Below are 1,052,615 nucleotides of genomic sequence, written 5' to 3'. Positions count from 1 at the left end.
CCAACGCTATACAGATTCCTCAGGCTTCTGGTTCCACATCCTATTTCTGGTTTTTCTTCAAGCTACATGCTAACCACAACTCTATTCAATTCCCTTCTTTTAATAAATATACCTAACAGTTCTAAAATGCAGTATGAGTTAAAATTATATAAAAGATTTGGCCAATAGTTGTACTTTTTGTCCAATAGAAGATAAGGAAAAGTAGTCGTTTTGTGGAAGAGATGAGAAAACAGGAGGATTTTTCAGTTGTGCATAATGGATATTTCTCTCATTCAGGACAGTAAGGCTGGGACAGCCTTCCATTCAGGACTCCTTAGTGTCCCTGAGTGGTCTCCCTTGTGTTAGGTGTTGAATGGGTTCTCAGTGGGTGTGTCCTACATTTGTTGGGTGTGGGGCATTCATTGGCTCATACGTTGTCCTCACCTCTGGAAATGGAAAGACGAGCGAGGCACCGTCTACTCCTTCAAGGGCCAACAGCCCACTTAATCGCATCACGACACCAGCGCTCTCTGGAGAGGTCATGGGTGAAGACCCACCCTCCCCGCTCTGCCTGCCGTGCGAGCCAGTCCTTCCGGAGGCACCTCCCTTTGCAACTGAAACACAGAAAGCTCAGTTCTAATTTCCAAACAGGCAGTCAAGTGCCAAGTGCTTTAATCAAAAGGTGCCCCTCCTTTTTTATTCCTTTTAAGTGAAAGCTACCACACAAATCGATGCAAACTGGATTGGCCAGTCATTTTGCTCTTTCAAACAATCCACCAGGGAGGCTCCTAACAGGTCTGTTTGATTTTATCAAATACCTTACTAAGGAGTTATTGGGTTGTAACCCTGGAGATTCCGATTTTGCTTAGAAATTGACCCCTGATTACCTCTTCACTTATCATGAAACGGCAATCCTCCTGAAGCTGGACATGGTCCTCACAGTGCCCACAGCAGTGCCCTGGGCGTTCAGAGCCCTGAAGAGCCACAGGCACACCCAATGGGGGCTGACGTTAGGGCTGATGTAAGGTCTCTGGGAGCTACCTGTGCCCGGCCCTGAGCCCTCCTTGTCTCATGTGCAGCTCAGGGGACAGGAGCGCACACTGAGCCACATCTCCAAGGCAAAGGGATCACATACGGACCACTGCTGCATCGTCTGACTCTCAGACCCACGGCCAAGCCTCTCCTCATGCTGTGCCCGTCTCTGTGAAGTAAGAGCAGAGGCGATGAACGAGAAACAACGTTCTCACATCAACTTAATGGCATTATTTTAAAAGCTGAACAAACTTAAATGCTCCTGGCAATGAAAGGAAAATCAAATTCACATTTCTAAGAAAAACAATTCCAAGGGCTTAGAGCATGACAACAGCATAAAAACACTGAAGATGATTTTCCTAAAAATGCATTTTTTATTCTGAAAATGGCAAAATGGATAATACAGAATTTGGTTGGGAAATAGGGTATATATTTTATTGATCCCTAACAGTAAATTCACACCACAGTAAGAGAGAAAAGTACTAAATAATATATATTTTTCCTTAGAACAATTTTTCTCCTGAAATATACTGTTCCTTTACGATTAGAATTCAAAACAAATGCAGAGCAGAAAGAACATCCACAGTGTTTCCTTCAGGCAACCAACATCCCTGCTGTCCTTCAGGTCGACATGTCTGGTAATTCTTCATCTTGACTCACATGGAGAAAAACCTGCCAGCCCTAGAATGCGGTCTTTAATGCATAGATTTTGGGGTGCATTTTGTGAGCCCTACAAGATTAATATGTGGGAACCACTGTTCTTTCTGTGATGAGCTGTTGTGGTTTATGAAAGGCATTCCCAGAAGTCAGCTTCAAGGTGACTCCAGGGATTTCTGTGCCTCTAAGCAAAGCCCTGCTCTTAGGAAGCTCAGAAGCAGAGATGAGAGGTTGGCGGGCGGCATTGTAGGAATGTCACATGGCCCTCTTCTTTATGAATAGGGATTTTCTCTGCCTTTGCAAGAGATCAAAATGACCCCAGACAGATCCAAAAAAGGACACGACTAGGCCACAGGACGGGGCACGGCTCCGCCTTATTGGTTTCAGATCCTGTGTCCTTAGAACGGCTGAAATTAATGTCAACTTAGCCACCAAAGGCTTTCTCCCGCCTAGAGGAAAAGTTCAGAAAGGTAGTACAACTGTGGAAGTGCTCAGAAGATGGAGCTGGACCCACAGCTCAGCATTTCAGGGTGAGAGCTGGGGTCCACTTAAGTACATTTTATTCAGAAAGTAATTTGTCACTCTTGACTCCTACCGTCTAGTTGCAAACTCAGCGTATAAAGAATTTACGTGGTTGTCTACATTTTTGCTAAGTTGGTAAGTGCCTCTAAGTTACTTGAGAGCAGGAGCCAGCACACAGCAGCCTGTGGACCAAATCAGATTCCATGCCTGTTTCTGTAAACACAGTTTTGTTGGAACACGGCTGTGTTCACTGGCTTGTGTGTCATCTCTATCTGCTTTCGCAGCAGCAGAGCTGAGTAGTCCACGGACCCTGTGCCCTGGGAAGGTTTGCCGACTCTCCTTCCAGAGCACCATGCTGGTCAGCCATTGTTATATAACATGTGGCCCCGTGGTTAGCAGCCCACAACACCAGAGTTGTTTATGGTGGGCCAGGTGTTGCAGAGCATTTCTGAACTTGGGGTCTCCATGAGGTTGTGGTCAAGGCATTGTCTAAGCTGCGCCATCTGAAGCTTGACTGGGGCAGGACCCACTTCCAAGGGGGCTTGTTCCTGCGTTGGCTCTCGACTGTGGGACCTCACTTCTTCTCCCTGCCCCGAGTGAAAGATCCACGAGGGGCAGAGTCTCAACACCTTTCAACTCTTGGTCTTGGAGGTTGCAGAAGGCTGTGTTCTTTTGGTCCCACCCACCAAACCTGGGTCAGTGTGGGCAGTGACGACACGGGCAAGAATATGGGAGGCAGCAAGGATCCTTGGAAGCCATCTTGAAGACTGGCTTCTGCATATTTCCTGCTTGTAGTTCAGTTTTACAAATGCATGTGTGCTTCAATGCAAGTCTGAATTTTTGTTTCAATTGGTTTGTTTCCACTCCTTCCAGAATTTCGTTTGTTTGGTTTTAAGTGCTTTGCTATGTCCATGGTGTGAACCATCACATTCAATCTTCACACCAGCTCTGCAAGACAGATGCTGTCCTCCCTTAGCCAGGTTTCAGAGATGTTGGACTTTGGTAAGCTGGTACCATCAACTGAGCTCTTAATCACTCTATCACTTGGTAAGCTGGCTCCATGGACTGAGCTCTTAAACATTCTATCACTTGCCTTCCAGGTGCAGCATGTGGATTCCATTCGTTAGCATTTCCTGAGCATTTGCTGTGTGCAGACATGATGCCAGGGTCTGGGGATTCAGAGGTGCCTAAAATTCAGCTCCTGCCCTCAGGGCCGTCCCATGCTTGTGACGAGGACAGGCACATAGATCATTAGAGGAGATGTGCTCGCGACCCGCACACCTCAGCAGACGACATCGTGGAGCACAGGGGAGTCATGTAGCCCAACAAGGTTGCTGGAGGCTGCTCCTTGCTGGGCTCTGAAGGACAGGAGGGCAGGGCCATGGGTGAGGAGGAAGGGGGAGCACCCTGAGCAGAGCTAACCAGGAGAGCAAAGGTGGAGAGACGAGAAAGGGCAGGACACATGCGGAAGGCTTCATGCAGCTGGGTGCCATTGAGCTGCACATCCCAGACTGGCAGGGAGAGATGTGAGGGCTCCCCTTTGGTGAGGCAGGGAGCTCTGGGAGCCTAGCATGTGGGTGTCACGTTGTCACAAGTTCCCTTTATTCACCTGCCTGTTCATTCAACACACATTTCGGTCACTTTCTGGTTACAAGATACTGAAATACAAGAATTACATCACAAAGTCCTTGCACCAGGAGCTCAGCGTTCAGCCACAGAGACAGTCAGCGAGAAGAGTGGGTGATCCTGCAGGAAGGAGCAGAGCCCTGCCATGGGCCATTGCAGGGCAGAGACCCAGGAGAACAGAGCAGGACCCAGCCGACTCTTCCTAAGGAGTCCTCCAAGACTTTATTAATTGTACTGACCACCACAGACACAAGGAGGAATACAACTCCTCTTTTGAAGTGTGACTTACACATTGGTGACAAGTAGGTAGGAATATATGAAAGTCTGTGCTGAAGCAACAGCATGAGAGTAAGAAGAGGCATTGGAATTCTGCGCCCCCAGCAGGAGGGTTGTAAATCCATGTCTGTTGATGGAGTGAGGAGCACCTTTGTGCGAGGCAGAAGTTTCTGGAAGGTTGCAGAGCTCTTAAAACAGTGTGGCAGATAAGGACTGATGATGTTACCTCTACCTGTTCTGGGAATTTAAATAGGAATCGCTCTCCTCTTGCTGAGGGTGGCACACTGAGATTCAACAAGCTGAGCACTCTTGGCATAAATCACTTCAACCACTTGGCCTTGACATTGGAAGTCTGAAATGTTTGGGACAAGCTAAATAAGGTTAGGTTGATTTGATTTCAAGCAAAGAGTGAAGGCAAGGAGATTAAACACAAGCGTTAGCGAGCTTTGAGCTTGGTAGGCATGAGCCCAGCTCCTTCACACAAGTGAAGTTGACCGAGGGCTTGGCCGGTGCCAGAGCAATTCCAATACAGGTGCTCAATCAACCAGACCGATTGAGACAAATCTGAGCCAGAAAAGAGGGATTTGGAGGCATTTACTGTCTACCACCTATGCCCGGACACTCCAAATGCTTTTCTTAGCTGCTGTGGGTGACGGGCTCCTCCAGCCTCAGGCGTTATTATAAAGTCGAAGGCACAGGGTGGGCTGCAATTTCTACTCCACCTCCCTTTGTTGCTTTTCCTGTGTTTTGTCTAAAGCTCAGTAATTTCTAGGCTTCTTCCTCCTGGCAGGACATGCCTGCCCTTACCTACCCCCAAGCATCTTATTTTTGTAAGATCTCCTGATAATGCCTTAATATTATAATATCTTGTCAAGGAACTTAATTTGATAAAGAGTCTTTGGCCCACAGTCTCTTAAATCAATCTAAAAAAATAACTTTAAAAGTGGAAATTCCAGGTATGACAGAAGTCTTGTAAGGAGCAATTCAGGGGCAGACATACATTCAGCGAACCTGAAGATGCCACATTTTCCAAGGACACATGACCAGAGTCAAGAGTTGTATGAACAGCACGGTTCAGTTTGTTGACAAATGCCAGCAAAATGTCTCATTATGGCATTGATTCTGAACAGATGTCAAATATGACTTTACGAAAGGTCAAGTAGAAAATCTGTTTGTTCTTTATTTTATTTGAGAGCACTGGAAAGCAACTTTTCCAATGAAAGCCTAATTTGTTCCAGGATTTCATTAAGACAGCTGCCTGATATTATACTAAAACCAATAGTCACATTCATCCTTATACTCCAACCACCATCCTGTATTTGTAGGAGTTGTCATTATCAGGATGCCTCTCCGCACACCAGAGCTCATCATTAGAGGAGAACAGAAGGCTGATTGTTCCAGTTTTATACTATCCAATTTTTAGCAATTTACCTAAGATCTCAAGTACCACAACCACCAGTCTGCAACTGGGTTAGGAAAGACTATCCACACTCAATCAGTACACTCAATCAATAGAATAGATGGTTCTACGAGAGTAGGTCTCATCTGGTAAAGAGATAAACATACTAGAAAAGATAATTTCTTTGGTAAGTTAATTATTTGGTATAGAAAACTAAAACCAGAGTTTTATGTACACTAGTAAAATTTTACAGTATACTAATTTCTTTAGACAAATAAGTTTTTGACTCATTAATGTCCATATGATGATACACTATGGGATAAATCAAGGGTCTAGTTTGGAAAAACACATCCTTTGATGAGCTGGCTGACCACGTAGGTAAAATCACCCAAAATATGAGTCCTACTTCCATGACTAACTCGTTGCACAGCCTTGAGTAGATGAGTTCTCTAAGCCTCAATTTCTTCTTTTGCAAAATGGGAGTAACAATAGTTTCTACCCCACAGGATCGTTGGATAGATTATAGAAATTTCACCTGACCCAGCACAAGAGCACAATAAATACAGCTAAAACTTTGGGGTGTTTTCATAGAGATTGGACACCTCATTGTCATTCAAGGCAGAATGATTTCCTGCCTCGGTTTGAAAGAGATCTAGCAGAGAAGAGATCGTCTCCAACCATCATTGACCGGAAGACCTGAGACTCCCACACGTGTCATAGTCAATCTCTGGAAAAGATTTTCAATATGGGTTGTACAGCTTATTAAGGAGGGGCTCACCAACGTTGTACACACAGAAGCAGGATCGCTCCAGTCCCATGCCATTGGAAATTGTACTGTCTTTCAGAAAAACTGTAAGCTGGCTTCTGGGACAAACGGCCCCCAAATGTAAGTGACTCAACACAGATATTCCTGGTGGTGATTCAGGAACATGGGGTCCTTCTATCTTGAGGTGTCAGTTTCTCAACACAGCACTTGCCAGGCCGTTACGGAAGGAGAGAGAAGAGGGGTGTGCATTCCTCATGCCCACCTCCTATTGGCCAGAAACACCCACTTGTCTCCATCTACACATAAGGTTGAGATTAATCACCTCTCTGGGTGCTCCTCAGAAAAACAGAGTACTCTGGAAGGTCAGAGCATTGTGTCTGCCACAGTTTCCAAAAGTGTGGAAGTTGATCACTTGCAGAAAAATGCTCTGAAATGCATAAACGAAACTTATGAGGGTTGGTATGGATAGAAATTCCAGAGAAGCCTGAAATATAGATGTATAAAGGAAAAGAGGCTCATTCGTCTCCTGAGCATCGTTTTGCTGGAAAGGCTGGCAGGCCTAACACATGGCTGTGAGCCTAAAAGAGAGAAGGCGATTCTGTGGCTGTGGAGGAACCTCATTCCCAGCAATTTACCGGCTTCCACTCTGACGACATAGGAAGATCGTACAAAACTGCAATTGCAAACCAAGAGAGACTCTGAAAACATGCAGCAGGCTGTGAATTGGCTCACAAGCGTGAAAAAGAGCAGCAGTGGCTCAATTATTTCCAACCAAGAGGACTTCCAGAGAAATCTGTGATGTTACCAGCAGAAGGCGAAAGATGCCAAACCTGCAGGAGGTGCAGCCACGGCAAGACACCTTGAATCCAAACCCACTGGCGCGCCTGCAATTAACCATGAGCGTATGTTCTCCCCGTGTCTCAGTCTGCTCTTTCCCAGAGCCGGAAGCCAACGCCAGATGGAGAGGAGTCAGACTGTCTGAAATGTGCAGCGACCCGTGGGTAATTTTGCAATACCAGCCCCACGTCAGTCTATCAACTTGAGCAAACGAGTCTTCTCCCAAATGGGACTTGAATGAACCTTCCTGAAAACTAAATAGTTCGCATGCCCTCTGTGGTGTGTTTGCTCTTACAAATAACAGGAAGTGTGTTCTCAGATTCAACCCACTCTTCTTGCTTTAGTGGAAAGGACAGCTATTAAAGAAGTGAAGAGTAAGATCCTCTCAAATTGTAATAGCCAACATTTATAAGATGCTTTCTCCAAGGGGCTCAGAGCGCACATCAATGGGCACAGCTGCCCATTCACAGTGAAGTCGACAAGCTGAGAAGCAGGTGACATTCACATAGTCACGCCCTTCACAGTCCTTCCCACCTGAGATCCGGGTGACCAGACAGACGTCTGGTCAGTGCCTGATACCCTTAGTGGACCAACAAGGCTACCTCCCATCTCCTTTGAATTTTTACAATTTCCAAGCAAACCGTAATACTGTAACTGGCAGGTTCCCTAAGAATTGGACTAAATGTGTGGTAGACACAATCTGTCTTGAAGGGATGGAAGCACACTTTCAAGGCACTGAGAAAACAGACTGCTTGTCCTCTTTGGAGCTGTGACATCTGTGAACACTCCCTCTAACCCCTCCCCTCAGATGACGATCGGTGATGCTGGACCTGTCTCAGCGCAATTCTGAGATGTGAGAGGTGTTTTAAAGAAAGAAAGTTCTTTGTGACAGGTGAGGGGGTAAGCTGATGATGACCCTACAGCAGAGTGTCTTAAATTTTGCCGAGTGTGAGAAGGATGGGGAGCCCATTGAATTGCAGATTCTCAGGCCCCACCCTCAGGTTCCGGGGAACGCCCAGGGAAGTTGCCCATTAAGAAGCCTTCCGTGGGTCCTGATGCACATTTCCCAACAACCATATTAAAAACTGAATTGTGTAAGTTTTCTGGCCCAAGATAATGGAAAAGTAATGGGTTCTTGAGGAGCAGTGAAGTCACGGGGCAGGGGAAGCAGTGTGAGGGGGAAGAAGTTTCCGTCGGTTCAGTTCATACTGTGTTGGCCCTGAGACTATCAAACGGAAGCATCTTCAAGTACAGCTGGTGGTCGGAGCTGGGGAGTAAACGTGGGTCTTTACCAAACTTTACATTTGCAGAATGTGAGAGCAGAACAATCCAGAACAGGGGTGCCCAGCGAGTAAGCGAGTTTACAAAAGCGGAGTGGCATCGGGGCACTCAGAGTTTGGAAGAAGGAAGAGAAGGCAGCGAAGGAGGAAGAAGGCACATGGAAGCAGGCAGTGCGTCCACTCAGCCTGCACGGCCGGGAGAAGACGCGCGGAGAAAGAAGAGGTGGCCACACCACAAAATGAAGCATTGCGGCCGAAAAGAACTGAGAGACAGCTCTCGGTCTGGGACGGCGTTTCCCCGGAGGGAGGCGAGGCAGAGCAGGGCCAGGGCCAGAGCAGAACTCGGGACAGAATCCTGATTACAGGGAACCACCCACGTGCTGGATGGAAGGAGAAATGGATGCAGACGAGAGAGCGGACGAGTTAACTCAGACTCTGGTTCAACATTGGCTGGACTTTCTGAGATGAGCTTATGATAAATGACGTCCTTAGTTCCAGAACTCTGATTGCCTGACTGGTTTTTCTGACAGTGTCTCAGTTACGTGGTCATCTTCATCATCGAAAAGCATTTGTCAGGGGCTCCGTCAGGGCCCTGTGGGGAGAGGACCGCAGTTCCCCGGGTGCATCCATCCACCCAAAGGCAGACATACCGTCATGGGACCCCCGAAGCACCGGGTGATGTTGGGAGGGTGGGATGCGGTCTACGCAGCTTCTCCCCCGTTCAGTCGGGCTCCGGTGGTCGTGTCCTCTCCTGCTTTTCCCTCTCAGAAGATGATGACTCAGTCCCTCCCTCTCACCTGTGCGTTTCCCCAACCAGCCCTCCCCAAACATCCTCACTCAGAGTAGCCATCTGTTGAATACCCGACTGGCTTTGTAGACCCATGAGGATTTTAAAAAATGCAAACCCAAAGACCATAAATAACCAGGAAAATATAACATATCACCGAGGAAGGGCGTGCAGAGGAACCCTGGGTGGGCGGAGAGAGTGAGAGAGGACGTTTGAAGCAGCTGAGCAAACAGCTCCCGACTCTCCATGTATGTCCGGCGGGTGCCGGAGGCCACGAGAAGGGGGAGCGAGCTCAGCCCATAGTCTCCAGGCTGGCTCTGAGGACAGCTGTCTCTCTCCCCAGCTAGGTTTTGTTTCCTGACTGAACAAGTCATTTCAGAAGACAGCACGTTTGAGAAATCAGATCCAGAGCCTGTGACCTCTCCTGGCGGAAATCCAGTCACCTGACCCCATGTGCGAGCGCAGCAGACTGACCGTCCTGACAGAAGAAAAACGAACGGAGAAAAGGCAGGCGTGACAGCCAGTTCCTTAGAGCAAAGAGGACGTGGTGTGTGATGCAGGGTCGGTGAGCCAAGGAGTCGAAAGAAAGATTTCTTAGACTCTTGAGATCTGGCAGTAGTGCTCTTTTATTTAAAGAATAGTATAGAATAGCATGGGGACAGGACCAATGGGCAGTCAGAGCTTCTGCTGCCCCAAGTAGAGGGTTAGATTTAAGGCATAGGTATGTGAGTTATCTCTTTACAAGACAAAGAATATGTAAAAAAGTTATAATGGTATCAGTGCCCGTATGGTCTGGCCATTTGGCGGTCCCACAACTTTTAGATAAGAATCAAACCGGATTGAGTAAATGGCAGAAGTCACCGCTTGAATTTTATCCTTGGCTAAAGACAAAGGAGGATTTGGGGGGGCGGGGGTCAGTAACGTGAGGTTGCCAGACAGTAACCAACTTAAGTTCTTGCCTCTGGCATTGATTAAGAGCTTCTAGAGATATGGCCATCCCCCTTCTTCCTGGCACAGAGAGGGAGGCATCTTCACAGATAGAGGTTTCCCTTAGAAATGTAAATGTTTCCCAACAAAGGGGCAAGCAAATTCCACTCCTCAGAGCCTGCCTCTCATCGGTAGTTTTAAAATTAAACAGCCGAAAAATCCTCGTCATAAGCTGTTTTAAAATTAACCAGCCTAAAAATCCTCATCAGTGTGGATGGGTGGCGGCTGCAGGACCTGGAATCCTCCCAGGGTCCTGGAACCCACCTGCCTGAGACGCAGCAATTTCTCCCTCAGAAGGGCTTTCCAGGGCTGTGTCTGAGTTTAGTAGAGGACTAATGAGGACCATTATGGTGGTAATCGTGCTTCGTATGATGAAAAGAGGCTCATCCCAGTTACCACATGTTCTGCACAATGAGCAGGAAGCCAGCTTTTCGAGGCCCCGAGGAGACGCCTTCCTGTTTAGGAATTCAATTTGCAAACCCAGCTGAAAGGCTCGCGTGACTTTGGAAATATTTATCGAAAGCCTGCAGAGTTCTGAGCAGTATTCTGCATGGACAAGCCTACTGCTGTGCTGGAGAAACTCAGGGAGGTGTGAGCGCGTGTGTGCTTGCAAGTGCACGGGTGCACACGTGGGTGCAGGTGTGTGTGCAGGTGTGTGCATGTATGTCCTCCCATGTGTGTGCCCCATGCATGCATGTATGTCTATGTATGATTGAATTGAGTGTCTGTGTGTGTGCATGTCCCTGCATGCATGTGCTACGTGTGTGTACCATATGCATATGTGCAGGCGTGTGTGTGTGTACATGCATGTGTGTGTGCGGAGCAGGAAGAAGGCAATTTCAGAAATAAATATGGTTTCTGTTTCCAGAACTTAGAGAAAACGATGCTGTGGAGAGAGGTCAGCAGATCCCTACTAGGCGTCCACTGAAAAGACTCCATTTGACTGAGATCTCATTCTAAACCGAAAGACAAAAGCTAGTCTCTCCATCGTGTTTCTTGCTCAGTCTCAGTTCAAATGACTTGGAGGAGCTCAGAGACCGAGGGACTTAGGTCACCAGGCCATCCCTTGATCTCAGACACACAGTGAGAGGCAGACCGGGCCCAGAAGTAGCGGAGTGGTAATGGGGTCCCTGGGCAAAGCGTGAGGTAGGGGAGTGTGCCTGGTGAGGGGAGGGCGGTCCCCACCCTGCCCCAGGTCCAATAAGCAGGGACCCTGAATTGTCCCTTCTCCCCATGAGCTTCCTCATCCCTGACAGTAGGGCAGGGGTTCAACGCCCCCAGGCTCCAAGCCCTAAAATTCTACCTGAGAAGGCAGGACAAGGGACCTTCACCCTTTCCGGGGCAGCAAGCTCAGCGTTTCCTTCCTGGGCTATTATTCCAGCAACAGTGCAGGACCCAGCCTCTTCCAGGTCAGCACACTGCTCAGCAGAACTGAGACGAAAGTCCTAAGGATGGTGATGGGGTCAGGGGGACAGTGAGGGGGGTCAGGGGACAGTGAGGAGGGTCAGGACAGTGAGGGGGGTCAGGACAGTGAGGGGGGTCAGGAGGACAGTGAGGGGGGTCAGGGGACAGTGAGGAGGGTCAGGACAGTGAGGGGGGTCAGGACAGTGAGGGGGGTCAGGGGACAGTGAGGGGGGTCAGGACAGTGAGGGGGGTCAGGGGACAGTGAGGGGGGTCAGGACAGTGAGGAGGGTCAGGGGTCAGTGAGGGGGGTCAGGGGACAGTGAGGAGGGTCGGGGGTCAGTGAGGGGGGTCAGGACAGTGAGGGGGGTCAGGACAGTGAGGGGGGTCAGGGGACAGTGAGCAGGGTCCATGCTGACGACTTGTTGACCTGGTCAGCGTGAGATGCCGGCCCTGTCCTCCTTTCCTGTGTCTCATCTCCGGTGGCCCTACTGGCACCTTTTGTTCCCCCCGTGCCCTCCTGTCCTCCGTTGCAGAGCAGGTGGTCTCGTAGGCCTCCGCCTCACAGCCTGCCGCTCCGCCATGTCAGGGCTATAGAGCATGCTTGCTGAAAACTCTGTGGCCAGCCTGTCACATGCCCCTGTGTAACCAGTGGTTGTGTCCAAGTGAGTGGATTGTTCTGGGTGTCTGGGGCTAGTCCTGTGCCTATCACAAGGATGATAGGGTGACAGGATACCTGCATCAGATGAGCTGTAAGAATTGTGTCCCCATAAGGAATTAGATTCTGTTATGGAGACAGGGCTACAGGACAAAATCAACTTAACAGTTAATGTCAGCAGTTCTCCGGGATCCAGCCTGAGGACAAGCCCCTCCCCTGCCCCCTTGCAGTGTCCCCCCCACACCGGGAAGAAGAGCCGCCCCGTGGGCTGTGAGTACGCGTGAGCCCCTAGGACACTTCCAGCATCTCCCCTGGACCAGGACCAGTCTCACCTAGGGGGAGACCCTGCCCGCCGGCGCCATCTGAATGCACGCCGGACCGGAGGCCAGAGGGTCTGAGGGCCTGAGGAAGCCACCGTGGACAGGAGCAGACGCCAGGACGTGTGAGAGGAATGGGGCGTTTCTCCCCCATCGTGGGCTGGGAGGGCCTGAGCCTGGGTTGGCCATGTCACCCGGATGACCTCTGAGGAGACCCAGCCACCCAGACTAGGGGAGATGGGTCCCAAACCACGCTGTCAGCCCGAGGCCCCCTTGGGAAGGATCGATTTTTGGGAAACGGGTTTCAGGTGAGTTATTGGGCCTCTGGACTCCACTGTGGGGGCAGGAAGCAGGTCCTAGGGTCAAAGCCGTTCCAGAGGGTGGGCCAGATCCTGGGGGTAAAGACAGGAACGGGCGCCAGGCCTGTGATGGAGCGACGTCTCTTTTAACCTCTTCCCTTTACGCAAAGTTTGGTTCACACACTGCTGGATGCTGGTGTGTGTGAGCGCAAATACCAATCAGACTAACAGGCTTGATTCTCCCTGTCGAAACCAGAGAGGAGACCTCTCCCCCGGCCTTTTTCTTAGAGCATTGGTTTTGGAAAATTTGTCACTGAAAAGCCTTTCTCCTCTTTGAAGTGTATGTAGGTGGTGACCCTATAGAGGTTAGTACTCTGTGTTGTGAAATGTATGTCATTGGTTTTTAAAGACAAATATGCTTCTTGCCACTTTTACCACCAGAAATGTCTTTCTGAAGGGCCTGGACACTCTCTCCGAAATGTAACCATCAAGGAAGAGAGATGCCCATCCTCTCTCGTGGGAGGGCAGGAGCCCGACTTCGGAGGACGCCGGCTCCAAGTTGCAAAACACCCTCCTGTCGTCAAGATAGAAGTTTATTTCCGTTGCACGAAGGCCATTGGCCAGCGCAGACGGTCACCGCAGCCACCAGGTGGGCTCGGGCTGAGCTGCGTGAGCAGGGCTGCCGTCCAGTCCCCTTCCTTGAGGACCCGTCACTGCTGCTCTCAGAGCGCGTACGCAGTGGGCACTGTCCGCCTGGTCGTCTAGGACAGAGACGCCTGTCTTGGCGGTCTCCTGGCGGTCTCCTGGGATGGCCATCACATCCTAGTTTAATGCCCATTCAACAAAAGACTGTTTCTTTCTCTCCCACCTTCGTGGAGAGGGTTTCGGATGAGGAGGCGATGTTGTTCTCAATTCTACCTCCCAGCAGTTTCTCACATGTTCGTTGTCCTGAGGTTCTGCCGGCACATCAGTAGGAACAGACCCACAGGTGGGTGGCGCAGAGGCTGAGCATTAAGGGCGGGGTGTGAGAATGAGATTGTCTTCTGCCTTCCCTGACGTGGGGTCAGCCAGCAGGGCTGGGTCCCCAGAGCCAAGAGGGACGGCGGGAGCACATGGGAGACAAACCTCCCCCTCAATTGCTAAGTAAATATGTGGAAACAAGAGGGAAGCTGACATCTGAGTTACAAGTGACTTCCTTTTCTTCCTATATTTCGTGGAGTCCGAGGCAAGGATCTCAAAATATGACCATTTTAACATCTTTCTCGTTCACTGATGTTCCTTGTGCCTGTTTTTAATTCATTTTTATATGTAATTCAAAGTTGACAAAGTGGGGACTTCGGATCATTATATAATTACCTGGTGTTACAGTGACATAAGTGATTGAAGTTTTATTCTGTGGCATGGTGGTGTTTTCTCTGTATAAACGCTGACTCTCCCTATGGAAAGCTCACGGCGACAGACTGACATCGCCTGTGTCTGTCTGCCAATCGAGGCTTGCAAGATTTTTGTAATCTGAGTGAAATGTTTCAACATGTGCCTTCATTGACAGGCTCCAACATTCTCCAAATAAAATTTTAGGGTAAATTCTTGCTCCCAGAAAGTGAACAAAATCACTTTGGGATGTATTCTTGCCCTAAATAAGTGAATAAATCAGAAGTTTATTTATTTTTTCTTTCCGCTGACAGCCAGCTTCCTGGGAAAAACCACTAGAATAACGTGCTGATGAAGCACGGGGGAGGGTGGCTTCTCCAGAAGGGAAGGCACGGCCTGGGGAGGCGCCCTCGTCGAGGCGGCGCAGCCAGAAGCCGCACAGGTGGGACACAGAGCCGGGTGTGTGTAGTGTAGTGTGGGTCTTCATGTGGAGGCCCCACCAGGATTGGCTGCTATTTGGGGACACAGCGGGGCGAGGGCTTGGAGAGGAGCCTTGGAGAGTAGAGCGTTTGAGGAGCCGTTGAGCAATCTGGCCCTCGAGAAGGGCTGAAGAGGTCTGTGGTTCAGGTATACGGATTTCACGACATCATGAAACAAACAAGTGTGTTTGCAGCTTCATCGTCCTGGCATGTTTCCCAGATGGCTTGGGTCTTACTTCTGTGTCATCAGAATCTAAACACTTGATTAAATGTCTTCAGATTGACGCCACCTGCATGTCGCTCACAGATCGCCATGGCAGCGTAATGGGACAAAGGAGGTGGTTTGAATCTGGAGATCAGGCTGCAATGTTTCCTGCAGGAAGCCTGCCAGCCAGTGTGGTCGGGGCTTGGAGGCCTTATGGCGCCTTCCTCCCGGAGCTCACAGGAGGGGAGACCATGCACCTTGTTGGAGGGAAAACGGAGGTGCGGGTAGCTGAGTAACCTGGCCATGCGTGGAACCTAGAACTGTCTGCAACCAGAGCCTTTGCTCGTTCTAATATCACAGATGCCACTGTGATGCATAGGTCTGAAAATAACAACGTCCTTCTCGAATTCAAAACAAGGATGACAAGTAATTTTTCTAAATGCTTGCCAAAACCTTGATGAAAATTATCAAAGATAATGAATTCAAGTAAGAATTTATTAAGCGAATTACGCTTGCCTGGGGCATGGGTGTGGGCGGTCTCTGGCAGGGGAAGATCACAAAGGAGAACAAAGCAGCACTAATTTACACTCAAATAGAAGACACACGGTGCACTCATTGCACCAAGCTCTCGGTCAAGTGCCCTTCCTCAGGTGAGGACACGCAGGACTCTGGGAGGAGGCAGCCTAAACTTGGGGACATCGCACTGGCCACCTCGGGCCCCGCGGCCTCACTGTAAAATGAACCAGCAGCACCATCGTGAGGGATGCGGGAAGAAGCCGAAAAAGTGCTCTTACAAGGAACACCTTGTATAAACCTTCCAATGTTGTTATTTTTTCTCTCTCAGACGTAGGTAATATGCCAATGGAAAGCTCCATGACCTCTGTCTGAGAAGTTTTCTTAGAGGAAACAGAATGTTCTGGAACACAGTGATGGTATGAAAAGTGGTTTGTGTGTGTGTGTCATTCTGCAAGTAGGTCAAACCAGCATTGGGGGTCATGGGGCACTTGGCTTCAGTGAGCCTGTGAGTGGCTCTTGCTGCTTCCAGAAGCTTCCAGCATGTCTGACAGATTGCGTGGATTTGGGTGGTGCTGGCTCCTAGATGGCTCTTAGCTGTGCTGTGGTAAGTCATACCTTCATGGAGTATTGTCACCTGTCCAACATACTGTCTCCCACCCGGGAAGCCGTTGATACCCAGCATCCACTGGGCGGGCTATTCCAGAAGGACATACTTGAAACCAATCTGTGGCAAGTGATGCCTTAAAGAAATTTCCCATGTGCTTCACTTCAACTATAAAGCTTCGGAGTGCAAACTCCACTGGCAGAAAATAGAACATCCACATATTCCACCTGGAAACCTGCGTTTGACTCCTGGGGGCCAGGAGCCCCAGCAAAAAAGGCTCTTAAGTGTGTCAGAGCAAATCTGTTTAAGATTGGGACCAGTGAGGTAACTCTGTTTACTTAGTTCACTAGGCTAATCCTTCCAGCTGTGTCATCTCAACCACACTCACCAGTGTGAGACGAGAATGCTAGTGAAACACGCTTCTCCCTCATACGTTGAAAATTGGGAGTGTATTTTATATGCAAATATTTTTAGCACACAGAAAGTACTGGGTACACTTTCATTAAATTGAATAAAAGGGAATGCAGATTGACTATTTTATTATTCATTTTAAATAATTCATGTACGTTAAAATGGGCTAAGTAATAAGAGGTAAGTAAAGACAATCCTCTACCCCACCTCCAACACTTTGATGAGGGAGCTGTGAAGACCGTGTCGGTTTAAAACACTGAGAGAGACAATCAGAGGAGAAAGAGACACTCAACACGGCAGATGAGGACAATCGCTACGGAGAAAAGCAGGAGCATAGTGAAACCTGATGAGGTGGCAGGGGCTGCTTTTTGCCATGTGGTCAGGCAAGACCATGATGAGGTGTCACTTGGGCCGGGAACAGCCACAGGGACACGAGGACAAACATGCCTTGGGAATGCGAGGGTGGGCGAGCTCGGGCACAGGTGCAGCGCTGAGAACTCCGGGTCTCGCTGACGCCGTCAGGACGTCTGCTGGTGCTCCCAGTGACGTGGGAGCTGCCTGGAGGGCTCCGAGTCAGCGAGGGATTTAGAACATTCAGTCTGGCTGCTGCGATGAGAGTGCACCGTGAGGCAGACAGAAGAGAGACCCATGGGGGCTGTTTCAAAGATGCAGATGAGAGAAGTTCGTGGGGACCAGCATGACGGCTGTGGAGGTGTTGGGAAAGCCTCTGCCGAAGGGTTTGACGTGGGTATGAGAGAAACAGGGGTCCTGGTGGCTCCCAGGATTTGGCTTGAGCTACTGGAAGTGCCGAGCTGCTATGTACAGACATGGGAGAGAGTGGGAGAAGCAGGTTCCGGAAAGCAGATCAGGAATGTAATTTTGACAGTGGCTCCGAGTTGTCCATTAAATGTTCAAGTGGAGATGTCAAGAACACAAGTGGCGAACAAGTCTGAGGATCCCTGGCGAAGTTCAGGCTAGGGGCACAGACGTGGGAGCTACTGGATAGGATTGCTCCCCCAGAGAGTGACTCTAGACAGAAACGATGTCACGTCCACACCCTAGAGCTGCCTGGTATTTAGAAATGAGGAAAAACAACAAGAGAAAGGACACAGGAGACCGGTGAGTGGGAGGAGACTCAAGAGTGCGTGGAAATGAGGGAGGCGGTGGAAAAGCGCTCCAGGAAAGAGAAGGTTGTCCAGGCTGCCAACAGAACAAGTGAAGGCTGAGAGTGAGCTTGACGAAGAACTGATGCGACATTGACGGAGAAGTGCTCACTGGAAGGTGGAGAAGAAATCCGACCGGAGCAAGATGAGGGAGCAGGGGAGGGAGGAAACAAGCCACGATTATTATTTTTTTAGATTGTGGTAAAATACACATGACATAAAATTTTCCATCGTAACCATTTCTAGGGATACAGTCCAGTGAAGTCAAGTGCGTTCCCATCCTTGGGCGCCCGTCACTACCATCCCCCTCCAGACCTTTTCCATCATCTTGGCTGACACTCTGTCCCCATCAGACAACCACTCTCATCCCCGCCAGCCCCTGGCGCCCACGTTCCGCCTTCCGTCCCTGTGAGTTTGACGGCCCTAGGGATCCGTCTGGGAAAAACCCTCAGGCTCACAACACTGCTGACACCAGGCGTGCGGGTTTTCCACACCAAGCAGTTCTGACGTGAACTGCCTGGAGTTAGTGCAGACCCCACAGGTTAAGGCCCACAAGGCGGCCCCCCTTTCAGGCAACACTCCCAAATAGAGGGTCCCCAGGTTGCCCACTCTTCTGTCCAACTTGGTTACAGATCAGAGGTTCCCATGACGCCTCCTCAGGTACAGTGATTTCCTGGAGTGGCTCACAGAACCCAGGAATACAGTGTCCTTAGGACTGCTGATTCATTGCAAAGGGTGTTTTAAAGGATGGAGATGAACAGTGAGATGGAGAGGCACATAGGAGGAGCTCTGGAAGGGCCCGAGTCGGGAGCTTCTGTGGCACGTGAATTCCAGGGGACACAGAACTCTGTCAGGAAGCAGGGTCCACGACTAACTTGGCGGGAGCGGGGGCAGAGACCAATGTGTACATTTCTTATTATTTCACAGTTCCTCATATGAGTGGAATCACACAGGATTCGTCTGTTTGTGACTGGCTTATTTCACTTAGCGTAATGTCTTCAAGGGTGTGTCAGGATTCCCTTTCTTTCTAAGGCTGACTAATATTCCATTGTATGGATACACATTTTGTTTATCCATTCATCTGTTGACGGACACTTGGGCTGCTTCCATCTTTTGGCTTTTGTGAATGATGCTGCTATGAACGTGGGTGTACAAGTATTTCAGTTCTTTTGGGTATATACTCAGAAGTGGCATTGCTGGACCGTATAGTGATTCATTCTATTTTTATTTTTTCGAGGAACTGCCACACTGTTTTCCACAGTGGCTGCACCAGTTTACACTCCCACCAACAGTGCACAAGGGTTCCAACTTCTCTCAACAAATTTTGATTATTTTTTAGACAGTTTGATTGTAAAGGGAATCAGAAAAAGTGAGTAGATTGAGAGATACATACAGTAAAGAGGGTTTTTAAATAATCCAGTACAAGGAGGGAAATTTTTGACGCAAAAGATGGCGGAACAGTTGCTTGATTGAGTAGGCAACAGCAGAGGGATCTGGGGCAGCTACAAGGGGTCAGGCACTGGAATGAACCCCAACTTCAATTAAGGCAAAGCTTTAATAGAGGCAGAGGAGATGGGTCAGAAGGAGGAAGAACACACAGGTTAACACCAGAAACTTCCCAGACGTCCAGGTGTAGCCCCAGGGTCCTCTCCTAGTTGCAGAGGACATGTTTTGTCTTTGGATTTGAATCAGCAAGACATGGAGGAGAGACCTCGGTCTGGGGGGCCCACCAGTCTACTGAGGGGTCTCTTATGCCCCTGTGGGCACATTGCTGAACCGGGCCGTACGACTGGCTCTCCAGGATCAAGCTATGCATGTGTGCATTTCCACTAACAATGCAGACAGCTGGTGCCAGGGCCTCTGGGGCAGTTTTGCACTTGAAAGAACACATTCTAAATGACGAAGTGGTGTATTTCTTACATGTCTTGGCCAGGGGTCAGTACAAGGGTTCAGACATCCCTGAAGAGAAGCTCAGAAGAATCGCAGGCCAGCAATAAGAACCACATCCTTACATGAGACCCAGGGCACAGCTGCAAGCTGGGTCTCCCCATAGGAGCCCAGCCCCTCAGCAACAGCGGTGAGAAGGAAGGAGGAGCTGCAGGTCACCGTGCATGCGCCAGTCTCTCCTCTCTGCTTTTGTTACCAAGTGAAACGGGGGAAGAGACTTGACTGTGCAGAGGATAGGGGAGGAGTGTTAGAAGTTTGGGAAGAGAGGGCAACTCGTAAAGCAAGAGCCGGCAGAGCAGGAGAATTGGTCCACAAGGAAACGTAGGTGGTTGCCGGGCATTGATGGGCCTTCTTGATCAGATGTCTGAATGAAGGGTGCGCTGCGTGGTCGTGGGCTCCTCTGTGGTCCTGTCCACCTGCCTGGGTGCAGAGTGTGCGATGCGCTAGCATTCAAACAGTACTTAGCACTTGGACTTCACAAAAGTCGGGGTTTTGCTAGACGGGAACGACAGAGAGAGGAGAGCAGGAATGGAGAGTGGATATAAAGGAATGGTTACAGCGACGGAACACGGAATTTAAGCTGGGAGTGGAGGAAAGGCGCTCACGAGGGCGTGGGAGAGAACAGAGGTGGATTAGTGTGTGGATGGTCCTAAGAACCGTTCAGGGTAATAGACCAGCAAGCAGAGGACAGGAGAGGAAAACCTCCAGCTGCAGTTCGGGTCAGGGTCCCACAGTCCTGGACCACAGGAGGGGAGCTGGGGGCAGAGGCAGAGGGCTGGGACACCCACGTGCTTGGCAACACCCGGGTGCCAGCTGGTATCAGGCCTCCTTGAAGTCTGTTCAATCTTCTTTTGTGTAAGTGGTGTGAAAACCCTTATGAGGAAACCAAGCAAAAACTATAGAAGTTCAACAAAATAGGTTTATAGGAGATGAGAAAGGAATTCCAAATTTGAAAAACGTCTGTCCATGTGTATTAAAATCCAAATGAACAATGTTTCAAAGTAAACATTAGAATAAATTGAGAAAAAATTAGCTACATTACAGTGATATTTCTAATATTGTACTTACTTTCCTTACTCACTTACAGGTATTAAGAAAATATCTTATAAATGGGGCTGCTTTTGCTTCAATGTTTTAGGCAGACTGTGAAAATCTTAGGTGATGGGAGAGGGTAAACATGGTATGAAGCCTTTCGTTTACATTTTACGTGTCACGGTTGCTTTAGAAAACCTTCAAGTAACGCTTTCAATTTAAGCTTGCTTACCTCTTCCATCAATTTAAAAAAACTTCCAAAGTTGGGGTTTTACCTAAAAAATATTGACAAACACGCCTAATCTGCCCCAAAGTCCTTTACCCTACCCAGGAGCCTCACCTTTCACACTGAAACATTTCTCTCTGCTGGGCAGCTGGCCCAGACCTCAAAATCTATGAATGTGGTGTCATAGTAAAGCTAAAGTTGACAGGACAGCTCCTAGATAATAAAACAAAAATTTCAAGATCTTGTACATTAAAACACTTTTTTCCATAACACATTGTAATGTAAAACATGATATGGGAAATCAACTTGTTTGTCTTTCTCCTTCTGATTTATTTCACTTAACGTAATACTCTCAAAGTCCATCTATGCTGTTGCAAATGGCATGGTTTCATCTTTTTTATGACTGAATAGTATTCCATTGTGTATATATACCATGTCTTCCTTATCCATTTATCCGATGATGGACACTTGGATTGTTTCTACATCTCACCTATTGTGATTAATGTTGTGATGAACCTAGGAGTGCATATATATTTTCAAATTAGTGTTTTCATTTTCTTTGGGTAAATACTCAGAAGTGGAATAAGTGGATCATATGGTAGTTCTATTTTTAATTTTTTGGGAAATCTCCATACTGTTTTCCACAGTGGCTGCACCAGTTTGAATTCCTACCAGCAGTGTATGAGGGTTCCCTTTTCCCCTCCACATCCTCTCCAACACTTGCTATTTCCTGTCTTGTTAATCATAGCCATTCTGATGGGTGTGAGGTGATATCTCCTTGTAGTTTTGATTTGCATTTCCTTAATAATTAGTGACTTGGAACATCATTTCACCTGCCTGCTGACCATCTGTGTACCTTCCTTGGGAAAATGTCTGTTCATATCCTCTGCACCTTTTTAAATCGGCTTGTTTGTTTCTTTGTTGTTGAGTTGTATGAAGCCACAGGAAGACACAAACGTGAAGGCAGGGCTTCTGGCTGGCGAGGCTCTCCAGCCCGACACTCGCTGACTTTTGTTTCCATCCTTCTTAGGGCACCTGACCTTCTCTACTTTGTGTAGAAAACTTCTCACACTTAGAAAACTGATTTTTGAAATGTTATTAAAAATCAGCGGGGGAACTTCTGGGTTATAGAAAACACATGAAGTTGTAACCAGCTATTACTTAAAAACCAAAAATATTTGAGACTTTACTTCGCACGTCTTATAAAAAGAGCCTCTATTATGATGTGTGAAATCACCCAGGAGGAGTAAGTAAAAATGTAAATTTCCTTCACATTTCAGTGAAACTGACACATGCTTTTATCGTAGGCGTGAGTTTATTCAGGATCTTATGAGCAAGACTTGAATAATAACTCCGTATCGAGTCCTCTTCATGTCTTGGCAAGTCAATCATTAATGACTCAGACTAAAGGAGAACTTTTAAAAAAGATTCTTTCTATCTTTTACAAAAATGTAAATAAATTGCTTTCTAATCATGTATCCTTGTGGCAAAAATTTCAAGCAATAGAAGTAAAAAGAAGACCACTTTTAAAAAGTGTTCCTCTCCCTACCCCTCCTCATGCTGGAAAGCAGTGTGGCAGGCTCCTGCGGTGCGCGAGGTGCCTCCTGTCCCTCTGGAGAGACTGTCCTCAGCCTTGTTTGAAGGCTGAGAGCTTCGTCCAGGTGGCCTTGCAGAATGCTGAGGCACATGGTCAGCCGCAGCCTTCAGTGTCTGCACCTCCTGCGGGGCCTCAGCAACGGGCAGTGTGCCCACCTGACTGGGAGCCCGTGGGCGGCCCAGCATCGCCATCTCCTGGGGACATAGGAGGTACCGCTCCCCCAGAAGAGCTGACCTGCATGGCTGTTCACTCTCGCTCTGCCCAGTGCCCCCTCCTCTTCCTGCTGCAACCACGTTGACCCTAAGAACACCGTGCGCCCCAAACCCTGCCTCAGAGTCTTCCACCAGAGAGCAGAGCTGTGACACCTGCATTTGACACTGTCCCACAGACCACCATTCAGATAATAACAGTTTCTGCCTCCACAAAGCCTCTCTGCAATGGGTGTCTTACACACCTCTGAGCACTTGTCTATTAGGATAAATTCCAGATTTGGGATTTCAGGTACAAGGGCATGAGTTTTGGGTTGGAGGGAGTTGGGAGCCCAAAGGCGATCATTTATCCAGAGACTTTGCTGAACAAGCAATGCCACAGACCAAAAACAAACGTAAATCCGGGTTGTGTTAACAGGCGGTGGTGAGGGCCCCAAATGCAGGCATCCCTGATTCCCGACCCGAGTCACAGAGCATTGCGTAGATGTGAGCATGAGTGGGGCCCGTGGTTGCCTCAGGCCAAATCTACATCTGCGGATTCCTGTATCAGCTAAGTGGACATTGAATGCTTTGGCCTCACCAGTTCCCTGGGTGTGGACGACCCAGCCTCGCCCAGAACAAAGACACAGGAATCTCCTGTCAGACAGGCCACTGAGGTCTGTTATAGTCTGGTGCTTGTTTACCTCTCAAGATTCATTTGATACCACTAGTTTCCTGTTCATTCATACAATCCATTTTCATGATGATCTGATCAGTTCTTTAAATGTGTCTTCCTCTCAATCACTTGTTCATCCACACATCCACTCGTTAATTCCACTCATCCCTCCCTCCACCCCTCCCTCCATCCCTCCATCCCTCTGACAAATAAAAATGGCAAGCAATAGGATATATTGGAGTATATGAGGAAGCCATTTGGTTTAAACCTAATTTGGCCTGACCTTGTCTTTCCAAAAGGGCCTGACTGAGGCCGTTGAGCATGCATTGTATATCTGCTTTAGAGATTCCCTATGGCAAGAACAAAGGCCCTTGAGATAAAGGTGCAACTTCCCTGCCCCTCCCAACGTTGGCGGCTCCTTAAGGATTAAGCATCTTTCCTTAGGCTAGGAACTGATTGATGCCACCCAGCTTGAGACATTAGACTTGCTTCCTGCTACACCCTCTGAGAGAGCAGACCCACTACCTGCTGTGTCCATCAAGCGCTGTGCCAACAGGGCAATCTTGTGACTATTGTGGGAGGGACATTTCAATCATATATGAAACGTCCTGTTTGGGGGTATATAACCACTCTGTATACCTCACTTCTTTGGTGCCCTTTCTTCCTTTGGGAAGAAAGCCCTGGGCCATGATCCTCAGATTTTAGCTCAGAATAAACTCTCCCAAATTTTCATTTATAGATTGGTTATGGATTATTTTTGTTGACACCTCCCTCCATCCCTCACTCTATCCCTCCCTCCATTCCTCCCTCCCTCCCTCCTGTCTTCCACCCCTCCCTCCCTCCCTCACTCTATCCCTCTCTCGCTCCACCCCTCCCTCCATCCCTCCATCCCTCCTTCCATCCACCCATCCAACCATCCACCCTGTGATGCTCACTTGTGCCTGGCTTTCTCAGCACCATGGACAGAATAAGACACAAAATCCACTTATCTGGGAGCCATCTGCCTGCTGTCCCTTTAACCAGAGGTCTCTCGTCTCTCCCAGATGGCTTTCCATCACGCTTTCTCACCCACAGAAAGTTTCCCTCACCACACAGGTGGTCAGGTTCCCTCTTCTGTGTTCCTGAGATCCACGTCCAGGATTCTGAGAGGGAGCGTACCACACTGCACAGAGATCATTTACTTATTTGTCTTCCTAACTAGACGGCATCTTCCACGAGTGCAGGGAGCACGTCACTCCTGCTCATATGTGCCAAACGCAGGACGAGGTCCTGAAGGGGCATCCAGCAGGCATTTGTTCAATCTGAGCATAAGTACATGTCACTTATTTTACTGAGTGAATATAAAAAAGTTCAGCTGGATTTATTCCAAATTAGGCCTTGTTTATATAAACCGTCATATATATTTTTTTTACTATCATCATAAAAAAAAGGACCCCAAAACTAGCTAGAAAGAGAAAATCAGCCTTGTTTCAGGATATATGAAATTTGGCCAACAACATTGAACATATACTTCTGTTTTGTTTTGTGGTTTCCCTAAATCGATTGAATTGGTTATTTTGCCCTGCTGTCAGCTGTGCCCCTAACTCAGTAGAATAAATACCTCACCAGTTTCCTGAGAATCTCTACACACTTGCAAGTCAGCAGTGGTTTGGGACACTCACGTCCTCCTCCAGAAATTATTCCAGTGGATTTATTGACCTTTGCCGCTTGGATTAGAGAAATATGCTGGATGAGAGAAGCTGTGCATTTTAGCGTGCATGGGTTCCAGAGCCTTTCATACAAACCAGTAGTTCTGAACTGGGCTGAAATGTTGAGTTTACCCACACAAGATTTCTTTAAAAAATCCAGTATTTTTCGTTTCTTTCTCCAGGCACAGTGTGTTACATTTTATCATCTTTTTGTGACCACGTGTTTGAAGGCTTGTGAAGACTCAACGGGAGATGCCGTCTCCTACTTGCGGCCGTCTCTGCTTTCAGGCACGATTTGGCTTGCGTCCGCCACACCTTACCCACTGCCCTCATCATTCCCCGAAAATAGCAATGTCGGGAACCTCTGATCCGCTCCCGCTGATCATTGCACTGCCATGCATTTCACAGAGTCATCCCCGCGAGGACGTCTTCCATGTGATCTCATCCAGGGTGAGGACGCCACTGTGAAGCAAAGGCCCAATGTCATTTGTGCATCAGCCTCTCAGCAACCGCTGGCAAGGACCAGAGTCATTTTTCTTTCAGAAATAGAAGCACACGTCGCCTTTCTGCTATTAGCAAGTGGGGGAAGCTGAGGCCATCGAGAGCCCTGGAGCCCTGGGATGAGATGAGGCTGCATCTCACATCCAGACAGGACATTTCAAAGGAAGTAGATCATTTTGACCAGATCATCATGTGGGAGATCATGGACCTGGAATCAACATTGGGATGTGTCTTGTTGTCACCACCCCCCATTTCATAAATTCATTGAGTGTATGACAAAGAAAAATGGACTCTGCTATGGGGTAGAGACTGAGACACACACGGCACTGAGGGCAAACGGGTCCTGGAGAGATGGAGCATGAACAGTGCAGTTGTTGATGTAGCGACATGTGTGTGACCTTCAGAAACTCCGGGACGCCCATTTTCACCGGACGTATCACTCCAGGGCTTTAATTTCTGGTGCTCTTAATGTGGACAGAATGTAGGTCAACCATCACTTTCAGAATACCTTTAGAAAGACGCTGCTGTCAACACAGTGCATTTCCAAATTCCAATGGTCCTCACGTAGCCCCAAACTGGCTGGGGTCTGCATCCGGGGAACATGGGGGCGTCGAGTCTCGTGACTTGAAGTTATAGAATCTTTTATGTGAACACAGAAAAGGCACCTGCTCTGGGCTTTCACAGCATCAGAGTGTGAGCTGAACGCCTTTGAGCAGCGCCGCTCCTGCGTTGTTCTCACAGACCCGAGCACGTGGGCTCTTCGTTCTCACAGATGGGAGCACGTGGGTTCCTTCGTGTTCTTGTTACTTTAACAAAGGCCAAAATGTTTTCTTTACTTCTTTTTTAAAATGACACATTTGTTTTTTAAGAATCTCCCAAACAGTTCGCTTTTCTATGCTGTATTTAAGCAGTTGGTCAATGACGCAGGCATTTCAGGAAAATCGTCAGGTTTTTGTTCATAACTCATCAAATATCAGTGTCCTTAATGCACCATATGAAACTGAGTCATCAGAACTTACCACACCAGAAGGGCACGAGACCCTCTTCACATCCGTTAATATCCCTATCATCCCTTGTAGCAATTTAAATTCACTAAAAATAAGAATAATTATGCAAACATCTTATGTCTCTATGTCAACGAAGGTGTTTGAAACCCTCACTCTCAGGATGGGCTGTGAGGATGAATAGCATGAATGGAAAGAGTTAAGGTCCAGGATTCCATTTTATCCTGATGTTTTTTGCTTAATCTGGTGACATTCTGAAACCCCTTATGAGAATGCGACGTGGAGTGACTCCTGAACTGAGAACTACTAGAAGATTCAGTGGAACAAGGGTTCTTCACGCTCCACAGGGCGTCCGTGCAAACTCCTCCAGTCGTCTGACGCCAGAGTCACAGAATGTCCTTTTGCCAAATCATGGAGGGTCACTTGACCACAAGAACCCATTGTCCCCGTGTGCAGAGTGCACTGACACAAGACGCCCTGTGTAAACACAGCATTATTTCAGAGACGGATGCCTGAGCCTGTGTGGTGCACATAACCTGTCGGGGCATTTTCACTAAATTACCAAATCACCCAAATGAGCCTCGAGTCTCTGCTGCGATCATCTCACGTCCAGGGAAGCAACCTGCGGTCGATGGGCCTGACGCCCACTGCGCAGCCAGTGAATTCCGTGTGCTTCTGGGTCATTTGGGGAGGAAGCTGCAAGTGGTGTCAGAACTGATCTGACAGGAGTTATGTCTGGGCTCTTGACCAACCCTTGGTCAGGAAATTTAGCCAGTTAGAGGGGCTAGTGATCAGCGGCACAGGATGCAAATGAGGGTGCGGCAAGTATTTCACGAAGAAACCAAGACTCAAAACGTCCGTGTGGTTCAAGTTGAATCATCCTGGCAGTGGGTGGGAACGCATCCACCTCACCCTACTGTGGACGGCAGGGGCCAGAGAGCCATACCCCCCCCCCCAGCCTCTCAACACCTGAACTCAGGAAAAGTACCAGGAGGCTGGCGTGTCGAGGAGGTGCTTGAAGTCACAGTGATTCAAAAGCGGAAGATTCTTTTCAGAACATAAAAAACTACCAGTGTTTCAATCACTATATTCATACAGTCCTTGCCTTGTATAAGTAGGAGGGACATAAGAAAATGTGAATCTAGCAAAAAGAAACTCCAACGATACATGAACTTCCAATTAAATTCTGTGTTTGTCTCCTTTTCCTTGTTGTGAAGGCTTTGTATCGTCTGACTGCATCTACGTGTCCACTGTTAGAAAAATGTGGTTGAAATGCTAACGGGCAAGTGAGCTGACCCCTGGCGGTGGATGTGGCTCTTTGGTGGATATAAACCCCCCCCCCCCCCCCCCCGATGACGCTGCGTGTGCGGTCTGGCGGCCTGCTGCCTGCCGCTAGCACGTGGAACGGCGCCACACCGCTAGGCAAGCGTCTACCATCAGCCACAAGAGGCGGCTCGCACCCAAATCACAGTCACAGTGGGTTCCCCTTACGTGCTGGTGCCCGCGGTTCCCTGGCCCGGCAGTGCAGCCTCGCATCTGTGTTCAGCCCAAAGGCACCTGCAGGGAGAAGGGCTGAGGTTCCAGGGGTGGTGACCAATGCTCTTCACCGCCCTGACACTTTGAAAACTGGCGACTCTGCCTCCATCAAAGCATTCAGCTCATCAGAACTGCCCCTCTGTGGAGTGGCTTATTGGCACCCAGCTTACGGAACAATCACCCCAGTACAAGTGAACCACCCGGTACACGGTTTTTCCTGAGACATGAGTTCCTTGAAGACTAAATCCACAACTCTTTCTTCTAAGAAGACCATAGTTATTGAGTTTTACTTCGCAGGTGTGTGCACCTCTGGGAAGATGGCCTTGCTGTTGGGCACAATGAGGACAGCTTCAATGGACGGGAGTGGACACAGGCTGTGGGCAAGAGGCCTGGCTGAACAGGGAAGGTCAGGGACCTCACGCAGGATGAGGAGCGTGGGGGATGCTGAGAGAGGGGGTCTGGACAGTTTTCCTCATTTACTGTGTGTGTGCTGTGTCAGGTGCAATGCTGCTTGCTTCGTGTGTGTGTGTGTGTGTGTGCACACAGTGTCCACACAGTGGTCACTGCACTTAGAAGTGAGGACGCTGAGTTTCAACAGCGACCTTGGAGATCCCCAGTAGAAGGACATCAGTCTATGTCTGGAGACCGTCTCTGATCTCAGAGTCACGTGGTCTCCACTCTGACTCTCGAGCCCCAGTGAGAAGCGGAGGCTGAGGAGCAAGGAGTGGATGTGGGCCAGGGAGAGCCTCTGTCAGACGTGACGAAGGAGAGCCTGGCCTCCCGGGAGTGGCAGAGCTGAAGACGGTGCCAGCCTGTGCGCTGGTGGTGGACAGGTGAGGAAAAACAGCCACAAATTCAGAATTGGGAGGTTTCCTCTCCACGTGGTCTGTTCCCGCCCGCCCCCCCACCCAAGCTCCATTTCACCTCCTGACCATTCCAGGTCTGTGTTCCAGTCCCTAGGGCCCCACTGGACCCATCTTAATCCCCCTGCACGATCCTCTTGTAGCTCGACGCCCTCTGGCTGTCACCTGAGGTCCGGAAGCAGTGTCACTCCCCCACTCCCCACAGCTCTCTCTCATTTCCTCTAAGACAAGAGCCCAGACTCCCTTTGAGCACTAACAGCCCCACTCTGGATCACCACCAGGCTGTTCTTCCTGGGAGTGGAGACACACAGGCCCTGGGCTTTGTAGATCCCTGTCTCCGAGACTTTCTGGACCTCAGTTCCCACGTCTTTAACTGGCAGTGATAATAGTATGAATAAACAATAACACTTCTTCATAGAACCCTTGCTGCTTCCTGGATCCACGTCTGCGGGGGTTGTGGATTCTCGGCTTGGTGCCTGCAATGTCCTGCACGAGAGTCTTTCCTTTGTGGTGGAGACACAGCTGTCCCTCTGCACCCCGCCTGGCTGTCATTCGAATTCCGTGCCACCTGCAGCGCAGAGGCGCATGGGGCTCCTCTCCCCGCCTCCTGCGCTCCACGGCTCTGTATCTGTCTCCCGCGGCATTCACGGCCTTCCACTCTGTGTTACAGTGATTTATGCGCACTTCTTATCGTCTTATCTCCACTTTCAGCCTCTTCATTATGTAGCTGTAGCTTCAGAGATGGAGAGAAACCTAAATTTATTTTTTACAGCAGAGTCTTTGAGGAGCATTTCCAGCCTTCTAAGCTAACTGAGGAGAAGGCTCCTCCTCCCAGGCCCTGGTTCTCGTTCTCCAACGGGAAAAGGGTCTTTCTAATGCCAATCACAGCATTCTGATGCTTCAAAATATCTCCTGACTATAGGCTGGTAGTCAGATGACTTTCTTTGCACCGTGTTTTAGAATTTAATCTTAACTTTCCTAGAGGAAGCATCAGCCATGTCTGAATAAGTCCCAAAGGAGAGAGGGAAAAAGATGAGGAGGAAGAGGAAGACGATTTCCATAAAGTCGAAACCCAAAGGTTTAGATGGAAAACGGAGAAGTTCAAAGTCCCGGATTAATATACAACTGGAATGAAAGTCTTTATAATGATGCCATCATTAGCCTGAAAGAATTGTTGAAAACATGTTAGTTTGACCATTTTCATGCTGAGAAATATAGTCTGAAAGGAGATTAACCTTGAAAATGTTCTGTCTCTCGACTTTCAAAAGAGTCATTTCGCCTTTTCTTAGGCATGTCTGGTGCCTCTTTGCATAGACCCATCGTGAGGATGGAGTGGGGGCCTGCCTGGTGAGCTGAGAGTGCCCATAATTCACCCCACAACTGGGAAATGGGCCTTGTTCTCCTTTTGGAGATGGGGAAACCGAGGCTCAAGGATGCCATGTAACTGACCCGGAGCTGCAGGGCCATCAGCCAGGGCCCGTGGAGCAGCCCCCGATCCAGGTGCCTCTGAAGATTAACATCCTGTTTTTCATCAGGTATTTAACTCAGAGAAGTGGGAAAGGAGAAAGCAAGTGTTGCGAGAGGTCAATTTTAGTTGGTTCCCTCCTTCTCAGCACGTACATTTTTTTCCCCCCTTACTTTCCGACCGAGGCCAGAGGCTCGCTCAGGTGCACCAAAACGAGACGGTGCTTTGCTTCTGACCAGCACGCACAACAGCTCCACGTGCACACGCAGCCCGGGCGACAGCTCGGCACCACACGGACGGAAGCCACGCAGGTCCCGACCGCTTGAGCGGGCGTCGGAGCGTGGTGCCGGCTTACACAGCAGGTGGCCAGCTCCGGGAGCAGCTGAGGCTCACATTTCGGAAGAGTTACGGCACTGGCAGAGCTCCCCGTCCATCCTGCTCACCTCCGTGGCAGAGAAGAGGAGAAAGGTCAGGCTGTAAAACTTTGATTTTTCCATTTTCTGAGAGAAGTTCATCACTGAAACTTGTAAAGTGGTCCGGGAACGGCCGTTATTTGGGCTGTGTGGCAAATATGCGTGGTGGCTCTGAGCAAAGCTGATTGATGGATGACCGTAACGTTTTCAATGACCCCGGCTTAAATGTCAGGTCCATTCGTGGGTTGTGAGTTATCAAGATGCACTCCCCTCAGAAGGTACTGGTCAGTGCTATCCCATTTAACAAAATTAGTGGTTCAAAAACAGTGACAGAAAGCCTGAGAGTGGGAAAACAAAGATTTGGAAAGTAGAAATGATTGATTTTGAATTTTCTGCTTTGTCCTAACAACCCTGTAATCTGAAATCATTTTATGAGCAAGGAAAAGAATGCTGTAAGAAATTCCATATGCCTCTAGAAACTTTATTTACCACTTTTAAATTGGCTAAATTCCTAGTACTATTCAGGTATTATGGGAAACACATTTATCTTATTCTCAGAAATTTTACACTGTTTGACATCACCATCTTACTGAGCTATTTTGGTGACTGTAGCTGCCAAACAGGAAGCACCCATTTTCAAATTAGGACTGGTCAAATAATTGACACCATACCTGAGTGACAGTCTCCTTGATTCCCCGGGTAATTCAGAATCTTCAGAGCTTGAGGCCCAAGCTTAAGGGACTACTTCACCTTTGTAGAGACCAGTAAGTGAAGAGTCGGCTGACAGAGATTTAACTAACAAATTCCAAAAAGCGGCTCCCGTCGACCTTGCCCTTGATCGTCTGCACATTCTGTGTCCCTCGTCACTCCAGGATGAGAGCACTCGTGGTCCTGGGGGCCACCCTGGCTGTGGCCTGCGCTGGAGTTCTCTTCCCTTTCATCCTGAGAGGCAAGGACCTCCTTTGGGGTAAGTAACAAGTCAAATACCATCTTTTGACCTTACAAAGTTATTGTTCACAAAACAGAAGCATCAGGTATTTCTCGAGTCAGTTAGGAGCCCTTTGGAGTTTTTTTCTGCTTTTCCCAGAAAGAATAATAATTCTTGAGTTTAGAAGAATTAGAATACAATTCTTTGTGAAAAATAACTGATTTTTCTATGATTACACAATAGGAAATTTCCATTTCACCAGCTCACATGTTTTAAAAAAAATTTCTTCGGGAGTAGTGTTTGCTCATTTGCTACAAAACCATTTTTTATTAAATCACTTCTGTGATATATTTTCTGGAGTCAGGGTGTCTGCACTGCCAAATTCAGTTAAGAAAGCTAAGGAAAGGCAGTGATTAAAATAGTCACAGCTCCAACTCTGCTTTTGTTTTGCTAAGAAAAAAAATTAAAAAGCAGGACAAATCCCCAAGCACCCAGAAGGGAATGTACTCCAGCAGAACATGGAGGGCGTTTCTCGGATGCTCCCTGGCTGCTGGCCTCTGGAGCGTCGCCCCTCACTGGGCAGCCTCCCGCCTCTCTGGAGGTCGTCGGGCGGTCCACGTAGCCTCACTGGAGCTTCTGCTCCGGCTGGCCTCCCCTGGGAACCTCCGGCCTCTCGGTCATCTCCTGGTTGGCCAGCACTCTGGGTCCCTGAAGCCCACACCCACACTCCTGCTGGAAGCCACAGTTTTTCCAATTTTACTAAATTCTGGAGCTGTGCATCTTATGGAAAGCTGCACTAAAGTCCTGCACCTACTCTCATGCTTCTTAGAAAGCACCCGGCCATCCACTGCGTCAGGAACGAGGAGGCGAGCTCTGGGGTGGGAGAAAGCAGGACTGGCTTGCTCCTGCTGTTCACTAACTGGGGAGCCCCTCTGTGTTCCTTCCCTTTCCTCATCTGTAAGCTGGAGGAACCTGGGAATTATCCGTCCTGGTTACTCCGTGTGTCAATGACACACTCCATGTAAAGTATCGTGTGCAGTGTGCCAGGCCAACACTAGAAAAATGAGACCCAATTCACACGTTAGAGGAAAATGCTTCCACCTCCCCACATCGATCACTCATCCTAGTGCCTGGCACACGACAGATGTTCAGCGAACGTTTTGTGAAGTGATTAATCTGTCCTCACATTATTATTTACTAAGGTCCTAGTTCTGCAAAACCATAGTAACAACAGCTGGAAGTCCTGTGGCTAGTTATGACAAAATTGTGCTGCACGAGAGCTAGTCAACAGAATATAAAAATACCTGTGCAGCACAGTTTTTGGTTTTAGAAATCATATTTTTTAAAAATTGGGAAATGTGGTATCTATGGCTTTGCTAGAGCAATTTTTTATTACTTCCCCATCTCTGAGAGATTTGATTTTTTTTTTCCTGCGTAAACTTTCAATAAACATATAAATAATGCCCAACGCAGCATTTAATAATACAGCCTATTTCATTGTTCATCAGGATCTTTTGAAGCTGGTGTATTACTTGTAAATTACTTATTTAGAAAATAATTTATCTCACAGTGTTTCAATTTTACATTCCTTATTAAGAAATTTTTTTTCCCAGTTGATAACAAGCCAACAGTAGCTTTGAAACAAAGTAATTACTCGCTGGGAAACTTTCTCTGAAGCATAATTTCGTCAGTCGCATTGCACCATAGCCAAGATTTAAATGACAGCAACACTTGATTCTCCATGTGAGTCGGTTGCGTCGCTTGTGCTCACAGACTTGGGATGCAGACAGATGCACTGCTCCCTCTCCATTGTTCAGAGCCAGCCTGAGGCTCTGGGCATGAGGACCAGGGTCTTTGCTGGCCCACAGATGATGGTCTGAGGCGGATGTGCTCCCCGCAGCCTTATGCCAGGCGGGCTGCTCATCCCAGTGCGGTCCAGTCACCCATTTCACAGCGCAGAGAACAGAGACCCGGAGGTGGCAGAGCTGCGATCAAACTCACTCTCACTTCCCAGGTCTTTACGCAGAAACGACGGCACACGCATCCGAATCCGGCTGACAAACAGCCAGCAGCAAACATCAGTCCTGGATACGCGTTGTAGCTGGTTCATGAACTGGAGGAATGTTTGAGCAACAAAGCGAGGCCTCACACAGCTGTGCACTTCTGTGAAGCATGAGAGATTCCGGCTCAGTGAACATTCTGGAGTCGGATCCCGAGGCCATCAGATCAAAGAGAAATAAACTTCAGCACCTGAAAATTCTGTAGTAAAAATAATTCAGTGGTGAAAAAGATTTCGTTTTTGCTCAAAAATACATGCATAACCATTGTGGGTCTAAGAAAAAATTCTATATGAGTCCCTTCTCAAAAAACCTGACGGGAGGTTTTCATGGAAACCGTGTGTATTCATCCCCATGAGGATCAGGATGAATTTCCAGGGTTTGCACAAAGCCAAGATTTATGTGCAATTATCTTTACGGCAAATGTCCCAACAAGTTAAAGCTACTGAAAGAAAATAAGATGCAAATAAACAACAGGAAGCAGAGGTGTTGCCTGCAGGTTGAGAAATGTGGGAAGCCAGCCTAATGCGTGAATTGTTTAAAAAGGAGAGTTGGCAAGCTTTGTTCCAGTCCATTGGATTTCAGCAAATCGGGATTATTAAAGGAAGAATCAAGACATAGCTCTGAGCAAAACCAAGTCCTCACAGCCAGTCAGGGGCGGGCGCAGGAGCCAGGCCCAGTTTCTGTGGCAGAGAAGGAAGATTTGGGCCTTCTGGTCCTTTTTCTTTTTTTTAAGATCAATACTCTTTGGAAATAAGTAGCTTCCTTCTTTCTGAAAGAAAGTATTTTCTTGCACAACGGCTTCCTGCCCTCTGACTCTTCCACATAGGAGACGAATATGCACGGAGCGGGACTTGTGGGGGACAGCACACCCTGCCGGGATGGTAACCATCCTTAGAAGGCTGATCAGACAAGTCACGTGAAGCTCTAGAATTTAGTTTTCAGATCTGAAAAGAAGAGGCTAGGTTCGCAATGTCCAAGTCTGTGATCCTACGACTGGACGCCGCCCCGGGACCACCCTCACCCTGCGGCCGGCTCTGGACTGGAAGGAGCTGCTGAGCAAAGACAGTGACACAGAGCCGGGAAGCAAGGATCCTCTTCCGCCCGGCGCTCCCGTGCAGCCTAGAAGAGACCAAGCAGCGCACGTCTGTCGAGCCCCAGCAGAGACCTGAGACTGTCGTGGAGGAGAATTACGTTTTTCTGGGGGAAATACATTTCTTATACAAAAATTTGAAGAGAATAATAATCTGCAAGCCTGTAACACAATTTTTAGAAATTCAGTAAACTATTTTGTAATGAGAAAAGAGACTGGAGAGTAGGCCACAAGTGATCAGTTAAGCTTAAATTATATTAACATCTGTCAATAACAAGAAATGACGTTCTAGCAACTGCTAATTCCAAGGATAGCAGACAAACATTTTCCTTTACACTCAATCAGTTTGTTCTAACACATTGCCAAGTGCCTGTGAAGAACCAGCCATTGATCTTAGTGGAGAAAATCTGGCACCAAATTCAAGTGTGTGGGTGACCCTTGCATTTGGCAAGTGAGGGGCCATGGCTGACTTCAGAAAGGAAAACGTGAGCGCCAAGGTCGCTTTAGAAGGAATGAGAGGAAATGCATGAAAACCACAAGTGTATTGACACCAGGCTGTTGTGGGGGTCCATCCCTGACATCTGAGGGAACTCTCTCCACCCCCTCAAGCACACGGGTCCTTGGATGCCCCTGCCTCTGCCTCCTCTGAGGTTCCCTGGTCCCCCCACACTGTCACCTGTCTGTGCCACAGTGCACTCATGTGAGGCTGGCCTGTGTTCAGATACCACGGCCAGAACTCACAGCCTTTAAGGCCTGGACCTGCGGAGCCCAGCTTGCATGCACCACCCCTGCCCTGGGGACCCTGCCCACTGCAGCTGCCCCCAGGGCTCTCTATTAGACCCTGCAGAGGGAGGGTCACCCTCCGCCCAGCTTCTCCCAGAACCCCAAGGGACGGTCCACGGGGAACTTTTCCTCACTTGGCTGTACTACACTAAGAAATGTGACGGTCAGAAGCACAGACTGGGTCGGGCAGAAACAGGCAGGAGCGGAGGAGTGACAGTATGGAGGGTTTGCTGTGGGCTGGTGGATGCTTTGCAGGCGCTCGAGGCTGGAGCCCTGACAGCCCTTAGATGCTCTGATGGGGTCCCCCATGTGTGGGCGCCACGCCAGCACCCAGGTGGACGGTGGGGACGTGAGATGGTTTCTGCCTCGATGAACCTGCAGCCTAAAGACCCTCAAACTTTTCTAAGGGTTCCCAGTCACTTTGTTTCCTCTTGCAAGGAAATCATTAGTTAAATTTTAGGACAGAGGCCATCAGGCAACTTCATCCTGCTAAGTTTATTCACGAATTTAATACATTTTCTGGAATATGCCATGCCTACTTAGTTCTAAAGATATTGATATTTACCTCTTTAAAAACAATCTTTTTTCTATATAGAGGTGTAATATTTGAAAACATTCTGATATTCTATTTATTTTTAGAAATAAATGTACTTCCTTTGATAAAGAATTGATTATGCAAAAGATAATTTAGAAACAGACTTTTTTGCGTGTATTACGGGAAGGATTTGACTACTTTATGTTGTTCATTTAGAACCTCACTTTTTAACCCAGAAATGGCATCTTAACTGGCTGTCTCAGTGCGTTTGGGCTGCAGTAACAGAATATCATAGACTGGCAAGCTCATAACAACAGACATTTACTTCTCACAGTTCTGGAGGCTGGAGGCCCGAGGTCAGGGCACCGGCAGATCTGGTGTCTGGTGAGGGCCCTTCCTGGTCACAGACGGTGGAGGGGGTGAGGGACCTGTCTGGGACCCCTACTGGAAGGGCATAAGTCTCATTCATGGGGGCCCCACCCTCACGACCTAATCACCTCTCAAAGGTCTCATCTCCTAATACCATCAAATAGGGCATTAGAATTTCAACGTGTGAATTTTGAGAGACACAAACTTTCAGAGCACAGCACTTATTAAATGTTCCAACCACTAAAAAATAAAAAAATAAGATAAAATGGGAGTCTTTTCATTGGAAACTGCCAGTAGATTTGAATAATTTATCTCTTGTAAATGCACAAGTTGAAACAGGCGAATGTTATTATGAACTTTCTATAATTACTGGTATAGATAAAAATATTCGGAAAAAGCTATTCAGAGTCGTGAGAGGTGGTTTGGGCAGGTGAGAAATAAGTGTTGCCAAACTGACCTTGGGCCGAGGTCAGGACAGTGTTGGGTCCTTCCCTCCTCCCAGTCCACAGGTGGCCCTGCGAGGGAGGAACTAATACCCATTTTAAAATGGGGAAACTGAGGCCCACGAGTAAATTTACCCACAGAGCTGACAGCCCCAGAAACCGTGCGCTGATCAGCACATCCAGCTGGACTGAGTGGAGAGAGCTAAAAAGACGGGGAATTGCTGAATCCAATCGAGTTTTGACTGTGTGGTATCTCACTCTACAGGGAAGACGGAGGACTCTCACGTTATCCGAATTTTGGAGGAGAGCAGGCTCGTGGTGGATAACGCCATCTACAACACAATGAAAAGGTAGGACGTTCCAAAGGGTCCAGGAGAGGAGGTGGGGAAAAGACGTGCGTGTCACCCGGATTGTGCCCATCCTGTGTGAGTCCTCACACATTTGCCTGTTTTAATTTCATGATAGTCTCCAAAATTAGTCCCAGCATCTCCACTTTACAAATTAGGAGCTGGAGCTCACATGGGTCAATTCACCTTCCTAGGATCAAGTGCAAGCAACTGAAAGAACCAGCGTTCAGTCTTCAATTCTTTCTCTAGCAAAAGAGAGCAAAGCAAGGTGATCTGGCTGGAATTCACCATATGCTGGTTTAAAAGATGGTAGAGACTGAAGTCTGACAGATTAGGGGGACTCTGTCCTCAAGAATTAGGCACAGACAAAGGAGGACAGGAGCCATCCAGACACCAGGTCCCTGGTGTTGGGTCATCGGGATGTGGCTGTAGCATCACCCAGGACCTGTGATGAGGGACTGAATGTACCCATCATCTGTTCTAAGTAACTGAGAACCTGAATTTTAAATCTGTAACTCACGTCAGTCTTAAATTTTCACCTTAGATGTTTGTAAAACAAACAAAGCAAAAGAGCAGAACTGAGAAGCAGATTCATCCTCACAAGTACATCATTTTGTCAGAAGTTGGCTAATAATTATGTAAGCTCTCAAGATACAGAATATCACCAGGCAGTGGCTGATTTAGTCGAAATTTCTACCCTTCTAGCCAGAAAACACCCTATTGTCCATATTGGCTGAAAACTAACTTTTACCTATTTTCTAAAAACTTGAATCAAAGGGGAAAGAAAGAAAGACTATTTCTCATGACCTCATACATACGTCAGCATGTCTAAGACTGTGACATCAATTATCCGTGAAGAAATGGGAGTGGACAAGTGCACAGTCATAGCTCATGTTCCTCTCTCAGTAAGAGTCGTGTGCTAACAGGATCCTTGATCCCAGAGGTGGCTGATGGTGGTAGGAGCTCGTGGAAGCCAGCTGGGGACATTTTATTGGAAAGATTTGCTTTTTGATAACTCTCAAATAATACTCTACTGCTCAAAATATATTTGTTTCTTCAATAAGTACTGTTTCTATTATATAGCAGGCTCTGTGCTAGATGCTGGGGATACAAAGATAAATTACAAATATCCTCCATTCTCAGGAAGTTCACATTCCTCTGTAAAGACAAACACTTAATATTGCACTGAATTTAGGGGTGGGTATTCTACAGATAATCCAAAAATATTTGGTTGATTAGTTGATAAGCAGCTGTGAGTAAAAATTTTGATAACAAAATACTTTTACACTTAAAAAGAAACCTAGTTATTTTGTAGCTGAAAAATAAAAAAAAGCTTTAGTAATATCCACAGGGAAAGCTGTGACCAGTTCTGCCACACACTCCTGGATGGCAGCACGGCACCACATTTTTGGAAAGCAATGTGGGAACAGACTGAGGCCTGTAGACGTGTCCAGAATGGCAAAGTGTCTGGGATTTCACATTTCTCACAGCCAATGACCAGCCCAGCACGGTTGCACGGTGCCAGAGAAGGCACGAAACTCCTGGCTCAGAGACGAGGAGCTCACTCACAGCAGAACAGCAGCCCTGCTTCAGCAGGTGTGTGGTCCCTGGACCAGCTCCCCTGGGGCAGTGCACATGGGCAGGGCCCAGAGCTTAGGAACCTGCACCTTTTGTGATGGCTCTGGCCCTGGAGGGGACACACCTCTGTTACACGGGGAGATAACAGCGTTCTGTGGAGGCAGATGTACTCGCTATCTAAACAGCTTGGTGAACGTCGACTGGAACAAAGGTGGGCAGCATCTGTGTTTTCACGAGCTGAGGAGAAACAACCAAGACGTATGGAGAATTGTTCCCCAGTGATATCCAGCCCTCTTGTGTGTACCATCTTCACCTTCACGTCCCTGCGGTGACCACCCTAGTGCACCTGATGGGCCTGCATCGGGGCCTCTTTATCCCACAAAGCATTCAGTTCACGCTGCCACTGCACGAGCCCAGGCTGCAGGATGAGGCAAACGCCACATTTACCCGAACCTTCAGCTGGGTTGAACCCTGTGTTCCACCAGCCAAACAAGCCTTAACCCTGTCAGGATCTACCCTAGAAGGTGACTTTCTCCTTAGGTTTCTGAATTGAACTTTGTCCTTGGCCAAGGCATTAATCTGGCACAATGGGACGTCACTGTCCATGGCATAGTCTGCTCCCTGGCCGTGGGAGGAGGTCTCAGGCGGTTCTCACCCGTGACAACTCCACCAGCGAGCTGAGGCTGATGGAGTCTCCAAGGCAGGTTTTACTGCAAGCCACGAGGACAGGAGACCGGGGTGTCTCAGACTTAAATGGCCTTTCAGCGTCACACAGCCGCTGGTCGGTCGCGGGGAGCAGAGGTGGGTAAAGGGAGCCCTCGCATTTCACTCCTGGCCAAGCGCAGAGCACGGAAATCCCATGTTACAAAGTTCCCTCCCCAAACACGAAATGTGGCCCCAGATTGGTTTGACATTTTTGTTTCTGTTGATAATTAAATGGAAACATGAAGATGGGGGGAAACTTATCTAGATGGATAATCAATAAGGTCTTCTGAGGTGGTTTTCAGAAATTTCTTTATAAAGTCATTTATTTACGATTAGCAGGTATGTTTTAGACTAGAAATGCTAAGTTTTTTCCTTACATGGAACTGTTTCTCTCTTAGGGTCAATGAACTAGTAAGTGCTTAATTTGCTTTTTGCTTACTAGTCACAGAATGAATGATTCAATTTTAATAATTAGTATTGACAAAAATCCCCAAATAATTGCATAATTATTTATTATTTGTGAAATAGTAAAACATGAAACCTGAGTTATCTAAATAAGATAATTAGTCAATATATTTTATCCTTAAAAAATTTCTAAAGTAACTTTGTATCCTAAAAACTATGATTCATGTATTATGTGATTTCTGCTTCCTTCATAAATTCTAAAACAAGGGAAAAAGTGCGTCATGTAGGGTCCACAATGACCATTAGGAATATCAAATGGCTTTCATTACTCCATTCTGCAGACATGTGTGTGAAACTGGTAATGGGGATGAAGAGATACAATGCTGGCCATGGCCGGGCCAGAGTCTGCGGGAGAAGACAGCAGCCTTGATCTTCTTTGTCATGAAGTAGAGAGAGACAGACAGATAGAGACAGAGACAGGAAGACAGAGACAGAGATACAGAGAAATAGACAGAGACAGAGATACAGAGAAATCAGAGACAGAGACACAGAGAGATGGAGAAGGAGAGACAAAGACAGAGACCAAGAGACAGAGAGAGAAACAGAGAGAGAGAGGGAGGCACACAGACAGAGAGAGTTAGACACAGGAGCAGGAAGGAGAAAGAGGAGGAGGATCAAGAGGGAAGAAACGGAGAGTGGAGAAGGCTCCTGGAGGCCTTGCGTGGAAGGAGCCAGCCAGCTGCCGGGGGGCATGCAGATGAGTTTCCTTGGACGGGGACACAAAGAACCTAAGACTTTGGGGCAGGACAGAAATTGACATCTCAGGCTGATGGCTGTGTGACAACAGGGCGAGCAGAGGAGGGCTCGGCCCTGACGCCAGACCCTGCCTTCCTCTGACAGGAGGAGACGGGGTCCGGGGAGTCTGGGCCCCTGTGAGGAGAGGCTGGCGGGAAGGGGCCCAAGAGGCACCCATGTCGGGGAGAGGGAGCATCCCAACAGGCCTGCCTCAGGGAACCCGGTGAGAAGGTAGCGCCTCCCGAGGGGCTCCTGCCAAGACCCTCACAATGAGGGAAGGCTCCTGCATGCCTCAGAGGTGCGCTGACTTGCCTTACAGCAAAACCTAGTTCCTGAGCACTCTTGCTAGTTTGTCTTCCTTTCTCTCCAGGACAAGCGTGCGCACAGTTTGCATGTTCAGGTCGGCCCCAGGGTGCCCTTGTCCTCTCTCCATTTCTGCAGAAGATGGGAGCATTCCCATTAAGCAGGCTTTGGGTCTCGGGATTGGGGAACAAGGAACCAAATGTCCTTGTTGGGCTCAATAGCCTCCAGCACGGCCTGAGCTGCGTGTCCATCTGCCGAGACTCACATCCCCCAATGGGTAAATCCGTCCCTTTTAGCATTCAGAGACAGTTTCCAGCATCCACGACTTGCTGGCAGTTCCAGAACACATCCAACCAGGAGCGTCCGCACTTAGGTCAGTGACATCCTTTGAGCCTGTTTACTGTTCACGTTAAAACGTTCCTCACGTTGCCCAGGTGACCGATTGAAAAGCTAAGGAGCATTATTCCTCAATGAAAACGACACCATTGCCCTGTATCCTCCATTTCAGAGAGATCCAGAGTGTTACCGGGGACATAAACTTGACGCATAGCTCTTCTCCCAGGCTCTTCTTACTAAGAATGCTGAGCCAGCTAGAGCTGAAGTTCCCCAAATTTGAGTTCAGAGTCAGATATTTTGCTGCAATAAGAATGTGCATCTCTCACTTCTTCTTCTTCTTTTTTTTTTTTTTTTTGGTGAGGAAGATTGTCCCTGAGCTAACGTCTGTGCCAATCTTCCTCTATTTTGTCTGTGGGAACAGCGCCACACAGCTTGATGAGAAGTGCATAGGTCCACGCCCAGGATCTGAACCCATGAACTAGGGACCACCAAAGCAGACTGCACAAACTTAACCTCTACGCCACCAGGCTGGGCCCTGTGTCAGTTTTTTCTTAATGTCTTATTCTAAAGCTGAGGCCTTCAAACGCGTGCAGCTGTGGCCTCAGGTGTAGATTGTGATCGTATTGTTGACGGGCATGGGGAATGACCCACTGCTAAGCCTCCGTGGGAAACAGCAGAATGGAGCACACTCCAGCCCACTGAACAGTCGTATAAGCTGCCTGGGCAAACTTGCATGACCTGAGAGAGCTGGAGCCCACAAAAGTGGTTGTGGAGGGAAGGGACAGCCAGCAAAGGCCTCTCTCTGTGGGGGCTGCACGGGGGCTGCCAAGATGCCCAGGTGCAGAGAAGGACACGTGCCCAAGGCATAAACCCTCAGTTGTCATCAGCCTGTCCCGGGACAAGAACAGCCAGCTGGCATGTGGGGCCCCAGGACAAGAGGCTGTCCACCTGGAGACCAGGCAGAGAGGTGGGAGGCACGGTGTTTTGAGGTGCAGCCTCCTGTAGCCGGGTGCCAGACAGATGTGTGTGTGTGTGTTTCTCTGGGCTTCCCATGCCTGCTTCTGTCAGAGCTGTTCCACGTTCATGTATTATCTTCCAAGTTACGTTCTGTTGGGAGAAATCCTGTACAACAGTTTTGAAGAATATCTACCCATCTACCTCCCTAGAGGCCAGGGTAACACAGTGGCTGGCAGAATCGGCTAGGGACTCAGGTAGGTGAGGGTGTAAGTCTTATTATTATCCTCTCTCCAGTTCCAAGTGGAGAAGTCTCAAATCCAAGGCAGTCGGCAGGACTGTGCTCTGAGGTTTTAGGAAAAAGTCTGTTTTCTTGCCTTCTCCACGTTCTAGAGCCCACCTGCGTTCCTTGGCTCGTGGCCCCTCCCTCCATCTTCAAGTTGTAACCTTGCATTTCTCTGACACTTCTTCCACAGTTACGTCTCCCTCTCCCGTCCCCCTCTTCCGCTTTTAAGGGCATCTTATGATTGCATTGGGCCCATTTGGATAATCCAAGATAGTATCTCCATTTTACAATCAACTGATTAGCAACCTTAATTCCATCAGCAACTTAATTCCTTTTGCTGTATAGCCAAAGATATTCCCAGGCTCTGGGGACTAGGATGCAGACACCTTTGGGGGCCATTTTCCCGTCTACCACAGAGTCTCGGGGAACTGACACAAATGCCAACACTGGCCTGCTGCTGCTGCGAGTTGTCACTTCGCTTGTCTCTGAGCTGAGAGTCTGTATCCTTGGCCAACACCAATGGAACTGTGGCAGACTCCCATGTTAGCTTGTGAGTTGTGCAAAGTCTCAGTCCTTGGTCAACACCCATGGAACCATGGTGGGCTCGCCAGCTAGCTGGTTAGCTCTGCAAAGTCTCAGTCCCCTCAAAGTTCATGACTTCACAGTATCCTTAGAAACCTGTTGGCCCACATGTATGGGGCTGGATAAAAACGAGACTAGTGGTGGTGAATAGGATGCAGCCTGTGCAGAAGCTGAAATATCATTATGTGCACCTGACATTTACACAATGTTATAAACAAATATGACCTCAATAAGATTTTTAAAAAGTTGGCAGTTCTCGTATACAACTATTTTATGTTTTACGTTATATGCCGTGTGCATTTGTGTGTACACCAGCTTGTTTCTAATGTATACGTTGTGTGCATGTGTAGTTTTTGTATATTAATATTGCCTCCGTCACTCATTGATTGTCAACCTGGTGCAAGATCCTTACTTTTCAATGAATTAAAGTCCTACCTGTAAAATGGGCATAATTGCAGCACCCATCTCTGAGGTTTTACAAGTCATGACTTAGGAAATGAAGTAATATGGGCGAGTGCTCAGCTCAGCCCCTGGCACATTATTGTCACTCAGTAAGGACTGTATATTCTTGGTTAGCATTAACAAACAAAAAATATAAATAACCCACTTAATCACAGCCAGCAGAACAACTGAGACACATGAGATTGTTTCCCCCCAGGGCCCAGCGTTGTGAACCACAAATCTAATCGTCACCGGGATGGGATTTCCTGCCAGTGCCTGGGCTCCACCTGGCCCCTGATGCTTCTGGGGTTCACGTTAGGGTTGAGTTCTCAGACGGGGCTCCTGGAGCCTCCACAATGCCACTCTGCAGGTGCCACCCAGGTGATGGCAGCTTTGTTGCAGAGGCCACCTCAGTCCTGCCCCTCCAGGGGTCCCTGGGACCTGAAATTCCAGTGGGCAGGTGGGCCTTAAAAACCCCTGATTAGTCCCCATGGTTGGAGCTGCTGGAACCTGACAGGCCCAGGCCCCCCCCCGCGTGAGAGGACAGGATGCCGGCTGGGGAGGGTGACTCGGGCGGCAGGCTCCCCAGGTTGCACTTTCCATCGGGGTGTTTTCCGTTCTCACCTCAAGCGGCTTTGTTGCTGTGTTCTGCTGTATGGTGAGTTGGTTCTCTGATTGGAGTGGAAAGAGCAGGGATCTGAGCTGGGTCACAGCCTCTGCACTGGTTGGCTCTGAGCCCTCGACAGGGCTGCACGCTCTCAGAACCCCACCTCATCCGTTGATGTCTCACTGGATTTTGATGAGAAGGCTTATGTTACCCGGTTGTTATGAGAATCAAATGAGTTCAGATACAGAAGTTTACAAAGTGCAGATATTGGCCATTCTCTTCATCGTTCAACATTGGTAGATTATCTATATTCACATCTTGCCCCCTCACTGAGTCCTGCCCTCCTGTGAGCGGGATGTCTACAAGCTCCAGCCTTGAGTTCCCCATGGAGCCTGGGACCTGGTAAGTACTCAATAAATGTCTGCTTAATTGACTAGCAATTAATTACAAAGAAACCGTAAGAGAATAATTGATTTTCTCTCTCCTCTTTGTGCCGTAGAAACCTCAACAAAAGGGAGATCATTTCTCCATCGCAGCTGCTGTCTTTTTCCAAACTCCCTGAGCCAACAAGCCGAGCTGTTTCCCGGGCGGCCGAGATAATGGAAACATCAGTGCAGGTGATGAGAAGGAGGGGCTACTTGAACCTTAAGCAAGCACAGCCTCCAACAGGTAAGGAGGTGGTGTCCCTCCCTGTCTGGGAGCAGCCACTCCACGGGCGGACCAGGTGGACCAGTTGACTGTCGAGGGCCAGGCGGGGGGTGGGCAGGAGTGTTTCTTCCTTGTCACCACATGGGGTGCAATTCTCTGCTCATCACAGGACAAATGCAGTTCTTTAAAATGCAGATCAAACAGTTACAATATTTCATTTTCCGTAGTCTGGGAAACGTTCCTCTGCTATTCAAATCGAATGTGGAAAACCAACTCAATCATCTAAGCATCCTGTTCCAAGATTTGATATAATTTAGGAGTTCTTCCATGGCCTCCCTACCGACCTGGTTAAAACTTGGGGAGCCCATTCGTAGAAGCCCTTTGAGGAAACACATTCACGTGGGAGGCGGCAGGTTACAGGGAGCGAAGGATGGCAACCCCAGCTTCTCACGAGTGGCCATTGCATCAGCAGACTTACTCGAGGCCTTTGAGAACCGATTTGCTCGTCTCTAAAGTGGGGGTGCTAACACTGGCCACTCACTCACGTGGCTGTCGACTGACCAAAATAAAGTCAAGGATCAAGTTGCGTTAGATCTAAAGCACACTGTCGATATAAGATATTGAGATGATAATGATTGCAATCAAAAGGTGTATTTGTAAGTCCTATGATAGGACCAGAAAACAAGATTTCTGTTTTAATGAGCTTAGACAGACTTTTTCAGTGTGGTGCCGTGAGCTACTTGGTCTCTGAGTTCTTTCCTTCTAACCAGCTATAGATTAACTTAGTGCTGATTTACTAAGCCTTTAGAATAAGAGATTCAGCTGAACCAGAATTAACTAGAATTCTCAGATACTAAACTTAACAGTTAAGTTTAATTGATTTTTATAAAAACCAAACATTCACTTGAAACGGTTTTTCTTCCAAATCATACAGTTGAAAATGTTTCTAAGGGTTCTTGGCCCACCGTCCTGCTTGGTGTAAGCTAGGGCTCTGGTAGAGATGACCTCTGCTGTTAGAGAGTGTCGCAGGTCATCTGGTTCGTGCTGTAGAATCACAATGACCATTGCTCAGGCCTGTGGGTGTGGGTATCTAGGGAGATTAGGCTGATGGGTTTGGTGTGGGCCATGATGTAGAACAGAAGAACCCCATAATTTAAGACGTTTTCTGTTATTTCCTTTACCAACATGGCCAATCCAGAAAATTCAGAATGTAAGAAAAGTAAAAGGATCCGAATGATTCCAAGCATGTCATCGCCAAGCAACATCCACCGTTAAATGTCAGTGCCTTTCCTTCCAGGCTGTTTCCTAGCACTGGTTTTGTTTATTAACATGGCTGTGATGGCGCGGTTCTTTTTAATGCACTTTGTTCGTTATATTTTCTCATCTGTTTGAGTATTTGAGAATCTGTACTCATCTATTTAAGGAAAGCATAGTCCTCCTTTACCTGAACGCAAATTGTAGGCTAAGGTTTATTTACCTGTTCATGTGGAGCCATCCAACCAAGATCGTTCAGTGGACAGTAATTATTAAGAGGCTAGTTTTGTTTCTCTCCAATTTGAAAATGGAACTCACTCCTTCCAGTGTTTTTCTAGCAAATGTCTCAGTTTCATTGGTATCTGGTTAATCAGTTTTATGGCCTTATCTTTGAAGATTCACACAAACCATCCTGGAGAAAGAACCAATGATTCCTTCTACTAACCGACAAGAAAGCAGAACTTGCTTTGATTTCTTGAATAAATAGCAGCAGAATTGGCGCACACACACACACACGACTATTTTCTGGGCTCTAATCTAGAAAGATTTACAAGAAGAGAACCAAAAATCAATACGAAGGAAAAAAGAAGGGTTTTGTAGACGGACAGATGAATACTGTTAGTAAACATGACTGAGGCAGGGTTGTGGTGGGGAGAGGTAAATACTACGTATTCACTGTCTTCTGAAACCATGGGCTGTGGCCAGACACACTGCCTCAGCTGTGCGGTTGTGACAAACTGACATTTGGAGACGTCCCTGGGGGACTGTCGTGGCTCAGAGAAATGGCTTATCTCTGGGGGGCTCAGAACTCTTAGAGTTGCTTTTCTGAGAGATCACAGAGCAAAAATAAATTTTAAAAACTCACATTCTTAGCAATAAGGAGGCTCAAGGGAATTAAATGGGAGCGCAACTGACTTAAAGGGGAAGGAAGAGCTGCCTGCGAAGAATGACGTGGGTGACTAGGAATCCCAGCGCAGCCCCGGAGCCCCCTCTGAGACGGGGTTCGAAGGCCTGCTTCATGAGGCGGATTTGTTAGGGCAGAAGAGGGCTCATGCTTTGACGTTTCCCTCAGATGCTCTGTCAGAAGACCTCCTGAACGTGATTGCGAACATGTCCGGATGCCTGCCTCACATGCTGCCCCCCAAGTGTCCGCGCACCTGCCTGGCAGACCGATACAGGCTGATCACTGGCGCGTGCAACAACAGGTACTCTCTCCGGTGGTCTTGATCTCCTCGTGAGAGCTGGATTTGAGTGTGACTGGACGCTGTCAGGGGTGGGGCTCTGTAGACCACGTGTGAATCTTTTCCTGCCTCTGAGCTCCCAATTCCTCGTGCTCTGACTACCTCACTGCATCTGCAGGAGTCCACCGGACACCACGCTGGCCTGGCACTGCCCAGCCCGTTCCACAGCAGTGTGAGCAAGCGACGCAGCCCCGGGACAGAACAGTCCATGGTGAGGGATGGGGAAAGAGTCAAAAAAATAAGAAATTTAAGATGATGCCAAGTGACGTGAAGAAAATATAGCAGAGTAACATGATAGAAAGGATAGGGCGGGACCACAGAGACTCAGTGCTGTAAGGAGCCCCCCCGAGCTGTGGGCAGGAGCCGAGACCAGGATTGCAAGGATGACCATGTAGCGGAGGGCTTCCTTCAGGCCACAGAGGGCACGGCTGGTTTCACAGTGTGAGGATGGGCCGAATGGGAGAGGCCGTGACTCAACTTGGAATGAAGACCAACTCAGGTGCTGAAAATATAGAGAGATATACATAAATATATAAATGAGTGAGTGGCAGCCATTTTTTCCTGAGCCTGCCTCCCCCCAACCCCGGCAAGGGCAACTGACTCAGCTTCCCCCAATGTCTTCTCTGTGCCTCCACTGTGTCTGGATGATGTGGCCAGTGCTGCGGCAAACGCCTTGTGTGGTAGCAAGCGAGGCATCCCCGTTTTACATCAAGACTCTGCTCTTCTGCCACTTTTTCCCAAGGCTTGTCCTCGGGTTCCCGCACAGCCCGTGTTCTCATGCATGAGTGTGTGCGTGCATGCTGCATCTGTCCTTTTAAAAAAATGTGGATCTCTAACCATAAAGATGTTAGAAAAGCACACACATGTGCTGTCAAGTTCTGGCTGTAGATGGAATTGTGACGCCCTCTGTGGGTCACACAGGCATTCTAGGCTCCTGTTTCACATGAATGGGAATAGCACTTACCTGGCAGCGTTGTGTCTTTTTTGAGAGATAATGTTTCTAAAACTCCTAGCACGTAGTCTACAACTCCACTACAGTAAGTGTTGTGACGAAATCACTGGACAAATTCTAGACCTCTTGGGTCTTGGCCCAAGGCATTAGCCACAGAGGGTCAGAAACGTAATTCCGTGTGCCTTTCCTGTGAGCGCACTGGGGAAGGGCTCCTGCAGTCAAGCAGCCATTATTTAATTAAACTTTGGCTGTGATTTCTTCTCGTTATAGCACAATTTTTCATAGGGTAGGCATAATATCAAGTCAGCAACGAGCACTAATACACCTGGCTCCTCACCATCTTATGCCCTCATCAGATGGACGGAGACTACAGAGGATGTTTCCAGCCACACAGTGACACACACAGCCCGTGACTTGAGTCGTCTCTCTGGTACCCAGGCTTGCCAAATGCACATCCTGCGCAGACATACAGGGAAATGGAATCAGCATTGCAAGCTGTAGGGCGAGATCCTACCGAGGGCCAAAATGCCCATTTTCTTTACAAAGTAATTCTGCACTAAACCTCTTACTTGGGGTAAACTTCTGTCCTTCAAAACTCATAAATTCATAGAGAAAATGATCAACTCTGAAAGTAAAATTTCATATATGCATTTAAATTACTGTCAGGAGCCCCAAATCTACCCGGGTTTAGTACCTAATTTGGAGTATATATAATTTGGTGTATAATTCTCCATTATCAATTTGCCCCAAAATGGTCACAAATCCAAAGTAAGTGTTGTCTCTGTCATTCAAATATCTTGTGGGTGTATGTATACCTCACAGTTGATGACTGACCGTACAATTTCCTTTTTCTCTAGAAATTTGCGTTGTAATCATAGTTGCACTTTTTTTCTCATTTGTGTTTTGATCTAATTTGTGAAATTTTCAGTGGAGTGAAACCTTGCAGAGCTTTCCTGGAAGGAAACTCAACATAGTCTAGCTTTTGGAAACATCTGCGTGTTTAAACTTAAACTGCTTGAAACAATAGCTCTTAAACAACAAGTATGTGGCTGGTGAGAGCTGAGGCTGCACTTTAAAATTTAGAGACGGCACCAAGATGTCAGTTAGTAATGTTGACAGTTGAACTGAAAAAAAACCAAAAACAAAACAACGCCCTTGACTGGGGTGGGCAGTCCCTGAGGCCCAAGGATGCTCGGTAGTCTTTAAGGGAAAGTGGGTGGACCTGATGCTGTTTCTAATACTAAATATCTCAGAACATAAAGTGAGTACAAATGACATCAGAATAAATAAGCTTTTCAGAGTTTTTGGAAAATGCTGAGTGCGTACCAGTTCTAGAAGAACACTTCCACCTCCGAGAGGTTTCCGATGTCTCCCTCATTGACGGGCAATGACACGTCCCGCCTCACAGACTGACTGGTTTGAATTGCCTCCAGCCCAGTGGCTCCAGCCAGAGACCCGGTAAACAATGAGTTGAGCTTTCTTGCACTTCAAGGCCACCTGACAGGGCATTAGGCATCTTTGGGAAACCAAATTCATTCCTGGGGGCTATCAGCTGCTGCTGCAGGGTGTCATACTCCTGTGGGGCCGCACATCCTTACTAAGCAGCGCTGTCCTCATTCACATCCTCATCACTTTCAGGGATGCGCGAAAAGGATGCACTCACAGAAGTCAGAAGCTGACTTCAGTTGTTTTCTCCTGGCACATAATTAACTTCAACAATTTTCTCCCAGGATGTAACAACATATGACCTTGTGCTTCTCTTCAGGGGAGGCACAAATTCACGGTTCTAAGTGTTCCCACGTCAGCAGCTGGAAGGACCCATGTTGACTGGAGTCTCCCAGTGTCAGTCCTGAGCTGGACATCCAAGCTGTCTTCAAGCTGGAACTGTAGAGTTGCCATTCTCTCTAGAATTCAGGGCATCCTTAAGTCTGTAGTGACTGGTGCCTAGGAGAGAGGAGCTAGTGTTTGAAACAAATCACAGTAACTTGGAGCCACTGTGGAGGCACAGACATCTGTCTCCCTTGCAAAACTCTCCTCCAGAAATGTTTCTATTCATTTATTTGTGTCAGCTTTATGGCCACTTTTCCAATGCTCTCATTAATCCAGATCTAATAAGGGAATAAGACGGTGCTAAAAGTCCATCCCACTGGGGCCGGGATTCTTCCAACACAAGTGAGCAACGTCGGAGAGCGATGCCTCAGAGCCTGGAGGAGGGCCATGCACGGTGGCCACGAGTCCCCGGCCAGCACTGGACGCAGCTGTGGGCGTTTATCACGCTCTCTCCTGGTCCTGCTGCACTGGCTAGGTCTCTGATCATGCAGGTTAAGAGCACAGACTCGCGGGATGTTGTAGAAACACGTGAGTGCTTCAGGCTGCCATGACATCCTGGCGAGCTGCCGAAACGTGGAAGTCTGCCAGCAAAAAGAGAGACCATCGCCCAAGAAGTGAGGGTGACATTCTATCATCGTTCATGAGGGAAACAGCACCTCCCCCAGGAGCTATGGAGTCTCAGTAAAGACACACCAACTGTAAGGATTCTGGACGCTCCATGAAAGCACAGTCCGGTCCCCCCATGCTGGCTGACTGCAGCTAATTCAATGCATTGCTGTCCCCTGGAGTTTTGCAGATTGAGCTGCTTTGGGGTGCTGGAGATCAACGAGGTGTTATCAGTAGACTTCTTCCCCACGTGCTGTCCCTCCAGACACACGAAGTAACGTCGCTGCCTGCTGCCACGGGTCATCCTTGACCGGTTCCCGGGTGACACAGCAGTGATGTGAGCGACAGCAGCAGAGAGTCCATTTTCTGTGTGCCAGGAAGCCTGTGGTGCATTGGCAGACCTGCAGATGGAAAGGAACTCTCCCTGTCCTGTGTGTCGCCACGGCCAGGACTGAGCCTTTGGACGCGTGGACTCTGTGGCTCGGATCCGACACAGTCCTAGGAGCACACGACCCCTCTCGTTCTCACGCAGAGCACCCGGCCAGTCTCATTTCTTTAAGAGTGATCAGTACACGTTGTGTCTAGGATGGTGATAATAATTTAGGGTCAAAACAAACCAACTAACTTTTAAATACATCTATTTCCAACACTCCAAAAGTTTTTAAAATTACTCAGCTTGCCATGATTCCTGCAGACTTCACTCCCTGCATGTTCTAAGTCTACACATCAGAAGCATGAAGGAATTTTAAAACGTCTGGATCCCCATCTTTTCCAACTCAAATGATTCTGCCACGTGACCTCGCATGCCCCACGCCAGGTGTGCACTGCAGGGCCCACACGCGCAGCCTCGCTCCTTTCTGTTGCGATGACTCTGCAGCCACCACACAGACGGCCAGTTGTCGGTTATTCCCAAATGGATTTGTTCACAAATTCCAATGGAACACGGATACCATAGCAACTTTGTGCCCAAAATAATCCATTCAAAAAAAACAAAACAACTTCTTCTCTAACAGAAAATTCCCCCTATTTTTTTGCTCTGTGAACTGATAGTTCCATTCTAATTTGTCTATCCTTTTTTTCAAATGTAGGGTATTTTAAGATGGAAAGTCTTTTATTTTCTCCTTTTACATATTCCTTTCCTTTTACATACGCCCCATAGATAATTTATTCTTATACAAGTGTTATGTATCCATTTATTTCATACATTTATATATTTTTATCAAATATCTATATATTTACATATTAATATATTTATTTTATATATTTTACATATTTGTATTTTCTAAATTGAAATTTCACATTTAGAAGAATTCCAGAAAGCACAAGGATCCAAGGGTTAACTGTTTTCTTCAAGATTGAGATCGTCTTACAGCTCTTATTAGGACACCATTGATCGAATCAGCATAAATATTACAAATATTGATAATCAGTTATTAATATAGAAGTGAATTTTCATTGGAATTAATGTATTGATGAGATGGATGGACGCGTCGGCTAGCTCACGGGTCAGTTGGGTGCACATTGCCTGTGGCCAAGGGACGGCGCCTCCCGGTTGCCTGAGACAGTCCCTGTGCACGCCTGTTACCCCGACACCGTGATGCGTTGTTAGGAGTGCTCCTTTTTCCACACTGGATGATGAATTACACGGTCAACGGCAATCCCATGCCTGTCATCCACTCTGCAGATGTGCCGGCTCAGAAACACCGCTGGTGTGGACAGGTCTCGGGAACAGAAGGAGTTTTGCTGCAGTAATGGAGCCTGCCTCTCAGGACCCTTCTGAGATACACAAGAGAATGAACACATAACGAGCTATCATTGAAATTACTTCTGTTGATCCATCAGCAAACAACTCAGGCAGGCTGTCCTTCAGTTTTTTTTAACAAAAATTGGAAAGCACTTGATTTACATAAGGATTAGTTACCAACCATTAGTCTTTCATTTTCTCAATTTCTGGAAAATTTTCCGGGACATATCAAATGAGGCTTTATTGTGCCTGTGCCTTTTACTTAGAGGCACATCCTTAACATGACATGCTCAGAAGTAGTTTGTAAAATCAAAATATTATTAAACGCAGCTTTGCTTTGTCATGTACTTTATATTTTTATCAAAATATATTTCGACCAATAGAATAAAACTTCAGCCCAGTCTCTTTATGGAAAACATTCCCATTTACCCTAACTGCCTGGGTCCATTCTCACTGTCAAATCCATCAACCAAATATGACTTTCTAAGAGAAATCTTAGAAAAAGCCTGACATTTTTAATTCAAATAAATGTGTTAATACATGCTCCCTTGAGAGTCAGCTCACGTCTGAATTTAGAACATTCCAGAAAGTCCCAAAGGGCCCTGTTTCTAGCAGGAACTGGTCCTAAAGATAAATATATATGACAGGAAAAGGCACAACCCCTGGATGGTTTATGGTGCCTTGATTAAAGGATGTTAACACAGCACGATTTCAAATTGTCTCTTTGATGGAAGCCCCAGAAGGCTCTGTCCTCCGGGGAAGGGCCCCACTGCACACCCCACAGGAGGCGAGACTGGCCAATGGAAAGGGAAGTTGTGCAGGGGCATTGATGGGCAGGACGCCTCAAATTCAGGTGCATTTTCCGGCAGAGCAGAGAGTGCTCTGGAACGAGGAGCTTTGGAAGTTGATGTTCTTGAGACGCTCCACGTCCATATACCCCTAGGGGAACCTCTGGGTACCCCCGGGTTGTGCACCCCACCTGGAGACCACTCTTGAAGCCCTGGGTCTCTGGGAAGCCAGCTGTCTCTATTTTCCTTGAGAATGGTTTATTACATTGGGACTGCTGCTTCCTTCCTCCCCATCTCATATGTGCCTCCACGTCTGTTTCCACAGAGACCATCCCAGGTGGGGAGCCTCCAACACAGCCCTGGCGAGATGGCTGCCTCCAGCCTATGAAGACGGCATCAGCGAGCCCAGAGGCTGGAACCCCCACTTCCTGTACAACGGGTTTCCTCTGCCCTCGGTCAGTACCTCGGAACGCTGCTTAAACTGGGTCGGAACTAGGTCCCCATGATGCTAACAATCTCCCATCGCCCCGGGGGAGACCAGCCCTTCACTGAGCTCTGGGTCAACCCGGCAGGCTCTGTACCGCGCACTTACATGATGCCTTTGGACCCTCACTCTCCTGTGAACTGGGGAGTCACCATCTTACCTCACAGCTCAGGGACTGAGGCCCTGAATGACTGAGGTCACTGAGCTGGTGAGTGGGACAGTGCAGGTTTAAATTTGGTTTCCTCTAACTCTCTGGTCTTCACAATCACTTCAGTGTTTTCAAATAAATTCCTTTACGAATTCCATAAATTCCTTTGCACAAACTAATGATGCCACTTTACTCCCAGAGGTGAATTATTTGCTAAGCAGACTTATACCCAATCTACTGATCAATTTGGTAAAAACAAATGGGTATTTTCCCCCCAATTTGACTACTTGCTCTAATGAATGGGCCAGTCTCTTTCCTCCTGTCCTACATTTGACAACAGAATTCTTCAGGAATTCCATGCTCTGTTCAGCCAAAAGAATCTCAGGATGAGAAGTCAGGATCTGAGATCAGATAATAGCCCATCCCAAAGTTCCCCCATGGAAACAAACAACTCCACCCGGACAGCTTTTCAGATGGCCGTTTGGTAAGAGGACAAGCATTCCTCAAAGCTGGGAGGACCAGGGTAGCGCTGGGTGCTGTGGGACGGACGTGTGGAAGGCTCAGTGCTCCCCGATGCCCAGCACCAGCTATTTTGGGTTCTCCCTTCACCCCTAACTTGCTGGAAGTCACTTAACCTCTCAGCCTCAATTCCACTGTCCCTAAAACGGGGTAATAGTGCCTTACCTATCCTGTGCTGGATGCTAGACCAGTTCAACTCTAAGTATTACAAGAATATGATTCTATAAACCTCTATTTGCTCAGAATTATATAACTTTTTAGAAAAATCAGAGCTCAAGTATCTTTAAATGTAGACTGTATTAGTTTCTTACTCCTGCTGTAACAAATTACCACGATTTTAGTGGTTTAAAACTACACTAATTTATTATCGTCCAGTTCAGTGGGTCGAAAGTCCGATGTGGGTCTCACTGGGCTGAAGCCCCGGTGTCAGCAGGGCTGGTTCCTCCTGGAGGCTCCTGGGGAGAATCCTTTTCCTTGACTTTTCCAGCTCCTAGAGGCACCCACATTCCTGGGCTCACAGCCTCCTCCTCCAAAGCCAGCAGCATTGCATCTCTCTGTGCCTCCCTTCCAAAACCTCATCTTCCGTGACTACAGTCAAGAAAGTTCTCTGAGGCCAGTCAGGTGGCATAGTGGTTAAGCTCACATGCTCCACTTTGGTGGCCTGGGGTTCACAGATTCAGATCTTGGGTGAGGACCTAGGACTGCTGGCCAAGCCACACTTTGGTGGCATCCCACATAAAACAGAGGAAGATTGGCACAGATGTTAGCTCAGTGCCAATCTTACTCGGCAAAAAAAAAAAAAAAACAAAAAAACTCCGATTTTAAGGACCATGTGATTAGATGGGATCCACTTGGAAGTCCAGGATAATCTCCCTATCTCAAGGTCTTTATAGGAACCACATCTGCAAAGTCCCCTTTGTGTCAAGTAATATGTTCTCGGTTTCCAGTGATTGGTGTATGGACATCTTTGGGGGGGCCATTATTCTGCCTACTGAGACTAAGCAATGGAGTGACTCTGCTCACCGTGATCTGAGCCAATTAATCACAACGAGTTGGAGATGAAGAAAGGAAGTTTAATTAGATTAGCCAGCTAATTGGAAGATGGGTGACTAATATCTCAGAAACCCACCTCCAAGGACTCTAGAATCTTGAGGCAGTTATACAGGGGACATGGGCAATAAGGAGAGGTCCAGGGATGTTGGTCTCCAAGCATCACATTGTTCCGTTCTTCCATCAACTGTGACGGACGCCTTGTAGGTGTGTTTCCCACCTGTGGTCAGCCTGTTCTTGGAGAGAAACTCATAGAACAGAGTTTTAATTTATCAGGTCTTTGGGGAGCACGCACGCAAGTGGAGGCCATAAGTCAGGAGGGCACGTGAATGTTTCAGAGTACGTGCAAAGCAGCGAGTAGTCACACAGACCGCTCGCCTTTTTAGCCATTAACATAACAAGATGGCCTCACTGATGCTCACTTACGCTACCACCGTCCACCCTCTGACCCTGAAAGATTCATATCCATTCCACATGCAAAATGTATTTACCCCATCCCAAGGCCCCCAAAAGTCTCAGCCTATTACAGCATCAATTCAAAGTCCAAAATCTGATCTAAATCTCAGCATGTTAAGAGTCCCAAATCTCATCACCTAAATAATCTACATCAGGTATGGGGGAGGCTCTTAGTAAGACCCCTTTTGGGGCAAAATTCCTCTCCTTTTGGACCTGTGAAACTAGAAAACTGTTGTTTGCTGCCAAAATATGCTGGTAGGACAGGCACAGGACAACAGCTGCAGACATCCTGTTTCAGAAAGGAGGACACGGAAGGAAAGAAGAAATCACTGATCCCAAACAACTTTGAAATCAGGCCAGGCAAACTCCGTTAGGTTTCAGGGCCTGGGAACCACCCTCTGTGACTTGAAGCTCCACCCTCTGAGTCATGGGCTATATGGCACTAATGGCTAGTTGTTTAATCAATGACTCAGAATTTAATCCCCAAAGCACAGCAACATGTTTACATCCATTTACAGATGAGGACACTAAGGCCCAGAGCAGTTAACTGAGAGGGCCTGGATGACCACAAACCAGTGCGGCATTCGGAGCACAGCCTGGGTGTCTGTCTTCCCACCACAACCCCAGGGACTTCACCTTCCACGAGCACCAGCTGTCCTCTGCACCAGCACCTGTTAAAAAGCAAAGCTGCCTGTTATTTTAATCTCAAGACAAGTTTATTCAGGAATAGCCAAAAGAATTGCAATCTGGGACATGCGTGCTTTGGCAAACTGTAGGCAAACCCATAGAACAGAGGGGAACTGCCTTTATATAGAAAAGGGGGAGAGGGCGGGGCTGTTCTAAAGGAAAGACCATTGGGGGAGAGAAACACATCAGGGCTGGAACGCCTTCTCATTGGCTGGGCTGTGGCGTTTCTCATTGGCTGAGCAGCACTGTTTCTCATTGGCTGAGCTGTTGCCAGGTGGGGAGACCAATCTTCCTTCAGTGCTAAAGTAGTTATGCTTCCTGTGGGGATGCAGGCGTCTGCCTTTTCCCGTTTGTTGAAATGGAGGACGTCTGATGGGCTGGGTGCTCCCCTGCAGGCCTCCTGACCCAGTTTAGCTGAGGTCTCTCTTCCTTTTTTTTTTTTTTTAATATATTTTTTTATTGAGTTATTGATAGGTTACAATCTTGTGAAATTTCAGTTGTACATTAATGTTTGTCAGTCATGTTGTAGGTGCACCACTTCACCCTTTGTGCCCACCCCGCACCCCACCTTTCCCCTGGTATCCACTAAACTGTTCTTGGTCCATAATTTTAAATTCTTGAGGTCTCTGTTCTTAACTTGCATGCACCGCACCATGACGTGCAGGCGCCCTGGCCCCTGAGCGAGCCCCACAAATGACCGCACTCCAAGTGCCATGTCTCTCTCAGTGCTCCCCACTCAGACAGGTGGTCTCTGGCACCCAGGTCCGGGAGGTGACCAGACAAGTCATTCAAGTCTCCAACGAGGCCGTTACAGAGGACGACCAGTATTCCGACCTCCTGACAGCGTGGGGCCAGTACATCGACCACGACATCGCCTTCACGCCCCAGAGCACCAGCAGAGCCGCCTTCCGGGGCGGTGCTGACTGCCAGCTGACATGCGAGACCCGAAGCCCCTGCTTCCCCATACAGGTCAGAGGTTAAGCTTCTCAATTTCTACCATGAAACCAATAGATGCATTAAAAAAGTCAAGCAGAAAGGCGTAAGATAAAACGTCCGAGTCCCGGTTTGTCCTGTTGGGGGGAGGGGGGAGGCAACAACCTCCACGAATTTCCTATGCACATATGTGCATGTGACATACATACGTGTGTGCACAGGCTTTATTTATGTACCTGTGTCCTGCATTGCTCTGAACCTGGGTCACTCGGCAATAATTCTTGCGCTTCTCTCCATATCATTAAGTGGACAGAAATTGGATTGTTTTATGATTTCTTAACATCCCATTGAGTATGCATTACAACTCATTTAACCGGTTCACTTATTAATGAGCATTTAAGTTGTTTCCACTTTGTTGTTGTTGTTACACTGTCATAAATGAAGCAAAGAACATATTCCAACCTAAACCTCCGCGCACACGTGCATGCCTAACAGACAAGTCACTGGGGACAGAGTGGCAGCTCTTGAGCAGGTGCAGTAAAATTTGGATAGATACTGCAAAGTTGTTCCACATTAATATGGCTCTGATTGCCCCTCTTACCAGCAGGGAGAGAGACAGTCCAGGCAGGATTTTTAATTACTTCTCTTTGGAAAACACCTTTGAAGCTGACAAGGGCTGCTTTCTACCTACCAGCAAAGACTGTTCCGGGCTCAGGCGCTCACTAGCCTTCGTTCCATAAACCCTCCCCAAGCAGCTGCTCCGCTGGCTGTGCCCTGGCTAGGAAGGCGGCCCCCTGGAAGAGGCGTGCGCTGGGCGAGCCAGACGCACAACCAGCGGTTACCATAGTCCGAGCATCTGCAGAGCAGGCCCCAATAGGTGAGGCACGTAAATAAAGTAGAACGAAAGGAAGAATTTGGGGAAAGGAGAAACGAGCACCCCGACGGTGCATCAGTCATAGCAAGCTGCACCCCAACCCTGTCTAAGCCCCCGACCCGGGGAGGAGCGGGGCGCTGGCTTGAACTGGCGGCAGGTGGCAGGACTGGACACTGGCGGAGACGGTGGAGCTTCTGGTGTCTTTACGAAGGTGCCCCGGCCCCCGGGCTGACCTGTGTCCCCTCTCCCGGCAGCTCCCCGCCGCCGACGCCTCGCTGACCGCGGGCCCTGCCTGTCTGCCCTTCTACCGCTCCTCCGCCGCCTGCGGCACCGGCACCCAGGGCGCCCTCTTCGGCAACGTGTCCTCGGCACACCCGCGGCAGCAGATGAACGGGCTGACCTCCTTCCTTGACGCGTCCACCGTGTACGGCAGCTCGCCGGCCTCGGAGAAGCTGCTGCGAAACTGGACCAGCGCCGAGGGGCTGCTGCGGGTCAACACGCGCCACCAGGACGCGGGCCGCGCGTACCTGCCCTTCGTGCCGCCGCCCACGCCCTCGGCCTGCGCCCCCGAGCCCGGCGCCGACCCCGCGGCCCGTGCGCCCTGTTTCCTGGCCGGGGACGGCCGCGCCAGCGAGATCCCCTCCCTGGCGGCCGTGCACACGCTGTGGCTGCGCGAGCACAACCGCCTGGCCGCGGCGCTCAAGGCCCTCAACGCGCACTGGAGCGCCGACACCGCCTACCAGGAGGCGCGCAAGATCGTGGGCGCCCTGCACCAGGTGCGAGCAAGGGCATCCGGGGCGCACTGCGTGGGCGCCCGCAAAGCCTTCAGGGGTTACGCAGCCCGCTGCGGGAGGACTCGGTGCTAGCTCCTTTGTGGCAGCTGCTCCTCCCCTGTAGGGGGGCGGTGAGGATGATCAACAATGGCCACAGCTACTCAGCGAGTCCCGGCTCATTTCCTCCAGGGCTCTCCAGGCGCCCAGACTGTTCCAAGGGTTTTATGGATTTTAGCCGTTTAATCCTCAAAGCAGCCCTTTGAGCTGGGTGTCCACCAATGGTTTTGATATTTTTATGTTTTAGAAACAATGGAGAAAATGCAGAGGAAAACAATCTGTGTGGGATCTGGGGACTAGCGAGGTAAACTGAGTCTGTGGTGATGAATTTTGACATTGAGTCAGAGGAGCGGGGACGGGGTTTGGGGGTGGCCATTTCTCAGTCGTGTGGTGGTGGAGAAAACGCCTGTGGGGTTGGGTCACCGCCGTCACTGCTCTCTCAGGGCCGTTTGGGGAATGAGGGGGTTGCTTACGCTGATGGTCCCCACGCCTGTGTCGGTGCTCCAGGCCCTGCCTGGGCACTAGGCGTCCCTCTGTCCTCACAAGGACCCTGTTCGTCCCGTGCTAGGAGGAGGAGGTAGGGTCTTGTCCAGGTTCACAGTGACCTGGTGATGGCATGGGCTGTCCTGGGCACAGCCCGGCTTTCCCGCCTTTGGTCCACCATGGCCCAGGCAGCCAGGGTCCGACCCCAGGTCCCAGAGCCCGGCTGTGCCAGGTCACCCTGTAGATGCTGGGGAGCCAGGAGCCCCAGTTCCTCTGCGCTCCAGGCGAGGCTGGTCTGCAGGCCGGTGCTGGCGATTCTTCTCCAGCCACACAAAGATTTCACGTTTTAACACCCGTGTGTGTGAAGAGAGCATCAGCTGAGGCTGAGTATGTGTGTGGGGAAATCGGGGTGATGGATCACTCTCCCTTTCCCGGTTGCTACTCCCCAGTGTGTTGTGTGTTTTTGGGTATTTTGTTAGGATCCGTCTGTGCCCTTCCCCGAATGGGGGCTCCAAGGAGCCAGGGTTTTGTTGGTCTAATTCTTTCCCAGCACCTGGAAAAAGTGGGCCGGGCACAAAGCAGGCGCTGCCGGAATATATGTCGACTTTATGAATGAAGCCGTGATCCCAAGAATAATCCCGGGCCCTGCCCAGCTGTCCCCCGAGAGCCAGGATTTTGTTTCAACGTCATCAGAGGAGGAAGAGTGTCAGCAGCTCAGGGCCTGGGATGCGCTGCTGGATCACAGGTCTGCCGGCCTGTGCCCAGAGAGGGGCCACGGCTTTCAGGTGCCCTGTCTCTGCCCAGCATGGTTCTGGTGGCTGAGGGTGAGCTTCACTTGCTGCATTGCCCTGGACTTGTTAATGGGAGAGGGCGTGGCTCTGGAGGTCCCGGGGTCCTGGCTGCCATGGGAGAGCTGCCGTCCATCTGCTGTCCATCTGCCGTCCATCTGCCGGCTCTTCCCAGTCGGTAAATAACCATGGTCAGTAGGAAAGTGCCCTGGTGCTGCATACCACCAGTTCCGCTGTTTTCTGCTTTTTTAAAGCATTAATACTCTTTTCTTCTTAGTTTTGCATTTCACCTTCAGTTTTCTTTTTGCATTTTTTCCAGCCAATAGCTTCTCCTTAGTGTTTTTTCCAAATATCTTTGAAACCTTAAAATGACGAGCAGCTGTGTGCAACGTGTCTCTAAAACCACAGCCGAGACTTCGAGCTGTGTTTGAAAGAGCCACGGTGGCTGGGAGACTGTTGCTCTCCTTTCCCTGGTTTTACTGACCCACCGTTTGGTAACCTTAGGATCTGAAGCTCTCCTCCTGAAAAGCATTAGGTAATTAAAAAGGATATCAGGGCAAACTTTAAAAAGAGAGAGAGCGTCAACCCACCCAGCCCCTCCTCCTGAGAGCCCGCCGTGGCCAGCGTGACACAGGGCTCGGCTCTCTGCTCCTGGTCCTCCCAACCAGCCAGAAGCAGGAGGCCCAGCCTCAGGACAAGGAAGCCCCTTCTCCGTCTCCTGCCTCTGTCCAGCCTCACAGCTGCCCCACATCTCTGAAGGCCCAACCCCCACCCCACCCTCCATGAAGATCTTTGCTCTGGATTCATTCGTAGAGAACTGACTGAGGTATCCACTTGGCCCCCGGAACGGCGGTCCTCTGCTGGGGTGCCTGCCTGGGGTCTCCCTCTGCGCCTGCTCCTCGAGGCCGGCATCATCTCAGGACGGTTACAGAGGATGTGCTCAGGAAAATATGCCCTTGGTGGCCTCAGGTCCCACAGGTCCCCAATTCCATAAGCCCTACCTCCTGCCACTAAGATGGAAGCTCTCACACTTACACAATCCCTAAGTTAATCTAGTGTGATACACAGAACACAGAATCAGAGGCTCACTTTGACAGGACCCGTGTCCTACAGACCGGCAGAAGGTGAGAGAGGAAAGACGCCAGCACAGGTGTGAGGGCAGAGGAGGGACGGGAGTTCTGGCCCAGTCTGAGTGCGGTCCGGCGATGCCGAGTGGTGGCCTGCAAGGGAGCAGGTGAGGGCCTTCGGTTTGGATGTTGTGTATCCCCAGGTATCAGAGAGCAGAGCCGGCTCCCAGAGAACAGCCTTCATTTCCCCAGAACCACAGGGGCCAGAAGAGGCTTTAACTAGGAGGCCAGGCCAGACCCAGAGGGGCAGACCTCCCTGTGGAGGCCTGTCTGGAGGAGGGCGGGTCCTCAGGGAGGGGAGGACCGTCAGCTGAGCTCAGCTGTGGGTCTTGGCTGCACCTGACGAGCCTGTCTTGAGGTCAATTACTCTTCCCAAAGAGAGAGAGAGACCGATAAAGATGGACGATGGGCTCCTTTGCCGGTGCCGGGAAGATTCGAGAAAGGATATCCTTCGGTAGGAGCTTTTGCCTCCCTGGCCCCTGGTGCCCTGGATGTCCGTGGACAAGGTCTACATGCCTCTATCCAGACGTGAGCTGCGGTGGCTCCAGCCCCCGGGCCCACCTTTCCAGGCAGCCAGGCCCTGCCTCCAGGCAGACCATGTCCAGGTGGTTCCCACTCCAGGGTTGCCTCCAGGACACAGCAAACCTGGACCCCCAGCTCACCCGGAGCAGTCAGCCCACTGAGCAGCCCTCGGTACATGCTGGAGAACGCCCATCTCTGGGGAGCCAACCCTGCACTGGTTATACCAGACCACCCCGGCACTTTGGAGAGAATGTGACTGACTTTTTTGCAGGGAGCAGGCTAGCCCTGCTGAGAAGAGAGGTTCCGAGTGAGGGGCACATTTGGCTGAGTCAGTGCTTCCCAAATACCCATTCACAATGACTGCGGTGCAGGCCTCTGCTCCTGGTCCTCCCGGCCGGCTCCCTCCATCCCCACTCCTTGCCATCCTTCCTCCGTGCTGGCCACGAAGGCGAGCAGAGGTCCAGATGCCCAAGCCCATGGTCTCCGCGAGAACTGGCAGGGAACCAGAAGGTCTGGACGAGGATGGACAAGCCAGACGGAGGTCGCCCTCAGGAGATGGAGATCCAAGAGGCGCCAGGAGAGGAAGGAAACCTCCCCACACACCCAGGAAGACGAGGCAGGAGACACAGGGACTTGATGATGGTGTTCCAGCCTCCTGTGACCAAGCACGGAAACAGCGGAGGGGTTTTCAGAAGAATTGCTGTGGAAATTCCCAAGAGCTGCTCGTGAGTCGAACGTTTAAGGCCCTGTCGATCAGAACAAAGGGCACTGCTGCCCTGCCCTGGGGAGCACTGCGGGCATTCGAGCACCATCGCTCACAGCTGCATCTCAGACCAGACCCCGAGAAAGCAGCGAAGAGGGGATGTCGGGCAAGGTCACACACTGAGGATGCCCGGGATCCGGGAACCGCCGGGTCGTGCTCTGTAGGAGCAGCTGCTTTGGGAGGAGAGGAGCCACCTCAGCCTGTATCAGCAGGTGCCCTCAGGATCCCGCTGCCGCCCTCTGGGACCCCAGGTCAAACGCAGGTCAAGGAGAAGGGAAGAGGTGCCATTGAAACAGTTTACCTGAATCTGAAGTCTCCCGTCCACAGGCCAGAACTCGCTCCCCAGCCCCGAGTTTGTTACTCCCGTGAAGTAACAAATCCTGCGTTCAGAAAACGCATCATCGTTTGGAAGCAATATATTGCTACAAGTACACGAATGCTGTTTGTTCTCTTTTAAACATTCTGAGAAGGTTAACAGCTTACCTTCTTAAACCCATAAGCCAAATATAAGACCCTTCTATTCAAGGATAGAATCCTAGAATCCTATTGGTTTATACCTCATTAAATGCAATTTATTCACCAAAATAATCTCTTTAAATACCAAAACAACTTGACTGATTTTCAGAGCTGAAAGAAATACTGTTAAACCTGAAAGCAGACCCTTGTACGTAATTCTCCTGGGACCACGAGTGACCTAGAAATCACAAGGCACCATCATTTACCGTCGGCACGGTCCTTCGTCTGCGTGCTCCTTTGACCTAATCCTGGCGAAAGCTCTGGAATCACGTGTTATTGCTGACACAGAGGAGCTGCTCGATGTCGATTCCCTGCAGAGGGTCATTCCGTGCCCGGGTCCGAGGCCCCCTTTGTGCCCGCCCCCTGGGTCCTCCCTGCGAGGAGCCACCTGGGCCACCAGCAGCCCATCATCATCCTGGAATTCAGCCCTGAATTAGCCTGTTAATGCACCTCCTGAAGATCCATAAAAAAATGCCCTTTCTGAGAAGCTCAGTTTAAGGCCTTTAATTTGGGGCCAGAAACTGTGTACGCGAGAGCTGGTCAGATCTGCAAGGGGTGCCGAGCCTTTCTCGCTTCACCATCTGATCACAGATGACGTGATCCGCATTCCCTGTACGGTGTCTGTCCTCTCAGGTCAGACGATGCAATGCGTCCTCACAGGGTGGGACAAAAACTGGGAATTCAGACTCACCTGTAAGACCCACGGCGCAAGTTCAGTGCCTGCCGAAACCCCCAATGCCCTTTACCGCCTGTGTCTGTGGCTCCGCCAAAGGACCAAGGAGTGGTTGATGGAGACAATGCAGAAAGGAGCAAGAAGGAACGAGACAGGGGTCTGAGTCCCTGCTTTAATCGTAACCTATGAGAGCCATCAGATTGTTCTGTAACCTTTAGCTTGTGTATTATTTCCCTTAAACCTGGGGGGCAGGAGCGTCGGACCTGCGTGATCTGCTGTATAATATGCACGTTGACTGCATATTCTATCTGTATGTGACGCTGCATAACCTGTCCAACATACAGGAGAACGCATCTTTTTTATTCTCACAAAAACTCTATGAAAGAGGCTTTTCCAGACAAGGACACAGGCTCAGAAAGGGTGAACGACCCTCCCGGAGTCACACAGCTAAGAAGCAGGGTTAGAGGATCAGAGCTCATGTGGGTCTAAATCCTGAGCTCTGGGGCCAGGATTCCCCAAAGCGACTAGATTTCTGACTTTCGCTTCAGGTTCAGGTGTCACCGGAATGTCTCAGATGGAGCGGAATCAAGGGAGGAGATGGTTTGGTTGAGAAGGCTTACATGTTTCTGAAAGGAGACAGCAGCTGGCAGCCCCCGCGTTAGTGCTCTGGGTCCCCCAAGTTTGTCTGCGCTGTCCTGCTCTGGGCTGCCCCGGCAGGCATTTGGGGGCGTCTCTGACATGCCCTGCCCAGCCCCATACATGCGGAGGCCTGCGAGGGCTTTATCAGGAACGGTTGTGCTGCTGTACCTGCTCACCAGCTCACCTGTTCCCTTTCCTGGATGCCACACCCCTCCTGGGACGGCCTTGAACCCCCAGAGATGCGGGGGGAAGCGCCTTCTTCCTGTCACCCCGGCCGTAGCTGAGTCTGGACCCCTTTGCTCAGCAGCCCGCCTGTCTCCTCTCTCCACAGATCATCACCATGCGGGACTACGTGCCCCGAATCCTGGGCCCCGAGGCCTTCGGGCGGCTCGTGGGCCCCTACGAGGGCTACGACCCCGCCGTGGACCCCACGGTGTCCAACGTGTTCTCCACGGCCGCCTTCCGCTTCGGTCACGCTACGGTCCACCCGCTGGTGCGGCGGCTGGACGCGCGCTTCCAGGAGCACCCGGCGCTGCCCAGGCTGCCGCTGCATGACGCCTTCTTCAGGCCCTGGAGGCTCCTCCGGGAAGGTGCGCCCGGCCGGCTTTCCTCCCGCCCTGCCCGGCCCCAGCGCTCTGCCCTGCCCCTGGGGGTGGGTGAGCGCTGCCCAGCCGTCCGTGTCTACAGAGAAAATAGGTGTATTCACAGCTGTTTAAAGGGCTAAGCCATTCCTCAAAGACGCCTTCTCTCAGGTTCCTGAGGTTCTTCAGATTTCCCGGGAGAAGCTGTCCAGGTGCAGGTCCCCCTCCAGCCCTTAGTTCAAACTACTCCGGCGGAGACCGCCTTTGCACCTGCAGGCTGTGTTGGTGCTGTTTTTATCACGGAACGTTCTGTTTGTTCTAACCGTGCATGTCGTGTGCAGCCATGCAGGGCTAGGGTTAACGGCTGGGTTTCCTGGGGGAAGCGTTTGGAAAAGCCACGTGGATTCCCAGGTGACTTCGGAAGGGTTATTTCCACTCCCCTCAGTGCTGTCTCTGGTCCGTCCTGAAGCTTCTAAGCTGCCTCCGAAGGTGCGCTGGCTGCAGGCAGACGTGCGGGGGGGCAGGGGCAGGGGGACAGTGGGAGGAGCCACTGCACATGCAATTGCTCCCACACCGCTTCACGCAGAGCTTGTGGGAGAGAGGCCAGGGGTCAGCCAGGGTCCCCAGAGACCCGGCATGGATGGTGCCCAGGCCGCCCCAGGGCCCAGCACATCGCAGTCTCTGGGCTGTGCAGTTGGGGCACCATGAGACGGAACAGGGCCGAGAAAAGACGCAGACTCCCTGTGAGTGGGGGTGGCAGGGAGCAGGGGGTCTCCTTTCCATATGGGATCTTATGGGCAGGGCTGGGCTTTTGGAGGTGGCAGGAGTGGAGTCCCTGGGCACGCTGACTGCTCCCTCGGCCAGGCCACGTCTGCCTGTGCCTGTTGTAGATTAGAATTCAGCAAATTCTTCCTTTGACCGTGACATTTCTGCTGCTAAAAAACAAAACACAGAACTTCAGGAACTGACGGGGTCCGTCTCTGGGTCCCTTTGACACAGAGGCCCGATCTCCACGCACCATAGGGTTGGTCCTCGGGGGCATCCAGGCGGGTGCTCACCCACCCACAGGGCTCAGCCTAAGAGCGCTTGGAAAACTCTGGAATCACACAGGTGAACTTCTGAACTGAAGACAGGCATTTGTCAGGAGCCAGCATAGTTTATGGTCCGAGCTGCAATTCTGTTTCTCCAGAACTCCTCAGAGAAATCTCGTTCCCTCTCCCATGGTGTTTTGCAGGTGGCTTGGACCCCGTCGTGAGGGGCCTTCTCGCGAGACCAGCCAAGCTGCAGGTGCAGGACCAGCTGATGAACCAGGAGCTGACCGAGAGGCTCTTCGTGCTGGCGAACTCGGGCACCCTGGATCTGGCGTCCCTCAACCTGCAGAGGGGCCGGGACCATGGCCTGCCAGGTCTGCCACCGGCCGGGGCCCCTTTCCAATGATCGCCTCCCGCGTCTGCTGTGGGCCCTGCCAGATGAGCGCCCTGTTCTTTGAGAGGCTGATCTGAAGTAAAACGAGCCTGCAAATCTATTGCAACTTCTAAGAACCGGGCTTTTAAAGACCTGCTCTAGTTTGTGGGACTGAAGAGGCCCTTCAGCTGTCCTTAGACAACAGAAGCATGCAGAGGGCCCGGAGGCTCCCGGCAGGGAGGGAGCCGAGGCGTTTAGAAAGAGCATGTCCCAGAAGAGAGAGGCCGAGTCTCCTGGGCAGATAAGGGCGAGTCTCCTCTGGCTCCCTGGGGCAGGCCTTTGCAGCACAGCACACACGCACGGGGAGGTCGGAATGCCCGCTCTGCTCCCTGTCTCTCCCTCTCATACTGTCCTCGGGCCAGCAGACGTCATTCTGTGGCCTTCAGGCTGTCTCTAACCAGCTGGTCCAATCTCCTGGACACTGGCGTGACCCTATCCTTGGGCCAGGCAGCTGCCCCTGTGTTCTCCCCATCCCCACGTTGTTCATGCCTACTTGGACCCCTAACCTCTGCCACCTGTCTCAATTCATATCGTTCTTCTCTGAGGCAACCCCTGACCCCCTGCCCACCATGGCCTTTCCACTTTGGGCTCCTGTGGTTCAGCTGTCTGGTTGACCTACCTGTCCGAGGCCTTAGCTACTTGCCACCCGGTTTCTGTGCACAGATCTGCTCTCCCTGCGTGCCCTGTGAGCTCCTCCAGGATGGGGACCACACCACAGATGTCTCTTTCTGCTGGCTTGAGTGCTTAGATGTGTGTTGGTGACTCTTCACAGACCTGTTGCCAGGAGCAAGTCCCTCTCTGCTCAGGCCCTCGCAAACCTGCTCTAAGGGCCTGCTCTAAACCTTTTATACGTATTAGCTATTTATATCCCCCCAAAGCCTTAGGAGGTTGAATTGTGATCACTTAAGAAAATTAAGGAGACTGAAGCATAAAGGGTTCAGGCATTGCCCCAATGCTCAGTTCTGGCAAGGGGGGAAAATTGGACACAACACGAAGGCCACAGACATAATGGACACTTAATCAGACCTGATTAGTTAGATCTGAGGCTAAATTAGACAATAAGCTTACTGAGTAATGCTCATTATCATGATGTGGTGATGAGCTCCACCATATTAGGGGGTCTTCTTTTGTTTTACTTTGGATCATAAAATATCCAACTTACATTCCCCAAAAGACGTTTTTTCCATCCCTTGCCCTCCTCTGTCTCGTGTAGACAGGGATGTCTGAAATTTGTATTCTTACCTTCCGCACTCTGGGGTCCTGTGTGCTCCAGCCCTGTTCCCTGATATCTACCACACTCCCAGACACTGCAGGTTTTCCCTCTGGAGTTGGAGAAGGAAGTAAATAGGTTTCTCTTAAAGCAAAAGGAAAGGGAAGTATCTTTCTAATTCCTTTTTTCCTATATAAAACTTAAAGGGCCAATCTCCCCAAGGTGCGGAAAGATTTTATTTTTTACCTTTTACCACTTAAATAAAGATAGTCTATATTACCACAGAAACATCCCCTCCTAACTTTAGAACTTTGGTTCACTTAATATTTTGGGTTTTGACTATCCTGCAGATAAATGCATTCTTTTAGCAGATATTCAGTGAAATCACTGCTGTGTTCCGCAAGCCCTGTGGCAGGCACTGGGAATATGTGTTAAATCAAACTTGGTGCTTCCATGCTATCAGTTACTGGATCATGGGAAATTTGGAGGATATGTTTGTGGTGGTTGGGCCTAAAATAGACTACATCATAGGCTCTGTGATGAAGAAGAAATACCAGTGGCGGTGCCAAGAGTGTCAAGATAAAAGCACCTCTAAGAGGGAGGCAGTGGGCCTCCCCGGTGTCTTTGACAGAGGCCTGGGGTGGCCCATGTGGAAACAGAATCACACGTCATAAGAGCCTGTGCACACGTGGCAGGTGTTGAACTGCAGCACAGCATCTTCTGGGGGAGCTCTGGGTAACCTACACCAGATGCAGCAGCACTCGGCTGGGGTACCAACCAGGCTGGCCATGCTCCAATGCGTGCGCAAAATGCACGCACACACTTGCCCCTCATGAAGTTAAGTCGGGGGTCCTGCCTTTTTAAAACATGACCCAACACATTTGACAGCAGTTTTTTAAAAGCTCAGATTTTAATCCTCACCAGTGTTTTCTTTCTTCAGTTCCTCTCTTCTTTCATCTAATTTATGTTGTTCCAAATTGTCCTCTGTAACTGGAAGGTTTCCCTCCCTTGGCTCAGCAAGTCTCTTTATCATTTACATTCCCCTCTGACTCTAACTGGAAAATATGTGATAATTTCTCCTATTTCGTCTGACCAGAAGCCTCAGCACGAGCCCCCAGGTCTCTGTCCCGTGGATGCCTCAGCATCCCTGAGAGAACCAGTCCGGTCCAGTCATAGATGCATTTCTTTGTGTGCCGTGTGCATGTGGCCTTTTGCTGAGCATCTACTATGCAAGAGGCACTGGGAATAAACCAAGACAGGGTCTCATGAAAGGAGCACAGATGGCGGGTGGATAAGTGAAGAGAAAACAACACAGAACCTTGACAAGCGTTCTGGTTAGACTCAGGACTGGTGCTAGGGACGAAGTTCATGTCACCTCACCTTGAAGAGGAAGGAAGGCTCTGAGGAGGTGACCCTAAGGGAAGATCAGTGGGATGAGGGCGTAGGTGTAAGGAGCTGGGTGGGTCTAAAAGGGCACAAGACGAGGAAAGAGCATCTCAGGGGATGGCAGTGGCTCAGCCCGGCTGGAGACAGGAGCCTCCACTCTGGGGCAGTGGGCACTGCAGGGTCAGAGGGGAAGGGAGGAGGAGAGATAGAAGAAGCCGGAGTTCATCAGGGACCAGATGCTGAGAGCACCCTGAAGCAGCAGGAGACAGGGAGAGACCCTCAATACAGGGTACAGCTGGTTGGACAAATAAAGATGCCCACGTGCGACCCTCTCCTGTGTGTGGGCAAGAGCATGAACAAGTGTGCTGCTTGTGTCCTCTCTGAGCTCTCACTGTCGTTAAGAAGATAAACTCTAAGTGACAGGTGAGGACCTGTCTCAGCTGCTCTGTCGAGACGGGAATTGAGGATGTGGGGTAAGGATGTGAATCCGCTCGGGGTCTTGCATTCGGCATTGCTGCTCTTCCCAGCTTGTTTATGAACAGATGCTCCAATAAGACCCTGAAGCCCCTGCTGAGATGTTCTCAAGTGTTGAACTCTGCGGGGCACAGGGTAATGGAGTGGCTTTCTCTGTGGCTGACGTTATGGGCAGGACTCCATGGCTGCAGCCACAACTTTCAATGGACCACAGGTCCATAATGAGGGAGACGGCATGAAAATCTGACCCCTGTGCAAGGAAGCCTGTCTGCGGCCTCTCTTCCCTCTGCAGGTTACAACGAGTGGAGAGAATTCTGCGGCTTGCCCCGGCTGGAGACCCGGGCCGACCTGAACACCGCCATTGCCAACAGGAGTATTGCTGACAGGATAATGGACTTGTACAAGCACCCTGACAACATTGATGTCTGGCTGGGCGGCTTAGCCGAAAACTTCCTCCCAAAGGCTCGAACAGGCCCCCTGTTTGCGTGCATCATTGGAAAGCAAATGAAGGCCCTGCGGGATGGTGACCGGTAGGTGTCTGTAATGGGTTGCTCCCGTGGGCTACGCAGAAGGCGGCGTTCTGCAGGGTTCACCTGGGCCCAGCCAGACCTGGCTTCCAGTCCTGGCTCCATGGCTCGGTACGCTGTGGCCCTGGGCAGGTTATTTCTCTCACAGTTTTCTCAGCCATAAAACTGGATTGACACAAAAGGAAATAAATTCAAAGCACAGAGCACGTTCTGGGCACTTAATGTGGGAGCCATCATTGGTTTGTCCGTGTCATCTACTCACACAGACAAGCAGGCATCATGTGAAGAGGAAATTGTGTGGCCCCCAAACTCCATCCACCTCTGGAATCCTCTGACCCCATCTGCCGAGACTGGGCAGCGGAGCCTGACTGAGCGGCTGAGACAAAGGCGCTGGAGCGTGCGGAGTGCAGCGGGCGCTTTGATTTGCACGCATGCACGCCGCCCTCCCCTTTCCAGCCCCAGACCTCCGGCCCCAGTGGAGCTTCCTTCGCAGCAGACAGTGGAGGGTCCAGCTCACTCGCGTGTACACAGTTTGCTCCCTTGTCAACGTGAACCTATAGCTTTGAACCTTGCACAGCAGAGCGAGTCGGAAAAGCGCCTGCTCCTGTGTGTGGCTCTGGGCTCCACGAGCTGCAGCCGGTGATGAAACAGGCATCTGGGGACAATGGAGACAGCAACGGGACTATGCCTTCTTTTCCTCCTTTAATATCGTTACACCTCCAGTTCTCTCTTTCTTTGTAATCATGTGCCTGGGTCAGGTGTTTTTCAAGAATATTCACATCCTTTCATTAACCACACCCTAAGCTTCCTGTCCTTCCTCTCTTACAACTTTAACCATCAGTTTCTGAGACGCGGCTTTTCACGTAGTTAAAGATACCTGAGGAGAAAGGACTCGAAGCCATCTCTCTTGGAACTGTATCTTTACCAAACATGTGTGGCGTGAGGTTTTCCGGGATGAGGAAACCACTGACTGAGAAGGTGGCATTTTGCTTGGCGTCTCCTCTGTGAGCATCACCACCACCATGGGCTCAGCTGGGAGGGCGCCTGCAGACACTGCGGACAGGCCCCTGGAGGGACGCGGGCGTTTGTCAGCCTGATTGCTCATAGCTGAGGGTCTGCCCAGGACAGAGACTGACAAGCTGACTGGCCCGTGACGAGGCCTCTTTCTCGCAGGGGAGGAAAGTGCTCCTGTGCAGGGGAGAGAGGAGTTATGTGATAGAGAGACAGGAATGCTCTGTGGCATTCAGGCCAGGAGCTACCCGGGCTTTGGCAATGAGTTTAGTATTTTGAGAGACAGGGATGACTATTTCTTAGTGTCTCAGTTTCCCCAGTGGCCACAGCCTGGAGGAAAAGACCAGGCACAGGGCCTCACCAGGCACAGGGCCTTCAGTGCAGACAGCAGCACTTCCACGAAAGCTGGACTTTGCTGTCATCATTCGCTTGTGAAAAACAGTAGTCCTCCCCAGGGAAAACCAACGCAGCAGGACGGTTGATGCATAATAAAGGGATGGTCTGTGGAGCCGCTCCCACTGGCGCTGGGCCTTCAGCCAGCCGCTGCCCGTCCACGCTGGCACCACCCCGCGCCCCCCCACCCCCGAAGCCTCACCCTGCACCGCGTTGGTGCAAAGCAACCGCAGGACAGGGCTTGGTGGGTGCGTGGCCGTGCTATGCCCACGCCCACCGCTGTCTCCTCTGTGCAGGTTCTGGTGGGAGAACAGCCACGTGTTCACCGAGGCTCAGAGGCGCGAGCTGGCGCGCCACTCCCTGTCTCGGGTCATCTGCGACAACACTGGCCTCACCCGCGTGCCCGCCGAAGCCTTCCGAGTCGGGACATTCCCCCAGGACTTCGAGTCGTGCGAGGACATCCCGGGCATGGACCTGGCCGTGTGGAGGGAGGCCCTTCCTCAAGGTAACTTTAAATAATGCTGAAGCGTGGGGACTTCGTCACGGGAAGGGTGACCTCTCAAGGGGCTGCTTTGAATGAGCACTGTTGGAGAAGACAGCACTGTGCCCTCTGCCTTGGGGACTGCTCACGTTCCGTGGATGCACCCTCCTCCACGGAGGAAGGAGCTGGCAGTCTGACAGAGTCCCCAGCCGGGCCCTCTCTGCAGAAAGACACTGGCCTGTGTGGCTGTGTGGGTGCCAAGCAAATGATTCCATCACAGCCTCAGCCTCGCACCGTGGCATCTGGGGCGCTCACGCTCGGTTGTGAGATCCGTCCTGTGCCCATAGGATGTAGCAGCAGCCCTGGCCACTCCCCGCTAGACTCCAGTAGCACCTGCTGACTTGTGACAACCAAAAATAAATGCAGAATCGCCTGCTGTCCCCTGGCGGGAGGGCAGAATCGCCACGGGTCCAGAAGCAGTGGACTCGGTAACATGTTTTCAACATCAACAGAGTGGCCAACATGTGGCTGTGGGAAGGGGGCTCTGGGAAGACTTAAGACTCACCAGGAACCCGAAGGTTATTCGGGATTTAGTTTAGCAAAGCAGAGATTTCCACGTTAATGTCACATGCAGCAAACTAGTCTTCGAATCAGTGACAGAGCCGAGACTTAACATGATCTCCTGACTTTGCTTTTCATACTACACACACCTTCACACGGGAGAGGTCAAGGTGCCTCTCCAGCCTCAGCCGTACTCGGCACGGATGACTCACTTGTCCTCTGTGGTCACGTGTGACGTCAGCGCTGTGTGCGCAGCAGCTGCTCCAAGCAGCAGCTTCACGTTGACTAACAGCTACGTCCCGTGTGACGGGCACTTTTCCAGTTTACGTGGAGGAGACACGTCCAACCCACCTTTATGGGGACCCCGCCACCTACCCGTTAGGGATGCAGGTGGGTGGGGGAGCAGAACAAACGCAGGAAGAGCCTTGGAGAGGCTGCTGCGTCTTCCCGGGAAGGGAAGAAGGTGACCTGGACCCCGGGGGATAGCAATGCAAGTTGTCAGAAGGCCCCGAGGGCAGAACTATTCTGAAGACAGACAGCCACTGTGGCAGGAGGTTGGCAGCTCCGTTGTGGACCCATGAAGTTTGAGCCGCCTGCTAGATGTTTAAGCAGAGGTGAGCGGAAGTCAGTTGGGTTTGGAAGAGTGGAAATCAAGGAAGAGGGTAAGAATTTGGGACTTATCTGTATACACCATCTGCAGAAATTGTATCTAAAGCCAAAAGAAGGAGGATGCACAGCAGTGAGTGCATCTGGAAAGCAGAAGCCCTCAGACAGTCCAGAGACTCGCTCAGGCTGGAGGGCCGGAGATGAAGACGCTGAGGAGGAGCTCGCGGAGAGACAGGAGGGGTTTCTAGGGCAGCCGGCTGCAGAGCGGCTGCACGGGGGCGTGATCAGCTCTGTAAAGTGCTGCTGGTGGTCTGAGTCAGAGGGGCCGGAAGCTGAGCGTTGCCTTCAGCCACGCAGGAGCCGTGCACGACCTTAGCAGAAGCAGTCACGTTGGAGTGGAGCCGGATCAGAGTTGATTTACGAGCGAATAAGAGGGAATCCGAGAAGGTGGCTTTGCTGGAGGCCGGCAGCTCCGCGGCGTGGGTGGAGGGGTCACACTGAGGGGCAGCGTGCTTTGTCCGTGCGCTCAAGAGAACGGCACGTGCTGAGGCGAAATCCTGGTGAGGCCCAGGAGGGGTGGGTGCCGTCCTCACAGTGGGTGGATGAAGAGCGCACGCGTCTGACCGTGTCTGCCTTCCGCCCTGTGCAGACGGCACGTGTGGCTCCCCAGAGGGAGTGGAGAACGGGGACTTCGTGCTCTGCGAGGAGTCTGGGAAACGTGTGCTGGTGTTTTCCTGTCGCCACGGATTTGAGCTTCAAGGCCAAGAGCAGATCACTTGCACTCCGCAAGGATGGGATTTCCAGCCGCCTGTGTGTAAAGGTTGGTCATTTAACAACTTTACCCCCAAATCCACGTTTTTCCTTTTTTTCTACAGATTTTTACATTTATTATTGTTGTATATCTCTCCCCTCATGCCATCTGCATTTTTCAATTAAGAATAAATGTTACTAGGGCTGGCCCCGTGGCCGAGTGGTTAAGTTGGGGAGCTCCACTGCAGGCGGCCCAGTGTTTCATTGGTTCGAATCCTGGGCGTGGACATGGCACTGCTCATCAAACCACGCTGAGGCAGCGTCCCACATGCCACGACTAGAAGGACCCACAACAAAGAATATACAACTATGTACTGGGGGGCTTTGGGGAGAAAAAGGAAAAAAATAAAATCTTTAAAAAAAGAAAAAGAATAAATGTCATTCACCAAAAGGTACCTCTCAGCAGAACTATTTTCCCAGGAACTGTTTTGGCCTGGAAACAGGTATTCTCTCCTTAGTCAACTGTGTTCCCAAGTGGACATCTTTCTACATAATGAGGCACCAAGACAGTCACATCGAACGTGCCCAGCAGGGTGACAGAGGCAGGGAAGAGAAGGAAAGGAAGTTAGCAACTCACAGAGGAGGTTGTCGCAGAGAGCTGGTAGAGCCAGTTTCCCCAGTGAAACAACACAGAAATGTTTCTACTGGAAGAATCATTGAACAGGAACCACCTCCGTGGCAGCTCCTTTCCAGGCCCATGTCCTCGGCCTCCCCAGGGCTGGGCCCCTTCCCACCTTCCTGGCATCCAGGGGTGGGCCTCTGCGCCTTCTAGCAGGGAGCACGAGAGCAGAAGTTGGGTGGCCTCCTTCGGCCGCGTTGTGAGAAGCTGCCTGAGCCACTGACTCTCCCTTTTCCTGATTGGAGGCGGGGAACAGGTGCTGGGAGCAGAGCTGCAAGGGAAGGGGCTGAGCCCCAGAATCGTGCCAGCAGAGCGGGACGTTCCCCGGGACTGTGCTGTGAAACAGAAGGAACCTCTATGCACAGTCCCCTGCAGCCTGGAGACGCGTTAGAGCAGCTCGTGGTACATGACTCACTCAGAAATGCCCACGATGAAACCTAAATGTGTGACGCCAGCTCTGTGGGCAGCTGGGAGCATGAGCACTCGTGCTACATGACGATGCTCAAACTCTCCAGCAGGCATTTGGAGACAGACGGATTGCCCACCAAGACTGTGCTCCTCAGAGAGGAGGTGGCATCAGGCACGGAGCCTCGTGTGGGCTACTTGCTACCTGCCACATTTGGCAAGCATTAGAGAAGAGAGAGACGAACAGATGAAAAATTTCTGGAGACCAATTGGTGGCAATAATGAATGTACTTAATGCCACTGAAATGTACAGTTAAAAATGGGTAAGAGGATAAATTTACATTATGCATATTTACCATAGCAACAGAAATTTCCATTTCAATTTTGAAAACCCGGAATGTTTTGTGCTGGAGAGGTTGCTGTGCCAGCTGCTCCTAGACCCTAAAGAGAGGAAGAAAAGACTGCAAGGCTGTCAGCACCAAGACCCCTGTGTCTGCTGTCAGATCAAGAGCCACAGCCTCAGCAAGGGTCAGCTCGCTGCCTTTGTGGAGAGAGAAAGGATCAGGAAGCAAAAAAGCAAAGCTGGCTTGAGAGCAACATCTGGGAGATGACTTGAGGACAGCTGACGGCACACGGAGCTGGTTGGAAGCAGATCAGAAGCCTGCTGGGTGTGAGGGAATTTATTGCCAAAAAACGCTAGCCTGGACTGGAAAACCTTTTTTAAGCTGCTAACGCAATCTCACACCCTCAGATTTGCATCCGCAGTTTGAGGGCCAGGGAGCTGAGGCAGGCGTACCCCCACATCTCTTTAGGTTTTGGTCACAAGTGATGGACAAGGAGAGCAACCCAGAGAATCGAGATGACGCCGAGGAGAGCTACAGGCGAGGGCGTTCCTCCCAGAGCGCCCAGACTCATCTTCCAAACACTTCTCGCCATAGGAACCCGCCATTCTGAACCACGGTGACAGCTGCACGCGTTTGTTATTCCCGTTAACTACCTCTTTGATTACTCCCGATAATTGGGTTCTGCAGCTCATCCTTCAGGAGCAAAAAGTACAACAAACCTCGGAGTTTTTAGTGCGGTTTTGGCTTAGTGTCTGGGCAAAACTGAAATGCTCACTTTACCCAGATTCCTGGTTTTCCGGTTGTCAGTACAGTCAAGGAAGATGTGACGTTATGTCAGGGTCTGGCGTGCTGCATGCTCGGGGTCTAGGAAGACCTCACGTGGTGTAACATCATGTGCGTGCCTTACATCCTTTTTGCCTAAATACCTGGACATCTTATATGTTAATTTTGGCTATTTGTTTTAGGTGTTTATGACCCTAAAGTTCTATTCATAGGGATCTGTGAGGCACAAATAAAAGAGGAGCAAAAGCTTAGAAACAGGCGAGTGACAGAGGGCCCCACATATCCCAGCCCCCGAGTGTGCTTGCCTGGCGGTGCTCAGTGAATGTGTTCCTACTTCCAGCCCGAATTGTCTCCTTAACGTGAGAGGGAGTCCCTGCCTCCTCTCGACAATGCTAAGAATGACACCAAAGTCCTGCTGTTCCTGAAGTCCTTTCACAAGCCATCCATCCACTCGATTCTCTCTTGCACCAACCAGTTCCCACCTCAGTGCCTCCTTACTTGGGCCATCTCAGTGGCTCCTTCTTCCATCTCCCCAACCCTTAGCTTCCACGCGCCTCCATGACTTCAAATGTGAACTGAGGGTGGTGCCGAGGGCTACCTGACTGCTTGTCAACTTAAATCGGTTAAGTGCATGGTAAGAATAACACACTCATATTTAATGTCCAATGCTGTTAACAGAGGAAGTCAAAAGCAGATGGTCAAGACTGGGGTAGGCCCACGTCAGGAACTCTTATGCTGCATAAATTAGCAGTGTGTCCGTTGACTTGGAATACTGTCCAAAATATATCACTAAGTAAAAATTCAAGTTCCAGAGTAATGTGCATGAGGAGAATCCAAGAAGATTTTTTTTTGAGGAAGATTAGCCCTGAGCTAACATCTGCCACCAATCCTCCTCTTTTTGCTGAGGAAGACTGGCCCTGAGCTAACATCCATGCCCATCTTCCTCTATCTCATACATGGGACGCCTACCCACAGCATGGCTTGCCAAGCGGTGCCATGTCCACACCCGGGATCTGAACCAGCAAACCCTGGGCTGCTGAAGCAGAACGTGTGAACTTAACCGCTGTGCCACTGGGCCAGGCCCATGCAGATTTTTTCAAAAGCAGTGGAACCTATTTACTTGTAAGCTATTTATGTGTTTTCATGAAGGTCAGATATGATATCAAAAACATAAAATGTGAGGGGCTGGCCCAGTGGCATAGTGGTTAAGTAAGTTTGCACTTTCCGCTTTGGCAGCTCAGGGTTCACAGATTCGGATCCCGGGCACAGACCTAGCATCACTCATCAAGCCATGCTCTGGCGGCATCCCACATAAAATAGAGGAAGATGAGCACAGATGTTAGCTCAGTGACAATCTTCCTCAGCAAAAAGAGGAGGATTGGCAACAGATGTTAGCTCAGGGCTAGTCTTCCTCACAGATAAATAAATAAAATGTGAGAGGAGAGGAGTAAAAGAGTAGAGCTTTTAGCAAGAGGTCAAACTTAAGAGACCATCAACTCAATATAGTCTGTTGTATACATATGATTACATATGGTAATCACAAATCAGAAACCTATAATAAATACACAAATAATTAAGAGAAAGAAACCCAAACATAATACTAAAGAAAGCCATCAAATCACAAGGGAAGAGAGCAAGAGAAGAAGAAAGGAACAGAGAAGAACCACAAAAACACCCAGGAAGGGGGGTGGGGGGTGGGGGGAGGGCACAAAGGGTGAAGTGGTGCACCCACAACATGACTAACAATAATGTAAAACTGAAATCTCACAAGGTTGTAATCTATCATAATCTTAATAATAATAATAAAAAAAACACCCAGGAAAAAAGTAACAAAATGGCAATAAGTACCTACTTATCAATAGCTACTTTAAGTGTCAGTGAACTAAATGCTCCAGTCAAAAGGCACAGGGTGGCTGACTAGATCAAAAAACAAGACCCACATATATGCTGCATACAAGAGACACACTTCAGACCTAAAGACACTCAGAAACTGAAAGTAAAATGATGGTAAAAGATACTCTATGCAAGTGGCAAAGAAAAGAAAGCTGGGGTAGCATTACTTATATCAGACAAAATAGACTTTAAAACAAAAAATGTAACGAGAGACAAAGAAGGGCACTACATAATGATAAAGAGAACAATCCAACAAGAGGATATAACACTTGTAAATATCTATGCATTCAACACAGGAGCACCTAAACATATAAAGCTATTCATTAACAGACATAAAAGGAGAAATAGACAGTAACACCATAATAGTAGGGGATTTTAAGACTCCACTTACACCAATGGATAGATCATCCAAACAGAAAACCAATAAGAGAACATTGACCTTAAATGACACATTAGATCAGATGGACTTAGTAGATATATACATAACATTCCATCCAAAAACCACAGAATATACATTCTTTTCAAATGCACATGGAACATTCTCCAGGATTGATCACATATTAGGCCACAAAACAAAATTTAAGAAGATTAAAATAACACCAACCATCTTTTCTGACCACAACGGTATGAAACTAGAAATCAACTACAGGAAGAAAATTGGAAAAGCCACCAATCTGTGGAGATTAAACAAAATGCTACTGAACAATGATTGGGTCAACAAAGAAACCAAGAGAAATAAAAAAGTAGATAAGAGTATAAGAGATTACTACAAAAAGCTACATGCCAACAAATTGGATAATCTAGAAAAAATGGATAAATAATTAGAATCCTACAACCTTCCAACACTGAATCAAGAAGTAGAGAATCTGAATAGACCAATCACCAGTAAGGATATCAAAACAGTAATAAAAAACCTCCCCCAAAATAAAAGTTCAGCGCCAAATGGCTTCCCTGGTGAATTCTACCAAACATTCAAAGACTTAATACCTATCCTTCTCAAGCTTTTCCAAAAAATTGAAGAGGAGGGAAAGCTTCCCAACTCATTCTATGAAGCCAACTTTAGCCTGATGCCAAAACCAGACAAGGACAACAGAAAAAAAGAAAATTATAGGCCAGTATCACTGATGAACATCAATGCAAAAATCCTCAACAAAAGGGGCTGGCCTGGTGGAGTAGTGGTTAAGTTTGCACATTCTGTTCCAGTGGCCCAGCATTCACAGGTTCAGATCACAGGTGCAGACCTACACACTGCTCATCAAGCCAATCTGTGGCAGCATCTTACATACAAAACAGCGGAAGATTGGCACAGATGTTAGCTCAGAGACAATCTTCCTCACAAAGACAAAAACCCAAAAAAGCCTCAACAAAAGACTAGCAAATCAAATACAATAATGCATTAAAAGATCATACAGCATGATCAAGTGGGATTTATTCCAGGGATGCAGAGATGGTTCAGCATCCACAAATAAATCAATGTGATAGACCACATTAAGGAAATCAAGAATAAAAATCACATTATCATCTCAATAGATGCAGAGAAAGCATTTGACAAGACACAGCATCCATTTATGATAAAAGCTCTCAATAAATTAGTATAGAAGGAAAGTATCTCAACATAATAAAGGCCATATATGATAAACCCACCGATAATATTCTCAATGGAGAAAAACTGAAAGCCATCCCTCTAAGAACAGGAACCAGACAAGGACGCCCACTTTCACCACTCTTAATTAACATAGTATTGGAAGTCCTAGCCAGAGCAATCAGGCAAGAAAAAGAAATAAAAGTGATCCAAATTGGAAAGGAAGAAGTGAAACTGTCACTGTTTGAAGATGACATGATTTTACATATAGAAAACCCAGAGAACCTACCAAAAAACTTTTAGAAATGATAAATTAATAAGGTAAAGTTGCAGGATGCAAAATCAACATACAAAAATCAATTGCATTTCCATATACCAGCAACAAAGTAGCAGAAAGATAAATTAAGATACAATACCGTTTACGATTGCAACAAAAAGAATAAAATACCTAGGAGTAAACTTAACCAAAGAGGTGAAAGATCTGTACACTGAAAACTATAAAACATTGTTGAAAGAAATCGAAGAAAACACAAAGAAATGGAAAGAGATTCCATGCTCTTGGATTGGAAGAATTAGCATAGTTAAAATGTTGATACTTCCTAAAGCAATCTACAGATTCAATGCAATCCCCATCAAAATTCCAACAACATTTTCCACATAAATAGAACAAAGAACCCTAAAATGTATATGGAACAAGAAAAGACCCTGGATAGCCCAGAAATAAACCCACACATCTATGGACAGCTAATTTTCGACAAGGGAGCCAAGAGCATACGGTGGAAGGAGAGTCTCCTCAATAAATGGTGTTGGGAAAACGGGACAGTCACATGCAAAAGAATGAAAGTAGACCCTTATCTTACACCATACACAAAAATAAACTCAAAATGGATTAAAGACTTGAATGTAAGACCTGAAACCATGAAACTTCTAGAAGAAAACATAGGCAACATGCTCTTTGACATCAGTCTTAGCTGCATATTTTCAAGTACCATGTCTGACCAGGCAAGGGAAACAATAGGAAAAATGAACAAATGGGACTACGTCAAACTAAAAAGCTGCTGCACAGCAAAGGAAACCATCGAAAGAATGAAAAGACAACCTAACAATTGGGAGAAGATATTTGCAAACCGTACATCAGATAAGGGGTTAATATCCAAAATGTATAAGGAACTCATACATCTCAGCAACAACAAAGTAACAACCCAATTAAAAAATGGGTAAAAGATCTGAACAGAGATTTCTTCAAAGAAGATGTACAGATGGCCAACAGGCACACGAAAAGATGTTCAACGTCACTAATGATTAGGGAAGTGCAAATCAAAACTATGGTGAGATATCACCTCACACCTGTCAGAATGGCTGTAATTAACAAGACAAGAAATAATAAATGGTGGAGACGATGTGGAGAAAAGGGAACCGCCATACACTCCTGGTGGGAGTGAAAATTGGTGCAGCCACTATGGAAAACGGTATGGAGAGTCCTCAAAAAATGAAGACTAGGGCCAGCCTCATGGCATAGTGGTTAAGTCAGGTGTGAACCACTTCTGCGGCCCGGGTTCCAGGGTTCAGATCCCAGGCACGGACATACACCACTCGCCAGCCACGTTGTGGTAGCGACCCACATATAAATTGGAGGAAGATTGGCACCGATGTTAGCTCGAGAAGAATCTTCCTCACCAAAAAAAAAATTACGACTAGAACTACCATATGATCCAGCTGTAGGTCTTCACCCGGATCGCGTGCCAATGTATCTGTGGTTGCAGGAAGCAAGGTCTCTGGCTCAGCTGGATGTTTAATACCCGCAGTCAAATGAGATTCGCTCCTCTCTTCTCAACCCTGCACATCCACTAAAATCCATCCACACAAAAATCTCATGGAATGGGAAAACTAGCAAATGAATTGTGATGAATTGCTTTCCAGGGCTTTAAAGCCGTGAGTTCAAAATGGACAAAAACCTCTGTCTGCGGCTTTCTGCTGTGGTTATTGCCAGGAGGTCAGGTAATAAATGACTACAGTAAATGCTTCCGTGTCTGTTGCAGAGAATGAGACGGGCAGTCAGCACAATGTGCTCAGGGGACAGGAACGTCTGTGCCGATGTCGGGGCCAGCCGGGGCAGGGCTCGGGGACCCATCTGCAGCTCTTCTTGGAAGCAGAGAAACCTGGGAGAAACCTGGCCAGGCAGGTGGAGCCTCGGCCCTCCTGCAGATTGATGGGGGAACCTGGGGACGCATGGGCCTGAGCCAGCTCCCCCTCCTTTGTGAGGAAATTCTGGCTGAGTCCTAGCCCCCAGCACCTCAGAATGCACCTTCTTAGGAAATAGGGCCTTTGCAGGTGGAATCAAGTTAAAATGAGGGTACAGGATAGGCCCCAATCCGATAGACTGGTGTCCCTATGAGAAGACGAGAGACAAAGAGGGAAGACGGCGCTGTGAAGACAGAGGATGAGGAGATGCATCCACAGGCCAGGGGACACCAGGGACCGCCAGCACCATCAGGGGCTGGAAGAGGCCAGGAAGAGTCCTCCCACAGAGTCCTTGGGGGAGCAAGCGTGGCCTGCCTGGCCTTCTGGCCTCCAAAGCCTTGGGAAGGGAGATCTGTGTTGTTTGAAGCCCCTAGTCTGTGTGCACGGGGAGCTCCACATGGCTAAGTCTGAGCTCAGGGCACTGGGCGAGGCAGAGGAGCAGAGAAAGCAGATGCTGCTCGGAGGGAATTGTGCCAGGAAAGGGCTGCGCTGGGGGACAGGGGAGCCTGAGGCACAGCTGCTCTGCAGGGCCTGCCGGTCCTTCCCTGCCAGTCCATCCCACATTTCACATCCCACATCCCACGTCCCACATCCCACATCTCACATCCCACATCCCACAACCCACGTCTCACTTCCCACATCCCACATCCTACATCTCACATCCCACATCCCACATCCCACATCTCATATCCCACGTCTCATATCCCATATTCCACATCCCACATCTCACATCCCACGTCTCATGTCTCACATCCTACATCTCACGTCCCACATCCCACATCTCACATCCCACATCTCATATCCCACGTCTCACATCCCACATCCCACATCCCACATCCTACATCCCACATCTCACATCCCACATCTCACATCCCATGTCTCACATCCCATATCCCACATCCCACACGCCACATTTCACATCCCATATCCCACATCCCACGTCTCACATCCCACATCTCACATCCCATGTCTCACATCCCATATCCCACATCCCACACGCCACATTTCACATCCCATATCCCACATCCCACATCTCACATCCCATATCCCACATCCCACATCTCACATCCCACATGCCACATCCCACGTCTCCTGACCCACATCCCACATCTCACGTCTGTGGGGTGGTTGCCGTGTTTCGGGGGCAGCGACTTGGATTTTCATGCTGTCGTAACAAAACCAAGCACAGTCGCATATTCCTTCTGCCCCCACCCCATGTCCTGGCTCTGTGTGACAGCATGCACACGTGGCTGCCCGAGGCACGGTGCCACCTTAGACGGACGCTGTGTCCAGAAAGGCCTTGATATGGTCAGCTATAGACAGAACACCTCCTAGTAACTTCTACGATAGACAGACACAGCCACAGCTCCGAGTCACTCTTCCCCGCTGGCTGGGGACTCCACACGGCCCCAACCCCTCGACACTCGGGCCTGCAGGAGGCCGAGGTGGGGGATGCAGGCCCTGTCTCAGATGGGCCTGACCTCTGCCCTGTGTGTGTAGACATCAACGAGTGTGAAGACATGATGGACCCTCCCTGCCACCTGTCAGCCCGCTGCAAGAACACCAAGGGCAGCTTCCAGTGCGAGTGCACAGATCCCTATGTGCTGGGAGAAGACGGAAGGACCTGCGTTGGTGAGATGGCTCTCCTCGTGCATCCTGACGGGGGGTGGGGAGGCGGCGTGTCTGACACGGCACCCTCAGGGACGACTGAAGGTCATCCTTCTAGCTGTGCTGTGGCTGGTGTTTCGTGCATGTCCACTCCACTACCTCTCAGATGCTGGGGGGAGCAGGGGACCAGCCAGTTCATTCCTAAACTTACAAGACTATTGTGAAATACTCAACAGTGCAGCCCTGGTCCAAACTGTCAGCCAGCTTCATCCCCCAGGGAATTACCTCTGGGAAGTAAGCATGACGTTTAATCCCCACATACAGAACAGAGAGGTTAAATGACTTGCTCGGGATCACACAGCCTCTCAGTTGTAGATCTGGGAATTGTAGCTTGGCTTCTAGATCCTGTAGAAGAAAAATGATGCTAATACTTGTTAAAATGGCAAGACATTTTATCCTCACTACTGCAGCAGGGGAGGGAGACCTCCATACAGAACTGAGCTCAACCCCAAACATAGCAAAGGCAGCTGGAGATTTACAGCCAACGGGCGAAGTAAGGGTCCATGGAAGGAACAGTTCCCAGGGGACTGGGTGGGTGTCAGGGTCTCCTTCGGAGTCGCAGCCGAGCCGCTCACTGGCAGCCCGGCCCGGAGCCCCTGCTTTCCCCTTGGCATCTGCATGGCTGCTTCCCCACAGGCCAGGGCTGGGGAGGACCCTGAGGACGTGAGGCTGGAGGCGTGCCTGGGACGCGGGTGCTGCCGTCCGTCACTAACGATGACTGGGCCTTTCTCGGACAAACAAAGGAGGATGTTCCCAGACAGCTAGAAGCACGGGGAGAACCCCGTGTGGCACGAGGCTTGTGTGTCTCCTCTGCCCTCGGCCCTCCCTCAGGGCTGTGCCCGCCGGGGCGTTGTGCGGGCCGGTCCCTTGTATCTGACTAAAGGCAACGAGAGCAGGAGAGGCGTTCAAAGAGACTTGGTATTCATAGATTGCTTCCGAGGAGCGCAGTCCAGGCAGCTGGATGGTTCAGGCGTCAGATCCAGATCCAGGAGGGTTCACGGGTGCGGTTTGAGCACTGTGGGCAGCAGCAGGCAGCCAGGCGGCTGGAACTTGAAGCCGCGTCGGAGAAGGCGCGGTGGGTGGTAGCCCGTCTGGCTCCCACGGGCTCTGACACCACACGGTGGGGACTGCTCCTTCCCTCGACCGCTGCTTCCCTCCTGCTCGCTTCTGCAGAAAGCACGTGTGCCGAGGGCGTGAAGGCACACGCCGCACAGTGATCTTCCTGCCATCTGCCCACCAGTCACTCGCTCTGCACCCACTTTCTGTCCCTCTTGGGTGCTCTCGGGGTCCCCAGGGTCTCTGCAGTGGGCTCAGCGTGCTCCCCGGGGTCGAGAGGAAGAGAGGTTCACTGTTCCTGATCAAAGGCTGGATGCTGAGCAGTGAGGCCTGTTACCTGAGAAGGGCCGAGGTCTCCCCTGCTCCCTGCAGGCCCCCCTCCCACCTGGGGGGCATGTCTGCACACATGGCTGCTTCCAGGCAGGTCCAGGCAGGTCCATGCAGGTGCATGCCGCTTGGTGCGTCCTGCTGTCTGTTGCATGTGGGGGTCAGCCAGACCCGGGATCAGGGTGGGCTGGGGTCAGACAGGGCACGCTGGCCGCTGCTCTGGGCTCGGCACGCTTGCTGACCAGCTCCGTTCTTGCTCCAGACTCTGGAAGGCTCCCGAAGGCATCCTTGGTCTCCCTGGCCCTGGGTGCCCTGCTCGTCGGCTGCCTGGCAGGTCTCGCCTGGATGGCCATCTGCAGATGGTAAGACCCGCTCCTCGGCTCCACAAGGCCTTTTCCTCTCCTGTGGACAAGGCTGGTGATGATGCTGTGGGATTTTCCTGAAGCCAGTGTGAGTTATCCGTACCCCAACTCACCTATCTCCAGAGCCATTTCGTACAAAGCATTGGACTTTCTGGACCTCTCGTCACGTTTAGATCATGACCGTGGCATGATCATCACACACTTTAGCGGCGTGGGTGCCTGTGGGTGGAGAGGCAGCGAGGGTGATTCTTGCTAAGCTTAAATGATGGCATTGAGACTCTCTCGTTAGGAGTCAAGGGTCTTACAAAGGTTTCTCAGAGAAAAAAGATCATCCCTGGACAAAAATCTCATTTCTGAGTCATCCCCTCCCTTAAGGGCAGACTGCTCGGAAATTGGGAACCTGAGAGTTGAACTTTGATGTTAAAAATGGCACTGCCCTCGGGGCCTTCAGAAGCCCATCTGAGCGTTTCTGGCTGGGAGAGCATTCTCTGCGGGGAACCTGGGGCTGCCTCTAAGGGATGCGGGGGCTGCACGAGCTCCATCTCCACCCCTCTCTCTAATTCTTAACTCACAGCTCTTAAGACTCAGACTCTGAATGTCGCTTAATTTTCTAACACAGTTGTTTATTTTAAGTGGAAAATAACTGATAAAAATAACAACAAAACAAGAAGCCATTGCATCGCAAGTCTGGCCGCAGCCCGTGCCCACCACCAGCATCTGCAGAATGCCCGTGCCATGCTCGCCTCTCTTCTAATCCTTCCTCAGCCCGCCAGGCCTACCCGGAAGAGCCTAGTGTTTCTCTCCGGAGCCGGCTGCCGCGCCCCTTCCTGACCCTTTCCCGGGGCGTTCCCGCTTCTGCCAGCCTGCAGAGCCCCTGGCTCTGTGACGCTCGGCACGGCCCACACCACAGCCCCCAGCATTGCGGGCTGTGTCCACTGCTCCCCGTTGCTTTTGGTGCGATATTCCAGTAATGCGATAAGCTCAACATTTCAGCAACCCTTGTCCTTTCCAGGGGCTTCTTGGCACATTCAGAAATGCCTCCATGTTTTTGCACATCTTACAGGAATGAATTTTGTTAAATATTCAAAACTGACCCTTAGCGATCAGATCTCACCACTGTGAGGTCGCTGCCGTGCCCACGTCTCATCAACACTTGCCCGTCACGGCCTTCTTCATTCTGAGAGCATGGGAGGGGAAGCTTCTGCGCCTGTGGGCGCTCTGTGCCACTTCTCCGCCTGCTGGGGCCGCACCCTCAGTCCTGCAGGCTCCCGTCTGCCTGCTGCTGTCGTCTGCCCAGGCCTCATTCCACACATGCGTTCACAGGCTATCGGGTAAATGATATGTACGTGACAGACTTTCTAACACGTTCCTAATTCTGACAGCGCCAACATGTGCCACGGTTCAGATAAAACTGTGAGATGTTCCTTCAAATAAAGAACTAACAGGAAGAGCCAGCAGAGATGGGTCAGATGCTAAGTTTTAGTTGCTATCTCGTTTAATCTTCCTTTTGATGGTATGAGGGGGGCCCTTGTCATGAGCTGGACTGTGTCCGCCTAATTCAGATGCTGAAGTGCTAACCTCTAGTCTCTTGGAATGTGACTGTATTTGGAAATAGCGTTGTTGCTGCAGATGTGTCTGGTTAAGAGGAGGTCGTGCTGGACTAGGTGGGCTCTCAGCTGATACGCTGGTGTCCTTATGATAGGGGATGTTTGGACACAGACACAGGGAGACTCCACATGAACATGAAGGCAGAGATTGGGGCGATGCGTCTACAAGCCAAGGAATGCCGAGGATGGCCGGCAACCAGCAGAAGCCGGAGAGAGGCCTGGAACGGATTCTCACTCAGCCTCGCAAGGACCCAGCCACGCCGACACCCTGACCTTAGATGACTGGGCCCCAGGACTGGGAGACCATAGATTTCTATTGACCCAGCCCCCCAGTTCGTGGCTTACTGCAGCCCTAGAAACTAACACAATACTGGTACTTCATCCATTTTCAGATGTTGTCACTTGCCTGAGGCTGATAAGCAGTGAAATAGTTTCTTAAGCCCAAGGTCTGCCTGATCTGAAGGCCGTGTTCTTGGCCACTGGGCCCTCCTGCCCCTCCTCAAAGGTGACTGGGGCGGGGAGTGTGATGACACCTTCTGGGCTGCGGTTTTGACTAATCGTTGACTGTTAACCCCTACGTCCCTTGAAGGCGCCACTGCTTACTGTTTTTGGGAGAAGGTGACTTTAACACTTAAACAGTGTCTGTAGCTTCACGTGGGGCGGAGGCAGGAAATATTCTCCAGGTGTTAAGAATCACGTGGTCCTAGAAGCCTGGACGTTGCCAATAGTTAACACCCTTAGCTAACCGTGAAATCAACTGAGCAATAAACACCTCAAATTAGCTGGATTCTGTAACCATATGTCCTAAATATTCACATTGTGAAAAACTGATACTGCCGTAATTTGGTATCCATATGCAATTTTGCATTTGTGCACATCTCTGTTAAACATCTGTCACTTTATCATCATGAAAAATGCCACGCCTCTGGCCCACCACAGGGAAAATCACTGTTTCTTTAAGATTGACAGCATAAATTAAATGAAGACCTTTCCAAGGAAATCTGGGAGGGAAGGACTCTGCTTCACTTGATTTTAGACTCTGGAGCCCTGAAAATATACTGCTGAGCACCACTTTGGTCTGCAAAGTATCGCTCACCTGAAGGACACAGGAAGTCGGACGTCAACTCGTGAAAACCACCTGAGGCTGGAGGCGGTTGGCGGGCCTGGGACCAGCCTGGGGAGTCACTCTGCCCCAACCCTCCTGAGTCACCGCAGGCTCCTCACACCCCTGATGGAGTGAGCCTAAGCTGCAGGTCACTCACTCCAGAAAGGTCTTCCCAGCGCCTGCGCCGAGTCACTCTGCACCGCTCCAGTGATCTGAACAGCAAGCAGCCTGCGCTGCCTCTGCATCTCGGCTCCCTGAGCCTCAGCAGCCTGATCTCTGCCCTCGGGGTTGTGAGGTGAGGACCGACGAGAGAGACACACACACACAGAGGGAGAGACAGAGAGATAATCAGGCAGAGACACACACACACACAGAGGGAGAGACAGAGAGAGAACCCAGCACAGTTTCCGGCACGTATCAACCGCTCAATAAACCTTAATTTCCATTCCCAGTAAAACAGAAATGTTCTGGTTCTCTCCCCTTCTCCCATTTTTGCCTACCCTACTATTTTGTATTATTTGGGGTCTAAGGCTATATATTTGGGGGCAATGACATTTAATATAAGCATTCCAACTGGAAATGTAACAACATTGATTATTTTCACTGAAAAACTGATCCAGAGTTAAATCCGTTAAACCAGCTTTTTTTACACTATTAAAACACTCAGTTTTTACACTATTTACTTTGTTGAAATTATATTCACCGAGATGAATTCTTTTCTATGCAATTTGAACCTATTTTAAAAAAAATGGGTTCATTGATCGCTTCCTTGGGACGTTTCCGTTTTGCTAAGTAATCTTCAGCCGAGGAGCGCTTTCCTTTGGGCCGTGTTTCTGCAAGTCCAAACTTCCTAGGTCAACGTTTTCAGTCTAAATTTCATCGAGACTTTATGTACCTGCTGATTCTTAGTCAAAGGAAACTATTGAATGTACAGTGTCGATTTCTTCTGATTTGCTCTCATTTTTATTATTTGACTCGACTTTAATTTTTCGCCCTCATTTTCAGGTCCAGGCGCCCCAAGTGTGATTTTCATTTTTTCTCTGTCTATGGTGAATTTTACCCTGTGCCTTTTGCTGATTGGCACCTGCCTTTTTACTGTTATTTTTACTAGTAGTGTGCATTCTAACAGAGAGGAAAGACGACAATTTGCATTTATTTCCAAGGAATCCAGGAGACTGTGGATCGGTTTCCCCCAGACAACACTGGTTTCTCCTGGTCCCGGACCATTAACCTTCTCTCCGGCTGGCCTCCTGCGACTCTGCACACTGCTTGTCCATTGGTGCCGTCCCTCCAGCCTCGGCTCGGGAGCTCTCTCGCGTCCCTCCTGCTCTTCATTATTAGATGTCTACGTGTCTGGGGACTGGGGCCAGCGGGTTAGCCCGAGGGAGACGTGGGACATCGCTGATCCTGCCACCGGATCCCGGAACCCAGAGCTGGGTGTGGCAAGCATGTGAACCGAGGGTGCCCGAGCACCCTCCCGACCCCTGCCCCCTGTCTCAGTGTCAGCGTGCCCCAGAGAGCCAGCCCGGAACCCGACAGGAGGCGGGGTTCCCAGCCCGGCTGTGCTGAGTGTTATCCCTGAAGTCATCAGGGATATGTTTCCTGTAAGTGCTGGAGGCCGCCGTTGGAGAAATTTATCCCGAGACTTCCCGGCACTTGGGGGTTGAGACCCCTCGGTAACCTCAGGACCCCATCAAGTGTCGATTCCCTTGTGGGGCCCGTGGCTGACACACCGACTTCCTGCTCACTCCTGGCCGGGACCCAACTGGCTGGTGGTTGAGGATCCGAACACCCGCGGAGAGCACCGCAGAGCGTGGAAGTCGGGGGCTCTCGTTGGCTGATTTGGCGAATTAAGAAGTGCTCACTATGCCCAGGCCTTTTGAGAGAAGTTAAGTGACATTGCCGGACCCTGGCTGCTTGGAGGGGAAGTGGCTTGAGGACCGACGCATTCTAGGAGAACGGCGGGACGGGAAGTGAGCCCCCACGTGAAGCCCCCTTGGGCTTTTCTTAGCTTAGATGCATTTTACTGAGAAGTCCCAGCAAACTCTGCTTATGGACAAGATGTTTCTTTCTTTCTTGAAATAAGGGTCACCCTGCTCCTGGGTGTATTGCCGCAGAAGCCGGGGCACGTCCTCTGCCCTCCCCGTCTCCCCTGGAGTCACCCTCCTCGGCTGGATGGAGCCCAGCCCTCCTCTTCCAGGTCTCGGGAGTGGACCTTGGGTTGTTTTCCCGCATGGATCCAATCACACTTATCCAACCAGCGCTGCCGTGAGGGCGCGTGGCTCGGCAGGCGTGGCTGTTCCCACCTGTTCCGAGCCCTGCCCTCCTCGTCTCCCGGCCACCAGCCCAGGACAAGGTGCCCGCTGTCGTCAGTGGAGACAGGCCACGCTGAGCCGAGCTGCACCGCAGGATCCCCAACCCTGCCCAAGCAGAGCGGGTCTTGTCGGTGGGTTGTGATGTCGGGGCAGCTCTGCACCCCGGGGCTCCAGGGACAGAAGCCTCGGCCGTGCACACAGCCACGGCCACGAAGCAACAGTGCAGAAATGGAGCTGCCGGCGATCTTACCATCACAATCGTGATGTGGCAGGAGGGTTTGTGGTTTTAGGAAAAAAGCAATTATTGCAAAGAACAGTATTCCACATTGCTGAAGGCTTTAAAGTGACGGGCCTTTGCTCAACTTCAGGCGTGAGTCTACCTTGTGAGCTATGTTCTTGATAAGCAGTGAGGAACAGGAGTAAACTGATGCCCAAACATTGGAGAACCTGGCGACAAGACACGGGTGTGAGGGCTGAATGCCCGACTCGAAGGAGCAGGCGCAGCTCTGGAGCTCCTCGCCTCACCTCGCGGTGGAGGGTGCGTGGAGAGCTTGCCGCAGAGTCCACCCACCCCCGCCCTGCAACGTGAAATCAAATGGCCAAGGCATGTGCGAGCACTTAGTAAACGGGAAAGCTTTAGGGTTAGTGTGGTTGTTGACTCATCCTGTGATGGTCTTTAACAAGGTGTGAGGATTGCCTTTCTGAAAAGTCGTCCAGTCACAGGCTTGTGGCCAATGTTGACGGTGATCCGTTCCCAGCCCACATCTGCTCCTGGTTTTCCGACACTGCCCTCAGAGAGGTGAGCTGACGGTGGGCTGAGCCTGGCCACGCAGGGTCCACACAGTGAGTTGACCAGTGGTTTCACTGCCCTCTCCACCCCACAAAACCCAGCCTGACACTCCTCAAAGTTTTGTGAGAAGTAATCTTGACAGTCCACTCCTCAGGAGTTCCCTGCAGACACCCCCGCTCAGGAGAAGACCTCAGGGAGCCTCATCGGCCGTAGGGTCATCGTGCTCAGTCACCTCTTCACCCGGTGGAAGGCCAGGACACCAGGCAGCTCTATAATGAGGATAGATCCACTTGCCTCCGGCAATTCTCAGCTGAAAACTGGGTCACTGTCACCTGTCAAGTGCCGTCTGTCACCTCCAATCAAAGACAGAACTTTGGGGCAGAGGCGGGAGGTGGAATGGCATGTCCCCGTTCCCGATTACAGTCCTCGGCTCACGCAGCCATATGCTGCCCCGTGCCCTTCCTTCTGGGTCATTTCAGATACGTCGCTCCGAGGGCTCCATCCAGCCAGTTGCTGTGGCAGGCCCCTCCTCCCATTTACAGACACCAAAGTCTTCCCTTCCCTTTGTTGGAATTGGCAGAGCTGGTTATTTTTACAAACTGAGAAGCCAGCATCACCTTTGTGTGGTCAACAGAGCTGAACACAGATGTGGGCCCCTCCCGCCTGACGGCCCACACGCACTGCCTCTTGGAAGACCCCCGAGTGTCACTGGAGGCCCTCCTCACACGAGTGGCAGTGAGGACGCCTCTGCAGGAATCTGTGTCCTGGGAGACGCTTGGTCTGTGGGAGCTGACTGGTGACCACTGCTGTCCCCATGTCCACTCCCAGTATTCGGAATCTCAGGCAAGAAAAAGGACGTGAGACTCGATTCTCTGCAGCCTGCAGAAGAGACAGAGAAAGCTGTGGGACCCGGCCCTCCTTCCCGCGCCCGTCTGTTCGAATGAAGCTTTCCTGTTGCATGGGGTCGTGAGGGGCCCAGAACTGCCATTTTGAATCTTAAAAACCTTTATTTCCACCAACATTGTGATGGTGGCTGCAGACCAGGCAGTGAATCCATAATATTATTGTTGCTGTTAACTTTCTCTATTTATCAATTTCTTTTTAAGTAAAACAGAGTTGTGTTTATCACACTGAGGGATTAAGTGGGAAGAGTTTCAGCGTAGTTATTTTTTCCTGCCATGCAATATGGTTCCAGGCGAATGCCCCGTCTCCTGCGACGGCCACACAGCCACAGCCGGCACCCGGCTCCGTCCTCCTTCAGGGGTCTCGCCTCGGTCACGGTGCCCCGTGCTCTGCTGTGTCTTCATCGGACTCTGACCAGTCGCTGGCCAGTCCGACTGCACCTTTGTTCTTTGAACATTCATTTCCTTTTGTCCCCCAGCCCTTAGCTCTGTCCATCCGTCCGTCTGTCTATCTCTGTGTCTCTGTCTCTCTCATTCACACACACACACACACACACACACACAGCCTAACAGAGAAGTCCCAATTCCATGGACCTCGTCCTCCCTCCCTCCCTCTCTGCACCTGGGGAAACACACGGAGACCCTGCTCTGCACATGGACAGTCTCAGGGCCCTCCTGCTCTGGCCCACAGTCCGTGAGCAGGGACTCACTCACTTGCGGGGCAGGGTCCAGCGAGAAAGTCGACTCGTCAGGGCCCTGAGGACTGAGAGCGGTGTTCAGAGTCCCCACTCTCCTTCTCCAGAAGAGAATCCGACTTGCCTGAAGCCAAACAAGCTTTTTCCTGGCAGGATGGGCCTGGCAGTCATCCTAGGGGACCCCGCCCCCACGCCACCCTGTCTCCAGCTGGACTGAAAGGCACCACTGTCCAGTCCTCTGGCCTTGTCTCTGATGGCGTCCAGTGCTGCCCTGCTGACCAGAAGCTGCCGGTCCACTTGCCACTTCCTCCTCAAGCGCCCTCTGCCCTCATGTGGACCGCTGAGCCTTCTGCAAACTCTCAAGAGTGTGTTACGACTCGTTTCTGATTCTGCCGGTGCAGCATTCCGGCCCAGCTCCGTCTCAACCCAGGAAATCTCTACGAGCAGAGACTCGAGGGGAGGAGGTGGGGCTGTGGGGAAGGCCAGTGCAATGTGGCAGGTCAGAGGGCCTGGCGGTGCGGGAGAGAACGCCTTTTCTGCCGGGGAGCTGAGCCGTCAATGTCATTTTGACTAATCAGGCTCCATTCCCCTCCCCACCCCTAAAAAGACTTTTCATCTTTTACTGGAAACTGCTTTGGTCGAAAGCTTGAAACTAGACAGATTTAAGTCAACCACAACGGGAGCAGTAGACACAGTGAAAAAAGAGAGTTTGGATTCTCAGGTTAAATTGATGCAAGACTCTGGTCAAAATGAGCTTTGCCCCATTTACGGGCAGTTGCTGAGTAAGTTGCCCCTTCGCTGTGTGTCTCACAGAATGGCTGCGGCAGCCTGTGTTCACTGTGGGCGTCTCAGCTGTCGCAGTGGAGGCTAAAGGCAGCGGATCTCTGAGCCCAGAGCCTGGGCCCGGAGGACCGAGAGGCGACTTGTGTCTGTGCTGCGAATGATGGGAGATGCCCTCGAGGTGCCACATTCCAGTGCGGGTAAGCAGGGCTGCCCACCTCTCAGATCCCCTGTGATTCCGACGGATCCGTTATCCAGCTTCCAGCCGGAGCAGCAGCCCACCACTCACACCCACCAAGGGCCGTCTGTGCTCTCATGGCTGCGTCTCCGTCCCTCTCTCCATCCCTCACTTTCTTCTCAAATGAGGGAGAATGGGGAACGTGCCTGTCTCCTCTCCTTGAGGACAGGGGCCCGGTCTCAAGCGCTCTGTGAGGCCCCTTTCCTGGCCACGTCCCCATCTCCGCTCCGCGCCATCCGTGCTGCTCCTCGTCTCTCCTAACTCTTTCCTGCAGATGCTCAGGATTTCCCAGCATCCGCCTCTGGTTCGTGCCCGGATCTTTCCGTAGAATATCCTGCCCTTAGCATCTCAGCCCCACCCCCATACGTTCGAATCTTCGCCTTAGCCTCGCTTTGCAGGACGTGGTTTCTCCCCACTGTGAATCGTTCCTGTCTCCTTTCCCTCGGGCCCGGGCCGACGGCAACCAGCGAGCGAGCAATAATATTTGTCATATTAATAAATCGTTCCTGTGCTGCACAAAGTAAAGAGAGCTGGGCTCAGAGGGATGGGGGCACCCGTTCCTGTTTGTAAAGTGCTTAAGGAGAAAAGTGAATTCAAATAGTGAAATAACCGTACGTACAAGTGTACAGAAAAGTCAGGAAGATTTGCCAAGCATTGTTTTAAATTTTTGGTAAAGTATCGGAAACATGCCGGTCACTGAAAACAAAAGCATAAGACCACTCTAGATTACAGTGAGAGTGACACACAGTGCGTAACGCTGCTCGGCGTAAGTTTCTATCACATGAGAAATTCTCTAAGCGTGGGAAGTCCTGCCGACTTTTGTCCACGCCAGTCTTCTCTTTCCAACATCTTCAAGACGTGTGGTCTTCCTGCGAGGAGATTTCACTTGGGGTGTGGGTGGGTGAGAAGATGGATCCAGGGTGCTCAGGCGGAGCTTGGGGTGGCGCCAGAGCCCTGCCCCCTGGTCTCTGCCTGCAGGAGGTCCCTGGGGCCGCATAACAAGTACTCTAAAACAACAGCAATGTATCTCTCCCAGTACCGGAGGCCACAAGTCCAGAATCAAGACGTCAGCAGGATCGTGCTCCTTCTGAAGTCTCTGGGGGGGCTTCTTCCTGCCTCTCCAGCCTCTGGGGTCCCCGGCTGTGGCCTCATCGCTCCATCTCTGCCTCCGTCCTCACGTGGGCTCTTCTCCACGTATTGAAGCTGCGTGCTGAGAATGTGTCTGTGTTGGCTGGAGCAGCACTGATGACTCTGTGGTTTGTGATTGACACAAGCCCTGGAAGTGGGATGCTCATTTCCAGCCCAGCCCTCTCCCCGGAAGCTGGCGGCGCCCCCAGCGCCCTCTCCTCCCTGCTGTGCGGTTCTCAGGTGAGTTTCCTGCTTGGCTGCAGCTCCGGGAGGTGAACTTGCTTTTTGGTCCTTGCTTCTCCTCTCCACCAGGCAAGTGCAGGGGCTTCCCCAGGGGGCATCCATGGGAGACGTCCCTGCCTCCGTTGCGGGCTGGCCCCCGCTCTGAAGCCCAGTGGCTCTTTTTCTACTGTGTACTCACCGCGCTCCATGCAGGGCACTGGTCCAGGCGCAGGGACCCAGCAGGGACAAGCACGAATCCTCTGCTCCCTGGAGCTTTCCTCCCACCTGACGGAGCCCCCTGCAGGTTGACATCTGGATCTCATCTGGGCTGTGTTCTGCCCTCACGAGCTTCCGTGCCTCCATCCACTCTGCCTGCCTAGAGCCCTTGCTGTGGCCACATCTCAGGACGGACAATACAGTTGTTCTGTTCCCTGGGGAGCTAAGGAGACGGGGAAGGGTCAGGAAGGCTGAGTGTGCAGAGGAAGCCGGGGCAGGGCTGTGAGGCTGCGCGTGGCTGCCTCCCCATGGGCGTGCACGTTCCATTCCTGTTCCCTTGTGGCCTCTGTATTTAACAAGGACCGGAGCAGACACAGGTGGGGGCTCCCATCTAGGTAGGAGAACAACATGCAGCTGAGAATTCTAAGGACCTCAAGACGTGTGGAAGCAGGTCCCTGATGGCCAAGGACAGCAGAGCTGGAGAGCAACTGAGATACGGGCGACACCCAACCTTGTCCTCATGCAGTTCCAGCCATTTCTGTCCCTCATGGGCTTTCATGTGGTGTGTGATGCTATTTCAGATTAAATAGTCACAGAATTTTGCTGGTAAAAATACGATAATGTCCAGCCCAAATGGAAGAAACAGAGCAGAGGAAGGTCAATGCCCTGCTGTAGACGGCCTGGGATTCCGCACGCTGCTCTGAGAGTGCCAGCCCCTGGACACGTCGCATAGACACGCAGTGTTCCTCCCTTGGAGTGACTTGAGCAGAGCAGTGAAAACTGTCCCATCACCCACCTGAGCGGCACTAGTCAGGGTGCCCCAGCTCTGGGCAGAGGGGAGACCCTGCACCTGCGGGGTGACAAATTTGACCCTGGCCACCCGCAAGGCCTCCGCCTGGGTGAGAAGTGGTGGGCACAGGAACCTGGACGCCAATGCAGAGCAGGTGAGCTAAGGCCTGTGGCCCCTTTCCCCCTTTCTCAGAGTTGCTTCTTCAGGAGCCTCATTGGTAATTGCTCGCCTACAAAGACCTGCCTCCTGAGTATCAGTTTCTAGTAATTTGTATCTGAGCCATTTTCATACACTTACCAAGAAAAAAGGCCTAAACTCCACAGAGGTTTTTGCACTTTCCTCGTGGACCAAATGAAAATTCTTGGGCCTTGCGCCAGGCTCTGGCTACAGAGCTGTCATTCATGATGAACCGTGACGGCCAAGCTCCTTGTCCCAGGTGGGCTGCCGCAGGTCCCCACAGCAAGGGACGGACAAGAGAACATCACAGAGTCCCGATCTTACAACCTACTTAGTCTCCTGAATTCCACATCAATTTTATTAGGCTACTCTCATTCTTCCCCATGAGGAGTACTTTTCAAAAAGTAAATTGTAAAGCTGTATTTGGAAAACCATAATGTCAAACCAAAGCTGTGTCTTCTTAGGAAAACACACCCACAGTCACCGCCGTACGCAGCCTGGACGCAGCCACAAGACGGTCAGAATGTTATTTAAAGTTATTTAACTGGTCACGTGATTAAACGTTAATTAGGTGCTGCATGAAGAAATAGCTACAATAAAAATAGTTTGCATGTAATCCTATTTTGATTTAACATTAAAAATGACAGGAACCTATCTTCTACAAATTCTTGAATTCTTAGACTGTAAAAAGTTAATTTAAAAACTGAAGTTAACCCTTGCTTTGTTAAATTTTAACATTTTGAGCATCTGTATTAGTTTTCCTTGCTAAGTGTTTTCAAAACACCTAAACCCAGGGGCGCCCATTCCGGGGTCAGGGGGAGTGAGGGCTGGGTGTATTTGGAGCTTCGTGCCTGATTTGATCGGGCTTGAGGCGGGGTGGCGAGAGAGAGGCGTTCCAGTGGACTGAGGCCCACGGCCTTTTCGTCTCTTCACAAGGACTTTTTGAAGATGTGGTAAATGCCCGTGCTCCCCACACAGGTGACGCTGTGTCCTCTGGCTGACAGTCTCGCCACCCTGGCCCCGCACGTCTTCCTGTGAGACCCTGGCCCAGCTGCAGGGTGTCGTGAGGGTCCCGCCAGGACCACACTGCCCAGACTCCTTTTTCCCACTTAATGGATAAAAAATAAAGGAAGAGTGCAACACAACAATCACACCAGAAAAGCCAGGCTGGACACCCTCTGCTGCTCCCTGGGTGTCACTTCAGCTCTTTCCCTCCCTTCAGGTGTTGCCCTCTGACCCTGCTCACCGTCCTGCCCCGCAAGAAGGACATCTTTTACCTGGAAAACTCCATCATCCTACAGCTTCCTGCTCCCCGGGTCATTGTCTGTGAGCTGGTGGGCCTGTGGTGAAGGTCTCGTGCTGCAGAAAGCCGCCAGGGGTCACCACGGTGGTCTGCACCTCTTGCCCTGGCTCACCCAGCACCGTGCACACCACGCAGAAGCGGGCCCGTCTGCAGGAGCAGCGTTGGCGGCAAAAGGGAAAGTCGGAGGCCCCCGCCCGCCCGTGACAGCCTCGGTCTCACAGTTCACTGGCTGCTCCTCAGGAGAAACCCACCAGGATCCCCCTTCTGAGGGGAGGGCAGAGCACAGCTGGATCCTCCAAGCGTGAGTGGATCCAGGCGTTTCTGCCCCAAAGCAGCCGGTGCTTCAGCATGTAAGGAGTAAACTCCATCCCAAAAGGCCATTCGAGTGGCCTTTGTCTCCCACAGGCTTTTGGACAGGCCAAGTTTGAGTTCTTATAACATCCAGTGAAGCAGTTCTGGTCAGTACTTGGTGGCCACAAAACCTATATATCCCCAAATCTTGTTTCTAATAAGAGACGGAGGCTTTCCTTGGAGAGTTGAAGGCTCTGATCAGCTCAACAGGTCGGAACAGAGAAACGTGACGTCTCCTGAAAGGCAGGTGCTCTGGGCCCTAAACGGGATTTTACACTCGCTGATGTGGCCTCGGGTCCCCAGCAGGAATGGGACATGAGCGAGGACAAGGCCGGGCTCAGGGTCGGGCTCAGCGTCTGGCCGCTCTCGTTGCCGCTCTGGTCTGGGGAAGCGCAGCTTCGCAGCCAGCGTTGAGGGCTTCCGTTTCCAGGCGGGCGGCGCTTCTGGACTTGGGTGAGGTGTGTCGCTGCGTGAGGCCGGGAGACCTAGGTACTCTGTGAACATGCGCACAGCACACACTCCTGTTTAGAGATGACCGCAGCCAGCTTTAACTGAAACAAGTGTGTGAATTGGTGCAGTTTGCACATCTCGGTCCCCTGTGCAGACACCGTCTGTGTCCTGCTCTAACGCCTGTTTATACGGGCAGCCGATGGCGAGGCGAGTGCCGCGTCCGACGGGGCCGGCCGTGGGGCACTGCAGCAGGAGGGACAGAAAACAGACAAGTAAACGAGAGGAGGGCGGGTGGCCGGGCGCGCTCCACAGGAAGCCTCGGTGGTGACATTGGTAGGGGGCATCTCCCGGTGGGGTAGCCAGAGGAGGCCTCTCTGAGGAGCCCCGTTAGGTGGGGCCTGAGGTTTGGAAAGAGGCTGCCACACGCCCCGGACTGTGCATCCCAGACAGAGGGGGCAGCAAACCCAAAGCCCTGGCCTCCAGGGAGCCCGGCCTCCTCCCGGGAGGGATGCGTGGCGACATGCGCTGTCTTGGAACAAGGAAGGAGAGCACCTACTTCCACCCAAAGATGCCTGAGTGGCACAAGAGATCTGCTGACACCGCACAGGCGGCTGCAGGGCAGGTGTGTCAGTGGAACAAGGGAGGCAGGAGCGCCGGCCGGGAGGGGCTGGGAGCGAGCCACACTCCTTGAAACAGTCTGTGGTCTCTGTCTCATTTTTTCTGCTCTGATCTTTGTTACGTCCTTCCTCCTGCTAACTCTGGGCTTGCTTTGTTCTGTCCTTGTTCCCTGAGTCGTCGTGTCGGGTCGTTTGTTTGAGATCTTCCTTCTGTTCTCACGTGGACGTTTATCGCCGGAAACCTCCCTCCAGCACTGCTTGGCGACGTCCATAGGTTTCCGGGTCTCCTTGTTCGTTAGTCTCAAGATACTTCCTCGTTTCCCTTTTGGTTTCTTCTCTGACATGTTGGTTGTTCAAGAGTGTGTTTAACGCACCATGGCTCTCCCAGTTTTAGGATAAACTACTCAGTGGGGCGTAATGCAGCCACTCAAACACTTAAGGAAAGGAGGGGCCCCACCTGGGATCAGTTCAATGACGATAGGAGCAGACAGCGCGTTTCTGAGACAACTACAGTTCCGTAAAATTACATCCAAATGCAGAAATTTCTGGCGTGAACAGGGAAACAGAATAAAGTAAATCTGAGTAGTGGGCTTGTGTGTCATAATTTAATTTTCCTCACAGTTATTGTGACTTTACAAGTGCATTTCTTTACTAATTAAAAGTATGATTGATGGGGCCAGCCTGGGGTGTGGTGGTTAAGGTCACGCACGCCACTTCAGTGGCCCAGAGTTTGCAGGTATAGACCCCGGGCACGGACCCAGCACTGCTCATCAAGCCACACTGTGGCGGCATCCCACATGAAATGGAGGAAGATGGCACAGAAGTTAGCTCAGCAAGAGTCTTCTTCACACACACTCAAAAAGTACAATTAAGTCAGTGAAGCAAGGAGAGGGTGGACGGTGGTGGTCGTGCCCCCTTCTCTGTGCTGCGCTGGGGGTTCCTAACCACTGACCAGCTCCCACGGCCTCTCTCTGATGCTGTGTCATCTGACAAAGATGAAAACCCCATCAGGCTACAAGTTGACTTGGTGAGGTCATAACCCTTCAAGGGGACGTCCTGAGCGCAGAGCCCCCAGGAAGAGAGTCTCGCGGCCCCGGGGAGGCTGCCCAGACGCAGACCTCCCCTGGGCTTCAGTGTCCTCCCTTAGTCACGCGGTACTGTGAATGTGTTTGATGGCACTCGTGGCTCTTGTAACTAGTGATAGTGACACGGGGTGTGTGTTTATCCACAGGGCGCGTTCCGATGCTCAATCCTCGCTGCCCGTGGTGGACGGAGGTGGGAAAGTCGCTTCCCCGGTGCAGGAAATGAGGACTTCGCAGCACAGCGTCCCGGCACAGGGCGAGGAGCAGGTGGGCTCACAGGGTCCCTCTGAGGCTCCAGCTGGCCCGATGTTTCCATTAAGACCCGGGGGTCACTGAGGAACAGTGCTGTTGTCGGTGGGATCATGCGGGCTGACTTCTGTGTTTCTTTTTGATGCGTGGGCCCCTCTCCCTCTGTACCTTCCTGCTGTGTGTGTTTTTATGCAAACTGTGTTTATAAGAGAATGCCAATTGCTGAGACTTTAACATACTTTTTAAAAAGTACGAGCAAATTAGAATCAGTAAGCCGGAGCAAAATGCTTTTCCTTTGTGCCAACGGGTTTCAAAACCCAGGGCTGACTTCCAGGCACCTGCTTCAACATTATCAATTATCTCAGTTATCTCAAGGCCTGGCTGAAGACAGGCAGGAAATTAACTAGAAGCTGAAGGAAAATGTTGCCTTTTAAAATGTGCTTTTTAAACAAATGAAATAATTATAAACAGTGTGAGAAAATCAGTCTAGACTTTCTTTTTACTACTTTTACCTTATAAACATGACCCCAAGTGATGTTATATTAAAAAGTCAGTTCTGCTCACCCCAGGGGGCTGTCCACCACTCAAGCGACAGGCCATCCTCCTGACGGTCAGTGCTGACTGAGTGACCCTGTCCTGGGAGGCGTTCTGTTGCCCAGCAGGATCAGTGTTCGCGCCTGCCTGCCAAGCGTGAAACAGAAAATACCCCCAGCTGGGGTGGGCAGCACGGAGCCCGTTTACATGCACAAACCCTGCCATTTCCCACGTCCCCACTGGGCCCCTAATCCACCTGACTGAGACCCAGGGCCAAGTGTGGGTTCCTGTCTGTGTGCTCAGTGCGGCCTCTGTCCCGCAGGACCCGGCCTGGGGATCCCAGGTCCTTCTCTGCAAGTAGGAACCAGCCGTCACTCCACTCGGGAAGCCGGCATCGGCAAGTGCGGGTCCCCGCTGATTCGTGGGAACAGAGGGCCCGTCGTGGAGTCCGGAGCGTCCTTCCTAGAACAACGCCTGTTCTAGGCATTTCTGTCCTGTATAAAGCGTGTGCTGCCACTGCAGAGTCAAAGTCAGACACGCTCACAGTTGTCTTGATTTTCACGGGGCGGTGACCAGACTGAGCGACAGGACACCTGCACCTTGTCAAATGCTGGTTAGGACAGATGGACAAGGACCTTAAATACTACAAACAGTTTTGAGTTTCAGAAATCACCACTGAGAATGTTTTCCAAATATGGCAAATCTCGTGTTATGTTCTAGTTATGACCCAGCAGGATGAATAAACCTTCCACCTGACAACCTTCCAGCTCTTTCTTATGAACAGCGTCTGATTTGTTCCTCTTTGGGGGGCAGGGGTTGCCATAAAAAGGTACTCACTATTAAACTTATTTATAAACCTTTTCTTCCAAGAAACAAACGCAGGACGTTATTTTCACCAGGCTCGTATCCCAGTCTCACTTTCAATTCTGCCCCTTCTGCTGTAATTTCTTTTTTCCGTCAAAGTCGCTACCCACCTAGCCAGCCTCCCCGCTGACTTGTGACGGACGGCTCCAGCATTTCGTGGCCCGTGGTCGCCTCATCACACAGGGAGGCCCCGAGGATCCCTTCTCCCCTTCCGCCCCGTCCTGGGAGCAGAACTGAGATTTCCGAAACGCCCTGGAAGGAGGACTATGATTATTGGGACCAAAAGAGCAAGTGCGGGGTCTCGTCCTCCAGGGGTCTGCTGACAAAATCAGACTTGGGCCCGAGGCCTCCACTTCTTAGCACCCACCCCACCACTCTGGGCACATGCCGTCCTTTGCCCTCCTCCTCTCTCCCTCGCTCGGGTATCGCAGCCTGACTGCCCACCGAGGGACCCTCCCCGCCCGGGGGAGCTGTCAGTCACATCAACTCAAAAAGCAGCTGTTACTGTCACTCCTGCTTACACTGTGTAACTGAGGCACAGAGAGGCTGAGTAACCTGCCGAGGCGACACAGCAACACGGGCAGAGCTGGGCTTGCATACAGGCAGCCTTAACCTCTGTGCAATGAATGGTTCCCTCCTGAGGATGTAGTCAACCTTCCTTCTGCGTTGAAACCACACATGGAGAGATGCATCCGCCCTGGAACCTGTCACCCCAGAGAGCAGAGAGGTGAGTGATTTACAGACAGAGACCCACCATCCCAGCAGCTCTAGAGGGTGTGCACCAACACGAGGACAGTGGCCGAGGGCGTCTGTGAATGTGTCTGCTCGGGACTTTCTGCATATAACTGTGGTGCTTTGTAGAGAAAGAGGGTTTACGTTTTGAGCTAAAAATACTGTATTGTTTCCCCCAGGCCCTGAGTCACTCTATTCTGTGTTCTGAAATTCTGATCATTGTCACATAAAGCCCAGTAAAGACTTCACGATGAGACCACTCTCGAAGACCCCCTGGCAGAATCACTCTGCCCTCCTTGCCATCACGGCCCCCAGGAGACGTAGGTTGGTTTCTGGAGAGGAGCAAAGATTTGCCATCAGAAGGCAGGGAAGAGAGAGAATAAACCTTACAACGTGTTCCCACCAGCCTGGGAAGTGAAGTTGACAGCCCCGAGCCTCTGCCAAGAGACAAGGGACGGAGTAACCCTGACCCACGGAGCCTCTCGCTGGCGTCGACAGCCCGTGGACGTCAGTGGGTTCATCTCCTCGCGCCCTCTTTGTCTGGAGGCTCTTGCTCTGGCCTTAGGTGTCTGTGGGACTCCGTGTGCTCGACCCGCGCCTCCCAGCAGGGCTCAGGAACAAATCACAGCCAGGAGGAGTAGTCCTGCTGCGGGAGTCCTGGGACAGCGAGGTCGCACCCCTGACCTTTCCCCACGGCTGACGTGCTGGCCACCCTCCCACTCGCACAGAAGCCCTACTCCGTGAAGCCAGGTTGTTCTGGGGATTAGTCACTTCGTAGTTAACGGTTCCGGTTGGTTTGCTGTCAGGATTTGCAGTACTTTTGCCGAGTTGTGTTCTGTGTAACGGGCTAAATTGGAAGATTTGCACAGGGCTCAGTCTCTGGGGAGCCGACCGGCCCCTGTCCCAGGCCTCTCTGCATCTGCTGCTCCTGGGCGTGTTCTTGTTATTTCTGTGGGATGTGCACGGGGGGAGGACTGTGCAAACTGATAGTAGCTTTGGCTGTTGTTGGGATAATTAGCATGAGGAGATGTTAGCACTGGGGACATCACCCCAAGACCCCTTCGTGCAGCCCCCGGATCTTACAGAGGGAACAGCTGAGTCCCAGGCGTGAGAAGGGAATTGGTCAGCATCACCTAGCGAGTAACAGTTCCAGGGGAGATGAAAACACAATGCACAGTCAACTCTTAACAGTAAGAGCCTACCACTGCCATAGGGGTAACCGCTCTGTCATCACCACCCCAAAACCTAGACATGCTACAGTAGCCTGCACAGGTGGAAGGCATCTTCTTCCTCATTAAACTTCAGCTATTTGTGACGAGCGCTCCTTACAACACCGGGCACCCTGCCACCTCCTGGCCTTAGAATATCCACCTCTTGAGAACGTCCCCTGTGAGCACAGTGACACAGCACAGCCTCAGGATCAGGACATCCTATGAGCACAGTGAGGCAGCGGAGCCCTGGGGCAGGACGTCCCCTGTGAGCACAGTGACGTGGCAGAGCCCTGGGCCAGGACGTCCCCTGTGAGTACAGTGACGTGACAGAGCCCTGGGGCAGGACGTCCCCTGTGAGCACAGTGACGTGGCAGAGCCCTGGGGCAGGACGTCCCCTGTGAGCACAGTGACGTGGCCGAGCTCTGGTCCAGATTTCTGAGGGCCTTGGTCACGATGCTCACTTAGCTGTTTCCATCTGAAGAATGGCAGGTTCCTGCAAGAGCCCCCGATCCCCTGGCGGACACCACCCCCTTCTGGCCTCGGCAGGGAATACAGGAAACCACGCTGTCTTTTCTCGGGGCTCCTCCCTGTTCTGCTGGAAGAGCGTCGGTCTGCGGTTCTGTGCGCCAGATGTGTGCTTTGTACACGCGCAACCTCTCGTTTTACCTGCTTTTTCTTGCAGTTAGAGATCACCACCTTCTCCCTCAGCCGTGAAGTTGAAGAACCCGGTTTGCTGTGGGTTCAGTGGGTTCACGAAACGCTGGCCTGTGGCCGCAGCCCGGCCCGGCTGAAGCAGGAGGGTCGGATGGACTGCGTCGGGCAGCGGCCCATCCCTCTGGGAGGTGATCTGCATCCACTCGGCTGCAGAGCACAGCTCCCTGGGACTCCCGGGGAGCTTGTCAGCAATGCCTGGCAGAAGCCACACACCGTCAGTGGGAGCCGCTTGGCAAGGACAATCCCCGGTCCATGGGACACCGGGAGTTCAGGGCCGTCGCAGTCCCTCAGGCCACGACCTCCCACAGCCAAGGATGCAACCCGCAATTCAGACAGAACACCCGGGGGTGGGGGCGCTGTAGGCAGAGACGGGTCATCGATACCTGTGAAGAGATGAGTTTTCATACGCACATATATGAGAGATTATATACATATATGAAAAGGGTTTATTAGAAGGAATTGGCTCACATGATCTTGGAAGCTAAGACGTCCCACAGTCCGCCGTCCACAAGCTGGAGACCCAGCAGGGCCAGTGTGTCTACTCGGAGTCCAACGGCCTGAGAACCCGCAGCACCAAGTACGGGAGAAGACCGTGTTCCAGCCCGAGGACAGTCAGACAGAGAGTGAGTTCTCCCTTCCGCTTCCTTAGTGTCCTTTTCAGGCTCTCAGCTAATTGGACAAGGCCCACCCTCACTGGGGAGGGCTACCCACTTTACTCAGTCCACTGACTCGACCGCTAGTCTCGTCCAGTAACACCCTCACAGACATCCCCAGAGTAGTATTTGCCGAACACCTGGGCACCCCACGGCCCAGCCAAGTGGAATGTAAAGTTGACCACTACCGATGGTTGACTGGCTTCTTGGTGACCAGGCGTGAGAGCCCAGAGCTCTCACAGTGGGGAGACGCGGGTACAGTTAGGAAACCAGCCTGCGTCCTTGCTTGGGGAGAAGCCCGGGACAACACAGTCAGGACCAGAGGCAAGTCACGCCACGTCGGGGGGCAGGTGGACGGGCCCTGGCCCACCACCTCAGACGGCCTGAGGGGCGGAGCTACAGGGAGGGGCCACTGAAGGCCTCCGGGCGGTGTCTCCCTTCGACAGAGCCAGGACCTTCCAGATGACCCGGCCTTTGTCTCTCACGCAGTCATCCCATTCTGGGCGGAGCTTGAACACTGCTGTTGGGGTGGACGCTGCAGGGGACACAGCGGCCATTGGGTGTGTTGGGGGGGCGGGGCGTGGTTCTCCCCACTTCCTTCCAGGCTTTAGAAGCCATTTGGGAGGTAACTCCCATGGGCTTTGGGCAGCCACAGCCAAGAGGGGACTGAAGCCTGTCGGCCGAGGGAGAGCTCATGTCCCAGGGTCAAGGGTCGGGAGGACGAAACCCCCCGGAGCCACAGTCAGCCCTCCTCCCCAGGAGCAGGAGCGGGGAGCCTGGACACCGCGGGGTATAACAACTGCTCTTCTTAGAGACACTCCGAGGCCAGGAGGCAGCAGCACGTCGGAGCCAAGGGCCCAGCGCAGCAGCTCCCGCGAGCCCTTCCTGGACCTGCAAAGGGGAGAAAGAGCCGGTGCTGCGGCGCGAGCGCACGATGGCCAGAGAGGTCCCTGGACGGAGGGACGCTGCTGCTGTGGAGCCGAGCCACACTTACAAATCCGAAGCGAAACAATGATCGATCGATAGATTGTTCAAACCACGCGGCAAACAGAACGGTCTTTGTCGTGCCAGCTTTAGCAAATAGATTTTACGTCCGCTATCTTTTCAGCTGTCTCTTAGGGCCTAACTGCTCAGTGTTGTCTTAACAGAGTGTTCTTTAAATAGTTTTTAATTTGGAGAAAGAACATTCTGTGTCTGTCAACGCAGTAGCAAAAATTGTCAAAAATAAAGGCCCTCTCCAAAAAATTGTGTGATGTAATTTTTTATCCACAAAGTATGTCTGACAGTTTTTGTTTCTGTTAAATTTCACTCTGTCGTGACTTTTGATAGAGGAAAGGTGCACTGAAACCAGAGCTCACTTCAGAAGAATGGAAATGCTTCCGCGCATTCTCTGTTTCCACAAACAACTTTTTATCTATTTCAATTAATTTGCTTAGAGCAATAAAAAAGTCAAGAAGAGTCATTTCCTCCTGAATCTTGTCTGCCCAGGTCATTCCTGTGCAAAGAGCAGAGTAAAAAAAATAATGGATGATGCATTCTTCACCTGGCCTCAAATTGCTACAGAATTCTAGAGTTTGGCTCTTAATCCATCAGCAGAGCTGAAGAAAATGCAACTATTGTCTGCCCTTGGTGAAATTTTAACAAAAACAGTTTTTTAATGGAAAATGGGATCATTTTAACTTTAGCCCAGAATTAAAGGCAGTGGTGTCGCCACACATGCTGGTACAGAATTGGACAAGAGACCACGATCTGAGGGTCCTCATCAGTCATTGCTGATGCCCACACGGACTTGCGTCTTCTGGGCTGAAAACCCAGAAAACGTCCAGAATGTTCCGAGACAGGCTGGCCCTGCGGGAGATGTGTTTGTGGTCTGATTATCCACCTCAAGCTGGCCCAGCTGTGCTCACGTGGCTCTCTGGTGAAACAGTGAAACAAACCTGTTTATTCTGTCGGCAGGAAGGACATCCTCGCACAGCCGGTCACTTAGCCGGGGGTCTGGAGAACCAGGCTCAAAGGGTGGCGTCTTCCTCAGCAGGTTGTCGGAGAACAGGGAGGATCCTCACAGACAGACACCCCCAGCACCGAGCTGCTCCTGCTCGTCTCCACCGGGACGCAGGCGGCCGGCAGGGGCTGCTCTGAAATCCTGCCACACGCACGCAAGTGGTGGTGCCCACTTTTAGTACCATGTCACAGTTCAGTTTTGGAAAGTGGGGGAAAAAAATGACCTGGACTTTTATCTGTTACCTAGAAGAAAAGTGAAAATACGTTGCGAAGAGACCCGAACATGGTAGGGAGGCATGCGTTGTCTGCTCTGGGTTGTCGGGGGTGGAGGATACAGGAGCCTTAGAGTAAGTCGGCGATCGGTGACATGAACACTGGCTATCGGGAGGGAGCCAGAGCACAATCGAGCAAAAGTAACAAAGCAAAGCTAGGAACTAATAAAATGGAAAAATAGCTTTTGTGTAACATTAACTGAAAATCAGAATGCAATTTTATCTGTGTAACTGCTGCAAACGTGTGAAATTAAATTTTGACATTGAAAAAGATTACAAGATAAAATGGACCAGTGAAAACATTGATGTTTTTTCACAAAATGTGATTGTGGGAAAATTTTGCCTTATCTTTCTGTTTTTATTTTAATGTAGATTTAAAAAAAAAATACAGAAAGAAATTGTCATAATATTATAGGCCTGTCTCTAAAAGTCCAGCCAAAATGAAGTCTTTGTTTCCAGTGACGACAGGCTGGGGGTTCAGTGGCTATTCTGATTTAATTTACGTGGCAGCCGCCTGAGACCCTCCGAGCTGGGAGGTGTCAGGATCTAGGTGGTGACCAATTGAGAGGTGTGGAAACTTCCACCCTCCGAGAACCTGAAAGAGCCGGAACCAGGATGAGAGCAGTCTGCCCTGTCTGACACTGCCTCCCTGAACCCAGACGCTCCCTCTAGTAACAGCCGGGTGGAGCCTGGGGGCAAGAGCCCACTTGGCCCCTGTACTCCTTGGTCTCAGGGACTTTCTTTCCCCTGGTTGAGCTGGAGACGGACCTGAGTGTCCTTCAGGTTCAGAGCCAGCGTCTGTGATCCTGTTTGAGCTGGAGACGGACTCGAGTCTCCTTCAGATTTAGTCGGCGTCTGTGATTCAGTAGCGAGCTGTGTTTTCAAAGCGCTCAGTGAGAGCTACGTTCCAGGAACCCAGCTCCCCTCCAAGAAATGCCTTCCAGGTTGTCAATACCCCAAGAAATGGCTATGCTTAAGGGCACTGCTCCGCCCACCATTGCTGTTCCCTGGACCCCGGGGAAAAGGTTTGAGTCCTTCTGGCACACTGGGAGTTTGAGCTTTAAGTCCTGGAGCCAAGACACTGTCCGGTGGGTGACCTCCACCCCTCCGTCAGTGCACCCCTGGATCTTGAGCCGTTGGAGTCCACAGACGTGCGTATCTGCTCTCCTGCAGCAGAGCCTGGCAGAGGTTGCTCCTGAGAGCGCCCTAGACTTCATGGGAGCCCCAGAGACCCTACGAGCCAGCACGGCAAAGAGAAAAGCAGGCAGATTGAAGCTCAACAGGCGCCTCTGCTCTAACTGTGGTGGTTCCGGGGCAAACGGACTTATACATCAGATTCTTTCTAGACTTTCAGTATTAGCTAGGACTTAGAGACAGAATTTGTCCCTAAACGTCTTTACTTCTGGAGGGAATGACTATTCCTTCAGTCTTACTATTCAAGGAGAACGCCGTCCGGACCAGTTTTCCCCACCTTAACCCTGTTAACTTATTTCTTCCCTTTTTCTTCAATCTTTCTTTCTTCCCCCCTTTCTCCTTCCTTCTTGGAGCCCAGGCACAACCCCTTCTCCATGAAGCCTCTCCAGGAGGAAAGGAAGGCCTGGTCTGGGGTCACTTGGTGACGTGGAGGGGTGAACGTCCCCTTCCCCCGGCCAAGCTTCCTCCCGCGGTCACGTCGGAGCAGAGATGCTTAGAGAGGTTGCATCAGCAGAGAATCACTGCCTGACACACAACAACACTCAGCCAATACCCGGTCCCCGGGTGAGGACCAAGCCCACACCCCTGAGGCCGGAACTGGAGGAGACACGGAGGCATTTGTGCGGAAGGGCAGGTGGGTGGGAGGGGCTTGAGACAGATGTGGGGTCCGTTTCTTCACCCCTACCCACTTGGCCAGGCCCGGAGCAAATGTCTGTTGAGGGTGCTGCCAGCCCAGCACCCCAGCCTCCCGCCATCCTGCACAGCTCCAGGGCTGGAGCTCCCTTGCCACAGCTGACACAGTGGCTGCCCGCTTGGCTCCCCACAACCCCTGTCAGCCCCACCTTGGGGCGCTACCTCACCCTGTCTCACATGCCGCCGCGGTGCAGACGGGCCCCCTCCTCCAGCGGGTGAGCTCTGCCCATGGGGCAGAGCCGGGCTCACCACTGGCCGAGTCGGCCTCACATTCAGGCTGAGACGCCCCTGACCCGCCAGGAGCATCTGAGCAAGTTCTGTTTTCTCACGATGTTACTGTGGGGTCGTGACCCCCAGTGTGAGGACTGGGACCCTGTGCTCAGGATGCCAGTTAATAAATGAAAGATCAGTGCTGGGAGGAAGGAAGGAGGGAGGGAGGGTAGAGGGAGGGAGGGTGAAATTATGGTCATTGGACTCTACGCTTAAACTCACTGGGTCAATTCCGATTTTCTTCATTTACAAGGTGCTGTTTCTCTCAAGCTTGGGATCGGTTCTAAGGGGCAGTGCTATTATTCAGCTGGACTCCTACCCCCTGGTTGACCCCAGCCCCCACATCCCTCTCTTGAGGGATTTGAGAGCAGGATTTGTGTTCTTTGTCCAGAGTGAACCTCCAGGAGTGCGGGCTAAGGAAGCCCCACTTCCCAGGACATCCCCAAGGCTGGAGCGCAGCCACGCAACGCCACCTTGTGGTTTCCTTTGCCGGTTCCCAAAAGGAGGACTGAGCTCAGCCCACCTGTCCCAGCAGTGCTGGACGTCGTCCTGAGGCAGGACAGAGATTCTCGAGCACGCCGTGTGGCCCCAGTGCCCGGAAGCCTGGCCAGAGCATGCTTCCCTGGTGAGGGTGGAAGTGGTGCACGAGGAGAGGGTCGCAGAGGACAGGGTATTCATGGGGAGTCCCATCCTGGACTTCCACAGGAATCTGAAGACACTGAGCAGACGCAGGAAGTCAACTGCGGTTCCCAAGTCACCCTACCGATCATTCCACACTGAGACTGTGCCCACCCCCTCACAGCTTCAGGAGGCACAGCCGCGTCTCCGCCTGCATCCAGTCGTGGAGCCGCTGATGTCACAAAACGGCAGTGCCACGTCCCCTGCAGGCACGACACATGGGCCCTCACGCCCGCGGCGCCCACCCACCGTGGAGAAAGGAGCGGTGCTTGGTCCCCTGCCTTCTCGCCTGGAGAACGGGGCCTCCCCCTTTCTGTGTGTTGGGGTCGTCTGCGCCCCATGGACCTGGTGCCCTCCTCTCCCGTCCCCTTCCTGCCCCACCCCCTCACAGTTTACACTGAGGTAGAAGAAAAGGGACTCCGCCCCCTCGCTGGCCTCAGCCCCGAGCAGCCTCCGGTTAGAGTGAGCGGACTGCGCCGGGGAAGGACCAAGTGCCCTTCCTCACCTGCCGGCCCATCTTTCCAGTCGGGGGGCTGTCACCATAGGTCTGGGTACAGCCCCCTCCAGGGCAGCATGCCAGGGGTAAGAGGGGCACCCGTGTGCCTCCTGGGTAGAGCCGGACCACTGTCTTCAGACAGATGCACTTCTAAAAAACAGAATGTACTTTAGTGACATTAATATCTTTCTTTAAAATAAGAACTAAGGAGGGGCCCACCCTGTGGTCTAGTGGTTAAATTCGGCATGTTCTGCTTCGGCGGCCGAGGTTCAGTTCTCAGGTGCAAACCCATGCCACTCATCAAGCCATGCTGTGGCGGCAACCCACATACAAAAAGAGAAAGATTGGCAATAGATGTTAGCTTAGGGCCAATCTTCTTCAGCAAAAAAAATAAATTAATTAATTAAAAAATAAAAAAAGAACTAATGAGGCTTGGTTTTAATCTCATCTTTGTGAACCAAGATAGCTTTGGAACAACTTCTCAAGTCTCAGCTTAAAAACCATGAGGACGAGAGCAAGGGAGGTTGGTTTGTTGATGCACTTGCAGCTGGTCCCTTGAAGAGGACAGACTGAATGGGGCCTTTGAGAAGGCAGGAGGGTGAGGTCAGTGCCTCTCTGCAGAGAGGATGAGCTGGTACCCAGCTGCCCACCTCTCCCAGGGGCTTGAGGGGTCCCCTCAGCCTCTGAAACCCCCTGCAGAAGGGCTCTGCAGGCCTCCACGTCGGGCAGTGGAAATAGGCAGCCTTGCCCTGGAATCCAGAGATGTCTTTAAAAAACATCTTTTTCAGAGTCAAAAATCTTTATAAAAGCTGATTCCCCCCACCCCCAAAATAATATGTCAAGTAAAAAACAAGCAAACTTCTGAATCCGTTTTATTGCATTACATTGAAAATGGCTTTCTTGGTGCAGACAGATTATAAAAACAGCCTGGACAGATCTTTCCCTGCTGGACGTTCAGCAGCCGTCTACTGAAATGCATTTACACAAGCTTCAGGATGCACAAACACGACACAGGTAACTGTTTGCTCTGCTCAGGGGTGGATCTGTAGGAGACGCCCTAACTCTTGGTTCAGACGTGGGGTCCCTCGGGTCTGGTGTCGGGGGTCACGGCTGCCACCCGCTTGTGTTAGCAGGAGCTGCTGTGGTGGACGCTGATTTCCAGGCCCCTGCTGGTCCAGCAGGAGGGGCACCCGCTTCAACTGGGGAATGCCACGCTTGCCGTCAGCAGGTGTGGTCACACCTGCTCCACAAAGGGCCAGATCCTAAGTGTTCTCGCTTTTCGGGTGACATGGTCTCTGCCATTGGAGACGGCCTTGGACAAATGGGCGTGTGCCAGTCAGACCTCACCGGGGTGGTAGGGGGACATGGCTGCGGCCTGCCGTCCAGGGTCCCCGAGGCACGTGTACTCTGAGCCGCATCTCCACTGCCGGGCGGGCGGGATGTGCTTCCCGCTGCCCGGCTGCCCCTGCAGGCCCTACCCCCACAGGAGGGGAGCTCACACCCCGCTTCGTGACCCACTTGGGGTGCACCCCGTGCCCGCAGCTGTGGGAAGAGCTGCAAACCGTGGTTGAGGGACGCTGGTCCCGGGAACGCAGCAGGAAGCCAGACTCCGCAGACCGTCCCCGGTTGGTTTTTGAATTAACCGATGGTGATCAGCCACAGAGCCGTTCAATGGAACACTCAGGGCTCATGCTCTGGCCAGTCTCGGATGGAGAAGGAAGGGGGGGCGCTGAATACAAGTGTCTGCTCGCTTGGCTGAATCCTGGCAGGTTCGGGGGTTCCCAGAAACGCTCCAGGAGAACGAGTGAGGGACACACTCTGGCCATCGAGGCCCCAGTGTCCTGGCTGGTGCTACTGAGTCAGCGTGCTCTCTGAAGGAGGAGTGCCTGGTTTTGCCTGTGGGCCCCGAGGGAAGGGCGCTGCCCAGGCAGGAGCACAGAGAAGCCCGGCTCCTGGCTCCACCATCCCCCGGACTCAGCTTGGCCCTGGTGAGCACCTCCTCGCTCGTCTCCACAGCCACTCCCATGGTCCTGCTTTGCAGGTGACGGCCAGTGTGCCCGCAGGAGGAGGGAAGAGCTGCCAGACAGCACCACTCTTGTGCCCCACGGCGGCCTGGAAGAGCTGAGGACCCCCAAGGGCACGGCCTCTCTGCCAGATGTTTCCCAGAGTGAAACGTGGGGATGAGGCAAGTCTGCCAGGAACCTTCCAGACTGCTGTGTGACTGTCCCCTCCCAGGTTTCAGAGACGCTCCGCTAGGCCAGCCCCAGGGGCAGGTGGCAACGGGCCACCCTCTGACAGCTGGAGACCCTCAGTCACCCTCGCGTGTCCTTCCTACGCCCAGAGGCCCCTCCCCAGCAACCCTGCCTCAGGAGGGAGGTGGTGCTCAGGGACCCTCACTCAGAACCGCAGGGTCCCAGGGACTGCAGGGGTGCTGAGCACGCGCTGTGTCCCACACACGGGACAGGTCCCCAGGTCCTGGTCCGGGAGGGAGAGGCGGTGAGGGATGCCGGAAGGAGCAGCCTGGGATCCGGTCTCAGGGAGGAAGGGGGGTTAAGCTGAGACCTGAGGACCACTGAACCCAGGTACCAAGACGAGGGGAGAACATTCCAGGAGCAACCAGGAGGACCAGAGACCACTGACAACTCCTGCTCCCGGCCCTCTTCCCACATTTCAGGCCGCCCTCAGCCTCCCCTGCTGCCCCCTGTCCTCCCTTGGCTTCAAACATGGTCTCCGGCCTCCTGCCTCCTCTTCCCTGCCCCTCCTCCACCTCCTCCCTGCCCCTCCTCCACCTCCTCCCTGCTCCTCCCGCACCACCTCCCTGCCCCTCTTGCCTCCTCTTCCCTGCCCCTCCTGCCTCCTCTCCCCTGCCCCTCCCACACCACCTCCCTGCCCCTCCTGCCTCCTCTTCCCTGCCCCTCCTCCACCTCCTCCCTGCCCCTCCCGCACCTCTTCCCTGCCCCTCCTGCACCTCCTCCCTGCTCCTCCCGCACCACCTCCCTGCCCCTCTTGCCTCCTCTCCCCTGCCCCTCCTCCACCTCCTCCCTGCTCCTCCCGCACCACCTCCCTGCCCCTCTTGCCTCCTCTTCCCTGCCCCTCCTGCCTCCTCTTCCCTGCCCCTCCTCCACCTCCTCCCTGCCCCTCCTGCCTCCTCTTCCCTGCCCTTCCTCCACCTCCTCCCTGCCCCTCCTGCCTCCTCTTCTCTGCTCGTCCTGCCACTCCCTGGGCCGTCTGACCCCTGCCCTGCTGTGAGTCTCAACAGCTCTCAGCTCTCAAATCCCTGCTGAAACCTTCTCTCTCCTCCAACTGCTGTCTGGTCGTCCTGCCTACAGGCTCACAGAGGTGACCGGACTGGACGTTTCCTCCTGACGAGGCCCTTCTCTGCGACCATTCACCATCCCGAGGTGGCTCCTCCCTGGGCCCGAGGCTCGGGGCGGGAATCCGGGTGCTCGTCCTCCCCCCCCCCCGCCCCGCCCTCCATTCAGTCCATCCTCCTGGGAGGAAAGCCCCCGCAGGAATCCCAAACCTGGCGTGAGACGGAGGAGCTCTCATCTCCCAAAGCCGCCAGCAGCGCGGATGAGCTGTGTCCACCACCAGGGGGTGCCGTCACTGCACAACGTCCTTTTCCAGGAGGCGCTCACATCCCCAGACATCAGAAAAATCACCCACTTCCCCATGGAAGGAGTGTCTTCCCGTAGAACCTCCTCAAGGAAGTGTCTGAGAATCTACTACTAAACATTTTCAGAATCCTTTTAATCAGGATAAATCTCAGAAGCCATTTTACTTGAAGGTCTGAAGAGAAAATGAGGAGCTGAAATATCCCAAGTGTCACCGCCTCCAGGAAGCCTTTCTGACCCCCACCCCGCCCTCCTCACCCCTACACCTGCCTCCTTAAAATCCCCCCGCACAAGCCAAGGGGACAGAGGCTCTTAATTCCTGGGAGCCACTCGGAAGAGCCACTGCTCTCCTCCTGGTTGGACACAATTAGCTCATGATGAGACTATGTTCAAAAAGGAAAAATAGAGTGGGTGCCCCACTGAGTAGAACAGCAGGTGACCAGCCCCGTGGTAACCTCAAAGCATCAAAGTCCCTCTTTGCCCCTAGATCCTCTCCTGGAGGGCTTCCTCCGTATTGGGGGCATTGAGCACCACCGTCTTCAAAATAAGAAGGAGCACACTGTGCAGCACTGCTTTTTAAAAAGTCTTATTTGCTCTGCCGACGGCTGTGGAAGTGCACAGAATAATCTTTAGGTGGTGGAGGTACTGACAGCTTGCCATGTGCCCAGGGCCGTATGCAGTCCTGGAAACAGGAGTTGGCAGCACACACACAATGATCAGAAGGCACCTTCCGGTCTACCATGCGCCCAGTTTGCTGGGCGCCGTGAAAGGGCTGGGGGCTGGGGGAGGAGCCGCCCCGTCTGCCCCAGAGGAAGCAGGTGGAAAATGGGGCCGGGGTCACTGAGGGAGCCTGCAGAGGACTGAGGTCTCCGTCTGGCGGGCAAAACAAAGCCTCCTGCTGGATGCTGGTGGGAAGCCCGCAGGCCACCGGGACGGACGCAGCAGCCCTCCCTGGCCAGGAACACAGTGAAACTACAAACATTTAATTCTGCTGACATTTGCTGAGGAGCGTCTGAGTGTCAGGGCCTGTGAAGGACGTGAGAAAGTACACTCTGGTGCGGGAGACTCTGGGCACCCTAGTCCGGCCGAGGACCAGCCTTGCCCTCCGGAAGCCAGACCGTGAGCTCCCAGGACATGGCATGTCCATCTCCGATCACCAGTGCCGGGTGGGCCTGCCACACATCGAGCTCAGTAAGGTTTTGCTAAGTGTCAGCTGGGGGGTGAAGGGGACCCCTTATCAGTGGAGACCTCCTCTTTAAACGTAAAGCTCCTTCCAAGAGGGTGACTTCTACTTCATTTGCAGAGCATCTCCCGTGTCCGTTGTGTTTAAAATCATGCTTAGACTACAAAGGCACTTTCAGGCGGCCTATTCTGCTACACGTGCACGATACCCGAAGCTCCCTGTGGTCTCCAAGCTGCATTCAGCCTCCCAGCATCCTTTGGGGCAACTGAGGGCCTCGCTGGGCCACTGGGTCCGTGAGCTCCGTGGAACCATCGAGGCTCAGTAGGCCCTGGTGTCGGGTGAGATGCCCAGCAGCTCACAGGAGACTAGCCTGGCCTCCACCCGCTTGAGAGACGGCTCTCCACGGTGTTTCCAAGCTGGGAGAGGGCGCAGCCGGGGTCAATCCAGCATCCTGAGTGCCTATGGCTCTGCAGCCAGGCAGCTTCCTGGGGCCTCACGCAGTGGCACGGGCGGAGGCAGGATGCAATCGTGACCTAAAAGTTCATCTTTCCTTCATCACGTTGGGCCCAGTCAGGTTTGAGATAACATCCTCAATGCTCTTTTCACATCTGAGCACCCAGCGGAGGCTCGCTTTGCTCCAGCGCTCAGTTAGTGGGAGTGAGCCTGCTGCGTGGCCCCGTCGTCACCATCAGCAAGAAGCTGGCAGCTCAGCCTCTGCCCTGCGCATCCCCATCCGCACAGCCTCCATCCTGCCGCCTGCACACTCTCCATCCGCACAGTCTCCATCCTCCCGCCTGCACACTCTCCATCCGCACAGCCTCCATCCTCGTGCCTGCACACTCTCCATCCGCACACTCTCCATCCTCGTGCCTGCACACTCTCCATCCGCACAGTCTCCATCCTCCCACCTGCACACTCTCCATCCGCACAGCCTCCATCCTCGTGCCTGCACTCTCTCCATCCGCACAGCCTCCATCCTCGTGCCTGCACACTCTCCATCCGCACAGCCTCCATCCTCGTGCCTGCACTCTCTCCATCCGCACAGCCTCCATCCTGCCGCCTGCACTCTCTCCATCCTCACAGCCTCCATCCTGCCGCCTGCACACTCTCCATCCGCACAGCCTCCATCCTCGTGCCTGCACACTCTCCATCCGCACAGCCTCCATCCTCGTGCCTGCACTCTCTCCATCCGCACAGCCTCCATCCTGCCGCCTGCACTCTCTCCATCCGCACAGCCTCCATCCTGCCGCCTGCACTCTCTCCATCCGCACACTCTCCATCCTCGTGCCTGCACACTCTCTCCATCCGCACAGTCTCCATCCTCGTGCCTGCACTCTCTCCATCCGCACAGTCTCCATCCTCGTGCCTGCACACTCTCTCCATCCGCACAGTCTCCATCCTCGTGCCTGCACACTCTCTCCATCCACACAGTCTCCATCCTCGTGCCTGCACACTCTCTCCATCCGCACAGCCTCCATCCTCGTGCCTGCACACTCTCTCCATCCACACAGTCTCCATCCTCGTGCCTGCACACTCTCTCCATCCGCACAGCCTCCATCCTCGTGCCTGCACACTCTCTCCATCCGCACAGCCTCCATCCTCGTGCCTGCACACTCTCTCCTGCAGTTGTCCTGAAGCAGTGTTGACACCTAAGCTCTGCATCCTCTTAGACAGGGCCTGTGTCTTTCCGTGTTCTGGGCACATGGCTTGGACAGCCCGGGCGTCCACGGAAGCTGCTCAGTCCTCAAATGAGTGAGGGTGAGAGCAAGCGAAGGGACGGACCAGCTCTCCGCTGCGTCAGTCACTACCTCCCGCGAGTCAGCCCTGTCTTGCCCATAACACAGGGGGGTCCAGAGGGGGTCAGCTTCACTGGATGGTCCTTTTCAGTGGTACATTTCCACAATTTTTATAACGAAAAGAAAGGGAGCTAGGGCCCAGCCTGGTGGCGCAGTGGTTAAGTTTGCACGTTCCGCTTTGGCGCTCCAGGGTTCGCTGGTTTGGATCCCGGGTAGGGACATGGGTGGTAGGCGTTCCACATATAAAGTAGAGAAAGATGGGCACGGATGTTAGCTCAGTGCCAGTCTTCCTCAGAAAAGAAAGAAAGAAAGGGAGTGACAAAGAGGGGAAGGGATCTTCGCTCCCATGTCCCGTGCCTCAATTCCGTTTCTTCTGGACACTGAAGAACTCTCTGGGACTCGGCCGTCCCTCCAAAGTCCTGGCGTGCTGACCAACATCCCCATGAGAGCTTGCCAGCCCTCTCCTGCCTCGTCGGGTGCCTTGCAAATGGTGAAGGCTGGACATGGGGGTCGTGGAGGCCACGCCATCTGTCTGCTGTGACTTCTGCAGCTCAGCAAGATTCCGTCCTAGTGTTGATGCGGAAGTCGGGGTTGCCCCCTGTAATTAGCACTCTTGTCTGTGGTGCCTTTTCTCAGAGGACCCCATGAGAATCTGACGTCCTGACCAGGGAACGATAGAGAAGCGATGTCTGGTGGGGCCAGAGGAGGTGCCAACATGCTTTGTCCCTCTGGCCCAGCACAGGCCAGCAGGGCCACCTGTCCTGACGGCGCAGGGCCAGACCCGGGAGCGAGCGAGGAGGGCGAGCGCATGGGTTTGGCCGACTCTTCTAGCCACAGACCTGGCAAAGCAGCCAAAAACGCTTTTTCCGTGTTCTCCCAGGCTGGGCGCTGTGTTCTGGAATAAGGGGCGTTTTGCTGTGTATCCACACAGAAGGAGAGAAGGAGGAAGACCAGGCTGACCCAGAAAGATGACTGCACGCTGAGAGTGCACTTCGACTCTCCGATGCAGAGGGAACGCCCGGCCCGCAGCCCTTCACGCTGGGTTGTGAGGGAGTTGATGTTCGGGGCCCCTGTCCCAGGGGAGCATTTAAGCCACAAGCACGAGTCCTCGGGCAGCCCACTCAGGGCCTCCTCGTGAGTGCAGCCGGAGGGCCAGCCCTCTCCTCACTGACCCTGCAACCGGAGGCACCCACAGGACCCTGGGGGGAGGCAGCTGGTCCCTGGGAGGCATAGCTCCCCAACTTCCCACCCCCCCAACACTGTCCCCTCCCACACGGTCTCTGAGAACTCCACAGTAACAACCACCGCAACGGCAAGTGTGGATTGATGTGCTGTGTGCGAGCCCTGCCCGGGTGCTTGGGTGGGTTGAGTCATTTCATTAGGACAATAAGTAAGTGTAAACACAGGCAGGAGCTATTCCATCCCCATTTACAGAGGGAAGTTAAGTAATTTTTCCAAAACCACAAGGCTGAAGGTGGTGAAGACAGAATACAAAGCCCTTGCTCTTGACACTTTGCCCCCGTTCTGGAAGGTTCTGCAATGAACCGTGAGGCCTGCTCACTCTGGGGAGTATATGGGCCAATACAGAGTGGGCCTTTCGTGCAGGTTTACTGGGACCAGAAGCGGGCACTGGAGATAACCCACGTGACACCAGGGGACGAGGGCTCCTGTCAGCACACGATTCAGTCAAACCCAGATGCAGCAAACTGGCCTCCTGGGGGCGGTCATGTGGACACTGAGGGCCGGGTCGCCCTTAGCCATCAGTTGGGGATGCTGGTCGCTGGGACTGCTCCTTGTCGGGGCAGCATGGCGAGCGTCCAGGTTGGCTGATCTTCTTCAGAGCAAGCTGACGTCTTCCATGAGGCTGATCCCTGCTGAGGAGACGGCTCTCCTGCACAAAGCCCCCTGGATGCCGCTCGCCGCTGCTCTGAGCTCATGGGAGACACCAGTTAATGCCTGGACGGCTGCGCTGACACGCAGAACCAAACTGCTGCTGATGCCCTTGCCGTGGCGCCGCGCCTCCCAGGGGCTCTGCCCGCAGCTATGGCCCTGAGCATGTTCCCTGGACCCCCGGGTGGCTGCCACGACCCCACCTGAGCCCTGCGAAGGTCCTGGGCTGCACGGCTTTCGGGAGGAGAAAGAGCCTCCTCTTAGTCAGGGGCAGAAACACGCACACCGAGGTACCTGCCACGCGGCACTGCGGCGACAGCTGGGAGAGCACTGTGGTGCCCAGGATACCACATGATTTGGGTTCCTTACCGTCCCCTGTGTCTGGAGCGGCCTCCTCCCCTTCCATCCTGGAGGACTCTGTCCACCCTCTAAGAATTAGGTCGTGTCCCCCTTTCTTCGCTGGAACTCCCACAGCTGTTGTTCCTCTATTTCCTAAAAATGCTTTGTTTGTGTGTCTCAAATCAGTTATCAAGCCCCACGTGCTGGGTGTTCGCAGGCCTGCCTCCTTCTCCAGACTGTTGACTCTCCAGAACAGGTACTCCCCGACGTGTGCCCTCCAGGACGGTGGTCCCTGACGTGTGCCCTCCATATCCTGTGTCTCAGGCCTGGTTGCAGCCGACACTCAGATTTGCTGTTGGAACAGAGCAGAAAGCACCTGGGTCTGCAAGAGCCCCGCGTGGGTTCATGTTAGCACTGTTGCTCCTTCAGATAGTCTGCTGGACACTCACTCGAGCTTTAGCGTGAAGCTGGCATCGGCTGGAGGCCCTTCTCGTCCCAGTCACCCCTCCCCTCAGCCCGCCACTCCTGTCATCTCCCAACCACCTGGCCACTTAACTATGTGGGACACCGCTGCCTTCAGATTCTATGATTGTGGCTCAAATTACTCCAAAACCTTAGTAGAAAATATCCACTGTGCGTCCATGAGTTCTATGCGTTAGGATTGCCAGGGGCCAGGCTCTCTCTCCACGACATCCGGGCCTCAGGTGGGAGCCCTGAAGGCTGTCCTGGGACTGTGGAAGGCCGTGCTCTCACATTCAGGGTTTGATCCGGCAGGGCTGTGTGGAGCTGGCTATCATGACTCTTCCATTTCCGGGAAACTTGGGAGCTCGTTGATGTCAAATTGAAATCAGCAAATGCCACCAGTCAGGAGCCACCGCCAACCCCACCCCCAGAGAGCCGGTTGTTGACCTTTACCAGCACGCCACTTCTCTGGAGCTGCCGCCCTGGCTCCCTGACCTTGGGCAGGATGTTTTGCTTTTCTGAGTGTGATTCAATCATCTGCCAAATTTAGACAGCAGCCCCAGGCTGCAGGGCCTTTGTGAGGCTGGAAGGAGGTACGTGGAGAATGTAACCTGGTGTGACGGACGGCGTGTGCAGTGAGTGCTAACTAGCGGTGCGGCTGCCATCGCCTTAGTGGCACCGTGTGCTAGTGTGGACGGTAACCAGAAACCTTCCCAAAACATTGTCCCTGCTGATCAAACGAAAACTTAAGCTGGAAACCTGTTTCCTTAGAGGCTGGAGAACTCTCTGAGGGATTTTTCCACAGACCTGAGGAAGCCGGTTCCTTCCAGTTTCTGGAACTCATTTCAGGGCGCGCCAGGAAGCAGACGTGCTCCATCCCCAGCTGGCTCTCTCTCCCTGAACCGGCTCTCTGTGTGCTGCCATCCCGGACATCCAGGTGGGTCCCCGGGTGCCGGACGCGCTGCTGGACCCGTGGCGCTCTCCAGGCGGTGGCTCCCGGCCCCACCCAGAGGTGAGCTGTCACATGCCAGGTCAGCGCCAGGACTCGTGTCCACCGCACATTCCAGTGTCTCTTGACACTGTCCGAGAGGAAGTCGAGCCTCTCCAAGACCAGACGAGATGCTCCAAGTTCCTCCTGAGAGGGACAGGTGTGTCCTACTCCACAGGAGCAGGAGGCCCCGCAGCGCACAGCCCTTCAGAAATCCTGGCCCTTGTGTGGGAGTGCTTTCCCAAGTCCCTTCCCCACCCAGACCTCGCAGGGACCACCTGTCCCAGCTCTCAAATCCCAAACAGTAATCCCCACTCCTGCATGTGCCACAGCTGGACCCCACCCTCTGGCCTGAACCCCCTTCTCTCCCCTTCCTCCAGCCCACGCCCAGCCTGGTGGAGCGAGGCCCCACGTCCACAGTCAAGCTGGCTCTGCCCATGGAGCCCTCACCAACCCAACACTAGCCGTTTCTAGTGCTGGACCGGAACCTGCAACTCGTCATCTGGCCGAGGCACAAATTAAACCAGCACACCTTCGGGCAGTTGATCATTAGGGGGGAAAGTTGTGATTTGTGAAAAACTGTTCCTTAAAAAGACATCAGTTGCTACACTAACAGTAGAAACAAGAGAAAGTGAAGGTGCTCAGTGAGCGATGATTTGCAGCAGGAAAACAAAGGTTTTGGATAAGCACGAGGGTGGAATGTCGAGTTTGGCGGCAGCCTGTATCTGTGACAGAAAGGGGAAGCAATTTGTGAAGCGGTTTTGTCATGTGCTCTGGCTGGAATTAGCCTTTAAAGCTTTATAAATGACTTTAGTCTCATTTTACAGAAACGCCGTGGGTTTGAATGGGTCGCTGAAATTTTTCAGTTGTCTGTTATTGAACTTTGCGAAGAAAATTACATGCTCCGTGGAATTTGTTGGAAGTCTCAGGACGTCTCCCTCAGGCCAGCCGGGAATCCCGTGTCCTCGAGTCACCCGCAAGGCCCCAGCCCGACTTTGGTGGGAGCCTCCTGGGGGAGAGGCGGGCTGCAAGGTGGCTCACGGTGGGCTTCCCGCAGTGGTCGCTGTGCGTACTGGCCCTCCTTTCGAGGCCTCCACGGGCCTCGGGGAGCTGCTTCCCGCCGGGCATCACCAGCCCCTGAAGGACGAGGCTGGTGACGGAGCCGGGCACTGCAAGCCCCAGGTGGAAGGCCAGCTTTGGGGATGTGGAAAAATATCAGAGAAGACCATTTAAATGACGCAAACCACCTTCATTTAACAGTTCATGAAGCGGGCGGGCTCTTTTTGGAGAACTGCAAAACGGGGTGGAGTCCGGAAGCTTTTGTAGGATGAAGAGGGAAGAACATGGGAGACACCTGCTGGGCTGGGCTGGGGCTGGAGCACGCCCTGTCTGGGGCCGGCTGATGCCCTGTGTTTCTGGGCGGGCAGGGCTTTCACAGGGACACTAACATCACCTAAGTTTCCGTTTGTTGACATGGAACCCAGGCAGTGGCATCTCCATGTGGGGCCTAAAAAGCTATCTCCACAGGCAGAACTTGGCATTTCTACCCAAACAGTTCAGAAACTCCTGGCAGATTCTGAGAAGGAAAGTGGAGAAATCTGACGGACGTCTGTACGGGAGCTTTCCGGCTGCTGTCAGGAGGTGGGGGCTGCAGGTGTCTGCAGGATGGTCAGTAGACACAGAGCGATGGTCGTCCCAGAATATATTTGGAAGGTGGGGGACAGAGCGAAGTCACTCACTTGTGCCTCACTGAGGGACGGCTCAGAGCGGGTTTGCCCCGAGCACCCATCTGACTATTGGCCGTTTCTAGTCGAGCTTTGAGACGCCCCCTGTGGGGCTGCAGACACAGCTCCCTCCACCTGCCTGGACACCCAGATTCGCCGCAAGACCACAGGAACAGGGACCACAGCGCTGGGGCGTCCAACGCAGCTTTGCTGACTGCAGACGGAGCCAACATGCTGGGGCGCTTGTCATAATCTCTCATTTCTTAGTGTCACAAAAGCCTCCAATACTAAATACAAACTCATTCAAACCCTCTCTAAAAACGAGCCTGCCCTGTAAAATCCTTCTTGAGAAAACAGAGTTGTCTAAAACTGCCATGTGAAATATTTTTTGTTGGCAGCCTTTAAATCCACTTTCCCCAAACCCCGAACTGGAAAAACAATTTTCACTGGAAATGCTTTGGACACCGTGGGCTGTGAGATGATCTTTCTCGCGGTTGTGGTTTCTGAGGGGAGTACTTCCATATGTGCCCTGAGCTGTGACGGGTTTTCATCTTTTCCAGCCAAAATATGTGCATTTCTCGCTGGGACTCTGAGCACGAGGTGCTGGGAGGTGGGTGTTCCCCTCCGTGTGTAGGAAGCCGCCGTGGCTGAGATCGCAGCTCCCGGCAAGCCCTTACCAGCACGTCTGGCGTCTCTGGAGGAAATGGAAAACATTGGGTGGCTTCCACTGGGAAGTCGGCTCTTGGGTTTCAGAAAAAGCCTTCTGGACCAGTGTTTCCTTCGGGGGTGCGCCAGTTCCATCTGCCCCACCACAGCCGGCAGGGAGCACGTGCCACACCCGGTGTGAAATGTCCCGTCTGCTGAGGCACACCCAGGCCAGGCCAGGCCAGCTGTGAATCCGTGAGATGCCATCAGGGCTTCCGCAGCCCCAGGCCTGAGGCTCCCACTAAAACGAAGCCCAAGTGTGGGAAACGACTTCTACAGGGCAACAAACGTGCTCCTGAGTGTCGGAGGAGACGTGACCCTCGCCTGCCCAGAGACCAGAGAGGTGAGACCCTCAGCCTGGACCAGAGCCACTGCCATGCGCTCCCCGTGGGCACCTCCTTGGACCTCCGCCTCCCGGTCATCATCGCTTGCAGGTTCTGTACTTATGAATTTGCCTGTTTGCTAAAACTGACTTGTAACTTCACGATAGCACTCGCTGCAGTTTCAGCGTCCTTGGTGGTCATGCTGAGAGCAGCGAAGGTGTGAGTGGCCGACCCTGCATGCTTCCAGCTGGTGGGGAGCAAGGCGACCCTCTGCCTTCTCGTTTCTGCCCATCCTGTAAACCAGGGTCTTTTCACAGTGTACCTACGGCATGTTTTTCCAATTCTGTGCTTTTTTGGTGGTAGTTTCTCTGTTTGAAACGGCCCCAAGCACAGAGCTGAGGTGCTGCCTGGAGGTTCTGAGTGCTGTAAGGTGTCCCACGGAGGATATCCGTGCATTCCGCAAGCTTCCTCCAGACACGAGGACTGCTGGCCCTGAGTTCAAGGTGCACAAATCGACAATCTGTATTAAATAAGTTGTCTTTAAACAAACACACACACAACAAGGCTGTGTACGCACCTGTTGATGAAATGCAACCCCGTCTCCAGGAACCTGTCCTGAGCTTCCCAAGGGAGCTGTGGTTCAGTCCGCGGCAACCTCACAGAACCCAAGCATCGCGAATAAGGAAGCTCGGGCACATCGGTCTCCGCCCTGCCGTGGAGTGGGGCGTGGTGCGGCCATGTGGCCCAGAGTCTGCTCGCTCCACCAGCATGCAGTCTCTCTCCAATCTCCAGGAAGAGGCAATGTTCTGCCTAGCACTGTGGGGACACAGGCCAGGTGGCTCTTTGGTGAGATAAGCGCCCCAGCTTCACCCCACATTGTGGGGGGACCCCAAATGTGGGAATTCCAGGACGGGAGCTCAGGAAACTTGGGGGTCAGACAGACAAGGACATGGGAACTAATTAGCCGAAAAGAAAAGGGAATCTCCAACTCTAAACTCAAATAGTCTGAGCAGGGGAACCAGGGCCTTCTGATCCACCATGTGATGCTGGGATCGTCCTTCTCAAAGCACGCAGCCGTCCTCCTCAGAGGGAACACGGCGACACTCGTGACACATTTTCAAAGTTCTCTTAGTTGCTCACTCCTAGAGGTTTTACTTACAAGACCCAGAAAACTTGATTTAATGTTGTGAACTTTGTGTGTATGGAATTAATACTGAGAAAGGAACAATTGGCACCGGTCGTTGGAAATTTTGAAAAGGAACAAATATGATCCCAGCAAGCCTGCGATAGAAATATGCCCCAAACAGGCAGGAAAGGCGTATGCTGTGAGAACAACACAAGGAACTTAAAATGGAAGAAAGATCATAAAACGTAGGATTGCCAGGGGAAGACAAATTTGAAAAGCTCCCCCACAAGGTAGTGGGGAATGGAAGAAAGAAGAGAAGTCCCATGGGCATAGGGAGAGGAGAGTAGTAATTGGACTCGACTCAGGTGAACAGAATCGTTGGTCAGGATTCTGAGGAACCGAGATGTAACTGAACCAAGGAAGACACGACTCTCCACGCCGAGATGCTCACCGTGTGCCAGAGAATCAACCAAACAAAAATTAGACACATTCCAGGGGTCATTTTTAATTTCCATATTCCAGAATCATGGAAGAGCCCGTGATAGGCAATGACACAGCACAGGTTGCTTAAAGGAACCGAGGAAGCTGCCTGTCTCCTTCACCTCCTGCTCCCTAAATGCCAGAGGCAATTTACCATGTCTGTAGAATTTTAGAGGAAAAACACTGTGACGTGACATTCTACACTAGACTTTCTATCATCTGGTGTGAAGATAATTTAAATGACATCCTCAAAATGTGCGTAACCAACATACACTTCCAGGAAAATAAAATACGCAAGGATGTGTTTTAGGTGAATCAAAAAACCAAATTCAAGGTCAGAGGAGCCAAGACACGAAAGGCTGACAATTAGCAGGTAAACCACTTTTGTCTAAAATCGACTCAATTTTCTAATAAATATGATTTAAAATGTGATAAATATAAATAAAATAATGCAAATGTTGTAAATGATCTTTGAAATAGAGACACGTAATGTCTAAGAAACTTTTTAAAGTGCATAAATCTAAACCTCCAGAAAATCCTAGCCCAGCTCCGGTGGGAAGGGAGAGAGGGACGGACACACAACTGTGACGTCTGTGTCGTTTCTTACGCGGCACTTGTAGGGGAAAAGGTTTAGGGTATCTGTTTGAACGTAGGGCAGCCATCAGTAAATGGAAACAGAAAGTCACTGATGGAAACACATTGGATAGAGATGTTCCTGGGATCCCTCTGGAAGGAGAGAGACACTGAATCAGGAAACCAACCACAACACCAGGAAACCGACCTCTACCCCAGGAACCCGACCTCTATACCAGGAAACTGACCTCTACACCAGGAAACCAACCTCTACACCAGGAAACCGACCTCTGTACCAGGAAACCGACCTCTACACCAGGAAACCAACGTCTACATCAGGAAACCGACCTCTACACCAGGAAACCAACCTCTATATCAGTAAATGGATCTCTACACCAGGAACCCGACCTCTATACCAGGAAAATGACCTCTACACCAGGAAACCGACCTCTACACCAGGAAACCGACCTCTACCCCAGGAAACCGACCTCTGGACCAGGAAACTGACCTCTACACCAGGAAACCGACCTCTGTACCAGGAAACCGACCTCTGTACCAGGAAACCCACCTCTACACCAGGAAACTGACCTCTACACCAGGAAACCGACCTCTACATCAGGAAACCGACCTCTACACCAGGAACCCGACCTCTACCTCAGGAAACCGACTTGTACACCACGAAACCAACCTGTACACCAGGAAACGGACCTCTACACCAGGAAACCGACCTCTACACCAGGAAACCGACCTCTGTACCAGTAAATGGATCTCTACACCAGGAACTCAACCTCTACCCCAGGAAACCGACCTCTGTACCAGCAAACCGACCTCTGTACCAGGAAACCCACCTCTACCCCAGGAAACCCACCTCTGGACCAGGAAACCGACCTCTACCCCAGGAAACTGACCTCTGTACCAGGAAACCGAACTCTACACCAGGAAACCAACCTCTGGACCAGGAAACCGACCTCTGTACCAGGAAACCGACCTCTGTACCAGGAAACTGAACTCTACACCAGGAAACCGACCTCTGTACCAGGAAACCGACCTCTACACCAGGAAACCAACCTCTGTACCAGGAAACCGACCTCTACCCCAGGAAACCGACCTTTGTACTGGGAAACCGACCTCTACACCAGTAAACTGAACTGTACCCCAGTAAACGGACCTCTACCCCAGGAAACTGACCCCTACACCAATAAACCACCCACACCACCAGTGTAGTGGCCACTGCAATGAAGAGTAGGCGTCACCCCAGAGGCCGTAGAGGGCAGTGTGGCACCCTGTGTCCAGGCCCCTGGCTGGCTACAGAAGCAGGCCATCAGGAACTGCCCTTGCTGGTCCAGGAGACCCCTCAGAACCCTCGTGAGCAGCCCTGAGGGAGCCACCTGCAGTCACACAGGACACAGAGGATGGGAAGCCAAGTCCCTCCATCTGCAGTGACGCGGAGTCACTGAGGGGTGCTGAGGAGGGAACGTGTCGCCTACGGTCATTGGGGTGCTTAGCAACCTGGGGAGTCCCATATCCTCAACAGAATGAAAGAGCTGTGCTTTCTGTATTTCACCTCCCAGACAGCAGACACGTTTGGAAACGTGCTGATGGAGGTGTGGCAGTTTGAATCACTGTCTTCCAGTCCCACCCAGTTATCTCCTGTTCTTCTCACGTGGTGGGGTTTCAGAGTGGAAACACAGCACAGGGGCACACGGATCGTGCCTGGTGTGGGTTTCCCGCAGCGCTGAGCTCAGTGTGCCTCCATGTCGGGTGGCGGTCCCCGAGATACGCGGGGCACCCAGGCAGGCACAGCGCTGGGGTCTTGGGGCCGTGAGAAGAAGAGCAGAGCTGACCCCGGCTGCCCAGAGTCACAACCAGGGCAGAACAAACAACCCAGGGTATTGGTGTTGTCCAGTCAGCAGAATTCCAGCACAACACTCTCTATTTTTTGAGGCCCTGGGAAAGTTATTTCGTTATTGGTATTTACTCACCCAGCTATGCAGCTGGAAATAAAAATACTGACTAAACATAAATTCCAATGGAAAGAAATCAATTGTGATTTTTAGCCATGACATTTTCCATTAGGTGTGAAGACTTGGGGGACACCAATAAGATTCAGAATAGACGTGTTCTAGAAAGTTCTAGCAAGGAAGATGAGATCCAAAATAAGCATTAAATGAGAGGTGGACCACAAGAGAAGAAAGAGGAGAAAGCTTGAGTTCAAAGGGATGGCTTCCTTCTTGATGCATGAAGACTCAGGCATTCCACGCATGGTGCAGGGAGGGGCCGGGCACTGGGAGGGGTCAGAAATCCAGCATGCAGGGCCGGCCCCACGGAGGAGGGGTGTATGATGGATAGTGTGGGTGTATATGCACAGAAGGGGGTTCTAGGTGAAAGAAGTCAGGGGAGCAGAGGTGAAAACAATGGGAGGATTCAGGACCACAACGGAGGGAAAGCAGTCCATATGGCTGGCTCTCAGGGTGCCCGAGAGGAGGGGTGAAACAAGTTGGAAGGGAAGGTGGGGGCAAACTGGGGAGGCTGGGAGGGTCGGCCTTCTTAAGTTAATGGGGTGGCCCTTTATGAGCAACTTTAGATGCCCAGGACTGCAGGATTTGTGAGACAGGCATGAAATGGACAGAGGTGGACAGAGAGCCCCGCCAGATGGTCCGGGAGTGGGGGTCGGGGCACCACGACACTGAGGGAACGTCTTCCTGCCCCAGCGCCCACACTGAGGGAACGCCTGCGAGGACAAACCTCGGAGGAAACCTCACAACTGCGTGACCTGCTGGAACCCTGACCTGAAGGGACGCAGACCTCACTGCAAACCCAGAGCATCGTCCGTCACCTGCGATCGCGCCCGACTCTGCTGCAGGACGAGCAGTGGGGCTGTGAGGGCGCGTGGGCCCAGGACGGTGCGGTATCTGCCCCACCCCCGGCCGAGGCTGGCACCCGCGTTGTTCAGGAGTATGTGTGCCAGAGGGTGTGGTGACGTCACTAAAAGTAAGGTGTCTGTGTGCACACAGCCTCACAGTGAGACCCACGTCACAGACAATAGAAACCTGCTTCCATGGAGCACAGCAGAGAACAAGTCGGGAAAACTAGAGTGTACACAGTCAGCAGGAGCTGTGGAGCCGTCCTGATGATTCCCCGTGTCAACTTATTCCGGTGCCCGGGGTCGGCTGGGGCAGGAATGGCCACCATTGTGTCAATTATCTTGAGGGGACGTGATCAGTGTTTCTCTAACACTCGGCCTGAGTTGATAAGAAGTTTAGCGTGTTCTGCTGACGGTCTGGCAACTTCTAGCTGGCGTTGTGGCTGTGGCCTGCTCCCCGCAGCTCAGAGAGGCCTTGGCCTTCTGTCCTCCACTGTCAGGGTCCCTTCACAGACTGGGTCCTGCAGAGGATTAAGGTTCTGTCTCAGGTTCCGCAGAGCATGCTGCTCATGCTTTCCTGGCGGTCACTCCATAACTGCTCTTGCAAGGACGAGGAGAAGGAAACAGTGCTTCAGGTGCAAAGATGTCACCCCAGGGAGTGAGCAAGGTCACTCCTCCACGCACCCTGGGCCACGCCCAGCCCTAGCTGATCTCTGTGCAAGGAAAATAGACCCTTGGCAAGTTTTTCCCTGGATACTTAAGATCTACTGAGGACAGTGCACACTTCGTACACCGCTAGATGTCCTTGTTTGGGGCTCCCACAGTGTCTCCAACTGCTGCTCTGCCTCTGCAAGACCAAGAAGTAAGAACCAAATCAACAACAAAACCAAAAACATCTGGTGAGGGCCTGCCAAGACCCAGGGTGAATGCCGGCACCAGCCTCTCTCTCAAGTTGACCCAGGACTTCTGCCTTTCCACGTCCATCCCTGTCCAACCCTGGAGACCAGGGTAGCGAAATACTGACTATTTCAAGATAAAGTCGACCACCGAAGTGAGTGTGGTGGACTGCAGACAAGATTAAGCAAGGTAATGTGTCAAGTCTCCTCCTCAGGGCCTTTGCTCAGGACACACATCCACACCTCATTCTCTTAACTTCACCCCGTTTCCTGAGCCTCGTACTCTGGAAGGAGTTAAATCTAGCAGGTCAGGGCCTTCGTGCACAAAGGTGTCATTAATAAGCACAGGTCACTTTACCGTATAAGAGCATTCACCGTGAAGTGAAGCAGGGCCCTCAAACTAAACATTGGTGTTACAAAGGCGGTTACTATTAACACAGCGAGAGCCGTGCGTATGGTCCAGATTTGTAAGTTCAGCACTAGAAATGCCGAGTTGTTGTTTGTGAACTCGCACTGCTTAGAATCACGAAATTGCTCAAGTGGATAATTTGGTGCAATTACATACTGCAAAGAAAATATTTTTGAAAGGTTCGTAAGAAGGCAGAAAAATAATCTCAAGTTTACTTTAATGTTTAGATTCAAAAATACTCAAATAACAAACTATTATTGAGCACCAACTATATGCAATGAGGACGGGGGGATTACCACCCCAAATCGTCATCCAGGCGAGACCTGCCAGGCGACGGCCGAGCAGGTGCCCAGCGCCAGGGAGGGCCGGAAGGAAACAAATAAAACTGTCATTGTTTACAAAAAAGATGACCGTATACTTAGAAAATCTGAAAGACTATTTCTTAAAAGCTATTAGGAATAATAGCTGAATTTATCAAGATTGTTGGATACAACGTCAATATTCAAAATTCAATTGCATTTCTTTATACAAACAACACACAATTAGAGAGTAAGGTTTTTTTTTAAATAGCACTTACAATAGCATAAAACAGCAAAAACAAGAAATAAATCTAAAAACATGTGCGAAACCTTTTGAAAAGGCTACAAAACATTACTAAAACCTATTAAAGAAGTCATAAATAAATGTAGGAATATTTCATGCTTGTGAATGGGAGGATTAAATGTCGTTTAAAATGTCAGATGAATCCAAGTTGAATTACAGATTCAATGCAACACCAAAAGAAACCCCCGCAGACTTGTTTTCCTTTTGTGGAAAGTGACAAGCTGACACTAAAATCCATCTGGAAAGACACAGGGCCCAGAGCAGCGAGGACAGTCTTGAAGGAGAGGAACACGGCTGGAGCTTCTGCCCTCCCAGATATCCGGAAGATCCTTGCACACCCAGAGCAATCAAACGAGGGTGGTGTCGGGCAGAAGGAACACTGGAGCACAGTGCAAATCCAGGACCAGACAACGGTCTGGGCTGTGGGGAGGGGTGGTCTTCTCAGTATTCACCCCCGGGTCCACTGAATGGGTACGAGGAAAAGCATGACTTTTGATTCCTATGATGTATTCTATTTAAAAATCATTTCTCTGGGGCCGGCCCAGTGGCACAGCTGTTAGGTTCGCACGCTCCACTTCGGCGGCCTGGGATTCACTGGTTCAGATCCCGGGCGTGGACCTATGCACTGCTTGTTAGGCCACACATATCAAGTAGAGGAAGATGGGCACAGATGTTAGCTCAGGGCCAGTCTTCCTCAGCAAAAAGAGGAGGATCGGCGGCAGATGTTAGCTCAGGGTTAATCTTCCTCAAAAAAAAGATGAGAGAGAGAGAGAGGAAAAAAATCATTTCCAAATATACCACAGGACTAAATATGAAAGGGAAAATTATGATGTTTCTAGAAGATTACAAAGGAGAGTATCTTAAGATTTCTTAAACAAGATGCAAGAAGCCCATAAAAGGGAAGAGTGATAAGTAGAACTTGATTAAAATCAAGAAAAAAGATACTATTAACAGAAGAAAAAGACACAGAGAGAAGGTATTGATGAACCATAGATCTGAAAAAGGACTCGTATCCAGAATATATTAAAAGAAAAAAATGACAAAGTGACAGAAACCTATGCCTTTGAATGAGGAGAGACTTGGCAAGTCTTCACAAGAGGCCATTCAAACGACGGGTACACGTGCCGGAAGCCGCTCAGCCTCACTCTGACCGAGCAGGTGCGGTGGAACCCACAGAGGAAGGCCCGGCACGCCCCAGCACGCCCCAGGACGGCTGCCGTCTGAAGCGCCAGGTGATGGAAGTGACCAGGAGACGCTGGGACTCTCATTGGTTGTTGGGGGGCTGTGAACTGGTGAAACGGCTTGGGAACCTTGTGGCCGTTTCTGACGAGCTGAACACGCACATCCTCCACGAAACCCAGCAAGACGGCTTCTGAGTACACACCCAACTGAAGTACACTTCCATCTGCACCAAAGCCTGCCGGTTCCACCCGGTCCACGAGAGCCCCACTCTGGACAAACAGCTGGATAAACTGTGGCACATTCAGTGTAAACTACCGTGAAACAACAGCGAGGAACAAACCGTGATACACGGGCCGTGTGAGTGAACCACAGACGTGATGGTAAGGGGCAGACAGAAAGAGGACATACTGTGTGACTTTATTCGTATAAAGTTCAAAACTAGGCAAAACTAATGTGGTAACAAATGTCGAAGTAGCCGTCGTTTGTCGGAGAAGGTGCAGCTGGAAGGAGCCCCGGGACGCCCCAGTGTCCTGTCCTGACTGGGGTGCTCGCCATGCGGGGTCAGTGACGTCAAGGCCAGTGAGCGGCATCTGAGGCCGTGCATCTTGACGGACTTGCTCTTCGACGGACAGTTTACCCAAAGCCCTTTTCCTTTGCAGTTTGCAGCCCAGGAAACACTTTCTTCTTTTAGAGAGGAGAAACTTTTCTGATAAAAGAAGGCTAAGAGCTCGCTCTCCACCAGGAGTCAAATCATGGCGCCGCAAGAGAAGAAACAGACTGAGCAGAGGTCCATGTTCTCTCCCGTCATTTGTGGCGACCGTTGGCCCCCAGAATTTCAGTGATGCCCTTGTCTTTCTGCATGCTTTCATCTCGGGGTCCTTGGGTGTTTCCTCGGGGTCCCACGCGCCCGCTGGGAGGACTTGCTGCCTCATCTTGGGATCCTTTTCTAAGTGCAGGGTGCTGACTGAGAAGGCCGTCTGTGGCGAGCCAATACACAGCTCGAGTTTAAAAGTTGTTTCAAAGCCCCATATTTATGTGCATCACTGCTTCTCCATGAACCTGGTAGACCATAAAATCATGCTTCCCGCCCCCAATCTTCTTCCCTGTCTCCTTCCCTCCTTCCTTCTTCTTCTCAAAAAAGCTGCCCCACCAATGCCCCTGTGATTGGATTCCCAGCTAGGGGTTAGGGTAGCTCCCCAATTTTCCAAAGGAACAGCCCTCAGCTGTCTCCTCCCCCAAACCCTCCAAGCCAGGAAGATCCTGTAGCCCCAAATCCACTTCGTGAAAAGGAGAGTCGCAGGCACCGGCCCCTAACTCTTCCTGAGAAAAGCCACAACAACGCTCTCGTGGTTCCATCCTGCAGGACCTGGTCTCCCGCTGCAGTTGGCATTTAGGCGTTTTTCTCCTGTTTACCAAGTGCTGAAGACCAGCGAAGACGTCCTAACAAATCTCATAGCTTGTTTCTGTGGCCTTTCTCTCACTCCCAGGAGAATATGGGCCCGGAGGTTAGAAATTTCACACCCAGGAGGACTCTCCGTGGGTTAACCCAAGAGCCCAGGAAATACCATTTTACTATCTATTTTTTGTGATAAAATTGTCTCTCCCGGGCCTGGCAGTTGGAACACAGCTATAAAAAATGGTGCTGTCTTCCAGTGACATCTTTTAGTGAGAACTCGGCTCCCCCTGCTAGGTCACAAACCAGAGCTCCAATTCCCTCCTCTCATGTGGCAAGAGCAGAAGGCAGCCGCGCCCGCTGAACCGCAGGAAACCTCAGACACAGCACCGCCCCGCTCCCAGGAGGCCGGTGGTCACCCTGCCGCTGGGCTGGGTAAACACCATTGGCTGGAATGGAAGTGGACAGAGCCCAGAAGGATCTTCTCAGCTGAGGAGAGAAGGCAGAGAAGGAAACAGAGGACAGTGCCAACAGGGCAGGAGAAATAGTGAAGATGTGAGCTCTTATTCGTGAAGGTAGACCAGACCCACACCCTTGTCAGGGCACTTGCAGGCGAGGGCTCTGGGAGCTGTTCTGAGAAGCCTGTCTGCATGTGCCAGCTAGAAGTTTCCATGATCCTAGACTGTTTGTACAGACAAACCCGTTTGACTCAATTATTACAAATATAGTGGCCTCAGCTCCACTGTAGCTGTCTGATTTTCTCTTCCACGACACTGAACACAAATCTGACCAACTTGTTCCACTTCGAAGTGTGGTTTGCGTCGCACAGACACAGCCTTGACCACACCGTGTTTATCTCACCCTTGTTCTGAGGAAGACTGGAGGCTTCACAGCCATATTCATCTAGGGACAAGCGGAATCCGCAAGGGGAGGAGATGGTCTGTGCGCCAGCCCAGTAAGAGACAAACACCCAGAGGAGGAGGACCCGGTCCAGTAAGAGACAAACACCCAGAGGAGGAGGACCCGGTCCAGTAAGAGACAAACACCCAGAGGAGGAGGACCCGGTCCAGTAAGAGACAAACACCCAGAGGAGGAGGACCCGGTCCAGTAAGAGACAAACACCCAGAGGAGGAGGACCCGGTCCAGTAAGAGACAAACACCCAGAGGAGGAGGACCCGGTCCAGTAAGAGACAAACTCCCAGAGGAGGAGTACCCGGTCCAGTAAGAGACAAACACCCAGAGGAGGAGGACCCGGTCCAGTAAGAGACAAACACCCAGAGGAGGAGGACCCGGTCCAGTAAGAGACAAACTCCCAGAGGAGGAGGACCCGGTCCAGTAAGAGACAAACACCCAGAGGAGGAGGACCCGGTCCAGTAAGAGACAAACACCCAGAGGAGGAGGACCCGGTCCAGTAAGAGACAAACACCCAGAGGAGGAGGACCCGGTCCAGTAAGAGACAAACACCCAGAGGAGGAGGACCCGGTCCAGTAAGAGACAAACACCCAGAGGAGGAGTACCCGGTCCAGTAAGAGACAAACACCCAGAGGAGGAGGACCCGGTCCAGTAAGAGACAAACACCCAGAGGAGGAGGACCCGGTCCAGTAAGAGACAAACACCCAGAGGAGGAGGACCCGGTCCAGACAGGCCCTTCGCTGCACCTATTACATTTTGAAGGTGGCCCACGAGAGCGGACGGTTACTCCCTGATTACGTATCAGGGCTACAATGACGATGACAAGGAGGTCCCACTTGCCCCTTCTGAGCCCACGCGCCTTCCTCTCCGGGTGCCCTCCTTCCAGCTCCTCTTGGTTCACCTTCTGCCCCATCCGTAGCAGCTGCTGCATTGCTGAGGACTGAGAACCAGCAAAGAGCTCATCCCAGACCTGGTGAATTAGATCCGCATCTTCACAAGTTGCCCAGCGGCTGTGTGCGCGGGACGGTGGGAGGAGCGCTGGGTTTCCTGGAGCTGAGGTTTCCTCCCTCCAGCTTCTGCCTCCAGCCTGGCCCCCGCTCTGTGGGCTGCAGCGTGCTCTGTGTCCAGGCACGGAGTGGTCCCTGTGCTGGACCTGCAGGCCACCTCCACCTGCTCTCACCCCTGCCCTCCCGCTGGTCTCAGCAGAGAGTGACTCGTGCTGGCCACAGAGCCTTCACTACCTGCTCCCTTGACCCCCAGGACCATGAACAAAGGTCAAACGTGGATGTAACTGATCCTCCCGAAGGCCCAGGGACCGCTGCTGGGAGCCAGGGTGCAGGAGCATTAGTGTGAGCACAGAACCCAAAACCGGTTCTTGCAGTCCAAGAGGAAGCAAACAGCACGGATTCCTGCTTGGGAGGCTGCTCCAGACCCCCAGGGGTCCAGGCCTCCTTCTCCTCCAACACGGGCATCTTTCCTAACACCCTACAGAGCCACCCCCCCCAACTCCGGGACCCTTCCCCCCTCTGCCCCGGGACTGATCTCACTCTAGAAGCTGCCCCCGCAACAAGGATTCATCACCCAGACTCCGATAGTCAATCCACAGTAACACCAGGGGCATCAGCAGAACAACCACGTGTGCTCTGGCAGCCCCGGCTGTGGCTTCTGGAAGCTCCCCAGCTGGCAGCGGGGCTGGCCCTCCGCCCTCTCCCTCCCTCTCCCCCTCTCTTCCTCTCTCCTCCTCTTCTCCCTCTCTCTCTTTACTCTTCTGTCTTCTGTGTTGGCCATTACACAGATCAGCACATCCCTTTCCCAGGCCCAGTCGTAACTCCCTGAGATCGTCTGCCCACATCTTCACAAGGAATGGGAACATTCTGTAAATTCAACTTGGTCCACAGGGAGTTCCCTGGACCAGAGAGAGATCGCAGCTTCCGGAGCGCCTGCCCTTTGAGCAAGGAGGCGGGCAGCTGCTACTGTGGAGGGACGTGGAGCCAGTGTCCTCGCAGTTACTCCACTCAGGCCCAAATCTGTGTGATTAAGGAGTCTCTTAGAATCCACTTACAGCAACGGGACCTCTTCTCAGAGAAATGTGTGTAACTGAGGACCCATGATCTACAGCCGCATTCCAGATCCTAAAGTGTTTATAAGTATTCTACAAATGAAAGCTCAGGTCACCCCAGGGGTGGAAGTTATAGAGAAACATATTTTGGATCAATATGAAAAAATGAATTTTAAAGTAGTTACAGCCGACATCAGAAGGAATAGAATGTCTCTAGAGGATGAGCTCCCTGTCACTGGAGGCATTCAAGCAGAGGCCAAAGGACTTCTTGAGGGGATGCTTGTCACATCTCTTCATACTCCAAATTCATCTGTACTGCAGCTCACGGGAAGGCTGGACCCTCTGGGCTTGGGGTCCCTGGACGTGCGGCGGTGTTGTGATGAGGGCGAGATGTGGCTGTGCTTGGCCAGTCTTTCAGGTGGAGAGAGGGGCTTCACCTCCCATCCGCAGGGAAAGCCCACAGGTTCCGTGTGAACGTGGGGCTGAGCCTCGTCCTCCCCTCACTCCTCGCTGTGGCTTGTCTGGTGCGTCGGAGCATTTCTTAGGCATCAGCCATCTCCCACCTGGCAGCTGCAGAGACAAAGAGGCCGCCCCTGTCTGGCCCCGGGCCTGGGCGGGCGCAGCACCGAGGGTGGCTGGGGAGGCCTCGATGCCCCAGGAGTGAGGAGCCCCCCACCCCAATCCAGAGGCTTGTTAGAGGCCCATTCTGCCTCCTGGCCTGGACTGAGACGATGCTCCGTCAATGGCGCATTTAGTCATCTTCACCGGCAAGTTCCAGAAGAGGGAGGCCAGGGGCCCTGGCCAGGGGGAGGTGCCGTCTCTTTTCTGAGTGCTGAGCGGCCCCCACTTCTCCTCCATCCCTCTCATTCTCCACAGACGCCTCACATCTCTGGCTGTGCACCAGCATGTCCCTGGCTCCTCGGGCTGCCTTTCTCCCTGGAAAGCCAACACAGCCGAGACCTTAGCCGGCCGACCCACAGCAGCCAGCGGGCTTCAGGGTGAAAACAAAGTGCTGTAAAAGAGGGGCTTGGCGGGGGTGGGGAGCCTGCCCACCCCTGCCTTTCCCATGCGTCCCGACAACACTGCCTGGACCCTGAGACGCTCGGACTCATGCACGCTGAACGGTGGGGTGGTGGGAGAGGAGTCGACATGGATGCCCTACCCTCAAGAGCTGCAGTTACCCTAAAGGCGCCGGCAGCTTCTCTAGGCAATTGCGTCTGCCTGGGGTCCTCACGCCCACCAGTGCACCTGCCTCCTCCCAGGGGGACACCTCACCTGCGGGCCACTCAGCTCACTGGGAGCGTGGGAGCCCTGGCCCCCGGCAGCCAGGCTGGTGTCCCTGTGCACGTGGGTGTTCTCACAGGAATTTTCATTTCCACACGATAGATGGGGCGAGTCCACTCCAGGTCGAGGCAGGGCCCCATGTCCCAAAAAGACCCCTGGGTTTCTTCCCAAGATCTGGGCGGCTACAGCGGGTCTCGGCCCCCAGATCTGGGCCAACTTCTTCTCTGCAGCCCCAGAGAAGGTCCTGGAAAAGCCCCTCCTGCCCTGTGTCCTCGGTGTACCCTGGGCTCCAGCTCAGCTCCTGAGAGCACGAGAGCTCAGCCACGCCTGCCCAGGTGGACCCAGGACACCTTGCCCAGCTCCCTGGTTATGGTGGGGACACCGTGGCAGGAAAAGCCATGTCAGCCCGTTTCCCTCGATCCCTGCCCCGGCCCCTCGCAGCATCTCGTACATGATGGGGGTTGAGGCTGCAAGTCCCAGGGAAGAGCCACCAGTAAATCGATGGGGTCGTCAGACAAGGGCACAGCCCTCTGGTCCCCGTGAAGGCTCCTCTTCCCATGCCAGGCACAGAAGACAAACAGCCTGCCCCCAGATACCTTTGAGCACAGCCACACGTGCTGTTCCAGGCTGGACGGTGCCACAGTGCTGGCCAGAGAGGTGGACACGGAGTCCTTGTGTAGGATTTCTATGGAATGTCTTAAAAAAAGGACACACCCAACTGGCAGGCACTCATTTGCACTTGGCCCTTGTTTCTTCCTGCTGCTTGGAACAAAAAACAATGGCAGGAGCTGAGGCAGCCACCTGGAGAGTGTGAGGACAAGGATGGTGGCGCAGCAGTTAGGGCCTCAAAGTGCCCCCCACTCCAGGGGTCCTGATTTATGACAGAAAAATAAATTCCTGTGTTTTTAAAGTGACACTTACTTGTGTTTTCTGTTGTAATAATCCACTCTTGCTGGGAGTTCAGCCTCTGAACTCAGTCTCCGATGCAACATGAGTAAACCAGTACATCAGGGAGATGGTTTCAGCCGGACACAGTGCTAAAAAGGACAGTAACGGAGAGACACGGCGCAGCGGGGGGAGAGGGCGCTTTGATCCTAAGGTCATGGAAGGTCAAGCTGGGATGCATGCGTGGGGTGCTGGGAAATCGGACACCCAGACCCCGCTTCCAGGAGAGGCAGCGGCCACAGCAAACCCCGAGTTTTAGTCACAGACGCAGCTCATCCGGCCCGGAGAAGTGACAGGAGGCTGTGTGGACCACACTCGGTGAAGGTGTGTGGAGGGCGTCACACACACAGAGCAGGAAGCGAGGCCCCGACAGGGTGGTGGCTTCTGGATCACAGGAGAGACGTCAGAGTTGAATGTCCGGCCTGGACAGGTCTCTGGAGGGCTTTGGGGAAAAGAGGACCAACCACCCCCGGCTCTCCGCCCAGCACCGCGGGCGTCCTGCCGGACACCAGGGGCCGTCCTGTGCAGTGTAGGGGGTTGAGCAGCATCCCCCCAACGTCAGCTGCACCCCGCCAGTCATGAGCACTCCCAACGTGTCCAGGCATCACCCATGTCCCTGAGGGAGAAGTCGCCGGCTGAGAACCACTGCTCTGATATGTCCCGCAGGGAGGGGCAGAGAGTGCGCGGGGCAGAGGGAGGAGGTATGTGAGGGCCCCTGTAAGATGCCAGGGGCCAGGCTGTGGGAATGGGGAGAAGTGGAACTATTCGACACGTAGTTTGGAGACACCCAGGTAGAAAAGGACGGTGTATGAGCCTTGTGTTCCACACCCCGCGCATCCCTCAGGCCCAGGAAGGACCTTTCAGGGGGAGGGGGCCACCTTGCCCTGACACCGGGGCACTGGAGAGGGTCTGGCCATGGGGATGGGGCAGGAACAAGGTCTGCGTTCCAGGCAGCACGGCCCTCCCCGAGCAATCTCCTGCCTTTGCAGGAGGAAGCAAACACAGCGGGATCGCGGCCCACACTGGAAGGGGCCAGGCCCCGAGACCCCCGGGAGAGCTTTCTGTGAGTCAGACAACGGCACCATTGGGGAGTGACCTCCGTGTCACACTGGGCCCTCACACCAGGAAGCTCACCTCTGACCCCATGGCTGTGGCAGGGCCTGGAGGGCGGTGGAGTGGCTGAGACGGGTGGCTGCAGGTCTCGGGGCGCTCCCCGTGGGTAGGCTTCTCAGATTTGCAGGGGGGGCCTCAGGCGGGCCGAGGATCAGAAGCTCAGAGGGTGTCCGAGCTGGAGAAGTGCTTCCGGGGCGTCAGCTTGGCTGTGCTGCCGGGAGGCTTACAGACCTCATCTGAAGCCATCCTGGCCCTCAGACAAGGAAAACGCGGTCCCGCCAGAGCCCGCGCAGCCGAGGCTCCCATCCGGCCCGTGGGCGTTTCCCCCGCACTTGCCGGCAGTCCAGGATGTGCAGACGCTGCATGCGGCGGAGGAGAAGCCAGCGGCACTGCGGGTGCAAACTCGGCCTCTGGATAACAGGCCACTCAGCCAGGGAACAGGGTCTGGTTTGCTTCCCAGGGCCCGGGAGGGATGAGGCCTCAGGGCTGGGAGAGCAAAACTGACCAGGGACTTATCAGAGGAAGGAGACGCCCTCTGACAAGATGAAAAGGCACCGAGAAAGAAACGCCTGAACAGCACCAGCGGCTCCAGCATTGATGTTAAGCAGGAACTGCTCCCACTGCCACCACAGGAAACCCTCCCAAGACCCCCAATGCAAGGCCTCCTGACGGAAACAGCGCCCAGACAGGTCCTACCGCCCTGGCTGGAAGGTTCTAGACGAACTTGATGGGAGCAATGGCATCCACTCCTGGTTTATGGACAATTCAGACCACTGACGTTTTGCTGAGCATAAGTAACACTTGGTAATAATTCCAGGAAATCAGATTTCCATGGAAGACATGGGCAAATCTGGAGGAAATACCTTAAAGTGTTGTAACATTCACTGACTGCCCATGAAAGACTCACTGACTGCCATGTTGTCGTAAAGATGGTAAAATATGGAAAAATAAAAGATGGAGGGTAAATAATTTGATAAATGAGTAAAGTCTAAGTGACGGTTACTCAGCCCTTAACTGACAGATGTTGCGTATCGTCCCGACAGGTTCCCTGTGAAGGGGCTGGACCCAGAGTGGTTAAAATGTGTGTGAGTTACCAATGGAATGGGCCGTGGCACACACCTGTGACACACCAAGCCGGCTTCCTCTGCGCTTCTGCTGGTCCACGTCTGTTGTTGCGTGTGACCAGCCCTCCACCCCTTTTGTGAAGAGCACCCCCGCGCTTCGAGAGAAACTCCCCATCTTGCTCCCAGCAGTGGTTGGCATAAAAACCGCCATATTCTCACAGACACAAAAGTGAGGGACCCAGCTGTGGGCACGGACCCTGGCCGCACAGTCGCTGCTTTCTCCGGGGCTGTGAACAGGTCAGCAACAGGGGCTTCTGGTCTCTTCAGGGTTGAAGCAAATGATGGGACCCCGGATGCCACCAAAACCCACGTTTTCAGCTGGGCAGGAAAGGCTCTGAGGGTTTAAGCCAAGGGTGAGAGAGAAACAGAGTGGAGCTCTGCGGCCACTGGAGGGTCTCCTTCCAGCCATTTCTGAGGCCCAGGCGCACCCCCGAATTCCCACCAGTGGCCAGTGAGCCAAGTTCACTCGCCTCCGCTGGTCTGAGCTAAGCGCTGGTCGTGGCAATGGAGTTCTGACTAACATCTACACTGCGGTCCTGGGACTGATCATGTCATCTTTTAAATCCCAGCTGGGGGGTGTCAGCTCCATCTCAAAAAGTCTCCTAAGAATCTACAGATACTAGTTGTCCATCTTCAAAGATGGAAGAAAAGAAGGAAATCAACACCTAACATTGATCTGTTTCACGAGGAAGGTAATAATTTCCCCATTTCACAGGAAGAGGAAGTGAGCCCAAACAGATAACGCAGCTTGCTGGAAGTCTCACAGTTAGTCAGTTGGTCTCAGAAGAAAAACTCAAAGCAGATATTGGTTTTGCACTACAGCACATTGGCTCTTACGATGCAGAAGAAGAAGGAAAACAGACGTCTCTGAGCTCGGTGCCTCAGAAACGCCCGGAGATGGAGAGGCTCCTGAAACACCTGAGCTGCAGCTCAACGGGAGGATGTGCCGAGAGCCCGGTTGCCGTGGGAACGAGGAGCAGCCTGGGCTGGACCAAGGATGCAGAGTCCAGGGCAGAAGACAGTGAGTCAACGGTCGATCCGAATATACTCACTTTACTCCAAATGATTAGCTTTGAGTTTTCACCATTTTATTTAGAATAGTACACAAGGGGCCGGCCCTGTGACCAAGTGGTGAAGTTCACATGCTCTGATTCGGTGGCCCAGGGTTCACAGGTTCGGATCCTGGGCGCAGACATGGCACCAGTCATCAAGCCACGCTGTGGTGGCGTCTCACATAGAAGAACTAGGACTTACACCTGTGATATACAACTGCGTGCTGGATCTTTGGGGAGATAAAAGAAAAAAGCCTTAAAAAAATAGTAAACTATTTGCAAGTAAACTATTTAACTTAAGGACAACCACATTAAAGTTATTTTAATAGAGAGAAGACCTTTAAAACCTAATCAGAACTTATTAATTGGGACTAGTTTTGGATCTTAGAAGGGAAATCACCTTGTCCCCACGTGACATTCTCTGAGACCTCCTCTGGGGTCCAACCGAGGGCAACAGCATTGCTGACACCAGTACAAGAAACGTAAACACAAGGGATGTGTTCAAAACCAGAACAAGATCTCGAGCAAGGAAGAGTCTTCTCCCACACTCCGGGCACCGTCTCTGATCTGCTTTGATCCTGAGAGTCGTTGCCCGCTGAGCTCAGACGGGTGTCGGTCTGCCCTTCCACACAGTGTCCACCTGACGAACGGCTCTGCCCGGGGAGAGTCACAGACCTTCCAGGAGGCAGACTTGCCAAATTTCTCTCTGGACTTCGTGCCACGATGTCTGACAACTTACAAATGCAAATACGAATGCTCAGCACACCTGGGAAACCGGCCCGGCCTTGGTTCCATGTCTGGTGATTGCTGGTTCCCCACCAGGTGGAGGGGCAGAAGGTGGTAGTGCTGGCAGCCAGCGTGGGTTCCGAAGAGTCCAGACGACCTTGATGGCGCCTGTTCATCGGTCCTGGCACCGCAGAGACGTGCTGCCTGCTCACATGGGGATCATTAAAGTCATGACACTTTTGAGCGTGAATTTATTTCTCTATGGTCTGAACAGGCCACAGAGCCCCTGGTCTAGATTCCCTCCTGAGGGGTGTGTGCTCTTTCTGTGTATTTTCACTCTCAGGAAAGTGAACTGCGGCCAGGCTGGACAACGGGGTAGTCTAATACGTGCAAATTGTCTCCAGATGGTGCTCCAGCCACTTCCACTGTGCCCAAGGCCTCAGCTAGCGAAACGGAATCCGTGCCAGGAGAGAGCCATCTGACAAAGGCGCCGACATCCGGAACGAGCAAAGGACCCGGAGGAATGTCCCTCACAGCCCTCCTCCGCTGACCGCAAACCCAAGACAAGCAAATTCCTCTGGCCCTCGTGGGCTGTGGGGGGGACCACAGACAACGCAATAAAATGTGTGAGGATCCAAGGAGCGCTGGAGGAGTGATCAACCTGGAGTCCCTCGGTCAACATTCATCCTGTGAGACGCCAATCAGGTACGTGCGTGCACACGCGTACACACACACACACACACAAACACATAGACATTGATACAGAGATACACAGACACAAACTGACACACAGACACACAGAAATACACACAGAGGCACAAACATACGCACACAGACACACTGACACACACACACACATAGACATTGATACAGAGATACACAGACACAGACACACTGACACACAGACACACTGACACACACACACACACATAGACATTGATACAGAGATACACAGACACAGACAAAGTGACACACAAACACTTTTTAAAAAAACCCTGTGCCTAGCTCCCTCGAGCCTCAGTTGGAAACTTTACTCCAAAGGATACGATGGAGTCACTCGAGTTTTGACACACTTCAGCTTAAAAGCAGCAAATCAAAGCAGGACTGGCCACTAGTATCTGACACACTCCTGACAGAAGGGATGACAGCTGGTAGGCAGAGGGGAATGACAAATTATTTGGGACAAACATTCTTCAAGGCTGAGCCTCCAGCATCACAGACAGACAGCCCAGAGCTCAGTGCTCCTTGCTGGAAATTACTACATGCCCTTAGCAGGGCATGTCTCTTTAAGAAAGTGAAAAGAGGGGCTGGCCCAGCAGCGTGGTGGTGAAGTTCGGTGCTCCACTTTGGTGGCCCAGGGTTCGAGGCTTCAGATCCGGGGTGTGGACCTACACACAGCTCATCAAGCCATGCTGTGGCAGCGTCCCACATACAAAATAGAGGAAGATGGGCACAGATGTTAGCTCAGGGCCAATCTTCCTCACCAAAAAAAAAAAAAAGTGAAGAGAGAGCAATGCAATTCTTAAATTTAGGGGGAAAAAGGCAAAATCTAGGTGATGTGGAAAATACACTTGAAAAGAGCATCTTCATTTAAGGTGATGCCAGACACAGAAATATTTGTGTGTATTTATTTATTCAAGAGGCACAAGTACATTTTCGTGCCTGCCACCCACCAGACACCACACTGGGTCCCAGGAGCAGCGGCATCTCGGCCTCAGAGTCTCTTGGTCCTCCATCTAGATATGGGAGCACTGCCGTGTCAGGTCGCTGAAACAGGCACTGGACCACGTGCTCTGACTTTCGTCTTTCAGGATCAGGTACCCAGAAGTGGCCCCATAGGAGTACTTCCCAAGCAAAGTGGGCTAAACACACATTTTCCCCAGCAGCTACACGTGTAGAAAAGAGAAATGAGTTCTGGATTCGGCTACGGCTCCTCTTCTGTCTCTTACCAGATGGGCTACCTCAACCCCCCCGAACTCAGTTTCTCCATCTGTTAAATGGGGACAAGTCACCCCACCTTCCCGTCTTTGGGGAGGATTCAGTGAGCGTGCTCCGTGAAATGAACGGCTTGCCGATCTTGCTCAGAGGACCTCACTGTCCATCACCGAGTTGACAGAGTAAGTGCATGTGATTTTAATGAACAACTGGATGGACCATGAGTCTGTGTGGTTCTCCTTGAGGATGCCCACATCGCTGAATTCTAGACCACGCTGAGCCAAGAGGACTCTTAATCCTCGTTCCACTCAGTTCCACCACTCCTCGACTAACACTCCACATCCAGTCTACACCTTGTCTACACCTGTCTCCCTCTAGCCTCTGTCTTGTCACATCTCTGGCCCAGCACAGAGCCTGGTACAGCAGGTGCTCAGAAACATCAGCTGAACAAACAGGTGAGGGAAGAGACGCCAGGTGAGCAGTGAATCCCAGCCTGGGCCAGGCGCACTGACCCAGCCCCAGACAGAGGTCGCTACTTTGTCCACTCAGGCTCACAGGGAACGAGTGGCTGACCCGAGCCTCATCTCCATCTGCACAAGAGCCAAGGGGTATTTATCCACAGGCCCACAGAACGAAAGAATTCCGGGCTGTGGTCTGGAATAGCGGGGCTCCCGAGTTAGCCTCGCAGATAACAGAGCTGTGTGGGGCCCTGAGGGGCTGGGCCACGTTCTCTCTCCAGGAGAGGCGTGCTCAGAACCGAGGGGCTGGGTGGGGCGCAGACTGCTGCAGCTCTGCCCCACTTGCTTCCCTGGCAGCTGGCACACCTCCAGCTATCACCTCCACAGATGTTACCTTGTTGACGCAAGAGTGTTACCCAGATCATTGTAAGGCTCCGGGGTTATGTGGTCTGTCAGAGAGCGGACAGTAAGCAATCACAGGGCTGGAGGCCCCCGACCCTCATGTCTCCAGATGCGTCATTTGCAAAAACACAAAGATTCTGTGACGATCTGCCTACAACTAAAGGTCTTCACCTTGGAAAGTAACGGAGCCGTTGGCAACGGTGAGGGGCGCAGTCAGTGATGATCTTTAAATACGCAGGAGTTCACGGCAATAAAGATAAGGACAGCGTCTGTTAGGAGGCCGTGACCTCGCTGGAGATGGAAGAGCTCTTTGTGGGAGATGACTGGCGATCAGCTGTGGGCAGCCGGGTGCAGGCAGACCCGGGCCCTGTGCTCCACAGGCTCCCAGAGGCCACCACGGACTGAGGGCTGAGCATGGAGAACACAGTAGAAGGACGAGCAGGGCCACACAACAGCAGGCCAGGGGTGCGGGGCCAGGGGACCTCGGTCCTGCCAGGAGGAGGCTGTGCAGGGCGGGGCCGTGGCGTCTGCAGCCTCGTCCCTGGTGCAGGAGCTCAGTCCCTTTCAGACGCGTTCTGGGCCTCTGCGAGACCTGGGCTAGCTGCTTGGCCTCTGCTTTCCAGATGTTCTGGGTCTGAGGGGGAAGTTTCTCATCAAAACTTTCTTGCCTTTAAATTCTGGCCGCATACAAAATAAGGATGCAGTTCAGCATCTTCTCCTCTCCTGTTTGTATGAAACATACGTCACCCTATGCTGTTTTTTGAAGAACTAATTACGGAATCTGGGGGAGCAGTCTCGAGGCCAGGCCTCTCCAGGAGCAAGGATGTGCGCAAGAGGCCGGAAGAAGGGAATTTAACTCACGTGACGGGCTTGTCTGAGCCTGGCTCTGCACCAGGCACTCGATACGAACGTCTCAGGTCACCTGTGCAGCAAACTCACTGGGCAGGTGGTGCAGTCATCTCTGCTTTACAAATGAAATAGACAGATTGATAGGGAGGTAGATACGGACCAGGTTCAGTGGTCTGCCAAGACCACACAGCTTGTGAGTTGTAATCAGGGCTGCAGTTCAGCACAAGCAAGAAATTATATTTCAAGAATTAAGATTCCCAAAGCTACAGAATTTTGTACTTCCCACATGAGGAATAGTCAGTGAACTATGTGTCAACACAAATAATCCATAACCAATCCATAAATCAAAATTAGGGTGAGTTTATTATGAGCCAGATCTGAGGACTAGCCCAGGCCTTCCTTCCCCAAGGAAGGAAGGGCACCAAAGAAGTGGGGTGTACAGAGCGGTTTTATACCATCTTGGAACAAAGAACACACATCATGTGTGACAGGAATGTCCCTTTTACAATCGTCATAAGATTGCTTTGCTGGCACAGCAGGTCGGTGAACACAGCAGGTCAGTGGTCACAAGGTGAGCACAGCAGGTCAGTAATTAATCCGTGGTTTAGGGAGAGAGGCCTATCCTTAAAGAAATGCCAACATGGGGGAAGTACATCCCTATCTTTAACGGCATTATTCTTTTTTTTGGGACACAGTAAATGCTTAAAGCAGATGCACAATGCATGCTCAACAGGTCACGTCAGGCCCTTTTGGAAAAATAAGTTCAGGTCAAATTAATTTTAAACCAAATGGCTTCCGCATATACTCCCATATATCTTTTTGCTTTTCTTTTATTTGTCATTTGCAATTCTATCAGCATCTTGGGTGTAGCACGGAATGAATAAAAGTTTTAATTGAGTGTAGGTTTTCGCTTTCTCTAAGTTTGGTGAAATGAAAAGTACAGACCCCAGTGTCAGAGTAAGTGGGCTTGAGCCTGGGGTCGAGCATGTCCCGATGTCGGAGAGTGATGAGGGGCGGAGGCGAGACCCACAGCCCACGAGCAGGACGTCCCACGGGCACATGGCAGACATCGCATCCTCTTCCCGGCTCCTGTTCCTCTGCTCGCTCTGAATCATAATTACCAGAAATGAGGACAGCAGTCATTCTCTGAGCTAACTTCTGGTGCAGTAATTTTTAAAGAACACAAACATGTTCCTCTCCTGGAACTTCCTTTAAGAACAGCTGCGCACGAAGTCCTGTGGCAGAGATTCCGCGTGTGGACCCTGATTTGTTTTGCTTAATGAGGACACAGGGACAAGAAAATCAGTTTGTATGCTGGGAAGGATGCAGCTGATTTAAAAAGCATATAACGATGACATCATGCAGCTATGTGATTTAGGGCTTTTAATTCGGAGTTAATAACCCATAAAGAGAGACTGGATTTTGGTAAAACACGTTGAAAGTAACATTTTCCCTGATAGTTAAAGATTATGTCCAATGTTGGAAAAGGAAAGAAAGTCTAATGAAATCAGAAGATTCCTGCTCTTTTCCTTGCCCAAACCTCTGTGATGGGGAAGCTGCCCCACTTCACCGTCAGGTATTTGAACAGTCCCTGCACGGTGAAGGGAGCAAGACGTCCCCTCCCTCCTCCGCAGCTCCAAACCCACAACGGCGAGGCTGTGCTTGGAAAACGGGGCTCCTGGGCAGTTCTGTGCTAGACCAGCCATCAGGCTGCCGTTCAGGATCATAACGGAAACTCTAAGATTACTTTGAAGTTGGAGGCTGGTGGGAGGGACGATGGGGGCCGTGAGGAGATCTTCTGGCCTCCCGTCCTTCCTCTGGAGACACTGGAACAGCAGAGAGAGACTGGGTCACTTTTAACAAATCCCACAAACATAAAAACAGCCACACGGGAGTCTCTGGAACCTTCCAGATTCAAACATGGCACCCACTGTCAACGCCTCAAAGTTTGGGGTTTGGGAATATTTGTTACCATAAACACAAATGAGAGGGGATCCCTGGTTTGAAGATTTCAAACAAACCCTGAATGCGCAGAACCGGAAGAAACAAGAAGGGTTTGCTCAGGGCCGCTGTCACAGTCAACGTGATGGGAGACAGGACGGCAGCCGAGGGATGCACCAGTGGAATAGCCTCTCCAGAGGGGCAAGCGGGAACAGACATGGGACCCCAGGACAGCCTGGATGTTGGCCCCCAGGGGCTGCGCTGGGGGGTCCATCTGGACTCTCCCCCAGACCTGCCCCTCACCTGTGGGTGGCCTGTGCCATGTCCCCCAGCCTCGGGGACCACTTTCCTTATCTCTAATTACAGGATAACCCTAAACTGACAAGCTGAGGCCCCAGTGGGTCGCTTGGTGGGGATTCGGATTCCGATGAACTCAAGGCTCTGGCAGCTTTGGGACCAGATGACCCCCTCTCGCCTACGTGCTTGGTCTGCCCACCCATCTGTCCATCCCCATGATCCTAGGGTCTCATGGCTACAGCTGTGGGTAGTGATGAGGCAGTAAAACCAGAAAAAAATGTTACGTAAGACTCAGTTTGTGCAAATCGGATGAATTCCTGAAACTTCATCAGAAAATACATTTTTTTCCAAATATCAAATATCTTTAAAGTTAACTAAACACACGAGACTCTTTTGGTGAATTGTTTGGTGAACAAATACAACTACTGTGTCATTTGGGATAAAATGGTCCACACAGGAAACAGGTGTGAGCATTGAAAAAGGCAACAGGAGGGGCCGGCCCCGTGGCTGAGTGGTTAAGTTTGTGCGCTCTGCTTCAGCTGGTTCGGATCCTGGGCGCAGACCTACACACCGCTCAAGCCGTGCTGAGGTGGCGTCACACAAAGAAGAACCAGAATAACCTACAACTAAGTACTGGGGCTTTGGGGAGAAAAAAAAGAGGAATATTGGCAACAGATGTTAGCTCAGGGCCAATCTTCCTTGCCAAAAAAAAAGAAAGCATACCTAAAGAAAAAAAGGCAACAGGATTATTTCCATACGGTCTCCAAATTTTTTAAAGCAAGACACGTGATCATTTTTGCCACTTTAACATTATCCATTTCATTTAAATTAAAATTGGTAAACAGTACTCATCCCTATATCACCTTGTGTAAAGTGCTGACTAGGAAAGGGCCACTGTATTCACTGACAGAGGCGTGAAAGGCAAGGAGCTGCAGGTGGGCCAGGTGAAGCGCACCTGTGCTGAGGGCCACAGCTCCCGGCCCGAGGCCGCCTCTAGCCCAGTGAAGTGGACTGTGGATCCCACGTCCCCCAGAGGAGGGGAGAGGGCAACACCCCATTGCTGTGTGTGCCCAGAGCCTGGCGGAAGAGGGCTCCTCTCTCCCCACCGCAGACCACTGCTCGTCCTGCCGTCCCGGGGGTGGTCGGCACACGGCACAGGTGCGGCTCCTGGGGGAAGGGAAGGGGAGGGAGCTGGGCTGGCCCTGGTCTCTACCTCCACGCCCCCTGGCACTTCTATCAGCTCTTGGCCGAGACGCTCGGGGCGCTCGGCCCCAGGCTCCAGCTCACGGCAGTCTCGAGGCACTCAGGATTAAGCGAATGGAATTCTATTCATGTCATGCACAGATGTAACATTGGGTTCGTCACGCTAAGAAAAGGCAGCTGTTGGAGTCTTTCAGTAGAATCCTGGGAAGCTGACTGTAAGTTTCTCACCTCCTGTGAGCCAAGCTCCTCACGCAGCATCCGTCCGGGACGGGAGAGCTCACCATGAAAAGCACCAGGGGGTCTGGGCTCATTGCCCCTATAAGCAGGGAGGTTCACTTGTCTCACGACAAATTTCGAAACGATTTGGCAATTTAAAAAATTAAGTATTTAACTTTGCCTAATATTTCCATTTTCTTTTTCTGACAACCGTATGAACAGTAATGATTTCCCCCCCACCCTCTGAAGAAACCCTGAAATCCTTTCCAGTTCCCTTCGAAACCGCATCCTCTCTCCTACCTGGACCCAGAGCACAGGGACTGAAAAGCTGTCACACGTGCCACACAGTTCTGGCCACATAGCCACACGCAGCAGTGTTATGGAGGAAAAGCTTGCTTCCTGTGCCTCTGTTTGGGACAACAGTCCACCCATCATTTATACCTCGGTGTGGTCGGCCGGCACTACATGATTTCTGGCCGACAAATCACTGTCTCTGTCCACACCACAAACGTCACGAGGCTGGGGCAGTGGACGAGGTTTTCCCAAGAGGTCAGCCCCCAGCTGCTCAGATTTACAATAACTAAGCCAGCCCCGTCAGCCCCACGGAAGGTCCTTGCCACCCCAGAGAACTGAGTCCATTTTAACTAACTCTCTCCTTTCCCCCTTTGTCACGTTTTTTGTATAAAACAGCCCATGGCCAGGGCAGCCCTTGGGCTCTCTGCAGTGCCTGCCTCCTGGCGCGTCGTGCTCTGACCTCACGTGTGGAGAGGGCACGGCCTTGAAGACGGCGGAGGGAAAAGACGACGCCAGTCTCCACGTGAAAGCGTGGCCGTTTATTTGGCTGAAGGCATCGCTACACAGTGCAGATGCCTCTTTGGTGATGCGCTGATTACAATGAACATAAGAAAGGCATTTGGTGTCGGAACAGTCAGAAAGGAAACGAGTATGTACACTTGGCCTCAGCCACAGCAGCCCCCCGTGCGGCTGCCGGCAGGGTCCGGAGGCGCGGCCCACGGCTTCCATTTCAGGTCTGGGCTGGAACGGTGCTTCGGCAGACATTTCCACTGCAATTACAGAATCCTCCTGTGCACCACAGGCTGCCTCCCCTTCGGTGTGGAGACCGCGTCCCCCGACCCTCGCCCGGGCCACACGTTCCCCCAGGCGCACGCACCTCTGCGACAAGCCACACTAAGCCGCCAGCGCACCTATGCCACCCAAACACTCGCGGACGGGGACCTGCCATCCTCTCACACCTGAGCAACTTACACCACCATCAAAATTTTGGACAAAGTTACCCATTGCCTAGTTTACAGAAATCAGTTCCAAGATTCGACTACTAGATTTGACTTGATATTTCCAACAAAGTCCCGCGCCCTGGGAGACACTCCCAGGCCTATTCGTCATTTAGTGATGAGAGGCTAAGAAGTCAAGCTGACCGTGATTAACGCCACTGGAAATACCCCTGCAGCTGGAACGTTAGCTCCGTCCTACAGACGGGGGCCTGGGACATAGAGCCAGGGGTCTCCTGCTGCAGGAGGGTGCCTGAGCCGGACTGAACCAGGCTTGAGAGCACCCACTGTGCGCCGGGCACGGCCAGGAGACTTGCCTCCCACTCACTGCCAGGGACGGTCTCAACACAGCGCCACCAACCGTGGCCTCGCCACACCTCACACGGGAACCCCGTGTCCCTGGGGGTCTCCCCATGGGAGAGGCAGGGCGGGTCCCTCATCTGTGCCCCCATGGCGCCTGGCTGCAGCGGGCACTCCAGCAAAGGTCTGCAGAGCAGCGCACCTGTGTTCAGGGACACATTCCTCGGAACATACATCACTTCGTATTTAGAACAAAACAGGAGGTTTTGGTCAATTAAGAGAGACAGACCATGAGGTATGGCAGTTGCTTTTCACTGAATTGTAAGAGAACTTTTGCATAGTGGAAATTATCATTCTTCAGGATCTAACAGCTAAAACATGGGCAAAATTTCATAAAACATCATGCATTTAAAAATACAAATGAGGTATAGGGATTGTCCTTTTTCCGTTAACGCACTCACACAACCCGAACCTAGAAAGTTCCCAACATTCGAATGCCCCGTCAGAAGCAGGATCTGGAGCTGGTAATTCTTCTGTGCCCTCTGGCCGGACAGAGTCCTGTGGACACGAACCGAGCGAGAGCCGGCATGGACCGACTTCAGCAACGCAGGTGTGGTTGGTGGTACCGTCCCGTGGGGGATGGAGGACCTGCATGTTTGGTCCATGACGAGGCGTCTGTACACAGGTCATAACTGAAAACAAACCTGATCCTAGATGTGGCCTAATGACCTCACAGGCGCATGCGGGCGGAGCTGAGCATCGCAGTCGTGGGGTGCACGTGCTGTGAGCAGCGGGAACATCTGTTTCTGTGGTTGCATGATGGGCTGTGGACCGTCACAGAGGACCGGGGGTGTCGCCACTCATCAGGCTGGGACGATGGGGCCCGTGCTTCCTGCCGAGGCCGTCACCCCGGTCCCTCTCGTAAGAGACTCTGCTCTGTCTGCCAAACTCTGATTTCCTTTGTAAACACGGTGGGCCTCCTCCAGCGGCTCTGTTCCACACCCCCACCCTCGGTGACACGCCCGCCGGCTCCAGGTGTCAGAACCAAGCGGGACTGACTTTTACTTGAGAAGAAATGGTGATGTTAGGGGAAATCAATTTAGGAGCCTAAATGATTTAACTGTGCAATTTAATAGTAGCACCAATTTTTCATTAAAAAATTAAATAAAAACCTGAGAAATCTAACGTGAAGTTAGGACACGTTTCTGCCCCCGCAGCGCATCTGCGCCGTGGTCTCCTCACGAAGGCTCGGGTCCCAGCACCCGCGCTGCTTCTGACACAGCCCGGCAGCCGTGGAACGCCCGAGTCCTCGTGGTCCCTTCAGTCTGTCTTCCCCGCACCGGCCCTCGGTCTCCAGAGGACCAGCAGAGAAGCCCCACGGAGGCTGGAAGACCCTACGGCTTATTTCCCGCAGTGTCTCTTAGGCAGACTGGACAACAGGCTCCGTCGAGTCTCACGGGCGCCGGGCACTCGGCAGGCGCGCATGCTTCCACGAAGCAGGTGACCTGCCCGTCCTGGGGGGAGAGAAGGCACAGCAGGTCAGTTCCTGGGACAGGCGGGCTCGTGCATTACTCCCACTTCCCGCTCGCTGGTGGTTTTGACCCTGCGTGCGGGTCTGACCCCTTTGGAGGACTTTGTGACAAAGGAGTGATGCTCTTGGCTGATTCACAGCTACACACACCCCTGCAGCTTCCAGAGGCCCCCCGTCCTCCACTGTCCTTTTCCCACCATCCTCCCACACCGAAGAGACCCCAGGACACAGGTTCAGCACACGCTCCTTGCCCTGCACTTAGGACCCCAGGGGTGGAATCCAGGGACGTCCACCGGAAGGAGGATGGACTAGAGAGGAGCTGGAAGGAGACACAGCTCTCCCTGCTCTGCTCTGTCGTCCCCAAACCAGCAACCACCAAGGACACTGGACCCCCTTCCCCATCCCAGAGCCAGGGGACAAAGCCCCTTCCCAATCTGCACCAAGGCACCCTGGACTGGCCCCCCATGCTCCTGTCCTGTCTCCCCGGGTCTCAGCCCTGAACTCCCCGCCCAGCCTGGGCTGCCTCCAGCCCCCACCCACTGTGGACCCCTCGGCCCCCTCCATCCACTTTCTCCAGAGACCGAATGTCCCCTGGCAGGACCACCCCTTCCTTGCCGGGGTAAACAGCCCCGTGGCTCACTAGGGGCAGCGGTACCCACGGCTCTGGGGGAAGCGCTTCGAGCTCCCTGGAGGAGAGGGAGGAGACCCCACAGGTGAGCGGGGGCCCTGCTCCGCCCGCCCGGTTGCTCAGGGCCCTGCAGGTGGGCCCGTGTGCCCCCGGGTTGCCAAGGCAGAGCCCCAGACTCACACGGCACTCGCAGGCGGTGCACGCGTCCTGCTTCCACTGCGCCCCGTCGGTGCGAGTCTGGCCGGCCGCGTCCGTGCACACCGAGGTGCTGAGCCGGGACTCAAGCTTCTTTATCTGCGGCAAAGCACACGCACACGGTCACTTCGGACCAAGAGTTTAGCACTCGAGGTACACCTGTTCCTTCGCTTGAAATCGCCCTGAGACAAGCAGAATATTTCTGAGGAACTTTTATGGAATCTCAGATTTACTTGTTGGAAAGCTGATGGCTATTTGTCCAAAAGGTCCATGACAACGCTGACCACTGCCCTATCTCAGGTCGGAAGTGCAAACACTGCAAAACGTGGTTACTAAAACAAGAGAAGAGACACCTTGGGAACAGACAACGGTGACATCCTCACAGGACCATGAGCGAGAACCACCCAGATGAGGAAACCGTCTGCACCGAGACTTTCAAAGGAGCGACGCACCGTGACGGGCAACCAGCCCCACAGCGGTCCTGCCAGCTGCCGAGCCTCTCCCCTCCCCTCGCTGGGGTGCTGGCTGGTGGCAGTGGCCAGGAGGTGGGGGGTCTGGCAGCCTCGGCCGTCTCCCTCCAAACTCCACGAGTTAAGAGGAGACTTCGCCTTGTTCAAACTTCCTGTAAGGTGGGCTTTCTGTCCACTCAGCTCAACTAACAGAGAAACGCGGTCTGCACAGGACGGAACTCATCGCACACGACCCAGATCTTCCAGTCAGCCTCCTAGCAAAGCGTCTTCATGTAGGCGAGGCGTCTGTGTTGATAAACGACGCCAGTGGCCACGAGCAGACCCCACAAACAGACCTCCTGCTCGCCCCTGTCAATTAACATGTCTTCCACTCTGTCGTGCCACAGCCCGCCAACAACAGCTCCGTCTCAAACCCACTGAGACCAGATTATCTGACTTATGCAGAATCGCCTACCCAGAGGTGTCCAACCCCTCGTCCCGTGCTGCTGTACGACTCTCTGGCACTGACAGCCCGGCGTCTAAGATTCATGAGGCGACCGGCATTTACTTTGGGAAGTCTCAGGTGCGGCTCCAAATGAAAGCCATCTCTTCTGCATGAACCACTTGATAGCCTACCTGATACTGGGGTTTCCAGACCTCAGACCTGCTCTGAAACATCAAGGAAAGGAGGGTCCCTAAGGCCCCAGGAGTGGACGCCGGAGCCACAGGTCAGGTGGGCACCCTCTGTGGGGCCACTGAGGATGGAGGCACCCTCGGCCCCTGCTGATCGACCCAGTATCAGCATAAAGCCAGAAGCAGCAACAACAAAACCCTGACCCAGAGTTTGCCTTGGAGACAATTAGAATAAACGAGACACATCTGTGTGAACCAGGCGAGGCGACACACGGATTAAGAGAGAAACGCCCGTGAAGTTCCCACACATCCCTCTGAGCTGCAAGCGGTTGTAAAAGTAACGGTGGACATTCCACCTGCATTTCTCAGAACCTAGAGCCACTGCCGAGGCCAGCGGCCAGTGCCCCCAGATCCGGGGTGCGTGGGAGTGAAGGGTGCAGAGCACTGCTCGTGATTCCACCTGAGGGTGGAGGGGAAGTCATGAGGCCACAGAGGGGCTCACAGATATTGGTGGACATAGAGTTGGGGTCACAGACACTGCCAGTGTGGGGTGAGTGGCCCCCTGCGCCCCCATCCTGCCTCCTGCCTTTGCTCACACTGACCCATCTGCAGACTGACCCCCGACCCTCCACTCACCTGTGGACACTCAGCGGTCATTGGTCCAGCCGGCTGGCCCTGACTGACCGGCCTCAGGACTCGCAGCACCCACCTGCCCCAGGCTGGGCCCCAGGACACCCTGTGCCGGCCACGGCCCGCTAATTTCTGCCTGGGTTTGTCCCTCCCGCTCCAGGTGACGGGGGCTCCTTTCCCAGAGCCTGGACTGAACGGTGCCCCCTCCATCTGCTGAGTGACTGCATCCTCTCCACTGTCCACAACTGCAGGCCATCACGTGAAGTCACGCCTGACCCCAGAGGCAGGAGAAGGGCCCTCAGGTCAGGCCCGAGGGTAGATGCAGGTGGAGCTGAGACATCTCTGCCTCCGTGTGGCTGCAACAGAAGGTACCTGAGACTTCCAAGCCTGAGGATTGAGGATCCCATACATAGGGGTGGGGCTGGACCACAAGACCACCCCGATCACAGGCTCATCTCGAGAAACTTCCACAGCAGCATCCTTCCACTAACACTGCTGACTGACCTACGGTCTCAAACTGCACTCCCTTACACAGTCACACCGAGAACCCAACACAGCGGGGAAAGGTGGACATCGGTTCCTGGGCGGGGGAGGGGAGAGCACTCAGGGCCCCCAGCCCTGCAGCCCCAGCGAAGAGCCCACACCAGGAGCTGCCATGCCTGCAGGTCAGCCTCCAGCATCCACCCTCGCACACCCAGTGGGGCTGGCCTCAGAACGCCGCCCGCCCCTCCCTGGGCACAACGATCTGTCATCCCCGGAAAGAGTGCCTTCGGAACAGGACTTGAGGTTTGAATTCTCCTCCATGACCTTGGCAGCTGCTCCAGGCCCACACCCCTCTACAGCCACCGCTGGCAGCCCATGGACAAGGGTCCCCAGTCGATAGGACACTAGAGGGCAGCTCAGTGTGGCCCAGCCTGAGACAAGCCAAGAAAAGAACAAAGCAGAAGAAGTGACATCCCCTGAGAATCCAGGAGCCCGGGGGCGTCAGGGGTTTCGCTCCTTCCCATTGTGGGAGAAACGAACACTGTGTTACACCTGGAGAAAGGCCGGGCTGCTGACAGGGGCGCTGGGCTCGTAGCTGCCCTCACCTGTGCCCTGAGGTCTGTGATGGTCCTCTGCATTTCCAGAACAAAGTCCTTGAACTCGTTCGTCCCTGGAGCTTGCGGGTGCTCGTAGGAGGCGGACGTGGTGTTGCTGGGACGCTGGCTGCGTTTCCCAACACTGCACAAGGGGAGAGAGGAGCAGAAACAAAGACGACCTCAGCACATCACAGCTGGCGTCACTCATGCAAGGTCAAGGTGCAGCTGCGGAGAGCGTGTCCTGTGCGGGGGATGGCGCCATGGGGCGGCCAGACGCGGGGGACACGGCCCAGCCACGGAGACGGATGGCCGTACCTCAGGGTCTTCCCGGGTTGGGCCTTCTTGGCGGGCTCGTCCTCCTCGTAGCTGAATTCGAGAGACCGCCTGCCTCGGAAGTGGTAGGAGAAGGCGTTAAACTGTCCCCTGGTCCTGCAGTCTGAAACGAAAGCGTAAAGGGCGCGTCAGCTGCTGGGCGCTCTAATAACAGGAGGAATTAAGTACAGCTCGGCAGGTATCACAGTCTTTCTGGCACATCTATGACAAGTCACAATACTCCACGGCAGACAGTGGGACAATAGCTGCAGCGCCACCCGCACGTGCCAGCCCATCGTGGGCTTCACCCTCCTGTTCCCAGGAGCCAAGACTTGGCCCCCCTGTGCCTGGAGCCCCCTGACCTTGCCTGGCCTCTGAGGACGGACATCCTCCTCCGGGGACACACTGGACCCCCGTCCTCTCAGCCAGCACAGGTTTCCCGCCACTACAGGGAGGCCCAGCGCCGGCCCGGCCCTGCACATTCATACCCGGGGTGTCACCTTCCTCCCAACCAGGTCACTCTGCGCTCCAGAGCCCCTGATGACACACCTGAGCTCCCACACCCCGGCCGGCTCCTGCTCCTCCTGAGCGCCGGGGCAGAGCAAGGCACCCCTGGGCTGCGGCACACCGCCCCATGGGGCAAAGGATGTCCTGTCTCATCCACTCAGCACAGAGCCCAGGACGGGCCTGGCCAGGGATGCAGCAGAGGCCACACAGGGCCCTTTTCAAATTCTGAGTCTTCGGACACACTGGGGTGGAAACTCCACAAGAGAGAAACACGCGAAGAATAACCTGCAGCCGACAGCTGTGCTCTCTCCTCCCCGTGAGGGGCTGGGGCCACCTTCTGGTCCAGCTTTTCAGTGACTACTGTCTTCCAGACAGAGACCTACAGCCCACCTCTGCCCATGTGACAAGGCCCCCGGACAGCTCCTCCACGTGTCCTGTGATTGACCTCAGCAGCTAATCATTTAGCTTCCGATTCACACCTGGACGCATCTCGTGATGCTCTACTCACGGTTGCACACCTGTGGTGTGAACGCGGGCCCAGGGTGCACCTCGGGGTGATTCTGCGCAAGCAGAGGACACGCGGCCACTTGTGGGTAAAATCCCCTCGGGGCGGGGCCCAGTTACGCTCAGGCCACAGCACTGGTGCTGGCATGCGACACCTTGCAGCCCAGGTGCCTTTCAGGGTTGTAGAAAGAGCCCACTTTGAGAGAGGAAAAATGTCCCACTTTCCAACTCGGGGGACACTTTCGTCTTCACAGCCACTCCCCCCTTTTTGGACAAACATGGACATCACATTCTAGCCACACGGTCCTGGCCAATGTCACCAAGAACGGGACAAGTGGCACCCCTGCCTTCTGAGGATGCTGTGAGAAGAACACAGCCCTGCTCATGGAGCCCAGAGCCCTAGGGCAGGACCTGGACCTGATCTGAGAGAATCGGAAAATCCGCACTGAGGGGGATTCCACAAAAGGGATCGAAATAAAGGCAGATGGAGAGTAATCCACGACCCTGGGCAGTCCCAATTAGGACATAAGATAACACACAAGGACATTCTTGGGACCAATGACAAAATCTGAATGGGGCCTATAAATTAGATAAGAATATATTATCCACACTAAATTACCCAATTTGGATCATGCATACACTTAACTAGATTATCTGCGAGTAAGTGGCATGATGTCTGCAACTTCCTTGACTAATTTAGAAAAAAAATGTATTTTATGCATACACATACGCATATACATACACACACATATACGTGCATACATAGACACACATACAAATATGCATATATATGCACATGTATATGAAAAAGAGAATCTGGATGTTAACTAGACTTATTGTGATCATTTTGCAATACATACAAATATGGAATCATAATGTTGTATGTCCGAAGCTAATGTACTATGTGTCAATTACACCTCAATTAAAAAATAAATATATAAGCAAATTTTAAAGAGAGAGAATGGTGAGTAATATATGCCAGAATGTTAACAACTGATGGATCTGAGTGAAGTACAGGAGTTCTTTTGTACTATTTCAACAATTTCTGCAATAATTTCAGAAGTGTGCGTGTGTGTGTGTCTTCTCTGTTACTCATCAGTCCCTCCAAGGAAGATGAAATTCCTAACTCTGATCAAAAGAAAAGCAGCTGCACCCCAGGAGCTGCTCCCCAGTCTTTCCTGTGCACAGATGCACAATGTGGTTAAGGGAAGACGATGTGGTCGGGAGGCACAGCTCGTGGAAGCCACTCTACGTGAGTCTCCTACAAAAGCTGAACTGAAAAGTGAATAGCAGGGGCCGGCCTGGTGGCACAGCAGTTAAGTGCACACGTTCCGCTTCGGCAGCCAGGGGTTCGCTGGTTTGATCCCGGGTGCGGACCTGGCACCGCTTGACAAGCCATGCTGTGGTAGGCGTCCCACATATAAAGTAGAGGAAGATGGGCATGATGTTAGCTCAGGGCCAGTCTTCCCCAGCAAAAAGAGGGGAACTGCCAGCAGTTAGCTCAGGGCTAATCTTCATCAAAAAAAAAAAAAAAATGAATAGCAATCAACATTTGGACCCGTCAAACCTTAATTCTTTCGTTTTTCTGTTAGTTTTTAGATATGGCTCTTGGGCTAAAATGAAAACCGATAAAGCTTATAAAGCATTCTTTAAGTTTTGTCAGTTTAGGGCTGTGCCTGCTATTTCAAGAGGAAAAATATCCAGAAGAAAGCATGTCAGAAATTGCTTCAAGCAGCCAAATTTCTCCAAGGTCCAACAACAGGCTCGTGACGGGACACGGAGGACAGAGCTGGCTTCAGGAGTCGGTCTCTCTGAGGACCCTGGATTTTCTGAGCAAAAGAACAGGAAACCTGGCCCTGCTCCTTCCCCGGCAGCTACAGGAAACCTGGTAAAGTTGTCAGAAAAGGAGTTTATTTACCTGAGAAGAATAACTGGCTTTTCCCAATGCTTTTCAAGGAGAACAATTTTCTGCAGAATCAAATTCTCTGCCATACTTGTGGAAAAGCATTTTGAGCTATATAAACCAGTCAAAATATATATTTAAAAAGCTAAAGCAAAATGACACGTTTCCAATAGATGTAAGAATGAGGATGCAAGTACTTTGGAAAATTGGGTATGTGGCAAACCCAGTTTTAGTTTTTATGTGCATTCTCACAATATTACAAATCTCACTTTGTTATACATATATATTTAACATATTATATATATTATAGGTATAGTGTATATATCTTATATATATATACACACAAAGAGAGAAGGAAAGGAGGGAGAACACAGACAGATGGAGGCAGACACAAAATGAGACCCCCCCCCGCCACAAACACAGAACAACTGTTAAAAACGGCTCTAATATATCAACCTAGATTTCAATATATACTAATGAAAATAACAGCTAACTAAAAGTAATTGCTAACAAGAACAAGAGCCTGACCAGAACTGTTTCTTCAGGAAGAAAAGGTGGAAGAGAAGACAACTCTAGTTTCCACACTTCTCGGGTCCACCTGCAGGCAAGGTGCGCAGCCGAGTGCCGGGCCAGGGACGTGGGGCCAGGGCTCCGTGGGGCCGTGCGGCTCCTCTGTGCCCGTGGACCCATCTTCCTCGCCACAGAGGAACGCGGTTACACAGGATGGGTCCTAAACGTTCCTCCAGCTTTAATATTCCATGGTCGGTCTCTGATCACAGTGTGAATAAAGCCAAAATTACACTGCAGCCAGAAAGGGGAAATTGAGGTTAACCACGAGCAGGATTCTGGAATGCAGAGAAGGCAGCGCAGAGCGAGGACAGCACCCGTGAGCAGCACCGACTGGGGCACACCCGCGTCACCCCTGTGCCCTCACCCTCGCTGATGGGACGGCCAGCCCCCTCCCCACTTTCACGGGGCTTCCAAACTCCTGACGAGGAGGCCACCTCACACCTGCAGGCATTTCTTACTTCATCAGAGGATAATTTATAAAGCTTTCTCAGTCATGTCAGTTACTGTGAACTTTGAGAACACAGCTATATTTTTAAAAACTGAATTTGATTGGGCCGGCCCGGTGGCACAATGGTTAAGTGCGCACGTTCCGATTCAGCGGCCTGGGGTTCGCTGGTTCAGATCCCGGGTGCAGACATGGCACTGCTTGGAAAGCCATGCTGTGGTAGGTCCCACATATAAAGTAGAGGAAGAATGGGCAGGGATGTTAGCTCAGGGCCAGTCTTCCTCAGCAAAAAGAGGGGAACTGGCAGCAGATGTTAGCTCAGGGCTAATCTTCCTCAAAAAAAAAAATAAAAAAAACACCGAATTTGATGTTTGATACGCTTCCGTGATGTGTTCCTTTTTCACCTTTTGTCTGTGGGTGCAGATACAGGCTACCATCCAAGTATTCATATTTACACATATATTAAATTTTCAAGAAAAGCTAGGAGCATACCTCCTTGTTCTCCATTTCTTTTACTTAGTATTTTAATTGCCATACTAAACACTATCCCCAGGTATTACAAATTCTTTGAGATCGTGACTTGCTTTTTTTTTAGATTCCACAACGTTCCTCAGGGTGGATACACCATAATTTGAAAACTCCCCCACGGCTGTAGAATTTGCTTCTGTTTTCAGTATCACGCGGTACCTGTAAGTGCTTTAGCATGCATTAGCTTTCCCCAGAACCAGCAGTGAACAAGGAAAATAAATCACGAGAAACGGTGGGTCCCCCACATGCGCACCTTCGCAGCAGTCCTGCCACACGCGGAGGTCCACTCTGGGGATCTCGTCACAGCTGCCGTACCCGTGGGGGAACTCCGCCACTCTGAACACGTCCCTCTGCACACGCGTGATGTTGTCCGAATTGTCACACAGAATCCTGGCCAGGGACGTCTGCTTGATCTGTGTCAACTGGGCGGGGGAGAACACCCCCGGGTTTTCATACCACAACCTGCGTTCCCCAGAATGAGAACAAGATCAGAGAAAACACAGATTCGAGAGCCACAGGGAGTGGGATTAAAATATTGCTCTGCTCAGTTTCACCAACAACACACGCATCACTGGTTTCAATTAGGTATCACTTAAAAACGGACTCAAACATTTCTTGTATTTCCTACTCAGAAAACAAAAATCAAAAAAATCTGGATGAAAAATAGTGGAAAATGAGCTCCTCTGACAACCAGCACAGGCTGCTTGTTAGAAACACTGGCAGGGCCCACGGTCACCTGCTGAATTACTCAGTAAGAGGTGGGGACCGCCTTCCAACACGTTAACAGAACTCACAACACTGCCCTAGACTCCGAAGTTCAAACTCCCGTAAACCCCACGGTGGTGTAGCCGTCTGGACTGTCCATTTGCGGGAACAGAGATGTCTTGTTAGGTGAGGGATGTGATGGTGTCTCTGAGCTGGGTCATGGTGACTCTAACGCTATGGTGACAGGCTAGCCCGCAGGCAGGGAGCTGCGCCCGAGCACTGCGGGGTGAAGACAGCTCCTCGTTCCCAGCGTGGACACAGCCACCACCAACGGCTCCTCTCCTCCGAGTCCCCAGACAGACTCTTGTCCAGGGCGTCTGTTTACCTGTCCCCGTCTCTCAGGCGCTTGAACTGGGTGCTCAGCAGGCACATCAAGGTGGGCCCGAGGCGGCTGCCGGGCACCAAGTCCTCCACCATGAGCGCGGGGAACAAGTCGATGTTGAGCGGGGAGCCGTACAACCTGCAACAGACGAGAGGAAACCTTAAATTTACTCAGCAAAGCCGAATCTGGCAAAGGACACGGCAAATACGAAAAGAAGGTCCTCATCTTTTTCTCATTATTTTACATTACTCAGACTGTCTCTCAGCGAAGAAAATTCATCTCTATTTCTTTAAAGCATCTATCTATTGTGTTTTAAAGAATTTTTTCTACTTTCTTTTTATATTTACATGTATAAATACACACACACACACTTGTTATAAGAAGTTTAGAGAGGGGCTGGCCCCACGGCCAAGTGGTTAAGTTCGCACGCTCTGCTCCAGCGGCCTGGGGTTTTGCTGGTTCAAATCCTGGGCACGGACATGGCACCACTCATCAGGCCATGCTGAGGCAGAATTCCACATACCACAACTAGAAGGACTCACAACTAAAAATACACAACTATGTACCAGGGGGCTTTGGGGAGAAAAAGGAAAAATAAAATCTTAAAAAAAAAAACAAATTTAGAGAATCCAAGAAAACTAAAACTGCACCGTTTCTCACTATTCAGAGATAATCACACAACAGCATAATGTATACTTTTCCCATCTTTTTTTTTTTTTTTTAAAGATTTTTATTTTTTCCTTTTTCTCCCCAAAGCCCCCCAGTACATAGTTGTATATTCTTCGTTGTGGGTCCTTCTAGTTGTGGCACGTGGGACGCTGCCTCAGCGTGGTTTGATGAGCAGTGCCATGTCCACGCCCAGGATTCGAACCGACGAAACACTGGGCCGCTTGCAGCGGAGCGCGCGAACTTAACCACTCGGCCACGGGGCCAGCCCCTTTTCCCATCTTTTTTTCATAAATATGCACGAACAATAAACTACATACAGCTAAAGACATGTTTTTAAAAGAATGATATTGGGATTCTACTGGGATTGAAAATGTACTTGCTCCGAACAAAATATATACTAAGCAAAAATAGTACAAGACTAAGATATGGCAAGGTTTCAATGTTCAGGAACAAATATATTCACGAAATCCTCCTGTTTCCTTAGAAATATAAGCTTACAAGCAAAGAGCTGACAACTTCTACAGATAATTCTTATCTAATCTCTCACATTATCCCAAGAAGTCTACTAGACTACAGGATGGCTTGGTTTCCACTGCTATTCAAAGCTCAGCCGGAGGTTTCAAATGCGCCCTGTAACTGAGACAGTCTTTCGCACAAAGCCGGGATCAGTGACACTGACTGAGGGAAGAGGCTGCACGGGGCTGTCCTCGGTGACATCCTTCTTACAACTAGGAGTGCAACGCTGTTGAAACTGGCCCGTAGGCATCAGAGAAGGATAAACTGGGCTCGTTTTCTCCAAGTGCAATGACATTCATGCTGAACTTCAGCTTGGACAGAAACACAGTCAGAAAGAACCTCGCAGGTCGGGGTGGTTCCCCGACAGAGCCAGGCGGGGGCGCGTCTCTCAGAGCACCCTTGGGCTTTTCCTAAAAGAAACGCCGGTCCAGGGTGGGTCCTCCTCTCTTTCTGTCCCTACCCCTCTCCGAGTGATGCACCAGCACAGGCTCGATGACACACTGCTCAGGCACTCGGGGATGGAGACACAAGATTGAAACAACACACTTCTTCCCAGGAGGGGACAGGAAGGGGACAGGACTCATGCGCCTGCTTGCTCAGAGCACACAGCCAGCATGCAGGCCCCCAGCCCGGGTCAGACGCTATTCCCTTCCCCTGACTATGCTTCTTGAAACAAAAAGATTTCGTTGGGTGCCAATAAAATAGATGCCACCACGCGCTTCCTTGAGTCTGTGAAAAAGCCTCTCCCGCCCTTGGGGCTGGCACGGGCCTGGTGAGTCCCCTGTCCCTGTGTCTCATTTCCTCACGTGGTCAGTAACGGCTGACATAGGAGAGTCAGGGAGGCAGCTGGTGGATGGGTTCATAGCGCTGGATTCCTCTTCCAGGGTCTCCAGCACACCGGGCGTGGGACCCTCAACCCGCCAGCAGCGCCAGGAGGGAGCGCCGGCCCCTCTGAACTGCTCTGAACTAAGTCTGGCAAAACAGAATTTCTGGGAAGTCTGGACAAGAACAAAGGAGGGTGTACAAGCACAGGCAGCTCACAGAAATCCTAATTCGGCAAAACCAAACCGCGACACAGCAGTCCTTGTGCCAGTGGAGGAACAGACATCTACGTCCACCAGTAACCACACGCTACTCCTGAAACGAACACCGGAACGCGTTACACTCAGGAGGACACGACGTTCCCTCATTCAGAACTTGCAACAAGTCACGAGCGAAAGTCAATTTTCCCTAGAAGGCAGAGGTCAGGTGCTAATTAGAGGATGTCTGAACTTCCGTGTTGGGTGAGCAACTCCTCGGTGAACTGGAGGGTCCAGGAAACATGCAAAGAGAGTCTTAAGGAGAAAGTTTTCTTCTTTTTAAATCCATTCTTTCGAGTGTGAATGAACAGATCTTAAAATACACAATGAGCTGTGGACTTTAAGTCCAAGGGCTAAGAAGGATCATTAACGAAAAACTTTTAACAAGTGATATTCCCACAAAGACTGCATCTAAGAAATTGGAAAAATGAAGGAAAAGTTAGTGAGTGGATGAGATGCGAGAAGAGATGGGAGCAGCTAGCTCTCTCCACTCTGGAGAGCTTCACGTCGGATCAGGACCCCAGCACAGAGGGTCCCAGGAAGGAGACTGGTGTTGGCTGGAAAACCCGATCCCAACCAGACCCTGATCCTAACTGGATGGAGGCCCCTAACAGGCTGACCAGGCGGTGCTGTGGTCTCTGTCTCCCTGTGGAAGGAAGGGGCTGTCCCAGTGGTCCCCAAGGGCCCTGAGCTGCTGTGCAAGTCGTCTCTCCTGGGCTGCCGGCCTGTCACGTGGCCTCCTCACATTTCCATCACCTCAGGCCAGTGAGATCTGCTCCCCTCAGGGACAGAAGCTGCTGCTCAGAAGCCTGCACAGATGCCTTAAAGTGTCAGCAGTGGTCCCGGGGTCGCGGCCACCGGCCTGGGTCTGAGCATCAGAGAGGCTGTGAGCATCTTCGGAGGGCGTCTTCGGAGCGAAGCTGTGAGCCCCAGCTTTAAGAGCTGGTGGCCCACGGCCGTTCTTCCGGCACCTGGCTCTGACACTCCTTGCTCCTAACTCGAGAGCTGGGTCTCCTCCCGCAAAGCCCCAGAAAGACCCAATCTCAGGCCTGAGGGTTTCCCGTGCAGATCCTTTCCCTTGCCTGCCAGGACTCTCATCTCAACTCAAAACTCACAGCAGACGTGGCTTGGTCACCCACGCCCCTGGCCCTGGCCCTCCCCTGACCCAGCGCAGCCACCGGAGGCATCTCCTGGCCCCACGCCGTCCCAACTCAGACTCCCATGCGACCAGCTTCTATCTGACTCGTGGCTACACAAACAAAAACTGAGACACCAAGAAATAACAACCACAGCACCCACATGCGGGCCACCTTTCTTCGCCCACCTGACGGGTACAGACGTTAAGACGTCAGGTCACGGTTGCCTCAGACTCACCGTCTCAGCTTCTCCCGGATCTCGGGGTTTTTGATCTCGTTCTTCAGGTCCTCGAAGGTGTGGGCGGAGGACAGGTTGCAGTAGACGCGGTAGTCGTGGTAGGGCGGGATGCCGTGGTCCCGGCCCCGCTGGATGTTGATGGCGGCCAGGTCCAGGGCCACCGTGTGCGCCATGGAGAAGAGCCGCTCCGTGAGCTCCGTGTTCAGCAGCTGGGAGGGCACGCGCATCTTCCCTGCCACGCCAAACAGGCCCCGAAGCAGCGGGTCGATGCCGCCCTCGTTCACGATCCGGAAGGGCGAGAAGAAGGCTTTGTGCAGGGGGATGTGTCCCTGTGCGATGGGCTGGAAGTTCTCATCCAGCCGGTACAGCACGGGGTTGACCAGCGTGTGGCCGAACCTGAAGGCGGCCGTGGCGAAGGCGTTGAAGATGCCGGCATTGACGCCCGGCTCGTAGCCCCGGTACTCACCGAGCATCTTCATGCCCACCTCGCCCAGCACCTTGGGGAGCCAGTGCTGGTAGGTGATGTGCTGGACCTGCGCCCCCACGATCTTCCTGGCCTCGTGGTAGATGGTGTCGCCGTCCCAGTGTGGGTTCAGCGAGAGCAGCTCAGCGGCCACGCGGTTGTGCTCCCGGAACCACAGCGTGTGCATGCTGGTCAGGCCCAGCTGCTCGTTGGCACGGTGATCCCCGGCCAGGAAGCAGGGGATGGGGCTCTCGTTCTCGTCCCGCATGCACTCTGTGGGCGGCCCAGTGGCAAAGGGGAGCAGCGGCTTCCCTGAGCGCTGCACGATGCCCTGGCGCAGGAGCCCCCGGTGGCTGGCCAGGTCCCGGATGGCGCGGGCCTCATGGTCCGTGCTCCCGTAGACATTGGAAGCGTCGATGTAGGAGGTGAGCTGGTTGATCTGCTCCCGGGGGTACACGGAGTTCATGAGGAGCGAGGTCATGCCGCTGCCGCACACGGGGCTGGAGCGCACGAAGAACATGCAGCGCGCCCCGCTCCGCACGCGGGGGTCGTTGGGGGGGATGGCGACCGAGAAGCAGGGGGGGTCGTTGCCACACACGCTGCTGCAGTGCTGCCCGTCGGAGAAGCGGGCCTGGCTCAGGGCCACCACCGTGGAGTCCAGGTCGTGGTCCAGAAACTGGCCCCACTGCATCAGCATGTGGGTGAACTGCTCGTCGGGCGTGATGGCCTCCGTCCCGATGAGGGACGTGGACACCAGCCGGGGCATGGGGAGCGGATGCCCGTGATACAGCCGGCCGGGGTTAATGCCTCGAGGGGTGTTGAACCCGTTCTCGTACACGGACTTGAGCAGGCGCTCAAAGGCGGTCAGCGAGGCGCCCCACATGGGGTGCTGCAGGTTGTTGCAGGTGCCGTCCTGGGTCCTGTACTTCTGGTGGAAGCACATGTCCGAGCAGTTGTTGACGCGACGGTGGGCCGTGCAGCCCGAGAGGTTGGCGATGAGGCTCAGGTACTGTGGGGACACGAGGTCGTTGTAGTGGTAACCTGGAACAAAGAGCCGGGAGACGCAGCTTACTCCCACGGACCCCGGTGCGGACCTGCTGGAGCTCGCTCCCCGTCCCAGCATCACGCAGAGGTGCTCCCTCCTCATCCTGGACTCTCACCCATCTCCCTTCACACCTGGCCAGCTCCAACTCTGCTATGGAGAATCCCCCGCTTTGCGCAGTCCCAGCCACGCTCACAGATGCAGGCCCACACATTTTGCGCTTCACCTTAAACTGTCCTGTGTGTCACGTGGTAAAACTCAGCGTGACCGCACAGCCAGCCCTCTCAGCACTGAGACTGCTCCCAGGATCTCCCTTAACCCGCGGCCACTGCGGGGGCTCCTGGTCTGTTGCGCCAACACCCCCTCAATGGCCCCTCCCTTTACTGTGCTTCTAAGCTACTCCTAAGGACAGTGTCCTCCTTGCCACTCCTCTTCCATGAGCCCAGCCAGGAACACGCCCTCCCACTGTCCCCACGCGGCTCTGAGGACCTTACCTTCTGGTCCAGGCTGCAGTCTCTGCCCACTAGCTACAGGAAACACTGTGACCTTGTCAGCCTGGCAGGACACTCCAAACAGACCTTCCTCACTGAAGCCCCCACTCTTCGCCTTCAAGACCCTGCTCCAGCCCAGCCGAGGACCCCACATCCCAGGACGGGCCGTGTCCAGGCCTCTGTGTCTTCCCAAACACTCACACACCAGGGCTGCTCCTCGCTCCATGCTCGTCCTCGACCCGGCGTTCCAGGGCCCGCCGAATAGCTCCATGCTCAGGTGCGCTCATGCAAGGGCACACACTCACCACACGCTCGCTCACACCCTCGCCCACACCAGCATCCTCCTACAGCACCGGAGCCAGTCAAGACCAACTCTGCCCACACTCAAAGGAAACAGCTCCCTTTTGTAGGGGGCAGTGTTCGCAAAACCCAAAAAGGATGCGAAAGGGACCTGGAGGTGCAGAAATGTCACAGGTTGGGGGAGAAGTGATCAGAAATAGGAGCGCCAGAGGACTGCACGAGCAAAGAGCTTTGCTGGAGACACGACACTGGGCTCCCCGAGCCATCCAGAGCTCTCAGGCTCAAACAGACCTGACAGCTTCATCTGTGTGCACTTCCCAAGGACCAGAACAGCACATTGCAATGGCTGGCTCTGTGCTCACAGCTGCTCCCGGGAGGCCTCAGAAAATTCTCAATCTTTAACATCAAAAGAGCCAGGAAGGACAACACTTCTTCCCAGGGTCGATGGCTCCCGGAACAGCCTCTGCCGGCACCTTCATGGTTCCTACAACGCTGGCACAGGCTCGGAAGTGACTCTCGGCCGAGAGGGCACATCAGGGCTCCTCTGGGCAGCTTTCCAGGCTGGGCCCCGTTGCAGAGACCAGGAGAAGCCCGAGCGCCGGCAAACAGCCCCGAGGGTGGACAGCGCCACAACTGCCTTTACTCGATTGGAACCACATGCTGTGCTTTAAGGAACCAGAACCCCCTAAAACTTCACTGAAAAAATGCTACAAAGCCAAACCTACCTACAGAGCCAGTGGGCTGACCAACGCGGGGCGAAAGCAACTCCTGGAAAACGAGGCGTTCACCAGGAGTTGTGCCAACTGCCCTGACGGTTCCAGAGCACGGTAACTCACTCCATCTGCTTTAGAGATAAAAACTACCTCAGAATAGACAACTAACCACAGGCAAGAAGGCTGGAATGTGTGTGGGAAGAAGCGCATAGCCAAGAACAAGGGATGAACCGAACGACTGTCTCACGACAGAAAAACGCCCAGAGGTCCTGTCCGTGCCTTAAGTGCTTTTCTTCCAGGGAGCAGCGACACCCGGGTCTGTGAACAGGGACACGTGGGCCTGGCAATGGCGGTCTCGTGGGTGCCCCTGTGCATGTGTCCACAGGGAGACAGCCCCACGCCCACCCCGCCTGGGCCCTCGCCCGGCCTGCCCTGTCACTAAGTGCCAGCTCCGTCCTTCCAGCCACTGGGGCAAAACCCGGAGTCATCCTGACTCTGCTCTCTCACCACCGGCGTCCAGGCCACGAGTAAACCTCACCCGTGTCTTCAAGAGTTCTAGATACACCTCTCACCAGCCCACCTCGGTCCCAGTGCTGTGGCCTCCCTCCTGGATGGTTCTGCAGACGCCTGCCTGGTCTCCAGCATCTGCTCTCACCACCTCACGGCATTGTCCCCCAATAACCCAATCCACGTAGTCACGTCCTTTCTCTGCAAGGATCCCCCGCGGCTCCCGTCTCACACAGAGCAAAAGACAAAATCTTGTCTCGTCTCCTGGGCGCCCCTGGCCGGGCACCCCGAAACCTCCCCACCTTGTCTCCTCCCCACTCCCTCCACCGGCTCTTCCTCAAATGTCCTGAACCTGGCCCGGGGCCGGTCTCCCCTCTGCTGGGGATGTGAGTGATTTCTCTCTTCCTTCTTGTCTCCCCGGGTTTCCGACAGGGGGTACTGGTAGGAAGTCAGCACGCGGTCCTCAAGGAGCTGTTGTGCCCGGTCTTGATCTCTGTAAGTGGCTGCAGGAGGTTTATGACCCTCCTGCTTGGCCGCCACAGCAACGTTGAAACATCTAAACTACGAGCCAGATGAAGAAAAGTAGCAGCAGCGAGAAACAGCACTGAGCCACCCGAGGGTCCCCTTCATGGGAAAGAAAGTGACCCTTTACTCCAAATCAGGGCTGGGGAAGGCTGGAAGGCACCACAGGGACAATGCACGCATCCCACATGTCCCCAGCACCAGCCCTGTGCCTGACAGGCAGCAAGTGCCAACACAGACGCGTGGACAGAATGAAATGGTCCTGATGTTTCTCCCCGGTGTGCCCGCTGGTGAGGCTGGAGGTCCGTCCAACAAGAGGAGTGGAACATCTTGAGGGCCCACCCCAACACCCTCCCCGAGGCCAGCATCCTCCCGGAATGGGGAGGCAGGAGAGCGTTCTACACAGAGCTGTGGGCTCGCTGGCGCTGAAGCTTAGCCACAAACCGTCCCCAAAGGTGGAAAGACTGAGGACTGGCTCAGGGCAATGTCTCCACTCCAACATGGGGAGAAATGACCCTACAGTTCTCATCTCCACGCCTCCTTCAGCTCACACATTCCTACCTAATATTCAATTCTTGAATAACGTTTGCGTCCTAATGCGAGAAGATGTGCTCATCAAAGACAAGTCAGAAAAAACCGAAAACCATAAAGTGGAGAAACGTTAATTACCCAGTCACCTCATTTCACAGACAGCTACAGTTGGCACCACTCCCAGTGCCGTGTGTGTGTCTGCGTGTGTGCCCACAACTCTGAATAATTAGCTGCTGTTGAAAACGATGCCTTCACACAACAGCAGTCGGGGTCACCTGCCATCTCTAATCGCACTACCGCCCCTCCTGACACGGGGGGGCGTCCCCATTTTCAGCAATGCCATGTACCAGGGGCAGAGCGAGAGGGTGTCAGTCACCCCACACACCCGCTCAGCACCGGGGACAGTCTCATCAGCCACTTTAGAGAAGCCGGAGCTCCAGAAACATCCTTTCTGACAGCTGCAGGACGCCACACCCCGTGGACACAGTGTCATTTATTTAGCTGCTAAACTGCAAAGTCCTCCCTCACACCTTCTTTGTCCCAGAAGCCTGGACAGCCACAGCACCCTGGGCAAGGACAGCCCACGGCCCACCGTGTCGTCTTCTACAAGTACACCCCCCATCACCCACGGGTTTCCCGTCAGACCTGAGGTGAGAACTACAGGGCTGCCCCAGCTCAACGCAGCCTCACTTTAACCACGCCCGTGTCATCACAGACGCCACGGAACAGGGACGCCCGGGGCTCTCCTGGGAGGGCGGAGCAGCCACAGCACGTTCTATACCCGGGACTCGAGAGGGAGGAGGGAGGAAATCACTTGGTACTGACTCGTCCCATTCAGGTCCACCATCAGGCCATGCTGCACGTGCTCCTGGATCAGCTGCAACGTGCGCTCGAAGATCTCCCCAGCGCGGGCCTGCTCCACGGTGTAGGGGTCGCGCGGATACCGGAACAAGGCCAGCAGGTCATTGGGGGAACGCGGACGGCTAACAGCAGTTTAGGAGGAAAAAGGGAAAAACAGAACAAGTTACTGAGGACAAAAATCACTCACATCCAAAAATATAATTATTGCATTTACTATTTCTGCTGCTACTTTTCTACAGACAGGAGGTACTGTACCTTACTCATCCCAAGTGGAAGGCAAGAAGACAAACACACAACCAAAAGACACTAAAAACAAACAGTTAATTCAGTCAATAGAGAAAGCACAGATATTCTGTTTCAACTAAGATGCAGAAAAACACTTTGGAATTGCCAACATGAGCAAATACACTATGGCTCGTGAAACATTTTATTTTTGCCAAGTCATTTAGGAACAAGCCAAAAGAATGAGTTGAAATTTTTAAAAAATGTTTTATTCGCGAATCATAGTTCAGCTTCTCCTTGGAAAGGACTTTCTGTCCTGAGATTCACCCCCAGAAAAGTGGATGCCAACGTTGTTTATGATTTTTAAATCAGATGAGGCAGTCAAAACTCTGCACATGGGAGCTGCATGCATTCTCTAACCCCCCAGAAGCTAACAGAGATGGGGCCAGAATTCTGTCAAAACTTCTCCGTAGTACCTGTCAAACAAGTGTGTCCGGGTTGAGTTTATGGCTCTGTCAACAGTCGCAATCGCTTCGACAATTGATGTGGCTACAAATGGATCCCCGTTTCGACTGACATCAGGAACTAGGAAAACAGTAAGTCGCACGTTACTGGAAAAGATACTGCAGAAATTACTCATGAAGTAACGTCTAGACGCTCCATCGTGCAGAATTGGGGCACACTCGTCTCCAAATGTTATTTCTATTTCTCACACCAAAGCCGAAATTACTTAACACACATTCTACTAGAAGCTGTTTTCAAACAGAATGGAAATGACAGACTTTTAACTTTTCAAATTATGTGAGACCCCATGAAAGGACAGGGACAAAGTAGTTATAATGTGAAACACTGAAGTTCTTCCACCAAAGCGTCACCACACAGGGGAGGTGTTAACTCAGGCCAACCGGGGGGGCCGGCCTGCGGGGCACAGAGCAAGACGTCTTCAATCCCAGTGGGTTCTGTTCAGTCTTCCCAGCAAAGGCCAAACTCTCCATGGATGCCTATCTCAAGCTGCTCACTCCTTGAAGGCCTTTGTTCCCCCATCATTCCATCCCCTCATGGACAGATCTGTGTCACTGCCATCAGTGTCGATGCACTGGCATCGTTACACTTCATATGTATGCACACACAATGCATGCACACACACACGGGCTCATAGGCACACCAGCACACATACACATACACGCACAATGCATGCACTCACACACAAAGCACACATATATACACCTGAACACATACATGCACACGTAGTGTATGGATGCACACATAATGCACACAAAGCACACACATACACACAGGCACACAAACACATGCAAACACACAGAACAGGCTCACAGGCACACTAGCACACATACACATGCATGCACAATGCATGCACACACACAAAGCACACATACATGCACATGCACACATGATGCATGTATGCGCACATACACATAGGCACACATCCACACAAAGCACACACATACACAAAGGCACACATACAAATGCACACACACAGACACGGGCTCACAGGCATACCAGCACACATACACATGCACACACAATGTGTGCACACACATACAAAGTACACACATACACATGTGCACACACGCATGCATATGTGCACACAGTGCATGCACACACAAAGCACACACATATACATGCACACGCTCACGCACATAGGCACACATACACATGTGCGTGCACACACATGAACACAACGCACACAGCACACGAGACTGAAGCTGTAATCCCTGAAGCTACTGCTCTGTCTCAAGCTCCTTCCTCTCACTTCTTTTTCACTTAATATTTCCCAGCACTTACAGTTTGCTAAATAAAATACTCAAACCAAATTTTTATCTTTATCTTTTAAAATGGCTCCTGCCAGGTCATCACAAAACACTGGTTAATAAGCCCAATGGGGATTTATTTCTTCAGGCTCAACCTTTCTGCAGAACTTGACATGGTTGAAAATGCCCTTATTGAAATGTTTCCTTGACTTGGTCCAAGATCTACTCCCTCCTGACTGGATCAACTCCCTCCCGCCTGGGATCTACTCCCTCCTGATTTCTTCCTGCCTCACAAGGACTCCTTTCCAGTCTCAGGCTCATTCTATCGCTTCTTTTGACCAACAGGTGCACAGAGTTTGACTACTTGTCCTTCTTGCTTCCTGATGCTGGCTCGTCCTTGGTCCATTTTGGGGTATCTTTTTCCTGCCCGTTCTCTGCCTGCTGGTGCAGCCAGGGCATGGTGACCAGCCGGCTGTCTATCTAAGGCTCCCCCTAGGCGAGTTCATCTCTTCCCACGGCTTTAATATTCTCAGTGATGGGACCAGCCCTGATCTCTCCTCTGAGCTCCAGACTCACACCTCCAGCGGCTTTTCAGCCTTATCTTCTGCTAACAGAGCAACTGATGCGTCTCTTCCCTGGTCTGACTTCCACCTTGATCATCTCTGAACTCTCAGTAAATGGCGCCCAAATCACCCAGGCGACTGGGGGAGAACCAGCACCTCCTCTCTCCTCCTCTCCACACCTCACCCATGCAGACCTTTAGCACAACAAAGTCACCTTTCAGAGGCGCAGACTGCTTACAGCACTCCCCTGCTTGGAACTGTCCAGCAGCTCCCCATTACATCTGGAACAAAATCCTACTCCATGGCACACCCGACAAGGCCCCTGCGGCCGCCCGTCTCCCCCGCGTTCCTCTCCCAGCACCAGGCACTCGGCTCATCCTGACCTCGGGCATCATCCGCTGTTCTCCTGGGTCAGATGGCTCCGGTCCCAGTCTCCGCCTCTCAGAATTTACAGATCGGGGCGGTCTCCCCTGACCGCCCGTCTGAGGACCCTGCACCTCTCCCTCTCTCCTGCTTTGCAGAGAGCTCACCATTCAAGCCGAACTACTCATTTGCTTATCCACGTGCCCCCCAGCACCTCAGCACTGAGGCCGAGGGCCTCAGCGGTCTCACTCACAGCGGGATCCCTAGGGCCCCAAGCAGAGTCTGAGAGGCACTCTCAGACGTCTCTGCAATGGACAGACAGTCCGCCCTGAGCAGAGAGCCCTGGGCAGGCCGTCTTTCCCCTCCGCTAATCCAACTCGCTGCCCACAACAGAGGCAGAGAGTTGGTGAGCTGCCCGGCCTACTCTGCGTATCTGAGATATTTATACACTTATGGTTCAAACAGCTGAAAAGCAGTTTCTCTAGGCAGAGCCCTATTTTTGTGTATCTTAAACAGAGCCCCAACTCACTAATTTTTGGAACTTAATATTTTTATGCCAAGTGTTACACAAATTAAGCAGACAATTTTATATAATTTTGAGTTTCTAATGCTTCCTTATCTATGATTTAAATTGAACTTGTTTTTCTCTAAGCAATAATTACAGAAAAATAATCCGAAAACACTTATCTATGTATCTTTAAAAAAAAAAAAGCAGAAGAAATTCACTAAAATCTTACGAGTGGTTATTTCTTGGCGGTGGGATTAGGGGTGGGAGACAATGTTTAAATTTCACATATAACTAATTCCTGTTATAGCAATGTTATTCTGCCCCGTGACACTGCGTGTGATGTGCAGGGCCGACTCAAAGGCGGGGTCAGCGTGGCTGAAGGGCTGCCGACTGGACCTGGGGAGGAGACTGCGCGTGATTATCTGGAGGTTTATACTGAAGCCCCTCAGAACCTATTTCACCCCAGGATACGCATGCCACACCCAAAAGAGAGAAAGCAGAGGCAGGAGCACAGACGCCCTTGAAGCAATCATCGCAGCTGTACTTTTGCCAAATGGTGGCTGTAATTACACACTGCCTGGATGGGTGGGATGGGTCGGGTGACCACTAAACCAACCACCAAAGCAACAGCCAGGAAAGCTCCTCCAAGAGAACCGAGCACAGGGGCTTGTGGTCTCAGAGCAGCAGGAAGAAGCGGCTCAGAGGGCCCGCCTGGCCCAGCCACCACTGAGTGTGCGATGCCAGGCAGCCGGCCGTGCCCCTCCGGGCCCCATGTCCTGTCCTGCAAATGAGCATCGAACTGTCTTCTAAAAATCCTAAAACTCCTGAACTAATGAGGCTGGACTTGCACCGGGGGCCTGTGTGCTTTCCTTCTGCGGCCTTTGAGCCCACGCAGGTGGGATGTCTGTGCCGGAGGAAGGTGAGGTGCCGTGTGCCGTCTTACCGTTGACGCTGAGCACCATGCTGACTGAGGCCTGCCCAATGGTGTTCCGGGCCACGCATTCATAGCGGCCTGCGTCCGCGGTCCCAACGTCATGGATGGTCAAGAATCCCTCAGGGCTGATATGAAATTTCCCACTTTCTGTCACCTGAACCCCATCCTGGAGCAAAACAGAACAGAAGTAGCAGTAGGAATAAGATGAAGGAGAAGCTGCTTTCCTTGGCGTGTGGGTTCCACTTGTTAAAGTAACAACAAAAAACCTTGTCCGCTGATTATGGGACAGAGGATCTAACAAGAGGGTTTCCTTTGCTTCTGTCGCCGAGAAGGACGTGAAGAGGGGCTGGAGTTTGTTGGTCCCACTTCGTTTTTGTTAGAAAGGATGCCCTAAGCGTGTTTTCACCCAAGGCTTACAACCTGGACGTTCACTTCTGCTATAAAAGTCTGCAGAAGAGCGAGCAGGTGGCAGCGCCCCGGCGACCCACCCTTCCCATATCAGGCCTGCTACCTTGTTCCAGGTGATGGCGGGCTCCGGCTCCCCCTGGGAGCTGCACGGGAGCTGCACGTTGCTGCCCACCTCCACCGTCATGTCGCTCGGAATGCTGGCAAACACCGGGGTGACTGGAAGGCAAGGGACACCCAGCTGACAAAGGTGGAAAACTCGTAATTCATACCAAAAAGCTTTCCAAGGGCAGTGGCCTCCTTGGCCTCCGTCGGGGCAGACCTGGGGCGCGGCCAGGCCGTCTCTGCCTCCCTCCCAGCTGTGTCTGTGCAGAGTGAAGGCACGGAAGGAACTGGGGGCCGGGCTGCCCGCTGCCCACCCAGGGCTCTGCCGCCAGCCTCTGCTGCCTGGCAGGGGCCTGAGCTGCCGAGTCCAGTGACCCCATGACTGCCCAGGAGAGAGGCAGGGACGTACAGGACCCAAGAGAGGGCAACAGTTGGGGACGGAAACACGTGCTTGAGAGAAGAGCTTCTCACGTGGAGAGTGGGGACCTGGCCAGCAGGGGTGGGCTTTTGGGGACCCTCCCGCACACTGTCCCCCAGCAGGCCACTCAGGGTCCTGCCCAGGCAGGAACTAGAAGGACAAACCCACAAACTCAGAGCCCGTCAAGCCAGTGACAACAAACACCAAGGGCAGCCTCTCCCCAGCCCCAGCCCTCGCGGGAGGGACCCTGCACAGGCCTCGGCCCTCAGCCTGGTGCTGCCCCAGTCCTTCTGGGTGGAGGGAACAGGCAGGGGGCACCTGAGAGGACAAAAGGCAGGGGAACGAATGCCAGGAGGGCAAACAGGAAAAGGGTCGCGCCTCCAGGACATGGCCACGGGTCTGCTCACGGTCAGACCAGGTGCTGCTTCAGCAACTTCTGGAAAAGGCCATGAAGAACAGCCCTCCAAATCGGCACCATGGAGCCAGTGGAAACGATCGACTGTCCTCTGAGGAGTCGGCCTGATCAGAGCTCCATGTGAGCATCATCCAAACAAGTAAGGGTTCTCACAGGGAAAGTGGAAGGGACCTGAGCAGCCACGACGCAAACCCCCGGGAGGACAGCACAAGGACAGCTGTCACCGAGGGGGAGCAAGCTCTGGGCAGCGACAGTCCCGTGAACACTGTGGAAAGCCTGTCTCTCCCCCAGCCGTCCACACAAAGCGACAAACCCACCAGCGAGGACCGCTGTCCACCTACCTCTGGGCTGTACCGTCAGGTGGGCCACCACCCTCTGGGAGCCGATGATGTTGACGGCCTGGCATTCGTACTGGCCCTGGTCATGGAGGGCCACGCCCGAGATCCGGAGTGTCCCGGACGACAGGACCAGATGCCGCCTGTCTACCGACAGCTGGCTCCCTGAAAGGCACAGAGGCACCGGTCAGTCACACGGACACACGGGCGCCAGGCAGAGGAGGGCAGGGAAAACACGGGATCTGCTGAACTTCATCTGAGAAAAGGAAAGGACGGTCTCTGCTCCGGTCAGGGCCCAGCATAACCCGGCCTGACTCCAGTCAGCAAATGCTCCTGCAGCTGCAGACGTGGTGACATGCCTGTGGGGTGTGCCAGTCCAGGGATCAACAGAACACGGTCCTGCCCCCAGGGAACTCCCCAGAACGGGGCGAGACAGACGGACAAGAGCTACATGAGCAGGGCCAGGATGGCAGGGGCTCACACTGGGGTCCCGGGCATGAAAGGACAGAGCTGGGAAGAGGATGGGGGGACTATGGCTACCTAAAGGCAAACCACACTCCAAGTGAGGTCCTAACACACTCCTCTTGGGGAGGAGCCCTCCTGCCTAGGAGAGGCAGGCCCAGGGCACTGGTGCATCCACCCGACTCCACCCAGAGTCCCTGGAAAGGGCCCCCAGGGGACGAGGGGTGGAGCTGCCCTTTGGTTCAAGGCAGGGATCACTCTCAGGTTCTCAAGGTCACCCTGTCTCTACTCTAGGACAGAATCTGAGGTCCCCCAGCGTGGGCACCTGCCCTCACCCCAACCTGCCCAGCCAGGCTGCTATCACCCCAGGGGAACAGGCTGTGCCCTCATCAATCATGTGGCCGGTGGTTTGCCAGTTGGAGAAGACAGCTGGGATTAGACCCAGAGGATTAACGTGACCAACAGTCACAACACTGGATGAAGAAATGACATGAGAAATTGGGGAATTAAAGGACAGCAAAAGTTTAAAAAATATCTTCCACTGATGGTTTCCAGAAAGTTCTATCCCACATATTATTACATTTCATTCAAGACGCTAATTAACTGTACATTAAAGGCAAGACACAGAGACTACCTGGGAGGAGCCAGGCCTCAGAAAGCCACACCCAAGCCCCTTCAATAAGAACGGATCTCTGCGTGTCCCGCCACGCTGGCCGTGACCAGGACACGCAGACACCTCTGTCCCTCCTGTGCCAGGGTCGTGTCAGGTTCCGCCATTGCTCCGCCCGTCCAGAGGATTTGGGGTTTGCCTGGACGAGGGGCAGCCAGACTTGTTTCCTGAGTCTGTCTCCCCAGGGAGGGGCCAGGGCAACGGGGCTGGGACCCCAGGGGCGCCTCTTACCTCCTTTCGTCCAGGCGATGACCGGCTGTGGGTAGCCCTTTGCCTCGCACTGGAAGTCAACCGTCTGACCCTCAATGACAGCTCTGTCCTGAGGGGTCACAGTGAACTGAGGAAGAGCTTCCGGAAGGAAAACATTGGGAACACGACATTTAAAAGACAGCATTGGGTAAAAGGGCAACACAGACAGCACTGCCATGCTCCTTCCCCAGAGGAGGTGCGTCCCGTTAGTAAGGACAGAATGTCGGGGTTCTAAGAGGACACCCTGCTGTTTGGGGCAGGATCCGAGAGCAGGGCATCTAGGAGATGTGTCTAGGAGACGCTTCTGAGTGACAGAAGAACATCCTGTGTTGGGTGTGGCTCGGCATCCCAGGGCAGAAGCGGGCGGGAGCTGTTCACCCAACCACACTGCCAGCTGCAGCGCACGGGGTTCATTCCAGCTGTGGTGGCAGCTGCCAGTGACTTACAGAGACTCATCTCACTCTCAGCCTAAATTAATATCCGCAAATGGTTAAAGAATGTCATCTGGTGCAACTGTGTACAGCAACAGAACTTATTTTATTATTATTGGGTGAAAAAAATAAGCTACAGGATATTTTATATGATCCCAGTTTTATAAAAGTAACAACCACAGCAAAAACGTGAACACAAAGTGACCTGCTGGGCAGTTACGTGTGCAGAGGCCCAGGGCTGGACTCCCAGACTGGGAGTGAAGCAGCCTCCATTGGAGGCAGAAAGAGTTGGTGAAGAGAGGAGTGAGGAAAGAACAAATTTCTCTGTATGTTGCACTTCTGCATTGTCTCAGAGCTTCCCCAAAAAATGTCCCACTTTAATTTATTTAGAAATCAGTAAACTCATTACAGAGTCAATTAAGAAATTTGGAAATGCACAGCACTAAGTCTTAAAAGTATACATACTCTTAGCCTCCTATGTCCAAAAATTGATCCTAGGGAAATTCCAAGGTGTGTGCAAGACTTACTAACACATGTACACACCTGCAAGCACACACTTGTGCATTCAACAGATATTGGGCACCAGGCACCTCGGTGCTATGGATAACACAGCCAAAAAACGAAGCGCTTTGTCCTCCTGATGCTTGCATTCAGAAATAAACCCGTCACCAAGTCTCAGGAAAGGTGTCAGATGGTGGTAAGTGCATCCAGTAAAAGTAAAGCCAGCTGAGAGGCAAGGAGGACCAGGGTGGGGCAGGCGCCAGGTGCCTGGAGAGGCCTCGTGATTCTGGGTACACGAGAGCGCCACGAGGGGAGAAGGGGTCTGCCCACAGAGCACTGTTCTCACCCTGGACGATGATGAAAGCTGTGGCGTGGATGCTCCCGATGCTGTTGGACGCGGTGCAGGCGTACTCCCCGCTGTCCTCCTGCGCCACGTTCTGTATGTACAGGCCGCCCGAAGGCGTGACCCTCACTCGAGGGTCCTCAGGCACGGGCGTCTGGTCCCCTTTTGTCCAGGTGATCCGTGGCACGGGGTGGCCTGTGGCGCTGCACTCCAGGGTGACGCTCTCCCCCACGAGCACCTCCGTGTTCTGCGGCTGGATTACAAAAGCGGGTCGAGCTGTCACAACGAAACACAGATTCTGAGTTAATCTTCAATTTAGCGACAGGCATTTGCTTGAATGTTTGTATTTCCATTCACTCATCCATCTGTTGACCTCTAATCTAAGCAGAACAACAAGTGAACACGTACTTTCTTGCCTTCTCTCTTTTTTAAAGAAATGCGGACACAGTGAGAGTGGTCACTGCCTTAGGTCGAGTGGCCAGCAACTCTGACTGAAGGGTAAGAGCCGTGGACAGAACTCTCCAGAGAATTCTTGCTTTTGTTTATTTAAATACGTTATGTCAACCTTATTAACCCTTGTTAATAGTCCTTACTGGTATGAGACACTGTTTTTAAAGTGTATTTAGAACATATAAAAAAACCAATTTCCCTCACAAAAAGAAAAATTCAAATTAAAACTACACTAATATTTTTCAACTGTAAATCTAGAAAAAAAACAATCCAGACACATACTAATGTGTTTTGCAGGTGAGCTTGTGGGGATACAGACCTCTCTCAGGTTGGTAGTGGGGTGTAAGCTGCCCACCTGCAAGGTAACATGGCCACGTTCACCAAAACTAAAATTCATCCATTTTACCCAAAAATTGCCCAGCCAGGAACATATGCCATAGATATTTTTACAAGCATGTAAAGCAACACATCTACAAATAAGAGGTTTTTTCACTTCTGTGCTGACACCCTTACCTACAATTCTGGAATCCAAAAAGCTCCAAAAACAAAATATATTTTTTGTAACTTATTTGTTCACAGACTGTGTCTGTCTGGCATGAGGCTACTTAGAGTCTTCATTGATTCCACCTCCTGTGATCAGCCACACAGTTGGCTGGAGGATACTGACGTATTCGTTACAGGACGTGTAGGTCAGCATAATGGATTAGGCACCACATGGCCCTTTTGAAAAAATTCCCCAAATTTCTGAATTTCAAACAACTTCTGGCACAAGGGGTTTTGCATAAAGTCATATGGACCTGGGATAACAATGTGGAAAAAATCTAAATGTACTCCAAAAGGGAGCTAAACAGATTATGTCACATCTAGATGACAGAATTCTTTGCAACTGTAAAAAGGAACAGAGTAAGAAGAGCCTCATGTACGGAAATGAAAGCCCTCCAAGATGTGGAAAGTAAGAAAATCACAGGCCTTGCCGATGCTGATGACCTTTCCAGAAGGATGAAGGAGAAACTCCTATTAGTAATTCTGCGAAGTGGGAGTGGAGACAGGAATTCAGTGGATGAAGGAAAGAGACAGGAGAGACTTTCCCACATTTTTTTACGTCTGCCCATGTTCAAGCCCTATTCATCAAACATCTAAGTAATGATATAGGAAACACAGAAATGACATTCAACATTAGCGTTTTTAGCAGAAAGTGAAAGGAGAGACTGTGAAGCTGTTCACAGGGAGAAAAACACCGAAGTCAAAGGCTGCCTTGACGGCATCTGCAGAACCTGTGATTTTAAATTTGGCTTTATGAAATACAAAGACGAGACCAGATTTTAAGGAGCAAGAATCTCAATGAGGAAATACAGACAAACCACTTATATTGCCGTCCGACAGGTATTGTATTGTAACAGCCTGAAATATAAACCGCCAGGGTACACTGACCCAGAGTGACTGACGGACGATGCCGAGGGCGGGGAGGAAGGCTTCAGAGGCAGTGACAGGTGCAACGTGTCCTGGGTAAGAAATGGACTCTGCTGGCCCACCCAAGGAGAGGGACAGCATGGACCCCTGGAGGCGCCACAGCGGCCGTGCTGTTTCCAGCAGCCGTGGTGGCTCAGACCACTCTACTCGACTCCTCCAACAGCCAGTTCCTGTTCTGGCCAAAGCTCGTTCGTAGCCTGAAACACGTCAGCAAGAGCAGGGTTTGCAACCAGGTGGAACTCAGACCGATTCCAGGCCACAGCTGTGATTCCTCTGCTTCAGACAGTCTTTTTAGACCAGATGTGGGAATTTTAGACATGGGAACTTAGATGTGAGAATTTTGCATAAAAATCCATATTTTTGGCCTTTTTTTTTTTTGAGGAAGATTAGCTCTGAGCTAACATCTGCTGTCAAGCCTCCTCTTTTTTGCTGAGGAAGACTGGCCCTGAGCTAACATCCGTGCCCATCTTCCTCTACTTTATATGTGGGACGCCCACCACAGCATGGCTTGCCAAGTGGTGCCATGTCTGCACCCGGGATCTGGACCCGTGAACCCCAGGCCACCAAAGCAGAACGTGCGCACTTAACCGCTGCACCACCGGGCCAGGCCCATGGCTTCTTTTTAAATAACCAGAGCGCTCAGCACAATAGAGACCCCACTGCCAAGTGGCAACAGCTGGTAGAAGCCCCTTCAGACGGGGGTGAGTGGAGAGGCACGCCGCTCCTGCCCTCCCCTCTGACGGCTGCACCCACAGGACCACTGGACCGGCCTCAGCTGTCCACTCTGAGTGGCCGTCCTGGATGAGGGGGTGACCGTGGACTGGAGCACCAGTCAGGAATCGCCTGATTCTCTTGTGGACCGACCCTGCCACTGGAGCTTCCCCTTGAGACATCAGCCTTCGTCCGTGTTTACTGAGCAGGAAAGGGAGGAAGTGGACCATGAAGAAGGACCGTTCTGGAAGGAGCCTGGTGTGAAATGCTCTCCACGTACCTGGAGACCCGAAGTACCTGAGGGTCACTTCCTGCGTTTTCACCTCCCCGGCCACGTTTTTTGCCATGCACTGGTAAATCCCCTGGTCTGTCTCCTGCGTGTTCTGGATCATTAGGGTTCCGTCGTCCAACAAGTTTAGGCGGGAATCTGTCTTCATGCTCAGCTCGTTACTATAAAGACATAAATCTGGTCGCTCAAATTCTTAAAGCACAAGGAAACACCCAACCCCAGCGGAAGGCCTGCATCCCAGTGGGGAGCGCTCCCCGCACCCGGACCGCAGAGGGCGTGCCCGGCCTCCTCAGGAAACTTCTCTTTCCTAAGGCCTCTGACTTAAGTGGCATTTCTGGGAAATGCGCCTACGTATTTGAGTTTCTAATTAATTCAAATATTTACTTTTACTATTTACATGTTCAATCTATAAAAGTTTTAAAGCCGTCTCCATTCCAAAGGGAAAAAATGAGCACAGTGGAAAAAATTCAAAGGAAACACTTTCCTTTGTTTCTGGCAAATTAATTCAAGATAACAGGGTAGAAACATTTATGTTACTAAAAGCAAAAGATTACATGTGCCGACAGAACAAATCATCCTTGTTTGAGGGTATTTCCCAAGTGACATCACTCAGACACCTAAGGGAGTGCCCAGTCTACAGGCCTGTGGGGGGAAAAACCCCCACCTGTCCCACCCCACTTCCCCCAGCGGCACCATCCTCCAAAAGCAAAAGACACCCTTCCAAGACCTGCCTCTCATCCGCAGGGGGTCTGGATGGAGGCAACCATCACCTCATGCCCACGAGTGACTCACACTGGTATGGCCCAGTTCCCCCCTGCAAACACTGAGCCAACAGCTGGGGCGGGCCGTTGGGGGGGGCAGCCCCTTGGGTGGGGCTGAGGCAGCTGGCCCTCAGATTCTGGCAGGCAGAGGGCACAGCCCCGCACTAGACATCAGGCCTGGGAGCTTGGCTGTGCCTCTGCCATGACTGGCTCTGCCACTCGACTTTTACTATCAACTGGATCATTTGGAATACATAGTTGTCAAGGGCCTGAAGCAAGTTTATGCTTCTCTGCCCTTTAAGTGCACACCTCGTAACATTTCAGAAGTCCTCCAGGGTTATCCTCTGGAGCTTCAATCTCATCACCTTCAGAGCTATTCAAGGTAACGAGGGATCTCAAGACTGGGACAGCATCTAACACTCCCCCACACAGTGCTGGGTCCAAGTCCAACGTCAGCTCAGCCATGACAACAAATCCAGGCCCAGCACAAACCTCCGTATCTTCACAAGCTTCTGCACCTGAAAATCCGCCAAGCTCGCTGTTCCCCTATTCGATTTTCTGCAAACACTGCTTGATTCAAGAGCCAACCCCATTTCTGCTGGGAGTCTGGCCCAGGTCTGGAAGGGACGATGACTCAGTCAGTGTCTGGGCTCTGATCTCCGGAGATGTCCTCCTTACTCCATCATGACTAAACATGGCCAGCAAGCTCTAAGAGGAAACGCTGAGAGCCAAGATCCACAGCGAGCATTCTGCTCATAAATGAGTGCATGTCAGAGTCCTTGCACAAATAAACATGGGAAGTGATGACAAGGTGGTCTCACGTTGAGGATTTCTTTCCAAAGATTCGGTTCAAAATGTAAGCTTCAAAGTGCTGCATTTACCACATGACCCTCAGGGGTCTGACCCCAAGGCCACATTGAGCCAACTGACCACAGGTCTGACCTACGCTCTGCTCCCCACACCTTTTGGTTGTGGAAGGAGGGGGGCCTTTGTTTCAGGAGACCAACCTGCTCCACACGGGAGCTAAGCACACTGTGTTCACTTGACGGGGTTGCTTTGCAGACGCTGTCCCCAGCAGGGACGAGCCCCCCATCTGGTGAGGACTGGCCCCAAGGCTCCAGGTGCAAAGCCTCCACTGACCAGACCCCACAGCTTCTGACCAGAGAGAGTGGGCGGGGAGAGAAGAACCGAGTTTCCTTCCATTCCTAACCGTGGGCAAGGGGTGACACGCTGCCCCTTTACTGCTAACCCCCGCAGGCCGACTGGGAGAAGGTGCTGCACCCTTCACAGGACAGGACTGGGACGCGTCTCACGGAGGCCTGGGACAGCCGAGACGTCTCCCTGGCCCCCTGCTACTGCAAAGCAGGAGAGACGCAGAAAAAATGTTTTCTCCTTTATACCTTTTCCTCCGTCGAAGAGGAAGAAAGAGTCAAAGTGGGGTTTGGAAGGGGTGGGGGTGGGCCAGCCAGCAGACAGAGCACCGGACAGACCGTGAGAGTCACGGCACCAGACGCCCCGATGGTACCTGCCCAACACCCAACTTACTTGTTTCGGAGCCAGATGATCTCGGGTTTGGGGTTGCCTTCGGCTCTGCAGGTGAAGAACACTGTGTTCCCCGAGGTGACGTCTGCGTCCTGGGGCTCGGACGTGATCCGGGGCCTTTCTGTGCCAATAAGGACACAGAGACCTTGCTGGTTAAACCATCCAGTAAACCAAACCAAACCCCGCTGAGAACTGAGGACACTGACACTGAGGTGGTCTCAGACAAGCATCAGGTGATGACCTCAGTGGTCTGCTCACCCTACAAGGAAGCATGACACCTGTGCAACTGGACACTCCGTGAATAACAGTTTTTAATGAATAAAAGAACAGAAAAGAATACTTCTTAGCGAAAGCAGTGCTGAGAGCAGAAGCTGTACCGGGCAGGGCAGCAGAGCTGCCCTTCGTCCTTCGTCCTCCTGCGTATGCGTCTCCTCGCCCACAACCCTGGGGACAGAGGAGCTGCCTCCTCGCACCTCCTAAGTGCCAGGTGTCTCACACTCTGGTCCTCCCCACCACCCACAGCTCCCGGTGACCAGCGGGCGTCCCTTCTACACACCAGGCCTTCCACTTAACTCCGTCCACAGAGCCCCCGGCAGCTGAGAGATGCTGGGCGTGACAACTATTCTCTGAGTCCTCACTTACTAACTATGGGACTTTTCGAGAAGCAACTTGACCTCTTGAAGCCTCAATGTATTCATCTACCTAGCATGTACATTTGCTGAGAGAATTACAGAGGGAAAAAAGCGAACTCACATACACAAACGTGTGTGTGTGTGTACGGTATCTGACATCTCACGGGTACAGATGTGGTCGGCATCGTTATCACCGCTCAGTCGTCAAAGAGATTCTGCAAACTCGCCGCCCGCGCACGTCAACTGGCCCTGATCCTGAACTGCTGCCTCCCATCTTCGTGGTGCTCCACAGCCCACGGCAGGAGCCCCCACCCCCGACACTGCCGCCCCTCGATTCCCCCTCCCCCACAGCTCCAGAACCACCCACTGGCCTCCTCGAGGCTCTCCCAGCGCACCCTCAGCCACATTTTAAGGAGCCTCCACCCACTTTCCATCTGTCGCCCCGAGCATTGAATTTGGGGGACTTTGGGAAAGTTTGCTTCTCCACGTGCTCTGGTCAGACAGAGCCGACCAGGTGGTGAAGTAGCTGGAGGAGGGACCTGCCAGCCCCTGGTGACCCCAGGTGGCAGGTCAGCAACTGAGATCGCCCAGGATGGTCGGGGCAGGACGCATGTCCTCGAGGCGCAGCCACTGCCTGGCGGCTGTGGCGCTGGACTAAACAGTGGAGGCGCCGCTCCCGAGCTGGGGCCCTGCTGCTGAAGCTGGAGCTGGCGGGGGCAGGAGGGTGGCCGGGACTCACACCCAAGGACATCTGTGAGCAATCCCTGAGGCCAACGCCAGAAAGAGGAGGAGACCTGGGAGGGGCCAGGGAAAACGACTCCGCCGTGCCCGGCAGGGTCAGCCATCGGAGGCCAGTGGGAGCACACTCATCCATGGCCTCTGGCCTTTGTCCCAGTAAGTGAATCTTGAGGATAGCGCCTTGTCAGCCCGGTGCACACAGCGAGCCCAACCCAGCCCCACTGCGCCCGTGCGCACGGCTCCTGACGGAGGTCCGGACACAGCCGAGGGCCGGGCGGGAACGTGCGGCCAGGGCTCCTCTGGACACCCAGCCTGTTGAAGCAAGCCACCACAGATGGGAAACACGTTCACAAAGGGCACTTTATGGAGGAGCCCAAACGTTGACGGGTGCGGTGCTGTGGTTGCCGGGCTGCTTATGAAATGTACTAATTTTCATTAAGCTTGTTTTTAATATTTACAACAGAATAATGATGCTTTTAAGAAACTAACTGTAGCACCCCCAAAAAAGTCCTCAAATTAAAAGAAAAGAAAAAGCTGAGTAACTCCATAGGCGTTGACAAGGCAGATTCTGCCCTAGGACCTGATTTGATTCTGCCCTTTTCTTGTGCTATTTTGCTCAGGCATCCATCCAGTCAGCACACAGATGCACTCTGCTGGACGAACTCGAGCCACGGATGCCTTGTGTGGCCACCGCCCAGATCAGCATGCAGAACGCTGCCAGCACCCCACCAGCCACCTGTGCCCTCCCCCAGGAGTCACCCCATCCCAGCTGCCAGCTCCCCCAAGGAGCCCTGTGGTCAGGCAGCGACAGCCTTGAGAAACAAAATGAGGGACAGCGAGTGGCAATGTGCTTCATTATGCTAGTTTTTGCAGGGGAACCTGAAACTAAAACCCAAGTTTATTACCAAATAATTAGTTTCTTATAGACACAACAGAGGAGAGTTTTGCAAGGATGGGTCCTTGTCAGGTCCCCCCAGGACTTGATTTTTGAGACTCAGCTAGTGTACGTCCCGGGCCCTCTGGCACACCAACACAGGGGGCAGGGCCCAGGTGCCTGGGGGTTCCACCCCCCATCTGGGGGCCCCGGGGCTCACTCACCACAGTCCAGCTCCTCTGGGGTGATCGTGGCCACTGACCGCCCCTGAATGCGTCTAGGATGTTCACAGGTTGCTGCTGCCTGCGCGTTGCCCGACTTGGCGTAGGTTTTCAGCAGATCCGCCAGCCACAGGATTTCACAGTCGCAGTGAAGCGCGTTCGAGTCCAGTCGCCTTGAGAAGGAAGCAGTAGCCAGTGAGACTCGAGAACAGCAGATGGCACCTGTTCCAGACAGACCTGAATAGACACAGGACAGCAGGGCCGGCCGGGATCAGGGCAGCAGATGAGATCACGCTGCAGACGATGGCATCAGCCCCAGTCCTGCCCAACAGGGAGAACCAAGCAGAGATGCACATGTGGACAGAAAGAGAAAGCCAAGAGTAGGAAAAAACCCAAACAGCACAAATAAAAGATGGTGTGCATCTCACTTAACCCTAACTACCCCATAAGGGAGAGGAGGACGGTAGCCCTGCCACTTGGGGCTGGGTCTGGTCTGACGCCAGCTCACAGGGCACAGATCTCAGAGGATAAAGTCATTCTCAAAGTCTCCGAGGAAAGTGTCCTGTGAAGCAGGAGACCCACGTCTCAAGAAGCGTGACAAGCAGGATCTCCTTCCCCGAGGAAGGGGGCGGAGTCTGCACAAAGCACAAAAGGAGGGAGTAATGGTGACAGGAAGAGGAGCACAGACAGGTATAGGGATGTTGGCATCACGCATGACAAGTGCTGGCAGATGGGCCTGAAGAGTTGCCATCAGACCAGCAGAGACAGGTGCCACGTCCATCTATAGAGAGACGCACTGGGAGCCCAGAGCAGGGTACCCAGTGACCTCGGCAGGCGGTGGGTCACTAAGTTCACACTCTGCAGGCCCAGAGCTCACCCAGGGGAGACGGGCTGTGATGTCACACCTCCCACCCGTGTTTCTCCAGGAGGCCGCTCGGAGAGGAGGGGAGGCAGCACTGAACCCTTGCCTGAACAGTCATTTCTCTGATGAGCACCTACAGGGCGAATCTACTGGGCTGAAGGCAGTCGTGACACACCCCCACTGCACCTTGACTTCTCAGATGAGGGTGCACCTGGCAGAGGTGGACCCAGCACGTGCCCAGCTCCCTGTGACCCGACAGCCCCCTGAAGCTCAAGACGGGCCACAGGGTTCAGGGTTCAGGGGGTGAAGCCACAGGAAGGGAGATTAGCTACGTGACCCTGGCCAGCCCTCCCAAGGCCGAGCAGACCAAGAGAAGGAAGGCCCCCAACTCCACAGGCCTGCTCTGGCATCTGGGTGACAAGAGCGCAATTAAGTGGGGCCTGAAATCCAGGGTTTCACAGAATGAGCAAAGTCAAGGGAGCAAATAGCAGGCAGAAAGGAGGTGCTGAGGTCGAAGGATCAGCCTTTGTCAAAAAGCCGTCAGCGTGTTCATCAGGACGCAGCAGCCCCGCCTGCCTGCCCTGAGCTCATCTTGGTGATCCTGGCAATTTCTCTGCTACTCTCTCTTATCCATCAAATATGGAAGCACTGATCACGTCCTTCCCCTGGAATGAGGTTTTAGTCGGCTGGTGATTGCTTTACCCCAAAGAAACAAATCATGAACAGTGAGGAAAGTCTATGTCTTATTTCACTTTATTTCACTGAAGAGATGAAACAGACAAAAGGCCACTCTGGGTCTGGCTTCTTAATATAAGTTTTCTGTTTCTTTCTCATCTAGTTCATCGTACGCAGTCAGTGATAGAAACTAAAAAACAAGGGCTTTCAAGACCACAAAGGAAAACACAAAAAAGATGTCCAATGACTTCCTCCATCAATACTGAAATGCTTTAATTCCCTTATAAGAAAGCACCCATTACAAGGCAACATTAGTTTTGGAGACCTAAAAATGGGTACACTTCAGTCTACTTAACATGTTCAGTTACATGGGTGCCTAAATAAAAGGAATACAGCACAGAGATTCTGTCTAGACTGATTTTATTTCCAGTAGTAAATACACACCACAGAATTAAAAATTAATTTGAAGAATTTAAAGTTGATTCTTAGAAATGTCTTCCTCGCCTATTAAAGGATGATCCCACTGCCACGTTCCCTGGATCTCCTCAAATCTCGGTTTTACATTCTGATGCTTCCCATCACCCCCCAGCTGTAGAACTCTTTGCTATTGTGCATTCTGATCACAACACACACTTCACAGGACCCAACAGAAAGGGGCACGAATGGAGAAGCTAGGCTTTGCTGGACAGACAGCACAGAAGGGCCCATACTCACAATCTTTTCATGGACTCCAAGTGATTAAATGTTCCTGGAACCAAATGTGTAATTCGGTTGTTATGCAAAAATCTGTTGAAAGAGACAAGACAACAAAGTAACTTTTAAAAATACTTCTTAGATGCATAGAAGAGTGTAAGCCATCAATTAAATCAGCTTTTAAGAAACTATCTCAGTGATTGCATTGACTTAATACAAATGAACCTGAGAACAAAGTTATTAGTCCAGAAAAGAACTAGAAATTTTTTTCTATTTTATCACCATTCCCCAAAAAGAAGAAATTCTAAGTCCTGCTTCTGACTTGTTAGATGAGGAGCACAGATTTCCTGCTGAGGCAGTTTGCAGGTGTGTGAACAGATAGCGACCAGAATTCAGTTACAGCAAATGGGCAGAGCCCAGGGCTCCACAACCCACAAGTGAAGACAGAAGGTCAACTTACAGCCTTTCGAGCTTTGGCAAATGCTGAAACGACTCTGGGTCCAAAGTTTCTATCTGATTAAAATGCAGGTATCTAAAGAAGTAAAAAAAAAAAAAAAAAAAATTTAATGATTTTAATTACTTTTTTTACAGGTTTAGATTTTCTGCTCGAAAGTTTCTTTTCTAAGTCATTTCAAATTCAACGTCAACAGATAACTCTCCAGATGTCCTACACTGTGTGGAAAACAGACGAAGTGATCGAACAGGAAGATTAAACACAACTCTATTTTGGGCCCAGATTTTCATAGAATTGGCTGGACAACGACAACTGTGGGTCAGACACAGCGTGGGCCTTTCCTTCACACCCGGAGGGAAAAACCACGACAGCTCCACCCTGCTGATTCACTTTCAAAATATATGGGCCTTTCTAGAAAAAAAATCAACATGATCTTAATTACGGCACATAGATATGTGAATACCTTCATTCAAATCTTTTAACTTATAAACGAAGTTAGGAGGGGGATCAATTTCCACTTTAAATTGATGTTGAGCATGTTGTCACCTACAGAAACAACAACTACAGAAATAATGAAAGAAAAATCGCCCTGGACTAAGGGAGCTAACGCACTTCCTCAAACGTCCCTTAGTGCAGACCACCTGGAGATTATGCTTCTTTCCATTTAAGACGTCTCCTTGCTTCCCATAATTTACACATTTTTGGCATGACTAATTTCTTCTAATTTTCCTGAATACTGCTTTTCTCACTTGAAAATTGGTGGGCTGTCCCTTACCTAAAACACTCTTTGTCACCTCCTAACTGGGGTGTAGGTGAGCGAGCCCCCCATCCACACAGCAGAAGAGGGGTCTCCACTCACGCACCCACCCCAACAGGCATGCATTTCTAACGTTGGCTTCTCCGTGAGAGGCGGGACCCCCGGGAGTGACAGTCACAGCACCAGGGTTACAGGTCTCAAAAACCCACATCAAAGAGAGCTTTCTCAAAACTCGCCCCTCATCAGTTAGACACTTTCACTAACGTTTGAGATTACTGTAACTTCAAGGTCACTAAACTTCTACTGCCCGCACCCCTGGCCTGTCCGTATGCAGCTCTGTCCCTGGGCAGCTCACCAAGACCACAGGGTGACCCCAAGTCTGAGAAGGGTGCAGGGGTGGGCTGTGAGCTGGCAGAGCTCAGGCCTCCCCACCGAGCTCAGAGCTGCCTCACCCTCTGCCACCCCCTCTCCCGTCGCCTGGAGGGGACAGGTCTGTGCCCAGTGCCGTCCATCCACGAGTGGAAACTATGAGAGCAGGGTGAACTGAAGCAGGAAAAGAAGGAAATGCCCAATCGATGGCGGCCACAGGACAGTGCCCAAAGGAGACAGAAGCAAACAAGAAGCTCCAACAGCCACCCAGGAGCAGCCTGGGGACTGGGCCCACCGAGGACACAGACGCAGAGAGCAGACTCGCTCAGCAGGGCAGGCAGGCAGGGCGGGAGTCCTGGGCGAAGCGGATGAGGAAGAAGAGGCATGACATGCCAGTCCCGATTTAGAGTTTGTTTAAAAATCTACACGCAGCAGCCACAGCGCAGGTTGGCCAGGAAAGAGGCCGCCCAGGCAGGACGCAGGCAGCCTGCTTAAATGGTGCCAAGAAAACTAACCATCAGGGGTTCACGGGCTCCTGGAACAGCTGCGGCTCCGGGCAGCCGGGGGTGCCAGCCACCCATCCCACAGTGGAGGAAGCCACAGACCAAAGATGGGAAGTGAGGCCCAATTCTAATCCACATTCTGACTCTGGCCACGCACGTTCGCTGACACAGGACCACGGCCTCCCACGGAGCCCATGTTAAATTAATCAAACACAGAAATCACGATACTGAGGGGCTCCAATGCCCTGGCGCCCACGTCAGCAAGCCCAGAGCTGAGCCTGGAAATGCCTCAAGGTTACAACATGGAAACCCAAGGACAATCCATCACATGGCCAACCAGGCGTGTGCTGCAGACGACCAGCGATTCCCTCTCTGGCTCCAGCACCTTCTCTCTCGGTCTCCCCGATCCCGTCAGGGAGGCTCCTGACCACTCATGGGTCAGCGCTGCCCAACTCAAATCAATTTTTGCTCAAGTAAACTCTTAAAACCTCTAGATGCCTCAGTTTATCTTTTATCTGAGAGGCTCAGCAGACACTGGCAGGCCTCAAAGCCCAAAGTCTCCCCTCTGGCTGGGAAAGCCCACCTCTTCAGCGGTTGGGTCTGGAGGGGCCTCCACGGGACGGGGATGGAGTTAGTGGAGACCTACAGACTGTGCACACACGTCAGGGACAGCATCCGCCTGAGTTCTCGGGGGACACACTCATCTCCCTATGCAGTGCCCTCCTGGGGGGTGGGGACCTGGTCCTAACTGTGTCCTCACCCCCCTCAGCAACCCAATGATGTTACCCGAGTGCAGGAGGAGTCCCAGCAGCAGAGACCCCAACCACCAATCCTGGGTTCTGAAGACAGCCTGACCCAGGATGCACCCCCACAATCATCAGAATGCTAAGTCAGAAAATTCTACTCGGTGTTCCATACATGCCATTCCTCTGCCCTCCTCGTTTCCCCCTGGACTTCACCTCTTTCTTCCTTAAAAATCGCTCAACCTGCCCCCTCATAAAGCTCGATGAGCAGCACCTAGTTCTCATCTTTTCAGCGTGTGTAAACCACAGCCAGGATTTTACAGCTGTCTGCTACGATTACCTTATCGCCCTCGTGCCATTAAAAGCGTGTCGGATGCAAGAACTTGTTCCCTTGTAAACTCTCCCTCCATCTGGATGTTTTCCAGATTTTCCATGTGTTTCTGGAAAACATAATGGTCTGAAATCCGTTTTTTTCCTTCTCTCTAAAGCAGGGACTATACAAGCTCTTAGATATAACTTCTCCCCAATACACTCTATGCCATGAACCATCAGCTCAGGAAAGCAGCTCAAACTTGAATAAATAAACACTTATTTAGAAACACGAGCACTGGGTGTGCTTCCAAAGCACTGGGTTTGCTTCCAAAGCACTGGGTTTCGGGTGAACACTCTCCCCAGCTCTGCCGTAAGGTCTCTGGAGGTATTTCTGTGCCCAGACAACCAACAAAACATGAAAACACATCAACAGTTGTAGCAGAAGGATGTCATGCTGCGTTACGGGAAACAGCTGCTTTCCATCCATGTAAGTAAAACTATGTGACAACTTGAAGCTCCTCAGGAATTGCTTCAGCTCATTGACTGAAAGGTGAACTGGCCAAGCAAACAAACCAGAAAAAACTGCTTTTACCAAGAATTCTACTTAAAAATTAACACTCTGACTTCATAGCAAAGTAGGACATCATATGTCGCCAAAGAAACATGTCACATACGCTAACTAGAAGCACATGGAAAACAGTTGATTTTCTCCAAAATAATGACATCATGAATGAAGAAAGTAAACTGCACGAGTGCAGATTCACAAACAGGAAACAGTACAATGGGAACCGTCTCCTCGCCCTGCACTGCCCTGGATTCTTCTCCCCGAAAGACCTTTCGTGCTCAAATCTGTCTGCAAGCCTGTCTCTCCTTTGAACTGGGAGCTCCGTGGGGACAGGAGCCACTCGGCCTCACTGTTCTCTGCGTCACGAATGCGGGGCACATGGTCTGGCGTACAGCGGAAGCCAATAAATGTCTCCTACTGGATGGAGGGAGCCGACAGACAGACGAATGACCAGTCAGTGACGGCTCTTCCACCTGCATGCACATGCTCCCTACGCCCCACTTAGTACAGACATGCATCGTGCAAACAGCCACTTAGTCCGCTTTCCCTATGAGAGGCAGAGGGCAGGTGACACCCGAGACCCTGAATACGGAGGACAGGGACACTTACAGTTGCTCTAGGGAGGAGAGTCCCTTAAAGGCTTGCCTGTCAATTGACTGGATCTCATTCTTGTACAAATAGCTGAAACAAGAAACACGGGGGGTTAGTGCCCACGAGAGGCCACGGCTGCAGACGGAAAAGGAGAATTAAGGCGACACATGGAAACAGTTTTAAAATTAACGATCCCATGAGAATACAAACAAAACCTTTACACAGCGAGTGCAGCCCCTCTCACGGGGGCTCCCCTTCCCTTTCTCAAAGGAAAATCCCCAAACTGGAGGTGGTCAGACCTCTGCTGTGTAACGGGTAGATTCTTGGAACATGGCCTATGAGTTGTTGACAGTCCCTCACTCCCCACAAACATGTGATATGCGTCGACTATAAGATTCTATCACACATGCGGTTTCAAAATATCCAGAAGGAATTTGCAGAGTAGACAGTGTGAAGACTACATGTGTCCCGAATGACTCTCACCCGCCCAGAATCCCATTCTTACAAAACAGGAGCAACAAAGGCCTGTCAGAAGAATCACTTTACTGGCCCACCGCCTGTTTTCGTATGACCCGAAAGCTAAGAATGGTTTTTGCATTTTTTAAAAATGTTCAAAAATTTTAAAAGAAAAACAAAATTTGGTGACACATGAAAATTATATGAAATTCAAATTTCGGGGTCCACGAGTACAGCTCTGTTGGTACGCGGCCACGTCCGCTCGTTTAGTATCACCCACGGCCGATTCTGTGCTCCGTGGCAGAGTTGAGTAGTCATGACAGAGAGTGTATGCCTGTAAAGCCTCAACTCTGTCCTTTACAGAAAAGTTAGTCAACTCCTGAACAAATTTATCAAGGATGAAGACTTTCACACCAAACTTTCACAATTCCAACAAGAACCACAAAAGGGTGCACATTGGATCTACCCATCTGTCTGGGACACGACGACTTCTCAGTGCCACGCTTCTCCTCACACATCTCTGCAGCAGCAGATGCCGGCGAACCCCAAGAACGCGGTGGTAAACACGTGACTTCCACGCCCAGACTCGAGATGTGAACCCTGGTGGTTCCCCACCACTGATGTAGGCAGAGGGACGAACCGAAACCCACTGCCCTCCTACAGCTGACCTCAGGCTGAAGCTTCTTTTGTGTTGGTTACCATGGGCTGGGGTTTCACTTAGCTATTCCACCAAATAACCAACACTTTCTGTCTCGTGCTTGTAATACCACGTGCCTCATCTCCAGAAGCACAACGTGTTTTATTCTTTGATTAGCCACGTCTGGTGCAGGCCCAATTTGTCAGGGCCGCTCTGCTGTCTTTGATTGGTGCAGTCCTTCTAAGTGTTTCTCACTTCTCGCTGTACAAATCTGCAGAGACGACCTCACAAAGAACTACAAGCCTAACACAAACCAGCCAGAATGCCCCCAGAAAGCAACAGCCCAGTGCCCGCGACAGGGGCCTGGCGCAGCGGTTACTGCCAGGCTGTGTAGGCTGGAATCCCTGAACTGCCACTCACTATGTCATCTTGAATAAGACAGTAACCTTTCTCTGCCTCAGTTTCTTCCTATGTGAAATGGAGACAATAGCAGCACCGCACAGGGTCATGGAAATTAAATTTGTTGTTGTTAGTGTCACTGAGTCAATCTGACTCCCAAGGACTTGTGTTCTGCAGGGGCCCTGCCTGGTCTTTTCTGCCACCCTCTCCCCTTCCAGCGCTACATCAGACAATGCTCCACTGCTATTCATAGAGTTTTCATGGCCATTTTTTTTGGAAGTGGGTGGGCAGGTCCTTCTTCCTAGTCTGTCAGCTCAGCTGAAACCTGTCCACCACGGGTGACCCTGCTGGTATTTGAAATACCGGTGACATAGCTTTCAGCATCACAGCAACACACAGCTGTCACAGTACGACAACTGACAGAGGGTGGGTGTGGTTCCCTGACCAGGAAACAAACCCGGGCCGTGGCAGTTAGAGTGCTGAATCTTAACCACTAGACCACCAGGGCTGGCTGAGTGAAGTTAAATAAATATACAGAAAGATTTAGAGTAGGGCCCAGCACATGGTAACTACTGTTCAGGTGTGAGTTATTACTGATGATAATATTCCCATAGAAGGTAAATGTGAATAGAGGTTTCTGTGCCTGTTTCCTAAAAACAAAACAGAACAAAAACCAAACAGCGCTAGGAACATGTTTGCATGCACTTTAAAAAAATGAGAGTAAAGGACTCCTTTTAAAGAATATGTAAAACAACTGAACCAAACTAATATGTATGAATGTATGTCTATAAAGACATTGGGACATGATTTGCTTTCATAAGAATAACTGGGTACTGATCATCTTCTAACAGTAAATTACAAATACTTCTCTACCTCATCACAGAGTTGACTCTTTGAATATGAGTTCTATCTCGTGCTAATTCATCATGAGGAAATACTAACTAAGGGGAAGGTTTATGCCTCCCAGAAGTAATTGGGGTTCTGGTGGATAAGGAATATTCAACTTCTAAGAGTATACTTTGGCACTGACCAAATAGATAAGGCTGATAAAATCAATAAATTACAGAAGAGCTCTTAAATATTTAAATGATACTATTGCATTCTCCTACATCAGTGCTTATTAGACTGTACTCACCCAGTGAGGTCTAAGGAGAAGGGAGCTGGGGACCCTGAACACGTGAGTAAGGGGTCCCCGGGGTCTTTCCCGTCACAGCTCCATCCCTACTCCTCAGGGCTTTTTCTCATCACAGTCTATCTCCTCTCTTGACTGCTGACCTCTGCTCAGCCCATCCCCAGTGACCTGTGGTACCCACTGCCAGTCGGTACCCACGGCAAACGTGCATCATGGATGTGTTCGAGTGGGAGAGAGGAAAAAAGGTTGGAGCATGGAAGCCTTGAGAGTAAGCCAGTCAGGAGATGAGGTTTAAAGCATTATTTAAAAGAGATCACCTTAAGTGAAAAACAAAGTATCCCAAACTCCTTAATGTTAAATATATTTACAGAGTAAATAAGTTGATCTTAGGTAATTCATACCAAAAGCAAAATATAAAATAAAAAATAAACTAAACATGTACACACGTAAACACGTACACACGTAAACACACACTGTGAATGCTGGCTATCGGTTAACTGCCTCTGCTTTCCAAGAAATCCAAACCTTTCTTCTGGAACTTGCACTACACTTAAAATTTTAAAAAATAATAAAGCAAACAAAGAAAAGTTCAAAGAATAAACATGCAGCCTGTCTCTCATTTTGAAAATGTGTAACAAGGCTTGGTAACGTTCATACAGAATTAAAAATTAACATACTATCCCAAAAGTGGTGGGAAATCTGTTTACACATGACACTTTCAAATATCTTCATTGAGGAAAATATATTTCAATTAACAGTTAAAGTTAACTCTGTAGTTAAGAAACACTGATGAGTCTAAAATTAAACATTTCAAAACCCACATCAACACTCACAATATGGCTTTGTTTTAAAAATCAACATAATGTAAAGACATTCAGCTTCACGTATAACATAAATTTCCAATAAAAATCACTGATGTAAATCCCTCATTAAAATGGTTCTACTTAAAAAGTTATCTAAGGTCTAAAAGTAAGAATAATTTGCTGAAAGCACATGACACATACTTCTAATCTGTCTGGAACGAGGAATGTAATCGGAGTGTTTTTCTTAACGCTTCCCAATTTTAGAATAAGTGCCGTGAAGATACCAAACCAGCAACCCCCAAGAGGGCGTCTTCTACACTGCAAAACTGACTTCAACGAGCACATCTTTCAAACCCCAATAAGTTAATTAAGTAAATGAAATCACTTGGAGAAAAGTGGAGAAAATTAGCAGGAGTCAGTGACATTCCAAAGAGATCTGTAATTTACACGGTACATTTCACCACAGCTGCAAAGGGAGCTCAACCGTCCTGAGAGCTTTTGTCTCACGAGACACCTGTCAGCTGTTCACACCCAACTGGACCTGAGGGCAACTCCCACCTCAGCAAGTATCACTAGTCCCAGGATGATTGTCAGAGGCTATGGCTTTTAACTTTTTTCAACCTATTTTACTGAAGGCTTAGTAGCTAAACACTAAAAATCCCTTAGGCAGCTCTTTATACCAATGACAACTCACTTTAAAAATCCCAGCTGAAATTTCACTCACCTTCTGAAAATTAAACCTCTTTAAATGGGTGTATTTACAATAATTCATAAGCAAGTAAAAATTTAGCTCCATGATGAAATAGTCAAATACAGATAACACAAGCTTTTGGGATAAAGAACTGATCATTGACTTACAGATATTTCAAATTCTCCAAGTCTTCGAATGATCCCCCAGGTATGCTCTTGATCTGATTATTGTTGAGAAGCCTATGAAAGTAAGTTTCAATCAGAATTAAAACAGCTACAGACCTTAACATCAACATTCACGAAATGCTAAATTAACACAAACACATAGCACCTTCAGAGGCCCGTAACTACAAATTTTCTCAAGAAAGGAGCATCCACGTTACCCCACTGTTTCACCTTTGTATGTAAGAGAGAAACAGGTCCCTCTCTCCTATACAAAGGAGTATCTGTCTTCATCCTGTTAGTAGATTTTCTACTTCAGCCGGGACTATGGCCAACTGGAAGGCCATGGTGGAAGTACAGAGTGTCAAGCCAGATGTGTCACTGAAGGGAGGTCCTTAGCCAATGGGAAGGGACTGGTATGCAGAGCCACAGGTGGTCTGCCCTCCAGGCTCCTGATCCCATTGCCCTGCATATTCCCCAGCACCCAACAGTCACTGTCCAGGTGCAGAAGAGCCAGAGAAACCAGCCTCCCACCGTGCTCAGTACAGCAGATAGCAGAGCAGCCTGGGGTCTGCTGCAGAACCACTCAGCTGTCGGGCCTGTTCTCTTCCTCCACCCTTGAGGTCTAAACCCTGGGGCGCAACTGGGTAGCCCTCCAACCCTTCCTGAGTCTACATCAGTTCAGGAGAAGTGCCGTGCCCTCGACCCCGTGGTGGGAGACCAGCACAGCTGAGCGAACCCGGCCCAACAAGGGGCTGAGTTGCTGACACGAAGAGAAGGGGAGCATGTGTCCTTTGGCCTAGCTCACACTGCCATACAATGGCCAGGTTCACGGCTGTCAGACAGACCGTCAGGGACAATGCCAGAACGGCCACCAAGCATGGGATCCTCAGCGACCCATCCTAGTCTGCACACTCCTCTCAGGCTCCACCTCGGCCTCGACCATCCATACCCATCCACCGTGGGTAATCGGGGTCGACCGCAGTACTTGAGATCCACCCACAGGCGGAGGTGTCACGACTTCTCTATTTTTCTCTCCTGGTTCCCAGCAGAATGTTTGGACTTACAAGGTATTCAAGTTTCTCAGCCTCCTGAATGCTCCAGGCTGGATCTCTCTGATTCTGTTAAAGCGAAGATCCCTGTGAAGAAACAAGAAATGCATTTATAGGGAGATCTGCAGTCATCACTAATCTATGTCATTTTTAAATGTTCCGTTTCAAAATGGCGATAAGGTAGCTAAGAAATTGAATCTCAAAATGTATTCCCTGGATGAACCATCTCTTTGCTGAGGCTAGATTCATCACATGAATATTTATCTGAATGACAGATCGACTATGTCACAGTACACGAATTTGTTTAAACAATAATTATGGGAAGACAAAATATTACTTTAAGTACCTATCCATCCACCTTCTGCCAATCCACTAGAAAACTGAACGTCAGTAAGGCTTCAGATAACACACAGGATCAACTGCATCTACTCAAGAGGCGAGCCCCACGGGCCACGTACTTGTGGAAACACTTCACAGCTCCTGCGTGGAATTTCATGAGCTGGAATTTGGTTGTTTATCAGGTAACCACCAATTACATTTTCCCAGTGAGGAAGTTTAGACCGAATGTGTCAAAACCACTATGCTCATTGAGCAGGTGAACTGGGAAAATGAGGATAACTAATGTATGGATTTTGACCTAACATTTCTAAACAGGTATTTTACATACAGTTAAACATGCACTGGTAGACTAGTTATTTATTTTTTCAAGGACAGAGGGAGGACTTGAACAGCCAGCCCAGCAGAGACCGGGGGCAGGACAGGCTCGATCCAGAGACGGACCCACCAGCTGGCCCAGCGCAGGAGAAGCACGTGGATGGTTGTAGAGCTGACACTGGGGCAGAGCAAGCGTGGGGGGCTCTGACCGGGGGGTCAGGAGTTCAGAAACAGAAGGGATGCAGACAGAGATCTGCCTTTACCCTGACAGCTTGAATTAAAACCCATAAATTTAGCAAGTATGAAAGTCACTGAAAAATAAACAGAAAGACCACTTTCCTTTATCAACGTCTTAGAAAAATTAAAATTCCTCATTCACAGGTCCAACCCCTTCTAACCCAGTCCAGTAGGGACTATTATGGGTGGAACTGTGTCCCTGAAATTCATGTGTTAAAATCCTTCCCCAGCGCCTCAAATGTGACCTTATTGGGAGAGAAGTCTTTATAGGAGCTGATCAAGATAAAATGAGGTCACAGGGTGGGTCCTAATCCAATAGGAGTGGTGTCCTGAGAAAAAGTTGCAATTTGAGGTCAGGCACCCAGGGAGAAACCATGTGGACTCTGGAGTTGTTGTGTCACAAACCAGGAAACGCCCAGGGTTGCCGAAAACCACCACAGATTCTCCCTCACGGCCTCAGGAGGGGCCAACCCGGCCAGCCCCTATCTCCGACTTCCAGCCCCTGGAACTGCGAGACAGCACATCAGTGTTTAAGCCCCCGTGTGTGGTGCTTTGTTAGGGAAACTAACAGGGGATCCTGGGGCAACATTTGCTCCAAATCATGAATGGATGTTTCTGTTACTACCTTCCTTGAGCTCTTTTAATGTTCATAATCTTTTCTGGAATCTGATTACTTTGAGACACTTTAATACCTGTAAATAATTTATAGAATTGGTTCTAGTTTATGATACAATAAGAGGCTTCTCAAAAAGTAATTGTTTGAGTCACTAAAATTAGTCGTGTTTGGTGTCAAGTCAGCAAACGAAATATGGTGCGTTCTGTCATTTGCCTTCTTGCTTTGGGGCAAGGTCTGGGGAAGGGGAGTTCATTTTCCCTTCTGCCCACCCAGGCAACCACAGGCACCATCTGACCCGAGTTTGCACCCTCAAGCCCTCCCCGGGCCACTTTCTTCCCCCAACACGCTCTGCCCAGAACACTCCTCCCGCTGCACTGCAGTGTTTGTTCTAAATAGGCTAGGATTTAACTTCCATTCCTATTCTGAATGCTGCAGGTGGTACTACTTGGAGGCGTGCCGAAAGTCAGGAACAGTGAAGGCGGATGCAGAGTCCTAACGTGTGAAATGTGGATCCGTTATTAATGAGGAAAGAGCTCTGGCTGAGGCTGCAGTGTGAACCCAAGTGACTGGGAGAAGCTCTCTGCCCTCACAGGTAACATGAGGTTTCACCGAATTTGAACAGATGAGCCAGGTGCAAACAGAGAAAACCTCCTCCTGGAACACCGTGACATACTCACACACAGCAGAAACCATCCAGACACTGTGTTCAGGAACCAAGTTTCAAGTCCAGAGTAAAGACCGTGGCTTGAACACCCATAATGTCTGACTCCCATTCTCTGCAAATCCATACTCAAGTGACAGAGGACCGATGATGGCAAAAACAATTTGGAAACTGGAAAGCAAACCAATGAGTGAGGATTTGGCAACTCAGAATTCGACCTGAGCAGGCTACCGGCAAGACTAGGAACCAGCCTCTGCGATGTGGCAAAACGCATCGGCGCCGCCAAACTCGGGTAGTGATGGAGAGGGTGTTGCCGCAGACACAGCAGCCCCGCACACCTGGCCCTGCGCACCTGCAATGTGGCCTAACCAAAACATGGGGTCCGTGGATGACGCACAAGAGATCTCAATGACCTCATATGAAAAATGGAATTTAAAGCTGTCATTACTTGCAATAAGCTTGTATGTTGATTACAAGTTGAAATGAGTATGTCTGATATATAGTTAAAGTCTTAGTAAACTTAACCTGTATCTTTCTAATTTTTAATGAACCTGTTAGAAAATTTAAAATTCCATACGTGGTCGCATCATACTGGTGGTACTGGACAGTGCTGGTCTAGGTTAAAGGGGAATATTTCAATCTTTTTTCAAGCATCGGATCAATTCCCCACTCTCTTAGCCAGAAAGCCAGAAAAAGATGGCACACTTACCATCCTAGAGAGGGTAAAACAGAGAGTCCCCATTCTAACAAAGAAGAATCTTAGCAGAGAAATTAAAAGGATAAAAAAGAAATCAAACTGAAATTCTATAACCAAGACACAATAACCGAAATGAAAAAACTCATTGCATGGAATTAACGACATATCAACTACTCCAGACAAAAAGGGAGTGGACTTGAAAGCAAACATTATAAATTACCCATTCTGAAGGAAAGAGGGGAGAATGTTTACACACTCAGCGTTTACATGCACGTACACACGGGCCTCCTCAGGGACGCTCATCCTCCAGAGCCACGGAAGAGCAGAGAGTAAGAGGCCGGGTGACCCCAACCCAGAGAGACAGACTGAGGGAATGGAGACGCTGTGGACAGGGAGCCAAGAGTCATTTCAAACATGAACCCACATTCTAAGTCCTAACCGCAAAGTGCATGAGCTGCTTTTTACCTGAATTAATTCCCGCTCTGTAGGGAGAATCAGGAGGGATGTGCTAACCTAGGAATGGTGACGATTCTCCCAAGCAGCGTTCTCACTGGGGCCCCCTCAGCAGCAGCAGCAGCTGCACCAGGAACTTGTTAGAAAAGCAAATTCTGGGCCGGCCCCAAATCTAGAGAATCAGAGACTCTGTAGTGGGGCCTGGTGATGTGCATTTTCACAATCTCTCCAGGGGAAGCAAGGTGAAGTGTGAAAACGACTGCTCTCCAGCAGTGTGTACACGTGTGGCTGCATGTATATGTGTAAGCATGTGCACCTGTGTGGATATGCATGCACACGTGCACACTCACACACACACACACACACACTCAGCAGACGTCTGCTTGTCCCCTCTGCGCCTCCTCCACGTCTGACCCTGAGCCCACCTGTCACTGCTGACATAAAGCTTATGTTACATGCGAACTGAACTCTCCAGCTAAAAAGCGGTTAAAACCAAGTATGTAATTTAACTCATCTTCTTTTTTAACTTTTAAATTGCTGTCTACACACGCCTGGGCAGACAATGTGTGTAACCCTACAGAATACGGCCATAGGGTCATTCATTACCTACCTCACACACTTGGGTGTGCTCAGTTATTTCACTAGTAGAATTGTTATTTTCACAATCATAATAACTACTTCCACAAATAATCCTAACATGAAAAAAAACTGTCCTAAACTTTAAAATTAACGAGCATTTCAGAAGCACTCCCTCTGCTCGTCCCCGCCCCCCATACCCCGCAGTGGAGCCCCCTCTGCTCTGGCTGGGGCCCCGGGGCTGGGTGTGCTGGGCAACACGGCCAGGCGGCCCTCATCCACACCTGCTGGCTAGTGCCCAGGCCCTCTGCTCACCTGCCAGCTGCCCTTCAGTGCCACTTCTCCCAACAATGAACTTTCGGAAATTTCTCTGTGAAGTGGGCGTAATGAGGGAGTGGAGGTAGATTCTAGAAAGCTCTGGGAAAGCCACAGCTGAATACACGTGAACACTGACAGCTGACAGCAAGAGGGCAGCTGCAAACTTTCACTGAGGCCAAGAGTAAAGCCCCGAAGACACTGGTACAGCTCGGCACCCCTTCCTGCGTGAGCTGGAAAGTGCCCATCCTTCCTAAACAGAGGCACTCGAACCCTCAAACCCCAAGGACAGTAATAATACGCCACGTGCACAGTAACCGAGTGGTGAGAGACCAGGGACGTGCAAAGTGCTCCACACACCATGAAGCTCTTTGTGAGCATCCACGGTGACCGGCATCCGCACAGGCCCCCGGATCTCGCTGACTCATTCACGGAGTGCATTAAGTACATATTGGGTGACAATCTCTCAAGAAAGCAGTTTCTACACTTAGAGCATCTCAGTGTAGGACAGGAGTTCACTCAAAGGCTCCTAGAAATTATGATTGTAGGCAAGCTCATGGTGAACTTCACAGTCTGCTTCCACCTTACCTGGCTACAGAAGTGACACACAGTGGGGATGTTGGTGGGGACAAGTTAGGGCATGGTAAAGGTGGTTGGTTTTAGGAGGGAGGAGAATTGGAATCAGGTTGGAAGAAATCCCTGAACGTGGCAAACAGGAATTCAGGAACTAAGAAAAATTAGGTAATTTGCCGAAAGTCACCCACTCTGTAAGGAGCAGCACTGAAAATGGAATTAGGACCAGCCCAGGGCTCTTCTCTCAGCACCTGACTGCTCCCAGCGGAGGCCATCAAGGAGCCATTTTCCACCCTTGCTGGAGGAATTCAGCAGATACCCTGCTCCCGGCAGCACTTACATTCAAGAGTTCTTCAGAATGTTGAAGAGCTACTTCCGACCACCTTAAGGGAGCAGGGAGCCAGGACAAGCCATCTGCATACAGAGAACAGACTGGAGCAACCATTACAAACGAAACAGGAATTTCTCAAGTCAGATTCTCAAAGACAGAACCCAGGTCCATTTATATTTTATATTAAAAAGGCTAGCAGAATCTAAGCTCATAAGGCAAGAAGTTTTAGGGTGATTTTTTAGTTTTGTCTCGGTTTAATGTTTCCATAATTGCAACATCTTGATGGAAACAGAAAACTTACCAGAAAAAAACAAGAAGGAAAAACTGGGAAGAATCAAGGTGTTTGGGATAAAGCATCAAAGTACAGGTTTATATCCAAAATCAGAATCACAATTCATTACACACCACAGAAGTGCAGCTTAGAACTAAAAGACGATTTGGAGATGCCAGTTTTCATCTCACCCACTCGAGGGCTCTGTGCCTTAGACCCCGTCACAGTGACAGATGAAGTCCAGACCACGCCATGATGTTTAATTTAATCATCAAGAGTTATTATGAGAAAAAAAGGCACAGTTATTAAAGACTGTCTTATAAAGATCATCTTACCATAATCTTCAGTAACACTCATTTCTAAAATAAGATTATCTTGACTTTTTCCTATTCACCAAAGTGACACGTTTTAATTCATCTTTAAATGAAAAAAAGAATTTAAGAATGATTTGTCAACAAGCCCAAAATTACACGGTATATCCTGTTTGATTTGAGAACCAAAAGTATTTCAGTTACAGGCTGAAAACTCCCACCATATTAGAGCATCAAAACTCAACGGCAGTTACTTTGTGATACAATGATTTTGTTCTTTCTCAAGTCTGTTTCATATTTGGGGGTGAGGTTTCTAACTAATGAGAGCCAGGATGCTACTTTCAAATATTTCTCTACAAATAACACATTTCAGAGGTGAACTGTCTTTATTCTCAATGCATTTTCATTACTAGTGTGGATTTTTTAAAAGTATTTGGGCAATCTTTCATGTTACATAAGAATTCTGATCACATTTGTATCACAGTGTTAAAAGTCATCTTGAGGCTCACTGCAGAATGATCCTCCTTAACTTGTATAATTTCAACATGAACGTTCCTTATATAAGTCAAATAGTGGCAAACACTGACTTTGTGGTTCTTTGGTAAGCACTGGGAGCATCCACAATACAAACCTAAAAGCTCTTAAAGTGTTGTGCCTCAGAGGAGAAAACACAGAAAGAAGTAATTCACTGATTTTAGAAATTAGCACCCCCTCTAAAGGGACAAGTGCTGAAACATCGTCCCCAGCTCTCCAGCCACTGGGAATGCTGAATCTCCATCACGCCTCCCTGTCCATTCCTACGGAAGGGGAAGAGCATTAGAGGTTCATACCATCGTAGACTTTAAAAAACTGCATTCTGGGGCTGGCCCTGTGGCCGAGTGGTTAAGTTGGTGCACTCTGCTTCGGCAGCCCGGGGTTTCGAGGTTCAGATCCCGGGCGCAGACCTAGCACCTTTCATCAAGCCATGATGAGGTGGGGTCACACACACCACAACTAGCAGGACTCACAACTAAAATATACAACTACCTACTGGGGGGCTTTGAGGAGAAGAAAGAAAAATAAAAATAAAATTCTTAAAAGAAAAAGCATTCTAAAACCAAGCCTTATGATTTTTCACTGATATTTGGCTGGAATTAAATTATGTCCATTTTTTGTATGAATGCATGCCTTTCAGATGCCGAATGAATACCCAAAGCTTGTGTTTTTCGTGTTAATGATAGTGGAGGAATGCGTACATAAATCCATCGATTTACTTTTAATATCTACTAAGATGTCTTATGACGTAGTCTTATACGCCCCACTTAATTCTTTACAGCCAATGATTAAGGCCTAATAATTTCATTTGCTTGTGCATTTAGCAAATGCTAACTGAACAGCTCGAAGTCAGTCCCTGTGAAACGGAACACAGTGAGGAGCTCCAGGCATGCACTGGGCAGTGGCTGGAGACAGTGGAGCGGCTGGCGCTGTGTCTTGGGGAAGAAGCACCAGGGCTGCTGGTGGACTGGATGTGCGCCGTGCGGGAAAGAAGGACTCGCGGTGACTGACTGCAGCTCCTGGCGAATGTGTGAGCCAAACACTGAGATGGGAGGGTTGGAAGGCTGCGGGGGGGTCAAGAGTTCAGTTCAGGGCACGCGCCTGAGATGTGGGTGAGACCGCCAAGGGAAGGTGCCGAGTAGGCTCGGAGACCTGGAGTTCAGAGGAAAAGTCCAGCGTGTCACTATAAACGTACAGGCTGTGGGCACAGAGCTGACGCTTACAGCCTCCGACCTGGGAAGCTCTCCACAGAAGCTGTGCAGAGGAGCGGACACGACAGGAGAGGGCAGCCCCAGGGAGGCCCTGAGGAAGGTCAACATTCAGGGCAGAGAGAGAAGCGGAGAGCTGAGGAAGGAGAGGCAGAGGAGCAGCTGGAGTGTGGAGGGAAGCTGGAAGAGCAGGCTTCCGGCAGGAACGCTCAGCTCTGAGGTTCAGCTGGACTCAGCAGGCAGCTCCCACGGACGCCTGCCGTACACTGTTTCACCGGCACCTGTGGGACGCAGCTGACCATCCACGGTCGGCAAGTTAGACACCTCTCAGGTGAGGAACACTGCCAAGGTTGCTTTGAAGAGACAACAAAATCCAAGTGCTCTCTATCTCCTTGAGGCCTAAACAGGGACGCCCAGCACCGCTCCTGTGAACAAATTCACTACGGTGCTGAAGGACGATGCAGTGCATTTTTCTCACTAAAATTACTGGTTTTTAATGTTTGCTGTAGAAAAAAGAAAACAGGGGCTCTGTGGCACAGAAAATCTGACAGAAAGAGTTAAACTGTTTTTTTTCACACTAGAAGACGCCATAATTTCAAAGATGATAAGAAATTACCCAAGTATATAAAAATAATGCAACTCTTAGATAGATGCACAATTCTTTTTTTTTTTTTTTTTTCTGCTTTATCTCCCCAAATCCCCCCTGGTCCATAGTTGTATATCTTAGTTGCAGATCCTTCTAGTTGTGGCATGTGGGACGCCACCTCAACGTGGCCTGACGAGCGGTGCCATGTCCGCGCCCAGGATCCGAACCAGCGAAACCCTGGGCCGCTGCAGCGGAGCACGCAAACTTAACCACTCGGCCACGGGGCCGGCCCCAGTGCACAATTCTTAAACTTAAATCTCATCTTGCAGATTCTCAGAGGAGAAGAAACTATAACCTATTCCTGTTCCAATGGGTAAAAGTTAAACTCAGGTGATTAGCAGTTTATCTAGCTACATCCCTACTTCCATTCAAAACTAAAAATGCTAAATTCCGCTCTGGGACAGGCAACAGCCCCATATGGAGGGGCCCAGCTGGTGGAAGGAGCCGTGTGACCCAGCCCACTGCTTCCTTCTCTGTCCAGAGGACGGGGGTGGAGGGGCCTGACTTACCCAACTCTGCTGGGCAAGTACTGATGGGGGGCAAGGGTCACATCATCCAGTCACTGCCTCTAGTCAACCTAACAGGAGCTATTGTTTCCTGAAAGCCAGCATTTTATGTTAAAAATGTCCATGTATCTCACATTCTGCTCCATCTTACTATGACTGCATTAAAACAAAACATTCTTAAATGCCTGGCAAGGCTCGTGGTGTGAATTTCCCTGTTTGCTGAGCACAAAGAACTGAAAACATCAGATGAGACGCCCAAGGCACCTGGGACCTCACCAGTCTTCAACCAAAACTCAGGACCCTCCCCCACAAATCACATTTTCTTCTCACTTCAACCAGGCTGATGCAGGCACCATCAACCTGGTAGTGTGACCAGGCTTAACCCCCTTGTCCTTCACGTCTCCTCATCTCTCGAATCCAACGCAGCAGGGCCAGGCCTTTCTGTTTTCCATAAACACCCTTCACACCGTGGCTCCTCCATGCCACCACCACTGACACTGGGCCAGGCCCACCTCCTCCGATCTGACCCTCGTGAGGCCTGGCCATGTCTGCAAACCCAACGTCACCCTTGGGTCTAGCGGCAGCCCAGGAATGCCCACTCCTCCCACACAAAGACAAGGCTCTTGATCAAGGGCAAGGGGAGCCTTCCCATGGGCCCCATCTGTCCGTCGTGAAGCGTCAGGCCCACACTCCCACCTGTCCCTCCGGCAGGGGCCCTTGGCACAGGCTGTCCCCTACCCTACAAGGCTCCTGTCTCTACTCCTCACCCAGTTAACTCCTGCTCGCACACGACATTTGCTCAGGACACCAGACCTGTCCTCTGAGACAAGGCCCAAAAGCCGTGTGGGCGGCACACACCGTCTCCCCCGTATCCCTGTGACTGGGCTTACACAGCGGGGAGCCCTGGTTTGCGAACTGCACGCGGACTTGCAGGAAAGCAAGAATGTGCACAGGCTTCACGCCAACATCAGCGCCTGTGGTTTGGGCAAAACCAAGCTCATCTGCTCACATGTTTACTGTGACTACAAAGGAGAACCCTAAAATGCACCTTCATCAATGAGTTTCTTAACAACAAGTGTGTTGAAACAGGTTTGAAATCTTGACTTCACAATCAGCAAAGCAGCTCGGGGCCGCATCCGGCCTGCAAAAGGTGGATGCCCACAGTTTGGGCCCGCACCTCCAAAAGGCACCTTCAAATGACGTCAGCTGTCCCTGAGGAAGGCAGTCCCCACCCGGCACCCTGACTGTCCTTAGGCCAGCCCACTCCTGTCCCTCTGCGGTCCCACTCCAGTCCCTCAGGCTCCCTGAACACCACAGCAGCCATGACTTTACTGACCTCAAAAAATACTACCCAGCACAGGCCTGGCTGTCAGTTTCAAAAACCTGGCAAGTCCATTCAGGCTTAGGGGTCATCACCCGAGGGTCACGGAATGTCGCACACACTGGAAGGCAGAAGAGCATGCAGTCTGGCAGTGGAGCCTCATCGGAGCCATGGACACCCCCCGATTCCCCTGGGTGGGCCTCTCCTCTGAGCACTCGGGGCAGGCCCCTCCCCTCTCGCTGCACAATCCTCCTCTTCTCACAAGCCCATGGACTGGCAGGAGATGCTCAAGAGAGAAGGGGAGGGGCCGCCCTTGGCCCACTGGTTAAGTTCACATGCTCCGCTGCAGCGGCCCAGGGTTTCGCTGGTTTGGATCCTGGCACTGCTGGTCAGGCCACATTGAGGCGGCATCCCACATGCCACGAGTAGAAGGACCCACAACTAAAAACACACAACTATGTACTGGTGTGATGTGGGGAGGAAAAAGGCAGGGGGAAAAAAAAAGGATTGGCAAAAGTTGTTAGCTCGGGTGCCAATCTTAAAAAACAAAAAGAGAGAGAGAAGGGGAGACTGACGCCAACTCTGCACTTGGTCCCAGATGCCTCCATGAGATTTCTTGGAACATCAACCACCACATGATAGAAAAGGCGATTATTCATCAGGCATTCTGAGGATTTAAGGAGCTAACACACCTAGAGAAGAGTAGGTACCAAATAAAAATCAGTGAGAGCTATGGGAAATGCAAGAGCAACTGCCACAACATAACCCAGACGTCCCCTGGCACTGCCCACCAGGTGACACATGGAGCGTCCGCACACATCCTAGGGCCTGGGGCCTGCACTGGATTCCTAATCGGAACATCCCAGTTCACCTGAGGCCGGAGGGGCTCTGAGCCCAAGACAGGCGTACACCTTTCCACGCTTTTCTTTACCTGACTAAGCACACAGAGCCCATCCCAGTCCCACCCCGACAGGCAGACTGGAGTTCGCCCACTGTGAAATACGGTGCCCACGGCACGGTGATCTCCAGGCACGTCTGACCAGCACAGATGGCAGCGGGACCAGACCGCACCTCCGGGAGAGGCCAGCAGTCGGCCTCACCCTGCCTACTGCTGCCAGCAACGCTAAGAAGGCACGGCCCTGACCCCTCTGTCCCGGCCACTCCTCAGCAGAGTTTGCAGGGAGCAGCCTTGAAGGATGAGGTAATGTCTCCTCCAGTCAAAGAGGAGGTCTGCCCACAGCTCCCCAGAAAGCGGAGCTCCCCCAAGCCCAGTGCTCGTCTCCTCCCCGCGGCCGGTGCTCTACAACCCCCACAAGGACGGGGCACATGGGGCACCCACGTGAACAAGAAGCTCATGCCGCTGACGGCGCTGGGAGCAATAACACCCCTGGCCTCGGAGCAGGACTCTCATGCCTTCCACCAGCCTCCAGGAAGGAGAAGCAGATTCCGGCGTCTCCTCCCTCCGTCTGAGCTCTGTGCTCTCAGGACGCAGCAAAATGACTGATCTGGCCTTTCTGGGCACACGGTGCTTTCCTGTCTGGAGTCGGGTTCAAGCTACGCCTGGGAAACGTGACCGAAGAATCGCCCTTGACCAACATCTCCCCCTACACCTGGTACTTATGCAGCCCATTTTTAAAATGTAATTTAACTCAATTCAATATTTACTGAGCAGATTTGAAGAAACAGGGGCCACAGCTAGAAATTACAGAATTTTTATGGCCTTCTGCTGGTGGGGGCAGATGGCCAACAGGATAAGTTTATTTTTATTTGTTTGCATCCCTATCTTCTTCCTCTCACAAGTAATTAGAGGCAGCATCCAAAACAAATGCATAAAAAAGACAGATGAAATCATCTAAGGGATTAGGAAAAAAGAGAAAAGGAAAACAAGGTCAGAAAAAGAACAAGATTACCAAGCAGACGTCAGAGGCAGGATGCAAGTCTGGCTCAGAGCGTCCAGCAGCCAACGCCAAGAGAAAATGTGACCCAGCCTGGGGCTCATTAGCAACGAAACAAGCCTTAGCCCACCCTCTGGGAGATGGAGCTTTTACTGACACTGAGGCACAGGCAGAAGTGCTCACCAGACCCTCGTAAAGATCAGGAACATGGGTGTAGGAAACAGCATCCCAAAAAGAGGTTCGGCGACTGATTTTGTGTGGATGTTCCCTGCCCCTCACTGGAAGCCAACAGCACGATTTTAATGAATGATTCAATAGAAACAGTGACACAAATTTCATCCTGTTTATCTTGGCTCATCCTTCCGGCCTCCAGAGGTCTTTCTGGACCCTGATTTGCATTCCAGGATTCGCTAGTCCTCTCTGGCGTGTGTTGCCTAGGCGTGTAATGGGCATGCACTCCCCCATCTTTATCCAAGGTACTGAAACTTTAAAAACCAGAAACAAAAATGCAGCTCAGGAAAAGAAAAAGCAGCATATGACGATGAAAAGTGTGAGTCTGGGTCCCAGGCCTGGCTGCAAGCCAGGGACCTTCCAAGGGGACCAGGGAAGATTCCGGAACCTCCACTTGCACCCACCAGACAGGGCCAGCAGCCCTGCTGGTCTGCTGCACCGGGTCCTTGACATGATATCTCTACATACGGACAGTGGACAGCACAGGCTTCACTAGTAAGAGAGACCATCCTTCCGGAATGCACAGGGTGACTGCACATCCTTGTCCGTGTGACCCCAGGAGACAGCCCTTAACCACATAATTATTAACAACCGCTTTTACTTTCAAGAATGGAGCCATCAGACCTGAGAGTCCCAGCCGCCCGGTTCTGGCCCTTCGCACCACGGCATGAGGTGGCCCACCGACAACCATGAAGCAGATGAGCGCACGCGGGGTCAGCAGTCCAAATACTGGAGGTCAGCGCCTCTCCAGCCACCTGCAGCAAAGGACCTGTTTGCTGGGTTTGCTTTATCCCCCCAACTCCATCGTGGACTGATGCTTTTGTAAAATACAGTAAAAATGTTCTTGGATGTCACAGCAAGGTCACATTGCTATGAAAGCTCCCTTGTTATCTCACTACTGACCAGTAACAAAGCCGCCTGAACACTGGCACCAAGGCGCAGACCCAACTCTGAGCGTTGCTTCTTCAGGTGACATGCATGGGAACCAGTGAACAGGTGGGTCACTTCCTGGTTAAGGAGCCTCGAGGTGCAAAATGAGGAAGAGCCTCCAGTGGGAACTGTGCTCCCACCTTGGCTCTGCTGGTCATCCCAGGGAGAGAGGAGGAGAGGCGGCGATGAGCCCTTTGCTGAGCATCACCTAGTTGACTTCTCTCATGGGCCCTCTGAGGAGTCAGGGCACTGACAGGGTCCCTACATGATCAAGGGAGGAGTGAGCAGTGAAACCTGGGCCCGTGTGAACCAAGGCTAAAATGAGGCGGTTCTGGATCACAAGAGAGCCTGTTTCCAATGGCACAGCTCGGAGCTCTCCGCTGCGGCCACTTTCATCCAGAATCCCAGACTCCAGAGGCCAAAGGGACTCAAGAGACACAAGGGTGCCTGGGAGACAATTTGCCAAATGTTGTATTTTTTGTCGTCTCTCCCTCTGGAATTTAAGCACCATGACACCTGGGCCCTCTCTGGGCTCACAGGCATGGGGTCTGCGCATAGTGGGGTCTCCATCAATTAGGCTGAATGGAAGGACTGTCGCCCAGAACAACTCAGGAAGGGCCTCGTGCAGGCGCCGGCTGGAAGCTGCTGAGCCTTCTGCACCACCGGCTCCCACTTGTGCAGGATCAAGAACTGAAACTCGGCTCTGAGGTCCTTCCCACAGGGGCTTCAGCTTGTAACCGTTTCTCTGAGCACAGGGCTTGAGAAAGGGGGTGTTACAGGTCGGGGAGACTCAGCTCCATGGCCCTCCCGGTGGCTGCCTCGTCCGAAGTTCTGCTGGACGCTCAACCGGCTCCGTCTAACTCACCGCCCGAAGGCGGGATGCTGAATTGCTGAAGTAAGTCAACTCTTCAAATTTATCTTCTGATAAGGCCTTTAAAATTCACGTCAATGAAAATAGTGAGCAATGGATGTAAATAAAGAGGAGGGCAAAAAAAGCACCATTTTTTTCCTCCAATACACACCTTAAAAACAACTGACAGGATGATACAAAGCACAGGACAGAAAACTTTGCTTCAAAAGGAAATTGAGTTTTGGAAATAAATCGAGGTGTTGACACATTCAAAGGAAGAAGATACATAAATGTTTTTATTTTGGTTTTAGGTCTTGGGTTTTTTTTTATGAACAAGTATAAAAGGGAAGTGGTGGTATTTAAATACTGATATTTAAATACTCTCAGTGACAGACAGGGCCCAGTCCTGCGGCAGGGACCTCTCCCTGAGCCGGATCCACCCTGCTGGCTCCAGGCAGCCCCACCCTGCTGGCTGCCGGCGTCGCCACGCAGGGACATCTCCTGGTGCCCTGCCCTCAGTCGGATAAGCTGCTGCTCTCAGCAGTCTCCGAGCGCATTCTTTATCACAGCTGTCACATAGCTTAGAAAGAGAAGCAAGGAGCTTGGAACGTTGAGACCTGAGCTCAAACCCGCAGAGAGGGGCACGGGCTCCCCAGGGGGCTCAGGAGGTCCTGAGGAAGAGCGAACCTGTCCGCCCCCCAGAAACGTCGCCCATTCCTGACAGCCAGGGTAATTCTGGAGTTGGAGGCTTCAGAAACAGCCCTCAGATGGAAAACGTTCAAGAAGATGGGTTTCTCCCTTCCCAAACTTTCCTGGAGCGTCGGGGACACTGTTCACGTTGGAATGACCCACTGGTCAGCCCTGCGTCTGCGCTCGCTATTCAGGCGCGTACTGAGATCTCTGTGCTGCGTTCACCGGGCCCCCAGGCCCCAGTCCAGAGCACGTTCCTCCCTCCCGGGACCCCCAGGGCAGCCCCCTATAGGAAGGCCCACCCCGTCGGCACTCCACCCTGCCACTGGTGCTGAGCAGCTGCTGTGAGAGGAGAGAAGGCACCTGCGTCCTCCAGAGTGGGACCGTCTGCTACACCTTCCAGAACCTTCCCCGCCTCCCCAGCACCAGCAAACAGTGCCCCTCCTAGAGCAGGTGCAGCCAGCCTGTTCCCCACAAGGCCAGGCGGGAAGACTTCCGGCTCCGACCTACACGGTCACTGTGGTGTCTACGGCTTCTGCTCGTCTGTCATTGTGGTCAAGCATCTACAGACGGTGCTGGAACCACAGGCACGCCGCTCCAGGAAACTCTGTTCATGGCACAAAGTGTGAAATTCAAAAACTTACAATGTCAGGAAATATTACTCTTCTTCTGATTTTTTGGGGAATATTTAAAAATGTAAAACGCACAGCTCACAGTCTAGACAAAACCAGGCGACAGCCGCATCTGGCCTCAGCCCAGAGTCTGGCCTAGGGTGCAGTGAGGGAGCCCCCAGGGGCTGGCCCGGGGCTGTGTCTCACCTGGTCTACCCTAGGAGATCAGCCTATTTCTAGGCTTTATGTTTCAGGAGTATTGTTTTTCAGGCCACATGCAAACGCAATTAATTAACACAAAGCCCTCCTTCTGCCTTACAAAGGAACAATATAAAGCTATTAGTTCATGCATAGTGTCTCCCCTGGGAAGATATCCCAATCTTTTCTATGGGTGTTTAAAAAATGAAATCAGGAGGCTGGCCTGGTGCGTAGTGGTTCAGTTTGCGCACTCCGCTACGGCCGCCCAGGGTTCATCGGCTCGGATCTGGGCATGAACCTACACACTGCTCATCACGCTGTGGAGGCATCCCACATGTAGACTGGAGGAAGATGGGTACAGATGTTAGCTGAGGGCCAGTCTTCCTCAAGCAAAAAGAGGATTGGTGGTGGATTTTAGGTCAGGGCTAATGTTCCTCAAAAAAAATAAAAATAAAATAAATGAAATCAGTATCTTTTCTGCTTCCCAGACAAAAAAGTGGCCAGAATTGTGACTATTGATTTTTCCCAAGGCCATTTTATTCTGTCTCAGAAAGCCCCCAGCGCAGGGTTACACCAAGGACAGCAGTGTCATTAGAGGGAAAAGGCCCCTCTCCCACCTTCTAAGCCAACAAGAGGCAGGCAAGACCCCTGCACGAAAGACATGACATGCATGCTTTCCAACTACGCGTGTCAGTGAAAACATGAGCAGACTGACATCGTTCTCATCAGAAACAGCCAAGAAAACACCGAATGGATGGAAGAACGCTCCCCCCAGGACCATGCCAGCACCATCCCAGGCCTGGACAAAGGAGCTCTCGCTTCTGCTGAACCTTGTGCAAGCCGTCTTCCTGTTATGGAAACAGGACACAGGTGCAGATCAGTGAGTGCACCGTCTGAGGGGAAGAACACGCCGTGGTGGATGGTGGGCGCCTTCTGTGACATCACAGGACTCCCTGGTGGGTCTACCAGTCCCGGGCTGAGGCTGGCTTCCAGCTCCAGCCTGTGGAAGCCAAACAGGCTGAGGTATAAACAGCGGGGGGTGAGGAGACAGGACCTGCCCGGGCACGGAGCCATGCGGGAGAGCAGACACCGGGGCGCTGCACTCAGACCCGAGCAGGCCACGGCGAGCCTCATACCCATTCCAACTGCCGCCTCTCTGCATAACCAACTCCCGTGGCTGAAAGCCTGCCGTCTCAGGACTCATCCACAGAAAGAGAAAGAACCTAAGTATGTGGAGACACACAGACATGTGTCCTCCAGGCAGAGTGGAGCCCTTTTCCAACTGCTCTGAGTAAGTCTGTCAGTTTTCTAGCTCGGCAGCAGGTTGGGGGAATGTTGCCCTGAGGAAGCAGCAGACAGGTCGGGGTTCAAATCCTTCCTCGGCACTTCCCTGGCTGTGTGACCCTGGACAAATGCCGTGACCTCTCTGAGCCTCTGTTCGCTCATCTACAGTGATACAGTGATAACGTCACCTGTCTCACAGGATCGCTGTGAAGACTACAGGAAATTAGATGAGCAGAGCAAGGAACTGACTAGTGACAGAGGGATCAGAGCGTGGAGGCAATGTGCAGGCGGGGGGCATACCCTCTGTCTGGAAGGATCCCTCTACAAGGAAGCGGGGGTCACCCTCTCAAAGAGACAGGCCACCTCCCGCTCACACGGCATGGCGCTCCTTCATCTCACACTCAGTGGAAAGGTTCAGAGAAGTGAGCAGATTGACCTGAAACCACACAGCCCAACAGGGGCAGCTGAGGAGGGGACGTGGGCCTCGTCCCCCAGGCCGGGCCTCTGTCCTCCGCTGGCTGCGTCCCTAAGACTTCTTCCGTGGGCCCCTCACCCAGCGTGATCTGAGAACAGTCAGAGTGGCGCTCAGCGTTCCCAGCTTTAACTTGGCTCAGATGCATGTACTGGTGGGAAGACTAATGTGATCTTAATATAGCCACTTCCCTTGAAACGCTCGTGCCATGCCAGATTTCATGTCCAAAAACACGGCCATGCGAGAGTTCCCCGAGGCCTCACAGCAGCTGAGGCGACGGTGGGGAAGGGAAGGGTGCGTGGCGTGAATTCTTGTCCCCGAACAACAGGTTAATACCCAGCTGGCCAGCGGGAAGTCTGACAGGCGCAGATTCCACGCTGTCTGCCCCTATTCAAGGCCCCTTTGTTCTCAGAGCAGACGCCTGCCTGTGGATCGCTCAAATGCTTCTTGCCCGGGGCAATCTGATTCAACCAGGCTCAGCGGCTTTTCCGACTGGTAACCATATTACCAGGAAACAATGGGTTCTACACACAAACGGGAAAGACACCCTTGAATCTCTGTAAATTCCCACTGGAAATAAACTTGCTGGAATACACTCACCTATTTACTCAATGGGTGAAAGGCTGAGAATCAGGTCGCCAAACTGTTGATGTGGGAAAATTCTTATTTTAGCAGAGTCTTTGCAGAGGGAGTTACAGAATTAGAACTGGACGAACGGGTCAGTGGGGACCAGCAGGCACGCAGAAGCACTTTGACGGCTGGTGGGAAGTCTCAGGGAGCGAGTCAGGCTGACAACGCTGGAAACCAAAGATCCCTCAGTCTGAACATTACAAAAAAAGAGGACGACCAGAGGCCACGTGTGTCCCGACACAGGCAATGGAGCGCAGGACGCCACCTATGCAGCCGACCGGCCAGGAGAGACGCCAGAGCTGACCCTCCTCCAGAGGTCACGACCAGCCACAGGACACACGGGCAGAGAAGAAGTCACTCAAATCCAGAGCATGGAAAATCCTACAAGACGCGCAACCTGTGATCTTTGTTAACAAATAAAATAAAACATGGAGAACAGCAGATTTAAAAGTCCTAAATAACAAGCCAACTAAATGCCGTGTGTAGATGGTCTTTGAATCCTGACTCAAAAAAACCAACTATTTATAGCCCCCCCACATATACATATGTGTGCACACCTACACACACACACACACACACACACACACACACACACACTTGAGAATCGGGGAAGGTGAAACACTGATGGGATATCATATGATAATGTTAAGATGTTAATTTTTTAGATGCAGTATTGTGGTTATTTTTTGAAGGTGTTCTTATCTGTTAGAGATACATCCTGAAGTATTTATGGTTGAAACAAAAAATAAGACTATAAAACTGAACAACAAATATTTAGTTACAAGCAATATATTTCTCTTGTTTAAAGTGAAAAAAAAACCTAGACTACCAGCTTGGCAGCAATATCAACATTCAAAGTTAACACCATGTGTCTGTTTATCCATGTGTTCACCCATTACTTTATTTTCAATCAGATGCCCTTTTATAAAACACTTTTCTCTCTAACTCTCCAGGCGAGCAGACCCCTCTTTCTTCCTCAGTCCCTTCCCTGTACACACGCGTGTGCGCACACAGCTTCTAGGCTCTAACAGTATCACGTCTTGAGCTGCCTCACAATCACCCCTTCTGCGGCTGACACTGCCGCCCACACACAGCGATGCACCTTGCTATCTGCAAATGAACTCCCCGATCTGAAGCTAGCCCGCCATTTCTCTCCTCACAGCATTCAAGGGCTTCCTCCTGCACAGCTTCAGCTCCTCCGCCTGAATTTCAAGGCCCTCCTCCCAATCTCAGAGATCCTTCCAGAACACCCCACAGCCAGCGACATTCCCCACATGCATCCGTGGCTTCCCAATGTGTCTGATTCTGATTATATAACCCCCACAGCTAGTAGGCGGTTCTGGCACACGTGACGAATCAAAATTAACTCATCCTTCAAAGTCCAAATTAAACAGCCACGGTCCTGTTCGTAAACACCTCTCAGATTGCCCTGAATAGAAAAATCCCTTTCTCTCATGTCCTCCCAAACGAAGTGTCTCTCTTCAGAGGAGTAGTCTGTCTAGCAGTCCAGTGACGGTGAAAACACCAACCTCCCCTATTGGACACACGTTCTCCAAAGGCCTAGTCCCACCTGTGACCTCAGAGCCGGACGGCTACCAATCAGTGACCGCCCGAGTGACACGTGGTGCATTAAGCAATGGTATGATGAACAGCTAATCTCGCCCCTGAAATGGTCCAAACCCTTTTCCCTAAAACAAAACACAACTTGGTAAAACAAAAAGATTGACACCTCAAACTTACCCAATGCTATGTGTCAACCATGTCTTCTGTTTGCCGTAGGAAAAAACACACCCTCTAGAGAGGCAAGGGTCTAACTCGCCCATGGTCCACAGGGCAAGCACTGACTCACTCTGCTCCACGATCAGAGATGCCGCCTCAAGGATGTCCGTCACTGTCCTGGCCGTTCTCCTCAGGTTCTTTGTGAGCCCCAGAATTCCACAAACCTTTCTCCAGACTCCCAACCAGCAAGACTCTTAAAATATAGCTGATTGTAAAGATTACACCTCAACATGATCTTTCTTGACATAAGAATCTGAATTATTGGAAACTGCCTGAGATGAGATTTCTGATTTCTGATTTTTTTCAAACTTAAGAAAAGAAAAGTCTAAAACCATAGACTTTCCCCATTGCAGACACACTAAGTAACTAAGACACCTTTCTGCTTTCTCTGAATGGGTCAGAGTGATAAGCAAAGCACCGAGAATGGAGAAACGTGTGACTGTATCACGGAAGTCAGCTTGAGAACAAACGTGAGGTGGTGGACACAGACGCCACGGTAACATTTCACAATCTGAGAGAAGAAATACAACATCATGAGTGAGCATTGTAAGTGCCCACAGCAGCTACGTCACAAAACGAGCAAAGATGACAGAAAAGGCCACGACAAGCGAGTGTGAAGCGTCATCTCGGGTCTCACGGGCTGCCTCCCTGGGGGGGACGTCTTTATTACGGTGGCTGTGAGGACGTCTCACGGTGTACCCGTGCGTCAGAACTGACCAAACGAACACTCTCAGTTAGAGCGGAACATTTTACGTCATTAGCAAAAGTCAACCACAGCACAGAGGCGAACCTACCTTAGGGGTCACGGACCTCAGGCCTGTGGAAGAGAGTGGAAACCTGGCTCGGAAGCGTCTGGAACGGCTGAGCTGGGGCCCGAAGCCCAAGGTCTACTGGACTATCTACAGTGTCATCTACCTGCTGATGGACCGGACTCAGCTAGCAGCTGCTCCACAACTGCTCTCCTACACCTACCCTCCTGACCTCCTCCTCTAGCCCACTGCCCTAACCTGCCACCCGAACCTGCTAACCACGGCCCTAACCTGCCACCCGAACCTGCTAACCACGGCCCTAACCTGCCACCCGAACCTGCTAACCACGGCCCTAACCTGCCACCCGAACCTGCTAACCACGGCCCTAACCTGCCACCCGAACCTGCTAACCACGGCCCTAACCTACCACCCGAACCTGCTAAACACGGCCCTAACCTGCCACCCGAACCTGCTAACCACGGCCCTAACCTGCCACCCGAACCTGCTAACCACGGCCCTAACCTGCCACCCGAACCTGCTAACCACGGCCCTAACCTACCACCCGAACCTGCTAACCACGGCCCTAACCTGCCACCCGAACCTGCTAACCACGGCCCTAACCTGCCACCCGAACCTGCTAACCACGGCCCTAACCTGCCACCAGAACCTGCTAACCACCGCCCTAACCTGCCACCCGAACCTGCTAACCACCGCCCTAATCTACCACCCGAACCTGCTAACCACGGCCCTAACCTACCACCCGAACCTGCTAACCACTGCTACATCACCACCAACCCACTGTGTGAGCAACTACCTAACCTCTTACACTAACCTATGGCACTAACCTTTTCCACTTTATTTTGTTTGCTTTGTTTTTAAATCAGTAGAAGAAACTGGGTCCCAGAAGCTGCAGTGATCCACGCAGCAGCGCGTTTGTGCGTTTGTCTTTTTTCCTCTTTGCTTAAACAGGTTTGTTACCACGCTGCTGATGCACTGTATTTGCATGAAATTCTGCACCATGCATGCTAACTGTAGTCAAGCTCCCCCCTCATCCCAGGGAGAAAAACCTACTCTGGAGGATAATTTTCACTGAAATTGAACCAAATTTCATTAAGTGGACTGTGACAATATTATAAATGACATGAAAAATAACATTTTAACATTGGCCATCAACTTAAGGAAATGGTTTGCCTATAGAGATTTTTGTCATTTTTAATATATTCTACCCTCAGAATTAAAGCATAACGAACAAGAAAAAACCTGAGTCCTAATATTTGAAAACTAACAAAGGTAGAGTAGATGCAAACAGTGCAGAACTTCGTAGGACCAACGAGCTAAGAGTCTATACACGAATCTTCAGCACCACCCAGCCCGGTGCCCACCCTGCCCAGGAGCCCTGGGCCTGCTCCCTTGGGAGTCACTCTAGTTTTGTCCGTAATTCTAACAAACCCAAGGGAAGTGAAAGGCGGGAATTGGGGAAGGTGAGGTCACCCAGGTGACAACTAACCTTGGTGGACGTCTGCCAACACTGGGGACAGCGACAGACATAGAGGCCAAGGGGACCCAGAAGGAGGCGATGCCTGGAGCCCGTGGGAACAGAGGTGAGAACACCACATGCCACGTCTGTGAGGCGAGGCCCATCGTCCTGTGTCCGGGTGACGGACACCAGGACAGACGCCAGGATAGACTTCGAACAGCGCAGGCGGGTGCACGTGTGCCGGCCACTCCCTCTCGAGGCCTCTCCCTGCAGGTTCCCCCTCTCCCTCCCGGCTCTCGGCTCTTCCTCTCCTGTACCAGGTCGGTTAACGCAAGTACACACTGGCTCACTTCCGCAGCATCCGCTCGATCCACAGGAATGTCTGTGATGGATCACAACGCCCCTCGATGAAGCTGCCCTGTGCGTGGCTTGCTGGGGCGCACGTAGGAAACACAACACCGCGAGATGCCCGCGAAGGCACTGCTGTAGCGGTCGAGCTCCACAGCCCGGAGGCATCAGGGCCCCAAGAACCCGGGCAGCAGCTGATGCGGCCTCCGCTCCTCCTGGGCACAGGAGCCCGGCCTCCCTTCTCACCTCAGTGGCCCCAGCTATGCGTGAGCCCAGAGAAGTCAGCGACCTATCTCTATCCCCTGGAGCCCCAAACCTGCGGGAGACCCTCCCAGAGGAAGGGCTAGCACATGGGACATGTGAGGGGTCGCCCGGGGCAAGAGCGGGTTCGCCTTAAAGCAGCAGGCTCGCAGGCCCAGGATGCAGGACCACAGGGCACTCTGAGCTGCACAGGTCCCCGCCTCAGTGAGTGTGCACGGGAGGGGCCATTCGGACAGATGCTGTACCCAGGGGAGTTCTCGCCCCACACTGTATGCGCCCAGAACCACTCTGCCAGCGTGCACCCTTACACAGACCCTTCTTCCTCCAGGGTTGGTGGACCTCGGGCAAAAGGGGTCACTGAGCCCACGCACGCGCAGGCACACGCTCCAGAAGGAAGGGCACCTGGCGGGGGCTGCAGTGCTCCGAGTGTGGCCAGGGCTCCCCGCTGGACGACACGACCCACTTGGGGGGACATGTCCCCAACCTTGCAGCAGGGGCTCGGTTCCCCATCTGGAAAGTGGGGCTAACAGCAGGAGCTCAGTGACTCATGACGATGATCCTGTCCACAGAAAATGACCACCCTGGGGGTGAGCAGGGGAGACACGCCCAGGGACGAGCTGACGGCAGTAACAAGGTCTCCTCAGCCGCCAACCTGATCTCAGATGGAGGAAAACGCACGGAGAAAGAAACAGGTGTGGGGGAGAGACGGCGGGGGGCCTATACACGAGGACATGGAGTGTCTCATTATGGAAAGCAAATCAGTGAGGCAGGAATGGTACACAGACGCACACGAAAAGGCAAAGTTTCTATGCCCCAGGATTACAGCTGCAAAATTAACCATAGTTTGCTTTTTCCTTAAAGCACTTTAAAAATCTTGGAGGGGCCACCCCAGTGGCAATGGTTAAGTCTGCGTGCTCTGCTTGGCAGCCCGGTTCACGGGTTCGATCTGGGTGCAGACCCACACCACCCATCAAGCCACGCTGTGGCGGGACCCACATGTAGAGTGGAAGAAGGCTGGCACAGATGTTACTAGCTCAGGGCGAATCTTCCTCGGCAAGAAAAAAAAATCTCAAATGAACAGTCTTGCTTATGTCATAATAAATCCCTAAAAGACAGGGTTTTTTCTTTCCTTTTTTTATGTTTTAAAATAAACTAATCGAGTTGTTTTCTAAACAATTTCTAGACAAGAAATAAAAACTCATTCAACAACATGCAGTCCTGAAAAGGAGCAGAGGCAGCTGTGGACTCCGGCCCCTCTCGGAGGGTCTCTCTCCCGGGCCAGGCGTGCTTTCACAGGTGTCCAGGTGCCCAGCTCCAACCGCCTTCCCACGCGTGTCTGCTCTCTGCTTCCTCGGAGCTCTGCGCCACTGACGCGGGCTCTGGCTCCTCTCGAAGCCACAGCCTGACGGTTTTAGCCTCCACTGCTGGCTGTTTGTCCCTTAGTATTTTCTAGTTCCAGCGCCCCTGGGAGACATCTGTCCAGGCCAAGTCTGACCACAAGCAACTGGCTAGCACATGGACTGGCTGTCCTTGGTCAGGTGCCCACCCAGATCCAGGCAGCTGACCAGGAGGACTAGGGTCACGTGACACTCAACAAGGACACTGCAACAGTCAGGGTTCTCCCAAGGAACAGAACCACAAGGACATGACATGTATGTGTGTGTGTATATATATAGAGAGAGAGAAAGATTTATTTTAAAGAGACATTTACTGTGGAGGCTTGGCACGTCCAAAATTTGCAGAGAGCTGGTGGGCTGGAGACCCAAGAAAGAGCAGCTATCTGCGTCCAAAGTCCATCTGCTGGCAGAAGTCCTTCCACCTCAGGAGATCCCAGTCTTTTTCTCCTGAGCCCTTCAACTGATTGGATGAGGCCCACCCATGTTGTGGAGGGAAATCTGCTTTTTCTCAAAAGCTACTGACTTAAATGTTAATCTCATCTAAAAAAATGCCTTCACAGAAACCTCTAGAATAATGTTTGACCAAATATCTAGGTACTGTGGCCCAATCAAGTTGACACAAAAAATTGACCATCACAGACACCCAGGCATCCTGGGATATAACCTACTTGTTACAACAATTATAATTTAAACAATTCAACAGGTTAATTATAGTTGTTCCTACAGAGAGAGACAGAACTTGCTCTTTGAGTTCAGCAAAATAAACAGACAAATCATGTTATCCCACTGGGCACTCAGCCAGGACTGAGCCAACTGGCCGGCAGAAGGTCACATACCCTCAGCACAAACCAAGCCCAAGACAGAACCAATTTCAGGCTTTACCAAAATATACTGAGTTTTGCTTGTTGCTTTTCTAAAAGGCTCAAATCAGGCTAACTGTGTTTGAATTGCCTCCACTGAGGAAACGGATCACAAAATGGAATCAACAAATATTGATAACAAATAGTTACTCTCTATCCAGAGGCTCTGAGAGCGTCTAATCTGGGGGGCTTCCTACAGACACAGAACTCAGGAAGTTTTTAGGAAGACAAGAAAAGCAACCCAAGTTAATTACTGAATGAGAAAACATTTTTAGAGTGTTCAGCGAAATAGTTTCATCAATCAGAAAATATCACAGGTCAAAAGCGGTACGGGACAGACGAGAAACCCCGAAAGGAGCTGATAAGAGATGGTTTGAGGTGAAGCGTCAGGATCCTTCTGAGGGAAAAAAACGGAGCCCTGTAAAGAGAATAAAAATAAACCTTAGCCAAGGCAGTTCCTCCTGGCGGTCTACGTGGACCTCTTCATTTTAAATAAGGTTATCCCACGTTACCAGCCTAACCTGCCTACTTGCAACTCCTTGGCCGCGATGCCGGAGCAGTCATCTTACTTTGCACTGAGTTTTTGGTGGTCTCACCGGGCTTCTCCAGTGAGAAAATGAGAAGCCCTAAGGCAACCCCCACGGTATGGAATGAGCTGGTTCATCTCCAGCATCCAGATGCTAGCGAAGCAGGATCTTGGAAGAATTGAAAAAAATAATCACTCAAATCATTTTCTTTTGGGCTTCATTCTCTTAGGAACTGCCTGAAAAGGGCTGCTAGACACAGAACTCAGAGAATCCTCAGAGAAATAAGAAGTTTCTCTGAGACTAACGAAAACAACGAAGAAGTTGGATTTAAAGCCAGTGAATTTTGAACTTAGGAAAAAGGGGGCTTAGGTATACAGACAGAGTTCTTTCCACAGCTATCTCCTTTTCCAGAACCCTCTAGCTAGGCTTCCAACCCCACTCCTAACCCATCAGAGGGTAGGACGGGGCAGGGACAGGGCTGTGTTAGGATAGCGGTGCACTGCCTACACAACTGGGTGTGCCTCACAGCCTGGCCCCTCCTGGACAGTGAGCCCCCAGCAGCAGGGTCTGTGTGTCTTAGCACCAGCACTTGACACCTAACAAGGATTCCAGAAATGAAGGAGGGAGGGAGAGAGTGATGGAGAAAGGGATGTGCAGTTGGGCAGACAGATGGATGAAAGAATGAATAGATGGAGGGGTAGCTGAATGGGTGGGTGGATGCATGGATGGATGAATGGATGGAAAGATGCATGGGTGGGTGGATGGAAGAAAGGACAGATGGATGAATGGGTGGATGGACGGATGGGTGGATGGATGGATGGGGGGGTTGGATGGATGGGTGGGTACATGTGGGGATGGATGGATGGATAGGTGGGTGGATGGATGGATGGGTGGGGGGATGAATGGATGGATAGGTGGGGGAATGGATGGATGGATGGATTAGGTAGATGGATGGGTGATTGCACAGATGGATGGGTGGGTGGTTATGGATTGAAGGGTGGATGGATAGAAAGATAGGTGAGTGAATAGATGCATGAGTGCGTGGTTATGGACCAAAGGGTGAATGGGTGATGGATAGGGTGGCACAGGCACTGACCGAAGAAAATTACACAACAAAAAAACACGCACAAGGAAACAAATGCTCAAGATTAATATTTAGCCACCTGTTGCCATGCCAATACAAACATCCCACATGTCTGAATAAGTAACAATGATGACTAATGGTATCCACTTTTAATCACTATTTTTAAAAGTTAAAGTCCTGCTCAGCTGGTGATAGACTTTTAGAAATATTGTGTGACTCCAGGAAGCGACAAGGCTAATCTAGGTTCTCTTTCCCCAAAGGAAGCTGTGAGGAAGAAGAGAAGCACATGTTTAGCAAGAACTTCAGATAAGTTACAGCCTCATTCCACTGATGGAACCCACTCTCACATCTGTCTGCTATCATGCCTCCTTCCACGACATTTCTGAGTAAAGAAATTCCTGCCTGAGAGCTGTAATAGTCTTATTCTTCCCCAAAAAGGGAGAAAATATTAATCTTACAGCTCCAATCACTGCAAAAGCAAAATTTTCTCATCTCTACCAGTGTCGGCTTTATATTTATTTAGAGTAACTGTGAATTTTCAGTTTTATTGTCCTTAATTCTTAGCAAATAATTAACATTAGATCTATGCCGAACTGGCATCTTAGGAAGTTGAGAAGGGAGGAAGCTCACATTACGGGATATTTCCTGGGTCCTAGGACTGCAGAAGGCCCCCTGCAGGAGCTGTCCTCAGGAGGGAAAATTAGATGCTCCCTGAACATTTGCGTTTGGTCTGTCAGAGAAAAATGCATATTTACAATGCCCTGAAAACCTGCTTAATGGTATTTCCTAGCAGTAGTTCCTGGCATCACTGGTATCTGCCTCCATTAAAACCAGCACACAAAATAACGAAAGTCATACCCAGGAGCTCAGGGCCTGCACTCCACCAAGAGGAACACAGCGCCCATCACAAGCACCCCGTTTCCCCGGGCCTGATAAGGGAGAGCGCCCCCTCCTCTGGCCTCCTCCGGCACAGCCCCTTGTTTGAATTTGCATGGCCCAATAAATCCATTCTTCGAGGATACAATAAAAGCTTCCGTTGTAAAAGCATCTTCCCCACAGGCTCCGGGTCAGAACACTCACATAGATGCCCTTCGTTATTCCTCAGGAGCTGCCCACAGATGGGGAAACTGAGGCCTCGAGGGCTGGAAAAACTTACCCCAGGGTGCTCTAAAATAATCCAAAAAATATACACAATGGCATTTGGAAAGTTATTGTTTATACTAGCAGAAAAGTGGAAACAGAGAAATGACCCATAATAAGAATCCACTTAAACAAATTTGGCAATTCCAAACGAAATTAAATACTATGTGGCTTTAGCAATGATGGTGCAGACAACTATTGCCTAGACACATGGCCGCAACGTGTCACTAGAACTAAAAATGTGCACCATGCGCTACAGAGCAGGACGTAAAGCACGACCCAATGTCTGGAAATAGATGATAGATAGACTGATCCATAGATAAATAGATAATATGTAGATAAATAGATCCTTAGATGGATAGATAGATCCATAGAAAGACAGATAGACAGATAGATAGATAGACGTAGCTAGATAGATGATAGAGATAGACAGGTACATAAATACATAGAGATAGATGACAGATGATCCGTAGAAGCTAGATAAATGCAGACAGATGATAGAGATGGAGATAGAGCTGTAGATGTAGACAGACACATGGACATACAATATTTCTGTGTACATAAGCACTCATTTAAATGTTTGTTCATGTGTGTATCTGAGGGACAAGCCCAACTTGTTAACACTTTCCGCTAATGAAAGGAATGTAATTTTTTTGTGTGTCTATATTTTCACATTTTTCTACCATGACCACGCACAAGTTGCATAAAAATATTTTAAAAATATGTTGTAAAAGAAAACTAAACAAGATGGTGCAATTCAGTGGGTAAGCGGGCAGGTTGCACAACCTCCCTCCAGGGGGGCTCAGGGGGAGTGGCTGACTTCATCCGTCCTGTGCCCACCCAGCTCCACGCCTGCGAGAGGTGAATGACGACAAAGAGCTGAGGGGCCTATGACAGAAGGCAGGGGGGCAAGTTTCCAAAGACCTTCAAAATTATACACAACTTGAGAATTACGGGAAGTAAACAGGAAGAACCGGGATCCTCCGGCCAGCAGGCAGGAGCGCGCACGCTCACAGGACGCGTCCATCCCCGGCATGCAGGCGGCAGGAGATGCACAGTCTACCTCCTGAGCAAGAAACTCAGAAACACAGCTGATTCCTGGCTCCTGGAAGCTAACGATCCAACCTGAGGATTAAGGATTCCTCGTGGTTTTTCTCCTTCCAGCCCCTCACCACTTCTCCCCTTATTTCTGTAATTATCCAGGGCTGACGTCATGTCAAACCCAAATTGGTCTCGTCCCTTGGAGAAAAGTCTTTAGTTGAGCAACCTGCTTACGAGAAATGTGGCTGTGACCTGTGGGTTATAGTCACTGAGGCCACTCGACACTTGCCACAGAAAATCACATCCGGCAACTCTCTACAGAATATAAATAATCCGCCTTTAATCCCCAAATAATAAACAACAAAATTCTTCTTGTTGAAAAGAGAGGAAGTTTTTAACCTGCATTTTTCCGTGATGGAATTTGCTACAGCCCACAGCAGGAGTTAAACTAAACTAAGCAGGGTCGGGTGGTGAAACCCAGTCGGTCACAGACACAGAAACAGTGGGAGCACAGCCTGGTGGCTGCCTAGCCAATCTCTGTGGAAAAGCATGAGAGCACAGAGCTGCTCCCTGCCCATGCCCGGCAGCGCCCTGTGGAGGAGTGCGCAGACACGGAAACAACCTGTGAAGGGAAGCTGAAGACAGAGTCCAGCACGGCATAAACTGACAAGATGCTAACAACTCACTTCCTCTTCCTGGGCACGCACAAATCAACGTTCCCCAGGGCCCCTGCTCCCAGGCTGGGACATGTGGCCAGCGCAACGTGAACAGCAGTGAGGCATCCCATTCACGCTCCCTTGCTCCCCTTGCGTGACAGCTTGGAGGGCCAGGGACTGGCAGCAGAGCCCCCGGATGGACAGATCCTGAGTCCCTGAGTCACTGTGAGAGCAAACATTTTCTTAGGTAGTAAATATTTTGACTTGTCACAATGACCCAGCTCTGCCTTTGTGGTTAGAAGGCGGCCACGGAGAAAAGACAATGAAGGGCTGGCACGTCCCAATGCACTCAGTCCACAAACAGGCAGCTATCCCACTGGCCATGGTCTGCTGACCCCTGGCTGCAAGCAGAGCCTCTGACGACAGCTGCCCAACCGCGGACATCCGCCCAGGGCCCTGTGAGCGAGGGGGACGCGCTGTCTTCATCCACGGAGACTCTGCGACCGCTCCTCACAGCAGCTGAAGCCCGATTACGCTGACGAGCACACAGGCATTCCAAAGGCAGGTGGGGACAGCAGCAGGGTTGCAGAGCTCTTAACTTTTTTTAACTGCAGACTTGGGCATGTGAACTCAGTCATTGTTTTACTCTAATTGTTACTTACTTTTTAACACACCTCTTTGCAGAAGAATTTAAAGGTTTTCTTGAAAAAGTGAATGAGGACTTCCACTTTTGAACACGATAGAATAAGAGTGCCGGACTTACCGTCCTGTCTGGAACAACCAAAAAGCTGATAAAATACACGAAACAACTGTTTTCGAGATGTTGTACATCAGTGAACAATGGACACAATCCCTGAGAGGTGAAAACGAACGAGGTGACCACACGTCCGCCCCATGGCTGCCTAGGAGAGAAGACGACGATGACGCTGCGCATCTGGGGAGACCAAGGCAACGAACTCACAGGACAGAGACAAGACACCCGGATGCTCCAGCGAGAGAGGACGGAGGGAGAGAGAGAGAGAGAACCCCAGGGATCTGCAGAGTGTGGAGGACTCAGCTGAGCACTGAGAAGGGCATGCGTGTGGGCAAACCAGGAGAAGAGCAAATGAAATCTAAGGTAGAAGAAAGGAAACAACAAAGATCAAAGCAGAAATCAAGAGAACGACGAAACAGAAAAATCAATGAATCCAAAAGTGGAGTTTCTGCAAAGATTAATAAAACTGATAAACCTCTAGGCAGACCGATCAGGGGAAAAAAAGAGACCGACAGGCGTTTCTAATTTCAGGAACAAGAGACTCTCACCCCAGATTCTCAGACATTAAGAGGATAATGAGGAACAGCTTTATGATGGCCAGTCCAACTTGTGTGACACGGACAGTCTCCCTGGGAGACACAGTCTTCCAAAGCTCTCAGAAAGAAAGAACCCTGAACGGCCCTTTATTTGTTGAAGAAATTGTAGCTTAAATCCTTCCCACAAAGACAACCAACCCCAAGCCCAGGAGGCTTCCCTGGGAAGTTCCACCCGATGTTTAGGGAAGAACTAAAACCAAGTCTACCCACACTCTCAAAAAACTGAAAAGGAAGGAGTGCTCAACTCATTCCATGAGGCAAGATTTACCCTGATAAGCCAAAGCCAGACAAAGACATTCCAGGAAAGGAGAACAAAGGCCGACAGCCCCCCTGAACACAGCCAGGTCATCTCCAACCAGGCAGAAGGGCGGAGGGAGGGCTGCCAAGGACCAGAGGAGAATTCGTGGGCAGGGAGGTTCATTATCTTGATTGTGGCGATGCTTTCACAGGAACAGACATATGTCAAAACTCACCAAAGCGTGCACGTTATATATGTGCACTTTCTTAACGTCAATTATGTCTCAATAAGGCTTTTTTTAAGTGAAAATTCATCTGGACAAAGGTCAAATGAGGGAATAGTCACTGGTTAAGCTTCTACTTCAGACCTGACTCCAGAACAAAAGACGAGATGATCCTGCAGGCTGCCCCGGGAGCCTCTGAGCTCAGCAGCTCCATTCCCAAGAGTGGGTGCCGAGCGAAGAAACCGCCAGCCGCAGCCACTGTGGGCCCTCCTCCTGGCCGAGCTCTCTGAAGGGCTGGGCGTCCAGCCGGGACCCCTCTCTTCAATGAGCTGAAGATCCCGTGGGCAATCAGATTTGGAACAAAACCGCTTTCTTAAAAAAAAGAAGTCTGAAGTAAACCCTAAAGGAGAAGGAAAGGAGTCCCCTGGGGACCTACAGAGGAGGGTCTGACCACCCTTTATCCAGGATCTTTGGGTAAAGTTCTTGGGGGATCAGCGTCTCCCAGATTTCCATCCCTAAGAAGGCAGAGAAACAGGACAGAGGCAACAGTGTCCAGAACAGAGAAACTGTCACAACAAATTAACAAAGATAACCGACCTCATAGCCAAGCCGGGGAAGGTGGACCCTGAGAACTAACCCACGAAACAACTAGCATATGCTCACTCAACTAGCATATGCTCACTCAACTGGCATATGCTCACTCAGCTTTCTTGCTAGTTTCGATCTCAGGATTTGTCTATCTTGATTGCGGACTTCTGGCATCTGAAGACAAACCACGTGACCAGGGAAGAAAAAGTACAATTTCTATTTTCCAAAATTAACTTCGAGACAAAAAGACTATAAATCATTGGAACTATCCATTTAGAAAGATTTTACGCCACCAACGACATTACTTTAAACACCTGAAAAGCATTCCCTCCCCCACTGAAATCATCAGGCTGTTTCGTCCAGGTGGATACGCAGCACTCAGAGCATAACAATTCTACAGTCCCGTCCAGATCCCAGGGAGCCACTGGCCTCACCGAGAGATGGGAGTAACACAAAATGTCCTGATTGACTATTTAAGCATCAAATACAGTAAACTTTAACTGCTTTTCAATTGAATTCACCAAAAAATGCACTTTTAAATAAATTGCATTTTCTTTGTGCCCCAAAAGCATATGAAACCGTCAAGATTAAAATGCTCAGTAAACCCAGACACTGAAGAGAGCTTATGTGTTGGGTGCTGAAGACGAGCGACCCAAAGAAGCTCTCGCAGTCCACATAGTAAGGAGGAGAGGAGGAGGACCCAGGTCCCCGACTCCCAGCCCTGGGTTCTGACTGTGGAGCTCTGCGGGGGGCCCCCCTGGACCCCACATGGTCACCATTGGCATCTATGTCGTCTCTTCAAGTGCACAAGAAGAAGCCTGGCATCTCCAATCAGAAAGATAAAAAACATACTTTGCCAGTGAGACTCAGCATACTGCATGTTGACTTCCAACTTTTACCTAGTTTTCAAACTGATGAAGAGATCAGCGCTGCAGACTGGAATTTTGTCACTGTTTTTGTTGACATCTTTAACGTTAAACCTTTAATCAGTGCAGTGGACAGTTCTCGTCTAGTCTGCCCAACAGCCACTTTAACAAAAACGCCCTGTTCCTTCCTCTGGGCAAAGGGCGTGGCCTGCTTCCAGCCCACGAGTTGGGCACAGCAGGTTCCATCCACTGCTCCAGAGGTAGGCGGGGCCCAGGCCTTGGGGCAAGACCTCCCACTCCGCCCCCCTCCCTGCCCCACCCCATGTGCTTGAGACCAGGCAGGTGGTCCTTTCAGTCAAGTTCCAGAACTTGTGCTTCTGCACCAAGAAAGAGTCATTCACTCTCTTTCCGTTGCACTGAGCGCCATTAGAAGGGAAGCCGACAGCTGTCAGTCATCACTGTGTAGAGAAACTGAGTCACAGGCTGAGTGGAGAAGGAGCCCAGTGCCTCATGATGGTGGCATTTGGACCGTGGATGAAGCCACGCTCAAGGCAGAAGCTGTCTGATGGGCTTTCCCATGATGACTATTCCCTGGACTCATTAAAACACGAAGGAGGCAGGGAGTTCCTCCAACAGCTGAACTTCAACTCAATTCCCAACAAGAGGAGCGTTTTCCAGGCACAGCTTTCAAATACAAGTTCACATTTTCAAATGGTGACCGGGTTATAACTAAGCCCAGAACCCACTCCTGATGGAGACGTCACACTCAGAGCTCTCCGCTATCCACAAGACAGCTCTCCAGGCTTATTTGGGACACCGAAGTTTCCTCCTCTAAACACAGCACGCGGTGCAGTCAGAGCTCAGGAACAGACCCCCGTCTGCACGGGACCCTGCAGAGCAGCTGTGAGTGGGAGGAAATATCTGGTGCATCACCATTTGGGAAAGATAAATGACCAATACCTAAATATTTAAAAAGTAGCCGGAGCTAGTCCTGACGGCCTAGTGGTTAAAGTTCCGTGCTCACTCACAGCTTCGGTGGCCCAGGTTGGCTTCCTGGTCTCAGAGCCAGACCACCCGTCTGTCAGTTGCCATGCTGTGGTGGTGGCTCACACAAAAGAACTAGAACGTCTGACAACTGGGATATACAACCATGTACTGGGGTTTTGGGGAGGAAAAAAAAAAAGAGGAAGATTGGCAAAAAAAAAAAAATAAAGTTACTTCCCACACACTCCATGTAATTAATAAATATTTTTGAAAAGAAGGCTTCCTATGACAGTTTTCAAATGCATTTGAGCTGCGACAATAAAGATTTCATCGTAACAGGGAATTTACAAATATAGTAATTTGTTTTATGGAAGCCAAAGGCTCCGCCTTGGAGCCTGCTGTCCCCATCGCGGCACGCACTAGTGCTCTGCAGAGCCCAGAGGAGCCAGGATGCAGCCTTCATGTCCACCGACCTTGTGAATCTCCCACCCCAGAAGAGGCCAGCCTTCCCAGGAGCTGAGGGTGTCCCCAGAGGGTCAGGAGGGAGGGAACTTCCTGTGAGCCAGAGGGAGAGTGGGGAAAGTGCCAGGGGAGAGAGCCGGGCCTCCCAGCATGCAGCTGCCCTCCTCAGCCCAACCCCACCTCCTGGCCAGGGGAACGGTTTCTACCTCAATCCACCTTGAACGAGGAGACCTCATCTCTGTGCAAAGGGAAGCTCGTGGGAAATTAGATTCTCCTGATAGCCAAGGCTGGGGAGCTCCAACAGAGGCTGGTGAACAGGCAGAAGCTGTGACTCAGGGCTAGTGTCCCAGGGACCAAAGGAAACAGTGAAATGGCCTGAAGATTCTCCCTCCACCTATGTGTCAGGATCTCAGAGAGGCCTGTGGGGGTCCTGCAGGAAGGCGGGGACCAGATCCATGAAGTGGCAACACTGGGATCTTCTTCCCATGTGGACAGGGGCCGGACAACAGGCATCCACTGGCCCAGACCACCAAAAGTGCATGGTGCCCAGAGCACGCTGTGCCCACACAGCCTGGTGCACAAGACGCTCCCGACTGGACCAGGAACTCCATGAGGCAGGTACCAGACCAGGCACAGACCCAGGCACACAGCGGGTCATCAGAAAGTTGAGGAGTGGGGGAACGGCTGTCTGCCAGGTGGACCCTGTACCTTGGGGAGAATTCAACCAAGTGTGCCCCCTGAGGAGGCTCTCCCTAGCCCCCTGCCTAGTCCACAGGGGCCAGTCCACAGTTCCTCCAGGGTCCCCCCAGGACACATCCCCAGGCTCCCTGCAGAGCCAGGGTTTCCTGTCACGTGGACGGCACTCCGGGGTTAACTCTGGGGCTGTGGAGTGGTCTGGACTGGAAGACGGATGTCAGTGATGAAGAGCTGATGATTCCCATGACCTCACGGCGGAGGCTACAGGGAATGGAAGGTGTCGCAGAGGAGGAGGTGTGGAGGGAGCAGGCCCACAGGCCAGAGCCCAGAGCCCTGGGCCTGTGGCCAAAAGGCTGGGGTTGAGAGGAGGGCAGGAAGGGGGCCAAGGAAAAACGTCAGCCTTCATCTTTTAATACTAGCCTTTCAACTATCACAGTGACAGACGTCTATCATGGCAATGAATAGAGTGTAATGCTCAAAAATTAAACAAGCATTTCTACAAGAACTTCTGAGAGGAACTGAATACTCCACCCAGTGGTGAAGGGGCTTCTACAGGGGCTGCAGAGAAGCTGCAGAGCCGCCAGACCACAGGGCGCCGGCTGCCAGCTGCCGTCTGTTCTAGGACACCACTTTGCACTTTCCAGTTGGTGTGACTCAAGGGTCAAACGGAACCTGAATCACAAGGTGGCCTCAGACGTTATTTTCTGAAGCCCCAACCACGAATCAACACAATCCACTATGAGGCCCAGCTGGCACACACTGCTGGAACGCCGTGCGGCACACACTGCTGGAACGCCGCGCAGCACACACTGCTGGAACGCCGCACGGCACACACTGCTGGAACGCCGCGCGGCACACACTGCTGGAACGCCGGGCGGCACACACTGCTGGAACGCCGTGCGACACACACTGCTGGAACATTGTGCGGAGAAGTCTGACATTTCCCAGTGATTGAGAGTCAATCTTGGGTGGGGGGGGGGTTGCAGTTCTTGAAAGCAAAGGGATGATGCGATGGTTGGATGGCCCAAGTAACTTTGGGGGCCAGGCTCTTTATCTATCTTCATATCTCTTAAGTCCTCAATTTCTACCAAATAATTTCTTAAAAAAAAAAAAAATCATACGCCTGAGGGCAGAGACCTGGGAGAAAAGCTGGAAGCGAAAACTAAGTATTTCTGTGTGAGTGGAATTTGTAATATGACTGCGTCCCACCATGCAACTGCCAGACTGGACCCCAGAGACACATCAACAGGGTGCCCCCAGAACTGGCCCTGTTCCCTCATTCCCTACTCCCTGAAGGATGTACTCCATCCGACTGTCTCTTCTTTGTTTCCAAAAACCTACCCCCTCCCCACGGTCATTAAAAAGTCTCCACTTGTGCCCTCAGCCCCCAACCTCCAGGGGCCAAGCGACTGGTGAACTGTCCCCCAGCTGGAACCTGTCACACCAGGACTCAGTTCTACCCTCTTCCCTGGTGTCCACAGTGGCCATGATGGGAGCTTCCTCTCCCGGAGCCTGGTCTGCACAGATGTAAAATGGGTGGGTGCTCATTTCAACGAAAATCTGCTCAGTTCTCTTAGGGGTTTGCTTATCTCAGCATCTGTTCTGCCTGCCTCAGAGTTGATGAGACCAAGGATGGTCACCTCAAAACATTTTTTAAAACTACAGAGACCCATAAAAGTGTAACATATAAGTGTGTAAGAACGAACAGTTTCTGGAAATCTTGCAAATGCTAACTATCACGTCACTCTCCTTTCCTGTGACCCCCACATCCCGCTCCCCACTTTACAAACGCCCTTGGGTTCTGCAGACAATCTCACCATGTGCAGCAGGCCGGAGGATCCCATTTTTGCTCCACAACACTCATATTTTAAAATACTGTTCTTTTTAAAAAGCAATTAAGATCTGAGGGCAAAGCATAGGACAAGTATTAGACACTGGCCAGATGTGGAAAATGGCTTCAGGGTCCAAGCGTTTTCCACTGACTCACTGAAGAATTAAACTACCCTACGGAGAAACGCCTCCCCCCCCCCACCCCCCGCCTCCCCCGCTTCAGTCCGTTTCTTGAGAGTCTGACGCCCCCTTGGGTCCCTCCTTGGCAGGCCGCTCAGACGCTCTGGAGGGAAAGCCCTATTTATCTCTCTGAGAGGAACAATTTCGCAGGCTGGGAATGACTCCCGACAAAGACCCTGAAGGAAGCTTTCTGCAAACTCAGCGACCACTAGCAGAGGTCTCCGTCCATGCACTCGGTTTTAAAAGTAAGGACACTAACCGCCCACTTCCTGAATAGTTCGCTCAAAATTTTACAACTTTTGCAGGCTCTTCAGCGGTGCCAGAGGAACTTGGCTCAGCCAAGAAAAGTGGAAACTATTTTTGGCATTCAGAAGGGCAGCTGTAGGACGCTGAATTACAGGCGGCGCCTAAAACGCATGCCTGCCTTTACAGATTTTGAAAATTTCTAATCAAAGTCGTATCGGAACACCTCGAGGCCTGCAGCGAACTCTTGCGGCATTTCGGGCCCTCTGGGGACGGGATTCGGCCTTTGGGGACCGACTGGGGCGGAGGCGGGCGGGTTTCCGGGCCTGCGGGGCCGCCGGAGCGGGCGACACTTTGTAACAAGCCGAGCGCCAAGTATCCGCGAAGTTTGGCACACCCGGATCGCGGTGCGCCTGGGCTAGAGCCCAGAGGGACGAGCCCCGAGCGGAAACAGCTCGGACCCCGGCTCCGTCCAGACCCGAGCTGCCTCAGAACTCGGAGGCCCGCACCGGGCCCCTCCCGGAACCTCGCCGCCAGGCTTGCTCCGGGCTCAGGGAAAGCCCCAGAGAACTGTGCGCCCCGCGGGGCCGGGGACATTCCGCGCCGGAGGCTCCCGGCGCCCCAGGCGGACGCGGGGACTGGGAGGGGCGCTGCCGTGAGTCAGTGAGGGTCCGCGAGGGAGGATCCCCAGAGCGGGGCCAGGGGGTGCCGCTCTCCAGGAGGAGAGGGAGGGAGGGAGGGAAGGAGGGGAAAGGAGCGGGAGGCGGAGGGGGAAGATCCCGGCTGAGCCGAGGAGGGGGAGCCGCGCGCTCCGCGAGGAAACTGCCCAGAGGGGGAGAAAGGGGAGCGGAGGAGGGGAGCCAACAGGAGGGATCCCGGCCGCGCGCGGGGAGCGGGCAGGGCCGTCCGGAGGAGAGCAGGATTTTCCCGGGCTGCTCCCGACCACTTCCCAGTCCAGCGGGGCATTCCCTGCGCCGAACAAAGGCGGCTCAGGAGGCCGCGCGAACTGCGCCCAGGTCCGCCCTCTGCGCCCGGACCACCGCGGACAAAGGGCCGCGGGCCCCTGCCCGGCCCCCGACGCCGCGATCCTCCCCCACCTCCCCTCGTCCATCACCCTCCTGCGCCCCCGCCGCACTCACAGGATGGAGGTCTGCGGCGCCACGGCGGGCACGGCCTCCAGCAGCAGATGCATGCAGCGCACCGTGGTGCGGAAGCACAGGCAGCGGCTCGGGCACCCGGCGCCCGGCTTCGGGGCGACAGAGGCCAGCGCCCCCCAGCCGCAGCACAGCACGAGCGCCAGCAGGCAGAGGCGCGCGGGGCCCGCGGAGCGCAAGGCCATGGCCGACGGCGCGCACGGACGCTCGGGCGCACCGACCAACCGCGAAGGGCCCGGCGCGTCCCCGGCCCGCTCCGGACTGCACCCGCCCGCCCGGCCGGCCAAGGCCCAGGTCCCAGCTGTGTGCGGGGGGCGGGGGGCGCCAGCTGTGCACATGCGCGCGGCTCCTCCCTTCCCACCCCCACCTCCCCAGGGGCCGGGGCGGGGCGAGGACCTCCGGCCGCGGCGTCCGGTCACTGCGCCCCCGTCCCTGCGGCGGGGCTCCCGGGTTGCAGGGGGAAGATGGGGGCCTGGGTTTCAACCCCAGATCTGCACTCACGAGCTGGGGTCTCGGCCAAGTTGCTTCGCCTCGCCTGGCCGCCGTTTCCACATATGTGCGATGGGTTTTTTGTTATTTTATAAAACACTTTTAGAGAGCTTATTATGTCCCAGGCGCGGTTCCAAGCGGGCACTCTCTGTCTGTCTCGTCTCTCTCTCTGTCTTTCGGTCTCTCTCTGCCTCTCGCTCTCTTTCTGTCTCTCTCCCCTTCCCTTTTTACTCACACACTGCAGCGGGATTTGAGGCAGGCATGCGGGCTGAGACCCCAGAGCCTGTTAACCACTCGCTCTGCCCACTACTGACCACAGGGCACTTTTAGGAGTACGGAAGATCAGGCTGGCGTTCTACCAGGGGCGTGCTTGAAGGCATGCTGGAATGGGACCAGGGGGTACCCCAGTACTTTCCTATTGCTGTGTCAGCACTCTCCTGTAGCTCACACAGTTTCGAGGGTCCACATCTGGGACCAGCTGAATGAGGGGTCTGGCCCCTCTGGAGGCTAAATGTCTGTTGTTGAATTTACCAGCCCTATTACCACGTGGAACAGCTTTCTAGGGACCCAAAACAAGCCATCCAGCGGTCCTACATACTAACCAGTCACAAATCTCCCCCACAGCACACTCCTGGCCTCCACACTCATTTCCAAGTGCCTTCTAGAGGTCTCCCCTTAATGTCTTACACGAATTTCAAGCTTATCATGTCAGAAACCTAAAACATTACTCTTCCTAAAAAATCTATTTTTTCTTCTGAATCACTGCTTTGATCCTCCAAACCACTCTCTCATAACTTCCAACCTGGAAGTTGTCCCTCCCATTTAAGGAGTTGGGAAATCCTGTTAATTCCAGTTGCTCATGGTTGCTCAATCAACTTCAGTCCTTTCTATCCTCCTGCCTCATAACCACTGAGAGTCCGGCCCTCCCCATCACCCCTGGACCACCACTGAGTACCCTTCCTGGCTAGCCTGCCTCCTGTGTCTGCCTGGTCCACCTTCCCCACAGCCGACAGAGAACATGTCACAGCTTCAACTCTGCCACTTCTCTGTCCAAACATCTCTGGGCCCCTCCAGTTTAACTGGGCAAAGGCCATATTTCACTCAACACTAAGAACTTACTGCCACTCCCAGGAGACAGGGGCATCTCTGAGCAGCTGGCTTCTCTTTTCAGTTCGACAGCTATCTCCTAAGCCAGCCGTGATGTTAATTTTATGTGTCCATTGGGCGGGCTATCAAACCTAGTGATTTAATCAAACACCAATCTAGGTGTTGACTGAAGGTGTTTTGTAGATGAGATTAACATTCTTTGACATCTACAATCAGTTGACTTTAAGTAAAGAAGATTACCCTCCATAATGTGAGTGGGCCTCATCCAATCAGTTTAAGGCCTTACAGGCAAATACCAAAGTTTCTCAGAGAAGAAATTCTGCCTCAAGATTGCAGCATCAGCTCGCACCTGCGTTTCCAGTCTGCTGGACTGCCCCACAGATTTTGGACTTGTCAGCCCACACAATCGCACAAGCCTATTCCTTAAAATCTATCTGTGTTTTTATTCTTCCATCCATCCATCCATCCATCCTTCCTTCCTTCCTTCCATCCTTCTATCCATCTATCCATCCATCCATCCATCCTTCCTTCTTTCCATCCATCTATCCATCCATTCATCCATCCTTCCTTCGATCCATCTGTCCATCTATCCATCCATTCATCCATCCTTCCTTCCTTCCTTCCATCCGTCTATCCATGCATCCATCCATCCTTCCATCCTTCTATCCATCTATCCATCCATCCATCCATCCATCCTTCCTTCCTTCCTTCCTTTCATCCATCTGTCCATCTATCCATCCTTCCATCCATCCATCCTTCCCTCCCTCCTTCCTTCCTTCCATCAATCTGTCTTTCTTTCCATCCATCCATCCATCTGTCCTATTGTGCTGTTTCTCTGAAGACCCCTGACTGACACACACCTGTTTGCAGAGCACTGGATGAGGAAGTGTGGTGGAAGTGGGAGGCCAGGATAATGATTTAGCCTAAAGAATTTACATTTGAGTAATGAAGCTCTTCCTTATTTTAAGCTAAATGTGCTTCCCATATCTTTTGTTCATTATTTCCTGCTTCTGCCCTCAGAGGCCACGGACCCTCACACCTCCAGGATCTCGACCTCCCAGGGGGTGAATTGTTTAAGGATGATCAAAGCCACTGAACTTTTCTACTGCCATGCACCCAGGTGAAATATCCCCATTTCCCTCTGATGACCAATTTCCAGATCTTGTTGTCTGCCCCAAATCTTGTTATATGTCACACAGCAAACATTCCTTTCGGGGGGATTGTGCTAATGGACAATCTTTAGTTGTTTAGGTTTCCATACACAGAAGCAAAGATTAATGAGTGAAAGATGCTCCTTAACTTCCATCCTCTGTGTTTTGTGAATGCTGTCACTGAGTTCTACAGCATACCAGGTGCGACCCTGGACACACATGGAAACAATCTCTACTCCTGGTCGAGTACTGGCCTCTGTGGCAAGGATTCCCCACGACTACCTTTGTACAGACGCCTTAGGATCTGAGCCTCGCAACGTCCCTCACAGAAGGTATTATTATCCCCATTCTTCAGAAGAAAAAACCAGTGTTCAGAGATTTCGGTAATTTGCCCATGCACTTGTAGATAATCAAGGGAAGGATGGAAGAAGGGAGGGAAGCAGGGAGGAGAAAGGAAGATGGTGCTGACTCAGCATTCGCAGTGTGCCAGGCACTGACCTGTGTGCTTCGCCTATTGCAGTGGATACTGGTGGCCACCCTCCCAGACCTCGCTGGGGGGCTGCACCCCATCCCAGTCACTGCTGATGTTCTCTGGAAAACTGCCTAGGGCTCCCAGGAGCCTTGTCCCAGAAATGCTGGGAGCTCTTCCCCTCCTGACGCAGCCCGCAGCCAAAGGCGGACTGAGTTGGGGCTGCCTCACCTGGAGGTTGAACAGCTGGCGAGCTTCCTGGGGCATCAGGTCGATGGCCAGCTTCTCACCCTGTGCAGTCGGCTGCCCTCACTCCCAAGAGCCCCCCTTACTCATCAGGCTCTGCTTTGGGGCCCCAACCTAATAGTGCATCCATGACGTTAGCGCCCACAGTGTCCCCCAAAGCACACAGTCTGTCTTTTCTACAACCTCTTCGCGGTGCAGTGATGTCATCTGTCTGCCTGTCTGTCTCCCCACTAGACTGAACACTCTTCAACGATTTATACAGAAAAGAACAGGGGTTTTGGAACAAGACAAAACTAGGAGGCAGGCTCACCAATTCCGTGACCCTGGGCAACTTTCTTACTCTCTCCCTCGGCCTCAGTTTCCCCATCTGTAAAATGAGGACTCCAGCTCCTACTCACAGGCTGTTGTAAGGATTAAATGAGGAAGTGTATGAGGTGCCCACATAGTTCTCGTCAATAAACTTGAGTGGAATGAAGCTTCCCAGGGCCCAGGGGGGCCCCCCCGGAGTCTAGAAGGCCATGGGGTCATTCCCAGACGATGAGTCAGCCCCTCTCGGAACCTAGCAAGGCCTGAGACAAAGATTTCAGCCTGCAACCTTCACCCTCATCCAACGAACCCTTCTGAGTGCCTCCTGCATGCTCAGCCCCATCCCACAGCGCTGGGCAGCCCACAGGAACAGAGGGCCCGGCACCTGGCCCGGGCAGACAGCTGAGATGGTGAGTGACTCCCCGAGCCAGGCGCCTAGACGGCTGCAACAGAGCACCACAGACTGGGCACCACGAGCAGCAGAAGCCTGTTCCCCCACAGTTCTGGAGGCCCGAGGTCCAAGATCAAGGTGCTGGCAAGAATGGGTCCCTCTGCAGGCTCACAGTGAGAGTCTGTCCCAGGCTCCTCTCCAGCTTCTGGTGACAGTCAGCAACCCCTGGCATTCCCTGGCTCGTAGTCACATCCCTCCAACCCCTGCCTCCATCCTTACATGGCATTCCGCTGCATCTGTCCTCATGTGGTGTCTTCCTTTTGTGACAATCATATTGGCCCAGAGCCCATCCCAATGACCTCATCCTGACTTGACTACATCTGCAACAACCCTATTTCCAGATAAGGTCACATTCTGAGCTCCCAGGAAGACACAGATTCTGGGGACAGAAATAACATGGCAGGGCAGTATTAAGCTCTGAAACTGTGACCTGGAGTCATAGTAAAGGGACTGCCTACCTCATGGGCTGTTGCAAGGCTCGCGTGAGGAAGCGGAGCGTGGTTCCCAGCAAGCTCTGGGTTAGTGTTGGCTCCACGATAAAGAGCTGCAGGCGGTGAACAGCAGGATGGTGTTGGGCTCCACCCCCCGGAGGCAATGGGAGGTGTCTATGGGCCAGAAAACAGCTTGCTGTCCGCACTTTAGCCACATACACTTGGAATTCTACAATTTAATGCTAACTGTGGAGAATCAGTCCTTCTTTATCCATCCGTCTCTCCATCCTTCCCACTCACAGACTTAGGCATCTAATTGTTGCCAACATGGTAAAGAAGAGAGAAATCCTAAAACGCGCCTCTCAGTCAGAGAACCATGTCCCCATTGCTCCTGTGCCTGCAGAATATTTACGTAAATTCCTTTAGTTACACGACGAGCTTAGATTCATGGTTTTCTCAGATCTCAAGGGTTTCCCTGTGCCCGGATGAAAAGTCAGGCAGCAGAAGGCATGTCCGAGAGGGTGGTGGGGCTGAGAAATGCTCTTCCCAGTCACAGGCCCTGGGCACAGCCTGAGGTCCCCCAGCCCACCCACTGATGCTTGTGCGGAGTCCTGGGGCCTGCAGGGAGGCTGCAGGAAGCAGGGAGCCCAAATCCACGAGACAGGTGTTGTGTCTCACTCCCGCTCACGGCCCTGGTGTCAGTCAGGTCCAAGCAGGACTTAGGTGTACACTCGTAGTGTTGAGCAGAGGAGAGGTCAACTGAGTGACAGTCTCAGAGGTGGGTGAGCTGAAGGCACCTGAAAGGACCAGGGGATCCATCCAGGATTCCCCCTGCACATTTGCACCACTCCAAGGCCTGGGAAGGGGGGGGAGGAACGAGTAACCCAGCCTGGCAAGCCCTGTAACTCCACCCCACTGGGGCAGACAGGGGGTCTTGATGACTCCCCATTCAGAGGTGGGTCCCCAGGATGGCGGCGTGAGGGCAGAGACGGATCAAGAGGAGAATGTGAGCACTACATTGGCTCAGCATCGACTCCAGCTGGTGAACGGGCCCCCATGAGAAACCCACAGTCTGGGGAAACACAGGCTTATAAATAAGCCTCCTGGATAGCAGGTGGTCATTAAGCAATGGGTCCACAGCCAGAAGGGAACAGCAAATAACTCAAAATCATGGTAGATCACTTCTCTATATACACCCTGAGTCCCACTGTGGGAATTTCTCCCCACCCCTCTGTCCTGGCGCCCCCTGCCCTCTTTGGGCACCTGAAGCTCCTGTCCCCCCACCCCACCAGGTGAAAACAGAGGATGTTGGTCTATTGGTCACAGGGATGTGTGGAGTGACTGGCTGTTCCACGCTGAGCTGAAGGCTAATGGGTGAGATGCGTCCCTGCCTTGTGGACACCAATGGGAAAAGTAAGCGTGTGCATGTGTGTGCACTCTGCACACACACAAGGAAAATGCCCCTGAGCTAAAGGGAATTCCGGGGAAAGCACCAGGCCGGGAGAGACCACACGCCCCGGCTACACGAGGGATGATGTCCCAGCAAGGCGAGACAGCTGCAGAGGCTTTTGCAGTAAGATTGGAAAAGTGAGCGGCCTGCTGCCATAGAAGGAACAGGCCCCTGAGGAGCCTGTCAAGTAAGGAATACCAGAGCCCCAGCCCCCGGCGCAGCAAAGCTGCTTGCTTAGGAACCCTTTAAGCCGATCTTTTATCCTTACCAATTTTGTGTTTTCTGGGTTTAGTAAACACTCACTCAGACTCCATCCAAGACTTTTAATACTCATCCCTCAACGCGTACATAGAAAGTCACCCAGTCTGGCACTTCTGAGCTTTCCCAGACTTCTGGGACTAAGTCATGGGATCGGCTGTTCAGACGACACAGGACCTCTTCCTGGGAGGAGGGCATCCGCCTTCATGGGCAAGGCAGAAAGCTTAGGTAAACCGAGCCATGAAGAACACGGAAAAGCCCACTTCTCCTCTAGAGTGAATTATTTCTGTAAAATGCAGAAGTCTCTGCCCACAGCTTGGAGGGCACTGCTCTGGCACTCCAGCCCTCCGGGGTAGGCTGGGTCAGGGCGCTGACGAGTGCCCACCTTGAATTTTGGCAAACCTCTTGCTCCCCAGCCAAAAGTGTCCCGTACATGCTAAGCATGCTTGGCTAACGGGTGAAATCATTGTGAGGTGCTGCCAAAAATGCCCTGTAATCCTGTGTAATAAGTTAATCACTTTGGGAACAACACTGTGGGCCCGCTGGCCAGTCCGACTGCAGCCAGAGTGGCTGCGGGCTCAGCCAGCCCAGGTGCAGCCCCCGATGGATGCCTCCTGATCTGTCTGGAGCCTTTGCACAGAGTCGCTGCAGACACGGCTCACGTTACCTGGCAGCGTTTACCCAGCAGCCAAAGAACGTCAACCACAGGACCTGAAACTCAGCCCTTGGATGTGTTTTCCATCCCCGGTTATACAACTAATGAGTTTGTCTTAGGAGCAATTCCAGGACCCTCCTTTGTAAACTCAATACGACTTCAAAGGAGTCTCTGACCAGGTATGGCCGTGTGTCTGAGCTCTGCTTCAAAGGCTCCCCTCCGCCCTGCAGCCAGGCCTCCAAGCTTCTTGCCTGGTGACTGCCAGAAGGGGCCCAGGGCAGGGGCAGAGACGGGAGCCCCTCCCTCCCTCTGACCCCGCCTCAGGGGCTGCCCCGCTCACAGACCGCGGAGCCTGACTCGCTGCTCGGAGCTGTGGAGGCACGCGGCCCAACGGCTGTCTGAGGGTTCCGGGGTAGGGGGGAGCCGCGCTCCGGCAGGATGGGCAGGGCCTGGACCCAGACAGGGGTGGTTCCAAATCCAGCTCCACGTTCATGACTGCCCGAGTTTGGACACACTGACCTCTCAGAGCCTCCGAATCCTGATTCGTGAGGTGGGAGTCACCTCCCCCAGGACTGCCATAGGGCTAAAACGATTACGCGTCTCATTGGGTTGGCACTGCAGACAAGGGTCCTCGGTACGAGTGTTCCACTCTGCCAGCCTGCCCTTTCCTCAGAGATCAAACCCTCCTCCTCAGCTGAGGTCTCACGTGCGCAAAGTGACTTCACCTCCACACTCCAGACTCTCGACCAGAGGGTCACTTAATCGTCTCGATGAACCCGTAAAGGCAGCCACCAGGATTATCAGTGACATTTCCTTCCTCGGTCCACAGTAGTTTTCCTAATATGGAAATTTGTGATTTCTTACCCAAACCACACTCCACACCACAAGGCAATAAAACCGTGGTCGGAGAGACATAAATACTGTTCTTGGACTTAATAATGTCCTTCCCTTCGGCAGGGTCACAGCTGGCAGGACGATCCCCTCGACCTGGGCTTCCCACCTCGCAGGAGCCCCAGACCAGCCTGAGCCAGCACTGGAGCTCACACAGGGCGAGGAGGACCGAAGGCTGTGCCGTGGCTCCCACTTTAGGAAGCAGAGTGGCCAGATCCTGATAGAGACCCTGCAAATGCCAGTCTGTGTGTTAACCAAACAGTTTGTCTTGTTTTTCTTTCTGATAATTTTGTCTTCGGAGCCATGTGGGGTTGGCGGCTGTATTGTGAGAAAATACCACATGAAATACTGGACGGAAAATGGTGGAAACAAGGGCATTCGTTAGAAAGCTTTCTTTGCCAAGGTTCAGCTTTCCTTCTTGGCCTCTGAATCTCTGACTTTGATACTCATGGCACAAATCATGAGTTCAAGCTTTTCTGTTGTTTCTGTTGTTGAGAGAACCAAAGACTCAGAATTGTTGATTTTATTTTGATTTCTCAACTCACTTCTTGTGGATCTCAGCAATGGTTTGTTTAAAACTATTTCTGCGACCATTGTACCCACCGTGTTCAGCTGCTGATTGCAGACTGAACAAATGCTGGGGCTGACCCGGGGTCTTCACTGACTCGACGAGTTTCCCTGGAGAGGTGCTCTCATGGGATTACAGCCTGGCAGCCTGCTATGGGTTGAGTTGTGTCCCCCAGAAAGACACGTTGAAGTCCTACGTCCCAGTATCTGAGAATGTGTCACTATTTGAAACTAGGATTGTTGAGATGTAATTAGTCAGGAGTCAGGTGGGACCTTGATCCAACGTCTCTAGCTTAGGGCAAGTCTTCTCTTGCAAAAAAAAAAAGTAATACAAAAAAGAGGGAAGATGATGTGAACAACGATACACAGAGAATGGCCACGTGATGATGGAGACAGAGATTGGAGTGATGCATCTACAAACTAGAGAACCCCAAAGATTCCTGGCCACACTGGTAGCTGGAAGAGGCCAGAAGGATCCACCTCTAGAGCCTTCAGAGGGAGCACGACCCTACTGACACCTTGACCTTGAATTTCCGTCCTCCAGAACTGAGAGAGAATAAGTTTCTGTTGTGTGGAGTCACCCAGTTTGGGGTACTTTGTCACGGCAGCCACAGGAACTCATACACAGCACATAGGGCTGTTCAAGGTCGGGAGACCCCCCAGGGCCTGGCGGTGTGTCAGGCAGAGAAATAAGTGTGATCAGAGTCTTATTCACAGGCCTTCTCAGGAGGACGGGCCTGGTGGTGTCCCCAAGCCGGGGGACATCTGGCTCGCCTGGGAGATGAGCTAGGACTTCCCGTGGGGTCTCCCCTCAACTTGGCTCTGCACCTTTTCCTGCTGATGATTTAATGATTTAATCTGTGTCCTTTCACTGTAACAAACCTTAACTGTGAACACAGCAGCTTTTCTGCGTTCTGTGAATCATTGAACTTAGAAGTGATCTTGGGGCCCCCGAGCTGCAGGGGCAGGATCTGGGACGTTAGGGAGGCCTACCCCTGGCTTTTGTCAGGCCTAGAGCAAGCACACAAGTGGAGACTCCATCCGGGGCCTGCTTTGTCCACCTGGCTTGTAGTGGGATGTTCCCTCCTGGCCTATCATCCAGGCTTCATCACAGTGCCCCCCACCTGTAACAGCCCCCTTGGGCCTAGGGTGCATGCACGGGCCCTGGAGGTGAGCATGGCATCCTTTGGGAAGGAGATTCCAGAGTTCTTAGAACATGGGTGGGCATGGAATCCAGGCAAGCATGTTCCTTGACCTGTGACCCCGTGCACCTTGGAGGAGGGTGCAGCCTGTGTGGAACCAGGGCACTGCCCTATCGAGGGCAGGAGTCTTGGGGCCGAGGGCCGGGGCAATGCTGACCGGAGGCATAAATGTTCCTAAAGGATCCTGAGGGCACAGACTACATGGACAGCCAGAGCCTGACTTCATGCGCTTCCCAAATGCAGGCCGGTGATGACTTACACCAACCCCGTAGTGGCCAGGGTGGGTGGGGCTCAGCCAGGGTCAGCCCCTTCTTTTTCTAGGGGTCAATTCGTTACTCACCTTGGTTCTAGATCCTGTCATTCATTAGGCATTCCTTCAAAACCTCAAAGCGTTTCCAGCTTGATAAACTAGGGGATTGATAAATTCAGGCTCTTTCACCCTCTGTCTAAAGTATGACCATACACAGTTAGGGGTGGCCATTCCACTTGCATTGTGTTGAATTGTGTCCCCAAAAGATAAGTTGAAGGCCTAACTAGGGAACCTATGAAGGTGACCATTTTAGGAAATAGGGTCTTTACAGACGTGCTCAAGTCAAGATGAGGTCTTTGGGGTGGACCCTGACCCACCGTGACTGGGGTCCTTATAAGAAAAGGAGACACATGGAGATGAGAACACCATGTGAGGACAGACACGGAAGGAGGACGGCATGTGAAGGTGAGGCAGAGACTGGAGTGATGCAGCCACAAGCCAAGGGACCCCTGGGGCACCAGAGGTGGAGGAGGCGGGAAAGTCCTCCCCTGGAAGCGTTGGAGGGGCAGCAGCCCTGCCCACACCTGCATTTCAGGTTTCTGCCTCCAGAACTGTAAGAGAATAAATTTCTGTGGTTTTCAGCTGCCCAGTCTGCGGTTCTTTGTTCTTTGGGAAACCCTTATTCCGCTAATGGTAACTCTGTGCCCTGTTGGAGAAAGTGTTGGGGAACGTACGATTATTCGAGGCCTGCCTCCACTTTGTGCTGGCCGTCGGCTCTGTGACCAGGATTTGATCACGGACGAAGCTGCTGGACAGCCGTCACCTAAAGCAGCATACGCAGACACACAGACTCACACACTTGTCTTCTGTCTCTATCTCCAGAGCAGCACACAGGTATGTGTTTCGTCCCCTTCCTCTTTTGTTTCTTTTTGCTGAGGAAGACTTGCCCTGAGCTAACATCTGTACCAATCTTCCTCTATTTTGCACGTGGGTTGCCGCCACAGGGTGGCTGCCAATGAGTGGTGTAGGTCCACGCCCAGAAACCCAACCAGGCTGCCGAGGCGGAGTATGCCAAACTCAACCACCAGGCCACGGGGCCGGCCTCTGGTCCCCTTCCTCTCTGAAGGACTGTGGGAAACCTCCCACTGCAGAATAAAGCACAACCACAGCACGTGGTGTCATCTCATTGTCACCAGCTAGAAGGCAGCTTCATAGATAAAGGGGATAAGGGGCAGTTCTTCCAAGGTAAAGCCACTCGCTTTGACAAATACGCCCTGGGGTTTAGTCGTAACCCCACGTGGCAGGTTTCCTGCACCCCTTCATCTGGAAGCTTAGATTGGGAAGCTACAATACGTCACAGGAGACGGAGAAAGGCTCTTTTTTTAATTTAAATTTTGAAGATGAAGCAGATGATGAAATACACCACTTACAGCTGTTTTAGACTAAAATTAACATACCTGTATGTGTGGCTTAGCCTTGCAAGGCTTTAATCACCTGTTACCTTGAGTTAGAGTTGATGTAAGTAAGTCTGGAGCTCGGCCCTAGGCAGTTCCTCACGAGGTCTCTGCAGTGTGAGGGTTCCACCGGGCCCACGTCCTCAGGAGGCTCCTCAGTTCTCAGACAGTCCCTTGTCCACACTCAACCTGCCGGCCAGCCAGGTACAGGCCAGGCATTACACCAACAGCACGTCACTGCCCTCCAGGGCCGGGTGAAGGATGCCTGGGGTAGGCACTCGAGTACTGGGCCCCAGTGCCTTTCAGGGTGGGGTGAGGGACGCTGGCACTAGTACCTGGCAAAAGTCAACTGGTCGATCTGAATGGGCTGGGTCTTGGTTGCCTTCAGCTCAAAATAATCCACATGCCAAAGTGGCAAATTTTGGGGGGATGTATTCTACTCCCCTTCATCTGCCTAAAAACAGGTCCTCCAAAAGGATCTCCATTGTCATCAATCCCTTCCTGGGCGTTTCACCAACAGGGAGGATTGACTGTTGACAGGACAGGAGACTAAAGGCACACCACACCCTGACAAGTGTCACAAACTGTCACGCCCCCCCCTTCTGTTCTTCTAAGGGCCCATCATCTTCCTAAAAAACATTGACCCTCTCTACAAGGCCCGCATTCTCTCCTCCCCTCATGAAGAGGATGTATTAACTCTCAAAACTCACCAATTTGGGGGGGCGTCCATATTTTTCCTGTGATGCCCCCCGATGTAATATTAAAAGTTAAGAAATGTGTGTACCTTTTCTCCTGTTAACTTTCCTGTTGTTGGTTTATTTCAAAGCCCCAGCTGTCAACCTGGGAGGATGGGGGACAGTGTTTCCTCCCCCACAGCATTAAGCCAGGACGTGATGGCATCTCAGGAAACCTGCTAAGAGATCACAAAGTCGTGAAATCTCAGTTTTTATAGAGCCAAGTGGATACAACCTACTACAGTTTGGAGACAGGTGACAAGGAAGGCTCATCTCCCAGGAAACCGGAAGGTGGGTGCCATGTCCTTGATGATCACATTTCAAAGATATGCTTTCAGAAGCTTGAGGAAACTTTGCTGAGTCTGAGATGGGCGGAGGCTTATTTTAGACACTAAAAAGATTTACATACATTTGAAAAGGACAGAGAAAGACTTTCTGAGAGAAAAGAGAAATGGGACGTTGCTTCCCCCATCTTCCACAGGGAGAATTAAGCCTCTAGTTTTCAATGTGCATTTGTCCTCCCACTGAGAGCTGTTGAAGTTCATAGATGGGGCTGAGACCCCAGAGTGATCTGCCTGGGTCGTTTACACTTCCAACCAGGCAGATCCAGCCTTGCTCTCCCTTTCACCTGCACCTGGGGAGAACTCTGGTCTTGGGGTGGAATGCACTGTACCCCTCCTTGTTCCACCACCTAAAGAATGTTCCAGAAAGAATGACAAGTGTGGGAAGCACTTATGAGCTGTGGATGGGGAACACCTGAGGGGGGACAGTATCTAGGGTGACCCCAAAGGCCTGAAAGTGGAACCAAGGCCTGTGTATGTAAAGATGGTACCCAGGGTCTGCCACGTCAGTTGGCTTTCATGCCTTGTTGTTTGAGAAAAACCTTAATAGGCTCTCAGTAGATGAGCCCAAGGATCTGTGTCCCAGGGCCACTGTCTGCTGCAAAGAACCAGTGATAAAGTAGAATTTCTCTGGCTTCTCCTTAAATATTACTTTCCTAGGCTCACCTTCAGAGTGAGTATTGACCCTGCTCATTTCAGGATTCCTCCTCCATAGAGTAGGAAAGATAATTTTCCCTCTGCCCTTCTGTGTTCTTGCCTGGGCCCCCATAACAAAAGACAGATGAACAAGAGAAAAACAGAAGTTTATCAACAAGCGTACTTCATGTACAGCCAGCCCCAGTGGTCCAGTGGTTAAGATCCAATGCTCTCATAGCCCGGGCATGGGTGCATTTCCCCGTCAGGGAACTGATGAGGATTATTTTGGGCTGGTTACTTTTAAAAACTGCAGACGGGAAGGAGGCTCTGAGGAGTGGAATTTGCTTGCCCTTTGATGAGAGACATTTGCATTTGTGAAGGAAGTCTCCATCTGTGGGGGTGTCTCCCTCTCTGCACCAGGAGGAAGGAGGGATGACCTTATCTCTAGAAACTCTTAATGGGGAAGCATAGGACATCCTGACTTAATCTGGTCTAATTCACATCTAAAGTTAGAGGACCACCCAATAACCAAACCCCACCTGCACTGATACCATTTTAACGACTTTTTTACATATTCTTTCCTTTGTCTTGTAAAGAGATAACTCACATACCTATGCCTTATAAATTTAGCCCTGCCCTCAACCCATGTTTGCAGCAGCTCTTCTTGCCTGTGGGTCCTATCCCCATGCCTGCAGCAGCTCTTTACTGCCCATGGGTCCGACTGTCCCCATGCTATTCCACACTGTTCTCTAAATAAAAGAGCACTACTGCCAGACCTTGAGAGTCCAAGAAATCTTTCTTTCGACGACTCTGCTCACTGAGCCCACATCAGGAACCACACCACCTATCCATCAGTTGTCATACTGTATGTTGTGACGTTGAAAGCTCTGTCACTGGAATCGACACAAGCGCACTAACAACAAAAATGCTTCATGTGTACGTGCAGGGAAGTGAGTAAGTTTTAAAGTGGCTTAGAATTCAGGCTTAAATATCACCTTCAGGGAAATGGGAGAAAGTAGGGTGCGGTGGGAGGGTGACCGGCTGTGTAAGCAGGGTCCAGTTTTGTGCAGATCTGGGTCGAGCCTTCTCCAGTGATAAGTCTCTGGGGCTTCACCCTCCTCTTCCTGCTCAGAGAGGGAGACCCCTACGTATGGAGGTTCCCTCAGCAGAAAAGCCCCCTTACAAAGAGAAGCATGCTCTGTCTTTAGAGCTTCGCCAGTGTCAAAGCAATCCTTATGCCAAAGAGACATATTTGGGGTGGCATGCTCTGATCTCCTACACCACCCAGAATGATACGCAGCACTCAGTGATGGGTTAACGAAACACGGCTGGGGGCTCGGCCTGCAGTCCCTTAAATTGAGATTTCTCTTAGATTGTGCCAAGCCAAGTTCTAAGTGAACATAGGCCTATGGTCTTCACTCACAGTGTTCTTCCTCAAAAGCAATACTACTTGTCACCCACAGCCACAGCAAGCCAAGCATTCAGCACCCTTTCCCATTGGTCCATGCCAGTCTGCTCTTAAGCTCTTACAAGCCTATCCTAACAAAGAAATCCAATTTGCAAGCCTATTCTGCAGGCAGCCAGGTCTTGGGAAAAGCTTGCTGGAGCTAATAAACCTAGTTTTGTACCAGGAAGGCAGGGTGCATTAAGGATAAGGAATTGAGGACACTCATCTCAAGGAGGACTAAAGATCAGAGGTGAGGCAGCCTCAGTGGGGCTAAGAAACCGAACCATTTCATTTATCAGAGAATGAGACAGGTCAGGATTCAAATCCAGACTGAAGGAAGGCTTTCTAGATGTGGAAAGTGACAGAGGATTCTCCTTGTGTTCTTCAGGAATGAAAGAATTTAAAAAATGTGACCATGGGCTAATCTTTCATACTTTGCATCAGATAAGCCTAGAGTGTTTAAGAGTATTTTTGAATCAACACTTCACTGGGTTCCGGGAAATATTTTTGGCAATGTAGCAAATGGTAGCATGTGATTCACAAAGCAGTGGCAAGTTGGATGTCTCGAGTGAACTGCAGAGACTCTGCAACCCTGAAGATGGGAAGGGAGGAGGAGGAGGCCTGGTTGTCTATACCGTAGTTGGCAAATCTGGTCATAACAATGCTGGAAAAGGATCGCAACAAATGAGTGAGAGAGAAGCTTTACCCGGAGACGCTCAGGGAAGAAAGTCAAGACAACTTTGGAAGCTGGTGCCAACAGACGTAACTCTGAGAGAGCAGGTAACACCTGTGAAAATTGGTCTCCTGTTTTCTAGACCTTTCTGTTGCTAATCTATCATCCTCTTCAGGGCCTTTGGTGCTTCTATGATAAGGAACATATTTCTGTTCGATGGAAAAAAGAATCTGACTGGTTTGTTCCTTATCCCAAATCTCTTCCCGTGCCCCAACTCAACCCAAAAACCAGTGATGAAATTTTGTCATCTGAGCATTTTTGCGCATAAGGAGCTTGTGTGCTGTCTACAGTCAAGTTAAAAGGGAAAATTGCTCATTATTGCAATAAGCCTGTAGTTATTTTAAGACTGGTCTTCTGAGAACTTTGCGTACTTGCCTCACAGACAGTCGGTATGTGAAATCACTATCATCAACTCTCAAAATCTAAGATAAATGGTCACTGTGCAGAGAGAGAGAAAATTCTCTCTTTTTACTTTAACATTAACATTTCTGTCCTGGTCAGTTTGGGCTGCTGTAACAGAATACCATAGACTAAGGGGCTTACACAGCAGAAATTTATCTCTCACAGATCTGGAAGCTGGGAGTCCAAGATCAAGGCGCTGGCTGATCCAGTGTCTAGAGAGAAGCTGCCTCCTGGTTTGCAGGTGGCCCTCTGCACGTTCATATGTTGGAGAGAGAGAGAGAGGATTATAAGGACACTAATCCCATCAGGATGGCTCCACCCTCATGACCTCACCACCTCCCAAAGACCCACCTCCTAACACCCTCACATTGGGGGTTAGGGTTACAACATATGACTTTTGGGGGACACAACCATTTATTTCATAATAATTTCCAATGGAAAATGTAATACCCTACTATAAATAAGTGTAGGGAACGGAGGCAGTCTTCCGAATGCCCGAGTCTATCACCCGAGAGCAAACTTGCCGGATTTTCGAACCCTTCACATCTCTCAAGCTTCCATGTTATGATGGTGGCAGCATCACATAGATCCTTTTATTGATTTGCCCTATTCTATGGGCCATGTTTCTGTGTGAGCCACCTTAATATAACTTAATGAATTTGAAGAATATTATATGAAAAAATAAGATAGAAAGACTGGAAGACCTCATTATTTCCAACAGTCACTAAAATGAAATAGATATAACATGATGAGAAGCAGAGGGTATCAATGGCTTCTTACACATCTTTCACCAACAGCTGCAGCATGAAGACTTCCTTTTTTGCGTGTGGTATTCCAGTCAAGTGTGCAATTCCTACTGCCCCGATCCCACCATGGACCCACTGATGCTCTTTAAGGACTGAGGTCCAGTCTCCTCCACAGACAGAAGTACCTCCAATGCTGAATTTCAAAAATGTACATTTGCTTTCATTTGATATTTGTTCACTCTGGTCCTGTAATCTTTCTTCTTATTCCCTTGTTTTCAATTGTTCCTAAAAGGGGGGACTCATATTTACCAGAAATAGATATTTCCAGACAAATAAACTTGTGTGCATCAGAATTTAATACAGGATAAAATGTAGGACTGCTATATCAAAGTTTGGAAATGATACATATTCCTTTAAATATGATCTAAACAAATTTCCTAAATTCATATATTTTCGTCATCTCTCAGTCAAATTCCTTCCATAAGAATGACTCTCAATTTTGTGCTCAAAATAGCTACAATATTTGTTACGACTTTTTTTAGGAGTGCATCTATTTTAAAAGATGTAAAACCACATGCTGTCACCAGTATTAGCTTTTATTGAGTTTCATTTTAATAACCTTTATCAGGGTGATGGATTCATTTTTTAGCAACTGCAGCTTCAACTAGGTCTCTGGTACTCAATAACTCTCGTGTTTACTGAGGAAATCACTCCACCTTCCGCTTTGTAGACAATTTAACAAAAAAGGTTAAGAATCACACCAATAGCTAACTTTAGACAGATACCTGCCGAAAGGTGTGAATGAGTAACAGCCTTCCAACGGTGTAGTATGTTTGTGTAGCCCTAAGCTAAACCTAGCACTCTTGGGTTACAGCTGAAAGGGTCAGGCTTTCTACCCTGACTACCTGCCTTGGAAACTTGATCCATGTTCTCACCTCAGAACACCTCTTTTCCCGTGGTGCATCCATTCTGCTTCTAGCCACCAATCCATTTGGTCCTGCCTCGGGGACAAAGCACAGCACCTCTGAGCATAAAATGATTGTGGAGTACACCTAACCTGGACCCCTCCCATCACTGGCCCCCCCACACCCTTATCTCTTTGATTTCGCTGAAGACGGTATTCAGCCTGAATTCTAAGCCGCCTGTTTGAGTTACTCATCTCCCTGGGGGTCTCCCATGTGTATGTGAGTATATGTGTTGATAAACTTTAGTTTCTTTTCTCTCGTTAATCTGTCTTTTGTTTCAGGGGCCCCAGCCAAGAGCTTAGAAGGATAGAGGGAAATTATCTTCTGCTCTCCTATGCCAGCGCACCCCCCGCCCTGACTGCTTCGTACCCTGATTAACTTCTGCATTAAGTTGGTTCTCAGGAACTTTAGATTCCTCCTAAAGACCTCTGTCTAGCTCTTACGTTATAGAGGACTTCAAAGTTGAGGAGTTCTGCGTTCTTCTTAATCTTCCTTCCTTTCTTTTTTTTTCTCGTTCTTCTTCTCCCCAAAGCCCCCCCAGGTACATAGTTGTATATTGTAGTCATAGGTCCTTCTGGCTGTGCTATGTGGGACGCCACCTCAGCATGGTTTGATGAGCAGTGCCATGGCCGTGCCCAGGATCCGAACATGTGAACCCTGGGCCGCCGGAGCAGAGCACCCGAACTTAACCACTTGGTCATGGGGCCGGCCTTAACCTTCCTTTCTTGATAGGCCATGTCTTAAGTAGATGTTTAAGATGCATCTATAGTCATGCATTGCTTAACAATGGGGATATGTTCTGAGAAATGCGTCGTTAGGAAATTTCGTCTTTGTGTGAACATCATGAAGTGTACTTACACAAACCTAGAAGGTACAGCTTCCTACACACCAAGGCGCTATGGTACTAATCTATGGGACCACCGTCATATATGCAATCCCTTGTTCATCGAAACGTCATGATGCGGCCCTTGAATTCTAACGTCATAGGGCTGCATCTTTCTTTAATGGAGTCATTCCTAGGAGAGGAGGGAGAGAGCATCATATCAGATCCAGTGACATCATCCCTGATAGGGAGCAGAAATCCTCTCCACTCTGGGAACATGTAAGGAGAGGAAGCAAGAGGGGCCTCCTCTAGCTAGATTTTCCATGACTCTTCCAGTTAGGATGGGATGCTGCCCAGGACGTGTTCCTGCCTCAGATACACCTGATTTCTGGGGTGGACACTGCTCAGGGAGGGACCTACACGGAGGTAAGCACGTAAACAACCTGGCTTGGGGGCCAATACATATCAGACGTTAGTGTTACTTCTCTAACCTGCTCCCCCAAATGGTCTTGGGCATGTTTTTGTCCCCACATATCAAATGAAGAAAATAAGTGTAATACCTCCTGTTTATGCCTCACACATGAGAAAGAAAAATTTGTTTCAAACATGAGAAAAAGAAAAATCATAATTATTAGTAGTTTTTATTAGAAGCTGAATATTTTTTTGTTAGCTGTTCATACTAAAGAGGACAGTTGCTTGCATTTTCTGCCAGCTGGCCAGTCTGGCATGGCAGGGGGGAGGGTTGGAGTGTCATTGCCCAGGGGCCAGAGAGCCATTGCTCCTTATTTGTGATTTAGGGCCAGGTCAGCACCACCCCATTTTATCCTGGCCCCTGATAAAGACACGATGTTTTGCAACCCTGGGAATGAACTCTTAGAACTCACACTCAAGTCTCTGTCCCAGGTGCCTTGTTAATAAGCCAGTAACACCCTGACACATGCTCAGGATCAGTTTTTTAAGAAGTGTTCTTGTGATAAGGTGGTGTTTGAAAAATGCAATGACATCCCTTCACCGCGTTATCTGACGTCTAACCTTAGAGCATCTGCTCCGTTCTGTACATCTGAGAGCAGCGGTGAGGAATACAGCTTCTTTCTTCTCAAAAATGAGGATGAGTGACAAAGCAGCAGCCCTGTGGAAGGTCTGGAGGGCAGACAGGGGACGAGCAAGTGTGAGGTCAGTCTGGCTCAGGACAGGGTGGTGCTGCTCAAGGCCGACCACTTCCTTGGGAAACGAAGCTGAACTCGGCATGACATTCTGCCGTATTAGTCACAGAACACAATTGCACTATGAACCCTGAGAACATCCTTGGACACTTACTAAATTACAGATAGCCATGACTTACCTAATGTTATTTCCCTTTCAGGCTCGAAGAAGTAATGTTTATTTTATGAGTCCATCATCTGCCTTCTTCTCTCTTCCCTTTTCTGTTGAATTAATCTCCCTTCCTTGCATGCCATTCACTCACACACACAAACACCTTTGTTTCTGCACAATGATGGGGTTCAGAACATGCTTTCCCAAAATATGGCACTTTGGCATATTGAATATTTTCAGCTGGAGGGATTTGGGGAAAGGCAGGTGCCAGAAGGACTCTCTGCCCTTCCCTGAAGCGGGTCATAGACCTCACGTGTGAGGTTCCCTGCCCCCCACTACCCCCCCCCCGCCCCCAGGAAAGGCGCATGCTGACCTCCAGATGGCAGGGCGCTGAAGGAGCCCAAGCGAGCAGGCCTTGCTACATCTCCCCAGCTGACCACCCTGAGATCATAGCTCTCCGTCCCGTCACATTTTTCCATGACTGTCCGCTCTTCAGCAAACCTAGCATAAAAATACTCAGGCCTGACCACTTCTCAGGGTCTTCATTTCCTCTTGAAGTCTCCCGTGTCATGTAAAACTAATATTAAGTAAACTTGCATGCTTTTCGCTTTGTGGTCTTTTGTTACAGAGACCCAGCTGAGAACCTAGGAGGGTAGAAGGAAAAAAAACTTTTTTTCCTCCCCTACAAGGCCTATCCTTGTTTATTTTATCTTGCCTTGCTCAAAAAATGATTTGAGACAACTTAAAGGATATATATACTACTACAGGGAGAAAAACCATGCAGACGAAAAAAGAAGAGAGGAGAAAATTTGGAATTAAGGATGGGATTAGACACCAGAGATGACTAATCTGCCAAACAGAGGCTATTCCGGCGTCCTCCCCTAACACAGTTAGGTCTTCTGGGGACTAACTTGGAGGCCTCGGCGTGGCCACTGCGTTAGACACAGAAAGACGGTGAGCCCCAGAGCTGGCTGTGTCTGTCTCACGTGGTAAGGTAGGCTTGCTCCCCCTGCATTTATGATGTGGGATTTGATCTTTATACTGTTTTTCCATTTCATTCACAGTCTGTACAGTGACCAATAACTTTTTTTGGGTGTCATGGTGATTGGAATACAAAGACAAAGTATAAAAGTTTGATGTTTTTCCCCTTAATATATATTTTAAATTGCTTAAGACCCTGGGCTCTCCTGCATTGCTCTGCTGTGTTAAAATGCCACATCGATCCATGGCCACATTGACTGGAGTCAAGAGAGTGGAGGGAGACGTCTTGCTGATGGGGACCCTAACTGCTCCTGAGTCTACCTTGAGCAGAACGAGCCTCACATCAACTGTGCGCACAGAAGAGGGCAGTGGTGGGAGCTGAGAGGAACATACATCAGCCGTGCTGGGGGCTGAGGGCTTCTAAAGTTACCAGAGCAACACGTCCTGAGGAGGAGGGAGTGGGAGACGGGGAGCGTCTTACCTTCCGCAATCGGCAGTGCCGGGAGACTGGGCTCCAGATGGACTTTCCTGATGGAATCACCCGCCGGCCACAGCAGCAGCACTCCACACGCAGCATAGTCTCCTGCCCCGTCTGCTCCAGGTTCTTGTCTCACCTCCGCTTCCGATGCTCAGGCGACCATGTAACGCAGACCACAGGGGATTCCCAGAGCCCTCTTCCCTAAACCCTCTAGAATCCTCGCGAGACCTGAGCATTTTTCTTTTTTAAAAATTCATTCCTTTGTTCTTGGTGAGAAACACGTGATCCCAGCCTTCCATTTTGATACTTTTACGGCAAAATGCACACAGTAGGCCAGCTTTAGACAGAGGGTCCTGGGGAGCTGATCAAGGGCTCAGCTCCTTGTACTATTTCTCTTTGCTCTTCAGTCTTTTCTCATTCTTGCCCTAAACCTGGAGATATTTGCTTTCTAATCTGCCTTGCCAGCTCCTCCCACTCCTCTCTTCTCTTTTTTGGTGATTAACTCAGCTTCTTTGAGGCTGGTCACCTGCCCCTTGCTGGCCTGGGCTTGCTGCACACCTGGTGTCACCTTTCCCACCCCCAACGCACAGCTGGCAGCGTGTGGCTCTCAGCAATCAGCACACGTCAGTTTGACTCAAACCAGCTGGTGAGCTGCTTCTCAACGTGCTCATAATTTTGTTTTCTGTAGTACTCACTAATTTCACTACAAGCACCTTATTAATGAGTCTTTATAACCACCATTTTAACTAACTCCATCATGCTCTATAACGTGCATTTATCATCAATTGCTTAATCATTCCTCCATAATAGGGCTTTGGGTTATTTTTATTTATTTCAGTGCATTTACAATTGTTTTGGTATTTTAGGATAGACGTCTGGAATTATTGGATCAAAAATTTGAATTTTGTAAGATTTTTGACATTATTGCTAAACTGCTTTCCAAAATGCTTATAGTGATTCTCAGCCACATTGCTCCTAAGGGGAAAAAATGGCTTTTAATAATCAAGGTGGCAGACTTCAGTCACTGACGGCAGCTGCTTGGCTGCCATCCGGTTTAGGTTTATCTGTTCCTAAAGACGGGGCCTTTGGCAGAGGCTGCTCCCTACAGCAGAGAGACTGCCACGATGGGATCCTAATGGTGCATCCTCCCACCCTCCCCGCTGTCAGCTCTGGTAAAGCTGACCGGCTGTTGCGTGTAAAATGTCAGACAACAGTAACCGGCAGAGCGGCTCAGTGGCCTTGAGTCTTGGAGCAGTAGGAGTCCAATTGGAATATACGTCGGACTGAACAAAATTATGAGAGTCTCTTCCTCAAAGTCTGTATTTCAGGGGAGTGTGTCTATTATAGGAGAGCATGTTTTGGAACTTTAAAGGGTGACTTTTACTAATGTAGATGATAGGAAAGTGGGTAATTCATCATTAAATCATCGTTGAAGGGTAATTTAAGTTTGATGGGTGGTCTTTGCTGACAGCGTGAAAGTAACAATGGATGATGAAGCATGCAGGGAACAAATCACCTGGTGAGTGGCCTTGTGTGCCCTGGATGTGAGACGCTGAGAAGGGCACATCTCCCATTGAAACAGAACCGCCAGGAGGCAGCCATCAGACTGAGCCCACGTGAGGACGTTCCACAAACCAACTAACGGCCCTGGACGTTGACCAACGTCCGTGTGCTGGGAGGAAGAGGAAGGCTGAGGAGCTGCTCAGGAATGAGGGGCCAAGGACAGCTGGACACAGCGTGTGATCCCTGAGAAAGCCAGGTAAGGGGGAAACCTGTGAAGGGCACTATTGCTTCCACTGGGAACTTTTGGGTATGGATGCACATTAAATAAGGACGATGTCACATCAAGTGTGACGACGGCCCTTGGTCGTGTAGGAGAATGTCCTGTCCTGGGGAGAGACCTGCGCTCAGACATGACAAGACGACAGAGTGAACCTGCTAAACTACTCATGTCGTTTAAAAAGAGTCATTTACTCTTACGTGCTCTGGAGTAGAGAACTAAACCTCTAAAAATCTTAAAACGAAAGCCACAGGCTTGGGGGGGACGCTCCCAGTGGGCCCTGCGGCCAGGATGGCGCGCGCAGACTCCAGTGAAGACGCGGCCCCTCAGACACCCAGCGGGACAATGTGGCAACACCTTTTTTATTGAGAGTAAGATGTGTTAACATCCAGCATGACAAAATTTGTACAAAGTTCACAATTTAAAAATGAAGTTATCACCGCAACTCGTGATTCCACACATTTATAGCAAAATTAAAGTCTCAACAAACCCATGCCGTGTAGTACAAAAATAAATCAAACTTCAGTTCCACAGAGAGCACGATAAATATTTATACAAAATTCTGTCTTCATAAATGATTACTTAAATTAACTTAGAAATGAATATGAACAATAAGTTAGAATAAATAAACTCTGATGACCCACAATAATCCCATACGAAAGGTCAGCATTCTCTATGTGACACTTTGTGATGCCTATATAATAGTCACGGTAACTTCTGATTGGATAGTATGTACCAACGTTAGATGAGCAGCAGATTTGTGCTTAAAACCCCTCTCCATTGTACATAGGTGATGACAAGAAGAATCCAAAACTGATACTACCTATTACTCTACTAAAAGCATTACTATATTGGCAAAGAAGCTGCAGACACAACGCGGCCGGGAAATGCATATGCCGATATGAACAGCGGGCCCCGCAGGGAGGCTGGGGCCCCGGACGATAGATATGGCATCAGGTGACAAGAAGCACCTTGCTTCAGCTCTCAAAAAGGCAATTCTGAGCATGGCAGCTACAACTAGTCGCACAACAGAAAGAGGGCGCCTGCAGAGAAGGCGCTGCAGAGCCCCGGTAATTACATAATCTTTCCCAGCTAGGTATTAAAGTCCTCGTGGAAAACTGTCAGCTTTTGTACAGTGAGCAGTATAAAGTGCCGCTGGGATATACATATATTTATACATATATATATACCGAGGTTGAGTATTGTATCAGAATATTTGCTGTGAGATCCCTGTAATCTCCCTTAGCAACATTATCGGGTCAGCCGTGAGGGCCTCCTCCAATTCTTCCAGGGTCAGCGTCGCAAGGCCACTGACACCAGGAATTGCACACCTCCGTACGGATATAGAGGACAAGGTAAGTGCAAATAATCGACTGGCACGCTGTGGGGACAATGACCCTGTAAGTCCTGTTCTGCTAAAAATATTTTTTTTTTTATTTTTACAAAACCCATCTTTTTTTTTTTTCATAACAAAATTTTAAAGTACTTTTGTACTTCCTGCATAACATCAAGACATGGAAGGAAGAGATGCTATTCCATGTAAATCAAGTCGACATCGGAAAACACAACACGTCGTCCTGGGGACTACTCGGGAGGGGCGCACGCAGCAATCGAAAGTGGTCTTATGCATACATGTAAGTGCAGTCACTGAAGAAAACAACCAAATCTCCAGGTACAACGAGGCTAAGATGATCTAGTGTAAAGCAAAAAAGTGCTGAAGTAGATTTCATTACTCTTAAAATCTGATTGCATTCATGCCTAGGATAGGTCGGGACAAACCAAAGAAGGCTATGCGAGTGCCGGGCGGTCAGTGGTCTCCAGCGGAAGGTAGAGTGTGAAGGTCGCTTTGAGAGTTCTCTGAACAGAACCAAATGCTTATTCAGAGCCAAAGGCGGTGGCGGGGGCGGGGGAGACCCTTTACTGAGCTGCTTTCCCACAATCCAGCAGAAAACTCAGTCCAGTAACTCGAAGACCCACAAATCATTTGCTTTCATCCCCCCAACGTAAAAGAAACGTAAAATAATGATAATGACCACATTTTTAAAAGTGGAAAGGAGAAATAAATATTCTTAAATTATCTTTCAGCTTAAATTAAAACACACGGATTCTGTTGGGTAAACCACATGGCAACAACAGACAGTTCAGTGGGGCACAAAACTCAGGGAGGGAAGAGGAGGTTGTCCCAAAGTTTACTGAAAATGGAAAAAGACATCTTCACGCCGTCCACCTGCATTAAGCCCCTGTCTTAACTGAAGTTCCCATAGTCACGCCATGTAATGCTCAGGAGTTAATTTAAAAGTGCTGTTTAAGCTGCTTGGAATCTTCCGCCAAGTTTCCATGGCTTGATGTGGTCTTACAATAAATTACTTATCTCATTTCTTACAGTTAATCCATATGCCATTTCCTTGGAATGCAAAAAACCTCATTTATTGCCCCCACCATACACCATCCTCCTAAAACAAACAAACAAAAAAATTACATAATATTTCCAAGCATTGTTCAAAAATAAAGCATTTTTTGCAACCAATTCTTGCTATGAAACAATATGCACACAAAATGTATTTCTTAAATTCCATAAAATCCTCCAACATGAGGCAAAATGATAATGTCTAAAAAGTGGCTGCACGGCCACCACATGATCATTCAAAGCTGTATTTTTTTTTGTCCATTTCAGTTCAAAATACTAAAACATTTAATCACTAAAGCATTAAAAAGAATTTACACTCTATTTATTTTGATCGGCTTACCTCTTCAGAAATATATATACCCCCAAATGTGCATACATTAGCAGCTATAAACATTACATGGCATATCACACTATGTCAGCTTATATGAAAACGTACAAAATGTGAATGTATTCAAAAACTATTCTGCAGGTACTATCTTTAAAGCAAGACATAAAATCATTATGAAGTCTTGTAAGCATAACACTGTTTCAAACAGAAATAAATATATAACACTTTCTGGTAAATTACAGCAGCAAAAAACAAGAGGCATCCTTTTTTAAGCAAGATTCCATCACTACAGCAGCTGTTCAGACCTGAATTCCTCTCACAGCCTGCTTTATATTTTCCAGAAGGGCTTTATTTTCTGGGCTCTGATAACGATCTTGATTTGTATACATGTCCGTCAAAGTAGTCACGTATGCATCAAAATTTTGTTCATTGATTGGATCCTACGAGATATTAAATAGTAGTTCATATACAACTTTTATTTTCTTAATAGGACATTCACATCAGCATAAAATAGCATCATAGCCTAGTGCCACTGTCCTTATGATATTTAAAAGGCCTATTCAGAGCATATTAACCATATGGGATACACTGGGTCAGCCCCACCAATGTTGGCTAGCAGTTAACATTATGGTTTTGGGGTGGTAACCACAAACATCCAAAGTCTGAAGAACCATGAAAATAGTAATAGAAACAGACATCTACTTTATGCTGTGCGCGGTGGCAGACCACCAAACGCCTCATCTCGAACTCTCAGTCACTTACCATATGTGGCAGCTGGATATTAGCTAGACTATGAATTAAAGACTGGCTTAAGTTGGCCAGCTCATGAAGAAGAGACTCATTTTGCTGTTCAATTACTTTGTTCTCCTCTTCTATCGTCTTCAGGTTGCTCTCCATTGTGGTAATCTAAAACGCACAAATTTGTGTACATGTAACACAAGGCCAGCCCTGGGAAGCATGCGCTCCTGCCCTGAATGACCACAGTCTGTCGATGCATCAGAGCTCAGAATCTGTCATTGTAAGGGTTTGGTATTTATGCTTTTGATTCATTACACTTGAAAATCTGGTAACTGGACTGTAACGGTTTGTCTTTCTGAGGTGGGATTAATGAATTAATGGAAAGTAGGCTTCTGGGCTGTTCGATCTCTATTCAATTTCTTTAAAGTCCTGCTTGTCATCGTGCACAGATTATCACGCGATGACTGTTTCCTTCTCCTGTCCTGCTCTCGCCACTGGCTCGATGGGCTACGTCAGCTACTTGAGTTTTACTGACTCGCTGCTAACAATTCTTTTTTGGCTTGAACCTAATCCTGCCACAGATGAGTCTTAAGATGCTGACTTGTTGGTGAGGCATGTCCGTGTCTCTCAGTCAGGGGCAGGTGGACACTCTCTGTCCACAGTGGTGGTGTTCCTACATTCCCATGTCAGGGGAAGGCTTCCTGACCCCCTCTTTCTTCCTCTGATGCCCCAGGGAGAACGCAACTGTTGCCATGGTCAAGGGGCTTTAGGTGGTGCCCTGGTGGCCTCTACCTACAGCCAGACAACCAGCACTCACTTATACAACCGGAGTCACACACAGGTAGGGAGGAGAGCCGCCCTGATGGATCCACGTGGGTGGCAAGAACAACAGCAGTGGACCCAAATACGCAACTGGGACCAATGCAGTCAAGGAGCTGGTGGCAGAGAGCCCTGTGCCCTGGAGGCCACAGAGAGGGGGCCACGCCGTGTCCCGCTCAGGAAACTCAGACTCGCAGGACCCAGAGCAGCATGCAGGCCCACGGCAGCGTCAGAGGGGACGTGTGGACACAGACAGGACTGCCAGGGACACACCAAGTCCCGCAGCTCGGCTCCTCCAGTCGTCTCCCCCTTCTGCCCCTGCGTTACCTGAATCTCCAGCTCATACTCTGAACTCCAAGTTTCTCAAACAGGGCTTCCCTGCTCAGAGTCCCTGGCCTGGCGCCTCTCCCAAGGATGCCAAGAAGCTGGGAGTCTAAGGGGAGCTATCGGCTTCAGCTTCATTAGATCAGTCAGGCAAACTTGGGGTTCTTTTCCTGGCAAACGGGAGTGATGATACGTGCCCAATGTGCCCCTCATGTAGAGACGCCCAGTGTTTGCAGTAGGAAAACATGTTAGTCCTGGGCTTCTGGTCCAGTCAAGGGGCCAAGCTGAGGGGAGACACCTGGGAGCCCCCTGGGGTGGATACACGACACGGCGGTAACAGAAACTGGAGAAAGGAGCTCCTCTCCCTCCCCATGCAGCCCCATCGAGGGCTGGCTGGTCCGTGCTGTGGAAGGAGCTACCAAAGGGAGGATGGCGGGCAGAGTGCCCTCCCTGCAAACCCATGCTAGAGCGACCATGGGTCCCAGGTGTTCCCCAGCGCCTGGCTCTTGAAAGCCAGGGTGGCTCTGAGGGAGGGGCTCCACCCCAGGAAAGGCCTGCAGCGTGTGGGGAGCACAAGACAGGGGACAGGCAGCGGCTAGTAGCCTGTCCTGTCCGTCATGAGCCACGTGCTCCTGGCTGTGGGCTCGCTGTCCTCAGCCTCGGGAAGCAGGAGAAGGGCGCCCCCATGTCGACAGCTCATCCTCTGTCTAAACGTCTGAGGAGCGTCTAGTTCCTGTGGCAGAGGGAGGAGCCCCCTCAGGGCGGGGTGTGTGTACAAAATCCAGCTGGGGCCCAAGTTAAAAATAAGATCCATAAGAGAAAGAAATATAGCTAAGAAATCACTGATTTGCTGATATTAAAGATACGTGTAATTCTTCACACTGTTCTGACCGTTTTAAGCGGAGAGACCGTTGAACTCTGTCACTTTTGGTGTCCAGGTTCTGGACCTGGGACGGGAGGGCCCCCGTCTCCCTCAGGTTCTGCGGTTGTGAAAGGAGAGGTTTGGGTCGGACTGGCCATTCATAAGACTTTTTTGAAGCCGTAGAAGCTACTCTTACCCTGAAGACTCACGTGGAGCTGTGGCGCAGAAGGCAGTGAGAGTGGCCCCGACAGTGGGAGCCAGGCGCCTGGACGGGGCCGCGGCCGGAAGGGCTCTGACATCCCTGGGGCCTCGTCTGGGGGAGCGGGCCAGCTGACCCTTTCACCATCTCGCTGGCTGTCCTGCCGGGACGTTTGGGCCCTGCAGGCGAGCCTGTGTGCCCTGTGTGTCACCTGTGGCCGAGTGGCCTGGGAGAGGTTGCCTTCTCCTCCAGTCAGACGGGACAAAACACGTTGGTGTGGGTCTCCCCACTTCCTGGTGGCATGGATGGGAGTGAGGGCGTCAGAGGCACCAGAAAGCCAGCCACAGAACCTCCAACCTTCCAGAGTTTTCTGAGACAAGCAGGGGGCTAACCTCACCCTGGCCAAGGATAAAGAGGCAGAGGCCCCCCCTGGGCTAACATGGCCCCGGGGCTGCCCGGCTGCACCGTGCATGTCCTCAGAGCTAACCGGGCAGTGGAGTGGCATGGGTTGGAAGGGGCTCTTCCAGGTGTCGGCTCAAACGATTTCCTGAGGAGTTTTGCCTGAGGTCTAATCCACTCACTGTGGCTTTATGTGGCCTGTGGCCACTGCCTGTCTCCACATTCAGGGCTGGTGTCCCCTGACCTGCAGCCCATCCCCTGGCCCCGAAAACTAGAGCTCGGGACCTGGCTCAGTGCATCCCTATCAATTTGAAGACACCAGGCTAGCCTCCCAGAGGAGAAGAGCTGCCCGGGTGCACCTGGGAAGTCACCTCTCATCGGCCAGTGAGGACGCACGTTGACCCTTAAGATTTGTCTTTGACGTCCGATGCAAAGAGATGCTGCTGGGAGCAAATAGTCACATTGGACACCAAAAAGGCCCCGAGTGGGCCATGACAGCTAGCAGGGAGCAAGGGACTGCGGAGGCCGAGGCAGGCGGGCGTGTGTGCACAGGGCCTCGATGTGTGTTTCTGGCCCAAGTGTCTGCGGTCCTGAGGGAGCTCAGAGCCAGGGAGCACGGCGCTGATCCCTCAGCCAGGGCAGGGCTCCGGCGTCTGGTCCTATTCACAGCCGGCAAGAGCTCCCCGTCCACGGGTGAACAGGGACACCGGGAGGCAGGGCTTCCCGCGGAGGGTGGGGGTGGGAGGGAAGGGGTGTCTGGACGAGTCCTGCGGAATGGGGCGCCCGGCGAGCTGCGGACTTAACACGCTGGGCAGAGGAGGAAATTCTGAATCCTCACGACTGTCAGAAATGTGCCATTCGGAGGGGGATTAACCATGATTTCCGGGCCGTTCACCCTTACGAGCAAGTCCTGCTGGAGGCGGGATAGCCTCGTCTGCCCGCCGGACGCCTCACTGCTGCTTGGCCGTCTGACGTTCCCTACAGCCAAGGGGCTCGTGGGAGGGTCATGTGCCGTGGCGTCCTCCACAGGGCCAACGCCTCCTCCGGACCTCGGCCTGGCCTGTGGCTGTGAAAAGCCACACGTTTGGATAAACATCAGGGAAAACTCCAGCCCATTCCGGGCGGGCCTTTGGCCAGGCAAACAAGCCTACCGAGCCGACGGTGGTGGCGGTCGGAGCACAGCCTGAGGGCGAGGCTGCCGGCACTAAGTAGGCTGGTATCAAAACAACGGGACAGGACAGGAACGGCCAGGTAGAGACCGTCCACCCTCCACTCATCTTTTGTCCTCACAGGGAGGGGCCCATGGGATCCCTTTCAATTATGCTGGTGGGAACCCAGCCTGAGGGCCCCCGACACAAAGAAGCTGTGCCCACTGTGGACGAGGGCCAGCAGGCAGCAGAGCAGAGCCATGACCTCCACCTGGCCCCACAAGACCCATAAGACCGAGGGCAAGTCCCTCTCAGCTGCTCCCGAGAATCCCAGTAACGCTGTTGAGGGTCCCGCTGGGGAGGGGCTGGTCCAGGCCCACAGGGAGGGTGGGAGTCAGAGCCCTTGTTCCTAACAGGACAGAAACGCCTCGCCTTACCTGTGACAGCAACACAGGGGCCCACTCTGGGCAGTGAGCGTCCACTCCCAGAACCTGCACCAGGCATGGGGGCCCTGCGGCTCTCAGAGAGGCAGCAGGGTGCACGAGGAGCCCCCAGCACCATGGCACGGCCACTGCCAGCTGTGGCCTTCCCGTAGCTGAGGACGGCACCTCTCTGAGTCTCTGATGCGGCGTGTGTGGAATGACGACAAGGATACTCACCTTGTGGGCCACGGGAGCACAGCGGGGCTACGTGACCAGAGCCCTGGGGTCGGGCGCCTAGCAGGTGCTCAATAAAGACCCACTCGTCCCTCCCTGCACCCCAGCTGGTGGGCTGCACGTCACAGGGGGTCTGTGCCGACCACGCCCAAGCCTGGGAATCTGCACAGAGGCCGCCCCCACAGCACTCCTTATCTGGACAGCAGGGAACAGGGGCTGCTCTCTGTTTAAGGTGGCACTCAGTGACGTCGGGGCCCTCAGTGTCTCGGAGCAAGACAGCTCGTCTACTCAGGGACTGGGGGTCCTTGGGGACAACTGTCCACACACAGTGTGTCATCAAAATGCACAAGCGAGACAAAACCAGACCAGCGAGGAGCGCCTGTCCCAGTGAATTTTGCCACTGAAATGATCTCAGCAGAAAACTAAGACGTAAGGCGAAAAAAGGAAGGGAAAGAAGAGCAAAGGAAAGGAGAAGACGCCTCTGTGGACGCTGGCGCTCTGCGTGCTTCTCTGGCGCCAGGCACGCGTGACGGCCACGGTTGAGGGCTTCAAAAACTGTTACCTGAGTCCTGAGCTTGATCATGTCGGCCTCCATCTGTGAGTTGGACTCGTTCAGCTCCTTGATTTCTTCATCCAACTGTTTGATCTCTTCATCGTTCTCGATACCTGCGGCGACAATGCAAGAACGTGAAAACGACTGCGAAGAAAACATTAGTCAGGTAGATCTCTTTGTTCTTTTTATATTCGGAATTGAATGTCCTGGGAAAATAGACTCTTTTTTTTCCACAATATTTCTTAATTGTTTATCTATCAAGAGAGACTAGTTCTTAGCCCAAATATTCATGTTTCCTAGTTCAGGAACACAGGTCAACGGGTGACAAACTTCCATGGCACTCAACCCAGAGAAGTTCCTTACACTCCAAAATCACTCGGGGCTCTGAAAGGTGCCAGCCTTCCTTGTCTGCTCAAAATCGTTCATGGAATCATAGTTTCTGTAGAAGTCCGTGTATGCCTTCTTTCTTGGTTCAGCCACGGCAAACTTACAGAAAGCCGCAGCCCCCGGGACACAATGAATGCTCCAGCAATACAATCGCAGACGCCTGGCCAGAAGGCCCCACCTCCGAGGTATCGTGAAAGCCCTGGAAATTATCCTTCTCAACACCAGCGCCCTTCCTGACTCATATACTCTTGAATTAAAAAACGCATAGTCACAATTGTGTGTCCCTCTGTCTCCTGCCACTGCCCTCCCTACCGTAAAGGCATCTAAACCAGAAGAAACCGACTGAGGGAACGCAGACCACCCGCCCCGAGGCACCGGAAGTGAATCTCCTCAGATAAGTAATCAGAGCCCCAGGGGGCCTCTGCCACAGCTGAAGCACCTTTGCCCCGGATGCGGGTTTACCTGGTTCCGTCCATTAGTCTCTCCTTCACTTAGCCACTCTGTCTCCCTCCCTCTCTGCCTTTCTCTCTGTCTCACCCCCAGACGAGACTGACGGTCCCTGCCCCCACCACGCTGAGATTCAGGTGGGAAAACTATTGACAGACATGTGAGCAAAAACCTGATGCAGCGAGAGCTGAGGACGGCCCACCCCATTGACTAAAAGGAAGCCGTCCAATGTGGAAGAGAATGACGGGGGCAGGGACAGGCTGCAGGTCCATGGTCACAAAAGGGCTCTCTGAATATCTGACTTTTAACTAAGCATCCCCTCATCTTGAATGGTAGAAAGGACATACGAGCTGACATTGAGAAGCTCATCTGGATCGAGTACCTGTGCTTGCCTGAGCCGTGGTCCTGTGCGTGGAGAGGACAGCCCAGGCAGATGACCGCCCACGAGCCTGGGCCCTGAGTGGGCTGCAGGGGTTGGTGCTGGTCTCTCTGGCACAGGGGCCGAATGGTTGCATTACAAGGGGCACTGTCAACACCGGCTGGCTTGGCTGATGTGCTCAGTTGCTTGCAACATTGCACTGCCAGGATCAGAGAGATCCTGACCCTTTCTAGTTTGGGCCATTTGGTCTCACATGGTTGTGTGTCCTTACGGGGAAGAAGAGCAGAAATCTTGCAAATGCAACCACCTTGACGTTCCAGGGTGTGGAATTGCCATTCCCATCAGTCAGCGGCAAAACAAGGGAGCCTTACTCAAACCCAAGGGAGCACACGCTGCCCAGGCCTCTGCAGGGAGCTGGGGTCAGGGCGACATGCTGTGTTCAGCTCTGCAGACCGAGGGGTGCGGTCAACCTGAGACAACCCCGTAGCACTGCAGAGACCGGGTGAACCGGGTCCCTCCCCACCGCGATGGTGAAAAGACAAAGAGGGAAAGTGCTGGGATCAATGGGGTTGGGTCTTAGTTGTGGTTTTTAGTGAAATGGTTTGGAAGAGTCAGCAGTCTTCCTGGTAACAGTCCGATTTCCACCCCAACACCGTTCCTCACAAAAGCAGTGAGGAAGCACATGTGACTGGTTTCCCATTTACCCTTCCTTCTGGATCATTTCTTCCCACGAGTCAGCCTTAGGAGTTAAGGGGGCTTCACAGACGTACTGGTCTGAGCACCCTCAGAGACTTCCCTCCTCCCTCCGGTGCCCCCACCTCACCCAGAGGGACTGGGCATGGACCGCTAACCAGAGCAACGGTCTTGAGACCATGACCTGTGACCTGCCACTTAGCTCTCAGAGTGCATCGCCTGCCAGCGTCTCGCAGGGTCCAGAACACAACAAAGCTTCCCTTCTTATCAAGTGCACCCCAGAGCAATTCAATGGTATCCTAAAAAGTTGCCAGTAATGGAGTTTACCCTTTCTCAGGTGTGGGCTATTATTTTTTCTTCCCCTTTTCATATCTGAACAGCCTTTTACGGCAATATTTCAAAATTAAGAATTAGGATCGGGGCCGGCCCAGTGGTGTTATGGTTAAGTTCACAAGCTCTGCTTTGGCGGCCCAGGATTCGGATCCAGTGCTCAGACCTACAGACTGCTCATCAAGCCATGCTGTGGTGGCATCCAACATGCAAAAAATAGAGGAAGATTGGCAAAGATATTAGCTCAGGGCCAATCTTCCTTACCAGGAAAAAAAATAGGATCAATTGAGATGATGTATATAATACTTGGCACACAGGAATCTCAATCAAGGAGGTGGTCATGTCATTCTTTTTTTATAGTAGAAGTTCAGATACACCCCGAATAGGAAAACCCAGTGCATAACAATCTGGATGGAGAAGCAACTGAATTATGAATCAATTTATCATTTAATAGGGATTCCCCACAGAATTCCTTTAAATTGCGAGCAGTCCAAAGGCACTGAGAACATCTCTCATGTAAGCCGAGGCCTGCGGTGACCTGAATACTCATAAGACGTCGATTCCCCAGGCTGTGACGGGTGGATTTTCTGAGGCCTGGAACCTGCACACGAAGCTGGTGTGCAGCTCTTGCTGCGGAGCCATCCACTGAAGACCCCAGAGCTGTTGGATCAAGATATTTAATTTCAGGTAATTCTCAATAGGAAAGGTGAAAAATGCTCTGCGCATCTGCCGGTTCCAAACATCCAGATGACACATTTCCATTAGAGAGGAGGAGTGGAATTACAAGCAAACTGTCCCTTTAAAGATGGGCAGTGTGAAGACCACCGTGCCCCTGCAGATCTGTGAGACAGCAGAGCTTTCCCCAAAACTCCAGTTAAATCACCTTCATTGGCTGTCAGAGGTGCTCCATCAATGGCAGCTGATACAGAGGGAAGCACGTCAAACACCCCAAAATGTCAATGACTTTGTCTCGGTGCTAGATCCTTGCCACGAAAGCTCGGAGGAATTCTGATAAAGTTATGAGAAGAGAATGCGGGGTTTCTGGAGCATAGGTGAAAACTGGCGGGGCCATTTTACTGGCTTGAATTGTCATGAAAAAGCATCAACAATGATTATTTTCTAGTCAACTTTCATGGAAAACCACATCTAAGCAGGGGATAGAGGTCACACTACCGGGGAGATTTCCTGAGGTCTGGAGGCATTTCTGAGCCACCTGACGAGAGGTTTTAGAAGCTGGGGTTTGAAACAGGACAGACCTGGAGTTTAAATCTATCTCATGCTACTTGAGAATTTTGTGATGAGTAATTTTCTGAATCCCTTTAAACCTCAAATTCTCCCATTGCAAAAATGGTCCCTATCGGACAGAGTGGCTACAAGAAATAAATGAACCATGTACGACACCTGACCCACAGTGAACTCGATAAATGGTGGCTAACGAGGGAAGTTAAACGTCGAGCGCTGCTCAAGATGGCAAACACCAGCGGAGCATCTGTGTGTCTACAAACTTATCTGTGTTTTGACTGAAAAGTAGCACAAACTAATTTTGCTCTGCTGACACATTAGTGTGAGTTGACAAATAATTGAAAGGAAAGGAAAAACATTCTATGCGGTCTAGTGCAGTGAGCTTCCATTTTTGTTGAACTAAAGAATTAAAAACAATGCAAATTTCCTCCTCCTAAGTCTTAAAGTCGACATCTAAAAGTTTTTATTATGAGTTTAAATAGTTACCAAAAAAATATACATATTACCGCAAAATCATAGGTTGCAAAGTGCTTTCAATATATTTCCATCAAAACTTTGGGTCAGAATGTTTAGTTTATAAAATTTATGAGAAATGTCCACTACATAAACTAACTAGCAAATCTGGCTCATTATCAAATCAATACACAGATCAGATCAACTTTCTGACAGATGTCAGTACCATTTTAAACCCAATAAGAGTATGGGCAAGGGTTCCATGATGACCTTTCCATCTCTAGTTCTTATTCTAGGAGCAATGGGTGGACGGGTGGATAGACGGATAGATGGACGGATGGGCGGATGAAGATGCGAGTTTTTGCCTGGATGAAATAGGAAGCACAGTGCCTGCGTATTTCTCCCTGGAGCTCTCTGGCCCTGCCCTCCTGCCCTCTTGCCCTCCTGCCCTCTTGCCCTCCTGGGATGCGCCCTCAGGAGACCAGCATTTGTGAGCCCTCCCTTGTTAGGTGCATGCAAATGTCTTGCTCCAGGACTCAGAAGTAACCTTTCTTTCTGAAGGTGGAGAAGGTAGGTGGTGACACAAGGGGTGGGGAAAGAGCTGGCAGATGACAGGCAGAATCTCGGTCCATTGGATTCTGGAGAGAGTCATGTGGAATTTGAGGTTTGGAAACTAATTTCCTTAAAGCAATCTGTGTCCACTCACCCCCAGGACAACCCCGAGAGCCACGGGCACATGTGCCTCTGTGTGACACCCATTTCTAGAGAGAAGAGCTTGCCAGACCCAGGTGCAAAGACCCCGGTCCCTTAGGCCCACACGGGGGTGGCCCCGGGAAGGCAGCTGCCTCGTGCTTGTTGGTGCCTGTGGCCTGGGCGACACACAGCACCTGGCCCCACTGCCGGGCTGAGCGGGAACTAAACTTTCTGACTAAGTTCTGCAGGCGGGCCTGCTCCCTCTCAGGCAGGGTGCTGCCTGGGTGAAGTAATGGCCTGGACAGGGAGCAGCACCTCCTCGTCCGTAAGGTCAGAGCTCCTCCCCTCAGCTTCCAGTATTCTATGATGATAGAGAAAATGATCTCATTTCCTTCTCTCCTGAAGGTTTGGCCAAAAAGCAGGGAAGCCAGGGGACCCCCGGCAAAGATGCCGACAGGCCAGCAGTGAACTTTAAGTCTCAGTACACGGCTGCCAGGAGGGGGCTGAGTGCTGACTGACTATACGAGATCGTTCAGCGGGATGAGGAGAATAATGACAATCTTGTCGGGAAGAGATGAGCGCAGACTCTTCTCTTAACTTGAGAAAAAGGATTTTAGGGCTGGAAGAGAGCTTCAAGGACATTGAGAACAGCTCCTTCTCATTCATTTAAGTGCTGGAGAGAAAGCGCTGGAATCCCAAGACAGGAAGCGCCTTGCCAGGGTCAGCTACGGAACCTCATGGTTGTCTCCTTGAGACCTCAGCGCTCCTGTGGCTCCAGACAAGGGCACCGAGGGAGGGAAGCTTCTGGGCTCGTGTGTCACACATGACGGCATAAGAGTGAGCTGGGATGAGGTTTTATACCCTCGATGTTCAAGAAGAGAGAGGAAGAGAGATTGTCTCCTCCACACATACAGCTAAGGCAACATCAGAGCCGGATCTTTTGATTTTCAAGGTACAAGTGCAGTGGGAAACGGGATATCCACACTTCTGTGCCCTGAAGAACAGCGGTAAATTCCCCCGTCTCGTCATCGAGTTAGCCACACAGATGCAGATACGATGGCTGGTTATCTGCATCCTGCACCACAGCCTTCTCACAGAGAGAAGTGTGCTCTGCGGTTTAGGAGCAATGTCCGGTCCTGGCACAAAAGGGGCCCCGACAGGTGAGGACCAGGAGGACCGAGGGCCCCAGGCTCCAGCAAGGACTCGGGCTTGGGGAGACCCGGGTCTGACCTGCTGCCACTTATTCTCCGGGCGACCTGGGGCTTCCCAGGGTCCTCGCCTGTGGACACGCGTGTAATAGAGCCTACAGCGGGAAGAGCTGTTTCTGCCCTGACGCCGAGAACCGCGTGAGCTCTGTTCAGATGCAGAGAAATGGGCGATGGCAACCCCAGCCTGGCGACCCCGGCGGACCAGAGCCATGCCCCGCGCCGGGGGCCCAGCCAGGATGAAGCCGGTCGCTGGCTCCTCCAGAGAACAGGAACAGCCCACACTGACTGTCACCTCTTCAAGAGGGCACTAGGCTTTCTCACTAACAGCTGTGTCTGGTGGCTACAGAAAGCGGACTCTGAGTTTGGATGCCCCTGGTAAGGCGACGGTGAATAACACAGAGACGCCAGCCCTGTGGATGCCCTGCCTGCGGCCCAGCCTAGCACAGTGATGGCTCCTCCTCGGGGTTTGCAGATCCACTCTCCCAATGTGCTTTCTTACTTTCCTTCTTGTTCACTTTGCACCAGGCCTCTGTCTAACTACCACTGCCTTCATTAGCAAGTCATACACGGATAGAAACTCAGGTAAACGTGTCTAAGGATTTTCATTCTAACGCCAGAGTTGTTTTGGGGGTGAAATGTCACACTAAATGTTTTGGAAAGAGCTCAGTAATGTTGCTTTCTTCCTGGCAATGAGCACCAGCCTTTGATGGCCGAGAGAGAAGAGACGCTGGTGATCCTAGTGTCTCAAAACAGGCTTCCCCAGGCCGGCGGCTGGGACTGCAGGCGGGCTGAGAACTTGCGGAGGTCGGTGCGCTGTGTGACCAATCTCCACTTCTCTGGCTCCTGACCGTGTGCAGGACAGAAGTGGGAGGCAGAGAGCTGGGCCCGCGGAACCCAAGCCTTCCAGAGATGAATACGGTGACCCCGACTATCTTCCCAGGAAATGAGGGGCCGCACATAAGGAACGTTTCGTGTAGGCAGGTGCACGCTGAGTCTCTCACACCGTCCTCAGGGCCTCAAATGAAGGGTCAAATGTCCTGCGGAAGCCTCCAGACCATGGCCCAGGCCTGTGTACCTACTCACGAGGGAGCTCCTCCCGTTCTGTCTCCTAATCAGTGGGTCCCTGGTGGAGGACAAAGCCCCAGCCTGGGAGGGCTGGGCTCTTGCCCAGGGCCAGAGTTATAGGTCGCGTCTATCTGTGATGGTTGAGGGGACTTCCGGCCAGGAGGGACCCTCATTTCGCCGTGCTGGTTCCTTTGCGGAACACAGAGTCAGGCGAGCGCCTTGCTCCCCAGTTTCACCGTAACTCTCGCTCTGCCCAAGCCCGCTGGTCACGAAGTCCTGAGGGGCTGAGCAGGAGGCCGGCCCCTGCCTTCAGGGCGGCCGGTTTGCTGAGCGGTTACGCACCACACCCAGCTCTCCTTACTCAGGAGTCTGTCCTACAAAGTCACCGCACACATGGGGCGAGCGAACATGGAACCGTTGCTTCTGGGGGACCTGCCGGCCCCTTGCAAGCCTCTGGTCGCAGTGGTTTTGTCAACCGATCCCCACGGAGGCGTGTTTTGCGTGTGTTTTGTCTAAAGACACCTTTTTAATGTACGTTGTCGGTTTGCTAACGTGAACTCATGGCAGCAGCACTAGCTCAGGCCAAAGGCAGCTTCTTCCACACGCGTCCTCTCCCCCAGGCGCCTGGCAGCCTCCCTTAGGGACCTAGACAGCACGAGGCCTGGGGGCTCCTAAACGCAAAAGCACAGAAGTGGGAAACACGCAGCACTGAGGGACCCTTGTTGGCGGATGGGCTGGAACAAGCAGGCGAGTGCCGCCTCGCTCCACCTCTGCTGGGAGCACGCAGCAGGCCAGACTCAAATTTCTCTCGGCTCTGCTCAGTCCGCGAGGGGCCTGTGCTGCGAGTGTGGATTTTGGAGTTACAGATACATTTTAGTGAGCAGGCGAATTCACGGATACGGGGACCGTGAGACGTCCCCAGGGCTGTGTACTGTCCTCGCCCTGCAGGCTTCTCTGCGGCCTCTCATCGGCCCCCTAGAACTTTCTACACAAGATGCGTGCGGGTGGGGCAGAGGGGCAGGCAGAAGGACTCCAGAACATCAGGCCCCGAGAGCCGGGAGGGAAGGGGGAGCAGAGGAAAGCGGGCGGGGGCCGTGTCTGCTTTGTGGCCTGAGGGCCCCTTGATTCTGCCCCTCTATGAGGAGGCCCTGGAGGAGCCACTGGACTCTGGAGAGCACACCCTGGACTTGGGCTTGTGTTGTGGTGGGAGGTAAAGTCAGGGGTTGGCTTTACAGGTGGGGCAAAAACTGACTCCGCCTCCACTGCCTGAGAAAGGCCAGCCATAACTGTTTGGGCTCCAGCTAGGCCGGAGGACACGAGGGTGTGGTTGCTGCCTGCCCCTGAGCAGCGAGGGACGGGGGATGGCGGTTACCGTTGCTGGCCCGCTGTCGGATGGTCAGCATCTGCTCTCCTGACAGCTTCGCCTTCTTCATGGCCGACGTGGCTCTCGGGCATCCCGACAAACTGAGGACAAGAAGACAGGAGACGGTGTGAGTCTCGGCTCTCCAGAGGCCCCAAGCCCTGCACAGAAAGGGTCATGAGCCAGGCATGTCCCGCGTCATTTCATGAGGCCACTCGCCAGAAAAGGGCCGTCGCAAATGGGAAAAACAGCCAGATCGAGGAACACAGCTCAGCCCGCTGTGCACGGGGTGGATGTGCCCATCTGCGGTTCTCAGACATCAGTGCCCGACACCAGGGAGCCCAGGCTGCAGGCGGCCTTGGGTGAGGGCCCAGCTCTGGGGCCCCAGGGCTGGAGGGAGATGTGCCCTTCACTGTGGGTCTTTAGGGCTGTTTGGTATTTTATGGAGTGACTACCTGTTTTAAAAAACTTGTTACTACGTAAAGTGTCAAATTTACACAAGGGTTGAATTCAAAACCTAATTCAAACAAACAAAAGTAAAAGGGTCGGGATAACGAGCTCACATGCAGATTCCATCACTGTCTCGGCACATCCCGGTCCCTCTGTTCCCCTCCCGCCACACGGGAGTTATTCTGCAGTAATCCCAGGCATAAAAAGAGAGGTTTAAAGTCAATATCTCACTGAATGCTCTAAAGCTAGTGCCAGAGGTGCGGCTTCAAGCTGCCCGCTATCTCCTGTCTGTGCCCACAGCTGTCCCTCCGCCCGTGTGCGCTCTGCGCTGGAACTGGGCTGAGGGCTCTGGTGACGTGCACAGGAGGCTCTCCTCTTTCCTTTCTTGCTGTGGACGTGTTGAGGACAACGTTCTCATCCTGAGCACCTTCACGGAGCCCAAGTCTGGGCCCCACCATGCCTGCCTCACCCCTCACCTTTCACCTCTCACCACTCACCCCAGCTATCATCCAAAGGATCCCCACTGGAGGACCCTCTGCACTGGTGGTCAGGGTCCACCTGGCACTTCACATACGGATGAAATGAAAAATTGTTTGTGTAGAGTAATTTATGTATTTATTTCACACATGCATAATTTTGTATTTCATCCGTATATTCAGTGCTCCGTGGGCCCCGTCCATAGCACAGTGACGCCAGGCTAGGGGTTTATCCACCTCGACACCCATCCCATACCCAGTGACGGCGTAGATTATATTGTTACTAGAAACCACTGTTCAATGTTACATTAATATAATGAGGATTTCTAAACATCTCTTCAGACATTTTTCTAAAATACTTTCTGATGGGGATGTTACAGTTGTTTGCAGGGAAAACATATCTTGTACAACAGACGTTTTCACCGTCCTTTACCATTCACACTGCAGTGTCTCTGACGTGACCTTGCTGGGCTGCTGGCATCTGGCTCTGTTCTTGAACATCCCTGCGATGCTCAGTGGCCACTGTGTCTGTTGCTCTTCCCAGAACCTCGCTGGAGTGAGCTGTTTGCTGACAGCGCCTCTAGACTTACGGGGAAAGCGGCACGGGGCTTCAACCCAGTGGGGCGCCACCAGCCCCAGGCCCTGTCTTCTCCCTTCCCTGAGGTCAGCTCCCCAGAAAACCCCAGGAAACAGAGGCTCTGGGATCCTGATGGCACGGTGGGTGGGGTGGGGGCAGGAAGGCCCTGAGGGGCTCCCCAGGAGCAGAGTCATTCTCCTAAGGGGGTTCTACGCTGGTGCCCCAAGGCCAGCCTCCTCGTCATCGCTGTCCACCCTGTGACCAGCCTCACAGCTGTGTTCTGAGCCGAGTGTCCCTCAGAACTCCTTCCTCTTCTCCCTGCCACCAAAGTGACCTGTGATTGCCCTTTGGTGGCCCCGCGGCCTCGGGCTGGCTCCCCTCAGCTCGTCAGCACCGCACACTGGAGGCACCCGGGAAACTCATAGCCGCCACCCGTGCTAGAACACGTGGTTTCTCGGGAGGAGTGCCCCCAGCCCAAGCCATCTCCCGGTGCCCTGAGCCCCGGGGCCCTCTGCAGAGCGCCACCCTCCCTGGGCCCGGCACTGGGCGGCTCCCCCCATGGCTGCGGGGATGCCCGCGGCACAGCTTGCTCCCCCCTCTGCGCGGCCGCCTCCTGATTCCTCTTCACTGCTTGTTACAAATCAGGGCCCGGCGGGGGCCTGGCTGAGCCCCTTCCGCTCTGACCCCAGACGCCCTGGAGCCTCGACCCTCGACCCTCGACCTGGGTTAGTTTCGATCCCCCGTCATCCTTCCCGGTTTCCCCCCATCGCAGGGCTGTTCCTCGAGGCCCCGCCAGGCACGTGCAGGCCTTCCGGGAACACTCGTGGATGGGGTGCTGCCACAGTGGGCGTCTCCCCACCCCGAGTTCCGACCCCGAAAATAAGGCGGCCAGAGGCACGTTGGGGACAGTGATGGAGGGGAGGACGAAGGGGCAGGCTCAGAAAAGCAGAGCCGCGGAGCCGCAGGGGCGTCCCCGGCGCCACCAGACTGCAGGTTCCCGCCCGGGACGGGCAGCGGGAGGACCTGGAGACCGCGTAGACACGGATTCTCGGACCCACGCAGAGGTTCAGAACCGACTCCATCCTGGGGCCGGAGCCCTCGGCCGCAGCCGGGAACCGCATCAGGACGCGAAGGCAGCCGTGGGAGCCGCGCTCTGTGCGGACGCGGACCCGCGCGCTCGGCCTCGGGCCTCGGTCCCCAGCTGCATCGCCGCGGCCGCGGGTCCAGCGCCGTCTGGCGGCGGCTCTCCCAGCCTCACCCTCTGGGGGCGGGGGTCCCGGGGTCCGAGCTGGTCCCCGTCTCAGGGAGAGCGACCCGGGCGGTCTCGCGCGGTGGGAGTGGAGCCTGACGTGCAGACCCCGCGGGCCGCTGCGGACGCTCTTTAGTGGAAACCCGGCTGCTCGGAGCGCACGCGGGAGCCGAGAAGCCTCAGGTCTGGGACGCTCCGGGCAGCAAACAGTCAGCAGGCTCCGCTCCAGCGCGGCGCTGGCCGCCCCGGGCCCCGGCGCCCCGGGAATTCCGGGGAGCGTTCCAGGCAAGCGCTTTAGAAGGAGACCGGAGGCCTGACGTTTTTATAGGACATTGGCCCCAAAGGGACCTCCTGCAGGAGAACATCACAGCTGAAAATACCTAAAGAAGTAAAAATTCCGGGGAGACGTGGTTCAAGAGACGTTGGGAGGAGGAGGGTTCATTGGGAAGGAAAATAAGTAATCTGAGAGCAGGTCGGGGGTGTGTTCAGACTGTTTCTTGCCGAGAGTGGCTGGGAGGCAGAGAATTCAGGACCAAAGAACCCAGACGGGGGCTGGGACCGTCCTGTCTGTGACTCAGGCCCGACCCGGAGACACGTTCATCCAGGTGCCAGCAGCTCCCTTTACACCGGTTTGTGCTATTGAGAGTCCTCATTCATTTTGCTCTTTACTATTCACGGTCGCTATTATGATCCCATTAGCATGAATGACTCCTACGAGGTGTGATGCGCTCCATGCACAGCACACACACAATTCCCTGTTACAGTGCTGTGCACGTGTCATCACTGACTCTTCCCACCAGGATGTCATTCCGTAAGCAGACGTCGATGGCGCAGCAGCGGCCTCCCCGCCTTAGCATCAAAGTGCGCACCATCTGCCCACCAGAGCAGCCGGCTTTGAATTTGCCTCCCGGGACTCCGTGGTTTCACAAGGGACCCCAGGGGCATGTGTCCAGAGGGGGCAGAGGGTGTCCTCTGAGCTCCAGAAACTTCTGCCTCTGGTTATTTATCAGATCTCTGCTGGCTCAGATTTGGAGTTTCTTCCCCGAATGCATTCTGAGTCAACCCCCTCCTCTGTGCGTAGCAGCGCATCCTGGGAGCCACGGACAGAGGGAAGCGTTTGGAGCAGGAGCTGGGCCTCACACGGCCGACAGGCGAGCCTTCGGGGCCTACAGCTCGCGGGGTCCCACCAAGTCAACCAGCGTGCGCGGGTCGAGCCAGGGACCAGCAGGCTGCCCAAGTGCCTGTTTCTCTTTCTTGTTTCCCCCTCAACCTGCGGCATTTTGGAGGCGTTATGGGCAAAGTAGGCTTTTGTGAGTGTCTGGGTCCAGGCCATCAGGTTTCACAGTATTTGGAGGTCTCTTCCCTCAAGGATGGGGGGCGTGGGGGGTCTTTCACGTGCACCTGGTAAGGACCACAGCTGTTCTGTCATGAACCCCTTTTCAGGCCTAACACTCCTTGCTGAACTTGAGGGCACTCAGTAATGTTGCCACGTGAATGAATGAACACAGGCCTGCGGGACTGCGACGTGTCTGCTCTCTGGGTCTTTCCCTCCGCGGTCTCTGCTGGAGAGCAGACGCTTAATACTGTGTCTGCGGCCAGAGGGCAGGGCTCTGCATTGGCTGGGCTGACAGTGACATGTAACTATGGAAACCAGGCTCCGGACCACCCACTGGGCAGGCGCACCGCCCCCCCCCCCCCCCCCCCCCCGCAGGAGGGCCTGGGGCGCTGGAGAATGCTGGTCCATGTGGTCCGCAGGTCCCGTGGCTGCCCCTCCTGCCGCCCCCAGGCTGCTGCTTGGCTGTTTCTCTGGGTCCTTGATTGACATGTGCCTTCTCATCCTCAGTGAGGCGGTCCTCAGAACTCAGGAACGCAAGCTCTCAAGCTGCCGAAACTTCTCAAAACTCTCAAGATCTCCTCAAAAGCTCAAGACCTTTGCTGCCCTGCAATTTTTCTTGTATTTTTCCTTTGACAATTTTCTGTCTTCCATTTTCTCTCTTCTCTTTTTCAGAATCTCCTATTAGTTGGTCACTAAACCTCATGAATTCTCTATTTTATGAAAAATATTTTCATCTTCTTTTCTCTTCTCTGTATAATTTAAAGGAGATTTCCTCAACTTTATATTCTAAACTTCAACTGAATTGTTTATTTCACTTATCCAGTTTTTTGTTTCTTGGATTACGAATATAATAAATTATAATACTCTTTCTTTTCTCCTTTTCTGTCTGATGACAAATCATAGTTTTTTAAAAAAATATTTCTTCTCTTTCCAGAAATGTCTGTTTTTTCTGAGCTTTTCTTCCCTTTTTAAGTGTGTTCACTGTGCTTTCTGTTATGTTACTGCATGCTCTCCTTAAGTGGCTGGTGCTCCTTGGCTGTCTGTTCACACTTCCCAAATATTGGTCGTGACAGGCCTGTCTCTTGGATCCGCTCATTTCCAGAGGAGGCCCCCATCTTGTCTGATGGGCTGGGGTGGAGGAGAATGCAGAGTGCAGAGAGCCAGCAGCCACTTTGAGGTCGTGAGGGGGCTGGGCTTGCCATTCCACCCAAAATTCCTGTGTCAGTGCAGCAGCCCACTCTTGTGTTCTAGGTCCCGGTACTGAGCTCCCCTTTCTGCTGGGTGAAGGGGGCCAGGGCTGGGAATGCAGTACCCATTTCCTCTTCCTCAATGATAAACCACGTGTGAGAGGCCCCAGGAGCCTCGCCGGCCAGGTGTGGTCCATAGTATGGACCACAGGGAATGGCCATAGTATTTGGGGGTCTCTCCCCTCAAGGATGGGGGGTTGTAGGGGGTCTTTCCGTGTGGAGTGTCCTTAACGAGGGAGCCGCTCTGCGTCCGGGACAAAAGGAGAGCCTGAGACGGGAGCTCCCCGTGTCAGGCGTGGAGACGGGCCCTGGCGCCCCGCGTGCTTCTGTGATGAAGAAGGTGGGTCTCGCCAGCCCCCCGTGCGTTTTCTGCTGCTGACCGCTGAGCCCTGTCCTGACAGACAACACAGAAGCTGCTGCTCCTTTTCTCTCCCCTTTCGCTCGGGGAACTCAGAGCTAAATTTAGTGTCAATCATTGCTGCGGGTTGATTGAGCCCCCCAAAAAGATTCGTGGGCGTCCTCACTCACGGAACCGTGAATAGGCCTTATGCGGAAATCAGGTCAAGATGAAGCCACACTGGATCAGAGTGGCCTAATCTGGTGACTGGCGCCCTCAGAAGAGGAGGAAACACAAACACAGGAGGAGGAGCCACGTGGCGATGGAGGCAGAGACGGGGGACGCGCCCACCAGCCCAGGGACCCTGAGGATGCGGCACCAGAAGCTGGGAGAAGCAGGGAGGGGCGTCCCCCCTCGAGCCTTCAGAGGGGGCGCGGCCCTGCCTGGGTCTTGATTTCCGATTCTGGCCTCCAGAACTGGGAGAACAAATCCGTGTTGTCTTACGTCACCCATTCGTGGTCTTTGTCATGGCAGCTCAGGAAACTGACACCATCGTGGTTGTTACTAGTTTGGGTTCCTGGCCCAGACGTTCCCCCATTTCCTATAGGATTTCTGTTGCTTCTGCCATGCGACCATGCTCTTCCGTGGACAGAGATTTACCGCGAGTTTGCTCAAGCTGCAATGACACGTGGGAGGGAAGATGACAGACAATCGAGGAGACCCTGCGGCCGCAGACTCAGGAGGGAGTCCGGGGTGGCCTCCCCACGGGGCTGCAGTGGTGGGAAGGTGGGGACCTGTCTTCACCCGGCTCGCTCCAACGGCCCACTTGTCCTCCCTCGGGGTCCTGCTCCGGAGGAGGCATGGCGGCCGTGTGGCGGGAGTGTGGGTGACCCCAGAGGCGGCTGGGGTGGCCGGCAGACCCGGAGCTCGCGGGTGGGGCCCACAGGATGCCCATGGCTGCAGCTTCAGGAACCGCTCAGACCGTGCGTCCCTGTGGGAGCCGCCCGCATGGCCACTCCAGGTAAGCTCATGTCAACCGAATCAGGCGACGTTATACGACGGCCCCTCTGCCGCAGGGACGGGGCCTCAGCGCCTGTCAGCCTCACGCGTGGCCATGGGGACCATGACCCTGGGCAGGACAGCTCTGGCCTGGGCGTCTGTGGGTGCCGTGGGCTGCCCGCTCGGCTGCATGGGGGTCGGTCCCCCTGAGAGGGGCTGGGCGGATGCAGGGGGAGCGGGGACTCCTCGGGGCTGCAGAACGTGATGGGCAGAGGATCTCAGCTCACTCGTTTGTGTCTTCCTACTTATTTTCCCACCATTTTTGCTGGAACGAGAAGCATCTGCTGCGAAGGAACCTGTTCCTGGGGCTGAAGCCAGAAAAAGGGTTTGCGTTTCACGGTTGAGTGTCGTGGACGCCAGGCCCAGGGTCGGAGAGAAGTCGGTGTCTACACCGCAGATCTGGAGGAATCTGTCCAACGAGGTCAAGGTTCTCGGAGCAGAAGAAGGAGGAGGGAGAGGGAGGAACAAGGAGAGCGGAGACACCGGCGGGTTGAAGGGGAGGCCCCAGGGTCCCCTTGTGTCTCCGCAAGAGGAGGACCCGCAGAAGAGAAAGGGCCACGGGTGCGAGCTCCCCCGCCTCACCCCTCCAGAACAGCATGTCAGGGGGACCCCAGAGGCCCCTCCACCCTGCAGACAGCCCAGAAGCTGAGGAAGCTGGCAGGACACTGGGAGACAAGGGGCTGGCTGGGGGCTGACATCAGACCAGACAGGACAGGAGCCAGGAGCCTCGGGGCTGCCCACTGCCCAGGGAGCAGACAGCAGAGGCGCTGGGCCCCCCGGAGCAAGTCCTTGTCCACGGTGAGCACAGAACAGAAACCAGCTCCATCACAGAAAACAGACTTGTACAATTTATATGTAGTACAGTCACGTTTTAAAAATTGCCACATTGCTGAGAACCATTATTTGCTTACAATCTAGGTGATGTTGTGCTGATCAGAAATGATCAGAGGAGTGAAAAGATCTGGGGTCGGAGCTGCCCCCACTGACCACGAAGCTTCGAAGCCTTTGCACGTGTGTGCACGTGCGTGTGCACGCGTTTTACACCGAGTTTGTAATTCAGATTAGATCACAGACCGGACCTGAAGTCTTTGAAGAGATCAGTTTCCCTCCCTGTTTACTGGAGATAAAAAGGACCTCGTTGTCCGCACGGTTGAGTTTTGGCTTGTCCGTCGGTCTTTCCCGTGGAATTACAACAGGCTCTTTCCTGGGGGAGAGGCGGCGCTGAGGGTTTTGTTTCTCCCGAGACCCCGGCCTGGTGGCCACGACGGCAGCCGTGGGAGGCCGAGCCCAAGGGCGTGCAGGATCCGCCCCCGCCCGTGGAGCGAGGGGCGCGTGCGACGGGCGGTCTCTCGGTGACCAGGGGGCCCTGCGGGAAGCTCAGCCCTGGACGCTGGAGGAGGTGCCCCTGCCGCCTGAGGGAGCGGCTGCCACGCAGGGAGGGGCTGAGGGGCCAGCACCCGAGGGCGACTCTGCCCCCGAGGGCCGCCCGCAGCAAGAAGAAGGGGCCGCAGTCCGCCGACCCCAGGAACTGACTCCTGCCAAGACCCCGAGGGAGCATGGAGGGGCTGCGAGCTCGGGGCGGGACGCGCTGCTCACGCTTGACCTGAACCTTGACCCTAGCGGAGGGCGCCCACCCGTGGGGGCCGAGATGACCAGCGGGCGTTGTCTCAAGCCCCTGCGTCCATGGGACGTTAGAGACCCGGCAGGAGACTCCTCGAAAGCGGTGAAGACGGCGGCACCGCGCCCCCCGCGCCCCCGCGCCCCCGCGTCCGGGCGCTGCTCCTTGGGGCCGAGGCCGCGGACCCTGCATCCCCGCCCTCTGATGCCGCCCCCCCAGCGGAGAGACGAGCTGGAGCCGGCCGTGTGAGGGGCTTCAGGAGGCGACGTGCAGTGACAGGCCCCGGCAGAGGCTGCAGGGGACCCTTGGCTGAGTCGGGCCGGGAAGGCGAACAGAGGGCGGGCTTCCGACTTTTCTCGCGGCCCTTCCGGGTTCGCAGTTTGGGACAGATGTTGGATCTTCAAACATCTTCAAACAGGAAACCACTGAGAATGAAATGGAAGAGGTGGAGCGCAAGGCGCTTTTGGGGGCAGCGGTCAGCACAGGGCGGTGCACAGGGGACCTGTCCCCCGGGGCGTCGGGACCAGGACCCGGAGGAGGCCGGACCCCGAAGGGCGGCGAATGCAAATCCCCAGAGGCTTTCCCTTGTGGCCGCCGGTGCCCAGGGGGCAGCTCGAGGCTGGCGGGCCGGAGGCGGTGAGGACGCAGGAGCTGAGGGCTCGTCGTGGCGCCGGTGGAGGCCTCCTCTCTCCTTCGGGGCGGTGGGTGCCGGTGGACGGACGCGCAACAGGCCGGAGGCCCCCGGGCCCCCAGGCCGGCCGCGCGGAGGCGCAGAGCCAGGTCCTCGGCAGGGTCCCGGCGACCCTCCTTGGGGGGCTGCAGCTCGCACAGAGTGGCTGCTGCCTGCGGCCCCCTCCGGCAACACCCCAGACCTCGGGCCGGAGAAGAGGCTGTGGGCAGACCACAGGGGCACCTTCCCTGTCCCCCGCGGCGGGGCAGCCTGGCCAGACGGCCGAACAGTGTGGACGGCGTGGAAGAGGGCGCGGCCGTTCCCGGGAGTGCCCTCCAAGGAGCCCGCCGAGTCCACTCAGCGCAGGGTCCCATCTCCCTCGGCGCGTCTGCTCCTCCTGGAGGGGGCCACCTGGACCCTCGCTCCTCGCTCCTCCTCTCCGGCAGGTCACAGAGAGGGCTGGAATCTGGGAGGCCTTTCTTCTCGTGTTAGTGTGAAGTAGGATGCTTCGCATATGCTGCCTTAACAGAAAGTCACCGCCGGGTCTGGAGCGCCCGGGCTCTGCCCCGCGGCTCCCTCCGCGCTCTGGGCTGCAGACCAGGACCGGACTCAGAGAGCCGGACGGCGGAGGAGCGTCCGCGTGGGAGGCCGAGGGTCCGAGTGCTCGCAGCGAGGCCCCAGGGCTCGTCCACGGCTCGGATCGCAGGTGCTGGACGGGCGGTATTTCGCTCCCTGACGCTGTGGAATTTGGGTTTATCATCAGAGAAGGTCTTGAGAGAAGAACAACGCGAACCTCCTTTAGTGTCCTCCGTCTGTGCGGGTGTGGTCTTGGCGACAGGGGCCAAGAGCTCAGCCATGGGAGGGAGCGGAAGGCCTCCCCGTCCCGCTCACTGGCAGACATGGACACGGCTGTGCTCGGCCCAGAGCAGTGGGCGTTCCACGGGGTGAGGACGGCTGGGGTGGAGCAGGTCCGCCCCACTTTGCTTCCCGGTCTAGCCCTGGAGAGCAGCTAGTGAGCTATCCTGCGAGACCAAAATGAAACCTAGGAGACAAGGTAGCTGTCTGCCCTCGTTAATGATAGTTTCTCGGGTACCTGCACTGTGAACGCCTGTCCTAGGTCTTGCAGGTGTACCGAGTGAGTGAGGTGAAGGTGACCCACGGATGGAGAACACTGGACAGTCCCAGCTTTCTCCTTACTGGCATGGGAAGGTGAGTGACTGGTCTTCCTTGAGTTAGTTTTCTCAGCTCTAAAATGGGAACCATACAGATCTCAGGGTCGTGTGGTTGACTTTACACGTTTTTGTAAAAAGGACGGCAGCTCGACATCACAGAGAGGCAGGATGCATAAACGTTTCCTCCTCTTCTTGGGCTCACAAAAACTACGTTTCCCAGCACCCCATGGGTGGGCTATATTTCCCAGCATCCCATGGATGGACTGCATTCCCCAGCATTCCACAGGCGGACTACATTTCCCAGCATTCCAAAGATAGACTACATTTCCCAGCATGCCACAGGTAGACTACATCTCCCAGAATCCCATAGATAGACTACAACTCCCAGCATCCCAAAGGCAGAGTCCATTTCCCAGCAGCCCACAGGAAGACTACCTTTCCCAGCATCCCACGGGTGGACCACATTTCCCAGCATCCCACAGGTAGACTACATTTCCCAGCATCCCACGGCGGACTACACTTCCCAGCGGCCCTTGCTTTAGGTGATACAATGGACTGAGTTCTGCCCACAGGAGTTGGAGGAGGTGTGTGCTCCTCCTTCTCTGCCGTGGATCCTCCACGTTCTTGTTCTCCCTCCGGTTGTGGAATGGAGACAGACTCTTGCAAAATGTGCTGAAGATGGCAGAGTACTTCTGTCCTGTTCCCCAGCCAGTTCTGTTATGTGAGCAAGAAGGCAAGATCTGCTCTGTTGGGGCCAGTGTCGGGTGTGTTTGTTATGGCAGTTAGCCTTTCCTAGCTCTTACATTAAATGAGATGATTGATCACAAAAATAACTCACCTGGTAAGTATTCAGTATGGTGACTTATTTTCACTACAATTCTCTTGAGAAGAAGCAAGCAAAATAAACATTCTAAAAAAGACTACCTTCTCATTTATGATAGATAGTGGGGGAACTGAAAATAAATAAACCAGATCATATGGTCCAGGTGGAAAAGGTTTAAGAGTGTCTAGGAGGTGATTTTTTAAAAAAATTATTTTGGTTAAGCCCTATGAGAAAAGATAGGACTTCTAAGATTATTTATTTTTCAGGGTTAGAATCGTGACTTTAATTTTGGAGAATCTTCCTAATCTGCCTTGAAGTGGAGTGGGATTGAGGTGATGGCAGAGATGTACGTTCAGCATCCTTACACACAAAGAAGCAGGTTCAACAGGTAAAGAGGCCCCTCCAGCCGCCTCCCCTCCCCTCGCCCTGCAGCTCTCTCCTGCCTCTGCCGGCCCCACGGTGTGCCTGAGTCCTGACATCCCCACCCAGGCTTGCCGAGGGTCTTTGCAAGGAGGTGGAGTTGGGCCAGTCGCCTCCTGAGTCAGTTCAGACCCAGGCAGAACATTCTGGGGTTCCTCTTTCCCTGTCCTTCCGCCTAAGGCCTCTGACCATGCTCCTGGCATCTCGCGTCTCCAGGCCCTTTCGCACCTGGTGAAGCATTCGTGTCTGATGACATCCAGGTGCTTCAAGCTGCATTTAGTGAACACGGCTGCTCCCTGTTTTAACCACAACTCTGACCAGCCTTTTAAAAACTGTGTTGAGTCAGTGACGCATAAAAGCATTTCTTCAGCGCTGATATGTGCAGGCATGAGCGAGGTGCAGTGGACATGCGGGAACTAAGAAATGGTCCCCATGCATACACACAGGTAGTCACAACAGAGCACAACAGACCCTGCAGTCACTCAGTGGTGGGGCGCAAAGGGACAGACCTCGCTTCCTGGAGAGAGAAGTCAGGGGCGGTTTCAATAAGTTGATAAAAAGGATCAGAGTCGAGAAGAGGCACAGAGGAGAGGGGCCCTGGGTTGGAGCATCAGGCTGCCTGGGGTGGAACCCTGGCTCACTGACAAACCGTACAACCTTGAGCAGTTACTTCACTTCTCTTTGCCTCAATTCCTAATCTTTGAAACGGATGATTAGGGTACCTATTTCCCTGGGTTGTTATGAAGATTAAGAGGGTTAATATACAAAGGTGTTTGGTGCACACCAAATGCTAAATAGCATTAAGCAACATTATTTAGAAGGACCGGAAGGCATTTACGGGGCAGATGGGGAGGTGGAGAAAAGGGTATTCTAGGTAACGGGAAGACGGAGGCGTCAAACACTAGGCTGTGTGTGGGGTCCTGGCAGCTCAGAGAGGCTAGGTGAGGCGGTGGAGGTGGGTAGGGGAGCAAGGGCACAGGGCCAGGTCAAGGAGACCTGTGGGTGCACGTTAGGAATCTGGATGTGGTTTCCCAGCCAGTCACCTCCTCCCAGCTTCTCTGCCCTTCCCTACCCATCCTGCACCCTGCTCTCATCATCCTCTGGACCAGCCACGCCTCATGTCACCTCTGCGCCTGCATTTCCCCGGGGCTGCGTCAGAGCTGCAGGTCTGTTTCCCTTCTCTGCGCCCTGACGGCTGAGTGCTGCGGGAGACAAAGACGACGCCTCCCCCGAGGGTCACGGGTAATGGGTCAGGGTTTCCTGGGAGCCTCGGCATCCCCATTACTCATCTCGCTCAGCTCATGGCCTTTCACTCGCTCCTCAGCAGGGCATTCCCGCCCTCCCCAAGGCGCCTGCCTGAGGTGCCCGCTCACTCGTGGCTGTGTCCTCTGGGGAAGCCCGGTGTGCACAGCATTTCCTCACTGACATCCTCACTCATCTTTCCTGACCTTCTAGTGCTTGGTCTTCTCACCTCCTCTAAGATCTGGCCCCGTCAAGTCCCGAGCCCGCGCTGTGTCATTAATTTCCTTCCATCTCCGGTTTCTTCCCTTCAGATGAATAACATGCCCAGTCTCTCTCTTCCTGTGACACCCTCCTTGCTCCCAAGCCCTTATGGTCACTCTGAGTGCTGTTTGCTTGTCTCCTCTATGGTTCTCTGGTGTCACAACCTCCTGTCACCACTTGACCCCTTTCCTTAGCCCTCTGGCCCATCTCCGTCTTGCTTTGGCATCGGGCGCCTTCTCTGACCTCTCCCTGAGGTGACTGCCATGTTCCTGACGTCTCCGCCCTCCTAAACTTGGAGTCCAGTAATCCCCGGGTCTCTCTCTCTCTGCCACCCCATCCTGTGGCCACCTTCTCCTCTCCCAGATGCCTGGGCCCTCGAAACACTGCCTGTCGCACGCCTGTCTCTGTCATGGCCTCACTCTGGTCCGCCTGTCCGCCTATGCTGGGGTTGCCCACGCGTCCTTGCTGCCGCTCTTCTCATTCTGCTCCTGGTCCCTGGGTGGCTGTGGGGCCGGTCCTGACCCAGCCCCTGCTCATTCTTACAGTGCTCTCTCCAGAGCGCTGTCCTGACTTCCAGCTGCCTGCAGACATTTCTGCTTCAAAATCTCACAAAACCTGAAGCCTATGTATTTCAAATGAAATAATTGTCTTTCCCCCACTGCTGTGGACTGAACGTGTCCCACAGATGCCTGTGCTGAAGCTCTAACCCCCAGTGTGGCTGGTTTTGGAGAAGGGGCCTCTGAGGAAGTGAGTACGATTAAGTGAGGCCGTGAGGGTGGGGCCTCGCTCCAGCAGGATTAACTCATAGGAGTATAAGAAGAGACACTGGAGAGCTGTTTCTCTCTCTGCCAGCTGACGACGCTGGGAAGGTGGCCGTCTCCGAGCCAGGAAGATGGAGCTTCCCACTGACTAGATTTGCCGGAACCTCGATACTGGATTTCCATTCTCCAGAACCGTGAGAAAGTGAATTTCTGTTGCTTAGCCCACCCCGTCTATTGCATGTTGTTGTGGCGGCCTGAACAGTTCAATGTGCCCATTTTTGTGTAAATGTACCTCTTTTCCCATGTTCTTGACTCACAGCATCACCGTCCTTGCAGTTGCTCCCCTGCTTGGCTCCCTGTCCCCTGCAGCCTTCACCCACTGGCCCTGCTGGTTTTACTCCTGAACGTTTCTCTAACCTTCCGTCTTTGCTACCATGGCACGGACCCAGCGCCCGTCCTCTTGCATTTGGGTCCCTAGGGGCTGCTCACCCGTCTCCCTGTGCCGTCAAACCCTCCGCAGCTGCCAGGATGGGGCGTGTGAAACACAGACTCGGCGTTCCATTTAAAGCCCCCTCATACACCGCCCTTCCCCAGGGCGAAGGGCATCTCTTTCTTCAAAATGCAGCCCAAGTCTCCTCCCGGTAGAGCCTGTCTGTCTAGCCTGGTCTGCCCTGGACCCTGCCCCTCTCTTCCTGACCCCATCCTCTGCTGCGTGGTGGCTTCTATCTATGCACAGCCTCCTCCTGCCCAGAGTCTTCCTCTTCTCTTAAGGGCAGAGAAGTGGTACCCAACTCTGTCAACCAGAGCCTGACGTGGTGATCAGGGATGCCGTTGAAGGCGTCTCCATCACTGTTAGCTGAACGAAATGAGTGACTGATGCAGCTCCAGGGACTCAGGAGAGAGGGTTGGGTGCGGGTTGAGGTTTCCTTGGGAATGTACCTAACAGGTCTCAGTTTCCTAAGATGCCTGTCTGATTTCTCTGAGTCGAAGACCTGTCTTTCCCACCGTGTCCTCTTCCTTGATTTGAGCATTCATCCCATTTGATCTGCCCTATGTGTGGGGTCTTGGTGTAAACATTTGTCCTCAATGTGAGGTCCTGGGCTTGGGGAGGGCGAGTGCTGTGTTTTCTCACCATCCCACAGTGGCTGTCCTGAGCCAAACGTAGAATGGAGGGGACAGGCTGCACGCCCCACGCACCGGCCGTGTTGGCCTCCCGGCTGGACTGAGCATTGTCCTCAGTTTGTATGAGCTGGAACTGAGGAGCGTGCTCCTGACCTGTGTCATCTGGCCTTCAGCTCCTCATATATAAAATCGGCATTTTCCACAATGCCTTCTAATTGCTGTACAGAATTACCTGACTCCTCCCCTCTGGGCATTTGGGTCGCCTCTGGTCATGGGCCTCATTTGGGGGAGGGTCGGCCTGAGAGTCTCGACTTTGTTCCTCCTGTGATTTATCCCGCGTCCATCCTAACGGTGACGAGACCACTCAACCACACAGGCCTGGGAGCCTGGCGTGGGCCCTGGTGCGCGGAGGGTCCCCCTGGCCTGCTGCTGAGCCCTGTGGGGCCCCGCGCTCACAGCTGCCTTCACAAGCGATGGGGATGAGCCCGGCGGGAAGACCCTGTCACCCTCAAACGCTCGAGAAACAGCAGAAATGGATTCGCCCTGGGGGGCAGATGTTTTTAAAATGTGCTGTCTATAATTAGAAAAGAAAAGGAATTCAGTTTTTTTTTTTTATCACTGGGTGTCAGGAGCACGTCTCAGTAGAAACGTTTGCCTTAGTTATATGAGGACGCATCTGGTTTTGAAAGACTCGCTTTTCACGTTGAACACTGCTTGTCTAGAAAGATGGGCCTGTCCTAAAGGTAAGACAGAACATTCTCCACGTGCTGCCCGTCAGCTCTGCTCAGGAAACGGGCCGGGAGGAGATCCCCTCACCCTGCCTCTCCCCTGTTGACAGACTCCCTGTGAAATGATGGAAACGATTTCACGACAAATGGGGCCTCGGGGTGCCCAGAGCTCCTGTCGACTCTGAACGTCCTTGTCCCGGAATATCCGGGGTGACCTGTGCGAGAGGAAAGTGGTGTGGGCGTGCTCCGGGGGCCCCGGGAGCCACGGTGTGCGTTCCTGCCTCATCTGCTGTTTACTGCTGCTTTGTTATCTGCTGACACTGTCAGAAGGTGATCCTCTGTCATCTAATGAGTTGTCACAACTTGGGGAAAAAAGAGAATAAAACAGGAAATTTCTGTTTCAGTCTCATCTTTCCTTCCGATTCTAAAAGCCTCTTTGTGTTCACAGCACGTGGGGGTTCGAGGAGCCCTGCATCTCGGCGCCACCCGTGTCCTTGGGACGCTCCTCCTGACCAGGGCCCTAAGGGCTGCCGGTCAGCCCCGGACAGCCACAGGCCCCGGGGAGAGAGAGGTGCAGACCCCGCTGCGCGGCCCCCGCCCAGGGTCACTGCTGTTACACCTTCAGCGAGGAATGCTGCGCCTGCCCAATAAAATACATGGAAAGCTGTGCGACAGATAAAAACTGCAGGTCAATATACAATAGGACGTTATTCAGCCTTAAAAACGAAGGAAATCCTGTCACAGGCTATAACACGGATGGACCACGAGGACATTGTGCTGAGGGAAATAAGGCAGGTGTGAAAGGACACATAGCATGTGGTCCCCGCACATGAGGTCCCAAAGTCATCAGTCCACGGAGACAGAGGGCAGATGGGGGTGCTGGGGGCTGGGGAGGGCGCCCAGTCAGTGTTTACTGGAGGCCGAGTTTCAGTTTGGGAAGATGAGAAGAGGTCCACGGATGGAAGCTGGTGATGCTTGTACTACAGTGTGAGTGTAATTAATGGCACTCATCTGTGCACTTAAAAATGGTTAAGATGGTAAATTTTATGGTATACGTTTCTGACTACCACAAAAATAAGTGCAGGTCTGTTCTGAACGCTGCTCGCGGCCCTGCTCATCCCTTCGACCCACGAGCCCCCTGCCCTGTTCTCCTTCACGCACAGACATTTCAGACCCTGCAGAAGACGCGGTTAGTCACCCCGCACCAGGGGGCTCAGCGCACTTGCCTACGCGGCATCCATTTCCTTTTTGTCCTCGAGAGGACTAAAGGTAGCAGTTCAGACTGTCCTGGTTAAGCTTTTATAGTAAAATAAGGTTTCACAGCCTCTGCACAGTTCTGCAGCCACAGGTGGGCCCTTTGCTGGACCTGGGCCTGAGAGGCTGGAGAGGTCGCAGTCCTGGCTCCAGTTCACGCTGGAAGCGACGCCTGGACCAGAGCCCCAGGGCCCTTCCCGGCACAGCTGGTGGGTGGGAGGCTGGGCCATGTGGTCATTCCCGCGTGCCTGGGCCTCTGTGGCTCCTCCAGGGACCTGGGACCCTGAAAGGAGAGTCTGCCTAGCCCTGGGGGGCTACGGGAGTGGAGGGCAGACCCACAGTGCTCTGGGGGAGGGGTCTGCAGAGCAGAGAGAGCATTGATGGGGGTTCTAGAAGGGAGAGATTCTCGGGGTGCAAACTGTGCGAGTAACACGAATCTGTCAGCTATGACTGTCCTTGCTAAATGTGGCCTGCGTCCCGGGGTTCTGTCCTGTCAGGACGAGGGCACCCCTTTGGACCAACTCCCTTCTCCTCGCCTGAGACCCTGGTAAGACTTGTCCCTGGGGAAAAGAAACAGGGAAGAGGCCCGAAGCCCAGGAGAGGCAGGCATCTTTACGAGATCACCTTGGTTGTGGCAGCTGGGTGTCAGACAGAGGTGTGTGGGGTGAGGCCCAGTGGCATTTGGGGGGGGGGGGGACAGGGCATGACCCTGGCGAGGCCTCCTGGCCCACTGCCCGAGGCTCGGACTCTGGGCTCCGCAGATGCCCCAGAGCCCAGGACACGCAGCCGTTCCCCCGCAGCTGCCCACCTCCTGGTGTGAGAGCTGTGGAACCCAAAGTACTTACATTTGATCAGAGGAATGGAACTTGTCTCTGTGTCAGATTGCAAAACACGTACACCCTTATTCCTATGCCACATGGGCAGGGTTTACACATTTAATCGATAGCCAAAGATCTAAGAAAGTAGGAACTTTTTGGAGGCATTTTGGCACTGCCTGTCAAACTGTAAAAACTAGCGTTTTTGCTTCTAGCCTGCATCCTGAAGATGCGCTCGCCCGAGAACACGCAGACGTCCGCAGCGGGAAGCCTATGCTCGAGTTCCTGGAACGGGACTGAGCCGCGTGCGCTGGAGCCTTCCAGCGGGCAGGTGGCGGCGCTCTGCGCGCAGTGGGAGGTTTGTCCATCCAAGGACAGTGCCCACCTCGGCCAGTCTAGGGCTTCCAGGGGCAGGGAAAAGGCGCTTGTCCTGGGCAGATATCTAAGAAACATCGTGATCTATTTGCATGAAAAGAAGAAAACGCGATGCGCGCACGGGGTTGGCGGTAACCAGGTGCCCTGGACGGGGAACGTCCGCAGGGCGCATGGGCTTCCCTGTTCCCGGGCGCTCTCGGAACGCAGCCGCCGGACCGGACCGCCTGCCAAAATGAACAGCTAAACCCACAGACGTGCGTGTGCTGTGCGTGCGCGTGTGCTGTGCGTGCGTGTGCTGTGCGTGCGTGTGTTGTGCGTGCGCGTGCACGGAAAACGAAAACCTAGTTCTGACCTTGGAGCCTGGTCGACGACGTCTCAGCCCGCTGTGCTAGTGTGTGGATGTGGTGGGATGACTCTGTACTTCTCAAAACGAATGTAAGCCTTTTCTCTTCTTTTCCCAAGCCTCAGACGGTTGTTAGTTTGGTGTCGCAGTTTTCGGTGTTTTCTTTCTCGCGGTGGGTGATGAGTTAGGAGCTGCGCGCGCCGTGACACACCCCTCCCAGGAGAACTGCCCGGGCCGGGAGCCCAGACAGGTACCACTCACCTGCGGTGCGTGAGGAAGCTGCCGCTGACGTGCCCCGACCCGTCGCATCCCGGCGTGGGACACGACATGCCCTCCGTCTTGACCGACTTCCAGGAGAACTGGGAGCCATTGAGGTACCCGTCCTTCTGCCTCTTGGCTGCCAAGGGGCAGCCGGATGCGCTGCGGTGGGAGGCGTACTTCCCGGTTATGTGGCCCTGGCCGTCACACCCGGGAACAGGGCATCTGGGGAGCAGACACATGAGACACACGCTGTTGTCTTGCCGTCTTATACCTGGTGGCCTCTACAACTAAGTCAAAATAACCTGACATGAAGGAAAAAGCACCTCTTCTACTCAAGCAAAAGAAAAAGAAAGGAAGAGGTCACTAAAAGACACCACCTAGTGGGGCCATGAAATAGTTCAGCCTCGCAGAAATACTTGATCTGCAGCTGCTGAAAGGAGGTTTTTCTGGAGCAGAACGCCTGCCCTTTGTGAGGAATGATGGATGCCAGCACGTGGAAAAGATGATCCAGTTTGTTGTATCAAGAGAGATGCAGGTGTCTACTTAGAAGACACCACTTTTGGAGAGAATCACAGCTTTGGTGGAAAAATGCAAAGTCAGTGGGAAATTGGAGAATTATTTTTAAAAGATTATTTTACAAATCTGTGTTCTTCTCAAAAGATAGAGCTAGAAAACACTTATTTGTTTGGCCGTGTTTTCTGGAGACCCTACAACACCCCTGCAGACAGGATGTTAAGCAGGAGAGGCTGTATTTAATGAAAGGTCCCGGGATGGTGTTGGCGCACAGTGCACAATCAGTTCACTTTTGTGAACAAATGGGAAAATCGTTGGCTGGAGCTAAAGGTCAACAGTAGGCTGACCCAGCTTCCGAGACTTCTCTGTCAGGGGTTACGGCAAACGGCAGAGGAAACACAGCCAGCACTGCAAACAAATGTTTAACTAATTTTATTGTGTTTTCATCAAAATTTTTCTCTAAGGATATCCAGTGAGATTGAAACTTTGGGAAGAGAGCACAAGGTCTCTGTTATGGATTTCTGAGACCAGGCCCCCTGGGCATCGTTTGGGCACAGGCCCAGGTGAATTGGGGCTGACGTTCTCACCCCACACATTCAAGGCCAGGGCACCCGTGGGTCTCAGTCCTGCTTTCGGGCGAGGCAGAGTGTAGCTAGAGGGTTTTCATAAGCCAGAATGCCAGCAGAATGTTCACTTTTGGTGCTAGAGCTAACACCTTCCTACGCTTTCATGAATCTGCCTTTCCCAGTACATTCACTGCTCCCCCCCCCCCGGGGTCGAGGATGTTTCTTGTGCATTGGTTACTCAGAACGTCAGAAGGATGGTATTTGCTTGTTACAGCACCCGTAATTTAGAGGACGCTGTGGGCCCATGGGCAGGGACACTCTGGTTTGGTTTTTGGGTTCGACAGTCTGACATTGCAGTCGGCTGACATCTAAGGCCCTGGTGCAGCTGTGGTTCCTCCACGCGCACTCCCTCGTGTCATCTGAGCGCCTGGCCGGCAGCCCTGCCCGTCCCTGTGCTGCGCGTACCTGATGGGCTCCTGGTCCTCCTTGTCTTCTTTGCTCTGTGCTATTCTGATGCCGCTCTTCTTTGCTCTCGGGCACCCTGAAAGGCTGAAGAAGAAACAGGATGTGAGAACAGCCTCACTGTCAGTTCTGCAGACTTCCTTCACCAGGATGGGGCTCAACTCCATCCTCTCCAGAAGCCGCTGCTTCTCGGCATGAAAACAGCATCGGAGGAGGGTCCCCCCACCGTGTGCTCTCACAGCCTGCAGACACCTCAGCCCCTTGCAAGGGCACCGAGGGGCTGGGTGGGCCAGAGAAACTGGCCAGCTGGCAGAAGTGGAAGCAATGGGGAGTCACCAGGAAGGAGCTGGGGAACTCCTTGTTGAGAGAGAGGGAAGATGGACCCACGCACCAGAGAGGGACATTGAGGAGGACGTGCGCCTCCCTGCTTCTCTTTCCTGGAACTGTTTTCACACAGCCAGATTGCCAGCCCTTCCACCCTGGGAGGGAACGATATGCTGGCGATCTGTTCCTGCTTATCAAGTACAGGCTTCTGGGTGTACCTGCAGAAGGCACGGTGGAAGCTGAATGTGCTTATTTTATTTAACTTTGAAATTTTTGGAAATAGAGGCTCATGTTTGTCTAAAGGAAATTTTCTAGCTGGAACACAGATGTATGTGTCTATTTTTCTGTTTGACAATAGGCTAACCACAGGCTTTTAGGCTGTTATATATGAGAATATGTAGAATAAATGGGATTCTTTGCAAAGCACTGAAGAACCAGAAATTAGGCAAGAACCAGAAACTAGACTATTACTGAGATGCCCGGCTGTGTGGAAGTGGAACCCTGACAGGAACGCACGGCTGTGTCCCAGGTGGGATATGCTGGCTCCTCGGTGTCTTGCTGAGTTCACAGATATGTCCTTCTTATCAGTTCTGAATTCTTTCTAGATACACTGATTCTCAGGTGGAGGGCCTTACTCCTAAAGGGAGGCCCGTTCCCCATCACCCCCTCACTACCCACTTTCCTTAGCGTTTTCCCAAGTTGGTGCAGTGGCCTGGCTCCTCTCGGGGGAGGCAGCACCCCACAGGCCGCCTCTGCTCTGCTCCCCGTCTTCTCCCCGTGAACTTGGGAGTGAGGGGCAGCTCTGGGTCCTCAAGAGACCTGGGCTGGGGTGGAAATAAATCAGAAGAAACCAAAACAGAAGAAATAACAGCGAACCTCGGTCTAGACCTGACTGACAGTAACCGGCCTGGAGGCCTCGATCTCGACTCGGGCTGGTCTAGAGTCCTGGAACGCCTCCTAGGGCTAGGAATCCCACAGTCACTTTTCCAGGGTTCTGGGAAGCAGGCGTGTGGGTTAGAAGAGGCACTGTCGTCTCCGTGTGTGGGCGTGGGGTGCTGGCCCCGGCCTGTGAGAGGCCTGGGCACATCTGGGCGGTGGGGCTGCTCTTGACGGTTTTCCTCACCTTCTGGGTCCTCGCCTGGTCCTTTCACCTGCCTGGCTGCTGTTGCCAGTATTCAGCGCCATCCCAGCCCACACCCTGCAGTGGCCGGGCTCTCCTGTCAGCACTGATGTCCCACAGTGCAGGGCCGAGGGGTCTGTTCTCACGGGCAGCATTTGAATGCGTGGGCCGCTGGCTTCATCCCGCTTGCTTCTTGCTGATCTCCATGCTTGATGGAAACAAGAGAGCTTTCCCCACCAACAGCTGAGCACAAGGGACCCCAGGAAAAATGGAACTAAGCATTGATTGCTATCTTAAAACTTGTTTTCTGCTTCAAACCTGGGCAGGAAAACCTGCTGCCTGCTGCCGAGGCCAGCACGGAGCTTCTCTACAGAGCTGCCATCTGGCGGCATTTCCCAGGTGGCCCTGGGTGAGAGAAGCTGACAAGACGTGGCATCAACAGGCACAATGAAATGCCACTTCTGCCCCTAGTCAGCCATGGGGAGCCTCAGCCGCCTCCTCCGTGTTCTGGGGAGAAGATGCCCATGGCGCCGGCTTTGGGTACAAACCGAGCCCAGGCGGGTCTCCAAGGTCCCCACAGGAATGGTGCTTACACTTAGATCCTGTCCTTCTGCCTCCGTCCGTATTTGTGATTCTTCCTTAGGGTCCAGATCTGAACCCAACAAGGTCACTCGGCCCGTGTTCTCCTTCTGGTTTGAGCGACATAGTAGTTCACGCTGCAGGACCACAGACTGTCCAGCGACGTGTGCCCAGAGTGGCGGGAGTGATTCCTCCCTAGGCTGCCAGCTCAGGGCTCCCGGTGGGAGCGAGTCTCTCAGTGTTTGGACGCATCTCTCATTCTAAAATGTGTGATTCTCTGTCCACTCCACGGAGCTTCCAATGAGCCAAATAGCAGGGGACACTCCACACCCTCACTCCTCCTCCAGCCCTGCCTCCTCCGTCGACGTGCACGTACCATAAGACTCTCAAAGGTAATGCATTTAACCAGAAATTGATCCCCTCTGTCTGGGGGCTTCTTGACCTCAGACAGGGACATGGCCCTTCACCCATCTGTCCCCCAGGGAGATCCGGCACTCCCTCGGCCCTTCCGTCCTCACATTCAGCCTGTCCTCCTCTCCCACTTCTTGGCCCACCAGCCTGTCCTCACGCGGGCTGCGCGTAGCTTCCCTGTCGCTGCTTCCGCCCCGCCGCTCCCAGTCTTCTCGCGGACGCTGCCCTCACAGTGCGCTTTTGGAGGCCTCTTGTCTCTCAGCAGCGCCTTCTCTGTGCCGAAAGTCAGCCCTGCCACTCTGTCACTGGGGTGACTTCCTGGATTCTAGAGAATTAAATTTCTCTCAATTCCCCATATGAATATAAAAGGACTCCTAAAACCGAGTTTCATCGGTAACCACTCCCATTACTTACCCCCGAAACTCCAACCAAACTGACTATTCACACTTTGTCAAATGTACATTGATTTTTGTTGCTGTTGCTGCTGCTACAACGCTTTTTCTAATGCTCTTCCTCCTTCGTCATGACCCAGCGACTCTTACCCAGCCGTCCACACGCAGCTCAGAGGTCACCGCCTCTCTCTGGCTTTCTCTGGCCCACCCTCCCTGGTCAGAATTAAGACCTGCCTTCTTTATCATGCTCATGCTTTAATAACTATATCTGATCTCTATCTGTCTCTGTCTTTATCTGTATCTTTAGCCTCTAGCACATTTTGTGTGGTCAATAAATATTTACTGAATTTACTAGGTTTCTAGAATTCCAGGTTGACATTTGCGATTACGCTCTATATGATTAACAGTTTCCTGGGCAGAAACTGTACTTTCCGCGACTCGATATTGTTGATGCAGGAGCTCATCACAGACCTGTATCTTCACATGGAATTTTATAAATTTTGGAGCCATCGTCAACACTTTCGGTCTTGCCTTCTCTGGGTGGGGAAAGGCTCGGCTGGGACATGTGGACAGCTCTCAGACAGGCGAGCGTTTACAGGAGGCCAAGATGTGGAGTGCTCAGCAGGGCTGTGGTGGAGGGAGGTGTGCCTTGTGGTCTCAAGACCAGAAATGGTGCTGGGATGGGCATTGCAGCTGAAGCCCAAGGTCGAAGGAGAAACTGCCACTGCCTCTCTGGCTGAAGAGATCTGCTGCGAGTGTGACAGCCGGTGTCTATGGGATAAGCCAGCGCCACGCCTCGATGGTCCTTGGAGCTCCCCGATGAGGAGTCACATGTCCTGACTTTGTGACTAGGACCCAAGAAGCTGGAAGGGGGACTTATTCACTCCTTGTTGGTGTCTGCGCTTCCTCAGGCCTGGTTTTCATTGCCTTCCTGAGTACCTGGTGACTTGTCCACTTCACAGCTGGAAGGCCTTTGGGCTCCTTGCGTTGACTTCTCAAAGCACTTTGGAACCGAGGAGCAGAGAGTGATATGGTCAGACCACTTGCCTGTCGTGCTGGAGGCTCACACATTTTGCCCATTCTTATAAAAGAGCAAAATGAAGGTGCCCCGGGAGAAACAGGACTTGAAGTGTGGCTGACATAGGATCTCTGTGCCCTGCTTCTTCATATGCAATTGGGTTAAAAATAATATTCTCACTGGATAGTGAGATTGTATATGCAAAATGTTCAGTAATGTTCTGAGTCCGTAGTAAGTGATCGATAAATACTGTTCTTTGTTATTAGAGAACATTCTGGAACCCTAGGGGTACAGCTGCTCTGTAACACTGGGAGGGTTTCCAATGGGAGTCTGATTCATGTAGTATAATCATTTGTGGAAACCATAGACATTACTTCTATGCTAGAGCAACAACTCTGGGCCTGTGGGTCTCTTGCTGCCTGTAGGTGGGATGATGGAATCAGAGAAAACAATGGGCCTCCTAGGAATCCTGTGTGGTTGGAGGCTGAGAGGTCGCTGTACCAGCACATCTGAAAATTGCAGGAAAAAGCCATCCTGGAGAAGGGTCAGGAAAAGGTATAAAGATGCCTGGAAATGGGATCCTTGAGGGAAAGCTGAAGACCTGGATTTTTTTGTTGTTTGAAAGCAAGAAGACCAAGATACAGCCTGACAATGACTGTGAACTTTATGAGCACCTTTGTATGGGCTGGTAAGCAAGTTCTCCGTCTTCACTGGGGACAGAGGGGAGGGCAAAGTATTTGATGATGAGTTTTTTTGATAGAACATCATAGACAGTCAAAAATCATTGATTAGATGAATTTAGGAAAGTTTCAGAGATGAGGTAGAGACTGAAAAACCTCATCTCCGTTAGAACCAAAACCAAAGCCAGCACAAACTAGATCCTATCTAGGGTGGGTTGGGTGGCCTCACTTCCCCACAGGGAGCTGAAACTTCAAGGGCTGTGTGGGGCATGGAAGTCCACAAGGAGACAGGACATTGGAGGCAGACAACATGAACTTGACTTCCATCTTGCTATATAACCTCTCGGAGTCTCAGTTTCTTCTGGTGTGAAAAGAAATGAAACTGCCTAATGCTCAGTGTGGCTCTGCAGATGGCAGATGAAAGCACACTTTCTTAAGTTCCCAAGACTGTGCTCAGGAGGACACTGGCACCGGGCTGCACGTTCCTCTGTGGCAGATGCTCAAGGCGGGTCTACCACCCTCGACGTGTTGAGGGTCCTTGTTCTGACTTCTCTTCTCACTGTAGCCCACGGAGGGGCATGAAGACACCACAAACTCATATAACTGACTTGAACTGTGGTGAAACTTAGAGAGACACCTGAAGAGCCACCCTCTGAGTAAAGTTTTCTCTAGAGTTTGCACAGGTAACATCAGCTCATGTTCCTGGGAAACGGACAACAGAAGATTAACTCTGACAAAAGTTTCTCTACGTGTGTTTTTGGCCATCAGGAATCAAGAGACTGGGGAAGTTTGTTTCTTTCTTTCGTTAGTGGCCAATTTACACAAGAACTGCTAACTGAGGGTAAGACTTTTGCTTAACAAAGTGTTCAGCCCCACTCACACTTTTATGCAATGGAGGTTATTACTAAGATAAATAATATTACAATGTCCTCTACTTTGAATATGCTAACCCTGTATAGGGCTGTATGTTTTACTCAAATTTGCTGAAAACAGAATCAAATTCATTTTCCAACTCTATACGTTAACCCTGTATTACTTACTCCAGGCATAGATCCCAGCTTGAATCTAAGCTTAAATTATATTTCATTCACAGGTTTATGCTATATTAATATCCACCATTCTAAGATGCAAGTTAAGTAAATAAAAATGTTTAAACAAATTATGAATAAATTTACATGATGCCAAACCCTCCAAAAAAAACAATAGAAAAACGACATTTGGACATGAAATGACCGGTAAATATTCACTTTTAGTTGTGCAGACACGATTAAATGCTGGACGTTCTGGTCATGAAGGACTAAGACATTTCTTTTCCAAGATAAATTAAAAGGCGGAGTAGCATAGAATGTGCTTGGCTTTCTATACTTAACTGGAGTTTTAAATTTGACTTTGTTTTATTTGCTCTAGCGCAGTGGTCCTGCTCTGGCGATTCTTCTTGGAGGTGGTTACCCTTGTTCTACGTTCAGAGTACCCTGGCTGGCTCTCGACTGCCTGGTGAAAACAGATGAACATCACAAGTCTCCTCCTGACCCTGTGGTCTGGGGCAGTGGCCCCAGGAATGTTCAACGAAGTCTAGAGACATCTGTGGTTGCCTCTACTGGGTAGTGGTGCTCCTGGCATCCAGTAGGTGGAGGCAGGGATGCTGCTTAGCATCCTACCGCACACAGAGCAGCTCCACAGCAAAGGATGAGCCGACCCTGAATGTCAGCTGTGCCCAGGGGACACCCCTGGTCTAGAGGATGAGACCTTTTCATCAAATGAGTATGAAGAATCCTTCCATAAACGGCATCATTCAGTTCTCCTTGTGGCGTTCGTAATTCTTGCTTTTCACAGACACGTATTGTTTAAACAGTGCTCCATGGGGCCGGCCCTGTGGCTGAGTGATTAACTTCGTGTGCTCCGCTTCGGCGGCCTGGGGTTTTGCAGGTTCAGATCCTGGGCACAGACCTAGCACCGCTTATCAAGCCACGTTGAGGTGGTGTTCCACATAGCAGAGTTAGAAAGACCTATGACTATTATATACAACTATGTACTGGGGGCCTTTGGGGAGAAGAAGATTAAAAAAAAAAGATTGGTAACGGATGTTAGCTCAGGGCCAATCTCTAAAAAAAACACAACGGTGCTCCCAAATGGTTGAAGAGTGAACACAGAAGCACAGGTCTTGGAGTAGGATCTTAGTGAGCACACAACCCCCCATATGAGCTCTGTCCCCAGCTCAGACCCTACCAGCCAACCGTCAGCATCCCCGGCTCTGACCCCTGGGGGCTGGTCACTCTGGCGGCCACATGGTGTAGACCCACAGGATGCACTCTGCTGGATCTGTGCAAACCCCTTTCCTCCAGGGCCAGTGGAGAGGCTGCTGGCACTGCCACTTGCTCTAACTGTCCCAGTTTTCTCTCTTTTTTTTGTGGGGGATGCATTGAAAGCAGGAGCGCTCCTCTACTCTCGGACTCTCGCTTTATAGTAACTTAGCTTCTTTATTCCTGGGATGCAGCACTGCCTTCCATCGCTGGAGACTCTGCCTCCAGTGGGTCTTTGCTCAGACATGGTCTGGTCCTTGGCTTGGCACTGGCTTGTTGTTCTTTTTTTTTTTTTTATTTTTTATTTTTTAAAGATTTTATTTTTTCCTTTTTCTCCCCAAAGCCCCCCGGTACATTGTTGTGTATTCTTCGTTGTGGGTTCTTCTAGTTGTAGCATGTGGGACGCTGCCTCAGCGTGGTCTGATGAGCAGTGCCATGTCCGCGCCCAGGATTCGAACCAACGAAACACTGGGCCGCCTGCAGCGGAGCGCGCGAACTTAACCACTCGGCCACGGGGCCAGCCCCCTGGCTTGTTGTTCTTAACTGAACATGACAAGAAACTACTGCTCCTAACCACTGAGTCTGGATCCACCTTTGTGTAGACATGGTACCAAAAGGTTCTTTCAATTCACTTCTAACATAGGGAGGGCCTGGCATAAAATAGACGTTTGTAGAATATTTACTGAATGTCGACTAGTATAGAATTTTTGTTATCTTAGATGACTGAATCTCTACGCTGTATTTTAGACATTCCCTTCTCCATGGGAGTGACAGGGCCTCGAATTGTAAGGGTAAGCATTTCTTTCTTTCTTTCTTTTTTTTTTTTAAAGATTTTATTTTTCCTTTTTTCTCCCTAAAGCCTCCCGGTACATAGTTGTATATTTTAGTTGTGGGTCCTTGTAGCTGTGGCATGTGGGACGCCGCCTCAACGTGGCCTGATGCGTAGTGCCATGTCCTCGCCCAAGATCCAAACCGGCGGAACCCTGGGCCGCCAAAGTGGAGCATGCGAACTTAACCACTCGGCCACGGGGCTGGCCCAAGGGTAGGCATTTCTGTGTGGTCAGCTCTGCTTAGAGTAACTGCACAGCTTTGTGGCTCAGATCTCAATATTTAAGAGATCAGCTCTCGGTGGTCTTGGACCGCTTGCCTCTCAGTGATGTTCTTGGGGGTCCCGTCGTGTACCAGCGAGCGTTGTGTTTCCTGCACTCTTTCAATTTAGAAAGACGTGCTCCTAGATGAGTTTACCGATATTTCTTGCAGATGGAACCAGTTGCGTGACAGGGGAGATAGCAAAGAGGAGCCTGTGCTTCTGGAGCTTTGAAGTAAGGCCCGATGAGGACAGTGTGCTTGGTGGTCTGTGGGCCTCTAGACCCTTAATTTACCCATGGTGTCAAAGCCCGCCCTTTGCAGTGTTCTCGTGCATGATAGATGGTAAACAGGAAAGAATGGAGAGAAGAAGCACCTCTACTTACCTTCGATGAGAAGCGTAGTTGCCGGTAATGTGCCCAGAGCCGTCACAGCCAGGGGTTGGGCACCTGCAGTCAAAAATGCAAATTGGGCGATTTACTTGAAAGAAATAAAATTCCCTGAGCAATTAACTTTCTTATTTATCCAGAAAGCAAGCTGTCTGTAATGCTTAACCTCCCACGCGGATGAGGCGGCCTGGAGTGGGGAACTCCTTATCAGGGTGCATGGACATGCCCCTTAATCACCACCTCCAGACACGGCCTTGACTACCTTCTCCCTTCCAAGCACAAGGACACTTTCCAGAAGGATCATGAATTTCAGGAACTGCCTAGGATTCAGTAGTCTCTGGAGCTTCCTTGGGCCCTAAGTGTCTCTATTACCCCTAAAGGTCTCTTGGGTCTTTCCCTTTTTGTTCCCTCTAGTCCCATCAAACCCAGGTATAGCAAGACTTGTGGTTACACCGTCCATAGAGGAAGCAAGATTTTCACATAAAAAGATCCACACAGTGGTCTGAGAGATGGGTCTTTGTCTAAACTCCAAACACCAGCACTACAATGGGCTCCCACTCAACTCACTCCTCATGGCCTGGCAACCGGTCAACCCCAGAGTCCGGTGCGGCAGCAACCTGCACCAGAACTGCCGGCAGTAGGTCAACAATCCTTCAGACCATCTCTGAGCTCTCAGGTGGCTTAAAAAATCCTTGTGACTTTCTCTGACTTGAGCAGAGCACAGATCTCTCTTGACTGGCCAGGTCGAGTCAGCTGAGATGCTTAGATGGGCCCCGGCACCCATGCTGCCCCTGTACGCTGTCCAGGCAGCGCCATCCAGGTGCTTAACCACCACGTTGCCATTGTTCCGATGGAGAGAACGTTTTCGGAAAGGGTTTTGTAATTGTTGCCCTCCACATAGCTTCTTAAATGTGCCATCTCAAGAACAATCAGGTTGTCCTACAGAGACAGCTTCCCTTAAATTACTTCAGCTGCATTCGTACCAGCAGGAATGTCAAAATGAAGGACAAAAATTAAGAAAAAATTCTTCTTTCTCTCCATTAAATTTGTAACTCTCAAACAACGACCAGGACCAAGTGATGCAGTCTTGCCACCTGGGAGTAACGCTCAGGTGAGGCCCTGTGCCCGGCCCCCCTCAGCGAGCACCTGAGTTCCTAGCAAGGACAAAACCCACAAATTTTAAATCTGTAATGAATGTACTCTGCTTCTAAGAGATTTCAACTTGCTTTCCCCTGGAAAGTCACCCTGGATGTCTGATGCTGAGACCAGGCCAGCTAATGACTTGCTTAGAGATGGGCTCGCTCCAGGTCAGATGAGTCAGGGGGTGAAATGAAAAGACATGACACTGGGGAAAGTTCAAGTGTGTGAATGCCGTATTTGGATGCTTAGATGTGTAAACAATTTTTGGTATTTAGAAATTGTCTAATTCTCGTTTAGTCCTGAGCAAGGGAACATAATTCTAGCTCTCAGGGTATAGAAAGTGGTATTTGCCATCTCATATTAAAGGTTAAAGTTTAATCTATAGCCTGTGCTTTGGGAAAATTAAGCAGTGAGTGAAAACGTAATAGAGAAAACTCTGGGGTGCATAAGGGGAATAAGGGTTTTTTAAAATACGAGTTTGAGGCAGAACAATGAGCTGCTTAAAACAATATCTATCATTTTCTATCTGTCTATCTATCTATCTACCTACCTACTTACCTACTTATCTATCTACCTATTTATCTATCTTAGAATGACAACCCCAAATCAGATTATTAACTTGATTTTTATTAAAGTAACAGCTGTATGTACACTTAAAGTTTGATCACAAGACTATTCTGTCGATTGCTAAGTAATTATTTTCTAAATAATGACTTAAATAGCTGATTTCCCAAACGAAACCTCCTGTGGAGAGACCCCTGCCCCAGAAAGCTCCCATAGGGAGGAAAACTTGAAAGCAGTACAAATCATTCTATCTAAGAAGCTAATCTTCATGCAAGTTTCTGTTTGAAGATGCATCAAGAAATAGAAATGTTTCCTACCAGCCAATAAGATGCACTTGGCCTTGCTTTTTGCTCAAAAAAAAAAAAAAAAAAAGATCCTTAAACTTTTCCTAATTTAAGCACAGTGCAAATTTATTTAAAATTTATTCGTTTCAACACAAGTAGAAATTTTTTCACATGTCTTTTTTTGGTGGGGGCAGGAGGAGGTTGGCATATTCTGTTCAGATTTAAAATGAGGCATTATAATAAAGCAAATGAAAATCAGATCTTACTGATGGTAAAAAAAAAAAAAAAAGAAAGAGAAAGATTTTAGGAGTATTTTTTTGTGCATTTAAGCTGTTTACAAATGTATCATATGATGAAAAAAGACGTGTTTAAAATGTCCTTTGTCACCATGAGAACAAACAAACAAACAAAATATTGATTTGGCTCATTTTTGGAGATTTCACTGTGTTGGGAAAGAAGAAAACATTCCCAGAAAGAGGGGTTTCTCTCTTAAAAGGTTTTGTTTTTATTTTCGTGGTTTCACATTAGGCAGATGGGGTCAAATCCCGGGTCTGCCACCTGCTGGCTGCCTGAATCTGGGGACACAGTTAAACCTGCCGAGATTCATCCCCCTCATCTGGGGCTAAGACGCCCTGCTCATCTGTGTGATGAGGATGAAAATTAGGTGAGACCCTCGAAGGGCTTGCTCTGCACTTGTCTCGGGGAAGTTCTTTCCCCTTCTGTCCTCCCTGCATTTGGCTGATGCTGAACGAAGTGCCCAGAACTGATGGCAGCCCGTATCCTCAGTTCCCCAGCTCCACTCGGGGGTGAACACGTGCTCAGAGGCACCCGCGGCATTTCCTTGTTAGCGTCCCCTTGAAATCAGCAGCCTCTAGTTTTCAAGGGCGGTAATTCGGCTGGTTCATCTTTAGGTGGTGCTTCTGGACCACAGAAGGCAGCCCAGGGCAGTTTCTCAACTATTCTTTCTTCCAACAGCTCTAAGATTCATTTTTATGTGACTGATTAAGACTTTAAGACTTTTTTAAACTCTTGGATTTACATACAAATTTCCTAGCCTTAAGAAATCTCAACATTCAAAAATACAATTTTCTGAAGTCAGTGAATGAAAAGTGATTATTTATCTAACGAAAGGGGTCTTTGCTTCTCAGATGGAGCCAGCTCCAGGACCCTTGATAAGGGGGCGGGTAAAATTGATTTACAAAAATTCGATTGGGATCTACCCATCTAAGAGCACGTCTTTTCCGTAAAGGGAGGCCCATGTGGGATAATCAAAGTCCCCCGTGGATAAAATCAGACAGTAGCATGTGCTGCACAGCTTGGGTTTTGAAATGGCAGAAGAGATTGACTGGGTTTCCATGGAAACTCCCTCTAAGGCAGGCACAGGTTCTCAGCACGGAAGTTCTCGGGCGGCCACAGGGAAGAAGCCCCAGCTGAAAGGTGCTCCCTGCTTCCTGGCGGTTCTCATGGACAATAACACCAAGTCTATTTTAGGGAGGCAAAGTGGTGTTAAATAAAACCCTTGCTTTGGACGTTTTTTCTCTCTTCCACACCAAAGGTGCTATTAGTAAAAACACCCTGAGAAAGCAAAGGATGAATAAATCATCTTGGATCTACATTTGTCGCCTTACGGATATGGTTGAGACAAAAATATTTGTGATTCCCTTCCTTATCTGCAATCTTGCATTTGCCTTGGGATTCAAGTAATATCAAGGGAAACTAATTTTAGGTAGGACATGTTATTATCTGGCTGGAAAAATGGGTCTTGTATAGACATTTAAGAATGGTGATGGAAAAATCAAAATAAAATGTCTTAAGCAGTGTTTAAGTTTTGCAGAATCCAGACAAAATCTAAAAAAAGAAAATCAGGGCCACTCACCAACTTTTGAATTCCTGATTTCATGGAAATAGCCCTTCTCAAGTAGGAACAAGCGAGGTGTCTGTTGCTTTTGCAGATCTAAGATGGCAAAGAGGTGTCTGGGCGGGAACCTCCCAGAACACCTTCTGTGCCCCTGGCTTTCTCTTAACTATTTACCACCAAAATATTTACTGTGGGTGGACCCATGTAGGAATCGTCACTGACCACTCCTACATACAAGTCATCAGAAATGCACCCTACCATCAAAAAAGAGCTTAATACCTATGCACGGAACGAATAACTGTGAGCATCTTGTGACTTTGCGTTGGCACACATCACAAAAATGGGATGACGGGCAACCTGCTTCTCAAGTTTGACTCCAATTTGTCCTTCAGCAAAGCATATCATGTGTTACCGTGTTTCTCCTGTTTACAAAACCACAATCCTGGAGCAAGGTAGCAAAAATGTAAATTCTTAAATCTACTGACTGGAGCTGTATTGTTGCTTAATTATTTATAAGAATATCTTTAAAGTGCTTCCTCCATATTCTGTCATCCCCTCTCTCTCGAAAATAAATATGAGAATTTGATAAATAGTTACATTAAGTAAGACATTTAAAATATGACATTTTTTTCATGATTGGAGTGTCCTCTAGTTAATGAATGGACACATTAAAGTTACTTTGTCTACACATCAGGGGCTGAAACAGGTGAACCCAGGTGGCATCAGCTCTGTTAGCAGATGTCAGTGAACTCCTTGAGAGGGAGTCCAAGACAGATTCAACAAACACAGACATTTGCTCTTGGGGACCAAATGCACTGCTGATGCTCCCCTGCTGGATACAACGTGGGGAAACACACGAGCCAGTCTGGGTCGGCGTCTGTCTCTCACCATCCGTCTGCACCGGAGGTGGAGCGGCGGTCTAGCCGCCGAGCACACAGGCCCGGGAGCCGTCTCCTCAGTGCCTCACTTGTTCTGAACGGGGCACCCCCGTGGGGCGACTCTGAGCTGGGGCTATGCTGGCCCGCTCCCCAAGGTCAACGTATAGAAAAAATGTTTTGAAGAGACTCATGACCTCTCATCCTGATAGGGTCAATTATTTATTTTTAAAAATCATATAAACAAAGGTTGGAAGCACTGCTGATGTGTTTGAACTATATGTGGAATTCTCCCTGTGGCTGACCTGACCTAGTTGATTTTCAAACATGCCTCATTTTGAGCATAGTAGCTAAAATGTACAGAAAAATACTCACTGAGCATTTGGAATAATAATACAAATGTCAGACTGACACTCGGAGCTCTGTGAAGAATTCTTGGAGACCTCCTTTAGCAGTCTTTTTTGTTCCTTTCCTTCATGGCAACTCTATCAAGGGAACTTAATAAGTAAAACACAAAATAGGAAAAAGTGTAATTTTTTTTCTTAATGTCTTCAATTGTAAAAGAAATCATGAAAATGTAAAATTAGGCCTTGTCTATAGCAGCAAAATGAATTTTTAAATTGGAATGATTCAGGCCACAGATCTAAAAACCTTCGCCCCACTTATATAAAAAGTTTAATTCAAAAATTTTGTCTTTGCCTAAAGAAATATGGTTCTAAAAATACATTTCTTTGTCTTGATTTTTTTTGTCATATACATGGGAAACAATAAAGAAATGTAGCAGAGTGCAAAATAAAGATATTTTTAAATGGAAAAATGGTATATCCTGATTCTTAGGTTACAAGTCTGCAATTTTCTCCCCAAACAGAAAGAAACCAGGTCACTTAAAAGCATTCTGCATCACTTCTGCCCAGTTTCTTAAACATATTACCTGAAACTCAAGGAAAGACAAAATCTTATAAATCGTTTTTTAATTTGTAAGACATTCAATAATCTTCTCTTTTTTTGAAATTCAATAAATTCACTATTGAGTATATGTATCCTGAGCTTCTCCCACTCTGACGCGACCTCGGAGGGTCAGCCCTTGGGTGCGGCACTTTCCAAGCTCCCTTTTAATGTCCTCTCACCTATGGGGCCTCCCCTAGGCCCTCTGCTCAACCTCCCCCCTCTTCCCGCCTCCCCTGAGAAACACAGATGGCCCAGGACTTCTGCGCACACGCTGGAGGTCCTGGGAATAAAGCCCTGTGAGGCCACTGCGGGTTTTGTGCGGTGGGGGCTGGAAGACGGGGCAGGGGTCGTGACCGCCTCGTTATCCCACCTATACTGCACCGTGGCGTGCCGAGGGGGCTGGCTGGGGACCTCCCCCATCCCGAGCCCCTGAGCTCCCACCCCTCCTGGAAGAGTTTCTCCCACTTTCCCTCATCCCTTGAGAGTCGGGCGAGGGGCTTTGACACGTGGTGCTTAGCTATTCCAGTACTAGGAAACCTGCACATTCCAAAATGCAACGTCGACTGGTTAACAATGGTAGAATTTAGTGGAAGACTTGCTTTCTCATGTATGTAACGTATAAATAAAAACCCTTTTTTCTTTAGTTCCAAGCATTTTTCTTTTTAAATTACGCTTAAAAACATTAAATGAAAAAGAATTTTAAAGGGAACCTTGATGTGACTTTTAAACAAATTTCATTTTGATGATTCCGATAACGTTTTGAAATAGGTTGGGCCTCAGGTCGCTAAGAAGTGGGTGTCATAGTGTGGGTGGGGCTCAAAGTTCTGGTCTCTGGAGCCCTGGGCTGGTGGAATGCCCAAGGACCACGTGGTGTGGAGGAGCAGGTGGAGACAGGCAGCGACCCAGTGGGGAGCTTCATCAGGCCCGCGATGCCCAGTGATTGTACTGCACAGAGCACATGGCCTGTAGAGTCCACTGGGATGGTGCACCCGGCATCGACCGCCGATGAACAGGGCGCTTACCTGCAGGTTCAATTTTTGATTTAGGGGCCGGCCTGCCGTCAACCTTGGGTCACCTCTCACTCTAACATGTGCCTGTGAACCACCCCTGTCCCTCCCTGCCCCAGGCCCCCAGCATGGCATTGGATGGTGTATGCTGCCCTGGCTTTGGCTGTCAATGCTGGATGATAGGGCTCCGGGGTATTGGCCCCAAACAGAGCTGAGGCTGGGTCTGGCCTTGCTCCTGGGTCCGTTTTCCACGGGACACTCAAATTGCAAGTTTGGCTGTTTGGGGAGCACCCAGGGGAGGGAGGCTGCCACAGCAGCTCTACTGTTCATGCTGCATGCAATTTTCAATTTTCTTTCAATCATGCAGCCTATAAAATCTTAACGTATAAGTCATCTCTGTAGATCATGCTGCCTCGTTGCCCGGAAGTGGGAGCCTAATGAGACCCCCTCATCGCCACACTGAACTGCTGCCTGCTGAATGGTGTCCCAGGTACATCCAGGAATAGGCTCCTGTCCAGTGCGGCCGAACGTACCTAGCACATCCTGACGTCCCATTCATTTAACGGGATGTGTCCATGGGAAACTGCTGCCAGAGCACATGCACGTCCAGCAGCAGTGGAGCGGCTAGACAAGAGGCTGGGGCAGCCGGAGTCAGAATTGGAATTGGACTCGAAGGACCCATGCAAAAAAAAAAATACAAAAGTTGACTGGTGCAGCTGACTCAAGGCAACAGAAACCCCCATTCTAACCTCCTGTCCTTACGAGGGTGACGCGTTACGCTCGGGGGCCTGTCCGCATTCACTGCGACCCTCATGATGCAAGTGGGGCTTCAGCTTTGGCATGCAGAGTGCTCACATGGGGCTGGGATGCTGGGGACGGGGACCAGAAAAGAAGTACTCACCTTTAGCTGATTAACCTGAGCTCTTAGGCAGTTACCACCATTTGTGTGTACTGAAAACAGGTTTTTAAAGCTCATATGCATGTTGTTGCGGGGAATGTCTTTCTGGCTACGGGAACAGGACTGAGATGTGCAGGAGTGAGCACCTCTACTTTACTAGCAATGTTTTCGCAGACGTTCCTCGCCTCTACGAATGAGAAAGCACTTGCGACCGTATCCAATTGGTCTTCAGCGGTAAGTAGCACACACGGAATGATGAGTCGGCCATGCTGAAGTTTACTGATTAGGTGGGGTGGGGAGGGGCTTCTTTGCAGAGGTGCTGGCTGGACAACACCAATTTTGTCAACACCAGGAACCAATTGGATTGTGCTTGAGACAGACAGAGACGACCTACCACGACCACGATAGCTGTTCCCGCAGCGACCACTACTCACAGGCATGCATGCACAGCCCACGCCCAAGCTCCGAAGGGCAGACAGGGAAAAGCAAGCTGCTGTGAAGTCAACACAGCTCCTACATTGCTTTTTCAAGTCTGAGGACACCGAGGCTCAGAGCCGCCTCTTGGGTCAGACACAGGCTTTTGTGGGGCTACATGGCTGGTGACTTTGAGGCTGTAAAAACCACAATGACTCAGGGACATCAGTTCCATTTCTCTGTCCATTGATGGTTTCAAACCACTTACAAGTTAAATGAAGCAGGAAGTTTATATGTTTTAAAGGCAGTCCAGTTTCCTAAAGCGTGCAGACTGTGGTGAGCACAAGGAGAAGCCCATCCTGCAGGACAGAAGAAAGGGAAGATCCTAGGGCCACGGAGGGGAGGGCGGCCACACCTTTTCTCCTTTTTGGCTAAATTTTGTTCCTACTTTGGATGTCCTTTTTATTTTGGTTCCTCCTGTCTATTTTTTCTGTTTGTCATGTTTGTGGATCTTTTATTTTTTGAAGCCTCTATCTTGTCTCATGGAGAAAGCATTTTTTATTCTAAACAGGAAAAATTAGAAACCTGCTACTTGCATAATCTTGGGATTCTGTGTATTTCCCATGCCTTGTATCTCCTCTCTTCCTGTCCCCTGAGCCTGCCTCCTGCCCTCTCCTCTTGTTTCTAACTATCTAGTTTTAAAATATTTTTTCAGTTTATTTTCTCCTCTTTTAGCCTCACATTTATAAAAGATGGAGTTCTAGCATGTTCTCCCTTCCCATGGAATTCCTCCTATGGAATCTGCCTTTTCCCGTTTCACATCTTGCTTATTTGTCAAATTTACAAATGATTCCACAGACTCTTAGTTTTGTAAAAGATTTTAGAAATAGATTAATCAAAAATCCTTATTTTACAGGCAAGGAGACATCCAAATAGGTGAAGTATATTGTTTAAGGTCACACAGGAGTGACAAGTTGTGGTTAGAAAAAATTCTCTTCTCTTCTGGTGCCTTTTTTCTCTACTAGACTCTTTTTAAATGTCCCCTTATTATCAATAATTCCTACCTTACAGACCTGTCATATGGTCTATCCCTCATATCAGGCAGATTCACTTGTTTTTAAAGACACAAAAGTTCATTTGTTCCCTCACTTGCAATTTTTATTTCTTGATAAGGACTTCTCAATGTCTTATAAAATGAGGAGAGTGAAAGAAATAGTGGGAAAGTGAAATAAAATTTCATAAAGCAAAATAAAATTTCTTTAGACTTCTGTATCAAGGACACAGCCATCAGTGGTTTCTAATAATCACTGGTAGTCATGATTTCCCTCCGGTTATGAGGGGGGCCGACAAGAGAGCAGAGGGGGCGTCAGAACACTGACAACCAGCACAGTTTGGGTGTGCTGACCCCACGCGCAGGCTCTGGGATCAGCAAAGTATGTTCCACTGATAAAAAGACTAGAATCAGCTAGAGTGTTCCAGGGGAAAGCCAGGAAGGAGAGAGTTGAGCACGGTGGGCGGGAGGGGAAGAAGATGAAAGGAGGGGAGAGGAGAAGTGCAGCGTAGGAGGGGCTGCTGCAGGCGCCTTACAGAGACCCCATAGTTCTCACAGACCCCACAGGATGCTCACATGATTGGGCGATCTGAGGGTGGGAGCCCGGAGGCTGGGTGGACGCAACCTCACCTCTGTGCATGACAGCATGTCCAGATGTGTCCTGTGGTGGAGACCCTGTAATGACCCTGCCTGCCCTTGGGCCACATCTCTCTCCAACCTCTTGGAGAGGAAGACAGTGACCTTGCCTCCAATGGCTCACAGCTCTACCCAAAGCCTGAACTGAAGATCAGTAACTTCGGAGAACTAAGTTTGGGATGCGCGGTTGGCCATCTTGGTTTGGGGTGAGAACACCACCGTGGCGGCTTCCACTTTTTCCTGTGGCCATTGAGCTGAGCAAAGGATGCCGCTCAGTCGCCACTGGGCACCTGCAGGAGAAGTGCAGGTTCTCCCCACCTGGACTTTGTTTAAAGAGCAAGTTAGCAGAAACGGACTAAATGGAAAAAGGAAGCTATGCTTCAAAAAAGAAGATGAAAAGCAAACTGATAAACCAAATGGATGCAAAAGGCAGAAGTAAGGTATGACTGCCCCAAGGTCCTGAGACTCATCCGGACAGGTTTCTCTCAGGTGGCCAGGTAGTGGAAGTCCAGCAGCAGGACAAATGGCTGCTTCCCGAATGTCCTATCTGTGCCTGGCTTCCGGAGGGATAGAAACCGTGTATCCAGTTATACGCCAACGGGGACCAAGGCCAAAAGGACTGGAACCACGTCATTCGAGAGAGAATAAATCAAGCATTTGAGGTTTTAGCTTGGAGGAAAGAAGACTCCAGGAGACAGTGCGGCCCTGAACTACGTGGAAGCCTTCCACGAGGAGGAGGGTCGTCTGGCTCTGAATGTCCATAAGGGCTGGGGACCTACTTTCAGTGAGAGCTGTCTCATTGTAGCACCGACCCAGGAAAGCACAGGTGTTCCTGGGAGTGCTGAGCGCGCTGACACTGGGGGCAATCAAGAACAAGTTAGGTGACCACTCAGAAGCATGGGAATCAGCCCAACCAATGGTGGGCTGGGCCAGCTCCTGCTAGGGACCAGTCGAAGGCCCTCCCAGGGCTGGACTCCTGGGGTTTGTCCACAGCCTGGGATGGCCCAGAGGGACAGCAAGCACCCACCCCTCTGGGAAACTGGGACACGGCTTCACGGCACTGCAGGGGCTCCCCCCTCTCCAGGAGATTGGACAACGATGGAGTGTCCTCTCTCCAAAGTGTGGGGAGAACAACTCCCAGCAGGAGAGGCAGGTCCTGGCCTCCTGGGGCCCCTGCCTCAGGGCCCACCCGCTCTCACCTGACCCTTCCCACAAGCGCCTCAATCCCTGCAGCCACCGTCACAGCCACGGTCGCAACCACAGGATCCTGCACTCTCCACACGCCCTCTGCCGTCTTGCTTTCCCCTCCTCCACACTCCAGCGTCCCCGAACTTCCCGTGTGTCCCGTTTGCCCAGCTGCGTTGTCTCTCTCCACCTGTCCATAAGCTCTCCTCCTGCGTTAGGAGGAGCCTCCCGAGAACTGACCCTTTCTCTTTCTGCCTTTCTGCAGAGGCACAGCCTGACCTCCGGCTTAGCACAGGGAGCACCATGCAGCCTTCTGTGTGTGTGCGTGCACGTGTGTGTGGGGGTGCTTGTGTGCGTGTGTGCACGTTTGTGCATGTGCGTGCGTGTGTGTATGTATCTCTTATTCATCGAGACGAGGCTCCTGGAGGACAGGCCCAAGCAGCGATGGAGCCAGTGCTGCACCACTCCTCAGGCTGGGCCCAGGTCTTGTGGCCCAGACGGATGCAGGGGCTGGGTAGTTTCTTCCTGTCGCCTGGACCCGGGCAGCTGGTTCACTGAGTGCTTGTTGAGCTTTTCAGTTTTCTGACTAGCAAACCGGGGGCCGAGAGTCTCAGAGCTGGTGCAGAGGCCTTAGTGCATGGGCATGTGGCCTTGAGTGTGGTCTGTCCTCAGTGTCCTTCCTCGTTCTCGGCTGGATTTCGGTAGCCAGGGTTGCTGTTTAGCTGTGTCCCAGAGAGTGAGCTTTTCCTGCATTTAAGCCGGAGCTTTATTTCCAGCCTCAGGTTGCGAGTGGCATTTTCCTATCACTGCCCTCTGGCCCCAGGGCGCTGCCCTCAACAGCCACTCTCACGGGGGAGGCAGGGCTGAGGACATGTTCTGTGCAGGTGTCGGCATGCTGACCAGCTAGGCTGCTGCATGCCATCTAGATTGTGAGTGTCTTTGTGTAGGGACCTGCTCTGCTTTGAGAAGCTGTGGACCAAGGTGGACCCTGCCCTCCCTGGGAGCCACCCTTGCCACCCCACCAGCAGGTCCGAGGAGGCCAAGGAGCAGAGCGGGCAGTGAAGGGGCATAGGTACCCATGAGCTGGGCCTGGCCTTGAACTGGAGCCCTGCCATCCAATCAGCGAGGCTTGGGACACCTTCCTCAGCCGATCTCAGCCTTGAAATCGGTCAAACAGGGCAGATAGCGCCCACCAGCACCAGGGATCCTTGTTGGGAGTAAAGCACTAGAGTAAAGCAATTCCAGCTCCTTTTTAAAGATGGCCCAGGTTGCGGGGAGTGCGCATTTCCTGAGGGCGTTGACCTTCTCCTCCCCTTTGTGTGGAGGACCGTGACTACGCAGAGCCCAGTTAAATTTCACTGGGGCCGAGCACGCCCGAGAGCTCTGCGGAAGAGCAGCTCTCCCTCAGTGCTTCCTGTCCAAGGTACCTGGGGGTCGAGACAGTCACAGAGTGAGAGCCAATGATCCCCGCAGGCCTCTAAGGCAGCAGTCAACGCTCCAGCTGCTCATCTGCTCTTCACTACAGCCCGTGCGCCAGATGCTGCTACCATCATCCCATCTCATGGGGGAAACAGGCACAGAGATGCTCAGTAATGTGCCCAACGTAGGGACTGGCAAAGCTGGGCTTGAATCCTGGCGGTCACTCTAGAGTCAATGGGTTTAACTGGCGGCATACCCTAGTGCATCTGGTAGGATGTGCTTATGGGAACATTGCACCGGATGCAGCCCGAAGAGCAAGAAAGGAAATATCCGCAGGAAGGAGCAGGGGGATGAGCAACCAGAGGGGCAGATAGCGGTCCCCAGATTGGGGAGAAGGGCTGAGGGGGACAGGTGGAAGGAATTGGAGCAAAGTGAGATGTGAAGAACAATGGGGAGGTCTTTGTTTGTTTTTATATAAGAAGGATCACTTAAAACGAGGAGGGAGGAGGCAGAGGTGGGACAATGGGACACTGCAAAGAGGTAAGGAATGAGAAGGCACCGCAGATGCACGCGGCAGATGACAAGGCCATCCCAGGAGTGGGAGAGGCAGAGTAAAAGCAGCAGAAGGCAGGTGCCCCCATCCCCACGGACACGTCACGGGATGGAGAGAAAGGGAGGTGCAGGAGGAGGTCTGTCTCCTCCAGACCTGGGGCAGACTGATACACAGAGAGCTGGCATTGATGAGAAGAGAAACTCTGCAGCACCCGCTGGAGAGGCCCCACACAGCCCCTCAGCATAGGCGCTGTCCGGAGCCCCTCTGCCTCGCTCACAATGATCTCAGAGCCTGAAGTCTATGTTCTCTTGTTCCTCCCATACCTGGAGGCTTGGTGTGAATGTGTCAGGTTTTCCTGAATTACCAAGTCGAGACAAGCATCCTTGTACTCAAAGGTGTTGTAATTTCCCCGGGGAGAAGGCAGCACTGCCCAAAGCAAGATTGGTAGGAAGTTGAAGTCAGTGAATGACAGATGCTGAAAGAATGACTCTGACAACCAGGGAGGGGTGGGGGGACCCTGGGATGAATCACTGGCTGTCCTGGAGGGCAGGTCTTAGGGTGCACGCTCAGGTCTGCAAAGCCTGCCTTCTCCCCGACGCCCCGTGGGGTCCGAGGCAGCAGCAGTTCGGTGACTGGATGTAGGTCTGCTTGTTAGTGACATGCATAGATTCAGGTCATTGTTGATACACCGCTTTCATTGCATTAGCGTCTCCACTAATATGTGGACAGAAACCTGTTCCAAACAGAAACGTGCTATAGAGGTTGCTGACTGTGGAAAACGTAAATATCAACAATATCCATCTTTATTTAATGGAAAGCAACCTTGAATCTGATTTTTAAGAAAATCGTTTTAAAATGTGACTGTTCCAGAGTGTATTTTAATGGAGACTTCACTTGCCTAACACCAAAAATGTGTTTCTTAGGAAAAGAATCCCGTTTAGAAATGACTTTGACATGTAAACTATAAGAGAAGAATAAGAAGGATTTTCTGGAAAAGAGAAGGAAGGAGATAGAGAAAGGAGGGAAAGAAGAAATCTTCATAATTGGGAAATCCCTCAGAGGGTGAGGCTGACTACGTTTAATTTTCACGTCTCATTAGCAATTGCGTGGGAAGGCCTCTAGGGGGCCCCTCCTTCGGCCCAGAAGGTAGGGCTGGCGTTGCCAACCCTGCAGGGCGCCTCTTTGGAGGTTCACGTGGGGCAGAGAGGGCCTTCTGCGCCCCCTGCAGCGCTGCATCCCCCTGCAGCACCACAGGGATGGCCCTGCCACTAGGAGGGGGTGCGGGAGGCGGGAGCGGGTTGCTATGGCAACCTCCTCCCTCAGTCATCCCCACAGTGCAGCTGGTTCTATAATGTGCAGAAAAATTGTAAAAGCTGCTTCTGCACGATGGGGAGCTGAGTGGGAGCGCTGCCCTGAGAGGGGGATGGGGCCGGGCACCTGGGGAGGACAGGCAAGGGCTCTCAGCAGGTGTGTGGCTTGGCTCAACCCGTCTCTCACGCGGGAAGACAGTGCACAGCCAGAACCCGAACCCTAGGGTACACAGGACCTTCAGGGCTTCCCTGAACCAGGAGAGCCGAGAGGCCACCCTGCAGCCAGGATCCATGGGGCCACCCTGGAAAGTCGGAGTCACACCGATTCAAAGCTCAGTCAGCATTTCCGCGTCCCCAAACAGATCAGAATTGTGTGCTGCTACAATCCTTTTTCTCAGTGCTAGCAAAGACAAAGCATGAACCCCGGTAGTTTTGTGTGTGGACTGCCCTGCCCACGTCATCCTGAAGACAGGGTGCAGGGGAGATGGCGCACGTTGGAAAGGGCACCGTGCTGGGTGTCACTGTGTAACAGAAACATGACTATATGCCTCACATTCACAGGCTCTCACTGATGAGGGAAAAGTGTCTGCTCTGCAGATGCGAGGAGAGGGATGTGGCCGTGGGCACGGAGCACTGTCCCCCCTCTCTGTCTCTGGTCTGTGGCACAGTGGTCACCTGCAATTCACCAGGCACAGCATCAGGCATTTGATGGCTCCTCTACGTTAGTCTTCCCTTAAAACTTAGAAGATGGCTATTATTTTCCCAGTTTTAGAGATAAAAAGATTGAGTTTCAAAACAAGCCAAGTAACTAGTCCAGGCTGACTAGCCCAAGCTTCCCAGCTAGTAAGTGGCCAAACCAAGGTGTGGGCTAATTTGTGTGACTCCAGAGCCTGTGTCTGCCTCATCATGCTACAAGGATTCTCACTTCTTATTTCAGGAAAAGAGCTGTAGACCTAATAAGCTCTTTAAATTTAGGGCACATGAGGGCCAGCCCCAGTGGCCTAGCGGTTAAGTTTGGCACATTCCTCTTCAGCAGCCCTGGTTCAGTTCCTGGGCACAGAACTGCAACTCTCGTCTGTCAGTGGCCATGCTGGGCAGCGGCTCACATACAAAAAGAGGAAGATTGGCAGCAGATGTTAGCTCAGGGCAAATCTTCCTCAGCAAAAAAAAAAAAAAAAAAAAAAAAAAAGGTACATTAAACATAAATAAACTTTATCCTTTGCTTGTAAAATTGACTCTTTGAAGGGTTGATGAGCCCTTGATTCACATTCTTTTCAGGGTAAGAAGCCAAACATGGACCACATTATTATTTTCCACTTGTTGTATGACATCAGTTTTTACAGTGGCTCATGGAAATATTGAATTCCAATAATAAGAATTTCTTCACTGAGGTTGTTCACTGAAATTATTTTCTGGTCCAGAGAAGACTGGCTACTTGGCCAGAAAGTTTCTGTAAACCCTGGGAAGTCACCCGCTCTTGTTATCCTTGCTCACAGGAGGGACAGACCAGGCCCTCTGGTGGGCTTGCCTTGGGGGGACGGGTCTTTCTCTGGCGTGCTCTTCCCTCCACTCCTCTGTTCTTCGTGAGCGATGGACGGGTCATGACAGCTCTGCCTCTCGCTAAGGCCCCCAGAGAGTAACAGCTGCACTGCGTCTCAGGGAGGCCCCTGGACCACACCAGAAGCACGGCTGCCCTGCTCGGGGTGGGGGTGGAGGCTCACCCACACAGAAGCTGATGGAAGGATCCCAAACTCGCCTCCATAAGTGGGTGTCTCTTCAGCTGTCTTAGGACCGAAGCCCACTTTGGAGAAGAAAGTGAAAGCCATTTCTGTCTCCTGGGCTGGGCACTGCACTGCCTCCACGCTGGACAAGACCTGGCCTGGCCAAGCCCATGGTGAGCGCTGACTCGTTCTGCTCTAGGTGGGATCCTGACAGGAGCATTGTATGTGGCTTTGTGTGATTTATGTGTTTTTGTGTATGCAATTTATCAGAGCCTGCTACACACTGGAAATGCTAATAGATATCATTTTCTCCTCTAGCTCTGAAAGATTGGGTTGAAGTCTTGTCTTTGTGAAAAGCAGCTTTGAACTTTTGATTGGGGTGCAATACTCATTTCTAGAAGTCACAGCGCTCTCAGCGATCAGGGATCATCTTGGGATCGTTTCCTGCTTGTGGAGACCCATCCCTCAAGCCCGTCGCCTGGTTTTCAGGTTGTCGTTCTTCTCCACGGGCCTCAGTGCTTTATTCATCCCGCCCTCGGCTATAGCTACTCGCTGGTGAAAGGGACACAGTCAATGTTTGGAATGAATAAGAGTCTTCACAAACGGCGAAGAAAAGGGGCAGGAAATGGATACTAGATAGAAGTAACAGTTGAGGAGTTCTGAGTACAGGACCGTCTACTGGTTAACACCACAGCCCTTCTCGGTTCTGGAATCTCTTAACACGTTTCTCAAAGTGAGTAATTAAACCTCACCAAAAAGTCATTGTTTTGATGAACTAAAAATCAAACAACTTGAATGTCTAAACCGAGTCTTCCTCTATTCTTAGGCAACTTCCTTAAACGGAAAGGCCGACCACTTAAAGTGATTCGGAAATTGAGATGTGCTGGGATTGTGCGCCTGCTCGAGAGCTGAGGAGGGACACTGGCCAGCCGGAAGGGAGATTTGTTCCAGACCCAGTTTGACAGCTAAGTTGCTTTGTGATTCTGGGAAAGTCACGCAGCATCTCTGCCCCTTCGTCTCCTGGTCTGAGGAATGAGGGTCGTGAGCGTCCCTCCTCTGCTGAGCTCCAGTCACAGCACATGACCTCTGCTCCACCATCATCAGCCTCAGCAGAGCATGAGACACAGCATGTTCTTGTGTGACCCCCATGCAAGTCCCGTGAGGTGGGGGGCAGACATTGTCACTTTTTCTAGATAAGAAAACTGCAATTCAGAAGTTTAAATGACTTGCTAAAGGCCATTTAGCTAGAAAGGGTAAAGGATCTGAACTGAGGTTCTCTGACCTCAAACCCTGTGTCCCCCTTCCTTCACCACACTCGGCCCAGCCACAGCACTGGGTCCTGTGCTCTGAAGACAGCTGCCTGTCTTGGTTAAGTCCACCTTCAACATCTCAGGGCCTGGCGCAAAGTAAATCCTTAAATTAGGGCTTCTTGAGGCAATTGGTTGTGTGGGTGACATGCCAGCAGAGTGTCTTGAAAGAACTGAAGGACCAGCGAGTATTAGATGCTACTATTATGTATAAGAGGGTTCTAGATTAAACCAAGATTGTCAATGGTGACAGTAGGAAGTTAGCATCAAAGCCTCCTTCAATGAAACTGACCTGAAGGTCATGCCCGAGACACCCCATCAAAAAGAATCAAACTGGGTTTTGCATGAGATACGGTATTTTTAGAAACAATACAGCACCACAGGCTATACACTGTGTCTGGGAGCCAGTCAAGGTGCTGCTGGTGTAGCCTCCCGCGGGTGTAAACAGCAGGGAACCGGGAAGTTGGAATCTAATCTCTCGTATAACAGACTGCCTACGAAGTCAGGGGTCTGCTCTGGCTTGGAGCTACAAAAGGGGGAAAGAAGGAAGAGAGGATTTTTCAACATCTCCAGCACTGTTCTGACCCACAACAGTGTACTGGGAATAAAAAGGGCCTCTATTTCTATTATGTTCTCATCTTAAAACACATGTCATCCAAAAAAGGCAAGAGAGCTGAAGCAAAAATTCAAGGTAGTTTGAAAAATAAAGAAATGACAGAGAATCAGACGATCAAAATATGCCAGTTGGGAAGATGTTTCAGAATTCAGAAAGTGGGGAGAGGAGACTGCAAGCAATAAATGGGGATTAGATGTGACATGAATTTGATGGGCTGATGGACATTTTTATTTGATAATTTTAAACCTGATTTGCAAGTCTGATATAAGTATTTTAAAATTGTACCATATTAGACAAGACAGAGAAAAAGACATATTAGGAAAATGGAATCCTTTTATCTTTGAAATATTTTGATCTTGGTTGTTGGAGTTTCAGATACAAGAAGTTTTATTTCATTCACTCATTGTTGGAATTGGGTCAGACTTTGGGTGTTGATTATCTTTGTCTTTCTTTTCTGACCTCCTGCCCCCAAGCTAATCAATCTCGCATCTGCTGACCCCTTTGGCCCAGCCCGCCAGGCTGTCATGGGCTGCTTATTGTCTCTTTGTCTTGTCTCAGACCTGGTTCTTTCATTAACAAATGCTTATATCGCTTATTCTGGGTGCCAGGTGCTATTCTGAGCACTTTACAGACGTGAACTCGTTTAATCTTTATAATGAACTACCAAGTGGGTACCAGTATCACCTCATTTTGTAGATGGGAATTGAAGAGGTTGAGCCTGCTCAAATCACCCAGCCGCGTGTGGCTGGGCCAGAGGCTCGAGCCTGGAAGGCTTCCTGGAGGTCTGCACTGTCTCCGCTCCTGAGTCTTGCCTCGACCTTTAGAAGCTTGGACTCTAGAAATCGCCTGGTACCACCAAGAGGTTGGAAGAGATCAACTCTTGATGCTCACCTACTGTCTTTCTTACATCACATTTTTAAAAACCCAAAGATTTTTTTAAATGCTTCTAGGTCTTTGAGGAGTCTTTATTAATGCAATTAAAATATTCTGACTAGATTTTTAAAAGAATTTCTCAAAGAAAACAAACAGTAGATTCCAAATACTTGCAATGAAACAATGAACAAAAATTTAAATTATTTCTACTTGGCCTAAAAACTTGCTCCATTTGATATCCCTGGGAAATTAAAAGCCAGAGACAGGCATTTTCAATGGCAAAAAATTCTCGTCATAACATCAAAGGAGAAAAAAGAAAAAAAAAAGCAGAAATACATTAGAGAGAAGCCAAAGCTTCCAAAATATATATAGAGAGAACGGGATCAAGTCACTGCAGGATTATTCTGACAGTAAGGTGCCATTGAGCCCAAACAGACCTCCCTTTTGAAAGGCCAGAATTAATCAAAATGACTGAAAGTTACGGTTCAATTAAATTCACTAAGGATATGTTCAGCATCTAGTGTGAGTCAGGCACAGTGCTGGGCAAGGAGCAGAGAACAAACACGCACACATCCCAGCCTCACCGAGCCCACCTTCCAGTGGGTTCCAGGGGAACCCTGATCCTACGAGTGTGAGCCTAGCTGAAGTCAGGAGAGCTAAACTGAAAACATCATACACTTAATTTAAAACAAACAAAATGGAAAATTCAGTACTTCCTTGGGAGGCAGCAAACTTTTGAGAAGAACATATACTCCAAGCTATTTGGCCTGAAAAGTATTAACTGAAAAGCTCAGAAGTGTCTAACATCTTCAGCCTAATAAACATCACAGATGCTAGAGAGGGATGGCAAGTGGTTGGAAGACGATATTGGAATCTATTGGATGGGCTCCCAGGAAGAGAAGAAGCGACAAGGAGCTGTAAAGCCAGGAGGGAAAGAAATGGAAGGAGACGGGGGGAGTAGAGCCTGCCAGACAGGAACCGTGGGAGGTTCCCCCAGATTCCCTAAGGCAGAGGTCCATATGCAGAGTAACTGGCTATGCATCTCCCTTCCTCTCACAAACAGCCCAGTCTTGAAAACAGGTAAAGTACATCTGAGATGAGTTTTAAATGTGGGGAAGCTGATATAAATGGAAAAATCCACGTTATTCCTTCCAATAAATCTTAGGATCCTCAACTGTGAAGCGGGGTCATACGATAACTTACTTAATGAAGACTAAATCGGCTAATGTACGGAAAATTAACAATTGTGTTCAAATTGGTTGAGACTCTCAAGCTCTGCTGACCCCTAGCTAACACGGGCTCAGCCCTGGCCCTCTTGTACTCAGTGCTTCTCTCACTGTGCTGTGGAGACAGGGCCATGAATCTGGCACGCAGCTTCAGGGCACAGCTGAAAGGGAGCTGGGCTTTCTTGTTGGACAGTGATGCTGCTTCCACCCCCACTTTTGGTCCAGTAGCCAAGACTGTCTGCCTTTCCGCTGCTATTTGCTCAGTGATCAGACTGTCCTGGCTCAGGCGATGAGGCGTGTGCTGGGCAGTAGAACAAGGCTGGAGCCACGTCATTCTGCATGTGCTGCCGTGTTTTCACCTCTGTGTGACGTTGAAGGACAGACTTCACATGCAACGGACTGGATGTGACCGGGTACCACTCACACAACTACCGCAGTGAGTACCACTCTCCCCTGCACACGGGCGGCACCATCTAGCGCAGCCACCACCATGGCCTCATTTCCATCTAGAGCAATAGAATTTTCAAAGTCACTTAAACATTCCAGATAATCTCACCCAATCTCCTCACTTCACAAGGGAGAGACAGGAACTCAGAGAAGTGGCCTCGTTTGCCCAAAGTCACTTGGCTGGCCTGTCTGGTGACCCCACTGATGCCCTTCAACAATTCTCCCTTCAGAGTTCATGGGTTCCTTACAAGGTTGTGTTGTGCAAATAAATTTATTCTGATTCATTTATTAACTCATTTACTTAATGACTTGGATTCCAGCAACGTGCAAAACGTTCTGATGGGTGCTGTGAGGAGAGGCCAGCACCGCAGCCCTGAGTGACACCCTCAGGGAGCCCACGTTCTAGTGCACGGCACAGGTGACCGAATAGCCACAGACTAAGAGGGAACACAGTCTCTGTAGACAGAAGCCAGTGCACCACGGGTTTGTGGGTGTGAGATGCTGTGCCCAGTTGAGGGAACAAAGCAGCTCAGTGAAGGGCTGACCCTGCTCCATGATTCAGTGGACACGCTGGATTTTGATCAAGGAAAGGGTCAAGGAAGGTCATCACAAGGGAAGGTTCCTGCGTTGCAAGCGATTTGAGGGGAAGGGCATCACGTAATTCTAGTACCATGAAATAAGAATACATTTTTAAATGGTTACTTTAAGAAATACACATTTTAGGATCTCTCAAGCTGTCTTTAAGCCTCAAGGTGAAGTAGTTCTAGAGTGGATATCCTTCCTGTTAAAGGTAAAACCAAAGCATTTCTCCCATGAAAGGCCTCCCAACCTACACCCAGCCTCACTGCCTCCTTCCTGCCCCAGCACACCTAAACCTGGATGCCGTTCACTGTTTGATAATCAGATTGTCACCAGGAACAGTCACAAGTTAAAGACATTCATTTAACCTTTTCTTGACCTTCTACCAAGGATCACCTGAGCCACAACCTGACTTGTCCAAGGAGCCCACGAGGAGTGAGCTCCTGCTCCTGCTCCTGCTCCAGGGAACATCAAGGGTGTAAGTGTGCAAATGATACGCCCACCCTTGGTGGCTGTGTCCTGTCCCTTTGATAAGGTATTCAAGAAAAACACATTATTGGAAATGTATTGAAGTAGTCCCCAAATAGTTATACTATCTTCCCAAGTCAGATGTACAATTTTAGTTTCTGAAATATCATTCTGTCTAAATACACACCCATGGTGAGGTTTGGGGCTGGCTACCACGGTCAATAAGTTGAAAACTTTACACTACCTCATTCTTATGGGCATTTTGTGACAGTATGAAGGAGAAATGCTGAACTGTAGGGTCAGCAGGACACCTGCAGGGAAAACATTTGTGACAGGACTTCAAAATTTTGTAAAGATTTTCATTTCCTGAAAGTAATGAGATTATCTTGGGCCCCTCCCACTGAGTGCTAAACAGACAGAGACCAGAGGCTGAACTATGGTCCAGGTTTTGGCTGGAACAAGAAGGGGCTGTCCTCCTTTGTCCACACTCAATTCTGGTGACTCATTCATCTCATCTTGTAGCTTTAACTGCCATCTGTGTGCTGACGACCCCACACCTAGGCTTCCAGCCCCGCTCTCCCCTGAACTCCACACTGGCTCACACAGCTCTCTCCTGAACCCCCACACTTATCTACCACCCTCGACAGCCCTGCGTGGGTATCCACATGGGTATCCCCACATGTGTATCCACATGGGTATCCACAGCCCCACATGGGTATCCAACAGGCACCTCAAATGTACACATCCAACTAGGCACGCCCCAAATCTCTCCTCCTGCAGCTGGGGTGCTGGGGACACCTGTGGGTGGTTTCCATGCCTGCCTTCTTGCAATCGCACCTCACATGCGTCTGGCAAATCCTGTAAGTTCCACTCACAGAACCCCCAGAATCTGGCCACTCCTCTTCCCCTGCATTGCTCCTGACCTGAATTGCTGCATCTTTCCCAACCTGGACAGTCGTCAAGACCTCTCAACTGGGTTTCCTGTTACTTTCGCCATCCCACACGCTGCTGTCTAATGGCAACTGGAGTGATTTGTGCAAATATGTCGGACGATGTCACCGTTGTGCTGAAAACTCATCTCACTTGGAATAGAACTCAAAGTCCTGCCAGGTCCTATGAGCGCTCATGGGATTTGACTCCTGCCTCTGTGCTCCACAATATAGGACTTTCCCCTGTCACTCCTCCTCTGACCTCCTTGGTGTCCCCTTAAGCATGCAGGCTGTGCTCCTACTGTTTCCTTGGCTATCAGCAAGCAGCAGAGGACAGGGGCTTGGTCTATTCACTGTCTACTGGAGCCTAGATCAGTGGCCCCATACAACAGGGGTTTACACGCAAATCAGGGGGAACAATGTAGGACTTTTGCCTGCTGTCATTTTTTAAAGCTTAGATAAGAATATGTGAGTTATTAATTCTATCAGATAAACTATCTGCATGTAGATGATATCATCACACTTTACAAAGCATTTCTCATCTGTGACCCACTTGTGACCTCAGCTCTCTGGAGTCTGCCTTTGTCCCAGCTCACACAGGCAGAAGGCCCTGCTAGACGGGGTGTGCTTCAATTGCCTGGATTCCTGGTGCTGGGGAATTTTTGTTGTTGCTTTGTTTGTTAGAACCGAAGCCATAGAAATATTTGTCATTCACACATCTGTGTGGGGGACACTGAGCAGGGGTGGGATGCACCTATGACACAAGGTCACATGTCCGTGAGCATGAAAGCTAAGACTGAGCTACTCTCTGTTGTCCCTAGGATTGAAAATTAGCTAAAATAAGTCATCTATTTAAGTCCTGGGTTGTGAAAAGAGCATTATAATGACATCTTCAGAATTCAGACTCCAACAATAATTGGGACAAGGGAATTGCTGAAGTTCACCTCTGGGTAGCAAGTTTTTCTCTATAGGTAGGCTAATTAATGGCATAAGCAAACTTGAAAGAGAAATATTTAAGATACTAATGGAGAACAGGCTTCTAACAACTTTAAAGCCCCAAGTATTAATAATGGATATGCTAATTAGAAGCCAGGTTTATTTAGTCACTAAGGAAAGTGGCCTAAGGATCTCTCTTTGATAACACCTGCTTAACCAGATTTGAGTTTCTGTACAAGTTTGAAAGAAATGAAGATGAATATATTTCAAAAATAACGTAACTCAGACTTTATACTAACTTACATGGAATGCCGCACTAATACCCCAAAGAGTGAGGTTTCCGTGCAACACACAGTATCCTGTTCTCAAAACAGGACATAGTGAAATCTATGTCATAGTCTGTCTACTAATGGCATTAACTTAAAAAAGAGGACAGTGTGTAAATATAAAAGGATTAACCTATTTGTCAATGGCTTAACAATATAACACAAACTTTGAGGATCCAGATGCTATAAAACAATCATAAACTTTTCAGTTGTAGGAATAAAATATTTTTGAACATTTATTAGAATGTGGTAAAAATATATAAAGAACAATATAAATGATGTCTAAGATTCTATGTGTCACTGTGCAATATGGTATCCATGTGATACGTGTGGCTGTTTAATTTGAATTAATAAAATTAAATACAATTAAAAATTCAGTTCCTCAGCCACAGTGGCCTCATTCAAGTGCTCCGTAGCCGCACGTGGCTGTGGCTGCTGTACTGGACAGCGCAGGTCTCGAACATCTCCACGATCCCGGAGAGTTCTGCTGGCAGCCCTGTAGTTGCTCATTTCACAAAGCCAAATCACATTTTCATTTTTATTATTAGAAAGTATTTGCTCTGGATGTTTTTTCTTAAAAGATATCAGGTAAGAGTGGGACTTCTTACCTCTTTATACTAGTACAATATTTTCGATTGTGTTTGAAGGTAGACAGGATGTCTCCATCTCTTAATTGTGGTTAGAGAAAACTATTAAGAACCTGCAGAACCTAGAGACTTCTTAAATGGAGACAATGAATGGAATTCACTAGTGCTGGGGACGTGTGTCTTTCTGTAAACATGCAACAAAAGAAGAGAAGAGATGAGCTGTGCTTTCCTTGAATTGGAAGATCGCAGATTGTTTTGGAATAAATGTATAGACGGGTTAAAGACAGACATAGGGTAGATTGCTGCTCATGAGCCTCTCTGCTCCTTGGCCCTCCCTTGCCCACGAAACAGCCATTTCATCCCTGCAGAGTCTTCCCAATCAAGGAATGATTCTGTCTCCTGAAACTGCCAGGGAAAGATGTCCTCCATAATCCTTGTCAATAATTTCCCAAAGGGAACATCTACTTTATTTCCAATTTCGTTCATTTTGCTCCAGGGACCTATAAATTAGTGAGGTGTTTACTGGAATAAAGCCTCAAATTTACAATTAAAGGCCCCTGTAACCTAGTCCTTGCTGGCCAGACACGTCTACCACCGACGCTCTGGGGCCGGGGGTCTGGCACCAGCGTGAGATACCCGTGAAGTTGAAGGGAGGTCATTTCTCAGAATCGCCCCAGAGGGCCAAGAATGAGATGAAAATGGGACCAGAATTCCCAGTAATTAGGACAGGCCAAATTTAACTAGATGTGATGTATGAAGAAGACTCAGAAATAATTTAACATGTTTTGTGAACAGAAACGTGTCGAGCTTTGATTGCTGGCCTAATGACACAGACAACAGCCACAAAGTATATGCATACACACGTGTGTGTGTACTAATAATATATATATAGTTAATGATATATGTATATATATTTAAAATACTTTTAAAACTGCAGTACTTAAAATTGTAAGGAAAACTATTTTTCCTTTTGTTCACGTGCATCAAATACGCCGTGCGTTTTATAAAGAAAAGTAATGAATCCAGAAGTTAAAAAAATAATATTATTCAAAGAATAATTTTAAAATAGTTTGTAGAGGATGCATTATTTTACATTTGGTTAGGTGACAAATTATTTATTTGTTTAGAAATAGGCGGGATCATTCAGTACTTTCTGATGTCTATAATAAATGTGTCATCATTTCAGAAAGGGGAAATGGAATGCTAAGAAATAGTTCACAAGAAAAATCTTTCTCATGGCCTTATTCTGGATTTAAAATGTTCCCCAAGTTTGCCACAATAAAAATCATAAAAATCCCAAAGCCAGTTGGATGAAGGCAGAAATTCCCCATTCCTTAGGAAGACTCGGGGCTCCGCTCTAAGTTCAGACACACCATGGTCACTGCAAACTCGTTTCAAATGGCTTAATGTGCAAACTGTTAAAGTGGCAAAGCAAACAGCTGAGTCCGAAAGACAGCAAATAAGACAGGTGGGAGGTGAGATGAAAAGTGAGTGTCCACTGAATCCACCCTCCGTTTAGTAAAAGTGTGCTGACATTCCCGGCGTGGAGTCTGCTGAGGGAAAACCCCTTGACCACAATGACTACCGAGGAAGGCCCAGATCTGCAAGCTTTTACGTGACGCTTTAATTATTTTGTTGCTTAGCTGATTGTGGACCCGGGAGTCCTGTCTACACGCATCACGCTTCATTTAGTTTTGATGGAAATGGATGATGAAATGTCAATGAACAACTTAAAATTTCCTTTTCCAGGAGCAAGACGAAGACTGGATTTTCAAGGCGGGCCTCCCAGTGGTCTCACAAATCCCTCATTTCGCCAGGGGAAGGTGCCTAAGCAGGTTCTCAAGAGCACTCATGGGCCACGTGGGCAGCCCATTTGAAAACCACATTCCTGGCAGGTGGTGCCTGATCAGACTTCCTTCGAGGAGCCATTGTTCACATGCCGGCCCCTCAGACTGAACCTGTGACCATTAGCTCTACACAGGTGTGACCTTGTCTGCAGTGACCATGGGGAGTCGAACCCCGTGTCCAGGAAGGGAGCCTAGGAGTCTCGCCTCCAATGGCCGAGCAGAAAGCGAATTTGCCAGTGCCACTCTCCGAATCTCCCTCCGCCCCATGCCCTCAGCTCTGCCTCACTGCAAGTGTTTCCCTGCACTGACACCCTCTCCCAGCCTCCTTTCCCTGTCAGTCTGCTGCCAAACTCTGGTCATCCAGGCCACAGCTGAGCTTCAGGACCCAGTCCAACAGGACGTGTCCCACTCCAGCCCCTGCAGCTCTCACCAGCTGACCCTTTGCCAGGTGCGGGAAGTGGGCTCACAAGGCCCCACACACCTATGGGCTCGCCTCCCCTCTGTGTGAACTCTTTCCTTGCTCATCCATTACCAGGCCAGCTCCAAGCATCCTTCCAGACTGAGCCCAAACCTGCCTGATGACCAGACATCTTTCCCTGACACATGGTCTTAACATGTGTGTCGCCTCTCTGCTCCATGCTGCCCCAGGTTGCTCTGGATATAACCTTTTTTGTTTCTTGTTGGTCTTCCTTAAAAAATTGACCATGAGTTCCTTGTGGGAAGAAACTATGTCTTATCTCTGGGTGCTGATTGTATGTTTTAATTCTAAATAAATGAATGAACAACACAGCTTAGCTTATGGTTTTCCTGCAAATGTCGTCTCATGGTTTATGCTTCCACCTAGAAGCTTAGGGGGTTTCTAGATTGTCCCTCTCTACTGAAGGGCCATTGGGTGTGAGCACAGAGTACAGAAACAACGGCCAGGGAACAGTCAGGGGCCGGGCAGCTGGGATGTGTGTATTGACTACATGGTGCACACATCAGACTGTGACACCTCAATGTAAACAGCCTGCGCTAGGACACACACAGCGCGCACACCGTGTGAACATGTCAGGACACAATCAGGGCACACCTCCACCCCACGTTCTAGAAAAATTTCCCAGACGATCTAACAGATCTGACTGCAGCACTGTCTTTTCTTCTCTGGTGTTTTTCTTTTTTAGTGAAAGGACTTCACGTGAAGTCCTCCAAAGCTGGAGGCTCAAAAGATTCTGGAGAGAATTAGAGTTCTCCTTATTTCTGGACAACCTAACAGGGGGTGGAGACAAAGTCATTCAGTAGATATTAAATTAACCTCTATATTATCCTTCTTTGAAGTCTGCTTGCTGTTTTCACAGTATTAATTTCCCAACAATTTAAAAGGAGCTGTGAGATTTTTGTGGTTGATATTGTTAATAATAATATCTACTGAACGTCTGTTCTGTGCCCGGTACCAGGACAATCCCATTTCACAGACCAGGAAACTGAGGCACAGGGGGTTCAGCAATGTCCTGTGTGACTGGGGACCCCACTGCATTTTATCTTGCACAAATAATCTAGTCATGAAAACCTGTGCCTATTCCATATCTCTTTCTTCCTTTAATGACCTAGGTCTGATTTTTCACTCCGTGAATTTTACCATAACCTTCATCGGAACCTGGAAGATGGTGGGGCATGAACAAGTCCTAAACACATTTCAAATACTGCTGGAGAACTGTACAGTGTTTCTGTAAAGCACAGACCCCTTCATAAAGTGAATCAAATGCTGAAGGTTTGTGCTTTGTTTGTTTTTGGTTGGTTTACGAGTGAATGCCGTTAGTTAAAGGTGATTAAAATATGACCCCAAACCCAAACACTGGAGCTCTTCCTCAGCAACGGTCTGGGTCTGAAGCTGACCATCAGAAGGGGAAGGAAACAGGAGGGAAGATTCTTAGCCGGGATCTGACAACAAACCACCAAGGACCCGTGTCAGCGTCAGCGTCTAGTCTCTATTTTCCCCCCCGACTTGGGGCCCCTGCGGTGACTCAGGGAGGTGCACGCTTAGAGGCAGTATCGGTGCGCTCCAGAAACAGACACAAAAAACGGCTTTTCTCGTTAACTCCCCGAGGAAGGAACTCGGCGAAGCCTGATCTGGGTGGTGTAGCTCTGCTTTGTTTGTTATTTGTTTGTATGCTTATTCGTGTGTGTAACTGGAGTCATTCCCAAACATCCCTATTTTAGAAGTTTTACTATATTGTGTTCAACTTATTGAACTTATTTTAAATTGGCCCTATTTATTACGGTAAAATAGAAGTCTATTTGCAGCAAGCTTTATTTCTTAGGGTATTTAAAAAAAATGCTGTAGTGCACGCTTTATAAAACTTACAGATGTTGAAATATAAACGGTGGGACTAGGCTCTTTCCAGGGCAAGGACAAAACGCGTTTAGCTGATTGTGGGAACTGCCTGTGAACAGTTTTCCACAATTGATTGTGATCAATACCTGGAAGTTAGGTATCCCAGGACCCATCACCTGCTTAGCTCCCTGTGTGGGTTAAACCAATGTGGAGAGCGTCAGACAGAGAAAACTGTGTGTGTGTTTATGGGGTTCTAGCCTGCATGACATATAAACCTTTAATTCTCCGTTGCAAAGCAGCACACCTAATGTGTACTGGTCATGAAGAGGTGGCTGGATGCATGAAAAGATGCTTGCTCCGGGTTTTGCACTGCCACTTGTTGTCTACGGGTCTGGCCTGAGCTGCCTAACCACCCTGGCCTCAGCTTCCACATCCGCGGAATGGGTCTAAGCCTCGCATCTCTTCTCACAGAGGAGACAGTCTGTGCACGGGCACTTTGTGAAGTGTCACGCACCTCATGAGTGTGATGTGTCTGATTGTCGGCAGTGCCATCATCTCTTTGGGGCAGCCTCCTGGGCGCTCGCTAAATCTCAGCAGTCTGAGTGGTGCTCACTCAGTCCCAGGAGATCAAGGGTACGGGCGTGAGAAGCCTGAGTCCAGCACTCGCTTCTCACCCACAGACATTCACACTCACGCACGTGGACGGTCTCACACGCACACAGGCGTTCCCAGGTAGATGTGTCGCTTGCAGAATAAAATGAGCTTTCTCACGGAAAGGAGGGTGTCCCAGGGATACTCTTGGAAGTGAAAGATGGTGTGTTGCCTGCCTTCCCCAAAGTGGAGGCTGGAAGCTTACAATAAGTTCCATCACAAAGGAGCTAAGCGCACACAGCAGGCAGCGCATCCTTCTGATAAGGAAATACGGTCTGTTAAAGAACCCAGCCCCGAGGCCAGGGCAGGGGTCATTCACGAAGTTCTGTGGATTTCCTATTGTGAACCATGAGGCCAAAGATGGTGGAAGTGAGGACTATTTCTAAGGACCTGGGGTGCAGTGAAAGTGGGTGACCTTCCTGCACTCTGAACAATAAAGGCTGGAGGAGGGCGGCTCTGTAAGATCCTGGTAAGCAGTCTTTCTGCCACCTGCATTACGGTTATAGCTGAGAAAATAAGCCCTAGCAAATTCTAGAAATAAGTAGCCTTCGGAGGAAAACAATATCTTGCCATAAGTTCAGAATTTTAATTATTTGATTCATTTATTTTAAAATAAATGTAACCAGGTTAAAAAAAAAGGTTTATGGTCTATACGGTTAAAATTCCTCTGTGTCTACGGTGGATATGTGCTGAGAGACTACAGAACAAACAAGAGCATATTCTAAAGGGCAGAGAACCAAAAAGTAGGACCCCTATCGCTCCCCCATGATGATTAAATCAAAGTTCGAACATCAAGAAGTAAAGATGAACCAGGGATCTACGACTCCTTTTCCTGCAAGGAGTTATACTAATGACATGAATCGTGGTATTATAAGATAAAGATACGAATAATAAGGAGGTATCTAAATTTGGCCAACCAAAGTATAAATGGAAGCCAATCTGGGGGCCCATTTTTAGAGCTAATTGCCTCTGATTGAAATCAGTTTTGATTTGGCTTAAATTGGTTACTGAGATGGCTAAAACACCTACATCATGCCCATGTCTGCAAGTGATCAGGCATCTGGAAGCAGGAAAGAGAACTCCTGGCTGGGAGGATGTGATTTCTCAAAAAAAAAAAAAAAAAAAAAAAAAAAGGCTGATAAGTTCTTTCAATTTGCAAGTTCTTTCAAGTTGCTACTTTCAGGTAATCTTAGCGAGTGAAATTTAAGAGAAGAAACTTCCCTTCTGAATCAGAGCCCACCGTAGGCAGAGTTCTCGCCGAAAAAATCGCTTTACTTTGAGCACTTTTATTCTTTGTTTCTTTTGACCTGAGGTCTCAGCCAGTGCCAGGGCCAGGGATCCTCACAGCATCGCGAGGCAGGCTCTTGGAACATTTATACAACATGATAAGCATCCGCTTCGAAGGATCTGCAAGTCACGGGGCTTTCTGAACTGCGGCTATGCCTGTCTGCCTCCCGGAAGCTTGGTTTGTACCAGTGCTGTTTCCTATCTTACTTCCGAGCCCCCGAACTATGTTTTCTACATCAGATGGACTAGGGACCAGAGAAAGCAGTAGCCGCAGAGTCTGAATGACGTTCACGTACACATTAAATTTTAATAAATTTTCAGTTTACATATTGTACATAATTAGACATAAAATTATCAACTTCTTTTTAAGAAAGTCCCACATGTGTTGGTCTGGATAAGAACCGAGCAAAGTGTTATCTTAGGAAGTTTAAAAGGTTTGAGGATCCAAGACCCAGAATTTATCTGGCAAAACTCATCAGTCTGTGATCAAGGATGTCCTGTTAATGGCCAACTGTCAAAAGTCAGTGTTAGAAGTGACAAGAAGGAACATTTCCAGAAAATTCCATTTCATAGCTGATGCATAATAGAGAACATTTTTTGAGGTAATTGGGACCCACTTTCTAATATGTCTTTATGAAGAAGTAGAGATTGTGCATCGTACAATGAATAATGCGAGTTCACTCTTAATCAGGTAAAAGGCTGCTGCAAGGAGAATTGACCAAAGCTTTCAAAAACATGTGTAAAGAAAAATCTATTGAAAAGGGCAAATGCATGAATTATTCTAGAGAAAGCAGTTGTAAACCTTAAAGGGATTAATCCATGCTCCCATGCATGGGAAAGCCACCTGAGAGACCTTTGTGACTCAGACAAAAAAGTAATAGATGGAGGGGTAGCATCAATTAAGAGGCTAAAGGAAAAACTATTATAATCTATGGTTTCCTCAGTTTAGAAAGACAAACCATCAAATGAACATTGGTCCTTTAAATATTAGACTTTTTATAGTAGACATTTAATTGAAATCCCTAGTTTTGAAGATTCATTAATAAAAATGGACCATTTCAGAAAATTGGTCAAGTTTAGATTTCCTAGAAAAGGTTAACCAAAACGGGTTAACCAAAGACAAGTTTAGAAATGAGTGTGGTTTTTAGATCAGGCAAAATTAGCAAAAAGCCATTGCTCTCTGGAGGATAAGTTCTCCCATCCAGGAAGAGGCTGGAGAGGGGACCGACCACCTGGAACTGCCCTGGAGGACGGGAAGGGCAAATTGCCTCTCCCTGAAGATACTGACGGTGAGGACCAGCACCCCACCTTCCAAGATGAAATAAGAGAAGAAGAAAGTGCTGAAACTGGAGAAGTGGCAGGTCTACTTGGAACTTCAGATCAACATAAACTTCTAAGCCCAGAGTCAAGGGATGCAAACCAGCGGAAACTAGACCTCTCAGAAAACTGTTCTGGTCTCTGGGGCCCTTGACACACTGACCAGTTAGAAGCAATACTAGATACAAGGTGTGCAATGGCTGTTTTCTTGTTTACAGCTTGCCTGGTGGAACTGGAGATATGCCAAACTTTGCAAAGTATTCCTCATCAAGAAATTCAAAGGAAAGTTGCCATGTTCTGATGTGTTGGCCAAGTTCCAAGCGCAGTTAATCATGTTTTCACCATGAGGGAAATATGGTTTCAAGCCATGAAAAAAGATGCCTTAACAAAGTGGATTGAGTTGTTCTTGCTAATTCTGTCCGTTTTGAGGTTCTGAAAGCTATTTGTCCATTACGCACTGCGTGGATGGTGCTACAGACTTTAGAGCTGTTAAGTAAGAGGATGCCCTCCAGGTGTTTACACGCCATGAAGAAAACTCCAAGAGTCTCGTGACGAAAGGGCTAGTTCAGGAGGTCACTGAACATGAGCAGGTGATCTATGGCGCTAGGGCCTTGGACAGGGATCCTGCAAAAAATGACACGGTGTGAAACAGAACCTACGCTCTGTGACAGCCCTGGTCTACTGCTGCGGGATCGGGAGCGGGGTAGGGTCCTGGGAAGGAATCAAAGAGGTCTGGAAACGGCGTTTTCTCCACGTGGGCAATGAAACTGTTTCCAAGCGGTGGAAGCCAAGCGATTTGACATGATGATATTTATAACATGCCAGGTAATTAAAAACAATTATTTTGGGCTCTTGGTTCTCATTATTCTTTGGAACTCTCTTTCAGGTATTGACCCTCTTTCCTTACATACCACTGAATGTCTACTCTGACTAGTAGCAAAGGTTTTACTATGCTTTCCATCACTTGTACTGACTTCTTCCAAAACTTCTCTAGGAAGGGAATATGTTCATTATATATATACCCACACACACACACACACAAAGAAGAAAAACCTTAGACTGGTGGCATAATGTAGGTGACCAGATTTATGTTTAAAACATAGAAGAAATCACAGGCAGAGGGGAGAGGAGATAAACAACCAGAGCGATGTGGGGTCCGTGCCTGGTGAATGCCTGACTACACACATCACTGAGCGGAGTCACTGCTGTCCTAAAGAGTATTAACAGCTATAGCCACAGTGTGCTTAAGGAATTAGCCATTATTGTGGTGGGTTTTTGTCATTAGTGTTATTTAAATGTCCATATTTTAAATACTCATATTAACTACTGACTTTTAAAAAATCAATTTTTGACTTTTTGAATTAAAATCATTTCCTAAAAGTTTGAGTAACTCTTAAAACTTCCCTTCCATGTGCATGCACATCTGGAGAGAAAATACTTATGCTTTAGAAAATTCAAGACAGGAAGGACATGATATGAGAGAGCCAGAGATCAACGAGAGGGAGAAGGCAGAATGGACTGTCCAGAAAAGTGACTGGAGTTCTGAGGAGCCAATCCTGAGGGCCAAACTGAGGCGCTGATGTGCACAGGTGCTCCCTGAAAGACATTTTTTCCTTTCAAATGACACACCCTCTTAGTTACTACTAAGCGAACAGATTTTTAAGAGAATGATTTTCGTTAAGTCTTACTTGAGTTCTTGTGAGCTGGTGGCCAGCATGCTTCGAATGCTTTTGTCAGCCAGTGGGCAGCCCGACAGACTGTAAGACAGGCCAGAAGAGGCAGGTGAGTAGGCCCTCTAGCCGGCTGGAGCTCCCGAACAGACACAACATAACGTCGAAATTAAAAAGTCAATGCAGAAAAGCGATGGGGGCAAGTGCTGTATATTGAATTGTTTTGTATAATTAACTCTGCATATGTTTACATATAAATTTAAGAAAGCAGGTCTGTTAATAAACAATTTTTAGAAAGTAAGATGAGAATATTTGTGCTTTTTGGTTTAAATGTGAAGAATTTTCCAAATTCAGGTAGTTTATTTAAAAATAAAAGACATTATACAACACACAGATCAGCATGCTTTTAAAGGTCAACGTACAGCACTCAAAGGGTTGACACATAATTCAACGTTTTTACTTTGACAGCATTGTTGAGGTAAGCTGAAAACAATAAATTGAAAAGACAGAATCCACCATGAGAAAAATGAAGTCACACCTTCTATGTGAGGCGTAATTACCAGTCACATGACCACTCCCATCACACCTTGGTGTTGGACATCTGCCACCAAACAAAAACAAAAACAGCCAAAATAGTAAGTATGTTTAAAAAAAAAGACTTTTAAAAAAGTTTCATTGTTTCCAGTTTAGCTGCAATGTCTGCAAGGGGACTTAAGCACCCTAAAGAAAAGCTGCAAAATGCACAGAATTAAATGAAAATGACGTCTCCATAGCACAGAGCATCGTTAGGAACAAGCGAGTCCACGGCTGGCTTCTCACTCTACTCAACTGGCAGTTTGAGACATTTATATGCTGCGAATGTCGCATGCTCAAACGGCAAGGCATATGCAGATCCGGTTTTTAATAATAAGCCAGAGAAAGGGAAAGTTAGGAAGAGTAAGAATTTCACCTCCCATTATGCTTACGTTATTAAGTCCTTTTTGCTCTCCTTGCACTGGGGGTACTTGGGTTTGGGGCTCGGGATGGTCACCTCCCCTGGATACCTTCTTTCTTCCAGAGCTTCCTGGAAGGGATCCAGGTCTTCCGGCTGCAGGCAAAAGACAGCTTCAGGGCCACGCAGAGGAGGGTTCAGCACACAGACCACAGACCCGGCCCGGCCCGGAGGTGGCCGCCTCTGCACTGGCCACCTCTCCCGACTACACCTTTAAAATCGTCACCTACCTTGGTCCTGACAGGCCCCTTCTGAAAATGCAGACTGAACTTTGTTCAAAGATTCTCTCTCCCTTCTATGGGGGATCTCAGTTTCTCATCGACTGCTCTAAGCTTCAAAGGTCTAGTAACCTGCAGTGGGCAGGGCCTTATTCGATATTCTGTTGGCTGTACTCACAGATAAAGGTCTGGCAACCAGAGACTGCTTCTAACTCAGTCTTTCTCCTTCAGCGTTCAGTAAATACCTGTTTGTGTATTGCGGCCAATATGACACTTTTCTCAACAGTGACCTGCAAAGTTAGAGCACTATACCTAAAGATATTTTAGAGTGAGGTGTTTACTAATCACTGGTGAGAATTCTACATATGTGCTGTAAGTCCCAGGGCAGGGGAAGGCCAGCTTAGATTAATGCTGTAATTTAAAATTATTGCTTTGCAGCATTTTCTTTTTCATGCAAAGTATTTCCCTTGCTAAGTGGGTTCAATTGCAGTAACCCAGAAATTCCTGCAGATGGCAATGTTCAGCAGACGTGTTTCATGAGTACTGGGACAGTGGTTTTTACTTCTGTCACAATCTCTATGATGAAAATACTTCTGTCGATTTATGAGGGCTTAATTTTAATTAAAATAAATTTGGATATTCAGCTGCCATGCCTTATCTCATAGTAACTATTTAACAATGTAGGAGAGAAAAATAATTTGGAATTTAGCTTGCCACTCAGATTCTATTCTCTATCACAGTGCCTAGACACTGAAGTCAGCTTGAAGAATAAAGATAACAGGCTTTAAGAGGTAATGGCCTTATTAACAGGTGCCTTCCCTGACAATTCCTCCAAGTAGCTAACGTTTCCCTTTTTCTCCACATCCTTGTTTCAGTAAGATGCTGTTGCTTTGATGGTGGTCTCCCCATTGTATTCAAAAAGAATTTCCATTTTTGAGTGAATAAAGAAGGTGTCCTAATTTTCACAACTGAACACTGGAGGAAAAAAGTCAGTCCAATACAGAACAAGTTTTTCTTCTTTTCTTTTCTTAACATAAATGATACTATAATTATTTTAATAATGTGAATTTGAAAATTGTAACTACTTCAAAAATATGTTCTCGACATAGGTGTTTTGGTAATATTATTGTCAACAAAGAGTTGAGTGACTGTACTGGGATGGTTTATCCAAGGCTGAGGGCACTTTTCTGAACATTTTAGGTTTCTTAGCACTGTCCTTAGCTTCAAAGAGCTAGCTGATTAGTAGCTCACAGTTGACCATTTAAGTAGTTAAGACTCTCATTATAATTTCCTACCTGCAAGGAAAATCCTGAATTATATCAAAATGTCACCCAGAAAAACGAACTGGTGTGCTATTAACACATTTTCTCAGAGAAAGGGTAACAAACACACTTGTTAGAAAACACAAATCATCATTTAAAAGAGCCAGTGGTTTGTTTTACCAAATCCGTGTTAGTCACAAGTCTCTCCTGGGTCAACAAAAAACATATTCTAAGCCCTAGTCATCTAAAGGTCTTATTTGAAGAGAAAAGACGTTTTCTCTTATGGTGTGTGCTAAGGGCATTCTCTCCCAGCTGACGCCCAGCCTTAAATTCGGAGTGGACAGAGATAGGTCAATGAAAAGGACATACAGTAATCTCTTTGGGATCATCCTCATCTATCCTCCGGGGTTTCATTTTGGTGTAGTCTACTGGCAAGTCCCAGCAGTCCCCCTCGCTCAGCTGGAAACACCGACTGTTCATCACCGCCTGCTGCTGCGGGGACATGGGCTCCAGGGGGGTCAGAATGGGGCAGCAGCCTTCTCGTGGCCTCTGCTTGTTCATGCTGAGGTCCAGAGTGCCGTTCTCATCCACTTCCATGTCAGGGTTCTGTGGGACAGAGAGACAGGGTGACTGGTCGATGGCATCCCCAAGGCCACAGCCCTGCCTTCAGGCAGAACAGAATCCAGACGCCACACTCTCATTGACACAAGCCCCCGGGGTGAGCAGAAGTCATCCCTCCGTCCATTTCTGCCATCCTGTGCTTAGCTGCGAGACAGGCACTGTCTACTAATCATGTATCATCTGTCTATCATCTGTCGTCTGTCTCTTTTCTATTTACTTATCTATCACTTTTCTATCAGCTATCTGTCCTTTATCTATCATCAATCTTTATCTTCTTTTTTACCCCCAACACATCTATGCTTTTAGAAATAAGCCTGGCCAGAAGAAAATCAAACAAGTGCTGAATTTGAATTCTATTCCAGTTCAAATATGTCTTAAGAGATCAGCAATACATGCATGTGTCTGTGTAAAAAATACATAGATATAGGTTTAAAAAGGTATATATACTTAAAAATTCCCCTTCAGTTTCATTGATGCTAACACTTCAAGGCTTGGAGAGGAGGAAAATAAAAGAAGTAGAGGGATGGAGGGAGGAAGGAGAAGGAACCAGAATTTACTTTCTAATACAAAATCCTGTGATGAAGAGAATTTCCATTTCAAGAGAGACATCTCCATCTGTCTGCCACTGCAGTTCAGAATGCCCTACTGCAGTGGCTGTGGTCTGACCACTCCGCATTTCAGCAAACCTGCAACTTAGTCAACTGGCTTAGAAAAAACAAAGAGGTACAGGGCAAGGCTTTGTTTTGAGTGATGCTTGGAAATAGATCAAGAATTCTTCGGAGCTTCCCTCTCAGGAAGAGGGAGAAAAGGAGGGCCATGTGGAGGACAGAGGAAGAAAAATCAAAACACCCCTAACAAGCCTCCATTTTTTCCCAGAGAGTTACACTCTCTTGAGCAGAAATCTGATTTCCGAGCTGGCCTGTAAGCGGCTGCCTCCTTAAATGTTTAGCAGCTCCTGCCTCTGGATGTAACAACGGAGGGAGGATGCCTGGAATGAAAATCCCATCCTTGGGGCTGTTACCTTGATAAATTATAGAGTATTATTCTGCCTGAACTCTTTTTGTCAAAGTGCCCTCCTGATTTCAAGCTTTCATACTAATTTAGCCTTAATCATGTTGGATTTAATTCTCTCAGTCTTAGTTTAATTTTAATAACGTGAAAAAAATTGGAAGAGGTTACTGTCTTTTTTTTCTTGCCACAGAATCTCTTCCATGCTAGCCTTGCATTTAGCAACCCTGATCACCAGGGAAATCGCATGCCCCTGACGCTTCTCCTAAATCTAGGAATAAAAATATTAATAGAAAAGAAAGCATTTGCAAAATATAAAATTACTGACCTTTCTCCATTCATATAAATTACAATTATTTATAACAACTACTGTCAGGGTTGTGAGCTCATGGTGCATGGCCGAGCAGCTTTAGGTAATGGAGAGAGACCCTTTGTTTTCTGGAGAGGAGGTGACCGACCACGTCTGCCTGCTCACTTGTCCTCTGAGAACACAATGCGCCGCGCGGGCACCGCCTGCGTCTCCAGGCCACCTAGTGGCCTTGCAAGGCAACTCTTGGAGCTCCCTGCTGCAGCCTGAAGGGTTCTCTCTCTCCTGCTCTCAGCACAAGTAGTCAGTCCACTGACAAGAAAATCAAAATGATAAAACCCCCGTAAATATTGCATACGTTTAGCATCTGCGATGTTTCTGAACTAATGAAATCTGGCTGTAACTGCATGACTAAGCAGTCCGTGTGCAAATCGGATTTTTACTTTCTTTGTTTCCTTGTATTCTGGGTGGCCTACTGGGAGCGCTCGTAGGGGGACAGTCCTGCGTTTTACTTGACAACAGAGCTACACAACCCTCCTTATGCTTACTGTTCAAGGCACATTACTTCTTTAGTTCTCTACACTCTGTGCAGCCATTTCAAAATACATGAGGGTCTGTGGTGTGCTTTGTTTACAGAAATGATTCTGGATCCTAAGGAGGAGGGTCCATTTACACACGTCAATCTGAAAGACCTGACCATTTCTCCTGGTTTAGAACACAAGTCCTCTTTGGACCATGTGCTGTTAAGGCTCCTCTAAGAAAAGCTTCAACTAGAAAGACGCTTTGTGAGATGAAGTCTTTGCTGAGGGCAGGTGCAAAGTGAAGCAGCCTTTGGGGCACAGGCTGCTGCTCTGGGCATGTCTCTAGGTGGCCGGCGTGACCTCAGGGGGGACGTACTCCAGCCCCGCCTCCCCCGGCCCGCCAGGTGGGGCCACCTGCCAAGTGTGCGTACCCGCGCAGTGCACAGGTCCTGCGGCTTGGTGGACAGGTTCTGCGGCATCTCGCGGCAGCGGGTAGACAGGTTGAGGATGGCCGTGGCTGCCATGTGGGCTGCCTCCATGTCGTGCGTGTAGTCGAAGCTGCTCTTGCTGCATGTGCTGCTGGCACTGCTGCCGCCGCCGCAGCTGAGGTTGCTGCTGCTGCTGGGCGCGTAGCTGCTCGTGGTGCTGCTGCTGGGGCTGGCGTTCTTGCAGTACCGCTTCGCTGGGGAGACACGGGGACAGGGATGACTCGGGTCCCCGCCGCCCAGGGCAACAGCAGACAGAAGGGCAGCGCCCGGCAGTGCCCCGCCACCCGCGCCCCTCCCGCCAGCCTTGTAGGTAACACACAGTATCAAGGGGGCACAGACTGATTCGTAAGGGAAAAGAAACCATCTGGCTTTTTCCCCTTTTAATGTTGCATGTCATTGAAGGAGTGGTGTTGGGGATGAGCAGGATGAGAATATGCCTCCGTCTCTTGCACAGGCTGCACGTGGCATACATTACGTCATCTGTTTAAAGGCACACACCTGGTTAGGACTCAGCCACCAGGATTTCAGGAAGTGACCAGGCACCAGCCTGGCCAAGGCCCGAGGAGGGATGCTCCCCGTCATGACAGCGCATCACCTCCCTGGGTGACGGGGGCCCCACAGACCCCCCACCCCTCAAGAGACCAGCTGCTCCTTCCAGCCAGAAGGGGCCACAGCGCCAGTGGGGGCTCACTGTCCTGTGTGCACCTGACCCAGTCACCTGCAGGACCTGGGGAACCTGAACTTTGGGAGGTGGCATTTGGGCCGGGGGTGCAGACCAATGTGACTGAAACACCCTTTTCCTCAAGAAAAGTCTTATCCTACGATTCCAGTAAAGAGCCACATGGTAAAGGGTGCCAGCAAAGGGGTGAGAATGGCACCCCACCGTGGATGTGGACAAGCCCAGATAAACACAAACACGGCAGAGTGGCTGCTCAGTGATGTGCAGGCGCACAGGCAGTCACATATGGGCCACACACTGGCCCACCTGTTTTATCGGAATGGCCTCCATGTCCCTTGCATGGACCTTCACTCACAGGATTCCTTTCTGAGCAACCAGTGTCACTAACAGCCAACCAGGTACTTAGGAGCAAGTGTTGTTTCTTAGGGCTGTTTAAAAATGCCCTTTAGCACACACGGATGAGAAGATGATGGATGGACGATTGACTAGCATGGGCCCGATTACCATTGCCAGGGTCATTAAAGTCACAGGATGTCCATTTGCTCAGGGGTCAGATGTCTCACTATGATCCCGTGGAGTGAGGAATTACTCAAAGGTGAACCTAGAGGGCGCCAGGAGATCCACCACCAAACATCTCCCTCCGCGTGTCTTAAACCCTCCGTCACCGGGCCACGGCTTCCAGGAAGCACACACCTCTCTCAGCCTTCTTCCCAAAGCACGGTTCAGCCGACTTCCCCATGTGAGCAGGAGGTGCAGCGGGAGAACTTGGTGATGGGGGCAGATGGGGCTCCAGCTGCGCCTACGGCTACCTGGTCCTCACGGGCAAACCTCATCTAGGTAATTCTGGTGGGAACCAGGGTTGTCCCTTGCTGAACACAGGCAGGGAGGGATCCCGGAGCCTGCTGCTGCTCTCTCAGTGTCTCCAACATTGCCATCAACAGTCTGTAACCAGAGCATCCCCCCTCAGGACTCACATGGCGCTTCCCTCCCAATGGGAAGAAGCAAACCACACTGAACTAAATAACAAACCTCACGGCCGACAGGGTCCGTCACCATGAGAAGCACCAAGAAATCAGCCCCAAGCGCCTTATTCAGATACAAGTGAAAAAAGAACCAACTTTCCTCGTCAGTGACTTTCGACTTTGGACTGAAGACTGAGCTTCCCTGACATTGAAGATGAGGTTCATCGTTGCCACCTTGCCGAGCGGCGATGCTCTGAGAGCACAGGCAGCCTCAGGGGAGCGGTCGAGCGCCCGGCCTTGTCACAGTCCCTGCTGAAAGCCACAAAGCCACTACACAAGCAGGTAACTGTCCAGAGCCAGGTTCCCTCAAATGGACCAGAGGCTCAGTTCCACAAACTCGACCCACCGAACACGAGGAGGGACTTGCAAGTAAGTTACTTCTATTCTGCTGACCCGAGTGAGCTCAGCCATGAGGACCACACACCACACCCGTTAGCGCGTCTGGTGATGTGTCCTTCCCTCCTCTCTCCTCTGCACGTGCCTCGTCTAAACAGCAGAGGGCACGGCGTGGGGGGCAATGGTCTCGTGTCTGAGCACAGAGCTGGTGGGGCTGCTAAGGGAGTAGTCAAAGGGGCCGACAAAGACCTACCTTGGGAGGCAGCCCCTGGGACCTACCCTGTGGGTGCGTAAACCACAGTGAGGCAGGAAAGCCAATTTGCAGGTCATGATACTCCCCATAAGGACTAAAGTTCATGGTTTTACATTGTGTAGAATTTTGTCATAAAAATAGGAATACAAAAATTGTGAAAGAAATGAAATAATACTTATGAGTGTTTTTTCCCCCTCGTAGTGGCTAGCTGCTGGTTCAGGAAAGAAAATAAAAGTTTTGTTTTGAAATGAGTAAATTTCAATTTCTAACAGAAAGTAAGCAGAACGACAAGTGTCTATGCAACAAGTTGCAGCAAACTTTTGGTAAAGTGCATTGACTCTGTCAAATATTTAAACCCTGAGGTGCTCCTTCTCCTGCATCCTGCCACATTGCTAGGACTGGGGCAGAACAGGTGATTGAACTGTGGATGATTTGCTGGTGGGTCTGTCAGCTCACATGATCCAGGAGAAGCAACTAGGACAATACGCATTTCAGATGCATCCTTTCTCTAAATGCAATTAATCATTTTTCGTTTTGTTCAAAACAAAGAGTCCCTCTATTTCAAATTTTCCAGGTAATGAAGGTCTTTGGTCCTCATAATCATTGCCTATTTGTAAAATGCTTGCAAAACCTTCTGTGTCAGTGATCTGTAACCACTCTCAGGGTTTCTCAGACTCACTGAGCCGGCAGCGGGGGTGCCACCGAGCAGGCAGGGCCTCGGGAGGGTGGCTGCCCCTCACTCAAAGGCCACTCTTGTCCCCTCTCCTCCCTCCTGAGGGAGCCCCCACTTTGTCAGGTGGGAGCACTTTAACCACAACAAATGCACTTTCTTTTCCTTTTGGCAAACAAAGCTATTTTCAATCAAATCATTTTCTAATCAACCGGCAGACAAGAACCTGTGAATGTCCTTCTGGTGCCAGCGTATCACGGGAAGTTATGAGATACAATTGCTTTCACTCTGGAGCCCACCAGGGACTTGACAACATCAGCCCACCAGATCTCACACTGTACTAGGAAACACCTCTTCAAGTATTCCACCCTTCTTGCAGGAAACAGAAAAACCACACGGGATTTGTAGTGATTAAACACGACCAACAAAACAAAAACAAAACCAAACTCCTTCCGACCAGAAGCTTTTATTAACCTTCTCCACCCATAAGAGTCTCCCTAAACGTGTTTCTCATCCCCTTAGAAATGTCCACTTTCTTACATATTAGAATTTCCTATAGGGAACAGATGAATGGGTCCTTACAATCTGAATTTCCTTGAAAATCAGACAGAAAGGAATACAGTCCAAAGACAAGCGTCATGAGGAGTTATCCCGCTGCGCAGGCCTGGCACCGTCACGCAGGCCTGTCTGCCTTGATTCAGACCTTCACATGCAGTAATTCACAGCACCGACTCTCACAGTTTTCATGTAGGCTCGTGTTTGTGCTTTATCATAAATAAATTGAAATATAGACTCAGAATCCTAAGAAAAGAAAGGAGCTTTCTTGTAAGGATATCCTGTTAGATGCCACCTGCAATGACAATAGTTTACTCAACGTTTAACATATCAAGTCCAAGTTAAGGATTCCTGGTTTGCCTCTCTCACTCACTCGATCAGCTAGTATTCTTTACATGGCTGCTGTCTGTCTGGCCAGCACTGGCGCTGTGGGGTTTGGATCTGAAGACAAGGCCTCTTGCCCACCAGGAGCTTAGAGTCCAGTGGGACAGAGGACACATGAAATTACCAAGGACGAGACCCAGACCTGCATGTGGGGCAGGGCAGGGGCATCATGTTCTACATGAGCAATACTGTGAGGTCACTTCCCAGGAGGGCCGCCAAATGTAGGCTGGGGATTTGTCAGAGGTGCTTCTGGAAGCAGGTGCCAAATGCAGGAGAGCTCATGGTCAGGTGGAGAGGAGGAGGGTGGGCTTTGCAGGGAGAGGCTGGCAAGAGGGGCAGGGGTGTGCGTGGCTGCGAGACCCTATGCTAAGGAATTAATCCTGGAAGGTGACAGGATGGCAGCCTGGGAAAGGCTTCAGGAGGCAGTGCTGGCAGACTCGCCTGGCGAGGGGCCCGGACAAGGGTAGGGGCAGGGGAAGGAGAGGTTGGGCTTGTCAGGGTGGCATAGCGTTTGAGGACAGAAAAGAGGGAGTTCAAAGACCATCGAAAAGATTTAAGCTCAGGAGAATTCAGAAGTGGGGAGTAACCAAAAGGGAGCCTTGTGAGAGGGAGCCCACTTGGAGGCTGGGAACTTCCAGGTTTTAAACAAACCCTCGGGGTGCTGACAAACTGCCCAGAGACACAAGCAGGGATGTCTCAGACCAGAGGTCAGCAATTTCTGGTCGTTTCGGTGGTCGCTGTCACGCTGCTCAGCTCTGCCATTGTTAAGTGAAAGCAGCCACTAACCATGTGACTGAGGGTGGCCATGTGCCACTTCACCTATGGACACCGAAATTTGAATTTTACATAATTTTGTTTTTCTTTTGTTTTTTTTTTCTAACTATTTAAAAAAGCAAGGGCCATTCTGAGCTCACCATAAAAAACAGGCCATGGGGAGATAGGGGGGAGAGGCAGGCCCAATGCTCCTGGGAGAGCGCAGGGCCAAGACACACGTGGGGTAATCCTCTGCTCTTTCCCACCGTCCCCTCCTTCGTCATCTCCTGCACATGGATATCCACGTCCTACAGGAGAGCGCCCAACTCCTCAGTGTGGCAGATGCTGCAAAGCCGTTTCCTCATCATCTCCATAGATGTGCCCTGTCCTTCCTCTCATGCGTCCCAAGTCCAGCCTCACCAGCCCACTGGCAGCTCCCACGAACCCATGGGTTTCCTGCCATTACATAATTTCTCCTCACGCTTCACGATCAAGTTTAAAATTTGCCGCTTTGGTAGAGCTTGTGCTATTCCCTCCAGGCAGAATGCGTTCCTTCCTTGTGCACAGTAGCTCTCTCACTGTCTTCTATTTATTCGCAATCTCTTCTTTGAAACTTGTTATCAAGAGAGAAAGAATAGATAGATAGATGACAGACAGATGGATGGGTGGATAGACAGATGGGTGGATGGATAGATAGCATGGATACATAGATAGAAGAATGAATAGACAGACAGACAGACAGATAGAAACTAGTATGTCTGGAAGGATGCAGGTGGTTAAATCGATGTTTGATCACAACTATGATCAACCTGATAACAGTTGGTGAGATGTAGGGATGATATCCAGAGACTAGGGAGGTGGGTCCCACTCCTCTCCCCCATTCTGCATCTCCAGGGCCCTGCTCCTTGCTCCCAAGCATTATGCTTCTCCCCAGCAACAGGCTCACTTCACTGTCTTTCTTTAGGAGCAACGATTCAATTCCTTGTGCACCTGAAGCAAGGATGCTCTTGGAGGTGACTGCAGAGTGCAATCACTCTGGTATCTATCACCCAGTACTCAGTCACAGAAATGGCTCCTCTCAGCTTACACCCTATCAAGAAACCTGACCTAGCCAGTCTCATCCTTAGTGGGCACTTTCCATGATGTTTTAAAAATCTGTCAGATGAATATAGTGGAAGAGAAATGGAGTCATCAATTTTCTTCTCAACATATTGTGGTACAAGGCTGCTTTTCTTAGTTTCTTGAAGACCCACTCTTGAAGTTTCGGTTCTATATTCTTATTTTGTCGTGGGTCAGCTGAAGAGCATGGCTCTGCCTAAATTTCCCACAACAGGTATTTTTTCTGGGCGGGTGAGAACTAATGCCAATGATGCCCGTGTGTTTGGTCACCTCCTCACAGCTGTCCACTCACCCTCGCAACAGCCCTCGGAGGCAGCAGGGCAGACACGGCCACTGCTCCTCTGCTCTCGAGGAGACTAACGCACGAAAGATTGATTTGTCCAATATCATACAGCTCCTAAACGGAAGAGCTGAGAAGAGACCCGAGGTGGTTTGATTTCTAATCCACTACAGGGCAATTGTGACCATGAAGACGTGCTCTCCTGGTCACAACGTCACCCAGAGGCTGACCACAACAGCAAGCTTGAGCAAAATCAGGCCTCACAGAACAACAGCAATGAATAGATGTGTGAAAATGAACACCAGTGAAAGTCCTCATCAGATCACTGTGACATGTCATTGAACCGGAAATCATGTGAGCAGAATCCTTAATTACGCAGATTCCATTTCTTTTGATCCTTCATTTGCAATCGGATGAATGAAATTATAACAAAATCTGAAATTGGCAAATTATTATTACAAAATAAACAAAAGGAAAATAATTATTTTCTGTTATACCCTAAGTCACTCCCTTTCTTCCATTTTTCCTGTATATTAAGAATTGATATGCACAAGGATAATCCATATGTGATGCATCCAAGAAATATTAAATTTCATTCACTATACAAATTAATTGTTATTAAGGCAACGAATGACTAACACAACTTAGAAAGATGTGTAGCAACTCACGTTGCGTGGTAAAAAGGTTTCAGAACTCCCCAGGCATTCAATTCAAAACAATTATTTTGAGAGCTGTGATTTTAAGTAAATATCTTTTTCAGACAGGAACTCGAAGATCTTTAAAAACCTGTCCCTTTGCCTGAGCTAGAGAACACCAAGACAAGACTTTCAAATCACCAAAACTTATACAACTCACATCACAACTGGTAAAATTTGCCAACTAAGTCACATCTCCTAGAATTTAAAGCAGAAACGTGGTTAGATAAATAAGTACAATCAGAGACATGCAGGCTTCCCCTCGGTTGTTCAGTGACTTACCAAGTTAGCTGTGTGATGAAATGGAAACTACTTTACACCACTGGCAGTGGGCTCAAACTCATGTGAGTGAAGACGAACTATCCGTTTTCTGTGGAGCACTTAGTGTTTTATTTGTTTCATAGGTTCTGTTTTATTGTGGATGCTGTGGTAGCTATAAGTATAGCCCATAACAAAGTTATGTCACAACAGGTGGCATTCCCAGGGTCCACTCTCCAGGCAGAGAGCAGACCAGGGTCCATGCCCGCTGGAAAGAGCTGGATGACACCAGCAGAAGTTGTCTGCCCTTGGCTACACGTTAGAATCACTGGTAACTTTTAAAAAATGCCACCCACCGCACAAGGAATACCCCCAGGGGTTCTGGTTTAATTGGTCTGGGGAGCAGCCTGGGCATTAGAGCTTTTTAAACCTCCCCAGTTGAATGTAATGTGCATCCAAGGTGGAGAACACTGAGGAAATGCAGAGCTTCTCAAAAAAGCCAAGAACTCTGGCGTGCTACCACTGGCTCTCCTGGTTTTATCTGTGTTGGGGCCATCTGTTAAAGGAAGTTTATAAAGATAAGAACACTGTCTTAGCAACAGCATGAAGAGGATGAGCCAACGGCTGTCTGTCCCCATATTCTGCAAGCGGCCAGAACATGTTGCTTTGGAAGTACTGCGGGAAGAGCATTTCCCTCCCTCCTCAGACTCCTGTTCCCCCGCGCCTGTGTGAACCTGGGGCTTTAAGCAAAAGAGCCTGTGCTCTGGGCTGCTTTTCTTTGGTGCCCATCAAGTGACTGCATGCTCGACCAGTTTGTAGGAAACGGGTATACACAACAACAACATCATTAACGGCAAGCGCGACTCTCATGTATAAGATTGTCACCTCCTACCATCATATCCTTTGGGGGATATGTCCCTGGTTTGCACCTTGGGAGCTATGGCCCGCTTGCCATAAGTATGGCTGTCGTAACTGTTGTATTCAAAGGAAGTCTTGGAATATTTCTCCAGCTCTTTGGCCAAGTTGGAGCGAGGCGTGGTTGTGGGGACGTTGTTTCTGTAGCCGTAGTGAGGGATCTCGAGCTGCTTTACAAAGCACATTGGCCTGGAAGCAAACAAGAAACAGTCGACAGCTTGCTTTCTTGTGGCTGTGGACAAGATATGGTTCACGTTAAAATTAGAGCATCTTGTTCCATAACTGCATTACGGAGTCAGAACCTTGCGCTAAAATCACGAATTCTATTTTCCTGAGAAAAGACCAAGTATGCTGTAATTATATAGCATCAAATATGCTATCTACCTAAATGTCAACTTTGGCAATAAAAAGAACAAAAATAAAATATTCGACTTTTCTCTCTTTTCTCTTTTCCTTTTCAGAGTTTTTGTGGGTTTGATGAAGAATGAGATATGAAGGTGGGAAAGACTCTCACTCCCATGCACTTTCTTTTGCGGAGGTTTTGAAGAGCAGGAATTATACACAATGAAGGGAGCTGATAAGAAATTTCCCTTAAAAATATGAGGAAATGAAAGAAATACTCGTAGGGACACAGACTGAGATGAAACTAGATAAAAATTTATCTGGACAATAAAATGGGACACGGAGCAACATATTTTGACAAATAGCTATACTTTCAATATTTATACTTAATAGCCACTCATTTTTCTAAACTTTGGAATAAAATATTTAAATGGAGGCGCACAATTTTTCATTCATTAATATTCTAGCTTGTTTTGTGTATGTGTGTGCATCTATTTATCTATCTCCTAGGTGGAAATTTTAACCTTTTTTTGGGAATAATTTTAGACTTACGGAAAAGCTGTAACCGAGGGTTTCCTTAAACTCTCACCAACTTCCCTCATGCGAACATCTTTATTGACCAAATCACCCACTCTTATTTTGATTTCATTAGTTTAGCCTATGTATTTCTTGTCAGATCAACAAAGTAATGTAATGATTAGTTAAATGTCTATTATTTGAGGCATTTTACCATATGGAGGGTGCATAAATAAATAACACCCTCGGTCTTGCCTTCAAAGATCATGTGGAATGCGACAATATTTTAAGAGTCCAAATGCAAGTAGAATTCTAGAGAAGAGAGATTCTGGCCATGAGATTCAGTTCAGTTTTCATAGACAAGGTAAAGCTTGAAGTGGGCTTTGCAGAATGGGTAAAACTGTTAAGATTAAGATCCAGAAGCAGGTGGGAAAGCATTCCAGGAAAAGAAACTACAAAGTCAAAAGGCGAGGAGCAAGGAAGCGAGGAGTATCTTTGGGGAACAGCAGGAGACCTGGGTGCTTGGGACCACATTGGGAATCTGTTCATTTGCCCAGTAGGCAAGGCCAAAGGGTTTGGGCCGGGGAAGGCATATTCTCTAAGCCTTCAAAATATTAAGGCCAGCTCAGAAGGAGGCGGACTGGAAAAAGGAATGAGGGAGAAGGCAACGCCTGATGGCAAGACAGAGGTTGTGATGAGATCCTCGAGGCAGGGTGCTGCAAAGGAGATGAAAACTTTGGACAGGACTGGAAGCGCTTACCTAAGTCTTATTCCTGTTGGACATTCTACTTAAAGACTTTTAAAATCTTAATTAGTTAAATGATTGTAGGTTGAAAAAAAGGAAAACTATTTTTCTCTTTCCTTCTTTCCTGTTTCTTTCCTTTCACTGTTGAATGAGCATCCCTTTCATGGGGACATCGTGGGGAGTATGAAGTTGCCCCGGTGGAGACCAGGCCCTCCAGACCTTGCTCATAACATGGACTTTAGTGCCTGAGGTGAGCGCTTGGGATCTGGACAACACAAAGAGCCCTGCAGGAGCGGCCAGTGCACCAGCCAGAGTTCAAGCTCCTCCTCAGAGATCCAGAAGTCCACACGACCTGGCCTGGCTCCTGGGCACTTTCTTCCATTGCAGGAGTGGCTCCTTTCCTTTTGTTAGGGGTCCTGTCCCACCTTACCCCCCCACAACCAGCCAGAGGCACGTAAAGAAAATTGTTTGTAGATGCACAATTATTGGCCCACAGTATTCTGTTTTGTTGTCATTTGATATGGTTTTCCATTACATCCGCCCAAAGAAATTCCAGACTGTGAAACCAGAGAAGCAACATAAAAGGCTGTTGTTTCAGGCTCCATATCAGAATGGAGGCTTGTGTCTAACAAGGTGATTTGCAATGACAGACGCATCTTGTCCATCTCAAGCTCCAGGGGAGCTTCTCGCTGGAATGCAAGCTTGGGACTGACCAGAGGAAGGGAGCACCACCACCCCGGTGGCTTTTCAAGAAGGGGGTGGGCCCAGGGATCTTTCTAGCTTTCTGGTCTGGCCAAAGTAGGCAAAGGAAGTTAACAAAAGCCTTCAGCCTCAATTCCTGACTTTTCTCAAAATCTCCTTTGGTTAAGAATCATCCCTTTGCAAACGTACATAGCCCAAGGGGTTTTTTAGGGAGAGTTCTCATGCTGTCAATAACTAACAGTGGGCTGAGGGAGGGCCCTCAGGGAAGTCCTATCATTACTTCGTGTCAGTCCTGTCTTCTGTGAGACGAATGAGTTACAGGCCCACTGGGGGCATGTTAGATTGGTAACCCACTCATAGAGAAATCTAGAAGAATGCACACCAAACTTTATTGAGGGTTTATCTCTGAATGGTAGGATCATAGATGATTTTTGTTTTCTTATTTTTGTCTATTTAAATATTTCTCATTTTCTATAAAGATTTTAATTTTTCTATTGAGGGATAAAAGAGAGTTTAATGACTGTGGTAAAATCCTTTCAGAAAGCTGTGAAATAATATACAACAAAACCAAAGAGGTATTCATATTGTCTGCCTAGTGATTTTTTCCAAGTGATTTATCCCAAAGAAATGATTTCACAGAAGCAAAATTGTGTGTGTGTTCTGACTGTTCTCTCTTCAATGGTAGAAGTTGGAATTAATCTACTTTCAGAGCTGGTGGCACCTCCCCACAGTAGAACATACGTTGCTATTAAGATGACAATTATGATTCTCATATAGACGTGGAAGTGTGTTTAGGGTATGACATCGACAAAAAGGCAGAAGAAACGATGATTGTCATCGTTTTCACACGGATGAGGGGTTGAAGGGCACGTGCAGAAATGGGGGTTGATGTTAGGGTTACGGGAGCGTGGATTTCTTCCTCCACTTCCTCTCCCAATAATCATTCTTTGCCACACTTAAAAAACAGTGGGTGGAACCAGGTGGTCTTCGAGGTCATTCCTGCTTTAACCTTCAGTGGTTAAGGTTTCAGGTAAGTCATTTAACCTCTCTGCACTCTGGTCTTCTCGCTTGTCAAGTGGGGATAACAACACCTCCTCTTGCCCACCTCTCAGGGTTTCTGAGGATCAAAGGACAGGCAGCTATGAAGGTTTCACACAAGGAGCCTCTGTGTACACGCAAGCTGGTGTTCCCAGCACCCTGACATTTTCAGAAACATTACCACCATCCTGCAGGTGGGTGCTATGCCCGCTCCTCCAGACTAAGATAAAATTACTTTGGGCATCTCATTAATTTTGAAAGCTTCCTTTCATCTAGAATTTGTACAATTATGAAATATCAGAGCCAGAAAGAGAGCCAGAAACAATTTCATCTGCTTCTGTCTTCTAAAAACTTACAATGGGTCAATGAAAACCCAGGGAGGTGAAGTGACCTCCCGCTCCCACATAGCGCCCAGGACGGAGCGAGAGGTGGGCTCGGGTCAGCTACCACCTTCATTCCTGTCACTAAGCATGACCATCCACCTCACCCAGTGTCCCGAGCACTTGGGCGTGCTGGGGCCTGGCTGTAGATGGGGCTCGTGGAATGACACACTGCGTGTTCGGTACCTTAGCACTCGGTCTGAGGCCTGGTTGGACTTGGACACGTCACAGCTCTGGTGTTTCTCTTGGGCCTTTGCCAGTTTCTCTGCTGCAGCAATAGGGCATCCAGAGAGGCTGGAATTACAGAAAGGGAATTTAATTGTCTCCTCAAATGGCTTCGCAGCACACTGACCCAATCCTCCCCTCCCCTCCTCTCCCTGTCAGCACGGAGAGACCCTGAGGCAGGTCCCCAAACCTGTCGCGGGCTTTCCTGATGGAATGAATTGGGAGAGGGAAAAATAACCATGTTTGCAGTTGGCATGTTTTCCTCTTGGTCTCCAGTAGACAGTGCCGATGGCCATAGTATGCATAAAGTGTACTCGGTCCTTTCCAATGACAGCAAGCCAAATTCCGTGACATTCAAGAGAACATGAGCTGGTTAAAATTTTAGACACAGATGCCATTCTGGGATGTTGACTGTTTCTGGAGACGAGGAATTAGCCGCTTGGGCAGCATGAGGTTCTAAACAGCCCAAGAAAGGCAGCTCTCTGGTTGGCACCAGAAGATGGAGCGCTAAGCAGATCCCGTGAGCACTGCTGACCGTCGTGCTTTGGCTTGTGTCTGGCCAGCTCATTTGCGTCCTCCCCAGGAAGAGAAAGGGAAGTGGAAGAGAAGCAGAATAACTTCCCCAAGTACTCTGAAATGTTTTTTTGAAATACAATTTATGGAAGACACAACAGATTGGCTCTTTTGTGTTTGAGCTTATTCTTCACGAAATCATGGTGTCTGTTCTTTGTGTATCTGTATATATATCTGCACATAGGCACAGATGCTTACTCCATGTATGTGTAATGTCTCAAAAATCAATGACTGTGCGAAGGTTTGGGGATGAAGCTGATCCTGTAAACACTGTATCGAAGAGTACCCCGCATGAGCATTCCCAGTTTACTATCATTTTTCCCCTCTGCAGATTAAGCCCAGGAATATCTCTGAAGGGCACTAGGTTGCGATTTGTTTCCATATAAGTTTGACACAAGTAGCTAAATTTACCAGTCAGACAAACAAAAATGAAAGTGAGACTCATAACGGTTTCCTCCATTTAGACATTATTTTACATGAGCTTATGAAGCTCAAACTATAGGCTACAAGACAATTCTTAACAGAATCACTTTTTGGCTACTGAAAAAAAAATCTGACAAACTGAATATTATAGGAAACTTAGTAAAAGTCAGAATACGACAGAGAAAGAGAATTGGAATTTGAAAGTGTGATTCTGAGCATGCTCATTTACAGCAATAGTCCAGGAAAAGCCTCTTTGCCTGGCACACTGTCGCGCCAAATGTTCCCCAGGCAGCACTTTAGGACATCTGCTCGTATTCTGATGATGTCCACACTGCTGACCGGGGCTTTCAGCAGAGTTTCAAGGGGACAGCAGAGTTACATCACGTACTGTGCAGTCTCACTGTGTTCTGATTCCATCCTGTAGGAGGCACATAGGACAACTCCTCCTGACCCCTCAGAGATAATGGAGCCTTTACTGCCTTCCTTTGAGTCGTTGCAAATGGTCATGGTTCCATCTTAGATATTACACCAAGGAAGGCGCCTTCCACTGGACCACTACCCCATCACGTCAAGTGAGGTAGACAGCTAAACAAATTTCATCTGCGAAAACGGGCTCTGAGCCTTTGACTTCCCCGTGCACTATGCGACAGCACTCTCCAGCCTCTGAAAGCCATATACTGAGGCCGTGTGTCTCCTGGGGCGGGAAGGAGGTGTGTGCAGGGGCGTGCACGCCCTCTGGAGGTTGTGGGAACACGGCTGTCAGGGAACTGCCTTCCCTGCAGCGCAGAACACAGGAGCGCTTTGCTTACCTTCTGTGCGAGTTCCTGTTGCTATTTACATGCCCTCGCCCTGTGCAGCCCGGAGTAGGACACTTGAGAACATTTTCATGCATGGCAAGAACTTGACAAGGAGAGGCAGAGAAAACAGCCCAGCATTAAAACATAGAAATGGTCCGAAAACAAGAATATGCAATCATTTTAACAGAGGTTGGGTTAGTTTACAACAGACAGTCCTACAAACATTTGTGATGAGCATGGTCAGGAAAATACAGGTAGGAAGAAAAAGGAGGTTGTCTCAACCTTATTCTAATTGGCATGCAAAGCAGGGTGCGTGGACGGGGAGCCATGGAGGTTGGAGCACATGATAACTGAACTGTTTCAGATGGGATTGGAAAGCAAAGGCCCCTGGTAGGTCTCCCATACATAAGCACCGAGGGTTGATTAGCCATGTAACAGCACGTAGAGTGGTAGTTCTTAAAACATGCCTATGCTTTGGAAACACACAGTGTTATGAAGGCGTGGTCATGGGTGAATAGAGAACCCCAAACCTTATTTTTAAATAAGATGAATTGAATAATGACTTTTCACCTAGGAATTAAATATTTTATTGTCTCGAGTGAGCTACAGTTCATCCTGTGAAAGTAACAAGTGGGAGACAGCACGACATGGTCTTCGTGGTGAAGGAAGATGCAAGCTACTGTCAGGAGACAGCAGTTAAATTTACCCGGCAGTGGCAATGGACTGTTGGCATACCCTCTCTTTCCTGGTCCTCAGTGAACACACCACTGCTCTGGACTGTGGGGGAAGGCTGGCAGGGGTGAGAAGTGCTGTTGGAAAGCCAAGAGAATTGGCCCCGACACTGGCACCAGCACAACTGTCTACAAACTCCATACCTGGGGACTGTTGGAGCTTTCCCTGCCAGCGAGGTTATGCCAGGCGAACATGGAAGGACCATGAAAAACAAAGCCCACCCACATTGGTCACATAATTGTATTTTCTACAATTTTCCTCCTTCTCTAAAACGATCTCTCTCTTTTCCCTGCAATCCACATGCTATTTCCATGTGACGTTATTACTTGAGTCCACTTCTTAGCTCTTCAGTCCTGGTCAGTTCCTTAAAAACTAAGTCCATTTTGGTTTCATCTTTATAGCTCTCATACCTCCTGGCTTGTCCTTACATATAGTTGATGCTCGACAAATGGTGATCAAACAATGGAGAGCCGACCTTTGGCTCGTTTTGTGTTGGGAACTGGCTGGGGAGGGGGGCGGGTTTCAGGAGGTCTCCTTCCTGGGGAATCTAGGCACAGCTCCCTGCAACTTTGCTCTCCTATCTCAGAGGAGGGAGTGTCCCCCCGCTCAGGTGAGCTCTTCAGTATGCTCTCTCACCTGTCCTTTTCTCTTTCTTTCAGGGTGTTCATTTACCTGTGTCCTTCATTCTTTATTCTTTACTATTTTCCTATCATCCTGTTATAACATTACAGAAACCCTTCTGATGACACAGCTTTTCTCTCAAATTACCATACATCTTTCCTTTCCTTTTATGCTAAACTTTTCCAATATAAAGTCCCCCTGGAGCTAACAAACACCTTCCTTGCTTGTCTATGGTATAGATCTCAAATTGATTGTGCCTCTCTCTTCTGCTAAGTGAAGACATGGACTCCTTCTTAACCATTGTCAACTGGGACCCACACATGAGATGGAATTTGTTGGCCATATTTTGTCTACACTTCCCTCTATTTCCTAAACCCCATGCATATTTCTCAAACTTCTGCATCATACATGGCTCCTATTCTTCGCTATAGTTTTCACATTTTTCTCCTAGTTGTTAACAGCAGGCTTTTTCTGCTCAATAAACTCAATGACCTCTTTACTCCCTTCTCTTAGACTTCTTTGTCCAAGATTATCTTGGACTTCTTTCTCAGCCATTCCCTTCATATGTGGGACCTTTTCAGAAGTACCATCCTCTTCTCATTCCCTCTGACTTCTCTCTTTCCGCCTCTCTCCCTCTGCTTCATCTTTCTACACACTCACCTCCAAACCTTCCTTTTTTGGCTTCTGTTTGTTCTTGCTTTATGCCTCTTCTCTGGGCAGTTTCCTTCTCAGTTTCTACCACTGCTCAGAGGGCAGATCCACATAACCACCTTGTTTTCCTGCTGCACCTGACCTTCTCCAGCTCTCCGGACCTCTCCTCCCCAAAGCCTGCTAGGAGTATCATACAGCGCTTCCAATTTAAATTGGAAAAATGCGAGTCATGAGTTCCCCAATTAGATGTGGCTCCATCTCTCAATTCTCTACATCTGTTACTGGCGTCCTCCTCCTTGCCATTGACCAGGCCAAGAATCCTGGTGTTGCCTCAGTCTCCCTCCCTTTCTCCTCTGTCTCACCTACAGTGGTCTTCAAGTCCTGCCAGCCTGTGTCTGGAATGTTTCTTGAATCTGTCCCAGCCTTTCTCTTCCCATTGCCACCGCCTCCTTCATGCCCTGATCTCTTGTGCGATCCAGTGCGGTAGCTTCTCTCTCACACAGAACCAGCTAAAGTGTGACCTCAGTGAAGCCTACGGGTCCTCGGGGGAAGTCACCATCCCTGAACTCTCGGGGGCGTGTCCACAGCGTGCTGCTGAACCACCATCACATGACGGCTGCACTTTGTCCCGTGTGCACGCCCCATTCTAAGCTGGATTGGGAGCTCTTGGAGGAGCAGCCTGGTGTCTAGTTCAGTGTGCGCCCTGTGTTTCTGACACAGTGTGTTTCAAACTGGGGGTGCAAACTCCTTTACTGAATTCAGCTGGACAGAAATAATGATTAGGAGAAGCTAGCCCAGGACAAGCTAAAAAAAAAAAGGCATGCCTTCTATGGAGTCAAATTTTTTTGCATTTTTACAGTATTATAAAAAATTATACCAGGTAAATATTTAGAAAGGATCTTCTACAGATGCCCAGGAAGGCATTTGTGAGAGTGGCGTCAGACCTGAGTCCCCACTTCCCCATGGGCGAAGGTGAGCCGAGGTGTGATCTGACTTGTGGTCTGTATGAGCACAGACAATATGCAGCTCATCAGAACAGGGTCTTATTTCTGCTACATTTAGATTTTTCCTGTCAAAATGTAGTCGGCAGGATGTCTCAGCCATGAAGAGGATCTGATACTCTACTTTGAAGGTGAAAACATATGCCTTAAAAAAATTGCATAAAGCAGCTCTTTCTTCTTAAGACATTAGAGTTGGGTCCTAATGCCTCATTTTGTAGATGAGGAAAATGAAGTACAGACAGTGTGTGACATGCCCAATGTCACACAGCTTGTTAGGGCTGAGACTGGAGTATCACACCCAGGTCTCGGTGGAAACAGGCGTGGGATTCAGACAGATGTGAATTTAGATCTTAGCCCAGTTCTCTACTTAGGCAAGTTAGTACCTGCTCGAGTATCTTTAATTTTCCAGACTCTGTGCCAATCCCCGGAAAGAGAAAAGGATGATAGACTCTGCTCCTCATTTTCCTCATGTGGAAAACAGGGCAATACTGGGGATTAAAGGAGTCAGTGTTTGTCGAATGCGAGCTGAGCGCCCGACACAGAGAGTGTGCTTGGAAACGAAGCTGAGGTAGTTAACCCATGCTGTCTCCTTGCTCATGTAACACACGGGGGCAGAGCCATGCACTCGAGTCTGTGTATTTCCACAACTGTTCACGTCTGTTCACAGGATAGTTACAAGAAACATGGGCTTATTATTTTCAGTAGCCATTTGAAAACCTGGAACCTCTAGCTCCTAAAAATATTTCATCTGAACACGTTCAGCTAACCCTGTTTTCTAAGCCTCAACTACTATTATGAACTTTTCTTTGTTCTGACAGATTTGTTTCCCAAGTATTCCAAAGTTAGCCATTTTAATGGAACAATTCTCAAAAGTTCCTCTAATCAATCAGCTGGTCATCTTGTCATATCTCAAGCCAAACTGTGACATTCCCCCCTAGAAACTATGTCTCAAATAATAAGGAGAATCTTTAACACACCTTAGACTCAAAATCAGGATTTTAACCTCACAGAGTAATTTCTGGAAATATGCCTTTTTCCTAAGCAATCAATTCTAATAGCATTTAAATAGTTGGCACACTGTATATGCTGAGAGAAAGATAAACAAAAAAGGGTGTACATCATTTCAGTTCTAAAAGAAATTTAGTTGTTTTCATTGATTTATTTCATATTCTCAGAAACTAATTTAAAAGAATGCATAACATCAAAACCCACTGACTTAAATCTCCTTATTTAAGATTTTGCTGTGTAGAAATGTTGGGACAACTATGACATAAAACAGACTTCACAAGTAAAATGTAATAAAATATAAGTATTGATTCACAGATATACAGAAGTTCAGATAATTGGGCAAAAGCAGTCTCAAGGTCCTTTTTCTCAGGGATTCCTAGCAGTTTAGTGCTGGGAGTGATGTCTTAGAGACTGTCTAAATTCTGTTCTGTAGTTTGTGAGGACAGAAGGAGAGAAGTGACTTGCCTGAGGTCACAGAGCAGATCAGAGACGAAAAAAGGACTGGAGCTGAGGCCTGTCTGCTCAGCCCGGCTGCAAGGAGAAACACTGCGTGGTGTGCCACTGTCCTAGGGCCGACCTAGTGGGAATGTTACCAAGAAAACGCTGCACGCTGTAGGAGCAGGAAGGCTACACGGGCCCAGGGGTGCTGGGTGAGTTGTCCGTCAGGACAAGAAGGTGCTGGTTAAATAAGGTTTCACTGAGCCGCAGATGGAAATGACAAAGGCAAGAGGGATGATGTAAACAGAGTCACAGGTGTGTGTGCTCCCAAGGGGATTGGAGAAACACAGACTTACTTTCTGGAGGGACCCTATCTTTGTGCGGGCATCCGGACAGACTGCGGTGGTGTGGATAAAGCCCAGTTACGTGACCAGTTCCATCGCACCCTGGGGTTGGACACTTGCTCTCTTTCTTTTCTGCTCTCGAGGGATCTAAAAGCGACAACAGGTGTCAAGAGAATGAATGTTTTACCCATTGAAGACAAATGTGATTATTTAACAATCTGAAGAGACCTCGATAAAGAAAGCAGGTGTCAGGGGGACAGGCTGTGGCATCAGACTTTTGCATAGGTAGTTCTCTGGTTTTGGGTGATTTTTTTGACCTTAAACAGTATAATCATGAATTATAAAATATTTTACTTTCTACACTAAAGAAAAAAAAAGACTATGTCTATCTTAACTCTCGATTAATCATTTTCCCGTGTGTTACATGATAAGCTGTGTTGCTCAAAGAAATCAACATAAATAATGATGAGACAGTGACCTTCTCAGAGAACAAGACACTACCATGATCCTTCAGCAATCGCTCCGTCAAAGCCAATCAGGGAACATCATGCCATTCAAACGAACTTTAGTGGAGTTTCTTTCTTATTGAGTGCTCTGATCATATACATTATAAGCTGCAAAATTTTACTGGTGTTGAAATTTATTCTCTTGCAACATTCTTCCTTAGCATTCCAATTCAGCACTTTTCTGAAAATAAGCTGAACTCTCAGAAGGCACTGTAAGCGAATGACCAAAATGGTGGAAATCCCACCTGACAGAGGTGATGTGCAATCAAAAATGTTTCAGAAGCTGCTGGAGCAACCATTTGTTTGGATTTCTTCATCTGCACTTGGAACCAGAGGAAGGCTCTTTAATGCATTGCATGCATACACGAAATTAAGAGGAAATGGGCTCACAGCCCTGCCTGCTCTCAGCAATACCAGTCGAGGGAGCAGCAGAGTAGAAATTGGGTCAAAACTTGAATGCCAGATGCCAGAAATGCAATGATATTGCTAATAAAATTCTTTCTATGTCCAGAATTGACCACAGTTCATAAAGTTCCAGAAAATATTTCTCAGATAAAGCTCAAACAAAATAGTAATGTAAGGGCACGAAAGACTCTTTTTGAGCCAGTTTTTGAAAACCAGTTGCACAGGTTATCAACAGATAGTGACTACTATGATTTGGTCTAGTGAATGCCATGTTAAAATTTCTTCAGGGGTTTAATATTTTTATATTGTTACCCCATTAATCAGGCCAATCATGGTTGCAAGAAAATACATGTTTCACTTTTGGTTAACAATTCATTTTATAGCAAGAAAAAAAGTTTGGTTTAAAATTTTTTGAACACTTACAGACTTTCTTCTTAAGTCATTCGTGTGAACTTGAAATAGACAAGGGACTCACAGGAATACAGAAAAGCTTTAACGTTATATAAAAAGGCCCCCCTCCTTTATCTTTTTTAGCTAGCATTTTATTCTACACAATGTCTTTCAGGTCTTGGAGTCTCTTAAACCACTGCTGGTGATGAGGGAAATATCTAGATGCAACTGTCAGTTACTTCCTATGATTATTTGTAGGTAATACTCTCTGAAAACAAACCTAAAATTATGTTGCTGTGATTTCAATTCCTCAATATCTTATTGGAGCTTCTCTTAAGCATGCAAACTAAAAGTCTAGCATTTTATTGCCTTTCAAGTAATTTCACAGTAATATTGGTACAAATTAATTAATGCAAATACAAAATAGTAAGTGCACAGTAACAGTTTCAAAGGGAAATATTGATTATTTAAAATCAGAAACTAGAGATACTGTTTAAAATCATAAACTAGATAAAAACGACTTTTAAAGGATAAAAAAATAAATTATTTTTAATCATTAAATGACTTTTTCATTAGGACACTTACAATGATTATTTCACAAATTTTGAAAACGTTCTGAAGTTAAGTACAGATTTGTGTGAAAACAAAGTGGCTCAAACTCTCAGCTTTTGGAAGACGACAAGGGCATAGTCTCCTCTCGATGCATGGGTCCTGGTGGAGGCGGGGCCGCCGGGCGCCTTCACCATCACCTCCCTTGCTATCTTAGTTCTCACAATCCCAGCTCATCCTGAAAACATTCGAGAAAACACAAAGCAGCCAAGCAAACAGGCCAAAAATTCAACTGAAAATCTTGCAACAACATCTATTAGAAAAACTGTGCGCTTGGTTTAGCCTGCTCGCCTTACTCCCTTTCAGGTAGATTCTTAAAGAAGAAAGATAGAGGAGATGCGTGATAAATTTCTTTTGCTTTTGCTCAAGAGTTTGGAAGGGTTACTCATTAATCATTTAAATCATTTTGAGAAGATTGTGTATAAACGAGAAATCATAAGAGTGTTCTCTCCGGCTTTAATAAAACAACAGAGAAGCTGAAAATACAGACTGTTGATCCACTATGTGGTTGTAGGAACTGTCCACTGGCAGTGTTGGTAAGATAGCACATAATTTTTTTTAATAAGGAGGGCATTAATCTCTTTGCCCCACTTTGGTGTCCCTGCTTGGCTTTATTTATTTGGTTCTGAATACAACTACGGACATCTTCAAAGGAAACTTGGGGACGACGTGGAACACATCGATAAGAAACAGAAATGAGCTTTGATCAGAGGAAGAAGCTCTGGAAAAACTGGGGCGAGGCAGAAATGAATGCTTTCCAACTCAGTTGGAGAGTCCAAATCCCCAACCCTTTCCTCATTTCAGGGAAAAAGCACATCTCAGTTTTTACTGTTTGTTCCCACTGCTGCCCCCATTTATTTAGGGGAGGCAAGTGGTTTGAATTCCACTTCTTGCAAAAAACAAAATAAAACAGAAGAACAATAACAAAACAAAATGAGTCAAAATCTACAGAAAGCTGCTGGGTTTAAAGGAACCACAGACACCAAGGAAGCCGCAACACACAGAACCCGCAACGCCAAATGAGCCTGCGGGTGTCCGTGGAAGATCGCTGAGTTTCTCAGTGCTGAGACTCCACCATGAATGCCACTCAACAAAGCCCTGAAACATACGCCTGGCATGTATTTGTCCAACTGAGCAATACTATGAGAAACAATACTGTTGCTTCCTAAAAATGTTTCTATGACTCTCAAATATCCAACTGGAAATTCCTAACAGATTGCACTGTGGTTATAAACATATATGCTATGTTTTGTAGTCTTTACAACATCCAAAGCAGCCTGATGCTCCCTTGAGCTAGCCTCCTTGCCTTGGAGAAACAGCCCCTTCCTCAGATGCCACCCCTCACAGGGTCTAGCCTTCACCTGCATCACTGAGACGACGGTCAGTGCTCAAGCACTTGCCAAATGAAGAGTCCAGAGTGCCTCTGGCTAAGGTTGGTCTCCAACTAATATTTGGTCATCATGGTGCCCAACTTACCATAGGAGTTAGGTGCACACATTGAGAGGAGAATACACACCTATGTCACAACAGAAAAAATAGTTTTTCTGATCGTTTGAAGGTTATACAGCAACTGATTTTCAAACCAAATTCCTGAACCTCATTATCAGATCCGCAGTGAGTAAACTCAGTATTCATCAGGAGTAGAATAACGTGCAAAACAGAAGATCACTTTTGATACTAATATGAAGGGTTTAAGGAATCACCAACTTCATTCTTGAAATTCCTTCTTACTTAGCTTCAAAAGAGTCTTGTAATTGAGATATCCGCAATGGCAAGGTTCTACATGAGGTTAAATTATAATCCACTTTATAGGGAAAGTAGACACTGTTTTTACTACAAACATGAAGCCAATCATCCAGGTTGGAAATATATATATACATATTAGATATATTGACTACAAATGTATATGATTGAATATGTAGACACATGCAAATATGTGCCCACATATTTTATAAGTGAAAATCTGGTTAAAACTATCATATTGGATGGTTTTGAGTGTTTTATAATAAAGTAAGCACCATAACTGTTTCCACAATGGAATGGAATCAGTGTGGGAGAATGAATATACTAAAGAAATTACTATTGATCTCAGCATTGGATACAGCGTGCCTTGCATAGCAAATGGCTCCCATCACTTCCTATCTTAAGATAATTAATGTGCAGTCACTGGCCTTGTCTTATGTTATTGGTCATTCCATTACTGTTCAATTTCTATCAGGGATGTTTTCTGTGGGGGAGGTTTCATCAATAATTGTCCTTTGATGATAATTGTATAAATCATGATGCCACCTACCCATTCCAATTGATAAAAGATGTGCTTCATCCCTGATTGACTAGTTGCTACATACCCCCTTGCCCTCCACATAGATTGTGGTTCATTTATAAGAACACAGGCTCATCCTAATATTGTCTTTTACATGATGTGTTTGTGCTCTAAGTTTATCTTTCCAAGGCATGCAGTTTCCACTGAAATATCATGTTAGTCATCTGCTCTGATAATATGACATGGAGCTGCTTTGTGTATTTCTCAGACAAATATTTTATTTACTGTTCAGAAACATAATCACAAAATATAATTCTGGAATCCATTCTAAGAAATATGCGTTAGGGATATAATTTAGTGTGATGCGTACTTTAATTGTAGACTAAAATTGACATCTTTTAGTCTAATTTTCACAAGGCAACTTACGTTAGGTAGAAATATTACCTTTACCATAGTATGGCTTTTTGACATGGCTGTCACTGGATTTAGGTTTTCTCTCCTCCCCGGGAAGTTGTCGTGGCGACTGCTCCTCATATGATCTCATGTTGTCGCGCCTCCCAGCTTCCATTGCCATCTTCTCCCTCATGGCCTTTGCTCTCTCAGTTTCCAAAGCAATGGCTTTCTCAAGAAGGGTCAAGTTTCCCTTGGTCATGTCAAACACTTCCTCGGACCTGTCCGAGTTCACTGAGGTGGTATCGTCATCTCTTTCATGATACCCATCCTCCTTTGCACAGCTGGAGAAAGTTCTCGATCTGGGACTCAACTGCTCCTCGAGCCTCATCAGGTTCATCATGTCAGAATAGTTCCTGTCAGGTGTTCTTCCTGGGAAGTCATCCTCTTGCCGGACGTGCTGGCGGATGTTCATGTTTTGCTGTTGGTTCCTCTCCTGCGGGTTCGTCTCACTCAGTTTCCTGGCCAGGTCGAAGCACTGATTCCTCAGGCACTCCAAACTGCTCAGACACACCTCCTCATCGCTCTCCTCCACCATTTTTTCCATGAGTCCGTTGTTCATGGGCTTCCCTAACATTACATAATTCATGTTTCTATTATCTTGCTGTGACATAGTGTCTGCATAATTTCTCTCGTTCATGTTTTCGGCGAGAACCACTCCGTGTCCTTGTGCTAATAATTTAAGGGAGTCCACCGTTTCTCTAACGACGTCACTGTCTAAGTCTAGACTTAACTCGCTCTTCCGACCCAGGTTTTCGTTTTTGTCACTATCATCTTCCAGACTATTGGAGGTATTGCTGTTCATTTCTGACTCAGTCCTGGCCCGGTACGCTGCATCCTCGGCAATCTTGCCAAGATTCAACAAGGACTTGGCCACCAGCTCGTCGTAATTGTCATACTCATCATTATTGTTATCATCCTTTTCTGCATCCTGCATTATTCGAGTATTGTGACAATTCATTTGATGGTCTTCTGCAAAGAAAATAAAAAAAGGACAAAAAAGAAAAGAAAAGAAAAAAAATGGCTAGAATTTGAAGTTTAGTTGCAACAGCATGGATAGCAAGTTAACTGTAAGTCAAGCCCTGTTCATTACCTAACGGAACCTTAAGTCCTGCTTGCAGCTCCGCTGACAGTGTCGACATAAAGAAAATGGATTGTGCTAAAAACACAGGAGGCCATTTAAAATGGTTGCTGTAAACTCTTAATTTCTTTAATCTTAAAATAAACCAGTATATAGGGTAAATATATTAATTTTTCATTACTTCCAAATTTTTCTTTATTGGTTTCATTTGTTTACAGCCCAACCAGATGCATAATAATTATATTCATCATATTACTAGGCTTTCTAAGAGTTCATGACCTTTACTCATTGCCAACTCTTAAACAGATGGTCGTAGCAATCGCTTTTAAATTGTTTGTTTTCACAGTGATGCTCAGGCAAGACAGAAGAAAGCCTCAGGTTGTTGAGGAATCACGCAGGGACGCCACCTATGTTGGGCCTTCAGTATCAGAAGCACATATTTGGGCTGAATTAAGAGTTATTTTGAATTTTCTACCTTAGAGACAATTTATCATGATCCACAGTGAAATAACAGGAATGCCATAGTAAAAGTTTAGAAACTAAATCTGATTAACCGTAATTCCTGCATAAGTATCTCAGCAGGTTTGAGAGAGTGGGAGGAAAAAGTACGCAGTGACCAAATGCCTATAACAACCAGTATGGACATGGGCTGTGTGACTGTAACACGTAGAGTACAGCTTTAATTTGCTTTAATTTCCTCCACGTCGAAGCCTAGGGAGATTCTGGTGAGCTAGTGGAAATAATGTGTGAATAAGCATCATATCCAATCTCAAAAAGTATTTAGGAAAACTAGAGCATGTTAAACAAGACCATGTTAAAAATTATGTAGAACCCCTCGGTTTCATCTGAAATGTATCCTATTTGATGCTAAAGGAACATTTGGGATATGCATTTCTCTTCACAATGTTACATAATTGCTACCATATATATTGCAAATATAGATAATAATAAATGGATTCTCAAAGGTATTCTTTCCCCCTCCCTCAGACTGAATTTGGTTAGCTTCATGCCATTTTCACATCTGTGAACCAGAGTAAGAAGAATTTTTAAAGTTTATTAATGAGCTGAAGAAATGAGATATATTAATTAGCAGAAAATACCTGTTGATTAAGAGCTGAGTCAGGATGCCCCCAGTGATTTCTTTATGGATCTCATGCTGTTCCCTCAGAAAAGGCTTTCGTTGGTAAAAAAGGTTTGGACAGCAACATATCAACAGCAGAAAACAACATGCTTGCTAGGTCATACACAGAACCAACAAATTTTTAAAGTCAAACACATCTTTTATTAAAGCAAATCAAATTTGTTATATATTAGTCATAGAGCATCGTTAATTGGAGGAAACAAATGTTGTCCGTCTTCATGATAATCCCTATAGATCAATTTCCTTAGTGCAAGGATACATATATTTCCAAAGAAGGGCAAGAAAAATAGAATCAACGAGTATTGGAAGGGCATCAGAAATACTGTGGAAGCATCCATCTCAAATGTACACCATGCCACTGGCCTAGGGTTTAAGCTTTTAGGAATTGAAGGAATCCTGTTCTAATGAATTTTTGAAAACATAAAAGTTATATTCTCCTCTCAATTTATGCACTTTGATTTTTACATTCCCGGGCTGTGAGAAGCAGCAGCCTCCAGATAACCAGGTTCCATGACCTCCACACAATATCTGGTGACTTTTGACAGCCAGCGCCACTGTCCCTACACATGAGACGGATTTCTAAGTTATGGTTTGAAAATAGGAAAGCACATGCCACATCTTGAAGCATTTTGAAAGTTGAGTCAAAGAAGAAAACACAGTCAGGTAAGATTTATTGTTTTGACGATTTTCTCTTAACTTTCTCTTGTGAAACTCATCTTGTCATCCCAAAGACCTTGGAAAAGGAAGAAATTAGTGAAAGTGGTGAACAAGGAAAGAGAACGTGTGTGTCATCTCCTTGTTCCTTCTAAACCCACAACAAGGCTGCACATGGAATTTGACAGGTATCCACGTTTTATGAAACTCTTTGCCTTTCTACCAGACTTGTTATAGACATGATTCTAGTTAACTCTCCACGTTCTAAACCTTGGGATTATCTTCAGTTCATTTGTTCCAGGTAGGAAATGGTTTTTCCTGTTATTTTTGAGCTTCCCAACAGCTCCTACGTTCGCCTCTGTGTCCCATAATTAAGGAACACGTCTTGCTTTTTGATCACCAGAAACCTATTCATCTTGTCCCTTGATTCATAAGCTACCTTCCTCTAAAAGAGACTAAAACAAAGATGGACATGCTTCTCCACACAGCCTCACTGCCACAGAGGGGGGAGGCTGAGAAGAAGCTGAGGTGGGGTCCCTTTACCATCTGAAAACCGGGAGAGCAAGGCCACTTCCAACATACCCTCCTGCTTTGGATTCTAGTAGCAGTACAGCAAGAGAGGACGTGCACACAGCTTTTGTAGTTATCTCAGAATGCAAATGAAAGTAGAAGTCAGATAACCCAGTCTTGTCACTCTTTTGCTGTTTACCAGTTGCATGATGCTAGTGACCTAGGCCTGGCCCCTTTCAGAGACCTCCTACAGGAATCGTGTGACTAGGATGTGCCATGTAAAGACCGCACATGGTGAAAGCAGTCTGTGCACGTGGGGGCTAGTCCCATCATGGGGGGATTGGCCCATGGAGCAGATGATGGGGGAAATCAGCCTATTTGTAGAAGAAATTTGGAACAGGCAGGGCAAATGTATTAACATTTGACTACATAGTCTCCTGCAAGGGTTGGCTCTCCTTCCAGGTTACCAATGTTCAGTGTTGTCTGAGGCTGCATGACCTTCACAGTAACTGTGGGAACTGCTGGTGAAATGGCATGAGTGGCCAAAATTCCTGGTAGGTTGATGGAATGTCTCAAGTTACCAGTATTTAACTGTTTCAAAACACATGTGAAATAAAAAGTCAATTCTTAGTCATATGGACTGAGGGAAGGGAACAGTCAATCAAGCCGTCAACAAGCAGGTTCTAAATATCCACCGTGCATCAGCCTCCTCCAGAATTCAAAATCACCTACAGTGAGCTTTCAGAACTCCATCTCTGCTTTTGTGTTTTCAGGAAACTTACCCATCTAGTTATGTTTTGCTGAGGCTAATAATAAAATGGACCATATGTGGAATCGGGCCATGGGAAATGGACCAGAATTTTCTGGCCAGTCAGGAATTAACAATGTGGTACCAACAGTCCACAGACTAAATATTCCAGCCACAAGAGATAAAGGAGTCAATTGGACTAGTTCTTGACATGATCAGTGTTCTATCAAATAGGCAGAATGCACTTGTGATGAAATAAAGCATTTTACCAGAAAATTATTTTAAAGTACAGGTTCACATTTTAAATAGAAGAGCACAGCAATTTAGATAGAGGTTTAAAGAGACCAAAGGACCTCAGCTTTCTTTTTGTGGTTTTCTATTCCAAGCCTGTGCTCTGGTAAAGCTGCATGGTGGCAGACATGAGAAGGAGTCACCTCTGGTAGGGGACGGCCCAGGGGTTCACCATCGGGTGAACTCAGAGAAGTTTCATGCCGAATGGAGAATTCCAGATGACCTGGTCCAGGAACTTCCTGATGAGGAAATTGAGCCCAGAAAGCAGAGGTGCCTCAGTGGCTAAGTCCCTGTGCCCTTCTGACATTCCCATCAGCCAACTACTAACCTCATTTTTGCTGCTATTACGTGTGTAGTTTTGATTCTTAGGTGAGCTTTATGAAAAGTTGTAGGTCTCAATTTTATCTCCTTTGAGTCAGATTGTTATGGACAATTTATGCTCAATAGTTACAATTAGAAAACCAAAAGAATTTCTTAAACAAAAAAAAAATGTAGTCAGGGAGGATGTTTTTCCTTTACCTTCAGGACTAAAGCGTGATGTGGTTACAACTCTGTGGCTTATAACTTTATAAATATAAGCACCGGCTTTTTAGTGCTTTGTCTTTAAAAAGTATGTCTGAGACCCAACTTTTGTTTCCTTCACTATCAGTCCTGATTGTGTTCCTACTCTTCTTTCTAGCCACCAAAATAGGCCACGGGCAAGCAAATACACAACTTACTTTTAAAAAACATAGTGGAACAAACAGATAGAGGAGACGCTACTACTTGGAATCACTCTAGACTTTACTGGGTCACAGGAGATGGGGTCTGAGTCCAAGGCTTTCCGAGTAATGAAAGGTCACCACTCAAATGGCATTAGATGGGTGTTTCCTTTTTGATTATAGAGATAAATGAATATCAAAATTCATTTTTGACTTGAAAATACAGAAATGTGATAATATATAAGATTCTAATAAAAAGACGATGGTGTTTTAACAGCCTTTGTAACCATAGGAAAGAAGAAAAAGTGGCAATGATTCCGTATACCATATCGCATGGATAGTGCAGCACATACCCTCCTGTCTTGACTATGCGAAATTAGTGAGCATGGGAAAACAGCCGACACAGTCTCCTGGCACATGGCTGTTTGTCCTCACTTTGTGACCCCAGTGACCCTATGAGAGAGGCGCGAAGCACTTACTGTTCCCTCTTAGAGAAGATGGTACAGAGCCCCAGAGAGGTGAAGGACTTCACCATCTCACACTGGTAAGTGACAGAGCGGGAATGCCCTCCCGGGATTCTGGGCACAGTGCTGCCTCTATTTCAACAGCACCCAGACCTCCATTGTTCTCATGGACAAGGAACCCAGAGGCTCCTTCCAGACTAGTTCCAGCTAGACCTCTAGCTGTTCATTGCTTCCCACCTGATTCACACACGATTCCCACCTGCCTACCATGCAGAAGGTGGTGGCTGTTTTTCACGTTCATCTTGCACCTTGGTTTGTATGATTTGAGGATTTAGTTGTAACATCAGCCATTGAAACTTCTGCTGGGATTGTTAGCTTAGCCCCTCCTTTACTAGGTTCCTGACTAATGGAGTTTAGGTCCACTCTGTGGAAAGGAGATTAGGAAATTGGAAAATCCTGGACTGACATTCAAGAGCGTCAGAGTGGGTTTATAACAGCAGATTCCTGGAAAGCGTGAGGGAATTGAGTAGGTGTGAAGGTTTGAAGGTAGGTGACAACTGGGGATGAGGTTATGCAGAGAAAGGAGTGGGCAGGACCACAAGACAGACTGTGTCCACATCAGTGTTCTGTTGACAATGATCCCGTCATTACTTGTGACACATGCACTCTCTAGACCAGACAGAGCCGTATGAGTTCATTTCCCACTCTTTAGTCCTCCTTCAAACACCCAGACCCACTTTGAGACAAACGCCATACCTTTCCCTCCATGTAGGGAGAGAGTTTTCGGGGATGGGCCCTGGGGAGGGGCTAGTGCTGGTCACAGCTCTTCTTTAGGGATTAGCACCAGGACCCCGGCACCTCTCCCTCCCTCCTGAAGTCTTACTCTCCCCATCTGAACAGTGGGGTGTCTAACAAGAAAACTTCTAAGACCCCTTCACACTCAAAAGCCCCCTCAGTTCAGCAAGAATGAAAGGAGAATCACTCGAGGGTGAGAGTGGAACAGAGCTGCCTGTCATATATGGCAGGAAGATTCCAGATTCCTCACCTCTCTAGGCTTAACTATCACCTTTTCTATTTCCCTCTTACTTTACACTGTGGTTGTTTGTCCTATTTTCAGTTTTGTGAGGAGCTTTCAGACTGTGTCTATCCCTATTCACAATTAAATGGTGGTTTCTGGTTATTAGAGGTTAAAATGATCCTAGCAGAGATTTGTGCTCACGGCCCTTCCAAGCATGAGAACGGAGAGGATGGCCACATTTTCCAACATCAGCCATTGTCATTTTCTTAGGATCCTACAATATTAGTGCTGGAAAGAATTATAGAGATAACGCAGTGAAAATTCTGACATCACATTTGAAGAAACTTAGCTCCAGCGAGTTGAAACAACCTGTTCGCCAATCAACATGCCCTGGAGAGTGGCGGGTCCTGCGTTGTCACTCTGGGCATCTTGTGCCACCTTGAGTCTTTTTCCATCACACGACACTTCCCCTACTTTCCAAAACTTGTAAATACTCTGGGGATTATAAAATGTTCTAATCTCAAAGATAAATTATCCAGAAATACGAAGATCCCAGTTAAGTAAGGCATTTCCCTGCTTCGCGGAGGAGAGGTAACTCTTGGCCCTCACACCCTATGCTGGAGAGATCAGGAGGCAGTGGGGAGCATGCAGAGGCTGTCTCGACCAGAAGGGAGGCTCGACTCACAAAGAACCCTCCCCAGCTCCTGATTCGAAGAGTGCTCAGGAGGAGCACAGAACTTCAGCTGGAGGGGCACTGAGTTCCAAATGACAAATTTCAGATTTTTTCTAAATTTGTGCCTCCTAATGGAACAGCCTACTCCTGGATGTCCCTGATTCTTTAGCTTAAATGGCAAGAATGTAGGGTTATCTCAGGGCAGAGGAGCAAGTCTGTCTCTACACGCCACCCCGGGGGTCCCCACGAGGACTCTCTGCTCTCTGATAATTTATCTGCTTCTCCTTTTGCTCAATAGGTGCAGACATGGTCTGATTCTACTTGGACTGTTTTTTTCTTTCTCTTCCCCACCTCAGGGCATTTCTCTACCACATCCACCCTCTACAATCCCAAAGCTTCAAGTGCTAGTTCTATATTTAAGCAGTGTCATCAGCAACAGCACACATGTCCTGCGCCCTGAATAGCTCACACTGGTAGAGGGGGCACGAGGCACCAGGACACAGACGTGTACCCACAAACTCTGCACTGACTGCCATCAGTGTGGATGAAGAAGGTCTGAATTTTATTTTCACAGACTAAAAAAATGCTCTAAGTCTCTCTTAAATGTTGTTTAAAAATGAATTACTGATATCTGGCATATGATTTCTCTATTGATTGTAAAAAAATATTTAGAATTGGCTGGATTTTTTTTAAATTGAGGAAAGTAGAAATACTGCACGTCAGTAACAATCCCCTGCCCTGTGTAAATTAACTAGAGTGACTCCCACACCTACGTGAGGATCTGTGGTTTACACACTCTGTTGGGCACAGCTATTTCCATTGTGCGGAGATGGCACAGTTCAGTACACCCTCCGCACGTGCTGACATGAGGAGAGAGACTTGTCACGGCCCAGGGGGTCTTCCTCTCCGGAGCCTCCCAGCGGAGAGATGCTCTCCTTCTCAGAGAGGCGGAGGCGAGCTGTGATGACGGCCCCCTCCCGTGCTGGCCTCCTCACTCTTCCTTACCTGCGTGTGTTGTGGTGTGGCAATGACAGAGGAGCTATTTGTAGGTGGAGAACCAAGACAGACACTTGGAGAGATTACTAATGCCAGGCAGGACGCCTCTACCACTCAGATTTAGAATGACAGACAGCCTCCTAAGGAATTTCCTTCACCTTCAATAACGCCCACGCCTTGCGGGGACTTCAGTCTCCGTGTTCCTTCAGATGGTAGTTTTTTTTGTTCTCAATTGTGCTAATCACTGAGGAGATGATTTTGGCATATTATATACAATCACCCAAAATATATTTCCAGCCTTTTTTTCTGAACTCTGTGTTGTTTCTTCTGTGGTTATTTCTGGGCTTCGGTCTCATTACCATAAATGTCTGTACATTAAACAGCTCAACCTACTTATCTGTCAAAGAACTGGTTTAGTGGACTTGAATTTGCTCTGTACCTTTGTATTTGCTGCTGTCTTCTGCTTTCTGTCTTTGCAAATTAATCCACTCTGTGGAGCAGGAGTGACTGCTTCCCCACACCCAGTCAGGTCATGCGTGTTGTCTCCCTGTTGTCACAGTCTCTCCTTTATGAACACGTGAAGGCTTCCTACCACATCATCTATTTCTAAAAAGTTTACTGACTTCGGTGACTGTCATTGTCTTAAAGGCTTACTTATGAGTGAAACGAGGCATGCAGGCCAGGCTTTCCCCGCACTCCCACAGACACCCACTCTCTAAGCAATGAGGAACCTCGGAGATGCCAACCTCGGCTCAGGCTCGGGGGGTCCACCACAGCTGATTAAATGGCAATGACAAATCTCTCCCAAGAATGAGCTCATATAGGAAACTGAGGCACAAAGAAAAATGTCTACCTAAGATATGAGACTGTCATATTCCCTCAGTCTTTCTTTATGAGGGTTAATATCTGCATTTCTAGATACTTTCTTCAAACTGCAAAGTGCAAAATCCTTGGAGAGGGCAACATATGACAACCCTTTATCAGATCTCAGACAAATTTATACTTCATGACATGGCTATTTATCGAGGCCTGTTCAGAGCAGAACAATGAACCAAAGAGACAAGATCCCGGCAGTCACGGAAGTCACGTTGTCGTTGGTGAAAGAGAGAGAAATGAACAGGAAGGAACAGAAAACAGAAAGGGCCGAGTGGTGGGCAGTGAGGGTGACATGTGGCCAGTGCCACAGCACATCAAGACACAAGCCCAGATGCCACTCGGCGATGTCAAGAAAAGGGTGGTCATATCACATGAGCACTGCTCACGAAAACATAGCACTGGCAACCTTACAGAAATTTCCACTGTATTACGCACTCATGGAGCCCGGAGCCTTCCTGGGCGCCTGGCCCGTGATTTCTAGAGGCCACAATGTCCTGCAGGCTACATATTATCACCTCCACCTTACAGGTGAATGAGTAGGAGCCAGGGAGGTCTAGTGTTTTGTTCATGGCTAGGAAATCAATCCAGGACTCCCACTCACCTTAGTCTGAGTCCAGACTTGTCCACTGGACCAGGCTGCTTTCACTGGCTCACGGAAAATACGTATCATTTTTGACATGAGCTGTCACCATGCTCTGAGTCCTAAGTTAATACAGCCTTAATACACATAATATATTTGCTACATGTAAACAAGGACCTAGGGTTCCGAAGTACAGAAAAGTTCGAGTAAATGCACGGAAGGGCAGTGCCATGCGAAAGTCATCCTTAGCTGCAGTTGCTGCATTGTAGTTCTGAACTGCTTACTTTTCTTAAGCATTTCTAAATACTGCAACTTCTGGAAGCTTTGAAACATGGCAGTAGGGTGAATGGAGGGCAAGTATTATCATCCTAATCTTTGGAAGTGCAACTGAGGTCAAGTGAGCATAAGTGACTTACTCAAGGTACGTGGTACGACCAGAGCTGGAGGACACAACCTGTCCCTGGGTTTTATTTTATACTTTGATAAACCAGCATTTGGAATAAAAATTAAATTCACAAGAGAAAGAAAATAAGCTGGTAATTCCTTCAAGTGGGCCTTAACACAAATTGAACCAAAACAAATTAGATCTATTCTCTTACATCTTTTATTTCTCATTATTATATAAAAAAGATTTTTCCCAGTACTTTAAGCATGTTGCTTACATCTCAAAGGTACATGACATCGCACATATGCAGCAAGTTTTCTGGTTTGTGTTGAAGTGAAAATTCATGAAATATAAGATATAATTATATTTTTATAATTATTCAAAACTAGTTTGCATGAAGAAAGTTTAACTTTTATCACAGACTGATAGCTAGAAATGTCTAATTCTGTGTGTACTCATTTCCAAGTGATAGAGCCATCCACATCAACATATCTGCACACCAAACTTCCTAAGATAACACCTTCATGGATATAGGGAAAGATTAATTTTTAAGATGATAAAAAATCATCATATTCTTTCTCCCAACTGTGTGCACAGCCGCTCTCAAGTTGAAACCTTGCATACTAAACACATCATCTTTGTTTCTATGTTGGTCTCAGAACTCATTGCTTTTTCTGCTGACTGCAGTAGAAAACTGGTCGGCTAATTCTGATTTTCACCGTCTGTCTGCATTTCAACTTGATTCCCTCATCAGGGACATTTCCCTGAGAACGATGTAAGAAGATAATTGACTAATCAATATGAGAACAACATCCTAAAGGTGGTTTGGGGATCTCAGAGGCCACAGTACACACTCTCCTCACCTTCATTCTGTCATTGTCTTGGGAAAGTCAAGCTGATCTACTGCAAATTCTCATGATGCTTTAATGACTGGGGGCCCAGGGCATCATCCTGTTTGGAAGAAAAAACACCCTGGAAACTTTGCAATTTTTAGAAAAATTTTGTTTCTGAGAGGAGGGATTCATACAGTGTGGGTTTTGTCTAGAATTCCCTTCAAAGAAAGTTGAGTTAGTGCAGAAGGAAAATGACCTGTTGGAAGCTTGACTTACATAGAGGATGTTTCATGGTGAGGGTGTAGGGAATAGTCCAGGATCAGGATGTCACAGGCACTGACCGCCAGCACATCCGATGATTTCAGTAGATGACAGGGAAGAGGCACATTACATTGTCTAATGAAGGTGCCCACTGACTCCACACCACCCATCTCTACCCTGCCTCTGGTCAGCCTGCTCGGCCTTGCTAGAACAATCACATCTACATTCGAAAAGGTTCTTAAAATAATTATTCACATTTTCCCTCAAATCACCCAATTCTCCCTTACATGCGAACTTCCAAGAATGCCACCACATCTCTTTGGCTAGTTCATATGTGGAACAATGTGCTAAAGAAAGCCAGAAAACGTTGAGAAAAGGTGGGCTTTTGCATTTTATCTAATTTAACCTAACGGTCAAGTGAATTGTCCTTCAAAGTCGAATTGTCCAAGACAGTCCCAAGATTCCATAAAAAGTATTTCAGAAACAGAATATTAAGAAACAGTTATATGTTAAAAGTGGTAGTGAATATGAAAGTTTCCTCTAAGCTGGAAAGTACATTGCTATGTTCTTCTTCATGGAATTTTCTTTCCTGTCAGTGGGCAGATACAATATGTACTCATAAGGAGATATATATATATATATATATTTATTTATTGTATACTCATATATGTGTACATATATACACATACACATTATTTAAAGATTTATTCTTTTTAGTGGACTGAAGTATGAAAATATACCATAACTTCCTAGGCATTACATAACAATTTAATCTATATTTCTCAAGTCACAAGAATCCAAAAAGATATTTATCATAATACGTACAAATCTGCTAATAGAAAAATCTACAACCCCTGAATAACTTTTTTCTTAACTTTAGGATAACAAGGGAATTTTTATTTATTAAATGCAGACTTAGACCATTACAATGTTAAAATAAAATTCTTCATGCAAAAGACCAGCCTCTGATAGTTTAACTGGACAATAAATATCATTTTGATTAATTAAATATGAACTTAATGTAATCTGAAATGAATTACTCAGGTATTCTTCCCTGTTGTTCAAATAAGCAGAAAGTAATAAAAGGAATGTGAGTTCTGTAGAAGGAAAAATACCATCCACAGAGTCTGACCATATATCCACCACTTATTGAGAATAATCTTCTCTTTCTGAGCCTCAGTTTCTAAGGAATTCAATGAGAATGAAGTTGTTTCTACTCTATCTATCTTACACAATCACTGTGAAAAACAAACACAATACTGTACATTAACATAACCATTGTAAATGCACATCAGCAGTAACCTTCCGGTTCATATGTACTACAATGCTGGAGGATCCTTGGAATTAAAGTTAACACCTAATTCCCAAGCTATAAATAACGCTCCTTCCGTAAGTGGGCTCCTATCATTCTAATCTGGTGGTTTGTATACGTTTGTTTTATCTAAAACAAAATCTCTCAATAAACTCCCCATTTCAATTTATAACAGAAGTGGAAAATGGTACATGGGAAAAACGAATAACGGCATCCTATTAGCAGAAATAGTCAGAGACTTTATTTCTACTCCTAAAGCCGATGGCAGCTTAAGTTTTGTCCCTGTGGCTCCGTCTTGAGGCCCTGGTTTCTTCCCGTTAGATGATCGTCTGCTACTTGCGGATGTGCACGTGTGTGCCAGGCTCTCAGCACTGTTTGGGATGTTCTCCTCTCACTGTGTTACGACTGTCTTGCTTCTCTGTTAGGTCTCTTTCTGTGCTTCTATTTGCTAAGAAAAAGGCACAATCCATCTTGGAGAGAATCTACTGATGACCCAGGGATGAACAGTCTCTATGAGTGTAGACCAAGGAACACGAAAGGCCAGCTTCAAGACAGTGACCCAGAACTCTGATCACTGGACACAGAAAGGTAGACCTCCCGGTTTTTCAGAAATGTCCAGTTTCTGCCAGATCCATTCAAGGAGGGGATAAACGCACGTCTCTGCCACGTGCTACATGGAATGTCCTGTAGTTCCCACACTGCGTTTCTCATGTTAAAGGTGTTGCTATGGTGGCAGAAACTCGCATTTATCGATAGCGATTTTGGCACTAAATGTAGCAGTAAGGTAAAAGAGAATGTCTTCGGTAGGTGAGGACAGGAAAGCAGGAGATTGACAGATACGTGCCTTTCAAAGCTGTCTCACTAAATTAAACATAGCTAGGAGTTTGATCCTGTAAAATGAGCGCTCAATCAACAAAGCTATGCACTTCCTTGGATCTGGAATCTTCTTGAAGACTCCTGACCCTGCAGGGTTATGAAATACCTGGAGTACAGTACACCTAGAATATTGTCATGAGATATTGGCTAAGTGGGGTCTTGGAACACCTGTTCATCGGACTCCTCCGGTGGAGACTTCTCTTCTAACAGAGAAGCCTGGTGAAACGGTCTTCAGGAATCAGGCCTCCGAAGTGATTTCTTTCTAGGAGAGGTACTTTCGTTTGACTTAAAAATCAAGCAAGCTTTGGTGCTTCCCTGCAGAGAACTTGTGGCAATCAGAACCACAGTGGAGGGTCCTCCACATGGGCCACTATTGTTTGATCTAAATTACTCCTTGGGAGTTAAGATTCACAGAGAGGTATGACATGAGTGGAGCCATGTTAAAACAGAGCTGGAGCAGCCGTTTCAGAGGAGCTGTCTTGCACGTCTTGTTTCCTTTGTCTTCCAAACTGGACCAAAACGCCAATCTTCCAAGCAGTCAGTAAGGACAAGAATAGCCTGTCCATAAGGACTGGTGAAACTGGACTTTGCTGATGACCAAATCTCAACCAATCAGTGAAGCACAAGTCTAGTCTTTTGCCTGATGACGGAATCTCCAGCCAATCTGTGAAGTACAAACCCAGCCTTACCTCACCTAGCACCCAAGAACTCTTCTTTAATACAACTCACCTCATCTTCCTTCCTTTTCCCGTAAAAATCCTGAGCCCCTCTCCTGTAATCAGGACACTATTTGGGTTTCTACCTGAATCTGCGCTCCCTGAATTGTAATTCTTTGATCTCAAATAAACAGTTTGCCTCTTAAACTGGTTCCTGTTTTTGCAGGTTGACAGAGGCTATCTGAAAGGGAATAAATTATTACACTTTACTGCCAAGGATATTCTGTAAATCAGATATATGTGTCTTACAATGGAAGCAGAAAGTCTACTGATCTCATAATATCTCGTCCTGCCTGAACCCTTCTTTTGTAGTTCCAGCTGATTTCTTTAATGTAACAGATGATTCCAGAAGGTACTTAGCTGGGGTCCAGATGCTGAATATAAATTCTGAACCCAGGAAACTAACAATTGATTATCTATCCTCTAAATGAGTATTTGTTTTCCGGAAGCTGCTTCCTCATGTGCTTCAGATTCAGATGACCTTTGTTGAATCTCCAAGTGTTGGTTGCTGTGCTGGGTGGGTCACGTAATAGTAATGTGAGATTCTGGGGTCTACATTATAATTATGCACTTGTTTGTTTCATGGTACTATCAATATGCCACTTACCTGAATTTTTCCAGAAAATGTCATGCTTTGATTTGCTATTCCACTTTTTAGAAAGTTATGTTATAAGTGTTCCCATCAGAATAAAAAATCCTCTGCAGTCACATTCTAGACTACTTCAATGAGGCTCTGACTACTTTTTCAAAATACGTCCCTTCTACTTTTAAAAGTAAATTATTTAAAATATGACCCTAAGTGAACTAAAACTGAAAGTTTAATTCTAGCAAATGGAGAGCAGAACCTAAAATTTGGGTAAGACCTTTAGTTAAATGGTGCATATTTACAAATCTCTCCTGCCCTAATCCATCAAACACACAAACATCCATAACTTCAAATATTAATTCCATGGCTTTCCAAACATAGAACGAGAATACGAAAGAGCAATATTTTATGCTATCTTTATAGCAAGTTTAAGTTACAAATCATTAATCAGCCTCAACAATTAATGATTGCATCCCAAACTACACACATTTAATAGTGTCAAGAAATAATTTGCTAAATTGCTCTACTCCCCAACTTTGCACAGATTTTATTACCCTGGGCTACTGTTGTGAATTCTCAGCATGGACTCCCCGCCGTCTCATTAATGGTACTGGGGCATTTATTATGCCCACGGTCCACTTAGTAGAACTGGTGGTGCCTTATATTTGTGTGTATCTGATGTTCCTAATTAGACCGTCTCCACACCATGTCTAGAATATCAAAGGAGGAAAAAGAACCTGGGGAGGCTAAATTTTAATCCATGAAATGTACACATGTGTATGTGTGTATACATGTATCTATAGATACGTTTGTATATCTACGTGAACGTGATGGCGAATTGTTTTCATAAGGACCTTAAACCACTGTAACAATCCAGAATTATTTCATAAAATTCAGGTTTCCTGCAACAAACTATTATGACTTCTGAAGGAGGAATGTTAATTTATGTCCGCTGCATGGGATTAACAACTGGCTCACACCTGCCTCATCTCAAAGAGCTCTCCTGGCTGCAACAACTCTCCTCTGTACTGAGAAATTAGCTCTCCCAGAGTTTACATTCTCAAAGAGCTTTGAATCTGAGGAAGAAGGGTAAGAAAAAAAATTCCCTTCAGTTTTAAACATGTTTTCGCATTTCTCTGAGGCAAACCCCAATCCAATAAAGACCATAACTAGACTCTTCAGAAAACACACACTTCTTTCTAGAGAAGAAATGACTTTTATGAAAAGATTAGCTTTGAAGCCATATTTTTGAGTCTGACACTAAAAGAAAACTGGATGTAAAATAAAAAATCATCTTGAATGTATTGCCTATAGGCTGCCCACCACCCTGTGCAGCACGCTGTTCACTCGCACACCTCACTCACAATGCTGCACATCTCAGAGCAGAAACATCGTTCTCGACTATGGAAATCGAGGACGGGCAGACTGATCATTTCCATCTCATCCCAATACATGACAGTTGCTAGAATGAAGCTTTGGAAATTGACAGACAAAACCTACTTCACCAGTTGATGCCCCATGGTCATAACAAAGTTCCCAACTCCTGGGAGGCATGAGCTAAGTCATCCTGACGGCACTATTTCAGCTCATAACAGTATCTCTTAGGTAGAGCATCCCAGAAAATGCAAAAATTAAAGACTAGGTATGATAACTTAACTTTCTGGAAAAAAATTACTAAGCTAACCAAATGTACACAATAAATATTTCAGCAAGTTTCTGTGATGACCAATCTGAATAAAGATTTGGCTGAAATAAAATCTAATAGACAATTTAAAGGAATTTTTTAAAATGAAAGTTAAAGACACATAAATGGTTATTCTTTTCAGCATTGACCAGGCAAACTTATTCATATGGCAATTGTTAATGTGTCATGAGTATTAACACCAGGTAATTCTCGCGGAAACACTGGCCCAAATCACCACTTGATGCTTTGCTAATATTTTAAAGATTACCATTTTCTTCTTCTTCCTCCTCTTCCTCCTCCTCCTCCTCTTCCTCCTCCTCCTCGTCCACATCCTCTCCATCTTCGTCGTCGTCATCATCTTCCTCCTCGATCTCCTCCTCTTCCTCGCGGTCCACCTCTTCCTCCTCGTCATCGTCATCCCTTTGCTCGTCATCGTCTTCAGAGTACTCCTCCTCCTCGTCCTCCTCCTTCTCGTCCATGTCCTCTTCAGTCCCGTCGCTCTCATAGCACTCGTCTACTGAAGAGCTGTCTGCTTTCACTGCAAATGGTTTCCGTTTGGGTGCAGGTTCTTGGGGCTGTTTATCTTGTGTTTTTCTTTTTTTAGCCAAGGGGCAACCATATACACTGTTAAAAAAGAGAGAGAGGGAAGATGTGTGTTACTTTCTTTGAAGATCTGAACAACAAGAGTCCTTGATCAAGAGAGCTGGGTTCAGCACGAGTGCTGACAGCACAGGGATCTAAGCATACACCCATTCTCACACATGTGCCAAAATCTGTTAATGAAATGATAGTACAAAGAAGTTCGGCTTGCGTTTGTCTAGCTACCATTAATGTTTTTTCTGATCTCCTAGTTCCTCATTACTATCATTCTGCATGATAACATGGAGATCCTAATAAAATTCATGAGGACTGTTTATAAAGCACTTGCACAACACCATGTAGCTGACAACACAAATTTATTAAACGTCTCAGATATATACTACGTGTAACATACATTTTAAAAGAAGAATTAGTTCATGCACACTATATTAACATATATACATTTATGTGATATATAAAAATACATATGTTGTGGAAAAGCTTTGGATATATTTGGATTTATATAATTCGTGGATAAAAGTCTATCTTTAGACACAATGACCTACTCAAAGAAGATGAGCCATAAACCCCTGTTGATGAGAGCAACCGTACAATTAAAACTCATGCAGAATGTTGTCAGCCTTGGCTTGCAACAGTCCCACCCCCAACATTACAGAAACACTCAGTGTTACTGGCAGTCATTACCAAATCATGCTGAAATTGGCCCAAACGTGGGTAAGCCCCTTACAGCAGGAGTTCACACCCATTCCTGGAGCAAGGGCAATTTTCCAAAGCTATGTCGCTATTACAGTTCTTTTCTTCCTGAAAACCCTATGTGTATACTATAAAGAAAAAGGGGGAAAAAGACATAGAGGCAAATACACTGTGGGCAAATATCCTATTTGTCTAAAATGCCATATGTGATCTCCATTCCTAACAGACCGCTTTGGTAGGGGTTCCAGCAGACTCTGAATAGCTTGTTTGGGCCCGGGAATGGTGAGAGATTTAGTCAGTCACAAACCCATCCAGTGCATATTTATTTTGGGAGCCTCCTCCGTGCTGGACCCTGTGCTGTGCAGGAGACTCAGAGGAGAAAGGCACAGATCCTCACCACAAGGATCCAACTGGGGACTTAGGGAGGTGAGCAGGACCACTTTAGAACCACCATCACTATTTACCATGGTACACCAAAGACCTGGGAGGGCACAGGCACTCACCAAATGGCTGTTGAACAAATGGGTGAAGTGTGACAAATGCTGTGATAAAAATACATAGAGGACACTAGGTCATGAAAAGAGGGGCCGCCAGTCAAGGGAGCTGAGAGTCCCCCAGGGAGAGGCAACGCTGGAGATTGGCCTTGAAGGAGATGCCCATGTCGTCTGCGAGGGAAAGAGACTATCTCAACACATTTCAAGTGAAGCAGAGAATTTGCAAAGGTGTGAATGTATGAAAGAGCACGATAGGTTCAGGAAACTAAAGAAAACAAAACACAGGAGTTTAGAGTGTGTGGAGGTTGGAGTGGGCATGAGGGTGGGAGGTAAGGGTTGAGAGTTGGCAGGATCAGACCAACCTATGGACTAATTTAGGGATTTGAGACTTTTATGCAGGAAATAGAGAGTTATTTGAGTTTTTTCCACGTGCTCGATGATGCAATCAAATTTGCGTGTTAGAAAGGTGATGACAAGGTGCACTGAGGAGAGCAGACTAGAGGGCACGTGAGACAGGAGCTGGGAGCCACGCGCAGGCAGCACGACTCTCCTGTGAAGCACTGGGATGCTTGGTCACCTGCCCTTTAAAGTTATCATCACTTAAAAACGTAAGAATCAAAACAAGGATAATACTTATCATAACCAGAAAAAACTGAAGAAAACAAATATTAGTCTATATAGCATTTCTAATGTGAAATAAACAGAGATCTGAGGTTTTTTTATGAGAAGTTTTACACGTATTAGCGGGAATCTGAGTCAATAATCTCAGAGAGATATTCTACAGTGCTGATGGATCAGTTCCGCCCCACCTTGCGCTCCACCTCCACTGTGCCGAATTCCTACCTGACAACCAGTCAAGACTAAGTCTTCTCACAAGATGGTCTTGGATCTGAGTGGACTTGTTTAACGTATTCACTCTGCGTTTGTCGAAATAATGAATTAGTAGACGAAACAATAAGTGTTTCTTGCTCTTCTGGAGTCTGCCCGTGATTTTGCAGGTCATTTGACTATTGGCACCTTCGCCTGCCTCTTCTCTCTCTCCTCAGTTCATCAATAAATTGTTTGACGCATCTATTCTGGATCAAAGCTACCTGCACAACAAGCATTCACTAAAACAGATAAGGAGGCCCACCTTTAACCATAAGATTCATCCAGATTGCTAGAAAATGATGTAAAACCAGTTGACTCCAAACTACTCAGTAATGTTATTCAAAATACCCCAGCCTCAACATGGCAATGGGGAACTTTTTTAGATGGTATTGATCCAGCACTAAGATGGGGTCTCCTATTTTATTCTCTCAAACACTTAGTTGCCCCAAATCTCAAGATGGCTCATATTTTGAGATGGTGGGGCTGTAGAGTTTGGAGCAAGTGAATGGAAATTGTCCTATTGTTACCTGGATTGGTTTTACTTCTCTAGCCTACATTTTGTAAACCATTTGTCTTCATCTTTTTCAACTGTTTGGAATTAGCTGGCATCAAACTTTCAGTGTGTTCTGCCAATTCACATGGTTTGATGCTCAAGCTTTTTCTTATGGCCACTAACGTAAACAGTAAATAAAATTGCACTCCAACTACAAACAAATCCTGTTTGTCCCTTCTCTATTTGATCGGTTCTCATTGACTAGCAGCTCTGGTATTCACTTTAAATGTGACAATAGAATTCAAGCCCACAAGACAGATTTCATTCTATCTGTGTCAAACAGCACGTGGCTCAAAAACCTGCTCAAATCAACAGATGTCTCCTGGTCTAGGAGACCTGACGGTTTGGAATATTTCAAAGCAAAGTCATAGAAAGAAATTCTGGAACATTTGGGGAGTGTGGGTCGTCCTAAACCCACGTTCTGTGAACATCACGTCTGCTGATAAAGTGGCTGAGCCCTGGAAGGAGAGAATTTGCACACCTGAAGAAGAGTGGGGTTGCCCCTCCTCCACCTGGCAGGTGCTGTTGATCAGGTGCTGGAAAAGCCAGCCTGCCTCACTGCCACAACCACATCCAGATTCATTAGGACTCGTGTCTGTCACCACACATGAGTCAGATTTCTAAGAAAGCAACAAATCCCCACAATTCTGGAATGTCCCCAGATCGACAGAAACCAAGTGGAATAAATGATGGATTCTTAGGAATAACTGGAAAGCTGGCACCAAGGTGAAATCCAGGTAAATGAACTTGGCAGGTGCCATGATTGGTCCTTCATCTGTATCTCCCACATGCAGGGAGGGTCTAAGCTTGGCTTGTTGGAATTCATGTCACTGCCTCATTCTTCCTTCTTGCTTTTCAATACTCTAGTCAAGCCTCCACTAGTATTTCCCACAGTGGTTGAAGGAACCTTGCGTATGATGCTTGCTCAATGAATATTTATGAATGGACAAACCATAGTGTTCTCTGTTTATTAAAAAAGAAAGCGCTTATCACATTCTGGTGTGATTACAGGTTGACCTACTGTCTTTCTACTTCACAAGATTGAGAAAATGGCTTCTGCTTAATTGATTGTTATATTTTAGAGCTACAGTATCCAATATAGTAGCCACCAGTCATATGTAGTGATTTAATTAAAACGAAAGAAAATTTAAAAATTAATTTCCAGTTGCACTAGTCACATTTCAAGTGTCCAATAGCTGCATGTGGCAAGAGGCTGCATACTGGACACACTAAGTGCTTAATAAATATATGTTGAATGAAAAACCGATAGAGAGGACTGGACACTGCAGGGAAGGAGATGAGAGGGGGACAAGGAGAGAGGATCTGAGCTTCGGGAGGTGGCACACGATTTTAAAAGCATGGCTTTAAGAAAGCCCGGTCTCCTGCCCCAGACGTTCCAGGAATATATCCTGATAACTATAGCAACCCAGACCTGGCTACCTCTGAAGACAAGGGCAGTGGGAGGGTGGACGTCTCCCATGACCCCTGTAGACGCCTCAAAACAGAGACGCTTCCAGCAGCTGCAGCACTGATAGCTGCTGTTTCGCACCTCAGAGGCTGGATGCCAAATCCGCGTCTGCAGTGAACTGACAGACTGTCTCTCACACATCGTCTCCTCCATTCGCATCACTTCATATAATAGCAAACATTCGAAGATTACAATAAATGCATTCTACGTTTTTCACACAGTGAAACTTCAAAGCATTAGTAAATACTGTTACTCATAAGATCATGGTAGTTCGTATGTTTCAACCCTGCTTAAGTTACTTAAAGTTACAAGTGGAAGGACCGCATTCGACTAGCTCCAAGTTCCTCCTACAGGAATGGCTGTGCTCATACGGACACCTCAAAATGCCCTTTTGATATTGTAGCTTTTATACTCTTTTTGACAATGACTTGATTTAAACAAACTTAGTCTTTTTACCTCAGGTTATTCTAGAAAATTGATTCCTTGCTATGGAATTCCCACAGTGAACACACGTATTTACAATACTGTGTGTTACATGCTCTTGAGGCAAGTTTCCATGTTATTTTTAATGGTCTTCTACTTGAGGTTGTCATTTATCCAATTTTACTATGAAGAGCGGGGTGGGTATCAGGAACTGAGAAACGCAATTGGTAGAGCAAGCCCTGTTCCCTGGTCTCATTACAGCTGCTTGCAGGAGACGAAGGGGCGGGAATAAGAACCTTATGAGGTAGAAGCTATTATTCCCATTTTGAGGGACAGAGTTTTGAGTAACTGCTTAAGGTCACATGGCTGAGGAACACTGAACGAGGTCCTTGAAACCCCTTTTTTCCCCGTGTCTTGGCTTTCTGACTTCTAGAGAGGGCTAAAGACTGCCCTGCCTTCTCGTTGGGCTATTGTAAGGAACCATTGAAACAATAACATACTTGTTTCTCTAATGTCTATCATATAGTAAGCAGGTGCTCAAAAAATATTTGTTGAATGATTAGATTGAGCGATTCATTTGTTCAGGAAATGTTTTGCTGAGCAAGGCAGACACATCCCTAACCTCATGGGACAGGAGCAGAGTGGAGACAGTCACCCTAATGGAGAGGATGGGAAAAGCTTCACAGAGGAACCAGTACGGCAGGAGTAGAGTGGGAGAGCAAGAGGGAGAGAGAGCAAGAGATAGAGAAACAGAGAGACAGAGGAAGTGTGAGCAGTGCGACTGCATCAGTGGGATGGCAGGTGAGGACCTGGAGATGGAGATGGGCTTGATAAGGTGGTTAGTGTTTATCCCAGGAGCAGTGGGAAGCCCTGGAACGTTTACTAGTACGATCAGATCCGCACTGTGGTTGCAGGGTGGGGATGGGCTGGAGGAGAGCAAGATCATATCCACCGGTATGGAGAATCCACAGGACTCAAGGATTTTGTTGGTTTTTTTGGTGGGAGTGGGCAGAGATCAGGCTGACTTGGTGTGCTAAATTTTAAGCGTCAGAGTTTAGATGACAGCTACAGGGGCTGGAATCAGGAGGGAGGTCTCGGCTGGAAATGTTGCTTTGGGACTGTCAGTAGCGTCACTCCCTGGTGGGGATGGAGCTGGCTTCCAGGGAAAGAGTGGGTGAGAGGAGAAGGCAGCTCAGGAGAGAACCCTCAGCACCAGGGGGATTTTAGGAAAAGGACTGGAGAGGGGCCGATGGAAGGAGCATTGACTGAGTGCTGGGCGGGCTCACAGGAGGCATGGGCACCGGGGCTCATGCCCCCGCCCTGGGAGCTCCTATCCTGGCTGGGAGGGGCGTGGGGACATAGAAACGTGTAGTCACCAGACAGCTCGCAGAGCACTGGGGCATCCCCAGCAGGTGTGAGAAGAGTGAGCAGGACCAGTAGGGACAGCGCACTCTGGGCAGGCTCTGAACCTGCCTGGAAGGATGGGCCGTCTACAGAGACGGAGCAAGGTTCAGGTCACCAGACATCTGGAGACACCTGTGAGTGGCACCAGAGCTACACAAATATAAAAATTAACTCTACCAGGTGTGCATGTGTAAGTAACTTTGCTCAAGGTTACACAACTACTTAACTTTGGGCAACTTATTTAATTCATATTAGCCTCAATTTCTTTGTGAGAGGGACACAGTAATGTTTATTTCACAGACTTTTGGCAGCAAGTGAAAAACACAATATATGTAAAATACCTAGTGGTTCGTATGTGGGAGATGCTTTGAAAACCGAGTTCTCTTTTTCTTATTTTCTCCCTCTTCTTGTTTTAAGTACAATTGACATCTCTTCTTACCTCGGAATTTTTAAATCATTATTCTTATATGTCTCTAGGATATATAAAAGCATTGAAAAATACTTCAGAAGTAATTTAATTCGCTGAATTATTCAATTATATAGCTAGCATTTCAAACATCCTCCTGATAGAGCTTTTCAACAACATATATATTAATAAAACCACTTGACAGTTTTAACTACATATTGACATATTTTCTTAATTTTGTTCATCCTCTATAGAGTGCTGTAAATAAGAATCTAGCTGATCTGAAAAGTATACATTTTTAACTTAAATGTGACATAAATGTTCCAGGCATTCTAAGACGTTCCGGGAATAATTTTTCAGAATATTTACTTGACCCTTCGGCTTAGAGAACTAAAAAAAGTCTGTTTCTGGAAGGCAGAGACTTGCTTTCTCATCTTTTTTTAAGTCACTTTACATGATGTAGTCTGTTATTAAATATTTATTGCCTTGAATAGCAATTCAAATATTCAAATAAAACATAAAATAAACACTAACTTTAATCTATTTCAACTCAAGAAAAATAGTTCCCCAAGCGAAGGCAACAGTCTGGCTGGTTTGGGCATCTACGCCCGCTGACGTTCTGACGTCCCTTGGAGGTTGGACGCAGCACGTGCGGGAAGCTGGCGCATTTCCCAAATCAGCTTTCCTGGAGGTCTGATTACTGGCTGCTGAGATTATTTCTTGAGTGTTTTAAAAATTCTTGAAATCCTTACAACATCCTCCCCTCTTTCTCTTTTCTCCTGAAATAACCCATGTGTCTCTGTTCCTTTAGGGCTGAAAGAGTTCAACTCATGCAGCCCTTGTGTGCGGGTGCCGCCGCCTGGAACACCCAGCACAGCAAAGTTCCTCCTGCCCCTCCCCTCCTCCTCCCCTTCCCCTCTTTCTCCCTCCCTTCTTCTTTCCTCCTTCCTTCCTCCCTCCCCACTCCCTCCCTCCCTCCCTTCCCTCCTAACCTCCTTCCTCCGTTCCTCCCTTCCCCACTTCCCCCTTTCCACCCTCCCTCTCTCCTTCCTTCCTTTCTGTTGAACTTCTCTATTTCAACCCTGCATCATTACTCTTGAGTTTGCGTCAAAAGCCCACTCTAAGTGGGAGATATTCAGGACTTTCACAATTACACTCCCTTCCAGAAGTATCTATGGCACTGAGATAATTTATTCCGAGTCAGGTCCTTTCTTGAAATGCTACAGGCTCAGCAGACCCAGAAACAGGAGGACATGGGTCTGGTCAAAAGAATACCATGAATAGTCCTTTATATTCAGTCTCTGTCTGATTGACACTTCCTTCGGAAGAGAAGGAAGGCATTGATGAGGGGTGGTGAGGTGTGGCGACGTTTGCTGGGGTGTGGTGAGCTGTGCGGAAGGCAAGGATGTGCCTCAGGAAGGCTGTGAGCCTGGACTACAGGATGCAGATCTGACCAGGTGTTCCTTGCGCTCCCAACTTCTGTTGACCCTCACAGGGTTCTCAACATCCCACACCTGGTTTCCTCCTAGCAGACATTCTAAATCCAGTCTCTTCCCATTGCTGTCATGCTACTTGAAGTCAAACACATTTTCTTGAATTACAACTTTGAGCAGGTCCGTCCTCTACTCAGATTTCATCAGTAGCTTTTCTTCACTGAATCCTATTTACATTCCTCTGCTTGGTTTTTAAATTTGCTTTTATTCGCACATAGTTTGAAGAGGCAACCAGTTTGAAAAGCCCTCCAATTCTCACCCTTAGTGAATTTCCATTCCCCAAAGTAACCATTTTCAAAATTCGAGCTGATTCTTTTGGTCTTCTACTAATTTTCTAAATAAATGCTTATATGTATTACTACTTCTTGATTTCCTACTTTTAGGCTTTCTCTGTTGACTTCACATCGCAGCTCCACCCCCACCTACATCCTCCAGTAAACAAGTGCACTTTTAGTACCCTGAAATTCCTAATCTGACTATTGTATGATTTTGGTTAGATCAACATTCACTTTTGGTATTATGTGAACACAACAGAGCAACAAAACCAGGTAATATACTGTGAGTACTTTTCTTTCCTGCATAACTTTAATTTTCCCTGTATTACTACATTTTTAGTTTTCTGCATACTCTTGATCACTCAATTTCCAAACTTTCCCCCAGGTGTATGAAACTCTGCATAAGTTCAGATCCATTAGCCCTTCCATCAGTCTCTTTGAGTTTTCTCACCAGCTCTAACTAGTCTACCCTAGGCCTCTGTCCATCTTGGAATCCCCATCACCATCTGCATGGGAATGCCCTTCCCTCCTCCCTGTGTTGAATCTCCCGTGTTCTGCACCCAAGGTTTCTCTTCCTCTCTCATCTCTCATTTGAGTGGATTTCATCCTCCAGATGCTTACTGAGGAAGGGTGCATGGAGGGGACATTTTCTGAGACCTTGCATGTCCAAAATGTCTTTGTTCTACCCTTGCACTGAACTGACGGTTTGTCTGGGTGTCTAATTCTAAATCGCAAAGCCTTTTCCCTCAGAACTGAGTTTTCTTCCTTATATTCCAGTTTCCTGCGATCATGTCAAAAAGTCCAATACTATGTTGATTTTGGATCCTTTGTATGAATCCTAGCTTTTTGTCCCTTCTCAATGGAAGCTGTTCGGATCTCCTCTTTGCCTCTGGAGTCTGAGACTCCTTGATGCCATCTCTTGGCGGGGTGATCGTTCATCTCCTGTGCTGGGTACTTGGTGGGCTGTGTTGATCTGGAAAGTCAGTTCAGGGAAATTTTTGAATTGCTTCTTGCACTATTTTATCCTTACTATTTTCTCTGGTCTCTTGTTCCGAATTACTATTATTTGGATGTTGTGTTTTCTGGGCTGGTTTTTCCATTGTCTTATCTTTTCTCTCCTATTTTTCCCCATAGTTTTGTCCTTCTAACTGGGAGATTTCTTCAATTTTATCCTCAAGCATTCTCTTCAATTTTCATTTCTTACTATCTTTCACTTTTCTAAATTTCTTAGAGCTTCTAATTGTTTGCTAAAGAAATTATCTTCCCATTTCTTTGAAAATATTACATTTTTTTTGGAAAGCCTTCTCACTATGTAATCTCTGTTTTCTTCAAGCTATTTCTTCTGTTTTCTTGTCTTCATCTTAGAGGCTTTTCCCCGTCTGATCTTTGACCGGCCACTCACAGTTAGGGCAGGACTATGTGTTGACTGTGAGCTTCGGGTAAAGTGATCTCACGAAGCTGCTTTGCCAAGTAACACAACACAAAGTAATTTTTTTTCCCTCTTGGGTTGGTCAGATTCCCCAGAGAAGGCTCTTCCATGCTCCCAGTGGAGGGTACAATCCTGGTGGACAATATGCTTTAAATCTAGCGTGGGAGACACCCAGGGTCTCAACATTGAGTGCACGGTTGCCCACTAAGCCCTCCTGTTTGCCCTAAACTGTCTGGAGACCCCAGTGATAAGCTCTATGCTTTATTCTCTTGACAGAACAATTCTCTAAGCTCATTAAATCTCTAGGGAGAAAGAGGGTTGGTTCCTTCCTTTCATGGAGCAGGGTGGGAGCTTGGGTGTCTGCTTCTTCCGCAAACATAAAGCTAGTTTCACAGCTTTCAGATCCGTGGTCACCAACACTTCCAGAAGTCCCTGGTCCCACCACTTCTCAGGCTTTAGGGGGTTCCACAGTAACATCAGGCTGCCTCTCAGGTTTCTTCAGTGCTGCCTAGAATTCAGCTTTTGTTGAGGGGCAGGACGTCTGTTAGGTCAACAGTTCACAAGTCTCTGTTTTCTAGCTTCCAAAATTCCGATGCTCTTCCCTCCTCTCCCATTACTTTTCCTACTGTCTTTTTGCCTTTAAGAACTAAACTCTTTGTTGTCATTTTAGTGAGGTCTGAAAGGCAGTACTAGCTAATAAGTGTATTGAACCGTATCTTGAACTTGGACATCATCTACTTAATTTTCCAGAACTTTAAAAATATGACTATATCCTTTCTATACAATTATAGATTCCACTAAATGCCTACCTTCATCCTTCATTGCGGTTACCCATTTTCCATCATTCTCAACCTACACTTCTGTGTTCATTCATGATTCTTCTGGCCTGAAATACCCTCTTATACCGACACTACAAGACCATCTCAAGTTTTGCCTTCTCTGTAAAGTAATTCCTGATTGGTCTAGAATTCAGGATCCTCCACCTTTAAGAATGCTGTGCCATTAGATCTTTAGCATCAATCTTGTAAACTACCTCGTGTTGTTCTTAACTTTTTCATGTGTGCCCATCTTATCATCTCAATTTAACTGTTTCTCTTTGGCTTTAGTGACAGTGTCATGTAATTAATTATTCTAAATTCCTGTTGTGCCAAGGAGTGGGGATTCAGCATTTGTTTCTATTGATTGATATTACGGACACTTCTGGTATGGGCCTGCTAATCTTTGTGTTCCATCAGTATCTGGCCTTCAGTGAAATGGTATCTCCTCTCTCTCTGCAAAACAACATTTACTAATCTTTGCCATTTACAAGACTAGAATGTTGGGAATGTAAGATAAGTTATCTCAACAGCCAATCTACCTCTTGGCAGTAAGATAGGCAAATTAAACTGCTATATAAATATGCTTAGGCCCTTTCTATTTTAGCTAAAAATCTCAGATAGTTAACAGGAGTTCCTGAAGTGGCCAGTTCATTATGAGCTAGTGACTTGTGCTAAGAGACACTACTCACCAAGATGGTACCCTCAGAACGGGAGAGCCTTGAGAAGAGAGGAATTCCAGAAATCACTTAATCCATCCGTTCACTTAGAAAAGGAAGAAACTAAGGCCAGAGAGATTAAGTGATGCACGAAATCAGAATGTGGCTGGACTTCCTGCCTGCTAAGCAAGCACCTCTTCTGCCAGGGCACAATGAAAGTTGAAATGAGCATTGGCCAGAAAAAAATGCTCCTACTGGGGACCTACCTGCACTCTACATTCCTAGTACTAACTGCCCCTCAGGCAGCCTGCTTGATGTTAGCTTCAAGAGACACATCCAGAGAGGAAATCACTGGAAATGAACACGACGCATAGTTAGGCTGTTAACTGCTTATCAGTTTCAGCTTTACCTTTCTGAATATTTACAGGTTGACACCAACACTCTCAGTCAGAAAGGTGCTAAGTGACATTTAACAGTAACAGCAGCACAGACCGTCCAGTCTGTATTTAGTCCAGAAGAAGAAACTCGATGCCTGAGGTGGCAACTGTGACAACATCATTAGCAAGTGATTGTCCCACTTTGTACAACCACAGGTACTTAAGACCTCAGTAACTCTTAGGACCACAGTAATACTCTCAAGCTCCCGAAGTCACACCAGTACTATTACCTTGAATACCAGCAATTACGGAAGAACTGAGAAGCAAGTTATACAAGAATTCATGATTCTACCAATTACTTCTTTGCCTTAGGGGCAAATATATAAGAAAATATGAAAGATTTCCTACTCTTCCTCAAACACATACTAGATTCCTCTTCTTCAGATGCTCTAAGAAACAGTATCTATTTGTCTTTAAATGGTTGGTAAGAAATTCTTCAATTGTGAAATATTTAAAATTCTTGTAGTTGAAGGATTGAGATGTTTACACATTTAGCTTGAGGATAGAGGAGACGCACTTGAACGTTCTTCGTTCAAGGAAATATGATCATTCTGATGATCGTATATGAATACATGACAGAAATGCAACATTTTATATATGCATATAGACACACATGCGTATATATACATACACACAAACACACACATACACACTCCCAGCAAAATATGTCTCTCATAGAAATTGTGAAACTTCTTAAATATGCATTTTCTAGTAAGTTATTGCACACAAAATACAAGCTCTTACTCCACATAAATTTTCAAAGCTTCTCCGTAGTTTACTGGGCACTGGGCTACAATAGTGAGCCTTAAAATCTGGTCATTATAAAGAGGATTAAAATGTTTTCTCCATGGTGTGGCCTTGGTTGTAATTTCAGCGGCACTGGTTAGCTACAAGCTGTTGTGCCTGCACTTTCTTCGTGAGGCGGGACCTTATGAGCAAACCCGTCTGCCTTAGGGCTTCCCATCCAGTGTCTGGGTGACACTTCAGCTGGATACAGCTATTTGGATTCGAGTTATTTACTTTTCTAATAACCATTAGAAATACTTGTCCAAAGAAAGCATGTAATGGGTTTCTTATTACGCTTACTGCCCAGCTCTAAGATACCCCGTCTGTGCAAACACAACTCCGGTCGTGTCTTTAACAGAGCTCCCTGCCACTGCGGGGGCTGCACTTTGTCACAGGCCACATTCAAGGCTACGGATCGCCATCATCCCCGGAACTCCCCACTCTTTTTCCTAAACTCAGATGTTAGATTCTCTTGTGATGGACAGCGCTGGTGTGGCACCTGCGATTCTGCTTTCACACATAACTGATAAAAAGCAATTGAAAGTTCCCTGTTTGCTTCAAATGAGGGAGTAGGATTTCACAGGAAAGGTGCTTTGAAGACAAGTTCAAAACATCCACCGTGCTCCTCCTTTTGAGGTCTCTCTTGGAGTCTCTGACTACAGTGTCTCTGTCTCATCTAGCTCCAGCTTGTTTGTCTCTGTGAGCAGGGAGATGCCCTCAGGGGACACGCCCAGTGAGGTGGTGACAGTGGTCTGGCCTTCTGGGACGTCCAACGAGAAGGGATATGGCACAAGCAGTTGGCTTGGGGTGGGGTGCTGCAGACTGCAGCAATCCTGCTGATTTATTTAGATCTGACGGCACTGGGAGTCTCAGTTGGGTGTGAGGTCACAGTGTGCGTGTGTGTGTGTGTGTGTGTGTAAGCCAGCTCTGTCTATCTTCTTCACACTAACTTTTGAGCTGTAGGTCTTTACTCCTCTGATCTCTGAATTCCTTTGAACTTGCACAGGTCTTTGGGTAACAAGGAGAAAGACTGTCTTAGAATGTGGACCCAGCACATAGTAGGCCCTCAGCGTGGCTTTTATTTATTCATTTATTTTTGTGTTAATGAGTGGATGGCTCACTTACAGTGAGAGGTGAGATGAGATGTCTTGGTGAAAAGGCTCTAACCATTTCCGACAGCACCCCACGCAGCGCTGTCTAGCAAGGCCACCGTCTTCCTCGTAGCCCCCAGCCCCCTTCCCCACCGCCGTCCATGGGAAGAGGACAGTCTTCTGAAGGGGCATCTGCAACTGCAGCCAAACCTGCTTAGTTCACGGCACCCGGGATAAGATCTGGGGTGAAAGTCGCAGAGCTTTTCATCTTTCTATTGAGGTGTGGTATTACTTCTTTCCCATCGTTCAGACAACCTGCTGAGGGGCCTGAGGAAGAGGAGGTGGCTATGGCAGGAGCGCTTTCTCGGCTTCGAAATAAAACCAGTGGACTCCAACTCAGCTGGTTGAACATAAATGATGCTGCTACGTGGAGCCTAAAATCGTTTTATCTGTTTCCACATTTAATAATACTAAACAGCCAAGAATTTTTCTTGTTTTCTATCAGTTTTCTTAGGAACTGCCTACCCCTCCTCCCTGTGAGTAGAAAGATAAATCTTAGTCCCACAAATGCAGAGATTCTCCCACTTCTTACTCGGGGAAAGGACACTGGTTTGGGACCAGAAGAGGTGGATTTGAAGACTCTTCATTTATTGCGTGACTTCGAGTGGGTCACTCCATCACTGTGGGTCTCAGCTTCCTCATCTACAAAAGGAAGGAGCTAATCAGAGGGGTCTTCAAGGGTGTTTTCTGGAACCAGGACTAAAGACCAGCTGTCTTGGGGCCCCTCTTACATCAGGGCCTTCCTGTTCCACGTAAGGCTTTTACTGGGGAGTACGTGCGAGTTTCAGTGGACTTGCCAGATTGCCAACATCCCTTCCTTCTAGGATTCTATGGTGTGTCCTTTCACAATTCCTATTGCAATGGGGTCCCCCACGTGTTTTTTGAAATAGGTCAGTCTCATCAACTAAAAACTATCAGATACTAAAGAGAAATGAGTAAGGACCTGTGTACAGAGTGTGGACCCATTTGGGGATGTCACTTCTCAGTGTGAGAGATACTAACATGGTAATTGATGATGAGAAAGTCAATAGGCGTCATATCATCTTACTGCTGGAAAAAACTCCCCCCAAAACAGAACCTGAAGCTAAAAGGCTAGATCCTACAATGAAGTAAGCATGCCTGTGAGCCATTCAGAGATGTTCCCTCACAATGACATGCACTTGGGCTTCCTGGGGTCTCATGATTTACGATGTGGCCCAGAACGGACCTCAATGCCCCTGGGAGAAGGCTGAACTCAGACTCCCTCTGCTGCCCCTCTCCTGCCCTCTGTGGGTCTGCAGGGAGAAGAGGTGGCTGGCCAACAGTCCTGGCCTCTCTCTCTTTGTCTCAGGAGAACGGTCACTGCAGACACCAAGCTCAGGCCTCGCTGAAGGGTGGGCACCATCTGTGGGCTCTGGCTCAGACTCCAGGACCCACTGGTACCCCAGTTCCAGGGAGGTCACACCCTGGGCGAAGATCTGTATCCCACAGAAGTTTTGTTTCTCCTAAAATGATGCTCACACAGAAACAATTCCTCTCCACGGGCCTAAGCACTCTGCACCAGCCCCAATAGTTTCCATCCTTCCCTGGTGATGTGCTAAGTCTCTGAATATGAAAACATAAGTGGTTAGCGACCAACCAGTGAGCTGTGCGCTGTGCAGACCGGCTGAGATTCTCTTGCTGGTACCCGAGCTGGGTCCTCACAGGTGGAACTGGGTGTCATTATCTGGGGTGAGTTGGTTGTCTGGCCAACTGTGAGGACAGTGGCAGAGCTGCAGTGTGCTGCAGGTAGAAGTGGCCTTGGTCCAGCAGGAAAACGTCCACCTGGAGACACTTGCCCACTTTTCTCCTGAAAAATGCCCATGTGCTGAGGAAGTTATTGCATTTGTAGAAATTGGAAAGATCCTCCATAAAAAGAGGGCTTGACCTCAGGATATGTTGGAACAGCAGTTCTGCAAGTTGGTGGCTGCGCCTGGCCCTCCTTCTCCCGTGTGTCATCAGGTTGCTCTTGGTGGTTTTCAAGGTGGGAGCGGGCCCATAGCCGCTGTGGCATCTTAGCTTCAGTTTACTCAAGAAGGATCCTCATCATATCTCAGATTCCTGGGACTTCATCCAGGTTCCAGGTCCCACCATTGAAATAAAGAACTAGAAGGCAATGGGATTTATGTCAAAGTGGAAACAGGGCCAAAAGGGATGCAGGTGTCGTGAAAAGGAGATGCGATCTGGAATGGAAAGAACTGAATTGTGAGCCAGCTTATGCATTCCTGTCCCTGGGACCTGAGCAAGGTGTTTGACCCCACGGAGCTTCCGTTGTCGCCACATAAAATGAGGATGATAGAATGTTCTTGTGTGTGTAAGAGTACACACAAGCTGCAAACATACTGAGAGTCCGCCTTCTTGCACAAAGGACTTGAGACGAATGTGAATGTGAAAATGTCAGCTGCGGCACATACTATCGCATTGTGTGCCATACTCCCTCTGGTTCCTGGGCTTGCACTGAATTAGGTATCTGAGAAGGCAGTACCCCTCCTCTCTGGCACGCTCGCCCAATCAGCTTCTGAGTCCTGCTGCCACTGCACTCCTCTCTCTGCACCTGCCCCGCCGCAGTCAGGCTGGTTATTGTTCACCTGGGTCAAGGGGAGCTTTCCATTCCTCTCATCTCCTCTGATTCACTGACCACAGGGCTGACAGGTCATCTTTGTACAGCATCATCATTACCTTCCCTCCCTCGTTCCTTCCTTCCATTCTCCTCCTCCTTGTCCTCTTTCCTCTCTCTCTAGTTCTCTCTTTTCCTGAGAGGATAAAATCTAAACACTCAAAGTGCCATCGAAGATCTTCTATGACCACGGTCCCAGCACCTCCTCCCCCCTGAACTGCCACCCCAAGGCTTGGGCTTCCGTATCTCCTTGTCTCGACTTGGGGGACCTTCTGTGATGGGGATCCCTCTTACGGCCACGGCCTCCTTCCTTGCTGCGCTTCCCCCTGATGCACCCATGCACAGCTGTAGGGGCTGCCACAGGCCCACTGAGGACCTGCTTTCTTTTCTCTCCTCACTGCCCCCACCCCGCCCTGATGGGCTGAAGCTTACTTACACGTCAAGTCTCTCCTCGGCCTCAGCAGCCCAGTGGGCTGGTGCTCCTGAGTTCTTGTGTGTCCTCTGCCCTGGGGCCCTGAAAGTGTCTGGGGGCCTGAGACTCATCTGTTACTATGGCGACCTGAGCCCACAGCTGTCACGTTGCAGAGGCTTAGCAAATAGCTTGACAGACTGAGGAAGGAGTGACTGAGTATGGGAAGCTCTCCCATGCGCACACCCCTCACTGGCCAGAGGACAGTCTCCTCCCCCGAGGACTGAGCAGCCCAGGAGAGTGCAGTCCCCTTCCTTCTCTATGCCCTCGTCCCTTGACAGACTCCTCTGCAGCATCTGGGATGTCGTCTCCCACCTGTGATTACCCAGGGAGGCTGCAGCTCCTTTAGAGGAGACGCGGCTTCCTTGCCTCTGGGCCACACTCTTCTGTGCATGGCAGAGTCCCTGACATGTGGGGTGGAGGCAATACATATTAGGCTGTTGATCAAGAAGCCTTTCTCCAAGGAAAAGACATAATATCTTACTATGGCTTATAAATTTGGATAGAACTAAACCTAACCCAATCTGTTTACATGGAGAAATTGTTCTTCTATTTTTTCAATCATTTTCCCTTTTTAGCATCCTTTTGTTCATAGGTGACAGCATTTTCTGGCAAGCATTTAATGCACGGCCACAGTGAGCCAGCAATGAAAAAGATACCACAGTGAGACAGAGAAAGAGGATTCCTCTATCTTCTGAGGAGTCGATGACAATCTATTTGGGAAGGAAATTTTCTCCATGGGCAGAAACAGTGCAGTGATGGAAAGGCAGCTTACAGCCAGTGCTTCACAGAAGTTTGTGTAGATAACATTTCAAATGCAGAAAAGGAAGCTACTCTTTAAAGGAAGTTGGGATGGATCCTGGTGGAAAGTGAAGAATCATATGGCAAGTGAATAACGCAGAATGAAGACCAAACCCTGAAGGAGTCTGGCGTCCATCTGTATTTCACATCCACAGGGAGGTGAGGTAATGGTCCTTGGTCCTACTGCTAGTTAGAACCAAAGCCGAGGACTAAATACGAGTCTTCTAACCTCCATTTTCCAAAATGCCATCAAATTTGGAATTTTTGTGTTCAAGCCATTTCTTAGATAAAGGTCAGCATGCATAGTACCCTTCACATTTATAGTGGTATGAACAAATTAAACATGATATTGCCGGCAATCTTTGGCCATCTTGAATCTTGGTCTCCCGCTTAGTTTTTTGGAGCATGTGGCAGGGGTCTCATGTGAAACCCTCCTGGCAGCTCAAGAAAGCTCCTTGTGCATGCTCACATCTCCAGCGCTGCTCCCACAGTCTTTCCTCCTGCTTCCCTGCACACACCCCTCTCCTGCCAGCCTGTACGTCTAGGTGCATGTGTGCATCTCTGTCACGTTGCACACTTTCCATCATAAATACTTCCAGGGCAGGAGATGTCTCCTTGTTCCTAAACACTCAATAATTAGCACAACAGGACATATTTTAGTAATCTGCAGAGTCATATCATCCTCTACCTGGCCAGGAAACAGGAGACCATTTCACACTTGCCTTGATGCAATTCTCTAACAAGTATAATAATTCCTGAAATAAAGCAATCAGGTGAGTTTCGGCATTGGGTTGGAAGTCCGGCTCTCCTTCTGCTCGCTCCTTCCTAGTCTTGCTGCAAGATCTCCAGGCTTCCAGGATGGCATTCCCTGTGCCATGCTGGAACCTTCCATGCGCACACTGTCAGGCTGAGTTCTTGACAGCCGCAGCCGAGAGTTGGAGAGACTCTAAATGAAGGAGCAGAGGCACCTCGCTGGAGGAAGGCAGGGAGAAAGGAAGAGGGTCCCAGGCCATGCTGCTGAGCCCTGAGGCCTGTTGCCTGAACTTCTATCATTTTAGAATCTATAGACACTTTTATATAATGTTCAGACCTGGAACTTCAGTAACGGCAAAAGCTAATCTAAGAAAATGCTTCCAAAGTACAATAAATTGTTTTTTTTGCTCCAGAAAAAAAGGGTAACATTTTTACAGTTTAAAAAAACTAAACTAACGAGATTTATTTTGTACTATGATACATTTTTAGATGATATCAAGAAAAATATAGCCCACATCAAGGACTTAAAATTAATGATAATTTTCAGGGCATCAGGGATAAAGGCGGACCCACCAAGGCCTTCCTCTACGTCTGCAGCCTGCTGAGCTCACACGTCAGCCAGCCTGCAAGGAACGGGGGCTGTGCTGTGTGAAAGGCTTACACGGTGGGGCTTGTCGGAGGCGACTGAGGCAAGGTCACTGCTCTCAAGGGGCCTGTGGTCGAAGGCCATGAAGACGGACCACTGAGAGAGTGCTCACCTGCCATCAGTGGCATTCGCTAGGCACTCCGTGCTGCACTGGGATGGCCTGCTCATACGATTTACTCCGATAACTAGGACAGAAACAACCACGGGAGCTCGTGAACCATCAGTTTCCAGAACATTAAATTAACCAGGATATTCTGGTCGCTGGTAGCTCTACTTATGCAAAGAGTTGGAGAACTTTCCAAAGCTCGTAGAGAACGGCTAGAGGGAGGAGGAGCAGCCTCAGGCTTTGTGCTACATGCAGAAGATAAACTCAGAAGACTTTAAAGGATTAAATTGGACCAGAGTTTATCCAAGTGCATGGAATAACGGGTAGGTCTCGTCCAGGTTGCAGTGAGCTTCTGAGTGTGTAGCAGTAGGGTGCTGTCAGTATCAAGGGCGGAGGCACTGGGTGGGCAGGGGACCAGGGTCATGCCTGCCTGTTCCATCCCTTCCCAGTACATATGAAGCTGGGGCATTTTAGGTGGCTTCATCTTGCTGTCTTAAGGCATTACAGCTGTGGCTGAAGAAGAAGATTCTTCCATCGTCCTGAAGTTAAATCACGAAGAAACGTGGCAAATCGAGAGGCAAGACAAAGGCATCTGAGCACTACTCACAGTTCCAAGTTAGAATGAAGCAGCACTGATTGAGCTCATGGAGAGCGGGGTCACTTGCTGGCCAATGCGAATGCAAAGAGGACCGGGGCACGGTGCTTGTTTCCAGGGTGGCAGAGGACGCAGCAGAAAGGCACTGCTAGGTGCCCTGGGAGCAGGCTGGCCGGGGAGCCCAGGCTGACCACAGGCACTTGTGGGCACTGTGGTGCATGGGGCACAGTTGCCTTGTATCCTGTGCTCTGTCCCTGCACTGGCATACTCTCACCTGTGGCTTTGGCGGCTGGCCATTCGACTTTCTTCTGCACCCTAAGCTTGAGAGCTTGGAATAAGCTTGGGAGGCTGAGCGGGTGTCGGGGAGGGGTGAGCCAGGTAACTGGGGCAGAGAAGGAACGAGAGTGATGCGTTTCATCCTCTGCCAGGCACCAAGCACCAGTTCCTCAGCTGTGGGAGACAATCACCCTGGGTGCAGTCTAGGGGAAGGGAGCTGGGAGGGGAGTCAGGCAAACCTAACAAATAAAAATGGCAAATGACAAATAAAAATGGCAAGTAATAGGATATATTAGAGTATACGAGGAAGCCATTTGGTGTAAACCTAATTCGGCTTGACCTTGTCTTTCCAAAAGGGAGCCATTGAGCACGCATTGTATATCTGCTTTAGATATTCCCTATGGCAAGAACAAAAGCCTCTGAGATAAAGGTGCAACTTCCCTCCCCCTCCCAACGTTGGCATTTCTTTAAGGATTAAGCATCTTTCCTTAGGCTAGAAACTGATTGCTGTGCTCACCTGTGACGGGCCCAGCTCGAGACAATAGACTTGCCTCCTGCTACGCCCTCTGAGATAGCAGACCCACTACCTGCTGTGTCCATCAAGCGCTGTGCCGACAGGGCAATCTTGTGACTATTGTGGGAGGGACATTTCAATCATATGTGAAACGTCCTGCTTGGGGGTATATAACCACTCTGTACACCTCACTTCTTTGGTGCCCTTTCTTCCTTCGGGAAGAAAGCCCCAGGCCATGGTCCTCAGATTTCAGCTCAGAATAAACTCACCCACATTTTCATTTATAGATTGATTATGGATTATTTTCGTCGACAAACCTAAGTAGGCAAGAACATTCTCCACAAGGTAAAAGGTGTGGCTTAAACTGAGAAACATGCCTTCTTCCAGAATTTTCTGGCAAAGACTGTTGAAAAAAATTATCAATTGATCCTTTAAAAATTGATCCTTTTACAAATAAGAAAATTCTTTTTTGAATAGGAAGGAAGCATTTTTAAAAGAATTGTATTCCGTATTATCTGCGGTAGCATAACAAGCGGGTCCCCCCATCCCGCTGGCGGGAGGTCTGATCGTCCTGGAAACTCTTAACACAGCCCATGTCCTTGTGTCCTTCCACCCAGTACTCCTCCTTATGACAATCTACCCCAAGGAAAGTATCAAAAGGTCATAAAAATTATCTGGAAAGATACTTATCACACATTATTGATAACATGGAAAAGTAAAAAAGAAAAAAGGCCTAAATAATTTCCAACAATAAGAGGAGAGTTGCATAAATTACAATGCAACCACAGGATGGAAGTTAGCCATGAAAACTAAAATTAAAATATGTAATGACATTGGAAACGCCCACGTTATAACGTTAAGTAAAAATAAAAAGAGAAATACAAATTTACATCTATGATATGACAGTGACTTAAAAAGTAGCAAAAAAGGCACTAAAAATCAAAGAAAAAAATGTAATAATGGTTACTGATGTTCTGGGCAAATGCCACATTGCTCTGGGCTGAGCACAGTGACCATAACACAACAGATATTCCTAAGAAGCTGCCCCCATTTCCATTTCTATCTTGTTCATAGCTTTGCTTTTAGTCTTATTCCAGGAAAGGAGCACCTCCCCCGCTTTCATCATAGATCACCTTTGGCCCACGCAGTATTGCTTTTGGCTTCTCTTGCCGATACAATTCCCTGGGAGAATCAGTTAAGAAAATCTGACAAGCAAATGCCCTTTTATCTTTTCAGGTTCTGAAGTGCTTCAAAGCTGGAAGAGCCCACGTCTTTCTCCCTTCCCTGTTTGAGCGGGAGGCCAGGAGCCTGTGCTGTGCTGCGCGCATCGAGTCCCAAGACAGCACCTGCACGTGGTCCTGGGCAGGGAGACCCCAGGTAGGTGCTCTGGATTCCTGGGTGGAGGGCGCTCCAGTGAAAGCCCCAGCCCCCAAAATCTCCTCTCCTCTGCCTCCACCATCTTTTCTTAGAAATCAATTTGAGTTAATTTAAGAAGCTTCTCTGACAAAATCCGTGCTCGCCTCAGGGCAAGTTCAATTCACGTCACTCAAAGCGTTGTGTGCCTCATTGTACGAATCCGATTAGTACTTTCTGGGCCGCACCATGGCAGGGAAGTAGGGAGCTGACCGGAGCTGGGAGAAATCGTCACTGTGGAGTGGAAGAGCAGTCCTAGAGGGGGCTCTGTGCGCCGAGGAAGTACTTGACTCCAGATGGGGCGCTGCAGAGACTGATGACACAGTCCAGGGTCCCAGATTTGTCAACTGCAAAGTGCTTCCCAGAGTCGCTGCTGCTGGGGTTGTTGCTGTTTTGTTACACAGGATTATGAGGGCCGCAGAAGGGGCTCCCAAAGGGAAGGGGGAGGAGCCCAGGGTGCCCTTTGCTGAGTCTCCTTCCCGGCAGCTCCCACACCATCACCGGGTGCCCTGCATATGGCAGGCTGACACAGCCAGCCCAGGCCCCAGTTAGGATGAAAGACAGGTCTGCTGGACGGTAACCGCATGCCCTCTCCTCTGAGCGGCCCCACATCTGCATTCCACACCTTCTCTGCCCCCATCCTTGGAATGGAGTCTCTTTCCTAGACACAAGGCCAAGTAGCTGCTCCATTATCAACTCTACCCGACTTGCAGGAGAACAGTGGGTCACACCGAGTGAAGCACAAGCTACAATTGAGACCCTGGCTCCAGGTCGCTGGGTCTACCACCCGGCCCTCTTAGCTGTCAGTTCCTGCCCGGAGCGGGTAGCCATACGGCTCCCAAAGGATAAGTGGACCTGCAGCTGCCCACTCCTCTCCCCTGTCTTGTCTGCCCCCTCTTCCTGCCCTGGGCTCTCAGGAGAACACAGGCCGTTCATTCAGAAGCACGACAAGCCGTGGGATTGGCTGAGGGGCTAACGAAGCGATCCGAGAGCATCGCTGAATCATGATGCATTATTTATGAACAGAATTTCTTCCAGGATGCTGACTTCCTCCCTACTCTCTCCTCCCTAGAGTTTTAGGAAATGCATCCACTTGTATATGAAGCGTATCTCTGGTGATGTCAAATATAGCATTAGATAGTATTCACAGCCTGCAGAGTGGCTACTAAATTACAATGAGTGGATCTTTTAAAATCTATTGAATTATACAGGTGGAGTTCAGAGCTTTCCCTGAGGAAAGAAAGGTGCGTTTATCTTAATGCTCCATTCTGAGGTCCACAGGGGCTCATGGAGGCTCACAGGGTCCAGGCAATCCTCTGAATGGGGGAAACGCACACCTCCACAGGGTTTCACATGATCCCCAGGACGCATCCAGGGAGTCCTTCAGCTGAGCTGCTATGCCCCTTTAATGCTGGATGCTCCTGGCCACAGGCTCTGTCCAGGCTGAGGCTGCAGGGCAGAAAGGTCAGGTGACTGCAGTGCCTCGCTCTCAGACAGCGCCCTGGCCTAGGGCACATGCACAGGCAGGCGGCTGGCCGGGGGCTCCGAGCAGCCAGAACCTCTGGACCCCACCTGCGTGTGTGACCTGAAGCCCTGTGATTGCTCTGGGGGATCCTAATGCGGAACAAGGCTGGACCTGGAGAAGTTGCCTGGTTCACAGCCCTGACCCCATCCAAAGCAGTCTGCCGCATCCTTCCCCAGACAGACAGCTGCTTCAGCACTCTTAAATATTTCCTTGATTTCCAGGTCATAAATGCATGGTATGAACAGAGTGACATGGAAGATAATGCTGTCCCGATTAGAAGTCATCTTCCCCAGCCACCGGAAGGCCTCTGGAGCGAAGCTGGGTGGCAGCAACATTGGGGTCGTGTCCAGGGGCCGCTAGGAGGGATGTGACGCATGCAGGCTGCAGTCTGTGAGGTGGAGCAGTGGGGTCTGGCTCAGAGTCCGCCCAAGTCTATGTGTTGGTGATTTAGAGGTTCCTGGGCCACAATTGGATCTTAAGGAGGGAGCAGGGACTGGCACAGATTTGTAAGGTAGCTTTGGGGCCCAGTTTTGGTTGTCATTCCAGGCTTGTATGCTTTGGTTTTCAAATTCATATTTGCTCTTGGCTTTGTTTGCTGGTGCCTACCCGGAACAAATTCCCCTCTTCCCCATTTCTGGAAAACTCCGTCTAATCAGGTATCGGTCTTTTGTGCACATTGGCCTGTTCCTTCAGGCAGAGCATCAGAATCCCCAGAGGGGTAGCAAAAACAGAGACTACTGGGCCCCTCTACAACTTCTAATTCAGCAGGTTCGGGGGAGGTGGCAAGAATTTGCCTTTCTAGAAAGTTCCCAGATGACGCTGATGTTCCGGGTCAGGGCACCCCACTTTGAGAACCCCTGCCTTAGGGGAAGCTGATGAAGGCTCCAGCTACAGAGATGGCTTGACAGTCACAAGGGCAATCACGTTTGCTTCTCAGGGACGGCTCAGGAATGGTTACGGACCAGCTGGAGCGCTCGAGCCTGAGGATGGTGTTGGTGGCTTCTCAGAAAGTTCCTCCTCGTTCTTCTGAGAGAGCGTCTAGAAATGACCCCCTCCAGCCTCCTATGGATGTTAGGGGGCAACTGTCCAGCCAGACACAACTTTAGTTTTTTCCCGTGATAAGCTAAGAACACAGGAGCTGAGAGGATTGCAAGAGAGGCGCCGGATGATGGAGCAGAAGGCCCTTGAGTTGAACTTGACACTCACCTCTCCATTTCCAGTTTACATGAGACACTTAATTCCGTGTTATTTAAGCCTGTTTGAGGTGGGTTTTCCATTTATTGCAGCTAGAAACATCCTAAGTTATACAGAAGCTTTTTCAGGTGAAAACACTAAAATCTTATTGCATTAAAGCAATGTTACAGCTAAGGCAGTGTTTCTTTCCTCTGACTTTTTTACTAATTTTGGCAGGAAGAGTATACTGAAGTTTGGGGTTTCAATCATATTTTGGGGTCTAATATCTGCAGCACGATTTTCTCTTCAGGACAGAAGGTCAGAGAAGGAGGAGAAACAACGACTTCCCAAATGAGAATTAGCAAGTGTCATCTTCTCAAAGTGTGAGTAAAAATAATAATAATAACAATGTGAATGTCCTCAAATACGGATTTAAAGAACTAGATCACAGCGCTGCTCACCATGCTGGGCTCTCCAGAGTCCTTAGTTACGAGGGCAGATTCCAGGCACTTAGAGCTGCTGCCTGGAATCGTCACCTGAACTCGCTGAAATCGGCGTGATGGGTTCTCAGTCCCTGTCCCCTTCTCTCCTACCATCCTTACTTCTCTAATTACTGGGGAGCACACACCCCTCAGTGGATGGAGCCCAGTGATCCATCTATCAATCAAGTGACTCAGGGTGTCAGCCTTGTCTCGTCCCTGAGAGTAAGAATCAGGGGAGATTCCACACACATGAGGTCGAGGACAGCTCAGGGTTACAAAGCCAGCCATTTGCAGGTGTGTTGTGGTTGGTGTTGTTCATAATCGCATGGCGGGGTCGACTCCCTCCGACATCCTTCATCACCGCATCAGGACCCCACCCTCTGCCCATCAGATCTGAAAAGCGGCTGCCGTGTATGTGCCATAATTCCAACGCAGATGGTGGTGGTCAGAAGTGAACTGTGGGTTTTCAGTGGGTAAATCCCAGACAATAGCTATATTATACACCAATTTCTGGTGTACATTCTAGTGACATTTCAAACCCATGTTTATATGTCTTTAATCATTAGTCAAGGAATCAGATGGAGGTTGTAATTGCTAAATCCAGACGTGACCAACACGGGCTGTGTACGTTAGCGATTCTCCTCAAGTCTACAGATTGCTTTTAGTTCCCTATCTGAAAATACCTACACTGCTTCTCTTTTAATGTGGAATTATTTAAAAATCATATTGAATTTTATCAGATGTCAAAAATATACCCTGAAATGCATTACATGTTTTCTTTCGCAGTTTTAAGTGACTGAATCAGTCACACTGTATTCTAAAATTTGGAACAAAATAGGCAACGGTCGGAGATCTGCCTGCTTGGGCAGACGTGCTATAGACGAGCAGTAGGTGCGTTGTTTTCTTAGGATAATGGCCAGGAGTCCTTTTCTTTTTAATAGGGGATTTACTGTGACAGTAAAGGTTAACTGCCAACACTGTCCAAGAAGACTGCCTGAATGTGGTGTGTTTGCACACACGTGGTTAATAAAAAGGTATCAGAACAATGAAGATGCTGAAAACCCACTTGCTTTGATTCTCCACTTCATACAAATAAGTTCCCAGATCTCAAAATTTTTGCTCCATGTGCAACTGTGCAAGCCATCATATTAATGTTAAAATATGTGTACCCTAACTTCCGATTTATAATATCAGTGACAAATAATAAAAAGGACAGGCATGCCATAAAGTTTATGGATGGGGTGATGGCATGCACAGTGATGTCTCATAAAGCATGAAGGGAGAGTTATTTGTTCTGTGGATTCATGAAGTAAAACACAGATAGGCTGGCTGGGTGGCTGCGTGCACAGAATTTTTCATAAACATCCCACGGAGCGCCCTGTTGTACAGCAGCCATACATTAATTAGTGCATTCAGCAGACACTGCAATGTGTTCCACGCACCCAAGTGAATCTTCATTTTTCACAGGCAGGGCCTTACTAATTAAAATCAGCTCTGCAATTAAATGTGGAAAATTGTGTTAAACTTTCAAGCGTGGTTAGAAAAAAATGCAATTATTTTAGAGTATTTTATTTTAATGCAAATGAAATTTCTATCAATGTGAAACGGGTGAAAAGGAGGAGTGGGATCCCTATTCCTCTCTCCGTCTTCCTCTCTGTTTCTCCTTTTTTTGTTTTGGATTATAGATGCTCCTCTCAGTTGCACGTTGCCATGCTGCACTATCTTGCTCCCAGTACCTGGCTCTGTGCCAAGGCTTTTAGTGAGCGCTCTCTGTCAAGGCATGAATAATACAGCCCCTAGGCTGTTGGCAGAATCCAAATGAGGCATGCATACATCAGGAAGCAAGCCCTCGACTTCAGCTCCAGAACAAGCTCCTGTGAAGACAGGCAATTATTCACCCGCGGCTGCCGCCATGGCAATCACACCGGTGGGTGCAGAGGTACGTGAAATGGAAAAAAGTCGGAATAAGGAATATGCACAACGGGCCAGAGAGAATCCAATAATTTTCTAATAAAAAAGAAAAACTGCCATTTGGGGCTTTTAATTTTGAAGTTTCCAGATCAATTGATTTGACTCTGAATTTTCTAAATTGGGGAGGGATTAAATATAATACCAATGCCCGTCACCTAGCTTTTGGATGCTTGTTGAGTGTGCAAGACTCTAAAGCTAAATTTCGGGTCAAAGATTTCATCAGAACCCTATGTTCAACAAACAAAAAATTGCAGTGAAGGGTAAATGTAAATGAAATCCATTAAATTCCTGAAATAAACTCACAAAGTTCAGAAAACAGATAGGTGAAGAATGAATCCATGTTAGGGGCTTCCCCTCTCTCTCTCTCTCTTTCTTCTCCTCCATTAAAGGCTTATATAAAAATCACTATTCAGAAAGAAGTAAGTAAATCTAGTTAATTTCAGATGTTCTGGTATGTGTATAACTGTTACAGGGAAGGCTAAAATTCAAGTTCCTCTACATAGTTTAGTATTAATCTTTAATAGATATTAATAAATTCCTATTTCTAATTTGTATTGGGAAAATTAAAAAAAATTCTTAATAACCATAAACTGGCCATTATTTTGGTGATAAATTTAGTCTCTGTAGATATATCCCTTTCTAAACATGAATTTGCACCTCATCTTTAACACAAACAATAATGTGTATCAACATGGCAGAAAAAACATAAACTGTGAATGTAACGCACTAGAATTTTCAACCATAATCAAATGTTCAAAAGCATGTTTTTGCAGAAATGCGTTGACACTCAGCATTTCAGCTCCTATCTTGCTATCAGTTCGTGTAACATTCTAGATTAATAATGACATCTCTTCATCAGGTAGCTGAACCATGCCAGAACAATTATAGACAAAGAGGGATATGTGTGGTTTCTTTCCACCGTGTCCCCACCCTTCCCTGAGACGTCTGTCTTCCTTTTGGGGGCCACTAGAAAGTGCAAGGCCCCGAGGCCCAGCCCTGACGGTCCCATCAGCTCAGGGCTCTGCATTCAGATGCCTGCCCTTGATGGGGTATTGCTCACACCGCCACAGCCTTGGTACTTCATGCCTCGCCTTGGAGCCTTCCTGCCAACAGACGGACAGGCCAGCAACCTCCTACCATTTTGTGTTTGTGGCTTCCAAACATTCCTGTTTTTCTTTTTTTTATTTTTAACCACCCATTCACCATCAAAATGCACTTGTTTTTCACCCCTGGAGTTTTAAATGCTTCCAGGTTACATGTCACATGTCTGCTCACACACAGGGGAGGAGGAAACCGAGGGAGGAGAGTAGAGGGAATCCAGAGCATTCCCTCCCATGAACTTGGGCCTCTAAGAACCAAACTTTGGAAAACTCACTCAGGAGGATTGAAATTAGGTTTTGCATATGCAAAGGAAGCTCTGTGATTGGACCCTCTGTTGGAGAGACATCAATGCCTCTAGCCTCTGTAAGTATCATTAAGAAAAGTTGTGTGCACATGGAGTCGCTGAGCCACGTGCACAGCTATATGCGAATGAGAGTCAAAAGGAAGAGGCTGGGTTTGCTGTGCACAGAAAAGATTGAGTTAGCATTTTGGTTCCTAGTAGGAGAGTTACTTCTGGCCCTGACTGCAAATTCCATGGTGTTTTTGTTATACTTATGTGCTAATAACATAAAGCCTCAGGTGGGAAAAATAAAAGTCAGATTCACGTGTCTGGATTCTACTGATGTCTCTGAAGATAAATGTCTGTTATACTGCTTAGTGGGACGAGAGGTCTGGCCCCGGCGGCCTGTATCCATCAGGAAACAGAAATGTTGACTGAGCTCGGATCCCAGCTGGTTGGTGTATGGGAACTCAAACACTTTCATCTTTGGCACCAAGATCAACTCTGAGGAGCTGATGCCACGCTTGTATCAGATAATGGGAATTCTCTCATTTATCTTTCTCATTTTTGCGTTGGCTGCCAGGAGACTCAGAACTAAATGTGAAACTATAGTAACCCTGATATATCCTGGGTTTCTGGTAAAATTGTTTCTGTTTCTTTTATGTTTTTCCTAATTTATCTCTTTAATTTTTAAGCGTGCAGTTGTCCATGTGTTTATCAGCTCCTCAAATTGTTTACGAACTTTCAGCACACATAAATGACCATGAATAGGTTGTCTCTTGTTCAAGAATACAATTTTTGAAGCAAGGCAGACCATCAAATAAAGTAAGTACGATAACCTCCCCATTTCAACCAAGATCTGAAGTTGTGAATTCCTTTTCAAATTATGGTCTCCTTTCTCAGCTGTGACCGTGGTTGACTCTCCTCTGTCCTCTCTTCTCGTTTTCTTGCAAACCCACACCCCAGCTCTATCATACCGAAAATAATAAAGAAAGAGGCCATTAGTGTCAGCAGCTGCCATGGAAAGCCAAAAGCCACTGAACCAGTACGGCTAGCCATCAAGGGCCACCACCCTGAAATTGTGATTAATATTTGATTTCTCTAGAAATATTCTTATGTTAAAAATAAAGATTAACTGGTAGGTACCCTTTTATCACTTGGTATCAAATTTCCTAAAATTTTTTATTTATTTCTTTACATCATTGATTCCCCACACCTGCCTCAAATTATTTTTTGTATGTTCAGATAAATAGATACTTCAACATACTAAAATAATGCCTTTTTACTTGGTTATGAACTGATGTGGGATGTGAATACAATGCAATTGTAGCCCTATCAGGAATGCATTCATTGAAAAAATTATTGTTAAAAGAACAAAAGGGTGAGTAATTTCATTAAACTCAAACTGAGGCTGTCACTTGGGTCATATTTGAAGAGGCCTGCTGGGCCCTGGGTCTCAGCAGGGACGCAGAGCAGGGCTCCAGGCTCCCGTGTGTGGTGAGGCGTGTGTGGCATTTACGAGCAAGAACAAGTGTTGGAGGGGAGGAGCTTTTATAGCAGGAAATCCTTTAAAACCAGAAAAAAACAAAGCCAGATATAATTGAAATATTACAGATGTGAAATAACAAGAGTCGAAAGATGTTAATGTCTACATGAGTTTTATCTACTACAAAGAGCACTTTTTCAGTTTAAGAAATTCGAAAGTGATTCCTTAGTTAAAAAATCACGGATAATATATGGGCATCAAAACACAAAGCTCCGAAAGCCTGCCTTGCTCCCGGAGTGAGTCCTCCGAGAGGAGGTGGACGCGGAGACGGAAGTTTTGAACGGTAATTTGATTTCCAGAACAAAGTCCAAAACTCTCTCATTTTAAACTGAGGAAACGGAAGTCCACAAATGTGATGTGATTTGTCCGACGCCCCTTGGCTTGTTAGTGGCAAAGGGGAAACTAGAATCTACGTCTCTACGCTGGGCAACAGTTCTTCTCCCACTCCGACACATTAACTATTTATGTTAAAGTGTCGGGAATTCTAATAGTTACATACAACATGACTCATGGTGAAAATCATGACATTATTGGGGCCAGCCCCAGTGGCCTCATGGTTAAGGTTGGCACACTCTGTTTCAGTGGCCCTGGTTCAGTTCCTGGGCGTGGACCTATACCACTTATCTGTCAGTGGCTATGCTGTGGTAGCAGCACACATATAAAAAGAGGAAGATTGGCAACAGATGTTAGCTCAAGACAAATCTTCCCTAGCAAAAAAATAAAAATAAAAATAAAAAAATCATGACATTAAGTTAAATTTAAAAATTTGTTGAAAAAATTTCCAATTTGGATGTTTCTTTGAATCCTTTCTAAAATTCCATCTACTTAGCACCTGTAACACTCAGGGTGCTCTGTGCTAATGTCAGCATCCTGTCTCAGAGGTAGGTGGAGGCTGGCCATCTTCAAACCATTCCCAACCTAAGTCTAAGTACCGTTTTTCAAGCAGAGAAAGAGACCTCAAAGACAGGCATGCCTCCACATTCATGTCAGGACACTTCAGTCCACAGTGTCACGGAATGTACCTTAGGTAAGAATATGAATGTTTGAAATAATTTTTTGGAAACTTCTTGATTTTTCCTGTAAAACTGTGGTTATGAAATTGTATTCAGCTGACACCTAATTAAAACTTTTTAGCCAAATGTAATAATTTCTTTTAGCAATAGTATGATGAAGTTTAACTATTGACTAATCAAGAGATGATTAAGGAAAAAAAATCAGATTTCATATGTGCTTTGCTAACTTGTTTTCCCTTGAAAATGTAAACAACGGAGTTTTTATAAATTTTTAGATCAAGAATTTACATATATATTCCTTCATAAAATAACAAATACTTTAAATAAACTACTTATTTAAATTATATAATTCAATAATTTACTCTTTTATACAATAACAGCAATAATATAATAAATTACATATAACATTTTAAATCACAAAATTCCCTTTAAAAAATGACCCTCCTTTCCTTTGGTGCAGAACCGAAGAAGTCTGATAACCATCTCATCATGGATGCTCATTAAAAATTCCCTGCCTTCTTAACTGCTAGCATAGGGATTTGGGGAGTAATTTGTAATTTTTCCCTTGATTTTACTGAAGGACAATCAAAATAATTGCTTGATTTCACCCATAAATTAAGGTACAGCTGAAAAGGAAATAAAATGAAAGACAGTCCGGGAAGGTCACCCTGAGGTGCTGCGGGCGCACCTGCTGTGGCATCTGAGCATTGATTGCGTGGGCCTGGCTCCTGAGGGTGTGTTAGGTTGAATGGCCTTAGTCCTAGCAACCAATTTGTGAAAAATTAGCTGAAAATTTATTACAGCCTGTAAACATTTCTAACTCATCATAACCGAAATCTTCCATTGAAAAGCAAAGCTGAATTAATATCCCAGAGAAGAGAATCCTTATGGAAAGCAAATCGAAGGGCTGGTCGCTGCATGACTCTCAGCCTTGGGTGTGTGACATTCTGCTGTGATGCATTTTTCGCAATAATTACCTAGCCACCTTATCTTCTGGATGTTCTCCATATCCATCTCTCTTACAGACCTAAATCCCAGTATTTATCCCAGAATAATATAATCATTTAAGGCCTAAAATCTCATTAGCATGTTGTGTCCTTGATGTTCACCTCCCATTGTGACCTCCCCCTGCAGCTGCCCAGGTGCCAGACTTGGACTTCGTTTCCCAGGAAAAACTGTTAAATTATGGAAGCCGAGTTCCTACAGAAAGATCGGGAAGATCACTCTTAAATTACCCTCTGTGATTTACCATCCTGCAGCTCCCAGAATGAGAAAATGGGGAAAGAGAAAGGAGCCTTCTCAATGGGACATGGGAGGTTCTTAGTGAGCTGCAGCGTGCAAGTGGGAAAATGAGTTTAAGGCTGGTCCTAATTTGTGTCATCTTATGTATTATCTTAAATTGTGCCCCATGAGATGGTTAGAATGGCTTCCACTGTGCAACAGACCAAAGACTGAGTTCATGCCAGAAGAGAAAAGGACAGTACCACGCTCACTGTCCCCCAAGAGCACCTACCCACTCATTTCCATCATTTGGTTTGGGTCCCTGTGCGAGTCATGTTAGACAGTACATTGTGAAAAAACGCAGACATTACCTTCTGTGTCTTGCATATTTGCCACTAACATGACCACTGCCATCACAGCCAGGAGTGGGACAGCTGCAACAGGAAAGAATCAGTTACACAGGTGCTGCGTGCTGCAGGAGGGTTAGACCAAAGCTTCTGTGGCGTCAGGGGGAAGGAGGGCAACACAGACAGACGGAGAGAAACCAAAACACTGAAAGGAGGGAAAATTAGGGGATGCTTTTTATTAGCAAGTCTCAGGGGAATTAATTTCATCAGTGCAGCAAGGCATGAGCAGGCTGCCGATGAACTCGAAAGTACAGTCTACCCATTAAGAAGTATGAATTTTCTAAATTGCTAATGGGGATACATTTTACCCGCAGAGCACTAACCTGAACAGCTCTTGTATGGCTGGTTCCACGGGAACTGCAGAGAGATGGGAAATAGATAAAAATTTATCATCTATCTCAAGTACCCCTGTTCCACAGAACATTCCCGAGAGGGAGGTGTCAAGGCAAGGGTCAGAGTGAACCGTGCAAACAGCGTCTGCAGGATGAAGGTGACCCTGAACGGGGCCTCCAGGGACTCAGGGAGGCGTGGACGTACCTCGAACCCCTTTGGACCGTGTGCGATGACGCTTCTCCTCGGCGTCCACCTCCATCTGGGGATAGATTAGCAGGCGGTCAGTGTGCTTCTCCTGCATGCAAAAGCCAGCAGTGCATGAGCAGTGCGCTGGCACTTTAGTGACAGTGTTTTAATCTGGTTTCCCTCTGTGAAGGGAAACCCTCTACAAGGGGGCGTGGGAGGGAAGCGTCAGGCAATCTAAACGTGTGATTTAAAAATAATAAACCAGACCTTGACCTTGCAGGGGACGCTGCACCAGGAGGCCTCTGCCGTCTGCAATGGGACAGACTTGGATGAAGCTTGAGTGCAACCTATTTACTCTCTTTTAAAGGATTGATCAGGACACATCTGGAGTTGCACTTTGCACCAAGAACATAATAGAACACTGCGAAGTTTGCGAGAAGGTAAATATCTACATACAGTCTGGATTCTCCTTGTAACTGAAAGGTTTGATCTGATCAAGCAGTAAGAGGAGAAGAGTTGGTGTCAGAGAAGGACAGCATTTTACCTAGGGGGCCACCCTCACAGTTGTCCAGTTCCTGGGGTGCAGCTGCTGTTCACATTTGTCTACACTGTTAGGGTGCTCTTTAGGGGCACAGGGCCTTTGCTCATGTAACTGACATGTCTTATACTTGGAGATCACAAAGAGTTTTCATATGTTACCTTGTATGATCCTCACCACAACTGCATAGGAAAGGAATTTTTGTTATCTCTCTTTGATAAATGTTACTTGCCCAAGATCATCCAAGTAGAAGTTTTGGTGCAGGGCCCTGAAACCAAGCCACCTGTCTCCACATGATCTTTAAGTCAAAGAACACACTGCCGGATGGGGGACTACGTGCCAGTGCATTTGTGCACCAAATATTTCCACAAGGTATGAATAATTTATACATGGAAAAACTGCACAGTAGGAGAATTCTACTCAACACAACAGAGGGGCTGATAAGAGAGAGGCAGTAAAGATGACAGCTCCTCTGATTACAGGCATTAACTTTCCAACCCCCATCTGTGATTTCTTTGCTCTGTGCAACGTGGCCAGAGCTGCATTCCAGGCAGAAGATGCGGACACCGTAAAAAGCTGTCTATGCACAGTTCACTCCCTCCAAGGTCTATGACAAGAAAGGTCAGAATGGGGTAAAGTAGACTCTAGCTAGATGCTGCATTGGATTCATGTTATAGAAGAGAACAGGGCAGATCTGCCGTTAAAACAAACTTCTAGCAAGGCACGATGCTCATCAGATGTAACATTGAGGCATTGTGGTGTCCCCCTGGCAGCTCCTGATTTAATGTTCATGTTAATCGACCACCAAATATTTATTTATTAACACTGTGTGCTGAGTATGGTATCAAGAGCTGAAAAAATATGTATAATAAAAGCATAGCTATTTAATGAGCTTGATGTCTCTTAATGGAAGGTGTATCTGTGCAGATATAAGACTGTGCCAGATTTAGTAAAATAAGAAGAATTTCAGAAAAGGAGGAGCCAATATGAGGTGGAGCATTGAGGGAAGACCTCTCAGGGAAAGTAGTGATACTTCAGAATCATTTGTCTGGGAGTAGAGAGAAGAACAAGAGCCTGTATCTTAGCTCACATGCAGACACTTGAAATGCAGTTGTTGAACGAATGAGCGAATGAATGAGTTAGGGAATCCATTTGCCGGGAAGATGGCAGGTCAGGGAGGCGGCCCAACCAAGGTGGAATATTGAGAAGACGGGACTGATGGAGCAGACAGGGCCTGGGTGAGGCCACAGGGAGAGTGCAGGGGGCACTCTGGAGGCTGGACAGATCCGGGAGGGGTCACAGCTGACCCAGTGGATGTACAGCTGGTGTTGATTTTCAGCATGGGGTTGGGGGAGGGGAAGATACCTCACAAGCGTATTTTGGAAAAATATTGACTTAGCACAGTTTGAAAGAGTGTGGAGGAAGGCAGGAGTGAATCAAGAGAACTAAGATGAGAGGGAGAGTCCTCTAGGAAGGAAGGGCCGAGAGAGCAGCCTCCACCAGGCCTGTGTCTAACTCCAGGAACGCAACTGTACAAGGAAGGCACAAGTGAGAAGAAAGAGATGAATTCAAGAAACTTTTCAAGAAGAATCAACGTGATGCAGTGGCTTGTTGGGCCTCTTCTGAGGGTCTGCCCTTTTTCTATGATTGAGCACATGCACAGGGTGTGAAGGCCCTGAAGGCAGGCATATTTTGTGGATTTGCAGAACAAGTCAGTAGCACCCCTGGGTAGCACATCAATGTTCCGAAATTGCTATTCCACCTGGAAAAACTTTCCAAACACTGTAAAGGTTTAGCAAAGCATATTGAGTCAGTATGACCCAACGCAAAACTGTGCACCAACATTCAAGAAGGCGATGGAGAAAATACTGTGTCACATTCTGTGGAAAGAGTATATTTCCTGACACGCTGTGCACCTGTTGTAGGACTGAGGGTACAGGCACAATGGGACGAAATCCTTTTCTTTAGGGAATTCAAAACTGAGTAAAAACTTTGTGTTAGGGCAATAAGTTGAGAAACGTTCTTGATGTGGCTTAACAGAACATGGATGAGCTGTGTCTAGCCCATCACGGGGAAGTGGAAAGAGGTTTTCTGGAGGAGGTGACATTTGACCAGAGTTTTAAAGATTAATTGTAGGTTTCAGGTTTAAAAGAAGGGCGGGCAGATGCTCTAGGCAGAGGGAGCAGGATATGCAAAGACACTGAGGCTTGCAGGCACTGTGGTGTGTTCCGGGGACCCAGGAGGGGTTGTGCTCAGCGGTTTGCTAGGGGGCTTCCTGCAATAGGGCGCAGGCTTCTCAAACCTTCTAGGAGGAACAGGGTTGTCGTTCTTTCAGCCGGTGCACCTGCTCTCTTAGACTCCTACAGCATCTGATGAGTAAACCCGTCTTCATGAGACCCCTGGCTGTAGCTTAGGAGACAACTTGTCACCAAAACGGTGGTGAGGCTGGCTTTTCTCTGTGGGTATTAAACTCAGAAACATGGCCTCATTCACTAATTGCTCATAAAGGGGTTTAAGAATTGTTTTACTTTTTACATTTAAATTTTTAATCAATTTTTTTTACATATAGAAGGAGACAACCTTATTTTCTTCTAGATGGATAGTTAATTCCACCCCTTATCACTCACTAAGTAAATAATACCTTCCCCACTGCACTGAAATACCCCTTTTTCTGCATGTTCCCACCATAACTGGGTCTGTTTTTGGACCCCCTCGTGCCGCTCATCTGTCTGTTTATTCCAGTGCGAATCCTGCCTGAATTTCACGTCTCTGTGATATGTTTTGCTCTCTGGTAAGTAAGCCTCCTCTACTGTGAGGATTACATGGGATAGCTTTTTAAAAATATCTGGCACAGCACACAGCAGATAGTTGACACTGAGTCAATGGTGGTGGCCTTCTCTTTCTCCTTCAGCTACTGAAACCAAAAACTGAAGAGCTGAAATTCTCCCTTTACACAGATGTTTCAATATGCACAAACTGCCAGTGAGACTCAGATTAAGCATGAAAAACCATGGTCCAAAATTTGAGGAGAGTTTTCATTTTCTAATTTTCAGGCATAAAGTTTGTGGGCAAAGCCACCTAAGACCTACGAGCTCCTTCACACATTTTACTTCTTCAGGAGTGGCCCCCCTCCTTCCCGCCGGCCCCGTTCCTGCCTGCCATTTTGATCAGAAGGCTTGTTTTCACCTGTGGCTCCGTGACAACTGGCAGCTGTCACCATAGGTATCAGGCGGGCCGTGGCTTTGAACTCCTTCTCCCGGTGGCTCTGAGACCTGAGCTGCAGGAGCCATGAATGGTTGAGTAGCATCTCTCTCACGTCTCAGCTCTGATCTTCCCTGGAACTGGAGAGAGTCTCCCCCTACTGTCATCGCTCGGGTCCCTGAGTCCCTCTCTAGTAATTTACATTTAGAAAAATCATCCTTCAAGTGCTACGTGAGCAGAATTTTATTTTAAGTCCAGTACTTGCTTTTAAATCAAGGATGGTTTTCCTTAGGAACTTTATATGGTTTTATACTTAAAGCAAAGTCTTGAATTTAAGAAATTTACTTTTGAACAAACGAAAGCTATCAGAATGACTTATTGAAGACAGAGCCAGTGAATTATTTTATAAGATGTAAACTTTACATTTGAAATCAGGATTTATTTTATTACTTTGATTTTCCCTCTGTCTTCCATCTCCCACTAAAATGTACACTCTCCTCAGATTAAGCCTTAGTGAAGATAACAGAATATTAATTACATCAAAAACTCATAAATTCAGTAAAGTTCCTACAAGCGCTCAGAGGCTGCTTTCTGATGCTGAACAGCCCTTCAGGCCACAAGCGTGAGGCCCAGGGAGGAGCTGACTTGGGCTCCTAGGTCTGCGAAAACCTACCACATTCTCCTTTAGCATTCTGATCTGCGTCTCTGCACACTGATGACCTGTTCTCCTTCTGGCAGGAGGGGCACTGGTTCATGGTCTCCGTGGTGGACAGCTCTGACTTGACACAGAACCTGAGCTCCGTTGCTCCTCATCTCCCACAGTCACTCCTCAATTATTCAGGAGGCCATTACCCATTTGTCAATTAACCAGACCCTATCTTTCACCTCCTGCTGCTCAACTGTGGGTCGTTTCACTGCTCATTAGCACCATCAAGAAGAGAAGATTGCAGGAAGGGCAGAAGCTGAAGTTCAATTTACTAAGCTGTGACTGCTAAGAAAGTCTGGGAAAGGTATAATGAAGAGACGTTAGAAGCTTCTGGCAAAATGAAGTGTGCAGATCAAACTGCATGCTGATATTTTCCTGGGTACTCTCATTCCCAGGAATTACTGTCTCCTAGGTAACTGAGACCGGCCCTACACACACCTCACACAAGAGAAATTGCTTCCATGTCTCAATTCAGACTCAGGGAAGTTTTGGCTCATAAAGTAATCCACCTGTAAAGATCAGCAGGAATCAGAAAGTGTACATTGTAGTTATCGTTGAAAAGCGTTTAGAAAAAGCTACTGTGACAATTAAAAATTGTTTATGACAAAAATTCTATGCTTTTCAGTGAATTTATTTTTATTTCTTTTTGCTGAGGAAAATTCACCCTGAGCTAACATCCACTGCCAATATTCTTCTTTTTGTGTGTAAGCCGCTGCCATAGCATGGCCACTGACAGCCAGTGGTGTCCATCCATACCTGGGAACCAAACTTAACCGCTGGGCCACCAGGGCTGGCCTTTCAGTGAATTTAATGTAGTGCAAATACATTAAAGTTTAGGATTTCTGTCCAATATTTATATTAAGAGAAAGGATAGCACTATTATTCAGAGGTTGCAAAGTTAGAAGAGATCAGTGGGTTTATAGTTCACGGCATGATGGTTTATAATTTTTCAGTTTTCATACTCCAACCTCATAGGATGGAAATAAGGAAAAATTAGGCAAATAAAACAGGGGGAAAAGACTTGTGTGTCTCCTGCTCATTTTTCCTTTGCCTCCCTCTCTGTGTTTCTTTATCAACGAGGATGGTGATCAGTGAAACCATCCTCGAAGGGAAGAGACCCATCCCTCGGGCCGTTGACCCCGGAGTGAGCTGTGTGTGGATGTTTGGTAAGGGGGGGTTGGTGCCAACAGAGGCAAGAGAGACGGAAATGAGAAAAGCAACATTTTCTTGGCAAAAAGAAAAAGAAGATGCAGCTGAAGTCCGTCCATCTCCCCCCGTGATAGTGAATAGAGAGAGGAATTCGCCATGCTCACCCGGAAGTGAGCCGGCTCCCTCTGGACTCAGGCACAAAGAGGGAAAACGTCACACAATTCTCTCCTGTGGATGATTTTCTGGGTAGCATTTTTTTTTGGAAAATGCAGAATAATATGGAAATTAGTGTATTTGAAGTTCATTCAAATGAGGAGCTTTGAAGACTCGTTATTTTAGGAACCGGTCAGTGAGTATTTAGTAAACTTTAAGTAGGTGGTGTCCACACATTTGGAAAGTCATTACAAAAACACGGCATTTTAAGAGCTGACCGTAACCTAGGCTGGAGCAGGGAAGCGGCTCCCTCTCTTTGCTTATGGACTCCTTATCATCAGATACTGTTTAAAGAGTGAAAGCAAGTTGGATTTTAACCTTAGAATGGCCTCCTCTTCTCAGACTCCCGACTCCAGCGAGGGGCCTGTGCTGGTTTCTCCCCAGATGGAGGTTCTGCAGGACACACAGGACACGGTTCAGCACTGACGCTCAGCTACAGGTCAGGAAAACGGAGCACGTATTTAAATCTCTGTTTGCCTGTATTTCGCTTTGGTCTTGAAGAAACGCTGGAAGACTTCTTCTGGTCCCCGTAATGCTCTGTCCACAGAGGCGGGAAGTGGTTTATGTGCTGCGGGCAGAGCGGCCGTGTTTTCAAAAGAAAAACTGTAGACATATGGTCTGATAAATAATATTTATGCTGTTTCTTTGGGCAAGAAACAGTCTGTGAGACAGAGCTTTAAAGTCAAATCACTAGAACTTCTAGGACACTTGGGAAGTTTTTGGTGCACCTGGACAGGATAGTTGAAATCACAACAGTCTTGGAAAACTTGGGACACACCCTTGCTCCTGTAGCTCAAGGCTGTGGAGCTGAAGTGATGCGATCGTCCAAGGATTACCATGAATCCCTCAGAGTAAACCGTCCCGGCAGCAGCAGTTAACTCTTACTAAACGCTTAAACTTCTGGGCCTACTTTGGAACTTATCGCTTTAAAAATAATGCAATGATTCCTGAGAAAACAGCAATGGATACGATGACAGTCCTGTAACAGGAGCCCTAGAGAGGAGGTCTGCCATCTTGACACAGTCCACTCTGAGAGCGAGATACCTGGGGATCCTTCTAATTGAAACACCTGCATGGGAGGGCACCATGCTGACCCCTCGCTCTGTGGCTGAGCCTCGCCTCTTCAGCCCTGACCTGTGTGTTTGCGTGTGAGGGACATGGGGGGTTGGACCCACAGAGGCAGGAGAACAACCATGAGGAAACTCCCTCAACCTCTAGTCTTCTGAACATAGAAAAGCAAAATTGTCAGAAGAACAGGACCCCTCTTTTAGGCAGGTAGACCCGTGATAGAAAGTGCCAGCACTAGTGGGCACCTGTAAATTCTGGTTAAATGAGCGAGTGAATGAGTGAATGAAAGAATTACAGTGAACTGGTGCTTCTCTTGGTTGCTACATCGTTAATCACAATTTATTAATAGTTTTATTACTGTTTTAAAGCTTTTATGATACAAATAAAGAGCTGCAAAGAGATACCTGTCCCACGAGCAGCCAGGACGTGCTTTATCTCCAAGTGTGATGGGAAGGTCCACGAGGGACTTATCAACGGGAGCTGGAAGGTGCACGCCCTCAGGCTGCACACAATCACTGGGCTCCCTGTTGAGGGGGAACTTACAACTCTGAGAAGTCTTTTGTAACTTCAAAAGAAGGATGGGGAATTTGCTTGTCAGGAAATCCTGGATTTCCTTCGCCCAAGGAAGGGTCCTGTCAACCATGCTGGAGCAGGGGACCGAATGGAACATTTGAAACAAAACCGAAGTTTCACAGGCTTCAAAGATAACTCCGGTGTGATCGAGGCAGTGGTATTTTAATGAAATAATTGGTCTGATTTACTCAAATAAGGGGCGATCTGGCCATTTTATATGCATAACAAATCTGCTTCTCCATTTGTATGGTCTGTCCCAACAATGGAGAGGCAGCTAAAGCACGGTGACATGTAGTTCTGGGAGAGGCGGCACGGGACAGAAGGAGGGAGCCGCACCTTACCATGGGGTCTGCTTTATGGAGCACATGCGTCCCAGGCCAGGGGGGCCCAGCAGCATCTGATGGGGCTCAAGGGACCCGGGGAAAGCGTGGAGCCACTGTCCAGCTGTGCTAGTTCACACTCAGAGTTAACGACTGACAGCTGAGCTTATGTCATATTTACCTGTTGTGTTCACAGTCACAGCGTGATGCTCACTTCCAAAGATGGCTGAGCATTCCAGAACATCAGGTGCAATACCAAGCCAGGTGCCCTTCAAATACTAAATGGCTTTTTGGTAAAATAGCTGTTGCTCTTAGGGCTCTGAGTGAAAAAGTAAGAAAACAAACCAGTATCTGCATTAAAAATCCAATTTTCTGAATATGAGTGTGTTTCTAGTTACTTCTCATTGTTCTATCCTGACAGCAAGCTCTGGCAGAAAATGAAAAGAATCAGAATTTAGGGCCAGGATGGGGGGCATGTAAGTCTCGTGGCCCTCGAGCTACTACCCAGCTGCTCTGTGAGTCTCTCAGCAATTCACACGCTGGACTAACACCTACAAATCTGGAGGCTTTATATCCAAATCTGAATTTCTGATTTTTCTGGAAAAATAGGAGGATCTGGAAATACTGTGCTCAATTTCTCTCAGCCACAGTTGGCTAGAGTGGCAGCCCCACCGCCTGAGGTCCCGTGTGCATCCCATCCCTTGTGTATGACATCTGCCCCTTTGGGTGTTTGACTGTGCTGCTCCCCATCTGGCCCCAGCTAGCTCAGAAGATGGGCTCCAGCGACCCTGACTGCTCGGTCCAAGGCTGCATGGGGCTGTAGCCGGAGTACGCTTCCTGGGTCTCCCTGCATCCCCTGCTCCTGCCCAGTACTCTCTACCCTTGAGGATAATCGAGTCTGAAGAAAACAAAACAGAACATCTAAGTCCCAGGACCTCTGAGGAGTCATGGAGAAGCCAGAGCTAAAACGCATGAATGCTGTAGGATTTTATGTAATCTTATAGGAATGGTATTCCCGTCCTGGCTCTCAAGACCCAGGATCCAGTCAGTTGGGACCTTCGAGGACAGTGGGGTCCCACGGTGTGGGATTCAGAGGGCTGGATGGGGACACGGACTGGGAAGGTTAAAAGTTCAGCACCTGGCACCTTCCCCAGGAGCCACCTGTGTCTCCAGCCTAGGAGCTTTTGCTCCAGGTTTAATCATTTATTTCGATTTCCTCTCTATCCCTCTTCTTGGAGTGATCGGTTCTTTAGTTTTCCTGAAAGTTACTCCAAATAGGTTTGCAGACTTTGTACTGGCCTTCGAAGTAATTATAATCTAGTCTTAAAGCGTTTGTTTAGGCTCCTTCTTCCCCATCAGAGCACCTACATCTGCTCCATCTCCGGGGTGCCAGGAGCATGGCCGGGACCAGCCCACGTGGCTGGACAGAGCATGGATGCACGGTACTACCTGGCTTTCAACATCTCTGGGTTTGCCTCTTAGGGCCTTGCAGACAGCGTACTCCCTCTGACCTGCGGCTCCAGAGAGAAGAGCTTGAGGCCTGCAGACTCCTCTGTGTCAGCCGCGATCCTTCGCCTGATCTCTGTGGATGCGGGCTTCCCTGTGCACAGCGGCGAGAGCACATCTCAGAGGCAGGTGGCTCCGCAGTTACTTTCTGTATGACGTGTATGTGTAACGTCTATGGATCTCAGTTCTCTCATGTGTAAAATTCCCACACATCTCACTGGGTGTTGGAGGGAGGGAATCAAATGAAATGATTTTACTGGAGGACCTAGCATGGTGCCTGGTACATGAGGGGCGCTTAAAAAATGTGCGTTGCTTTCTTCTCATCTCAATTTCCTAGGTGAAGTATTTTTCCCAAAGGGATGGAAAGTAGAAACACTCATCATATCCAAGTTGTGGATGAACATATCACCTGTGATGAGGGGAGATGTTGTCCTCTCTGTATTTTTAATTACCTTTTCATGATACCAAACGTTTTATTGGCCTTTGAGGGTCTGAACCAGTTTAAGGGTGTGTTGCTTCAGAGTGTAGCCTCCACAATGACTCCTAGAGCCAAAAGTTCAGTTATATTTACAAAATCTGAAGAGTGTGTGTGTGAGGTGGGGAACAAAAGTTTCTTTTTTACTGGAGAGTATTTCTCTTGGACTCTTGACAATCTCCCTTAATCCGACTAATTATTTTTAATAGATTGTAGACTTCCAGTTCCCTAGACCAGACAGAAGGGCAGCTGAGAGCGTTTCTCAGAAGCTGTCGTCCTGGAAGCCTGGGGAAATAGGTCATCTCTTAGAAGAGTCGCTCTGCAGCGCTCAGTGCTCCCCAGTCACCGGTGTGAGGCCATCTGAAACAGGAGCGTGCATTGTTCATCTTTGCATCCTTCAGCCTCCAGCATGGTGCCTGGCACAGAGCAGCTGCATGATAAACACTGCTGAGTTGTACTAAATAAAGATAGCATGGTTCCCTTACAGAGCATGTGGACGCTGGGCAACTTTCTTACCAATATGGAAAGATGCTCTACAGAGTAAAGAAAAAGAGTGACAGAAAAGTGAACATTCCCTGGAACTGAATATTCCTTCATTGGAAGGGGACGCTTCAAAAATATTAGGTAAAGAATGAATAGTCAAAAAAGATAGGCTACGGATCAATTTAGTGGCTCATAATTGGTGCTTTTTCAGACAAGAATGGTCTGAAACGAAAATCCTTATTCTCAGCCTGTTGGGCGCCTTTAAAATCAGATTCTTGCAGGGTGGAGGGCATGGTGGCATGGTCAAGGGAATCTAGTCCAGTGGCCTCCTCCTCGGCTTGCCCATTCTCTGAGAGAGCCTGGGGCAGACGCAGCCTCTCTTAGGAGTGCACGCTCGCTCCTCTGCACCACCACAGAGCACACTCACTCTTTCTCCTGCTCACAGCTATTTACAAACTTACAACCACTTGCAGAACACTCGGTGTTATTTGAGTAAGATCTTTTTAAGTTCATTATTGTATTTCCTGGTTCCTCTAAGTATTGCACTGTTTCTTAGAAATAAGAGACCCCGAAACAGGTGGTAAATCACTGAGAAGACAGACGATAAAACAAAAAAAAATGTAATACAAGTCCCTGGGGCCAAATCTGAAGCTACGATGGGGTGTCACGGAAGGCGGTGCAGAGCAGAGGGTACCCACACAGGCCCCGGAGTCAAAACTCCCCAGGGCCAAAGGCTTCCTTTGTCTCTTCTTCGCTGTACAATCATAGGCAAGCAATGTGACCTGTCCGTGTCTCAGTTCTCTTAATTATAAATATGTGGTTAATAGTACCCCTGTGTATCTCAGGGATGTTGGGAGATCAAAGAGGAAAATGACTTTGACAGTGTCCTAGGAGTAGACAATTCTATGTTAACTGAGGGGAGGTGCTAAACATTGCCAGGGCTGGTCCTGTTTTCTTTTTTCGTTTGTTTTCTATTTTTTTTTTAAACATTGGCGCCTGAGCCAACAACTGCTGCCGATCTTCTTTTTTTTTCCTACTTTTTCTCTCCAAATCCCCCAGTACACAGTTGTATATTTTTCAGTTGTGGGTCCTTCTAGTTGTGGCATGTGGGACACTGCCTCAGCATGGCCTGATGAGCAGTGCCATGTCTGCGCCCAGGATCTGAACCAGAGAAACCCTGGGCTGCGGAAACACAGTGTGCAAACTTAACCACTCAGCCACAGGGCCGGCCCCTGGTCCTGTTTTCTAAACATGCCTTGGTACAGACCCACGGGTCCAGAGCTTGGGGCCTTCCGTGCTGCCTCTCACACTATGAGGAAATCGGTCAAAGATGTAAGGCCCACATCTTCCTCTGCACACACTGCACAGGCGTATGTTGGAATGGAGAACACAGCTCTGATGGATAACCATCCAGGTGCCTGGATGAACCTCAGGCCATTGTAGAGTCTAAGTAGTCTCCTCAGGGCCTCTCCCGTCAGAAGTCTCATGTTTCCACTATTCTCCCCTCCGAGTAAGTGCCCGCCTCTTCCCTTTACAATAAGGGGTGGTGGAGCCAGCCAACGGAGTCGCTCACACGTCTCTGATGCATGCCCCTGAGTTGATATTCACTTCTAGTCGGTCTGCAAGCAGGAAGTCTCCCTTCGAAATCCTTCTCATTGTCAGGAATCTGGATCCCCAGATCTTGGCTGTGGATTGGGTTCTTGCCGTTGCTGGGCCCTGTGCCAAGTGCATTCCCTGTGTTCTCTGGCTTCTGCCTCTACATGGTTGATCCATTACTATCTCTGCTTATGGACAAAGTCCAGAAGGTACAGAGGGTCTGTGACTTGGGCAAGGTCAGTCAGCTGGAGAAGACACAGTGCCGGAATTCACGCCCAGGTTCCGCATCCCCATGCCTAACCGTAGCCGTACGCCGCCTCCTTCTCCACCGATGGTCTTGTGAGGTAACTTGCCTGAGAGAGGAGCGTCTGAGGGCTTGTTCCCTGTCTCAGCCTTATCTCCAGCATGTTCAGTCTGCCCCTCTCACTTGGCTTTCTCCTACTCTCTCTTAGGCTCAGTTCTCCTCCACCCCTTGGACCCACTGAACTTTAGCAATTGTCACATCTCTCTCCTTCCTTTGTTGTGACACTTCTCCAACAGCAACCTTCTCACCGATCCCTCTCCCAGGCAGCTTGCACCCTGTCGGATGTTGTTGCTAAAATCCCTGTTTCAGAGGTCCCCAGTGACCCGTTTCCTAAACCCCCAGAGCCTCACCCAGCCTCATCGTCAGTAAAGCATTTGATGCTGTGCTCACTCTCCCTGAACCATCATCTCACGGAGGCCCAGCTCCATCCATGTTCTGTCCCAGGTCCACACACACTCAGAGGAAATGTCTCTACTGCTCTACTGGGATGCGCTCAGACCAGCGTCTATAACCCTAATCTCTCACATAAACCTCGATTCTTCATTTCTAGATGATTTCCAAGTATTGACAACTCACATGAAATTCACATTGACACCACAGCTGTCACAGTTTTTTCCAGCACAGGGCCTTCTGTGAACCACATCGTTTCTTCCTGTCTCACCGTTATTTCCACTCTCACCTCTGTCCTGCCTCGCATTTTAGAAATTTCTTCATTTGACAATTGTTACTCTCTATTACGGCAAGAAGGTTTTCCTCTATCGTTTTATAAGGTCTTGTGGGGAGGGGATCTTGTAATACTCCAGCGTCAGTCCAGTATTTACTGAATAAATGAAGTGATCGTCCTTTTAGTCTGAAACCTTAAAATCATATTTGACCCTTTTCATTTCTCCACTCCTCTATCAAGTCATTTAGCACATTCTGGTTTTTGCTGCCATTTCTTTCAATTCCCCTGGACACGCTCCAGTTCAAACCCTCACCAATCAAGACTGAGTCATTCAATAGTCTTCTCCATGCTCAGCCACTGTATTTCACTTCCTTGTCAATCCACTATAGCTGTGATGTTATCATTCCATTTCCAGCATGGAATTCTCTGGCTTAAGAATCCAGAAGGGGCGGGCAGGCTGGCCCCATAGCTAAGTGGTTAAGTTTCTGAGCTCCACTTCGGTGGCCAAGGTTTTCACAGGTTTGGATCCTGGGTGCAGACCTAGCACCACTCATCAGGCCATGCTGAGACAGCACAACCAGAAGGACCTACAACTAGAAATGTACCACTATGTACTGGAGGGCTTTGGGGAGAAGAAGAAAAAAGAGATTGGCAAAAGATGTTAGCTCAGGGCTAATCTTAAAAAAAAAAAAAAGAAAAAACCAGAAGCATCCCTTGCTGATTACCTCAAGTCTAAGCAGCAATGCCTGCATTTCTTTTCTTCACTTCTTCTACATTACTGGGTTGAAAAAAATCAAAAGAAGTACATACGGTAACATGTCAGTTATGCAGTGGTGAATAAAGCAGCAGTTCTAATCTCTCTTCCTCCAGTCAATTTCCTTATCCAGAGGTAACCAATGTGGTCTCTACTCCTAAAACGTGACGAATAAAAGCACAGTTTTCTCATATGTTTATTGTTTACAAAAGCAGGTGCCATTATACACAAACTTTTCTGTAAGTTGCTGTTTTTCACTTATGAAAAACCACAGCTCTCTCTCCACGTCAATGCCCATGGTTTAAACTTTTTTTTTTTTTAAAGATTGGCACCTGAACTAACATCTTTTGGCCATCTTTTTTCTTCTTCTTCTTCTCCCTACAGTCCCCCTGTACATAGTTGTATATTCTTGTTGTGGGTCCTTCTGGTTGTGCTATGTGGGACACTGCTTCAGCGTGGCCTGATGAGCAGGGCTAGGTCCGCACCCAGGTTATGAAGTGGTGAAACCCTGGGGCGCTGAAGCAGAGCACAGGAACTTAACCACTTAGCCACAGGGCCAGCCCCTAAACTCATTCTTTGAATGAAAGCGTAACATTCCTCTGAATGCATATCCTATAATTTATCCAACCATCCTTGTAAGTTCTCCTACGAAAGGATAAGTAGGTTGTTTTATGTCATTTGGTTGTTTTAGTCCATTATTTTAAAAAGGTGCAATAAATATCATGCACATCTTTGTGCTTATTTGTATAATGTAGTTTTCTAAGAAGACATTGTCAATTTATAGTTGAAAAATATAAAAATCCATGTACTTTTAGTAATGTATGATGAAGCCCATTTTTCTAAATGCTTGTCACCAATGGATCTCACAAGTCTTTTATTTGTACCGAGTGAAACAATGTGTCTCATTATTGCTTACATTTCTCTTTCTCTGACCAAGAATGAGCGCAGGCATTTTTTCATATATTGGCCTCTTGCATTTTCTCTTCTGTAAATTCTTATTCACATCCTTTACCTATTTTTCTTCTTTTTAAAATTTTCACATTGATTTGTAATTTCTTTTTGTATACTTAAGGTGTTAACTCCTTTGCCCATCTTATCTGTTGCAAGTGTTTTCTTCTAGCTTCTTTTATTTATTTTTACTTTGTTTGCGGTACTTTTGCCATGTGTAAGTAAAAATTGTAGGTAATTGCACCAGTCATTTGGAAAGAGCTCCAGTGCACCACGGCCTGGCTGCGATTCCTCACCAAGGCTCATTGCCTGGCCGCTCTGAGCTCTCCTGTCACTGGACCCCGTTCCTCCTGGGCCCTCACCAGGCTCAGTCCCCTCCCGACCTCAGCAGGCATGTCCTCCGTGGCTGGCGAGTCCAGCCTCTCTTCTTTGTCCTGTTCTGCACCCTGGGCTCTGTGTTCGTGAACCAATCAACAGGAGGGCTCCAGTCAACATCTGCCTCAGCTGGACCTGTCCCTCAGGTGCAAGTGAAAAACAGAGAGAGACAACGCATCTTTTTTTGATAGCTATAAAAACCATAAATGGGATGAAAGGACTGCTTTTAATGAGAAGCAGATAATGCTCTGTGTTCATGAGCGGATCTGTAAGGCTACTTCTGACACTACGTCTGGTCTACATGCAACGTTTCCCACCTTCTCCCTAATTTAAATTTTGATGAATTGGTACAAAAAATAAAATTCAAAGATTCAAATGTTTTGACAAATAAAAATATTAATAGAACTGTCCATTTATAAATTTTTAATCCAATTTTTAAAAAAAATTGTTTCACATTTTTTAGGGGGAAGACAATAGTAAAAGAGTCAAGAACAGAAAATTAGAGAAGCTTCTGTTCACAAAGGATAGAATGCATCATCTGGGAACGGCATTTGTGCTCAGGGGAGATGAAATACACTATTCCACAGAGGATTTTCAGACATTAAAATGGTTCAGAAATTATTAAGTGAAAAATATACATGAATTTTAGAGTGACAGGGCTGGGCTTAGAATTTTAAAGATGAAGTTTAGGTTTTTCCACTTTAATTTTGAGCCTCGCTTCATCATCTGCACAAACTCTCCAGTGAGAATAATATTTTCCCCTATGCTTAACATGGAGGTCAGGTGGGTGGGAAAGCTCCTTAAAGTTCCTGGAGCTCGAAGAGCTTATGAAACATTTGGAAGAACACTGTAAAGTGTGAAGTACCCTACATGTGTAAGGAGTGACACTATTAGACCCGAGTAGTCCCAGGACTTATGGCTCTGTGTGGTGGCTGTCATTCACTGAACTGTTGCCACTAGGCTGTCACTTTTGCACATCTATCTGTATGTTGGCGTGTCCTTCTCAACGGGAGAAATACACCACCAAATGAGACACATCCTCATTGCAAGGAACTTTCAGAGGGCAGGAGTTGAAATAAAACACATCCACAGAAGAAGAGTTCTCCAAATGATAGGGAGGCAACCTAAAGAAACAGCATGTAAAGGAAGGCAAGAGAGGAGAAAGTTCTAGAAGGGTGTAGGGAAAGAAGGAGCATTAAGTTGTGATCACAGGGTTTTGAAAGGGGAGAACTGAATGAAATTCATTGGTCTTACCTTGACCCCTACTGGGAAATGGTCAAGAGTAGGTGAAATTGTCTTGCTGGGGTCAATGTACAGAAGTTTCATCTATCTGATGATGAGATGTGGGACTGGATGATACTTAAAACCCCTTCCACCCCTGACATTGTCTGGACTTGGTGCTCAGGAGATTGACGGTGGATTTCCAGAGAGAAGTTTCAGGAGGAAGGCAGGACAACAGCCAGACTTCCATAGACTCCTCAGTGGATAGGTGATGAGGAAGGCATGGCCTAGGAGTGGCCCCAAAAGGACAGAGAAAAGATAAGAGACTGAGCAGGGCTGAAGAAAGCTTCTCTCTCTTCTTTTTTTAAATCCCAGGATAGAGTCGATCTGCCCATCAGAGAGAGAGAGGAGATAGATTTGAAAAGAGGAGAAGGCAAAGATGGAGTCGGTGCCTCGAGCAGGATGGAAGGAAGTCGGAAAGGTGAGGCTGCAGAGAAATCTGGTGGAGGGTGGGGAGTACCGGTGATCAAATGCGTAAGGAATCAGTTTGCTGACAATGGTGGTCCAGACCAGATGCCTAACCCACGTCAGGAAATGTGAGAGCTGGCCAGTCCTTCACACGCTCCCAGGGTATACAACCTTGCCGTGTAGACAGGGCTGCCCCACATCATTGAGGACTGCACATACCCCAGGGGCCGGAGGCCATGCTTTACCTTGCAGGAAGTCTTCTCTCCTAGAAACGGAGGCAGCGTGACTCCGTGGGCAGGACGCAGGCCCAGAGTCAGGGGTTCTCTCTAAGTTCTAATCTTGGTCCTCCCCAGCTTGAGACTGTGGCGAAGTCACTTAATTTCTCTGTGCCTCGATTTCTCCATCTGCAAAATATGAACCGCAATATAAAGCACCTAATGATTTCATTACCAGATTAGGAAGAAATGTAAATAGAGAGCATCCCTTTTACAGCTGGCACCATGGGTCCTTCAGCTTCCTCCAGGGACCAGATGTCTTCTGTCCTATCCAGGGATAATCATTCCCCTTGAGAATGATTATCCTAGATGTAGGGCCTGCTGTTTTGGCTCTGAGAAAGCATCTCCCCTGGGACTTGGTTAGGCGGTCCAGTCTGGGACAAGCTCTGTCTGGGAAGTTTTGTTCCCTGCCAGCTACATCAGCTCTGCAGCCTGTGAGATATTTGGCTCCATCTGAGAAGGTTCTAGAACTCCTGGTTCCCATGGTCCAGTATCCCTCCAGGCAGCCTTATAGAGACTCTCCTTCCTAGACGTGGGATGGAATCAGCCTACACAGCAGCATGGTAGAGCTACAACCCAGAGCTCTCTTGCGATCCTTATTGTCTCTGATTTCTCGAGGGACTTCAGGAGCTGTGGGACTAGGCTGTTCTCCTTAAAGTTCCTGGAGCTCGAAGAGCTTATGAAACATTATTTTCTTATCTATTATGTCATTTAGTTATCAACCAAACTTTATGCTAATTTTATGAATGAAGAAACAGACACTCAGAGAAGCTGAAGTACTTGCTCAAAGCTACCCAGAGAGTCTGAGGGAGAGCCATAACTGAAACTGAACTCTCTTGTTTGCAACTAGGACCCCTCCCAGTGTAATAAGGCCTTTCCAAACACACTCCCAGCAAGAACCTAAAGGGCTGAGCCACAGAGTGAGGCCTTTAAGTCCTGGTGGTCCTGAATGAGCCTTTGGGTGGGTTCCCCCGAAAAGCCTCCATAGATATTCACTCAAAGGGATTTCTTCATTCAAAAGGACTCGGTGTGTCTTGCTCGTGTGGCTTACTGGAACTGAAAATCTCTAGGCTGTTTTAAACCTCCACGGGTCAAGTGAACTAAGAGCCTGGAGATGATTAGAGATGATGCATCAGGAATTCACAAGGTGACGCTGACATTTAAGTTGACCAATTTGACATGGATAACTAGCATAACACCTACAGCAAGAAACTATCATCTCAACTTTCTCTGCAATTCTTCGTTTGAACAACAGACAACTCGATGGTTGAGTTAAACAAGAAACACAGGGAGTGACTGAGGCCCTCGGAACTCAGTATCCCTTCCTGTTACTGGGAACCAGCATCCTCATCTACTTCTGTTGACCCTTGGACACTGAGCTGTAAACCCTTTCCTTGTACACTCAGTTTTCCCCAGGGATGACTTCATCACACAGAGAGTGACTAAGTGTTTGAACACGTGTGTCTTGCCAAGAACATAAAGATATAGATCACAGAAGATTTAAAATCATAAATTCCCAGAAAGAGAAAGGAATTAGACCAGATTTGTCTCTTTTCTTTCCAACTTTGCCATTTAAAATGAAGAAACTTCTCCCCATCTCCTCCTTAGGATTTAATGATTTCCCTTAAACTTGACTCCAGGCTCTTCATCTGACATGGCACAAGGCTCTGTGGTGCATACCTTGGGAGAGGGACAATTCCACTCACCTTTGCGTCTTACCTGTCTCCATATTGACTGGCTGGTCAATATGGGTTTGTTGATTGTATGACAAAAAAAAAAAAAAGAAAAAAGAAAAATGAAAGAAGAAAGAAAGAGAGAGAGAGGGTGGGAGGTGGGAAGGAGGGAGGAAGGGAGGAAAAGACAGCACTTGCATTGACTGGTGCAGCAGGAATTCTAACTCTAATTGATTGGATTATGTTATACAAGTGACACAACCAACCGGTGAAATGTTTAATGGTTAACAGTTTCGAAATCAGACGGAATTATGTTAAGTCACTACCACCTACGGCCTCGTGCACTGAGCTCTTTTTATAAACATTACTTTCCCAGAATTTTTCAATCTCTAAATTAGACAATATACAACAAAGATCTAGCTTTCTGTAAATGCTCAATAAATGGTAGTACATTTATAGATGATCATTCTATACCAATTTACTAATATACCTACATAATATTGCTGCGTTTTAGTTTCTCATTTATAACTGTGACGATGTAAACGGCAGCAAAAGCTATCTGCAGAGAATTCTGGCTCTCTAGATAGGGATGCCTTTGATTAATTCAGCCAGTATTTCCTGAGGACTCGCTCTTCGGCGCTCTGCTAGACTTGAGTGACTTGGAATAGAACAAGATAGACAAGGTATTGCTACATAAATTCAAAGGAAGCATAAAGACGGAATAGAGAGAAGTTAGGATCAACTTAGCTGCAATCTTAAATATGTGGAAAAAGTACTTTATTTTGGATATAAAGAAAAATAGAAATTATGAAGGAATAGAAAGAAAAAAACATAAAACTGTCTGCTTGGGTAAAATAGAAATTCCATGGCCAGCATTAAATTTACCAACCCCCCCCCCAATAATTAAGAAAAATACAACATAATCTGCTAAAACAAAAATTAAAACATGTTAATACAGTGACATATTCAGTTTTAATACTGTGCCACATGCAGATGTTTGCCTTTTTATTTTTTTGAGGAAGATTAGCCCTGAGCTAACTGCTGCCAATCCTCCTCTTTTTGCTGAGGAAGACTGGCCCTGAGCTCACATCCGTGCCCATCTTCCTCTACTTTACATGTGGGACGCCTGCCACAGCATGGCCTGACACCCGGTGCCATGTCCACACCCGGGATCCAAACCAGTGAACCCGGGCTGCCGAAGCGGAACGTGCGCACTTAACTGTGGTGCCACGGGGTCAGCCCCCAATGTTTCCCTTTTTAAAATAAATTCTTTTATAAAACCATAGTTATAAAAAGAAGCATTTTGAAAACAGCTAATATTCAACTGAATGTTAGCAGTATTATCAAAAAATACACATATAAATTGTTCATAAGATTTAAAAATTAAACAATTAAATTATATATTAATGAGTGACAAGCAAATTGTTAATTATGGCTCAACTCATGTTCTCAGCATAAATTAAACCGGATTCAAGATTCCTGTTTACCACGGTTGTCACATAAACCTGAAGCATAGCTGTCTATGAGTTTTGTGTTTTGTTAACAATAAAACCGTGTTAGACAATGTCCCTTCAAAGAACAAATGGAAGAATAAGAATGATGACGCGATAGAGAGAACTTTCCACCTGAAAGTGGCGTGTTCCCATTATTTAATCAGAAGATGGCTTTGTGTGACTCGAAACAGAATATTTATTGCACAAAGCCAAATGTTCCCTCACTGGGCCGGAAGAGGCACGGCTGAGTCCCGCCCCACTCCTCTGCAGCCCCCACGGGGGCTTAGGAGTCCTCCTGGGGCAGCCAGGATTCAGAACCTACCAGAATTCCCCTTCTTGGAAACTAGCGCTTTTTAAAATTTTTTTAACATTAAAAGTCCGTGGCAGAAATTCCCTCTGGGAAATTTCTTTTAGGAAATCAAAGCTTCAGACCTAATTTGTTTCTATTTATTTGCTTTTGAAAAATGTGCCTTCAGCAGTGTCCATATGGAGGGCTTGAAAGGAAAAGAGCCTGACCTGGGTACTTGGCACACACCCCCGTGAGGCAGCGTGGTGGGCATCGAGGGGCGGTACCTGCCTGCTCCTGCTTCTTCATTCCTCTAGCCCTTAAGAGACTTGAGGGCAGGGAAACTTTATTTTTAGCATTGTAACAGTCTTCTTGCTGGATTTCTTCTCCATTTGGTCGATGCTAAGCCCTAGGCATTTTTTCAGAATAAGGACCCACAAGTGAGAGTTCCGTCCGAGGCGTCTTTGCACATGGGGAATGTCCTTATTTCAGTCTCCGGGGTGACATTCTAAGCATAAGTCGTTTCCCCAAGATGAGGGGGGCACTGCTTCTGTCGCAGCACTCTCCCCCGAGGCCAGGCTGATTCTGCTTCTCATCAGAAGCACAACTTTCCTCTGTAAACAGCTCTCAGGACCTTCTCTTCCTCCTGGTTTTCTGGAGTTTACTGGGCTGGGTGAGGGAATCTTTTCTTGATTCTTGTTGCTTAGCCCTCAGCGCACCCATACAGCCTGAAGTCCGCTGATCGGTGAGAACTGTCTTCTTTCTTTGATAATTTCTCCTCTTTATTTTCTATCCTGTTTTAAAAAATTCTTTAAAATTTCTATTAAATGGATTTGGATTCTCTAGATTTATCTTCCATTGACCTTAGCTTTCATATTTTTTTCATCTTTTTGTTCTTCTCTGTCTTCTGGAAGTTTTTCTCAAATTTATCTTTGAGTTCTTCAATTGCATTTAAAATTTTTTTTTCTGCTTTTTCTCCCCAAATCCCCCCGGTACATAGCTGTGTATTTTTAGTTGTAGGTCCTCCTAGTTGTGGCACGTGGAATGCCACCTCAGCATGGCCTAATGAGGTACCATGTCCGTGCCCAGGATACAAACCGGTGAAACCCTGGGCCGCCAGAAGCAGAGAACACAAACTTAACCACTCGGCCACTGCGCTAGCCCCGCATTTTAAAATTTAAGAATGCTATTTTACATGCTAAAATTGGTTTTTGTCACAGAGATATATTTGCATTTATTCTGTCAATTATTTGTCTTTATAAGAAGTTAGAGAGCATGTGTCACCACTGTGTCACTAACATCTCACACTGTGTGACGCAACAAGCACTAAATTATTGTTTGATTGATGATGAAATGGATGAATGAAGGAGCAGGGCTTGTGGCGGGGGGGGAGCAAGCAGGCAGGAATATCTGTGCAGGACCAGTATCAGGCACTTTCCCAGTGTTTCTAATCTTCACAACAACTACATGAAGTGGGTGTTACTGTCCCCATTTTGCAGATTCAAACAGGAGCCGGAAAGACATTAAATAAATAATTTGCTCAGTTTATGAGTAAGTTGGGAAACAAAATACAGGGTGCCCCACAGCAAAACAGTCCAGAACAGCTTGGTGAACAATGTGGGACACCACGAGCTCCCTCTCTTGGGCATTTGACTTGGCCTTGGTGGGTCAGCTATGAAAGTGGCGTGGGGCCAACTTGGTGCTCCCAAGACTCTTGGAGTACACTGCTTCTTTCATGAATGGAGGTCCGGGTACCTTCAGTTCTCCTTGCTCGGGAGCCTGGTTCATCTCTTCTATATGGAATGAGGCTGGTGGCTTTCAAGGTTTTTGACCGTGATCCATAGTGAGAAATATGCTTGATATCTTGATCCAGTGTGCACATACACATTGTGAATATTACAGAGAAAATTGAAACCACAGCAGAAACAAACATTTCACAAAACAGCATTTATTCTTGAGTCATCTTGGAGTTCTGTGTTGCCTATGAGGACACACTTTAGAAGAATGTTTTTCTGGAGAAATATTGGACATGACACATCAGCCTTGGGAATTAGTGAGAACCTGCCTAGGCCTCATGTCATCCCCAAATGAAGCCTACGACTGCTCCAGAATGTGAACTTGTTCTTCCTGAGTGCCTTGTCCTCTGCTTTCCAGTTAGATTTGATTTATTTTTACAACACCGTCTACTTGATGGCAATGCTCACATCTATGCCTCCAGCTTATCTCCATCAACTCAGACTCACCCCTAGTTCCAGCTGCCCTTTTGGGCTTTTCTAATTAGACATTTCAGATAAACCATTAAAAAATCACCAGGTTGAAGGGCAAGTTACTAAATGTCCATGAACACTTTCTCCTTCTCGGTTCCCTTTTTTTGTGAATAGTAATGGAATTCACGTCACCCAGCTCAGAAATGTCCACCACTTCCTTTACCCCAATACCCAGTTGTTTTAGGGTCATTCAAGTCCACCTCTCAAATGTCTGTCCAAGCATTTTTCCTTCCTTTCTGTTTCTTTTGCTTTGATCCATAGTTGCAACCACGGTCCGTGGTCTTATTGCCTCTTCTCTGAATGCCCGCAAGAGCTTCTTTCCTGGGGCCCCTGCCGCAGCTCCCACCTGTCCGTTCTCTACAGCTTTCTAAGATACAGATTTGTGAAATGGGCGCCAGTCAAACTTCCTGCTAACATTTTTTAGTGTTTCTCCGTCACCTTCAAGACCCATCAATGCCCTGTAGTGATTGCCCCCTCCTCCTGAGTCTTCCTACGTGTGGTCCAGCCCACCTGCTGAGCCCATTTGAAGCAATGCCCCTACTGAACCATCACATGATGCTGAACCACCTCGGTTTCCTTCTCCTTCCCACACCTTGTGTCTGTCTACACACATCCATCTGTGTGGACCACCTCTCTCCCTTTGATTCAGTCCCTTGTTGTCTTCCGGGAGGAGCCTAAGTGGCCCCCCAGCCCCAGGCAGGCTCAGGCACCCCTCCTCTGTGCTCCTAAGGCAACTTGTGTGTGTGTGTGTGTGTGTGTGTGTGTGTGTATCATAAATCTTATCACATCATTTCGTCACTCATTCCATTTCTGTCTTCTCTTTTGTACCCTTTCTTATTTTAGACAGAAAGTGGGTTATTACATGGTATTGTAACAGCCTGCTTACTTGTTTATTTGCAGTGGTGCAAAAACTCTCCTGTGTATTTTGAGTATTTATAGGATAAAATGGAGAATGTGACAAGGTCATGCCCATTCTGGCAGAACTCCTGAGTGGATTCCCTTATTTCTCCTATTGCTATAGCTGTTTCTCTGTGTGGAAGGTGCCAGCAGGTGAGGCATGCAGGCAGCAGGAAATCAAGAAGCACCATTTCCCTGTACAACTCTTCAGTCTAAGTGAAAACATTCAGAATAGAATGGGCTGCTGAGGGTGATGCAAGAAGTTGTAAGTCAGGAAGACCCCATGCTGGCTTTCTAGTGGGAATTTCTGCTTGGCTATAAGAAAACTGCCCTGTGGGGGCAGCTGAATGTTCTGTGGTTGCTAGACCATGACCTGTTGCTACTCAAGGCGGCATTTTAGGATGAAAGGGTCTTGCAATTCTGCACATAGATTCATTACTCTGGGTCAATTCTTGGTATCTTCTGGAGTCCTCTGGGAAGGTCAAGATGGAGTTGATCTAATGTTGTAATCATCACTCCTGCAGTAATGCATTCCCCATCACTGGAACTACTCAAAAATGACCCACTCATCCCTTCTAAGAACGTTGTACCATAGAAAACAGGGACTGAATTCTGGCGCTGCTATTTATGAGCTTTGTAACATTTAAGAGTCAGAAGATATATCCACAGCTAACATCATACAGAACAAAGTAGAACTCACATTTCCCAGTTTCAAAACTTACTACAAAGCAACGTTAATGAACACAGTATGGCATGGCATAAAGACAGACATATAGATCAATGGAATAGAATTGAGAGTCTAGAAATAAAGTCATACATCTATAATCAACTGATTTTCCACAAGGGGGCTAAAACCATTTGAAAGGGAAAGGATGGTCTTTTCAACAAATGGTGCTGGGACAATTGGATAACTTCATGCAAAAGAATAGATTTGAATACATATCTCACAAAAATAAACTCAAATTGGATCAAAGACCCAAACGTAGGATATAAAACTATAAAAATCTTAGAAGAAAACGTAAGAGTAAATCTTCATGATCTTGGATTTGGCCAAGAATTCTCAGACATAACACCAAAAATATGAGCAACAACAACAAATAAACTGGTAAATTGGACTTATTCAAAATTATGAAAAACTTTTGTGTTAAAAATACACCATCAGGAAAGTGAAAAAGACAACCCACAGAATGGGAGAACATATTTGCAAATCATATATCTGATAAGAGACTTGTGTTGAGAATATATAAAGAGCTCTTATAGCTCAATAATAAAAAAGACAATCCAATTAAAAATAGGCAAAGGATCTGAACAGACATTTTTCCAAAGAAGATATACAAATTGCTAGTAAGCGCACGAAAAGATACTTGACATTATTAATCATCAAAGAAATGAAAATCAAAACCACAATGGGATACCACTTCATACTCACAAGGATGGCTAGAATGTAAAAGTCAGGTAAGAACAAGTATTGGCAAGAATGTGAAGAAATCAGAGCCTTTATACACTGCTGTTGGGAATGTAAACGGTGCAGCCACCTTAGAAAACAGTCTGGCAGTTCCTCAAATGATTAAACAAAGAGTCAGTGTATGACCTGCAATCTCACATCTAGGTAAGAAATGAAAACACGTCCACACAGAAACTTGTACAAGTATGTTCATAGCAGTATTCTTCATAATATCCAAAATGCGGAATCAACTTAAATTTCCACCAACTGATGAATGGATAAATACAATGTGGTCTATCCATATAACGGAATATTATTCAGCCATAAAAAAGAATGAAGCGTTGATACACACTGCACCATGGATGAACCTTGAAACATTATGCGAAGTGAAAGAAGCCAGTCACAGAGACCACACATTATACGACTGCATTTATATGAAATGTCTGGAATGGGGAAACACTTGGAGACAGAAGGTAGATTACTGGTTGCCTTGGGCCAGAGGGGTAGGTTGGGAAGCAGGCTATGACAGCTAAAGGCTAAAGGCTGTGGGGTTACTTATTGAGGTGATGAAAATGTTCTAAAATTGACTCTGGTGATAATTGCACATCTGTGAATACACCAAAACCCACTGAACTGAGCATTTTAAATGGGTGAATTCCATGCTTTATCAGTTGTATCTCAATAAAAGTGTTAAAGAATATTCATAAGACACATCAGGGGACACTTGGGAGGCACGAGGGAAGCAGCAGAACCTGCTGAGGCTCCAGGGAGCAAATGCCACTGCTGCTTTGACGCAGGGGCCGACTCCCTTGGGGTCCCGGTGGCATTTCCCCTGGATTTTGGGTGTAAGACTTCCCTTGCATGATTCTTGGGAGTCCCCGTCACCAACCCTTCTGCTCCTAGCTGAAATGACTGCTTCTCAGCATTAGCATCGGATGGTACACCTGTGTCTGCCAGCCCTGCTCAGGTGGCAAGCAAATCTGACATCCCCTCGGGCCCAGAAAGATGCCATGCTGCGCCCAAGCCCACAGCTTGCTGTGGCAAAACCAGGCAGGAACCTCAGTCTCATGGCTGCCTGCCACTGGCGCAGTGCTGACGGGGCATGGGATGCTCAGGGCACACTGGGCTCACTGCCTCGCTGGGTCCTGGTCTGTCTGTGAGTGTGGCTGTCCACCAGGGTGCTTCCAGGGCGCCCGGGTTCAGCTCCTGTCAGTGTTCTGTGACCCTTTGGTGGCACACTGCCCTCCCATTCTAGCTCGGTTGAAGTTCTCAGAAATAGGGGACGTTACTCACAAGAAAGGGGAAAGCCAAGCTGGTGGGATGGGCTCCAGGAGAGTAACTGATTTGTGTCACATGAAATGCCCCTGTGGTTTCTGTGAAGTGTTCTTCCCATGCCACTGCACAAGGGCCTTTCCTGACCCCCGATGCTCTGTGTTTTAGGTCGCGTGCAACTGAAGTCATTCCTCCACACAAATGGTTTGGTTGACAAGTACTTGCTAAACGCATCACCATCACATATCTGATCGTGCAGGGACCCAATCCATGTGACCAAGATTTTAGATGCTGCACAGTCCTTCTGTGCACCAAATTTACCTCATAAATAACAACAAACTGCTGAAGGCCCAGATCAATAACAGACAGCCTCATGTGCTTTTTAAATAAGAGGAAACATATTTGAGAGCAAGTACAGTGCATCTTAACTGGTATTATTTCATTTTTCACCCTGAGGCAGGATGTGTAGGAATCCTGTTTTCCTCCCCAGCAATTGGAGAGAGTTGATCTGCCTTCTATCTCGCAGCAAACTGGGGATTTAATACTTTAATAATCAGCCGTGTCCTTCTGAGCCACCTTTCGTGGGAGATCTCCAAGTTTGCTCTTTCCAAACAGTGACTTAATTAATCCTCCCAGCAGCCCTGTGCCCTGGGCAGCCCGATAATCCACTCTCACAGCCGATGGAATTCCAGGAAGACGAATCCTCTTCAAGGGACACATGCACTGCAAAGCTCGATAAACCTGGGACTCAGGGCTGAAGGCGCGGGAAGGCTGTCTCGGGACATGAAGAGGTCCCGGCCTCCCTTCCTCTGGGTCTGCTCCTGCTTCAGGGAGAGCAGGCTTCTCATTGTTGGCTGCATCACAGAGGGGACATCTGTCCCCGGTCGTCCAGGACAGGCATCCTCACTTATTCTTGTTTGTAATGTGGCTGCTGACACAGAGCCCGCAGCTCAACAAAGCTAAGACAGAGAGGATGTATTTAAATCAAAGGGAAATCAGCAGGGGAGCAGTAAATGTGGAAATGAGTGAGAGAGAAGAGGCACACAAGGAGCTCAGGGGAGGGACCGATGCTGCAGGAAATGGAGGCCGAGGGACGAAGACGATTCGCCCAGATCTTGTGTAAGAGGGGGCATGGCAAGAATCAAGGTCAGGACCAGTTGGCCCAGAGGAGAAGCAGTAGATAGAAATGTGCTGCAGAGAAAGGTTTTGGGGGAGTCAGGGTGCAAGGTTTTGAACACTGAATTAGGGAATTTGGACTTTTTCTCCTCAAGTACAAAGGCCTATTGAATGCTTCGGAGCAGGGCAGACTTCAAATCTCAGTCATTTTTCGGATGGTATTGTTGATCCTCACTTAAGACACAAGTTATCTGGTTGGGCTGGCACTTGTGCACCTGGCAATCAGGAAAGGATGTGGGCTCCCAGTGACTGATGGGTCATGAGCACACCCACAAGGATTTTACCAAGGGCGCCAGGGTCCTAAAAACGCTGCACTGTGAAAGGGGTGGACGTAAAGGCCTCATCAGCACACAGCCTCTGAGGAGTCTCTCCGCCTCCAGGACTTGACTCAGGGTTCAGTCACAACGATGCAAAATGAAAAGGTGTGCAGCTTGTGGAGGTCTGCGAAGAGCTTTCACGTTTGCCCCCTGGCCCCTATGAGAAACTCGTGCACTTGGAGGCCGGCTGTCGTCACTGTGTTTTAAACATCGGGTAGCCTTGGCTGGAAGAAGCTGAGCAACCCTCAGCAGCCAGGCGGATGACCTGGGAAAGTTCCGCCCTCTCTGCGCCTGCACTTTCTTGACTGCAAATGGGACCATGGCGGGACCTGCCTCTGGGCCATCCTGTAAAGCTCCCATCGGAGCAGCTAACACAATATGGAGCGCTCAAAACATCGTATGACAACTGTGTTCTCTGCACACTCAGGAGGCTCCTAGCTGCCCTGACCTTGACACTATTTTAGAGAAAGGAAAGACGGCACAGTGAAACAGAGGAGGAAAGAGCGAGGGGAGGAGGAGGACAGGAAGGAGCTTCTCAACTAAGAAGTGTAGCATCTTCTGTGTGCTGGGTCCTAGCCAGGGCTTCCTTACGTTGTAACTGTTCATTCCTTTCAGCAACCCTGTGAAGGGTCATGCTTAGTCTACCTGCAGATGACACATAACCTAGACGAGGTTAGATGCCAGCAAGCAGCCTGACTGGGATCCCAGCATAGTCAGGGCCTTGCCCCTAGAGTCACAAGGGTCAGTGCAATTGGATGACGGCAGAATGAAAGGAAGTATTACAAAAAGTGGACGGGAGGCTGATAACATGGAAGGGATGCACCATATCCTCTAAGGAAATGTCAACTTAGGAAGAAACATCCACATTTATTTCGGTTCAGCTGAAGCCTAGTAAGGATTAAGCGACTCGATCCATTCAGCAATTAGGTGTTGAGACCTGTGTCCACATCCAGTGTAGTGCTGGGGATGCAGCAGGGACCTAACCAGACAGTTACTGCTCTCAGGGACCCCACGGCCAAGGCAGGGAAGGGGTGAGAGGTGCTAAGAAGAAACCACGGGGGTGGAGCAAAGGGCTAGAAGGGGCAGGGAGTGGCTGTCCCAGGTGGCTTGGCCAGGAAGGTTATCCTGGGAACTTGGACACACACCAGAGAAATCCCTCTTCCTGACTTTCGAGCCCTCAACACAGAGCCTGTTGGGGATTTAGGATGAGGAGGCACACGACACTCTACTTTTTGAGTTCTTACAGATGCCATAGTACCGTTTTCTCCCTAAATGGTATCAAATGGGGAGATTCCTCAGAGACACAGGATCTGTAGAAATAAATGGGAATCTGTGGCCTTCTCTAGTTTGGCTCTCTGGAGCTGCCTATGGGTGAGGAAGCTTCCTGGGGAATTGGGGAACATATGTGAAGGTAGAATTTAAAATATAATAAAAGAAAAAATAATATTTAGAATCAAGAGAGAGAAGCTGGCCTGCTAGATAGGAAAAGCAAAATAATAATGTAGCATACATATATACACACATACACATCTACATTCATTTACATGACGTGAAAACATGAAGCCACGTAGGACAACCCTTACAAGCATCCAAAGTGTCTGATTCCCCGTCTTGTCAGTCTCAGCTATGGCATTCTGACATACACCAGCCAGGTTACCTCTAATTAATGCAGACCTTAATTTTCTTGGTGTGGATTTCACTACACAGATGGCAATTAAAAAGCATCTACCTACTTAAATTACAATTTAAAGGAGGTGATATTAAAACCTTGCTATTAATTGAGTCCACAGGCCCACCAACAGCTGCGCTACCTCCCCCTTCAAGCAGCTGGGAGCGGAGGCTGGGTCATCAGAGGTTTGTTGCCAAGCCAGCATCACAGGAGTAAGAATGAACGGTGCAGGTTGTTGTTTTCTTCCCAGGCTCCCGGGACTCAGTGCCGAGTCCCCTTCGGGAGTGCTCACTCCGACCTTCTCATCGCTCCTTGAGTGCACCTGACACAGGCAGTCCTCTTTCTTCCACTCACTCTCCTCCTTCTGAGCTTGGCAAAGGTTATTCAGGAGAGTGGAAAATAGGAAACAACCTAAACACCCAACAGCATGGAAAGCTACATGATTTACAATGTGCCCACTTCCCAGCTTGAATGGGAAGACCATTGAGTTTTTCCAAACACACTTGAGTTCTGCTTGATCAGCTGCCAGCCAGGTCCTTGGTCTGTTGACCTAATGGCTCTGAGTCCCAGGTTCCCTTTATAACGTGGGGAAAATAATTCTCGCCTGTTAGGTTGTTGGGTGTATTAAATGAGTGATACATGAAATACCCAGCACACAACCCGTGCCCAGTCCATGCAAGCCTTTCTTCCCAGGTAAAACATGTAATTATGAACACTTATGGCAATGTGTTAAGTGCTTATGATGTAATTTTGAAACAAATATTAGGTTGAAAAATTATAAGCATTACATGCTTAAAACCAAAAAACACAATGGACATGTACAAATATTGACAAGAAATAAATACAAATGTTGATAATACCTGTGATATGGGGGTGGGATTTTGGAATATGTGCTTTTTAGCTTCCCAACTTTCTCTGCCACTGCACTACCTTCCTAAAACCTATTAGTGCTTAAGACGTTGCTATTATTCTTGAGATGGTTCCAAAACATTAATATAGATTCTGACTAATACTAAATTCTGTGTACAAAAGGAGACTTATCATTAAGTAGGCTAACTGTCTTTAATAATGCTAATTCAATGACGATCTTGGAGATTTTTCTTTTGTTTTATTCAATTTCCTGTTAATGAGAACTTAATTTTGGCAGGAGAGAGAAATGAGGCCTAAATTAGTCCCAGTCATGTAGTGACCGCTGGGCTGGGACAGGGGAAAGTGACACTTTAAGATGGGAGGTCTCCGAGTGGAAAGACTCAAGTTGGGTCATGTACTGAAGTTTTAACTTTATGTACAAGAAAACCTGAACACCTTGGATCAGATTAGGTCTAGCAGAGCAGCTTATCTGATCCACACATTTCTGCCTGGTGCCTTTTATTGCAGCATGCATGTTGTAAAACAACACAAAGTTAATGGGTGATTACTGGTCGTTGGAGCCCTCAAGGAATGGAACGAGGCCAGAGCATGAAATCTTCCCAGAACCTGGACTGCATCATTGCCGATGGCCTTGGTAGATGGGCTCTCCCGTCCACCTACTGTTTCACTCTGAGCTCGCCCCCTCCTACCCCAGTGACGAGCCTGTGGTTTGTACAGGAGGCCAGCAGGAGGCGTGCGGCTTCCCCAGGCTAGCGGCATTTTGTTTTGCACAGGAGGAGTCTGAGTCCCAGAGAGAGGGCACCTCCTGGGGTGGCTCTGCTTTCAACACGTCTACACTTGCTCAGGTGTAGTAACGAGTGTGGGGATGAGCAGCTGATTTGTTAGAAGGGTTTGGCCCTGGGTTAGAAATATCAACTCACTTTAATCCAGTAATACGTGATGACTTCTGTGTGAGCTAAGCTTTGTTATCTCCATTTCTCACACAAAGATATTAATTTTGGGGACTGAGGCAAGGTCAAGTAGCATGCCCAAGGTCGCTCAGACAAGAGAACAGATTTGGTATCCAATCCCAGGGGCTCCAACCCCAAGTCCACTGGTCTAAAATGGCACATGGGTACATCTCAGTGTAAAGAATCCAGACAGCACAGATGACATTCGAGTTCCTGTTGACTGGAGCCCCATCTCATCCCCTTCCTTGCAGGCAGATACTTTTATTAGCTTTGTTTGCGTCTGCTGTAACTTTCACTCTCACCTAAACACATGCACACACACACACCCCTTACCTAAATACCGTTAGCCTTAGCACATACGTAAATACATAGAATTACTTCATTTTTAAACATAAATACTGTTATATTTTACATATCCTTCTACAAACATTTTTTTCTGTTAGAATTGGATAGATTTCCATGTGAGTGCAATAAGCTATACTTTAAAATTTGTAACTGGAGGTTATAATTCTATAATATGGCTACATATAATTTATGAAATATCAAACGTCTTGATATAAATTCAGATTGTTTCCTGCTTTTTGCTAAACAAATGGTACTCTAATGAACATTCTTGGGTGTGTCTCCTCTTCGTGCACATGTACTTCTATTTCTCAACATTTAATATTTTAACAGATACCAACAAGTTGCCCTTTGAAGTGGCGTAATGGGGTTCACAATTAGTTCCTGGGTGAGGGCACACGTCTTCTGGATGCCCTGCCAGCAGGTGGTACCATCTCACTTCGTCTGACGGCCCATTTGTGTCTATAGATTACTTGAGTCTAAACTTCCTGCTTTTTTAGCCGTTTCTCTCCTGTTTTGTCAAGTAGCTGATTGCATCCTATATCTTTCTGATTACATTGTTATATATATTCTGGATAGTCATCCTTTTCATGTTATACTTGCAGCCAATACTTCTCCCCAGCTTATCACTGGTCTTTTAGTTTTGTTTACAAATGTGTCTTGCTCCTAAGTTTTAAACTTTGATAAGGTTATGCTCATCAGTCATTTCTGGTATAACTTCAGTTTTTATACTGCATCTAAGAAGACTTTTCCTATTCTAAGGTAAAAGACACTTGCAGGTTTTCTCCCAAATCCTCTTAAATCACAGACAGCTCACGTTTACTTGTGATGCGTGTATGGTGGGAATCTCACCCAGGTAGTGTCATTCCAGGGACCACAATGCCTCCGAGCAGGCACCCTTCCAGAGGATTCCTCATTCAACGAGCCCCGTGAGCACCCCACCTTGTGCTGATTAGCACCCGCCAGGATGAGTGACGTCCACGTGAGGGAGGACAAACGGGAGCTCAGCACGAGCGCCGGAGCAGAAGTGGCCATAGGACTGACAGTACAGGAGGGGCTTCTCCAGACCATCCGTCGGGATGCTGGCATTTCTAAAGAGGGGATGTTTGGGTTCTGACCAGGAGGAGGAGGCAGATGGCTGAGTGAGAAGCAGAGTAGAAATTTCCAGACCGAGGAAGCAGCAAGAGAACTAACCCAGGAGAGAAAGAGGTTTAGGTAAAGGGGCAGAACGCAGGCAGGGTCAGACCATCACGGGTTTCCAGCGCCACACAACAGGCCTCGGTTTTATTTATTCTGAGTGTGGCAGGAGGTATCAGAGGGTGTTAGGCAGGGGGCAAGTGATCCAATCAGTTTTTGAACAGGCCCCTCGTGCCTGGTCTTATGTGTTCTCTCTGGAAGTCAGAGAGTTGGGGTCAATAGTAGGCAGGAACTCTCTTCTTAGGAAACAGGGCATTCCCTCACTTCCCGGAGACCCTGCTGATGTTAGACATTTGGAGGAACAGGGAACCAAGTTCCTACCTGCAATGATTAAAGTTTAAGTGTGCTGAGGTCTTCCCATGACCAAGACTGCTTGTTTGTGCAGTGGGGCATCACCAGTTAAGCTCCAGCTCCAGCGTGCTCTGAGTGTGAGCAAGAAGCCACTGGCTGCAAACCTCACGGCTGAGCATGTGCAAGGAAGGCAGCCTGGGCAGATGTCTCAACTTCACTCACACGCTTTGGACAGTGTGTGGCTCGTAAACGGAACAAGCTCAGAATGTTGGTTACATAGGGCCTTACTCTGCCGTGGAAACCTCTCAGCACACATCTGCTCGCAACGCATAGGATTCCTTCCAAGTTGGGGAGGCCTTTTGCAGGGTACAAGCTGGGGTTCTCTACTCTCCAAACAGTTAAAAGCGTCTGTCCCACCCAGTAAGCTCTGACACCCACCTCCTGGTGGTCTGATAAACTCTAGTTTAAGCTCTCAGTTGGCTAATATTTTCTCATATAAATTTAAATGCCCTTTGTTTTATGGGATAGTAGTTTTTCTTTGTCAGACTCAGAGTTCTATAACATTATATTAAATAGTTTTTAAATAAAAAGAAACACAAATTCAACCAAGTAAAAGATGATAGAACATGTATTGAGAGATATTTCAATCTTCCCTTTTCCTCTTGTCAATCTATGAGAACTTCTCTGAGGTCAGAATCATATACAATACGTTGATGCATAAGGTCAACCTTTGTCCTTATTCATCCTTCCAAAAATATCATTTTTCACCCCGCAAGATGACATGGTCAAATTGGTCAAATGTGATAGAAGATGGATCATCCACCTACGTGTGACCAAATGGTGACAGGGACATTTCGTCTTGAAGTATTATTATTGCTGAGAATTGACAACAAGTACTCAGGGGTTGCACACGCGATGTCATTCACATTCAGGGTTCACTGACATGACTCAGGACTGGGTAATTTTCTCCACCATCTAGAACAGAAAACAGCTGCCATGATCATTGTTGGATTACCTTCTCATACTACGAAAGGAGTGCTATCAATGTTTCTGTAAATGTTGTGTTTCACCAAATCTAATTGTTATTGGTTGAATTGTGTTTCAAAAATTCATATGTTGAAGTCCTACCCCCCAGGACCTCAGAAAGTGACCTTACTTTGAAATAGGGTCATTGCAGATAAAATAAGTTAAGATGAGGTCATACAAAATAGGGTGGACTCTAATCCAATATTGCTGGTATTCTTATAAAAAGCGGAAATTTGAACACACATACACAGGCAGGGGGATGCCTTGTGACCATTATGCAGGCATCATGGTGATGCTTCTACAAGCCAAGGAACACTGAGGATCGCCGGCACACCACCAGAAGCTTGGAGAAAGGTCTGTGGCAGATTCTCCCTCACCGACGACACCCTGATCTCGGACCTGCATTTCCATCCTCCAGACTGTGAGACAGATAATTGCGGGTGTTTCAGCCCCAGCCTGCAGTGCTTTGTCACAGCAGCCCGAGCAGATGCCCGAATCTCGGCCCTCCACCCTCTCAGAGACTCTGCCCTATGGAGCCCATGGGGTGAAGTGTTTACGTTGGGCTCCCGGGAAGAAGGTTCTTGCCATCGTCTGAGATCCTTCTCACTCCACTCCTGACTCTTACTTCAAAGCCACTGACAACAACATCTTTTTGGTGATATTCATTTGGATGGATTTGAAGGTCAAGGGTCATGGTCACAAGGTGACCATGAGGCTCGTCACCCTGGTTCAGCTTTCCAGGCTGAGAGGCATTTTAGGCAAATTTCAAACTGCCCCTTTCTCCTCAGATGGGACCCCAGTAGCTATCAGTTTTCTGTGTGGAAAATGGGATATACAAATGGGAGCTCAGCACGAGCGCCGGAGCAGAAGTGGCCATAGGACTGACAGTACAGGAGGGGCTTCTCCAGACCATCCGTCGGGATGCTGGCATTTCTAAAGAGGGGATGTTTGGGTTCTGACCAGGAGGAGGAATAGTGCCATCTTGGATATCATTATTTATATTATTCTTCTCCACATTTCCTTTTGTGCCAGTCTGAGCCTTCCCCATGGCCTGAAAGAGAATTAGGATTGCTATAATTGGAATCCAAAATTAAGATAAATCAGTCAATATTCATGTGTTCTGACCTCTGTCATAGGTCCTTGAGGATTAGAACGAAGGACAGAGGAAGCAGGCATGGAGTGCAGTAGGGTCACAGAGCGGAGGGAGAACAGAAAGTGAGCCAGACTGGGTTTTTGGGGGGGTCTTTTTTGGTGACGAAGATTGTCCCTGAACTAACATCTGTGCCAATCTTACTCTTTTTCCTATGTGGGATGCTGCCACAGTGTGGCCTGATGAGCAGTGCATAAGTCCACACTCAGGATCCGAACCCACAAACCCTGGGCCGCCGAAGCAGAGTGCGCTAATTTAACCACTACGCCACTGGGCTGGCCCCAGCCAGACTGTTTTAAAGCTCGCCCAAGGCGGGACAAGGTACAGGTCACCCTGCTGGGAGAGAGGAGGGGAAGAGGGAGAGACCTTGCAGGAAAGCGCAGGGCTGCCAGGGCCGAGGTGGGAGGTGAGGCATCTCTATGGCCTGGGCTGTGCACTCTGTGGTCCAAACCCCTGGACACCAGCTGCCTCCCTCAGAGGGAAGCTGGACAGTGAAGCCCACGTCTGAGGAGGCCCGTTAGCTGTTCACCTTGGCCGTGCACACAGCTACCATTAAGGGGATGGGGGCATTCTGCCAAGGGCTGCCTGGAGATTGCCTATGGCTTCCCCATTCCCAGGGGCCTGTTTGAATTCCATCCAAAACTGTGTGGACACTCTCCTGTTTTTCACCCACTCTGCCACATGTATAAAGCCCTCTCCAACAAGGATGGGGGTGCTGTTGCTTAACACCCTTAAGGCGTGGAGGGGAAATTTTCCCCAGCGCCTGGCTCAAAGGGGCCTGGCAGAGGTGAACCCACCCTGATTCCCTCATGGTCTGGTGAAGACCGGAGCGTGGTCTCCTGCCCTGACTACAAGCTTTGGTTTTGTTTTTTCACATCAAGTAGTTGGATGAGAAGGAGCCTGCACGGGCTGCTCAGTGACTCTTCCTCTCCAGCTGAGTGTGCTCCTTCTCCTCGGTGGTCCCAGTCCTGGACAATCCTGCCTTCAAGAGAGAGAAGTGCCCAGACTCATGTAACTCCCTCTCTCAACCACCAAAGTTAGTGTCAGTGTAGACTGTGCTCCTGGGTGTCCTCCTCTGGGGAGAAGCACGAGGTGGTGATGTTAGAGCAAGCATGACCCACTGCATTAGTCCCCTTTGAAACGACAGCCAAAGCTGGGGGTAAAAGTCTCACCAGCTTGCTTGCTTTATGTCAGCAAAACTTGGACTCTCTTCAGAGAAGATACTTTACATTGATTTTAAAATGGTTCCCTCAAAAAAAGCCAATTTCAGATAATTCTGAAATTTCCATCTTGACTATAATCTAAAAAATTAGCTTATTGATCTACCTTCTGCCGCTGCTCTGACTAAAATTATTTTCTCAGAAGTTGCCCAAACCCACCAATCCGGGAGCACTTCTCATCACAGCATCTGCCTGCTGGGTCGTTTCACTGCTCTTGAAACTCCTTCCTCCTGTGGCTGATCCAGTTCACTTCTTAGTTTTCAAGACACTCTTTCCACCCCCAGCTTAAGATGTTCCCAAGATTCTGTTCTGGAGCCTCCGCTCTCCACTTGGCAGTTTCATTCACTGCATGAATCTAACTTTTACCTCTAATGAAACAACTTACAAAGCTTTACCTCCAAGCCCGTTTTCCCATCAAATCATCTCTCGAATTTCAGCATCTGCCTCTTTTCCCACACAGACGTCCAGGGATGCCTCATACTTAGGTTCTTTCCCTGACGATGGACCGGTTCTGACTCCGCATCCGTCAACACTATCAACACTTCCTCCGTCACCTTCCCAGGACCAGAAAATCACCTTTTCCTCTTCCCTGGCTGCTGCGCAGTTTCACTCAGGTGCTCGGTTTTGAAGCCTTCCCCGTCTTAGCCCTGACATGACTCTGCCCCCTCCTTCGTCTTCTGGCTGTTCTCACAGCAAGAGCCCGAGTCTGGGCAGGGCCCGCTCAGCGCCCGGCTGCCTCAGCAGCTTCTGTCGGTCTATCTTGAGTGTCTCCACCACAGCCCATGCCGTCCTGTGCACTATGGGATTTTTTGTTTTGTAAATCTTAGACAGAAATCCAACATGTAAAATGGACGGAAGCTCAGACACCCTGGACGAAGTGGGGTGAGGGGTGCAGGGTCCTGACAGCTTGGTTTTCACTTGTTCCCTGTGTCAGCTGTTGCACTTTTGAAAATCCTGGGCTTAGCAGAGCACAGCTGAACACAGTTCACTTCTGCTCACAATCCTGAGGTGGTTCCTGCAAACTGCCAGTTAAATGTAACGTTCCCTGTCTGGGGATCTGAATTCCTTCCATGTTGTTCTGCTCACCAAACTGCAAGGTTCCGGAACGTGAGGGCTGCGTCTTATTTACCCAGCACGGTGTTTTACTCAGAAAAGTGCCCAATGCTATTTACTGAGTTGAAAGCAACTTAAAAACCAGCACGTGTAAGAAACATCTAGACTGATTTCTATTAAAAAAGACATGGATAATTTGGAAGATCACCAATGTGATTTTTTTTTTGTCAACTGGAATAGTCTGGGGGATTTTGAGATCATTTGAGAAAAGCCATCATATTATTTGCAACAGGGAAATAAATATGCTCCAGTCGTCCTGAGCGTGTGGCAGAGCGTGGGGCTCCCTGGTGGACCAACCTGTGAGGATGTGACAGCCATCACACTCACCTATGGGCTGCAAGGGGACATTAGCATACATTTACATAAATTTACATATAACATTCCTGTCACCCCAGCTCCCACACCTGCAGACTAGATAAATTTTTTAAAAAGGTAGTGTGACCCATGGCAATTATATTCAAACCCAATATTCAGAACAAGATACATGAAGCAAAACAAAGATCTAAACCAATCAATTACGTGCCTGATTAGGATAAAGACAGGCAGAGCTTCAGTGAAAAGTAGGAAACCAGGCAGCAAGCTCAAGGTCCTCTCGTAACAGAGCTTTAAAGCCTCAGCACCAACGCCGAGTTCCCTGTCCTCACGGGAGTGAAGCAGATGGGAAGGGGGCCCTGTCAGTAATGTGAGCCCATCCCAAGGGATCCTGATGGGTTGATTTCTCATCACCCCTAAAAGCTCAGTGTCTTAGTGAAAAAGCAGCTTCTCAGCCCCATGGGCTTCCTGGAGCTGGTTCGGGAGGTCAGTTTCTCTCCCAGCGTCAGGTGTGTGGCTGAGCCACCACTAACAGGCTATGTCAGCCTTTGCCTGACTCCCGATGCCAGGGACGGGGAGGGTGCAGGGGACCTCTCAGCACCCTTCCGACACACACACACTGCGCTGCCGCTGCTGCTCTGGGGAGGCTGTGGTGTCGACTGCCCCCTGCTCACAGCCACCCCTCACGGTGCTGTCTGATAGAATGTTCTCGAATGCCACCCTAACTCTGCTGATAGCCGAGCCCTCAGTGCCCACAGTGGTGGTTCTGAAGAAACCCGCTCGTCTGTCACCTCTGGAGCAGCAGAATTGGCCGCTGCGAGGTTATTCTGGGCCAGTGAGGTGGCCTCACTGAATGTGAATGGTCAAGGGGTGACCAGCAGAGCAAAGAGAACAAAGAGCCAGGAGGGAGAGGGGGAAGTGAGGACACCTCCACTGTCACGCGTGTGAACTTGTCCTCTCTGTCTCCAGGAAAGGGGTTCAAGCTGCAGGTGGGGTTGGAGGGAGACTGCACGGGAGCTGACCCTGCAATCCTGCCCGAAACCTTTCAGGGACGCCCCCCTCAGCACGAAGCCCACCCTTCCTGGCGCCAGGCAGGGCACCTGAGAGGGGCAGAGTGATGCCCATCTCCACCCGGAGACTGAGAATCAGGGAAAGTTGGGAGGTTGGACAAGCTTGGCTTTAGCCAAGAGGGTTGTTAGCCCCCGGGTGGAGAAGACCCTCCCAGTTAGAGTTAAAACCTGCGAGGTCGCCCAGTTCCGCTTGGCCACACTGTGGATAGGTAACACAATGTCTGTTCTAGCCTAGAAGAGGTTTACACCCACCCTGCCTCATGCATCAGCCGGGGTGGTTCTATATTGTGGTGAACAAATTACGAAAAGGTCATCTAAGGGGAAACAGGGTTGGTTAAAAGTATAGAGGGTGAATGACGACTGGCACAACCTTCTTGCACTTACACAGAGGACACACCAATGTGGTTTCCATGAAATAAGTTGACCTGTAAACTAGCATTGTTAAGATTGCATAACAAAAAGTAGCTGTCAAATCTGAGTTGATTATATTAATATTTTAGAAATACCAATTAAGAAATAATGTAATGTACGAGAAAGATAATGCTATAATGACCAACCAAATCCCTCTCGAGGCTGGCTGAAGGTGGCAAAACCAACAGAGGGTTCAAACTCGCCACCTCAGAGCTGCCATTAGCTGTGTGATGGTGGCCACTGAGGGGACATCTCTGAGTTCTCCCGCCTGAACTATGAAACAGGAGCGGCGAGACCCACCCTGCAGGACATGGTCAGGATTAGAGATGGTGTCAGTGCCCAGAAGGCTCCTACAGGGAAGACTCTCAATACTTGACAGCTAAGGTGATGGTTAATTTAGAGCTTAGCAACTAAGATCAAACATGAGAACTGAAGAACACAATAGTGGCATTATTGGTTTTGCTTGGATAATTCCTCATGGCCAATCTCATCATCTTGTAGAACTGAGTTTCTACTATATTTGGGGTCATAATACGAGGTTATGTAAGAAAGTACTTTTCTTAACAATGTATTGCAATGCTCAGCCAATGAACTTCTTATTTATGTATGTTTCACCATACTCATTTGGTTAACACAGAGCATGCTCTCAAAGAGTAAGGACAGTGAACATCTGTCTACATGGTGGTGAGCCTGGTGCCTTGACTGGCTCCATCGGGGAGTGAGCCCGAGACCCTGCAGAGGAGGCCGGGTCGAGAGGAGCAGGCTGTCCTGAAAGCACCATGGGCTTCACACCACGGTGACCACTGGCAGCTATGCTGAAGCCGCGACGGGATTAAAACTTATGGAGCGAAATTGAAATGACTAAATGATAGATCCAGCAGGTCAGAAAGTGATAAATATAAAGAGAGGTTGTAGATCTATGAGGCCATAAAGAGCAGGAAAAGAAAAGGAAATCAGGCAGGACCACCAAAATGGCAGATTTTTATCCAAGTTCTACATTTTAGAGAATTTTTTTTAATTGAAGAAATATTTTTGTGTAGAATAAAAAAAAGTTAGAATCATGGCTCCAAAATGTGCTCTTGTAAGGCATACAGTACAACATAAAGATTAGACCATTTGGAGACATGGCTGCTAACCTTGAGTTCGTTAATGAAACCTTCTTCCTGTAACACCACAGCTTTTACTGGGAGCCCCCCATGTGTGGCAGGCCCAGGCCAGCTACTAGGGACACAGGACAAGGCTTGCAAATCTTCAGGGATCCTACGGTGTAATGGGAGAGACCAAAAACAAACGTAAATTAACTGGCATTTAAGGGGCACAGAAGAGGGGCACTCGAACCAGGTGGTACATGTGTCAGAGAAGCCTTCTGAGAGGAGGGTGATTAATGGGGGTCTTTCTGAACAACTCTTAAACGGAATACTGGAATGGATGCTTTTTAAATTTCTTTCCAATTCTAATATTCTAGAATTTTTTAAAACGCTTCTAGGTATTCCATAGCTCAGAGCAAAGGATCCTGTTCTAAATGTACCAAAAAGAGAAAGGTGACTTTTGTACTGAACTGTGATCACACGTGGAAACCGTTTCTACTCTGGACGAAAGTGACTGGTAAATTACATTAATGACTGCCTGACGGATACATTACCAGGTCCATGTCTACGTACATATATGTGTGTATACACATAAACACACACGTGTTAGAGCTTGACTAAAATAGTAAATGGTATACATATCATGAATGGTATGATTTGGAGTTGGAATTATGTTTTTGTGCATAAAATAATCTAGGTCCTATTTCATCAAAGAGAAATCTAATGGATTTCTTCAAAACTGCTGAATGAGGAGTTTGCATATAATTTAGAAAGTTGTTGACATTTGACATTGTTTGTGTCAACATATATTGACCAAATACATATTTTTATATCTTAGATTACACAAAAATAAACATATGCAATCTCATCAACTTTATTGTTTCAGCTAACATTTAACCACGTTTATTTGCATTTTTCATAATTTGTTTAAGTTACTCACTTCTTCCCTTGTAGGACAAGAGTTTCCGAGAAGAAATTATCTGGTAGAGTGCCAGTGACAGCAATAACTAGCTAACGTACAATTTAGCATGTCTTAAAGTATACAGATTCATATTTTGTCTCTAACGCATCTGATTCTTACCTATCATTCATTCACTCATTCATTCATGTCTTCTTTTATTCTGTAAACACAAACTGAATGCCTACTATTTGCCAGCTATTGTTCTGGGTGTTGAAGATTCATGGAAATGAATAAGAGAAAGCAATTGACCTAAGCATATTTTAAACAAATGTAAGTCAAATTAAGATATTTTATTTTTAGTTTTATTAGAAAATGTATTTGTAAACTGAATATACATGCTCAGAAATTATGCAGGAGTGACAAATGCAAATTTATTCTACAGTATATTGAGGTAAAAACTGGTTAATTTGGAAAAATGTCCCCGAAAGTACAGTATGAGTTGATGGGAAGCTAGACTCAGTCTGCGCCAGTGTGGTTGTATCAGTTCAGGGATTTTTTTGGGTGGACCTTAAGATGTTCTCTATTGTGACTCCTAACCAGAGTGACTGTACAATTTGGTGCTTATGTGTATTTGGTCCAGTTATTTTCATTTTTCAAAATTAAATCAGATTTATAAAATTCATGTTACATTCTTTTTTTTTTAAAGAAGATTAGCCCTGAGCTAACTACTGCCAATCCTCCTGTTTTTGCTGAGGAAGACTGGCCCTTAGCTAACATACATGCCCATCTTCCTCTATTTTATACGTGGGATGCCTACTACAGCATGGCTTTTGCCAAGCGGTGCCATGTCTGCATCCGGGATCCAAACTGGCGAACCCCGGGCCACGGAGAAGCAGAACGTGTGCACTTAACCGCTGCACCACGGGGCCGGCCTCCATATTACATTCTGATAAAAGCATTAGTTTCTAGAGTCTCACATTGTGAGGACATAGTTATTTCTTAACCTTTTTGCATTTGTTTTAAATATTTTCATGACTTACGTTTTTGAAATTAGGTACTTTTCCTCACCAGCCTCAACAGACAACATGTCTGCTAATTTCCAACAAAACACCCCTTTGCTTTACAAGTTAAGGTTTATTTTTCCCTAAATTTTAGAGGCTTTGCAGGTCAGCATCATTAGCTTTGGGGTCTCTTGGACCTTCAGGAGTATCCACTATCTTCAGGGCTTCACAGCAGCTGTGATGCTGAAATAAAACAAGGAGCAAACAGCATGGAGCAAGGACCCAGGAGAGCACTCGGGACCGAGAGTCGACTTGGACCCAGTTAATCACCACTTTTTAAACTACTGGGAAAGATTGAGGACTCAAGAGATGAAGTGAATTTTCCATGGCCACGTGTGCAGCAGCTGGCGGATGTCCTAGAAGGAAGACCCTGTAACCTCTGCTCAGCGGGACCTCCAATCCCATGGCTGCGAGACAGGACTTCGGGCTGGACTTTGGCCTCTGGTCAGTCTGCTTACAGCGCTCCTGACTGAAAAGGACTTTGATATCAAGAGAAACACAGCCTCATTTCTCAATATTTGAAAGTGACACCAGGAATTAGCATTTGTTAAAAATTCTAGTTTCACCTTGCTAAAGAAATTTGATTTTAAGTCATTATATTCTAATAGAGATGACGTAGAAACAGGAATCTATGAGATAACCCCTCCAGGAGGGTGATTCACCGGCCAGGCACTGTTGTCCCCCATTGACGATGCTCTGAAGGACACGGTGGTCTGAACAGTGCCTGCAGCCGCTGGGGTGAGACTGCGCCCTGGGCATTCCCTCGGCAGGACTTTCAACTGAGGAAGCCTCGATTCCACATAAGGTCCCATTTGCTCCTTACTTCAGGCCTCAGCTTAACAGTCATTTTCCTAGGAGAGGTGTTTCCAAATCATCGTACTTAGAACGGATCTGCAGTCTATTTATCTTTCTCAACCCACTATTTGCTGTCTGCACAACATACTTATTGGAACTTGCAATGGTTTTACGTGTCCATTTGTTTTTTCTGTGAGCCTCTTCTCTAGATGGTGTGCTCCACGGAAACTGGGACTGCACCCGTCTTGTCCTCACTGGCTTCCCGTCACCTAGCACAGAGCATGGCCAGCAGGCCTTCATGATGGTCAGTGTCGCTGTGAGACTTGAAAGTACTTCTTCCTCCGGTTACAATGATGGTTTGCTTGTCCAGAACAAGCAATAATTGGGTTCAGGTGATGAAAAACTACAGCTTTGGTTGAATCCCTAAATTACTCTGCACCTCCTCCCACCCCGAGCACTGATTTTATCCAACCTTGAATAACAATTATTTTGTGCTTATTAGATTATAAACTCATTGAGAGTGAAGGTTATGTCTTAGTTATATCTTAGTGAAGTTTGCGACAGGTTTAGTGAAATCATTCAAACATTCAACATTTACTGAACAACAGGATTAGGAGTATAACGTATGTTTGCTGAATTAAACGGCGTTATTTCAGGACATGTCCATCTCTTATGGGAATGCTACCATGTACACTGTTTAAGAGTCATTTTGTTAGAAAGCATGCCCTTTTTTATCACCTATTGTTTTATTACAACTGAACTCCAAGTGTGGAGTTTTGAGATGTCTTTTTAATTGAAGATTTATCTCTATAACCTCTGAGGGTGTCCTTTGTTGAGTGGAATCTCCCATGTTCAAGAGTGACCTGTTCTTCTTCCCACTCCAGTGAACGAACCACTGTGTGACCTAAGGTCCCACCAAGCACTAGGACCCTCCCTGCACCTCCATCCTGTCCATCACACCCTCCTTCTACTGCTCCACAAAGGCCTGTCGGTGCCGACGCTGGTGTCTCTCCGTTTGCCCATTTCTGTCCATCCTGCCTGCCCCTCGTTGTCAGCCTGCCATATTTATTTGTCTGCATTCCTGTGGTATATCCTAGCTGGTGTTCTTGCCACCAAATACATCTTTTTCAGGTCAAATTTTCACGCTGTGGTCATCAATCACAAGTACAATTGTGTTACTTATCTGCTTAAATGTTTTCCAGTGGGCCTCTGGAGGCTCCAGAACAAAAGCCAAACTCCCCGAAGGGTCCCGCGGGGTCGTTCCTGATGAGGCCCAGCTCTCTCTCGTACAGACTCTTCCCCACGACACACCAACCACACTTAGTCATAGCTCCCTGGCTTCTGCTAGTCACGTGCTCTCTCTGGCCCTTGGCGCTTTCTCCTACCTTTCTCTTAGCTAACCCCTTCTTATCTGGGGAATGATGCTCAGGCATCACTATTCTCACCTTTACACGGATCCATTCCCATGTGTGTTAGATGCATCTTTCACTCTGGCCCCATGGCTCAGTATTGTAATGTTGTGTCATCTACCCTCCACCACTGCCAAGACTGTACTGAAACATGCAAGCTCCTTGCTTTATGTGTCTTTATTCATCCTTATAGTTCCAGAACCTAGAGCAGAAACTAGCACATAGAGGGCAGCCAATAAATATTTGTTGAATGAACAATATTTCACTGAGCGTATCCTTCCTAATGCTAATAAGTAATAATTGTGGAGCGCTTTATGGTTCATAACTCTCTCACACATCATTGTGGCATCTGATCCTCACAATATCACAATAACTATTCTATGAAAATTCTATATGTGACCTGTATATGTTCTATGGAAAAACTCTCAGTTAAATACATTAGTCAATTAGTCAAAATCTCCATTTCCTGCTACAAAATGGAAAGCTTACCATCTGATGGAAGGTTCAAAATTGAATTTATTAGTGGCGGAAAATGTGAATTATTAAGGCTGAACACAAAAAATGTTAGGGAATAAATATGACTTGAACCTAGAGAACTTGAAGTTCTCCAGCTGTGGGATGTCAAAGACTCAGAAAACTCTCCACGGGAAACTGATGCGCTCTGATGGGAATTAAAATGCATTTGGGCTCAGAGGTGAGCTTCTGCGGCATGCCTGGGTTGACCTGTTTACTCTTCATGAATGTGAAAATTACTCAGTAGATGATGACTCGTGTCCTGAGGTTTGAGGAAGAACTAGGAAGTTTGCTCCGGGTGGGACGTTGTAGGTGTAGGAGCATGAGAAGGGCTAACCCAGGCTGTCATTAGTGCCTGGCTGCTGAAAAGGGAAGTGGACGTGAGGACAGAAGACTTGGAAAAGAGGCAAGGAGAGCATGCTGAAAGAACAGCCCAAGGGGTGTGTGTGCTCGTGTGTGTGTGCCTGTGTGTGTGTGCCTGTGTGTGTGTGTGTGCTCGTGTGTGTGTGCTCGTGTGTGTGTGCCTGCGTGTGTGTGCTCATGTGTGTGTGCCTGTGTGTGTGTGTGCTCGTGTGTATGTGCCTGTGTGTGTGTGCTCGTGTGTGTGCCTGTGTGTGTGTGTGCTCGTGTGTATGTGCCTGTGTGTGTGTGCTCGTGTGTGTGCCTGTGTGTGTGTGTGCTCGTGTGTGTGCCTGTGTGTGTGTGTGCTCGTGTGTGTGTGTGCCTGTGTGTGTGTGTCTGTGTGTGTGTGCCTGTGTGTGTGTGTGCTCGTGTGTGTGTGCCTGTGTGTGTGTCTGTGTGTGTGTGCCTGTGTGTGTGCTCGTGTGTGTGTGCCTGTGTGTGTGTGTCTGTGTGTGTATGTGCTCATGTGTGTGTGCCTGTGTGTGTGTGTCAATGAAACAAAGCTATGGATGAACATTTGCACAGCAGCCTCCCTGCGTTTAGAAACCTGCCCGCAGTATAAGCTGACTACATCTGATGACATGTGTCAGTGTTACTATTTCAGTCTCATTTCACTTATCCTGGTTTCCTGGTTTAATCGGCCTCATTGGACTGTAGGTTTAGGGGTCAGGGATCCATCTTCTGCCAACTGTCTATCCTTAGGACTTAAGACCATGTACTCTGGATTCCTGGTGGGTGAGTGAATTTCCACATGTGCCCAGTGCGTTCATGTACACGCCACTTGTCTGTCCAATATGTCCTCAAGGACAAAATATTGCCCTGGAATAGTCCCCTAGGCTATGGGATGGGCAGATGAGAATGACGAAGGCACAGAAATGAAGCCATCCAGAGGATTCCTCAACAGCATAGGTTCTGTGAGCAGTTCGTCTTCCCTTGAGTGAGAGCACAGCCCTGTCTGGTGCAGGTGCTGACCATAAATTCTGGGGTGTCCCCCTGCCCCAGAAGTGACCTGTGTATTTATAATATGCAGCTGTGTGTACTCAGGCAGGAAAATTACTCACAAATGAATTTGTCGTCCACATTTTCAAGTTCCGGAAGAGACTTGAAACACATTTTTATAGTCACTTGGCCTTTTTTCAAAGAGAATTAGAAATGTGTGACAGCTTTTTGGGAAAAAATACTGATACCATTTTATTTTTTGTCAATTCCTAAAGAAGGAATCGTTTTGGGGTGCTGGTCATTTGCGGGTAGTTATTTGCAATTTTGAAGTAAAAGCATTTCTTATTAGGTGTGGATATCTTTTATTTCACCCATCATTATACTAATTTCAGGTCAAAAATCTCTCAATGATTAGCTGATTTCTTTGGCATTTGTGAAATCACCAATGCTGACAGCATTGCCACAGTAACCAGTGTGCTCAGAGAGAGAAAAAATGGGAACAGTCAAATAAGGCAAGAAGAGAGACAGGGTAAGTCATGGTGAAGAATAACACAATTTTGACGGCACTGCCTTCTCTGGAAAGATATGTTTCCTTGTAAAAACATCCTTATCTAAAAACGCAAACTACCTGAGATGTTATCCACCAAAAATTTCACATAGTAGGTGAATATAAAGATACATTACTGTCGCATTAATAATTCTGTGGCTGGTAACTTGATCTCTTTAATTAAACTAAAGCTTTGAAGAAAGGCAGGAATGAAATTAAATTATATGGCATAAATTTACTATTTGTGGAGGTTGATGAAGACTATGAAAGTGCCACATGTGGGTTTTGTCGGGGCCACCTGCAAATCCAACACAGAGTGCGCTCCTGGGGCAGGTGCCCCTGTCCGCCTTCAGGCTCTGAGCGCGAGGACTTGCGGTCTCTGTTAGAGCCTTCCCCAGACCGCTACTCAGCGCACTGCTAGCTGAATTGGAATTAACTGTCAATTGGGTCGTGCTATGATGGCTTTCAGTTTGACAAAGATATACTTTGTCTTTTACCAAACATTTCCTCCACCAAACATGAGAAACCCACATCACAGCTCCTCGCACCCTGGGACACAGCGCTGGGATGTCGCCCTCCCTGCAGCAGAAGCCTGCAGGGCAGCTGCCAGGGCAGTGCTGGCCGCCCCTTCCACCTGCAGCCACCCTGGCCTTCGCCCCTGCTCACCGCGGTGCACTGGGACGTCCCTGTGTCATTCCCGTGGATTCTCTGGGGAGGAGAGTGGGGCTTCTGGTACCTGCATCTTGCAGCCGAAGCAGATGGTTTTTAAGTGAGACATCTGCAGCTGTGTCTAGCCAAAATCTTTTATAACAACCATCTTCTCACTTTAACCATCACATGTGGTAGCTTAGAACTGGAAGATTCTTTGACTGTAGGAAAGTCCTTCCCTTCTAAGGAGATTGCATCATAAACGCATTTAAGTTCTCGTAAGCAAACGGTTTTAGGTAGCTTCTCTCTGTCTTCTAGCTCTCTTATTAAATAACCTTCGATTATGTCAATTTTATATGTAAATTTTGTTTTCAAGATGATAGCACTGCATCTTTGTGTCAACTCTGAAGAACACTTAAAGGGCACACAATTTGAAATAAACTCTGTGATACATTTTACTAAGCACTTAAATGATTTCCGTGCTCAAATTCACAATGTTATGTATGTTTCATTTCGTCACACTGATCCATTTATTTTCTTAGGTACCCTGTTCTAATATGTGACCTACAATTAATGCTAAATTACAATGGGGATCCCACAGAGTTGCTTGTTATTTTCTTATCGATTCTCACCATTGGCAGAAATAAAAAAGGACCTCGGAACTTTACAAAGCATTCCCCTCTGTTCCTGACACTCACACCTCACCACCGCCATGCCTGGGGTTGGCACTTACTTGTGATCTTTTCCCTAAGTGTCTGTGACCATTAAGAGCCCAAGTTCTCGAGTCAACCGTCCCTCAGCTTGGTTTCAAAGCCTTACTCTTTCGGCATTTGTCCCCATTCTGACCCCACTTCTCACTCTTTGTTCTGGAAATCATCCCTGTAGCGGCCTCTGGAGCTCGAGGCCAGTCAGCTGCAAACTCCTGTGTCACTCAGCGTGTTCTCTTCAGGTGTTCTTCCCGTCTCGTCTCCGCTTCCCGGAAGCAGGCTCTCCCCCGCACTGCACCCGTGGAAGCCCCCTCATGTGGCCACCTGATGGGACACACGTCCTCCTGCTCCTCCACCACTCTCCCTCCACTTCCATAAAAACCTCCAGCATTGAGTCTCAGCTCATCCAAGACTCAGAGAGACCCTCTGATGTCGCCAGAAGCCAGGGACCTCGCCTTACTCCTTGAAGATTTTCGCTCCTGGCTCACGGTTGTGATCTCCAAACCAGCCTGCAACACCTCTGATGATTTCTACACCCATGTCATGCATCCCTCCACAACTCTGGCTTCTTGATTCCTCTACCACGTTTTTCTCCTTTGACCATCTACTCCCATGGCTACACCTCTTCTTATCTCAGACTCCAAGACTCCACTCTAGCTTCCACCTCTTGTCTTTCCAACTTCTCCTTCTGGTTCCCTGACTCCAACAATCCTTTGAACAACCACACCATCCAGCACATAATCCATTGATCCTACCATTTCCTCACTCACTCTCACCATCCTCCTGTCCTCACTTCCTCTCTCACGCACTTACACTGGATGGATGATGATGACATTCACTGCTCTGCATGCTCCATAAACTGCCTTGACTGTCTCTCATTAATTCACTCCCCTGCGAAAAGTTGAATCCTCAGTCTGCTTTGCACTGAACTCTCAGCTGAATGTGGCTGGAAGGAAGTACACAGTCTGGTCTGACTTCAAAGCATGACCCTGAGCCTCAAATGGGTCTTCAGTGCCTCGTGGCAATGCGACATCTCCATCCCTTCCTCCCCTCACTCTATCAGATCTCTCTCACCACTGCTCCTGTTAGAAGTCAGGCCCTCCCTGCGGCAGTGATCCCTGCTCCTCTCCCCTACACAGGGAGCTCTCTCCAGCAAGCCTCCTCTCGATCTCCTGCATCATCTCCATCCTCTTCACCTGTCTTCCTGGAAGGGCAGTGTCGCTGTTCTGCTCTCTGTCATGTCACCAGCATCTAGAACAACGCCTGTCACTTCATAGGTACTCAGTCACACATGTTCAAAAATGAATGCATGAATGTGGACACACAAAGATATACCCAATTATCCATAGTAATTGAAATGAATATCAACTTAAAAATAATCTCTATTAAAGATAAGGCCAAAATTCAACTGAAGGAGAATTTGATTGATTAGAGAGAAAGACATAATTTTTATCATTTTAGTTAACAGAAACTGAATCCAACAAATAGATTTTTTTCTAGGAAAAGGATTAATAAAGGAAAAAATTCAGAAAAGTACTTTTCTTCCATTGTTAATTTAACTAACTGAAGTACTGATTTCCTGGATGAAATTTTTAAAATCATTGTTTTCATCTCTTTTGTTGTGTTCATCCACATGTCTTCTATTAATCTATCTGTCTTACTCAGATACAGGTTCTTTTATGCATCACCATGCCATCCATATACATACGAACATACACAATGGTAAGACAACATATAGGGTTAATATGTCCATAAATCATTACACAATTTAAGTTACAATGAAAAGGTCTTTATATCACAATACACCCATTCGTGACTCTCCATCAGAACTAGATGGACCTGAAATTATTAGGGCAAACTTTTATTGGCAGCTATATATGCACATGCTTAAATACAAGTATAGAGTGCCCATATGATGCCAAACTCACCATCAACCATCTCCTAACTCCAAACAGCAGACATCCAAAGCTGTGAGTGTAGTGTAATATGATGGGAAAATGGCATATATTCAAAATAACACAAAAAAGTGTTCAGTAGGCTTTGAAAAGTGCTGGAGTCTCCCATGTAGACATAGGATGAAACTAAGCCTGTGTTTGGCATTTCAGATGCGCTCTTAGTAGCGACTCAGCTCTTCTCTAGATGGCGGCATGGATGTTAGAAATGGACTCCCATTTAATAGACTTGAAGGAAGGGATGGCAATTGAGTGATAGGGACCAGTCTAGCCTTCCTCCCCTCACCCCAATCCCAGCTTCATATACAGGCTAGCACTTTAAAAAGTATCAGTATCTGCAGTCACTTTAAAAATAATTCAGTTCACAACAAGGACTCAGTGTTCCTTTGCCTCTACCCCCTACCTCTATTTTGGGATGCAAGCCCTGTTATCACTGAACGGAATGACATTCACAGCAGGTACAACTGACACATGGAAATTTGTTGGATTGGTTGCACTAATTGGATCTCTGTACTTGCAAGGATGATGGCACAAGTAGGAGGTGTTTAAACATGTGAGTTCAGAACCCTGTTTATGGTCCATTTCCATGTAAATGAAGAGCGCCAGCGGCTTAAGTGCAAGGCGCATGGTAACACCCCAAAGCCAGCCCCCCACTGGAGGAATGAGGCCTTGAGTAAGAAAACCGATAGAGAATAAAAGAAAACTGATTTTTTCTTACCTTCCCGCATGTAAGATTTATGCAAGAAACTCCCATTAGCACTAATGAGAGTTATGCATGTAAATCTCCCATGAAATGACGGGAAGATTAGCCTCATCCATCACTGTGCAGATAGCACAGTTTCTGGGGCAGGGTTCTAGCAGGCAGCCGCTCGCCTGCGATTGATTTTGCCTGGCCTTTCTCAAAGTGCTGAAGCAGCAGGCCTTGGGAGAGGCCCTGGGAGGAGGCCCCGCGGAGCAGCACAGGGGGCAAAACACAGATCTGCAAGTGCTTTGAATAATTCAGAGATCAGCGGCAAGGCCACCCCCCTGCTCGTGATACACAGTTCTAGAAGGAGAAAACGAACAAGCCCACACCATGTGCATGGAATCCTCTTACCCTCACAGTTTCAAGGCTTTTCTCGGGAGAGCAGGCAAAGCATTTTAAATAAGTTCCCAGCAACTAACAGTCCCAATTTGCCTGGGCCCTGCCCATACAGTCGTACCACACATGCACCAGAGATTAGACAAACTGCCTCTTGTCCAGACAGCACCTGTGTTCTTTGCCTCAATGCCCTTGCTCACGCTGTGGACATTCTGTCTCCACAGTTCTCTCAAATTGATTGAATTGTTTGCATCTCCAGGACACCTTTCTTCTTTCAAGAGCCTGGCCTCCCTTGGAATTAGGCACTGATGTGGTTCTACCATTCCTTTCCCGTGAATCAGCCCCGGTCCACGTTGTCAACCTCAGCAGCAGGCCTAACCTGCTGTAGGGTGTCGGCTCCCCCAGAGTCACGCCCTCTTGCGTCTCTTTGGGACCCTTTGTAGGCTCCACACAGTGGCCTGCATATAGTCTCTCCATGAATATTTGGTGAATACAAAGATGAATCGTTTTAAAGAGGAATACCCGTATACATGGACAACATTCTTAAGGTATCAGAAGGTTTGCCATGAAAAGAAACTCTTCCTACCCCAACATCTAATTCATTCTTTTTGAGACGACCTAGTATTTCCTTCCCCCATGTTCTATACACTGACAGACATCAGTGTATAAACACGCTTTTAAAATATACGAATGGGAGCACTACCCACATGGTTTGACACCCTGCAATTTTTCATTTCACAATATACGTGGGGCTAGGTTCATATAAGCTCCCTCATTGTAAAAAACTTAATTCATAGTGTTCTATTGCATGAATATAACGCACGTTACTTAACTAGTCTCCTGTGGATGAATAGTTCTTTCCCAAATCCTTCCTCTTACAGCAAGTCTACAATGCATGGAATAAAAACAGCCGACTCCTCTAAAATGTTCACTGTGTGACAAATGGCATTTAATTCATCCAGTCCTTACCATAACCCACTAGGATAAATATTCTGTGATTGTTCCTGACATATAGAAAAGGAAACTGAGGCACACAGAGATCAAATAGCTTGTCTGAGGATGTCTAACTGGTCAGGGTAAAGCCAGCGTTGGGGTCGTGCTGTGCCTCTGCAGAGGCCACGCTCACTACTGACTGCCCTGCTGCAGCTTTGTAAATACAACAGCTCAAGTGTGTGAGTATTCTTACACTGAGTACCTGGAAGTGGAATCCCTAATACGGAGAAAATATCCTTTCTAAGCTTCACTGATGTTGCTGGTAATTGTCTATCGCTCACACTCCCCAGTGCTGCCACTGTCAACCTGTTGGATTATTGCTGGCTGATAGGCAAACGATGCTATTGATGTGGATTAAGGCTGCCCCAGGTAGAGAAGCCCAAGGTGACCTGGCCTACATGCCGATCTATATGACCTGGTGGATTTTTGTAGTATGAATTAGGGCTGCCCCAGGGAGAGAAGCCCAGGGCATCCTCACCTACATGCCGATCTATATGACCAGATTCATATCTAAAGTTATACGACCACACAATAACAAGACCCCATCTGCACTGAAACCATTTAATGACTTTTTATATCATCTTTTCTTTTTCCAGTAAAACTAAGTCACGTACCCATGCCTTATAAATTTAGCCCTAACCCTCAACTCAGGGCAGCAGCTCTTTACTGCCCATGGGTCCTGTCCCCATGATATTCCGTACTATTCTCTAAATAAAAGAGCACTACTGCCAGACCTTGAGAGTCCAAGAAATCTTTCTTTCGACTCTTTGGCTCGCCGTCCCCGCATCATTTTGACATTGTAACTCTAACATGAATTTATGATGTAGTGAGGTTGAGCATCTTTTCTAATGTAAAAGCTATTTGTATCTTTTCTGAAATATCTTTCTGTGCCCTCTGTCTAATTTTGGTTAATATTTTTTGTTAAATTTAATATGCTAATAAGTTACAGTGTAGCTGTTACTGTTATATTCTAATGGGGCTGATTCCTATTTGTTTGTTTGTACATTAATGTATCACTAAAACAATGCACACACTAAAATTTCTGTCTCTTGAAGGTGATTTTGGTTAGGGGAGATTATTCATTTAACTTCTATATTATCTGAGGGTAATTGCATTTGTCTCCCAAAAAGAGAAAAAATGTGCCTCTGATGGCCATTCTCGAATCTTCTAGGGGATGTGGCTACATGTAAATTCTCCTTGAGAAATGAGAAAAAAGATTACACATCCTAAATATTTTATTTTTGGCAGATATATTGTACAAGTCTTAGGATATTGAATCATGTTATAAGTTTCCATTGTTTGGAAGGAAATTTAAAAGTTCAACACACTACTTTTTTATGATAACAAAAATTTGGCAGGCTGGCCTGGTGGCATATAGTTAAGTTTGCATACTCTCCTTTGGCAGCTCAGGGTTCCCAGATTCGGATCTCAGGCATGGACCTGGTGTCGCTCATCAAGCCGTACTCTGGTGGCATCCCACATAAAATAGAGGAAGATTGGCATGGGTGTTAGCTCACCAACAGTCTTCCCCAAGCAAAAAGAGGAAGATTGGCAGCAGATGTTATCTCAGGGCCAATCTTCCTCACACACACACACACACACACAAAATTGGCTAACTACAAGGAACTGTTGACATTAGCAGACAAAGAATTTGATTATCAAAAGCTTAAGTGGAAGATGTTACTAGTTATTTAAGCAGAATATGCTTCTCCAAACATACTAATAATGGTAGATCTACGAAAAATGGTAGATCTATAAAAATAAGATAGTGCACAATATTTTTTTCAAACAAAAATCAAGACCCAAGGACAGGATGTAAACTGTCACCTGAAAATAGAACGATGGTAAATAAAGTCAGCATTGAGCTTAAACCACCACAACAAAACTTCCTCTCAGCAAGGCTTCAGGATACAGCTTTCTTACCCATCACAGAGTTTTAGCAGATAATCGTGCTTTTAGTCTCCACAGGGACTCTGCAAAGGTCCCTGCTGTGAGGGGCGGGGTTATCCAGAGTAAACTGAGGACTGTGTCAGACCCTGGATGGTAAGCCTGTGGAAGGCACAGACCACAGCACTAAACCAAATACCGTACATACAGCACTCGTTCGAAAAATGGTTCTGCTTTCTGTTTTTTGAGAAATTGATGATACCTAGTCTGATGGTCACAACAGTTGGCACCAGGATTCTCAGGGACAACTTCAGCACACTCCACTTCTGTTTCCCTCCACCCCCAAAGCCTATAAGGCAGCTCTGAGGAGGACAGGAACTGACACAGCTGCCTGAGGTTTCACTGAATCAGAATGTGTAGCTTTAGCAAGTGCTGTGCTCTCTTGGCCTCTTGGATATGAAAGCTTCCCTGCTCCCATCCCCAAGGAAACAGGAGGAAAGGGCATTCAAGCTCCAAAATTCCCGTGTGGAAAATCCCAGTCACCCTGAAGCTTTCCTGGATGCATGGGGCGTGAAGGCACTGCTGGACCTGTCAAGCTCGACGCCACCAGTGATGAGCAAGAAGTGTGCGCACATGGGAGGCGGCTTCTGAGGTCAACCTGCATTCACAGCAGCAGCACCCTCCACAGAGCAAAGAGAAGCTCGGCTCTGGCGACCCCTGACTCCCATTCCCCCAGACGGACCCTGGCTGTCTGAAGCCCTTTATAATATATGGCTGCCCCTAGATCTGAGTGCCTCCAAGTGATCTGTGTCCCACATGACCTCACCTACTTCCCAACTTTGCTTCAGTCAAAACGCCCACTGACCGAAGGTGATTGTTCTCTGTTGGGAGGAAAGAAATTTCATGATTTGCAGTTTCTGTCACACTCCAGAGTAGGAAAGCAGGGATTTGCAATTTGTATTCTACTTTCCAAGAGAGTGGTGGTCCATGACTTTGATATGAGTCAGGAAAGATGCAAATTTCTACTATTTCCTAAACTAAATTCTAGAAAAATCAAAGCTTAAACACTTTCTTACTATTCACATTATTTTATAACATCACATTTAACAGTCATTGTTAAAATGGAGAGAAACAAAAGTCACAAAGATTATTTAAGCAATATGAATGAATCACTGTGAAAACAATTGAAAAGCATTACGTCATGAGTTAGGGATGATCCTGACAAATGTGCCTCCGTTATTTGGCTGTTTTCTGGGAAAGGGTGCAAGGGAGTGGGGAACTGCAACGTCAGATTAACAGCGTGGCACCATCAGGCAGAACAGTGTCATTTAGTAGCAGCCTGGCAGTTTTACAAATTCTTGGTGTGTACACATATAGAGACACACACAGAATACATAATACATGCACACAAAAATTATATATTGTGAGTATATGTGGAACAGACACAAGAGTACTAAGGTGTGATAGCTGCAGAGGGCTTTGGAAACATTGCAGAGGTGGTTCCCAGGAGTGAAGAACATGGGCTGGGAAGTTAAAATGCCAACCCAGGTTTGAATCCCATCTGTGCCCTTTACTAACTGCGTAACACTGAATGAATTATTTAACTTCTCTGTACGTTGGTTTTCTCCAATATAAATGAATATGGATAAGAATAGTGCCAACTTCCTAGGGTGTTTTGAGGACCAAATGGGATGCGTGGAGCAGCACTTTCAGAAAAACACTTGGTACACAGTAGATATTTAATGAATAACTATTATTATTGTCATTGGTAGTTAACTTTATTTTCGTGTATCTACCTCATTTGATCTAGCCCTCTATTCCTATTTTACAGAAAAAGAAAGTAAGGCTTTGAAGGGATTTGCCCAAAGGCATACACGTGGTTACTGGCAGTGCTAGGATGAAACCTAATGGTATTTGTTAGCTGTTTTAAATAAATTCATTTCAAAGGGTCAAAGGGCACAGATTTACAAAGTTGGAGCTATTTCAGCAGATTCTTCCTTCTGGACCCACGATGCACTTTTCTTTAAAATAGTCACCATTCAGAACACAATTCATAAAGTTTTTTGGGAAACAGATATTGATTTTATTTTAAGTCGTCTTTAGCATGGAAATTGGATGCAGAGTGTGATTTTCTCTTTGGGCTCTAGTTCAGAGGAAATTGGATTTCCTAGAGTGCCAGCTGCAGAGACGCCACAGGTGTTCATGGCTCAGCAATCACAGTGGCTAATTGGGACACACTAGGACAAAAAATGCCCTCAATCTAAATCTTGTTCTGTGGCACTTTTATTTCTCCCCTAAGAGCAAGCCCTAAAGTCCTTCTGAACTGGGGATGCTAAAGAAAGCTGCTGCTGTGGACAGGAAACATGACACATGGGGCAGTGAGGAGTCACAGGGTGAGGAAGACCCAGAAGTTGAAGGCCACAGGACTAGGCTGCACTCGACAGCCACTAGTTAGCGACGGTGGCAGGTACTACAGGCCTTCCACTTGAGCATTTCTGATTTTGAGTTGTATTCTAAAGAGTAGGACCAACAAAAGAACAATCCTGGAAATCTATCATTCGAACAACTGCATCACGGAGGCCAAACTAGAATCCAGACAGTTGAGTACAATAACGTTTCATGGGAGGTAGAAAGGGTGGTGGGCAAAGGAGTGAAAGCAGTTTGTAATCAGTTTCTAGAATTGAGAGCAGGTAGACAAGTCCTTACAGTGGACCACTCCATACACTGCATCTGAAAGGGTAATGAGACAGACCACATAACGTTCTCTCTCCTGTGGACCACAGAAGTCATACAGAACCACACTTGTTTTACGAACACCAATCCCAAGCCACGAAGAGTTAAGCCCTTTGTCCTAATATGTAGCTGTATATGCCAAGTGACCGGTATCCATATCTATGCCTTGATCCCATCTCTGGGTTTTGTATTGTTTTACTACATAGTAAGTCATTCCCAGATTTATCCATCTAATCAACTGATCCTTCAAGACCCAGTTCTGGGATCACCTCCTCTGTAAAGTCATCTCTGACCTCTCTAATCAGAGTTAAGACCTCTTCTGCGCCTTCCTAAATCATCTTACTCAGAGTTCTTTTGACTCAATGAGAGGTGACTGAGCACCTCATAGGAACCAGGAAATATGCTCAGCCGTGGAATATAGAAAGAAACAAGGCATAGATTTTGCACTGAAGGAAGCACCTTGCAGTCTCGTCTCTTCAGCGTCCTTTCTGTGTTTTCTGTTTGTTCAACTTGTGACTCTTTGAGGACAAGGGCCATCTCTAACTCATTTTTATACCTCCAGAAACTAGAAGAGTTCCTGGAACAAAATAAGTACTCAACAGTGTTGAGAAAATGAGAAACTAATGAAAAATGATTAATACACATTTATTCCTTGGTACCTGTGACAGAAAAGGGTAGTTGTGAACAAAGCCTTTTCTTTGAGTAGTTTTTTGTTGCATCCATAGTTTAATGATAACTTCTAAATATTTTTATTTGACTTGAAAGTAGACTTGGATTAACCATTGAAATTTGAAGGTTACTTGGAATTAGTGATTTATGTTAAATCTAGATCCTAAACAGAATTTCTTTCTATTCCATTGTAGACCACCCATGCCTGGGTCAGGAACTGTCTTGGCTACTTATTAATTACATCATCTTAGGATAGTTACTTAAGTTCTCTCATCGTCCTTTTAGTGACCTTTAAAGTGGAAAAAATAATCGCTCAGAATCACAGAGTTTGGGAGGAATTCAGTGCTTGCAGAGTGCTGGTGTACATGGCAGGGCTCAATCATTGACAGGTTTCATTACACCAAAGATGACACAGGGGGGTGTCACACACTCATTACACTGTGTCCTCTGCATATTTATGTTGACTGTGGTCTTGGGAGATGTCCCACAATATCTAAGTTTTTATATCTTGTAGTCTCTTATCATGAACAAAGAACTCCTGAATGCCAGATATACTTACCTTTGATGGCAGATATTATGTGAAACATTCCATGACATCAGTGGCTTTCGACTAAGGAATTACTGCTAGAGAATAAAAGCCTTCAAAATGCTGAGTTTTAAGAAATTAAACACAAACTGTATCCTCATCCTCAGTGCAGATTTTGTAAAACTCTATATTTAATATTCATATATAATTGCTTATTGTTCACCAGACCAAGCTCAGGAAAAAACTCATAATAAAATCTGAATATTTTTTCAAACTGAAAAAAAGGAATTTTCTAAGTTAATGGTACGTGGATATGGAAATTCACTACTATAAAGTATGAAAACCTCAATTTCTGTCTGATCAACAAACTTAGCCATGTGATCTACAGATTCAATGCAATCTCTATCAAAATCCCAAAGTCATTTGCTGCATAAATAGATAGATCCATCCTAAAATTCATATGGAATCTCAAGGGACCTCCAAATGGGCAAAACAGTCTGGAAAAAGAAGAACAAACTGGAAGTTTCATACTTCTTGATTTCAAAAATTACTACAAAGCTACGGTAATCAAAACAGTGTGGTACTGGCATAAATTTAGAGATAATAGACCAATGGAATGGAACAGAGAACCCAGAAATAAACCCACACATAGTTGGTCAAATGATTTGACAAGGGTGCCAAGACCTTTCATTGGGAAAAGGACGGTCTTTTCAACAAACGGTGTTGAGAAAACTGAATACCTACATGCAAAAGAATGAAGTTGGACCTTTAACTCACTTCATACACAAAAATTAACTAAAAATGGAACAAAGGCTTAAACATAGAGCTAAAACTGTAAAATTCTCAGAGGAATATATAAAGAAAAAGCTTCATGACATTGGATTCGGCAATTTTTTGAATATGACACCAAAAGCATAGGCAACAAAAGAGGATATACAAATGGCCAATGAGCACATGGAAAGATGTTCAACATCGTTGATCATTACGAAAATGCAAATCAAAACCACAAGGAGATACCACCTCACACCTATCAGGATAGCTATAATAAAACAAAAAGACAGAGAACAACAAGTTTTGGGGAGGATGTGGAGAAATTGGAACCCTTGTACACTCTTGGTAGGAACATAAAGTGATGCAGCCACTATGGAAAACAGTATGGTGGTTCCTTAAAAAATTGAAATTAGAATTACCATATGACCCAGCAACTCCACTTCTGGGTAAATAATAGTAGAATTGAAAGCAGGGACTCAAACGGATATTTGTACACTCATGTTCACAGTCATGTTGTTCACAACAGCCAAAAGACAGAAGTAACCCAAGTGTCCATCTATGGGTAAATGGATAAACAAAATGTGGTACATAGTACAATGGAATATTATTTAGTCTTAAAAAGGACAGAAATTCTGACATACGCTATAACATTATGTTAAGTGAAATAATAAACTAAGTGAATAATAATAACATGCTGATAATACATGCTAAGTGAAATAAGAGGGGTGCAAAAGGACAAATACTGTATGATTCCATTCATAAGAGGTATCTAGAATAGTCCAGTTCAGAGACAGAAAGTGGAATGGTGGTTGCTCGAAGCTGGAGGAAGAGGGTGGAGAGTGACTGCCTTAGTGAGCACAGAGTTTTAGTTTGGGAGATGAAAAAAGTTCTGGAGGTGGATGGTGCTGACGGTTGCACAGATCTGTAAATGTACTTAACGCCACCGAACTATACATTTAAACATGGTTAAAATGACAAATTTTGTGTTATTTGTATTTTACCACAATTAAAAGAAATCTTACAAAGGAAACTTAGCCACAACTTGAAGTTTCGCGAGAGCATGGCCGTCAAGGTCCACAGTGGCATTGAGGGAGGTTTATCAACAGTAATTGACAGCGACCCAAAAAGACCTTGGGCTATGCAAATGAGGCCCTAATTAAAGACCTACTTAATTTCCTTAAAGACAAGATGTCCCTAAATAGAACTAGTAGTGGAAACAGAAATCTGATTTTAAAGGCGCTTTGTACAAAGGAGCTTCTGTACAACTGCCAAAGGGTGAACAGATCCATGAATACGGTTAGGAAATTATTTTTTGGGTAATGTTGTAATTGGATAACAGAAGGCTACTTGAGTCTATGCTGAGCAGTAGATTATAAATTCTGACTTTACATTGAGTTTGTTTATTAAAATTAGAGGATGTCATGCTCTTTATCAAATTAAAAAAGACCCTCCATTCACAAAACCATCTTTATCCTTTCCAAAGTAAGAAATTTTAAGGTAAATATATAAAACATTTGTCTGCATGTAAAGCCTGAAGTCTGACATAGAGTCATTACCTTTATGTGGCTCCCGGGATAGCCATATGTCTGTGGAACCAACCGGAACCTTCCTTGACTGATGTTGTTGAAAATTTCAGAGATGCAAACACTTGACTGGATTCAATAACTACATTTTTTTTCCTCTTCCACCAGATGTGGTCACTCTAGAGAAGAATAAAAAGACAGAGTAATGAGGCTGACGCTCATAATGAAACAGAAATCCTACGTGAGGGATGGGATTATCAGGGAGGTTTGCACCTGGAGAGAGTCGGGTCCTAATACCCAGGCCGAGTGCACAGACACACGGAGACGCCGCAGGAGGGGCGGTCGAGACAACCCGCTAATCTCACAACCAATTAATTTCTGGTAAATAATTTCTTATAGAAAAATGCCTTTAGAAAACTAATTAAATTACTGTTTGTGAAGTAAAAATTACACAAAACTGTAAACATGTTCTTATAAAACTAAGGGTAAGAGTTATTTTTGCAATTAAGTCTAAAAAGTATTAAGGCTATGAAATCTTTAGGGGCTCATGAGAGAAGCGTGCAACGTGTGTTTGTATGTATACACAGCTGATGTCATCAGTAGGTGGTCCTTTGTGTTTCCGTTTTTGTCCTTCTCCACTCAAAGACGGTCAATAAGCTGTAGTCTTTTCCACCTACACGATTTTACAAGAGCATGCTATTTGCTAATTAAAAAATAAAACAAAATACAACTTCTTAAGCAATAATTTAAAAATTTTACTGTTATAATTATAAAGCAAGATCTAAATACAGTGTTTAAAGTGGGCATTATGCATAATCTTCTATGATTAATATTTACAGAGTGGGCACAGTTATTTTGAATATGTTCTGAGACATTACTTAATAAATTGGCTAAGAATGGTTTGGATGGTATTCAATATAATGGCTTTATGAAAATGCATGTTAATTCTCACCATGTGAAGGACATCAAATAGACAAATTTAAATAAATCTTATAAATGAAACAACATAAAGCAAAACCATTAACTGACTGAGAACACATGAATAGGATCGGACATGAATGATGAAAGATACTCCATCTGAGGTATTGCCAACACTTTGTTAAAAAATCACACTTTGGTAAAATAGTATTAAGTTAATTTATACAACATCTGACTCTTCTTGTAATCCTAGAAATTCGCCTCTATCACCTGAAGCCTTTTATAATGTTCTACAGATTCATCACAGGTTCTGTCATCATTTTGGGGAATCCTCAAGGTCCATAGAAGGTTACAAGGAGACAGACCTAGAGATCACCGTGCTCGCCCCTGAGTGGGTAGGCTAGAGTGTCTTGGCAACAGATATGTCTGAAAATAGTCAGGAAAAGGGCAGGTTTTTCATTAAAGTGATAAGCATCTACAAAATAGAATTTTATGGAGGAAATGACAGGTTTTATTTGGTGTGTGCTCTATTCTCCACACACATATTCACAAATCAGGGAGGTGAAAATGCCCGTCTCATTTCCCACATGAACCACTGCCCTGTCTTAGCTTTTCATGGAGGCTATTCCTCCAAATACCCCTGTCTCTGTCCTCCCATCCTCTGGGGATGGGAGCCTTGGCTACTTCCCTGGTTCCCCTGAGCTCACAAGGAGCCAGGCTATGCTCACAAACACGAGAGACCCTGCCCCACTGCCGGAAGAGGTGAAGTTAGGGTCCCTGTTAGCATGCAATACGACCTCTTCTCCAGGCTGTATTTTCATCTGGGAGTCATTTATGAGACATAGATTAGAAAGTCACTGGCAAATGGGTTTTAGGCTAAATGCCCTTGAAGGGTGTTTGATGCTTCTTTTTCTGTTTTCTAAAGATTGGCACCTGAGCTAACAACTGTTGCCAATCTTTTTTTTTTTCTGCTTTATCTCCCCAAGTCCCCCCTGGTCCCTAGTTGTATATCTTAGTTGCAGGTCATTTTAGTTGTGGCATGTGGGACACTGCCTCAACGTGGCCTGACAAGCGGTGCCATGTCCGCACCCAGGATCAGAACCAGAGAAACCCTGGACTGCCACAGCGGAGAGTGCCAACTTAACCACTCAGCCATGGGGCTGGCCTCCAATGCTTCTTATTAAATGTGTATATATTCTGATTTAAGACAATTGGTATGTAAAGTAGAAATTTCTTCAGAAAAGCAGAATTTAAAAAAACAGAATGAAATGAACTGAGATAAACTATTCTTTCAACAAAATACTATTTAAGAATTCACAGAACCATCTACTAATGATTGAACTCCCTTAGTGACATGATCTTATAAGACGTCACCTTTTCCCAATTATTCAGGGACAGTACGAGGGACTATGCAGCCACGGTTCTGGCTGCTTACAGTTTTCTGTCACATATGCTGCTTGTGATAATTTATAATGGAATTCCCAGGATGAGCTCTCAAATGGACTGTTTAGCAGGTAGCTTAGTTGCAAAACACAAACAGCAATTGGCCACGTGGGAGTCCCTTGGGATGTTCAGCCAGACTCCGTCCTCAGCCAAAGCTTTACCGGCCTCTTCCTTTCACCCGCAGTCACTCAGATGAGAACATACGGGGCTTTGTTTATGGCATTCGCATTAACGAAATCATATTACAAATTTTCCTTTGTTTTAAATTGTTTGTTTTGAGATAATTGCAGATTCACATGCAGCTGGAGGAAATTATACAGGAATCCCATGTACCTTTAACCCAGTATCCTCCAATAATAGCATTTTGCAAAACTCTAGGACATTATCACAACCAGGAGATTGACATCAATTTGTTGCATTGATCTTGTTCAGACTTCCCAGTTTCACTTGTTCTCATTTGTGTGCATATGTGTGTGTGTATTTGACTTTACTTGGCTTTATCACTTGGGAGGTCTACGTGCCACCACTGCACCCAAGCCACAGAACATCCATCACCACAGGGTCCCTCATGTTGCCCTTTTATAACCACACTCATTCTCCTTTCTGCAACTCCTAATCTGTTTTCCATTTCTATAATTGAGTCATTTCAAGAATGTTCTGTAACACAGAGAACACATTGGTGGTTGCCAGGTGTTGTTGAATGAAATGGATGAGGGAGTCAAAAGGCACAGAATTCGAGCTACGATATAAGGCAGTCTTGGGGATGGGATGTGCAGCATGGAGACTACAGTCAACAATACTGTGTCATATATTTGAAAATTGCTCGGAGAGTAGTAAGGACAGGCCAGGAGCAAAAGGAAAAGATGACAAAAACAGGGTTGGAATCCTAAATGCTGTTTTCCAGCAACTGTCATGCAGACGTAAGGAGAACTACTATGATGGGCAGTGCAGACAGACAGAAGACAGCAGCAAAAACAGAACAGGGTCTCTTCCAGAAGATTCAGGAAGTCAAAGGGAAGTTCACACCTAGACTAGGAATGCTGGACGACCAACAGGGGAGCACACCGCCTGATCAGGAGAAAGCAGAGGAAGGTGGAGACAGTGCACTAAGGGTCTGCACAGAAGACGCCAAAGGACGACAGACGCCTTTGAAGAAGGCTCCTATGAGGAACAATCCACGGTTAGAAAATGAAGCGGAAGCTGCCCTGAAAGCACAGGGGAGAAACAAGGCACCAGGGAGGATGGGATAGCAATAGAAGTGTTTCAAGCCACAGGGACAGAACCTGCCAAAACCCTACCAACAAATGTGGAAAACAAAACAATGGCCTGCAGACTAGACACACTCAATATAGATTCCAATCCCCCCAAAAGGAAATGCCAAGGAGTGCAGTATAGGGCCATTGCTCTATTTTCCAATGCTAGTAAAGTGATGCTCAAGGAGCTGCAACAAAGGCTTCTGCCTCATACGGAATGAGAAATGCCTGATGTCCAAGCTGGATTTCGAAAAGGGAGAGGCACATGGGATCTAATTGTGATTACACACTGGCTACTGGAGTGCTCCCAACAATTTCAGAAGAAGGCTAGTCTATGTTTTACAGATGACAGTCATGCCTTTGACTGTGTGGACCAGGAAAAGCTATGGGCTGCTGTGAAAGAAATGGGCACCCCTCAGCACTTGACTGTCCTGATGTGTGACCTGTGCTGTGGACAAGAAGCCACATCAGGACAGAATATGGAGAGATGGAATGGTTTCCTTTAGGCCAAAGTTTCAGATGGCATGCGTTTTATCTCCCCATCTATGTAATCTGCATGTAGAAAAACTGGTCTAGACTCAGACAAAGGAGGACTGAAAATTGGTGGAAGAAACATCCACCATCTAAGATACGCAGATGACAACATTTTACTGGCAGAAAGCAGCAATGCCTGGAAAGGACTTCTGACAAAAGTGAAAGAAGAAAGTGCCAAAGCAGGACTGCACTTAATTATCAAGAAGACAAAGATCATGACTACAGAAGAACTACACAGCTTTAACGTAGACAATGAAGACATTGAAATTGTTAAAGATTTTGTTTACCGTGGTTCAGTCATCCATTTAAATGGCGACTGCAGCCAAGAAATCAGGAGAAGACTGAGACTGGGAGGCAGCAGTGAAAGAATTAGGAAAGATCTTCAAGTGTAAGGAAGTGTCGTTAGAGACCAAGGCCAAGTTTATCCACACCGTCGTAGTCCCCATTACTGTGTACCAGTGGGAACTCTGGAGAATGAAGAAGGCTGATGGGGGAAGGCCCAGTGGCATGGGGCTTAAGTTTGTCCAGTCGGCTTCAGCAGCCTGGGGTTGGCAGGTTAAGATCTCGGGTTCAGACCTACACACCACTCATCAAGCCACAATGTGATGGTGTCCCACATACAAAATAGAGGAAGATTGGGAACAGATGTTAGCTGAGGGATAATCTTCCTCACCTGAAAAAAAAAAAAAAGAAGGCTGACAGGAAAAAAATGGATTCATTTGAAATGTGGCATTGGAGGAAAGCTCTACAGATACCCTGGACTGCCAAAAAGACGAACAAGTGGGTCCCGGAGCAAATTAAGCCTGAACTATTGCTGGAGGCAAAAATGATAAAACCAAGGCTGTCCTGCTGCGGGCCCATCGTGAGATGCAGGATTCCTTGGAAAAGACCATAATGCTGGGAAAAGTGGAAGCAGCAGGAAAAGAGGAACAAAATATGAGATGGATTGAGTCCATAAAGGAAGCCACAGGCGTGAGTCTGCAGAGGCTGAGCAGGGCTGTTGAAGACGGGACACTGTGGACGTCACTCATTCATAGGGTCACCAGGAGCTGGAGCAGACTTGATGCACGTAACAACAAAGAGAGTAAATCTTAAAAGTTCTCATGACAAGAAACGAAATTCTAAGTATGCATGGTGACAGATGTGAACTAGACTTATTCTGGTGATCATTTTGCAATGCATACAAATATCAAATCATTATGCTATATACCTGAAACTAATGCAATGCTATATGTCAACTTTACCTCAATAAAAAAATAAGAACGTTCTATAAATGGAACCCTACAGTCTGTACCCTTTGGGGATTGGCTTTTTTCACTCAGCCTAACTCTCTGCAGATCCATCCAGGTTGTCACACGTAGCAATAACTGGTTTCTTCTTGTTGCTGAGTAGGATTCCATAGTGTGGGTGTGGATGGACCACAGTTTGTAACCATTCTTCTGCTGTGGCACATCAGGGTTGTTTGCAGTCTTGGGCTATTATGAATAAAGCTGCCATACACATTTGTTGTCACTATTTTTTATTTTAGTCATTCTGATAGGTGTGTGGTGACATCTCATTGCGGTTTTATTTGCGTTTCCCTAACGGCTGATGATGTGGAATGTCTTTTCATGTGCTCATTTGCTTCTGGACATCCTCTTTGGTGAAATGTCTGCCCATGTCCTAACTGGATTTTTTTTTAACTGTTGAATTTTAAGAGTTCATTGTATATTCTAGATAATAGTCCTTTATTGAATACATTGTTTGCAAATATTTTTACCAACTTGCTGCTTGTCTTTTCATTGTCTTAGGGTATATTATAGAGCAAAACTTTTAATTTTGATGAAGTCCTATTTATCAATTTTTCCTTTATGGATCATATTCTCACTTGTTTATGCATTTATTTTCTGTCTTTCTCCACTGAAAAAGGACACAATTATGGCAGAGACTGTGCTCTCTAACTTATTTTTGAATCCCAAAAGTCTAGAATTGTGCCTGGCAAACAGTATTTTCTCAATGAACGTATGTGAAATGAATAAATAAATGAAAACTGATTAGGTAAAAATTATTTTAAATACGTTCTTTTTCTAACACTGAAGAATAATACCAATGATAGTGAAAAATAGCATATTTCTATTCTGCTTGTGATGCTCATAATCCCCCGTGGAAGAGACAGGCCCCATGTCCTTCTGCTTTTTAGATGAGCCTCAGAGATGGTCCCAGGCACACAGTCAGTGAAGCCTGAGTTTATTTTCGCCCTCGTATGTTGCTGTCCAGTACTCTCGTAACATTTAAGGTGGTTAAAGATGAATAGATGGAGGTACTAATTCATATAGAAGTAACAAAAGAACAGAATTTACAACCTTCAAGTGGAATATGAATTGAAATCATAAATAAGCTTAAACACAGGCTATATAAACTCATGGACGATCGAGTCACATCTGGTGTTTAAAGGTAGTGAGAATTCACCTGACCGTATTGACAGAGCCATCTTGCTCTCCCTTCAAGACAGTGCTGTCGCCAGTACTGGAGTGAACCCCACTGCTCTGAAAAGGCTTCCTGGTCTTTTCAGACCCATGTGTGCACAGGACCCTGGCTTCCTTGTGTGAGTGAGGGGGCCAAAAGGGGATGACATTGCCTTTTGAGTAATTGCTTCGTTATCCCAGTGGCCTTTCAATAAAAGCACACTATATCTTGTCCAGTGCAATACAGAACACTCACGCCACTGGCACCCATAGAAAGCCTCCCCAATGGGCTTACGTTCTAACCAGTGTAAGTGGGTGGAACCTTCTAGCGCCACTGGCTCACGGCTCAGTGCTGGAGGCATTCGATCCCCGCTCAAGGGGGAAAGTATGTCTTGTGGATGCCACGCACGTTCTCGACCAGATGCCTCGCACCAAGGAAAAATAAACCTCAGTCTGCTGCTCATCAGGGGCGCTTAGAAGGTTGCTGACATTTCTATTGAAAAGTCCCTTTCTTGAAATTCTTAATAATGTCTTTCTTCTTAGGCTCTTCACCCTTCAGGATCATTTTGGTTAAAAAAAAAAAAAAAAGAAAAGAAAAAGGAAAACAGCCAATGCACAGAAAATAACGTTGTTCTTTAGGTGACTGTTTAGAAGCTGATGATTCTCACTGAAAATACAGTGAATTTTTCACAACTTTCCAGGAAGTTTTGGAGGCTGCAGTCTATCTCAGGTGGGGTTTCTCTTGATCCTCTCACAGAATCCCCCACGAGCTGTATTGTAGAATTCCCTTGAGCACCCTGACTGTGCTGCCACCGTTATGGGCAGGTCCAGAGTCTGCTGGAACCATATAGACACGGTGCGTGTGCTGAGCAGAGATGCTAAACTGAATGACTAAGCCAGAGACAAGCAAACTAACAAGCTAGCCTTTGCCCATCATCTCAGGCCACCAGCCGGTGCCCAGACACGTGGACGGCGGCGAGGACACACGTCGCTGTGGGCGTAACTCCTGGGCTGGTCTTCAGTTTGGGGTTCTTGGGTCCCCTTTCTCAGGAATCCAAATCATTTCTTCATTTTAACACAGTATATGGTAAAGCAGTGATTTTAAGTAAAAACTAGATCAGTGCATTATTAATGGTTGTAAAATAAAATTCATTTTAACTTTATCTTTATTAATGTTCATGATATAAGAAAAGACCAATTTTGACTTTCCCCATTTAACAAGGGTGTGTCCTATTTAATTTTCTTTAGGTTAGTTATGTAATGAATAAAAAGCATTATTTTTCCCCAAATTCGAGAATGAGTGATTACTTCATAATTGGTTTTTAGACTGATTGTATATTAAGGATAAATTGAAATTTAGCTATGTATCTTTCATGGGAAACAGATATAAGTGACCTCCTGTTTGAAATTTTTGCATTTTGGGCTAAAGAAAACCAGACTTGTTTTCTCCCTCTCTCCATTCCTCTTTTCTTCTGTTCTTTTAAAAATTTGTTTCCAAATGATGAGGTAGGAAAGAATATTCCAGGCTGATATTTGTAAGTACTTTTCCATATATAATATTTTATAACTGGGGCTATCTTTATTCTCATTATGTTAAAAAGCTACTTCTGTGTAACTTTCACTCTATATTGTGTTTTCTTTTTAATATTTAAAAAAATCAGAGAAATAGTGATGTGAATATAAGAAATCTGATCATATGAATGTAACTTACAAAGCTAGTATAGACAATTTTGAGGCAAATTTTCTCCTCGCTAATCTGTGTTTTATTATCAGTGCTCCTTGTGCTTCGTGTTTTAAGTAATGGCCCATTCCGAGCATATGGTATATGGCTCTGCGTCAGATTAATCTCAGCGCCGCAGACTGGCCACGCAAGCCCCGTGGCTGAAGGAAGAACACCTGCCGGCAGAGTCTGGGCACACTCGGCCTCCAGTAACAGCCAGAACCACCAGCAAACCGCAATCCCCTTTGGAGCCCCTCAAAATAGTTCTGTTGGTAACAAATACATATAGTCTACCGGTTTTAAATATAGACTTTGACACAGTGGTGTTTAGCGCCTTTGTTAACTTGGACTCCCTGCAGCAACCTTGAAAACCCCTGGGAACTCATCAACAACTGCGGGAACATGCTGTCATCAGGAGTGTTCGTCAGTCACCAAACGTGCTGGTGGACGGAGGGAAGGAGGAAGAGGGCAGCTGAAGAAGGCTCTGATTCTAGAGAGAAAACACGCAACCGCGGTCTTCTATTTCTCCCTCTGCTTGCTAACCCAGAGGACCCGAGATGTCCGGGCTGCAGGAAGCACTTCTCCATGAGTTCCAGAACCTGAGAGCATTCAGTAGCTGACTCCAGACCTTTTGTGGTCTGGCAGGCTGCAATTATAAGCCATCATGATGACCAACAGAAAGCACAGATTTTTAAAAATTTAATATGTGTTCTCATCAAAGTTATACGTATACATAGCTTAAGAGTCAGACAGTTCTATATGGCTTGTAATGAAAAACAGCATTCCCCAAATACCACCCCATTCTATTTTCAGCTCCCCAGACAAAGATTCTCAACTCTTTTAGCTGTTTCTTCCGGTAATTGCCTCCATGTCCCTATACAAAGGAATGTATCTCTGCCAGGGCACCATGTCCCACCAAGAAGCATTTCTCTGCTGCCTTCCCACTAGGCAGAAGAGGGTATGCTTTCTAACCCACTCACCTTGCTATCTGTTGCACACACTTTCTGCCCCCACCGTAGGTCTATGGGGCGTTCCATTAGATGATCAGTTACTATTTGGTTGTAGTCACTATGAACACACTGTTGGCAGATGGACTCTATGTTCCCCCATGCCCTTATCCACATATGAAGTCTCAGAGAGCCCTTGTGTGCGCTGCTCTGGCCTGGTTCATGCTGGGTCTCCTGAAGAGCTTGAGATGACCCCCTTCGCCACCACCCCAGGGCATCTGGTCATCTGTCTCCTGTTTACTCCATCTTGTGTTTTGTTTGGGTGGCACAAATTATGCTCAGAGATGGAGATTGTCTTTGCCAATAATTTATTTAACACAGGTTCAGTGTGGGAATTAAAATTTATAATAATATTTCACAAGCCAATAGCGTACAGGCTAATGTCTCTTAATAAGCCAATAAAGAAATAACATACTCTAAACCAATGATAGATTAATCACACTTTATTCCAGGCTAAGGGGAGAGGAAAGAAATAAAGTCCAAACTTAGTTTGAGGTGTACCTTTATACCAGTTGGTGCTCAGGAGGGATGGCTTAGCCAAGCGGGAGCTGACACCCCTCTGCCAGGGGAAGTGAAAACCCCCTGTTGCTAGAGCACGTTGCTAGGGAACAGCAGTGCAGGTGTTGGCAGGCAAGATGCTCTCCTTCATGGGCCGTGGCAAGGATTCACCACTGTGGGTTCAGAGATGCCTTACTGTGCAGGAGCTGATGCCCACGGTCTTCAGAGAGCTCGTTAGAAGATCAGCAAAGAGTCACCTGCTCAGTCCGAACACTGCCCATAAGTCCTCACAAACTCTGGGTATTTAAAGCTTAAATGTCTCCCAGCTATAGTTGCTTCTCTATATGTTCTTATCGATAAGCCCCTAAAAGTGCTTGTCGTCAGCTGAGCTATTGAACGATGATTGATGACAACAGGTGTCGATGACAACATCCTGATGCAGCTCCCTCAGCATAACAACTTCACTCTTAGATAAGACAACGTCATTTCAGTCATAAACCAGTGGATCTGAAATTATATCAAACCAATACACAACACGTATCTTCCTCTTTCTTGGATGGAGGCATCATCCCATAGCTTCCTAAGGGAAGGTTCTTGGGAGGTGTTTACTATTTCCATAATATTTGTTTGAGTAAAAAATCCAGGTCAGAATAATTCTCCCTCAGATGGTTGAAGGTTTTACTCCATCATCTTCTTGAGGATTCTTTGCATGAATCCCTTCCCCAAGTCTACCTTCCTCAGCTCTGCCAAGTCATTTCTTACTTGTCTCTGTTTTTCAGTCTTCAAAGTGGTATTGCCAGTGTCTCCTCTCTGTTCTTTGTTTTTTGGGTTCTTTTGGCTTGAGGAAGATTGTCCCTGAGCTAACGTCTGTGCCAGTCTTCCTCTATTTTGTATGTGGGAGGCCGCCACAGCATGGCTTGATGAGTGGTGCATAGGTCCTCACCTGGGATCTGAACTGGCATACCCCCAGCTGCCAAAGGGGAGTGTGTAAACTTAACCACCATGCTACCGGGCTGGCTCCCTTTGTGTGTGTGTGTGTGTGTTTAAAAATAAGCATTACCCTTCTGTCATTTGAGTGGGATTTCAGGAGAAAGCAGAAGCTAATGTGCTTCAATCTATTATCTTTAACTGAATACCCAAAGATTTAACATCTATTAATCTCCTTTACACAAGAACTACATTCTGAGAGGAAGACAGAGACTGTACCGGAGGTTTTTCACTCTTCCCTCCTAAAAAATAGTCATCTAGAACCCCATCTTTATTTTGACTTGACTCTAAATGAGATTTGTGTATTAAATACTAGCATTTATGCCTGAAACCAATTAGCAAAATGAATCTTCTCATTTTGACTTCAATTGCCTGTTTCCTGGATGATTATTCTCGATCAATTTCCACTCTAGTGCTCCTTTTTTCATCACATGCCAGCTTTTTCTAGTTCTGCTTTTCGTCTCTTTTAATATCCTCTTCCCACACCTTTTAGGTCTAAGGTTCCCGAGTTTTTAACATAAATTCTGCCTATTTGGTGTTAGATTCTCTTCTTTCTCTTCTATTCCCTCCTGTTGGAGGTGATATTATAGTGACATGATTAAACACTAGGCTTCCTAAAGGATAGAGACTGTGGCTTATTTATATTTGGATTCTTCGAACGTAATGCAACAAAAAATAGTTTGGCAAAAATGAAGCAGTTGCAAAATGAATAGCTGGTAAATAAAGTGAAAGCATTGAGCTTATTCTCATTGTCCCTCTTGGCCTTCTTTCTTCTGCATTCTTTCTTTTGAGGAAGATTAGCCCTGAGCTAACATCTGCCACCAATCCTCCTCTTTTTGCTGAGGAAGACTGGCCCTGAGTGAACATCCCTGCCCATCTTCCTCTACTTTATATGTGGGATGCCTACCACAGCATGGCTTTGCCAAGTGGTGCCATGTCCGCACCCAGGATCTGAACTGGCAAACCCTGGTTGCCAAAGCGGAACGTGCGTACTTAACGACTGCGCCACTGGGCCAGCCCCCTGCATTCCTTTTTTTGTAACTTAGAAGTTAGTCCCCAATACCATTCATGTCTTTACCTGATTATATTATAATTGCTTATCTGATTCCTGAGCCCAAACTCCTAACCACAGTTCTGTATTCCCTACTGTCTGCAGTGTTTTAGTGTGTACTGGAAGTAATCACTGTGTGTGAGAGATGGCACTCCATGTTGGGAGTCCAAGAAAGCCACAGGCTTAGCCACAATCACTTCATTGTCTTGGCCTTGCTGATATTTAATTTTGAGGTCGAAGGTGGGCTTGTTGCCTTTGCGTGTGGCCATCACATGGAGCATTCCCCCAAGAGCTGGATGGAAAAGCACATCCGTGTGAAGTGACAGATTCCCAGTTCTGCATTTCTGGGAGCCCATTAAAGACAGGCAAAGGTTTGGACAAGAGTCTGAAGCTTGGGTTTAGGAGTCAGATGGACCAGGATTGCACTCTGCTACTGCTACAACCTGGGCAGGTGACAGAGTCCCTTGGAGCCCAGTCTCCTGATCTCCTGGAGTTGGGTGATGGTCAATGAGAGCAGATGGCATGCCCCTGGCACAGTGTCTGCCCTGAGTAGGCACTTATCATTGACCTACGTGAATTTTGAACAGGAATTTTGGATAGAAAGATGGCACGGACATGTAGAGTGACATCTAAGAAATGAAATTTTTCCATGAAATTTGAATTTGAGTTTACGAGGAAGAGAAAGCATTTCAATTTTAGCATAGCTACCAGGAAACAGGGGTCTTCTCAGGCACCTCGCTTAAATTAACTCTCTAGGCCATAGTTTCCTCATTTGTAAATTGAGGGATTTGTACAAGGACCAATGTGTTTTACAACTTACTGATGAAAATTAAGGGCTCTTTGGGGAGCTGTCTCAGGGAGTGTTGAGTGGATGAGGCCACAGTGGAGGCCAAGTTCAGGTGCTCCTGTCCCGCATCCCTGCCCCTCCTGCTCCCGTCTGTTTCCAGTACCAGGACTTGACAGAGCTCCCTTATAAAGTAAAGGTGGAGGGAGGAGAGTGCGAGCGCGCATCTTTAGATCCCTTCATGAATGACAAGAAAAAGAGAGCTAGCAGCAGAAAAGAGGGAGTGAGTGATCTGTTAGCTTCCAGCTTGAATTCCTTCCTTGGCCACATCACGCTTTAGGAATATAAGGCTGGTTATTTTTCTGTTTTTGGTGATTTGCAAAACCTGTTTGTCTTCACTCAGCCACCTCGTACCCTCTGGTTTAGATTTAGTTTATATTTTAGGACACAGACTCCACACGTGTATTTATTACCATAACAATAATCTTCCTTACATCAACTCCCATTGAGTTTTATTTCATTTTTTGATAAAAACCTCCATATATGTATTGATCGCATAATCATAGTTACAGAGGTTCCCAATTTCTGGACCATCAGTTTTAGTTGTGACTGTCTGTGAGTAAACTCAACTTTCAGCTTTTTTAGTTAGAGCACTTGAAATGCTTTTATGCATTTTAATAATAAACATTATTATTATAAGAAAGAACAATGGGGATGTCCAGGAGATCATCATTATCACATTCCTGGGGGTCACAAAAACTGTCCGTGTTCAGAGTGGAGCCTTTAACATATCATTAGGGCAGTTTTTCAACACAATAATCTATGAAATCCTGAATAATAGACGCAAACTTCAGTTTTCGATAACTCTAAAACTCCTCAGGCGAAACCATTGACAAAATTACGGAGCACACAAAATACCTAATAGGATCATGTACACAGAGATACAGATACTTCCTTTGTAGTAAAATAAATATGTTTCATAAAAGCTTGTTGAAAAGTAATTTTTTTCAACTGAGTAACTTTTCCCCATTCTTTTTCATTATAAAATATGAGATGGTTCTAGGTTAAAATATTTGGCTGTTGGACGGTAATAAAATCAAAATTAACAAAAAATATTCTCTTCTAAGACCTCATCGAATGACAGTAATAGCTATAATACTCAAATAAGAAGATTAAGAAAAAATTATTAATTATGATACTCAAAGCTCAGGGCTACATGCAAAGTCACAAATATATTCAAATTTAAAATGTATAGCACTATAAACCCTTAATAGTGATGTCACCTCCCTCACCATGCCGGGTGCATCACTCCTTTCCAAGAGGCAGCTCTTCCTAAAGCAGCTGCCATTTCATCAAATTCATCACCTGCCTCACACTGTCGTGACATCTTAAACAAGCCATCCAGGGTGGCCACTTGAATACCTTTCCCCACCTAGAATTTACGGGGCTCAATAACCTTGCACGGTCTCTTGTACTGTTGCACAATGAGAGAAAAAGTCCATCCTTGGCTTCTCAGTGAGCGTCTTGATTTCTTGAAATGTGCTTACACTCCATGACAGCAGAGCGTCCCTCTGTGGCATTCTGTTCCAGTATGATCATGCATGTATGCACCTAATCAGAGCGGGTGATGCTGGCTCTTAATAAACTTATAAAAGTTCTCCTTCTTTTGGACCTTAATTATTTGGTCTAATTGTAAATCATCTACAAAATTTACCTGTTTAAATTCTACTCATTTAATTAAGCCCAGCTCAATTGCCACTTTCTCCAAAAAGTAATCTATAGTCCTTATATACCAAAACACTTTTTAAACTTTTAATGTAAACCAAAATTATATCTGGTACTAGGGTCAGATGCACATCCTATTTCTATTTTCTTAGATCTTGCAGTAAGAAAAAACTTAAAAAGACACCAAAAGCATTGACCATAAAAGAAAAGATGGATGAATTTGACAATATTAAATTAAGAACTTGCTTATCAAAAGACACCTTAAAGAAAGTGTAAAGTCAAATTATAAACTGGGAGAAGATAGGTTCTTGATTTGCATAAAGAATATATAAAGAGCTAAAAATAAATAAGAAAAGCATATTCAATCCAATAAGAGTTTGGGCAGAAAACATTAAGAAGGATTTCATCAAAGAGGAAACATACACATCATAAATATATGAAGAGATCGTTAGCAATTATTCATCAAAGAAATGCAAAGTAAGCCTACAATGAGACACCATTCTCCTACCACTTGACGGCAAGTTTTTATAAGCCTGATGATGCCAGGTGTTGAGAGAGAACAATTGCCAACTTTCTAGACGTCTAACTTTACATCAAGAAAAGAGTACCGGAAGATGCTAAACCTTGAGAGGACTTAGGAAGCACCTGGTCCAGTGAATGTTACACTGTGATCACTGAGGTCCCAGTGGTATGGTGGGGAGATTTTCAAAGCCACCATAGAGAGGACTGGGAGGTGAGGTGGGCTCCTATGAGGACTCCTATGCCCAACCCAAAGAACGCCACTTCTATCTGTCGTGTACAGAGCTTCCCAAATTAGGCAGAGAATTCCATGGCTAAAATGTCTGAAAGCTCATCTATGAAAGTGTACTCATTGCACAGAGGAGCAAATCAAAGACTTCGGAACTGAACCAAAGTTACACAGCAAGTTAACCATGGATGGAAGGGAACCTGGCTATGCACTCTCTTGACGCCCTCACCACTGCACAATCCAGTTCACTCCTTGGCTTCCAGGGAAGAGTTCACAGAAAGGGAACATGTTATCCTTGCATATCTTTCCTGCATATTTTCATATTGGCTGAAATTCTGAAGTGTCAGCATTTGTGCTTTCAGTAAATATAGATTTAATGTATTACTCACTTTATAAATAAACATATTCCTGACCAATTTACCTTAAGGTAAATATCTGAAAGATAATTATATTCCCTACCACTCATAATGACACAAAATCGGACAAAAGTAATCTGAAGATGAAAAGCATATTTTCATCTTCAAAGTCACTTGGTTAAAATGAATGTACATTTTTGGAAAAAACGTGAATGTGAACTAATAAAATAGTTGCCTAAACAATAATGTAGAGCAGTCAAGATTATTTTCATGTTTGACACACTACAAAAAATATGAAAATTCTTGAGTGGGATACGGTAGACTTGGAATTCTATGTCCCACTTCAATCTCCAACTTCCCTGACACATTGCAACTCCAGAATGGTGGCTTTGTTATTTTTGGCTACTTGGACCTTTTCTCCCCCAACAAAATCTGCAGGCTCCGTAGAAGATGACCTGCATTGAGAGTGGACAACAAGAGGAGAATGTGTGAATAAAAACAATGGGAAACTGGACAAAGAATTTCTTTTATCAAGAAAAATGCCTAAGCCAGAGCATGTTTATAATCTGAGACACATTTTAGGTAGTGATTTCAAATCAATTCTCTGGCCTAGAAACCCTAGAAAAGGGTATGTCTATAAGGTTGCTGGACAAAGCCAGAACTCTGAGCATTTCACTTCCCAAACAAAGTGTAGTTGGTAAGAAAAACCTCAATCAATAAATATATAGGCATAAAACAATATCTGTAGATAGTGGGTGCTTAAGTTTTCTAGGGTTCTGCAGAATTAGTCAACTTAAACGAACAGAGGAAAAAACACCAACGTATTCTGAGGAACCCCCTCTTCTGGGAACCCCCTGACATGTGTTCAAACTTAAATTTCAGCCAATGTTGAAAATTGGGTGGATGATTTTTGGGAAACAATTTCTGACTTTGACACTAGCTCGGAAATGTCTTGCTTTCTTGTCTTCTTTCCTAGTGTTATTTTCGTGTGGGAAGAAGATGCTCCTAAAACGTTACTAAATTGGTCAAAATATCACATCTTGGAGATTGTGATTTGCTTTTTATGGTTCAACACTAAAACTGGTTTTTGTTTTGGAGGCAGATCCTCGTGTTCTTGTCTATTTTGATGTGTGTGTATGTGTGTGTGTGAGAGAGAGAGACAGACAGAGACAGAGAGAACGAGAGAAAATAACAGTCGCTTAACTACGACCACCTCTACTTGGTGCTTAGGAGGGAAAGATTCCCCTCTATGAACGTAAAACCCATCTTATCCTTACTTGCTACTGCTCCATCTCTACTATCTTTCAAGAGAAGCAGAGAAAAGCTAATTCGAGCAAGAGATTGGCCTTAACAGGAAATTTGTCATTCTTATCTACTGCTCCCAGAAGGGAAGTTCATATTCCCCTTCAAGGTAATCCATCTATCTTTTTATTTCTCCATCAGTGTGTCCATTCTCCCCTCCCTCCATCCACTTACTCATCTATCTATCCATCCGTCCATCCATTCATCCACCCATCCATCCATCTATCCACTCCTGCACCCACCCACCCATGTCTCTGTCTAACCATTTCCCGTTTTGGGCTTCCCTTCACGTGCAGAGGCGCTGTGCCTAGCAGGAATACTGAGAACTGACTAGTGCAGTCCTGCTCCTCGCTTAGCTCACTGTCTTATTGGGGATCAACTGCCTGAAGGTCTGAAAGGACACTGAAGAAATTCTAAAGCAAATCAGGCTAGATGTTGAAATGTCTTACTTTTCTGGAAATCTCTTTTTGGGATTTGCTGTTGGTCCAATTCATTTTACACTGGAAAGCAAGGTAAAGAACTGTGACCTGTATTTGTGCTGGACACTTATTCACATCTATTATATCAACTATGCCATGCACTGCACAAATTCTGAAATATCTCTCTCAAATCTAAAATATTAAGACAGCCATACATGAGTTATAATAAGTCATTAGTTTGAAAGTAAGAAATCAATGATATAAATATTCATTTTAAGAAAAAGACAAAAGCAACATGAATGGAATAAGCACTAGCTATGTTGGTTCATCTACCTGATTATTTTTTTGGTGTCCTTGGAAAAGTCATTTAACACCTATTTGAATATCCATGTGAGGTAAGTGTCTATAATTATACTTTATCTGCATTCTCAATGAATTATTTTGAAGACCAAAGAGACAAAAAGTGATGAAAACACTTTAGAAAGTATGAAATGATACTAACACAATGTAAGAATGATTAATACTAACAGCGATGTTAATAATAACATGAGCGGGAAAAGAAGATATGGACTAAACTTTAAAAAAAATAAAAAAGAATGGTACTTTAAAAGGCAATGCACAGATAAATCCTGATTCTCCAGTGGCTTTCTGATTTATTCCAAGGAAATATAAATGTTAATATGTAGTAAAACCCCACAAATCCTGACTAATTGGGGAAAAGCCAATTTGAATTTATGAAAGGTTTTAAAAGAAACGCAGCTCTTTTTCTTTAAAATGCATACAGTAACAGGAGCTACTGCTTAATAAAACTGCTGTGTAGATCTCCGTTAATAATTAGATTAGGATAATATTGAATCATCTTTGATTCACTAATTCAGTCAAATATCCACCAGATATTGGAGTGTTCTATTACAGGACAAGCACGGGGATAAACACGGACAAAGGAGTTGGCCCTGTCCTCAGTAAGTATACCGTCCAGTAGGTGATGCTGACAACTAAATGGGTCATTGCCATACAATATGACAAATATTGTGACAATATGGGGAGGCACAGGTGCCATGGACTCACATTGGAGGGACAGATCTCTCAGTTTTGGGGGTGAGAGAAGACTGCCCATAAAAAGCAGCACCTGGGGGCTGGCCCCGTGGCCGAGTGGTTAAGTTCGCGCGCTCCGCTGCAGGCGGCCCAGTGTTTCATTAGTTCGAATCCTGGGCGCGGACATGGCACTGCTCATCAGACCACGCTGAGGCGGCGTCCCACATGCCACAACTAGAAGAACCCACAACGAAGAATACACAACTATGTACCGGGGGGGCTTTGGGGAGAAAAAGGAAAAAATAAAATAATAAAAAAAAAAAAAAAAAAAAAAAAGCAGCACCTGCACTGAGACTAAGGGGTAAGTTGGAATAAGACAAAAAAGGGGGAGAGGGAAGGCATTTGAATTCTGTCCTAATGACAGTCAGCTCCTGTAAGATTTCCAAGTATGGAATCCTGCATAACAGAATTTGCATTGTTTGAAATTCTCTTTGGCTGGAATGTGAAGACTTCCGAGGGACAGGTAAGTCTAGAGGACGGCAGACGAACTAGAAGGGCCCTGCAGCAACCCTGGCACAAGGTAGCAGCGACCTCCCTCTGGGCGTAGGCAGTGAGGACAGAGTTACAAGGTTCAGAAACGCCCAAAGTTGCAGTTTAGGAGAAGATGATTTCCGTTTTGTACTGTTTGATTTTGAGATCAATCTAGAACTCCCAGGTCGAGACTTGTGCCAGAAGATGGATATATAGGATTGCAAATGTAGACTTTAACATCTGAGTTCCTTACCGTAGCATCAGTTGCCATGTTCCTTAAAAAAAGTTTTCATCAAGCTTCCCTTGGAAGGTTAGCACGATTATCCAAATGACACAATTGTTGAAATCTGCCCTCTGCGGGCTCCTAGGACAGCACTTGGTGATTTCTTCTTTTATGTGTCTTTGGTGGGCTCCGTTTCTTCTACCTGCCCCTTAAAAATTGTTCTTTTCTGAAGTTTTGTTGCCTTTGTTAACTTTTCTTCTCATTCTTCCTTGGCAATAGCATCGCTCCTCAGGGTTTTGCCTACCACCTCTGTGCTGTCAGTTCTCAAGTGTGTCCTGAGCATCTCAATGAATTTCATATTGTGCATCCAAGTACCAAAAATTATCTACTGGGATGTCTCCCAGATTCCTCAAATTCAAAAGGTTCAGACCTGAGCTAATCATTTTCCTATTAGCCTTTCCACTGAGGGTCCTCTTCCTGTCCTTAGTTTTGCAAAAGACAAATCCATGAGACACTATAGAAGGATCTTTCTTCACCTTCACTCTCTTGCTCTACTCAATATCTCTCCAAATCACTCATCATCTCCATTCCCATCACTCCTGCCTGGATCCAGGTTCTCATTTTCTCTCAACTAGATCAGCAAAGGCCACCTAATTGCTCACCCTGCCTTCTGTATTACCCTTCTTAATGTTCTCTTCCAAAAAGCCATCAGAATTATAGTCAAATTTTCCTCTTTTAAATTTCTTCAATGGGTTCCCACTGACTGCAAAAATCAATCCATCAATCCATGTTCCTTGGCTCATCATCCAAACTTCTCCACATGTGACCCTAAGCCACTTCTCTAGCCTCTACCTCCAGCCACTACCTGTCTTGGACAGCACATGCAAGTGATGCTGACCTGGGTGCAGCCCCTGAACCCTCCATGTTGTTGTGCATCTTTGTTCCCATCTGGCGTTTTTCTTCCTTCTGAAATCTCCTTCTTTCTCCCTTTATCTAACTCCTCTTCGACTCCGCTTAGTTAATGCTCCCTCCATTTCCTGGAAAGCCTTCCTTTCACCGTCTCCCCATTCCTCCTGGCCTGAGGGCAGGGCACTCCCTTAGCTCTGTCCGCAGGACTTACCATGTGCACAGCTTCTCTTGGAACTACTCATCTCACCTACAAGGCTCTTAAAGTCCTAACCATGTGGAAGCTCTATAGCCTCCAAGCAAAGCACAAGGCTTAATGAAAAGAAATAATCAGTGAATGTTTATTGAACTAAATTCTGTTGAAAAATCTTAACAGCAAAAGAAATAGAATAAACCAATTGTTTAATAATCTCACTTGTCCTGTGGGTGATTGGAAAACTTTTTTGAGAACCATGATAGAAATCTTTCCTACCTTCTCTAACCTAGGTCAGTTAATAATCCTTGCTAATAGCCAATTTTTTAAAAACATGCCAACTGTTTTATTTTTAGCTTCACACAAATATTCTTTCCTTTGAATTGTACCTATTCGTTTTTATTCAATAGGAAAGACAAAGACTCTACTAAAGTTTTCCATCCAAGACTGTTTAGCTCCTTAAGACGCAGCCACTGCAAGCTTGAGCTTATTGCAACGTACATTGGATGTGCTCATGTCTTCACTAAATAATTGCATTACAAAATGAGTGGTAAAGACTAGGTTATAGATAAATCCAGAGAAAGAGAGAACAACCTAAAATTTCAGTTAAGCCTTGGAGACACTCATACAGTGGATGGAGTATGGTTAGAAGTAAAAGAAAAATATGATGTCAATCCAGTTGGAAGGACTATGGTAAACGAAGGTAGAGAGGTACTTGTGAGCTTAAAAGACCATGAGATTAAACAGTGAAACTGGAGTCCGAAGAAAAATAGAAATTAGTTTAGATGGAATAGACACACTCAGTTAAAGAAAAGCATGAGGAGTCAGTCTGAGAAGTTTCCATGTCATGCAGGAGGCTATGAGAGGCATTTGGAGATCTGAGTACTGAAATGATATAATAATGAGGGATAACGTTTACTGAGAGTTTATTTTGTGACAGGCACAATCTTATTTAATCTTTACAACAACACCATTGAGGTAGCTATGATTGCTATTCCACCCTTACAGATGAACAAGCTAAGGTGCTGAGATTCAGAAACATTCCCACTGTCACAGTAGATCAAACCTGGCTAGTCAGGCCCCACATACTTCTTCACTGTCCAGCACAGGGAGTACTGTGTGGTCGCACTTGTATCAGCGTACAGGAAGGAACGGAGGAAGTAGGGACCAGGGCTGGGAGGCCATTTTTAAGATTGTAAAGTTATTGATCACTTTGGGGCAGAGGAAATACAAAGAAAGAAAAAATATTCTCCTAAGGTAGAAGTTCTATCAGAGGATTTTAACTTTTTGTGGGTCACTCATTCTTCTGAAAATCTGATGAATCTATGGTCTCTCTTGATGGGAGAAAATATAGTATACACATGCGGTATACTAAGTATGTGCAGGTTCTTGAGGAATGTTCTGTCAGATAGGGAGAGTAAAGACTGAAGTCTATCACAACTTGAGAGAAATATAAGACCATGTGGAATGTTAGGTACTAAACTGTGGGATTCACACTGTAAGAACTATCAGAGGGAGAATGAACAAAGCTTTGTTGAATAGGTTTATTATGTTATTCAATCACATATGATTCAAATGGCAGCTGGAAGTATGTTATGAATTATATTGTTAAAAAAAATGAAAACCTGGAGAACTAAAAAACCTATGGGTTGGCAAAACAATAAAATCAACCATTTCAAAACTATGGCCATTAACTAAAGCTAGAGAATAAACTGAAAATTGTCTAACCAAGAGAAATCTGAAATTTTGGTAAAGTAGTGGGTATCGAGGACATTTTAACTTGGGGCTATTCCCACCCCTCCTCCTCCCAGCTCAGGGCACAGTAGCCAAAAGCCCCAGCAGTGAAGATGCAGAGATTTGATGGGTTTTGGAGTTCCTTGAAAAACACCATCCTCAGGGCACAGTAAATGCTTTGAACTCACAGTTCCCTAGGAAATCTATCCTCAGAGTGTAGTGGTTGGGGGAGGCCCACCTTCAGGGCTTACTGAAGCAATAGAAGATGCTGGCAACAACTCAGCTGCCTATGGCTGTGATTTCAGATGGGGCAAACAGAATCTTGGTTGGGAGCTTAAAAGGAGATCCTAGAGAAACCCTAGAGAACTGGACTGTGATAGTGAACTTTGGAAAGGTCAGGCATGGTCCTGGGATCTAAAAGTCTGCTTGCGGGTACAAGGCTGTGTGTGACTGGAAAGACAAGGGAAAGGAAAGGCAGCAGACTTCATCTCTGGGTGACCTTGAGGCCCTGAACAAGCAGGGAGTGAGAATTAAGGCTGTCTGGAAAAGACCTGAAGTTCGAAGGCATGACTTCTCACGTAGATCCCCTTGGGAAAGGGTGGAAGATATTCACACAATGAATTTAGGAAAATCTGAGCCATCTTTGACCAATTTCTACTGACCAGGTGTGACATCTAGGAAGCCAGGCATAAAAACAAACATACGAATAAACAAACAGAAAAACCCCAAGAACTTAAAGGAAAAGATACAAAGAACTCAGTGGCCACATAATGCAGGGCATGAAAAATGTACAGAATTTAACACAAGAAAGGCAAGATACGTACACTAAAAACTACAAAATATTGTTTTAAGAAATTAAATATCTAAGTAAATGGAAAGACATCCCATGTTCATGGATCAGAAGATTTAATATTGTTGAGATAACAACACTCACGAAATTGATCTATAGATTCAGCAGAGACTAACAAAGCTCAACTGTATTTTTTTAATGAAATTATTAAGTTGATCCTAAAATTCATGTGGAAATGCAAGGATCCGGAATAAGCAAGATGATCTTGAAAAGGAAGAACAGAATTGGAGGAATCAAATTACCTGATTTTATAACCTACTACAAAAAATTAAAGCAGCAACCAACACAGTATGCTACTGGCTTAAGGATGTAGATAAGTGAAATAGTGTTAAGAGTCTAGAAATAAACCATCACATTTATGGCTAATTTATTTCTGACAAGGGTGCCAGAATTATTTAATGGGGAAAGGATTCTTTTCAACAAATGGTGTTGGAACAACTGGATATCCATATGCCAAAGAATGAAGCTGGATTCTGACATCACACCATATACAAAAATGAACTCAAAATGGATTATAGATCTAAATGTAGGAGTTTAAACTATAAAACTCCTAGAAGAAAACATATAAGCAAATCTTGGTGACTTGGGTTAGGCAATAATATCTTAAATACAACAGCAAAAACACAAGAAAAAACATACCTAGGTTGAACTTCATCAAAATTAAAAACTTCTGTGTGACAAAGGACACCATCAAGAAAGTGAAAAAGCAACACAAAGAGTTGGAAAAAATATTTGAAAATCATACATCAGACAAGGGACTTGTATCCAGAATATGAAATGCAAAATAAAAATATGCAAAATAAAAATAGTTTTCAGGCAAAAATAACAAGATAACCCAATTTAAAAATGAGCAAAGCATTTTGAACTGACATTTCTCCAAATAAGATAGACAAATGGCCAATAATCACACAAAAAGAAGCTGGACATAATTCATTGTCATAGAAATATAAATCAAAACCATGATGAGATAGTGCCTCACACTCATTAAGACGGCTATTGTTAAAAACAAAAAGGAAAATAACAAATGACGGCAAGGATGAGGCAAAATCAGAACCCTCATACACTGAAGGGGGAGATGGAAAATATTGTAGCTAATTTGATTAAGACTTGGCAGCTCCTAAAACTGCTAAACATAGAACTAACATACGACACAGCAATTTCACTTATACCCAAGAGAAATAAAAACATATCCGTATAAAAACTTGTATATATATGTTCATAGAAGTATTATTTGTAATAGCCAAAATGTGGGAAAAACTTAAATTTCCATCCACTGATGAAAGTACAAATGAATTGTGGTGTATTCATACAATGGAATACTACTCATCCACAAAAAGGAATGAAGTTCTGATATATGTTAGACCATGGATGAACCTTGGAAACTATGCTAAATGAAAAAAGCCAGTCACAAAAAGACTCAGATTTATGTGTTATCCATTTATGCGAAATGTCCAAAACAGGCAAATCCGTAGTGAAAAACAAATGGCAAGCAATAGGATACACTGGAGTATATGAGGAAGCCATTTGGTGTAAACCTAATTCCGCCTGACTTTGTTTTTCCAAAAGGGCCTGACATGGCTGTAGAACATGCACTGTACATCTGCTTTAAGTATTTGCTATGTCCCAAAGACAGGAACAAACGGCCTTAAGGTAAAGATGCAACTTTCCCCACATTGGTATTTCTTGAAGGATAAGCATCTCTCCCAAAGGTAGGAATTGATTGCTGGGCCCCACCCAGATAACAGACCTGCTTCCTGCTGTGTTCACCCAGACAGTAGACCTACTGCCTGCTGTGTCCATCAATCATTGTGCTGACAGAGCAGTCTCATGACTATTGTAAAAGGGACATTTCAATCATATACGGTACATGCTCTTTGAGGGTATATAACCACCCTGTACACCCCACTTCTTTGGTGCCCTTCCTTCCTTGAGGAAAGAAGGCCCCAGGCTAAGCTAGTCCTCAGATCTGGCTTATAATAAACTCATCCCAATTTTGATTTACATATTGGTTATGGATTATTTTCATTGACAGTAGATACAGAAACCAGATTAGTGTTACCACGGGCTGGGGGAAGGAGGTATGGGTAGTGACTGCTGAGTATGGGGTTTCTTTTTGGAGAGTTGAAGAAGTTCTAATATTAGATTATGGTGATAATTGCACAGCTCTGTAGATATGCTAAAAATCATTGAATTATATACCCTTAATGGGTGAACTTTATAATATGTGGAATAATTCTAAATGAAGGCATAAAAAATATGGGTTTCCACTGTAGAGAGAGCAAGGAGTAAAGTGGACTCTTTTTCTTGTCAGTGGCATCTTTGGTTTTAGTTTCTAAAATTCATCAGTGGCCATAAAAATGCTCCAGGAGTGGGGAAGGGTTCTTGACTCCTATTTCCTACTCTGCCAACTGCCCCTCAGAGAAATCTCTGCATGATCCAAGGAGGTCTGACCAAATTGCTTCCTTCATGGTGTTGAAATAACTACCAGTGGACCCAATGGTACCTTAGGGCCAAGTGACTCTTAATGTGTTTTGAATTAAATTAACGTATATGGTTCCATCACTTCCTGCTAGCCATTTGTACACTTACTCATCCATTCACCCAGGCATTCAACTGTTTATAAACATTTATTGAGCTCTGTGCTGCTTCATTTAGAAAGTTCTCTGGAAAAGATTTAGGAAACCAAAAGTCTTGACCCAGATGCTTGGATATCCATCTCAACCTCTTCATTCCTTACTTTCCTCAAATGTAAAATGGGGGTGAGGATCAAAAAGGAAAATGGCATCTATTAATTGGCAAGTTACAAGGATCTAATATTGTCAACATTATCTCTTCCTCTCTCTCTCTGTCTCTCTCTCACACACACACACATGCATGTACAGCACAATATAGCATTACATAAAATGCTAAGTAAATGCCTGGGAGTGTTTTCCAAATGAAGAAACAGATCCCTGGACTTGACTCAGTTGCTCAAGCTGTCAGAGGAAGTGTCAATGCTGGGTTGAACCAAGAATTGTCTGACATTGTGAAGATCTCCAATAGCATAAGAGTTAAGTCAAATTGATTTCTTAATCTTTTAAAGAGTCATTTAAAAAACATTATCATTTTGGGGCTGGCCCCGTGGCCGAGTGGTTAAGTTCGCGCGCCCCGCTGCAGGCGGCCCAGTGTTTCGTTGGTTCGAATCCTGGGCGCGGACATGGCACTGCTCATCAGACCACGCTGAGGCGGCGTCCCACATGCCACAACTAGAAGAACCCACAACGAACAATACACAACTATGTACCGGGGGGCGTTGGGGAGAAAAAGGAAAAAAATAAAATCTTTAAAAAAAAAAAATTATCATTTTTTCAAATTTTACATCAGCAAATAATGATGTTGCAGATAACTATGCCAACCATCACATTTCTTGTTCAAGTAAGACCAGACTTCAGAAATTCTGACCAGTGCTCCACTGCCATTAGTCAAGAATGTTTGTTTCTTTTTAGAAATAGATCAGAAATTATTTTATAATTAATCACAGAAGAAGAATAATTTTCCCCAAATGTAGCATGTAACACCATAACATTTATATTAATAGGATTATCACGTGAAAATGCTTTATTGGAACTTAAAAATCAATAGCTATGTTTGTGAGGGGCCGTAGTTCCAGAAATAATGCACTGTAATTTTATCATAATGCTGTTCACATAGCACAAGTTTACATTGGGGTCAGATTCTTTTAATCTTTCAAGAAAACAAGGCACCTGTCTGAGTTTCCTCCAGATGAAAGAGAAAGTCCATTTCATGATTAGGAATAAAATCAGTGGCTTTCAGACACGCTCTACAGCACAACCTCTGTAGCCCACCTCCCTAAGCAATTTTCTCCTTACCCAAGACCCCATCCTTGCCTGGGGCAGAAAAGCATCAGGAGGAAGCTGCAGCTGGCACCCTGTAAGCCAGCCCTGGCCCCCCTCCAATCAAGATGCAGCTTGGTGGTCTGGTGCTGAGCCATCTCAGAGAGAATGTGATTGCTCAGCATGGCCCGTGAAAAGTGAGTCATCATGAGAATTCAGAGTTCTTGATGGTGCACATGAGCTGTGAGCTTACTTCCTACAGTGACCCTCTTATTGCTTCAGGGATAATGCAGAAGGAGTCTGCTTGCTTTTGTACAGTGCACTCTAAGCTGTTTGGAATACTTCTGCCTTGAAGAAATGTCTGCTGCACCAACTGCTGCAGCTTTCTCAAACCTCCCAGGCTGTGATGCTCGCAGATGCCATTCCTCACTCAGCTTCGCCCTGAGTAGCAGTCGGTTGATTGATGAGTGTCGCCAACCAAATTTCCTGATATGCAATGCAGTTGGCAGCAGGACGTCCTGTACGTGTGGGGGAACTGCAAAGATCGGTGGATCTGACACCTCTGTCATCACCTCTTTCTGGGTGGGACAGACGCAGGCAGCCTCAGCCGAGGGCCTCATGCATGACACAGTCTGAAGTTGTTGAATTAACTCTGTCGCACTGGCTTGGATTCTCCCCATCGCCTGCAACTGCCAGCTGCCTTTCCTGCCAGGCAGCTGGTCTTCATCGTAAATTGGTGCAGCCAGAATTTGGACTCCTAACATTTTGCAAAGTTCAGCAGCAAGGAAAAGGAGTGAAAAATTGGACACTGTGGAGGAGGACAGAATTGATCAGAAAAGAAGCTAGTCAGCATTTGTGCCGGGGTGGGGGGGAACATGAGGAGCAGGAGTGTCTAGGGGGAGGTAGATCGGTCAACAAAGAAGTGAACACGTGGATCCCTCATACACAGGGTCTCGTGTTCGAGACTGAAAGGACCAAGAAGGAGCAGAAGATTCAGGTCCTGCCCTCAAAGAAGGAGGTAGACATCCTTCCTGCCGTTGCTCCCAGCATTCCCCTCCTCCAGGTTTATTGTTCGTGCCACATGGAATGCCATTCTTTTGGTGTAACTGGACCTAATGGTTTGCTTATAAGGAACAGAGTATGGCAAAAAGCTATGGCATGTCCCTTCCCAGATTAGGCTACAAAACACTACAAATGCCCCCTTCTTGGTGATCTCTCTGCCTCTTCTTGGGTGCTCGCGGGCCACTGGGCACAGAACAGAGGCTGGCCTTCAGCCAGCAGACGGCAAGGAGCTGAGGCCTCTGTCCAGTGCCTCTGACACTTTCTGCTGCCTGGGAGAGACCCTGAAGCTGAGGATCCAGCCAAGCCATGCCCGGATTCCAAACCGGCAGACACTGTGAGGTAATAGATGAGTGTGCTCCTTAAGCCACTAAATATTGGTGTAATTTGTTACACAGGAATACACAATGAATACAAAGGCTTGATTGTGAGAGAAGATAATTGGTAAAATAATAATCTACTTTCCACTCTAGTGCAAATGCTGGAGGAGCAGACACTGGTTCTCGACTGTCACTTATGTGTTCTTGGGAGCAGCACTCAAATCCGCTCCCCCTTGCCCTGCCACCTCTCTGAAGACCTCCACTAACACTGTGGTCGCCAGGCCTCTTGTTGGTCAGCAGGCTTCTGCTGGCACCCAGGCCCACCACAGCCACCTTGGGCAGTGTCACATCTCCACAGCTTCTCACATCTCCACCTGCTCCAGGCCCACATTTTGGACTATTGTGATAGAATTGTCCTTCCTGTTCATTCCGTCCTACACCCCATTATCAGATTCAGCCTCATAAACCTGCTCTGATTACGTCACTCTACTGCTCATAAAGGAGCCCCTTCTGTCTAAGGAATTGAGCACAACTTTCTTGGTTTGGTATCGACTTTTCTGTCTTGTGGGTTTGCTCATGTTTTCCCAGCAACTTGAAATGCCCTCTTGCGTTTCTCTAAGTCTTGAACTCCTGTTCATCTTTAAGATCTGCTGCCAGCTACATCAAGTCCACGTGGATCCCCTCCTCCAACTCCCGGCAATTTCTCCTTGCTGTGGATTCATGCGGCTCTGTTCTATGCTTCTCACAGACCAATCATCATGGGCTACCTTTTGTTATGGTTCTGTGTGTTCTTAGTGTTAGCCCCATACATTTCTCAAAGTCCCAAACAGAATAAATCTTATTCCTACCAGTATCCCTAGTGCCTCATTCAGTGCCTGGAACGTAATGAGGCCTCAGTCCGTGTTAGTGGAAGTGAATTTGATCCACAAAGTCCTACTGCTGAATGTCCTAACAGGAGCCCAAATAGCAAGGCGTCCCAGGCGCTCAGCCTCCAGCCCAGGGCGGTGGCCTCGCCCCATGTGCACCTCACTCGGACCTTTGCTCCAGAGGACTCTGCCCCTGTCTCAGAGCTGCTCCTGCACTTGGTCTCCTAAGGCTAATTCATGGTTTCTCTCTTTCTCCTTCAGAATGTGTATGGGTTTTTCTTCTTTCCTGAGCTTCTGCACAGGTAGGCTTGTCCTAGAGAGAAGTGAGTGGAATCCAAACTGACATCTAGTACTTCTGAACATGGAAATTACATAAGTAATTGTTATTGTTTCTGTTTGGCCCTCATTCAGGTTTCTTAGAAAAATGAAGGAATAGGTCACTATGATCTTATTTCTTAGGGTCCTGTTGCTTATAAGACTTCTCTGTCTTGATAATGAAATATTAAAATGAAGAGAAATCGAAATGCCTGGGATGCCAGGCATCACTGTGTGTTGTTGAGGAAGGCAAAATGCTACAATAGTGACACATGCACGGAAAATGTGTAAATAGTATAGCATGAGGGATCACGTGTGTGTGTCTATAGCATGAGGGATCACGTGTGTGTGTCAACAGAGCCCTCGGTCAAATGACTGAGACTTTACAGCAATCTGCGTAGTAAGATATAGCCATCAGACTGGAAACTAAAATGTGTTATTGTATTCTTTCAAGCATTACACTCATACGCTGCATAATGATATTTTGGTCAATGATGGACCATATATATGACGGGGGTCCCGTAAGATAGTACCATCTAGCCTAGGTGTAGAGTAGGCTATACCATCTAGGTCTGTGTAAGTGTACTCTGTGAAGTTCACACAATGATGAAATTGCCTAACGACACATTTCTCAGATGGTGTCCCTGTTGTTAAGCGATGAATGACTGTATTATTTTCAATAACACAAATTTTATACTTGTACATGGTAGTTATTTATGGCAATGGGTGAGGGGGTAAAGCAAATGGCTGAAAAAATATGCAAAATAAATCCAATGACAGAAAGAAGCCAAGAATTGTCACTCCACTCCCTTTTACCTGCATATCTTCCTCTGCCCTTCTGTCTTATCCATTTAACGTACATTCAGGTGGCATTTCACAATTTGTAAAACACAATATTCGTACATACAGTCATTCAACAATCACGACAGCCTTCTAATAGGTGTATGAATCTTCTTTGCTGAGTCAGAGCAGCTCCCTGCCTTCTGCATGGTCCAGAGCTCGGAAGAAACCCAGGCTTCCAGACCCCAGGCCATTGCTTTCTTATGCTTTCCAGGTGAAATCTCAGACAGAGGGCTCACAGATTTTCTCTGAGCTTTCGCTTATAAAGATCCTTGTCTTATTTGTTATAGATCCAGAGTTTTCCTCTCTGCCTCACCATGTTTTTATTCAGAAAATATCAGTGAATATGTATGTCTACTCCTGCCTCCCAGCTCTGATGTTGCCTTGTTCTAAGATGCTCCTGTTTACCTCACACAGGCCACAACATTCTCAAAACAAAATCAGTGTATTATGCTTTAAAAGAAGCCAAGCAGCACTTTTTAGTACAAACTGTCCTTGACTTCACAAGCCCCAGTGCCCTCCTGGGTGCGGGATGAATTATGTCAGCCCTGTGACCCCCACTGTCCTGAGTGACTGGGACTCCTTGAGTCGGAGTCCCACAGTTTATCACATGAGTATACTGCATCCTGTGTCTCTGGTTGTTTCTTGTGCATTACTGGTTTAATCCTATTTGCAGGTGTTAGAGTGCTGAGCATACCAGATTTTTCTTTTTGTTCCTTTTTGTGGAGGTAGGTTTTTGCAATGCCAAGTGAAGCCAAAAGCATTAAAGTAGACTTTTTTTTTAAAAGCTCTTGTGTCGTATTATTCTTCGCTTCTACTTTCTTTGGGAAATTTTCTCACTGCTGGAGAAGGGTCAGGGGCCACACGTAGACAGGGAAGGTGAGGCTCCAGGGTTGGCATCGCCACAGTTGGGCTTCTGAAGTTGGCACCACAGAATCATCTGTGGTGCCTGACAGTGTGACAATAGCTTTTGAGCAAATTGAAAGTCTCCCTTAATTAAAGCAAAAACCTCACACAACTTAGGCAAGGTTGGCCTTTCAAAACTATTTTAAGAATTTGCAAAATAAGTGCTTGATCCTAAATAAGAAAGGACACGTGCTGACTGGTCCTGGTTGTAGCACTGTGGTGTGCCATGCCCACGATTGGGAGGGGGCTTTTGGTCAGCCCATTTTCGTTCCCTTCTACAGACTGGCCTGGATTGCAGACGTGGATGCAGTTGGGAACGACTTCTTCCCCTGGCCAGCATTCGTGAGGACCTGCTGTGTACTCAGCAAGGATCTCCAGTGAGAGTCCACTGGCCTCAGCAGAGGTGCTGATTTGCTTCTGGAACATAGTCTGCACTGTCAATTTTGTTGGGGACTTTCTCCTCTTACAGCCATCTGCCACACACCACCTGGGGCCCCGTAGGACTGGTGCTGGAGCACCAGGATGAAGCGCTGTCTTTGCAGGCCAAGCAGTGGGGATGGCCGCCCTCAGTAGTAGAAAGGACTGCAGATTCACTCTTTCTTCTTGGCCTGGTCTCTTGTCTGCACCTCCCACGTTCACGGCTCTTCACCTCTTGTCCTGCTGCATATCTCATCCCCCTGCACCACGGGGAGCACCGGTCCCGTCATCCCCTCCTTCCCATCGTTGTAAGCCTCGCGTCCTCCAGTTTGCAGCTCCTCTTCTATTTCGTAGGTATTCCCACTGCGGCAAGTTGAGCTGGTGCCACCAACCTGGACTGAAACAAGGTTGGGCTAACTGGGTTTTGTCTTTTCTAACTACTTCTGGGTCATAGCTTACTCCAGAGTTCTTGCTCACCTGCCAGGATCTTCTCTTGTCTCCCGCACTCACCTTTTTCCATTTTGGTGTTATTCCTGACATTGGACATTTCTTCTCTGGAGTCTAGCTAGTTGCACGGTGTTGTCCTGGCAACATCAAGGGAAGACTCCACTTGTGCAGAGCTTCCCATCACTTCACTATCCGTGGTAAATTTGAGGCTGCAGAGTGAGATTCACACAGGGGTCCCCAAAGTAGGAGGCAGCCCACCTCCGGGAATGGGGGCCCCTTAAGGAGACCACACCTGAGGCCAGCTGTCACCCACGTTCCGTGGCACTCCAGGAGGAAGGCCTACTGTGTTCTGAAGCAAAGGTCTGGGAGGGTAGCTCTCTTATGCACAGCAACTCACACATGGCTGGACAACTGGTTGTGAAATTCTTATTTAAATAGATCCTCCAGAGCTCCTGTGTCTCTGACTATACAAAGCCTTCTGCAGCCCCTGGAGCCCACGGCGTCCTTCCATACACCCCGCATGGCCCTCAGTCATGTGTTTAGAATGAGCTTTTCCATTGTCGTCTTGGATCTTTCAGCTCCTATCACTTGCTCTTCACATGAACATCTCATCTTCTCGACTAGATCACAGATCTCTTGAGGATAGGTACGGTGCACATGTGTCTTCTTGTAGGGATCATGCGCAGGTTTAGTAAGAGTAACACAAATGTATGATGACTATTTTTACACAGCCCTAGCATTCACAGGTTTGCGCAACTCACACTCATCCTTACAGTGATCCAAGGAGGTAGGGAGAGCATGCACTGTGGAATTCACATTCACGTACTCATATGACCTGTGTTTGTATAGATTCAGGGGATGTGAACACAGGTATCCTGACCTCACAATAGCATGGTCTCCCTAATGCCTACTGGGTACAGATAATATTCTAATAAATAAATGTACCAATTAAGGATACCTATGAGCCTCCTTTTCTCATGGCCTTTATAAATTACTATCATTCAGGAGATAGACATTGTCTTTTTTAACAATCCCAGTAGTTTATGCTTTTAACAGAGTTTGAACATAAAAGAATGAGATATGGAGATTAAACCCATGTTCAACAGTTTCCAGTCACACAATGTGGGACCTAACATGTGTGTTCTGTGATCAAGGCAGAGTTGAAATAGTTGTACTTGACCATCTTGAGTCATGAGTTTTGCCATATCCTAGACCAGTAGGCAATTGTGCCTCCCAGGGAACATTTGGCAGCATCTAGAGACATTTATGGTGTCACAAGCAGGGGGGAGGGTGGACTGCTTCTGGGATCTAGAGGGTGGAGGTCAGGAATTCTGCTAAACACACTGCAAAGGCCAGGACAGCTCCCACAACAGAGAATTACCTGACCCATCCAATTCCCCAGTGAACATACGGTGGTCTTCATAAAACAAACTAAAAGACCCCAAGCCAAGCCTTGACCTGACAGTCTGCTTTGTTGTAGTTAAGATGCACAATCATGTCGGGAGCACAAGGGTTTGTACACATTCTCTGTCAATGCCTCCACACTGTGGTGAAATGAAGTGGTACCAGTAGCTTCCAAAGAAAGACGCAGGGTCCACAGTGATGGCACCAAGGGCCAGACAACCTGCTGGAAACTTCACTCCAGCACCTCCTGAGAGGTGCGGGGTAGAGACTGAGACAGGCTCTGGATCTGCAGAAAGCAAACACAGCCAGCCGGGGCCGTGGACTCAGCATGAGCCCCACCAGGCAGCCTACGAAAGCATCAGCCATCTGGAAACAAAGACAATGCAGAACAGCTTCCCTGCCTTTCCAGAGTCTAACACCTCCTGGCTTTGCTCACTTAATTTTCAACAACATGGTTCTTTGCCTGAAATGATCGCTCTCGTGTTTAAGGTACTGTTGCTACCTGGCTGACACACCTGCTAGCTTTCTCACATTCTCACGACCTTCCCCATGTGTCATAGATTTGACCTGTTTCTCAGAAAATCATCACTGCTTACACCAAAATAAAACTGAACACTTCACTTTCGGTCCTGCTGGAAGATTTTACCCTTCAATTTTGGACCCTTTTTTCTTTCTCTCATTTTGAAGGAAAAAATAATAGGGATGATAAGAAATTAGGAATCGGTTGACTAAGACAAAAACATCTCAGAAACGTTCGTGGCAAACAGATCTCCAAATGGCATCTCCTTCAGAGAATTAGTTTAATGAAACCTACGCTTCTTGTTTAAAATGTCCAACACTCCCCCTGAGTACTCTCTGCAGTGGAATGTCATTGGAGCCCTTGTTGACATCCAGGCTTCAGAGCTCGTTGGGATTCAGTGTGGTGAGAGGGTGGAGTCCAGATATTTACTCACCCAAAGCCATTTTCTTTCATTTCAAGCACTGATTAAAACATCCCAACAAAGAGTGAAAATGTCATAGCCATTGTCTACAACTAACCCAAGCTGCCAGATTGCCTGTCCATGTCAAAGGCACCTCCACTGCAAGTCACCCACCTACAGGCACACAGCTGAAGTGGCGAGTTTTATTATTTGCACAGAATCTCAGTAAGACTAGGAATCTTCATCTATTTGTTTAAATTATTCCATTTTATTTTCTTCCAGGAACTCTGAGTGGGCAGGTTTGCCTAGTGCATAGATAGGGAATCTTGGAACCTAAGGAAACTGGAAAGACCTAAGATCAATAAGAAACAGCAGTAGCTATTGAGTGGGTCTAGGAGCCAAAGCCCGTCTCCAGCCTGACCTGGACCTGATTTTACCATCACGCCGGAGGCTGGTGATGACCAGAAGACTAGGCCTCTCCATGCTTCTGTCTCGGTGAAGGGACAGAGTAGTAGAAGGTGGGGGAAGTCTCTTCCAGGCTTTGAACTGAAGCAGTTTAGGAGAACAGGGAAGCAATCACTGCAGACCAGTCTGGGAGAAGTCGCCCCAAACAGGGTCTGCCTGGGCCGATAATAGTGGACATTATCCACGGACGACGGGCAGCTCAGGGATTCCTGGGTGTTCCAGCCGCCAACATCAAGGACCAGAGGGATCTCTCTTCCCCCCTCACCCCAACCTGCATACACATCAGTAATACGTGAGCCCCTGAGAACTTAGATAAAAATCTTGAGAAAAAGAATGAGCCCTGTAGGATGGGAGCTCGAAATAAAAATTAAGATAAATTTTAGGGAGAATTGTTAAAATACTTTCATGTACACAAGAGAGACAATTGAATTCACATTTTTGATTTAATTCTCTACTGCCAGATATGGTTGTTTCTGATTATCTCACGTCCACTGGCACCATTTCTGTCTTTGGCATTTTCTCTTGCTTCTTCCCAACCAATCCATACTCATAATCTCTTTAGTTAAGTCTCGGCTCAAAATTCGTACCAGGGGAAGTACAAATAAAATATTGGCTCATTTCTCCACATTGATTCTAAGACTAGATTAGATGTTGACCTAATTTAATAACATATTTGCTATACTTTCGATCACAAAGAAAAGAAACCTAAGTGCAGCAGCACATAAACTTAATATAAAACAATATTCAGCATCCAGGCCACCTGGAGCATGGAGCCCTTCCTGCCCAAGTAAGCAGACGTCTCTAGATCAGATAGAACAAGGAGTCCATGCCTTCAAATTGGGTACCTGGCAGCATTATCTATTGCCTATCGATTGTGTTGGATATGGGATCATTATAATCTTAAAATAACTCCTGATTAAATTTGATTGATATTTTTATGCATTTGTGTATGTTCTGAATAGACCTTGAGAGAAAGTGAGTTCCATATCAAAAGTTAAAAAAAACACGTAGTTGATGTTCTCTCCCATCCATTGGCATCGTAAGAAACGAGTGTGCAATTTCCAAGTGGTTAGGTGTGAAAGCTTTGATGACAAAGACCCAGTCCTCCTCTGCTCTGTGCTAGACATGTGACTGCATGCTGGTTGCTTAGCCCCTCTGAACCCCATTTTTAGTATATGTAAAGTGAAATTTTAATAATAAGATAATTGTGAGATCTCCAGGTACTAATCCATCCATCTACCCTCCCATCCATCCATCCATTCATTGATAGGATTGCTTAAGGATTAAAAGATGTCACGCATTTAAAATACTTCATCTAATGCACTTGGAACCACATCTGTCTGAAGAATTGTAAAATGGCAGCTTTACTGCATTACCTTATGTGAGAGGGATCACCAGCCATAACCTTTCTCGGAAAGCAGGATCTGTGATTAGGTTTCTCCATTCCAAACACTTCAGTGGTTCCTGATAGCCAGACAAATTAAGCACACATTCCTCATCCTGAGGGTATGCCTTTCCTGGATCACGTAGCTGAGAAGTCTCCCTTCTCCCCTACAGTGGCTGTCATTTTATTTCATCTAACCCTACAGGCCCGTACTCACACTACCGTGTGTGAACATGTTTTATAGTTACTGTCATGCTTGTTGTAGCGTCCCAGACCTTCCTTTTGAGAAATCGTACTCGTTTATGCAAGATCTTGGCATAGTGCCATGCGCACAGACAGTGATCAATAAATGCTTGAATAGCACCTCAGAACTGTTATGAGAATTATAATTTACTCATTAGTTTGAGAGCCACTGATGAAACATATCTATATTTTCTTTTTAAATTAAATTTTTATGGGTAGGTTGTTTACATGGTTTAAAACCAGACAATATAGAGGGATCTTTTATGAAAAGTTTTCTTTCCTCTCTAATCTCTCGTCTGCCTGATTCTCAGTCTTCCTACATGTGTGAGTGTTCTTGGTTTCTTACAGATCTTCCCAGAGATTCTCTGCACAAACAAAAAAGATCCTTATTCTCTCCTTTTTGTTACAGAAATGGCAGTCTGCTACACGCTGTTCTGCTGTTTGTACTGTTCACTCAATATATCTTGGGAATATATATATATATTCATATAAACACACTATAGAAATCTAATTAATTCAACCCTATAGCACTGAGTCCTGGTAGGTTAAGCCAATTGTCCAGGGTCACAATAGAGCCCAGATTTTTGCCTCTCAGTATGAGCTCTTGTCCCTGACTGCAGTCCATATCTAGTTATAATATCTAACATGGTTTTCCAGGTGAATATCAGTCAGGATGAAAGTCCTGTGCATGATAAATATAAGCAGTTTAAAAATAATGTTAATATCATATAATCTCGTAAAGTAAAAAATACCTTAAAATCCCTGTAAAAATGAACACCCTCTGCATGGAAATATGATCCCCAGCACCCCAGCATTTAGTGCTAATTGAGAATTCCTTCACAGCTGAGCCTTCTGTTGCTATGGACACCATCCCCAAGAGGAGGTTTAGAAAATTCCTCCGCACGTTCGCATGTGCCAGAGAAAGTCTGCATATTTCCCCTTTAATTCTCAAAGAAATCTCTACGTGTGGTGACTTACATGTGAGGATTTAGATGTTTGGGGTGAAAAAAACTCCCCCACCCCTGCAACAATGCAGCCACGAGATAAATATATTTACAATGGCCTCCACATGGACCCAAATTTGAAAAATTAATCACCTCACACCAGCCCAAACAAACTTATCCCTGTCTGTGCCAGGGCCCCTCTGCACTGTTTAATCCTTGCTTGTTCTCATAGGATGCAGCAGGCTGCTGTGACATTCTAAATCAGTGGTGTGCCCACCCCACGGCAGCACATCCTTCTCTCCCCTAAATATGGAAGTCAGCCCTGAGAGCCACAAGTCATTGCATGGCCACAGACAGTGGGGCTGGCCTCCGAGTGATGGCTTGGCCATTGGCCAGTGAGATGACAAAGGCATCTTCTGATGCGCTGGATGCTTCAATATTACATTAAATGGACCACTAGAATAGGTCACCTTGTGCCCTTACTACAGCCCTCGATGGCCCCCGCTGTGCAGGGAGGTTTGGAGGGTGCAGAAGCATTCCCCAACCTTTCCATCAAGGAGACAGGCCAAGCCCAGGACACACCCCTGCCTGCTGGGCATCTTCCCCCTCCCACCCCTTCCTGTTGCTCTCCTGCTCCTGAGATGGAGCACATGCTCTACAGACACTGCGCTCCTCCTCCGGGAGAAACAAAAGCAAATCCCCCCTTGGTCTGCCAGGCGGGCGTCGTGTTGGGTCCTTCGGATTTGGGTGAAGTACAGGGGCAGTTGAGGGATAGACCGAAACGAAGTTCAACGTAACAGACGCTGTGAATACAGGACGTGGGCTCCCCACACCTCGTCAAAGGCGAGCTCCACTCAGCTCTTGCGGGAGCAGACCCAAAGCTTCAGACGCCGGATCCCTCTGATCAGTCGTTTCAGTTAGGTGCTCTCAGACCCATTTGTGAGAATCGTTTTGAGAGAGTTTAGAATTTTTGATACTAACACAACCTGAAAGTCATTAATGTGGTATAAGACCTTATGAAATTATAAAAATGAAAACAAACTGTGCTATTCATGTTAAAACCACATTATACCCTCAAAATAAACACTGTGCCGCTGAGACAAATAATCGATAAGCTCAAAATGCATGAAATAAGAAGGAAAAAAGGAGGCAGTTAGCAAACAGACAAAATCAACCCAATAGCGCTCTGCACATTTCATAGACGTGTAAGATCCTCGATTAACAATTACAAAATTCTTTGAAGGTAGAGAGGATTCTATTCTGACTAATATCAAAGTACTGCATCCAATCGCCATGTTAGGGATAGAATCAGACACTTAAAATTTCAAATGGTAATTAAGTCATACTTTCAAGGGAGGAAAAACTAGAAGGGAAAATGCAAATACTGGCATTTTAATAAGGGAGAGGACACTGCACACATTTCAAGAGAATGATGCAGTGGTGGTTGATCCCACATCAACAGTGGCACCGGCACTAGAGCTGGCTTGTCGGGGACCCGAGCAGACATCACAGACACTTCAGGTCTTTCTCTGACTTACATATTTGACACCTACTGCTTTTCACGGTTTGTCCAGTTTTCAGCTCACCCTTCTGCAGTCATAGCAATAAAGCCCCTGAGTGCACTTTAAGAAACACCCACCCCGGGACTCTTTCCATGGAGCACCTTTCTCTCAAGCTCAGGAAGACCCCAGATGGAGCCTTTGAGGGTCCTCCATGTCTGGGGGTTGGGTAGTAGAGAAACTGTCCATACCGTGCCTGGAGAAGTTAACAGGGCTCCTTATCCCACCTAGCGTTCTCAATCTTTAGCAGCCTTGTTCTCCTTAAAGGAGAAGCCTGACTGCTCCAGAGGAGACTCTCTGGTCACTCAGCCCAATTATCAAATCCTTCAGCTGGAGACAGCATGATTATTATTGGAAATAATACACTGGATTATAGCTGTAACACTTTTTATTATTGGAAAAATAGCTACTTATTTTGTCATTCTGTAATGTCATCTACTTTTATTTATCGATGATTATATTTTATACTTAATCTTCAGAAAATGTAATTTAATAGTATAGTTTTGCAAAAGCTCCTGTGTGATATCAGAAGTAAATAAGTCTGTTGATGTGGGATGCAGCAGATCTGAAGCTTTGTCTGGCCCTGTGTCTCTGTGCTGTGCCGACACTCAGGGCCTGCCCACCAGGCCAGGGCATCAGAGCCCTCAGGAGGAGGAGGCTGCCCTGTCCACACAGGAAGCTCTGCTGGAGCGTGAGGCCCCAGAAGAGTGCAATAACTAAAACCTCAACTGCGCCGGAGTGCCGTCTGCTCCTCCCTCTTTTGTTGTCCTGAATTTTGGAAAAATAATAAAACTTTGCTAATACGGTGGTTTTCTTCCTCTTCGTTTCTGCCCACAGCACATGAACGCTGGCTTTCTTTTTGGGTTGACTATGCCATTTAAAGATTTTTTTTTTTTTTTCTTTTGACAAGATGGTTCTTTTTTTTTAAGCAAGACTGTGTCAGTAGGGGCTGAGTTAACGGTGATTAGGCAACATTTTCCTTGTAGGGTTTTCAAACCTTTTTAAAAGAAGGCATATATACTTTCAGGAATTTCTTATGGATCACTTTTGTACTTTCACATATTTTGGAAATGAATAGATGCTGAGAGAGATATACTGTTCAGAGACTCTCCAGATCTGAGGGCCCAACAAGTCACCTTATGAAATAACATGAGATAAACATGGAATTTTGTGTGTGCCTTCTGTGGTTCATTTCAGGGGAAAAAACTGCTTAATGAATTTCAATAAAAAGATTAGGCTAAATATGTGTGATGCACTTTTATGTCAATGGGAGGAAGATTCATTAAGATAACTAGGGACTGTGCATTTCTTCAAAGCAATTCTTGGTTGAAACCAAAGTTCAACACCATCAAACTGAGAGCCATCCCTCTGATTTGTGTCATATTTGACTGGCCTAGAGGAATCCAGTGTCCCAGTGCGGAGTTCCATGCAGTTGGTTCATTGAGAGAATGTGGCCTAAACACTTAGAGTGCTGGTGAGAAGTCCTGAGCAAGGACACTGTGCGCACCTGCTTCCTTTGGAAACCTTTGAAGTGTTTTTTTCTTTTGGTAAGGAAGATTCACCCTGAAATAAACTTCCGTTGCCAATCTTCGTCTTTCTTTTGCTTAAGGAAGACTAGGCCTGAGCTAACATCTGTGCCAATCTTCCTCTATTTTGTATGTGGGATGCCTCCACAGTGTGGCTGATGAGCGGAGTAGGTCTGCACCTGGGATCCAAACCCGCAAACCCGTCTGCCGAAGCAGAGCATGCGGAACTTGAATCTCGGCCGCAGGGCCGGCCCCTGTTTTTTTTTTTTTTTTTTTAAATAGGGGAATATGCTAGAGAGAGAGGGAGATAAAGCATTTTTGTAATTGGTTGCATTTTTTTTTCCCTTTAAACTGGACTACATATTCAATTTAGCTTCTATAAATAAGATTCTGATTAAAATAAAATCAATCTCCATGAGTGAAACCTATCATGTTCGTAACTCCATAACTTAAACAGCTACACTCAAGTGTTCAGGATGCGCCCTTTTGGTATCTTGGAAAACAAAGCAAAACAACAAATCATTTGATGGGCCAGATATCTTACAGCCATTTCAAATTCAGTACGTCCATTGCTGGGTTTCTTATGTGCCCCCAAACCTGCCCCCATGCCCTGCAGCCAGTGGTATCTACTGATGTCGGGAGGACCCTTCCATCGCCCAGGGATCAGCGTGGTGGCTGAGACCGTGGCCGTGGGACCAGACAGAGCAAGTGTGGACCTGCTCTGCTTGGATCAGCCCTGGTCTTTGTTAGTTAGTTGACATCACAGAGCCTGAGGTGGGTCATCAATAAAGAGATCATTACGGCGACCTCACACAGCTGTGGTGAGAACTTCATGATGTTAAACAATCCTTAGGAAGCACCAGCCCAGAATCTGGCACATAGTTCAGGAACAGTAAGTGGTGGCAGAGAAGGAAATAAATTGTAAATAAAATTTATGAAGTCTAAGCTGATGATGCAAGTTTTGGCAGGGGCTCCAACCACTATGAAGCCTTACCAGCGATGTCAAACACAATCCACCTCGTGTGTAGTCAGCAGAGTTCTGCAAACAATGGCCTGAGGGTCAAATCTGGCCCACAGCCTACTTTTGTAAATAAAGTTTTATTGGCATACAGCTGTGTCATTCATCTACCTTTGTCTGTGGCCTGTTTATGCCACAACAGCAGAGGTAAGCAGTTACATCAGAGACCATCTGACGGGCAAAGCCTAAGATATTTACCATCTGACCCACCTCTGGTGAGGAGCTAAGCATCCGAACACCCCAGCACAGCTTCTGGGAGCCCTTGATCTTGAATGGCAGGAGCTAAGCCTAAGCAATAGGAAAGGAGACTTTCAAAGAGATCTTTAATCTTTGGTATCTTCTCAACATTTCTTAATTTTTTGTCCCCATTGTAATTGGCAGCAACTACAACAACAAAATATTTTTAAATCAAACAGAATTGTAAACAAGATTTTGGAGAGAGAATAAAAGACTTTATTTAATTTATTGCTAGCTTGAAGGGAAAAGGGATTCTCAGAACAGACTGTAAACCATGGTGGCAAATGTGAAGAGGAAGCTGTGCCCCCAGAATGTGAAAGAATAGAAAACTACAGGGGAAATCAGGCCAGGGCTGACAATGACCGGGGACCTTCACTCTGTGTTTCCCTAAGGTCTCAGCCACTGACCACACACTGAGTCATTTGATCTGAAACGCAGTTCTCAGAACTTTGAAATTGAGTTCCTCTGGAATAAGGTCCTGTAAGTCTAGAAATTTACTGGAGTCTATGATTAATAGTGAGTGTGAATGCAAGCTTCATCAGCTGACAGCAATGAGATCTGTTCTTATCAATAGGACTAGTACATTGGCTTATCATTCTGGGATGCCCAGGATGTGGACAAAGGCCAAGTTTGACAAGATTTCAGCAAGAGACACGGTGGAAGCACAAAGCCACCATATTAGAGGGTCCTTCTGTTTTGAGGCCTTGAGTGTGTGGCCTTCTAAACTAACTCGCTACTAGAGTCCCTGGAAATCCCCCTGCCCCGGCACACTGACACTACCCAAGTTTGGGGTGCGTGGAGGAAGAACAGAGGGACCACACCTGTGCTGCTTAGAGCTGCTTTAGCACCGTCAGAGAGTAAACAGGCTTTTAGGGATGCGCTCAGCAACCAGGTTCTTACCTCAGAAACACGCCCCCAGGTTGGGTCACATTTAACAAAAACACCACTCCATTCTCCTCAGGATTCCCCCCTCTTAGCCTCTTCCTCACCTGTTCCTGCTGGCCTGTTTACTTGGGTTCTCTCTCGGTGGGACTGTCCTCCCCTCCATGACCACGGCGCCCAGAGTGTCCCCTGGAACAGCACAGAGACCTCGGATGTCCTCACTTTCTCCTATCACAATAAATGACATCACAGCCAGTAGAAGCCATTCCTTGGCAAAAACATTAAAAAGTGGGATTGCTTAAAAACTGGCTAAAGCTGGGCATCTGATGATCCAAACTGCAAAGATTGTTATACAAATTCAGTATAGTTTTTCATACCACTTGTCACTTTTTCGTCACATCATCATCATTTTTATTTTGCTTTCTCCAAAAAGATATGCCATCTGATTTCATAATCTTTGCAGTAATTGTTGTTTCTTTTGGATGTTGAATATCTGTTTTTAGATTCATGAATGCATTTGCTACACCTACCCTGCTTCTGGTGATATTGGACACTATACCACAAATGGCTTTGGGTGAGTTTGGATTAAGTGCACCAGTCCTTCAGACCATGGCGTGTGGCAGCCCTTGGCTTCTCCTCCCCTTCTTCCTGTCAGCACTGGGATGGCTCCTGCCTGTACACTGGAGTGATCAGAACAAGGGCAAAGGGTGCAGCTCACATCTGTCAATTCTCAATTGCTAAAAGTCTGTGGATTCCACTTCACTGATGTCAAAACTGTCCCTCAGAGATAATTATAATAATTATGGCTAAGTAGGAAGGCTTGAATGCAAAGTCCTAATTGTGAAGACTGGTTCTCGCTCACTGTGGGTGCTTGTTAGGTGCGGCCCTGCTGACACCCAACGCCTTGGGATGTTTACTACCAAGTCTGTGAAGGATGGCCCAGGAACTATCAACACACACGGAGTCCCCACTCAGCTGCTGGAAGTTTATTCCGACAGCTGATGCAGCTTCACCCAGAGTCCTGTCAGGGGCCTCATAGCTGGGAAATTGGGATGTCTACACTGAAGAGGTGGGCTTGGGAAGCACCCAGAGTCCAGGACAGTCTATGTCCTCTCACCGGGGACCTTACTCAGGATCACGGCTTTGAGAGCCATTTACAGGAAAATGACTCTAAAACACGTACCTCAAGGCCTGCCATTCTCAGGGAGCTCCAGACTTTCACGGACAACTGCTTCCTTGGCATCTCCACCTGACATCCAAGAAGCATCTCATATTGAAGAGGGTGCAACAGGAGCGTTCATTCCACCCTTCCTCACACACGCCCACGCAACACGCTTCTCTCCCAGAGGTGGCAGGAGGGAAGTGGGAATGGTGGTGGAAGAGATTTTAGCATCCAGTGAAGTGAGATGAACAGGGTGAGGAGCGTTACAAGGCATGAAAGGAACTGGGAGCCATTTCCATGTATTAGTTTCGAGAACTTATGGAATAACAAAGGAATTCTTAAATAAAGGCAAAATTAAAGATCCTTCCAACAGAGAGAAACTATGCCTGTAGCGAGCGTGTACTGCAAGTCTTACTATGATCACAGAGACACAGAACAAATGACCATGAGACACTTTTGCCACCACCTAGCACAACCTAGAGACCTGAGTAGAAACTTACTAGAGTAGCTGGATCGTGTGTGACTATTTTCTTTCTTTTTATTATACATTTATGTATAAATATCTCAAAATGTTCAGAGATGAAGACAAAGCTAAGCCAGTGAGTCAGTCAGCCTGGGTGTTGAGAGCCCTGCATATGGATCCCCGTCTGTGTGCATTCTCCACAGTTTGCGACAGTGCTGGGTGTTTTTCCCCTTGGGTCGTGTATAATATGCCTGCTTTTGTCATCATTCATATGAAACGCCACAGTGGAAAATCTCTCCATATCCAACAAAAGTCTGTTCTGGGTCGCTCTCTGAAGCATGTGGACTTAGGATCACTATATTTTGCCAGCTTCCTGAGAAGTGGGAGTGTCGCAGTCAAAAAGAATCTGACAAATAAACTAGAGAGATGGAAGAAGGGAAGTCCACGGAGGACTGAGAATTCCGGCTGGTCTATAGATGGGCAGTGAACTCTGTATGCCCAGATCTGAACATATCTTGCCAAACCTACTGGCATATTTAGCACAGCGTCTGTGCAAGACGGAGTTTTGGGATTGTCTTATACAAACAGATTTATCAGAAAACAAACAAAACATAAACAGCCACTTTCCACTCTGACCCCGCTGCACGTTCACGTGCAGGAATTAGAAATCCCAGAGGGGCATTTTCTGTTTGCTGTTCTCATAGTGTATGCATAAATCAAGGAATTAGAAAAAACCCAGCTTTGCAAGGCATGAGAAAGAAGGAGCGATGAAACGCCCTCTGTTTGTGACCTTGTGCCCCCTAGTACAGTTCATATTTTCAGTGTTCATGTCTGATCCTCTACTCCTCGTACCCACGTTAAAACAAAAATATCACGTACCCACGTTAAAACAAAAGACGTGTGTCTCAAAGCCCAGAGCCAGCTTCCACGTCCACAATTCCGAGTTCAACAAGAGTATGTTCATTCACTTATTCATAAGACCAAGCAACAGCTAAAGGAGTTTACAAACCAACCAGTGCTTAAAGCTGTCACCCAAAATTTACTGGTCAAAGGAAAATATCACATGTTTAAAACACTTTTAAAGCCCTCTTCAATTGTTCATCTAAAATTAAAATCCAAATAAAGAGAGTTAAGACTTTTTTTTTCTTTTTTTGTAAAACAACACAGGGCTTACTGACTCCTTTCTGTAAAAAGCTCACTACACACAATAAAAAGTACCATAAGGTGTTAGACCGGGAGGTATGGTGACCCATTCCCGGGCTGCAGACATCAGAGGAGAGGTCTCTGAAGCCCAGGGGTCTTGTTAAAATGCAGATTCTGGGAGGGACTGGATTTCCACCTTTTTCCCGGCACTCAGGCAACACTGATGCCAATGGCCCCTGGACCACACTAGGGACACTCCTTCTGAGAAGAACTGTCAGTCTGCATGAGCCCATGACTAAGAAAGGTTTTGGTCACTCTGATGACCATCATAACCCACTAACAATAAAAGAGGTAAAGAGTGAAGCCTGCTGAATACGGTGTGGAATACAGCACGCTCAGTGAGTGTTTACTGCTGCTCTGCCATTCCCGTGATTAAGCTCATGGCGAGGATGGCGATGGTGCCCCCGAAGTTGTCTCCTGTTGGGCATTGAGGGAGCCAACAAGGAATGGTCTTGTCTGAGCTCGGAACTGAATGAAAAACAAGAGTGAAACAGATGGATGCAGACCAAACATTTACGTTTCTGATAAAGCAGAATTGGAGAACGACTTGAGACTAGTCAAACAAGTTTCCTAATACTCTAAGAATTAAAACTTGTGCCCCCCCAAGCTGCAGGCCTCCCCCTTGCAGGGGCAAAACCTGCCCAGTAGGCCTGCTGCACGGTCCAGTTGGGGGCAGGGAGGGCTTCTCCAAAAGAGAGAGAGAGGAAGCGCGGACACGCACACACGCTTACTGACTTCACCAGTGGGCCCTTCACGCGGAACAGATTCCTGACAGGAATCCCCTCATGGAAACGGGAAGTGGGAGGGACGCAGGCTCCCCCAGCACCGCCTTGCATGCTCCACCCTATTCCACACTGTGTATGCCGGTAAGAATCGGCCTATTGTCAGTTGCAAATTTGCTCAAAGTTCTGTTTTAACTGCCAGCTACTGGGTCAGGTAACTTCACAGGCATTGTTTTATTTAACCTTCGTAAAAGTTATAAAAATACTATTGCTTCAATTATACAGATGAGGAAAATAAATGTAGAGCTATCACAGGGCAAATCCAGTCGAGGAGGGGGAACTGGGACTCATGGGAACTCTCTACTCAGACAGGTGGGAAATGACGTTTGTCCCTCAAAGTCCCAGCACTGTTTCTCGGTGTAGACCAGAAACAGAAAACCCCTGTTCTGTCTTTCAGCGAAAGTGTTCTTTCTGATAGCATCCTCACCCGACCAGGGAAAATAAGTCCTGAGGTCACTCTGAAGACTGCTCCCATTTTTTCTGGAAGTCTGTCTTATGTTGGGAAATAAAAGACTTTGAATGTCTTTCTCTTCCCCGTTCTTCAGGTTTCAGATGGAAAGCAGTCTCCTTGGAGCGTCCTTTGATGATTGTCCAATTTAAACCAGGTTCCCTGCAGTTGTGTCACAGCACACCTTTCTTTCCCTAGTGCACTTGTCACACTTAGTAATTAGATATTTATTGACTTTTTAGGTGTTTAATGTATATTTATCCCATGAGATCATAAATGATTTTAAAGCAGGAGCCATGCGTTCAGTTCCTATCATATACCCATCCTGAAATATGATAAGCACGAAATAAGTAATTGTTGAATGACTGAATGAATGATGATGATTTAGTGAATGAGCGAATGATGCATGTGTCCAGAGCCAAGATTCTTTGTGTTCTTCACACCCCAGGGCCTTCAAGCTCTCGTCCCCCATGTTCCCTCTGCCTGGCGCACATGTCCTCCACATAGTGTGTGGCTTGCTCCCTCTTCCTCAGAGTTTGCTTAATTGTCACCACAGTTCCACACCAACCCCCCTTATTTAAAATTTTAACTACTCCTCCTGTCGGCGTGCTTTGTTACTCTAACCTTGCTTTATTTTTCTCCATAGCACTGAAACCTTTCTAAAACACAGCGTGATGCGGTTATTGATAGTGCTATTATCTGAGGACTGCCGGCAGGATGTAAATTCCACAAGGGCAGTGTTTTTATCAGTTTGTTCCTGATATGTCTCAAGCACCTAAGACAGACAGCACATAGTAGGTGTCAAATATATTTGTTCTTAAGGAATGAATTTATGGGATCTCCGCAGCAAGATTTTCAGCCACATAAGTCTGTGTCCCCGAGCACCTTCATGAATCCCTAAAAGCACAATGGGCAGAGGACGGTGCTCACTCCTCTGTACTGACTCTATAGGACTCATTTAGAAAACAGCGACAGTGTGTAGGCTGCAACTTCCGCCAAATGTTTAAACTTATACTAAAAAGGCCAATTCAATTTAATTTGCCAAATACTTATTGAGTGTCTTCCAAGTGCCAGGGCCTGGGTGGCAAGTGAATGAACAGCAGTGAAAGGCGATCCTTGCCGCTGTCATTCATGTCCTGTGTGGGATGGTCATGGGAGGACAGACCTTGGTGACGGCCAGGGGACCACTGAAGTGCAGGCTGCACGAGAGCAGCTGCGTGCAGGTAAAGAAGGGACACTGCAGGAGTTGGTGCTTTAGGTCTAGTCAGGGAAAACAGGATAGCCCCAGGGCTCCGACTCAGCGAGAAGAACCACCCAATCCACATTTATTGAATGCCTGCTGTTCTCGTAAGGCTTTGTGCCAGGGTCTGGGGAGAAAACTATGAGGAAGACAGGGACCATCAAGGGACTTGAGGTCTAGGCAAGAGATATTTTGTCCTCTTGAAGCTATTTTCTTGATTCCATCCACTTTTCTGAAGAAAATTCATTCCTTTCATTGACACTCATGCTCATTTCTCAAATATAGGAGTTCCTTAAACCCCTGTCCGCACCCCTCTCCATTCTCTACCCTCGACCCCTCAGAGATCTCAGCCACAGGAATGAATTCTTGAATTCTCCAGGCCAGCAAAACTTGGAGTCATGTGCAACCACCTCTCTTTCCATCTTCCATATTCAACTCTGCACATCATGTAGCTAGACTTTGAGGGTCCCTGGGGAACCTTGTCTCCTGATGTGTTCACCTTTGTGCAGTCCTCTCTCTTGAATCTCTGCCAGTCCCGGGATTCTCTTTTGATCAGTACAATGCAGTGGAATTGATGCTGTGTGACTTCCAGTAGCAGGTTACAAGATGCCTTGCAGCCTCCATAGGGGTCCACATGGAGCATTTTTCCCTACGGAAGCCAAGCCATGCAAAATGTCTGATTACCCTGAGACCACCATGCCTTGAAGAGGTCCAGGATAGCCACGCGGAGAGGCCACCTGGAGAGAGGGGATGCAGCCGCCTCTCATCTGTTTCAGCTCTCCAGCCCAGGGACCAGACATGAGTAAAGGAGCCACCTTGGACACCAAACCAGGCATCTTCAGAAGACCCCAGCCACTTCCACCATTTGTCAGCAGTGGTATGAGCAGCCACAAGTGAGACCCACCCAGCTGGGTGCAGTCAACCCACAGAGAGATGAGAGAACAGGAAATGGTTGTTTGAAGCCACTAAATTTTGGGTGGAGTTTTACTCAGCAGTAGATCCCTGGAAGTCTCTCCCTTGGCAGTGCCTCTCACGTCTATTTGCCTTTTCCATTCCCTCTGCCCTTCATTTTAGCCCCTAGAGTCTCTCCCCTGAACCAGGCCACAATTCCCTAACTGCTTCGCTCATGTCTTCTACCTTTAGTCCAGGTGAAACAGAGCAGTTATCTTCACAAAACCAGATGCGACCATCTCATTACTTTAAAATAAAAAAACTGGATAAAATGCAGTGATGATAAATCATGAACAAATAAACCAGATAAAGGTGGTACAGTAGAGGAGGAACGAGCCCTGAAGCCTATCTGCATGTTGCCCAGCACTTCCCCTGCCTCAGGGACGCGCTGCTCTGCGTACTTCGCTCCAGCAACAGTGGGCTGTGGGATGAAGTGGTGTTGTGGGAACGACAGAACAAGTTGCTGCCCACAAGGAAGCCGGGATATCCAGAGGGCCTGTGACAGGACACATTCCTCATTTGAGTACTGGGAAGGACATAATTACTGCCACAGGACACATAAACACAATTTATGAGTGCTCCCTTTGGATGCAACTTTTCCTTAATCCTTCTTAGTTAATTATTTTAACTGAACTGAACAAGCAAATCACAATCGGAGGAGGATCATCAGGATAAAAAGTAAGAAAATATTAAACACACTGGAATTAAGAGCCAGATGACAATGAGGAGGCTGCTGTGATATGAAGAAACTGGTGACAACTCTCAAAGTGATGGAAGAAGAGTCAGCAACAGCTGCAACATGCATAGTTTGAAAATCCACAAATGCTTTTCGTTACTATTTTGCTTGTGCTTGGAATACGAACTTGACAGAGTGACAAAATATTATGTATACGTACACAAGCATACACACGTGTACCCCTGTAGACACATAAGCTATGATTATCATAATTGTTTATTACTAGGTTTCCGCTGTGTATCTATACTCAGTGAATTATAACAGTTTTTGAGTACCCATCACAAACCAAGGCTATATGAGAATTATAACAGAAATTATGAGATGTAAAAGCATTCACTTACAACAGAATGGAACCAAAAGAAGATGGAGAAGTGACCCAGAATGGAAAAGCTGATGGGGTCAATAGGCAGCATGCTCCAAACTTACTTCAAAATACCTAATGTGAAGAATTGCTTAAAAATTGTCAAGCATAAGTTCATATATATTAATCAATAAAATAACTGAGATAATTACATCCTAATTGAAGGACCAATTGAAGATAAACTAATTGATGCATAACAACTGAAATTAACTATTTCTTCAATATTATTATGAAGGTACAAATAAGGCTGGGTAAAGTCATGAAAATCAGCGATTCTCGAAATTCTGCAAGAAACTCTACTCAGATATCTAGTAGCCATAAAATGATAAGAAGGCCCTAATTTAAATAAAGAATGGTTAAAAATCTGGTTTTATAGTGGGCTGCCATTTGGAACATTAGAAAATTCCTCAGATTGTAAGTACTACAATGAAATAAAAACAAATTCTGTCAACTACAGCCACGTAGGTACTACCAGTCAATATAAAATAGTTCCAATCATCTTTTTTGGAGGTTTTTTTTTTAATTAAACTTGAATTGCTATGACAAAAGGAAAAAAACTCCTAAACTTAGCAATGGTCAATCAGATACCACTGCCTCCCCACCAAAGATAAACCACTCGAGAAAACTTGAAACTCATACTCTACAGTAGTTGAATCAACTTTGGGACACTGGCGTTCCCAAAATAAAACAAAAGAAGGTAAACAGAACAAGAAGCATCTGGCGGGGAAGGACAACTCGGGACTCTGTGCAGCTGGGAGCAGATGTCAGGGTGCTCAGTGACCCCAGTTCTCTTGCCATTATATCCATTAGGTTATATATTCAACCAAGTGGTTAAGATAAAAATTTGAGACTGAGCATAAGAAGATCTACCTATCGGTTGGGTTTGCAGCCTTATCGAAGCCTCACGCCAACGCAGACTCACAGCCTCCTGCTAAGGGAAAATTATCCTGTACCTTTTGCAATGGTAGAGAAAGGATGTTTGACATGGCCAAAGGTAAATCACTAGCAACAGTGAGAGAACAACTTTCTAGGAACAAATAATTGCAATATTTTTACCTAGGTAAATAGGCACTTAAGAATTCATGTTTACCGTAAGTAAATAGTAATCTGTGAAAGATGTAGTGTGAGGTAAAAACTCATAAATATCTCATCTTATTTGGGAGTCATTAACCACTAAACAACTAAGGGAAACTAAAAATCAGTTTTTGTGTAATGGAAATATTAAAAATTTATCTCAATGCAGGACACTGGATTACATCTTTGAATTCTAAACCTTATTTCAGGGATTAAATGATCATTTTTCCACCCCTTCTTCGGTACTGCCCTAGAAGCTGCATGGTGCCCCATCTGAGGTCAAGGCCAGCCTGGTGACAACAGTTAACACTACAATCAGCATTGACACAGGTCACGTTAATGCCAACTTCATCTTGTTGGAAGTAATACTTGAGTATATAAATTTTATGTGTGCATTTTCTTTAATCTAATTATAAATTATTATTTCAAATGCCCAAGCTAAAATACATGAACTTTTATATGTATCGACTGTACAGTGCAAATCTCTTTATCGTGAACTATCTTAGATAATTTATGAGGACATTTAGTTTGCTGAGGAGCCTGCAGACCAAGGGAAGAAGTAGTTATGTGTGTGAGCGCACGTGTGTGTGTAAAAGAGAATAAAGGAAACTCAGATGATGAAAAATATCTAATCTGTACAGATGAGGAAAATGAAGATGAAACTGAGGAGCGGTCCCAGCTCATGACAGATGCGGGTCGGGATGCAGCTCTTTGCATACCGTGGTCAGTGGCTTTCTACTCCAGAAAGCCTGTGTGCCTCACAAAACGTGATCTCGTCAATGACGAAGTTCAGGTCAATCAGCCTTGCTCCCCTGAGGAGCGGACGCTGATCACCATGCTGTCTCCTCTGCACCACCGCCCTGGTGTAAACGCCCTGGGCACCTGCAGACTCGGCTTAGGGAGGATCACGGTCAACCCAGGGAGCAGGTGCAGTCTGAGCCCCACCTCCCCACATACTAGTGGTCACTCCCAGGATGAATCACACGCTGCCCGTAAGGTGGCTAATGCCATGACTATGACTTAACTCGTTTCAAAAGAGTACTCATCTCTCTGCTTTTCTCCTTTTCCCACTACATTAAACTTTCCATTAAGGGCTTCGTTATTTATTTTTATCTTTAAAAATAACTGTAAAGTCACTCAGCTCTTGTTCTCCATCTCATTCTCTTAAACCTAAATCGCCAAGCCCTGGAGGCAGGCTGCTCACACGGTGAAGAATAGGTGTGAAGTTACAGACGTAGTGTCCTCACAAACGCGGAGCCAGCTATCGGGGAACTTCAGCAAAAGAAGCTGAAAATCTAGAATCCAGGAGCTCTGAAACGTCTTACTTGTTCAGATAGAGCAATTTGTAAAGTACAAGGGATTATGCCGTGCCACTCATTCCCTGGTTCTGGAAAAGAGCGTGCGTCTCACACCCACCCACCACATCCACAAACATACGCGAGTGCGCTCGTCCCCTTCTCACCCAGCTCACAGGAAACGCTGGGTACTCACAGTGGCTGACCTTCGCTGTGCGCGCGCTGTCTGCTGGTGTTTGAGTTTCCTTAACCCCGCTCGCAGATTCCACCTGAAGTCAGTTCTCAGCGCTAACTTGCGTTTCAGAGCCTCAGCCACCAGGTGGCGGTGATGGCCACAGCCAACCATGCGGCCCAAAAACGTGGGGACACAGAGAACTGTTTTCTCCCGGAGACGAGGTGCTGCCTCAGATCAAGAGCAACTGATTTAACTGCCAAGTTTCTATCATTTTATCATTTAACTCTTTAAGAATCATTTGACATTAAAAACGATTGTGCTTAACAGTCATTTTTATCGACTCGCCCAGTAAATTACTTAGAGGTAAAAGTACCAAGTTCTAGTTTAGCTATAGTTTGCATTGTGCTACCACAGACGTGGTCCTGGTCACCCACCGAGCTCCTGCACCACGGAGGGGGAGATGGCAGTGTGTTATCTCAATGTCCTTCTGTCTCAGGTTCTTTCCTCCTCCTGGGACTAAACGGAAAAGGAAAGAGCCCCTGAGCGCGCGTGGTGCCAGCTCTAAGGTCCTGGAAGCACTGCTACGTCTGTCAGCCCTAGGTAGGGGAGAGCAATTGTCTCTTTTTAAATTCTCCTCCTTTCCACGGTTTTTGGCATCTTTACCTGGGACCAGCCGCATCTGGATTTGCTAATAGTACTCACGTTATCTTACAGCCTGAAGTTAGCCGGGTGTTTTAACCAGATCGCTCAGCATTAACTGTGGGCATTAAGAGTGTGGGCACCAGCCTCGGACTGCCCGGATTTGAATCACACTGCTCCCTCTTCCCATACACGTCAGCCTGCATAATTTAGTTGGCCTTTCTGTGCCTCAGTGTACTCATCTGTAATATGAGAATAATAATATTACTTCCTTCACAGGGGGCTCTGAAGGGTCAATGGATTACTTTGCCTGGGACACAGTAGACAGTCAGGGCATTGGAGCTGTGATCATCACCGAATGTCTAGATGAGCCGGCATTATGCTAAATGAAGGGATAGAAAAGTAAGTCCACATTCCTCTCCGTAATTGTTGGAGAAAATACATAACATCTGTATAACACGCTACGCTTTACAAAGTAATTCAGGTGCAGGGTCTGTGTTCTTAAAGAACCCAAATGCCCTAAACAAAAGAGAATATTTAAAGCAAAATGCAAATTACTTGCACATCTGCTGTTGTATAATCCTGGGACATGGGCAAAGCTTATCAATGTGTGAGAGTCCAAAGTTGTCCCCTTCTCTTCCCTGCCAAAGAGAATTCTGGCTTTGGATATAACTTTCTGTCCTTCCCTATCAGCTGAGGATTCTCTCTTTGCCAGATGGGTTCCTAGACCTTTATGCAGAACTGTGGGGCTGCGAGGGAAGGGGTGGGGGTGTGAGAGACCCCTAGTAGAAGCAGGGCCAGAGCCACATAGACAGAGCTCTGCGGGCTTTGGGGAAGACCAGAGAGTGACAGAAGGCAGTGAGGGTCTGGGGGTCATCACACGGGGTAAAGAGTGGAAATCAGATGGAGCGGGACAGGGACAGCCTGGAGAGTTTTCAGAGTTCCGTGAAATGTCCCCACCCTGGCTTTCCCTCCAAGACATTCCAGCAAAGTACAGGGGTGGGGGACCCCGTTTCTTTGACTCTAGTATCTCTAGACGGAACCACGAAGTTCTGGCTTATATTGGGTTACACTGGTTTTACTTAATCATAGGATTGGGTGGATTTTACTTGTTTGGAGTTGCTTCATGCATTTTGGAACCTGTGGTAGGAGGCAGACTAATGCTCTCACCTGCCCCAAGGAGGTCCCAGCCCTGCTCTCTGGAAGCTGTGATGAAGGTATGTGGGGAAAAATGGTCAAAGGGACTTTGCAGATGTGATTAAATTAAGGATCTTGAGGTGGAAAGATTATTCTGGCTTCTTGAGTGAGTCCAGTGTAATCACAAAGGACCCTGCATGGGAAAGAGGGAGACGGGAGGGTCGGACAAGGAGATGTGATGATGGAAGCAGATGTCAGAGTGATGTGGCCATGAGCCAAGGAATGTGGGCGCCTCTAGAAGGGGGAAAAGGCCAAGAAGGATTCCCCACCTGGAGCCTCCAGAGGGACACAGCCCTGCCGATACATTTCAGACGTCCGGCCTCCAGCACTGTCCCATAGTGAGTGTGATGTCTGAGCCTCTAAACGAGTGGTAATTCGTTACAGCAGCAGCAGGGGCTTACGCAGAGGGCTGTAACAAAGTTCTGTGAAGAGCCCTTTGCGGGCTCACAGGTGCCAAGCCTGCTCTTTGATTTCTCATTTGCCTCTTAAGATCCTTCCGGACTCAGTGGCTGTGCTGTGCAAGTAACATTCGTCTCCCAGACAATTTGGAAATACAAATACATAAGCCAATTAGCAGGGTTAGGGGAGTATTACAATGAACAACAGTTCAATTCTTTTATGTTTACATAATGCTCTAAGATTTTAATAGCTTTTCTGATCTGCTGAATCTCACTGATTCTTCATCAAAACCATTTGAGGTAGGAATAGAAGGATATTAGTTCCGTTTTTAAATGCAGATACAGACATAGATAGGTTGACTTTTCTGGAAAACCAGTTGTGGTTCCAGGACTAAAGCTGAGGTCTTCTGACGTTTGCTCAGACCTTCCCTGGGTCACGTCACGTGCCGGTAGGGCTGTCTGGAAGCCTCGCGCAGCTTGCCAGATTCTCCTGGCTGCGCAGGTGGTTACATCCTCCACCATTTGTTCAACAAACATAGAAATTGGCTAACTTTCCTTGTGATTGAATTTCCATAGAATTTAAACATTAAAAGGCCCACTTGATGTAGTCAGCTGAGGTTTTCCTAACTGAGTAATCAACCTGTAATACGTAGAGATACACAAAAGGAAGGCCAAAATATCGCATCGAAATTTCACAGAGTCTTGTCCTGGTTGTCTCCCCACCACCATGTGCACCAGCGACAGTCCATAAGTTCACCTCTCCTTCGCTGGTCTGGCCGCCCTCTCCACCCGTGTAATCCCAAACCTTGCTTCCTGCTGGCCGGAGCAGTAGCCTCTTATCTGCTGTCTCTGTGTCTGTGTCCCAGGTTGCATTCCACCACAAACGGGAGCTCTTTAGAATCTTTTTCTGACCCTTTTTCAACAATTCCACACTGTTGTTAAGATAAAAAAACCCCCCAAATTCTTCAGTAAGTTTAGAAAGAACTGAATGACCTGGCTCCTGCCTGCCTCTCCAACTCTGCCCCTCGGTAGTTTCTTCCCTGCCCCCCCTCCCAAGTTAGCGTGACTCATCTTTTAGATCTCAACTAAGGTCCTTTCAGCGCCACAGATTCGACCAACAGTGCGTGCTGCACTCTCCTGTACATCCACCATCTCAGTATGTCTCCAATTATATATTGTGTGGCAGTTCCATTTAGTCTAAATCAGCTATACTATGTACCATTAAGAACACACTTTAATACAAAAATTTTAAATCATCCGTAATCTCCCTGCCTAAGCAACTACGATTTTTTTAAATAAAAGCAATCCGTGTAAAACATTAAGAATTTTAAAAAGTCCTTAGATGTGCAGAGTGAGAAATGTCTTCACCATCTCCCAAGCTCTCTCCTCAATGCAAATCAAGCAAAGATTTCTTGTGACTCTTTTTACTTAAAAAAAAGTGTGTACATACATGACTATTTGATCCAAATCTATGTCCCCTACAAAACTGTAAGCTCCACAGAGCAGGCAACGCATGCATTGTGCTCACTGGGGTGTCCCTGCGGTTAGGTGTTGTGCCCAGCACAGAAAAGGTACTCAATAAATATTTAGTTCTTGAAGGCATGACTATTGAGACATGGGAAAATATACTCCTTGAGTATACGAAGACATACAGACATCTAAGCTTAATAAAAAAGAGGAATGAGGAAGTAATTAGAAATATTATCAAATATTTTAATTTTCAAAAGAAATACTCATGTGTTGTAAAATGACATTTTTTTTCTGGCACACTTTTGTGTTGTAGCTGACTAAAGGAGGAAATCAGAAGGAAAGAGTAGAGAAATAAAGTGCTCAAGACCATTAATATTAGAAATTAACCTAGATAACCTCAAATATGAAGCGAGCCCAGAGCAGGAGCTGACTGTATTTCTGTTGGCTTTCCAAACATACGAACAGATATAGCCGTTCTGGCAGCAATGCTACAAATCAAGAATCAATAATAAGTTGCTTAGGTGCATCTACAAAATATTTTCATTTGGAGCATGTTGTTTAATTCTTATTAAGACCCTGGGACCTGGGAGAGACTTAATACTTCCCGCTGTGGACACTAACTCTCATTCAGTCTGGAAGAGCAGGACCCGAACTCTCTTTTCAATCCTAGCCCCCAGCATCTCCCACCAGCCTCAACATACCCCATATTCACCCGAGAGGAAGGTCACCCGTTTGTCGTTCTGGTCAAGCTGCTCTAAGGCCGTAGGATCTACTTCAGTGGGTTATCTCGAGATCTAGAGCTCAGTAAACAATGATGTACATTATCATACAAAATGAATTTTAATGTTTGCACTAAATTTGTCCTGAATGAAAGGAGTCCTATAGTTCCAGCTGTGAAGAGCGCTTCTGTAGCTCGAAGATCTGCTCTTTGAGTGGACATTCGATGCCCCCATATATGTGATACCTTCCCTAGGTTTTGCAGCCCTAGGGTCTGGGGCCCAGAAGAAGGAGTGGATCCTGATTGGATTGTTTATCAGGATAACCTCGTCACCTTGGCACAGAATTGATGAGGAATAGGAGAGTGTAAGGAAGTCAGCACAAGTGTCATTCTCATTAGAGGTATAATTCAGAAATGGGTTTGTAACCTAAACTGAGCCCACGAGAAACAAAGAGAGATTTGCGGCAGGCTTTTCCACTCTCATGAGCTTCTCTCCAGAAACGACCTTCCCTTCTACTGGACACTGTCATCTGAGAGGCAAGGTGAGTGTTCTAAGTGACGTCTTACTTTATGCCTTTTATAGTCTCGTGTTTGTGCCCTGAGTTTTCTTTTAGGGCGTGGACCACCTACATTTCTTTATGACTACTAAATTTTCTTTCTGCGAGTTTCAGAGCATTCATAACCAATAGGCACTGTTGTCTCCAAACCATACATGTCAAAAATGTTTCCATTTGCCCTGGGCCAGCAGTACCTCATAATGAAAACTTCTAGTGTTTCTCTACACCACATAAGTCTCTGGGCTGAGGCATTTCTAAGGAGCTACGTCACCATGTAACATCAATCAAGCGAGTAAATTCTGGTTTAAATTCTATACGTGTTTTAGCATTAGACTTTGGTGCACACGTGTGTACACATGCACACAAAGGCCACATGAAAATCTTCCACAACTAGCTGAAGGACCCCCTCACGGAAGGCAATGCTGTTCATTTAAATACAAAGCAATGGGTTCTTTAAAGCTTTTTTGCCTGATATAACATCCATATAGTGAAGCACATAAAGGGACCTAATATTAAGTTTTCACCTTATGGAGTTTCACATATGTGCATATCCATATTATCACCAGCTCAGTCCAGAGAGCATTCAACCAAATAGAACATTGTCGTCATTCCAGAATGTTCCATCATACGCCTCCCAGTAAGTTACCACTATGCTGACCTCCATCGACATCCACTGTTTTTTTCTGTCTTTGAGCTTTATATAATGGAAACATACAATCTGCACATCTTTGTATCTGATTTCTTTCTTTCAACATAATCTCTATGAGGTTGAGTTGTGCTGTTCAAATATTGGTAGCTCATTTTTTGTGTTCTTATATAGTATTCCATTGAATGAATATACTACTGAGCAAAGAATAAGATGGAAACAAGCTCACAGGCATGTCTTCTGACCAGAAGGTTGAGAACATAGTTGTGTTTTCCCGCATCCACATGACAACCCATATTTGCTCAGTAATGCACAGTCATGCATTGCTTAATGACTGGGACACATCCTGAGAAATGCATCATTAGGCAATTTGTCATTGTGCAAAAATCATAGAGTGCACTTACATAAACCTAGATGGTACAGCCTGCTACACACCTAGGCTGTATGGTACTAATCTTAGGGGACCCCGTCATCTCTGTGGTCCTTCCTTGACCAAAGCATCATTATGTGGCACGTGACTGTAATGGGAAGATTTTTACTTCTGAATCACAGAACAGAGTTTACATTCAGTTTGCTATTTACTAGTTTCATGAAATTAAGTAAATCACTAATCCTGCCTTAGTCTTTCCAAAATATTGTATTAATAATGTTACCTAACAGATTTGCTGTAATAATTGGATTAAATAATGTATATGAAATTGTTTTTTTATTAATTGAAAGTACCATAAAAATGATAGTTATTAAAAAAAAAACCCATCCTTTCTGGATAGTAAGAAGCAATGATAGAAACCAGAAAAATTACCCAATCTGGGATTTGATCCCAGTTCGCTAGTTGTGAGATTTCAGTAAAATCTCTTTGTTCCTGAAGCTTTAATTTCTAACTGGGAATAGTATTCTCCATGGTGCCTAACTTTATGGGTTGCTGCAGAATCAAGACAGACCTGATCCCTCGAAGCACTGGTTAGGGTCATGTTGATACAGCAGAGATTGTTCTGTGTGAAACATGTGGTCTGATATATCTCACCTGTATATGTCCATTTCTTTTCTACTTATTTAAATAAAATTACCAACATCAGTTGTTATACTGATACATTAAATAAAATATTAATAGATGATGGAAAAGCAACAGATAAAATTCTATAGCAATTTTCAACATAGAGTATACATAAACGCCTACCAAAATTCAGCAGCGTAGGTCAAATTAAATGGTAAAATATTAATCGCACTGCATTAGGATCAGGAAAAAGAGATGTACATTACCACTACTTTTAGTCAGCATTACTTAGGAGGCGCCAGTTAGCATAGTGAGATAATTGCCCAACATTATGTGTGTAAATATTAAAAGAGAGGACACTTTATTCACAGATGAAATGATTTCATAGAAAGGAAACAGGAGATACTCTTCTAATTAACAGAAAAGTTAGTAGGCAACTCAATGAGGTAGTTGGGTTCAAGAAAATATGCAAAATCACCATCTCTTCCTTTACTAGCAGCTACCACATCAACATGGAAATTGCAAGAGACACACATCAACAGGCACAGAGCGCGGCTGGAATGAATGGAAAGACATAGTGCGGGTCTGGAGGAGAGGGGACCTTAGAAAGACAGCTGAATTCATAAGGACGGTTTAGTGCGTCTCTAGTCAGCCTCCAAATAGGTTACTTTGGTGAGGCAGAGGTTTTGACAAATTTATTTTAAAGTTAATTTGGAAAAATAAATATGTGATAATTGTCAAACAACTAGATAAAAGTCATGCCCTACTGATATTTAAAACTCACTGTAAAGCTAATGTTATCAAATCAGTATGGTATTGGCACAGAAATGGAAAAAAACAGATCATCTAAAAGAAATAAGGAACGTAGAAACAGCTCTAAGTATATATGGCAAATAATATGTGATAAAGATGGTACCGCCTCTTGGTGAGGGAAGACAGCCAAACTCATCAAGGATGCCTGCAAAGTTGGCGGTCCACATGAGGAAATAAAGACACACCAATGTTACAGCATACATAAATATAAATTTCATACTCAATAAAGATATGCAAGTTTGAAATAGCTGTAAATACATTGGAAAAGCTCTATATGACTATTATTTTCAAATGGGGGAGAATTTCTTAAATAATATAAAAAATAAGCCACAAAATTAACAGATTTGGCTACATAAAAATTAAAAATTTCTATATGGTAAAAGACAGTATAAATGTAGCAAACAGTCAAATGATAGACTGAGAGAAAATATTTGCAATAGATGAGAGAAAAAGAATTGATATTCCCCCAAATATGAAGAGATTCTGAAATTTGATAAAAAGAAGACAACCCAGTGGGAAAAGGGTCAAGAAAGAGATATCAAGTCCTACAAGTGGAAGAACGAATGGCCAAAAATATACAAAAGATGCTTAGGCTTATTGGCAGTGAGAGAAATGCTTATTAAAATATATAACATTTTCATCAATGAGATTGGCAAAAGTTCCAAAGATTGATAGCATCCACAGCTGCTGGTGAAAGAACAGATTGCTATAACATTGTTTGCAGAAATCTAACATGATTGATTATAATTTTGAATGATATTCCCATTGACCCAACAGCCCAATATAAGGGAGTCTCTGCTGCAAGATGAAAGCACAGATGCTGAGGTACAGATGCATACGGATGTCGACCGCAGTGCTTCTTGGAGTGGCAGAACACTGGGGTCAGCCTCAATGTGTACTGACAGAGAAATGGTGGAATAAACTAAGGCTAAAACATATCGTGGAATATTGTGCTGCTCTTTGGAAGTGAGATAGACCACCATATTTCGGTCAGGAGAGATGTTCGGGATACACAATTAAGCAAGGAAAGGAAGTTGGAGAGAACAGCTTTATAGTATAATCCCATCATTTACAAGAAAAAACTGTTTTGTATTGACAGAGATGCATTTGTAAGTGGATGCAAGTAAACCTGACCTTTTAGACAGAATGAAGAAAATATTAACTTTGTCTTTATGTGCTTTGTTTGCTTGGTTTATAACAATCCTATTTTTGAAAATTCAAAAAGAAATCCAGGTAAGAAAAAGATCTTTCAAACAGCTTTCATAAATATGTTTATTAATCCAATCAGAAATTTCAACGTTAAAAATGCTAAGAAGCAGTCAATATTTAAAGGAAAAATGTATCAACTCTAAATATTTTTTAGTTAAACCCTAAAGAGCTGCAGTTTGTGTTGCAATAGCCTCACATGAGCAGAGAGATGCCTGTAACAGGAACCATCTGTTACCGGGGTAGGGTTGTGCTGGGTTCTCCGCATCCTAACTATGAAAAGCTTTGGGAACCCGAATGGAAGAAGCAGAACCACTGGGTCGGGACAACAGTCACCCACTGACACAGCGGTTCATAGGTGGCTAGGGGACACGCTGTGAAGAAGTCCGTTCACCAATGCTAGGATGCGTGTCATTTAGAAGACTTGCTCAGCTCACAGACCCGCAGAAATCGACAGCCTGTGACATAATAGTTAGGGCAAAATGAGCCCTGTAGCTACCAGCTCACGAAAAGCAAACATAAGCATATTCATAATTTTCAGTGCAGATGTCACCTTATCTCTTTAAAATTGCTTTTTTATGAAAGATGACATTGTATTGGTGCAGGATCTACACAGAGAGTTGACTGACCTACTGATTAGATTTATCGATGTGTATGCCACCGTTAGCCTTTGGGCATATGGATACGAGGTGACAAAGCCTGTTAGTAACTAAATGAGAGGCTAGCAGCTTGGCTAACAGAGACTTTAGCCTCTGACGTGGGGTCAGGTGGGGTAGTGGACAGAACATGTTCGTGACAGGCTGTCCCCTCTGGAACGGGGCGTTGGGCAGGACTTTCAATAGCAAGGATTATCGGATTTAACTGTGAAATAATGGTGCTTCTAACAAGCCAGATGTCTAGGCCCCTCCTAACCCCCTGACTTCCTGGTTTCCTGTATGAGGACTGTTATCGTAGACACTGAGTCCTCTGCAGGAAGCACAGGGCTCTGATTCTGGAATGTGGCTCTGAAGATAGGTTGCCATTTTTTTGCAGAGCCCAAGGGTCTCTTAGGAGCCAACCTCTGTGATATCAAGAGACAAAGTCTACCATTTGGACAAAAAAAGTAAGTCCTTTCAAGCCTTCTTCTGTAATCAGATGTTCACTGTGATCTGCTGGATACATAATGGGGGTCTTGGTAACTCAGCTTAGAAGTCCTCCACTGCCTTGTGCTGAAAAAGGTTCTGCCCGTTCTTAGCCACAAGTTTCTTTCTTCATACCTGCTGACAAATGCTAATTTATGAGAAATGTCACAATAAGGAAGAGAAGCATTCTCCTCTATTCCTCTGTGACTATTGTCTCTTTTGGGGACAGAATGAACACCTTAGGAGATGGTGCTTTCTGAATGTTCAGGATGCCGGCCAGCATGCTAACAAAACCCAAATTGCGCTGATTGCCAAAGATACTTTTGTAAGTTTCAGAAGATCACGCCCATCGTGTAAAGTGATGTCCTAAGTGGGCTCATTAAAGCTTGTAGCGTGATCCTCCTACAGACAATTCATGTTCATCAAGGCCAGCTTCACTCAACATCTGAAAATTAGGGGAAAATGTGGAATGAGGCACATAACAAAATAGAGAATTTTGCAAAAATAGGAGAAAAAATCAATTGAAACAATCTAAGTCACTCCCCTCATAATTTTCAAATGTGCTTATCCTTTATGTTGTTAATTCTAAGTCATTTCTCTTGGTTAAATCCCAAGGAAATTGATTTCTTGGAACCAACCCAATGAAACTCAGAGCGCAGAAATATGCCACAGCACAAACACCTTTTCTTGGGAAGTTGATGTGAAAGCAAAGTCCTTTCATTCATATCTCAGTGTCTGCGATGTTTAATTCTGAAAGGGCATAACTAACCGACTGTTCAGCTAATCTGCAAATCTCAACACACCTCCAGCTGTCTGCGTGATCCCTTGGTGCTAATCCGACCCAGGGAAAGAAGCAGGCAAATGCAGCCTGGTCTGAGAGACGTCCTCACCCCCGCAATGGCTCCCCTGTTGTGAGATCAGTGTCTTCATTTCTCTGGCTGCCTTTCCTGACTCTCCATTATGCACATGTGCTTATGGACAAACTCAAATACCCCAACTGTACAAATACAAAAAAAAATGCTTTAAGAGTTAAAAAAAAGAATAATTTCTTTAAATTTTACATGATGATATTCATTTATTTGCAGCAGAACAAAGGAAAGGAAGGAAGGAAGGGAGGATGAATGGAAGGAAGGAAGAAAGGATGAACAGAGGGATGTGTAGATAAGGATGTTGGGTCCTTTGCTCTATGGAGAAAGCCTCAATTATGTAATGTAGTGGCAGTGGCATGCAATCATCAATAAATTAGCAAAGAACCAGAAAAAGAATGTGATAAGGTGGCCGGAAAAAGTGGAGTGAATCGTCTTTCACTCCACCATCACCCAGCAGTTTCTCTGGCATGGCTGGTTCTCTCTAGCTTCCTTGCTAGCTCTCTTTTTGTGGGCCTCCAATCTGTGATCCTACTGGGAAAAATGGGACTACTGAGCAAAGAAGAGCGACCTGTTCATTTCAGAAGGCAAATTCACTGCCTCACGTCTCTTAGCAATCATTTCAGAAGCTGCATATTCCTGTGTTCATCCCTCTCTGTGGTTTGAAAGAGTTAATGTGCTACCAAACAGGCAAGAATCTGAACTCCTTCCACTTCTCACCAACAAGGTCAGGTCTGATCTCCAGGAAACTGTTCGACTCTTCAAACCCTGGCTGAGAATCCTCCTGACAGGCAAATGCATTTCTCGGCTCTAAGTAACAGTTGCTGAGAGATGTAGATGTGGGAGATACTCCTCTCCTTCCTGCTCCCTCCAGAGGTCCCTGCGAGTCAATCGCGGAGGAGCCCTCTCTGTCGGCAAAACCGATTTCTTTGCTGTTTTAAAATCAATACATGCTCTTTCTCTATTCATTTTTGGTCATGAAACCTTTAATTTTAGTAATCTATGTAATTTTTACTGTTTAGGTTTTCTTTAGTATCCAAAGAAATCACTGATATATCACATATTACTTATGAAGCTGGTTAGAAATAAGGACTGTCTCTTAAAGCCTTCTGCACATTTTCAGCCAAGGCAATGATGGATGTGCATTGTTCTTACTGGACAGGCCATTCGCTCATTCAATTCTGTCCTCCTGAAACTGTGCTATGAACAGCACATACAAAACAATCGCGTTCTTTCTTAGCAAGGAGCTCAAATTCTAGTGGGAGATAATTTCAGTTCCATGTATTAGGTGGACCAACCCGGATGTAGGCCCACAGATGAGCAGCTGGTCTACCTCAAGAGGACGTGGGGATCTGGGAAGGCTTCTGGAGCAGAGTAGGATACAGATGTTTGCTCTTCTCGTACGTGTCCTCCCCATCAGAATGCCATTACCTGGAGGGGGAGATGTGAATTCCACAACCTTAACTTTAGCCCTGAAATTACAGTTTCATTATTCAAATGGTGGCCTACTGAGCCAAAAAGAACACAGGTGAGTTGCAACAGAATATGCACATACAGGACCTTAGCACCTGGGGCCTATCCCCACCTGGGATCCATACTTAACACAAAACAGAGATTTTTGTTTTTGATGTTATGGCTACAGACTCAGCAGACCAGAAGTGTTCATCCTTTCATCATAATGGCAAATGATGTTATCATTTTGTGGGAAAAAAAATGTTTTTTTGATTAAAGTCACTTATATTCTAGAGAAAGAAAAGTATGTTTGGATTGCCTCATGTTTGCTGGTTATTTCTGGTTTTGCTTGGTCTGTTTTTAAGTGCAGGTTTTCAGAACAGGGAGCCAGGATCAGTTAAAACTTTTGTATCATGAAAACAAATTGTAAGGTGCAACATAAAGTATCATATAAACTAAATTAGGAAGGGATTTCTCACAGAAGAAAGAAAATTTCTTGCTTTGTTTCTTCCTAGTATCTAATCATATGCTATAACACATGCCTATCTGCAGATCGAAATTCCTAATTTAAGAGAATCCTGTAAGGCCTTCAAAGCAAAAAAGTGTTTACAGACATCCATGAGCATCACTGATAAACAGCAAATCATCTTCAACTTGGATTAAGTAAAATATTTGAAAATGTGCCCTCAGACATTTTAAAATTTAATCCAGATTAAAAGTCACGAACTGATAAGGATTTTGGAAAAGCAGCTTAATCCAGATGCAAAGAAGCTGTTGAGCTGTTGTGCATTTATTTTCCTTTGTGGGCATTTGCTCTTTTTGCTTAATTCAAGCCAAGATACTAAACTAACCATGTCTCTGAATATCATTTTTGAATGTTCAGAATTAGTCAATTGCATATTGGTATAGATTATCAAATAAATTTTTGAAAATTGACCAAAATGTATAAATTTATAGAACTTTAAAAAATCTTAAAAAATTTATGTTGATTTCAATACTACTTGTTTTCTCTGTAAATGTGATGCATGTTCTTGTAAGATATTAAAACACTGTGGAGAAATGGAGGGAAGAGTATGAAATCAGTGGGAATCTCATCCACCAAGAGAGAATTCCTGTTATGATTTTCTTGGCGTCCTTACATTCACCTCTTTCTACACACACATGCATGCATGTGCATGGAAATACATATTTGTGTATAAATGGGATCACGCATATATGCTCTCTATAACAGGCCTTTACCTTCAAAATCATGTTGTGGATTTTTTCATGTCAATAAATTTAAACTTATCTTAACATTTAATGTCTGTCTAGTAGCCACTGTGTTTGGAACATGCTTCATAAGACTCTTAGGACCCTTCCCTCCCTACCTTTAGAAACCAACAGGGAAAGCATACTCCCTCTTTCATCTTTACATATGTATTCCATTATCTCTGCGGGATACATTTCAGAAGTCAAATTTTGTGTTCTTCTGGGATACTGTTTTTCTCAATGTCGATAGATATTGTGAAACTGCTCACCAGAAGAGGCACACCAATTAAACCCTAACATCAGGAGAAGAGACGGCTGTTTAAAATTATTAGCCCTAGAGGGCTAATATCCTTTGGCATATCATGAACCCTCATTCTTTGAGGATTTTTACATCTTGTTTGATTTTTAGAAATAGCTATAAGTCCCACGGGCCACCAGAGTTGAGAAAATTGAGAGCTAGAACCAAGTAACACGGTTTTCAGTCAAGTGCTGGAAAGAGCACCGTGAACCTGACTGAGACCTTAGTTCAGACACCTCAGTTTGCTCTCGTGAGGCCACAGAAAAACTGGAAAATGCTGCAGAATTCCTACATAGGGAGACTGAGTGACTGACTTTTGGGGACAAAACATTATAATAAAAAACCTAAGCACGTCTTCATTTATTATTTTGAAATTCTATTTTTTTAATTTCCACTGTTTTTTCCCCAATCAATATAGGAAAACAACATCTTCCCTTTAAAAAGAGGATTATTTTTGTCCATTTTTTCTTGAAAGTTCAGAATTAATATCATTTATGCTCTCTTTGCTTAACGCAAAATATGATATGATTGCTGTATCTCTTGGGTATTAAAGTTTTATTTCAGAATGTTGTGAATCTCTTCCTAGATTGAACATTTCATCCTGTCGTTACTCGTAATTCTCTGTTCCAAAGTCACTGACCTTCTGAAATGTTTGTAGACACAGTGGGCGTTTGGAAGACTGTGCCATGCGTTAACATGCTATTCCTTTTCCAACCATCTTTCGATACTGCTCTCTTCTCATAATTTTAATACGTGATATATCTTGCACATATCACTAACTTTGCAGATAATCTAATAGAACACTTTTGCTTAAACCATGGTCAGTTATTTGAACACCACAGGAAACATCACCTCAGTCTATGTATAAGACTAACACGCCAAACGTGAAGCCGGATTCCCCAGGCCGAGTAGGACCTCACGCCACAGCCGGGGGGTGGGTGGGTGGGGGGGAGCCCAGTGCCCACGGATGCCGAGATGTCCAGTGCTACATTTATGTCCAGCAAAATCTTACAAAACAGCCTCAGTGTACAAAAGTCCTGGAGACTCCATTCCTACCGCTTTGCAAACTGATGAACATAAACAAGCAAACCAAAAATCCTGTAACTTTTAGAAAAGCTGCGCATTCTGAAGTTAGAAAACCGGAATTTCCGGGAAGATAGAGCAGGACCCTCTCTGGGACGGACTCTCATACAGGAGGCGCTGGCGAGGCAGGGCGCCTGCTCAGAATGCCTCCTTTACACAGTCCACGTCTGTTTCACATGGTTAGAGTTCCTGCAATTTTACTGTCTAAGGACCCCCTGCAAATGAAAGTTTCTCCTTAGGAATCTCACGTCCTCTCAGATGGCTTGGAGTCCCATTCACTCACATGGGGCAGGAAGAAGCATGAGGGAGCAGCCTGTGTGCATAAGAAGAGGTTATCTAGACAGACTTGATCCAGTTTGAACCTTTTATCAGCTGGACGTGCAGCCTGGAAGGCGTTAGTGTAGGTGACACGTGGGAGGTCTCAGTGAGGCAGCAATCTGTGGGGTTTTGGTCTGCTCCCTCCTGCCCTCCCTCTGCTCCAGGACTTATCCCGGCTCTGCATACAGGGGCATGGCATCCTCACCTCCCTCTTTCAGCATCGCCCCTCCGAGCACCACTGGACAAGACCATCTCAAGGGAGGAGAGGTGGCAAATTGAATTTATCTGTCAGCCTTATGGTCTTGAGTTTCCACCTTAGGGCAAGGGCCAGCTTGCCAGTCAGTCTGGCCGGACAGTTTCAATGCCTTGCATCAGACGAGATACTGTGTACTGTGCAGCAATAAAGAAATTGATCGATTTACCGTCAGTTTGTTGTTCTTTGTATAATCCAATCTGTGGTCATTAATTATTTGGAGAAGTATGAGTGAACAGCAAGATTACCACATAAAAATAAAAGTCTCACGCTGAATCTCTAATACTATGGCTTCTCAACATTGGGAGTAAAGTGGAAAATGAAACTTTGCAGGCTGGTTGGGGCATCTGAAGACAATGTGTATATTCTCTCTAAAGGAAATTCCTCGTGCTCTTCAAAGGCCTGCCTTTCTGATGAGCTCACCGAGTGCAGCCTGGTAGGAGGTTGGAAATGCCGTAAGTTCATATACTTACATTGCAAGGGATAATTTCTCAAGGACAAAGGCAGTGAGGAAATTTATAATTTGCTTTAAAAATCCTAGCTTTTAATTGGCTTTTGCTGCTTAGTCAGTGTCTTGCTGTTGGAGCTAACTAGGTGTAGAATAAATATTCACAACTTCACTGACATACACACTTCCCATGCCCTGAAAACTCTGAAGAATATTTTAATGAATTCTGATTTAAATTATATAATTATTCCCATAAATGTTCTCTAGAAAATATAAGAAAGTATATTGGATAGAAAATACAGTAATTATACTTATAAACTATCTCTGATCATGAGGACTAGTTATCTTGATATAGGCGCACCTCAGAGATACTGCAGGGTCTGTTCCAGACTACCACAATAAAGCTGATATCACAATAAAGTGAGTCACACAAATTTTTTGGTTTTCCAGGGCATATAAAAGTTATATTTACAGTATACTGTACTCTATTGTATGCAATAGCATTATGTCTAAAAAAAACAATGTACATACCTTAATTAAAAACTACTTTATTGCTAGAAAATGCTAACCATCATCTGAGCCTTCAGCGAGTCATAGTCTTCTTGCTGGAGGAGGGTCTTGCCTCGATGTTGATGGCTGCTGACTGATCAGGGTGGTGGTTGCTGAAGGCTGGGATGGCTGTGGTAATTTCTTAAAATAAGACAACAAGGAAGTTTGCTGCATTGATTGACTCTTCCTTTAACAAATGATTTTTCCATAGCATGAGATGCCGTTTGATAGCATTTTACCCACAGTAGAACTTCTTTCAATATTGGAGTCAATCCTCTCAAACTGTGCCACTGCTTTATCAACTGAGTTTATGTAATATTCTAAATCCCTTGTTGTCATTTCAACGATCTTCACAGTGTCTTCACCAGGAATAGACTCCATCTCAAGAAAGCATTTTCTTTGCTCATCCTTAAGAAGCAACTCCTCTGCCATTAAAGTTTGATCATGAGATTGCAACAATTCAGTCACATCTTCAGGCTCCACTTATAATTCTAGTTCTCTTGCTGTTTCCACCACATTTGCAGTTACTTCTTCCACTGAAGACTTGTACCCCTCAATGTCATCCATAAGGATTGGAATCCACTTCTTCCAAAGTCCTGTTAATGTTGATATTTTGACTCCTTCCCATGAATCACACATATTCTTAATGGCATCTGGAATGGTAAATCTTTTTCAGGAGGTTTTCAATTTACTCTGCCCAGATCCATCAGAGGAATCACTACCAATGGCAGCTATAGCCTTACAAAATGTATTTCTTAAGCAATGAGACATGAAAGTCAAAATTGCTCCTTGATCCATGGGCTGCAGAATGGATGCTGTGTTAACAGGCATGAAAACAACAATCTTTTGGAATGCTAAATGAGCATTGACTTCAACTTAAGGTCACCAGCTGCATTAGCCCCTAACAAGAGAATCAGCCTGTCCTCTGAAGCTTTGAAGCCAGGCATTGACTTCTCCTCTCTGGCTATGAAAGTCCTAGACGGCATCTTCTTCCAACATAAGACCCTTTGTCTACACTGAAAATCTGTTCTTTGGCCACCTTCCTGAATTCTCTCAGCTAGATCTTCTGCAGGACTGGCTGCAGCTTCTGCGTCAGCACCTGCTGCTTCCCCTGGTACTTTCATGTTATGGAGACGGCTTCTTTCCTTAACCCTCGTGAACCAACCTCTGCTAGCTTCGGGCTTTTCTTCTGCAGCTTCCTGCCCTCTCTCAGCCTCGTGGAATTGAGGAGAGTTAGGGCCTTGCTCTGGATTAGGCTTTGGCGTAAGGGATGGTTGTGGCTGGTCTGATCTTCTATCCAGACCACTAAAACCTTCTCCATATCAGCAATAAGGCTGTTTTGCTTTCTTTTCATTTGTGTGTTCACTGGAGTAGCACTTTTAATTTCCTTCGAGAGCTTTTCCTGTGCATTCACAACTTGGCTAATCGGCACAACAGGCCTAGCTTTCGTCCTATTTCGGCATTCAACTTGCCTTCCTCACGAAGCTTAATCATTTCCAGCTTTTGTTTTAAAGTGAGAGACATGTGACTCTCCCTTTCACTTGAACACTTAGAGGCCATTGTTGGGTTATTGGTTAGTCTAATTTCAATATTGTTGTGTCTCAGGGAACAGGGAGGCCCAGGAGGGGGAGAGAAATGGGGGAACAGCCGGTTGGTGGAGCAGTCAGAACATACACAACATTTATCCATTAAGCTCATCGTCTTTTATGGGCGTATTTTGTGGTGCCCAAAACAATTACAATAGTAACATCAAAGATCACTGATCACAGATCACCACAACAAATATAAGAATAATGAAAAAGTCTGAAATATTGTTAGAATTACCAGAATGTGACACAGAGACATGAAGTGAGCAAATGCTGTTGCAAAATGGTGCTGATAGACTTGCTTAAAGCAGGGTTACTACAAACCTTCAATTTGTAAAAAACGCAGTATCTGCAAAGCGCAATAAAGTGAAGCACAATAAAATGAAGTATGCCTGTATGTGCTTTCTTTAAAAAATGTATATATATATGTGCTTAACTCGGAAGGTGTGCTCTCATTGGACTCCTAGCTAGTATACAACCTGAATAAATGGCCTTTGGGGAGATAATTATGTAAAAATAAAACTACATCCCAAAATGACCATCCCGGCCATGGAAGCGGCATTGAAGATGTGAAGTGGAATCAGCAACACATTTTCCTCTGAGTGTTTCTGAACAGCCCTTTCCAAGCCCTTTTGTGTATGAAAGAGACCTAAATTGCACTGTAGATAAAAGACGTATTATAAAAATAGTCCTGTCTTCATGGCTTCCTTCCTGTTGTTTCTGAACTTGCTGCATTGCAATATCCTGGTGGGAAAAAAGGGTCTCCCGAGGGCCAGATTTAAATAGAAAAAGTGAGGGAGGCTAGAGCACCATTTTAAAATGAGCGGGGTAGATGATGATATAGAAAAGAAAGCAAGCTTTGTCTCCCAATTAAAAATACGTATATACTGCTAGAAAGGCAGATCTGAAGTGGTCGTTTTCTGCTGACAAAAAAAATACTTAGGTAAATATATAGATATTATTCATGTAACATATAATCTTTATATAGTTATATAATATATAAAATATAATTCTAATTTATGTATTATAAATATATAGAATTTAATATATGATTTTGATAAATATGCATTAATTACATACATAAATTTGGCTTTATTTATTTATTTTTTTTTTTTAAAGATTTTTTATTTTTTCCTTTTTCTCCCCAAAGCCCCCCGGTACATAGTTGTGTATTCTTCGTTGTGGGTTCTTTTAGTTGTGGCATGTGGGACGCCGCCTCAGCGTGGTCTGATGAGCAGTGCCATGTCCGCGCCCAGGATTCGAACCAACGAAACACTGGGCCGCCTGCAGCGGAGCGCGCGAACTTAACCACTCGGCCACGGGGCCAGCCCCACATAAATTTGGCTTTAAACTAAAGCAATTTAGGAGAGTTTAAATAAGGCAGATGATGCCATCCAAGGATTTTATAAAGTGGTCATTTCAAAAAATGAAGCATTTTCCAGATGACTCCTATCCTCTTTGGAAAATAAGGAAACCCTAATAGTATGTACAATCCCGCCACAGGTGAGGACAACCTGCAATATTTATGAGCTTATTTTCGTGTGTTATCAGAAGAAGTTGCTGGCTGGTTCCAATGACCATCGCTCAAGTTACACAGCAGCATGTAAGGCTGTAATACTATGTAAGCACATCTGGAGAGGGTTTTATATTTTTTCAAATAATTTTCATGAAATATTATGAATTTGGCTTAGAGATTAGTACATCTTTTTCCTTTCAACATCAAGGAAATGGATGTGATGGATGTGTTAGCGTCAGGGTGAAATCACGTCCTCTGGAACCAGCCATCCACACACCGTGCTGGAGTGGTGCTGACAGAGGGATGTCCCGGAACACGGGAGTATGGCAACCTCTGCCATCCTCAGTGAGCACACTGATGAGGAGGGGACACCTGATCTGCCACCTCAGTGTTGCACCCACTTCTCAGAAAGCCCACAGATGGCACCATGACCACGGGGGCTAAAAGTCACGTCTGTAAATGCTGTGGGTTGTCCCTATATGCAAAGCAGGCTCCACCTGTCCAGGAGCTACTGTTGGGATTCAGGAAGGAAAAAATGCCAGCGTTAACAAGGGCATCTGAATAGTAAACATTTCCCATTGTTTCTGTGCTTTCTCTTAATTTTCCTGCTGCCTTCCTCCTAGATTAATCAATGAGCTGACATCTACTTACACACGGACTGAGTTAGACACGCCATCACTTTATAATGGTTTCCTTTGGTGCTTCTGCAACAAAGCACTGGGAAGTGCCCAGTGTGACCTTGAACGTCCTCCACAGCCACCGGCACTAAATATAAGGCTCTTGGTCAATTTGATACATAGAGCAGAAAGGAAAGGATCTGTAGTACTATTTACTTCCCATCTGAAACCATCTCAGCCTAGCAATGGCTTCTAGATGGCATTTCTCAGCAATAAAACTCAGTGACAACTGGGTCCTGCAGTTATTAGCATTCAGAAACCATCCGAAGCTGCAGCTGAACCCCAGCTGCTAGCAGGCTTGAAAAGATCCGGTGCCTTGCAAATCTCTCAGACAGAGGCATTTTGGAGACGAGCATTCCATGACCAAATCATGTTCGCGATGTAAACTCTCCTTCTGATGATAATGAATAACACAATCAGACAGCCATTTCAGCCTGGGTGCTTTCAAGTCTGCACCAGTGTCGGTGTCAAACAAAACCCTGGAAGGACTCCCGAATAGTGCACGGTGGCACCTGCATGCTGATGATGAGGGCTCCAGGCCCCTGGGCAGCTACCTTGTGGAGGAGTTAAGGAGGATGGGGAGGGAGGGTGTAATCTCCATCAAGAGCCATTTCAGCTGTGCCCCAGGCAGGGTTTGTCCTTGTGAAATTTGAAGGGTGAATGAGTCACGTGAACCTATAGCTCACTCCGCTGGGGCACAAATGCTTTCCAGCAGAAGCCAACTATTCTTCCATCAAAATTTCAGCTTGTGGCCTTAAAATGACTCCACAGGAGTCTGAGTTCTTTACATCCCAGAGGACAGGAGGGCATGTGGTTCAGAGGTTGACAGCACACCGACAGGCTGCCAACCTCTTATGAGAGGAGAAACAGCAGCCGCAGGCACGAGCAGCCAGGATGCCTGCGTCCCAGACGGGGACAGCTGGGGCACATGGCAGGTAGCTCTGTCCACCTGGGACTGCCCGCGCCAGACAGCAGTTCACTGTCACTTCAACACACAGGTCCATCTGGTGCCGTGTCTCCTGGCTACCAGAAGGATTTCCAATTTTGAATTTTAACACACTTTGCCTCTCACTTTCCCCCTCAAGAAAGAAACCCAGACACCGCAGACTTTCAACTCCAGCTGAAACCGTAGGTTTAAGAGCCAGACAGAGAATTCTGCTAGAAGCAGTTAGTGAGAGGCCACCTGAGCGGAGAGCACACCTCTCATTTAAGAGGATGCAGGACCATACCTCGCGCCTCCTCCAGGGGCTCACCAGTTCCACGTTGCCTGGTGCCTGAATAAATTATCTGGAATATTGAGGAGAGTAGCAGAAATGTCTAACGATGATTTCTTTATTAAAGGCACAAAGGAAAGGCCTGAGTACGATATGTATTTCCCTTTGTTCCCAATGAAACCAGAGAGAGAAGTCAAGGGCCGAGGGGGAGCCAGGTTAGAGAGTGGGTGGCGTTTCCCTGTCTGTATTCTGCAGAGCACTGGGTGTTAGAGGTTCCACAGAGATGTCCTAGAGTCAGACAGGGCTGAAAACACTGGGTAGACAATGTGAAACAGGTCTTTCCACTGCACAATTTCTTAAAACTTGTAATAAGTTAATGCGCAGTGTGAATCTCCAAAAGGCAAACATAGTCTTTGGTGTGTCCAGCTCGTGGCATTATGGAATGCTCTTTGTCTCGTATGTATCCTGCTCAAGGAGCATCATACAGTGTCCTTGTTATTAAGTCACAGACTCGCCCAGGAAGCCGTCTCCTCCTTGGTCCTGCTAGTCCCATCCTGCTGGTACAAGCCTCAGGCTCATTCGATGATTTGATATGTTCTGGTGGCTGTTGTAACAAAGAGAGGACAGTGTCCCACAGAATATCTCCCTTAGTTTTGTTCTGTGCACGCTTACTCTTCCTCCCTCCCTCCTTCCTCCCTTCCTCTTTCTTCCCTTCCTATTTCTCCCAATTGTATTCTTGAAAAGAGAAAATTTAGCAACATATAAAAATCGCATAAAATTACCCCTAGAGATGCTGGTAAGGTCTAAGGTAATTTAAGGGGAAAATGTCTTTACAAAATAGGAGAAAAGAGTAATGAATATAAAAAGAGAAGAGCACCAAATGCGAAGGAAATAATAGACAGCTGACACTGATTATGTACTTTCATTGTGCTAAGCGCTCTGTAAAGAGTATCAACAATTAAATGAGGCACCTGTGAGGAGAGTGGAGGGGATTTACTTGCCCAAAGGCACGTCAGCCCAGTGGCTCAGACGCCATTTGAACTCTGAGTCCACGTTCATTCCTCTGCCGAGCTCTGTACACAGTCAGCTTATCCACTCTCTATTCCCTTATACCGCATTCTGTCAAATTGAAGGGAAGAGGATTAAAACCGCATCTGGTTCAATAGCACGCTCCGCATCGGGCCCTCTGCTGGGCTCTCCACATGAACTACTTCATCCCATCCTTTCAACACTTCTGCAGAGAAGGTAGTATTACTCCCATTCACAGAAGGAGAAACGGAAGACCCTGAGAGTGCGTTACAGATATGGGCACGACCTCGTAGCTATTTGTAAAGAAGCTGAGATTTGAGCGCGAATTGTGCTGCAGCCCCCCGCCTCCAAGCCTGAAGCTCAACCTGTGCTTTTCCATCTCCAATTCACTGCTTGGGTTGGTAGCGTCACGTCTCCCATCTAGACCATTGTGGCCCAATCCCCGCCCGACTGTCAACGACCGTTAACTCGACCGCTGTGTCATCGGAGCAGGGATAAACAGCCGAGTCCGCATCCCGCTATCTCCCTAGAATGTGCTTTTCCTCTCACCTTGCCTTGCTCTCTGACTCTGCCATCTTTCTCTTCCCTTTACGCTGGGTGGGACAGAGGGCCTAAGGAGGAGACAAGGAGCTTCACGCCGAGGGCAGGGAGAGGAAGAGGCAGCAGCCGTGCGGGCGCTAAGTCATCATGACGGAGAGGTCTTTAGAAACCAACTGGGAGAAGGCTACCATTGTAAGGATTCTTTGAAGCGTACTTGCTCCCGGACCAGACTATCCTGTATCTCCAGGAAGCAGAGAAAACATTCAGATATAGATGAACTGACTCTTCAAATGTGCTGACAATTTATGTTTCGTCTTAACTTTTTGACATATTTTAAAACTAAGTAAAGACAGTCATTCCTAATATTAGTAAGAAAATTCAATTCAGATTTTAGCTATCCATCTACCACAGTAAGTGAGGTGATTTGGAAAGAAATAAGCCAGTATTTAACTTGAAAAGTGTAGTTTGGTGGCCAAAGTTGGAGTGCTGTCTGCTTCTCTATCTGAGTTATGTTCGTCTCTTTCCAACAGACCTTAGCCCACCACCAGTTTTATTTTGTTTTTTTGAGGAAGATTAGCCCTGAGCTAACATCTGCTGCCAGTCCTCCTCTTTTTGCTGAGGAAGACTGGCCCTGAGCTAACATCCGTGCCCGTCTTCCTCTACTTTTTATATGTGGGATGCCTGCCACAGCATGGCTTGCCAAGCAGTACCATGTCCACACCCAGGATCCGAACTGGTGAACCCCAGGCTGCTGATGCGGAATGTGCAAACTTAACTGCTGCACCACCTGGCCGGCCCCTCAGCTACCACCAGTTTTGATACAACTGAAATTTTTCCTAGAAATCACATCAGAGATCATGATGATGCTAATTTCTTTTGAGCGTTAACCTAACAATATCAAAATACCTGTTTCTTCTAACACCTTGAATTCCCTACATTATCCTAATGGCTTAGCACTTTCAGTCTTACTTTTCTTCAAAGATGCAAAATATACAACCAGGCTTCTGATGTGGAGGAAGTACCTTCAAGGAATGAAGAAAGGAAGGGAGAAAGGAAGAGGATGGGCAACAAAGGAAGGAGAAAGGAAGGAAGGGAGGAAGGAAAGAAGGGAGGAAGGAAGGAAGGGAGGAAGGAAAGAAGGAGGGAATGGAGAGAGAGAGAAAGCGAAGGAGGGAGGGAAAGGAGACAATTTCAGAAATTTTAAGCACCCTCTCTAAGGGCTAATGTCAGACAGGATGATAAAAGTTTATGAGGGAAGAAAATGCTATACTAAGTACTCATTTACACTCATAAAGTCAGTAAATTGAAAATGAAAACTGTCTCTCTGTCCAAGAAAACTTAGTAGATATCATTCTTTGAAGATGTTCAAAGGAAGAAGGTACAACTTGACCAGCTTGACTGTTTCTCATTGAACGCAGTGCCTAAACCACTTGTGGCTTAAGATCTAAGATTTTTCTGCAGAGCCATAAACCAAAGTGAAAACAGACCATTGCTTTTACAAATATTGGAATCAAAAGATCTTCTCTCCTAAGCAGAAAAAAGGAGGAAATAAAAATCTATGGCCAGCCAGGATATACGTGGTTCATACCTACTTACTCAGGGAAAACAATCAGGGACAGAGTTATTACCACACAGAGCCAATACTCTGAGTACTCTCAACACTGTTGAGTACTGAATCAGTACTCAGTACCAGGTACTGACTATATGGCACACCCCATGGACCTCAGAGGCAAAAGCTGAAAATAGGATTTATTCTTTGCCCTGTAGAAGCTTTTAACCTAGAATTGAAAAGAAACAAGTAAAAAATACTGTAGGAAATGCAGTGTATTATTTGAAATAAGAGCAGTGGAAGTTAAGTTGATTACCAAATCAGTCTGTTGGGGAAGGGGCAGACATGGAGATGGAAGGGGCCTGGAGGAGGTACCTGATGATTAAATGACAAGTAGGAATAGAAGATTAAAAGAAAAAATGTCATTCCAGGCAGAAGTCAGAAAGCAAATGCAGAGGCATGCACGAGCAATGTCAGGCGTCTTTGGAGGCATCCCCAGGTAGCTGAACCATGATATGTCAGGCATATGGTGTGACGTGGCAGCTGGAGAGGTGGGCAGGGGGCAGATAATCATAAACCTCAGACCATATTAAAGATTTAATCCCATAAATGATGAGAAGGCTCTGAGAGACTTTTAGCAGGGGAGTGGCATGGATAAATTTAAATTTTAAGTAGATTATTACAAACGCTGTATGGAGGATGGATTTGAAGGGCACAAAGCCAGAATCAAGGAACATGGGTTAGGAGGCCTTGGAGTGGTCCAGGTGAGAGAGGATGAAATTCTAATCAGGGTGTGAATGTCAGGGATGGAGACAGGTGGGAGAGAGGAAGTGTTTGGAATTGACATCAGAAGGACATGATGTCTATTGAATGAGGAGGAGACACTCCTGTGATTCCAGTTTGTGTAACTGGAAGATGCTGACATCACTGAATCAAAAGGATACAAAAGGAGGAGCCTTCAGGGGAGAGGTGATGGCCTCGTTCAGGCATTGGGTTTGAGGTGGCCAAGAAAGATCAAAGTCAAGATGTTCTTAGATATAAAACCTGGAGCTTAGGTGGAGCAGTCAGAGCTGGGGGTGAAGACTTAAGACTCCTCAGCATGTGGGTGGTACTTTAGGCCATGATAGTGGAAGACATTAATGAGATCCTGCACAGAACTGGGGTGCAGCTGGTTGAGACTGAAGTATAGAGAAGAAGAAGGGAAAAGCAGAGGGTGCAGTGGAAACGGAGGAAGTAGAAAATCTCTTTCAAATGTGATCAATAATGTCAGATGCAGTTTGGAGGCCCATCAAGATAAATGAAAAAATGTCAATTGAATTTGGAAATCAGAACTCAACTAGTGACATTAGTGAGTTCAGTTTAAGTCAGAGAGGTGGGTAAGCCAGTTGGTTAAAGATTGAATGTCAAGTGAGGACATTAAGACTACTTTTTGAAGAGGTTTTGGTGAGAAACCAAGGTGGACTCACTAAGAGCTGGCACCCGGGGTTGGAGGGCGTGGAGAGAAATGGGTCAGAGGGAGATTGGGGGGGGGGGCAACCTGAGAGAATACACAGATGAGCCAAAGGGGTAGTGTATTAAAAAGTGGTGAGAAATGGGATGTGGCAAGATGTGGGGGTTGTCGGTGGGATGATGTTGGTGAGAGAAGACGGAGGGAGAGGCAGGCAGGAGCGGAAGAGACAACAGAGGGGTCTGGGACCAGCTGAGAAGGTGGAATGGGGCATGGACGGGTCTGGGGTGCTCTTTGACTGGATGTTTTACTTTTGTAAGGGACTTAGTGGAGGTATCATTGATCGATAAGCGCCTCCAACTGACAACTATGTTTTCCCTTCTACGTATGTGCTTGCACTGGGAGGGCTGATGCTTAACTAGACTTCAGAGGAAGAAGAACCCTTCCTGACATGTCAGTTTCCTATCACTGGGGTTGGAAACCCAAGCATTCACCACCTGTTGAGTGAGCCACTCTGCCTAAATAATACTGAGATTAATTAAGATTTATTAACTGAATAGCCGAGAAAATTAAAAATAACCTGTGTTGGCACTTGAAATTAATGAGGCATTGATTGATTACCTAAAGAATAAAGTAAATATTATAGTCAAATTCATAACTCTTACCTTAAGACTTCTTTTCTCCAGAAAGTCTTGGGCTGAACTTTTGCAATTGGTAAATTGGAAAAAATCTACCTGCAGCGTAACCACCAAATATTCTAAAGTATCGGAGGAAGGTCACTTCTCTCTTGGAAGTGGCTTAATGTCATTGCTGGATATCAGAAGCTTTGGGTAACGTGACTAGGACTTATTGGCTACAAGAGCAAAGTCTTGGACCTTCAGAACCCTTAGAACTTTGAAGGACATTTGAACCCAAATGTGTCAGACATTGAACCCAGATGCAGTATGTGTCATCTCATTTCTTCTCAGATCACCATGCATTATATATGAAGTCAAACTTGCTCAAACCAATCCATCTGGGAATCAGGATTTGGACCCAGGTCCGTCTGACCCCAAAGTCCTTGATCTTTCTACTGCAATAGATTGCCTTTAACTTCTAAACTTTCTCTCTCATCAAACAAAGTGCACTGAACACAACATAACCTTCCTTGGTGACTACAGATATTTTGTCCATCATGCTACTGAGCGAGGCCATGATACCTTCATGGAGCAATCTAGAGCCATTTGTATCTTTCCTCAATGGCCCTAAACGGCTCACTTTTTGAATCTGATACCAACTTTTTACAGCTTTATTTTCTGTCACTATCCTGACTCACTTCTGTTGACGAGTGTTGGTTTCAGGCATCTGTGGTTCAAATCCTCTCTCCACCATTACTCTCTCTGCGGTAGACAGACCTCACCCTTGTAAGCCTCATTTTTTCCTCCTACACCAAAAGAATATGATATCAATTCTAGACCCTAACTAGTGGTCTAACGAGAATATCTAACAAATCACTTAGAGGTGTCTGGTGCAGAAAAGATAGATAAAGACATTTTAAAATGTTATTATTGTTGCTGTAAATGTGCTGCTTCTTACGAAGTGGATTTGTAAACTGCATAATAAAACCTGTTAATCTGGTAAGAAAATAAAATTTAGACTAACCAGGCTAGAAAGCTTTCCCAGGAGGATATTTACGAACTTCAGCTCATGGATTTGGGGACATCTATTTGGTTGTCTGGAACCTGTCTATGTTTCAGTGACCGCCCATGTTTTCACTTCCAATCTCAAGAGAAGTCTGCCAGGCAGTTCGGCTCCCTCTCGGAGCTACGACCGTATTAAAGAACAAGATGGGTCTAGCATCCACGGTGGGGGCAGAAATAAGTTATTAATCTTAAATTTGATGGAGCTACCACCCTGATCCTCCAATGACAGGAGAACACACAGCGCTGATTCACAGACAGAAATCTGTTTCCTGACGACTTCGCCTCCTCCTGTCCTCTCTCTGCCTCTAACACCCAGGTCCGGAAAGGAATTGTGCTTGGCAGATTAGACCAAAAAAGATGAATCTACTCTCAAAAGTTTACATAAGCACATGTAAATAAACTGAGAATTATGTGTTTTTATGTAAAATATTCATAGTAAAACTCAGTCTATTCAGTTCTCATGAGCTAGTGTGAAAAAAAGTATAATTTAAAAATTAAATGAGGATTAGAGGTTTATTGTGCTCAATTCATTGGAGCCATTAAAGTGATTCCATCCTTCCGACAAGAGCACGGTGCTGGTTTTCTCTTTTTTTGTGTCTGTCCTTCAATTAGCAAAGCTGGGGAGGGATGAGGTGATGCCTTCAGCCCCGATACAGCCTGGGAGATGGGGTGGTCTCTGGGCCGCTGGGAGAGCCTGACGTCAGGGGAGGAACTCCTCCATTTGGGGAAGAGCAGATTATCCTGACGTGTCCACAGAGGCTGGGAGATCCCTGCTGAGATGAGGGAGCTGCAGTAATATGTTGGGGGAGATGGAAAACAAGCACCATCTAATTGGACCTTGTCAAGGTTTCCAGTGAAAACAAACTTTTCTTCTTTGTCGTTTGTTTCTATCAGTTCGGGGGGAAATCTATGATTCCATTCAAGCCCATCTAGACACAATCAAATTTTGATCATGTCACAACTGGTTTGGCAAACATACGTTCCAGTGAAATGCTGGTGAAGTAACAACAGTTCCATTTACACAACTGTGGCTTCTCACTCATTTAGAAACACGGAATTCAGAGACATTTTTATGAAGTAAAAAAATAAAGCAGATAATTGAGTGCCCTAACTTCTAAAATTGGAAGAATAATTATTAGCTTTGTTTTTAGGTTTTATCTCAGCTTTTAAAATTATATAGTGAAATTGAACAGTGTAGGTGAAAGCACTTTAAAAAGGAAAAATGGGATATATAGATATATAGCATTATTATTCTTCATAACTTTGCTTCCTTAGTTTAGCAAGAACATATCAGGTAGTTCCCGATTTTACCAAGCAATTGAGCAAGCTTAATACATGCAAGGATTAGACCTCTGGAAAACAACCATTTAATAACATTAGCTTATTATTCTGAAGAGTTTCCTGTCATTCTAGGGGAAACAGCAGGGATTGTAATTAATAATGTTTAGTGGTACTCTTTCCATTTCACCACAGTTTTCACAAAGAACGCTATTTTTTAAGGTCTTTTTTTGTTGACAAAGTCAGGGGCCAATGAGAAGTTCAGACGACATATGCAGTGGATGTATGAGGAAAGACAGCAGGTGAAAGTTGAGAAAAACATACTAGTTTTGTGAATATCCCAAGAGAGCAAAAATGCCATCATTGCCCTCCTTATCACTGTCTGTTTTTCTTATAGGATGTGGATGCTTTGCTTTGCTTTCATTTAATTTTAAGAGAATATATCTGTTGTGATAGAAGTATTTTTCCATGCTGAGATTGTCATCACAACCAGCTAGTCTTTGGGATTCTGTATGTGGCTGTCAGCACCTTTCTTACAAATAGACTGGGTTTTATTTCCCTAAGCCTTTAACTCCAGCAGACAATGGAGCCACAGCGCAGACTCTTCAGAAGCTCAACGTCATAGAGACTTCAGATTGGGGTCACACACTTATCTCTGGAGGGGACTTTGCACCTGGATCCTTATTCTGTTCCTGGTCCATGGCCCTTTCCTCCCTGATCTCTCGAGTGATCTCCTTGTAGAGACTACGTTTACGTTCTGGGTGGGCCGGCAGCTCTGATGGCTGCATTTAGTTTGGGACACTTGCCGAAGCCCACTTATCCTACATCACATCTGTCCTGCAAGCCGGTGAGCGAGAGGTCCAGACCACACTGTGTCCATGGCCAGTGGGATTTGGAGCTTTATTGGTGAGACCAATCTTGAATAAGCCTTGGCTCTTATCAGACAGATTTAAAAAAAAAAAAAGGCTTCTGATTCCCTGTCGTTGTTTCCTGGAAAAGAATCTACAAGGAACGGTTTGGCAGATTCACAGGGAGCTGTGAAACAGCATGCTTGGCACGAAGTCACCTCACCAGTAATTTGCATGTTCCAGGCTGTCATCCTGGGGCTGCTCCTACAAAACCTGCAGGGGCCTCTCAGGAACGTGCACAACGCACTGTCCTCCTTTACGCTCCCATGCCTGAGAGCAGAGGCCACCAGCCAGGCTCGGGCAGGGTCCTGAGTCACACTGGAATGTATACAAGCACATGAGGCTCTGTATTGGGTCCCCTCTCTGTCCCACTGTCCATGCACACCATGCACGCATGCTTGCACATGCACACATGCAGGCACACATGTGTCTGCCCACATACATATGCATAGGCAAACGTGGACACACAAACACACATGTGCGTGCACCACACACACTTGAAACCAGATATAAAGCATTGACATCAACAGGGAGGGCTGAGCAGATAGCAGCGCTGGCTCGAGACGGCCTGTGTCTCTCTCCGACAGGCGGGTGGGTAGGGGAGCCAGGGCCTCTGCTGCATTGAAGGGCCGTGGGCCAGAGGGAGTAGGTGCTGAAGGCCTGTGGGCACAACCAGACATTTGTACACTTACTGACAGGGCTTTCTATTCCTTACTGCTGTCCTGGGACTGGAGTCAGGGAAAATAAACAGCCTTTTAGAGGAAGAGGTTTAACTCAACATCTGAAAGAGCTTCTTTTACCGTGAAAGGAGGAGTTCGCCTGTTCATGTCTCCAATTAACAAGGACAGACCACCTTAGCCAATGGCCAGCGCAGCGACAGTGAGAGCAGCCTGAGACATCTGCCCCGGAAGCAGGCAACTGGATCTCCAAACGGGGGAACACTCAGGGAGCAGGAGGGCTGTCAGCATGGGGATAACGGACCCGTTTCCAGCCTGGACTGCACACACAGGGAGGAAGGGAAGAAGGCGGTGCTATTGAGTCCTCCTGGGGACTGCGACTCTAAACAGGCTCAGGAGTCTGGGCCTCTGCTTTCTTCAGGCCCCTGCACTCCTGGGGGGTCGTTGTTCATGCTGAGCAGACCCTAGTTTACACTGCAAGTGCGTGCTCTAATTCGGTGCACAGGTGTGCATGAAACGGTGGCAAAAGGGGTTCAACCAGAGGCTGTGGAAGCTCCCTTTAATCATCTGCCCAACAGGCGTGGCGTGGGATCTGAGCTGGCTTCCCTTATCAGATTGCAGAGGCTCTGGGAGCGGCGCAGAGGATGCCACTGAGGAAACGCGCCTGTGTTCAGGCCAGCGCCTGTTGTCCACACGCCCATGGACATGGCCGACCGAGCCAGCAGTGAGGGCCAGAGTGGGATGCTTGAGCAAGTGGGCATTCATGCCCCTGCACATCGCTGTGGGCTTTAAGCCCTTCTCTTGTAAGGATGCAAAAGCCATGAGCAGCTTCTGGACGAAGCCTCTGGCAACCTTCAGCCCCAGGTAACCTATCCGGTGACCTTTAAAAACCCTGATGCTCTTCCTTTGACTGGCTACACTCTTCATCTAGACTTGGTGATAACTGGGGTTTCTTTTGGAATGTGCTGCTTTTCTTCTTTCTCTCCTCACCCTGAGAAACATGCAATAAGCTGCAGTGAACTCAGCATCCGAAGTGCTCAGACACTGGGCTTGGGCTCGGGGCTGGACCACCTGGAGTGGAACCAGGGCTGCCACTTAACAGTCGGATGACCATGAGTAAGAGACAACCCACCCCTCTTCACACCCTGGATTCCTCATCTGCAGACGGGAGTAAACAGAGTGTCAACCTCATGGGTTGTTGAGAAGTTTAAATGAGATAATGCATGTGCCAACCACACCCCACATAATGATCTGTAGGACTCAATAAATATTGTTATTTTTGTCATCATCATTATTAGTGTGTACACAAGAGACACTATGTAAGCTTTGCAAAGAAACCAATAATCCATGAGACATCAAATTTCTGCTCCAATAAGTGCCTTTTCACTTTTTGGAATTTATAGTCCTCATTGAAAGAGAAGGGACGTTGTTTTTCGAGAAAGAAGCATTTATCTTGCTTTCTTATACAAAAGGAGCCAAATAGTTGATGAAGGAATATTTTCTTTATAAAAGTATTCCAGCTAATAAATGAGGAAGGAATGACAGAATGTCATTTTATAAACCTGAGTAAAGGTAGGATTCAAGTAGTGAGCATCATTGGCTGAGCATCCTTTTCAACCATAAGGTGAAACATGGGTGCCTATGGATCAACTGTAACATGACAGACAGGGAGACAACCAGACACTGCGCTCTTGCTCCTCATTGTGATGAAACAGGAAGACGCCCACAAAATCACATGGGAATCTGCTTAGGTCCCCTCTCTAACCACTAGTTTGTAGGAAATACAGGGGTCGGAGGAACATGTCAAATGACAGCATAGGGATTAAATCGGCGAAGTCCAGGACAATGCCCCAGATTTACAACAAGGAGGTTATGAGAGCCCAGAGTGGGAGGGACCCAATGGGGGGTTCAAGTCACAGACCAACAACGTGCTCTGTGGGCCATATTTGGATTCTGAGCCAAAGAAACAAACTGTGAAAATAAATTTGTGAAACAGTCTGGGAACATTGAATCCTGCCTGGAGACTTGATGACAAGACTTTTTTAAAGGTCTGATCGGTGGTCATGCTTTTGCAAAAAGAACCTTTATATTTTAGAAACTTATACTGAAGTGTTTCCAGCTAATGTTCTACGCTAACTTGGATTTGCTTCAGAGTGACCTATGTTTGGGGAGCAAGACTGAGTGCAGTAGAGATGAAACAAGCTTGGCCATTTATGAAGCTCGGAGATGTGTATTCGGGGTTCACAGCCACTGTCTGTGTGTCGAATCTTCCATAATAAAAAGATAAAAAGCAAAAAAAAAGAAGAGTAAAAAATATTTTAAAAAAGAGGAAAGACGAGTAATGATATTTGCCAGTTTACAGGTGATAAAATTAAATATATATATATATATATATATACACACAGTCAGTCGTGTGTTGCTTAATGATGGGGCTATGCTCTGAGAAAGGCATCATTAGGTGATTTCATCATCGTGCGAACATCGTAGAGTACACTGACACAAGCCTAGGTGAGATAGCCTGCTACACACCTAGGCTCTATGGGACTCATCTTATGGGACCACCGTCATCCACGTGGTCTGTTGTTGACCGCAATGTTGTTATGCTGCACGACTTATCAGGCTCACTGGGCCTGCAGTAGTGCTGCAGGATTGAGGTGGGGAGCCGGCTTCCAGGGGGCCTCACTGAAGTGGGACTCGCCAGCCTGGTGAAATGGCTGTGGTTCATGCAGTAGCTCTTCATGAATGTACATAAGAATTGTGGGGTATTTTTTTTGAATTTTGGTATCCAGGCCCTGTTCTTAGAAATTACAGTGTCATAGGTCTTGAATGGAGATCACAGATCTGTATAAAAAATCACCCTAGTGATTCTAATGAGTTGGTTCTGGACTACTCATTGAAAAACCCTGGTTTAGGGCCAGGCACCTCTGCCTGTATTGCAGAAGTAGACCCACGCAGGTGGTTGACTCTCAGGAAGGATGCACATTCACCAGGCCCCAAGTTCACAGACCAAGGTTTAAGGGGAAAATCAGCCTGAACGTGTGTGAGGAAGACAGAAATGACATTAGGTCCTGAAGAGTTGGGTCTGCCAGCTCCATGTCCCTTCCTGGCAGGCAGACCTTGGCGGAAGCCTGATTGTATTAATGACATTTATGCAGACAGAATGGAACCAGGAGAAGGGAAGCTGGTGGGACAAAGATGTTTGTGTTGACAGGTGGTCCACGGCAGCTATGGCCTTGCTGACTTGCCCGTGAGAGGGCGGTGGGCACGGTGCTGCGTCTCTACTTCCCAGCTTCCCAGGAGGCAGGTTTGGAATCTGGCGTTTGATTTATGACTAATGAACATTTTATCCTGGCCCCAAACATCCTGTATGATCCTCAAGGCCCTACTGCTTTCTGGAAGACCACGGAATCCAGACGGCAGAGCCACAAAATGAAGGGGCAGCCCGACCTGCATCAGATTGTGATATGAGCAAGAGATAGACTTTACGGTGTCCTGCTTCCTGAGTTTATTTCCAAGTTCGTCTGTTAAACATCGCAGTCTGTCCTGACTGACTCAGATGACAGTAAGGTTTACAGACACTGGAAACAGTCCACCACTCTCAGGTGGCTTTGCACAGGTCTACTTCGACAGGTGCTTGGAGTAATTTGATTTGCCACCTTTCCAAGTTCTTGGGGTGTGGACCTTGTGATGACCCTCACATTGCTAAGAATGCAGCTGTTATCCTACCTGCTCAGGTTACACTTATTCATATTTCCTTAGGAGCAAATCATCAGTTGCAAATATCTGACAAAGCATTTTAAAGATTTATAACTGAAATAGAATTTATATTCTCTGCTTGTCGTAGTGAAAAGCAAAAAAACAAAACGTTACAAACAAACAAAATGACTCTGACATTCCGTGCTGTCACCCTTTGGCTCAACCTGTCTAGGGATCTTGGGAGGTACCTAACACAGAGAATGGGACCAGGCATAAATATTCTAGTGTGTAGAAGAAAAAAGCAAACCTGTTGCTTATCTTGTTCGTTGAAAGATGTACACTTTTTCCCCCGTGGATTGTCAGATATGGGGTAATATTTAATGTAGTAAACATAATCTCAGTGCCATCCCTATATGATACCCAGTTTTATAATTCAAAGACATACACATACATTTTATGTAAATATAATTTTCTTTTGGATACTGAACAAAGAATAGCAAGCATGATTTGCCTTTCTTAGTTAGTGGTTTCACTTATTACGCTCATGCATGAGTGCTGTTGCAGGTTCCAGGCCAGGCTGGTAAGTAAGTTTTGTTTGTTTGTTTCTTCATAGAATTATGTCCGTATTTTTTATCTTCTATTGTTCTCCCTGCCCCTTCCCTTCTTTCGTTTTTTCCTTCCTGTGGGTTTACTGATTTAGATCCTATGAATAAACTCGTCTCTGGGATGCCACTTCCTGGGACCACTCGAGTTTCATCTTTTCTGATCTAAGGCCATTTACGCCCCTGCCTGGGTGAAGGCTGCCTGTACAACATGGACAGGGCACAGGGCAGCGCTGATCCCGTGCGGCTTACCCGTCTGCTGTGGGGGTCCCAGCTCCCCAAGCCCCAACTCCTGACTTCTGGGTAACGGGGGCATCAGCACTGGTTCTTCTTCTGTTCTGTTTGCTTTCCTATAATCAAGACCTGGCACAGCGCTCACATGCAGTAGCCCCTCAAGAAGCACTGACCGACTACCCTCCCCCTTTGTTTTCTGTGTGAGAATGCACTAAAAGTAATACATTTTCTTTTCATAACAAAATGTTATGTTTTCGACAATTTGCTACGAATTTCAGAGTGTGTAAGAGAAAAAGATGAGCTCTTGATAGAAGGTGGATGACGTGTTCGGAAGAGTGTACATGCTGTTTCCAAAAGGAGAGACGTCCTGGATCACGGGCCTTTACAACTGCATTCCCATGTACCAATGAGCACACTTAGCGTCCGTCATAATAAGGTTTATTTTAACTATTCAGGAGCTCAACAAGCAAATGCAGCGTGATAGAGCGGAAAGTCCACTGGCGGCTCTGCCACCAGTAAGTGCTTTCGGCTTGGAAAGCCTGGCCCTGTGAAGGGGCTGCTTTTCCTCCTCTGTGGATAAGGGAGTGATCAGGGCTCATCAGGTGATGCCACAATGCATCTCGGGTGGAAGGGGTACCACGGGCTCTCCTGGGGTATCGGGCCCGGGGCTCAGAAAATTCCACCCAGAAGACAGCTTATCTTTACTCAAATAGTAGAGGAGATTCTGAGTTCTATTCTCTACCTGTAACATTTTTAACGAATGTTTAAAAAATAAATGTTTAAGAAAAATAGAGGCAGTAGGTTACCTTGTGTTTCACGGACCATATTATATACTCACACACACAACACACACACACCATACACAGAGATACACATGCACACCCCCCCACACACACGCTCACACATTTTTCTGAATCTTTTGAAAGTAGGTTACAGACCACAGCAACTCAAACCTAAATTCTTCAACATTTACTTCCTAAGGAAAAAACTTCTACGTAACTTGTGTAATTCTAACAAAAAAAGAGTTAATAATGTTTCCATCATATCACAAAATATACAGTCCATATTCACATCTCCCTGACTGTCCATAGACATTCTTTGTTACTCTTGTACTGTATAAAACATAATTAAGAGGTAAGAGCACTTTCCCTTTATTATTCTAAAGAATTTTCTCTATGACTGCTGCTATTTTTTCCATTTTCTGTCATCACATGGTTATTTCCTGAATGTTATTTTAGAAAACACTGTCTTTTAATTATTTTGAAACTTTGGCCTTTAAATTATAACTCTCTTAATGAATAAGTGAATAAGCAATGATATAGTTTCTTATTTTATGTTTTGTACAAATCTTAGAGTATATTAGAAAGAAGAGCACACATGAAATATTGTAAGAACTATGGGAAAAACTAAAGTTATTTAAAGGTAATTGTGTTTAGTCCATGTCATTGTTAACTATGGAAGCTGCTGGGAGAATTTCTCTCCCTTCTTTTTTTTGTTCCTCCCTCCTTTCCTGCTCCCTTCCTCAGATTCCCAGGGTCCCTCCCTCCTTCCTGCCTCCCTCCCTTTCCTTCCTTCTTTCCTTCCTTCCTTTACATTTGCAAGGTTCTAAAATAAATAAAAACGGAATAAAAACAATGAACTCCCCTAATCCTGCCTGTTTCTGTATAGTAACTATACGTAAACATTTCTATTAGCTTCTCGTCTGTCTTTCCAGAAATTTATATGCAAATACAAGCAAATATATGTGTGTTCATATTTCTGCTTCTCTTCTGCATCTCACTATTTTCTTTAACAAGATATCCTTGAAATCTTTCTACATCAATTCATGCAGCGCTTTTTCATTTTTTACACAGCTGCGTGGTAAGTGAAGGCACTTTGATTTGAACAGCAGAAAGCGTAACACAGATGTAAATCAGACTCCTTCTGCCTTAATCTTTTATAGCGAAGCGAGTATGTCTTGGTTCTTTATGAATAATAATGATGATAAGTATGACTTAAGGATCTTGAGCTGTGCACTAGCCACTGAGCTCTATGCTTTATATGCGTTATTTTACACCATCCTCAGCAACCCTACGCAGCAGAAACCACGCTCCTATTTGATAAATGAAAACACTGAGGCTCTGAGAGCCTGAGTGTGTAACTCCTTCCTGCTTTCAAGCCCGTGCTCTGAAACACTTTACAATCTCTCCTCCCCGTTGGTCGTGCTCTGAAGTCCTTGTGTTACAGAGTCCACACCGCCTCAATTTGCACACCATGCTTCACGACCTCTGCGGCCACCTCCCCTTCTCCCTCCCCCGGTGCCCTGCCTGGCTGAGACTCTCCACGGCTGCCTGCCCTCCTTCAACAGCCCCATGTGGCCCAGCTCTTCCAGTCCCTCCACCCCATCTTTGTCAGGGGAACAGCGTTGTCTCCCCTGGCTTGCACTCGCCCGGGGACCCTCGCTGTCTACAGAGCTTAGCCTGAGCTCCCAGCACTCATGTCCTCTCCTGCTGCCACTCTCAAACCTCTGGGTCCTTGCAGGTGCTGGGGGGATGTCTGACATATCTATGTCTGTCTGAAAAGCGGGAGGCACCCTTGGAGTGCGGCCCAGGCCTGAAATCTCTAGGACCCTACGTGCCTTCTCCAGGGGCACTTGGCTTCTCCCACTTGTGGGGCTGCATTGCCTGCATTATACTTTATTACTTTATCCATAACACTTTTATAGCTCTTTTCACAGCGTGTGGGTAGTTTTCAGGGTTTTTTTGGGTATGTGTGCCCCCCGCCATGAAATAGTTAAACATGAACAGCTTTGTGGCAGAATTCTGTAATTCCATATTTGTATCTATGCTGTCTGGCATGTAGTAGTTGACTCAAAAATGTGTTACATAAATGCAAAAAATTATACATTTATGTATATGGATGGTATTTGCAATAATTTATTCAGCTATCCATTTTATTTAAAAAATAGGCATTTATTTCCTTTAGATACATTAACTATACTCCCTTCACTTGTACCTGTAAGAAACACTTAAGAAAATAGAAGACCTCAACTCATGGGATTAATGTGTGTAGATTTATGACTATGGACCTTTGCAGAAAAGTAAAGATGGGTGTTCAAGAAGAAGACACGGAAGCAGGTTGTTTGATGGAAAAGGCCAAAGATGGTGTATGAGGGAATGCATTGAACTTCGTTTAAAATAGAAATAGATGCACATGCCAGGAAGTTAAATGGAAAATGATGGCATAAAGTGAAAAGTAAATCTTCCTGCTAACTTTGACCCTCCCAGTAAAGAAAATCCCCATGCTTTGTTACATAAACTTCGGGACACCATACAGACGGCTCTGTACCCTGCTTTCCACACTTAACATTTATCAGAAGTCGTTCCATATGAGCTCCTTATAAATGGCAAACACATAATGACACGTCTTCATGCGGCACAAGCATTTATTCACCCATTGATGAGACCGACATCGGCTGCCCGATGACACAGCCAGCACTGTGCTAAAAGTTGGGCATACAGATTTCTCTATCATCAGAAGCCTCAAGCTCTCTGAATGCCGAGCTGAAACTGAAAAGTTTTGGATAAAGATGCTGAGATGGAGAGGGAAGGACCTCGGAGTGTTTTACTTCAAATCCAGAAGCGATGTTTCTAGATTGTTCAGGGATCTGTGGCCTGCTGGCAACTCTCCCTTTTCCAGGAGCTGCTTCTTCCAAGAAATCAGGGAGGCTGGATCCACCTTAAGCCTTTCTAATGCTGACCCCCAGGGGATCCAGTTGGCAATGTTGCTCCTCAGGAAGCTGCAATCTGGAAGGGAGTCGGGGCACCTGTGTCTGATACTCAAAGGCAATTTACTGCCCACTTCAAAAACAGCACAGCTGATCAACACGTTAAAGTATCTCCTGTGTTTCAAGGACTACATTCATTTAATCCTTATAGCAGTCCTGTTAGAAGAAATTATCGTTCCCATGTAACTGATGTGGAAACTGAGGCTCAGCTTCAAGGAGTCAAATAACTTCTCCAAAGGGACACAGACAGTTTAGAAGAATTAGGATTTGTTCCCTGGTCTGGCTGCCTCCAGCTTTTTACCCAGATTTCTGCTTGACACTAAACTGCTTGTGGGACTGGGGACCTTTCTTTCCTGAACTGATTAGCAGGCACACATGTCTGTAGGTTGTGTTTCTACCATTTTTCTACTCCTCATTTTCTTCTATTCTGAAATAATTTATTAACTGCCAAAGTACTGCTTTAAAGATACATGCATTCTAGCAAATCATTTCAGTGGAAAATATCGATTAATGTTCTGCATTTTAAATAAACGATTTATCCTACTAGCTCACATCCCCAATAAGAGGAAAAGGTTGAGACATTTATAAAATCTCTTTTAAAAAATAATCTATGACATCATAAGTATTTTCCCAGACTAACCCCTTTCTCACGCTTCTCATATATAATCTATTGCAATTTGAAAAAATTCTCTTTTGTATTTGGTGTCTTATTTCCTATATTTTTGTTTTGGAGTTACAGAGTTTTGGGACAACAGACTGAATGGGCCGCGTTTTACCAGATTGTGTGGTTTTGCCCTGTGCTGTCGCTCGGGCCTGCACTGCGACGTGGTTACTCGCACCAGCGTCGCTGACTGCCCTATGGAGTATGTCTCTTTTGGCATTGGGGTTTGACACACATAACTCCTTGTGTGTCCAGGTGGGACCATACCCCTGGGTGTTGGTTTTAATTTGATTTCATATCATGCAGTTTTCCGGATGATTTCAGGAAATTTCTTGGCAGGCAGATTGATATAGGGATGAAAATACTAGAACATTTTCTCCTCTTTAAATCTTACTGGTTTTCTGGGTTCTGCTCTCACTTCCACAATATAACCAATCTCTTCTCTCTGGCCTCTTGCCGGCTCTGTGCAGCTTCTCTCTCAGCTGGATCCTGACCACTCAGCTCGCACACCAGCAAAGGGCTTGTCTGTGGAGCGACCTGCCTATGGACAATGATTTGAGACTCTGTTGTGTGATTTTCCAAGTAATAAAATTTGAGAAGAGAGTGAGAGTTATATTCTATTTTCCTGAAATGACTGCAGTTACTTAGGAACTGCTAATTTAGTTATTTACTGTGGGCTAACAAACTACTGCCCCAGGGCCAAATCCACTTGCTGCTGATTTTGTCAATAAAGTTTTATTGGTACACGGCCATGGCCATATGTTTACATAGTGTCTGTGCCTGCTTTCCCACAACAATGGCAGTGTTGAGTACTTGTTTCTGAGACCAAATGGCCCACAAAGTCCAAAATGTTTACTATCTGACCCTGTACAGAAAAAATTTACCCCCGATGATCTATGCCATCTGATGGTTCGCACATCTTCATTTTGTAGACGATCATGTGAAGATTTATGCTTCGTTCCCAGAAGCTATTGTTATAACTCATCAGGAATCCCATTTTGGTATGCTAATCTGTGTTTTTCAACCTACTGTTTTATTTCATCACCCAGGGACTAAAGTATTTATGACATACATACCACAAATATATATTGATTATTCCCTGAGGGCCAGACACTAGTCTTTAAAGGATGAGAGAATGGATAAAAGATATCCAGAAATCACAGAGGGTACCTGGGAGCCTCCTTTGCCCTTTGTGCAGCCATCTCATGTTGGTCTTCATGAGCATCATCACCACAGCACAGCAAGTGAGGGACAGCGGTGACGCAGTGAAGACCGCGTGAAGTTACACCCATGAAACGTTGCAAGTGAATCATGGTAATATTGGTTGTGCTCTTGCTATTATCACTACCATCTGACTGGTCTGGAGGCCCCCAGGGATTTTCAGGGCCCCGTGAAGCTCTTCTTTCACTCAGAAGAGTGTACCAACTCCAGGGCCAGCTGGGGGTGATCAAGACAGACACACAGCAAGAGAACGGACCGGTTGGTGGCTAAAAGCACGGAACAGGGGATTCGGGTCTGCTGGAACCTTGGAATGTCTATATCCTCTTTGAACAATTTCAACTTGTTCTACCCACCTTGAACCTGGAAACACGTCTCAAAATCAAATGGTATTCTTCTGTTAAGCTGATAAGCCTATTCAAGGCCAAGTTTGTCCAGTGTAAACACAGATTTCTCTTTGAAAACTAGGTTATTCTTTTTCATTTTGTTTATTTCATGGTGAGATTTGTATTTCAATGTTTTGTAGTACGCGACGTCGATAATCATCCTTTCAATGTGGACATTTAACTCCATGCCAGAAATGCGAGTTTGGTAAATTTATATATTCCACTAAACATTCTTTAACTTATGACTAAAACTCGATGAGACCAGATGAAACGAGATAGCCTACATGTATGAAACACCTACAATTCAGAAATTTTAACTGACTTTAAAGTCAAGTATGAGTTTAACACTCAATGTGAATAGTTTTTTTTTCAACTCCGGGGAAATGATAATTAAACATAATGCCTCCCCAAAACCGAACCAATGAGGGAAAGTGAATAGGGTAGAGACGAGAAAATAATTAGAACAACTGTGACCTATTATACCAGTTCATAAAGCTCTTAAAGACAGCAGCACCCACAAGGTCGCGGCACATGGAAGACAATCCCAGCCTTGCGTTTCCACATAGCAGTAAGCAGTTCTATTATCAGACAGGCAGTTGAGGGAGTCAGCAGACAAATAAATTACTGTTGCACAGTGAACCTTAACAGGGAAGCCCGTTTTCCTCACAGAGCATCCTAAGAAATTACTGTTTCACCAGATTCTTCTTATTTTTCTCCAGCAAAGTAACATGTGTGAAATGCAGTCCTGACTGTGGGTCTTGAGACCATCACACTAGAGCCTCTGAGATCAGCTGTGTGCGCACATTCAGAAGCCGAGACTGCAGAGGGGAGGTTTAGTCACATTCCAATCCTGTTGACCTCCAGCCTAGGAGAGTCCCTAAAAACACGAGCTGCCTGGGCAGCAACCACTTGGTTGTGTACCAAGCACTTACCCCATCTCTGAATCACAATGACTAGACCTTACTAATCAGTTACTTCTGCAGCAAGTGTGGATTTTGTTTGCAACAATTCAAAATGAAACATTTGCATTTGAGCATCCTGGTATCATTTCCTCCCCACTGACCATCCTGAGGACACCGCACAGCGCCCACAAGGAGACACCTGTCTTTCCTGCCCTATAGGGTTTTAGTAGCAAAAACAAAATATGCATCATCTAATTTGACTGCAAATGGCTCTTTTTAGCACAAACTGTCTGTTTGGAAACCACGCACAAGCGAACTTTTAACTGCCTCCCAGAAGTCAGGAAGTACCAGGAAGCTGAGAGGAGGGAAGTGACTTTGAGCACAAAGCGGGTGGGGCACAAGGGAGAGGATACATGTCCACAGTCCCTAGAGTAGGGTTGAGGCCGGTACCTGAAGTCAGTCCTCTGACCGCTGCTCTCAGCGTCCGACTTGGCTCCCTCAGTCAGTCAGAGTTCGGAGTCGCCACTGGACGTGATTTCACCACTTCTCCTTCAGGTTCATTTTCTAAAGGACAAAACAACAACAACATGACTAACTGAAGGGAGCAGAGGCCGACAGGAGCCTCTCCTTTGTGCTAGTGTGCTCACATCAGAGTTCCGTTTAAGGACAGGGAGCCATACATTTAGAAAGCTGTGAATGATGGTACTAAGAAACACTGATGGGAAGGCCATTGTGTACAAGTAGAAAATGCTTCTATATATTTAGTTAATTTACCCTGAAATCCAAGATATTGAACAGTTTTAAATACATGTCTAGGTTTGAAGGTAAAACTAAGTGCACTGAATATTTAAATGGACCAATTATTAGCTAATTTGTAAGATTATTGCTTTCCGAAGGAGGGTGTGGGGAGGGCAGGAAGGATAAAGGGGGTCAATTATATGGTGACAGATGGACACTACACTTTTGGTGGTGAGCCTGCTGTAGTATACACAGATGTCCAATTATAACATTGTACACCTGAAATCTATACAATGTTATAAACCAATGTTACCTCAATAAAAAAAAGATTATTGCCTTCTTTAACACTTTGATGCAATTAAGAAACAATTTAGTAAGTGAGAAATATTTTCAATGTGAAACTATTTCTTGGAAATAATGTGATTTCATTCATAACCAAATATAGTCTGTTGGTGACAAGGGTGTTTCTAAATAGCTCAATTTTATTTTAGTAGGAGAACAACAAAAGTCATCTTCTTTAACGTACATTTACAATTTGTGTATTAACTCTCTATCAAGGTTTTCTGCAATATTGTCTCCGGATTAAGAACCATTGACTGTTGTAATTTGAAAAGAGAATACCCAGATTATTTCAAACTATACTGTCAAAGAGAGAATTTATTTTTGTTAAAAAAGATAAACTAGAATATCAAAAAGTGGAGAGAGCTGGGTGCCTCAGTTGTTGAAGCCATTGTTCCTGGTGCAAACCTCCAAATTCAGAGGCGCTCATTAAATTGAGTCTATGGCAGTAACAGAGGAAGTGTTAATGGGCAGCAGTGAAGTGTGTCAGGCAAGTGAAGAGACCCTGAGGGCTCTCCGTGCTGCTTATGAGCAGCCACATGCCGCAGCATTACCGTAAATCCTCTAAAAGACACTGTCCCCCACTTCTGGTGTGTTACCTCGCAATAAAGAAAATATTCAGGGTGCTTAGCAAGTAGGATTGGAAATAAGATAACACGCAATTTCCTATAAAATACACAGGCAGCCTATAAAATGCAACCATAACAAGTTTTATTATTTTCCCTAATAAGAATTTACCAAAACAAACACATAAAGAACGGAATAATTCGGAAATATGCACACGGAGCTAGAAAGGTTTTAAAATTACCCTGAAAAATCATGGTTGGAAAATAGGATGAGAGGGAGTATATTTTTAGTGTGTGTCAAAGTCTAGAATCATCAGTTTGGAGTTATTTTGTAGTATTTTAAATATATTAAACAAAAAATAGCCATATTTTTTATGTCAACCATCTGACAATGATAAGGTTGGGCTAAAAAGGTAAGACATTTCCTTTAGTTCCAAAATACCCAGAGTCCCCAATGCCTCTTGATGGCACTGGGTATGAACTCCTGGCCGGTGAACCATCTGTATAGGAAGGGGGCTCTTCCTGTTTCATGAACTCACTCAGATCTCATCTCTGTGTTTGTTTACGTGGCAGGTGCACCTTTATAGCTTTGAGTGTCCACTAAGTGACACCAGGAATTGCTCTACACATGCCTTCCTGCCCCGAAGTGCTTCTACGGCAGGACATCACTGATGACAGGAACAGGATCAGTCTGCTCCACGCCTCTTGCCCTGTGAGGCGCCCACCCATCCCTCCCCGTTGGCCCCCAAGCAGAAGGAGGGGGCTCCCCGTGACTCTCCCAGCAGTTGTCAGCACATTGAGCTGTGGACATTCGCATCCCTGCAGCTACTGCTTTCCTGAGGTTCCTTATGTCAAAGGGACCTTCTGATTATCTAAGTTGTCCTTAAATGACACATACATGTGCCTTCTTGGCAATCTGAGTCACTGCTGTGGGATTATCTACCAGCAGAAACGTTTCTTGCCTTTTTTTTGCTCTTCCTAAAGTTCTACATGAGATTGGTTAAAAAATGAGGGATGTGTTTTGACAGTGCCTCTTCCTTAGACTTACAACACTGAACAATAGAGCCAGACAACTCCTCATATGGCACGACGAGAAGTAAACCCTTCTCAGTGAATAGAGAGGAGTCTCCAGGAACGAATCCAAAGGACCCTGACCTGATTTTGTTGGCTTTCCTGACCCATGGCTTGATACTGTCTGAACGGGAAAACTGCTCTTTAAAGGGTCTCCCGTGCACTTCAGTGGTCAAACTGGGATGCATAGTGGTCGAAAGAGAACAGTGCGCTGCAGCAGCCAGGGCCGGGTGCAGTCCTGGCCCAGTGTGCCCTCACCACGGTTGCACATGTGCCTGCTGCCATTGTGCTTGTTTTTCTGCCTCATCTATACCTACTAGTAGGATGTGAGGTCCTATTGCCCAGAGACTGAGTTGAGATGAATAAATTGTTTTATATGTAGTAGGTTCTCCATCAGTTTTTCCTGTTTCAGTAGAGGGATTATGTTTCCCTTTGTGCCAAATGAAATATATTTTAGCAAACCCACTCCTTTGCTTACATTCTTTGTTTTAGAATATGCTCATGAGAGGATAATTCAGCTTCTAGTTGGCTATGAAATTTACAACATGTTCACTTCCAGTTTTTCAGAGAAAAGAAAAATGATCATTTCTCCAAAGATATAGATGATAAGGTAGATAGGAGAAAATATATAATAAAAGAAGTAAATGAATGAGGATGTCTTAAGAAGAAAAAATAGCAAATCAGAAGATGAATGTATGCAGATTTTAAAATCACTCTTCTTTTCATTTTTAAATACTTATGCACCTCTTCGCATATGTTTTTAACCTAACCCCTTACATATTTACCCAATGACTTCTGTCACTTATACTGTTGGAACGTGTTTTTGACAATTAAGAAGGTCCAACTCTACCTCCCGTAGACTTCTCAGTCTCGGTATTTCCTGTGGATTGCCTGTGCCACATTGCTCCTCAGAATATGACCTTAATCTCAACCCCTCTGCAAAGACCACTGATTCCAGCACGTTAACAACAATGTAAAAAGACACCAGTAAATGCAAGTTGTAGTTTGGAGCTTTTATAGATAAAAACATCATATGCATGATCTATTCTCCAGCTATCCTCTGATTACCAAGTATTTCCAAGCTTGGACCTGTATCTAAGACCACCGTCTCACTGGTTCTTGAAACTAACACTGGAAAGAAAGCTTGCACTTCCCACTGTGGAGTTTTAGGAAGAGCTAGCAGGAATCCTGATATGGAGCAAAGGGCACTGGAGGTTGCAGCTTGGGTGTGGGTGTGGCGACTGGCCATGGGCAGGACTCTACACAGATTTGTGCAGCCAGCTGTAGAGGGAACAAGCTTGTTGTACAGAATTTGGCAGTGTGGATGACAATTTAAAATGTGCACACTCTAACCTAACAATTCCAGCTCCTGGTATGCACCAAATATGTTCAGTCATGTGTGTGCACAGATACATGTATCAAATCGTTTAATGCAGTATTGTGTATAATCAAACTGAAAAGCCATCAGTGAACTGGTTAGACTATTATTATAAATAAACAATCTAGGATTGCTGTGTATGCCTTGACAGGACAGGGTCAAGAGCAAAGTGATAAAAGATGGTGGGGAGCAGCACGGACTGTTAACCCCGTTTATGAACAACAATGCAAGTCAATGACCCAATGAGATACTTTGTAGTCACATGCATACACATGCAAATGCATGGGAAATGTTTAGAATGGGTCCAGACCCAGTGGGTAACAGAGATTATCTTTGGAAAAAGGTGTGGGATTTTGAAGACTAAGAAAGATTTTTCACTTTTTATCTTAAATACTTTCAATTGTTTATTTTAGTGCCAAAGCAAATTCATGTAACATTTAAGTAACAAAAAGTTCTGAAAAAAATGACAATAATTTCATATATCCATTACTATCTTCAAAAGTTATATATCAATTACTGTAAAGAATGGTTAATACATTCAGGTTGAAAAATTATACTTCTGAAGTCATACAATAATTACAAGTAACTTGAACTCTTCAAAAACTCAAACCATTCATTGCTTCACAGCATAGTTTGTAACTGGTTCTGGGATCTGCTGACTGTTTACACACCAATAAACAATGCTACAAGGAAATCACATTTAAGTTCAATTAGAACATCCTAGCTCATTAAAAAAAAATCCATCCATATCAAGCGAAATGATATAGAAAGCAATTAAACATGGAGGCAATTAAAACAAAGGCCAGTCCGCGCTGTGTCAGGAAGGAGACGGCTGCTTCGACGCCCAGCGCCAGACCTCCAGTGCCTGAGCCGGCAGGCAGCAGGCCAGTCAGCAGTGCTGGCACGCGGGGCTCCTTCTGCCATGTCAGGTCACAGGGTGCCAACGGCCACTCGTGGAGAGTGAGAATTTATCACCAAAGGCCCAACCCCAGTAACAAACCTAGCAAGGCAGAATGGCTTTTGGCATCATTGAATATTAGAACTCAGAGTAACCTTAACAGTCTGTTCACCTGCCCTCCATTTTCAGGCCTGGACGCTCAAGTCTGGAAAAGCTGAGTAACCTGCCCACGGTTACGTGGAAGGTAAGCAGAAGGCTCAGGACAATGTGCCAGGTGGACTGTCCCAGCCCCCTTCCTCATCTATTTGAAAACTATTTTAGAGAAATCTAAGAATTAATTTGAGTTAATTTTATTACTAATTCCACGCTTTAGTCTTCAGGACACATGGATGAGTGAATTTTTATGTGGCATATATAGGGCGAGGATCAGCATCAGACACAAAGCAGTATTTGGGGTTCTACAATTCACATCTTAGAGACACCCCTTGCTTGGGAGCCCTCTGTATGTGAATTTAGGATGTTAGGAATGAATCCTCATGAACACACCGCTGGGGCAGCTCTAGGATTTGGCCCCAGAAGTGGCGACGTCCATCCACTAAGGTTTTCAGGTTCATTCCCTCTGCTCAGTGGTGAAATGAGTGGTTCTTACTGAAATCAAAGCTTTCTGAAAGGCAATGTCCAAATAAACCCAATTGGAGGACTCAGAGACAACAACCTGCCAAGATTTCTTTCCTCAGAAACCCCTTGGTCCAGATGCTAATTACCCCTCAGCCAAGTTTACTTCAGCTTTCCCGCTTGCCTCCCTATTCCTGTTCCTCCTCCTCCCACCCCTGAGAAGAATCTTTAAACTATTGTTTCTTTTGTGTCATGCCACTGCTCAATAATACATCAACGCAAGAGTAATAACTCACTATTATCATTATAATGTCTATACATGTATCACAATTCAAAATTAAAAGAGTTTCACTCACAAACTTATAAATCACACCCATTTTACTGGTGAGGAAACTGAGGTTCAGAGAGCATCACTTTTGTGAGTCAGAGCTGACAAGGGGCAGAGCTTGAACTAAAAACATTCCTTTAGCCTGGCTTCCAAGGTCTTGAAAAGCTTGGTTACAGATTATCTCTGAAGTCTGAAGTCTCAGGACTGTGATGTGACCTTTAGCTCAGGACATGTTATTTTCTCAGTGTCCCTCGAATGTAGAGCTTTCTCTCTCTTTTTGGTTCACTTCTCTCTCTCTATTTAAATATCAAAGATTTTTCAACTCCCATGTCAAATCCCATTTATCTATTCAGAGACTTCCCAGATCATGCCAGCCCTCAGTAGGAGGTCACTGTCTTCTCAATGATGGACATAGCCATCCTCCAGCCGATCGTCGAAGATCGTGGAGCATGAACATTGACGGTGTTTACATTTCACTTGACAGCTAGCTGCCTCTTTGTTGCTTTCTCACTTTGCTGCTGCAATTGTTGCTATTGTTATAAAAGATGACAAATTTCTTGAAGGCAGGGATTGTATCTGTTCATCTTTGTATCATTAGAGGCCAGAAAAGAGGGAATTTGTTAAATGAATAAATTTTAATAGTAATAATTATACAGTCTGTATTGGCAAGACAGAAGATATGTCCTATTCTGTGAATTCCTCAAGGTCCCAGCACAGTACTTAGCATATATTATGTGCTCCCCAATATTTACTGATCAATTGGAAACATACAAGCCGTTTGTCTTAGTCTGTTCCAGCTGCTATAACAAAATACCACAGATTGGGTGGCTCATAAACAACAGATTTATTTCCCAGTTCTGGAGGTTGGTTCTGGAATTCCAAGATCAGGGTGCCAGCACGGTCAGGTGAGGACCCGCTTTCAGGCTGCAGATTTCTCACTGTGTCCTCACATGCTGAAGGGGGAAGGGGGCTCTGTGGAATCTCTTTCATAAGGGCACTATTGTCATCATGAGGGCTCCACCTCCCAAAGGCCCCTCCTCTTATCATCATATTGGGGATTACGGTTCAACCTATGAATTTTGGGGGGCCTCAGATATTCAGACCATAGCATCATCTTTCAAAAGATGAAAGGTCGTATACCAACAGCCTACATCAGGAAAGGCAGGGATGGAGCACAGGTCTGTCTGAGACAGTCGTCTCTCTTAGGAGTGAACGCGTGTGGCCAGGAGATGACTTGCTGGGAGTCTGTGCCCACTCCTGAGAGTGGTTCTCACTCCTGCTGTTTCTGAGATGCAACAGCTCTATGAATTGAATCCTGCTATTAATTGCTGGCTGAACTCCACAGAATTTGCAGGGGATCCTTGGGTAAAAAAACAGAATTGCAGCAGCAAGCCCCTCTCTTAAAATAGATACAAATCACTGTCTGTCACTGGCTGTGATTGTAGAGGTGACTTAAATATGTTATTAGTTCAACTTCAACCAAGGCCGCACGTTCCAACTAGAAACTTCCAACGCTGAGGCGCAGGGGTGCATTTAGCGACCTTCATTTTTGACAGACTGCTGAGTGGAAGCGCTTTGTCTTCCAAGATGAAATGCCAAGGATTGGGTAGCACTCGCTGGCTCCCAAAACTCACAGCCATTTCATGTACAGGGCACTTATAGGAAGGCGCAGACTGAGAAATGAGGCTCCTCTGTGCAAATACGTCCTTCCTCTAACGGCTTTCCGAGTGACAGAACAGGACCGCTCCCGGGGACAGTGTCTTCACGCTGATCTTTTCATTTCATCCTCAGGACAAGCCTGAGAAGAGGGCAAAGGTGATCATCAGCCCTATTTTCAGAGAGAAACTGATTTCCAGAAAGGTAACTTGCCCAAGCTTACACGGCTGGCATTTGACCCTGGCTTCCTGACTGGACATCGAGGGAGTTCCACCCTGTCAGCTGCCTCCAAGAACTAGATGCAGCACGCTTCCAAGTGAGATGGGCCATGCGGTGGAATCTGGCTCTGCTGTGCCTTGTGAACTGAGACCAGGAGAAGAGGAGTCAGGGCCCACTCAGGCAGGGTGGAGAGGACGCTCCCGGACACAACTGCCTGTGGGTGGGCTTCGAGGAGTCTGGGAGGGACTTAAGTCCACATACTGACACTGGTACCAGCCAACCTCTAAACCCTCTTTGGGAATCCATTCCTTTGAGTATCAATGTTTTTTGTTTTTTATTTTTTTGAGGAAGACTAGCCCTGACCTAACCTCTGCTGCCAAGCCTCCTCTTTTTGCTGAGGAAGCCTGGCCCTGAGCTAAGATTCATACCCATCTTCCTCCACTTTATATGTGGGATGCCTACCACAGCATGGCTTGCCACGCAGTGCCACATCCGCACCTGGGATCCGAACCCTCGAACCGCAGGCCTCCGAGAAGCGGAAGTGAACACTTAACCGTTGCGCCACAGGGCCGGCCCCAATTCTTTTTATTTTTAAGATTTTGTCTTTGTAAAATGCAAATGATCCTGGGACAGCTAATACTTTGTCACCACTGATTAAAAAAATGTTTATTTTTCATGCTGCAAGGATAGTTGAGTTAGTGTGGGTCAGCATCTACCTTCTCTCTCTCAGCCCCTCTCTCTGTCACACACACATACACTCACACGCTCCTTCTCATTTTCAGTCTCTCTTTTCCACATGGGAGAACACCACAGGGTAGCAATTGCAAGGATTTGGCTATAAGATTTAGGGAGAGTTGGAGACTTAACAGCGTGTCGTTGCCCAGATTTATCAAAGCACATCGTTGCGGCACATTCAATGCTTTGCAGCTACCCAGAGAGGTGTGCTCTGCTCTCCACTTGGCCACTGTCTGATGTGGAAATCTCCCTTTGGATCTCAGGGAAGGAGAAGTGGTTTGGGAATCCCTGGCTGCCAACCGAAAAACCAGGAAAGGGCAACCGGGAAGTAGCTCAGCCCACAGCGGCAGGAACTGAGACAGGTAACAAGCATAAGATAAAGAGATCGGGACCCACCGCCCCCAGCAGAGAGGCTAGACCCTTGTGGAGTTGGGAAGGAGAGAGAGGCACAGACACAAACCAGTCTGTTCTAATCAGAAATGCCACAGTGGAGGTGTGCGCAGAGCTTTGGGGTCACCGCCGAGGGGAGCCAGCTTTGCCGTGGGAGCTGGAGAGCTTCTGGGAAGAGCGGACGGCTGAGCTTTGAGTGGTTCGTATCATTATGAGATGAGGAACAGAGTAAGTTTCTGGGGAGGAAACAATGGATACAAAAGCACAGAGCAATGAAAGAGAATGGCGTGTTCTGAGAAAGAGATAGCAGGTCCCGAAGGGTCTGTATCCTCTCCTGTAGGACGCAGGGAACCACCATAAGTCTTCAGAGGGGGGATGAGAGGATCAGGCTCATGTTTTAGAAAAGCAGCCCTGGGAACAGAGTGGAGGGGGAGAGACAAGCGAGGCGCATCAGGAGAGAGGTGCAGGGTTGGGGTGTGAGCATGGAGAGGCCAGCTCGCACATCCGTGCAGGGACCCCAAGGTCCGGTGAGAGAGGGAGCCAGCAGCTGAGCCATCTGCCATCCTGCCTCAGAGTGTCCAGGTGGGCAGTGTCCACCCCACCTGCCACACTAGGACAAAAGGCACACTGGATTTCCAGGCATCCCATGTTTCATAAAGCTTGCTTTGTTTTCATGGCTCTAGTAGCAACATGAAAGGAAAATCTCCCTGTTCCCAAAGCTCAAAGGAGAGCAATATTTTGGATTTTTGAAATCGCACTCTACTTGGTGGCCATGTAAGGTTATGAGCATGTGGGAAGGGTGTTAGTGTGATAAGGCAAAGATCAATATTTCCACACACGCTCTTCATAGTTGTAGCTGGTTGTAAAGTTTGTCAACATACGGCAGTTCAAAATTCCAGATGCAGTTTCTTCTAAAACACATACTAGAAAAAATGTTTTGGAAACACAGCTAAAATCTGCAGAGATGTGCAAAGGTAACATTCCTTTTTGACAGATTTTAAAATTTCTATGGATGTTATATCTTTGCCTAATAATTTTAATTCTTGGGGTAGGAAGAAAGAGAGAAAGAGAAGAAGTAAGGAAGGAGGGAGAGCAGGATCATGGAAGGGAGACGATCTGAACAGTGTGGGTCAAGCTAAGGTTGCTCACATTTTGAAAATCTGGAAAACACTGCTAATATCTACCTGTAGGGGAATCATCAACAAATCATAATGTCTTGATATCATCCCAATAGAGAATTACTACCAACGATAAACAAAGTGATAGATCTGTTTTCAGGGTTGATACATCTAAGTGTCCGAAAGAAACAGGGAGTGAGCAGTAGTGCCAAATGGGGACGGCGCGCACAACTGACCTGGATTGCTTGGCGCTGCTGGCAAGGGGCAGAGAGAACACGGGAGGAAGTCCCTCAGGGCCTCCCTTCACTGATGTTTACCTTCATGCAAAGACACATTTTAAACGTATGCATTTTAAAATGGCACATCTCGAAGGCAAAGTAGTGTGTTTTAAAACTTTTAAAGATTTGAGATTGTTTCATAGGATGGTTTTATCAATAAAAAAAATTATCCAGATGGAAGTATCCTGTACTCCAATTTTCCCAGCCTCTTGGGTCTGGACCTGGGCTCCACCCTGTTCTAAGCAGCGAGACACCAGATTCCCGCCTGCACCCCCACACCCACAGCACAGACGTGGTCCAGGCTGTGGACACGCCGTCCTTCCAGCTGGTTGTGCAGGTGTTTTCAGTTGTAGGAGAAAAGCTCGGTTCTCTTTCTGTGATGACACAGCGCCTCCGTGTAGCTGTAATCTACCCTCCCAACCTCATCACCTCCCAAAGGCCCTGTCTCCAAATACCATTGGGGGTTAGGGTTTCAATAGATGAATTTCACGGGGGCACATTCAGTCAAGAGCAGTGCCTAGTAAGCATTTCACTCTTACATTCTACATGCCTCCTTATAAAAGGCATGAAATTTAAAAAATTGTAACAGTAAAGGGATTAAAGGTAAGTGGGGGTGCAGGCATTTTTAACATATAGAGTTTATATAATATCTATGTATTATTTAATTAAAATGTACCAGTGACTCAGTGCTTAATGCATTTTCTTTTGGTTTTACTTCCTTGTATTTTAATGAAAGACTCACGTAATGAAAATGAAAGACTCACGATAAATTGTATTGTGTGCAAACAAATATATTCATCCGATTGGTACCCACATGAGAGAGGGGCAAACCCCAGGCTTCCTGAATCCCACGTTCCTCACTGGGTAGGTGTATTTCATCATCCATCGAAGCCAAGACAGTGTGCACAACACCAAAGAAATACGGATCTTGATAAAGAGATAATGGGGCCAATCCCATGAAGCTGGTTGGAATTAAGTTCACAGCTTATTTCCCATCACACGCATCAGGGACGCAGACAGCCTCTGTGCAACAACCTTCCGGTGAGTCTGGATTGACCCAGCATCAGCCCTGCTGCCCACGCTTTACCCAAGTAAGCGAAGATCCTCAGGTCTTTCCTGGTTCCTAAACTTGTTAATATTTCACGTGGTATTTGTGTAAACATCACAGAATCAAAATCTATAATAAACAGATTATTATAAAATTCTACAATGAACAGTTAAACTCCTACATTCCACTTCTAAGATACTGTAAAATCCACATTACAGATTAGTATCAGTGCTGGTGTAGACTGATGTTCACCTCGCTCTTTATTAGCCGATAAAAAGCTCTATACCTTGAATGAGGCCAAGTCAACCTACGGCAGTGGTCTTTCTACCAAAACAACTTAGCAAAGACGGTGGTTCTGCCCGTGGACATCCTACTGCTGTGTTTGAATGTTTAGTCTGTTTGGTTAAAATAATTAGAAACTACTCTGAGAGCGAAAAAAAGGCAGGTGCTAGAAAAGCGATTCGCTTCATTCTTCTATCAACCCATAGGTGAATCCAATAGAAAAAAAAACGAAGAAAGAAACCCAGCTGTGCAAAAGTAATGAACTTCAATCATTCTCACAAGAAACAAGGAAGAAACATCCCCAAGAGAAAGTCTGTTGGATGGAGAGGTGAACGGGGAGAGTGTAACCAGGCCTGAGAGGCCGCACTTCATCATAGAAGGTGAGCTAACCTGACCCCGGGCAGGTCAAGATCCTGTAACTGGACTGATCGGACCGCATGCCATTCTGGAGCCAGTGAGCCCTGCTGGGCGTTGCGGAGGGCGGGCAAGTGGGAGAAATCAGCCCTGAGGTCACAGGCGCCTCGTAACAACGTTCTAGTCTCTCCTAAAATGAGTGTGTCTGAGCAGGGATCTAGGTGGGTCAGCCGCACACCCTTTTGTACGTATTTCTGTGTCATTGGTGTGTCAGTGAGGATGAATGTGTGCAGTCACACCTATAACATTAGGCTGCATCCTAGTATGTTTATCTTTTGTTGATAAACAAGGCTGTGCAAATTCTTGTCTTGTACTTTCACTTAATTTTTAGAGTCTATTTGTATAATAAAACCCAATGAAAAATGTAGATATTTTGAGTAAATTTGTATGAAATGAAAAAAAATTTAAAAATATCAACCAGTTTGTATCATATACTTAAAATTTCTTTCTATGGTGGAAAACTGGAAAGCAAGGACAGGTAAGCGACCCACCCATGCAAGGCCACAACGCGAGTCTGACCTTCACACATCCTGGTGATGTGTAAACAGCACACATGGGCCATCAGGAGATGAAGCGTTGATTGTCTCTGTCCACGATAACAGCAGTGGTGACAGAGAATAAAGTGAGCAGATATGATGCATGTGTGGGAAAACTCTGTATAAGATCCGAGACAATGGTCTACACGGCTAGAGGATGCAGTGACGTGGGAGCTCACTCAAGCATTTGGAAGATGTGGTCCCGGCTCGGGCTCTGCTCCTTAGAACTTTATGATCCTGGACAAACGTTTCACCTCTGTGGCAGCTTTTCGCGGATTAGCAGCAAGTTCATCCAGATGATCTCTGGGGCCCTTACCTGCTCTGAATTACAGAGGACTGTGCTGAAAGCATTCCTTTAAATAGTGAGCTCTACTATTTTATGCATAGTGGGATCTGATTAAGACAATCTAAAGTTGCAAACAGATTTTAAACAATGCGCTTTACAGACAGAATAGACTACATCATCTCCTAACTGAAGAGAAGTCCCTTTTATTTGTTTTTTATTTGCTTCTGACCCTTTTGAGAAACAGAGAATAACGAATTTTTTTAAAAAGGTGTTGCCCAGACCTGGCCTTAATGAACCGAAAGAACAATTCATAACCGTGAGATCCGGTCTTTTCTTGGATTGCAGACAGAAGGAAGAGCAGGTTGCAGCACTAGTCCTTTCTGTAAATCAAATGTCAAGGGAGCAGCTCTGATATTCAGTCGTGGGCTCCCACTTCCTCACAGGCATTTCCTAAATCCACGTTTGATGAGTTTCCCCAGCTATCAATTCTGTCAGCTCCCTCTGGAGCCGTACAGAGCGTGCTTCATGGAAATGTCATCCGCCAGGGCTGCAATTACTGGCACTGCAGCAATCACCGGCACAATGCAGAATGGGTCGAATTCAGGTGAGAGTGAGAGCCGGCAATCAAGCCTGGGGACGGGAGAACAAAGCCATTTTCTTTCATTTGCCGTCAACACAACCATCAGGGCTTAATTACAAGGCGAGTGTGGGGCTGGCTGCTGAAAGGCTGATTATTATCCAGCTCAGCTCCAAATCAGCTCTGTATTGATGGGCTGCGAGGAGAGGAAGCTGGCTTGGCCCCAGTGAAAGGTAACAGGCGGCAATGAGCAACGGGAGGAGAGGGGACACACTCTTGGGAGTAAAAATAACTTCAGAGGGAGGGAAGGTGAGCTACCTGAGAGCCAGCTAAAAATAAGGCATATAGCGCGACCAGTGCGCCCATCGCTCAATCCAGCACAAATGCACCTGCTCCGGCCGGGCCTGTTCAGTCCCCTGGAACGGGGTGTTCTTCCTCCTGAAATTCCTTCTTTTCAAACAACATTCACCAAGATGCCCCCAGACTCAAAGACATTGAGTGCATTGTGTTTTTATTACTAATTTTTTACAATTGACTTAAAAGCATTCTAAATCAAGTTCCCAAATTATCACCCTACATATTATACGTATATATTTTATATCTATATTTAATATATATTTTGCTATGTCTACATTAAAATATCAAATGTTCAGTTCAACATATCCTCTAGGGACTGGGATATTAACACTTAATTGCAAGTCTTAACTACCTTCAAATAAAGCCTATGCATTGAAAATGAATGTACTATTTATCGCCAAAAATTACACACATACACATACATATCCTTCCGCCATCAAAACACCTGTACTTATGTATGGACGAAATGCAACAATGCATTTTCCTCAGTTTTATTAAAATTTCGTTGTAACATGGACAGCCCCACAACAGAAAAAACCGACTCAGATCTGCTTTATTTAAAGTTCTAAAAACAGCTTCTCCTCCCAGGCAGTGCTGTCCCCTTGCACTCGGGGTTAGGAGGTGCGGTCCTGTGAAGCTGGTGGAATCCACACCGCCGGTCCCGCCAGCCGACCTTGGGATGGAGCAGGAACTTGCTTACCAGCAGGCACACAGTCACACAGAGCGGAGTCGTGCTCAAGTGTTACAGAGCTCAGTGCCAAATTATGCACTTAGGGGACCTCACGTTTCCTAATCTATTTTAAATGGCCTAGAAAGTAAGCCCTCCCTGTGCTTGGACGAGGCACAGACAGGACAGGACATCGAAGCTTTCTGTATCCCTGCCCTATGCCTTTCTGTCCGGGCTTTTGTTCTTCTGGATCTGGGGTGGGCGGGTGCTCGTGTTTTCTTAGCTTATTGCTTATGAGGGACAGCAGGAGTTTATGAAAACTGGAGAGAAGAAGCCATCATCTTGCCACTGAGCGGGCCAAACGCAGGTGGTCAGAGTTCTGAGTGATGCAGTTTTTGTAATCCATCTCCAAGCACAATTAAAATCCAGGAACTTTGTCCTGCCACGTACAGGTGTCTAATTTCCCCCATACACGTGGGTCCTGGAGACCTAGGAAGTGCAAGCTCTCTGCAGATTCCTTCACACCTGCCTGAAAGTGACCTTGTTTACCACCTGAAACTACGAGAGAAAATCCATTTGAGCTGCTGCCACCATCCTCGCAAGCAGAGTCAGGAACAACAGCCCCTAACTGGGTTCTCCAGGTCCGTTCGTTCCTCCAATCCATCCTCACCCAGCAGCAAGACAGTCTTCCTCAAAAGTAGCTCGGACCCTGCTGCTCGCCCTCAGGATCCTTCAGAGGCTCCCAACGGCATCGGGGCTTCCAAACCTGAACTCCTCCTGCCTCTCAGGTGTCCTAAGAACTGACTGCACTTCCCTGTCTGAACTCTTACGTTACTCTCAAAGTTCTGCTAAAGCAGTTCTCAAAGTGTGGCTGAAGGAACCCCGGGCGTCCCTTCAGCCCATTCCAGGAGTTTGTGAGGTCTTGCCTCGTCCAGCTACAGAATCTGTGAGGTTGGATTATGTTCCTATGCTTCAGTCAAACAATTTAATGCAAGATGTTGACAACAGATGTAGATGAGAATTCAGCTGTTTTTTTAAGAAAGGCATTAAAGAGATTTGCTAACTGTGAAATAGTGACTCTCTTTTGATAATTTTTCTGTGTTATGGAAGTATGGCTATTTTAAAAAATTATATTACTTATATTAACATAATGGGTTTTTTAATTGTAATTTAAAAATAAATACATTTTAACAGGTCTCAGTTTTAATTTTTAATATGGTAAATATAACCCTCATAAGCAAAATCTCCACAAAGGACTCAGAAGCTGAAGAGTTTTAAAGCAGCGTTGGAACCCAAACCTTAAAGAAGCCCTGATCTAATGCACTGATTTTGCAGTTTGCTGCACATATGAACATACCAAACTCTTTTTGCCTCAGGGCCTTTGCATATGCTGTTTCCTCTGCCAGGAACACTATTCCATGCTTAAAATTTACCCCTCTCGATGGGAAGAGCTTATGCCTCATTCTCTATATCAGCCCTGCAAAATTCAGGACCTCAATTTTTAATTTTCTTAATTGGTTATTTGTTCTTTCTTTTCTCTTATGGGAAGAAAGTTCACTGAAGCCCATGACTTGTCTGCTTTGTTCCCTGGTGTCCTCACAGGGCCTGACACATGGGAGGTGCTCAGTGAGGATCTGGTAACGAGTGCCTAGGTCAATGAACGAGATAAAGGGTTGTCGCATGTCAGAGAAGATTACCACAGTAAATGTTTTGAAACTTCTTTGTACACATTCAGGTGCATAGCAGATTCTTATATGTCTGGAATGTTTTAGTGAGGTCTTCCCTGGCATCTCAAGGCTGTCATGCTGTGGGGTACTCTTGGAAACACTAGGAGTTGATGGAACGTCACCTCCGGTGGTCCAGGATGGAGGGCGGATGAGAAGGAGCAAGCCTAAGAGCTTGTGCATCTAAGACCCTTTTTTGGTGGCAGATTGTGAAGAACCAGGTCATCGGAAAGGATAAAACCAGTAGGTCAGATCTGAGTTTTTCAAGTAAATACCATCTGCTTCTCCTGCGGGTTAGAGACCCTGGGACACAGCAGGGCCACATCCCTGATGAAGATGATGCGTGACCGTTCTGTGATGTACTTTCTAATCTACGTAGACAAACAAGAGCTGACCCAAGCTGCCCGTGCTTACGGATATAGAGCGGGTTCCTTGACGTACCGCAGAAGGCAGACGCGTTCACTCCCCCGGAGCGAGAGCCCACGGGGCAAAGAGAAAGTGCTGCTGATGTGAACCTGGGGCTGGGGGTGAGCGGGGCCCAGTTACTTCAGCGCAAGAGGGATTGGGTCGCTGCCCTCTATCAGCAGACTTGTGTAAAACCAGCTATATATACAAATAAACAGAGAAATCCAGACCTCTGATTAGGCAGATACGAAAGAACAGAGTCTTACTGGGGCATCCACTTATTATTCTCCCCTAACCCCCGTTTCCCTCTTCTCATCCTTTCAAGCAGAAGATGGTGTGGTGGAAGAGTCTTCAGGACGTACATTAGCCCAGGTTTCATGAAACTGATTATTCAACATCTGTCAAAGGTGGCAGAGTGTTGCAGCACAACCTCCAGTAGAGGCTGTTAATCCGTTTCCTAAATATTTACTGACATCCTTTATACCAGACAGTGTGGCTGTTCCTACAGACGAGATGACAGACAAAGATAGTGTCCCTGCCCAGAGGGAAGTCATAGCCAATGAGTCCGACTCACATAGAGTAAAAATCTGACTCTTTCTGGGGACTTCCATAAGGTGGGATGCATCCTGGTCCAGGAGTTAGAAGGCTTATCTTTAGATACTATTCCACTAGGCACTGTGCCATTATTTTCCCAGAGATTTAAAATTTCTAAAAATGAAGGGCTGAACTCATATTATATTCTACTATAAGAGGAAATTAGATCCATGCAGGTGCACGTGGAGAACATATAATCTAGAATTCAACCCTGCACACATTATTTTATACAGCAGCTGTGAGGAAGAGCAAAGTAACATGTGCAAGGTTTCTAGGAAAACGACTCCAAACCCCAGGTATGGTCTTTTCTTCTTTTTTCTTATCCTTTTACTCAGTGTTACTTGTGAGTCTCAAACCTCCTGCGTGCCCACAGCACAGAGAGGCGTCTGTTGGTACTGGCAGTGGGGGGGGGGCCATCGTTTTATACTTAATCTGGATGCAGCAGGCTGGCACAGCTTTCAGGCTTTCCTCTCGAATGTCTCATTGTTCATCTTACTCTGTCTCACCTGAGTTTGCATCGATCCCAGCAGAGGACAAAGCCACATCTGGGAGGCTCCTTCGTTCCTGTTGTGAAGAAGGAGCCACCTTTGCTGCAGGAGCCGTGAGCCCCAAGATGGGGCGACACTGCTGCAGTCCAGGATCAGAGCAGAGTCGGTGGGTCATCCGCAGTGGGGTCTCTTCCTTGGGGAGCTGAGTGCAGTTGGCCTGGGGATCAGCAAGTCAAGGCTTCAAGACCCGTCTGTTAACACTAACGCACTTGGGAATCCTGCTTTTTTAAAATTAGAACTGCCAGTTCCACACCGAGAAAGACACACTCCCACTATCTTCAGGTACTAATGTCAGTGTCTGGGTTGGAAGATCATTTTATCTCTCTGGACTTTGAAAATGAAGTGCCGAATACTTGTGCCAAAAAGATATGCTAGTTAAGAGTCATGAAAATGCTTAAATGTTTGACAAAGCAGTGAAACAAGATGCCCTTGTGTCAGGATGCTGTCCTTGCATGGTCCATCAAAGCTCAAATATTCCGACTTTTCAACCGCATAAAATGCGGCAGATGCACAGGTTTGTTCTCCATGTTTCCACTTGTGATGCTTTGGGTTATGCTATCAGTCTATTTGGGGTTCAGAACATTACCTATACAATCTATAATCTAATCCTTGGAATGTTATTTATATCTGCCAAGTTCTGAAAAGAGGTCAAAAGAGTAAGAATTAAAAACAACTAATCAGCATTCTGGTGCCACATTACACAATTCTGTGATCATATCAGATATGGAAAATGAAGCTGGGTTGAATAGATCAAGATCTGGACCAGAAAACAATGGGCCCCAGGTTGTGGGAGGTGGTTTAAGAGATTCATGGGTTACACTGCTCCCTCCGGCTTACATGTGAGTTAGTGGAATTTCTCAGAATATAAAGAAGACCAAAGTTACATTTTGTAGTTACAACTTAAACGATTTGAGTGTCACCCATGTATAAAATGATTTGTAATAAAAATTTTATTTTGTTTCTCTGAACCATTATCCTGATGTTAGTTGTTTTTTGCTATTTAATTTATTAATAACGTTTTCCCCAGTGATCTGTAAGATTAACCACCTAATGATTGGCATTTTGTAGTTATTAATTATGTTTTATCTTCCTTTAGGACATTCCAGAAACTTTTTGATGCCAATAGCTTTGCATCACATTGAAAATGAAATTTATGGCTATATTCCTTTGGAATGTTATGCATGGGGTTGGGAGGAAGACGAGCAACCCACAACCAGCAATCCTTGTGATGAAGCTACCTTTGTTGTTTGCAATGTTCAGGATGTAACTCCAATGGCTACTTTCAATAGCTACTTGCTCTGCTCACCTGTCAGAGAGGAAGGGAGAAGCATCAGATGGTCTGTGCTCAAGGATGCTGACACTTGTCTGACTGCTTGAGAGGTGTCCTTGTTGGCTGTGAGGAGGTCTTCCAACCTCAACAGACCTTCTTACTGACTCTGCACTAACAGCTCAAGGAACAAAGTTGTTGGTTTAAAAGTGGGATAAATGTACACTGTAGCATGAAATGTTCTTATTATCACCTTCCTTATGGAATACTTATTACTTATAGAATGCTAGAGTATTAATGTTGGAAGGATCCTGGAAATCATCTACCTAGTGTATAGTCTTCAAACCTAACTGTCTAACACAGTCACTTAGGGTGGACGAAGGAGTGAGTGGTTCTGCTTTTGGAAATGGCACACCATCTTGTTTCAGAACAATCCTCTTGCTGATAACAGTTGGAAAGATTAGACTATATTTATATAATCTGTGTGAAGGCATTGGAGAGTGATCATGATTTGCACAGTCAAGATTCCAGGCAGAAGGAAACTCAGAGAGATGAGCCCTATATTGAGCACGATTTTCTGCTTGAAACATTTATTGATAACGAAGTGACCCATGGAAGGCTCGAGTATCTGAGTGGAGAGTTTGGCAATATTGCATGACACGGGGCATAAGATTAGAGTTCATGGCCCATTGAGAAGAAAGTCCCCTGGCAAATACACAGACTTTCATTTGATTTTTTTAAATAATTTTCATTTATCTCAATTCCTGATTTGATTGAAGTGATTTTCCCTAATCTAGATGCTGGAAAGAAGCAAAAGTAGATATTTTCTGAGGAAGACAACATAACATAGAACCTCAACATGTAACTACAGTTTTTCATCTTAATGTCTGCAATTCAAGTAAAGCAAAATAAGGCATACAACAAGGTAGATTTGACCAAAACTCAGGAAAAAATAACAGCCAATGAAAACAGACACATTGAAATTATCCAGCAGGAATTTAAAGGAATTATGGTGAAAATGCTTAAGGAATTTAAAAAGATGTTGAATTTCAGAAAATAAATAAAAATTGTGATAAAAATCAAACAGAAATTTTAGATTTGAAAACTATAATTGAAATTTGGAACTCAATCAGTGGAATTAATAGAATATGAAGAGAGAATTAGTGAACTGGAAAGTAGGTCAGAAGAAAACATCAAAGTTAAGATACAGAGAGATAAAATGATAGAAAATGCATAAAAGTGTATACAAATTACATGAAGCATAGCAAAAAACCCTCTACCACATGTGCAATAGGAATCCTAGGAAGAGAGGAAAGAGGAGAGGAGCAGAAGCAGTATTTGAAAAATTAAGGATAAGAATTTTCCAAAAGTAACAAAAGATGTAACCCTACAAGTTCAAGAAGCATTAAGAATCCCAAACGGGATAAATACAAAGAAAACTACACCTGGGCACATCACAGTAAAACTGCTGGAAACCACACATCAAGAAAAGAATATCTTAGAAACTGCCAACAATTACTGACAGCTAACTTCTCAATGGAAATAACTAAATTCAGAAGACAAGGGAATTCTATATTAAAAATGCTTAAAGAAAGTAATTTCCAATCTCCAGAAATAATCCTTCAAAAAAGGACATAAAGAAAGGATATTTTCAGACAAATAAAATATGAAAGAACTTGTCATTAGTAGAACCACATTAAGGAAAATACTAAAAGATTCTTTAGTCAGAAAGAAAAGGATCTGATTGTAGCTCAGAGATTCATAAAGAAATAAAGGTCAACCAAAACTGTGATAGGTAGATAAAGATAAAATATCATTGACTGTATAAAATAATAATAATATATTGTAGGATTTAATATATTTGTAAGGAAATAGCTCTGCTTAATAAATATTTATCTGATACAGGCTTCCCTACAATAACACATGAACTGGGGGTATGATGCTGTGAAAGCATTCATAAGATCACTGAAGTTTTGGAAACTGGTGAAAACCTTGATATTAAATGTTAATAACTGAAGAATGCATACCATAATTTCAGATTTATTAGTAAAAGAAAGTATAACTAACAAGTTAATTGAGATAAAAAGGAATAATATAAAATACAAAACAAAAAATTTAAGAAGAGAGTCATAGAAGAGGTAGAAAAAATAGAAAACAACAGTAAATTGGAGGATGCAACCCATAAATAATTGCATTGAGGTGTAATGTACTAAATGGTACCCTTAATCGTCAAAGACTATCAGAATGGACTGAAAACAAAACCTAATGACACGCCACTTTCAAGAGTCACACCTTAAACATAAGGACACGAGGTGGTTAAAGAAAAAGAATGAAGAAACATGTATACAATAAGTGCCAAGTAAAACGATCTCCGATAGAATTACTCAAAGTATGCCTGGGTCTAACTTTGGCTATCATGAGTTTTTAAATCTTGGCTAAGGCAGACGTAACTGTATTATTAAAGTTGTGTATGGTGATTCAATGAACAGTTATGCTGGAGAAACAGTGGTCTTGTCTGAATTGTTTGTCTTACTGATAAGGAAACTCAGAGCAGAAGAGACATTAACTTATCATGATCCTTTCAATCACTGTTCAATATTTAAGGGACAACTACTATGAGCTAAATGATGAATATGTTTCCTTAATTTATAATTTTTAAAAAGTTGTGTATATGTATAGAAATAACTACAAAACCAGGCAGAAAAGGAAAAGACCTTACGAAAGGGACAAGATAAAATGCTCGGATCAGAGGAGTGGAAGATTGGTTATGAAGCAATGTTACGTTTAGTTCTCACAGAATCAGAGGTTTTTATCTGGATTATAAAGAAATGGGTAGACTCAGGAAAGATTGAGAAGTGGGAGAAGGACGCAGCAATGAGATCTTTGCAAACAGTGTCCTCAATGACAGAGTGAAGCGTGGATCCACTTCTCATAAAATGTTCATCCTTTGCTTTTCAAAGCAAATACCCTCTTTGATTGGAGATATTTTGAAATGTCAATTTCTTAAGGTAACAGAGTTTTCAGGAAAACTGTGCATAAAAGCAGACCATGGGGCACAGACTGCCAATCTGGATCCTCATTTTCCTCCCAGCCACGCAGCCGACCTACGTTTATGGCTTCCCTTGTGAACCGAGTCTGAGCGATGGTTGCAGCAGAAGTGAGGTGTAACACATCCCGGCAGGCTCATGAATATCTCCAGTCCATGAGCTTTGGTCACTTGTTCCATCCACCGGGTCAGTGGAGGATGGTGGAGCCACATGACAGAAAGAGTGTTGGTTCCAGAATGGCTATGTAGGGCAGAACTCCCTCCTCCCATCCAATGACTCATACGACCTGAGTGAGAAATATACTTGTAGTGTGTCAAGACACTGACATTACAGGGCTGAGCGTTCACCAGTTAGCCTCCTCCGTTATTAAAGTTGGCCTCCACTCAGCCTTGGTCCCATTGATTTAGCCCTATCCTCTGACCCACCTGCCCTCCTCTCTCCAAAGCACCATTTCCTTTTTCCTCCTGGGAACTGTCCAGCAGAATATGTCCTATGTGTGTCGAGTTCTTCCTCAGCTGCACAAGGAGGAGGTAAGTCACACACTGCTTTCCACTGCGGAAAGTGCCTTTCAGAGAGGCAGGCAGCACAGAGGAATTCAAAAGGGACTTCTGAAAATAAAAGGAAGCCCAGAGTGGTTCCCATTCTCCATCCACAATCTCGGCATGCAGCACCCTGCTGTAACCAAGTCAGTGCAGTGGAGACACCAGTCTCTTCCTCAGGGCATGCCTTCATTTAGGCAGCGCCCTTACATTACTAAGTGTTGGGCTCCACAGTTGGCAGAGTGCATTTCTATAAAGTATGTCATCTGAGCCCCGCAGCAGTGCTTGAGGAAAGGTAGGCAGCTTACAGATCTGGTAGAGACCAGCCTGAGGAAGCCAGTCACCTGCCACTGCTTTAGTTTCCAACTGCTGCTATAACAGATCAGCACAAATTTACTGACCAAAAACAACAGAAATTTATTATCTTACAGTTCTGGAGTCAAGAGTCCTAAAAATCAGGGCTGCATTCCTTGTAGAGGCTCCAGGGGAGAACCCGCTTCCTCGGCTTTTCCATTTTCTAGAGGCTGCTCATGTTCCTCGGCTCTTGGTCCCTTCCTCACATCACTCTTCTTCTGCTTCCATCACCACATCTCCTTCTGTTTCCCTTCTGCCTTCTCCTTACAAGAACCCTTGTGCTTACGTTGGACCCACCCAATAATACAGGATAATGTCCCTACCTCAAGATCCTCAACTTAATCACACCTGCAAAGTCCCTTTTGTCACATGGATGCAGAGATGCCAGGGATTAGGATGTGGGCATCTTTGGGAGCCATTACTCTTCCTACCCAGCCCATGTATGGTAAATGGTAGAGGGAAGTCTGAGCCTTCTAAGGTCGAATCTTTCTACTCTACAATGATGACTCTTCTGAAGAAGGAATTCCTTAAATACCAGTAACAACTGGGAAAAGTCAGGTGGTCCTTGGCGCACGTCTGGTTGTTAGTAAACTAAAGCCTTCTTGCTCTGGAACCCTACCGGAAAGCCACATGTGCAAGAATCAAAGGTTTCTGTGCATAATGTAGTGTTCAGTTCCTGCCTGTGTCACGCAGATTAGATCCCATGAGCATATGCTCTACTCAAAATCCCTGAGTTTTGGAGAAGTAGACAGAGCACATCAATATTTCATCAGCAAGATATGACAGGTGGGTACTCTGCATGCATACCCAGACCCTCTATGAGTGACCTAAAGTAAGCTTTTTGTATAATACCTGATACATTGTCATTCCAACTACTGAAGCTGAAAAATAAATCAAAATTTTGAAACCATCTAGCTTTGAAATAGACAAAGAAGTTGTGTGTGGGTGAATTAAATGGTTGTCTCAGATCCATATTGACAATGGTGCACACGACACGATTACTGGAGGCTGTTTTCCTGGCTCAGGTGACCCAATGCAGCCAGTTGCTACAGAATGGGCTTGCTCTGAATCTGCTCTCCTGATGGTCCAGCTCATTTTTCCAACTCAAATATGATATAATCTATTGCTTAACAATCTTCTATATTTCTAATTAATGGTTAACTTTTTAAAAAAATTTAAGCATTTTAAGCTTAACCTTTTAAGTGGTATTTTAAGCTAAATTCTTTATTCTGTAGTTTACCATGAATGACAAATCAGTTTTCAGATTTCAAAAATACTAAAACCCTCAAAAACCAGCCCTTGAAGCCCTGTATTTAATGGCATTTAGTCATGACTAGAAAAGCAAGAAATAGAGCTTTTTACTGGAAGCTAATAGCTGAAAGTAAACGTTCTTACAGAGAAAACAATCATTGCATTCCACAACTGCTTTTCCTCTTTTTAAGCTGCATTTTATTCATTTCTTACTACGCGAAACTTAAGCAACTCTTAAGTCAAGCTTCACTGAACACCAGCAAGAGCGGTTTTTCTGGAGTCCAGAACACTGCAACTGTTTGCATGCAGTAATCCACTCCTGCCAGTGCCACCGAGGTTTTCTTTCTAATGCATATTTCTGACGATGTATCTGCATTCCCCCTTCTCTGCATCTACAGGTCCAAGTCCAAAATCCTTAGATGGTCAACCAAGGCCCTTTGGTTTGGTTCTCCCCAAGGCTTCCAGTATCAACTCCTCCACTGCCACCTAACATTTTACATTATGGCGATATCAAAGACCCTATAATTCCCCAAATATACTAAGATGTGTCATATCTTCATGTCTGTGCACATCTATTATCTATTTTTACTATCTACCTTGTTCTTTTCTTGCTGTTTACCTGATGAAGTCTTAATCATCCATCAAAATCCAGCCCATTTGGAAGTTCTTTTGATAAGACTTCTATGGTATTGGAGAGGAAATGTGAGGGTTTGGTGGACACTGCAGTCCACCTTTTCACACTGCACTGAGATTATTTACCTGTCTGTCTCCCTACCTGGGCTATAAGCAGCTGGAGGTCAGCTCCTGTATCTTACAGATCTTTCTGTCCTCATTACCAAATACAATGTCTCAATGTTTTGCATGGTCTTAAAAATCCAATTAAAACATGGCAACACAGAAAAAGAAAGAGTAGAAAATTAATTAATTCATCCTTCAACACAGAGAAAATGCACTGTTGCCTCTCTGGAATCCGTCTTCCATAAAGATGCTGGAATGAATATACAGCTGATGCTCACTATTTGCAGGTTCCATATCTGCAAATTTGCCTGCTTGCTAAGTTTACTTGTAACCTCAAATTCAATACTCGCTGTGCTTTCTCTGTCATTGGCGGACATGCACAGAGCAGCAAAAAATTTGAGTCACTTGCAGTTCATGGTCCCAGCTGAGGTTGAAAGAAGCAACACTGCCTCCTTGTTTCAGCTTCACGCTGAAATACGTGTCCTTCCCATGGTCTATTTAGTGCCACATTTTCCACATTTTTGTGCTTTTCGTTAGTGATTTCTGTTTAAAATGGCCTCCAGACACAGTGGCTCAGAGCTCCTGGTGTCCCTAAGGGCAAGAAGGCTGTGATGTGCCTTTTGGAGACAATACACATGTTAGGGAAGCTTCATTCAGGCAGGAGTTATGGTGGTGTTGGCTGTGACCTCAAGGTTAATGAATCTACAACCTGTGTTAAATAAGGTGCTTTTAAACAGAAACACAAAAAAACCCAAAGTTATGTACTGATTGGTTGATGAGAACGTGGTGACCATAGGCTCACAGGACCCTCACTCTATGTTTCCTTTAGGAACAGTGGCTCAGAATCTGCTAAGTGAGTGTTCATGGTGATGCCATAAAAATAACAACTGTGAATAATGAGAATTGACTGTATTGTGTATAATTTTATATATATAAATTACATATAGAACACAAATATGATGATGTCCTTTCCTGCTTAAAACACAATTCACTGATGAGAAGAAGTGTTTATGTTTCTTTTTGGCCCATCTTTATCTTTGTCAAGGAGCAAGACGTCTTGAAATGTTATACTAGTTTGGCAGGCTGAGCGCCTAGGCAGGTCTTACATTTTGTTAATCTCATAGAGTACAATATACTGTTTAAAATAATGTCTTCACATCTATTTCAAATATGCCATCAACTACCTAATTAAATCTGAATGCTGTTTAAAAATGCTTATTGTATTTATAAACAGCACAAATCTTTTTTCTTCTGAAATGTATTAAGAATGTTTTTAAAGTGAGAGAAATATCTTCAAATATGACTTATTTTAAAAAATATTACCTGACACTTTATGATAGAACAATTTCAAGCTGTATTTCTTTAGTTCAGTTTATATTGATACTTGCTTTTAAGACCTGTCATAGTTGAAAACATACCTCACAAAGAAATATCAATCTAAAGTGAAAGAAGAGTAACTTCTATATTAGCTACTGTGACTAAGTCATGATACTTACTTTTCAATTATTTCCACAGGTCATGACAAGATTTTTCTTGAAATTAAACTAATTAATTTCTGTTGATCCCAAATGCCATAAGTTGCTCTTACAAACCAATCAGAAGGTGTTAAATATATATACATTTAAACAAATGGATTCAAGAATCACTGCAATGATTTATTTTGGCAGTCTTTAAAATTACTTAGGCATTTTTGTTTACAAATTTTTAAAGTGGGTATACCTGAGATTTTTTAATGGGTTTCAAACATCATTTATAGCAAAATGAAAAATCACACAACATTTCTAAACACCCATTTTCAAAATGCTCTCTCCACAGTACAAGTGTCTTTTCAAAAAGATTCTCACTCATTTTGAAAATCATCTTGACTTCAAAGTAAGATTAAGTGTATTTATTTTTCCAAAAATATCTGCTGGTACCATACTTATTTAGCCACTGTCCTCATCCATAGATAACAAATTTTGGAGCATGTGACCTTTTGTAAAAAAATCACTCTGTTTATCGTTAAGGCTGACAACACTTTTAGAATCTTACTATTAAAAAAAAGCAGACATCTTTGTAGTACAAACAAGTGTCACAGTAGTGTCCCATTTTGTTACAAAGTGTTACAATATAATTTAAAAATCCATTGACTGAGGCCCTCATAAACTGGAATACAGAGCAAAATGCCAAAAGCAACAGAAGTGTGAGGTTCCCAATTTTAAGCCCCCGCATGTGGACTGCTCATTCATCTGCAGAACACCATGCATGACATGCTGACATCTGGTGATGTCACAGTGCATGACATCTCAAAAAGGTGAGGGTGTCTATATTCATCATATGTTTAATACTAGGAAAACAATGTAGTTATTAATTTTAATACAAATAAGTTCAAAGAGCTTCTTTTATACCCCAATACCTCGTGAATCCTCTGAAATATGGGCATTCCACTTTGGACACTACATCTTAGATCCCCACATCAGTGTTCAAACGGGGGGCCAAATGAGTGACTCCATAACAAAGGATCAGTTTCTAATTCAGGAAGATTAGCTGGTGCCTAGCTGAAACTCAAACATGACTTGTGCCTGCCAGTGTGTATTAAGTTATGAATAAAAAGCATGATGAATAACCAAATTACCAAGTTATATATATATAACATATTATAATATATTACAATACCATAGATATATTTTGTTAGCTAATATATATAATTTAGTACACCCATGTTAGTTTTAATTCCCACAATTGTTCTGTTGCATGGTAAGTATGACTGGTATTTAAGTTTCACAGAGATTAATATTCATTAGTAATATTGTTTCATGGATAAATCAGATATTTATCTTTTCCCTTCTCACTTTTTAGCTTTCCCATCATCTATAATTAGTCTTATTAGTTAAAATATCTGCAGTATCATGTACTATATTCTCATGGTTATAGTCATTGTCATACACAGGTCAACAAATTTTAATGCACAAAGATCTTGAATTTGGCCACCCAAGAGCTGATATTGCTCTCTTCTCCTAATGCTCTCAGGTTCATCCCCTCCATTCCAGACCTTGATGGAGTTATCCCATGCTCTGTGCCAAGGCCCTCATACCGGGTGACCTGAGGAAACAGAGCTCCTAGGGTAGGTGTCTATTGTCTATCCACTCTGAAGATCATAGTAGGTTGATCGCTCATCTTTTTTGAAGGGAATAAAGGGAAATATATAAACAAAGGAGAGTAGGGGAGGGTAGTAGAGTTCATATTCTCTTCAAATGGATACTTTGGGAGAGAAGAACTGAAACAGATGAATTAAGAAAAAGTAGGGCTCCTGCTTCCCACCAAGATGAAGTAACAGCAACAGGACTTACCCTCTCACCAGAAGCAACCAAGTGAACAAAAATACAAATACAAATGGACAAGTTACGTGAAACAATAGTGTTCAAGACATTAGACATCAGACAATGAAGGAGAGTGATGCCTGAGAGATGGGCACCACGAGATGTGATTGTTCTGGCTGTCTACTGTGAGAGAATTCCCAGGGCGAGTTGCAGGAGGAGGGACCCCAAGAAGAGCTCAGTGGACTTCCTGAGTTGAGGAGACAGAGCTGAGTAACCAGGGAGACCAGAAAGGCCAGAGTTCTTGGGACAGAGCACTGGAGAGAAGAGAGACACACAGAGAGAGCCCTGGAGGTTTACGGAAGGTCCTCCGAGAGCACGTAGCAGAGAAATGATCAGCAAAAGTCTGAGGAAACTACCTGAGGTCAAGGGAAGAATCACCTGAAAGCACCTGCAGAACAGGAAGCAGCACTCACACAGGGCAGGGAACGACGCCTCCCCATCAGCCAGGGTGCTGGACCTCATGGTTCACAGGCACTGGGCCGAGGACTCACAAAGACCCTGACTCAGTAGCCAGGAATGGTTAGCTGTGGACTGAATACTGCTTAGATGTTGCCTGACAAATTTTCAAAGCGAGACCACAATGGATCAAAACGTTTCCAAGTAATTTAACTGCTTCCAAAAGCAGAGCTCAAAAATATTTCTAGGGATGAAAATATATCCAGCACTCAAAAAGGCAAAACTCACAATGTCTAGGAGTCCATTAAAAATTGCCAGGCATGGAAAGAAGGAGGAAAATAAAATTTACAGTGAAGAGAAAAATCAATCAATTCAAACTATCGTAGAAATAACACAAAAGTTGGGATTACCAGATAAGGACTATAAACAATCATTATAACTGTATTCCATATATATAAAAAGTTAAGTGGAGACAGAAGATTAAAAAAAAGAAAAACCATATTTCTACAAACAAAGGCTGTAATGTCTGAGATGAAAACTACACTAGATGGAATAAATGACAGATTCTGCCTTGAAGAATTAAAGATTCATGAACTGAAGACACAGCAATAGAAACTATGCAAAATGAAACACACAGAGAAAAATAATTTAAAAATATGAACAAAACACCAGTGATCGTTGGGACAACTTCTAGTGGCCTAAACTACATATAATTGGAGTAACTGAAGGAGAGGAGGGGACAGGGGCAAAAAAAGAAAAGTTAATGGCTTAAAATTGTCCAAATTTGATGAAAACTTCAAACCCACAGTTGCAAAATAACTCAACAAAACCCAAGCTCAAGAAACATGAAGAGAATTACATACAGCAAATAATAATCAAATTGCTCAAAACCAGTGATAAACAGGAAATGTTAAAAGTAGACAGAGGGAAAAAATGTCATGTTATATATTAAAAAAAAAAAGGAATATTACATTTATCATCAGAAAAAATGTAAGCAAGAAGACAATAGAGCATCATCTCCAAGTTCCCAAAGGAAAAAAATCCCCGTGACCTAGAATTCTTTACCCAGAGAAAATCCCTTTTGAAATTAAGGTAAAATAAGGACTTTTTCAGACATATAAAAGCGGAAATAATATATATCATCAGGAGACAAGTCCTGCAAGAAACGTAAAAGGAAATCATCAAGTAGAAGGAATATAATACAGATATGGGTCTCTGCAAAGTAACAAAGAACAGCAGAAATGGTAACTATATGGATAAACATTCAATATATTTTTCTCATGATTTAAATCTCTTTAAAAATAAAAGACAGTTTAAATGAAAACAATAATGTGGCGTGTTACGTATAACATATGTAAAACTAAATGAATGATATTAGCACCAAGGTCAAGGGGGAAGAAATGGAGGTATAGATAGTATTATAAGATTTGCACTGCATGTGAAGTGGTATAATATCATTTGATGGCAAATTGCAAAAAAAAATAAGGTTGATTGTATAAACCCAAAGCAACAGCTAAAATAACAGTAGCTACTACAAAAGAGTTATAACTAATAAGCCAACAAAGGGGTTAAATAGACCTATACATAAAAACTCAATCCAAAACAAGGCAAACATTAGGACAAAGGGAACAAAGGACAAAAGGACAAATAGCAAGATGGCAGACTTAGATCTAACTATATTAATAATTAGTATTAGATGTAAAGAGTGTAAACACCAGAATGCAAAGGCGGAAGTTGTTGAATTAGATAAAAAAGCAAGACCTAACTATATGCTGCCTACAGAAACACGTTATATATAAAGACAAAAATAGGTTAAAGTAAAAGGATAAAAATACATATCAGAGATAAAGAAGGTCATTTCGTAATGACACATTAATAAAGAAGATATAACAATCTTAAACATTTATGCACCTAATAACTGAGCTTTAAAATACATGAAGCAAAAACTGAAAGAGCTGCAAGGAGAAATAGACAAATCCACAATTATTTCAACATCCCTCTCTCAATAATTCGTAGAACAAGCAGACAGAAAATCAGTAAGGATATAGATTTGAACAACACTGTCAACCAAATAAACCTAATTAACATTTACAGAACACTCCATCCAGTGCCAGGAGAATACATAATCTTTTCAAATGCACATTGAATATTTACCAAGATAAATCAAATTCTGGGGCATAAAACAAATAGCTTCAAGTCACATGAAGTATATTCTCTGACCATAGTGGAATTAAAGCAGAAAGTTTTTTGTAAAATCCCCAAATATTTGGAAACTAAATAACACACTTCTAAATAACTAATGAGTCAAAGAAGAAATAAAAAGGTAAATTTGAATGTATTTTGAATGGAGTGAAAATGAAAAAAGCCCCACAACATATCAATTTAAGGGTTGCTACTAAAGCAGTATAGAGGGGGGAATTCATAGCAACAAATGCGTATGTCAGAGAAGAAGAAAGATCAATGACTTCAGCTTCCACCTTAAGTAACTAGAAAAAGAAGAGCAAATTAAACTCAAAGTGACTGGAAGAAAGGAAATTATAAAGATCAGAGCAGAAATCAGTGAAATAGAAAACAGAAAATAGAGAAAAATCAATAAATGAAAAACTTGTTTTTTTGAAAGATTAATAAAATTGATAAATCTCTAATTAGGCTGATCATAAAAGAAAGAGAGAGACAGAAAGATCAAGAGATGTGTATGTGTGCATGAGAGAGAGAAAGAGAGAGAGAATTAATTACCAGAATCAGGAGTAAGAGAGGGAAGAACAATACAAAATATACACATATTAAAATATAATAAAGGAATATTATGGGAAACTTTAGTCAATAAATTCAACAACTTAGATGAAGTGAAAAAATTTCCTTGAAAGACACAAACTACCAAGTTCATTCAATATGAAATGGATCGTTTGGATAGCCTTTACCTATTAAAGAGATTCAAATTGTAGTCAGAAACTTTCTCACAAATCAAACTCTAGGTTCAGGTGGATTCACTGGTGAATTTTACCAAACATTTAAGAAAGAAATGATACCAATTATACATAAATTCTTCCAGGAAATTTAAGAGGAGGGGATAATTTGTAACTCATTCTATGATGCCAGCATTTCTTGGATAACAAAATCAGACAAAAGTATTACACGATAAGAGAAATACAGAGCAAATCCATCAAGAACACAGGTGCAAAAATTCTAAACAAAATTTTAACAAATAAATGCACAGCATAAGGTATAGTATGTCACGGCCAAGTGGGATTTAATCAGGGTTAGTTTAACATTAGAAAATCAAAGTAATTCATCACAAATAAACTAAAAAAGAAAAAGAAAATCCACATTATCATTTCAATAGACGTAGAAAAATCATGTGACAATAGCCAACACGCATTTCTGATTAAAACACTTACCAAACGAGGAATAAAAGGGAACTTCTTCAATCTTATAAAGGGCATCTACACAAAATTTATAGCTTAATTTATCCTAAAGATCAGGAATAAGAGAGCAGTCTTCCATTATCACATCTAATAAACAATATACTGGACATTTGCCAGTGCAATAAGGCAAGAAAAAGAAACAAAAGCCATGCAGACTGACAAGGAAAACATAAAACTGTCTTCATTTTGAAGATGACATAATGGTATATGTAGGATTCCACGAAAAAGTTACTGAACAAATAAGTGTGTTTGATAAGGTTGTAGGCTACAAGTTCAATACCAAAAATCAATTTCAGCTCCACATACTAACAAAGAACATTCACAAATTGAAATTAAAAATATAACTTACAGAAGCATCAAAACTGTTAAATATCTAGGTAGAAAATTGACAATAATGAGTAGGATCTATACACTGAAAATTAAAAAGAAACTTTGCTAGAGAAATTAAGCAGGACCTACATAAAATTTAGAAATATATTATGCTGTGGTTCAGATGATTCAGTATTTTTAATATGGCAATTCTTTCCAAATTCTTCTACAATTATAGTTTCAGTGCAATCTCAATCAAAATCCTAGCAATTTTGGGAAATCCCAAAGAAATTAACAAACTGATTATGAAATTCACACGGAAGTGAAAAGGACCTAGATTAGTCAAAGTAACTTTGCAAAAGAATCAAAGTTGGAGAATTAACAACACCTGATTTCAAAATTTATTATAGAACTATTGTAATCAATACAGCATGGTATTGGCATAAAGACAGACATGGAGATCAATGGAACAGAGCTGAAAGTCCAGAAATAGACACACACATATAGAGACAACTGATTTTTGAGAAAGATGAAAATGCAATTAATGAAGAAAGGATATGCTTTTCAACAAATAGAGCTGGAGCAACTAGATAACCATAATAAAAAATTAAATAAATAAACTTTGATCCACACCTTGCCCAATATATAAATTAACTCAAAATGGGTCATAAACCTAACTGTAAAATATGAAACACTAAAACTTCTAGAAGAAAACATAGAAAATACTAATGACTTTGAGTCAGGCAAATATTTTTAGATACAATATCAAACATACAATTCATTAAAGAACATATTGTTAATGTGGACTTCATTAAAATTAAAAAGTTCTATTCTTCAAAAGGCAGAGTTAAGAGAATGAAAAGATAGGCCAGAATCTGGGAGAAAATATTTGAAAATCATATAAAGGACTTGTATCAATGATAACAAGTATCCATCCTAATTTTTAAAAATGGGTAAATGATTTGAACAGAGTCTTCACCAAAGAAGATATATGGGTGGCAAATAAGCACACAAAAGGATGCTCAACATCAGTAGATGCTAAGACAATGCAAAGTAAAATCCCAAGTTGGTGTTCCACAAACCTATTAGAATGCTAATAAGAGGGGCTGGCCCCGAGGCCGAGTGGTTAAGTTTGCACGCTCCACTTTGGTGGCCCAGGGTTTTGCAGGTTCGGATCCTGGGCCCGGACATGGCACCGCTCATCAGGCCATGGTGAGGTGGCATCCCACATGCCACAACTAGAAGGACCCACAACTAAAAAATATACAACTATGTACTTGGGGGACTTGGGGGAGAAAAAGCAGAAAAAAAAAAGATTGGCAACAATTCTTAGGTGCCAATCTTTAAAAAAACAAAACAACAAAAGAATGCTAATAATAAAAAGATTGACCACTCAAGTCTTGGGGAGGATGTGGAGGAACGAGGGTGCTCAGACACTGCTGGTGGGAATGTAAGATGATATGCTTTGGAAAACAATTTGCAGTTTGTTAAAAAGTTAAACTTACCCCCACTATATGACCCAGTCATTCCACACCTAAGTATTTACCCAAGAGAATTGAGAGCATATGTCCACACACAGACTTTCACATGAAAGTTTTGTAGTAGTTTAATTTGAAATAGTAAAAAATTAGAAACAACCCAAATATCCATCAAAACGTGAGTTGATAAACAAATTGTGCAATATCCACGCAATGGAATAGTACTTGGCAAAAAACATTAGTGTGCTACTGATACGACAGCATGGATGAATCTCAAATGCTGATGTTCAGGGAAAAACACCAAAAAAGTACATGCTGTATGACACAATTCTTACAAAATCCTAGAAAGTGCAAACTCATCTCTAGTGACAGAAAGCAGTTCAGAGGTTGCCTGGGGATGGGGGCAGGAAGCATCTGGAGGCGGGGCCTATAGAGAAGCAAGAGGGAATTTCAGAGTGATACTGAGCTCACCGTCTTGACCGTGGTGATACACAGCCAGGTACAGATGTGAAAACTTATAAAATTACACACTCTAAATATGTGCAGTTTACATTATGTCAATTATAACTCAATCAATCTGTTAAAACAAGAGGAGTTGGTAAAGCAGAGGAAAGAGCCATTGCAAACACTGCAATTTCTCTCGAGATTCTGTCCTGCCTCCTCTCCTTTCAAAGACCTAGCAGAAACTGAGACACTTAATGCAAGGGCTAAAAGTGAGCATAGGGTGATGGGTTCTCAGCACCTCCAGCATCACTAATATTTCTGGTCTATAAAATGTCACGCAAATTTCAAGACCAAGAGGCAGGGCCTTTCATTCCATAAAGTGAAATGCAAAGCATAAAAACTTGAATATCTAAGAGACTGCTTTGGTATGGAAAAACTTGGCTAAGATGGAAACGATATTTCCTGTCTTAAGGGAAGGAAAGAATTTTGAGCCAGGCGGATGCTGTCACGTTGGTAAGAGTGACTGAGAAAAGAAGTGGTTGAGGGCAGTGAAAACTCGTCTTACAGTTTGGCTTGGTAAGCCATGTTGCTTAGCATCTTCTGGTTCCTAGAGTCCTAGAGAAATGCTCTGAGCAGAAGTTCTTTACGTATCAACAGCTAATCACAGAGGCAATTTAGTGGAGGTCCTGGAAACAGGTACTGGGAGAAAGACTCACAGGTGCAAACTGAGAGGTGTCTAGAATTGGCTTTCTTTATAGTTTTATGAAAGACACTCTGTCGCCAGCCTTCTCTCCATTGCAGAGTTTGAGCTAATTGTCCCACCCATGGCCAGCTCCCAAGGGGCACAAGGCAGAGGGAAAGAGCATGTCAGAGCATGAATCAGGAGTGGGAAGCATGGAAAAAGGGAAAAGAAAGTGCATGCTATTTCCAGGACCCAGAACAGTGTAAGTGTATTGATGATGATGATCCAAACAATCATGATAGTTTAAGAGAGGAAGAAGAAGAGAAAGAAAAGAATTTAAAGAAGAGAATAATCATGATAAAAACAAGTGACTAAATAAAACACATATTAGCAGAGTCAGCAATAGGAAAACTGTGCATCTTGAAATATCTGTTTTTGCTAAATAGCTTCTGTCCATACCCACTTTTCTTCTGCTAAACTGTGCTTCTTTCCCAAGATGTCTTCACAGAAGCTCTGAAGGCTCTTTTCTTCCGATGGCAGTGTCACTTCAGATGTTTCCCAAAGGACTGGGGGCCGAGCCATGCTGCTCTCAAGGAGGGCAGACTGGGAATGGCTGTCATGGATTGGGTTTGTGGACCCCTTGGACTTTCTTGCTGGTGAATTATTAGTCTGAGCCTGCTGACATGTCCCAGCTAACTAAGTTTAAGTTCAGATCATCATCAAGGACTGGCTCCAGAAATCAGATTCAGGTAGAGGAAAAGCCTGTTCTGAGCTTGTGATGGGCACAGACCGCATCCAAGGTCCCTGTGTGGGGACTGGCCTGTCTCGTAGCCACTGTGTGCAGCCATAGCCACTGAGAAAAAAATAATAGGAAAGGAAACAATAAACTCTTACTGAACAATATGAGAGAGCGAGCTGACAATGATCGCTGATTCCTCCCACTGAGGGAAACGCCAGGCTCCTTCACCTGCGGTTATCCTGGGACAGCAGGCAGACTTCTGCAAGTGCGAGTGCCTGGCTTATAGCCTAGAACCTGCTCTCCTCTGTTAGCTAAATTTACTAAGCTTACATCTGGTCAAAATATACATTTCAAAGTATGAGCAACTGTGGGGTATGTCCACTTTAGATGAGAAATTCTAGATAGAAAAGCCTTCAACTTCCAAAAGAGTGGAGATTTAAAGACAAAGTTCCTGGGTCAAAGCAATGGAACCCTTCTGTACAAAATTGCAGCACTTCCTGTGGAGGCCACCGTGTCCTCCAGGCTGAAGCAGGCAAGCCATGGACCACCGGCAAACCCTGAGGGAGACAGGTGATGGACAAATGTGCCTGCCTGCGACCTTGCCAGAAGCCAGACAATTAAACACCTTGTGTTGTCTTCTCCTGCTCTACCTAATGTAATTAGTAAAGGATTCTTCCTACAGTTTCTTAGAAAGAATCAAATTGTTTCCTATTGTACTTCGAGGGCTATTGGACACTGGGGCTATGAAATATATATATACACATAAAATATATATTTATATAAAGTAAATATGTGTATTTATATGTATATATTTGTATATAATTTATAAAATATATAATTTTACATATTTAAAATTATATATTTTTAATATTTGTTTTAACATAATATTTTATATAAAATATATACATAACATATAATATATATATTTTAGACTATCAAAACTCATAGAGGGGCTGGCCCCATGGGGCAGCGGTTAAGTGCGCACGTTCTGCTTTGGCGGCCTGGGGTTCTCTGGTTTGCATCCCAGGTGTGGACATGGCAATGCTTGTCAAGCCATGCTGTGGTAGGTGTCCCACATATAAAGTAGAGGAAGATGGGCACGGATGTTAGCTCAGGGCCAGCCTCCCTCAGTAAAAAGAGGAGGATTGGCTGCAGTAAGCTCAGGGCTAATCTGCCTCAAAAAAAAAAAAAAATCTCAGTGAAGGAATTCAGCATCTTTTTAGAAACATGTTTAGAAATACGACCTATATTTTTCTTAAATTATGAATTTATGGATATCTATAGGAGTTAGGTATTTTTAAGTAGCTGTTTGTGAATGAAAGATTACAGTGCTGCCTGAGTCCTGTTTCGGCCCCATCGAGGCAATCTTAGAGACAAGTAAGACAGTCTCTAGACTGGGCTACGTACAGACTTAATGTTGTTAATGTTCTCCCATCGCCTTGAGAGGGAGGAATCTTAAACTCTGGGATACCTACTTATATTTTAAAATAAAACTTTAGGTTTGCCATGACAAAGTTCTAATGACGTATAATGGCAAGAGAAGGTAAAACATCAGAATTTTTTCAAAAAATAATCCTTATAATTTACATCTTTAAAATGATATTGGAAGCTATTATAAAACATGCAGATTTTAAAAACCCTACCATAATCAGATTCAAAACTTAGAAGAAGTATCTTTCATTAAACACAGTGTCCACATTCTCCCTGTCTTGTGAATAAAACTTTACAGAGTGTCCCTCTCTGCCCCACACAATGTGCAACGAACTTTGTGGGCACTGCCCCCCACTCCACGTCCCGTAGGCAGTAAACTGCAGAGTGGACATCCAACCCTTGGGAAGATGACTGAGCTGAGCTGTCAACCACTGGATATCATGCCTGTGCATGTGGGTCAACCCGAAAAAGCGATGTTGAAGAAAATGAGAGAAAGTTGAACAAAACCAACTAGCCTGTCCCCCCAAATCCTTTCATACTCATAGGGGTCTTCAGTAGCCCGTGCAGAAGTTAAGTTTATCTATTAAAGATAATTTGAAACAAATAATTTAAGTGCATTTATTTATGTAGGAGTTGAATCAGGCATAAATGAAGTCAGATTTCTAAACTTCATATTCCTTTTTGCAAAGATTATTCAACATGTTGTTTTAAAAAATAAAATCTAATTCTTGATTGGTTCCACAGTGACATGTGGCATTAGGCATTTATAAAAATAGCTCTTTTGTTAGATTGCAGGGAAATTTTAATTTTTAAATTATTTCCTCCACATATTCGACCATTTGCTTTCATATATTTTTCTAACATTTTATAGCCCAATTTTTCTCTTTACAAGATTGGACTCAAAAAGATAGCCAGAAGTTCAAAGTCCAAAAGTTTATTTTGCAATTAGATATCTACCCAGCAGTTTTATTTCTTAATTTTCGTTTTGGAATGTTTTCAAATTTTTCTTCTAAAATTAAAAAAAGAACTTTGCAAGCACAGGAGGTTACAGGTGAAAATGAACCTACAATTGAAACTACTCCACCACCAACTTACTCCAAGCGGGTCAGCTAAGAAAGACAGAAGGACAGAGACACGGAACGCACACCAGCAGCGATGTAGTCACGGATCCCAGCAGGCCTTTGTGTTGTTTTGACTGAGCTGAGAGGTGCGGTATGTCTGTTTGTGTGAGGTTCTTGTAAGATGACTCTTTTAAAACAAAGCTCATCTGAAACAAAGCTATTGGAAAGAAAAAGTAATGAATGGAAACAAGTCATTTTAGGAATCAAGCCAGTCTGAGTACATAGACCAACTTCCAATGAGTCTTGTATCAATCTGTATGTGGAGCGGACCGCCCGCCTTCATTATATAAGGAAACAGTCTATGAAGAGTTGCTCCCTCCTTGTCTGTCTGATGGAGGACCTATTGTACTCTCCCTTATTTAAAAATAGAAGAGCGTAAGAGCAACAGATGGCAGCCCGGAAGAGGAGTCCAACTGAGATTTTCTAACAGACAGCAAAGGATGAAGGGTGACAGGCTCAGTGTCAACTGTGCAAATTCAATACCCCTGAAAAGATGGGAGAGAGAGTTAAATGACTACAGCACTACTCTTTTCTAATTTTAAATGTTTGCAGGTGAGAAGGAAAGAGATTAAGGCAGCTTCAGTCTCATTCTGCCCCAGGCCGTGTCTATTTTTCCATTAGGAAAATAAATACGGATGTGTTTAAAATCTTGAGAAAGGTCTTAGACTCGGCTGGCTCATGGGTGTTTGACGGGACAGTGGCACAAGGCCTGTGCTGAGAGGGGCCCCACACTCGGTTTAAGGTTTTGCTGTGTCCTTCTTGAAATTTTTAATAATGTTTGGAAAATAGGCCCTGCTTTTTCATTTTACACTGGGCGCCGGAAATTATGTAGCTGGTCTTGTCTCAGGCGCCCATCTTTAGACATGATACGTTTTTTGATATAACTTAAAGACTTTTTTCTCAGTCTCCTCACCTTGAACCAGATCTGCTTTCTAGTTCGTGAGTCAACTCAGCCCCAAAAAGCAGGAGTCTGTTCTTGCCGTCTCCCTTCCTCCCTCCTTAACCAGTCAACTCCACGTCTTCTCTAGTTCACCAGTAAAATGGGTGGCTGTCACCCTGGGAAGGGGTCATGATTACCCTCCTCATCTCACTGTGAGCGTCTGAGTCACAGGTAGGGACAGGAATTGGGAGTGTCCACATTTTGAAAGCTCCAAAGGTCATGCCCATGTGCTCCCTGCTGTAAAGGGCCCTCCAATTCGCTCTCCCTCCCTGACTCTTCGCTCTGACTGCACCCGCCTACCCTAGGCCACACGTCATCTTTCTGGTCAGGATTAGTCTAAGAACACGTAAACTGGTCTCCCCGATGACAGCTTTACTTTCCTCTGTGCATTTTCCATAATCAAACAGAGACATTATTAAAATGATAATCTCCTTTCATGCCACTCTTTCTTGCAGAACTCCAAGAAGGTGACCAAACGGATCTCCAGGAAAAATAGCTGTGCCTTCACTAGGAAGGCGAGCTCCTCAGCGGTAGGTACTCAGCCTCAGCCAAGATTCACCGTTGTTGTGCTCAAGGGCAGCAGTCAGAGGTAGCGATGGAGCTGACACTGTTATTTCTCCCTCCAGCCCTCTCTCCACCATACATACACATGCGTGCACACATACACGCATGTGCACACACACAAACATATGCACACAGGTACACACATATACATGTGTATACACCTGCATACACATGCAAACACATACACACATGCACATGTACACACACCACACACACATTCACACCCCATAACAGCCCCTTGTGTGTTCCCACAGTGTTAGCACAAAGGCATTCCCATGCACAAACTTTGTTTCAGAGGGCGTTTGCTTTTGTTTTCGAGATGGGAGGGAGAGAAAGAGAATCCCAAAGACTGCAGAGGGCAGGGGTGCTGGTGGGACCTGACACACTGGCAGTGAACTCAGGCTCCAGGCAGAACACCCAGGCAGGGGCGAGAATTTGGAAGGGAAGCTGGCCTAGGCAGTGGTGTTCTCCATATGAGTGGTGCCTGGCATGGAAGCAGAGCCATCGTCCTAAGTAAGAGAGACCATGCTGGTTTGGACAGGAGGATGTCAGCCACAACCGTGATCATTTTGGGCACATCTCTGGAAGAAGGACATAATGAGTTCTCAGCAGTTCACTAGGTGCAGGAAAAGAAAGAATTAGTCTTTGCGTGCCTGGGTCTCTGGATTAACATTCCCACCACTGCATAGCACAGACACTAAGTGGGGGACAGACACAGAGCCTCTCCATGCCCAAACCCAAACAAAACAGGCCCGCACACCACAGCCACGAAGAGCCTGCCTTCCAAGGCACAGCGCAGCCTTGAGAAACAGGCCGATCAGGGACGCACTTCCTCACGGGCTGCCCTGTGTCCAACCCCCAGGACGTGTGCTGCCCACTGTGGACAGAGGGAGCCGGCAGGACCAACACCGAGAGTCTCATTGCATGGATTTGATTTAAGATAAGAAGTCTGTCGTGAAGTGACAGGTGCCGTCACCTGCCCCCTTCCCCTCCAGACTGTTGATGTCGTTAGTTTAAATTACTTGGGGATTGCTATCACATTTTGGATCCACTGCTAGGTGCCTCCTCTCCTGAAGACACCCAAAGACACTAAAATAACTGGCTAATTTCGTTCTAATCAGTTGAAGAGGCGAGTAGGGGATGGAGGAAGGAGGCTTGTGAGTGGGGGATCACAGATGAGACTCATCCTTAGTTTTGCCACCAAATTCTGTTTAATCAGTCACCAGGCTTCCCTGGGTGAGCCCAGCGGGCTCCTCCATGACGTGACAGCCGCTAACTAGGTAGCACCTGCTTTCAGGCCCTCTGGATCGCGCGGGCCCCATTCACCAGCCGGCGCCCCCACCGCGTCTGAATCTGTTGGCACCTAGACACAGCTGTCCGGTCTCCAGTGAACCTTCCGCCTCTCCGGCGCAGGGCACCCTCCTGCTCAGCTGCCCCTTGTGAGCGGGGCCTTGCTTTGCAGGTTTGTGTCCCCTCGGAAGCAAAGCCTGGGACGGGTGCCTGATCAGTGTGCGTTAACTAGGCGTGTAAATTTAAAAAAATGAAAGCCTATCACGGGGAGTTGCAAGAGGGAAAAGTATCCCAAAGGAGAAACATGAGCTGGGGGTTGAGCCTCTGAAAATGAGAGGAAGGCTTCTGACTGCTTCACCAGCCGTCCTGGGTGCTTGCTCTGGGCCGGGCACCCCTCGGGCTTTTAGAAACGCTGGCTCCAGCAATCCTCACAACAGCCCTGGGAGATAGGGCGTGTTCTCGGCTGCACTTTACAGAAAGGACAGCGGTGTGGCAGAGGTAAGCAGCTTGCCCTGATCAGAGTGGGGAGTAGAACGGGGCTTGAACACAGGCATCTGGCGCCCAAGTCCAAGTTCCTAACTGCTGTCTGTTAGGTTGTGAGGAGGTGAGAGGTAGCGGGATTGACCACCGCATCGGTTTCTGGTCTCTTTAGCATCTATTCTTCTTTATAGGAACAACTGACAGCCAGTAGCCGTGCAGGAAGAGCCCCCAAACAGATGCCAGAACCCATTGTTCAGACTCGTCATGCCCCAAAGCTCTTAGTAACAATTGAGAGGACTGTTTGTAGAGTTGTCAGAGTGTTGGTTTCTCCATCACTAGTGAAAATCGGGAACATCCAGGGGCACATCCCTCAGTGCCTTTTAAACATCATAAATAATGAGCAATGAAATACATTCGTCATGCATATTAATTATATAATAAAGTATATAAAGGGTGGGTGAATGAAATATAATTCGCCTCCCACAAAGTTTGCCCATTTCGAGTGTGCAACTCAGTACTTTTTGGAACCTGCACAGAGCTGCGCCCACGGCCTCTTGCCATTTCTGTTTCACGTCCTCTTGTTCTCCAAAGGCAGCGGGCCTGGCCTCTTCTGGCTGGGACCTTTCCTGCTCCAGGGCTGAATGCAGCTCCCTACAGGGCCTTCCAGGCCCTCCACGACATGACCTCTGTGCGTCCACTCGCATCTCCCGCTCCCCACGTGATGTGACATGCCAGGGTCCAGCCCGGAGCTCCACTGAACGTGCCTCGGGGAGACCTCCTCCTCCCTGACCACCTCTCTTTTGCAATTGGGTCTCTTCTGGAAGGGCCTCCCAACACCTCCCGGGGTGACGGTGGACTTTCAGGCACTGCTGTAAGCCTTGCCTGTTCCCCAACAGCACTGAGCAAGGCCCTCTCTGACCGCCATCATTCCGTGTTTAGCAGGCACAGCGGTGGCACACAGGTTCTATCACTCAGAAGTGGCCTCGTCTTACAACATTCTAAATGATGGGCCACCTCAGCCATCATCTTGCCTCTCTGTCCCCAGTACCTGACTCCACAGGTCACTCACTCCTCCCTGACGTCCCCCCCTCTCCGATGCCCAGACACCCCTCTGCTGGGAGTCCTTCCTCCCGAACGGTTCTCTTCCCAGGCTTTTGTGGCAGGTCCTCCTTCTGGCCCTGCCTGTGGAAGCTGCAGGACTCAGCCCTCAAACCTCTTCTCTTCTCTACCTGTTTTTTTGGCAACCTCATCTCGTCTCACGGCATTAAATACCATCTCCACACGGATGACCCCCAGAAGCATAATTCTAGGCCGAAACTTGACACTTAACATCAAACTATCAGCTTGCCATCTCCTCCTAGATATCTAACTGGCACCTCAAACCTCAGCATCCACAGCGGAACCTCCCACGTTACCTACAAACTTCTGCCTCCTGGACCTGCTGCCAGGCCAGGGAGATGGCTGACTCTGAGAAGTCTATCAGGGGTCTGACACAGAATGGTGCTAACAAGCCCAGGCTTCCAGCGGGACCTGAGATAGGATCTCGTCTCCTTCCCAGCTCCGTCATCGTCAGCCCCTGCCTGCCACGGCCTCACACAGCCCAGGGCAAAGCTGGCCAGCACTGTCTGCTAAGGAGGCTCCACGTCTGTCCACTGCCTCTTGTTTGTTTGAGGAAGGAAAAAGACACTTTCCTTTTGGGAACAAGATTTCCAATATATTCCATGTCACTGTGGATTTAAAGCACGTTGAAATAATTTCAAAACATGATGCTACTCATGAAGTTAAAATTCATGCGTCATATACTTTTTAAAAGGACATTTTCACTAGATCATCAAAAATAACTTTGGGGGGGTGATGCCGGCCCAGTGGCACAGCAGTTAAATTCACATGTTCTGCTTTGGCAGCCTGGGGTTTGCCGGTTCGGATCCCGGGTGTGGACCTATACACTGCTTATCGAGCCATGCTGTGGTGGGCATCCCACATATAAAATGGAGGAAGATGGGCACAGGTGTTAGCTCAGGGCCAGTCTTCCTCAGCAAAAAGAGGAAGATTGGCAGCAGATGTCAGCTTAGGACTAATCTTCATCAAAAAAATAATAACTTTGGGGCCACCCCATGGTCTAGTAGTTAAGTTCAGCATGTTCCAATTTGGCAGCCCAGGTTCAATTCCCGGGTGCGGACCTACACCATTTGTTGGCAGCCATGTTGTGGTGGCCACCTACATACAAAATAGAGGAAGACTGGCACAGGTGTTAGCTCAGGGAGAATTTTCCTCAAGGAAAAAGAAGAAGATTGTCAACAGATGTCAGCTCAAGATGAATCTTCCTCAGCAAAAAAAAAAAAAAAAAAAGGAACTTCAATATTTTGCACTAATTTATACCATTCAGGAAGAAAAAAATGGAAAAGGATTAACATTTGTTGACCACCTACCATTTGTCAGACGTTGTGCTCTCTGGTTTACATATTTACTCATTTCACCCTTCAGATATTCTGAAAGGCAAATACTGTTTTCACTCCATTTTGTAGTTGAGAAAATAGACACTCAGAGACATCAACTAAATTACCCAAGGTCACACAGCTCATCATAAATACTCAGGACCGAACACAAGGTTGTTGATGGTCATACCTCAGACATCCGTGAGCAAGGACTAGAGATGCTACAGTCATCAATAAATGTCAAAAATGGGACAAAGGACAGTTCTGTAGCATGTACTCTGCATCAGGACTGATGGCTAATTAGGCATTTCAGCCTCATCATTAGCTTAAGAGCACAACTATGAAAGGGCCATCATAAGACTTCAGATCATCAAAGGAGATACATAGAAAATGTGTGCAATGGGCTCATAATGATTTAATGAGGGACATGGTCCAATCACCATCGAGTTAGATTTTAAACACTGTGGAACAGAGAAGAGACTGTATCACCCACTGCATGGGGGTCCTGTCTGAACGCTATCAAACATTTCTGAATGCTGTTATCTCGTTGGAATATGATTTCTTGCCCAAATCACAGATTAGAGAATTTTAGAACTGGAAGGAAGCTTAGAGACTTTTTTTTCTGCCAAACCTTCTTATTTTACAGATAAGGCATTTATCTTTATATAAATGCTTCTCAAGTTGAAAAATTTTAAATATACTTTTAAGTTAACAATATACATTACAGTCTAGAAACACGTTCTCCCTATAAAACATTAAAATAGCCCCCATTTATATAATTTACTTCAGCACAAAGAAGGTTTCAATCTAATATTACAGAGATGAGTTATAAATACATCCTAGTCTCTTCTCCTGAATACCTTAAAACTCATGAAAATATTGTGTCATTTGGCTGCTTCTTTCAAAGGTAACAGGTAAGAACTGAATTTTTTTCCAACCCATCCAAGAAAGGTGCACTTGTTAACTATGTGATTTTAGAAATTGTAGGACAAGTGCAAGCTAATAACAGGACCGGTAAGCAGTGGGGAGGGTATGAAGTAAAATGTGAAAGCTCACGAAGTACCCGCTTGGCCCCTCATGCGCACCCGCTGCAGTCAGCAGCTGCTGGGCACCCAGCTAGGTGTATTCCACGCCTTTACTAACACGTCTGTATATACACATATAAATACTTAGATATACGTATAGACAGGTCTATATGAGATATATTTCATGTATCTAATACAAGTATACGTACAGCTATCTTTTTATAAAAATGGACTCAGATGACTCAATAAGTTTGAAGCGAGTTCATATATACATATATGTATATATATATGCATGGCCTCTTTATTAGCATTCCTGGATCTGCTTCATTCTTCTTTTAAAAATGCATAGCATCCTTTATGGATCAATATTTCTCCATCCTTTCTCCTACATTAGAACACTGCAGTGGGTTCCACGGTTTTATTATTACACATGTAGTACAATGCACACCCTGAGCCGTACATCCTTGCATGTTATGAAGGTGTTCCAAAGGGTAAATTTCTGTCAGTAGAAGTGCTGGGTCAAAGGGCATTCACATATAACATTTGGTCAACCTTGTCAATTTTACCACCGAAAAGCTGTCCCTAACGTGCCCTCCCACAAGCAGAACAACTGGCTTTTGACACTTAAATTCTTTGCACTCCATAAACAACGGATAAGGACATAAGGAGTTTCGTTCAGTCTAATGTGTGCTCACTGTAGGCAAGGCGCTGCGATCAGACTTCTAGTTGCATCATCTCAGACCTTACATGAGCCCCACCAGGTGCGTACACCTCCTTCCATCTTTAGCCCTCCTGAGAGCCACGTTACTTAACATCACCTGGCCAGGAAGGAGGAGAATGAGCATCTGGACCAGGCTTGCCCTGCCTCCAGCGCCTCGGTCATTTCACGACAATGTGATACCCCATCCGAGTTAAAACAGGAAACTAGGCTTACAAATTTATGACTTACAAATTCCTTTGGAGAAAAACATTTGTTTTAAAGTCCTTGCCATTACTAATAAGGGGATTGTATTTGGCATTCTGTTTATTTTCATTTTTAACTTTTTATTTGCCTGGCATAGCTTTGACTTCAAAATCATTCCTCTCCTCTTGTTTAAACTACATCTCGAGCTCTATGGTGACCTGTCAGTAGATGGAGCCTTGTGATTCATCTGACAACACTTTCATATGGTGAATGGTGATTTCTCAACATGAAAAATCAGGCCATTGACTTTGTTTTATAATTGAACACCATATTTATAAAAATGATAAGGAGAATCAGACAGCTGTTTGAGTTAAGTCTGTGATAAAGGGGGAAAGACAACTTAGAGGTGCTACGTGGACTCAGCTCTCAGCACTGTGATGTTTCCTTTCCTTCGTGCTTCGAAAGTACAGTCTTAGTTTGCCTGGCAGGGATTAAACTGCAAGCTCTGATTTCTGAAAGTTCTTCATTAGATTGCAGGTTAAATGCTATGCATTTCCCTTTCCCTGTGACTTTATTGACCTGCTGACTTCAGAACTATGACTCTCCAACGTATGTGGAACACAGAGCTCTCCTTGTGTGACCATTTATGGCTCTTGCTAGCTCTGTTGTGCTGGAAACACTGGAAAATTCCCTGTGCTCCATCCATCTCCACCAGTGAGTCAAATGCCTGCGAGGTGACATGTGACAGCGGAAGCCAGCTCCCAACCCAGATGCCGAGCTGTGGAAAATCCCTTCCAGCAGCAGCAGCTGGGTCTTCGGCGGGCTCCACAGGCAGCGAGGCTGACAGCCCTGACGTTGCCTGTGGCTCTGTCATGTAACGAGGCTGCTCACTGTGCTGAAGGATTCCACTTGAAGCCATTTCCCTCTGACTTACCTTTGATCCTCAGCTATTTGCATATTGTTATGAGCTCAGGGGCAGAAAAAAGCACCTGCTTAAATACCTCTTGAGAGCTTGCTGTCTATGCATTCTTATGGTGGAAAAATTAGATGCCTGGACCCAGACGGGAGCCACGTTTCATGAGCATTACTATGAGATAGCCTTTTCACACACAGATCAAGTCCCAGGGTTGTGCCACCCCCTGGTCTGTGGAGAAAATGACCAAGTCTCACCGGGTGCAAGGACATAGCAAAGGCGCTTCTCAAGGACAGCAACATGGCAAATGGGGTGATCCACTCCTCCTCAGCTGGGAGCACAGCTTTCAGTCCTGCCTTTTACTTCAGTGGTTCCCAGACTAGTGAGTTGGACTTGGAGAAAAGTATTCACAATAAAATGCAAGCAGGAGAGAAATACGCCACCCTGTGGAATAGTGAAGGCACGTGGTCTCTTGCATCTATATACTTACCCATCCACTTTCCATCTGTCTATCATTTCTCCATCTCTCTCTCTCTCTCATCATAACTCTCTATCATCTCTCTATTTCTGTATCTCAGTCTATCTATATTTCTCTCTATATATTTCAGTCTATCTCAATCTCTATATATCTTTATTTCCTGTATGTCGCTCTATATCTATCATCTCAATCTCTCTATCTACATTGATTAATTCAAAAAACATCCATAGGTTGACTGAGTCATTACCTAAGATGTTCAAGGCTTGTTGGGGAGAAACAATAAAGACAAAAACAAAATAGTGACAACTGATTTGGGATCTGCACAATTCGATTTCTATTTACCTCCTCCACTCGCCCCCCTAGTCTCATATTTAGTCTCGTTTTGTTTCATTTTGTCCTTTATATTCTGGTTTAGTTTGATTTTAAAAGTAATAAGCAACTGGTTAAGGTGGTTCTTTTCAGAGGTGTGCACAAGTTCTCTCTACACCAGGAATATTTGAAAATTGATACTGCAAATCCACTTAACAAGAGAGGAAATTTTCATTCCACCATTACAGCAAAGGCTTATTTTGCAGCAGCCCTGCCTTGACTACGGGCGAGCGCAGGTCCCACCTGGGGTTCCTGAGGCAAACTCCAGAAGGATCCAGTCCACCAGCTTCCTGTGCAGGCAACATTGTCCTGGGCTTCCTCTAGCCACAGCTTGGCTTTCTAAGTTAGTGCTCCATGATGAAGAGAGCGCTAGACGTGGTGACCATGCTTCCACCTCCCTCATTAATTTCTCCTGGTCCAAGTAGGTGCATCTGTAAAATGGGTGTAACTACTTCCTTGGGTCGCTATGAGGGTTTTCTGAACTACAAGCGCTACACCAGTGACGATGCTGGGTGTCCACAGTAGCTTCTCCGTGTCTGTGTGAGGAAGAGAAACTCACTCATTTCTTCTTCATTCGACTCGTTGGACAAAACGACTTCCTGGGAGACAGGACAGGCTCTAGGGATGGCTCAGCTCCTTTATTTACGTTTAAGGATGACAATATGTGTGAAACAGGAAAGTGGTGTGGCGTAATGATGAAGAGATGGGACCCAGGGGCTGGCAGATGCAGACCTGAGTTCTCGCAATGCTGCTTAATAACTGTGGACTTGCAGGTTTGTAACCTCTCGAAGGCTTTTCCTCCTCTTTTCCTTGTGTCTATCTGTGCAGCCTCTTGATCAACATTGTCACCTAAGCTGTATTTCTTATACCTTTGGCCCTTCAGAATGCCTCTGTGACAGGGAATAATAACAGAATTTACCTCGCAGAATCACTCGGCTGATAGGTTGGGTAATATTTATAAAGCTTTGGGCTTGGTGCCTGGCACACGTTCAGTGCTCACTACACACCACTTATTCATGCCTAGAATGTAGTAAGTGCTCAGGAAGTATTTTTTGAATGCATGAACGAATAATAATTTTCAAAAAGGTCTCACATTTCATGTCTTGGAGAAACTATTTTACAGAGCTGAGCTTTATCAAGGTCATATAATGAGCTGGTGACAGGGTTAGGATTCAATTTTAATTCTAACTCCTGGTTCTTTTTTTTTTTTTTTTTTTTAGGAAGATTAGCCCTGAGCTAACTGCTGCCAATCCTCCTCTTTCTGCTGAGGAAGACTGGCCCTGAGCTAACATCTGTGCCCATCTTCCTCTACTTTATACGTGGGACACCTACCACAGCATGGCTTGCCAAGTGGTGCCATGTCCGCACCCGGGATCCAAACCAGAGAACCCTGGGCGGCCAAAGCGGAATGTGCACTTAACTGCTGTGCCACCAGGCTGGCCCCTCCTGGTTCTTTTCACTGGAATATCTTATCATTGTATTCGTTTAATTGAATTGAAACAAACGTTAAGAACTGCAAAGGCGATTGGACATTGGCATGAAGGTGTGCAATCTTTTTCTTTTCTTTGGTCCGAATTGAAACTCACCTGGGTGGGGTCATTTTGGGCAGAAGAGCAGCCCCCAACCCATCCACCACCCAATCCTAACAAGGCAAAAACAAGCGAGGGTCCTGGGAGGAGGCAGACAAAGAATATGGCCAGGATCCCAGGACAATAACAGCTACAATGCAGGGAAAGTGTCCCACCTCGGTCCTGGGGATTGGGGAGGCTGCATGAGATCCTTAGAGTAGTTTGTGGTGCTGAGTGAGTTACCATCTGATTGGCCGTTGCACTGTGGGGCCACCTCGGACTTTCCTTCCACCTGGGAGGCTGCTTTCTCTGCCTCCTGGTGGTGTCCCAACGTCTAGTGCAGACTGGCCTTGGACTGCGTGACCACTGGTGCCTGAGACAATTAGATGTGTCCATGGCATGGAAGAAGGAAGAAAAAGTGGTGGCCTTTGGCACACATAATAGAATGAAGGCCGCAGAGTCATAGCTCCCACTCGCCTCACATGAACACAAGAGATGGAGCGATTGCCTTGAGTAGCTAGGAATCAATTTTAGTAACTCTATTGTTGAACAAAAAGAAATCCACAGATGACTGCAAAGAGGGGTCCAGATTCCCACATCATTTTGACGTGTCAATGATTTTGCATTTTGTTGCATTAAATAATGGTCATAAGAATAGGAGTAACCACCATAACTCAGAAATATTTTTTGTTATGGTTTTTTTTTCTTTTGCATGAGACTGTGATAGGATTCGATGTACACAGGCACCAACCTTATAACCAGGCTTACAACTCTTCCGTCAGTCCATGGTTGTTTGATATCATTAAATACGAAATCAACATACTAAGAAAACCTATCCTGTGTGTGTTAAATGGCAACTTGCTTATATTTATCAGGTTAAGAAGCTCCGTTTGTGAAATGCAAGTGTGTCTTTGTCTTTTTAAGGTACACACATCATTCTATTCATTGCAGATTGGAATTAGACATATAGTAAGGAATGAGAATGCAATTCATACATGTTGCTATTTTCTAGATCATTTCAATTAAAACTAATAGCCTTGGACGAGCTTATAATTTCCTCCTTGTCTTGGCTCGCCTGCTTTGAAGATCATCAAACAAGGAAGAGGCCCCAGCTGCAGTCTGGAGACTGCAGACATCGAAGACAGAGGGGCACGGAGGGCCCTGAGCGCAGAGCCCTCTGCTCTCGTGCAGGTGCTGTAGACAATCCATTCAAAACGGGGAAAATCTTGAAAAGTTTTAGAGGTTCTTTTTGGATATGTAATACATGCGTTTGTTGTTTATTAATGCTGGAGATAAAAGGATTTCAGATAAGGAGAAAGCCAGTTTTGCACGGGGCTTACATTGCTCAAGTAGGTAATGCTGCTTCGCCCTGTCTTACAAAGTCAACAGCACCTTATATCCTTAAGCATCTACTTTGCTTAAAACTCCAGTACTTATGGGTCGGTGGTCGTTAAGAAGCCATGACTTCAAAAGGGTTAAAGAATGTCCTCATCTGTACTTTGGGGTTTCTTCCCAGGTTGAAATCTCATGGAGGGCATGTGAAGTTGCACTCACTCAGCTAGGGGAGGTGGGAGCTTGGAGGGCTTGAGTTAAATAATCTAGGCTCTTCTTTAAAGTGGACTTTGTTTTTTTGGTTTGTACATGGAAATGAAATGAATGTTCAGGCCTCATTTCATTTCCTCTGATACTCCTGTCTCTATCCATCTTTCGGATCCCAAACTCCATTTCCTGTCTGCAGTCCTTGTCTCCCGCTGCGCAGCTGTTCACCCTCTGGAGCCACCCCTCTCGGGGTACCCTTTCTATCTCGGCCTCTTCCTTTTTCTGTTGTCTTCCCACCAAGGTATTCGTCAGAACCCACCAATTCTCCTTTCTTCCAAGCTGGATTTGTGGCGGCATCAATGGCTTCCCTTAGAGGTGCATTTCAGAGCTGGTTGATGTCGCTCTTGTCCCCTGGTCTCTCAACGCCCTGTCTTGTCTTTATCAATACAGCTGCTAGACCAGCATTTCCACAGAAGCTATATTTCAGTTCCTCTAGCCCTGTGGAGTGCATGTTTAATTTCTTATCATTCTGCCACATTCCGATGGCTGGGTAAGCAGTCACTCATGGCACAGACCCCACCTCCACCACCCCTATCCCTACGCACTCCACGCTGAAATCCATCACAGCTTTGTCGGGACACTAAAGCCTCAAATAATTGGTTCATTTTCATGGTGAAATTGTGAATTCTCATTGTTTAACTTACTTCCATATTTTTTACAATGGGCCACCCCTCATATACCCCTCACCCTAATTAAAACAAGATATTTCTACAATGCCAAGTATGTTTGGTTGTGATTGGACTTTACTACCAGCAAAGAGAGAAGCAGATAGTTTCTTCTGTAGAGAAAGACAAATGACTCCATTTGCACTACTCTTGAATTTGTGAGGCAAATAGACAGTGCATCATTACACTCTTTCACATCCCCCGAGGAACCCAAGAATTCGCAGGTGGCATACAGCCTGTTATATCACAGCTGCCGATTTGGAACTTTCCCTTAGTCTATCTTCAAATTGCTGAAGCCTCATTGGTTTCTTTCCTTTAAGTGACAGATGCTGTCTGAAGGAGATGCTTGAGTATTCTCATCCCACATCGTCCCTTTGGGATCCCTCTTCCCCCCCTCTCTGCCCTGGCCCTTTCGCTGCAGGCTTGCCTTATTCCCGGGCTCCCACCCAATTCCTTCAGAAGCTTTGGAATGTCCACACCTAACCACTAACTGGTGCTGTTAACACCACACGTGGGCACCCATTCAGAACCTGATGTGTGGAAATCTGTCTGTCCCTAACAGCTTCATCACATACAAGCCCGTGTGAGGCCAGGGCACCAAAAGAGGGCCCCTGCTTCCACATTAAGTACCTGGAACTTTCCTCACTTCACAGCTTTGGTGGTTTGGATAGAGAATGTCAGTGAGGAATACAGTTCTGCCTCAAACACTGCTTTCTCTCCTCATATAAAGCAATTTTTGAAAGTGCTTTCCATTGCTACTATGCACGCTCATTCTAATAACTTTCTCTCAATGACCCCTTACTCTAAATGCCCACAGAGGGTCGCGGAGAACAGCCTCTCTTCAGAAGGTCAGAAACGCCTGTGATGTGGAGAGCCAAGCGGAGAGGACGGGAGGTGAGCCTGTCCAGAGCACTCACCACATGCCGGGGCCCTCACAGCACCCAGACAGGGAACGTCCTTCCCACAAGGGAGGCCCAGGAGCTGTTTCTCAAAGTCTCTCAGGCTGGAGTCTGTGAGTGGCAGGGATGGCTGGTAGAGTGAGGTTCCTCGCTCCCACAGTTAGGGTGTCCTGGGGACCCTGCAGTCCAGACAAATCTCCGCGGCACCACCACACCTGGCCAGCTCGTAAATGCAAAGCCAGGGTGGTTCAAGGCAGGGAGCCAGGTAAACATCCACAGGCTTTGATATTTCATGTTCCACATCCTCTGACAAAAGGCGTGTTGTTGTTTTTCCACGATGGAAAGACGAGAGCATTGCATGTTGAAAGGACACGTCTTACAGGTTCTTAGTTGGATTGCCCTTTAGATTATCGGACTCCAGGTTTTTCTCAGGACCATGGAACACAGGGGCAAAGATCTGAACTGCTGTACTTATCATAACAAACGTTAAATCAAGGACACAATCTGCTGTTGACAAGACGGCCCTTGCCCGAACTCACGTGCTCTCTGCCCTGGGGCCAGGTGACCCTTCCTCTGGCCTTCAACCTCCTGACCTGCCCAGTAAGGGCAGCAGGCAAGGCTGATCATTTCACTGGTCTCTGGGGAAGACTCCCACTCCGTGGCCAGCAAGGGGATGGTGTCCACTTCACCACATGGAGGTTGTGGGGTGCAGTTTCAGGTTTCTCTGTGACACATATGAGGCTTCATCAAACATTTGCTTGAAGGGAAGCCTCCCCTGCTGAGACACTGTTTGAAGATGACTGTTTACCAAGTGTTTGAAATTAGTGTGCTGGATTCCACGTGAGGCAGACAGTCACTTTTACTTGTTGGGGACTCAGGGGAAAGCTGGGGGCCAAACATCTTCAAGAAAAATCACAGCCTAGAGGGAAGCCACGCACAGCGCATACCTGAAGGCTCCGGGCTTTGCACTCACTGGGTCAAAGCGCCCTGTAGAGAGTCCTTGGAGAGTAGCTTGCAATAGAAAGGCCTTGTGCAAATGCAACCATCGCAAGGACAATCTTAGCCTCTACATCAACCAGAGGACTAGAGGAGACAAAGTAAGCCCTCCCTGGCCCTCTTCTGAGCTCTTTCCATAGGCTGCCCCAGAGCCACAGGCATCCCAACCTCTAGGTAGCTGGAGCTGGCCTTTATTTTGGTCTCTTGTGATCTGGAATAGCCGGGGACAGGGTGGGTGGACCACTGCAAAGACCCTGCATGACAGCGTGAAAGGGTTGATCCACATATTCCCTCTGTGAGATGTGATCAAGTCTGCTAGCCACGCTGAGCCTGTTTCTTGCTCTGTAAAAATGGTGATAATGGCAGTTCCCACTTATAGGTTCTTTTACCTGACAATGCCTATGTAAAAGCAACGTTAATTGAATGCAATGTGAACACAAGTTGTTATTTCTAGTTTAGAGCCAAACCCAGCTCCTCACTGTAGCGTTCACGTGCCAGTTTAAGGGGACACAGAACGCCCAATGCAAACATGATGAATCCATGCATATGTGCACAGCCATGAACAGATGGAGACCATGAGAAGGCAAAGTGGCCCTCCAGTAGACCGGAAGTAGACCACCATAACTTGCCTCGTGAACATTCCTATAGAACGATCGTCTGTCCTTTATATCCTCACCCACTGTTGCCTCATATGTTGGTAGTAGATAACATAATTTCAGTTTTACATACCGAGAAGTTCATGTAATAAAGCTCAAGGAAAGAAACTGAGCGCATTAGAGGACACTCAGAAATGAGATACATTTGCAAAAGGCCTGCAAGGAAAAGTAACTGGGCCTGAAGGTGAAACGGAAATACTTCCTACTTTGAAGGGAGGGTGGGCAGTGCCCTGCACGGTTCACACTGGATGGTATGTGCCACATCGTGTCTGTGACATAAGCCGTGAGTTCGACCCTTCTGGTTCCTAGGTCCACCCTCTTTACTGCTGTCATGGCCGAAAGAACACCTCCTCCCCCTCCTTCCCTGGGGGCTGGTTTGGCTATCCAGTCTGTAGCCACGCCCCTAAAAATGAAGAACCACAGGAATACCATGGAAAGAGGCTATAGGGTAAGAAGCTAATTAGCTATTTTCCGAATGGAAATAGGAGGATACCTCTCCAGGCAGAGCTGGCGAGCTAGTGGGCTTCCAGCTCCTCCCCTCCCCGGGGTCCCTTGCACTGAATTTCCTTTTCCTCTGAGTTTTTATTTCTTTTTTGTCATTCTTTTTCCATCCTTTCCTCAATTTTTTTCTCCATTTTTCCTCATCTCTCCCTTCATTAACTGATCACCTTATTAAATAAAATGTAAATTTAGCTTGTGACAAACTTCTTGAGTACAATATTTTATTCCTTGATCTAAAAATTGGTGGCAATACAGTCTTAATTTGTGTGTGTGTGTGTGCATATGGAGAAGATAGGACAGATAAATTCCAAAACAGCAACAGTGCTTATTTCTGGAAGGAGACATTTGGGGTTATATCTCTTTTCACCCTTTTATTGTTACTTTGAAATCTTAGATAATTAAATATAATGTTTTAATAGCAATAGAAATAAAATATGTGTATCTAACGTCTTGTGTAAGTCTCTTTAAACAAAACAAGAAAAAAGATGAATGTGCCTTTACTTCCATATGGCCTGGAAATAGGTTATTTAAAGTGAGGTTTAGTACCCTGGACACGCTGGTTTCCCCTAAACATGGGGTAGCTTTCCTCCCGTGGAGGCAGCACCTGGAGGGGAGGATAGTCCTATTCACCCCACAGCCTCCAGGCCGGCTCTCTGCAGGCAGGAGGGCCTCAATCAATGGTTGAAAGCATATTTCTTTTCCCACCACTGTCATGGAATTGGAGAAAGATTTTCAGTTTTCACAACTTAGACATTTAGGTCAAAATTATGCTTTCAAGTACAAAGACCTGAATAATATCCTAATTTTCCATTCATAGATTTGCACCCTGTTCCTAGGGTTTAGCTTGCAAGCCCTAAGGTACTTACCACTTCATATATCTTGGAGAGACACAGGGAAAAAGGGAAAGGCAAAAAATTACTATAAATGCAATGCGAGAACTCTTTTTATCTCTTCTCAATGTTTGTTGCTGGAATGCTGCCAAGAAATTTTTTGGGTTTCTGAATTTTGCACATCAGTGAATGCATTAACAAAGCGACGCGTTCATAGATGCCATAAGGGCACATTTCTCAGCAAACCTCATTTGAACTTATTCCCTCTCTATCCTGCCATTTCCAACGGATGGGGAAGTGTGATCTTAAAAGGGACCTTTAAATATATATTGGCTTCTTGTAAAATACATCTTGTCTTGAGTAACACAGAAATAACCAGAAAACAGTCAAGGACAGGGACAATCATGAAGACTGTGAAGTGGACCGTTGGACCTTCCTAGCTACACCACCCACCCCTCAGGCACGGCACTGGTGCACCTGCTCAGTAATCCTGCACCACTCCGATCTACCTGCTCACGCTCTCTACTATGAGGCCAGGAAATAACTTCAATATAATTTTGCACTATAGCGCTTACTGTGTTTGGTGGAATGCCCAATATGCATTTATTGAAAGAAAGAGAGCAGGGATAAAGGGAGGAAGGAGGGAAGGAAGGAAGGAGGAAGGAAGAAGGAGAAAGAATTCAGTAGTATAGGCTTCCATCACTTAAGTAACTGGACGATCAGAGTTAATTATTAGGAAAGCCTAAACTGGACAAAACTTCCCTACAGAGAATTGCGTGAGCGCAGAGACCAGATCTGCCGTTTTTCGCTGTAAATATCTGCCTAGCCAAAGGCCTGAGAAGAAATAGAGACCCAGTAAGTACCCATGAAATGGGTGAATATGCAAAACTAACATGTTAGGTGGCCAATATTATTAATATTGCTACAAATGCGACCAAATAATGCTTACTACCATTTAAGAGCCTCATGTCTCCCTACGAAGGTCAACCACACATTTTCATGACATTCTAGGGAAAAGACTCGATGTTTAAGCTGGGAGAAAATGTCCTAGCCTGTCTTTATCTCCTCCACCTATTATTTGCTTAGAAGTTGGTTTCATGAAGACGTGGTCTGGAGCAGCCGCCGGCACACTGTGGGAGCTCAATTAACGGACACTGTGAAGATGCACGGACTCCTGTATTCGCTCATCCAGATTCCACTGACTGAGCACTAGTCACTCTGGGGAGAGGTGTGGGCATGGCAGAAGGGAGCCAGCCAGGACAGCTGCTCCCAGAAATCCTATGTACCAATTAGCCATGACCACAGAGGCGTCCATGGGGCAGGCCCATTTCAAAAGCACCATGGTCTCAAAGAGTGTTTGTCTAATGGGTGGGCGTGAATTTGAATCACAATAACATAGAGTGGGATGTGGTTATAGAGGGTTCCTAGCAGCAAATTCTGAGGAACTCAAGTACTGGCGGAGTTTTAGGAGCAAGGGGGTGGAGACGAGAGGTCATTCTTTAGGGAAGAAAAGGCCTAGGGAAGGCGCCTGGAGACTAGGGAAATCTGGGTCTGTCTGTCGCTGAGGGGTCTATCAGAAACTGCAGGAGACAGTCAAGGAGGGCCTGAGGGAGGGAGCGAGGACCAGGCCTCGAAGGAGGGGTGAAGAGGGCGATGCCCAGAGCCTTGAAGATAAAAGGGAGAAGAGAGACGCTGAAGTTGAGGGATTGACAGCGTGTTGCGTAAAAACACACTTTATCGTAGTTTCCTGAACCACATGTTGAAATCCAGCTTCCGGCAGGCAGGCTAATCCTATTTTAAAAGCCCTAAGAGTGTTGACTAGTCTAAGACATTCTTGGTGAATTCTTTTGCAAATAGAACAATTCTTTTGTAGAATAAATAGTCCTCTATACAAACTTATCTTTTTAAGATTTGCTTAAATCAGACCGTAGCCTCACATAACATACTCCTTTGCTGGGACAGCTGGATTTAGCCCCCTCCCCCCAAAAGAGAGAGAGAGAGAAAGGAACAAACTAATAGACTTCATAAAATAATTTTTTAAAGCCAGCTGTGGACAGACATCATGGAGACCCACAACCTTCCTTGGTAGCCAGTCACATATAACATAGGGTAGAACAAGCATGGACCTCGTATCTGGCATGCCAACTTCCAATACACACCAGGGTCAGTGAGGGGAGGAGCTGGTTTGCTGCACACACCCCTTGCCCCTCGAGATTATCTTGTCCCAGGAACACGGCAGATGTGTGAGGTGCAATACTAAGGAAGCCAAAAAGGCCACTTTCTTGTATGATTAACTATCCTGTCCTCTTTGTAATGGACTAAGTAGAATTAAGTTGGGGGTTTTTGGATTCTAGTGGGAGCTGCAAGCAATACAGTTAAGTGATGTTTGGCATCTGAAAGTTACACAACATTTCAGTATATGAAGCAACTAGGACTCTCAAGTTAGTTTCTATTGAAAAAAATCACATCACAGAAAAATATTCACCCTAATTGGTAATGTTGTTAGCAGCTGTTTCAGCAGGAAGGCTACATGCAAGATCGACAGCATGCACTGACAGACTCAATTTTTTGAATGACTAAATTTCAGACACACCCAAAAGGCTATTAGATACCGTCTCCATAATAAAACACAGAATTTTGGAGATCATAATTTCAAATCTGTTCTTGTTTATGTTCATGCATCTCCAGTCCATGGGAAAACATCCAAGCTTATCCAAAACTGTTTATTTATCAAACTACACCCTTTCATGAGGAGTCACCCTCGGGAAAACGCTGCCCTTGTGTGCCTGCCACCTTTGTTGGAGAGTGGCGGTTTTCCCAAAGACCAATCAATATTCTTCTGGGTTTTGTTTGATTCTATATGCAAAATTAAACAGTGAATGCCCTCATATACAAAAAAGGGTAACAATCTACCTTCCACAGAGCTTTATGGATATAAATGCTTCCACACCACTCATCTCACTTTATTCTTACAACATTCTGTACAGCGTGCAGATGGATCATATGCCCACATTCTGGATGAGGAAGTTGAGCCTCAAAGGTCAAGTGTCCCAGGTCTCAGTTATTTGTGATGAGGTTGGAGGTCCCTGGGAGAAGAGCAGCTCGCACAGTTCCAGGTACACACAGCGAAGCCAGGTGTAAGGAGCTCTGTCCGCTTCTCAGACTGCAGGCTCCAGCAACAGGGTCAGCTCAGAGGGCAGCTTTGGCAAAGAGGAAAAACAGTGACAGAAACACAGAGTGACTTCGTAAGACATGGCCTTTGGCAAGAAACTGTGCTCTCATCTGGCGGCTGAGTGGGTGCTGCCCCAGGACATGCCTGCGCCGGCCAGGAGTCCAGTCTCCCTGTAAACTGAAGTCCAGAAATTCTTCTCGTTCTCTAGCCAAGTGGATCATCTGGGAGAGTTGAGATGCCTATAGCATTATTTTGAGGTCTTTGGTAGGATAAAGACATGGAGAAAAAATATTTTCCCTTTAGGCACTATGCACAATGTTGCATCCTGTTATACATCGTGAATTATTTCGAATGCACTCAACAGGAATGGGCGACTGGTGGTTAACACGCCACCGAAGCCATCAGATAAATGATGGAGCGTGGTCCGTGCATTACAGTTCGGGACCGGGTACTCGGAGCATGACTGCTTCCAGCAGGAGGACTGTTGCACCCACAGTGATTTAAAAAATGCAGGCACAGAAAATGGGAAAAGAATCTTGCAGGACAGAGAAAGATCAGAAGTAGAGATAGGATTGTGCGTAGAAGGTGAGGGACGTGCCTCTGGAGGCTATGCTGGGGCAGACTCAGGCTGGCCTTCTCCTGAGCACCTGCTGAGTCTTAGAGGAAGAGTGGGACAGCCCTGGGTGCTAGACGGGCTCCGGCTGACCCGTCAGAGTTCACCCACACAGTCCAAGCTTTGTGACCACTTGAACTATTATGTTTCTTTCTTCAAGATCAGTTGATTACGCTTTGAGGCCAGGCAACATTCAAACCCGGAATTCAGCCATCAGTATTACGGGTCTTAGTGCTACTTCTATGGCTGATTAGAAGTGCAATGTCAGACAAAATACCGGTCTTTCCCTATGAGACCAGGCCACCTGACACTGCATCTGTTAACTCGAGGTCAGATGGAACACATCCCACCTATGAGAAGTAAGGAAGAACTTTGACTTCTGTGTGCCTCAGTCTCCTTTGTCATGAAGTTTCTTGAATCTTATATAAAATGATGGATGTAAACTCTTAACTCAGTGCCTGGAATAGTGCCGAAAAAGTTTTAGCTATTATGACTGTTATGGTAATGTCAAGAAGAAACTGTGTTGAGCAGACTACAAATATATTCATCAAATTTCCACAGTTCTGTCATCAGTAGATTCCCCATCTACAAATATTTCAGAAGCCAATTTAGGATTCAGCACAGTAGTAAACATGAAAACGCCAAGTGCTCATTCTTACAAGGTTGGGTGCCCATAGGTTTTAAAGAATTAAAGCAAAGCCCAGAAAGATGAACCAATTTCATTGGTATCAATTTATTTTACAAATGTATCAATTTACGGAGGGACTGTTAAATGTCATCACTTTGATTGTGTGGATGGACTTGAATATTTCCCCGTTAAAAGAAATTCTGAGACCCTCAGTAAAGATATAGTTCCAGTTAAGATGCACATAAAAGGTTTGCATAAGGGAATAACATGAATTTAACTTTGAACACTGATGTCATCTTCTAATTTGATGAAAATGTCTTTTTAAAGACACCATGTTTGAACAGTAACAAGGTCTACAGAAGGGACAGGGCCTGTGGAAGCTGGAATAACGGCCCCCCAAAGATGCCCACACCCTAACCCTAGAACCTGCGAGTATGTTACCTTACTTGGGACGTGGTTAAGTTAAGGATCCTGAGAGGGGAGGTTTTTCTGGATTACCCAGCTGGGCCCATGTAATCACAAGGGTCTTTATAAGAAAAAGAGGGAGGCCGGAGGGTCAGAGTCAGACTGGAGGATGGAGCACTGCTGGCTACGATGGAGAAGGGGCCAGGAGCCAAGAGATGCAGGCGCCTCTAGAAGCTGGAAAAGGCGAGGACATGGGTTCTCCCTGGAGCCTCCAGGAGGAAACAGTTCTGCTGACCTTGATTCTAGCGCCGTGAGTCTCATTGTGGACTTCTGATTCCCAGAACCGTCAGATAGTAAATTTGCGTAGTTTTGACCACCAAGTTTGGGGTAACTTGTTGCAGCAGCTTCAGGAAATGAACACAGGGTCCATGGCTTCTCATGCACCTAGTCTAGCCTCCCCAACCTGAGGGCACCCGGTTATTTCTGTGTGACTTGAGCATCTGAAGAGCCAGGAGGGGAAGTGATAGGATAATTAACTCTGCAGATTCTAGGAAGTTTACTGACAGCTCCCAGGAATGGAAGACTTCGAGCGTCATGGAGGAGATGACTGTTCCCGGGCCTGTGAGGCTCTCGCCCCCAGGAGGGCTTCCTTGTGCATCCTCCTGCCTCAGACTATTTCTGTCACCTTCCAGAGGCTGATGCAAGTGGGCACCGGGGCCCACGGTGCTGAGCCCAGCAGGGCCCTTTCCCATCACAGAGCAGACGGAGAAGGGAGCTTCCCGCACACGCAGGGGTCCTCTCCAGTCCTCCCTTCGGACAGCGCTGGGGCCAGCGGGTCTCAACATCCCCCTTCCGAGGGCCCTGTGGGAAGGCTGCCCTGCTGCACCCTCACCTGTTCCTGGCCTCAGGAACCCACTGTGATTCGCATTATTTCTGTGAAATAGTTCACAAGGACTGGCCGGAGATCAGCCTGAAGGAGGCATGTCAGATGAGGGTACATGGATTCTTTTAAATTGTAAGTTTCTCTTTACTTCTGCAGGTGAATGCTGCTTAATTGTCTCCATCACTTACTTATTAGAAGTCAAAGCATGTAAGCCTTTTCCAATGAAGTTACAGCTGAGGTGTGAGAGCTGCTCGCGGCTTTTGAAGAACGTGGGGAGAGGGTGTGGCTGGCTGACCTGTGGCTCACCAGGGAACGATTACTGACTCTGGCAATTCCATAGACTTCTCAATCTTGGCACAACCTTTTACGGTATCAACTGGAGGGGCTGGCTGGTGGGTAGTGGTTACGTTCACATGCTCCGCTTTTGTGACCTGGGGTTCACAGTTTGAATCCCAGGCATGGACCTACACACCGCTCATCAAGCCACAGCTGTGACAGCATCCCACATACAAAATAGAGGAAGGCTGGCACAGATTTTAGCTCAAGGCCAATCTTCCTCAAAAAAAAAAAAAAAATTTGCAGACTCTTGAAATGTTGACACAGGACTGTAATGCCATGAGGAAGGAACAAAATATCAGGTGATGCACAAAAACCAATTGCATGTTAACATATATGTAAAGCTGTTGGCTCAAATGGTGAAATTAGAGGTGATTTTTATTTTTCTCCTATACTTTTCTTTATTTTCTATAATTTGTCTACCATGAGCCTATATTCCTTTTGTCATCAAAGAAATAACATCTGAATTATTTTTGAATGTGGTGGAAGTGGACACAGCCTGCTGTGTTTCAGGCTTGGCTCTCCCTATGTGGTCTGCCTCTTGTCCTGGCATTTGGCACCCCCTGGAAGCTCCCTCACGTGCTCCCAGTGACCGCCTGTCCCGTCACGTGTAGGGGAGGCGCACACCATGCCTCCAAGCCCAGAAGAAGCTCGAGGTTGGGTTGTGCCCCCACCTCGCCTGACAAGCATCCTCACACTCCTCATTAAGTTCAGTTATCACACGGGCACATCCGAGGAGAACAGTGACATTGAAGGAATGTGAGTCAGCCACCCAGAGTGCATTGCGTTTTCATTAACACTGGATGAATGCAGATATCACTAGTTATCCCAAGCTTCTAGTAAACAATTGATCCAACGTTGAAAGATCCGTTACAGAGGTCGGAAAGCAGTAATATGCCCATTTTCAAGAATGCCTAATTCTCACAGAAGATTTACCAAGATTTTCCCATGACTAATTTACCCATGACTAGCTTCTTTTGAGCATCTAATCAGGACCAGGTTCTTAACATGAAAGACAGAAAGTCATTTAATGTGATGGTGAATGGAGTAGGCAATGAACACAAAACATGAAAAGAGATTTTCCTAACGTTACCCCACCTTTAGCCAGGGGCAAAATTTCAACTAAAATTCAGCCCTTCTTGTTATCAAACACTTTATTCCTTGTGTCAAGTGTTCAGATGTCTGGGAGGAAGATGGATCCCCCAACCTCCATCATGCCTCAGTTTACCTTTCTGGCTCTCTCTCTCATTACTGTGCCCAAATGGTCTTACTGAAGTACCTCAGTCCACACCTACCTCCGGTCACCTCACTCTTTGTGGGGAGGGACCATTTCCTTCTAACTCGAGCCCAGCCTGCAGATTCCGGGTTAAGATTCATTTCTTCCACCACCTCTTCCAGAACCCAGGCAATTTCTCAGCCATCTAAGCTCACAGACGTTGTGCGCACCTGTCTTTTGATTTTCGCTGCCCTGTAAGAACTGGTCAGCTCACAGACTTTGTGTGCACCCGTCATACGGTCCCCGCTGCCCTCTAAGAGCTGGTCATGTTATTTACCTTCAGGGGTGCACCTATGTCTCCTTGATTCCGCAGTTCTGGGTGCCAATGACATATCTCCACGCAGGGGTCAATGCAGAAACCACTCTTGCATACCACGGGGAATCTTATTTTAATTTTAAAACAGATTTCTAAATTCTTAAGTATAAGAGCACACATTACAGGGCAGGCATTTTGCAGGTAGACTGGGTGGGAAATGAGCGGAGGAAGGACAGGAGCTGAGGAACGGAAAACGGTCTTGCCTCCATCGCCAGCACAGTGATGTTGGTGTCCTCTGGGCAAAGGTGAAGGTCCCTCTTACCCTGTTCATCCCCCTACCCCCAGGAGGATTTCTGGGTGTGCTCTGTGGGGCACCCTAGTGTTTCCAAAATTCCTCCCCTCTTTTTTTCTTCCTCTATCTGAATCTTTCCAGAATATTCTGCCACCTAAAACCACCTAAAAAAAATGTGCCATCATTCTCTCCTTAACGCCAAAATTTTTAAGGCACATCCTAAATCCTCATTTACATGTACGGTCAAGGAAATCTCTTAAAATATCTTAAAAGAAAAAAAATATTTAAACCAAATTCCCATGCCTTACTTTAAAAGGTGACCCTTTTCCTTCAAAATTTAGTCAATCAAAGAGAATATATAAAAATAACCTGGCTTGTGCTATTATGGCAGCTGTGAAAGAGGAAAAAAAGAAACAAGCAAGCAAGCTGGCAGCTAGGACATGTATAATTCAGACACGCTCCCCTGCCTCCACACTCCAGTTCTAGCTGGTGCATTTGGGCCTCATCCCCATGCGCCTTCCATCCCTGGGAACGGACAGCGCAGTTAGGTAATAATTGACAGGGAGAGTGAGGTATGCTGGCATTTCATACAATGACGTTGCCATGAAGGTGCAGGAAAAAGTGTTGTAGTACTCTCTTAATTCTTCGACTTTTGACTGAGTCAGCATATGAAGTTTCTGGATAATAGTCAAAACTGTGTGCTACACGGTGGGGAATCTTTTGATAATGGCATTACCCAGCCTCACCAACTGATAACACTGTCACATCTAGTGCTCTATGGGGACAGGGAAATGCAATTAAAAGGAAGGATTGGGAATGCTTTTGTAAAAAATAGTGCCAAAAAGTGCATAGGAAGAAACTCACAGGGTAGCAGAAGAGAAGTGGATCAAAGAAGCTGCTACCTGAGAAGAGAAAGCAGTCCTGGTTCATGTGAAGGAGCCGGGACATCACGGCCACCAGAACTTCGAGCAAATGCTTCCCATCCCCAGCCTGCCAGCATCTGCCTTCATTTTGGTCTGGAAATTAACTCATCCAAGTCTTATTTTAAACATTTTTTCAGATAAAAAGATTATACAGTTCAGGGTAAAAGTTCCAAAATAAAAAGACACCACAACACCACACACACACACACACCACTATGTATGAAAAATTACCAAATGGAAGTTTCTATAAAATAATATGGAAGGAGCAGTGCAGACCACGCCCATGGCTACTTCAGATTCTGAATCGTATGCGGTACATTTGCTAACATTAGACCCACACACACGATTTTGCACCTATCTGTCCAAATGCAAAGAACAGATAATGTGATTTTGTATTAGACTCAATTAATAAATTCATGGGAAAACGCCTCAGTAATGAGTGCAGTCTAGAGGGGACGTGGGCGTCAGAGTCACTCTCCACCAATGCCCGGGTGAGGAAGCAGGGTCTCTGGGAGGCAGTGGGGCGGGCTGCTGCTCCACGGCGCCGTGTTTGTGCGATGCCATGCTGATGAGGGATGTGTGGAGGCACTGTGGTATGCTGCCAGGGTCTCATTCTGGGGCCAGACTGCCTGGCTGGGTGCCTTCCATCCTCAGTTTCCTCACCTGTGAAATGGTGCTCGTGATTGCTCACAGAGCTATTGAGAGGATAAACGAATTAAGACACACACATTTCTGAGAGTGCTGGCTCACACTTAGATAAATACATCTGAGCTATTATGACTATTATTATTTGGTTATTTCATGTTAAACTCCCACAAAAGTGATACAGATACAGAATTATAAAGTAATTCTGTAGGATGAGAAATCCTGTTTTTCTAGTGAAAACGCTTACTGGCATCTCCTGTTTCACTTTTTACTTAATAAAGTTTAGTCGTCCTTACAAAAGTCACAGCTTCCTCCTTCTGCCCCGGGAAGCCACCCGCCAGCCTTTCCTCTTCCTCCCACTGGGTCCTCGACCTTCCGCTCCAAGGAAATGATCGCTACACGTTTTCCTTTCCACTTCTCTAGTCTACACACGCCACATCCTTCCTTACTTCTACATTTCCAATTGAGTGTTCTTTTGTATTATGAGTTTTAACCCATCTTCTTCCAGGAAAGACTTGAGGCAATTTAAAATAAAAGACGTGAAGAATTCATCAGGAAGAAGAGAGAAGGGAAACTTCTAGGCAGAGAGATAAGTTTACAGAAAAGCAACGCTCAAGGGTTTAAACAACTTATTCTCCTAAACGCAGGATGCTCTCCTTTTCTCTGCTCCCTTTCCCTCATGGCCCATCCTACGTCTCCTCCTCTTTGAAGCCCACCCGGACTGTCCTGTCACATGGTGATTTCCTATCCCGTCTAAATTCCTGGCGCTCGTCCACTGTTACTTGGCCCATGTAATGCAGTACTTCAAGAGTATATATTGGAGCTAATTATTTTTAAGCACAAGTCCCATCTTTCTGTCCAGCCAGCAGTCTGCTCGCACACATGTCTTCTGCTCCAGAAAAGGGCAGCTGTTGCCCCCAGGGCGGGAGGGGAGATAGGCACCCGTCTAGAAGGGAGGAAGGAAAGGAGCCCGACAATAAAAGGAATTCCACTATTGCCACTGGAAATTTAAATTACTTTGAAAATAATAATGAAATCAGTTCCCATTTGCTACTGGATATTCAAAAGATTTTAATTAAGAATTTTATTTTCCAAAGACATGAATCTTTTGAGCATACAAGATTTGCAGAACTAAGGCAGGATCAGTTTTCCAATTTTTAGTTATTTGTAACACACACACGTGTAAATTCCTACCATGACATGTATAGAAACTGGTTTCACCCTAAAGATAGCCATTATCTACTACAGTGGCTATTATTACTTAAACAAGCCCAAGGTGGTGGCTCTGGGAACCACCACGCATTTGCCCACCGTGGAAATTGTCCATCTGGGCTGTGAGTAGTGATAGTGTGTACATACAGAAGAGGACCAGTGAAAGTGCAACATTGTGGGCATCCTTTTTACTGAGAGGGTGCTAATTCATGGCAAAAGCTCAGCTCTTTCTGCAGTTGCGGAGACTCATAAACAGGGAGACATATCAGGGTAAAAGGTCAGTTTGTTTCCTAAAGAAAAAGTCCTCCTGGTGTCTCCACATGTGAGGATTACTGTTGATCACCTCTCACACTCTCTCTGACAACCTCCAGCCAAAGACAAAACCCTCAGGTGGTCAGACGGAGGTGTCTGAACACAGAAGTACGGGGAGTGTCCTAAGCACTGACGGGCCTGCCTGAGGGGGATTAGACCTTCAAAGAGATGGGAGGACAAATTGGCCTGTAGGCCCCAGGCCATCATGACCACCTAGAAAGACCACATGTGAAAGGTAAAATCATCAACCTGCTAGGCAGATGCAGATTTCCCAGGGAAGGGAATGGAAGTTTACATCGGGGTTAGCAGACTGCAGCCACAGGTCAAATCTGGGTGCTACCTGTTCTTAATACGTAAAGGTTCTTGGAACATGACCACACCCATTCATTTATATATTGCCTGTGTTGCTTAGTGCTTCAACAGCAGAGTAGAGTAGCTGTGACAGGGACCACATGACCCAAAAGTAAAAATTATTTACTCTCTGGCTCTTTATAGATATAGCTTGCCAACTCCTGTTTTTAATCATTCCTCAAGAAACAGAAGTCAAAAGAGAGGTGATAGCCTTGAGAACACAGCACAAAGGAGTACAAAGAGACCGAGCCCCAGACAATAAACAGCATTCATGATTTGCATGACAGGGCAAAATGCATTTAGAAAAGCAAAAGAGAAATAAACGCATTGTATGGTTGGGTAATGCTGACATGAACAGCCAAAGCTGTAAAAGAAGCCAAGGGATAGCACTCTGTCAGCAGTGACAAATGTCCCAAGGATCAGACATGGAGGAAGTGCAGAGGGGATGAGCAGATGTCTGCTGTAAGTGTCTGCTCATGAGTGTGTGTGTGCATGCCACTCACATATCCACACACACAGACAGATGTGCATGTTTACACATATACATGCAGCCACACATGCACACACTGCTGGAGAGCAGTGGTTTTCACACTTCACCTTGCTTCCCCTGGAGAGATTGTGAAAATGCGCATCACCAGGCCCCACCCCAGAGTCTCTGATTCTGTAGATTTGGGGCCGGCCCAGAATTTGCTTTTCTAACAAGTTCCTGGTGATGCTGCTGCTGCTGCTGAGGGGACCCCACTGAGAACACTGCTTAGGAGAATCGTCACCATTCTTAGGTTAGCGCATCCCTCCTGATTCTCTCTACAGAGCGGGAATTAATTCAGGTAAAAAGCAGCCCATGCACTTTGCGGTTAGGACTTAGAATGTGGGTTTCATATTTGAAGAAGTCATTTTGTATTTGAAATGACTCTTGGCTTCATGTCCATGGCATCTCTGTTCCCTCAGTCTGTCTCTCTGGGTTGGGGTTGCCCGGCCTCTTACTTTCTGCTCTTCCCTCACTCCAGAGGATAACTGTCCCCAGAGTCCCCAAACTTGATGTGTGTACAAGATGTGGCCTATATTTTAAGTCAGGCCAACCCACATCCACACTGCAGTTTGGTGACAGTCTTTCCAGCTGTTTCATGTGCTGTGGTATCAGACAGAAAAGTTAAACATATCACATAAAGTGTCTGAAAAACAGAAATAAGACTATGTGGCTAGCCTAACCCTAGACTGAGGCATTGTTAGGAGATTTTTCTTAAAACACACTGTTAATATTATTTATAAAAGCTACTGTACAAGCAAACGTTATTAACTGAGATGTTAGGAAGACTGTTTAAGAAAAACATATAACGTGATTCTTGTTGAACACATCTTTTGGTTTTAAAATCTTAATGAAAAGGAGTAAAAATGTACATTTGAAATCTCAAATATTACTTATAATAAAAGTCCCTCAATGTGGTCCATTCTCCCCACCCTTTGGACACTGCAGAGCTTCTCAGTCACAAACGATCAATACGTGGCGCTCCAGGAGGATCAGCCACACAAACCGCACCGTGTGCCGTCGGCAGGGCTTTCGAGTAAAGGAACAGTCGTTACTCAGAGACCGTCCCTGCTCAGGGTTCTCAGCTCCTCTCCTTACAAAGGAGGAATCTGGAGCTTCATGGTCGGTGAACCCACGCCAGCCACGTGCTCTCTCTGGACCTCAGCTTCTCTTCATGGCTAAAAACAGGGAGGTTGGCCTCAAGGGACTTCAGATCCTTTCCAGGTCTGCTGTCCTAGGTCCATGTCCACACCCACGGCTCTCTGTCTTCACGGACATTCTGTGGGCGCCATATTGTGAAACGCCACATCTAGCAGATATATGCAGACCATAAAAAATATCTTGCATATAATATTAGGTTATATGACGACAGACCTAGGATTTCTCTGAAATGTTAAAAAAGAAAACAACATATAAACCCATCGAACAGGACTTCTTTCCACCTGTACTCATAATTTACTCACATTGCTGTTACAAAATTTTATTTCTTCAGAAAACTGCCTTGTTTGGATGCATTTGAAAGCATGTTCCAAAAAGATCAAACTTTCTGAAGCTGGTATAAATGAAGCGTTATGGATTAAGCTAACCAAGAAAGGTAATACCTATTTTGATGCTGTTCCTGTCGGGAAGACACCCACCGCATCCTTCGTGGTGTGTTTTTCTGCTCCAAATAATGCCAGAGCACTGATAAAATCTGAAGTCATGTTTGTTGATTGACTTTTGATTTGCAGACCACAGAGATGGTAAAGAAATAGTTGCAAAATCAAATGGTTTGAGTTGGTAAGAAATTGCAAATCTTTACAAAAGTTTGAGCCAGGAGGTCTTTACATTAGTTGAAACAATTTATGGTTTTAAGAATCATACCCAATCTCTTTTTCAGATTCAAGCGCCCAGTTAAAAATGCCTGAAAGTTCTCCAAGAGGCCTTCTCATCATGAGCACAGAGCCAGTCTTCCTAGGTGAAAACCAGCTGACCACAAAGGGCCTTCAGACCCAGAAAACAGTCTTCCAGAAGGAGCCCCCTCCCTGACAGAGGGTCTCTCTCCTTCTGTCCCTTGTGCGCTCTAACGTCAGAATGCGCCTCCTGAACCTCCAGACTTTTGTGGGTCTCTTGGGTCTGGAAGACCCAGTAATTCCTGTCCCGTCTATGGGCAATTCATGAGGAGAGCAGAAAAACAAAGTTCCAGCCAAAAAGTACAAGTAAGTCCTGGAGAGAAATATCAAACACTGGGAGTTGTTTCACCCTTAGGTCTAATGTTTGAAGAATTATATAATTTCATTACTTGATGGTGCACTCTAACGTGTCATATTCAAAAGATTAAGAATCGGGAACACGTCCCCAAAAGGGAAATTAAAGCTTTTGAAAATCTTTAAATCTTTTGAATCAGCAGAAATAAAAATCCATATTCTGACCGACCACTAGCCTGATGAGAAATATGACTAGTATTGATCATGTCAATGAAGTGCTGATCAAACTCCCACGGCTAGGCACAGGGTCCCCAAAGGCAGAGTGGATCTGGGTTTGTCTCCTGTCTGGCACCTCACTAGCTGGGAGCGCTGGGCTGAGTTCTGTAACATTTCTGACCTCCAGTTTCTTTGATCCAAAAATGCCATGTTAATGACACTGTGGATATTATGAAGATAAAATAACCAAACCTATGAGGAAGTGTTTGGAAGCAGTCAAGTGCCATCATGTGACTTCTGCTCCAGCTCAGCTCCCCTCAGACAGGAGCGGACAGCCTTGCAGGGGAAGCTCTCCCTGTGAAGGCGCGTGTCACTGCAGCGTATCATGAGCTCTGCCACGCTCCTTCTCAATAAGTTACTGTATTCACTCCTTTCCTTAATATTTTCAGATCTACTTAACCAGCAGGAGTGTATATGACAGAAAGAATAGGATTTGTAATTAGAGTAATCAGGATACACACCTGGTTCACGTGATCCTGGCAAACTAGTGTCTAAGTCTGCCTCAGTGACCTCATCAACAAAATGGGCACAGAAGTAATAACACTCACAAAATTTCCATGAGGACTGAGTGAGATAAAGCTTGTGAGGGAAACAGTGAAATTTTAAAGGCATGCACAGATTTCTGTGTGCGCTACTATACATGACTCTACGAAATACTGCTATACCTCTAGTGCAAATCATGGGTTTTATCAAATCGTCGTGACTTCTAAGCAGAAATTGAATGCTATGATCATGACATTATCTCAAAGCTTCCAGAATTATTTATGCTTCTAACTTCGAATGATTGATAACAGAAGCATCATATACTCCAGCCTAAGTCCTCTGTATCTGGGTGGAAGTACTTTGGAATTTTTTTTTCTATCTTTCTATCTTACACCTTTCTATCTTACAGAAGCTTCAATTGCTGTAGAATTATTTTTTACACTCAGACTCAGATCTATTTAAATTTCCTACAAGAAATGCCTCTGGGTTTCCTTCCTTTTTATAACTCCATTTTTGCCATGGAAATGTGTTTTCCCATCTACATGGCATAACCAGCTGCAGGCCCTTGAGAAGCAGAAGCGAGATCATCACCAGATCATTGACTTGATCCAGTGAAGCCAGGAGATTATTCGTTCTGTTTTGTTGTGTGATTTTAGCCTCTTCTGGGACAATGCTCCCACCGTTTCTCCTGGGAAGCTCTGCCAGATTCTGAAATGCACTGCTCTCAGGAGCCCTCCTTGGAACCTTGTTGCACGTTCTTTTCCAAAATTTCAGTCTATTATTCTAAGAACTAATTTTGCTTCTTAGCTCCACGTGTTTGGGTTCCTCCGACAAACCGAGTATCACCAAATCCTGTCTCAGGACATCTTGGTCAGGCACTATTTGCATTGCTCCTGCCACCCCCACTCACTTCATTGCCCTTCCTGCCACCTGCTTTTTGTGTGTTTTGCTCTTTCCAAAACCTATCTCCTAAGGGGTGTCCAACTGTGTTTTTGGCTCTTGTTTTTGAAGATGGCTTTTTCCAATTTCTTCCCAGTTCATTGTTCTTGGAAATTATCAAATCAGAACAGAAAACTACATTTCTAATGCACGTATACACATATATCTTTTGATATTTTTGCTCATTTTCATTATAAATCTGATTACAGTCCTTTAAACAAATCGGAAATGACAAAGGAATATCATGAGTTAGGAATATAACTATATCATCTCCTAATGTTAAATAGAAACAAAATCATTTGAATAGAACTAAGAAGATAATTAATAAGTGCCTGGAAGAGCCAGGGCAGTGGTCCTGTCTCCTAGTTAGGTATGAAATAGAATCATCTCCCATTTCTGAGTCCTCCTAACTGTTATCCAGTGGGTGTTGCCTGATGAGGATTTCAGATCTGGCCTATTAGGCAGAGCACAGAATTAGGTACATAGCATATTTATGGTAGAAGCAAATGAAAAATAAATAAATAAGAGCATTGTGAAGATACTAGCACAACTCGTACAATTAAAACAATAGACGGGCTGGCCCCGTGGCCAAGTGGTTAAGTTTGCATGCTCCACTTTGGCGGCCCAGGGTTTCACCAGTTTGGATCCTGGGTGCGGACACAGCACCGCTCATCAGGCCATGTTGAGGTGGCATCCCACATGCCACAACTAGAAGGACGCAAAACTAAAAGTATACAACTATCTACTTGGGGGATTTGGGGAGAAAAAGCAAAAAAAAAAAAAATAATAATAATAATAGAGTTATGGAGACCTTTAAAACCATTAAAGTTTTAGGGAGTGCCTTAACTATGGGGCACTTCTGGTAAGATGGGACTAAAATAAAACCGACTTTGGGAAATTTATGCTACATTTTTATGATGATCTTTTCTGGAGCCAGCCAGAAGGGAGAATACGCACTGAGAACACCCTTCATTCCTTAAAAGAATAAAAATAAATTCAAAAAATTCACATGGAAACAAACCAGAAAGAGATAAAATTCAAGCACACTGACTCATAGCCTTTGTAAGATGTCCTAGCCAATATTTGTTTCCTTAAAGGGTGGTTTTGAGTAACAATATCATGTGATAAAATGGGGCCAACTGGAAGTCGAGCAGCAGCAATTCTGTGACCATTGACGGGGTTGGTCATCCCTCCGCTGTAGCTGTGGGAGGCTGGAGTCTCTGTGCTTTGTTTTTTCACTATTGAATTCCAACACCTAGAACAGTGTCTGGCACATAGGAGCCCCTGAGCAAATTTTTTGTGGAAGGCAGGCAGGCAGGCAGGCAACCTTGGGGAAAAATAATGATTGAATGACTCCCATGTTTGTATACTTCCCATATCCTCTAACTTTCTGAAATTCTTCACAAACTTCTCAATTTTGCTTTAATATTCTACCAAATAAAACTTTTTCACTAATAATTATGATAACTGCAACTATAATATTTGATCAGATTATCTTTGCTGTTGTTTTTAATTTTTCTAGCAAAGGAGTAATTTCTACCCAAATCCAACTGAACACACTTTTTTAAAAACACACAGCATTTTTTCCTTCATAGACTATGCTATGGGCAGAAGTCTTTATATTTTCAGTGAATTGGGAAGGATTTTGTTGTCCTACCTATGTGGCAGGCACAAATACATACATCATAGGTAATAAATAACTTGTCTCTTCAATTGATAAAACAAATAGCACAAAGTAAATAAAAAAATTATTTTTTTCTCAAAAGGTAGGATGAAAAGTGCAAATGAGGGGCTGGCCTGATGGCACAGTGATTAAGTTCACGCGTTCCGCTTTGGTGGTCCAGGGTTTGTGGGTTCAGATCCCGGGTGCCAACCTACACACTACTCATCAAGCCATGCTGTGGTGGTGTCCCACAGACAAAACAGAGGAAGACTGGCAACAGATGTTAGTTTAGGGACAATCTTCCTCACCAAAAAAAAGTGCAAATGAATTTTCCAAATAAAAACACATTAAAAGCAGTAACTTTTAAATGAGAACAATTATTGCCCTTGGAGAGGGTAGCTAAGTCTATTTCTTCCCTGAATGACCAAATGTAATGCCGTTTTTGGGCTAATTAACCGATTACTGTCCTCATGACCAGTCCCTCTTCCAGTATTTAAGAAAATAGTATGTTTATATCACTTTGAAAATGGAAGAGAAGCAAAATCTTATCGGCGTGAGGCCCAAGCCTGGAGAGTGCATCATGTCCCAGTTCCAGACCTCATGTTGTCCTTCACTCAGCTCTCCAGAAAGAAGGACTAACACATGCAAACCCCATCCCAGAGCGGACTTCAAGATGACGGGACTCCTCCCAAAGTGAAGATAAAATGCTACCCTATGTGGTGCAGTTGAACTTTTGTATGTGGCTGTGAACAGTCTTTCTAAACAGGGTCCTTGCACACAGATATTAAGCAGCTCACTGGATTAGCGTAACAAAATCAGTACCAGCAGTCCTTCCATACGGCCACTGCAGGCTGAAAGCAGCTCACATCCCAGAATCCCGGTAGTAGGCATAGAAGGGACCCCTGCACCCTTTAATTTGATCCCTGACTTGGATTTAGTCTTCTGTTCATACCTAGATCTTCCAGAGATCTTGAATGCTCTTGACTCCTAGGAATCTACACTTAGAGGGGATGACATGTGGATGTGCTTATGTCAGGCATTATGCTACGTAGGCATCGTGTGTACCCCATGTAATTAAATCCTTGCAACAATTTTATGATCTGAGTCTTAGATCCTTGTTTCTTACTTGAAAAAAATTGGGGCTCTGGAAGATTAACTTGGTTGGCCAAGGTTCCCTGGCTAGTAGGCAGTAGGGACAGAATTTGAACCCAGACCCAAATGATCCAGAAGCCCAAGTTCATTCCAGTACAGCATCTGGATTTAACCCCTGGACTTCTAGCACTATGCACTTGTTCGACGTTTCTGGATCTTGGACTCATCGCAGCCTGACTGGCAAAGACTGCCCCTCCTTCTGGTAACTTGGTGTGGAGACCTCGTGTCTGTGCTGCCCACTGCTCCCCAACACAGCCTGGAGCCCTGAATGCCCAGGCTCTGACGCCTTTTTCTTTATACACATCTATACAGTGCCCTGTGACATCAAGAGAAATATCACGCCCTGATCCTTCCCACTCTACCTTCCTCCCGAGACCTAGAGTGATCCTTGAATTCACAAGAACCATTCTTTGTATGTGACTTTATGTAGAGATCAAAGTTGAAGGGCTACAGCCCAGCACCCATATAACCCAATAATATTAATCAATCAAGGAGACAACGATGCATTACTGCTGCATTGATCTCGATGGACTTAATTCCCGATTCCTCACGACACTGACCTGAGACAGAAAGGTGATGGTGGTCATTTCCCTGAATGGATTGCTCGTGTTCGGGCTGAAACCACGCCTCCAGTAACCCTGCAAGAGTGTAGTGTATGGATGACGTGCGGAAGCCAAGCCTTGAATGTCACTGAAAGGTCAGCGATGAAATTGAGTTGAGGTCTAGTGAATCATGACAGCTCTGGAGAAACTTAGCCCTCTTGATGAGGGCAGGGAGAATTACGCACAGCAAAACCCAGTGGACCCAAATCAATTTGGCAAGCTTTTTTTTTTAAGGCACTTCTGATGTGCAAGATACCACACCAATTGCTAAAGGGGATGCAAAGATGAGAAAAAGAGACAGTAAGTAAAAGCATGAAATTTGGAGGCAGTCAGACTTGGGTTCAAAGTCCTGCTCTATCTCTTAATGGCTATAAATCTCAGGCAACTAAAATTTGGTGTTCTATTTGAAAATGAGAGTAATGACATCTGTTTTTTAAAGTCTCATTAGAGTTAAATGATGTTATGTAAGTGAAACACTCAGCACATTGTCTGTTACAAAGAAAATTCAATATACAGGAGCATTCATTATTTTAGTTAATATCGAGTCCTTGGGCTCAGAGACATGTATCTAGTAGTCTCCAAAGCAGAACACAGTACAAGTATTCAACAGGAACAGAGTATGCTCTATGAGGACTCAGACGAGCTCACACCATTGAGTCCAAGTAGGGGTCCTAGACGATTTGTTAGTAAAGTTCAGCATCTGAGGAAGCTCATCAGTTAAGAGCGTGGGCTCTACAGCTGTATGAGCATCAGCAAATTATTTAACCTTTCAGCGAAGTTTCTTTGTCTGTAAAATATTGGTAGTAAGGACACACACCTCCTCGAGTGTGGTAAGCGTTAAACTTAACACTAAAACACGCAGAGTGATTTGCAGCACATAGAAAGCGATCAGTGTATTCAGCTTTGACAACAGTGGCGACGAAAGGGAAGGCAAGGACGTGGAGGGGACGGGATAGGAGAGCTTGACGAAGCAATGGTGAAGGAAACGAAAACTCAGGCATGTGAGACCTTAAGCTGACGCACGGGGAGTGGCTCATTAAGCCTTCCTAAGTGGGACTGGATGGTGGGTCTGGCTCACGCGGGCGTTAGAAACATGGGACGGGCTTGCTGAGGTTTGTTGAGAGCTTCATGTTGTGTGACCAATAGCTCAGCCCAGCCCTCAACAACTGTCTTATGCTTCAGGAGTCATTGTACGAGCTTCACAAGCAGGGTCTCATTTAATCTTCACAGCAGCTCCATGAGGGTGGTTCTAGTATCATGCCCATTACATAGATTAATGAAGTGATTCTCAGAGAAGTGATACAACTTGACAAAGCTCACAGACTTAATGCACGGGAGAGCAAAGCTTGAAACTCAGAGGTCTGTGCTCTTTCTAAAATATGGCACTGATCCCCACGGGGATCATTCAGCCCACGTATGCTAGAAAGCTGATGGAACCTCCGTGGGGAGCTCTGGGTGGTTGCACACGGTAAGACCTCCATGTTTATGCTGACAATGCAGCAAGGCTGAGAGACTGTGAGACCCTGAAGGACTTTGCTGGGTTATATCTGGATGCCCCAAAGGTGCAGTAGCAACAGCATTGACGGAGCAGGTGGGAAGGAAGGGGAGGGCCAGAACATTAAGCGATGGCTCTGCGTGCCACGTGTTCCCGTGGCCGAGAGCTACAGCGATATTTACCATGGTGCAGGAGTGGGGAGTGGGATTGGGACCCCAGCTGGGGAGAAGAAAGTAGTATAGGGAGAGTGCCTTAAGGGCAGGTAACACTTTGTCCTGCCACCACGGAGAAGGAGAATAATCCGGTTGGGAGAGATTGTGAACCAAGAAAGGCAACAAAGGAAAGGTGTGCATGTAATGTTGGGAGAACAGAGACTTCCCAGGTACAGCTGAGGTCTAGGGATGTAGTTTTGTGAAAGACAGTTGGGAGCAACACCCACAAGGAGAATTATATTAGCTGTCACTTGCTTATCTCAGCTGGCCCTCACTGAATGCAGGTACACTTGTTAGGTACTGGTGCCTTCCACATTAGTTATCTTCACAGGAAGCTGCACAACCCTTGTCATTTCCATCATTTTAGTTTGGGCAATTGAAACTCAGAGAATTCCAAAGGCCTCCAAACAGGTAGAGAGCTGACTGCGTTAGAACCCCAGTGAATGACTCAAAGTGCCTGCTTTACATTCTGTTCTAAAAAGAAGATTGGAAGCCACATGAGAAGCAGATGTAGCACTAAACCTCACTGAAAGAAGTGAGGGGGAGAGGACCAGGGATGACATCTCCCCAGATGGGAGAAACGGGATTTTAGAGGTGATATACCTTTAGGAAAGAGTCGGAAAGCAAAGGTGGCCTGGCCGCCACCTGACTGGCTGGAGGAGGAAGATGCCGGCAACAGGCATGCATTCAGCCAAGAGAAGAGATTGGTGGGAAGAGGTTCAGTGTGGTTGGGATATGTTGAGCTCGGGGTATCCATGGAGCATCTAAGTAGAAACGTCCTGCAAAAGGGTGAATATGGGTGTCTGGAATTCCCAGAGCTACAGACAGGGATCTGAAATTTAGCTGTAAAGAGGAGAGTTACAATCGTGGAATGGACACCACCCTTAAAGCAAGTATTAAAAATGAGAAGAGAAGAGGACTGAGGCCAGAGCCTTCGGGCAGCTCCGTGCACTCCCACATCACACGTTTCCCTTGTGTGTATGAATCCAGTACTGGCACTGAATGTCTGACTTGAAAATTCATTTAATATTTAGTCTTTTAATTAATAGTAATAAATGGTGAGATTTGGTGGGATAGTGGATGGGAATTCCAAAATGTTAGAAATAGATTTATGAAATATAATGTAGAACTTAAAATGAGGTCATTTTCAATTTCCTAAAAGCCCATAGACATTTGGTTCATGTATCTGCCTACTTTGAATGGAAGTATTTTATTTTTTGAACTCCAAATAATCAACTTCTCTGTCATTGTTAACTAGGAATGAAAAGTAATGACAAAAGCATGGAAATAAAAATAATCCACCTCCAAAATACAGAAATTTAATTTCCATACATTTTAGCATGAAGAATCAGTGAGGGGAGTGGCATGAATTATTTTCTTAATTTGCACATAAAGGTGAGCAGCTTACCTGCATGGGGAGGTGGCAGAAGAGAGAGAAGGATTAGGAAAAATGGAGTGGAAACACCTCTGAGTGAAATACAAAATGTGTTATTTTAAAGCTCAATTTTCCGCATTTAGACCAAGCCATAGCCTATGAAAATTATTTATGAATTTCTTAATTTGAAGAATAGCCAGAGTATAACAAAAGTCACTGTTTAACACCAACACTAAACAATTAGAAAAAACATTTGGAAACCATTATGGTGGATAACAAACTGACAAATGGAAACCCATGGTGATCAAGTTCAATTGGGAAACCATACTGGGAAATCTTTTAGAGGAATTCTATTTTCCCTTAATTTCTGAGACATAACCATCGTCTCTCACTGCTGTGGGTTTCAGCCTTGAGGATAGCATCTCATTGTTGATCTTGGGCTGGCTTCGTTTCACAACACTTTAACGTCACCTCTGCCTCGAAATGCGGCATTATATGTTTGAGGAATTTACACTCATTTAATTATTAGCCTAACTAAAATATAATTATGAAGATAAATCTGCAAGGAAGAAGGGAAAAAGCACAAAAAGGCCATTCACAAGACAAACAGAAACGATACTTGAACTGCTTCGTCCATCCCAGAATAGGCCTCCCTTCAGTGACATGGCTACATAATGTGCTTAACTACTAGGAAACGCACATAAAAAGTCTTCACTGTGCTGTCTGTCATCAGGAAGGACCAAGGGTCTAGGGCTTAGTGACCAGTCTGCTCTGCTGTGTCCAGCAACGTAATCCTTCCCGAGGAGTATCTCTCGGTGATTCCCAAACTATCTGTGGGTGAAAGAGGAGATTTAAAAAAAAAAAAATACCATCTAATTATTTTAGATCTATTATTTTGTAAAATACAATAAAAAAGAATTTCTGGAAAAATGATTATGCACTTGAATGCTGCATCAGGGCAAGTGGCCTCGGATGTTTCTACGCCCACATTCTCACCTTCTGCACTTATCGAGAAATGGGTGGGCAATGGAGTTTGTGGCCCTGCCCTGGGCCGCAGATCACAGTCTGTGCGGCACTGGTACAACTGCTCTCAGTCTCCTCCCCATCCTATAAAATGAGGAGCAAATTTCCCATCTCTTAACGGTTACTGGGAAGATTAAATGAGCCCATGGATGTGAATGCTTTGTATCCAGCCAGGCTTTAGACCATTGCTGTTACCAGCTGGTTCCTTCTATCCTATTTCTCATTCGGATTATCTCTAGCTGCTCTTGCCTGCAAGCTGCAATATAGACCCGGACCGAGTTACCTTTTCAAAGCCAAGCGCTATCACTTTGTACCTCAGCTCAACACTCTCCAGCAACCCCTGGATGCCGTTTGCCATGCTGAGTCCTTATAGCTTAGCCTGGCATTCAAGATTCTTTAACGTTTAGGTCCTACATCCCTGTCATCTTGCTCCTTTCCTCTCTGTCCCGGTGTCACAGCAAAATGAACAATATTATGGTTTCTGGCTGGCCTTTATCTTAAGGCTCTGCACTACCTTTTGCTCAAATGTCCTTCCTCCAATCAAGAAGGAAGAATCTCAGTTGGACGGTTTACAAGAATTCAGTCCTCTTTGAGTTTCTCAGTTGGAATGATGTCTTGTTACCCCCAATCTTTTTTTTTAAAGATTTGCACCTGGGCTAACAACTGTTGCCAATCTCTTTTTTTTTTTTCTGCTTTATCTCCCCAAATCCCCCCTGTACATAGTTGTATATCTTAGTTGCAGGTCCTTCTAGTTGTGGGAGGTGGGATGCTGCGTCAACGTGGCCTGACGAGCGGTGCCATGTCCGTGCCCAGGATCCGAACCCTGGGCCGCCACAGCGGAGCATGCGAACTTAACCACTCGGCCACGGAGCCAGCCCCGCTACCCCCAATCTCACGGTCCTTTATCAATTCCTCCAAAGGCACTTGAGGTTTTCAGACTAATATTAGAAATCATCTATATATACACACATATAAATACACAGGCTAGAAATATGTGTGTGTCCGGTCAACAGTAGACTCTCGTTTCTTGTGTTTGCTTCATCACATTTCATCAGTTCTTAGCGTGGCAGCTTCTATATTCACACAAAGTAATTTATTCCCTTCAAAGATACATTTCTGAGTCCCCACCATGTGCCAGATATAAGGATGGAATGAAGAGGAAGGGAAAGGAAAGACCTGTCATATTGATCTGTCACACTTGAGGTTAGCCCAAAAAGGTGACAAATAAGCAAAGAAAAAATTGCACCCAATCTCCCTAATTGGTACTCACTGTATGCAGGCATTCTTTAAGTATAGCAATAAAAGGACATTAAGGACAATATGCAATCAAGCAAAAGCAGTTAATAAAGAAAATAGAGCACGGCCTCTGGATGCCCTGGAGCCCTGGCCTGAGCTCGGCCAGGATGCGGTGCCACACACCTGCTGGGCCAGCTCAAAGGCTGCAGAGACAGCACTGAGAGTTTGCGACATAGCTCTTGAGGGTCATGTTAATGATGACCTTACTCTTTTTAAAATTAACTGAAGCTTACCCCTTTTACTTTTCTTTCTTTCCTGGTCATCTAGTTGACTTTATTATGGCAGAATATACAAATTCTTACCAATGCCAAGGATTCTGTGGCTATCACCTGCTACCTGCTTCTTGCTTCCCCTGAAATGATGCAGAGAGGAGTAGCCACTGTGGGTGAGGCTGGTGGGAAAGGTTTCCCATCACATTACAGGTCCCATGCCTGCACGTGTGCTTGCTTGGGTGCCTGTGTGTTTATGGATTCTCACCGTCAATGCAATATATCTCATGTGAAGGGTTCTGACATGTAACAAAGGATTAACAGGTGACTTTTGGTTGTTGTTTAATTTTGTTTCCACAAGTGAATGCAGTACCTAGAATGTAGATTTTTAAGTTAGAACTTTGAGGAACCCCCAAAAGTGTAAAAACTCTGTCATCAACACAGACGGAGAATCCCCACTTGAGGACATGGCATGGGCTGCTTTTGATGGGTTTATTTCAGTTAATGAAAAGCGGGGTCTTGCATTTGTAAATCAAGGTTCGCACACACTAGCAAGGCTAGGACACAAGAACTTGAAGAATCAAAAAGCTCCCCATCTCATTTGAATGTTAGGAATTCACACTTCAGGTCACAGTGTATCTGCAGAGGGGAAACTGTCTTAATTTGCTCTCGAGAGAACAGAGCCCTGTCTGACCATGTTACCTCCCCGAGCCAAGGTACTTGTTTAGAAATTGTGTTAGTCTGATTGGGGCTGCCGTAGCAAAATACCATAGACTGGGCAGCTTAAAAAATGGACATTTATTTTCTTATAGTTCTGGAGGCTAGAAGTCCAAGATCAAGGTGCTGAAACATTCAGTTCCTGGCGAGGCCTCTTCCTGGCTTTCACATTGCTCCCTTCTCGCTATATCATGGGGCCTTTCCTCTGTGCGCACGGAGAGCGAGAGAGCGCACTGGCGTCTTTTCCTCTTCCTGGAAGGACACCAGTCCTGTTGGGTCAGGGACCACACCCTATGACCTCATTTAACTTATTTACCTCCAAGGCCCCACCTCCAAACACACTCACATGGGGGTTAACGGTTTCAATATACTAATTTGGGGGGACACAGTTCAGTGCGTAATAGTAGTGTTTTTTTCGTAACTGGGACAGAACACAGTTGTCACCTTCAAAGGGAGATATCAAAATTCAAAGACATTCAGAGGGTGAAAACAAGAGTCTCTTCATGACTAATATTCCCCTGTGCTTACAAATTTGCAGTGTCCACTCTCTGCACTGAGTTCAGCAGGATCCTGGCAAGGCCCTGCCCGCCCTCCCGGCTCTCACCAGGGGAGTCCATTAGGACTGTGTCCTCACACCCATCTGAAGCCAAGGGCAGCCAGGTCCCCCCTCAAGTAGACTCCTTCCCAGCAGTGCCCACCACTGGTACAGCCCTGTTCCCCCACCGCCCTCTGGACACAGGGCTCTCACTAGCACAGCCCCCCCGTCCTCACCGTGTTTCTGCCTGACCTGAAGCCTGGTTGCTCTCGGAGGACATGGCCTGCCCTACAGGATGGATGTCTGTACTTTCTGTAGCAGCTTGCAGACCAGTGCATCTCCATCTGCAGAGGAATAACTCCCCGCTCCTTTGGACCTCCTGCCGTCAGGCTCTACCACCTCTCAGCCTCCTGTGTTTTGGGTGTCTTTGGACTTCTGGGACACTTTTTCTCCCCCTATGAATGTTTCATCACCTCACACACTCCAGGCCTGTCCTCTAATATGCTCATTCTTCTCCTTCCTCAGCCACACACTTCCACGCTTGTACTCAAGCATCCTTAAAACCAACAGCTCTGTCTTTGCCTCAGCTTCCGTTTCCAGCACGCCATCCTTGGCTAGCTATCTCCTTTGCTCCCTCCTCCTCTCCCGGAGTCCTCAGCCCCTTCTCCCTGGGACCCCGGTCCTCTGGCCTTCCCACCCCTCGCTGTCTCTCCCCTCTGTCCTTCCTTGCTAGATCTCTGACTCCAGTCTTCTCTCTTCTCACAGGCTCTCTCATCTCTTCTGTTCTCACGCTCTCCATTGATGACTGGCTTCCAGGTCCCCTGAGAAATCAGCTCCTGGAGCTGCCTTCCTTCTTTACACCTTGAGTGAGCACCCTGTGCTCCTGCTCCAGCGCCGAGCTCCTCTCTCTCCCTGACTCAAGGAAATGACTCACAGGTTTCCCCCAGCCCCTGTGGCACTAACTTCTCCGTCTCTACTGCCCCCTTCCCATGCTCATGCTCACAGGCCATGTCATTTCCCTTCTTAAAAATAAAATGACAAAAACAAACCTCACTGGAGTCTGTGTCTTCCTCCAGTTACTACCCCCGTTACCTGCCTCCTTCATGACAGAACTCGAACTCGTCCAGAAGGCTGTCACGCTCACTGTCCCAATTCCTCTCACTCCCCTCTTCTCATGCCAGGCCAGCTTCGTGCCCACATCACTGCTGCACTCAAGGCTGGCAATGACTGGACGTGAGCAAATCCAAGGGTGGCTTCCCAGTGCTCTCTACTCGACCCCTCTGCGGCATTCAGCACGGTATCCCTCCTCAGTCCTGACTTGGCCTCACCTCTTGTCCCCAGGTTGGATCTTCACCGTCCCTTTGATGGACCATTTGTGCCTCACAGCCCATGGCCTTGGTGTGTCTCCCAGCTCAGTCTTTGGGCCTCTTATCTTCTCCATGAACTCACTCCGTGGGCTTTTACTGCCATCCGTACCTTGGCAGTTATGAACTTTCCATCTCTGGCCCTGGTGTCTCCCCTGTATTCCCGAACTGCCTATTCAATAAGTACTTGACTTCTCCACTGGATGTAAATGAGCGTCTCCACCTAACCCATCTAAAACCAGACTCTTGATTTCCCTTCAGAGCCTGCTCCCAGTAGCCCTCTCCAGCTTAGCAAATGGCCCTCCATTCTGTTTAGGCAAAATCTTTGAAGTCATCCTTGATGCCCCTCTTTTTATCACACCCTATAGCCATTTGATCAGCAAATCCTGTTGGCTCTGTGTTGCAAGTATTTCCAACCACGTCTCCTGTCTCCACCATCACCACCCTCGTCCAAGTGAGTACCATCTCCCACCTGTGTTACTGCTGCAGCCTCCTGACTTGCCTCCCTCTCCACTTGCAACCAGAAGGATGCTCTTAAAATGCCAGTCCAATTAGGTCATCTCTTTGCCCAGAACTTGCTAGTAACTTCCAACTGCTCTCCCCGTGGAAGCTAGAGCCCTCACCTTGTCACATCCATGTCCCTCATGATCTGCTTCCCACTCTGATCTCTTTCCAGCCTCTTCCCTCATTGCTCTCTTCCTCATTCATTCTGGTTAGACACCAGTGGTCCATTTGCTGTTTCTTGAATGTGCCAGCCCTGGTCCTGCCTCAGGGCCTTTGCACCACTGATTTCCCTGCCGTGGATGCTCCCACCCCAGACACCACAGTCTCACTTGCTTCTTGCTTTCTAAATTCTGCCTAGAGTCTCCTATTAGCCAGGCCCTTCCAAACCACATACAAAATAGTGCCTTGCTTCCTCCTGCCCTCGACTCTGTATTTCCCTCAGTCCTGCTTCAGTTTTCTTCACAGACTCATCACCATATAACATTAAATACATTTATTTGCTTATCTGTTTATTGTCTGCCCTCCCAAACACACACCCGCTAAGATGTCCTCTACTAAAGGTAGGGACTTTATTTTCTATTTTATTTTGGTGTTTTGTATGTTATCACTAATATTTTTTGAGCAAAGGAATGAACAATATAAAATTGGTCATGTTCTGTCATTGAGGAAAAGCTAAGAACTAAATGAAAAGGAAATAAAACTAAGAAGAAGAAGGATTTTACATAAGGATTAAAAAACACCTAAAGATGACTATGGATAAATAAAATGTTCGGAAACAACAAAGAACAATATGGAAAGTGGGGTGCCACAGAGACCTTCCCATCCCTTATAGCCCTACAGGATTTAGGGCTGCATTATTTTGTAGCTTTTTAAGTGTATCCAGAAAGACTAAATTTTTAATCCGGAAAAGTTCACATCTCCCCAGAAAGTAATCCTCCTAAAGATTAGTCCTCTTCTTGGCACATTAGACTCAGAACCAGTCTCAAGAGGGAGGCGGGAAGCCACCCAGCGTGCGGTCAGGGCTCACAGCAAATACACAGGTCTGCAGCCGGCTGAGAATGCAGCCTGCCCGGGAGGCCGCTCTGAGGCCACACAGTGTTCTCAGGAGCTGCTCAGTGGGCAGGACCAAGCCATTAACTCCGGTTTGCTGCAAGTTTGAAAGACTAAGGTGGGAATAGGGTTATAAGAAGAAAAAAACACCGGAAAAGACAATCGCTGTTATTGCTCCGGGAACGTCAGGAGGTGAGGGAGTTACGTAAAAGTGTTGCTTTTCATCCACCCACAAGAATATTACTGTGGGTGAAAATTAGTATTCATGTTCTTTTGGGTATTTTAAACCTTTTGCCTCTCTCATTAAAATAAAAATATGATATAAAGACCTCTTGGAACACTAACCAAATAATTGCAAAATGAGTAGAGAACTGATCCTCAACTGTATGTGTTATATGTTTGCATAAAGCAAAATGAAAAGGAGGAAGGAAGGAAGACTCAGGCATTCAAAGTGCTCAAATGTCATAATTTAATTACAACATCAATTGAATTTTCTTCCAAAAGTTTTTGGAGAATCAGGGAATGGGACATTCTTAATCACTCTTATAATGTGAAAACTCCTGGGTTCCATTTTCAGTAGCACCAAATTGTGAGCATTTATGTTCTAGAAGATTTGAGCTTGACTTTCTTCTAAAGTAATTTCTGAGACTAAGTAAGTAATCTGAGAAAGGCAGTCTAGCATGATTAAAATATATTTTTAAAGTAAACAGTAAAGATTAACACTGGCTATAAAATTACCACATACGATGTCTTTAATAGCATCACTTGAAAAGATAAATGTGAGCCCCCCATGCAGTCAGCGCCTGGGCAGACTCAGCCGGAGCCCTCAGCTGGGTCTGGGGTCATTCCCTCAGACCCCTAGGCCTCCAGGGGTCTACTCCATGCTGTGAGAGGCTGCAACGAGCAAAGCCCATTGTAGCACAACGAGACAAGTTCCATATTGTACCTGGGATCTGAAACAGTGCCGTGAAAGGACAATGGGACAGCACGTGCTCTGGTACAGGGCTGATGATGGTGTTTGGGGAGCATTAGAGGGTGCAGTCACTGTGAGCAGATATTTGAGCTGGGCCATGAAAGATGACTGGGATTCCACTGGGTAGACATGTTTGGAAAGCAAATTTAAAGATGATGTTATAATAAAAACATGCATGTGTGTGTATGTGTATGTGTGTATGTGGTGAGTGTGCATGTGTGTGTCTATGTGTGGATTCGTGTCTGTGTGTAAGTGTGTAGATGTGTGCAAGTGTGTGTGTGGTATATGAATGTGTATCTACGCATAGGTGTGGTGTATGTATGTGTGTGCATGTGTGTGGTACATGTGTAAGTGTATGTGCATGTTAATACAGCAGAGAGGACAAGGTGAACTCCATGTTTGGGAATATCAGGTAGATGGGGCCACATTGTACAGGAGTTCCATCTGAAAGTGTTGGTTGAACCTAAACAGAATAATGTTAATTTCTTTCAGCTCCATTCTGCATTCTGTGGCTTCAGCACTGTGGGCTGCCTCTGGTCACAGGGTGCTGATTTCCTATCTGTGTGATGCTTGAGCATCAGTACCCCCACCTAGACACACTGGTCCTGCTATCTGGATGAGAACAACCAAGCTGGCAGGGGGTCAGTGGTTTCCCTGAGGCCACAGAGCCACTAGGCATGGGCTCAAACACGCAGATCAGAGTGCTTCCTGCCTCACTAAGGTGGCATCATGGAAACACAAATGCTGTTCTGAGAGGTCTTCTCCATGCTGCCAGTGTGAGCCAGGACCCTTTCCTCTTTGTTTCATTTGAACCATGAGCACTCTCCACTCACACACTTAATGTCCCTTCTTGGTTCCTATAAGATAAATTCCAAACATTGAGCATGGGAGCATGTCCTTCACACCCTCATCTCAGCCTTTCCACATTTCTCTTCTGCACAAAATTAGCATGTTCTCCACAACATCATGCCTCGCTCCTCATGTTCCCTAGTAAAGACAAAGCTCTTACCATAAAGCTCTGCCTAGAAAAACCCTACATCCTGTTCAGTACCATTCTCGAAGGACGCCTCTCCCCATCCTTTCTCCCACTGATCTCGCCTCGCTACTAGACAACTTACATCCCCACTGTGGTTTCTGCTCTCTCAGGCTGTGTTTCACTCATTTGTGTGTTAGTTTGTGGAATGTGCTTGCTCAAGGACCTGTGCCTGGGGTCCCACACACAGCAGTGTCCCACCCATAGGAAGTGCTCAGGTCTATGTGTGCAAGTGAGACAAAATGTTTCATGCTTCCTTTAAAAATAATGAACATTTCTACTCATTAAGGTTTGTCTATAATTGATCATTGTGCCAGTAAGCCATGTAGAATATGATCTAAAGCAGTGCCCACACTGCCACATCCACACAGTGCCTTCACATGTGACTCTCAGAGGCAGACCCCACAGACACGAGGTGGTTGCCTTTCACCTCTGGTCAAATCCACCATGGACCGGGAGACCTGAGAACTACCTAATGCACCAACACTATGGTTGGGTTGAGACACAGGTTTCTGCCAAGCCTCAGCTTTCTCTATTCTGAGCTTTCTCTATTTCTCCTATCAGAATTATTTAACTTATCAGGATACTGATCAGGAAGTTTTTTGAACTTTATAAATTAATTAATTTTAAAAGTCTATTTGCAACTACACAGGAAGATGACTTCACAAACTGAGGGTGGGAGACAGAAGGACAAGAGGGAGTCAAGGAGAAGACGTCAAGCATGTTTCTGTTGTTTGCTAATTTCTACTTCCCCTTGGTCACCTTGACATCTTCCTGTCCCGGGTGCCCCTAATGCTGGGAGTTTCTCATGCAATGATAGTCTGAGTAGCGAGCCATAGCAAAGAGTTCGGAAAAACAAAATTTAACATTATCATTCATTCATTTTAGACTGACAGTTCATTGAATCTCATCTTCTCTACAGATGTATACAAAGAACGCTATTTCCATTTCATACTTTGCTTTTTTTTCCCCCTCTTCTTCATAGGCCTTCCCTCCGTATCAGATGCCAAAGCTGTGTCATCCACACCCTTCTAAGAAGCCCTCCCAGTTCTGCCCATCAAAACGAGCATCCCCTCCTTCTGAGCTCTCTCAGCACTTGTTTATGGCTGCTTATGGTTCTACACTATCTCTGTTTGCCTTTATCTCACCTGCTAAGTCCTCATTCACTTTCCTGAATGCTTGGTCTTTGCTTATCTTTTCATCCCTCCTCACCTGGCATAGTGATTTGAACAAAGCAGTTGCTCAAAGATAAACTTTGTGGAAACCACTCTTGTCATCTTTTACCAATTGAAATGATGACGGACTCCCACAGGCTGTACAGGTAACCCCAAATCGGAGGGAAAGGAAAAGAACAGAGCACATGCAGAGAGAAGATGGCGAGAATGGAGACAATAATGAGCATCCACTGTCATATGTACTTTCAGATTTCTAAAACCTTTACTTGTTTATCAACGAAAGTGGATTCTTTAGAAAACACAGTTGTCCAAATTCTCAGTACTGATTTCTTTCTTAGAAGAGCTATGAGTTAGGATTTAAATAATGTGGAAAAGAAGCATTGTAGGATTAATTATGCAACTGCAAAGCTACTACCTCTCAAGTGTCTTGTAAGGGCAGAATGTAAGTGGCTATTCAACAGCTACATTTGTAGAAAAAATACAGGTATTTACTCTTGCAACAGACAAAAAAAAAAAAAAAAGAAAAAGCAATTAAACACCCAAGATACAGCCAGTAGGGCGGCTAATCTGTCCGATCTATCAAGCTATTCTGATTTGAAAGAAAAAAAAATCATAATACGTTCTTAGCAAATTTCAAAAGCCCATTTTTTAAATCATTTCTTTAAATACCTTTACAAATATATTCAATGTTACAAGTCACAGAAAAGTCACTAATTATCGTCAATTCTACTTTTGATTTTAAAATAGAAAAGATAACTATTAATTTCAAAATGCTTTTTATATATAAAATTAAGGGTTTTTTTCTACACGGCAATTGCCAATATAAGAAATTCCAAGGGGAAAATCAACACCAAAGTTCCACCTCGGTAAGAGTTCATGATAGACACCCTATGCAAGGACTGCTATGGATGTGGCACACATGGGTGGTACATGTAGCACATACATGTAACATGTTACATGTAACAACTCATGCCATCTCCACAATGATCCTATGAGGTTCAGATTATTATTAGCCATGTTTTGCAGATGAGGAAACTGAGGCACAGGAGGAAATTTACCCTCTGTTTCCAAGGTAGGAAGTTGGATTCACTTCCCACCAGCCTGGTGCTAGAGGATGCCTCTTCAATTACTATATTATGCAACTTCCTGTTCAATGAAACACTTTAACATGGAAAACTTTAAACAAATACAAAGTAAGCAGAAGAGTATACTAAACCCTATTTACTCATCAATCAGTTACACCGATGTCGTTTGGCCAATATCATTTCATTTATGCCTCCATCCAATAACCATTTCTACATTATTTTAAAGGAAATTCCAAAAATCATACAATTTTATCTAGAAATATTTCAGTATGCATATCTAAAATATAAGAACTTTATTTTGTAAACACAGTCAGGATCTTATTACATACCCCCAAAATTAGCAATAATTCCTTCATATGATGCAGTTGATATTTTAAATAATTTATATAGTTGAGGCTTTAAATTCTAATGTATGAGGTCCCAACCTTTAATCAGATGAAATACGTTTTTTTTCTGGCTGTATTTTAATACCTGTGTCTCATGTAAAGAGAAACAAATAAGGATGGTGGAGGAAATTTAAGGGATAAAATGTCAGCCTGAGCCAGAGAGCCAGGTCATGTAGAAGGAAGGGCACACATCACCAAGGACCATACCAACAGCTCTCCTATTCTTATTCTAGTCTTCTCATCACCTATCTCCTTGGCCAGCTCTTGCCCTCCATGACTCCTCCTTGCCCAGCTTTGGGAAGCACAGGGCTGTGCCGGCCATCCATCAGAGCCTTCTCTGAGTTCCCTCCCCTAAACCCCTGCATCATTGTGACTTTTGTGTCAGAAGAAGGAAGCAGTTCTGGACCATCTCAGCTGTCATCTTTGACCCCAGCTACTTAAAAATGATTGTTAATATAAAAGAAGATTATCCACTGAGTGGACCTTTGTTTTCAGGCCCCTCTAGTTATTTAATATTTCTTAATATCTTGAGAGTTGTGACACAGTAGGACCCTCTTTGGGTTTCAGGTCTGGGCAGAGATGACAAAACTCCTTTTGTCCTATGGTTTGAGATGTTATAAAGGCTAATAGTATTTACTTCCCCATATTTCAGGGCTCCTTCTGAAAGGGACCACAGTCTAAAGTGTGGAGGAAAGTAATGCTTTCTTACATATCAATGGTCATATATTGTCATGATTGAGCCACTCAACATAAAAGAAGCAGAAGGAGAGAGAGAGAAATGGAGGGGAGAGGAGAAAGAAGGGAAGAAGGAAGGAAGGAAAAAATGAAGGGAGGGAGGAAAAAAGAAGTAAGGAAGGAAGAGAGGAAGGGAAGAAGAGTGAGAGGGAGGGAGGGAGGGAGGAAGGAAGGAAGGAAGGAAATGAGACTATTCTTCAAACTTCCACAAGCACCTTGCTCCACGGCCAGGTTCAATTACACCACATGGTTGTTGGCTGGTTAGTTTCCAAGGGAGTGAAAGCCTCCATTGTATTTCCCTTTTGTCCATTCATGTTTATGAGAATTTTTTATTTATATTCTCAAATAGGCTGACACTGGACACTGATATTTACTTTTACTTACTCCTAAGCAGAGAGTAAACTTATTCTGAAGAGTAAGTAGAAAGTTACTTTAACAGGCTGTAATTACATGATTTACCTTTTAAAGAAGCAGAGACATGCATGTAGCATAAAGTCAAGGATGAGGATAAGAGTTAAATGAAACAAAAGTCTTGATGTGGTAAAATTACACAGAATTTGAAAGAGACCAGGTATAAGAAGTAGTAAAAAATCATTATCAGAAAGAAAACTTAAAAACTAAGACAATATCCATGAACTAAAATAGAATGCATTAAATTTTCTAAGAAGTTTCTCTTCATACAAGGAGGATTTCAAGCATATAGTATTCATGCCAACATGATACAAAATTTGGTCATTTTAGTGAAACAAGCATCATTGGTTAAACATCATTTTCACATCTGGATTGTATAGCTCACAAGGTTTATGGATTGCTATGTTTCTGTGGTCATTGTCAGTTTTATATTTTTGCATATCAAAGTTGGCTTGTTTGTAGGCGGTTATCTCTGAGATGACCAAGTGATGGAGAGCTACCTGGAGTTTAGAGATGGGAGTAGTGAAGTCTCTCACTGCCACCCACAGGGCAGTGCAGGGCTGGGGAGCTCAGGCTCAGGGCTTCAGCCCAGGCTCTGCCTCTTAGATTGGGCCTCTTGTGTTGTCCAAAGCCCAGGCCCATAAGCGGGGGAAGTGGTTGGAGTCCCTGCGGAGATCACTGTGTCCTTCCTCTTATAGATGAAGTAACCCAGCCCTATGGAAGTTGAACGGCTTGTCAAAAGTGGAGGATGTGGGACAGATACCCAGGTGCTCCCACTTTGCTTTCAGGTTCACCTTTTACACCAAATCACACAGCATGGTGAGGACTCTTAAGGCACAAGTACTAATAGTTTGCGGCAAGTGCCTTTTGTTCCCTTTTTAACCAAATCTTTGGTAATCTGTATGAAGGTGGGGGGGTCATCTCTGTCCTCATGGTCAACTGCAGGAATCTCTCCAACTAGCTCAGGAGTACGGTCAAGAATTGAGATAGAAATTCATTGCTTTATAGAAATTTAGCAGGCTTAGTGTAATAACAGTTCAATTACCTTGAATAGGGCAAGTTACTTAACTTGTATATTTAGGAAAATATGATAACTACCATCAAATATTTGACATACTGCCCTACGAAATAGCAATTAGCCCTTAGCACCTAGAACTGTTCCTGACCGTAAGATGAATAAATACATATCCCTGGAATTGGATTGAATTGAATTGAACTCATTCTATATCTCTCCAGAGGCTAAAATTAGGAACAACAGTTACATAATATAAAATGGCAATTTCACCTCAAGAATATTACAAATAATATTCCAACATTAACACAATCCAACAATGCTATGGGCTGCCTTGCTGGGTAGTAGGGCTATCCATTCCCAGAAATATCCAAGAAGAGCATTAAAAAACTCCTCTTTAGGGGTTGGTGAGGGTCGAGAGTGCACACAATCCTCTGCAGTCCACTGTAATGAGCACGATACAATCCATCTCCGAAGGTTATGGATCTTGAAATACTCAGGGTTAGGCATTAAGAATAATCATGGTGACTGTATTAAATGGCTAATAGTGAGATTATATTTTTTAAAGGAAATTTGTTTAGTGTTTTCCATAATATCTATCTGGGGACCCAGTGTAAGTGTGGTTTCTAATACTAAAAGGCGAATCCTCAAAAACGTGGGCCATGTCCTGTTTATTTACATATCACAACGTGATAGGTAGCTGAATGGCTTACACACAGCAGGTACTTCATATGCTGAATTAATCTAGAGAATGAAAGTGCAAGATTTGGAATTGAGTTCTTGGGAACTCAGAAAATATTCTGAAATACAATTTTAGCCTTTTAAACCTCATACTATCAGATTACCTTTTATTAAAATCAAATTCATAAGATTTGTATATGGAATGGCAGACCATTGAAACACTGGATGGCTCGCTATGTTTAGAATCGCAGAGGGTGTGCAGTCACATGACAAGACAAGAATGGAGGCGCCCTTTGAAAGTGTTAGCCCTCTTAAAAGCCTTGGAATGTACATATCCTTTGATTTAGCTGTTGTACTACAAATCTATCTTAAGGAAATAATTAACAGTGTAAAAAGGTTTAGGTAAAAGATTGGTCATTAAAACTTTTTTTATAAAGCAAAATTTTAAAAAGCCAACTGATAAAATTATAATAGAGGATTGGTTAGATATATTTTAATGTGGCTATATTTTAGGAATGTATTTATTGATATAGAAAGATATGTATGATATATAAAGTAAAAAAGGAGTGAAGAACCAAAGGTCCAGGATAATCCATTTTAAGTTAAAATTACATGTGCAAATAAAACTATTACAAAGAATTTTAAACCAACATATCAATGATAGTTATTAAATCCTGGCATTTTCAGTGTCTTAACTTTTGAATTATATATTTATGCATTCTAACATTCTAACTTTTCTACAATGGGCATATACTAATTATGTAAAGAAAATCACAGTTAAGAAATCTCTCTGTCTGGCAGTTCAATATTAGTGGGAATGACAACATTCAGAGGACACGTTCCTGATGATGTTTCCACCAAAAGATGAGGGAGAATAAAGAGTGTTCTGAAAAATGTATAATTTTTGAATAATTAAAATTTAATTGCATAGTAAATAGAGAATATCAGGTCCCGCTGTTTGGTCCATTTCTCACACTCTTGATGTGGATTAAATTTGTTTTATTTGAGTATTAAGAGTAGCATTTCTCAGTCCCGCCCCCTCGTCAGTAGAGGAGAAAGCAGAGGTCCAGGGACGCCAAGCGTGTTCTCCACGCTCACAGGAGGGGGACAGAGGTCTGCAACACACTCTGGTCAAGGTGCTGTTACTCGGCAACAGAGTTGAAAATCAATGAAATTACATCTCAAGGTAGATTTTAAAAGGAATACAAACAACTGCTTAGGAGGTAACACCCTAAAAGAAGGAAATGTGTCAAAACAAGGCTGCAGTTCTGGGTGAATTCTTTGAAATCGGTGTGACCTGGGCACGTCCCTCAGCCCTGCTCTCCTCCTGCCTACAAAGAGGGGGCAATGTTTCCTATAAGGGTACAGTGAGGATTGAAAAGGTGATGAGTCAGGAGTTACCCAGTGTGGCCTGGCACAAAGTGGGCGCATGACACCTGCTGAGCGTTATTAACAGTTTGTCTCTCCATGTATAAATCAATAGTAAAGAGGAACAACAGATTTCAAAAAATTCACTTTTGCCCCTCTACGCTCTGAGTCTGTCACATGCTGCACGGGAAAGACAAAGGGAATACCAGAATGTACAGGTTTTACCCCAGAGGCTCACTCAGAACTCTCTGCTGAAAGAATCTGCGTGAAAGTAGTCTGAAATCTATAGGGCACCATATAAATATCAGGAATGAAAAAGGAAGAAATTAAAAACACCATGTAGAAACATAAATATGCTTTTTGGTTAACGCCCTGGGCTTGATTTGGCTTGTTTCTGAAATATTTAGATTATGTACAATGCTCTCATCAGTGTAAAGATATGAGAAGTTATAGTTGCTGCATTGGTTTAACACATGCACACTTAATCAATTACACGATAGAGTAACATGGAGCATCTAATATCAAGAACATTAAGAAATACTGACGTAAAGAATGCTTTTTTTCAATTGGCCTAATTCAACATCAAGCATCATCATGTCCCAAGTTCTGCTTGTTCTCAGGAAACATTTTTACAGTCTTGTTAAAAGTGCAAGGCGCCATTCGTATAAACATACCACACTCTGTGACTCTTCAAACGTCAACATGGACTGGACGCACGTCCAGGCGGCAGCTGCATGCACCTCGGCCTTTGCCTCCGCGTGAGCTTCTCTGCAAGTAAGAGAGGACAGGAGAAGCGGTGAGTGGAACTGAGTGTCCCCTGACTTAATAGGAATGGACGGTTTCCCTAGGGGTGAGATGTTCTCCTTAAGTCAATGGAGGCTGCGCTCACACCCCTTGGCATGCACTGCATCTCAGCTGGGGAGCAGTCCTGGAGCTACACACCCCTACAGGACCTCCTTAAAGGTGTAGTGCCCTTGAGATGGAAGTCTGTAGAACAAGGTCAGGTGTGTGAAACTTGAGTCAGTCCCTAGGTCTCTGGCCTCCCTACAAAGACTACTAATAAAGGGAGATGAGTCAGAGATGAGCTCAAATGCCCAAGACACTGCCTGCTTGTCAGGTAGTAATCACTGTCATCAATAGAAGGTTCTGGACTGCAGTGTGCACTCTGAAATCAAACACAGTCATATGCCACATCACATCATTTTGGTCAACAACAGACCTCATATACAACAGTGGTCCCATAGGATTAGCACCATAGAGCAGGGGTGTGTCATAGGCTGTACCGTCTCGGTTAGTGTAAGTACACTCTACGATATTTCAACAACAAAGACATCGCTTAATGACACATTTCTCAGAAGGTATCCCTGTGGTTAAGCAACACATGGATGTACAGCAGTGCATGTAGGATCAAATAAAGATCTCAAGATCAGATGGCTTACCTAAGGCCATATCAGGACTAATCCTACAATGAAAATAATAGATTAAAAAAAAGTAAAGAAAGATGGGAAGAGGGAGGAATGAATTTTCTGATATTTCCTATTTTCTAGGTTTACATATAGGACTTGGTGACTGAAGAAAAGGAAAAGAATTCCTTTGGAACATTAATTCAACTTTTTCTGAACCACCAACCATATTCATTCCAATTTTAGCAGTTCTGTGGGAGGAAAAATGAAACATGAAATTCTACGCTTTCAACTTTGCATATATTCTTTCCTTCTACCTGGAATGCCCTGCCTCTCTGGGTCTTCACAAGCCTGCCCAGAGTCACACTTTCTATTTTGTGTAACGATAGTGAGAAGAGTAAGACTCTTCATGCTAAGAACAGCACAGACAACAACAGCTAGCATTACTGAATATCTGACTAAGAGGAGCCAGACTCGATATGAAACACTGTGGGCCCATTACCTCGCTTAATCCTCAAAGACGGAAATATTGTTCTCATTTTACATTGGCTCAAGATGTTAAGTAACTCGCTGACCACACAGCTAGGACTCAAGACCAGCTCTTTCTGACTCTAGAGTTCTTTGTACATCTCCAGGCTGCCTTTCAATTTCTCAGACACTCCAACACTTTAATCCTGAGTCTTCATTTAAAAAAAAAAAATGCATTTAGTCCTTGTGAACATGCTTTGGTTCACATGCAGAAACATTATTTTCTGCAGATAGAACCAATGACTCTTCCAGGACAATATCATCATTATTAAAATGTGGAGACCATTCCAGAACATTCAACATCAAATGAAATATACATACACTATTAAAAGAAGTAATGCAGATCTCAAGTTTCTGATGATTTCTAATAAACAGGAAAAGTAAAACAAAGAACCCATTAGAAGATACTTAAGAGAATTTCAGTCCTTGGGATCTTACTTTATAACTGAAAATGACAGTAAATCTCGTTTCTACTTGGGTTAGAGTATGCTTGCCTATTGTAAGTCAGAAATAAACACTCTAATGGTTTTAAATGGTCCCAAATGGTCCCCTGCACTTGGGCAGAGCAGGCGAGGCCATCTGTAGTGAATGTGACACCAACACAGCAAACTGAAGTGCATGTGTACTGGCCCAGGGAGCCATGGCAGCACACACGCAGGCCTTAATTTGTCTCCGCCATCTGAATGGTTGTCTGCAGAACTGGAGGAGGGGCCATAAAATGGGAGGGAAGGAGCTGGTCAGTGGAACAGACTTGGCATCAGAAACAACTTTGCTGAGTTTTAGTTTCCATTCCACTTAGAAAGAAAATTTTATGGCAAATGAATAGAGTTAATGCTCCTGTAATCACGTAAGAAACACAGATGTAGATGTGTGCACACACGCATATGCACTTATTTCACCTAAAATTGACATCGTTTTGATTTGCTTTTAGTCAATTATTTTTCTTTTTAAAAAAATCAGTAAGTCTAAAGAAGTGACATGATTTTAGGTTTACCAAAACAGAGTTGGATTTTCAAATGTTGAAAAAAATTGACTAGACTCTAACTTGGTCCATTGTCTTTTACACTTTCTGTTAAGTCCTGCATAACCAGCATCCGGCTGTAATACAAGATACTGAGCTTAGGATCTGTACAGATGCTCAGAACTGAGTGATTTAAAGAACCATTAACTAGTATGGGGCAGTCCTGATTTTTTTAAGTCTATCTAAAAATATAAATAGTCTACTTACTATGGATGGAACAATGACAGAATTTCAAAAGCTCAGGGTGACTTTCTCATTTGTAAAGTGAAGATAATGGATTAGATAATTTTTTAAGATCCCTTCTGACTCTTACAATTAAGCTTTGGTTATCAGTAAGCTAGGGAACTTGGTCTTTAAATTTATGTAAATATTCTAGTTAATTAATAATTATTTCATACTATCTTTTAAAAACATAAAATCATAGCTATTTCTGCATCTATATCACCTCTTTTAAACAGAGGAGAAGCAATGAGCTTTCCATGGAGATAATAACAGCAGTGCAACTAAAACTTTAATGAATCAGGCTAACTCCATAATTCCATTTCAACTTTGGAATATAACATACTGGAGATTTAAGTGGAGCCATATCATAACTCAAGGTTCGACTTCAAGAACTTGCTGGCAGTTACATCGTTATTTGGTCCCTTCGATAGCCTTCTCAAAACAGAAGTCGGACATCTCATTAGATGTATCATTGGGTCTCGTCTTAGGTTTTTCTTAAAATTGATAGCTTCTCAACTCAAAGTTCGTTAATAATAAAAGTTATTTTTTCTATGATAATTACACATAAAAACTTTCAACCCTTTTATATGAGCTATCGGCTCATTCTTTTGCTTTTCTGCTTCTGTGGCTCTTGATGAGAGAGGAAGGTCGAAATTCCCTGTCCCCCAAGGGAGCCCATGGTGATGGGGACACTTGTTTGGGCAGAAGAATCCTCTAGTGACAACAGAGTGAGACTGAACACATAAAGGGTGACTGTCCCTGAGCCCTGAGAAAACCCTGACAGGTGCCATTGCTTGGCTAATTAGGGCTTCCTATCTTATGTTGGCAGATAGGTTGAAGTATTTTTGCATATTAGCCTAAAAGTTTGTTTCTTTATGTACTTCAGTTTTTTTTCTGGCTTATACTATTTCCCCCCACACTTCAAGTATGGTAGTAGTATAGAGGTTTATACTCTTAATTTAAAAAAATGTCCTATTTGCTTATTATGATTTTTTCAGGCCAGATTAGTTTCATTTAGTGAGCTAGTTTCCATATACACCTTACTGTCAAGTTGGGCTGTGAGAAGTAAATGCAAAAGTATCTTCAAATACATTGCCATGCAGCAACAGCTTGTAGCAACAGTAATAAAACATCCTAACAACCAACTAATTGCTGTGTTACCTTGAAGAGCCATCTTCTATAAGATAGCATAGGAGGGTCTCTGTGCCCCTGCCTGATGCTGTGCAACGCAAATCTGACTCTCTTTAGTACTGCCAATGGAACGAAAGCAGGGTAAATGCAATAGAGTCGAAAATCCTTTCCTAATGGGGTGAGTACATGACTGATATTTTAAAGCATTTCATATCTGAGAAATTATGTGACTTTCTTAGTACAGTCTGAGGAGACAAAAATATAAGATTTAGATGTAGATCCAATTAATTGCCTACAGAGTCAGTAATCCCCAAACCCCAAGCTCACCTGCGTCACGGCATAAACACAGCCTCACTCTAACTCCAGTGCCCACAGGGTCCCAGGAGGTGGGTCCCAGGAGGTGGGGGAAAGGAGAAGGGAGAGTGTGCAGTGAAAGGAAATTTGCTCCCTGGGGAAGACCTCCCCAAGTCAGGTCTAGGATCCCCAGTGGGAGTCAGGGTATTTATGTTCTGACATTGGCTTGGCAACCCACCATCACAACATCCCACCTGAGTATCATGATGTCAGCCACATAATCACAAATTACAGTACACGTATAAAAAGGCAGCAGAGGAAAAGTCAGAATTTCTAGGCTTAAGTCCTAGCTCCTCTGCTCACTCTGGAATCCCTTTCTTGGACGCATTTTCCTCAGCAGTAAAACAAGAACCTTCCACAACTTATCTTCACACCATATTCTCTACCTCTGAGTTCCCCCAGGTCACATCAACCCCTGACTGAACAAATGTTCATACGTGCCCAGGAGGGAGGAGAGCACGGCAGAGTCCAGCAGGAAAGGTCTGGAGCCCTGGCTTCTACTTCATCTGCTTTCATTTTAAAAAAAGGGTTCTTCACTAATGAAAGTTTGAAAGCCATTGGACCAGACGAGCTCTAACTCTTCTGTTTGAAGACGAGGTGCTATGTGCCTTGTTACACTGGTATAAAGGCAAGAACAAGTTACTCTGATTCAGTCTGCGTGAGTCAAGAACCTACATTTTAAGCAGCACAAAGAAAATAACAAACAAAGGAAATCATTCAAACTTAATTACTTACAATATGTGCATACCAATTGGGAGGCTATTTAAGGAGCCACAACGTCAAAATTCTATTAGTGGTCCGTGCACCCTGTCCACACAAGTCCGCTCTGTTTCCCCCATGCTCATTTTCTGACGGGGGGGAAAGCAGCAGAGTGCTCAGCCCCGGCTGCACATGAGAAGCACCTGGGGAGTTTCACAGCACACTGACATCCACCTGCATCGACCGTGACTGAATTGGTCTGAGGTGAAGCCCAGGCATCAGAGTTTTTTTAAAAGCTCCCCAGGTGATCCTAACGTGCAGCCAGGGTTGAGAAACACTGACTCAAAAGAAAGCCTTAAAATCTAGCTAAAGAATCCCAGGTTTGAAGCTGTGTTCTGCCACTTCTTCACAGTGTGAACTTCACAATTCAACCAGCTCCTCCATTAGTGAAACAGGAAAGAGGAAATAATAAGGATGCCTGTCCCACTCACCTCGTAGGGCTATTGCAAAAATCAATTCGTAAATACAAGGAACAGGCCTGGAGGAAAATACAGCTCTGTGTAGATCCTACTTTTACTCAAGGAAGACTCAGAGAAGTAAAACCCAAAACCATGGACGAGGCGCAGAAGCAGCATGAAAAGTGAGAATGACCGAAAAATCAGAAAATAGGGTCATATTCTTGAGTTTTAGCTACAAAGCCACAGTATGGCTTTTCTATCTCTTGACTATGAAACCAGTGATTTGTGATTTGAGCTTAAATCCCTTTATGATATAAGACGAAAGTGTCCTGGACTCAGGACAATGGGATATATAAGCCTGAGATTTTACGTGTCGGCGCTGAAGCCGGAAGTCCTTTAAGCCCGTGATTTTAGCAGATTTAATCCAGTAGGCATTTACTCCCTGCAAAGAATTGAAACAGGTGACTCTCCGGCATGACACTGAGCCAAGAGGGAGACTCCAGGGCCTTGTCCCAAACAAGCTCACCTCCCAGGGGGGAATGCAACAACAAAGGGTGACATGTTAGCTAATGGAGCAAGAAGAGGAAGCTGTCCTATTGAGACCAAGGCAGGTGGGCTGAGGGCTCTGAGGCTCAGTGCCCTGTCTGTGTGTGGTGACAACAGTCCACGCATGCTGTGAGGCGGGGCCGTTTTTGGAGGGCCCACTGTGATGTGACAAATGCTGGGTTGCACTCTTGACCCTGACCTGTAAGTCACCCTTAAAGTAGATGATTCTGTATGCCCAGATTTGGGAAGGACCCTAACATCATGGTCCCTTGGTACAATTAATAAGTTTCAATATTTCTATAGTGTGCTAGCTTTTACTGGGGTATCTCTTGAAACTTAAAAATGTATGACTCTAAGAGTGCCACAGGAAGCCCTGAAACACTGAAAATGCACAGGAGGGGCGGCCTCTGGCCCAGGGCAGCTTCTCAGAGTCCCAGGGAGTGCACAGGGCAGTGAGCCGCAGGGAGAGTGCTCAGGGCGTCGCCTTGCTGTGGGCTGACACCGGGCTGTGGCTGCAGGGTTCTCTGCTCCCCTGAGATGAGGAGCAGGAGGAAGGAGACTCAGCAAAGGCGGGCAGAGGAGCAGCGCGTCCTGTCCCATCCTGGGCGGGCTCGGGGAGGCGCCCCCGCCTCAGGCGCGCTGTGGGGCTGCCCTGGCTCAGGAAGGGCAGCCTGGTCTTTCCTGGAGCTGAATTTGGATCCCGCTCATCTGGGTGTGGGGCTTTTCTCAGGTGGGGCCTGCCACCTCCGTGGTATGGGATAGTGAAACAATCCTATTCTCAAATGTCCTATGGAAAAATAAATCTAAAATTAGAGAAAATCTTACAGTGTGCACAAAAGCCTTAGGTTTGGCTATAGAAGGAACGTTGGGGGAAATTCCTCAGTTAAATTTTCTTTGCTATATTTAATTTTCTTGTTTATGTCTGGACCGTGTATTGCCCTCACAGCCATGACACGACATGTGGGAGAGGACACTGAAAATCCCAGAGACGGCCAGCTCTGCAGGGGTCAGGCTGAGCCATCCTCCAGAGCCTGGGGGGTGGGGGGGTGCCGTGTGGGCGCTCAGCATGCCCCCTGACCAGACAGGTGGACACACAGCTGGACGTGAACCACCCAGAGCCCCTGGTGGTCCTAGCCTCGGGTACCACACGCAACCCTGTGCTCAAGTCATGTGAACAGCAAAGCTTATGTTTGCTATTCCGAAAAGTTACATGGACTTCAGCATTCCCGCATCACAAGAAAGTCTGCCTTCACTGACTCAGACGTATTGGATAAATAGTGCCTGACCAACTAGTGTCCCTGACTAGTGCTTCTTACTGTACCCCCAAATCTGTAAGCATAACAGTCAAGAAGAAATTTGGGAGCAGGAGCGCAAGAGAGAAGATGGGGAACAAAGGTGTGAAAGTTAGCGAGAGACTAGCAAACAGGGCATATTCTTTTCGCTGAAACATATGCTACAAAAGAACATTTTCCTCTCTCCTGCATATTCCTGTTGCATTTGCAAATCCTGCTCTCAGAGGAGCTCTGAAGTCTCCAGAGGCAAGATCAAGGAAGTGGAGGCGATGGCTCCTCCGGAGCAGCCGGCCCAGAGGCGGTGGGGGCAGGGAGCGCAGCCCCCATCGCAGCCGGAGCAGATGCCAGGGCCTGTGTGGGGTTCACTCAGGGTCGCGGGGCTCATCCCCTCCTAGTCCGGGGGCTGCGAGCCAGAATAAGGACAAGGACAACGATGAGGAGCAGAAGTAAAACGCCAGTTTGTTTGTAGGGGCTGCCTGCCAAGCTCGTAAGGGAAAAAGGAAAGTTGAAGATTTCAGAGCTGAATCCCCAGAGCCCAAGAATGACCGAAATGAGGAAATTTCATTCCCCGACACTGACTGCATTCCTTGTGAAGAGCTGTCACAATTGGTCAGAGGTACTTGTAGGCAGACGGCACAGTGGTGAATGTGGCACCACGTGGTGGACGCGGGAAACAGGATCACGTTTTCTGTTAGAGCTACCAAGATTTTCTTAAAAAGACAAAGGCTTCTAGGCAAGGGGATGTCCGGAGGGGACAAAACACACCCATGACCAAGTAACAGCGAGAGAGTATGTCCCTAGGGAGGAGCAGGGTCAGAGATGGAGCCCGGCAGGGCAGCCCTGGCTTCTGGAGAGGTGGGCCAGCCTGGAGGGCAGGGGGTGGGTCCCAGCCCCCCTCCTGGCTTCTCTGGAGTCAGACGGATTTTATAAATGCGTATGCAAAAAGGAAAGATGTGGGACGAGATCTTTGGAAGAAACTCAGGCTTTGGAAGGGACTTCGCTCCAAAACCTCAACCTGCTATTCTCTTGGCAGGCGCGCTGAGGGCGCGCTTCCGCAGGCTGCGTGGAAAGGAGGCAGCAGCCGGCACTGGGGATGCCACTGCCGGTGGGCATTGGCTGGGCTAGCTGAGAGAAGTGGTGATACATAAATGAAGAAGAGAAAAACCAACTGCATCTAATTGACTGTCTTCATTTTTCAGTATAAAATATTAAATTAGCATAAAACCTCAGGTGACTAGGGCGATGACAAGACTGAGAGGTAAGCGCACTTGGTCACAGATGAGGTGACAACTGACTGGTTGTTTTTAGGTCACCTGACCATGCCTAGAAAGCGATTTGTCATCAGAGGGACCCTGAAATAACGAGAGCCCTGAGATATTCTCAGGTCAGGCACCAACGCAATAAAATCCGGTTGTCCCCGTTGCATATTTGAGAACAGTTTCCTTTTAGAAAGAATGTGGGACAAGAGTTGGCAAAGACCAAGATCATATGACTTTTGCCTTGAGCGCAGCAAACCATCAACTGGAAGGAGAATTAGCGGCCCGTGCTGTACACCGTGCAGTTGAGGCCAAGCAGTGACAGCAAAGCTCACTGTGAGACACTGAACAAAGGACGGAGACTGCACTGCCGTTTAATAAGTAAGTGGAGGAGAGAAAAGGCAAGGGACACAGGCTTTAGAGGAATTAGCTGCGTTTTACAAATGAGACCAATTGTTTTCAATATTCTTCACTTTAAATCTGTTGTCTTTATGAGGGAGGTGAGGGGATCTAAGCCACATGTAAATATGAATACATAGGTAATCCATTATCACTCAACTATAACTGATGCTCATGTCATCATTTACCTTGTAGAAGAAATCAATTATTAAGTATTTGTTGAAAACAGCAGCACGTGCACAACACTCTGCTGGGTGTCACAGCATCTCTATATATTAATTGGTATACAAACCTATGTCAATATCTTTACCTATATGTACAGTCCCAGTCCTCAAGCAGCTAACGTTCCAGGTACAGAAGCAATCAGTGTACACGAGCTAGATCAGTCATGTTCAGTTAAAAATGATGCACTTCCCTCTTAGGCAGTGATCTCCCCATCATGGTAGTTATTCAAGCAAACACTGGATCAGCAGATGAATACATACCAGGGAGATTTTAGGGAGAATTTCTGAATTAGGAGACATGCTGGACTATCTGAAATCATTGATACATCTTTCTCTGTCAGTCTATGACATTCTAAGTGCTAAGGTCTTTGGAGTAGATATATACAAACTCAGAAAAGATAAATCGTAGACTGGGCAGGAGTCAGGAGTAGAGCTCTGAAGCCTGAGGATGATTCAGACAAGAGGGTAAGAGGAAGGACATTCTAGGCAGAGGGAATGGAGTCACGCTGCATTGGCAACCAGGATGATGGCAATCCACCTTGAACACGAAGTATCCTGAAAACTGTATCATCTGCTGTGTATCATCCATTTGGTAAATTACGTTCAGCAAGACCACAGACATTAGGTAGTTTCTTCTGCCATCCAGCCACTGCGAGAGGCTTTCCCAGAGTGTCAAGGCTTTGTATTATGGGGGAAGGGAAATGAGCCAAATGGGGATGTTGCCAGAGAGCGAGAGAGAAGGGGAGAGAGAGAGAGAGATAGAAAGACAGAGACAGAGACAGACACAGACTTTCTGCCCTCAAAATCAGTTTATTTCAAAAGGGTGGCAACCTAAATACATAGAAATTCAAGATACAAGAAAGTGCAAGAAATTCAAGAGCAGAATCACGTTAAAAAACCCCAGCAGGATAAGTATGGAAGCAACAGAAAATTTTATTGTTTTTCTGGGAGATGCCTATAACCAAGCCAGAATTAGTCAAAAGGAACCTTGAGTGGTTAAGAAACTTTGATATAAAAGTCACTGGAAATGCAAGTAAACTTCCTGTCGCTGCTCCTGAAACAACAGCTATTTAAGAGAGGAGAGGAAACATGGCATTTAAAACAAATGGAAGAAAAAGAGTTATTTAGGAGAACAGACCAATTCTCCAACAGAGAATGCTTGCCTGTTTAGGAAAGCATTACCATTCACATTTAGATGAAATTTTTTATTGTTCAGAGAAAGGATGTGATTCACGACAAATATTTCCATTTTGAGTTTTTAACCCCCTTTGTTTAAAAAATTTAAAAAATTTCCAAAAGCTTGTGATCAATATTGGGATGTTTTTTTGAGTATAGATGATACTTTTTTTTTTATTTGATATTTTCAGCGGTTCAACAGACATTTTCTTTTTCCTAGAAATGCTGTTTCACTATCATCATTAACTCCAGGAGAAAAGGGAGGGGAGAGTGGGAGTGAGAAAGAGGCTGATAGGACCATCACTGTGAAAGCACAGAGGTCATGGGGACAGGATGTGGAGACTGCTCTCCTCATGCGCTGTCTCCCCAGGACCCCAGGGCGGAGCTTGGTGCTTCTCCATTAAGGAAGGAAGCCCATGGCCTGCCTCAGTCGGAAGGAACCTACAGTTCAGCAGCATCAGGAAGAAGCTTTCCGTGTTCACAGGCAGGTCATTAAAAGGCTAGAGCATTGTCATGCCTAACCCAGTGTGTGCAGGGCTTGTAAACCTGCTTGAGACTCCTCAGACCATAGTCCTTAGCCTGATGCACAGGAAAACAACTACCCTTGCTTGGGTGGGGACAGCACCTGCACTGGGGAGCTGAGGTCTCCTTCTCAGGTTTTCTCCTACCATTCTGGAGGACTCTTTAGGGCGTACTGGAACCAGCTGCAGTGTGGACACTTTTCAGGTGGGCCAGTAAAAATGCAAATATCAGGTCCCCTGCAACTTCAGCTAAGCATGACGTGCGCAGCTCTTAACTAAGGCGCATTAGTTCTGTGGGTTTTCTCTGCTTCTCTGCCTCCCGAAGGCCTCTCAGCGAAGTAGCACCAGCCCCCGTGGCCTAGAAATGCCTTCTGAGTCATCTTTTCCTGCTCAGCTCGAGTCTGAAGCTTCTTGAAATTTGTCTTTGAACAGCCCTACCAATAGGGTGTCACAACCCAGGGCGCCTTGTTTGGGACAGAAGTGGATGGGGGCACCTGGACAGCAGGTGGAATGCAGGCCCTTCCCAGGCACACCAGGGCGTTTGGCGCCTGGTCATGGTGCTTTGGACCAGACAGAATCCACCTGTCCCTTATCAGGGAAAAAGATTCTCACCAAATGCGTGCTTTTCTACAGATGGGTGATGGCATTCCTATTAATTTTCTGCCAGAGACAGGTTTTAAAATTCATAACGTTCAGGCAATTTCACGACTCCCCTCTCCCCTCCCACCCCGCCCGCAGCCGTCTGCGCTGCTCAGCGTGCTCAAAGGCTCTCACTCCAGGGAGGGTTCAGGGATTTCTCAAAGAAGAACAAATGTATCCTTTCATACAGAATAAAATATTGTCCTCCTCCGCCTCCCTATTACAATGCAAGCACTTTCCCAGTGAGGGAGGAAGGCCAGAAAAGTAAAGAAAATGCCTTGAGGAGCCATCTAAGGTAAGAAAAATGAGCCCTAAATTTTAGTAAAGCAAAGCTACTCTGAGAAATCATTGCCAAGACCAATGTCATGAAGCTTTTTCCCACTTTTTTCCTAGGTGTTTTACAGTTTCAGGTCTTAAGTTTGTCGTTAATCTATTTTGAGTTGATTTTGTGTATGGTGTAAGATAAGGATCCAATTTCATTTCTTTAGCATGTGGCTGTCCAGTATGACCAACAGCATTTTCCACCATTTATTGAAGAGACTGTCCTTTCCCCTTTGTGTGTTCTTGTCACCCTTGTCAAAAATCAGTTGACCGTATATGCCTGCATTTTTCCTGGGCTCTCCATTCTATCCTATTGGTCTATATGTCTGTCTTTATGCCAGTACAATACTGTTTTAATTACTGTAGCTTTGTAATATGTTTTTAAATCAGGAAGTATGATATTCTTTCTCAAGATTGCTTTGAGTATCTGGGGTATTTTGCCGTTCCATATGAATTTTAAAATTGTTTGTCTATTTCTGCAAAAAATGCCATCGGAGTTTTGATAGGGATTGCATTGAATCTTTAGATCACTTGCATAGTATGGACATTTTAACAATATTAAGCAACAAAGGCAAAAATGGATAAATGGGGCTACATCAAACTAAAACAAATCTGCACAACAAAGGAAATAATCAGAGTGAAAAGGCAGCCTACAGAGCAGAGGAAATAGTCACAAACATAGATCTGATACGGGGTTAATTTCCAAAATAGGAACTCTTACAACTCAATAGCAAAATCCAAATAACTCAATTAAATGATGGGCAAAGAACTTGAATAGACATTTCTCCAAAGAAGATATATAAATGGCTGACAGATACATGAAAAGATGCTCAACATCACTAATCATCAGAGCAATGCAAATCAAAACCACAATGAGATATCATCTGACAGCCGTGAGGATGGCCATTATCCAAAAGACAAGAACTAACAAGTGTTGGCGATGATGATTAAAACCCTCGTGCATCGCTGGTGGGAATGTAAGCAGAAGCAGCCACTATGGAAAACAGTATGTATGTTCCTCAAAAAATTAAAAATAGAACTACCTATATGATTCAGCAATTCCACTTCTGGGTATTTACCCAAAATAATTAAAATCATGATGTTAAAGAGATATCAGCACTCCTGTGTTCATTGCAGCACTATTCACAATAGTCAGGCTATAAAAACAGCATGAATGTCCATGGATAAATGAAATGTGATATATATATTTTATATATATGAATATTATTCGTCCTTAAAAAAGAAGGAGATCCTACTTGAGACAATCTAGATGAACCTGGAGGATATGCTAAGTGAAATATGCCAGACACAAAAAGACAAATACTGCATAATTCCACTTAAATGAGATATCTGAAATAGTCAAACTCTTAGAAACAGACAGTAGAGTGATGGTTGCCAGGGGCTGGGGAAATGGGGTGTTGCTGTTCGTAAGTTTCAGCTATGCAAGATGAATAAAGTCTAGAGATTTTCTGTACAACATTGTTCCTATAGTTAACAATAAGCTATTGTGCACTTAAAATTTTAAGAGATAATCTCATGTTAAGTGTTCTTAGCACATTAAAAAAAATAAAAAACAGAGAAACGTATTCTACTACCCACCCCCCAAAAGGCATTAAGCATTTCAACACGTTTCATTCTTTCTCACATTCACTTCAGTTTCAATGTTCCTAGGAACTTGAAGTTCTGAGGTGATGGTCTGAGAAGAAAGCTTGGGTAGTCTGGACTGACCCAGAAAGAAGCTATGGGAAGCAAATATCCATAAATATCCTCAGCATATTTAGTCCCCCAAGTATCCTAGTAATTAGTAATTATGGGCCGTGAGGACCAGATTGATCTTTGATTAAGCTCAGCTTTTAATTCTGGGCTAAAATATAAATGGACACACTCGACTTCCAAACCAACTGGCATACACACATTTTTGGGGAACTATTCATTATGTGCCTCCTGATAACCAAATACAATGGGAGATGCTGGGAGAATTTAGATCTTTTGCTCAAAGATCTTATCTGTCTTTGAGGAGACGAGACAGAAGTCAAAAAGAAACCAGTGAAAACCTAAGTGATGAACAATTAGATGTGAAATCACTCGATGCAGCCTAAGTGGGAACATCCTTCTGGGATGGGATTTGCCAGGGAAATCTTCACGAAGGAGAGGTGTTTTAATGTAAAGAATGCCTTTGCAGCAATAATTTGCTGGCTGCAATTAGGAAACAGACCATAAAAGTATAAAGTTTTGTGATGTTTCATTCAAATTAAAGACTTTTCTTAAAAAAGAGAGAGCACAAATCCTTAATGTAATAAATACTCCCCTGTGTTTTAAAAATAAATATTCTGCATTCAGTCATTGATATGAAAAATCTTCGTTCCAGGAGAGGTACAATAATGCAATCTGTAGTCAGGCAAACAGGACCATTTATGGGGACCCCAGCGGCATTCGTGGGGTTCTAAAATTTTAACACTGAGACCCACCAGACAGCACTTGCTCCCGAGCAGTCACTTTCCACTGAAGTTCACGTGAATGGTACACGTGTTTGCAGTGCTGGGCAAAACTCTCACTCTGGCCACGATAACTCTGAGTTTACTAAAAGGGGCATGGTTTGCTCAAGAAACAGAAAGCACTGGGCTCCTCTCCAAGGATGTGACACAGCAGGTCTCGCTGAGGCAGAGTAGCCATGCACTTGTGGAAATCGTGACTCTGAACCAGGTGACAGATCGGCCATCATCTTCTCGCAATGCATCTCCACCCACTTGTCACCAAGAGGGACCCCTTGTTGGGGCAGGAGGAGACCTCAGTCTCTGCCTCGTCAGTCAGGACTCTGGTCTGAGCTGGTCCTGGGGAAGGAGGCTGTGTCTGTGATCTGGAAGCGTGCGTGTCCACCAATCAGCTCCGGGTCTCAGTGGAGGGGTTGTGGGGAGGGAGGAGGGAGTGCCCAGGGGTCTGCACTGGAAAAGGGAGGTTTGCTGTTTCCTCCCAGACACGGCTACAGGTAAAATGCAGCACTGTACCCACTGTATTTCTCAGCGCTTATTAAGTAAACAATATACTACTGGATTTCTTTCTTTCAAATGAAAGCACAGTTATCAATGAAATAGGAAACTCCAACATCCAAATAGTTAATCATCTGTTTTTCTTTAGCTCTGTCTAATGCTGACTCATCCACCCCTTAAAACTGACAGAGTCTCCCGTAGGCATAGACTAGAGGAGAGAGCCACTCAAGACGCTCTTGAAGCACCCAATGCCACCACAACCTTTCTCGACGCCGTCGCCATCTTTCACTTGTCAGATTTCTAAATCATATTTTGGCTCTAGATGATTTTCCACCAGCTTGCTGATGTATCGTATCCTTTTAATTAACTTTAAAGCAAAGGGAAAAAAAAAAAATCAATACTGCTTGGTACGCCAATGACTTTGGAGTGTTCCCAAGCCGTTTAACCTGGCCTGAAGTCAGTTTATTCTTATGAAACAATAGAATGGTCAGTACGGTTTCAGATCAGGGAACGACATGAAAGGGGATTAAGTAAACTCGGAAATTCAAATTCTTTGTGGGAATGCTTCTTCTTTGTATGTAACAACTTTGTGTACAGCAAGTTACTGGGAATAACCTTGATATGGTATGTTTCAAATATTCAAATAAACATACAAAACACACATAATTGTTTATGTGCGAGGTAGATATTTACTTCTGATTCCCTCTGGAACTCCTATTATTTATTAGTGAACATTTGACATGACATATAACGTAAATATTCCTAATTTCTTTGTTTCATAGGGAACTGCTGAAGCAGCGCAGGATGTTATTTCTAACATCAACTCTCACGCTCGTATCAACAGCTGTAGGTAGTACGGGCCTGGCCATGAACCAGTCCTTCAGAGTCCAACAAAATGAGACACTGCAAGAAGCTTTCTCTTTGCATCTCATTTTTGAGGGGTATATACTTCTCCAAGTAATTTACATAGTCACATTCTCTCAGTTTGAACAATATCCCATAAATGAAGCACCTCTTTCCAAATAATAATAAAGCATTCTTTTCTCAGCAAGGTGATACTTTAAAGGAATCTTGTTAACTGTGCGTTCCAAGTTGTCTAACCTCTGGAGGGGGAGAAAAGGAGAGGAGTTGGACATCTCAAATAAGTGCAATTATTCTTAGAAGATTCCTAGAGAGTTGACGGTCCAGGAGTCTGATTTTACTCCCAGAACAGCCTAGAGCAGCTCCACATCTCTGTGGATCTGCGTGGTACTCGGAATAAGCACCCACAGAGCCGGGCCCACCTTTGGCCCCACGGTCGCTTGTCTCCCCTGACGCCTGCTCTTCTCGCGCTCTTCCGGAAGAGCAGCGGGTCACAGCAGCGGGCTTGCTCAGGCACTAGGCTCTTGAGGGCCGTGCCAAGGCCACAGAGACCCGCATTGCCGCTCGTCACCAGCAGTTGGTGGAGGTCACTGCGCCCTCGTCTCTGTGTCAGGCCTGTGCTGTCCCCTGCCTCCCTATCTGGGGATCAGTATATCATCTCACTTGCCTCATCTGTTTCTCTCTGTTTCCCGGTCTCTGCCTGCCCGTGTCTGTCTCTTTTTACTTTGTCTCATTTTCTCTCTACGCAAGGAAACTTCATATGAAACAGACATGTTGAAAATCCCTTTTGAACTTCAGTATCTCCCATTTCACATAGGTAGGTGGACAAATTTATTTTTTCATCATTTTGTTAGCAAATATTCAGTTCACATTTTTGCGTCCTACTCTGTGCTAGGCACTGCTCTCAGCACTTGGTTATAGCAGAGAATAAAACAAGAATGTAAGGATTGGTGAATATAGCCCTTATAACGTTTCCTTTAATTGAAGAGTTAAATATAGAATTATAATGTAGATCCATGACGGAGCCCAAATGTTTAGTTCATGTGAACGTGATCAACAAAAAAATTCACATATATGTTATGTGCCAGGCTCTGAGCTACATCCTGTTGATACAAAATAAAGAAACAATGGTTCGATGTGTTATAAAGGAGGGTCAGGCTCACAAATGGCCCTCTGTCTACTCCAACATCTATACCCACTAATACTACTCCATCAGTTACCTGTAAAGTACATTAACACAAGCACATTTCACAACTTCTGCAGTACATGCACACAGAAACATAGGGGAAAATAAGCTGACGCACCACTATTTTCACAAATACAAAACATGGCAGAACCTGTTCCCCACACAAGCACTCATCCAGACTTGAGGTTGAAATTTCAGTAGACTGAATAAATGAGTGATTAATGAACTTATTAGTCAGCAAGCGTTGTCTGAGTATTCAGGATATTTTGTCCAAATTGATAAAAACAAGCGCAGACATGGTGTTGTTTGTTCCCTCCTGTGAGTTTGCTCATCTATGTAAGATGTGCTCTGGAAACGTGGGACCACTTTTCCTCTGAAATCGTCAGGGGGAGGGCTTGCTGTATTTCTATTTTTGCCAGACTTCAAGACAAACTTGACTGAGATGTCAAATTGCAGTGACTATGCCTGCCACTAAATATGCTGATATATGCACATTCTGGTAGCTGATGTCTGCTCACAATGAACAATGAGTTCTTTCCGTCCCTAGAAAGATCGACAGCTTAGTGTGCTCAAATGGCTGGGGTTGAACAAAAAGTAGAAACCTAATCAAATTCTTGTAACTCTTAAAGAATTTAAGCGGGTTCTTTTGTCTCATCCAAAACTTTGATAAAGTCAAAATTATTAATTAGATTATAGATATGGTAATACACAACAATTATTTGCTGTATGAACAAAGTCCTTGAAAGAAGGGCCAGGTGACTCCTTGAAAGAATAGGATTTTTGTTTGTGTTTTAATGCAAAAGCAAAAACACTTGTGACTTTGGGGTTGTTCATGAATGTTCTTCAATCATAATCAGCATTCATTATCACTTGGGGTAAGGACATGTCTTGTTTTTAGCCATTCAATAAATTATTCAACTTATATTTACTCAGCATCTACTATTTGCCAGAGTGAGCAATCAGACACTGTCCTCGATTCTAGGTTAAAAGTGATTTTAAAAAAAAAAAAAGGAAAGAAAAAAGAATAGCTATCATCATAGTACTAGATAGAGTTTGTGAAACCTCTTTGACATTTCACAAATATTATCTTATTTTACCCTTCCAATAACCTGGATAAACATAATATCTTTACATTATGTTTAGTTTTACAGGTGGAGATACAGTGTCAGATATAAGGTAGTTTGTCGAAAAAGTGGACAACATAAAGCTGGAACAGCAACAGTCTGAGTGCTGAGTTTGCACTTGGGGGTAAAGTCTAGAATCCTTCCGTCTTCCAGCAGGGCGTCTTTTTATCAAACTCACTGTGGTCACGTCCTCAGAGCACCTAGCACCATCCTCAGTACAGACCAGGAGTTCGGTAAACTCCTGTCAACTGACTTGTTTACCAAAATGTGTTAAAGAGAGATGCAGTCAAAACCTGAAATCAAATGTTACTGTTTCTTAAGGAATATCATCACCCTTTAACGAGACTTCTATTGGGGTGAGGGATCCCATCCCCTGAGCCGTCAGTCAGCAGAACCACGGATTTATTTCAGCTGAAGGGATGTGCTTGGGTGGTGTAAGGACCGTGTTGGGACAGTTCTCACCAGGTCACGCTGGAGAGGCACGTGCATCCTACAGGATTCCATGTCGAGAGCAATTTATTTACCCTGGAGGCCACGAGGAGACTTTGAAAACAAAACCAAAGCAAAACAAAGCCAGCTTGTCTGAAAATGACCCCAGTCCATGGCTGTGTGAGTAACAAACACCATCACCAATGAAAATAATATTTGCTACTTTCCTTCTCAGGAGAACAAGGTAGGAAATAGGATACCCCCTCAAGAGTCCTCCCTGAGTCTGTGGCCCACAGAGGAAGCACCTCAGAATGAGCCACACCAGCGTCCCGACTCACACCCAGCCCCCGGGCCCCCACAGGCATCAGCAACCCAGGCCTCGCTCTTTCATGCTTCTTGTTTGCAGTGTCTCTAGAACACTGTTTTGTCCAAGAACAAAAAGTTGAATTGGGATTATGAAGAAACAGGAAACAAAAACGATACCAGAAGGTAAACGAAGATGTGTAGCCACACCAGATTTAACTGAACAGTAGCAATATGTGCTATTTAGATCCTGAATCAGTCTAACAATCAATCAAGTTTCTACTGGACACCTTTTATGTGTGTAAGGTGCTGGAAAATCCATAAGGCAGAAATTAATACACTTAAGGCATAATACACATTCTCGAGGAGATACAACTAGTTTTTGGTAGGAAATGAAAACATTCATTAATGAGTAGCTTGAAAAGTCAGGTGACCAGAACACCGGCAAGTGAGTAGAATAGATGGCAGGAGCTACTGGAGCAGGAAGAGAAGCAGATGCCTAAAGGGTGGTGTCGGTTCACAGACGAGGGGCAACAGGACCCGAGCTTTGGAAAGAAGGGGGCAGCTCAAATCTCTCTCCTCTGGTCCACACCCGGTGTCTTTCATGTGCTTTTTGTACCAATGCTCTTCCTCATCCTCTTCATTTTTATTTACTAATAAGCACTAGGTTACTTTTTTTTTTCTTTTTTAATCTTTTGTTCCTTTCAGCTCACTCCTGGTGAAGAAGTCTCACAGAGCGAGTTACTTCTTTGTACCTGTATCACTAATAGTCTGAGAGACTTGGCAGAGGTTATTCCATGACATTTGGAAAGTAGACTCACTTTGGAGATGAGGTAAAATGATTATGAAGGTTGCATACCTACATCACAAACCCATGCACAATTGACAAACCGTCACCACTTAAGCAGAGCCCAGACAGTAAATAAAGAGGGAATTGCAAATCCCAGCTAAACATTGCAGAGAAAGTGTGCAAAGAATACATCACAGTGCACACTTCATTTTACTGGACCACACCGATTCTATTCATTCCTATGTTAGTAGGCTAAAATGGATCTCTTAGGGGCCGGCCCCATGGCGCAGTGGTTAAGTTCTCACATTCTGCTTCGGCAGCCCTGGGTTTATCGGCCCAAATCCCAGGTCCAGACATTTGCACCACTTGTCAAGCCATGCTGTGACAGGCATCCCACATAAAACAGAGGAAGATGGGCATGAATGTTAGCTCAGGGCCAGTCTTCCTCAGCAAAAAGAGGAGGATTGGTAGCAGATGTTAGCTCAGGGCTAATCTTCCTCAAAAATAAATAAATAAATAATTTAAAAAATGTGTAAAAAAAAGAAAAAATAAACTGGATCTCTTAAACCAACTTTTGGCTTAAAATACACAGAAATGAAGTACAGTATCTAACTATCTATTGTCCCTGGATAGGTTTAATCCAGCATAGCCATACTGTCTAAATTGCTGAAATAGTTTTTGAAATGATCATAAAACACGGAGGGTTCTTCATCACCACAGGAGCTGGCACATGACTGTGTCTTAAGGTCCCTGTTGTAGACAGAGCTAGTCAAGATGTCTGATAGCCACTTCTCGATGATGTCTTCTTTGGGGCCCAGTGATCATGTAACTTCAATGGCCCCTTTGTTTTCAGAATCAGAGTGGTAACTCTTCTGAGCCCGGACAAGAGGAGGTCAAAGACTTCTCTGCCATGTGACTTTCTCTCTAAGAGGGCGTGCCTTCTGAAAATCTGCACCTCAAACTCTTCCTTGCTTCCTACTGGTTCCTGCCCTGGTGGGAGGAAAAATTGAGGAAAAGAGAAAGCATTCCCTTGCCAGGAGTTCAGCTCGACTTCCCTTCCAGCACCAGCATCAATTGCTGTGAACAAGCCCCAGGAGTCTGGATTTTCAAGGGTCCTCCTCAGTTGCTGGAACTCAAGTGGCAGATACACAACTACTTATTTTTACAGTGGTATCAAATGGTCGGATGAGATAGAACATACTTATTGCATAAGTAGATGAAGAAAATAAAGTGTCTGGAAGGCTAAGGTTTTTAAACAGGACTCTGGACATCTGACTTATGAAACTTTTATTCAAGCAGTTTCGGGGCAACATCATTCTTACAGGAAGCCCCCAGTGATTTGGAGAAACAGTCACAACACATGCATTCATTCAAGTGTCCAAAGCACCTTGTGAACTGCTTTCCGTGCAATGACAACACACTTACTTCTGGATATTAAGGTACACAGCATAACACAGACCAAAATGAAATGATCACCACTCTTGGGATAAATGACTTTACATTAAATCAGGATGGAAAATCTGGGACGTGCAAGGTCCCCACAAAAGATGGTGTATTGGTCACAACAACAGCTGAGGAGAGGGTGCTGACTTCAGTCTCTCCCCACCAGTCTGTCTTCACATCAACAGAGAGTTACTGAGTACCAACCACACCCAGCGTTTGGATAGGAATACACACACGAGCAGCAGTATTTCATAGCCTCATGCAGGAGGTTAGACTGTTGTGTAAATAACTATAAATGTGAGGTAAACAACGAAAAGCACCATAAAAATAAACGCTGTAAAGGTTCTAGGGAAGAGGGCTGGATTTCCTCTAGAAGGAACAGGAAGGGCTTTGTGGAAAAGTGTCACGTAAACCAGTCTTTGAAGGGTGGAGGGGATACGGTTGCATAGACCCCGGGGAAGGACACCGCAGTTGGAGAGGATGGTGTGAACCATCTGTGCACAGGGACCAGGGTAGTCAAGTTCCTCCTTGCTCTGATGATCTGAAATTGATTAGGATAGTGCAGGAATGAAAGGCAGACTTGAGAACGGGTGGGGAATTACCTCAAATGGTAAAATAAGGTGTTTAGTTTTAATTCTGTAGGAAATAGGAAGACCCTAGTGTTGTATGAACATGAAAATGCCGAAGCTGTACTTCGGAATAATTAATCTAAAAACAGAATGTAGAATGCATTTATAGGGATATGTGTGTGCGTGTGAGTGTGTGTGTGTGTGGTGTGTGTGCGTGTGTTGGGGGTGGAGGGGAGGTGGCATTTAAGGCTACTGTAGCAGTCCAGGAGAAAGATAATGACAGTCTACTCTAAAGTAGCGGTAGCAGGAATGAGGGATGAAACAGTTGGGAGAGCTATTTTAGAGACAGAATTGGCAGGAAGTAGCCACTGATTGGCTGCCAGATTAATTATCCCAAAGAATAGCAGTGGCCTTGTCACTCAACCACACAAAAACCTTCAGTAATTTCCCATTATCTGGAGAACAGTCATACTCTCGTCATGTGTGGACTCTTGTAAGTGTGACTCTCACCACTCTCCTTGCCCTACCTGTGCTGCTACACTGGCCCCTCCTACACCTCTGAAAGCGCCCTGTCCTCCCCTCAACAAAGGGTCTCCAAACCGTCCCCCAAAACAGCCACGTGAGTTCTTTCCCAGGAGCTTTTCTCACCTTATTTTCCCTGCCTTAATTTTTTCCCCCGCTCCTATAATTACCTGTTGAAACCCTGCCCTTGTGCAAGGATTGTTTCAAAGACCACCGTTTCCACGCTAGCCCTCTCTAGTCTTGCTTGGCATAGTCTCTCCCTCCTTTGAGAAAATCATAACATCTAATTTATGGTTCCTTACCACTGGTATCAAATTTACAAATTTGTCTTTTCTTCCCTATTGGTCTATGAAGTTTCTAAGAGCAGAGGGTAGTTCTGATTCATTTTCTTATAACCCACAGCATTTATTTTTATTTATTTATCTATTTTTATTTTTTTGAGGAAGATTAGCCCTGAGCTATAACTACTGCTAATCCTCCTCTTTTTGCTGAGGAAGCCTGGCCCTGAGCTAACATCCGTGCCCGTCTTCCTCTACTTTATATGTGGGATGCCTACCACAGCATGGCTTTTGCCAAGCGATGCCGTGTCCACACCTGGGATCCGAACCAGTGAACCCCAGGCTGCCGAGAAGCAGAACCTGCAAACCTAACCGCTGCACCACCGGGCCAGCCCCCCACAGCATTTAATATGATGCAGAAGTGATTAAAGGAATGGATGAAAGAATAATCAGATGAATACCTTTCAGCTGGAAGAGGGCTCGCAGGGGAAATTCCTCCACCTGTAGCCAATAAACAAAATTAAACAAATAAAAAAATAGAAAAAAGGGAAACTTCCTACTCCATCGAGTCTGAGGACACAGCATGCTCACTGGGCTGAACACTGAAGCAATGACATCTCATCTCAGCCTCTCGAAACTTCTACCAACACCTCACCGTGCCCAGCTGTCACTTTTGTTCCCTCTAGACCCCTGATCTGAATATGGCCAGCAGGGTCTGATTTCAAGATTACGGATGACAAGTGAGGCACTTAAGATTTTGATAACCAAGATCACAGGGGAATCAGAAAAGGAGGCTGATGGTAAATCCTGGCTGACGGAGCGTGAGCACGAAGACACTAACCACATTGCAGTTTCCTCCAGACCACATTGCACATGTGTTTGTGTCTCACCTGTGCATTCTGTGCTGATGTATCTGGACAAGGACGTGGCCGAGGAGCCTGGATCAGGTTACTGCTCTGCCTCATCTAATAAACACTCTCCAGTTCTTTTTATGTAACACAGAAAGGGATCTCAAGATGTGAGATGCAAAACAAAGCTGATCTCAAATGGGTACAAGCGAGAGCCCTAGAACTGCCTTACTGTGGTTCACTGAAGTACCGGACGATGCCACCAAGAGAGAATGAGGGTGAGACCGCCATGTCACACAACTTGGGGGCCTCTCTCAGGCTGCAGTCAGTGTGAACTGACACTCTGGAGTGGCGCAGGCTCAAGGGACGCCAGGCCCACCAGCACCCTCGCTCCTTCTGCTGGGTCTGGCTCCTGGCGCGGGGAGCAGGAACAAAAGGGGAAGCATAATAAACCCCCTGTCCCCCAATAATAAGCACAGTCCAATTAAACACAGATGGTGTGCCTACTTTGCTTCTGGCCTTGAGATCTCCTTGAGAGCGCCATGTTGTCACGGGTTCGAGAACAGACACTCTATCAAAAGAGCTTGAATCTTTGGCCTGGGAATTACTTAATCAAGTCAGTCCAGCATAAACTTTTTGAACCCCAGTAATGTGATGCACAGCAGCTTCAACTTATTAATAGGGTACACGCAAAGAGTTTGAGATTCCAACTCCATTTCCTTGCAGTAGTCAGGTCCTTGGGTGAGCTCATGTCTTAGCCTGTAATGCATATGAATCATAATGCTCAATTACAAGTCCGGCAGGATCTAATTGTGTGTGTGACGATGCTGCTCGGGTGAAAACAAGCTCAGATTTATAGATGCCAGGGAAGAGAGACTGCAATTCCAGACCGCTGGTGGAGATGCTACCTTACCCATCTGGGGTTTGGGAATGAAGTTTGTGGGAAGGATGAAATCCAGGGGAAAATAAGAACACAGGGCCCGAGCTCGGATTCCATTCCCGTAAAATCACCCATAGTAGGACAAGCTTCCCTTGCTGCCCCCTTTTCCCATTCTGTTCCCATTTATGTTGCTACCAGATTATGCACTTTGCCACTGCTTCTCCCTTTGGTTTCTGAGCAGGTTGTTTTCTCTGCTTGACCACTGAGAAATAGAACTGCAATTTGTTCTCGCCCTCAGAATATAGCATGTCTGATCTTACTAAGGGTTTTTGGTACTAGAAGCTTTTTTGATACTTTCATCCCACTAGCCATTCTTCCTATTTTTAGATCCTGTACAGATAGAGACACAGCCTGAGTTCCGTTAGCCAAGGACAGAAGGGAGCATGTTCATTGCATCAAGGGCACCTCACCCAAACACCATGGGAGGAGCATGTTAGGCTATGTAGGACACGGAGCAATGGGGTAAGGGGGGCTTCTGGTCGAAGTGGCTGAGAGGAGGAGGAGGAAGATGGACAAGAACAGCAGAGACGAAACAGCGTTTCTTTGCTACCTGGCAAAGGAGCTAATGGTTGAGGGGCCACAGTTTGAAAAGAATGAATGAAGAGAAGAAACACAAATGGTGGGTGGCCTGGGCGTTGAGAAGAAAAAGAGAAGAATGGAAAGCAATGAACTTAGAACATAACTTGAGAAATTACTTATATTTTTACTTTCCTTTCAGAACATATATGTATTAAGCATTTATATTCTACATTCACAATCCTCAATATATCAATGAAGAAAGAGTGAAGGAAGCAGTACTTTGTGTGTGTGTGTGTGTGTGTGTGTCCTTAACACAATAATGGCATTGTTATAAAAAACAAAAACAATAAAATTCAGCACAATTACTTGCTGAAAATCTCAGTTGATATAAAAATGAAACTCTGGAAATCGAGTGCAATCAGTGGTGCACAGGCCCTTTACACGTGCCCTCTCCCACTCCGGCTTCCTTAACTGCTGGGAGGGGTGCATAGTGGTCATTTCAGGATGAGCTCTACGGAGAGGCCTGAAGCTCAGTAGAAGTAACGCCTGCTTAATTTCAGCGGGATCTCAAAGCAGATAATAAATCTGACATTCTGAATAAGGCTTTAGTCAAGCACGGTTTAGGTTTATAAAGTAGTTTGAAATAATTATTTTTCTAAAAAGTTAGGAATTGTGTAAGAAGAAGGAAGGCTGGATATTTTTCCTCAAAGAGCTGATAGAGGAGAAGACCCTGCTTCTTATCATCCTGGATCTCAAAGAAACTCTGAAATGTGAAGAAGTGTTCACTACTGTAATAAAGTGTCAAAAGACATGCATAACCCTGTTTTGGTCCTGTCCTGAAATAAAATAAGTGAAAAATATTATTTACATTTTTACACTTAGAGATATTACATATTCTGTGAGTCATGTTTAAATTTGATCTTAACATAGAAGAGTAAGCTATTACTAATTTGAAAGATATAATGAAGCCTGAATTGAATGGCCTATTTATCTTCATACATAATTTTACAAACATTTTTGGGGCTCAACCGTTACTCTGTAATAGGGCTCATTATAAATTTATCTCTAAAGCATACCTCTCTCTGTGAGAAAAAGAGAAACCTCTACTTGCACAGAGAGATTTCCGGAGCAAAGACGAAACAACTGTTCCCACTATTTTCTTAAATTTTTTAACTGATTTGTAAGAAATCTTATAGAGTTATTTTTTAATATCACAAGATTAAATGTCTTTAATTTTTTTGTTACTCATCCAGTAAAAACAGCAAACCTCTAGGTTGCCATATATTTAGATTGTAGAATGAAATGACATGTACTTTTGAAAACTTTTTAAAAAGCAAACTGTTGATAGTTTACGAAATGGAATTACTACCCTGCATCTCTACGTATAACCCCGGATGTCACTTGACAGCACGTGGAGTCTGCAGAGGACGTAATAGAAAGAACAATCACACCGTCAAATGTTACTCCGCAACGACAATTCAGAGCATCACGTTTATTTACTCCCTTTACTATGTTTATATTAATACAGAATGCCTTCTCTTTTCCCCCACATGTCCAACTTACACTCATTCTCAAAAATCAGCCCAAACCCCACCTCTATGAGCTTTCAGGGGCCACCTTCCCAACAGGACGGCAAGAATTCTGTAGCCTCATCACAGGTACTCGGGCCAGTCACGCAGTGGATGGATGCCCACCAAAGAGTGCACAGCGTTTCTTCCCGTTCCTTGGTTGCCTGTAAGGTTTGTTTTTATTTTCGTGTTGCTATTTAACCTTTTCCATATTTACATCTTGTGTCCTCAACTAGATTTTCAGTTTCTAAGGGCAAGGGCTATGCCTCTTAACTTAATGCTCAACCCTACAGACATTTGGTAAATAAATGTTGAGTCTTCATTTTGCTTTTTTTTTTTTTTTTTTTGGTGAGGACAGTTGGCCCTGAGCTAACATCTGCTGCCAATCTTCCTCCTTTTGCTTGAGGAAGATTGTTGCTGAAGTAACATCTGTGCCAGTCTTCCTCTATTTTGTATGTGGGATGCCACCACAGCATGGCTTGCTGAGTGGTGTCTAAGTCTGAGCCTGGGATTCGAACCCATGAATCCCAGGCCACTGAAGCAGACTGCGGGAGCTTAACCACTACTCCACTGGCCTGGCCCCAATGTTAGTCTTCTTAAAACCACTGTCATCTGCCAGAGGAGGTACTAAATGATAGATGCAAAGAATCATCAATTATAGTCTCCTTTAATAAAAAGCTTTGCATTTGGGGGTTTGTCTTCTTAATCAATATATAAAGTTATAACAGTATATATCTTTAATAACCTGAAGTCTTTAATGGGTGTGCTATTTTGCCTTTTTTATGCTTATGGAGTTAAGGAGAGTACCTACAGTCCTAGAGATCATTGTGGGCTTCACATGACATAATCCATGAAGAAAGCATTCAGTGTGGTGCATCTGTTAACTAAGTATTAGTTGTTTTTATTATTATCATGGTGTTTTCCTGACAGTCTATTTTCATTAGTTTCTCAATATGATATAGAAATAGTTTGGATTTGTATAAAAGAGAGTGAAGGTACTTGTCATTACTTAGGCACTTAACATTACTGAACTTTTGATCTTCCAAAAGTATGATTTTAAAAGTTGGTCCATCTTTCACAACATCCCACTTTAAATTAGAATCGGAAATAGCCAAATTATATATCTTAAGCATATCTCTATTGTCTGTGAATTTTTCTCTCTTTTTAATCTCCTTTTCCCTGCACTTTCCATTCTTTCATCTCTCTTCCCACCCCTTTATCCCACACGCCTGCAGACACTGTTACTTTTCCTTCATTGATCTCCCCATTACTTCTGGGGTGAGAAGCATTTCCATAGTTAAAAGTTGGCATTTTGAGCTCTTGAAAGAGTGGCTTTGTTTTATTAAAGGAAACATATCTTCATTTAATTTTCCCAAAGGAGCCTCCTTAGTAAGAGCGACCTGGAAAGGCTTCTATGACTCAGGTGAGGCGCCTGAGTGTCAGGTGTGCATGGAGAGAGAGCTGTCTGACCTAGCCCGTCAGCTTCATTTCCTGGTCTTAGTTCCCTTGCCCACGATGTGCTTCTCCACGTCCCTGGGATACTTTGAGGACAATATTCAGCTCACTTTTTTGAACTTGGGAAGAATGTATACCATTGGCTACTGTGGTAAAAACTTAGTGTTTATTTGTACCCACAAGATCTGGTTTGTGATTTTGGGTGCTTTAGGCTACCAGAAGTAGGACATGAATCGTATAATAAATTTTAGCTATTAAAAATATGTTCCTATTAATCTGTCATACCCTGTTTTGTATTACTGTCTAAATACCGCTTCCTGAAGAGAAAGATGAGACATAAAACCGATGGGGCTGTGTCTTTAAGCATCAAGCCTAGAGATCCTAATTGCATGCACTTTCTTAGCCTCCATGATGGCAGGTGAGGAATATCCACTGCAGTCACACTGAGTCAAGAGGAACAGAGCAGGGATGAGAGAGCCATCAGCACATGCGTCTTTGTGAATTCTGCCAGGACAACTCAGCAAGTATAGTTGCCATAACAGAATACTTGCCTAAAATAAAATAAAATCATAGTCATAAAATAGATAAAATCAAGAGAGAAAAGAACTGAAGAGAAAGTTAGTTTCCAGCTATATGTTTGAGTTTCACACACGGTCCAGTGATTTTGCTTGATGACCAAGAAACCTTTGATTAGATGAGTTTCCTATCAACTCAGCTGACCTTAGCAGTCTCGGATTAGACCCATCAATCAAAAATAGCACCTCCTCTAAATTCTCCAGGCTGTTGGTGTCAGGCTTGCTTCCTCCTCACAGCCTGAAGCCCCACCAGTATACAGCAACACCTGGCAGAGTAGACCCTGCATGAGGCAGGCAAATATAGAGTCATATAAAGTTAAAGTTGGAGAGGAGCTGAGAAATTATGGACCTCGACTCCCTCGTTTGAGGCAAGAATACTGAGACGTGGAGAGCTGAAATGACTTGTTCAAAGTCATCCCCAAATTATAAGGAGAGCCGGACTAAGCTGAAGGTCCTTCTCCCCAAGGCTCTTTCCCATGGGCTGTCTGTCCCTGTTAGGTTAGCTATGGATGGAAAATCTCACTGAGAAGATAAAAAGGACAGAAAAAAAGGAAAAGATAACTAAAATGTATAAATAGGTGGAAATCGCCTCCAAGAAGTTAATGGGAAAGAGACGTTTCCCAGTGTCGTTAGTCATTTTTCGTATGTTGAAGAATTACTCAGAAACTTGTAGCACTTGTGCAATTTTGATATAACCAAATTAGGCAGAGTGGTTCTGACTCTGGAAGAGTCTCAAAAAAGCAGTAAAAGAATTCATGAGTGGTCCTCCTGATCCCAGCGCTGCTTAACTGAAAGTCCAGGAGCAGGAGCATGTAGGGGTGCTGGTGCAAGCTGAAAACCTCGAGTCAGTGGTGCCATACAGGCACACTCCCCCATCAAGGAGGATCGAAGTGTAAAGAAGGGCAAGAAACAGTCACGCTGGGGGGAGGACGGGAAGTGTGGGGAAACTGTATTGAACATTCCAGTGCTGATGCCCATCAGCATCCCTCACACTCCAGTAATACCTTTGAAGTGAAAACAAATTATTCAGTTGGCATATGTTGGATTTTGAAGATGTATAGCACCAAATATAAAACATCATTGTCCATGCTACTCCTTACACACGTTCTGCATCTAACCCCTGGATTGTTGGTACCCATGATTGGGAATATTTATCATAGGCTGGGTATATTTTCTAACATTCAAAATTTAATGTACATGAAATGCTATATATTTAAAATGAGTCACCTCTAAACTCCCAAATTTGATCATCGTCCCCGTCATACTGACCTTTTTGAGCAGAGACTGTTTTGATCATTAACTTTAAAACTAGATGAACAGGTGGCTCAGCCCATTTGTAAACAGGTGTGTTAACTTGTCCCTGGAGAACAGACACAATATTTCTTGGCTTGCACTACGGGTGTGGGTCTCTTAGGGAACAGGATTGTTTTTGAGCTAACCAAATCCCAGTAACAGCATATTAGCTGCAAACACTTGGGCAGTGAAACCACCTCCCTTAAAAGAACTGCAAAAGGTAGTGGCAGATTCATAACACAAATTCCGTGGAAAAGTCCAAATGTTAATTCATACCAAATGTGCCCTGTACACCAAAGAATCAGCAACAACTTAGTCTGAAATTTACCTGAGCAAATTGTTCAGATTTTCTTTCCTGATATATATTAGTATCTAGCACAAACCAGCATTTCTCACTTCGTGTAAGCTCAGACTTCCGTTTTAAAGCAAAGACAAGCAGCTTTTTGATGCCTGAGCTACTTAAATTTCCAGACTCTGAGGGAATACAAAATGCTAATTCTAATAACTTTTCTTTTACAGGATTTAATCGCAAAATTCTTAGCTCTGAATAGGTAGGTATGTTCAGTCAGGTCTGACTCGATGGCAATATGGCAGAGACATCTGACTGGTCTGAAATGCATGACCAATTTCTAATTTGAATTCTCCCCTCTTCCTCTGGCTGCCTCTTCAGCCAATGGTGAGCCCCTGGATGACCAAGCTGCTGCCCGTTTAGCTAACGGCCGCGAGGCTGACTGCTGACGTCACAGACCAAAGTCAGAGGTGAGTGAGCAGGACTCAGGGGATCTTCCTGCTTGCTTGGGAGGTTGGCCCCAGGTCTGTAATCCAGGGCTTACCCACGCCATTCTCAAATGTTCTGTTGTTGATCTCTGAGATCAACAGCTTTGAAATGCTCAGAAATTGCAAAACAGACACCTGACATTTACCAACACTCCTTCGTCAGAATAGCATCTTGTTTACTGTTTCATGCATTCTCGAGTAAGCAAAGACTTGTTTCAATTGTAACTCTGCCTCCCATAAGGGGACGACTAACGTATGTACAGAAACTGTCATGAATGAGGAGCAGTCACCCAGAACCCTCAAAGAGTGGGAATTTTTAGCTCTAGATTTTAAAAGAAGGTGATAAACCCAAATCATATATTTAATTAAGTGTAGAAATACGATTATACAATGCTATGCAATTGAGAGCTAATTTTCAGAATGATCACTTGGATCCCTTAAGTATTAATCATCCAAGAAAGGGACGTCAATGTTGGCCATACTCTTATCAAGTCAGAAAAATGGTTTAATCTGTTTAGAAATGTATTCAAGAAAAAGTAGATCTAGAGGAATTTGTGATTACCATTTGTCAAAATAATATATATTTTAAAATAAGTATCTCTCTACATAGTATATAAATATGTAACATATAACATATTACATGTTAAATAGAACTATATCATATACATGTTACATATGTTGTATGTAATACTATGTTATACATGTGTAACATAAAATAATAGCTATATACTTTTAGATGCGTTAATATATGTTTATGTTTATATGCTGTATATAAATATATACGTATTTAAATATACACATACACACACACACCCTGACTCAATGTGGGTTAGAATTTTGTCTTAGCGAGTCCTCTCTCTTTTGGCTTTGCACATGGTAGGTGCTCATGACTGGCATATTGTAGGAATTGTTGAGTTAACGTGCTAAGAATGAAGGAGGAGCTGAGTTTAAGGAGCCAAGCCTTTAATTTTCAGCACTGACTTTGATATTTTTTCTTGCAGGAGAAGATGGAGAGGGAGCCCCGGGCTGCTCATCATTGTTACTGACTCCAGCTAGGCTGTTACTAAACTCTTCTAAAATGCAGAGTCTAAACAGAATTAATAAATTTGCAAACACAGTCCAAAGGAAGGAGAACAAAAGAGGGAATCACCACCCCAGCAGCTGAAATTCCCACGGGGAAGACATGTTCCCCTGATCTTGAACCCTGAGTTAAATGTCTGCCCTAGACAGGGACGGACTCGGTGTGAGCAGTTTGTCAAAGCTCAAGGGTGGGTGTCCTTTTCTGTTTCTTTGGTACACTCGGCTTGGGAAAGCGCTCACACAATGTGAGGGTGGGCAGGGTTGAAATCATAACATGGCTCTTATTCATACCACATTGGCCATAGGAACACTACAATTAGGCATAAAATTTTATTCCTCTGGTAATATACTCCAAGCCTTAAAAAGAACCAGGGAAGAAAGGAATTTCCCTTAGAAAAAAAGGAAAAAAGAAAACCAGTTCCTCCTGAAGATAAACAGCACAGCACCATTCCAGCAACTATCACCATTAACTCCAAACCACAGGATATGAAGCCAACATAGATTTGAATCGAGAAAATACAAACAGGTATGAGCTCTCACATTGACCACTGAGAAATCAGAAGCCCATTCTCAGTGTAATACATCCGGCTGCTCTATGTGTCCAAGGTGCAAGTGATGACTGTTTCCCGGGGAAGCCAGCAAGTCTGTCTGCAGCAAAGGCTTATATGGATGGAGCTACAGCCAATTGCCATTAGCACATGCACCAGGACAATTTCATTCTTGCCATCCCTTAGCCTAATAATGATTTCCCCCTCTTTCCTGCAACTGGTGATGAGCAATACTTTCCACGACCCAGACAACAAACAGCTGGATGGATGCCAAAGGACCATACATCCGTGGTCTACCATGCCCTTTCTAATCAACTTCCTAATTAAAAAATGCCATGCTGGCATGAAGTATGAAGGGAGGAGGCTTGAGATATTTCAGAAAACAGCATCCCCTAATCCTGAGGTTGTTGAAAATCTGTGTTCTTACAGATGTTTATGAGTTTTCCTGGTGCAGAGATAGGATCAATTTGCTTGCGCCTGGCCCTCAAGATGTATTAAATTTATCCTGAAGGAAACTCGTTTCTGAAAAGCTCTTGCCCAGATGCATTAGGCAGGTGGGAGTTCCAGTGAACCAGAGGGTCCACTAGCAGATGCAGCATTGATTTCTGAATGTTCACAATCTAGCAGACAGCTCCAGAGCAGACCTGATTTGATGGCTCTCTATGGGGTGCCCTGCAGACTCGATTATTTCCACAACCAGTCTGGCTAGCATTGTTCCATGGCGACAATGCTCTACACTTTCAGCTTCTGTTCAGATGGCACAGACTAGTGGAATACATGTACCAGGGAGGGGAGATTGGGCTAAACTTAAAGCCAGTGCCTAATAACCGTCCATCCTTTTTGGGGTTGAGTGACATGGTAGCCCCTGGAATTGAGAAGTAGCGCTGACTTTAAAAAACCCATTCTGCTGAGGGCCATTAAAATACACTATAAGTCTAGGTTGAGATGACGGCATAAAGATACTTCTCAAAACAATTTTTGAGCTAGAAATTCTATAATGAAAATCTTTGTCAATGTACTGAAAAGAGCCGCCCCACCCCCCATAGATTGTTAATCCATGAATTGTTTGATTGTAGAGACCAAAACCTGGCATTCCACACTTGAAAATATCTCAAGCAAATGTCCAATCATCTCAAGGTAATTTTCTTAAAGCAATTTGAGTGCACTAAGCAGTCAGACTTTAGTAAGAAGCAGTCAGTATGTACTATTGAGTCATGAAGTTCCTTTCAACTATATTAATGAGTGCACACACATATCTAAAGCACGCTTACACGATACACGTATTAACCCAATGGCTCAAATATTGTCAGCTTACACACAACATTTTCACACTGGCATTTTAAAAACACATACATACACACACTCACAAAACCGCTGAAGAGATTAATTGGAGTATTCCTGAGAGTCCAAAAATACATCAGAGTACAGAATTTTAAAGAAACAAGGTCAAATAACCGTTTGAAAGAAAAATATTTACATCCATCTTCATTCACAATCAGTGGGAGCCCTACTAAAGCGTGGCCTTGGCGCCTCCATGGCACAGAACAAACCTGGCAGGATAGAGGACTTCCCGGACGCCCACCACTCCTCCCTAGGGAGTCAAAGAGTGCCTGATTTTAGACCAAAATTTTAGCATCTCATCAATTCCTTAAAAAAAATTTGCTGTGAAAGGCTGCTTTTCTTTCCAAAGTTGATCTTCCACCTTAGAGCTAATCTAAAGAAAAAAATTCCCTTAGAAATTACATTTTCATTCAGGTACACATCATCATATCTCTAACTCTGGGACCTTTCATTGTCTGTGAAGGCAAGTCCTTCTCAACTCAACAGTGCCTGAGAAGTAATGTGACAGACAGTGGCATAAAGTAACTCTGTCAAGTGGAAACTAATATGACATAATTTTGTCCCTTAAAAAAACCATGCTGGGCTACACCTCTGAAAGGCAGCAGGCACAAAGGAACCAGTGTGGTAGGTCACATTCCAGTGTTCTCTTCTGCTTTCAATGGACACCATGAGGTTAAAAACTAAATGCTGATGTTTTTGCCCTGAGAAAGTTATAACCCACCATAAAACTAGAAGGAGTTATTTTAATCATAGAAAACTTGGCTAAACTCTAAAATGAAATATAGCAAAGGAGAAATAATAGAAATATTACTTTTCTCCAGGTAACAGTTCATGAATTTGTTTGAGAACATTTTGGTATTTAATACTGTTTGGGTCAAATAAATTTTTTTTTAAAAAAACCTCACTTGTTTTCTCATTCTAGTTTACCAGCAAATTTTAAAATAAAATAGAAAAAAAAATAGAGAATAGAGAATTCACCTATTATGCCAAAAAAAACCCCTCAATGTGAGTATTCAGAAACTTGAAGATGAGAGGCAAATAATCAAAACCAAGTGTCAGAAGCTTCATACGAAGGGTTAACATATTTTCCAGTATCTTGTGTTTGAGCTTTAGGGTCATTGAAGGTAGTTTTTTTCTTTTTTGGAAAAGCATAGTTTTTTTAAACAGAAGAAATGACCCTCGAAAAAGTTGCATTTTCTGTCATACAATCACTGTCATTGTCTAAAGCACATAGCTAAAGTAAAGCCATTCTTAAAAAAAAAGTCTAAAAATAAAAGCAAATTAAAATCATCAAGTCATCTAAAATATTCAGGAAACTGTAAAAAGACAGTTAAAGGATAATAATTTCTACCTAAGTTCTACCTTAAAAGTAGATGAAATAATTAGGTCAGTTAAAATGAAAACCTTACCTTTTAAGGAGAGTAGGAATTATGAAAACAGGATAGAACTATTTATCAGTGAATTCTCCAAAATGGAAGTATATTTAACTAAATATTAAAACACCCATATTGCAGTACTCTAGTCACAGAATTATATAAGAAACGTGTGTCACTGATGACAATAGAAAACTAGGATTCCAGCAAGCTTAATCCTTATTTCTCAACTCAAAAGACTGATTTGTAAAAACAGTCTCCATTTTTCTGAGGAGAACTGAAAGTACCAGAGGTTGTGCTACATTTTGCATTTCCTATCTGTAGATTCTACAGATCAACAGAAACTTTAGTTCAATTTTCACAATCTCCAGTAAGTTGCTGGTTAAATTATCTCAAATCTTCTTCCAGCTAGGAAAAATATATACCAGTCAAAACTAATTATGCCTGGGCTTTCATTGAAACAACATTTGCTAATTTTACTGGTCTGGATACACTGTTCCAGAAAATATTAATTAAACACATTGAATAATGGCTGCTGTAAATTTCTGAAAACAATAATCTCTAAACAGTTAATTTTCACTTCAGACATATGCACAGAAAGATGGATGAAGCAACTAGCCCAAAGCAGCAGCAAATGACTATTCTTTTGTTACTAAGCATAAGGAGTTGAACTTTGCTCCACTTTGGGGAGCGGAGCCCAGGCTCTGGAAACAACAAGGAGAACAGGACATATTTACCTGGAGGGGAGAGCAAAGAGAAACCTGAAGAATCGCAAAACAAAGTAGTCCGAATGGATTATCTGTGCCTGCAGTCCCCCTTGGCTCCTTCAGCTAGGCCAGCATCTGACAAGCAGTCCTTCTCACGGCAGCCACCCCTGCCTTCCATCTTAGGGACTCACCCAGAAAATTCTCCAACCTGCTCCGCGACTACAAAACTCTTCTAATGCTTTTGAACGCCCACCATTTGTTCTCCATTCATCCAATCAACTTTCCACTGCACATCTTCTCTCTATCGGCGCTCAGACGCGAGGCCACTTCTCATCTGTATGCTAATTATTTTGCCACATGGACAAAAGTAATAATGCTTTCAGACAGGAAACTAACAGGCCTGAAGTCGAAAATGGAAATTAATAAGTTGACACCACTAAACGACAGGGAAGACGGGCATGCGTGCAGCGCTCTGCCTGGTGGAGGAAGGGGAGCCTCCATTGAAAGGCAGCCGCAGACGGAGATGGGCTGCAAGCCCTGCCTGGCTCTGTGCATCAGGCACAGGCTCCCTCGGAGACCACATTGCCGCAGCAGAACATCAGCAGCGTACTGCTGACTTACCCTGTCTCGGGCGGCATCCTTCAAGCACTATAAAACATATCCATTTCCCCAAATCCTAGTATGGGAGGGAACTTCACCGCTGAGCTAGATATTTTTCAAGTTATAGCTGTGGACTAAACTGGTAATTTCTAACCTTCCTGTTTATTAAGCTTGCAACACAGTCAGACAAGATTGGGGATGCATGCTGTATGCTTCTTACATTGTACCCACAGGCCCCTAAATCTCTGGAGCAGAATGTGTATCATGTGCAGTGCCGTATTTAACGTAATAGATGAGAACTGTAAATACCAGAGTCAGGCTGTTAACAGCTCCTGGCTAGGCAATATATCTAAAAATACCCCCCCCATCATTGATGTTATGGTAAATTCGTGCTGTGGCCAAGGAAACCTCACAAAGTCAGCTGAACCTACAATATTTTACATGGTACTACTGCTTAGCATCAAAACAAAACAAGAAGAGGTTTCAGAACCTGCCCTGCCACTTCTTAAAATTGGAGAACAGTTACACAAGAGTTAACTCGAACCGACTCTTAAAATCTCTTTCGGGTTGCCAACCACACTATGTTCTGTTTCAGTAAGAGCTTCTTTGATGATTTTCTTTTAAAACAAAAGACATGGAACTATTTCTTTAAGAAAGTTAAAACATCATCAACCTTTCAGTATTGTTTGAAGAAAAGAAAAATCAAAAAAAGTTTCAGCTGAAAAGGCAAGACCAAATAAGATTTCAAAAATATAAGAGGGAACATAGATATATGACTTTCATTAGCATTTTTCCGGTAAAAAAAAAGTGCTGATTTTATAAATGGCTTCTTGAGTCAAGCAATAAATGTTGTACTCCAGCAGTGACTGTACCATTCCACTCTCCGTAAACCTCTCTCCTGTAACACTCACCGCTATGAAAGGCCACATGGAATCATAAAGGCTACTTAGCGCCTCCCGCCCCTCCCCTGGACACCAGCCTCGGATACACAGACTCCTGGTTAATGACAACTCCGGGCAGCATGCAGACTTATCAGGTGCCCACAATGGCATTACACTGAAGGAGCAGCTCTGTGGGAGAAAGAGTCCATTGTTGGCTCGTCTGGACCCCAAACCAGGGGATTTTAAGAAGTGTTGTAATTTGTCATCAAATAAGAGCTGAAGATAGTCAGGTGGGCAAGGAAACAGCAATTTGTTGAAGTACTACAGAGATCATGTGAAATAATTCTGAAGAGCTGGAAGTTGCAACAACCGGACAAATCACATGTAACCTTTAAAGAAAAGGAAAGAGGTACCTTTTTGCAGAAGAGTATGTGGCCATCAAGCAAAATCCTGTTCCGCAGTCTGTCTCTCCACACGTACAGGGCTATTGCTGCCATGGAGAAACCATCGCACGTGTTGATCGCATTTCCCTATACGTTTCCACCCCTATCCTCCAGTGCCATCGCTGTCAGCTCACTGTGCTCCGGGAGACTCTAGGGCAGACCACCACCAGTGATAAACCACTGCAGGTTTTCCACAGAACACAATGCTGACTGTGGTTTCTGTGGGGAGGACGGCACACGAGTCTGAAGTTACCAAGAACACCTTACTCTAGCTTTCAAAGGTGATTCCTCCAAACCCCGAGCCTCTGCCTGACGTGCTCAGACCAGAACACTGGTTACTCCAGAGGTTACCATTCCTCTCCCGTGCCGCCCTGCTAGAAACCACTGCAGTCTGAGAGCAAGGAACGCTTCCAGAGAATGTCCTGTGCCATTCTGTCTTCTCACGCACAATACCTCTCCCACTGAAACTGAAATATTTTCCTCCCCCTCCCAACTTTTCCAATAATCACCACGTGGGGAGTAGGAATTTTTAAAAGAGATACATTTTAGGGAAAATTTTCTAAAGAAGAGCCTAATACAGCGATGCTTATCAGGACTTCTTCACATAATAAATAAGCGCTTATGCATTCTTTCCAGTTTTATAACACCTGGCTTACATTTTCTCTGCCATCTCTGATTACTTCTACAGATACCCTGAGGACTCATTATGATGTCAAAGCTTAAAACAGTTTCATTGTGAAAACAGGCATAGAAAAATCATTGTGTATGCTTGAACAATGCAGGTGTGAAAGAGACACAGAGAGAAGAGAGGGAGGCAAAAAGAGACAAACAGGGACAGAGTTAGAGAGAGAGGACAGAAGAGAGAGAGAGAGGGAGAGAAGGAGAGAGAGAGAGATAAAGAGAGAGAGGGAGGGAGAGAGAGAGGAGACAGGACACAAAGCGTGCTCCACACTGAAACCATGTTGCGCTGAAAAACAGCTCACTGACGGAAAGTATATAGCTGCTGCCTTCAAATAATCTGATATCAGAAAAATTATGCAATCAACTACTACAGAACTATTTAGTGTTATTCTTTGCACAAGTTATGGTTTATAGAGGGAGTATTTCAATTTGTGGGTATGCCACTTTCAAATATCTTTTTTTTTTTTTTTTTTGTATCAGCCACACATGATATTTGGATGTGATTTACCCCCTACCACTTCAGAATAAATTTTTAAAAATTATATATATTTTTTTCTTCTTTAAGTTTGTGGTATCTTTTCTCTTTAGTTTAGTTTGGAATAAGTATAGATGAATGTCAGGTATAGTGTTGTGGTAAAGAATATAGTATAATGAAACTTAGCCTGGTGAAAAATGTTAATCATTTTCAAGTTTTTCTTCAAGTTTATCCTCTATTATGTTTTTCCAAGGAAGGCTGCACATTTTCCCAAAGAAAACAAAAAGAAGACATTCATGAAACAGGCTCTTAAAAACTTGAAAATAAGAAAATGAACAACAAAGTTATGCTATCAATACTATCGCAATCAAATTACGATATGGGGTGATTTGATTATAAGAATTTAGCAAAACTGAAGATTTCTCTTTCTGAATCTGCCATTCAATTGCTTCCTGGACAGAGTTCTGGTGAGACTTTGCATCAAGGTAGCCTTTATGGCAAAGTACTAGATGCATTTGAAAAACTGGTTATTGATTGGAAATTGTAGCCCTGGACTCAAGGAGACACTCAGCTGAGCCACACTTCAATGTCAGGGCAGGGTGGTCATTACCGAAAAGCATCCTGCTATTCCCTCTTGTTCCACTGAATGGGTTTCTTAATAGAAAATATTTAAGAGCAAATAAAATTTTAAGTTGTTTGAAGTTAAAAATATAGCCATCAAAATGTATAATAAGTAAACAAAATATTTTATATAATATAATATGTTTTTGAAAACAATGCCTCTCCCTCAAATTAGACTGCCCTACAGATAGACTTGGAAATCTAGTTTCTATATGTGACTTTGAAAATATTATTTAGGCAATAAAATGAATTTTTCACAGAGAAGTGATTGAATTTTTTTTATCACACATGTGAAATATTTCTAAAAGTAAATCAACAAATAATCAGATTATTAACTCTCAACTTTGAATTTTAAGTACAGTTTTAACAAATACAAAAACTTTCAAAAGCTTTGAAGTCGCAAAATAACTTATTTTCCCTAATGTATTGAACGTTGACATAGAAAATGACATAAAATATCAGACAGTGAAATAATCAGGCATATTCAGTAGCAAGGTATGAAATAAAAACATTTTCAAGAGAGTAAAAAATAATCGTCAGGTGAAAAATATACTAGGAATAATGCAAACAATACATTGAAGAGGCTCATTCTCTGGAAATGCCCACATTTTCCTAAAATTAGGCTTATATTGCTTTTATAATCCAAAAAGAAATATGTACTCATATTCCTTTAGGAATTTTTGTACACCACACCTACATGATCACAAATTATTAGGCCTTCAACCTTGATCTCAGCTTCTAACACAGATTTGTAAAATTGGCCTAAGTTTTGCTGGAGGATGCAAGTTTAACTCAAGAGAAGTTGAAATTTATGTTTCACGTATACTTTCTGCCTTACTGGTTCATCTTGGTAATCCTGGCTCATCTTTTCAAAAATGAAATTTTATCAATAATTACATAAATTTCCTTTATATAAAGATTTCAATTAAAAAAGAATGTCCACATAGTGTTTACAGTTTTTCAACTCACGCTTACTTATATGCAAGTAATTCTAATGAAATTCTATGTTTGGTAATTTGGAAAGTAGGCTAAATTTTTTTGTGTGCAAAATAAAGATATAGAGATTGCATATCTTTTCTTCCACCATCTTCAAAACATCCAATTGTGACCATAAGGGCTGCTTCTACTTCTACCTTGATGAGTACAATCATTAAGGTGATGAAAGTGAGCCATTTTCACATTGCCAGTAAACTAGTAGGAAGTCAAGTCACTGCTGAATGTAATTGCTATCAGCAGCGGACAGCTCCCGGTGCTGAAAGGCAAAGGGAGAGAAGCCTTGCTCACAATGGCTCACTCAAGCAGCCTTTGAAAAACCACAGCAAAACTGAAAGAGGTGGCAAGTGCTCAGGCTGAATAGCACTGTCGACAGAACAATGGCAGCCAACTCCAAATCCTACTATAATCACATTAATGAGATTAATCAGTGAATTAGCAGCAGTCAAATGTCAGGGAGGCAAGGAAGAATCCAAGCAAGATTGGTAATTAACTTTTTTGGGGGGGCAGGGAAAAAATCAACTGTGCTACCTCCTAGGTTTCTTAGAAGTTGGCCATTTGCTTTACAAATCTGAAAACTATATGTACTGATCAAAAGGCAACAGCATAATCCATCATATTATAATATAGATCCAGGTATCACATTACTGATGCTTAAACTGTAGTCCTCTGAGAAAAGTGATGTCACTTTAAATAATCTTCATAAATGATCTGGCTTTTGTTGTTTTGAACTTTGTAAGTGTGAAACTAATATTTAGAAAGAAATTATTTCTCTAATACTGAAGCTAAAATATAAACAAAGTATGGCTGATTAAAAAAGGAAGGATTATATAACAGCTGCTATTGTTTATGAGAAGTCTAGCATACCGTGGCAAGAGTTTTAAAAAGTGCCATCAAGTAAAGAACTATTATACAAATATATAATCCATGGTCTGTTGTCTTTAATAAGGAAAATTTGTTACTACAGTACAACTTTAAGGAGAATTTTAACTAATTGACTTATTGCACTTGAGGCAATAGAATCATACACTTTCCTTTAAGTCAATTAGAAAAAACAAACTTCCTTTTTTCTGGAATGTGTAACTTAGTAGCATGGATAATATACAATCAACACCTTGGATTCAAAGTTCCTAAGAGGTGAAAACTTACAGAAATGCAATGGAATTGCTTTTCAAAAAAGAATATTGGGCAAAAACATATTTTATTCTTAAAATAATCACAGTTTTATTTGTATGGAGACATGTCTTTATTTATCATTTAGAAAACTACACAACTTTTATGAAGTTGAACAATTAGAGAGACTTCCTTCTGCCTGTAAGGGTGCAGTAGGGTGCTTTTGTCTACGAAGTGAATTTTGTTCAGTAAATATACAAACACAAACAGAAAAGCTCTTATTATGAAAAATATTTTTACTCTAAGTAAATAAATAACTTAGAATTCTATGGATTATATAGTTTTAGTGGTATGAAAAATTGTCATGACTAAATTAATGCTAAATTCAAAATGAGTGCTGTATATTTTGAATAACTATCATATGAATATTTACTTTTGATTTATAATATTTATTGCCTTATTCTCATCTACCTTGAGGCTAAAGTTTGCAGTTTGAACTTTTAGTTTGTTAATTTAAGTTGCATTAAAAGACATATTTCTGTTGTAAATGAAATACTGTTTCATTATTATGAACTTCAAACATTTAGTTATGGTTAAAAATCTTTATTTGAGTTTCTCAATTTAAACAATTGAAGTCAACTTTCTTACCATCAGGCAAATATAACATCACATCAAGAATATCTAATATTTTAACAGCCCTTGTAAAAATGATTTGCTTTATTTGTAACATAAAGTAATCCAGCAAAGTCTCCGGGAAGTTTTTGTTTCAACGTCCACATATCATCCAAGTACTGTCCATGCAGCAAGTTTTTTTTACAAACAACACCACGGTTAAGGCATGCAACCGAACACCCATTTTGCTTTAAAGAGAGACTTCTGTGGGTTACAGACTCTCTAGCCCCGGAACATTTCAGCCACCAGCCACGCTATAAAAATAACTTGAAAAAGGAGCAAACAATAGGCATTGCAGCCCAAGCCTTTGAACTACGGTCAAACAGACCCTGTGCACTCAGTCCACAGAATTAACCTAACGAAGACCACATACCTCACAACATGGCCACAACCGCTCACAAGCGAGACAAGCTCAATTGTGGTAACTGTGCTGGCTCAAAATACACAGAGAGAAAAGAAAACCCTACTCCACCACAAGTTTGAAAGGATGATGAGGAATATGCCTACCACCGAGATGCAGAAAAGGTTGCTTTTTGTCTTCAGTGAATATTGATATCATAACCCATAGTCCAGGGAATAAAAAAAATTAAAATACACCCACCAACAATGAGTAAAAAAATCAGGGGGCTTCAGGAAGGCTGCAGGGAAAGCTCTCTCACTGTTTAGTGTGCAGTAGCTTAGGGAAAAAAAATGTCGCCCGGGCAGGGATGACAAATGCAGCGCGATAGGCTCGCAGGCCTGAGGGATCTGTTTTACTTCCACATACATCCCCGAATGCACGCACTCCCACTCAGCCTCTCGATATGCTTTTTTTTTTCCACATTTTTTTTTTCACGAGCTCAAATCCCCGGCATATGACCTTCTGTTAAATAGATAAAAAAAAAATTGCTTATCAGTCATGCAAATGAGGCTGAATTCATTTTCCACAACAGATGGCCTCATAGATAATGATGATGGAAGAGAGAAAATTGAATGTCTCTCACAGGGTGGCCATGGCAACCGAGAGCAGAATAATATCAATAATAAGCTCACTGCATAATAAGGTTGTCAATCCCACAAATCAAAGTCTCCAGCTAAATCAGGTATACCACCCCAGCTAGTTACCAGGTAAATAAAAAAATACATATATATATATATATATATATATACACATATATATTGCATTTTACAGTGACCATGAAGGAAAGTAGAATTTCAAGCCATTCTGTGGAAGCGTGTCTGTGTGTGTGTGTGTGTGTGTGTGTGTGTGTTGGGGGGGTAGTTGGATAATGAAATGACAATGTGACATACTGTTTTCTTTTCTTTTTCTCTCTTTATATTTCCTGTAATGGACTTGGTTTCATGAAGGATTTTTTAAATAGACAGATGGAAATTTGGAATGTGGTGTGTAGAAGTCTTTTCTCTTTCTTCCCCTCTTCCTCCCTCTCTCCCTGTCTGATGTGGTGTGCTGCATTGATGCAATAGCAGCTCGCCTCAGGCTTCCACCTTGGCTCCCAGGGGGACATCCTGCAAAATGAATCAGCAGCCATCCTGAGCAGGCTGATTAAAATGAAAATGGCAAGGCACATGTCTGGGCGGAACTGGAGCTAGGCTTTGCTGCTTGTCTGGCAAGCATGCTCAATATAGCTCTTGCTAATAATGGCTTACTGCCTTTCGTTTTTTAAAAAGGTATCGCCCTTTTTCCCCTTAACCGACTGGTGTTGGAATATGTGTGTGTGTGCATGTGTGAGTGTGTGTGGCCGGGGGAGGTGGGAATGGATTGTTCGATTCTTCTAATTTTCTGCTGCTCACACGCAGACTGCCTCCCTGACAGCACCATTATTGTAAAATGGAACTTACCTCTGTCTTTCTTTTGGGGAGGGGGGCAGTTGATAAGTGTTGGGGTAAAAGGGCCAGTTGTAAACTCAAGCTGCCTGAAAGACCAAGACAGCATTTTTACACCTGGATACGATAATTTCTAACCAAATCCTAGGCAACAGACCTTGAGAGAGCTCTCACTCTCTGCTTCACAGGCTCACAGTTGGACACTCTGAAATGCAGCCTCTGAAGAAACCTATTTCTGTTTCCACCATTTGCAACCAGCCTGTTACTGTATCCCAGATATTATGCAACACAAAGCATCAAAAATAGAAAAACGAAAGCTGACTAACTGATGCGATAATCTAACAAAATTTAATAAAAATAAATCTGAGCTTTTTTTCAAAATTCTCAGACACAGCTTTAAGATTGCTCTCAAATAAACTCTACTTTTCAATATCTCTGTCAAACTGTCCGCGTTTCTTTTTTAAAGGCATTCTGGAAATTGGACCATCATCACCTCTCATGAAGAAAGGACGTAAAAATTAGAACCAAGGATTTTTCTGAATTCCCTATATCCTAGTTTTCCTATTTATTTTATGCTAAGTTATTAACAATCTTTCAATTTTGCTGCCTAAATTTTCCCTTTCGGATTCCTTTCGGTAACAGATGCAATGATTTTTACGTGAAACTCTACGTGTGCACACTCATGTTTGCTTTCAGCAACCCCTGTCTCTGGGACGTGCTCTTCCCCCGCGCGCACGCCAGCCCTGCTGCCGCAGCGTCGGGCAGGAATCAATAGAGCTGCCCTAATGGAGACTCCACTCGCACGCGGCAGAGCAGCTGCAGGCTCCTCGCGCATGCGCTCTCACTCTCACACACACACACACACACACACACACACACACACACGCGCGCGCCCGCACACACACGCACACACAACTAGTGACGTCTGCGCAGCTTTTTCAGCTGATTGGACGCCACATCGGATGTTCTGTGGAGCAAAGAATAGGAATCATTTACAGTCCGTGGAAAAAAAAAGTGGGAGCATGTATCCTCCTGTGTCCGAGACACTGCTCCCGAGCGCCCAGACACCCAGCCACACGGCTGGAGGGCAGTTCTTCAGGCTGTGTGGTCACCATGGAGCAAAGAGGGCTCTAACCCTAGCACAACAGGGATTTTTCCGTTTTATAAAGGACAAAGCATTCCTCTAAAAATGTAGGCAGAATAAAATTCACAGGAAAATTTCAATGTTTAGGTCAACTGCACTGCACTAATTAAGGGTTTGAATATACAATATATCGTTATTTTAAAATACTTCCATATACACTTTAAAAATAAAGCATAGATAAAAAGAACATGTGTGTGTACACACACAGACACACGTATGCATCTAATCCTGGTGAGTTTCTCTGCCTTCTCTTGGTTATGTGAGCAGCAGATTCAGTTTCCCTAGTGAAAATTTATCCATATATAGCGTATCCTACAGTAAGAAAGAAAGAAATCTCTAAATGATACTAAGCCATGGTATTTTAAATCAAAGACATATATGTGAATGTTTCTTACACATATGTGCATGTCTGTAAAAGTATACTGTCTATTAGATATAAGGCATGTGCACATAGGCAAGCACACGTGCACAAGTGTGCGCGCACACACACACAGGCACAATATTGCTTCAACAGCTTTGGTTACCTGCAGCAGTAGGTGTATCTCACTGAAATGTCAGGCCACTGCGTTGATGAGCGCGGCCTCCAGTGTTTTAGCACGAAGGCAAGGCATTCCTGGACTCGGCAGCATGAGAGAGCGCCTCTCCCCCGACACTGCTATTGCATGTTATTCAACCTCAGCTTATTGATGGCAGCTGCCCCAGCCCCAGCCTGGCTCCCAGGCAGCATCTGTATTCTTTCCGCCCATCCTCTGCATGACTTTAGAGCTTGAGATGCCAGCACGCAAATGGCTTAAGAGGAAAAATGAATGAATCATGAAGCTACAGAACACAGCAGCAGAGCAGCATTTCGGTCTGCATCTTGCAGTTACGCTGTAGATGCACGTAATAAATTATAATTTCTTAAAAAATGAATCCCAGTGTTCTGCAGTATGGTACAGTAAGTAAAACCCTTTGGGACACATATGGACTGGGTATTACCTCAAAGGCTATATAGATTTTAAAAAATCTCTCTATAGTTTGCAATTAAAGCATACAATGAAACATTTTGCCTCCAAATATCTATCAAACTCTTCCTTAAATTATTTATAGCACACTTTATGCTGCCTTCAGAAGTTCATTGCACAGATTAAAGCCTGTCTGTTTTAGGAATTCATATCTTATCTCCGTTAATTAATTAATTAGCAAGAGAAAATAAATTGGAATATGCAGCCCCTTCTAGTGGGTATGTCCTCCAATTTAATACAAAGAAACAAACCTCAGGTACGTTTGTGTCTTGAATTATAAAACACACAAGTTATACACTAGGCTGTATTTCCAACTGTCAGATGCATGTTCTCATCAGTCCAACTAATAATAGTTGCATCTCTCATAGTGTAAGGAGGACCGTCTCTTCCTTTCAGTTGCCTGGACTTCTGTGCAGAGACCCTTGTCTCAACATGATCCGTATGGGTAGGGGCCTCTACATTTCCTCAGATGCTATGTCCCACACCAAGGCAAACAGATGGGAAACATGGAAAACGTGAGGATGACCTATCTGAGTTTTGGTACAGGAAGCTCACGGGCATGTCCTAAAATAGCTTTTTTACTTTTCTTCAGGATTATGTCTGCATCAATGATGGAGTGGTGTGACCTACAAAGGAGTCTTAGACTAACTTAGGACAGTAGCAAATAGAATAATGTCATTACAGTTGAGCAGTAAATGGTTACAACCTGGAATCCAGATGCTACTGTATCAGAGTGTACACCCTGCAAAATCAGGCACTAAAACACAACCTTCCCCTACTCCATCAAATCTAAGCTTTCTGAGCTAGACATATATAAGGGCCACTTTATTAACATTTCAGACAATGATAAAGATGGGAAACCCATTTTCATTGCAGGGAATTAGTTTCAACTAATCAAAACATCTGTAGAATGCTTCAACAGCAAGTGGTTAAAAGGAAGAAGGTGTAGGCGGTTAACTTGAAAAATGGAGTAATGAGAATTTAAGGTTTAGGTGATTACAGCCAGCAAACTAAGATAACTTATAAAAGATGCTTATCTCATCTCCAGGTTCATAATTTTAGGAACATGATCTTTAATTTTATACAAACAAGTACTTTTCATTTCACCCTTGGTAGCCCATTAAATTCACAAACACCCCAGTCTTCCAACAAGTCTTTCCAAACCACCTGTAGACTCATGATCTCCAGTCTCTGAATTATCTTGCATCTGGAATCTTTATATCACGTTTTCTCATCCTTACGTCATCTGTTTAATATCTCTACAACAATTCAAGTTACTTGAAGAAAAGGACTCATGCGTCTTAGCTTATGAGTACATAGTGACAGTGTGGGTACAAGTCAGGTGCTCAATAAGAGTATTTTGATTGATTTTCCAGTTCTCTTATAGGTCTCATAACTGAAGTAGAAAAACTAGAGAGACATTTGGATTATTTACCTTATTTAGAATTGAATTTTTCTTCATTGTACTGAAAACAGTAATAAGTATCATGCATATCTAGAATAGTTTTAGTACTGAAACTCATTAGGGAAAGAGTATCTAGAAAAAACGTGGCTGCAGAGAAGACACTAGAGATAAAAAGAGGAGAAAGACCCCACATCTTCTCATTCACACTGTAGTGAGCTTTTTTCATTCTTTTGGATTTTCCAGCATCTAAACCTCCTTCCTAAATCCAGAACCTCCCCAATATTTGAGTCTTCATAGTAGGTAGGGACTGTCTCTCACTATAGATGCTGAATTACTGGGTATTTGTTTTTCCAGCTCCCCTTTCATCTAAGATGTGGGCACATGAGCTATTATGCCCAGTTACGACATGCCTATCCTAGATTTTGAATTGCAAGCTGGTTACACAAAGAAGCATGGCCCTCGAAGATTCTTCTGTGGTAACAGAGCAGTTGTAGTGCAGTTAATTTCCTGGGGAAAGAACGGCAGTGTCTCATGCTTATGGTGGTAGTAGCAGTGCCCTAACTGGATAAGTCTATTGCACATTTTTAGACATTGTTCCTAAGGAGCTAGGCTCCAAGTCTGATATTCCAACCATTCTAGTATTTCTGTCTTTTTTACTTAAGTCAGCCAGTATGTTTACTTGTAACTAAGTGCACTAAGTGATACACATAATGATACTTAGGATGTAGCAGACAAATCAAAATAGAAGAAATGAGAGAAATCAAGCTTCGTTATTTCACTTGGTAGAGAACATCCAGCAGGATAGGAATTTATCACTCACAGTACCTGGTGGCAAAACAATTAAATTATCAGCCATGGCCACATGGGATGATTTGCTGGACTGGAAAAGAAGGCTCATCCACAAAGGTCCTGTCTGATTCATAGAACTGAAGAAACTTGATGTCTGTGAACAAGGGTCAGACATGAGCCCCACCATAAAGATTCCAAGTTCCTCACCCAATCCTGGAAATGAGTAGATTCCCAGACCAGCACATCTACAATGAAGAGTATCTTTGAAGAAAGACCTTGTGGTAACATCTTGAATATAAATGATCTTTTCACAGTCGGATCTGCAGCTGTTTGTCAGAGTAATGATGTGTTGGGGAAGAGAAACACCACAACTTTATGGATATCATTGGACACTGGCTGGCCTAAATTCCTGGAAACCCAGAATATCACATGGCCTACTGAGTAAAGTGGGGACTTATGGGGAGAGGGGCCGGTGACATATTAGTTCAGTGGGGTCTTAAACTCTCCCTATGTTTCCTCCCAAATTCCTAAGGGTAGAGATGAAAAAGACATATTCAACAATTGGCAGAATCTCCACTTTAGACCCCTAATAAATGGACTATCAACATGGTAAATCAAAAGCGTCATGGCTGGATTCCTGGAAAAGTCATACATCTAACTGTCAGCCACAAAGTCTTGAAAGACGCAGGGACGGGGATTTTCATCTTGTCCCCTTGCATTCACGTGTGGCTAGTATGGAGGACAGCGTTCTTGGAAAATGGTGGGGACTTACTGCAAGCTCAAGTCAGTGGTGTCATTCCACATGTAGTGTCTTTGCTCAAGTAAATCAGCACAACTCCGAGCACAAGGAAATGGATTTGATCCTAATAAGAGAGAAGACAAAATGTTTTTTCTTTGTATATTGGGAACAACAGTATATCTTCACAGTCCTGTCTCAGGTTAAATTAACTCTTCATGTTTGTAGGAAACAGGATCATCTTTCCACCCCATGGGATGTGATGCTGGCCCACTACAGCAATGACAACATACTGGAAGGATCTAAAGGGTAAAGGCTAGTATTCACTCTAGATTTCTTGGCAAAATACAGTCTCACCAGAGACCGAGAGGCGAATCCAATAAAAATACAGGGGCGTGCACCTTATGAAGTTACTGGGGTCTAACTGTCTGGGAACTTGTAGGTTTTGTCTGCAAACAGAAGGGCAAGATGCTTTACTGTGCACTTCCTGCTTTCCCCTTTTGGGTACTTATGTTACTGGGGGAACAGGCCAAGTAGGGTATACGGCTGGCTGAGGCGATTTCTCCCGGTTATTAAGGAGTATAGGGTGGCTGCTATGCAGCAAGGAGGGAAGACAGAAATGTAAAAGGAAAAGCGGAGTTCCTGGGCATCTTTCAGTAATGCCAGGTTCAGAGTAACAGCTAAAGGAACACCTGAGCTACCGCATGCAGACAGAGACTCAGGACTTATCCTTCTCTGTAAAGATATTTGGGGCCATCCTGTAAGGTGAAGGACTGATTAGCTGGGGCGCTGGCTGAGCACAAAGAGAACAGGGCTTAGCAGGGCAGGAGGGATATCATGAATGTCAGTGGAGACCTTGTGAGAAAAAGGAACATCACTTTTCACTGTATTTCTCTTCCTTGTGTGGTCATATACATTTTATATAATTAAACAAAAATTTTTATTGAGGTAACATTGGTTTATAAGATTATATAAATTTCAGGTATACATCATTACATTTCATTTTCTGTGTAGACATGTTTACCACCCAAAGACTAATTATCATCCATCACTGTATACATGTGCCCTGTCATCCCTTTTGCCCTTCTCCCTTCTTGCTTACCCTTTGGTAACCACCAAACTAATCTCTGTATCTATGTGTTTGTTGTTATTGTTGTCTTTTATCTTTCACATATGAGTGAAATCATATGGTATTTGACTTTCTCTGTCTGACTCATTTAGCTTAGCATAATACCCTCAAGATCCATCCACATTGTTGCAAATGGCAAGATTTCATCTTTTTTTGTGGCTGAGTAGTATTCCATTGTGTATATATACCACATCTTCTTTATCCACTCACCTATTGATGGGCACTTAGGTTGTTTACAAGTCTTGGCTATTGTGAATAATGTTGCAGTGAACATAGGGGTGGATATATCTTTATGCATTAGTGTTTTCAAATACAATTTAATTCATTCCTCCTTTCTTTTCTTTCTCCCATGATTTTATAGTATTGTTGGTCTATAGTATACAGAATATTGAAATGGAATTATGGCAGAATAGAGGAGTAGTAGTCACAATCTAGAGATCCTGGACTGGGAGCTGGCACAAAATGAGAGGACCATTCCTTCTTAGGAGGGGTAGAATATTTTTGACCAAGAGATAATTACATTACATGCACAAGTACTTTTTAGGGATGCCTGCTGATGTTGGGCAGAAAAGGACAGAAATAGTGGGCATTTGTTCTGTTTGATCCTTTGTTGAAGACTTTCCCTTCCTCGGAGTCTTGCCCTGTGGGTGGGACAATGATGTCAGCAGGACTGGGGTCCTTGGTGATGGTAGGTGTGGTGCATGGAGGACACAGTGGATGCTCTGAGCAGACTCACTCAGCTGTGTGATTTGGGCATCAGTAAAGGCTGCACAGCCCTCTCTCCTTGTTCTCCACTCCTGGGCACTCTGCAAACTCCCAATATCCTGCTAGTAAATTGCCTCTTCTGCTTAAACGAGCCAGTTGCTTTCCTTTTCTTGAACCAAAGAACTCAACTATACAGAAAACAAACACAAAACACAGACACACATGCACACACATAAACACTTCACTCCACTCCTGCTCCAAGATGGGAGCCATAATAACGTGCAGTCTCTCCAGAGTTTACCTGTCAACACGGTTCTATTGCCATCACCCCAAATCCTGACCTATTTGTTCCTGCTTTCACCTATCAAGACACCACTCAGCCTTCCACATGGGGTGGCCCTTGTCCATCCAATATCCTCTGGCATTCTAGCTCTAAAAATTATTCCTCTCCCAGACACATATGCAAAATCCCTTAGGCTCAGGACAGGGAATAGATTGGTCCAGGATCTAAAGCATATCAGGAATGAAGCAAGGAAGTAGGCTAACAAAAACAAACTCTTCCTGGCTCTGTCAGTTACCAGGCCTTTTAGAATATCAAGCTGGAAGAGATTTTGCAAGGAGAAACGTCTTAACAACATATCTTTGATGTGTGGTCTCCTTAATTTGTAATAATGGACAATTCCTGCTTTATCTTTTAATACACTACACAGCAGGAGTTCTGTTTTCAATTACAGAGTAAAAATGCCTTTGTCTTCTATCTCATCCTATTCTTGAAATTTACACAGAAGTCATCCAAGCAGCATCAGGACCAGCCGACATCCATCTCCTGAGAGCCCCACCCTGACCTCTGGAATCAGAATTTGCACCTTAAAATAATTCTCAGGGGATTTGCATGCACAGCAAAGTTTGAGAAACACTGGACTAGATCAGTGCTTTCCACTAAAAATACACATTAGTTAAAAACTTTATAATATAAAAAGAAAACAGAAACGGGTGAAATTAACTTTAATAATATACTTAATCCAAGATATCTAGATTATTATTTTAAAATGTAATCAACATAAAATCTACTAATAAGATACTTTACATATTTCTTGTGTGTAATTCTAAGTTTTTATTGAGATAGAGTTGACATATAACATTATATTAGTTTCAAGTATACAACATAATGATTTGATATTTGTATATATTGCAAAATGATCACCACAGTAAGTCTAATTAACATCTGTCATTATAATGACAAAATCTTTACGTATTTTTTTAATCTGGTGTGTGTCCTGAAGGTACAGGGGATCGCACTTGGAAGCAGCTCATTTTCACGTGCTCAGTCGCCACATTTGGCCATGACTGCCAACAGCATTGTCAGATAGAGTCCGCCGATTTTCTCTCCTATCATTGACATGGGATAGGTCTGCTGGAAATCCCCTAGTTGAAAGAAACCATAGTAACGTCTGGATGGAGGAATGTAAGATCATGCTAATAACCAAAGGCCCAGCGCGTTTTCACATATAGACATAAATATTAATAAATATTTATTGACCAACAACAAACAGATATTTGCTCAGCACTGAGACATCTCTCCCTAACCACCGTCCCGGGCCTGTAGAATCTCTTTGTCTACCCCTCTCTTCTGTCTGCTTCAGTGTGGGTGTACAGCTGTTGTTACACAGTCCTGTAACTTTTGTTCTGTTTGTGTGTGACAGAAAGAAAGGCATGGGATATTCAGCAGTTTTGGAGTTCCAGAAACTCAGTTCATCCCATTTGTTCTGTGTAGGTTCTGACCTTCCTCGCATTTCTCCCCTGGTTCCCTGCAAGAGCCTGTCTACCCTGTTACTGCCATGTGGCTGTTCCCGGCTGCCTGTCCATTCCCCGTGTTTCAGGTCCTGAGTTTCTGCTGCATTTGTCCTGCCTCCGCTCACTCACCTTCCCACAAGTCCTGTATGGATAGCAACATATATTATGTTTTCTTCTTTTTTTCACCAACGTGAATTTCCAAGACCGCTCCTTCTAACATTCTTGTGATTGATGGTGAGTTTTGCCCTGGGGTGGCTCGGACGTGCTTCGTCAGCACTATTTCTGAATGTATGCATTCATGAGCAGAGCTGTCTTTCCTTGAACCTGCTTTCAGCCTCACCAGAAAAGAATTTTAAAGACTGAGGCTGAATATCACTCTGTCTTATGGAGGCCCGTGAGAAGTGGGGATTGGGTGCCCACTTATCTAAATTTATTTTAGACAGTTGTCTATTCTAAACAACAGACTTTATATGATTGGAATCTCATTTTCCAAATGCAATTAACTTCCAAACAGAAATAAAAGCATAAACAGATATTAGAATTATAGGAAATTAGAAGTAAAAAAGCTAACTTAGAGATGATCAATGTTAGAACTTAGAAAACTGAATTCTAGAAAGGTCTGAGTGGTCCATAATGAATGATCAGAGAGAGGGAAGGAGAGAGAAAGACAGGGAGAGAGAGAGAGACAGAGAGACAGAAAGGAGTTTCACAAAGGGAAACTAACTTCAGCTTTCAATACGACACAGTCACTCACTGAAGATGGAGCATTGGCTGTGTGAATGAACCCAGTCCTCTCTTTGCTAAAATCATACTATCTTAAGAACATCAAAGCATATTTGATTAGACAGAAATTAAAATTTTATTGAATTCTGGGCTTATAGAGCTCAAATTGAGACATGAACTCAAACTTGAATAAATTCATCTGCACCAAGGACTTCAAACCAGGTTTGAAAAATCTCATGGAATTGGCTGTGTTCCTTTAACTGGGTTCAGTGCATCAGGTGAGAGAGGAAACTAAAACACAAGGACTTAACAAAATACCACCCATGCATTATTCATTTATTTGAAAGTCAGAAAATATATTTATAAAGTAATATGAGTGATTTAACAAAGACCCAAACTTAACACACTCAGAAAGCTCTGCTCCCTTTTATCAGAGCCACAATTACACCAGAGCTTTCTATTGCTTAAGACAAGGTTTAAATTGTTCAAGACACGTTGGGGATACCATATGAGATATAGTTTATCTCATATAAATTTCTTCAGTGCAGAAAAAATCTTCATTCTTGGAAGATGAATTTCTTGGAAGAGCCTCCAAATCATTCAAACGTCAATCCTAGTAAATAAAGTAAATGCTACGCTAGTTAATCCTGTTTTGAAACAAAACTGATGCGGTTCAAAGGTAGCAAGGATGAGTTTCAAAGGTATGTCCTCTAAACTGGTTCTGAAAGATGAATCTCGAAGAAAAGTTTACTCTTGTTGATCAAAGCCATTTAAACGCATCACCAAAAATATGATCATGTTAAACCCCAGACGTTAATCCAAATCTTACTACAGTCTCTTGGGCTTCCTTTGGCCCCTTGGCTTGTGGAGGAATACCAGAGTGGCTTGGGCAAACTTGATAATGGCGAAAAAGACCAGAGATATGGGAAGTTTCAGGCAAAGCTGAAGTGTAAACAAAGAGGAAAATGACAATTGTTGGAACAAGAGTTCAGGTCTCAGTATCTCGAGTAGATGAAGGGTGAGCTGGCAACTTGGCCTGTAGCCAAGGCTGAGGGGCAAAGTGGGGAAGCCACCGGGACCTCCTAGGTAGACTTCTCTACCAAGAGATCTGTCGTATTCAGTAGGGGACACTTGGCAGGTCCTCCTTAGGGACCGGTTCCTCTACCATGCCTACTCTGGAGCAAGTGAGACCAGGAGGTGCCACACGGAGGCGAAGGGACAGCCAGCCAGAGGCAGGAGCAAAGAGCAGTGGACACTGAAGGGGAGGATGGGATGAAAGATGTGGAGAGCCAGCAAGCTGGATGGAGGCTCTGGGGAAAGTCAAGGAGAGCCCTTGCCCTGACTTCACAAGCAAGGCAATCTGGAGAGAGGAAATATTTTTATATAAAATGTCGTGTGTATATGTAAGGCATCTTAGATTTATTTTCTATTTTATTTTTCAAGTTATGTGTTTGTTGTCTTCAACTAGAAAGGCAGGTGAACAGTAAGAATAAAGAGACATCACAGCCACAACTAGAAGGACCCACAACTACAAATACACAACTATGTACTGGGGGGCTTTGGGGAGAAAAAGGAAAAATAAAATCTTAAAAAAAAATCACATAAAATTCCACCAACCAGCTTTAAGGTAATTAATGTTATGTTGTACATTCCCAGACAGTTTTCAAACATTGTATTCTTTTGGTTACCCCCCAAACTAATCGTAAAATAATAAAATCCTGTCATCTGGCTTTTACTCAGCAACTTCTTTTTTAAAAAATGTAAGACATCTATGTTTATAGTTTATGAATCCCTATGCTGTCCTCTAATTTTTAGTCCTTAGTTACCAAAAATAAAGAGAACTGATTCGTCACTTACTCCTTCAACAATAATTACAAAAATTGGAAATAGAAGGACCATAGAACTTTTAAGGTAAGAGAACCTTAGAAATATTGTAGGCTCATTTCCCTTTACAGTTGAGGAAGCAGAGGGCTCAAGAAATTAAGAGTTTATCTCTACTAAGATCTTTCCAGTAGCTGGGACAGCTAGCCGGTACATTAGACAATTTAATTATTTATATGCAGTCCAAAAATCACAAAGGAGATGAGACAGTTTTAAAAATGGGTGCCCTTTTCACCAGGATTTTGTATTTTTATGTTCAAGTTTAAGCTAGAGATCCTAACTAATTTATGTGCTAGGACAGAAGAAGTTATATATATTATAATATATAATTTATATTTGTATAATGTATATAAATGATAATATAGACTATGTATATTATTTAATGCAGACAATATAATTAGTATATACGGAAAACCCAAGAGAAACCCACAGCTATTAGAACTATGAGAAAGTAAAGCTGACTTGTGAAGTCAAGATTTCACCCCTGCACTCGCTCCGTCGGCCAGGGCGGCCCGTGGCTGCTCTGTGGACACACGCAGGCTTCTGCAGCCACATTGCCAGACTCTGAGTGTTGGCCTCCCTGCGTCTTAACTCTGAGATCCGAGGCAAGTTACTTAATCCCTCCGTGTCTCTATTTTCTCATCTGCAAAATGACAGAAATAGTAGCAACTGCTTCACAGGGTTCTTCTGAGGATTCAAAGAATTAATTCATATAAAGTGTGGAAAACTTTTTGGCACAAGCTATTTGGCATGTAGCACATGTTCCATCAATGCTGGAGGACATTATTATTATTGCTGTTGTTACTATAAATAATGGTAGTGGTTTCCTCTGGGGAGGAAGAGAGGAAGGAAAGGGAATGAGAATTTGGGTGGAAGCAAAGAGAACTTAATTTATATTCAATATTATATTCATTTTAAAATATTGAAACCAAAATGACAATGTGTTTACAATAGGTAACCTTTGTTGACATGTACTTGCTGTCCTACATTATTCCTTTAGTTTTCTACATATCTGGAATTGTTCATATTTTAAAATATGCATAACTTTTGCCAGCATAGCTTAATACCATTTTCTGTCTTTTTTTTTAAAGATTGGCCCTGAGCTAACATCTGTTGCCAATATGTTTTTTTTCTTCTCCCCAAAGCCCTCCAGTACATAGTTGTATATTCTGGTTGTAGGTCCTTCTGGCTCTGCTGTGTGGGACGCCACCTCAGCATGGCTTGTTGAGCGGTGGTAGGTCAGCACCCAGGAGCCAAACTGGTGAAACCCTGGGCCGCCAAAGCAGAGCACATGAACTCAACTACTCGGCCATGGGGCTGGCTCCCTAATACCAGTTTCTTTCCATCTTTATCCCCTCAAAACATAACAATACTGACACATAGATCTTTTCTGATTTTGTCTTTTAACCTTTTTTAAATTATAAAATAAAATGTAGATACGGGAACATGACACAAAACATCAGTAGAGCTTAACGAATTATTACAAAGCACTCTGTTGACTTCCACCCAAGTCAAAAAGTAGGACTTGACGAGCGCCCTGGCCTCCCACCGAAGCATCGCCATATGCTCTGCCCAATCGCAGCCCACTTCGTCCTCCTGCAAGTTCACCGCTCGAACGTAGAGTTACCCACAAAGCTCCTAACCTCGTATGCATGGAGCAGTTCAGCGTGCTCCTCTGTCCTCTGCATTTCCTTCAAATTATCTCTGGATTGCAGGCCTTGAGCAGAATCAGACTCCATGTCTAAGACATGCCTTTGGGGGAGTTGTGTGTTTCTACCAGGAAGTACACAATATCTAGTTATGGTTTTGTGATGTTATCATTCAATGATGCTCAACGACTAGATACAGGGATTCAGTGAAGCTTGAAAAGTCATGATGTTCTAATTCTATAATTTGTGTTTTCCTATATTAGGTGGGATATTTTTGTAAGGAGAAGCTTCTACTAGCCTACTATTTGGTCTTTTGATAGACTTCATATAAGAAAGGCAGAGCAAGCGTCTGATTCAACACTTTTATTTACTGTTGTCAAGGTAATTAATTTGTTCTCTATACTCCTCCAAAGGGCATGAATTAGGTTTTTTAAAATTTCCTTTTAACAAGTGGATTTAAACATATTTAATAGGTTTATATACATTATAATCACTACCTTTATTGAAGCTCAAATTGTTCATCTTTGGCCAGTGGGAGTCTGTTCAAGTTGAATCTTGAATCTGTTAGATTTGACTCTCTCAGTTTTTGATAGTTTTCTTTCTGTCTGGTATGTCAAGAGGTTCCAGATTCATTTTGAACCTTTCCTGCTCCATTTTTTTGAGAAGCTCTGGTTTCTCTCACTGGAAAATAATATTTCTATACAACCTTGTGGGTGCAGGGATGATCTTTGCTCTTGGACTGGTATTGTTTCTAGGCTTTTTCAATAAACACAGCTAGGAGATCAAACAAGCAATAAGTTCATAGCGATACCTACAATTTAAATTCAGGACTACTACAGGCTTTTTATTTTCTCTTATCTATCACATCTCTAGCTCCTTTTTTCTGCATCAAAAATCCATCAAGGACTGAGCCGATGATCAAATTAAAATATTTCATAATTACCTTCTTTTTGCTTTATCCCAAAAAACATTAGTCTCAAAACAGCAATACTAAATATCACCACTACCAATTAATTACTGAAAAGTTTAAAAGTGTTTTTATAGGTGGTTGTCTCATTCTTTCTCCATTTTTTATAGCTGAACTATAATTATTTTGTCAAAGGATATAGCCATTAAACACTGTGCTCTCTCCCTTTTAACCGTTACTCAGAGTTATTTCTACAAGGAGCTATGTAAGCAATGACCCCTGCAGTCTTTCTGTTCAAATGTGTCTAGTCATTTTGGTTTACTGATGCTCATTTTCTCATAGACACCTCAAGAAAGACTCAAGAGAACACATTTGCTAAGTTCTTGAGAGTCTTTTTTGCTGGATATAGAAATTCTTGGTTCACATTTCTTTGAGTGTCAAAGAAATGTTACTTCATTTTCATGTACAAATTCCTACCGAGTAAACCTGACAGGCATTCTCCGTCACTACTTTCATCCCACATCCATGAATCTGCACTCTTACCCTCCTTTCCAGATTCCTCCCAAATTCCTTGTGCTTTCTTTGAACTTTCCCACCACTTTGCCTTCACTAAAAGCTGGCGCTCCCTGTGGACAGTCATCTTCCTGCCGTCCTCTCCAACGGACAAGCTTCCTGGGTCTGGAACCACGGAGGTGTCCACTGACATAACACCAGTGCTTAACCCCCTGCATGGCAATAGTTGGATGTCTGATGAATACACATTGTTTGAATAAATGGACAAATGACTACCTTTGGCAAGCAAAATCTAAGCACACAGGGAGACTAAAATAGTTTGAAAAATAGGAGGGTGGAGAAAAAAGAAGTTCAGAGCAAGAACAGTCCCCAGCAATGACACCTAGGACTTAGGAGTAACCCATCTATGTTGTGTGATATCCCGATACAAGTTCACATTCAAAAGCAGAGGAATCTGAAGAAGTACTCTTATTTTTTGAGTAGATTTTAGAATCCTAATTTAAACTTCAATTCACATCAATTAATTTACATTTTTCCACCTCTGGGTTCTCAGTCTTCAAAGAAAACAAAGAGGAAAGTGCACTCTCTGTAAACAAAGGACTTAGCCATCCATCAAGGCCCCGGACAAGTTTCATGGAGCCCTGCTTGACACTCTCCCTCTCCTGTCATCTTTCGGGGATAGAGCTCTGGTTTAACCCTCTCCACAGACCACTCTGTACTAGAATGATTTCACAGGTGTCTGATTTTCCCCACAGGGCAGGAATGCTTTATCTTTGAATCCTTTATAAACCCAAGAATAGTATATTACATAAAATGGGTAGTCAGAGATGTATTGAATAGAAGAATATTTTCATCCTAATAATTGTCCACATAACCATTAGAAAATGAAATGTATTCAAGGATGTGTAGTAAGCACTGACTAGAAGACTGGATAGTCTGGTTTCTTACATATTTATATATATTCATATTTTTAAAAACTATGTAAGGGTACAGAGGGACCCTCTTTAGACAAACAACAGCTCAGAAACAAGAGGAGAGGTTTTGTCAAGATTAAGGGATTTGAATGGATATTTGAGAAACCTATATCACTCTTTTGAACACAGAAATGACATGATGGTCCTCTATCCTCTACCGGGACACATTGAAATAATTATCTCCAGAGGGGTCACTTGTCTGAAAAGGAGATCCAAACTTTTTGTAAAATAAAAATGGCAATTTAGAGCACAAAGGAAGAGTATAAAGAAAATAAAGAGAACTCCCTTATCTTCACCAACCTGTTATCTGTCTTGGACAACGTGATTGTTTGGCTAATGTTGATCTACAGTGAATTGTCATTTTTTAGAGATATTTGCCCAATTAGGAAACAGATGAATAAATACATACCTATAATATGTCAAAAATAAATTGAAAAAAAGACAGGAATAAAGTACTGTGATCCCACGCCCACGTTCAGCCTTTGAACATCTTCTGTTCCAAAATAGTGAAATATTTTTAAATACAAAGATCCTCGTGCAGTTTCATGTTTCTTCTGTATTTTTTGCATCATCACACACATACCATATTTTATTTTCCATAATTCTCATCAATAGATTTGATAAATTTCATTGAAGGAGAATGGGACAGGAATGGAATTCACTTATGACTACAGGATATCTCTTTTCGAGTAGATTTGTTTTCTCAGTAACTTCTATTGAGACTTAGGTCTTATATTTTGTAGTTAAATGACCATTTGATTCTGTTCAAGGTCTATTTAGTACTTATTTTCCTCTAATTCTTGAACTTCATGATGTACAGCAATAAGAATAAACTTGGTTTTCCAGGTTTTTTTTTTTTTTTTCATTTTCACAGTAACTTCCACTATGTTCAGTAGATTTCTGAACCATAATGATAGGTTTTTAGCTTTTATAACTTTTCTATGAATTTTGGATTTGCTCAAGATGGAGCCTAAAACTGTTTTTGGGCTGTGCTCGCCATTCCTGCGCCAAAGTCTTAGAAGTCACGGGGAGCTCAGCTCATACTGCTATAGCCTCCTGCCTCACACGGAGAGATCTCCCCGCATATATTACGCATAAGTGATCTACAGTCACGTGTTCGCCTCCGGACTCGGGCTGGACCCGCCCGACGCCAGCGGTGGTGCGGCATTGGCATCGCGTGATGGCTAACCACAATGTCTTCTTCCGGAGTGGATCTCTTTTCTCCCTTCCTCATCTATTTTTGACCAGAGCAAAGCGAATGTTTCTTTTAGCCACATTATTCTCAGCGTTAATCAATTACCTTGTGTGTCTTCTAAAGCCCGGTGGTTTCCTGCAGGGGTTTCCGGGCCTTCCTGCCCGGCCTGCAGCCGGGCCTCCGCACGTTCATGGCGCTCTTCCGAAGTCTCCTTTCGGGCTCATCTTCAGCTTTTCTTGGCAGTTGTGATCCTTCTTTAGGTTCCTTCTCTACCGGCTAGTTCACTCCATGCCTCCTCTCTCTGATTTCTGTGTTTTCCGTTTCTGCTGCACTGTCCTTTCTATCTGCTTGTTCCTTAGAAGAAAGCCTAACTCCTCGGAGTACCTCAGCTTCTGTGAAGAGTAATAGGGAAGAAAATACAGTAGGTATGTTTCCTTTCCTTCTTACATATAATTTGATTTCTGCTCCTCAGCAGATACCTAAAGTCCCTTCTCTGTCCTTGTCTCCCCTATGTTAGGGTGTCCCTGTGGTTACGGGACAGAATGCTCTCCTAAAGGGCCCCGGACACTGGTCATAGGCGCCACATGGGTCTGCAACTGGCAAGACACAGCCACGTGGTCGTCTGCGCTCTGGCACCTGGGACAGGTGCTCTCAGGGAGCAAGGGTTCCCATGAACCGCTTCCCAGCAGTGGCAGATCACATGCACGATGACTTGGGGTCAGAAATCTTAGACAAAAATGTTCCACGAGTCTGCATCTAAGCTACTTAGATAATTCTCAAACAGCCTCTCTACTTTCCTAACTTCTAACCTCATTTTGGTTCAGGCTGTTGCTCATTAAATGCTCGTACTTGTATGTTTCAATAATAACAATAATGGCAAAGAATATTACATATTCAAGACAGTTCCTCTGCCCCCGTTTTTTCCCATGATCCCTTCCCATGTCTGCAAGAATCATTGTTTGATTTCAACTGCAGTTCTAGGAAGGGAGCGGTTCCAATATTGTAAACGAGGATTGTACCATATGATTGTTGCCATAAAAAAGGACGGAAGATGGAATCTAGGCCACGCTGAAGAGAATGCGGGATTTCCTAATTTGTATAAATCTGTAGGCGGATAGAAAAGCAGTTTGGTAAAGTTGTTCTTTCCCAGTTGGATGCTTCTACCGAACTTAATTGACAATATTAATTTATTGAGCCCCTCTAAAGTGCCAGATATTTGGATAAGATCTGGAAAAATGACAATAACAACCATGTACAGCACAGGGTTAAGTGCCGCATACTGGGGTGGGTGATTTACATAAATTCATTCTCTCACGTCTTCTTTACAAAAAGAGATATTGGGAGATATTGTCAGCCATGTGACCACTGAGGAGACAGAAGCAATGAGGAATTGTAAAATGCAAACAAGTTCACTGACTGAAAATTTGGTCTAAAACCAAGTCCATATAGATTTCATTTCTCTAAGACAAGGTTAACAGAATAAACTTTCAATATTTAGTATTCAGAATACTTTTGAATATTTCACTGAATACACATTTATCCAACTAAAAGTCAGAGCTCCATCAAATTATTCATTCCATAAAATGACCTGTGCTTATTTACAAAGTAATCCTTTAAAGAATTTAAGTGTATGTTTTTAAACTCAGTTATAATGGACAGCAAAAAGAGAAAGTGTATATTGGTATGTCAAAGTTTTCTTTTTGTATTCAACATCATCATTGTCATAAAAATTTTGTAGCTCACTTATTCTGTGTGTGTGTATATTTGGAAACTTTTTATATTTTTATTGTGGAATATCACAGCATGTTTGGATAGAAGTATAAATTATGTATATACGTGACAACCAATTCCAATTGCGTTTCTTTTCCATAGGTTTCTTTATTTAGAACAAACCTCGTCTTTGTGAGGTCAGCCTCCATCAAAATTTGTATTCTTAATTTCGTTGCAAAGTGAATAATTTTATCTTTAGTGTTAACCTACTCAATGAAATTTACTAGCATCTCCATAATAATGTCAGATCTTTCACCTTCTGACACAAAAAATGTGAGTTGATTCTATGATTAATCAATTTCTTTATTTGAAGCATCTGATGGCATTGAAGAAAAACTGGCCTCTTTTAGCTGTTTTCAAAATTTCCCTTCAGCCATCAGAACGAGCGAGATAGCAAAAATTGCTGTACTTTTTGGTGCACAAGGAAGCTTGAATCCAGGAGAGAAGAATTATTTTTTATTGTTTTTATTTTTTGCTGAGGAAGAGTGTTGCTGAGCTAACATCTGTTGCCAATTTTCCTCTTTTTTTTTTTTTGCTTGAGGAAGATTAGCCCTGAGCTAACATCTATGCCAATCTTCCTCTATTTTGTATTTGGGACGCTGCCATAGCATGGCTTCATGAGCTGTGTGTAGGTCTACACCCTGGATCCAAATGTGCGAACCCCGGGCTGCCGAAGTGGAGCATGTGAACTTAATGACTATGCCACCAGGCTGGCCCCAAGAGTTAATTTTTAAGAACACTATTTTGATCAAAAAGAAATGTTCTACTTCACTGCATGATATGTAAACACACCTTCTGCAATCCCACTTGTAAATCACTATTTTTAGGCACAATTTTCATTTTCATCAAGATCATGGAAGACAGGAAAAGAATGAGAATTGTTACAGATTTGAGGAGACCTGGGAGACACAAAAACTATCTTTAATGTGTGTTGGATATTAGAACAGAAAAAGGGCGGTAGGAAAAATGGGAGAAATTTGAATAAGATCTCCAGTTTAGTCAATATAGTGTGCCAGTGTTAGTCTCCTGGTCTGGAGAGTTGACACAGGAGTATATAAATTGTTAACATTAGAGGAAGCTGGGTGAAGGATATAGAGACAGTCTATACAACTCTGGCAACTTGTTTGCAAGTCTAAGTTTATTTCATAAAAACTTATACAAAAGATGCTAACATTTGAAGTAGGTGCAAATATTCCTCAGCAGATCTGTGACTTATGGATTTCATATGCTTAGTGACATCACCAGGACACCCTCACTCAGTGGAAATGTTGGCGAACATTCCACACGGGGTCCACATCCATCATGGCCTTCTTGAGACAGGGGAATTTTACATTTATTTTTCATTCAGTGTACCCTTTTATGGTACGCTTTTCCCCTTCATCCTTCCCTCTCTCCTTCCTTCTCCTCCCTCTCTGTCTTTCTTTCTTCTCCCTAAATAATAGCTGCCAAAAAAGTTTTTTGCAAAATTTAAAAGTCATTATTAAATGATGAAATCAATAGTTAAAAGATTTACATATTGGAATGACTGCCAAAACCATCATAGCAAGAGAATCCAGCCCACTCTAAATTTACACAGGGGGCTGCTGGCTTTTCTTTCTGTGCACACATCACTCACGCCCACCCAGGGCACGGCTCGGGCCTGGCCTCACTTGGTGTGCAGCAGGCAGTGGGTGTTTTGGCCCCACGCCCTGCCCCACCGCACTCCCCTTTCCTCCCACCCCCTGTCACTGGCTGGACATGAGGGGCCAGCAGGGCCCGGAGCATCGCCTCTCCAACCACAGGGGTGGCTTTTCCCAACTTCTTCTGTCTGAAAGCGCTGTGTCACTGGCATGCTGATCTTAAATGGGAGCTATTATTTATTTTGTACTAAGAAGGTGTTGACCACAGAAAGCACAGTTATGACTGGTCGTCTTTGAGATTCAACCACGTGAGAACTGTGACCCCTAGGCCTGTGCTGTGGACTCTGCTTGATGAGACCGGGGCAGAAGCTGAAGCTACAAAGCAGACGACGTCTCCCCTGCTGTCCGTCCTGTGTATCTAAATTCAGAGTGAATGACAACATTTCTTTTGAGAACATCCAGGACAGCGGATAAAGCAATGGGATCTTGAGATGATGGAGCTAAACCAGGACTGTCCCAGGCTGACTGGGACTTAGGACCACGACTCGTTAAGGCTTAACAAACTTTGAACCCTCGAACTGGGCGTTGCAAGACTCACAGGTTTCCTCCTTTTGCAGCGTCTGCGCCAGGTGGGCACCTGGAAGGTTGAGTGAACTCCTGTCCACCCTCTTCCTGTGTGCTGTGAATGAAAAAGAAAACCGAGGAACAGAGGGATTGTTAAAGGAGAGATTAGAGACATCAAGGGCTTGCCGGCTGCTTTTTGGGTCAGTCTCCTTCACTGCCTTTACTCTTGAAATCTGGTCGTCAGCCGGGCTCTGGTCAGGGATGTTCTGTGTGTTCTCAGTGGAGCGGTTTAATGCAGGATTGGAGGCCTGCAGGACTAATGAGAGATCTTGGAGAGGAGGGCAGGAACCTGCTGCTGATGGTTGGGCGCTGACCCCGAGGATGAGATGAGACTGAGAGGGTCAGCCGGAAGCCCTGGACACAGGGCTCCAGACATCCTGAGCAGCTCCCGCCATTCTCTGCGTCTGCAGGGGTGAGGCCGGCTCCCCACAACTGCCTGGACACTTTCCCAACGGCCCCTAGACAGAACTGGCTTCTGGTTCACTGTCACTGCCTGAATCGCATCAGGTTGCCCCTCAGTCAACCTGGGCCACACCTGGAAGTGGATTTTGCAAAATGCATCCCCAGCCTTAGAACGGAGAGTTCCCGTGCCGAATTACCATTCCAGTGATTGCATGCAGTTAGAATCCTTACTGGCAGCAGCTCGCTTTTTCTCTTCCCATTTTTGCAGCTTCAGAATACGATGACAATTTTTGTTTGAATTGTGTGCAAAATAAAAGAAGGTTGACTCTAAGTGAGAGTTTGAAAGGTGCTCTTAGGATGAAAAGCTCAAGATAAAAAGTTTTATGTTCTCACGGGGCCATTTAGAGAACTTTGATGTCTGCACGCTGTCCTCAGCTAAGTCCTGAACAGGTAGAGTTGGTGGATGGCTCAGCTGCAGTTGGATATCTCCATCGCTCTTATGCGAGCTTTGGTCTAAGTAATGGTGAGGTTTTTACTACTGGAGGATTTTTGTGTTTCCCAGATTTACTCTTTAAATATGAGATTATCATTCCCTAGTCCTCCTTAAGCTCATTTCTTTAGAACTTACAGACATGAATGGATATTTGATCAGCCCGTTAAGATTGATCCATTGTTTCTGTTATGGCAACTTTAAGACTAGAGATGTCTCTTGTCTGAGTCTTCAGATGGCCTTTGTTACTCATGTATGATCTGCTAAACTGTCTCAAAAGTATCTGAAGAGTTTCCAGATCATTCTTAGGTGGAAAATACCTCATGGAAACATGGTGAGAGCTGATATCTGAAGCCAGAAAACTCTAGAACCACAGGAGTTGGCACAGTGTGATCTAGGAGGCAGAGGGCTGAGGGTAGCCAGGGTCCAAGGACTTAAATATACAGCTTAGAAGTGGGCTCATTTCTTGAGAACAGAACACTATTAGTCAGACTATCATAGATCATGACAATTTCAGCTCAGTTGTAGTTTAAATATTCAGTCCCATTTCTCCATCTAGTCATCAGGCATGTTTCTTGATTTGGGGGCCCACCCTATGAGTGCTGTCTCTAATCTCAAACAGCAGCTTCCTAGATTTATGCTGGAGTTGGAAGAAATAGATCTTCTGATTTCAGTAAATGCTGAATATTTGCCCCTTTACATGTTGAGTAGACAAGAGGTACCAAAAGGTGAAGGAAAGGAGGTAATGAGACGTGTATATTTTAAAGTTGGTAAATAACGTTGGGCTCCAACTAAACACGGCAGATTATGGGTTCCTCTCAAAGCCCACAGAAGTGATCGGAAAAGAATTACGTGAAGCCGTAAACCCAAGGAAACATGACCAATGAGACAGAGGAAAGACAACAACAACAAAATTCCAGAAGCAGGAAAGCAGGTGGCTGAGTGGCACCTAATGTCTGTGCTTCTCTGCAGGAAGCCTAGAGGTGGACAGATTGGGCCACAGAATTCCAGAAATGCCGAGAAATCGAGGCATCATGTGACTCCAAAGTCATGTGGAGGTGGGCTGAGATGAGAAGCATTGTTTGAAAGTCTGTTCGAGAAGCAGTCATGTTTCTCATAGATCCATTTCCTCACCTTCCAAGTAAGATGAAGGGTGATGACCCTCGCAAGGCAAGTCAGAACCCCAGAGATTTATGTTTAGGAGAGGTTGAATCTCAGGACTCAAGAGTGCAGGCATAGACCGGAGATTGCTGGGAGGCAGTGGAGAGACCACATACTAAGTGTGAATCCCGAAACTTCCTTCTGACAGTCTTGGCAGATGGACCTGAATCCCTCAGGTAGAATTTTGTAGGATTTTTTCCAAAGAAAACTGAGAATCTCAAGAGAAAGGCATACTGGTACTACGTCTGGAGCTTCTTTGGTGAAATAGATCAGGCAGACCACCCCACAATGGAGCTCACGCCTTAACAAGCCTACATATTTACACAGAGCTTCAAATCAGCTTTTGGGAAAGATTTCCAGACATCTGAGAATAGCCTCTAATTTGAAAAACAGACATGAAATAAACAAAAGAAAAGAAAAACTCAGAAACTTGTAGGAAACAAAAGTTACAGAAGAAAAGTTCCAAGAAAATGGTATTTTCAGGACAATAAGAGAAGATAATACATACCTAAAATAAGAATGAGAATTTATATGGAAAGGAAGGGGATTCAAAGAGCCAAAAAGATCCCTTGCATATTAAAATTTGACAGCATGTATAAAAAGTCCAAAGAAGGATTGGAAGAAAGTCTTGTGAAATTTCCTAGAAAGTAGGACAACAACAAAAAAAGATAGGAAATAGGAGAAAAAAAGGATGAGACTATCAGGAGATCCATACACGAAGTCCAATGTCTGACTAATAGGAGATCCAGAAAAAGAGAATAAAGAAAAGGGAATTTGGAAATTATCAAAGAGCTAAATTTAAACTATATCCACACTGAAGGACACAGGTTTACAGATTAAGAAGCTGTACTGAGGGCCCAAATTGGTGGTCAAAAAGGAGCCACATCAAGATACATAATCTCAAATTTCAAAACATTGGAAAGGTGATGGAAGACTTCTCCTGAAGAACCAGAAGTCCAAGAAGCTTTCACGAGGCAGCACTGTGTGCAAGTACACACACACACACACAAATTCCAAAGTTCCGAGGAAAGTGATTTCCAACCTAGAATTCTATCTCATTAAACTAATAATAAAGTATGAGTAAGAATAGAAAAAATGATAAGCATGCAAGGTGTGGTGGACCCCACTAATCACACACCACTGTCTATTTCCTATCTTCCTTACTAGCAGAGTCACAGCTTTGCTTATAGCAGTAAAGTGCCCAGAAAACAACTCCGACATCTAGGCGTGTTTATGGTACATAAATCTGCCAACAAGATGTAGGTGGAATTCTGCTACAAAGAATTTTTTTCCCTTCCAGATAAAAGGAGAAAGACATGTAAAAGGAAGGGTTAGTCCCTTCTTTCCAGAACACAGATGTGAGGTTGCAGACACACCCGAGGATGGCATAGTGAAAACGTGGAATGGATTTAATGACATAGCAGATACCACATAAGACCTAAATTTTCTACCTTCATGCTTCTTGCCATGTAAAAACCAGAAAAAAACCCTAAACTCTTTGGCTATGCCATAAGAGTTGTATTTTCTGTTACAAGCATCCAAATGCAACCCTGATGCATGTGTCAATAATTAGCCTCTTAAACATGTTCTTTCTTAGGAAGCTGCTAAAGGTTGGGCTCCACTCAAATTTAAGTGGTAAACTAAGAGAGGAACAGGGCATGGGATTCAACTCAGGATACAGGATAAGGGATTCTCCAACACAGTAAAGAATGCAGCTCCCTGGATAACCACAGTGCAACAAGCCTAGAGGAAACTGGCCCACTTCGGATCAGGATCAGGAGGACGGAGGCTCTAGAAGGGATGTTCCAAGAGCAGGACACAATGCAGAGGTTAACTGAGGGAGAGATTGTCCTCCTGGGAGAGTGTGGAGCTGAATTAGGAATTGGAACAAACTATGTAAATAAGCAAATAAGACAATTATTACCTCCAGGAAAAAACTCAAAAATATTGTACAAGAAGTGAATACAGTCATTGCAACTATAAGCCCAGTTGTGAATAGTATTTACGTAATAATTATAAAGTAAACACTGGGTATTTTCTTTCAAAATTATAAAATAATTGGTTTCGAAGGTTGGGTGGGAAAGGGTTGGTGTTTTTGGACTGGGGACAAGAGATCTAAATCTTCATCTTCAAAAATGGGAAGTTGATAGATACTATGTCACCTAGAAATGGCAAAAATAGCAATATAGGAATATAATTCAGGAATATAGAGGCAAATATCAGAATAACAGCTAAACATCAGAATAAATAGCTAAAATTTGAAAGTGGCTGCTTCTGAGGATAGAACCAATGACTAATGGCTATTATTTCCCTCAACACCTTGTAGAACTGCTTGATTTTTAAAAATCTAAGTAAATGTATTATTTTAATAAAACAAAACATTAAAGGAATATATTTCGGAGGTGCTGAAGTTAGGTTTATGTTAATGCCTTCATTTTTTTCTAAAATCTGGAATAGTTTGTTTCCATCTTCACCATCCGGGTCAATCTCTAATTTTCTATCTCTTTCATTTTAGCATAATATTTCTAGTCTAGTGATAAAGCATAAAAATGAAATAAAAGAGCACAGAAACATAATAGATTTCGAAGTGCAAATTTCTGAGCTAAAACGTCTACAATTTTTGAAGCCTAATAAATAAGCACAGTTAGCACCTTTATGAAAAGTGACCACAGGATAGTTTGTCCATTTGTAGGAAATAGTCCCGCCAAGGTGCATGCAAACACCAAAATCCATAAGTATTGTTTCCAATACACAATACTGCAAAAGGACCTCCATTCCCCTCCCCCAAAGTTCTCATTTTTAGACATGTTCTGTTAATTCTGCATGTCTCACAAGAGTGAAACCAAGGTGGGTACAGGGCTGCATTCGCTTCTGACGGCGCTGGGGATGAGTTCATTTCCAAGTCCATTCAGGTTGTTGGCTGAATTCACTTCCTTCCATCCTGAGACTGAGCTTGCTGTTTCTTTGCTGATTGTCAGCCAGGGGTAAATCTTTGCTCCTAGAAGCCACCAATTTGTGACTCCCTTCTTCATCCTTTATTTGGGCTTTGCACTCATGGGCACCAATTACTGACTTTGTTGCTTGCATTATTTAAATTATTTTCTGTCTCTGTTTTATTAAATAATGGATATTACATGAATGCCTGAAAGTTAAACATGCATATGATATGAATCTACTATGTAGATAAAAACAATTTAAAAGTATCAGACTCTTTAATATCTGCTTATAGGTCATCACTAAAGCAAAGTGTTATTAAATATTCGTTTTTATGGTCCAATTATTGGATACTCTACTTATAAAGAATTATAAAAATAGAAAGGAAATCCTTTCGTATACTCTTACTGGTATAAGGATATCTTTTCTAAACCATTAGTCCAGAGCTCTCATTGTGTTTATGTGGGTTTTGCCCTTTGCTGTCTGAAGTCACTGCCATCCCTGAATTGTGATGGTACCACAGTCTGCCAGTGCACCCTGGCATTGGGTTGGACAACAGCTATTACCATACAGATGGCAAACTGTTAGCATGTGAAAGACAAATGAAAATGAATATTAAAAGTGACAGAAATCGAATATTCACCTGGGCTACTGCTAGACACCTCCTCTTCCTCTAATTATGTAACTTTGGAGCAGCACAAAGACAGTCCAAAAGATGGATTTTCAGCATAATGTTTTAACCTTGAGAAAGAGCTCATGTCTGATCTCCTACACTTTAGATTTCAGGGCCAATTTGCCATTGCTGTAAACCACTGCTCATCACTCATTTAATCTTTTTTAAGTATTGCATTAAAGCAAAGCTAAATAGACTCCATATATATATTTTAAAGGCATGTAGAGAAGAAAAAACAAAACAAAACCAGTAAGTCAAGTCTATTTCCAGAACACAGAGCAGCTGCTTGATGAACAAGTGGAGGGTGTGCTGCCTAACAGATCATGTGAAGGGCTCGCAGATGTCTCTTCTTCCCTACAGTATCCACCGAATTCTGGTCATTCCGCAATTATGGAGTCATTCCTTGGGGACTTCATTTATAAATCTCCAAGAGCCACCTTTTACCCTATAGCTGTCTCTAGATGGAGTCTCACTCTAAGCTAACATCATCACTATAAGATAAACCTTGGCAGGAATTAGTCACTAGCTAAGAAATACTAAATTACCCTAGTAGCAAGACAGGGCTTTGGGAGTTTGCTGAGAGAAACGTTTGGAAAGGATCAAAGTATAATATTTCCTCTTCATAATTTTACACAGGGCGAGTCCTCCATCTGTCATCTTGAAAAAACAACCAAGTTAAGCATTAGCCATTTAGATAACTTTTTCCTTTTTATTTTCCCACTCTGAACACTCAGCTGTTTCTGGAATGATGACTTCACCTGGGGACTCAAATGGACTTCAAAAATGGGTCAAAAAATGACCCAAAACTGGGTGCCTGCCACTGTCTAATCTGAAAGGAGGCCAGATTTTCAGTTAAAGTAAGCCCTCATTCCTGGGGGAAATATTATTTGGTAAATACTTCATTATTTTAGAATTTCTGAATTTCCAAAATTATTTGACTCTTTCTGAAATGGTGCAAAAGCAAAGTCAGCATTTTCTCATAGCTCAAGAAATGATTTTGATCTTGAGTAAACTTTACAATTTTATAAATTTCATCATTTATACTGAAACTAAGGAATCAAACATGACCATAGTCTAGAAACGCCCAAATTCAATTTTACTTCAACAGACAGACCTATAAATTCTTACTCCAAACCCTTTGAATCAGATGTGCGTCAAATTCAGATTTCTTTGTCAGATCGTAGAAGAGACACAGGGCATATGAACTGCGCATCGCACAACATCCTGGAAGGTCTGGGGAGCCCGTGGTAATCAGACTCACCAGCTGAAAGGTGTGGATGCCCACAGTCAGAAAGCTGAGGCTTTCCACCTGCCTAAGGCAGGGGTGCTATCTGACAACTTTGGAGCAGGGTGGATTTGCCTACAAATAGGCAACTAGACAAATGGGCGAAAAATAGGTTTTCAGTGCATTTTGGACTGCCGAATTGCCGATGACAGATTGTAGACCCATATTTTTATTGCTGCCATGTATGTGGAAGGTACTTTAAAAAAAGAAAAAGAAAACGACGCTAATACGTGAAGTAGTTACCTTACTTTCCAAAACAATTCTAAAGGAAGGGAGAGGCAATGAAATCATGAATAATTTTTTGAGTATTGGTCCTATAAGTACTATTGTTCAAAAGATGATTCTTAAAGCATCCCAAGCAAGACGAGTGAGTTCATTGACTTCAGAGCCATAAAATGTAAATTCAACTAAGTAAATTCTACTTTAGCTGAACCAATTTATACAAGAAGTAAACCCAGGGTAAGTTAATAACTGCCACCTCAGAAGAATAAGGTATATTTAAGAATACGCATGATTATCCACCAAAATTAATGAAACTATAACAACAAAAAATATAGCCTAAATGGTCAGTCTGCTAAAAGGGGTGTTCAAATGGAGCACAACTGTGTACATTCTTAGGTGTTAGAGTTGCCTTGGCATGTTCTGGCTACCTTGGTGTGTCCTAGTTACCTTGGCATGCTCTAGATACCTTGGCATGTTTTAAAACCTATACTGGATCAAACCAGTAAAGACAAACACAAAACAAACAAAACAGGGCTTCTGGACCAGATGGACTTTTGCCGTTTCAAGTAAGGGTTAATTCCTGGGGACCAGGGCAGCAGGAGTAAGCAGCAAAACTAAGTTTGTGGAAATGAAATTGAAATTTTGTATATCAAGATGTTTGTTAAGTATCAGCTGACTTGGTGATCACGGAAGACCAATCTCCATAGAAGAGAGGAAAACAAAAGGAAACATTTTTAAGTAATTGCAAACATTAAGTTGTGGATGGGATATCTGGGCTGAGACTGACCTTTCAAATTCTGGGCTCAAGAGTGGGCAGAGCTTTCCGTGTTTATGCACTGAGATAGTTGTGTGTTTATGACCTGGAGAGCTCGGCTCTGAGACCTGTCACTTCATAGAGGCCCAAGGGCCTGTACACACACAAACACCACGCTGTAAAGCAACCACTGCGCTCCTGTGAGTTTGCAGGCTTGGAGTAAACTTGGCTTTGGCCCAATACCGTGACTTCCGCTCAGCTTTTAAACTATTTTTAACTCTGTTATAAAATACAGTGCACTGAGAAGCAATATTGCAAGCAAGGGTCCGCTTAAAATACTAAAAAAAGTGCCAGACATACCATCTGGAAAATCCAAAGGGCAACATGAAAAGGAAGAATTACAAAAGACTGGGAAGCGTGCAGTAGGCCTGTAGGTTACAGAGATAGAGCAGGTGGCCGGGGAAGGTGGTACGGTAAACATCTCAGGTTATTGAATTTCTCATGAGGAAAGACTTCGTGCTAATCATAAATGCGAAGAAAAGTCAGACAAAAGAAAAAGGAAACACGCCCACAGCACTGCGTGTTCATTGACTTTACATGGGTTATTCACTGGCAAAGACGTTCTCATTACTGCCAGAAGTAAATGCTCATGTTTCTAGGATGGACATGATCCAGATTGGTTTGCAAATTATTTAAATAATTTTTATCTGTAATTTTAAGGTGCTGTCACTCACATAAAGGAAAAGCAAAACTGTGCCATTTGATACTCTTTACAGTTCGATGTCACTTGATAGGTTTGTAATCATCTTGCGTGCACAATTGCCAATCAGTTATTAGAAGCAACCCTCCCAAGGGGAGTCCTGTTCTATCTTGATTTCACTTTCCTTTCTGTTTAGGGAAAGTCCTCGGCTAATGACAACGCTGTGCACTTTCTCCTGAAGGTTAAATAAGGCCTGGGTTTCAATGGGGAACAATCTTCTGATTCCTGGGTAAACGGCATCACAGCTTCCTGAATCTCAAAATGTGGTGAAAACCCAGATGTGTAGCCTGGCCTTTTCTGAGTCTTTCTGATTTTTGAACACGCTTCACTATATCAGGACTTGGGTCAGGTCAAGGAACTATTTGCAAGTTTAAAAAGCAAATATGATTAACTAGAAAGATTCCAGTATTACAATTAGTATTGTACATGTACCATAGACCCAGACAAAATATTAAATATATTTAATCAAATATTAAAGATAAAAATCAGTGCTGATAAGCTATTAAAGCCAAATTCACATTTTATATTATTTTGCATAAATATGCATATATTTTTTCACACTGGAATTACAAATATTAAGGTAAAATGTTAGCTTTTCAAAGCTAAATTTCAGGGCCATTGAAAGTGGGTGAGGTTGACAAGAGAAGCTGGTTCCCTTATACTGCTCTTCAAACAAGGACAATTCCAAGATGACATCGTGTTGGAGAACTGAAAGAAAGCATTTTGTTCTTCAAAGCCCTAGAGAAAAGTCAGAAATGGGAAATGAGAACATTAGCTAAGTGTATTAAAGGACTTGATGTTTGGGTCAATTAAATTAATATTTGTTGACCAACTCCTAAAATGGACAAAGCCCAAACCAGCTCTTCCTGGGATATACCTGAGGAGACGGCCCTTATGGGGCTTCTACCTGAAAAGAAGAAAATCACCCAAAGATGTACAATAGAATTAGCAGACAGGTAATGATATTCTTCACCCGGGATGGAAGGTGGATAGACAGTATCCAATATTGACAGTGGATCTCACAGTTAAAACACTTCCACGGAGATACTCTGGGCATGCCCATTTCATAGATTAGAAAACTAGTACTTATGACGGTTGTGTAGTTATCATAAAGTCACTCTGAGAGGGTGTAGGGGAGTTTGGATTTGAACTCAGGATTCCTGGGCCCCAACCATGCACTTTTCACTACACCATGATGCCACTCCCAGAGGGAAAGAAGGCAGTGGGGTGTTCCTCCTGATTTCAGAGTAAGATGAGGGGAAAAGAGTTTCTTTATATTACACTGGCATAATTAGAATTGAATTCAAGATATTTCTCCTAAAATCTAATCTTCAGCTCAAGTCTAGTTGTCAGACCAGCAGTTCAGCATCACCCGGAAGTTTGTTAGACATTCAAATTCTTGGGCCCTGTTTGGGCCCATCCACTGAATCAGAATCAGGGTGGAGGTGGGGAGAGAATCCTCAGTGTCCTGCTCTGCATATTCTTCAACTCAAGGAATGGAATCACTGACATCATGTGAAGCAGAAAACCAGGAGCCTTTCTCAAGTCTTCTCTTCCTCAGCCCTTATAACTACTGAATCATCATGTCATGCCTATTTTTCCAAAAAATATTTTTCAGATCTTTATCCATCTCCCCTGCCACTCCCTAGTCAAAATTTTCATCTGGACTACTGCAAAAGCCCCCTAACAGAGGTCTCCCCACCTCCTCCAAGCCATTCTATGCACAGAGATCTGAATGATATTTAACGAACACAAACATGCACCCAACTCAGAAGCCTTTGCTGGCTTCTCATTGCTCTTAGGACGAATGTGAAATCGTTCCCATGGTCTGCAAGGCGCTGAGAGTCTGGCTGCTTTCCCACAGAGCGCCCTCCTCTCCGTCAGAACACAGTGGCTGACGCTGTAACCAGATAGCCCATTGTCAAAAAGACAAACTTAATAGCGAGACTGGATGTCTACTGCTGCGACCACAAAGAGAAACTGCAAATGTCAAACCTTGATGTGGAAAGGTCTTGGGTGACTTGTTGTATAGAAAAGTGAACAAGATTCAGGATCTCTGAGAGTCACCTTTGCCCTTTAGTAACTGTGTGATCTTGGACACGTCATTTCACGTCCCCAAGCCTTGGTTTTCTCATTTATAGACTATTAACAATATTAATTCTTAATTGCCTCACAGAGTTGCACTAGGGATGAAGTAGGACTTAAGAAAGCACATTAAAAAGTGCAAAGTGCCCCATAACTCTCTAAACTTCTCTGTGAAGGCAGTGTCTTCTCCTCTTTGTTGTGAAAAGTAGCTGTAATATATGCAAAACACCTCATCGTGGGCTCCACAAGATTCGGCGTCAGTGAAATCACTATTGTTATTGCTCCTTCTGCTGTTGCTTAGTGATGTAAATGTTGCACAGCATCTTGGCTGGATGAAAACTGAGCTTCATGAACATCTGGAATGAAGAAATACAGAGTCAATAGCGCTAACTACAGCCTTGGTTTCTGCCTTGCCCCCATCTGTTTGCATCCACAGATTCACATGGGGCGTAAGATCCCTCTGATGGAAAGAGTACAGACTTTGCCTACTTTGATGTTTTTATTGTATTAAGTTATATTGAGCTGGGGTCATGGGTGAGGACTGGCGTCCACAGAGCAAAGTTAAAGAAGTCTGCAGGGTTTATTGGCCAACTTACAGTTGATCTTTGATTTGATGCCACGTTCTAAGAACCAGAGGCTTATAATCAGGCCAGGGACAGTGGCCCAAACACTTCAACATCATGTTTTGGAAAAATTAAGTAACATCATGGGTTCAAAAAAAATTAGGCTATGACATTTCGCTAGAAGATCCTAGCAAAGGGGAAAGAGCCATCCCCTTTCCACATGAGAGCAGAAAACCACACAGGCGCAACTCTCCTTAACGTCGGAGGTTCAGGAGGACAGCTCTCAGCACGAGAGCCTCACGGCCTGGCCAAGCGACTCACTGAAATCAGCCCAAACACTGAAAAAGGTTTTTCTGAAACGCCTCTTTAACATTATCATTGAGTGGAAAGTAAGAAACCTTCAGAAACTGCAGACTACGTGAAAGCAGGAACTCCAGCTCTGAAGCAGCTCTCTCCTCATTTGCCAAGCCTGGAGACCTGAGTTTTGGTGGTCATGGCTCCGCAGAGCACAGAGAACAGGAGCAAAGCAGGGCTTGCTGAGGAGGGACGGCTCACACGCTGGTGCTGGAGCAGAGGGCGGGCTGAAGATTGATGTGTAAGCTCCTAAATTGATTAGGGTAGAAATATCAGTAAAACCCCAAAGAAAGAAAACAGAAAGAGCAAATGTTAACAAGATAAAATCTATGAAAGAGATTATTAAGATCCAAAGGCTAAAAGATTGAAAAACTTTTTGTATGCTTGAAAAGAAAAGAGAGATAAGGCACCAATAAACAGTTCTAGGAATGGCAATACGCCCAATAACAAAATCCAGAGAGAGCAGAGCACCTCTATGCCAATAAACTTGAAAACGTCAGTGAAATGGCTAGATTCCTAGAGAAATATAATTTCTAAAGTTGACTCAAGTAGAAACAGAAAACTAGAATAGTCCTATAACCATCACAAAATTGAATTACTAAATATCCTCCCATAAAGAAACTCCAGAATCAAGTGTTTTACAGGTGAGTTATGACCAACTTCCAAGTAGCAAATAATTACACATTTAGCCAAAATATTCTGTAGTACATAAAAAGAGAGAATTAGACCTGCAACTGGAATCTACAACTGTGTACTGGGACTTTGGGGAAGGGAAAAAAGAGAGAAAGGAAGATTGGCACAGATGTTAGCTCAGCATGAAACTTCCCAGCAAAAAAAATGAGAGAGAGAGACAGAGAGAGAATTATTTCAAATTACTTTGTGAGACTAGCATAAGCTTGATTTAAAAAAAAACAAAAAAAAAACAGCAAAGGCAGTATGAAAAGATCACATCTTACTGAGAAAAGGAGATTAAAAAATTTGAAATAGGGGCTGGCCCCATGGCTGAGTGATTAAGTTTGCATGCTCTGCTCTGGTGGCCCAGGGTTCACCAGTTTGGATCCCAGGCACAGACCTATGCACCACTCATCAGGCCATGCTGTGGCAGCATCCCACACAGAAGAACTAGAATGACCTACAACTAGGATATACAACTCTGTCCCGGGGCTCTGGGGAGAAAAAGAAAAAAAGAGGAAGATTGGCAATAGATGTTCACTCAGGTCCAATCTTCCTCAGCAAAAAAAAGTAAAATAAAAATTTTGGAAATAAATATTAGAAAAAATACACCAACATACTTATATGTTTATATGTTAGAAACCCAGCTTAAGTTGTATTTTTCATCTTAGTACAATCTTGTTTAAACATTTGAAAAAATCAAATAAAATAATTATTTAAATTTGGAAACCATATGACCATCTAAATAAACGAAGAAAATTTATTTGATGAAACTTGCTGTCTGATCATTCTTTGAAAAATTAAACCAACAACAAAAACCTCTTAACCTAGTAAAAACAAGTAAACCAAATAGATGCACTTTTCCAAAATCTTTTTGCTTCTGCCTTAAATACAACTAAAATAACCATAAATGGACTTTTTTTAAAAGGCATTAACACGAAACAGAAATGGAGACACTAGTTGGGTGCCCGTTTGCCCTGGTTCACCTGAGCCTGCACGGCTTTGCTCCTGCCGTCCTAGCACAATTACTAACAGCTTTCCGTGTCACAATCAATGGGGCCCTGGTTAAGATGATAGATTATAGGGTCATTACTAGGCAAAACAAAGTTGTGTTAACTGTAAAGCAGATTTAAGACAAGCAAGTGAGAAGTTTGTCTGAGAAAACTGGATTCCAAGCAGGAATGAGGAAAGAGAAAAATTGACCTAATTTCCGCCTATGAGTCTCAAGGTGTCTCAGGAAATGGTGACACCAGCAGTCTTTGGAAGTGGCAGAAGGATTACTGGGATCTTAAAAGCCGATCACTTCCCTGCTTGCACCAAGCTGGTGGAACCTCCACCATCCCTTCCCTGAATCGCCTTATTGGCTTCCAAAGCAGCCTCCCCTCTGCCTTCTGAGAAATGACAGTGACCTTCGTAAGATGTAAGATAACCGTGTCACCTCTCTTCTTAACATCTTGAAATGATTCTTTATTTCACTCACAGTGAGAGCCCGAATCCTTCAAAAGACCTCTAAGACTCTGCATGAACTGCTCCCCTATACGCACACACACACGCGCGCGCGTGCGCACACTTTCACCTCTCTTAACCTTGTTAACATCCCTCCAGCTGCGCTGACCTCCTGACTGACACATCAGACACACACAAGTTGTTCTCTCTGCTTGGGATTCTTGTTCTCTGCAGAGCCACATGCTAACCTAACCCCCTCGCCTCCTGCAGGTGTTCATGCAAATACCGCCCCCTTATTGAGCCTCGCCCCCACCACCCTACTGGAAATTGCGTCCCATTATCCAACCCGCACGCCCCTGCTGCCCTACCCTGCACTTAGCACCTTCCGCCCCGTTACAGAAATTCATCCTGTCTCCCCTGATCCCTGTGTAAGCTCTAGGGGGGCTGGGATAACTTTCTCTCTCTGCTGTATCCCATGAGCCTGGAGTAGTGCCTGATGCTTAGTAATGGCTCAATAAATGTTTTTGACTTTGTGTCTTGAATGAGTGAGATCTGGATAAGAATCGGGAAGAGTCTCCCCTTCTTCCCAGAACCCTCCCCGGCACTGCTTCCCTTCGACTCTGGCAGAGAATGGAAGGCAATATTCCGGAGAAAGCCAGAGTCCCCTCATGTATCGGATCTCTACTGCTTTTTAATAAATTACTACAAATTTAGCAGCTTAAAGCAACACAAATGTATTACCTCATGATTTACATAGGTCAGGAGTCTGGATTTGGGTTAGCTGGGTCTCATCAGGCTGAAATCAAGGTTAGTCTGAGGGCATTCTCATCTGAGGCTTGGGGTCTTCTTCATAGAAAGGAGTTAGAAATAGAGATGGAAGCAGTCAGATTATAATCATCTGTTCAGGCCTTGTTAAGGATCATGGTCTTCATGTAAGAGCAAGGAGACGCCCTGGATGTTTTTGAGTAGGGGTGACACAGTCAGGTTTTCTTCTTAGTAGGATCACTCTGGTTTTAACACAGAGACTGGATTGAAGAGGCTCAGAGGAGGCTATTTCAGAGGTCCAGTTGGTAGACAAGATTTCTGTGCCCAGAATGGTGGCGGTTCAGATGGAAAGAAGTGGATGGGAAGAGACACTTTAAAGAAGTGGACATAATAGAATGTGAAGATTGAGTAGATATGAGAGCAGAGAGGTCAAAGTCACCAAAGGTGACTCCTAAGTTTCTAGCTTGCACAGTTGCAGAGATGGTGGTACCGCTCACTGAGGCCAGGGATGTGGCAGAAAGAACTACTGGAGGGGAGATGGTGAGTCCAGCTTTGGACAGAAGTTTGAAGCAACTCTGAGACACCTACACGAAGATGTTGAATAGTTTTTTGGTCAGAAAATAGGGACAAATTTGGAAGGCCCTGACATTTAAGTATCTGGTAGAGGAAGCTGAGTAGAGTAAAGCCATAGATAAGGGGCAGCTAACACTTAGTGGATGCCCCATGTTTCACCTAGTCTGCAAGTTGTTGAGATAACACATAGAAAAATGACTGTGAGATGAAGAGAATAAAGAAGAGAGAAGCAAAATGGCCCAAAGGAGCCAAAACAAGGATAGTCAGCCCTTTAAGAATCAATCTGCCCTTTCTGGTTTCTAGCAAGTCACCGAAGGTCTCCAAGTGTTCTAAGTTGTTAAATGGAGCTAATAACGCTGACCTGCTTCAAGGAGCCATGCTGAAAACTAACTTACCATCTGGAGTCATTGGGGCAGCATGGTGGTCACCGCACATTTGACCATTGTTGGTGTGCAACGTCAGAATTCATCTCGAAGGAGTTATGAGTGCAGAGGCCTGGTCCTCATGAGGTCTCTCTTCCTTCCAGTTTGGAATCTTTGTGTGCCCAGCTCTCCCAACTAGAAAATTAACATCCAGCAAAGCCTCTGAAATGTTCCTGGCAAATATCACCAATGACTCCCTGATTGCCAAGTCCAACAAAGTCCTTTCATTTCTTATCTTACTTAACTGTTCACGGCATTTAACTCTTCCAACCACTTCCCTCTTTTGAAAACTCTTCCCTCCCTGAAATTCTGTGATGACACACTCTTCCTGTTCTCTGACCGTTCTTTTCAATCTGTTCTGGGAAGACTGTTCTCTTTCTAAACCCAAAATATTGCTGTGGCTTAAGCTGAGCCCTTGATTTTTTTTCTCACTCTAAAATACGGTTCTGGGTTTCCAGCAGGAGATGCTCTGGTGGCACTAAGATGTGATAGTAAGCAGCAGAGGACGAGAGAAACAACTATTGAGTCAATTTTTGAAAACCATAGCCATGCATCATCTTTAGGATGAAAAGCCCTCAATGTGATAAGAGAAGCTTAAGATCTCCTACAGCACAAATGTTGAGAATGATCGCCTTGAGTCACCATGAAAAAGATGGAACATCTCGAATATACTCCATTTAGAAAGAACATGTGCTATTGGTTTTATAAAGATCTTTGTACTGGTTGGTTATATTTACTGTCCATATTTTCAAATGGCCAACTTGAGTCTCCACTTGGACGTCTGACCAGCATTCAAATTAACAAGCCCAGAAATGTGCTCTGCATCTTCTCCAAGATTTGCTGCTTCCACAGCTCCAGGGATGGCAGCGATGTTCTTTTCTTGTTGCAGAGACCAGAAATCCTCTCTCTTTTGTGACCTATATCAATAAATAGACTTTCAAAATACATCCAGACTCTGATGCCTTCTCCCCAGACCCACTGCTGCCGGCCTAGACAAGCCGCCATCAGGTCTCACTTGATTGCTCCTGCTTTCATTGCTTCGTTTTGTTTTGTTTTGTTTGACAAGTCTGCTCTCAACAAGAAAACAGAGTGATCCTTTTAAGAACTAATATCAGATCATGTCACACCTCCGTTCAAAATTGTGAAATGGCTTCTCATTTCATTAAAAATAAAAGGCAAATTTCCCATAGTAGGTCTACAAAGCCCATCACGATGGGACTTCTCTTGCCTTCTCTGATTTCTCACCCAATCCTTGTGCTCAGGCAGCTCGCTCCAGCCTCTGAGGCCTCCTTGCTGTCCGCCAGCAAGTCTTCCACAAACAGGAGTCGGGGCAGTCCCTCCTTCATCATCTTTGCCCAGAGACGTCGACATTTTCTCAGTGATGGATGCCTGTGCGGGTTCCCACACCCTCCTCCTGTGTCATGGTTCCTCACAGCACTTGTAACTCTAACATTTTATATAACAGTTTATTTTCTGACCCCCCGCACCAGCAAGTGACTTCTGTGAAGGCGGGATTTTCCTCTTGTTCGTCACTGCACCACAGCACCTACACGATCGATGAGCACACAACGGGAGTCAGACATTTCTGGAGAATGAATCAAATTCTAAAACATACATTACAAATAAAATAATAAATCTTTGGCTATCTGGAAAACCCAATTTCTGGAATAACCCAATATTCATTTAATGCCTTTTTTTTAGAATATGTTTCAAGGGAACTAAAACTGTTCTGGGGCCCCCCATGTAGACTCCTTACACCTAGAGGAGCCTTCACATCATCCTGTGAGGATTCTGCAACTAGAAATCATTGCCCACTGCTGGGGAGAGTGCAGCCTCACTCTCGTAACGCACCTTAAATAATTTCTGCTGAAGGAGGAGGAGGGAGAAGAGAGGAAGATTAGTTCCCATGGAGACAAAAAAGTTATCTTTAACAAACGGTATTCTCAAGAATTCTTGATTTACCAACTGATTCATTCAGCAGACATTTTTGACTTCTCCCATGGGTCACGCTGGTTAGAGTCTGAGGAATTAATGGTGAGCAAAATCCAGGAAGCTGTTCTCATGGATTTATAGTCTAGTGATAGAAGCCGATATTTGTCAATAACAGCATAATACACAGCAGGATGGGTTTTCTCACCTCTTTCTCGGGAGGTAGTGTCTGTCTTCTCTCCTCAATCCCTTACCTCCTTCTGGACTGCAGGTTCATATTAAATAGAGATACAAGAAGGGGAGGAGGTTAATAATAAGAAGACTTTAGTGAGAGACTTTTGTATAATTATGCAGCAGAAATGTGCTACCTTGAGCAGAGCAGATATCTTAGGCCATTGCGTAACCATGCTGTCTCAATGGTTCTATCCATCACCATAATTCCTAGATGGAGACCCCTAGGAATCCAGGACTATGGAAGGAGCCTTCTCTCTGTGTTCTGTGTGAGCTCCGCTCTGTTGAAACAGAGAGAGAACAGAGAATCAAAAAAGATTACTTATAGGGGTAAAAAGTGAAGATAATTTTTGGTTGTTCATAATACATCTAAATTTCATGACATATAATTTTTACCCAAAATAAGATAGTTTATGTAGAGGGTAAGGTGATCTGTGAGTGACGTGACAGATCTGATGAGAGGACCCAAGCCAGCGTTAGAAACAGCATGGCTTGCCCTGAGATAACAATAGAATGAGGAAAGCAGTCTGTAATGGACACTTTCTTGTGCCAATACTTAGGAGCTTGGCAGAAGTTGTGGAAGCTGTGAGGAGGTAGTCTTCAAACATAGATTAAATAGTTTGGGGGAATGGGCAGCACTGATGGGTTATGGGAAGTCCAGGAGGTCCCATCCTAGATGTGGTGTAGAGGATGAATGCCAAGATTGGGTTTGCACCTGTTCTGATGAGCTGCAGGCTATAGAGAAAACCTGCAGAGAAAGCAATGCTACATTTTAAACAGCAAGCAGTGGTTGGCTATGAGACTATGAAATGGCTTTGAATTTAGAGATGAGATTACAAAGAAAAAAAAATAGGTTGATGTCGAGGACAGTAGAGCAGAGAGCAAGAGGGGGTCAACCAGGTTCTGGTGGGAGTAAGTTTATGGTGGGCTCTGCTTGCCAATCTCAGGCTGCTCGGAGTCTAAAGACTGTTGAGATGCTATTTAAATTAATTTGGATAAAGAGAGTGAAATTTCTGACTGTAGGGAATTGAGCATACCCACAAACAAAAACAGAAAGGAGTGGCTATTCTGGGGTGGTGTCCAAGGAGAAGCACACATCTTCTTGGATGCAATTAGTCAAAGGAACATGGGTTGAAATGTTGGGGGCCACACCAAAGGCAGAGGTAGCTGTGCACACCAAGCTTGAGTTAGCGGAGGAAGAGGATGCATGCAAGCACCTTCTGGTTGAGCTCTTAAAGACCCCTCCAGCAATGGACCCCACTTTTGTTACCAGTGTGAGAGGGCTGGACATGTGCTGGCAGGAAACATCCACCTGTGGGAAAACCTCCCTCCTACTGCAAAAGACAAGAAAGCATTGGGTGATGTGTGAAATGGAAGTGGGCCCCAGGGCATCAGGGCGTCAAAGTTGCTACCTGCTTCTTCTACAGCAATTGATGCACCGAGACCTAGGTCATTTTCTCCAAGTCTGACTAGGGGTCAGGCAAAAACTAGCTGTGGAAATGAAGGAAGGTTCTTGGTAAGTGGTGCCAGAAAGAATGTTCTAAGTCACTAACAGTTTTTAATCATTTTATGAGTGCCTCCTAATTTGTATTCCTCTGGAAAACTATGGGAATGAAGTTGGTTCAAAGTGTAGAATGTGACCCAGAAGTGGAAATATGTGAAGAGCCTGAATTCCTGTTACAGAAGATGTGGATTTGAGAATCTGCTTATACTCCTGAGGTGGTGTGTCAGGACCCTGTGGGTGTCACAGAGCTATTTGCTATCATCTGTAACATCTCTCAGATGTTAATCAACTTTATTACTTTTTGGCATTGGCCAACTTCTCAATTTATGCTCAATAAAAGTAAGCAATTAGATAAAAGCTCAAGGTATCAGGTCAGAGACAAAGTTAACATTAACTTTGGTGGATCCTGGGAGCCAAAAAGAATGTCAAAAAGGAAGACACACACTAAGATTGAAGTGGTCTCTCTCCTTAAATGAGAATCCGGCTGTTTCTAAGGGAAAGAACATCAGACAATGTAGGAGGATACTAGCGGGTTTTTTTGAGGCGGGGGGTGTCCTGGAAGGATTGTCTCTCAGAGATTAACCACCAATGTGATCATCCTTAGAAACTCCAAATTAATGGTGTTTTTCGATTTCAGAGCCCATATGCATCCCAGATGCATGGGGAGTTACAGAGAGCTGAACAAATAGACTAAGATTACCAATAAAACACACCAAGTTAACTCTACTATGGTTACTACATGCTTTCTGGATAGCGTTAATCATACAAAATATGATGAGGCTTCCTTAATAGCCCAACAAGTGACATGTTTTAATAAGTGTCCCATAAACACTTAAAAAAACACATATTCTACAATCGTTGTGTATAGTAATTTTCTACATTCCTACTTAAAAAAATTCTGCTCATTTAATTCAAATTGAGAGAGAGATATGCTTAAATAATAGGTTATGATTGTATATTTGTCAATTTCTCTTTTCAGTATTTTTTCTTGTTTTGGGGAATTTATTTTTGGTAATTACCTTGTTGGTGTTGTCTTAGCTACTTAGATCTGTGGTTTGGTGTCCATATTAATTTTAGAAAATTCTCAACCATTGTTTCTTAAAATATTTCTTTTGCCCCACTTATCATTCTCTTCTCCCTCTGAGGTTTCAATTACACACATTTAGACCTTTTCTGACAGTTCCTTACAGATCTTGGATATTCTGTTTTGTTTTTGTCACTGCTTTTTCTCTGTGTTTTAGCTGGGTAATTTCTATTGTCGTATCTTCAAGTTCACTGATCCTTTCCTCAGCTGTGTCACTTCTACTGATGAGACAGTTGAAGGCATTATTCATCTTTATTAGTATATTTTTATGTCTAAGACTTTCATTTGACTTTTTCTTAAAGTTTCCACCTCTCTGCTAAAATTTATCACCTGACCTTTCCTATTGTTCACCTTTTAGGCTGGAGACATATTAAACAGTTATATTTAGTCCTCGTCTGAGAGTTCCAACACCTAAGTCATATCTGCATATGCTTCTGATGCTTATTTTGTCTGTTTGTAGATTTTTTCTTGAGTTTTCATGATCTATATTTTTTTGTTGAAAGACAAATATCTCGTGTAGAACAGCAGAATCTCAGGTAAATAGTTTGCTTTTGTTTTTGTTTTTTTGCCTGCAAAATGAGAGTGTCTTTGCTTCCGCGTTTAGTAAGGGGTTTGAGTCTACCCAGCTACGAGGTGCCCTGCTTTAGAAATTTTACTGTTGTAACACTAAATGGTGGATCAATAAATGCACACATTTGAGATGAAACAATTTGAGAAATGAAACAATTTTTCTGCTTATTATCACTTCTATTCAACATCCTACTAGAAATTGTAGCCAAGATAGTAAGTCAAGAAAAACAAATAGAAGGTATCCATGTTAGAAAAAACCCAAAATGTTATTACTTACAGTTGCTATGATTGTGTAGAAATTCCAATATTTAGAAACATAAAAAATCTCAATATTCTCTTAACATATAACAACTAAAATGTTAGGCTAGTAAATTGCTGAAATAATATTCCATATAAAAATCAATTAAATTTTAGTCAGAAAAAGTAAGCAAATTAAATGGAAAAAATATATTATCTAAATAACAACTAAAACATTAACCAGGTTCCTTAGAATAAGTCTGAGTAGAGATGTTCAAGAATTCTATACATAAAATTATAAAATTTATTGGTAGACATTTACAAAGACCTAATTATATGAAGATAGGTCATGCTCATGAACTGAAAGCCTCAATGTAGCCAAGGTAGCAATACTCTTCAAATTTATTGTATATTTAACATTATCTCAATTAAAATGCCAACAGTTTGTGTGTTTGTGTATGTGTATTCAGAAGCTTAATGCGACACTTATGTAGAATTGCATAAAGTCAAGAAGAGGCAACATACTCTTGAAGAACAACAAAGAGGACGGTTTGTTCTGCAAGTATCAGGGCTCATTTTAAAGCTATAATAATCATAAAAGGGTAAAATTAGTGCAGTCATAGACAAATACAGCAATAAAACAGAGTAGAGAGTTCAGAAGCAAATGGATGCAAATATAGACACTTGATTTATGAGAAAGATTGCACTTCAATTTAGTGTAGAAAGAATAGTCTTTCTAAAAATATTTAAAGACAATTTGAAAATATATAAGAATTAACCTTTATATCCTAACACACACACATCTTATCATATGGGAGAATGTATTTGTTATTTCTGGGTCAGTAAGGCTGCCCTAAGTAAGTCAGTAAAATCACCATCTCTACAGGAAACACTGATAAATTCGACTGCATTAAAATAAGAAACTTCTATTCATCAAAAGACACCATTTGCAGCATGAAAATGTAAACTATAGAATTAGTGAAGACTTTTCCAATACATATAACTAACAAAGTGAAATCATTTAGAAAACATAAAGAAATACTACAAATCACTAAAAAACAAAAGAAATGGGCAAAATATTTGAATGGGAACTTCACAGAAGAAGGATATTTAATGATTAATAAATATATAAAACAGAGCTTCCCCTTATGGGTGATCGTGGATATTCAAATTAGAACCAAAATACCTTTACATACCTAACATATTAGAAACAAATTTATGAATCTAATAATTCCCAGTCTTGGTGGGGAGATGGTGAAATGGGCAATCGGACATCCTGTGAGTCTGAGTGCAAGGATGTAGCAGCACGTTGGAATACACTTTCTCTGTCTGTCTCTCTGTCGCCTTCTGTCTGTCCTCTCTCCTGATTGATCGATAGATGATAGGTAGATAGCTAGATAGACAGAGATGGTGATACCTGCTATGGCTGAGCAATCTCAGTCCTGCACACAGACCCGGAGAATCCCATTCTCTGCACATCAGACACATGTACAGAATGTTCACAGCAGCATTCTCCCAGCCAGTCAAACACTGGAAATAAAGCAAACATCCATTAAGAGGAAATGAAAAATAAATTACCCACACGTAAAAACATAGATGAATCTTACAAGCATAACACTGAGTGAGAAGAAATAATCTTTAAAAACTCTGTACTGATCAGCTGATGTATATACCGATAATGTACCAATGAGAATGCAGAAAGCATGGCGGCCCACTGTGTGGGACTCAGAACCAGAACCCTTGATTAGGCTTTCAACCCTGCTACTTCCTGGGCATCCTGTGCAAGATGCTTGAACTCTGAATTTATTTCCTTATCTGTAGAATAAAGTTAATAACTGAAGCCAGCCTGTAGGTGTGCTGTGGGGGTGACCTGGTTAACACATGCAAATCACTTGTGAGAGTACCTGGCAGTTTTTAACTTGTGTTTGTTGTTATTATTATTATGTTGATTAGGGATACATAGATAAGAGGAAAACCTGTAAAGAAAATTGAAGAAACTTTTACCGTGAAAGTTAGAACAGTATTTACCACCAAAGGGGAGAGGGGTTTACTCCAGAGGGGCTTCAGGGTGCTGGTTTCTACTGATTCTTAAAATGCTTCTTGGTGTTTCACTCCCTTGTCTATATGTATATAATACTTAACAAATTTGCTTAAAAATAGATGGAATAAGTGGGAGGAAGAATGCGCCTAAAGGAAAATATATGGAACCGGAAAATGATTTTAAAGAACTGGACTCAAAGGCAGCTGAAAGTCTGAAGTGAAAGACAGTTTAAGGGTAAAGCTGAGAGATTTAAAAGACAGAAATAGAAGTATGCACATCCGGATAAGAAATGTCTCAGGAAGAAAATACTGAAGGGGGAAATATTTGAAGAACTTGTGACAATAGATTTTCTAAAATAAAAACAAAGCAAAACAAAAAAGATGAAACATCCCAGATTGAAAGACTCTGAAGGGTGTGAGACAGGGCCCATGAGGAAAACAGACGTACACATAGCTAGATGTAGCTTAGTGAGATTAAAGAACATAGATTTGAAAATGAGACAATTCTGAAAAGCTTCTAGAGAAGAAAGAAGAGATCAAATGCCAAGTAACAGAAATCAGGTTGACATCAGATTTCTCAATAGCAAAGTTGTTAGCAACTCTTTAGAAAAGTGTAACCGTGTAGTATTTTAGTCTTGAATACTAATACGAATACTTCGTGATCCAGGAACGATTCTAGATGTTTTACATGAATTAATTAATTAGTTGTCTATTAATTAATTTGTCCCATCCCCTCGACGCTGCTTAGACCCTTCAACACCCCAGCTCCCTGTTGTTTCAGAAACCGCTGGCGCTGACCCACCCGCAATGTGCTTCCCATTCCCCTCTCCATAGGGGATTCTCTTTGCTCTCGCCGGTACAACCTCACCCTAGTCCTGTCACTTTTCTGTCCCCACCTTGGCCCTGCCCTTGGCCTTGCAGGGAAGAGGCAGCTGCAAACTGACCTAGACCAGATTCCGAGCTAGACCTGTGAGCGTTCTCTAGATCGGGCTGGGGCAGAGGGAGGGGAGACCGAGGAACAGATAGACGCCTGAAGAAGTTCTTCAGTGTCTTGGCAAGTTATCTCCAGAGGGATGGCCCATTTGGTGAATTGGTCATCTGAATTTATTTTCAGTTGATTGGCTCTTGGCTACTGGTTCCTCAGTGATGGGAAATTGACTTTCAGAAAACGGCTCTTGGGCTGGAGCCTGCGATTCACTTCTGGAGGAGCTTGAGGGCTGCGGGCGCTGTCAGCCACTCCGGCCAGTGAGGGAAGGGGAAGACCCGGGCTGAGAGGCCTTTTCTCAGGGAGACCTCTGTGCTCTGCTCTGAGAAGCAGGGACGGAACATGGAGGAAGGTCGGCTTGAGCAGAGGTCGAAAGGGCGAGGTGCTAATCAGGAGAAGACAGACAGGGGAACACAGTCCAGGCCCAGGGAACAGCAAGCGCAGTCCCCTGAGCGAGTGAAGGGAGGCCAGGTTGGCTGAGCAGACAGCACAGTGACTGATGGGGCAAGAGAGGCAGCAAGGAACACGCGGAATGTCAGGGATGTCTCTCATCCTAGAGCAACAGGGGCCACTGAACGGTTTTTCAACTTTCGCTGTTAGCAGACCGCTCTGGCTGCAGTGCCCAGAATTATGAGGGCAAGGCACGAGGAGACCAATTTAGGAAGCAACTGAAGTCATCCAAATGAGAGATGATGGTAAATTCGACTAGAGAGGAGAAGTGGAGATGCTGAAAGGTGGAGAGGTCAGAGAAAGGTTTGTAAGGAAAAATTGATGAGTCTAAGAGATGAAACGGACACGGAGGGTGAAAGGGCGGGATGCAAGAAGGATCCTTATAGTGTTGGTGATGAGAATTTTCATTATAATGATGATGATGCCTAACATTTCCTGGACATTTGCTGTGTGCTGGGCACTGTGTCCAAGGCTTCACTTGAACATAAATGGCAAGAGAGGCACCATTGTCATCCCCAATTTAGCGACAAGGAAACCGAGGTCCATTACAAACATAATGCGAGCCCCATATGCAGTTTAAAATGTTCTAGCAGCCATATTAACAAAAGGAAATGAAAGGGGCGGAATTTATTTTTGTAATACATTTTATTTAGCCCAATATGTAAAGATCATTTCAACACTTAATCTATATAAAATTATTAATGAGATATTTACATTCTTTTTCCATATTAGGTCTTCCAAACACAGTGTGTATTTTACACTTACGGCACATCACAATTTGGATGCCAGCTTTTTATCAGAAATAGTTGCTCTGTATTTAGATTTCACAAAATTTGGTTGAAAAAGTTGACTCACATTCCCAAGGCGTTCTAAACACACTTAAAATTTTTCCAACAACTGAGTGGAACTTCAGTTTTTTAATTAAAATTAATTAGAGTTAAATACATCTAAGTATCCAGTTCATGCCAGCCCAAGCCCCTTTTAAGATGCTCAGCAGTCACATGTGGGCAGTGGCTACTCAGCTGGACAGCACAGGCCAAGAGAGTGCAAACAATTTTCCAAGAGTCTTTTCATCATAAGCTGCAGTGCTGGGGCTGCTGTGCAAGGACTCTTCCCAGGGAGCCCGCACTGTGCCATGCCTCTGAAGACGCCCCGCCCACCGTCCAACCTCGGCTCCAGGCATTGCTCCCCATTAAGCGATTCCTGAACTGGTGTCTATGCCTCCTCCCTAAAGATGTTTGCGCAAGCTCCTCCCTGGCCTAGGAAACCTTCCTCTACTTGCTTTTTGAATGGTTTTCTCTTTTCTCCTTCTTTATACTTCAGCTTAAACATCACCCGTGCATAGAGGCATGTCCTGTTCCCTGAACTAAAGTGAAGCCTCCTTGTTGTTACTCACACAGCACCAGGAAGGCATGGTACTCATCTAATTGTGCAATTATAAATTCACACTTTTTTAGTCGTGTTTGATGCTTTCTCTTCCACAAGAATGTAAGCTATAAGAGGAGAGACATTTCCTGCTTAGAAAGGTATTGGAGCATTATGAGGATTACATAAATACTTTGAATAAGAATAATGCATCTTTTAGACATACAAATGAGATGTAAAACAGTGTAGATAGTGACTGTGGGGGTGGAGCTCAGAGGATGGCTGGGATTATGGGTACATACAGGGCTGTGGCCCTGAGGGTGGGGAGTAACAGGTGTGGACCAGGTCACCTAGGGACAGCTGCTCACCTGCAGTTGGACAATTGCTTTTCAGATCTTGCAAGGAGTAAAAGAAACATCAAAGAGTAAACTTGGCATAAAAGAAGACCTATCATGCATTATTAAATTAAAGGGGACAACACACAGCCTCAAAAATTTCAAGTTTGGGGATGAAATTGAAACTCGGCTGAGTGAGGTTTGGAGTCTTCACTTGTCAGAATCCCTGTCTGGGATTCAGTGCAGAGGGCAGTGGTGTCCAGGGTGTGGTCTGTCTCCTATGACTGTGGACTGTGCCCAGGATGTCCCAACCTGACAGCAACAATTTCCCCAAGTGTTCCAGCAGAGTCAACATAACACAGCTTCAAACTCCAACCAGTGTCCACAAGGACAGGCATCTGCTTAGAGCCACTGTAACGATCTGTCTGGCCCACAGCTCCTTTTAATCTGCACACAGGGGAGATGGTGCCTTTTGGCCTCACTCATCCAAGTACCAGGACAAATCCTGTTCCACGTGAAGTGAGCAGACGCCCTAGATCAGCTGCCTATGTGTCAGCACCATGTCAGCTTTTGCTTCCTTGGTTCCAGAAAGCTGGATTTTCCTCTCTACTTAGGGTAGCCCACCCTCTCTCTTGTGTCGCATTTCCAATAATTCACCCCTTATTCTCTTTCCTGCTTGGTTTCCTTGCCCACGTCCCTAAACTCAACTGCACACAGGCATCACTCCTAAGCCCTAGTCTCACGTCAGCTTCTTGCCCCTTCTTCTGGCCTTCCTTAATGCCACATTAATGGTGGGTGCATTTCACCAGTAACTTCTTGCCCAAATTCTCAAGGCTGAAAATATTAACCTACACTAAAGCCCCCCAAGTTTCCTCTAAAAACATGGAAAAATAATAATTCGAATCAAATCCAGTATATTTTCATATTGTGGAAGAGTCTGGGCAAGGCTACCCTTGGCGGGACTGTTGTTCACACTGCTCACACTGGTGTCCCGGCGCCTGGACAGCCCTCAGCAGGGGGCGTGGGCTCTCGGTGGGTCTACGGTCGAGCAGTTGCAACCGAAGACCCAGCGGCTATTGGGCTTCAGGCAGAATAAGAAATTCAGATTCAGAATCACTCTGAATGGTGCCCATATGTCCCGGATTGACTGGGACAGACCTGATTTCAAATATTCTGTCCCATTTTCAGAGCATGTGTCAGACCATATGTCCACATTTATGTTTAAGAAAATATAGTATTCATTCTTTAACAAGAAAGTAGACCCAAATCACGGGGAACTGCTGCTTCATCTAAATTCTACCTCTCTCCACACTAAAGAGCAAATGCAAATGTGGTTGTTCCCTCAGGGAGGCTCTGAGAGCAGCACCTAGGAGGACAGGCACCCAAGTCAGACGTGCCCGTGCACGGCGTGGGATTCAAAACAAGGACCGTGCACTGGCCACCCCGGGAGCCAGAGCAAAATAATTCTGAGCACTATCTCCATCTCCTGATTTTTATTTTGTGGGATCCATGCAACCAACCCTGAAATTTTGCTCAATTTGTAGCAAAGTAGATGGATTCAATCACTCTTGAAGCAGAATTATCTAAGTATTTCCGATAAAAGGGCACAATTCCTTGACTTTCTCCTGCCTTTTGGATTGGTTTATATACTTATGCACATAACTGCACAGTAACAAAAATAAAGGACAGGGAAGAATTAACTGGTTCTCATTCCAGTTTATTACATGTGTCTTACATTACACTGTTCTCCATAAGGAATTACTTCTTTACAGGAAGGAACCATTCTTTAGAGTGGCTGCAAATGACACTGCATAGTAGTATATGCTACCATCCCATAAAATTTCCTCTGAATTCTGAAGGTCAAAATCTGATACCGTGAGGCAGTTATGTCACTGAACAAAGGTCCCAAAATACCACTGGGACACATTGGCTACCTAGAAAATATGCATTCATATAAAAACAAAAATACCACGCCATCACTAGGTTATTGTTCAATTATTTCAAAACAAGATTGATAACCTAGTTCAAATGATGTGTTATAATTTGATAAATTTATATCTGTATTTATTGAACATTTTCTTATGAAAGGAAAGTTGAAAATTTGATAGAGATAATCTAATTATAATATCTAATTACAGAATGAAATAAATCACTAAAACCAGCTTAATGAGTCTTAAGTACTAATTAATATTCAGACGAGAGGCTGGAATTTTGACACTCCAGTTGTGCGGTAGAGACGGAGGTGCACGTAAGCATGCGGGATGTTTTGTCATTTTAGATTGGAAATCCCTCACACCTTCCACGTTGTTCAGATGAGCGCTGAGCTCTTTGAAGCTTCCGTTAATCATAGTCTAGATCCATCACTAAAATGCTGTTGACGCCACTCACCGCGCGGAGATTCTGAAAGACAAATGATTTCGCTAAAATGAGCGGGGGCAGGAGACCTAGAGACGATTTTAGTCAGTAGTGTTGTAAAAAGGTGCGAGTTTTTATCAGGAGGGTAGAAGTGAAGTGGTGACCTGGTAACAGGTACGTACAAGTCACTTGAGCACTGTCTCAGTGAGTGCACATAGATCCTCTTTCTGATGCTAGGAAGGACGCTGGTGTGGAGGCTCAGAGCCGGAGCCAGACCAGAGTGCCGGTGTGAATCCCACCCCTCATCATGAGTGTGGGCGGTTGTCCACCTCTCCTGCCCTATTTTGTGTAAATCAAGGATGATGGCATCATATCTGGTTTGTCTGAGGCCTAGGTGAGTTGATATTTGTAAATCACGTAGAATGGAGCTTGGCATTACTCAGTATTTGCAAACATTGTGTTGTTTCTCTCTCCTGGAGCCCTCGGCCTTATCCCATTCACAGAGTACATCTAACAGCTTTCTTCACAGCTACCTGAAGCCCCACTTGCATTGCGGTTTCAAATTTTAGAAAATTGGAAACTCAGCTTAACATGGCTGATCAGGGAATAGTAGGAAACAGGAGTGAGAAAAGGAGCAAGGAGCTCCTCAGATATAAGTCAACAGAGGGGCCTGGAAGGGAAGAGGCTGAGGGGCTCACGTTTAATGAAAACAGAAAACTCAACTCAGCACTGGCGCTGGGTCTTCAGGCGACTGATGCTAATGCTGTCAAAGGGATCATTATGGTGACATTGATCCATCAGGAAAGGGTTGCTGAATATTTTGTGAGCCTGTCAAGAACTTTAGAAAAGTAGCTTCATTTTAAACTTATCTGAAACTGGATTTAGGTCACGCCTGGCAGCAACCACAAAACTGACTCCCTCATCATGTCCGAGCTCCTTGGGAGTCTTAAACAGCTGATTTTCAAACAGGAGTTTGGATGGAGAACGTCCTGTATCTTTGTGACCTGCTTCTCATCTAGGTGTGAGAGCCACATGACTGATCCAGAAGAAAGTTTAAGACCCTATGGAACATATTTAGTACCAAGACTGTCCTCTCCAATAATATGTAATTACTCCACCCTTGATATGGTTTGCTTATAATGTATAATATAAATAGTGGTAAATAAGTAAGGAGTTTCAGGAAGTTGTGTGTTATACTCAGAATCCCAACCAGGAAGGCAAATCCAGTTGCAGATGGGCAGGTAGACGACATGAAGCCGAGCCTGTCTAACTGGATGGTCTTAGACAAGTCACTTTTATACCTCTGAAACATAATCATTTTTTCTTTAAAATAGAGACAAGTTGGGCCATAAACTCCTTCCTGCTTCTCCTACACTACTTGTTCTTTCTCTTCATTGACAAATGTTCAAGTCACTGAAAATTGAAACAAAATAACGACACTGATGGCACTGTGGCTTCTTCTCTATCTTCTCATGGAATTTACCCTCCCCGAAGTCTCTAATGACCTGAGGGATGATGCCCCTCTTGGGAGCTGACCACCTTCCTTATCTCTGATGGCTGTTTTTTTTTGTTCTTTCTTGGCTTCTCTCTTTTTTTCTGGATCCTCATTCTCATAGGATGCCTCTTTTTCTCTCTGACTCCCCCACCCGACATTGCCAATTAATTGCTGATATTCTCAAGCTTCCGTCTGAGTTTTTTATATTTTCTCACAGTTTATATACATCTTGGGTAATTGTGTTCACCCATAGCTTCAATCACCACTCACAGGCTACAAATCTCAGATATTTACTTATGTTCAAGATTGCTATGTTAAAATTTTAGACCCACTCTCTTAGTTGCCTACAAGATACTTTCACCTGGATATATACTATATGCATTAAGATAAGCACAATAAAATGTTAATCATTGTTTTCCTCTCCCTGATCTCCTATATATAAATAGAAACATCACTATCTAAATTGTCACTAAGGAACCCAGGAGTATGTCCTAGAATTTTTCCCCTGCTCCTTTCTATAAACCATTTTCTAATCACTTGATCATCAAGTCCTGTCAGCTATATTGTTTAACTGTTTATGAAATATTTTCCTTGCTTTCAATCCTTACTGCTATGTCGTTTGCTTGGACCTTATCATTTCTCACCTCGACTACAGTAATACCTTACAAATGATGTCCTATCTCTAGTCTGTCCTTTCCAATTCATCCTTCACACAATTCAAAGTGACCTTTAAAATGCGTTTTTGATCACGTAACTTCAAACCCCTCCACTTTTCCCGACTACCTTCAGGAGGAAGTGCAAAGTCCTTGCTGAGGATGCTTCGTGGTCTGGTGTGTGCTTCCTGCCCCGCTCCTTCTTCCCCATAGCAGTAAACACCCTCACCGAGGCACAGCTCGTGACCTGGACTTTCTTTGACAAGCAATGTCACTCAAACACTCCCTTCTGTATCCTCTGCAGACATACCAAGCATTTTCTCCCCTTGGATCCTTCCCTCAGGCCCCCGTCATATCCTGTGGACTGTATCATGATGCCTAGTCCAGGCCACTGCAACAGCTGGTTTTGTTTCTCCCCCCTCAACCAGATGCTCCTAGAGAGTAAGTGTTGGCAGAACACATCCGTTCATCCCCTGGACAGGGCCTAACTCCAGATGCTCAATAAATGCTTATCGATAAAAATAAAGAATAAAATATGTTTGTTTGTCCAAATAAAACTTATCAAGCATCTGTTACTTGCCAGACACTGTCCTAGCTGCTCAGATGGACCAGTGACTGAAACGAAGATGCCCGTCCTCGTGAACGTTATGCTTTCCTGTGCAGAGAGGGTGATGAAAAGCAGGTAAAATAAAAAAGTAAATTACATAATGTATTTGAAACTGATAACTACTTTGGGAATAAAAAATAAAAATAAAAAGTTTAGCAGGTAAAGGAGGATTAAGCATGCTGAGAGAATTTGCAAATTGAAGTAGCGTGGCCAGGGTGGGCCTTGTTTAGAAAGTGACATTTGAGCAAAGACTGAAGAGCACGAGGGCGGGAGTCCATGATGTAGGAGTTGCCAAGGAGAGGAAACAGCCTTGCAAAGGCTGAAGGCTGAAGAGTGTTGTCACAAAGCAGGGAGAACAGTGTGCACGGCTGCTTGAGAAACACTGGCAGGCATCACACAAAGCTCCAAACTGAGTCTGCATGCCTCTGCATAGAACACACAAGTTTATCATCACTGAAAAGATTCCAGAGCTTATACGAAACACAACAATATGTCCAATAAACAGAGGTGGAAAAAAGTTGATTCACAAGCCATCCAAGAATTGCAAATTAAAAGGAAGAATCAGTTTTAAACTGGAAATAGACAACAAAATTTACATAATATCCAGTATTGGCAAATGATTTAAAGAAACAAATTTATGGCATATCTATAAGACAAAATACTCTTAAGCAATTAAAAGTCATGTTGCAACAGAATAATTTATGCACTAAGAAAGTATTTACCATATAATGTTAAGTGACTAAGAAGATTACACAATAATATATGCAACAAGTTTCAATTTTATGTTTAAATCATGCATATGTGCATTATACTACTTGGAAAAATAAACACAGCGGAGTGGGAAGAAGGTAGTTTTTATATTCTTTGTTGTAATTTTCTATATTTTGCAAATTTTCTAAAATGGATAAGTATAATTTTAATATCAAGAAAGAAAACAATGCTATTAAAAAGAGACAAATTTGGAAACAGAATCTAACATATATTGAAACATAGAAAAAAGTAAAGGAGCCTCAGGTACCAGTGGGACAGGGAAGCATTGCTCCACAAGCGCTGCAGGTACAGGGGCAGCGACTTGAAATAAAGCAAACAAATAAATGCACGTCCCCCCCTCACACTGTGAACTAAAACACAGTCCAGTCCTATCAACACGTATATAACCAAAAGAAAATAAGATTTGGACCCTCCATTGAGTCTTATGGTTAGTGATGACAGATTGGCCCCATTTGTTTACATATACTTCTTCATTCTTCCTAAAATAGCAGGGAATTAAGAAAAAAAAATCTCTAAGTCCACAGCAATCAAAAGGACAAATGAAGAAATGGAAAAAAGCAGATAGAGAAGTCATAGTTTATTTAGTGGGGAGGAGGATGCTGCAAATAAAATATCCGAATTGGAAGATATCAGAGAAGCAAGCTAATTTGCCAAGCAAAACATCTGACGTCTCAAAATTTCTGGTTATCTGTAGTGTGGAAGTGAGGAGACAGGCTGTAAACCTGCCAACAGGCGCACTGGCTGAGCATCTGTGCATGCAGCAGCCACATCCTGCATTACACTTCCCCACCCTATGTATTCGGGGTAATGCTAGCCAGCCTCCTCATCATCCCATCAACATCTCTAGAGAATAGAATGTAGGGCTATTTTATAGTACAAAGAAGCATTCTGAGGGCCTGAAAACAGGGTGGTCCTTTAAATATTATATCAAAGACAGACTCTAAGACAATTAGCTATTTAGCTACCAGAACATATATCCCCAGCATATATGCCCAGGCAAGAGATTGGAAGATTAGTCTCTGGAGAAACTAAATAGACTCAGTTCCATCAAAGTGCACTCAGGATCTTGAAATGAAATGGCTGCCCCTCCCACCCACAATGATGGTAAGCAGTCAACAAGTCTCATCCACGTGTCCTGAACTTCCAATCAGCTTGTTAGTACATTATTTACAAATATAAAGTCAGGAACTTCTTAATATCTGCAAATAATTTTTAAGGTAAAGGAAAAGATGCAATTGAAGCAAATAACATAAATAGTATGGAGGAAGTAGAGGTAACACAAGAAGGAAAAGAAACCTTTAAAAATTTTAAATCTTACGGTGATAAGAAAGACACTGCATCTATAAAATAAGAGGAATATGCTGTGAAAAGGTAACAATCAGAGGACAAGAAAAAGACATTAAAATTAGGAATATGAAGTCAACTAAATAATAAATAATTCTATACATATAGCTAGCAATGGAAAAAGTAGAAAAGGATTTACTAAAGACTTCCACAGAAAGTGAGATTAAAAATTCAATTCTGTGCAAGAGATCAAGAATTGGAAAGATGTTGGCCTTGTTGAGGAAGACTTTTTTGCTACATAACAGCAAAGACTTCTGTTTGAAGTTTGAAGGGAAAAACTATTCCATGTAGGATTTTATACCTAGCCAAGTTATCAAATGACTGTGAAATAGAATAAAAGAATTTTCAAAATTTTAAGCCTTCAGAAAACTTGTCCATCATGTGTTCTTCCTTCAGAAGGCAATGGAGAATATATTTCACTGAAAAGTGGGAGTAAATCAAGAAAAAGTAAGGTATAGAGTGAAGGAAACACTAATCTAATACAGGAGGGTTGTAAACTGCGGATCTGTATGACGGTGATGTAGTCAGTGTAGGTAAACCTCCATAAATTGGAAGAGGAGGATAGAAAGCTCTGGAAAGGAAGTATTCAAGAAAATGAGGGGTCTGATTACTTGCTATAAGAGACCATTTGGCATAAAGTGATTGTAAGTATGGTACAAGCGATGGATCATTGGGAGAAAAGTCAAGAAAAACACATAGAAGAGAGAGTGTGGGCCTAGGTCTCTGCTGGTGTTGCCATGAAAGATTTACGTACAGTCACACATTGCTTAATGATGAGACATGTTCTGAGAAATGCGTCATTATGTGATTTCATTGTTGTGTGAACATCATAGAGTACACTTACATAAAACTACATAGTACATCCCACTGCACACCGAGGCTGCATGGTGCTAATCTTCTGGGACCATGGATGTATATGTGGTCCATTGTTGACTGAAACGTCGTTTTGCAGCCCACGACTATAGCAATTCTGTCTTATGGGCTGAAGTGTGTTCCCCACAAAGGTGTGCTAAAGCTCTAGCCCTGGTACATGTGAAGGTGACCTTCCTTGGAAATGGAATCTTTGGAAATGTAATCAAGTTAAGCTGAAGTCACTAGGATAGGCCTAATCCAGTGTGACTGGCGTCCTTATAAAAAGAGGAGATAGCGGGCAGAGAGAACACCATGTGCGACTGGAGTTGCACTGCCTCAAGCCAAGGAATGCTGAACCTCGGAGCGGGCAAAGAAACACTCTCCTAGAGGTTTTAGAGGAAGCATGAACCTGTCAACACCTTGATTTGTAACTTCTGGCCTCCAGAATTATGAGACAATAAATTTCTGTTGTTTTAAGCAACTCAGTTTGTCGTAATTTGTTACAGCAGCCCTAGGACTCTATGACACATAATGTAATCAATACACAATGCAATCTGTGGTGTGATTGATATCTAATGTAATCAATATTTGCAAATTTAATAGCACTTATTATGTAACCATTTTGGCAGAGAGACACAGGGATGCCACATGAGACTGCCACATCCTTATCAATTATAAAATAAATTTTATAGATAAGGACTAAATTTGATAAATTAAGAAATAGCATTGTAATTATATTAAGCACACATTTATTGAGCATCTGCCATGTAATATTTACTATATTTATATGGAGACAGACTTAAACTTAATATTTTATATATAATTTACTACATACCACGTAGTATCTGGTTGTTTACATATACTAATTTATTTGTCACTCTAGTAACCCTATGAGGTATTTTTAATGTCATCATTCCCATTTTATGCGGAGAAACTGAGAGAGGTTTAAAAACTAAGCAGGTGATATAACTCGGATTCCACCTGAGCACTGTAGGGTCAGAGTCCATGATGGTAACCACCACAATAGATTGCCTCTAAGACAGTCAGTGAGGACACGGAGCAATAAATGGAAATAAATTGCCTCTAAGATGATGGATACATATAAGAAGCCACTTTAAATGTAAAAATAAGTTAAAAGCAAAATGATAAAAAAGATGGCCCATGAACCCCTGCAAAGGAGCACAAAAATGTTTTGGGATAATTGGAATGGTTCATATACTGATTGAGTATACATTGTCAAATATATCAAACTGGAGGCCAGCCCTGTGATCTAGTGGTTAAGTTTGGCACACTCTACATCAGCGGCCTGGGTTCGCAGGTTTGGATCCCAGGCACAGACCTAAACCACCCGTCAGCCTGCTGTGGTTGTGACCGACATATAAAATAGAAGAATACTGTCAACAGATGTTAGCTCAGGGCTAATCTTCCTCAGCAAAAAAAAAAATTATATATATATTTATCTCAAACTGTACCCCTAAGTGGGTGTGCATTTGTATGTAAATTATGCCTCCATAAAGTTGATGTTTAAAAATTAAAAATGATGAGAGTAGAAATTAAAAACACAACAGAAATACTGAAATAAATGTTAAGGAAATCTCAGAAAGTAGAAAAATAACAGAGGTGGTCGATAGTAGAATCATGATAGGAAAATGAGAGGATTAAAAAGAAAAGAAGAATGCTCATAAGAGGTTATATGCATTAGTCCCAAACTGAATTCTATCAAATGTCCTTCTAAAATAAAATATATATGTAAATTGAGGGACACACACAGCAGAATACGATGTAGTGGATATAAACACAACGTGACAAATCTCACAAACAGAATGTTGAGTAAATGAAGGCAGGCAAAAAGAAGAGGTGCTTAATGATTCCTTTGCATACATTATTTGTTTTTCTTTTTTAAACTCATCTATGATTTTAGGAGGCTGAATGGTGGCTGCCTTCCAGGAGAAGGGAAGTCACAGGGGAAATGTGGGTGAGATGGATCTGGGGTGCTGATAGCCTCCCGTCCCGTCTGTTTACCTTGGTGGTATTGACGTGTATGGAATTGCTTGGGTGTTAGTCAATGAACTGTGTACTTGTGATTTGTGTGCTTTTTATACATGTATGTTCAACTGAAATTTAAGAATAGTAGGCTTTACAAATGTATCTTCCTTGCCACCTGAAAGAGAAGAGTTTATGCAGTGTAGACATGCAGGTATATTTGTAAACAACAAAACCTCTTGAAATGAATAGGGCTGGAGAAGGACTCAGACAGAGGGGAAGATCTGACCCCTGGCTTGGTCACTTTATATCTGCATCCTCTCGGTCACTTGATTACTTCCACCAGTTTCCTCATCTGTAGTGTCAGGAGGACAAAATCTCACAGGGTTTTGTGAGTATTAAGTGAGTTATCAGATGATGCCTCCCTTCGTCTCTAGGCAACTGATATTCCAAGCCAGGAGGTAGGGACCAGTTTTTTCTCTCTTCAAAATGACGCCCCTCTTTTTTGCAATTACTGTAAAACATCATTGCTTTGTGATATTCTGTATTTTATTTGATTTTTAAATTTTTTTTCTTAAACTGTTCATTTGCTTTTTCCAACTGAGTTAGCAGTTAAGCTTCTGGAGGCTAGAAATTGTTCTACTCCTGTGAGTATAAGTTTCTTTCTCTCTAAAGGGAGATTAATACTAGCAGTTTAAATTATATTATACTTTTTAAGTATAAAGCATCCCCAAGCTATGGAGGATTATTAGTATACATGTCTAATATTTTTACAACATCTAACAAGCACCTTAGTGAGGTGTCCAGTACTTTTTCACCAATTTGATTTCCAGTCCAGCCCGTCTGTTCTCCCTTCCTGCTGCTTTTCCTGGAGCCAAATCCTTTTAATTTTTCTTTCTTTGTCTCTTCTCTTTTCTGTCTCATCTAGACTCCTGCAGGTGGCCAACTGGCACCTGTTGCTTAGCATTCAAAAAAAGTAAGCAACAGGCATAATTCAATTTTTTCAGAACCTAGACCGAATATTTTTGGGTTATTCCATCTTGCCTTCTGCTCCCATTTTTCCGAATTTCTTGGACTCCATATCTCTGCTTTACATCTGATGTCCTTACTCTGGCCCCTTGTTTTGAGTCTCCAAATATACCATTCCTCTAGTGTCAATATTTGGCTTTCTTTTAGTCTTGATTTTCACTTGACTATGTGACAATGAGGCAAATAACTCCCCATCCATGTTCTTCTAAGAAGGATGAGTTCTGATGAAAATTTTGTGTTTTGCTTGAAGGACGTGGGAGATGGGGATACAAGTGGGATACCTTAGGGGAAGGGTAGTTCCAGAAACCCAAGAGAAGGTATGAATTATCCACGACTGTGGTTCTTAAGTGGGGGCAGTTGTGTCTTCCAGGGGACACTTGGCAGTGTCTGCACTCACTTTTTGTGGTCATACTAGGGAGCGCTACTGGCTTCAGATGGATGGAGGCTGTGGGTGCTGATACACATCCTGAAATGCCCAGGAGAGCCTCTGACAATGAACTATCTGGTTCCAAATGTCAATAGGTTCTCGAGAGGATGAGAAACCCTCACAAGAGACTGTGGGTTGGAGGTGTGGAAGGAAATAGTGGAGAGATTGTGAACTTTTAGAATAAAGAAGTTGGCTGGACAGATCCTTATCAGTTCTAACTGCCAGAAGACTACCAGCATAGCTGCCAAGTAGAGGGCAAGAAGACAGAGGCGTCCACAGAAGATCTTGAAGAAGTGTTGCATGTTATTCAATGTTCTTTTCTCTGCCAATTCTTCACTAGTTGAGACACAATACTTCTAAAGTTTTTGGAGTCAAATTTGAGTTTCTTTTTGGGTGTGACACCGTATTGAGATAAACTTCAAGAAAAGGCCAAGAAGGCTTCATTTGTGGGGTCACCTACACTACTTCCACTTCCCGTCACTCTGTGTAAGCCTGTCTTACCCCTTGAGTAGCCAATGGGACCTGCCTCAGAGATAGGTCCAGTTTCCGATGGACATTTCCTGGCCCCTCTGAAGAAGATCTAGACATTTCTCTTGCATTCTTTTTTGTAACTGACAACGACACTGTAGTACTTTCGCCTCCTTTAGTGGCCTCTAGATTTGAAGAGGTTTCCGCCCTGTGCACTTGAACTCATTTACCCATTTCATGAGACTGTTTATGTTGATCCTAATGGTTGCAGCTAAGCTGTTTGCAATCTTGTCAGGAGAAGGAAGCCTCAATACTGGCAGCTGGAATTTCATGTTTAATGCAGGCATAATACGAAAAACAACTCGTGCAATCAGAAAAGGCCCCAGGGAGAGACATGTGAAGAGGGGTTTAGACAGCAATCACACATGCTAACTGAGCATGTAGCCCACAGATGAAATTACTCTTACTACAAAGCTCCAGTTCATTATGACACTTGCACTGTTTTCCCCAGAGTCTTATATTACCCATGTTTTTCAGAGTCAAAAAAAATCATAAATCGAGGTTAAACTTTCAGGTAAGAAGGAAATGCATTTAAAATATTACTTCAGTATTTATTTGGGGAAAAAGAGATACATAACCCTTAGCATATAAGATTGTACACATTTAAGCAGAGAACTGTAACCGTTGCTGTTGGTTGTCTCCCAACATCCTGCCTTCACTTCTTTTCTGCTGGTCGAGCCCTGATTTTGCTCCGTATCCACCTACCTCTTTGATTTGAGCCAGTCATGACGTTCCCAGTCTCCTTGGCAGTGATGAGTTTAGGCTTGAACATCTGACACGCTTCTGGTCAATCAAATCTGGTGAGAGTCTGAGGGATGCTTCTAAAAGGAAATTTAGCCTTACTCTAGCTAAGAGACACAGGAAGAGTTGGCTCTTATTCTCCCAGAGAATACTGGCATGTCTGGATTTAATGCCTGGAATGACAGCCATCTTGCAACCACGAACACAGTTCAACTGAGTGGTAAGCTAGCAGCCTGAGGAAAGTGAGCAGAAGTGTAGAAAGAAACTGTGTCCTTAATTATATGGTTGAAACACTGAATTATCCAACTATTAAGCTGTCCTACTTCTGGACTTGTCGTTTATGAAGATAATGTTAAATTTGATTTGAGTTTGGATTTCCATTTACTTGCTTTCAGTAAGTCTAACTAATGAAATAACTTTATATTTGCTACAGAAGGTGCACCATCTTCTTTTCCAAAAGAAATATTAGTTTTAGCAACTATGTATTAGTGAGCCAGAAAAATTGGTGAGCCACCATTCTCCATACACCAGAAGGAACATTGCGTTTAAGAGAAAGCCACCTGACTTTGGTTTTATCTTCACATTTACTATCTATGTGTCCTTGAGCAACTTGAACTTTACCTCAATGTCATCATGTCTGTGAGCTGCAGGTCCATGACTCTATATATTTACCATGAGTATTAGTTGTTCATTTAACAATTCATTTCAAAGCCATCTTGAACAGGGTCCACATAGTGTCAGTTTTTGTACTCAGAACATGCATGTAAAACAGCTCATTGTCAATATTAGTCCTCAGTGCTCCTAGTATCATGCATAAATCTGATATGTATTTTTACAAGTAACTTAATATTTTCAGGTCAGCAGCCATCAAGATATCTCCTTTAAAATTCACCATGATCTTAAGTAAGTGATTAAGAACCGAATTAAATATGATTCCTTGATTGTAAGAGTTGGTGAACTAGGAGAGAATTATAATCAAAGTCATTAAGTTAACAGATATTTATTGAGTGTCCACTACTGTTTTCATCATATTGACATCTTACATTTGTATAGTGTTTTGGAAATTATAAAGTAGTTTTACATGTTTTTTATTTTAATCAGATTAATGTATACCCAGAACTGTGCCAGATGTTGAGGGAATTCAAGAAAAGTACAACACTGGCTTGGCTAGCTGAAATAATGCCAAACAAAGGCTTTATTGAAAAGTTTTATTTAAAGCCAAATATCAGTGAATTTGAAAAGAAGTACTGTGTCTAGAAGTTTGTAGAGAATTATGGGAAGTCCAAAATGAATTGCTTCCGTGGCCTGATTGGAGCCAACAGCAATGTAATGTGTGACGCTAATACGACAAAAGAAAAAAATTATTTTGATTAGTGACTCCATGGCACAATTCTAAGCCCAAAAGTGATAGAGATGAGAAGTCATTAAATTGAACTGGCAATTTTTTTTTGTACTAACACATCTGCTTTATTTGTGTGACTTAAATTATCTATCTATCTATCTATCATTGCTATGGAACTTACAAATCCTAACTTATTAACTTTAGATTTGAAACTGAAATTAAATCTTAAAAATTCCAAAAGAATTCTCTCTGATGCAACATAGTGTATTCTTCTTCATCATAGTACAGAAGTTATTTGATTTTTTTCTTAATAGCTTTTGTATCTTTTACCTATGAAGAACTATTCAGAATGCTTGATTGATATTTTTAGCACATTAAGGTTTTTCTAAACAATCTAACATCCTTGTTTTTAAAGAAAGCAGTAGGGAAAACGGTCTTTCTCAGAAGTAAAATAAATCCTCATGAGGTCATGATGATACAGAATATACTGATTCTGATTCAGAATTTGCAGTTTTAGAAGTTAAGTATGTCACCCAAGCTCAAAGTCCTCATTAAAAGTATGATGATCAAAAACATGGAATTTTCAATGAGGCAGAATCCCAGGCTTCAATCTTACCTCTTCCATTTTGTAACTGTGTGACTTTGGAATATGTGCTGAGCTACTATAGGTCTTATTTTTCTCATTTATAAAATTAAAACAAATGCTATTCACACTCTACATGTGAAAATCCTCAACAAAATAATGGTAAACCAAATCTAGTGACATTAAAAAAGGACTATATACAGTGACCAGGTGGGATTTATCCCAGGAATGCAAGGTTGGGTTTCACATGTGAAAATCTAATAATGTAATAAACATATTGATCTAAATAAAAAAGAGAAAACATGATATTTCAATAGATGGGAAAAGAGAAAGACAACATCCACCACCCCTTTAAACTAAAAAGACTTAGCAAACTAGGAGTAGAAGAGAACTTACTCAACTTGAAAAAGGGCATCCACAGAAAACCCACACCCACCTTGTATTGAATTATGAAAGACTGAATACTTTCCTACTAACATGAAGAACAACACTGGGACATCTACTCGCACCAATTCTATTCAATGTTGTTCTGGAAGTTCTGGCCAGGGCAATTAGATAAGATACAGAAATAAAAAGCATCCTGATTGGAAAGGAAAAGGTAATATTACCTCTATTTCTAGATAACATGATCTTGTATATATATAAAATCCTGAGAAACCCACTACAAGGTACTAGAACTAGTAAATAAACTCAAGAACTTCAATATACAAGATCAATTGTATTTCTATATATGAGTAACGAAAAATCCCAAAATGAAATTAAGAAAACTGTTCAATGGTGCTGGCCTGGTGGCACAATGGTTAAGCTCGCACATTCTTCTTCAGTGGCCTGGGGTTCTCCGGTTCAGATCCCAGGTGCAGACCTATGCACAGCTTGTCAAGCCATGCTATGGCAGGTGTCCCACATAAAACAAAGGAAGATGAACATGGGTGTTAGCTCAGGGCCAGTCTTCCTTAGCAAAAAGAGGAGGATTGGCAGCAGATGTTAGCTCAAGGCTACTCTTCCTCAGAAAAAAAAAGGGGGGGAAAGAAAACGATTCCACTTAAATAGCATCAAAAAGAATAAAATAAGTAGAAATCAATTTAACAAAAGAAGTGCAAAACTTACACTCTGAAAACTGCAAAATGATGTTGAAAGAAATTAAAGGAGATCTAAATAAATGAAGACACCTCATGACCATGGATCAGAAGATTTAATGCTGTTAAGACGACAATATTCCCCAAATTAATCTACAGAGTCAACGTAATACCTATTATAATCCCAACTGCCATTTTTTGAGAAATTGACAAGCTGTTTCTAATATTCGCATGGAAATTCAAGGGATCCCGAATAGCCAAAATAACTTTAAACAGAAGAATAAAATTGGAAGACTCATGCTTTTGGATTTCTACACTTGCTACACAGCTACAGTAAGCACAGCGCAGCGTGGTGCTGGCGCGAAGTACTAGCATAAGGAGGGACACGTAGATCAAATCCTCACGTTTATGGTCAACCGATTTTGACAGGTATGCCAAGACAATCAAATGTAGGAAAAAATAATCTTTTCAACAAATGATTCTGGGACACCTGGATATCCGTCTCAAATCATATACAAAAAGCTAACTAAAAATGTATCAAAAGACTGAGCTACAGCTATAAAATTCTTAGAAGAAAACAAGTATATATCTTTGTGGCCTTCAATTAGGCAATGGTTTCTTAAATATGACATCAGAAGCACAAACAACAAAAGAAAAAATAGATAAACTGGATTTCTTCAAAATTAAAAACTTTTGTACTCCAAAGATGTCATTAAAAATGTGCAAGACAATCCACAGAATGGAGGAAAACATAAGCAAATCATATATCTTATAAGAGACTAATACAGTCGGTCCTCCATATCTGGGAGTTCAGCATCCATGGATTCAACCAACCTCAAATCAAAAGGCCTTATGATTGTTGCATCTGTACTAAACATGTACAGACTTATTTTTCTTGTCGTTATTCTCTATACATAGAGTATAACAACTATTTACATAGTGTGTACATTGTATTAGGTATTATAGGTATTCTGGATATGATTTAAAGTATACAGGAGGACGTATGTAGGTTATAGGCAAAAACCATGCCATTTTATGTAGGGGACTTGAGCATCAATGGATTTCTGTATCCCAGGGGTGTCCTGGGACCAATCCCCCATGGATACTGAGGGGCAAACGTATAAAAAGGACCCTTACAACTCAATAATAAAAATGACCCAATTAAAAATGCACAAAGGATCTGAATAGACTTTTTTTAAAGAAGATATACAAATAGCCAATAAGCACATGAAAAAACACCCAACATCATTAGTTGCCTGGAAACACAAATCAAAACCACAATGAGATACAACTTCACATCCACAGCCAGAATTAAAAAGACAGATAATAACAAATCTTAACAAAAATATAGAAAATTTAGAACCTCCATACACTTTTGGTAGGAATATAAAATGCTACAGCCCTTTGTAAAACAATCTGGCAGTTCCTCAAAAGGTTAAACACAGAGTTAGCATATGGCCCGGCTATTCCACACCCCGGTGCATACTCAACAGAAATCAAAACATACCTTCATCCAACAACCTGTACATGAAGGCCCACAGCAGCTTCATTCATAGGGGCCAGTAAGTGGAAACAATTCAATTGTCCATTGATTATTGAAGGGATGGATAAAATGTGGTATATCCATTCTGTTCCAGGTAGAATATCATTTGGCAATAAAAATTTGCCAAAAAATAAGGTTATTATATAATACACTGTACAACATGAATGTACCTTGAAAACATTATGCAAAATGAAAGAAACCAGCCTCAAAAGACCATATAGTAGTAGCTGACTGGGCTAAAGGATTAAGAGGAAATGGCGAGTGATTGCTAATGGGTAAGTCACAGGATATTTAGGGGGTGATGGAAACAATCTAAAGTTAATTGTGTGGTGGTTGCACAACTCTGAGTATGTGCTAAAAGCCACTGAACTGTACCTTTTAAATGAGTGAATTGCATGGCATGTGAAGTATATCTCGGTAATTATATTTGATATATACATATATACATATATGCATATATACATGGCTGAAAATAGAGAAATAAAAACTAATGGAGATGAAAAAGAGAGAAATTCACAAGTGATAATCATTAAAAGAAAGTGGATTGGTTGTAATATATAAAGAGCTTCTGATCATCAAATCATATATAAGTATATACACACACATACTTATGATTTATGATTTGTGTCCTGATGGAAAACTCTTAAGTAACATATAAAAAATTCCATGATGTCAATAAATAAATAAACAAGAAAAAAGCAAATAATTCAATTAGAAAAATGGACAAAAGATTTGACTAGGTACATTTTCAAAGAGTTTCAGTGTAGCTTTTCATTAGAGAAATGCAAATTAAACCACAACTTGATACTACTCACATTCTTTCCTTGAGTGGATTAAAGAGAGAGGCTGACAATAGGAAGCTGCTGTGTGGATGTGGAGGAAGTGAACTCATCCATTCGACTGGTGAGAGTATTGATTTATGCAGACACACCAGTAATATTCACGGAAGATAAATATTTATTTTCCAGAAATTCACAACCCAGAATTCCTCTCTTGGGTATATACCCAAGAGAAATGTGTACATACCTGCTTGCCAAAAGACGTGCACAAGCAGGTTCACAGCAGGACTATTGCTAATAGCCCCAAACTGAAGCCCATTAAATGAGCACCGACAATAGAACAGATAGGCATGTGGTGGCATATTCCCACAATGGGATCTTGTATAACAATGAGAATATGTGGACTACAACTCCATGTCACTACATGGATAAATCTCATAAACTTATGATGAGTGACATAATTAAGGCACAAACATACACACTGCATGATTTCATGTATGTAAAACCGAAAAGCAAATGAAGCGAATCTGTGGTGTTGGAATTCCAGAGAGTGGTTAACTTTGGGGAGTGGGTGAGGGAAAGAGGACTGACAGAGGCTCCTCGTGCTGTTTGATCTGGGTTCTAGTTACCTAGTTACATAGTTACCTAGTTACCTAGTTACATAGCTGTGCTGATTTGTGAAATTTTATTGAGCTGTGCACTTATGATCTGTGCTGTACACCTAAGATTATAACATCCCTTTCTGATATATGATTTAATAAATTGTCTATAAAATCAATAAAGATTAAACAACATATAGTTAGTCATATTGCTTATGTCATAAACTACTCTGAAAAATAAAAGAATGATACAATTTAGGATGGTGCTGACTCTGAGAGGAGGGGGCCTGGTGCAAGTTTAGGGAGGGGGCGCTCTGGTGCGTGCTCCCAGTTGGTAACACTTTTGAGGTTTGGTGTTGGGTAAATGGATGTTATTATTAGGTTTCATAACTTGCATATGTTTCCAATAGGGAGTGAAAGTATGGGGAACGAATAGAAGCCTGCCATGGAAATTTGGACGAGAGGTGATGGTGGATTGAATCACTATGATGGCAGTGAAAGTTAAGATATACTTTAAAGGAAGATCTAAAATAAGTGCTAATTGGCGAGATATGCAGGTAAAACACACAGGCTTCTCGTCTGAGCACCTTGGTAGATAGCAGTCTTGAGAAGAAGCCAGGGAAAGAGCAGACTTTCAGAGCACCTCAAGAAAACCGTTTCAAGCATGTTTAAATTGAGATATATGTGGGGAATTAATGGTGAAATGTCAGGTAAGCAGTAGGATATACATAAATCTGATTCTCAGAGGAGACATCTGGGTGGGCAAGATGAATTTGCAAGTTATCAGCGTAAAAATGGTGTCAAAAAGTTCCTGGAATAGACGAAATACCTCGGAGAAGAGTGTGTGGAGAGGTGAAAATAGAGGTCAAGTTTGAACCCTGAGTAATTTTAAGATGAGGGTTTGGATAGAGAGGAGGAACCATCACAGAAGAATAGAAAATAGCCAATTAGGTAAGAAGACATCCAAGAAAATGTGGTGTCAAAAAAAAAGAGTGTTTTGAGACACTTGGCTCTGTCAGATGAAACTAAAAAGTTGAGCAAGGGGCCGGCCCAGTGGCGTAAGGGTTAAGTTGGCGGGGTTCACTGGTTCAGATCCCCGGCACAGACATACACACTGCTTATTAAGCCATGCTGTAGCAGGTGTCCCACATATGAAAAATAGAGGAAGATGGGCACAGATGTTAGCTCAGGGCCAATCCTCCTCAGCAAAAAGAGGAGGATGGGGGCCGTCTCCGTGGCCATGTAGTTAAGTTTGTGCGCTCTGCTGCGGCGGCCCAGGGTTCGGATCCTGGGCGCGGACATGGCACCGCTCGTCAGGCCACGTTGAGGCGGCATCCCACATCCCACAACTAGAAGGACCTGCAACTAAGATATACAACTATGTACGGAGTAGGGGTGGAATGGGAAATAAAGCAGAAAAAAAAAAAAGATTGGCAACAGTTGTTAGCCCAGGTGCCAATCTTTAAGAAAAAAAGAAAAAAAAGAGGAGGACGGGTGGCAGATGTTAGCACAGAGCTAATCTTCCTAAAAAAAAAAAAAAAGAAAAAAAGAAAAGTCGAGCAAGATGAAAACAGAGAAATCATCATTAAATTTGGAGGCATGAATATCACCTAAGACTTTGTCAAGAAAGTATCAGTGAAGTTGTGGGTATAGAAGATGGGTAGGAATAGTTGAAGAAATAGAGAGATGAGGAAGGGGAAACAATCCATCTAGACATTTCTTGCGAAGGTTTTGCTGTGAACAGATGAGAATCTCAGTAATAAAAAAAACATTGTTATTATGATGCCATTGTCTGTCAACAATCTAAGGTCTGGAACATGGTGGGTCCCAAAGAAACACTTATGCGTGAATTACCAGATTAACAGGAATAACCTTATACTCTGATTTTCTCAAAGGTAACTCAAAATATTTGTCTATGGATCTTCATTTTTTTAAAGAATCAAACACAGAAAAGTGAGATATATGGTTGAACATACTCTTGCCCAAGAGCTTACATTTAGCAGTGGTAAGACTAAGATATGCCTGATGCCTTGGCTGGCAATTGTTTTCACTTGAGACAACAAGGAACATAAATATATGTACATACATCAAATCAATGAATATATCAGCACGTGAATCAATGGGCTCAGTAGAGAAGATCCATCCTCCCCGACGTGGGTGGGCATGATCCAGTCCAGCGAGGACCTGAATAGGACAAAATGGCTGAGGGGGGTTGAATTCATCCTCCCTTTGCCTCACTGTTTGAGCTGGGCATCAATCTTCTGCCCTCGGCGCTCCCGGTTCTCAGGCTTCACTCCCAGATTGGAACCTCCACCATCAGTGTCCTGGATCTCAGGCCCTCAAACTACAGGGCCAGCTACCCTTCTGTATGGACAGTTTCTCTGGAGGACCCTGGCTAGCATATAAGCATTTTCTCATTTTTGTTGTAATTTCTTCTTTGATTCATGAATACTTTGACATGTGTTTTAAAATCTACAATTTTATAATTGTACAAATTGTACAATCACCATTACAGTTGATTGAAGGACTTTTTTTTTTTCCTTTTTACTACTTTTTGTAGTTAATTTCTAATTTTATTAAATTGTGGTCCAAGTCTATTGTCTGAATGATACTGATTTTTTGGGGGCTATCTTTTGAAACTTCCTTTATGATTAAATATATTTTCTTTAAAATGAAAGTTCCATGTGTGCTTAAAAAAAGGTGTGTTCTCTCATTGTTGGGTGTACATCCATTAGATCAATACCAGATCAAGCTTGTAAAATTTGCAGAAAATGATTTTTTCCAGTTTTCTAGATCTACCCATTTCTGAGAATTCTGTGATAAAAAATATTTAACTAAAGTTTTAGATTTTTTCCATTTATCTATAATTTTATCAATTTTCTTTTATATTTTTGAGATTTTCTTGTTAGGAACATACAAAACTTAAGCTGCTCATGACTTTTTATGACTGTCTTATACCTAACAGGTCTTTGGCTTTGTCTATTTGACTCTACTTTTCCTGATATTAATGTTATTGTTCCTGTTTTCCCTATTTATATTCGCTTGGCATGTCTTTATCCATCTCTTTTAACATTTATATCACGTTTTAAATGTGTCTCTTATAAAACGCATATGGCAAATATTATTTTTAAAACTTATTCTGGGGCTCCCTGCTTGACAGAAAACTTTAAAATATTCACATTTATAGTAGTTATTGATATATTTTTACTAACTTACTTTTACTCCATTGGTTTGTTAAATCTTCTATTTCTATACTTTTTAGTTATTGCCATTAAATATTAATTGCATACTTAAAGTTTGGAATGTAATGAATATTTCTATCTTTCTATCAAGGAACAAAACTACTTTAGAACCATTTAAATCTAATCCTGTTTACATGTCGCCCAGGCTATCACTTTATAGTCCCTTCAGAGAGTCTTTTCAAACCTTCAAGTATCCGCCTTCTCTTTTAGACTCACTCATTATTTAGTGATTTATTTGTCTATTACTCCTTGTGCATCCTTCCTCATAGGTTCAAAATTTTCTTCTTATCAGAGCATATCTTTAAGAAGTTCTTTCTGTCAGTATTTATGTGGAAAAGTCTTTAATGCATCTGCACTTCTGGAAGATATAAAATTTTAAGTAGACAGTGATTTTTTCTCAATATTTTGAAGACATTCTTCCACTGTATTCAGGAATGTACCCTTCACAGATGAGGTCAATAAAAGACTTTTGTATAACCTCACTGAAAGATATTTGTATATCCTCAATGTCCATAAGTGAGAAATATTAAATAAGAATTGATGGAAACCCTTACAACGGTAAATGGTTCAGTCTTAGAGTCTGAGGGACACACAGATGAGCCAGCTGTATCCCCACTGTGAGCGTTGTCAGCAGACGTCCCTCCCAGGCCAGCTCCCATCGGGGGCGGTTACCTTTCTGCAGAGCACAACCTCAGCCAAGGTCAATCCTGTGGGTGGGGTAGGATGAGGAGGGCATGGTCCTTAACTGTTTCAGGGGGTAACGTGGGGGTATAAATGCTGCTTCAGCCCAAATGGGTCAACTCCATATCTCCCCATGGGGTTGACTGAGGCTGTTGCTCAGACTTATGTCTCAGCTTGATGTTGGCCTCTGAGCAGTCCTTCCTCTTCCATCTACGGGTGTTGCTCCCATGGTACCTCCTGAAAACATCATGTGCCTCAACTCTGTCTCACAGACTACTTACTGGGGAACCCAGCCTATGAAATTTGGTGTCAGGAATGGTTACAAACAAACAAACAACAACCACAATGAAAGTGAAGAGATGTGGTTTTGGAGCTGGCTCATTTTTGAAGGGGTGGTACTGAGGGTCCCATCGCTGTTTGTAGGTAGAGCACAGCCAGCCTCTGTACAAGTTTGCAGTCCAATTGCTGAAACCCTCACTGATGGTGAATTGGCGTGGTATATTGCTGGGGTCCTCTGGCCACGAGCAAGTTTTAGGTATTGACAAATAAGGGAGAAATAGTAACAGTCAGGACAATGGAATTGGGGAGCCATTGTCTAAGCTCAATTAATGTTTTGGTAAAGTTAATGAAAGGCTGAGATCCATTAACAGGGGATTAAGAGCCAGGTAAGAAATCCACAAGGAAGTATATAAAGAGGCTCTTGTCTTCTGTAGCAGAAGGGCAGAGAAAGTTGAGACAGGCTGCATTCATTTTCTATGGCTGCTGTAACAAATTATCACTAACTTGGTGGCTTAAGCAATGCAAATTTATTATCGTACAGTTCTGGAGGTCAAAACTGTGCAATGGGTCTCACTAGGTTAGAGTCAAGATGCTGCCTTCCTTATGCAGTTTCCAGGGGAGAGTAATTTCCTTCATCGACTGCTTCCTCCACCTTCAAAGCCAGCAACACTGCCTCTCTCTGATGGATCCTCCATAGTCACAGCTCCCTCTCACTCTCCTCTTCCCCCTCCATTTTCCAATTTTAAAAACCCTTGAGATTACATTGGGACCACCCAGAAAATCGAAGATAATCTCCCTATTTCAAAGTCAGCTGATTATCATCCTTAATTCCATCTGCAACCCTAATTCCCCTTTGTCATGGAACCTAACATGTTTACAGGTTCTGAGATTAGGACATCAGCATCTTTGCAAGCAGTGTGGTAGGGGGCATTATTCAGATTAGCCAGGTTCAAAAGAAGGTCAAGGTCAAGCTTCCAACCAGGGAGCTTGGTTGGGAATCCAACCAAGGTCAGGATCCTGGTTGGGAAAAATGGAATGCAGACACAAGGGATGGCGACATAGGTTTGGTGTGTCTGAAAATCTTGAATTCTCATGTTCTCCTGAAAGTTTTGTCCTACAGAATTGTCCCCCTCCTCCTTGTTAAGAACAAGAGCTCCCTTCTTACTTAAAGAAAATGCAGAGGTTGCTCCCTGGTAAGACAATGTATGTCTGCATCAGAATCTACCTCTACCCCTGCTGGCCATTACATCATAATTAGGGTTATGCCATGGCTGGGATGACCTGGGATGACTTTGGTAGGCTAAAGAGTTATGAGATTCAGCCAACATGTGCTGGCAGGAGTCAGAGAAGAATGTGTGGGACTGGATTCTGAGGAATGCTTGATCAAGAGGCCTGAACAAAAGCTTGCACAAGGGAGAGTTCATTGATTTGGAAGCAGTTTCAAGATATAGGATTCGGCATCCTGGCAAAGTCTTACGAGATGTGAAATCACTGCAAGAGTGTTTCCCAGAAGCATGGAAAAATGGAAAACTCAGTGGGCCATGCTAAGTGAGCTGAAATGCCAGAATTTCACGGCAGACTGTGGAAGGGGAGATTGAAAGACTCAGGGAAGTGGGCGTGCTGAGACGAATGTGCTCTGCAAGGCCAGAGCACCCTCAGATAGTGTAGCTGATGGGAAGTTCTGGAAGATTCACTATTTACCAAAACAAGGAGTAATGCACAGGAAGAGAGGCACCAGCCTTACAAAGATTTTCGGTGGTGTCCTGTGTGGAAGAGGACCTATGGTAGGTGAAGCCATTCCAGAGTTAAGCTTACTCTAACTACAGGGATGACAGGACTCTGCAACAATAGGGGCCAGGTGGCAGTGCTTCAAGATAAGAAGCCAGGTGGATGCAATTATCATCACGCCTGGCAGGGTTGTTGTGGCAGCCAGTGAGGCCTGACCTTCAGAGTTATAAAGATGGCTTATAACACACAGCATCTCAGGAGCAAAATAGACAGATAGGCAATCAGGATAGTGCTCACATCATCCGAAGAAATCAAGGATGGATGAACTGGAAACTGAGAGCACGTCTCCTTGCACGGTCTCCAGACCTGAGCCAGTTTTTGGATCCAAGACCTATTGATTGAAGAGGAGGCCATGTTCCCAGGAGGAAGGATCTTGAAGCACCAGGGCAAGAATACACGGCAATGACTCCCCTAGGCCTTCCACTAAGTCCCCTTGGGTAACTGTGCACCAGGCAAAGGGGAATAGCCAAATACTTCCAGGATTGTTGGACACAGGTTCACAGTTAACGATCACACTGGAGACCTGCAGGCTCATTATTACCCTTCCGCTAGAGCTGGGGTACACAAGGTCAGATAATAAATGGAATCTAGGCCAATGTCCAGCATGCAATGGATCCATTGGGTCTGCAGATTCACCAGGTTCTCATTGTCCTGGTCCCCTAATACATATCTGGGAAAAACTTATTGGGCAGATAATGCAAACTCCACATTGGGTCTTTGGTATGTGGAGTCAGAGATATCATAGCCAGGAAAGCTAAATGGAAGCCTCTGAAACTGTGTCCCACCCCCATCCCAGTTAATACAGAAAATAAAATCAATATCTCATCCCAGGGGGAATGGCAAGGATTAGTGCCATGCTCAAGGAGCTAAAGTATGCCAGGGTTGTGGTCCCACTGTATTTCCATTTAATTCACAAGTCTGGACTTCTGGAGAAATCAGATTGATCCTGGAAGAGAACAGTAGTCCCTCACAAGCTAATGAAGTAAGACTCCAATCACAGCCCTGTACCACTGCCAGAGCAGGTTAACATGACTGCAGGCACATTGCATGAGGACATTGATTTAATGAATGTGTTCTTTCCTATCTCTATCAGAAAAGCAGATCAGAAAGCTTGCCTTCACATGAAACTGACAATGGCATATATTTACAGTTTTCTTTCTGAGCTGTGTTATGTCTTCCACCCTTTGTCATGATATGGTCCAAGAGATCCAGATGTCACTTTAATCAGCTCTCCAAGATATCGTGCTCATCTGTCCAGCAAGAAGTAACTAGATTGTGGGAGGCCTTAGTAATCCATGCACACTCCAGAGTATGATAGATAAAGCCTATATAAATTCAAGAGCATGCTACTTTTAGGGGGTCCAGTGGTCAGGGCATATTATCCAAGATAAAGGATATGTTATGGCGTCTTGCCTCCCACTACAAGAATGCACACCACTTGGTTAGCCTCTTTGGGTTTTAGGGCAGCATGTCTCCTATTTGAGAATACTGCTTAAGCCCATTTGCCAGGCAAAGCAAAACGATTCCAGCTTTGAGGGTGGCCCAAGCAGAGAATAGCACTGCAGCAGGTCCTGGCTACAGTGCAATCAAGACTCAGGCCATAGGATCACACGGTGTCAGAGATAGCAAAACCGGGAAAAGATGCCGTGTGGATTTTATGGCCAATGTCATGGACGAACAATAATGTAAGCCTCTGGATTTCTGAAGCAAGGCCATTTTATCTGCAGTGGAACATTGCCACCTTTTGAAAAATAGTACCTAGTATGCTATTTGTAGAGACAGAACTCCTGACCATGGAGTCTCAAGTGGCTATGCATCTGGAATTGGCCATCATGATCTGCATTCTGTCAGCATCACTGAATTACGTGATTAGGCTGGCGCAGGAACAATCCATTGTGTGACGGAAGTGGTTTGACAGGACAAGGGGAAGAGGGACTGAAGGACACGAGGAAGCTGTATGAGCAGGCGTCCTCGACCCTCGCATCATCCACCGGTACCGTGGCAGCCAGCTCTCCTGAAACTCACACCCGTGGCTGTAGGAGCATGTGACAGGGGAAGAAAAAGCCCAAGCTTGGTTTACAGATGAGTTGGCTTGGGATATAAGTACAAGATGGAAATGATGGCAGTGCATCACAGCATCACTCACTGGTAGCCTTAACAGATGGCGACGAACCTGGGTGGCTCACCCTGAATGACACCCATTGTCAGGTAATGTGACCTGCTATCCACTTTGATTGGGAAGATAAGTGGCATAGTGGCAAAGTAGCTGCCCGAAATCATAGGACTAGTAATTGGAAGAGACAAAATTCAAACCAGGCAATCTACATCCACACTATGTGTCCTTAACACTCTGATGGTCTTGAAAAAAAAAAGAATTTGTTTTAATAATGATCTTTGAGTGAGGAAGAACTTTTAACTTAAAAACTTGTGACACAGGAAAAAAATATAACTGGAACTCAAACCACAGACAACATTTAATTTCCTTGATATGTAATGGACATGCCCAAATGTGCAAAAACACGTCAATGAACCAATAGAAAAACGGAGAGGTATGCAAAGACGGTAGATAGAGAATGATCTGCACGTGGCTCTCAAAAATGATCAACCCCACCCATAATATAAGACACATAAATTAAAACTACTATAAGATATCACTTTTCTCCAATGAATAGACAAATATCCAAAATTTTAAAGCCCATTGTGCAGGAAATGATGTGGAAAAGTACCAGTGTGATTGTAAATTTTTGTAGATTCTATGGACAGCAATTTACCAAAATGCATTGAGATTTGAAATATACATCACCTTCACCTTTTGCTGTCTTCTCACCCAAACCCACAGTATATTTTTATCACAGTAGCCAGAATGATCACTCCAAATATAAGTCAGAGAAGACCACTCCTCTACTCAAAGCTCTCCAATGAGACCCCATGCCCATTCCTCTCAAGGCAAAACCAAAGTTCTCCAAAAGGCTCCTCATGATCTGGATCCTTCTGGACCCCTGGAACCTCACCTCCTTATAGCCTTTTCCATACCTGTTGGGCTCTCTCAATCATTTTTAAATATATATTTTTAAGAACTCAAGTATAACACAGACAAAAATGAACAGATCAGATAAATTATAGTGATCAATTGCATGAATAATCACACAATAAACACTACACGTAACTTCCATCCAAGCCATAAAATAAAACATCACCAACACCTGATAGGCCCCTTTTGAGTTCATGCGCAAAGGAAATCACCTTGCAAACTTCTAATTGCGGAGGTTGATATAGCCTGTTTTTGAACTTTGTATGAATAGAACAATATGTACTCTTTTGTGTCTGGCTTCTCTTGCTCGACATCATGTTTTTGAGAGTCTTTCGCGTTCAGTAGAGCTGTAGTTTGCCCATCCTCACTGCAATATTATATCATGTATCTTATAATATCATGCTATGTCACATCATATCATGTCATGTCATGTCAGTTCACACCGCATCATGCCACATCATGTTGTGTCATGTTATGTCATGTCAGATCACATTATGTCAGGTCAAGTCACCATCACATCATGCCATGCCATATCATATCATGAAATGTCATGCCATGTCATGTTGTATCAGGTCATGTCATGTCATGTCATGTCATATCACATCATGTCATATATTTGAATATATAACAAGGTACTCACCCATTCTGGAATTGATGGACACTTGGATTGTTTCCAATTTGGGGTTATAATAATGGAGCCATGGACATTTCTGCATGTGTCCTTAGAGCATTTCTGTTGAATATAGACCTATGAGTAGAATTGTGGGTAATGACATATGCAGGTGAACAGTAGCAGTGTAGTGAGCTAAATAAATTTCAAAATAGTTGCACTCCCACCAGCACTGTGTGAGTGTTTCAGTTGCTCCAATTTTTTTCCCAAAATAGGTATAATATCTAAAAATTAAAATAACCTCAATTTTCAAAAAAAAATCATATTCCCTTTGTTGTAATGTTTTATGATTAAAAGCAAAACATTTAGAATAGCTAAAAGCAAAAGTTTCTTGATAATTTTAATTTAACCAGAGAATTTGATAAACGTACACACAAAGGGGTTTTCACTAATTATGGTTGTACTATATACATATATTTATCTTCTTAAAGAAAGTACTGCTCAACAGATTCAGCACTCTGCAAGCCTCCTTCACTATTTTATCTTCTGAGGTCTCAGGCAACACAGGCCTATTGGTGCAGCAGGCTCATTACTTTCAGGGAAAACGCTTTCCAACTCTGGCCTTCCAAATTGGGGTCAGTATGTACATTTCCACACAACCTGAGTTTTCATCTTTCACATCTCTAGCTAAACCCTTTATTAGTGAATAGCTTCAGCACAAACCATTTAAAAATGTTCTGGCTTCTGATTTCCTGAGACCCTCCATCACCTCTCACTGAAATAGCATTCGCCCTTACTTTTTTCCTTGGTTTTCTCCAACTGTAATCTATTCCTCTTCCTTCTTAAGATCATAACTTTCAAAGAAGAGAAAACTAATCTAGGGCTATAGGGTGAGCTGCACATGTCAGAATTGCAGGGCACCATCTGATGATGCCATCAGTCTCTGATAATGCATTATCATCTCCTCTGCAGGTGTGGTTTTCCAGGTATTCACTTAACTCTACTGCTATAATTACATTTTTCTTGGGGTTTCTTCGTATCAGTTCACAAGGAAGAGGAAGGGAGCTTACCACAGTCATCCTAGGAGTCCAAAAGCACCTAGCACAGAGTCCTGCTCTCATAAATATGTGGAGGAGTTGATTGGTGCTGAGACAACTGGATGACCACATGCAGAAAGAATGAAACTGGACACTCACTTCACACTGTACACAAAAATTAACTCAAAATAGATCAAAGACCTAAATGTAGTAACTGTAAAACTCTTAGATGAAAACATGGGAGTCATCTTCATGACTTCGGATTTAGCCAAGGATTCTTACATATAACACCAAAAGTACAAACAATAAAAGAAGAAATAGATACATCGGACTTCATCAAAGTTACAATCTGTGCTTCAAAGAACACCATCAAGAAAGTAAAAAGACAACCCACAGAATGGGAGAAAACATTTGCAAATCACACATCAGATAAGGGACTTGTATGAAGAACATATAAAAAACACTTGTAATTCAATGATAAAAAGACAAACAACCCAATTAAAAAATTGGCAAAGGATCCAAATAGACATTTCTCCAAAGAAGATATACAAATGGCCAATATGCACTGTAAAGATGCTCCACATTTTTAGGCATCAGATTAAATCAAATCAAATCAAAAGCACAATGAGATACCACTTGCATCCAATAGGATGGCTAGAATCAAAAAGTCAGATAATAACAATGTTTTGACAAGTGTGGAGAAAGTCAGAACCCTCATAAACTGCTGGTGGGAACGTAAAACAGTGCAGCTGCTTTGGAAAACGGTCTGGCAGTTCTTCAAATGATTAAATATAGAGTTTCCATATGACTCAGCATTTCTACTCCTAGGTATATGTCCAAGAGAAATTTTAAAACTTATGTCCTTGCATAAACTTCTACACAAATGTTTATACCAGCATTATTCACAATAACGAAAAGAAAGAAACAACCGAAAGTCCGTCAACTGACAAATGAATAAAGAAAATATACTACATCCGTGCAATGGAATATTATTCTGCCATAAAAAGGGAATAGAGTACTGATACATGCTTCAACATGGATGAACCTCGAAAACATTATGGTAAGTGAAAAAGCCAACTATAAAAGATGACATTTTTTATGACTTCAGAACAGAAGTGTCCAGAGCAGGAAATTATAGAGACAGAAAGTAGACTTTGTAGATTTATGATTGCTTAGGGCTGGGGGTGGAGTGGAGATGAGAGGAGAGAGGAGTGACAGCTAAAGGGGACAGGGCTTCTTTTCAGGCGACAAAAATGTTCACAATTTTGGTGCTGGTTGCACATATCTGTAAATGTACTGAAAATCTTTGAACAGAACATTTTAAATGGGTAAATTCTATGGTATGTGAATTATATCTCAATAACACTGTATCTAAAAGAATGTTCCACATGCATGCTCCCCCATGCTTCCACACACCCCCGCCCCCCCAGACCTACAGACATGCTCTCACTCTGGAGTCCCTACCCCAAAGAGAAGTACAGGTTAGGCCTTTCTACTGAGTCAAACTTGTTCCTACTGGAAATTAGAAGAGGGAGAATTTTCTTGCTGGTTTTTGACATCTTTGACTCATTAAAAATAGAATTTGAGCAGTCTGATAAATGCGTTTAGAACTAATTGATTCAAAGTAGTTTTTGGAAAGATTTTTTTGTTTTCATCCTTTTCATTAAATAGGCAGCCTAGATTAGGGACTATTCATCTGATTCTTAAAAAGTCATTTAACTGAGTCTGCTTGAAACAGGCAGCCATCTCTAGAGTTTGTTAAAATGCCTCTGAATTATCCTAAATGAACCTGTTCAAAACAATCACCTCTAACCGAGGTGATGTTCGCTGGTGTGCTGGATGATAAACTCAAAGACCAAGATTCCCTAAGAACGAAATGTACCTAGACTGTTGAAAAGTGTTAGATGATTCAGATGTCAGTCTGTGCTGCCAGTAAGTGTTTCTCAGCGCTGAACGGCACCCTTTCCAGTAGGACCACCCTCAGTGGCACAGGACTCAGTCAGTGACAAACCCGGTAATCTGCTTCGTCTATTCCCTCTCTGCTTTGCCCAACTAGAACGAACGTTAGAGTATTTTAATGCACAGTGCGCTAGCTGTGATCTAACCGCACCACGAGTCAACACTTAGCAGTCCTGTTTGCATAGATACTTCCTGGGCCTGTGCAGTGTGCTCCAGGCCGTTTGCCAGATGGCGTGGACGACTCAGCGAGCAAGACTGCACCCACGAAACCGGTGTGGGAGTGGTGGTCAGAGACTCAGACAGCAAACAAGCAAACAGCTAGGCAAAGTTATAGGAGACGTTGTCAAATGCTATGCATACAAAAAACATAAGGCAAAGGTTTAGAAAGTGCCTGGGAGAGGAATTTAAGCCCGGGAGATCAGAGAAGGCCTCTCTGAAGAGCGGATCCTTTTCCATGGCATACAATGCTGTCCAGTCATTCTGCATGTTTTCCAGAATAGATGTCCAGCTAGTACCGCATCTAATTAAGATTCACTCCCATTCACATTTTGATGGGGGAAATCACAAGGATAATTAATAATATACTTTATGTTCTATAATTTGCTTCTGTTTAATGGGCTAATAAACAGGCTTTCTTCACAATGAGTCGTAATCAGACATTTCACAGTAAGTTCTTGCAGACAACATCAAACAACAAAGTACTACCTAGACCTCGAACTACCATCAGCCAGGAAAACTGTCTGAACGGCTACTGGCTTCTTCCACTTCCTGTCCAAACAAATTAACAAAAGCTGCAAAAAGTAACATTTTCCAAAGGGTATTCTAGGAACACTAGATCCAAGGAACGGTAAGTTTTAAGTAAAATTGAGATCAATAAACGTGTGAAAGTCTGGCCTAGACAAAGTTGAACTGCTGTTTCCCTCCGCGGGGGTTTCAGAACCTTTAGGACGCCAGCCCTTTGGAAGGGACCCGTGAGACACAGGCTGTCGGGCACGGTCAAGCTTCTTGTGATGGAAACAGCGCTTTCTGCACTGGGCGTGTCACACATTTTGGAAAACAGTAGTGTGGATTTTCCTTGACTCACTTCTTTTCTTCTCTTTTTCACAGTCACGTTAGCTTAAAAAGAGGAAGCATAGAATTAGGAAACTACTTCAAATAAACAACAAAAAAAGACCTTTTGAGCTACACTTTCTTTTTCTGTAAAATGGACAGAAAACCTCTGCCTTGCCTAAGGGGCAAGGTTGATGGCAGGAATAAATTGAAAGGTTAAGTATTATCATCACAATAAGCTTCTCCAAAATACACACACTGAGACAGCCTGTGTGCAAATATGTTTGATAAATCAGTAGAGGGAATCTGATGAAGGCTTTGTCCATAGCTTCCTCGGATTAATTCGACAAACATTCGCCAAGCACCACTGAGGCAGAGAATGCTCTGCCCTCCAGGAGATGGTATTTTACTGTAAGAGGCAGAAAGCAAGCAAGTAGGCAGAACAATAACATGATTCTAAATATCATAAGTAGCATAAAGAAGAAGAAACAACACCAAGGAGATGGGTTGGAGTGATGGAGTATGTGAGACATTTTACGTGATTGTTCAGGGAGCTTTGAGGAAATAGTATCTTATGAAATCCTAGCAGGGACCTGGATGACGTAGCGGGGGCGGCCGGCAGCTGTGTAAGTGAAGAGCCAAGCAACCCTCCACGTGGAGAGATTGGCAGTTGTAATGGCCTTGAGGCAGGAGAGGACTGTAAACAATGCAAACTTAAAGAATGGCTGGTATGGAACGTTCCTAAGCCAAGACGCAGGACAGCAGTACCATCCAGGTTTAAACAGGGAAAGTGAAAATATCAGTTTTCATGACGGCTTCATCGTTACTAACCAGCCCCTCTACAGTGGACTGCACTGTTGCAGAAAACAGATGCAAATCAATCATTTCTACACACAATTACTTCCCTTTAGCTCACGAGGATTTGAGGTACTGGACGGCGGAGGTAAAAAGGAGATTATGACTCCTACCTCTGCAGAAAGATGCGTCCAATACCAACAAAAACAAAACCAAAGATGATGTAATGTGAATTCACAAAAACAGCAACAAAGGGATATCTATTCACGACTTTTAAAATCACATGCACAATTGTCTACGGCCAAGCCTGTCAAAATTAAAATAAATTAAGATAAACATGCAGGAAAAGACTCTTTTCAAACCAAAAAACTTAAAATATGTTTAAAAATACAATTATGACACAAAATACATGGTCCATGAAAGAAAAAAATGAGGAGCTAAATTTCATAAAAATTAAAAACTTCCTCTCTGCAAAAGACACTGTTAAGAGAATGAAAAGGCAAGTCAGAGACTGGAAGAAAAAGCCTTGCAAAACACGTATCTGGTGGAGTGCTGGTATCCCTCATATACAAAGAACTATGAAAACTCAGCAGAAAGAAAATAAACAACCCAATTAAAACGTGGGCAAAAGATCTGAACAGACACCTCACCAAAGAGACATACAGTTGGCAAATAAGCACATGAGAAGGTGCTCAACAGCATCTGTCATTAAGCAATTGCAATTTAAGACAATGAGAGACCACTAGACACCTATTAGAATGATCAAAATCCAGAACACTGACACCAAATACTGGCACGAATGTGGAGCAACAGGAACTCTCATTCATTGTTGGTGGGAATGCAAAATGGTACAGTCACGTTGGAAGACAGTTTCTCACAAAACTAAACATATTCTTACCATATGATCCAGCTCTCGTGCTTCTTGGTATTTACCCAAAGGAGATGAAAACTTATGTCCACACAAAAACTTGCCCACAGATATTTATAGCAGCTTTATTCATAATTGCCAAAACTTGATAGCAACCAAGATGTTCTTCAGTAGGTGAATGGATAAATAAACTGGTACATCCAGACAATGAAATATTATTCAGCTCTCAAAAGAAATGAGCTATCAAGTTATGGAAAACATGCAGGAAGCTTCAATGCATGTTACTAAGTGAAAGAAGCCAATTTGAAAAGGCCACATACTGTATGATTCCAACCATATGACATTCTGGAAAAGGCAAAACTATGGAGACAGTATAAAGATCAGTGGTTGCCAGGGAATTGTGGAAGGGAAGTGGGGGATGGACATGAGAATTTTAGGGCAGTGGAGCTGTTCTGTGTGATACCATAATGATGGTTACGGGACGTTACGCATTTGTTAAAACCCACAGAATGCACACGACAAAGAGTGAACTCTAACCTGAGCTATACACTTTAGTTAATAACAATGTTTCAATGTCAGTTCCTCAGTTTTAACATTGTATTACACTAATTCAAGATGTTAATAATAGGGGAAACCATGGGAGCGGGGGTGGAGGGGAGGTATACCGGAACTGTCTGCACTTTCTGCTCATTTTTCTGTAAACTTAAAACTGCTCTAAAAAGTAAAACTTAATTTAAAAATAAATAAACAATACAATTGTGATGTATTGTGTTAATTTGTACCTATTAATTTGTTTTAAACATTAGCATGTTAGAATTAGAGCTAATGCTTCAAAACGTCACAACTCCTAATCTTGTGATATTCTTTCTCATAACGCACAAAAAACAAATGTAGAATACATTTATTTTCACAAGCTTCCTTTAGTGACTGTATCACCCCTCTACCAGATGTATAACTTTCATTCGTTAACTTTTTACACGTTTTACAGTTTATTCACTAGGTTCCACTTTGCAGTGAGGGTAAAAGGAAGCTTTTTCAAGGTAAAACAAGACATACCTCCACATAAAATCCTCAGTGACTTCAACTGGTTTTAAGACAGGAACGAACCTCAAACACATCTCCAACTGTCCTTCTGGTCTGGCCCTGCTTCCCTCACTCGCCTCACTCGCCTGACTCTCTGCCCCCATCTCCTCGCATCCTTGCCACTGGACTTTCTCAGTCCCTCTCATGTGCTCAAACACAGCAGCATCTAGGACCCTTCCATGATCTCCCTGAGAGGGACTTACTCCTTCTTGTGCTTCTGGAGCATGACACTCCCCTCCTTTGCTGCTCTTTTTATATTTGTGATTTTACAACAATTTATGCAATTATTTTATTCGTGTCTCTTCCACTCTTGTAAGCTTCATAAAGGGGTGCTCCCCTCCCTCCTCCTCATACTACCCCAAGCACTTAGAATAATGTCAGGTAGTTAATAATACTACCTGACATTATTATACTATTAACATCTCTTAAATCCATCCACATCTTTTCATCCCACTGGCACTCACTTGATTCATGGCCCCTCAATCTCATAAAGACAACCAGACCAGCCACTAGCCAGTCTCCTGGTCTTGACACTCCCATCCCTTATCCACACGGTGACCAGAAAAGTCCTACTAAGCACGAGCCTGATAATGTAAATTCCTATTTTAAAGTTTTTAACAGCTTTCACCACTCTCAAAATGTATTCCAAATTCTTTAGCATAGTACACAATACTTTTCACAGTTTATGCTCTGCTTATCTGTGCAGCTATATATAGACAGACATAGATATAGATTATCTTATATATATCCCATGCAAATGATACCCTTCAGATACGCTGAATTACTTATAAGTTACTCAGAACAAGTCAGAGGATGGGAGATAAACCTCACAGAAACAAGGACTTGGGCCTTACAGATGTTTCTAGGATCTAGTGGTCATGGACGTGTCAGCATATTTCCCAAATGATGAAGACACATTGTTGCCCCTTATATCACTCACCACAAAAAAAAGACAAAGTTTTTAGGGCCCCTTTAGATTTTGTAGGCAAAATATGCCACATTTGAGTGTGTGTCTGAGGCATTTTCCAAGTAACCCATAAAGCTGCTCATTTTGAGTTGGACCCAGATCAAGATGTAGCAGCTACAAACCATAATGAAGCTGCCACGTTGCTTGGGTCCTACATGGCCCGGTAGATCCAGCAGAGCTCCATTGTCTGTGACAGACGGGGACACTGTGTGGAGGCTCTGACAGTCTCCCACAGGAAATCACTTCACAGGCCCCTGAAGTTTGAGGAAAACCATGCCCTCTTCTGCAAATTATTGTCCTTTGAGAAGTCCTGGCTTCCTTCTGGGCCACAATAAATACAGAACACCTGACCATGGGACCCCAACTGGCATGCAACTGAGAAAAAATATATTGCGTATTATGTGTGTGTATGTGGGTAGTAGGAAGCTCCAGTCCATTTCATTAGCATGTGGCCCAGATCCTGGTAGAATCTACTCACGCCATATTACAACCTCCTCTTCCGCGGCCCACCACCCCCGCCCCCCACCCATGGCCACATGGGGAGTTGTCTGTAACAATTGATTTGGAAAGAGAAAACCGTAGGCCTGCTGTACAGGTGGATTGTGTGATGTGCTGACACCAGGCGGAGTGAGCTTCTGCATCTTGTAGATCCTTGCGAGAGTGTTCCCAGTGAGCACGGGGAAAGAAAATCCTACTGAGGGCAGAAATGGAAACCTTCAACCGGTTATCAACTTTTTCAGGAAGGACACATGGCCAGCAGTGTGGATGTACATGGATTTATAGGCAGGGGTTTAACTGTTTAGCCTGGTAGTCAGAACACAGAAAGGACAGGACTGGAGGATTGATGACAAAGTCTGTGGGAAAAGTATGTAGATGAAACGCCCAGAATGGACAGATAGCGGAGAGATTTCTGTGTCCCATGGGAACGCTCATTGAAGATCCCACTGCAGAGTGGTCTCATCATAAATCAAGGACAAGGTGGGCTGCTCAGTTCACCTCCTTCCCCAGTCACCTGGTGCTTGTTTGGTGGGTGTAATGACAGAGTGACCTCAGCAGCAGAGATGAGGCCATGCATGGGTCAACAAAGCGGACTCTCTTCTCTCCAAGGTTGGCCCGGTCGCGGCCTGTGTTAGAGTCCTGGAGCTGCTAGAACGAAGGGCCATGAACTGGATGACCTAAAACAACAGAGACGTGTTCCCTCCCAGTTCTGGGGGCCGGAAGGCTGACTTCCAGGTGTCGGTAGGGCCACGTTCCCTTCCTCGAGAAGGGAATTCTTCTCTGCCTCTTCCAGCTTCTGGTGCTTTCTGGAAATCCTTGGTGTTCCTTGGCTTGTAGCTGCATCACACCAGTCTCCGCCTCCATCATCACGTGGCGTCCTTCCCTCTGGGTGTGTCTGTGTGCTCAAAGTTCCCTCATCTTATAAGGACAGCATAATGACCTCATAACACTTATAATGACCTCATCTTAAATTGATTACATCTGCAAAGACCTTATTTCCAAATATGATCACCTTCACAGGTACCAGGGGTTAAGACTTGAACATATCATTTTGGGGGACATAACTCAACCCACAACACTGCCCCTGTCAAGCACCTAGTCCTTGAATGGAAGAGGTCAAGCCTGAGCCCCAGATATCGCACAATTTCTGGATGGGAAGGGGAACCAAGCAGTCACCTGCTGGCAGGTTGATCATACAGGAGCATTTACATCGCAGAGTGAGAAGACATTTCTCCTCACTGAAACATAGCACTTGCTCTGCATCTGGATTTACCGGAAATCATTTGGCCGGCACCACCATCTGTGGACCTTCAAAATGCTTTACAACTGTTGTGTTATCCCATTCACTGCTGCTTCCAACCAAAAAAGTAATGATCTGCACAATAGTGCAGCAGTGGGCACAGGCCCGTTCCTGATATCACCACATACTCCGTCACCCAGCGGCTCTTGCAGAAATCAGGTAATGGCCTACTTAAGACTTAATTACATGCAGCTAGGGGGCAACTCCCTGTGAGATTAGGGTGCTATCCTACAGGCTGGTATGTGTGCCTGGAACCAGCAACTGATAGGATCCTGAAAGCAGGGATCTCAGAGTCAAGGATGACAAGCAGGAGTGGCTCCTCTTGTGAGCGCTGCTAATAACCTACTAAAAACGTTGTGCTGTGTGTCTCTGGATCTTCAGGTCCCCCTGGTTTAGAATTATTAATTCCCTAAAGTGAAAACACTTCTGCTTGTGAAAACAAAAATGGTTCCGTTGAACCAGAAGCTGACATGGCCATGTTGTCATTTTGGGCTCCTCATGCCATTGAATCATCCAGCAAAGAAAGGAATTACTGCATTGCCTGGGGTGAGTTATCCCAATTATCAAGGGGAAATAGAGTTGCTGCTATACAATGGGGACAGGGAGGAACATATCCTAGATTGCAAGAAATTCTTTGGAGTGTCTCAACCATATGTCAGTAAAAATGAATAGATAGGAACAGCAATTCAACAAAAGCAAGAGCCCTAAGAACTCATACCATTCGAACTAAGGTCCAGGCAACCCTCACCCCTGACAAAGAACCCAACCTAGTGAATACCATTTGAAGGCAGCAAGATAATGGGATGAATAATGGAAGAAGCTGTAAATATCACAATTGCAACTTCCACTTGCAAGATCAGTTAAAGAAACAAGGGCTGAAGCATCTGTGCATATTTTCTTCTTTGTTTTATATATATATATCCATATGTATAAAAATTAACAAACTACTTACTTTTCATTTTCCCTTTATTTTTCCCCCTGCAATTTTATCTAAGGAGGTTGAATTTAGCTAATTTTACAATTTAGAGTTTAGGATAGAGAATATGAAGGTGGAATAGTTATTTGTTTGTTTGTTTGTTTTTAACCACTTTGTTAGGTATGGTTGGCATGCAGAAACCTGTATATATTTAATGTCTACAACTTGATGAGTTTGAAGATAAGTATACACCTGTGAAACCATTACCACAATCTATGCCATAAACCTTTCTATCACCTCCAGAAGTTTCCCCCCACACTCTTTATGAATTATTATTTAATTTTTTTACTGGAATTTATGTCACCCAGAGACAGAGATGGTGACACATAAGATTCAGTGCCCCCACTTCAGGAAGTACACGAGAGCATCTGGCAGCAGGGTGGGCAGAAGCAGGAGGTTGCCCTCACTGACGGTGCCTGGAAGTGCATCCATGGGTAGATGGTGTTTCTGGAGGTGAGACGCCATGACAGGAGCTGGCCTGATCACTCTTCTGCTGCCTTCAGCCCCGTTCCCACTCTCTCTTGCCAAATAGCTTCTGCTCAGGTTCTGAGTGGGTGACACTCGATGAAGATTAGGAAGGCGAAAAAGAGAAATATTTTTCTTCTTAATGCAGGCTCTTTGGCAGCCACAGCAGCAGATGACTGGGCTCTAACAGTGACTGTAGAAAAAGTAAGCTCCAGCAGCATCCATGACATTTCCCAGAACAATGGTGGGAGTGTGGGCTCCAGAGTTCCTAGCTGTGGAGTACTGCATTTCAACATGGCGGCCGTGGTGAGCTCAGGCTTGTGGGCTTCACCCCTGGGCACTGCATCTTCCTGCTCTGGACAGCGACACTCCCCAGTTCCTCCAGCAGCACTCTTTGTCTCTCTTGCTTGCTCAGTCCTTTCTGCAAGTTTTGTTTTCTGTTTTCTTGACTAATCAGTGGCTTATAACCCCATTATCAATGTTTTTCCCCTACCAACTCACTTTATTTAATCATATCTTCTCTTACCTGCTTGATTGTTAGGATGGCCTCCAGATTTTATCCTTATGATGCCACTGGAACGTGAGCTTCTTGAGGACACGGATGATGCTTTGAATCTGATCATTTTACATTGCTGACTACACTATATAGCTCAGATGACTAACACGTAGTAACTGCTCAATAAATGTTGAATGAATGTCCTCTTTTATTATCATGACTTCAATTAGATGTACCTGGCAATGAGTCTTGGCTCCAAGTCTACAGTCCCGCTTCTCTCCTGAACAGATTATTTATGTGGCCGCTTCACCTGACTGTCTCAAAGCCACCTTCAATTCATTGTAACCCAAATCAGACTTGTTCACAACCCATCCCAGAATTCCAGTCTTCATTTGTTAGTATCATTACCACCTACCAGTACCTAAACTAGAATCGGTAGCATTATTTTGAAGCCTCATATAGCTCACCTCCTGAAGAATGGAGCAGCTATAGACAGCTGTCCCATGCCCCCAGCGCAGCCCCCTTCATTCTAAACGTGGAGTCTTGCTCCTTGATTCCTGGTTCCAGGGCTTCACTCTCAATTTGGGCCTTTAGCTTCTTCAGTTCTGAAACCTGGGTAGACTTTCCTTACTAGCTAATGAAATTGTATCTACTCAGCTTTAAGATCTATCTTTAAGGTCCTCCTAAATCCGGTATCCTCTAGAGCTTCTATGGGGTCTTCCCCTCTTGCTCCCAATCCCTCTTATCAGCCAGGTTAACCCATGTCCCAACCCCCTTAGGGAAGAGGTTTGAGAAGAGTCCTCCTTCTTTGTCCTCCACTGGGAGCAGGAGGAGGCTCGTCAGATCCGTCCACTCTTCCTGGCATGGTCCTCGAGTTCCTCCTCTGCCTCTGCAGGTCTACCCTTGAAGCTGCAGCCTTTGCCTTCCATCTGGATTACAGAACGCGGCAATCATCTGGTCTTCCTCCCTCCCATCTCCAGTAGACTTCCCACACTCATGTAAGAATGAACCTTTTCTGTGTGAAAAATTAATGTGATCATTTGATCCATTAACTCTCCCATTAACTTAAAATAAGATAAAAATTCCTTACCGTCTTGTCTCTTGTGTTTTGTATGGAATTGAATTAACAGACCCCTCTGCTCTGTCTTCCCAGTGTCAGTCCCTTCAGGAGGCCGGTGGCAGTCCTCATGATGACGGACAGCTGGCGTCAGGGGTCAGGCTTCCTGAGTCCTCGTCCATGCTTAGTGCAGAGAGAGCAAGCTACTGTTGCAACTTCTACTCGAGCAAGTGTTCTGAGATTACCTTGGTTGGGCGACTTAAACAGCGTTCCCACCCCCGACAGTGATGAGAGAAGTGAGGCTTGCTTTGGCCAGTGAGGACTCGCTGCCCGTGCTGGAGGATCCTCCCAAAGCACACGGCACCTTGAGGAAGAGCCAGGATACTCAGAAAAAAATCAGGCAATTTTCATTTTTCTGTTACATTTTCTTTCAGCTGTACATGAAAAGAACTGAACCACAGAAGCATAACTAAATAAGGTGCTTATTGTTTCTCGGTATGTAGGTAGATAGGTATCTCCACAGATGGGAGTCCAGCTCTGGTGAAGGATTCTACACAGTCTTCAAGCAACTGAGCCCTGTCAGTTTTCTGCTTCATCATTCCCAGCATGTCGCTCTCATTCTCAGACACAAGATGTCTGCTGCCCTGCCAGCAGCAGCTTCATATCCCAGCAGAAAGAAGGAAGTGACAAAGGATGACAGTGAGTCTACAACCCCCAAACACATGCTCACACAGTTCCCAGGCAGCTCCCAGGAGGTCGCCTAGGCCAGAACTGTGTCACGGGGTCACCCCAGCTAAGAGGGAGACCGGCATGGAAATGGAGAGGGCGTTGTTCACTTTTTGGAGCTCAACGCCCCTTGAATACGAGGGGCTGAGGGTGATAAGCTATAATTCTTCCTCACTGCAGGGAAACTACTTCCATGTCTAGAAAGTTTGCTTACGGCAATTTCAAAACAAAACCTGGTATTTTCCCACAGAAAACTAATCAAAAAGTAACACCTATTACTCCCTTATTTCTGTTTTGGAAAGACAAAATTGGAAATCCTTGATGCAAACTATAACAAGGAAATAAGTTAAAGAATTTCAATTCTATCAGACACATTTATATGCAAAGCATTGTGCACGTTGTAGAGAGTGAGATAAACGTGAAGGAGATCTGCTCTCTGCTCCCTGGGACCCCACAGTCTCATGGGGAGAGTCACCCATGACACCCTGACCCTCCAATCTGACATAAAATTGTCTCAAATCTCAGTTCTACTTCATTAAGGAAAATCTAATGTCTCCTTTGTATTTCCACAAATTCCACGGTAGGCAAGAGGAGGAAGAATTTATATTGACGTGTTCACCTCTGGTGACAGTCTCCGGTCTCAGTGGAACTCTTGACCTGGCTGGGAGCACAACAAGGAGGAACACTTCCTCCTTCTCAGCTCCCTCCCCACACTCTCACACTCACACAGGTCTTTCCATGGGAGCACATTTTAATAAATGTTTAGAAAGATTAAGTGAACTTACATTAAAAATGAAAACACATTGACAGTCCATATTTTTAAAGTCCATTGACCCTTTTGTCCAACACCTGGTCCAGCCCCAACAGTGTTGCACACCCCTCTTTTCACTGCTCCCACCTGCACCTGCTCTTGGCAACTGCAAAAAAAAAAAATCCCACTTTCTTATGAAAGTGATTCAGATTCCCCAAACCTTTACAAAATCTAGGTTCCAGATTTCTCTTTGAATACATTTGTTCATTCAACAAAGAAATGCTTATTGAGCACCTACTGAGAGCCAGACACTCTACTGGGTACCTTGGGTATATGGGTGAGCAAGAGCAGGCACGTTTTTTGCACCTGTGGGGCAGAAAGAATAGATAATGCTACAGTGGAGGCAATATATATGAATCAAAGAATCACACAATAAATGTAAAATTCTGTTTTCAACAAGATCTACGGGTGAAAAGTACATGGACTAGTGAACGAATAAGATCCGAGTATTTGACATGTTCTTGGTTCTCAGGGAAGAATTTCCTGAGAATATAATGATGATACAGACTCACATCTGAAGGTTGTGAAAGGGCCAAGAAGAGAGAGGAGGGGAGAAGAGAAAGAGAAGAGCATGGAAGTCTGGGGACTGAAGGTAGTCTCATCTGAGGAAAAGAAAGAACAGCGTGACCAGCTGCACAGAAATGAGATGTTTTGTGTTGCCAGATGTGGCCAGAGCAGAAAGAAGTGGCCACACCCTGCAGAGATACACGAGACTTGCAGATGAAATTGGTCTTCATCCTGGGAGGACCAAAGTGCCTGGAGAGTTTGACATAGAGGCTTGGTATGATCAGCGGTTTAGTTTGAACAGACGATTTATGTTGCATGTTAGAGAACGTGCTGACAGGTGGAAAGGAGAAGGCAGTCATTAGCCAGGAAGTTATTGAAGTGGTCCAGACTAGAGATGACTGTTGCTTGACCCAGGGAGGCAGCAGTGGACAAGAGAAGTGCAGAGTAGATTTGAAAGACAGTTGGAAGTAAAATGGACAGGACTCAGTGGACTGCTACTGAAGACATGGTATGGTGAGATGAATGAGGTATCCCACATGATTACTAGATTCTACTTCTGACTGTGCTGGAGTAACTGATACTGCACACAGAAAAAATATATACAAATAGCAAATAAGTTCATCAAAGATGCTTAACAATATCTGTCATTGGATGAATTCAAATGAAAACCATATTGAAATATCACTATATACTTCTTACAGTGATGAAAATGAGAAAAGTCTGTGGAGCACCTGTAATTCTTTTATGTTGCTGGTGGGAATATGAAATGGTACCACCAAGTTAGAAAAGTTTGGTGGTTGCACATCAGCACATGCCTTGTAGATGGTATGTTTTGCTTCTGGGTCTTCACACTCGGTAGCTTCTTGCATGACAACTTCTCTCCACTCTCTGTCCTTCTCCCAGTTAATGTCTAGTTATCCTGTCAAGCTCAACTCAACCACAACTTAGGGAGCTTTCGCACTTCCAGCAGACCAGGTGCGGTTCCCTGTTGAAACACTCTCAGAGCTTTTCTATTCCTTCTTTGTAGGATACCCAAGAAAAGAATTAAATACTTACTTTAATTATTTATACTATTAATTAAAATTGTAATTAATTATTTTATTCTACATCCCTCTGTTGGAATGTGAGCTCTGTGTCTATCTCTTCACTGCTGGAGCTCTGCTGCCTACTACGTGCTTAAATGTTTATGGAATGAATGAATAAGTGAATGAATGAATGCGTGTAGGAAACACAAGGAGAAAGAAGTAGAATAGAAAAGGTGATGCATTTGGTTTTGCATACTATGAGTTCAGGATGTCTGTAGAATATTTAAAAGACTTCTTCTCAGAAATAATTCAGAGAGATCTCATCAAGATGGCAACATAGGTAGACTCTGAACTCCCCTCCTCCCATGAACACAACCAGGATACAACTATTCTTGGAAAAATTACCCTGGAGAGAACACTGAAAACTGGATAAAAAGAACCCCCACAACAAGGGACAGTCCTGACTGAGGCAGAAGAGGTAGAAATTCCTTCTGGAGAGAAAAAAGCCACATTTGCAAGTGGCAGAGCTTCACAGTCAGCTGGGTGGGAGCCACCCTAAGGTATGCAGCCCTCCCTGGAGGAGTGAGGTCCTGAGTGGGCACGTGATACTACTATAAGCATTCTTCAGACTCAGCACGACTGAGACGAGGGCCCTACTATCTGGCTTCCCTGGATATTAACTGCAGTGGGGAATACCCCCAGAAAAGCTATTTGATGAAAGCTAAAAAAAATGCGGTTCTTAAAGGGCCCATGAACAAATTCACCTGTCTGAAAGAGCAACCTAAAATCACCAGAAAGAAGGCTGATAGGCCTTTTGTGAAAAGAGACTCACCTGGTAGTCTCTGGGTGCATCTTGGTGAGAGGTGAGACCTCTCCAGAAACTGAGACATTGTTGGTGGCCATTGTTGTGATCTAGTACAGGTGTGCTGACACAATCACTGGCAGATGCGGCTGGAGTTCTTCCCCTGTCCTGTCAGCCCAGGGGCCTGCCACACCCACTAGAGTGCAGATTTAATCCACTTCAGCCAGGGCAGGCAGCTTGCCTTAGGGACAGGCCCCATCCAACAGCAAGCCCTCAGGCGACTTGTTGGCCTGCATAGACTGGGTGCTTTGATCCTCTACAGGCAGGAAAGTGTGTCCACCTCTGTGGGAAAGGGCCTGTGGGAGGACCAGGTGAACTGTGGGGGGCTGTTGGTGGGGAAGTGGGGGCCTCTGCAGTGGGTCATCAAGGTACACTCCAGGGGGTCAGGAAGTGTGCACAGACCAAGGCTGTGTTGACGGTGTGTGTGGACCTGTGAAGGGTGGGGCTTATCAGTGCCAGAAGACCTGTGCTTCACAAACAGCCACAAAGAGGATTGGCCCCACCTTCCAAAGCCTGAAACAATTGGGTGCTCCCATGCCTAGGGCCAGGCCCACTCACCTGCAATCCTAAGAGAGCTGACAACAGCCTTGTATGCCTGAGAACTACAGCACTGTAAGCCCCTGAGCCTAGCAACCAGCTACACTAGGTACCTACCCAATTATCAGAAAAACTGCAACAGGAGTGTGCTATTAGACCTTCTAGCCAATGGTCCTGGGGCTCCCTGAACCCAATTTACAAAGAACTGGCCAGGGAGGGAAAGCCTAACTCCCTGGGTACCTGCATTAAGAGCAACCTTGCCACAGCAGAAGGACACAAGTAGCCCACATATTGGTCACTGTTGGATCATCTGGACTGGTGATGAGAGGGAAGCACACTGCTGGGCCTCAAAAGGCATCTCTTATATAAGGCCACTTCTCCAAGCTCAGGAGACATAGCTGACTCACCTAATACACAGATATAAGCACAGAGAAAGAGGCATAATGATGAGGCAAAGGAACACATTCCAAGCAAGGGAATAGGACAAAACCCTAGAAAAAGAACTAAATGAAACAGAAATAAGCAATCTACCTGACAAACAGTTCAAACAAAAATTCATAAGGATGCTACTGATATTGGGAGAAGACTGGATGAACACAGTGAGAATGTCAAGAAAGAGTTGGAAAATATAAAAAGAACCAATCAAAAATGAAGAATATAGGGGGGCTGGACCTGTGGACAAGTTCGTGTGCTCTGCTTCAGAGGCCCAGGGTTTTGCCAGTTTGGATCCTGGGCATGGACATGGCAACACTCATCAGGCCATGCTGAGGTGACATCCCACATGCCACAATTAGAAGGACCCACAACTAAAATATATAACTATGGACTTGGGGGATTTGGGGAGAAAAAGCAGGAAAAAAATATTAGCAACAGTTGTTAGCTCAGGTGCCAATCTTAAAAAAAAAAAAGAAATGAGGAATACAATACTGGAAATGGAAAATCCACTAGAGGGACTCAATAGCAGAGTAGAGGATACAGAAGAATGGATCAGTGAGCTGGAAGAAAGACTAGAGTAAATCACCCAAGCTGAATAGATAAAAGAAAAAAAGAATTGGGGGCTGGACCCATGGCTAAGTGGTTAAGTTTGCATGCTCCACTGCGGTGGCTCAGGGTTTCACAGGTTTAGATCCTGGGCACGGACATGGCACTGCTCATCAGGCCACATTGAGGCAGCATCCCACATGCCACAACTAGAAGGACCAACAACTAAAATATACAACTATATACTGGGGGGATTTGGGGAGAAAAAAGCAGGAAAAAAAAGAAGATTGGCAACAGTTGTTAGCTCAGGTGCCAATCTTAAAAAAAAAAAAAAGAATTGGACGGAATGATCACAGTCTAAGCCATCTCTGGGACAATATTAGGTGCACTAACATTCATATTATAGGTGTCCCAGGAGGAGAAGAGAGAGACAAAGGGGAAGAGAATCTATTTGAAGAAATCATAGCTCAAAAATTTCCTAACCTATGGAAGGAAACAGACATCCAAGTACAGGAAGCACAGAGAGCATCAAACAAAATGAACACCAACAGGCCCACACTGAGACAAATTATAATTAAAATGTCCAACATTAAAGACAAAGAAAGTATCTTAAAAGCAGCAAGAGAAAGGTAACAAGTGACATACAAAGGAAAGCCCATAAGGCTATCAGTGGACTTCTCAGATGAAACCCTACAGGCTAGAAGAGACTGGAAAGACATATTTAAAGCTCTGAAAGAAAAAACTGACAGCCAAGAATACTTTATCCAGCAAGGCTATCGTTCAAAATGGAAGGAGAGATAAAGAGCTTCCCAGACAAACAAAAATTAAAGGAGTTTGCCACCAAGAAACCAGTTCTACAAGAAATGCTGAGGGGACTTATTTAAGTGGGAAAGAGAAGGCTACAAATAGGGATGAGAAAATTATCCAAAAAAACCCAAAAAACAAAAACCAGGCAATAAAATCACTGGTAAAGTCAAAAATACTGTAAAGGAAGCAGATAACCACCTATGAAGATAATATGTAGGTTAAAAGGCAAAAATACTAAAATTACCTATTTCAATGATAAGACAGTAACAGATAGGCACACACAAAACAAGAGATTAGATATGATTTCAAAAACATAAAATGTGGGAGAAGAGGAGTAAAAGAGAAAAGCTTTTAGAAGGAGGTCAAGCTAAAGAGACTATCAACTCAATATAGATTTCTATATACATACAATATTATATAGGAACCTCGTGGTAATCACAAATCAGAAACTTATAATAAGTAAACAAATAAGTAAGAGGAAAGAAATCAAACATATTACCAGAGAAAGCCATCAAACCACAAGGGAAGAGAGCAAGAGAAGAAGAAAGGTACAGAGAAGAACTACTAAAACACCCAGAAAAAAAAAAAGTAACAAAATGGAAATAAACACATGTTTATCAATGGCTACTTTACAAGTCAATGGACTAAATGCTCCAATCAAAAGACATAGAATGGCTGATTGGATTAAAAGAAAAACAAGACCCATATATATGCTGCATACAGGAGACACACTTCAGACCTAAAGACACTCACATCCGGAAGTGAAAGGATGCAAAAAGATACTCCATGCAAATAGTGAAAAAAAAAAAAAAAAAAAAGAAAGCCAGGGTAGCACTACTTATATCAGACAAAACAGATTTTAAAACAAAAACTGTGACAAGAGACAAAGAAGGGCACTACATAATGATAAAGGGAACAATCCAAGAAGAGGATATAACACTTGTAAATATCTATGCATTCAACATAGGAGCACCTAAATATATAAAGCAATTATTAACAGACATAAAGGAAGAAATAGACCATAGCACAATAATCGTAGGGGACTTTAACACTCTGCTTACGCCAATGGATAGATCATCCAAACAGAAGATCAATAAGGAAACATTGGCCTTAATCAACACGTTAGATCCGATGGACTTAGTAGATATATATAGAACATTCCATCCAAAAACCACAGAATACACATCCTTTTCAAATTCACATGGAACATTCTCCAGGAGTGATCACATATTAGGCTGCAAAACAAGTCTCAGTAAATTTAAGAAGATCAAAATAATACCAAGCATCTTTTCTGACCACAAAGATATGAAACTAGAAATCAACTACAAGAAGAAAATCATAAAAGCCACAAAAATGTGGAGATTAAACAAAAGGCTACAGAACAAAGATTGGATCAATGTAGAAATCAAGGGATGAATCAAAACATATGTATAGGCAAATGAAAATGAAAATATGGCATGCCAAAATCTATGGGAAGCATCAAAAGCAGTTCTAAGGGGGAAGTTTACAGCAATTCAGGCCTACCTCAATAAACAAGAAAAATCCCAAATAAACAACCTAACAGTACACCTAAAGGAACTGGAAAGAGAAGAACAAACAAAGCCCAAAATCAGCAAATGGAAGGAAATAATAAAATTCAGAGCAGAAATAAATGAAATAGAGACTAAACAAACATTTAAAAAAATTAACGAAACCAAGAGCTGATTTTTTGAAAAGATAAACAAAATTGACAAACCTTTAGCTAGAGTCACCAAGACAAAAAGAGAGAAGGCTCAAATAATAAAATCAGAAATGAAAGAGGAGAAATTACAATGGACAACTCAGAAATACAAAAGATAATAAGAGAATACTATCAAAAGCTATATGCCAACAAATTGGATAATCTAGCAGAAATGGATAAATTCTTAGAATCATACAACCTCCCAAAACGAGATCAAGAAGAAGTAGAGAATTTGAATAGACCAATCACCAGTAAGCAGATAAAAACAGTAATCAAAAACCTCCCAAAAAATAAAAGTCCAAGGCCAGACGGCTTCCCTGGTGAATTCTATCAAACGTTCAAAGAAGACTTAATACCTATCCTTCTCAAACTGTTTCAAAAAATTGAAGAGGAGGGGAGGCTGCCTAATTCATTCTAAGAAGCCAACATTATTCTGATACTCAAACCTGATAAGGACAACACAAAAAAAGAAAATTACAGGCCAATATCACTAATGAACTTAGACACAAATCTCCTCAACAAAATACTAGCAAATCGAATACAACAATACATTAAAAAGGTCATACATCATGATCAAGTGGGTTTGATTCCAGGGATGCAGGGACGACTCAACATCCTCAAATCAATCCACACGATACACCACATTAACAAAATGGAGAATAAAAATCACATGATCATCTCAATAGATGCAGAGAAAGCATTTGATAAGATACAGCATCCATTTATGATAAAAACTCTAAATAAAATGGGTATATAAGGAAAGTAACTCAACATAATAAAGGCCATATATGAAAAACCCACAGCTAATATCATTCTCAGTGGAGAAAAATTGAAAGTTATCCCTCTAAGAACAGGAACCAGAGAAGGATGCCCACTTTCACCACTTATTTAACATAGTATTGGAAGTCCTAGCCAGAGCAATCAGGCAAGGAAAAGAAACAAAATGGATCCAAATTGGAAAATAAGAAGTGAAACTTTCAGTATTTGCAGATGACATGATTTTATATACAGGAAACCCTAAAGAATCCACTAAAAATGTTTTAGAAATAATAAATGAATACAGTCAAGTCCCAGGATACAATATCAACATACAAGAATCAGTTGCGTTTCTATACACTAACAACAAAATAACAGAAAGAGAAATTAAGAATATAATCCCATTTACAATTGCAACAAAAAGAATAGAATACCTAGGAATAACCTCAACCAAAGAGGTGAAAGATCTGTACACTGAAAATTATAAAACATTGTTGAAAGGAATTGAAGAAGACACAAAGAAAAGGGAAGATATTCCGTGCTCTTGGATTGGAAGAATTAACATAGTTAAAATGTCCATACTTCCTAAAGCAATCTACAGATTCAACACAATTCCTATCAAAGTTCCAACGACATTTTTCACAGAAATAGAACAAAGAACCCGAAAATTTATATGGAACAACAAAAGACGCTGAATAGCCAAAGGAATCCTGAGGCAAAAGAACAAAGCTGGACGTATCACATTCCTTGATTTCAAAATATACTACAAAGCTATAGTAACCAAAACAGCATGGTACTGGCACAAAAACAGACACACAGATCAATGGAACAGAATCAAGATCCCAGAAATAAACCCAGACATCTATGGACAGATAATTTTCGTCAAGGGAGCCTAGAGCATACGATGGAGAAAGGAGAGTCTCTTCAATAAATGGTGTTGGGAAAACTGGACAGCCACATGCAAAAGAATGAAAGTAGACCATTCCCTTACACCATGCACAAAAATCAATTCAAAATGTATTAAAGACTTGAATGTAAGACCTGAAAGCATGAAACTTCTAGGAGAAAACATAGGCACCATGCTCTTTGGCCTAGGTCTTAGCAGCATATTTTCAAGTACCATGTCTGACCGGGCAAAGGAAACAAAAGCAAAAATAAACAAATGGGACTACATAAAACTAAAAAGTTTCTGCACAGCAAGGGAAACCATCAACAAAATGAAAAGACAACCTAACAATTGGGAGAAGATATTTGCAAACCGTATATTGGATAAGGGGTTAATATCCAAATATACAAAGAACTCATACATCTCAACACCAAAAAAAAACCCAACAACCAAATCAAAAAATAGGAAAAAGATCTGAACAGAGATTTCTTCAAAGAAGATGTACAGATGGCCAACAGGCACACGAAAACATGTGCAACATAATTAACTATCAGGGGAATGCAAATCAAAACTACAATGTGATATCCTCTCACTCTGGTCAGAGAGCCTATAACTAACAAGACAGGAAACAACAAGTGTTGGAGAGGATGTGGAGAGAAGGGAACCCTGGTATACTGCTGGTGGGAGTGCAAACTGGTGCAGCCACTATGGAAAGCAGTATGGAGTATCCTCAGAAAATTAAGAATAGATCTACCATATGATTCAGCTATTCTACTGCTGGATATTTATCCAAAGAACTTGAAAACACGAATGCATAAAGATACATGCACCCCTGTGTTCATCACAGCATTATTCACAATAACCAAGACTTGGAACCAACCTAGGTGGCCATCAAAGGACGAATGGATAAAGAAGATGTGGTATACATACACAATGGAATACTACTCAGCCACAAGAAATGATGAAATCTGGCCATTTGTGATAACATGGATGGAACTTGAGGGTATTATGCTAAGTGGAATAAGTTAGAAGGAGAAAGTCAAATACCATATAATCTCACTGATAAGTAGAAGATAAAAAGCAATGACAAACACATAGCAACAGAGATTGGATTGGTGGTTACCAGACGGGAAGCAGGGAGGGAGGAGGGCAAAAGGGGTGATTAGGCATATGTGTGTGGTGATGGATTATAATTAGTCTTTGGGTAGTGAACATGATGTAATGTACACAGAATTCAAAATATATTATGACGTACATCTGTAAGTTATATAATGTTATAATCCAATGTTACTGCACTAAAAAAAATCAAAAATAACAAAAAACAAAAAAAAGTACCAAAACAAATAAACAAAAAGAAATCATTCAAAATCTGGCTTTAGTAAAACTTTTTTTTTTCTTTTTACTGGCAAAGATTCGCTCTGAGCTAATATCTGTTGCCCATCTTCCTCCTTTTTTTTCTCCCCAAAGCCTCAGTGAATAGTTGTATGTTCTAGTTGTAGGTGCTTCTAGTTCCTCTATGTGAGCTGCCACCACAGCATGGCTACTGACAGATGAGTGATGTGGTTCCGCACCTGGGAACTGAACCTGGGCCACCAAAGCAGAGTGTGCTGAACCTCAACCACTAGGCCATGAGGGCTGGCTCTTTAATACACCTTTTGAGTTGATTAAAGTTATGTTGCCCATTTGAAGGATACGAAAAGAAAAGGAGATGTTTGAGCTGTACCTTGTAAGGGAAATGTCATGACAATAGAAAGACGAGAACCATTAATGTTGTGAGCAAGGTGGTACCCGGCACTGTAATTCTTAAACAACTTACATTTCATTTATTTATTTATCTTTCTGATCTACAAAATTAATCTACAATTTTATGTCAATATTTTTAACAAAAACAAGTATTTTTGTGGGGCTGGCCCGGTGGTGCAGCGGTTAAGTTTGCACGTTCTGCTTTGGCAGCCTGGGGTTCTCTGGTTTGAATCCTGGGCGCAGACCTACGCACGGCTTGTCAAGTCATGCTGTGTAAGAATAATTTGACCACAGTTTTGTGTTTCATTTCAGAAATAAATAGAAGTAAATTAAAATCTGATGAATTGAGCTCACATTTTGAAAAGTTCAAACCCATCTTTTCTAAAATCAAGGGTGGATGTCTAACTTCCACTGTGTACTAATCTTCTAATGTTTATTTAAGTCTGAAATTACTTCAACATGAAAAGTTAAAACTTTTTTAAGTTTGTATAGACCGTTTGATGTTGTCTTCCCATAAATATCCATATTAGCTCTCAAACTCTTTGAGCCCTGAATATGCTCCCTGATTTTCTATTTTATTACTTGTTCCTGATTCATAATTTCTTCTTGTTTGTGTCAGATTCTTTACTGCCGACATTCCTTGTCATCATCCTTCCCTTCTTTTCACAATACTTATTATCTTTGTGTGTAAAACACAGTGTTTTTTTGTGTGTACAAGATTAAAAGAATATGTATTTTCTTGATCTCAGGTCATGCAGATTCTAACTGGGGAGCTAGGCCTATAAAAGAAACAACTACACAACTACAACCCAATATGATAAATATTAAGAAAGATATGTACAAATTGTCACAGTCACCCAGAGGGAGGAGTCAACGGTAGAGCAAGCGAGTTGATGCAGCCAGAATTACTACACAACTTCCGTAGGCTGCTTGCTCATCATTCAGGGCAGAGGCTGCCTGTAACAGCTTAATGAGGCCAACCTATAAAGGAGTCCAGGCTTTCTGATTAATAAAGTAAATCTAGAAACAAAAGCACCCAATATTAAAAGCTACATCCCAAAGATGTGAGTTTGTGTTATTAACGTTTGGTCTTCTTTTTAACCATTTCCTATTTTCTTGCATTAAATGGCAATCTAAGGGTGAAATTGTTAAACCAGGTCTCAAAAAATATGACTAAATATGAGAACTTTTATATTTCTCTTTACTGAGTACCTCATGTACATATAAGTGGTTCTATGCAGAGAGAACTTAATAATAATGTGGCTCTATGTAGAGAGAACTTAATTGTACTCTAATTATTCATGTTATGCATGCTTTTTCTCTTAACTAGGTTAACTCCCCGAGGGCAAAGACTAAGCCTTTAATAGTGTATTACCGATAATTATAACAATATATAGTTAGTACATTCCTTTTGCAATTTTCAAAACACTTTCACTTATATTGTCTTCTTTAATTTAGAAGATAAATGTGGGAGGTTGAAAGATATTCTTAGGCTTCCTTACAGATAAGGGGAGAGGGGTGTTAGTGGCTCCCCAGCCTGTCCACAAGAAGGGAGAGCAGAAAGCGAAGCCTTCCGAGTCTTCTGACCTTTGGGCTGGTGTTCTGCCCTCTCTCCCACCCACCCTTCCTGCAGCAGTTCAGGCTAGGTGGAGTTTAATGAGTTCACGTAAAAAGATGTTCTTGGCATGATTGAACGGCCTATAAATCCTGATTCCAACATTCTCTAAGAGAAAATTCCTCATTTCCCTGAATGAGGGAAAGACATAGTAAAGAATTTGAAAGCATTGACAAGCTTTTTCAAAAATGTGAGATTAGTGGTTCTTGGAAAACAAGAGCAGAAAGGAAGACAGAAGACTATATAGCACATAAAATATATTGGGGCCAATTCTCCCTGCACTTTCCAATCCAGTGTCAAAGAGCACTGATGTTGACCAGTGACAGATGCTCTTGACCTTGGCCCACTGTGGCCGTGATGCTTTCAAGTCAGCCAATGACAGCAGCAATCTCCTCCAATCACAGCACCTGGGAGTCCGCAGCATGATCAGTTGGCTCTCCCCTTTGTCAATGCTGGGATCTATCGATGCACAGACAGTGTGTGGGGGAGGAGGTGCTGAAGCTGCAGTTTGAAGACCATTTCCACAACTTTTGAGAGAACGAGCAGGTCAAAAATAAGTCAATAGTTCAGATAGATTGTCAGGTGATAAGGAAAGTCGTTAGAACAGGGAGTCACTGCAGTTGTTTTAAATCGAGGAGCAGGAATGCAGCCAGATGTCAAGGTGGGAGCTCCGCTGCTGCTCGCTGCAACAGAAGCCCATCGTTTCTCCATTCCTAGAAGAGGCACGTGGGCCATGAGTTCAAACAATGGATTGACAGCTGCAGTTCCCACATTGCCTTCATCTCTTGTGCAAGGGTAACCACAGTGAAGTCAAGAAAGACAGATTGATCTCGTGTTCAAAGAGTCATAGTGCTGAAAAAAAATACCAGTGACTGGGGTTCAATAGCCTCAATTACTTGCACAAAATGAACTGGAAAATTTTGGCAAGTCAGGAAATTAAGAGACACAAAAACTGGTTCAACATTTACTCTGCTATTAAGCGATCACAATGAACACACTTATTCTCGTCAGCATTCAATTCAATTGAATCTCACAATGCTTGGCTTTCAGCTTCCTCCATTTGGAGGCAACAAAGGTTCTCAAGTGTCCTGAGAACAGGAAGCGATGCACGTCCTCCCTGTGGATCCAGGTTCCACCATCCTCTCACACACCAACGTGCTTTCTGTTCTTCCACACAAAGGAAACTTCTGATGAAAGGCTGTCACGAGTGACGCGTGATTTGAATGCTAGCGCACATACAGTTCCCTCTGGAAATGTTGGATACAGCAAGTTGTAGGAGTCATATGACACTTTCACTATCTAGGTCTCAAAAATGACCACTGAACACTCACACATCACATAGATGATTTGATTTCTGCAAGAACCAACCATTGACATTTTTAACATGAATGACAAAGGCAAACATTACACGTGATTTCATGCTGCCATACTCTGTTCATGTGTTTCCGCCTCCCTGGGAAGCTTTGTCATTCCTCTTATTCATCCTTTAAGGCCCAGATCAATTGTCACATCCTAGAGGAAGATTTCCTTATCAACATCTCTACTTCCATAGTAATTTATTGGTTTATATCTCTATTATATCTCTATTATTGATTATATCTCTATTAGTGCATTCATTATGTATTTTTATAATGGGTAACTGCCTATGTGGCCTTCCCCCAATCAATTATGAGCATGGACTATGATTTACTTATTTGGTATCTCCAGTGCCTAGCACAGTGCTTGGCCCATAGTCAGAAATCAACAAATAATTGTTAATTTGATAGCCTCTGCATTCCAGTGAGGTCAAAGATGCTTAAAGGATGAAATATCAATTGATGTGGCAGCAATGGACAGGAAAGAAGGGAATCTTACATCTAGAGTAGGCTTCACAAAATTTTTAAATGTACAGTGAGAGCCATAAATAAATGAGAGTCCATTTGATTTGGCATCCACAGCAGCTATCGATGTCCACACTGCAAGACCGATGCAATATCTAAACCCTGAGCAAGAGAATGGATTGCAAGAATAGGGGTCGAGCATAAGTGTAATTTGCTTAGCGCAGACTTGCAGATGTCAGGGTACTTGATGAGGCATCTTTTTAAAATGAGTTTCTTCTCAGATACCTGGGCCATTCTTGGATTTTAAGCATAATTTCTGTATTGGTCATTCCAAGAGATAGTTTGCTATCTTTTCCTGGAAGTTTTGAACACTTGTATTCCATTTCCTACTACAATTTCTAGCTGTATATTTCACTGTAAACCCCAAACACCGAGATCTCTCACTTCCTCCACAGCCACCACACTCAATAGGCCTTCTACTTATTTCCTTACTTGCCTCTGTGGTTCCGTTTTTTGCCCAGTCATCTGAATTCAAGCCCGGTTAAAGCGCCCTCCCATTCTTCTGTCCTTTCTACTTCATCTTCCAATTCAATCTGCTGCTGAGACCTACTAACTGCTTAAAAAGAAAAAAGCATCTTCATATCTCTCCTTCCCAGCCCTATTTCTCATTTTGACTACTTGTTCTGCTGTCGCTATCTGGCCTAGGGCTTGAATTATTTCTCTTCCTCTGTGTCTCACGCTAACCCTCTCTCCACAAAGTTTTCAGAATCAAATTCCCAAACCACTGCTTTCCACCTCTAATGTCCATAACTTCTTTCAGGGCAAAGTCTCCGTTCTGCAGTCTGGCTGCACATTCCTCTGCTTTCTGTCTACTTTCCTAGAACATTTCCACCCCACTGCCATCCTCAAGTTCAGTCTGGCTCCCTACTCTTCCTGGTGCGCTCTGTCTCTGAACCTCGACACAGGCCATTCCCTCAAACTGGAGAGCTGACCTTGTTCTCTCTGGATAAAGTCCATCCATCTTTTAAGACTCAGCTCAGGTTCTACTTTTTCAAGGAAAGTTTTCCTGACTATTCTAGCCCAAAGCCAGCTTCCTCTCCCTCCCATTTGCTCCAAGCACAGCACCAAATAAGGACACCATTTATAAAGTGCTCAGTCTGTGTGGTGAACCACATGTGGCATTGCCATGTACAGATGTGTTTCTGTTAGATCCTAGCAGAAAAGATCTCAATGTTTATTTATCAATGTAACCTCCACACTAGCTTAGAGCCAGAGCTATGGAAAGTATTTACCAAGACTGCTGAATGAATGAATACACATGTGCATGCCTTGTCACTCTTGTCTCAGTAGCTGGCGAAACACTTACTGGGCCCCGGCTACACTTCTGAAGTTGACCGCATGGGATTCTGTGCACCGTTTCCGGAAGGAAACAGAGAAGAAGTGGGAACTGGACGTGGCAGCCTCAGGGGATTTATTCCCACACCTGGAAAAAACAAATCACTTCAGTGATGTAAAGAACCCCTAGGAGATATGGTTCTGGGGCATTTCCTCCCCAGTTCTTATCCTTCCTTGAGGATTTCTTGGAATTTCTACCCTATTAAAAAATAATTCCTTCCACCTCAAGAGGATCCTGGACCTTTTCTGCCATTTCCATCATCTTCCATATCAGTTGCTTTGCCCAGATGGAGACACTCACAATATGGATATTGGACGCCTGGGCATTTGTCTAAATCAGCAAGATCCTCTGGGGTAGATTTTTAAAGGATTTGGAGCTGGCATTGTATCCTAGGGTAGGACTCACTCAAGAGCTTGGGAGCACCATTGATGAAGCCATACAGAGAGTGAAGAAGGAGACCTTTGAAGGATTTCCCTCAATCATGTCACAAACATTGACCCACTATAAAATGTGCCCAATGCAAACAGGTCCAAGAATTTGCCTTCTCTCACACATTCTCTTCAAAGCAGCCACGTGTCCTGTATGTTTCTTATATGCTCACTGATCATCGTTTGACCACTTGATGAATAAAAGGTGATCATCCCTCTGGTAGTTATATGAAATGTTAGATGTTCTGACCAGTTAATGGGCAGGACAGGCATAGGACAGACATTTCCATTCCAAAAGAGGGGAATAGGAGAGAAGGAAGATGTGACAGTTTCCAAGCCAGTCCAAAATCTTAATCTCAAAATAATCTTCTTTCGCTCAATATACGTCCTCCAGGTCCACTGGGGCCATGATCTACCTTCTGGACCCAGAGGGATATAGGTCAATCTTGTGGACGTGCCGAGGGGAGCATAAACAGTTACTCCACAGCCTCCAAAATTCATGACCTTCTCACATGCAAAATATATTCATTCCATCCCAAAAGTCTTAACTTTTTTCTTGTCAACTGAAAAACCTAAAGTCAAGAGTGTCATCTGAACAGGCTGCAGGCCACATTTCCCTTCAGGCCGTAGTTTGATGACCTCTGGTTTTACATCTGATAAAACCGCTGATATGTTCAGACATAGGTCTACCCTTTGCTCTTTGCTTTGTATTGATCTCATCTCCCTTTTGTTCCTCCCTTATTCAATTACTACTTTCTTTTGCATTAAATAAATATATTTTAGTATGTATTTTAATTTCTGTATTGAATGTTTAATTATTTTTCATTGTTTTTGTTCTTGTTCTGGGTAACACAATATTCATCTTTAGCTTGAAGTTAATACTGATTTACATCCAATATGATCTATGCCAATGTATTCCCATTACCTCTCTTTCCTTTGTTCTTTTATTGTCACTATATATTAAATAAATACTAGTTATAAATCCCAAAATACAGTTTTATAATCTTTTAACATCATATGCCTTTTAATATAATTAAGAGAACCGAAGAGAGATATATATTTATATATATAATTTTATATATGAATTTAAAATATATAAAAACATTTATATATTATATTTAGATATTTATATGTAATATATATTTATATATAAATTCTACATATATATAAAATATAACATAAAAATTGTAGATATAAAATATATATAAAATAAAATAATGTTTTATTTTAAGATCAAAGGAATACAATCTTTTATGACTACCCACATTTTACCATTACTTGTATTCTTTACTCCTTTCATGGATCTGAGGTTCTGAGGTTTCATCTGTTGTCAGGTGCCTTCAGTTTGAAAGACTTCCCTTAGTAATTTTTGTAGTGCAGGTCTGATAGCAAAGAATTCTATCAATGCTTGTTTATCTAAAATATCTTCCCTTCATTTTGAAAGGATATTTTCATTACATAAAGAAGGCTTTTTTTCTTCTAGTACTTGAACATGTCATTCTAATTTCTATGGATTTTATACTTTTGCATGAGAAACCAACTATTAATTATATCATTATTTCTCCATATGTGAATTGTCATTTTACACTCACTGCTTTCAAGATTTGTGCTTGGTCATTGGATTTTAGTGGTTTGAATATAATGTCTAGAAGCATTTATCTTTGTGCATATCTTACTTGGGGCTTTTTGAGCTTCATGAATTTATAAATCAATGCTTTCATCAAATTTGGGAAATTTTCAGACATTAAATATATATATTTATTTTATTTGCTGAGGAAGATTTGCACTGGCCTAACATCCATTGCCCATCTTCCTTTTTGCTTGAAGAAGATTCGTCCTGAGCTAACATCTGTGCCAGACTTCCTCTATTTTGTATGTGGGTTGCCACCACAGTATGGCTGCCGAAGAGTGGTGTACGTCCACGCCCAGGAACTGAACCCGGGCCACCAGAGCGGAGCACATGGAGCTTAACCACTAGGCCATGGGGCTGGACCCTAAATATATATGTTTTTATGATTCATATTCTCTTTCTCTCCTTTTGGAACTCCAATTACATAGCTGTTGAAATGTTTGATAGAGCTCTAAGTCTCTCTTCATTTTGATTCAATCTTGTTTCTCTGTGCTCTTTAAATTGGATAATTGTTATTGATCTATCTTCAAGTTGATTCTTCTGCCATCCCAATGCTGCTGATATACCCATTCAGCAAATTTTTGTTTTTGATATAGTATTTTTTACTTCTAGAATTTCTATCTGGTTCTTTCATATAGTTTTCATTTCTCTTTTAAGATTTCATATCTGCTCATTCATTAATAGTATATTTTCACTGAATTATTTCATCATAGTTTTCTTTAAGTGTTTGAATATATTTATAATAGCTGCTTTTGAGTTATTCACTATGAAATCCAACATCAAGGCCCATTTCATAGTATCTTTTCCTTAATTTGGATTATATTCTCCTCTTTACTTTCAAGTCTAATAATTTTGGTTGAAAACAGAACATTGTTTCTTTTAATACATTGTAGCAACTCTGGATTCTGTTTTCTCTTCAGAGAGTTTTTGTTTGTTTGTTTGTCTTGTTTTACTGGGCAATTAGCATGCCTGCACCCAAACTGTAAGATCTGTCTTCCTGTTGTGCAGTATGCAATCACAGGTGTCTCTGTTCTTTCTGAAGCCTGCCCAGCTCGGTGTGTCCCTTGTCCCTGTTCAGTTTAATTCTCAGCCGATGACCAGACATCTCAGGCCAAGAAGGCCTCTACTGTCTAGTCATGCTGTGTATGGACTGAGGGGTGCGTTTTAAAAATCAACAACTCTGCAGGCCTCTCCAGGCTTCCGCTGGGCTCTGGAGTCTTCCACACAGATGTGTCATTTAGCCATCAGCCAAGGATCGTGGAGACTTTATCTCAACCCTTCTCCAGCTGTCTTCCTTCTTAAATCTCCCCTTTAAATTTCCAGCTTCTCTGCCACCCAAACCAACCACACCACCCCTTGCTGGTCATATTGTCTTCTCTTCGATGAAAAAGCTGGAAGGATGAAAATGTCTCCAGGAAAGAAAGTCACAAACTTGTCATTCTAAACCACAACAGTAATAAAGTTTTGCAGGTTGTTGTACAAGCACAGCAAGAAACACATAAAGGATGTGTGGGACTCTCATGCTTTTGCAAAAGCTCTCTATGGTGCTAAAGTTTACATGGCACAAGCTTTACAAAGGTGCATGAATCTGCAGACATTCATAGTCCACCATTAGGACTGCCTTTATCCTTTGTCTATTCAGATATGGAATGTCTACTAAACAACACTATTTTCTTTCAAGTGTTTTTAACTTTCTCTTTTTTAAAAAAATCACATTTTAAATAAACTTATTCATACCATAAGATAAAAAATGCGTTCAGTGAAAACATTAAGGAACATTTAAACAATACTAAAACATAATTCTTATAGATGTCGTGTTAACCAGAATTCCTGCAATACAACATTTAGGACAGTATGTAGGCACACAGTTGAGGCAAGGTAAAGCTATGCTTGTCTTTCAGTCTTTCTTTTGTTTCTATTTGCCTCTGACATTTTATTCAATAACTTAAATATCTTCATGGGAATCACCTGAGGGGAGGGTAAAAGTTCGGATTCCTAGACTCCGTCTCAGTCACCTTGTATCAGAATATCTCTGGGTAAAACTTGGGAAAAAGTATTTTTTAAACAAGTTTCCAGGGTAATTGTTACAGATATCGAAATTTGCTAATGAAGGTCTTAAATATCAAAATATTTATTTAACAATTATATTATCAGACATTGACTGTACTTACTATTTAACCCATAATTCTTACACATTTATTTTAAGGAAATAAAACAAACCCAAATACTATGATGCCTGAAGATGTTCTTTATACCATTAGTTATATACAAAGCATTAGAATCAGCTTAAGTATACAGCAACAAAAGAATGACTGCAAATCCACAGTAAAAAAAACCTATGGTATATAAACACATTAAAATTATACTTATGGCAGGGAAAAGAAATACAGCAATATACTGATAATGAAACAAAATAAAACTGAATGTGTATTATTATTGAAACTATGATATAGTTAAAAAAGTAGAAGGAAACAGAAGAAAACAATCAACTATGCTAAGGTAAGGAAATTATAGATCATTAGCAATATCCTTCGCTAATGCTTTTATATTGTAATAATACTTCAAAAAGAGAAATTTAAGGAAACCTACTAATAATTAAATTAAATAATTTTGACTTTTTGAAGTGCATTCAGCTCAAATCTTTTTTCCATAAGGCTTATTAAGCATCACTCTTTCTCTGAACTCCTGCAGAATTTACTAAATGTGACGCTCATTCAGCACTTGCAGAATGAAGAAGTTGAGGAATTCCTTCTTGGAAAGGAACAGTGTTGAAAGCCCGAGGACTGGAGAGAATCTCAGTGACCTGTGGGCCTGAAGATGCATAGTGTATTGGAGCCCACAGTGAAGGCCCTGTGTCTGCCCAGTTAGAGTCTGGGTTTGCCCTTCGAGGCCACACTACATAAATATTTCAGCAGAAGGGGAAACGATTGAGAGGCAGAAGCTCAGATACAGGACAGAGGTTGGGGCTGGGTTGATGGCAAAGCCGTGTCAGCCCCATATTGAAGAAGTATGACATCTTTTACTCACACCGTCCCTGGAGAATACTCAGGAGACTACCATCTCACTGGTCACTTGTGCCCGCGAAGTTGCTGTCTCTGTGCCAGTCTGGACCTGCTTTTCATGTGAGGAATTTCTTGGAAGAAATGGCATGTTAGGAAATAAGACTTCAGTAACAAAAAGGAATAAGAAAGCAAACGTGAGATTTTGGTCATGAAAAGGTGCTACATATTGTCACAGGTGAAGAGGATTGCTTACCTCCAAATTAGACCCAGCATGCATCTGAATTTACAGGTACAATTCTGAAGTATCCTCCTGAATTAAAACCTCTCTCTATTCAATTTCCCTGCCTCCACTGTACCTACACACGCATGTCATCACAGCCCTCAAGGCGTGGGCTACAGACTGCCAGGTCAAATACCCACAACGTCAGAATCTAAAATATATTTTCCTTCCCTTTTGGAATCAGAGAGAGAAACCTGAATTCTATTCTCAGGCAGTCTATAAATATCTATTGAGCACTTACTATATGTAAAGAACTGTGCTATAGGACACACAAAGACACTGTGGCTCTGGGAATCCCACAGACCTCAATATGAGCAAAGCTACATGGTAATCAAATCGCTATAAAACCCTGTAAATCACTGATAGAGAAAACGGCACAAGCCCTACTTAGGGAACATCCATTTGAAGGGTGAGGATCCCCCCCGCCAGAAAAACAGTTCAGGCCAGCTTCGGAAAGCCTAGGCTTGACTGAACACAGCTGTAGAGCAAATTCTCAGGGCGTCGTGCCCCCTTTGTCATCTGAATTGTTCTCCTCTTGTTGCCTTTCTTCTCTTAGAGCCAGAAGTGCACTTTCATGCACTGCCTTACTCACAGATTGCTGGTCTTTCTTCTGCTCCTGATAAAGCTGGAGCCCCTCCCTAATTCTTTGCACTTAGCCTGCCCCACACCCACTCTGTGCAAATCCTGAGCTGTGTCACTTAGCGTCTAAAATTTAAGTCCCCTCCTGGGGGCTGGAATCGTGTTCTTTGTTCAGCACGATTTAATCTATTGTCGTGCACAATGTACATTTACCGAGCAACACAAAACAAATAATAATAGTCCATGTCCTCAGGGCAGTGCACAAGCAAGCAGCTTGCTCCCAGCAGCCCACCACCAGCCGGAGTTTGACAATGGCTTGTCACCTCAACACCAAGGGTAGTATTTAACCCACGTATGCTTTCCATTATGTGAAGTCATTTAAGGAGGTTTACTTCTTTTTAATAGCAAAATGAGACAACTGAATATTTACCTTTTTAAGCATCTTTTAAAAATCAAAATTACTCTTTCATCCCAATTATGGTTATTAACTAATTAGTTCCTCCACATCTCACTTAAAAAATTTATTGCAGAACACACTCAAGGACATTTCTCAAGCCCAAGTACGGCTTCCAGTTCACATCACTACACAGCATTAAACCAACATACAGGAACAAGAACAAGAAACTATTGGTGGCTTCGCCTCCATGCAACATGGCTTGTTTACCTTTCCACAGGGTGGTCGTACATACAGCTAAGTCCAGAGAATAAAGACAACTCAGCAATTCGTGTGCAGAAGATATAACAGCAAACCAGACTGTGAGAAACATCAAGTGAAAGGATCAGGAAAAAAACGCAAGAATAGAAGTGTTTATAAAATGATTTGGGGTAGGAGCTGAGGGTGAGGGTGTGCGTGTGAGAGTGTGTGTGTGAGTGTGCATACATGGGTTGAGTGGGGAGAATTGGGAGAGTAGCTAAAGAGACCCAAGGTATTAAAGAAACAAGGGCAAATAGCAAAGAGGGATTGAGGGACATACTTATTTACTGTTTCAGCCATCAAAATCATGTCATGGGATGGGGACATAGATTACATCTGTATGCTTGCCATCATTCTTTTGAATAACATATTCTTAGATAATAAGATCATTCTACACCAGGACCATGTGATTCTTGAAAAAATTTGGATTCAGGCATTCATATTGTCCCCAAAGTCTTGGAATCACTAGTTTAACGAGAGACAGAGACAGAAATTGAGGAAGAAAGATTTTGGAGACATCTGGCTGAAAGTTAATGAGATCTGGCTAGCCCCCACCATACCTTTTTGCCAATAAGAAAATTCACCTCTTGCTTGGAGCAGAGGCAGCCCCACACCAGGGTACAGGGCTCTGCCAGCAGAGGGCAGGCTGGGCCCCAAGCCCCATTTACCTCCTTGGCCATTTGTCCCAGTTCAGGGCACAGCTGATGTGGTGCCTCCCCAGATACACCCTCCTGTGACAGTGGAGAAAGGAATATCTGCAAACAACAAGTTTGGTAAAAATAAGTTTGCACCTATGTGAAGGGAAAATGTCTTATTTACAAAATATTCAGAATTCCTTACATTTTCATTAGCTCTACTTTTCCAAAATGGTCTAAAAAGACCCCAGTATAACCAAACTCACATAAAGAGAGCCCATGATACACATTTCACTCTGAGAGATGATCTTGATCAAAGATTTCACAGGAAAACACCTCTCATCACAGGATAAGTCATGCCAAAATTATTGAGACTTGAAAGTAGAGTATAAAAAAAGTTTTCATGAATTTTATATTGAAGACTCTCTAGGAATCTGAATTAATATTGCTGAGCTAAAATGGCTAATGCGAGCAAGGTTATCATGCAAAGTCAAGAATTCTGAACTCCAGTCAGTCACAAAACTCAGCTTTAGAAATTAAAAGTTTGGAAGAATCATCAATTTCATCGTTAATTGTTTTTATGAAGAGATATAACTTGGGGGAATTTTTGCAGTATAACACACATTAGTGAAAGTATAAGATCATAGCTTTGTAGCATACAGTGCAACGAAATTCCACAAAGAGAACACATCTCTAATTACCTGAACCTCAGTCAGAAACCCAAGTATGATGAGTGTCCCGGAAGCCACTCCTATGTCCCTTCATTGTTACTACTCTGCCTGCAAGGGTACACACTTCCTGACTCAAACATCATAGATTAATTTTGCCAGTTTCTAGAGTTTGTATAATGGAATCGTATAGTATGTAGTCTCTCATGTCTGGCTTCTTTTGCTCAACACTGAGCTTGGGCGATCCATCCGCCTTGTCATGTGTAGCCTTGGTGCAGTCATCCTCGTCATCTTAGAATCTCATTGTGTGGCGATCACAATTCAGGATCCACTGCACTGGTGCTGGGCACTTGGTTAGTTTCCAGTGTTTACCTATTATGAATAGTGCTGCTAACAATATTGTTGAAAAACTGCCCAACTGTTTCCCAAAGTTGTTCCAATTTTTAAGCCCACCAGAAATGTATGAGAGTTCTGGTTGTTCCACATCTTTGACATAACTTGACATCGAAAACTTTTTCCATTTTAGCTCTTCTGATGGTTATCTATTGTAAATTAATTTGCATGTTCCTGATGAAAAATGAAGTTAAGCACCTTTTCATAGTGTGTTTATTGGCTATTTTCACATGCTTTTGTGAAGTGCCTATTTAAGTTGCTTGTACATTTTTCTTTTGGCTTTTTTGTTGTTTTCTTATTGATTTTTCAGGTTCTTCACATATTCTGAATGTGAGTTTTGTTGGATGGATGGGTCACAAATATCTTCTCCTTCTCTATATAGTTTGTTTTTTCATGCTTTTAATGGTATATTTTTTTTTAAAGATTTTATTTTATTTTTTCCTTTTTCTCCCCAAAGCCCCCCAGTACATAGTTGTATATTCTTCGTTGTGGGTCCTTCTAGTTGTGGCATGTGGGACGCTGCCTCAGCGTGGTTTGATGAGCAGTGCCATGTCCGCGCCCAGGATTCGAACCAACGAAACACTGGGCCGCCTGCAGCGGAGCACGCGAACTTAACCACTCGGCCACGGGGCCAGCCCCTTTTAATGGTATATTTTGATGAACAGAAGTACTTAATCTTATAGTCAAATATAGCAATATTTTGTTTGCAGGTTTTTGTCCAATTTATAAAATCTTTGCCTACTCCAAGTTGTAAAGATGATCTATCGTTTTCCTCTAAAAGGTTTGTTTGTCAATATTTCACTTTTAGATCTGCAGTGCATAAGAACTTATTTTTGCAAATTGGTAAAGTAAGGGTTAAGATTAATTTTTTCTTGTATGTATCCAATTGACCTAACACAATTCATTAAAAATACTCTTATTTGGGGCTGGCCCCGTGGCCGAGTGGTTAAGTTCGCGCACTCCGCTGCAGGCGGCCCAGTGTTTCGTTGGTTCGAATCCTGGGCGCGGACATGGCACTGCTCATCAGACCACGCTGAGGCAGCATCCCACATGCCACAACTAGAAGAACCCACAACGAAGAATACACAACTATGTACCGGGGGGCTTTGGGGACAAAAAAAGGAAAAAATAAAATCTTTAAAAAAAAAAAAAAAAAAAAAAAAAAAAATACTCTTATTTGCCCACTACATTGCGGTACCACATTTTTTCATAAATCAGGTAACTTTCACATGTGGGGGTGGTTCTATACTCGACTTTTCTCTATTGGTTCATTTTCTATCCTTCCATTCTGTCTTAATTACAATAGCTTTATAATAGGTCTTGGCATCTGGTACCCTAAGTCCTCTAGTTAGTTCTTGTTCTGTAAGATTGTGTCAACCGTTTGTATTTGCATATGAATTTTAAAAATCGTTTTTCAATATTCCCCAAAAATTTCTGCTAGAATTTTAATTGTAGTTACATTATGTCTATAGATCAATGTAAGAAAAATTTAAATGAATATAATACTGATTTTTCCAAGCCATGAAGGTGGTATATTCCTCCATATATTTAATTACTTAATTTCTCTCAATCATATTGCGTAGTTTCAGGGTAGAGCTCTCGCACACTTCTGCTCAATTTATTTTTACATGGTTTGATGTGTTTTGATGCCCTTGATTTTATTTTCTACTGTTTATTGTTGCTATATAGGCATTTGTTCAACTTGTACATACATGATCTTGTAACTAGTAACCTTGCTAACTTGACTTTTAAATTCTAACAGTTTATCTGCAGTGGTATTTGGAATTTCTAAATACAGAATCATGGTATCTGCAGAATAGTTAGTTTTAACACACCAAATACATCAGCTTGATTCTAGATGAAGACTGTGCAAACATATAAGATGCAAAGAGTTCACTCTTTTTCTCCTGCCTACATTTCCTTTTAGAATCTGTTCTCCATCCTGAAAACATAGAGAATACACTAAAGAGACACACAAAGAGGATCCAAAACATAGGTGCACACAGGGCTGAAGAGGAGAAGAGAAAGCAGACAAAGAAGATGAATATTTATCATGTTTAAATGAAGCTTTGGCTTTTCTATTGATGACCTTTTATGAGTATAGTGAATTAGAAATGCAGCAACATTTTATAGGTGAATTAAACGATGTGTGGTGTGAGTGAGAACTGCATGCTATCAAGCTGTGCATTTGCAAATTACTTTTGATATCCATAAAAATGATTATTTAACGGATTTATTTGCTCGTGAAAACTATTCTGTTTCTTGTAAATGAACAGAGTAGCTAATAACTTTATAGTCATTCTTCTTCTTATTATTATCCCTATTATTATTATTAATTGAAATGTCTTTTTGGCCTTTTCATGGCAAAGCAATATAAAGAAAAACACAAGACAATAGTCTTTCATTTAAAATTAAATGAAATATTAATTTGCACTCTTCTTAGACAATGGCTGACTATAACTTATATTTGGAGTTTATAAATATGCTATGGGACTATAGCCACAGTAAAGACAAACTGTTGAATTTCAATAAAGACCACCTATAAGACATTGATGAAAGAAATTGAAGAAAACATAAATAAATGGAAAGATATACCATACTCATGGATTGGAAGAATTAACGTTGTGAAAATGTCCATACTACCCAAAGCAACCTACAGATTCAATGCAATCCTTATCAAAGTTCCAATGGCGTTTTTCACAGAAACAAAACAAAGAATTCTAAAATTTGTATGGAACTACAAAAGACTCTGAATAACCAAAGCATTCCTGAGAAAGAAGAACAAAGCAGAAGGCAACAAGCTTCCTGATTTCAAACTATATTACAAAGCTATAATAATCCAAACAGTATGGTATGGACATAAAAACAGACACATAGGTCAATGGGATAGACTAGAGAGCCCAGAAATAAACCCAGATATATACGGTCAATTAATTTACAACAAAGGAGCTAAGAATATACAACAGGGAAAGAATAGTCTCTTCAATAAATAATGTTGGGAAAACTGGACAGCCACCTGAAAAAAGAATGAAAGCAGACCACTACTTTATACCCTACACAAAAATTAACTTAAAATTGATTAAAGAAGACTTGAATGTATCCCCTAAAACCCTAAAACTCCTAGAAGAAAGCATAGGCAGGAAGCTCTTTGATGTTGGTCTTGGAAGTGATTTTTTGGATCTGACTTTGAAAGCAAAGGCAACAAAAGCAAAAATAAACAAGTGGGACTACATCAAACTAAAAGGCTTCTGCACAGCAAAAGAAATCATCAACAACATGAAAAGGCAACTTATTGAATGGGAGTAAATATTTTTAAATCACATATCTGATGAACGGTATAGAGGTCCCTCAAAAAATTAAAAATAGAACTACCTTATGATCCAGAAATTCCACTTCTGAGTATACATCTGAAGAAAATTAAAACACTAATTCAAAGAGATATATGCACTCTCATGTTCATTGCAGCATTATTTATAATAGCCAAGATATGGAAACAGCCTAAGTGTTCATTGATGGATGAATGGATAAAGAAGATGTGATACACACACACACACACACACACACTGGAATATTATTTAATTATAAAAAGAATGAAATCTTGCTATTTGTTATAACATGGATGAAACTTGAAGGCAGTATGCTAAATGAAATAAGTCAGAGAGAGAAAGACAAATACAGTATGATCTCACTTATATGTGGAATTTAAACAAACAAACTCAAGCTCCTAGATACAGAGAACAGATTGGTGGTGGCTGGAGGCAGGGGGTGAAATGGGTGAAGGAGGTCAAAAGGTACAAACTTCCAGTTATAAAATAAATAGGTCATGGGGATGTATGTACAGCATGATGACTATAGTCAATACAGTCATGAGTTGCTTAACAATGGGGATATGTTCTGAGAAATGCATCATTAGGCAATTTTGTTGTTGTGCGAACATCATAGTGTGTACTTACACAAAGCTAGATGGTATAGCCTACTACACACCTACGCTATATATGGTACTAATCTTATACTTTCATATATGACTGGACCCCTGTCATATCTGTGGTCCATTGTTGGCTGAAACATTGTTATGCAGTGCATGACTGTAATACTGTGTTGCTAATTTGAGAGTTGCTAAGAGAATAAATTTTAAAAGTCCTCATCACAAGAAAATAAAATTTTGCAACTATCTATGTTGATGGATGTTAACTAGACTTACTGTGGTGATTATTTCACAATGTATACAAATATCTAATCATTACATTGCACATCTGAAACTAATATAATGTTATACGTCAATTATACCTCAATTAAAAAAATTTTTAAAAACTGGATGTAGCCAAAGACCTAAGCAAGACAGACTTAAAAATGTCCATCAGTATTGCCAACAGCTTAGCTGTGAACTGGTGTGTGATTATACTGACTTGTACTGGAAGAGAACAAGGGGCTTCCAGAGGTTCCAGAAGGCTGAGTTTTAATGCTTCAGAAATTTTTCCTTACATGGAGCAAGGCGTATTTTTTGGACTAGATTCCCTGGACTAGGAAACAAAGTGGAGGATAAAAGGACAGTCATTTTCAAGTTACCGTAAAACCTTACCTTTCTGTTATAAAATGAGAATATTTCAATGGGTGACATGTCTATGCTATTCTGGCTAATAATACATATTAAAATCATTATGTTACCTAGTGTTCTATAAAAATATTATTTACCAAGAACCTTAGTATAGTGAAGCAGATTCCTCTCTACACTCTGGTCAGGACTGTGGGTTCTAGGTGGGGCCGAATGACTTGGAATAACCCACTCCTGCGCTTCTGTCCATGGTCCTGACATGCCATTTCAAGGGAAGTCGCAGTCTGAAGAGAGAAGAAAAGAAAGACAAAAGATAAAAGAGGTCGGAGGTAGAAAATAACAATAATCAGAGGAAGTTAGGGAATAAACCTTCTTAGAATAGGTGAATGGAACTATGGTGACTTCAAAAGATTGAGAATATTGTTTTTCTCTCTTCTACAGTTTCCCCAATCTCTCTCTCAAATATACCCAACACCACAGTCAACTATGAGTGGAAAATGGTAGAAAATGGAAGACAGTCAAAAACAACAACAACAACAAAACCAATAATTTGATCAAATATAGATACAGGAAATAAAAGCAGTCGAATCTGTGGCAACAGTAAGGTGCCACCAGACTACACCACCTGGCTTATAAATTGTTTTCTACAACATTTCCATCAGATGTCCCTGGAGCTTGTCACAGAAGGCCGTGAATCTTAAATAATAAAATCTATTATGGCCAAATAGAAAATGTTTTACTTTTGTCCATAAAAATAACTGGACATTTGAGGAATAGGGGAAAAGTCATGGTTTAAAGATAGCATGTGAAGAAAAATGATTTTTTATTGGCTCTGAGCCTTCAGTGTGATACTAGTGCCAAGAAAGCTATTGTTTTTTAAGAATGTTTTTTTTTCTTGGTGAGGAAGATTGACCCTGAGCTAACATCTATTGGCAATCATTCTCCTTTTGCTTGAGGAAGATTCACTCTGAGCTAACATCTGTGCCAGTCTTCTGTATGTCAGTTGCCACCACAGTATGGCTTGATGACAAGTGTGTAGGTCTACACCCAGGAGCCAAACCCACAAACCACTGGCCACAGAAGCAGAGCATGCAAACTTAAACACTATGCTACCAGGCCGGCCCCAAGATCTTTTTAAGGAAAGTGGAGTGATAGGAAAATGGGCGGCAACGCCCCCTAGCTGCTTTGGGCTAGTCAGGGCTCATCTCTGGTCTGAGTCTTCATCTGGTTAGATATCAGTGGGAGACTAGAAAGCGTGGCATTTGAGGATCAGGGGAGGAAGTTAAGGACAAGAGCCTGGAGGTGGGCAGACACAGGGAGCAATTGTGGTTATCATGAGGAAGACACATCATTAGATTCATCTATCTAACCCTGGGGGGGAGAACCAGGACAAATAGTTACAGGGTATGCAGTAGTCAGGGTTCTCCAGAAAAACAGAACCCAGAGGATGGATGGATAGATGATAGATAGATAGATAGATAGATAGATAGATGAGATTTATTATAGGAATTGGCTCACGTGATTATGCAGGCTGAGAAGTACCATGATCTGTCATCTGCAAGCTGAAGAAATGGGGAAGCCAGTGGTGTAGTTCCCATCCCACATCACAAGCCTGAGGCCCAAACAGCCTAGAGTGAAAGTCCCATTCCAACTCTGAAGGCCGAGAAGCAGGAATGCTGATGTCTGAGGGCAGGAGAAGAGGGATGTCCCAGCTCAAGCAAGGGAGCAAATTTCCTCTTTCTGTGCCTTTTTGTTCTATTCAGGCCCTTTGTGCTGCCCACTCACATTGATGAGAATGATCTCCTTTACTCAGTCTACATATTCAAATGCTAATCTCTTCTGGAAACACTCTCACAGACATACCCAGAAATAATGATTTTCCCAGTTATCTGAGCATCCCTTAGCCCAGTCAAATTGATGCATAAAATTAACCAACAGAGAGTGGCAGCGTGCACCTCAAGAAAGGGTCACTAATAATCAAAGCCTTCCAAGGTTGGATGAGCAGCCTTGAAGGAAATGTGTATAGATGCACGTGGAGTTGTAATGACAGTATGGGTATCAGATAGACAAACAAACAGGTGAATGTTAAGATCTAGCACAACGAAGCTCCCATGACAGCATGTGTGCCACGGGAGGGCGAGATGGGCTTTTAGTCTCCCAAGCCTAGAAGCCCTTCCAGGGCTGCTGGTAAGTGCATGAAATAGCCTAAAAGTCCATTTCCACATTTACCTCCACATTTTCTTTTGCTCTAAATTAAAACTCCACATGCTCGTCAAAACCATCACTATTGAAAATTACATTACACCGTCAGTGATTATTGGCCTGAAAGCTTCCATGTTTTAGTGTTGCCTGTCATTTTGGTACATTTTCTTAAAAACTGATAAAACCTATGAATTAGTTTCCCAGAAAAAATGCACTTATAAGCATGCAACCCAAGTCCACACACAGACACACACACACACACACACACACACACGTAGTCTACCATCTCCCCTGCAATTGTGGTGGGTTCATAGACCTCTGAAGTTGTGTGCATCCAAAGCCCACAGCTCTGCTTCAGGGTTTTTGATATTTTAGTGATAAATCGTAAGTTCTTTGACAAGAAGGAAGAAGCAAAGGAACTTGAAGTCAAAGAACTGATGGGCACTGCCGCACGACCAGCCCCAAGGCGAAGGTTCATCAACAATTTCACTTACAAAGGTATGACTTCCGTGTGACTTCTGTGGGGCCTCTATTTTGTATAAAGCGAGATTTAAATTTGCTTCTTTGCTAGTTTGGTCAAAATGTTTGTTTTTACACTGTGTCTAAGTCGCTGTGTGCTCACGTTTAGTTATTTACCACATTGAGGACTCTCGTGTGGGGATGTCAAGAGCACTGCTGCCTGGTTCAAACTCCAGGTCTCACCAGACTACCTGCAAAACCCAGGGCAGCTCACGTCCCCTCGAGGCCTCCGTTTCCTCCCCTGTGAAGTGCTGAGCCTGGAGTAAACGATCTGGGGGATTCATCCCAAATCAGAAGACTTCATGATCCTCTAGCTTGAGTGGGAGGGCTCCCAAAGTCCACATGGGCACGCCCCTCCTGCAGTGGCTTCTACTATCATGCTAGCTTGGAAAATGGTTTACTCCCGGACACACCTCACTGTCCTTAACTATGAGATGAGGATAACTTACTTCCTGCATTCGATGTGTGGGTCAACTAAGAAAATAAACATAAAGTCCTCATCGCAGTGTCTAGCACATACCAAGCTCTTAGTAAACAGTAGTTATCAGAAGGACAAAAGTCATCAGAAACAGCATTATTTTAGCAGAGACGAGTCTTATCTATTCTAAGGTACTAAGAAGATTTGGAGGGATTGCAATGCGTATGCATATACATGTTTATATACATGTATACAAATGTACTATATAAACACACATTTATATATACATTAACAATATATATTTATAGAAATAATTATATACATACTGTATATAAATATACTATATAAATATAGTGTGTATACATGTCTGTCTATATTTCTTACACCAGTTCCTCTTGGTCTCTATCATTTGATAAGCTGCATTCTTTGAATTCCAGGCAATTTGGCTTTTCTTCAAGTCTGCTCACTATTCCTTTCCTGCCCCACCCCCCGTAAAACTTAAAGTTTTTAAGCAGAAAATTTCTGATCCCAGGAGGTACTAACAATCCAGATGTGATGTCAGACTAAGGCACCAGTGGACTTTCCCCTGTGTTGATCTTTCCTGTCACTTGTTCCTCTTGTAGTTTTCTTCATTCCACCTTTTCCAAAGCAGCCAGTGTCAGCTTGCACACACGCAAACCTGGTAACATTCTCTCACATCCATCACTAGAGAACCAAGCACTAGCATCTGCCCTGTTATGTCAGATCCATGACTCAGCGCCCCCATCACCACTGCTCCTCTCAGCACTTCCCATTCCAGCCCTGCCACACAGTGGGTACATTCCTGGAGATGCCACGAGGCCTCACCCCTGTGCATCACTACCTTTCCCCGTGGGCCTGATTAACTTCAGAATCCAGCTCAGGCTGTCCCCTGCTTTGGGAAGACTTCTCAGGGCCCCCTCTACCCTTCCTGTGCCTGGACAAACTTTTGCTGATGCTTTTTTCAAACCGATTATTTTTACATGACTACTGGTCTTATGGTGTCCAACTTGCACAGTGCTCAGAACCTAGTGGTGTTCAGCCTTTGTTGGATGAACCAATAAAAGGCAACTCCTCAGGGAAGAGGATCTTGTCTCATTTATCTTTGTATAGTTTAATTTCTTGGTACGTGCACAATTTACAACTGACAATGTAGTACCTTAGTTTAGAATGATCTATCCTATGAAATTTAGTAACTTTTTAAATGCTCATTTAAGGTATATGCCTTGTGTCTTCCTATTAATTGTAACCCCACTGGGAGGAGAAGCTCTATGTCTTCGGTACCCACAACAATGGACTCATAGTGTAAGGCACATGATGGGGATTAAAAACGTGCTGATGGATTGATTTTGGCACTCTGGGAAATTTTCCTACAAAGACTTTGATGAGTCAATATAATTAGTCAGCAACGAATCCAATCATTTCTAAATTCTTACCAGGCTCAGAAGCCTCCTAATTCCCATTGCTTACACAACATTAAGCTTCGCAGTCACTTCAATGAAGATTAGCATGATGTGGGATGGCTCCTTGCACTTACCAAATACCTAAAATGAGATACGCTTTTTGGGAAGGGAGTTTCTTTTGGTTTTGCATGTGAGAGAATGTGCACAGGAAAGATGATTGATGAGTTTATGTCAGTTGTTATGATCCCGAAGTTTTATCTATACGATTTTCTTCATAATTTCCCTAAACTTTAAAAACTAGCATTTTCCTCAGCATTCCAAATATTGTTATTACCCTGAACGACAGAAAGTAAATGTAAATGAAATATCAGTTCTGGTCTGGCCTGGCTCAGAGACTGTAAAAATAAACTTATTCGAAATTTCTAGGCAGTGTGATTTGCCCGGCATATTGTGGTGGAAGTGAAAGCAGACGAGAGACCACTGGGCCTACACTTGATATTATTTCATTACTGAAAAGGTTACCCTGAGCCAACTCCACCTTATTCACTAGAGCATAGAACCTCCTGGAACCCTAGGACCCACTCATATACACAGCATCCTTCCTACTTGGCAAAGGTCATTTTTAACTACAGAAAAGGATTCTTTCAGGAGAAGTTTTCTCCAGATTTGGTACTAAGTGAAGAGATATAAGAATATTCCCCTTCATTTGTTCCTGGGAATCAAAAAAGAAACATTTTCTTACTTCATTCTATTGTTCTGACTGGTGCTAAGATAGTCCTGCAGGATTCCAATGCCAGATAACTAAAACTTCGTATAAAATAGTACTAGCTGTTGTCAGGCCACCCAGAAGAACACGTCTGAGGCTTACTAGCACAGCGGCCTCATGGCAGGAGTGCTGCTCTCGGGACCTGGATGTCATAGGAGCACAGCGGTAGAGGTAGGAACTCTTGGCTCCATGGTGTTCCATCCCTGGGGAAAAACCGGCTGAAGTATAAGTGGGAACAAAAATGTAGAACGAATGATCCCGTCTGTCTTGTAGGTTCCAATTTAATTCCAGGCAGAGATAACTGAGAGAGTGTAGGATACACTTGACATTAATTAGAACTGGAGATCAATTTCTGTGGTGGGACACAAAGGGGTATATTGAAGAATCAGAGCCTGGCCATTGCCTCCACAAATGTTAGAGCATGATAAGAAGTCTGCCTCAGGACCATTCATGTGAAAATGATGGAACAAAATGTTGAAAGTTGAAGTACAGTTGCTTCCAAGATATTTACTAACCCCAGAAGAGGAAAATTGTTAAACATGTTCATTGAATTGTCAGTCACATGCCTGGCACATAGTAGATGATTATGATGGATTAGTCTATAAATTTTTTAAATATTCATGTAATACTAACTTGCTAAGGTCATTGCAAGACAATTTGGGGAGTCAATACAGTCCAATCATGTATTCATCTATCTGCTGAGAAAATATATATGGTTCCTCTCTTGTGTCAGACATCATCATGGGTGCTGGAGCCTCTTATGCCATTAAGACATAATCTTCACCATAAGGTGTTTAGAGAACCAGAGCAAAATGTGGATATATAAACAGATATGCATAGCCAAGTGCTGGAGTAGAAGATCACAGGGCAGAATGAGAGAGCAGAGGAATCAGGGGCATGAGAGGAAGCAGGGCCAGTGAAATCATCTTCAGGTGTTTTGAGAACATGCGGGAAGGGAGACATCATCCCAAGCTGAGCAGGCAGCATAGCAACAGCTGAAACGTGTAATGTGCTTTTCTTGGAAACTTCATACAATTTCAAAAGGCTTTCTGGATTACTCACAGGAAAGGATCTATCTTTGTTAGAGGAAATTGAATAATTTTATTGGTATGATCTTTTAAATATGAGAATATGTTTCAGGCAAATAGATACAACTTCCATTCAATATTTTCAGGTGAATAATTTCTGGTATGCTTGAGTGTATTGTGAGCAAAGTAACATATATATCTTCTGAAAGAACATAAGTTCCCCATAAGATCATTTAAAATCAGGTAATTCACGGGTAATTTGAATTCTTCAGACAATCATGCTGTAGGATAGCCCATCTGACATATTTTAATTTAATTCTCAGCTATGGATTCTGTACAGTTAACTGAGACTTTGATCCATGTGAAAAGGAGGTTTGGAAAGTTCCGCTAATCAAACTGCCTTCCACTAGAGATAGTATGTACTGCGTTCTTGATGACATAGGGAGAACAGAGGGTTAAATTCAGAAAAATGTTGCCAGTGAGGGCTGTGACCAGTACATGCTGTAAGGCATGACTACGAAGCACAGACAGAGTTATGGAACTTCTTGACTCTTAAGATAAGAACAAGAGCTTCTTTGCCAGTTGTGCAAATTCTATTCTATAAACATTTGTCCTTGACTAATAAGCTCTCTGTACCTCAGTATGATTCAACATCTTCAGGATAAACGTAGTTACAGAACCACATATAGCCTTGGAAGTATGAAAGTCTGACTGATGTTTATGATAGCATCATGATGACAAAGAGATCCCCACTGTAACACTCTGAACTGTGCCCTTCAACCGATGGTGATTCCAACTCCATGAAATTCCCTTTCCAGTAGATAATGGAAATTTCCAGTGGAAATTTCTTTTCAAGGAAGAAAATGTGTTATAAATTGAATAGTACCAGTAAGATCTGAAGAGATTTCAAAGATGAGCTTCTGAAATCCACAGAAAATTCTAGAATTGTTGTTTAAATATTCTCTCTCTATGTGCTTAATAATTGGTCCCATTTCAACTGTAGTATGTGCTTTCTAAGAATAAAGGTCATAAATATTTTTTGATATTCTCTCCATTGTTGAATAGTGTTCCAGGGTCTTGGTAGACACTCAATAGATATTTGCTAAATCACCTAAGAAATGAATTATATCCATGCTTACAGCCAATGAGCTTTAGAGAATGTGTCCTATAGAAAGAATGAATGATGTTACTAGACCATGCAAAGTGATTAGAGTGTGACCACTCTCCTTCAAAATGAAAAGCAAATCTATTTAATGAGGAAGAGAAGGATCAGTGGAAGTGATTACATATAGATAACTAGAAAATAATGTGGTAGCAATAGTGTGCCTTAGGGGCTTAAGAAGGTGACACTGAGGACGTGAATTTCTCATTCCTTTCCTTTCTTTCAGATACCTACTGAATCAAAAAAGTGTAGAAGTTCATTACTTTTGTTACAAGTAAATCCTTGGTGCAACAGCATCATCAAAATAGGTACAAAATAGGTATCAAACCCAAGTCCTAAACTCAGAGACTATTCAGGAACATTGGGATGTTGGGGCGAGACAACACAAGGGCTACCTTAGGCTCTTAGCTCACGAGTGTTGAATGTTTCATTGTGTCTGCAATTATCAGTTGTTCATGAGTTTGAGCAAAGAAAAAGTCTGTGAGACAATTCTTAAGAAATAAAAAAGAGGTGGGAGTTCTCATCAAGATGGCGCTGTGAGCAGACGTTGAACTCGCCTCCTCCCACAAACACAACCAGGTTACAACAATTTTAGGAAGAATCACCCTGGATTGAAAACTGAAAACTGGATAAAAAGAACCCCCACAACAAGGGACAGTCCTGATGAAAGCAGAAGATGCAGTAACTCCTGCCAGAGAGGAAAAAAGCCACCTTTGGGAGCAGCAGAGCTTCTCAGCTGGCCAGGTGGGAGCCAACCTAAGGATATCCAGATAGCATCTCAAGATGCCTAAGAGTCTCGTGCTACTATACAGACGGACATCCCCCTGGGAGGAGGTGGAAATAGGTGAAAACTCTCTGACCTCCGACCCCCAACCCCCAGACAGCCCAGTTCCTGCAGGAGGCTCTCTTCCAGCAGACTCCCCCATAGCATCACCACACACCAAGGGCGGGAGTGTGCACTCACCAGAGGAGCGACGGTGGAAACAGGTGACAAGAGCCCTACTCCAGCCCCCCGCAATTACACATAAGCCCAGGGGGAATCCCCAGGGTCCCGCACCCACCAGCAAGGAAGGCCTCCACTCGCCATTAGTAGGGAGGCCCTGCCCAGAGTCCAGAACAAAGGGAAGCTCCCAGCGGGCGGATTCCCCGGCATGGCACCAGACTGCAAGCTGCGGCTGGGCCCACGGTCTCCGGTGCATGGGTCAGTGCAGGGGGCATCCGGACTTCCCATGGACGTGCTTGACGACACGGTTGGAGGTCCAATGCCCGGCTCTGCGGCCCGGGGGGAGGCTCCAGGGTCCCGCACCTCCCCGGCAGGGAAAGCCTCTGCTTGCCATTAGCAAGGAGGCCATGCCCAGAATCCAGGACGAAGGGAAGCTCCCAGCGGGTGGATTCCCTGGCACTGCACCAGACTGCCAGCTGCTGCTGGGCCCACAGTCTCTGGCGCATGGGTCAGTGCAGGGGTGCCTGGACTTCCCATGGACGTGCTTGGGGACTGGATGGAGGTCCAACACCCGGCTCTGTGGCCCGGGGGAACGCTTCACGGTCCCGCAACCCCCAGCAGGGAGGGCCTCTGCTCACCATTGGCAGGGAGGCCCCGCCCAGCATTCGGAACACCAGGAAGCTCCCTAGAGCAGAATTCCCCACAAGGCAGCAGCTTACAAGCCACCACCAGGCCCACGGACTCTGGCCATGTCCCAGATGAGGCAAGGGGCTCCCAGAGATCCCGTGAGAGTGGAGTGGGGCAGAATGGAGCTCTGGTGAAACAGTTACATAGCCCAGGGGGGAACTCCAGGTTCTTACAGCAGCCTCAGTGAAAGCCTCTGCACAGCACTAGTGGAGAGGTCCTGATTGGCAATTGCAAGGCAGGAAGGCCCTGGGGCAAAAGCAGCACAGCTAGGTGAGCTAACGACAGACTGCAGAAGATACCCATAGCTCTGCTGGGACCTACAGTGGACAAGTGTGATCTTGTGGGCTCTGTTAGGGACAAAGCAGCAATTATAGGTGATCCTGCTCCTGACTGCTGGGAAAGCCCACAACACCACTGCAGACCACAAGGAGGGAGCGCGTCTATGTGGGCTGCAACAGTAAGCACCAGCAGTCTGAGGCTCCCTTGTGATTGCCCCCACAACTGACGAGGGACCCCACAGGACCACTGTGACTACGAGGAGGGGTCCAGGTCCAGTCAGTAACAGCTGGTAGGGTTCCTGGTTGGGGCAGTCTAAACAGCAGCCCCCCGCCACACACCAGTTGCAACAAGTGGAAGCAGCAACTAAACTCTATCTCTATGCGGAGGCACAAATCCACGCCATCAAGCACTATGAAAAAATATACTGAATCTCCAGAACAGAAGGAAAATGATAAGCACCCAGAAAACAATCCCAAAGACAATGAAATCAATAACCTAAATGACGATGATTTCAAAACTGCCATTATTTAAAAACTCAACGAGTTAAAAGAGGATTCAGATAGACAACTCAATGAGTTCAGGAGCTATGTCACAAAAGAGCTTGACACTATAAAGAAGAACCAATTAGAAATATTGGAGATGAAGAACACATGGAGGAGATTAAGAAAAATCTGGACTCTCAGAACAGTAGGGTCGATAATATGGAGGACAGAATTAGCAATATGGAGGATAGGAATATAGAAATGCTGCAGACAGAGGAGGAGAGAGAACTAAGACTAAAAAGAAATGAAGAAACTCTCCGAGAATTATCCGACTCAATTAGGAGATGCAACATAAGGATTATAAGTATACCAGAGGGAGAAGAGAAGGTGAAGGGGGCAGAAGGCCCGTTCAAAGAAATAATAGCTGAGAACTTTCTAAGCTTGGGAAGAGAGATGGAACTTCACGTGACAGAAGCCAATAGATCTCAAAACTTTATTAATGCAAGAAGACCAACCCCAAGGTATATAGTAGTGAAACTAGCAAAAGTCAACGACAAAGAGAAAATACTAAGGGCAGCCAGGCAGAAGAAAATAACTTACAAAGGAAACCCCATAAGGCTATCAGCAGATTTCTCAGGACAGACCTTTCATGCTAGAAGAGATTGGAATGAAATATTCAAAACTCTGAAGGACAAAAACCTGCAGCCAAGAATACTCTGCCTAGCAAAAATATCCTTCAAATACAATGGAGAAATAAAAACTTTCCCAGATAAACAAAAGTTAAGGGTGCTCATCGCCACAAAACCTCCTCTTCAAGAAATGCTCATTCCTGAAAAATCAAAAAAAGGAAAGGGGTTACAAAATCCAGAACAAAGGAGAGAAGCAGAAGGACAATAACACAAAGTAAAAGTTCTCCATCAGGACAAAATGCAAAAGAACCAGAAAACAAGTGATAAAATGGCAACAGTAGGCCCCCATGTTTCAATAATCACTCTAAATGTGAATGGATTGAACTCTCCAATCAAAAGGCACAGAGTGGCAGGATGGATCAAAGAACAAGATCCAACAATATGCTGCCTCCAGGAAACACATCTCAGCCCCAAAGACAAACACAGACTCAAAGTGAAGGGATGGAAGACAATACCCCAAGCTAATAATGAACAAAAGAAAGCAGGTGTTGCCATAGTTATATCAGACAAAGTAGACTTCAAAGCAAAACAGATAAAGAACGACAAAGAGGGGTAGTATATAATGATAAAAGGGACGCTCCACCAAGATGACATAACACTTATAAATATATACGCACCTAATACAGGAGCACCAAAATTCGTAAAGAAAGTATTAACAAAACTAAAAGGAGACATCAACAGCAAGACAATAATAGTAGGGGACCTCAACACCCCATTAACACCAATGGACAGGTCATCCAGACAGAAAATCAACAAGGAAATTACAGAATTAAATGAAAAATTAGATCAGATGGATCTAATAGATATATAGAAGACACTTCATCCAAAAACAGCAGGTTACACATTCTTCTCAAGTGCGCATGGAACATTCTCAAGGATAGACCATATCTTTGGAAACAAAGCAAGCATCAATAAGTTCAAGAGGGTTGAAATAATATCGAGCATCTTTTCTGATCATAATTCTATGAAACTAGAAATCAACTACAAGAATAAAGCTGGGAAAGGGCCAAAAATGTGGAGAGTAAACAACATGCTACTGAACAAACAATGGATTATTGAAGAAATTAAAGAAGAAATCAAACATTATCTGGAGACAAATGCAAATGAAAACACACCATACCAAATGATTTGGGACGCAGCAAAGGCAGTCCTAAGAGGGAAATTCATTGCAATACAGGCTCACCTCAATAAGCAAGGAAAATCATACATAAACAACCTCAAACGACACCTAACAGAATTAGAAAAAGAAGAACAAACAAAGCCCAAAGTCAGTAGAAGGAGGGAAATAATAAAAATTACAGCAGAAATAAATGATATTAAAACCAAAAAGTCAGTAGAAAGGATCAATGAAACAAACAGTTGGTTCTTTGAAAAAATTAACAAAATTGACAAACCCTTAGCCAGACTCACTAAAAGAAAAAGAGAGAAGTCTCAAATAAATAAAATTAGAAACGAGAGAGGAGAAATCACAAAAGATACTGAAGAAATACAAAGGATCATAAGAGAATACTATGAAAAACTATATGCCAACAAATTGAACAACCTAGAAGAAATGGATAAATTCCTAGACTCATGCAACCTACCCAAACTGAATCAGGAAGAAATAGAGAATCTGAATAGACCAATCACAAGTAAAGAAATAGAAACAGTAATCAAAAACCTCCCCCAAAATAAGAGTCCAGAACCAGATGGCTTCTCTGGAGAATTCTACCAAACATTCAAAGAAGATTTAATACCTATCCTTCTCAAACTGTTCCAGAAAATAGAGGAAGATGGAGCACTCCCTAATACATTCTATGAAGCCAACATCACCCTGATCCCCAAACCTGACAAGGACAACACAAAGAAGGAAAACTACAGGCCAATATCACTGATGAACATAGACGCAAAAATCCTCAACAAAATTTTGGCAAACTGAATACAGCAATATATCAAAAAGATTATACACCATGATCAAGCGGGATTTATACCAGGGGCACAGGGATGGTTCAACTTCTGCAAATCAATCAACGTGATACACCACATTAACAAAATGAGAAACAAAAACCACATGATCATCTCAATAGATGCAGAGAAAGCATTCGACAAGATCCAATATCCATTTATGATAATAATCCTCAATAAAATAGGTATAGAAGGAAAGTACCTCAACATAACAAAGGCCATATATGACAAACCCACAGCCAACATCATACTCAAAGGACAAAAGCCGAAACCCATCCCTCTCAGAACAGGAACAAGACAAGGGTGCCCACTTTCACCACTCTTATTCAACATAGTACTGGAGGTTTTGGCCAGAGCAATTCTGCAGGAAAAAGAAATAAAGGGCATCCAAATAGGCAACGAAGAAGTAAAACTCTCGCTGTTTGCAGATGACATGATCTTATATATAGAAAACCCCAAAGAATCCATAGAAAAACTATTAGAAACAATCAACAACTACAGCAAAGTTGCAGGGTATAAAATCAACATACATAAATCAGTAGCATTTCTTTATGTTAACAATGAACTAACAGAAAAAGATCTCAAGAACTCAATCCAATTCACGATCGCAACAAAAAGAATAAAATACCTTGGGATAAATTTAACCAAGGAAGTGAAAGATCTATACAATGAAAGCTACAAGACCTTCTTGAAAGAAATTGATGACGACATAAAGAGATGGAAAGACATTCCATGCACATGGATTGGAAGAATAAACATAGTTAAAATGTCCATACTACCTAAAGCAATCTACAGATTCAATGCTATCCCAATCAGAATTCCAATGTCATTCTTTACAGAAATTGAACAAAGAATCCTAAAATTCATATGGGGCAACAAAAGACGCCGAATTGCTAAAGCAATCCTGAGAAAGAAGAACAAAGCTGGAGGCATCACAATCCCTGACTTCAAAACATACTACAAAGCTACAGTAATCAAAACAGCATGGTACTGGTACAAAAACAGATGTACAGATCAATGGAACAGAATCGAAAGCCCAGAAATAAAACCACACATCTATGGACAGCTAATCTTTGACAAAGGAGCTGAGGGCCTACAATGGAGAAAAGAAAGTCTCTTCAACAAATGGTGCCGGGAAAACTGGACAGCCACATGTAAAAGAATGAAAATCAACCATTCTTTTTCACCATTCACTAAAATAAAAAACTCAAAATGGATCAAAGACCTAAAGATTAGGCCTGAAACAATAAGTCTTCTAGAAGAGAATATCGGCAGTACACTCTTTGACATCAGCTTCAAAAGAATCTTTTCAGACACCATAACCCCTCACATGAGGGAAATAATAGAAAGAATAAACAAATGGGACTTCATCAGACTAAAGAGCTTCTTCAAGGCAAGGGAAAACAGGATTGAAACAAAAAAACAGCCCACTAATTGGGAAAAAATATTCACAAGTTATTTATCCGACAAAGGGTTAATCTCCATAATATACAAAGAACTCACACAACTCAACAATAAAAAATCAAACAACCCAATTACAAAATGGGCAGGGGACATGAACAGACATTTCTCCAAAGAAGATATACGGATGGCCAATAGACACATGAAAAGATGCTCATCATCACTAATCATCAGGGAAATGCAAATCAAAACTACACTAAGATATCACCTTACACCTGTTAGAATGGCAAAAATATCCAAAACCAAGAGTGACAAATGTTGGAGAGGCTGTGGATAAAAGGGAACCCTCATACACTGTTGGTGGGAATGCAAACTGGTGGAGCCACTACGGAAAACAGTATAGAGATTCCTCAAAGAGTTAAGAATAGAAATACCTTGTGACCCAGCCATCCCACTACAGGGTATCTATCCTAAGAACCTGAAATCAGCAATTCCAAAAGTTCCATGCACCCCTATGTTCGTCGCAGCATTATTCACAATAGCCAAGTCATGGAACCAACCTAAGTGCCCAGCAAGTGATGATTGGATAAAGAAGATATGGTGTATATATGTACAATGGAATACTACTCAGCCATAAAAAAGGACAAAGTTGTCCCATTCACAACAACATGGATAGACCTTGAGGGTATTATGTTGAGTGAAATAAGCCAGACAGAGAAAGACGAGCTCTGTATGACTCCACTCATAGGTGGTAGTTAACATATGGACAAAGAGAACTGATCAGTGGTTGCCAGGGGAAAGGGGGGTGGGGGGAGGGCACTAGGGGTGAAGTGGTGTACCTACAACATGACTAATAATGATGTACAACTGTAATTTCACAAGGATGTTAACTTTCATAACCTTAATAAAAAAAAAAAAAAAAGAAAAGAGAGGTGTCAGCTGTCATTGGCGTGGATTATGGATGTGTAGTAGTTTCCTGTGGCTGGAATAACAAAGCGCTACAAGCTGGGTGGCTTACCTTAACAGAAATGTATTCTCCCACAGTCCTAGGGTCCTGAAGTCCTAAATCAAGGTGTCTGCAGGGTTGGCTCCTTCTGAGGCTCTGAGGGGGAGTCTGTTCCATGCCTCTCTCCCAGCTTCTGGTGACAGATGGCAATTCTCAGCATTGCTTAGCTTGTAGATGCCTCACTCCTACCTCTGCCTTCATCATCACATGGTCTTCCTTGTGTGCGCGTCTGGGTCTCTTCTTATAAGGACACCAGTCATATTGGAATTGGGGCCATCCTAATGACCTCATCTTAACTTGATTATACCTGTAAAGACCCTATTTCAAAATAAGGTCATATTCACAGGTACTGGGGGTTAGGACTTCAACATACCTTTTTGGGAGACGCAGTTCAACTCATAGCAGGGTGCTAGCCTGGTCCTCAGGGCACTATGATGAGTGTGGAGTACTGACGGGGCTCACCACACCCCAGCCCCACCCTTGCTGAAGCTTTCCTTCGCCATGATAGCCCTTGATTGCTAGAAATGTTACTCTGCTGTGGTATCTCTTAGAAGAAGCAAGAGGTAAGCTCTCCTTTTTTTGTGGGGGTGGGGGAGTGGACATATTTTGTATCTCATCTAGTGGTTGTTACATTGGTATACACATCTGTAAAAATCCATCAAGCTGTACAGTTAAGATTGCTATTATACTGTGTGTCAATGATATCTCAAAGATGATTCAAAAATGTTTCTGGGCCACGTCTAGCACACGTTTTTCTATGGCTTGTGTATGACAGGAATTCACAAATCCCCTGGTCTGCCACTGAACCACACCACTCTCTGACTTACATGATGCCTTGTGCTAACATATAGCAATTAATTCTTGAGTTAATTATGTACATACACTCAAGTTAATGGTTTATCAGTAATGTTCTTTTTCCCATCTATTATTTATACAGTAATTTTATTAACTTCATTTATTTGTGATTTTATTCATTCTCTGAGAGTCTACTATGCCCCAGATATTGTAGTAATTGCTGAAGATGCAAAAATGACTCAGACCTGTTTCCTGCCTTTGAAACTCACTCTCTAGTCATGGAGTCAGATGAACAGACAATTGCATAAGCTGTCACAAGTGCTGTGTGTGAGGGACCAGCAGGGCACCAGAGGGGCCAAGAGAAAGGCGTCATTATCAGGCAGAACATTGGCCAAAGGCAGTAGAGGGAGTGATATCTGAGTGAGGGATGGAGATACAGAATTTTGATGACAGATGTAGATGTCAGGCCAGTAGGTGAAAAATAAAAAGGAATGATAATGTGACAAACACACACACACACATTTGCACATATACAACACACACATGTGCATAAGACTCATGTGCGTATATGCACACATGCACACATGTACACATATGCATATGCATGCACAGATACATGGGTGTTCCTGCATGTAACCGTACACATATACACATACATGTATGCACACACATGCATGTATTGGTAGGGACTACCCACCTGCCAGCTCCCCAGGAGGTGAGATCCGTTGCTTGCCTGGTCAGCATCAGAACCCTGTTGTGCTCAGTGACTAGGGGATGAAGACGAGAACGGCAGAGGATGAGAGCAAATCAAGCTGTTTTACAAGTCTGCTTGGGATGCAAGAGGGAAGCGGGACAAGGAGCAGGGAGTTTTATGAGTGGCAGGAGCTGGCGAGGAGATGAACAGCTGCTGTGAGGAGAGAGAAGGGGTGGGGAGGCCCGGGATCCTGCCTGTGAGCCGTGCGCTCTGACCCGCCCTCTGCATGGTTCTCTCCAGAAAGCAGGTGGGAACCGTTTCTGTGCCTCTGGCATTGGCAGAGTTGCCTTCTGCTCCTTGTGGATGCCGCGGTGCTGAGCCAGGTCCTCAGGCTGGAGCAGAGGCTCAGGTTTATTCAGGTTACAGCGAGAATAGATTTTTTTTTTTTTTTTTTTTTTATCTAGTGCTTTTCAGGACTAGCGCCTTTACAGACACTATCTCTAGTTTGCAAAACACGCTTGTGAGACTGACTTTTAAAAATTCAGTTTTATGGAGGCGGAAATGGAGGCCCAGAGACATTTACTTGCCCGAAGTGCCACTGGCTTGCCTGATGCCAAAGCCCTACTTCAGCCATTATTTCATACCATCTGCCCAAACCCAAACCTGTGTGCTTTCCAGGATTCTTAGGTGTGAAGCCATATCCAGAGGTCAGCATCACTGTTTCTATTCCAGGGAAAACAGGAAAAGTATGAGAATCTCTTGCCCTGTCCCCAGCAGGCTGTGAATTTCAGGTCCACGAGATAGTGTTTGCCCTGCTCCCACCACGTTCTGTGGCTCAGCTGGAGCCAGGCTCAGGAGAGCAAGGGGCAACTGCTCTCAGACCCTTGAGCAGTGCAGGATGGTCCCTAAAAGGTAACACGGTTGCTGTGCTATCTCAATAAATCCTTATAACAACCCTCTCTGACGAGAGAGCAACCCCATCCTACTGGTGAGGAAATGGAGCTTCAGAGCGAGGCAGACACACTCCATCCCACCCAGCCCGCAAGGAGCTCTAGACCAGGCTTGTGTCACAGACTCAGTGGGGCCTCTGGGTGGCTTAGTTGTGCGTGGGCTCTGACATCATTTGTCCTTCCTGCCAGGTGGGGTCCCTAGGGACAAACTCTGAGTCCTATAATTGAACTGGAAATGAATGTGAAAAATCAGGCTCTTGCTAAATTTAGATTCAATGGTAAATATGTTCCTAAAACAAAAGTAAGCACATTCACCTTCAGAAGAATCTAACATCTAGGAATTAGCAATTTAACCATGGTGGGTTGAGGAACGGTGTCTGTTTCGTGTTCTGTAGGAAAAGATATCTGAATTTAATTCAAAGTGCAAGAAAAATGCAGAAGTTGCATTTTAATTTATTTTCTTCTGCCTTTTTTTTGTGAATATGTGACTTTACGTGTATAACGCGCTAATCATGTAAGTCTCCCATGTACCTACCTGTTAGCCCTTCTGGGAGGGACTGGAGAAGCTGTCCGTGTTACTGAGCAGCTTCAGGTCTGATGAACCAAACAGGTGCGCACAGATGCAGACCTGCTCCCTGACTGCGCCCTCGTGCTGCAGCGGTGGCCCGGAGGTTGGCCCCTGAGGTTGGCCGCGTCCCCCGACTCTGTCTCAAAACCGCACTTCTATTACTCTCAGTGCTTTCAGCTCAACAGACAACTGTATTCCATAAAGTAAAACGTGAAGCTGTGTTGCAATTTAAAAAATAATAGGGAGTTGAGTTTGGAACTAGAAACAAATCTGACGGCAACCAAGGTGAACCTAGTCTGGGTACAGAATCAAGGGGCCGGAGGAAAAGGCAGAGCCCTGAGACAGCCATCCCCACCTGCTTGTCCTTCTTGAAGGCTCCACCCCCAGGTCCAACGGACCTCTGTGGGGCCTGCCCCAGGGGTTCGCGAGGCGCCGCTGCTGGGGCGCAGAACCCCAGGTCATGGCCCATGTTCTTCCTTCTCAGCACCTCCTTGTCTCCCAGACTGAGCCGCGCCCCTGTCACTTCCCTGATTCTCACCTCCGTCCCCTGCTCAGCCACAAAGTCTGATTACCACTGGAGAGGGTCCCCCTATTGTTCTGGGAACCAGCCCCCGAAGGGTTCACGCCCAGCTCCAGGGCCTCCTCAGCGCCGCCCACAGGTTGGAGTCCCAGAGGGGAACCAGGGAAAGGCCATGAGAGACCCGCCTATGCGGAGCAGAGGCCGTGGGGCAGCCCGGAGGGTATCGGATGGTGCCCTTTCCCTGCAAAGCCATTCTGTCGAGGGGAGTCAGAGGAGGGAGAAAGAGGCCCCGGCAGGGGGGGACAGCCGACCACCCTGATGGCTCGCTGAGCGCTGTGCGCAGGCCCAGCACAGGGACCCTCCAACCACCGCTCACACAGGGCGGTGGAGCCAAGCGCGCGAAGCCCGGTGTGGATTTCGGGCCCTGAGACCTCTTCCCATCAGCGTCCGCCTCCCACCAGGCTGAGAAGGCAGGCGAGCTTGCGCCGTGAGCTGGTGCCCCTTGTCCCTTTCCTAATGAGACTCGATCTTGGGTCCTCCTGTTTCACCTTCACAATGATGACCTCTTTACTTTTATTGCTGTTACGTGCTGCTGAGAAATTCCCTCAAGTGGCCCCCGGATCGTTCTGGGAAAGGAGGTTCTGTAAATCACCTTGGGGGACACCCCCGACAGAAGGTTTGATGATGCTCCTGAAGGGACCACCACAGTGGGAGCAGCTCTGGGGTTGGCTTTCTAAACGGGAGGGCAGATCCTAGGGTGTTGGCCTGGTGGCCCTGCTGCTCCGGTGGGGTAGAGAAGGGGCAGGTGCAAGCCGTGATGATAGAGCCCAGGAGAGCAAGATGAGCAGGTGCACACAGAGGCCCAGACCCCCGGTCAGACGGCACAGAGCCGGAAGGCAAGAGGGAGGAAGGGTTCCCGAGGGAGACTCTCTCACTAGCTCCGTGGCCCCTGAGCACTCCCATTCAGAGGGGGAGGACCACCCACCCAGGCCAGAGGAGACTGCAGGGCTCCAGACTCCCCAGTGCTGGCTCCCCCGCCCGCGAGGATTGTGTTCAGTCGTTACGTCCCTTGATAGCCTGCTCTCTCTCCTTCCTGGTGTGGAGAGATGAGTTACACACAGAGGTGAAGACATGGGGCCTGCTCCACACCAGTCGACCTTCCTGCAGGCGTTCGCTGCAGTGATGTCTGACAAGAGGGCGAGATGGGATCTGGGAGCCCAGCTGTGCGCCCATGAGATTCGGGAAGGCGGCTGCGTGGGCTCCAGGACCTGCCACCTGGGAGAGCTGAAGCCTGCGCCCCAGTGGATTTCATTAAATGGCTCCTGTGTGTTCATCTTTTGTTCTACTTAATGGAGGTTACAGAGAACCCCAGGAGGTGAGAGCCCAGGGTATGTGGGGTGCCTGTGAGTCACCATGGGAACGGGTTTGCCCAATGCCTCCCCAGATTCCAGCCCCGAAGAGATGCATGTTCGGGTGTCCCATCGCTCATCAGCCGGAGACCCACCCAAATGACCGGTGGTAAACAGCTCATCCGTAGCGGAGGCTGCCCGCTGCTGCCCTCCCCTTCCCCAGGGACTCAGCTAGAATCAGCAAGAACGGCTGAGTCAGGCACTTCCTGTGTGAGCACAGAGCATGTCTGCCAGTTCTGCTTTCACAGCTGACATCTTCAGAGGATGGGGAGGGGAGAGGGCAAGCAGTGGAGCAGCGGGTTCTTCCCGTGCCTGGTGGGCCACACAGATCAGGGCTGCTCAGAGCGGGGTCTGGACGCCGCCCCATCAGCATTGCCCCTGGACCTGATGCCAGATATTGCTTCCCTGACTCAGACCTTCGTCCCCATCCCCTGTTAGAAATGCAGACCCACTGAGTCAGAAACTCCTGGGGTGGGCTCAGCCCTCTGGAGTTTAACATGCCCTGGGGATTACATCGGGCGCTCCAGTGTGAGAATCTCCGACTGATCTTCCCAGAGGAGAGGGGAGGCTTGCCGGGAGCCAGGCGTGGGGATTCAAGGGCAGGCGCGAGCCCAGGTGGTAAAGCTGCACGGAAAAGACAGCTGTGCCAGTCACCGTGACATCCCTTTCTACCAGAAAATTCTTTCCACAGAATCGCATGGCTTTTATCCGTGTTCTTAGCCACAGGATCTTTTTAATATGAAATTTTATATGCGACCCCAATATGCACTGGAGCAGGTGGAGGTGTGGGGCTTCGAGGTTCAGCTGGGTGAACTCTGTGGGGGAGGGGAGAAAAACCCAGAGCCTCTTGCATGATCTTGCGGTACCTTCATGGACCCCCAGGATTCCAAGGTGCACAGTTTTAAAACCAAGTTATTGTAATCCCACCTTTATTGCTTGAATTACTCTTTGTTGCAAACCTAACAAGAGGTTAAGTATTTGGAGGGCGGGGTGACCAGCCTTCCCCTTTATCTTCTACCTGTGATCTATACATCATACATTTTAGGCAAAAACACCACCAGAGATGAGGAGCTCACTACCAGTCAAGCCATTCCTTTCTGTGTAGAGATCAGGTTCTGATTGCGTGACCTTGAGGAAGTTACTTTCCTTTTTTGAATCTTACTTTTTTTATCTGCAAAATAAAAATAATAATGATACTGACCTGACTGGGTTACTGAGAGAATTGAGATAATCAATTTAAAGTTCTTAGGATATTACCTGGTATATGACATATACTCAACAAAACTTAAATATTATTATTATTATTATTGCTGGAAGCAATTTTTATTATTGAGATATTCTCATTATTAAACTGAAATCTGCTGAATTTTCCCCAATCCTAGCTGTGTCATGGGGAGCCACCCAGAATGAAGAAATGGAATCCCTCAAACTCACAGTGAAAATAGAAGCCTTCAGCTCAGGCCCTCTTCACTCTCTGACCACCAAGCTTAAAGACCCACTGATCTCCCTCCACCCCTCTATCAGTCTCCCTCCTTCGCTCTGCTTGCCTTTCCACCTGTGCTGGTGCTGGGGTCCTTGCCCCCTCAGGAGCCCCCTCTGTCGCCACCTCATGCCTCTCCTCCCTCTCACCTCTTCTCTCTACCAGCACCCGTCAGGGCACACACCTGTTTGCGTGTCATCCCAACAGCAGTGACAATTCTCTCAACTCCACATTCACCTCCAACAGCTGTCCTGTCTTGTCCTGCTCTTCACCACCATCTTGAGAAATTTGACCTCCCATGGCATCTGCATTTCCCTTGTCCCATTAATTCTTCAGAACTAGTCCTCTGGAAATGTTCTCACGAGAACCATGGGCTCCTATTGTTAAACTGAATGCAAGATTTTCAGTTCTTATTTTACTGAATCTTTTAGCAACGTGAGAATATTGATTACTCTCTTGTTTATTAAAAAATCTCTTCTCGAGGATTCCTTGACACCAAATGTCAGGGGTTTCACCTTGGCCAGTGTATTAATCTGCTCAGGGTGCTGTAGCAAAATGCCATAGACTGGAGGTTTAAACAGCAGAAACTTATTTTCTCACAGTTTTGGAGGCTGGAAGTTCGCGATCAGGGTACCTGCAGGCTTGGTTTCTCCGGAGGCCTCTCTCCTTGGCTTGGAGACAGATGTCTTCTCTCTGTGTCCTCATATGGTCGTCCCTCTGTGTGTGCATATCCCTGGTGTCTCTGTGTGTGTCCGAATTTCCTTTTCTTATAAGAGAGCATTCAGATTGAATTAGGACCCACCTAACAGCCTTACTTTAACATAATCACCACATTAAAGGACCTATTTCCAAAGACAGTCACATTCTGAAGTACTGGGACTTAGGGGTTCAGCATAGGAATTTTGGGAGACACTATCCAGCCCTTACCCTCCAGTCTTCTTTATGACCCTCTGCCCCTGGCTGCTGATTCCCAGGGTGCTGTCCTGGACTCTAGTCTTGGGTGGCTCTGTCCCCATCCGTGATCTCTATCACCGTATATTCACGCATATGCTGGACGGAGCTCTTGGATGTCACACAAGCGTCTTAAACTCAACACTGTCAACACTAAAGTGAACATATTTCCTCTAAAGTTTGTGTCTGTTCTTTTTTCTGTATTTCATATCATAATGAATTTATTTATGTATTAATCTACCACCCATCTATCCATCCAAAAAATATTTATTGGGCATGATGTCTGAACCATCTTCACACTCACAGAGCTTACAGTAGAATGAGAATGTCAGATTTTAATTAGATAATTTCATGAACCAATGAAAAATTTCATCTGCAATAAGCATTAGGAGGGAGAGATTTACAGACATAGGATGGTATGTACCAGGGAGGTTTGGCCAGTCTACGGCAGACAGGGAAGATTTCAGTATTAGTTTTAGTGTATTAGGTTAGTATAGTTTTTATTATCCAGTATTAGCTTGAGGAAGTGACCTTGAGGAAAGATGAGGAGGAGGCAAATGGGCACAGAGGGGAGAGGACAATGCTCCGCCTGAGAGAAGAGCTTGTGTGAGAGCAGGGTTTGGGTGCTCGAGGAGAGTAAGGGCTGTAGAAGCAGCTGGAGGCATTGAGGACACAGTGAGGGTATTTTTCGTCTTGGGAAAAGTAATAGGAGCCCATTGAAGGGCTTTAAGTAGGGGTGACATTATAAGACTTTTACATCAAATAATAAATCACTCTGACTACTTATGGTGAATCGTTAGAGAGGTCAACATGAAGAGATGCAGGTAACCATTGAGTATCACATGGTCCTGGCAAGTGGTGATGGCAGCTTCCACCAGAGCTGTGGTGGGAAAACTGCAGAGATGGATAGAAGTTTCTGAGACACGTGAGGAACTAAAACTACACACTGTGGTGAGGGGTTGAATTTCAAAAGTAGGAAAGAGAAAGGTATCAAATGATTGTCGGGTTCCAGGTTTGTTGGATGGAGAGCAATCCCAGCAAAGGAGTCTGGGAGGGGTTTGGACAAAAGAAGCAGCCGTGCACTTGACACATACTAGAGATGTCCAGGGAGTTGAATATGAGGTTCACGGACAGGGTCTGGAGATCCAGGTGAGTGAGGAAATGCTGTGCAGGGAGTGTTTTCAGTTGTATGAAGAGGTTGTCCAGGGAGAGAGCACAGAGCGAGGGCACAGACCAGAGCCCTGAGAATCTCCGATGCTTGAAGTCTCCACAGAGCAGGCTGGGCACCCAAGGGGACTGGGAAGGCTCAGCCCGTGTTTTGGGGGAAAGCAGGAGTCAGGAATCCTGGAAAGCAAGAGAAGGTGATCAACCTCTGTCTGCTGGGACTGAGAGCTCTCCACTGTCTTTAGCAACTTGGAGGTCCTGGTTCATTTTGGCAACAGCTATTACCGAGTCATGGGTGGGGGCAGAAGCCAGATTGGAACATACTGAGGAGTGAATGGGAGGGAAGAAGTGGAGACGGCACGGACTGTGACCTCTTTCAGGCAGCGTGCCTTTGAGCCAGGACAGAGGAAGAGAATGAAAGCTGGAGGTAGATGTGGGGTCAAGGGAGAACAGTTTTGGCTATTTTATTTACCTGTTCATGAGAAAGGTGATACGGGATGGAAGAGATGTTGTGGGAATCACCCAGTTCCTTCCCATCCCCTACGCCCACTCAGGAACTAAACACACATTACTGGGCTTGCTGGGAGGGCTGGTGGCTGATGTTCTCACTTGTGTCCCTCTCCAGGCACTGTCCTTGACTGAGGACAGCTGTCTTGATCAAACTCACTCCCCTTCTCTGGGGGCGTCCTCAGCAGTGACTGGTCATTGCAAGGCTAAAAAGGCCCAGTTCCCTTCCTTTAATGAAGGAGACTCTGAAGGGCGGTCCCTACTGCAGAGCTCCCCAGGGGCAGCTGATGGGCTCTGTTGCAACTGCATGGCAGCCGACGCCCACTTTGTCTATCCTGCTGCGTCCACTCCCCACAGGGCTTCATCTCAAGGTCGCTCCATCCTAAAATCTCTTTCCCAGGAAGCCAACCTGTGACACTCGACGAGGACACATCCTCTGTCAGGCATCCTCGACTGCTTTAGGACCCAGCATACATTCGCCACCTCAAGGAAGCTGACACGAGGAAGCCTGTATCTGGCGCACCCCCACTGTGCTCCATCAGCTCTCCTGTGTCCCCAGTCGTAACAACCACCCCTCAGCAGCTATGCAGAGCTTCATTTATGGCCACCATGCAGCACTGACTCATCAAAACACAAATTGTTGCAGAAATGTTTGCCGTTCTAGCAGATACACACAGTTTCTCCACACTCTCAATAGGTCGCGAAATGAGCGTGTCCTGCACCACGGTGTCTTCTCCATTCCTGCCAAGTATTTTGTGTCAGGGTGGCAGTTTTGATCCATGATGGCTGAAAAGAAGAAGTTGCACAAGTGATTTTTTGAATGTGCCAACATGAAATGAAGAAAGATTAGTAACCTGAATGATAAAATTCTAGCTTTATAACTTGAGATGGCTTCAAATAAATGATCAAAGAGTGAAAGATAGAGCAATCAGTAAGCAATTAGGAATTGGAAAAATTGCCTTAATAATATGAAAAGCATCATAAACATCTTTCAGCCTGGGAGTATTGACCAACAATTATATAAATGAATGCTAGCTGGATAAAGCTATGGACTCAGAAATTTTCATATTATTGGAAATTTGAAGGAAAGGAAAAGTTATTGCCAATGTTAGGGTGGATTATTAGAACTACTATTTCCAGGAAAGTTACTTCCTTGCTAAACAGAATCTATGTGCATAATTAGTGTCTTTGACATTATAGGTCGACTCAGTTACAAAGTGAATTTTGGAGGCCTGGGATCATCCTTACCTTATTCATGTTGTATCTTCCAGCAGCTAGCATATTTCTTGGTGTGTGTGGGTTCTCAATAAACATTAGGTGCGTGGATGGATGTGTCGATGGATGATGGAGGAATGGATAGATGGATGGATAAATGGGTGGATGGATGGATGGGAAAGTGGGTGGATGAATGAACGGATGGAAGGGTGGATGGATGGATGGGAAAGTGGGTGGATGAATGAACGGATGGAAGGGTGGATGGATGGATGGGAAAGTGGGTGGATGAATGAACGGATGGAAGGGTGGATGGATGGATGGGAAAGTGGGTGGATGAATGAACGGATGGAAGGGTGGATGGATGGATAGGTGAATGGGTAGATGGATACATATATGCATATATGCCCCTTAGATTTTGAAGAGTAGTTAGCAAGACAAGTTGCCAATATCAGACGCACACATTCAAATTAATTATGCATATTCTAGGGATTATTTTGGCAATAGACGTCTATGAATATAGGCAGTGTGTGATCATTGTTATACACTCATACCTTAGCTAAAAGCAGAGCCTCACCTTGGATGGTCTTCCATGTAAAATTAATCCAGTTGCCAGAAGTTTTGACTTATTTTTCCACTCATTCATTCAACAAACCATTATTATTCTTACAATGAGTTTGACATTAGAATAAATAAGACCTGATCTCAGCTTGCAAGAACCTTTGGCCACTGCTAAAAGGTGATCTTATATACCATTTCCACAATTTAGTTGCTTCTTTTTCTCACATCTTTGATTTCTCTTTGCATTTATTTTAGGGGTGTGGTTATCTCCTTCAGATAATGATTGTGTGGTCTGCTGACATTATTTTTCTTCCATATCTAATATTCTAAAGCTTATTATTAATACTATTATTTTTATCCACCCTTTACACAGCATTTATTTTGTGCTAAACATTTTGCTAGACGTGTTATATACATGAACACATCCTCCATACTATGAGAGGGTCTCATCCCCACAGCTTAGCTATGAAAATTGAGGCTTGACTGGATTAATGATTTATAGAAAGACATAGACAGATGGAGAATTTGAATCCACATCAGTCTGATGCCAAGCGTAGGGTTTTACAGACTTAATTTTATTTACCATCATACAGGTGGAATACACATTAATTCATCAGGAAGTTGGTGAGGAATTATTGGTCTTATAGTACAAAGGTAGGAACGTAGGGAATACTAAGAAAGAAAGAGATAGGACGCCTGACTCCAAGGAGCTTACAGGGTGGAAGAGGAGGAGATAAGGCCCAGCCAAGAGAAAATTTAGCCAATATAAGAACTTTTCTGTGGATTGACCATTTTCCTGAAAGTCATTATTTTCAGACTTATTTTGTTATATCTGGCATCCAGAGCATGGTCTTGTAAGTGACATATAGAAGTTACACAAGACATCAATAGCAATTCTGCTCAAAGCTCTGTCATTAATAGCTAAAACTATTTTTAAACAAACAAATGGCTGTAGGCACTACATCCAGGACAAAAATCCAGGGAAGATAAAGTGCCCGTGGACCAGAAAGGGTCGCTTATGGAGAACTACACTGCCTTAAAATAGATGTGAAAATATGTATGTGTCGTCAGAAGCCAGAATTGAAGTTTTACCTTTTCATGACTCTGGCCTCTCACAGCGTTTGAGTCTAACAGAGCTTCTTACCACAGGTCCACCCCATCTCCCCAAGTTTTATTTGCTCTTTAGAACACACTTGCCTGAGTCGGTGCGCCAGTCCTGTGTTGCCCACGTGCTGATTAGAATGGCCTCAGTGACAAAAGAGGAACTGTTTCTGCTAGACAGAAGTTTCTTCTCCTGCTGCCATCACCCACAAGATCCATGACTTCCTTGAGGCTGCCCTCTGGCCTCTTAGGCGTTACTGGGGTAGGAGAGAACGCAGCGTCTGTAATCCAGAGCAGGTGTTGGTTCAGCGCAGCCCATTGCTAGCAGTTTGGGAAAATGGTGTGACTTCTCATCATCTGAATTCCATCACCTATGAAAGGAGATGGTGATATCCACCTGGAGAGGTGGTTGGGATCATGACATGGAGTAATAGGATCGAAACTTCTTTATAAATTCTAGAAATAAAAAAGTGTGCTGTGGGGGCTGGCCAGGTGGCATAGTGGTTGAGTTTGCATGCCCCACTTTGACGGCCCTGGGTTCGGGGGTTCAGATCCTGGGCACAGACCTACACTCCACTCTTCAAGCCATGCTGTGGCAGCATCCCATATACAAAGCAGAGGAAGATTGGCACAGATGTTAGCTCAGGACAAATCTTCCTCAAGTAAAATGAAGAGGATTGGCAACTGGTTTTGGATCAGGGCTAATCTTCCTCATCACCCCCGCCCCCCAAAAAAGTGATGCGTAACTGTTACCTTTGCTTTGCAGCACCATCTACATTATGGTTTCTTCAGTGGACAAATGAGAGCACAAAATACACTTACTACAGGTGAAGAATTGGGGAGAGATGAATAAAACACAGGTTTTCACTTGTCCCAGAATTCCCCAGCCTGACAAGTCTAAGGTCTCATTCAAGTGAATTTAAACTGAGTAATGATGGCCCTGCACAGACAAACTCCTGTGTGAACATCAGCTCTCTCATCACTCTCGAGAGCTGCTTTCTTCTCTGTTCCAGCCCGTGTTGGTGGCTCTGAACCCTCGATAAACTCTTTTTCTTACGTCTTCCCCAATCTAGGGGCTCCCCAAATTAGGTTGAAATCCAACATCGGCCTCTCTCCTCAGCTTGGAGACTTGAGTGCATTTAACCAGGAGCTACCCTCGGCCCTGCTGGCCTGAGTCCCTTGTCTCCGTGCGTCTCTTGTAGGCCTCCCTTCTGTGAAGCACCCGCCTTCACCACAATCAAAATAGGTCATGCCTTGTGTTAGTTTATGTTGCTTTCCTGAAGCACTGTCTCTCTTGCCTCAGGATCCTGTCTTCATATTCCTGCTTCTGCCCACCAGCCCTTGGTCCTTAAAAGTTAGCATTATACAAACACATTAACCGATCACATTTAAGACAACTTTCATTTCAGCCAAATGGGAACACAAACAGAATATCCACATAATTGGAAGTGATTATTCATCACAGTCCCTTCCACCCGGGTGTGCAGAGGACGCGGTTTTAACAATAAAAAGGTACAGCTTCAATTCTGGCTTCTGACCAGGCCCACTTTTATTTTCACATCTATTTTCAAGGCAGTTTACCTCTCCATAAGCAACCTCTTCTGGTCCACAGGCACTTTATCTTGCCTGGATTTTTGTCCTGAATATAGTGCCTATAGCCATTTGTTTGTTTAAAAATAGTTGTTGCTATTAATGACAGGATCTTGTTCTCTGCAGAGATGGACGGCTCAGGAGGGTGCCAGGCAGGCAGCCTGTGCTGTGGAGGGGGTGCGGTGTGTGGCTGACATGGCTGTCACCAGCACAGCATGGGGCAACAGCCTGCAGAGGGAAGCAGATCTGAAACAGAAACAAAGCATCGCTCCCGAGCTGTGGCCCTGGACAAGTCCTTTCTCCCTCTGGCCTCTGTTTCCTTGTCTGTAAAGTGAAGACGTGGTGCTGAGTTCTTTCCAATGACCCTTAACATTTTTGCTGAGGAAGACTGCCCCTGACCTAACATCCATGCCCATCTTCCTCTACTTTATACGTGGGACGCCTGCCACAGTATGGCTTTTGCCAAGCGGTGCCATGTCTGTACCCAGGATCCGAACCGGCGAACCCCGGACCTCTGAGAAGTGGAACGTGCAAACTTAACCACTGCACCACCGGGCCGGCCCCGACCCTTAACGTTCCGATGTCGCATGATTGTTGTCAGCCTCCTTCGGGGCACCCAAGTTGAGCTTTCTTCCAAGACCTGAGAAATTACATTTCTAATTCTGTTGCTAGTCCTCATGCAGTGCTAATCTAAGAAAAATGTGTCAATTGGAGAATAGTACTTTCTGTTGCCCCAGGGCTTCATTTTGATTCATGATTCTTTTGCTCTCATCTTGTTTGATCCTAATAATTACAGGAGGTAGGGGAAGGTAGTGTGGTTCCCATTCTATGGGTTGGGAAACTGAGCCACAGAGAAATTGAGTGGTTTTCCAAGGTCTCCGTGTGGAGTCAGACTAAAATCCAGGCCCACTGGCCATAAATCACTCTGGCAACCTGTTTTGCAAAAGATTTTTATACACATAGACATGCTCATCCTTTACCTGAAATTGGAGGGGATCTGAGGGTCTACGCTGAATGGAACGTGCTGAGTAAAAGGCCCATTTCTGAGAGGGCAGATGTGCAAGGCCCAGAAAGAAGAAGTGGATCAGGCCAGGGAGCAGGATAAAGGGAATGAGCAGCCCAGGAGGGTCAGTGGGTCAGCGAGGCCTGAGGGCATGCCTGTCCTGGCCATCTGGGGCAGCCGCTCTCCTCCCTGCCTGGCTGCCCTGCTCCCCCTACGATATGCAGCCTGTGCCATTGGGAGCATCAGCATCCGAAGGGAGAAGCATCCGATCACCTTTCCTTGTTCTGAGACTTTAATTAAAGCTCATTCACTTCACCGTGGTTATTGCTCAAGAGGCTTCTGGAATGATGGCTACTTCCCCAAGCATGAAGTATCAGTGTCCCTCTTGACTGATGCTTCGAGAATGCAAAGAAAGACTTGTCCGTCCTTCCACCCAACGGGCTTCTCATCTTCTGGCCTGTACCCCGAGACCAAGGCTGGCAGTGCCTGCCTCCAAAGAAGGCTGCAGCCAGTCTTCTGACCTCTTTAGGGACAAGCCTGCTGCTCTGCTTTGTGGCCACTGTCCTGGCCCATTTCTGAGCAGTGCAGGATGCAGAGACGAGCACCAGTTAGGAACAGGTTTGCCTGTTGGCAGTAAATACTTGACTCTAGAGGCTGAAACGTGTGCTTTTTCTTTATTTGTTTATTTACGTGTTTGTGCGTTTACTTTTGTATAACGAGAAGTCCACAGCTGGGTGGTGGCTGGCCTTGGTCCCAGTGCTCAAGGGCATTGGGGTGAAAGCCTCTGGGATGAATCCCTTGTCCTTTCTCTGTGGTGCTGAGATGGCCCTGGGGCTTTGCCAATTATTCCCATGTTCCCACAGCAAGAAGGAAGGAGAGTGGAGGGAGAGGAGGTGGACCTGGGACCAGGACAAGTGACTTGCCTCTGTATGTCATTACAATCTTTCCTGTGAGAGAGGCCGGGAATATTCATTTCCACCTGCATGTGTGCATTTCCCCTTCTAATAACACAGGGCCCATAGACAGGGAGGTGGAGGTCTGGTACCTCTCATGAAGGGACAAAGGTGTCCCTGCCTGGTTCTGGGACTGTCCATTCTTAAATTATGTGCTAGTCGCTTGTTAACTAATTGTGTCCCTTCATTTTCTATATGGAAGAGAAGGACAACAAAACCCTGTCTTCTGCCTACAGAGATAAAATGAAACTATGGGTGTCACTGGAATTTTCAAAGACCCACGCTTAACATGAAGCTTTTGAAGCATCGGCACATACTCAGTGGATACTAATTATCTGAGTTGAGTTAATGCCATTTATAGCTGCAGACGTTTGCTGAATGCCCTGTGGGTGTGAGGTTCGAAGCCAGGGGCTCACTGGAGAAAACCCCTTGAGAAGTCTCTTGAGAGTAAGTTGCTCAACTCTGAGGTTTGCTTGGCTTCTTCAGTCTCATGGGTGGGCCCCTAGACCACAACGCATCATTTCTAGAACTAGATCCAAGGAAAGGATTCAGCCCACAGTGTGGTGCTGTGGCCCTTTGCCCCTCCAAGGGAGATTTGCACTTTAAATGGGCACTTGGATCAGGGACATTTAAACTGTAAGAATGAACTTCTGAAGGGGTTGTCAGTGCCAGTAGAGGCTGTGTCCTTATTGGAGACTCCTTCAAAGCAAGCAGGCCATTTGATTCAAGAAACATGAGCTCTATTCGCCTTTGCTCCTTGCTGTAGCGACTTTCCTGGTCCATAAAAGGGCACGGAGACTTCATGAGGGTGTTCAGATCACAGAAGACAGCACACGTGAAAGCATCCTGTAGGGCCCCGAATGGGATTGGGTGTGTCCTGTCCTGCAGAGGGAATGTAATTACAGCACCAAGCAGCTTGTTCAAGTCCCAGCTGGGCTGCTGCCCGGTGATTGGCTCTTGGGAAAGTCATGGGAACTGTCCACCTTCGTGAAGTTCATGTGGAAAATGGGAATAACCTCCCGTCTCTTGCTGTGAAGCTGTTGTGAAGATTCAAGACTATAATGTGTGTGACAGCCCTTAGCTAGCATGGAAACTGTGGGCTGCTCTGGAGTGAGCCCAGCCTGCTGACCACTGGCCATGTTTATCTGGTTGTGGAGTCTGCTGCATCCTGTGCACAGATTTGCATGTCGGACCTGCTTCCCAGACACACCAGGTTCCAGGCCGGGAGCCTGGGCGAGGGACAGCACTCAGCTCAGAAGACACCAGACTTTCTGATATTCATGTTTCTGAAGATGTGGCATTTGACTGGGAATTAATGTTTTCTCTCTGTCCTCCCTTTCAGGATCCTGGAACAGAAATGTTTCAGAGAGGTAAACACAGGAGAACATTTCCTTTACTAATGGAATCCAGTGGCCATGGGATTTCCTGGGACACACACCCAGTCATTCATAATGGCAGCTGTTCTCAAGCCGACTTGGGATAGAATCTCCCTAAAAACTATCTGAAAAATAAGAAGTCCCATGACCTCATTGGAAGGACAGGGTCCAACAGTGTCCTTGTGCCTGTGAGCGCACAGTCGGGCACGCCGTGGGGCTCTGGACTGGGATGTGGAGACTCCTCCAACCTCCTGGGTCCTACCTGGCGCCACCCAAGGGCCCTCATTAAGCTCTGTTGAGATTCACATTCTTTCAGATGAGACAGAACCACTAACTCTGGATGGTTTGCTTAGGAAACGAGCCATGTCCAAGGGCCTGCCTTCTCCAGAGGTCGAGTTCCCTCTGACAGCCCCTGCGGTGGTCTGAGCAGGAGCAGCCCCTGCTGCAGCCGTCCCGGAGGCTCCTTTCCCTGGGAAGGCGGGAGCAGCTCAGGGGTCAGGCCAACACGAGCCTTTCCCTGGAGGCCCAGGGGGCCCCACATGCTTCAGGGGCTGCCCACAGAAGGACTTCTTTCTCGGAAGAAACACGCGAGCCCAGTCTGCCAGTAACCAGTGCCCGCTGGCAGCTGGCCATCAGAGTGGTCCCTCAGGGGCACAGCTGCTTCCCTGGACCACAGAGCGTTGTTTTCACTGGCCTCACCAGACACTGGAGCCTGCAGGATGGCTGTGTGGAGAGGAAGTGCCCTGAGAGAGGGTGACCTCCCTGTCACCTGTCACCAGGAAGCTTTTAGAGACACAGAGTCCCAGCCCCGCCCCAGAACTCCATCTTATCTGCAGGTTAACCGCATCCCAGGAGAGCAGGTCAAAGTCTTGGAAGACTGGCCTGGACGTGCCGCTGCCATTCTCCGCAAGGCCTGGGTAGGTGGGGATTTGATTTGCCTTTGGTCTCACCACTTCCCTGTCCAGGCTCTAAACAAATTAGTACCATTTTTCTACTTTAAACCAATGTCACCTTGATGGAAAGTTCTCCCTGCACTGCCCCGGATTCTGAGTGTACATGGGAGGAGGGGTGAAGGCGTCCATATTTTCCCCTCCACTCAGATATTACAAGCACCTCAGGTGTCTGAAATATCTTGACTACCCCTGTGCAAATTGCAGGTTCTGAGCTGCGGCACCTGGTGCTGGGCTGGCATTTCATTCCAGCAGGCACTTGGCCCGCAAGCCCAGGAGTCTTCCAGATGGGAGGAGTGGCTGCTCCTCGTCCTTGAGGATGGGGGTGGTCTGGGCTCCTGCTCCTGTCAGCGGACTGCTCCTTCCTGATCCCTGGGACCAAGGGCAGGGAGCCTAGAGAATCAAGTGCAGCCTGGGGGACATTTGGGGCTATGCAGGAAGTGGTTTGCACCCAGACAGATGGCGACAACCTTTCTTCTTAGAAGGCTAGAAGCGAGTTTTCAGACGACTTCACCCTTCCCAAACCCACACGCAGGCACAGATGCCATCTCAAAGCTGGTAACACTGAGGGCCCTCCTGCCTCCCCAGTACCACCTGCCCTTTCCCCAAAACCCAACGCTGTCTTCCTCCCAAGGCCTGGCCACTGGTGTCTGCCTTCCTGGGGCAGTGCCCCTGACAGCCAGTGCTTCACCGTAGAGACTCGCCGTCCTGGGCATGAGTCCCAGCTCGGAAACGCACCTGCGTGTGTGCTCACAGGAGTTGTTCACACTCTCTGAGCTATTGGCTTACCTCTATTATTTCATTTATTTAAAAAGAAAATCATAAGCTCTCCCCCGTCAGGCAGCTGGGAGGATTAGCCGAACGACGTACAGGATGTGCAGCGGAGGCCCTGCACGTATGCGTCTGGAAGAGCGCCGTGTTCACCACCTTCCCTTCCCATCCCCTCTGCAGCGTATCAGCCAGCTTGGGCTGCTGTAACAGACACCAGAGACTGGGGAATTAAACAGCAGACATCTGTTCTCTCACTGCTCTGGAGGCTGGAAATCTGAGCTCAAGGAGTCAGGAGGGTTGGTTTCACCTTCGGCCTCTCTCCTTGGCTTGCAGGTGGCTGCCTTTTGACTGTGTCCTCACATGGTCTTTCCTCTGCACACACGCAGCCCTGCTATCTCTCTGTATGTCTCAATTTCCTTTTCTTATAAGCACACTGGTCAGATTTGATTAGGCTTCATCCTAATGGCTTTATTTTAACTTAATTATCGCTATAAAGGCTCTATGTCCAAATACAGTCACATTCTGAGGTGCTGGTGGTTACGACTTCAACATAGGAAATTGGGGGCACAATCCAGCTCATGGCATCCAACTCCCCAGGCTCCCCCTTGTCCTTGTCCCTCTTGAATTCCTACTCTTCTGCAAATAACTCTGTGGACCTCACATTACCCTTCCCTACAAAGAATTACCTATAAATCTTGTCTGGACTTCCTCCTCAGAAGCCTTTTGCCAAATTGCAGACCAGAATAATATCTTCCAGTATTTTTTCACCATAGCAAATAAAACTTAAAGCACCCATCCACCCATCCGCCCATCCCTCCATTCATTCTCCAGCAGTCTTGTACTGAGAAACATCTGAGAGCCCAGCCCTGCACCAGCCATTACAAAGAACTCAAAGGTGAGCAGGACAAACCACGAAACCTCTTTGACCCATTGATTCTTCACATGCAAAAGGAAAAGCTTTGACTGGGGGGCTGTAATGCCCCTTCCTGCTTGAAAGCTCTATAGCACTTTCATCATCCTCATCAAAGAACATCAAAAAGGCATCTTCACCAAAAAGATCTGTAACACAGGGGCTGTGCTCCACCCAGTAGATAACTCTGTATGTCTCCTTTCTGCCTGCAAGGAGCTTAAAATTGGAGAAAGATGGTTAGCCCCCACAGGCAGGCACACTTAAGATAATGCACTAATGATGGAATTGTAGGAATCACACTGGAAGGACTCCTGATGACACACTAACAGTGCTAACAGAGTCCGGGTCATGTGGTTCTATTCTAACACACCTAATTTATCATCTCATTTCATTCTCACAGCAACTTTGCCAGGAAGGTACTTTTGTAATCCATGATTTAAGATGAGGAAATTGAAAAATGTGCCAAACAACTTGCCTGCATTTACTCAGCCAGAAAATGACAGGCAGGATTCAGTACCAGGAGATGGACAGTGACCCTTGTTTTGCCTTCCAGGGGCACCCCTTCTCCCGGCCCGGGAAGCAGAGGTCTGTCTGCTCAGCAAAGGCAAGTCTCAAGTAGGGGGTGGGGCAGATTGGCCGTGGGGACATCTCCTTGGAGGCAGAGAGCTTTATTTTCCTGAATTAATTATGATGAAGGCAACAGTCTAACCCTTGTCCCTCTGAGAATTTGAAAACTAAAATGCCTGTCTTTTATTAATTTACTTGACTCTCCAATGAATGAACGAATGAATTTAATAAGCATTCATGAGGAACACCGGGGTGGTACAAATCGATGACAGTCCCTGTGAAGGCAAGGCTACAACACGCTGCACTGTCTTCCCTGCCCTTCCCAGCTCCACACACTCTCCCCTTCTTTAATTTAAACTCTCGATGCAATTATTCTATTTGAACCACATTACAGTCACCTATGTACACTTCCCTGCCTAACCCCAGCCCCCACCTCCTCCCTCGCCATGTTGGATCGAGAGCTCCTTGAGCATCAAGTTTACAAATCCATTTCCATTTCTTAGTATCCTCCCCACCACATACACACAGCAGCTAACATACAGACTAACACATAACAGGTATTTAGTACATGTTTGTGGAATGGAATATAGATTTCTACTCCTAAAGGAGAAAGTGTTCACCCGAAAAATTATTTATAGCAGGAGTTGAAGAGAAGCGAGCCTGCTGGAAATGGTCTATGAACTAAGAGTGTGGAAGGGGATGGAAGATGGAGATGAAGAGGGGGAGAAGAGGGGAGAGAGAGACACAGGGGGACAGAGACCGAGGGATGGAGGGAGGAAAAGAGAGAGAGAGAGAAAGGGAGAGAGAGACAGAGGGAGAAAGACATAGAGACAGAAAGGGGGGAGATTTGCTAGAGGTTTCAGACAAAAAAAAAACACATCATGTTGTGGAATCTTGATTTATAGCAAAATGCAATTTTATGAGATAAATGCATAGGCTGAAGTGGGGAAAGCAGAGCTGCCATTTCAGGTTACATAAGAGAGAAATGAACACCTTCATTCGCCACTAGATCAGTCTGTGTGCCCACCTTGCTTTCCCTCCCCAGCCCTCCCGAAGTGCCTCTCCTGCCTCCTTCCCTCCCTTTCATCTCTCTGTATTTCTCTGTCTCCTTCTGTCTCTGTGTCTGTCTGTCTCTTACACTCAGACACACACACTCCCCACCCCCACCTCAGCGCCCTCATCTCTCTGCTGTCTGCATCCCTCCCAGCCCCAGCTCTGCAGTGGGTGCAGGAAGAAGATTTATGGTGGCTGCATGCTCTGCTCCTGCCTCCCAGACACCGGCTCATCCCACACGAAGCTTCTTTATATGGGGTTGTTAGCTCTGCTCTGCTGACTTGGGAGGCTACATATTTTTAATCTTTATTATTTTTAATGCTATACTTCATCCCTGGGCTTCCGGCTCCAACCACATTCTGACCTCAGAATACCAACAGCAGTAAAGCCACTGCCATTTGTCACCCCCACGCTGATCGCCTGGGGTTCTTAAATTAAAAAGCGTGGGAGGGAACACATCTTGGAGCTCTTCTGTCTCAGCCCAGTGAACAGTCTATAAATGCAGGAAACACCAGCACACTCTGGCTCCTGACCGAGCACTGTGCGTGGTGACTGCATCCTTGGGTTTTAACAAAAGGAAAGTACCTGTGCCTGTGTGGGGAGCTGCATGGATCGCCAAGATCAGAATGTGCTTAAAAGTGCCTCTCCTCTCTAACACAAGCCAGATATGGGGAAATGCACCATGATGGAGCAGAAGGGAAACTCACCAGCCCCAAGCTCCAGAGCTCTTCCCAGCTGTGTGCCATGCACCGTGCATCCCCGAGGCTGTGTGACAGGCAGCCAGAGCAGGAGACCCAGGACAACAGATGACCCACGTCTGCTCCCGGTGCTCCTAGCAGGCCACCTCTGCCTCTGGTTGAGCCTCATTCCCCCTTCACCTCTGGCTCCTCTATGACTGGAAGGGTGAGGAGGCCTAAGGAAATGGGTCTTCAGAAAGCTCTACGCTTGTGGAGGACGGCATTTCATCAGTGGGGAGCAATGTTAACACGGCTGTGCCCCGGAAGACCACTGTGTGTTCCCACAGCACATCGTGCACGTTGGTCTCTCTGAGCCTCACCACCACTCTGTGGAACTGATTTCCAAAGACATAGTTTGCCCCATTTTGCAGATGAAGAAAGGACCCAGAGAAGTCCAGTGGTTTGCCCATTATTATGCAGAACAGAGGTATAGCTGCAGAGGAGCACAGACTCTTACCTGAGCGCTCTCTGCTCCCCGGCAACCTGCTGCGAGCCAGGTGTGACAGACCTGACAGGCACCTGAGAACCCACAGCTTACTCTCCAGCATTTACTCATAAGATTGGTTTTTGTTTTCCTCAACAGCCTTAAAGAGAAAGGAATATTTATAGTTTCACACTCTGATGCAAACGACAATCTAAAGTGTGTATTCCCCACCCCAAATTCTGCAGCCTTTGTAACAGAAGAGACGTCCATGGCTGATCTGGGCACAGGGGACAGGGCTTAGTTCCTGGGACAGCAGGAGTCCACCCATTTGGACTGATTTCATGAATCCAGGCAGGGCTCCATCCCTCGGCCAAAAACTTCCCCCTCAGCTCCACTAATTGAAATCATTTTTCATTCATCCTTGGAATTAAGATTTTAAAGTGCAAAGACTCCTGGGAAAGTGGCCTTCCTGGGAGCAGAGAGAAGCTGTCTGCAGAGTCGTCCAGAGATACCGTGAGGCTCCAGCCTTGCCGTCATGCTGAGGTAGAAGTGATTTCTGTGTCAAAACCCAAAATGAAACTCGTGCTCTTGAATTCTGTTCTGGACATTGTGCTTTTGCCTTCCAGCTTCAGTTGGTAGCTAACGATGTTTCCTCTGTTTAATGAACTTTGCATGTCAACTTCTTGTCCCTCGAGGCAGGATCTATTGCATATCTGCAGAATACATATTTTTAGAAGGCATCTTGATGTACACAGTCTCGCCATGGGGCTGTGTCTGCCTAGTGACTGGTAAATCCTGTCTGATGACAAAATACTAGCGGTGGATAGCACATCACTATTTCCTAAACCATTGCCCTAGCCTTATCAGACGCTTCACTGAGGAATTCTACCAAACATTCAAAGAATTAACACTCATCCTTCTCAAACTCTTCCCAGAAATAGAAAAGAAGGGAACACTTCTAGACTTATTTCACGAGGCCAGCCTTATCCTGAATCCAAAACCAGACAAGGACGCCACAAGAAAAGAAAATCATGGGCTAATATCTCTGGTGAATATAGATGCAAAAGTCGTCAATAAAATATTAGCAAGCCAAATTCAACAACACATTAAAAGGACCATTCACCACGATCAAGTGGGATTTATTCCAAGGATGCAAGAATGGTTCAAAACCTGTAAATCAATCAACGTGATACAACACAATAATACAGTGAAGCATAAAAATCAGATTGTGTGAATTCTTCAAGCATTTGAAAAACCTGAAGGTATGATTTCATATTCTAAATTTGCTTATGAGAATTTTTTTTTATTTAGGTAACACTGTTTATAACATTATACAAATTTCAGGTGAGAATTTGCTAGCATTACTTTTTGTTTTTAGTTTTCCTAGGCCAGCAATACGAACAGGTGAAGTAAAGAACGAAGTGACAATTTTTTAAAAATAAAACAGTCTCTAATATTTAATCCACAGGTGACTCTTTTGTGAGTGGTCTTACGGGAGAACCTTTGGGGCAGAGGAAGCCTGTGTACCTCATAATGTGCCCTTTCCCACAGCTCCCAAACGGCACCACAGTTGCCTCTGCAAGGTCACCATTGACTTCTTACTGCTAAATCCAAGGCCTTGCTTTGGGCCCTCATTGCCCTTGGCATCTCTTCTGCCTCACATTTTGTCATGTCCTCTCCTGGAGAAACATTTTTTTTTGCTTCCAGGGGATTGTACTGCCTGAGTCTTCCTCTGGCCTTTTCAGTGGTTGGTTCATTTCTTCATTGGTAGATTTTCTCCTTATGTCTCTGGTTTGCTGAGTGTGGGCAAGGGCCAAGGGTCAGCTGTGGCTCTCTGTGCTTCCCCCGTGTACGCAGTCCTCTCAGCCGCTCCTCTTTGTCCTGCCCCTGCAGAACAAGAGAAGAAGGGCCTGCAGCTTTGCCTGACCTTCATCCGGCCTCACCCTCCTCTCCGGCATCTCCTCCCCATCCCCGTCTTACCACCTGACACAGAGGGTGCCCTGAGCTAAACATAGTCTCCCTCCACAGTGAGTTCTCCGCCCAAGTTTCCCTATTCCTCAGCCTGTGAACGTGCTGCACACATATGATTAAAAAGTAAATAATAATTGCATTTAATTTTGTCAATATTGGATCCTTCAAAAATGCCATTTACAGTATACAAGATGTTCCCATATATGTTCTCAGATTTTTATGAAAACCCTTTGAGAAGGAGATGACTGCTATTGTTTCTGTTTTGCAAATGTGATCATCAATGCCCAGAGAAGGTAAGAATCTTGACCAAGGACATAGATCTCATTAGTGATGGTGCTGCCTCCCTGGTGCTTTGTCTGTACTTTACAATATCAGTAGAAGAGTTCCATCAAAGATTCCTTCTGGCTAAATGAGCCCTCTTTCCCAGCTCAGATTCTAAAGTCATGTCTGGGATTGCTAACATAAAGACCAAAGGTGATGGACTGTGTTACGTAGCCGGAAGCATCACTGTGACTCCGAGTGTGTGAGTATATTACATCACCAACACGAGCTCATGTGCAAAGATTATTTCTGCCGCATCAACTGAAACACTCATTCCTTAATGAGGGTTCTCAAGAAACAGCACCCACTTTTTACAGAATTGCAAGTCTCTTGACTACTTGTTTGGGGTCTTTGTCTCCTGATTCCTTCTATGGAAGTAGAAATTCTTCCTACTTTGAGCCCTCGAGCCTCCCTACTGTTGCTTTGTTCATTGATGTTCACAATCTCTCCAAATTTACCTTCAAAGAGTGGCTGTGATTCCTACTTGCACAATTCTATGCTGAATTTGGTCCTGCAGCTGCTGTGAGACCAGATGAAGATGCAAAGTTCTTCATTTCAATCCCTTCCACCTCTCCAGAAGCCCCACTGGCGATGCCATGCTTTTACTTTTTAACATTTTCTCTTTTTTTGACAAGGAGTCAATATGATTAGGTAGAAAATGTGTGGAGCATGGTGGAAATCCAGCACTGTCTGAGGGATCCCAGAAATGTCACTTAGTTGTGGGACCTCACTTTCTTTAACTCTGTAGTGAAAGCAGAGATCATAGGCACATTTTAGGTGAGGTAGATGCCAAACAAGTCGTAGACATTATTGTAGTTATTATTGTCGTCATTATCACCCATGAGGTGGGGATAACGGAACTGTGGGCTCCCCATCACCAGTGATTCAGGGCTTGCCTCCTTCATATTTGATGCTTATTTGAGACTTCGGGAACAATATCATGGGTTTAAAAAAAGAAGAAAAGTGGCTGCCTCCACACAAAATCTATAGGGAATAGTGAACATCAGCATTGAGAGTTACCATTTCTAACTGGTTTCCCATGTTTATGTCATTTAGTCTTCCCCACACCCTGCGAGAAGGTATTGACCCAATATTCATTTTAGAGGAAGTGGAGGGTCAGAAAGCTTGTTATTTGCCCAGAGTCAGGTAAGCAACTTTTCCAAGATATCTGGCTAACACGTCCGTGGAGAGTCGGAAGCTGAACGTCACAGAGCTGACCGGGTAAACCGAGAAAAAGGAATGAATGAACGGAAGAAGAGTGAATGAGTAAGTGGAGATTCGGGAGAATTCTGGGCTCATCACAGAGCTGAAGGGCAGTATTTCCTGTCCCCGGGTCCTCCGTGCAGGACACTCTCACGAGGAGATTCTGTCTCCTTCCGTCTGTCCTGGCTCTGAATTCCCAGGAGGGACATTCTCCCTGAGTCAGTGTCCTGTGTCCAGAGGGCCGCCGAGAGCAAGCAGCCACCTCGGTCGTGTCACCATGGCTAGAAGAGGTGACCTCAGGATTGCTGCCACAGCCCCTTTGTTTCAAATGATGCGTCTCGCATGGGCCCAGGGTGAGAACGTATATTTTAATTTATTCTATTTGGATAGCTACCTTCCTCTAGATTTGCCCTTTCTTAACCAGAATTGAAAGACTTTTAACTTAAAAAAGATGGTAAATTTGAAGAGTTTAGCGCTAGCTCTCAAGGGAGCCATATACAGGTGGAGCGTGGTGCGTCTGTGGCCTCTGGTCCACAGATGGGAAAGGAATAGTGCTGAGCCAAGGCCTCACGCCCAGGAGCTAAGAGCTTGCAGGCATCCTGCTGTCCAGGCGTGGGGCAAGGCACGTGTGCAGGGGATCCTATAAGAACCCTGGAAATATTGGCTCCTACTGGCCTGCCACCCTGTCTGAGATTTCACCTTGGATAATTAACTTACTCAGGATCAGGCCCAATCTCTTGTTAATAAATACAAAGCCCTGGGGAAGATAGTGGCCCTCCTGGTTAGGCAGCACACCAGTCCTCCCCCACCTGACCGTGAGCAGAGGTGAGGCTGGGCTGACGAGGAGCAGGACTGGGGCACTGGCTGCCGTGGCCCGTGGTCTGAGGCCAATGGAGGGAAATGTGTACAAGACAGCAAGGACTTCTGAAGCTAGACACCTTTCACTGGACTAAATGACTCTATTTTGATGTGACGTAGTCCTCTGTTTGGGTGTGTATAGGACTTTCCTTTTATGAAATAATGACAATTAGAGATGGTAATGTTTTTAAAGCCATCAACTCAATGTCCACCTTCCCCCATTGTATTTTTATGGAATTTTACTAGTCCCTTTAATACGAAAATTTGGGAACTACCAGCCTAGGACACAGCCAAGGATGGGTAAAGTGTGCCCGACTAGGGGGTGCCTGACCTGCTAGCAGGTAGGGACAAGAGAGAGGGCCCCTCCCGGGGACGCTGGTGGAAGCCGTAGTGCAATGGAGGGGAGAGGCTCTCAAGGCGGACGGTTTGGTCAAGACTAGCTCAGAATCAGAAAATAAGGCCCATGTGCATTCCATCCTATCTACCAACCCACACTTCTCGGGGATTGTTCTTACAGAGTGTTCTTTTACATTTTTTCTGCTGAGCATCTTGGCAAGTGCATCTCCCCCTGCCACACTGTCACTAAAGATGGACCCTGGGAGAAATGGTGCGATATGAGCCAGCCTCTGCCCCAGGATGCTAATGATGCCAGCTGCAGAGTTTCTGGAAATCTTTTCCAAAAGAAAAAACGCTTACCCAATTGTCTGACTGCTTTCATCTGGGGTCAAACTGGCTCCTGTCTCAGCCCACCCTGGGCAGGAAGAGGAAGAAGTCGGCCACGATGATCGGCATCAGGCTCTGTCGTTCACCAGAGTGTCAAGGTGGAAGTTCCGACAAAGGCACGTCAGTCCCCTGCTGCAGAAGAGCGCCTACTTGCACTGACACCTGGCCCAGATCCCGCTCTCCCCTGGGGTCCAGGCAGCTGTACACTTGGAGCCCCTATGGCCTGGAATATAGACACATGCCGTATGAGTGAATGCGTGTCTGTATGTGCATGCTTGTGCACACTAGTGTCACATAGAAGCTTGGGGCGGAAGGAGAGTCTGAGGTCACTCTGCAAGGATGCGTCCTTTGAGTCACATTTAGCCAGGGTCTGTTTTGAAGCCTCCTCCAGCCTGGCACGGACACCGACAGCCACATGGCGGCCACAGCTGGTAGAGAAGGCTCTGCTGGCCTCCTGGCGGGAGCCGGCTGCCCGCCCCTCATCTCAGAACGCTTGGCTATCTCCGCTGGCCGTCCATCCAGCCTGGATGGGGGGGACCTGAACTTCTTAGGAGCTGACTAACAGCTAATTCATTTTGCATATGCTCTTTCTGGCTGGGACGGCCACCAACTGGTCCCAGGTTTGACCTGGTTAGCAGTGGAAGTCAGATACTCCAAGGTTGCTCACACACCTGCAGTTTTTGCTGCTCACACTAACGTGACTATCTATTCAGCTTCAAAACCAGTTAGATCTGTTGAAATCTGTCCACATTTTCTCCCACGTTACCAGCTAGCTAGAGCTTCAGACTGAATCTATTTGGACTTCTTTCTCTTTAAACTATGTTTAGTTTGTCATGTGACAAGGTAGACACTTGGTAAAAGTTACAGTAATTGACTCAGTGACACCCAGAAAGCCTTAACTTTTCTGGCACTCAGGTTATATTTTTTTAATTAAGGAATTGTAAACAAGCGGCTGATTTCCTCCAAGTTATTTTATCAATAAGAAAAGAACAACCAGCTTTTAAAAAATGATGAAAGGACATTTGGTATCATGGGATGGATGGAAATCCAAGTTCCACTGGCTCAAATGGGAAGAAATAGATTGGCATAGGCAACTAGAAAGATGAGAGGGCCTGCTGCAGGCGTGGCTGAATCCAGTTCTAACAACATCAACAAATTGATTTCCTTTCGGAGCCATTGGTCTCTGACGGTCTTTCTAATTTGAAATTATTCTCCTCTGCTGTGACCACAACCAATCCACATGGCAGAAGAAATACCTAAACAAAGGCTAAATTTCCTATATCTTATGGTCACAAAGTAAGAGAAAGCTATGCTTCATGCTGCAGGTTGGAAAGTTCTCAGGAAAAGCTGGCTTGTTGGGGTCACTGTTGGGAACACTGACTCAAGGGGCCTCCAGGGGTGTGGGCCAGCCCGAGTCCCTCCACATCTCCACTCCTCAGGCTGGGAAGGTAAGCAAAGGAGATTCACAGCATCACAGGATTTTACTGAGTGCTGGTGGGTGTGCCTTTCCCCTTAGGAAACGGAAACCTTTCCCCTTGGGGCAAACAGAACCAGCCCATAGCACAGCAGGCTTAAACAGGAAGCCCAGGGGTCAACAAACACTCAGGTTCACCAAACTGGAACTTGAACGATGCTATGCCAATGACAAAACCCACTGTGACCTCTCAGATCGCAGAGTTAACACATCTATAATACACGTTATGGGGCAGGATGTGTGGACAGCTCGTTGGGGTAAATGTATCCTGGAGCACAATTTTTGGAGACCAAATACCTATCAATTCTTTGAATGAATATGTACTTTAACTCAGAAATTCCACTTCTTAGAATTTATCCTACAGATGGATACTTTCTCAAAAGTGTGGGAAAAAAATATATATATATATATGTTTATTTCTGTATTATTGGAAATTTTTTTTATTTTTAAGTTGTTAAAGTAATGGAAAATTTTAAAACAATGGGAAAAATCTAAATATTTTTCAATTGACGGCGTGTTAAATTCCTTGAGGCACACACATACAATGAAGTCAGAAAAAGAACAAGTTCATTCTTCTGCCACTGATGTGGGAATATTCACAAGCTATGTTACAGATGAACTCGTTGCTTAATGATATTTAAGTAGAATCTGATTTGTGCTTTTTTTACTTTCAAAGGTCTTTGTGTGTGTATGAGAGAGAGAGATACAGAGACAGAGACACAGAGACGGAGCAGAGACAGAGAAAGAGAGGGAGCAAGAGGGAGAACGTGGAGGAGGACTGAGAGGCAGTGAACGCATGGCCCGTATTAACTTAACTAACCGCTGAGTGTCCACTTTGGGTTGCTTTCCACTTGTCAGTATTTTGAACAATCTTTCGGACCTCGGTGAAAATGCACACCTGCGCACACCTCCGTTGTGTCTGGAGGATGAGCTCCCAGCAGGTGTCCGGCTGGTCTGAGGCTCTAACCATTTGTGAGGTTTGGCTGCACATCTTCAAGCTGCCCTCAGAGAAAGTGGACCGTTTAACACTCGTCCATCAGAGCCCCGTGTCCTTTCCCTCCTCGATATGTCAACTGTTGCAGCTAAAAAGCAAAAACCTTTAATTACACGATGTCATCCTGCTAATGGACTTGAGCCACACGTTGGTGCTGCTTGTTTATGACAGCAGGACTCTCCCTTTTCAGAAAACTGTGAAGTGTTTTATTAAGGATTAATTGACATAGAATGGCCCACACACACTTCCAGTGCACAATCTGATCAATTTTAACACCTGCATCTACTGTGAAGCCACTCCCACAATCGGCACAGTGAGCGTGTTCACCCCAAGGTTTCCTCACTCTCTGCTACTCTGCCCCTGCCCCCCCAGCCCCCATCGACCACTCATCTGTCTTCTGTTAATTTAGGTAAATCTACATCTTTTAAGTTTTATATAAATGGAAGCTTTCTGTCTGGCTTATTTCACTCAGCCTAATTATTTAGAAATAAAACCATGTTGAGTGTGTGTCAATACTTTATGCCTTTCCATAGCTGGGTCGCCCTCAGTTCCATGGGCACACCACATGGAGGGCCCATTTGCCCATTGACATTTGGATTGCTTCCAGGTTTGGGCTATCACAGACAAACTTGCTGTGGATGCTCGTGTGCAAGTCTTGGCGTGCATATGCGTTTCTGTATCTCTTGGGAAAATACCTAGGAAAAGAATGTCTAGATCATATATGTGGTTAGGTGTGCACTTGACTTTTTAAGAAACTGACAAGCTATTTCCTAAGTTCGTTGCACCATTTCACTTCCCAGCAGCAGTGACTGAGAATTCCAGGTCCTCACACCCTCCACGGCACTTGGTGGCGTCAGTTTTTCAAAAAATTCTGCACATCCTAATAGGTATGTAGTGGTATCTCATTGTGGTCTATGTTAGCAGAAGTCCATTTTTAATTGACATTCATAGTTATATGAGTGTGGACTATCTGAGAAAATATGGTGTATCAAACACTTTAGTGAAGCCCTCAAATATCTACTGTATTCCCCAAATGTCTACTGTACTCCCCTTTATCATGCAATTTGGTAATCCTTTTGGAAAGAGATGTATAGTTTGTAGGACATGTGTTTTCCGCAATTTTAGTTGTTCATTTTATTTTGGATAATGTTTTAAATGCTGTGCTATATCTCTCATTATTCCATGGGTAGAATTCTGTTTCTATAAAATTGATAAGAAAAAAAATATTGCGACATTTATATTTAAACAATTAAAATGTGCAAAATTTATACTTAAACTTCATTAAAATAGATGCTGCTACATGTGCAAAGATGATAATATTGAATTTCTCATTTCAGGGGATTTTCAATGAATTGAGTACATGTTTGGAGAGCGTGCTGCACAGTCCAGATTGGAGGTATCTGGAAATTCAAAACTTATGCCTGCTATACCTATTGCTAAGCATGTGCAGACTCTCTCTCTCTGTCTCTCTCTGTCTCTCTGTCTCTCTCTCTCTCTCTCTCTCTCACACACACACACACAGAGTTTAATAGAAAGCAGGCCACCCCGAGCTGAAGGGGAGAAGTGGGCTTCCCCAGGACGATGGGTGGGCGAGTGTGGGACACGGAAGGGGAGTCGCTGCCCACAGTCACACGCAGGAGGTTGTGGTCCAGGTATGCGTGATTGCAAACTCTCTGCCTTACACAGCCAGTGCGCAGCACCCTCTCTGCCAGGGCAGGACTCTGAGAGCGAGATCAGTGTACACGTCTAAGCATAGTTGCCCATGGCAGGAAGTGTCTTCACCTGTGCTGGGTGCTCAAGCAGCCTGGCTCCAGGCCTGGGATGAGCAACCCCAGGGTGGGGCCGTGGCACAAGGAAGACCTCTAGTTTTCCTCTTCCCTTTCACTGTGTTAAAGAGAGGAGTTCTCATTAAGTCTTTCCTTTTCCCTGAAACGAACCTTTCCCTTGACAACACGCTTCCATGACATCTTGGAAACCCCACAGTATGAGATCCCTGATCTGCATGCTAAAAAGGCCAGATGCGTGGAGACAAGCCACCTCCCAGAGATAACAAAGAAGCTGGGGGGAGAGGTCAGAGTGCCGAGGGGCAGGAGTTAGTCACCAAATGCTGGCAAGTTGATGGCTGTGCAGCTGTGGCCCAAGAGTGGCTGCAGAGCCGAGACCCCAGGACCAGCCCCTCCAGAGGGTCTGACGGCTGGGACCAGGCTCTGAAAGGCAGACTTCAGTAAATGGTCCAGAAATTGGTTTGTATGAACTTGCTGCATCCTATACGGTTTCCGGAAGCACACCTTTGCCTGATGCATTTCTCTCCCACCCCGGCGAGTTCACCACCAGGGCCCAGGCTCCTGAGGAGCTGGGTCATGCCTGCTCCTCTCCAGGCCTCCAACCACTCTCACGCTCCTTCAGGCGTTCCCTGCTCTCTGCTGCCCTGGGCCGAGTCAGGCTGGCTCCCCACCATCCCGGCCTCAGAAGCCCCATCCCCAGATGGAGAGCTGCGAAGGTTGAGACAAGAGGTGTTGAGTGGAGGGGGTGCAGAAAATAATCACTATAACATTTGGAAAAACCTCTTACATATTAAGAATATTTCATATTAGCCAACCATTTAAATATACTAATATAAGCAACCAAAATAGTATTTATGTTAGTTAGATTGGGTGCTGGGCAGACCTGTTTGCTGCAATCACCGTGTCCACTTCATCAAGGTCAATCAAGCATAGATCGTCGCTCAGGTGGGGATGTGGTCCAGAGGCACAGAGCTGCCCCGCAAGACTTCCTGCCTGAAGCATCCACCTGTGCTGTCCACTAAAGAGTGAACCCAGATACGGTGAAGAGCGAAGAGCAGGGCCACTTTTATATTCAGAAAAAGAAAGTCCCACACCTGTCTCTTGTGCAAGTTATGGCTTCTCTCCGTCTCTCTGTGCATTTTCAGAAACAGTTGCCAGCAGTTCTGAAAATTAGTGGGTTATTTTAGCCTCTAGGACACAACAAATCTGCATCTCCCATATCTCCCAAGTATTTACTTTGTCCACGTGACAGCCTCCCTCCCTATTTCCTACTGGTAATTGTATGACTGACACAGAGCAGAACACCCAATGCTGGTCAGCCCCATAAACAAGCCGGTGCCTTGGGAGTGTGGCCACTGGGCCGGCTGATCTGCAGACGCCTGCGTTCTGAAGGGGAGCACTCCTCACGTACGTATATGGCTTGACAGCCGATGGTACTTTTGTGTCCAGAATTGCCTTGGAACTGTCACCGGCCCATCCAGCACGCAGGACAGAGCATCACGGACCCCTCAGCTGAAAAGCGTGCTCAGGACCATGACAGCAGCTCCTGGGTTTTCTGGGGATTTTTACCAGAGCACTTGCCTCAACTTTTTCGGATTCAAGAAAGTCATGCTAGAATTTTAGAGTGCTTTACTTTCTTTAACCCAAATCATCATTCTTGGACCTTTGACCTTTTGCACTGTTCTGCCTTCCCAACTGCACAAGTCTTGCTCTTCCCCCATGTGGTCCCTGTCCTCACCCATTTTAAGGCAATCTCTTTTGACTTGCCACTGTTCCAAGAAAAAAGCCTTTATTCTCAGGTTTTCCGATTGCTCCTCACACGTGGGGTGCAGAGGCCTCTCCAGGCTGACCCTGGGACCCTGGGACAGCTCTCTCCTGTGGGTCCTTAACCCCGCAGTGTGGTAACCAGAACAGGACCAGCGACGGGTGGCCGGCCCTGCGGGAGCTGAGGAGCGGACTTGGGAACAGCCAAACGGCTGCAGCGCTTCCAGCAGGCTGCCTTGTGGTGGGACAGGTGTGCGTGTGGAAGCCTCTCCTTCCTCTTCGATTCCAGGCTCGGAGCTCAGGAGACTGAAAACCCCTGTAGTCAGCAGGGCCCAGTGCCCCAAGACGGGTGACTGGACCCTCGACCATGCCAGTTCCACTAGACTGGCTCCCCGCCCCGGCCATTCCAGCCCGCCCAGTTAATTCCACTGTGCCATCCTTCATTACTCTCCCTGCCTGCTCTGCCTGCCTTCCCAGCATAAAAGCTGTCACACGCTTCTTCCCCAGGTGGTTCCTAATGGCACAGGGAAGCCTACACGCGGCCGATGCAGAGCCATGTCTGTCCCCTGCGACTGAGCTGCCGTCTCTCTTCCTGCGGAAGCACGTACTCCCGGGTGCATTTGCGAACATCCCCTTTGATTCCTTCTGTCCCATGTCCTTTGAATGAACGGTGCTGTTGTTTGCACCACCAGCAGGGATAGAGCGACAGGTTTGGTGTCAGGCCAGAGAGGGAGGGCGGTTACCTGCAGAGCCTGCGGGAGGCAGGCCCTGGAGTCTCCGTCTGCCTTGTGCTTCCACCTGCCCGGCATCTCCTTCTTCACATCAGCACCAGGCTGGGCCCCAGCCCCACCGCTCTCTGTCTGCTCGTGCCTGCTGATCAGGCCTGTGAAACCCTCTGAGGGTTATTTGTCTTTTGAAACAGCAATGACAACACCACCACCATGACGAGGTTGGGTATGCACCACACATGCACCTTTGAGAGCGAGGCCAGGTGCACAGTTTTATTTGGGTCTTGCAACAACCGAAAGAGGCATGAGTTATGCAGACCATTTTACAGATGAGATGACTGAGGCTCAAAGATTCTTAATTACTTTTTAAAAGTTTATTCAGCCAGTAGATGGCGGCTGCGGGCTCCAGGGTTCCAGGGCAGCAGAACTCCGCCTGGTGCCCTCTCCCCGGAGCACGAGGCCTTCACTGAACCCCTAGATGTCTGCAAAACTTACAGGAGTGACAGGCTAGCTGCAGAATTGCGTTCTTTCAGAAAACATTGTTTAACACTTGCTCTTTCCGGGCACTCTGCTGTGAAACGAGACCAGAGGCTGAGGCTCCAAGCAGTGTTTCCAAAAATGTGAGCTCTGGAGCACCCTCCTCAAAACAGCCCGGGTGCTCAATTAAAATGCAGGTTCCCTCGAGGCCTCAGACCTCGTGGATCAGCACGTCTGTCAATGGGCCCAGAAGTCTGCTTTTTGGAGGAGCACTCCTGGTGACCTTTATCAGTATCAAAATGTGACAACTCTGAATGCAGAGATGATTGGGAGAGGTGCTGAGATTTCCAGCTACGGCCCTGATGGTTTCTGACTCCTCCGAGAGCCCCGGCTCCAACACACGGGAACATAAACTATGAGGGTGTATCTGCGATGACAGAACAGTGACCGAGGTGGAAAGGAGGCGTAGCAGACTTCTGGCTGGACAGGAGACGGGTCTGTTGAAGAGGGACTGAGGGCTGGGACGACAGATTGAGGACGGGCAATAACGGGGGCCTGGCCTCTTCATGGTGAGCACCGGGGGGGGGGGGGCGGAAATCACGTGCTGGTCCCCCCACCCCGCCCCAGCCCAGGGCTGGCTGCTCCCCTGAAGGACAGCCCTTTCCAGGCAGTACAGCAGGTCCTCAGGCCCCCCACAAATGCACAGTGACCGGAGAGCCCTCTTGTTGGAACTAGGGTACTTTGAGAGTGAAATGGGGCATTAGCAATGACTACCCTGGACCCCAGGCATACTGTGGGGCCGTCCCCTGTAAACCAGGACACACGGTCTGTTCAACTATATCCCTTGTTTCAAAACACAAATCTGTGCCGACATGATTGATAAATTATGGAACCGTTTGAGCACAAAATGGATCTTTCAAGTTCACTTATGTGTGATTTCGTCCACGAGAAATATTAGGCGTCCCCCAAAGCCTCACCCCTAAGCTGAGCCAGGTGGGGACACAGCCGCAAGTACCCCACACGGAGGCTGCCTCAGCACCCAGGCTGCCAGCAGCCGCCCCGCCCGCCCGGTGTTACAGATTTTCCACCTCATTTCGTGCAGCCCTCCTTCCGCCAACCACCCACAAGCGGCAACCCTTCTGACAGCCACTTCCACGAGCGCACTTCAGGTCTCCTTAAACTAAAGTATTTATTGCAGTATTCTGTGTTCTTCACCAGGTGTGAAGCTATGCTGCCATTTTTATTAGGTTCTTCTTTTTTCTTTTTTAAATGTGTCACTGACGAGGTTTCCGAGTGTTGTGTCTCTAATCCCATAAGCCCGGGGGTCTTTATTGCATGATTTTGCACATCATGGAGATTTCCAGGAACATGTATGTCACGTTACACAAAACTCTCCCAGACAGAGCCACTAGCCTCTGCCTTCCCGTGAGGTCCAGAGTGGAGACAGGAAAGATGGCTGGATGCAAGCAGGTCGCCGTGTCTGTGAAACCTTCACGCCAAGAACCCAGACTTTCCTCAGGGTCCTAATGACCCTGTAAGAGAATGACAAGCACAGTGATTTATATTCTTCCTCTTTCCAAAGGAAGTTCATGGTGAGAATAATCTGGGCCAAGGTGAGAGCAGGGGTGGGGTGTCAGCAGGTCTGACATCGGCACATCTCCGGTTCTGGTGCAGCCTGCTGTGCCCCGCCCAGCCCTCCTGGAAATGTCCTGCCAGGTTCACCTCAGCAAGGAGCCCTGGGGACCAGGTCTCTTTGGCTTCTCATTGCATCTCCAGCGCACAGCACAGGGGCTGCGCATCAAAGTGGCCAGTGAATGTTCCATTTATCTACAAAACTTCAGATCCATCAACTGACAACAGTCGTAGGCACAGCCCCCCACAGCCCCCCACAGCGCCCCACAGCCCGCATCCTGAGCGAGTTCTCCGGCTGTCTGCAGAGGTAGGGTTTGCAGCCGCCCAGTCCGCTGAAGTTGCCAAGTCTTCATTGTGCTGCAAGATGGAGAGTGCCTGCAGATAAGTGGCCAGGAAGCTGTTTGAAGTGAGGGATGCTGGCTGGAGCCATCCACAGCTGTGCAGTTAGGATGCCCCAGAAAACTGTACCAGGAGCGTGTTCCTGGGAGCTGCTGGAAGCTGGAGGAAGGGAAGAAAAAGCTCAGCTTTCCTGCCTGACTCAGGTCTCTGTCTCCTTTTTTCCTGCCTTAGGCCCATTAATTTTCTTCCTCTCTCAGTCTCTCCCTCATCTGCTCTGGCTAGATTTCTAAGATCCTTTTTATAACACCCTCAAGAAAATTGTCACTGCATTTATCTACTGGAATTCCCAGTGAATTGCTAATGAATTCCCTGGTGGGGAATCTCCAGTGCCAATTGGAGGAGTGGAGAGCAGTGGAGGCAGAGAAGGAGAAAGGGAGGGGTCCCAGGGTCTGGAGGGGACTTGTTGATAGTCACCTTCAACGGGAACTGTGCTGGCCACTTGCTGATGTCCCCTCATTCGATGTTAGTGGAGTCCTTCAGACAGCTGTGACTACCTGCAACCTACAGTCGAGGCGATCTCAGCCTGTGAAGTTTAGGTAACCAATTTGCCTGCGATCATGCATGGGGAGCCAGTCTCATCAGCTCCACGCCCCCCTCCTCCCCTCCCTCTGCCGCCTTGGACGGAGGGCCTGGGAGGACAGCAGAGGCACACCACAGTGGCTGGCCTTGGCGCACGTTCTGTAGACCAGCCGACCCTAGCAGAGGGGGCGGCGTTAGAGGAAACCCAAGGCACGCTGTGCTGGGAGCTCCTGCTTCCTGGGACATGCCCTGGGGCTCCTCCTGAAGCTCTCAGCCTGAGTGGCAGGATGCCTTTGTATATTCTCATCTCTACTGGGTAGAGAACCACCCCCGCAATCAGAGACAATCTTCTGGGATAACAATGGTTCTTCCGCAAGCCCCCTTTAATGTTTTAGATTTAGCTCCTATTGTGGATAGAAAAGGTGGTCAGGAAAATTCATTTCAGGTACTGGGAAATCCAACCCCAAATGCCCCCTATCTCCCAGCCAGCCCCTCCTGTCTAACATTCTCCCGTTATAAATGGATGCCTTTGCGTCAGGAATGACCTAGTGCAAACGTCCTTCATCTGTCGCTATTGTGAACACAAACTGATTCAGCCGGAGGCATTCTGAGATCTGGTCCAGGAGGACCACTGCGATGGAACGTACATCCACGTGGACGTGGGAGGCGATACCAGGGAGGGGCCGAGTTTTCAGACCACTCCGGGTTGGGGGAAGACCGATGCCACCATGGGGACGTTACAGGGCTTTGGGTACAGGTGGAGGGAAAGGGAGATGATCACAGAGGCTGAGACAAAGGAGAGGGTGGAAGAAATGCTCAGGAAACAATGTTGCCCTTAGATCACTTCCTAGTTGTCAAGTTCAAAGAGAAGGAGAAGGAGGCAGGCGCAGAGAACAATTAGCAAGTCCTTTCAAACTGTCACCACATCGTCACCTATCAGGAGCCCTGTCGGAAAGGAGGTCTGCTTTGGGTAAGAAGTAGGATTGTGTGACCTCTGCGTTCTCTCTGGACCCCGGAGTCCACAGAGATCATGATTCAGGGTCCAGAGAGAGGATCTCTCTGAGTCATTCATCCGAGACACCGTCCTTCATTCCAACTGTCCTAAGGGGGACACGTTGACCATTTCAATTGTGTTTGATAGGAAAGTCAGTATTTGAATTACTAAACAAAACACAAGCTTATCCCCCCATCAAAGGAACAGGGAGGCTGGGGCTCAAGTGGCAGCCATGAGGGGCAGGGATGCAAGCACTCCTGTCCTGCTGCTCTGCCGTGGCACACGCTTCAGGTCCCAGATGGCAGCCTGAAATCCACCTTTGCCCATTCCATTCACATTCTAGAAGCAGGAAGGATGAGGGAGGTTGTCCCTATCTTTGAAGACGTTTCCACATGTCAGCACAGCTCTTCTGCTTACATCTTGTTAGCCCAAACCGAGTCCTCTGGGCTTCGCCTGTTGCACAGACACGGAGGGAGGAGGTCTCTTCCAGCTGAGGGGTAATGTACTAGCTAAATGTTGGGGTTCTTTTTACCAAGGAAAAAGTGGAAAATTGCTATAGAGGAGCAATCAACATTCTGTACTACAAAAGAAGCTTTACATGACGCTAAGGACCAGGAAACAGGGCATCAAGTATAGACATACAACTTCCAGACTTTGTGTCAAAGTCCCGCCTTTAACTAAAACGTCTGTATAACATTCACCTCCGTAAGAAAGCAACGACCCATGACACACAGAAAAGCTGGTGTTCTTCACAATTGCTGCCACTTGATTTTGAGACCACTTTTGCAAGAAGAAGCAATATCGTTTAGTCATTAGGAGAAGGGATCTGATGTCAGAAAAGCGTGGATTTGAATTCTAACTCTGCCTCTGGGTAGCTGAGTGACCTTGGGAAGGTTATCATCTATGGAGAAGTAAACCTCAGTATCCTCGGCCATAAAATGGGAATAATAATAGTTAGTTTTGAGAGTTCCTATGGGGATTAAATTGGGATAATTTAGGTCAAGTGCATAGCACAGTTTTCGATATCTGCTACCTAAACCGATAGCTCTGGTGGAGTTAGTCATTTCTAACACTGAACAAATTCAATGGAGCAAGCAGTGTGCGAGGCACCCAGGACTCAGCCATGGGGGCTCCAGGCGGGTGCTGGTCTCCACCTGTCAGAGTGGCGCTCAATTCTGCAAAGAGTCTCATGGCTGCAGGTTCAGATGCCCATTCCTTGTTTTCCGTCCTTCTGCCTTGACCCCATAATGTCCCCTTGTAGGAGGACCACGGCAGATCCCCCAGGCAGGTTCCTGCCCTGCCCGCCTGTCTGTTTATCTGGATGCTGCAGCCACGGTCACTGCCCTGAAACCCATCCTCATCACTTACATCATCCCATGAGGCCTCCAGCGTGGGCTGGGAAGCCCTGCTCCAGCCTGGGGCACAAGTCGGCCCCACCCTGAGTGTGCCCACCTCCATCACACTGCCCAGCCACATCCCCTCCCCAGGTTCACTCCTTCCTGGACCTCCAGGCCCCTGGACAACGCAGCCCACAGGGACCTCCTTCCCATCCTCACAGCTCTGGACACATGCCCCAGGTGGCCCCTCCACACACACTCTCCTTCTGCATTGCACCCTCCTGGCCAGAGATAAGGCTGGACCCCTTTGTATATTTTTTTCCTTAAATGCAACTTTTAGGGCACCTGCTTAGGACTCAGTTTATAACTGAAAGTTCCATAAGCATCTTCGCTGGTCTCCAGTAGGAGGGCCCTCTGATCAGTAGGAAGCCACGCTTTGACTTTTGTGACCATATTTCAATTTCACTTCTTTTTATCCCCCTGACTCTGCTCTGTCCTAAGAAGCAGATTGAAAACTCACTAAATTCTTCTAGCGCTTCATGCTTATCTAGAACAGTCTTCCCTTCTCCCAGCCCTGTGGATTTAAGGGGCACAGCTATTGCCAGAGAGGGGCCTCAGGACCTGCAGGAGCCCAGTCCACTGGAAGCCGTAGGGGAGCTGCTTCCCTCCCACGAGCCTCTTCCTGAGTGAAGATAGTGCTGCCACGGGCACGTGGCCTGAGCAATCTCCCTGCCGCCTGACCCCGCAGCCTGCCCTGGCTCCTGCCCGAGCACCACGTGCTCCAGCCCCTGTGCTTGTCCATCACCAGTGTCCCCTGCATCTTGGGAAGGTGGGGAGGGTGGGGCCTCCCCACTGTGCCCAGGGAAGCCTTGGCCCCATGGGGAAGAGCAGGAACCTCAGCAGGCGATTCATCCCCAACGAGCCTTTCCGTCTCAGAGGGCAGGGCAGCTTGGTCCCCACAGGACAAAGACAACAGTGGAGTCACACTACCACCCACTCCAAAATTCCCAGAAGGTGACCTAGAACTCTGGAGAATCTAGGGTGTCCCTGGGTATGATGAGCAGCACCTCAAGTGAGGGTGTGTCTCCAGGAGGCCACCCCCCTACAGGGTCACTCCCTCAAATTGCCATGTCCAGCGGGGCCTCCTGTCCCACCTGGGCTGTTCCAGGCCACAGCCAGATGCCTGCCTGGACCTCCTGTGCTTTGTCTGCTGACCTTGGCACCTCCTAGATGTCAACACCCTTGGAGATTGCAGTTGGGAGGGCTCAGCTGTAGGCCAACTTAGGGACAAAGAGCCCAGACACCCTTGCCTCACTCCCTCTTGCTTTTCAGGCCCTCTTGTAAAGCCCTGCAACACCAAAAGCCACACCCTCTCCCAGCTCGCAGACAAGTGCTGTTGACGCACTCGATGGGACCCAGGAACAAAGTCTCCTTAAGGGTTGTCTGTGGGTTGCAGATGCATGAAACGTCCTCTTGGGTGGGTGATGCCTCTCGTCAGCAGAGATAGCTCTGTCTCCACGGGGACTCAGCACCTTCCCTCCCGGGGAGGACGGCATCTGCAAGGAAGATTTCAGAGGCCTCTTCAGCTTCTTCCTCCAAGAGCTAGGGATGCCCAAGGTCTTCCCCAGCAACCAGGAGGGATGGGTGCTGGGGACAGAGGTACAGAGACGTGAGGGCCTGAAGTGGGCCAGGTTACTGCACATGTCGTCTAGGATGCGAAGTTGAAAGAGGTGAAGGCCTCTATTGATTAGGAAGTGGATTAGGATGACGGTTGAGATGCGGCCAGACTCAGGGGTTCAGGATATATTGCCTGCCTTTGCCACCTCAGGAGGCTGTGTGACTGCCCCAGGCCTCATGCTTTCATCTATACGGTGAGGGTAATGATAGCACCTCTCTAGCATTAAATGAATGAATATCCATTAGTGGCTTAGGACTGTACTGGGCCTGTAGGAAGTGCTTACAAAGGCTTAGTAATCGTTAATGCTCCTATGAGGGCATCAGAGAGGAGGCTGGGGTGTCTCCCTTGCTTTTTGGCATTGGTCCTGTTCTGAACAACCTTGAACCGGCTTGAGGCTGGGTCTGGGCTCCTGTGTATGGCTGTTCAGGCAATGTACTGCACAACTCCGGATACAGAAAGATGGTTGTACAGTGAGGTCAGGCTGGGATTCTGGTCCATTGGATCAGTCTGCTGGGACAGGGAACCTGTGAAGAGCCCTCAGGGGCTGGTGTGTGGGGCTGGGTGCTGGCATACAGGGGCTCCCAGACATCTGTGCTGAGAGTGGGTTTTAAAGTGGGAGGGGATCACAGAGGTTGCCTGTGCCCAGGGCCAAGGATGAGAGAAAAGGGAGCTGGGGGTCAGTGAGGGGGGCAAAGTGGGGACCCATGGGAGCCCGGAGCTCTCCTTTGAGGAATTCTCCGTTCTGCCGTGGGTGGGCAGAGACATAGAAGAGAGATTCAATCCCCCAGGGCATGGAGGATATCCCTTTTCTGGGCCTCTTCCACAGGGTCCCAGCAGCTCCCAGTTCTGGAAGCCAAGCCCAGGGGGCAGCCCGCTCTGGCCAGGCCCCAGGTCCCATCAAGGGGGACAGCAGCCTCCACAGCATCCCAGGATGCCTGTGCCTCCCTCCCTTTGTGCAGGAAGCCGGAGTCTGGGCCCGCACAGGCCCTGCCTCCCTCCCTGCTCGCTAGCTCTGCAATCAATCGCAGCTGCAGCCCTCACCAGAGCAGGGCTTGCTGTTTTCTCTCCAGAAAAAGAACGCCGTTGCCACCCACAGCAAATTAAAATTAAGTGCAGTGCCATTTCCGGGTCAGTTAAGCACAGCAGGTCAGTAGCTTTCCGTTGCTCTCAGCGGAGGAGACGTGGCTCGGCTGGGGGGTTCTGGGCCCTGCGAATTGCTCACTGAGAATGAAACGCCCAGATTTGCGTGTCTGTGTCTTTAAAGCACTTCATAATGTGGTTCAGGGCACAGACTGTAGCGAGGGCGGTGCAGAACAGCGCGATAGAATCCTCTGATGACAACGTGAAAATCGCACAGCCTCTGCCCTGGTTGACATGGGTTAGTCAGCCGCCTGCTTCTCAAACTGTAACATGCACAGGAGTCTCCCGGGGATCCTGTTAAAATGCAAGTTCTGACTCCATCAGTGTGGGATAGGCCCGCGATCGGGCATCTCCAACTACCCTTAGGCCAGACTCCACAAACCACCCGAGGACCAAGCCCAGGCCCAGGATCTTGTCTGCAGAGAGCTGAGAATGGCTTTTTTGATGTACAAGACTATAAAAGACAACAGAGAAGAATATACGACAGAGACCCATGTGCCCACAAAGCCGGGACGGTTACTGTCTGGGCCTTCACAGAGAAGGTTCAAGGCTCCTGTCTTAGATGCGGCTGACATTCACTGTCGGCCGCTCAGGGGACCACGTTCAGAGTCAGAGACTTTCAGGATCAGCTCTCAGCTCCCTCCTCCTTTTTTCCCCAAACCAAGGAATCATCAACTTGGAAGAAAGGAGATAAAGTATTGGGGATGACTGACTGGGCACAAAGTGTCATATCTGTCCCTAGGCCTGCCCCAGTGTCCCCGGCTCCCCGCCCCCAGCCACTCACCCAGCTGGAGCATCTCTTCCGTCTCCTCCTCCTCCATCCCATCACAGCTTCTACAAGGCCCCAGGGGAACAGCCTGCACACGGTCTGGCAGGTGTTTGTTTTCATGTCTATTTTCTCCTCCACGACCTTCAACTCCTTGAAGGAAGTGAAGAGCTTGTTTATTCCGAGAGTTTGTCACCAAGTGAGTGCTCCGTAAACTCTGCTAAGTGAGAACAAGAGAGAGGCTTCTCCAAGGAGCAGTGACGCGGTCACACGAGCTCGCGTGTTCGCGCGTTATCTGTGATACTTAAATGTAGCACATTTACATGTAAATGTATAATTATGTATCCATGTGTTTATAATGTACACATATATGAATCATAGTTATTATCTATCTATGACATACATGCATGTTGTGTGTATATAGACACACATATAAATGCATGCATGTATGTAATTAAGGAAATTAGGTGGTTTAAAACCACACTTATTCTTCGCTGATTCTGGAGGCCAGAAGTCCAGCAACAGTGTCGGCAGCGCCGTGCTGTCTCCAGTCATGGACTGAATGTGTCTCTCCAAAATTCATATGCTGAAGCCCCAGCCCCCGGTGTGACAGTATTTGGAGATGGGCTGTGAAGGGGGTAATTAAGGTTAAATGAGGTCATAAGCGTGGGTCCTAGTCCAATATGATTGATGTCCTTGCAAGAAGAGGAAATTGGGCTCAGACACACAAGGAGGAAGACCACGTGAGGACACAGGGAGAGGACGGCCACCTGCAAGCCCAGGAGAGAGGCCTCAGCCGAAATCAACCCTGTTGACGCCTGGATCTCAGACTTCCAGCCTCGAGAACTACGGGAAAATAAGTTTCTGCTGTTTGAGCCGCCCAGTCTGTGGCATTTTGTCATGGAGGCCCTTCCTTACCTCTTCCAGCTTCTGATGGCCCCAGGTGATCCTTGGCTTGTGGCTGCATCCCTCCAGTCTCTCCTCCATCTTCTCAGGGCCATTTCCTCTTCTGTTTCTTATGAGGACATTTGTTAATGGATTAAGACCCATCCAGATAATCTAGGAGGATCTTATCTTGAGCTTCTTAGCTTAACACATCTGCAAAGACCCTTTTACCAAACAAGTTCATGTTCGCAGATTCTGGGAGGTGGGACACAGACGCGCCTTTCTGGGCCTCACGCAGCCCTCCACAGCGGCAATCGCTCACTCACACACTCCTCAGCCCTCTTGTTTGGTTGGGGTGTTTATCGTGAGCCCTCTCTGAGCCTGCCGAGTGCCAGGTGCTGCCCTCCCTGTCTCGGGCGACAGTGCCCGCCCTGGGAGCCCCTCTTCCAGGTCCCCACCTTCCCTCTACCACTCCATGGGCAATAAAAATCTACTCCATAGATGCAGGGAAATCTCGTTTTGTTCTAAACCTGTGCGTCTGATGGTTGAGCCCATGAACGTCTTCGTGTCTGTCTGGCTCCCAGGTTTGCCAACTGTATGATGGGCAGGAGGCAAAATCAGCCTGGGATCCTTCTGGCTTTATAAGTTTTTGAGGCTTGCCCCCAGAGCCAACATTTCGTTCCCTTCTCTAACGAGATTCAAGTATCTAGAGAGCAGGGACAATGGAGCTTCCTCTCTAGTCCCACTGCACCTGTCACCCCGTCGAGCACTGTGACCGGGGAGCAGGTCACTCTAGTGTGGTGGCCTCCAGATTCAAAGTGCTGTGTGGAGGGGCAGGAGGCTCCTGGGCGTATTCCGAGCTCCTGGAAGCTGGCACAAAATAGACACTCAAATAACGTCAGGAAAGTGAGTCAAGGCAGCTCTCGGCCTCCACTGCGGAGACCTGTTGAAGTGGCTGCAGCACTGTTCAGTCTCTCAGAGGCTGTTGGCGGATAACTGGACCATGAGCGGATCATAAATAAAACCGTACAGGGCACTCCCCAAGGCAGGAGATCCCCTATATTTATAGCAAAGCGGGAAAACAAGCAGCACATGAGCTTGCTCAAACCTCATGTGGCTGACCTCACGTACTTTCGACAGTTGTCACATCTCTGCCAGTGACAACGTTTGTCCTTTGGAAGCTGGCCTCCTCTCCCCATCTCCCCTCATATGCTCCCCAGTCCTCCTCGGTTCCCAAATGCTTCCCTTTGGCAGGTAAACTTCCTGAAGACAAAGATTCAGCCGTCGACCTTCTGAGGGGCTGAACTGGTAGAAGCTCAGGGAGGGGCCTGGCAGGGGAGGCCGGCTGTGGAGTGCAGATGCCCACCTATGTCGCAGAGCCCTGGCCAGATCTATCAATCGTCAGTGGGCAGCTGGCCACACAGACAGATGGGCGCTGGCACAGGCTCCTCCCCGGGAGACTGTGCCTGCATGTTTAGGGTTGAAGTGTTGGTCTCGGCCCCAGGCAGTGCTGCTGGCTCCCCACGTGAAGCCTCGGCCAGCAAGCACACCGGTGGGCACCCCAGAGGAGCCTGGCACTGCCTGCCTCTGGGACGTGGTGGAGCCTCGAGGAGAAGGCAGCCAGATGTCATGTCAGTGTGAGGAGGGCTCCCTTTACCCCGCAATTTCTGGGCCGGCTGTTTCCGGTAGCCCACACTGAGCAGGCGCTCGTGATGAACTCCATCGCACAGCATTCGTAGTCCTGCTGCAGGGCCTGGCATGCAGTAGACTAAAATGGAGCTGAATGAAGGGAAGACAACATGTCTGTTGTCTCTGTGACCTCATTTAATCTTATAGCAGCCATACGCGTTAGCTATTACTATCTTGATATGGTCAGTGCTGTGGGGTGAATTGTGTCCTCCTAAAAGATACGCTCAAGTTTTAATCCCTGGTACCTGCGAATGGGACCTTATTTGGAAATAGGGTCTTTGTAGATGTAACTAAGTTCGGATGAGGTCACACTGGATTAGGGTGGGCCCTAGTCCAGTGACTGGTGACTTTATAAGATGAAGGAAATTTGGACACAGACACACAGAGAGCAGAGTGCCATGTGAAGACCTGGAGATGTTCATGTGATGACAGAGGCAGAGACTACAGTGATGCAGCCACAAGTCAAGGAATATCCAGGATCGCAGGAGCACCCCGGACTGGAAGAGCCAGGAAGGACGCCTCCCTAGAGCCTTCAGAGGGAGCACGGCCCCTCTGATCCCTTGATTCTGGATGTCTCTCCTGCAGAACAACAGAATAAGCTTATTCTCAGCCCCCCAGTTTGTGGTGACTTGTGACAGCTGCCCTGGGAGACTGACACTTAGAGACCGAGGGGGTGCGGTGGTGCTCAGCACCCGGGGTCCAAGCCCCACTGTGCCTCCAGAGCTCCAACCTTCACATTTATGACATGGCTGTGCCAGACGCCTCATCGCCCAGGCCCTATTTAGAGTGTGTCAATTTTGACTCCCTAAATATATAGAAAACTATGTGTTTAAAGGCAAGGAACAACCAATTCCTTAATTCCTATATCTGTTAAGTACAAGCGACAGTAACTACCCATCCGGTGTCCAGGAGGACTGACGAGGAAACAACGTGAGCTCTTAGCACAGGCGTGGCATGGGGAAGCGTGTGGTAGACGTCCCTGTTTACATGACTTTCCTGCCCCATCCAATGGGTGGAGTGCTCGCTGCATCATACGCCAGACCGTTCTGCCTCCTTCATGGACATCAGCCACCCTCTGAGGGGACACCACCTCTTTCTCCAGCTGGGGAAATGGGCCTCGGGGATGGGCCCAGAGATGGTGGAGGCTGCAGCAGAATTCCACACAGCACTTATGTGCTCCCACCAAGGGACGCCCCACCTTCTTCCCTCCCTGGGAGCATCTAGCTTGTTCCTGGGTAAACAGTAGTTACTCATTAAGTGCATCGTGTTTGATATTGCCGTGATCAGAGTGGTGGTGAGGAAATAGAGTGATCTTTCTGTTCCTCAAGGCCTGGGCCAACAAAGCCCCTTCTTTAAGGAATTGCTGAGGTTTATTTGTTTGTTTTCTGTTAGGAAGATTCTCCCTGAGCTAACATCTGTACCCACCTTCCTCTACTTTGCATGTGGGATGCCTCCACAGCATGGCTGCTGAGTAGGGTAGGTCCACACCTGGGATCTGAACCTGTGAATCCAGGCCTCCAAAGCAGAGCGTGTGGAACATCAACTAGTCAGCCACGGGGCCAGCCCCCTGAGATTTTTTTTTTTTATTTTCCCATTTCAGCCCCAAATTACACAGATCATTAAAGGAGAGCCAAGCCCAGATTTCTGAGCTCAGCTGTGGTGGGTTTTGCGTCAGCTGGGTACACAGTGGTCTGGATGTCTCTCTTATTATTTACCTGGCTCCTGAGCCAGAGGGCATGGGAGCAGCCTTGAGCTGGAAGGTAGAGCCCCGCTTACTTCTGAGCTGGTCGGGACCATGGTCTGTGACATTCAAAGGGTGGAGCTCTGCCACAGACTGTGGTTTGTGGGAGTGGGGCTCAGAGCACGTCTGCAAGGGTATCAGTCCTCATTGTCACTGGGTCTGCTCACAGCTGCCCCGAGCTTTGGCAGCCCTCTGGGTGAGCCCCTGGGGAAGAATACCCAGGGCCACAAGGTGGACATCGGGGGGTGGTCAGGTCGCACTGCAGCTCTATAGGCGCCCACTTCCCATCTCTCAGTGCAGAATCCAGAGCTGTGCCTGCTTCTTTCCATCTAAGCATCTCGGCTCCTCCCATTCAGCCCACCGGGGAAGGCTTAGCCCTCTCTGTGCCCCCAGACAGCTTCGAGCCCCGTCCCCGCCAGGTGCAGCTTCCCCCGTTTCGGTGCTGAAGAGGCCTCACACAGGCTGCCCCCTGGGAGAGCCGACCTTTGTACAGTTCTCTCGCTGTGGAGGGGCATGAAGATGCTGCCCGCGCAGGGGTAGGGCTCTGCCCCAACCGTGGTGCCGTGTTGGGAGTGGCTGAGGCCAGTTCCGCAAAGGCCATGCCACCCTGCCACGCAGCTGGATCCCTGAGAGGAAGAAGCCTCCACAGAGACAGTCGGAGGGAGGGACTGGTGTTCAGCAGACTCTTGGGAGCTCTGACCTTTCCATGGGTCACAGGCGGGGGCAGCGGCCAGGGTCGGGGTCAGGGTGAGTCTCGGGCTGGCGCCCCTGCTGCTGTCCACCAGCAAACACCAACTGGCCATGAATACCTGTCCCTTCTCTGAAGCCACCAAGTGCCAGGTCAGTCACCCCGAACGTGACATGTGAAGGTGACGAGCATCGTTCAGAGTCCCCCTCCACCCTTGCAGGCGGTGCGACCTTGGGCATTAGAGAAAAGCACTGTTCTCAGCCCCCACATGTAGCCTGGGGTGAGGTCGGGACCTGGTGTGCAGGGTTGTTGTAGAGATTAGACTAAATGATGTGCATGATCCAAATAGCATAAGGTTCAAGACATAGCTGACCCTAAAATATAGTCGCTATTGTTGTTACCATTACTTAAGAAAAAAATGAACCAGAAAGCTCAGAGCACTCTCAGGTGGCTCCTGCCCCAGAGCCTGTACAGATGGGAGGGGCATGCAGGACCCCGCCTTCTATCACCTGCTCCCCAGAGCTGGGGACAGTGGGTTCAAAGACCAGGGACTCTCCAAGGTCACCCACGTCTGAGCGCCAGGAAGCTCCACCCTGAGCAGGAGAGCTGAGTTCTTGGCGGAAGACAGAGTGCCGTCTATTTGTCTGTTTACACACAGTCCCTTCTGCTCAGGGCACTTACAGGAGCCGTTGTCATCGGTCTCTCCCTCTTGCTGCCATTACTGCATCCTTACAGATCAGAACCTGTTTCCCATATGGAACGTGCAAGACTCACGTCGTCTAGCAGAGTACTCATCTGTGCATATAGACTGCAGTCTCTTCATTAGCTGGGGAGGGGGAGGGAGCGAAAGCAGACACAAAGGAGCCACAGTCAAAACAAAGCTGCAGTCTCCATTTTTAGAGAGCGGGTGAGGCTGCAAGAGGCACCTGGTGCTTAATCAGGTCCCGGGGGGGCTGGCAGTTAGGGCAGCCTGTGTGGTGATTGGTGCTAATTGCTGCCCGTCCTCACCCCATCTCTGCCTACTGCTCACCCCCACCCCTTTCCCCAAGCCCGGGTGCGAATATTTAGAGCATGTGTTCCTCATCCAACACTCGCCCTGTCCTGGACAGGTTCCCACCCACCACAGGGGGGATAGACATTAAGCAAACACGTGTGTGCATGCACACACACACACACAATACACTGACACATGCAGATATGAACACATACATACACACAAAGACACAAAAACTCATCGACACACACATACATATGTTGACACACATATACATGCACAATACTTTGACACACACAGGTGCTCACACATGCATAGACACAATCACAAAAACACATTGACACACATGTACATAAACACACACATAGACATGCACAGATGTTCACAGACACACAGACATACATTGACATACACACATACACACACATTCACACACCCCAGAGGGGCTCTGCGTTGTGAGACAGGAGATGTTATGGAACAGTCTGTGTCCCCCAAATTCACGTGTTGAATCCTGACCCCCAGCACCAGTGACTGTGGCTCTAGGTGGAAACAGGGTCTTTAAGGAGATAATTAAGGTTAAAATGAGACTGTCAGGCTGGGGCCTGATCCAATAGGATAGGTGTCCTCACAGGGAGGGGAGACCAAGACACAGACAAGCACGGGGGGAAGACCAGTTGAGGACATAGGGAGGAGACAGCGTCCACAAGCCGCAGAGAGAGGCCTCGGAGGAACCAGCCCTGCTGACTCCTTGGTCTCAGGCGTCCAGCCTCCAGGACTGTGAGAGAGAAATGTCTGCTGTGTACACCACTGAGTCTGTGGAACTGTGTTATGGCAGCCCGAGCAGACTAATACAAGAGGTGTCACGGACCGAATGTTTGCATCCTCCCAAAATTCAGGTGTGAAGGCCGAACCCCCAGTGCGATGGTATAGGAGGCGGGGCCTCTGGAACGTGACCAGATGAGGGGGTCTTATGTGGATGGGGCTCCATGACAGGATTAGCACCCTCACAAGGAGACACCAGAACTCCCTCTCATCACATGAGGACACAGCAAGAAGGCTGTCAGCAAGCCAGGAAGGGCCCTCACCAGGAACGGAGTCAGCCGGCCCCTTGGTCTGGGACTGCCGGCCTCCAGAACCGTGAGAAACAGACCTCTGGTGCAGCACCCAGCCTGTGCTGCTCTGTGTGGCCACTGAGCTGACTGAGAGGAACAGCTTGCCCATTAGCTGGGACACAGAAACAGGAGTCACTGTCATGTGGAGAGGGCTGGAGGAAGGCTTCTTAGAGGGGACAGTCCAATTGGCCCTTGGAGAGACACAGGGACTCTGTCAGGCAGTGAGAGCCACACCTCTCCGCAGGGGATGGCAGGTTGGAAAGACAGAGAGACATCGATGGTGCTGCCTCTGAAAGCCGTGCACTCCAGGTGGAAGAGGGCCCAGTGGGGCCGGGGGCGATGCTGGATGCCACCCTGCCCTTTGTCTCAATCGTGGCACAGGGCCTGCCCAGGGCTCATCACCTTGTGGAGGGTGAACTGGGCAGGGTTTGGCCAAAAGGAGCAGGATCTCGTAGGAGACTGGTTATACTGTGGGCTGGGGTCTTCTCTCCAACCTATGGGCATCTGTGATGTGGGTGCCCCATGATGTGGGCACTCTGTGATGTGGACACCCATGACATAGGCATCCTGTGATTTGGACTCATGTGACATGGACACCCCGTGATAGGGGCATTCCGTGAGGTGGGTACCACCTGATGTGGGTACCCCATGATGTGGGCACCATGTTAGGAGGGCACCGATGAGGTGCGAACTCCATGAGGTGGACACCCATGATGTGAGCACCCCTGATGTGGGCACTAGTGATATGAGCACCTGTGATGTACCCATTATGTGACCACCTGTGATATGGACACCCATCATGTGGGCACCTGTCATGTGGGCACCTGTGATGTAGGCACCCGTGATGTGAGGACCCATGATGTGAGCACCCCTTGTGGTTCCCGTGCCAGAGTCAGCTCCTTTAGGAAAGACAGGTGGTCGCATCATGACTTTTAAAGGAAAATTTTCAAATGCTTACACCAAGTCAGAAAAAACATGGTCTCACGAAAATAAGGTGATAAATTTGTCTCATTTTTTTAACCTGAGGATATTTTTTGTTCAATTAACTGTAAATTTTGACGTCATTATTGAACAATAAGGTCATTTTTCCGTCGCGTTCCTTGAGACCCCTGCTTCCACAGCAGAGCTCCCTGGGGCGGCGGGTGGGCTGTTTTGCTGATGTGCAGATGTAGGTTGGATCTGTGCATGCGGCACGGCTTTCCGCCAATTTGCAGCTTATAAATAAATGAGCCTGATTCTTCTTTGTACGAGGCTAAGGATTTGCCATTCACCATCCTCTGTAATCAATTCACGGCATGTGGGGCGTGATGGCTGTGGGGACTAGCACTGGGGTGGCACAGAGGGAGTGCGAGGCCAAGAGCCAGGGGACTGCAGAGCCCTTCACCCTGAGTCCCTCCACGGTGAGCCTGGGTTCTGGGCTGTAGAGTGGGGAGGGGTCTAGCTTCCGGTACACCTGGAAGCCTGGGGAGTTTGCAGGAAACTCAGTCCCCTGCAGACCTGCAAGATCAGAGCAGGGTCCCTCCAGGGCTGTCAAGTGACGGTGGGGCGGCAGGGCTGAGCGATGTCCAATGTTCACCGACACGCGGTAAACAGACAGGCAGAGGCCGGTTCCTTCAACAGATGCAGGTTATTGCCACATGCACTTGGCGCTACTCTGTCCAAACACAGCATTAAAACATCCTTAATGAACTGGCTTTGCCAGGCCTCGAAGTCATCATCGTGGGAGTGAGTTGGACTGTTCAGGCCGGTATTCTCAGGTGAGCTTCTGGAGAAGTAGGCTGCATGTCCACCCAACCTGCCACCCACCCGCTTGGAGACCACAGGCAATGGACCTGGGCCCCCGGGGCCTTGGCCTCCTAGGTTGTAACTGGGACCTGACCTGAAAGCTCGTGAAGACCAGGTGGATACCACAGGCCCAGGTTTCTGGGCCGATTCTGCAGGGACCTCAGACAGTTCCTTCTCATCACTTCTATGCAGCATGCGAAAATCTTTCATAGGTTACTTTTTGTTTCTTGACAAAAACATTACAGGAAAAATATCATCTGGTTGTTTGAGTTTTCCTATTGTTTTCCTATAAGATGTATTTTCTCTTATTCTTGTCAATCTAGTATGAAATATCAATGATTTAATAAATATTTGTGGAATAAATTTTTTCTTGCTACCACTCCTGTTGAAGCTTATTCCAAACGACCACCTTGCAGAATCAGCTAAGTGTTGCTTAGGTACAAGTCACCACGTTAACACAAGATGCTGCTCTGCACTGGGAACTTCTGATCCTCGACTCCGGGAAAGAAGATGGCCTGGCGCTTTTCGGTTGAACTCTGCGAATTCCCACCGTGTGCGGACGTCGTTTTGATTTTACCTGCTGCCCTAGGGCGCTGTCTTTGCCTCTGTCGTGCTGAACACCTCGGCGACAATAGAGCTGATGACCGGGTCTTATTCTCAAACAAATGAGCTGATGGTGGAGGAGGTGGGCCCAGGGTGAGGGGACCCCCAGGGTGAGGGGACCTAGTGCTGAATGAGGGACATCAGTGAGTCTGACAAGGAAAAGCAGGCCTGGGGGTTGGGACAGAGTGCTGACCCTTAAAGCGAGGTGGGCAGCGTGGTCTTCAGGAGAAGTAACAGGGGTCCGGATGGATGGACTCTGCCTTCCCAATAGAGAAGCACCAGACCCCTCGGCCCTCCCAGGTGCACAGCGATCCTGCACCCAGTCCTACCCTCCCTGCCTGGAGCTCTGCACCTTCATTTCTCGTTGCCTCTCTCTTTACCTGTTGTTTCGACCACGCCAGGTTGCTCTGTGGGACGGAGGTGTCTCCAGCAGCAGAGGAACATAAGGGCCCTCCAGCCTCCTCTGCTCTTCGACCTACAGATACCCTCCACGTGTCCACTCTGTGACCGGCAGCGTTCTAGACACCAGCAATTCAGTGAGCGAGATAAGATTCCATAAAGCTCACTTTCCAATAGGACTGTCAGATAGAAGAAGGGATAAAATACATTTAAAACATCACATCTACTTCTGATAAATGCTATGATGACAATAAAATGATTGACGTGAAGCAGGCGTTTGTTTAAACCAGAGGGCGTAGAAGTTACCTCTGAGGATATGGCCTCTGACTTGACACCAGCCTGCCTGGAGGGAGGAAATCTGGAGCAGGAGATACCTGGACAGAGGGACTGCTGGGCAAAGGTCTCATCTAGAAAGGAGCCCGGTCACTTCCACGCAGAGGCCCGTGTGGCTGGAGCTACATGGCAGGTGATACAATTGGGCATCCAGGAGAGTAATGGTGAAGCCACCGGGAGGGGCGGTGAGGAAGAGACTGGAGAGCCCAGGGGACTTGTTCAAGTGGATTATGATGTCCTTCTCCTTTCCCAGGTTCTCAGGGCCCCCCTGGGCTGGAACCAGGGCTTCTCTGGCCATCAGAGGAAAGTATCCACTTCTTAATGGCTGGCCCATCCTTGGGGAATTTGAAAGTTCAGGGGGACAGCAAGGTGGAGTCTGTACTGTACATAAGAAAGGGACATCTAGGACGAGTATTTCCGGCAGCTGTAGGCAATGATGGGGGAATCCAGGAGCATTTCCGGCTTGGGTCTCCACCTCCTGTCAGACTCACGTAGAGCCGGGCTGGCCTGTGGGGGGCAGCTCTTTGCTCACCAGGGCCTATCGTAAAGGTGAGCTTTGGGATATCAATTCTGTACCATCTCAGACTGTGCTGAGGGTGAAGACAGAGCCCTGGAGACGTGGGGAGATGCCACTTTGTTGATGTCACAACACAGATGGGAGGGGCTGGCTCACATGAGGAATCCTTGCTTTGGAAGCCCCCAGAGTGTGAGGGGAGCCCCAGGCAAGTCCCTCCCTGTGACAAGTGCCCTGAGGTAGGAGGGACTGAATCCAGAGGTTTCATGGCAGGCAGTGCAAGGCAGAACCAAGGCAGCACAGAGGCCTAACGGACTAAGAGGAAAACAGTCTGGGATTTGTGGGAACGTGATGGAACGCACAACTGCTCCCGGCTGTGGACGCAGCTGTTACAGCTCTCAGGTAAAGCCCCATCTTTGAATTTCGATGTCAAGCCAGTGTGCCTGCACACCAGTCCTCTCCCCGGATCCGGGCCTCATCCCTAGTCCCTCCCTGACTGCTGAGGAGGGCTGGTGGGTGGGGAGGGACACTGATGCAATCTGAGCTGGGAGGGCCAACAAGATTACCCAAGATCAGAGGGAAACCGTCACCTCCTGACCCTGTTACTGTGGCCCTCTGGGTCATTTCCTGGTCTGAGATGGAAAGTTTCAGCCAGAAAGTCAGAGTTCGTGGGAGCTTCCTAGAGCAAGCGTTTCAGAGGGCCCTCCAGGGAAGAGCAGGTTGAAGTTCACTCTGCACTCAGCTCGCACGCACACTCAGACACTGGCTGTTTTCCTGGGAGGAGAAAGGCCGTCTGTGGCTGGCAGGTGTGGGCTGGTGCAGAGCCATGTGGCCGTGATGATGGAGCCGAGGCCCCGCAGGCCGGGCGGCCGCTCTGGGCCGGCTCCCCCTCGAAGGCATGGCGGCAGCTGGTCCAGGCTCTGCACTCCAGACTGGCGACCAGTCAATAAGAGGACGTTGAGTTGTGGTTGTAACACTACCACCAAAATGTTCTAGGGACCAGTAGATGGAGAAGCGACGGCAATTAATAGGAATTTTACGGGAAATAGCATCAGGGATCAGATGTGGTCTCAAACCCCAAGTGCTATTGCGGCTGCGCTGGGAGGGTGAGTGGCTTCATGTGGGTTTCCGGTGGTGTGCACGGGCGCTGGGGTGTGTATGTCAAGGTTCTGACCACGCCCCGCCTGGGAGGAGGAGTTCCATAGCCGTGGTGAGAATGAGGAGCACTTGGCAGTGGGCCACAGACAGGGTCAGGTGCCCGGTGCAGAAAACCAGGCTCGGCCGCAGCAGGAAGCCCAGTACTACCCCGTGGACGAGGCCCTGCTGGACGGGCTTTAGAGAGAGAAGCACCCCCATGCCCAGCAAAATTCACGTTGGATTTGGAAGAAATGGAGGAAACCAGAAATGAACAGAAGGGTTGGGACAGACACAATGGGGCAGATGTGGGGACCTGGGGATGAGACAGGTACACCAGAGCCGTGAGACTGACGCACAGCAGGCAGGTTGCGGGGCGGGGGGGATGAGGGGGCAACGGGGCTGGCCAGACACTTTGGCTGCTCCGCACTCTGAGAGCCAAGGTGGGATGCCTCTGCCTGTGGACACTTTGCTCCCAGAAAAGACGGCTGTGGCTCCCTGGGCATCCCACAGCCACTCGCTCAGCAGTCCAGTGTCCAGTGTGCAAGGACAGGAGCAGGAGCAGGCTGACCACCACCAGGACTCCACGAGGAGGGAGCATGATGGGGGCTCCGTGCTGACAGTGGGCCCTTCCCCCGACGGGAGGAGATTCCTCCTCAGGCGGCTGGGGCTGGGAGGAGCCTTGCCCTCCCCTGCCACATCTGCAGATGGGGAACCGAGCTGTGGGGGGAGCCGATGTCTGGGCAGCTCCACGTAGAAAGGAGACCCCATGGGTGGTCTGGGGTGACCAGGACCATGGTGCCGTGCTGTAGGCTCCTTTCCAGAGCCCTCACGCTGTGCCTCTCATGCTCAGGGGAAGCAGCAGCGCAGACAAGGCCTTTGGCTCTTCTCCCTTCCTTTGCTTGCCCTCCTCTGCAGCACTTCCTCTTGGCTCCTCCCGGCCACCACCTTTCCCTGAGGCCACAGTTTCTGCAGCTGTGACCTCTGACTGCAGAGATGCCCTTTTCTCCGTCAAGGCTGCCTGCAGCTCTCCACAGGCACCGCACTTCCCCAGCTTTCTTCCTGGCACAGCCACTTGACCCTGTGTGGGTGGTGGGCATGGTCACTGTCAGGTGAGCAGTAGCAACAAGCCTCCTCCTCTGCCCCCGACTTACTCCCACGAATTGGACCTGGAGCCACAATTGGACACCTGTCCAGAAGTCCAGGGGCCCTGCAGCCTGACAGCGGCAGCTCTGGCCACCCGAGGTGCCTTCTGCTTCCCCACGGTCTCCGCACGCAGGACAGAGGGCAGGGAGCCCACAGGGGTGGAAGCAAAGTGGACGAACCCCATTCACTTCAGAGAGAGCCTGTGGCTCCCTCGCAGTGACAGAAAGGCTCAGCAATGGCTTCAGAGACCATGAAATGGGCATCTTTAGGAGAGACGGAGAGATCAAGGTCAATTCGGAAATGCCTCTGAGTGATCCGATTCCCAGACCTTTCCTATGAACGGAGAAAGGAAAACATGAACATACCAAACAGGCAGACACACGCCACACGCATGTGTACACCAGACACGCAGACACCACACACGTATATACACCAAACACGCAGACACACCATGCACACACACATATATACAACAAACACACACACATGAACCAAACACGCAGACACACACACGTATATACACCAAACATGAAAACATACCACAGACATGTGTATACACCAAACACAGACACACACACACATATATACACCAGACATGCCGACACCACACACATGTATACACCAAACACACAGACACACTATGTACACACACATGTATACACCAAACACGCAGACACACCATGCACACACACATATATACAACAAACACAGACACACACACACATATATACAACAGACACCACACACATGTATACACCAAACACACAGACACACCGTGCACTCACACATATATACACCAAACACGCAGACACACCATGCACACACACATATATACAACAAACACACACACATGAACCAAACACGCAGACACACACATGTATATACACCAAACATGAAAACATACCACAGACATGTGTACCAGACATGCACATATATGCACCAGACACACACACACACCAGACACACACACGTATACACCAAACAAGCTACACACACACATATACACCAAAGACATAGACACAGACCACACACACACCACACACACAAGTACATGCACCAAACACACAGACACACACCACACACATATATACACCAAACACACAGACACACCCCACACACACGTGTATACACCAAACATGCAGACACAAACCACACACACACATGTATGCACCAAAGACACAGACACACACCACACACACACATATACACCAAACACACAGACACACACCACACACACATCCCAAAGACACAGATATGTATACACACATCCCCCACTGTATAAACTCCTTTAAAAATATAGAGAGAGAAATTTTTTGCTAACATTTCTAAGATTGAACATTTCCTACCAAATCCTGGCACACGTTATTCTATACCAGGAAACCGTCCCTCTGTGTGTCACAGTGACAGGTAACATTACAATAACTAGACGGGGGAGGGTTCAGACACCCCTTTCTCCAGCCCATTGTGGGCTGTGTCTCTGTGAGTTCGGTGACCCCTGGGGAGCGGGTTCAATGGGAGGGCGAGGACTCCTGGGTTCTCGGCAGACACACCCTGACAGCTCGGAGCCAAGATGCCTGGTTTGAAGTTGGCTTTGAGACGGGACCTTGCATTGTCGTGGCCTAGGGTGTCCAGTCACCTGAGCAGGACGGCCCTTCCTCCTGCAGCAGGCGCTGCGACCGTCCAGGCATGGAGAGAAGCTGCTTGAGTCCTGACTCAGGACTGGGAGGTTTGGGGAGCCACCCAGGAGCAGCAGGTGAGCAATGGGGGAGAGCATCGGTGAGCAGAGCCCAAGCCCGGGGGTTTCAGAGCCCCTAGCTGGGAGCCGAGGCAGCAGCATGGGCCACTGGTCAGGACAAAGCTCAGGAAAGTCCGAGACCCTGCAAGGAGACTATCCAGTTTCTAAAGGGACCCAGGGGCGCAGAGTGCGTTACCACAGCAGAGAACAGGAGCCGACGGTGCCCTGGGTAGAGCTGGGCCCCAGACCCTCCCAGCTGGGGGAAGCTCTTCTGTCCGGCCCCGTCTAAGCTGGCTGCCACCTAAGTGACGTCAAAGTGTTTAGAGATAACGAAGGTCTTACCTGGGGGTCCCCGCTGTGCTCATCATTCCTTAGAGGCCCCTCCACCTACAGAACTCCGTCCAACTCACTCATCGGCACCTGCAGGCCTCTCAGCCCCAAGGCCTCAGGACACCACTCCTGACTCGAGGGCAGCTGGCAGCCACTGGCCCTGCCCTGGCCCTGGACTCACACATCCTCCTGCCTGCGCCTGGGCTGCCCCCCTCCCGGGGCGTGGTGTCCCTTAAGACCAGCTCAGACTCCACTCCCTGTCTGACCCTGGGCTCCTGCACGGTTCATTCACTAGCCATTGTTTGACGTGCACAGGGCTCCTGGAGGGTAGGTGTGCTGCGCTCATCTGGGCCTCTGGCCCCTGACCCCAACTGGCCTGGGTGGTATCTGTCCTCAGGAGACCTGTAGTTTTGAGAAAAGAATCTCTCAAAATCAGAAAACTCTTCCAGGGGCCAGCCCAGTGGTGCAGCAGTTAAGTGCGCACATTCCGCTTTGACAGCCCGGGGTTCGCCAGTTCGAATCCCAGGTGCGGATATGGCACCGCTCGTCACACCATGCTGTGGTAGGCATCCCACATATTAAAATAAGTAGAGGAAGATGGGCACGGATGTTAGCTCAGGGCCAGTCTTCCTCAGAAAAATGAGGAGGAATGGCAGCTGTTAGCTCAGGGCTAATCTTCCTCAAAAAAAAAAAAAACCTCTTCCAGAGCCAGTGAAGTAAGTCAGACCTATGCGCGGTTGCAGCGTCTGCGCCACGCGGTACAGAGAATTGGCACTGCGGGAATTCAAAGGGGACAGATCTGCGTCCTCCGCTGAAGGGGCTTTCAGAGTGTCCAGGAAGACTGCCCTTCGTGTGCGCTCGGCTGAGCCGTCTGGAAGGACCCTGCATTCGCTGTGTTTACAAGTCACCATCCTGGGGCACTGGACAACAGCAAACCGCCAGGGGTTTCCTGGAGCCGCTTGTTCATGGGAGAAACGAGTACATTTTCAGGGATTTTGTGAGCCGGTTGACGTCACTTTGGCAGCTTGAAATCACCCATGATAGGAATATTGACACCACAGAAACCGACAAATGCTGAAATCAGGGCTTTTTTGGGGTAGCCGGTTATCAGGCACTTACCAGCACATCACTTATTAGGCCCACCCATTAAGAGGACTATTGAGCAGTGATTCTTTTCTAACTGACAGTGATGTGCCGGGCACTGACCTAACACTGAGGATACACTTAAAATAAATAAGGATTAATTCCTTCTCCTGAGTAGGTCACTCTTAGCTTCAGAACCTCAAGAGCAGAGCACGTGCCTGGAAGTGAGCCCGGCACTGGGGTCTCTCTGGGTTCACAAAACACCACAGACTAGAGGGTTTATAAACAACAGACGTCCACACCTCAGTTCTGGAGGCCGGACGCCCAGAATCGGTGCCAGCGTGGTGGAGAGAGCATGCTCTTCCGGACTATGGACTTCTCGCTGTGTCCTCACACGACGGGAGAGTCAGGGAGCTCTCTGAGGTCTCTTACAAGAGCACTGATCGCATCGTGAGGGCTCCACTTCGTGACCTGAGCACCTCCCCAAAAGCCCTGCCTCCTAATACCCTCACCCTTGGGGTTAGCTTTCCATCACATGAATTTACTGGGCACAGACATTCAGACCTCAGTGCTGGGCATATGGAGGTCCTCTAGACCACGAAGGACGGCAGACATCTTCCCTCCTAGGAAGCCTTCTCTGACCTCCACAACTGCCCTCATACACCCCATTCTAGAAGCTTCTCCTCCCCTAACACCTTGAGAATGCCTTGGTCAAGGGCCATGGTGTGTTATAACTGCTTATTTACTCCTGAGTGAAGAACCGTGATACACAGTTCTAATGGTGGACAGTGGGCGGTAGCAGTGACCTCCACGACGTAAGCATTGACGTACGATGACGTAAGCCTTCATCAGGGTGGTCACCCCTGCTCTGCTTGGTGCTTTTCCAGCTCTTCCAAACCTCCAGTCCCGGTCTGTGGGGAGCTCCTGGACAAGCGCAAACAGCACAGACGTGCTTAAAGCAGCGGCCTCCCCCGCAGGGTGGCTTGTTCGCCTCTCTGATTTCCTAACAGGCTGGTGAACTCCATAAGGGTTTCCCATGTGGTTTTCATTTTTGTCTCCCTGGCACCCAGGACAGCTGAGAACAATGTAGGACTAAATAATTTCTTGTTGAATAAATGAATGAATGAACTCAAGATCCAGAGGTGACGGATACAATGGACAGCTCTGTTTAAACGTCAGCGAGCCATCCCATAGAAGATACTCATCAGATACACTGTTCCACCTGAGCCTGAAGAATGAAAAGACAAGACAAGAAGGAAATAGAAGAGAAAATAGAAGAAATTGAGCTTTACTGCGACAAGAAAGATTTAGGGTGGGAGTTAAGAAGAACTTCTTTTCTCTTGTTTTTAAAGAAAATGATGAAAAACAAATTCTTAAATTTAAAAGAGTCATAAGTATATTTCAGAATCTTTTCTGAAAAATTTAGAGGTTTTTTTTTTTCCCCTGAGATCAAAGAGAGTGAAATATTGAACTTGGTATAGGAAAAAGAGATTCTCTCCCTGTCTCCCTCTGTCTCGCTTTCTCATGTGCGCTCATGCGCGCACGCACACACACACACATACAGGCCTGACTTCTTCCCCTCATTAATCCCCCAGTTAATGCAAATACTTATACCTAACAAATACACTCGGATCAGTTCCCAACAGGAGCAAAATAAAAGTTGATAAATCAGTGAAACTTCCTAAGATGGATGCCTCAGACATCTAGGAACGGTGTCCACAGTACCCCAACTCACAACAAACAAAAAGACAAAAATGGTGCGATTAGAACCGGACGTCTGATATCTTAGGCTGACCTGGGAGAAAGGGCATTCAGGAATTCGAGGGAGTATAGAGGCCTGTGCTGACTGACGTGCATTACAGCCCATTTGCCTTTTCCCATAAGATGGAAAAGAGAATGATAATATGAGAAAATACACACACGCTTGGGCTGAACAATCCAGAAAACTGCTTGAAGCATCTCTAGCCTAGAATCATCAATATCATGAACGTTAAGTGTAAGTTCAGAAGGTGAAAAACATGGAGATTTTTAAAATGTGCATTGCAGAAAGTATAGTACTGCTTTTAGCAAAAGTCACCGTCCATGCAGCGGGTTAAACTGCCTGGCTCGGGCGCTGCCTCGCACGCACAGAGCCCTGAAATATCACTGTTGTTTGCAGGAAGGCGGCCCAGCAGCACCGAGTCCACACGGGAGGCTGTTAAATCAATGTGGGCAAACAGCTACTCGACACACCGCGCCGGGGTTTGAACACCAGCAATTCATCGTTCAAAAGGTGCACGTTCCAGTCGGCTTTGAATCTTTTCTCCTGCCTTTATAGCTTTCATTTCCTCTTCCCTGCAACTCGCCGATCCATCGTGGGTTCTGGGGTGTTTCACTGAGATCACTTGAAAGCTGCTTCTGTTCTTCTCTAGCACAAGATTCAAAGCCTAATTTCTCAGATGGAAAGACACTCTTTTTTTTCTTTTAATGCCCAAGGCAAGAAGCCAGAAACCACTGCATACAATTAGTGTCGCATCCAATGTAGACCAGTCAAGACCAGGCATATACAACTTTTTCCTTTCATGAAATATCCTGATGGATAGCCTGATTTAACAGTAATTAGTAAATAACCGTACTTTAAACTATGAGTCCCTAAATTGTGGTGTGTACATGCATACACAGGGAGTCCTGGTAGCCTAGTGGTTAAGATTTGGTGCAGTGGCCCGGGTTTGTTTCCAGGTCAAGGAACCACCCCACCAGTCTGCTGGTTGTCACACTACAACAGCTGCACGTGGCTGTGATACTGAAAGCTATGCCACCGGTATTTCAAACCAGCAGGGTCACCCATGGTGGGCAGGTTTCAGCAAGACTTACAGACTAGGAAGAAGGACCTGGCCACCTATTTCCAGAAAAACTGGCCATGAAAGCACTATGAATAGTAGTGGAGCCTCGTCTGATAGATCGCCAGCAGGTGAGAGGATGGCGCAAAAGCCCAGGCAGTGTTCCGCTCTGCAGTCTACAGCATCTCCAAGTCATAACTGACACGACAGCATTAACAAAACAAAACATGCATGCGTACTAATAATTTGTATTAAAAAAAAAACTCGTATTTCAAGTTAAATTTTTCAAACACTAAAATATTTTCCTTAAAGGTTTAAGAAAGTCTCAGGAGATGGCGTGAAGGGGGTTTCTCCACATGACTATAAAGATGTGAACACAACACACACACACACACACATTCATATATGCATACGCATAGAAACACATGCATGTGTGCATACACACATGTGGACGTGCACATTTATGCATACACATTTATGTGCATATGTATACATGTGTGCATTCCCACATACATGCCATTTTGATCAGGGTCAACCCACTGTTGAGTGACCTGTGATTCCATGCTCCTCATCTTGGGTACCACAGCCCTCATCTCTGTCATGTGCATTTCTGGTTCCTCTACCTCCACACTCAGCCCCTTCTGATCCATCTTGTATGCCAGGGGGATCTCTCTGAAATCAAATTCTTCACACCCCTTACACAGAAGATAACCAAAAATATATAGAGATTTAAATGTAGAACATAAAACTTTTAGAGCACAGGAGACAATCTTTGTGGCCAAGGGTTAGCTTCTTGACGTGGTACCCAAAGCATGAGGCACAAAAGAAATTTAATTAAAATTTAAAATTAAAACTACTCAGTAGAGAAAAAGACCAGCTACAGACTTGAAATAAAATATTTGCAATTCACAAATCCAATAAAGGATTATTTCCAGAATACACAGAGATCTCTTGAAACTGAGCAGAAAGAGATAATCTAATTACAAAATGGGCAAAAGACAAGAATGGACACTTCGCAGAAGATGTACAGATGGCAGACAGGCACATGGAAAGACGGTCCACATCCTTGGTCATTAAGGAAATGCAAGCTAAAACCACAACAAGACATCCCCACACACCTATCAGAATGGCAAAAATTAAAAATACTGACAACAGCAAGTGTTGACAAGGATGTGGAGTGCTTTGATTTCCTGTCCATCAGTAGTGGGAATGCAGAATGGCACAGCCACAGTAGGAAACAGCTGGGCAGTTTCTTATATAATTAAATGTACCCTTACCATATAATCCAGCAACCTGGCTCCTGAGCATATAACCCAGAGAAAGAAAAACTTAATGTTAACACAAAAATCTGTAAATGAAAGTTTACGGTAGCTGTGATCATAATCATCAAAACCTGGGGGAAAAGAAAACAATTGTTCTTCAACAGGTGAATGGATAAACAAACTGGCACGTCCACTTGAAGGATGCCACTCTACAAAGAGAGGACGAAACTGTCGGTGCCAGGACAACTTGGGTGGGTCTTGAGGTCATTTTGCTGAGTGAAAAACCCAATCTCACATGGTCACGTCTGCATGATTCCATTTGTGAAGTGTCCTCAAAATGACAGAATCTCCCTGACTGAGGGAGGTCTGTGGTCCTCAGGGGTGGTGTTGTGGCGAGGCTGCAAGTATGCAGGGGCAGCCCCAGGGGCCCCAGCTGGTGGGGCATCTGTATGGCCATTACACATATGTATTCATGTGATAAAATGTCAGAGAACTCGGTGCTTCCCCTAGGGAAAAAAAGAGTGCATTAGAAGCTGGCAGAGTTCAAAGTATGGCATCAACGTCCACTTTCTTGTGGAAGGGACTAATATCCACAATATATAAAGAACTCACTCATAGAACTCACTAGCAAAAAACAATCCAATTAAAGGATTAAGGATCTGAACAGACATTTTTCCGAAGGAGACATACAGGCAGCCAACAGGTACATGAAAACATGTTCAACATTCCTAATCATCAGGGAAATGCAAATCAAAACCAGAATGAGATGTCCCCTCACACCTGTTAGAGTGGCTATCTTAAAAGACAAGTGGTAACAAACACTGGCAAGGATGTGGAGCAAAGGGAACTCTTGTGCACTGTTGGCAGGAATGCAAACTGGGGCAGCCACCATGGAAAACACTATGGAGTTTCCTCAAAAAATTAAAAATAGAACTACCATATGATCCAACAATTTCACTTCTGGGTATTTACCTGAAGGAAATGAAAAGGTTAACTCAAAAAGGTATCTGCACCCCAATGTTCATTGCAGCATTATTCACAAAGCCATGACACGAAAATAACCAAAATGTTCATCGACAGATGAATGGATAAAGAAAATGTGCTATATGTATACAATGGAATACACTTCAGCCATAAAAAAAGAAAGAAATCTTGCCTTTTGTGACTACTTGGATGAACTTTGAGGGCATTACACTAAGTAAAATAAGTCAGATAGAGAAAGAGAAAGACTGTATGATCTCTCTTGTATGTGGAATCTAAAAATAAATAAATAAACAAGCTCATAGATACAGAAAATGGATTGGTAGTTGCCAGAGGCTGGGGTTGAGGGGGTGGGAGAAATGAGTGAACTGTTTTTGTTTTCTTTTTTTAGTTTAAATAAATTGAATAGAATTTTTTTTTATTTTTTTGAGGAAGATTAGCCCTAACTACTGCCAATTCTCCTCTTTTTGCTGAGAAAGACTGGCCCTGAGCTGACATCCATACCCATCTTCCTCTACTATACGTGGGAAGTCTACCACAGCATGGCTTTTGCCAAGTGGTGCAATGTCCACAGCAGGAATCCGAACCAGCGAACCCTGCGCCACCAAGAAGCAGAACATGCAAACTTAACCGCTGCACCACCAGGCTGGCCCCTGAATAAAATTTTAATAAAATTTAGATTGAAAGAAAAAAAAACAAAAACCTGTGCCCTGAGTGGATTAGATGAAGAACTGTTTACCAAGATTTTTTTTAAATTTTTTAATTTAAAGATTGGCACCTGAGCTAACAACTGTTGCCAGTCTTCTTTTTTTTTTTTTTTCTGCTTTTTTCTCCCCAAATCCCCCAGGTACATAGTTGTATATTTTAGTCGTGGGTCCTTCTAGTTGTGGCATGTGGGATGCTGCCTCAACATGGCCTAGTGAGCAGTGCCATGTCCACTGCCAGGATCTGAACACTGGGCCGCCAAAGTGGAGCGCACACTTAACCACTTGGCCATGGGGCCCGCCCGTACCATGTTTTGAGAGCACTATTATTATTATCTAACTTTCTGCCTTATTTGTTTATAAATGAAAACTCTTGGAAACTTAGTTCCTCTACTGTCATAACTTTTTATATGTAATCCTTAAGGTAAAATGCAATCAATGGTAACCAAATATAAATAGAAAATAAAAATCACCACCATCCATATCATAGTGCAAGGTGTACAGGGATAAGAGCAATGCCAGGCCAAGAGGAAGACCCTCTGCTGCTTGAAAGAACAAAGAAGCCAGTTGTGCTTATCGCCATGTGCACTCAACTCCGTAGAAGAGTGCCTATTTTGGCATGACGTGAGGGGTAGTGAGAAGCATTTCTGCCCTAAAATATAACCCTGCTAATGACCTACAGTAAGAAGTGGGAAAAAACAAGGGAAAGTGAACTAGTTTCACGCCGTCTGTGGGAGTCCCAGCTGTCTCAGGAATCTACAGGGACCGGGGACAAAGTCAGGGTGAGACAGGGGTTTCAAGGATAAGCAACATTTTGAAAATGGGGTTCCAAATTCCTGCCCTGTGTTTTTTTTTTTTTTGGCATCTACATGGAGGAGGTGAAGGTGTACAAGGGAAATCTACAAGAAGATAATAGATATCTAGAAACAAAGCAAAATGAATTAAAAAAAAAAAAAAAAAGAACAGCTGAAACCAGGGCTTCCATTGCTGCCACCCTGTCTCTTTCTTTGCAAGCCCACTTCCTTCCCTTTGCTGTAGAACAGACTCCTCCACGTGGCAGGAAGCACAGCCCAGTAAGTTTTCCACCATTTACCGCTGTACCAGATGCTGCTGCTGCCCTGGCCATGCTGCCTGACCCATCGTGAGGTCACCTGAGGCTGGGGAATTGCTCCCTTACCTGTCCCACGCTTCCTGCCTGAAGCACCTGCATCCTTCTGCCGGGGACAGCGCTGGGGGAGCGGGCTGGGGTGGCAGGTAGGGCGGAGTGAAAGTGCCAGGTGGTTAACATGCCCAGGAGCAACCTTCAGCCCAAGAGAGATGGGAATTGGTGCATATACCCCACTTTCCTCATTCTTCAGGGGGTAATTCTGGGTTTTGTTCTATGGACCTCTCAGAGGGCCCCCAGAAGGATGGTATTCCTTCCTTTCCCTGCCTCATGTCCACACTCTCTTGTCATGCTTCCTGGGGTCATCTCCCTAATAAACCACTTGTACCTCCCCCTGCAAAAAAGACTACTGCTGTGAAGCTGATGCACCAACAAGGGAGACCGACCCAGAAGGAAGGACTGCTTAGAGGAGCGGACAGACGTGGGCGGAGAGTCCTAACAATGACACAGGGGAGTCTGGGTCCGTCTACTTCCTTCCGTCTCTCTCTTCTTCCTTTAGCCTTTCCAAACACATGCTTTGAGTGTCTCCTCCCCGCCAAGCCCGCTCACAGCCCTGAAACACATCTGTGAACCGGACACGGACCCTCCTGAAGGATCAACAACCCAGGAAGAGGATATTAAGGAGATAATTGCCACATAGGATAGCAAATCTTATCTGCGACAGACCAACCTCAGCACAAGGTGCCAAGGGGAGATGAGGGGCGCCTGCTCACACTGGGTGGCACAGCACAGGCTGCCTGGAGCCACCAGCCAGGAGGAGAATTGGGGGACCCTGAAGCGGCACCTGCTGTTTAAATTAATGTGGCTGTGGAATAGCTTTTCATATCTGACAGAGCAGGTCCCACGTCCCTCTTATTTTTTCAAATTCTTAAAAAATATCCTCAGCTGTTTATTCGAGAATCACTAAAAGCATAAATATCTAGGACATTTATTAAAATTCCATTTTACTATGAAATTATTTATGAAAGACTAGTGTAATTACAACTAACTGAGACTGTGAGATATTTGGGGAACTTCTACCTTTCAAAGTTCATTATCAACTTAAATTTAAAAGAATGTAAAAGTGAGAAGGAATCGGTCACCAGTGGGAACCTTTTCAGGCTGGCAGGGCCCAGCCATAACAGGAACACCCAGGGATTCACAACATACCAGACACGGTGCATTCATGCACAGTGTGCACTGAGTCCTTCCAGCAGCCCTATGGTTCCCAAACTTTGCTGCACTGTGGACTCACCTGGGACCTTGAACAAAAGCTGATGGCTGGCCCCACATTGTCATAAGCCTGGAATAGGATGTGGCCTGGACTTGGGACTTTTCAAAGCTACCCAGCTGGTTCCAATGTGCAGAATGATGGAATCGTTGAATTAGGCATCGCTGGTTTTCCCATGCCCACGTCCTACGTGAGAAAACTGAAGGCCCCCTACAGATAGGGGAGTCCTCATCCCTAACACACAGTAAGTCAGAGATGAGAGTCAAACCAGGACGTCTGATTTCCAACACAGGCACCGAGCCAGGCTGCTCTGTTACTTCTCCCAAGGCAGAGGCCCCTGCTCTCGTCTCAGGTGGAGAACAGGATGGAGGAAGGGATTCAGACCCACTGTCCCAGCATTGGCAAACTGAGAGCAAATGCTGACGTGTTCGTACCATTAGCTTTGGCCGTGTTGACCAAAGCTCACCCAGTTTCCTGCTTGGAATAACTGATCCTTTGCCATGCAAGCCCTTGACTATTCAGTTTGATCCAACTCTGAGCATTTTGCCTTCACTTTTAATTTCTTTGTGAATGCTTTGGAATCCTTTCACCTAAGACCATTTTGCTAGAAAGAGGAAAAACAAGAAAGAAAGAGAAGTTACCAAAGTTGTAAAGAAATGTCGGGTTTGAGAAGCACCCCAGGCAGCTGCAGAAGTCAGTTCAAATTATGACACGGCAGCACGGGTCAGCGCCCAGCTGATACCAGCATCAGCCACTGGGGACTCTCGAAAGAGGCATGAACACAAGTTCTGCAGGAAGAAGAAAGCGCCGTCATTTGGATTCTGCACACGGGGATCCCTCCTCTGCGGAAAGGTGACGGAGGATGATTGGTGTGAAGGGACAAGATCACTGCTCTCTGGAGGAGGTGCTGAGTTCAGGGGGCCTGCACCTCATCCTTTATACACCCAGGGGCCGGCGCCCCTGTGACCCTCTCCCCTGCTCTCAGGACTGAAGGAAGAGGATGCCTTTAAAGAGAATGAGTTCCCAGAGCGGGACAGGGGACAAAAGAGTGGGAAGCACAATTAGAGGTGCTCAAAGTAGACCTGCCTACAGACGGGGTAGAGACATTTGCCTGCAATGATGGTGCCACTTATAGTTAGGGATGTAAAGCAAATGCGTTGATCGTCTTCTCTGTGCCGGAACTCAGCTGGCCCTGGGGGGATCAGACTGAATGCGATATTGTGCAAATCCTCTAGAAGCTATCATCCACTAGAGGACACGAGCTTAGAAAGACTCACAACGGAACCTGCATGCAATTGATACGTTCCCTGACTGGACTGATTAGCTGTTCCACCTGCCCTCTGCAGAACGACTTTTCTTAGCTACCAGGTGTCCTTATACTTTATGCTGTAGTTTCAGCTGAATAAAATCAGGTGCATTGGATTTGAAAATCAGGGAGTAAGTCAACGTCTGGTATTACTAAGTATATATGCGTGTGTATGCACACATATACTTGTGTGTTCACGCATGTGGCTACATCTGTATCTACATCTGGATGACCTTATTTCTAATTGGCATCTGCAACCAGCTGCCACTGGCATGCACTTTGGGCTTCGTGCGATTGGTATATGCCCAAGATTACTAAGTGTGCATAATAAGGAATGTGATCCGGCTTTCCCGTTTTTTTGTTAAGTATCAGTTGCAGTTTGTTTAATAACCATAAGATTAATAACCACAATCAACGCTTATCTTGCTCCAACCATTTAGACACTCATTCGTAAGCAATCTGCAACTCTCGGGCCTCGTGGTCTGGAGTTGTATGCTCACGTATAAAGATCTAGTTGCAAGACGATAATGGAAGCTCAGGAGATGGAGGTGTTCCTTGCTGGGAGAAGAAGAAACTTTAAACAGAGAGGGGTGCTTGCTCTGGGACTTCAGATCAGTTATTTCCATTTGCAGAGTTAAGGAAGAAGAGACAAGATACTACCCATCCCCTCCCTCACCCCTCCCCTTCCCTTCCTTTCCCCTCTCCTCTCTCTTTCTGTCTTTCTCCCCACCCTCCCTCAGCTCCGTCTCCCACTCCCTCCCTCACACTGCGAAGCTGATACAGACTTGTAACCAGAGTTGCCCACAAAGCAAACCTATTCGATTTCTTTCTTGTCTCCTCATCTTCCATTTGATTCTTCTGTGTGGAAGACCCAGAAAAGATCAGTACGCAGGGCTTAAGCATTTCGACTTACGCTGTACTCTTTTCTCCCTCTATCTCCTAATATTTTGCAATATTGGCCATTGATGCTGAAATCTGAATAGTCTTCATCTGAACATCTGTTGGTCTGCACAGCTAAATCCATCAACACACTTGGTTACCCCTAAACAAATAAAACACAAACCTTACATTGCCGTGGTCCTTTGTAGTTTTCAGACTACTTTCACTCACATGACCTCATTCTGTTTCGATTCAGACAACAGTTTTGAGGGCAGCTGCAAGGGATTAGGTGCCATCCCTCCCATTTTACAGAAGGGAACAACGCGGCTGGTTGTGACATAGCCAGTAAGGGAGGGAGGGTGTGAGGCACGCCTCCCACAGCTTCCTATTTCATCCCAGATCCTTAAAAAAAAGAAGTTATTTCCTTGACAAGAGAAGACAACCGCAGAATAGGAAGAGCAAAAGGCATTCGGAAGATGAATCTCAGCTTTTCCACTTTCCTGATGTGTTTCCTTGGCTAAGGCGCTCAAGCCCTCGCCTCTCAATTTCTTCAGCTGGAAAATGGGGATAATAATGCCTAATGGCAGAGTTTTGTGAGGCTGGTAGCGATGGATGAACCATAGCTGGTGCACACTGAACACGCAGTGTTTTATTGATCGTTACTTTCCAGGACTGACTTTCTCCTGTCTCTGAGGGCAGATGCTCCTGCTTCTTGTTGGCTACTTAAATCATAGGAACCTTACTTTATGTGGTGTATTTTCAGAAGGTGAGAAGAGAAATTTAGAATGCAGGCTCTCGGCTCAACCCTTTTCTCTTAGCTCAAAGCTGCTCAAGGAATCCCTGCCTCATCTTTGGATCACAGACGACAGAGTCTTAAGGGGAGATGATCATAATCCATGAAGGGTAAGAACAGCACAGAGTATAGCTGAGAAAGGGTAACACAGTGACCGGTGTGAAAACAGGAGAAAAGACTGCACAATCTTCCATTGACTAGAGTACGTGTGCGTGTGAAGTGTTTGCACAAGAAAGCAAGAGCATCAGCTTCATAACTTGGACTCAAACCCTGACCCCACCACTTCCTGACTGGGAAGCAGAGCAAACAGCCCAGCTGTCTACACTCCAGCAACCATGAGGATTAACTAAGATAATGAACGGAACACTTATCACACATAACGCCAGCATATACCTGATATGTTTTTATTTTCCTTTATGTAAAAATGTCAGTCCATGGAGGACATCTTCATGCCTGGACATCATCTTTGTGCTGTAGATTTAATTCTTCAAAGGCACTAGGAAGGGGTGTCCTGCCAAAGCACCTGGGGGCATTGCTGTGGGGTCCACCATCTCCCAGGTGAGACAGGAGCTCTCTAGTCACGGCTCCAGGCGGTCGTGGGCCCCACCGACAGGGTCCAGATCAAGAAGAGGCTCTTGGGCCTCAGGGTCCATCCCGTGGAGTCCTCACTAATGGAGGTCCTCGGTGCCACTTCCTTCTCTGGAAGAATGAGGACCCTCCCCTCTGAGAGACTCAGTGCGCCGGCTCCCCGTGGGTGAGGCCTGCCAGCCCATCAGGCAGCGAAAGGCCAGAGGATTCATCCTCCTTGACAATCGAGACCTCAGCCTGGACTAGGCTCTCCCTGCCTGTGTGAGCTCGTGTCTGCCAAGAAGGGGCTGAGACGGTCTTGCACACCCGGAGTCCCACAGCCCTAATGAGGAACTTGCCAAGAGGTGAGTGACTCACCCAAGGTCACCTGGAATTTGTGTCATAATTTTGTGGATAAAATGTAGGCCTGTGGGTATTAAATGGTGGTCACAATCAGGCTACTCTCTTTCTGTTCAGCTCAGTTCTGTGCTCATAGCTCTCGCTGATCACACCCCTTCCACCTAACTGGGGTGTTGGCGTTACCCTGAGCTTCACCTCTGGCAGTGGAACACATGTGGCGGTGAGACGTGCTTCCTCAGGTGCCCGTCATGCTCCCTCTTTCCGTGAGAAGGAAGATGGGCCGAGGTAAGTTTGCCTCAGCAGGTTTAGTTTTGACTTTCTAACTTTTCCACAAATAAATTTTCATCCCTAATAGAGATGTGTGTATTTCATTGTTTTAATAATTTAGCTCCGAGATGATTTATGGTTAGCGTGTTAATTATGAATACATACATTACCATTTTTATAGCCTATTTGGCTATGGATCAGCAGCGAATGAACCGTTACCCTCTCGTTTCCATTTATCACAAGCCTTCAGTGCTGCATATTTGTAAAACAGAAGCCGTGTTCCAAACAGCAAGGATTAACCCAACCATTTCTCAAAGTCTCTTTGATTTCATCAAATGCACAGAATGTCAACCTTCCACTTAAAAATTGAGTCTGGCTAACCACCCTTGACAGAGCCTTTCCAGATTTCTCTCCAAAAGGCTATGAAAACACAGGAGAGAAAGTAAAGAGTTGCACATCTGTTTCAAATGAAGCCTTACATCCTCCTACGTCCATAGACTGAGAGAGATTTCCAATAATTGAAGGACAGTGAACATTTAGTGAAAGAGAAGAGGAGAATACGTCAAATCTTAACAATAACATCTCATCTCCAGACCCTCCTTCTCCCACCCCACTCCACATCCAGGACATTTCTGTCCCCCAATTCCTATGGCTCCTTCAAAGTGACACTCAGTGACACTCTTCCAGGGAGCCATCCTGGATGTCCTACCACCTGTGGTGACCCCACCTGCCTCTGAGCTCCTGGATCTGTCCACACTGTCTATCCACTCTTATCCCCTTCAGCACTGCCCGCCCTGCCTTAGAAGATGTGAACGCAGATGTGGGGTCCCAGCCTGAGGCATTGGGCATGGTAAGAGCCCCCTGACAGCAGCTTAAATCCAGGCTACACCCCTTCCTAGTGCTGCAGCCTCGAGACTTCAACCGCAGTTTCACCACCTGTAGAAAGAGGATGATGGAAGCCGACGTGCAGGCCTATGGCAAGGATTAGAGGTAAATACGTGAAGCACCAGCATGACCTCTAGCAAACTGCAGGTTCTCGTCAAAGACTGTTGTTGAAAAACAAGACAAAACCTGGGTATGCCCGGCCTCCTCCTGCTCTCCTGGGGGCTCTTGGTGTTGGTTTGGGTGACAGGTGAAATGAGCGTGGAATGGCAGAGACTGGAAAGAGGAGCCGATGCCAGTGTAGGTTGAGGGCAAGAAGACGACCAGCTGATGTGCTGGGAAGAGTTCTGGGTGTTTGGAGAGAGGTTCAGACACTGAGCTTTCCTGTGTAGGATCTCCCTCTCTCTCTCTCTTAGACCTCTCGTGCCTCCTGTGGTTGGCATCACACCATGAATTTGCGCTAAGCCAGAGCAGCTGCTCCAAGGCGATGCAAGTCATTCGAGAGGAACGAAAGGTAGAGAAGACCCGGCCCTGGGCTTGGCTGCACAGAGAAGGGCCGATGACGACTGCAAGTGGTGCAGAGAGGACAGCAGCTGGGCGGGGCCCCAGAGGCCGGAACAGGGAGTCCCGGCCAAAGCCATCACCGGCAGGGAGCCCAGGACCAAGGAGACCCTGCAGTGTGGCCCATACCTCCATCCCTGCCCAGGGTCCTCCCCACTCTGCTGTCCTCTCATAACTCACTTTTATGGCCCAAACCTCCACCGGTTTATCTAGGACTTTTTGGAAAAAAATAAGGGATTCCTACCTAATGATTAGCACCCTGTACAACACTCGGTTTTGTCTGAGCTATGTCTCCTTTCCCAGGTGCTCTCCTTTTCGGTGCCTGAAGGGATGCGCTGCTCCAGAGAGGGCCACACGTCTGGGTTTCTTAGTGGAGCACGGCCACACGCTTTGTCTGAAGGTAGCAGGAACTTGTCTGGGCCGCGGTTTATAATCTCACATATCCGGTGAGCTGAAGTTTGGAAGGGAACCCAAAGAAATGGCAGCAGTAAGGACAAAAATCATGAATTTTTAACCCAATCCTATGCTTTTAAAACCGCTGGCTTAGCTGCACCCACCCCCACTTGTGGGGGCCGGGGGGCGGGGCGCAGAATCTAACAGGAAAAAAGACCAAACAGTCCCTGCAAACATCATCCCTCATCTCTGAGTCCCTCAACCTGCCAGTCTCTGTGTGCTGCCCTGGCCCTGGCCCTGGCCTCGGCCTCCCCGCCCTGGGCCCCGGCCTGGTTTCCACAGGCCCGTCAGATCAGAGCCTGGACCCTGCCCAGCTGGTGCTGACCTCCAACCTCTGACCTCCATGTGGACTAAGAGTCTGCCCTCCACCCCCCCGTGGCATGGGAACCCAAATTCTTGCCTGCCGCTAGATCCCATGCTCGTGATCTTTCCCTCTGAAGCCACAGTGACTGAAACAGACTGAACATGTTGCACTTTACCATAAAATGGCAAGGACATCACTTCTTCAGAAAGGCAAAGCTCCATAAATCAATTGAGAACAGAATTGCCCTCCATATGGTTCCCCGATCACCTCTTTAAAATTTCAAGAAGTACACACATTACTTCTGCTAAGTGCTTCAAGTACCACTGTCTCAAAAACTCCAATACAGGAACGAATGGAAAAATAAAGCATCTACTCACCGCGGTCGGCTTTCCACGTGGTGGAATCTACCACGTCATCAAGTTGGCACGTGGATATCACAGACATCAGAACAATCAAATTAAAACAATCATTTCACAATTGTTCTACATCGCTTTGTTTTATGACAATAAAAATGAAATAATGAATCTGCTGATGGCATAGATACAGGAATTGTCCATTCTTGGTACATCTTCTGGAAACACAAGGTCCTTTTCTCTGGGTTTTGCTGGTTGTGGCAGCTAGCCTCCAGGATGGCCCTCAGTGACCCCACGTCCCAGGTCACACCCTCTGCCGTCCTCTCCAATACCATGTCAGGTTGGTCTGACCGACAGCACACAACCAAGGCATTGACATCACTGTTGAGATCACGTAATAAAAGACTACGCTTCTGTCTGCGTCTGTCTCTCTCTTCTTCTTGAGGCAAAGCCAGCACCCTGTTGTGAGGACACTCAAGCTGCTCTGGGGAGGCCCATGTGGTGTGGAACCTTCAGACCACAGGCGGTGAGGAAGGGGGCCTGCCGATGGCCATGAGACAAGCTTACAAGAGAAGTCGCAGCCCCAGCTGAGCCTGATGCATGCCTGGCCCACAGCCTGACTGCAGCCTCCTGAGAACCCTGGGCCAGAACCATCCTACACAGCCCCCAGATTCCTGGCCATCAGAAACCGTGTGAGACGATAATAAATGCGTGTTGTTATAAGCTGCTAAGTTTTGGATTAAATTGTTACGTAGCCATGGATAACTAAAACAGCAGCGTGTAATGAAAGAAAGAGCCTGGACCTGAAGTTTAGTGCTGGGCTGGAGCCTTGCCTGTATCACCATCAGCTTTGTAAGCCTGAGGATGCGACCTATCTCTATGAGCCTGTTACATCTTCTGATCTCATAGTGTGACTGCGGACTCAATGAGAATTTGCACTACAGTACCTGCAGAGTACCTGGCACTTAGTAGGTGATCAATACTCAACAGATCAATAGGTATTTCCCTTCTCACTCTCATACATTTATTTATGCTGTAATTAAAATATTAAAATGGAGTAATGTGTCTGAAAAGTCCTTGGCATTCTACAACTTTGAGTGATGGTCACTATGATTACCGAGTCACTGACTTCACGAGGTCATGTTTCCATGTTTCCTTTGATGATCGTGACTATTCCATGTGGCCAGAGTCCATCTTGACACCTCCAGCCATGGCAGCTGCCTTGTCAGTCTGCGCTAATTGGGCCTATTGTAGCTCTTTCTGGGGAAAGTTACCCAGTGGATGCTTTCTTTACACTGTGGTCTGGTTGGCCCCAGTGAGTCATCAGTAACAATCACATCAAACACAGAAAGAGGTAGAAAGGTGTTTCCTGGAAAAAGCATTCCATCTCAACAAAAATAACAGAGAGACATCCTGTGCACTGTGCTTTGGAGGGAGGATGGCATGGTGGGGAAACCCCAGAGCTGGCCATTCGGGAGGCTGCTGTGTCTATTCTTCCTGTCACTCACACAGTATCTGGTTTCAGACATGCCACCATCCTCCCTGGCCTTATTTTTTCTCATCTGAAAAGAGAAAAGGCAGTCTGGTTGTTTGGGGCATTGCCTTCACTTAAAAGAGAATGCATGCCCTGTGGAGCATGTTTAGATAAGATTGGGAAGGATGCAGGAAGAAAGACAATTCAGGTGAGAGAGGATGAAGGAATCAGACTCGGAGGAACTCATCAGCTGTCCCTTTGTTTCTGAAGGGCTGCCACGAGGGTTAGAGGGCAGACATGTTCTGCGGCTCCACAGACTGGATCAAAGATACAGGAGCAAGAAGCTCCAATTTTATGGTAATATATGTGACTAATATCTAAGTGGCTAATATGTAAGTGAAAATCCCTTCGTGATCATATCTATTCCACAGTGGAATGGTCTCTGACGGGAGGCAGAGTCCTCTGTTACAGGGAGCATTCAGACACATTGCAGGACCATTTCAAGGGATTTGAACTTTAAATAGACTCTGGAGTTTGCGGACCATTTGCAGGGGTACAATGGTGGTCATACAGGCTACACAGTACAGAACGCCTGGGGAGCTCCTCTCCAAGTTTGCCGTGTCACGGAACCCCCTGAAGTTGTGCAACATGGCTGCCAGAACAGTTGGCTCTCTCCTATCCTTGAGAATCTCTAATTTCATTATTACACCATTTGAAGATCTCTAAGCTACTTTATAGCCCCCTCATTCCATGAGTCTATGAAAACACTGTTGTTGCCAGAAACTTGCGCTGGTTCATGCGAGTGTTCATTAAAATATTGCCTTTTGATAGGTCTATGTACTTAGACCTATAAAATCTGACTTAATAAAATCTTATTGATTCTAAAAAGAGTCAAAATGTTATATTTCCTTGTAAAAGCAAATGGCTTCCACTTGTTAAGGCTCGACCATTTGACGTGTGTGTGCTCGTGTGCATGCTCGTGTGCATTGCACAAGCACAACTCATATCATAAAATTAACTCTAATTTACTTCCATGGTCTATCTTTGCCCCTTTAAGAGTTATTCAGTGAGAATAATCTTCATTCCTCCTAGAGGAAACCTCCAGAAGGCCATGGCTATTTTGCTCATTTTCAAGTAACAGACAAGTTGAGGATCATGTAAGTCACAAAGAATCTCAATTCAGAAGTTAGGATGTTGAGACCAAATGTTAATCAAAACTGCAAATCTGATTTAACATCACAATCTTCTCCACTCCCACAGTGTGGTCTGTGTTTGGCTTCTCTGCTTCTCTGTCTGGTGCGTCTCCCTTCCCCTTCAACCAAGTTATACATGACGGTGACCCCCTCCAGTACCAGAGCAGGGAGAAGCAAGAGTGGCAAAGAATGGATACCATTTTCATTAAACTTATACTGTCATAAACTGGCTTCCCACTCACTGTTTGGTACATATTTGAAACCGATTCTTTCCCCAGTGGACACTTTCGAGTATTTTTTTGAATTTAGCCTGGACAGGACTTCTGCCGTTCCTTCTACCTGGTGGATGACTCTCTGTGCCGGGAGGTTGCTTCTGGCTCCCCACACAGGCCCTAGGAAGCTGGTGTCCACCTCCATCTTCTCGGCGCTGGAGTCCCTGTGTCCTCTTGGCCGACCTTCTAGAGACATCCGTCAACCACCCCATCTCAGCTCTCTCTTGTCCCCACACTGCATGCTAAACTCAATTCTTACTGAGATAAACTCTGGGAGTGTGTGAGCCAATCTCAACACAGCTGCAGAAGCTGCGGGAACTTCCTCAAGCCTGAGGCAGGCGCAGCAGAATCTCTTCTCAACTGCAGGGGACACATCCAAGCTCCCTTTGAAGTCCCCTGTCACTAGGGCTGGAAACGCATAATGACGCTACAACATTTCTTCACACCTGTTCCTCTGCCCTCAGCCCAGCGGTTTCGGTTTCGTATTCAGAGTTGTGGAGGAAGTTCACGAGTGTAGGAGGGTTTTGAAAGATTTCCTTGTTAAGTCTGCTTATGGCGCTTGTGTTACCCTCGCCTGGCACTGGATAGCTATCACGTGGATGCTTCCGGTGACACGGAAGCAGGAAGATTTCCATTTTAACACTCTGCTTCATATACAAGGCATAATCTCTCATGAAATATATTTAACATAATACATAATATATTTAACAGCAACCCGCCTAGGTAGTTTAATTATCTCCATTCACATATAAAGAACTTGGGACTGGAGAAGTTAGGTAATTTGCTCCAGTTCGCTCAGGTAACAAGTGGCAGAGTTGAGATTCAGCCCCAAGAATAGCCAACTCCATATCCCTCCCGTGCGCGAGACTGTGATTCTCGACCTTGAGCAAGCATCACACACACCTGGAGAGACGGGTGAAGTGCAGATCACCAGCCTCCCCCACCCCAGAGCTTCTGATCAGCAGGTCTGGGGCGGAGCTTGAGAATCTGCATTCCAACACGTTCCCAAGTGGGGATGCTGCTGGTGGTCGGAGGACCTGGCTTTGAGAACCACTGCACTAGACTAACCTACCTTCCCTATGAACGTTTTCCCCTCTCTCTTCCTCTTCCAGGGACCTGCGAAGCAGTCATTCCCAGCCAGTTTCTTACGTGGACTGATATTTTCACCCGGAGATGCCAGCCCAGGTTGGGCTTTCCTGGGGATCTGGCTGGGCGGATCCGCAACAACAAGATGGCTGTGGGTCCCGCGTGCATTTGGTAGCACAGCTGACTGAAGACAGCTAATTGCTTCTCCTGGTGATGAGAAACTTGTTAAGGGTTTCTCATTCGGGGGCAGGGGAGTTCATACTTTTGGTTAAAAGGTCATGATGGAAATAGGACTCCCAATTCATCCAAAGCAGTGTTTATCTGAGAAGACACACCCAGGGCCCAGCATTTCAGCAGCTTTGCCAGTTAGTGACAACGCAACACAATTTCATTAACTCTAACGCTCCACCTTAACAGACCTTAACCCACACACATGCACACAGGAGACGCACGTTTTCTGCTTCTGCCCACTGGCTGGTATATGTAAAGGGTCACACAAACAGGTTAGAGAAGAAAAACATTAAATAAATGAAAAAACAGGGGAATTTAATTTTGGAAACTGTGCGTATTCATTTGGAATAAACCAGTTTATAAAGCTGAAAGTGACAAGCTAAAATTAAATGCACTTCCCTTTTATTACTGTTTTTCTACACCCTCATCAGCCAATTACACTCTCAAATCATTTAGCAGAAGGATCATCTTTACTCTCTTTTAAAGTAGATAAATTCTTCTTAAAAATCCATTTTAATGTCTGATTGACAGCTAATTTACATTTGCATTTATCACATTTCCTAAGTTTTCTCTACAAGAAGATTTCCATTTAGAATCTGTGCATCTGGACATGGGGTTAAGTGCCCTCATATAAAGACACCTGAATATCTTGGAGAGCTGAGAAATACAACACTATTTCTAAAAACTGGCCCCAGTGCTTAGATCTTCACATTCAGTAATGTTTCCACATTTACAAATTTCATAAACAAGCTATGTGCTCTGTCTTGGTGGGCAAATATAAGCAAGATGCTTGAAGGTCAAACCAAATGCCAAAATTGGCTGAATGTCTGTCTCCTGGCTGAGCGCTGGCCACTTAGGCAAGATTTATTTTATATAGTGGTCCAGACAGCAGCGTTCGTTTCCTGTTTACATCAAAGCAATCCGATCTAATTTTGAAAGTAAAATTTCAATTGGATTAAACATACATTATACTTGTATTCTGTTAGTTTATCCATTCTAGAACCCTGCTGAAAGACAGCAAACCAGGAGCATCCTTTGCACCACGAATAATATATGTACTCAGTCCTTCATATCCACAGGTTCCTCATCTGCAGATTCAGCGTATGGATGGAAAGGTCTGTGATTGTTGCATCTGTATTGAACATGTAAACATTTTTCTTCTCATTATTCCCTAAACAATACAGTGTAACAACTATTTACATTGTATCAGGTATCATAAGTAATGTAGAAATGGTTTAAAGTATACGGGAGGATGAGTGTAGGTTATATGTAAATGTTATGCCATTTTATATAAGGGGCTTGAACATCCCCAGATTTTGGTGTTCTCGGGCGTCCTGGAACCAATCCTTCATGGACACACAGGAAGGACTGTCTAATGGTCTTCAAACTGACTGATAGTCACGTACTTGGGCATGCTTCACACCAACTCTGTATTTGCCAGCTCCCTAGTTTAGTTTTGTGACTGCTTTGTGGTGGGAGCTGCAGCGGGTCTCATGGCATCCCTGACCTCTGGAGCCCACCACAGCAGGGCTTGGCAGTTCCACTGTGGATTGCAGGTGAGCGAACACACACAGCTGGTGTGGGCCCAGGGAGGAAAAAGGGGAGCTCTCTCTGAGAACGGAGCTAAGGTGCCTCTAGCCACATCCGGCCTCAGCCCCCTAACAGAACCCTTTCCCAGCACCTTCTCCATCCTCACCCACACTGGGATCCACCTCTGCCATGACCTTGCTGGGCAAACACAGCTAACCTGTTAACCCCTCTGGGTCTGTTTCCTCATCTTTAAATTGAGGGTGGTAAAATCTCTCTTATGCAATTATTAGGAATAATGAAAATTATGTATAGCAAGGGCAATACAGCCCAGAGCACCAATCATTTATTTGTGATAAACGCTACTCCTCATACCTACCCTACCTCCCCACTCCTTGCCCCCTTACCACCCAAAACAAACCGCGCCTGTCCACCGTTCTAGCACGGAGCTCCTGCTAGCCAATCTTCAGTTTAAGGTGGTAAGGAATGAACAGGCTGTCCCTCAGAAGGGCATTGCCTTTTAGGAGCAGTCTCCTGGAGACTGGTCCCCTAATAAAAGAATGCGTCTGTAATGGTGGGGCTTCAGCCCTGGTGGTCAACCAGTTGAAGACAGTTTGAAGAGTTCCAAACCCATTTCAGGCTATCGGTCTAATTAGATGGCAAAAGAATATACAGAAATTAAATAAAATCACGCGCCTTACATAACTCACAAGATATCATAGAACGGTGTTGGCAACGTAGGTTTCATCTTGCAGGTCAAACGGGATGGACCGGCCACAGCTGCCCAAGTCCTCTGTTTAGGAAAACAAGGAAGCTGTCGGCTGTTGTAAGGGTGCCTACAAAGGTGCTATCGAGCAGGCCCTTGGAAGGAACAGGGGACCATACAGGTAATAGACCTGCCATCACAGCTAGGGGCTATCCCACATTTTTATGGGATTAAGAACAAAAAATCTGGTATGAACAAGTAGGCACATATTTCAGATGTGGGGGAAAACACTGGAGTGTAGACTGGATTTGAGGGGCTTGAGCTAGTGCTGGCAGGATGTGTGGAATCTGGGTAAAAAAAAAAAAATAATAGAGAGAGGGACCCACCACCAGGCAAGCAGTGGAGGAGAAAATACAGAAAACTGTTTGGGGAGAGTGAGGAGATTCATTTGACTGGAGTGGAGTTTTGTGTAGGTCAGCTGCGAAATGCACATGGGACAGCAGGCACCCTTTAAGTGAACCGAGTTTAGTTTAGGTTGGACTGGGTGCTTTTGGACTTGCTCCTGTATACATTGGTCTTGAGTTTTAACAGCCATTTTACAACCACAGCATCTCCAAAGCACTGAATCTAAAACAGCAAAGAACACACTGAAACCCGAGCTCATCTTTGAGACTGGGGCTCAGCTCAGAACGACGCATTCAGGATTCACATGCCTCCCTGGGGAAGCCAAATCAGACTCTCCTCCTCAGAGGCCCGGCAGGGAGCTTTGCAAGGAAGGCAACAGGAACACACACCCAGAAATAGAAACTGCAGCACTGACTAGTCCCTGGGCTTACCTGGGAGAGGAGGAAATGGTCCACCAGGGCCGGGGGGAGGCTGCGTGCTTTCATCCCTGGCTGTGCAGCTGCTCCAGCAGCTGTGCCCTGCAGGTATATGGCCTGCTTGATGCTGGCACAAGAACACAGCTCACCTGCTCCTGACCCCACGACCCTGACCTGCTCCTTCTCCGCCTCTCTCTTCTCTCCTGGCCAAGGACTTTCTCACTCGTCGCGCCATGAACAGGGTGTGTGTTTCCAACCTTTCACTTACCACCCTGCCTCCTCCTAAGCCCAGCTCCCCTGCCCCTACCTGTCTGTCCTCACACAGCCTCCAGTCCCAAGAAGGGCAAGATCACTCTCCCATCTGTTTGTCCTCTCATAACGCACACATCCAGAAAATTTTCCCACTGACACACCCTACCCGGAGCAGAACCCAGTCATGGGGGATACCTCTCTCGTTTATGATTTGAAGCCGCTGTGTCCTCTCCCTGATCTGCTTTAGAAGCTGCTTCTGCAAAGATGATATCTCCGCCTCCTCCACTTGAATAAAACAAAAGGCTTCAAGTGTCTTCAAAGCAGATCACGAGGCTCTGCTGTAAGGAGCTCATTAATTTTCTCACTGCTCCTCTGAGGCGTGTGTCAGGAGCTACCTCTGCGCTGGAGACCCTAAACATGCTCCTTAGAATGCTAAGAAAGCCATGGCCATTCTGGCAGGGCATGAGTGGAAAATGCTGTCATCAAGCATATGCGGCATAACTAGAAAACGGCCATGACAAGCGGCCAGAAGCTCCTTCTGTGGAAACGGAGCCTGACCACTTGCATTTCTTAAAGGAGAAGGTTCTGCTCTGTTATAATCTACAGGCTGTCTCAGGACCCTCATCACCACAGCTACCCCTCACCACCCTCAGCTGAGGTCCTACTATGTGTCAGACACCTGCCAGGCACTTTGTGCACATAGCCCTCACAAGAAGCCCACACAGCAGACACAAACATAACTCCTTTGGTGCGAGAACAACGGCTTAGAGAAGCTAAGTGCTGACCGAAGATCCCCCCCAGCTCGCAAGCAGCAGGTCCTGGATCCAAACACAACTGTTTGATCCCAAAGCCAGCCCGAGTTCTCAGAGGAAGCAGTCCTACGTGAGAATCAGTCAATGACTCGATCTCTGAAATAGGAGTGGACACATTACACAGATCCTGGGGTCCTCTGGAGGAATGAATGAATTCCAAGCGCGCAGCTTACCTGGCAGTCAGTGACAGTGACGGCACGGATGAGGCTATTTATATTTCATTGACTCCAGGCTGGAATTTCTCCCAAAAGCGCATCAGGGGCAGGCTGTCTTGGATGCTGGCTCTCAAACAGGGAGTTATTCATCTTATTTGTTGAGTACTCATTATGCTGTGGGGGGCTCTATTGGATAAGAGGGACTAGGCATCGGCCACTGATCCAGTTCTGAGAGAGCCCTCAAAGCTCTCCCTCTCACCAGCAAACACCCACCCTTCAGCCAGAACCTGTGCAAACCATGGACCTCTTCTCTGCTTCGGGCTGTGCCGCCTGATGCTCTCTTCCTGCAGGTACTTCTCATTAAGATACCTCGAAGACAGAGACCTTGTATTTCCTTTGCATCCTTCACAGAACCTGGGATACTTCTAAGTTCTGTCAACAGTGCTAATCCTGCCACCTGCCCCTTCCTGAGACCCTTCCTGGCCTGTCTCCCACTCTCTCTCCCCTGGACCCCACTGCACTCGTCTGCGCCTTGGTGCAGCACCCCACCCTCTGTGGTCCTGGCTCCGCAGGCTGCCTCTCCCACAGGCTGGGGGTATTCCTGTGGCCCCAAGAGCACCTGACGGAGTCAGAGACGAGAAGTGGGGATCAGAGCCGACTCCACACTGGGGACTGCTTCCTGACAAGGATGAGAATTGCAACTTCGGGAGAAGAGGCCTGGGCCCTCTGAGGACCCAGGAGAAGGCAGAGGGCAGGACAGGAAGCTGACACCAGGCTCTGCTGCTCAACTTTTCATAAACCAGTGGGCTTTTTAAAGGGAATTTCCTTATTTTTAAAAGAAACACAGACCCTATAAGATGTTAAAAACTGAAAGACATAAAAAAATTAAAGTATCAATTAAAATAGATATGAGGTATCAATCTCGTCCCGAAGAGATCATTAATTCCGTATTTTGTCATATTTTCCCTCCAGGAAATTTTCTAACGATGGATACATTTAAATGATACTTAACTGGACTTCTGATACTGGTGCTAAATTCTATCTTCTGGAAAGTCTTTTCCAGAAGGATTTCTATTATCCACTAAAAGAAATTTGTCCTCAATTTCTTATGAAATAATTGTACTCATCATCTAGAAGTTGATTTTTCTCCTTACCACTTTAAATGCAGATTTTAATTCTGTTCAAATTTTTGTTTCAGAGCCAGCCCTGGTGGCCTAGTGGTTAAAGTTCGCTGCTCACTTTGGCAGCCCGGGTTCGGTTCCCAGATGCAGAACCACGCTACTCATCTGTCAGTAGCCATGCTGTGGTGGTGGCTCACACAGAAGAACTAGAAGGACTTACAACTAAAATATACAACTATGTACTTGGACTTTGGAGAAGAAAAAAAAGAGAGAGAAAGATTGGCAACAGATGTTGGCTCAGAAAAAAATATTTCCCAGCAAAAAGAAGCGATTTTGTTTCATTGTAGCTGTTCCTTGCTCTAACTGGTTCTGTTCTCATCTTGGTTCATTGACTGTTGATCCATCTAGTCTTGTGTCAGGAGCATGGGCCCAGGAAATGGTCTCATGAGCCCTAAAGCCTGGGGAAGCCACTTCCCCTCTCTGTTCTTTGGCATCATCCTTTACACCATGGGGAAAATAACAGTGCCTATCTCACGAGGCAGTGTGTTAGAATTGTCTGAGTCAATGGGCAGCTAGTACTTGGGAAATTACCTGCCGTAGACAGTCAATATGTGCTAGGCATTATTACTATGCATATAGTCAGAAGGGACTTCTGCCCTGGCTCCCACAGGTGATGCTTAATGAGGATGACCCACAGTCTGCTAAGCGTCTGTATTCAGGCTCAGAAGTCAGTTGTGTCCAGAGGTCAGCTGTCCCCTGTCTCCAGCTTGGTGAACATCTTTCTCTGTTCAGCAATGTCTTAGGTCTCATGCTGCTGCTCTTATTCTTCTTATTTTCCTTCTATTTATTTCTTATTTTGGGTTCCTTCTTCCCCATGCAGAACTCAGCTATCTAGACTAGGTGTTTGCCTCTGCTGCACAATTATGTGGATTAACTTTGGCTCCGCTCTGCTCTCTCAAAGGCCCATCAAATCACCTCCCCAGATCTGCAGCAAGAGAGCAGGGATGGATATTGTCGGGCTCCCCTTCTAGCGTTTGTAGCTCTGCAGGACAGACAGGGCCTCTCTCCCAGCCCCATGCTTTGCTTGGGCTCATTGAAAAATGGTGCCCACAGGAGACTACAGTCCCCAGCATGCACTGCTCTAGAGTTCCCTTCTGCTCACATAGACGGTGATGGAACTACAATCCCCAGCATGCACTGTTCCAGGGCTGCTCCATCCCATGGTAGAAGGTCATGGAACTACAATCCCCAGAATGCAGCGGGCCACCTGCCTCCACACCTACATTTCCTGGTTGTGTTCTGTGCGGTGGAGCCCTAGGAGGGGGGAGACTGTGTGCTGGCTACCAAAAGAGCAGCATGCAACAGAGAAGCTGCCTGCTTCTCTCACCAGTAGATACCGACTTCCAAGTCCTAAAGCAGGGAGCAGGCAGTGCTGCAGGAAAGAAGGTCCTCTGACCATTTTAAAGAGAGCATAGCAGACATTTTTAAATATGGCTCCATCAGCCCTATAGCAAGAGGGAGTTCTCATATAATATGGCCGTGTTTATGGCAGTCAGTCCTTATTTTAGGGGGAGACACAAATTGTGTTCATTTTGCATCAAGGACAGCTAGCTAAATATCATTTCATACCGGACGCCTTTAATGTGGGACTTGCACACAGGCATCTGTAATTCTGTACATCTAAATGCAAGTGTGGGAGAGCAGGTGCTCAAGAGCAAATGTGCATGCTGTGTGCACTTCCTCCTGCAGAGAATACCTTGAGGGTGGTGACATTTTTTATAAGAGAATATTCTCAGGCTTCTAGGCTGCAGAGTATGTGACTGTATCTCCCCGAAGCCTGACTGTCAAGATAGTCTGGCCACCGAGCCTGCATGCCCTGCCTGGCCCCTGCCTGCTGAGGATTCCCTCTCCCCACCTGACAGCAGCTCCACTGAGGCTCAGCACTAGCTGTCAGGTCTCTCCCAGCCCAGCGCAAGACCCCGGAGGCCACCCAGCACACGGAGCCTGTCCTAGTCAGGAAGGCATGGGCCTTCAGGGACACACTGTAACCCAAACGGAGACAGCCTCCAGCTGCTTCTCCAGGACAGGCTGAGGCTCTGCACAGCTGGGAGTTACATGGAGGAGCTCAGCAGCTCGCATGGCGCTGACAGCAGGACAAGGTCAACCTGTTCCCCGCGCTGCTTCCAGCATCCAGCAGGGACGCGTGCTGTGCTTACTAAGCTGTGTTCCTGTGGGCTCTTCCCTGAGGGGTTGTGTTCTTGTCCTTGACTTTAGTTTGTGTGCAAGGACAGAAGACTGAGAACAGCAAAACTGAAAAGCCATAAAGTGTTATGTGAACTCCAAGTTAAGCCTTATTAGGTCGAGAGGCAGGGAGAAGACAATCAAAAGTCCTCCTCAAGGATAGAGCAGGCCCACTTCATCAGGATCAGAGCCTAGGCTGTGTCCCTGTGCCAGACACCTGGGCAGCTTCATGAGCACGTGGCCTGGGTGGTCACACAGGGCCCCACACTCTGAAGGTCCTCCTGCTTGGCCTAATGCTCTGCTCTCATTGTCTTGCAATTCTTAATAATCTTTGAATGGGGAGCTATGCATGTGTATTTTGCTCTGGTCTCTACAAATTATGTGGCTGGTCCTGAGAGACACATTCTCCTGGGAGCCTCAGTTTCTCCTCTGTAAGATGGTATCTTAGACATTTCAGACTTCCATAACAAAGTACCACCAACCAGATGGCTTAAAAAACAGATATTTATTTTCTCAAACTTCTGGAGGCTAGAAGTCCAAGACCAAGATGGTGCCATGGTCAAGTTCTCTTCCGGGTTTGCACACAGATGTCTTCTTGCTGTGTCCTCATATGGCAGAGAGAGAGAGAGCACGCTGCTGTCTCTTCCTCTCCCTATGAGGACACCAATCCCATCACAGGGCCCCTCCCTTGTGATTTCATCTACACCTTATTCCCTCCCAAAGGCCAACCTCCACATACCATCATACGGCGGCTTAGGGCTCCAACATATGAATGGGGGCCACAATTCAGTGCACAGTAGATGGGAAGATTGGAGGACAAAGTTTTCAAAGGTATTTTAGCTGCAAAACCCTTTTGTTGAAAGAAGTTATGAGAAGAACTCAAGACCTATCTCATGTGATAGGCTAGTTTTTCTAATCTTTTCTTTTCTTTCTCCTTTTCCTTTTGTTCTTCTTTCTTTTTCTTTACTTTTATGCCTCTTTCTGCAGAGTGTGTCTCTGGCTCTGTGGAGGGGGTAAGGGGTGTCTGGGACCACCCGCCCCGTCATCTGTGGGTGATCATTTTGTTGCCCTGGAGTTCAAGAAAGGTGATTTGTCCATGATGAGTCCCTAGTTTCTCCCCGAGCCTTCCTTGCCTGTAACGTGGAGATGATAGTAGCACCTTCATCGTAGAATGGTTATTAATGAGCTGATTAATGGAAAGCTCTAAAATACCATCTGGAAGAGTGAGCACTTAGAGCTGGTTGGCTGTGTCCGTGCTCATGCTTATTATCAGTGCTGATGTGTTTCAGCTGCATCCCATCCTTGATGTAGTTACACACAGACCGGCACATAGACACCAAAGTCGAACACACACACACACACACACACACACTGTTGCCTGGTTTTCTGCCTGGGAACATGTTTTAGACTGTGGTCCCAGAAAGGGTAGTGTTCCACTGAGCTGAGGACACAGAGCTCAATGGTCAGGGCTGTGGAGGCAGCTGGAGATGGCTGGGCATGGTACACAAAGGAGAGGGCAATCCAGAAAGAGAGAGCTCCAGAAGTACGCACAGGCCCTTTACGTCTTTGCTAAACACTTATCTGCACATATCAGGGTGGAACTCCTCAAGGAAGAACACCTGGTAAGGTAAGGTGACTGAGTCCCACAGCTCACATGGGGGGAGATACGTGTGGCTCGTGTCCAGACCCAGGAGAGAAACCCCATGGAACTCCTAGGATGATCAGTGTCTTAGTCTGTTCCAGCTGCTACAGCAAAATACCACAGATTGGGTGGCTTATAAACAACAGAAACTTGTTTTTCATAGTTCCAGAGGCTGGGGTCCAAGATCAAGTCTCCAGCAGATGCAGTAGGGCCCTCTTACAGGTTGCAGAGTGCAGACTTCTCCCATGATGAAGGGACACGGGAGCTCTCAGGGGTCTCTTTCACAAGAGCACAAATCTCAGTCCTGAGGGCTCCACTCTCATGACCTAAGGGCCCACCTCCTGATACTGTTGCATTGCTGTTAGGATTTCAGCATATGAATTTTAGGGAATACAAACATTCAGACTCTAGTAATCAGTAAAAACACAGAAAGGGTCAAATCTTTCCTCCACTTTGGTGGAATTAGACCAAGAATAAGGGGTACTCCACACCACCACAGTAAAACTTACAGCACCCTGAGTGGACTAAGCTGATCCCCAGGGAACCCAACCATCTGCTAAGCCAAAACTCAACACTCTTTAAAGGAAGAAAACCCAGCCAAACTCTCAAAGATGTATGTTCACAGTGTCAGGAAGCCAATCAAATATACTAGACAGGTAGAGTTACTACAAATTATTAAGCAGATCCAGGAGGAAAATGAGTCAATAAAAACAGAAATAACAGATAAGATGAAACTAGCAGACACAGACATTAAAACAGCTATTATGAACATTATAAATATGCCCTGGTATTTAAAAGAAAACGTGAACATATGAGGAAAGAAATGTTAGCCAAAAAATAATCCTCTTTGCACCAAAAGATACTACCAACAAAGTGAAAAGGCAACTCACGGAATGGGAGAAAATATTTGCAAATCATATATGTGATGAGGAATGGATATTGAGAATATATAAAGAACTTTAGAACTCAACAACAGCAACAAAAAAAAGATGCTTAAATGGGTAAAAGACTTGGATAGACATTTCTCCAAAGAAAATATACAAATGGTCAATAAGCACATGAAAAGATACTCAACATCACTAATCATTAGAGAAATACAAATGAAAACCACAATGAGATACCACTTCACACCCATCGGAAGGACTTCCATTAAAAAAAACAAACAGAAAGTCACAAGTATCATGGAGGATGAGGGGAAATTGGAACACTTGTGTGTTGCCATTGGGAACGTAAAATAGTGCAGCCACTGTAGAAAACAGTATAGCAACTCCTCAAAAAATGAAACACAGAATTACAATGTGATGCTGCAATTCCTCTCCTGGGTATATATCTAAAAGAATTGGGCGAGGACTCGAACAGATATTTGTACACCCAGGTTCACAGCGGGATTAGTCACAACAGCCAAACGGTAGAAGCAACCATAGTGTCCATCTAGAGATGAATAGAATGGAATGGAATAATGGAATATTACTCAGCCTTAAAAAAGAAGGAAATTCTGACACACGCTACAACATGGGTGAGTAATCGAAGACATTATACTAAGTGAAATAAGCCAGACACAAATGGACAAATATGGTGTGATTCTACTGATGTGAGGTGCCTAGAGCCCTCAGACTCACAGAGACAGAAAGCAGGAGGGTGGGCACCAGGGGCTGCAGGGGGTGGATTGGGGAGTTAGTGTTTAGTGGGACCAGTTTCAGTTTTACAAGATGAAAACGTTCTGGAGATGCACGGTGGGGGTGGTTGCACAACAATGTGAATATGAACTAAAAATTATTAAAATGATAAACTTCATGTGATGCATATTTTCCATAGTAAAAATATTAAAGTACAAGATTACCAAATAGAATTTCTACAGATGAAAAGGACTATGTCTCATTAAAAAAGAAAAACAAACCAATAAAAACCACACAGCATGAGATTAACAGAATATTAGACACTGAAGAAGAAAAAAGCAATTAATTTGAAACATAACAAGAGAATCAATCCAAATGAAGTCTAGAGAGAAAAAGAAAAACTGAAAAAAAGGAGAGGGGTGAGAGGAGGGGTAGGTAAAGCATTTGAAGAAATTATGGCCAGAAATGTTATAAATTTAATGAAAACTATAAACCCACACATACAAGAAGTTCAGTGAACCAGCAAGCAGAATGAATACTGAGAGCCACACAAAGCACATCACATTCAAATGTCTGAAAACCAATAATAATTAGAAAATCTTAAAAGCAGCCAGACAAAAGGGCACGTTGTAGAGGAGCAATTACAAAAAAGACAACAGACTTCTCCAGACAATCCAAGAAAGCCACTAAACAATGGAACAGCATCTTTAAAGCCCTGAAAAAAAACCTACCAACCTAAAATTCAGTATCGAGTAAAAGTATGCTTCTCAAACTGAAGATGAGAAAAAGCCTTTTTCACATAAAGAAAAGGTGAAAGAATCCGCTGCTAGCAGAAACACATGAGAAGAAATTATAAACGTGCTTCAGGTGGAGAAAATGATATCCGATGGAAAATTGGACTGACAGATATAAAACCTGCAAGAAGGGAATTAAGAAGAGCAGAACTCATAGGGAGAAAACTGAGAACGGAGCCAAGGAAGACAAAAGAGCACTGACTAACTGGAACCATATTTGACGTTCTATAATCGGAATAGAAAATACTGTAACAATGCTATTTCTCTCAAAATTAATTCATAAATTCAAGTATCTTTAGTGAAAAATTTCAACTGGATTACAAAAATCCAAAATATTTTTAAAGTTCATTAGAAATAAATAATTTAAATGAACATAAAATAGGGGATATTTTTCCTAACCATTATAAAAACTGTATGAAGCTACAATAATTTTTTTAAAAAGTTTTATTAGAGTTAAAAAAAACTGGTCTGATACTGGGAAAAGATTGAAAGTACAAGAACACAGCCAATTTATGTAATAATTTAGTACATTTAAAAAAGTGATCCTAACCTTAAAAATAAGTAGGAGAAAAATGGCTTAAAATATTTAAATTAATGAACAGTCACATTTAAAAGCAAATATCTCAAAAACTTTCAAAGGCCAACTATACAACAGGTATCAAAGTCTTACAATGTATTTATGCTTTGGCTCGTAAATTCTACTTCTACAAATTTTCTCATGTACAAATATCGAACAAGAGATTCAATAAGCCCCTACAGGAATGCTGCAAAATTGATGCTCATAATTGTGAAAAATTGGAAATAACTTAAATGTCCTTCAGTGGGGAACTGGTTGAACAGTTATGATTTTTGCATTTACCAACATACCCTGGATATAATATGCAACTACGGTATCTTTTAAAAAATATGTTTTCTAATTTCTTGGAGAAGTTATCTGTGCCGTGCAATAGGTGAGATGCCAGACATACCCATGAGTAAGGGGAGGTGTTTGTCCATGAGCAACTCAGTCTGGTGGAAAGGCAGATACACGGAGACAAGGTACATTCTGTAAGTGTCACCCTGTGAGTAGACACCATGACATGTGGCTAGTCCCCAGGACAAGGGGAATTAACGTCTACTGCATGCCAGGCACTTTACGTACATTCTCTTCATTAAACTCTACAACTCCAGCAGGATTCAACACGTGAGTTCTCTGGGATGAACTAGGTGGAGGGAGGTGTCCAGTGTCCAGTGTCCAGTGAGAATCTCTGAAGCCCGTCTGTGCGGTCTAATGCAGCCTTCCTGGAGGTTCAGGCTTGGGAAGCCTGTAGGATTCACCTGCTTGAAATGCAGAAACTGCCTGAAAACGTTTGTGACATCATCTTGTTGTTGTTGTTTTGGTCAGTTGTCCCTTTTCAGCAGAAACGAAGGACATAAACCCTAAGCTGCTGAGTTCCCAGTTGGTCACTCCTGTCACAGTGGCGGCAGACATCCCTTCTCACACTGAGACCAAAGGCCTCTGCCTGGGAGGGGAGCATGCGGGCATCCAGGAGTCGCCCTGACTCGCTGGACGGGAGGCTCTGTGACCCCCGAGGGCTCCCAAGACTGACTCCCTCTGAAGGCGAGCAGGAGGATGGATGGGTGTCCCATCGGGCAGGACCCTGCCCCGGCGCCGGCTGCCTGCGGGAGCTGTGTGAGCATACCCTTCCGGACTTCACATGCAGGGACGCTGTGTTGGCACCTGAAATTGACCACAGTGGGAGTGATTTCACCGTGGAAACTGGCATATTCCATGAATCAGAGCTTGATGCATTGTTTTGTTGGTTGTCTAGACTTAAGATGGTGAAAAAATACTAGTAATGCAGATTAAACTTAAATGCGGATTGTATCTGCAGCCATTGCATTGTGGAAAGAGCAGAAAACGGAGGAACTGTTCTTCCAGTATCCAAAAACTAGGATCTGTCAGCAAAGTCACACACCTCATTGACAGAGTAGTGAAGTTCTAACGTACGCAGCCGTTGTTTCACTTTCGTCTTACTCTGTTTGTGTTACATAAACGAAAATATCAACCACCAGACTTGTAATCACATTTACCTGTAAAGGGCCATGCATAGTTTGGCTATGGTTCAAGAATTTTGAAACAATGAACAAAAGCATTTTGTGAGACTCAATTTTCCTAAACACAATTTATCATGGAGTATTATGCATTTATTATTATTTATAAATATTGTGTAACATAACCTTTACATCATTACAATTTTGATAAACTACACACACATTAATTTTTGTGGAGATCCTGCTGTCACACCATCAACAGCATGCCACTATAAACACTGGGACCTAGAGGGTAGAGCACTGGGTCCTCAAGTACCCTGGGTCAGTCCCCCAGTCCTGGCAGTGATATCAAAGTAGACAAAATGATAACTGATCTTATGGGACAGCTGAGGCCAGCGAAAATCTTCACAGACCCGTGGGAGTACTGTGAGTCATCCTATGGGCCCTGGTGAAACATATTTTTTGCTGGTTTTGTTGGATGGTTGGTTGTTGGTTTTGGCAAAGCTGTAGCACAGGTCACCATTGTTTGCCTCGAGAAATAAAAGGGCAGGAAGTCCCCACGAGAATTAGTCTGCTTCATGCCAACCACATCTTAGCTCTCCATTTATCCCTGCCCGAAATGCTCTTCCACCTACTCTTTCCCCATAAAATTCTTTCCTATTCTTAAGACTCAGCCCAATCATCGTACTCCTCGGGAAGTCATCACTGGTTAAATGCCTCTTCTCTTTCCTCTCCTGGTGCGCTATTGTTAACACTTATCCTGCTCTACTTTGTCTGTCAGTGTCCAAAACTGACTATAATATCCTCAGGGAGGAGAAAAGAGAATTACTCATCTCTGTTAGCAGTCAACAACAATTTCTTATTGAATAATAGTGACGTGCAGAAGATAGGCTCAAGGACATGCCCTTCCATGGTGATTCTGGGCTGTTGTCATGACATCACTGAATGAAAGAGTCTTGTAGGGAAGATGATCTGAGTGCTTCACCACACAAGTGGGAGCTTAGAGAGTCACGTTGAAGTAGAGGTTCTTATAGTCAGAGCTGTATCTGGGTTGGGGTTTGTCCCTGGGCTATAGAATCTGGAAGCAAGATTTATCTGAAAGTCAACAATCAGAGATGTTTTAGGATTTGAGAACCAAAATAAAATTGTCCAGTCTTGAAGTTTAAAATGAGTCCAGTACACAAAGCCCAAGTACGGATCCCATGAAAACAGGGGTTCTGGTTTGCGAAATTCCTGGAGGAGATGTGAGTCTTACCTGAGGGAACCAAGTTGGGTGTTAAGGCCACTAAGCTGCATAGTGAGAGTAAGAGATCCACTTTTTTATTTATTATTGCTATTCACCTATATTATTGAAGGATAACATAGACAAAAATGTACGCAAATTATAAATAAACAGCTTGATGAATTTTTACTAAGGGACTACACCATGTAACCACCACCCAGCTCAAGATATAGAAAAATACCAAGAAATCTCCACATGACCCTTCACGTCAACACGCCATCAAGCAGGCATTATTCTGACATCCATCCCCTACGTCAGCTTTGTACTCTCGTGTCTGGTGTCTTATACACTATCATGTTTGTGATACTCTTGCGTGTAGCAATACTTTGTTATTATTCATTGCTCCACGGTATTCCATTACACAAACACGCCACAATTTTTATCCATTCCTCTCTTGATGGGTTGTTTCCAGTTTAGGTTACTATGAATAATGCTGCTGTGAACACTTTGGCGGCTGTCTCTTGGTGCACATGTTTGCACACTTCCTTGGAGCATATACTCAGGAGTGGACTCCGTAGGCCAAAAGTTCATGTTCCCTTTCCTGGCTTTACTTGCTTTTGATTTAATCAATATTTAAACAATTTTTTTTTGCTTGTATCATCTTATTAATTTCATAAACTTCTCTTCTTCCTTAAGAGATTAGGAATATAAACTCAAGATTACAATATGTATCCTTGATTTGCAACAGTCTAGTGTAAATTAATACTATTGCCACTCCTTAGCCAGTACCTAACCTTGGAAGACCAAATCAGTTGTCTATCTCTGTTACCATTGTCGTGCATTTTTAATCTCCTTGTATTATAGACCACATGAGATATTATTATTATACAGTGCACATTGGTTCATATACACCTATATTTTTCCAATTTTTCATTTCTTTTGCTTTTATTCCTTGCTAGATTAATGTGTTTCTTTCTGGAATCATTTTCTTTCTTCCTAAAGAATTCTCCTTGAGCCAGGCCTGATTGCCTAGTGGTTAAAGTTCTGCTTCCCCCTTCGGCAGCCTGGGTTCGGCTCCCAGGTGGGGAACCACAGCACTCATCTGTCAGTAGCCGTGCTGTGGCAGCATCCCATGTAGAAGAACTAGAAGGACTTACAACCAGAATATACACTATGTACCGGGGCTTTGGGGAGGAGAAAAAAAGAGCGAGGAAGATTGGCAACAGATGTTAGCTCAGGGAGAATCTTTCCCAGAAAAAAAAAAAAAAAAAGAAACATTATCCTTACTATTTCTCTTCCTGTGTACTTACTGGCAACAAATCTCAGTTTTCGCTTATGATGGAAATGCACTTATTTTGCCTTTGCTTGTGACGGACGTGTTTCTATATGCAGCCCAGGCCGCCGGTTCTTTTCTTTCAGCCCTTCGCAGCTGTCATTCTGTTGTCTTCTTGCTCCCATCACTGCTGTGGAAATGTCAGAGATTGGGATTTCTGTTCCTCCTTTGAAGCAATGATTATTTTTCCTCACATATTTCCAGGATTTTCTTCTTTATACTCGGATTTCAGTAGTTTTATGAGGACATGTCAGGTGCAGTTCACCCGGCATCTGGACTGCATGGGATCCACACAACTCTGAGTCTGTGACTTCAGTTTGATCACCAGTTTTGGAAATTCTCGGCATTATCACTCTAAATCCCCCTTTTTTCCCCATTCTTTCTCACTTCCCCTCCTGGGACTCCAATTACATGGTTCAGCTGTCCCCATGCTCCATCTGTCTCTCACGTTATTTTCTGTGTTTTCCTTCTCTCTGCTTAAGCCTGGATATTTTCTACTAATCAATTATCCAATAATTTGATCCTCTCTTCCATGTTTTAAACTCAACTATTACTTAATTGAATCTTAGTTTCAATTATTGAAATTTTTACTGCAAAAATTATCAATTGACTCTTCTTTACGGATTTCGATTTTCTGATTACATTTCTCATCTTTGCTTCAACGTATTAATCAGAGCCTCTTTAAAATCCATGTATTATAACTCCAATAAATGGACTCTCTGGGGTTTTTTTCCTATTCCTTTTTTGTTGCACCCAGCGAGCTTTTATGAAATGCTTGGCATTTTGTATGAACAACTACAGAGGCTCTAGATGACGCTCTCTTCTTTCAGAGGGTACATCTTTCCTCTGGCACTCAAACTAGGGTGGAGGGGTGGGTGGCAGTCCTTGTTCTAAGCGTTCACAACCAGGATGCAGGCTGCTTCCTTGCTGTTTACTTGTTGATGCAGTTTTGTGAGGCTCCATATTCCTCTTGTTTTCTTGTCTCCTGGGATAACCCCCAAGGTTCCAATTGAAACCCAAGACTATTTGCTAATATCCATCTACCTCTTAAACTTCAGTTCAGCCCCATGAAACTCCACTGTTTTAAACCAAAATCTCCAAGGCTTGGTGCTTGGCTTCTAAGCATCTTTTCTCGTTTGCCCCAAGAATGTGGCACAGGCTTTCGGGAGGAGCCCCAAGTGCACAGAATCGCTGCACCTGCCTTTTCTCTGGATCTGGCTCCTTGAGTCCCTGCAAGCCCCGCTGACCCCTGAGATCAGCAGGTGTGTCACTGACTTCAGAGACTTTCTCAGACTCTCTTCTCTCTCTGGGGTCTTCACGTCTCAGGGCTGGGCTGCACGGGCAGCTCCCTGATGTCTTCCAACTGACTTTTTCTACTATCTGACATTTCTGCTTGTTCTCAATGGAAGCAGTGGTCTGGGCTAGCTTCACCATCTTAGGTGCAAACAGAAATCCTCAGTTTGCTTTTATGACAACGAAGTTCAGGGAAAGCCGTTGGTAGCCAATCTGGAAAGTCTGATGGCTGCCCCTCCTCCGGCATTGTTTCCACTTAGGATGGAAGGGAGGAAGCTGGTCTCCATGAGCTGCCACTCCTGTCCACAGGCAACATTCCTGACTGGCCACTGCTCTATTTCTTGAATCTACGATCCAACATCAGAACTTTCCTCAACACACAGCCCTGGGTGTTCATGTGACATGAAACCCGTCTGCCTAACCCACTTTTAGCTTTTGGTCAGAGGCTATTCAGTCACTTTGGTCAAACACCTGCCAACTTAAGGCAAAAGTAGCACAGTAGTAGCTTGACCGGATGCAACAGTGTTTTCTCATGAAATCAGAGTTTTCCTGGCTAAATTCAGGCTGACTTCTTGTGTTGGAATAGTTTGTATCTCCGCCCCCAGTCCTTAGAAGTGTAAAGAATAGCACTTGTGACTGAAAGAGAGGGTCAGGAAGACTATGCAAATATTTGGAAAGCAGCGTAGTTTGAACACTTGAAAGAAAAGTGCAACATGAATGATTATTTTTTAAAGCAACATATGTAGGAATGCAATCCAGCTTTTTTTAAAGAAGAAGTGTTTTGGCGTTTCATCCCAATTTACTGGTGAATGAGAACTAATGAAATGTTTGTCTGCGATTCTGAAGAGGCAGTTCAATTGGCTGGATGTAGACAGAGAACGTCAGTTGCTTTTGATCTTGCAGACCAAAGCATCTTACATAATGATAAATTAGACCAGGTTTCAAAACCCTCCAAATGATGTTATCTGCAACACCGCTGCCTCTCCTTACTATCTCCCATTTTCATTTTCTCTCCAGGAAAGAAATAACAGTTTGTAAAGGCTTATAAATTCCAACTCTTATCTTTTAAAACGGTTGCTCTTTTTCCTCAATCCTTACATGCAAATAGACTCCCTTTTGTAGGCCTTTGATAAAGAGCCAGAAGGAAAGCTCACAGGGTGTTGATAAGCCATCAGGAGACGCCCAGCCAGTGAACAAAGATATACCAGGAACTTAGCTGCCCACGCCCTTGTGAGCAAAACCCCCCCGACATCCTCACAGGACGCTGAGCTTTACATCGTAGGAGATGCTCAGAAAATGTAGAGAAATGAATAGACAGGAATCTGGAATCATGTATTTACAAAAGAAATTTCCCTAGTTCTCTTCAGCACTGTTGATGATGTGTGGCTGTAGAAAGGCCTGGCCGGCATCTCTGGGCACGGTGACTCAGGGTCCCATCGACCTGCAGTTCTTTGGCAGGTCCTGACTCAGCCACTGATTTTCTGCATGACCTTGGGAAGGACCCTTTGGGCTGTCAGTGTCTCTCTGGGAAATGACAGCTGAAGCATGGTCTCTGAATGGCCTGCGCCAAGTGTCATATGCCCGCAGGGTTTGGTTTTAGCTCAGGAGGATCACTCGGGACGTTGGGTGCCCCCTCCGTCGCTCATCAGCCAGGCTGCCCCAGTTTGGGCCCCGTTTTCTATAACCCACACGATCTCCTCCTCATCTTCATTTCTTTTTCTCTTTATCCATCCACACATCTGCCAATTTCTTTTCCTAAAGGGTAATTTTTATCATGTTATTTTTCTTCTAAAGCCCTCACTCTGTGCCTGGCGCTCTATCCCTGATGCCCCTTGCTGGTTCCTCCTCCTTCTCCGTGATGCCCCTGGCGCATGTCACTGCCTCCTCTCCCCTGCAGTCTCTGTCCCTGTGTTTCTCGTACCCCGTTACTTCCCCTGCATTGCCACCTGTCAATAATCAACATCTTCTTCCCCTCCGGCACGCAGCCTCCGTCTATTTTGCGACTGCTGATCCTAGTATTTTTTTACAGTCACGTTTGTTAGTGTTTTTTAATCTTCTGTCCCAAACCTTTGCTTTCAGACAAGCGTTTTCTATCCCAAGAAAATGTAAAAGCTAGGACTTGCAAAATGTTGTCACATTTATTTTGCCACAAAAATTAGTATTCAAAACCTCAAGGATGTCGTCAGATCTGCCAGTCCCTCTAAGCAGAGTTTTTATATCTCCATTGAGCCTGAAGGAGAATTCCGTGATCCATGGGCGTGGCCTGAGAAGCATGGGTCTGGGTTTGTGGTCTTTGGCCTATTTTTACAGGCCAGACTAAGAAAAAGCAACGCTGATCAGTTTTTTTCTGACCATATTTATCCACAAACTTGAAGAAGGAGGTAATGGAGGTGGTGTTTGGAACTCCGATTGTCAGGACAATGAATAATGAATCTCCCAAAGCAGAAACGTGCTTTTGAAAGTGGACAGGCCATCGACTGCTGTGTAACAAATTGCCACAAACTTAGCAGCTTAAACAACTTGCATTGATTATCTCCCAGAGTCCAAGGGTCAGGAGGCTGGGCTTCGGTTCAGTCCCCCGAGGCTGCAGTCAAGGTTCCGGCTGAACATGTCTCTTTCTGGATTCTGGGTCTCCTACATGTGCACACAGTTATCATCAGAATTCAGTTCCTGATTCAGACTGAGGACCTGAGGTCCCGTTTTCTTGCTGGCTATCAGCCCAGGTTTGCCCTCAGCTCCCAGAGACCACCCGCAGTTCCTTGCCTCGTGGCCCCTCACAGGATGGCAGCTCACTTTTCAAGGCCAGTAGGTGACTCTGCTACTTCCTGTCTTTGAACTCCTGGAAGCCCACACCCCCTTTGAAAGGCATCTCCTGATTAGGCAGGGCCCACCAGGTTAATCTTCTTTTCAGTTTACTTAAAGTCAGATTGATTAGGGACCTTACTACATTTGAAAATGTCCCTTCCTCTTTGCTGTAGACTACAACACAATCTCATTGCCTTTGCCACATCTGTTGGTTACAGGTCCTGCCCACGCAGGAGAGGAGGGGATTTATAAAGAGAGGGACCCACTGGGGGTCGCCCCAGAGTGTGTCTTTGACAAAAACTGACTTGAAGAGACAGGCATCACTTGATGTGGATGGAAGATGTAAATGAACTTCACGCATCAAGAATGTCCCCTCAGGGAATGGAGGTGGGAGGTAAAACCAGCATTTGCAGAGTGACTCCTGGGCCCCAGACCTCCCTTAGGCCGCCTCACAGCCTCAGATTCTCCCTCTGCGAGACACCCTCAGCCCTTAGAATGTCCTTAGTCTGCGGACAAGCATCGGGGTTTCAGGGCAAATCAGAAACTTGCCCAAGGGGAACACGCGGCCGGTGCGGGAGCCCCCAGGACCGTGGTCTCTGAAGCCCACCCTGGTCCCAGTCGCTGGGGCAGAACTAGACATCCCCCGTGGCCGTGTGCACCAGAATGCCGGTGCCTCGGTCCACCACCCCTGTGAGGACAAGGGACATGCAGATGCACACGGCGGAGACCCCCGCCCCCTTCCTTCAGCGGGTCATCAAGGCTGTGGATTCCGCTTCTCAAGAGCTTCTGAACCCCCGCCTCCCCAGTGCCTCTGCCACACCTGGGCCCCGGCCGCCCTCCTCTCCACCCCCACCACCCTGTGCGCACCTCCTGCCTCCAATCTTGCCTTTGCTGCATCCAGGCTCCACCTGGGGCTGGAGAGCTCCTCCTGGAGGACCAGGCCTGGGGACACAGGATGGCTGATGTCCACTGCTCAGCCTGGAGGACCAACAGAGCAGCTGCAGGGCCCGCAGAGCCCCATAATCACAGAATCATAAACGACAAAGGGGCCTCAGAGATCAATGCGTTTCATTTCAGGGTGGCGTTGCCTGGACCAGCAGCTGTGGTGTGACACACGTGCATTTTCCCAGTCGCCCCAGCCCGGATGAGCAAGAAGTCATCACAAACTGCACAAAACCTTCGCTCTCCTGGAGCCCCGAGCCCTGGGTGTTGGAGATTTCAGCCTCTCCCAAATTCCAACCCCTGCCCAGAGCAGTAGGAAAATGTGAAGGAATCCTACCTGCGACTCTTCCGCGGGGGGTTGGGGGGGGGGGCGCCTGGAAAGGGCGCTGAGTTTGGGCAAAGAAAATGGGGCTTCGTCAGGGGCTACCCTCGTGTGACTTTGGGGGCCGAGGTTTCTCCTTCTGCAAAGTGAGGGAATTGGTGAAGGTCACCTCTGAGATCCTATATGGTTTTAAAGATCTAAAGATTTCAGAAGGCTGCTTTATATGACGAGTCGTCATTATTTTTATTGAGATGAAATCCCCACAACATGAAATTAACCATTTTCAGGCAAATGCTTGGGTGCCATTCAGTCCACAGCGCTCTGCAACCAGACGAGGGCCTTTTTGCTCAGACAGGATGCTCATCCTTGCCCCCAGGGCGACGCTACTGTCCCACAGCGCAGGGGACCCCGAGCAGCAAGAGCCCAATGGGTGTCCACCTGTGATCTGCCAGAGAGCCGGCCCCAGCTGAGGGACCCAGGTTTGGGCCAAGGTCCAGCCTTCCTCTCACCTAGGGCCACATTTGCGCAGAGGTTCTTGCGATCAGTGGACCACTGTGAGCATCAAGAAAAGTTGAAGAAGCTCCAGGTTAGTGGGACTGACAGGAGGCCCTGCAGGAAATCCCAGAGAGCCCATGGGACACCCTGGAAGGGGGTGGGCAATGCTCCTGAGAGCCAGGGTGCTGGGCTTGTTCCTGGCACTCCTGGGGCTGTGGACCGGCTGGTGCATGGCACCATCTGCTCCATGCGGAGTGATGCTCTCATTTTCTGAAGAAGAGCAGAGCTTTGGACGGAACAGAAATGAGAATGTGGCACTGCGGCACGAGGGAGCAAACCCAGCCACGCTGGGTTCCTCACTTGTCACAGCAAAGTTACCTAAATTCGGAAATCGGCATGACCTGACCTCCCAAATTTCAGGCTTTTTCCCAATCTTGTTTCTAGAATCTAAAAGTGGATGTCATTTTTTTTCTTTATCTTTATTTTCATCTCCACTCCCCTAGAGTGACTGGTATATATTAGTGTCTCTCAATTTGCCATCCCAGGGCTGTTTTCTGGGAAAATCTGTGCTCCTGTATTTATTACACTCTGTAGACATAGAAGCGATGCCTTTTTTTAAATGAGAGCTGTGAAGATGGAAATAAATACACATGTAAAATGTATCCTTGGCTCCACACGCCAGGCGCTGTGCATATACCCGTTCTGACTTTGGAAACCCCAAGGACGGGCATCTGTAAGCTGACCGAGGTGATCATGGGGGCACTGTTACCTGCTGTGGGTCCAGCCAGGAGCAGAGTTCGAGGTGGGAAAGATGACCCCCTGACTGCAAGGGCACCTAGAGCCATTTCGCAAAAGAGAAGACAAGCTCCAGAAGGCCACCCCGATGGGGATCGAGGGGACCTGCAGCCCAGCAGAACCTGGAAGTTCTGCGCAGAAGCCCTGGCCCACCTCCAGCCGCCTCCTGGCCCCTCTGCTCCATCTATGCGAATTCTCTCGCATGACCCCTGGCTTAAGCAAGGGAAATATAATTTTTCCCTGGAGCACACGGAACGTGGTTTATGGTGCTGCAGAGTGCTCTCCGAGAGACTCTAAATTACTGTGCTCTCTGAAACACGCGTGCATGAATAATAGATCCAGCGCAGATGCAGAGCGCCTCGTGTGCAATTTCTCAAGGCGCCTCAAGAGCCTCTCAAGGGTGCTTGCCGAGGTCACAGCCTACTTGAGCTATTCCGGGCCGGGAGAAACAGGACTCTGCAGGTGGAGATGAAATGCCAGCCAGGAAACACTGCTCCTCACCAGCGTCAGCCTCACACAGGAACTGGCTGAGAGGCGGAAAGGGGACAGGAGCTGGCCCTGGTTCAGCTCTTACTCGCTGAGTAAGAGGCACCATGGCTGAGGCTTTGCACACATCGTCTCTTTAATCCTCCCAATTTTGCAACATGGGCACGTCCTGCATTACAAGGGGGACATGGGATAGAAACACAGATAGTCCTACCTGGCTCAGAGCCTGAATCCTATCCATTATCACACATCATAGCAGGAAAGGAAAAATTAAAAATCTGAGTGTGAGATGTGCAAAACTTTGATGCCAACTGCCTTCCTGGAAAGCTGGACCCTTACTGCTAGTCTCCTGTTGCTGTTGGTGACCTTGAGCACAGCACTGATGTTCTCAGAGCACAGAGACTGCAACATCACAATGTGGGCATGGACAAGAGCCCCAGCCCCTCACAAGGCCACCCTGGGCCAGGAATGGCACACTAATGGAACACTGAGGCACTTGGGGGAGCTCAAGGCTCCATTCCCAGTGGGCAAAGTTGCTCCCTCCCTCACTCTGATGCTTGCAGAGAAGAGGTTGGCAAACCTCTGAAGTGCCCTGTCATTGCACAACCTCCACGATTCTTTCCTGTAAGTGCAAGTTCAGTGACAGTGTTGGAAGGAAACAGAGGTTGGAGCTGTCTGTCCAGTGTTTGTGCACCAGCAGACGTGTTCTCTTTGCATTCCGGGTTCACAGTGGCATTAATACCAAATACATCCACGTCCAGTCCCTGGACCCAGTGCACGTGTGGCCTTGCATGCAAAGGGGACTCTCAGATGTGATGAAATCAAGGATCTTGAGATGGAAGATGATGCTGGGCTATCTGGTGGGCCCGGTGCAAACACAGAATCCCTGTAACAGGAGGCAGGGGTGGGAATCAGAGGAAGTGATGGGACAGGAAGCAGGGATGGAGCAATTCAGGGCCACAAGCCAAGGAGAGTAGCCACTGGAAGCTGGCTTTTCACGGCCAGCCATCCTGCACGCTCCAGGAGCATGACTCTTGTTACAACATACTGACTTTTTGTTTCCCAAGCACACCGTGTTTCATAGGTATGTTATTTGCTAACACCAGTTTCCTCTGTCTGGACAACCTGTGCTTCAAGTGCCAGCTCAAGTGGTTTCTCCCTGGCGAGGCTTCCCTGATGGCTGCCCTACAGAGCTCTGCTCCACCCCCAGGGCCTGCCATCCCTGCAGGCCCTGTGCAGCAACACTCTGGCGGCCCTGACAGCATCGGATTGTCATCTCAGGTGCCCTCAGTGACCGCTGAGGCAGCTCTGCACTTCTCTCTCTCTCTCTCAGCTTCTCACAGCTTGGCTGGCTCTCTGGCTCGTACAGCTCAGTCCATGCTTGTGAGTAGGGCGCACACTCAGGTGAGCCTCCTCGCTCTGGGAGGCAGGCTCCTGAAGAGGTGGGAGAGGAGAGAGCCAAGGAGTGCCCTGCAGAGCTGCCTTAGACGGGAGGAGGTCCCTGCCCAGATATCTGGACACGAGGCGACTGTTGTCCACAGCCCTGGGGTTTGAGGTCTTGCTGCACACCTGGGCTCCCAGGGATTGACCAGGGACCCAGCACGCCTCAGCAGGTCAGGCAGACAGGTCTTTGTTGCACAAAGTTGTCGCACCTGTTGGCTCCCTCCTGCCCAGCACAAAGCTGTCCCCAGTTATTGCACAACTGAGCATGACCCTCTGCTTGCGCCTGTCTCCCAGGGGTACAGCCCTGCCCCCGTCGGTACAGCTGAAGGAACGTCAAGAAAACCCGTCACTGTTGCTGAAGCCCTTGGCCAAAGCCCTCCCGGGTGCCCCCAGGCAGACAGACAGGGGTGGGGGGCTGGTTGTGCTAGTGGGCATGCACACCAGGGGAGTCTCGAGGCGTCCCAGTAAAGAGGAGGGAGGTGTGGCAGGATGTGGGCTGTGTTGGGTCACTTTGGGAGGAAGCAGGAGTTTGTTCTGGCTTGCTTGCCATCAGGAAGTGGGGCTCAGCCTCTGTTTTGGAATTTTAATGATGCTTAGCCAGAAGGCAGGAAGAAGGAGAGAGGATAATGCTGTCCTTGTTGGAGAAGCATCAGTCACTCCCACGAGGCGGGAAGGGGGTCCGTCATGTGTGTGATCTACACGGTGGTCTTGGTTTGCCTGTGCTCAGACGTGACCACAGGGCGGGTTTCGCTTCGGTCTTTTATCTCAGTGAGAGGGCGCCTCGGCCGACCTCCATCTTGCAGTTCTGTGCAATGTTTCTGCTCCACAGGGGAGCCTGGGCCCAGCTGCATGCAACCGGCCACGGCAGGGCCATCTCTGCTCTCTGGAATCTATAGGACACTCTTGCTCTCAGCGCCCCGGGAACTCCTGCACGGGGCCTTCCCCTGGTTCAGTTGCCAAGCTTGATTTTGTGCGGTCCGTGCTCTGTGTAATCATCTCACATGGGGAGGAGGCCTCTGTCGGCCTCCTGAAACAAGAGCAAACGTCCAACAGCTTTCACGTCAGAACCAGCCAGCATGGTCTTAGGCTCAGACCAGAGGCAAGCCTCTCAGACTAGACAGCGGTGTCCAGGGAGCAACCGCTAGTCCAGAAAATCCAGAAAGACAGACCCAGAAAGTTTGGTTTGTTAGACAATCTTTTTCAGTAAGAAAGAGAGAGCAAGATAAAGAAACTATAAGGTACCATTAATTTCTGATGCAATGCCCTAAAAGCCAGGTTTAAACTGAGGAAAATTCTAAATTAAAATATTTCCTGTACAGCTACAGAGAATAAATCTTACTACTGATTATGTTGTATTTATCCTCATTTTAGCAATTTAATTTACATACAATTTAAGCCCAACCAGTAATAATAGTCCGGAGAATGTTACCTTTTCAGACATCCTCAAATGCAGCTTGGTTTACATGAGCCTAGGGAATAAGAAACTTTGTAACAATTTACCTCTTGCTCATATTTGTAAAATGTGTTAGGAGGCATGTAAAACTTAGTGCACGTTTCTGGAAAACCAGGAAATAAAGTCAACAGGCTCCTGTGTGAACGCATCCCGACGCCATCTCATAGCAACTGGTCACCCTCACTGTTATTTGGCCCATGTGGTGCCCAGTAGCTCAGGGTTTGGACCCAGCCCGCCTCATGCAGGGCTGAAATGGACACCTGTGCTCGGTGGTGCCTGCAGCCACAGCATGGCGCAGACGAGGAGTTTCTGGTACAGTGCCCGGCAGGTGAGCAGCAGCCCAGAGACAGAGCTGAGTGACTCTCAAGCAGAGACCTGGGTGCAAGCCAGTAGATTACCCTGACTGGCCACCTTGCTGGGGTCTAGGAAAGGTTGTGTCCCAGCGGCCACACGGGAGCTCAGGACTTAGGGTACTAGCCTTAGACCCAAAGCCAACCATCCTTGTCTGGCAGGAATGGGCTCCTGGCAAAAGCTCCAGCTTGATGCTCACTGGCTCCCAAGTAGGAAGCTTGAACTCCTTGGGGCTGGATCCCAGGTGTCTGTCGCACAGTGGAGCTGAGGTGGCCAGAGACTGGCACGAACTGCATCCTCCTTCACAGCTCCTACCTTTACCACCGACCGCAGTGGCTTTTGCTGAAGGAAGAAGCTTTAGCTTACCCAACCTCCCCCTGCCAGCCCTGGACGTCTGCCTAGCGTGTGTGCCTCTGCCCAGGACTCTTGACCCTTGCTCAGGGCTGGCCATGCTCTGGGTTCATCCCCTCCATATCGATGGGATAGGACCAGGGTTCAGACCAGCCTCTTCTTGGCCACAGGCATCAGGGAGGTCAGCAGTGTGAGCAGGAAGTTCAGGTCACGGCAGCCAAGTCAGGCTGCGACCTTACCAAGGTCAACATCACCCTGCCTTGACCACATGACTCCCCGGAGGGCAGAGTCTAGGCAGGCGGGGCTGGGGTCCTCCTGCAGCTTGTGTGGACCGTTGACAGTGGGTTGTTTCCACTTGGGAAGCTGGTGCGGTGACCCAGCAGAGAGACCCCTGGGAGGCCTGACCGGAACACAGGTTGACATTGCTGGTCACATAGGTAGTTGAGGTCCCAGCGTGCCTTGAAGCTGAGCCTGTCCAGCAGCATTCTTGACCATCTGCATTGCACTAGTGACAGAGCACACAACCACCAAACCAGAGTTCCCGCCCAGTGCCTTCCCTCCTTCCACTGGAGGCCCTGGCTTGGCCCACGCAAGCTCTTCTCTTCACTCTTCCAAAGAGATCCCTGCTGGCCAGGCTGCCGCTTAAAGAGCTTTGTGAAGCAGAATGAGGAGAAAAGCCAGACACCCTGAGGTCCAGGCTGGAGGAGCTTGGGTGGGAGCTGTGAGCCACACTCAGGAGTGGTCGTGTCCTCCCAGCTCAGAGCCCCTGGGACTGGTCCTGTGGGTCCAGCTCCTGCTACCACCACACCTCCCAGAGTGGCCACCTCCACTCATCCCCGGTCAGCTTCCTGCCTGCCTTTCTGTCCACTGCCTCCAGGAGACCTCATCACCCTGCTGCCTCCCTCGGGGGCTCCCACATCACTGCATGGCTCTCTACGGCCCTCAGTCCAGCTCCATGCCATAAGGACAGGGTTTAAACATGGTAGCAACATCTGCTTGCACACACCGTAGAGTTCACAAAATCCTTTCGCACATTGTCTAATGATTCCCATACAACCTTGTGACAGAGGGCGTGGATCTGCGGCCACTGGGCTGGCAGACATGCATGCTCTCCCCCTCCTCTCTCTTCTCGGTGCAGCTGGACTCGCGCCCAGCCCCCTCTGCTACAGGAGGGAGCTCTCGATGGAAGTGGGCAGAGGGCCGTGTGCTCCTTCCAGGTGGAGACCAGAACCCCCCTGGGTGCCCTCTCCTTCTCTCCCACATGCTGACAGGCTGCAGTGTGCTCTGAGAACCATGGGAGGCAAGAGCCATAGGACGGGAGCATCCTGGGTCTTACCACTTGTGACACCAGCGTCTCCAGGCGGCCATGGAGGAGGCTCTGGGCAGCTGCTGGGTGGTTTGGAAATTAGAGAGCACTGGATTCAAACACCCTTCTGAAACACAGCCTGTGGAATGTGATCCACTTTTCTCGTTCTGTAGAAGGAAGTTTAAAAGGACCTGTCTTCCAGAGTTGCTAATAAAAAAACAATATTTATTAATAATTTACCATGTGTGGTGAACTGTGCTGTGCATTTGCATATGTTGTCTTATTTCTTCGAGGCACCGCAGCTGGTAAATACCAGAACAGAGCCTCGGCTTTGGGCCCCTCTGACTCCGGAGCCCATGTGGGTCACCAGTTTGTCGACTGCCTCCAGCAGGCAACGTGAGCTAAGAGTAAATGAGACCTCAGGGGTGAAACTTCCATGAAATGCTATTTGAGATGGCAATCCCCAGCAGCTGCTAGCTCCCTTCTTCCCTGAGTGCCTTCACTCCTCGTTGGGCACCCCTCCTGTCTTCATAGGACGGCTCCTGACATGGCGCTGCTGGCCCCAAGAGGGGAGGCCATTCAGGAAACTGTTTGGGGACTGTTTTAGTCAGGGTTCTCCAGAGAAGCAGAACAATAGGAGATGGATAATGGATGGCTGAATGGACAGATAGTTCTAGATAGATATATAAAGAGGCTATGGGAATTGGCTCATGCAATTATGAAGGCTGAGAAGTCCCACGACCTGCCCTCTGCAGCTGGAGACTCAGGGGAGCTGGTGATGTGACTTCAGTCCAAACCCAAAGGCTGGAGATCCAGGGAAGCTTTGGCTGAGAAGGCCCAAGAATCAGAGCACCGATGTCCGAAGGCAGAGAAGACAGACGTCCCAGCTCGAGCAGGAGAAGACTCGCCCTTCCTCTGCCTTTCTGTTCTCCTCAGGCCCTCACGGATTGGACGAGGCCCACCTGCCTTTGTGAGGGTGATCTGGCCCTCTCTGCTCGGTTCCCCAAAGCAAAGGTTAGTCTCTGCTGGAAACACCCTCACGGACACACCCAGAAATAATGTCCTACCAGCTATCTGAGCATCCCTCAGCTCAGTCAAACTGACACAAAATTAACCATCCAGGGGCTCGGGTTTTTAAACTTTTTTTTAAATTAAGCTATAACTCACAGGCCATTCTGTAAGTTTTTAAATCCAGACAGAGAGAGAAATTGTTTTCTCTCTAGTCATGAGGTTGTACGTTTCAGAACAGAAAGTGACAGGACCATTGTGCCAGCCTCTTGGAGAAGCTGACGTGAGAGGTGGAACCTGAACTCAATGAGAAGCTCCTAAGTGTGTTCACCCTGGGCCCCGCCAGCCCCGGGGCGGGCTCTGGCCTACCCCGCCTACAGGTGAGCCACAAAGCCCCTGTGGGAGGCTAAGCAAACTTCAGCTGGAGTTTTGTGTCTGACGAGGGTTCTCAAACCCTCAGAGATGTGTTCTATTTTATTTTATTAACAAGAATCCTCACAGCCATATTCCATGCCGTGACTTCCGAGATCATATTAAACAAGTCATCCTCTTCACTGGGGACACTCTCCCTCCTTCTCTGGAGCTGTCACTCTTTTTTCCCTTCTAGACCTTTCCTTAATGAAGCTTTTCCTGACACCCTTTCCTGTGGAACCCCTTCTCCCACCATAACACCTATATCACTGCGTGGTGTTCATTCCGTCAGACCACTTATTACAAGTTATAATAACGTTTATTTGTTTGTATGATTATTGTTTGTCTCTCTGCATTATTTGGGAAATTTTCAGCTGTTTGAGTAAGAGAACACCCAGAATAACTGGGGCTTAAATAAGACAGAAGTTTATTTTTATCTCGAATAAAGTAGGTTCGAAGATAAGCAGTCTAAGGCTCGTGTGACAGCTCCACAAATGTCAAGGACTCTGGATTCCTTCAATTTTGCTGCTCTATCCTCCCCCACACATGATTTATAATGCATGCTTCAAGAAGGCTGCTTGAGCTCCTGCCACCACATTCACATTCCAGCCAGCAGGAGGAAGGAAGGGACTGAAATATATATATGCTCTCTCTCTTAAAATGGCACCTTCTGGGATTTGAAAATGACTGTTCGGCTTATGCCTCTTTGTCAGAGCTTATTCACATGACCACTCTTAATACCAAGAAAGCAGAGAAATATCTTTATTTCAGATGGCCATGTGTCTGGTCAAGAATATGAAGTGTTGCAATTAAGGAATAAGGGGGAAAAGGATATTGGGGAAAAAAACAAAGTCTCTGATGCTCTGCACTAGTAGACAGTAAGATCCAGGAAGGAAGGCCCTGTGTCCGCTCATCAATGCACGCCCAGCACCAAGCACAGAGTTGGCACCCGATAAGAAGTTGTGAAAAGAGTCAGTGTGTTAAATCAGTGAACAGCTCCCAGGGGGAAGAATTCCTTAGATGTTCAGAGGTCAGGGCAGTCGCTATCAACTTTGAAGAGCTTATCTTTCCTGTGTTGTGTTAAACAGAGAATTAACAGACCACTAACTAAAAACGTAAGAAAACAATGACGATTCTAACCATTTATCTGTATTCGTGCCCAGCTAAGTGTCCAGTTGCTGCTCCTCATTTCCCTCACGCTTCCAGAAGATTGTGCCCCCCTTCCTATGGAGGGCTAATCCATCCAGCAAAGTCCATTGTCTCTAATTTATGTTCCCTCAACAGCTCTTACCTGCAACCTCCACACTCTTCCCTTTGTCTTAGTACTGAAGACTCTTCAACCTCTTGCGCCCAAACTTTACTCATTCAGGAACAAAGAACAGAGACAAGGACTCCTCCTGACCTATGTCACTCTCCTGCTTTCAACTTTTATCTCCCCTCTTTTCAGAGCCAGGTTTCTGGGTGGACAATGTCCACTTCCTCACAAGGTTGTTGTTTCTGGTTCATCATGCTAACGATGTGGCCCCAGCATGCACGGAAACTGGCAAAACTGTCAAAGGACCTCTATGCCCCTTTTCTATGGACAGCTTTGACCTGTATCCTTGCATCATGGAAATCTGAGCTGTGTCCTTCTTCATGGACAATGTTGAGCTGTGTCCTTGCTTTGCGGACAAGCTTGCACTGTGTTCTTGCTTCATGGACAACGTTGAGCTGTGTCCTTCTTCATGGACAACATTGAGCTGTGTTCTTGCTTCATGGACAATGTTGAGCTGTGTCCTTGCTTTGTAGACAATGTTGAGCTGTGTCCTTCTTCATGGACAACATTGAGCTGTGTCCTTACTTTGTAGACAACGTTGAGCTGTGTCCTTCTTCATGGACAACATTGAGCTGTGTCCTTACTTTGTAGACAACATTGAGCTGTGTCCTTCTTCATGGACAATATGAGCTGTATCTTTGCTTCATGGACAAGATTGAGCTGTGTCCTTCTTCATGGACAATGTTGAGCTGTGCCCTCCTTTGTGGACAAGCTTGCACTGTGTTCTTGCTTCGTGGACAACTTTGAGCTGTGTCCTTCTTCATGGACAACATGAGCTGTATCTTTGCTTCATGGACAATGTTGAGCTGTGTCTTTGCTTTGTAGACAACAGCGAGCTGTGTCCTTGCTTTGTGGACAATATTGAACTGTATCCTTGCTCCATGGACAATATTGAGCTATATCCTTCTTCATGGGCAACATTTTACTGTATCCTTGATTCATGGACCACGTTGAGCTGTGTCCTTGCTTCACGGACAACATTGTGCTATATCCTTGCTTCATGAATGACATTAAGCTTTGTCCTTCTCCATGGACAATGTTGAGCTGTATCCTTGATTTGTGGACAACGTTGAGCTGTGTCCTTGCTTCGTGGACAACATTGAGTTGTCCCCTTGCCTCAAGCCTCTCCTGCATTTGGTTTCATCTCTGGCTCCTTCCTGCTCTCTGCTCCTGTGGCTTCCAGGAAACCACTCTCTCCTGATTCACTTCCTCCCTCTCCAGCCACCTCTTTTAATCTCTTTTGCGGGTTCCCCTCCACTTTCCTGTCTCATGCATATTGATGTTCCCCAGGGCTCTACTATGATCCTTCTACTCAGTTCAGACAGCTGCTCAGGAAGATGTCATCCATGTTCATGACTGTACTTTTCACATAGGTCCCTCCCACGCATTCCCTCTGTCCATCCAGTCCATATGGAAACGCAACTCCCTATGATGTGTCACCACTTAGGTTTATCATGAGAACCTAAAACTCAGTTTATCCCAAACTTACAATCCTGAAACATTCTCTCAATCATCCCCATCTCTGTGATTCCCTCTTTAAGTAAGAGACCCCTGTCTCTCCAAATAGCAAAGGCAATGGAGCAGGAGATCTGACATTTCTTTCTTTTTATCCTTCCCTCACATCCAGTGAAGCACTGAGTTCTGTTGATTTCTCCTCTTGAGTATTTCTTGCGTCTGCCTCCTCTTCGTGCCATCGGCACTGGCGTGAACATCCTCTGGATGTCCCTCATAGGCTCTACAGTTCCACCCGAGCTCTACCAAGCAACATTTCTAACAGAAGTGTGATTGTGCTACCTCTCTGGGTGGAAATCTCCATAACGCACAATATCCAGTCTTAGGAGCTTATGGGGAGGCAGCCCCTGCCCACCTGTCCAGTCACACAGTGCCCACCTGTCACCAACCTCCCTCCCTAGGCCTCGGAAGACCTTAGACTTCCTGGATGTCACATCCTCTCTTCCCACAAATGGTTCCCTCTGCCTGTGGGTTTCTTCCCCACTGTCCATCTGATTAATCTTGTTCATCTTTGGGTTTAGTTCACACTCCTCCATAAAGCTTCCTCTACTTTTTTCATCTAAGTACTTGCTATAACTGTAATTAATTGCCTGTGCAAAAATGGGATTGTCAGTCTTACCCGCTGGGCTGTACGCAGGAGAGGAGTCAGAGACCATGCCTGGCTTTTCGCTGCTGTGTCTGTAGGTACAGCCTCTTGCAGAGGGAACACTGCAGCACGGCACCTGCTGTGTACCTCTGTGACTGCACTTCTGCTGGTACTCCTTTGAGCTGTCCACTTGTCTGTCTCTCATCAGACTGCACAGGGTCAGGGACAGTGTTTGGAATCACACAGCCCTAGTCCAAGCCTGGTGACTCCTCAAGCAGGCGCTCAGTACCGACTTTGATTGAGTAAATGACTGGGCGGTTTTCTTTTGTTGGGACCTGGATGCTCCTTCATTGGTGACGTGATGTGTCTGCACAGTTGGGCAGGGCCCACACTGCCATTTGAGAAATGACATTTCCACACACAGATGAAAAGGAGAGCCGGGACTCACTTTTTATTAACAGCTCATTTTGGAAAAGATAAGGCTACCATTTGAGTTTTAAAAACTCCAGCAGGCAGCCGTGCGAGAATCTGAGGAGGCCAGGGGCCTGGCCGCACTGAGGGCCCCAGGGCTAGTCCTCGAGTGTCTCTAAGGCCTCAGTCGGCCTTCTGCTGGGCTCCAGGGGTCTCTAAGGCCTGGGTAGGTTCCCAGTTCCCAAGCGCCCTTTCTGACACTGCCCCAGAGCTGACCTACCTGAACTGTACGTTGGCTCCCGCATCACGGACCTCTCTCCTTCGATCCTTCATGCTCCTCATTATCTGCAGAAGAACCCACTTCGCAGCTTCCCTTAGAGACCCTGTGGATTTAGTCCACATTTTCTCCTCCAGCCTCGTCTCTGCCTGCCCCCAACACAAGCGCCCTGTACAGACACTGCCTCTGCCAAGTCACTTGCCCTCCAGGGTCCTGCCCCGTCTCTCTCGCTGCCCTGGCCAGCCCTGTGTGGCTCTCCCCCTGCTACTCCAGTGAATCAACACACACTCAGTGGCTAAAACAGCGGAAATTCATTACCTCGTGGTTCTATTACTCAGAAGTCTGAAGTGGTGTCGCTGGGCTAAAACTCAAGATCCTGCATGTCTCTTGGAGGCTCACAGGAGAACCTATTTCTTCGTCTTTTCCAGTTTCTAGAGGTGCCTGCATTCCTTGGCTCGTGGCCCCTTCTTCCTTCTTCAAAGCAGCAGCATCTTCAAATCTCTCTCTGATTCTCACCCCAGGTCTGTGCTGACATCTTATCTGACCCTCCTGCTTCCCTTTCCCTGATAAGGACCCTGAGATTACCTTGGGCTCACTCTGATAATCCAGGGTCATCTCCCATCTCAAGATCCTGGACTAATCACATTACAAAGTGCCTCTTGCCACATAAAGTCACATATTCACTGATTCTGGGCATGAGGATATAGACATTTTTGGGTCGGTCACTATTCTGCAGACCACCTGTCACTTCGCCCCCACAGAAGTCACCCCCCGGTCAGTGCCCCCATGACGCATTCTGCCCCAACCTGTGCTCTGTTTTCTCTGTGTGATTGGCGTCAGGGTGCCTGCAGCCCAGTGCCTGTTCACAGTTGGCCTTCAAATTCCTCTCCATGTCCAGGGAATGCCTAGCATGGTGCTGTTACAGGATCGATCCTCAGATGTCTGCCAGGCATAACTGATGCTACCGGATTTTTTGCAGGTGTTTTCCAGGTCCTATATCTGTGGCTTGTATTTCCTCTGTATCTAGCAAGAATTGGCCTGTGCTGGGAGGCTGGTCATATTTATCATTGTTTAGGAGAGGTTTTGTGCCCAAAGACCTCTTTCCAATATGGGAAATAAGGCAGGCACAAAAATTAAACAGTACATTGTAGCATGCGATAAGGGTGCTAAGAAAAGCTCAGATGCCTAGAAAGCCACCATGCTGCTGTGTAGGCAAGGGTGGAGCAGTGCAGCTGCTGGGCTTTCTGACCAGAGGAGAGGGTTTCACCACAGACAGGAGGGCAGGGCGGTCAGGAGGAGGGCGGGAAGGAGCAGAGGGGCAACACCGGGGGGAAAGCAGCCCACACGGTCTCTGCGGGAATTCGAGGGAGATGCCTCACTCATTCAGATCAGTTCTGAACTTTATATAAAACTAAAATGTGGATTATACACACACTGGGTATGTGTGTGCATATGTTATGTGTGTGTGTGTTGTATGTACCCATGTTAATATGTGTGCATGCTGTGTTGCATGTCCATGTGTGCATATGTGTGCATGTCTGTGTATGTTCTGTGCATGTGTATGTGCTATGTGTGTATTCATGTGTTGTGTGTATATATGCACTGTGTGTGTGCATGCTGTGTGTGTACACTCTCAGGCTCAGTGGCCTGGTGACCTGGGACCCCAGAGTCCCTAGGGGCAGGGGTCCTCAGAGATGCATATGGCCCAGTGTGGGGGTGGATATGGAAGAAGTGATTCTCTCCATGTGAGTTTACTAGTAGCTGGAGTGAGTCAGCATCACCCAAGAAGTGCAGGGAGAGCTGGACCGGGGGAAGGCAGAGGCCCCCCCGGAACCTGCAAAGCACAGTCCAGAGGGGTCACAGTAAGGGCTTCACCAACTCGTCAACTTCTTCACGACTTACACGGGTTCTGTCCTGCTTCCCCCAGTCCTCCCTAACGCTCTTACAATCAGAAGGACCCACACAGGGTCTTCATAGGGAGGCAGGGCTGAGCCGCATTCCTCGGGGCCTGGATGGCGACTGGAGAAGAGAAGAGGGGCAGATGGGGGAGGCTGGGGTGAGGAAAGAAGATGGGGTAGCCGGGAGTGCCGGGCTGAACGCGCAGTTTGTGTGTGCACGGACAGTTCCCCAAGCCCCGTCTCTGTTAACCGGCTGATGCAAAGACTGGTCCTGAGCTTCAACTTCCCTGGAGGCCAGCCTGCGAGAGGGCCACTGGCCTGGTAAGTGTGCTCAGGTGCAGTCACCTACAAGAATTCCTGAGGGCCAGCAGGCCCCATCATGGCCCCACTAGCCCATTGGCCCCACAGAGGCAGGGACAAGGGCAGCTCCTCCTCTGCTGGGAGCTCTTGGGTGGCACCGGCCCCGTCTCCTGGCAGGAAGCGTGTTCCTGGAGGAGGAATGAGTGAGCAGCGCTGTGAGATAAGTGGCCACGCAGACGATCAGCTGGATCCTAGAGGGCCAGAGACCAAGGGACCCACCCTTCTGCCATAGAAATAAGAACACGGGCCCCTCAGGGGAGGGGAGGATCAGAGACGGGGTTTTCTGAGCACTCATACTGTCCCCAGTGCTTTATTCAGATGTCTCACTGGATCATCACAAGAGCCCCGCAGGCAGGACATCGCAGTCAGGTTGTGCACAGAAAGCTAGAGCCAGCTCAGAGCTCTGGATCTGGGATCCCAGCACAGGCAGCTCGTTATCAGCACAGCCAGAAGCTTCTTGAGCTCCCTAGCACCAGGGCCCAGGGCCTGTGTGCCCCCCCAGCACACAACGGGTGCCCTCTGCAAGTCTGTGATTGCGAATCTGGCAGCAGAAGCAGGATGCCCCTGATGGGTCTGCTGTGCAGTGAGGAGGGCCACTGAGGCTGCCTCTAACTCAGAGCAAGCCCTGTTTAGACCAGAAGATGCATGGTCCTACACAGGGGCCTCCAGATGCAGGCCGAGGAGAAGGTTAGTCTGCATCTGCCTTCTCTCCCAAGCTGCTAAGGCCACCAGGGACCCACGTGCTCAGTGTAGCTCGCTGCCATCTCAACCAGCTGAGCTGCAGTTTCCGTTGCACAGTCACCCACCTCCCTGTGAACTGTCACCCCAACTCAGTCACACACCGTGGGTCAGGGTCTAGCCAATGCCCAGTCATTGTCCAGTAAATATCGATGATGTTGGTGACGTTGGGGCCGCTGCCAACCCTGGCTCATTGCAGTGATTAACCAGCAGATCTGGCACCTAGAACTCATTCCAAAAGCAGTTTAAAGAAATTAAATGAAGCAAGAAAATTCAATGACACTTCTCTATAACTCAGATTTCAGGGAGTAAATTAGGTTGTTTATTCCCTGATTATTATTTCTTGTCTCTTGACTGTTCTGGCAATATTTACTCCCTTTGATATGAAACTAGAAAACTCAAGTCTACATCTCCTGAAACAGAAGAGCCATCAGCCAAACCCTGATGCCAAGGAGCCCAGCTGCAAACACATTTCAAACCGGCCTGACTCACGCCACCCTCCTTCTCTTCACTGCTCACCATCCATGTGGTTTAAATGAAAGGCCTGGACACGCTGAAGGCAGCTCCCGAGAAATCTTAAAGGGCTTCGCTGGAGAGTAACTGCCAGGGACAGAGCAGGACACCCTCGTTCCCCGCTGCAGGAAGCACCAGGAGCCACGCAGAAGGGGGTCCCTCCTGATGGCCACAGGGACTTTCCCCTTAACGGTCATGGAATTAACCCAGGTGCACCTCGTTCTGGGGCAAGAATCAGAAGCGATGATTTGCATCTCAGTGTGCCTTCGTTCAGGACTCTCCAGAATGCTCTGCCTGCAAGCCCTTTTTGTGTTCCCTCCAATACTTCGATTTACTACTGAATCAAACTAGAAGTTCAGATTTTTAAAAACATCGAAACCTGGTGAGAGTGAGAGTTGCCTAAGATATAAATACGGTGAAGGCACGGTCAGTTGGAGGATCTCTCTTTTCATTGCGCTGTGTGAAATAATGAGGCTCTTAAAAATTGCTCTAGTTTTCTTGAAAAGTAATGGAGTTTGAGGTGATATCAACAGAGGGATTCATAAGGACAATAAAGCACACTCTGTAGACCAAGTTAAAGGAATAAAGCTCGTGACTTGTGATGAGGGCGGAGACACTCGGGCAGGAGCGACTGCGCATGGAAGGTAATGAGCATATGGAATAAATGAGGAGACAAGGCAAATGTAGCAAAAAATTAACTCAAGCCCCTGACTTATTTCAGGGGAAGGAGGGCGTGTGGACAGATGGTAGAACATCAGGAATGCAGGATTCAGCTAAATTCTACGAGGACAGGTGTGCAGGACAGAGTGGCCTTTTCTGATTCTGAAACGCTCCCCTCCTTAATATTTTACTGCCGGTTGGATCCCAAGGCACAGCCCCCACTGGGTCGCCATTCTGTTCCGCCCTTACAAATGCACGATAAGTCTTGTCTCCATTACAGGCTGAACTTTAATCCACTCTGAGAGAGATGTATGGCTCCTTCCTCTCTTTTCAGCAGGGACGTGCAGGGTCCTAAATTCACGGAGGAGTTCCTCATTTGGAGAGCATAGCTGGGCTCTGATCAAGAATCAGAACGATGGGTCTGTGCATAAAATGCCAGAAGTTACAGAGAGCAAGATGGACATGTTTGTACACAAATATAATGATGTTATACAGCAAAAAATATAACAAAATTAATGACAAATGGCAAATGAAAAATATTTACTACATGTAACAGATCACTATTCTTAAAATATAAAGAAATCTGACAAAGAAATTTACAAAAACACAAAAAATCAACAGGCAATTGAAAATGTAAATGGTCAGTAGATATGTGAAAATATCCTAATTCATTAGAAATACAATTCAAATTAAGATAAAAAGTATATACTGTGTGCATCCATTGAGCTGATAGACATGAGAATAATGCAAATGAGTATTTGGGAAGAAGAGAAAAAATAAATATAATTCTTTCATACGTTGGTGGTAAGAATATACGACAGTTAGCATTTCTGGACGATAATTTGGCAATTGTTATCAAGAGCCATATAAATATCCTTACTTTTTTACCTGGAGACATTGTATTGAAGAATGTACCCTACGTTAACAGCAAAAATACACCCGAAGATGCATGTACAATGTGGCTTACTGCATAGCCGTCCAAATGTCTACCAGGGCAAGACCAGGCAAATCCGCTCAGCCATCCTACGAATACTTGTTGAGTGTTCATGATGCACTACAGAGTATCCTGTGCCTGGGGAGGCAGCAGTGAAAAGCCTGGCAGAGCTCTGTCCTGCTGGAGCTCCTGTTTCAGGCAAAGACACAGACAAGAAACAATGAAACACATCATACAATGGCAGATAGCGGCACATGCCATGAAAAAAAATGTAAAAATGAAAAGAAATGGGGAGCATTAGAGAAACCTCTTTAGCAGAAATACTAAGCAGCCGCTAAAATAATGTCGTAGAGAATATTTAATAATGACATGGAAAATTGCTGGGGATATTTTAAAATATAAAAGGATGTTATGGGAAACAAAAAATGCAATGATTCCATTAAGACACATGTGGAAACTGACTCTATGCAAGAAAAATATGACATGCACTGACATGCTAACGGTGTTGTTTGAGGTGATGAGGTTATGTGTGATGCTTTAAAGCTGCTTCTCTATTTTCCAAAATTTCTGCTTGATTGTGTACCTTTCCAATGGTGCATGCTTCTTCGGTTAATGAGCATATTTCACATTGCACATAGAATTATACTGGAAGTGGAAAAAATAAACACAGAAAAGTCCTCAGGTTTCTTCACAAACTGTAATAAACCTCCCCATGGTCCCCTGGAGTTATGCATGGAATGATGTGGTGTGGCTCAAAAGGAGTGGCGTGGAGGCCGGAGGCGACAGGAAGCCTCGAGAGAGGAACTGTGCTGCATCTTCACCTGTCTGTCTAGGCGTGCTGCCGCTCTGCGGTGCTGGGTGAGAAAGAGCTCTGGTGCAGACGGCTGAGCCGTGGGGGCCCCAGCAGGATGGGGTGGGAGCTCCCTCCCTGGGGCTGCGCAGGAAGAGGTGGCCAGGCTGTGCCTGTGCGGGATGCAGGAGGAGGGAGACATCTAAGATCCCGCACAAACGCGGGGGTCTGGGAGGACACCTTGCCTTCATGACTCTGCCTTAGCTCCGAACAGTGTCGCCTGAAGAGCTTTCACTTGTTGGCCAAGGGGAGCACTCTCCAAAACCAGCTGTGCTGCACCATTGCACAGGCAGACAATTCTCAGGCTATGGAAAGATAGAACTAGGAGGAATGTGTGGAGGGAGACGAGACTAGCTTTTAAAGAAATACCAATAGGCAGTGACAGCCTATCCTAAGAATAGACTCTGGACCCCAAATGAGTAGCATTTATGATATCTTGATTATTCTGATGACTTCAACTTGTACAATCTGTTCACATCCGCAGTGGGGTTGATCTTCCAAATACCCCCATGCCGGGTGGATCAGCTCTGATCTGCCCTTGACAGAGAAAGAAAGGGGCCCACGAGAGGCAGCTGCTCCCTGGGGCTCCTGACTTTGCACCTCCGCAGTGGCGGGTGGCAACACCGGAGCCCTGAGGTGGCTGCTGGTGCTGGGTTAACAGCAAGAACACAGCGTAAACGGCAGTGGGCTCCTCCAGATGCCAGGCCAGATGACTGTTTGTCTTATCCTTTTGTTTCCCACAGGATTGAATTTGGCATTTTGAACCTTTGGTTATAGCTGTCAGGGCTCAGTGTGAGGTTTATGAGAAAATGGATCTGAAGGTGAGCAGCACTCTGCCCTGTGCGTGGGAGGAAGCGGGCAGAAGGGCTCACCTCTCACTCCGCACATCCTTCCACCACGACTGCAAAAGCCTGCCCTGGTGGGACAGCCAGCCTGCCCGCCAGCCTCAGCACCTTGGAAGACTGCCAGCCTTTGCTGCTATTTCATACTTTGCGGGGGAGACACCGAGAGCATCTGGAGTGACCTGCAAGGCGATGCGTGTGCTGGAGACATGCATGACCCTCAGTGGATGTGAGAGATTAGAACAGAGCTAGGGAAGCGTTAAGAAAGTTGCTGGTGAAACAGGCAGGTATATGACCAACCAGCACAGGTAGGCAGGCTGCCTGACCCTCACTGCAGGGCTGGGGGCTCCTCCCCAGCCTGTGAGGGCACCAGGTCCCCTCCCTGCCTCCCTCACTCCTCGCTCCTCTCTGGTCTGCCTGTTTGATGCCTCTCAGGGTTCAGTCCGTAGCTTTTTGATGCTCTTTCCTGCATCTAATGCCTGGAGGAGCTCATCCTCTCTGGGACGTGGATGGAAACAATTGTGGGATCACATTCAGTGCTTTGCGGGCAGGCCTGACTTCTCCCACAGCCCTGGGCCCTGTGCCTGGAACACCTCCACCTGGACTCCGTTCGCATTCAGGGCATATGGAGCTGGACTCACCATCTCCTCCCCCAGCTCTCTTCCTTCCCTAATATTCCAGCACTGCACGTGGTACCACACTGTCTAAAACCAACTCAATGTTTCCCAGAGCCATCACTATCTTCAAGGAGCTGTGTCTTTTAATCCTCATAGCTGCCCCAGTGAAGAGGAAGAAAGCATGACTCAGAGAAGTTGACATGTTTGCCAAAGGTAGCAGAGCAAATAAGAGGAGACGTCTGGATTCACTGCGGCCAAATCCACTGCTGCCTCCACCTCATCCTCCACCCCACAACTTATAGACCTGCCCTGGAGTGAGTAGATCTCCCCCAGGAGGGTGCAAACCCCCCATGGAGTGTGCAGAGCTGCCCTGGAGTGTGCAGCTCTCCCCCAGAGGAGTGTGCAGACCTGCCCTGGAGTGTGCAGACTTTCCAGGCAGTGTGAGGACCGCCCCCAGGAGTGTGCAGACTTGCCCTGGAGTGTGCAGATCTCCCTCCAGAGTGTGCAGACTTCCCAGAGAGTGTGCAGACCTCCCCCAGGACTGTGCAGAGCTGCCCTGGAGTATGCAAACCTCCCCAAGGAGTGTGCAGACCTGCCCTGCAGTGTGCAGACCTGCCCTGCCGTATGCACATCTCCCCCAGAGGAGCGTGCTGACCTCCCAGGGAGCGTGCAGACCTCCCTCTGGATGGTGCAGACCTGCCCTGCAGTATGCAGACACCTTCAGCAGTGTGCAGACCTGCCCTGGAGTGTGCAGAGCTTCCTTGGAGTGTGCAGACCTCCCCTAGGAGTGTGCAGACCTGCTCTGCAGTATGCAGACCTGCCTGGAGTGTGCAGACCTCCCAGGGAGTGTGCAGACCTGCCCTGGAGTGTGCAGACCCCTCCGGCAGAGTGTGGACCTCCTCTGGCGGTGTGCAGACACCCTCGGCAGTGTGCAGACCTGCCCTGCCTGGTGGTGTGTAGACCCTCCCCCTTAAATGTGCACACCTCTCCTTGCAGTGTATCTCCTGCAGCATATGCTTCTTGCACTGTGGACTGTGGGGCTCCCAGGCAGCCCTGTGTGACTCAAGGTGCACCCCTCTCAGCTGGGCACCACGTCCCCCACGCTCTGCCCAGCCTTCCCTCAGAGCAAAAGGATGCCGGAGTGTTTTCTGTCTGAGAAGCGCCCCCTGCTCCCAGCACAGCTAATCAGTACCTAGAAAATGCAGCATCAGCAGTTTGAGGACACAGGGACCTGACTTCAGGTCCAGAGTGGCAAACACCCAGTTTTCTGAGCCTGCTCTTCCTGTTCTCCCAGTGGGTAGTAACAGTCATCCCCACCTCAAATGTTCTCCCAGAGGCGAATGTGATTATGTGGTAGAAACCTCATTTGATGATTGCCATATGTATACACATGACATATAATCAAATAGGGTGAAAAGAAAATGGTCAACCTGGACGTTTGCATCATAGAAACACACTGGAGTCTGTACTGGACATGCCACCAGCCATGCCAGGGTCACTGCCCAGGATGGCTCTGAACGTAGCACGGAGGCTGGATGCCCATCCCCGCACAGGAGACGTGGAGAGAAAGCCTCGTGGGCGGGTAGGGGTCCACATGGTGGGCCCAGCTGAGAGTGGTGCCACACCCAAGGGGGCTGCTTGGAAAAGCTGGAACAGGGTGGAAAATATGTCCCTAGACAGGCTGGGGCGTCATTCTCACAACAGGGCAGGGTACCGAGGTGACTGCTAAGGCCACCTGAAGGGACGGGTCAGGTGGCAGAGCAGGGACAGACGGCAACATGGATGGGAGCGCCTGGCTTACGGCAAGCCCTCCAGAAACCATGGTCGTCAGTTCTGCTGCTGTCTGTCTGTTGTAGTTCTGCCTTCCCGGGTTCCTGCCCAACCCCCCGGCTGATTCTCCTGGAGCTGGAGCTTAGTCAGGCCCCTGGGCTGAACCGTGCTCCCCAAAAAAAGACACATCCAAGTCTTCAGCCCTGGCACCTGTGGATGGGGCCTTCTTTGGAAATAAGGTCTTTGCAAATATAATCAAGTTAAGATTTAGGGTGGACCTAAATCCAGTGACTGGTGTCCTTCTAAGAAGAGAAGAGAAGAGAACACAGAGGGAAGACTGCCTTACAACAACAGAGACAAAGGCTGGAGGGATTCGGCCACAAGGTAAGAGATGCCTGGAGCCCCCAGAAGCTGGGAGAGGCTGGTAAGACCCTTCCTGGAGCCCCTGTGGGGAGCACCACCTGCTCGCACCTTGATGTGGGACTTCCATCCCCCAGAACTGAGGGAGTGGATTTCTGTTGTTGGAAGCCACCACTGCGTGCTAGTTTGTCGCAGTAGCAGGACCTCATCTCGGTCCAGCTGACGGTATAGTCCCCAGATGGAACTCGCAGCCCCATGCCTGAGGCTGGAGGGTATTCTGTATTTCCAGGTCTGAATCTTCGTCACCTAGGCTTTAGAGGAAGATCAGTGTTCACCACCACGGCCCAGAAAGCTCACCGTCAAGGCCTGCCCCGGATCTGCCTGGCCCGCCCTCTGGAGGAGTCAGGGCCCTCTCTCCATCCCTTCAATAAGCCATTCCCAGTCGCTGGACTCTTCCGGTGATGAGAAGCTCACCCCAGACGCACAGTCCATTTTGTACCCGGGCAGCTGCAGGGGCTGAAAGCTCTTGTTTGCGTTGATCCAACCTCTGCCTCCCTCCCCACTGCAACCCCATGTGCACCTGCACCACCCCCCAACGGACCCCAACTCTCCTGCCTCTGTGCTATTCTGGCGGGAATTTGTGATCCAGCTGCAGCGCTCCCTCCAGTCTGGGCGGTCACCCTGATTACAGAGACAGGAGCAGCTGTGTTAATGAGACTGCTCTCTGCCCCAGACACAAGTCCCATGGGGGGACAAGAGGGGAATCAGCTTTGGTGAGCTCTGTCTTCCCATCTGGTGCTACAGCTTAAATTACACATGCCCTCATGGTGTGAGGGTCAGGAACCTGTCACCCCATAGGGAATATCCCAGACAGACAAGGACCCCCCATTCTTCTGGGTTCTGAGTTCCAGTGGCCATCCTCCCTGCTGTCCCCAACCACTAGTGGCCCCTAAATCCCCTGCCTGTCCTGACAGAGTCCCACGAGCCCTTTCACGCACATGCACCTGTATGTTCTTTCCTGATGCCCGAAGTGCTCCCTGCAGCAATGGCAACTCCCTCCTTCTCCACGAAGCCCCCCGAGTTCTGGGACCTCATGGGTCGGGGAGGGGATTGACAGCCACTTGTGAGGAGCCTCATGCAATGGGGCACTGATTTGTTCCCATGGGGAGAGTCACAAAGTTCCTGCTGGAGAAGAAGCCAATTTTAGCCCAGCTCCCAGTCAGGGGGAGTTTTCTACTGAAAGCCCTCACCCAGAGTGGAGGAGAGTCCACTTCCAAATCAGCCCCTCGGGCATCTTCCTCCCCTGCCTGTGCGCCCCCAGGGTTGGCCAAGGCTCCCCAGCATCTCTCGATACCGGCACACGGCAGGGGGACAGTAACACTGGCTCCACTGGAAACACAGTACTTCTGCTTCTTTTAATAGAAATAAAACGCCCCCTCTCCGTGGACCAGTGAAAGCAGCACAGCTCAAACCAGTGCCTGACTTTTCCAGGAAGGAAAGAGAAGCTAATGAAGACTTTCCTCTCGGCATGCTGTTCCCACGCATCCGCCAGCCTCTTCTGTGGGCGTCTCCAGGGACACCAAGCAGCACTCACATCATCCTGGGACTGGAGCTGGGGAGGTGGGGAGGTCCAGCGCCCTCCTTCCCAGGACTCTGCCCGTGCCACGCCTGCACACGTGCCCCTTGCACTCCACACCTGACCAGGGCCCGGGCTGGGGACACGGGGAGTGACTCAGGCCCCAGGTCCCTCCTGTTGCTGGTGGCTCCCTGCCACCCACACGTACTTCCCGGAGCCCCAGGGGCAGGCTTTCAGTCAGCAGCTGTCAAGGCAGGAGCAGCCCGGTGGGCGGAGGAGAACGTGGGGACAGACGCGCTGACACTCTCACATTCACATACACTCACACACTCATTTACACTTGTACTCTCTCACAGACTCACACATGTTCATGTTCACACACTTTCACATACACTCGCACACACATGCTCGCACACACTCATTGTGACCAGTACCTGCCTAGTCTGCACCAATCATACTCCCCTAGTGACCAGCCAGCGCATGGCAGAGACCTGGCTCCAGGCCCACGGGAGATGCCCATCTTGTCAGTTGGTGCCTAGCAGACACGGGTATCTCAGAGTCACCTTAGAGACACACTCACACCTCTCCTGGTTTTCACACTCGCCATCAGCTGGGGCAGTAGGAGCCTGGACCTCGCAGACATGCCCTCCGGCAGGAGGGCCCAGACTGAGCCCTGAGTCTGCATTGTCAGGGCCTGTGCTCCAGCCCAGCCTCACTGCTCCCAGGATCCACGAGCCCTCCAGGGGCATGGTGCTCCGTTTTCAGGGATGCCAGTTCTTCCCGATTGCCACCAGCCCCCAGCTCAGCACCACGTCTAAACCCCACCTGTCCCACAAGGACCCTGATGAGGCCTCCTCCCAGAAGTCTTCCTGGATTCCCAGGAGGAAGGTGCTGCTTTCCTCTGCACTCCCACGCTCTTTTCCCTTCCCCTCACCTTGCCACAGAGGCACATTTTCTCAGATGCGTGGAATGTAAGTCCATGGTGAGTCTTCCGTCACACGTTCCTCTTCCTACTGCACTTCTCTTCCTGGACTGTCACCTGTGCACTTGAGAGGTGACGAGTGCTTCCTGCGCCCATGGGCATCTTCTGTCCTCTCCAAGAGAGCTGGCTGGGCGTTGCTGCTTCTGTGGGTCGTTCCATGGAGCCTGCATGGAACGTTCTCCAGAAACAGTTACTGAACGAGTTACCCTCAGTGTTCCTGGAACTTAGAGTGCCTGGGACAGAGCCAGGGCCCCCAAAATGCCTGTTGCATGAATGTTGGAAGGTTGACACCCCAGTCTATCACACAGATGTCCACAGCAGTGCCACGTGTCCACTTTCTCCACAGTTATTCACGCTTCAAATTATGGCCGCTGCATTCTACTTATTTCCTTCTTTTCGTCCATTAATTTATCCTCAAATGGCAAAAAGATCATGGCATATTTAAGACAGAACAAAGCCACAAGAAGGTTCCTATTACTTATCTCCTAAGAAATAAGCTCCAAATTCTCCCCAAAACCAGATGTGGGATATATTTATGGCACAACTTTGAACTGTCTGAATTTCAGATGGAAAATATACAAACCTCACAGTCATCCCTCCTCCCAAGAGCGGGAAGCCTGCTCTCCACGGAGACATCCTCCCCATGCCGCTCAGAGGACCACGGATCTTCCCTGAACTTGGGATGCTTCCATCCACTGAAGGCCTTTTGTAATAGCCACTAAGAGTCTTAGCTGATATTCGCCCGCTTCAGTGAAGTGTACATAATTAATTGAGCCCAGACGAAAGCTGAATGTAAAAATGTGCACCGTGTTCAATACTTCTTCTTGTTATCTAAGGACTGCACACAAACATGTCTTCACCCAAGAAGGCCCACACCTTTCGGCAGGGGCTCCTCTTGCTGTGGGCTGTCTGAGATGCGTGTCCACAATCAGGCTGAGCCTTCCCTGTCGGATTGTCTCAGATGGGACTGGAGCTCACACCCGTGCTCTTCAGGCCCAACCTGAGGTCTGGGGTCAAGTGCAATGAGAGTAGGTTATGGACCCTCAGAGTGATACAGAGGGGAGGGCAGTGAACCAGTCAGAAATGGAGAAGATGGCGTTAATTCAACCGGTTTGCTGTGTAACGTAAGAGATACAACACACAGATGTCCAGTGCCATCCTGGCACACAGTGGTTAATAAATGTTAGCCCCTTTCTATAACCATGTGACCTGTGTTCGGGAAGATGACACTGGACACTGAGATGCATCAGCTTTGGGATCAAAAGGACTTGGATCTGAGATCTGGCTGCTAGAACTTCCTCTCTCTGCACCTCACTTCTTCTGCCGGAGCGGTGATGGTGAGCGCCTGGCACCAGCCTCGGTGAGATTAACTGGAATGTGGCTGAGTGCTAGCTGTGCCAAAGAAGTCCCGTAAACAAGAGCTCCCTTCTCTTTACAGAGAGCTCAGTGCACACGGGCCTGGCCACTCTGGACTGGATCCCAACCCGGGTAGAATTTCTGTCTCAGACTTGGCTACTTGGCACCTTGGTTGGTCCATGATGTGGCCAGCCCTGAGCCCTGCCTGCCTGATTGGCCCAGCTGTGCCCTGGGTACCACATGCTCAGTGTTGTGTGATGAACAAGAGGCTGGGCGTCGAATGAATTAAGTGAGCATATGGGCTCTGTCCAAGTCAACCTATCACAGGCAATGCTGGAAAATTCAAGGAGACTGAAAAAACAAAACCTGTAAAGGAGCAAGCGGGGGTTACCTCGGAACTGCTTTACCAGGCCCTGCAGCTGCACTTGGATGCAGATGCTCGTCCATCCTCCCGAAGAGAGGACTAGTGAACTCGGAGGGCTGTCCACTGTCTCAGAATCGAAACCGCAATCTGATTAACTCCCCTCTCTGGATGCATCTGAATGTTTGGACAATTGCCCCAAATTCCAGGTCATCTTCATACAACTCAAACACCCTTTGAATGATTTCTCTTCCTGATTAAAATTATTATCTAGAAAAGGCCACTCCACGGAGGAGGCCAGGAAAGCATCGGAGGGGCTGCAGGGACTGTGGGCCACATCGGGGTTCTGGCCAGAGCAATGTCCTCCAGTGAAAACGGCCGGCCCTTCATCCACTGCCGCAGTAAGCAACAGCACCATGGGCTTTGCTCAGTGGAATCTGGATTTGTTCAAAAGAACAGCACTTTTGCCATCAGGAGGATGTCATAAAACTTTTCTTAGAACAATGCTCAGGGATCCCAAAGGGGCTGGAAGGCAATTGGTAGGCTGCTTCATCTCCAGCGCCCCCCACCCCCAGGACTGGAAGTCGCCAATCTGCTCAGCATGCACGGTTGCTCTACTGGTCAGTGTTGTCACTGTCCCTGCCCGCCACGCTCCTGCTTGTCCTGACTTTGGGGCCCTCCGTTTCCTGTCACAGGGAGCACGAACCATGCCTTCCATGCAATCTGGTCCCCAGGTCCTGGCCCTGGGTGTGGTGCAGCTCCCACCCCTGGAGTCCACATGCTGTCCCGTGTCCGTCAATAGTGTCTGCCTGTGGCTCTGAATCGATACCACGTGTCTCACACCCAGTGACTCCTGAGATAACGTGAAGAGCTGAGCTTCACTGGGCATTTTCTCTGGCTGCTTATCCTTCCACCCCCTTCATTCATGACCTCATGCAATCTTCATATCGAGCCTATTATGCAAGTACTATTTATTATATTTTATTCTCTTGTACAGGTTTTAAAATCTAAAAAGATTTGAGCCAGAGAGAATAGGTAGTTTGCAGGAGACAGTGTGAGCAGTAGCACAGAGCAACTGCCTGGCGGATAGGGCGGTGGGTCCCATGCCCTCTGGACAGACCCGCAGAATGGAGCTGCCCGAATGGAAATGGGCTTCTCAGCTCACGTGAGTGTCCCCTCCTCTAACTTCATCCCAGGCACAGCCCTGCCAGGCAGCCAGCCACCAGAGACATGAAGCCGTCCAGCCTTGCTTTGTAAAGTGAGTGTTTTAGCTCCATCTCCTCTCTCCGCCATGCTTCCCCCTTGGTGTAGTCCAGTCCACTACCACTAGTCCCTTTGTCACTGCAGCCAGGGAAATTTTCCCCGCTGCAAATCTGACCATGGATAGCCCCTGTCTCACCATCTTTATGGGCTCCCAAGTGTCCAAAATCAGCTCCAAGTTCCTCTCTACACCCCTCAAGCCTCTTTATAATCTGTCTCCTACTCACAGTCACTCCCCTCCCCCCATCACCCAAATCCAGCTTCCCCTCCAGCCCTGGGGCCACATGTGCTTTTGTTGCTCGCAATACGGAAGCGCACACAGCCCAGATTCCTGCCTTGTGAGTTTGTGATGAATGCACTGGGGAAGGCAGACAATGAACAATAAACCAAGAGAATGAGAAAACGGTAGTGTTTGTTAAAAGCTAGTATGTTCTGCAAAAAAGAAGATGACACAATGGAGGAGGTGAGGGCTGTGGTTGCGGGCATGGGGTTGCGTGACAAGTTACCTAGGGGAGTCAGAGTGTCCCTATTGAGAAAGCGACTCTCGAGCGAAAGCTTGGAGAGGGAGGGAGAGAAGCACGGAGATGTCGGGGGCAGGCTCCAGGCAGACATACAGCCACGAGGAAGACCCTGAGGTGGGCGTATGTCCCAACAGAGGAAGAGCAAGGAGGCTGGAGTGTCTGGAGCCTCCGGGGCCGGGGACAAGCGTAGGCTGTGAGGTCGGGAAGGTGACAGGGAGCCAGAAGACATGGGACTGCGAGGCCACTACAGGGTTTCGCTTTGGTTCAGAGTGAAATCAAGGCCATTTGAGGATTTCGAGCAGAGGAGTGAAATGGCCTGACTTGCCTTTTAAAAAGAGAACTGTGACTGCGGCGTCGACGGACTGCACGTGCGCGAGCGGGAGGCAGCAGGACCTTTAGATGGCGGCGGTGACGCAGCCAAGAGAGGACAGTGGCTGGACCAGGGTGGGCCAGTGCAGGGGGCAGACCTGACCAGACTCTGGTTATATTTCAAAGACAGGCCAGCGGAATTCCCTCAGGCAGAGGGTGCAGTGAGCGAGGTGAAGAGAAGAGTGAGGGATGACGCCACAGCTTTTGGCCTGAGCCTCTGGAAGGACAGAGCAGCCATCCGCTGAGACAGGGAGACTGTGAGGAAGGGCTCGAATGGAGAGAGTGCAGAAGCTCAGTTTGGGGCATGTAGAGTTGAAACGTCTATTGAACATCCAAGCACAGTCACATATCACTGAATGACGGGGACATGTTCTAAGAAATGCATCATTAGGCGATTTCATCATTGTGTGAACATCATAAAGTGTACTTACACAAGCCTAGATGGTATAGCCTACCACATTTTTAGGCTTTATGGGACTAATCTTATGGGACCACTGTCATACACTCGGTCCGTTGTTGACCGAAATGTCAAGAAGCAGCACACAACTGTAGAGATATTAAGTAGACAGTTGGAATAGGCAGAGTTCAGGAATGGGTATGAGGTAAGGATTTGTGAATCCTCACTGGAGAGATATTATATTTAAAACCAAAGGAGATGATAAGAGGACCAAAGAGGGAGCCTTGGTCATGCCAAAGTTCAAGGGTCCTACAGGCAAGGAAGATCCAGGCAGGAGACTGAGAAAGGGCAGTGAGGAGGAGGAAAACCAAGATGCCTGGTGTCCTGTAAGCTGATGAAGTGTGTGTGCCAGGGAGGACGAGCCGTGAAAATGCGATGGGTGTTCCACGTGGCTGGTGGGGGCAGATGCCCCACTGGAGTTATTCCCAGAACCTCCATCATATCAGTGGCAAGTAGGTGGTTGGATACATGTTGGAAGAATAAATCGTACAATGTGTCAGCTTGTGAGGACCTCGGTTACCAACCAGCCCAGCCCCCTCCCTCAATAAGCGAGAAGAACTGAGCCGCGGGAGCTAGAGGACCAAGCTGAGCTAACAGAGCAGAGCCAGCTCAGACCCAGGCCTCCCAACCTAAGGCCAGGCTCTGACCTCAACTTCACAGCCAGACTGTCCATACGTGTGGCCCCTCCACATCCACACACGTTTGTGAATGTGACTTCCCCTTTACCAGTGTGCTAGCTGCATGAAGAAGAAACTGTCACCTCACTGGTTACCTAAGAGACTGCGGACCACTGAGAATTCAAACATTTCTTTTGGCCCAAGACTTTGGGGCCATCTGAATCACCACTCACTCATCATCTGTTTCGTTCCTTGTCAAGTAGGACCAACAAGACCTGCCCTGGCTACTCACCAGCATCGGGCGAGGATGGACAGAGATAATGCATAGCAAATTTCTCTGTATATTGTAAGATGCAAAAATTCTTTGGACTGTCTTCCAGTCTCCATCTGCTTTGTGTGTGTTTACCCCATATTCTCCCCAACAGGAAGCCAGCAGCCTTCTCATTCCTTTTTAACCTACGAGAGCTCCTCTTCCCCTCCCCCTGCCCCACCTGAAGTTGGTTCTGTGGACAAGATCCTCTTTCAACAATCAACGTCTGGCAACCACCCAGGTGCACATGGCTCTGTCGAGAGACCATTCCTCAACAGAGAGCCCAGGACACCATTTTAAATAAATGTGCAGATTTAGTAAAAGGACAAATATCAAGTAAATCTTGTCTGTAATGGCCCATCAAGTAATATTCGTGAAGATTAGCTGCTGGAAGCTGTGAATCTCAGGACAGATAAATAACCCCACTTTTGACAGGCAACACATATACATTTTGTTTAAGAGCTAAATGTCAGGAAATTCATTTCTGGAGATCTACAAGGAGACATGCACATCAACATGCCGTACCTCTGTAATAAATTTGGGAATGTGAAATGCCGATCATGTCTTTGAATTTTCACGTCCTCATCAGCAACCTCAAAGAGTCAAAGACAGGGAAGTCCTACTTACAACCAACCACTGCCGCTTCCTCTGGAAGCAACTGCCATTCTGACGCACTCTCTCCCGGACCAGGCTGTGCAAATGGGCAGGGGATACGGAACAGAAAATCAGGTTAGACTTTCATGGACGAACGTGTGAAAAGAATGGAGGTAGATTGCAGTTTGCATTGATTACGAATGGCAGTATCAGTGGACGTATTGATGAATTCCCAAGGGGAGAAGCAATTGAGTCCTGCAAACACAGTCACGTGAATATTTTTAAATCAACCATGTTATCGAGCACACATAAGGTGAACATCCTAAGAAAATGAAAGTGTGGATCATTTCATCCAATGCCTGAATCTAAATCCATAGGGATAAACAGAATTCTCAACTTAAAATTTTGGATAATTTCTAATTCTTCTTATTTTTAAGGCTCTCAAATCTCTAATATCCACAACCAAAAGCCCTGACTCACCTCCCCCCTTTCTTAGGGGAGCAGAAAAGACAAAGAATCTACGAAAGGCTTCTGAGGGGCTCCCTAGTGGGTTAGTGTGGGATACTTTTACTTTCGATACACAGACATTTTAAAGAGTTGCAAATATGTGGCTTAAATCCTACAGAAAAAGAAAGTTAAGTCAATTGGAGGACTGGCTGCTACTTTCTGGGTTTGTCTGCTGTTCGTTTGCTCTGTTTTGTCTGTTTCTTTCCTATCTAAGGAATTCCTTCATGTACATTTATTCTTCTGTCCATCCATCCTTCCATTTATTCATTTAACAAATATTTATCTCTTCGATTGCTAATGATAACAATTGCAGTTGCCGTATTTATCGAATTCTTATAATGAACCAGACATTGGGCTGGCAACTTTATGCAGGTGATCTCCGATCAGTTCATCGATCCTGAAAAACAGTGTTTCCTTCCCATTTTTCACATGAGGAAACCGAGGGTCAGACCTGCCAGGCACCCGCCAGCCCACCTGTGGGGTCAAAGGCCACAGACAGCCTCTCCCCCAGCACCTTGTTGGATTTTGTGGGAACACAAAGTGGACACAACCAGGAGCTGCCTCCAGGAAGCTTGTGCAGAGGGAAACTGCTGTGACACGAGGTCAAAGTGATAAACAGTCACAGAAACTCAGAGGAGAAGGACTCTGCCTAGGGGGGCAAGGGAAGGTGTTGGGGAGGGGGATGGAAATAAAAGAGACAGGAGCCATGGAGCAGAGGCTTGGAAGCACGGAGAGTATGAACTGAAACAGACGAGTGCAAGAAAAGCAGAACTTTCCAATTCCGCCGACTCATCCTGAGGAAACAACCAGAAGCACAGAAGTGTGCATACACGTTTTATGGTAGCAAAAGTTACAAACAGCCAAATCGTCCGATCACATGAGGAAGTTCCACAAGGTATAGCAGGTTCACGTAGAGAGGCGTGATGCACCCCGGGGTGAGAGAGGCATAGAGCCTGGGTAGAAGAACGGCATGCAGCAGCCAGGGAGGTAGGAGCAAAGCCAGAGGCCCGGAGAGGTCAGCTGTCCACTGCATGAGAGGACGAGCAGAACTGAGGCTGCGACTCACCTGCTGTCCGCTGCCTTTACCATCACTGAGGACATCAGTGAGCTCAGCAGAATGCAGCAAGGGAGCCACCAAGGGGGCAGGCCACCTGGTGGCCCAGGTGGCCAGGGTGGATGGGAGGGGAGGAAACAGAGACGAGAGTGCAGACGGTCTCCTTGGGAGACAACACTGCAAAGAGGAGAACCAGGCTGCACTTGCCGGGAGTAGGAACCAGGAGAAATCCTCAGCTTTTGAAGTGTTATTTCTGGGGAAGAGACGTGATCATGCTGATGGGCCCTGGGAAGGGCCAGCGGGAAATGCCGTGGGACATGCAGGGACAGCGTCAGACTCCGGAGAGGGCAGGATGGTGGAGGAGACCAGCCCCAGGAAGAGGGCTGGCCCAGAACGGAGAGGATGATGTCATTACAAACCTGCTTTGTGCATCCATCTGCGCCTACCTTCTTGATGATGTCATGGTATAGACTCCAGACTGTCCACAGTCAAACTCATCTGCCTCGTGCTCGCTGACACTCAAGCCCACAGGCCTGCCACATGGCGTACACTCAGGAGGAGCCCCCACCCGCACACTCCTCTGAGACAGAACGCGGATTCTCCATTTTAGCGCACAGTGCACTGTGTTCCCTCCTCACGTTGGGCAGGGGCTTATGGAGGGCAAAGCCCATAGGAGGATCTCAATGAAAATTTCTTAACTGTGTGAATGAAAAAGTACTGTGGGAAAAATGTTAGGAAGTAAAACTAGCAGAACCAGCAAGGATTACTGTTTAGATTAAAAGAGGTTAATTTTTTAGGAGTAAAACTCAAGAGAAACTTGAAGTCTTAAAACACTGCAACTCAGAACATAATCATGGGATTTAGGCAATGCAGGGTGAGCCCCAGAATTGCATATTCTGGGGATGGACATTTTGTGTGACCGGTGGACAGACTCAAAAGCACTCCCCGTGGCCCTCACCCTCTGTGTTCACATCCTGAGACCTTGTCCCCTTGGAGTGTGGGTGGGACCTGCAACTACGCCAACCAATAGACCATGCCAGAGGTGATAGAGGCGGGGCAGTGGGGTCGGCGGCATATTGCTGCTCTCATTTTGACATCACATGTGTAAGACTCTTTCTTGCTAACTGTCGCTGTAGAGGCTGTCCTTGCCAGCTTGATGAAGTGTGGGGGAAACACAGATGGCAAGGAACCGCAGATGACCTCCAGGAACTGCAGGTGACCTCCAGGAACTGCAGATGCCATCCAGGAGCTGCAGGTGACCTCCAGGAGCTGCAGGTGACCCCCAGGAGCTGCAGGTGACCCCAAGGAGCTGCAGGTGACCCCCAGGAGCTGCAGGTGACCCCCAGGAGCTGCAGGTGCCCTCCAGGAGCTGCAGGTGCCCTCCAGGAATTACAGATGCCCTCCAGGAGCTGCAGATGACCTTTAGGAGGTGCAGGTAAACTCTAGGAGATACAGATAACCTCTAAGAGGTGCAGATGACCTCTAGAAGTTGTAAGTAACCTCTAGGAGATGCAGATGACCTCTAGGAAGTATGGATGACCTCTAGGAGCTGCAGACAAACTTTAGGAGCTGTGGATGATCTCTGGGAGCAGAAGGTGGCCTCCAGCAGACAGCCAGCAAGAAGCTGGGCCATTGGTCCTACAGCCACAAGGAAAGGAATTCTGCCAATACCCTGAGGGACCTTGGAAGTGGACTCTTCCACAGTCTAGCATCAGATGGAATTCAGCCTGGCCAAATCTTCCTTGCAGCTCTATGAGACACTGAGCAGGAGACTCAGCTAAGACCTATGGCCCAGACTCCTGATCTGTGGTCTCTGTGAGACAGTAAATACGTGTTGTTTGCAGCCACTAATTTTGTGGTAATTCGTTATGAAGCAATAGTGTCTTAGGGTTCTCCAGAGAGACAGAACAATAGGAGATATATGTATAAACAGAGAGAGAGAGATTTGTGGTAAGGAATTGGCTCACGTGGTTGTGGGGGCCAAATAGTCCAAGATCTGCAGTCTGCAAGCTGGAGATCGGGGACAGCTGACAGTGTGGTTCCAATCCGAGTCCATCCAAAGGCTGGACTGATGCTCCAGCTTGAAGACAGTCAGGCAGAGAAGCGTTCTTTCTTACTCATTCTTGGGTCAGTGTTTTTGTTCTCTTCTGGCCCTCAACAGATTGGATGAGGCCCATCCACACTGGGGAGGGCCTCTGCTTCACTCAGTTGTGATTCAGATGTTTATCTCCTCAAGAAACACCCTCACAGACACACCCAGAGTAATGTTTGACCAGATCCCTGGGCTCCCTGTGACACAGTCAAGGTACACATCAAATTAAGCATCTCAAGCAGGTAAGCAGTACAAGGGAGGAGAGACCTTAACAGTAGCTTCTCACACTCTGCTCCTCAGCATCCCTGATATGCAGACGTGCTGCCTCTCCTCAGGCGCCAACCCCTGGGTCACAGGGCTCATGAACTTGCGAGGCTGTCTGCTCCATCATGGGACAATGCCTTTCATTCTTCCCTTTTGTGATGTAAAGGTTATCCCACTTTCTCTCACTGCTTCTCTGTGTTGATGGAGACCCGGACATATCGCAGGTCCATCTGCAATGATCCAGGACAAACCATTTGCAGCTGTTTGTTTTAGTGACCACACATGGCACATGGCCTGTTTTGACACGAGGAGGGGTTTGTAATTACAGTCTTCCCGCCAGTATCCATGGTCAAATTCAAGGGTCTTGCATCTTAAAGTAGAAAGAAGGCGACTTGCTTTTAAACAAAGGCTGCTTTTGTACCTGAAGCTGATGGTCTTCCAGGTGGATGGACTTTATAAAACCCCTGAAAGTGGTTGACTGGGGTCGGGGGACTGACCAAGGTGTCCTGGTTAAAACGGTGGAGGGAAATTCGAAGAGATCCAGGGCTCCTTCCGGCGTCCCCAACACCTTGCAAGGCCATCTCTCCCATCTCTGCTGCCGGCAGCCTCCCCACTCAACCAGAGACGGGAGGTGGTAAGGCCTTGAGGTCGTTTCTCTGCAGGGTGGAATGGACCTCTGGAGCGTGTTGCGTCTTCACCTCCGCCAGTCCTCGCTGTCTCAGGGACTCTGCCGCTTCTCCAGGGAGGCCTTCCTGCTGAGCAGTGCACACCACCTGCTCTTCCTCATTCTTCACCAACCTCCCCTCCTCCCATTTGTCCCTTGACTTCCACCCACACCTCCTGGATCAGAGCTAATGAATTTTTACCTTCCCATGTCGTAGCTCTTCCCATGTCGTCCGTGCGACCCCATCCTACCATCAGCCAAATCGTCACTGAATGTTCATTCCCGTTGTTCTTCCTGAAAGGCGGGAAGCCGTGGCTGCTGGCAGTTTGGGTAGGCAGGTGCTCCTAATCCTCAAGCAGTGTTTATTAGACACCCCCTCTGAGGACAGAGTGGGCCTCCTACCGGTGTTCCTGGCACAACAATGCTTGATGAACGCGGCAGCCAGTGGACTGAGCCCAGCGGTGGGCGTTGGGGCAGTCCAGAGCTCTCGGAAGAGCAGAGGTCTCACCAGGATCCCTGTGACCCATCTCACAGGGGCATTTGGAGAAAGCAATTACCGTCTGGCCTGCCTGCTGAAAAACTAATGCCATCTAAGTTACCCAGCTGACATCAGCTGGGTAGAGCTGTGGGGTTTGGAGCAGAGACTGGCTGGGGACACAATAGCAGCGTTTCCCCATTCTGTCCACGTGGACCATCCCAGGGCAGTGGACTCTTTCTGTGTTCAGGGACACAGGTCTCATGATGCGGGTGGTTCTTCCTGCCTAATCAGACTCCCTGGGGTGATGGCTTCTAGTCAGACGTGCACAGCCCCAAATCTGCTGGGGTCTGAGGAACTGAGGGAGCTCCACAAACCGTTTCAAAGCCCCCGCACCCCGGGGAGTGCTCAGATGCAGGCCCAGGCTGGTGTGTCCATTCTGGGTTCCAGCCCATTTGACAAGCTCTCAGGGACAGGGTGTCCTGCAGGCATGGCCTTGGAGCCCCTCTGTAACCTCACCTGGAAAGCCCTGCTGCTGCCCAGGCTTCCAGCCCGACAGATATTGGGAGCAATATTGGGGCTCCTCCCGCCTCCTCTTACAGGGTGTGTTGCTGCACACGCATCTTTGCACTCAGACGTGATCCCCAGGGGCCAGACAGAGGATGCTCATGCTGCCTTGACTGACCCAGGTGGACCCAGAATCATATTCTCCCTCTGACCAAGGCGTGTGGTCCTTGAGCCAATTCTTCTGCTGCCCCCTCATCCTGCCTGCAGTAGCATCTTCCTACATCTCCGGATTCCACGCCCTGCAGGCATGCCCAAACCAGTGCGCCGCCCGCCCGCGCAGTCCCCCACGCCTCCAGCTGAGGCTCTGGCTCTCCCAAGGAGCAGGCAGGGTCACCCCGGCTCCAGGCTCCCTCTTCCTGCTCTCTGCTTCTCCCTGGTTTTCCCAGAACAGTGCTTTCACTTCTCACGATTTAATTCAAATGTACTTGGATCACACGCAGCTTCTCTTTCTGCCCACTTAAGCAAAGGTTTAAAATGTAATGAGCAGATCACTCCAGGGTCAGTGCCAGCCTGGGCAGCCCAGACTGCTCTCCTAGGACCCCGACTCCCTCCACGACAGAGTTCCTTACACTCCTTCCTTACATTCACCCAAAAGCCACATGTGCAGCAGAGGCTGGCAGTTGACACTAAGGACCTGCAGGGGTGTGGGATGGCGGGCCACCCTCACAGGAAGGGATGAGGAGCCAGATGGTCGCCAGGTGCCCGTGCTGCAGGGGCTTGCCCACCACCATCCCCGCTCGCTCTGTCCCAGGCTGCTGTTGAGCCTGCCTTCCCTCTCCTGCCCACCCTCTCCACGGGAGTGCAGTCCTGGAGTTCTCTCTGCTTTATCTCCAAGTTCTGACCTTCCTCAACCTTCATGACACCTCCCTAGGCACGTTCCTTGTGACCTGGTGCCCAGTCCTAGAGCCCTGAGAATAAGGCTGCAGCCTCTTGGTTACACAGCGGCTCCTTCCGCTGTCAGCTCCCAGGAGCCACAGCTCAGGCACGACTTGATGACCCCCAGTTAGGAGAGTCTGTCCATCCACCACAGGGGTCCTGCCACTACGACTCAGCAGCCTGATTCTCCACCCTCTTCTCCACCCGGGGGGTCCCTGCAGGGTGACAGTGCCTGCTTCACCTTCACACACGCCCGCGCCTTCACATGCACACACTTTCACACACCTGTTGCCCATTTTAGTCAGAGGCTCCATACACTCTCCAAGGCTTACTCCACCCCCTCCTCCTACCCAGACACCATCTCTCCTGTCAGAGCTTTGCAACTGGGGAGCCTCTCTTTGCCTTCCAAAGTGAGAAATACACACTGTCCTGGAGTGGGAATCTGCATCCTGGGATGGCTGCGCTCTGCCCCCACCTAATTCACACCTTGAGTCCTGACCCCCAACACCTGTGGCTGTGACTGTATTTGGAGAAGGTGTCTTTAGAGAGGTGACTAAGGTAAAGTGAGGTCATTGGGGTGGGCCCTGATCCAGCAGGACTGGTGTCTTTATAAGAAGAGATTAGGACTCAGACATGCACAGAAGGATGACCACGTGATGACACGGGGTCAAGATGGCCGTCTACAAGCGAAGGAGGGAGGCTCAGGAGGAACCAGCCCTGCCGACCTCTTCATCTTGGACTCCCAGCCTCCAGGGCTCTGAGCAAACACCCTTCTGTCGTTTCAGCCCCCAGCATGTGGTATGGAATGTGTTACGGCCACCCCCAGAAACTAATACGCAGCCTGTGCCAATCTTAAGGTCATCCTTTCCCAAAATGTATATAGAAGACCAAACTCTTTTTTTCTGTAATTCAACACATAAAGCACCACTCGCATTTCAGATTGGCTGCATAAGTGTTCTTCATTAGCTGCCTGGCCTGTAAAATTCTCTCTCCTTTCATCTTTCTTCCAGTAGTCATAAAATAGCCACAGCTTCTCCTGCTGCTTTGTCATAATGATCTTACCTGAGCCATCCTAAAGATCAGAACAAATCACCATGCGTTATCACACCAATTAAGGAGAAAATGACCTGTATTGCCCTGTGACCCATCAGGACAGGAGGTTGAACCCTGAGTGTCCCTTCCTGCCTGGGGAGCCCGGGAGCCGGTCTGGGCGCTCCAGCATGTGGGGAAACAGCAGGTATCCTGAGACATATACGGGCCTGGCTGGGGGCTTCGTGGGAAAGCCACCAGGTTCTCAGATGGGGCTCGTGCCCCTGGGCCTGGGGGTCCCTCATGTTGGTCCTGCCGTCTCCCATCCAACACCTGTTCCGACAGGAAGCGACCACTCTGAGACCCAAAGGAAAAGGAGCACTTGGGCCTCCCCAACTGCAGCCAGTGCACTGCGGCCTCCAGTGTTTCTTTTTCTTCCAGGCTGCACTTGTCTGCGATGAGCCTCAAGGAGCAGTACAGCCAAGCTTGCATCAAGGTGGCGCAGTCATGGACAAACTAGAATGCAATCGCTAAGCAAGTGTGAGAAGGGCGGCCGCCCCACTGAGCAGTCAGGGGACAGTAGCAGGGCTCCGTGGGACACCGCAGAGGGGAGCCCCAAAGGCTCTGCAGGCAGCCCGACAGCCCCAGGGCCTCGGCACCTCCAGCGCCCCAGACAGCCGGCCCAGCTTCCCAGGGCCCGTGGGTGCTGTCCCAGTCTGGGCGCCATGCTGGACCCTTCTCTCTCTCCCGGGCTCTCGCACGGAGAAGCTGCCTTCCAGAAAGCCCTGAGCTTGGAGACTGAGTCCTGTCTGTGCCCTGAGGGGTCATGTCATTCATTTCCCCTCAGGAAAGAAGATGTTTTATGTCCACAACACGAAAGGAGGAAGCCTGTGTGGTCACCGCAGCACGAGACCAGGCTCACACAGACCTGGGGTCCAAGCCCAGCCACTTCCTGAACTGCATTGGAGGCCAGGTGGTCACCAGTCACCCATGGAGCCTCCGCCGCCTCAGGCCAGCACAGCCTCCCTACCAGCCTTGAGGATTAAGAGAGACACAGCCACTGTGGGCGCCCACGCAGGGCCACGTGAGCCTGGGGGCTCGTGGACATCAGGAGGATGGCTGGCAGGCAGCAGTGGGAGTTCGGGGGGCAGGAAGCCACCTCAGGATCCACCCGCCCTGGCCCGCATCTCTCCCTCCCTCCCTCCCGGGCTGTGTCCCTCTCTGTGAGCCAGCCCAGTGCTCCGTGCCCTGGGTCCCTCCTGGAGCTCTGCATCCTCCAAAGGCCCTGGGACGCCTGGGCACAGCAAGTTACCACCGCCCCAGAGGGAGGGAGGCCGGGCTTTAAAGACTCCCACACCACAGCCGCCCCTCCCAAAACTCAGAGGAAACCCTGGAGAGGGCCCTGCCACAGTGACTGCTGCCAGCAGAGCCAGAACAGGCCTGCAACCAGGGGATGTGGCACCTCGGGGGACGTGACACTGCAGGGGACGTGGCACTGCAGAGGACGTGGTGCTGCAGGACGTTGCGCTGCAGAGGACATGGTGCTGCAGGACGTGGTGCTGCAGAGGACGTGGTGCTGCAGGACGTGGTGCTGCAGGATGTGGTGCAGCAGGACGTGGTGCTGCAGAACGTGGTGCTGCAGAGGACGTGGTGCTGCAGAGGATGTGGTGCTCCAGGACGTGGTGTTGCAGGACATGGCACTGCAGGGGACGTGGTGCCACGGGGGACACAGTGCAAAGGGGACGTGGCACACTGGGGTACCTGCTGCCATAGGAGCCCCAGGCACCTGGATGAGAAGCTCTGAGGCCTGGTCCTCAGGGATCTGGAGTCAGGAAGCCTGAGCGCTGTCCCAGATGATACCCCATGACCTTGAACAGGTCACTGCCCCTCTGGGCCCCCTTCCTGTAAGAAGTGGGGCTGGACTCTCATCGACCACTGTGCCCTATAGACACCTCGACTGCCCACAGGGGCTTCAGGGCCTGAGGAGGGTGGCAGGAGGCCAGTGGGAAGGGCTCTGGGGCCCTGACCCATTTCGAGGTCAATGGCCCAGCTGTCTCAATTCTGCATATGGGGCTCACTGTTTTCACTCTGTGTCTGAGCACTACTGGAGCAAGTCTGGTCTGAGGTCCCTTTAAAGGGCAGCATTTGGCAGGGCACAGAGTCAACATGGCCATTCCTCCTCATCCTCCTGCAGGTCCCTCCAGGAGGAGAGGACTGCTCTCTTCCTGGGGCCTAGTCTGACTCATTCTTCCCCCCGGGCTCCAGTGTCCACATCCCTTACAGCATCCTGACGAGCAGCAGAGCCTGCTTTCTGGGCCCCTCATGCTGTGCTCACACCCAGGTGTGTTCTAAGCATCCTTTTGCATAGCTGCTTCCGTGTCTGTTGTGGAGTAGGTGCTCAATAAATGTGTGTGGAAGGAGTTGCCATGACAACAGCTGAGGATGTGTTTTGCAGTGGTCTCTGAGTCCTCTTCAGTCCCTGACCTCAGACAGGAAGATGGAGGAATGGGGGAGTTGCCAGGGGCCCCGCCAGAAATGCATTCTGTAAAATCCTTTTCCATTGTATGTCTGAGCAAATACTGCTTGACAGAATGGGGAATGGTCCATTTCCTCGCAGGCTCTGACACGGGTTTCCTTTCCCTGTGGACAGAAGCAACCTACCTGGCTATACGGAGCAGAGACCCAGGGGATCTCCAGCCACGATGCACTGCATGTGATCCATCTTTACGGCTCAGGGCACCTGCTGCCTTATCTCACAAATATCAAGGGACAAATGATTGAAACTTGAAGCCCCGCTGATAGATCATTGGAGCTTTGGGATTAGAAACCTGCTTGTTTTAGTCTTCATTCCCAAACACAAGCCTGTCCATTGGGGAAAGTTACATCAACCTGCCAAAAGGGCATTTTTTTTCCTAACAGACCAAAACAGTGACCTTCCCCTCCCAGGCATGGCGAAGATGAAGGTGAGAACCATGTACAGCAATAGACTGAGGTTTCTCTGCTTGTGCCCCTAGGACCATGTCTGATGGTGTGGAATGGGCCAATAAAGCAGTCAGTCTGAGCTGGACACACAGGAGAGGATGCTCCAATGTCTAGGCTCTCCTCTGATTCGACTCAGCACACTCATGAGCAGCCGTTGTGTGCAAGACACGGGCTCCTGGAGATTTTGGAGTGGGTGGTAGGAAGCTACTAGGTGGCTGTCCCAATGCTTCCTTCAATCTGGCCTCCCCTGGTTTAAAGCTGGGCTCCCTCACTTGCCTCCCACACGTCTGTCCCTGAGGGAGAGATTACGTCACAGAAACAGAGAAATAGGGAAGAAAGAAGGACCCAGAAGAGAAAACCTAAGTGAGGCATTCCGGGAAACTCTCACTGAAGTCTGAGTCAGAGTTCCACTGGTGAGCTGCTCAGGCAAGTCATCTCCATGGCTACAGGGACCACCTCCTGTCCCCAACCTGGCCTTTCAAGGGAGAGCCCTGAGCAGCAGCCCCCCTTCAGAGTCCTTCCTCCCGCCTCCCCTGGATGCCTTCTAAATGCCTGCACCTTCCAGGCAACCTGATGCTAGGGGCTGCCAGAAATAAGACACAGGACGTGCTTGGCCACCTGAACCTATCTTCATCAGCCTTATGCTTCTAATAATGGCAACAGGTCCCTCCCCAGCATGCCATCTATGCAAGCGCAGCTGCCTGGCCAAGCTCAACCTCACTCAGCAACGCTGAGACACAGCAGAGGCACCGTCCTGTCTCTTACTCTCTTCCTTTACAAAACGCAAAGCTGATTCCACCTCCTTCGCGGGGCCCAAGAGGCTGCTTTTTATTCCAGGTTAACTTCCCACGGTTGTCCCGCCTAACACACCAGGAGAGTTCAGCGGCTCTAGAAAGCCCTCGAGGACAGGCTGTGCTGACTTTTCAGCTTCCGTGAAACTTCATGCAAAATCTGTGACTCTCAAACCGTTCATCTCCCAAACCATCTACGTTACAGGTCTAGACACATTTTCTGCCTGGAATCTCCCCTCTCAGGTAGGCTGAGGTTGGAATGAGGCATGAAACTCTTCCCGTCAATGTGCGGTGCCAGAGACAGCGGCAGTGAATTACCACCTCACAGGGTGCTGCCTCATTGCACTGATTTTACTCTTCTGATGCTCCATAATGAAGTGCACTGATTAAAACACTCTGCTTGCGTGCTTTGCCTCGAGAGTAGAACTCGCTTTTATCACTTGAAAGAAAAATAGCGTTCTTCGCTCACACCCAGCCCTACATGCATCTGTCGGTAAATCGGTGCACTTCTCAAGCGGGCTCTTGGACCACATGATTCGCCTTGTAAAGTGTATGTGGCCTTTGACCTAAGGGCTCTGCTTCTGGGATGCATTGCGAATGGCCGAAACCACGGGACTTTGGTTAAACATGGAGAATTGCACACAAGCGTTCATCTCTGCTATCCCCTCAAAAGTTGTCAATACGTAGGAACAAAGAAAATTAAATGAAATGAGAAAATGCAAACAAGAGGTAAAAGAATTCAATCTATAGCTGAAAGATGAAAGTGGAGGTGAAAAGGCTGACACCTGGAGACTCAGAACTGGGGGACCAGAAACAGGAGGAGGTGGGAGCCCTTGGTCTGAAAAGGGGGAGACTACGTCAGTCTGCAGGAGAAATAGAGGATGCCCAGGCCTTGGCTCCTTCCGCCTTCCCCACTCAGCCAGAGGCCCACGTCTCCCTCACCCTGGTTGCTGCTGCTGATGAGAGGCGTGAAGGATGCCACGGAAGCCACAATCAGGAGCACAAACCCAGTAGAGGTGGGAGGAGCACCATGTTGGAAGTGGGACTAAATAAATATCTACATAATGTTCTTGGAGACCTTAGTTCCTCTGCTGCTCAGAAGAACGAGAGGGAGGAGAACGTGGTCAGCAGCAGAAGCTGCAGAATAATCAAATTCAGGAGGAAAGAAAGAAAGGGCACCTGGAAAAGAGAAAGAACAAAATGAGAGAAAGGGCCAAGACGCGTTGACGTCAGAGCTCGTGGAGGAAGACAGTGCACCCCCATCCTTCCATCCATCCTGCTTTTACTCAGACCTGCGTGTCCTGTCTTATGCCAGAAAGGAGTGAAGCCAGCCTGTCTGATGCTGGAAAGGGAATAACAGGGACTGTGCAGCAGAATTCTGAAAAACATTACTTTCTAGTTGGCCTCATCTATTGCTGCATTTTTGTGGCTTCCAAGTAAAACTCAGCATGCTAAAATGAAAGCAGACGGTGGTGGTGGAAGGACCCCAGGACTGGCCATTGGCGAGAGGGATGTGGTGAAGGTTGGGGACAAATATGCCTGGTCACTAGGGAGCGGCCTGGAGCGTAACGATGGTTGGGTCCAGGTCAGTGAAGTCAGAAAGTGCTTGATGGGCGGGGAGAGCTAGGGGACAGGGACTAGGAGCCTCAAGGAGCTGGGGCATGGTCACAGACCCGGAGGACATGGAGAAGGGAGAAACACTGAGATTGCAAAGCCTGGCTTGGGAGAATCCTGGCGAGAGTAAGGATGTGCTCAATGTCTTGGGTTGAAGAAGCAGAGAAAAAAGGGTGGTCTCAGAGGGTGAGGTTGTGGCCGTGGAAGGAATGATCCCTCGTGTGAATGACTGAATGCTCAGAAGCCTCCTGCAGCGAGGGAGCTCAGCGCAGACCTGCAGTGGAAGACGGGTGGGGGGGCTCTGCCTGCACAGTGCCCTCGAACTCCAGCTGAGCGTCAGCTCTTCCTGAAGGTCAGAACTGCCAGGTCCCACGACCGTGTGAACCAGGTGTTTAAAACAAATCTCTCTCTCTCTCTTTCTTTCTCTGTCTCTCTGTGTATATATCCTACTGGTTCTGCTCTCTGGAGAATCTTGACTAATACAGATTTTGGTCTGAGAAAGATGAGACTGAGTCATTCATTCAACACTCAGCAAACATGCGTTGTTACTGGAAGAGCACTGCAGACCCAAAGATCCACACTCAAGGTTTTCTCTGTCTAGATGGGAGTCAAAACGTAGACAGTAAAAATGCAGTTTTATAGGTGTGGTAACAGAAATATACAGGGATGACATAGAAACACAGAGGAGCGACGCGCACCCAGAATCAGAAGGGTCAGGATAAGCCTTCTAAAAACATAATGCTGGAGCAAGTGGGTCACAGGAAGGAGTCGTTGGCCCTCTGAGCCCAGATGGCAGCACGCAGCAAAGCCAGAGGCGGAACCAGCACAGTGGAGTGTGTGTGTGGGGGGGGGGGAGTGGGGTGGGAGGCGGGCCGGGGCGCCGGGGGCTTGTTGAAGACGTGCGGTTGAAGGAGCCCAGGCCCCTAGGCATCGAGGGGTCACGAGTCATCTTAGAGTTTTGGTGGTACCCTGTGGGCTGCAGCGTGCTTCTGAATATCCTAGGCAGAGAAGTGAGACGGCCACGATTCATAACAGACAGGTCACTCAGGGACCACACTCGGGATAGAGCTGAGGGAGCCGATAGCAGACGCAGAGGGTCTTGCTGGAGGTGGCTGCCGTCCTCCAGGTAGAAGAAACCGTGTCCTAAGCCAGAGGGAGAGTGACCAGGAGGGCGGGGAATGGGGATACTGCAAGCAGAGCTCGGTGCAAACTGGCCAATGAGGCCTGGGGAAAGAATCGAGATGAGTGGGGGCTCTGACCTGAGAAGGAGTCTCAGATGATGGAGGAGGTAGAGCGGTTTCAGCAGGGAGAGGTGACGGTGCCAGCGTGGGCAGTGATGGCTTTCCGGAGCCTGTGGAACTCGGGGTGCCAGACTGCCACACCCGTGGTCACTAGGTCACTCATAGGATGGGGACCTCAGGTCCTACGCAACAGCAGTAGGACGGCAGATGGCAGTAACTGCTAGAGCGTAGGCCTGGCTCAGATGAGACAGCGAAGGGGCCGCAGGCTCACCACAGGGCTACGGCAGGGACATGGTGTCCTCGGGAAAAGGGGGGTGAGGATCTGTCCCCGTAGTGTGAGGCCTCTGACTCAGGGATTCCCTACAGAACTGTGTCATTCTCCAGGACGAGCAGAAAGGCTTTAGGTGGCCTTCTGTCCATTTCACAGCTGGAGGAACGATCACAGAGTAACAGCTCACGCCCTGACTTTAGAACCACGTCCATGAACACACCCTCTGGAGCCTGAGCACCTGCTCTAACCCAGGGGCCTCTCGGAGACAAGGGGGGCTCCCAGCACAGTCCCACCTGGGAACACTGAGCCCCACCCCGTGGCTGCTCCCACAGCTCTCCTGACCCCAGCCTCTGCGTCCAGGTCCCGACCCAACAGCCGCTCACGGCCTCTGCTGCTTGCACCTCCAGGGAACGGGACAAAATCCCCTGGGCTGCCGGCTCACACCCAACCTCAGCACCCGTTTTTAAAGCGAGATGCAAATGACGGTTTTCGTGACATGGTTTCTGATACCTAAGTCTCTCTTCACTTCCAACTCAGAATTAATTGAGAATCTCCCTTCTGTAGATTAAAAGTCTCCTGTGGTTATTGAAGGCTGTCTGCACAGGTGAGAAGCTCTGTGTCAATAACCAGAACTCTTTGCATTTTCTAATGCATTTTTTCCTTGAGCGGTCAAAAAGCCCTTTAAAAACCTCATTTTGTCCTTCTCACCGCATTGCTCTGTTGTGACTCAGAGGAAACAGTGTTCTCTTGTAGGACCTGGACGCACTCTGCTATCGATGGCTCCGTTGACCTTGCCTGTGTGTGAAGGCAGTCCTCTGACCGCACTGGCCCTGCGTCTCAGCAGGCGTAAAGCGGCATCTACAGCTGTGCCCAAGGGGAGACATAATCTCCATGAGCACGGTTGTCCAGTCCGGAGGGTCCAAGAGCACATGGTGGGGAGTGAGGGATGTCACAAAGCTGTAGGAGTCAGAAAACTGTCAAAATGAGGGAGGTGGAGGCCATGTTCCCAGTGTTGGATTCACCCGGAGAGGGACCCAAGCTTGACCCTGGTGAGGGGCCCAGCCCTCAGGGGAGGGGCATGGCAAGAACCAGCTGAGGGGCCAAAACACGCATGGTCAGTAGGGGAGTGGGGAGAGGGCAGTGACTCAGTTCCACCACCTTGGGCTGAAGGACGTGTTCAAGCTGGGGCCTTGTCACCTTGGACAAGGCCTGGAGCAGGCGCCCTGCTGGCTGCCGGGGCTAAGACCCCAATGCCCGCTGCCAGGAGGCCTCATAGGGCAGGGCCCAGGATGGCAGATGTCCTGCAGTGTGGGATGGTTCCACACAATGGAGAATTGTTCCTTACTCTGTTTGACGCGCTGGTGTTCTAGATGATTCCCCCAGGAGGAAGGCAGTGATGTCTCACGAAAAGATGAAACGGTCTCAGCACACTGAGGAGCAGAGTAATGAGGGTTAGAAAGAGAAACTTATTTTTCTTTGCCAATCAAATTAAAAAGAAATAATAATGTGAATTTTTACTGAGAGTGTATCAATAAAGGTGTTCTCAAACATTACTGGGGGAAGTGAAAATTTGAAATAAAACAATATTTCTGGAAAACATTTGGTATCAAGGGACTTAGTGTTCATATGCTTTGGCCCCCTTTTGGCAATTTTCCTAATTAAATTATCTAAAACAAGAATACAGATTTATTAACCAGGATATTTCTCATGGTGTTTCTTAGAATATTAAAAATAGGAACAATGCAAGTATCCACAGTTAGGGAAATGGTTAATTAAGTGACAGTGCTTTGTTACAATGGTGGAGAAGATGCCATGGCTGGACCCTCCAAAATCACTGGGAACGTCCTGGGTCTTGAAGCCAACTGTAATGTCCTTTATGCTGCAGACCCACCCACACCCAAAGGAAATGGGAAAGAACAGAGACCGATGCTGTCCATGCATGTTAACTTCTCCCCCGTCCATGTGTTCCCACGGTTACGTGACTGACCTGGACAGGGAAGCGGTGGCATCTGTGGCTGGATTGTCTCCATGATGTTCCCAGGTTAGCTGCTGTGCTCGTCAACAGCTACAAACGTTTACAGAAACAATGGAGAAAAAAGAAGTGCAGTTCAGAGATTTCTAATTGTTTCCACCAAGACCTAAAGGGGCCAATTATGCTTCAGTTATTCAAAAACAGATCTCGCACACACCTACTGTGTGCCAGGCATGCCGAGGTGCAAAGATGTCCTGTCTGACTTCAGGGAAGCACACAGAGTTGTGCAGTGTGAGCTTCTCACAGGGCCACCTGCTGAGGGGACAAGGAGGCTGACATGCAGGCCTGCCTCAGTCCCCAAGTCCAGCCCCGCGCAGGTGCCAGTCAGAAGAAGGGAAGACTCTTGCTGAGTCTGCACAAAGGAGCCATGCACACAGGCAGGGCCCCAGGAGCTTATACTCCACAAGGAAAATAGACAGACTTAGGTAAATTCCATCAGAGTCCGACGTATCAAAGCAGAGTTAGGCACGAAATGTGGTAGATCACTGAGGAGCAGCCAGCTCACTCTGCCTGAGGGCATCAGGAAGCTTCACCAAAGCAGGAAAATCCGAGGGTCTGAACGGTGACTAGGACGCTGCAGGGGGGCGACCATCCCCAGCAGAAATGATGCCTGGGCCTGGCACGTCCAGGAGACAGGAGAAGGTCATGTGCACAGGGCACTCACGCACGCACGGGACTGCAGGGGGACAGGAGAAGGGGAGAGGGGTCAGCTCAAACTCCGCGGGCTCTAGGCTGCCGTGTTTGGGGCTTGGCGTTCACCGTGTGGACTGTGGGGATGTTACAGGTTGACGCTTCGGTGCTGCTGCCTGCTCAGGGCCCCTCTGCGCCCCAGGAGTGGACACTTTCTCCTCGAGTGCCATCGGCATAGTCTCCTCGAGGACGGAGGGCAAGTCTTCTGCCGCTTTCCTAGGAAAACGCGCAGGCCCTCGAGCGAAGCTGAGGACCTTGCAGGGCTGTCAAGTTGACAAAGCCTGAGCCGGGAGCAGTGTATGCAGTGCACACAGCACCCACTCGGGAGCGGGGGCCGGGGAGTCCGAGCCTGCTCTGTCCTGGCAGACCCTGTGCTGGCTTTGCGACCTCGCGCGAGCCCCTTCCCTTTGGGACCCAGTTTTGCCACCTGGAGCCCTAACTGGGAAGAACCAGGGATGCGGACTCTGGGCGGCAGCTCTCTCCTCCTTCGGGCCCCAGATTTGCTGTCTGCTCTTTATTTTCTCAGCCCTACTTGCGAGCTAACTCAGGGTCACAGTCAGGGAGAGTCAGGACAGGGCTACCCCAGTTCCCCTGCCAGAGCCCCTAGCCCCAGAGGAGACTCCAACAATAACAGTGACCCAGCCCCTGCCGTGTTTCCAAAGGACACAATTAAACTATGCACAACTGAGGCAAAATGTTAGTCTTTTCTTTTTTCGCTTTTACTATTTTTAAATTCTACTTCCCAAGGCCAAGGGCCACGTTCGTAAGATAATAGCAAAATATATAATGGCAGGAAAGGATACAGATTGTCATTTCAAGGGAGACAAACACCCACCATAACTGGCCCTGCACATGGTCCACTGGAATGAGCTACAGGGGCACGAGCAGGTCTGGCACGTCCCAGGCCCTGGCTGCTGGGGATGCAGGGCTGGGAAATGGCTGGCAGGAGAGAGGGTGCAGAGAGAACAGTGGGCATGCTGCAAACCCCTTAACACACTGCAATTAGCAGGCAGAGTGACCCCGCTACAGCCGAGGGGAAATTGCGTGTCTGGGCTCCCGTGGGGCCACGCTTCCCTCATGTAGTATGGGCAGTCAGGCTCACTCAGACACAAAGGAGAGCCTTTCCAGACACCAGCCCACCTGATTTCCTGCTACAGATCCCAGTGCCCTTGGAGATCTTGGCCTCCCCTTGCACTGTGCGCACAGGCTGGCAGGGTAGGAGGGCTCTGCCACCTGGCTCCTCCGAGGACGGGGCCAGAATGAGCCTGAGAGGTCTCTCTGCAGAGGGAGCCAGCGGGTGGTTCCTTTGCCACTCCCTCTGTCTCCTTTTCTTCTGCCTTAGAGCTCATCTCTGTGCTGCCCTTAGAAATGCAAAAAGGGCAATTAATAATTAATAGGCCAAGAGCCTCTTGTCTGCATTATTAAATGCCCCAATACTGGGACAGACCAGCCCAGGGAGTAGCTGGAATCCTATAGCTCCTGCAGTCACACTTAAAGGCTTCTTGACTTCTCTGATCTCTCCCATGGAAACGAGGGCGTGCCCAGATGTGGCATGCGAGGGACGCACCAAGAGCAGGGGTACAAGGGGAGAACCCTCAGGATCTCAGGGACCCCTCTCCATGGGTGAGGCCCTGGGCCTCCTCCAGGACAGAGCTCACAGGAGGGTCACAAACCCCTCACCGTCTTCCTGCCCTGGAGACCACATCTCACAGCTCAGCTCGTAGGGGACACGGCAGGGTGGGTGTCTTTCTCTCTCACATTTAACAGATGGCTAAGTTGAAGCAGAGCAGAGTTTACCCAAAAGGACAACGGTTTATCCCAAAGGCACCTGCCAATCAGGCACTTCATCAAGCCAAAGACACACATTTTCTTTTTCATAGATTAATGTCAATGGCCTGTTGAATTGAGTTGACGCCACCTTTTTAGAGGAACCTAAAGTAAGAATCTTAGGATTGACGGAATTGACTAGAAGCCACTGTAGACTCAGAAACACCTTTCTTTCACTTCCTTTTCTGGCGCTGCCTGTCTGGAAAAAATAAGGAAACGAGGAGATGTCAACCCGGCAGGTCCTCCGTCTCCTTCCCTCCGCCCAGAATGCTTCTCTTCCTCCCGTGATGGATCCTGTGCCTCTCCAAAGAGGCAGTGGGCCTAGTGGGCAGGACGCGGACTCTGGAGCCGGTCAGAATTAGGCTGCATCCTCACTTTATGTCACTCGCTCTGTGACTTGGGGGATCCTCCTGGGTTGGTGCAGAATTGCAGGTCTGTACACAGGGCCTCCCTGCTGCTCTGGGAGCGTCCAGCATGGGACACTACAGGCCCCTACAGTGGGGGCAGGTGCTGGGGGTGGTCCCACCTGGCTGTGATCCCCGTGAAGGCAGGGACTCATCTCATCCATTCCCACATCCATCTCCAAACCCGAAGACGCAGATAACATGTCTGGCTACACAACTTAAAAAGTGAGGCTTGCAGCCAACCCTATGGCCGAGTGGATAAGTTCTCGTGCTCCGCTTCAGTGGCCTGGGGTTTCACTGGTTTGGATCCTGGGCACAGACATGGCACCGCTCATCAGGTCATGCTGACCCGGTGTCCCACATGCCACAACTAGAAGGACCCACAACTAAAATATACAACTCTGTACTGGGGGGATTTGGGGAGAAGAAGAAAAAAAAAAGAAAACAGGCAACAGATGTTAGCTCAGGTGCCAACTTTGGGGGGAAAAAAAGAGAAAGCTTCTGGTACACATTATTTCGTTCTGTTCCTAACCTTCCTGTCACTCGCCAGGCTGACATTAGTATCATCAGTATCGGTTCTTTCGGAACACACAGCAACACTCAGCCAGGAGCATTATGGAAAGGGCCAGCAGAGACCCTGGTCTGAGTGGTCTCTGTGCTGCCAGCTGACTCCCGCTGTCCTGCCGCCCTTCTGGGCTCAGGTACGAACCACAGTTGTCTGGATAGCAAAGCTGGTTTTGGAGGAGATGATAAAGAACTATGTGAGACGACCTCACCCCTTTGTCTCCAGAAGGCAGCCAAGTACACAGCAGGCACTGGAGGCCAAGGCCTCCATCACAAGGGTTAAGAGACTCCGGTCTGATCTCGCAGCTGACAGACTCGGCATTCTGTCTCCCTCCAGTCTGGCCTTTGGACCACTCCATCCAGCCTCCTTTCAAAGTGGAGTACGTGCGACTTAAACCTCACAACCCAGATGCAGTTCTGGGTGCAGAGGAGGCCCAGCCCAGGAACTTCCCCACACTGCCATCTGGGGAAAGGGCCCTCAGCCTGCAGTCAGGGGACCCAGCTGCCACCCCAGCTGCATCCCTGAGACAAGTGTCTCCAAGCTCAGCTCCTCAGGCAGACAGGAGGGTGAGCACACCCAGCCCATGGGGAGCTGTGAGCACTCAGTGAGTAAGTACAGGAGACAGGCAGGCTCATGGTGAGCCCCCACAGTTGCTCCTTCCCCTCTGTGTCCCTCCCGGGGCAGGGCAAGGTAGGGCCTTTAAGAGAAGGCAGAGCAGAAAGAGTGATGCCAGCAGCAGGCCTTGGGGACAACGGGCTGTCGATTTCCCAGGCTGGGCCTTGGCCAGGCACGGCAGACTCCACCAGTCCTGGCGGCTAATGTGGCTCCTTCCGAGGTTCTCAGACTGAGCCGAGATCGATCCTGAGGCCCTTTGAACAATGCCGTTAGGCAGGAGGCAGGAAAACACAGCGGCACTCCAGAAATAATTAGGAGGAAAAAGCATCCCCAAATCCACTCTCTAGAAAGCCCCATCCCCACCCCCTCCTCCTCTCTCTTGCTGCCTCTCTCTCTCTCTCTCTCTCACACACACACACACACACACACACACAAAACCACTGCCGGACAGTATGTGTGTAAGAATCCGGTTACCGGTGTTTACCCCGTGGCGGGCTGTCTGCGGGAGGGCTCTGCCTGAGCTGCTCACGGCATTGCTTGGCGATGTCCTGGTGGGCAGGGGCAGGAGCTGGTCTGGCCACGGAGATAGCCATTTATTTCTTTCCCCTGCGCTTCTTTCCCTCCCCGGGCCTTGCTTCTTCTGTGTGTGTAACCCTATCCTAGGAACAAAAACGAACCTAGATATGGGTGTAAGTAAAATGATGTGTATTTTTGAGTAATTACTATGCACCAGGCTCTGCTCTGAGCATCTTGCATACAAGAACCTCGTGAGTTGGACTTCAATGTTCCCATTTTGCAGAGGAGGAAACTGAAGGATGGGCAGGTCAAAGGAATTGCTGGGGCTGCATCTGAGTAGATGAGGAACAGATCACAGCCTTGGCCTCTCCACAGGCTGGGCCCTCCCCACAACCCCCCAGCCCCCCAACGCCAGCTGGATGCCTGCATGTTGACCTCTCAGTTACCCTCGTGGGCATCCTGGGGGAAGGAACCTAGAATGCCAGGAAGGGAAGGCAGATGGAGACAGCACAGGACACAGCATCATCACCTTTTACCTGAGCACCTGAGAGATGGAGGAAGGGGAGGAGGGAAGGAGGAGCCGAGGCCGTCGGGGACAAGATAGACCTCCACGGGGTGCTGACACACCCCCCATCACTCCTAATTTCATTCTCTTGGGGCCTGAAATTCCTCCACTCACAGTCTGGGTCTTTGTGTTGAAAACTTCCCTTTTCCTTCCTTTTGCATCTACAGTGTGACACTTCCCCTTACTGGTTCTAAGCTGCTCCTTCTCAGCAGGACTTCCCAGGTCTCTGCAGTCAGAGGCAGCAGCAGTAGCTGGCCCCAAGGATAGAGAGAAAAAAAGGGTAACGGTCCCACGAAGAGAAACACCTGAGAGAAAGCAGTGGCTTTACAATCTCCGAGTCAGTTCCACCAGCCTTTATGTACCTGCTCGGTGCCTCCTTCACAGCAGACGTGGGGGATGCACAGCCTGCCTGCGCGTGACTGTTGGTCTAAAGGAAGACAACCAGGTACACTGACACCTAGAAAATGCAGCGACTGCTAACTATACAGTTTGAGCAAAATGCTCTGAGACCCGAAAGGGGAAATGAGGAAAAGAGACCCCTTGACCCAGCACCTGCCCCGGGCTGCGCACCAGGGACACAAAGACGGACAAGTCCTGCACCTGCTTCTAGAAACTCGTGATCTCGTGGAGGAGACAGAACCCTAAGTGGACGATTACACATTGTGTGCTGGTGCTGGGACCACAGTCACATGAGGCCCATGGGCGTTAGAGAGCAGCGGTGAAGTCAGTTCAGCGGGTAGGCGAGCGAGGGGCCTTCGTGTTCGACCCTTTGGAGTATGGGTCTGTCCCTGCAATATTTTCTGAGCTTCTCAAGATGGGCTTTGGGCAAAGGGTGGTCAGCTGCCTGAGGGGACCAAGCAGAGGAATTTTGAACAGGAAAACAGAGGCAGGAGGAGACAGCTCTGGGCTCTGGACCTGAACTCAGATGAGAAGATGCCATTGGGAGGAGCCTTGATGGGCTGTAAGGAGGAGCAGCCGCTGTCCCTGTGGAAAAATGTCCTCTGAGGAACATTTAAGGAAAGGATCAGTTCCAAAGGTGTGGGCGGAGAGTGGGAAACACAGAAAAGTGAAGTCCCCAGGGCCAGCGGTGGAGGGCACCGTTACCACCACTAGACCCAGAGGGAAAGGGAACCAAGGACGACCCAAAGATGTCCACGTCCTAATCCCAGAATTCGTGAATATGCCTCTGCTGTGGGAAAGGAGACTTTCAGATATGATTAAGTCAAGGATCTTGAGGTGGAAGAGGATCTTGAATTAAGTGATGGGCCCAACGTAATCACAAAAGTCCTTGTAAGAGGGACTGTCAGAGTCAGAGATGTGAGGATGGAAGCAGAGGGGAGAGAGAGACAGAGAGTGAGGGAGAGAGATTTGAAGAGACTTCTGACTGTGAAGATGGAGGAAGGGGCCACAAGCCAAGGGATGCAAGTGCCCCCAGAAGCTGGAAAAGGGGAGGAAACAGATTCTCCCCTGAGCCTTTAGAAGGAACCAGCCCTGCCAACACCTTGCTATTAGGACTGTGGCCTCCAGACTATAAGATAAGTTTGTGATAATGTGTTATAGCAGCTGAATGAAACTAATACACAAGGGTTATCAGAGCAGCAGCTGAGGGGCTCGGCCTTAGGTTGAGGGACACAGCCAGGTCAGGGAACCCTGCAGGGAGGAGGAAACACCCCAATCCCTGCCCCTGCCTGTGACCCCTCCTTCTGCTGACCCCTAGTGGAGCTGGTCAGAAGCCGGAACGCAAGATGCAAGTAGACTCAGTTCAGAGCAGTGTGGACTAGGAGGAGTGGGGTCTGGAGTGGGTGGGGGCGGGGCAGATGGAAGCTAGTCAGCAGCACAGAGATAAGAAGTCAGCTTGCTTAGAAGAAGGGGGATGCACCTGGTACAGGAGCAACAGAAGTCTGGAGGCTGCACCTGGGCCCGGACTGTGCTGCACCTCCAAGGTCAGGATAAAGCATTCATCCTCTCCTTGCTCAGCGGTGGGGCAGCCGTGCATCATCCCTGGGGCGTGGGAGTTGATGCTCCCATGCTGGGGCACTGCACGGAGACCCAGGAGTCCTACGTCTGCCCTCTCCATGCCCCGTCGGCAGGCTTTCTCAGGGTGGGAATAGTAGGGAGCAGACCTCTTCCTGTATTTCCCACAATAACCAGACGTCTAAGGCAGTTCCAGGAATCGATGGATGTTTCTTGCAAAACCATTAGCTCTAAGGCTTGAGAGCCAAGGGTGTGCAGAGGCATGCGTGCAGACAGAAGCAGCCGTGCACACTGCACCCCCAGGAGAGGCCAGCGGTGCACGGGACAGGTGCCTCAGCTGCACCTGGGGCCCCAGGGAGGCGTGAGCCGCCAACTCATCAACACTGGGAGGAACAGGTTCCAGAGGACAAGAAGGATGTAGGGGCTTTTTCCAGCCATAGTTCCTATGAGGCCAGAAGACCTGCAGCCTAAGCTCCTCTCTGCCTGCGGGGTGAGCCTTGGCCCTTCTCTGAGCCTCCCTCAGCACGCTATGCTGGGCACACCTCCCCTACGAGAGAACAAACAGAGATCCGTGGTGGTGGGAGGCAAGAGGCTGCTCAAGGCTGTGAGCTAGAAAGACAGGTAATGATTAACTGGGAAATCACACACACGCTCCTGTGTGCACATGGCCTCGTCGGCGTTTTCTTCCACCCCGTCGTCCTCCTCCCACCCTTTCTGCTGCTGGCATCCCTCTCCATTACTTATGTTCACAGATGTGCTCTCGGTAAACTCACCCTTTATCTGTCATGCTGAGAGAATGGTTAAGTGACCCCAGGCAGCCCAGCAGGACACTGGGAGACTCTCTCAGAACAACCTCATTTGCATCAGGCAGAGCACGTCCTTGTGTCATTGCAGAAGATGAAAGTTTGCCTCTCTCTTCTTCTGCTTCCCCTGTTCAGACATCTGACCGGGCACCCACTCTTATCAAAAAGGAAAAGAACTACACCGGCCAACTCTCTCTCTTTCTCTCACCCGAAGATTCTTTGCCTGCATAATTGAAACCGAGGGAACAAAAATGCACAAAAGCAAGTGGCACAGATGTTTCCATCACAGGCACCTCAAATAACTCCAAAGGGCCCTCACCGAGAGGCGCCTGTGAATATATTTCATGCCTGGCTCGCTGAGAATTAGCATTGGAAGTCATCACTGTGAACGCAGGGAGCTGGATGAATTTCAATCCAGTGCGGAAACCAGCCACTTCTGTTGCTGGCTGTCAGCCGCAGTCACATCACTGCACATTTCTTTTGCAAGACCAGCAGAAGCCGGGGTGTCATTTTTGACATAGCTGCCTGTCCCTTTTCACTGCTCGGCTGACAGCACTTCCAGTGCCTGCCTGTTGCTCTGTGTTGAACAGACCCAGGTGCCCAGGCTCAAAGCTCTGGAGCTTCTCTGGAAGATGTCAGCTCAGCTCTGTGTCTTGGATGGCAGAGCCGCTGGACCAATTGATTTGCCTGCCAGCCACACCAGGCGTCCAGGAGAGGGACTGTGGGGAACACCCATGGAAAGCTGACACATCTTTCACAGGAGAGTCGCACGGGTTCTGGGAAGAAAGCAGGTCCCGCAGGAGGCTTGGCCTTGCCGACGCCGAGATTGTGTCCTCCCGGGGATGCCTCTGATCCCTCTGTCTGGAAGAGCAGGTGCACCTGGGGAACCTGAAAGGGTGCTGCCATGGCTGTTTTCTCCTGCAGCACTGGTTTCACCCTTGCTACAAATTTGCAGATGCTAACTTATTTTCCATTTCTTATCACGTGGAGAAGACCTCAGCATGGAGGAGGAAAAATACGAATAAGTGGGTGATGGTGTCTTCTCTTTCTGTAATCCTCCAAAGAGCAGAGGAGAAAATTCCCACACCTTCCTGGTGTGGCTCGAGACAAAATTCTGAGCTGGCTGACGCTCAGACCGGCATCTACAAGGTACTCAGTGCTGTTGGAGACGAGGGTGACTAAGGCCTGACGCCCGTCCTGGGGGCGCCGTTCCTATGGGGAGACCGAGTACACAGGCACATATATATGGGCCCTCTGTGTATAAACTGTACACATTAGTGCACGCGTGTGTGCACGCATACCTAAGACCACATACACACACAGATACGTACATGACACGCATACAGAATTAAGAATCATATCGAAGATCAAGTCCACCATTGACAAGCTCTGTGGCCTCAAGCACAACAGTTGGCCTCTCTGAGCCTCAGTGTCTTCATCTGCACAGTTAAGACAAAGCGCCTCCCTCACCTGCCCCACAGCACCACGCAGGGGAGACTGGAAGTGCTCGAGGCTCCGCGGAGCCGCCTGCACTCAAGGGGGCAGACAATCTGCTGAGATATCCTCCAGGTCGCTTTTCCTCACCCCTGACCTCACTCTGGGAAGTTCCTGCGGCTGCCATTCAACCAGGTCCAACTCAGGAAGGTGAGGCGGGGTCCGCAGTGCAGTAGGGGGTGCCCGCCCAGCTCTGGGTGGAGCCTCTGCCCCGTGCCAAGCGGACGGCGTGCTCTGTGCTTTCTCTGCGCTGTCCTTTCAGACTCCGTGGAGTCCCGTGGAGGAGCAACGCTTTTATCTCCATTTTCAGGTGCAGCCTGTGCAGCTTCGGGAAAGGAGGTGACTTGCGGGGCCTCCTGCAGTGAGAGCAGGAGTCAGTCACCCAGGTTGCTCTCACACACAGCGAGCTCATGCATGGGTCTAAGCTGGGGTCTTCCCTTGTCCCTGCAATGCTGCCCTTTCCCCACCTGCTCTCTGCCTGCACAGCTGACTGCATGGACTGGCTCTCCGTGTTCTCATTTGGTTTGACCAATGGGAAGCCCTGGCAGGAGACTGTGGGGAGAGAGAAGGTTGAGGAGAGGGTGTGTCCCCTGGCTTCCCCACCGCAAGATCTCTACTGACACTGCCCCGGTCAGAGGCAGCCTTCCCTGCATGGCCCTCTGGTTCTGATAGCTGCTACCTGTCGTGGTCCAGGCCCAACGGTGGTAACCGAATGCCTCGACTAGCCCTGTTGTCAGCAAACCACTGTCACCTGCATCCCACCCACACCTTTCTAAATAGACCCTTGATTAAAAGTTCCTTAAAATGACTTAATTTCTGCATCTTGTCTATTTGCTCTTGGGCCCTGAGGTAAGGCACACAAGGAGGGAGCAGGGCACCTGGCAGTCAGGGAGCAGTTGATGGACTGCAAGTCTTGGGCAAGTCCCAGCCCTCCAAGAACCTCCAAGCCACCAGGAGGACAATGCAGGGGTCGACCGGATGTCAGAGGAGAAACTGATCTCAACACTGTGACGCCTCAGACAAACCAGGTGAGCATCTCCCTCTCTCCACTTGGTCTCTTGTCTCCATCCACCCTTCTATTTCCTCCCAAGCCACACCTACACACTTGGCAGCAGGGACAGTGCCATCCACACCGTGACTCCATTTCCCTGTCCTGCTTCCTGCAGTGGCGGCTAAATGACGGGCCCCACTGCTGGTTCTCCAGGCACACATCCCTCCCCCCCCGCTTACTGAGCCTAGCAGTGCTCATTTACAGGGGTCTGGGCAGCTCCTTTCCTGGTGAGAGTCTCTGAGAACCCTCCCCAGACCCCCGGGTGGGTGCAGGAGGCTGTGAGTACAGACAGAAGCTCAGGCAGCCTGCAGGTGTCCGGGAGGCCTCCAGCAGCCTCCACCTCTGCGGGGCCTCACCTGCTGTGCCAGCGTTTCAAATTAGGCGCAAGGCATAGAAAAACGAGATTTGCTCTGGATTTCCCCTCTGGCTGGAGGAGGCTGCTTGTTTCGCTAGAGTCATGCTTGAGATGTTTAAATAGAGTCTGGGAGCAAGGAGAGGGAGGCTATGGAAAGATAATTCCTGTCCTGCCATTTTCCATAATGAGCAGAGTTCTGACAGGAATCAAGGAGGGAAGGAACTGGGAGAGGGTCTAGCCCACTCCGACGTGGATGCCCAGTTCTCTCCAAGGCCCTTCTGGCTGCTGAATCCACACACAGGAGCTCCATCAAAGACACTTCCCTTTCAGCAAATGGCCACTCGCCTCTTTGGGAGAGGTGGAAAGACGAGAGTCTTCATCAAATAAAGATTTAAAAGAAACTGTCACGTTGCCTGTTGGAATTCCCTGAGGGGACACCAGTGGTAGACACTGAGGAGCGCACAGCAGTGGGAATTTCCTACCTGTGAGGGGACACCAAGATCTTCCCTTGGAGTCAGCTGTCTATACAGCTCCGTGAACTTAGTAATCTCCCGGGGGACGAAAAACAGTATGTGTTTGACAAAAGGGGACTTACAATGAAACTGAGTCCCTGTATCTTCGAACCATCCCTCTCTGTGAGCTCCCGACAGTCGGCATAAAGCAGGCTTCTGTCTCCCACGTTGTACGAACACTCAAACAACCGTCCACGGGGCCTTTTTCACCCCAGCAACCATTCCTCCTTTGTTTTAAGTTGAGCTTCTGAACCCACCCTGACCGCTCCATCCAAACTGAGCAAGTTACCCCTGACCCCACAAAAGTCAAACACAACAGGGCACTGGAACTTTCGCATACTTTGGATTCTGTCAATTCCCCTTTCAACCTTAAAGTCTGTGTTCTCTCGGCTCCTATGTGAAATGGGACAAAATTAACCAAATAGTATTTGCAGCTTTCCCCTCCTTTTCTGGCCTTCTAAAGAGAATTCTGTAGTCACTCAGCCAATTCGCTCCCTCCTAAATAAAGAAGAAATCTTTTGGTGGTCGAGGTCAATCCTCATGATAATGGATAATCAAAGAAAGGGAGAGGAAGTGGTGAAGGTGGCACAGGCCATGTGTAAAGGGAATTTTAGGGGCTTGAGGACTGAAATGCTTGGGACGACCCTCAGGATCTAAAGGAATTGGGGAAGATAGGAACGGAAATACTATGGAAAGTAAGGTTGGTTATAAAGGGTCACTGTTGAAACATCTCTGGAAAACTCAAATACAGGATTGGAGTAACTTCAAGTGACTTTTTGTTACTAGGCTCTTTCATAGACCTTGACGTCTCCTAGAGACGTGGATAAATGGGTCCCCAGATTTGCAGGAGTTGTGCGGGGCAGCACTCCTGTCCTGCTCTTCTTCCTCTGGCTGCGTGCCTGTGTGTCCCTGAGCTGTTCTCAGCCCGCTGCTGTTCCTCCCCCAGACTCTCATTTTCCTCTCGGGTTTAACCCCCGCCTCCGTGCTGGTGATGCTGAATGACTATCTCTGGCCCTGAGAATTCCTCTGAGCTTCAGACCTTGGGGGTCTTCAGATTCCCGCCCCACATCACGCCCTCATCATTCTCTGAGCTCCATTCCCTTACTGAAATAATAACCCCTCTTCCTGTTGTCCAGGAGTGTGTTACCTGTACCTCTTTTAGCACTTATTTCACTTAAAATAAATATTCCCCACTAAAGAAATGTGCATAAACTTGATGGTTTTTTAATTTAAAAAGCCTTCAAAGTGCAAAGAATAAATCACTCATAAAACTGTCACCTAAACACTGCCAACAACTTGTCATGAGAGAAGAGAGACAAACGCCATTGAAAAGTCAGAAACCATTAGATGTCTAGGTCAGTTCTTGCAGGGACAAACAGCCCAACAGAGTTCCACAGCTGCTAAGAGTATCTCTGCTCTATAGGATGGAACCATTGATCTCTGTGACCATCGATGAAGGTTGCATGATGCTCCTCCAACTCTCCTTCGTGCTAGCAGAGCGGAGCACTGTCCCCAGCATGGGTGATGCTTGGAGAACTGAGCTGGGGTGAGGAAGAGGGAGAAGGGAGGTCTCTAGTCCCCAGAGAACCCTGTGGGCACACGGCACTGATATGCTACGGAGCAGAAATTTGGCAGATGGAAAAGAGGGGGAGCCTGCATCTTTCTGTGGGAGGTACCACTGATGGCATACTCATGCCGGGCAGAGTGCAGAGGAGGCGGAGGCGAGAGAGCAAAAAGAAGTACGATTTCTCCCCCCATGGTCCCCTCCTCTCCGTGCAGTGGCGTCTGCTCACTATTATCTCAAGGTAAACTTCTAGAAGATACATACATACACTCGGAATTCAGGTATTAACCCCAGTAGAGGCACAAATTTAACTTAGATTTTCTGTAAACCTCAGAATTATCGTCAACATCATTGCCATCTATCTACCAAGACATGAACCATCATCCTAAGAAATCAGAGTTCCTGTCTCGGTCCAGTCACTCCGGTGTGGACGGTGATCCTTCCCCCACTGATTAGGCGGTGCAGACGTATCCCAGTGTCTCCTGAACTCAGTCTGCACCTTTCAGCCCCGGGTTTGCTAACCCAGGAGAACATGAGCCCCATGTGGGTCATGGCCCCTCTCAAAGGACAGGCAGGAACCAGGACCTATAGCAAATGTTCCTGGTCCTGGCCAACCTTTGGGAATCTCCTTCATACGGCATCTCAAACATTTCAGACCCAAAATTTCCACAACTGGACTCTGGATACTCCCTCCCCGGATGACCGCCTGCCTCCAGTTGTTCAGGAAGCGTGGAGCCATCCTTGCCGCACACTCCACATCACGATGGGTCACACATCCCGCTGGCTCGACCAGTAAAACTGACACAGAGTCAGGTCAGTGCTCACGGCCTCTGCCGCCATGTGCCTTGTCCCAGTCTCCACGGCCTCGGACCTGCACAACCATCCTGAGCTCCCGGCAGGTGTCACTCCATCAACCTCCCTCTTCTGCAGCTGGCTCCTCACACACCGCTCAGGGCTGTCCTTGCACCTGCCAAGTCACTTCAGGTCACTCTCAAAATGCCCCAAGGGCCCCCATTTTGCTTTGAATAAAAGACCACGTCTTTACGGCAGGCACAGTGCTCCATGAGCTCCCCCTGGACGCCTCTCCCACTTTATCCCCTCCCTCCTTCCACCTGTGTCTAGCTCTGGCCATAACAAGCCTCCCGACCACCTTTGGACCACACACCCCCATCCCTGACTGGGGCACCTGGCCTGACCCCCTGTTTCTGAATGCCACGTGGCTCAAATGACAACATCGCAGTGGGGCTTCCTCTGACAGGCCACCATGATACTGAATCCCATGTACCCCAGCACCTCCAAACCCTGCCCCTGTTCCACCTTCCCATTTTATGTCCCTAACACGTAACATCTAACGCCACAGAACTGACTAAAGTGTAGTATTTGCTCTTCGTCATCTGCCTCCCCGCACTGCACCGTAAGCACTTGGAGAGCCAGACACTTTGTCCTTGGTTTTTCAAACTCACGAACTCCGACCACCAAGAACTCGCGTGAAGCACTCACAGACGCTTGTTTGAAAGTTAAATAGCGTCTAGCTGAGGCCACTAAGGAACATGAGAAATCATAAAATGAGAGTGCCGTTTTCGGCCACTGAGATTTGGGTGGCTCGGTATGCAGCAAGAGACGCCCGCCCTATGCACCTCAGTGTCCAGGGGTTTGCACAGAGAGGGCCCGAGGGGGCCAGCCCCACCCTGACTGCTCTGAGCAGCAGAGAAGGAGGAGCCCGGCGCAAGGGAAAAGGCAGAACTGTATCTGCAGAGTGGCTGCAGCAAGGTCTGGGGCCCTCGTGGGGGGCTGCCAGAGTTGCTTTAGAAGAAGCTTTTGAGGACGTGTGCCAGCTCGCCCGAGAGGTAAACAGCCAGGAGGAACGCGGATTTGGGCAGCACTGGCTATCCCACACATCTGCCGTCAGATCACAAGATCCGGTCACCAGCCGGACTTCTTACGTTCTGCAATCTTAAGAACTTGAATTAAACCAAGTTGTCTTGGCGTCCCCTCCAAATAAAGGAAAAGTGAATTAAATGAATGAATCACCAGGCTGACGCCTCCTAGGGGAGAGGGCCCTGCAGCTATTGCACGCTTTGGTGGAAAGGGTTGTACCAGTGTCCTGCCGCCTGGCACAGAAAGACCTCAGCAACTCCCCTCTCTGCTGACAGATCTGGTATCACCATGCCCACGACGGCCTGAAATTGGAGAGCTTGGAAAATGCGTTGTGATGTTGCCGGTGGGAATTGTTTCTGACCCGGGTGCTTCTCTGGGACCAGAACCAAGGGGTCAGGTCCTGGGGAATTTCCTTTGAGAGAGGAAGGGATCAACTTTTGGCTGAATTGTGCCTGAGCCCACAGTTAGAGATGAGGCCACCCCTGGAGCGTGGAGGGTAAATGGCGACTTGGAAGCCACAGAGTGACGCAGGGTCACCACGAGGGTGCAATCAGGAAAAGACTCCACTCTGAGTGCTTCAAACTGGGGGAATCCTATGCAGGGAGCTGGTCACACAGGTGGAGGGGCTGAGAGGAGAAGGGAAGGAACCCAGCCAGTCAGCCCAGAGCCGTGACAGCTCCCGAACGTGCACCTGCTTAGGATGAAAACACGGCACTTTGGAAACTTGACTATTTTTAAGCTATAATCTTTCCTTTCTAGTTTCCCCTTAGAATTTGTGAAGGAGTTTAAAAATGTCACCCTGTCCTCTCTGTGATAAGGAGAACCAAGAAGATGGGATTTGGGGAGAACATCAGGGGCCTCCCGGGGCGTGCGTGGTGGGAGCTGCAGGAATCAGCTGAGGAGCTCCACTGGGAAAGCCGCAGGCAGGCACGGCTTCAGAACGTGCTCGTCTCACCAGCATTTCCTAAGCCTGCCAGCCTTCTCTCTGTGCTTCCTCATCAAAGTGTGGGCGTCTGGCTGGTCAAACTGACCCTTTTTCAAAGCTTAGGCCGCCCGCCACCCCCCACCCCAACATCCTTCCTGACAAAAATGGTGCTGCCAGGAGGGATCTCTGAAGCATCGAACGCCAACCCCAACCCTGTAGCTCTGTCAAGCGTTAGACACATTTTTGTGGCAGGGATGTGATAAGTAGGGGACACACCAAACCCTAAGTGACAGGATCTTATGCCTCTGGTCACGGTCTTAGCAGTCATCGGTGGTCCTATAACCATCTTTAGTAAAAAGGACCAAAATGAAACGCCCACCCAAGCCGAGCAGCTAAGAGAACCCAAAGCCCCAAGCTCAGCACCTTTGAGTATTCTGTTTCTTAGATCATCCACGCAGAATGTGATGGTGAGATGCCAATGGGAAAATGCAAGTGTCAAAGAAAAGGAAAGAGAAGCCTCAGAAAAGAGACACGTCACTCATCACATTAGAAGTTCTGTCCCAGCGAGGGACAGTTTGTTTGCATTTTTAATACGAATCTCAATAGCTACCGTAAATTAATGTATTTTTCCAGAGGGTTCCACGGCTAATATGTCATTGAATTCATAACTACCCTATGCGGGAGGCAGGACAAAGACTATTAAACCCATTATACTTTGACGAGACTGACCACAGGGACTCAGAAGCCACAGTCTTAGTGAGTAGCCTGGACTGGCCTCTCGTGACCCACCCCCTGGCTGTGAACCACAGATGCCCCGTGGCCAGCATGGCCACATGCTGTGAAGCTGCCTCCTGCGCTCTGGATGTAGTAGGCCTTGGATGCAAGAAAGAGAATCGAGGTTGGAAGGGTAAAGTAAGATATTTGGGGTGTATAAAACCAGCTCAGCCTCGGACAAGGGTTTCAGAGTAGAAAATAATGGCCTTGGTACAGCTTTCCTAATTGGCTTTGTGTGGACTTCAGCGCCTCCAACAGTGGAAAGACTTTATTTTGTGTTTAGTGATATGTGACAGCAATTAAATAACAAATCTCACCAACTACCCAAATAAACAAAAGAACAAACAAACAAAAAAACCAACCATCTACCACTGGGATCAGCCGCTTCGTTTCCAAGGTCTGATTTGCTACCAATAATGAGGCATATTAAAAATATCCATTATATTTGGGAGGAGAATATGCATTCGGTGTAAGCAATTCAGACTGGTCATGGCCGTGCATGACCGAGGGTTAACTGTGTCCCCCTGAAGTTTTCACCTCCAGAGGTAGGCCATCTTCCCTAGTCTTCTACGTCTTTATCGGTATCTGGAGACGTGTCTTCCAGGTGCTCCTTTGAAAGTTCCCCCAGTATTAACACCCACCATGACACTTGGCAACGGACAAGTCTGTCTCTTGCAATGGAATAGAAGCTTCTAGAGGCACGGAGTCCACCTGGGTGATCTCTTAATTCATCCTCAGCAAACCGCCTGGCTCAAGCAGAACTCAGTAAATACTCGCTTAACAACTGAAGGCAAAACACGCCTTCCAGGAGGAGGTGCATGTGTATTCACCCTAAGAAGCCAGCATGTCTGGATATGTCCAGGGGCCCGCAGAGCCCATCCTCCTTGGCTGCTTTTTGCACGAGGCACAGAGAAGCCTCCCAGGAAGGAACTCAGGGTAGAATAGAGAGTGGACAGGGTCAGGGGGCAGTGACTTGGTTTCAGGACAATAACTATCTCTCAGAATGTCTTAAAGCCTGTCCTCTAGGACTCAGGCCCAGGAGGGGTGAAATTAGGATTGAACAAAAATATAAGAGTAGAAAAATGCTTAAAATATATACTACTGCCAGCAGCTTCTGCTTTGGGCATCTTCACCGGGGGCCTCAGCAGTCATCCTTGTTGTTATCAGCATCTGCGGGAAAAGCAGTGCCCTTGGTGGGTGTCAGTAGAGAGGGGAGACATCGACACGGCAGGTCTGAGCTGGAGGGGAAAGCACCGATGGCTGGGTGGTGGAACAGTCAAGACGCCCTGACCTGGGGGCAGAGATCAGAGCAGACTGCTTCCTTGGCAGTGGGGAGGAGTTCAGGCAGAAGGCACAGCGGTCTGGCCTGGTGATGGTGCTGCTTCACCCCACCGTGCACCTTGAGAAACTGGATTCAGCGGCTCCACTTCTTTTCCCACCACTGCAGGGCCCATTTTTTAAAAGACTTCATTTGATCAAACCACCCAGGTCACAGTCTGCGCAAGGTGCCTGAAATCATCATGAACTATTCGTTGGGTAAAGAGACTGAATTCTCCTTGATAAAATAATAAAAAGAACAAACGTATAGGATTCTAGAGTTGAGAAATTGTTTTCGTTGTTTATCCACTTCATACTAAAAACGCTTAGAAAATAGGCATTGTTATCAACGTTTTAAAAAATAAGAAGATGGAAGCTAAGAGAAGGTATGTGATTTTCCCAATAACACATTTAGCGACTAGCTGATCCCAAACTCAAATTCATATCCAGTGTTCTATGAGCACCATAATGCCAACTAAATTTGATCTCAGAGGAGTAATCAAGAAGAACAGTCAGATATGCATGGAGTGAACGTGCCAACGTTTGAGTTAGGTGCTGCGAGGACCACATACTGATCAATCAATTTCATCTGGAGGATTCTGTAGTTCCCGTTGAGGAGTTAATGGGGCATCAACATGTGGATTCAGGATCTCAACCTCGGTGAGACAGAGATGATTTGCTCACCAGACGTCGATCCACATTTTCACATTTCTCAGCCTCTTTGCAGTTACACGGGACATGTGTCCAGTTCTGGCCAATTGTCAAATGATACTCTCCACTTCTGGTCTGAAGCATAGAAAAATCAGCACCGAAGCATCTTCGTCAGCTGCTGCAGTGACCTCAGAGGCTGTTTCATGTTTAAGGTGACTCTCAGTCCCCGTTGGCCTGAAGCATCCTGGTTCACTCTTGTGGTCCTGGCAGAGTTATCACTCTCATGGTTGCCTGAGTCCTACCTAGAAAACATGACCACAACATTCTGAAGCTCTTCTTGTCCACAGGCGGAGTCTATTTCCCACCCTTGAGTCTGGGCTGGACCTGTTGCTTGATTTGACCAGGAGGACATGGCAGAAGTGACGCTGTGTGTGTTCTGGATTCTTGGGCTTCTGCTCCTGCTCTTGCTGCCCTGGGTTGCCAGGCTACAGAGTAGCCCAAACGAGCCCACTCTGGAAGGAGAGAGACCAGATGGAAGAGAAAGGAGTCACCCCAGTCAACACATAGAACCACTGCCAGAGGTGTGAGTGAGGCCATCGACGCCTCTGTCCCAGATCAAGCCATCCTCTAGGTGAATGTAGATCCATGATCCAGCCCAAAAGAAACCATGAGAAACAATAAATTGCTGTTCAAAGGCACTAAAATTATGGAATGATCTGTTCAACAACAATAGGTAAGCAACACAATGCCCAGTTGGGAAGATAAATTGCAAGGCCTTCTTAGAAATGGTGCAGCTACAAAATGGTGGCTCTGTCATTAGCCTGAGACCCTAAGTAATTATACAAAACAGAAACTCTCCTCCCGCTACTGACATGCAATGGACATAAGGTTTGAGTAAGTCACAGCCTCCCTTGTTTAAGCCGCTGAGCACAGAAGCCTGGTTCATCCTGGTTGACATAATAGGGCAATCAGATACAGACATTTATCACTTAACATCAGTGATTGATTTCTGAAAATCAGGCTTGTGTGAAAACACTAACCAAAGGGTTTGTTTCCAATTATTTTGAATTGAAATATATATATATTACTCATCGATCCAGACTCCCGAATGACGTACTAAAACATAAACATCTTTTACATGTAAGTGACAAACGGACATACTGGTATGCAAAATGCTCACAACGTTACCTTCTGCAGCCCCAGACGGTCACTGTATCTGTCAGCAAGCAGGACTCTGTGCACAGTGACAAAGTCTCGCGGCAGCAGTGACTTCATCAGAAAGACATGTCCTCCTAGAGACACTCCGCATGCAATTCAATGCACCAGCACGTGATTCTGGCATGCCTCTGAATGTGACTTGAGACTTTCCCCACACATTATCTTTCTAAAGTGTTGCATTGAGTTTGGGTTACATAAATACAAAATTTTTCCTATATAAACATCAGCAGGAGAACACTTCAGTAAGGTTTGGGTTTAAAAACGCAAGAGGTATCCTATAGAGAATATTCACACTGACCGGGGAGAGATTCTGACATCCATATATGAAATGTCAAATACTTTCCAAAGGAAATCAGAGGTGACAGAAGAGCCCAGCAAGCTCAGACAGTGAGGGAGGACAGTCCCTGGAAGAAAGACCGAGATTAATTGGGAACAGAGCAGAAGTGGGGGGAAAACAGACTTAGTTGCAAAGTTTCTGTTTGGAGAAGGGAACAGTTTTTAAAGAAACAAAAACTATACTTGAAGTTATAAAGCACTGAATTATTGAGATAACTGTAATTTACCAAATTTGTAATTTATCAAAAGATAGAACATATTAAAAAAACTATAATTTGAAATCTTAAGGGCCAAAGGAAAAGAGCTAGAAGATTTCCCATCTTCAACACGACATATGCCTGAGTGTTCCAGAGACTTAAAACCATCCCTTGAGCTCATGGGTAACTTCTATTAAGCTGCCTTAACTAGAGTTTTGGCAGATCTGCAGTGGATCTCAAGGCTTTGAACCCTGAATCACCTGGGCAGGTGCCCCATCTGGTGCACCTCACATGAAACCTATGGTAGCGCTTGTGAGAATCGGCTGCAACTTACGAATAAGAAAGACGTGTCTTACCCAAGGTCAAACAGAGACTAAGTGGAGAGCCAGGAGTGGAGCATTTATCTTCACGGCTCTGAAACCCACACTGAATATAACCCTGAACCTTCATCACATCATCTTCTCTTAAAGGAATGCACCCCTGGATTTTGCATCTCTGGACATTTTGGTCATCCTTTGATACTGGACTTCTTTACTGAAGCCTTTCCTGATCCATGCTTCTCCCCACAGCCTCTCTACTCCACCACCAAAGTAAGTCCTTCTACCATTTCCCCCAAGTATGTTACTATACTTCTATTAGCACTTACTTAATTTAAAATAAATATTTTCCACTAAAGAAATGTGTATAAAATACATAGTTTTTATTTAAAAAGAAAATAAATCACCTGTAAACCTACCACCCAAAAACTACTAGCAGCTTGCCATGAGAGAAGAGAGATCGATACCATTGAAAATGTGGAAATCATGAGATGTCTAGGCCATTTAATGTAGGAAAAAACAGCCTAACGTGGTTCTATAGTCCCTAAAAGTATCTCTGTTTTATAGGGTGGAATAATCAATATTTACGACATCATCAATGAATGGTTAAATTATTTCCCATATTCTGTATATAGGAAAGTGTGAAATTCATTTTAAAGATATTTCAATTCAAGATGATGTGTGTGTGTGTTTAAGTTTTGCTGATCGAATTGGTAAACTTTGGTTATCATCTGCAGAATTCATTCAAGTTCATCATCCTGTCAATCCATGATATTGGACAAGTGACGCATTCCCAAAGCGGCATTAAGCAGTGGGATAGACAGAAAGAAATAAAACGTATTTGAACTCTAATGAAGTGTCAGTTACATAACCTTTCAGAGTTTCAATGAGGTTGATTATAATTGTGTTTAAAATAAATACAATGTAATGAATTGTGAACTGTCCACAGTGCTGAAAGGGATGATGTGTTCCTGGCCAGCATGTGAGTGGGCCGAGCGTCAAATGCATTGAGGGAACATGAGGTTGGATTTACCATTTTTGTTAATGATCTGGAAGAAAGAACAAAGATGCAATTAACGTAAAGCACAGATTTCAAGATCATCCAAAAGGCCAAAATATTACAGTGATGAACGCTGACATTCGTAGATGGTTTTCAATGTTTGCAAGCACGTTCTCCTCCTCTTCCTATCCTACTTCCGTGAGGAAGGAAGAGCAGGTATCATTACTCTGACCATAAAGATTCCCAGGCACGGAGTTTATAAGTTTTCATATGGCCACAAACATGACGAGAACTCGGATCTTTAACTCTTAACCATGGACTTGGTCCACTCCAAGAGGGAAAGAACACGAAAGAAAAGATAACTTTTGACTCCCATGGGGGAATGAGATATGTAACTAGCATTTGATGAGCCATTCCTATGTGATGGGCTGGCTGGCAATATCTCAAGTTACTTTGCAAATATAATTTATTTTAAATCTCATAACAACTCTATGAGGTGGGTATTACCATCACGTTTTCAAGATGAAGAAAGAAGAGCTGAGAGAAGTTAACTTTTTCAAGTAAACAGCAAACTTTATATATTGTAATTAACTAAAGCCTTCATTTATTAACTCAGTTAAAGACTCTTATTCTTCTACTAGAGAGTATGCACTGTGCTAGGCACTGAGGTACAAGGAGGAACGAGATACATCCGCTCACTTCCCTCATGGGGTGGGAGTTCTAAAGAAGCAACTAAAGTGTGGAGTCAGGGGGAATGTGGTGCAGGCAGAGAAACAGCAGGAGCAGAGGTCTGGAGGGGAGAGGGAAGACGGCTTATCTAAAGCACTGAGTTTTCCATCATGGCTTCAGCCGAGTGTAAATGGGTCTGAGAGTAAAAAGTTGAAAGAGATGTGGCCAGGGAGACATGCAAGGTGCAAGTCAAGAAGGGCATTCTCAGTCCCATAAGAGACTCAGGACTTGATCCTGAGGGCAATGGGATGGTCTCATGCTAGTGAGTGACACTAGAGAGGGATTTACTCTGACTTCAAGGTGGATAATGGCTTAAATGGGAGTAGGAATGGAGACAGAAAGCCCACTTGGAAGCTGTTGCAATAACTTGGGCAAAAGCGTGTATCATTGAAGTAAGGTATTGCAGAGAAGATGGATAAAAGATGTTCTAGATGGACTTCTCCATCACTGCACACTCCACATCTGGGACAGAGACAGGTACATAGTAGGTGTTTAGTAAATGTTTGGCAAAGAAAGAGAGAGTGGTCAAAGCTTGGCATGTGTAACTCCACTGTCTGTCTGTTCTTTGTTACTGAGGTGAGAACAGGAGACCAACACTGAAATGGTCCAGGAGAGCATGTTGCCTCAGTGCTGCAGTCTTCCCCTGGACTCTACTCAGCTTAAAGGGAAAGGATCGCAGACGGAGGCAGTGTGAGAAACAGCATAGAAGCCCAAACCGGCTTATGTGCCAGGACAATAAGAATTTTGTGCAGCTGGGGCGTTAAGTGTGGGAGGGGCTGGGGCAGAAACCGCAGACAGGCAGGAGCTCCCAAACAGGAGCTGTAAGCGTGGGAAGCGCCTGTGGTTCTGACGCCACTCGCGGGGCCAGTCTCAGCTCAGCGCTGCTCATCCATGTTCCACTTGCCACCCGCACTTTTGACACCTCCCATTCTGTAGGCCAGGGGTTCTCAATCTTAGCTGCATAATGGACTCACCTTATTAAACCTTTTGGTTTAATTGATCTTGCTTGCAACTTGGGCCCTGAGATTTTTAAAAGATCCCCACGCGATTTTTTTTTCCTTTAAGATTGGCCGTGAGCTAACATCTATTGCCAATCTTTTTTTTCTTCTTCTTCTTCTTCTTCTTCTCTCCAAAGTTCCCCAGTACACAGTTGTATATTCTAGTTGTATGTCGTTCTAGTTCTGCTATGTGGGACACTACCTCAAAGTGGCTATATGAACCAGCGAAACCCTGGGCCTCTGAAGCGGAGTGTGCGAACTTAACCACTTGGCCACGGGGCCAGCCCAACCCATGTCATTTTAATGTGTATTAAAGGTTAAAGAGTACAGCTCCAGGCTCCAACAGGCCCCAATAAAACATCTGTCACAGGCAGGGTCTCTGCAGAGTTTCTCACCATGTTCCAGGCTAACGTTTTATTATCCTGACTGATCTCTTGGTTCCAGATCTCCTTAGACTCTGAGCTCCTATCTTGATACCCTCCCTACTGTCCCAGCTTCTCAGAATCGGAGCTCAGGCCCCATTATTCACTTCCAAAGGCCTTCAGAGGTGAGCACCCCATCCAGAGGCTCTAGACCCGTGGCTACTCTTGACCCTTGCTTCAGCCTTCCTTGACTCAGCCACATCTGGAGGTGGTTTCCAGGTGCTCAGACCCTGCTCTCCTGACCCACCACGGCACCCAGTGAGATGGTCTATGGAAAATACGTAGCAGGTGCTCTAAACATCTCAGTAGACAAACAGACCCTTCATGGTCCTGAGATGGAGTGCTATTCCACAGAGATTCTTAACAGTTCCCAATGTCCCTGTGAGTTTCTTTTTGCAATTATATGTTCACAAGCCTATGGAAAAGAGCCAACAGTTCTAAATCACACTATCAGAGAGACTTTGACCCAGTAGTGATCAAGGAAAAAAAATCCTGAAAAATACATATTAACTCCATTTCACACCCACACAAATTGAGGCTTGTACAGATGCAATAACCTTCCTAAGATCAAACAGCTGTTAACAAGGAAGATTTGATTTCCAATGCAGATACGTCTAACTCAGAAATCAGTGTGGTTTCCATGAAGTTACACGTCCACACGTGGGTCCATGTGCAGCAGGTGAGAGATGCTCCTTGACGAAAAAGAAGGAGGAAGCAGAGTCCCAGGGCCTACCCTGGACTGAGACGCCTGGGACGACATTAGGATGGGGGTGAACTCTCCTGGCACTTTACCTGTCACCCACAAAGGGACGTCACAGCCACAAAGCCCTTCCTGGGCCCTGACACCCAAGCTTTCCACAAAGGGGGAGGTCTGCCCCCACAGTCCTGGGCTCCCCGTTCATCAGGCCCGTCCCGAAGGAACGTAGAGCATGTTGCAAGCACGAGCTCTCTTCCCATGTCACCGCCGTGTTTCTTTGCCTGAGACCCTTGGGCCTTGCTTTCTCTGTGCCTGATGCCTCTATCTGCTTAGCACCCACCCATCGTGTGGGAGCCTGAGCCCTGGCTCCCACGAGGTGGTTCCCAATCTGGCTGCCAGTGCTTGCTGGCGCAAACTGGCCCCTACCTCTATGTGGAACCTGCCCCCATTCCTGCACATGCAGACCCTGTAGTGCCTGCTGGAGCTCAGGTCTTAACAATGGACTCCATCACCCCATCAATGCAACCCACCACTTCCCTGCCTATCCTCCTGGAACAAGGTTAGGAGGGTTATTTCTTGCAGTATTGAGCAAAAGAAAGAGAGAGGGAGAGAGAGAAGGAAAGAGAAAGAGGGAGATAGAGAGAGAAAGGAAGGGAGGGAGGGGGAGAGAGACACAGAGACCGAGAGGGAGGGAGGGAGGGTGGGGAGAGACAGACTGAGAAGGAGGGAGAGACTGAGGAGGTGGGGCTGCTCAGGGACTGGGCAGGGCGGGGCTCAGGCAGGGTGCATCGCCAGGGTTCTGCCTGAGTGGGAAGCTCTGGCTGCTAGGAGCTGGATGGCGAGTCCCACTATCCACACAGGCCACCTGCGTGTGTGACAGTGCATGTTCACTGTGGACTCTTGGCATTTCTGTGTTAGTGCTTCGTGGCATTTCCATGCTAAACTCAGCAATCAATATCGCACCTAACGCAAAACCACAGGATCACAGGTAGATGAGGTCAGAAGCCAAAAAAGGGGCCGTGTCTGTGCTCTCTGCACTGCGGAGGACCCTCTGCTGCAGCAGGATGAACCCGGGGCCAGGTTGGTGCCCTTCTCCGAACCAGCAGTCCTGTCGCAGGCAGTCCTTGACCTTGCCCAGCCTCTACTGTGTCATCTACAAAATGTACCAACTAGCATCCAGCACGCTGCTCTTTGTGAGAAGCCAGTGAGCTCAGGCGGGTGAATACGTCTCAGAGAGCCAGCCCCAGGCTCGTGAGAGAGCACACACCGCCCTCCATTTCTCTCTCCTGAGGTGAAGAGCTGGGGTGAACAATCCCCTGGGGAACCTGGTGACCTTGGCATCTTAGGAACGCATGCCCATGTCCCCACAACGCCCTGCCTGCCCCGGGCCTGCCCGGCCCAGACCTCGTCTATGTCCCTCTCCCTTCTGGTCTGGTAAGCTTCCTGCCAGGGCTCCCGGTCCACCTGAAGGGTCTCTCCCTAGTGTTTTAAAGGCCTTTATGCCCACAGACAGAGGCTGTGCTGTCAAGTGCTCTCTGGGGCTTGACCAGCACATCCTTCAGACACATCAGCTGTGTCTGAGCCAGAGTCCACTGTGCAGGGGTTGCATCCCAGCCCCATCCTGCAGCAGCCGGGTCGGTTACTCAGGAGGGACTGGGCGGGTGGGCCCCTCTAACCAGCACTCACCGGCCCTGGTTCATGCTGTCTCCCTGTTGGCCAGGGTCTGGGCCCAGATCTAGCCCCCAGGCTGGGCTCTGAACCCCAGTGAGCCTGCCCCTTTCTTGTGCCATGACAGCGGACACATGGAGACCCCACTGAGCCTCGCCCTGTTTATGCCAAGACAGCAGGCACATGGGGCCCAGTGAGCCTGCGCCCTGCTCGTGCTGTGACAGCGGGGACACTGGGGACGGCAGGAGGCCAGGTGCTGGAGCTGAGCCTGCAGACTTCAGTGGTGAGCGAGGAGGAGGGAGTGGGAAGGTTGATTATTTCATAAAATGTAGGCTTCCTGGGGGCCCAGGAGCACCGAATCTTCAGCTCTTCAAGCTCTCTGCTTCCTGGTGGCTGTGTATCGGCAAGAAAATCCACAGTTTGGAGGCCACTTGCCTCAGCACCACCTCTGCTGGCCATAGTCCCTGTCAGAGGAGAGAGACACACATGGCACTGCTGACAACATACAAACACACAACACACATGCATACATGACATGTGCACACACATATATGCACATGCATAGTATACACACGTGTACACATGACACAGGTGTACATACATGCACATGAAACACATGTAGGCACAACACGCACATGCAGAGACAATATACACATGCACAAACCATACATGTGCATATACTGTGCATGTGCACACACAACACACATTGCACAGATATGCACACACATGTGCACACAACACATGCTTGCACGTACATTCATAAAGTTTTTCCTCCAGGCATCTGGACTATTCTGTCTGCAGCATTTCTTTCTATTTATTATGCTACAATTAATCCCCTTTATCTTGGCCCCAGCCAGGGTTGGTCTCAACAGGGCTTGCCCTGGATCTCAAAAGCCTGTGGGCTGTAAGCATGCGGTTTTAGAAGCAGCTCATAAGCTTATGGCATGTGAGTGTGGGATCAGCATGTAAACGTGAGCCGGGAGAGAGACTTTTATGTTACTAAGGGCTCCCCAGTGAAGGGACAGGACCTGCTGGTGAGTCTCAGACCCCAGTTAAGCCCAGGCATTGTTCCTGCAGTGGAGGGTGTGGCCGTGGCCCACACATATTAATTCCCAAGCTGATGAGATTCTGTCCTCAGCCAGGAATGTATTCCTACTGAGTCCACAGAACACAGGACCTGGAATCAGGGGACTGAGCTGAAAGTCCCAATTTGGCCTTATACTAGCGTGCTGGGCAGGTGAGCAAGCTTTAGTTTACTCTTCTGCAAGATGGGCCTAATGGCGATGGCAGTGTCCCTTCTTCCATCTGACCATGGGACTGAGTCAAACATTGCGTGAGCACCCTGTAACGCCCGGTGTGCTGCTGCTGGATCACCCTCCTCTTCCCACGTTTCTTGCATAGTGTAGACACCCCAAATGTGAAACCAGTTGGCACGTTCATTAATTAATCCACAAGCAGAGGGAAAGCGGCTCCGAGGGACAGGAAAAGGGAGGGTTTGCTCTCTGAGAGGACTGCGGTAAATGGTGAGGGTATGCAGAAGGATGCACAAGGCCTCCCTTCAAGGAGCTTATGTTCTTGATCCAGAATATAACCCAATGACTTTCACAGCATGCTGGAAAACACTGGATGAACGTCAGCAGTTGCTGTGTGCTGAGGAGGGCAGGGTTCCCAGGAAAGACAAAGAGTTTGGGTTTAAGGCAGTTGTAGGACTCCAGATTGCCATGTCCAGCATGCAGTGGGTCTAGGAGCCTTAAGGCAGAGATGTGGGAGCCCTCATGGTGGAAGCATTTGTAAACCCACAAAAGTGGATGCAGTCACCTCTGCCCAGAGCAGATGGAAGAGAGGCCAAGAAATGCCAGCGTTTGGGTGGAGGCAGGGGGACCATGAAGGAGCCTACGTGGAAAAGGTACAGGAGGGAGGAGGGCGCGAGGGGAATGTTGTGAGGGCAGTCACAGGAGGAGAGCTCTCGGAGGAGGAGGTGAGCGTGGGGACTCGGAGGGAAGATAGTCAGGAGATTATGGATGGAGAGCTGGGGGCGGGGGCGGGGGGCACGCCAGACTGCATCAGGACAAGGAGAGGATTCAGGGGAGATCCTAGATTTCAATCACTGGAAGGACAAGCAGAGGAGAACGATGGAGCAGTAGTTGAGGGTCGTGTTTCAGATGAGAGGCTTAAGCGTAGTTTCTGGACTGGAGGGAAAGAGTCAGAGAGTTGAGGGCCCAGGCAACACTTGGGCTGGTGGAGAGGCGCTGGCACCCGTGGTAGTGCAGCAAGAGGACTTCCCTGCTGGGAAGAACTACTGGGAGGAAGCCAGCATGTTCCCGCCTGCTGCTGGTAAGCAAGGACAAAAATGGGGCATGGCTGGTGCGGGATGGGCCAGAGCTGTCCTGCTGCAACTTGCCACTGCCAGCCCAGCTCTCAGCAGCTGTCTGCAGTATCTGCTCCTCTCTGCTTGCTTTCCCCGGGGCAGGCACGGGTGGGCGCTCTGCCTGCCAGGCTCTCCGGCTTCCCAAACGTACCACCCAAAGGTCCACCTACTTTAACACCCGGGCAGGGTCACGGCTCCCTCTCATCCTCTCTCTCACCCTCACCAGACACCTCCCTCTGCGTAGGACTCGTTCCCCATGGTCTGCTCTGGTCTTTGTACCCAATGGCCTGTGACAGCATCAGGTGCAGTGACTATAGGGGGCATGAAGGGAAGAAATACTCACCTGGAGACCCAAAGGCTAGGCGTCTACTCCGTTCTCCACCAGCTCACTATGACTAGGTTGAACGCCACAGCTCTGGGCCTCACGTCATCACTTGAAACGTGGGGTGAAGCAACTGTGTGACAGCCACGGTCTCCCCAGCTTTGACTCTCCGAAGGTCTGGAAGAAAGATCCAACGTCTTTGAAGAAAGATCTCTCTTCACGTCCCCTTTCTCCTCCAGCATCTTGTCGTGAACACTCCTGCCTCGAGGAGGGCTTGGGCCCACCCCACCGGGTGCCCCTCTGGCCCCCGGAAGATGTGGAGGAAATACATCAGGCCTGTTCCGTCCCCCCACATACCACCCAAGGGCTCGCACCCCAGACAGCCAGGGTCCCCAGGCCTCACCTGGAAATGGGGAACCTAAGAAGCCGGGCATTCCCCAGAGCACAAGACAACCTCTGCATGTGGCTAGCAGCCTCGGTTTCATTCTGAAAGAGCCTTGGACCCGCCTCTGCCAGGACAGCTCTGAGAGGCTGGGTCCCGCTCGCAGGCCCAGCAGCCACCAGCAAGGGCACCAGGTGTGGGTGCTTGTGGGAGCGAGATGCCCCATGCGGTGGGCCAGGGACAAGTCCTCACCCCACCGCTCTCCAAGAAACAACCCCCTGGAGCTATTGCCAGAGACAAGAGGATTAAGCCCTGTGGGATGAAGAGGATCACACTGCTACGTGCCCCCCTCCCTCCAGCGGTCGCCAAAAATGAGGCTGCTGATAGACAGACACGTGCATTTGCAACCTGCCGTCTCTCCCAGGAGGAGGCGTGTGCAGCGCCGTTCAGATGAGACTCCAAACACAGGCAGCTGTGTCTTATTAGTGCGTCTCTCCCTTCCCTCCACACTTGCTTCACTCCCGGTAAACCAGGGTTTCAACAACCTTGCCATCTCCTCTGCAGGATGCTCAGGGCATGGAAACAGGAGGCAGCGGGGGTTGTAAAGGGAAGGTGCTCTGCAGCGGGGCCAGCTCAGCCCCACCGCGGCTGCCTGAGCTGCCTGAGACTGACCAGCTCCCCCTTTCTTTGTGCCCCAGTTACTTTGTGTGTAAGATGGGAGTGATAACACTTATTTCACCGAACACCGCGAAAGTTAATGAGATGCTGTCCACACACAGCAACCAGTGCACAAATCCTCGGGAGCCTTTTCCAGACCTTTACCCGCACACTCGACTTGTTTACGTGCTAATAAAGGAGGTGTACATTATGGCTGACGTTACACGACATCCATCCGTCTGCTGCCACTTCTGTTACGGATAAGCAGCTTCTTCAGTTCACAGGTCCTGGCACTATAGCGACAATGACACGAACATCCACATTCAGTGACCTCAGCTATGAAAGACACAGCTGAGACCAAATATGAGCAAAGGAGGACTCCCAGCAGTCAGATGAGAACTCAGCGATGCGGTTTATCCACGGAGAGGTTCCTGGGGCTGCGCCGAATCCCCGCTGACTCTGGTTTCCATGCAGTTGTCACACACCTGCGTACCTAGTCTCCAGGTAGATTATACAAGACAGCCTACGACAACGTAAACCCTGACAGACTGACGGCAGCAAGAAAACAACTGAGAGAAAAGTGCGACATGGCACAGACAAAACCTGGGGCTGGGGAGGGCACCCATGTGGATCCCGATGGTTTAGGAACAAATTCCTCCAAACGAGTAAATGCCCGCTTGAGCATCACAGATTCACACAGTAGCTAAGATTCCTAATGATGACCTTGGACCACGAAGAGAGTGAGCTACGATTCACACATTCCATTTCAGACATCAGGGAATGGATGACAAATACAGAAATCGCTTAAGGCGAATAATAAAAGGTGTATGTGTGTCATACAGGGAAAATTCATGCACGCGGAGACGATGGCTTCTGCGTGGTCTGGCACGGACGAAGTGTGGCTTTCTGTGGCTTCTGTATTAAGAACTCCCCTCCGGGCAATGCAGTCCTGGAAAGAACCCCAAATCCAAGGTCTGAGGACTTGGGTTTGAGTCCTGGTACTGCCAGACGATACTTCATGACAGGGCAAGATTTGATCATTCTGAGTCTCAGTTTCCTCATTTTTCGTAAAAAAAAAAAAAAAAAACTCAAGCAGTATTCCTTTGTCTACTAAATCCCAAGTTTATTAGTGAATCAAGTGAGATATGATCCATGAAAATATTTGTATAGTATAATTGCTTTGCCAAGGTCAGGACTTTTTATAATTCTACAAATAAATGCAACCAACACATCCACTCAGGCAGCAGATGAGACGATGTCATACAGGAGGTGGGGGGATGGCTGACTCCACATCTTCTCCCTCCCTGACCCCCACCACCGCCCCACACCAGGAGTCTATTAAATGCATGCATAATTAACCCGGTATTTCCACAGCCACTCCCTCAGCGAAATGCAGGGGCATCATCATGATATATTGAGCGATTCTGCTGATTCGAGGTTACACAGTACGTAATTCGTTTATGTCACTCTGCGTGGTTACCTGAGAGTAAATGGCAGCATTTGTTATGATGTACCATAAGACGTAAAAACTGATGAAAGGAAAAGAAAATCCCCAATTCCTTCACTACAGAGACAATAAGAAGTTAATTGCAAAATTCCACTAAATTCAGATAGCTTGATGAATACATTTTTTAATAAAATAAAACCAAGTATAAAACTTGTAAGTATCCTTCTTGCGAGATTCTGCGTGGGATAAACTGAGACCTCAAGGGTTGAGTCCCACCTCCAGTGTTGTTAGTGAAGCCACATCACTCGAATGGAAGGAGACAAAGACTCAGAGAATGACCAGGACCGAGATTTGTGCACACATGTGTGCCAGGCCCTGTGCTGAATGCCACTCACAAACAATCTCATTTTTTTCTCTTGAGATACCCTGGGGTGGGCACGACTACTGTCTCCACTTCACAGATGTGGAAACTGGGATTCATAGTCCCTGGTCCAAGTTCACATGACTAGGTGATGTCAGAGCTGGGACAAGAATCGAAGGACTCCCAGCTCGGCGCCTGTTCTAAACACATGCAAAACGGAGTGGGCTGTGAGCTGAGTATCCTCTCGCTTCTGAAAGACACCGATGGTGCTTCCCCTTGGTCCCCACCACTGTCCCCATCTCATGGAGGAGGAACTGTGTCCCACTGAGAGTCAGCTTCCTCCTCAGCTTCTCTCAGAGTTCTAGCCCAGCTCTGTGTGATGTGGAAAACCCACTCCCCTCCACTGATCCCCAACAACATCTCTGGGCCACACACGCCCAAGACAACCCATCACAGGGCCACACGGGCCTCAAGAGTAATGCCACCAGGAGCCAGCTTGGCTGTGTCCATCATGCTTGTCCCTCCACCCCACCCCCAAGTGCTCTGGTGTCACTGGAGTGAGCTCAGCAGTGGCACACCGACCCCACAGTGCACAGAGGTAGTCACTCGGCTGTGACTATAGGGCACCTTTCCAATGCTTTAGAAAAACACATGACCTTGTCATTATCCAAAACTGGCCTGCAGCCCCACCTCAACGAAGATTCATGTCCCTTGTTTTTAGAAGGCTCCACTCACGGAGGCACAGACTAAAGTATGTTAAAAATATCGTAATTACTTGAAAGATCACACAGATGGGCAATGCGGTGCTAGAGAGAAATCATAGGCATGGGTTTTAAATCTCGGCTACTCATAAGTTACTTAAAAGTGTGAGCAGAGCCACACTTCTCTGGCCTCCTCCTTGTCCCTCACATCAGCTTCCAAGGCATCTTACCAGGGGCGGGGGGACAAAGGGCTGAGTTTTCACACTCATAGATTTAGGTGCAGGGACCAGTTAGTAGTCCACTTACAAATCTGCTCCCGTGTCGGCCCCTGCTCTTGCCAAAGTGAGCTGTCTCAACACACCCACCTGAAAAACACCATTGAATGCACCTCACACTCAAAAGGATGGCTGCTATAAAAAAAATTTTTTTAGAAACCCAGAAAATAGCAAATGTTGGTGAGGATGTGGAGAAATTGGAACCCTGTGAACTGTTGGTGGAAATGTAAAATGGTGCGACCACTGTGGAAAACAGCGTAGAAATTCCTTGAAAGCTTAAAAGTAGCATTATCATATGATCCAAAAATTCAGCTTCTGGGTATACATGCAAAAGAACTGAAAATAAAACCTAACAGCGTTATTCGTAACAGCCAAGACACGGAAGCAGCCTAAATGTCCATGGACAGAAGAATGGGTAAACAAAATGTGGTCTATTCGTACAATCATTACAATGGAAGGAAATCCTGACACATGCTACAACACAGATAAACCTTGGGGACATTATGCTGAGCCAAATAAGTCAGTCACAAAAAGCCAAACATGGTACGATTCCATCGTATGAGGTACTCAGAGCAGTCAAATTCGTAGAAACAAAGTAGAAGCGCGGTTGACCAGGGCTGGGGGAGGGAGAATGGGAGGTTGTTGCTTAATGGGGACAGAGTTTCATTTTTGCCAGATGAAAAAGTTCTGGAGATTAGTTACACAGCAATGTGATATACCCAACATGACTGAAGTGTATGCTTAGAAATGCTTAAGATGGTGAATTTTATGTTTGTGTATTTTATTACAGTTTAAGAAAAAGAGACCTTCACATGTGAGGTTGCGAAAATCATTCCCTGCTACACTGTCCTTTTGGAAAATGCCTGGAACATCACAGGCGGTCCTCAAGTGGTCGCCATCGTGATGTGTAACCATCAGAGAGGAGAGCCCCTGGACAGACCCTGTGGCATTAAAGGGAGCAACTGTGGCCTGAGTGTTTAATGCCTGGTGAGGAGGAGGGTGCGGGAGGAGGAGGGTGTGGGAGGAGGAGGGTGCGGGAGGAGGGTGCGGGAGGAGGAGGGTGCAGGAGGAGGGTGCGGGAGGAGGAGGGTGCGGGAGGAGGAGGGTGCGGGAGGAGGGTGCGGGAGGAGGAGGGTGCGGGAGGAGGAGGGTGCGGGAGGAGGGTGCGGGAGGAGGAGGGTGCGGGAGGAGGGTGCGGGAGGAGGAGGGTGCGGGAGGAGGAGGGTGCGGGAGGAGGGTGCGGGAGGAGGAGGGTGCGGGAGGAGGAGGGTGCGGGAGGAGGGTGCGGGAGGAGGAGGGTGCGGGAGGAGGAGGGTGCGGGAGGCAGCCTGGTCTGATTTAGCAGGTAGGTTCCAGAGAAATTACAGGCTGGAGAGGTAAAGCCACAGCTGAAATCTGGGTAACCAAAACATATCCCGTCACTGAGCATTTTTCCCTTTTTGTTCGGGGCCAGTGACTGAGGAGCACAGAGGATGTGCTCAGGTGCCTGAAACCTGCCCTGTGTGTAGATGGGGAGAGAGTAAGACTTGAGTGGTGATGACAGGGAGAGGCTTACAGAAGGCAGAGATGCCACACTCAAGGGCATCTGAAGTCTCATGGCCCAAATCCATGGAAACCATTCAGACCTCATACGTAGCCCATTTTTAGAAATAAAATAGTTGACATATGTCAAATCAAGACAGCAATTTGCTACAATGGACAATTAACCCCAGAGGCTTTGTTACCAATTTCACCTCACTCCAGTGGGACTCTGACTCACATTTGGAGGAGCTCCGAGGAGGGACCCACTGGTGAACCTCATAACCACAGTCCGTCCCTTCCTCGGAGGGTTCTTTCCTGTTCAATGTCGTAGATTTGAAATGAAACCAAAGCTGAGCGTCAGACATCATACCTTTTTTTGTGCTTTCAGCCATGGGGGGAGTTAATCCCTTGATATGGTATCAACAGTAGGAGCAACCACCGATGTTTGAAAGGACTCACTGGTTGTCACAGAGCAACAGCCCCCCCGCCCCTTCTGGCCCTGGGAGGCATGGATTTATTGTCCTAATGAAAGGGAGACTGGAGCACAGACATCTCAGTCTGTGCAGCTGGCCTAAGCTCCCTCTCTGCATCTTGGTGGCCACTGGCCCCACTGATCAATTTATATTAGTGTCTGACGAAGGAACTGACAGTGGACTGAAACAGGAATGACCAAAGGAAAGGAAGGTCTAGACCAAAACTGAGAATGACAGTGGGCCAGGTCCCCAGGCCAAGAGACTCCTAGCAGCAAACATTCAGTTTCTTCCCAGGAAGAAGCTTGTGCTAGAAAGAATTTATTCCAGTTCTTCTCAGCTAACCCTTGGTATTAGCTTGGGTTCAGGAAGACAGGCAATAGAGTCTGATTCTGTCTAATTAAAGCAAAACAGAACTATGGAAAGCATGATGGAGAGGTCTGTAGGTGGTGAGTAGTGTTGTACCAGTGTTACTGCCTGTGTTCGGTACTCTTTCTATAGTTCTGCAAGATGCCAGCATCAGGGGCTTCGCTGCCACACCTAGAACAGTGTTGGAAATCCTGTAGGCAGTCAATCACTTCCTGTTGATTGATTGCTGTTTGAAACAATGTGATGAGCAGGTTGACATTAAAGGTCTTTGTGGGGCTCTAACCATTACACAATAAAACACACTATCTCAAGGACGTAGATTGCTAGTTTTGATTCTACTGTTTCTTGCATGTTTCACCCAGCCCCACCCTAGTTAATATGTGACTTTAATCAATGCCTTTCACACCCCTCAATCCCGGTTTCTCGTCTGTAAAATAAAGGTTTGGTCTATAAAATCCCTTCCACCACAACGGTCCCTTATTTGCAAAGCCAACACGAAGGTGTGCACGATAAGAAGTGGCAAAGCCTCAATGGTGGGGATTTATGCAGCCTGGGCCCAATTCAGAGCAGCGTCCTTGTCCCACGGCCTTTGGCATATCCAAGGAGAAGCCAAGGACATTGCGGAGGATCAGGACAAACATTCTCTGGCAGGGAGGCTGTCTCCCAAAGGGCAGGGAGACAAAGAAGGGACAATTGTCAATAGCAGCTAATGGTGATTTGCTCCAATTTTCCCAGTAATAGTTAGTCTGCAGTGCACTGCTAGCTCCAGCAATGAATATTTAACAAGAAAATATGTCATCAGAACAAGCCCCCACAGCAAATGAATTAATATTAATGGGACGAAAATTGAGCCTCCTTTTGAACCCTTGGAGAAGACTGTAAAGACAGTGATTATTAAAGAACTCAGCAGGTCTCAGAGCTGACCTTGACCTGGGCAGGGCTCAGCAGGAGCCAGGAGAGAAGCAATTCAATATTCAGTATGGTTCTCCCTCTAGCCTGGATTTGGGGCTTAGGCGCTCCAACAACAACTTGCATTTCAAGGCTAATCTGCACAGAGGCTGACAGGTCAGGATGAGGAACGTGGAGGAGTCTTGGAAAAGAGCAGGGAGCCAAGAGGCCAACGGGTGACCGGATGTCATCCCAGGGCCCCAAAGATGGATTTGAACCAGATGGAGCTGGAGGTCTCTTCAAGCCCTCGTTCTGCAGGTGAGCAATCTGAGGCCAGAGAAGTTTCCGGCTTCCTCGTGCTCTAATTAGGAGCAGTGCCCACATTTCCTAACAAGCCCAGATCTCTCAGATGTCTAAAATAGGCCCCGGCACGAAATGGAAGAAAAGATTGCTTCTCCTAGAACACTTCAACTCCTCTGCAAGACGAAGGGAGGAGTGGAGGAAGCCTGAATTCACTCCTGCAGCATCACCCAGGGATCCTTTTTGGCATCACAGTGCTCAGGGTTCCCCATCCCGCACATAGCCGTTTTTGTCCTCTTCCAGTATTGGTGAAGGTATTCTCAAGCAAAGAGAATCTCAAGTTTGATTTTGTCACACAGTAGGTGCTCAGAAGACGTACATGTACACATCCACTTATTTATTCATTCGATAAATACTTACTGAATAGTTAACAGATGCGATTACTGATCTAGGATTCAAAACAGACCAAAATCATTTTCCTTGTGATGTATGGAAGGGGAGAAATGTGAAGTCATGAATGCAAACTGCTCTTCCAAGGGAACTAGATAAATGGAGTGTTAGCTGGAGGAGAAAGAGAAGTCAATGGAGGTTCTTTAAAGGATAAAGAAATAAATCATGCTTATCTTCTATTGGAAATAAAACAATACGGAGGGGAAAATTGACAATGCGGGAGTTTGAGTGCGTGGAGAATGTCTGGAAAACAGCACATCTGAAGAGAGGAGGGGGATGGGATCTAAAGAACTATGGAGGGATTGCACTTAGCAGGACACATAAAAAGATCATCTTCGTGAAAGCAGAAATGTTGGATGGATGAGTAGGTAGATGGATGGATGGATGGATGGACGTGTGTGTGGGTGGATAGGTGGGTGGATGGATGAAGGACGGCTGGCTGGATGGGTGGGTATTGGATAGATGGATGGATGAGTGGATGAATGAATAGATGGACAGATGGGTGAATACATAGAAGGGTGGTTGGATGGATTATGTTGTATGTTGAATGGATTAATGAATATTTATTGACAATTACCAGCTCTTTGGTTTGATCTAGGACCTTAGTTGTAGGCTCTCTCCCAGAGCATCATAAAAGCTCAAGGATCTAAAACCTAGAGAGGTTGATAAAATTTGGATAACGAACAACTTGGCAGCTGACAGAGACAAAGGGGTCAGGCATTGCCTCCTAGAGACACACTGGTGATATCATTTGTAAATTAAAGAATAAGATCCCCCTGTGCAGCTGCTCTCCTCTAACTGCTCAGACAATTATCTCTCCAGAACCCCAATGTAATCACATCCCTCCCTGCATAAAATCCTTCACGGGCTTCCACTTGCACTTAGGATAAAACATAAAATTCTTACTGCAACCTACAATTCTCACGGTCCCAACTTCTCTATGTGGATGAAATAGCTATTGCAGCCTAACAAGCTACTCCAAAAGTTAGTAATTTAAAATACCAATGGTTTCTGCTTTCTTGTTGAGCCGAGGAGTCATCTGGGTGGTTCTTCTCATAGGGGCTGCGCTCAGCTGATCTCAGCGGGTCTCAAACAGGAATCTGTGTCAATCGATGGGTCAGCTGGGGGCTGGTTGGCCTAGCGTGGCTTTGGCTTGTATAACTGGACCTCTGCCTGGGCTTGTTCACAAGGCTGTGATGGAATTAAGAGAGACAGACAGAGAGATGAGGGAGAGACAGGAGGAAGCATAGAGGCCTCTTGAGATATAGGCTCAGAACAGCTCCTTGTCACTTTGGCCATATTCTAAGGGTCAAGCAAGGCCATCCCAGATTCAGGGGGTGGGGATAAAGGGAGATAGACCCACTCTGGATGGGAGAAGTTGCGAAGTCAAAATGAGAAGGCTGTGGATCCAGGAAAGGGCGGAGTACTGGAGACATGTCTGCAATCAGCCTTGCACACTGTCCTCAACACATCCACCTCACCTGGACCTCACTGCCTTCCACCCACCTTCTTTCTCTCTCTCCTGCCATCTCAGAAGCTCGGTACATATTGCTGCACACGCCTGTAAGACTTCTTTTGTTCACCCCCAGAACCCCCATCCTTTCTCATAGCTTTAACTCTCATTTAACCTTCAGGCCATCGATGGACTGTGGCTTCCTCCAGGAAGCTCCCATGGCTGTTCTGGGTCTGGGTGACTCCCTGCTGTTCTCCCTTAGAGAGCAAGATAGACGTTTCCTTTCCAGAACTTGCCACAATTCCATTCACATACCTACTTACATACTGTACGTTTAATGTCTGTCTCCCTTACTAGCATGCAAGCTCAATGAGGGGAGGATCCACGTCGGCCTTGTCCCCAGCTCCTAAGAAAGATACACCTGGCATGTAAGAGCTCGGTAAATATTTTTATTCTAATTGAATGAAAAAAATAAATGAAGGATGCTTCTTAGCACAACAGACAATAAACTTTGTTTTATTTCAATCAGTGGCCTGCCCACTATTTTTACCTTCGCTCTCCTAAATCAGTTCTCCTTGGAGAAAGTGAAACATTTCAGGATGGTCATTTTCAAAGGATTTTACACAAACCTACTCTACTGAGTTGTGCATAAGCCTATATTCCCACTGCACTAAACCCATTAGACACAGACCAGTGTAGATGATGCTGGGCCCATGCACTGGACTCTACATGCCTGGGGTTAAATTCAGGTTAGATCAGTTACCAACTGTTAGGATACTGGAGGGGCCTAACCTTGCTGACCCCCAGTTTCTCCTTTCGAGGGGAATATAAATGGCCGTCTCTCAGGGTTTGATGGTGATGAACTTTCCTAGTGTTAACAAAGTCCATCATGCGGCAGGTACTCAATGAATGTTAATGCCCTTCTCTCCTATTCGTCTTTATTTTCTTGACTCTGAAAGAAAACGCAGCATGCAGAAAATGCTCAGTTTATGATGGGAGAATTAAACTGATGCCACTTAACTGTTAATCAAAATGGAAGAGCCAAGGGGTATCTACTTAGAAAGCGTGGAGGTCAGTTCAGCTTTGGAGGCACACTAGACAAGGTGAAGTGGTGTGGCAAAGTCAGAAACAGGGGCCTGGGGTTCAAGGGAGCAGCACAGGGCCAAATGGAAAGACTGAGGAGGTTTCTTGAGAGGAATCCACCTGGTTATGACAATCAGGTCAGCACTGACACCCAAGGTAGAACTAAGGCAGAATTTTCTCATCTCTAGCTTTCCTTGGCAAAGAAAGGGAGAAAAACAGGAACGGGAAGCTCACATAGATAGAATGTCTTTGTGCTCCTCTGGGACCAGTGTCTAAAGAAATCCTGGTGCAGCAGGGGCTGCCTCTGTGGTTCCCTAAATGGGCTCATGATTTTCCAAGAGTTTACAGACTTGGGGCTGCATGTGGGCTTCCTTGGTGGTTGTCAGTTCAGGATCAGGGGGAAGAGTGCACCCCGACGTATAGACTGGAAGATAGTGGGCCAGCACAAACAGGGTGCAAACACAGGGCCTTTGGCTCATCCCACTGGAGTGGACATGGGGTCATGGACGCCACTTTGTCTGATGCCTAGAAAGTTCACGCAGCAGGATTCCCAGTGCTGAGGGTGGCACCTCTCAAAGAGAGAACATGCCTTTCTTCTCGGACCTGTTCTGAAGAGTCCTGCAGGACTCCATCTTTGTTTTTGTCTATTGTTTGGCTCTGCCCTCCTCCCTGTGTTCCCCACCCCAAAGCCAAGCTGTTCACGGTATAGCGAAGACCTTTCAGTTTACAGTAGAGTTTGGATGCATTGGTGGACTGTCTCAAGTTCTTCATAGTCTCAGACAGCACCCATGAGACCCTGAACCTGTGGAGTAAGCGCAGGGCCGGGGGTTCCCCCAGACAACCCCAGGCTACTTTCATTGGACCATATGATCAGCTCTGACTTCCAGCCGTCCACTACACCCCCGGGCGCTTGGGAATTTTCACTGGGGAGTAAAGTCGCCCCCATGTTAGACCTCTTGCTCACTGGCACCCTTAGTGTCCATGTGGTCAGTTTCACAGCTGGTCGTGCAGGTCCTCCGTCTGTACTTTGTTATTGTATATCTTATGTTTATCTTCTTCTTTGAACATATTGTAGGTCCTATTCCTCTTATGGCCTCAAAATCTTAAGACTCCAAGAAAGTAAAATATAGATTCTACCAAGAAAAATGCTGAGGGATTCTGGTCACGACGTCCCATAACAAGCCAACATCTAGGCTCTGATGGGCTCATTTATTTTTATACATCATATATGAATGATATCAATACAGTAGTGGAAACCAGGTTTTTTTAAATGTCCGTTTTTAGGTTTATTTGTTTAGTTTTTTTTATTTTAATAAACCTTTTATTTTAAAATAGTTTCAGATTCACACAAAAGTTGTGAAGTTGGTAGAGACTTCCCATATACGCCCCCCCCCCCTGCACACAGTTTGCCCTGATGCTAACATCTTACATTAGTACAGGACAATTTGTCATCACTGATGAACCAACGTAGATGCATTATTGACCAGAGCCCATATGTCATTCCTATTTCCTCAGTTTCTACCTCACGTCTTTTTCTGTCCTAAGACCCCATCCAGGATCCCACTGCATTACTTCTCATGTCTCCTTGGCTCCTCTGGACTGTGGCAGTTTCTCAGAATGTCCTTGTTTCTGTCAATCTTAATGGTTTTGAAGAGTACTGGTCAGGCGTTTTGCAGGATTTCTCTCAACTGGAACTGGTCTGATGTTTTTCTCACGATTAGATGGGGTGATGTGTTTTGGGAGGAAGACCACTGAGGTCGAGCGGCATTTCCATTGATCATATCCAGGGTGCAAACTCTCAACAGGGCTCATCACCTTTGACGTGGCCTTGATCCCCTGGCTGAGATATTTGCCAGGTTTCTCACTGTGAAGTTAGTCTGTTCCCCACTTTGCATCCCCTCCTCCTTGAAAGAAAGTCACTGTGCACAGCCCACACTTAAGGAGTCCGGGTTATGCTCCACCTCCTCGAGGGCAGAATATCCGCATAAATTGGAATTCTTTGCATGAGAGATTCGTCTATCCTCCTCTATTTACCTATTTATTCAATCACTTATTTATATCAATATGAACTGGTGGTTATATATTTTATACTCTGATTATAATCTAATACTACTTTATTTATCTTCTTGCTCAAATTCTTCCAGCTGTGGCCATTGGGGAGTCCTTTCAGTTAGCTCCTGTGTCCCCTTGACATACCCACATCATTCTCAGATTTTGTCTGTATTTTCGTGTTTGAGTGCTTTCTTGCTTTCTGGCTCATCTTGTCTATTTCCTGCCTCAGTCTTAGAATCAGCCGTTTCTTCCAGGAGCTTAATTCGCTTTTAGAGTACAAACATCCTTGAGATTCTCCAAGGGGGATAAACTATGAACATGTATCGTATGACGGTAACCAAAGGAGCAAGAGTCCCAGTTTTATTAGCAGAGCAGCCCTGCTAGGAAGTCTTTCCAGAGCTGGCGGAGCCTTCCTGCAGATTTCTGCTGCCACACGCCCATGAGGGGTGGTCACGTCGACACGTCTTCATCTGAACAAGGCCTCTGAACTATTACCTGTTAGCAAAATGTACAGTCTGCATATAATCTGCTCTAAGATATAACACTGATTTCTTGGAAGAATCAATGAATAAATGCGCAGACCAGGAATCGCCTAAGATTTTTCGGTAAAACAGGTCTTGCTTTAAATTATGACTCTGCCATTCACTAGGTTTGAGATTTGGTAAATCACCAAAATTCTCAAACCTAGAACTTTCTCATCTTAAAATAGAGGCAGGTGTGCCTGTATGACAGGTGTTCCGAGGAATAAAGCAGAAGGTATGAGCCACGCACGTAAAGAGGGCTTCGCACACGGAAGACACTCAGCCAGCACCCAGCTGGATCTTCCTCTGCTTCACACTTCGAGTATTTACTCAGCACTGTAGGAGCCAAACTTGGAGGACAGCCCCTTTCAGAGGAGTCAGAGGTGTCTGTGTAACAGGACACTGGGCTTTTCGTGGGTCTCTGGGCCTTCCAAGGGGGACCTGGACTTCCGTGGGGGGACTGTGGGCTCACTAAGGGTCTTAGGTGAATGTACTTCATCTCAGGAGGAGGACATTAGTCCCATTAATTTTCCCTAGGTAGGAGCTGGGGCAAAAACAAATGCTCCTACTGCCCCCATGGGGCCTCGGTCCATGCATGTCCCAGGAGGCAGCCAGGGCCAAGGTGATGCCACAGCCTGCAGCCAGCCCTCGCTCTGCCTGGCCCCGCTGAGTGACTTTGGTCAGCTTGCTCAGTCTCTCTGAGCCTCCGTTTCCTCATTTGTAAAGTGGAGCAATCGATGGGCTTTCTGGGAAAACTGAATCAGGTGATGTGGGGAGTGCTTGGCAAAGAGAAGACTCTCGTAACAGTGGGAGCTGGTGCCTTTCTCACTGTCCCCCACGCACCTGGGACACCTGACTCCAGCATCCTCAGTGTGTCTGCAGCTCAGAGGCCCATCTGACCTTTGCCCGCTGGACCACAGTACAAGGCTAATATGGCCAAAACCTCTGTGTGAGGAAAGGGCCCAATGAGCTGAAGCTTTAAATGCCAGGTCTACTTTGCCATAGTCAGGCCCACTCTGCCCGTCTTTCTCCTTCAGGTGGCTCACTCAGGATGGCCAGTGTCCTCACGGTTAACTGAAGCCCTGCCTCCCCTTCATGGATCGGGTGTTGCCAAGAGATGCACGACAGCGGCTCCAGGGGCTGGGCAGTGGAGGTGCTCTGTGGGACTATCCTCAGGAAAACAAGACTCAAGAGCCCCACAACGGCCGGGAGCACTGAAATGGGGTGCAGAGCAAGCTCTCAGACTGTGGGGGCCCAGGGAGAGTAGTGGCTGTCAGTGGGAGGCAGCCGAGGGCCCACCATGTAGCCTCAGACCCTCCGCTCTGGGCGACACAGGACAGCATGCCTGAGTCTCCCCTACTCTGTCTGGGGGGTTCCCTGCCTGTGAAAGGGACAGCCCTGCCCTCAGAGGGCTGTGGTCAGGAGGGAGGGGTGCTGCACGGCCTTCCCTGTCGCTGGCACACAGTGGACACGCAGGGGAAGTGAGCCAGTATCACCACAGCTTGCCATTTCTGGCCAGGGTGGGGCGTGCACAGGGTCTACAACTTCCAGAGCTGGGGGTGCTGCATAACCATCGGGCCACACGACCCTCTGCATCAGCTCATCACAGCCACAACAAGGCATTCGATGGAGGGCAGACGCCCTGGGTCTGACCCAGGCTACATGAGCTTTGCCAGGGGCTCCACAAGGCACGGAGCCCAGGGTCCAGTTCCTCTGGCCATGCTGTCACCAGCTCCTCTCAGGGAATGGAGGGAACACAGCTCTTTGACCTGTGTCCCTACACGTGGGAAGCCAGTGGGACAAACGTGCAGGTTCCCTTCTGCCCTAAAAGTCTATGAGCTCCATGATTCCATGTCCTGAAGCTCTGCACAGCTGGGTAAACTCCACCTCCTGGAAACTTAATCAGTTGGTGACTTCGTGGTTCTTTACTAGTGAGTGAGTGTGTGTATGTTTGTATGTGTGTGTGTGTGGGCAGAGTGTCCAGGGAAGACACTGGACAATTAGCTGTGCTTTATGTCACCTAACCTTGGATGCTACTGTGCTCAGATGAAAGTTTACCTCATTCAGTGAGAAAAGAGAGAAAAAAGAAAAAATGTTTCTCGCGCATTCCATACCCAATAGTTTATGGACGTGATCTCATGTAATCATCACCGAGCCGGGAAGACGCATATCGGTACCTACTTCATATTCCTTACAAGGAAACAGGCTCAGAGATTCAAAGTAACCTGGTGCGAGTCCCCTTGCACCTGTGAGGGGGGCGTCACGAGCACAGGTCCCCAGGAGGCAGTGGATTAATTTGCTGACATGTCCAAAGAAGGTGTGAGTAGAAGACATGGAAAGAGAGAGGAGCCCCAGAGATGGAGGAAAGAAACCAGATTTATCTGAGGAAAAGCATCCATTGATTCCTCCAGCTCACTAGAAAATGTCACCATGGAAACAGGATGAACTTCTGGATTTTTCTAACAACACAGAGAGCTGAGCGGTCACAGGAAGTCTTTGATGTCACAAGGTCAGGGCTGCAGGGAGCGGCCAGCTGGGCCCTTTCAAAGGAGCTGGCACGCTGGGTAGGGTGCGATGGCATTAGAGCGCTCTGTGAGTGCTCTGAGGGCCGCACACCAGGAGCACGAGGTCGGCCCCGGAGGCAGGTGCCCCACGGAGGGGCCGCACAGAGCCACCCACAGGACACGTCATGGTGCCAAGATCCAGCAGATCAAAAAGAACCAGGGAGTGAGAGCAGGATGGCAGGTGAGCTGTGTGGGATGAGAGACCACAAGTCGGGGTGAGACAATTAAGGACCAAGGTGGACCCCACTCCTATTGCTCCCGTGGGATGGGTCTGCGGCTGCTGCTGAAACATGATGACTTGCTTGTCAGCTTCTGAAAGACAGGGACATGATAAGATGCTTATTAATAAAATCACATAGAGCGAGGAAAAGACATGGAGGAACCTAAATGCAAGTTGTTAAGTCAAAGAGGCCCATCTGAAAAGGCTGCACACTGTATGCTTCCAAACATATGAGGTTCTGGAAAAGGGAAAATTATAGAGAGTAAAAGATTGGTGTCATCAGGGGTTAGGAGGAAGGGATCAATATGTGGAGCACAGGGGATCTGTAGGAGGTGAAACTACGTGATACCCTAATGGTGGCTACGCGGCACCACGCATTTGTCAAAACCCATGGAACGTACAACATGAAGAGTGAAGCCTAATGCAAACTATGGACTTAGCTAATAATAACGTATCAATACTGGCTCATCAATTATAACAAACCTTTCATACGAATGCAGGATGTTAATACAGGGGGAATGGGCGGGGGACGGTATATGGGTAGTCTCTGTACTTTCCGTTCAATTTCTCTGCAATCTTAAAAACGCTCTAAAAATAGTCTGTTAGTTTTTTTTAAGATTACATAGAGCAGAATTTAATTTTTGCTGATAAGTTAGATGGTTCTTCAGGAAAATGCAGCCACTTCCTTCCATCACTCTGACCACACCCAAGGCGTGTTAGCCTCCGTGAAGGAAGCAGTGTTTGGGGGGTCCTGGGTGTTCTCTTCTCTCCATGTGGCTGAACCCCACGAGCGTCGCCCTCTCGTTTTCCACCAGAACATCTCTCTCATCAGCACCCTAAGGTATGGTTTGTTTATTAACTTTCTTGAGTTCATGTTAACCCAAGAGGAAGCTGATTCAGAGCACATGGCACCCAGGTTTCTGCAACTCGAAGCCCACGTCTGCTCCAGCTGACTCCCGCGCACAAGCCGCCAGATGCCTCTGAAGTCCCAGTCCAGGACCACTTGGGTGGACTGGGTTGTCGTGGGCCGCCTACAGTGTCTTCACTGTCTGGGCATCCTGGTTCTCTTGTAATTATTTTCCCCGTCCACTGTCTGCTCCCTCCTCCTGCTACTGTGGTTGCTGTGTCCCTGTGGCCCTTCCTAACCCCTCTCGCCGGCCGCCTTGGACTGCAGTACTGCCCCTGTGCCCCCTCTGCCCCACTCCTCTCAGTTCCTGCCTCTTCTCGCCATCCTCTCTTCCTCGGAACTCTCTGGTTTCAACTAACGTATGATGTTCTGTGTTAACTTCTCCCGCAGTGTAGTGTGAAGCCACTCCCTCCAGGCAAGCGGGCTTGGGTTCACCATTCTCATCATTTCATTCCTGCCCTGAGTCCCTGCGGTAGGAGAAATGCCAAGCCAGATGCCGTGAATGATAGAGATGAATGAGATTCCCCGATCCCCAGCAGCAGAGGCCTTGGCAGGCACACGGTACACCAGGCGGCAGGTTACGCAGGCTGGAAGGCGATTGAGGTGCCCCCGCAGACTCCTCACGCAAAGTCTGCCAAGACCCCACTCCCTGAAGAGGCGCCAGTGCTGCCAGAGGGAGCGGGGCCAACATGCAGCCCTCACAACGTCGCTCCGGTGGAACCACATCGGTCATTCCAGTTATCTATTGCTGTGCAACAAATTGCCCCAAAACTCAACAGAATCACTTATTTTTTACTTAAAAAAATCTCAGTTTGTTATAGCTCATGATTTTGTAGGTCGGGAATTCAGGAAGGGCAATTCCTCCGCTCCACATGGCACCAAGCAGGCTCACCTGGTGAACGCAGCTGCCGTGGGAGGTACCACTCACGTGCTTGGTGCCTTGAAGGGCACAGAGGAAGCCTGGTCCCCACTGGGCCCTTCTCCCTCCCCTGGGTCTCAGCCGTCTCCAGGTGATTCCCAGCGGGTAGGAGGAGTTCTTACTTGGCGTTCCAAGAGGCCCAGGCAAGAGCTTCAAATTTCTCTTGCACTAGGCTCAGAAGCTCTGGAATGTCTCCTCTGCACTCTATGGATGAAACCAGTTGGGAAGGCCAGTCCAGAGTCAAGAAGGGGAGAGTGAGGAGCCTCCTCTGGAGGGAGGCAGGCATAGCAGAGAGCTGTGCATGCGAAGATCAGTGGCGGCTGGCTTGGAGGGCCAATCGCTGGAGTCACCATACCGCACCCAAACTGGCAAAGACCTGAAGAACTACAGAATTTCCTAGGAGGAATTTAAGTGGCCCCAGGAGCTCCTGACACTGGCTCCTCCCTGTGGTCTTTACCCAAAGCCCTGCACACACAACAGGGTCAGCCCACCTGCACTGGGCTGCATCAGCAGGCCACAGGGCCGGCAGGAGCAGGCCGCAGTGTGTCCCGAGTTGGGACTGTAAGTCAAATCACAGGCCCAGGGCCGCATCCTGCAAATCTTGTTTCCCGAAGAATTCAGAAGGCTGAGCTGCAGGACCTGGTGCTCACTGCTTCCAAAAGACCAGAGAGACCGAGGAGCTGGTCAAGTCACGTGAAGTTCTCCTTGGAGAGGTGAGTGACAAATCTGCTTTCTAAGCTTTTTGAGTCTGTAAAAAATTCAGCATTTGAAAGTGACACTAGGAGATAGATAATGAGTCTGGCAATAAAGTATTTCTAGTAGAAACCACATACTTCCTCTAGGTACTGAGGTTTGCCAAGATTATCAAAATAGCAGGCAACTCATGGGTTCAGGAGACAGAGCTCCTTACCACACACCCCGTGAGCACCTCTCACTCTTCTGAGTGATTGCCAAAGGGGGAGTGTGCTTTCCTCGGGTGCCCCACGCCCCTCTGTGCCCATCAAGGCTCACCCATCCCAAGTCCTCTTCTGTCCTAGGCTGGCCGGCTCCCTGAAAGTGGTGTCCGAGGTGGAGTCTAGCTCACAGCAGGTTTGTTACGGAGCGCTCTGGGGGCGAGTTCCGTGAGAGGACAAGGAGGAAAGCAAGAGACAGCAACAGAGGAGCCGAGCGGTGATGCAGACCCAGGGCGACTTCAGCCAACTCCCAAGTTCTCTCCAAGGTCGGGCAGGAGGACTGGGCCTTTGTACCTCCCTGCCCATCAGTCCTCAGATATGGGCCACCCTGAGCAGGGGTTGACCTTGAGCGAGGTGGCTCCGGTCAGCCAGGGGACCCCCGGGTGCTGACAGCTGCAGGCTGTCCATCAGCAGCACTTAAAGCCGCTGGAGGAGGAAGTTCTCATCTACAGGAGCCTGGCTGTCCATCCAGGGGCCCCACAGACGCCCTTCCACCCCTGCTCACATTCCTCCAGCTGTCCCTCCAGCTGCCCCTCAGCGCTCTGGTGGCCACGCTTCCAGGGGAGGAAGAGCAGCCTCTGCCACTGCCACCGCCACCGGTCTTGACCCCAAGAGCACCCAACTCCTCTGTGACCTGTTCCAGATCCCTCTCCCCAGGTTGTCCCGCACCTCAGCATCCTCGCCGGCTACCTGCCCAGGCTGCCCCTGAGACGTTGTACCTGAGTGACCATCTCTATAACACCCGGAGCCTGAGGCTCCCCAGTGCCTCCACCTTATTGCTCGTTATGATAACTGTGTCCACTGCCTCTGACACCCGGCCTCTACTGTTGTGGGCTCTGTCAACAAAATGGACATCAGGGTCCCTGTTCTCCCACAGCCCCTCCTGCGCCAGCCCCAACCCACAGAGGAAGCTCACACTGAATGTCTCCCCACTGCAGGTATTGGTAACAGGTGCGTCCCCCAGACCATCCCGTGGATCACAGCTCTCTGGGGGCTCCAGCCAAGCATGGAATACCTGCTCCAGGGCGCCCACCCCTCAGTCCATTGACTCCCTTCCTCCACCCTCCACCAGGTACTGCTGCATCGCCACAGCAGTTAGGGGGTGTCAGCCTTTATTGCCTCTCAGAGCATCCAGGCAGCATTCTGCACCGCCTCCCCGGACCTGAACAAAGGGTAAACCAAGTCAAGTCAGTACACTCTCCTCCGCCCCACAGGGTGCTTCGCCCCCTCCTCGGCAAAATCTCATCCCAATCTGCACTTTGTACTGGCTGGTCCTGCAGCTGCGGGGGCAGAGGGCCTGTCCTTCCTGTCAAGGCCAGCAGGTTCCCACCTGGGATATGCTGTCACTTAACCCTCGTCCTGGTCAGGTGGCCAGGAGGTGCCCTGGGGCAGACCCTGGGCCTGTGTCGTCTGTATGAAGAGTTCTCCACATCACCTCTGTGCCAAGGCAGAAACCCCGGCCCTCTCCAGGGCGGAGGAGCCTTCTCCAGGTTCAGAGGGTCCAGAGAATCTGGGAACACAAGGTTTTCAGAGGCATCAACCCCTTGCTGTTCTGTCCCCTGCCTTGGGCATGGCGGGCCTGACCGGGAGCTCCGCCACCCTCATGACTAAGTCCTGGGACTGACCCCTCGGCCCCTCCATCCTGCTGTAGCCACCCGTCCTCCTCAGGTGCTGCCAAGGAGCCGCCCGCCTTCACTCTCAGCTCGTGCTGTCTTTTCAAAGGGCTCCCCTTAACAAAGGCCCTGATTCCATCGCCCTTCTGTCCTCATGTCTCAACCACCTGATGCGTCACTCCCGCCAGCACTTTCCCCTCACAGCATCTCCTGGAAATTTCAGCCATCGTGCTGCTACGTGGTGTCCTGCCCCCAGCAATGGGCTTCTCCCTGCCCTCAGAGCCAGGGGATCCAGCTCCACAGAACATCCCAACCTACGCTTTCTCGGACCACCTCCAACATGAGTGTTCGCAGGCTGGGCTCCCAGGAAGCAGGCTCGGAGATGAAGGACGTTGGTGTGCAGGGAGATCCCTGACCTCCACCACCATGGAACCACCATGGAAAGGAGAGACCAGGAGGCAAGATGGGTTGGGGGATGCGAGGTGTAGTGAAGCCTCAGAGGAGGCTTGGCCCACCCCAAGGGGAGCGCTGAAGCTGGGAGGGTTGTCTTAAGTTGGGGCAAAGGTGGGGTCCAGGTCTTTATAATCCCACGTGGTGAAGTCACCAGACGTGAGCTGCCCAAGAAGGGGATGTGACCTTGACCAGGCTGGCCTGGGCATTTCTGTGGGCAGCATTCCCAGCAGTGGTGTGCAGGTCCCTCACTCCTAAATGGGGCCTGTGTGTTCAGAGCCCACCCCACCTTCCTGACTGACCCCTCGAGGAACAGGGTCAAGACCTGCTCAGTAAAGGGCACGGGTGGACCCTACTCTACACTCAGGCAAAGCACCCCGGGTATCAGCTGCGTGCACCTCCCTTCTGTCTTGCAGGCCCAGGGTTCCCACTGCTATTAGTCACTTAATAATCTTCTTTAAAGCAACTCACTTTTGACTTAAAAATTGTACTTGAAAAGACGGCTTTGCATCGTTATCATAAATAGGAAACAGTGCCTCTTGCCCACTGTAAAAATAAAGATGCTGAGACCAAAACAAAGTAGTTAATTCCAGCTAGAGAGTCCCACCACCAAAGGCTCTGAGCCAGAGGTCAGCAGGTCCACCTTTGACTAAAAGGCGAAAATGGCAAGTGTCAGAAAGGTGCTCAAGACAAAGCAGACCCCAGCTGAGCCTCTCTCTGCCAAATCAGATGGCCTGGACAAACTAAGAGGATGTCACTTTCCACTGCAGGATTCAACATTATTTAAAGCGAATGTCTTACACCAACCAAAATGGTCCTGCTCAAGGCCAGGGCACATTCCTGCACTTTGGGGAACACGACCTAGGAGAATGACAAAGGAATATATTTCTACATAAAAGTGATTGAAAGTCCTGGCTGGCAATGTCTGTGCCTGAGTTAATCATCCTGTGCCAACATCAATTTCCTGCTCTTGACAACGTGCTGTGGATCGGTGAATATTCTCATGGGTGAAACTGGGTGCAGGGCACAGAGGAACTCTCTGCCTTATTTTTACAATGTCTTGTGAATCTCAGACTAATTTCAAAGCAAAGAGTTATAAGGAAGTACTGCTGGGTGACCGTTAATAGACGCAGAAATGCTGGGTGGAGATGGAACTGTTGCATGTATAACGCTAAATACTGAAGCAGGGGGAGGACTCACCTGGAGGAGCTTAGATGGAGACCCTCGGAGCTTGGAGCAGAGCCCAGAACAGCTCCCCTGTTGTAACAGAAGCCGTCTTCACACCCCCAGGGTGGAGTCGGGGGCGGGACACCTGCGCACTGAGGGATTTCGGAGTCTGGTCCACGCTAACTTTGCACATGAGCTAATGAGTAATTTCTGACCAGACGTGTGCCTTAGTCTCCCAAAGTGGAGGTTAGGATGAGAGGTAAAGGCTCCAGCAAGACCTGTCTGCCTTTCTTCGGGCATGCTGTCACTCCCATTTCTTCTTTGGCTTCTGTCTTGCACCACCCTCCTGCCCTCCCCGGGAGATCAAATCACCGCTGACCTGTGGCCCCAGCAGACATGAGGACGAAGTGCTAAACTCCCTCCTCCTTACGGTCATCTCTTCAGAGCTTCTCTCCTAAAAAGATACACAGCAAACGCTCAAACTAACAAGGCTCCCAGTCCTCCCCCTGCCCCTCACAGGCATTAACTGTCGGAGGACACTGACGTGTCTAAGAACAGAGTCCTCTTCCTGGGTTCCTCTTGGCAATTCCACTTCCGCTTCTTCCTCCTGCGAACCATACAACAGAAGAAGGCTGGGGCACTCCTGGGGAGGAGCACAGCCCTAGAGTCAGAGGAGGAAGCTTGGACCCCACTGTGCTGCGTCATAGTTACGTGACTTCGGGCACACGGGTGAGCCTCAGTTTCTCCTTCTGTGAGATGTTGTGGACAATGATGCCTTAGATGACCTTCAGTTACAAGGAACAGGCACCCAGACCAAAGCATCCACATAGAGGGTAGCGTATTGATTTCCATAGACGGGAGGGTAAGCAGGGTGGCTCACGGCACTGCAGAAATTGGGACTGCGTGCTCCCAGGGGACTTTCAGTGCCCCCTCTTCTCACACACTCGCCTCTGCTCACCTGTTCTCGACTGTACTTCACAGACGGGCTCCGCCAACAGCACCTCTTGCCCCTTCTCCACAGTTAGAGACCCCAGTGGAAAACAGAACTTTCCCCGCCCTGGTCTCCAGCAAGCCTGAGAAGGCTTCTAATTAGTCCTCTTTATGTCCTGCATCCACCTAAAGTGCCTTGTCACCGAGGAGACGGGGCACTGTGACTGGGAAACGCAGATTAAACAACCATTTCTGGGGCCAGCGGATAGTCTGCTACCTCAAGAAAAAGGGGTGGGAGATGCACTGAATGAACCCAAAACCACACCCGCCGTCCTCGACTGCAGACTGGGTTGAGTGAAATAGGGTGTAGGAAAGACGCCGGTACCACGAGGACACGTGTGGGGCTGGGCTGGCCCAGGTTCCGTCAGGCTGGTGGTGGAGGCAGAAAGCCAGATGCGCAGGGACCCCAGCGTGGGGGCTGCATGCCTGGGAGCAGGAGCCAAGCTGGACAGAGGGGAAACAGGGACAGAGTACATAGACAGGAAAAGTGCCAAGACAGGCCAGCCCCAAGTGAGTACCATGCTGCGGGGGTGCGTCCTCTGAACCCCAGGCTTGAATGAGAGCAGAAGGCACAGGGAGTGAGAAGAAGAGGCGGAGGGATGCAGGCAGCGTCTGAGTGGCAGATGGCCACGTGCCAGGCAGGCCCAGGTGTCTCTTGAAGCCCAACCCGCTCCCTACCTCCCATGACCCAGATGGTAAAGGCCAAGGGCGCTTGCATACAAGAGGCGCTCGGTAATGCATCCTTGCTCACTTCCCTCTGCATGTTCAGGAGGAGAGAGTGAGAACAGGGACACGGGGCCTGTAGGGATCCACGATGATGACAGAAAAAGAGCGACACTTTTTTAATCAAGACCTATAACCAGCTGCAAATGCTATGCTTCTTTGAAAAAGTAGGAGAAAAAGATTGTACACTGACTCTGTAATTTTCCCCAGTTACCAGACAAAAAGATAAGCATAAAATATCTTTTCTCTGAGGTAATAAAATGGACAAAATGAATACCAGGCCTGTGTATTGCTGATTCCTCGTCAGACAACCCAGAAGCTTATTTTAAACAGTAATACTTATCAATGTCCGTAGGAATACCCAGCAAACAATTCGTGAGGAATGCATTGTTTAACAGGCTGTACCACCCGACTTTTGGATCTAATCTACAATCTGATCATATTAATTAGACAAATGCCATTAAATATTAAATCGTCTCAGCCTTTGCAATTGTTAATACGTGGTTCAAAATTGTATTTGCAATATGTCCACAGGCTTATTTGCTGCAGAATAAAATCTATCAAGTTTCATCAAATAAGGAACGTAGATGTGTGATTGAAAACAAAGAGAAAATATAGCTGATTTTGTTATCCATAAACTAATAGACTTGCTTACACACATTGAGAAGAGAATCTTGATTGTTCCCAGTGTAAAATAAGTTTCTCTGAGATGCATCACAGGTGGTCGCTCACCACGAGGCCTTTACGGGTGATTTTGCACCTTCCTCACTGTTACCATCATACAGTCCTTGCCAACACCAGCATTTCCTAAAAAAATTAGTTTTATCCAATACTAGAATTAAATTTACAAACAACAAACAATTTACTCATTTCAGCATCATACCCATTTTAAGAAAGACAGAAGAGCTAGTCTTCAGAGCCACTCCCCGCCTGGGGTTTGTTCAGAATGAGAGTGAGAGCTCTGGCTGGGGACCAGGGAGTTCTCAGAACCAGGGAGCTGGCTTAGTCTCTGTTTTGCTTTGTTTTCTGTGCATAATATTTACTGCCTCCCTCACTCCCAGTGTGGCCCTGAGCAAGTCTTCTCCCCTTGCCCATAACAAAAGGGCCTGCTTAGGGAGTCACCAGGGCCCCTTCCAACCATCCCAGTCTGTGCTTCTAATTGAGGGCAGGAAACACTTTTAAAATGAGGCTACAGGAAAAACAAAGTTGTTTGGGAAGCCACCGCTGTGTCTACAGAACAGAAATATTCTGCATTTTGTAGATCGAAACATTCCTCTCTTTGCTTATTGCTCACCTGCAAGAAAGCAATGAAACGTCACTTCACTCAACAAAGGTTCGTGAGACGCCTGCTCTGGGACGGGCCCTTGGGCTGGAGGCTCTGCACAGCACAGGCACAAACGACTCCAGACTCACAAGCCTACACCATGGTGGGGAACAGACCTGAGAAATGAGTAAGGAAACACGTAGAACATCAGAAGTCGTGGTAGCGTTTTATTGCCACAGGTCTAATTACACACACTCAGCAGCTTCAACAGCACAAGCCTGTCACTGCACAGTTTCTCTGGCCAGGAGTCTGCACACAGCTCAGCCACGTTCTCTGCTCAGGGGACACAGGCAGCCATCCAGATGTCGGCCAGGCTGTGCTGTCATCCGGAGGCTCCACTGGGGAAGAACCCCCTTCCACACCCACTCAGGCTTTGGCAGAACCTGCTTCCATTTCACAGACAACTTGGTTATTCCGAGGAAGCCATGGACAGCTGAACTCTACAGTGAGTTTGCTGACAAGACATAGCCTTACATACAGTGGAGTAATCACGGAGTAACAGCCCAGCACCTTGGGCGCATTCTATAGGTAGCAGCATCACAGTGCACACCCAAGGGGAGGGGATCACTCCAGGATCTGAACACCAGGAGGGAGGACTGTATAGGGTCTGTCTGCCACAGAAGCCACTAGGTCCCAGAGAGGAAGGAAAGCCAGGACGGATGGGGACCCCGTGGGAAGGCTGTACTGTGAATAGGGATGACACTGTTTGCTCCAAGCCTGGGAGGAGGCAAGGGAGACAACACCATTATTGCAGTTCCAACTAGAGGAATGAGCCAACGCAAAGGCTCGAGGGTGGATAAGGACAACAGGGGACTGTCCTTGTGGAGAGGGTGGGCCAGCTGAGAGGCACAGATGACGTCTGCCAGATCGTAGCCTTGTGGCCTCTGGATTTGTTTTGTCTTCCTTGTGAGTGAGACAGGAGCCCCTGGAAGGTGCCCAACAGTGGAGTGACAGATCCACCTCTGCTTTTATGGAGTCCCTCTGAGTGCTGGTGGAGATGATACTAAGTGGGCAGAGCTGAAGCAAGAAGACAAGAGAGGACACAATTGCAATAGGCCATCCTGGTGATGACAGTGGCCCTGACCAGGGTGGTGACTCGTGGGTGCAGGAGGAATTTGCACACTTAGTTTGATTTTGAAGGCAGCAACAATAGAATTTCCAGATGAATTAGAGGAAGGTTTCTTTAACCGTCAAGATGCTACAATGACTCTGTAGCCTTCTGCCTTGAAACCTCACTCGCTCGCTGTAATCGTGTCCCCACCACGCCCTGACAGTGTCCCCACCCGTGGGTGACCTGGTCCAGTCCTTCATGGGCGTCACACTGGTTCCACTTTCAAGTCTTCCTGTTGATGAAAATCCTCGCTCCCTCTCCCCATCAGAACTTTGGCAGGCACGCGTCGATGACAGGACACTCATCCCCAGGATTAAAACATCCCTTTCCTGGGCGCCTTCCTCAGCATCTCAAGGCAGAAATCATAGCAGTCTGCTCCCTTTGTCAATACACGCCTGCCCATCACTGGGCTTCAAGGGCATTAATGATGTCTTCACCGTCTCTTCGTTTCAGCCTCCAGTGCAGGGCCTGACGCACAGTAGACACTCATTAAACACAATTATTGAGTGCCACAATGAAGCTTAATGTCACCACTAGGCTTAACCCAGCTGACTTGAGATCCGGCTTTAGGGTTTCCAGTTCCCAACTGGAGGCAGCAACCCTGAAAAACTGGACTTCAGTATCCGCCCAGAAGTTGAGTTCAGAGCCTGCGTAGGCCAGGGGAGTTTGGTGAAGTGAAGCCGAGCTGGCAGGCAGGGCAGGAAGGAATGGGTCCGAGGGGGCTCTGTCCACACGCAGAGGCCAGAGGCTTGTAGCCATGGAGTGTTTGTGGCAGAGTGAGAGCTGGGCAAGACACCCAAGCCGCGTGGAGGGATCAGTGCCCCTGGGTCAGGCTATGTTCGGCCTCTGAGAGGCCCTGGGGGGAGGCCAGCAGCAGGGCCCGGGGGCCTCTTCAACCTTCACGCAAATGGTCCTCGGTTGGTTTCTCCACGAGATGAACCAGGGCTCCATCTGCCAGGTGGTGTAAGGGGGTCTGGTTTGCACTGGGTCAGCAGCATCCAGGCCCAGGGACTGTTTCCTTGAGCACTTCCTGCCTGAGCCTTGCTCTGGGACACTGGTCACCCCCACACCCCAGGATGCTGGCTCTGCAGGCCCCACAGGCAGAGCCTGGTGCTCCCAGGACCTCGACGCACCTCCTCCGTGTGGGACCCTGGGCAGCTCCACATCGACCTGTAGTGAGCCACAGCGACTTGCCTCGGCCCACACCTGCACACCGCGGGCCTCTTTGAGGACACGACTGGGGAGGCACACACACAGCATGTCCACCCACCCTAGATCCTGTGATGGAGAGGGGTTTCCATGAAGGTGGAGCAAGCGGTCACCTTACAGGACGCAGGGAGGGCCCTCTGAGAAACTTCCCCCGCCTTCTCTCCACTAAGAGAATGCCAATAGCCTGGCGAGATGATGCATTAGCCTATTTCTCACCGAGGCACAGGTCATTTATCAGATCCACTTTCCTCCAGGCGGGGCCAGCCGGCTGCCAGTCACACGCTGCTTCACTGAGGGGCCTGCCGTGGCCTCGGTCACCTGTGTTTCTAGGCAAATCCTCTCTCCTCTCTGAGCCTCAGGCTCTTAACTTATAAAAGGGAGGTGAACCCAAGAGCTCCCAGTCCCCTGCCTCCTGAGACTTCTCTGATTTCAGAAAAGGATTCACTCGCATTTCCCTGTCCTGAGACAAGCCCCAGGTGGAGATTTTGTGTTTTATGCAAAATGAATCCCAGTTGGACAGGAAGATACCAGCTGCTCTCTGGGGTTTTCCACTCGAGTTTCTGGTCTGCCGCTCCGCAAATCCTTTCCCTTAAATCAGAATTATCAGTCCTGAGAAAATCCAATTAGCGGTGGCTGGCAGTACCCGTACCGTCAGAGGTGAGGTGACTGCCTTTCGATCACGCTTCCTGCAAAGCGGAACAGCGGGGATGGCAGTAACCAGGAGGCGGTGAGCCTGGGCCTGCAGAGGCTGGATCAGCTCCGCCTCCAGGGTGTCATTGGAGAGGTGATGACGGAGCATCCCCACCACACCCTCCCTCCTGGGGACTTCTTGGCTCCAAGGGCCCGGCGGGGTGCACATGGCCTTGGGCTCCCTGAGGGGAAAGCGCTGGCCTACTGACCATCTCAGAAAGGACCCGAGAGGGGTGCACATGTCCCCGTGGGGGAACCTCTGACAGGAGACATGGGGGAACAGCAGTCCTCCCAGGCCCTGGGCCCGGTTCTCTGCGGTCACTCCTCCTGCCCTTGCCAGCCCCCTATCTGGCAGGGGAGGCACGTGACAGTGGAACTGCCTCTCACCTACGCATCTGAGTTCCTGAGAATGTTCGAGAATGGCTCTCCAGCATCTACACACAGAAAGAAGTCAAGAGCCTACTCCTCCCACGGGAAGAGGCTCCTGATCTGCCTGCTGACACACCCGTTCCTGGAATCAGCACTCATTGAGCGCCTAGCGTATGCAGCCCCGGGGGTGGCCCTTTTCACTCAGTCCTTAATGTAGCCTGAAAAAGCTGTGTTTTTCTGCTTGTTTTCATCTTCCCGTTTCACAGGTAAGGAAACTGAGGCCTCAGGGGTCAACTCTTCTCACCAGAATCTCAGCGTTCTGCTGTGCAGGCTAGGGAGGGCTTCCAGTGTCCAACCCAGGGGTCTGCAACAAGCTGCAAATATGGCCCTTCTGTTTGGTCTGGGGTTCTGACCATCTGTACACACAAGAAAGATCATGAGCCTGCATCCCACCCCCAGAGAGCTCGGACACCCCTGGAGTGTTCACAGTGGAGCCTGAGGATTGTGGGGTCCGGGGCCAAGGCATTTGGTCAAAGCCAGGCTCTGGAATGCCAGAACTGGGAACCCTGCATCCATAGGGTACAAACACCCAAACAAATGCTGGAAAAATGCAAATTCCCCAAACGTGGGCGTCACTGGGGGGTCCCAGGGTCTTCCAAGGAGAGCCTGAGCTTTCCCAGCACAGACACACTTTCAAGAGGCCAGTGCTGGGGTGACAGGCAAGGTGGGCATCGAGCCCCTCCAGGGCACTTGCACTGTCAGCCAAGGGAGCTGGGGCCTCGGAAGGACACGCAGAGCCCCGGTATCCTCCCTCAGCCTGACGAGCTCCCCCAGGCGCCCCTGACGTGGGGAGCAGACAAAAAGGAGAAGAATTCATTTCTGGCCAGCTCCGTCTGTGGAAAGGATCTCTCATGTGAAAGGGTTCAGAATGATCTTTGGAGGACATTCCTTCTCTAAAAAGAAGCAGAAAGTGAAGTCAGGGAGGGAGGGAGGGAGGGCAGGCAGGGGGTGCTTCGTAGTCTGACTCTGAGCACATTTTTGAGAAATAAGTGCCAGGAAAGGTGCGAAATTTCAACAGCCTGCAGAGATTTGCTGGTAACAAGCAAATGCAGTAGTCTTCCCCCAGTTGTTACAGCTGAGGAGGGACGGGGAGGGAGAGGCATTCCAAGACCGTCTCTGGCTCGGCTCTCCCTCGGAGAGCACCAGGCAAGTGGAGGCTGCACATCTCTCGCAGGAGCCTCCATGTGAAGCAGAAGATGGAGGTGGACGCCACGCATGGAACCCTTCTCGAGAGACCCTTCCCCGTGTCTCCACAGCACACGGTGAACCTGGCCTAGACATCTCATCCAGGGAGATGCCACATCCCATTCAAAGACCTTCAGAACTTTGCCAGCATTGTCAGGAGCCGCCCACAGGCCTGAGCTGTGCCGTTTCTTTACTCAAAGGAGGGTCTGTCCGCCTCCTGGGCTCCTACTCTGGGCTCACTGCTCCCACCCACCTGGGGCCCCTCCAAACATGGCCTCCTGCAGTGGGACTTCCCTGCAGGGAAGGTGGAGCGTCCTGGGGGTCAGAAGAAGGGGTCCTTGTCTGGGCTTTGCTCACTGAGTGTGACTCAGGGATGGAAGATATCTTTGGGAAAACTGACCTGTCAGAAGCCGCGACACATGTGCATTACTGTTGACTGCACAAGCCTGCAGGAAGAGGGCTTCTGAACAATGGTATGGAAGATTCTGGAGCATCTACCCTGGAGAAGAACACCTGTCTTGGGGCACAGGAAGATGCTGGGAAGCAGTGAAGGGAGAGTCAGAGTGATTAGACAGCTCAGCAAGGGGGGCCCTGGGGTGCAAATCCACCCTCAAGGGGTTCAGAGCTGCCACGAGGAGCAGACACCTCACCCGGGGCTTGCTCCTCCCTCAGAAGGAAACTTGAGGGGCTCAACTCCAAATCCCCAAATCTAACTGATCCAAAGCATCATTCTAGGTATCTCCCCACCCATCTTGCCCAAACCAGTAAGAGACGACCCCATTCCACCAATGTCTCAGGTCAGAAATCAAGGGCTCACCCTGACTCCTGGCTTCCTCAGACACCCAGCCCATCAGCCCATGCAGCAGCTCACCCACGGTCCCCAGAGTATCACCCTCATTCTGCTCCTGGATGCCCGCTTATCACTGTCATCCCTCTCTGGGACTAGCAGCATCCTCCGGGTGGGTCTCTTGGCCTCTGCACCAGCCCTTCTCAGAAAACAGAGGGATCAAATTAAAAGATCTCAGAGCACATGTCCCCTCTGCTCATACCACACTTCTCTGACCTCACCTACCCCCATGCTGCCCCCCATGACCTCCCCTCAATGGCCTCTCTATGCTGGCCTCCCCTCACTGCCCTCTCATCAATGGCCTCCCCTCCCACACACACACCAGCCATGTGCCTGCCCCAGCGATGCTGCACAGCCCTCTCCCTGCCTGGGATGCTCCCCCACTGCTCCCTAGCTCCCCAGCTGCCTTCGGGGTTTGCTGTCTTATCAGAGAGCCCACTCCCGTCTACCTAACGTAAGGAGGTGACTGCCTTCTCTGTTTCCCCTCCCGATTGGCTGCCTTCAGGCTCAGTGTGCACACGTGTGCTGGTCCTGTTCGCAGACCGCCACATACAGAGCCCTGGAGTGCGAAACCTGCCAACATGGGGACTTCGTTGGTTCTGCCCAGGGTTTATCAGAAGCACCCGGAACAGCTCCTGACAGCAGTGGGTCCCTGTAAACATTTGCTGGGTTGAATTAAATTAAGAATGGGCATGGTTCATGTAGGAACTGAAAACTCTCTAACAGCGTGTATTGTTTCCTTTGACTGCTGTAACAAATGAGCCCCAAAACAGGGGCTTAACACAACAGAAATTTCTTCTCTCTCAGTTCTGGAGGCCAGAGGTCTGGGATCAAGGTGCGGGCAGGGCTGTGCTCCTCCGAAGGCTCTAGGGGAGGGTCCTTCCAGCCTCTCCCAGGTCCGGGGGCTCCAGGTGTCCCTGGCTGGTGGCCACACCCCTCCAGTCTCTGTCCCCCTCTGTACCCGGCCTTCTCCTCTGTGTGTAGGCTGTCCCTCTGCCTCCCTCCAATGACACTAGTGAGTGAGTCCGGGGATCCCCTGGAAAACCAGGATAATCTCCTCATCTCAAAACACTTAACTCCACCACATCTGCAAAGACCCCTTTTCCTTATAAAGTAACATTCACAGGTTCTAGGGAACAGGACCTCGTACATTTGGGGACCACTATTCAGCCTATTTGAGGGAGAAAATAAAATCTAGACTGTGTGGGAGGAGGTGAAACTGCATATCCACCTTAGAACAAGGACTCAGGCCAGGGACAAAGAGGCCACAGGGCTTCAGGACGGGTGGCCCCTCGGCCAAGCCTCTGGAGTTCTGGGCAAATGTCGCAAAACAGAGTCTAGCCAAAGTTGCGCCTGTCTTAGGATGAGCAATATTTGGCAAAATAAAAGCCCATCCCGATTTAGGAAATTTCAAAACAGAAGTTCCTGGAGTTGGGAAGCAGGCTGCAGGAGCAGTTTGACCCTGCTGTGACACGACAGCCTGCAGCTGCCCTCCCTCCAACTCCTGAAAACAGGCCTGAGATCGCCAGCCTGGGGAAGCCGCCCAGTGCGGGGAAAAGGTTAGACTTTAGAGAAGGGCAGCTTCCCATAAGGGAGACAGCCTCCCCCGTCCGCTCCCCTCGTCTTCCCTTCAACGGGAGCCAGGCCGTGAGGGCCGGCCACCACGACGGGGGGACAGCAGCTAGCAGGGCTGCAGGGTTCCCATGGGGCCACCACCAAGCAAACTTTCCAAAGGTGCCAGCATGAGCCGCAGACCCCGTGGGAAGGGGAGGCGGGTGGAACTTTTGGGTGGCTTAGGCCTTGATTGTCTGGGTCTCCAAAACCAAGGAGGTCGCTGCCCAAGTCTAGATACCCACAACACACTCCTGCCCCTTCAAGCATCTGAGGTGCATCCCAGGGTCTGGAGGTACGTGTGACGGAAATGACCTCTTCCAGAAGGTCTGAAAGTTCTTGGTGCAGCATTTAGCCTTAAAGTAGGTGAACTGGTTCAAGTCAGTCCTCATTAGCTTCTCTGTCAACTCAGGGAACGCCAGCTTCTCAAAGAAACAGCACTCCCCAATATCTAACGACAAACCCGGACAGATGCGTGATTCTCCCCCCGAGACCGTGAAAGCAGGAACAAAGAGCATGGAGGATCCCATGAGACGGTGAGCACCACTCACCCCACAGTAGCTGGATCTCGGCCACGTGGCCACACCTTCCTGCAAAGTGTCCTGCTGGTGCCCACCACTGGTTTGATCAGAACCACGTAGACCACGGACAGCTTCCAACCCAGAACGACAAGCTCCACTTCAGATACACCAGGAAGGGTCCGGGGTCTCCTCAGGGACTCTCAGGATTGCCATCTGCCAATGAAGGGATTATGTTAACGTAACAAAAAGTATGGGCACCCCAGTGTGTTCTGGGTGAAGTAGATCTGTCAATTTTCTAGGCATTTTGCCTTCATATTTATGAAAATGGGCAGAGGCAGGGGATCGAGGTGAGTCTAGGGCGGAGGGGAATGGCCAGGCAGGGTGGAAGCGATGGAACCAGCTGGAGGCTTCGTGGGGAAAGAACGAAAGGAGTCCTTGGTGACAGCATGACAGGGAGGGACTTGGAAGAAAAGAAATGAGGAGGAAGAACTCCAGAAGCTTCTGCGATGTCCACAGTGTAGACCGTTTCTCCCAGCCCCCCTCAAATTCTTCCGTAAATTCTATGCAGCCAGGCACGAGTGCTTTATGAGGAAAGGGAGCGAAAAGAAGAAGCTGAGAGAAACAGGGCCTCTACATTAGGTGGACGGTCCTTCAAGCCTGGCTCCCGACTGACATCCTGCTGTGATGACAGGACCCTGGGGGCTCAAGGCAGCCCCTCCAGGGAGGGAGGAACGGGGCAGGGCTGTCCCACTCTGCTGTGTTACAGGCAGGCCTCACTGTCCAGCAATGGGATAGAGCACTAACAGTTCACAGCCCACTGGCCTCCAGGCTTTATCACCACGAGCCTGGCCTGCTGTCACCAGGCCCTGCTATTTGAGGGCTCAGTGACTTCTAGGGTTTGCCTTTGGTAAAACTCCAGCCCTGCTGGAAGCATCCTGGGCCGTGTCTATAGGAAGCAAGCACAACCATTTGAAGGTCTGAAAGTGCCTTGCACTCCTGCTTATGGAAGCTCCTGGGGTGGTCACCACTGAGCCCTTCCTGAGTCCCCACTCCCCTTGGGACAAGCTGCTGCTCAGCTCCAGCCGGGACCTCTGCTGAGGGGTCTCCCACCAAACCCAAAGCCTAGAGGGAAAAGGCAATGAGGAGAAGCTTTCCTTTTTTCCCATGCTTTCAGTTTTTGCTGTGTCCAACCCATCTCTAACTGCCAAGGGGCACTGTCTTGTCACACCTACTACACAGCAAAACTGGAGGCTCCATCGTGATGCTTCGGACAAATGTCCTGAAGACCTGCCCGGGAAGAGCTCTCTGAAGAAGGCTGGAGCTGAGCAGGCAGGAGAGGTGGAGGGGCATTGCCTATGTGATACGAGACATGCAAGGAAGGTTTCATATGCTTAAGAAAGTCCTCATCCTGGGGCAGAAATGCCACCAAGAGCAAACATGATTTTTTGTCTCCAAGACACTCCTTTCAGAATAATAGTCCTGGGAATGGAGGGGGGACAGCAAACCCAGTTTGCTGGCACACACACAAGGACACAGCCTGGGAAGATGGACTCCAGGCGCTCCTGGCCCAGCAGACTTCCCTGTCTTGAATGCTAATTCTCCAGATGGTCCTGCTTAGTCTGACCACTAGATCCACACTTGGGGTCACTGAATGATGCCCTCAGAATGTGTGGTGCCCCAGGGAATCCATTGGCAGCTTTGTGGGCTCTTTGCTGCCTCTGAGCTCCCCAAAGCCCGAGCTCTCGTCTCCCCACCCAACTGTTCTGTCCCCACCCCCACCCCAGTTCGCCCTCAATTCCCACTAAGACAAGGACTCCCCACAGCCTCCACACCATGACCACTGGAAGCCCAGGGAGCTCAGCGCCATGCCGCCTCTCTGCCGTGGACCAGGGCAGATAATGGGCTGCTCACAAGCAGGGCCTGAGGTTGCTCCCCAAGCTCTCAGGGCACCCAGATCTGGCCAGCATCCTGAGCGCCAGGGCTCAAGTGTCTGACCAAGCCCAGCACGCTCGGGCTCCCTGCAGCCCTGCTGTGGGAGCACATTGTCCATTTCCTGCTTGGGGTGGACTCTGTCCTCGCTCCTGCACCCTTTCTCCTGCTCCTGACCCAGCCCATGGCCAGGCCCTCCTTCCCTGGGGAGATGGCCTAGGGTCAGTGGTCTCTCTGGACTGGAGGTTTCTCTCTGCCTGGCATCTCGGGTGCTACTTCTGGGACCCTCAGGTGGACCTCTGTTTCCTAGTTCATGCTTAGCTGCCTGTGCAACCTGAGACAAGTCATTAGCTCCTCTGAGCCTCAGTTTCCCAATTTGGGAAAATGGCACAACAACATGAATGTGTGAGGACTGAATGAGTTATGAGAAGCATACGGCACGGTTCTGGCCTGCCAGAATATTGGCTTTATTGCCGCCTCCTGGCTTGTCCTCCCAGATGAGCTGCTGGCACCAAGACACCAGCCCCAGTGTGGGTCCTGTGACCCTCAGGCCTACATATGAGGGGAGGGGAAAGGGATGGGACACTCATTTGCATTATGCCAGCTTTGCACACACTCAGTGGCTCAGCCTGGCTCAGCCCACCTCCCGTCCACAGCTGCGTCCCACCCCACCAGCCCACCATGTGATTTTCTGCACACAGCCTCTGCACATCCAGCTCGTCACGTGCAGATCACGCTTCCGTCGGGCAGCACTGGAGGCTGGATCCAAGCAGCAGCCCAGGCCGGCACAGATGCCGCCTCCCTCCGAGGTCTCCCTGCCACCCTTTCCCTCAGTGGTGCACGATGTGCCACTCTGTCACTGCATGCCGACCCTTTATAGCACATCCTTCTTTCACAAGATCACCGTGTGCCGAGGTCACAGGCCTGTGCATTGGCTCCCCTCCCCTCAGGAACCCGTGTCTGCGGGGCTGTGTCTGGGTCACGCTGGTTGCTCAGCCTCTCTCACAGCACTGACAGGCAGTCTGTGCTAAACAGATGTTTGTGGAATGAATGAATGTAGAAAATTATTGTACTGGTGGAAATTTCCAGTCTCCAGGAAGGGTGATGGGGTGGTATTCTGAGCCCCTTGGAATCTCAGCAAATCAGCAAGTGACTTTGGAGGCGATGGGTCAAGCCAACTCTGGGACTGCCTCCTCCCATCCACATGTGGAGGATCCACACAGACCTATTGTCTCAGGCAGTGGGTCTCCACTGTGGCTGTGTTGGAATCACCAACATGGCTGCTGGGTTCCCACCCAGAGATCCTGTTTCATCTGGTCTTGGTGCTGCCTGGACGATGAGTGTTTGGGAGCTCTCTGGAGATTCTAACAGGCAGCCAAGGTTGAGAACTGTTGTCCAAGGTGAACTTGCCCAGGTTGCAGGGCTGTCAGGGGCTGAGACAGCCATCCTTGTGTCCCTCCCGCAAGTCCGTGCTCCCTGCACACCCCTCCTCCCCCACGTCCTTGTCTGCAGGCAGAGGAACCCCCCTCGATGGGCCCTTTGCCTTCACTGCCATGGGAAGGATGCAAGACAGAGAGGTGGGGAGGACAGAGGCACAGCAGAGAGGAAATGTCAGACCCAGCAGAGCGGGTACCCACTCAGCCTGTGGGCGGGAAGGGGCAGATGATGGCAGATGGCATCCTGTCGGCACAAGCCTCTGGTCCTCCCCTTGGGCAGCCCAGCCTCTCCCACCAGTTCTGACAGTGAAGCCGCGTCTTCAGAGCTTGGCTTCCAGACGCATCCAGAACGCTGGGAAAACAGTGCTCTAATCAGCGGCTTTCGTCAACCAGGCTCCAAGCATGCAGAACCAGAGATCCACACAGATTGGGAGAGGAGCGTGGGCTGCAAGGACACAGGCGGCTGCCCACCGCCTGAGCCACCCCATAGGAGCACAGTGACCAGGCCTGGGACTCTGTCAGGAGAGGCAGGAGACTCAGGCTCTGACCTCGAGAGAAACCTCAGCCACATCACCACAGGAGGTGGTGGTTTCAGAACACGATTGTGTCCTGTTCACCTCATTGCCCCAAACCTCCCAGGAGATCTCCCACTGCAAGCGGGATGAGATACACACTCCCAGTGGATATGGAATGGCCCCAGTGACCCCGTGTCTCTTCCCAGCTCTCTTACCTCCACCCACTCTCCCTCAACAAGTACCAAAAACATTATTCCCCTCTGAGCATGGACCCCCTCAACCCTCCCTCACTCACCCTGACAGGTACAGATTTTGGAAACTCAATGGTGTCTCTCTGAATCTGACTTGAGATGGGCCATGACAGCTCCCAGGGGTCCTTCTCCACTGCTTCACACACACACATGCGTTCACACACACACATGCGTTCACACACATACACACGCAAGCACATACGAACACACACCAGGACATGCACACACACACAAGCAGACACACATGTGCACACACACACCTGTGCTGTGGGGCCTCTGTGGTCACTCATTCTGCCTCCTCTCCGTGAAATACC

General features: G+C 46.9%; 3 protein-coding genes and 7 long non-coding RNA genes across 65 annotated transcripts; 6 read left to right on the top strand and 4 right to left on the bottom strand.

Moving 5' to 3' along the window:
* The first annotated feature begins 30,628 nt into the window (after nt 1–30,628).
* Nucleotides 30,629–101,449, top strand: TPO (thyroid peroxidase). The gene is made up of 16 exons (XM_070236806.1): nt 30,629–30,763; nt 31,581–31,675; nt 37,182–37,266; nt 44,755–44,924; nt 47,230–47,362; nt 53,644–53,773; nt 57,425–57,631; nt 58,724–59,245; nt 65,142–65,400; nt 66,626–66,796; nt 70,218–70,455; nt 72,153–72,361; nt 74,154–74,324; nt 83,682–83,813; nt 85,495–85,594; nt 100,512–101,449. Exons 2-16 carry the CDS (start codon nt 31,582–31,584, stop codon nt 100,696–100,698), a joined length of 2,808 nt encoding a protein of 935 aa, XP_070092907.1. The 5' UTR covers nt 30,629–30,763; nt 31,581; the 3' UTR covers nt 100,699–101,449.
* LOC138917948 (uncharacterized) lies at nt 68,282–75,435 on the bottom strand. Its single transcript, XR_011426643.1, has 2 exons — nt 74,892–75,435; nt 68,282–74,312 (listed from the first exon to the last, which is right to left on the bottom strand). It is a non-coding gene; the product is annotated as an uncharacterized lncRNA (long non-coding RNA).
* A 49,351-nt stretch (nt 101,450–150,800) lies between the features above and the next one.
* On the bottom strand, nt 150,801–238,519 carry PXDN (peroxidasin). Of its 6 annotated transcripts, none has more exons than XM_070236802.1 (23): nt 238,221–238,519; nt 199,901–199,972; nt 198,840–198,911; nt 194,573–194,644; nt 190,721–190,792; nt 190,282–190,353; nt 188,034–188,203; nt 185,569–185,686; nt 183,254–183,423; nt 180,346–180,618; nt 179,050–179,166; nt 177,693–177,851; nt 176,520–176,632; nt 176,018–176,174; nt 172,345–172,453; nt 171,611–171,768; nt 166,217–167,720; nt 162,582–162,716; nt 161,745–161,953; nt 157,038–157,158; nt 156,732–156,864; nt 153,917–154,030; nt 150,801–153,091 (listed from the first exon to the last, which is right to left on the bottom strand). In XM_070236802.1, the coding sequence occupies exons 1-23, from the start codon at nt 238,271–238,273 to the stop codon at nt 152,972–152,974; spliced, it is 4,293 nt and encodes a 1,430-aa protein (XP_070092903.1). In that variant the 5' UTR covers nt 238,274–238,519; the 3' UTR covers nt 150,801–152,971. The 6 variants fall into 6 exon arrangements, with proteins under 6 accessions (XP_070092903.1, XP_023475398.2, XP_070092904.1 ...); XM_023619630.2 differs by lacking the exon at nt 238,221–238,519 and adding an exon at nt 237,705–238,056; XM_070236803.1 differs by lacking the exon at nt 238,221–238,519 and adding an exon at nt 236,130–236,209.
* On the top strand, nt 236,429–240,666 carry LOC111768173 (uncharacterized). Its single transcript, XR_011426642.1, has 3 exons — nt 236,429–236,567; nt 240,336–240,435; nt 240,559–240,666. It is a non-coding gene; the product is annotated as an uncharacterized lncRNA (long non-coding RNA).
* A 12,129-nt stretch (nt 240,667–252,795) lies between these two features.
* Nucleotides 252,796–260,455, top strand: LOC138917946 (uncharacterized). The gene is made up of 3 exons (XR_011426640.1): nt 252,796–253,034; nt 258,005–258,231; nt 260,279–260,455. It is a non-coding gene; the product is annotated as an uncharacterized lncRNA (long non-coding RNA).
* Nucleotides 260,456–260,822: 367 nt separating this feature from the next.
* MYT1L (myelin transcription factor 1 like) lies at nt 260,823–707,725 on the bottom strand. Of its 50 annotated transcripts, none has more exons than XM_070236766.1 (27): nt 707,321–707,725; nt 665,437–665,530; nt 571,984–572,097; nt 477,589–477,734; nt 433,935–434,093; nt 417,146–417,200; nt 416,932–416,965; nt 416,573–416,635; nt 383,994–384,349; nt 367,334–368,311; nt 362,729–362,863; nt 357,934–358,024; nt 356,090–356,197; nt 352,158–352,369; nt 344,205–344,455; nt 341,686–341,922; nt 339,811–339,932; nt 339,384–339,446; nt 338,864–338,932; nt 305,600–305,662; nt 297,307–297,390; nt 295,763–295,984; nt 277,179–277,270; nt 268,913–269,022; nt 263,974–264,117; nt 263,517–263,651; nt 260,823–262,929 (listed from the first exon to the last, which is right to left on the bottom strand). In XM_070236766.1, the coding sequence occupies exons 6-27, from the start codon at nt 417,198–417,200 to the stop codon at nt 262,903–262,905; spliced, it is 3,651 nt and encodes a 1,216-aa protein (XP_070092867.1). In that variant the 5' UTR covers nt 433,935–434,093; nt 477,589–477,734; nt 571,984–572,097; nt 665,437–665,530; nt 707,321–707,725; the 3' UTR covers nt 260,823–262,902. The 50 variants fall into 50 exon arrangements, with proteins under 50 accessions (XP_070092867.1, XP_070092875.1, XP_070092865.1 ...); XM_070236774.1 differs by having other exon boundaries at nt 367,340–368,311; XM_070236764.1 differs by having other exon boundaries at nt 707,455–707,725.
* Nucleotides 287,886–293,117, top strand: LOC138917945 (uncharacterized). 2 transcript variants are annotated; one of them, XR_011426639.1, is made up of 5 exons: nt 287,886–288,198; nt 288,447–288,568; nt 290,956–291,058; nt 292,616–292,729; nt 292,825–293,117. It is a non-coding gene; the product is annotated as an uncharacterized lncRNA (long non-coding RNA). The 2 variants fall into 2 exon arrangements; XR_011426638.1 differs by having other exon boundaries at nt 290,956–291,066.
* Nucleotides 295,481–303,622, top strand: LOC138917947 (uncharacterized). The gene is made up of 2 exons (XR_011426641.1): nt 295,481–295,593; nt 303,235–303,622. It is a non-coding gene; the product is annotated as an uncharacterized lncRNA (long non-coding RNA).
* Nucleotides 707,726–891,619: 183,894 nt separating the features above from the next.
* Nucleotides 891,620–894,360, bottom strand: LOC111768172 (uncharacterized). The gene is made up of 2 exons (XR_002800356.2): nt 893,723–894,360; nt 891,620–893,595 (listed from the first exon to the last, which is right to left on the bottom strand). It is a non-coding gene; the product is annotated as an uncharacterized lncRNA (long non-coding RNA).
* Nucleotides 894,361–894,422: 62 nt separating this feature from the next.
* LOC138917942 (uncharacterized) lies at nt 894,423–902,312 on the top strand. The gene is made up of 2 exons (XR_011426635.1): nt 894,423–894,665; nt 901,850–902,312. It is a non-coding gene; the product is annotated as an uncharacterized lncRNA (long non-coding RNA).
* Nucleotides 902,313–1,052,615: the final 150,303 nt, after the last annotated feature.

The sequence above is a fragment of the Equus caballus genome, chromosome 15 (genome assembly GCF_041296265.1).
Source record: "Equus caballus isolate H_3958 breed thoroughbred chromosome 15, TB-T2T, whole genome shotgun sequence".
In the NCBI taxonomy this organism is placed as follows: domain Eukaryota; kingdom Metazoa; phylum Chordata; class Mammalia; order Perissodactyla; family Equidae; genus Equus; species Equus caballus.
This window is presented reverse-complemented; position numbering and strand designations above follow the sequence as displayed.

Excerpts from the sequence above, each read along its gene's own strand:
- TPO (XM_070236806.1), top strand. The coding sequence starts at position 31,582 with ATGAGAGCACTCGTGGTCCTGGGGGCCACCCTGGCTGTGGCCTGCGCT. Across the intron at positions 47,363-53,643 it reads ACTGGCGCGTGCAACAACAG|AGACCATCCCAGGTGGGGAG; the intron begins GTACTCTCTCCG and ends CTGTTTCCACAG. Across the intron at positions 65,401-66,625 it reads CTGGAGGCTCCTCCGGGAAG|GTGGCTTGGACCCCGTCGTG; the intron begins GTGCGCCCGGCC and ends GGTGTTTTGCAG.
- PXDN (XM_023619630.2), bottom strand. The coding sequence starts at position 237,904 with ATGGCCTTGCGCTCCGCGGGCCCCGCGCGCCTCTGCCTGCTGGCGCTC. Across the intron at positions 199,973-237,704 it reads GCGCCGCAGACCTCCATCCT|GGATCTTCGCTTTAACAGAA; the intron begins GTGAGTGCGGCG and ends GTTTCTTCACAG. Across the intron at positions 176,633-177,692 it reads CCTGACGGTACAGCCCAGAG|TCACCCCGGTGTTTGCCAGC; the intron begins GTAGGTGGACAG and ends CTTGCCTTCCAG.
- MYT1L (XM_070236766.1), bottom strand. The coding sequence starts at position 417,200 with ATGGAGGTGGACGCCGAGGAGAAGCGTCATCGCACACGGTCCAAAGGG. Across the intron at positions 416,966-417,145 it reads ACGGTCCAAAGGGGTTCGAG|TTCCCGTGGAACCAGCCATA; the intron begins GTACGTCCACGC and ends ATCTCTCTGCAG. Across the intron at positions 264,118-268,912 it reads AGCTCAGGACTCAGGTAACA|ATTACCACAATGGAGAGCAA; the intron begins GTTTTTGAAGCC and ends TGTGCGTTTTAG.